The sequence below is a fragment of the Rhinolophus sinicus genome, linkage group LG12 (assembly GCF_036562045.2).
Source record: "Rhinolophus sinicus isolate RSC01 linkage group LG12, ASM3656204v1, whole genome shotgun sequence".
Taxonomy (NCBI): domain Eukaryota; kingdom Metazoa; phylum Chordata; class Mammalia; order Chiroptera; family Rhinolophidae; genus Rhinolophus; species Rhinolophus sinicus.
Genome location: NC_133761.1, coordinates 56,249,469 through 57,402,901, shown reverse-complemented (window position 1 = coordinate 57,402,901; position 1,153,433 = coordinate 56,249,469). Strand labels below are relative to the sequence as shown.

General features: G+C 41.3%; 8 protein-coding genes, 5 long non-coding RNA genes, 1 other non-coding gene and 2 pseudogenes across 49 annotated transcripts; 10 read left to right on the top strand and 6 right to left on the bottom strand.

Annotated features, from left to right (window-relative positions):
• Nucleotides 1-12,431: 12,431 nt before the first annotated feature.
• On the top strand, nt 12,432-328,583 carry LOC141567926 (uncharacterized). 4 transcript variants are annotated; one of them, XR_012490915.1, is made up of 9 exons: nt 12,432-12,507; nt 12,689-12,869; nt 46,351-46,431; nt 242,927-243,043; nt 251,643-251,765; nt 258,280-258,536; nt 263,076-263,236; nt 265,882-266,025; nt 325,098-328,583. It is a non-coding gene; the product is annotated as an uncharacterized LOC141567926 (long non-coding RNA). The 4 variants fall into 4 exon arrangements; XR_012490913.1 differs by having other exon boundaries at nt 258,280-258,558; XR_012490914.1 differs by having other exon boundaries at nt 46,354-46,431; nt 258,280-263,236.
• On the top strand, nt 159,746-162,590 carry LOC141567878 (uncharacterized). Its single transcript, XR_012490821.1, has 3 exons — nt 159,746-159,803; nt 160,106-160,282; nt 162,384-162,590. It is a non-coding gene; the product is annotated as an uncharacterized LOC141567878 (long non-coding RNA).
• A 27,085-nt stretch (nt 328,584-355,668) lies between the features above and the next one.
• Nucleotides 355,669-395,532, bottom strand: DUSP10 (dual specificity phosphatase 10). 2 transcript variants are annotated; one of them, XM_019740887.2, is made up of 5 exons: nt 394,711-395,532; nt 394,058-394,204; nt 391,677-392,530; nt 360,099-360,470; nt 355,669-356,953 (listed from the first exon to the last, which is right to left on the bottom strand). In XM_019740887.2, the coding sequence occupies exons 3-5, from the start codon at nt 392,485-392,487 to the stop codon at nt 356,688-356,690; spliced, it is 1,449 nt and encodes a 482-aa protein (XP_019596446.2). In that variant the 5' UTR covers nt 392,488-392,530; nt 394,058-394,204; nt 394,711-395,532; the 3' UTR covers nt 355,669-356,687. The 2 variants fall into 2 exon arrangements, with proteins under 2 accessions (XP_019596446.2, XP_019596375.2); XM_019740816.2 differs by lacking the exon at nt 394,058-394,204.
• A 4,299-nt stretch (nt 395,533-399,831) lies between these two features.
• Nucleotides 399,832-788,173, bottom strand: LOC109451963 (uncharacterized). 4 transcript variants are annotated; one of them, XR_012490909.1, is made up of 15 exons: nt 787,892-788,173; nt 776,917-777,010; nt 776,616-776,841; nt 729,170-729,363; nt 588,514-588,614; nt 498,969-499,059; nt 492,395-492,484; nt 427,131-430,899; nt 420,915-421,192; nt 420,689-420,831; nt 407,461-407,606; nt 404,976-406,572; nt 403,952-404,045; nt 403,095-403,717; nt 399,832-402,993 (listed from the first exon to the last, which is right to left on the bottom strand). It is a non-coding gene; the product is annotated as an uncharacterized LOC109451963 (long non-coding RNA). The 4 variants fall into 4 exon arrangements; XR_012490907.1 differs by lacking the exon at nt 407,461-407,606 and having other exon boundaries at nt 403,608-403,717; XR_012490910.1 differs by lacking the exons at nt 403,095-403,717; nt 407,461-407,606 and having other exon boundaries at nt 406,496-406,572.
• Nucleotides 465,817-478,264, top strand: LOC141567924 (uncharacterized). Its single transcript, XR_012490911.1, has 7 exons — nt 465,817-465,944; nt 466,994-467,056; nt 468,567-468,665; nt 469,192-469,393; nt 470,849-471,123; nt 476,887-476,991; nt 478,058-478,264. It is a non-coding gene; the product is annotated as an uncharacterized LOC141567924 (long non-coding RNA).
• On the top strand, nt 501,325-507,294 carry LOC109452010 (uncharacterized). 2 transcript variants are annotated; one of them, XR_012490796.1, is made up of 4 exons: nt 501,325-501,458; nt 502,089-502,275; nt 506,694-506,759; nt 506,912-507,294. It is a non-coding gene; the product is annotated as an uncharacterized LOC109452010 (long non-coding RNA). The 2 variants fall into 2 exon arrangements; XR_002138084.2 differs by having other exon boundaries at nt 506,694-507,294.
• On the bottom strand, nt 603,787-617,353 carry LOC141567905 (Y-box-binding protein 1-like; annotated as a pseudogene).
• TRNAT-UGU (transfer RNA threonine (anticodon UGU)) lies at nt 787,677-787,749 on the top strand. The gene has a single exon. It is a non-coding gene; the product is annotated as a tRNA-Thr (tRNA).
• A 2,377-nt stretch (nt 788,174-790,550) lies between the features above and the next one.
• HHIPL2 (HHIP like 2) lies at nt 790,551-814,159 on the bottom strand. Its single transcript, XM_019756370.2, has 9 exons — nt 807,639-814,159; nt 803,970-804,622; nt 802,937-803,080; nt 800,605-800,936; nt 799,696-799,822; nt 798,435-798,580; nt 794,631-794,712; nt 792,169-792,251; nt 790,551-791,435 (listed from the first exon to the last, which is right to left on the bottom strand). Exons 1-9 carry the CDS (start codon nt 807,957-807,959, stop codon nt 791,059-791,061), a joined length of 2,265 nt encoding a protein of 754 aa, XP_019611929.2. The 5' UTR covers nt 807,960-814,159; the 3' UTR covers nt 790,551-791,058.
• TAF1A (TATA-box binding protein associated factor, RNA polymerase I subunit A) lies at nt 804,486-879,468 on the bottom strand. Of its 7 annotated transcripts, none has more exons than XM_074316981.1 (12): nt 878,251-879,468; nt 875,485-875,622; nt 842,630-842,762; nt 838,664-838,833; nt 834,789-834,902; nt 833,422-833,620; nt 829,647-829,777; nt 828,496-828,654; nt 823,900-823,966; nt 822,738-822,861; nt 821,110-821,264; nt 816,134-816,737 (listed from the first exon to the last, which is right to left on the bottom strand). In XM_074316981.1, exons 3-12 carry the CDS (start codon nt 842,748-842,750, stop codon nt 816,625-816,627), a joined length of 1,353 nt encoding a protein of 450 aa, XP_074173082.1. In that variant the 5' UTR covers nt 842,751-842,762; nt 875,485-875,622; nt 878,251-879,468; the 3' UTR covers nt 816,134-816,624. The 7 variants fall into 7 exon arrangements, with proteins under 7 accessions (XP_074173080.1, XP_074173079.1, XP_074173082.1 ...); XM_074316982.1 differs by lacking the exons at nt 875,485-875,622; nt 878,251-879,468 and adding exons at nt 843,402-843,594; nt 843,901-843,940; XM_074316979.1 differs by lacking the exons at nt 875,485-875,622; nt 878,251-879,468 and adding an exon at nt 804,486-804,622 and having other exon boundaries at nt 816,581-816,737; nt 842,630-842,752.
• Nucleotides 852,805-893,369, top strand: MIA3 (MIA SH3 domain ER export factor 3). Its single transcript, XM_074316328.1, has 22 exons — nt 852,805-853,131; nt 855,938-856,071; nt 858,968-859,057; nt 861,465-864,279; nt 865,758-865,919; nt 867,050-867,192; nt 880,363-880,494; nt 882,716-882,737; nt 883,425-883,513; nt 883,766-883,843; nt 883,931-884,041; nt 885,017-885,088; nt 885,264-885,368; nt 886,033-886,155; nt 886,252-886,363; nt 887,194-887,249; nt 887,336-887,426; nt 887,584-887,722; nt 888,059-888,160; nt 890,763-890,827; nt 891,289-891,579; nt 892,544-893,369. The coding sequence occupies exons 1-22, from the start codon at nt 852,999-853,001 to the stop codon at nt 892,852-892,854; spliced, it is 5,376 nt and encodes a 1,791-aa protein (XP_074172429.1). The 5' UTR covers nt 852,805-852,998; the 3' UTR covers nt 892,855-893,369.
• A 1,735-nt stretch (nt 893,370-895,104) lies between these two features.
• Nucleotides 895,105-925,824, bottom strand: AIDA (axin interactor, dorsalization associated). Of its 2 annotated transcripts, XM_019756366.2 has the most exons (10): nt 925,691-925,824; nt 920,315-920,384; nt 914,204-914,257; nt 913,714-913,768; nt 910,044-910,107; nt 909,716-909,822; nt 901,760-901,882; nt 898,821-898,943; nt 897,183-897,300; nt 895,105-897,059 (listed from the first exon to the last, which is right to left on the bottom strand). In XM_019756366.2, the coding sequence occupies exons 1-10, from the start codon at nt 925,798-925,800 to the stop codon at nt 896,963-896,965; spliced, it is 921 nt and encodes a 306-aa protein (XP_019611925.1). In that variant the 5' UTR covers nt 925,801-925,824; the 3' UTR covers nt 895,105-896,962. The 2 variants fall into 2 exon arrangements, with proteins under 2 accessions (XP_019611925.1, XP_019611926.1); XM_019756367.2 differs by lacking the exon at nt 901,760-901,882.
• LOC141567904 (keratinocyte-associated transmembrane protein 2 pseudogene) lies at nt 904,047-904,941 on the top strand (annotated as a pseudogene).
• A 460-nt stretch (nt 925,825-926,284) lies between the features above and the next one.
• Nucleotides 926,285-946,222, top strand: BROX (BRO1 domain and CAAX motif containing). 3 transcript variants are annotated; one of them, XM_019756363.2, is made up of 13 exons: nt 926,285-926,422; nt 929,078-929,194; nt 932,106-932,212; nt 932,539-932,635; nt 935,393-935,488; nt 936,637-936,709; nt 937,660-937,765; nt 938,455-938,544; nt 940,128-940,213; nt 941,162-941,243; nt 941,566-941,716; nt 942,590-942,749; nt 944,001-946,222. In XM_019756363.2, exons 2-13 carry the CDS (start codon nt 929,094-929,096, stop codon nt 944,085-944,087), a joined length of 1,236 nt encoding a protein of 411 aa, XP_019611922.1. In that variant the 5' UTR covers nt 926,285-926,422; nt 929,078-929,093; the 3' UTR covers nt 944,088-946,222. The 3 variants fall into 3 exon arrangements, with proteins under 3 accessions (XP_019611922.1, XP_019611923.1, XP_019611924.1); XM_019756364.2 differs by lacking the exon at nt 926,285-926,422 and adding an exon at nt 926,759-926,903; XM_019756365.2 differs by lacking the exon at nt 926,285-926,422 and adding an exon at nt 926,904-927,037.
• Nucleotides 946,223-951,138: 4,916 nt separating this feature from the next.
• Nucleotides 951,139-955,123, top strand: FAM177B (family with sequence similarity 177 member B). The gene is made up of 4 exons (XM_019756368.2): nt 951,139-951,352; nt 951,642-951,708; nt 954,374-954,471; nt 954,989-955,123. Exons 1-4 carry the CDS (start codon nt 951,182-951,184, stop codon nt 955,094-955,096), a joined length of 444 nt encoding a protein of 147 aa, XP_019611927.2. The 5' UTR covers nt 951,139-951,181; the 3' UTR covers nt 955,097-955,123.
• A 16,532-nt stretch (nt 955,124-971,655) lies between these two features.
• DISP1 (dispatched RND transporter family member 1) lies at nt 971,656-1,150,990 on the top strand. 19 transcript variants are annotated; one of them, XM_074316967.1, is made up of 10 exons: nt 987,948-988,054; nt 1,026,242-1,026,272; nt 1,052,681-1,052,743; nt 1,100,044-1,100,569; nt 1,125,633-1,125,662; nt 1,131,728-1,131,851; nt 1,133,203-1,133,330; nt 1,133,669-1,133,784; nt 1,136,184-1,136,281; nt 1,143,372-1,150,990. In XM_074316967.1, exons 3-10 carry the CDS (start codon nt 1,052,698-1,052,700, stop codon nt 1,146,981-1,146,983), a joined length of 4,680 nt encoding a protein of 1,559 aa, XP_074173068.1. In that variant the 5' UTR covers nt 987,948-988,054; nt 1,026,242-1,026,272; nt 1,052,681-1,052,697; the 3' UTR covers nt 1,146,984-1,150,990. The 19 variants fall into 19 exon arrangements, with proteins under 19 accessions (XP_074173066.1, XP_019611935.2, XP_074173065.1 ...); XM_074316965.1 differs by lacking the exons at nt 987,948-988,054; nt 1,026,242-1,026,272 and adding an exon at nt 971,656-971,735; XM_019756376.2 differs by lacking the exon at nt 1,026,242-1,026,272 and having other exon boundaries at nt 987,924-988,054; nt 1,133,687-1,133,784.
• Nucleotides 1,150,991-1,153,433: the final 2,443 nt, after the last annotated feature.

The following is a 1,153,433-nucleotide window of genomic DNA, read 5'->3' as shown; positions in this document are numbered from 1 at the left end:
ACCCAACAAGAGAGGGAGGTTAATTCACTGCCATGTACCACCACTACTGGGAAATAACTCTTGGCATAAACTCCAGAGGAAGGGCTGGAAGTGTGGTCATAGTATGTGAGATGATGAAATTCATCTCACTTGGCTTCTGACCAGTGTAAGTCTTACACACATCTCTGACATCTGAATAATCTAATTAAACCCTTGTAGAGATTAAATAAACCCCATCATTGCTAAGAGGTTTTTTTTTTAACTGTGTACTTAAATGTGAAAATTTGGGGCTATTTTTTGTTGCAGCATAAGCTAGCTTATCCTAAAAAGTAAGTCTGTCCATAAATTTATTATTATTTTTTTAACAACAACAAATCTAAATAAATGCTTGCCTATGTTGCTGAAAAGAAATGGTTTCTAAATTAGCTGGTGTTTGTCATCAGGTAATTTGAGCAAGGCCACCTCCACGTACACCTGATGGAACATTAATTAGGGAGAAAACTAGACTGGATTTTTCTATTACTAAGTGACAATTTCTAAGTTTCTGAGAGATAAGGAGAATAGAGCTGTGTCTAATGCTTGAGAGGAGCCAAGTCATTTGTGAATGAAGAACACTAATATGGAGAATGAAGATATTCCTGAGAGTAGGACTGAGAGGATAAACAGTTTCCTTCTGGGTAGGGTTACCAGATTCAGTAAATAGAAATATAGGACCTAGGCAATATTTGGGGCATACCTATACTAAAACAATCACTTATTGTCTATCTGAAATTTAAATATAACTGGGTGTCCTTTATTTCATCTGGTAGTTCTTCTGGGCGATGAATCAAATCAACAAACTAGTCGAAGCATGAACTCCTTAACAGTTCTCTAGTCAGTAAAGATTATACTCTTTTGTAATATCTTTAAACATTTCTACTGTATGGATATATGAAATTTGTTCAATCTGTCCTCCATTGATGAGATTTTAGTTTTATTTCCTGTCTTTTTTTGTCATTAAAAACTGGGCTGCCACTAACATTAAAAAATATACTTCCATATATATAGGTTTTAATTCTATAGCAGAGAATTCAAACAATAAGATCGCTAGATCAAAAGACATGTACATTTTAAATTTTGATAGATATTACACAATTACTTTCCAAAGAGATTGTAGCAATTTACACTCCTCTCCTCCATCCTGCACCCAGCAATATACCGGGAAACACATTTCCTTCCATCCTCATTAGTACTCTTTTTAACTTTTGTCAAACTAATGAATAGAAAAATGGTATTTCACCTTAATTCACATTTCTCCAATCATCTATGAAGTTGAATATGTTTTCATTGATTTATTGGCCTCTTGGAAATTCATTCCTCTGAAATGCCTATTTATGTTATTTGCCCAGTTTCCCATCGACTTATCTGTGTCCAATTAGTTTTTAGGTGCTTTGTGTATAGTAGGAATTATAGTAACTTGTTTCTGTGCTGAAATTATTTTTCCTCCTTAATCCATTATCTTTGTCTTCATTTATGACATTTTTTTTGCCATGTGAAATTTAAAATTTTTATATTGAGTTTTCAAATATTGAATTTTCTTTTTATTTTTAAATGTTTTTACTATGAAAGGAATAAATTTCCATGGTAAAAATTCAAATGATTCAAAGATGTTATAGAATGAAAAGCAAAAGTCCTCTTTCTTGCTTTTGGATTTCTTAAGCCGGTTCCCCAAAACTAATCATTGTTAATAGTTTCTTCCTTACCAATTAGGAATTTCTTATGGGTATGTAAGCATCTCTCTCTCTCTCTCTCTCTCTCTCTCTCTCTCTCTCTCAAATTGCTAACATTTACTGAGTACCTGCTTCATGCTAGGAACTGTTCTAGGGAAAATTGCTGCCTATGGAGCTTACATTCTAATGGTGGAAAAAAGTAATAAATAAACTGATAGATAAATAAAGTAATTTCAGATGATAAATTCTGTAAATAAAATAGTGTTAGGACATAGACGGTAATGGTGAAGAGGACATTATTTTAGACAGAATGGTTGAGGAAGGCATCTCTAAGGAGTTGAAATTTGGTTAGAGATCTGATAGATGTGAATATTGTAAAGTACTTTTTAATGTTACTGTGTACCATTCTCACTTAATACTAAAATAGGACATTTTATCAGTACATATAGATTTACCTGTATGGTAAATTTTTAAATTTTGTTAACATGAGACAGGTGACTTCAATTTTACATGGACAGACAATATAAAAACATGTCTGTCTTCGTCTCTGTGTCTCTTGCAGACACAGACCATATGTAGAGTCCATACATTTGATTACTAGGAGAAAGATTATACACATGAGTAATTCTCTTTATTACCAAAGGGAAGTGCAGAGATTATTTGGGGAAGGGCCTCACCAAATATTATTTGAGGTTGGGGACGTCCATGGCTCTCATTTTCTTTCCCAGTTTATTTCTAGCCCCCATGTCTAAGAGGGACTATCAAGGCAGAAAGCAGTCTGAACTGTCTTCTTTCCCCTTGGGGATAGCCTACCATTTTGAAAATACAGAAGCTCCTGTGGTGATACAGAGGGTCAGTTTCCTAAATGGGCATCTCTTTGTTGTGGCTCAGAGATCTAAGCCTGGTTTCTGGGAAACTAAACAATGTGGAAGTGAAAGAGATTCTGTACCCCACATGCTTAGCCACCACTGAGCTGTCAAACACAAACAAAGCGCATTGCCTATTTAAAGGAGAAAGGAGAAGTGTAAGACTGAAGTCAGGTTCGGCAGTTATCTTTGGATTGTTGCTGTCCATTCCGCTCCTGATCCACTCTTCAGTGGGTTGTTGAGAGCTGGTTTGCTGATCCAAACTAACAGACAAACGAATGATTTATGGGACGCTACTGAGTCATGCCTTGCCCCATGGCTGCCTTTTCCCTGCTCTGAGAAATCTCAAATTTATCCTTTTGGCAGAAAGTACCCACAGGGGCCTGTCTGCACAGCACATTCCTGCTGAAAAAGGTAGCCATGGAGTGGCAGTGCGTTATGTTATGAGTTCTCTGCTTCTCTGGTGAACCTGGATGGACGCATCGATTCTTTAGGTCGTCAAGGTTCTCATGTACTTTCTTAATGACTGTGATTAGGTTGAGCAAAATGACAAACCATTTGGGGGGCTCTTGCGGCAATGCTTTGCAAATCTATACAGCAACCAGAAAATAAAACATGTTCATATTGTAAGAAATCCTGATTTAGGTGAAGGAGGACTTGGAATCACCTTGACAGTCAGTCCTCGGTATGCCCTCATTTATTTCACCTCATTCTGCAGGCCTTGGCATGGGTTAAACCAGCCTGCAAAACACTTTAATAGAACACCTATTAAATGCAGGTCTCTGATGTAGGTTCTAAGGCATTAGGGTTAAGGATTCATATGAGATGAATGTGGGAGTAAATTGGGGAAATATGGAAACTGCAAGAGAAACAGAGAAACCACATCAGAAAACAGATGACATGGTTCCTGTTCTTTTAGGAACAATTATGAAATGAATGTGAATAAACCTAAGTAGGAATGAATGCATATAATGCATACTTTGGATATATGTATTTCAAAGAGTGGTTTGCTATGTAATATGATATAATCTGCATGAGTCAGGATGGGTCTGGGAAGACATCCCAAGAAGGTGAAGAAGTAGAGGAAGGCATTTCTCTTATGAAGGTGAGTTGTGTAGGCAGGTCAGAGTGTGCATAAAGTAATGATTGGTTATTGGTGAGGAGACAGGGCTAGGGAAGGTTGAACATTTTCCAGTGAGAGTGACTTGAAGTGATGTTGTCCTACATCTCTGTTGCTGCTGTTCAAAGTTAGCCACATGGCCGGGCCATTGGCCTACTTCTATTCATTTGTTCAGTTTGTCCGTGGGGTCTCGTAGAAGTAATGATAACCAACAGTCATTGAGCACGTACTGTGCCCCAGTGCTGTGTGTGAGTCATCTCATTTGATCTTCAGAGCAACACTGGGTGTTGCTATGTGTTATCATCATCACCACTTTATAGATAAGGAACATATCAGTCACGCTGAGTTAGGTTATGATCTGTAACAAACAACACTCACATTTCAGTGGCTTAAAATGTACAAGCTAATCATGGATGGGTTACATTCTACATGGAGTAGCAGAGGGCACTCTGCTCCCTGAAGCCATACAGGGATCCAGGCTGATAGTGGTTCCATCATGAAATGTATTTCTATGATCGCTGGAGAAGAAAAAGGGAATCTAGTGACCTGGCTCTTTGTTTTTGTTGGAAAGTGATGCATAGCATTTCTGCTAACACTCATTGGACAAAGCAAGTCATATGCCCATGCCCAACTTCAAAGGAAGTAGGGAAGGGGAATTCTAGTGTGTAACTGGGAGGAGAGAAGAGTAATATTGGCCAATGGCTCTGATAAATAACTGCAAAGAGCCTAAGGCACAAGGAGGGGAGGTGACTTGCCAAAGTTTTCACAGATGGTGTGGTTGCATCGCCCTCCACTCTGCAGAACCTACATTTTGCCTTATATGCAAACTGAGGGGACTCAGACAAGATGCTTGGTGGAAATACTGTGACTAGGGATGCAGTTTACTTCTTAACACCTTGCTCTGTTTCTAGACTGCACTGACCGGAACAGAATCTTTGAAAACATAATTTCATAGTATATCTTTGGCCAAGTGGAAAAGAAAAGAGTGAAGGAGATACAAATTGTATAAGAATGCTGAAAATATATTTTGTTTAAGACTGAACTTAGTTGTCAGAAATGTTATGAATTTGTTGACCTTTTGGGGGGAGAATTAGGGGATATTTGAAAGTACTTGTTTAAAAATAACAGATTTTGCCACAGTTGGCCTCTTTTGATCCTTAAGATGTTTAAAAAATTAAAAAGACTATTCTGCTGCATGTTTATTTTGATCATCTTGATGCCTGGATTAGAGTTGCCTGTAGTGATTCAATCAATTGCTGAGTCTAGGATAGAGGAAACCATTTATGAGAGTTAAGAGAGTCAGAGAGGAAGGCTCTGAGGGGAACTGGGGGGGAAAAACGGCCCACAGAGAAAATCAAATGCTTTGAGAAAAATAATGGAGAGTGTGAAACAAGGGGATGGGGTGAGAGGGAGAGAGAGAGAATATGAAATGAGTAGGCCCACCCACATTCATATTTTGTATTCCAAGAAAATCAAATTTCTGGGATATAAGATCAAAAATAAAAACATCCTCTATAAAGAAGCTGTTAAATCAGTGAGCCCTGCCAAGAATTTGAGCACTTCTGTGATCTTCCCTTCCTTGTTGGGGTTGGCAGACCCTTTTCCCGGAGCACTTCTGTTGAGTGACTGAAGCATCGGGGGCCAGAGAAAAGTCCATCTGAGAATTTTATCCTGGCTTCTGCTTTCTGAGTGGGGCACACAAAGGCTCATGTGGTTTTTCTATGGCCCCTGGATTCCCTGGTGTCCAACATAGCAGCAAAGATAACATTTTGTTTTTAATTGCCCAGGGTAAAGAAGTATTCTCTGTTCCAAAAACTGAGAATTTGTTATAATTGGGAATTTGGAATTGGGTCCCTTCCAAATATGACATCAAAACCTAAATTTTAAGGCCAAATCTATACTCTATGGGTAATACTGCTAGATTTTGTGAGCCAAGTGAAAAAGTATTAAAATAAAGAAGGAAGTTGCTATTTAGTATGATACAGATTTATCCATTTATTTATATTTTATTTGTTGGAATTATATTACATCGATATGGTCAGAATGATTGTATTCTCACATATTTAAATTTTAAATTTAAATTTAAAATTTAAAAATAAATTTTAAAGCACTTAAATTTGAGTTAAAATTAAGTTAGTTTACTTAATTTAAATTTAAATTAACTATGATTAATGTAACAAATAATACAGGAGAATATAAAATAAAAAGTTAAAATATCCTTTCCATCTATTCCCAGTCCTCAGAGATAATCTTTAGCTAAAATAAAAAGTTCAAGATCCTGAATGTCATAACATAACTCTTAAACTGTTCACATTTCAAATGAAAATCACTTATTATATTAAGAACCAGAAAGATCTCGACTGAAAACTCAAAACTGAAAGAGAAAAGACAATTAATAAATGCCAACACCAAGCTGACAGAGATATTAGAGTGATCTGACAAACATTTTAGGGAAGCTCTCATAACAATGCCTCAATGAGCAATGATGAACATTACAAAATTTACAACAGTTACAAATTAAAAAATACAAAACATTAACCAAGAAGTAGAAAGTCTCAGGAATGAAATAGAAAATATAAAGAACTAAATGGAAATTTAGAACTGAAAAATACAATAACCAAAATAAGAAACTCAATGAAGAAATGAAAGCACAGCATGGGGAGGGGGGTGGAGAACAGAGAAAAGATTCAGCTAATTGGAAGAAAGAAAAATAGAAATTACCCAATCTGAACAACAGAGAAAACAATAACTGAAAACAAAACAAAACAAAAAGCATGAACAGAGACCTGAGGAATACAACATTGTGTCATCAGAGACCTGGAAGGAGATGAGAAAGAGGAAGAGGCTGAAAAACACTCCAAGAAATAATGGCTAAAAATTTCCCCAATTTGTCAAAAGACATAAACCTATAAATTCAAGAAGCTGAGTGAATCCCAAAGCGGATAAACCCCCAAGATGCTCATTTCAAGACACATTGTAGTCAAACTTGAAAACTAAAGACAAAACAAAATTCTTGAAAGCAGTGAGCGATGAGCACTTTACTTACAGAGGGAAAACAGTAGAATGACAACAAACTTCTTACCAGAAATGTAGAGGTCAGAAGGAAGGGGGCCTTTTTCAAACGCTGAAAGAAAAGAGCAAGAACTCTCAACTCAGAATCTGATATCCAGTGAAAGTATGCTTCAGGAATCAAGGAGAAATCAAGGCATTCACAGATGAAGAAAAACTAAGAATTTGTCATCAGCAGACCTGTTTTAAAATAATGACCAAAGAAATCTCTTAGAATGTAAAAGAAATGATAGACTGATCCTTGGAATATCAGCAAGAAAAAAGAACACAGAAAAAATATGGGTAAATACAATTGACATCCTTGACATTCCTTCTCCTCTTATATGTAATTAAAAAAAAAAAAGACCTGAAAGGAACAAACCAAAAACACATAACACAAACGATGTTTTGAAGAAATTGTCATTTACAGACAATTGTGAAGAGCTTTTTTTTTTCTCATTAAAAATGCACAGTTAATACAAAGTGTGCTTAATGCGTTACTCAGAATGAGAATTTGGTCCTCGGAATCACTATTTGAAGGGAATTCATCCTAAATAGAAATGGCCAGTTTTGAAATTTTGTTAGAAATATCTTCTTTTGCTTTCTCATTATTAGCATTTTGTATGATACAGGGATTGGATTAGATTGTATCAAAGTTCTATTGAATTGAGCTCATGGAATTCTTGAATTCTGTTAGCCAAATTTCTGGCAGAGGCCAGTACTACTTGTTGAAAACTAATTCCCAAAATCCTACATCCTTTAAAAATACTAATTATTAATAAAATAACATGTTTGCCAAATGAGATAGCTTTATTTCATGAAAGAATTTTAAATTTTATGAAATCCTTCATTTTAAGGAAAGATGTTTTATTGTACTTTCTGTGCTGGCTGCTCTTCCTCTTTTCTCTTTGATGGTAATAATGAAGGAACTTAATTAAGTCAAGCATTGAAGCAAATAAAAAATTAGTCAACATTATAGGGCCACTCCTTTATTTACCTTTCCTCCTTTCCCCTCCCCTCCTCTCCTCCTCCCTCCCTTCTTTCACTTTCAGAAGTTGCAATTACGTTACCCATCTCCCTAAATACTTCAGTATATATCTCCTAAGAACCAGGCTATTCTAAATAACCATAAAATAATGACCAGATTTAGGAAAATTACCATTGATGCAATGCTGATATCTAAAATATAGTCCAGATTCAAGGTTATTTTCTTTCATAAAATAAAATAATGCCCCTTGCCCCCCCCCCTTTTTATTGGAATAGGGTAATAGCAAGGGAGGTCTTCTAGAACTTTTCACACCCTTCTTTCTTTACCTATTTCTTCTAGATAACCCATTTCTTCTCAGACTGCCACCCACATTGTCTTCCATCACCACTGGCCAATGTCATTCACCATCATACTCGTGCATCTTCCCCATGTGCCTTCAGGGCTTTCTAGGGACTGGCAGTGAGTCCTTCTAGCCTGATACTCATGGATGATGATGCTGACTCACTGTGATCCCATTTCCCAGGGGCCATTCGCAGTATTTCCCCCACAACCTTATGAAATGTGGACACTTTATAAAGATCTCCAGGAGCCAGGAGACATGTTTTGAAGAAAGACGACAAATGGTGCCTCTGTACCTTATTGCAGTAGATTTCTGCCTATCCACAACAAGTGTGAACAATTGAAAGCTGTCTGGAATTCAGTTGGTTTTTACCAGATTTGGGAAGCCAGTATTTTCAATGGGTTCATGATATTCTCTTACTGAGAAAAAGCAAAGAAGAGCAAGTTACAGAGTAATGTTTATGGAATGAGCTCACTGCCATAAATATAGGCAATTTCTCTCTGTATGAACATATGCTTGTATTAGCTTAGAGAAAACAATAGAAGGATATGCACCAATTTACTGTACATCAAATTATTAACACCACTTACTTTAAGGAGGTGTAGGATTGGCTTTTTCTTTACATATCTCTATAGTTTTTGACTTACACAGAATATATATTCTTTTTGTAATAAAAAAATAATAAAGAGTTTGAAAAGCAGAGTATTCAGAGCAAGCACACAGACCTGATTTAGTACAAAGCTCCCAAATACTGGAAGAGGAGGGCATCGATGGTACCTCAGGCAGGCAGGTCGCTTGGCACATAGTGATTAATTGCTGAATGAATGAATGAATGAATGAATGATGTGGGATTATGCATGTTCTGTTTGAAAGAACTATCTTTTATACAAATCCATTTCTCCTGGAGAAATTGTTTTGGGTTCTTCAATGCTAGGACAAGTTTTGCTGATCTGAGGAGAGAAGCAGATTTGGAAGGAAGTAAGATTTCATTTTGGAGAAATAAAACTTGAAAAGGCTGTTTTCAAGAAGGGAAATGAGGCTTTCTAGTTGAATCCTAGGAAAGGCATCAGCATGTGCCCTCTGGGTTTTATCTATTGTTGCCCCAAAGTGTCCTCCAGGTCTTATGGTCTCTGGACTCGACACACTCAGCTTCCCTTCTGGCAGCCTCCTCTTTTCTCAAGATGTTCCAAATGCCAGATTGCCCAATGGCATCACCCTACGCTATTCAAATATCCAGACATTTTATTTGTCTCTTCAGCTCACTGACTCCAGTAAATCAGTTTCACTTTCCCTCAGAATTGCTTAACTCTCCTGGTCTCATATAGGGCCTCTGAAAGACACAGAGTTTCCCCCAAAGAAACTTTTCCTTTGGGGTTCAATCACCCTCCAAGAAAGCCAAGTTTCTATATGATGTACAGTCTTAGAAGCACCAGGCTTGAATTTTCTTTAAACCACAGTTACATTAAATGGAAATGACTTCTTTTCTCCTCTCTCCTTTGCTTATCCTAAACTGAGTGGGCCTTCCATTTCTAATTGTAACCATTCTTCGAAGTCGGCTCCTCGGGAGACCTCACACCAAAGAGTGGGACATGTTGCCATTTCAGAAGTCTAGGGATGGGCAGATATCGGAGCACGGAGTGATGGGTGCCTGAACCCCACAACTCTCTGCCTGGTACAGCGGCCTCATCGTCACCCTAGACAGCGCACATCATTGGAAGGAGAAATGTAAGCCATCTCAGCTCTTTTTACCTTCTCAAATGCTGAAACACTAGCTTGGAAAATCTGCAGGCTCCTCACACATTCTCAGATATATTCCTTCGTGCCTGACTGAGGTGAAATGATATGGTGCTCCATGGAAGAATCCAGGCCGTGCCAGCAGACGGTTTGGGGCTATGGAACCATGTAAGTGGAAGTAAGCAGTGAACGCCCTCTCAGCTTGGAACCTCCAACCACGCTGAGCCTCCGTGACGGCTGGCTCAGCAGCATCACCGGTTAAGCTAATGTTCCACGTGGGACGTTAATACATTCATGGTGGGTGCCTTATAATTAGATGGTGAGCTATAGATGAGGTGCAATGCCAGCAACCAGGTGGCACTGACAAGGCTTGGCCCCAGTAGGTTCACTGTGTGGGGGCTTCAGAAACCTCAACTCTGTTTTTTTATCACTCCTTTGATATAAGATCTCAGAAAAAAGTCCGGCATCCCTTTGCCCACCTCCACTCCTTTCACAGTCAAGGGCAAACACCCTGGAAGAAAGAAATAATCACAATAATGGGGATGGGAAAAATGATACTCTAATGATCAGACATGGAAGTGAAATGTAATAAAAATAACTTTACCTCATGCACTTTTAATATCTTTCGTATACCACACAGTAATTTACTGGGACACGGATTTTAATACACTACACTGACGGCAAGATAAGAATGACCGAGTTGAATGTGGGTTCATGAAATACACTGGAACCCTTTTATGGTGTCGACTCTGAGGACCAGGGCTCACACCCTCTTTATGGGCGCATTGAGAGGAATTGTGCTTTTACTGTGTGTAGTTGTTATGTTTCAAGGGACATGATTTCACTGGTAGCTTTGCCAAATTTTTGCAATAACAAGATTCTACTGTATTTCTATTTTAGCACCGCAATCTTGTGCGCTGAAGTTTATTTGAAAAAAACCCATAAAAAAGAGAAAGAATCTCAGCCAAATCCAGGTTCCTTTGGGTTTGGCTTGTAATCCAGCGTGAGTGTCCCAACTCGTTGTTTCTCTTCTGCATCTTTAGTGTTTGTCATCTCAGGTAGACATTACTCGTTAGTAGCACATTCCCCAAGAGGAGTCAAAGGAATCTAATTAATCAACTTCTTGTGGGAAACACTGTCTAGATGCTTTTATTGTATGTGTGTGCGTGTGTGTGCGAGAGAAAGAAAGAATTGGGTGGTATTGGTAATGTTCGTTGATACCTATAAATTTAAATTATCCAGACTTCATGAGCACCTCTCCTTTTTTCCATTTAACATGCATCATTAAGAGATTGCTGTATTTTATCCATCATTTACTTCTCAAAGATCAACTATAAAGGACAGGAAGAATCAATCCATTGGTATGCTTTGAATAACACGCTGTATGTGGAGAATATGTGCAAACCTTGAGAAAAACCTTGTAGAGGTGAATTTGTCTACAGAGATATCTCAGTCTTTGGGAAGACATGAACCTTCTGGAAAGATGAATAAAAGGGGAAGAATTCTACTGTCAAAAAAGGAAATCTTAACTTGGAAAAGTGAAATTAGAGTAGGGCACCAAATCCTGAACTATCCAGAGCTTCCTCATTTTATGTTTGATGACATTGCGACTTCCTAACTACAAAGAAAAAAAAAAATCAAGTTGAAGAGCAAAGTATTTGATCAATCCTTCCAACTATTTGTCTACATTATGTGAAAAACATCAGTATGTTTTATTGAATTATTTATTTGTCTTGCAACACCTGGAGAGAAGTCTGTATTTAACTAGAAGAGACTGAAGCTGTTGGGCTTATACAAAAAGTTTAAAATTCAGCCAATTGTACTTTGTGTCACCTCACCAGTAATCCTGGTGTCATCTTTTTGACTAAGTTTCAACTGGGTGTTGGGCCATATGGACTCTCTCCTTTGGATGACACACAGTGGTATAAACACCAAGAGCATTCTCAGTCTGGGCCCACTAGCTGTACAAAGGGCTGACTGAGCCAGTGCATCCAACTGTGGAGGAAATCAGCCTGGACTTTCATTCAGTACAGAGGAGACCCAACTGTCAGTCAATAGCATGTGTTGTTCTCACCCTCCAGCTGGCTGCTTTGGTGCTGTCGCTAGCACTGCCATGGTCATCTTAGTGTTGGGTGCTCAGCAGCCTTACTTACCAAGCACCTCCCTTTCCACCTCCTTGATGGAACCTTGCCTTGGTCTCCTAGAAATAGCTCCTTGTAACCCAATGGACAAGGAAGTGGATTAATAGTTGTTAAAAAAAAAAGTGTACGTTTTAATGGAAAAATGAGGTATTTTCCATTGTGGTAAAGTGTCTTTTTTCAATCATAAAATGGCTTAAAAGAGGAAGCAAAAAGAGGAACATGTTTTAACTTTAGTTCGTAAAATGAGTTCTTGAGAAAGCTGGTAGCCATCTATTTCGAAGAATGATGACTTCTTTTTGTCATCCAAATATTGTATCATTTCCAGAATATAATGATCTCCCATAATGATATGAGTTTGCAAATATGACCATGGAGCAAAACTAATACTCCTGTATGGCAGTTCCATATGACAACATATAAAGAGGGAGAGATGGAGGGAAGGGGAGAGAGAGAAAGAGAGAGAGAGAGAATATCTGCATAGTTTGACTATTCAAATGATAAGACCTGAGACTGTTAAGAGTAAGACAAGACCTCTCTTTTTGTGACCAGTCAACTGACACTAGAGGGGTATTGTGCCAGTAGGTAAGTGACGGAGAGATATTTTTAAACATGGTGTTTCTTAATAACCCCTGTGGTCCAGAATTTTATATGGATGTTCTTGTTGGAGCACATCCATGCAACAAGATAAAACCAGACTTGTTATTCAGAGAGACGCTCCATGTTTCCAATACTCCCAGCTCTGACTACAAATTATTAATCACAGCTGTTCCATGGAGAGGGGAGAGCTCAGCTTTGGGCTACAAAATGTTGAGAACCACTGCATAGAAGCCACTTACAACATCCAACCACCAGCTTGCCACTAAGAATAGGAGAGAAAGAGCAAAGGAGGCAGATGTGGTTGCTGCCCGGTTGGAAATTATGGTACCAACAGGACTCCGAGTGAGGTAAGTGGTAGGGGTGTGGGGTGCTGTGCTCTCCCTGAAGTTCTGTTCTGAGCCCTCCCAGACCTGACTGGACACTTCTTCTTACTGTGCTAACTATCCAATGTGACAATGACAAGCTGCCTTCTGGAAAGTGAGCATCTTCCTTCCCCACCTAAACCTGTCTGCCTGGCAGAGTCCACCCTCTTTTCCTTAAGCAGATTCTTCTCTGAGTGTGACTGTGAAGAGAGGAGGCCAAGGCTTTCTAGGTTGCTTGTAGTAAGGAAGCAGAGCAGGGCGCTCCTTTGTAATGCTGGGAGTGCCTGCAAGTGGCGTTAGGAATCTGTTCATGAGTTGGTTGTCCCTGATGGTAGTTCTCCAAGTTCATGTGCAGGGGACTCCAAACGGGAGCCAGCCCATCAGATTCATGGAAGATGAATTGACTCTAAAAATGAACTTGTCGTAGGGTGAGTGGCATAGATTGAGCTCTTTCTACTTGCACCATTCTTTGTTACCATCTTATTCAATCCAAATGTCCACATTTCAGGGATGGCGCTGTTATCCACAAGAATGCAAGAAGAATGAGGGCAGGGACTTAGGTTCACTCGTACATGCTGTGCACTTGGTGTGTTTGCTTTTTGAATGATTTAATAAGTGTTATCCTTACAGATGAAGAAAGAGAGGTTTAGTGAGATTCAACACTCCGAGAGTTCACCCAGCTAGATAATGGCAGAACAAGGACTCATGCCTGGTCCTCTGTGGAGGTTTTATGCTGTGCGGGGAACTGTGTGCCCCAGAATTCCTGTTCCTGTGGGGCCCCGGGTTGGGGTTGGGCACAAGAGAAATTCGCATGAGATTTGGCCGGTGGGACTGAAGCAGCAGCCACTCTGCTCAGAGGGTGGGCTTGAGGGCACCCTGGTAGCTCACACCCGTTATCACTGATCTGCGAGCTCACCTGGTGGTTGGGGCCAACAGCTGGACCCACAGCTTCTCCAGTTCCAAGTAGGTGCTCTGAGGCCTGGGCCAGGACCCTTAAGCTGTTTTGTGGCAAAGGGTGTCCGCTTCTTCTGCAGGCTAGCTGTACTGTCAAGGTGGGAGCCCTGGGGACCAGACACAGGCTCTGGGTGGTGTTTGTCTCCCCGCTTCACATCCAGGTTCTCTTCTCCATCACTGGCTCTGCTCACCTATAGCAAGTGTAGGGCCACTGCCAGAGGCAGAGACAACAGACTCCCACAGACTCCTCCACCAGCTCCCACAACGATGTCTGGTCTAATCCATATAACAAACCTTTCATTTCACATCACATGTGGTCGTTCTGCTTCCCCCATCAAACTTTAGCTGTTACCTTTATCAGGCTCCAACTTTCTCACACGCTGCACTCGCTAGGAGAGCAGGAGGGTGAGGCGACAAGGCGGCTTTGGTGGGATTTGACCCCTCTGGCTCCGAGAAACTAAGGACTTCCTCCGTCAGATGCTCAGAGAACCGAGGTGGGGGCGGGGGCTGTGGGCTCAAGGCAACACAGAAAATTAAGAAGTCATGTCAGTGTTTTTGTTTCTGAACACGTTGCAGCGCTAGTGAGTTGTGGCTAACTATGGTTTTAAGATAGGCCAAAAATAAACTGATGCACAAAATATTTCAGTGGCCCTTTGTGGCCAACATAAAATGATTTGTCAATTCATTTTCATCCTTTGTCCTGATTTCCCACTCGATGCTCCTCAATGTCCTAGTCCTAGGCTGCTTTTCCACGGCAGGCATCCTTGTGGAAAACAAATGTGTTCTCTTTTACTACCTTGATGAAACATCTGGAGCGTGGTATTTTCCCACTTTTCATTTCTTTGGTGTCATAGAGATCCAGGCATCAACAATGCGTCTCTTTTCCCTTACGTTTTTTAAAAGTGTTATTCTAGTTTTCAGTGCGCTTTTTCTGGAAAACAATTTTGCAAGGTGCAAGCTATTCAGATGAAGTGCTGAAATCTTGGCTGTAGGAAAAGCTAAGCGTAACCAGGCAACACTCACTTGAACCCCAAGTGTAACACTTCAGAGGTTTACCCTTTGCCATTTAGCACGTTCCTTTTGCAGTCTGCTTGCACACTACGTACCCCGGGACTTTCCTGGGTTTCTCTACCTTCTGCTTTTGGGGTAATATTGGTTTAACCACCAGAAGAACAGCATTAGACATTAGAAAGATCCAATTTTCTTACATAGGAGCAGAAGAGGCTTTATACAGCCCATTGTTTCACATGATTTTGAGGAGCCATCTCTGGCTTTCTAAAGAATCTGTCCTCAGCCCCAGACTTCCTGGACCTCTCCCCCCCCCCACACCCCATAATTATATTGTCTGAGAAAGCAGGCCCCTAGTTTGGCTCTCCCTTATTCTATGTGGATTAGGGTTGCTAGATAAAATACAGGACACCCTGTTAAATTTGCATTTCATCTAAACAACAAAGTAATTGTTAGTATATCCCAAATTTTGCTTGGGACATACGAAGAAAAAGATTTATCGCATAGCTGAAATTTAAATGTAACTAGGCCTTCTCTACCTTATTTGCTAAATCTGGTGACTTACGTGTGTGGGTGCTTCCTGCATCCCAAGTTCCTGAAGGCCCCCACTTTCCAAATGCCACAGATTGACAGGACCCCCAACAGTAAGCCAAGCTCTGGACAGTTGATTGGATTCTCCTTGAAGAATGTATTTGCCTTCTAGCATTTGGATGTGTTCTTTAGTCCTGCCACCAAAATAAAACACAAATAGGGCATTTGATATGAACCTTGTTATCTAAGTGCTTTGGGCGTGGGGCTGAAGAATTGGGAACATCCGACAAGTGGTGACCCCCTTTCTGAGGTGCAGTGCTCGCTCCCAGACTTCACCAGCAGCTTGGATACTCTCTGGGTGACACAGTTTTTCTTCTATTTCCTTCCTCTTCTTATCAAAGCTGCTAGTCCTTTTTTCTTACAAAAGTAATGGCCTTCTCTGTTTGAACCTGAACTCAGTCGAACGTTTGTGCATCCATATTTTGCAAGTTAGAAATGACCATCTGACCAGTCCATAGAAGGCATTCCTGAACTGGAACACAGATTCTTTCTTTTTTTAAATTAAAATTTATTGGGGTGACAATGGTTAGTAAAATTACATAGGTTTTAAGTGTACAATTCTGTATTACATCATCTATGTATCACATTGTGTGTTTACCACCCAGAGTCAGTTCTCTTTCCATCACCATATATTTGACCCCATTTACCCTCATCTATCACCCCCACCCCCCTTACCCTCTGGTAACCACTAAACTATTATCTGTATCTATGAGTTTTTGTTTCTTTGTTTGTCTTGTTCCTTTGTTGCTTTCAGTTTTACATCCCACATATCAGTGAAGTCATATACTTTTCGACTTCTTCTGTCTGATTTATTTCGCTTAGCATAATAATCTCAAGATCCATCCATGTTGTTGCAAATGGCACTATTTCATCTTTTCTTATGGCAGAGTAGTATTTCATTGTGTCTATATACCACATCTTCTTTATTCAATCATCTACTGAAGGACACTTTGGTTGTTTCCATGTCTTGGCCACTGTAAATAAAGCTGCAATGAACATCTGGACACATATATCTTTACGGATTAATGTTTTCAGATTTTTCTGGGTATGTACCCAGGAGAAGGCTTGCTGGGTTATGAGTGTAGATTCTTATTACCCAGGTCATGCAATATAGACTCAGAGAGGTTCACAAGTGGTGGGAAATTGTGGTACAGAAGAGGATAAAGGCTTTTTGAGATTAGTTTGAAAATAGCATTTATCAGGCTTTTCCAGATTCTGAAACTAACACCTGTTCATTGTAGGAAAACAAAATGCAAACATATAAAACACAAAGGACAAAATTTTAAAAAATCATTCATAACACCAAATATAACCACTGTTGATATTTTTGGTGCATATTTTTAATATTTTTGTATAAACATATGTATTGTTTGAACAAAAGTAGCATGCCACCCAAAAATGTTCTGTAACTTATTTTTTTGTTATTATTTAGCAATGGATTGTGAACATTTTTTCAGTGTGAAGTTTACTTGTCTATCAGTAATTCTCAGTGGTGTTTGGGTTGTAGGTCTCATTAAAGAAAGTAATGAAGGTTTTGAACTTTCTTTCAGCAAAACTACTTGTACAGGCACCCAGAGAATTTTGGATAAAATTTCAGACTCTCGGAATGAATCTGTAGCTCCTACAGGGTAAATAGGACCTGTTCTAAAATATCACAACTGATCGTAACTAGTACCAGCTCATGGGACATTTTGAGGCTCCCAGTAAGAATTTATTTTATTAGGTTGGTGCAAAAGTAATTGTGGTTTAAAAGGTTAATAATTGCAAAAACCACAATTACTTTTGCACCAGCCTAATAGTATGTAAGCTAATGGAGCAATTATACATTTGCAACTTTGAGACCTCAAGCACTGAGGATTTTGTTTTTGTTTTCTTAGAATCTAGGTTTAGGCCATGGTAAAGAGGAACCATTAGCACATTTGTATATTGTCCTCTGTTTACATGTGAGTTCTGAAGTTCTCGAGCTGATGGGTCTTCCCTTGGTTACGAGCCAACAGCAGTCATGAGCGAGAAACCTTGTTTGGATTTCACAAGAATTTTGTCACAAGTCTTGCATTTCCTGTAGGAAAGCTGAATTTGCCAGTGCACTCACTCTAAGGCTGTAACTCTGCTCTCAGCAGAAGACTTTTGCTGAAGATAAACATTAATTCTCAGTGGACAGAAACCAAATTAATTCATTAATCCCTGAGTGCTAAAGACATATTTTGGCTATTTTTCCTTTAAATGTAACTTTGAGTCTATTTCTATAGTCAGAAAGGAGATGAGGCAACTTCACCCGGAAAGGTGTAAGTTCTCTAAATGAAGATTGTTTGGTCCTTCCGTCCCCCTGCAGGTCTGGCCTGGGAAAGGACTGTGTGGGTATCTGCAGCCCATGAAATGGAGCAGCAGGGCTGCTAAAATATTATTATTATTATTATTAACTACAGTGATTATAGGTGCTATTTACTGAGCACTTATACACTGGCCATAGGGCTGGGGCTTTACCTAAATTCCTTTAGGTTCTCACCACTCTGAAAAGTAGGTATCATTTGTCTCTTATATGGAAGAGTAGTTAAGAGCACAAACTTGGGCACTCCACAATCTGGATTCATATTTTTTGGCCTTGTGACCTTCGGCAAGTTACTTAACCCCTTTGAGCCTCATTTCTCTCATCTGTGAAATGGGGGGTAAAATAAGGATTTGACTTATTTTACCATTTAAATACCGTTAGTAAATACCGTTCTTATTTACTTATTAAGAACGGCCAGATTCTTTATGCTACAGATACTGCAAGGGTTCACAAGTCAGATGCTCTCCTTGTTCTTAAGCATGTGAAAACATTTTATGCACATGGAAAAGCTGCTCAGTATGCTGGGAATAGCCTGAAATAAGCCGTAAGTGGACAAGGATTTGAGTCTGGGCTCAGTTACCAATTAACTATGTGACCTTGGACCAGGGGGAGTGACATTTTCTTTGCCCGTCTTGCAGGGCTGTTGGAAATATTAAATGAGAGCATGTCGGTGAAGTTGCTTATACAGATAGCAATTATTATGCTTTTTGTTGCTGCTGTTTCTGACTACAGTGTTGGCTCTTGGCGGAGAAGGAATATTGATTAAATTCCACTCTGTGCAGACCCTGTGTTAAGTTTGGCATAAATACCAGCAATCTTGCAACAACCCTGGGCCCAGGGAGGGTCAGTACTTTGCCAAAGGTGCATGGTTGGTTGTGGAGCTGGGGATTACAAAGCAATCACTATGCCCTGTTGTGTACCCACAAACAGTTCTCGATGGCATCCGTGCTAAAAACGTTCTTTTCATATTTTAAAATCTCCAAAACCTGGGGTTTATTTAAGACCCCATGTGAATAAGTTTTAAGACTACTTTAACATTTTATTTTGCATATAGTTTTCTTTTCATGGGAGCACACTAGTTGATATGATTTAAAAATCTATGTCAAATAAGTCTAAAAAAGCACTTTAAAGGAGTATGAAGTAGGAATTATAAGTGATAGCAAACAATGTGACATAGTGTAACTGGCAGCATTGTGTTCTTTCTTTTGGGTACAAAAAAATAAAGGTGCATCTTATGATGGGCAGTGTGTTAGATTAAATGACATTGAGTGAGTACTGTTTAATAAATGCCTACTAAGTGTGAGGTGCTTTTCATATGTAATCTCTAGCCTAGCAAGATTAAGTAGATAACATTATTACTGCTATGTTACAGATGAGGAAACTGAGATTGAGAAATGATCAAACTTCCTCAAGGCCACACAACTAGTACATAGACGAACTAGAAATAAAATGACATTCATTTGGCTACAGAGCCTGTGCTCTTTTCATTATGTCATATTACTTTTTGTTTCTAGAGAGAATATAAATTTGGCAAAATAGTCCAAAGTACTGACTGACTGAGTATCTGGACGCACATAAACCCATGACCACATCTGAAACCGAAAATCATTATTTGAAACCTGATACTTGTGATATGTTTGGACAACTGGACAGACTATTTTGGACAGGAATCCAAGATCTCATATTGTGGGTTCAAGATTTCTTCACATCTCCTCACCCTTTAACTGTATAGGAATAAGGAAGCCACAGAACTTTCCTGAAGGAGCTGGGGAGGCTGTGCTGGTGGGAAACCAAGGAGGTACAAGATGTATGGAAGCCAAAGACCTGCACAGAAGTGGTTCCTGGATTCTCTAGCTCTTTATTCCATAGCTGAAGCCTCTGGGAAGCCGCTAGGCCTTCAGAGTTTATGGGATCCCAAAGGACAGAAGCCTTTCATAGCATGAGGGCCCTATGTCAACCCTGAGCTCACCACAGAACTGTTTGTACAAACAGGGGCTTCCGGAAGGGTGTGGTGACTCTCACCACCATGGGGTCAGTAGTGGAGTTGTTGGCGCAGACTCAAGAGCTCTGGGAAGTTGGTCTCAGGCCACTTTCATTCTACAAACTGGTATCGAAAGTCAACTCTGCATTGGGCACCGAGCATCTAAGAAGCAAGTCTGAGGCAGCCTTACCTTCAAAGGACCCACATCTGGGGGGACAGAGAGAGACAGAACTCAGAGACAGGCTTCCCAGATAGTGCAACACAGGAGTTGCTGGGCGAAGGAGAGAATAGTTCTTGCTGGGATTTCTCAAAGTCAGTCATTGAGCAAGGCTAGATTTGGGATGACAACTCAAGGACTGAATTTTGATATTCAAATACTATTTCTGTAGCATTTGAAAGCACATTGCAATGGACAAGTACTCTTTCATCTACACTACATTGATTGGAGAGAAATATGAGTAAAAAATATGACACAGTTCCTGGCCTCGAGTAATTGCAATCTAGCAGGATTTTGTTGTAATTCCTCAAATAATACCTTGAGAATTAAGGAATAGCCCAGGAAAGCCTACTTTCTGAGTCGGTTCTTAGCTACAATGTAAGGGTGTCTTTGATTTCTCCCTGCAGCCGGCCCTTCCTCTCGCTCTGTAGCACCCCTTCTATCCACCCTCCTTAGCCATATCTCTCTCCTCCCTCACCGTCTCTTCACAGTTTGCTATTTTCTGTTTGCAGGCTGCAGATGTCTGTTCTCATACTGTGAGGACTGCATGGACGAGTGGTACATGGTGTGATGGGAACGTTACAGCAAGGGGATTATTAGGACCCCAAAACCTCAGGAATGCAGGGAATTATTTTCCAATAGGAGGATGTCTGGAACTGTGACAGGGGGCTGAAGGAGATATTTGGAAGCAAGTTCTAGCTTAGTCCTCCCCAAAAACACACAATACAGGAAGTGGCTATCCTATGTTTCCTTGAGTTGAGTCTGGAAGAAAATCCTGCGGTACAGATTATGTTTGGGGTCTTACTACCGTTTGGCCATGTTTGGACTAACTAGTCATGTTTGGCCCCAGGCAGTAGATAAGGCAGGCTCATAGCCGACCTTACAGATGGGTAACTGTCCCTTTCCCTTCCCTTCACGAAGTGGGTAGGAGGAGAGTAAGGCTGAATAAGAGTTATAACCATCTGGTGGTTGTCTTATGATTTGGTCAGGCTAAAGTTCTTGGGAAGCTTTCTATCAGTGTCAGTTAATATCTTTCAAATTATGTTTGCCGTGACATCTGTCCTGGGCTGTCTAGCTTCTCATGGTGTCTCCTGGAGCTGTCCTGTACATCCGGGGCCTGGTGAGGAGTTCCCTAGGGAGGCTGGGATTGCTGCTGCTGCTGCTCCATCTAGGGGAAAGACAGCCAGCAGTTGCAAAGGGCTAGGATGAGACCGCTCAGATGTGGAGAAGATAGAGAATGCGAACATTATTTTGCTACTAAATATTTTCCTGTATTTTACATGAGAGTCCCATGCATTGTGGAGGGACAGTCTCCTGAACTGGAGACATGGCTGATAGTTGGGCCTGCTGTGTGTGAGAAAGAATTGTTTGATGAGCAACACAACCTGCCTGTCTGCAATTATCTACCTGTGAACTTCAGTCCAAATATTGAAAGACTAGACCTGAAATGAGAGAGAAGTGTGCAAACTAAGGACACTGATTGCTTTCATTCAAACATGAGGTATTTTGTTTTGTTGTTATTTGAATAACTACTATATATTAGGTCACTGTAAAATGGTGCCAGGCATGGTGGTGAATATGGTATCGTCTTCCCCCTCAAAAACCGTACAGTTTAGTTGAGAGGCCAGATATGTAATAAAGCTTTTACATAAAATTATAAGATGTATAGAAAACGAAGCATAAGACTGGTGCAGCTGCTATGGAAGGCAGTGTGGAGGTTCCTCAAAAAATTATGAATAGAATTGCCATATGACTCAGCAATCCCTCTCCTGGGTATCTACCCAAAAAATCTGAAAACATTTATCCATAAAGACACGTGTGCTCCAATGTTCATTGCAGCTTTGTTTACGGTGGCCAAGACATGGAAACAACCAAGGTGTCCTTCGATAGACGAATGGATAAAGAGGTTGTGGTATATATACACAATGGAATACTATTTGGCTGTAAGAAAAGATGACATAGGAACACTTGTGACAACATGGATGGATCTTGAGATTATAATGCTAAGCGAAATAAGTCAGACAGAAAAAGCAGAGAACCATATGATTTCACTGATATGTGGTATATAAACCAAAAACAACAAAAGAACAAGACAAACAAATGAGAAACAAAAACTCATAGACACAGACAATAGTTCAGTGGTTACCAGAGGGTAAGGGGGGGTGGAGGGTTGTAGATGAGGGTAAAGGGGATCAAATATATGGTGATGGAAGGAGAACTGACCCTGGGTGGTGAACACACAATGGGATTTATAGATGATCTAATCGTACACCTGAAATCTATGTAACTTTACTAACAATCGTCACCCCAATAAACTTTAATTAAAAAAAAAAAAAGAAAACGAAGCATAAACTGTAAATATATTTTACAAAGAAGTCTCCTGTAGGCAACTTTTAATTTGTGTTTGGTATCCTTTTTAAAAGTGGCATAGTTCTGGATAACTTTTACTACCTCTTTGTGTTTTTATGGATTTTCCAGTGGAACATTTTTAAAAAAAACTGTGATAATCAACCAATTTAAAAAGAGAGAAGTAGCCATATAAGCAGTACTCCATCTATGGCAAAAATGGCTTTTTAAAAATAGATTCAAGAAGGAGTAGGATGCCCTGGGCTGCTAATACTGGGGAAGTCTCCCACGATGGTTCTGGAATAGGTTCTTAAAGGGAGAGCAGACAAGAATCGTTGGTTTGAGGAGAGGAAAATTGACGGGAAAACACAGGATTGCCGTCTAAGTGTTGATCCCAAATGATCAGCAGAAGCCCACTGCTTTTTTTTTTTTTTTTTGTAAATGGTTGTACTCCAAACAAATGTTCTTTTTTAAGGTGAGAAATAGAAGAGAATCTTGAGGTTAGAGGATACACAAGCCCATATTCTTGTGGGTGAAAAAGCATACAAAAAGTCACTTTCCTGGAAGGACAGATTTTTGAAATCGATTCTTGGTTGTACTGAGGGAAACCCTGTGAAACTGGACCTGCCCTGGTAGCAGAGCCGATCTCAGGAATCATCAGAGCCATTATGCTTAGGTTCTCCCCTTTCTAAATTCAGTGTTCTTGAGTTTTGATGATAAACGCCAAGGCCTTTGGAGTCTGTATAATACATTTTCTTTCCAGGATTTGGTCCATAGAACTATACCGATGGCAAGAGGTCAGATGTCTCTTTGAGAGGTGGATGTTAATACAATGCCATGTATATTAGTCAGGATTCTCCAGAGACCGAAACAATAGGATATACATATACATATATACATACACATACGTACATACATATATGTATATCCTATGGGATATCTATATATAAATTCATATAAATAATATTAATTAGACATTTATAAATATATATTTTTATATACATTTATATATCAATATATACATTTACTTGAAAGAATTGGCTTCTCTGATGATTGGAGCTGACAAGTCTGAAATCTGTAGAGCAAGCTGCCAGGTGGCGACCCAGAGAAGAGTTGATGTTGTAGTCTTGACTCTGAAGGCAGTCTGGAGGCAGAATCCCTTCCTTTTCTGGGGGCCTCAGTTTTTTCTCATAATGCCTTCAATTGTTGGGTGAGGCTCGCCCACATTATGGTGAATAATCTGCTTTACTCAAAGTCTACTGATTTAAATGTCAAGCACATCTAAGAAGCACCTTCATAGCAACATCCAGACTGGTGTTTGGCCAAGCAACTGGGCGTTGCAGCCTAACCAGGCTGATAAATGCAATGAACCATCACACCAGGCAAGTTTTCCCTTTGTGAAGGTACAGTCCTTTGCACACAAGGTTTTAGAATGCAAGCACCACTTGCCCAATCTTTGTTCTTGAGAAGGTAGGGGGGCATTTGTGGAGAAGTGGCTTTCCTCACTTCGTATCTGCAGTCTCCTCTGTACTAGTGATTGAGCCTCTGGTCCTTTCTCCCTCCTTCTGTGTCCTCCTCTGAAGTCTAGTAGAAAAGTTGGGTAACTCCCTGTCCTCAGGACAACTGGGGCAGGGTCGTGTCTGTCCATGCACACCACCAATTATGAGAAATCGCCCCAACCCTGAGGACATGGTGGCATTGGACTCCATCCCCTACGGCTTGATTGGCTTAGTTCTGTCCCATGGCCATGAATGGAGGGAGGGTGGAGAGAAGGAGCCTTGGAAAAATATGACACTCCTGTGCTTCCTTTTCTCTCCTTTGGCTGTGTAGGGACTCTCACTGCTGCCAGATTGATGGAGCACAGCTCCAAAGGGTGCAAACCGGAAATAACCGTACTCTCCATAGTGTCGCCTGCCAAATCCCAGGGTTTTTTCTAGTCATTCTGCAGTATGAACGAGGGATTGTGGTAGGATTTTTCTTGATTTCTCCATCTTGTACATCTTTCCCTTACCCTTACCTGTTGTGGTTTCAGACTTCCTACGGTGGGAACTTCAAGTAAGAGATGGAAAGGGCTTACTTATTGGGATATCTGTGTGGATTTGGCTTTGGTGTTCTCCGGGCTTGGTGAATAAGCCAAACAGACACAATTTTAGACATAAATTATGTACTTGCTGTTAATGTAGTTGAAGGTTTAAGTCTCATGCATTATTACCCACTCTGCCCCAGCCTCCTCATAATTACATCCAATGTTTGGTTACCATAATTTTGGCTAACATACTCATGTTTATGTGATATTGTTTTCTGCTGGGTCAAGTAGTTTAATTTTTCCTTTTTTCTCTTTAAAATCATCTCTCACTCCCAGCCACCAACTTGGAGCTAAAAACTACTTGTTTTTAAATTTACGTATGTATCTGTTTCATCTATCACAATTTCCTTCTTAAATGCTCCAACATATTTGTCGAATTCCTAAATTCCTATCAGTACTTTTTACAAATACTCATATTAATTAATGAATGTATCAGTTTTCGTGTGTGTGTGTGTGTGTGTGTGTGTGTGTGTGTGTTTCCTTCAGACCAGCCTCCCACAGCCCCCATTCTCCTACTCCACTGGAGATTGGCTTTCCTTTGTGCCTTTTGACATCATGGGACTCTTTCACCATCATCCCAATAATTACTTTTACTTCTTGCCTATCTCAGATACTCTGCTTCTTATAGTATATGACATCTGCCTCCCAGTGTCCTCCCTTTTTTCTTTTTCGATAACATTCTTCAGCAGGGTGACTATGAAGTATGTTTTTTACAACATTAATTTTACCCCTGCATTTTAAAAATTATTTGTCTGGACATCGCATTGTAGATTGAAATTCCCTCAAATTCTGAAGGCATTGTTTTTTGTCTTGTCTTCTGGTATTCAGGGTTCCTACTAAGAAGTGAGATAGCAATCTAATTCTCAATAAAATTGTTCCTAAGAACTATTGTCTACTCTCTGGAAACTTTTAGGATCTTCTCTTTTTGCCTGATATTCCAAAATTTCACAATAATAGTCTTAGTCATTTTTCATTTACTTATTGATCTTTTCATGGATATTTCAATCTGGATAGTCAGTACTACAGCCTTCGAATGTTTCCACCATATTATTTCTTTGCTAATTTAGTCCATTATATTTTCTCTGGTCTCTTTGGAACTCCTATTAATTAGACGTTGAGCCTCCTGAATTAATTTTCTAGTTGCCTGGCTTCTGTCTCTCTGTCTTTTTGTTTTCATTCTGGAAGAACTTCTTAACTTTCTTGTCCTACTCTTCTTTGGCATGTTCTTTTGTTCCCGCCCCCATCAAGGGCTTTCTTGTTCTTTGAATATTTCTGTTTATGCAGTAGCTTGTTTTTTTCCTCATGAGCACAATATATTTTCTTATCTCTCTGTGATACTAGTAATAGTTTTTGAGATTTTTTTCCCTGCTCCCTGCGTTTCTATATTTCTTGAATCCAGGCTTCAGACTGAGCTCAGGCCTTCTCCATGTGCATTTGTCCTTGGCCTTGGATAAAGGTGCAGTGGTTACTCAAAGCATATTCTCATGGAACATCACTGGAACACAAAAGACCAGGTCCTATAAGCACATTTAAGGCATCTACTATCACATCTGCTTATACTCCAATGGCCAAAGCAAGTGACATGGCCAAGCCCAAAGTCAGATGGCAGAGAAATAGTATCTGAACAAATGATAACACACACACACACACACACACACTCACAAGCACAAGTCATAAAGTGTTCATACCTCTAAGCTTTAAGGATTAAATATGTTTTGTTTGTCAGATATGGGCCATGAGTATTGCTTATATGTTTTGTCAAAGGACAAGAGAGAGTAACAATTTCTGCATTTTAATTTCATGATGGAAATGGTAAAGGTTATTTCTTGTCAACTTTCTGAAAATGGTATAATTGAGCTCCACTTATTGTTTGTCAAGAATTCCAGGACTCCATTTGCTTTCTGAAAATAATTTTTCTTCAGTTGGATTCTGATCTACTACTATATCTTCATGTTCATTGAATTGACCAAAGAATCATTTCCATTACTTGAGTAGTATCATTTTCCTTCAACCGACATAAACTGGAGCCAATGAACACACTCATTTATGGGAAGAAACCTACTAGGGCTATTGTAGGTGGCATGGTGGGTGAATACCCAGCCAGCTGCTTGCCTTTGGAGGTCTCGTTGGAAAGCTTGGCTCGGCTTACGAGTGGAAATATGTCTAGTGGTCTCATCCTCTTCTCAGACATCTGTTCACTTCACTAAAACCACTGCAGGTCTTGGCACAGTGTCCCAGCTTCTTGCGAGAGGCCCCCAGAATTGTAGGAAATATATTCTGTACGTTAGAAATAAGGGGTGTGAGGAAGCTTTCATGATGTCTACATCAGTTTCTCAAAAGAGCATATGAAAGCCCATTCCTTTTGATTTTTATAGGCTCTTGATTGAAATAGGGCATCCTATTTCATCTTAGAATAAAGATTCCAGAATTAGATGGTTTGTGTTTTGGACGCTACATAAGAAGTGTGAAACTTAGGTAACAGAGAAACTTCTCAGTTAAAAGAGACAGTTTTGTGTTTATGTGATGCATATTTATTTGTATGGTTATTAGGCTTTGATCCCTTGGGATTAAGCTCCAGGCACACAGAAACACACACACACACACACACACACACACACACACACACACACACATGCATACACTCTCTCTGTGGGATAAGAGAACATACCAGAGTTTATGAGCATTGGGATTTAATTCTGGGAAACCTTGTCTTTTGGCATCTGCCAACATATCCTCTGGAATTTATTATGTGCCCGCAATGTCTCTCCAACCAGCCATTCTTCCCTATTTCCACAGTCACTAGCATAATTTCAGCCCTTGTCATCTCACACCTGTATTATAAAAACAGCTCAGTCCCTTGTCTCTCTGGCTCCCATCTTCCCTCATTCCAACTCACGTCTTTGACTGATAGAATAAGATTTCAAGACATTGCTCTTATCATGTCACTCCCTCCTCCACCTTTGCTAAAGAACTCCATCCCTTATTCACTCAAAAGAAGGTGTTGTCCATGCATCATTTCACTAGGCCCTTGGGGGCAGAAGGTGACCCAAGAATGTCTGATTATTAGAATCACCTGCGTGATTCTATTATGGCATACAGATTCCCAACTCCCTTCTATTGGTGGGTCTAAGAAAGCCACATTTAAAAAACCATTTTATTGAAACATAATATACATATAGAAATATGTACAAATCAATGACAACTTGAATAGTTTCACCATGAATATTTCTTTACATCCAGCACCCAGCTCAAGAAATAGAAAGTTATCAGCAAAAAAGGTACCCTCTATCTTGACTTCTAAAAGAAATCTATATGTTTTTTAAAGCTTTCCATGTCATTAGCTCGGTTTTGGGGACAACTCATTGTTTTATGAGAGTTAAAAAGGAATAGCTTGTGGTCTTGATGCCAAGAAATGCATACATATTTTAAGAAAGGAAAAAACTATTAATTGTAATACTCAATATATATCGATAACAAAAGATGAATACAAGTCACGTTTGACTTCTGCAATTACAAGAGGTGCTCAAGGTGGTTACCATCAGTGTTCAGACATTTCTAATTACGGCGAACTACAGCTGGAGTATAGATAACATCTCTTAAAATGTGTTTACATTTGTTTGGCACCCTTGGTACACACACACACACACACACACACACACACACACACACCCGACATAAACTGGAGCCAATGAACACACTCGTTTATGGGAAGAAACCTACTAGCGCTATTGTATAGGACTATATATGGATATATAGTTTTTGCCCAACTAAATAGTAGGCTCAAAGATCAAGAATTTCTCTTTCATTTATTTTACCTTCATTCCATTACTCTTTCCTGTAATATACCATTTCAAAATGTTCTTGTTTTTTGTTGATTTATTTGAGGCAGGCTTACTGGGATTAATGTAAATTGCTTCTAAATACAGTATTTATACATCTATTCTTAGACATAATGGATACTTGATTCATGTTAAACAAATTGAATTATTTTGTCTCTTTTCTCCAAATCCCAGTAAATCGACAAGGAAAGGAAAGCACAGAGAGAGAACTGACATGGCTGTAAGTTAGAGGCAGTCAGATGTCAGTTCAGAGACCCCCCTAAACCCAAGGCTAAGCCTCCTGGTACTTGGTTCTGCTCCCACATTTTGAGGGTGCATTAGCATTATTGGAAAATTTTTGAAAAGTAGAAGTGACAACTAATACAGCGGTGGGCACATGGTATGCAACCGATACAAATTTACTGAATTGAGTAAATTTGAGAGAACTGATTGAAATAATGCCACCACATTATCTCTAACTGTTAAGAACCCACACAGAGTTCCTTGCACAAAGTTTTATGAACTGAAAGGTGTGACGCGATAATATCATTGCTTCAAGTGATAACTGCCCTTTACCACCTAACTGGCTTTCCACTCCATGTGCTATTAAAGTGCTTTCAAGTGATGAAGGCGGTTGTTTCTTCTCTGAGACATGGTAACCTCGCAGTCAGAAAATGTGCATACAATGGATGATTGTTGGCTGAAAAATAGAGGCTACATTTTTAGCTATCTCTGTCATAGAAGCACAAATAAACACCATTCAAAAAACTTGTGGCAGGTACCTTTTTATAGAATACAAGGAGTTCAGGTGTTTACAAGAACCAAATACAGGATGTGGTCCCTGTTACGAACAAACTGAAGAAGCCTTGATGAGGCAATGTAAGATGATTGATGACTGACATGTTGGTCTTAGAAGTCAGAGGCTGGAGAGGGCCAGGCAGCTTCATGAGGAAGATGTTACTTGAAGCGGATCTTGAAGGATGGTGAAGAGTTTGACCAGGTGAGACTGGGGCAAAAGACGAGGATGTAGGATAACGCAGGGCAATTTTGGCTGGAGCAGGACTCAAACAGGGCTCTCGAGGTAGGTAAATCTGAGGAGGTAGCTTGGTTGCAGATTTCAGGGCATGTGGAACTCTGGGCCAAAACGTTAGGAAGCTCTTGCAGTGTCCAAGTGTGAAATAATAAAGGTCTGAATTAAGTAGTAGGGAAAATCAAAAAAATGTTCATTAATTTTCAATGAACTGATTTAGAAAAAAATTCAGCAAAGTTGTTGATTGCAACGTAATGGGTGAGGGAGTGGCGGTATCAAAGAGGACTGAGTTTTGAGCCTGGGTGACCATGCCCAAAAATCTTCCATTTTTTTTGTTCACAGTCATATTTCTAAGAACAGTAATCTATAGTCATTGTCTTCCCTTTCATCTCAAATCACTGCCCCATCTGCTGGCATCTGCCCCCTCTATCTCACTTAACTCTTATCCAAGCCACCAATGACGTCCAGTCTGCCAAATCTAATGGGAACGGTTCAGTTTTCAAGCATTGATCTCATTACTGTGTTTGCACTTGGTGAAACTCTCTGTCCCACCGGTTTTTATGATTCTTTTTTCAGCATGAAAAACATTTAAAAAATAACAAAATCTGCGTAAGAATCAGAGCTCCTTTGCATGATAACAGATCCAAGCACAGTGCATAATACACAGGATGTAAACTGTCTTTTGTCTAATGCATTACTGCAAAGCAGTCTTTACTCTTTTGTTTCTTTGTATGAAAAATGGAGGCTGGTAAGTGCAATCCTGATTTTTGCAGATATGACACTGTCTAATTAATGAATTGCCCTAAAGAGACATCAGAATGTATGAGGTGCTAAAAAATATTGTGCAAGTAGAGATTAAATTTGACCGAGTGATTTATTAGACAAGTCTTACTAGTGATGTCATTGGCTCAAGGGAGTGGAATTGGATTGGTTTATAAGATCGCTTGAATTTTGAGCGATTGAGTTGTGGATATTTATTGTTGTTATAACTGCAGGAACCCAGTGTAACTTTTAGGTTTCCAGACTTTGGAATGTGACATTTATTAGCACTGCAGTTCCATCAAAAGTGATTGAGGGTATTAAACTACTGTGGTTAAAGGAGCGAAAGTAAATAGATGTTACCCTCCACTGGTTTTATTGAGCTTCACTTTTGTATACAAATTTGAGCTCATGTTTATTAATTCCCTTCGTGATTGCTATATCACAAGTTCTCATTTTGCAAGTTAGAACACAATTTTTTCCACTCTAGCCACATGAAACTCCACGTGGAACTTGAAGCCCAGCTGTAGTTGTTCTGTTTCTGTTGTCACCAAAAGCAGTAAAGGTTCGGTAGTCAGGTTAGGGTTGGAGATCTGAGCGTTGCCTGAAGTGGCAGGAAATCAATCAATCAATCAATCAATCAATCAATCAATCAATCAATCTCAATCTCACTCTCTCTACCTCTCTCCTTCTCTCCCTGTCTCCCTCTCCCCCTCACACCCCTCCCAGAACACCTAAACAAAAAGGAACATGCTGGTCAGAGGAGATAAACTTGTGTCTGCTTGCTCTAATAAATAAGCAACCCCAGGAGCCACTGAGCACCGGGAAAACCAACCAAGGAGACAATTTGTGGAACTGTTTGAAAAATATGTTTCCTCTTACAAATAATTTGACTTCAGTTTTCAGCCTGGGTTTTGGACCCTTGTTTTTGGTATATAAGGGTTTCTTTTCATTTATCTCAAAGGGGTATTATAACCTCCTCAGGATAAAATGTATTTACAAATCCCCTGATTTTTCAAATAAATATAAGCCTCATAGAAGGTTTGTTGTTTGTTTATTTGTTTGTTTTTCTTCCTGGTATATATGAAATGCAATCAGATAAAATGCACCAAATTTTGGCACATGGGCAGAGGCTAGAGGATGGACAAAACCTCTGTTTGCAGGCAGCTGGGAATTGAAACATGGCAGTGCAATATGAAATTCGTTCTGTTGAGTCACAGCACTTTTTCAGTTTTTTCTTTCATTTCAGCTGATTAGTCACTGTTTTAGTACGCCTGTGGTTCCCAGCCATGTTGTTGTTTTAACATGTTAAAATACTATAGTTTTCAACACCTCCCAATCTTAACATATAATCATATTGATCTTACAGGATTGTTACAGGATTTGTCAAAATACATGTTAAATTCATAACATAGTACATAGGAGATGCTCGATTTTTTTTCTAGATTTAGTGAGATATAATTGACAAATATATGTACATGTGAGGTGTACGCATGATGTCTTAATATATGTATGCAGTGTAATTACCAATCAAGCTAATTAAAATTTCCATCACCTCACATAGTTACCATATATATGCATATATATATATATATATATATATATGAGAGAAATTAAGATCTACTTGCTTAGCAAATTTCAAGTACACAATATGATGTTATTAACTATACTCACCATGCTGCATATTAGATTTCCAGAATTTGTTCATTCTGCATCACTGAAACTTTAACCAAAATCAATAAAGATAAGTTTGATCAACATTTCTTCATTTCCTCCACCCCCCAAGTCCTTTGTAACCACCATTCTATTCTGCTTCTATGAGTTTGGCTATTTCAGATTCCACCTAAAAGTAAGATCATGCGGTATTTGCCTTTCTGTGTCTGGCTTTTTTCACATAGCATAATGTCCTCCAGGTTTATCCATGTTGTCACAAATGGCAGGATATGTTTTTAAGGCTGAATAATATTCCATCGTGTGTCTGTCTATCTATCTATCTCTCTCTCTATCTATCTATCTATCTATCTATCTACCTACCTACCTACCTACCTACCTACCTACCTATCCATCCATCCATCCATCCATCCATCCATCCATCCATCCATCCATCCATCCATCTATGTATCTATCTGTCTATAATCTATCTACCTGTCTTTCTAGCTTACATTTTCTTTTTTATCAATGAACACTGACGTTGTTTTTATATCTTGACTATAGTGATTGAAGCTGCAGTGAACATAGGGTGCAGATATCTCTTCGACACCCTGTTTTTATTTCCTTTGACTATACACCCAGAAATGTGATTGCGAGATCATATGGTAGTCCTATTTTAAAAATTTTCTTTATTCATCCATCAGTGGAAACTTAGGTTGTTTCCATGTCTTGGCTATTGTAAATGATACTGCCGTGAACACGAGGGTGCAAATATCTTTTCGAGTTAGTCATTTTGTTTCCTTCATATAAATATTCAGAAGTGAATAGTTCTATTTTTAATTTTTTGAGGAAACTCCATACTGTTTTTCATAATGGCTATGCCCATTTATATTCCCATCAGTAGTGCACAAGCGTTCCTTTTTCTCCACATCCTCACCAACCCTTAACTTTTATCTTTTTGATGGTAGAGATGATAGTTCATTGTGATTTTTATTTGCATTTTCTTGGTGATCAGTAACATTGAGCACTTTTCCATGTACTTGTTGGCCATTCATATGTCTTCTTTTGAAAAATGTTTGTTCAGGTCCTCTGCCCACTTTTTAAATTGGTTTATTTAGTTTCTTGCTATTGAGTTGTTTGAGTCCCTCATATGTTTTGGATATTAACCTCCTATCAGATACATGGTTTGAAAAGATTTTCTCCCATTCTGTTGTCTCTTCACTCTGTTGATTGTTTCCTTTGCTATATAGAAGCTTTTCAGTTTGATGCAGTCCCATTTGTCTATTTTTGCTTTTCTTGCCTGTGCTTTTGAGGTCATGACCAAAAAATCCTTGCCTAGACCAATGCCAAGAAGTTTCTTCTTATGTTTTCTTTCTAGTAGTTTTACTGTTTCAGGTTTTACATGTAAGTCTTCAATCCATCTGATTTGATTTTTGTGTAGGGTGTGAAATAAGGGTCCAGTTTCATTCTTCTGCCTGTGGAGATCCAGTTTTACTAGCACCATTTATTGGAGACTCTCCGTTTTCCCATTGTGTGTTCTTGGCAAGGAGGAACACAGTTTATGATAGTTTTTGTCCCATTATTTCATGATTTCTCAAATAAAATCTTGAATATATAGACTTTTAGGAGAGGAAGTAGTTTCTAAGACATCACTATTTAAAAAAATTAGAACTCACTAGTGTGCTAGAGGTCATGAGCCACATGGACTGAAATGATGAATTCTTCTGCTGCGAATCCATTTGACTAGGGCTGAGTGCTCTAATGGAAAGTCAGAACAATTCAGTAATTACTCTGGGATTCAGTGAACACTCCATAAATGCTTATTAAAAGCATGACAGAGCCAATTGGGATCGGCAATACGGTTTATCATTTGATTGTGTATGAGATCAGAGAAAGCTAAGATTCTATGACTTAGTTTTTATTCAAGTAATGTATTGCCTAGTGACTGGAGCTGATTGAGTTGAATAGAAAAAAACAACTGGCTGTCTTATGTTAGTTATACAGCAAATATCCAGTCTTTTTCTGTGTTATTAACAAGGGTTGCTTTATGGTTGAACACGGTCATGGAGCCATTTGTAATTTTAAAAGTGCTTTCTCAATCCTGGTCTTACTCATTCCTTACAGTGACTCTGTAAATTATAGACTGCATCATCTTGGCTTTAGAGTAAGAGTCAAGCAGTACTAGGAAGAAATTTTAGCTCCAATAATTATCGGTTATGGGACCTGGCACAGATTACTTAAAATTCCCGAACTTTAGTTTTTTCATATACAGATTAAAACACTAATATTTACCACGTCTGAGCACTAGAGACATTTGGTTATGATCCATACTTAGCATTCTATTGGGCACAATGCAGGTGGTCAATTTATTAGGAGCAATTGTTGTTGTTACCGTTCTTGACATAAATTGGAGAGGGCTCAGCGATCCCAAGTTTCTAGACACCGAGGCCAAAGAGTTGAAGTGATTTAACTGTATCTGAAGGGCACACAGCTCCACCATGTATTTCAGGGGGCACCAGCTGAAGAATGAGGGAGCTGGGCCCAGGCCATCTGACTGGCCACCTCACTGGCCACCTGGTCTGTGTTGTGGTTGACTTATTTTGTGTATAATGTCTCGTTGTGAGGCTAAAACTTTAAGAGATCTTAGACTTCTTATTTAACTTATTTTTCTGCCCAGAAATATTTCGAGTCACTTGATCTGATCACTTAGGATTGTCTTATACTTTCAGAGGGAACATAAAAATTTCTAGTAACAGATTATTAGATAATGATTGATAATGCCTGGTTTCTAATAAGTGTATTAAACTCGAGCCTGCTGTACAAGTCTGACGGCCAAAACTTTGTTACACTGCAGGAAACCGGTTAGTTATTGCCCTGGGATTAACCATCCAATCATCTGGACACCAAGAAAGTATCACGTGGCAGCCATTTATTTGGTTTTGCAAAAAAACGTTTATGTTACTCTAACATTCTCTGAGATCAAATTTTAGGACTCTTAAGAACCTAGAAAAGGTGATAAATATTTGTGGTTCTTGACTGATTCCCCATGAGGAGAAAGCTTTTTACAATCACAGCTATATAGGGCGAGAAGTGGTGTTATTTTTTCCATCATATAAGCCATTGGTTTGGATTCACAAACATTTTATGCTTGTATTCCTGGATCCTTAAATTCAAAAGGAGCGTGGTTTTGTCCACCCATTTAGATGAAAAATTAAGAAATTAGAATCTAATAGTTCTTGACTATTTCCTCAGAGAACTCAAATTTTTACTTTAGAGCAGCTTGTCTTGAAAATTAAGTAAATGGTATAGTCTTTCTCTGATGTTTGCCTTTTTTCCTAACGGATCTACCTACGATTAATGACAATGAAAACCAGATTCAGTTTATTAATTAATTCATTTGTTCATATAACAAATATTTTTTAAGTGCCTACTATGGAGTGGTGTGCTGGTAAGCCTACTCTTTGGAACAAACAGTCTGGATTTGCAGCATTTGGTGATTTCTCTGTATTACCTTCCCTAGTGGCTAATTTCAAACTGTCAATGTCATGTCACTGATCACAGAGTTGGAAAGAGGTGAGCAGAATTGGCTCTGCCAAGCTGGTCTGGGCCAGCTTCAGTCCACTCCTAACACCATCTTACCCTATGTGACACATACCTTGGAGATAGGGTTTCCAGGCGGGAGTTCCCGCCCATTCTCAGGAATATATTTTGCTTTCCCGTTCCTGAATCCCGAGTTATAAACTGTTTTCTGTTCTCCACGATGAATCGTTTCCACAAAGTGATGGCCGATACTACCAATCACCTGGGTTCAAGGAGCCAATTTTCCCGATTTTCCGACCAACTTTTCTTGGGATTCGAGAATGGAAATAAAAAAATTCCTGAAAACGGGCAGGAATTCCCGGCTGGAAACCCTACTTGGAGATATATATAATGTTACTACCAGATGATAGTAAAAACATTCAGCTAAATATCAGAAAAAGCTAACACTGACTTATTTTTTCATTCAGGTGATAAATTGGAGTTCTAATCAACTAGAGTGGTAAAAAAACAAACACCTGGATTTTTAATATATTAGTTCTATACACTGTCTCCATTTCCATGATCAACACAGATTACTCTGTGATTGAAACTTGATTAGTAGAAATGTAATTAGGTTATAATTTTTGACCATGTAATTGAATATTTGAAACTAAGAGGGAAATGAAATTATAAATTTTTATCCCTTAGACACAAACCATTGACCAGTATATATCTGTGCTGCCAGTGCATTTAGAACTGGTATCGTGGTGAAATGAGTGTCATTTCATTATTATAGGTACATTCTTTACATCAGTTGGTCAGAGTGGTCTACTAATGTTAAAGGTTTGGGATTCAGCACGCTGTGTTCTGTTGCATGGCTACAGCTAGCATCTAGAGGCAGGCCATTCATCTTGTAATGTTACAAGGGAAATGGATAATGGGGAATCGATGGATTAGTATAATCCATGCTCACTCCTGGAAAATAAATTCAAGGGTAAGCCCTATGGATGGTGGGTCAACAGAGGGGTGTGTGTGTGTGTGTGTGTGTGTGTGTATTTTATATATACATACCTCTATATATCTATATATATATAAATAAATATAGATATATAGAGATATATGTACACATATATAGATACAGATATATAGAGATATACAGAGATACAGATAAAACTCTATATGTGAGATATAGATATAGCCCTGTATCTCTGTATATCTATAGCTATATATTTATAATAGAAGGAAAACGTGAAAAAACACTCGTGTCTAAAGTTGTGATATACATATATCCCTTATATCTCTATATATCTATATTCATATATCTGTATCTTTATATCTATATCTATATACCTATATGCATCGTTTCTTTGTTTTAGGCATTTAAACCAATTGTTGAACTCATATATAGATTTTGTTCCTTGAATTTTTTTTCAGTGAACATCATGTCGAAAGTGTTTCCTCGTGTAATAAAAACTCTTTGCTATACTTTCAATAGGTACATATATAATAGTTCATCATTTTCCTGAACATTCCACAACTTTAGACACGAGTATTTTTTCACATTTTCCTTCTATTATAAACACTGCTTCAGGAGATGTCCCCACCTACAAATGTTTGGTCATAGGGGTAATTATTAGGGAGATTCCTGAAGTCAAGGGCATGACCAGTGGAAGAACTTGACAAACATAAAGTCAAATTGCTTTGCAGTGGGATGGTCCCAGTACACCTTTGAATAGTGTAGAATCTTAATGCGCTACCTCACAGCAACTTTTCTACATCAAGAGTTACAATTTTTAAAACTACTCATTTGACAGGCGAAAAGTAGTCTATCATTTTAATTTGCCTTGAGAGTACTAGTGAGGTTGAACCTTTTGTTAATTCTTCATCTGCATTTCTTTTTCTATGAATTATCTCCTCATATGTTTTGCCTATCTATTGAATTTTTAGAGTTTGATATTGGTTTCATTGAGTTCTATATCTATGAGAATATATAACTTAGTCTCTCATACTCGATGCAAATATTTCACCCAGCGTACTCTTTTTGTAAATTGGTTAACAGGTTTTTGTGACATGTGGAAATTAAAATTATTAAAGTTATATTTATTTAAATTTATTAGAGTTATCTTTAATTATCTTTTCCCTTTGTAATTTCTTCCATTGAATTTAAGCTTAGCAATTTCTTCACCATTCAGATTGAATAAATATTTACCTATATTTTCTTTTGATTTCTTTACTTTAATTTTTTTAGTACTTAAGTCTTTATTCTGTTTGATCTTTAGTTCAGCATAGAAATATAATTTAAGGATTTACATATAACCATTTATCCTAACATCAATTGTAGAATACTGTTCCCATTCTCCGTTAATTTGTGAGGTCCCAGTTTTCATATATTTAATATTTACTTATAGTAAGGCCGGTTTCTGAAACATTGATTTTATATTCCATCTTTCTGTCTAATCTTGCATCAGTATCATTCTTATTTATTATAAAAATAATATTTTAATAACATTTAATGCTATTTCCCCAATTATTACCCCCATTTTAAAATTAGCTGGTCTAACTTGTTTATTTTTCCAAATTACTTGAAAATAGATTAAAAAACACATTAGAAAAAACTTTCTGTGGGCATTTTGTCAGTGGGTTAAGCTTGCTTATTAATTTGGGGAGAACTATCACAGTAACATCAGTTGAAGATAAACGACAGCAAAATTATCTTACAAGTCAAAAAAAAAAAAGGAAAACCAAAAGTTGAGGTGTAGAAGGGCCACAGAGTACCATGGAAAGTCACTGACAAACTGAACTTGCATCAAGTCTCTTATTTCCATTTATCAGTGGTAAAGTCTAGACGAAGTCCCTAAGATTTTTGAATTTATTCCCTCATCTGTAAAATGGGATTGACACCTTCCCTGCTGACCTTGTCGAGTTGTTATGAGGATCAAGGAAGAGTAGGACTATTGATGCCTTTTAGAACATTGAAAACGTGTGTATTTTTGAAAGATTGTTTTGATCCCGTTAAAAATCAATCGTCTCCTCCACGCCACGACCAGAATCTGAAACCTAGGACGGATTTTCATTTCCTTCAACTGGAAAATCTACAAACGAGGTTCACTATCTACCTAGTCCTTTTAAAAAAGAAATTGTTCAATGTATTTTTTAATTTTATTTTCCTTTCCCCACTCCAGATATAGGTCATTTACAGAGACCAAAACTTTTTAATACTGAAAAGAATGCCTTCGTATTTTATAAGCAGGAGGTCTGTCAAGCAAATTGCTCCTGGCAGGACAGCAGATCATATATCTTGAGCTTATCTACCTCCTTTGGGCGGAGGCCAGCCCTGATCACCCTCTGATATGCACAGAGCTCTCACAGACCCTCGCTGTGCTGTCTGGGCTGGGACCGCATTGCCAGAGGCATTTGAAGAGTGCTCTCTCTCCCCAGCCTGTGGTTTAGGAAGCTCAGCCTTTTCCCCTAGAGTGATGAGTTTCTGCTGTCATTTTAAAACTACCTACTACTGTTTATTTGGAATCTAAACATCTGGGAAGCTTTAAAAGACCAAATTTGTTGAGGGCATAGTCTGCACTCTAATTTTATGTGCATGAGACACATGACAAGTAAACATGTTGATAGCAGGATTTATTAAAATGTAACTTCTGCAATAGAATCTGGGGCTGGAAAGATTTAGTTCAATCTTCTATGGCACCGTGTATGATGGAGTTTTAGGTCTGGAAGAGACAGAACGGTCGCTAGCTTAATCCTTTCATTTTGCAAAGAAGGAGCCCAATTCAGAGACATGGTGACTTTTCTATGTGACATGGCCAGTAAGAGGCAGAGCAGGGAGCAGAAAAGAATCTTGCTTCTTGGATCCTCACCACATTACTCTGATACTACACCATTCTGAATACATCAATGCAATGCAAAGAGTTAAAGAGTGTGTTTGACAGTCTGGGAAGAAAAAAGTTATATACAGCCAGCAACAGAGAATCCTAAAAACAGCTGGCTCACAAAGTCTTCAAACTCAGTCCTTTAAATGTCTGAAAGAAGTAGAAACATTGGGGAAACCATATTTGTACCTCGAAGAGTCTTAGATATCTTCTTTCTCACTTATTGGAAAATATTTAATACATATAAATGCTTTTACTTAGGCTGATAGTGGAAAATAGTGGATCTGACCATAACCCAGTTTTCAGAAATATGAATGTCCAGATTTAAACATTTCCTCAGCCATTCTGCTCAGTTCTGTAGACTGGTTATTATTATAATTGGGGTCCAAGATATAATTGGGGTCCAAGATATAATTGGGGTCCCTTTGGCTCCTTTCTGGATTCTTCTTAATCTGCCCCCATCTGATTTAACAACGGCAATTTCTACTTGTCCCTAACGGGAAGTACGCTTTTACAGGACTCAATTCCAACTTTTTAAAGTCTTCTGAGCTTTGCTAATTTTGGTTTCCAAGTCTTTTTATTCATGCTGTTCCTTGCCTTGGACTATCCAACGTCTCCTCACTGATAGCTTTTTAGTCAGCTATGGTCTTTCCTGGTTCTCACCTTATAGGGCCCTCACCTCCATTTCACATGGATTCTTACACCTTCTGGCCTTGACCCTCCCAACGAAGTTTGAACTTTGAAAGAATAGGAAATGCAAAATTTTCTTCTTGAGTAGCCCGAAGACCACTAGGTTATTACAAGGGGCAGAAGCGAATGGAAAAGGAAAAATACAGTTGAGTGTGGGGAAAGGAGAGGATCAAGTTGACAGGCTGCTTCTATTTCCTGTCACAGACCTTGTTTCAGTCAAGTCTGACACAGCTCTCTCTATATTGATTCTTGAATTCTCATTACCACAAGTGAAATGACAGCCCCAAGGGTGTTCTCATTTCCCAAATTTCTCTGGCTTTATTTCACTGGTCTCTTTCCTCTGAATGACCTTGTTTCTTCTCCTTGAGTCATGGCAACAATTATTTGCTTTTCATATATATGCTTTTCCCCTCAAATAGTTTCAGGTATTTACTTTCAAGATCTACAAGGACTATTGTAAGAAAAACAAATTAGGAAGGCAGGCTGTGACTTGAGTAAAAGTTTGCCAGAGGCAAACTAGAAATGCCTCTTTTCTAAGCTTATAATTCCCAATGACATATCTTTATCATAACCAGTCATCTTGTATTATCTTGATCTGTGTCTGTGTTTCTTTCTTCCATTAATCTGTGAGCTCAGCTTTATTTATTTTTACGTGCCAAGCAACTAACAGTGTCTGTTATACAGTAGGCCCACAGTGAATGTATGTAGGACATTAAAGAAATCTTAGATTTCTTAAAAAACAACAACAAAAAAACAGTTTTGTAATAAGTGAGAAAGTATCCCCTTTTTTTCTTCCTTTTTTTTTTTTATAACAGACAAAATGATGGTCTGGACAGTTCAGGTAACAAAATGGCGTCCTCTTTCTCCACCTCACAACCTCGCAGTTTCCTCTGAATATTGCCTCAACTGTTATGTTTCTTTTGTCTATATTATTGTGAGCATCTGTCCTTTCTATTTAAAGTTGTGTGTAACCATTTTCTTCTATGGAAAAAAAAAAAAAAAAAGGCTGATGCTTGCAGCAATGGTTTTGCTGAAACTGGTGAAATGGGTTGGTTTTGTTGACAAATAATCTCGGTCTGAATTTCTGACATTTTTCAGCCCTCTGCTGGATTGCACAAGATTGTGTAACTTTACGTGGAAATAAATGAGTTTATTAGCAATGAGTTGTGTGTTTGTGGCTGTGTCCGTGTATGATAATAAACATCTTTTGTGGGTACTTACAGCAATAATGACACCGCTCTTTTTCAGTTCACTCTTTACCATAAAATATGCCATTATTCATTTCAGTGGGAGCATCTGACCTCAAAGAATGTTATGAGAGTAGCTTGTTGAAACAGAGTAACGGACAATAGGCTCTGAGTAATCCTCTACTGGCAAGACCTTGTGATAACTGAGCAGCTTGCTGCTTCCATGTTGGTGGTCTGTGATATTTCCATTTTAAACCATTCACATCTAACACAGCTTTGCCACACTAGACCCAGGAGTTTTCAGGGACTCAAAACAGTATATTGTTTTCTGGAGTCAGCCCTAGACACTTGAGGGGTGAGCCAGTGCCTCCAGCGTGTGCTTTCTGAGAAGACTCAGCTGCACTGACACCCTGCCTTTACAGAGTACACAATCTAACATAACGGAACAAAGCACTGAAGGTGCTCAGGTGGTAGGAGACCAGAACCAAGCACGTAACCAAACAGAGCTGAACTCAAAGATGGACAGAATGGTTGGGCTGTGTGCGGGTGGGGAGCAGTTAGGCGAGGTTAGCAAGAAAACCTTTGAGGGACAGAAGCTCTGGACTAGTGAATGGAAGGGCTAGAGAGTATTGTTAACGAAAAGGAGTAGAGAGGATGTTCTAGTTTGCCTGGGGTGGCTCATATGGGAAGTTAAGGAGGAAGGAGCAATAACTTGTGGGAAATGGAAGGGAAATGAAACCATTAGATAAGCAGACCAGCTAAAATTCCCTCAGGGGGAAAAAAAATCATTACACTCTGTCTGAATCACCAAAGAGTTTTGGGTCAGACACTAAAACAGAAGCAGAATCTGGGCTCAGTTCGACAGACATTTATTATTGTGCGTGTGCTGTCAGCAGGGCACTGGATTAGGGGTTGGAAGGCAGTGCTAACTGAGCAAGGAGTGGTCCTGCCCTTAGGGATCTCAGTCAGAGAGAAGCCACACATAGATTATTTCACTAAGCTGTGATAAGTGCTGGGCTAGAGTGGTGCCAGGGTGCTGTGGGAGCATGGAGGGTGGGGAGAAGGTGAGGTGGGAGAGCACAGGTGAGTATTAAAGGAGGCATACGATTTATTCTCACGTGAGGACATGGAGGAATAGAGAGGGGAAGGAGTCTGGAGTAACTGCGAGTGTTCTGGCTTTGATGACCGCTGCCTCTAACTACCCTAGGGTTTGACAGGCTGATTTGGGGGATGCCTCTGGCATCCATTCTAAAAGAAGACTGGCAGTGAAGTTACTTTATTCTACCTACTGGTCGTTTGATTGTCAGGGGAGTGGAGGCTCCACTCTGGTCCTGGCTCCATCCAGTACTGCAGGCAGATGGTGACAGTGGGGCCTGCCCTAGAAGGTGCTGTGAAGGCCACTCTGGAAAAGGAGGTGAAGGGCTGTGGAATGCTGTGTCTCTGGAAGACATCATTCCACAGATGGCTCCCTGTCCATTTGCCCTGCTCGTCTGTTTTACTGAGTGTAGGGAATTGGTGGGGCTTTTTCCCAAGAATCCCTTCTACCAGGAATGCTGACAGAGCAGATACTACAACCAGCAGAAATGACTCAGCATTTCCAAGCAGGCGTGTGGGTTGAACTTTGAGTCAACATTATTCTAACACCTTTTAGTTCACTTAATATTTACAGTGTGTAGTAGGTGGCAGACAGAGGCACAGAGCCTGGAGGAGATTTGGTGCCAGCACAATCCCTTCTTGCAGCTCTCCGAAAGCCACAATGATATTTTCTCTCCTCCTGGCCATTTTTTTTAATGGTTGAAAAATTGAAGCAGATTTAAAAGTTTTCTATTAAAACATGAAAGGAATAATGAGGCCACAGTGGAATCTTCAGGAAAGACAATGGTTATAGTTTTGTGTGTATGAAAGTCAAAAAGAGGCTGAGAAAATGATATCTTCCCCCCACCTCACCCCTCCCGAACAAAAAATAAAAATCAGAAAGTTTATGATAAGCCACCATGGCTCAGAGTTCACAGATGGGGAAGAAATAGAGAAAAGTTCCTGAAAGGGTCCTGGAACTGACATTGTTCTCTGTTGGTGATTGTAAAGAGCAAGTGCTGACTTCCGCCAGCCTTGGTTCTTCCAGAAGAGTCAGAAGGTTTCACGTGGAGTTTTTAATGTTGGAAAACCTAGTCAGGAGAAAAAAATAATAATAAAAGTTCCTTTTCCCTCTTCTTTTAATATCGTTTTCAGTAGCACAATGCATTTAAAGTAAGGCATAGTTTCCTCAGAGCAATATGGCCTCAGGACATGATTTAGATGGAAAATTTAAGTAAGATTAATGCAATTTATTATCCGACAGGATATCCCTACAAGCCACACTATTTGGCTGAATTTTAGATTCCCAATCTAATATTACAGATGAGATTTCCAGATGGGTGTCTTATTCCTCTATTAGTTTAGTCAGGGTGATATAGAGTTTGTAAAACAGGAGAGGTTAAACTAGTTTTAACACTTGATTAATCATTGAAATTACTTTGTTACTGTTTCAATTCATTGACTTTTGTTTATTAAGTAACTCCCTAAAACCCAAAGCCAACACAAACTAGAGGCACATTTCCAGCTTTGCTAATTTATTTGATGACTTCTTCAAAGAAAAGTTTTTAAAAAGCAGTAAATTTATGGTTCCATTGAAAGACTGCTCAATGCTTACTCCTTGCCGTGAGAGAAAGTACAGTGTAGGTTTATAAGACTAAGGGACACACACACACACACACACACACACACACACACCCCAAACCCATATTCTGATTTCCTAGAATATTTCTGGGCAGATAAATCTTTCAAACAAATTGGACGAATAATTATCAGAGTTTTTGCTACTTGCGTCAAGAAGCAGACGGATAGCTCAGAAACTGTCCGAGGTGACAAACCACACATATATTCTGACATTTTATAAACCTCTGGCAAGTCTATGAAGGGAGGTGAATTCCAGGGCACCTAGTCAGGCTGCTTTGAGTGGAGGGTTGGGCCATAGGGAAAGTGCCATAGCCAATTAAACACGCTCCACAGCCGACTCAGCTCTTCGCATGGAGTGAGGGGGCAGGGAGCTGATTCAGAAAGTAGACAAAACTCCAAACCAGAACTTCTTTTTGGGATATGAAAATTTCCTGAAGTCTGGGTTTGGTAAATTGATTACAATCTCTTTTCAGAGACCTATCAGGAGCAAACTCGTGGGTTGCAGACATAAATTTGAATTCCAGAGTCTCCGACTAACCCAACTCATAAATGAATTCCTAAATGCTGACTGAGCCAGAAGACCCAGCTTTGGAAAACCACTTGGCAGGAATCATTAGTTTCGAAATGAGATGAACTGCTCTATTTAGCCCTCATTCAAAACTTTACAGAAATGCCAGATTTCCATAAACACATGTTTCCTTGAATTTCCAGGGCTTTGATTAACTGGTAGATGAGGCTGTCTCACAAATACAGATTTGTATGCAACATTATGCTTGTACAAAATTGGGAGCTGGAAACCAACACAAAGTATTCCCTTTTCTTTCTAAGATGTTGACTCTTCCCTTGTTTTTCAAAAAGCTTTTTGTTATGGGAAGTTTGGAGAATTAAAAATTAGTCTATGGTTTTAAAACGTGGCTATAGATCATATCACTGTCATGTATGTCACCATCCATTAAGCTTTTCATGACTGATTGACAGCCCACTGCTTTATGGTGTGTCTTTAATGCCCCAAAGGAACAAGAGAATTAAAAAATACACTTGTGTCTCTGCTGAAAAAGTCATAAAGTTGTGGCTTCTACCAAGTAAAGAGATTGCTTGCAAAGAGATATTTTCTTGTTTTAATGTGTTTTCATTTTCCCTCTTATGGCTGGTTTTCTCCATTGATACTGGCACACGAGGCAAAGTACCTAAAACTGATGCAACATAGATCCCCAGAGTTAAAAATTTAGGTGGTTACTTTTTTTTTTTGGCTTCCATGTTCAAGTCAATAAAAACAAAATAAATTTGGAGGGTAAATAGCCTATTTTCTGTATTCTGAAAAGCTGTTTCCTTTCAAGGGAGTTAATTTGGAGCCCGGGACTGACGAGTTATGACATGGATCTCTTGCCTCTGTGGGCTTTTCCCATATTTCTTTCAGTGTCTTGTCATTTATCTGCAGGGTTTTCAACATCAGAGATTATGCAAGAAGAAAGTATTAGTAAAGCAAGTTAGGCTGCTTCAACCAGGTTGAATCTTTAGTTTTTAGTGGAAGGATTAAAAGGTATCTTTGGATCCAAGTCTTGGTTTAAGCTTAATTTACCACAGGGTGAAAACACCCACAGTTACTAACACCTTTGGCTTCAGTTTTAATCTATTTCTGGGTAATGGAAATTCATATGCTTGTCTAAACGAATTGAATCTTCCAGGTGGTTCCCCAAAAGTTCAGCTTCCAGTTATAGAGGGGAGTGGGAAAAGTCATCCTTGGTGTATCCTTAGAGCAAGGTTTGGTTCTGGGCCACAGGATAGCAGGAGCATCCTGAAGTCAGAAAGGGGAGGATCTCGTTCGGGAAGGACTTAGCGACACATCCCTGTAGCATTTTTCTCAAGCAGCAGAGTTTCGTGACTTTCATGTGCGATTTGTCATGATGATGACACCACTTACTCAGTGTTTGACTAAGACTTTGCCCGCAGTACCTGGTAAGTAGCCTGGAGATAGCACTACAGGTGAAGTGCTTTTGCAGATTGATGCCTCTTGTCTTCCATCTCCTGTCCCTCATTTTTCTCTTCCTCATGGTAATTACCATCATCATCATCATCACTTCCTACCCTTAGTGACTAACGTAGAGAAGAACCAAGGCAATGCATAATTTAGCCGATTTAGCTCTTTTCTTCTCTTCCTTCTCCTTCATTTCCTTTCTTTTTTGCTTTCTCTTTCAAGAACCCACACCAACAAGATAAGATTTCAGAAATAGTCCCTATAGAATCCAACACAAACACTTATGTGTGAGGGGCTTGGCTCCGGTGGGATAAGAAGATGCAGAGCTTATTGGCAAGTATTCCTCGGGCCATCTTTATGGGACTTCTGTGATGAGTTCTTGGAGCCTCTTACTCCACAGTGCAAAGAGCCTGAGAAATCCCATCCCTTCATTTGACAGAATGAGTTGCCATAACACTGAGGGTTTTGAGTAAGGACAGAAAACCTATGGGGACACTGGGTGAAAAGGGGATGAGGAGTGAGACTAAGAAGACAGCAGAAGCCACTCAATGATAAGTCGATTTCCATTTCACACTATGGGCAAGATTCATTTGATTACAGGGCCAATAGTCTTTGCCAACAGAGATCCAGGGTTGTGTGTACTAAGTTGCTCTATGCACTTTTTGTGACTTGGTGATTTATCTGTAGAGTCTAGGATGCCCCTAATGTTCCATCCTCTTCTTTTCCTTAGCAGTGCCTTGCCTGTCAGCTACTTGAGGTTGGTGATCGGCCATCACTACTGCTCCTGGTAACTTCCATTCCTGCACAACAGGTAAATCATAGTCTTCTTCTCTGTCTTCACTCATTCATTGAAAATTCTTTTGGTATTGTTCTGGCAGTTTTTTTGGAAATTTTAGGCACTATATTAGGTACCAGGAATACAATGGAATTTGTAATCCACAGAGCAAACTGACTTAAGTCTTCCTAAAGAAATGTGAATTGCAAGTAAGGCAAATTCTGTGAAAGTGAACTAGATGGCATGGCCCTTCACCATGCATTTAGCCTGCACAGGAAGGTGTGGGATGTGACAGTAGAGCTGAGCCTGGGGTCTGAGCAGGAATTAACTAGAAGAAGAGGGGAGCGAAGAAGGTTCTGGTTAGAGAACCAGGCTGTGCAAAAGCATGTGCCGTCTCAGCCAAAACCGTACTGTGGTCTGTGTATGGAGGTGCGGTAGGCGTGGAGAGGCTTTCTCTTTCATCACCTTTGAGTTGAAATTTGTCACCTGAATCTTGGAATCAGTTCGGCCACCTTGGCTCCAAGTTTTATATGGCTTCTTACGTAAATTGCTTCTAAATACAGTATTTGCACATCTATTCTTATATATAGTGGATACTTGATTGATGGACCTAGTCCCTAAATATGCTTTATTCTTTTAAAAAAAAGAAAATTAGTACAGGGATAGGGCAGAAACACAAAAAGCTAGCAACTACATCTTTGTCTTTCTTCTTTTGTGTCTGATGGGAATAAATCTCTTTCCTTCTTTCAGACAGGCAACACATACCACCACCAGCCTCCATGTGTATTGTTTCAAGCTATAGAAACATGGAGTATTCAGTTCAGTTTGCCTTTGGGGCCGCTACCATTTTAACCTAGGGTGGCCTCTTTAAGTGACATATTTCCCCACTACCAAGCCTCCCAGATTCCATCTTCTTTGTTTTAATTCCTTAATTTTTTTTTATGGTTTATTTTGTTATAGCTTCAGTTCCTCTAAAATTCTGGCTCTCCACCCCAGGGCACACCTCATGCGGCCTTGAGTAATATTCCTCTCACTTTGATCTATTGCCCTGGATCCTGTGTCCCTGGAGGCTATTCTGAAAATAATACCCTACCTGGTTCATCTCCAGTGAAACCTGGGCACCCTTCTCTCTGGATGGTGACCCTCAAATCATACTGTTATGAAGACCAGCTGTTTTGTCAAGTATTTTTTAATGAAGTCTTTTTGTTGTTCTGATTTTAAAAATAGCATATACTAGCTTTAGAAAATAGAAAACACAGAAGAAACAGAAATATTAAAAAAGAAAAAAAAATCATCCATATATGCAGAATTGACCAGCACAAATGTTTTAATGTTTTCTCTTCTAGTATATGACTATATATTGTATTGAGTTGTAAGAGTTCTTTGTATAGTCTAGATATCAGTACTTTATTGGATGTAAGACTTAACAAATCTTGTCTGTCAATCTGTGGCTAGTTTTATATTTTAGTAGTTCTTTTGGAAAACAATGTTTTTTTAATTTTGAGGAAGTTCAACTTATATACATTATAAATTCTAAATACCTTACAGATGATTTTTTAAATGCTTATTTTAAAAATATTTGCCAAATCCAAGGTCATGAAGATTTTCTCTTTGTTTTCTTCTGCAAGTTTTATAGTTTGGACTTTTACATCGACTTCTATGACCCATTTTGAGTTAATTTTTATAATGGTGTTATAATAGATTATTAATATGAATTCTGAATTCTCTATTTAATCTATTTATCTGTTGATGCAAATGTGATACTGTCTTGATTACTATAGATTTATACTAAGTCTCAAAATATGGTAATGTAAATATTCCAACTTTGTTCTTTTTGTTTCAAAACTTTTACTTAGTCTCGGTCCTTTAAATTTCCATTTGAATTTTAGAATAAGCTTGTCAATTTGTTTACAATTGCCTGCTGGTATTTTGACTGTGATTATTTTGTATCAGTCATAAATTTAGAAAGAATTTCCATCTTAAAACTGTTTTCTTGTTTGCTAGTATTTATCAGTGAATATTCTTTTATTACCTTGTAGGGTCTATAGTGATATCTGTTTGATTTCTCATATTGGTAGTTGATATTTTCTCACTTTTTTCCTAAATATTTATGAAATTTGTTTATCTCCTCAAAGAACCAACTTTTGATTTAGTTAGTTTTCTATATTATTTTTCTGTTTTCTATTTCATTGATTTCTGCATTATTATTGTTGTTGTTGTTATTTTGTATTTGCTGTTCTTTTTCTTGCCCCTTAAGGTGGATGTTAGGGTCATTGATTTGAGACTTTCTTCTTTTCTAATAGAAGTATTTAAGGCTATGCATTTCTCCTTTAAGTATTATTTTAGCTGGACCCCACAAAATTTTGATATGTCTTCTTTTCATTTTTATTCCATTTAAAATGCTTCCTAATTTTCTATTGATTCCTCATTTGACCCATGTGTTATTTAAAAGTACATTGTTTAGTTTCCAAATATTACAATATTTTGCAAAGATCTTTCTGTTACTCATATTTAATTTAATTCCATGATGGTCAGAGAACATGCTTTGTATGATTTGAATATTTTTAAGTTTATTGAGATTTGTCTTATGGCTTAAAATATGGTTGATCTTGGTAAAAGTTCTGGATGCCCTTGGGAAAAAAAGTTCATTGTGCTGTTGTTGGGTAGTGTTCTATACAGTCAATTAGGTAAATTTGTTTGATAATGTTGTTTGTCTTCCATATCCTTAGTATTTTTGTGTGTACACTTGTTTTATCATTTATTGAGAGAAGTGTTGAACAATCTGATGGCAATGTTTATATTTTCTGTGAAATAAGCCTAAATTCCCAAACATTTGAAAATAGGTCCTCCAGGAGCTACTTTATGAACCAGGCAGGCTGTGCTGACCAGCCCCAGAGACCACAAATTGGGCTACTTCTATAGTGAATCACTAACCTCCAGCGCTCACCTACCCCTCGGAGGAAGGAGGACAGCCATTGCAAAGTGCCCTCCGAGAACCTAATCATTAATGGTTCTACAAAATGTGTCACACTATTTCTGGCTCAGTTCTGTGCTTTTTGGCATTGGAGTGGGAGATCAGCAGGGGGCAAGCGGGTGGCAGTTCGGAGTGACTCTCACTGGGAACTGGCCAAGCATATAATTATATCATGAGTCAAGCTCTCTCCAGGGATGTAAGATGACCAGAGGAAAATGAAATAACATTATATCCCACATGAATAGAGACACTGGTGGAGAAAGCTGACTCCTGAGAAAGAATACTCAGACTAAGAAGTTTCCCAGCACTTGTATGTCTCATGAGCTGTCCTTGTGCCCCTTCTCTTAAAAAATAAAGGGATGATATGGGCACAATTTATGTCTTTGCCTTAAACCCGGAGGAGCAAGTGACCAGACAATAATCCGCAGGGATAGATAACTTGGACAACAAACAACAACAAAAAAAGCCATTTAGCTGGAAAACTTCCTGTATCATTTCAGTTCCAACAGAGCACTGTTTATTCAAAAAGACATTAGACTGACAAACGTGGTGGGAGTTAAAAATGTTTTCTCCTCGTGAAACCACTTCCAAAGGTATATTTTTATGGATCCAAGAATAGCAGCCTGTTTGTCTTGCTGGTGTTGGTTGTCCCTCTTGTTTCTTTTTGGTCAACATCCAAAGAATTAGCCTCTTTGCGCAGTGGTGACATAGTAGCTGAAGCCAAATAAGCATGAATGACACTTGCTCCCCTCCAGTGCCTCCGCCTGCTTCCCAGATGATATAATTAGCCAGGGGACTTTTGATCAGTTCACCAAAGAAAAACAGTTATGGGGCAGCCCCAGCATGGGTTATGTGGTTAGAGACATCAAAATAAGAGTGATACCCTTTTAAGATGATTTCCAAAAAGGGTTATTTTAGACAGAAGCTGCAGAAATAAGGAAATGCTCTGAGTGGGAAAGCATAAATAGATTTTGATATTGACTGGCCCTCAGTCATTAGCCGTATTTCTGAAGGTAACAAGCAGTAAGGTGGCATTTGTGGCAGAATTGGGGGGATAAGTAAAAGTGCCTCAAGGAGAGGATGCAGTGGAAGGTGGTGGCTTCTTACAGTCTTGGAGGAGTCAGTCAAGATAAGCATTTAGAGTTCAGTGTCTATTTATTCAATGTTTAGTGTTCAACATACACATTAACGTCATTTACTTTGGGGTAAAGTGTTGAAGTCAAAAGATGAGTATTTGAAAGAGACTGAGTTTTCATGTGATATTTATCCCTGGGAGGTGGCTATCATTACAGGGCACTTTTCCTTTCAACAAGAAGTGGGAGGAAACACACCTGTTTATCTCATCCTCAGAAATAAATATAGAGGCAACTTGGCATTAATATTGCCCCCCATGTTAATATCCCTGAAATGATAGTACTAAATCAGTCAGTCAACAATTGTTGGCTGCTTATTTGATATTTATGTAACTACTAAGTAGTTAAGAGGGAAAGTAGAGTGCTGTAGGGATTCAAAAAGAAGGGCCTTGTGACAAAAAGCTGTGAGCAATACAGTGGTCAAGGTACGGTGCACAATTTCTTAATACAAATACTCTGTGAGAGTGTGAGCAGCTCCCGTGCTCCCTTCCTCACTCCCTGTCCAACGTACACTGAAAACCTCAATGATGTTATGAGTGTTTAGAATGTGTAGCTAATTGATCTAAATTGGTCGCTAAGTGGGGCATCATGTCCCCATCCCTCTTTCATGGACCATGATGGTTTTACTTTGATTGTAGCCATTAGAGGCTCAGTTCTTTCAATCTAGTGGAAGTTTCTTAGTTTTCAAAGACATCCATTACCATAGTTTTCTAAGATGATTTTTTTCTATTACGTTTGACATTTGTGAAACTGAGATGCATCTTGAAATTGATTGATATGTATATTTAACCTGGAAGTGTCTTCACCCTCCTGCACAGCTGATGACATTGATTTAATGTTGGGGAAGTGAGGTGAAAGGTAAAAGGTAAATAGGTCTGTGAGGTAAAGAACCTTAAAGTGTGTTGTGGACTGAATTGTGCCCCCCCACCCCAATTCACATATTGAAGTCCTAACCCCTAGTACCTCAGAATGTGACTGTATTTGGAGATAAGGTCTTTAAAGAGATAAAATGAGGCCATGAGTGTTGCCCTAATCCAATATGACTGGTGTCCATATAAGAAGAGCAGATTAGGATATAGACATACACAGAGGAAAGACCATGTGAAGACACATGGAGAAGATGGTCATCTAGAAGCAAGAAGAGAGGCCTTCAGAAGAAATCAACCCTATTGAAACCTTGATCTTGGACTTCTGCTCGTCAGAACTGTGAGAAAATAAATTTCCGTTGTTGAAGCCATCTGGTCTGTAGCACTTTGTTATGGCAGGCCTGGCAAACTAACACAAGATTTTATCAGTTGAATACTAAAGTGAAAAGAGCCTAATAGGCCATGGGGCCAGTAGGGAGAGACACATAGGCCCAGGAGGAGACAGAAAGGGAATGAAGGAGAAGTTTAGAAATTCGTTATCTAAATGTCAAAAAACGGTCATTTCCCAGATGTCAGACCTCTCTACAAAGAGGAACACCAGCTCCTTCTCTAACTTTATAAAATGGCAGTGGTACCCGAGTAACGATCCTTAGTTCTGTCATTTGGGTTTCTTATCAAATATCGGCGCTCTCAAGAGGCTGCTTTCATTGCTAGAGCTTCATTCTGATTGGTCAGTTTTTTCCTTCCTCTTTCACCTCATTGTGACTTTCTGTATAAAGCCAAAATAACAGGTCAGTTCTGTCAAGTCAGTTGGGAAAATAGATCACTCAGATTGGTTGGTAATATCCAGGCACAATTGTAGATACTGTCCTGAAAAGAACTTTTTTCCCACTCCCACCCCCTTTTCCTTTTGGAATAAAAATGTTTTAAAAAATTATTATTTATTTTTTTACTGAATATTATCTTTTAAATGCTGTCAAAACATTATTTATAGAATCTCTGCAAAATAGCTTTGGATGCTCTTGGTAGAGGAGATGTGGTAGGGAATCAAATTAGATTGGGTCACAAGGGAAAGTGTCTGTAAGAAATACGAATGGGACCCAGGGGAAATGAAAATTGAAGAGAAACCAGACTTGAGCTGCAAATTCTCTCTTTTGCCAAGTTGGACTAGGATTATGTCATCATATGTAATTTCAAGGAATGGGCAAACCAATTTGGATAAAAGAAAAACTGATCTGACTCATTTTCCAAAGCATGAATTGAACCAGAGAGAGAGAGAGAGAGAGAGAGAATTTTCTTGGATGCGAAATAATTGTTCCTGATATTTTTTCCCCCTGTTATGCATTCTCAGGAGTCTCATTTCTTTTCATTCTAAATGAGATGCAAAGTGCTGAAATTACATAAAGATAATAATTTCCAGGTTATGTATAAATTCCTCACACCTTAATATTAATATTATCATGTTGCATTCAACTAAAGGCAAACTTTTCTCCCTTATTAATAGGTGCAGACATATAGCGTATATCTCTGCCTTTTCTTCTCACCTATAATTGTGCGTTAAATGTCTTCTGTATTTCCTAAAGAGCATAGTACAGTCTGGGTACTTTGTAGATGCATCAGTTCGTTGTTGCTGTGTAACAAACCAACTCAAAACTTAGTGTCTTAAAACAATAAGAAATTATTTATCTAATCGGCAATTTAGGCTGGGCTATCTTGGTAGTACAGGCTTGGCTGATCTCCGCTAGGGTTCAATCATGCTTCATGCTTCTGCAGTCAACTGTTACAATAGCTGAGGACTGCCTGATCGTTAGCAGAGGGCCTCAGCTCTCCTTCAGGTGGTCTCTTAAGTGGCAGGATAGCCTGGGTTTCTTCCCGTGGCAGCTTGCTTCCAAGAGCAGCAAGCAGATATGTTTCCGTGTACAAGTGTTTTCATGACTCTGCTTGCATCACATCTGCTAATGTCCCCTGGGCCAAAAGAAGTCATATGGCTAAGCCTAGAGTCAGTGTGAGAGGGCAGTGCCAAAGGGCATGGGCAGAGGAAGAGTGAATAAATTGGGGCTGTTACTGCAGTCAGTCCGTAAGAGTAGGTATTTTTAAAGTTGGTTTGATAATGAGAAGCAAAAGGCACCTAATTTTTTGTACTTTAATAATTCATTGTGCAGATAAATAGAATAACTTTTGCATTGCCAAGGGTCATGTGTACCATCATTCCAATGACATTTCTTTTTATTCCCAGAGCTACTAGGCTGTATAGGAAATGGCATTTCTACTTAAGGGCTTCCTGCTTTTCTTACCTGAACTCCTTCTTTACCCTTTCTAGTTCAGCTTCTTCAGATGCCCAAATTCATAACTTTTTTTGCCTCCAGGCCTGGTGCTTGGTGCCTGGTCTCGTTGGCCAAGAGTTTGTTAACACTGAGTACTTTTGGCTAAGTAGGAAGTTAAGTATTCTTTGTCACCAGGGTCGAAGTTGACCCTTGTCAACTAATCCAGCAGAAAATGACAGTGAGGCAATGCTGAAGAACCACCTCGCCACATCTACAAGATTCCCATCAAATGTGGATGGTATTAAGAAGGGCCAATGCAGTGGGAGGAAGCTTTGACTCTGAATATGTACCGTAAGCCAAGTAGCATTTCTGAGAGTAGATGGCAATTAAGTGAAAAGGTTCATTTGGGTTTAAAGGTGGGGGATGGATGGGTTTGGGGGCTTTGAAATATCTTACCTATATTATCAGTTCCATGAGACATTTCAGACATTCCTTTCCATTCTTTTGTGAATCTAAATCAATGTGAATTCTCTGCTTTCTTAAGTAACGGGTGTCTTGTAGGAGGAAAATTAAGTTATTAAAATAAACACCGAAAACACTTGACACTATGTGGAAAAGAACCCACTATTATGCAAATTATCAGGGTCTTTGTCTCCTTCTCTACATACTTATTTGAGGAGAACTTGGACCAAGAGGATGTGGGAAATCTAAAAGGACACATTATTGTTTACACTTTAGGGGAAAGAGTCCAGAGCAATTACCAAAGCCACCAGGGCAATTAGAGACCCTGAGGAAACTCTGGTAACATTTTTGGCTTTAGTATAAAGTGACTGGAAAAAATGAGTCCACATAGTTAGTCCAGGAAATTTCAGATCACTTTGCCTTTGGGTACCTCACACCCGTCTACCAAACAATGGTGTCTCAGAGTCTGTATGTGGCAGTAAGTCTACGCGTACATCACTGTTTTCTCCATATTCTAGTGTGGCCTAAGATCTGCAATATGTTTGTCATTTAAGAGGAGCATTCCTGGGGTGGAACACCAACTTGAAAGATAAGTGACAGAAAAAAAAAAAAAGAGGTCAATATGGCTTTCGGCATTGAAGTGGTGGTAACTGGGCATCTGGCTTAGTGAGCTCATTAGAGCCTGAGGCTAATGAATTTAGTGGCATTGACTAGAATCCTGTTAAATTCATTTTCCTTTTCACAGGGAAACCTTACGATCAAGGGTCCCAAGCAGCCATCTTGTATGTGTCTGTGTCAGTTTTATGTCCTCCTTTCCAATCTGTATATCTTGTCTTGTCTTGCCTTCTTGCTCTAGCTAGAACTTTCCTTACAATGTTGAATCTGAGTGGTGAAAGAGGCCATCTTTGCCTTGTTCTCAATCTTAGAGGGAAAGCATCCAGTTTCTAACCATTATGTATGTTAACTCTAGAGATTTTTTTTCTTTTTAATAGATATTCTTTATCAAATCTAGGAAGTTCCTATCGACGACTAGTTTGCTGAGAGTTCTTTTTTTTTTTTATCATGAGTGGGTGTCAAATTTTGTCAAATGCTTTTTCTGCAGCAACTAATGTGGTCATATAATTTTTCTTTATCCTATTGATGTGGTGGATTAAGTTAATTGGTTTTGAATGTTGAATCATCATTGCATATCAGGGATAATTCCACTTTGTTGTGGGTATATTCTTGTTACACACTGTTGGATTCAATTTGCTAACATTCTGTTGAGGATTTTTGCATTTATGGTCATGAGAGATATTGGTCTGTATTTTTCCTGTAATGTCTTTGTCTGTTCTTGGTATTAGGGTGATATGAGTGTTAAGGATTGTTATGTTCTATTGGAGAACTGCCTCCTTTATCATTATGTAATGAACCGCTTTATCCTTGATACTTTTTCTTATTCTGAAGTTTTCTGAAATTAATACAGACACATCAGCTTTCTTTTAATTAGTGTCAGTGTACTATATCTTTCCCTACCCTTTACTTTTAAACTTTCTATGTTTTTATATTTTAAGTGGGTTCCTTAGATAATACATGGTTGGGTCTTGGGATTATTGTTTTTATACACTCTGATAATCTCTGTCTTTTAATTGGTATACTTAGACCACATTTTAAGTGATTATTGATATAGTTGGGTTAATACCTACCATGTTTGTAACTTAAATCATGGCACTTATTCCTTGTTTTTTTTTTTTTTTTCCCCTCTTTTTCTACATTCTCTGATTTTAATTGAGCATTTTATATAATTATATTTTTTCCTCTCTTAGTATATGGGTTATACTTCTCTTTTTAAATTTTTATGGTTTCTCTAGCATTTGCAATAATTTATAATTAATCTAAGTCCATATGAATTTTGTAGTACAGTTATCCTATAATAGTGTGGTTTTAATTCCTCTTTCCTGTCTCTGCCCCTTTTAACAATGTTTTAATTCATTTCACTTATCCATGCACTGCAGCCACTCACTACATTGTTACTAGAATTATTTTAAACAACTAATTACCTTTTAAATCAATTAAGAATAAGAAATATTAAAGGTCTTATTTTACCTTTGTTCTCTCCTTTCTAATGCTCTTTACTTTATGTAGATATGTTTTTGACTCATATAACTTTCTGACTTAAAAGTTTCTGATTTATGTAATTATTTACATCCTAAAGAACTTCTTTTTAACATTTCTTGCAGGGTCTACTGGGGGCTTTGAATTCCCTCAATTTTTGTTTGTCTAAGAAAGTTGTACTTTTCCTTCACTTTCAAAGGATAGTTCACTAAATACAGAATTCTGGGTTGGTGGTTTTGTTTTTCAACACATAAATATTGCACTTTATTCTCTTTTACTTTGCATGATTTCAGATGAGAAGTCCACTGTAATTCTTATTCTTTTTCCTCTGTACATCAGGTGTTGTTTCCTCTGGCTTTTTAAAGACTTTCTCTTTGTTTCTGGGATCCTGCAGTTTGAATATGATATGTCTACATGTAGATTTATTGGGTACTTTTCCTGCTTGGTGTTCTCTGAGCCTCCCAGACCTGTGGTTTGGTGTCCTCATTAATTTTGGAAAATTCTCAGCCATTATTACCTCAAATATTTTTCTATTTTGTTTTATTTTCTTTTTTCCTTTGGTATTCCAATTACATATTGTTAGATATTTTGAAATTGTCCCACAATTTTTTTGATGTTCTGTTCTTTTTTTTTTATCATTCTTTTTTCCTTTCCATTTCAGTTTGGAAAATTTCTATTAACATATTTTCAAGCTCACTGATTCTTTTCTTAGCTGTGTTCCGTCTTCTGATGAGCCTATCAAAGGCATTATTTATTTCCATTTCAGTTTTATTAAAAACAAAACAAAAAAAAAACCTGGGCTAGCATCTTAGGAGTGACTTCCAGTAATGAGGGACAGAATTGCTAGCATTTCCTTTGATTCTGTCTTAGAGTTTCTATTTCTCTGCTTATGATACACATTGATTTTTGTACATTGTCATTTTTTTTTTGCCATGAGAACCCTTAACATATCAATCATACTTTATTTATAATTCTTTCTATGGTATTTCCAAAAATCCGTATCATGTCTGACCATGGTCCTTGATTCTTGCTTGTCTCTTCAGATTGTGTTTTTGTTGTTGTTGTTGTTTGTTTCTGGCCTCTGCTTGCTAGGCTGCTGCATTGGCCCTTAAGATAAGAAGAGACCATGTGATCCAAAAGGGGGAATAAAGGAAAGGGAAGAATAAGGAAAGACCTATAAAGGGTTTTTGTTGTATTCTGTCCACAAAGAAGAGAGAAAAAGTAGTTTGGAGAAATAGCTCTCTCCACTCTTGAATCCATTTTGATGACGTCTTTGGGTGCTTTTGCCCACAATAACAACAACAACAAAAAGTGCTGTGTAAATGATCAAGTCCTTCAGTCGAATATGGACATTATCCTTGGTCCCCACAGTCAGTAGGTTCTGCCAGCTCCAGTGTCAGATTGTCTGAGTTAATCCTGGCCCCCTCCTACCTGCCATGTGGCTTTGGGCAAATTACTTGAACTTTCTGTGCCTTAATGCTCTTATTGATAAAAATGCCCCTCAAAATGTTCTTATACGGATTAGATGAATATATCTATATGTCTGTATCTGGTAGAATAGGATTTGGTATGTAGTAAGCACTGAATAAATGTTTACCATTATTGTAACCAGTCCTTTTCCATTTTATACACATCAGCCCTATCTTCATGGGATGAGTTCGGTGACTTTCTCTCTAGGACTCATTTTTAGCTTTCCTGAACGTAGACATACAGCCACAGGCTCGGGGAGAGGGATGATTTTTTGGCCAGCTTTATAACCCACTTTAAACTGCTGGCATCTAAGTTTAAATTCAACCTCAGACTGTTAAGGGTTTTGCGAATTTACTGAGTCCAGCAAATAACTCCTTGTGCCTGGTGCCTACAGGGTGTGGCGCAAGATGTACCTTTCTGGTTTGGCATTGTCTCCACGGATAAACTCCCTCCACACCCTACCCACCCACCCTTCTCTTATAGGAAATTATATTCTTTGGCCATTGCATTTCATGTAATTGTAGCATTTCGTTTTGTACCTCTGCCCAGAGGCCTGTGGGCAGTGGGCATGTTTTAGAAATCTAATAAATGGAGGGAAATAAATGTACAGAGTGAAAAGCAAATGGGCCAGTATTATTCAGAGAAAAACCCCAAAGTGACTGCCGGCTTGCTTCAACAGGAAGAGTTTTAGAACAAGTCAGTAATGTAAACAAGCGTAATGAAAACATTTTGCTTAGTAAACACACTAGGTTTGTGCTTTCTACCTTTCTCCCGTGTCTTTCTTTGCTTCATAAGAGGAGTCTTATGGTCCTTTTCTGGTAAATAAAGTGCCTTGACCAAAAGCCAAGGTGGGTCAGCTTTTTGTTCCATTCAGCTCTCAGGTAACCAAGGCTATATGGAGGCTGTGAACTAATTTAATTTTCTTTACTAGCTCTATTGAGAAAAGTAATGCTTGCATCGAGTCTGCACACATTGGGGGTGAAGAGGGGGAGCTCTGAATCTGCTTGGAAGCCCTTCTTTCACTTGTTGACTTTGTCCCTGGATATGCCTTGGTGGGCTTGGCTTCTGTCCTGTGCTCTCCTCAGTGTAATTAAGTGGCTCGCAGAGCAGCTAATGACATGGATATACTTTCACCCAATTGGATACACCAGGGTCAGAAAGCACTCATGCCTACTTCTTCATGTATTTTACTAATTGACTTAGAAAAACAAAACAAACAAAAAACCCAAACTCTATCTATCTATCTATCTATCTATCTATCTATCTATCTATCTATCTATCTGGTTGATAAGTTGGAGGAATTTCTAGTTATGAGTTTGTTTTGTTGGTGTAACTCCTCTTGAGGAGTGACTGTGCCTTATATTCTTAGACTACTTTGCACTTGACAAAGAACATTCACACATGCAATGGTGGAAAGAGCCTGGAATTGATAGTTCTCGACCTGGTTCAAAGCCCACCTTTGCTGGTTGCTAGTTCTGTAATGTGAGGCAAGTCATTTATTCTTTCTGAGCCTCAGATTTCTATGTGATAAATGGAGACCATCACTATATATATGTATAGCATCCTTGTAGGAATGTGTGAGGAATGCATTAAAAAATGCCTGTGGAAATACTTTGGGAACAAAAAGTGATATATAAGTATTAGTTGCGATTCATCTTTTCAACCATTTCATGAGGTAACGGAGGCAAATATTTTTATCCCCATTAAAAAAGGAGAAAACTGAGAGTCGCAAGCACTGGTTAGACCCTGCTCATTTGCCTTTCATCTACATGAGAGCTTCTCCTACTCTGGGTCCACTTCCTGGGTCTCTCTGTGTGAGGGTGACCTTTGACCTTGGGTCAGGCCACATGTGCTGGAGAGTTAACATTCCAGGACTGATCCCCAATTAATGAGGGACAAGGAGGAGATGGTTCAACACCCTCTCTTCCTCATCTCTTGGTGGGACAGTTCTGAGCTGAGTTCTACATAGTTTTCACACAGTTCTGGGTGGGGTGGGAGGGTAAGCCTCAGTTGCCCAGAGCAACAAACAGCTTGTTAATAATCCCTTCCTTGTTTCACATCTCCACTAACTCATAGTGTTTCTCGAGACCACTCCACTGCTGCCACCATCTCCACTAACCTACTTGCACCAAAATCATTGTCTCTGATCTGATTTTGGGAGATCCCAAATAAGACAGTAAGAGTCTGAGGGGTTTAGAGATTCATGCACATAGCACTTGAGGGTCAGAGGGGGTTATAAGCTTTTTCTGCTGAAATAAACTACTTTTGTGTTATAGGTTTACACATGCAGGAACCATTCCGTTCTCCCTCCACCCCCCAAGAAGAAAAACAACAACAACCAACTTTGTTTGATTGTTTTTATGGAAAAAAAGAACCCAACCCCTTTCTCTTTTATTCTTAGATTTATTAAGCATATTTTAAAAGTCAGGGGCAGAAGTACAAATCTTTGGGTGAATAGATAAAAGTTGACTAGCCAGTAAAAATGAGATCTGGGAGGCAAGGGTGGAGAATGTATTAAAATTTTCTAAAATTCTGAAACCATAAATTTTAAAACAATCATTTTTATGGTAAAAAGAACAATAAAAGAATGGCATTTCTGCTTGGGGAAGATGGCCAAAAGTTAATCAAAGCAGAAAAGGCAAAATCATTTGAATTTTTTTTTCTTCAAGGATAACAGTCATGAAATGATAAAATTTGACACTCTCTTGCTTAAGATTAAATTGACACTTAAATTTGGGGAGGAGCAACTAAGAGATCCTTTAGCAGCTGGCAAAGCATTCTTGTCTCAAGCCCAGATACCATTCAAGTTCATGTACTGTAAAAGCTAAAAGATGATAACAGAATCATTTTAATAATTATCATCTCACTGTGAAGACTTGGAGAAGTGCCAGAAGTTCTGACACATAAATCTATAACGTAGAAACTATAAACAATATCTGAATTTTCTTCTAGATAAAAAAATTCTAATAAGGACTATTAGGATACAGTTATTTAATATTTAGAAAAAGAAATTGGTCATCACTTGGAGCCAGGAAAGGGTTGCCAAGAAAGATTATTACGATTAACTGTGTTTTCAATCTGTAACTGCTTTATCAGATGCAAACCAGGGATGTGTTTTTGTGTAGTGAATATTGTTGTACAAAAGAGCATCTGTTGACTTGCAGCTTTGTGTTGATTGGCAGTTTTGTTTGTTGATGTGTGCGTTAAATGAAGAAATGTCAACTGAACAACATTCCCACTTTGTAGATTCTGAGCTCATCAAACATGTCCTTAGGCATTACTGCTCAAAGCAGGATTGCTATTTTTGCTATCATTTAGTTGTGAAACACTAAAATTTGTATGGTTTTGGCATTAGGCCTGGGTTCAAAGGCTGGCTCCAACACTTTCTAAGTAAATCATGAAACTCTTAGTTTCCTCAGCTACAGAATAAGGAAGAAACAAAAAATAGGTTATTTCCCAGTGTTCTTTTGATGACTGGATACAATAAAATAGGCCAAATAATTTTATGGATTGCAAAGCCTTCAGTTAATGATAGTGATTACTGCATCTCAGCAAAGCAGTGTTTACGTTTCCAATCATTATGAGAAGACCTAAGTCTAAAATACATCTCTGCTTACTTCCTTGTGCCAGAATAAAAATGCAAATAAATAAAAACCCAGCCCATTTTTAGATTAGGTCCAAAATTACTTCACCTGGTTGTTTAATGGAAAGGCCTCCTAGACAAGGGGTCAGCAAATTATAGCCCATGGGCTGAATATTGCCTAAATAAAGTTTTATTGGAACACAGCCAGGTTCATTCAGTGATGTATTGTCTATGACTACTTCTGAGTTCCAAAGGCAGAGTTGAGTAGTTGTGAGAGAGAACTCAACAGTTCACAAAGCCAAGAATATTCACTATCTGACCCTTTCTAGAGAACGTTTGCTGACTCCTGGCCTACACGAAAATGTGTGTGTGTAATGTGATTGAGCCATGTATAGCTATACTTGGGGAGGATATGTTTAAGCAAAGATAAGGAAATTCTGGAGTTTACAAATTACGGTAATCAGAATGGGAGTCCAAATCTTATAGACAGCATGCACATTTTACGTAATAAAGTCACAGGAGAGTTACTAATTTTTATAAACTTGCAGTCAGAGAGCTTAACGCAAAGAATCATGACTCCAGAGCATAAATTTGAAAATGTCGTTGGTGTTGGAATGCAAAGAGGTGGTCTGAAGAACCATTTGGGAAGAGAGACTCTAACAAGAAACTGAATGTGCTTTGGGACTACCTGCCTCAGATTTTTCTTTTGAACTTTGATGGAAGTTCTGGACCAGTGTTCTCACCAATCTAATCATTTTTGAGAGCTTAGGGAATTCTCCCTGCAGTTTCCAGAAGGTACAAGCTTTATGCTGCTGAAAAAATACATTACTTGCAATGATAGTTGCTGTGTGCTAAGAGCTTGGTGTATTGAACTTTCTGTAGACAGTTTGGCTTAGCCGTATTTGAGACAGGCGACTGACTTTACTGAAATATGAACCAATGTCATCCTTTTCCTCAAATTTATACTGAACCCAAACCATCTTTAAAACATTTCAAAAGAATTCAGTGCATCTCCAAGACCATTACCACGTAAGCAGCCTACCCTGACTTCTGATTCATTGGTCAAGGCTAAGTGAAGGCATTAAGAAATGTATTTCCTAAGATTTTTGAACGGGTCCAAGATGATGGTGGTCTGGATAATACTGGGAGCTTAGCCATTATGACAGTTTTAGTGGTAGAATCTGTTTATAAGGTAGAGGCAGTGGTTTGCTAAGTTATAACAGAAACTAGCTTTAAATTTATTAAATGTAAAATTTTTTGGGTGAGTGAGTCTTTGATTAATTTTTTAAGTCTATGATTTTGTGCTGGTGAAAATAAATTATGTATAGGGATGACCATCCCTACCAGTTTTCTATGTAGTGGAGAAAGGGCAGCTTGAAGGCATCTGTAGAAAGTGACATTAACTAGGTCTAGAGAAATAATGTGTGAGCTTAAGTCGAGTCTGGGTAACATTAAACTAAATCATAGAATTTTAGAGTTTGAAACACTTGCAATGATTTATGTCAACCTTCTCCAATTTGAACCCCATTTTGTAGGCAGAAAAACTGAGGACGATGAGGTGATTTTGCTATGTCACGCATCTAGTTTCTGGAAGAGCACAGATTGGAACCTGACCCTGAAGTTTAGCGCCCTTTCCTCTCCGCCAAATTCCTCAGCTAATTGAGAGGGAGTGTGCCTGTGAAGGAATTCAGTTAATGGGGTATGAATGAGAGAACCATTTTTGTATTCAGGGAGCACGGCCAATGCTAAAGCTTGAGATGAGCACTGAGGTAATGACAGTTTGAAACGGATCTGAGAGGAAAATGATGGCGGTATCAGAAACAACATGGACAACAGTATGCCAGTGACTGATTGGAATTAGAATTAGTCACTTTAATTAGCAAATTCTTAACAGGCTAAAGGAGAAAACGAACCATACTACACATGTCTGACATCCTAGAACCTGTCAAAATCCTGTCAGGAATGTGGCCAGTGGAGCTCTTGACCGGGAGGCAGGCTGACAGGGTGAGGATATTAAAGGACATGGACTTTTTAGGGATTGATTTTTAAAGGCAAGAAAAGAGATGATGATGACAACATTTGGGATCTGTGTGTGTATGGGGTGGGGGTGGGAGTACAATCATCATTTAGCTTAATAATTTATCAATCTTATTAGAGGTGAACAAATCATTTCACTTACATTCATAAACAGTGGTAAGTCTGTCTAATCTGTGTAGGAAAGTTTCTGGTTTCTGCCAAGATGGTGCCCTCTTCCCCCAAATTAATCCCGGAGAAAAGAATATAAATAAACAGAAGAGAAACGTGAATACCCGGAATGAAGAAAACCAAGCAACAAACAAACACTGAGAAATCCCTGAGGGAACAGAGGACCATTTGCCCTGGTGTAGGTTAGATGCAGCCAGAGGAGGAATGTGTCCTGAGGTGGTTAGTGAAACTTTTTCAGTTCTGTTCTTGTCTTTCTCTGTCTTTCACCTTCACTGACCCCAGGTAACAGCAGGGCAGCAGAAAGCATTGCTGGGGGGAGGAGTTCATGAAAACAGGTGCTGACTGACCAGACCACCTGACCCACCCTTCAAACCCACAGGGCTCAAGGGTTAAAAACTAGAAAACCACCTCATCCTTAATGAATCTTCTCCTTGAGGTTTAAGGTAGAGTCCTGACCAGTGGAGTTCCCTGATAAATTGGCTACAAATCAGAGTAATTCGCAGGAGTTTGATGGTACCTGGGCTGTCTACACTGAGGCTCATTCTTTCTTCTTTAACTCCTCTAAACTAGGCACAGTATTGATTCCTTATGGAATAATGAGCTCCTAGGCCCAAATAACTAGACATCTGAGGGCTATCTGTATTTTCTGAAATAAAAATATTAGAAGAAGAGGGCTAAGAAATTAAAATAAATGTGATAAATACACGTAAGCCTGTAAGGGAATAAATATATTTGATATGTAAGACAAAATGATAATAATAAAAAGTGGAAGTAGAAAATATATGTTTAAATGAAGAAAACTATATAGGATAAGTAGGAAGATGGATTAACAGAAAAAATAAATTAATGAACTGGAAGAATAAATTGAGAAATTCTTCCAGAAGGCAGCAGGAATGTACAAAGAAATAGAAAACAAACACATAAGCAAATAAAAAAGCTAAGAGGTATGGCAGATTGAAGTACCAATATCTAGTAATAGGACATCCAGAAGAACAGCGAAGATGTGTGGAAGGAAATAGTCTGAAGAAATAATGGAGATAAATTACTCATACTTCAAAGGAGAGAAGATCTTAATTTGAAAGGGCTTATGGATTGCCAAACATGAAAGAAAAGGAAAACCCAAACCTACGTATCTTATGATAATGTCTGGAAACATGAAGTACAAAGAAAAAATTCTACAAGCTTTCAGAGAGGAAGTGAAGATCATCCAAAGATAAAAAAGAGTCAAGTTGATATCAGACTTTTCAATGGCAACACGGGATGCAAGAAGATAATGAAGTAATATTTTTAAAATATTGAAGGACAATCACTTTGAATATGGAGTTTTACATCTAGCAAAATTGCCAGTAGAATGTGAAGGGTAATAAAAATATCCCCAGGTATGTAAAGCCACCAAAATTTTGTCTTATGAAAGCACACATTGAAATATTTTTGGGAAAAGTACTCATTTCAGAAGAGAAATACATTCAGGAGATTGTGCAAGAAATATGTTGAAAGACATGATCAAATATCTTGGGATCTTCTTAGACAACATTAATGGGACATGGGTGTGGATAAGTGGGATACTGAGGTGGCTATGTGACCCTGTCAGACCTCATTTCTATTTAGAGAGAAGATATGAATCTTGATAGGCTAATTTTATTAGTTTTCTAGGGCTGCCATAACACAGCACTACAGACTGTATGGCTTAAACCATGGAAATTAATTTTCTCACAATTTTGTAGGTCGGAAGTCCAAAATCAAGATGTCACCGGATTTGGTTTCTTCTGTGGCCTTTCTTCTTGGTTTGCAGATAGCCAGATTTTCCCTGTGTCCTCACGTGGTTTTCCCTCTGTGTGCAAGCATGTCTGTATCCCAATCTCTACTTTTTATAAGGACACCAGTCAGACTGGATTAAAGCCCACCTCAATGACTACATTTTACCTTAACCCCCTCTTTAAAGACCCTTTTTCCAAATACAATCACATTATGAGGTACTGAGGGTTAGGATATCAGCATATTGAATTTTGAGTGCATACAATTTAGCCTGTAATACTGACATTCTCCCAGTACACATCTATAAACACTATCCAATCATTGTTCTGACTGGTGTGTGTTAGGGCTATGTATTTTCAATACTGTCTCTAGATATTTCAAGTTTAAGAAATAAATAAGGACAAATAATTATATGTATGGGTTAAGAACATAAGCCAGAAGGAAAAATAAATTGATCTATTCAGTAGAAAGCAGGAAGGAGAAATAGAGGCCAAAAATGCACTAAATAAAAAATATAAAGCCAAAGAACAAATATAATTTTAAAAAAACAATAATTACATTAAATGTAAATTGGGTAAAACAGATTTATTGAAAGACTCTTTTATTGTATTTTAAAAAGTTGCAACAATATGTTTATTTCAAAAGACACATTAAAATAAAAGACACAGAAAGCTAAAAAATGAAATAAAAAGTACATCTGGAAAATGTGAATTGAAAAAATTTGGAGAAGACACCTTAATAACTGACAAAAATAAAACAAAAGGGACAAAGAAGGATGATGCTATCTACAGTAAATGCAGCAATAGGACGGAAAGATATAACTATGTTGATCCACTATGTACCTAGTAACACAGCTGCATATAGTATCAAGCATCAACAAGCTGAATTTCAGGAAGAATTGATAAATTATCAGGTGTGGCTCGAACACTCATAGGTCAAGCATCACACACAACAGCAGAATCAAAGTGCTGAACAATACAATACAATAATTAAGCTTACGCTAATATAGAGAAATATATATGTATGAATTTCTACATTCAACAGAGAATATACATTATTTATAAGCACACATGAAATATTTTTAAAAACAGACTGTAAATCAATTTTATTGCCAAAGTTCTCTGACTATACATTCTCTGAAATTTATATGCAATAAGATAAAACATTAATTAGCAAAATAATAGCTAAACTATATCTCCTATATTTAGAAGCTTAGTATTTCAAAATAATCCGTGTTAAAAATGAAAACTATATGTCAAAAAGTGTGGATGCAGTTAAGCAAAAAAGTTATAGCTTTAAAAATAACATGAAACTACAAAGATTAAAAGTAAATGAGCTAAGTTTTCAGCTCATGAAGTTGTAGAAACAGAGCAAACCCAAAGAAACAAGAAGGAAGGAAATGATAAAGATAAACATAGAAATCAAGAAAATCAAGAACAAAGGAACAATAGTGAAGATTCACAAAACTCAGAGCTGTTTATTTGAAAAGATTAACCAAGAAGACTTCTGATAAGATTAATCAAGAAAAAAGAAGTAAATAAACAAGACATAATGAATAAGTTATATAATTAGCGATACAACAGAGATTTGAAACAGATACATTTGAGGTGAAGAATAAAATCCTAGAAAAATAAAATGCTAAAATTGTTATAAAAAACTTTAATAGAGCAAATAAATAATAAATTGATATGGTCCTCAATTATCCAACAACAGCAGCAATAAACAAACAAAAGACCACTTAGGTTCCAACAATCAGTAAGTTTTACCAAATTTTTTGGACTAGTAAATTTTGTATTATACTACTGTGTTTCCCCGAAAATAAGACCAGGTCTTATATTAATTTTTGCTCCAAAATACACATTAGGCCTTATGTTCAGGGGATGTCATCCTGAAAAATTATTCTAGGGCTTATTTTCCAGTTAGGTCTTATATTTGGGGAAACACAGTAGTTGTTACAGAAAACAAAGGATCAAAAATTCCCTAGCTTACTTTTCAGTTTTATTGAGGTATAATTTATTAGGTTGATGCAAAAGTATTTGTGGTTTTTGCAATTTTTAACCTTTTACAACACAATTACTTTTGCACCAACCTAATACATCGCATAATATCAACCTATTGAAAATATAGAATGATGATTTCTAATACATTTTTACAGTTTTATAACTATCACTACAGTTGCATTTGAAACCAACTACCCTTCCCCGCCCCCTGAAATTTCCTTCACACCTGCAGTGCAACCTCTGATCTGCTTTGCCTCTAAAGTTTTGCCTTTTGTAGAAACTTCATAAAAATGGATTCATAAAGTAGGCAGCCTTTTTTATGTCTGGCTTTTTTAACTTATCGTAATGTTTTTCAGGCTCATCTATGTTGTTGCATGTATCCCTGATTCGTCACCTTTTATTGCTGAATAATATCATTCTATGCTATATTAGTTTCCTAGGGCTGATGTAACAAATTACATGTGGCTGAAGCAATAGAAATTTACTATTGCACAGTTTTGGAGAGTAGAAGTCTGCAATCAAGGTGTTAGTCAGGCCACGCTCTCTCTGAAGGCTTAAGGGGACGATCCTTCCTTGCTTCTTCCTAGCTGGCAATCGACATTCCTTGATTTGTGGCAGCATATCTCCCTTCTCTGCTTCCATCTTCACATGACCATCTTCCCTTCGCATCTGTATCCAAATTTCACTCTTTTTATTCGGATATCCATCATTGGATTGGGGCCCACCCTAATCAAGTGTGACCACTTTGAACTTGATCATTTGCAAAGATCCTAGTTCCAAATCAGATCACCTTCACCAGTTCAGGGTGGACATGAATTTGGGAGGACACTAGTTGGCCCTGTACCTATGCATATACCACATTTTGTTTATCCATTCACTACTTGTTGAGTGTTTGGATTATTCCCAGTTTTGGCTATTCAAAATTGGCTTGTAGAAATCTTTGTGTGGACATATGGTTTTATTTCTCTTGAGTAAATGCACGTATCTAGGAGAGGAATTGTTGGGTCATATGATAAGCACACATTTAACTTTTTAAGGCACTGCCAAACGATTCTAGTTTCTGCACATAATTGCTACATATGGTATTGTCATTCTTTTTTCATATAGCCGTTCTAGTGACTGTAAAGTGGTACCTTACTGTTGCTTTAACTTGCATTGCCTTGATGGTTGATGATGTGGGCAGTTTTTCATGTTCTCATTAGCTATTCATATATATGTTCTCTGATGAAATATCTATTCAAATATTTGCTTATTTTTAATTTAGGTTATTAATCTTATTAACGAATGGAAAGTTTTCTTTGAATATTCTGGACACAAGTCCTTTATCAGATACAGGATTTGAAAATATTCTATGTCATTCTGTGACTTTTTTCATTTTTGACCGTTATTTTGAAGAATGAAACTTTCACATTTTGATGAAGTCAGAATTATCAATATTTTTTCTTTTATGATTCCTAGTTTTGGTATTATGTCTAAGAACTTTTTACCTACCATAAGGTCACAGAAATTCTATTTTAGAAGTTTTATAGTTTTAAGCTCTTGTATCTAGGACTGTGATCAATTTTAGTTAATTTTTCTGTATGGTGTGAAGTAAGGGCTACGTGTGGATATTCAGTTATTCCAGCACCATTTATTGAAGAGCCTATCTTTACCCCATTGAATTGCCTTGGTGCCTTTATCAAAAATCAGTTGACTATAAATTAAAGTTTATTTCTGTATCATTTATGGCATACTATATTGTCTTGACTACTATAGCTTTATTGTCTTCTGAGATATGATTGATACAACCAGCGATGGGATGGTGGGTGAGGAAGTCATAAGAAATGGAGTAGAAGGGGTGGCTGGTCTACCACCAACCAAGGCTTTGTTTTTGTTTTGTTTTTTAACATTGAATTTTATTCCTTTATTTTCTGCTCTTACTATTTTTTTTAAATTAAAATTTATTGGGGTGACAATGGTTAGTAAAATTACATAGGTTTCAAGTGTACAGTTCTGCAATACATCATCTGTATATCACATTGTATGTTCACCACCCAGACTCAGTTCTCCTTCCATCACCACATATTTGATCTCCTTTACCCTCTTCTACTATCCCTCCTCCCCCCTTACCCTTTGGTAACCACTAAACTATTGTCTGTGTCTATGAGTTTTTATTTCTTTCTTTGTTTGTCTTGTTCCTTTGTTGCTTTCAGTTTTATATCCCACATATCAGTGAAGTCATATGGTTCTCGATTTTTTCTGTGTCTTATTTCACTTAGCATAATAATTTCGAGATCCATCCATGTTGTCGCAAATGGCAGTATGTCAAGGCTTCATTCTAAACCACAATGACTTCAGATGCCATTGATCCATGGTTTCCTTAGTAGGAAACAAACAGAGAAAATGAAGTGGTCTGGTGGATTTTTCAGGGAGAGTCTTTATTCCTCGCCTCTTTTGTCAGTCTTTATGGAGGGGATAAAGGTATTAAGGATAGCTTAGGAAGCTACAGTCTGGAAAATTTCTTTTAAGATGACTAAATCTGTCATTGTGAGCAAATCATTTTTAAAAGCGTCTGACTTTTGAGAATCTTTTATGGAAATATACTTTGCCTCTCAATGTTCTCTGACCATATAAACTTTTGATTGCTGCTGGGCAGGACATGGCCAGAGTCAGGAAAAATGGTCATTTGTCCCTTCTTTGAATGTCCTTTGTTCTCTTGGTGGTTGCAGGGGGCCTCTGGTAAATGAGACTGACCTGTAGACAGGGTGCCTCTAGCCAAGGGCATCTCTGCCAGGGTTTTATCCTTCCAGAAACACACGATGTTGCTGTGTCTGCCACAAAAAGGCAGCCCTTGTGTCTCTCTTTTTAGGTTTCGCTAGATTTTCAAATAAGTGTAATTTTCAAACCTGCATTCCAAAAACTTTTTTTTTCGGGAATGCTTTTGTACTTAACACCTCTGTGAACTCTGTGACCACATACCTTCATCTGGAAGGTCCATTCAGAGGTGGCTGAGCAGGCTGCCAGATTCAGCCTCTGAACCCTATCATTTCTGCATATAAATGCTTTCCTTCCCCCTGAAAGCTGAAATTAAACATCCAGAGGCATTTGGATTAGACTTGAATTGCTTAGTCAAATCTTAATCACCTCTCCACACACAGACAGAAGCTCTAACCCAGGAAAGGGTGTTTGTTGAAACTCGGGGACAACTGAATGAGGGGCAGGGAAGGGAAGAGTGAACTTGACTCACAATATTCCAAGTTAGAGTTAGGTCCAGCTTGATGCCTTGAAAGCATGAGCTGGTGGCAGTGGTGGCTAACAAAGGCTTTTGTTTGGAGTGTTCCCAACAGGCATTTTCCCATAGGAAAGCTCTTCCTGTAGTACTGTCCCAAGTAAAACCTTTGTGAGGTCAAATGTCAAGCTCAAACAGACAGTGATATTCAGTCTCCATCATGGGCACAGTATGTGGTTTCTGTGCATCTGTGGGCACATTCTCTTAAAGCATCAGTTTAAGATTTAAAAATTTACTGAATTTAATGGGAATTTGTTATTTTTGTCTGCTCGGTATCTCTGTTATGCTTTGGGAAAATTCTCCTCCCAATTGTACCTGGTTCTAGTGGTCAGGGGCAGTGTTTGTTATAGCTACGCCTCACCCTGGACCCGGCCACAGCAGTGGGTAGTAATCCAGACTGGGCCAACCAAGGTGACCAATCAAAGATGAGACTGTGATTCAAACAGAGCCAGATTGCTTCAATTTGGGTAAAAAAAAAAATATACAGTTTAGCTGGGTTTTGTTGGGTTCTCTGAATACAGCCATATACTGAGCTTTATTGCGACAAGGGACATATGTTGTCCTAGAAAAAGCAAGCCCTAGAAATGACTGTGGTGGCAGTCCTTCCCCACCTTCACCCCCACACTCATTACAGACTCTGAGAATCCCCCAAAAGGGATTAGGGTACCTGTCCAGGATATCACAAAACTCACAGAAGTGTAAAAATAAGCCCACAAACAAGAAATAACTGAAAAGCATAAGGTGCTAGATATGGAAGTGGGGTGCTATTGAGGAAAGATTTGGATTAGGTAGATCTGGGTTCAAATCTTAACTGAAAATAATTTGGAGGCAAATTGCTTAACCTCTTTGAGTTTTAGTTTCCTCATCTCTGTCATAGACAGACTAGCATCTATTTCAGGGCTGTAGGAGGCTGGTGTGAACTAACAACTGTAAAAGCTGTTCCATGTATGTGAGTTCTCTCTTCCTTTCTAAGAAAAAGTGGTGGTTAAGAACTTTGCTCTTTTCCTGCTGGCCTAGAAATCTAGCTTTTCTCCCAGAGTGAGGAGGATGCAGTGAGCAAGGGACTGGCTGTCTGTTCTCACTGCCGCCCTTGGTGTCTGCCAGGCCGAGGAAGACAGATCCTCTTGGATACTCCTGTGCGCCATCTTTTTTGGGGTCTCCTATCTGCTTTGGTCCTTGAGGGAAAACATCTGCTGCTGTTGCTGTGGTTTTTCCATTGTCATTTATCTTCAGACTTGCTTACGTTTATTTGAAATTTTCATGGGTCATATTAGTGGCCTCCCACTTGACTTTTTCTATATTCTCCTGCCCTCATTTTTTCTATTCACTTCTCATCTTTTGTTTTTCATGTCGACATCTTTTATCTTCTTATCAGGTGTTTTGTTTGGGAAGAGATTTTGCCAAATTTCTCATCGGTTGCTTCCATCTTGGATTTCCCAGCTTTGCACCATGAAGACTCTTCAGGCCCTGGACATGGTTTTCTTTTCTCTATTTCCTTTACTCCATCACCCCCCTCCCCTTTTTTTCTCTGGCCTTGCACCAGATTTTTCCCTCACCTCTGGGTTAAATGTTGTCATCGTCCCTTAATGCCATCTCCAGAATGTACTCTGGCTTCTTCCCAGGAGGTCTTTGCTGTCATTGGCTCTCCACCACCAACAACCCGTGAGCCAGTACCCTTCTCATTCCTACAAGGCATTCCCAGCTCACAACCATTGCAAGAGGCACTTTTCCTTTTTCTGGGGCCATAAGTTGATAGTGCCAGGGAGATTTGTTAGGGAGTAGTGCTTGGGGAGAGAAGTGCCATGGAAAGGGGACCTTACACATCCACCGTATACATACTGTTTAATAATTAGTATTGGTTTCTTATGGGAAAGTATTTTGAGAGGTTGGGTTGGGAATATCTTGCAACTTTTGGAAACTATGAAACTTAATACTATGCTGATCTAGTCACATGGCATTTCAAGCTCGACTGTAGGAACAAAGAAAGAAACACGTTTGATGTTTGGAAGTAGAAAAAGGAATGTTTGACCCACTATGATTATCCATCAGTTTGGGGAAGAATCACCTCCTCATCTTTTGGAAGTCTTCATTAAAAATTTCATGCCTGTTTGTACTCTTCTTTTTCCTAACAAAACGGATGTATAAATGTTCGACTTCTATTTTTTAAAAAAATTCACTGATCAGCTTGAACTTGATCTAAAGTGGTTATTAATAGAAATAGAGGTATTATCCTCTGCTGTGTTTACACAGTATTTACTTCTTTCCTGTTTGCCTGTTTTGAATTGTTGTTTAATTACAGTACTTTTTTATGGTCACATTTGCATTATCCTTTCTTGTGTATCATCTGTCTTTTCTCAGGGACTGTGGGTTTCTGGAAATCAGGAACCACATTTGGATCTTTGTGTTTCCCACAGAGCTAGTATGGCACCTCATAGATAGCAGGCACTCTTTAATGCTAAATAAATTAACAATAAATTGTCGATGCCAAAATTAAGGACCAAATGACAACTTAAGGTTCAATGTAAGGAAACAATTCAGTTTTGCAAAAATGTTATTGACCAAAGTCTCTGCTGAGTATATTTTGCTAGCACCGGTTTGTATGGACTCGAGAGCACAGATTAGTAAATATTCAGGAAGGTTTTGAGCCAGTTGTTAAACCATTGGTAACTTGACGTTGTTTTTGCTGGGACTATTTACACCATGGAGATCAGCAAAGGCTACAAATCAGGGTTGTTTCTTTCGAAAGTCCGTTTGCCAGCAGTCCACTGAATCAACCCAGTAGTGAGCCTGCCTCCCTGGTGAGAAAGGCAGACCTTGAGGAAATAAAATAACTTAACATTGGCTGTAGCCAAGATTTTCTTCAATAACCAAACTTTACAGTAGGAAACCTAATGGAAGTGCAATCCCTGAATTGTCCATGGGGCAATTAGATAGTTTTCTAAATACTGGGTGGGAGGGCAACTGGGACAAAATGTTTATAGCGCCGCCACGAAAAAAGGTTCAGGTCGTCCTCAAAAACCGAAACAAAACTAGACTACAGCTGGAGAAAGCAAGGCAGTCATCTTCTCACAGGTAATCTCCCCAAATGGCAAGGCTAGCTCAAGGTATTCGTGGGCATTAAAGTCTGTATTGCGATCTATTCTAGTAATGGCTCTAAATACTTAAAACTATTCTCTTTTCCCGGCATAGACATTACTGAGTCTATGGTAGTGTTACGGAGCGTTAAGAAAATAGTAGGTTAGAAAAAAATGTTAGAAGATATATTTGACATTATGCAAAGCATATTTAGTACATATCAAAATTAAATGGGGAAATTATAAACCACTTCTCTCTTTTTAATTTCTATCACAGTTAATGATGCAACATATGAGTGCTTCCTCCGGGACCCTTATCTGCAAAGACTGTTTAAACATCTTTCTTGTTATTGGAACTGCTCATTCATTAACACTTTCAAAGAACTTTGTGTTCATGAAACTCTTCAAACAATGGAGAAAGAAATACTAGTCCATCCCATGTACCGTTGTGAGGCAGTTCTTGAAGAATGATTAAAAAGCAATTTTAAGGCATTTTTTTTTTGAAAGGAATCAAAATATCCTTCACGAAGTATCAGAGTTGCCTAATGTGAATGTAGTAAAACATTGTTGGGCTTAATTTTATTTTTAAAAAAATCTTAAGATGTTGAGACTACAACATAAATCACAGAAGGCCACTTAAAGATATGCCATTATGGGTAAATATGATATTTTTGGCTAAAAGACTTCCGGCATCTTACAACTCCTTCATGAGGTCCACTAAAGAATTATGGGAAGGCTGGAGTTACCAAGTTGATTCAAAAGGTTACAGTAGTGTGCAGCACGCTGCTTGCATTTCAAACTGGTCTTGACTGTTGAAAAGCACCAGGCAGAGACACTCAATCACCTGGTGGAACGATCTCGAGAGGTCTTTTTCTGGCTCCCCACACGTGCTCCTTGCTTTTCAGCAGTCCACCGTGTGCATAAAATTAACAACATGCTACAGTGGCTTCTTATATCATAAATGGAGTCCTTTAAAGTGATATTCCTTCCCACACTTTTTCAGCCTTCCGGTGAGAATTGCGACTGGACTCCACTTATTTGAACAGGAGGTGTGAGTTTAAAGGCGTGAACAAACACACCAGCGATATATTAGCTGTGCTTAATCACGTAGGGATGGATGCTTGAGTTACTCCTGGGCTGTGTCTGGCCTCAGAAACCGATTTCACAAAAGGCTAAAGCTTCACCAAAGCATCCTTCAGAAGACTGAAAGTGTTCTGAACGGTGATCTCCACTGAGTTTTTCAGCTGAGCTTTTTGTGTTTTGCCTGCTCATTTTAGTGCAGTGTAGGTCCAACCATTATCACCTCCTTCTGTGAGAATTTTTAGAGCAAACTTCTGTCAATAGTAGAATCAGCTATTTTTTACCAACTTGATGGGGTTTTGTTTTGTTTCATTTTTAAAGATCTAGTTGACTGTATTGAATGATTCATGAATTGGGCAGCGTCCCATCTAGTAAATAGAAAGGTACTCCCAATTTGATGTTTTTAAATAAGAAAACATCGAGACATCCAAAGGAAAAGCTGAAGCTAGTTGAGCTGTTAGTTGAAGACAATTTGTCTGTAAATGTGAGAATGATGATGGTGATGGTGGTTGTGATGATAAACATTTATTATGCCACTATAGTAAATGCCACTATAGTAAATCATTTAATCCTCAAAAAATCCGATGGGACAGGTATTATTTTTATGTCCATTTTGCAAAATGGAAGCAACATGTTCAAGGTCACACAGCTAGTAACTGATGTATGCTGAATTTTCATCCCTGCAGTCTGAGTCCAGAAGCTACCTCTTAACTACCTTGTTTCCCCGAAAATAAGACTTAGCCAGGCCATCAGCCTTAATGCATCTTTTGGAGCAAAAATTGAGGTAAGACCCACTATTATATTATATTATTATCACATTATATTATATAAGACCCAGTCATATATTATAGTAAAATAAGTCCATGTTTTATATTAATTTTTGCTCCAAAAGACGCTTTAGAGCTGATTGTCAGGCTAGGTCTTATTTTTAGGAAAACATGGTTTGACCCTTAAATACCCAGAATGATCCTTTGCTATTGGTGCAGCCAGGAATGACAGGGACAAATCTGGGGCCATATGTCTGTGTTCTCCAAAAGATAGACCTCATCCCAGGCCTAATGTCCTGTGTTTCCTTGGTTTCTTTTTACTGCTTACTCAATTTCGTAAAGGCAAGGTAGACCATATAAAGAGATTTTTTTTTTATTTGCTTGATTTTTTTCAGTAAGCATAGGGTTTCCACGCTTAGCAAAAAAAAAAAAAAAATACAGGGTGTCCACCTACATTTGTATGTCAGATAAATGATGAAAAGTTTCTAAAAGTATATCCCAACTATTGCACGGTACATACTTATATGAAAAATTATTTGTTGTTCATCTGAAATTCCAATTTAGGTGGACTTCCTATATTTTATCTGGCAATCCTAAAGAAGCTGAGCTTCAAACCTGAATACCAACACCGTAAAAATCACTCTTTCATCTCTTATAGATGGGAGGAAAAACGATCCAACAGCTTGCCTTCGGTTTGTTAGGCTGGAGATGAAATGCTGGTCAAGTTTGTCTTGGGACTGAGTTAAACAGATCAGGCGTGGTATTCCTATCAATCACATCTGTAGTTGCTGGGCTTCTCCAAGTCGTGTTGAGAGTTTGGGGAGGTGTGTTTAGAGCACAGATTATTTTACTTTGATAGCTAGCTGCGCAGCACTGGAAACCCGTCACTTCGATTAAAATGAAATTCCTAAATGTGGTTTTAATGATGTGAGCCCCACATTGTAAATGGCCCTCTTAGCTGTGGCCTCTGGAATAAAGGAATCGACCCTGACGCTTTTCAGCGTGGGACATATAACTCATGTCACGCTCAATTTTCTCTTGGGAGACTTCAGCACAGTGGGAACCATTGTCCATGAAATGACTGTGGGGCTTGCCACGCCCCTGTCACTGCAAGGGGGCCTCCTGAGTGCCTCACCTGTGACTAAAGGACCAAACCTCATGCATCTTCACATGCTCAGCACTTACGGTGCCCGGCACATGTATATCCACAGCAAACTCTTACTGAGCATCTACTCGGTGCTGCCTTCAGGGGTCATGCCCCTGTTCTCATGGAGTTCAAGTTGGTAGAAGGGGTTCAATAAAAGAAGCGAAAGCGTGCTTACGACAGAGATCCAAGGCCTTTGGGAACTGGAGGATTCCTTGCCTACTTTCTATATAGATGAGGAAATCGAGACCCAAGGACAGGTACTATAGTAGGAAACAGAAGACTGGGACTCAGAAACCAGCTTTACCATTGAGTCTTGGAGCAAGCCACTAAGCTTCTCTTAACCTTAGTTTGCTCATCTGCAAAATGGAGATAATATTGCTGCCTAGGTTATAAGGTGAATATGAGATAATGGTCTAGGGACTGAAAAGCATTATGTAATTGTAAGGGATAATGTTTGAAAACATAGCATTGAGATTGCACAGTTGAGTGCTTCAAACTAGAGAGACAGCTTAGTTAGTGATTGAGAGCATGTGTCTGGAGCCAGGCTGTGTGTATGTTCAGGCTCTTCTATTTATTGACCATGTGACCTTTTGGCAAGGTATTTAACCTTCCTGTGCCTCAGTTTTCTCATCTGTAAAATGAACACAATCAGTGTCCCTACCCCAAAGGATTACGGTGAGCATTCATCAAGTTAATACATGCAAACATCAAAAGCACTCAGTAAGTGTTATTTATAATTAATATGCATGGCAATATCTGGGTGTGGAGAGATAGATATGTTGTCTTTAGGCTATTAAGGCAAATTGCCCATCTAATGTTTATCCTTCCATTTCAACATAGATTCATTTTAAGAATACAACAAAAAAGAGGTGTAAATTCCATTGTCTGTTTCTTAAATAATTATCAGATCAAGGGATGCTTTTATAATCACGTACTTTGATCAGAGACTTCTGAACAGTCTCCACATCACAATATCAGCAATGGAGAATGGAGAGAAATGGAAAACTGATTTATTCATTCCTAGTCAATAAAGTAAGCATGCAGTAGCTGGATTGTAAATACCCCTGCAAAGTGAGATTTACAAGATGTAATATTGGAAGACGGATTTATCCCAGTTGAAACTCCATTGTTGTTGAAGCAAGTTCAATGGAATTTATAAGATGAGAGCCCTTGAATAAGAAGAGCTCAGAGGCCTTGGGGAGTCAGACTCATGAGGTTTGCTAGGTCCAAGTTGGATTTGCATCTTTAAGAAGGCCAAAGTGTTTGCTGAAAATATTGCAGGGAAAGGAAAAAAACCAACCCAAGGCAGGGGCATCAGCTTTGTTTAAAACTTCCTTTTACTCAAAACTGTTGGGTTTATAAATCAAAATTATGTGTCCAGTGAGGAAATGGGAAGTAAAACTGTTTCCAAAAGAAAAAAAGAAAAGAAAGCAAGTGATTCATTTTGGCCTAAATAATTGAAAACACAGAAAGTCCAAGTATTCCTGGCTGCATGGCCATGAGCTTATTGGTCGTTTTGCTGTCGTGAAGCAGACTCCATGATACAGACTTGGAAGATGAGCCATCTGTCTCTGTAAATCTTTAAACTATCTGATAAAATCAGATGGGGCCTAATCTTCGGCTACTTACAGGATTTTTGATGTTTCTCTTCACATGGGGCAGAATCCAAATAAAGCAGCAAGATTGTATTTATTTTGTGTGAGAAAGAAGGAAAGAAAGAAAGAAAGAAAGAAAGAAAAGGAAGGAAGGAAGGAAGGAAGGAAGGAAGGAGGGAAGGAAGGAAGGAAGGAAGGAAGGAAGGAAGGAGAAAATGGGGCCAAAAGGTAGCTTTTCCGGAGATACAAAGTCAGATTTCTAAGTCTCATACCAGAATGTTGGGTATTTGCTTCACTTTGAGGGCTGACTCATTTTAGGGTACAAGACCCTAAGTGATTGAGACTCAGACAAAATGTAGAACCTGAGCTTGTTTCTGGTTCTGAAATAGGACAGCCTGGAAAGGTGCTGCCAATGAGAATAAGTCTTGCACATTTTCCTAACGTCTGACTGAGTAGAATATCTGGCCCCGGGGAATGGATTTGTAGTTTCTCAGGCTTTCCCTCCTAGGAAGCCCAGGAACATTTAGAAAGATTCATTTTTATTATAAAACACAGTAGCAAAAGTTAAATGACATAAGAGAAGGCAGCACAATGGGTGAAGAATGCAAAGGAGAAGGATTTTCTTTTCTTTCTTGGCTGGGAGAATACAGGAAGGCCTCTTGGGGGAAGTGGCTTTTGAGCTGAGCACTGGAATATGGGACAGAGTCAACAGAATTTGGTCAGCTGAGGGGCTTATGACGGAGGGGAGTGAACTGAAACTCTGGTCATTAGGAATATTTATAAAAAAATAAATGAATGGTAGTTCTGACAAGTTAGATAAGGGTAAAGTTCTAAATATTTGTCTATTTATACTATGAATGGAGATTAGAAGTCTCCTGTCCCTATCTGCCGGTACTTGGTATATTACTATAGAGAATGGCACATTAATACTATGCCCCAAAGATATAATTGTTTTAAAATATTAGACTCAGGATGGAAAGGGAATAAAGAGACTGTGCAGTATTACCCATTATTCTATGGATAAAGTCACTAAGTCACAGAGAGATGAAGCAACTGGTTAAAAGGTCACAAAGCGAGTTAGCAACAATACTGGAACTAGAAGCTTAGCCTCCCAATTCTAAATTCAGGACTTTCCCCAGGCACTACCCTACAATGGAAAGTAGAGATCACTCCATAAATATGTGGAAGGAGCCATTTGTATGCTGATGAACCAAATAAGGAAATTGAAAAGTAGTTACAAGACCAATACCCAGACATGCCTCTGCAGGGCTCAGCAAAAATCGAGAAGGGAATGAAAACATTCAGGCTTCAACATAATGGTTCATCTTTGCAGAAAGGGTCTCAACCAATCATGAGTGAAAGAGAAATGTATTTTATATAAGTAGAAAAAGAAAAGCTTTTTTTATGTTTAAGTTGTAATACCTGGGAGACATCCTGGGGACAGGATGGTGATAACGTTTTGTTAATTGAGAAGTTGTGTTCTTTATTCACTGACTGCAGTCAAGTTACAGAATCTTCTTTTCCATTCACCCAAGAGGCAATGAGGCCTAGCCTTGCTTAAGGCTGATTTCTGATTGGATAAATTCAGGTGTGTGCCTGTGATCCAGGAGGGGTGGACCTCTAGACTATGAGACCCCTGGGGTCAAGGGTTATTCATTCCAGTATCCCCAACAACTAGTAGTGTGTCACACTGTGGCATTCAATTAAAGTTCTAAATGGATACATGTACTCCTAGGCAGTTCAATGCCATGCTACAAATCCCCGTCCTTTCATAATTTGCCTTATTAAAATGACGGCGGCCACCAAATCCCAACCAGAGTGTTACCATGGGGTGTGATGCTATGGTATGTGATTTCCTGAAATAGGCCTTGTGGTAGATGAGTCCCCCAACGGGGTTTAGGGTCCCACTACAATGTAGATTAGATGGCATTCCTTTTTTTTAGAACCGGTTTAATCAAGTACAACTTCCCCTTTCCTAGTCAGGGACTAAACAAGTCAGAGCTTTGGCTTTCTAATTTATCAGCCAGTAAATTACAGCAGCAAAGGTCTTGTGTAGGCCAGGGATTTTCCACACAGAGTGAGGGGGATCCTGGGGGCCCAGGCAGAGCAGATTAGATCTGTGACTCATGGTTTGGGTAGCATTACATGTGAACTTGAAAAGGTCAAGCAAAGAAAAGCTGTTTTCCATGAAAATAAATTAAAAATTTTAAAAGCTCTCTTTCATGACACTGGAATTTCGAACGTGGCTATAAAATTATTAATCAGAAGACATATTAATTTGTATAAGGAAGTCATAAGGGATAACTAAAGAAATGGGAAATACGGCAAATTTAAAAAGCACAGACAATTAGAAAATAAAGCAGAAGCAGCTAAAGAGATCTAATTTTTACATAGCTCACAGATTTTCGCTTACGAGTGTCATTTCTCTCTGTAGTCTAATATTCTCTATTGTTTATGTTAGCAGAAAAAAATAATTAGCATATATATTTTATGGTGTTTCTAGCTCTTCTTCCATTCTGAACCTGAAACATTGCTTTGTGTCATTATGATTAATTACATTATGATTGAGTACATTCAATGATTACCCAACTTGACTCTGAGATGTGAATTAGGAGAAGTTTTAAATTCAGGCATATTTGAAAATATTATGAATTTATATAAAAACATACAAGTAAAAACCTATAATTAAAGAACAATTCATAGTTATACGAAGAGATGATTAGATGGTCTCTGAGGCCCCTTCTAATTCAATGAGTCTAGTGACTTGGGAACAGAAACATAAACAGAAGGACAAGTCACACAATTCCCGAAGGCCTTTTGCTCTTCCTAGTTGGCGTTTAGGATACATGTTCCACTTGTACAGAGGTCATCATTTCCTCTGCTTTGCTCCCTCCAACTGGATGGCAACCTCCTCAGGGCAGCACGCTCCAAGCCTTCTAGAATATCCAGTAATGTTCTGCACATGGTGGGTGGAAGTGAGTAGTAATGGAGCAGAGACGAGGGATCCTCTGATTTGGCCCAGAAGAATGTCAACAGGCATTCCTTACCTATGAGGTCTGGAATGGTTCTCTGACAGGTCTTGAATTTGACCTTGGACCACATACACACATGAGGGAGTACATATAGCCCTTGTCTAAGGAATCTGAAATGAAATGGGGAAAGAATAAAGGGGCTACAGATTGTTCTTTGTTTAGAACAAAAGGGAGGAGGCTCTGGGCCTTTCTGGGGCAATAGGGATTTGAAATGTTTTTGTTGTTGTTGTTGTTTTTTCAAAGAACCCCAAGTAGGTTCTGAAGAGGTCCCGGCATGAGACGGGAAGATGGCAGGCAGGATGTAAGCAATGGCCATGCTTCTGGAAAGAACTAGCTATTCAAGTGTAACGTCTGCTTTTGTCTTATATCTTTCCCTTGCCATAGAGGAAAGAGATGATGGAGAATTCTGGGGAGATTTTACAGTGATCTCTTGATTTGAATCACAGAATGTTAGTACTGGAAGGCCGTGATACTGAGGAAAGTGAGACCAGAGAGAAGTCACTCAGCAGGTTGAAATACGGACACTGATGTTTGGATTTCCTCAGCCCAGTGCTTTTTGTGCCACCTTGCCCTGAGGACACTTGGCTTTCCCTGAATCTTTATCCTGTTTTCATTCAATCTAGGGATTCTTATTTTTTTTCTCTCCTAAACCACAGGGTGTTTGGGTACTAAGTTTTTTTGGTTGTTTTGTTTTGTCCCGCTCTAGCTCTTCTGGGAGATAAGCTCATTGAATTTATCTGCAATTTAGATCATGACTAACCATCTCTCTTAGATTAGACATGTCTCATCAGAGGTCACTCCATCCTACATTTTCCCAGTGAAAATAAGTGCTCTGAAAGGTGACCCAGCCGTAATGGGGAAGACGAGCACAGGGGACTCCCGTGACTGTGATATATGATGATATTTCTGAAGAAAGTCAAAACCATTTGGAGACCAGGTTTTGATGAATTGCAGGAAATGGCGGGTTTGCAACCATTCCAGATTCCTAGAGACTGATTGTCATCGGGCGGCGATAAGAATTTTAACTAGTGTGTTATGGAACCAAGACCAAGGCCAGGCTCAGGCAGCAGCGTTCTGGTTGGGTCTCCTGTTATAGAGCATTTGCCCCTGGGGCTTAAAGTTGTTTTTAACTTACCTGAGACGCATTTTTTACTTGTGCGTGGAGGCCAAGAATAAGCAGAAAGAAAAAACAGAAAACAAAGCCTACTGCAAAATACTCTCCCATGAAGACAGAAAATGCTCACACCACCCCATCCCTGTTCTAAGGGGAGAAAGTGTCCAAGGGAATAATCCCTCATTATAGAATCATTAACTTGGGCACAAGGCCGCCAGGGAAAGGACCAACTTTCCTTGCTGTCTGTCAATGGGCCTCCACCTTTCAATAGCCACTGTGGCTGGATCAAGACACAGCAGTGATGTAACCGAGCACTCTGACCACCTTTAATCTCTTGGCGGGGAACCAATAAGTATCAAGATAATATTTACACAAGAACAAGAACGCAACTGAGCTGATGGAAAACATTATCCCACTATAGATTGTGATAACTTGGCTTCATAAGAACAGTCAAGGGCAAAGCCAATCACTAAAAGGAGCAGCAGTGAACAGCCCCTTGGGGAGGAGCCTGGCACCCAATGGTTTCTCCTTCTTTCGACCCGTTGAAACACCCAATTCCTGAAACTCTCATTATATCATTTTGAGGGTGTTAGTGATCTCTGCCATCTCCTTTGTAAGTTCTTCTCCATCAAGCAAGGTTTGGGGTACATAGTACGTATGCCATACACGTTTTAAATTGATTTCTTTCTTTTAGGTGGTAAACCCACAGATAGGAATTTGTAAGTCAAAACCAGGTCTTCCCCTTTCAACACAGTTATTAAATTATTCAAAGCATGAAACATTTTTATAAAAGCCTGTAGTGTTTTAATAAGGCCAGCTATTTAGGAAGTGGTGACAATGTGCAATCTGCAAAAAGGGGAAGGCTCTGAGGTGCTGTGGTAATAATGCAGTTACTTAAAGAACATTTAAACTACAAATATCTCTGTGGTTTTTTATTTGGTTCCACGCTACAGTCACTCTGAGAAATTTCTGAAACCTTAGCTAATCACTTTAAAATGTAAGGCTTAGCAAATGATTATACTTCCTCAAATGCTCTGATCCTTTCAACCCCACCCATATCCCCCGCCCCCTTTTTTTTGTATTTGATGAAGGTAAGTAATTCAATGCCAAGAAGCACTGTTGAGGAAAAGCGAGAGAATTTTTGCAAACAGATGGGAAAATAATGGCTGTCACTGAAGTTTCAGTAACGTTCCAACTATTGACAGAGAAAGCAACTAAAATGTAAGGAAAAGAAAGGGGAGTCACTTCTTTTGAAGACCAAACATTTGATCCATTGAAAGAGGGGAACCACTGGAAACACAGGATTTACTTAGAGACACTAGAGCTAATGTTCCAATGTGGGCTGAGTCATGTTAGAAGCAGCTGGAAGTGTGTGTGTGTGTGTGTGTGTGTGTGTGTGTGTGTGTGTGTACATACGCGTGCATGTTTGTGTGCTTTTAGCCTGATTGGGAATGACGTTCACCCTTCCCTGTACCTCTTCACTTGGATGATCACGGACTTACACTGGAAATCTTTTGTGCAAGTGGTGAGTGGTGGTATAGTGAGACCGTGGATTCTGCTGACTTTCTCAGGGAGCCAGAGTTAGGTCCATGGAGCAGGAGACACACTGAGTTGCCCTGCAAGTGCAGTACGTCTGTGAGCTCCTGAGCTCTGCATTTGACCTGCCGAAGAGACACGACCCAATGATTTGCCTGGTCTCATCTTGGCCAAGGTCGGCAGGAGGCTGTTATTTAGCTGTCACATGAGTGTGAATCTTGTTTAACCAACTAGATTATGAGTTTCTGGAAGGTAGGGGCCATCCCTTATATTTTAAAAATTTATAACATTTTAAAAACATCCTTCTTTGTACTTGGCACTGTACATAAGAGGTATATATTTGATGAATTAATGAAAGACAGCTCCAGGTTGGAGACTCTACAACTGCTATATTGTCATAAGCTCACTCCCCAAAGGGCCAGGCTTAGGTACACTCATGATGGCTTCAGGCCTTTTTCCTGTAATACTACCTTCTCGGATGTACCCCAGCATCAATCCCCCTCCACCCACTGCAAGAGATTTACACTCCTGTGTTTAATGTAGGGGGCCAGTGGCTAGTAAATCAGTCCTTCCAAAGCAAAACCTTTACTCTTAACAGAATCCAGAACCTTGTGCTGGATGGCCTACGGCACTACTTATACTGATATATGGGTATGTACAGAGTTATATATAATACAGTTCTATATAATTCATTTGGATAATAATTATGGTTGACATATTTTAAGTACCTCCTATGTGCAGTGGTCCAAACCTGCACATACAACATCACTTTTTCTTATGAGACTCTTTAGGGTAGGTATTGGTGTTTGTATTTTACAAATGAAGAAACTGAGTCTCAGAGAGACTCGGTCGGTTAGTTATCAGAGAGTTCATGGCTAGACAGTAGCAGAGTTAGGATTTGGAGTCAGGTCTCTCTGGCTCCAATGACTGTGTTCCTGCCACCAAACAGACTGCTGCTGTTCTAAAATCAAACAACTAAGAAATAAGACATTTAATTCATCATAGATATATAAGTGTGTATCGATCCATTGCTTAAAGAGGTTGACGTTTTAAAGAATTATTCTGGGTGCTCTTATATTCAACTATTATAATTCCGTTTAGGGTCTTACGGCTTTCAGTATATCTTTTGCCATCTCATTTTATCTTCATGTTAACCTATGTTGTATATCAGGCTTAAGGGATTTGGATTCCAGACACATATGGTAAAAATGAGGTCACAGAGAGGTAAGTAACTTGCCCGTGATCATCCTGCCAGAAAGTAGCAGACTTAGTAACCTCTTTCAGGTCTTCTAACTCCATTTCATAAACAACTCCCTGTGTGAGACATTTGGCCCTTGTGCCTAAACACTGATACAAGCCCACTGTGAGCCATCAGTCGCCATCACATAAAAAAGTCATGGAGAAGCCATTGAGCCAATCCCGGACCTCTATTTCCCCATCCTACATTCTGTTTATGACTTTAATATGACCCTCAGGCTAGTCCCTCCTCTGTGAGACAATTCGTAGCATTGTTCTGCATGGATATAAAAATAATGTAGCTTGGGGTTTGCAGTTCAAATAGCCCCAGCGTTTCTCTGGGTTATGCCTTCAGATTTCTTTGTTGGGATGACATCTTTGTGACAGCAGGAGGCTTCTAAATAACTTGGAATGGAAATGGGACAATTGTGTCTTAGCTGATGACGTACATACCTAGCTGCCAGGCCTAATGAGCAGTACCCTCCCCTCCCACCTTTCCACTGCAGCTTGAAATGGAATCTGGAGAGGTGGAGTGGACTATTGACTTCTACTTAACAGTGGGTGGCAGGAACTCAGAAGTTGAATCCCAGACCTGTTACTAATTTCCTGGATGGCTTTTGGTGCATCCATTAATCTCTCTCTATCACCATTTCCTTCTCTGGAGGAGATAGCAAGAATAATGGGATGGTTTGTGCATTAACACATTTATAATCCTAGTGTGCTCTGTAAAAGCATGGTTTTCTGGAAATACTCAGTGGTAGCAGGTAAATCAAAAGAAAACCAGCTTCTTTTTCTCTAATATGACATTGACAGGATCTGTCTTTTTGTGCCTGCCATGGTTAGAAACTAGAATTGAGATGGATACAGAGCTGAGTGGTTTACTGTATGAAAAGCACTCTATTTTCAAATGCTCAGTCCTGAGTTATCTAATAATAATCACAAAAGTACCTTTCAAAGAGGATGAGTACATGAGGGGATTTTCCTAATATCAGGACTAATAAAATTAAAATCTCATATTTGCTCAAGAAGAGCATTTTCATTATTCACAGGGAATGTGAAGCTGGGACTGGTCTTGTTAGGACTATGGCTGGAAGTACTTAATTTTTTTTTTCTTATATATAACAGAACACTTTGGTTATGAATTTTACAAATATTTTACTGCATCAGCATGACTTATATGAGACCAGGGAGGACAAAATAACCTCTAACATGTCATTCTGGATGAACTGCATTGCATATTCTCTAAGAAATGTCCGTGCCTATTTTGTTTCTATAAATTCTTCAGCCTCCTAGGAAGAGATGGGAGGGCCCTAAGGAGAACTCAAATCATGTGTGCAATGACCTTGTACAAGATAGAATTAAAATGTGGTTGAGTTTTAAAATTGCAGTCCACTCCAATCTTATTTTTGAAAAGTAATTCTACAATTTAAATGCATTGCCTTGTTTTTACTCTTTGTCATTTTCTTTATTCAGGGACCATTGTTTTTGACATTAGAACTGGGAAAAAAACAACTAATCAAAAATAGTTCATTTTTAAAGGAACCAGACAGCCCCCTAGGTTTTTCCTTGCAAGGTAAAATATAGTGTCTGCCTTTTCAATGAATTACTAGTCAACTGAATCTAAGTGGACCATGTGGTTATATGAGAAAATATAATCTAAAATAAATCTGGGGATAGTCTCAATCAGATAAGTTGCCTTAAAAAGTCATTTTGCCAAGTGCTCATACCATGCTTTCAAAAATCTCTCATAATGGAAAATGATAGGGAGAGTTTCTGTCAAAAAACTATTACATGATGGTTGATACACAATGTGTAAAATGTAGCTAATGCAAGAGCCATTTTGAAGTTTATTTCGGTTTTTTTCCCCAAGCCATTTATCATTTTTAATCAGTATAGTCAAGAGTCTCAGGTATGATACTAACATGAAATTATGTGCAATATACCACAAAGCTCTCTAATGAGACTCAAAATATTGTGGGAAACATATCGTTTAGATGCATTTAAATAGTAGATTTTCCATGTGACTTCCAAATTGAAAATGTCCCTTATAAACTATTTCTGGTAATTGTGGTATAGATTATTCAGATCTATCTTCTTGTTAAAAACAATAAAAAATGCTGGATAAAATTTTCATCGAAATATCAACTTAAAATCTGCGAAGAGCCAAAAAAGAAAAGAAAAGAGAATTCCAGGTCAATTTATGGATGAAAGACAGTATCTAGAAAGGGAAGTAGAATATGGGAACACCCAGGCTGCCTGTGCCCTTGAAGTATTTGCCCATGCCACACACTTGGATTTTGGGTCAGTGATTCAGTGGAACAAGAGAGTCAGAAGTAGAGGCCCAGGGCATGCTGAAGATTAGGAGTCTTATGGGATACTCTCACTAATTAAGTGGGAACCCAAAAAGCTATAGAACTAAATCTTAGGAAGTGCAGAAATGACTTCATTGGTGCTATGCATAGCAGGAGAATAGAAGGAAAGGAGGGGAAAAAATGAAAACTTATCCTTGAGATGAATATAGGCTGGTACATATTAAACCCTGGACATATATAACCTGGGTAAACCCTAGAACCTCAAGCCTTGGTTTGAAGTGGTCCCTGTCTAGCAGTGTCCCAGATGCCTGGCAGAAGTAAACACAAAGTCTCTGTGGTGGAGGAAACTACTCTTCCTGGGTTGCAGATTATTTTTTAAGGACATTGACCAGCATGCACTCAAAGATGACTAGGCACTCGAGGAAACAATGCAATGAGTAAAAATTGCATAAACAATAGGCAGTAGCAGACATCAGTCAGCACAGATATCAGATTTTGGAATTATCAGACATAGGTTATAAAACAACTATGCTTAAAATGGTTAAACACTAAACAAAAAGCTTGAAAGTATCTACAGGGAATAGGAAACCATAAAAAATGACAGAGAAGAGATTTAAGGGTTTTGGATCTCATAAAGTAACTGAAACATGCTAAAAGGTAGAAATGACTCCTCATCCCTGAAGCTTCTTTCCTGATTTTGATCAGCAATGTGATTCTCAACATGGTATCTTTGTAACCCTTAAGGAATCAGGCAATAGCGTGATATTGCCTTTATCCTGTCCACAAAATAGTTATCTCAAAAATATCAATGAAAATAATTTTCCACCACCATTTTTCACTTAGTACAAACCTTCAAACAGCCAAGAGCAAACTGAGTTCAGTGGTGGTTTATAGCACATAATAAGTTGCTATATACATAACTACTGTTTTATTTTTCACCATCAAGGATACTGTTTTAGTAGCTATAGATACAAGAGTCTCTTGCATTGATGAGATAGTCTCTTATAAGGTAGTATTTTTTACAAATGTCTCTTAGAATATCAAATAAAAGAGTAAGGCTAAGTTCTGAATTCCTGTCATTAAACAGTTAATCTTCTGAGTATTAACTGTGTCTAGATATTTTTTGACCATCTGTATCAGGGTATATTTTCTGAGTATGTGTGTTCATGTGTGTGTATGTGTGTGTGTGTGGTGTGTGTATATATATGTCATATGTGGTGTGTGTGTAGGGTAGGTGGGTGTATATAGAAGTGACATATGGTTGTATTTACAAGTATGTATGTGAGTGGTGTCTGTGTTTGTGTGCATGCATGTGTGTGTGTGGTACTTGTATGCCTGCACTCATTACACTTTTGAAATGTAACTCTGGGTCATAAATCAGGGTTTCCTTTTTTCTTAGTTTTAGACTTACTGCTGACAGCCACTTGTAACTATGTTCCCCAAAACACCCACACACGTTGGAAGAATGGAGACCTGGACTGTTGGGCTTAGTTTCTTCAGGCTTATGAGAAATTTGCTCCAATTTGCTGAAAAACTTTCTCGAAATGGACATGAGCCAAAGACTGGGGCTGTGAAAGTGATGTTTACATGGTCCCTTGATATTGTGATCTCTTGATCCCAGAAATTACTGTGACTGGAATAATACAGAGAGCTTAAGAACTTGCACTGATGCTTCTAGGGCAGGCTTAAAGAATCATACCATGTGTGTATGTGTGTGGCATGTGTATTGTGAGAGAGAGAGAGAGAGAGAGAGAGAGAGAGAGAGAGAGAGAGAGAGAGACTATATTCTTTAGGCTGCACCAGGAAGCAGTGTCTTCAGGGTGTGTGCTGTGCCCAAATCCCACATACCTTATCATTTCTTTCATTGTAAATTGACTTCTGTCAACATGACAAAGCTGAGGTTGCTATCCTTTCATTATGAAATCATTGAAATAGTAAACTTGTAAGTGAAACAGGAAGCATTGGGAAAATAGTGAGTGGTTTTTATAATAGCTAAACTTATTTTATTTAATTTTTTGAAGTATAGTTTGGATCCCCATCGACAAGGGGTACAAAAGGTCACTTTGTTGAAAGGTCGCTTGTCTCTTCTCAACAATGCTTGGTGTTTGGCAAGCTTCGGGCACCTAGTGGCAGCTCAGTAAATATTTCTTGGATAAGGGAATGAAGACATCGGAGCAAAGTGTGAAAGAGCATGGAGTTAATCTCGGACAATTTATTAAAACTCCCTGTGCCTCAGATTTCTTATCTGCAAAATGGGATTCAGAATAGTATGTTCCCATTGGTGTCATGAAGATTAAGGGGTAGGACAGTTACAATCCTTAGTACAGTGCCTGGCACATAGAAAACACAAAGTAAATATAACTATTATTATGGCCAAGGTAATCGCTTCCATTCTATATGAGTAGGAGGCTAACGTCTCAAGAGTAGTTTGATTTTCAGATCACACTTCTAATCCTGTCTTTAAGAAATGCTCAGGTTGACTGGGATGCTATCTGCTCTCCTTATTCCATCTCATTTGGGGAAGAATATCTGCAGGCAGGAAAAACATGAAAATCATGCCAAGACTCCAATGGCTTGCATGCAGTCAAACCCCATGGTACACCCAGAGGGTTTCCTGGACGGCCGCCTTCTGGTTGTTTTCCCAACTTCCCTTATTCCACTAACCCCCTGTGACAAACCCCACTCTGATCTAGGAAGAAAATGGTTTTCATTTGCCTGGAAGGAGTACATGTGAGCCTGAACAAATCAATCTTGCGGCCATCACATTTTCTGATGTAGGAATGACTAGTCATGTCTTTTTTCTAATTGACCTTTGAGGAGCTGAGACTCACAGGCCCTGAGCGCAGGAGACCAACGGGAAAGCCAAACTAGAGCTCTGGGGGATGGCAGTTTGGGGCTGAGGAACACCACGCTGCCTTCAGCACCGCAGTGGCCTCCAGTGGCCCCCCCAGCAGCTGACAGACGGCTCAATCATTTCCGCAGAGCCAGCAGGCTCCGGGCACCAGCTGGCTTTGACATTAGTCCTCAGGCCCTGACTGACGGGAGTTGTCCTTGGCTGCGCCCTGGAGGCCCGTGAGAGTCTACTCAACCTCTTCCTTTCGTCTGTTGATTTACTGTCCCTGCTGGCCAGTTGTTGATCCATTTTTCCTCTCCGTTTGTTCACAGGACACCCCAGAAACCATCCTCTAGTAATATATTTGGTTTATGATTTCCTCGGGAGCTGAGGAAGGAAAACAACCTTGGCAGTGCACCTGTTGGGTGTTAATGTGCCGAGGACCTTTCAGCCAGGACAGCACAGAAAGACAGACTGTGCAGGTCCCCGGACGCACATTCCTCCGTCAGGATCCCAGCAGCAGCAGAATTAGGTCCCTTTGAAATATACTTGTTATTTTATTTATAGCTCCATTCGGGCCCTGCTGCCTGTGAGTCTGATTTTGGGCCACATACTGCTGCACAGTCTGATTACAAATGGCCAATAGCAGGGAGACAGTGAGGGCCTAGAAGCTGCCAGTGTGCACCACCGGTGGGCGGAGCGCAGGTATAAGGCCAGAGCCAACCTGTCACTCCTGCCGTCCTCACAGACCCTGCAGGCGGGTCGTGTGCTTCCTGCCCAGTGCTTTGGACACACTCAGCTGGTCCTGGAGGAAGGCTGTCCGGGAAAAATCAAGTTCCCTCTGCTTCTAACTCTTTTCTGCTAGACATTCATGCAGGATTGTGGGGCTGCTTAGAAGGAATCTGCTCATGGAATATATTTCTGTTCTCATCTTTCTAGACTGGACTGTTTAGGGAGTGAGCAATATTCACACATAGGACACAAAACAAACTGATGTCTGACTTTCCTGGTTCAGGTGTGGATTTTAAGAATTCCAAAACTTCTCTCTCTCTCTCTCTCTCTCTCTCTCTCTCTCTCTCTCTCTCTCTCTCCCCTCTCCCTCCCTCCCTCTCTCCTTCCCTCCCTCTCTTTCTCCCTCCCTCCCTCTCTCTCTGTCCCTCTTTCTCATTTCCCCCAAATTTAAAGGGACAGTGAACAAAATTAGGGGCACAGAAAAAAGGAAGCTGTAGTAAACACATACCATTTTCAGTGAGAAGCAGGTGAATATGTGTAAAGGGGTAGTTTGGCATGTGATTGCTGAGTAGAACACTTACACCAGTGGTTTTCAAAGTGTGGTCTCCAGACCAACAGCCTCAGCACCACCTGGAAACATGATAGAAATTCAAAGTTTCAGCCTCTCCCACAGACCTACTGAAACAGAAACTCTGGAGTGGGGCTTGGTGTTGTCTAGCCCTCCCCGTGATGCTGACAATTGCTCAAATTGAAGGACAGACCACTACTCTCCACCAACAATGTTTTCTTCATTATCTATTGATTTTGACTATGAAGGAGAACCGTGGCCAGGGGAAAGAAGTGTCATGCTTAGGGCAGAGAAAGAAAGCAAAGAAAGGAAGGAAGAAAGAAAGAAAAGGAAAAGAAAGGAACCATGCAATTTAGGATAAGTGGGATGTGACGCTGGACAATTTTGAGATGTTTCATTGATCTCAGGAGAAAGCCCTTTTAAATATTCTTTTTCCTTTTGCATTTGCCTGTGATTAGTGCCTACAAAGAAGTTGGTTGATATTTGGGTGTGTGTAATTCCTGGGGAAAGTTCAGATCCACGGATCACATGTTGTTACCTGTATTCATTTCCGGGGGCCACAGTAACAAATTACCACAAGCTGAGTGCTTCAAAAAGCACAAATTTATTATCTCACAGTTCTGGAAGCTAGATGTGTGAGATCAAGAAGCCTGCAGGGCTGGTTCCTTCTGAGGTTTGCGAGGGAGAATCTGTTCAATTCCTCTCTCCTAGCTTCTGCTGCTTTGCTAACAATGTTTTGTGTTCCTTGGCTTGTAGATGCATCACTCTAAACTCCAATGTCATGTTCATGCAGCATTCTCCCTGTGTGTGTGTCTGTCTCTGCGTCCAAATATTCCGTTTTTATAAGGACATCAGTCATCCTGCATTAGGGCCCAACCTAATGGCCTAATTTTAACTTGATCGTCTCTGTAAAGACTTATCTTCAAATAAGGTCACGTTCTGAGGTACTGGGGGTTAGGACATTAACATATGAATTTTGTGGGTATACAATTTACCCCGTGACATTACCTTTCCATGTCATCCTAAAATGTAGTGGTACTGTCTCTGATCAATCTTGAGTTGTTACTGAGAAGTTCTATCTCATTTAGATTTAAGGTGGGCTGAACTGGTGAAGCAGACTGTATTTTTCAAAGATGACTGCTAAAGCATCTCCTTTCTCAGATGTTCTGCAATGTGGCTCTGTCACTCTCCATTAAGAGGTGAAATCTAGTTCCTTTCTTTGTAAATCACAGCTGTTCTTAGAGATTCAATAGAATGTAGCATAAATACTATTCTGGAACCTTCTGAGGCTAGGTCCCATAAGAAATATTGCAGCTTCCACCTAGACCTCTTGGTAGCTTGGATTTCCTCTTTCCATAAGAAAGCCCAGGGTTCCCATGGGAGGCTCCTGTGAGGGGAAACCAAAGCCCCTTAGCTGAGCTTCCAGTTGACAACCAGTATCAACTGCCAGCCATTTGAGGGAACCATTTTGTACTCCCAGGGCAGTTGAGCTTTCAAGCTGCAGCCCCAGCTTGTATCTGATTCAACCAACCCCAGGAGAGAGTCCACGGGAGAACCAGGGAGCTATGCCCCAGTCAAACCACAGAACATCTGAGAGATAATATTAAATTTTTGTTTATTAAATCCATGCTGTTTGGGGGTGATTTGTTACATAGTAATCAATAGAACAGTTGGCCATGATGCTTGAAAAAAGAGGGGTTTCTGCCTTCCTAAAATCTATCCCTAACATTTTATAGACTCACTTTGTGCCTCTGTTTTACAAAGCACTTCAATACTCCTTGCATCTTAAAAGATGGATTAGGAGATAATCATTTGCATTTCCAGAAACTTGTTCATTTTACCAAATGATTCACTACCAGCTTTCAAAGCAAGACTTCTTAGCATATATAGAATGAAGGAAAGATAACTTAGTAAAAATGTGCATGGGTCACTAAATGGGCAATATATACTTAATATGTTATGTGAAATTTTACTAGTTTGTTTCTCATGGATGATAGAATTCTGAGCCTAAACCCTGAGAGCCTTGGAGTCAAGATTTGAAATCCAATTCAGGAAGTGCCTCCACATTTTTAAAAATCAAGAATGGAAAGAGTTTCTCTTTATATTTTTAAAAAATTTATGATCTGGTTTATAAGGAAATAAGAGATTTGAGTACTTTAAAAATACCAATATTTAACCATTTTTAAAACGAAAAGATAGATGAATTAAAATATATATGAGTATGTAATATGTTTGTGTGTTCTCAAGAATTAAACGAGGAGAGAGAATAAAGGAGAAGTGGGGAGGAAAGGGCTACGATATGCAGAACCTTTGAGTTTTATCTAAACTGAGACATTTGGGATGGAATTAGTTGTATTACACAGCTCCAAAATGCCATTTTGAAGAAGGCTGAGATTCATGACATACATTTATGGAGGAAATCCTGATACAGGATTTCTAAATTCCTGAGCTGTGTGGTGGGAGGAATTATTAGGTAATTTATACTTTAGATGTAGGACATTAATCTCAGTTTAACAGCAGGTTTCATGAATAGCAATTTTTTAAAATAAAGAACAATTTAATTTATAATTTTCTTAGCAGGAGCATTAAAGAAGTGATATTCAATCTTTAAATTATGTGTCTAGAAAGGATTATTCATATAATGTGGTCCATCTCCTGGACAGAGAATTATTCAGTGGATTATAATTTAGTCTCTTTAGGCTGAAGGGTTATTAACAAAACTGATCATAGGATGTCTTCGTAGTCTCATTAAAGGAGGGGAGAAAGGATGAGGGAAGGAGGGTGAAGGAAGAGAAAAGAGCATAGAGAGAAGGGCAGACAGAAGACGGCTGTCACAACTGTCAGCAATTTTACAAATGGCAAAGGCCCAGAACTAGAATATATAAATCTGAGTTTAGTCTGTGAATATAGATGGACCTAGAAGTAGGCCCGGGAATGCCAGATAATGGCGAAGAATCTGCTTTAATTGAAGCCAGTTTTCTACTCCTCTATTACATCATTAACTTAAACTAATCAAGCAAGTAGGCAAACAACCAACAAAAAATAAATTCACTCATTCAGTCAATATATTTTTATTGAGCATTAACTAAGTAGGCCAGCTTTGGGCATACAGTGGTGAGACAAACACATGCAGCCCTGTCCTACTGAAGCTTATACAGTAGTACTTTGGTTTTCGAACATCTCTGTTGACGAACATTTTGGTTTATGAATGCCGTAAACCCGGAAGTAAATGCTTCGGTTTTCGAACACGACTCAGAAGTCGCACATGTCACATGGCTTCCCCTCAGTGCAAGATCCTGAGGCCTAGCTGTCGGCTATTTTCAAATGTTTCAGAGCTCGTGGATTACGTTCGAAAACTGAGGTACCACTGTAGTGTAGAAGGATGTATTTTAAACAACCACAAAAAGAAATTATAAAGCCGGACCCGCGATAAATTCTTTGAAGGAGGGTTTACGTGTGTTTAGAAAGTAGAAAGTTATGAAACATAGTCCCAGAGTTAAGTGAAGAGGTTTGTTACTACAAAGTGACAAAGAGCAAGACAAGTAGGATTAGTAGAGGAGGGAAGGAAGTGTGTTCTAGATACAACATGTGCAAAGCCCTGTGGAGTCAGAAACAGTGATTTCTCGTAATTCTGGAAGCTGGAAGTCCAAGGTAGAGGTGCTGGCGGATTCATTGTCTGGTGAGGGCCCACTTCCTAGTTCACAGACAGCCATCTTCTGGCTGTGTTCTCACATGGCAGAAGGGATGAGAGGGTTCTTTGGGGTCTTTTGTATAAGTGTATTGATCCCATTCATGAGGACTCTACCCTCACGACCTAATCACCACCCAAAGGTCCAACCTCCAAATATTATCACATTGTTATAATATGTTTAGGTTTTCCACATATGAATTTTGGAATACATACATATTAAGTCCATAACAAGCCTCTAGATTGCCTACTTATTCCTGATACTGGAAAACCCTGGGATGAGCCTCCTCCTCTGTTAGTCAGCATTCAATCTGAGAAGGAGAACCACTAGGAAGGGTATAAAATCAGGGATTTATTATCAGGATTAGAGCTTATGCAATTGTGGTAGCTGGTTAAACAGTTTATGTATGGCTGTTGCTTCTCTCTCTGGTACTGGGCCTTCAGAACTGAATCTCTTCAGCACTGAATTGCTCAGTCACAGATTGTATGTGGACTCAGTTTGACTACATAGCATCACATCCTCACTGAAAAGGAGGCTATACTCAGCTATACCCGCAGCTGCAGGGGTGATAGTTTCTCCCTCTTAGCATTAAACAACTTCTCCACTTATCAATCTGAAATGTTTCTGATTACTAAAGTGTTCTAATATCACTGCATATCCTTGTTAACCATTCGAATTTTACATTTTTTGAATTGCTTGTTCATACCCTTTGCCCATTTTTCTACTGAAATTTCTATCTTTTGCATATTGATTTTCAGAAGTCTTTTTGTACTCTAGGTATTAATCATATATTGCTTTAGGTGTTGAAAATATATTTTCCTAATTGTTGTGTTCTGTTAAATTAGTCAGTGGTATCTTTTTTAAGCAGAAATACTGAATTTTATTGTAATCAAATAGGTCAATTTTCCAATAGACCAACACAAAGATCAATGTTAAAACTCAGTTGCTTTCCGTTAATCAGCAAAAAACAATTAGAAATGACCAACAAAAATTTTTACAATAGCAGCAAAACTATAAAGCAATTCCAAATAAAATTAACAAAACTACACAGGTGTTTTTGCAAAAAAAAAAAAATTACTGAAAGGCATTGAAGAAGACCTGGATAAGTAGAGAGAAATGTTGGAGATAGACTCTGTTCTGTTATGATTGAGACTGAAAGTTAGTTAATTGATGATGAAAAGTTTCTTAAGGCACGGAATAATTAAAGAAAAAGATAAATGTAAGCTTAAAATATTTTGTTGCAAACTTCAACCTATACATTTATATTTATTCACCAATATTTTTCTGTGGAGCGGAGCTTTAAGTCTCATCTTTTATCAAGGTCACTGATTGGGTTTCTCATTGACTTTTTTGTATCAGTCATAGCCGTAAAGACAGCATCTCAGATATGCAGTTTCATTTCCTTTGAAGTGAAACTACAAGTTAAAAGTATTGATGAAGCAATATTTTACTGACTACTCACTTGCACCTAATTTTAGCAACTTCCCTTCATTGAATCTTTCCAAAGCATCCACTTTAGGCTGGGTAAGAACAACAGTTCTCGTTTTGCATGCCTTTGGTTCCTGTAACATTTAATCACATTGCATATTACATAATATTAACTAGAGCAGATGTCATGAAAGAGTGTGTAAGCTTTCACCTCAATTGGTGAGAAATGAAATATGTGGGTGTTCTGGAAACATTCTTCTTTCTGGGTGCATTCAGTCAGCATGAATGGGTGTGAGTGAGTATATTTCAAGTAATTTAGTTATGTGGAGTTTTACTCAATATTGTAAAGACGTCATTTCTTACAAAATTAGCTTATATTTAAATGTGATTGCCAGAATTTTCATAGAACGTCATAAGCTGATTCTTAAATTCACATGTAAGAATTTTAATAAAGACAAAATTGATAGAGAGTAAAGAAAATGGGTCCTACTAGATATGAAAACACTATGAGTTTGTAGTAATAGTGTGGGTCAGTATGAGAAATAGATCAGAATAAAGAATAAAACTAGAGAATAAAGAAACAAGTTCATGCCTACATAGGACTTTGGAATAAAAAGTGACATCCAAAAGTCGGGAGAATGGTACTGGGACAATTGGCTCTCCTTATAGAAACAAATGCCAACCTCCTCACATTTAATGGGAAAACACCCAAAAAACAAAAAACAAAAAATAACCACCTTCATGAATTAAAAAACTAAATATTTACACATTATAAAACCTCAGGAAGGATATATAAAAAAAGCAAAAAAAAAAAAAAAAAATTTTGATAAATTTTACCATATAAAAAAAGAGAAAACTCATATAAAAAAAAAGATATACCATAAGCAAAGATAAATGCAACACATTTCACAAACAAAATATTTGCCACTTAAATACGTAAAGAATATCTATAAACCAGAACAAAAAGAGCAGATATCTCAACATAAAAAATGGGTGAAATAAATAAATGGGCAATACACAAGTGGAAATACAAGTGGCCGATAAAATATGAAAAGATGCTCAATTTAAGTACTAATTAGGAAAATGTAAAATAAAACAATAAATGAGACACTATTTTCACCCTGCAAATTGGCAAAAAATCAGCCAAAAAAATAAAACATAAAAATAAGCCACTGACAAAGATGTAAGTAAAATATAAAGAATGACATGTACCAGGAAGGTTGTGGAGAGCCAGGTACCCTAATACATTGCTGATGGGAGCGTGACTTAGTATACTGTTTTGGAGGGCAACATAGCCGTATTCATTAAAATTAAAAAATACACTTCGCGAGGTATGTAGACATCGAATCACTACGTTGTACACCTGAAACTAATATAATGTATGTTAACTGTACTTTAATAAAAATAAATAAATAAATGGAACCTCTACAAATTAGGAAAAAAATGCACGTACCCAATAATTCCCTTTTCCTATCTAATTTACACTTGCACAGGTGTGTAATGAGAGAAGTACAAGACAGTTCTTTGGAATAACAGTGAACTAAACAACCCATAAACAGTGGAATCTCAATATTCATTTCATTCATAAAGCATAATATTCTATAACTGTTAAAAGGAATAGACTGGATCTTTATGTAACAAAGTGTGAATAAAATAAAAAGGTGTGCTACACTCCAGAAGAACTACTTGAGTTTTCTAATTTATATGGGCAGAAATCTGGGAAACATATGTGGGGAGCAATATTAAGGGGGCCTGATCCGATAGGACTTGTGTCCTTATATGAAGAAGAGGCATCAGAGATCGTTCCTTTTCTCCACACACACAGAGGAAAGTCCTTGTGAGGACAGAGTGAGAATACAGCCATTTACAAGCCACGGAGAGAGTCCCCACCAGACACCAACCTTGTTGGCAACTTGATTTTAGACTCCCAGCTTCCAGAACTGTGAGAAAATAAAGGTCTTTTGTTGAAGACACCCAGTCAGAGGTATTTTGTATGGCAGCCTGGCTGACTAATACAGGTAGCATAAGGAAATATTTAGGAAACGTTACTGGTGTACGAGGCCCATTTCATTTTTTCATTACTTTCTAAAAAACACACAACAACAACAACAACAAAAACAAAACCCAAAAAACTAAGTTAGGTTTTTTATTTTTATTTCCAAGGCACTCTGTGAGCCAACTTAACCTTGACAAGTGTGAGAATCACTAGCCTGGAAGTGTATTCTCTTTCAGAGCAGGAGGGAACGAGGAGGGTTTGACTAAGGATTTTGGAGGGCTTCGTCAGGATCTCTCACTCCCTGTGTCCTCTTATGTTTCAACACTGGATTGCTTATTGCTATCTGCTCTTCTGGATTCCTCTGTACTCTTCAAGTACAACTCTGTCCAGTACCACTTACTCCATCAGTCTTCCTGGAGGTGAGTCCTCCTGGAATAACTTGTACACCTCTCATCATGGAACTTACACATTGTTCTGTAATCATCTGTATTTGCATGTATTTTCCCCTGTAGATTGGAAACTTCTAAAGAACAGGATTTTTGCTTCAATTCCGTATTTTCTGAAATTACCTGCAGATCTTGTTAAAATATAGGTTCTCCTTCAACGGGTCTGAGGCTCTGCATTTCTAACACGCTCTCAGGGGATGCTGATGGCATGATTTTTAGCCCACAATGAATGGTGAAACCTTTTAGTGTTCTTTGGTGCTTTCAGGATACAGAACAACATGGCTGATGGTGCTTCTGCAAAAGGGAGCGATTCACTATTATTCCAGTGGATTTCAATTCTGGCTTCACTTTAGAACCATGGGGAGGCTTTAAATAATTCTATCGCATTGGTCCCATTTGAAGGATTCTGACTTAACTAGTTTGGAGCGGAACCTGGCCATTAGTCGGTTTTACAGCTTGAAAGTGCCCCTTGGATTGAGAACCACTGGTTGAGTCTGTAAACTCTTGGAAGGCAGGGATTCTCTTAGTTATTCCTGGGCCCATCACAGGTTCTGGTGCACTGGAGCCTCTTAATAGAAGGTGGTCCAGTACATTTATTCCTTTATTTTGGCTCAAGTTCAGTGTTTCTAAGATACGCCTACATCTTCAGGGTGGGCAGAACATTTTCTTAAAAAGGAAGGTGGTGCTGGAAGTGACACATTTATGAGGTGACAAAGTCAAGGGTGAGCGTGTCAGGGGACCCTGAATTAGGAAGTAAGCTGACTCTAGTGACATCTTACGGCTCACAGTGGGTGGTAGAGGGGCCTCACTAAGGATGTCAGGCCTTTTAAAGTTACGGCAAGAAAGAAACTTTGCCCGGATTATATTCCAAGTAACCCCCTTTATCAGTGAGCAACCCCCTTGCAGCAACGAGCAAATTTGAATGGGATAGTTCATGCTTTAGTTCATTTATGTACATATTTCAAAATAGTGGATGTAGCTATAAGTAGAGAACCAAAGTGACTGAAGTCCTGGCATCTTAGCAAAGAGGATTATTGGGAAACCTCTACTGACCTCAGAAGCATTTTATTTTAAATAATAAAATTTCAAATGCTGAAAAGATTACGAGAGCCTCTGAGAAAGGCCTGAATAACAAATAAAGAAAGAAACAATCGTCCAGCAAAGCTCTTGGTACCAGAAGGGGCAACGAGTTATTTGAGAAGTAGTTTGTATTATAGTAAAAGCTGCTTTGAGTCAAATGGTTTCTGGAACTATGCAGAGGGGCAGGTCCAGCCAAGTGTCCAGTGGCTGGAGGCAGACGTATATTGGCGCAAGAGCAGAGCAGCTCATGAGAACCTACAGTTCAATTTTGAGTTATGTCTACTGTAACTCTGTGGTGTACTGTATAGTGGCATATTTCTTTCCTACTCAGCATTTCCTACTATATCACGGACATAGATACATGATGCAAATGAGGGTTTGATTCATTGTTTTATTGTCCGTCTAGTCTTAGGAAAGTGATGGAGAAAGTGTTAATAACTCATAGTCAATAAATATTAAATAAATATTTGTATTAGATAGCATATAGTGTCTTTAGCTATTACATTACGAATAGCAACAAGAAAAAAATGATGCAATAACAGTTCCAGGATTTGAAAACTATAATCCAATTCAGCAAAAATATCACCCAAGTACTTGACAAATGAGTGAGGTTAAAACATGTCTTAATGGTTTCACTTTCCTTGTGTTCATTAATAACTTGTGAATAACATAAAGAAAAATATCAACCAACATTTATGTGAAAAGTACACTGGTTGGTCAATTGAAGTCATTTCTTTTTCTTGTACTCCAAGACATAAAAAAGAAATAAATTTGTCTCATTTGAGCATAAAAAAATTGTGAAGTTAATGTATTTCCTGAAAATTATAAAACTCTGTGGAATAAATAAGAAGATAGAGAAAAGTAGAAATAGGGCCAATAAAACAGAAATGTTTAAGAAAGCTTAAGTGTGTGAAATAATGCTATATTTTTATGCTTATCAGAAAAATATTTATATAATTATTCCCTTTGGTCAATTCTTATACATATAATTGCCTTCTAAATGTATTTACTATGTAAGTTATGATTTTTATATATCAGGTTTTATTAAATGGGGCAGAGTTTTAAGGCGTTTTCTACTTAAAGGAATTTATAGTTCACAAAAGTTATTTATTTTTGAGGTAGGAGCTGGCTATTTAAAATAGTATGTACATGTACAAACAACGATCACAAAACCCATAATTAAGGGAGACTGGTCAATCTTGGGTTTTTATTTTCAATGCTGGGCTGTTCAGGACTCCAGTAAGGTGAAGAAATTAATATTGGAATTTATGTAGACTTTTGTGATATATTTGAAAGCTGGAAAGAAAGTATAGGAAATAAAGAAATGCTTTTTTCTAATTTCATATTTTAAAAGGAATTTAAGTGCCTAAAAAAAGGTTTTTTTTTGACTGTTGGTAATCTTTTCGGCAGACATGGAAAGGAGAAGCCTTTGTACCTTTGTATTTTCGTTCCTAACAAAGGACGACTGTGCATGAATGGGGAGAGCATTGACCTCCATTTGCCCTTGAACATAATCTGTGATCAGCTTGTGCCAACTATCCCAGTGAACACTACCAACAATTAATTATCGGAGGTTTCTCAAACATCTGGACTTTTGGCACCCAGAACCAAAACATCTGGATGAGGGTTTGAATTCTCCACTTGTTTTGACATTGTGTCAGAATAACAACAGCTATGGAGTACTTCCTATGTGCCCGAGCCAGGCTAAATATTTTCACCTGCATTAGCTTGTTTAACCCTCACAACAGTTGAATGAGTCCTGACTTCAGGATACATTCATCTTCGGGTGAGGGCTCTGAGGCTTAGACTGGGAAGGGCAGAACTGACAGAAGAACCCCGTCTGTCTGGTAAACTCTGGGCTGTTAACTATATTACATTTTGCCAAAACAACTACAGAGGGTCAGAGCCACAAACGGTATATATCCAATTTGTGGCCACACTATTTAAAGAAAGGGAGACTGTACAATATCTAAGTTTAAAATATTACTCAGAAATATCACTGCTGTTAGCCAATTTAGTACTTTTGAGGAAAATTGTCCTTCTCTTGAATTACTCTTATTGGCAACGCAGGCATGTTCAAATTTACCTGGCAATTGTGTATTCCATGTATCATACTTTGGGTAAGAATAAGAAAACTAAACATATTTGCATCTGCTTTGTCAGGTTAAAAAATTAAGAAAAGGAAAAAAGTACACAAAAACACATCGACTAAAGATAAGAATTGATGCCTGGGTTAAATATGAATACTCCAGTTTTCGTTCCTGGTTAGTGTTAGTTACTTCAACTCAGTAATCTTGAGCAAGTTACTTAACCTCATAAGCCTCAGTTTCCTCATGTAAAAAAAACACAAATAAGTAACAAAACTGACTTCATCCTACTTTGCCTGAAGATGGGATAAAATAATGCATGTAAAGTGATTCCTGCAGCGTCTGGCTCAGAGTATGGTCTGCAGACCTTAGTTACTATTATTATCCTAAATATTGGCTACAACTTCAGCTAGTCGAGGACAGAACTGGAATTCAGAGCTACATCTGACACTTACCCCTTGCCCGAAGGTGGCCCCTGGAAAGCAGACAAGGCTCTTGCAACTTTTCACCCTCTCTTCTTGATGTATTTTCACATTCAGAGCAAGCTTCACTTCCTCTGTTACTACTGCCCCCTGCTGACTGGGGAGGGAAACAGGAGTCAGGGAGTTGAAACTTCATTTGCCTTCCTTCCTGCTTGCTTTCTCTCACTTCTCTCTGCCAGGTCTTCAGATTTCTCTCAATACAAAAGCTGACTAACTCTAGCCTCCTATAAAAGGATGTGAGAGCATGAATATAATCATTACCTCTTTAACACTGTAAAATTTTATGGTGATGTGGAAACTCAATGTTTGAAACAACAACAACAACAACAACAACAACAACAAAACACTGTGATGAAATTCCTCTGGAGAAATAATTAGTTGTGGCTGAAGACGCATGGGGGAGGGGGAGGATCGTGTGTTTTTTGACTTTTCAGCACAGACAGATGGTTTACGCATCTTCAGCATTCAGAGCTTTCTGAGGAGAATTATATAATCTCAGTGCAGTAACCAAATGAAATAAGAAATTCCTCATTTGGCAGATGGAGCTTGCGTATCGAGTTCATAAACTTTAATACTTCTCCCAAGTCCAAAATCAGAGACGACCTGCTCCAAGTCAGTTTCCCATTTGCACTTAATTAGGGAGTGTGTTTTGGAGGTCAGTGAAAACCAGTGGAGTACGTTTTCATAATAACTTTCCTCACAATAAAATTATTTAAGAGGCAGCGATCCAACTTTTTCTGGAATGAGGGCAAGAAAAACGGGGACACGGAGTGAGGTTATTGGATACCTTATCTGGAACTGCCCAAAAAGTTGTCTGAGATCCAAAGAACACACAGTACCTTCTGGATCAGGGGAATGAAGCCAAATGCTTTTCTATTCCCAACAATTTTCTTAACTGCGCAATTTCGCACAATTTTAAGGATTCCAAATACTAGAGAACAAAAGGCTTCTCAGAGCTGTAATCATGCCACACTTATGGAAATAGAGGCAGCAATTATCCTGGTTAAGGAAAATGTGAATGTGTGAATTAGAGAAAGTGGTTGGTAGTTAGGACATATAGCCAGATTGTCACGTAATGGCTGGATGGTCTTGTGCACTGGGGTTTCTCAAAGATAACACAATGAGCCCCAAATGTATTAGCCTTCACTTTATAAATGCGCAATGCCATTGTAGCTATAATAAAGCGTATCATGCTTGTGTGAGCCTTGTCCTAAAATATTCTAGAGAATAAGAAGATGAATTCTAAGTCACAAAGTCTGAGTAGAAAAATCAAATGAGAATAAATTTCCTTAATAGATTAGGAAATCAAATTCTGTTCGACTAGTGCGTTCTTTGTAGTTGCTTATTTTCCTTTCTTTTTAAAAAATAGTATTTTAGCTACTTCTAAATTCCATTTGGGTTTTACAATTCCCATTAATCTGGGAGGACAATGCCAAGACCCATAGTTTGTGAATTGTGGTTGATAAGCTTTTCTCATAATATGGAGCCTTTGGCTGCAGTATGTTGAAAAGATCTTTAACTTCATAAACAGAACCTGGTTACCCTTTTCATGTTTTCCTTTCACACACACACACACACACACACACGTGCACACAACTTCAGGCAGGATTAGTTACACTCATACGGTGTAGGTTCAGTGATAAATTGTTCTGAGATGAAGTCTTGAGGCTTCTAAACCAAATTTCCCTCAAAAGCAGTTCATATGTCAAGTTGCTACAGTCACCAAATGACTGAAGTGGAACCATAGCCAATGTAGCGTGACCAATGCATCAGAATGAATACGCTATGTCTCTTTAGTTTCTTAATTTGATAGTGATGATGACAGGGAATTTGTCATACTTTGTTTCTAATATTTGGCAGGTCACCCAGATTACGGCCTTCACAAGTTACCTATCTATAAATCACCCTAAATTCAGTTCAGCTGGTCTTTTTTTCCGTTTTAATAGAAGTTACCTGGTTTTATGTGTTAACTCTAGGAAGCTTTGGTGTTTCAGGCTGCTGTGCTGGGTCGTGGACTGTGTGATAGGCAGCTTCCAAGATGTCCACCCGCGATCCTGCCTCCTGGGATTGAGACCTTTGTGCGGGTCTCTCCCATTCAGTGGGGGCTGACCTTTCTGACTCACTTCAAATGATTAGAACATCGAATGATTAGAGCAGAAGCTCTAGGGTGGATGACCAACCAAGATTCGGTTACACAAAGACTGTGGCTTCCACCCTATCTTGTGCTCTCTTTCTTGGAACCTACATGTTGCGGGGAGGATGCTACCATATCGTGCAGCTCTCAGGAGAGACCCATTGACAAAGAACTGATGAATCTGGCCGACAGCCATGACCACCTGGAGCCTGCCACCCTTTGAGACAACCGCAGCCCTAGCCGATGCCATCACTGCCGTTTTGTGACAGATCCCAAACCAGAACGCACCCAGCTGGGCCACACCCAGAATCCTGACCCACAGAAATCATGAACTAGTGAATCAACATTTCTTGTTCAAAACTGCCTCAATTTGAGAATAGTTTGTTACCCCAAATGACACCTAATACACATTTCTACCTCTGTTGGTGGTTAAATATCACAGAGTAACTTATTTGTAAGCACAATCTGTGTTCAGATACAGACTATCGTGATCTATATTCTTTGGCAGGCATTGGAAGCCAGGCCTCTATCCAATAGAAGAAAGGCTGGCGCTATTTGATTCTAGAGTTAATAAGTATGCTGTACATGTTTAATGACAGTGCCACATTTTACGTGACATTTGAGTCATCTTCCGAATCATATAAAGAAAGGGAAGATGACCGAACAATAAATGTAAGGAAAGCTATTTTGAAGTGTTCTTTAAATTGATTTCTGAAGACTTTTCCAGAATTACATATTTTTCTGAGCATTGACAAAATTTCTTTTCTATAAAGTGAAGTGAGCTTGTCTTTCTTCCACCACTTTAATTATATATAGACTCAGTGAGAAGGGAAATGAGACTAGTGTTTTTGTCTATTCATTCCCCTAAATGACACAAAAGCGTCAATGTACTAATAGCTTAGCCTTAAATAGTTTCTTGTGAAATAGAATAACTCAGGGAGTTGTGTCCAAAGCAGATTTTTTTTTTTCTTTAGAAAATTTAACAATAAATGTCTCAGGGTCAGAAGGATGCAGTGATCAGAGCTGAGAGCCCATAGAGATTGTAGCAGACGCGTTAAAACAATATTGTTTGTCGTCCCCTTTCATTTCCTCAGAGGTGCACAATACTTTTTCCTCCCCGCCCTGCAGCTCTCTTTCTAAAATTGTTTTGGACCTTTGGGGGCCTTCTATATTAAGACTGAAGGAAACTGGAACCATTATTTGTTCTTTCTTCTGAGCACTTTTCCTGGATGTGATCAGCTGAGTGAATGTGGGAGACCAGGGGCTTCTCAGGAGGCTCTGAGCTCCCCTCTCCCAGACTCCTTTCTCTCAAGTCGACTAACTTCTTTCCTCCTTGGTCCTCTCCCCTGCATCGTCACCCTCTCTTTGTTGTCCCTGAACACTTGTTGACCCAAAAGCAAACTGGGGTGGGGAGAAGGAAGAGAAAATACCATTCAGAAGTTGTTCACCTGCTCTGAAAGACTGAGGCCACTTAGCCAAGCCAGCACAGTTCAGTGAATTCTTCTACGTAGGCAATTCATTTCTTGGCAATTTGCTGGGCTGTAGAATCTTTTTCCTTTAAATTCTAGGAATGTCTGAAATACCAGACAAGCACTCTTCCCACAAGGTTATGTTAAAGAGGTTTAATTAACAGAAAATATTGTGTGTCACACATATCAAAATTTAAATGAGCGGGGTATATCTAGCCAGTCATATTTCAGATGCAGCTCTATGCTGCCAAAACCTATATTTCTCTGTCCATTAGAGAAAACAAAAGGTATGTTTGGTGCTTCAGTTTCCTTTGGAATTATGCTGGTTCTGTCATTTTCTCTAGTGGTTACTTTTTGTGAATCTATAGGGCAAGCTATCATTATGGATTGTTTATTTGGCTTTTCCTCAATCCACAGTACTTTTAATATTCCTTTCTTGATTTTTCCAAGGGTTGAGGACAAGCCGGTTTATTTGCTAGAGGCTGTTATTTTTTCTTCTTATATTCTTCCTGTCTTCTCCCAAGTAAGAGGCATTTCCGGTGCCCACTATGTTCCCCAGAGGCCTTCTGGCTCTTGAACTGAGTTGTCTACGGATTGTCTGTAGTACAGCCTTGAATTAGAATGTTATTATAAATTGAAATTAAAGCTGTCCCAAGTGTAACTAGAATTTCATCTCTCCTAATGCCAAGCCCTATTACCTCTCCAGAGTCAACAGAGAGGCTTTCCTTTTTCAGGATTTTGCAAAATTTAAAATCACAGCTTCTGGATATAAGAAGGGAGAGTTTGCACAGTGACAAGAAAATGGGTGTACAGAGATTCATTATTCTTACTACCCTGAGCCCTGCCTCAGTCACCTCCACCATGTATAGTTCTTTATGATCTCTGAGGAAACAGTAGTCGGTCAGCTAATGGCTCCAGAGCACTTTCATGTTTGAGGCGTCAGAGAGAGTGCACGCTGTTCCCTTCTGGAAAACAAAACACATGCCACCTGATAGTGCCCTTTATGATTGCCTGATGGATAATGTGTTCCTGAAACAAAATATTATTAACAGATGACTTATAAAAATCATCTTCACAGTTCTGCCATGGAGAACAACCATTATTTAAAAATTAAGGGCCGGCCCAGTGGCTCAGGCGGTTGGAGCTCTGTGCTCCTAACTCCAAAGGCTGCTGGTTCGATTCCCACATGAGCCAGTGGGCTCTCAACCACAAAGTTGCCAGTTCAATTCCTCGAGTCCCGCAAGGTATGGTGGGCAGCGCCCCCTGCAACTAGCAACGGCAACTGGACCTGGAGCTGAGCTGTGCCCTCCACAATTAAGACTGAAGGGACAACAACTTGAAGATGAATGGCACCCTCCCCAACTAAGATTGACAACAACTAACTTGGAAAAAAGTCCTGGAAGTACACACTGTTCCCCAATAAAGTCCTGTTCCCCTTCCCCAATAAAATCTTTAAAAAAATCAACAAACAAACAAACAAAAAAAACTGAGCCAAAGATGAAGCTTTTATTGAATATATGTTCAACAAACACATATATTCCAGATATTCAGTGCTAGGCATCCAATATGAAATGACTTTTGTGCTGCTTTATTCTATCCCACATAAAGAATTGTATGACTTTGTCCTTTATGTCTCTAGGCATCAGTTTCTACATCTATGTAATGTGAGGAACTGAAAAATAATTCTGCTGCATCTCTATGGCTCCTCACTCTCTGTGTCTGAGACCCTCATTTTGGTTTGGTCCTGGATGGAACGGGCAGCCAACATCCACAGATGACCCCCCACACCTCAAGCCAGGCAACGGATTCAACCTTAATGCACTTTAACTAGAATGACTCAAAGTGAACCAAATAGACTGTTTGAGCTCTTTTTTTTCACTTACTGCTCTAACTGACCTCGTAAGCTTTTATGAGCAATGAAATGATGAGGAGGGAGGAGAAGGAGGAGAAGTAAATGCCTTAATCCATTCACAAGCTGGATTAATGAACTGTCTTTCATCCCCCATTGCTGGTGTCTAGCTTCATCTCAAGCAGTCCTGAAAATTCTGGGTTTCTTCTATGGAGTGGTAGGCTGTGAAAGCTCAGAGAGGTGATATGCTCTCTCCTATGAAGACGAAGTGGCTAAAAACATATGTAGGAGCAACCCTTTTTAGTCATGCTTCTGGTAATGGTGATGACTTCAGTGGAGTCATGCTTCCTGGAGGGGGTGCACGCGAGCATTTGTGTAAAGACTGATTGACAGAGTCCCGGAGGAGGTGTCACATCCGTGGCCGTGGACTAGAGTTCATTCATTTCTGAGTTGTTCTTATGTAAAGTTAACTGGCTCTTGTGTGAACTGAACAGCTTTTTAGTACCGTGATCTAACTAAATTACCTAAATGTGTACCTGTACTCCCTGATTGAAAGACCTGTTGACCGTGAGCGTGACATTTCATTAGCATTAATAGGAAGAATTATGAAAGTTTATCCATAGTGATATTCACCCTTCAGGGTGAACCACACTAAACCTCATCTTGACTGAGAAAAGTCATAACTTTTCTTATCAGAATCTTATTTTTTAATTTCAGAATCTTTTAGAGAAGTAGAATTCACCAGCCATGTTGAGGGATATATACTAGATATTTTTCTGGCACATCTTTGTCAAAAGAATTATTTCTCATGTCCAAGGAATCCACGAATTATTCTAATATCAGTACCTTCAAACAGAAAATGTTTCAGGAGGGCTTTTCATCATTTGCATGCTTTCATGTTCTCCTTCACGTGGCTTGTTGACTGAAACATAGAATGTCGTCACTGAGTCAGTGACAGCCCTGAGCACATACCGTGTTTCCCTGAAAATAAGACCTAGCCAGACAATCAGCTCTAATGCGTCTTTTGGAGCAAAAATTAATGTAAGACCCAGTATATTATATTATATTATATTATATTATATTATATTATATTATATTATATTATATTATATTATATTATATTATATTATAAAGACCTGGTCTTATAGTAAAATAAGACTGGGTCTTATACTAATTTTTGCTCCAAAAGATGCATTAGAGCTGATTGTCTGTCTAGGTCTTATTTTCGGGGAAACACGGTAGGTTTCATGTGGGCAGTTGCCTGGGGAGGCGAGACGGACCTGCAGAGCTTGGTGGCTCCCAGCTCCCACATCTGCCGTGCTCACCGTCTAACCCACAAAGGCCTCTCAGCCATGGCAGAGTCTCATTAGAACCCCGACTTGTTTTTTGGCTTCCCTGGGTTTTCAGGTCATCACTTATTAGCTGCAAGGTCCTTAAAAAGTCACTGTGCCTCCATGACACCAGTTCCTACTTTGGAACAGGGGATAGTAATCCTGGCCCTACGTACCTCACAGGCTCATGCTCCAGATCAGAAAGGATGATGGATGTGATGGGCTTTCCAAAAAGTAAAATTTAGATGCAAACACAAAATAGTGAATTGTGGTGATGTCAACATTTTGGTATGAAACCCTCCTGGTTCAGTAACTTAAAGAGAATGAAATATGTCTTTTTAGGCTCAGGAACTTTTCAATTCCTTTCCTTCAAACTATACAAACTCATATTCTTTGGTCAGCTTCTCTGTGTCCACGCCTTTCACGAAGCTGACATCATAGCAGACATTAAGACAAACAGGCAGTAGCCTGTGTGTGTGTGTGTGTGTGTGTGTGTGTGTGTGTGTGTGTACACATATAAGAAAGTGCGTGCACCTCTGACCCCACTACTACATATGTTCATACAATTAAAAAAAGGAATAATGACTCATTAACCAAACAAGTCCTAGAAAAAAAATACTCATTTAATACAATCACAGTGACTTCCTCACTGTTTCCACTTCATTGCTGCTTATGTGAGTAAAAACAACATGCTAAATGGAGACTTTCAGAACCCCATGGGACCAATTAATGCCACGTGACTTCCTCCCTGCCTTCCATGAAAATAACTATATTATAATGGTCTGTGATATTAATATCAGCTTTGGAAAAGTCAGGCAGCGGCTCCATAGGGAAGGAAGCGGCCTGAGCAAGGATTGTGGAATGTGAGTGTTTGACAGACTGGAGGCCACATCTTTTTATAAGCTGCATCACATAGTTAAATGAGGTGGGGGCACCGAATGGGCTTGTGGGTTAATTAGGGTTAAAAGGCCACCAGGGTAGTCTATCTCTGATCTCAAACTCCAAGAAAATGCGGTTATTGGCGGAAATGTTGGAAATTAAAGTTCTCAGAAATAAAACCATTTCCAAAGCATTCCCTCCCTGCCTGAATTTCTCCAGACTTCTGCCCACCACAGAGGCAGGATGTATTATGACAGCCTCTGTTTGTGTTGGAGTGTAGACCTGAGAGAAGGACGGGTGGGTACACCTCCCAAGTGTGTAGTTTGGTGGGGTTTTTCAGTGACAACAGAGTGCAGGGCAGAACCAAAGGGAATGTGAGCCATAACATCAGTAGCGTTGCTCTAAGTTTCCTCCAGTACAATTGTGGGGATCCCAGGTCCCACCCCAGCCCCACTCCCTGCCGGGTCTTGTTGTAAAGAGTCAGTGTTTTCCCTGTGGCGAGTCAAATTCTCCTCTCTGGCACATATGGCAACGGGCCAGTCACTTTTCTTGGTTGTAAATCGCAACAGTGCATTAACTCCACTCAAGGGTGGTCCCAAAGCACAGCGGAGAATAAAAATTCCCCTGGGATCAGATGTTTGGTGGTATATCTAATTATCCAGGAGAGATTGCCTAAGGCAACAATCTAGATCCAGTTCCTAGACAGTGGCTAACGGTTTGGTCAGACAATCAGAGGCTTAGAAGGAAAATTATTGGAGGGTTGGTGATGGAGAAGGTTGGGGAAACTTGGATACATTCCTTAGAATGAACCCCAAATAGGAGAATATTTGTGCCCAATCTGCATGCTCCCCACTGGAGAGAGATTTTCAGTAATCAGAAGACAAAATAATGTTCACTAAAGGTAGCCAACAGTCTTTCCCTCATGCTTAATCAAGGGACTCAAGCAAAACAGGTGTGGTGGCAGGAATGACCATAATGACAATGAGTTCCTCCCATTACGGTGACTTGTTTAGTCGCTCCACTGAGTCCTCCACTGGCTAGGAGTCGTGACCAGGCCTGCGCACCACGATGGCTCTATCCCCAGCAGGACTACCTGGTAGACACTGATTCTATCGGACCCTCCGTATGGAAGGGGCAGAAATCGCCCACCTATTTTATATGTAGGTTTTTTTCCCTGTCCCCCTGTGCTTCTGCTAATACCTTCATCAGTGGAACTTACTTAAATTCTTAAATATCACAGTGAAATCCCTACTCTGTATTCTTTTGTTTTATAATCATTGTGATTTTCTTGGCATTTAGTTTCCAAATCTCTTGGAGTAACATTGAAGGATTCCTGACATATGACCATGTTAGTCGGATAAACTTTTGGAATAATTTAAGCAAACTGACCTATAATAAAAATTTAAATTGCAAATAGATTATTTCTGACTAAGAAACCCACTTTAGAGAGAAATAAATAAGGCAATGGGCTGATGACCTTAGAATTCATCTAACCACCTGCCCCACTATCCAGACGCAACTGACCTTACAGAAAGATGGAATCATCAGTTGAAGACTCAGGTCTGGTACCAACTGGCTTCCAGTCGGCAGAAAACATCTTGCAAATTTGGGAAGCCATCTCTCAGGATGAAGCAGTTACTTTGAATTAACGGTGACTAAATGGCACCCTTTCTCCCTGTTGTCGAACACACAGATTCAGGAGCACTGGGGAGAAATATGAGGGAGCCACTTACAATGAAATCTAATGATCCACGATCAAAAGTTTGCATTCTGTCCCTGGGCTCTGCTGGTTTTAGTCCCCAATGGAGAATTACTTTCACTAAGAGATACTACACTAATTCTATAAAACTGAGACTAAAACAGCCACTTGGACATTCAGGGATTCTCATGTGACTGGAAAGACCAGGAAAAGAGCAAGTTGATTGTTTGCTGGGTTGATTGATTCTGACCACTAAAAGGAAGAGAAAGAACCATAGACACAACCCAAGGGCACATTTTGTACTATGATTTAGAATGGTAAAGATGAGAAGAAGACTATTGCAAGCTTACACAAGCAGAGAAAACAAGGGATCATATTTCTAAAGAGTGAAGATTTAGGTTTAGGTTGCCTTACTGTGTGCTACCTGAGGCAGAGAGCACATGAAATGGTACCGGGGAAAATGCCATCCATACAATTGATGGTCTATATGTAAAAAATGCCTATTAGAATGTGTTGTTGGTAGTTGTAATCTATATTCAATCCTCAGTTTTAGAAATCCAGAATGGGACCGTAACAGGAAGAATGAGCTATGGCCAGAGAACTTGGACTGAAAGTAAAGGGAGTAAATAATAAAACTTTGTATTTTCTCTGTTTGGGGAAAGCCTGAGTGTGTTTTCAGTTTTGTATGAGGTGGGTTTCCTACGTTATGTAGAAATATTTTTGGAAGTGGAAGTTTGGGAGGAAGTGTTTATAATGATGGAAGGCAAAGAGATAGATTATAATAGACTTGACTCTCCAGAGCCTCAATGTTCTTTTTATTAGGAAGGAATCCTCAAATTGGTAGGGTAGTGGGACCTTGCTTTCCACCAGGAAAACAAAGGAGGCAGATATTTCCTCTCCCTGCTTCCTGACATCAGTATGTCCACGTGGCCTAGGATTGGTCAGTCATCTTTAGGGTACCACCTAGGCCTTTGAAACCCAAGGGAGTGATACACCGACCAAGAAGCTGTTTTATGGTGATAGGGACAGTACAGTTGAAAGTCCTGAGTGGGGTCAGCTAGTGTCTGGGGTGCATGTGGTGACAGCGAAAACAACAACACATGTCGAGACGTGGTGACATTTTAACCAGATTATTTCAGTCCTGTGATCTCAGCTATGTTTTTGGCTGCCCAAACTTCCTTGAGTCTCATCCATTTTCTGAGTCAGGTTCTGCAGGCTTCATGTTGATTTGGGAGCTATCCAACTTGCTTCCAGTAAATTTCTTTCTTGCTTAAGATGGCCGGAGTTAATTCTCGTTTGTGCGGTGGTGTGTGTAATGGCTCAAGGTCATTCGTTTGATCTGGATAACCTCAGCCCTTTCTCATGAAAATGGCAGACACTGTCGTCCCTTGGGATTGATCACTGCAAGACTCCTCTTTTCAAAGGCTTGTCTTCTCTCACTTTCTGTGTAGAAGCTGTTTATACTTCATCTTCCAGTATAAGAGTCTTTCCCTCTGAGAGCAAGGCAGTTATTACATTTTAGGACTGGTTTAGGAGACAATATGAGGAAATCATTGCTATGAAGCAAGAAAAATCGTCTTTGAGGTTAATTCCAGCTGTTTTGTGGGGACTAATTAGATGAACTCTGACTCCCTTGATTCAAGGTAAGTTCCTTTCCCATTGGGCTAAAGACATGCTAATTTGCTTTCCATTATTATAACATAAAGTCGCTTCCTGGAATAGGCAATTAACTCCAATATATTCCAACCTTCTTCTTCCCAGACAACCCCTTAGGATATTAAACACTTTAACTCCTTAGTGTTCCTTAGTCTGACACATTTAAACTCTCCCCCAATAAAAATACAGGGAATTTGGAAGCCTTAGCCATAGATTCATGGTTTTAGATACACAGAGATCTACTCAGGAATAAAATTAAGCTTTGACCTTTTGAACTGAAAGGGCCCATTGAAAATAAAGGAAACACAAAATGTTTTTAATGGAAAAAATGATTATTCATTAAAATTTTTCACTCAACAAATATTTGTTGAGCAGCTATTATGTACCAGGCATTACCCTACTTCCTGGAGATTTATATACAAACAAAATAAAGTGCCTTACACTTATTTGGGGGAATACAGATGGTAAAGAGATAAAAAAGGAATCTATGTATGTATGTTCAATGGTGAGTACCACTGAGAAAAATAGAGAGGATAAAGGCTTTTGGGTGTGACAGAAGTATGTTTTTATGTTCAAGATATTGTGAAAAGGCCAGTGTACCTGTAGAGTGAGTAATAGGGGAAAATATTACATGTAGTGGAGAACCAGAATATGTACTGCGTTTCCCCAAAAATAAGATATAGCCAGACCATCAGCTCTAATGCATCTTTGGAGCAAAAATTAATATAAGACCCGGTCTTATTTAATCTAATATAAGACCAGGTCTCAAATATAATATATAATATAATATAATATAATATAATATAATATAATATAATATAATATAATACCAGGTATAATATAATATGAGACTGGGTGTAAAATAATATAAGACCGGGTATAATATAATATAATATAATATAATATAATATAATATAATATAATACCAGGTGTAATATAATATAATATAATATAATATAATATAATATAGGGTCTTATGTTAATTTCTGCTCCAAAAGACGTATTGGAGCTGATGGTCCAGCTAGGTCTTATTTTTGGGGAAACACGGTAGGACCTTGAGACCATTGAGACCATGGTAAGGATTCAGGCTTTGGTTTTGAGATGAAAGACATTTGAGGGTTTGAACCAAGGAATGATATTAGCTGACGTATCTTTTCACAAAGACAAGTACGATTGTTTTAAAATTGAGGTATTACATACAGTGAAATCACAGATTTTAAGCATAGTCTCAGTTGAATCTGTCAAATGCCTACATCCTGTGTAACCAACACCTTTGTTAAATAAAATAAGATACATTTTTATCATCCCAGAAAATTTTCTAATTTCCCTTCCTAGTGAATTCCTGACCCCAGGAAAGCACTATTCCAATTTTTATCACAGTAAATTAGTTATATTTGTCCTAGAATTTTATTTAAATGGAATCATATGATATCTACTCTCATGTGGCTGGCTTTTTGCAGTCAGCATAATGTTTCTGAGAGTCTTTCATGCTATTGTACAAATCAGTAGTTCGTTTTTTCTATTGCTGAATTCTATATCGTTATATGACTGCCACAAGTTTCTTATCTATTGTACTGTTGATAGTTGTTTGGATGACTTTGTTTTGTTTCTTTGTTTGTTTTTGCCTTTACTAGTAAAGCTGCTAAGGACCTACTTGCCATGTCTTTTTTTTGGACATATGTTTTCATATCTTTTTGATAATTACCTGAAGTGCAACTTCTGAGTCACAGGCTAAATGTGTCTTTATAAGAAACTGCCTCATAGTTTTACAAAGAGATTGTACCATTTTATACTCTCATCAGAGTACAGAGTAAGAGACTCTGGCTGTTCTCCATGCTTGGAAATTTTGGTGGTGTCAGCTTTTTGAATTTTGCCATATCTTTTATTTCTGTACATGTTGTAAACCTCACCTTACAAGGCTGTTAGTTTATTTTTAAATGGCCAATTTCTTTTAAGGAAGTTATACAAAACATGATATTTTATAGTAAGCCACTTATTATTTCTGGCACCCTTTATTTTTTCCTGTGTATTCTAGTTTCTGTCTGGTTTCATGTATCTTTAGCCTTTGGATTGTCTTGTAATAAATTCTCTAAACTTTTGTTTATTTGAAGATGCCATTGTTTTACCTTTCTTTTTGAAGGATATTTTAATTGCTTATAGAATTATGTGTTGATAGTGGGATTTTTCCCCTTTCGTTATTTAAAGATGACATTCCAGTATCTTCTGGCTGACATTGTTTCAGAGGAGAAGTCATCTGTGATTTGTATCATTGTTGGTCTGTATATAACACGTGTTTTTTCTTTGGCTGGTTTCAGAGCTTTTCTGTTTCTCTTTGTTTTTCAGCAGTTGGACCATAACATGCTTAGATATAGTTTTGTTTGTATTTAGTCTTGGGGTTTGCTAAGCTTCTTGATCTGTAAATTGAAATTTATGAACAAATATGAAAAATTTCAATTATTGTCATTCTGGTCTTCAAATACACATATATTAGACAACTTTAACTGTCCCACAAGTACTTCAGACTCTTTATTTTTCTTTAATTGCTACTTCTCTGTTCTTCTGCCATTTCCAGTCTGCTATTTTTCTGCCATCTCTACCATCCATTGAATTTTTTATTTAAATTATTATTCTATTTTAATGATTTCTATTTGATTCTTCATTTTATAGTTGCTTTTCTTTGTAGATATTCCCTATGTCTTCACTCATTCAAGACCGTAGTTTCTTTTAATACTTTGAATATATTTCTGTTTATTTCCTTGGCAGTATTTGTAATGATGTTTTAAAGTCTTTGTCTGCTATTTCCAATATCTGGGTCATCTCAGAGTAGGTATCTATTGTTTGCTTTTTTAATTTGATTGTGGCTCACACTTTCCTTTGTTTTTTGTTTTTTTTTTTACATATCTTGATGTTTCTGATTGTGTGTTCAACTTAGTGAATGCTGTATTGTAGAGTCCCTGGAGGGTGTTGAGTGTTGTTTTGGTAGACAGTTCAGTGACTAGCTGTTTACATTGAACTTGTGAAGGCTTGGTTTGTACTTTATTATGGCAGATCTATAGTAAGTCCTAAGTATTTCCCAACCCCCTCTAACTTGGGACTGAGGAAAAGCAATTTCCAAACTCTCTCTCCATTGAGGCTTTTGTCAGGGCTTAGTTTAAAGCAATGTTAGGGCAGATACAGAGTAGGAATTACTCTAGGGTGTAGTCCTTACTCTTAACGCCTGGTCTTTCTGTCTGACACCTCAGCTAGTTGCCTGGGGTATTAATGAAGCATTAATAAAGTTTCTCCACTCTGGTTGTAGCAGAAATACAACCCCCCAACCCCCACCCCAAGTACTGCATTCTCTACTATTTTTGTTTTATTCTCAAACTCATAGCAGTCACTCCCTTGAGAGCCTCAAGTAGTCTTGCTCTATGCATGTTTAGCCCAGCCTGCAACCAAGGACGTACAGGTTTCCTCACTTGGGTTTTTGAACAGTTCCTTCCTCTCTGGTTACCTATTCTTTAGATTCTAGCTGCCTCACTGAGGTCAGATATATGCTTAATCAAGTCGGTGGGACTGCTGTGTTCTGCGTGCATTCAGCTCAGTGCACTGATTATGGACTCAATAGATTGACTTTCACTCAGCAGAACTGAATAGGATTGAGAAGGAGTTATCCTTTGGTTGTGGTGGGGATGGGGATGGGGATGGTGTGTGTGTGTGTGTGTGACATACATATTGTGGCAGGTGGGATGTAGTAGTAGGTGGTGTGGGGGAGCCAGATCTAGAGCTGGGATACTGCTCTGTATGGACAGGAAACGGAAATGGGGTTCTAAGTACCTGGGGATGGCAGGGGGCTGCTACTGGGCCTGGCTTGTCTAGTTCTTTGTAGCAACTAGAGAGTAGATCCATGAGCATCTTTAAGGTGAGGGAGTTGTCCTCAGCCAGCCCCTGTGCCTTTCTAATTCTCAGACGTACGTTATCTCTGATGATACCTGCCTCCCTGGCCCTCTGTGCAGAAAACTTATTTCCAGGCTTGAGCCCTTGACTCTACTGGCAGAAAATTGAAACTCAGATTGAAAATCAGACATGCTGGGGCTGTGGAGCCTCTGGGGGGGGGGGTCTTTCTCCCTCCCCTTTCACTGGGTCCTGTTGGACAAGTGGATGGGGCAGGAGGCTGCTGCTTGCCTCTGCTTCCTCCTTCCCTCCCCAGAGATACTCAGTGCCCACCCCTGGGAAACAAAGTGAACCCAAGCAGCCCTAATGGGTGGGGAGCTGCCAGCTCTGCCTACCCCACCCCCTCATTGTCCCCCCCCCCCAACACAGTGTAGCTGTGTTGCAGCCGCATTTGGAGAAACCTATAGGGAGCTCCTCCGCAGGGCGGCTTTGATGATTTCTTCAGACACATGGAGCAGACTGACAAATTGACTTTCAAGTGAAAGGTCAGTGTCGAGAACCAAGGGGTAGAGCATCTGGATTCACAATTAAAAGGCCTTCTGAGCACAGTGTGCAGCTCCGGCATCTCCTTGTGTAGGAGGTGCTGTCACCGGGGCTCATTTGGCAGCTGTCTCTGACTCTGGATTGGGATTGGAGAGAATAAAAATTCTTCGTGGTTGTCTGTGTATATGTGTGTGTGCACACCCGCAATTGTATGTGGGTGTTTCAAGAGAAATCCTGCTCTTTGGCACAAGTAAGCACAGCTCTTTGCTAACTCAGGTCTGCCCTAGAGTTGACCTCCAGGATGGTCTGTCCATCCCAGTGAGCAGATCTTCAGAAGAGCTGGCTGGCTCATCACTGTACACACTCTATGTAGCCGTGAATTAAAGAACGCTGAGGATGGAGTTAGACCAAGTTTAATCACTGATTTGCTCTCTGACCTCAGGCCAATTGCTTTTACAGTGTATAAAGAGCTGCACCCAGACACCTGCAGAAAATGTATTTGCTCGTCCAGTTTAAAAGCAAGCCAGCCCCCATCAATGCCTTTCCTCTATGTTACTTGGTCATAGGAATAGCTGTTCTGTTCCTACTTTACAAAGTGTTTCCATACCCAAAGATACGGAGAAAGAAAACAGGATATTCCTAAATGCCTGAGGGCCCAGGACCTCAGAAAGTGCTGCATAGTTTGGGGGCCGTTGTACCCAAAGCTCAGCTTTCTCAGGGTGCTTTCTCTGCCCAACACTTGCTTTTGAGATCTCACTGACACAATTAAGCAGGTAGATGATAAAACCCTGTAATAACACCATTCATTACGGCCTGTTTACTTTCCTTCCCTTTGCAGCAGTCAGCCCTGCAGGAGGTCTCTAACACCCTCTGTTGAGTGATGGGATGCAAATCTCCCTCCACAGTGCAAGCTCTGCTTCTCTCCCTACCTCACACGGACCCAGCAGGTGGTTCCACTTTGGGGGGCACTTAGGAAGGGATATTTATAGCTCACTCTTCCCCTTCCTCCTCCTTCCAGGAAGCAGTCAAGATAATGGAACTAAGCTTGTGGTAGAAAGTGTTGGAGAAGGTTTCTGGAAAGAGAGGGACAGAAGCTAAACATGAAGTACAGAGGGTCTTGATGTGAAACGACCAGCGTTTTCCAAGTAAAGACAATAGAAGAGGGTTTGAGCCCCTGGTGCACTGGTTGGGGAACAAGACACCCTTTGCTTAGTAGTGCAAGCTCTGCAGTGATCTTGCCAGGAATTCAATCCTGCTTCTGTGACTTGCTAGCTGTGTGACCTTTGGCATATTAATTAACTTCTCTGGGTCTCAGTTTCCTTTTCTGCAAAATGAGGATCATAGCGAGACCTGTCGCACAGAGTGGTTGCAAAGATAAGCTTAGTTGTCACACAGGAAATACTTAGGACAGTCTCTAGCATGGAGTAAGCACTGCAAGAGTCTCGGTAAAAATCATTATTTTTCTATGGGTTCATCCATTGTCCTTTCGTTACCTACCTCCTCCATCTGCTGCTGTCAGGGAAACACATTCTTATTTCAGTTTTACAATAACCTATATGAGAGGAGCAGGGCAAGTATAATTATTATCATCCTTTGACAAATGAGAAAGTGTCGACACATTCTTCTTTTGATTGGCTTTTAATGTCCTGATTCTTACCTCGACTTTCTCTTGCATTTCTCCTATTCACTCTTAACACATTCTATGAGGCAAAAGAGTTATTTATTTTTATACACAGCAAATATTTATTGGATACTTACTATATACCAGAAAGTGTTCTGAGAGCTAGGAACATATGGATGAATAAAACACATACAGTACTTGCTCTCATGGAGTTTACAACTTCGTCTTATCTTTTCTAATAGAATCTAAGCGCCTGGCAGACAGAATACATGTCCGATTTATCTTTAGATCCACAGAAGTATTTAGTGCAAAATTTCATAGTAAGTATTCAAATGCTTGCTGATAGAATAGTTATAGCAAATATTTGACTACTTAACAATGTCAGACACTGTGTTAATTGTTTTACACTGATTAGCTTGCTAATCTTGTAATAACAATTCTGAGATTAGTATTTTTGTTATTTCCATTCTATTGATAGGGAAACCAACATTAGAGACTTGCCTAAGTTCGCTCAGATATAATAGTTATTTATTCAGCATAACAACTTGGCCCAGGGGCTGGCTTGACTCTAACTTTTATGCTTTTTGACTTTGGAAATGAAGTTGAGATGAGTGGGATTTTAATAAATTAATTACCATCATAGGTGGGTAAATGGAATCTCAAAGTTGTTAAACAAGCTACTGTAAGTTACACATATTCTTACGACTCTCTGGCTTTTTTCATTTGACCCTTTTTGTACTCCCCCTAAGAATGAAATTTCCCATGTGGAAGAGGGCATTGCCTGCAAGGGGTTCCTGTTTCCTGGCATCCATGTTTGCTGGTCAATTTATGCTCTCTTGCATCCTGTTGGCAAGGAAGCAGCAATCCAAATGCTGGGCTGCTGCCACAGCCCTGGGAAATAGGAACATCGGCCTCTTCACTTGCCACCACGCTGCTTGAAACATGGGGGCCTATTTTTAAATCCATGTAGAGCAAAGTCGTCATGAAATAGTAGGTGGCTTTGTGACTCCATCATAGGCCTAAATTCTGTGAAGACAACATGGATTTTAAAATAGGTATTTTATTTGTTTGACTATCAATTGATTTATTTTGGTTCCAGCCAGTAGGGATTCAAGTACAACAGAATTTGTTTTAATGTCTTCAGTTTACCATGGAGATGAGACATTTTTTACCATGTTTCCCTGAAAATAAGACCTAGCCAGACTATCAGCTCTAATGCGTCTTTTGGAGCAAAAATTAATATAAGACCTGGTATTATATTATATTACATTATTATTATATTATATTATTATTATGATATATTACATAGACCAGGTCTTAAAGTAAAATAAGACTGGGTCTTATATTAATTTTTCCTCCAAAAGATGCATTAGAGCTGATGGTCCAGCTAGGTCTTATTTTTAGGGAAGCGTGGTATTTCTAAATCCTTCCAAGATACATGGAAGGATTATTTTTAAAATAAAAAATGGAAAGTATGGTCTCCATCTCTGTATCTTCTTGTCACAGCAACAGGCTCAGTGAGCTGTTAGTCTTTGTCATAGGAAGAGTAATTAGGCAAATTACTAATATTAATTTTTGTGCCTGATTTGTGGAATTCACCTCATTGCAAAAGAGTCACTCACATATTCAAACATAAAAAAATAATTTAAAAAACATTCTTGCCATAGAGAAGCAAAGGGTAGCCATCACAGATAAAAGGCTCATCAGAAGTATTTTAATTAATTAACACTGTCAGTATTTATGAAGCTCCTATCTGGCACATAATTGAACTTGGACAAAGACCTTGCCTCTGACCAGAAGTTCACACATTCATTCACAATTGTGAAGACTCCATGTTAAAATTCATACGTATGTCAGGCTGCTTGAGTGATATTTTGAGTTAACCATATCAAGAGAATAGTGAGGAACTTCAGTTTCTGGACATATTTTGCATTTAGTTACATTAAACTCTCCTTGTAGAAACACTTAGAAATATACACTAAAATATAATAAGCATTGTATTAAATGTGTAGTCAGTCAAGTTTGCAAGAAGGGAAAGAAATTTTCTAGGGAGAAAAATGGAAACAACAAAGATAGTAAAACATGAGCTTTTGCTCTTGTTACTTTGGCGGTATGGAGGAGTTTGCTCTTTAAGATCTGAGGACCTGGGTTTTAAAGTTCATGAGGGAATAAACAGACACACTACCAACAAAACCAAAAATGTTTCCCTTGAAAAAAAAAAAGATACTTGTGCTCATGTGGGATTATAGTTCAATATTTTTACTACCAGTGTGCCTGAGGGATACCCAGACTAAGAAATCAACATAAAACAGGTCTTAGGCTGATGCTATATCTAGAGTGACTGACAGAAAGTAAAATACCTCTTTGGAGGGGATGCACTTTCAATCTAGGCTATATAAAATTTCCATAAGAATCCTTGTTGAAAATCACCTCATAATCCACAATTACAAAAGACAAATACACCGTAAGCAAAAATCACAGAAAAAAGGATTAAGTTACCAAGACACTCAGATAACAAAACTACCTTTTAGAGATAATAAAATAAGTATGTCTTAGATGATGAAAGACATTAAAAAGAAAGGATTAAAAGCACAGACATATAAAGCAATATTCCAAACAAGATATATAAAAGTAAATCTCAGTTAAATACATCATGGTTAAACTTCAGGGAAGACCTGAAAGTCAGCTGCAATGAAAAAGGAGGTTAATCTACAAACTTGGGACAATTTTACTGGCAGATGACTTTTCACAAGCATCAATAGAAGCCAGATAGAGATAGAATCACATCTTCAAAAAATGCGGGGGAAACCCTATTAACTTGAAACTGTACATCCAGTTAAATTTTCATTCAATTGTAGTGAGGGTGAAATAAAGACAATTTAGATATAGGTGCTGGTGGTATATGAAGGGTGTGTGTGTGGAAGGGATTATTTTCATAGTGTTAGAGATGACAGTGAGATTAAAGCCTCTGTAGATGGAATTACACCCCCAAATTGCCCTTGATCCTAGGTTCTATGTCTCCAGGTAAAATCTGTACCCAGATCTTTGACAAGTAAGGAAATCAAGTAATGCTTTATGGTTAGCTGGAATTTAGCCCTAAATTCCAAGGCAGAATTCTAATCAGAAATTAAACCAGGTAGGAGGCTCTTTCTATTTTATGCTAGATAGTCCAAAATCATCTCAAACCAGAGAAATCTAACCTGTTCAATCTATCTTACCTTCCCTCCAATGCCCACAGCTGAATTACTTATCTTCTGTATGTGTGTCTGTGCAAAACGCCAGCTACAATAAGCACGAGCAGATTCAGAAAGACAGAGGTGAGAGCGTGGCGGTGCCATTGCCTGGTTCCAAACTCACCTTGGGTACTTATACAAGGTATAGAAGAGCAAAGCGCCTTACCCATGGTATTCTGCAAAAGTGCACTGAGAAAGAAGGGATATGACTGTTGTCTTGAGTTGGAAGATCAATGGAACTGATTTGAGAAGTCTTCCTAAGCTTTCATTTAAACTACAGCATGGATTTGATTCCCTGTGCCTCTCACCATGTCTGTCCCAGAGAAAGGGCTCAGTAGATATTTACTGAGTTAACAAATGCAAGGAAGTGAATGGAAAAGACAAGCAGTTGAGGGCTAGATGATTATAACTATTTGGGGGAAAGGGAGGGCCTTCTTACATCTTAGGAGGGCTTTCTAAAGAATCTCCATGTTTCCTATTCTGAGGCTGAAATCTTCCTGGTGAGATTTTTTTTTTACTAAGTTTTATTTTTCCACAGCTAGACTCTGGGTCAGACTTCTAAAACTGTGTACTGTTGCTTAGAGAGAGAGAGAGATTGAGTAAATACAAGGGGTTGTTGCTATGCAGCAGTAGAATACTCAGGGACCACAGGAGCTGCAATGGCAAATAAATTATTTAAAGGCATTAGGCCTCATCATGAAGGCCTTGAACTTTGTATGAGCATTGTAGCCAAAGTAGTTTCCAAAGGGTGGGGCTCCCTGACTCTTTCACCTCAATATTAAAGAGCATCAACTCCTACAGTTTACAGCTGCTACAGCAACTGGATGCCTTTCAAGGAAGAATGACTCATTTTAGAATCCCTGCAGGCAGCGACTCATGTTAAGGAAAGCAAGTTTGATGGAATGTATCTGATTTTTAAATATCACCGAGCCCTTTAATAGGCATAAAATAGAAGTTCTAAAAGGAATAATGATAATAATCTAGCTACATTTCAATTATCCACACTAATGTTGTCAGTTTCCCCCAAGTTAATTTATGTTTGGCTTTGGAAGGCATTGTGTGATGTTGGCTTTGTTTTGCAGCAACAGATTTATCTACCCAATCCTGTTTGGCTTAACTCTAGCAAAACGATTTTTGCATTGTCTGAACACTCAAAGGAAACAAAAGGAGGCCCAGAAGAGCAGTTATTGGCAATTATAAAATCAGCATAGAATAATCATTTGTACATAGCTTTAATATTTTCAAAGTACTTTAAAATTTGTGTCATGTCATTTTTATAAGTAACTCTGATGACACATGAATGTCAAATCATGGTATTTAGGGAGGTTTTACCTTATATAATCCCCATTAATTTCCTATCAATTCATAAAAAATTAACTTTTCTAAGAAAAGACAATATCCTCTAGCCCTCACCTTCTGACTAGCTGCACACTCCATCCTTGTGGTAATTGATTGCGTTAACGACCCCAATTCTTCATTCTTCTCCTATCCACACCCTTTGTAATGTGACTTTGCAACTCCTCCCATCAGGAGGTGGGGCCTATTTTCCTATCCCTTGGTTCTGAGTTTGGCCATTGACTTGCTTTAGTAGTTTTGAGGCAAGCAGGGAACTGAAATATGCCTGCCAGTTGCTGCTAATGCTTTTGCTCTTCTAGTGTCATAAGAAAACGTCTAGTCTAACCTGCTGTAGGGTAAAGTACAAATAATACAGTCCAGTCACCTCATCCTATGAAGGAATGCCAGGCTGTCAAGAATGCAGAAATGAAGGAGAAAGAAAGGATGGGGGAATGAAGGAAGAAAGGAAGAAAAGATGTCAGGAAGGAAGGCTGATGAACAGATTCTGTTACTGAGAGCTAAGCACGATTAATATTTTAGAACAATTGTCACCCCAATAAATTTAAAAAATAAATTTTAAAAAAATTTAAAAACCAAACCAAACAAAACAAAAAAAACATCCTTCCCAGTATCTTTTGTGTGTATAGGCATGCTTGTATGTAAGATATAAATCTGAAATTCTGTAATATGCTTTGCTTATTTGTACATTGCCACAAGCACCTTTCCTAACCACTAACCATAGATCAATATCACCATTTTTAATAGCTGCAAAATAATCTCATGTAATTACTACCATAATTTATTCAATCAGTTCCTTATTTTGGTGAATTGCAAGTGGCCAGAATTTTCTACCTCTTCCTATATCCATGTTCCTTTGCAATGTGGGTTTGCTTCTCTGGCCATGAAGAAACGTAGTCTATTTCTCTCCCCTTTGAATCTGGGCTGGCCTTGTGACTTGCTTTGGCTGAGAGAATAAAATAGAAATAATATTATGCAAGGTCTGGTCCTAGACCTCAAGGGACCTTGAATGCTTCTGTTTGTTTTCTTGGAATTCTGCCAAACTGCTGTGTGAACCAGCCCAGCTAACAGTCATCTATAGACACGTGGGTGAGGCCAGCCAACACCAGAAGAACCACCCAGCTAAGCCCTGTCCAAATTGCCAACCCATAACACCTTAGCTGAATAAATGGTTGCAGTTGAAGTCACTCTCTTTGGGGAATTTTTTAAAGAGCAAACTGATAATTGATGAGCTATTGATGAACTTTTAGATTGTTAGATTATTTCTAATTTTTCTTTATTATAGACAATGCTTTGATGAAACATACTCGCTTAAATCTTCATGTACTTGTCAGAGCATTTCCTTGGTACAATTGCCTACACACAAGATAACTGGATCAAAGAGAATATGCTTATCCATCTTAAGTTATAACATATATAAATTGCTCCCTGGAAAGTAGGATTACTTTAGGCTTTAATCAAATCAGGTAAAAGGTATCCATCATGATTGGGTTGGAGGCAGAGACTATTTTAGATAGGGTAGTCAGGGAAGGCTTTTCTGGAGAGGTGACATTTGGACAGAGACCTGAAGAGTGAGGCAATGAGCCATGTCTGAGGAAACGGCACTCCAGGCAAGAAAAAAAGCAACTGCGGAGAGACAAAGACTGGGTGGTGTGTGAAGTGTTGGCTGGTGTGATGGCAGCAGAGAAAAGGAGGCCCACAAGTTAGGCTGCTGACAGGCAGGGCCCAGGTCATGTAGCACCTAGGAGGCTGCGATGAGCATTTTGAATTTTTTTCTGAGTTTGATGGGATGCCATTGAAAGATTCTGTGCAGGGACATGGCATCAACATGCAGCAACAGCACCTTCTTTGTCACTAATACTTACTAAATGTTTGCTGGATGCCAGATGTTGTTCCAGGCATGTTTTATGTATTCATTCACTTAATCCCTCTAATGCAAGAATTAGATACTATTGCTATCATCCCGATTTTAAATGGCTTAACTGAAGCTTGTTCAAGGTCACACAGTGAGTTGGTGGCAGAACTAGAATTCAAACCCAGGCCATCAGGCTCCAGATCCTAGAGTTATGCTATATATGTTTTTAAATGATGCCTCTTGTAAGAATTGTCTATAGAAGGGCAAGAGTTGAAACTCTAGCTTTGAAGTTGATACAGGAACCTCGAGGGGAGAGTTGTTGGACCTGGACTTATTGGTGGCAATAAAGGTGGTGAGAAGTGGCACATAGGAGGATTGCCTGGTAGATTGTCAGTGACCCTTTAATTATTAAAAAAAAAATCACAGGTAATCAGATTGGTAAAAAATGCTGTCTCTGTGGTGTTTTATATGCATTTCTTTAATTAATAATGATGTTTAATATTTTTCTTAATCATATTGGCTATTTCTAGTTCTTCTGTTAAATGCTTGTACATATTCTTTTTTTTTTTTTTAGTACATATTTTTCATATATTTTTCTGTTGGGGGAGTTGACCTTTTGTTGATTTCTGAGAGCTCTCTGTATATTAGGTATGTTAACTTAAACACATTAATTTATTTATACAAATACAATTTGCTAATAGAAATATAGAAATATAATATTCTTATGTATTTCCCAGTCTGTTATCTTTACTATTTCGACTTTGTTGATTTCTTTTTTTGCACAATAAACTCTCATCTTATTTTTGTGCAGCAAAAGTAAATTATATTTTATGGTTTCTGAATTTTCTGTTATGGTTGGAACCGTTCTGTCCATCACAAAATTATAACTGTATTCACTCATATTTTCCTAGTGCTTTTATGTCCCCATTTTTTAAACTTTAATACTTGATTTATTTAAAATTTATATTGGAATCAGGAGTGAGTTGGGATGCAGCTTAATTTATTTAATAAATTACTAACAGATCTTTCTGACATTTTAAGCATATGCCATATTTTCTGCACTGATTTGAAATCCCACCTTTGATACACACTGCATTTATATATATTCTTGATACTATTTTTATACTTATTTCTGTTCCTGTCCTGTTTTAGTGATAGTCATTTTATAGTTAATTTTTCTATCTCCTAGGGTAAGTAACCCCCTTTTCCCCAATTATTCCTCCTTTTCAGAATTTTCCTAGCTATTTATGCTTGTTCATTTTTTCAGCTAAAGTTTAGAATCATTTTTTCAAGTTGGAAGCATTTTGCTGAGATTTTGATTTAGACTGCAGAATTCTGTAAATTTTTTTGTAGATCAATTTAGGGAGAATTGACATCTTTCAAAATTGAAGTCGTAATTAAAAGGTATGATCGTTCTAATAATACAGTATTATTGTTATTGTTGCTACTAATATGTGGCATTTGGGGGAACTCCTTATTGTCATCTTGTCTTCTTTTCATTGCCTGCCTCCCCCCACACACATAGAATTGCACAGCCCTTTAAAATAGGGGATTTTCAGTACGTTCTCTTGAACTTGAGCTTTCTTCTTTTATTTGCTCTGCTTTACCTGCTCCCAGAGCTGGGGAGTTGTTATTAATCAGTTCCAAATCTTAGTTCCCAGAAGGGGAGTGTGTGTGAAACACCAGATTGGCCCCCAACATCTGTAACTTTCCAGACTGTTGTGTGACTATTCTGTGAGCAAGCCACTGGGCACTTTTTTTTTTTTCCGCCCAATCTGAAACTTATTTCATGTTAGCACACTTGTTTTGTTTCACAACACTGTTGCCAAGTTTATAGCTTTCTTGCCTGAACCGCTTGTTCCAATTGCATCTAATATTTCATCAAATATGGTAAAGAAACCTTGACAATGAATTGATGCTCCTTGTGCGCCGTCTCAAGCAGACACTGCCAGATTGCTGCGAAATGGTTTTCGTTTTTAGCCCTTCTGAATCGTAATACGTTTCTGAGGCCAAATTCTTCGGGGAAACATTACGACTATTTAAGGTCTCCAAACTTTATGCTTCAGTACAAAAGGCCTAAGGGTGAGGATTTTAAATGGATGAAGTGGAGAAATTTGCACTTCCTTAAGCAAACATATAGCATTTCCTTCCATGTGTCAGAAATGAAAACAAAAAATACAAACTAATTTGTCATGAAATTTTCCCTTTCATAATTCCCTCTTTGGTGCTTTTTCAACCTAACAAGTCATATTTTCTCTTCTTTCGTGTCAGGTTTATAGCTTTGCTGGTCACAGTTTCAATAACCATGATGGACGATCTTCTGTTCTATATATCATGTACAAGTATTCTGCTTAAAAGTATCTTTGTGTTCACAGCTTGCTTTCTGTCACCTCCCTGATTCCTGCCCCCACGGCATATGCACATGGCGTTATATTATATGCGTGGAGAGCTTTGGGGAAAGCTCATATTTAGGAACATAAGTAAGCAGAGGATGGCTGCTTATTTGGGCTGAGCCTGACCTCAATCTGAAATGAGGCAAATTGTCATATTTATGACTCAGGGTAAGTCAATAATATATTGGCGTTCACATGTGGAAACACATTTACTCCCCAACATGTGGCCTGGACTCTGGTTTTCTCTCAAGTAGTGGTTTTCACCTAAGTAGGAGTCTTTCTTCTTTTCTTCTGTTCTTTCCCTGCCTTCTTTTCTTTGTTCTTTCTTCTTTCTTCTTCCTTTCCTCTCTTTCCTTCCTTTTCCCCTTTTTTCTTTCTCTCTTCCTCCCTCCCTTCCTTCTTTCATTCCTTTCTTCCTTCTCTCCTTCCTCTTTTCATGCTTCTACCCCTTTCCTCCTTCTTGAGCCCTGTGTAAACTTGGTGGGATTTGTAGCATTTGTGTATAGCATTAAAAAAAAGTCTTCTCTTTAGATAACTAAAATCATTATTCCACTTACCTTTCCACTTTCCTTCCATTTACTAGATCCAAGCTTTGCTAGACACACACACACACACACACACACACACACACACACACACAGTCCCACACTGAAAAAAAATTATGTAGCTCAATAAATATTATTCACAATTATTGCCTGGAAATCTGATCCTATTGGGTCCTTTGGAATCTGAGTTAGTGTCATTGCTTTTTCTTGCTGTAGTGCTTCTCTGTAAATTAAAGCAGGAAAAAGGGAGGTCATGTGGCTTTTGATTTACTGTAGAGAATATTGAGAAGGAAAAGCAATCAGAGTAATTATTGATAATCAAAAAACACAGAAAAACCTCACTGTGAAAGTGTTTATTATTTCTCAGTTTGGTCAGCTATACTTTTCTGTTTCCCCAGCTGCAAGGCCCCCACTATCCTGAAGTCTATTTTTATAACAGCTCCATTTTGTAGCTGGGGTTTAGGTTGGGAGGGCACGTAGAAAGTCTCTGCATCCCTTTGCCTCTCTCCAATGTGTTCTGGAAATTAGGTTTCTCTCCCTAGTTGTTCTAGTTTGTGCAGATTTGTGGGCAACCCTTTCTGCCCCATCTTTCTCCTCCTCCTAGCATCTGGGTCACAATTTGGATTTCATGGGCTGCTTTTTGCTCAACCTACCCTCTTCCCCCAGTAGTCATGACACAGAGATGGTCATTGTCCTCGTGTCAGGGAAAGGCCTCTGGGAAAGGCCTCAGAAGTGCTGGGAGGGCCTTCACTAGCTGCTGTCATTCTTGATTTTCCTCACCACGCTGCTAGTAGTTGAAAGGTGTTGGACTAGCCATCCAGACTCCGAGCAGACTTCGTGTTGGTGCTAAATGTCACAAACATAATCGACTACCAAATGAAACCAACAATTCCTTATTTGCATTGCTTTATGCAATGCTCAGTAACTGGTTGGGAAGAGTGTTCCACTTTTGACCTCTTCGATCCAGGAGGATGAAGTTATTAAAGGATGAACTGGGCACCAGGGGACAGGTTCAAAAACTCGTCTGTGTTGCTGCCTTTCTTGTAGGTGTCATTTACGTTCCCCTCAGCCTCTGATTCCCAATCTGAGATTTGAAAGGATGGAGTCACTCTGAGGTCTTCCTGGAGTAACATTTGATGGCCCCATTTGTTGTTATTTTGTGTAAGAAGTGAGTTGGGTACAATAGTCTTACTACCACATTTTCAGTGTCCTAGGACTGCAGCAAAGAACAGAACTGTTTTCCCTCCATCTACATGGGGAGAATAATACTCATGAGTGATCTACTCACAAATGTTAAAAAGGCGAGGGGATAAGGGACTAAGGCTGTTTCCACACAGTGTAAACAAAGCAAGATTTGGCAGCTGTCTGGATCATTTCATTTGAGTTAAACGGGTAAATTTTTGTTTTATTTTTGGCTTGATGCTAGTGATAGCTTTTAGGACAGTGGATTTTGGTACAATTACTGATCATTTTAAAGACAACCTATTGCATTGTATCATGTAGTTTACGAAGCAGGTGTTATTCTCAAGAATTCCAGTTGCGTGACTGATTTCTACTTTAAAAAATGTTGCATATGGGCGAAGATATTGGACCATGAAATATGCATTTACTAGGGATTTCGTTAATTTGTTTGCATAATCAGTCTGTGGAAGCCAGGCTCAGGCTTAGTTCAGGGACTTACTTTACGTCTACTCCCATATTAAAAATTCACATTCCATGCCTATAGAATCTGGATTTACACTTTTGTCAACCAGCAGAAGGGAGAATGGAAAGGAACTCTCACCTCCAGACATTTCCTCAAGCAGATACATTTTTCAAAGAACAAATCTGAAAGTTTAGAATCAGAAAATGTATTCTCTTAAAATTACTCATGTCACTTGTCCCTTGGAAAGTGTGTATCTCGAAGAATGCACGCCCCCCAGCTTAACAACCAGTGTCTTATGCCCCGCTGTGCCCTCGCCACCTAGCTTAATACACGCTGAAGTTTACGGTGATGCTGCAGTTGTAAATTCCTTACTTTCATGATGCTATTTCTTATGAACTGGTTGGTTCCATGGGTTACAGATTGCCAAGCGCTGCTGACAGACACCTCATTCATTCATCTTTGTCATTTGTTAATTCAGCAAATATATGACAAGCACCTATCATTTGCAAGTCGCTGTGGCTCAGATGAAGGTATAGACCACATACAATAAGGAGCTTATATTTTGTAGGAATGAGAAGGTTCATATACACATAACTATGGTGCAAGTTAATAGAAAGCGGTAAGTTGTAGGTGTGGGGAGCTTAGAGGAGGGGACAATTCATTGTAGCTTGAAGAATCAGGTCCCAAGAATGACAGTGTGCATGAGTGTACATAGAAGCAAGGCCATGGCGACTTCTAGAAATGCAACCTGAAGGGACTGTCAGCACAGTCTTCCTATTTGAAAGATAGCACTTTGTTTAAAATTTGTAATTCACGAGCTCATACTGACATTTTTGAGTGTGTGTATATAAATCCTTTAAAATGAATGAACCTATTTCCTACCTATGGAGTTGATTGAATCATGCTTTATTTTATTTTCTGTTGAGAATAGGCATATAGCATCATAATCTGTCAGTTTCGTATTTATTGGAGGAATGTTTCCAGATCAATCTTTCCTTACTGACTTGAGAACACATTTACTTTTATTTCATGAACTCTACTTCAACCAAAAAAGTCTCTGATGCTGATTCAGCACACAGAGCTACAGTTTATACCTGTCAGGCCGCATATAGATTTTTATAAGGTGAACAATGGTTGTATTTAAGTACTGATGCAGTAATCATGAAGTCTTCTGGCAGTATCCTTTGGAAACTGAATCCATAAATTTTATTTGTATTAAATGTTTCTAATGGGAGTTGACAAATAGTTGAGTGAGATAGCTTTTTCTCTGTACTTGGCAAAGAGAGGGGGAAGAAAAAGTCCCTATGACACAATAAGAAATGCATTAATGCTCAAGTCCATTCATCTAAATTTTGCACAAATATAATTTAAGACCTTTTACAACTGTTGGTGAAATTACAATGTGCTGCAGGGAAGTTGCAAAAATTTTATGGGTCTAATAAAATTGTCATTGTGATACCATTATAAGGTAATGGGACAATATAGATATTGCTAATGCTCAGACTGCCATGCCAAACTGAGAAGGGAGATAGTAAGTTTGATTGGAGACAAATGCTGAACAGAGCTAAAAACCAAGTTTGTTTGACAACGAACACCTCCTTGGTGTTTGCTGTCAAATGAAATTGGATGGGTGATTAGGCAATTTAACTGGTTGCTTTTATAATGGAATAGATAAACATTATGAAGTACAGTCTATAAAAGAAGTTACTGCTGGATTAGTCATGTATTATCTTCAAAAATTTCAAAATCATTTCCAGTTGTGTATTTCCCACTTTTTCAGTCGAGTTTGGCTTCAGAAACATGTCCAGTGGCCTTTCTCTGCTGTCACTTTTAGCATATACTCCAAAATCTCTTGGTAGTCTTGAGTCATACTAAAAGCTTTTGAAAATATCTGTTAAGAAATTCCAGCACTTTAAAGGATGACGTCTAAATAAATAGCCCTTCTTGCTAGCTACACCGCTGGTCATGTCAGCTAAAAGAGAATACTATAAAAACAGCTCCACGCTGAAATCTTGGGATTAAAAACAACTTGCAGGGTGTGCTCCAAACAGAGCTATGGCCATCTCTGTGTGGTCACAGCCTCTGCTTCCTCCCCGCCCCACCCCCGGATTCATATCTGAGATCTGCTAACAGGATGAAATGGATCCAACATTCAGTTTCTCCAAGGTGGACAGTAAGATACAGAAAATATGGTTTCTTTCTACCTTGCATCTGGCTGTAGCCCATGGATATTCTGCAACCATCTCACTACAGCTGAGGTTGAGGCAACACAGAGAGGAGCATTGCTGGCCATGCTAGGGGAGACACTGAAGCCCAGACACAGAGCCCTGACACCTCCTACCAGGGACAGAGACCCACCTTTCTTCTGGTGAGGGGGAGTCTGACCCAGGAGTGGGAAACTTGGCCAGGGACAAACCAGCAGAGCTATGCCCCTTTCTAGTCACATCGCTTTTGGAAAACTCTTGCTCTTTCTAAGCTTTGGCCTACCTGTACCTACCTATACCCGTATGTGTAAAGTGCGTAAAGGAGTGGCTGGCCCATAGTGAGTACTCAATAAATACTAGCTATTATTATTATTATTATTATTAGTAGTAGTAGTAGTAGTATCGTTATTGTTATATGAAAAATAGTCTTATTGTTTAAACCATTTTGAATCCAGATTTCCTGTTATTTTTAAAAAGAACTGTGTGGCAATATGAAATACATAATTGATGCATTGGTGTTGCTCAAGGGCCATCTTTTAAAGGAATGTTGACGAACCTACTTAACATTACACCCACCTCTATCATTGCCTAAATCCTCCTCTGACTTGTTTTTCACCCAACAACTTACCAGCATCTCATCTGTAACATATCTGACTTATTTATGTTTACACATTATTGCCCCCATGAGACTGTAAGCTTCATGAGGGCAAGGATTTTTCGCTTTTTAAAAATAGCCCTATTCCATAGTGCCTAGATGAGGAAGTGGCACAGAGCAGGCACTCAATAAACGTTTGTTGACTGAATGAATGTGAAATCATGTGCTGCCTGGTAACTTTGTGCAACATGTCAGGCAGGAAAAACTCTATACCCTTGGGTCACAAGGGTGACATCAGGCAGCAAAGATAATGCTTCCTCCTTCACGTGACAAACGGAAACAATTGACGTTGCTTCAGAAGTTATTGGGCAAAACGGCCTACTACTTTTTTGGTCGTGCCTCGACTCTGATGAAGTACTTATCAGCACTTTTAAAAGATGGATGGCTATTGTATCGGATTGCAGGAGATGGCACGTCTGAAATCCACAGGGCAAGCCAACAGGCTGGAAACGGGGGCAGGAGCTGATGCTGAATTTCTTTGCCAAGAAACCTCAGTGTTTGCTCTTAGAGCCTTTAAGCTGATTTAATGAGGCTCACTAACATGATTGAGGGTAATCTCTTTACTTAAATCAGTGTACTGTAGATGTTAACCACATTACACAAGCCCTGCACAGCAACACCTAGATTAGAGTTTGGTTAAATAACTCTAAGCCATTCTCTCGCTAGCCAAGTTGATACATACAATTAATTACCACAGACAGGATAACAAGCGTATAAGACATCAATATTCTGTAGGTGATTTAACAAAGGGTTCTTTAAATATTCTTTATTGATATTAAACATGAAATGGTACAAAGAGCCCTAAATTCAGGTCATCTTTTCATAAATAGCACACATCAGTCGATCAACCTGATTCGTGTAGTATAATAATGGCTTTTCTCGTGGTGCTTTCCTAGTGAGGCCTTCAATGACGACTTACAAATTCATTATAAAAATATTTTGAGCCCAGAAATCATTCATTCCCACAAGGGTTATTTGGAGTTGGCAGGTGAATAGATGCATGACTGAGTATTCATATGGAGTAGTCTTTTCTTCTTAATCTTTTGTTTGGAGATGCCTATTTTAGGGGCTAATTGTCAATGCAAACACTCATAAAGATAAATTATAATTATTGTTATTTTGGTAAAAATATACTGAGGCCTAGGTAATGCTAAGTACCTTACACAGGTATCTCGTTTAGTTCTCACTGCAGTCCTATGAGGTAGGACCTCTCCTTGCCCTCGTTTTTCAGTTGAGTCCCTTGGACTACAAAGTTGTTAAGATCATGAAGCATCTCTCGTACTTCAGTGTCTCACCTCATACACTCAAGTTCAGAGCTTTGTTCAGGATGGACTGTGAAGCAGAGTTGATTGTTAGACTGGCTGAATTCCTTAAAAGGCTTGCTTTTTAAAAAGGCCTGAGAGGACTCACTCCAGCTCTCCAAGGGGTAATAAACCTATGTCTTTTCAACTGAACCCTTTACTGTGGTGTTGCCAAAACCAAAGCACCTTGGGTTGGAAATCTGAAATGGAATACACTTTCTGTCTTGTGCCTCAGAAGTTTTGAATTTAGGGTTCATTTCAATGCTCCTTTCAATCTGGAAAAGCATAATTTCATTTTAAGGAAAAAGAAAACAATTGCTTTAATAAAAATCTTTATGAACAAGGTTCAGAGGGCTTCTTGGACAACAAATTACTCTTACAAAACAACTTGTGGTGAGTGGAGTGTAAATGGCTCAGAAACATGAAGATTAAATTTCCCTGGAAACACTCAAGGGCTTCCAAAATTAATGGGGAAAAATACTTGGACAATGTATATTTCAGGCATTATGCTTCTTTTTTTTCACTTTGCTGATTTTATTTTCTTCTACAAAACACTTCCTAGGGTGACTTCATCTCTTGTGGTCAGGACGCTGTCAGGCCAAGTTGTCATTAATCCTGGTGCATTCTGGGTGGCCTGACCTGGGTATCAGCTGTGTTCCCTTTCTTACAGTTAGCATTTCTCTCAACTATTTTTCTTTCAATATAGGAAAGGTATAAAAATAAAAACACAATTTAAAGTCTCTGCCAAGCTTTTAGGCATGGTGAAAGTTCACCATTGTAACACTTAAAGATAAATGTGTGAGGTTCTTGTATGTTGAAAACTGATAAATCTTCTGTGTTTTAACTCAGAAAATACCACTATGGATATAGATGTGATAGGGGTCTCCATAAATCAAGATTTGAAGATTCTTAGGAGAGAATTTTTAAAGGCCCTCTAACCTACTCTCAAGCCTCAGATATATCTCAATATAAAACATGACAGAAACATAAGCATAGTCCCATTTCTTGACTGTTGCCTTTGATAAATTTTCTTCAACAGGCTTAAGAAAAATATTCGTATGTTTTCTCCTCTACAGAAGTTCCCATAAAACTAACTGAATTCCATTTTGTAGGAATTTAAGTTTATTTTCTGTTTTCCTGTTTTGAAGGAGGCAGATTCTGGAACACTTGTTTGATATCCATGACTTTCTCACTCAGGCTTTGCCCGACCTTAGTCAGTGAAGCTTGTCAGACATTTCTCTCTTCCCAAAGATAACAGTGCTGACGAGGCTTATTTTGCAATTCTTCCTGCCATATCTCCAAGCAGTATATTCTCCCATGTTACTAAAGTGTATTAAATCCTTTCTGTCTCAGGACATTATGTGATAGGGGAAAGCAATTTACATTATTTAATAAGTGCAAAAGTAGTGGAAAATATGGTGCCTCCTAAAAGTTAGAGTTTAGTTGGGGTTATACATGGTTGTGTGAAGTGTTTAGCAAATCATCTCCCCAAAGGCAACTATAAAGCTGGACAAAATTGATTAAAAACAACTATTTCTGGAATTCACCCCAAAGCATGCAACAATCAGCAAATCCTTCATGCTTGAAACACTGCTGAACTTCAAGTAAGAAGAGTGGGAGTCAGTAATAGTCTTGCCTGGGCTGCACCCATTCCACTCCACCCAGCCCCCAGCTCAGTCTGCATGGGAGACCTGACAGGCTGAGAAAATAGGTAGCTTTTTTGCTGTAGCCGAAGGGATATCATTTGGTTTGCAGAAGTGGGCAAAGACTATGGTTTGCAGAAGTGGGCAAAGACTATGCTAAGGGTAGTGCAAGTGATGTTATTGGCAGTGAGAGAGCCTATGTCCCTACTAGTCTGAAGTTGTTGTCATGGTTACATGAAGCAGTAAGTAGGACACTGTATGGTTAGGTTTTAAGCATACCCAGAGGCAGAATGTATGACAATTATAGTACAAATAGGAGAGAAGGAATGTGGCTATATTAAAGTTTCTATATTTTACCGGGATTGTTAGTATTAATTTATAAAGTATATTGTTAATCTATAAAGTATCGTGACAAATTAAAATGCATATAGTAATCTTTAAAATAGCCACTAACAGTAATTGGAATAAAAAAATCAACACTAAAGAAGTGAATAAAAGAGGAACTGAGGGCTACAAATACAGGAAACAGAAAACAATTAGCAAAATAACATGTGAAATCCAAGTCTATTAATAATTGCATTAAATGGGAAACATCTAAATGCTCTGATTAAAAGGAAGAGATTGTCAGGATGGATCAAAAAGCAAAATCCAACAATATGCCAATGAAAAGGAATACACTTCAGATTCAAAAACACAAATAGGTTGAAAGTAAAGGATGGAAAATGATGTACTAGGCGAATAATAGCCATAAAAGAGCTGGAGTGATCACATTAACATCAGATAAAATTGAGTGAGAGATAAGATATATTGCTAGGGACAAAGAGTGTTATACCTCTCCGTACCTACTAGAATGGCTAGAAAGACAGTCAATACAAAGTGTTGCTGAAGAAGATGGCCATTCCCCCAAAATTGGTGTATAAAATTAATGCAATCTCTCTCAAAAATTAGCAGGCACTTTTGTAAACATTGCCCCAAAGAAAGACATTTGCAATAGTAAAAATGTCAGTACCTCAGAAATATGTAACAATTATAAATATATAAACACCGAACAAGAGAGTCTCAAAATAAACAGGGAAAAACCAGCCAGAATTGAAAAGAGAATTAATACTTTAGTAATAGTTAAAGATTTAAATACCCAACTCTTAAAAATTGAAGGAAGTATTAGACAATAAATCATCAAACGTAGAAGACTTGTCCTACACTTTTAACCAACTCAACTTCTGTTTTAAAGGAACATTACCCTATGTATTGCAAAATACACATCTTTCCCAGCAGATGATATGATATGAATGCAGAAAAAAACAAGGAATCCACAGAGATACTAAGATTAATATACAAGTTTTATATATATATATATATATCAATCACAAGTTTTATATATATCTATATATAAATTAATAAAACAATTTGATTTCTAGTAGCATCAAAAAATTCAATATGGTTAAGATGGTCATTCCCCCCAAATTGGTGTATAAAATTAATGCAATCTCTATCAAAAATTATCAAAACATTGACAAAATTTTTTAAAAGTTTACATGGAATATGGTGATGGAAGGAGAACTGACTCTGGGTGATGAACACACAATGGGATTTATAGATGATATAATACAGAATTGTACACCTGAAATCTATGTAATTTTACTAACAATTGTCACCCCAATAAATTTAATAAAAAAAAAAAAAAAGAAAGTTTACATGGAAATACAAAGGATCTAGAGAGCCAAGCAAGTTTGAAAAAGAACAAACGTGGAGGCATTACTCTACTCAATTTCAAAACTTACTGTAACACCATAGTAAAAAAGATAGTGTGGTATTGGTGCAAGAATGCACCAATAATTTATTGCTAGCTCAATCAAACAGAATGAAGAGTCAAGAAATAATCTATTTCATTAAAGGACAATTGGTTTCCAACAAAGATGCTGACCCAATCGATGAGGAGAGAATAGTCTTTTCAACAATAGCGCTGGCACAGTTGGATTTCTCGTGCAAAAACCTGAACTTAGAACCTTATCTCACACAAAAATTGACTCAAAATGGATAGCAGGCCTAAGTGTAAGAGCTAAAACTACACAATTTCTTGAAGAAAATATGGGAGAAAATCTTTGTTAACTTGCGTAGGCAAAGAATTCTTAAAAATGATCCCAAAAGTGTGATACACAAAAAACTGATAAATTAAACTTTATCAAAATTTAAAATGTTTGTGTTACAAAAAATACCATTAAACTACTAGGTAGATAGGTCACACACAAAGAGAAAACATTTGCAAGTCATATTTTTGATAAAGGATCAATATCTAAAATATATAAAGAACTCATCGTTCAATAATAAGGAGACAAAATTCCAATATAAAAATGAGCAAAAGACTTGAATATACATTTTATCAAAGAAGCTATTCAAATTGCTAATAATCATTGTGAATAAAAAATGTTCAACAACATTGGTTGTAAGAAATATGCGAATTAAAACCATGATGTTATACCTCTCCATACCTACTAGAATGGCTATAAACAGAAAGACAGTCAATACCAAGTGTTGCTGAAGAAGTAGAGAAACTGGAACCATCATGCATCATTGACAGGAATATAAAATAGTATGGAGCCACTTTGGAAAACAGTTGGCAGTTTCTTAAAAAGTTAAACATAAGCTTATGTGACTCAGCAATTTCACTGCTAGGAATCTACCGAAGAAAATAAACATGTCCACACAAAAGTATGAATGTTCATAACAAAAATGGAAACAATCCAAATGTCCATCAAATGATGAATGGATTTAAAAAATCGTGTAAGACAGTACTATTTACAAATAAAAAACTAAAATAAAAACCCTACTCACTCATGCTACAGCATGGTTGAAACTCAAAAATATGCCAACTTAAGCAAGATACAAAAGAACTACATATTACATGATTCCATATATGAAATCTCCAGAAAAAGCAACTTCTAGAGACTGGCAGTAGAGCATTGATTGCCTTCGGCTGAGGCTGGTGATGAGAATGAACTACAAATGGGCATGAGTGTACTTTTTGAAGTATTGGAAATGTTCTAAAATTGGATTGTGGTGGTGGTTGTACAACTCTATAAGTCTGATTTTTAAAATCCTTGAATTGTACACTTACAATGAGTGAATTTGGTGCATAAATTGTACTTCAATAAAGCTGTGAAAACAAAAGCCTTATTGAAAAATACCATTTACCAGACACAGTACTAGGCATGGGCAATGGGTGGGGAAACTAAGTCAGACAAAATCCCTGCTCTGATGGGGCTTACAATTAGCAAGAGTCTATATGGATTTTGAGCAGGTTGTCATTGACTGCTTTTGGAGTTTCAAAAATGAACGAATCATGTTAAATATATTTCCCCAAAGCCCCTGCTTTTATAGAACTTACATGCTATTGTAGGGGATTTGGGCAAGATGGAAAATAAGTACATTATACCTAAATAGATAGCATTTTAGGGGGTGATAATTGCTGCTAACAAAAATAAACCAAAGAAGACAAATAAAAAATGCTGAAGGGAAGAGGAGACGGTGTCATTTTACGTAGGTTGGTAATGGGAGGCCTTCTTGATAAGGTAATGTTTGATTAGAGACTTGGGAGAAAGAGGGAGAGCCATGCTGATGTCTGGGGAAAGAACACTCCAGGCAGAGGGAACTGACTCAGGGACATGGATGACCTTTTTGAGGACTGTCAAGGATGCCAAAGGACCTGGACCAGGTGGAGGGAGTAGAGAGCCCAGAAGTGAAGTTAGAGGGAGATGAGGTCAGATCATTTAGGGCCTGACACACATAATAGGACTTTAGATTTTACTCTGATTGAGCTTAGAAGCCATGGGAAGGTTTGGAGCAGAGAAGTAAAATGATCTAACATGTTCTAATGGTTCATTCTGGCGGCTGGTGGAGAACAGACTATATAGACTGCAAGGTTGGAATCAAGGAGCATAGTTAGGGGGCTATTGCAATCAGCCAGGAGAAAGATGCCAATGGCTTAAGTCAGGGTAATAGCAGTGTAACTGATAAAAACGGGTCCTGGCATATTGTGACTATAGAGCCACCGGGGTTTGCTGATGGATTGGATGACAGGTGTGGGAGAAAGAGGAGCATCAAGGAATACCCCAGTGTTTCTGGATGGAGAAACTGGACTAGGTTATGAAACACATGTTCTTAGAGCGGGAAACACCTTAGCCGAAAACTGAAGGTAGGATCATGTAAAATCAATTGCTATCATCCTGGTAAAATAGAACAGCAGTGTTGGGATAACTGAGTTCTCTTTATGTGGTATTTAAGTCAGATTATACGTGGCTGGGGACTCTGCAAGTGTTAGCCTTTGCTTCTGATACCACAGTTACAAAAGATTTCCAGGACTGCTATTCAGGAAACAGTGCCGTGTACCCTCAAATTCCTGGCATCTTAAAGATGGCGGTTGCCATCTTTATTCTGTGGCCTCTCAAGCACCTTCTCCACCAGATGGCAGCACTGAAGTTCAGAGGCCCTCAGCACCCAGCGTCCTTAATGAATATAAATGGAAAGTTTAGGCCCCATTTTCAGACCAGTCAGACTGTTAGTCTCCCTTCTATCTCCCCTCCCCCACTGAGGGCAACCCCTTCTGACAACCAGCATTCTAGACTATAATAGAAGCTTTTAACGTTATAATCTCTTGTCACATTACTCAGCAGTCTCATCTAGGCCCAGGAAACCATTTCCTGGAGGCCTCTTTTTTATTTGTGTTCATTAGCTCCACTAATATATTCTCCTGGAAACCACAGTTTAATAAATTTCATAGCCCATGACCAGCGGACTTAATGAATATTACTCAGTTGAAGCGATTTTTGTTTATTCAGCTTCTCTGTCCTCTCCTCCCTTCCCCTCCCCCAGCCGGCATTCTGTGGAATGATAATACACAGAGAGCTGGCTGGCCACAGCAGACTAACAACTAGGAGTAAAAGGATCTTTCTGAGCTCACACCTGTTTTAAGATTTGTTATCCTTAAAATGAAAAGCTGTAGGGATTCACTCGGCTCCTTCCTTGTAGCTCCCAGTGGCCCTTGCTATTAAACCACAGGGAGGAGCCCAGCCTTCAGAGCACTTTAAAGTACTTATGTCAAATCCATCCCCTTCTTCCGGCCTCCGTTCCTCCGTCCAGCCACCATTCCCAAGGGCTGGAGCACATTACAAGGCATTCAGTTCATATGAATGGGCACAAACAGACTTTTTCACCATTTAGATATGTCTACATTTGCAGGCACATCCTGTAGGCTGCCTGAAACAGCCTTAATTTCAATTTACTGTCTCCCCAAGGATCTTGCCATTCTCCCGAAGTGAAACACTCAATGGTCGTTTCTCCTCCCGACCTCTCACCCCAGCCTCTCTCTCTGCCCTCCTCCTCTTTCAAGGAAAAAGTTGGACTGGAAGGAACGTTTTGCTCAAGATGAATGCAGTGAAGTTTTGATGCTTCTAGCAGTTGCATATAATCTTTTATTTTTAAAAAAGCAAGGAGCAAATTTTCCACCAGATTATCACATTTGGAAAGTCTTCAAAGTCGGCCCAAAGCCCAGTCAATGCCGTTTTGGGTCCCCCTGGATTACGGCTACATGACTGAGTATCACATTGTAGTCTTGAATTTTTATATTGTTGTTTCTGTTCTGCTGGGGCTACCTATATTTAACTTTTTATTATGGAAGTTTTCAAATGTGTACAAAAGTAGAGCTAGTAGTATAATGAACCTCTGTGTGTCTATCCTTTAACTTGCACAAAATCAACACTTAGGCAATCTTATATTATCTAATCCCCCGCCCACACATACACATCTTCTTTACTTAGAGATTTAAAAACAAATCACAGATATATCTTTTTCCCTGTAAACAGTCTTGTATGCATTGCAAACTGATAAGGGCTTTCTATTTTTCACATAATCACGTCAATATCACAGCTAACAAAATTAATAATTCCTTAAAATTATCTGATACCCAGTCCATATTTATTTTTCCCAGATTCCCTCAATATATTTTTTCATAGTTCAGAATCCAAGCAAGGTCCACTATGGTATTAGTTTCTTATTCTATGACAGTCCCCCTTCTTCTTAAAATTTATACTGTAAATTTCTGGTGATACCCAGAGGTTTGTTCTGTAGAAATGTCCCACCCTATAGATTTAACTGATTGTTTTCTTGTAGTTTCATTTATCTTGGTATTGTACGATTAGGGTCATTTCTGAAAGAGAAAATTTTGGCTGAGTTCTTCACTCTTGAAGTGAACAAGAAATGTATTAGGTAGCTAAATAGATTAGAATACGAAGGGGCAATAATCACTTTACTTTGCCATCTGGAACTGGAGTGACTGTTCATTCATTCAGTATATATTAAATTGCTCTTATACTGTACCAGGCACCATGCTGCGCTTTGGGAATGCAGAATGACTAAGCGGGGAGAAAAGGCAGGATGACTGACAAAAACATGGACCTTATTATCCTCGTGAAACTTAAGGATCGTAGGCTTTAAAGCACCACCTAAATAGACACCTGTGTTGGGTTCTCACTATACACTTGGCAAGCCCATGAAGTTATAAAGTCCTCTCAAATTTACTGAAAACTATTGAGGATGAAGTGACAGGAACTACACCAGAAATCAGTAATGGAGATGTCAGACTCAGGCCTCCTGGGCCTTTGGATTCCAACCCTTGGATCTCAAACTCCATCACAGGTAGATTAGTACTGCTAAAAAGATTTAGCCAGGTTCTGAACCAAATTAATATAAGGATGTCAACCAATATTGGCCTAAGGAACAAAAGAAGTTCCCTAAGAGTCCCTTGATTTCGACATTCATCTCTAAGAAACCACCAAGAAGTTGAAATAAGAATTACATTGCAGTGTAATAGGTATGGATTAAACATAACGGTAACATTTGCTTCTTTTTTTTTTTTTTTTTTTTTTTTTTAAGTGCTGGTTGCAACCCAGTACATGAATTTTATGAGGACCTGTGATTGAGCTGCTGACTTTGGAAATGACATGGCTTTTAGATAAGATGGAGTCATGCTTTAGCTATGCCATTGAGGCATGCTTTCTTGAAAGCCTAGCTTTTGTGCCTTTGAATTCACAATCGAGGAAGGAATTGAGGTGGAGGTAGTCATCATTTTGATCATCAGGGCCCTCCTAGTTGTTGTTTTCTGGGTGGAAGAGTTGGGCAAGCAAGATGGAGGGAGTCATTTGGGACAAAGTAAGAGCCTCAGGAATGTCAATGTCTTATTTATAAGAGGACTAAAATTTAAGTGGGTCCTTCATACTAGATGATTTTTCATTTTATCTTATGTAATCCTCATAACAATATGAGAAAGTAGCCTCTATCATTTACAAGTCACATATGAGAAAACTTGGGCTCCGAGAGGTTAGGTAACTTGGTTGAGCTGACAGAGTTAGTAAGAGACACAAACTACTAACCAACAAATAGAAGCCATACCTCCTAGTGACTGGGGACCAACAGAGGTTGGAGCCACCCTTCACTCTGAATCCTTGTGTCACTTACTGACTCTGTCAATTAGTAAGTGAGGAATGAATAAGATAAAATGTACAAACACTTGGCATCTAGTAGGCAAAGATGATATATACATATACATATACAAAATATATATTAAAATATACACAAGACACATATATGCATAAGATATATATGTGTATATATGTATATTAACATTTTTATTTCTCAAATTATCCCTTGGAATAATACAGTATGTTAACAGTACTGACATTGGCTGCATTTCTGAACTTGCAGTCTGTAAGCATCACTCATTGTCACGTTTCTTAAGTCGCTAAATACTGAATGTGATCAGAGTTCTGTGTGGATGAGGCACTGTAGCAAAACGTGACAAGCAAACAAACAAACATACAAATTCAACAACAGATGTCAATATCAGGCAGAAAAATTTGATGGATGAGCCATAATTTTGAGTGCTCACCCATGTCTCATCAGGCCTGTTACTTTTTTAGGACCTAGAGATTTTGTTGTTGCTATTGGCATTGTTCTGAGAATGTTTCTGTCCTCATACGTGTCAATCAAGAGGCAATGATATGTGATATTTAAGGGCACGAACCCTCAGAGCAAGACTGACTGTGCCCAAATCCTTGTTCACCCCCCTTACCTGTTGTGTGGTCTTGGACAAATTAAACTCTTTCTTCCTCCATCATCATTCATAAGATGAGGTCGATGATGTTGATCATGGTAGTGATACAAGTCCCCACCACATTGGTTGTTATACACAAAGCACTGGGACCCATAGCTGGAATAGAAGAAGTGTTGGCAAATACTATGATGTTATGAGTTAGAGAGATAGTCCCTCTACTTTCGGAAGGACAAGCTTTCTCAGTCTCAGTTGCATTTGGTAGCTTTCTGGAATGGATCAAATCAGAATTGGATGTCCACTCATTTAGGGGGACTTGGCTAGTCCTGTATGATAAATAAGACACAGTGTTAGCATGTGACAAGTTCAAAGACAAGAGGAAGACCTGTTCTTTCCTTATGAAATTTACAACCTAATTGAGAAAAAGTTTTATCTGCCATTAGTGAACTTTGAGACCTCATTCGAAATATTGTCCCTCTAAAAATAAGGGGCTCAACTATTCCATGACCAGTGATGGATGAGTTGGGACTCACCAGGCTTTAATATATCAAGTCACAAAGACAAGATTCTCTTTCTAAGAATTATAAGGACAGCCATCAACTCATAGAAATATTTTAAATAAGATAGGGCCTGAAAAATAGAGAATATTATGCCATTGAATGATATTTTCCAGACGAAAAGTGTGAAGAAGTTTATGATTAAGCATTTTTCTTTGGAGTTCATTTTTCTTTTTCTCCTCTTTCTTCCTTTCCTCCTGCTTCCTTCTCTTCTTCCTTATTCCCTTGTTTTTTTCCTTCCTTCCCTTGTCTGCCTCCTCCTGGTTAGACATTTATAAAGACTTGTCCAAGAAGCAATGGGCCTACCAAGCTGAGCAAGACACCTTCAGTCTCTCCTTTTGGAAATTATGGCGGGAGGAGCTTCACTCACAGACTCTCTCCCTCTCCCATATGGAAAATAACTTCCAAATCTCTGGACAGTCTTCCCCTTGGTGTCTAGGAGGACTTTTGATAGAAGGTGAAATATTCAGAATGACCAATTCTGAACCCATTATTTCAGTCTTCACAGCGATGACTCTATCTCAAAATTGTTGTTAATTGAAAATAAAGCTGTGTTTATTTGTGAAATTAATAAACATCCCAAAGGGATCCAAATGCGCAAGTGTCTTTATCCTTTCTTACTTGATCATTTATCTTCCTCTGAAGATGCATATCTTCTATAATAGGTAAAAGAGTCATTTATCTTGAACTGCTTACCCTACATTTCATCATATAACAAGTCATCGACTTACTGAAATGCTGGGAACCTCAATAATGTATCAGTTGTCTCATTAGCAATGTAAAAATCTCTTCCTGCTTAGAAGTATTAACTGCTGTCATAAGAACGCACTGTAGGAGTCAGCTACCTCCTGTCATTATGAAAGGCTTCCTTCAGAATGGAATGCAAGTAACTGTGAATTTGTTTTCCGATGTGGTTCTTCAATATGCGTTGGACGTAGGCAGCCTTAGAAATGGGTTATGTTTAAAGGGTTATTTTATACCCCTGTTGTTTGCAACTGAAAAGGCATCTTGCAACAGAGACAGTGCTACGAGTCCAGGTTAGGTTCCCCAAATTACCCGTGAAAGTCTACTGAAAGCAAAGCTGAAATTTTATAATTTGCAACCACTATTCTACCTAAGCAACCATCTGTCCCAGCACTGAGTCCTTGAGGCCTCCAAGGTTTGAGTTGTTGCTGAGATAGTGAAGAAGAGGTGGGGTATGGGTAGAGGAGGGCACAGCATCCAAGGCAGAGGTGAGGAGAATAAAAGGGAGGGAGTTCCATGGCTCCTACCATGGTCTCTGGGTCATTGGTCATTCTGATTCTACGGACCGTGTACTTCCCATTATACAGAGCTCTAGCTCTAGCTCAGTTGCCTCTGTGAAGATCATAGGTGTTTGTAACTGAAAAGCTTTATCTTTGAAAAAAAATTAAGATCTTATGGCCACATCTAGAGCCTCCACGAAAATGGATGTATGGTTCTATTCACTGGGGGGAAATGCACAACACAAGTTGCTTGGATTCATATCCAGAAAGGTTTATAAAGTTTGTTGCCTCAGTATTGTATTTGGTGAGCAGTTACACTGTGTAGTTTGCTGGAATTTGTCTCATCACACCAAATCCCAGGTCTTCACGAGGATTCTAGAAAATCAGAATTCTGGCTTTATTGAGCTGAACCAGGGACACTACCCTGGAATGTAATTGTGCACTACCCTGGAATGTCCATGGTGCACGGACTCGGGGGGGTGGGGGTGGGGACAGTCTCAACCCCATTTGTGTCGGTAGGGGGTGGTGTCTGCCCCTCAGTTCTCTGACACATTCTCACAGGTGCAGCCTCTTCCAGGCTCTGATAGTGTTTTTCCAAATCTGGTGCCACCAGTAAGCAGTGTTCTTGGAGTGGACTGAAGGTTGATCAAGTGAGTAAAAAGTGACTGTAGATGTATGTCTAAACCTCTTCAACAGTGTCCTAGAACTGAGTCTATAATATATCTATTATCCATCAAGATATTTAATTAGAAATCAGTGTCTAACATTTTATACGCTGAGAAGCACTGGTGTTTCGGAGCTACCATCTCTGCTCTTGAGGAATGTATAGTCTACCTGTGCAGACACATCAACCCATAATTACCATGCAATGGGATGAATGCTACAATGGAAATGTGTCCCAGAGGAGGGAGAAATTAACTTTGAGGAAGATTGGGAAGATGTCACAGAGGATGTGCCATATGGTTTGTACCTTGAGAAAGAATTTAGGATTGCTGTAGATGGTACAGGAAGTGGGGGACATATTGGCTAGGCAGAACCATATAGGCAAATATCTTGAGGTAGGAAAGTATCTAGCCTGCTTGGGGAAGAACAGGATCCTGAGTGTGGAGTAAATTGAATGACAGTGAGGCTGGAAAGGGAAACATAGGCCAAAGTATAAAGATCCTTCCTCATATTTCATGCTAGGAAATTTAGATTTTAGCCCATAAACAGTGAAAAGCCATGAAAGTGAGATGCTGACCAAAGTTCCTGCTAGAAAATTCAATAGACTAGACTCTGAAGGAAAGTACAAGAGACCATAGGACTGGAACTTTCTGGACTTAGAGCCCCTTGGGGAAATAGCTGCGTCCTCTCTTTAGGTCTTTCTAGGAAATAAAGAAGCCTGGTTCTTGGAGCTGAACTCCAGTGTCACCAATGGTTGTCAAGTCATGTCCACCAATGGACAAAAACCCATCTCCTTCAGATTCACACTTGGGGTGTACTGATGTTCCCTGTGAAATGGTCCAGGTTTTCTACATCTGCCTCTTAGCGACTTCTCTGACTTCCCCATAAAGATCCTCACATCCAAAATGTCAGTCTCCTCCCCTCCCCTCCCCTGCAGTCTCATCCCCTCTCATCCTCTCTCTCATCCTCTCTCTCTCTCTCTCTCTCTCTCTCTCTCTCTCTCTCTCTCTTTGTCTCTCTGTTGCTCTCTCTGTCTCTCATCTGGCAACTCTGATGAACCAGAGGGACGTGCAGGCTATCTAGAAGCTCACTGAGTAATTTTTCATTGAATAAACATTTGCTGAACATCTTGTATACGTCAGATTCGGAGTAAGACCCTCTATATGGTGCTAAACAAGAGTGACTGACAGGTGAAGACTGGGGAAACGTGGTTTATTCATGGCCCCTCCCTTTGTTCTGTCATTTCCCTTGTCTCACACATTTGCCTTGATCAAGGTCGTGCATGATCTGACTTTATCTCTGTGTTATTCTATAAAAGCTGTAATTCTGAGCCCTCCCCAGTGTGTTCCCTCCCCTCCGGTCAAGCCGTATATTAGATCTCCTTCCCTTAACCCAGCCTTCTGGTCCTTCCCCAAGCTTTCTCCTTGCTCCAAGGTCCCTTTCCTTCGCTGATTCAAATCCCAGTCACCATTCAAGTGAATCACATTTATGACATCTTTCTGACGGCTGGCATCCTCATTGATTTCTTTGGAAAAGTATTCTTTTTTAACTTTCCTTTTTAAAAAAGATTTGTATGAAAATATAGCTAACATACAATGTTATATTAGTTTCAGGTGTACACCATAGTTATTCAACATCTATATACCTGAAGAAGTGGCCGCCATGATACGTCCTGATGGTTGCCAGATGGGAGGGGGGTTGTGTGGCACAGTGAGAAATGTAAAGGGAGTAAGAGGTACAGAGGTGGACAGTAAAGCACAGGGCATATCGTCGGTAATATTGCAATAATTATGTATAGTGCCAGGTGGGTACTAGGCTAGTCAGGGGGATCATTTTGTAAATTATATAAATGTCGAACCACTATGCTGTACACCTGAAACTAATATAAAATAATATTGGAATAGTATTTTTTAATGTGGTTCTTTATATCTTTTTGTATGACTGAATAATTTCATTAAACAAAAGGAATAAGTCATTTTAAGTGTGTACCTCCTGCGAGTTCTTTAACTTCTGTATGCAGCAGTGCCTCATCTGTAAAATGGAAATGGCAATAGTGCCCATTTTATAGAGCGTTGTAAGGGTTACTATTGTGTTAAGTTCATGCCTGTCAGGTATTTACAAAGTAATCGACACATAGGAAGTACACAATAACTGTTAGTGATTATCTTCCTCTCTCTCTTTGTGTGAACTCCCTAGAGTATTTTTGCTGTAAATTCTGTAATTGAACATGTTATTAGACCCCGGCTGGTTCTGTAATTTCAGCTGTTTCTCTATTGCGCTATTGTTTTCTCCTCAAGGATGCGGTAAGTGGGTCAAGAGCAGGCGCTGTGTGTTATCCTTCTTCATATGCTCTGTGGCACCCCAAGAGTGAATAGATTGGAAAACACTCATCAGTTGATGGATTGGAACGGTCTTTCCGGAATTAACTATGTATGATCCCCATAGTTCTTCATTCACCTGAGTCTGAATATATAAAACGAGAAACCTGTGCATGTCTGTTACTTTCCTCCTGTGATATGAACTATGAGAAGGCCACCTTGGGCTCGAAGCTGAAATACACAAACCAGCAGAGGACACGCTCACTCACAGGCTTTCCAAAGTCCATCCACCACCTCCTTCTTTCACTCAGTACCAGAACATCACCCAATAATTCATTAAGCGTGCACACCTACCCCCTTGCAAAACAGTATTTCTGAAGGTTGTAATTCTCTATTTCGCACTTTAAAGAAAATCAGAGCTAACCAGTTTAGTTACCCCACATCCAAGTTCTCCTGGTGATAATCACAACACTCTTGGGGAGACTACTTTAGGGGCTTAAAGCCAGACATGGTTCCAGGGTCTAGAGCAGAGCGAAAATCTCTCAGGAGCTGGCTGCAGGGCACGCATTTACCCAACACAATCCATCTCCCAAGCTGGTGCCTGCCTCTGGGGTGAAGCCGATCCAACCAAAATGCAGGAGGCCCAGCAGACTGGCCCGAACCCCTAATGTGTGCTTGCCGATGACTGGGATATCTCCATTCATCACTGGGCCCCCTCGGTCCTAGGAGGCCAAATGTTCTTGGCTTGTAGATAAGAAAACTTAGGGGACAATAGACTCTGTCTCCAGGCCTCTTAGTCAGAGTTTGGTATGACTAGTTCTGGTTCAGCTCATCTGCTTTTGAGCAATCTGTGTAGTGAACTGCCTTGGAAGGGTTGGTGACGTGGCAGCAGAGGGGAGAGTGGTAACAGACAGAGGCAAGGAGTCAGAATAATGAGATAAATAACTGCAAGAAGAAACTCCACTCACCATGATCATCGAGTCTCTGAATTGTGTCTCATAAATGGATTATGAATGATGCTGGAAGCATAAGGTCTAAGACAACTGCAGTGAGTCGTCATACCCAATGTTATATAGTTAATCTGTTGCCTACAAGTAGAAGAAGTATTTAAGATAGAAACAGGTGTAAATGAAGGTCATGTACAACTTAAGTCATAAATGCCCTCTGTGCTCCAACTCCCCCCATCTCTACCTCAGTCCCCATCTTCTAAATTGCATCCCAATAACATTGAAAACGTGCACGTCATCACTGATAGCAACCACAAAAGGCCTTTCTGGCCTGGGAATTCCAGGCAGTCAGGCCTGACTTCTGTCAGTTACCCCAGATGCTAAACTAATTGGCTTGATGCTCAGATGAAAGAATCTAAGTCTAGAAGGCAGGAAAAGCCCCCTTCTGTGACCAAAGCCATTAAACCTCAATTAGGACATAGACAAGGAAGGTGTGGATGAGTCTGGGGTAATTACCAGGCTTTGTCTGACAGCTCGGTTCCTGCAGCCTGGGCTAGAGCAGGTGATTTGGAAATCCGATCCCCAGACAGCTGCAGACAGTGTGGGCTGATGCACGCTGCCAGCCGGACCTCCCCGCCACTGGCAGCTTTCTGCAGTGTGTGGCCCCTCACAACTTATCACTGCCTGGCAAGCTGGCCCCACCTGTTTCAGAGACGGCCAAGCACACAGAGAGCCACCCAGGGCCAAACATCCATAGACTCCGGCCGAGCAGACAACCCTTGGGGTGCCCCTTATTTTGCTTTAGGACCATCTCTAGGAAACCCCTTCTATTCGTGCTTCAGGTGCGTTAGCCACTAACTGATGGTTCCACTGTCACATCCACGGCACCTGGGGAGACGTGCTGACAGCATGTTCCAGACTATTTTCTAAAGGCTTCTCGAGGCTGGAGGGATTCCTGCCACCCACCCTGAAAGTGTATTAAACACAGGATGAGGCTGCTCACAGTGTTATGGGATGAATTGTGTGCCCCCAAATCCCTATGTTGAAATCCCAACTCCCAGCACCTCAGAATGTCACCAGATTTAGAGGGAAGGTTTGAAGAGCTTAGGTTAGAATGAGGCCATTAAAGTGGGGCCCCATCTAATCTGACTGATGTCCTTATGAGAAGAGGAAATTAGGACACTGGCTGAGAGATGCCAGGGGTGCATGTGTACAGAGGGCTGATCATGTGAAAAGTCATCCGGATGTTGGCCATCTGCAAGCCAAGGAGAGAGGCCTCAGGAGAAATCAACCCTGCTGACACCTTGATCTCAGACTTCCAGCCTCCAGAACTGTGAGAAAATACATTGCTGTTGTTTAAACCACCCAGTCTCTGATATTCTGTTATGGCCCCTTGGCAGACGAATACACACGGGTTTATTAATTCACTCAACAACCGTTTGTTGAGCATTTACTATGTGCCCGATAGTGTTCAGATGTTGGCAATACAGAACTGGAAAGGACAAACTGGGTCCCTGCTGTCATAGAGGTCACTAAAATGGTAAATGAATGAACAAGTTCATTTTACAGGGGATCAGTGTTACGAAGGAGACAGAACAAGATCACGTAATGGAGAGTATGTGGGGGACAGCTTTGGATGAAGTTCAGAAGAAGCCCCTCTCAGAGGGTGCTATTAGGGCCAAGACCTGAAAACAAGAAGACATTAGCCATACAAAGATCTGGGGAGGAGAGCGTGCAAAAGTCCTGGGGCAGAAACAAATTGGTGTCTTTGAGGAGCAGAAAGAAGGCCAGTATGAGTGAAAGAAAGTGGTTTGAGGTAGATTTATATCAACTGGAAGGGAGGGCTAGAGTGTCCTGAGGCCGATCTCTGTATACAGCCCTGCCTCCCCAAAGATGGCGAGGGCGGTTGAAGGTCATAAGCTGAACGGAGACACGAGTAGAGGTCAAAGACACAGAACAGAATCCTGAGGCTGGACTCTAAGCTCCAGGTCGATGGTTGGCCTAGATCAGCGGTTCTCAACCTGACCAGAATCAATGCATCTTTTTGTAGCAAATTTTCTGAGATCCCTTTGATTATCCTGAACTCACCATAAATAATATAACCTGTATGAACACATACTTTTTAAAAATCCATATAATACCCAGACTCTAGTAAAAGGGAAACATTTCTAATAATTTCAATCCCTGAATATGCAGGCACAAGCACATTAGAAGAGAAAGTTGCCAGCAGGTGGGATCCCTGTCAATGTGATAACTACAATTGCAGGCTGAGACCGAGTTTGGTTGAGCAAAACTTTATATGTAATCATTAATAGTTTAGATCATTTTCTCTCAGCTTTGTTATGGTCATGTCATGGAAATTTTAGGGTTACTGTCAAATTTGGGGACATTTCTAGCAAGCCTCTTTTATTTCTGAGCTTTAAGATTTCAGGTTTTTTCGGGTTTTCTTGCGCAATGAGTAGCCTTCAACGCCCGTCAAATTGTCACCACTCATTAACCACTTCCCACATTTTCTCAGTGCTGGGCACTGGAGGACACGTGCACACCCCAGGAGGACTTTCCTCCCTGAGTCATAGTGTCAGGTGACCAGGAGCAGTAGAAATTTGCTGAAAGCCAATCCTACCCTGGAAATAACTATGTAACTGTCACCTAACTATACATGGAAGTGCCTAGGAATCACATAAACATATTCTAGGAAAACTAACCCTTGACTTCCCTCAATCTGGGTCACAAAAATGCCCAGGACTTAACAAGAGTTGTAAGAGTCCGTGTGACAGACCTGAAGCTGGAGTGGCAGAAGCGGGTGGCCTTAACCAATGAAATATTTTACTTTTGCAAGTTTAAGAAACCAGCTGATCCTGTGAGCGGCCTGCTGGCCCCTCAGGGGTGCGTCCCAGAGGCTCTGGAGCTTAAATTTCCTTAGCTCCACTGTTCACGTGTCTCTACTACTCCACTTCCTTGCGCTTCGGACCCAAAACCCAGCACAATCCCAACTCGGAGCTCAAACTTCTGCTTCCTCCCTTGATGTCCTCCTGAGCCCTGCTGGAGAAGAGTCATACTACCATGAGGCTGCCGACAGAAGTGGCATTTGGAGTCGCAGCTAGGCTCTGAATCATGCCCAGTGGTTGGTTCTACAAGTCTTGAATTAGTTCCATCCCCACTTCCCTAAAGAGCTGTTCGCAACGTTCCTCACTGTTCTTACATACTTACCCTAGGCTGCTTTCTCTCTCTCTCATTTTAACGTTCTTATACAATTATATGTATATATATTGTATATCTATGTATGGGTATATATTAATTGTACATTATGTATTCTAATATATGTGCTCATATGTACATGTTAATTATATATACATACATACACATACATATGTATTATCTCTACCCATCCTTACCTTGTACCTTTTTTTTTTTTTAAGATCTTCTCTTTTAGCAACTTTCAAGTATGCAATACAGTGTTATTAACTATAGCCACCGTCCTATAGGTTATATGCCCAGGACTTACTTATTTTATACCTGGAAGTTTGTACTTTTTGACCCCTTTCACCCATTTATCCCACCCCTACCCTACCCCTCCAGCAGCCACCACACTGTTCTCTCTTTATATGAGCTTGGTTTGTTTGTTTTTGTTTTGTTTTGTTTTGTTTTAAATTCCACATATAAGTGAGATCATGTGGTATTTGTCTTTCTCTGTCTGACAGACGTCATTTAGCATAATTCCCTGAAAGTCTATCCATGTTGTTACAAATGGCAGGATTTCATTCCTTTTTATGGCTTACTAATATTCCACTCTGTGTATCACATTTTCTTTATCCAGTCACTCCTCGATGGACACTTAGGTTGTTTTCATACCTTGGTTATTGTAAATAATGCTTCAATGACCCTGAGGGTGCATATATCTTTTAGAGTTACTGTTTTTGTTTTCTTTGGTTAAATGACTCGCTGGGTCATATGGTAGTTACGTTATATATTTAATGTTTTGAGGAACCTCCGTACTGTTTTCCATAGTGGCTGCACCAAATTACATCTCTACCAACAGTGTACAAGCGTTCCCTTTTCTCCACATTCTCACCAATACTTGTTGTTTCTTCTCTTTTTAATACTAGCCATTCTAACAGGTGTGAGGTGATATGTCACCGTGGTTTTGATTTCCCTGATGATTAGTGATGTTGAACAGCTTCTCATGTACCTGTTGGCCATCTGTGTGTCTTCCTTGGAAAAATGTCTATTCAGATCTTCTGCCCATTTTAAAATCTGATTCTTGTTTTCTTTTATATTGGTTTTTTTGCTATTGAGTTGTATGAGTTCTTTATATATTTTGAATATGAGCTCCTTATCAGACATATGATTTGCAAATATTTCCTCCCATTCAGTAAGTTGCCTTTCCATTTTGTTTATGGTTTCCTTTGCTGTGCAGAAGCATTTTAGTTTGATGTAGTCCCACTTGTTTATTGTTGCTTTTAGTATCATATTCAAAAGATCATTGTTAAGCCCTATGTCAAGGACATTTGACTGTATCGGCCAGTCCCTTAGTTTTAAAGAATATTTATTGGTTTATATACTCGTATGTATTATCTATCTGTATTGCTCTAGAAATAATTTAGTGTCCTGTCAAAATACAAATAACTAGAAAAGATAAAATAAAAATTTTAAAGTGTTTTAGAGGTTTTCTAGGTATTTAACACATGTACTTAACAAACTGTAAGGTAATCAATCTTATTACTTCATCAGATAATACAAGGACCTCAGAACACACCAATCAGTCCCTTCCAATTTATATGCATTTTTTTTGCCCTTTGTTTCAGTTTGATCTTTTTTTAAACCTATAAATAGATGTTAGTGTTGTTTTTAGAGAATCAATGATTTATGTTTACCCACATAATTATCAGTTTCTTTGTACATTGCTTCTTTTTGTATCCCATGCTTTCCATCTGGAACCACTTCTTTTTCCTTTTATGAAGTACATACTTTAGAAGTTTCTTAAGTAGAGTCCTGTTGATGGCAAACTCTTATTTTGCTTATCTGAAAATTTCGTATTTTGCCCTCATCCTTGAAAGAAAGGACAGAACCCTAGATTGATTGCTTTGCTTTCTCAGCACATGGTGTGTACTCTTTCATAGTCTATTTTTGCTGAGAAATCAGATGTTGGTCTCACTCCTCCCTTTTGGGTGATCTTTTCTCTCTGTCTACGAGTAGGATGTTCTCCTTGTCTTTGGTACATTACATATCACAACTGTGTCTTGAAACACATCCTGCTTGAAATTTGTAGGTTACCTGAAATTAAAGATTGATTTTTTTCATTAATTCTGTACAGTTGTATCCATGATACCTTCAAATATTGTCTCTCTTCCTTCCATAATTCGCATTAATAATATTTTTGGCTTTTTTTTACTCTGTTTTTAATACCCTCTTTTATTTCTTTTACATGTAAAATATATTCTTCTGTTGTTCTTTGCTTGATTAATTCTAGAAGCTAAAGTCTTTTTGTTGACATAACTCAGACATTTGCTGTTTTTGGTCATTGTTTTGGTGCAACATTTATTTTGTGTTTTAGTAATTTTGTTTGTCTTTTTTTTTGTAACTATGATTTTATCTTTAAACTGTTGGACGTCTAGTTTGTGTTTCCAAATTTTAAAGAGAAGTGTTTGTGATAGGGTGAGATTTTTTTTCCTGCTTTTTACTGAAGAGAAGCAGGTCAAAGTGGGCAAGATTCTTGGTTTGTTCTTCTCCTCTGCTGGGTTTATTAATTAATTAATTAATTTATTTTTCACTTTTATACTAGAATCCTCACATTTCTACAGCATCTCCTATTAGACTCTTTCCCTTATTGTCTCCTACTTTGTGTACCTTCATGGTTATCAAAATGAAAGCTCAAGGTGGGGTTCAATAGTTATTTCTCTGAGAAAGTGGGCCTCAGTGCCAGCTTGCCCCTCTGAATCCATGTTTTTCTTATGATTTTTGCCTTTGAGAATTCCTTACTTAGCAGTTCAGCAATTCATTTAAAAATATGTTTAAATTTTATCCACAAGTTGTTTTCAAAAGGAGGATTGCTTAGGATACCTTGTCTGTCAAATTGCTGGAAATGCAAGACTCTCCTGATTTCTTGATATTTTTTCCTCCCTTGGCTTGAGAGCTCCCATTTTTTCCCTCCCATTCTTGCCATCTTTCTTTGCCTTCTTTGTTGAATCCTCCATGTCTGCTCATCTCCCAAAGGTCAAGATCTCAGAGTGTTTTATCTCTTACTCTCTCCTAATCGAATTGGAAAATACATCCTGCTCCTGCCTTCAGCAACCAGCTATACCCTGGTGCTTCCCAAATCATGCAGTGTCTAGCCAAATCAATCTTTGGAGCTCCAAATCCTTGTATAAAAAGGCCTGCTTTATTTAGCTGGACCCACGGTATCACAAGTGCAATGTATCCAAAGTTGACTTAATCACCCTCCCTCACCTTCTTTTATTTTTTTGTTTGGGAAAATGACACCAACATCTATCCTGTTAGCCAACATAGAAATGTGGGATGCGTTACAGACTCCTCTCTCCCACATCCTCCCCATGCAATTGATCACTGATTGTTGATTCTACCACCTGAAAACCTCTCAAGTGTACCCCTCCTTTCCATCAGAACTCCCACTACCTAATTAATTAAAACCTTCATCATTTCCCTCCTGGATTGATGTAATAGCCTCCTAAATGTCTGCCATCAATCCACCGTCTTCACTGGAGTCAAAATAATCTCTCTAAAACACATACGTGATCATCTCGTAACCTGCCCCTTCCCCTACGTAAAATTCATCAATGACTCTCTATGGGGCTCAAGATAAAATTCACATTCCAAGTTCATCTCTTCTTAACCCAGACTGGATACATATTGAAATATTTGCAATTCCCCAAGCATGTCATGGTTTCTATAGCTTTGTGACTTGGCATACAGTTTCCTTTGCTTTGAATTTTCTTCCTCCTCTTCTTTGTCTGACTTACACATTCTTATTTAATTTTGCTGCGACGGTCGGATATATCCGAATGAATATTTCCATCCGCTGGGTGCGGATGGAAACTTCCAGAAAGAAAGTTTAGGAAAGCAGATGTACATTTTTCTATATTTTTGTGTTTTTCAAGAATGAGTAACAATAGGATAATTATAGGATATCAATAATGAATAACAATGGGATACATAAAAATAACATCATTTATATACAAAGCAGCTCAAATTGTTATTATTAAATGCATAAAATAGTCACAATATCAACTTTTTTGTTTTTGTGGATTTCTGACACATTTTGGGGAAAAAAACTTGAAATTAATTAACATAGTGAAAGAGTTTAGACACAATGTTTGTGTTACTACCCCAGAAATCCTCCAAGTCTTCCATCTGCCCTATTCTGTTAAGGACCCTTCCTCAGCACCCTTGATTCATTCATTCAAGAAATATGTATTGAGTCTGTATTATCTATCTATCTATCTACCTACCTACCTACCTACCTACCTGGCACTATCCTGAGCATTAGGAAAATAGTAAAATAAGGAACAATCCTTATTACATTGCTGTGTAATAAATACAACAATAGCAGAGACCGCCGTGAAGAGGATCCTGAACCAGCCTTGACTGAACAGAGTGGGCTTTCTGAGGAGTTGGTAGAAAAGTGGATGTAATTGCTTACATTTCTGATCTCCTTACCCCTGATTTTATCTGCCCCTAGCAGTCAGTCATTTGTGTATGAAATAAATTAGCATATGGTTGGCTATGTAATATTCTCATAAATTTCTGTAGTCTACGTCAGCCTTGGCCTACTGCTGACATACTAGATATCACGATGCTCTGAATAATTGTGTCATATGTTCCAGTGCAGCTTATCCAACCCTGGGGAAAAAATAGCATCTGCTCCAACAGGACCAGCAAAGCCCAAACCCAAGGAAAGAGATAAACATGGATTGCACTATATTTTTAGATGTTTAAAGTACATTTATTCTCGTTTTATTCCAAAAAGTCACTGTAGAAGTGTATCAAAATATACACTGTTCAACGGGATAAAATATATTATCAAGGGAATGAGAGTAAAGGAGAAACACGAAAAGGAATATCATAAATCTGGAATAAGGTTAGTACATGAAAGTACTACAGAAAAGCAACAAATTTGACTCTAAGCTTCTTAGCAGCCAAAACAAAGAAGGATCGTGATTAGTCACAGTTCTCCATAAGAAAAATAAAACAAACCACTTGTTCAGAAGGAGGCCAGTTTTATTGAAAACTGATTCCCGAGGAATTTCTCCCATGAATGCAGAAACTGCTGTGTGATGTGGCAGACAACGGTCCTATCATGATTCCCTCACTAGCTCCAATCACAGATGTAATGAGTCTGTCTCCTAACAGCCTTTCTTGTGGGGAGTTGGCCTTATGCCAAAGAACAAGTCAGTAAAAGCTGTTCTACAAGGAGTAAATTTCAGTGAAGCTCATGGACCAATCCAAGACTTTAGGATCAAACAGCTGAGGATTGAATTCTGGTTCATTTCAACACAAAGTGTGGACGCAATGCTGTGACTTCCTTTTTCGTTACTTTGTTCCTTTGTTGAAAACTGTGATGATGACACTCACCTTTTGGTTCCGAGGGTCAGTTAAAATTCAGAACATTTAAGAACAATAGTCAACATCCATTAAACTCTTCCCCTAGGCCAGGAGTTGTTCTAAGCACTTTACACAGATTACCTGCTGGTGTATTCCTCGAAGCAAGTCCCTTATGTGGGAACTGTTATTCCCATTGACCAACTTGGAAACTAAGACCCGAGAGGTCAGACAATTTGTCCAAAACCACAGAGCTGGAAGAAGGGAGCTGAGATTCTAGTCCAGACTGTGCAGTTCATGCTCTTATACCATTCTGTTCTATACTATGATCCAATTTTTAGGTATCTCTTGATAAAAATTATTTGTCACAACCAGAGTTTTGATAGCAGCTTCATGTTAGCGTTATCTTGTGCTAACCTGGAAAATAGATTTTCTCCGTGGCAATTGAGGTGAGATCCCTTTGCTTTGCCAAAGGGAGTTTGGTCAAGTTCCTGTCATAAAATCAAGGAGTCTGACCATACAGATAGAATAAATGGCAGGTTCCCTAAAGAGCTCTAAGACCAGAAAAGTTAATCTGTGTGTTCTGCTTACTGTCTGTGGCAAAGACAGCCCCTTGCTTCCACTCACCTCGTTTATTCAGTTGACAGACAGCTGCTGGCTAATTGGCCTGCTGTGTTGCCTCTTTGGCTGGTTTGTGTGGCAAGCCAGTCTGGCAGGAGTCCTTCAAAAAAGTTCACCCAGCATGACTTCAGCGGGGTCAAACTCTAAAAACAGAAAGCTGAAGTTCTGCAGGGCTGAGCTGAACATGCAACCACCCAGTCGAAGGATAGAAGGTAGGTCTGCCATCTCAAGGGTGGCTTGTGTTTCCTATTAAACTGAAGTTGGAATGACAAGGGGCAAACGTGAGAGCAGTAGAGTCTGAATAGAATGGCACATGACTGCTACGTGCAGGGTTGAATCCTGGCTATAAATCATAGCAACAACAGCCTGAAACTGAGCTCTCCCAGACCCTTAAATCTCCAAAGTGTGGCCTGGGTAAGCCATTATGAGAAGTCCGCCTTCTCAGATATTGGAATTCCATGCCTTCAGCACACAAGGCACACCTTCCTATAATCCATTCCTTTGTCTCATCCAGGCTTTTTGTTCTGGAATTTTCCTCCACGCTTCATGACCTGATCAAGGGTTGAAGACGATTCCATAGCCCCCACACCATTAGAGGAAAGTGGCATCACATCAGAGAGAGGCAGTACAGACCTGTGTTAAGTCAGCCTGTCTGCATCCACAACCTGTACTAGGGATGGAACCGTGACAGGTATTTAACTTTGCCCGTTTCATTTTCACCCTTAGACTTAGTCTCGTTGTTTGTCAAACACGAGTAAACATGAGTAAAAAGTACCAGTTTTATAGAGCAGTTATGAGACTAAAGGGAGATAATCGAAATAAAGTACTGGACATAGGTTCTAGAGAAAATGCTCAATAAAAGTTATTTTCATCGTGATGATTATTATCATGTATCATCTGGGGACGTTCGGTATCCCCGTACTGGAGGGACTCGGGAGAAGAGTGGGACAGAGCTTGAGTTAACTTTAGAAATCCAGAATGATGCAAAGGGTGATAGAAGGAAACTCAATTATATTCAGGAGTGACATGCTCTATAAAACACCACACTCTCCATGGCAAGGCTTTTTCATTTTGGTCATTGGGGATTTCCTGCTCCTCATTCATGCACCCAAAGGAAAGCCTGCCTATTAGCATACCTGCCCATTTACACAAAGGCTAAAGTCTTCTTCTCTTATAAAAGTTGGTGAGACAGACTTTCACAGGCAGAGAAAACCTATAACAGCCATCAGCACTAATCACCTTAGTCATAAATCTGAATGGACAGTTATTTGAGAACAGCATATAAAAAAATGATACAATAAAGAAATATAACTGGCATTGGACGAAATAGAAATAGTGCATGAAAAAGGAGAAAACCAGAAAAAAACACTCTACCAAGAAACTTTGGGGAAATTTAAGAGATTATATCATCCAAATTAAGTGCAGATTGCTATGACAGGATAAATCAGAGTGAACAGCATACACAGTACAAAGACCCCGAGTCAGGAGAAATCTGCCAAAACACCTCAAAATAGATAAGGTCCAAACTGCTGGAAATACAAAGAGAAATCCCAAAACACAGAGGTGCTTTAATGCTCTCTCAGAAACTGATAAGTTATATCTTCAGAGAGTCCACATTCAATATACTTTTGTTACAGTATATTGTTATAATTATTCTATTTTATTATTAATGTTGTTAATCTCTTCCTGTGCTAATTTATAAATTAAACTTTATCAGAGGTATGTATGTATGCCAAAAATATATAGTATATACAAGTTTTGGTACTCTGAGGTTTCAGGCATCCACTGGGGGTCTGGAACATATCCCCTGCAGATAACGGGAGACTACTGTATTATGCAATAAAACTAGATATGGAGAAAAAATATATAGCCAACTATTATATTCACTTAGAAATTAATAAAACACTCTTCTAAGTAAAACTAGGGTTTAAGAAGAAATCATATTAGAATTATAAGCCATTTAGAAATATATGAATACGAAATTTCCACATTCAAATATGACAGTAAATCAATACTCAGATTTTTTTTAGAAATCAACAAAGAATGAAAATAAAATAATTAAGCATTCAATTAAAACTATAAAACAAATAAGCCTATACAAAGTAAATGAAGGGGGTTAATAAAGATAAAGCAGAAATTAATGGAAGATAAAATTATAAAATTAATTAAAAAACACAACCTTCAATTAAATAAAAAGCTTATTTCTTTAAAAAGGTCAGTAAAATAGATAAATATTTAGATATTTAAAATTAAAAAACACAAATCACATAACTCAACAAAAGGAAAATAAGCAGATACAAAAAGATTTAAAAATTAGAGAATATACTTACTACTTTTATATCATTGATTTTGTAATATAGATGTGTCTAGAAAAATATCAAGTAACAAAACAGACTCCAGAAGATCTATAAAACCTGAAAAGAACAATAATCATAAAAGAAGTTGAAGTATTGTTAGAGGCCTATCTTTATAGAAAAGTTTGAAGTGATTTTCCTGGCACAGTCCATCAAGCTTTAAGAAACATGTCATTTCTGTGTTATTTAAACTCTTTCAGAGCATAGAAAAATAGGGAACATTTTCCAACTCATTTTTCAAAACTAGCATAATTCTGACACTATAACTGAACAAGGAGAGTATCAAAAACTGTAGATAAATCTCGCTCATGGCCATAGATGTGAAAATCTTCAATAAATATATGCAGGTAAAATCCAGCAGCTTCTAAAAAGAGTTATACATTGTTCAAGAACAGGTCAACATAGGAAATCTATTAATGCAATATTTTATGTTTCCAGGTTAAAAGAGACAAAACCACATGACTATCTTCATAGAGACCCAATGCCTACCAAGACAAGAATAAAAGAAATCAACTTTAGTTTGAGAAAAGATATTTGCCAGGAAGCTACTGCAAATATTAAACTACATAGTGAGACTGCAGAAGCTTTCCCATTGGCAGTGACAATTGGGTAACACATGGAGACCACCAAAATGACATTTGTCAAGAGACAACTTGTTGATAGAGAGCAAAAAAGCATTGAGTCAGCCAATATTTCCACAAAGCATTCTTATTCCATGCATGACTTCCAAATGAGACTTGTGCATACTTTTAAACCAAAGCAATCACCTGTTTTTTGTGACATTGTTAAAAATGCTCCCTTCTAAGGAAGGAAAACTATTCTTAGGCAATGCTTTTTTTTTCTTTTTCTTTTTTTCCCCTTTTGGTCTTTTCTTTGCATAATTGTAATTTGCTACACACATTCCTAGGGAGTATAGCTCATAGAACAGGAGTGATACTAAGTGAATAAATAATAGTTGGCTTTAAGTGGCTGTCTTATTGCAGGAAAACACTTTAAATGCATCATCAGATGTTTCTGTGGGCTCTTACGCTCTATGAAAGTCATGACGGTTGGGCCCAGAGTCTAACGTAATCATACTTGGAACCAACACGCTTGTAGAAAATTAAAAACAAGTCAAAGTCTCTAAGAGGAAGTTTTAGGAACCAGCACAAGCTTTTAGAAATGTAAGTATTTTTTGACATATAATTGAACTGGTATTAAATGACTTCCACTTAACTGAGTCATGGGATTAACTGACGTTATAGTCTCTCTAAACCTAACTTCTGAACCCAAGGCAGTTGGAACTTCCGGGACTTCCCGTAGTGGGTCACTCCGCAGGGTGCCCTCTCCTGGCTGCTCTTACCAAAGAGTAAATCGTGTTTATTCCTAAACGTATTTATGTCAGCTGTAATTGTTACTGAAAGTAGGTAATTTGATTAAGTGGGATATGAACTGACAAACAATAATATCAAACAGAATTATTGTTTCTATGAAAACTAAGTTGAAAATTTGGAAAGAATTAAGGTTGGTGGCTACCTTGTACCACGTACTTGCTAGGTATGTGTCTTGTCAGTTTGGGACCTTAGTTAGCTTTTGTAATTATTATTAAAGCAAACAAAACATGTTTCTGCCATATGATTTCATATTTTCAATTTATTGTACTCTCATTTCTTAAAAGTTCTTTCCTGCTTTCTGTTAGATCTATTAAGTTTTATCCTTCTGATTTAAAAGTCATGTACTCTTTTCTATTATTTTTTTTTTAAACGTGGTTATTTTTGAGATTCATTTCCATGTTTATTTTCTTTATAGATTTCTTAAGGTCATCAATAACCATGTCTAAATCTAATAATGCAAGTAGCTTGGCATGTCTTATGTACCTGGAATAAGCTCCTTACCCCTCCCCATTCCATTATATTGATTTGTTTGAAATGTTAGTTCTGAATTTTATGGATATAATATTTCTCTTTCTCTCTCACTTTTAGAATTTTCTCACTTAGATAAACTATTTGATCAGCTTTAATTTTTGTATTTCTTACTGTATCCTTTGCCTTTATTTGCATACTTTCTTCGGTAATTTCTTTTGGTGAGTTTAATATGAAAAGATCTTGTAAAGCCCATATGCTGGAGAATATTTTTTATTATATCCTCATACTTAAGTGACAATACCACTGAATAAAAAAATTAAGAATCTAAGTTATTATACTTTGAAAAAATTCTTATACTTCTTGCATCCAAGTTGCTACCAAATAAGATGATAAAAATTTGATTGTTTTTCCTGTGAAAGTTATTTTTTCTTATTTTTGGAAGCATTTTGAATAGTTTCTTTATCTTTGATATTCTTAGATTTCATTAGAATGCATTTAGGTGTGCTATGAGTCTTTTAAATCTAAATTATTTTAATTTTTGTTAATTCTGAAAAGTTTATCATGATTTTCATAATGACTTTCCCAACTATTCATTTCTTTTATTTTGGCACTCTCATTGTCTGTGTATTGTTACGTCTACTTACACCCTCCATATCTTTTAGCTTTTCCTTTATATTTTGTATAAAAGAGAGGATTCTCTTCTTATTGTCTTCTGGTTACCCAAATGTCTAATTAATCCCACAGCTTTATCAATTCTATTATTGATTCCACTTATTATTAATAAATTCCTTATTTCAGCTATCATATTTTTTTATTCTTAGCGTTTTTACTTGATTGTTGTTATGATGTCTTATTTCTGATTTATATTATTTATGTCTTTATCTCTTGGAGTATTTTATTGTGCTTGTTTTACCTGATTGGTGTGTTTATCCCAATTCTGTTTCAGGAGTTACATATACTTTGGTTGGTTGTTTTTATTTTATTGTGGATACATCCCTCAGGTAAATAAATATATCAGACTGCAAGCTCATGTTACCCAGGGTGTGTCATCTTCCCAATCAGGTAGCATTTTTCAGAGATAGCTCAAAGGTTAAATATCGATATGTCTCTCCCTATAAATTAAAAGGAAGGGAAGAGGATGCAATCGTGTTTGGAGAACTCGTGGCACTATGAAAAAATTATCAGTTACCTCCATTTGCTCCTACCCTACCAAGCAAATCTTGTGTTCCTGGATTTACCTTTAATCATTCATCAAGTGACTTTATAATTTACCAAGGTTGGGAGTGGGTCAGATGGGGAAGAGGTGATAGTTAGGCAGTTCCTGTTTTTCATCAGTTTATCAGCCCACAGAGTTTTTATACTCCTGATAGTATCTTGACAAGTGGCCAGGGCTGGTATTGCTAATTTTTATGGCCACAAGTCGTCCAATTGCTATCCCAGGTGAGAGGAAAATGTAAAAGCCCCTCTGAAAATTAGCCTCTCACAGCTAGCCATCTTTTCTTCTAACCTGTCTTCCTGGTACGTAGATACATTGTTCTCTGAAGTCAGTTGACCAGCACATTTAACATTCAGAACTAATATACAGAGGGTGCCAAAAAATGTATACACATTTTAAGAAAGGAAAAAAGAAACTATTAAAATACGCTGATGGTAACCACTTTGAGCACCTCTTGTAATTGCAGAAGTCAAATGTGACTTGTATTCATTTTTTGTTATTGGTATATATTGAGTATTACAATTTTAATACAGGTTTTTTTCCTTTCTTAAAATATGTATGCTTTTTTTTTTTTTTTTTTTGGTGCTCTCTGTAGACTTAACTGGTTTCTGATGACTTTTTAATTTGTTCAGAAGCAGGGAAAGAATTCTATGGAAAGGAACAAGGACAAACTATTTCAGGAACAGAAGGGAAAAGCCCAAACCACAGAGCCAGTCAATTAAAACTGAGACTGGGCAAGTGACTAGGGCATGTCATCTGTCCAGGAATGAAATGTGACTTAAATTCTTCCTTAGGACTGTCTTACCCTAGAAGATTTAGCTGGGTTTTGGAACAGTTGATATCATATGTGGGAGAGCCATTGCCAATTTATGAAGTGCCTCATACAAACATTGCCTCTTTCAATCCTTACAATGATCCTATACAGTAGGCAAGGCTGGCAGGAGTCCCATTTTACAGATGAGTAAGTTGAGGCTTGGTGGCACCACCACCCCCGCCACCCCACCACATTGTTGACACGGGCAGAAACAATGCTTGAACACAGACCCTTCTGCTGCTCTGCAGATATCCCCACACTTTGAGAGAAAACGTGACTTCCCTTATCAGCAAATGAATACAAAATTGGTAAAGGCTTGCTGACTCATTTAGACAGAAAGGAGTATCCCGAATGTAGAATTACCCTATAAAAAATATCTGCCTGGATTAGGGCCAGCTGGAAATTTAGCCTTAGGCCTGTAGAGTTGTGTAGGGAACTCAATGGAAGGCAAAGGAAGGAAAGGGGAGAGAGTGCAACAGCACAAGAGTGATCTCAGCAAGTACTATTTTAGGTGTCTCCCTTCCTGCGAGTTGTACTCCACAAGATTTTAAATGCTAACCCCAGGCTGTAGATTTTTCAACAGGAAAACAACCCCGCGGTTTGCTTTCTGACCTAGTCTTCTTCCCCATAACTCAATTTGTCCAACACACAGAGCACCAAAGTTACATTTCTTGGAGCAAAACCATAAAACATTTCTGGTTTTTCCCATGTGGTTTGTTTACTGGGTTACAGTTGGTTTAATCTTATCAGTTCTGCTGAGCGAGATGCTCTGAGCAATCTTCCTGAAGTTTGTCTCCCAGCAGGCAATTCTCTACTCCTTGCTACCTCATTAGCGTCAAAAATCCTGAGGTGAGGTGCTTGCCAAACTCTAGCTCTCAGAAAGAGAGAGAGAGAGAGAGAGAGAGAGAGAGAGAGAGAGAGAGAGAGAGAGAGAGAGAGAGATCCTCATTTCCTGTAGATACGTACATATACCACATTTTTCCTCTTCTCCCTCTCTTCTCTTCAGTATAAGGAGGAATGATGTCTTCTGAATAGAAAGCAGCCTAAAGCATAAATCATAGTCCTGAGGAGAACAAAAGAAACACAGGGGGGAAAAAAAAGAAGCAAAACCCTTGGATATTATGGTTAGAATTACTCTAAAGACAGGTGTTGTGGACCCAGGATTGACTCCTTTCCTCTTGATCTACTCGGGATTGAGGGTTCACCTTAGTGTGAGGTGGGAAAGGAAAGGCCTGTGTTGGAGGGCGTGGGGTGAAGATATAAGAGAGAGGATGGGGCAAGGAGAGAAAGGAAGAAATGAGTGTGGATTTCTGTCTTTAGTGATGTTCTTTTGGATGGTGAAGCCATTAAACACCAAAAGGATGGCGATGACATGAAAAGAGGGAGTCCAGGTAATTGAGCTCCATGACTGCCGCCTTTCCAGGCCCCGCAGTCTTCCACACACCCAGTGTGGAGGGTGAGCAATGACTAATAATACTCTGAAACACCAGCAAGGGTACAGGGCTGGGGTGAGTCCTGGGAACATTCGAGGAAAGCTGAGCAAGCTTGCTTCTTTATAATAGCAACAACCAACAATTGTATAGCTTTTACGATGTATCAGCTGTTATCTTCAGGTCCTAAGTATTTTGCATAGATGAACTTAGAAATACCCAATGATAACTCTTCAGGTGGGTACTTTTAAAGCCCCATTTTACAGGTGAGAAAACTGAGGGGCAGAGAAGTTATGTAATTTACCCAAAGAGGCACAGCTAGTGGTAGGATTGGGATTCAAACTCAAGCAGTCTGGCTCTGCAGTGTGTGGTCTTAACACTACGCTACTTCTCTAGGCTAAACAAGGCTATTCATGCTTGTGGTAGTTACAGTAATGAAAAGTAAATAATAAACTCTCAGCTAAATAAATTGACTCATAACCTAAGTTTCAGTAGTGTGAAAATTTGTTTTAAAATAATGTTTAATAGCACTGGAAAGTCTTCTTGAGATGGTATCAAAAGAAAAAGCACACTATAACACAACATAGTGTGACCCCGACTTTGTTTAACAGCAAAAACTTTTGTTCCTACGTCTGTATCTTCTATCTCTGAATAGATACGTAAGCATAGAAAAAAATAACGGAAAGAAATATATATAACAAGACATTTACAATGGTCGTTTTCCAGACAGTGGGATGAAAGGCAATTTTTATTTTCTTTTTTATACTTTTACACATTTGCCACTTTAAAGAAAAACAATCTGTACATGACATATTGATAATAAAAAAAATTCACTGTGTAGGGAAATGATGTGGTTGAATCCGATTTCTTTCCCAATAAACACAGTCTGTCCTGAGGCCACTCTTCATGGTGGGGTGGGGGGTTCTCCTGGTACCCCGTTCAGTCCTCCCCTGCATCCCTTCTGTTCCGTGGCCACGCTCTATAAACTTACCTTGGTCCATAGAAAGGAGGCTTGTGGTGAACTCTGGGATGGTGCAGACTTGTTTGCAGTAAGGTTCATAACCCTTAAATAAGGATGCTTTGCAGTTTTGGTTTTGGGGATCAAATTGCTGCTCACAAGGCAGAGGTGTTACCTGGGGGCTGAATTAAGATGTGCATGATGATTTAATTACAGGATTGAATATAAATGCTATCATATAAATATAAATATATTCTCTACCTGTTACCTGTGAACCGGGGCGTAAAAAGGAATACGGAGCCTTTAAATATAGAAATATCCATAGACACTTGTTCATTTATAGTTGACTGGATGATGGGTGAAACACATCTTTGGGTCTTTTACACACTGATTATCATACAGCTGTGAATATGGAATGATTCTCTGGCCTCACATTTCCTGCTAAGCAGGAAAACATGCAATCCCCTACCCCTCACCTTCTGTTGGTGTTACTTTCTTAAGTGCTGACAAAAGATTATTTTACTCGGCTTGCTATCTGTGGAATTTTCTTTTTTCTTTTTAGTGTTATGTAACCTGAATCCTTCCTTCTGTGATTTCAACATGTTTTTCTCTTTTTCTTATATTCAGCAAAAGTACTCCCAGAGGGCAACTGGCCTTTCGCTCTGTGAGGTGAACTGAGACATTAATTAATGGATCTGTTCCCTGACTCTTTTAATGAGAAATTCAAATACATAAACCTTTAGGATCAAATAGGACCCAGACGGATTCTAGAATTCCCAAGCCACCCACAAGGTACTCTGATGATGGCTGGTGTGACTGGCACCATTCTCCAGATGACAAAAGACAGGTTCAGGTGAGGAAGCGGAGGGGGAGGAGCTTGGCTAGGGACAGACCCCTGGCCTGGCTTCCAGTTCCCAGCAAACTGGCATCATACCTACTATCACCAGGGCCGTTGTTGTCTCCTGCACCAAAATGGTTGACACCTTAGGACAGAAAGAAAAAAAGATGCGGACTGACTGCCGGTCTGCAGAATTTTCTTCCTTTTCCTGGTAGGAACGAAAGGGTTCCACAGCCGGGTGACTATTGTCAGCCCTGACCGGATGTGGGACCAGCCCCCGGCAGCCTATGAGCCAAAGTCCTCGGTCCCTCTTGGGCCCAGAGGCATAAATCTTCGATTTTCTATGAATTAGGGATTACTGTGGAATCGTGTGCTTTCTATTAATAGATCTTCATAACTGCTGCAGGTGCGGCTGGAGCTCGTCTTTGAAGTCCTGCTTAATCGTCTCCTTTCCAAATCCTCATAATCCAACCCTCATAAAAAAAGCCCCAGGGATTATTGATTGAGAGCGCCTTGGGGATCTCTAAAAACAACTCAGACCGGCCTGCCCCCAAGGTGCGGCTGCAGGCCGGGCAAAGCGTGCCAGGTGTGGCTGTCCTGCTGTGCCAACCTGGAGGTGGGGCCAAGCTCCTCCCAGGCCCCCCAGGGGTGGAGCCCCAGGGAGGAGAAGCCAAGGCCAGGACGCCCACAGGCCGCCAGCTTCCACCTCGTCATTTCAACCCTGAGGAGTGTGGATTTCCTGCACTACCTCCCTTCCCACCTCCACCCCCCACCCCGCCCCTTATTAAATGCCTTGCTTAAAACAATATTCTTTGGAGCTATAAATTGAGGCAAATTTTCTTACTCTAATTAAATCATGGATGAATTTGAATCTAATGATTTAATTTGTTTAAATTTGTTAATGTGTTTACATCATCTTAATTACATTTAATCATATTAAAATTCTTTTGTATAATTAATTTCTTGCCTTTAATGACATCTCTGTCCCGATCTTCTGAGCTTCGCCCTTCAGTCACCTTCCTTCCAACCACCCTGTACTGCTTCTCAGTCCATGCAGGGCCATGTGTCATGTTTCCTGGCCTTCCCACACCTAGAACGTCTTTCAGGTCTCCTGTCTAGTACGTGAAACCCTTCCAATGAGTCAAGTTCAGCTCATGTCGCCTTCCTCAGGGAGTCTGCCTGAGTTCCTATGCAGGCTTAGGCACATTCCCCTTGCTGTTTTCATAATGCTTTCTTCATGCCTCCGTTCTAGCGCAATTTATGTTTGAGTCTATTGTATCAGTGTATTTGCTCATTTGTTCGGACATCCCTCATCTCCTGAGTTACAGACATTCAGCTGGATGCTGAAGATACGCAGTTGAATAAGTCAGGGTGTCTGATTTTGAGGAAATCACAGGGTCATGGAGGAAAGATACGAAAATAACCGGGTGAGTGGAATATGCGCTGTTTGAGATCTTAGGGAGGCAGCCGCCAGTCCTCTGCAAAAACTTGAGAACTGCCTTATTGGGAACACCCAGTAGTAGGGTGTCTGGCTCTTACTCAGTGCTCCATAAACCTTAATGGAATTATTGGTGCAGTTGAAAGATGCCTGGATATGGACTCATGTCCCACGTTGGAGTCCCAAGGTGTGTCTGTCAGAAGATGCATAACCTAAGGCGGATCTCTTGAGCATTTTGTCTTCCTTTCTCATAAATGAAATGGGTATAATACTGACCTTCTAACACTGTTATCAGACGCATAGGAGGAAACATCAGTGAAAGCAATTTGGACACTGAGGAGGTTAAACACAGGTGACCTCCCCCATAGTGAATGCTATTATCCTCATGACACTGAGCAATTCCTGCCACGGAAAGCAGAACCCTGTGCATGGAAACTCACAGGCTAAACTGCATGATGGAGAAAACTGAAACCATGACTACTGTTAGGACAGTGAAGAAGGGGCAGAGGCTTGTTTTACTCCTCTGGCCTGTCAGTCCATGTGTTATATGTTTGCATGGGACCCTTGGCGTCAGAGATTTGAGATAACTGTGAAATATCTTTGAGGTGTAGTCGGTCACTTCTATTTTGTTTAGAACAGTCAGTGTACAAATATATCCGTACCTCCCAGGAAGAATTTCCCCACTAGCTTTTCATGGTCTGATAGAAATAACTCCTGTTGGACCCAGAATCAGCCAGACACATGGAGCTATTCTAGGTGAGTTTTGAGAATTGCTGTCATGTTCAGATTTCTTCTCATGGACTTGATAATTGTGGTCGGGAATGAACAATAGCCTGTCAGTGCGAGTGTGAGGGTAGACGAATCCATCATTGGTTTAAGCAGCTTTGTACTGCAGCATAGTGCTAAAAAATCACAAAATTAATCTGCTGGTAGAAAGACACCCCTGGAGGTGAAAGCATGGAAGAAAATGTGAACAGAAAAGAACGCGTTTGGACAGGGATCTATTTATCACTGCCCCTTATAAAAATATGAAAACGTGTGACAGAGTGAAATGCACAATGAAGAGAGGCAAAGGCTTCCAAGAAGAGAGACGATGGTGTGCTTCCGATGGTAAGATCCACTCCAATGAAAACATGCTTGGCAACCCTTTGACTCTCTTCCCCACATGGAATGGTGTTCATTCCATGAGGTAATATGCAACGAGGAAGAAAGCCCCATATGGCCTGCAAAAAGGAGGAAAAAAAAAAGAAAAAGATCCTTTTCAATGTGTTCAGGTCCTCCTCAGTGTATGCTTGTCAGAAGCTGGGGTTAGCCTGCATAGCTCATTAGCCCCCAAACGTGCTTGCCACATGGGGGTGAAGCCGGGCAGCCATGGCTGACCAGCTGTGAAGGGCGCTGTGGTGGGGAGCAGCACAGTTGGGTTCGCGTCTGGAAACCACCACTGTTCATATACATTGTTCTACCTCACAGGCCGGTGCACTCATTCCTAGGGCAGTGTGTCCTCTGGCTTTTGTTAAGTGGCTCTTTCACTGTAAAACAAGAAAGAAGAAAAAATACCCACAACCCCTTTGGTGCTGAATCTGCAAATTGAGCGGACCATGTCCTCATAGCTGAGAGTGTGGAAGTACTGTAAGCAAACTGCCCCCTGCCCTTGAACCCCTTGCACTGGCATTTCAGGGGCAGCCTCACTGCACCCACTTCCTCAGTGGTGTTCATATGTTCTTCAAATTAATTTGCTGGCCACAGAACTGTCTGTGGCCCTGAAGTGGACATTTTTGTTATAAAGTTGATAGTATAACTTGACTTTTTAAAGTTTGTCAATAATTACATTGCATAAAAGATGCTAAAAAAAAAAAAGGTACCAAGCACCCACTCCTGTTGTTACTTGTTACGTTACATATTTTACTCATGGCTTAATGCACACTGTCCTGCTGTTAATGAAGATAGTGATACTTAAGCCTTTCTGGTTTAAGAGATTACTTTTGCTGGGAGGAAAGACTTTCTGGACCACCTGCCCCTAGTGGGTCCCTACTAAGACTCTTAGCACAATGAATGGGATAGCCTATCAATGACATACTGATTTGGTGGTGTTAATTTCTAACTCAATAGGTTACAGTAGAATTTATAACATTAATACTATGGAGGCCAAGCTATTGACCACCCAGAGGAGGGGACTCACACTGGTAGTTACCAGCACTTTCTGGAGTGTTCTCTGAGGACAGCTGATCCCTGGGGAAGCTCTCAGCAATCCCAACTGTAAATCTTTTCTGTAGGAAAACATGCATGAAAGATTGAGCCATGTTTTCCCAGAAAGGCAAATAAAAAAGGAAATTAAATGTTTGATCTCTTCAGAGAGCACTGCATTGTGATTCCCAGATATGTATGCATTTTTCTGGAAATAAAGAAATAACCAAAAAGAAAAATCCAATAAAAACCCATAGTGCTCTTTGCAAACACATGTAAGTTTTCTCCTTTGAATTGCCTTTAGGGATCCGTTTCTTTTTCCTTGGTTTGCCTTGAAAGGTGAGCAGCTCGAAGCATTCATTTAACTTCCTGATGCCGTCTGGGGTGTGTTGGCAGTCTTTCCGCTAACACTAATTGAGGACCTATCAGCGTCCCCAAGGGGCTTCTCAATAACACCGTCTGTCCCAGCCAGGAGGGAGGCGGGACTCTTATAAGCTGTTTGCCTCAAGTCACCCACCAAAGGTGGCGAATTCCCAGGGAAGATATCAAATGAATCTGCTGATGATCCAAACGCTAGGAAAGAGGGCGAGGGGGCAGGGTATGTGCAGTCCTGAGACTGAGGCAGCTGAAGGAAGTAGAGGATATGTTTATCTGGTGCTTGAATGAGTGCGCATGTGAGGGTTTCTCATCCTGGTGGAAAGCAGTTTCCAGCCAACTCTTTCACTATATTACAAAATCTCAGACCAACCAAGGGCTTCAGTGTTTACATTTTGAAAAAAAAAAAGGAGGGGGCAATTTGAGCCGCCTAAGGGGGAATATTTTTATATAAATGTGGTTATTATTTGTCTACATTGAGATTTGTGTCTCCTTTATGTAACAGTGTATGCCAAATCAGGCCCCAAGTTAACTGGGGGGAAAAAAAAAATCTCAGAGATCAATGTGTTCAAATTCTTTATTTGGAAATTAAGTGACATGTACAAGTTCATGCAAATGAATGTAACATCTGGTTAAGAAAGGACACAGGCTAAGCCTATTTCATTGTGCTGCAATGATGTCACTTCTACCATGTTATTCTGTATTTTCTATTTGTCCAGTTTATTTGCTCTTTCTTCCTTCCTTTGCCAGCCTCCTGCCCCAATCTGGCTTATTTTGAATATATTGAGATATCAAGAGGTGGCAATGTGCCATCTGTCCCCCACTACACATCTACCAGCTCCATTCTTCCCCTCTACTGTTTTGAAAAGTATACTCTTCTATTCTTTTGATGGTTATTCTAGAAATTGTAACATGCATATTTAACTTTAAAATTGTAAGAGGAATATCTTTACCATCTTTAATTATAAGATTCATCAAATGTCTTTACCCTCCTTAGACCTTAGAAAATGTTTAAATCCAATCACATTGATATTCTATTTTAGTCCAGTATTTTGGTTCTATTTTGAATTTTTAAGTTAAGGTAAAATTTACAGTGAAATACACAGATTTAATTGGACAATTCTATGTGTTTTAATCAAGACATAGACTCAATGTTCCTATCGTCACTCCCACCCCCATAAAGATATACAACATTTCCATCAAGTTCCCTTATTCCTTCTTCCAGTCAATTTCCACCCTCCATAGGCCCCCACTGCCCTGATTTTTATCACTCTAAACTAGTTCTGCCAAGCCTAAAATGTCCCATGCATGGAGGAATACAATATATCTTTTTGTGCGTCTGGTTTATTTTGCTCAATATGTTTTTGAAACTCATCCATGTTGTTTTATGTATCAATAGTGTAGTGATTACCAAAGTGGACCACTGGGGGTCCCCAAGACCCTTTCAAGGGGGTCCATGAGGTCAAAGTATTTTTTGGAATTATACGAAAGTTCTATTATTTTTTTCCACTTTTATTTTCTCATGAGAGTGCAATATAGTCTGCCTCTCCCCCCCCCATTTATTCTATTTCTGTGGAGGATTCTGACTAATACAGGTACTATATAAATAAATATAAATCATTTCCATTATCTATAAAGTCTCTCCCTTTTCTTCAGGGAGAGGAGAAATATAATGCCTGTCACGGTTGTATAGCGGTCATTGACTCATTCACTCATAGGCTAAAATATGTCAGTTAAAATGGATAAAAAACTTGACTCAATATTTGCTCGCCTTTCGTAGGACTTATACAGTTGTGCAACCTAAAAACAATGGTTTAGATACAATTGATAAATAAAAAATTGGTCCTTGGTTTTTGAAAGTATATTCATGTAACAGCTACTCACCAAGGAGTCACTCCCAAACCCTCAAATCCCAGCATTGTTCATTGTGAGATTCCTTAACACTATTTTGCTATTGCACCATCCTAGCATGCTGCCAGCACGCCCAGAATTTAGGAAATAAGCAATATTACCCTTTGGGGGGTCCCTTCCAACTAAATGTTTCTAAATAGTTTCTTTTAAACCAGCACTGAAGTGTGACATGGGACACGAGGTTCATTTCACTCCAGCTGCTTCCCTTCTTCCCTGTGGACACCTCCTGCCTTCTCATCCACATGAAGTGACAATCCCCAGGACGGTTGCAGAGCGTCTTTGAATTAAGCAGACTCTTTGCTCTTGTCAATGAAGACTTCCTTGATATAGCCCCTCACTTCTCCGTCATCCACACGTATAGTCTTATTTGGGTGACTTTTCCACTAGATCTCAGAATCGCCCTCATTTTCATTCCTTAGGGTGCATCAGCGAACACTGGCAGAAAGGACAGGCAAGGAGACACTCAGGCACACCTGCCCAAATTCCAACATGGGCTCAGCCATGCTTTGCACCAGCCACATCTGTCTTTTTAGCACCAATGGAGCACAGTCGGAGGGCGTGTTCAGGCTGCAGAAGACAGATCCCCCACTCAAGGGACAGATTACACCTAGAGCCAGAGTTCTCAGAGGATCATGCCTCCCCACGTGGCTTCTCAGCTTTCTTCTTTATATTTTTTAATGACTGACTGTTCAGTTTTTCAAAGCCTTCTTCCCATCTGCTCCTAGACAAGGTGTCTGACTAAATTGCATTCTGTGATGCATGCTGACTGCAAACTAATAAAAGAATAACCAGATAAGTAGTAAGTAGGTTTTTAATCAGAAGACTATATTGAACTGGAGATAGTAAAAGCCCACGTAACTACCTGCAGATGCTAAAAATCTATAAAGGTATAGTCAGGGTCAGCTTGGTTTACCTCCCTAATATTTTAGCCTTTGTTTTGCACAGAGCTTTATTATTGAACTTAATAAACTATCAGTTTTATTATGTATAGTCTATAACTCCTGGAGTTTTATTGTAGCAACTATAATTCCAGGACTGTTGAGAGAGACAAAAGAGATCATTTCATGGGTGAATATTCTGAAATAAAAAGAACGAAAGACACGTTTGTTGAAAACATTTATTTTCACTAAAGAATCTGACTTTTGAAAAAAAAATCGAATGCATCACCATTGAAAATAATAGTTCACCTCCCAATTCCTTAAGGTGATGTCTTATATGATACAGACCTAAACGGATCCTTGAAACATTGAAGCATTTTACCAGTAAAGCTGTGATAATTTCACCAGAATCAGTATGAAAGAAAACCAAAGGAAAAAGATGGGCTGCAAGGAAAAATGATACCCTTTGCACCACCTCAAACTGCTTGTAGAAACACTGGCTAAAAATATCAGGAAGGAGAGAAAATGTCTTGGGATCTTGATGAATTCTGCAGACTTTCCTATACTCAGTGGTATATTTAAGCTTGTGATTTGGGCATTGACTGTCTGTTGCGCTTTAGGAAAAAAAAAAGACAGTTTGCTGTCATTTTGCTTGGTGTTACTGTTGAGAATGCTCAGTTGAAACTACTGTGTTTCCCCGAAAATAAAACCAGGTCTTATATTAATTTTTGCTCCAAAAGATGCATTAGGGCGTATTTTCAGGGGATGTCTTATTTTTTCATGTACAACAATCTACATTTATTCAAATACGGTCATGTCATCTTCTTCTGGAACATCGTCATAATGTACTAAATATGACCGTCTGGCTGACGATCTTATCTGGGACTTGTTTTCGGGGTAGGCCTTATTTTCAGGGAAACACGGTAGGTGAACTTGACTTGAAATCCAACCTGACTAGATGATGGCTGGAGAAATGTTCAATTTATCGCTAGTATGCTGCAAGGAGAAGGTTTGCTTTTGGTTTAACTCGAGAGACTTGTGTGGACCAGAGGGAAATAACATGCTTGAAACAGTCCATTTCCTGAGAGACAAAGAAGTGATCAACCTTACACGTATTAACCCAAGGACTAGAGACTTAAGATTAAAATAAATATCACATTTGCTTTTCTTACCTGTTTGCATTTTGGAACCATAGAGTTGATCTTCCAAAATTTTGAAAATCTTTTTTTTTTTTCAGACCAATGAGCAAGCTGAAATTTTGGGGGTCTGTTTTTAAGAACTGTTCTAGCCACCCAAGCACAGACTCTTTGAGACAAAGATCTTGGTTTCCATTTGTTTTGCCCTCTCCTCCCATCTCCTAGCAGCCACCTAATAATATAGGAGACAGCTCTGTGGCACTAACTAACTCTTTCAGTTTGCCGAGGCACGTGGCAGGGTATAAGGAAATGACCTTATTCTTATTCAGGTTCCTCTCATAGGGTTGACATCTCTAGGAGATGAGTGACAGGGGTGTGGTAACTGACTAAAAAAGTATTACTGAGCATTTGCCTCAACCATTGGGTCACCTGTACCTTATGTTTCTCTTTTCTGGAGACAGAATGAGACACGTTGGAGGTTACCTTAGGAAATCGACTTCCTGTTCTGTAGAAAGGTTCTTCTCTGCCCTTGTGGTATTCGTTGGGTATTATTTTTAGGGGGCCTTGATGGGTAGGACAAAAAGACAAATATGAGGGGGGGTTAAGTATTTGGAGAGAGTGAGTATGAGTAACTTCTATGATGTTCAAGGAATAGATTTAGGAGGCATCCATTGAAAACTGAAGGATATAACTGTTAACAACAACTTTACAACTACTAAGTAGTTTTATATTTTATCTCACAGGTTTCTTTTCTTTTCTTTCTTTTTCTTTCTTTTTTTTTTTTAGCAGAGCAATCACAATTAACTTTTAGAACTAATTGTACCCTCAAAGTGACACAGACTGAAAATAAAATAAGTTCGATATAAATAGTACTACCATTTTACTAAGTGTGTCCTAAAAGTATTACTAAAACCAAACAAGAAAAAACAGGTCCTACAAATGTGGAAAATGCCACATATACATCTGACGCTTGGAATAATTATAATACACATTAATTACAATGTTAAAGGTTCTGAGATGTCTCATAGAAAAGAAACTTATTTAACTTTGTTCAATCCTATGTTTTCCACATTTATTTACCAAAGAATGCCTTTCGCCCAAGCTCTTACTAACATTGTACAGAATGTTAACTTTACTTTGAAAAAAAGCTAACCTATATTTATTGGTGAAGAATGGGTTTCTAATGGGTACCAGGGGAAATCAAGATTTTGGTGTGTTATATTTGGTGTGTTATATTAAACTGTATATCCAGGATTACTTAGTTTGTTCTTTTGTGTCTCTCTAAAATTGGATGTACTGGAGTCTGACTTTTTTGGAGGAAATCATTTACTTTATGAGTATAATAATAATATTTGTTGAGACACTGTATTCTGGAGACCATTCTAAGACTTTTACATATTTGTAAAGTATGATTATGTTATTTTATATGACAAAAATTATGATTTTATTTACTCCCCACAACAAAACCCTAGGAGGAGCTCACTGTTATAATCTCCATTTTACGGGGGAGGAAATTGAGACGTAGAGGTTGGGTAACTTGCCCAAGATGGCTCAGTAAGTGTCAGAGCCAGGATCTGAATCCAGGCTCTCTGACTCTGGCCTCGAGACTTGGAACCGCCATGTGGCCCTGCCATCCTCCTCTGAGTGGCTCAGAGGCACCTGTGCACAAACCAGATAGGCAAGTGACCGTCACCACAGGCACCAGGGCCATGGACGTGTGGCAATTCAGTGGGTGTCTCTATAAAAACTATGATGAACACAAGAGATACATCTGGTAATAACCAAACGACAAACCTTTAGCATGGTCTGAATGTTTTTAAACCTAAGAAAGGGAAAGAATGTTAGAGAAAAGAAGGCTTTGTGGTATAATAGGAACAATGTCTGGTGGCTCTAAGCATCGTTATTTGTTTCACGTGTTGTTTTATTTCAATGGCTACAACCGTGGCTCTGGCCCTATCACGTCTCAACAGGACTCAGCATAGGCAGACACCCCCTTCCCCTCCCTTCCACTCTTGCCTGTCTGTCATCTCTTCCTGCAAAGCAGCCAGAGGAAAACATCACAGCCAAGATAAGATTGGGGGACTCTCCTGTTGAAGATCCTTCACTGGCCCCACCTTGGAGTAAATAAAAACTTCTGAAAATGTCCTAGAAAGCCCTACACATATACCCTTGCTCCCTTTCCTCTCTCACCTCCTACCATTCTCCTCAATCACTTTTCTCCAACCACAGCGATCCCTTCGCTATTCCTAGTATGTGTCCAGTTCCCTCTCGCTTATGTTTTCCTGTTCTCCTGTCCCACCTTCAGTAGGGTCCCTGTTCACATATTACCTCTGGGAGAAGTCCCTCATAACCACGAATGAAATAGGGGCCCCCTTCCTTTCCTATACTCTCCCTTAGTCTCCTTTATTTATTTTTATATCACTAGTGATAGTACTACAGTACTTGAGATCATATCACGTGTATGTTTGTATATTTATTGTGTATTATGAGAGGGACAGGGATTTTATCCGTTTGGTTTAAAGTTGTAGTCTGGGAATTGAGATCCATCTGTGGCACAAGACGGCCTGTTGCCCATCACTCAGTACATCCTTCACCCAGGAGGAGGCTGGTGTCCAACGGAACTGCGGGTCTGGAAGTAGATGAGCTTCTGAGCTCTGTGATGCTGTGGCTTGCTCAGGGTGTATCGGGATGGTGGTGAGTGGTTTTGAGGGGGAGGTTCTGACTTCCTGTCCAGTGCTGCTTCTGTTCGCTCACACTACCTCCCCCTCACCTTGGCTCCTGGGTAGATTTTTGTCAGCAAAGCAGCTCTTTGGGGTACAGAGGCCTATGAGATTTCCACCAGGAAATGACCTGGGATCCAAAGTGAAGATGGTCCTATGTGCATTAGGAATCCCACTCTGCCAACCTCCGACCCCTCCTTCTGAAATATGGCCATAAAATAATGGATCTGTAAACTGCTTGGGGCAATTATGGAACTCCCGGAGTGAAAGTGGGCTGTCGTTAGCCACGCTTATGGAGACCAGCTTGCTGCAGTTGGCTCTCAGCCAGGTCGGGAAACTGCCTTCGATTGAGAGGACACAGGTTCAAGGGGATAATTAGGCAGAGTTTTGTGCAAGTTTGTTGATATAAATGTGCTACAGATTAGCCTTTTCCCCTCTCCTTGCCGAGTAACATCAGAAAGAACAGGTGGTAAGCTAATGGGGGGAACATGAAATTAATACTTTGTTTCCTGGTCCCGCCTTTGTTGTTTTTGTATAGAGGATTTCTTTAGAATCTTCAAACACATTGCAAGCACCTTTTCCCTCCCAGTTTTATTTAGTTTAGTCTAAAACCTCTGGCCCAGAGGGATCTGAGCTATCCAGCTTTTCAAAGGGAGTTCCCCTACTTTTGTGGGAAATGATCTAACAATAACATCTGGAAAATGGAACAATTAAAAATAATATGAAGTAAGATACAAGTTTTCAATCTAGCTATTAAACCCCAATCACAGCGCCATCTCAGACTCCAAATGTCAGCTCAACCTTAGTCTGAGCAATTTGTCCATACTTGAGAAATATGCCAGACAGTGATACTGCAACCATTCACATGTCTCTAATGACAGAGCTTCTTGCATGGTGAATGATGGTTTTCATAAGGTTTATTTCCCCTGCAGGTACTAAACACCCTACAGTTTACTTCTAGATATTAGTTGTCTACAAATATAAAACAAAACGAAACAACAAATTGATCCTATTCTTTATTATGATCAAACCAATTTCCTTTTCTTACCTTCGTACACAGTAAAAATGTTTCAGGATTATTTTAGAAGGATCTGGAGACTCAGGGTTTCTTCCTTTATGGGAGATCCTCAACAATGAAAGTGTGTGTGTGTGTGTGTGTGTGTGTGTGTGTAAGACCTAGGCCAATTTCCCATTTCTTCCATGAAATTTGCTCTTATTATTACAGTTTTTTGTTTATTTAAAAAAATTTTTTTTAATTGAGGAATACTGGGGAACAGTGTGTTTCTCCAGGTCCCATCTGCTCCAAGTCATTGTCCTTCAATCTAGTTGTGGAGGGCGCAGCTCAGCTCCAAGTCCAGTAGCCGTTTTCAATCTTGGTTGCAGGGGGTGCAGCCCACCATCCCATGTGGAAATTGAACCGGCAACTTTCTTGTTAAGAGCTTGTGTTCTAACCAACTGAGCCATCTGGCCGCCCCCTTATTATTCTAGTTTTAATCATCCCCTCTATCCTCAAAATGTGCTACCTAATGATTGTCCATTTAATTACACAGTGGTTTAAGTGGCTCTGTTTTGTGTGTGTGTGTCTGACTTATCTTCAGACGGGAAGCAACATGGTGTAGTTAAAAAAATACGGGCTTGAGAGTGACATCAGCAAGATGGCAGACTGGGAAGCTCTAGGCCCTTGGTCTCCCATAAAAATGCCAAGTAAACAGCAACATACAGACCAAGGTAGCTTTGTAGAAATGCTAGAAACCAGTTAAGAATCTGCAGCAAATGCCTAATTCAACCCCCCCGCACCCCCAAAAAGCCACATTCAAAATTGTAGAAGCATCTGTGGCATTATTGCTCACCCTTGCTCCGCCTTTCCCCCCAACACAGCCTGGTGCAGTCAAGAGAAAGCCACCCAAGTTCCTGCTTCCTCCCTCAGGAGGGAAGGAAAAGAATGGAACTTTTTAACAATGTTCTTGCTTGTCTACAAGCTGCCCAAGGGACTGGTTTCTGTTTTGCCTGACTCCAAGTGCTGATGGGAACAGTGACATAACTTAGTTATTATATTGGAGGCCACTGAAAGCAATATTGGGCACGTAAGATCTACAGGGACACTGCAGATCTGTGGATGCCTGAAGGCAGGAGATTACAGGCAGAGAAATACAATAGACTATCCAAGCCCCTGGGAAGAAGTGGGGTGAGAGGCTGATAGGGAAATTAAGACATTTAAAAGAAACCTTGTATACAGGGAAATTTGGGAGTAGAAAGTACATGCATATCCTTAGAAAAGGCCTGAGAAGGCCTTAAGCAACCCCACTAAGCTGTTCAGTAAATGTATCTTTCTGCACTGAGTAGTCTACAAAGACTGAGAGTGATGCCTGGTTTTTCAAATGCTCAGTTTCAACAAAAGATTACAAGACATACAAAGAAACAAGGAAACAGGGCCCATTCAAAGAAACAAAATAAATATCCCAAAACTAACCTAAAAAAACACAGGCCTCATACTTGCTTGACAAAGACTTTAAAACAACGGTGTTAAATATGCTCAGTGAGGTAGATGAAAACAAGGACAGACAACCAAAGGAAATCATGAAAATGGCATATGAACGAAATGAAATTATTAACAAAAAGATAGAAATTATTTAAAAAATAGAAATCCTGAAGCTGAAAAACATAATAACTGAATTGAAAGAGTCACTAGACTGACTCCACGGAAGAGTTGAATAGGTAGAAGAAAGAATAAATGAACTTGTAGACAGGTCACTTGAAATTATTGTGTCTGAGGAACAAAAAGGAAAAAGAATGGGGAAAAAAAAGTGAAGAGAGTCTAAGAGACTATGAGACACCATCAAATGGACCAATACACACACTGTGGATGTCCCAGATGGAGAAGAGAGAAAGAAGGGGCAAAGAGGTTATTAGTAGAAGTAATAGCTAAAAACTCCTCAAATTTAAGGAAAGATATGAGTTATAATGCAAAAGGTCAACAAATTCCAAGTAGGTTAAATCCAAAGATATCCACAAAGATCACATTATAATCAAATTGTTGAAAGTCAAAGTCACAAAGAGAATCTTGAAAGCAGTAAAACAGTGACCATGACATACAAGGGAATCCATAAGATTTTCCACAGATTTCACAGCTCAAGCCTTGCAGCTACAAAGCAATGGGATGATATAAAGTGCTGAAAGAAAAGAAAACAAACAAACAAACAAACAAACAAGAATTCCTTATCTAGCAGAACTGTCCTTCAAAAATGAAGGAGAAATTAAGACATTCCCGCATAAAAAAAGAAAAGCTGGGGGAGTTCCTCACAACTAGACATGCCCAGAAATGTTAAAGGGTGTCCTTTAAGTTGAAACAAAATGACAGCAGACAGTAACTCAAAGCCATATAAAATATGAACTTTTCTGGCAATAATGATTAAATGAACAAATATAAAAACTTGCATTACTGTAATTTTGGCTTAAAATTCCACATTTCATTCTTTTAGAGAATTTAGAAAACAAAAGCATAAAATAATCTATGTTAATAAGTACCCAGTTTATAAAGATGGCGTTTGTGACATCACAAATGAAATTTACGACGCATGCTACAACATGGATAAATCTTGTAGACGTCATGCTCAGTGAAATCAGCAAGTCACAAAAAGATAAATATCGTATATTCCACTTCCATGAGATACCTAGCTAGTCAGATTCATAGAGGCAGGAAGTAGAATGGTGGTTGCCACGGACTGGTGGGGAAGGAGAAATGGGAGTTGTTCTGAATAGGAAGAGTTTCCGTTTGGGAAGATGAAACAGTTGTGGAGATTAGCTGCACGAGGATGTGAATGTACGTAACACTACTGAACAGTACACTTAAAAATGGTGAGGATGGTACATTTTACATTACATGTATTTGATCCCAATTAAAGGTTTTTAAATGTGGGCTTTGGAGCCAGACAACCATGAGTCTGAGTTTCAATCTCCTTTAAATACTCCGTAGCTGAGTAACCTATGCAAGTAGCCTGTTCTCTCTGAACTTCAGTTTCCTCTGGGATAATATGGAAATAAGCCTCACTGGCTGTGGCGAAGATGAAGTGAGCAAATGCAGGTGAAGCGCGTAACACAGAGTAAAAAGAGTAATTATTCTATATAGACAGCAGCCTCCTGGATGGCAGTTCTCAGGCATAACACTACTTGAAAATGCACACAGATCATTGTCATTTTAGGAGTTTAGTTTTGCAAATGCTTATGTAAACAATGAGTTGGGAACAAAAGAAGCCACCTTGAAGCCATCAGGTGCAAACTGGAATCGCTTTCTCACTTCTGTTCCTGTGTACACATTTTAAAATAAAACAAAGTCTGACTCCCTACACTAATTTTCTAAAAATTTATTGGAGTGAGAAGGAGGGTAGAGAAGGGGGGAAAAATGAACTAAGAGACATATGAGCATGGATATTTCCCCCATTCTAGAAACATAGTTTTATAGGATGCTTCACTGACGGCTTGGTGAAAAGCCATATTTTGTCCTTTCTCATCACCCCTTTGTCCTGAAGGAAACCGCCCCCCCCCACCCAACACACAAACATACCATTTCATGCAGATTCAACATCCATAAAGAAAAGATCTGGGACACCCTCTTCTTGCTCATCAAACCTCCTCTGCCAGCTATAGGGGAACATTCCAGAATGAGGATATAGGGAGAGAGCAGTTTGTTTTTGTCTGTTTGATTTTTTACTGCAATTTAAGCCTGTCTTATCAGAACCCCGCCCAGGGAACCCCAGCCTTGGCTTTAGCCAGCACGTGAGGGGTAGCATTTTAGGACCTAGTTTAGGTTTCAAAACTCTTGTTTATGTGTATTTATTTGGAAAAATAAAGCCTTAAAATAGAAGTCCAGGCTTATCATGTGAAGGCCTTTTCCTACCAACTTATAAGCAACAAACTGCTTGGTTTATTTTTTCCTACTCTTTGAGATAAAGTACATTCCGAGAGGAAGTTGATGTCAAGTATTTGGACAAACAGCTAAGATTTGAGGAGCAGCTTTCCTGGGATGGGGGAGGTTTTCTTTAAGACTTCATCAGACCAGGTTTTTAGTATATTTAAAAATGAGAAAGAGAGAGGGAGGGAGGGAGGGAGGGAGGGAGGGAGGGAGAGAGAGAGACAGGAGAGAAAAGAGAGAAGAGAAAAGAGAGGGGAAAGAAGGAAAGAAAAGATAAGACAAGAAAAGAAGAAAAAGAAGCATTTTCATCTCATCAGGGAAAAAGACCTTTTTAATAGACTGAAGGGGTACATGGGACTCAGAGCGCTCAGTCACCCGCTGGCCTCTGTGACCGTGGTCTCTAAGGCACCACTTGTGCCCCAGGAAGCTACTCGGGTTGCCTGTTGGGCAGTCTTCCCAGGGAAAAATGTGCTAGCGTGGTGACAAAAGGATATCAAGCCAGCTCCTGAGCCCACATAGGAAAGCCAGTGACTGAATGGGGAACAGTTACTAAATACAGACACTTCTTTTTGCTTTTCTTTCCTGGAAGCAGCTCATGCCTGGGGAAATGGACTTGCCTTACTGTTGTCCCCATCTAGTGCCACAGAAACGATCACAATGGTGGATGACTGACCAGCACAACCAAAAGAACTTTGGTGGAAAACTCTGTGTGTGTGTGTGTGTGTGTGTGAGAGAGAGAGAGAGAGAGAGAGAGAGAGAGAGAGAGAGAGAGAGAGAGAGAGAGAGCCCTCAGGGAGGGCTTTGCAGGTTCTTCCTCAAATCGTCATTGTCTAATAAGCAGTGGTGATTGAGTGAGAAAGCCTTTGACACAGACCTCAGATTCAGGGTTTTGTGTGGAGCAGAGAGAAAGGGACTGAAAACCCCACTCTGGTGAGGAGCCAGTTGGTACTGCCGTTCAGGCTGGAGAACCAAAGCCTCCTTCCTGTAAGCGTGGGAGAGATAGAGGAAGATAACATCAGAGGATCAAAGCCGCCACATTTTTGTGGTTAGATGGAGATTACAGTAGAGCGTGAAGAGATGTTAAAAGCCTCCAACATTATGATTTGATGCAGTCCCTCCCCTTTCTGGCTGTTGGGACTGTTCTCTGACAAGCACTGCCCAGGGAGGATAAATCAGCCCGTGGCCTGAGGGTTAGGGCTTTGAGAAACAGCAACAGTACAAAAACAACAAGTTATAAACCTTTGGGTCCACAGAGCTCCCAGGACACTCGCCTTCTGCACTGCTTCCAGTCGCCATTTTCCTTCCCAGGACTGGAGGGGTGTCTGTGAGACCCTAAGCTGTCAAGGCCAGGCATAGGGAACAGAGCAACAAAAGCTGTCCCTTCCTGGGCTAAGACCTGAGGGGATATGGCAGGAATAATTGTCCTGTCACTCAGGATGAATTCTGGGTCATTTCATGAATTGTCTTCTCTAGAAAAGCCTCAGAAGCAACCAAGAGAATGGAAGTGGAAAACTGTTTGGGGGTGGGGAGCAGGGACATCAGGCCACTGCTCCTGTCACTAATTACCTACAAGGCAAATTCCTCCATTCTTTTGGTCTCTGCTCTCCCCCAGTAAACACGCGAGTAGCATTTCCAGATCCAAAAGTCACTAGTTATTTTCCTTACCTTTACTCATTTTGACTTCTTCCCTTCAGGACACTCCACTTTTTCTGATGTCAGGATCCAGGAAAAAGCTAAGATGTAGTACCTGCCATGGTCAGTGCTAGAGAAATGTTGGCCATGTGAGGATGACAGGACCACCCCTGTTCAACTCCTCCTTTGACACTATTTTTTGGGGTGCTATTCAAGATATAACATGAGCCTAAAACATTTCATGTTCTGCCAAAAAACAAACAAACAAACAAACAAACAAACAAAATGTAGGTATTTTCTTCTACATATTCAAAATCAAGATTGCTTCTCACAGATGCCACAGATGCTCTGTGTCATAAAATATCCATTTCTAGAAACCTTTAATCACCCAGAGATTCAGAGACAATTATTTTAGAGTTGTGGTCTTCTGTTCCTCTTTCTGTCACAGACTAGTAATCAGATATACTTGCCATTAACTGCTCTGAAGTGCTTGAAGGACATTATTTAGAAGCCTATTCTATGAGCGTCTTGGGTGACAGTTGTAAGAGGCACAAACTATCCCTTTTATTTGTGATTATGGATCTCTTCGGCCAGGACCTTCTTCTATAGAGACTGTTTAGTCTTTTCTAGAATGCTGGGTACCATTTGAAAGAAGCGCCAGACTTTATATTAATACCAAGACTTTGAAACCAGAGTGGTTAATGACTCAACCAGCTGCCTTTTGTTGTCTTTAAGAGTAACCTCTTTTTAGGAATAGCTGCCACCTAATACCTCCCTCTCAAATACTAGGTCAAGAGAGAGTCATTTGACTGATTTTTCCATCAACAAGCTGGGGAATTGGGGTTGGCACCAACCAGTTATATACTTTTCTTTCTTCAGCGTCTCCCTGTGCCTGTGTCTTAATTTTTCTCCAATGAATACTCGTTGCCTTGGGTCACAGTTTAATGATGATACTATTCAAATCCTGCCCTACCAAGGACATGCACTGACCTCCCCCCACCCCAAATATACACATGAAACATGTGCTGATAGCATCTTGGTTATAAATACAGGCTCTGGATATTTAAATATTTGTGTTTGGCCTCCGTCTTCATTCATCGCTCTCTGGTCTTTGCCCAATTATGAAATGCCAGTCAATAGCAAAATCTCCAGCCTCTTAGAAGGCATGTCAGTGAGGTCAAAGCTTTTCTTCTTTGGGTAACAGGCTTGCTGGGGTCCATGCTTGGGAGCAGAGAGTGGTTGTTCTGGCATCTGGGACAAGCATCCCCAGGGTATGAACCTACTACTCAGAGTGAGTCACCCCACGCAAGCCAGGAAATGTTTCCCTAGAAGAAATGGCTAACGCACAATGAAATGCATGGTTTCAGACTGTTTCTGCCCTAGTGAGGTAGCTGCCTTCTGATCCTCAGGCCAGTGTCCTTCCCAGGGTTTCAGACTCAGACACTTGGAGTGAGAAACTCTCTTTCCTATGGGATTGATGGCTGGCTGCCATCATGCAATCATGGAACTAAAGAGTCGTGGTACCCTCGCCGTTCTTGCCACTTGGTCCTCCTCACTTTTTAAGTTTTTGACTGTTTATATGTTATATATGATTGACCACAAATCATTAGAATGTATTTATAGGTAGAATGGTGTAGTATTTAATAGCACAGGCTCTGAAGTTGGAAATTCGTGGATTCAGATTGTGCCTCTGCTATTTCCTAGCTGTGTGGTTGGAGGAGAGGTACTTCCCTGAACCTCATCTCTTTTATCTGTAAGAGTTGATAATTAAATCTACTTTATGGGGTTCATGTGACCCCATAATGTATGTAAAGTGACTGCTTTGGTGTTTTGCATATTTTAAGCATTCAAAATAATAAGTGCTTTTATTATAATAATATTGATATTTTATAATTATGTAAAAGTGTTAAATTTACAGAGAGACACATGCTGGATAAGATGGTTCTGGCCCAGAAGATAGTGTACTTACTTTATTGTCTAATGTATGGGGACCTAGAAAACATACTAATAATGATAACCAAATTCAGGGTCATTTTGGCCTGCTTTTCAGCTACAAGAACATCATTCCATCCAGGTCATTAGGTTTTCCTCAACAAACTTAATTCTTATTCAAGGGTCCGATAACCTGGAAACCATATGGCCCTTTGAGTAGAGACAATCAATTATTCGAATTGTCTAAAGTATCAAATTCAGCCCGCTCCTTTGCTGTGAGACAAATAGATGTTTCCAGCCTTAATGAAAACATTGCCAATTACCCAGATTAGTTTTCTGGTAGAAAAAGGTCTAGGGAAAAGACATAAGCAAAAGTCCAAAGTGAAATAGTGGGTGGTTATTGAACCATCTAAGCTGTAGTGAGGATGGCATGTAACCATTCAGAACACAGAATCTTTCATTTTGTGTTTTGTTTCGCTCTCTGTCCCCATGATATTCTTTGAAACTTAGAACCAAGTAGGCAATAGGGAGAAGAGTATTGCTTTGATATATTCCTTCTGAGGAGGGAGGTAAAAGATATATATATATATATATATTTTTTTTTTTTTTGAAGGATGGGGTAAGCAAAGAGAAATTGTGTGTGTTTTTTTCCAGTTATTTTCTTTCTTCTTTTTTTTTATAATTTATTTTTTAAATTTATTGGGGTGACAATTGTTAGTAAAATTACATAGATTTCAGGTGTACAATTCTGTATTACATCATCTATAAATCCCATTGTGTGTTCACCACCCAGAGTCAGTTCTCCTTCCATCACCATATATTTGATCCCCCTTACCCTCATCTCCCACCCCCCTTACCCTCTGGTAGAAATTGTGTGTTTTAAGGTGAGCACGTGAGCACATGTAGACCCATGCATGCAAGTACACATTCCCAATGGGGAAATCATTCTCCTTGATGATTTAGCGCTGCTTACAATGAACTTTTACAGTTACACCTCTCCCCTCCTTTTTTTTTTTTTTTGCTATGCTCTCGTTTTCCAAAATCCATATGTTGTAAGTGATATTGGGCACCAACTGCTTTGCTGCACATGTGAACTTCATAGAGACAAATTTAGATGAAATTGTTCAATCCCGCCAATGTAGTTTCATCACTGGAGACATCACAAAGTTAATTCTTTTTCCAAGGTGATGGTGAAGTGAGGCTTCTCGAAATGGATGACTGATAGTGCTGACGGCAGCCAGGTGTGATGAGCACAGGTACTCGCTTGGAAGCTGCCCCTCGGAACCAGTTCTGTTCTGAGAGTTTAGGGCCATGTAGGACCAGAACTTGTGATGAGCAGCCTTCTGTGACATAGAGGCTCAGCAAGGACATTGTATCTTCACAATACAGCGCATTGGACAATCCCAAGATGGGAAGACAGGAGATCTCTGCACATTAGGCGTAACAAAATATACTCATCCTTTTCAAGCATTCTAATTATTTCCTGGATTGCATTACCTTTGAGCTGTTCTGGTGGAAAGTCCCCAGCACTTGCTGGCTCTCTTTTATCTTTGTTCAACATTTGCATTCTCGGTCAGTTCTCACACCTCTCTGTTTTTGAAATTGTAAAACTTCTACTGAATTCCGGGATTTCTTCAAAGTCTGTTTTCTACATGTTTTTTGGTAAAACATAGTGTCATGGTCTGGATGACCTTTTATTTTTTCTTAAAGTCGGACATCTTATTGTTCGTTGGCTCTTTTTCTTATTACCAGATTCTGGCTAATCTTTGCCAGTTTTCATTACCTTTTTATTGCAAAATGTTAACTAATAACTCAGGGCTTTTATATTTTGAAAACCACATCTCAATTGTCACTGGTAATTCTCTGACCCAAAAGCCAAACCGATTCTTCAGAATTCGAGGTGAGTCAATGTCTAATTTCCAAAATGGAAGCCAAGGAAACATAGGTGTGTGGGACCACTTTTTACTTTAACACGGATTTTTATTGTGGCCACGTGGCTCATTTGTTTCTTTCGGTCCATTGTGACAGTGACTGGGGCTGAGCCCTTTGGGCTGTTGTGTAAGTCAAAACAAAATAAGCCCTCTGTGATCACTGAGTTTTGAGACAGAGGTACAGAAGACAGGTGCCAGGAACTGCCGAAAGGCTAAGAGAGTTGAGGTAAGGGTAGACTCAAATGGGTTCTGGGGCTCTAGGGAACCCCAGCGAGTTCTGACCCAGGAAGGCTCTCACGTGAATAGAAACAAAGTGCACCCCGTGCCCTGAGTATTTCAGGATTTCTGAGGATACCCATCAGAATCCCCCAACTGAAGAACGGAATAAAATAGACCTGCCCTTGTTGTCAATCCAGTTCTAAACCCAGATCGAAGGAGTTCAGAGGCTGGTGTCAGAGGTTTTGAAATTTGGGGTGGGGGTCCTCATGACCAGTTAGATGTGCCAGAATGAAAATGATATGAAGATGGAGTTAGTGGAGATGAGGATAGGCTAGGACAATGTGTATATCCTGGGGTGCGATGTCATTGTACGCATGCGATTGGTGTTTTCCTAAGTGTGTTAGGTAGAAAGAGACAGGAAATAACATTTCTTACTAGTACTTCTTCCATGTCCAGCGTGCTGCTAAGTTCTGCCAACTGTGAGGAACACTTAGACTGGTGAGTTGGTCTGTGTACAGCTCATCTGTAGGCTCCTTTGACCCAGGAACACATGGTGTTAATTCCATGCAAATGAATTGGCTGCAAGGCAGCCTACTGATGCTGGTTTCCTATTCTTGCTTCCCGTTGTGGCCAGAGAATTACCTGGCAGAGTTTCAGGGTCTGCTTTTCCTGACTTGTAAAATGGTGATCACAGTCATGTCCTCAGTTGAGAGAGAAATGGCATCTCAAGACGCAACTGTGGCATGTTGGAAAGAACATGAGCTTTGGTATTTAGAAGATCTCAGCTAGAGTCAAATTTATGGCATTTATTAACTGTGCATTTTTGTCCCAATCACTTAATCTCCCTAAGCTTTCATTTCCTCAACTCTTACATGGGGATAATAACACCTGCCTCACAGGCTTGTTATGCTATGACATGACATAAAGTACATAAAAGTGCTTTGCAAATTTAACAAACATTTAAGCTCGAGTTGATTTTTTTGTGCCAGGAACTCTGCTAGGGGTTGAAGATAAAATGGTAAAGATCACACTCTCTGCCCCCAAGAAATAGGAAATACAGTGGAAGGGTAGAGATGCAAATAAATGATTATAACCATTCTAACCCCATGAGGAAGTATATTTAATGGTGTTAAGCAGAAAGTGCACTGGGATTATAAAGAGAGTAGAATGCCATTGCTTGGAAACAAAACCTGAGTAAAAGATTGCCAGGCAGACCTATTTGTTGGCGTTTAAAGGAAGGGGCCATCAGTGGAAAGCCTAGAACATGTACTACCACGATTGTCCAAGGTTACTTTGTATGCAAATTGTACTCACCTAATCTGACATGGACCATTGTTCATTTTAATAGACAAGAGGTATAATACAGAGAATTTTACCATGTTCCTTTGAAACGTTTAACATAAATATTTTTTTTAAAAAATAAAAACACAATGCCGCCTACATTAAAAGTTCTGTTCAACAGAGGCATTGTAGAGCTGGAGAGCAATCAGGGTGAGGCACCATGATTTTATGCAAAGCAGGCATCAGTGGACGTTAGCACTCATCATACTTATCAACAGATGTCTGATACTCCATAGGTATCTTCTCAGTCACTCTGGGACTCACAATTAGGGGTTCTGTGTTAACCCTCTTAGCTGCACAGACAGTGCTCATTGAGCCTGTGTAGGAGATTGCCCTGGGAGCCCTTCCCCCAGTCCTCTGCCCCGCTGAGAAGGTCCTATTGACTCAGGATCTCATGCAATTTCACCTTTCTTACTCCGTACCACCTGCAGGTGCTGTGTGCAGTAATGCAGCACGGCCAAGCTCTAACTGTGCACGAAATGAAAATCCAGACATCTCTGTCCGGTAAGCTTTGTCCGGATATGAGCAAACTTCGGTTAAGTCCAGCTTCAGCTGAATATGTTAGGTTTGAAAGACTCCAATTAGAATCTGCTCCATGTAGAAACCCTAAAACAACCTGTGAGAAGCCCAATAAAGCTTTGCAGGGGCTGTCTGTGGACACCTCTGCCCCCATGTCACATAGCTTTCCTAGGCCAGACGGGCAGGATGGAACCTGTAGGGCCATCTCAGCGACTAAAATGTCTCAGGAATTTGAATGGAATGGAAATTTAGTAAACAACAATGAGCAATTAAATGAAATCCACTCTCCTCTCATTGCCTATTGCAAATCGGATCAGGGAAGTGGGGGCTTTTTAAAATCTACTATTTTCTAACAAGAGTGTTTGGAATTGACAGAAAGGCCTCAAATGCAATTCCTCAATACTTGTGGTCTAACTTGCCTAATTCTTCCTAATCAACAAGTATTCGTCACTCATGGTAAGGACATTTTAGCATTCAAAAGTGCCACAGTGGCTTGCTGGTCAGCAAGATGACAAAAGAGGAAAACACGCATTTTCTTGCAGATTTGTTCATATATTATAATTCACAAGCATTGAGTGCCTCTGTGTGACCATGTCTCTGTGTGACTGTGTGCAAAGGGCTGGGTGTACAAAATGTGTAACAAATGATCTTTTATTCCCATGTGTCATATGACTCAGTGATAAAGTTCAATGTAGCATCAGGCCAGAGATTACACATTGGATGGGAGTTTCAGATTGTACCAGGAGAGGAGCTGATTGGAAGAGACAGCGGCACTAAAGCAGCCAGTTTCATGAACTAGGCAGGATGCTTTGGAGGGAGCTTGGGTGGGGCTGTCAGAATGCATCGGTAGTGGAAACAATTACCCCACAACTGAAACCAAGTCCAGGAGGACTTAAAATCAGTTTGAATTGGGACAATTCACAAGTGGAATGAATAGAAGCTCGCAGTATGGGTTGTTAAACACACAGGTATCATACTCAGAAAACTTCCTCAAAGGAACATGAGGAATTGATTTCTTTTATGAAAATAAAGGTGTCAGTCTTCCACATCCAGTACATTTAGGGCAGGGGCTTGCCAAAGGAGGCATGTAGGATCCATTCATCCTATCAGAAGTTAACCCTGAACCTCATTTTCTGACTTCCTAAGTTTGAGGGAGAAAAGTGAACGTGGAAAATGAGTAAAAGAATACACCTCTCCTTTACCTCCTTTACCAGAAGAGAGATCAACAGGGGTCAAAGGAGCAATGAAGATGTAAACAAATGGCCTTCAGAAAGTATGTTTTCCTTTTATTAGAGAATCTTTTCTATAATCTCTTTATGAATTTATATACAGTATTATACACATAGTAAATAAATGATTGCCTTGTAATGATATAATCAGGGTTTACCTATGACACAATTCTAAAAGAAGGGACTGTTTCTATGTTTTCCATGTGCAGCCCTGTAGAAGTTGGAAACCTGGTTGTTTGAAGGAACCCCTGGGCAGAAAGAAACTGGGAAGGTTTATTTACAGTAATCTAAGAATGCATCGGTAGGCAATATGGATGCTAAATCTCACACACGAAGGCAGAAGGGCAAGGTGAGGATGGAAAGGAGGGACACTCATTACTTCATGTATTTATACAACATTCATTGACGCTTTTCCGTATCTCTGTTCCTTTGCCAAAACTGTCTCTTTAGAATGTGGAAGAATGACACAAGCCAGAGTACCAAACTCCCCGATCACACATCTGCCAATAGAAACCCCCAGGAAAAAGCCATTTCCATGGGAAAACTGGGTAATAGAGTCAGAAGTTCACATGTGGAGTGCTGATACGAGAATCGCCGACCACTGTGCACTCCCTGCTGTGGGCCCCAGGATTGCACCGTTGAACGAGACCTCTGCAATTACACAGCCTAGGCCAAGGGGGTGTGGTAGGGGAGTGAGATCGATCACCAAACAGTGGACAACAGGTCATTTTAGAGAGTGACCCGTATGGTAACAGAAACAAACAATGGAATGCAACAGAGATGATTGTGTTAAGCTGTGACCTTAGCATTGAGAGAAAGCCAGTCCTGCAAAGAGCAAAGCGAAAGAACATTTCAGGCAGAGGGAATGGGACATGCAAAGGTGGGAAGGGGCTTAGCTAATCATGAAGCAAAATAAGAATCAATGTGGCCGGAGTCTAGTAAGGCAGAGAGTGGTCCAAGATATGGTAGGAGAAGTAGGCAGAGGCAGGGGAGGTGTAGATAGTTTTGGTTCCTGAAGTTTATAAAATTTGGGGAACAGTTTTAGGAGAAAGAAAACAGAAATACAAATGTAAAATTAAGTATGAAGTGGAAATTTATTTTTTTTATTTAGTTTTCGCTTTATGGAGATATGATTGACATGGACCATTGTGTAAGTTTAAGGTGTAAAATGTGATGATTTGATATATGTATCCATTGTAACGTGATTACCATAATAAGGTTGGTTAATACATCCATCACCTCACCTACTTGTATATATATATTTTTTGTGGTGGGAACATTTAAAATTTACTCTCTCAGCAACTTTCAAGTAAATGATAGAATTTAGCAGACTATAGTCATCGTGCTGAGTATTAGATTCCCCAGAACTTATTCATCTTCTAACCGGAAGTTAGTACCCTTTGAATAACATCTCCCCCAGTCTGCCGGCCCCTGGCAACCACCATTCTCCTCTCTCTTTCTATTTGTTTGGCTTTTTTTTTTTTTTGGTTCCACATATAAATAAAACCATACAGTATATGTCTTCCTCTGTCTGCCTTATTTCACTTACTATAATGCCCTTAAACTTCATCCAAGTTGTTACAAATAGCAGGATTTCCTTCTTTTTTATGATATATATATATATATATATATATATATATATATATATATATATATATCATAACTTCTTTATCCGTTCATCTACCACTGGACACGCTTCAGTTGCTTCCATGTCTTGGCTATCGTGAATAATGCTGCAATAAACACGGGAGTGTAAATATCTCTTAGATACCCTGATTTCATTTCCTTTGGATGTATTCCCAGAAGTGAGATTGCTGGATCATATGGTAGCTCCATTTTTAATTTTTTGAGGAACCACCATACTGGTTTCCATGGTGGCTGCACCAATTTACATTCCCACCAACACTGCACTATGGTTTCCTTTGCTTCCATCTTCGCCAACACTTACTATCTCTTGTCTTTTTGAGGATAGCCATTCTCACAGGTGTGAAGTGATATCTCATTGTGGTTTTGATTTGTGTTTCCCTGATGATTAGAGACATCCAGTATCTTTTTATGTGCCTGTTGGCCATTTGTATGTCATTTTGGAAAGTTAAATTGGAAATGCTTATATGACTTCCCAATGCAGATAGAAACTAAGATATACAAGATGGAAGCTCAGGGGGGAGGCCAGTACCAGAAATGTAAATTTAATATTAACATGGGTGGAACTTAAAGCCGTGGGACTAAAGAAGATGACAAGGGACAGAAAGAGTGGCACTAAAGAAGAAAAAGGGCCCATGACTGAGTTCTGGAGATCCAACATCAAGAGTTTGAATGGAAAGGGTGAACAATAAAGGATTCTGAGAAAGACTGTTCACTGACAGTTGGAGGGAAACCAACAAAGGGAGGAAAACTTCGTTTGGGAACTTCCTGCAAACCCCTGTACTTACCTTCAAACTCTAGAATGCAAATACTGTATTTACTTGAGGATCCCATGGAATGGGGGAGGGATTGGGACAGGTCTCCAGAGATGTATTTAAGTCTCTAAAGTTTCTGTGAATGACAAATTGGGGTTAAAACACCATATTCAAATCATTTAAGTGTAAATGAGAAGAAACACATGGATTGTATTTCCTTCCAATTGCATATGAATTTAACAATTAAGCACAAAAGGGTGCTTGGAGCAAAAGGTTTATTGGGGCTTTATAAAATCCAAAATATGGAGGCGGTCGTTAGAGAATCAGCAAGTCAAGCTAATAGCACAGGCCACCGTGAGAAATTGAATCTGAATTTCTCTATCTCCTTCCATCTTTCCAGGTCTCTCTCCGTCTCTGGCCCTCTCTCTGTACTGTTTTTGTCTCTCTCTCCTGGTCTTCCTCCCCCATCCATCTCTGTTCAGGCTACCATCTGGATGCTTAGGGACATCTTGAAAGCACATTTCCCAGCTGCCTAAAAGCAACAGCCAGAGTTTTCTTCTGTTTGTAGAATTCCACCAATGATTTCCAGTTTGAGGGGAGAAAAAATCAGTAGCAGGTGTTGCTGCTCTTCAGGGAGAGTGTTGTTTATTATAGCTATTCTCTGAAGAAATATTAGGACTCATGCTACGGTGAATAATATATTGCCTCATATAATTTTGCATTATAGCCTTTCCTTTATTTCTTGCTTCAGGCTTTCTACTCTTACCTTGGTCCCCAACTTGCTCTTTGCTAGATGAGCTCGATGCAAATGAATTAAGAGCCATTGCCATCCATTGTTAAGCATGGCTGGGGAGTGTGTTCATAACTTAGTTAAACACTGTCTGATGACAGAAATTATATAACGGTTATGGAGTTGAGAGTGGGCTGTGAGCAGGGTGGTTCCCCTTGTTTTAAGGGTTTTTGAAGAAGTAACAGTAGGGTCTGGGACCAGAGGGTAGAGTGTAGCAGAGACCAAAGCCAAAACGAAGTGGATTTATTTTTTGATTACTATGTTAGTATGAAAGTCGAAGGCTTTTCCTTTCAAAAGAAATACTATAGTTGTTCTAGTATTTCAGAGAAATACTGTAAGCGATTACAGAAAAACAGGCTCGAAGGTTGGAGCCAAGTGAAGGGACAAACCCAAACGTTGTCTCTGCCTTTCCCACAACTCTAAGGGAATAGCAGCAATGAGATGCTGGACTCCAGGGTCCTTAATGGCACAGGAGAAGGTGAGTGGTTTTGTTTGTTTGTCTGCCTGCTGGTTTGCTTGTTAAAAAATATCCACTTTCATGAATTTCAGCTGTTTTACATAGTTGTGAAGCTACCACAATACATCGAACAGGTCAGATCAGATCAGAAAGTTTCCTCCTGCCCCCTTCAATACCCACTCTGACTCCCAGCCCCAAACAATGACTGACCCATCTTTTATCATGGACTTGGCGTATTTTTAGAATTACACATAAATGGAACCATAGACTGTATATTATTATTATTATTTTTTTGGTCTGGATTTCTTCTCTCAGCCTAATGATTTTGAGATTCTCCATGTTATAGCATCTATCAGTATTTTGGTCCTTTCTATTGCTGTGTGGTTTTCCATGGAATGAATATATAGCCTTTCATCAGATGATGGGTATTTGAGTTGTTTTCATTTGGGGCTATTATGAATAAGACTGTTAGGAACATTCTTTGAAAAGTCCATGTGTGGACATGTGCTTTCACTTCTCTTCAGTAAACACCAAGGAAAGGTCAGCAGGTGTTTGACTTTGTGAGATATTGTCAGACTTTTACAAAATGGTTGTACCATTCTACGTTTCCATCAGCAGTTCCATTTGCTCCACATCCTCCCCAATACTCGTGATTAACAGTCACATAAATTTTAGCTATTTTAATAGGTGTGTAAGTGGTACGTCATTGTGGTGGTTTTCTTTTTTTATTATGGTAAAATGCACATAACGTAATGCTTACCATTTTTAAGTGTACAGTTCAGTGGCTTAAAATTCACAGAGTTGGGCAACCATCACCAAGATCCATTTCCAGAATTTTCTTAATCATTCAAAGCAGAAACTCTGTACCTATTAAGCAATAGCTCCCCATTCCCTCCCCACCCCCCAGCCCTGGCAACCTCTATTCTACTTCCTTCCTCTATGAATTTGCCTACTTTAGGGACCTCATAGAAGTGAAGTGATGCAATGTTTGTCCTTTTGTGTCTGGGGAATTTCACTTAGCATAATGCTTTCAAGGTTCATCCACATTATAGCATGAATCAGAATTCTTATTTCATTTTAAGGCTGAACTATATTCTATTTTATATGTCAATATCTATATGACACCTAGATCCAGATCCAGATTTTACTTACTGATTCATCTTCATTCTTTGATGGACATTTGGGTTGTTTTAGCTATTGTGAATAATGTTGATATGAGCATTGGTGCACAAATATCTGAGTCCCATTTTTAATGTTATATATTAATTATTATCTATATGGAATTGCTGGATCAGATAGTGATTCTGTTTAACTTTCGGAGGAACCACCAGTGGCTACACTGTTTTGTTTTCCCACCAGCAATGTGTGAGGGTTCTAACACCAGTTTGTTTTTGTTTTTTTCTTTCTTTCTTTTTTTTTTTTTGACAATAGCTATCCTAATTGGTATGAAGTAGCATCTTATTGTGGTTTTGGGTTGCATTTCCCTAATGACTAGTGATGTTCACCATCTTTTCATGTTGTTATTGGCCATTTATACATCTTCCTTGGAAAATATCTATTCAAGTCCTTTGCCCATGGTTAGGTTCAGCGTGCAGACCCTGGCCTGCTTTTGTGGGCTGTGGTTCCAATGGCAAATGTACTTTCAGAACCTTTGGCACGCTAATTCGGTCTGCTTGGTGTATCTGGTACAGCTGAGACTCCCATTGGCTGCTGTTGAGAAAATGTAAGGATTTTTCCAGACTGCCTGCATCTAGGTGGAGAAAAGAGTGTCTGGTCCAGGCCATCTGTTATGCAGAGGCTCTCTGGTCTGGTCACCCGATGTGTCTGATGTCTCTAGGTATGGGAGGGATATCTCAGGCCCGTGGGGATAAAGAGGCTTCCTGGGTGGGCCACTTACTGTGGCTGAATCCCCTTTGCAGGAACCCCCTGGCTGCCTAGTATTTCTTTGTGGGAAGGAGATCCTCGTGTCCAGCAGAGAAATAGAGTTTCCTAAACCAGAGAACCAGAGTGATTGTTGTGGCAAGATCCCCTTTGACGATCTGCCCAACAGCCTGGTGTCCCTGGGTGGGGGAGGGGAGTCCCAGTCCTGGTGGGGAAGGAGAGGCTTCTGGGACGGCTTGTTGTCAGTGGGGCCTCCTCACCAGGGCTTCGGAGCTTGCCTGCTGTTGTTGGCAGGATTCTCGTGCAATAGGAGAGAGGAAAAATAGACCTGAGCCACATTCTGTTGCTAAGTTGGGGGTCAGAACAGTGGGGTCTGCATCGTCTTCAGCTGGGTGGGAGTTTGCAAGTGGCACTGTCACCATATTGTTCCTCCAGTGCTGGGGACCTAACCAGTTTGCCTTCCTCGTTCTACCTTTCAGGATTCTCTTTTGGTTGTGTCTTGAATTATTTCCAAGGGTTTGTAATTGCATTTAGTGGGGCGGAGCAGAGAGAAACATGTCTATACCATCTTGTCTGGCCCAGAAGTCCCTAATTTATGTGTAGACAGAATGCCTAAAAAGATTATTTGTTAAACACATTTTCTCCGGGAGGTAAGTGGTTGCTATGTAAATCCCCAAATTATTTATTGAGAATTGCTCACAGCAAGTGAGCTGAGGTTCTGTTTGTTGAACAACATACCACTCTCCAAAAATCTGCTATGATGCAGGCGCTGATCTGCAACTAGAACAGAACTGAGACATGTAGGTCTCAGTAAATCATTGTTGAATGGATGAAATAGTGGATGAAAATTAAAGAAGATGTTTGCCTAACGATTAATTTTCCTAACACTAGACATGAAAGAGTCCCCCATAAATCTACAGTTCACACAGCAAAATGGAAATCTGAATGTGACTTGTCATTGGACTAAGGACCAGAAAGTTCTTGAAAAAAAGAATAGATCTGGACACACCCAGAGTTCATGCAAAAGAGACTGAGGAACATCTGTGGTTTGGTGGATTGGCCCAGGTCAGGGGGTTGAGTTGAACCACAAAGGTCATTACCAGTAACTTCAAGATGACCCGAATCAGAGATTTCAGTTGTTAAGTCTCCTTTGGCAGTCGGAGCTCCTGATGTTTGTGATAGTGCAGAAGGGCAGAGGTGGTGGTGTCATCTGACCAGCAGAGGGCAGTGTTCAGACCCATCACCCTTCTTCCCAAGAGGACCCTGGAAGAAGATGAAAACGTCCCATCAAACACTGAGCTTCTGTGCTTCTGTCAATAAACCCAGATAACTCCCTTCCCTCTGAGGGCCAGAGCTCTGGGGTCATCTCTGAGAAGTCACTGCTCTAGCTCTTCATAAGGCGCTCTTTCCCCTCTTGCATTTCACAATCTGACAAACAGCCTCGTCCGTCCTCCCGCCAGTGGGCACCACTGCTGATCAGGGAAGCTCTCGGCCTTGGGAGACAGTTGGGTCATCCAGGGCACGTCCCACGGACCTGGTTTTGGTTCCTGACAGCACACCCTAGCCAGAGGGTTAGTCTCTGTGCATTCCACTGCTGATGAGCTCCAGCATGAGAAATTAGAGGGGAACGGCACAGGCCTCTGTCTACAGACTTCAAACACGAACAGCAGATGGGGCCTGGTGTTGGTTAAGGGCCATTTGCAATTGCAACTCCACGTTTCAGCTGTACTTTTTATGTTTCACATTACCCATTCTGCGCCGCCTCCCCCACACATGCCCTGGAGATGGATTGTGCAGGCAGACGCTGTCTGCAGTACCTCAGTGGGAGATGGAGCCTGCCTTCACTCTGCACATGTGTGACTTTCTGTATGTGAGGGTACCACCGCTGACTCCTCACCAGTTAGATGTGGGCTGCTTTTCCTGCCGGGGCATGGGGCAGGGCCCTGAGCACTTTCCATCCTGCCCTCTTCTGACCAAAAGCACGTGGGGCATCTACAGTCTCTGCCTGGGGGACAGAGGAGTTAGCTGTTCAAAGCTGGGGTTCCGTTTAGGAACCTGTCCTGTGAGCAGGGCTGACCAGAAACATCTGTCAGGGGACAGCCACGTCTCAGAGACCAAATGCCACATTCTGGGTGACCCACCCCCTCATCACCAGGAGACCTCATAGCTTGTAGGTCTCCCCTAAAAAGGAGGCTAGACTGAGTCCGTGAGCTGAGCTGCTGAGACACGGGCTGAGTGTTTGGAGGAAGTGTGAAGGCTTTCCCTTTACAGGTTGCTCCCTAGTCTAACTGAACCACTTTCTAAAATTTTGGCATTAAAAGTCCTTATTGAACTACAAGGCCCCCAAGGAGAGCTATAATTTTGAGAATTAATTCTTAAGAAAGATGCTGTTGGGTTACGAGTGAGGGGAGGAGAAGGAGGAGATAGCTACAGCATAAATGTGGCTCATTTTGTTGAAAAAACAACTTTTGCTCAAAAAATTTTTTCCCCATTTTGAAATATTTGTTTTAAAGGGTCAATACACACACACACACACACACACACACACACACACACACACACACACACACCGGGGGTGCCAAAAAATGTATACATCTTTTGTTATTGGTATATACTGAGTATTAGAATTTTAATACAGTGTTTTCCTTTCTTAAAATGTGTGTATTTTGTTGGCACCCTCTGTATACACACATATATATATAAATGGAAAAACTATTTGCATTTCAGTGACAATGTAGTTTACTTGAAAGAGCTCCGGATTTTGCTTTAGGCTGCAATGAGCTGTGTTCCCTGAATACCAGTCCCTGTGCCCAGTATAAGGTGCATAAGGGGAATATCGAAGACGTACCTTACCAGCTTGAGGGATGACCAGCTCAGACAGGTCCCCTGTGAGGCTAATGGGGATTGGAGGCAGGAAAGGGAACCTCACAGGAGAGGGGAATCTTATCTTCATAAAGCATTAGGTAAATCATAAAGATAAGCTCACTAAAAGCTTATCACCTGGAGATCGAATGTCTAGAAATTTGGCTGAGGCATTTGCCAATGAATGGTGTGTATTCTTCTGCTATAAAAATCATCAGGACTCACTCATCAAACCAGTCTTCCAACAAACTTGCTTTTTCAGAAGGATTCTGGATATGAAAGACGCTCGGGTATTATTGTAGAATTCCACATAGACTGAATAATGGGTTTTTAACCTACTGTCCTTAACCTCAGAGCTAAGCAAGGCAGAAAAGCCATTTAGAGATGAGAAACTGAGCTTAAAGGAGATGAGAGACTTGTCCAAAGGGACCTGGCTGGTGGGGCAGAGCAGAGTCCATCATCCCAGTTTCCTTGTGTTTTATCAACTATCTTTCTCCACTACGCTGCCTGGCCTCCAACTAAAAAGTGTACAGTAATGCACTTTTATGGCCTGTAGTTTGGTACATCTTTCACTTGTTAAAGTTATAAATATAAACTGGTACTAAGAATGCAGTGAAGAGTTTAGAAATGCTGATATCTGCTTATTTGACACATTGCAATACAGGGATGTTTTTGGATCTAGTCCCAAACCATCACTAACAGAAACGTCAGTTTTGAAACCTAGATTCGCATCTACGTCTAAGGTCTAAGTTAAGATCTAAAAGTCTTCAAAGGATCCTATTTTGTCACTGAAACCCAGCTAAGTTTTCCGTTTGACTCCAAAATAGATCCTGATTTTTTTAATAGAGAAATTTTAATAGAGAAATGTCCCCCCCCAAAAAAACTTGGAATAACAATTTTTTCATCAAACTCTCTCATTGGGTGTCTTTGTATGTGAGATAGACAGCCATTTACATTAGGGCAGAGTAGAGGAAGAAGAGGGTCATGACCTCTTACCCTTGGAGACTATGGAAACTACTCTTGGGAATCCTGTGTGCTGCCAGAAATGGCTGTGTTGGGGATAAGCAGAGGCTTTTATATACTGTACACTGTCTAGGAGTAGTCTGTTCCTGCTCACCTCCTCCTCTGGGATGACAACCATGATTAGGATGCCATCTCTGCAAAACCCAGATTTCAGCACCTGCTCGGTTGTGCCACCAACCTGTGGTCGCACTACCAACCCATGTGACAAGTGTAACACAAAGTAGGAATTGAGGACCTGGAAGCAATGTTTCTGCAGAGCGGAGCTTAGAGCTCCACTCTGCTGATATCTAACCCAGTCCTGCTTCCACGTGATTTGATGGCTCTCTGAGATGTAAAGCAAAGTGAGCGGACACACCACCCAACGCTAAGAAATGTCCTGCCCTCCAAAGCAACTTCTGAGGATTTGCCTCTAAACTAAGAACTGCTTCTTCATTCGAAACACACATGACAGCTGAAAGGAGCCCTTGATTTGAACACAGGTATGACACATATTAAAGATTATAGTCTGTCTTGCCTTTCTGCCTCTTATTTAAATCTAGGTCAGTCTGTTTCTCTTCACATTTCTAAATCAGAGGCTATATGATAGAATTCTCAGAAGGCTCCTTTGAACCAATGAAACTTTCTCTGGCTCAGTGACATTTTTTTTTCCTCTTAACGTGCACTTATTTGAAAAACAAATCTTGCAAGTTTTGCCGTTAGGCTTGCTGCCTATAAAACCATCTGTTTGCAGAGCCCCTCTCAGCGGTACCCTGCAGGTTCCAAAGGCTTGGCATCTGTGGCAGTTCCACACTGATGGATTTAGGGAATGAATGGACTTCAGATCGAGATGACCAGTGAGATACAGTTTACGACTCAAGCCGAAGCTTATGTTAGAAATTAAAAGGCCTTTATAGATGGCTGCCTCCCCACCCCTCGCCCCGAGTCTTCCAAATCAGGAAGACAGCTTGCGGCAGCCCACTCACTGGGTATGTCTTGCCAGGCCTGGCTCCCTGAAAAATAGGGCCAACACACTTGCCCCAGTTGGGTTTGGGACAAGGAAGGGATAGGGTTGGTAAGAGGGCTGCAGTGGAGGTCAGACTCCTGCAAAAAAGGTGGATGGTTTTTCCAAGTGGGTTTTGGCAGCCATTGGTGTCACCTGCATTTCCAAACTTCTTTGTGACTTGTATTCTCCTAAGGTGACAGCTCTGCCAAGCGTAACAGCTAATGAGGTAACGTGGGTCTGGCTATCATTCAAAGTAGACCAAATACACATCCCAGCAACAGTTTCCTTGCAGTGTAGACAGTTGAAAACGTAAGTCAATGAGGAAAGATGTTTTAAGGGAGGTATAGTTCCCTTACAAGTGGGAGTCCTGATTTGTTGCAATTTTTAGGGGGCTTCTCCGCTTTATCAGTTACCACGTTGTTACATAGTCGTGGGACCTCTAAGTATCCATCATTCTTTCCCCATCATCCAGTCACAGCTATGGCTAAAATGAACATGACCAGCAATCGTCAAGCATTGAGTTCTGAGAGGGAGAGCTTGGGTCCTTTATTGCAAATATTTAAATCCTTTCAAATAACCTTGTTGAAAATAAATAACCTTCCCGAGCAGTAAGCCCATTCATTCATCACGTGGCCTGAAGAACAAGCTCATCTTTAATGTTCTAACATTATCGTTCCAAAATTCTTTACAGCACTTTATAAACCACCATCCATCAGTGCAGAACATGTGGGGCTGGCGTTAGCAGAGCGTGCAATGTGTTTGGAATGTTCCCTGTACAGCAGCCTTGCTGGTAAAGGTCAGTAAGGGGAGCATGTTCCTTTCAACAGCACATCTCTTGAAGACCCTATGCAAGGTCTTTGAAGATGTGCATGTTTAGCAGCAGTAAAACAGAGAAAAATGGAAATGTTAAGAAACACTAGATGGCTAAACTCCCAGGGACAAACGAGTCTGGGTCTGGAGCATCAATTTCCTCTGAGAAGGACTTTGAAGTTTGTTTCAATCTGTGAAATTCTAGTAACGGTCTAAATTTGCTCCTCCACATCTGGTGGGGATAATTGCAACAAATGGTATGGATATGTCCATTTGTTCATGTATGCGTATTCATTCATTAATTCAAGACGCTTCCATTAAAAGCCTCCTATGGATAAGAAAACGGTCTCAGCACTTGAAGGCATAGAGACGTGGGACAGTCCTGGCTCTCAAGGACCTTTTTCTGGATTTGGGAGGGGAGGATCCGTAAGTCCCGACTGGCGATAGGTGGTACCATTATGATGAGATAAACATCATAAGCTTTGTCCAATCTAGGGATGAAGATAGGAGATGGCGTATTTTGGGACTTATCTAATGGAAGGCTTTATAAAAGGGTTTGCATTACAGCTAAAGGATATGCTGGAGTTCTGTATCTGCAAAGGTCAGGAGGCATGGGCGGGTATTCAAAGCAAAGGTACAACATGAACAAAAGCATACGAGTGGGAAAGAGGCAAAGCAGGTTTAGAAACAGTGAGAAGTTGACTTTGATTAAGTCATAAGCTACGTGTAGGAGAGCAATAAGGGATGAAATTCTACAGATAATTTGATGGCAATATTATCGCTGTTGGTGGATGTCAGGTGAAAGTATTCAGGCTGATTTGATTCCTTGGCCAAATATGGGCAGAACCATTTTTAAGACTGGGCAAGAACAGGGGGGGAAATACTGCATTCCTATCTCAAAGAGCACTTCTATTCCAGAGACAATTTCTATCCTGTTCATGTACCTGGATCACTCTGTTAATTCAATCAGATGGAATTGCTTATCCATGCTACTCTTTTCTAGAACCTTCATTTATACAGAAGGAATGGTAGTCTAGCTCACCCTACTAAAGGAGCCCATGTCCCTTCTTCCTGCCTCCTCCTCCATTGATAATGTCTGTCCACCTTCACAAGTCATGATCTGGTCATTGTGTCACGTCTCATGACACTTCACCTCTCCATTACCGCCATCTCCAGGTAAAGTCATGACCGATCACGGAATGACTTGCCCAAGTTTACAGAGCTGGTAAGTGGCAGACCCAAGAAACTCTCAGATTAGAAAATTATGGTCTGCCCTTGGATTATCCAAGAAATTGAAATTTCAGTTGTCCCATAATCTGTTTTCTTTGATTCATTGCTCCATTCTTATACTCATTTATTTATTAATCTAACAAATATTGACTGGGCATTTATGTTTCAATACTGGGATAAGTGCTGAGGATATAATAATGAACTAGATTGACTTTTTCTAACCACGTGGGTATTACAGGCTATTTGGAAAGACAGACAGGAAAATCAGAGTATTCTCTGTCAGTCCCCAGCTGCCAGAGACCCAGTGCATCCTCTCGGGCCAGCATTCCAGGCCGGTCCTCTCTGTTTTTATCCTTCCCCTGATGGCCACTCTTGCTGAAATTCCCTCACTGAAATTTACCTAGTTTCTGACTCCTCCCCATGAAATTAGATACTCTGGACCTTTCTAGATGTAACAATTCATTCGTCAAAAATATGAATGCTGATAATAACAGAATGGGAGAAACAGTGAATGTGCTTATCTGGATATTTCAGGCTAATCAAAGTAGAAATTTAAAAATGACACCTTGAGAATTCAGCTGTGTCAAGAGGGCAGAGTGAAGTTCCTACCTATGGTGTTTTTGCAGATTTAGAGATAAGCCAACCAAATAGAAAGCTTGGGAGCCACATAAAGAGACTTTACTGAAGCAGAATGTGCCTTCTGAAGAAGAGCTAGAGGCCTATGATTACGCATGGGGGAAAAAGGCTAAACAAAGTTATTCAAGATCATTTATTTGTGAAACAAAATCCTGACTCTCATACAAACATAAAACGAACAAGTGTCAAAGATTTTATTTAATTATTTAAGTCATGAATCAATGAGGGAAGTAGTAAGTTGTTAAAAGCTTATTCAAAAGGAAAGGTAAAGGGCAGACACACCTATAGGTAATCAGGGACGCTGAAGCGAATTTGTATAATATAGATGCAAAATTGGTTATGCCACGGGCACAAGGTTGTATAAATTTCACCTCCACCAGAAAAAAATCACTGGAATTTCTATGAAATAAGAATAATTTGCATTCACATCCACTTTCTAACACTTACAGAATTAAAAAAAATAGCTCACAGTCCATGAAAAGGACAGACCTCATCGAATCATATAGCCTGGAAATGTATACTAGACAAAGCCTAGCTTTCCCATGAAAAGCTGCTCAGTAATCTTTTGGGTCCCTTTAAAAGCCTTTCACCGAGTTTCTTGACCAAGTCTTACTGTCTGCTCTGAAAAGAGAACAGTTCAGTGGTTGGGTTACATTTGGACATGGATCCTTCTCAGTGGTGGGTGACCTATGTACATTCTCACAAAAAACATCACCCCTGCCCCCTGGGAAAGACATTTAACTATGCAAATGAATGGGCCCCAGCAAGTGCAGATGCAATGGAATTCAGGTGCCCCAGGGTTCCCCTGAATCAGAGGACAAGTGGGTCTCCTTCTTTGAGTGAAACTCCAACCTTGAGAAGCCAGGAAGAGGGTGCCTCTTCCCCTGGAATTAACACATGACTTCTAGAAACTGGAAAGATTGCCCGCAACAGTATTGTGGTAGGCGATGGAGACAATGCCCAAGAACCAGAAGATGTGGTCCAGGGAAAGAAGGGCGAACAAAATAAAGTAGGAGGCAGCACTGTCTCAAGCACTACCTTGGGCCTTGTGGTGGGAGTTTGGCGAGAGGCGTGTGTGCACTACAATACTGAGAGCAATTTGTTCACATGTGGTGAACGGGAACAAAATCAAGGGGACTGCATTGGCACAGAGGGATAATTGACTGTGAGCACATGTGACAAACAGATTTCTGAGTCTGACATATAATAAGATAAATATGGAACATATTATTACATAATAAGGTTATTATTATACAACAGAATAGCAAAATGCTGCTAGGGGTCATCAATGCGGGTGTTACATGTAGGTAATAATAATTTCCTCCATCCCTAGAGCGTTCTGTATGTGGATTTTCTGCTCAGTGACCCCTAGATGGATGCACTGTTATTTCTGTGGAAGCACTGAAGCTTAAGCAGCTAAGAGGCAGCACTTACCCAGATTCTTCTGTACCATGTGCTCCTGCTATGCTGCCCTGGCCAGATCCAGCATAGGCTCCTGTGTGGAACCAGAGGTCAGGCAAGGAGGCCAAAGGATAGGCAAGCAAGACCCACCCCCAACGTCCAATCACAATCCTATGATTGTGTCTTTAAGAGGCCAGAAAACTGAGAGGAGCATCGTGTGTATCTTATGGCTGAAATGCTGAATGTGAGGTAATGGCCAGCAGGTCGCCCTAATGGGAGATGCAAAATGAGAAAATAACACTGAACTTCTGGGGAAAATGGACTGTGGGCCAAGCTATGGACGTTCCATTGGCTTTCTCGTTTATTCTTCACAATAAGGCTGTGTGATAGGTAGTACCATTGTCTTCATTTTTCAGATCTGGAGACCGAGGCACACAGATGTTAGGAGAGTCTCCCTTGTAAATGGGACCTCTGAGATTGGAATCCAGGTCTGTCAGATTCTACATCTGCCACTGTTCACCATTCTGCCCTATATACCTATTGTCCTAAAAGTGATGATGGTTAATTAGGGCTTTGTCTGGTTTGGAAGAAGTGTCTGAGGGAAATTGAAAAAAAAAATCAATTCTTTGGGGACGAAGTTCATAATCAGGCCCACGTTTTTGTCTGACAACATTAGGAGTTTGCATGAAATCTATAATTAAAGATGAAAAACAAAGAGCATCTTAAAAGCTTAAGATGGTTTTCTAATGTCACTATAGTTGCCAAGAGAGGTTGAGGTGACAATTGGGGAGTGAACGGTATGATTTAGCAGAAAGTCTGTATTATACAAAGTTTTGAAATAAACTGGGTATTCTTCTGGTTAATAGCCATCCGCTAAGTCATAAATAGATATTAATATGGATGCTGTTTAGTAAAAGAAGAAAACGAAATCATTACCATTCATAATAACCTATGCTGCATGAGACCTATGAATGCCTATGGAAAGAATTCTTGACTTCCTGAGCAATCCATTTTCGCAGAGCTACTGCTTTTACGTGGAATTCCCATTACACACAAAGGAGGTCCAAGGACTTCCCAAGTGCAATCTTTGAACATCACATAGACCTTCAATTATCACTCCTTCTGAGCCAGTGGCATCTGAACTGGGGAGATATTACCATTTTTCTCACAAATTGCCTCAGATGAAAATCTAATACAATTAAAAAAGATGAAGTCCAGAAAAGCACAATGTCACATATCCCTAGCTGTCAGAGATTCCTTTTATTTTCTTTGATTTCTTTTGTTTAATCCTTGTGCCAGCCCCTCTCGGGGCTTGTTCAAACCTCTCATCTTTCCACCTCCCCATCAGCACTTCTCCTCGGATCTGCTTCATATCATTTCAGAGGCCGGGGCTCTCTGATGTGCTCCCCTGAAATACCAGACTTCCGGCTAACACCGTGGGTGAGTTTTCTATAGGACTCCACCCACCATGGCACGCTGGGAAATGAAACACAACTTCGTCGGAGGAAAACTTGCATCTGGATTCCTTTATTGAAGCCCAGTGGTCATATCAAGGAGAATGGGAACAATTGACCAAGAGGGAACACTGAAGCAACTGAAAGGGCTGCCCTATGGAGAATTCCTGTGTCCATCTTCACAGCCAAAGGCAGGGATTTTGGCAATTATTGAATAACCCTTTTGTCCTTCCCTCCAGTCACCAATGGTTCAGAAATAGTGCAGTCTACCCTCATAGAGCCCACCATGAAATGGGGATATTAGCAAACTACATTAAAAAATGACATTTACATGACCAATTTTCATATTTTTACTAGACCACGTTTAAAATATCGGTTTGCCCAGTTTAACCCAAGGCATATGGCCACTTTGTGACAACAAGCCGATAGCCCCCAATCCAAAAAGTCTCCTTCACTGTCTTGGAAAAGAGTTCTCTTTCCACGGTGGACCTTTGCCAAGGTAATTACCCCCCAGCCAGTTTCAGTTGGGAATTCCATTTATTTTGAGAATTTGGCTCTTCCTGGAGGCAGGAGTGGGGGTGGGGGAGTCAGAAGATTTTGAATTCTTCTTCACCTCCCTGTGTGTGATTCTCTGCTTCTCTCAGTGTCCGCCTGTTGTTGCTTTTTCTCTAGCACTCCCTGCTTCCCCTAGTGACTGATTAAGGTTCTGGCATCTTGCCTTCTGAATTTTCTGAGAGCTTGTCATGGCTCAAAGCGGTGGTAACTTTTCATTTCATTTTCTAAATTATTTATGAGGACAATGGAATGGTTTTAATTTGACTCACCACAACCTTATTATTTTCCAGTAGATGGTTTTTTTTGTTTTGTTTTGTTTTTTTTTTCCCATTGCCTTGTTTGGCAAAATCCCTGATTTGCCCTTGGCTAATTCAAAGAACAAGCAAAGAGATATTTTCAGGTGTTCTTAATCTCAAAGTTGATAATAAATTATGTAGTTATTAAATAGACTTGTCTTGCTGCCAAGGGCAAAATGAATAAAGATGTTTGCTTCAACAAAGATAACTATATTTCTAGCCTTTTCTAAATCTTGTCTGGATCTGTGAGGCATTAGCACATTAAAGCAAATCTTCAGGGTGACTAAAGGCCTCCAGCCCTATGATTATTCTCATCCTACTTTAATCACTGCTCCTTGAGGCCAGGGCCCAGAGGAGAAGCACATTTAGGAAAGGATTTATAGATGGAAAACAACTGAAGACAACTTGATGGAATGAGTCAAACCATCCCCGGGTAACAACACACTATTGGGGGGGAAATGACTATAATCCAGGGACTTATTTTTAGTGATTGTGTTGGCCATGGGTTGTCTATTTTTGCTTTCTGTTTGGTTTCCTTTAGGGTATATGTATTCTTCCAACTTCCAGAGATCCAGGCTCCTTTTCTAAGTGGACTGACCCTGCCTACTCTCTGAGTCTCCCCGTTTCTGTTTAGCCAACCCTCCCTCTCTTGCTTAACTCCAAGATCTCTAGATGAAATTTCTATGGCAGGCATTTCAAGCCTGGGCCTAGGGGAAATGAGTAGGTTGGTGCAAAAGTAATTGCGGTTTAGAAGGTTAAAAATAATTGCAAAAACCACAATTGCTTTTATACCAACCTAATACAAACTGAGGAAAACTTTCCGGGTCCCTTTCTAAATCTCCAGTGCTAGCAATGACAGTCTTGCTGGCAAACATTCGGTCTAGTGGGAGTGAAGATTTGCACACTCTTACTGGAAAGTATTTTAACAATATGCACCAATAGTCTGATTGCATTCATGCATTTGACCCAATAATTCTAGCTTTGGGAATTTATCCTTAGGAAATAATCTGAAATACAAAGTTTCATACATCAAGATGTCAACTTCTTCACTGTTTATATTAGTACACAATGGAAAACAATCTGAATGTCCAACACTGAGGGAATTATCTGTAAGTTGTGATATCGCCATAGGATGAAATATGCAGCCTTTAAATGTGCTTTATCAAGGAGAAAATGTGTCTTATAAGGTTACGTAACACAATGTTACTACAATGTGCAGTGTGAGCTCAGCACGTATGAAAATTTCTTACAAAAAAAATAAAGGAAGGAAATACACAGGAGGGGGAAGAAAGACTTTTTCTCGGTAATAGAACGGAGGAGGATTTTTTTTTTCTTTGCATTGTTCTGCATTTTCCAAAGTTGACGTAACGAGTATATATAATTGTGTAAATAGAAAAGAAAATTAAGAGGGACATTGGGTTTTCACTTGCTCCAGCCTAGAGAATGAGCAGAAAGAAGAGCTACGTGGTAGCTGCCATGAGCCCTCTGAGAAAGGAAGGGATGGGGAAATTATCCTGGATGCAGCTCTTGGCATGTCCCTTTAAGCTCACACCCTTTACCTGTGGTCGGGGGGGAATGAGACCTACTGAGACCCTGAGATTTGCCAAGTTTAGAATTAATCCCACCTGGATCAGGGGCTTGAGTAAACTTGAAAGAGAGAATGGGGTCTCATGTACATAACTTTTGGAGTTACCACGGGTGTACGGTTGCCAAGAAAGACATTACTAGACAATGGAAAAGCCAAGAGCGTTTGTGCTCTCTACTCTATTTCATTGTGGTCTCGGTTCAAATATATTCTCTCCAAGGTAGACCTTCACCTAGTGGGCTAAGAGTGTAGGTTCAAGAGTCAGACTGCCTGTTTTTAAGTCCTGGTCTCAACCAGAAAGTGAGACCTTGGGGAAGTGTCTTAACACTCCTGAGCTTCAGTCTCCTCACCTGTTATATGGGGATAATGATTGTCCCTATTTCATAGGGTTGTTCTAAAGATTAAGTCTACATCAAAGTGTTTAGGAGGATGTACATAGAAAGCATTCAATAAATGTAGGCTCTTATTATTAGCTGTTATTTATTCATAGCAGTAAACAACGGTAACATTTATATTAGTTATGAAAATATGAAATTATTTATTATTAGTTTACTCTGTTTCCCTCACTCATATGATTTTCATGAACACGGGCCTTAGCTGTCCTGTTAATAACTTATTAAGACAGGGCCTGTAAATAGTGGGTGCTCAGTGAATATTTGATGACAGAAGGATCACACGGGCATGTGACAAGGACCAATCCTCTTCCCCGGCGATAGGGCATGGCTGAGGCTAGCCCGTTTCATATGGATCCACTAGGACCATGCTAGTGGCAGGAGGGTCGCTCAGCAGAGGGCATTCAGGAAACAAGAGAATGCAATGGTGAGAGTCTGGTGAGGATCTGTGGGAGGAAGATCACCAAAGTAGTGGGTTGGGAGCACAATCTTGAGCAGGAGAAGCCAGAGTAGCAAAGGGCCACGGAGGCAAACGCAGGGAATGTGGCTCTAAAGAAGATGAAGAGGGTTCTGGGTGGGTTGTGGGGGCTGGCTGACCGCAGGAGAGGTCAGCTTTGGTAGGATGCCCAGCAAGGCCACGAGCAGACAGACCAGCTCTATTCTAGGGGTGGAGTCCGTGACTGGAAGCATGGCTAGGAATTGATCAAGGAATAACAAAATTTGGAAGAGTAGACAAATTCAATAGCCCCAGAGAAAGGATTCCTAAGCCATCAAATACTGCTTGCATTTAACTTTCCCCATCACTCCAGCTAGCTACTTATATGGCATTTAGCTTTTGCTGCATTGTGTTTTGAATGATCTGTGCTCAGTACTTACGTTGACTACCAGGTTGTAAGCAGAACTTTCCTCCCACAGGATGGTGTTTCCTAATTTTGTGAGACCAATCCCAGGAAAGAAAAGGTAGACCGGTTAAGTCATGCTTCTAATGCCCTTTGCAAGACGTTTTTGAATAATGTTAAGTTGGTATATTCCTGACTCCTTCTGGACCCCAAACCATTATTTCCCCCAAAAGTTCTCAATTCTAGCTCTCTCTCTTTCTCTCTGTCACACACCATTATTGTTTTTGTCGTGAAATTTTCAGCCATGTTTTTTTATCTTAATCTTGGGTTTTCCCAAAGTTTATGTAGATTGCTGCTATCTAAATTTGTTAACTCTTACAAGATTGATGTTGTGTCTCATTTGTATCTCTGTCCTTTGAGTGAGAACAGTACTACTGAGCCCTAGTTTTGCAATATGCTGGAGGTATTTTTAGTGATATCCATTCTTCCTTTTCTGGTAACTACATCTTAATGACCACATTCTTAAGATAATTTTCAATTAACTTTAATTTAAAAATATTATGTGCCAGAAAGAACTTCTAAAGGGGTTGTTGGGAAAAAATGCAAACATTTGTCACAGCTCCCCAAAGGTGGGACATGAATTAATGAGAAGATAAGAGAGCTAATAGCTTGACTTCATTGACGAGGTTCACGAGTAGGAGAAGCTAAATCTTCCCTTTGATGAATAGAGTTATTTCCTGATATGCCCAGTTTTCAAGAAGTTGATCAGACTAGAAGTTGGATTATGAGTTCATTGCCTGTGACTCATGTTGGAATGCACCCTTTCTGTGCAAACTCTTTGTTCCAGTAAAATTTCAACTTCCAAACTCCCTGCCGTGACGAGAGACAAACGCAAGCACGTAGCACAGTGTCCCAGTCATCATAGCATTTATGCTTTCCTTTTAACAAACGTTGCTTTAGACAAATGTTGACCTTCATCAAGAATGGCACTAACATTTAGAACAACTTTGGAGTTGGAAAATCAAGGAATTTTCAACAGAAATAAATCATGTGTGAAATGACCACAGCGAAATGTCATCAGTTGGTGAACCTCATAGAGAGGCCATGTTTCTTCTCTCTGAGAAAGGATTAGACATAGGAAGGCTAAAGCCAAGCTTTGCCTAGTACACTGGTAAGTTCTTACCCAACCCTGAACAATTAGGGACCCAACTGGCCCTGGGGTTGTGAAGGAGCCACTTCCACTGTCAAATGATAACAATCTCCACCAATCTCAGACAGGCCATGCTTTATAATCTACAGAGACCATCCTGGTATTTCTCTCACTTGATCCTGATGGTGACCCCTTGTGATGGGCAAGGCTGATATTCTTATTCCTTCATCCAGGTCTCACTCAATTCCTGCCACATACACGGTTAGTGCTTAGTAAGGATTTATAGAATTGAAGCCACATTTTCCATATTAATAAAGAGTGTTTAATGATTTCCCCAAACTCAGCTCTACCAGATGAAACTGCTAGGACTTAAAGCCATATCCTACATGCAGTGTGTCCAACGGTCTTGCCATTGGCACGTGACAGACTGTTTGCTGCAATTGACTGTTGACCCCAAAGCAAACAGGCTATTCCTGGTACCCCTGGGCTGCAAAGATTTGAACAATCTTGAGAATAAGCTTGACCATAATGAGCTACATGCTAAAGAGACAAGGGAGAGGTTGTGGGAAGGAGCAGAATGATAATAAAGGCCTTGGGTTCGGCTCAGAGTGGTATTGAAAATAAATACAATAAAAGTTATCCTGTAATCAGTAAACAGCAATATAATTAGAATTTGTTTTTCCTATTTACTTCCTTTAATGCAATGGGGGGAAATTAAAAAAAAGTCAAGGACTCAATCAAACAGATGGTTCTCCAGTTATTATTTTCCCCTTGATGTTGTTTACAAGAAGAGACTCGTTTAACAAAACATGACTCACAGATTCCGGTGAGACCAGCAGTTTTCTATAGAAGGAGAGGAAAACAGTGGGAAGAAAACTCAGATCATAAGCTTTTATTATGCACATTATTATGCCTCATTAATTAATCCAACCACTGTCCTGATGACGTCCTGGGCTCACTTCACAGGAAAAAATTAGCCAAGATTGCCAAGTAAAATAGACAATTACAGGAAGATCAAATTGTGCCTACATTGCATTCTGTAGGGGCACCAAGCCAAATTCATGTCAAATTCATAAGACTGGGATATCCTCACTAAAAACAGCCCTGAACAACTGACGTCACAAAACATTTGACGTCTTCACAGAGGATGTATTGATCTTGCCTGAGTTTCCTTTCTCAGAATCGCATAATAGGCTGCGAGGGCATTCTGAGCTGCTTACTCTCTGCCATACACCAGCTGGCTAGAGCCTTTGTTATATCCAATAAAGCCCAATGTGGCAGAGGAAAACACCCCCACCTCATGAGCTTCTGTCACCCATCCTGGCTGGCAGCTGTCACAGCCCTGTAAAGACAGCTTGGACATTTATAGAAAACAATGGGAACTCATAGTGGAGATGCTTCACGGTATAACCTTGGTTCTGCCCATGATCTTGAGGGAAGCTTTTCCATGACAGAAGGGCGGAAATGGACAAAAAGCCCACACCAGGTTTTCAGGACCCACCGTCCTGGAATGTCTGACATTCCCAGGACCAGTGACAACGCTACACTTGGGTGAATGAGAACAATCATGACGACACTTTTAAGTAGAGTGGGTATTTCCCAGGGGTCCAGGACTCAGAAAGGAGAGCAAAATGGTTTGTATAATCACTAAAGAGTGAAAAGTTGAAGAATTTAAGTTTGGGTGCTTGGATGAAACTTGGAAACAAAGCTGCTCCCTGAATCCCTTTCTAGGGCATTCCTCCTTTGTGATCAGAGGTATCTGAACCGAGGCTATTTTCCGTGTTACTTCCCTATTAGGCAGAAAGTGGCATATCAGAGACTTTCACTCCTGTTTTCCAGCAGATATGTGGAGTACACATAGATACAATTTTCAACATCGTTACTTTGGGAGGCAGAAGTTCTAATTCTGTCCTTATGGTGGTTCATCCATTGGAGGGCCATTCCCCATGCATTCACCAGGCACAAGATATTTTGGGGACACTGAATAGTTTGTTTTCTCTCAGATCTTCCAAAACAACAAATCTTGCAAATTAAGACCTGAAATATTGCTGCTCCCCAAGGTCCCACGCTCAGACCTGACCTCCCATGTTTTCATACCCTCAACTTCTGCTGGCTGATCAACCCCACGTTTGATTTCGGCGCCCCAGATCACTCACACTCAGGCTGAGCCCTGTTTATACTATTTATTCCCGACACTTAAAGGTTTCACAAAATTAACTTTGTCAGAACTGAACTAATTGTCATCCTCAAAAGAGCCACTCTTTCCACATATTTGCCTTCCTAGTGGATGGCCCTGTTGATCCTACCTCCTTTCTAGTCATGGATCTGCTCACTTCTTTACATCTTCTCTGCTGCTGCTTTTCATGTCCTTCACCCAGGTCACCATCATCTCTCTTGCGGATGGCAGCAACAAGCTTGCCAGTAGCAGACGTCGGATGACACCTCTGCCCCAAACACTCAGTGAGGTTCAGGGTGCTTTGCAGAGCAGGTACCATTCTGTGGTTAACTCTGCAGCCCAAGTTAGCGTTTCACTCAGGATGAGCATCTCACATGCCAGCCACGCCGAACTGCTTGTAGTTCCCAATTGCATTACGTTCTCTCTCACCCATGGGCTTTCATTTGATCATAATCGTTACCCATGCTTCCCCTTCTGCCTTTTGTTTCTTCATGTAGATGTTTCCCCTGGGCCATTCCTGTCCCTCAGTGGCCATCATCAACTCCTTCCCTCCCTGTCTGCCTATGCTGTCCCCCTCCTCAAGAGGTGAGTCTATTGATGCCCCTCTTATGACTTTTGTGAAACAGAAATGATGTCCTGAGACTTCTGAGCCCTAACTTAAAGAATACTGGCAGCTGTCACCTGCTACCTTTGAGAAAACCAACTGACACACAAGTTCAGCCCCTCAAGATGGCGATGTTGTGAGGAATCCCAAGGTAACTCATGGAGAGACCACATGGAGGAGAACCAAGGAACGTGACAACAGCACTAACTTAGATCCCAGTCATCTGACTCCTGCCCAGTTCTTCCAGCCTGCTCCCCTGGTCAGGCCATTCAGTGGATGTCCAGGTATCATGGAGTGGAGATAATGCATCTCCGCCCTGCTTGGTCTGAATTCCTGATCCACAGAATTATTTTCATGTACTAAGTTTGGAGAGGTCTTTTGCAGTGAACTACCCTTTCAATCGGGCATGGATTTTACTCCTGTAATCCTCTTAGTGTCTTAATGGGCCACTGGCATATTACTATTCCACTGCAATCACCAAAATCAACATTTCTTTCTCTGTATTCCTTCCTGGCCCGATTTTTCTCTCGTTAAGCATGTGAAAATGCATTGTCTTACCAGCTGGGAGAATTCCTTTTAGGGAGGAAAGTGCCTTCATTTGCAAAGATATGTTTCTGAGCCCCTGTTGGTTAAGAAATAAGACATTGTGGGCAAGAACCAAGGCTTCTGAGCATCATGGTTAAACTGAGTGTGTGTGGGAGAGGGAGAGTACTTTGATTTTTAATGAGAAGAAGGACTAGGGAAGGAAAGAAAGAATACATGTGAAAGAAAGAGAACTCACAGAGAAAGAGAAAGAGGTCCCTTGGAGCAGGGGAAGGTGTGGGCAGGTAGTCAACAGACTGTCCCCTGGGAGGTGACGAAAGAGCATTTTGAAATGGAGGTAACTAATGCACAATTTGAATTTGCTTTAGGTTTTGATATGTAAACTTTTTCCTTCCTCCCTTGACTATCTCTCCTCCACAGAATCTCCAGTAAAGCTTACTACAGTCACATTTTGGTGTCAATAGGATATTTTGGTGAGAATCATGAACTGCGTCACAGAAACTAACACAATATAACCCCCCACCAAAAAATGACAGAAACTGAGGGGAGGACCGGGGACATTCACAGGACATAGAATTGGGGGTTCAAGCTAAAATTACGTGGATCCCCAGGAGCGAGGAGAGTAACTGATTTGTGGTTATGGGTTACCTTTTTATTCTTAGCGCCTACCAGGGTGTCTGGCACATTGTAGTTTTTAATAAGCATTTGTTGAATAAATGATTGAATGAATGAAGGAAAGAAAGAAAGAATGTTTCGCACAATGAAGTATGGCTGCCATAGAATCCGTGTGCTATGGCAAAACAGCATGAAGTCTAAGGTCCAAGAATTTGTTTGAATCTCACTGCTACATCACAACAGGCCAATTGCTTTTCTGATTCAGTTTCCTCATCTGTCAAGTGGAATTACTAGTGATGTCTCTGTCACTAAGGTTTAGCAGACACTCAGTGAAGGCTGCTTCTCCTTTCCCATTGTCCAAGACAACCGCAGTTGGGTGTACAGGATATGAGGAAGGAGAGGGTGGGAGCAGGACATAGGATAGGACTCAGGTTTGTTTTCCATTGTTGTTACCAGGAATTGGTGCGATCTCATTCATGCAAAGAGTTTCCTTTCCTGAGTGTAGCCCAAGAATAAGAATTCTGGGAATGTTTGCTATTTGTGTTTGTGTATGTGTGCGTGTTTTTCATTTTTGAGGGTCTAAATCTGGGATATGGAGGAACATGGGGAGAAGAAAGGCTAATAGAGTTGGGTAAGTCATCTAAAGAGATGAAAAGCAAAGAGAACTAAGATTAGCCATTAAGGGTTATTGAAAATACGTAGCGTGTCCACGGTTGTCATTGTATCACTGAAGTGGGGCCAAGAAAAGTAGGAGAACAGGGCAGAACTTTAGCTGTTGGGTTACATGAATTTTGATATCCAAATAGCGGTTCCAGAAAATGCATTTTCTTTCCAAACTGGACTTCTCTCCTGACCACCCATCAATTAAAGAGAAGCAATATCTCTGTTGGGCTAATAACCAGCAAGTACACTTGGTTCCCTCTTTTCTGCTCATTGTACCTTGCCCTCCCAGGTCAAGTGGTCCCTATTTCTTTCTCATCTCCCCAGTAAAATGGTGGTGAGAATCATTTTACACATGGCTGAGATTCCAAGACATATCCCTACGGCACTGTGCTGATTTTGATCTCTAGTCTTTTGTGAATTTGGAAAATGAAGTTCATAGATGTCTGCTCCAATCTTTATTATTTCTTTTCTTCTGCTGACCTTGGGTTTAATTTGCTCTTCTTTTCGGTAATTTTTAAGGCGAAAGCCAAGGTCATTGATGTGAGACACTTCTTTTCTAACAAAGATGCTAAAAGTTATTGGCGTCTCTCACATTATGGTGTGCTATGTTTTCATTTTCATTCAGTTCAAACTGCTTTTTAGGTCTCCTCTTGATTATTTCTTTGACTCATAGGTTATTTTGAGTCTGTTATGTAATTTCCAAATATTTGGAGAGTTTCCACTTATCTTTCTGTTATTGATTTATAATTCCACTGTGGTTAGAGAAAATTCTTTGGAGTATTTGCGTCCTTTTAATTTATTGAGACTTGCTTGACACAAAAGATGGTCTGTCTTAATATTTGTTCCATGTATACTTGGAAAGAATTTTTATTTTGTTGTTGCTGGGCGAAGTGTTCTATGAATGTTAAATAGGTAAACTAGGTTAATAGTGTAGTTCACGTATAGTATATCCTTACTGATTTTCTATTTATGTCATAAATTATTGAGAGAGGGCTATTGAAAAACCTTATGATGATTGTGGGTTTTTCTATTTCTTCTTTCAACTTCGCTTTCTATCAAATTTTGCTTCATGGATTTTGAAACTCTGTGTATAAACATTCAGGATTATTATGTCCTCTTGATGAATGAATCCCTTATTAATTACAAAATGACCCTTTCATTCATAGTAATATTCTTTGCTCTGAAACTTGACTTTGTCAATTAGTTTAGCCATGCCAGCTTTCTTTTGATTTTCCTTTCTTTTAACCTATTTGTATAATATCTTTCTATTTAACATATTTGTGTCTTTATATTTAGAGTAGGTTTATTGTAGGCAGCATATTATGGTGTCTTACTTTTCTAATATAATATGACAATTTCTGGATTTCATTGAAATATTTACACTATTTGCATTTAATGTGATTAAAGTTGAGGTCAAATCTGCCATCTTGCTAATTTCCATTTGCTCTTTATGTTTTCTTGTTTTTTGGCCCTCTTTTTTTATTAATTATTTTCTCTGAATTCCATTTTATTGCCTTTTTGGATTAGTAGCATAATTCTTATTTTATTGTTGTTATAAGTAATTGTTTTAAGGATTATATACACATTTTTCACTTATCATAGTCGGTCTTCAAGTAACATTATTCTACAATGCTTCTAGTATAGGAACCTCACAAAAGTATATTATCTCACCAATTGCTAGAGATACCGAAAAGCTGCTACCACCCAGCCATAACCGGTTTAATGCCCACTCTTCTTCTATTTCTTTTAAGGACCTTTGGTATTGTCTAGGATTTCTTTTTCAATAGAGTCGTGTCCTGCTGGGTGGCTAAATTAAGGGAAGTAATTTACAAGGCTGCTGTGAAGGTGTTAGTTGGAAGGGATGCTTCTATTTCACAGCGTCCCTTTGTCCGCACACTTATAAAAGCCATCATGGCGCCTGTCACATGCTTGGGGGTAGAGGCTTCACATGCTTCATCAGAGAGATGATGAAGAGACTGTCTGGAGTGAGGGACCGCTAATAATCCAAAAACATCTGTCACCAATATTTCTACTTCTCATGGCATCTGCAGCTTTCCAGCTCTTTGTGTATATGATCTGCAGACTTGATTTCACTTTTTTCCTCATCTCCTTAAAATACAGACATTCTGCAATAGGATTAGGGCATGTCTAAGTGTGCTGTTGTGTGATTTAAATCCTCGACCTTACCTTATAAGCCTACATTCTAACAAAGACCATCAAGCCACATAACTTCTCAAATTGCTTCCAAGGTCTCACCTTCATCTTTGCCTTCTTGAATACTATTCTCTCTCACTGCTTCAATGTTATCACCCTATAAACTACTAGACTTATTCTGTCAAATCCTAAATTCCATATTCGATGTTTTGAATTATTTGAAATCAATGGAAAATGAACAGATATGGAATCTCATGATAGTTGGGTTTCAGTAGTCAACTCTTTAACGTGACCACCAACCTCATTCAAGCAACTCTGAATCGGTAGTTATCTAACATCTTAAGATCGCAAGAGTCTCCGAACAGAGGGGAAAAAAATCAATCAAAAAGCCTGGGACATTTATTTTCTTTGGAAATAAAATATGTTTTATGTGGAAGCAGTCAAATTTATATTTTTATATTAATGGAGACTTAAATTCCAATAAATCTCCCTTTGAGCTCCTAAGTCACAGGAATTACTTGAAAACTGTCATGAAGTGGATTTCCTTGGGGTAGCATGCTGAAGGCAGAGGGTAGATTAGAATGTTTCACCTCAATCTCTTTGCTTTACACCTGGGGTGTGTACTTCTGTGGTGCTTGTGTCTAAATACCAGGACAGTGCTGTGAGATGAAGGGTGAAAATCTGGATGACAAGCATGGGGATGGTATGGATGACTCTAGGGATAGGATTATATTATAGCTTCTGCTTTTGTTTGAACTGTCATCCATGCACTCAGCACTGCTCAGGCTGGTAGAGCAGCCATGTGGCAACCTCTTCTTGCACTTGACTTGTAACTCTGGCCAAGTGCATCCTGTTGAATAGACTCCATGTCTCCTGGAAAGGACTTGGGAGTCAATCAGTCAGAAAATAATGGAGGGGACCTGTTAGTGCAGAGGTTAAGAGCAGATCTAGACTCAGATTCAATCCTGTCTTCACCGTGTTCTAGTTGTGTGACAGTGAATGTTTACAAGAGCACTTCACCTACCCCACCCCACCACCATGTTTCCTTCCATGTAGAGGAAGTTTATGACAGCTTACAGAAATGGCCACAGATTATTTTCTCTCCTTTTCGCCATACTCCTTGCCATGGCATGCTTTTCCAGTCTGACTTAGACTTGGCCAAGTGCTTGCTTTGGACAGTGTTATGAGGTGTGATCAAAAAATATGGTGAACATTTAAATTTTTAAAAAACATATTACAGTAACAGACATATTGTCATTAACCCTCCTCACAATACTCCCCCTCGCTTTGAACACACTCATCTCATCATTCTTGCCACTTCCTGAAGCAGTTCTGGAAGTCCTCTTTCATGAGTGTCTTCACTTCATCCTCCATCATTACAACGCTCCGTGTCACACATAGCTTCTGGTACAGCAATTTCTGTCAAATAAAAACATTATGATATGTCCTCATCCACCTTATTCACCAGATCTGGCATCGTGCAACTTCTGGCTCTTCCCCAAAATCAAAATTACCATGAAAGGTAAACATTTTGAATAGATTCAGGACATCAAGGCAGCCATGACAGTGTAACTAAAGACACTCACAAAAGAGGACTTCCAGAACTGCTTCAGAAAGTGGCAAGGATGATGAGACAATTGTGTTTGAAGTGAGGGGGAGTATTTTGAGGGGGAATAATGGCAATGTGTCTTTTACTGTAATATTTTTTTTTTATTTAAACATTCACCATATTTTTAAATCACACTTCATATGTTAGCAAATGTGATGCAAACACAAGCTGCAAAACACTTTCATTATGGGCCAGTTTTCTCTTGCAGCTCTTGGGAGCCATTTGATGCTTTTGGGAAGAAAGTCAACTCAAGTAAGACTTGGTGACTGGTGCTGCTCTCGTTACAAATTTCCCAATTTTGCAAGAGGATAACAATGTCTCAAGTGTCATTTGCAGAGAGGACAGAAAGCATATTAAGATTTCCACCCCAGATTTGATGAATGTATTGTGCCAAAATTAATCTTTCCTATGTAATTTCTTCTAATCAATTTTGAGCTCCCCTGCTATGAATGCTGACAATGACTTACGGAAGAAAATGAAATCTCCATCTATCTCAATTCCATCAGTTTTGGGTTCTTTGGCAATTATAGCTCCACAATTCTTTCTCCAAACGCTGTAGGGCCACATGTGTTTCTGAATTTAGAGTTATTCAGATTAAACCAAATATCACATAGTACTTAGAAAGGGCCTTCAAAAGGTCGCATAGTCTAACATTTATATTTTTGCAACAGAGTATATGAATATTCATACTTGGCATGATACATAAAAATGATGAATCACATCCGTCAGTTGAGGTGGATATTTGCCACCAAATGTTTTTTTTATTTTCAGAAATCCAGATAAGGAACTGTGCATCAGTTCACAGTTTGGGGCTCTAGGAATAAAAGTTTCCTGCTGGGGAGAGTTTGTTTGCTAACTTTGGCAGGTGTGGGACCATTGCTAGATAATTTTGTGTGTTCTGCTCACTCTTGAGGCTCTTGAGAAAGTAAGGCAGATCAGATACTCAGAGCTGTGCTAACATGTTGTCTTAAGCTGACTGAGCCACAGCCGCTCCAGGGAGACACAGGCGTTATCAGCCACAGGAACCTCACTGTCTCAGGAAGTGGAACCCTCCTAATCAAGACTAGAGCGAGGCAGAAGTTGTGGGGAATTTGAACTCCCTTGCACTTTTAACTCACATTTGACTTCTTCCCTGGGTCTTAGGTCTCAAGGAGATTTAATCGCTGAACTTTCATTTTCCTCTGGATTTGAAAGTGGGACTCTGACTCTCTTAGTTTTGAAGGGCTTTGGACATGAAGTTGAAGGACATGTAATCACTGAGCATTAGTGTCTCCCTAGGAAAGTTTTAACGGGAGTGGCTTTATGTTCAAACTTGGGGCTTTTAGGTTTTTCCATTCTACACTTTAATATTTGGATATCTTGATGTTATTATTTAATCTTATTGCCAGGCCTCTGTTACATGGTGTTGGTACAGAGTCGACTGGCTCTGTACACTGTCATCTATTTCACAATCTCCTTAGAACAAAATCTAAACTCTCCACCGATGAAGTCAAGGAGACACCCTGTGGAAACGGGCAGCAGCTCGTGAAGAGGGGGGTAAAAAGGCTGATCAGTGCCACCGAGGGGGGTAATCACGCCTCTAGCTGACAGCAGGCTTAATGGTTAAGTCTGACACAGCAAGAGAGCAAACACCTAAGAAATATTGAAGGGGAACCTGTTTTGCCAACGGCTATTATTATTTTCCATGTGGAAGGAGCTCAGTCATGAGCACTCGGGCTGTTTCTGTGCTCTTTACTCACATCGGGAGATGGAGAAGTGTACCAAGTTGGTCAATTTGGAAAGAATAGTAATCCTCAGTTCAGCTACTCCCCTCATCCTCTTAGGTGTGTCTTGCCCACAGTCCAGCACTGCCATGGCTGGGTGGGTAATTTCTCCTGTTCTGGGCTTCAGTATGAGTTCACTGTTTTTCTTCAAGCTACTTCCTCCAATGCAGGTTTAATGAGTTAAAAACAAACAAGAAAAACATACACAAAAAACAGCGATGTATCAATCCTGTACATTTTTTTTTTTTTTTTTTGGCTTATTCCTAAATTGAACCCATAACTTGATTGTGAAGATGGATGCTATCAATTGGGTGGCCTCAAAAATTTCAATATTGTATAAGTAATTTAACCTTTCTGTACATACATCTTCATCTACGTCAGGAGTGTTTGTGATGATGAGTATGTTACGTAGTTAACATATGTAAAGCACTTATAGCATTACCTAGCATGTAGCAAGGACTCAATATTCACTGTTATCATTGATGCTATCTGGTTTGTGTCCAGTGTTGTGTGGAGCAGTTAGCCATGTCAGAGTTACTGGGTAAGGCTAAAATGCATGCCCAGCTCCCAAGAAGCCTGGTGTCTGGCCAAGAAGACACAGTATAGAGAATATGTAAGGCACATGTAATCATTTGTTAGGTGTGGTGGCATTTATACTCAGAGCTGATAAGTAAGAGCGAGATTGGGGCTTGACCTAGAAGGACAGGTCGTATTAAATAGATGGATGGGAAAAACTCCCATAGCCCTTTGCTTCTTTAATGGCACAGTTTTCTTAAACTCATATTATTGCGAATTTTCTACACATCTTTCTTTTCTACCAAATCAAAAACTCTTTAAGAGCAGGGGTTGAGTGTTATTTATTTCTGTAACTTCCACACGATCTAGAAACATAGTCAGCAAATGTAAGTGTATGCGTGCACTCACTCCTACCCGTACACACAGATTTTGAATAGTGATTATTTGAGAGAAAAGGAGAAACAAAGAGTGAGAGAGAGACAGAAGGAAAGAAGGAATGATCTACCTGACTGGCCTGGATGGAGGGCTGAACTAGATAAGGACGCAGACAGAGAGCCAATCAGATGTCAGGCAAAATGGGCTTGCATAGTGGAACGATGATTGGGGCTGTGGCTCAACTGTCAGAGGACAAAGGGTCTGTTATCCCTAGAATGATGGATACTGGGTGTCAGGCATCAGGTCGACATTCATCCCCCACTGTCTAGTGAGGAAGAATTTCTCAATGTAAGAATTGGTCCTCAAAGGCTCAAGACTTGGGTGGGTCCACGTGTCATCATGGGAGGATGTTACTACAGTTGAGCGGACTGAGCTACGCGACAAGTAACCAATTTTGCAAACTGTTTATTTGGGTAAAAGAAGTAACTAATGAACACATCGTTTTTAAACCTACCCAAAGAAAACTACTAGATAACTCTAGGTATCTATTTCTAGATACAAGTTGAGACTTCACAGTATATTGTCAATTATTATCTAGTAACATTTTATACTTGGCACATGAACAATGCACAGTTTTCTTTAAAAGCAGTATCCCCTATACTTCCTAGAATATACATGACTCGGCTTCCTCTGAAAGGTGACCTGCTGATTTTGACTAATGGCCCTACTAATGAATATCACAAAGAGACTATGAACCTACTATTTTTATTTCCCACTAGAAAAAAACCCTCTGTTTTCTCTTAGTCACAAAGGCGACATAGAAGCCAGCACCAGAACCAATATAATTGTTCTTCTGAGCAACTGCCTGACTCTCCCATCTCCCTGGGCCGTAACAGGGTTGGCATGCTTCCAAAAATGACATGTCAACAATCATCTTTGTTTTATGTTACTTTGTCATCAGTGGTTAATATTTCCTGGTGCATCAGAAGAGGATTACATCTTGATGCACAGGCTTCCTTCTCCTGTTGATAGCCTTTGCAATTTGTCATAAATGGTTGGTCATTAAATAAACATGTCTTTTCATTACAACTGGCCTGGGAAGAGTTTACACTAGTGATCTTAAGAAAAACCCACCACTCTTTCCTAAATCAGATTCCTTTCAGCAGAACTGGATTATGTTGGGCCTTGATCTATTTCCTGCTTTGAGCAAATAATGGGACGGTAGTGTCCCTTGCTTGTTTTGAAGAAGGATGACATATTTCCTGCAGCTCTTTCTATAAGCAGACAGCTGTGGATACATCATCAAAATGAACCAAACATTTTGTGAGCACCCAGCACAGCGCCTAAACATTCACCATCCTTTTGTCCCTTGCTCTGGGAAATTTCTGCTGGTATAACCTGAGGAATGAAGTAATATTTCTCTTCCAAGATCCGCACCCCTGACCTTAACCGCGGTCTTTCCCCTTTTTCAGCCCATGTGTGAGGTCACACTTGCGTGCTGTTCTCGTGGATGTTGATCATTGGGGCACAGCCAACCATTCAGGGTGCAAAGATGTCATGACAATGAGACAGAGTCTGAGGACACAAATTTTACAGAGATTAGATACATTTCAGACATAATATCATGTCACTTAACTTAGTTGGATACAAGTGAAACTATAGATTGTGTTTGTAAATTAATGTTCCAGCTTAATTCTCAGTTGAAACCACTTTTCTGCATATCCATGGAGCAGACACCATAGCTTTAATACTTGTGCGAGTACAGCAGTATATCTCTCTAGCCGTTTATTTTGTTTTTTAGGCTAAACTGAGGCCAGTCCATGTAAGTTACATTTCCTTTTCTTCTTTGTAGTATAAAATACAATATGGATACAGGAAATCATACAAAGCATATACAGGGCTTAGTAGTTATTATAAGATGAATATCCTTGTTACCATAACCCAGGTCAGGAAATAAAACTTGCTACCACCTCAGACGCCAGCCAATCATACCTTCTCCACCCCCAACCCCAAATTTAACCACGACTTCCTCAGCGGTCTTCATGATTTTATCAATGATGTGGACAGTCCTAGAAACTAGAGTTTAGTCTTGCCCATTCAAATAAAATTGGTGTGTCTTTTAATATTTTAATCCCCAGGTTCTCCCTTCTTAGCTTACGTTTCTTTACCATAAATCTGTCAGATAAGTGGCATTTGACTTGGATGTTGCTCTGGATTTTGCTGATTGCCACCACTGCATTCCGGTCCGCCCGTTCCTCTGTCCTTGGTGTTTGCTGCAAACTGGATCAGACCAGGCTGTCTTGCGTTTCTTCTGTTCTCAAACTACTCAAACGCCACCAATACCAGGGAGGTGTGTGGCTGCTGGTTGGTTGTACTTATCCTTTTGTTATTTGAAACTCGTGGGTGTAACTTGTCACCGGGTTTTCCTTTTGGTTGTGTTTTTGGTTGTGCTATCTAGTCATTCTGTCTTTTTTTCACATTGGAGTTTGGAAAGTGAGAAAACAATGCCCCTGATTCTGCTGCCTTCCTTCCAGAATCACACGTCAGTCGGCTTACTGAAAGTTAAGGGTTAGTCACATGCTAAATAAATGTAAGTGAAGTAAAAGTACCAGGAGAAGTCTATGGTAGGGGAGGCATTTTGTTATTTCATTAAAATAAAAGTACCAGGACTCCAGTTTTTACCCAAAAGCCACCAGTTCTTTCTTAAGTGTCTCATTTCCTGGATCAGATCAACTCCCTTACAAAGCAGGTAAGAACTGTTTCAACCATAAACAAACCACTGGCTTTGCTGTTAGAGTCACCTGGATGCAACTCTGGTTATGCTGTGGATTGTCTCTGCGAACTTGAGCAAAGTTAGTTAAATTATCTGAGTGTCATCTAAAATCCATACAAAATAATATTCATCTCATGAATCCAGTGTTTCCAGGGTCATCCTTATAATCTCTCTCCCACCTCTCATCCCCTCCATCAATACACCCCACAAGTTCCAACCGACTTTACTCACTAAATAGCCCTTGAATTTGATCTCTTTTCTTCATGTCCATCTCTGCCATTACAACCACTGTAATGCAAACCATCGTTTTCTATTGTTTGGACCAGTTAACACTCTCCTAGACTACCTGCCTGCTCATCCTCTGTCCCCCCTCACATCTGTTCTTTAAACTCAGCCCAAATAATTCCAAAATGTAATTTTGCCCATCTCTTGCTTCAATAACACCAACATCGACTCTTTCCTTAAAACCTTTCACAGCCTTCTTATTGCTTGTAAGATTCAGGTAAACTTGTTTGAACTGAAAAACCTGGCGTCAGCCCATCTCTTAAGCTTATCCCATGTGGCTCTCTCTATTGACCATCTCAGTGTCAGTCACTGGTCCCTCTCACCCTCACCATTCTCCCTCTTATTATAGAGACTTTGCACAGGCTGTTCCCTTCTAGAACGGCATTCTCTTCCTTGTTCCCCATGTTAATTTCTAATAATCCTTCAGACCTCAGTGTAAGTATCAGTACCTCCAGGAAACCTTCCATCCTGAGTAGAGCAGATATCACATAGTCTCAAGTACCTTTCCTTCAGAACGCGTACTGCTTATTTATGAAAGTGTATAATTAATGCCTCTTTACTCCACTCGGTCTTAAAGTTCATGAGAACAGGGAGACTCTTAGTCACCGTTGTAACCCCAGCCCAATGCCTGCTCATGGCATTTAGAAAAATTTTGTTAAATGAATAAAAGAGTGCACAAATATTTCTTTAAGATTGTTACAAAGATAAGGAAGGTTTCCTTTGTGTTGTGAATTGGCCTATGCCATTTTGTTTTAGGCAATAATTATGTCCTTTTAAGTAAATCTCAGGAGCCACCGAATTGCTGCAGCTGATGAGGTTAGTGGCTTCCTCCCAACCTTACTAACAGGTTATAATGAAAGCAAGTCTCGTGTCACGTTTGGCCATAAACAGATAAACAAAACAAGAAACAAGTTCTGTAAACAGGACAGAGTTTTACAGCCCTCTGTACTTCTTGGTTATGTCAGAAAACTGCTTGAAAGGTAACCCCTTGAGACAAAACAACAGTATCCCTGACTGGAAATTCTTTATACTTGACATTTGAGCAGAATTCCCTTCAGGTTGTTCAGGATCCCAGAATTCTCTGGACTATCCAAAGTTAGAGTGATACCCTTGAACCCTTAAAGCAAAACCAACAAAGCCCTAACGGTTGTTACATTCCTGATTGATTTCATTGTCCTAGATTATCACTTTCGTAAAAGCCCGGAATTCTAAGATAAAAGAGAGCAATAAAGAATAAAGCAGTTCCTTTGTATGTGTGATTACTATAGGAATAAAGCAAATGACTAGAAAGGAACTTCCCTCATTAAAAAAAAAAATTCTAAGTCATTGTTTCCGAGCCCTATAATAGTAGCTCCAAACAATTCAGATAATTATGATTTATAATGAATATTCCCGGAGCACCTGAAGGCTGAGCGTTCTTGTACCCACAACGAATGAGTCATTAGAACTTGTTTGTGCAACACTGAAGGGAAAACAAGATCCTATCTTCCTATAATGATAAGGTGACACACACTTCATCAAAATAAAGGGCACTGAAATAATTCAAAGAGGTCAATTTTCAAAGGAATCGTTGCGACGTGTCCTCTTGTTCCCAGAAAAACAAATTTCAGGAAAAGGATGTAATAATCATTCAGATTAGATTAGTGGTTCCAAACTGAGTGAGTGATGCTTGCTTCCCTAAGAGACATTTGATAAATCTGGGGGCATTTTTGGTTGTCACTGCTGGGTGGGATGCTACTGGCTTCTAGCAGGGAGAGGCTAGAGATAAACAGCTAAGCACTGCACGTTGCACAGGAGGGTCCCCGCAACAAGGAATTAGTGATCCCATACAAACTATTAATAGTGACGGTGTTGAGAACCCTGGCTTAGATCACAAATAAGGGACGGTTGGGGCGTGAAAGGGCCTGGGGGTCGTCACATCCACGCTGGGGTTCGAGAGCTGAGGCAAGTCACCAAGGAGCTGAAAGTCAAGCTAAGCCCAAGTTCTCTCCATTCCACCACGCTTATCAAACACAAAAGCTCGTTTTCTCTCTTCTGTGACATAATGTGATGAAAGGTGAGTCTCGTAGCGAAGACATTCAAGTGAGATTCAAACTGTGGCTCAATCTTTTAGGGCAGGAATTGTTCTCATACTTTGTCTTGAATACAGTCGTCTCTAATATGTTTATGATTCTGTCCTCCTCCATCCTTCTCTCTGCCTACCTTCCATTACTTCTTCCCATCTCATATTAACTCAGTACATAACCTTCCATAGTTTTCTAAGCACATGCAGATGTAGGCATAAATGTGGATATAGTATACATATTGATATATAGATTTTTGTTAATTTTTTTTTACTTATCCTGAATAATTTGCTACAACTCACTCTTCTCATTCAAAATATTTCATGGGCAATCTCTCCAAGGCGATTGTTATAGCTCTTTCTTTCTTCTTTTAATGGTGTTTATCCTCCATGATTTATTCAGTCATTCCCTGATTGATGGATATTTATTTATGTATGTGTTTTATTTTTCCATGGTGAAACATTCCAAATAATATCCTTCTGCAAATTCATTATGTCTTGATGTCTTTATTCTTATAGGATAGATTCTTAGAAGTGGGATTGCATGTTTGAGAATCTATGATATACCAAGTAAACCCAAAAGATAATAAATATTTTCAGTTAAGACTAGAAATTCAAAATCTATAGATGCTTTCATATAAACATTGTAAACATTTTTAATAAAAACTCAACATTTAAAAAAATCTTAAAACTTTTAAAATTTTAATTTAAAAATTTTAATTTGAAATTTAAAACGTATGTGAAAAAATGTAACCTTGTCAACAAATGATTACTTTTGGAAAATGCTTGTAATGCAAAAGTGGACAAAAGGAATAATTTTAATATCTAAATAGCTTTTCTAAATTGTCAGAAAATTTGATATATGAAATGTACAGGAACTCATTGAAAATCATCTGCAAATAATGACCAAACACATGCAAATATTTTCAAATTCTATAGAAGTCATGAAACTACTAATTAAAGTAGTGATGTGCTACCACTTTGTACCCACCAGGTAGCAAAAATTAAAAAGGATCAGAATACCTACTGCTGGCAGAGATATGAGGAAGAGGGTACATTCTTGGTGAAAAGGCAAATTTTTAAGCTGATTTGGAAAATAGCCTGGCTTAATTTTTTATTTTTTTATTTTACATCTGGTCACAGAAGCAATTGTTGTTAAAGCCCTTTGGGAGGAAGTACAGCAAGAAAGAGTTCCATTAGTAACCTAAAATAGTAAAAAAGTAAAGTGAGAGCCAGAAATGGGCTTCTAATGGGTTAATAGGCACACTTTAACCCTCAGTGGACAACTCTACATAGCACTCAGGTCAGACATTCTGCAGCTCCACCTCTTTCCGGAACTGCTAGACAATCTTGCTGAAGCCTAGTCCTGGGGAAGTCATGGTGAGGAGACTGTTTCTGACATGCCCGCACCTAAGCTGGATTCCAGACACACCAGGATTAGATGCTGCCTTCGAAGAGGGAAAACTGTCATGTGCGTGGGAATTCTGATTGGTGGGTCCATTTGAAATCAGCACCAGCTGGAGTCTGCAGAGAGGAAGGCTTGGGCAGCAGGGGAGAGGATGAGTCTGGAGCAGTTCACATGCCAGGGATGGCATCCTTAAAGCCTGGTGACCTGGGCTAGTATAGGAGGGTCGTGCCCAGGGCGGGAGAGTGCATGGGTGAGAAAAAAACTGACTCGCAGACCGCATGTGGGACCCCTCTCTTCTGTTTCTACCCTTTGTTTGGTCCCTATAAGGGGTAGGTGCAAAACCCTAAATGGTGTCTTGCAAAGTCACATGAGAAGGAAGAAACCTCAGATAGTAGAGGGCCAGAATCTATATAAATCGGAATTCTGTACTGTCATTCATTTCAACTTGAGTGGGGACAAAAGACAGTAGAGATTATCTATTGAATCTGTCACAGAATGAGGAATCCAGAAAAGAATCCCAAACCCAGAATTGGGACACGTGATTTCATAGGACAAATGCCCTTTTAGGAACCCTGCAATGAGCTGCTTTCAGTCATGACTATTGCAGAAAATCTGAAATATACAATCATTATGAATGCACGGAGAAATGTAATGACAAATTTAGTTTCTGGTCAGCTGTGATGGGAGGATGTGATAATCTTGCAGCCCTTTCCCAGATCCACATGCCAACCTCAGCTCTCTCTTCTAGTTTAAGGGCGTGGAGCAGGCCACTGAACTGTAGAAGGAAGGGAGAACCTTTTCTGTGTTTCCCTCATTCTTCCTCCTAAGTACTGTTGGACAGCCTACCCACCTGCCAAAATAACTGGATGGGAGCCTGGTGTTAGGGCAAGGTCTGAGTAAAGCATCAGCTGACAATGGGTCCCCAATATGCAGGACTGTCTTGGCAATCACTGAGATTTATGATATTAATATGCACCATTTCTAAAAGCAGCACGTGTGCTTTCTATATGTGAGTGGAACTTGGCTTGGATCCCCAGCATGGGATCCAATCATCAAAGCCAGTAGGCAACCTCCCCTGGGTAGGGTTGACTCTGAGTATGACTGTCACCTTCCCGGGGGTAACAGCTCTGCCACAGGCAATCCTCCCTCCACATGGTAGCTCCAAGCTCCGTCACTTCTAGTCAGGGTCACATTTAACATGAAGATGTTAAAAGTAAGACTTTGTCAGTCTTAGAGCCCCAGGAAATATTTAGCTGAGTCTGGGTTTTGAGGACATTCAACTCAGAATGTTGACAGGTTGTATTCGGCCAAGACTAAACCTTCTGTCGTGCAGTGGAGTCACCAGACCCTTGGTATACTCATTGGTAACTGAGGTTCCATATTTCACAAGTGAGGTCTCATACCAGAGATGTTTCTCTATCGTCTTATATAAGCTCCATGCTTGTATACAATCTTCGTAACGGTCGCAGGTACATGCTGAGTTTTCCACGCTCTTTTAGGTACCAGCTCTGCCTGCTACAGATAGAGTTCAGATGTTCCTTGCCTTCCTATAGGGGTGAGGGCGTGGGGCTATGCTCTGATTCTTTCTACCACAGAACACAGACTTGAAATGGAATTGTTGTGTAGCAGGCAGATTGTTCAAATGTGATCACAGACACACACACACGCACACATATTTATAATCCATTCTTGTGGATGAAGAAGATAGTTGGTAGAAGGGCCCTGTTTTTTAAAAAGAAATATTAATTCCATGATGAACAAGAGAGAAGCATTTATGGTGTTAAACCAAACTAAGAGAATTGGGCTTCAGAAAACTTCAGTCAGTACCACTATAAAGCCAACATTTCAAACTTGCCAAGAGGCCCTTGTTAAAGAGAAAATTAATACAGATGTGTCCCAGTTGTGTGACAAGTTGGAACTGTGAAATCCATGCCTATAGATATTTAAGGAGTTCTCTGGGAAGTTAAAAATTTAGGGTGGGACTTGCATTTCTAGATATATGGGGAGTAGATATTTAAAACAATACTAACCAAAAAAAGTTTTAAAATAAAGAATAAGTTGTACTTTATAAAAAGTAAATGTGTATTTGAGTCTAATTCATGGGGTTTGAAACACATTGAATGTATTAATCAATGGTAACAAAAAATAAGAAGAGGGCAATCTAATTTAAATTTTCAGTTTCTTATACTATTCTGGAATAGGATAAAAATTCAATTAATAATATATGTTATTAAAAAATTATGTTTATATATATGTGTATATATATTAAATTTCTAGGGTAACCAGTAAAACCAGTAAAAACCCCAGAATATATATATATATATATATCTTCTAGGGATATATATATATATATATATATATATATAAATCAAAGCATTACAAAATAAGTAAGAAGATAAAAAATAAACATAGAAAAGAATAGAAAGGTTAGAGTGAGGTAGAAATATATCTGCATATATAAAGTTATCACATTAAATGTAAATTAAGTTTTTCTATTCAAAGACAAAGTCTGTAACACTTAATAATATATCTTTTTAATCCAGATATCTGATTATTTACAACAAAGAGCTCTAAAACATAAAGACACAGGCAGGATTAAAGTAAATTAATATAGAAAACATATATCAATCCTGCACTAGTCGAAAGAAACCTTATGTAATTGTATTATGTCAGAAAGATAAGACTTTAATCAAAAGCATTATTAAAGATAAAGAGTGTTACTACATAAAAATTTAACTTTAAGTCATCAGGAAAATAAAATAAATCTAACCTGCAGCTTCCTGATAATGTAGTTGCAAAATGTATAAATGAAAAAATGACATGTATAAAGAGAAATTGAAAAATTTCACCTCTCTCTCTCTCTCTCTCTCTCTGTATGTATATATATATATATATATATACATATGTTCAGCATACCAAAAAATCCAGTAAGGTTATTATCTAACAACATACATAGGAAACTGCACTCAGTAATTGGAAAAGAAAATTTATTTTCAAAGTACTTGGATTATTTACAGAATTTAACATCTGCTAAGACAGCAAACAATTCTAACAAATTTCTAAGAATCAATATCATACAGATTCTCTTCTCTAACCACAGTGCAGTTAAGATAGAAATAGTGAATAAGAATAAAAAGATAGCTTTTAAACTTAAAAAAATTAACCTTTAAAAATCCATGAAAAGTTAAAGCCAAAATAATTTGAGCAACACAATAAATAACAGAGTCCCTAAAATTATATAAATTATAAAAACTGATTGAAAAAGACCATGAGACACAAAATAATTTAAGGTGAGAGATTCAGATTTTTAAGGAACAGATGACTCTACCATTACATCAAATTTTCCGAAGAATAGAAAAGGGAGATGACTTACTCCCAACTAATTTTCTGAGGCTCCTAGAACCTGTATAACAAACACCAGATGAGGGCATCTTGATGAGGGATTCAGACAAGCTCTCATTCATGAACATATACGCAAAATTCTAAGGAAAACACAGCAAGCATAATCCCTCAATGTATAAAACAGTAATACACGGTGACTAAGTGGGGTGCATTTCAGGAATAGATGATTAACTTAATCTTAGAAAATCTATTAAAGTCATTCACTACATGAACAAATCAAACAAACAAAAAACCATTGTCTCAGTGTATACAGAAAGAGCATGCAATAAAAGTCAACACTCATTCTTTATATTTAAAAATTCCTTAGTAAGCGAGTAGTAGAGTGTACATCTGCAACATGAAAACTAAAGACACGCATAAATGTTTTCTATATATACCAGCTACGATTAGGAAATACAGTGATGAAACTTTATTTACAGTATCAATGAAAAATACAAAACACCAATGAATAAGATAACAAAATATACGTAAGACCTTTATAAAAATTTATTGAGTGACTTTAAATACCCAATTGAATCAAGATATATATTATGTCCATAGTTAACAATACTGAGTGTTGTAACTAAGCCAATTCTCTACAAATTTAATTGATTGATTTCCTGATATTCCTATCAATATCCTGACAGAGTTTTTCACAGAACTTGACAAACTGATCCTATAATTTATATGAAAAAGCAGAGGGTCAGGAATAGTTAAGAGCCCCCTGCAGAAGGCAAATTAGGAGGTGCTTCTCAACCAGATATCAAGACATTTGCATAAAGCTTTAGTAATGATGCTGAGTCATACAGGACCAGGGCTGGAAGGATCAATTAACACAACAGATGTCCCACATATAGACCCACACATATTTGGAAACTTGGTATAAGGCAAATGTGATATTGTAACTGGGTGAATAATTATTGGTGCTAGAAAATTGGCTATCAATGTGGATAAAATTAAAGTGATAACTGCTTCACATCATGCCAGACAGAATTCCTCTGAGAAGCTGGATGATGGAGTCGTCCAGAGGGTCCCAGGGAAGGTGCCCAATGGCTGGAGCATCCCGAGGTAACAATGTGTAACTGCTTCAAGTAGTGTCCTGTCAGTATCCACTAGCTGGGCATTAGTGCTGGGAGGAACTTCGAGGGGTGTGGAGGGAGCAAATATCATGGAAAAGTACAGAGGAAATTCCGAGTTTTTGGTGATGTCTCATCTCTTACACTGCAGGGGGTGGTGGGGAGTTCATTTCATTTCATCGTGACTTTTTAACATACATATATTCTTTTGCATGTATGACATAGTTCATCATAACCATAAAACTGAAAGTACTAATGCCTGCAGTTTTCTTCAGGACAAAAATCCTTCAGAAAAAGTACATGAATACTCAAAAGAGTATGGGGTGCAAAAAGATTGTGGTTAAAGGTCAATTAGTGGAGAGAGCAGTTCCTTGGTTTTTTTTCGTCTGTGTTTTTTTTTCCGTCCCCATCTTCCCATATATGAGTCCATCTAGTTCCAAGATTCACCATCATCTATCTGTTGGTGACTCATCAGTCTGTAACCACAGCTACAACTTGAGCTCCAGAGCTGAGTAATTCCTGCCTACTTGGGATCTACACAGAATTCCTCTCAGCTTACCCTGCTGGGTCCACTGATCAGGCATCTTGAGGAGAAGGCATGTGCAGAAAGCTTATTGGGGGCAACTCCTGAGATCAAAACCAATAGGGGAATATAGGATACATGCTTAGGAAGAGGGAGAGGGTGGATGCAGTTATAGCAAAGGCCCCAGCGGGTCCCCCTGGAAGGTTTGGAGCTGGAATGCCCTTTAGAGCCCTCCTGCCTTGAGGCAAGGAGGCCTGGTATTTATATCCTACCATGACTAGTTATTGTATGAATTCACATCCCTTCCAGGCATGCCCTGGAGTGAGGTGACTCTTCAGCTGAGTGCCACTCCTAGAGGTAAAGCTGAGAGCTGTCTACTCCCAGCAAAGGGGGAATGATGACTGTCTCTGTCTTAAATAACTGCCTCGTCCATCACCATGGATGCTATACTTGGAGACAAAGGGAATCCAGTTGCAAGATTTGCTTCTGGTTAATTCTTTCATTCTGGAACACTTTGGGTGGTACCACAGCGTCCACTCTATGCACCCTCGCATTTCTCCTCCTTGCTACTCCATTCCTCTTCCTGTGTTCCTACCTTGTTAATAGCATCCTCATACCTCGTTTCTTATGCCAGAGTTTCTGGTGGACAGCTTCTTGAGGGAAGAGTGGGTCTCTGTCCTTTGAGTTCCCTGCCACTACCTGGCAGAGTATCAGACACAGTCTCTGTGACTGGTTATTAGAGGAAGGGCTTATTAAATGACTAACTCATATGAAAGGAATTTAAGAAATGTCAAATCTAGGGAAAACTGAGCCTTAATATACTTTCAGGATGAGGAACAAGAAACATATTTCCTCTCCCTCCTCCTCTCATTAAATCTGTTTAATGATTCTACCTTTGAAATGCCTCTCTTGCCGGCCCTCTCCCTGCCTGTCCCCATGTCCTTGCCCTAATTCCAACAAAGAAGTCTTCCTAACTTGTCATCTGCCCTCGGGGTCTCTTGCCTATATGCTGTCCTCCACACTGCCACAAATCACCTTCCTGAAAGTGGGCCTGGCCACATCACTTCCTTGCCAACAACCTTTCATGGTCAGCGTTCAGGATTATCCTAAAATGATAGCGTAGAACAGAGATTTCAAAGGCTCTGCTGTTTACTAGCAGGGAGACAACTTACTAGCCAGTTCCTTAGCCTCTCAGGGACTCAGTGTAGCCGTTTGTCGTGTCCCACAATTACTTTCTTCTGGCCACAGAGCTTTGAAAACATCATGACTTCTGGCCAAGCCTAGGCTATAGGAGTGGAGTCCATTTCTTCAGTTAAAAAACCCACCAGTGCCTCCCATTACCTTGACTGCAGTGCTTGCTTCAGCACGTAGTGTGTAACCAAGATAAGAATTCAATGCCATCATTGTTATTTGAACTATCGGGAGATTGGGTTTGTCAGGTGGGTGTTTGACAACATCCCTTTGAGGTCATGGCAGCCGAGTGAGGTAAGACATTACTACCAGGAGCCTGAGAATGGAGCCAACCTACAACTAACAGACAGATGGATCCTAGCAATGTCGTTTGGGCACTGAGTCCAAGCTGTGCCTGAAGTCTACCTCTGGGCGTCTTCATTTATGCAAACCAATGAATTCTCTTTTTTGCTTAAGCCATTTTCACTGGGCGTTCTGTTACAACCTAAAGAGCTAAGTGATAAAATCATGATGCAGTGTTTTATTTTTTTAACTGTAAAACATCATTTAAATGTACCTATTACATAATAACTGCTATGCTCCTTGTCATGGTATGAGGGACTGTAACATCGTTTCAATCTACCTTTTTTATCCTAATCTCTTGCTGCTTTTGTCCCATGAATACATACGCCAGCCACACTCTTCTTTCCCAAGTATATAATTGCATGTTTTCTGTATTTTCATGGTCGTCTTCATTTTTCCCTAAAATGCCTTCCCTCATTTCATGGCGGACCCAAAGCTAGTTACAGTGTAAGGCCAAGCTCAAGTACACCCAAGTGTATGACAGAATCAACTCTCTGAGCTGCTGGGATTGTGTTTGTATCACAATTGTGAGTTGAGGGATCCATTTGCTATCCCATTAACCAGGGAACCACTTGATGGTCAGACCCATGTCTGTTCATTTACGTGCTTGTTGCTGTTTGACATTCAACCAATGTTAATTGAATGAATTCGTGAATGACCTCCTAAGTGGAAAATAGCAAGAAGAATGCAAGTTTATAGTTGGCAAATTAGTCAGAGTTCAGCCAGTAAATGAAAGAGCATGGAGAACTTCCTTGACCCTGAATTTGTCTTGTACAGACTTTACAGGGGTCCTTTCTGCTTAAGCAGACATATTTTCACAGTTTTACAAAGCAACATAGCCCTGTTTGGTTCCTTTTCAAATCAGAGGAACTGGCCCAGATTTCACATCCTCAAAAAAATGCAAATTTCTCTCCACCATTTCATCTTGCCTAGTTTAAAACAATTTTTTTTTTTTATTTGGCCTTTTGACTATTGCTTAACATGCGCTGTGGGATTTTTTAAGAATGGTTTTCAGAGGAAACAGAAGAGATGGAGTCTCTCCATTTCATGCTAGCCAAGGTTCACCTAAGCATTTAGAGGTTTTCCCTTTCAGTTTGTGCTGCTTTTATTTCTTCCCCTATGTTCATTCATCACCATGGATGCTATGCTTGGAGAGAAAGGGGATCCAGTTGCAGAACTTGCTTCCTGTTAAATCTTCCATTCCAGAACATTTTGGAAACAGATGTAATGACTTAAATATAATAATAAAAGTAAAATAATTATATCCAGACTACTAAAGCCAAGTGAAAATCATTTTACCAAGTGAATTGCAATTTTCCTTTTTATAGATGGGGTGTAGCCGTCCGTGCCTCTCTGTTTGCATCTATTAGGTTAATTAAATAATATTGGGGAGATTATTGGCATGGTAATTTTGTATAAACATATGGATGACTGAGTTTCACCTCTACTATAATAATATGACTCAGTATTTCATGTATTTGAATAACAATGCTGTTTAAACATAACTATATATTAAAGTGTTACATAACCAAACCCAGAAAATTGTGCGATCCCACAAATACCAGCAGCATTAAATATTTCCATTGTATTCAATATGATCCAGAAGTGTGTGTAAGAAATAGGTTGTAGAATTCTACTCACTGCTTAATAGCTTTTTGAGAGAATGGACTGTCCTTAGTCATTTTTATTTTATTCACGGCATGAAGTTCACAGTAAGTAGTAAACATTGGTCAAATGAATGAACAAATGACATCATAAATGGTGTTGAGAAACACAACACAGAGCTTTAACAAATATCTAAAGGATGAGGAATGACAGACCAACAGCACTGGTGAGAACACAACCCTGAGGGTGTGTTTTGCTCCTGCTACAAATAGCTTCATGTCCATAGTGGCTGGAGAAATGGACAGTAATGTCTTAAAGGTATCAAAAATAATAAACAAAACCAAACAAAAATTAACAATGACAGAAAAAGGAAGTCTTCAGGTTGAACATGGCATTGTGATATGCAATATGTCTGTCGCCTCCTCCGCCTCCCAAGACCTTATGAAAAAGGTTGTACAGGATAACATAGTTCTTTCTTATAAAGTACCTCTTCCATACTATTAATGGTTGATTTTTCTAGTCATGTCTTTGGAAAACGTAATTAAAGCATAATTAAGGATATCTAAGGCTTTCAGAAATGTCCACGTTTTGACAAGCAAGGCTTAAAAGAGGAGATTCCTAAATTGGTGGCAACTATCTTTTGGATACCTTAAAAAGAAAAGTAAATCAATAAAGAAAAGGAATGGGGAGATAGAAAAGATATCCATGAAACTGCTTGATCTGGTGGTGTTTCTTTGCAGACCACGAGAACAGCACGTCTTCCCAAGATAGACTCAGTTGCCTCAGTTGTATCTTCGGGAGCTTACTAGAATTATCTGATTAGGTAACTATTACAATGTCATTCTCAATTCTGGGAAGAAAGAAATCAAATCTCATTTTTGCACTTCCTGGTAGAGAGTTGTTTTCAACTAAATCAGGGCCAAGGATTGAAATTGGAGAACAAACTAAAGTAGAAATTGAACCATCAAATTTAACTATAGAGTACAGAAGCCAGCTCAGAATGTAATTTGTCTATTTTTACCAAAAAGAATTTCCTGGGAACATAAACCTGTTTGCATGCTAAGAACCTTGTATTTTACAAACACCAGATGATGAGATTTTGGAAGAGGATAAATTATTTATTCTTTTTCCCCACCATTTCCCAAATCCATTGGCTTACTTACTACCCCAATTAGTTCTCCTAAACAACATTAGAAGATAAACACAAGGCCCAATTGATTACTCCTACTTAGATGGGGAGTTGAAAATTATTTAGTTTGAAAGTGATTTAGTTTGCACATTTATATTCATTTGTACCAACTTCCAGAAAATGGCTTTGGCTTTAAAAACAATCTGGCAGTTAAGTACACCATTACACCCGACTGCTTGTGTGAAGACGGAGACACCTGGTGGTCCATACGTGGAACTGCAGCCCAGGAAAGAATTCTTTTAAGGATGTCTCTCCCCCAACTCCTCCTTCCCCTCCTGCTTTTCTGGGTACAGTCTGCTGTTGACGGTGGACATACTGCAGCTGTATGAAAGTGAGTCTCAAGTTCAAGTCAAAAGATTTCCAGAACAGTTACATCAACTCCATGAAAGCTCCAGGTCACAAGTTCTCTAAATTATTTAGAAAGCCGACCAATGTAGCCTGCTAACCATTTTTAAAAGCTACTAAAACGTACTCTTAACCAAGAAGCTGAACAGGAGTCTTAGTGTTTGGGAGTAAGGTTTAATCTCCACCTCAAAACTTCTGGACTTCCTCTGCCAGAATAATGAGCTTCTGTTTTCTTTCGTGAAGAAAAAAAAAGAAGTGTCGATTCCTTTGGCTCCACAAAAACAAGCATTTTGAGCTTCTAAATATGGCCTTGCCCCTGAACCAACCCTGCCTCGTATCTAACTGCGTTTCTCCAAATTGAGCTCTGCAAGACAAAAATCCGTAACTGAATTAAAAAAAAAAAAAAGAGGACAGCAAAATCCCTCTTCCTTTTTGTTCTTGGTTCCTAATTTTGTTCTCTTCAGGTTTTAAGTCTAGAGATAAGCTTCTGGAAGCCAATAGAGAGTAGTTCCCAAACTGTCTCAGGATGTACTTGGTGTCAGACAGAGGATGAAATCGAATCATAGGTCCTCCTTGGAATGTGTGTAGCTGTAAGTGAGGAGGGAAGACACGCGTCGGGACACAGTATGTCTTCCAGTTGGATCCGTGTCTAATAAAATGACCCACTGCAGAGCTGAGATTCCCGGATCTCCTCTCAAACTACCCAGAAGATGACATCCTCAGTCTCACGGGCTGACTTCCTTCTGTACAATCCCAGGCAATGCTGCAGCTGAAATGACAAAATATTGTGGTCAGATGACCTTTGTCTAACTTTTATTGGGACATTGCTCTATGCCAGGCACTGTCTCAAGTCAGGTCACACGTCCCATCCCCCTGGCGGTGTTTTAGTTGGGCCTTGATGGACACACAGAAACCCAGTCTGTGGAAGTCTGAGGTGTCCATGTTTGAACCTGACCCAGGTTGGCCATCTTGTTTCTAACACACCTGCCATGCACATACGTACTGTAATGTGAAAACAAAGGCCTTCTCTGATAGTCAGGGCCTCACTGGTCAGTATTTTTATTTACTGTCACAAAGAACAATGGGCAAATGCACCATAAATCTTCCTTTGTCACGAGAAAACACATTTATTTAGGTTGACTACAGCACTGTACATAATGTCTCCTCCCATCCTTAATCGCGTAAGTGAGAACTTTTGACAAGGACTAGGAGATGCCTGAAGAAGAGGTTCCCTGTATAAGAACTATCATATCATGAGACCCATTTAAATTTCAGATATACAATCTTCTTTCTGAAACACTTATGAGCAAATATGATTTAGAATTCATTATTTTTCAGATGGTAGATATGTAGTACAGTCCATATATTGAATATTATTTAATACCCCAATCCAGGACTGGAGTAGGACCCCCTAATTATCACATAAATAGTTCTGTAATGGAATATATAATGGTCACATTAAAAGGGATTTTAAAAAAAAGACTGACAATAGTCTCATATTAGTTCAGATCAGCTGTGGTCACCAAATGAATCTGACATACATGAAAGAACTTGTTTATCAGACTTTTTTTGAATTTTAAATTATAGACAACAGACCGTGGTTCCTGTTTGCGATGAAAGAGCCATTTACAGACCAGAAGACTCCTATAACTTCCTGGAATCCAGATGAACAAATTTAACACTAAGAAGGAAATCTATCATCAAGTAAGTCATTTCCTTTGTTCATCAAAAGTCTGTGTATTCATTGTAAAAACATAAAATTTTTAGAAAAAAGCATAGGAGAAAATTTTCATGATTTTGGGTTAGGCCAAGTGATAGAAATAACAGCAAAAGCATGATCCATAAAAGAAAAATTGGTCTTTATCAAAATTAAAAACTTTGGTCTGAAGTTAAGAAAATAAAAAGGACAAACCACAGTTGAGGAGACAATATTTTCAATCACATATCCAATAGAGGACTTATAGCCAGCATATATAATTAACTCTTTAAACTCAACAATAAGGAGTCAAACAACCCAATTAAAAATGGGGATAGAACTTAAACAGATATAAAAGATATAAAAATGGCAAATAAGCACATAAAAAGAAGTTCAACACCATAAGCCATTAGGATAATGCAAATTTAAACCACAACAGGATATTACTACACACATATTAGAATATCTAAAATGAAGAAAAAAAAACCCAACAATACCAAGTGCTGACAAAGATGTGGAGTAACTTAAACTTATATATGAGGTGTGATAAAAAAAATAACGGTGAATGTTTAAATTAAATACATAAATATATATATATATATATATATATATATATATATATATATAAACAATAAAAGACATATTGCCATTAATCCCTCTCAAAATACCCCCTTGCTTCTAACACACTTATCCCATCATTCTTTCCACTTTCTGAAGCAATTCTGGAAGTCTTTTTTCGTGAGTGTTTTTAGTTGTGCTGTCGTGGCTGCCTCAATGTCCTGAATTGATTCAAAATGTTTTCCTTTCATGGTCATTTTGACTTTGGGGAAGAGCCAGAAGTTGCATGGTGCAGATTCGGTGAATAAGGTGGATGAGGACACACCATAATGTTTGTGTTTGACAGAAATTGCAGTATACCAGAAGCGATGTGTGATGTGGAGCGTAATCATGATGGAGGATGAGGTAAATACACTCATGAAAGAGAACTTCCAGAGCTGCTTCAGAAAGTGGCAAGAACAATGAGGTAAGTGTGTTCGAAGCGAGAGGGAGTATTTTGAGGGGGATTAATGGCAATGTGTCTTTTACTGTAATAATCTTTTTATTTAAGCATTCACTGTATCTTTTGATCACACCTTGTACGTGACTGGTGGGATTGAAAATGGTACAGCTACTTTGGAAAATGATTTGGCAGCTTCTTAGAAAGTTCAATATGCACTTACCACATGACCCAGCAATTCTACTGCTGTTTATTTACACTAGATGATGAAAACTAACGTCCACATGAAAATTGGTATACAAATGTTCATAAACAGCCTTATTTATTGGAACCCCAAATTGGAAACAGCTCAGATGTCCTTCAGCGGGTGAAAGAATAAGCTAAGTGTGGTACACCATGTGATACATCACTACTCAGCAATGAAAAGTACAGACTGTTGATACACACATGAACTTGGATGAGTCTCAGACGTCGTGCCAAGTGAAAGAAGCCAGTCTCAAAAGATAAAAGTTTAGAGATGGAAACTAGATCTGTGGTTGCCAGGAATTCTGGGCGGAAGGAAGATGTGACAATCAGGGAGGTGTTTTGGGGGTGATAGAACCTTCTGTATCCTTATTGTGGTGGATATACAGATCTACAAATATGTTAAAATGCATAGACCTGTACACCAAAGACAGAAAGTCAATGTCAGCATATGATCGTTAAAAAAAGAAAAGCCTTAGTAAAAGCCAACACATTCACATTTGACTTTTGTGTTCAGTTTGTTGTCAGCCTCACCTTTGCTTAACTGGTGACAGCCTCCTCCAGTCAATATTTCCTGCAGGACTAGCAGTTGTGAGGCGTGTGTAAGGCACTGGGGATACAAAGATGAGTCAGGCAGAGGTCATGACACTCAGCAGAGGTCATGACACTCAACCCAGCAGAGCAATGAGACAGAGAGGTGAAGAGATGTCAATGAATTATGCCACGAAAATTCAAGGTGGTGATCACCTGGGGCTGTAAGCACAAAGAATGTTTTAATTGTTTTGTTTACTGATTTCTTACTTTCTTTTTCTTTTCTTTTTTCGTAATTTTGAAGAATCTCTTGCTTTGACCAAAAACTATTAAGTGAAAGAAATCCCATTCGTTGTTAGGAATGGTGTCTGCTAGATTGCAAGCTTACTGAAACGTGTAATTCTACTTGTATATTCTCATGACTGGTACTCTGACACATAGAGGTCCCATCACTCATGAAGTATTTATTAAATAAATGAATGGAAGATGACACCAACACAACATTTTAATCATTGCAAAGCTTTACGGTATTATTTTTTATTTAGCTAGCATATTTGTCAGTATAGTTTCTCTCCTAGTTACTTGGAGATGAAGCCTGTATTTCCATTAACATGTGCGTAGCCCATTCTCATGCTGTTTGGGTGGCACTTCCAAAGGGGAAGTCCCTAAAAGTGAGTCAGAATGATTAGTCACGTCTTATGGCATCAGTCTTTGAAACCAAAGACCGTGGCATACCTTCTTAGTATCTACAGGAACTAAATACCAGAAATGTGAGTGTAGATCCTTTTAGAAAACCACTAATCCTGCTAAGATAAGTGACTGGGTTGTTTGCACTGCCATGGAAACAGACAAAGTTGGTATTTTCCAATGTTCTAAATCCAGAGCCCTAATCTAGATATAAATATGCTGAATGTTATGAACCCAGTTCCTTAAGCTCAGCCTTACTTCAGTGTCCTTATCTGTGACAATAAAGGACACTCACCACAGCCTGATGTGAATTCATGACGATGAAAGTTCTTCTTTATAAAAAGTCATTGTTTTTATTCCCATGTGGCCAAAAGTGAAGTTCAAAGTCAGAGTTCCATCACCAGGGTTCAGCTTCTGTGATCGGTCAGACCATTCCTATTTAGAAGAGACTTTTCTAAAGTAAGTGCTAAGTATTTTAGGCAAAGAAACCCAGCTGTGAAAATACTGTTAACATTTGCACAGTTGCTTTATGTGTGGATTTATTTTTACTTGCACTTCAGTGCAGTTCTTGGGAGCGTCGTCCCTCTTCCCCTCTCTCCCTCCCTCCCCATCTCTGACTCTTGCTGCCCCTCATGGGTCTTTTGAGAAATGACAGTTTCTCTCTCTAATTCTTATGGGTCACAAGTGTTCTGCATCACAGCACACCCTTGACTAATTAGCATTAATAAGTGATGCTGAGAGAAAGAACCCTGGAGAAAAAGCGGCAGGGCTGTTTTTGCCAAGTTGGAGTCGACCCAAATAGCAAAACTTCCCAGTGTACTTTCCTTTTCTCCTGTTGCATGTGTGTTCCTGCTGCCCAAACACACATTTCTGACGTGGGGTCTTGGACACTCCATGACATACATGGCCCTGTGTACTTTTTGTTCCAGGAAGCATGTGGGCTTCATTTAGTTTTATTTTACTTTCTTAACTGTCTCCTCTGAACAGGCACTGTGGGGATAAGACATCATTTCTGCCTCCTATGACCTTAAGATGTTTTAGCAGCAATAGAGTAAACATCTAGGCCTTCATTAGTCATTGAGCACCTACTGTGTGCAAGGCGTTGGGCTAAGTACAGATAGTAGAGGTTTGCAGAAGAAGCAGGATTTTAACAGGTGGGGAACCACAGGAGGACAGGGCAGGTAGACTGAGCAGCAGAAGGAAAAGGTTGGAGGCAGGAAGGCAAAAGGAGAGTTACTAGAAACTCCAAGGAGTGAATCAGAAGTAAAAGGGTAGAGTGGGAAATCTCGAGATTCAAATCCTAACTCTCCCTACACGCTCTGAGTATCGGTTTCCTCATATAGAAAGTAAAGATAACAATTGCACTTTTCAGGGTTGGTGGAGGTAGTCAAGATGTTAATGGAACCCACCTGACACAAGGTAGAGTAGAAGGTTATAAAGGCATGCTGATCAGTCATTACTTAAAGTGGGAAAGTACTGTAATTATGGGACAATACATGCAATTTGGGGATATGTAGAATCTTTCAAACTATGAATTCAAAAATCAAAACAGATTTTGGCAGTGACCCATTGAGTATCATTCATTTAATCCAAGCGCTTCATTTTGCAAATGGCGAAAGTGATGACTGAAGAAATGCAGGAATCAAGCAAGACTCGGTTAATGAAATACTGGATAGATACCAGAAGGCACCTACACAGGGCTTTCCTAGGCCAGGCCCTGTCCGCCTATGCGATCTGCTCATTTAATCCTCTCACCAACCTGCAGGGTACGTGTTTCTTCTGCTATAGCAGCTGTTCATCCCCACATATATTAATGGAGACGTGCAAAAGCTGCCGCATGGAGCTGATGGAGACCTCAGTGATCGCTGAGTCTAATGTCCATATTTTATGAGTGAGGATACAGGCATCTGTGTATTCGATGACATGCTCAAAGTCACCAGCTTCTAGAACTAAAACTTCAGCCACTTGGCTCCATGCCCCATATATTTTTTTTCATCACATCATGTTCCCTTCATGTGTGAACTGAAATATATATAAATGACTAAAGTCTTGATTCACTAAAGGAGGATGGTATTAAGAAACTTTTAATGAATAAAATCAGGAAAAACCAGCACTGAAAATGTGAAGAATATATTTTAACATTTCATATCAAGGGCATATGGTTAATGAAAAGGACGATGAACGACATTTTTAATTCTAATCTTTGAAAACTACGAAGTACTAAATCTTATTAAAAAATAAATAAGTAACTTGAATAGCCCTATCATCTATTTGACTACGATAACTTATATCTAATTGAATGTGAAGTTAAAAACCTTCCTGTAAGAAAACCCCACACCCAGAATGGTTTCATTGGTCAAGACATGAGGTTGGCAAACTGGGACCAAATCTGGCCTACCCCCTGTTTTACTAGAGCCCATGAGCAGAGCAGAGTAGGATTTTTATAGTTTTTAATAGTGGGGGGAAAAATCAAAAGAAGAATAGTATTTCCTGACATGTGAACATTATATGTAACACAAATTTCAGTGTCCATAAATAAAGTTTTATAAGAACACAGTCGTGCCTATTCATTCATATATTGTCTAAGACTGTGTTATTATCACAGGTCCACACTGAGTAGTTGTGGCAGAGATAGTATGACCTGCAAGGCCTAAAATGCTCTTTGATTTTTTATAGAAGTTTGCTGATGCCTGGCTTCTATTAACGAAGGAGTAAGTGATACACAACTCTTTTAGAAAAACGAAGAGAACCCTTCTCAACTCATTGTATGTAGCTGTCATTTCTTTGAGCCCAAAATCAAATACAGACACTAAAACAAAACAAAACAAAAAAAACTATACACCAAAATCTCTTTCACATATACATACAACCATTCTTTAAAAAAGTATTATCAAGTCGAAGGCAAAAATTCAATTTATAAAAGTTTGATCGATCAAGTTAAGTTCATCCCAGCAAGGCACAACATTGCTTGGACCTTTAAAACTCAGTTGCTGTACTTAGCTATATTAATAGACTAAAAAAAAACAAAACCTCACAAACATCCCACTATACAGAAAAAGGGTTTTACAACACCCATCATGTATTCAACACCCATCATGACGAAAACTCACAGCAAGCTAATAACCCAATAAAGGGCACCTATGAAAAAACCTGTAGCCAACATCTTAACAGTGAAAGACTGAATGCTTTCTCCCTAAAATAAGGAATGCCCCCTTTACCACTCAGGGCAGCACTGGACTGGAGGTCATAGCCAGTGCAAAAAGGCAATGAGGAAAATGCGTCCCTGTTGGAAAGGAAGAATAAAGCAATCCTGACAGATGGCATTATCAGAGGGCTGTGTATTTGATGAAAACCCTAAAGAACCTACAAAAAAAAAAAAAAAAAGCATTTGGAGCAAATGAATGAATTTATTAAGACTGTAGGCTACAAGGTCAGTATACAAAAATTAGTTTTATTTCTATACTTGTAACAAATAATTGGCATTACATTAAAAATATAGATCATTTATGATTAAATAAATCAGAAATTAAGACGAGTCTATAAAAACATATGCATTCATATTTCATCTACTGCTTTTCAACCAGGGGTGCAAAGTAATTGAGTGGAGAAAGAATAACCTTTCAAAACTGGTACCGGAACAATTGGATATCCATATAAAAAAGAAGAAAGGCAGGAAAGAAGGAAGGAAGGAAAGAAGGAAGGAAATAAGCAAGGAAATAAGGGAGAGGAAAGGAGGGAGGAAGGAAGGAAGTAAGAAAGGAAGGTAGGCAGAAAAAAGATGGTGGGAAGAAAGAGCCTACACTCTTATCTTATACCATATATTAAGAGAATTAAGTCAAAGATTACAGAGCTAGGACCTAAAATTTTAAAATTTGTTTTATAAACCATAGGATAAAATGTTCATGATCTTTGTTTAGATAAGAGTTTCTTAAACACAACACTGGAAACACATACCATAGAAAAGATCAACTGGACTTCATCAAAATTAAACACGTTCTTCAAAAGACAGCATTAAGAAAGTGAAAAGGCAAGGCACAGGATGGGAGAAAATATTGGTAACGCACATATTTGATGAAGAATTTGTATTCAAAATAGAATGTTTACAAATCAATAATAAGAAAAGAAACAACAAAAAAATGGGCTGACTATTTAAACAGATGCTTTATCAAAGACCATATATAAAAACCAATTAATCACATAAAAAGACATTCAGTATCATTAGTCATTAGTGAAATGTAAGTTAAACAATAAAACGGTGCCATTTGCATTAGTATTCCCAAGAATGAGCCCATGTCTATTAACAGAATGAATGGGTGGATGCCTATTCAACCTATAGTCAGAAGGAAAAAATATACAGTTCGCTGAAAAAAAATAGTAATACGACGAATAAGTATGCAGTTAAACTTGGAATCAGAGTTTTCATTTGGGGATTTTTATCCAAACCAAACCCTAAATAATTGCTGTTTAAACCAAGTAATGAATACCACTTAATCTCACTTCTAGCATGCACTGGCAATATGTCTTAATCCCCACTCCCAAGGCAACTCTGATCTTGGGTCATGCTGTCTATTCACGTGTGTTCTCTCCAGCAGCTCTGAATATACTCAACACAGCGAGTGAGAGGGAGCTGCTCAAATGGTTATATTATCCGGTTGGTTTTTCCACCAGAAAAAAAAAAAAGTGGCTTGTCTTAGGACATTCTTTTGCAAAATAAAATGCCCTAGTTCTTTGGAATCAGGACATTTTATTTCTATAGGTTTCAAAAGGAATCTCAGAAGGTTTTAATTATTGTGCATTATTTCTTCCTTATAAGGTCCTGAGCTCACAAGAAAAAAAAAACAAAAAAAAAACAAGATCTCTACCACTGAGGTTGGTAGGGGAGTGAAGTCCATTGTAAACTCCTGAATATAACATACACCTCCCCTGAACACAAACTCTTGGCTTCCAAGAAGAGTCTTGTAGAGAGAGGGCACTGCGTTTATTTCCAATGCATGAAATCTATTCAGAACTCAACGTCCTAAATCAATTTTAAAATACTGACTCCCAAGAAAGTTGACACAGTTCACATTTTGTTAATTAAAGAACAATTTTTACTCTTTTTAGAGTTGGCACCATTATTGTAGTGCTGTCTTATCGGGAGCAAATAAATCTAGAGGACATAAATAGGGGACTTTATCCAAATCATCTAGGTGATATTGCCAGATCAGCATGGCATTCCAAAGACGTGAAACACCTAAACTGTCCCATCTGAACTGAGCTGTCAGACGGCGCAGATGGGGAGAATCGGGTGACAACATTTGACACCTGAGGAAAGTATCAGGTTGGTCACTCAGACTCCAAGAATAAAAGTGACTGGGGCTTGACTCGTGACTCTTGCTTACTGTGTCGGTGAAAGGGTGACAGCATGGTCACTGGAGTCAGAGCCCTCAGCAAGAATCCCAGCTCCACCCCTCGCCAAATGGATGGGGTAGCAGCACTGACACAAGATGGCTGATCAACAAACATTGGTTATTAGATATTCACCACGGAGCAATGAAAATAAATAAGCCCAAGGAACCAAAGAAATCAAGGCTCGCTGTGGTTTTTTCTGTTTAGTCTCTCGTTGGCATAGTCCGTCAGATTGATCTCCAAACATCTTAATTTCAGCCGATTCCAGTCAATAAGGAAATAGAACAAAGAGAAAAAAGGAATTCAATGATTAAATTGACCTAAGATTAGAATGCAGTACCAATGTCTTTTGGAGGACAAAATGAATATGAGATTTTAAGCTTGTAGGGGCCTTATTTGTACTCATCTACATGTCCTCCTGTCCCTCACAGATGGAGGAGACCTCAGGAACTAGAGCTCATGAGATGACTGATGATAAAATAAGGGCTGTAAGCAGAAGGAAGTCTCATGCCCAAGGATACTAAAGGGTATTTGTCAAATACCAAGAGAAATATAAAAAGGAAGACACAGGACAGAACTGTGCTTATGTTCCAATGTTGTATGATGGCGACGGGGAAGATGATAATAAATGGAGAGAGGTGGCAGACCTTGGAACTTCTTACCTTTAAGAAGGAGGAGGCTGATAAACTGATGAGGATATGGAGAGTCGGGTAACTATTTGGTTTGCCATTGTCGGTGACGAGTCGTTTTTGTCTTTCTAGCATTCGAGTTCCCCTTTGTGGAGTGCAAGAGTTAAAGTCAACTGTAAATTATGCCCTGAAGAACCAAGGGATCTAAGGAAGAGACTCTTCACTTGATCCATTTCCCCAGAAATGGACCCCAAGGTAAGAATTTGCATATCAGGTGTTTATTTGGAAAGCGATCCCAGCAATGATGGTCTGGGAATGGAGTGTGAGACAGAGAAGTGAATTAAATCCAGAAAATGTCTGTCATCAAAAGAGTGACCCCTGGGAGCAGTTTGAGATGAAGATTTGTATAAATTATGTAATGTAATGTCATCCTTCTCACATCATTTTTCGTATTGGAAAATACAATGGCTTTTGTATTTTCCACTGGGAAACTCAAAAACAACAAGAAACAGTGGTTTTTCAAGCTTTCGGAACTCAGTACATCTTTACCGTCTTAACAATTACTGAGGACCCCAAGAAGCTGTTGTTTGTGTGGGCTATGTCTAAAAATACTTATCATATTAGAAATCAAAACTGAGAAAATTTTTAAATATTTATATATTAATTTTAAAAAGAATGCACACATTGCATGTTAAATAAATGGCAAATATTTTATGAAAAGCCATTGTATTTTCCAATACAAAAAATGATGTGAGAAGGATGACATTGCATTACATAATTTATACAAATCTTTGCAATATCTGGCTTAATAGAAAACAAGTAGATTCTCATATGTGCTTCTGCATTCAATCTGTTGCTGTGTGCATGTATATAATTATGCATTTTCTCAGATATTTATGTAAATTCTTTTTTGATATTACATTAAACTTTGGTAGTTGATAATTTCTTAAAGGTTAGTTTCAGTGGGAAATTTGAAATCATATTTGTGAAACTTTTGTACTCTATTCCATTAAAATCCATACTTTATCTTGCATTTTGAACAAATCTTTTCCCCATATATAATTTTGATCATGTGTTGGTCATATGAAAATGAATGGTTCACTGAGTTAAGCAGATATTCCAAATGCTGACATATTTCATTCTACAACCTCAAAAATTCATATTCATTATTATCTTCACTTGTCTCATCAGAAAAGCAGTTAAACGTTGGAAAGTCATCAAGCTCACAGTGGTGGATGTAAGTTTTCAAAAATTCTACTTTGCTCTTGAAAGCTTAGATTTTATTATTGGCAACAAATACTGTCAGTGGTTTCTTTGAAGTGACGGCCTCATTCATTTTTGAATTCCTTCAATTTTAAAAAATGTCTACCAAGTACCCAAATCTGAATAAGCAGAGTTCATGCTTTCAACTCAATCTCACAAGTGCTTTTCTTTGAAACAAACATCCTGCTCTTCCGTATGGAGCGGTATTGCTTTAGATGTAGTTCCCACTTTATCCGGGGAATATTAAAATGATTTACACTCAAGGGTCAATGTTTAAGAAAATGTAATTTTTTTTTTCACTGCTTCATCCAGGCCAGCTTAAGTGAAACTGGCTTTTTGCCCCCTTCAGTACAAGATGGTGAAGAATACAATGACTACTAGTAATACTAGTAATACTAGTACAACATGGGTCACTGCCTGATTCATGCTAACGCAAGTTACCACCATTGTTTTTGCACCATTGGTGCAAATGTCAACACAGTGGAAAGGACAAACAACACTTAAAAATTATGATGACAGCAGTTTCTTGAGGACGTCCATAGAGACATGGACCCTCTCAGTACAGACGCGTCAGGGTTTCCCATCTGAAGGGCAAGCCAGCTGGGGATTTGTAGGTTGAGGGCTGCGCTAGAGAGGGCTGTGGATTTCCAAGAACTCCTCACCTGCTGTGCACCCAGATAGAACAGGCTCAGCAACCAAGGAAAGCCTTTGGGGAAGGACAGGCACATCTTGAAAGTTGGATGCCAGGATGGATGCACTGAAATAGAAGAAACCAAGGGGAAACGGGTGCTGTAAGAAACGTGGGTGCAAAGAGCTCTTTGAAATGTTGATGAAAATGAGATTGCTGGATCTTGTTGTAGTTCTATTTTTATTGTTTTGAGGAAACTCCGTACTGTTTTCATAGTGGCTGCACCATTTTACATTCTCACCAACAGTGCATAAGGGTTCTCACTTCTCCATGTCCTCATCAGCACTTGTTAATTTTATTTTTTGTTTGTTTTTATAATGACCATCCTGTAGGTGTGAGGTGATGTGAGATAATAGGAAAAAATCTCTATATTGGTCTCTGCCACTAGTTCCTGACACAGGGCTCCCCAAACCCTGGGAAATCCCTAAGTGATAAGAGCACTAGGAACAACTTTGGTTCTAGCAACGCGATGCTGGGTGAGCTCCTGGGTGGCTCCTGGATGGGGGCTGGTCACCAGAAAGACCGAGGCCATGATTAGAAACTTGGTGTTTTCAGCCCCACACCAGAGAGAGGGAGTAGGCGCTGGAAATGGAGTTAATATAGTTGAGGATACGTATGTGAGGAAGCTTCCATAAAACTCCAAAAGTTTGGGGTTCAGAGAGCTTCCAGGTGGGTAAAACATTCACATACTAGGAAGGTGACATAGCCCACCTCCACGGGGACAGAAGCACCTGAGCTCGGGACCCTCCCAGACCTCATGTATCTCTTCATCTGACTATTCATCTGTATCCTTTATCATGTCCTTTAATATACTGGTAACCATCAGTGTCTCCCTGAGTTCTGTGAGCTGTTCTAGCAAGTAATCAAATCCATGGTGAGAGTCATGGCAGCCTCCAATTTGTTGCCAAATCGGACAGATGTAACATGAGGACCTACTACTTGCAATTGGTATCAAAAGTGGAGGGCAGTCTTGTGGGGCTGAGCCTTCAACCTGTGGGTCTGAGGCTTTCTCCAGGTAGATAGTGTCAGAATTGAGTTCAGTTGTAGAAGACCCAGCTGGTGTCCCAGAATTGCTTGGTGTGGGGAAAAAAACACCATGCATCTGGTGTTGGAAGTGTTGTGAGTTTGCTAGTAATGTGAGAATAACAGAGACACACAGGTGGAAAGACTGTGGGTTTTTTTCTACACAGGTGATATCTCATTGTTGTTTGGATTTGCATTTCCCTGGTGCTTTGTGAAGTTGAGGACCTTTTCATATACTTTTTGGCAACTTGTATGTCTTCTTAGGAGAAACGTCTATTCAAGTCCTTTGCCCATTTTTTAATCAGGGTATTTTTGTTTTGTTTTAATTTAATTTATTTACTTTTATTTATTTACTTTTTTTTTTTGCTATTGAGTTGTAGGAGTTCCTTATATATTTTGGATATTAACCTCTTTCAGATATGTGGTTAACAAATATTTTCTTCCATTCCGTAGGTTGACTTTTCATTCTATTGATTGTTTCCTTTGCTGTGCAGAAGACTTTTAGTTGGACTTGGTCCCACTTGTCTTATTTCTTGCTTTTTTTGGCCTGTGCTTTTGATGTCTTATCCAAGAAATCATTGCCAAGACCAATGTCATAAAGCTTTTCTCTTATGTTTTCTTTTAGGAGTTTTATAGTTTTAGGTCTTATGTTTAAGTCTTTAATCCATTTTGAGTTGATTTTTGGTATGGTGTAAGATTAGGGTCTAATTTCATCCTCTTGCACATGGAGATCCAGTTTTCCCAACAGTCTTTGTTGAAGAAACTATTCTTTTTCTATTTTGTATTCTTGGCACCCTTGTCAAAGATCAGCTGACCGTTTATCATATATGTGTAGATTTATTTCTGGGCTCTCTATTCTTTTCCATTGGTCTGTGTTTAAGCCAGTACCATGCTGTTTTGATTATTGTAGCTTTGAAAGGTGTTATGAAATCAGGAAGCGGGAGGCCTACAGCTTTGTTCTTTTTTCTCAAGATTGTTTTGAGATGTTGGTGTCTTTTATGGTTTCATATGAATTTTAGGATTTTTTTTTCTATTTCTGAAAATAATGCCATTGGAATTTTGATAGGGATTATATTGAATCTACAGCTTTGGGCAGTATGGACATTTTCACAATATTAAGTCTTTCAGTCCTTGAACACAATATATCTTTCCATTTGTTTGTGTCTTCTTTAATTTCCTTCAGCATCGTCTTGTCATTTTCAGCGACTTCATTACAAGTCTTTCACCTCCTTGGTTAACTTTATTCCTAAGTATTTGATGATTTTTGATGTTATTTTAAGTGGGATTCATTTATTAATTTTCTTTTCAGATTGTTCATTTTCCATGCTTCTATAGAATGTTCTCCCCAGTGCCAGAAAACAAAGCAGAGACATCACAGTGTCAGGTTTTCCTGATGTCCCACGTTCCTTCTTTTAGAACTCCTCTGTGAAAACCTACTATTGCTATGTATGTGGAGAGAACAAGGCTTGAGACCTTTATAAGACACCTCCTGTATTTTCTCCTAACTCAATCTTTGGTTTATTCGTCATGGCAGAAATTTCATTCTGGGGATTTACAGAGCTCATTGTCTCCTAACCTGTCATTTAAAAACAAAAACGAGTCAAAGGTGTCACAGTTTGCTACAGCCATTATGCTGGGTCCATTGTGGTGTCTAGCTTGCTCTAAGTGGCACAGCAAATTTGACTCCTACACTGAAAGATTATACCTGAAGTTGTTTGTTTGTTTGTTTTTCTTTTTCTTTTCTGACTTGTCATGGGACCTGACACTTGAAAGGGGGCCCTAAGCTGGTCATTGGGTACTGCTGGCCTCAGTGTCATACAGTTTGGTGTGAGATGGCCTCTCCACAAGGGAGGCAGGCCGGGAAACATTGCCTTGTCAGGAGTAAGAGCTGAAGGAGACCCGAGGAAGGTGGGGGGATATCTGCAAACCTGTCAGCTGTCAGAGCTCCCAGCTTAGCCCCTGGGGTCATGGGGACAGTTAGTGCTGTGCAGAAACTGCAGTGCAAAAGTCATGGAAAGGTCCTCACTGCAGGCATGACCCTGGGCCTTTCTAGAAAAGAGTCAGACCTTGGGCCTGGGACAGTTTTGACCCTTTTATCTCCACAACCAAAGTGCTGGCCTGGAAGAGTTCGGGAGGATACAAACTGCACCAACCCTCCTTATTTTGTCTTTAATTAAAAGCACACAGATACACACCATAATGACAACAAACAAATACAAAGTATTCTTATATCTTTTTTAAAAAAACAACGTAGCCCTCATACAAATTTAGAAATGCAATGAAGCTAACAGTAACAATAGTGATAGTGAAAAAATAAAGTAGTTGCAGCCCCACATTATTTCAAGTCCCATTGTTCAAAGACAAGCACTCGTGATGTTTTGGTATAGTGTCTGCATAGCGTTTCTTTTTTCCTTTACGTTTTGCATAGATGTGGGGTCATAAAATTGTTTTATAACCAGCTTTCTTTTTTTCACATAATACTAACCAGTAAACATTTACCCAAGTCATTAAATAGTCTTGTATTAGCAGCATCACATTAGCCACATATTATTTCATGACTCAGCGGAATGGGTTTTGTTTCCTTCTGGAATGACTTACACTCTCTCAGCTTGTTTCCTTATCTGTGTCCCAAGTACACTCACCACAGATATTTTGTAACCTCCCAGAACGCGTAACGTCTCGGTGTCACTTCTACCATTTCTACCACCACTGGCGTGTACTCACCCGTTCCCTAATGTTGCATTTTCAAGTTATTCCTTTTTATTTTCCAGTTATTTCATTCGCACCCATCACAGTCGTTGTTTTCTTAAACTAAATCACTGAACGAACGTAAACTGAGAGGATCAAGATTTATAGGACCAAAAATTGTAATTGGAAAATTCCTGAATAGTTTTATTGTTCAGTGAACATGGTCCAGACGCCTCCACGAGGCAGGCACCGTGTGCAGTGCCTGAATTATAGGTATCATATACGGGGGCATGACTGCTACGTGCCCACGTGCAAAGGAGTTAATAGGGGACATCCATGGATATGAAACGATATTGGCTTGTGGAGCTTCCTTTTCATTTAAAGCACAAGGCATAACCAAAATATACTTTCTGTAATATTATAAAGGAGACTTGGCTGTTTAGGTTGAGCTGCTAACACACGTTGATAGAAGAGGAAGAAAGCGGTTACTTGACTTGCACATGTTAGCGTGAGTGTTAAGTGCCGCTGTCAAACACAAGCTCTGCTTCATTGCAGCTTGCACTGCTCTCCGATTCCACACAGACATAGAGGCAGCGAGAGGGGAGAGGCAGACATAGGTTCCTTGAACCGTGTAAGGTTCAGGAAGGTAGTGCTGAGACAGACCCCTGATAGTCGTTATGAGAGAACAGATATAAAAATAAATTAGATGTAAATCCTGTCCTTTGATTTTAGCATTTAACAACCTGATAAGAAAATGGCAAGAATAATGAAAGAACTCTCACTGAAGTGCTGTAATGGTTACATCCAGGAGGGCTAAACTGGAGTTGGGTCTCAGAGGATGAATAGAATTTGAACTTGTGTAGGTGAGGGCCGTGTACTCCAGGCCAAGAGAATTTAATAAGAACAGGAAAAGAAAAGTGAATCATGGGTGGCATGTATGACAAGCAGTAAACAGTTCAGCTTGGCCAAAAAAAAAGAGACAAGCGATAATAATGTTACTCTTTCCTAAGCTCTCACTATGTGATAGCTGCTGGGTAGAGGGTTTGACACATTCTCTTGTTTGAACTCTCCAACTCTGTGACAGACCAGATCATGCTCATTTTACAGATTGAGACAGTGGAAACCCACTGAAGATTTGAGGCAAAAGAAACTGCCCCTTTGGCGCTGTGCTCCTGGAAGATTAATTTGACATCTGTGTGCAAGATGGGGCGTCATGGAGGAATAATGGAAATTGGAGACCCTCTCCATTGTTAAGGCTATGGCAATAATCCAAATGACAACTGATGAAGACCCGATTTGTAAAACTACAGTGGAGGAGAGAGGATGAATGTAGGTGTGCTGCAGAGGTCAAATCTGGAGGACTGGTAGGTTGATTGCATGTGAAAGGTAAGAAAAAAAAATGATGCTAAGGTTTCAACCCTGGATGACTATGACGTTGATGGTGCCATTAACGGGGAAAATGGGAGGGTCTTGGGAGGACTGATGATGGATGTGGTTTGGAACATGCTAGGTTTGCAGAATAGCCAGTGGTAGATCTACTGCCGACGATGGGAAAGCGGAGGCGAGAGGCCAAGAGACAGAAATTTGAAAGCTGAGATGTAATAAGAGTTAATAATAGGCCAGCAGCTGGACACATTTTACGAAACTGGCCACTCCATAAAGGTGCATCACAGAAATATAACCGGACAATGAAAGTCCCCAGTTCTGTAGTCCAGGGTTATTTAAAATTTATTATCATTTGGTCTTTTAGCCCCAATTTTTGTTTAGTGAAGATTAATTAAGCAAGAACAGCTGTTCAAGACACTCGTTTTACTTTGGGGGAAACCCTTTTTCTTAGAGTAGTGGTGTGTGTGTGTGTGTGTGTGTGTGTGTGTGTGTGTGTGTTTCCCCAACAACCACATAGAATAAAAGCAGTTTTCGTGATATGTCCTTCAAAATTGGATAACTGGTAGCATTTTTTTAAATCCTAAAAGCAAATGATTTCCTTTCAAATCTAAAGCATAAATCATAATTGTGCTGTCTTTCTGGGGCTTCTGCCTTTTGTCAAATTAACAGCTTTAAAGAAAAAAAAAAAGAAAACATATTTTCAGCTGACCTGCGGTTGGACCTAACATTTCTTCCCCAAACTGTTCACAGCCGTTTTAGTCATGGGGGAGAAAGGACACACTTTCAGAGTTTGCTGTGTGTGGCCCGGAATTGTTTTTTTGGCCCCGAGCCGTTTAATCACCCTACCTTCCAGGGGCCACTTTCGGTTAATGAATCCTTAGCTCCAAGTTTCCTTTCCTCCTAATGAGTACTAATAAAATGCATTTAACTCCACTAATGCAACAAAAACTCAGCATTATTTCATTGTATCTATTTAATAAGGACCTTGTTTAATATTGAATTACAGCCTGCTCAGCGAAAGCATTATACTGGGGGAAGTGGGCCTGTGAGAAGGGAGTATCAAGTGCTATAATTTGGACATTCCTCCTTAATATGCCCTGCAGTCTTGTGTGATTGCTTAATTCATTTAGCCGAGCTAGTCTGATCCTTCTGCCAACTGGTTTGTAAAATTTACTGCAATGCTAGGCAACCAGTCTCACCACACAAGCTAGAAATATAGTATTGCTTTTCCTGGGACCAAGTTATTAACAGTTGTTTGGGGAGAGGCAGCAGGCAATGGAACAGATACTGTTACAAAAAGGAAGAACTTTTGGACGCTCCTCCTTTTGTAACATAGTTAGAGCCAATCCAATTTTTATTGATCAAAAAGTTTCCCCCCAAATTGTCTATGATCTAATTTCAGAAGCAATTCATCTTTATTTTTAGACTTATCTTCAATGAGCAGTGATGTCTAATCTCCTATTTATCTTAGCTATGAACTTCTCCGTCTTCTGTTGAACCAGCGCCTCACTCAAATAACTATCAGTAAACAAATATCTATTGAAAGGTGTCCATTCAAAGAAAGCAATCATTTTGTAATTGGAATAAGCATTTCCTGAATGAGTTAATTTTAAGGTTTATGTCTATTGGGATTTCTTGAAGCGAAGCACCTCTAAGGTCTCATTACTTGGAAATTAGAGAGAAGAACCATCATTTTTACTCTATGGAATTCAGTGATCTGGAAATATTCCTGGTTCTCCTGTCACCTGAGACACATCACAGTCAGAGAATTTTCACCTATATTGTTTCTTAAGGTACAGGATTCTTTTCCCTGTGATGGCCTACATATTAAATGGGTTGATACACTTCTCTTGGATTTTTAAAGAAGTTAAAAAACAATTGTGACTTTTGAAGGGAAAAGAAGTTGACTAGGTGGGGAGACATTTTTCCAGCTTTTAAAATATTTATTCAGAAAAACCTATTGTTACCTATAGCGATGAACACTAGTTTACAAATTATTTAGGACAATGACAGTGTAACAGAGTAATAGTTATTTCTTGAGACCTTATAACTAGTCACCTGGTAAGAAAGTAAGAAAATAGGTGAACTCAAGATTTACCTTGTACAGATTGTCTAGGAATCATGAGACCAGAAGGTTGCTGAATCTCAAATAAATGGCTTGAGTCAAGATCTCTGTATGACAAAGGAAAAAGTATAATGGCTCGACTCTCCCTCTATTCTTGTTACCCCTTGGTGGGTAAAGGGAAGAGAATATCCTGGATCCCTCTGGCCAAGAACAGGGCAGGAATTACTGGCAGCCACAATTGCTCCATAACATCCCGACATCTCAGAAGAATAAACGTGTGTTCCCACCCAAACAAGAAACACACCTTTGTTCAAAAAGGAGTCTGGATAAGACTAACACCACTGTGTGTACCTTCTAGTTATAAATTGAGTATTTTTCTTCTTGCAAACTCTAGTTTCTGGTGAGACTATAAATAAATTTCAAAATATGTGTGACTTCAGATGATGGCATGAAATAAGCCAGTAATAAAAGAGCCAATATGTAGGTTTTTTGTGATAAGGAATAGTAATATGAAACTATGCCCTATATAACCCAATGTTCTCTCTTTTTTTTTTGAAACTCTAGTTGTCAATCATTTTTTTTAATGTATAAACAATGCTAAATAATTTTACATTAAATCTCTCCAACTAATTTTATTTCCAGGGTATTGGTAGAGAAATGCTTCTAAGTAGCTTTGTGGTTCAGACGACATTTGTTCAAAGACTAATGAAAAAATAACCCCATGTAAGCTTCTGAGAAAGCAAAGCGGATATTAGGTTTTTCTTAACAAACAAACAAAAACTTAGAAGGATAGGATACTCTTTTAGAAAGCAATCTTTTTTCAAAACATAGGCAAGACTAGCATTTGTTCAAAATAAGTCATTGCTAGAAATGGCTGGGAGTAACAGGTTTCTGAGCAGGGATTTGTCTCCCTGAGATAGTGTCCTGTTGAACTCATGTAACTGTGAGAAGGAGCTTCAATTACTTCAGGGAATAAGCTAAAAAAAGGAAGAGGTTTATTACCTCCCTAATGGGCCAGGGCTTCTAAAGGTAGCTGAGCTTCTGTGCGCCTAGAATAAAATGTAGCACTGGACCAGCCTGGTTGGGATTTCATAGGCTGCCCAGTTTTCTGTTTTGGACGTTCTGGAAGGGCTTCCTTTCAAGAACCAAGACTCTGGTGCAAGTGAAGGAAAAGAGGCCATGAAATCTGTTCCAATTCTAAACCTTTCAGGGACTAGGAAATGAAGTTGCTTTGTTTATAAAAGGGAAGGTTGTCGGCTTCGTTTAACTGTTTGAGCACTAACTCATTCTATTTCTTGGGTTTGTTAAAAGTCACTGTTACCAACCCACCCTGGTTGGGGTCCTTCTGCCCATTGCTGTTCACGCCTATAAAATGAGACTGAGTTTGGTAAAGCAGAGTAGAGACTATTTTTTGATCAAGGGATGGAGAAGGGTGAGCTTGCGCTCTCGTGACACAACTGGGGAGGAAGCTTCTGTGTTCATAGGCTGTGGTGTGGAGTGATTAAGGTCTCTCAGACATGTGTAGCTATTCTTTTGTTGCCCTCAGCCCTTTTGCCCATGGCCCTTTTTGCACACGATGCTGCACTGCTATTTTGGTCTTTGCACTAGGCCCTCTTCGTTTTGAGATGGGAATCCTTTTCAGTTCCTGTAGGCAAGCACAGCTGGGGATATAGTTTAGGTGTTGAGAAATGTCAGGGTCCTTTGGATGATAGCTGGATGGCATCACCACCCACTCCCCCCACCCAGATCCTGGGACTCCTTCTAGGCTCTTTCTTCTCATTAGTTTCTCACAGCTGTGGGGGAGAAAATTCCCCTTCTTTTCTCTCAAAGCTGTTCTGCCTGGTCTCATAATCAAATTGACATGAGATAGATTAATAGAAGAAAATAATCCAATTTCATTCTGCGTACATATGGAGTTCCAGTTGAGGCTCTGATGCCACCTTGAGCTAAAGGGAATACGGGGCTGTGGTTTGAGACTTCAAAGGGGAGGAAAGCAATTCAACAGAGATGAAAGCAAATGTTTGTAAACAAATGTTTGCTGGGTCATCTCTATCAAGAGACAGAGAGGGCTTTGAATAAGTCCTTCCTTGCTAGGTTCTTGCCTGTTGATCACAAGCTAGTTCAGAGTAAACTAGCATTATCTGTCCCTTCCCGGAGCAGGTCCTCTGTCGAACTTCTTTTAAAGAGTTAGAGGAAGTCAGAGATTTTCCTGAGTTTAGAGAAAAAGAGCCCATTTTGTGGTGATGGTCACAGAAGACAGCCTAGAGGTTAAAAGTTGAATAGGACATGGAAAGAGGGTGGGAGGATTTGCAACTGGAGATGTCAGGAGTCAGGAAAATGCAGAGTAGGTACTCATACTAGCTTATGCTCATTATAATGACAATTTTGGGTATATATGAAGATAAAGATACTGACAAACTATTACCCCGCCCCCCAAAAAAATGTGCTTTAGTCTTTTTTCCAGTAGCATATGGAATTTTGCAGTGATCTACCCACATTGTCTCAACTCATCCATTGCGTGACCCACAGCAGGCAGTTACCCAGTAGCTGGTGTCTGGATGCAGTGTTTTGATAAATGGAGTTGACCACTCATCACATCTTCTGCATCTCACCGTAAGTACCACTAAGCTTTCAATGAACAGCTTTAGCAAAGAGAAGTTATCAGCCCCTTTGTGGAACTAAAAGTTGTTTAAGAAGAGCCCCCCCGCCCACTCCATTTTCAGTAAAGAGGATGTGTCATTGTTGAAGCCAGTTGGATGATTCTAAAATACGAAAGCAACTATTATCCCTATCTAGAAGCAGGTTCTTTGGCCTACTCAAGAGCTTTGCTCCAGCAGCTCTGCCTTCTCTCTCCTCCCTCCTTCCTGGAACTTTCCCGTTGGCATACAAATGTGTTGTTACTTCTCCATCTTAAAATAGCTCCTTCCTGATTACCTCAGCTCCCCAGTGCAGCAAAACCTCTCTAAGACTTGTTCTCTATACTGGCTCTCTTATTCTCTTTGTCTCGGCAATTGAGTTTTCACTCCCACCTTTCTCAAGAAAATATCTTGTCAAGGTCACCGCTAATAAACTCGGTATTTCCAGATTCAGTGGTCAGTTATCATCGATCTCATCTAACATGGTTTATTGGCAGCATCTGAAATGGTTTGTTACTTCCATCTTTTAAAATTTTCTTTCTACTTCCAACACGATACACTAGTGGTTTTCCCATCTTCTGAGCACTCTTCAGTCTCCTTTGCTAGTTCCTCATCTTTTCCTTTACCTCTTCGTGTTGGACTACAGTGGGGCCAATTTTCACAACTCTTCATTTCACTCCTTTGGTGATTTTATCCAATCTTGTGATTGATATACTACCTATATATTGATGACTCTTACGTTTATATCACAAGTCCAGACTTCGTTCCTTCACTCCAGATTGGAATATCCAATGATACAGTCACCATCTCTACTGGGAGGGCCAATTGACATCCCAAGCTCAAGATTTCCAAAACTGAATTCCAGGTCTTTCCTCTACACTTGCTCCTCTTGCAGCCTTCCTCACCCGTTGTTTCAGAATAAAAGTCTTGACATTATCCTTCACTTGTTCTCACATGCCCTATGCTTACTTGTCAAACGTTCTTGATAATCGTACATTCAAAACATAACAGAATTCCACCACTTCTTACCACCTCCACCCGTACTATCCAGTTCCAAATCATCAACACCTCTCTCCTGGATTCCTTCAGTGGCCTCCTTGCTGATTTCCGTGCTTCCACTCTTGTTCCTAACAATCCAATCTCTCCAAACTGACTCGTAAGATAAGTCAGATCATGTCACTCCTCTGCTCCAAACATTCCCATGGCTTTCCATGTCACTCAGAGTAACATGTAAGTCCTTCTGTTGATCTAAAACACCCTGTGGGGTCTGCCCATTGTTAGCTCTCTGACATCATGTTTCCCGTGCTTCCCCCTCACTCCTTCCCAACCACCCCAGCCTCTTTCCTGTTTGCTGTGTTGCCCCTGGAGTCTGCAGAGTTACATCGAAATATCACCCAACTGTCCTGGCTCCTTTCTTGAAGGAGGGACCCACTTCTGTCATTTCACTCATCTCCCAGCCCTGGGAGCAGCATTTTTGTACCTTGTTAATGTTCAATAAATGTTTGCCGAATCGCTGGAGCCCAAGTACTTTAATTACTAAAATCAAAATGCTCCTAGAACAAAGAATTCTTGGTCCTTTCAAGTGTCAGAGTCTAATTAATAATCTGTCTAGCAGCTATGTGACCTTGAGTTAATCACTTAACCTCTTGGGACATCGATTTTCTCATCTGTGAAATGCAGATGATAACAAGTACCTCCCTGGGTTGGAACTAGATGCGAGAAGCTGTGGGAAAGCCTGAGGCAGGTGTACCTGTTGCACCCTCGCTCGCTTGCTCGGGGTTCCATATCCTGGGGTGGGGGGCAGTGTGGATTGAGTGGGGGAGAAGTGACGATACCTGGATGGGAAGACTCACTGCACTGTTGTCACCATTTCCTCCATTGCCTCAGTCACGGAACAAGTGTGAGAGGTGGGGGGCGGGGTGGAAGAGAGCTCACACATTAGCGATGTCATGGTTGTTTACTGTTTTCGCCCATGTGGTAATAAATCAATGTGAGCTTTGTCATTTTAATTAGTCCTCTTTCAGTCAGAAAAGTCAAGGCTGTTAAGTGCTGATAGGGACTTGAAAAATTACCTGAGAACAAGTGTCCAGAATGAGTGTCAGTATTCTGGCTTCAGAGTGCTGTGGGTCACTGGGGAGGAGGAGGGGTGTGTGACAAGCCCTCCACTTCAGAAAGGGAGGATTGGGTTGGATGTAAGGCTGTCGGGAGGGTGGGTGGGGGAGAAGCTGAACTGGTCCCTTTCCTGCTTGCCCCCCATCCAGCCCTGTGGTGAGCTGTAGGAAGGTGGTGTAGAGAGAAAGACAAGTGAGGGGGTAAATCCCTGTGGATGCTGTCATGTAGTGTAAAGAGCGGGTGCAGAAATAAAATATACAAGAGAGTTGGCGGTCTCTGCCCTCTACAGTGAGAACGGGGAAAACTGAGTAAAGCAAATCAAAACTCTAAAGTCTGGCAAAGAAAATGGTGCCAACTGGATTTCCCTACCTGGAAACGCACTGTATCACCAGGAAATCCATTGCTTGCAATGGCTCAGGGAAAATGCTAAGCAAGGTCCTTGCAAAGAGTGGGGTTGCACAAGAAGCGTTGCTGGCTTATTGAGGGCGCTCGTTGTTATATCTCATGTAGATAATAAAGGGAGAGGTAAACACGAGCCCTCTGAACACAAAGGCCTGGCTCACGTTTCTGAAATCGGCTCTTCCTTTCTCCAGCAACATCTAGGATGGTCATGATTTCTCTTCTCATGATCAGATTTGGCAGCAACCGGACAAAGTAAAGGATCTTTATTCTTCTACTTACTGTGTGTCTATGAGGAAATCACTCAACTCTGTGAGCCTTGGTTTCTTGTCTACAATGGAAACAAAATACCTACTGCACAGAATTGTTTTGAGGATATGACATGTTCCAAACTACAAAGCATAATAGAAAAATAGTGAATTATTACCATGACCGTGTTTCCCCAAAAATAAGACCTAGCCGGTCCATCAGCTCTAATGCGTCTTTTGGAGCAAAAATTAAAATAAGACCCGGTCTTACATAATATAATGTAAAATATAATATAATATAATACTGAGTCTTATATTGATTTTTGCTCCAAAAGATGCATTAGATCTGATGGTACGGCTAGGTCTTATTTTCAGGGAAACACAGTGTGATATTTATAGTAACAAAGAGCTAAACCTATTTCTTTGGATTGTGTGGAATTTCCAAGTTTAGAAGGGATCTAAAGTTCAGCTAGTCTAATTTGTCTGCCAGTTCTAATCTCTTGACCATTTCATTGTAAAGTGATTGCCCACCCTTTCCTTGAAACTTCAGGAAGATTTTTCTGTCTTCCGAGGAAACATGAGCCATATTTGGACGCTCTAATATTTCACACTCTAATTATCTAGTGAAGTAGAAATCTTTAACTTCTACCCTTTAGCACTAGTTCTGCCTTCTAGAACCTCAGCCCCCCTTCCAATATGGTAGCCATTTACATATTTCAACATAGGTCTTTGCCTTGCTCCTAAATCTACACAAGATAATGCTAACCTGAGGGTTGGCCCTCAGGACGCATTCCAGCAGCCAGAACTAGGGATTCCATGTTCCTTTTCTCTACATATGCTAACTTGTCCTGCTGCTACTCACTTTAACTTTTATAAGAAAGGTTCTACAGGTAGATTAGATTCATGTTCAGAAATATTCATTTCCTCCCCATAACCCCCATGGGAGGACTATAATTCCCCACTCCATTTATGGTGAACTTGGATGCATGAGTTGTTTTGGCCAATAGGATATCAGCAGCCATGAAGCAGTAGAGTCTTGAAAAGTGTCTTCTTGCTTGAGCTTATGCTCTTGACCTCCTGCCATTCCCATGAGGAGAGTATGCCCAGGACAGACTGTTCATCCCAGGAGGAGAATGAAAGTCACGGGGAGCACAGCTGCACCACCCCAGCCAAGGCCAGCCCAGATCAGCAACCCCAGACAGCTGTAGATACATGAGCGAGCCCACTTAAGACCAACAGTACGGCACTGCCAACCAGCACACTTGTGAGCTAAATAAATGCTTCTTTGTATGTTCCTGAGGTATGGTGGCTGTTTTATATGCAGTAATGTTGTGGCCGTAGTTATTCAAAATAACCAGTGAACTGAGATATAAACTACTGACAAGATTTCAGGTTTTCCTCCTCTGAAAAATGTCGGAAGGCAATACTTCTATTTGTTCAAGAAATATTGAAGTGAGTACAGTATGCCAGGTACCCAACAGTAGTTCATTTTGTCTCGTGTAGGGGACACGTCTCTCAAGAAGTCTACTTACAACAGTATAGAATTAGACCAGAGCCCAATTACCCTATCTTAAAGTTATTCCACTCAAAGCATAACACGATCTGTTACACGTGCGGGACTCGTACTGGTCCCTCCCCTTTGATCTCTGGACATTTCTCTCTCGTGGACTCTGAGCATCACTTTGTTCCCCTGGTTCCCAGGGCTGGTTGACCTGAGCATCCTGGAAAAGCCCCACAATGAGTGATGAGGTGGAATTTTATTAGGTGGAAAGCTCGTCCCTTCCCTTTTTGATAAAGTGCCCCAAACTCCTCTTGCTGTCTTTTCTCCATTCTTCAGTAGTTGTTCCAGACAAATCCCATATTATATGGCCTTCTGGATTGTGGCGGAGAGGACGGGAGCCAATCAGGACTAGTGTTCCCTTAGCTTGATTCCCTCAGGATGGGGTTCACCATGGATTGCAGGATACCGGCACTCAGCTCTCCAAAGGCTGGGGCTACAACTGCACAGAAGAGGGTGCTCTTGTGTAAAGCTGGGGCTGGCTTCCTGGGAGGAGGTGAAGTCTCCTTGCTCGTTTGCCGAGGGGATGATTCATTGCTTATGGAACCTGGGAAATGTAGTCTGCATTCATGCACATGGATTCTGCAACCACAGATAAAAATCCCCAAACTACAAAAATGTCAGGAAACTCATTTGGGTTTAGGCTGCACATTTGGGTTTAGGCTACTGCTCTGATATGATGTCACCAACGTTTATCTGCATCCTCCCCTTTGGCTCCAACTGCCAGGCCCTCTAAATGAAAATTATCAAGGAATAAGGACAAAAATATGTCCTTTTTCTTCTTTGGAGTATTCAAATCGCATTCACCAGTTGGGAAGGAACTACTTATCCATTAATTCATTTATTAAGGGCCGGGTATTCAGGTTTTTAATGCTTTTAGGAAAAAAATTCCAGGCTTCTTCCCTACCAACCAGAACCAAGCGATCTGGTTCCTACTTCTCTCTCCGTATAATCTCATGCTAACTACCTTCTTTTTGGCTCTTTTCAGCCTCATACTTCCATATTTCTTTTGCTCTTGTATTTCATCCTATTTGAATTATTTTCTTTTTCTGGATGTTATTAGGCCTGCTTTTTTCTCATTCTGCAGAGCTCAGCACATGTGTCATATTTTCAGAGAGACTTTCCCTAAACCCATATGTCAGTCATGGTTCTCCAGAGAACCAATAGATAGACAGACAGACAGACAGACAGACAGACAGATAGATAGATAGATAATAGATAGAGATGAAGATATATGGATATAAATTTATTGTAAGGAATTGGCTTATGTGATTATGGAGACTGAGAGGTCCCAGATCTGCAGTTGGCCAGCTGACCCAGGAGAGCTGATGATGTAGGTTCCAGTCTGAGTCTGAGTCCAAAGGCAGGAGAAGACTAAGGTCCCAGCTCAAAGGCAGTCAAGCAGAATCTTTCCCTTCCACAGTTTTTTTGTTCTTTTCAGGCCCTTCCACTGATTGGATGAGACCCACCCACACTGGGGAGGGCAATCTGCTTTACTCAGCCTGTTGATTCAAATGTTGCTCTCATCCAGAAACACTCACATAAACACACCCAGAATAATTTCTAGCCAAGTATCTGGACAGCCCGTGGGTCCAGTCAAATTCACACATAAAATCAACCATCACAGTCCACGTTTCAATTGTCCTTCCCTCATTGGTATCGCATCACCCTGTTTATCCTCTTCTGAGTGTTTATCGCAACGTGTACATCTTGTTTATTTATGTGTCACGTTTACTGTCGGCCTCTCTTTGTACAATGTGAGCTCCATGAAGGCAGGGAGAGAGAGACTGTTGTGTTTGTTTCTCTGTCCCCTGAGCCCCAAAGAGTTCTGGGAACCCAGTGAACACTTAATATGTATTTTTGAATGATATAAGTATGAATAAAAAAATAAAAGAATTGTACGATGAAATAAGAATTATCAAAAGGCAATATTAACAGAAGGTTATAAAAAATATGGAAGAGCAGAAGTCTAATTCTTTTTGGAAGAGTCAGGAAAGGCTTTCAAATGCGGAGGCATTTGAGCTGGGTCAATGAGGCAGAGGAGGAGGCGAAGAATGGAAGCAAGATTTGCAGGACGACCAAACAGTGCACGCTAAGGTCCAGGGGTGAAAAGGATTAATGCATTTACTGAAATGGTAAGAAAGTCAGGGCATCCAGGGCTCAGAGCAGATCAAGAATGGTCTTATATGCAGCTAATGATTCAGACTCGACTGGGCAGAAACTGGGAAGTCAGCAGAGGATGGAGTTTTGAACAGTAATATTCAAAACCTGCTGAATGTTTTGAATTCAACAAAACATTATCTACTCTGCTTCACAGTGGGTAAGAATGGGGAGAAACTGATGCCCAGGGACTACACAGTTGGCTGACAAGGGAGGAATGCTTTGTGAGGGTGGATGTGGCTGGAAAGAAGCTATTCGAGCAACTGAGCAGTTCAAGCAAAACAAGAGAGGAGAAAGTAAATTTGGGGGCACTTCTGGAGTAGAATTTATGACCTGGGGAATAAATAGATATAAGATGATGGGGGTGAAAAACAAGAAAGTTGAGAATGACTTCTTTGGGAATTAGACGGAGGGACTAGAGCAATAACGGATTCGGGAGAAGAATTTGAGGGAGACTGTTTCCTCCAGGGGGAAACTGTTCAATCACCTACTTTCCTGGATGCCCTACAGTCAGCCCCTCAATATTCAATATTCAAGTGGTGGGACTTCTCTTTATAACAATATTAACCAACTAGGTCCGTAGGGAGAAGCTATACTGCTGAGTTCCAAATCTTTTCACATTTCAAAACAAATCTCTTCTTTAGAAGAAGCACCCGAGAATGTATCCCAATTATTATCCTCATCCATCATCATTTTCTTCTTCCCTTTTATCTAAAGGAGCAGCAGCTCTTATTACTGAGCACTTATTGTAATAATATCCACTCTTGATTGAGCACTTACTATGTCCCAGGATTCTTCTAAGTCTTCTCCACATGTTAACTCAATTAAAGCCCACACACACCTAAGTGAAACACATGACTATCCACTTGTCACAGCAGAAAGAACAAACATAGTGAGGGGAGTGAGTTGCCTAGGAAAGCATTGTAATCAGATACTGTGGAAGTACTCTACGTGTGTTAGTGTCTTTCTGCTCCCCAAGGTATTTGGAGCACCACGATTATTCCTTTTTCATAGGAACAAGGACCACAAGGTTTGAGGTTACATCAATTTCCCCAAACCATCCAGCCCACAAATGCCAGAGCTGATATTTGAAACGACCATTTTTTAAGCCAGGCCACAAAGAGGGGATGTGATGTAAGTGCCTATTAGCTTTTTGATTGTAATATAAGTGCCTGACAATTAGCGTTTTGATTGCCCTGGGATCCATTGCAACGATAGCCATCTCCAATAAACACATTGCCAGCTACACAACTAGGTAAAGAGCCAGGCTGCCCCACCCATAAAGTTCCCCTTCTAGGAAGCCCTGGGTGCCCTAAATAACTAACCACTTGAATTTCCCTCCCCGTGCTTTAATATCCACTTTTATGTTTTAAATTCACCAATGAAGGGTGAACTCATAAATCCCAAGACACCCCACCTCAACCCCAATAAAGTCACAGGCCCCCCTTAAAACCACCACAGAACAAAAGGAAGAGGGATCTAGCATCAAGGTCAAGAGCAAAAGCGTTGGGATCACTTTGAATCTGGGTTTCAATCTTTGCTTATTAGCGGTGGAAGCCTGAGCGATTACCAAACTGTTCTGAACTTCTGTTTCCTAACCTGTAAAAAGAGATAAAAATACCAACCTGCTAGATTTGCCAAAAGGATTAAGTAAGACCAAGTGTGTAAAGTACTTGGCACAGTGTCTGCCACGTGGTGGGTGAGTGACAAGTGGTAGCTATTGTTACTCTGGGAGAGATGGACGATACGATTTCTTCAGCTCTTGGTCCCTCTAAAATGCTATTGAAGTCGCTTGTCTGGCAACTCAGGCAAGGTGGTGGGTTCTTCTGGGAGTAGCTGCAGGAAGGAGACATAATTGTTCTCACTGCGTTCTTCTTCACTACCTCTCTCACCCCAGCCACCTAGCGCCCCCAGCCCTGGTTCTTTGACTATTTCTTGTAAGCTTCCTCCTGTTGCCGAACTTGTATACCCAGGCTTTGAAAGGCCCAAACTCCAAACGTCAGAGTTTGGAGTCAGGAAAGGTGTGTTGATGGAGAAAGCGCCAACTGAGAAGATGGGAGACCAAGTGGTGCCTCAAATGTACCTCACTCTCTGGACTAGGTTAAAGGTTTTAAGGGGTTGGGGGAACAAGTACAGAGATGTGCAGGTGGCGCAAGTTTTAAATGGCAGACCTTGGAACTTGGCCATTTATGGGAAAGGGACATCAACCCCGGATCTTCCTGGACAATGGACCCTTGGCTTCTGAAAGGGTTCCAGTGTTCACGTTCTGGTTCTGTCCCGTCCTTTGGTCCTTGTGTGGGGGTGGGAGTGGGGGTGGGGGTGGGAGGGAAGATGAGACTTTGGTGCCAGGTGTACTGGAGGTCAAAGTTCTCTCCTCTGCTCACGCTTTGACTGCATGACTCGCAGTTTTGGTCTGTTGTCTCTGAAAAGCAACTCAGTATCTCATTAAACAGGACAGGACAATTTAGAGCTGGTTCTGCGATTACACTCCTGAGCGTCAGCTTCTGTGGGACATTCTTCATGGAGCATCTTGGGCTGGGCTGGTGCCTCTTCTTGATGATTCCATAATGCCCCGAGCATATCTTCATCATTACCTTATTGGATTATTTGTAATTGTTTGTTCATATCAGAAGATTCGGGCAAAGATTGTGATTTATCTTTATAGCTCTATTATTGGTAGTTTGGCTAGAGTATCCCCAGCACTCAAAAACGTTTACTACAGTGAATGAATGAATGAATGAATGAATGAATGAATGACCCAACCATTTCTATCCAACAGAGTTTTTCTGAAACAAAACAATGTCAGCCCTTTTTTATATGCTACTAGAACCTTACAGTTGCTCTTACCCGTTAGTTAATGCGTCCTGGTCCTTTAATTTGAGAACTAATGCTGTATCTGGATTTGAAAAAGTCCATCTTCAGAGACATATTTCTGACTTTGGTTATTGGCTATCCAACCACCCTCCCTGCTCTTATGCCCTGAATGATTTTCAGCACCGCTATGCAATTTCTGAATGCAGTGCCCCGGTAAGCCCGTTCACACAGTTGGCATAGAAAACGTCGTGTTTCTTCATACAACTGGCTCAGTGAACAAGGACGAGAAATTGAGTTATTTATTTGATGACTCAGACCTTGATTACTAAATTGGAATTTGCTTCTGTACCTTGAGGGAGTAAAGAAAGAAATCCAATAGATTAAATGAGACTGCTATGTCTGTCTCTGTGCCTCTGCCGGGAGCATTGTGCATGAAATAATTAAGTTCCCAGGAGAGCAAAACTGCCCATGAAATAAAAAATAGAGACTTATCATCCATAGCAAGTGGCTCAGTGCTGGACCCACCAAAACGTTTCATGTCAACAGCTGTATTTTTCTGATCTAGAAATATCACAAACGTTCACACCCGATTGAGAGGACAGTTCTGTGATTATTTTGTGGTACACACCTCTCACCTGATATCGTTGCAATGTGTGTTTTACCTTTGGGAACACCAGGTAGCAAGGGATTCGTGAAACACCTAACACATTGGGTGGTAAATGTGTTTCCATCACTGGGAAGGATGCTGTCAGAAACAATATATGCTCTTGGAATTTTGTTGATGGATAACATATCCTCTCACTTCTATCAGAGGAATGTCTGAAGTATGTGTGGAAAGGGACAATCCATTTTCCCTCCTGTTCGTCTCCTGAAATGTTCTAGAAATTTCCCTGCCTGGAACATGCCCAGGAACTCCAAAGGCATTAGCACATGGCATTTGAGGCAATTGTATTTATTAACTATCAATAATCGGGTGGCTAAACTTCTGTTGATGTGATGATTTAGGAAGGAAGGACTGTGCAAACCTTAAACCCATGTGGCCCATTCCACTCGTACATCTCATGCTCAAATCTTAGGGCCGTTCAGAAAAGATTGCCTTACTGTCTTACATTTAGTTCGGACATAGCAGCTCTCATGAGCAATCTTTCCTTAATTCTTCAGTCTCTTAAAAAAAAAAATGATTTTCAACACCAATGAACTAGAATCAGCCCATGTCGTAAGTGTCGCCTTCTTGCATCTGTTGTTTTTGGCGTTCGATAACTGTAAAAAATCCCAGCTAGGTACACAGGTTTGTTTCTTCCTCATAGAGGAGTGGTATTAAGTAGATTCATTTATTCATAATTGTTCTTTAAAAATGCAAATATTTATTGAACATCGACTGTGAGGCAAGCAAGGTGTGTAGACTCTGATTTTCTGCATTGTAAAGAGATATCCCAAGGCTACTCTCCTTCCTGGTATGAAAATGCCACCTCTTCCTTGTGCTGCCAGGCCCGCCCCTTGTCACTGCCTTGTGTCACTCAGTGAAGGACACAGGCTTTGAGCACAAGGGGAGTCCTCCTGGCTCCAGGGCCACAGAAACCCCACAGCACACACCAGAGAGAAGGGGGGCATGTAGTGCTCTCCGCTGAGGTAGCGTCCCTCTATCTAAAGACCCAGCTGCAAAGCATTGGCTCACCCATGACTAGTGGCCCTGCATCAGTTTCACACACTGTCAACCAGCCCTTCATGCAGAGCCCTTCATGTCACCCTGGGGCTTTGAGAGACAATGATGTCGTCCTCATTTGCTTTCAGGCAAGCTTGAAAAGACCCATTTTGTTCTCCTTTAATTTCTACCCGAAAAACAAAAGCAACCAAAAATACTAACCAAAAATCCATTGGTCAGAAACAGCCCGGGAACACACCCTTTCCTTTCTTACCAAACGAAGTGTTGTGCTTTCCAAGCCAATTCGATTGATTTAAAAATTGCTTTTAGACTCTTTCTAGAATTTTTCTTTTCAAGGTACAGAAGTCACTTGTGCTGTGTTGACGGTTGCCGTAAATTAAATAATATAACAAAAATAAGGAATTTGTGTTAAAGTTTATCCTTTCACACTTACTTTTTTTAGTCTCCTGCCATGCACATATACCCACAATCTTACACACGTTTATATTTTCTTTAAAAAACTTTTTTTGCGCCAAAGACTTTTTTCCAAAAGAAAAAAATGCTGCAATAAATATTTCTGAATTTTTATTTAATTTAAATAAGAGTAGAGGAGATATAGAAACAAAAATATATTAAACACATACTGTGTCCAAAAAAGAAAGTCTTTACTTACATTATTTATTGAATTTTTACAATTACCCTCTAGGGTAAATTTATTGACCTCCATTTACAGGTAAATATACAGAGAAGTAAGAGACTTCCATAAAATTACCCAGCTGGTAAAAGATAGAGCTGGGACTTGACACCCACTCTTTCCAACTTTTCCTTCCTTCCTTCCTTCCTTCCTTCCTTCCTTCCTTCCTTCCTTCCTTTCCAACTTTTTCCTTCCTTCCTTCCTTCCTTCCTTCCTTCCTTCCTTCCTTCCTTCCTTCCTTCCTTCCTTTGTTTCTTTCTTTCTTTCTTTCTTTCTTTCTTTCTTTCTTTCTTTCTTTCTTTCTTTCTTTCTTTCTTTCTTTCTTTCTTTCTTTCTTTTTTAACTCTATGTTCATTCTGCCAAGGACAGAAAAAATAATGTCCTGGACATTATCTTCTTGAAGTGGCTATTAAGTAAGGGCAGTTCTTTGTCACACTGACTGACTGCTATGTGTGGGGAAGGTGTAGGGTGGGGAGAATTACAGGCATTTAGTGGATGAAACGCAGGTAAACTAAGCACAATCCCACACAATAGAGAATTGCCCAGTCCCCAGTGAGAACAGCAACTCTTCAAGAAACATTACACTTCAGATTTACTGCTATGAGAAAAATATGGAAATGCACAGAATTATACTGTAAAGCCAACTACATGCTAAATAAAAATACTTTTTAAAGTACTTTTTAAATACTGTGGGAACCCAGAGGAAGTGGAGACTAAACCCAGCTTTCTGACGCTCATGGAAGCCTTGCTACATCCAAGGTGATTCTGGTGGTTGACATCCAGCCAAGAGAAGAAGAGAGAGGAAGAGGACCGTGTGCTGGGAGTCTGGATGAGCCCGTCCTGGAGAGAGCCCACATCACTTCCACTCACACGCCATTGGCCAGAACTCAGCCAGGGGGCCGCATCTGCCCCTCTGAGCCTGGCTGGGAAATGGGCTCCAGCTGTGTGCCCAGGAGGGACCAGGTTTGAAGAAGATCTAGCCAGCTTCTCACAGAGGCACCAAAACGCATTGAGAAGCAGCATTTATCTTCTCTTTGAAGTCTGTGCCCTCTGATTCTATGTGGTATCCAGTCTCCAATCCAGAACCTGGAATGCTTCTCCTTTGAATGCTGCGTCATACCAGTCACCAAGTCCGTTTGTGTCCTCAGTCCTTAACAAACATTTGCTGGCTATCCACCATGTTCCCAGCCACTGGGCTAGGCACGGGGGACACAATGGTGAAAAAGACACAATCTTGGCTCTTAAGATGCTCACAGTCTAGTGTGAAAAACAAGACGTAACTATGAGTCAGTGATAAAGCAACAGGCAAAGGCCATGAAAGAAAAATACAGTCATGGAGATCTTTCCAAATGTGAGATCATGCCACTCGCCTGCTTAAAAGTCTCCAACTTCTTCTGTTAGAAAAATTTGTAAAAGAATTTGAAAAGGCAAAGAAATTACTGGGTGTCTTTTGTGGACAATTGGGTGGACTCTAGTGGGCCCTTCAGAATTATCTATTTTACAAGGTTTGAGACTAAAAATTGGATAATACAAATGGCTATTTTCTTACAGAAATGCATTTTTTTTGTTTGTTTGTGGAAACACAATACAATTGATTTCCATCCTGTAGAAAATATAATTCTAAACATTGCATGGTATTGCCCTATAGTTATTAATTGTTTTGTTTCTAAGAGCAAATTTATTTCAGCATTCCTGATTTTGTGTGTGTATGCACGCACATATGTGTGTGTGTGTGTGTGTGTGTGTATTTAATAGATATAATATATTAGTGAACTAAATAAAATCAGTGATATTTGTAGGAGGGTCATAATTTCAAATCCCTTTTCTGTCCCATCTTCTGTCACTCCTGGGTCCTTTCGTACTAACACCAATCGCTCCTTTCACCACCCTGAGTTTCTGAGCATTCTGCTCTGTACAGGAAACCTTCTCTTCTAAATGGTGTAAATCTCTATTGTCATTCTAGATGAACCTTCTGCATTACCCTGTGGCTACCTTCCTTTACATTTCCAAGGGTGTTGTTGTGGTTGTTAATGTGTCTGTAGTCATTCTTACTTATATTGAAATTTATCTGTTTGTGACTTTGTCTCCTCCCGTAGACTGTGGGATCCCTGAGGACAGGGATTGTGTCTTATTTATTATCATCTCCTCAGCACTTGGAAAAACACTTGCTAAATTTAAATGTTTGATCAATGTTTTGATAAATTTAAAAAGTGATGGGACAGATGCTATTTCCATTGAACCTTGAAAAACAATTAGAAGGTAAACAAAATAGAATAGGGTAAAGGACTTTCCTCCAGTAGTGAGCAGAGAGGCATGGGAGAACCAAAGCATAAGGGGGAAATAAATGTTCGAGGCAGCATAAAAAGAAAAACAACCGACTGTGGTGTGGTCACCACATTTAAACTGATTTAAAATATCAAAATATAATGACTAGAAAAACAAAGTTGCAAAAGGACATGTATATATGTAAATACTATATTTTATTTATGAATATATCTCTATATAGGAAAACAAGACGTAACTTTTTTAGAAACATTCATAAGAGTGATATATACCAACCTCAGAATAATGGTTTTCTCTCTGAGTGGGAGAGAGAAAAGCAATGGAAAATGAAGTTTTGAGTTGTAGCTGATATTTTATTTCCTTTACAAAAAAAGAGAAGAGCCTATGAAGCTAATATAACCAAATTTTAAAATCTATTAAATCCTCAGGATGAATGTCTGAGTTCATGCTATATTATTTGCTGAGTGTTTGCAATAAATCATATCTTAACTAAAACAAGAAAAACATACGCATTGGTTATTTTTAAGCAAATACAGGAAACAGAAAAAAGACTTGGAAGCCTAGAGTTGCTACTGTGGATTAAGAGAAACTGAAAAAATGCAATTCTTTCTGAAGACCAGCTTTGCCTCGTCCACAATTTCGCTAAAAGCTGTTGATGCCAACAAAAGATCACAGGCATTCTCCGAGCTCAAGACAGCCTGTTGACTTATCACAAAACTCAGCTGTACCTACCAAGCTCCAGGATGCTCCAGGGTCCCCGAGTAAGAGGTTGGAGAAAGGTTGCCTCTTATCTTGCTTCAGAGCTCTGAAGTTGAAAGATAGGATTATTGGAGTCTGGTACAAAATTGCCGGCTCAGGGTCCTGGCTTTTTTGTGACCTAGACAAGAAAGGAACAACCAAGTATTTTTCTATAGATCAGAGAAAGCGATCGCTCCACATTGTCCTGTGTTGTGAGTGCAGAAAGTCCCTGAAAGGCTCACCAGAAACTGTGCCCCTATAAAGATAATAATACAAACAACGGTGGCCCAATTATCATACATGTGCTGCTTTGTAGGTTCTACCTCCTATTTTCACATCAGCCCTTTCCGGTAGGTGCTTCTGTCATCACTGGCCCATAAATAAGGACACTAAGAATTGCAAAGTTTAGGTAATTTGTCCAAGGTCAAACAGCCATTGGCTGGCAGATTTAAATCCTCCTGAGTCCAATCTAGGCTCTTAACTACTCATCAGAACTGCCACCTCTGCAGTTTGTATGGGAACCTTCCCAGACTCCCAAATGACGATTCCAAAGGAAGAAGTTTATGTCTCTTTACTTGGGCTCTGTCTTTCTGTTTTTTGTTTGTTTGTTTGTTTGTTTGTTTATCCTAGTACTGCTGGCACGGCTACCAAGAGAGAATATATGTAGAGACCTCTTTTCCTGCTCAAACGGGTAAGAATGAGGAAGAACCTTCTGGGCCATGCTCCCTGCTTCCTTGGACCTGGTTTATGCTGCTGGGCCCCTCCCCAGCACCGCTGCTATTGCTCAGTATGCATTCAGCCAGCTGCCCTGCGTGCATATAGAAAATGAGCCAGATGGTACACAGACTTCACATTCCCAGCGCAGAGCAGCCGGACTAAGGACTGCAGCAAAATGCTGGGGTCCAAGAATCTGTCACTCTTAGCCTATGCAGCCTGAAACCCAGAGTAGCTGCAGAAATGAATTTCCCCAAGGAGTCCGTTGTTTGAGACCAATGCTGCATCTTAAGTACTTCCCAGGGGAAGGGGGAGGGTCTCAGAGCAGCAATACTTGGAGTGTGGTGAAATGAAGATCAACCCGGTAGGAGATCCACTGGATGGGGTGCATGGGGGTGCAGTATATGTGCTACAGGGGCTGATGGCAGGTGAGACCCGCTCTCTGGCAGGGGTTAGAGAATAAAATGAGGGAGCTTCCCTTTGCTCAGGTGCTGAGGGACTGAAATTAGATCTTGCACCCCGTGTGAGAGAGCATGGGCAGTGTGCCCCTTAGAGACGCCAGTGGTCAGTTAGCAATGAGACAGGACAAGCTCAGAGCCTCAGCCAGCCCTGCAGCCTGGCCCTCAGAGAGACTTTGGTGCTCCCTGGGCTGTGCTGACTTCCACCCTCTGTAGACCTCTGTCCCCCTGGTGACACACAGCTGCCTCCACCCCTTCAACTCGTCTGGGCCCCCTCCCTTGTCAGGAGCAGAGAGCAGGAATCCGTCAGTCCACACACATTTGTTGTGTGCTCCCTCTTCACCTAAAACTCTGCTACGTTCTGTGGGATAAAGAAGAAGAGCCTGTTTCTCCTGGTCATCAGGCTTTTGTGGTTTTCTGAACCGTGTGTTAGAGAAATACATTTTTTTTTTTTTATGGAGAACTTTCTAAAAGGCACTGCACACTTCTCTGTCTGAGTGAAGAGCGCATAGTAACATTGTTCACGATGCTGTAGTCTCATCATAAAGACCACTGGCGATCTAGCTGTAGATACAGATCTAGGGGGTGTGGAAAATGCTGCTGATTAAGTGCCCATGTCAGAAAAATCTTTGGCACTTGACTTCTTGTAGAGGAGGCAGAAGAAAAGGTTCCAGTGACTTCTCTTTAGTGTTCGCCTCTCTGCTCAGCTTTACATCTGTGTTCTCCCCTGTCCACGCATATCTCCATTTGGATAGCCTGCTGAGCCCTCAAAGTCCAGGAATTCAAATTAAATTAGTCTTCCAACCCAAACATCCTTTGTTTCTGTTACAAAGTACTATCTTCGCAGACTGAATGACTTCATGTCCATTTCATTCCTACCTCATCCTGTCCCAGACACCTGCTCAGGTGTGCCCCTGACAGGGCTGGCAGTGAAATACTTCCCACTGCCGGGCCCCCACCTCCGCTTCCATTGTCCCCAGGCTGACTTACGTCCTCATTATCTCTTATCTAGGCCTTGCTAACTGCCTCCTAATTGATCTTTTTGCAGCTCATTTCTTCTGCCTCCAGTTTATCTGTTGCCAGATAAATCTTCCTAAAGCAAGGCCCTGATGGTGTCACTCCCCTGCTCGGATGTCTTTAAAGACTCCTCTCTGAGGCCCTGGTGACCTCACAGCTCCCAGACTTCTTCCCCTCTCATCCCTGCTGTGCTTTGCTGCAGTGGGGATTCACTTAGGCTTCCTTTTTTTTGCCTAAGACTCTGTTCCAACAACTGTAAACTTTTATGCGTTACTCATCTTCTGAGGCCATCAAATGTGATCTCCCTACAGAAACCCTTCCCTGAACTCCGACAGTTGGAAGTAAACACTGCCCCTTTGGAACTTTCATAGCACTTTATCTTGTGGCATTTATTGCTGTCTAGTTTTTTTTTTTTTTACTATTGTATTCATTCATTCATTCAACCAAGTAGCAAATGCCTTGACGGTTAAAAAAAAAAGCTCAATGAATAGCTCTTGAATGAAAATAAGCTTGCTCCTTTGGCCATTTTACCTCTTCTTTGTAACCATGGAGATGTCATAAGCTGTTTGTGGTATAATGTGGTTGTTTTCTTGCAAATTCAATTAGTGAATTAAAGCCTGAAGTTGAAAACTCAAACATACTTTTCTTTTTAACCTTCAGTAGAAGTTTCTGTTCCATCATTGTTACCGTTCCTTACGCTAATCATGGAGAAAAACAGATATTTTGAATGCTACTGACAACTTCGTGGCAACTTTCTCACCAGCTTGTACCCACTCCTTTTTCTTGTGGGTTCTACCTGTTGATGGAGTGTGAAGGAGAAGTGCTTACCACTCCAAGAATTCCTGCTCGTGTACTTTGCACAGGCATGACTTCAAAGCCTACGCATGCTTCACCATCACCCAACACTTCTGAAAGCATTAACACTAGGTCATGTTTTCCCTAAAGCCTTATTTTAGGTTGGCTTTGATCCTTACCGCAGGCATCAGGTGACACTTCTAATCTTATTGTAACAGGAAAGATACACTGGTATTTGTGATCTTTTTCAAAAATGGAAAATTGCACATTCCAGTCATGAAAGATGTGCTTTTTTTTTTGTAGTTCTCTATGCCAGCTCCTCCAACAGTGACCTTTACTTAAATTTGAATGCAACTCTAGATTAACTGGCATCCACTAGAGAAGCATTTTACAAAGGCTACCAGCATTGTAAAACTATTCAATAAATAGGCTAAATTTAGAAATGATTTCCATGAAATAGTCACTTTTTTCTTACAGTGTCATGATTTTTAAATGTAATTTTTTTGACCTCAGAAATCATAAAACTTGCCTTCTGAATAGTCACATAATTTACTCAGCTATAAATATTTACATTTTTATTTAGCTGAAGTTGAGAGTATGCTCTAAGCTTTTCATAGAGGTCCAAGTGTAAATATCAACTCTAGGCAACATAATATTAGCACATTTTTGTTTGTCTTGAAACCTGACAAGCTGTCTTTATAAGTTGAAACTACATTACACAAATGATTCGCTATTGTACTCATTTCAGTAACCTTTTCCTATGCTTGCTGTTTTCCCAGTATGTATGGATCGCTCCTTTTCAATATTTGAATGTTAGCGTATTTGCTCCTTCTCTTTGACAAAGAAAACTGAAAATAAAATAAGCATAAAATAAATCCAAACAGAATCCATAGTAAAAAAAATTAAACCTAGATTTAATTTGCTGCATACATGTAGCAACTATCATAATTTTGATTTCTGATTGTTAATTTCACCCACGGATAGCAGAACATGAATTATATGAATGCCTCATAGACAATTCTCGTGCACTGTTTGTATGCTTTCTGTGTTGCAGCATCTGTATGTAATGATACTATTAAGAGTATCGAAATATATAAAGCTTATATTTCCCTTCATAGAATGCTTCCAAACCACTCTGCTCTTTAAATTTGAACATTTCCAGGCAGGCAGGATAATTCCCTTAAAAGCAATGGAGATATGAAGGACTTCAAACTGACACATTCACCCCTATTAATCAACTTTCACTGAAATCCTAACATATACACACAATAAGCAGCCAATAACCTATGAAATAGGATCTATGTTAATAAAGACATTTCAATTAAGTTAATCATGTGGTTATGGATTACAAAAATGCCACCTAGACTAGAGCGTCACTGTGACCTGACATAGTCAGAAAATAATTTAGGAAGGAGGGAACTGGAAATGCATTTGAGGAGGAGTACAATTTGGGAACATGAAATGAGCATAAACAATGCCAGCCCAAAGAATGATTGATTCAATGGCCCAGTGGTACCACTCTTTGACTGTACTTGAAATGTCAATTATATTCACCACACAAATTTCCTTTCCAAAATACCTTGTCCATTCATAGCCCTTCAGGGAGAACCTAAGTACAACTGGAAAACCCACTCCCCACCCAGCCAGTGTTGACGGGCCAAGGGTCATACAACACCCAAGTTGAGCCAATTAGACTTCTCTCCCAGAAACTGACCGTAGATGCCCATGAACAGAGTCAGTCAGGGTTGGACACTTGAGGTGGAAGGTTGTGGATTTAGAGCCTGCAGCTTCAGAACAAGAAGGATTAAGCAGGTATTTGGGAAATAACTGACCCAATTGGCTCACAGAGAGCGAGAGCTACAGAGTAAGTAATGGTCTAACGCCTCCAGTTCCTGTGAAGTCCCAGTGTGTTCCCTGAGCTGGATTTCCTTAAACTAAGTCAGCTTCGGCACTGTTGTTGTTTTCCTTGTACTGATTAATCCCCAAGACGATGCTTCTTTCTGGGTACACTTAGCAGTTATCTTTTATTTTTCATTGACCTCACTCATTATTTCTAATCTGCGCCATCTTTTCTGCTGTCCCTTCTGCTATTTATAGATCTCTTTTCTTTTTATTATTACCCTTTTTTGTTTTTTTTTGTTTTTCTCCTTATCTCTTCTCTTTCCGACCTGGTAGCTTACCAGTACTTTTCAGCATTATCACTGTAAGATTTAGTCATTTAACGAAGATGAGGCTACTTGCGTTTGGTCAATGAATTGGCCAATCCCATGATACTGTCAGTAATTTGATCATCCTTGACCCTTAGTTATTTTCATCATTGTTTAATTTTTGAGTATTTTTTTTACTGACTTAGGATTGAGAATTATTCCCAAGTGCTAAAATTTCTAGATGTTCATTAACAATTCTCATGTAAAGTACGGCTTTCATTGCTTAAGTAGTCAAGAAAATTTAATAGTTCTCCAAATCCAAATAATGTGTGTAGAAAGTGGATGATTTATTTCTGATGTAAACTAGATAGCATGGAATGAGCTTGCTACCTCTAAAGCTATGTTTAAATCACTAGATCGTCCATTCCATCACTGGCCATCATGCTGTTAGTGGGAGAAGAAGATGGGAAACAGAGACCAATTAGAAGTCATAAGAACCCATTCTGGGTAAAAACAAATGTATTTGAGAGACTTATTTGCCTGCTAACATATTCATTAAGTCATTCTTTTCTGCACGCAGTAAGTGCATATCGAGTGTCTCCGATGTACCAGGCAATGAGCAAGTCTTTAAGAGTACTGACGTGTACAAAACAACGTCCCTGCTCTCCTGGAGCTTGTATGCTAATGAAAGCAGAGATAAAATAAACAAATACATGTATAATGTATCAGATGGTAATGGGGGCTATAAAAATATTAAGTCAGGTAGGGGATAGAGAGTGCAGGGATATGGTGCCGTGATGTTTTTAATACAGTAGTCAGGACAGATTTCCCTGACTCGCTGGCTTTTCGACAGAGATCTAAATGCATAAGGGAGGGAGCCGTGATATCCTTGGGGGCATTTTCTGGGTTATCCATAAATATTTGTTGATCCCATGAAGAGTCATGGCACTCTGAACACGATTCATAGGTTGTTCTTTTATTCTCTCTTCCCTTCCCCCAATCCTGGCCTGTGGACGTGAGTGGCAACTTAAATGAACCAGAAAACATCCCTGGAAAAATCTGCAGTGTGCCTAAGGAGGCAGCGAAGCATTGAGATGAATAGATTCGGGAGCTTTCTGAGCAGGGGAGAGACAGCACCTAATATTTATGTGATCATTAAACTCCCATGTGCTCTGAACCTCTGAATCTGGAGAGGTGTCATCCAGTCATCTACCCCAGACTTTTCTCTGGCAATTTATCAAAGCCATGGTCCATCCCAAACAGGGATGATGGGACAGAGCCAGATTCCATCCTGGGGTCTCCAACATAACTCTCCTTCCTAAGTGAAAGGATGTATTTCTTCTGTGTGAATGGAAGGTTGCTTTTTTTTTTTTTTTTTTTTAATGCAGCCTGTATTTACTCATTGCCTAAGCAACTCCTACAAGTCTTAAGATCTCAGAGGCTGGAGGAACCCGATGTAGCCTTAGAGAAGTTGAGTTTACCTACCCCAGGGCTGCTAAACACAACAAGCAAGTGGTGGCTGATTATTTTCAGAAGACCACAGTCTGAACCCAGGTTTTCATGTAGCAACGCTTTGGCCTTGGGCTAGTTTTTAATCTCTCTGAGTGATGCTTTCATCATTCTCCTCATCGACACAGCGGGAACATGAGTGATCATTCCTGTCATTTGCTCCACAGTCTGGGTTCTTCCTCGGTGCCATGCGCTGGGCTACACGCTGGGGTACAACAGCGGACAAGCACCCTTTGTTCCGTGGAGTTTAGTGGTTTCGTGGGGAAGACAAATGCTGCACATGGATTATAAATGTGGTGCCGGTTGAGAAGGGAAAGGGCGGCACGTGGCAGAAACAGGAAATAGGAAGTCCTAACTTACCCCTAAGAGCTGGAGGAGCCTCCCTGAGGAAATGCTGTTTGAGCTGAGACATGAGGACAAGTAGGTGATTACTAGGTATTGGGATGTCACTAAGATTCCAGGCCTAGGGAAGGGCACGTGTGAAAACTCAGAGAGGAGACGGGAATGGCACCTGTTATTGACAACATGGTGAAGTGGGAACATTCAGAGAAAAAAATGCAATTGACAGAGCTTTATAAACTGTCTCTGGACATTTGCCAAGAACCATTGGGACCGCTACAGAGCCATAAAAGAACCCCTAGAAGAGACCCCATTTGTGTAAATGCACATGTTTCCTTGTGGCTAACACTGCTAAATACTTACGAGGTTCATTTCTGAGGTGGAGGGCCAATGGAAGAACAATGGAAGCAATCATAATCACAGTGGGAATAAAACTCTGGTCCTTGCCTATCTGATATTCTGGCCTGTGAGGGGGCCCCATGGGGGGCATAAGTCATGGCATCAGCTGTCTTAATATGTTAATGACAATTTTCCCTTCTGCAATCCACTGACCAGTGTTCTAGGCCACACACCACGTTCCAGCCCATCTCAGGGGCAATACCCTGCCTGCTCAGGCACACCCACAAAGTCGGGGGATGGTCTTTGTCCCCCATCTTTGCAAATATTGGACCCTAAGACTAGTCTTACAGCCCCTTCTCTGTACCTCTCTGGGTCTTGTGGGTTATTAATGACTCTCGAGCATGCGTCTTGACAGGGGTAGAAGTGAACTCAGCTTTGTGCAGAGCCGTGTTACAATTACAAAACATACTTTCTGGAAATTACAGAAGAGATTCATATCTTTTTCTGGTTCTGTGATCTCTAAGGAAAGGTTGCAGGTATCTACAGTGGGAGTTCGCAAATATTTTTCTCTTTTGTAAAGGTCCGGATAGTAAATATCTTAGATTTTGCAAACCACATCTGATCACCATCGTGTATTATGTGTTTGTGTTTTACAACACTTGAAAAATATAAAAACCTCTTTGAGCCCAGCAGCACAGAAACTGGCCAGGGTGTGGGTTTGGCCCATGGGCTGTGATTTGCCACTCTCTGATCTAGAGTAAAGCTGGATCAGAGCCAGGAAGCCCAACGTGATGAGCTGTGTCTTTCTTGACACTCTTTAGCATTAATAATTATCAAATAAAAAAAAAAAGATTATCAGCTCAGGTCAACACACACACACAAAAAAAAAAAAAAAAAAAAATTGTCAAATAGATGCTCTATGCCCAAGTCTATTTATTTTTCAGTCTACATAGAAGAATAAGGTCCTTTTGGAGACTTCTGCTTTTATACTACTTGCAAGCTAATAAGTTAGCCTGCCACAGTTTCATGAATGATAGTAGACTTCTAAGACTCCTGGGTCAGATTCAAAGGACTGTTTATTAATCACTGCACACAGAAGGAGGTGGAATATGAGCATTTTAGTGCTGGTTCCTCAAGCACCAGTTTCCATAGAGTGACACAGAGAGGAGCAGATGATATCTGCACACATAGTGGTTTGCATTACAGAGAGGGACCTTGTGTTTATGGGACTGAATTCTTTTAGAATGGGCAATAAACATACGTGCTGTTTGTTCCAGAGGGAGACATATTTCTATTGTGCCAGGCTGTAAGCAAGTCTGCTCTTTGTTCGAAAGGGAGATTTATCTGTTTCTATCTTCCAAGACAGTTTATAAACATCCTTGCAAACATAGTCCAGGATAAAAAGATATGTTATGCCTTATCCGTAAGACATGGAGAAACATAAGCGATCCATGGAAAATTGTCTTTCAACAGACAACTAATATCTATGCATACCAATGTGTCAGTCCATCAGTTTTGGAGAAATGAAACACCAAATAATCCTTTTCTGGTGTGGAAGTCTTTTCCCATGTCCTCTATTTATTTGCCATCTAAAGACAGACCTAAGATCCAGTCTTAAGATGATCTAGTTCTATGATAACTAAAAACTTTGCTGTGGGGATTTTGGCTCCAATAGCAAAGGAAAGGAATACAAAAGAAGAAGAAGAAAGAGAAGGAAGAGGAGGAGGACAGGAAGAGGAAGAGGAAGAGGAAGAGGAAGAAGGAGGGGAAGAAGAGGAAGAGGAAGAGGAAGAGGAAGAAGAATGGTTCATTTGGGGGATTTGCAGGATAGTTGGAATTTAAAGTGGAATCCAAAGTGTTCTCTAAATAAGAGAAATTAAATGATCAATTCCTTCAATAGACAGCCCATCTTTGCTTCCTTGATACCCCAAATGATACATAGTTTGGCAGGATTCCAACAAGCAATCAGTGAGCAAGGCTTGAATGTGGTTCATGATTCATGGAGGGAGACCCTAGGGGGCACCAGGCATGAGGACATGGTGGTTAATGGGCCAAGACCAGACATGAGGTGTCAGTAATGGGCATGGCAAATGCAGTTGGTGAATCAGGGTGGCACCAGGACTTCACCAGAGAAGTCCGTGGTAGCGATTCTCTAGTACAGAGGACTTTTTCTTTTCTTTTCTCTTTTAACGACATTGCTAAGTGCACTGGAAAGATGATGCCTAATGTACGACAGCTTTATACAAGCTTAGCCCTGGACGTTCATGTGTCATTTAAAGCTTTGATAGTCAACTACGGAATTCCCAAGGCCTCATTTCTGTTTCAGTGATGCTGACTCCTCATTTTTTATTTTTTTTTTGAGTCATCTTCTTCATGATTGACTCAGTACGTCAAAGACCCTAAACCTCGAAACCCTCATTCACGAATGCAGTCTCTAAACAAACGATAGAGCAGTTTTCTACTTAAACTTCAAGGAGCAAATCCACATCTGTGATCCCACAATGGTGGTTAACGAATCAGAATAAAGTTGATTTCTTCCATTTGAAGGCAATGTCTGTATTCTTGAACTTGTAATAAGTAGTAACTATAAGAGAAAGATGTAAGTAGAAATCTATTTGAATCTCTCCCCTCATATCAGGGCTCCAAGGTTGAGAGGCAGTGGTTTGTGGAGTTCTGTTTCTCAAACCAGGTTCCTTAGCATCACATCCTGGTTTCAAAACATACGAGCTTGACAAGTGAGTTAATTTATCTGTTCCTTGTAAAGTCATTGAAAAGATGGTTCAAGGTCATGATTGTCAAGTGTTTGAGACACTGATAGATGCGTAGTAATCACTGAATATGTTAGAAAATTTAATTACATGTATCAAGAGCCACAATATGATGTTAAATAGAAAAGCAGGAAATACGATGGTTAGAGATCAGCTGCCCCCTAAACTTCAATTTGTTGAGACTCTAGACGATGGCAGCTTCCGCAGGCAGGCAGAACTACTTCCTGACAGTCAGCGACGGCAAGGCAGGTGATGTCATTGCCCTCAGGAGCTGGGCTGGTTCGAGTCTGCGTTGTGAACTTCCTAAGTCCCTGCTGGTTTCCCCTACACCGACGATGGAGCCCTCCATGGTGCCAGCTGAGAGCTGGGAGTATCTGTTTGTAGGGCCAATTCTCCAGGGCATATCTTGAACGGCAATTTTTCTTTTTCTATTAAGCATTGCTTTTCAATTGTTTTTCAGTTTGGCTTTTTAGCCTCGTGTCTTGAAGAGCTTCAATGTCTTGGTCTTTCCAGGTGACAAATAAACGAAGGACACTAGTCGCCTGGCTCTTGTCCCCTCCCCCACTGTATTGATTTTCTTGGGGGAGATGTTCAGTTTTGTTTAGGAAATGAACTGACTCAGGACTTGTCCAGAGGGTAAGTGTGCCTGTTTTCGTGGCTTGTTTCTAGTTTCAGTGCTGGCCGGTAAAACCAGCTGCAATGATGAAAATGGTCCAGGATCGTGAGGTCCGGGCAGTCGCTACAGGTGGCTCCTGACCACTTAAAATGTCGTTAGGGCAGCTAAGGAGGTGACTTGCTAATTTTCTTTAGTTTTAATTAATTTAAACGTGCAAGTGACTGTCTAAATGGACAGCACAGCTCTTCACTGTGGCTTGAAGTTGACAATTTCCATCCAACTGGAAAACGCTTAGATAACTGGAGGGTTAGTCTAGCTTGTTAAGGCTGCCTCTACGTGTCAACCCTTCTTGCCTTAGACGGGGCTTTAATGAGGCAGCAGCATCCTTAACAAAGTTAAGAAAACCCATGGCCAGTGACAGTAAAAGAGTTAGAGACAGAAATATTGGCGAAGATGCATTTCCCCCATTTCACGGCCTTCATAATCTACTCTGATGTCTTAGGAAGGGGTCTTAGAAATCAACATCTAATGTTTTCAAAACTTGTTGCTGTTATTGTTATTTTTGTACAACTTTTGTCACACTTAGACTTTCGTGAAACGCTAACATATTGGACAGATAAAACCTGGAATGCAAGACTCCTAGTCACACCTGATTTCCCTACGACCCCCTCGGACACTGCCCCTATGACCCCCTCAGACACTGCAGGACAGTTTGAAAACTGTGATTCTAACAGACCACTTTGACTTTAGACGAGAGTAAACCGAAGCCCAGATAAATGAAGTGCTGTCTGGAAGGCACGGGGTTGCCAAAACAAACGGGGCTAGCATTGAGACTTCCCCCAGTTCCCAGTTTAGTGTTCTCCATGATGTTGTTTCTGCATGAAGCTTCTCTGATTCCATTAGTCTTTTCAATACCTCTAAAACTAGGAGTGGCCTGTGCCCTAGGACACAACAGGTCTTCTAAGTCCTGTCTGGACTTGTTCACTGTTGTCCATGGTGCCTTGTTTTTTTTTTTTTTTTTGGTTTCCCTACCCTGGGAGTTCCTTAAAAGCAGGACCTACACCATCCATTCCTGTTAGAGTCATGGTACATTTGGCAGAATGTAAATAAGCCTGCAGTCGATATCCATTTGAATGACGATGCTTGTTGTAAGTCACTGAGAGTTCATGGAATGCCCAGCAGTGTCCTGGTGCGTTGGGCAAATACAACATATAGAAAATAGTTCCTCCCTTTTGGAAGCTTAGGGCTTCGTTGGAGAAACAAGAGAGCACAGAGGAATAACTAGAGCAGTGGCATTCCATAGACCACTTGTAGCAGGACTTGAAGAATTTACTGAAAATTTAGATTCCTGGAACTCATACACAGGGATTCTGATTAAGAAAGACCCAGGCATCACTATTAATTACAAATTCTCAGCTGAACTTCTGCATTTATAATTTTGAAAATTGGAAAGTATGTTAGCAATCATTTATAGCAGTCTTGAATATCTAGGTTGACGGCAATATTAGAAAACGTTGATGATCTAAGGAGAGGACTCTGGCTGCAGGAATAGAAGGGCTGAGAGGTGGAGTAAAGCAAGAGACCCACCCCCTTGGAGATGCCATTCTAACCACAGGTGCTGCTGACCCCTGAGATGGGTGCCCTCTGCCCTGGCAGATGATCACAGAGGTGCTTTTGTGCTCCTGCTTGGCTTGCACTCCAGATAAACTGGCCACCAGCTCAGGGAGGTGGAGTTGCAGGGTGGCATTGCACTTTTGGACAACCCAAGTGCAAGAAAGCAGAGGACAGGATCAAGTGGAGGAGGACTTGTCAGTAGCTGTATTAGGTATCGATTGCTGCGTAACAAAATACCCCAACACTTAGCAGTGCAAATGACAAGCACTTATTATTTCACACAGTTTCGGAGGGCAAGAATCTGGGAGCAGCTGAGCTAGATAGTTCTGGTTTAAGGTCTCTAACGAGTTTGCGCTCAAGACATTGGCCTTGGCTACAGACAGACATCTTAGGCTTGACTAGGTTTAAAAGGTCTGCTTCCGTGCTCACTCACATGGCTGTTGGCAGGAGGCCTCAGTTTCTTGTTCACGAGTGACTGGAGGTGTTGGTGCCTCACCCATGTGGTCCATTCCGTAGGACTGCTCATGACAGGGCATCTTCTTCCCCAGAACAAGTGATCTGAGAGACACCAAATGGAATTCTTTATAATCAAATTCCAGAAATGATGTATACCACCACTTCTGTCATACTCTATTGGTCCCAGGGACCAGCCCTGGTGAGAGGAGATTACGCAAAGCTGTGAGTTCCAGGAGGTGGGAACCACTGAGAGCCAGGTTGGAGGGGCTCCTTACTACAGGAGTCTTCTGGGGAAAAAAGACTCTTAACATACCGTGTTTCCCCGAAAATAAGACTGGGTCTTATATTAAGTTTTGCTCCATAAGCATTAGGGTTTATGTTCAGGGGATGTCTTCCTGAAAAATTATGCTAGGGCTTGTTTTCCGGTTAGGTCTTATTTTTGGAGAAACACAGTATCTTCAGATGTGCAGCCAATTTAGACCAAGTGTAAATCTTACTTTTTAATCTCTCATAAATGATACTTTCTCGCATATGCACAGGTAGAAACCCTTGCCATCTAGTCTTATACAAGCCACTCTTTCTTGCTGCCTGTGTTGTCCCAGGCTTTTTTCCATAAACATGGTCTATACCTACCACTATCCTATCCCAGCGATGGGAAGTTATTTTGAGGGAGGCAACTTTCCTAATACAGTTATTCCCTTCCTCCCTAAGGTGGAAAACAGTGAAAATTACCTTCTAGTGTATTCCTATAAGGAGTTGTGAATAACAAACATGCAGGTGTTTCTTGGGTTATTTGATGGTGAAAATTGTTTCCAAGAAAACTGCCTCAGAATTGTAAGGTACTGTTCTTTATTTGTTAAACAAGTTCTATTCTTATTTATTTTATTCTTTTTTTTTTTTTTTTGCATAGTCGAGTGTGAGCCTTCATACAACTTCTTCAAAAATAATCTTTTAAATGCAATTTTAACTTTAATGTCTCAGTGTCTCTCCGTGTGTGTGTGTGTGTGTGTGTATTTTTTCCCGGATCTTTAAAACATAAACTACTGCTATAGAGTTGTACTCAGTGTGTACATAGATTGTTGAATCCTGTTTATTTATTTTTGGTTTTACCTAGGTTCCATGGTTTTACATTTTCTTCATAACCACTTTACGTGCATTCATTCAACAAGCTTATATTGAATGCTTACTCTAATCTAGGACCATTCCAGGCAGTAGGGCTATAGTCGTCTTGAACAGGAAAGCCAAATTCCTGCTCTTGCGTCGTTGACATTCTCTTTGAAGAGGGAGAGAATAGGTAATCAAGTAAACAAGATGACCTCAGATCGTAATAAGTGTCTCTAGCAAAATAAAGTAGATTACTCCAGTAGAGTGCCTGGGCAAGGGACATTTATTTAGAGTGGAGCCCAGGAAGGTCTCTGAAGCTGTGAGATGTGAGCCGAGTCCTGAATGATGAAAGAGTCCGAGGGAGAAATTTATGGACCGGGAGGACAGAAAGTGACAGTACTCTGAAGCCAGAGTAAATTTGGTGTGGTTGAGAACAAAATAGAAAACCAGTGTGGCTATCGAACACTGTGAGTATGGGGAGGGAGATAGAAAATGTCCAAAAAGTAAGATAGGGACAGATTATGTGAGGTTTTACAGGTCAGTGTAAGGAATTTTGTTATTCTGAGTGCAGTGAACTCCATTGGAGAGGTTTAGCTAATATTTAGTCCAAGCTGGAATGTAGTTTGCACTCAATAAATATTTGCTGAACAAATCAACAAGCCATGCAGCCATGCATTGCTTAAGTTTCAGAGACTATGCATTACTTAACCATTTTATAGAATAAAATAGACATTTTTCTACTATAGATCATAAGTTTACTACATTGAGCTTTTTTCACATTATTATTGTCTTGAGTTTCGAGCCCCAAAGTTTGTTGGGGCAATAGAAAAGTCATAAAACTATCTTCTTCCAAATATGCCAGAATACATTCTGCATTGATTGGAGAAAAATAAAATGTAGGACCTTCCTGGGCTTTTGGGAAGAGATCAAAGCTCAAATTTGTTTTAGCAAGTCCTCATTTTAATATTATATTGTTTCATATGTCATGTTTCACGTACGTTGTGTCAGTTGCACATTTTGCGAAAGTATTACACACTGTTTTAAGTGAGTCACTGATGGCAAGATCTTCACGAGTCTATGAGTAAAAAGCATGTCATGTAGAAAAAAATATCTGAGTAGAAAAAAACCTGAGAATCTCACTTCATCCAGAAGTAGTTCCCTTTGCTAAAACGTTAGAGATTTGATGATCTTAAAAACATCTTGCAGACTGTTACTGCCATCATGCTCAGAGTAGAAAGTACATAATCTTTTCCCAAAAATGGGTCCATATGAACCCTGTGATGTCCTCAGGGGCAGAATTGTCAGGATTGGAGTAGATATTGCTAAGATGAGGGCTATCCCCTTGCTGGAATGTGAAGATCCTGAAAGTCTTGAGCCTTTCAGTACAGATTATAATTAATGTCGTACTCCTTCTTAGGCTGGGAGAAACCCCATGATGTTAGAGCCCTGACCAACCCACATTCTCAGCAGGTGACTTTATCTCCTCCTTCTCCACGTTGGCTCCTTTCCAGTTGCCCCTGGTCTCTACTTAAACATTTTTTGCCCTTCTCTGGCTTTTCCTTTTGACTCAGCCCTTAAAGGTTGGTATTTGTTTGGGTTTTGTCCAGGCTCTTTTTGCTTCTCATTCTACACACATTCCTGTGAGATCTCTACTCCTGTGGCTTCAGTTTACCTACAGGCAGATGGTACCCAAGTCCATGGGTCCGTTCAGAACTTCCAAATCGTGTGGCCAAAGCTGAAATGATCATCTCTCCTTTCCTAATCCACCTGAAAACTCACCTTCATTCACTCTCCTTTCTCTCAGTCAATATCCTCATTAGCCACCAAGTTGTTTGATGGCAGTCCCTGAAGTCATTCTTGTCTTCCTCCCTCTAATTAATTATCACGTCCCATACACTTGAGCCTTGGACCATCCAGCCTGGGCTAACCTCTTCAGCTTTCTTTGTAGAGTTTCCCTTTGTGCTACAAGATGCTGCGGCTCTCCTGGACTAATTCCAGCTCCCCAAGGCTTTGTGTCACTCTCCCATGTCTTGAGGCCTTTGCATACTCTGTTCCTTCTGCCCGGAACACTCTTCCCTTTGCTCATACCTTTACCTGAATAAAACACATTTATTCTTTTAATTTGTTACTGTAACAATCACTTCATCCAGGAGTCTCTTCTGGATAGTTTAGACTAGCTCAGGGCCCCGTTTCTGCCCTCTCTATGCCCAGCACATCCTGTCTTTCCCCTATGAAATTGTAAGTTTAGTATTGACAATTACTTAATGATCCATCGTCTCCTCTAGACTTTTATTCACCATTGATTTCCCAATTTGTGGCAAATGGAATTACTCATGTTGAATACTGAATGGTAATGAGGAGAACCAGAGCTTTCTCATGTACAATGACCGTACCTCTGAGTCAGATTTTGGGGCGTGTAATATGTGCAATGTTTGACATGTGGTCTGGCAGACCCAATATACTATTTCAAGTAAAAGCTGTCCAAGCTGTTATGAACATATTTTAATCCAGCAGGTGCTATTCAGGGCATGGTGTGAGGAGGTGGGGGCTGTCACAGAAGCAGCTCCTGAGTCAGGGCTGCCATCTCCCAATCACCTTCCACCTCTCTCTAGACAAATTTACCTGGCCCTTAGTTGTTTTCTACTAGATTAATCACATCTCAGGGCCAGAGATAGCTAAGAGAAAAGCAAATGCAAAAGGACCAAGGCAAGTGGTGACCTGGTCCTCTGTCATACCAGCTCACCTTCCTCGAGGCTCCTGTTTATTCTTTGCTTTTTTAGCCAAGCCTCCCCCTTCACAAGTTCCTCTAACTCTGTCCATCTCCTAAACACAGGTTGCCCCAGTTGTGTTGTCCTAAACCACGTCTCCTTTCACATTCCGTACTTTCCCTGAGTGGCTCTGCTCATGCCATGACTTCAACCTCCACATACACGTTGCCCAAGTTGGAATCTTCATCTCTAGCCAACAACACTTACTGGAGTGTTAGCTCTGTGTGGCCAACTGACTGACTAACAGAAATTTCCAGCTGGGCATCCACAAGGCACCTCAAGGTGTCCCCAAAACAAATTCATCATTTACCTTGTATATCTGCTTCCTCTTGTCTTTGTTCTACAATTTCCCAATATGCACTGTAGAGTCATGATAATAATAAAGGCACACATTTATTTAATGATAACTATAAGCCAGACATGGTTCTAAGAGCTTGTATATATGCATTCATTTAATCCTTAAAATAATAGGTACTATTACAACCCTGCTTTACAGATAGACAACTAAAGTCAAAAGAGGTGAAATAACTTGACTGGAGTATAAATCACAAAAGGCAGGATTCAAACCAAGAGGTTTTGGCTCCAAAGTCTGGACACAGAACCACAATGCTCGATGCCAGAAGCACTCAGGTTTTACATATTGTTTTCTTCACTAGTAAAAGATTCTTAAGGACTGGCTTCCTAACTTAATAAACTTTAAAATTCCAGCACATAGCTTCATGCCTGGTACATAGTAGTCTTTACTGAATAAAGAAAGAAAAAAAAAATGAAGGTGTGTAGGAGAGATAGGAAAAGTAACTATGAGGTTACCCACAAGTCCAATAAAATTCATTCTAGAAAGCTGTCTTCTTCCATCTCCTCTTCATGGCCCCTTCTACTCAGGTGTTTGCAGAATCTTCAGAACCCCAGAAAGAAGACTGTAAAATAACGTCCTCTTAGGAGTGGGGGAAAGAGTGAAAGAAAGAAGAAACAGGGAAAAACAGTATCTCTCCCTTTTTTTTTTTTTAATAGCAGGGACTTCCACTACTCTAGGCTTTTGTCACATTGAAGTACTTTCATTGTAGTTTTAAAAGTATAGTTGTTGTTAAGAAGAATAAAATATACTATGAGCAGAGTCCACAGACCATGTGTTAGAAAGAAATCAGCTTAGCTCCAAAAGAAATGGGTCTATGGGCTTGTTAAAATAGAAATTAACTTTTAAAATATCTAAAATATGTTATATGGCTCTATTATATGGCTATACTATAACTAACTATATAATTTGATTTTTCCCAGTAGAGAAGTAGATAATAATAACTAATGACAACTGAGCTATTATTAAGTTTCAGACCCTGTGCAGTTTCTAAGCATAGGGGTGCTCTTGTCAGTTCTACTCTACAAGTGGGGAAACTGAGCCCAAGGGAATTGTCAAGATTGCTTGGGATGAGAGAACAAATACATGGATGGTAGGGATTTAAACACACATTATGTATCTGTGGAGCTTCTGCTTTTTACCGCCAAGGTTGTACAGTAGCTCCTCATGAAAATGGGCTCAAAAAAAAAAAAAACCTGAACAGTGATGAATTGGTGATAGGGGGTAATCAATTATTGGCAACATTTTCCCATTTTGTAAAGGAGGGTGAGGAGAGTTGTTTCTCGATTCCATGCAGAGCTTTCCCCATCCATTTTGTTCATCAGCATGCAACATGGAAAGTCAAGACGAGGGAAAACAACCATAAAAAAATGAAAGCCAAAGTTAAAGTAAAGCCTGTTCGATCAGCTGTAGCTGCCATTAATTTCAATAAATATCCAATTAAATTTGTTGACAGGCAGCTCATGAATTTTGGAGAGAAATGGATCACTTGAAAAAATCTGGGACCTTTTGGAGCCTTGCTGAGTAATGTAATCTTTTAATGTGCTCTCGCTTAATATTAATTTTAATTTGCTGGATATGCCCTGGGTAAGTGGGAAAATCTATGGGGCTTGTTTTATAGGTTGCCTTTCCTTATAAGAGGTTGAAAAGTGTAAAAGCAGAGTTGATTCAAATTCATATTGATGGTACATATACTGGCAGAAAATTGCTCACTCCTCGGGATTTCATACAAATGAATACTAATATCTTGATCAGGGGTTGCTTCCGGTTTTGTGATGGTTTCTATTAGCAGAGATTAGCCAATCTGCAGAAAGTCTACCTCTTTCTGTCCAACTTTGATATTAGAGACTTTGCTCGGGATCAAACACATTTTTAGCCATTTTACTAAACATCTGTGTTTGTGTTTAGTTCAGCTGATGCCAGGAAAACAGCAGCCCTTCTTTGTAATTTTAATAGCCATTTTTATAAATTTCTTTAGCTTCATGAAAGGAGACTATTTCTAAAGCAACTGAGAAAAATTTAATTAAAATTGTTTTTTTTTTCAGTTTTTCAATTATAGTTGACATACAATATTATATTAGTTGCACGTATACAGCATAGTGGTTAGACATTTACATAACTTACAAAGTGATCCCCCCCCCGATATGTCTTGCACCCATCTGACACTATACATAGTTATTATAATATTATTGACTATATTCCCTATGCTGTACTTTACATCCCCGTGACTATTTTTACAACCGGCAATTTGTACTTCTTAATCCCTTCACCCATTCCCCCAAATCCCCTCCCATCTGGCAACCATCAGTTTGTGCTCTGTATCTAGTTTGTTTCTGTTTTGTTTGTTCATTTATTTTGTTTCTTAGATTCTACATATAAGTGAAATCATTTGACATTTTTCTTTATAAATGTTTGAATTATAATCTCTCACTGCCCCAGGACTCTTATTCCCCACCCCACCCCCATTTTCTAAAACTATATCAGAAGTCCAAGAAGACTTCAGGTGCATCTAGTCACATTAAAAAAAAAAAAAATATATATATATATATATATATATATATATATATATATCTAAAAGGGTATCTATTTATCTCTAAAAGGTCTATCTATTTATCTCTAAAAGGGTAAAATGCTTATTTTTGTAATTAAAAAAAAAAAGCCACTGACATAGAAAAAAAATCTTTTTTAGGGTTTTAGACACCAAGTTGATTACAAGTCTCAAAGCCGTCTTAGGGTAGCTCTAACTCTAAGCCAAAGACTGAGTTGAAAGCAACCTTCTACTTATCTCTTCCTTGTTAAAATATTAACCATATGCACTATAAAATGAAGCCAGGAGCTTTAAGAAGAACGTTTTAAATAAAAACAAGCTATTAGAAAAGTAGCTACTTTACTTAAATATTTTTATATACTACTGATTTGTAATAAACTCCTTGAAAACCTAGAAAAACTGTTATCACTAGAATCAGAGATGTCTAGGTAGTTACCTTTGGGTTTTTAAGTGTCTGAGCTAAAGATGTTTGGGATAGTTTGGGTTATTGTTTAGTAAAAATTCTCTCCCTTCCCACTAAGGATAGATTGTGCTTTCCCACCACACTGATATTGGACTGTCCTTGTGACTTGCTTTGACCAATGGAATATGAACAATTAGGACCCAAGCAGAGGCCTGAAATATTCTTGTACGATTTGCTTTGCCTTCTGTCCTCTACTGATTCACCATGAGAAGAACATTCCTGAGTGGCTGCTTCCCCTTCAACTTGGAACCCAATTAAACACGCATAGAGCACACTGAACCCAACCTCTAGCTGGAGCCAAGCCTGCAGCACGGCTACTGGGACTAACTCAGCCTAGATCAGTAGAAGCACCATAACTTTCACTCCTAGGCACTTGGTAATAATACCTATTATTGAAAGCCACTAAGTTTGGAGGATCATTTTTTCCACAACATTATGGTGGCAATAACAGTAATAGATCAACCGATCTTTAAGATTTTGCTTTTAAAATGAATTCACTACAAATGGCATTCTAAATAGATATTTGTGAATTCATCTCTTTTCCCTACTGGAATAATGACTATTACTTCTGTTTTGAGTTGCTAACCAAAATATATGTTTGGCAGAGCATGGAATTGGCTACACAAGGGGAGACTCCTGCAAGGATTCATTTCTACATGATGTAGAAATGTCTTTCAAGTCACTTTGGAATTCTTTCGGGCATTTGGATAAGAGTGGCCTTTAAGAACTTTCCTCGGCTGCATGTGGGACTTTGAAATAAAATAAGCTTGAGTCAGGTGCCCCAGGATTATCCATTGCATTCTGGGAAAAAGCTGAGTGGCTCCATTATTTCAGTCTTCACATTTCTAGGAATGTTTCTTCCATTTGGCTTGTGAGATTAGGGAGTTAGGAAAGAAGGGACAAAACAGCTCTTAGGCAACTGATGAGCTGCTTAAACAAAGTTTATTGATTCTTTGTGATTAGAAATCTCATTTGCATAAAATGAGGAATAATTAAACTGCATCTTAATTCTGATTTCTCCTAATTTAATTGGATTTCAACAGTAGGGTCGGTCAATGGTTGGAGTGCAAAGACAATTTCTTCTAGAAAGGTTTTTAAATTAATTTTCCTTCTTATTCACAGGAGGGGGGTAGTGATAGAACCCAATGTGAAGAAACTATTAAATGAACCATGTTAGGTTTTGGACAAGTATATTGACATGGGTCCAACAAGCTTGGAAATGTTTCTTACCGTAATTAGGTATATTTAGTTGTCACTGGTGAATTTAAATGTGCAGGCATAGAAGGAGGGCTGTGTGATAAGCTACACATATTCACAATTAGTCACATTTATTTTTCTCCTGAGTATGGGGTGGACAAAATGAGCTTGAGAAGCAATAGCCAAAAGTTAAGGATGCTAGAGTCAGAGACTGTTAGAATTTGAAGCCCCTTGAAGGGCCAGCAAAGCTAGTCCAATCCGCCACCTGAGGAAATGGAACCCTTAGAAAGCCAGTCATCTACTCAAGGCTGTAGAGATAGTGAATTCCAGAGCTGGGAGAACCATGCAGAGTCAGTCCCTGATTCCGAATTCTAGGTAATTCCCAGTGAGATTTAAGAAAGATGGTCTGATTGAGAGCTCCTGAACACAAAAATCATTATGATCCTAAATGCAGGGTGTGACTTACTGGCCTTTAAAGGCAGAAGCAGTCGATGCTTTGGCTTTGCTGTGGCTTCAGCACATCTTTGGGGCCCTGCAGGGTGGGTGAGCCCACCTGGGTGCTGTCTTTGCCTTCGGGGTTTCTCCCAGAACATCACCTCTCCCGGCTCCTGGCTCACGCTGGAGTCCATGTTTCTTGTAGGATGTCTTCTGACAAAGCTGCCCTGGGTACCCTGGGGCTGCACAGTCTTGTCTTTCCTGGTAGCGTGGTTGTCCAGGATGAGAGTGTAGGTCAGTGGCTCCCGGCAGGTGATGGTTACATAAGCATCCTGCCAGCCACCCAAGTGGAAAGATATCTCCAGCACTTCTGAGAGAAGAGTACACGCCATAGGCTGTGTGCAGCTGGGGTGCAAATGTGCACATGCTCGCTGGCCTGGGGGGAATCTTTTCCAGGAAAGTGACTTCTTACATTTTTGGAGAAAGCATGGGAAAAGCTCTTTAATCTGCCAGACTCGGGGTTCCCTAAAACAGAGTGTGTCGGCCTCGCCTGGCCTTTGATGGGTAGGGGTCCATTTATTTTTATAGCTACGCATTCTTAACTCTCATTTCAAGTGGCAAGCACTTGATTCAGTTTTCTCAGTGGAGCAGGAACAGACTGATTGGCCCTCCGGGTGTTTGGGAATGAAAGGTCATCCGTGCACTCTGCAAACATATCCACTGGGGCAGAGAAAGCACAGACAGTCGGTGACCTGATAATGAGCTTCACGTGGTGCCCCGGGGCCAGGCCAGTCCAAATGCTTTCCTGGGAGCCAGGAGGACTCACACAAGGTTAGGACACAGACTTGGTTCTTTAACTCAAAGGAGAGAGGAGACAGGAGGAAGGAATTTATAGAGCCCAAGGGAGCAATTTTGGATGGGAGGATGTGAAGAAGATTGGGAAGGAAAAGTATTGCTTTTTTCCATTGATAAATATTTCTGCTAGCACAGCATCTAGGGCAGAAGAAAGCAGGCCTCAGTTGCACTGTATCAGGTTAACACTGAATATATTTGTTTACTTCCAGAAGCACAGTTTTGTTTAGTCATTGATCAGTGAACAAATAACATGGTTGCTCAAAGCTCAGTCTCCTGAGTCAGAGACATGGATTCAAGTCTCATCGGTGATTCACTATGTTCTCGAAGCCTTTGGTTTTCTCATTATAAAATGAAAAAGGAACAGTAGCTACTTCATAGAGTTATTGTGAGTATTCAATGAGCTATTGTGCTGGAGTGCTTAGCAGAATGTCTAATGGGTAGGTCATTGTGGAGTATTAGCTGTTATTATTTAATGAGTTCTGCAGTGGGCAAGGCACCAACCAGCTTTAAAGAGACCCAAAGGATAGAAAGTTCCCTTAAGGAACATATAGGCTGCTTGAGGATGTAAGATTAAAGCACCTGAAGTAACACCGAACAGCCCAAGGCAGTATAAGACGAGTATATTCCACACAGCTTTACAAAGCCCACAGGCATGAAGCCAAGATATTATGGTTCATTATCAGTTAGGCGGTATATATAAGCAGATGCAAGATGAGGACAGCTGCAATGTGCATGTGAGTCACCCAGAGATCTCCTGATAATGCACACGATAATTCAGTCCTGGGGTGGGGCTTTGGATTCTGCATTTGGAGGGAGCGCCTAGGTAATATCTGTGTTATTAGTCCTCAGACCACGGATCAAGTAGCAAGGACATAGAGAAGTGTCAGAGTGTGTTCCAGGCTGCTGAGGTGCCTCCCCAGGGACCAAGTGCTTATGCTATACTTATTAAGTATGAAATACAGAGGAAGATAAAAATGAGGAGGAAAGAGAGCCAAGAAAAGAAATAGGCCACAAGCGCTCTACTCCCAGGGAATTGTTTTTCCTCCTCAATTGTAATTGATCAGAAAAAACACTGTCCCCACCATCACCAACGATGTGATCTACCTGGAACAGTGGGGGAAGATATACTCATTGAGCAGGGACATGGTGACCAAATCTTGGTACGCTAACCAGAAATGGATGAGAGAGAAATAACCACATGGTAGGACTTGTCAGGGAGGATTTCCTCGGTCAATGGCATTTACCTTTAAGCCAAAAGCTAAAGAAATGACAACAGGAAGTAGGGAGGGATGTGGTGCCAAAACTTACGAACAGGATCTTCTAGCTCGGCATACTTTTGTTTCTCACTCTTTATTATCACATGATTACTCATACGTTGCTCTCTGATTACTTTTCGGATAACTCATTCAAGCATTGTTGTGGTTGCCCTTTACCGCCCCCAACACACATTCACAGTGGGTTAATATTTCTTCTTAAAGGGATCAAAATTCTACGTGTCTTGGGTTTTTCGTTTATATATTAAATTAAGTTTCCAGGAAGAAAATGAAACCCAGAAAAGAGTCAGTTCCCCAGGTTGCAGAACCTGAAAATGTTTTCAATGTTAGAAGCACCGTATAAATGTAGACATAACGGGCACGTTCACATAGGTTGTGTAATTCCAGGTAACAATGTGTGTTCCTTCTGATTTATGATGATGCTGGTTTCCTAAGATGAGCTTCCTTGGTGAGGAAATGAAACCTGCTTTGGTAACTTATTCAGCTGAGCAGATCTTAAAACATATACTTTGAATTGTCCCTTCTTCCTTGGTATTTTTCCAAAGTCCTACAGAAAGAGTTAGAACCACTTATCTCCTGGAAGCAAATAGAGGGAGACATTACAAGGAGGGAAAGTAGCTGGTTTTACTGCATCTGTGGATCTGTTCTGTGAACCCACATGTGGAGGCACGAAGGGTATTTTGTCCTTGGGACCAGAACAAATAGGGAATTGGGAGAGGGAGGTCTGACTCATCCACAGACCTTGGTCATTGGCAGAATAGAGGGCTCCCCGAAGGGAGTGATTTCAGGGGCTTTAAAAGGATTCCTAGCCTACAAAACCTCTCCCCTCGTGCTTACTTATTACAGAAATTTATAGAGTAGGAAACGAAGACTTTGGCTTCGTATTTAGAGAGATTAATAGTAATCGCCGGCATTTTAGAGCCTTTCCACCTTTGATTACGTGCTGACAGCCGAACATGGCAACAAGTACTATAATAGTTTGTCTTTTTGGAAAGCACATTTCCCTGCATATTGGCTTTTATGTTTTATAATGGCTTTTCTGTTTTATCACCACTTTGCATCTTGCACTCTGATTATTTCCGCTTTCACTATCAGTGCTTTAAAGGTCCAAGGGAGAAATCAAAGTGCCTGCCTTTTCAAATGCTAGTGGCTTGGGTTTTGTTTTCCTTTGTCTTTTTATTTTTTTCGTCCTATTTACACATCAATCCGAGACTGACTTTCAAAGAAATGAGGATTAACAGGATGCTGACATGTGGCTTCTCAGGCAATGGCAGAAACTGTCTTCTCACCCCAGGAAATTTCAAAACAGCTGTCTATATCGGAGGAACACAAGAATCCTTAGTTGCTGATTCTTTTCAAAACGTCTGTGAAGTTGAACGCTATTTCCCCAAGCAGATATGGAGCGGGGATAGAAAAGACATCCTGGAGTAGGAGAATGGCAGACGTCATCACCTCAAGTATCGTTTTTCATAGTTTTGTTGATGAAAAACGAAATGAAAAAGAGTGTGATACCCCAGGGCAAAAGAAAAGAGAATTCCCCTGGCTCCCCAAAAGACAAGATGGCTCAGATAACAGAAATAGCGCTAGGCTTGGGTCTCCCTGTCCTCCTCACCGAGAACTTGGAAAGACAAAGACCAGAAACGTAAGGAATCCATTGACAGGCAAGGTCCAGAGCCTCTGACCTCCTTTCTTCCGTTCCATCACAGCTCATTATATCTGAGAAACAAGCAAGGGGCAAATTCACCCCAAGCAGTGGCGTTATCAAGTAGACTACACTAAGGTAGGTGTGTGGGACAGCTTTGAGAAGCTCTCAGCCCAGTCAATGAGCAGTCCCTGAGTAGAAATTGCCTGTTAGAGGAGTCCAGCATTGGGCCGGGATGGCTTGGTTCCAGGGGCCCCACCATTTCCCAAGTACCTCTACAATTTCAAGCATCAGGGGCAGCAACCTGAGGGAAGCAAGGCCTCTGTATGAACTCTGGAGGGATCTGAAGTCACAACAGCCCGGAAGTTGTCAACAATTATGCTCCTTGCCACTGGTCCTCTGAAAGGGACATCTGAGTAGTGTACTGTCAGGGGTCCCAATAGACTCTTCACTATGTATAACGTTCATCCCATGGGGCCAGGGAAAAATTATTTAATTAGAGAAATCAGTGTGAACTCATATGAACAAAGATAAAAATCATAAAAGGAATAGAAATTGTAAAAAGTGTGCAGCGCGCATGCAGGCAGAGTGTCAGAAAAACCAATGCTTAAAAAGAGCTCAGGAGGAAAAGGGACTCTATTTTTCTTGTTTAAGACACAGTTGGAAGATGAATAAAACTGAGAAAACTGTAGCTCTTTTTCTTGGAAAACATGGAACAACACTAAAGTATTCATTTTTACTCACTCAACCGAAGTCTATTGAATATCCCATTACACATAGAATTCAGCTAAGCGCCAGGATAAAGACGAGAGAGCGTTTCTTTTTTCCGTTTATATAGAAGGCTTGTAGACCCTTTAGACAATCTTATTATGCTATAGACCAAAGATGGAAAAAGGATTTAGGAGAGAATAAGTGGGAATAAAGAGATGTTAAGTGGTGAAGAGATGAAGACAGAGATGAGAAGCCGTGCATAGTAAATATTCAAAAAAACTTTGTATGCAAACACATGGACCCCTGATAAAAGGGAACTGCCAGGTGCCTGAGTTGCCTAGATTATAAACTCCTAACTCGTAGCTGTCTACTCTGAGAGGACAATGATTTTTCAGACAGGACTATATAAAGCAAATATTCCCTAGAATAAGTGAAAACAAAAAACACTGTGAGAAAGGACAAGCTGTTCTCGCTGTGTTTATGTCTATTGGTTATAACAAATTTCAACTCAGGACACTCAGGAGGGGGGGTATACATAAATAACACTGCTAACTCACCCCTCCCTATTTTGTTTAAGAAAACATGGAGAACAGAAGACACAAATGATGGCACAATATCTGTGTTCTGTACTTCAGCAAAGAATTTGTAGGTTCTCTCCTGTGACCTTGTGTCTTGGAGGGAGCAGGGCAAGTTACATGATAACACAGACGGGAGAACAGGCACATGCTTGGTGATTGAACACAAGGACATTTTACAACCAGACTGATGTCTTCATTGGTGTTTCTCAGGGCTCCATCTGGCCCATGTCCACTTCAACATTACACATCAATGACTGCAATGATTTCCTGGACAGCATGCAGTTACAATTGGGAATTGCATCAAGCTAAGGGTGTAGCTAATATTATAATGAAAGACTCGAGATCTACAATTGATGGGTTTAAATAGGGGCTTTTTATTTTGGTTAAATTGAGGTTTAATGGAGCTAGGGCACTCAGAACATAATAGTATCATTTCATTTCAGGTGGGTTAGGTTACACTTTCAAGAGTACTATATGAACTCCTGGATGCCATATTTTTAATAGTATATTTACAGACTGTACATGTCCCGATAGAAAAGACAGCATGATAAAGGACTTCAAAATAATTCAACATAAGGAATGATTGAAAGAACTGGGATACGTTCAACATGGAGAAGTAATTTAAGAGTATTCATGCTATTTCAATTATTCAGAAGGATTACATAAAAAGAGATGACACATGTTCTCAGTGGCTTTGGAGAAAACAACACAGACAACTGAATATACATTATAGGAAAATGTTGGTTTAGCTTAAAGAAGAACTTTTTACCACTGATTGCTAGAGAGAAAAAAAGTAAAATAAAATGCTTTGGAAATATGACAAATTTCTCATTATTAGAGGTATCCTAAGTAGATATTTCAGTGGGTAACTCAAAGACCACTTGGTAATGTCTTAAAGCCACACCTTGGAATTTAGTTGGACTAAATGCCCTCGAAGGCATACTGAAGTAGAAAGAATTCTTAATAGAGGTGAGGGTCTGGGAACCAGGTCCTCAGCTTCCTTCATGTAAAATTATTTCTTGGCTTCTTTCCAATCAAAACTTCAGATGCTATTATGCTCTGGGACTTTTAAGTTCATTTCCATAATCCTGTATCAGTCAGCATAAGTTAGGTCATGCTGCAGCAACTAACAACTCCAACAGCTCAGTGGCTTGAAGTAACAACAGTTTATTTCTTGCTTATACTACATGTTCATCTCAGGTTAATGGAGATCCTTAAGAATCTGAAACGTTTGAGAGAGAATTCATTTGATTATGCATTGGCTCTTGCAGGTTTCTGACTTTCTAGAACTAGTCACAAGACTCACTCCACCACTAAAGGAGCAGGCAATGGATGGTTTTCCCTGTGCTCAGAAAAGAGGAAAACCAGTCAGTAACTACTGACTATCTGAAATTAAAATGGATGGATCCATGCCTTCATAAAACAGAAAGGACCTAAATAGCACTGATTTCTCTTCTGGGGTCAGATCTTCTCCCTGTCATGAACTTTCTCTGGGACTCTGGGTAGGTCACGTTACCTTTTTCTTCCTCAGTTTCTATAAAACAAGAAGATGCTCTCTCTTTCTCTCTTTCAGGATTGTCAGTTCAATACAGTGAGTCAAGATGTGGAAATGTAATTCATAACATTTCAGCAACCATATAAATGGAGTGAATAATAAACACTTCAAGCCCCAAACCAAAGAGAAACAACCAGATAGCTGTGAGTCCCCTGTATATTGAATGACGTTTAGTTATTTTTTAAGTGTAGAAACACTTCTACCTGTGTATTTTAGTATTCTTTTTACTCTTTGCCCCACCTTCCAGTGAGGTAGGTAAAATCAGCTGTCCCACTCCATGGTACCGATGTCCTCTGAGGCCCAGGACTCAGCAAGGAGGTCTCTGAAGACACCCATCATCCACATGAGGATCAGGAAGAGATAGTCCTTGGCTCCTGACTCCTACTGTGTGCCAGTGTGTGTACTCTCTCCCCTTTGGCCTTCCTCCCTCTCTTACTCCTATTTCAATTGCTCTACAAAGTCTTGGCATGGAGAATGGAGAATGCGGGGTTCTTGGGCAGTGGATGAGCATTTCTGCCAATGGCCTTCTCAAAAATAGTTCCAGTTCACTCGTGACCTGGCCTGTTCCAATGGGGGAGGTCACTTGAGGGAGGCTGGGCACATGACGAAGACGTTTTGGTCCAAAGGCCCAGATGGTCCAGGCCCCCACGCTCCCCTTACAGATGACTGAATAGTAACAGTGGTATCCAGGAATGTGGGCCCAAGTCCACCTGCGGGAGGCAATTCCCCAGTCAGGGGACTCACTGTGATTTGGAAGGTGACTTGGAAAGTTTGGAGGCACAGGCTACAAATCCGACAGGGTGTACGCAGATCCTGGAGGCTTGCTCTCCCATCAAGGAATGCTGCCCTCCCACAGGGTAAGGGAGCAGCTGTGGGAGAGTGGGACAAGTGTCCTGGCGGGGGCAGGGATGCATGCGTCACCCTCAGTCACGTGCTTGCTTCTTAGCAACCATTGGCCCAGACAACCTAAGAGGATTAATCAAAGACTCAAATATGAGATCATCAGCATGCACACAGGCATAGTGTCTGCCTTTATGGAACTTAGAAATTGATTGTGGAGACCAGATATAAACCTTGTAACCACTAGAGAAAAATTACAAGGCGGTATAGACTACAACCAAAATGGTAGAATTCAGATGAGAGAGTTCAGAGCTGGATCTGAATTACTGAGGAAGTTTACATGGGCAATGTATAGTGTGGCTCATGCCTAAAATCTATCTCTTCCACCTTAGTCCAGACTATTCCAACTTCTTCCAATCGAATACAGTTGTCTTCTCAACTAGCTAGAAAGCTTTCTCCTCCAAAACAAATCAGTATAAACACCCTTTTACAGGGAAGCAATGAACTACTCTTCTATAAGATTAAGGCACATACACACGCCCAAGGCATTTGAAATGATTAGAGTGAAATTTGCCTTTACTATTGATATTTTATCCTTTGTAATTTTCAATCAATAACCACATAGCAAACTGTCATTCAGTCCAACTGCTACTCTTTTCTATGCATTTATTTAACTGTAAAAAAATAATGCTGCTGTTCATAATATCAGGTCCGTTCTGACTGGGATTATCAAAGCAGAGAGAAGATTTGAGTGTGACCAAGGAAAGATGCCACCTGTCTAATCCCATTGTCTAGCACCGGCCTCCCACTGTGTTAAGGACCGTGTTGGACCCTTCCCACACTGCTTAATATGATAAAGCTAACACAGCAAGTGCTCTGCTAAATGATTGCTGAATGAACCCCTTCATTTATTGGATCCTCTGCACTCGCATTTTCCTTGACTACATCAGAGTAAGGAGTTTACATCAGCATTGGTGGGAAATATGACTTCTGCTTTAGTGATTCTGGTTTTAGAATCCATCCCCCCCAAATCAACTCCTGTAGAAGCATTTTCTTCTCTTTTGTCATGCAGGAAGCAGGGGTCTAGAGTATTCTTTCATCAGAGCTCTTAGAATGATAGGCAAGAATTACTTATCTTTGCCCAAGTTTGGCAAATGATGGAAAAGTCACAACTAACAGAGGCTGATAGGAGAGGAGTGAAGCTTAGGCAAAACTTGCCTCGGAAAAATTCAAAGAATTTTGAATCATCCTGCAAGACACGTTTAGTCTTCTCACCTTGTTTCTTCAGCTATCTTGGGATTCAGGCTCTTTAAGAGATCCTCAATTGACCATTTTGATCCAACTGACTAGCTGATTTCTCCAAGCGCTCGATACAGTTGTCATATGGACTCAGGTGACATCATGTTTAAATGATGGTATTTTCATGCAGTATGAATATTTTATCATAGGCCACCCAGAGGGCTGCACATGAGACCCTTTCTTTCTTGATCCTATTTTTAGAGAGCACATGTTATGTACACGGCACTTGCACCTGTCAGCAGGAGGTTCAACAGCCAACGGCCTGTTTATGCTGTTACTGTATGTGTGGCCACATGGTGGGTCTGGACTGGGGCTGAGGTTGTGTGAAGGTCGCCATGGCTCATGGCCTTCAGACAAAAACACTCTTAACAGTGGCCCTCCATGCTGGTCCCTCTTACCTGCAGGCACTTGACTCAGTGTCAAATACTAACATTCCAGGTGATAATTGCAATTGCTTTGCAGGAAGGAGATGATTTTCAGGTTCATTTGTGTGTGTGTTTTTTAAAAAAACTCCAATATACATAGATACAGATATATAGTTGTATACATATGTAATATGTACTTAGATGTGAAAGATTTAAAATTAGGTATCAAATTTAACAGTGGCAACCTATAGGTCGAGAAGAATGGAATTTAGAAAGAGAGGAAGAAGTTATGAAAGAACATTGTAACTTTTACCCCATGAACCTTGGTATTGTTTAAATTTTTAATACCTAGAAGGTTTTCATTACCACTTATGTAATTTTTAAATCTCTTGGCACAGAAGCAGGTATATAATATGAACTTAAAGGGGAAAAACAAGGAGAAAGAGGGAGGGAAGAAAAAAGGGAAGGAGAAAGGAAAGGGACAGAAATGGCAAAGAAAGAACAAGTACAACCTATCAAGAGCCAAATCCATGAGCTCTGAGTGAATGGAGTGGTTAGAGTCAAACGGGGTTAATTTAGAAAGGCTTTATGAAATGGTTGACTTTTGAGCAGAATTTTAAAAATAATCTAAAAATAATAATGATATACTTACTGTATCCTGTAAGATATTTGATGCAGAAAATTTGGAAAATATGAAAGAACACAAAGAAGCAAACTCCTACTACCAGTAACCCAGAACCTCTCCACAAAACAAAACAAAACAACAAAAACTACAGTTAACATGGCCGTGGATTTCCTTCCATTGTCTTTTGTAATTTTTAGACTACATTTTGAGGGGTGACAGAAGCATACCATCACAAAGAAAAAGGAGGGGGATGCGGAGGCCATTTTAGAAGAGCAATGAGGACATGTTTACCAGGATCTGGGAACTGGCCCTTTATCTCCGGCCTGCGGTCTCAGTGAACTTACATGAACCTGGACTATCTGTGTTAGGTTTATCTCCGAGGCCGTGCCACAGCAACAGCTTCTCTGGGCCTCAGTTACCTTCTCGGTAAAATGGAAATATTCTCTTCATCCTACCCACCTTGCAATCAGCTCTTATCTGGAACCAGAGGAATAATAGTATTATGCAGGTCTGTGGACTAGTTTACCAAAGCCTGTGTAATCTAAAAAGTAGTTGAAATGACACACTGGATATTTACAGCAGGATGCTTTTCTACCTTCTTTTTTCTACTCTAAGCGGATCACTTTAGTCACGGTATGGACATTCTAAGGCAGATTCTTGTATTTGTCTGGGGCCCCAACCACCATCTGTGTCTCAGAAAAAGCTTTTTCTCTACTTGGAGAGGAGCTTGTGGATAGCACTGTCTGTAATTCTGGGGCACCTCCGGGCAGCATTAGCAGGGACAGAAGCGTGCCGTCTAGGGATGGTTTCATTGTCCTAATCCTGGCAGATCTCAGGTCAATCTCATAAGGACATCAGCTTCAGCAACGGTAATGAGAGCGGCCACCATTTATTGAGGGATATTTATGTTCCTAATGTGCTTTCTATGCATTATTGTGTTTCATTCTATCACATAGTTACCATTATTTCCCCCATTTTATAAAGGGGGAAACAAGGCACAGAGAGGTGTAATTTACTCAAGGTCATGCAAATTTGTTTGAGGTGAGCCAGCATTTAATCTCTGATAAAATGACTGAATAGGCCGAGCTCCTATCAACTGCTAAGACAGAAGGGGGAACCTCGGTTACCATTTGTGACCTCCTATCACTAGGGAGTTATGCTAAGTTATTCTGGAGATCATCCAGCCATTTTGTTTAATAGGCAGTTGACTTTCCCCCTCCCGTACACCCATCCCAGAGATGCTGTCCTGGGTGGCCTGGCATTGGGGACATTTGTCCATCATGTTGGTTGCAGTAATGCTGTCACTAGGGAAGTTTTTTAAGGTTCTATGAACAAAGAGTATGACTTTAGGATCTCTTTTCAGTGAGGGGAGATTACTAATCACCGCATTCTCTCCTGCAGTGCCCACTCCTCTGCTGGACCCATATTTCTGAGTCATCTCTCAATTAGAATCAACCGCCCATAGCATGCTCCATTTCAGAAATGTGCCCTGTGATTTGAGCCTCTACGCATTTTTTTCCTGTTTTGCTGTATTGCTTATAATGTTTATGCAGCTGCTTTGAGAGCTAAATAAATATGCAATCAGTGTGATGCAATCATGTTCCTTCCTTATCAGGGAAGGGAGAAAATGCCGACTTGAATTTTTAGACCGTTTTCAAGAGCTCCACGATGCAAAATGATAAGTTCACTTAATTGATGTGATCTCAAATGTAATCATAAGGGAAATTGGGACGCACGTAGATCTCCGTTGTTTGTGTTTTTAATAGCACTGTTTGGCTGAGATTGGACTATTATCTCTCTCTGGTTCCCCACATGATGAAGAGTTTGTATTTCTGAAGTTTGCTGAAAGTAGAATGCCATATTACAGTATTTTTCCTGGTCTTTTCTGTTATGCTGTTTCATAGGAGTTTGGGATTTTGTTATGTTTTGAGAATGAACTACAGTACGTGTGTTAATATACGTATATTTCTGTTCATGTTCCAGCAATTAGAAGTTCAGGGATAGTCACTCATGTTCATCATATCAACTGGCAATATTTGTTTATTCACTTGTTCATTCAAACTTTTATTCATTTAACAAATATTTATTGAGCCCAAACCAGCTCCTTGACTCTGTTGATAAAAAACAGGAGTTGGACAGTGAATAAAACTAAAATCTCACCATTGGTGGAGAAATGAATAAGTAAGCCATGTGGTAGGTCCTGGGATGGTATGTCCTGGGTTGGGAGGCTTTGTAGCTCTGTAGGCTGGATTTTTGATAACACAAGGGCATGATCTGGCTTGCTTTATTTCTTGGTTGATTCCTCCACCCATGCATCGTGGTCAGAAGTAGGTTTATATAGAAACAACTCGACTGTCCATCAGACAATGAATGGAGAAACAAAATGCGATTTATCATACAGAGACTTATCTTTGGCCATACAAAGGAATGAAGTAATGTTACGTGCTATCACATAGATGAACCTGGAAAACATTATGCCAAGTGGAAGAAGGCAGTTATAATGTGATTCCATTAATATGTAATGATAATAAAGGCACGTATTATACAATGCCATTAATATGAAATGTCCAGAGCAGGAAAATCTATACAGACAGAATGTAGATTTACAGTTGCTTAGGGCTGTGAGGGAAAAGGGATGGGGAAATAGGGCAGTGAGAGTCAAAGAGCATGAGGTTTCTTTTTGAGGTAACGGAAATGTCCTAAAATTTTTGGTGGTGACAAATGTACATCTTGGTGAATAAACTAAAAACCATTAAACTGTACACTTTAAATGAGTGAATTGTATGGTATGTGAATTATATCTCAATAAGAAGCAGACATATCTCAAAAAGAAGTAGACATGTGATAGTGTAGCATGCTCCCTTTTGTGCTCTGTGACAGGGAGAGGTGCCCTGGCAGTTTTGGTCCTCACCAAGGACTAGTCATTGTCATGCTGACTATAGAACACTCCCTGAAAATCATAAAGTCCCACTGTCTTTTCCTTAAATACATCGCATTTCCCCTTGAACTCCTGGAGGCTTCAATTCAAATGTCAGCCCTACTCACTGTATTGCCATTATCTCTTTACCATAATCCATTGTGAACCTATCCGGGGGAGGGGACATTGCTTACTCGTCTTGAATTTCTAACACCTAACGTTGTGCCTGATAACAAGGAGGTTCTTCATGCAATTGGAATAAAGAGGGAAGACAAGGAGGGAGGGAAGGAAGAAGGAAAGTGGGAGGGAGAATTGCCATTTCATTTCATCAGGAGCCGTTAAATACCTGAACACCTGGAGTATAGTAGCTGCTTTGTGTGTCAGGGTTTGCATCAGACATGCAAGCGAGTGATGGGTTAGACCTGGGTTGAATTTATGCATATTGGTGGAAAAAACAACCCTGACTACTATCAGAATGCCTGAGTTTAAGCCCAACTATTTAATCTTGGTTTATCATCAATGGACTATTACTCTTTAATCACTGTCTATTGGTGGCTTCCATATTTGAATCCCAGCGTACCTATTTCTTTGGTCTGTGTTGTTTAGAAACTCAAGTCTAGAGACCACACTTTCCATATCTTTACATGGCTCCAAAAGCATGGGCTACAGAGCAATGTATTAATAAAGACTTCTTCTCTGAATAAATGGCCGAATGACTCCTTTAAATGAATTTTCTAGGAAATCTGACGCCGTGTGCAAGTTTTGAGGTGAGGTGAGACTGGAATTAATTTTTTTTTATCCACCATGAAATAAACAACCCGATTCTTCATACACTAGAATTCCAGTTATTCTGTGTATAAATCTATATCACAGCTGAGTTTGTGATATTGACATAAAAGAAAATATTTACCTAAAAGAATTTGTGTATCTCCAGTAAAAAGAAATCAAGTTATAGCATCCACAGTTCGTGTGGACATCAGTGGCCAAGTGCAAAGAAAAACATTTTTCGTTTGACCTTGTGACCTCTGGTCCCCAGGCACACCACCCCTTCCTGACCTGGCTGCTACACCATTGTATGTGTGGGGGGGTCAGGCACTGCTCAGTTCTTTCTACAGTAACGTTCCATTTTGGTCCAAAAGGTAAATCATTATCCCCATTAAGCACTTATTAAATGTCTCCTTACATATGATGGCAGACTGGTTTCACAGCTCGAGTCATCTGTGATTTTAGATACCCTTCTGGGCAAGACAGCTGAAAACTGAATTGGAAAGTTGGTTGTTACCTACAAACGAACCTTTTTAGCCAGGACAACAAGAGTGAAATTGGTCACATTTTTCAATAGGGAACTTTTGGGGGAAATAGGAACCTAATTATTTACTCGAGAGTGTGGATTTGCATTTAGGAGTGGGGTGTATTGGAGCTATGAGTTCTGCACTGGGAAACTGGATCCGGTGGTGAGAGACTGTCATGGGCTCAGGTCCAAGAATTGTGGGTGCTATTTCCAGTGCTTAGGAGGGCTGGCTTCACTGTGCCTGAGGCAAGGCCAACCCCAGGGCAATGTGAGGCCACACTGGGTGTCCCTAGGTGGCCTTGTGAATGAGGAAAATCATGTCCCCCATAAGCTCATGCATTTCTGTATTGTGCAACTCTTCAATAGACCGGCTTTCTCGATGGGTGACATGTGATGGAGGCATTGGAGAGCAAAGGAAACCCAGCATATGCTGGGTTCATCCTCCCTATCTCTCTAGCTTCAGCACATTGATTCATTTGCTTCAATAACTATTTACTGAGCGACTACTATGTGCCAGGCACTGCCCTGAATGGTGAGGGTACAGTGAGGCATAAAACAGTCTCTCCCCATGGGACTTATTTTCTGGGGTGTGGGGTAGGGGGGAGGCGTGCAGATGTGGGTCAAAGGGTGGAGTCTTCACTCCCTCCCAACAAAGGAGCTTGTCTAGGTTTCTGTAGCTGCCCATGGATTTCCCTTCTCATTGGGCAATTTCTTGGCCAAAGGGATTCATATGAAAAAGAGAGAACATGCAACATAAGCAAAAATACTTATTCCGACCTAGAACAGTCAAAGTCCTCACTCTGAGGAATGAAATCTTTCTCCTGACAACCTTTGTGATAGGCAGTGAATGTAGGAAGTAAGAGGTAAGGCTCCAAAGTCAGATTCTCTTTGGGTTTGAATCTTGACTTGGCCAATACCTAGCTACGTGTTAGAAGGTAAGTGCTAGCGACTGAAAATTTGTGCCCCCCCCAAATTCATAGGTTCACACCTATTTCCCCAGTGAGATGGTAATTGGAGGTGCGGTCTTTGGGAGGTGGTTAGGTCATAAGGGTAGAGCCCTCTGAACGGAATTAGTATCTTTATAAAATCTGGGTAGCGGGTATATGGATGTTTAGTTTTGTTTTTGTTTGTTTGTTTCCTATTCTGATTCTTGCAGTTTTCTGTAAGTCTGAAATGATTTCCAAATAAAAAGTATTAAAGCAATCCTGACTCTCCAAATTAAATGATGAAATGAACATAACAAAACAAAATGTAACGTGTCAAACAAGCAAACAAACCCAGCATGAATATTGGATGAGGAAATGCGTGTCCCTGCAGCATACGTGATAGCTTTGGTGTGATTTTGCTTGGCGTGGCCTAAGCTTGACTCTGCACATGGCTCAGGATGGGAGAGCAGAGGACAGCTATCAGAGCAGGCTCAGGACTCCCCGAGCCATTTCCTTTCTGACGAGTCCTGGTGTGTTCAGTGAGGTGCCACGTCTGGTCTTGAGGGCACCAGGACGCCTCCATATGGGGATAGTAGAGCCTTGGAGAGACTTTTCTGGAATTGGCAAAGCTGCTTCGGGCCCTGAACTCCCTACTCTGCACGTCTTTTTCTTTTCCCATGAAGCGCCACCGAGGGGGAAGCTATGGAAAGAAAAACAAAAGATAAGAGGTTCTTCTGCTGCTAAGGTGCCATGGGTGCTGTCTACACATACACTTCAAATATTTTCAACACACTTCAGAGGTCTTCAGCCACAGCCTCTAGGAGCCCCTCTTCAAGGACAGAAAGACCCTTGCTGGCTGCATCAGAGACCGTTTCCTCGCATAATTAATGGCAGTAATGGTAATGGTGCAGGGGACAGGCTGTCAGCCATTCTGTCTGAGGTGGAACCAAGTTGTACCACTAACTGGCTGGACGACCGTAGGACAGTTACTTAACTGTGCCTCAGTTTCTTTACCAGTAAGAGTATAAATACTGCCTTGTGAGGTGTGAATGAATGAATACTATCCAGCACTTATCGCGAGAAGATAGGAAATGTTGAACACATTTAGTTATTGTTTTAAATCTCTTTAACAAAGCCCTTTAAGTGGTGACACTTCAGGTTCCTCTCGCCTAGCCCCTGTTTATTATTCTCTTTTATCTGGTCCCTTCTGTTTCCTCATTAGCCCTTAAACTGACTAGGCCATATTCCTGGTAAACAGTCACTGACCTCTGCACACGCATACCCACGCATGTGCGGCTCCTGAGCACAACTGCACAAAGCTTCCTGATGCACAAAGTGGGCATTTTCCCAGATTCATCAGACACGTGGCTCCTTCCGGCCAGAGAACACAGGGCTCTAGGCAGAGTGACCAAAGGATTTAAGAGGCCCAGGAGCCCCTTCTGACTCTAAACCTCCCTCTAACATCCTGAAATCCTGGTATGTGAAGTGCTTTATTAAGATGATTGGTATTGACTTCAGGCAGGAACATATGCTTGGGCTGCAATCCTAGCTGTGCCTACCTTCTGCAGATTCCTTAACCTCTCTGTGCCTTACTTTCATCAACCATAAAAGAAAGGACCTACATCATAGACTCAGGAGTTATATACGTTCTGTTTACAATAAACATGCCATTAGTTCTATGCATCTCGCCTCAGGAAATACTCAAAGAGGCACACACACAAAATAGTTGAACAATGTTCACTGTGGCATTTTTTATACTAGTGAGAAACGGGAGACATTCCAAAAATCCCTGAACAGAGGAAATTAGTTCAATAATTCAGGGTATAGGAATTCAACACAATACTACGAGTCATTAATATTTGTGTTACAGGAAAATATTTAATGACATAGGAACACAGTCACTATATATTATTGAGTAAAACAAGAAAAAATTGAAAATCAGCATGGTTGATATCATCCTGTTTTTTCAGGAAAAAAAATTCACACATGGGCATAAAACTAGGCTCTAGTCTAAGCCCTAGAAGAATATGTGTCAATATTATAGCGCTTATCTTTGTGTTGTAACATTATGGGAAATTTTCAGTCTTTTTCCTGCCTATTTTCCAATTTTTTACAATGAATTTATATTTCTTTTATAATTTATATTTCTTATATATGATTTATATTTCTTTTGTAGTAAGAAAAACTGGTAAAAGTTAATTAAATTCTGATAAAAGGTATATATAGCCATAGAAAAAGATTGGAAAGATACACAGCAAAAATTAAACTAGCCCTTATCTCTGAGTATTAGATTGTGCGTTCCCTTCCCTTCATTTCAATGTATTCAAAATTTTCTCCAATAATATCATTAACTTTGTAATAATAAAAGCCACAAACTTCCATTAAATTTTAATAAACTACATATGATGAAGGAAAATTTGGAAAGATATACAGCAAAAAACAAACAGCAGTTATTTATGTCTGGGTATATAGCATTAAAGGGAGTCATGTATTTTTTTCTTTTTGCTTTTTAAAGTCTCTCCAAACTTTTCAAAGGAATATACACTCTGTCTCTAATGAAAGTAAAGATAACGTTATTAGAAAGAACTTTTGCCCATGAAGTTACAGGGACAAAAGTCTCTTAGAATAACTAAGTCCTTGGAAAGTCACTTGGAAGGTTCTGAGAAGTTGACTGAATGGACTGTAAGATCAAAGCAGTACATTCTGTCATAAAATTATCCCTGAGGAAAAGAGGACAGTAAATCTCTATCAATATATTTGTCAGAACCCAGGTCCAGAAAATTTGCACCCCAAACATTAAAGCTGGATTCATAATGCTCACTTCCATCTATGAAAGTCTAGCTACGTCTGGTGTTTAAATTCACAAAATAATATTGAAATGACAGATTATCGGAAATATATATATATATATATATATATATATATATATATATATATATATATATATATATATATAGCAGGGGAATGATTGCTTTAGGCACTCACAGCCTTATCCACTGCCAAAAGTCAGCATGAAAACCCAACATTGGGCCTCAGCAAAGAGAGTTCGCAAGGGATGTTTTATGAGCTGTAGGCACATCTTTGTAGATGGCAATTAACTGAGGGAAAGCCCCTTTAATCTGATAAAAGCATGAATTTTAGAAGATTCTAAAAGAATTGTAATACTATTTCATACAATAATTGCAATTAGTTGTGAGTTATTAAATCAGCATACGACCTAAATCAGTGAATTTTTTAAAAACCGTACATTTTTATAATAGTTACCAACATATAGAGCATTTTCATGTTTCCTTCCGTAATTACAATACCCTGAAGCAGTTGACAGCCTCCAATGTCAGATTTCCCAGCATCACACAGAATGTAAGTGGTCGAGCAAGACTTTGAAACCTTGAGCATCAAACGCCAAGGCCAACACCCTTCACACCACAAAACTCATTAGCAATAGAAGGTTGACAATGAAGATGGTATTGACTGAAGTCCGTAAGATTTTTCCTTGTCTCAAGTTGGTTCAATGTGGCACCTGGTGACTTAGTCCATGTTTCTTCTTAACATCCATCCACGCGGAGGCTGCACAGCACCCCTTCACAGGTCAAAGGTCACAGGTCATGGGTTATAGTTGGATTATTATACAGCTGTTCCTGTTGAGTGAAATCACAAGTGGAGAGGCTTTGGCATGACTGCAAAGGTTTTGGTTTTGTTCTGTTGCGTTGCAGCAAGATGCCTGGGAAGAAACGAGGGGCTCAAGGCTGAAGCAAATAACGAGGAAGGAAGTAGGATGGACAATAGTAGGGTCTTTCAAGGATGCCGCTGGGAGTGGAAAGTGGAAGGGGCTGGATGGAAGGCTCTGATGGAAGGAGAATAATCAATTCACAGAGGCAGCTGGTTGTGTTGTGCCACACTCAGAATCACATAAAAAGCCCACATACCACAGACTAATTTGGCAGTAATCTGAGCTAGAGGTGCCTTGATCCAATAACTTTTCCTGGCACCCCAAACCACTGACTACACACCAGCTTTTCAGAGTGTAAATAACCCCAGGGCTAGAATAATAAAATGAGCCCCAGAGTAAACAAATCTCATTTTAGGGCCCATTGAGTCACTATGGGAGGCTTTGATGGCCCCGGGCCATGTTTCCTTCCTGACGTGAATGAACCAGCTCCTACACCTGCCCCTACGAGCCTCTGCCTCTTCTAACCGATGTCCTCCGCTCCGACAGATAAAACAAAATGTTTTCCATTCATGCAGTAGCGTTGTTGCTGATCTCACAGGCAAGCTTCTGCTCTCCTAAGATTTGCACACGAGCCGTGTGGCTGCGTACAATCGCAGGTGATTGTGTTTACACGTAAAAACCCTGCTGGGTTCGCGAAGGAAAACTGTTACACTCCCTGGGCAGAAATTAAAATTCCAAAAGTGGAGGAAAGAAGGTTGCAACACCACGTGGGCCAGCCTTTCCTTCTTGTAGATGAGTAGTTAAAAGATAGACAAACGATTGCGATCTATTCTTTTTAAAAGATGGGATTTTCGCAGTAGAGGAAACCTACAAATCACATGGCCCAGGGTTTGGTGGGACACTGAATGGAGAATTCTCCAAAATAACTTCCATGTTACTTCAGAATACAGTACACCGTCTATAAAAGAATACAAGGGTTATAAATACATAAATAAGAAAAATGAGCTAATGTGAAGCTTCCTTGTATATTATACAAGTAAAACAGTAACTGCTACAATTGTTTAGAACGTAGAAACGAATATTTTTCAAGGAGGAACTGATGTATCTTATTACGGATATTTTTTAGAATTGCCTGCATTCAATGATAGTAAGACAGGCCAGTGTTTTGTCAGGCAGTTTTATTATTGTTTTGTTATTTTCTATAGAGAGTACACCCCCTGATGGCCTACCTCTGGGCAGACAGTGATAACTGCCCACTTTGCATAATGCCAAGGTATCTTTCCAGGTATTTGCTCCTCTAATGGTTTATAAATCTCATTTTGTGAGCTCTAGTGAAATGAGCTCTGTAGGGTATTACAGTTCATGGTGGACAAAGCTCAGATTTACATTTCAATCACTTGATTCAAAAAGTGATGTGATTTATTGAATAATTTCACATTTCCCCTGTCTTAGAATGTCTCCTCTATCCATATATGTTTTTGTTTTTTCCATAAACATGGGATCTCAACCTGAGACCATATTAAGCTAAATTATTTGCTCAGTTAAAGCCCAAGTCCCAAACTAATGTGAGGAACAGCCTGCTGCTAAGATTTCTCAAGAGACGGTTATATTCCCTCCACCAAGAATAAGTCAGACAAACTTTCTCCCTTAGCGCTTTCTCTGGTTCCCTCTTTCACTAAGGATATAGCCCAGAGGTTAACAAAAGGAATTCTTCTACCCCTATAGCATGTTTTGGACATTTGTAGAGACAGTTTTGATTGGAGAATGCTATTGGCATTCATTGGGTAGAGCTCAGGATACTCTGTAATATATCTGTGATATACATGACAATACATAACAACAAAAATCCGTCATTCTTACAGATGAAAAACATTGTTTAGAATCATCTGATCCTAGCATATAATTTCATTACACACATAAACTTGAAGTAATTTTATACAATTTAAAAACATCCTGGTTTTTTCCCAGGAATGCAGCTTTCATTATTTCACTTTTTTACCATAACTTCACTAAGAGTTGGTTACCATTTCAGAAAATTACTACCTATGGAAATGCTACTCATAGACCTAGAGTTACCATATAATCTGTTTACACCAGCTTTAGTCATAGCTGTCAATTTCCCAGTGAGTCAACACATAAGTGAAGCATCTGATGACTTTCCAATGCCTTGCCGTGTAGTTTCGTTCAAAATTGATGTAGTTAAATACACGTTCATTTATTATAATTTATTTTTATTTCTTTTTCATGTTTTAGTTAGGGCAATGGTTTTATTTTAATTAGGTAAGTTATACAATGAATTTTATTTCATAATAATAAAAGGGACATTACAAAATAAAAAAGAGAGTGTTGTGTCTGATAGATTTGTGAACCACTGAGGCAGCCCTTCCAGGGACTTCAGATTTACATAAATAATTCAGTTTCTACTTCCCTCCTAGAAAACCAAAAAAAAAAAAAAAACAAACCCCAAAAAGCTTAAAAATCAAAGCTCGAAGTCGTGAGGAAGTGAGGAATAACACAATAATGCAACTCCTGTTTCTGTCTTGTTCTTCTTCTCTAAGGATTTTTATAGAAAATCTTGCTAGGTCAGTCATGCATTTTAATAGACTTAAATATACATAATTATTATTCAGAAGCTTCAGAGACCATAGTCTTATATTCTGATTTTCCTTTTCAAGAGGAAACCAAGGTCCAAGACATAAAGTACTTTGCCCAAATTTTCAGTGAGTTAGTGACAAAAATAGGACAAGAATTCAGGGCTCCAGACTCCCTACCAGTTACATCCTCCCCCGCCCCCCCAAGTTTACCAAGTATGCACCTGGAGGCAACTCAGTGCTCTGAGATGTAAAATTTTGCACAGCTTTCATCCATCAAGAATCACAATGTCGACCCCTCCGAATGACGGCATTCCAATTGCCAGCTAGTCTAGCTAGACAAAACTCCTGTCACTTTCTTCCAGGAGTACGGGTGGGCTCGGAACTCAGAGTAGCTGGAGAGATTAAAGAATTAAAGAATACATTTAATTTATTCATCATAGCTGCTGCTGAGGAGCCCCAAAGTATTGGCTCCTCTCCTGGAAAATTTGGGAGCTAGTTCTCTGAGCCTGACTTCTTCACTGATTGCACATTGAATTATTGGCCAATAAACTAGACCACCATTCTTGAAGCTTCTCCGTTTTCCACGTTAGCAGCACACGAGGCCTGAAAAGCAGAGTTAAGTAGGTTTTGAGAAGGTTGCTTTCCGGTGAGGGTGCATAGCCACACAAAAGTAAATTTGAGGAGATGCATCTCCCAAGCTCAAAGTCATCCACATGAGAAAGCAAGACTCTGGGTCTTGCCAAACAGACAAAATGTGAAGGATTCGAGCATCGGTAAATATCACAAATATAATGCTGAGCAAAAGAAGTCAGCCGTAAGAGTCATACTGGACTGTTCCTTCTATGGAAGCGTTTTAAAAACAGGCAAAGTCGTCTTTATTATTAGTTTGGAGTCTGGAGAATGGGGGTAGCGATCCTTGCTGGGGTTAGTGACCAAGGGGCACAAGATGAATTCTGGGGAGCTTGTATGTGTCCACATCTAGATCTGAGAGCTGGTTATCTGGGTGTGTTCACTTCTTAAATTTTGTCAAACTGTAATTTACGATTTTCTCACTTTTCTGTATCTATGTTATATTTCCGTGGATGGAAAAGGGCTTCTAGGAAAGTTAACCTCACAGAGTGACCTGATCATCCATTCCCACTGGGGCAGGTCATGGTGGGTAGTCCCGCCCCAGGCACATAACTTCTTTAGTGAAAGGCTTTTCTTTGCCTTAAGCAAGCCCCATCCATTGTTTCTGTGCACCTACGTTAACATACCTTTGAAATGTTCCCTTTCAGACCCGCCTTCTAAAGCCTGACCACCCTCAAGAGAGCACATAATCTTAACTGTCCTGTAATCCAATCCCCACCTGGCTTTCTCCCACCCTCCGTAATAATCCTTACTCAAATGCATAAAAGAAACTTCAAACAGTTTCTTGGAAGCATTGTTCTCAGTCTGTTGCTTTCAGGCGTATCCTCTGTTTGACTCAAATAAATTTTTATAAGTAAATTCTCTAGAGATTTAGACGTTCTTCAACATTTCAATCAAATTGGGGGGGGGAAAGCCACAAATAGTCATAGTTGGGGGAAGGGAGTATGGTATAAATTTCTGATTAACAAGGAAGATAGTAATATTGTTTCAAATCCTTACTCTCAATTCTGTTTCTTTAATTGTTGGTAACAGGGTTAGAGAACAAGAGAACAGGAGAAAAACTTGGTAAACACAAGTCACTGTTCAACAAATATTTGTCAAGTGTCTATTGTCTGTTAGGCTCTATGCTGAGCCCAGGGGACCCAAAAGTGAGCAAGAGACATATGATATTTACTGCTGCTGGGGAGCAGAAACAGGGGGTCAGAGAGGGGAAAACAGAAGAAGACGCTGTCCTTTCCACTTGCTAGCTGTGCAGTAGCATTGAGTTAGGAACACACATTTCTGAACAAGATAGACCTAAGTTCAAGGACTGGGTCTATTCCTTATCAGTTCTGTGACTTTGGACAATTGACATAGGCTCTCTAAACCTCATTATCTCCTCTGTGAAAAGAGGGTACTGATCCTATCCCATGTAAACAGTTTGAAGAACCTGTGAAGCCCCTAACAGGGTTTTTGTAGATATGAAGAGTCTAAATGCAGCCAGTCCTTTCAAGTCTGTTATTATAAGATGCCTGTTTCTCACAGGATGTGCTCTAAGTCAGTTAAATATTTAAATCTTATTTGGACAAAAGCCTCTGACATCTGTGTAAATAATTATGTCACTCTACAACAGTGTCCGCATGTAAACCTGTCCACTCACTACCTATTCCTCCACCATTGTGCTCTGGAGACATTTTCCAGGGACTAGGGACAATTACCTAGTCCCTATATTGCCAATGCACGTCCTTGTGTTGTTTGATTTTTAGCTATTTTACCCCTTGTTTGCGATTGATCATACTTGAGTATTTAAAAAGAAATCAGATCTTCTCTTTAAAAACAAAACAAAACAAACGAAAACCCTCATAAACTTGTTTTAGCTTTGGAATAAGATTTAATAGTCAATAGAAGAGAGGCTACTGGTGCAATTAAATTGGGAACTAAATGAGGACTTATTTTATTCATCCTCTTTTCTGTGCCCACACCTGGAAAACAGACAATTTTCTGATATTTACTGTCCTTCCCTGGTAACGACCTTGTTTTAGATGTAATTTCCAGGATGAACAGACACCGTTTTTGACATCTCCCCAATCCAACCCTCATCCCTCTACACACAAAAAAAGCATGGGGGAACACACTTGTCAGGAAAATGAGAGCTCATTTATGAAAAACACGTCTTTTTCTTTTATAATTTAAGTATAGTTGGAATACAATATTACATTAGCTTCAGGTGTACAACATAGTGACTCCACATTTATATACCTTACCGTATGTTCACCTCACTGGGTCCTGCAATCATGTCACCATACAAACTTATCACAATGTTATTGACTATATTCCTCTGTACTTTTTTTTTTTTAACCCACCCCCCACTCTCCTCCCTTCTGGCAACCATCAGATGGTCTCTGTTTCTGCAAGTCTGGTTTTGTTTTGTTTTGTCTTGGCTTTCTTATAAATGTTGTTTTCAAGTTAGACTGTTAACAATAAAATTTCACTTATCAGTAGGGAGAAGTGCTCACAGAACATTAGCAATTAAAGGGACATTAGATATTATGAATCCTTTCATTTTGTAAATGAACAAAGTGAGTCTGACAAGGTTTGAATGTCATGTACCAAGTTACTGAGTCAAACAGCTTATACACCTCATGTCGTCTTCAAAATAGTGGACTCTGATATTAGAAGGAAGAGACTTTTTTTAAATGTGTGCCTTGCATCTTTTCTATCCTTTACTCTCTTGGCCCCAGGGGAAGTGGAGTAGGTAGCTGACAGGTAAGCTGGTGAAGAAGAATGAGCCCACCTGCCTCAACTCTGCTCTTGGGAATAGACCCATCTGTAGCCCCAGTGAAATTCCCCCAACCAGCCCCAAAGAGCCGGGTTGGCTCTGACTGGTGAGCACCTTTGCCTAATTCTGGGGTCCAATATGAGGAAAGCTACTTAGCCAAAAGCTCTAAAACCTGCCTTCCCATCCAGTCTCTCAGCAATAAAGGTGGTCTTTTGGCTTCTAGCTCCTTTTTCTCTCCAGTTGTTCATAAACAGAGCTGAAAAGGAAGACATCATTTATAGGATCCCCTCAGAAAGACACTGTTTATTGGGTCCCCTAAGACACCCGCATTTAAGTACATTTAACATTATTTTAGCCTATTATTGATAATAATAATAACTTTTCTGAGAACATAGCTCCTGAGGAAAGGGAGAGAGAGAGAGAGAGAGAGAGAGAGAGAGAGAGAGAGAGAGAGAGAGAGAGTAAAAGGGAGGGAAGAGAGAGGAAGAGAAAGAAATTACATAACTTCAGGCCGGAGTGGTTTTTGTGTCACGCACGAAGTAATTTGTATATAATTGTTCAGAAGAGATGTGTAGCCAAGGAACTGGCAGTAATGTTTAGACACCAGTGGGACATTCAAGTTTCGGTGTCTGTTCAGACCAGGACCAGTGGCCAGGCTGAGATGACACTGCAGAACGAGTACACATGATCCGCTTGCTCAGATCCACCAGCCTCAGCCAGACACCCTGTCTCTCACCATGCCCACATTTCTGGGACTTCTGAAAGGGAAACACAGCAAATCCTTGGCCAGAGTCCATCTGACAATGGAGAAGGGCATCTCTGAGACAGACTTGACAACCAGGATTTTTAACTGAGGATTACCATCCGCTGGAAAACTGAACAGCACACCTTCCTTTTGAAGTTTTCCTTCTTCTGTTACCTAAAACTAAAATGAATTGTACCCATTTCCTACTATTTCTCTGGGGAATCTGTTCACATTAAAATTTCACTCTGATATAACAATAAACATTCTCTCTCCCAGAAACCAACACCTATGAGCTGCTTCAATGGACCTTCTCTGAAAAAGCAGGTGTGTGAGCCCAGGTAAGGCACGGTGCAGATAAAGCCTTCACCATCCCACTAGCCCCCTAGGCTTGAGTGTGTTTTCAGTCACATGAACCTGAGAGGACAGCGGACTAGGCAACAGGTGACCCACGCGTCCACCAACCATTCTAGAGAAGACAACTCCAATCAAAATTCAGAATGATGCTTCTCTCTGTAAGGACAGACCTTACGTTGATTATCTTCATTTCCATGTCCGGGGGCGTTCACGTAGGAACAAATAAACATCTGCCCACAGGGTCGTATTGTCCTTTTATTTCCAGAGCCAGGAAATAGCCCGGCATTACTTGTCCTACTGCTGTCCTTTGCCTGCAGATGGGGACCCAATTATCTGAACACTGTAGGACCTGAGAACTGGAACCTTCACATTATGTCTGGGGATAAATAACCGGGAGAGGTGACCGCTACCTGCAGCAAAGACCCTGCCACCATGACAGGAGTTTTCTGACCTTTTTCACCAATTCACTTAGAATAGATATACTGATAGGGACATCTAGTCCCAACTTTCCTTTCTCATTTGAAGCTCTGAAAGGTAAGGATTGAAAAAATGTCTTTAGTGGAAACCTTACAAAAACAGCACATATGCTAGACAAAAGAACCTTTTCAAAGGGATTTTGCAGATGTTACATATTTTTATTCCTTGTTAAAAATAGTACATAATTATCTTCTGGGAAGGAACACGGGTAATTGCTTGAGACAACAGACAAGTAGCCATCATCTATCAATTCTTACAATTTTCCATGGAAAAAAAAGAAAAATTAGGACATGATATTGTCAAAACATCTGCCAGAAAGAGATGTCCCCTAAGCCTTACCTGTACCAGGGGAGACTGACGCACGTGACAGGGCAAACTGCCTGGTTCCTTTCACTCTGCACATTCCCACATCCTTAGGGGCTCCCCCCACCCCGCCCCTGCCAGCCATGCTGCCAACCCCATAGGACACAGGCCATAGAAGATGTCTACTGGTAAGTCCAGAGGAGTGGGAAATGGAACTAGTTCGGACAGTAAGTGAAAATTCAATCTATCTTTACTGCACTGATTTGGATAGTCATTAAAAAAAGAAAATCATATACTAAATTCTCATATTTGGATCTATTTCTAGACTGTTCTATTGCTGTCTAGTCGTCATCCAGGACTTTACTGTCTTCATGCTTGTAACTTTATGAGAGCTCTTGACTACTAAATAGAGTCATTGCCTCTGCTATGGGTGTGTTCGTGTTAAGGAAATGCAAAATCTCAGAACCCCGGGGCCCCAGTCATCCCGGACACAGACAAGTAGAATGTGGTCACATACACTCTGTGTAAGCTGAATATTTCTTATGAATATCATAATCTAGGTGTGTTTTGTTAAAATGATAAGCAATCCCAAATGCAGGTAAGCCCATGAATTCAAGGACATTGCAATATTAGGAAGTTCATAATATGCGCTATATGACCAGATCAAAGGGAAGAACCATGTGATCATTTCCGCAAAAGACGAAAGGAAAGGGCATTGGATTTAATGCCACCTCTACTCCAGGTTTGAAAAAATATCTTAGTAACATCGTTAAAAGACACACATCTCAAACCAACAGCCATCAACACGCTAGCCAAAGCAACTGGACAAGAGAGAACTAAATAAATCATAGATATTAAAAAGAGAGAGAGAGAATACTTTTCTGAAGATGATCTTATTTTATGCCCAGGAAATACAACAAAAATGATAACAGAAAATAGAAAATTGTTAGATTCTATTGCCTTGGGTGTTCTGATTTATTAATTTCTTTTTATACCTTTATCAATCTTTTTCCCTTGGCTTTCCTTAGGTTTAATATGTTTACCTTTTTCAGATTTCTTCAGTGGATCACTTTGCTTTGTTCTTTACTATTTTACGATGTCAGTGTTTGAGCTCTGAATTTTCTTATGAGAAAAGCTCTAGATGTATTCTATAAGTTTTCACCACCTGTCATCAATTCTAACAGGCACTTTTTTTGCACATTTTTGCATCTCTGAGAAATTTATCTTACAATATCAATGGCATTGGAACATCACAGTGGCCAGGAAGCAGCTGTGGTGTGGCTGGTACGGCACAAACATAACTACACGTGTTCATATTTTTACTTCTTCATTTGATAGACAGGCACTGTTGGTAATTGCCATGTGAAATGTCTTCAAAACTTTCCCCTATAATTTGGCAATGAAATAAAGTTATTCTGGATGCTGAAATATGTAGAAACAGATCAGCAGGGCACACATTTATATTAGTAACATACATTCTGATATTAGACAAACTACAGTTCCCTATTTTCTTGCAAAGCAGCTACCAAATACTTTGCTGGATCTAAAAAAAACCCCATATATCTCCAAGTAGAGGACGCTGTGTTACATTTTGTTCTGGAGATTCATGAAAAAGGATTGCCCATCACATACTAACCAAAGCAGCTGAAGAAAGGAGAAATTGCCAAGTCCCTTGGAACAGATAGAAGAAATTACAGAACAGTGAGAGCTGGTATGTCTCTCATCCAAGCATAGTGCAGGACGCTTGTCAAAACATCAAATATCAATTTGACCAAAACTTCCTGCTGATTTTGAACCGAAGCTGCTTAAATTCTAGTTACATATGATTCCGTTCAGAAAAAAAATTAAAATTATGATCAAATAAGTAATACTGATGACACACCAGAACTCTCTCTCATATCTTTGAATTATACTGAGAATGCTAAAGGTGGTAAGGACATTGAGATCAGAGCACAGGATACAAAAGCAGCACTCATTGCTTCATGGTGTTCTGCAGAACTGTTATTAGCCAAAAGTTGCTATGATGCTGAGTTATAAACCACAGAACAATACTGGAGAATGAAATGTTCCTCAAAGATATTATTAGGCATGCACAGAAAAATGGGTGAACCGTGGTGGAGCTGATGAACTGGCTAAATGTCATCTGGAAAAGATGAGCGGCTGAGTCTTCAAGGAGCAATAGGAGTTTTCCAGAAAGATAAAGAAGGAAAGAAAAGTCATTACAAACCAGAGAAAGAGCGTAACAAAGATCCAGAAGAACGTAAACTCCCATAGAGAAAGATTCAGTTTGGAAAGGATTTTCTACACCACAAGGGCCATGTCTGGTTGACCACACTCTTAAAATAGAAGAGACTGAGTCATTGCAGTTTACACAGGGACCTTGGTGGTGGAGCCCCTTTGTGATGGCACAGCCCGCCTAAATCACACTGTTGGAGGTGCTGCCTACTTCCAATGTGGTCCCTCTTTTTCTCCCCTGAACCTATCACACAGTGTATTGGATATTGAACAAATATTCTTGAGTTGAATATATGAATATAAGATTTTTTTTTCAGCTTCAACATTGTCCTACATATAGAAAGCCTCAATTGAGAGGTGGCCTTATTGGCCAAAAACATCCATGAACTTAGTTGACAAGATTCACTGCCAAAGGTCATATGCACTATATTTCTTTGTTCCCCTGATTATTTGCTTTTTCCACCGTACAGATATGCCCCATTCAGGTCATTTCATAGTGCTATACTCTTCTCCATATTCCATGTCACCTTGACCTCTACTTGTCCTCACTCCCTACCAATTCCCCCAAATCTATGCAACCGTGAGTAGTCAGAATAGTGTTGCCAAATATTACAATTCCTCCCTACAATGGCTCTTTGGGCATCAGCTCACTCAACTTGATTTTGGGGGTAAAAATTCTATAATTCCTCTACATAAAATGAAACAATATCATCATTTGGTGGGACCATATTTTAGGTCTTTTTATTTTTGGCAAAAGCCAAGGAGGTTACACCTTCTCCCATTACCACCAAATAAATGAAAAGAAACAAAGAAAACACATCTCAGTATTTGGCTCAGGGATTAAATTGAAGCTCTTACATTAATGGGAAAAAAATAGTTGAGATGTGCATTATAAATATCCAAGATTTAATGATTTATTTTTGGAGCTGGGAGTTTTCAGTCTGTCCAACATAAAATTAAAGCTCAGTGACTGGATGTGGGAGCGATGGTACACAGAGATACAGACAGACAGATAGGTGGCCATACAGACAGACAATGGCTACTTCAAAAAACATATTCTTGCTTTTGCTTCAAACAGAAATCTTGCTCATTTAACAGCACATGTAGACCAAAAAAAAAAAAAAAATTATTTCCATTTTTTTCTAGGTTTATGTTTTTGTCAAGATAACTGGTGGTACCTTTGTTTTAAAGAGAATGCTCTATTTTGTAGAGCTACGATTGATGACCAGTTTGTGCCAGCCAAGGAGAGACACTGAAAACTGTAACCCCAATTTACCATGTCACCAATTTGGCAACGGGGGGTTATTCTTAATGGAGCGAAAGATAGCCACCGTTTTTCTTCTGTGTCTTTAAAGCCAATTTTTTTTTTCCTTCTTGAAAGAGAAGCAATGTCACAGATTTCATTATTATAATATAGACTGTCAGAGCTGGCAGGGACATTAAAAGGTAGGTACCTAGTCCAATCCCCTCATTTTATAGATGAGAACAAATAAATAAATTGACTTGTTCCAGACTTCACAACAAGCTGGTGACAAAGCCAGAATAGAGCCCAAGTTCTGACGTTATGCAACTACTCTGCTCTAGACAGCTCATGGATCAAGTGGTATCCATCAGAGATCATTTGACTTGCTGCCCCTGCAGCCACAGATTGAGTTTCAGTCAAGTTCGAGAATGCTTACGGTCTCTCTTTCTGCAGGTTCATTGATTTAAGAACTACAAATTAAAAATATTGAAATTAGCGTTGTTTTGGGGGAAATTCGTAATTAAATCTGAGAGATGAAAAATCTTATCACCATACAATGGCTGCCTACTCAACAGTTCTGAGAAACAGAGAGGTGACAAATGCCTACGTGTATCTCCTCATTTCCCAGATAAGGAAATTGAGGCATGCGGAAAAGCAACAAAACCACATAGCTGAAGAAGAAACAGCTCCGGAGCCAAGACTTTTCTTTCCTGGGCTGCATTCTGCAACCCAAAGCTTGTGTAATTCTATAAGCACTCATGATTCAGCGAGGACACCGGCCCACTCAATAAATAATATAGGGAGCTGAGAGATTGAGGTCTCTCGGCAGCTTTACCAAGATCTATTAAAAGTAATTTCAGTTCCCTTTTGAATTGCAGTCCTTTTTCTCTTAGTTCTGCCAGAGGTTTTTATTTTATTTGTTCTTGCATTTTGGATCGTCTCCTTTGTTGGCTGTGGGATGGATTTGATTATCTCATTTCATTTGGTCCTTTCCAGCCTGTTTCCATGATTGGAGTGGCTTTGGAATGGATTCCAAACTTGTTGCCTGAATGGGAGGGAGGAGGACTCTCTCGACCTCAATCCTGGTCCTCCCCAATGGACCGGAGACCTGCTTCTCCATCTGGGAGAGTCTCCATGCACCCAGGACTCCCGAGTTCTGTTCTTGCTTCAGCCACGCTCACGCCATTATTTGGTGTGGGCCACGGGGATGCTCCCAAACTTGGCAGATACTTTTTAGACTTACTTTTGAGGAGAGGAGCACCTGCTGTTTACAGGGTTCCAGGCAGTTTAAAAGCCACAACATCAGCAAATCAAACAGCAACTTTTTGTTGAGCAGGTACTATGCATCTGACACATTCAGAAACTAAATAATGAGTGAACCCAATGGAAACAACCGTGGTTCAAAGGGACTGAAATTTTTCCTCACTGATTTCTATGTCCCTGTTCATGCAGGATTCCTTCTCAGACAGGGCAGGTAAATTGACCAAGGTCATGCAACCATTTTGTGACAGAAGTTGAAATAAAAGCATCGTATGTCTACTATCCCACAGTATGTTTTTACTCACAATCTCCCAGGACATTGCAATGCTAATCCCCCAAATGACACGTGATTTGCGCAGTCCTCTATGAAATAGCACCTAGTTCCACCAAGCCCCAGAATTCAAGATGGCCTGCCCTTGGCAGAAGTGTGCCCTGATTCCAGGGATAAGAGGAGAGGAGAAGGTATGTTTCAGAAGTCCTGCAAAATGACAGCCTCCTGCTAAGCACGCCTCAGCCACACGATCTCACTGAGTTAAAGTTGGGTAATATACCTGTTCCTGGCAGTGGCCCAGCTGTGCTTACATTTCTTCCCTCACCACAGCGTGATGGAAATTGTGCTGCTCTATTTTATTCAGAGGGCATATCCTTTTACAACGAGAGCTCTGGATATATTCTGGCCACGCTACCAGTGGAAGCTTAGGAGGCTGAGAGGCTGCTGGATTCTGAACTGTGCTTCTGATAGAAGTGGAACACACTACACCTGAACCAGAGCTTCTGGAAACGGCCAGAGGATGTGCGTGGTCTGGCTTGAAACCCCGTGCCTACTTGGGATTCTAATGAGGCTCCAGAAAACAGTACCCAGGATGCTTTTATAACCCTTCGCTATAGTGAGGCTAGTAAAGGAGACATAGATTTCCTCGGACTTTCAGAGCGTCTCTCAGACCAGGTTCTGATTTATTTCTGAATAGGCAGGAATTCAAGTCAAGTGAATAACTTGTTATTGAACTAGGGTGAATTAATACCTTTCCTCAAGCTCAGTGTGGTTCTGAAGGCTGCTCACCCTTAGGACCCTAGAAGTCTTATCGTAGAGTCAATATTTATGATATTAAGGACAATAATAGAAGATAGCAAATGATTAAATGCCAAGTTGAATGATTCCAGCAATACATGCTTGAATAATTTGAAAAAGAGAAACTCAACGTGGAATATTTGGGGTGGATTATTTCTGAGCAAGGCTTTATTGAGGAAAACAAAATTGAACTCAGTATGAGATGAATAGACAGAGAAAGGGGGAAGGTGGAGGTTTTGGCTCTCAGGATGAGGCATAGGAAAGAGGGTACAGGCTGGACTGGAGCAGAGACTATGTGGGGTCCCCCTCCTGGCTCAAGAATTCTCTCCCAAACCCCAGTGCCAAAATAGACCAAGACCTAACTAGAGAACAGCTAAGACAGTCTGGAGTTAGCTTCCTGCAAAAGACACTTAAGCAATTGGATTTTCATTCTGTCAATAATAAGAGCTTCCTGGAGAAGCTAAAAAGCCAATTTAGATCAATGGAAAGAATTGCATTACATGACAAATGAAAGAAAGCTTCATTTTCATATAAAGATTTATAACAGACACTTCCTCTCCTGTGCATTAATCTTGTAATCCTATCAAAAAAGCAACAATCACTAACTTTGCTTGGCATTATTCTTGAATAAAACAATATTTTTTTGTAGCTTATGAGTTGGTTATTTTCTAGTTATTTATGGATTTTTTCTCTTTAAAGGTGAGTTATTGTATCACAAAGGTTAGATAGATTAGCATAAGTCAGAACCTTAGAGGGAGACACACATAGATATGAATTTCTACTAATTACCAACTATGAGAATTTGAGCAAGAAACTGACGTTCTCTGAGCCTTGATTTCCCAGACAATCACATTGGAATCCAATACTTGCGTCATAGAGATGATGGGATAAAAAGTAAGATGGGGAAAAAAAACCCCATATACCTGACACATGGTAGTCACTCAAATGGGAACTATTGTTACTCTTATCTCTCAGTTTCCTCTTTGTGGGTGTCAGGGGAGAGACACTACCGTGTTTCCCCCAAAATAAGACCGGGTCTTATATTAAGGTTAGCACCAAAAGACGCATTAGGGCTTATGTTCAGGGGATGTCATCCTGAAAAATCACGCAAGTGCTTATGTTCTGGTTAGGTCTTATTTTCGGGGAAACATGGTATATCACAATCCTCAGTTATTTTTTTCTCTTTAGTTTCTTGTCGTTTTTTAAAATGTCTTTTTAAAAAATTTTTTGTTTTTTCGTGGGGGAATATTGGGGAACAGTGTGTTTCTCCAGGGCCCATCAGCTCCAAGTCGTTGTCCTTCAATCTAGTTGTGGAGGGTGCAGCCCACCATCCCATGTGGGAATTGAACCAGCAACCTTGTTATTGCGTGCCTGTGCTCTAACCAACTGAGCCATGGGCTGCCCCTCCAGAAGCTCAGTGGCAGCTCATTGTCTTCAATCTAGTTGTGGAGGGTGCAGCTCACTGGCCCACATGGGAATCAAACTGGCAACTCTGTTGTTCAGAGCTCACGCTCTAACCAACCGAGCCATCTGGCCGCCCCTCTTTGGTTTCTTTTTACTTTTGATTTTTTTATGCCAGTGAGTTCAAGCAACTATTAAAATTAATCATAAACTCCACAGCCTAAATGTTCTCCATTAATCCCAATAGTCTGTGAAGAGACCAAACCATGGTCAAAGAAACATAGGATATGCAAGTTATATAAACCCAAGACCTAAAAACTTTAGTGACTTTAATATGAGTGAAAAATCTGTCCAACTTTTTGCCCCAACAGAATAACCAGCTGAACTGATGGAATTTTTAACTTACCTGAACAAAAAGTAAAGGCATACTATATTCTTGAAGGGAAAGACGTAATATCAATTCTCTGAAAATTAACATATCAATTTAATCCAATTCCAATTTGAATTCCTGCACTTTAAAATTAAATAAAATCATCCTAAAATGAATATGGATGAATAAATGTCCGAGAAGAGCCAAGGCAACTGAAAAAGAACAGTGGGGGTAAGGCTTGCTAATTAGATATCAACACATCCCAAAAAGAAAGTTGATCAGATCGATATGGTATGGATATAGGAACAGATTTATAAATCGACTAAATAATTCAGAAGTGGAACATACAGTATATACAAGATGTTAAATATTCATTTCAATTCAGTAGAAAAAGAATGAACTATTTAAGAAACGGTATCAGCATATTTTGTTTTTCCTCTAGAAGAAACACATAGAATCCCACGTATCACCATATTAAAAAATCAATTACAGACAGATTAAAGACATACATGTAAAAAAAACAAATTTTTGTCCAAAATATTTTGGAAACAGGTACAATGTAATCTAATGAAATCTTTTAATCTAAAAGCTATAAAATAATGATAGAAAATTTTTAAACAATCCTGTGGCAAAAGATGCCACACAGAAAATCAACAGACACACCATAGATTTGGGTAAAGAGAACTTACATTAGGTTGGTGCAAAAGTAATTGCGGTTTAAAAAGTTTAAAAATAATTGCAAAAACTGCAATAACTTTTGTACCAACCTAATAACACACAAAAAGTATGAATACACATACTAAACAAAAAGGATTAAAAATATAAGTAGTTGAAAAAATATATAAATGGTCCATAGAAATGCAAGTAGAAGTGTCAAAATTGTAAGTGAAAGATGACCAAATGCGTGACTAGTCAGGAGGCTAACGAGATATGACTTTATCAGAACAACAATAATATTTTTAAACTGTGAACACTAACAGATTTCTCCACCAGAATGAAAGCTCCACTGAGTGACATTGTTGTCAGTTTTATTCACTGCTGTATCCGTAGCATCTGAGGTAGATTCTGAGAAAAGAGGAGGTGCTTCTTCCACATTTGAACAATGAACAATGGACATAGCTCACAATTCTACCACACTTACTATGGGCCAGGTTGACCAGTTGCCTGGCAGGTAGTAATTCATTTAATCTATTTTATTATGGGTAAATTTTACTTCACTAAAGTAAAAAGAGGAGGATAAATGAATTCTTAAAAATGAAACACATAAATAAAATAAAGCTCCCCATAAAGGTTCTGTGCCCCAAAACTGATTTGGGGGCTTCTCTGATTCTTGCCAAGCTGCTTGTAACTATTGAGGCTAGGTTCCTTTCCAAATGAATTCAAAGCAACTGAACCAATTTTGTTTTTAAAAGGGGAATCCTCTTCTCCTTCTAAATTTTAGATCCGTTTGTTTTATGGGCCTCTCTTACAAACTATCAGCACTCCTCTTAAAGCCCTGCAATTGTGAGTTTCTTGAGTTAATCTTTGCAAGTCGTGGGCCTAAATTGGGCTCACAGAGACAACCATTGGCCACAGCTATATAATCCCTAACATGCCTTCAGGAAACCTGTCACTTTTTGAAGAACTGATGAGACTGGCCCAGCCTTTGGCTCTCTGGCCAGCCTCTTGATACTGGGGAATTCATGGAAGCTCGGTGGGGACCTTGCTGTGTTCCCAGGGGGAGGCGGAGTCGGCTCAGATCTCCATCAGAGAGCAGTACCTGCTCATTCAGATTATTTGGGGAGCTTTTTAAAGATTCTGCTTTGCAGGCCCCACCTCAAGCCCATTACATCAAACTGTCTAAAGATGACGTGTAAGCATTGATGTTTCTAGGAAGCTTATTCAAATGTGCAGTCAGGATTGGAAATCACCATTTCAAAAGGAGAGAAAAAAAGACAGGTCATTTGGCACCTTTGAAAAGGCATATACCTAGTGTCATGAGACACTTTTTTAAAAGAGCAGGAAACATGTGTTCTGCCTTGAGAAGAGAAAGAAGCGTTTAAAAAAATTAAGTTAAAGAAATACACGTATAACTCCACAACTTCCTCTCCTAATTTGACTGCACAGCCAGACTGATACCTCGGAAGAGCTCACACATCAGTGGTGCCCCAGCAAACACAGCCTCAGAATGGCTGGCTGAGTGTGACACATCCAGAGAGCAAGAGAGGGCCACCGAAGGAAGTTCCTTGCTCTGCTATTTATTTTTTCCGCCATGTATCTTCACCTCTCTGAAGGAGCTGAGCCAGTCTGCTTATTATTATTAGCATCTGTTTTACATGTTTCCACTTTTCAACCACCTTCTTCCTTCTGGAATGTTACTGTCTGCCCTGGTCTGCCCTGGTAAACAATCTATGTCCCTTCTTCCTTAAAAACCTGAGCTAACCTCCTCCTCCAGGGAGCCCACCCTGGTAAATAGAATGCATGCTTACATGCTGCCTGGAGCCTTGCTATTCAGTGAGATCTGTGGATCAGCCATGTCAATCAGCCTCTCGAGCCCCGCCCCTGACCAGCTGAATCAGATTCTGCATTTTAACAAGACTCCCAGGTGATCCAGTACTCGCTAAGTACTTTCTGAGAGCACTCAGTGAAACCTCACACGAAGTGATGGAGGAAGCACAAGACCACTGACCCTTCCTTTAGCCGACAGGGAAGGTGTTGGGTGTGTGCTGGTTTTGTAAGACGTCCGCTGTAGCTGTAGAGGTGACTTGTGTTTGGGTTCAAACGGCAGGAAGTTGAAATATGGCTCCTGCTTCCTTAGCTCCTTTCTCTCCCCCCAGCCGAGGTACCAGAGTCACCGAAACAGAAAGAAGTCTCGCTTTCCCAGGTGCACCAGAAGAGAAAGTAAGAATTCTCCGTACATAGGTCAGGAGAGACGGTGCATTATTAACTTTTTAAAAATTGAGATGTAATTCACACACCATAAAATTCACCCTTTTAAGATGTACAATTCAGTGGTTTTTAGTACAGTCACAAAGTCATGCCACCATCACCACGATCTCATTTCAGAACATTTTTCATCACCACAAAAAGAAAGCCCAGGCTAATTGGACCCAGACACTGGCAACCACCAATCTCCTTTTTGTCTCTATGAACGCACCTATTCTGGCTATTTCACGTAAATGGAGCCATCTACTCTGTGGCCTTCTGTGTCTGGCTTCCTCCCCTCAGTATGATGTTTTCAAGGTGCATCCATGCTGCAGTGCATGCCTCTGTGGCCTGGGATCCTCTCCTTGACCAAATGCTCCTCAGCTCCCCAGAGCTTTGCTGCTCTCACAGCTTCTGGATTTGGTGTTTTGTCTCTGCGTTGCCCAGTTCTGAGTGCACTGCCCTGCTTGGGCTCCGCCTCCTACGTGCTGGCCCAGAAAACGCTTCTGTGAAAAAAATGGAAGGAACTGTGGCACTTATCTCATCAGTTTCCCTTCTCTTAGGGATCACAGTCCTGCATTTCTTAGTGTGCAATGTCTGAACATGTTGGATCTTATCACCAGCGTCCTCCCTCTTCCAAGACCACCTTCAACCCCAGTTTTCTCTCCTTTAAAAAAAAAACAACAAACAAAACACACGTATTTATTGGGATGTTAACACGAGGTGCAGTTAAAGTGTTTACATAAACATCATTCATCATCTGAAGTGAGAAGTGTTCAGAGAGAGAATGTGAATAAAACAAAGACCAAAATGTACACAGGTTTAGGCAAAGTTGGTGATATTAATACAGATTAAGGATATTGGATAAATATCCCAGGGAAGAAAAATACCATGTTTCCCCGAAAATAAGACCTAGCCAGACCATCAGCTCTAATGCATCTTTTGGAGCAAAAATTAATATAAGACCTGGTTTTATATTATATTGTATAAGACCTGGTATTTATTTATATTATATTATATTATGTTATATTTTATTTTATTTTATTATTTTATTTTATATTATAGATCCGGTCTTATATTAAAATAATACCAGGTCTTATACTAATTTTTGCTCCAAAAGACACATTAGAGCTGATAGTCTGGCTAGGTCTTATTTTCGGGGAAACACGCGATGTAAAATTTGATTAGATTGTATAAATGTAATACTAATTATAGTTATTTACATAAACTGTTTAAGCATTCAGCCTAATTATCATATATTATAATAATTTTGAGGTAATGTTTAAATGTGGTTTTGATTAACTTGTGTAGGTACACGTGCCTCTCAGTAAGCTTGGCCCAAGACTGCTCCGGCTTTGGGTGTGTTGCCCATGGAACTGGATGAGAAGGCCCAGAAGCAGAAGTTTGCTCACTAAGTGACGATGAAGTCATGTCACCAAAAGAGGAACCATGGGACTTAACCTCGTCCTCATCTCTGTTCCCCTTTTCCTTTTCCACTCTAAGAGGTCATGTTTTGGTTTAAAAGGAAAAGCAAACCCAAAACATAGGACTTACAGCAAGACAGTCAATAGACTTCCCTTTAATTTGAAAGACTAGTCCTTTATCTTTATGTGTCTGCTCATTGGACCCACCTGTTTCTCCTTGAAAATCCAACCAATTTCACAAGGTGTCAGAGATATGTTTTCAACTGCCCACTGGTCTTTAAAAAAATGACTTTTTAGGAGGCAGGAAGTCTCAAGTAAACGGAGAGAACATCCAAAGGAAAATCGTATTTCAAGAAAACAGGCACCATCTTAGAGTCTCAGAAGCAAGAAATGTGTCGTAAATTATTCGCTCTTGGATAGAAAGGCAGTTGAAATGCCCACTACATGCCCCATCATAAAGATATTATATTTGTAAAGCTTGCACAGTATGTTGCTTATTAAGGTAGTACCTAAAAGTTGAGGCAGCAAACTAGGATGGTTCACTATGGCACAATAATAAGGGCGTCATGCAAGGCTGGAAGGGTAGTAATAACTGGTAACATTATCTGAAATACAGCCGATGGCAGTCATTCAGTAAATACGAACATTATAACTGAGTTGAGCAGGGAATTTAAAAGCAGTGCTCGTTTACCTCCTGCTTGCTTTCTGGTTCCTTCCCCTCCTTTCTCTTTCCACAAGAGATTACTAGTCTTTCATTTCATAGCAAGTGTTTTGGTGGGGAGGATCTGGCAGTATGACAAGCAAGCAAAGCCACACATGGACAATTGCCAGATAAAATGACAGCAGCTTTACAGATGGGAGCGGAGTGCAGGCAACATAAAAAAAATAAAAAATAAAATTGGTATCCTCCGCAATGAACAGCTTAGAGCGAAGACAAACACCTTGAAGGAAGCAGCAGTATGGATGAGGAGTGAAGTATGAGAAGGTTATGCAGTCAGAGGAAAGAGCAGCTTTGGAGTTAATTATAGACATGTTGTCTTTTAATTTGACAGATACCACTGGGGACGTGCCTAGTTGTGGAAAAAACAGACACATCCTTCATATCTAAAACAGACCGTATTTTAGTAAACATAGCATACAAGATGGTATATGATACAGTTACTAAAACGACCAGTAAGACTAATAATGATCTTATCACTAAGGTCAATAAGAACTCAAGAAATACTTTTGATATCAGGTTGTGCACCAAGAATAATTACAAGGAAAAAAAATATGTGTTTAAGATATAAACTGAAATATTTCCACGGGAAATAGGTAGTTTTTTTTCTGTATTCAAAATCATGTTTAATGGGCATATATTACATTTATGATTAAAATTGCGGCTGAGCACAAGCTTCTCAAAAGAGGAGGTTACTCATATATTCTTTTCTTAAAAGGCCTTGAATACCTACCCCTCTAGGCCTCATTTTCTCCATTTGGGGAATTTGATACTTACCCATAACAACGTCACCAGATGGCTGTCAGAGTAAACTGGGATGAGTTCAAGTGGCACCGATGACAGTGTCTTGTTTCCTTTAAAGACTGGGAACTCACTTCCAGACATTAGTCATACATGTCGATTTTGCTTCGCCCTTCTGTTCTCTCATGATGTACAATAACATTGAACTTATTCTCATGGCATCAAGTTGAATCATCATTGACAACGAATATAATGTATTATACTTAATTCCTCTTCAACCTCTGCTCGCTAAAGTGAGGACTTACCTATTAATAGTGATTACTCACAGTCTATAGAGACTTAAAGACAACTTCTGGCACGACCCAACATTAGGACGCAGGACAGGGGATCTATTTCGCAGATGTCAGATGTTCAAGTTTCTTGGGATTACAAACATTTTGGAGCCACTTTCCAAGTGAGAGCACTTGAAGGTGTAAGTAACAAGAACCATTTGGGGACGTTTAAGCAATAACAAGAGAAAAATAGTAGTGTAAATACTATAGTACAGAAGAGCTCAGAGAAGCCAAGAAAAAAATAAGCCTGTCCTGAGCAAAGGAAAGAGAATCAAGACTTGAAAAGTTGTAAGATATCCAGGCAGTTCTCTCGACTCCTCTCAGCTCAGCTCTGTTCTTTCAGAATATGTTTTCTTTTTTTTTTTTTTCTCCTACATATCAGAGACATCAACATTTCCCAAACTGAGAGAGTGCATGTCCAATTACCCAGAGAGAAACTGGCCTCTCATCTCTTGCCTATTTCTAAATTCCTGGAGTTCTGACTTGCTCAATTCATAGCCCATCTTGCTCAATTCCCTATTCCCCATGCAGTGACCAGTGACCCAAAGTACAGTTACAAGTTCCAGACAATGCCTGGGCTCATAGTGCTATCGCCATGTGATTTGGAGTAAGAGGCAGCCCCCAGAAATTTGTATATGTGTTGTGAAACAGAGAACTGGCCAAACCAAACAACCCAGTAAGAGACCACAAGTGCTTTAAAGTATGAATATACTGTTTGCATGTAACACATAGCACCCCCCACCACACACACACACACACACACACACACACACACACACACAGTGTAACTAAGCCTCGTTAAAGCAGCATTGGATCAGAAAGTCACTTACCCGGTTTGCCCTCACTGGATGCTATAATCTGAGCTGTCCTTGTCAGTTGGGTCTATGTCAATACCCCCAAAAAGGTTGTTCATGTTCAGAGCTTTACACAGTCACCAGAACGTTATGACAGAAATAACTAAAAGCACAGTATGATATGAGAAGAGTGGGTAGAACAAAACACTGATTTGGAGAATCTTTAGAGGTTACCCAATAACAACAGCCTTCAGGCCCCACTCAAGCCACCCCAAACAGATGTTAGTCTAAGTAAAAGCCTTATGCTTTGTATGCAAATGCAGCCTCCAGTAAAGGTCCCAGCCACCCACCACCATTCAGATTGCCAACACTATGTCTTCCTATATTTAAATTCTAGAGCCGCCTCTGTGCCCGAGAAACTCCAGTATGATTATATTCACCCAATGACTACCCCTTGACCATATTGAATATATGATTACATTCACCCGACAAATACCCCTTGGGTAGTAATTTCCAATTGTATCTCACTAAGGACCAGGTCATGCTCTTTAGCCAGTTCAACTAGGGAACACTTCCCTGCTCTCATTTCGGTGCTGCAGCATTTGAGGTTTCCTTCATCCTTTCCTGGCTGCTCCTTCATCCTTTCCTGGGCCTTTCCTTGTGCAGTTCCATCCAGAACATCTGCTTGCCTGTATCTCTTCCTCACGCTCAGGCTCCAAACTCACTTGACTTTGAGCAAACACATAAAGAGGAACGTCATCCAAGGAGTGACCAGGGAGGCTGGGGTTTGCTTCAACAAACGGCAAATCATGGGTTGCCAGATCTTTCTTATCAAAGAAAACTTTTTATCTCCCATTTGGATAACACTATAGCACTCTCGCGCGCTCTCTCTCTCCATTGAAAATATGCTATTATTTCCAGCTGGTTGCCTCAAACATCTTTTGAAGCTCTAGCAGTGTCAGTGGAGATATTTAATCACGCTCCCTGTAATGGGAAGAAAAACTCGCATTTCTAAAATCTTGGTTCCTCCCTGCCCCCCATTGTGGAGAAGAATGAATGTCTGGAAATGTCCCATGTCCTTCTGTTATACATGCCCTTTGGACTACAACACCTGGTAGTTTATCCTGTAATTATTTCATGCCCGTTCCTGTGTGGCTTATACATACATTTTCTACTGCACATTCTTTTTCCTCATTAAGCTGGAAGAACACATTGTCAATCAAGTAATAGGTAAGTGCCAATCAATTATAGGACTTCGGACAGTTACTGGCCAGAAGAAAAGATAGTGGATCATCTGTCCCTTCATTTCTTAATCTCTCATATTTCAATCTGTCTCTGTCTCGCCAACACATTTTATCCTCCTTACACAAATACAAAAGAGTTAAATCTAAAGGGAAAATAAATGGGGCAGTGTTCCTTTGGAAGGTCAAACAGCTTTTAACATCCCTCTCCCAAAATGGATCAAGGTCTTTTGGCAAAGGGAGTTTTGTATTCAAAAAGCATCGGAGTGGTGGTGTCCTCATCTGGGATCCCAACAGTTGTCTGTAGCATTCTTCCTCGTTTCCTGTTGGGAACAGCTGTGAGAAGCTGTTGATTAAATAACTGCCCCAATTCTTCAGCCCACTCTCCACCCCACCACTAGGATATCACAGTATTTCAAGGTTGGGTACAATGAAGCCTGCCCATTGTCGTGTTTATAGAAAGAGCTGAGTTTACCTGCAAGGAAAAGATGCTTTGTTTCTGTTATCCTATATTATTTTGAGTTGTTAAAAAGGTGAGTATGGACCCCCAAAGAATAAGATAATCGACAACGACCCTTCAGCTTGCTTGGTAAGAAGTTTCTAGCGTTATCTCTTCGGGCTGATGCACTAAAAGAGATAGTGCGGGGAGGAGGTTTGGTCGGAGACTGAAGGCCAGAAGTGACGGTGACATTTGCCTTCTCCGATCTTTTCAGAGTAACAACACCTAGAAATGTAAGACAAACCCAGGATCTAATTTGATGTCGTGAATGACTCAACCAAATACCTCTCCAGGGACACAGGCACCTTTGTACATTTCTTTGTCATGGCCTTATTAAGTCCACCTTTTGCCTATAAACGGAAGAGTCCCTGTGAGGATAGTGTGGACTCTAATTGCTTAGGCCCTCTTCTCTAAGTCATTTCCACACAGAATCCACAAGGCAGCTCCATCTTGAATTAAAGTGTTGTCTTAGCTGGAGCTATTGCCCTCAGAACACATGCTGATCAAATGATGTGGGTTCACGTATGCTATCTGTGCTTTTCATGTTTTCTTTGTATGAGGATATGGAGACAGAGAGAAGAAACAATGAAAAAGCATTGAAAGCAAGAAAAATAAAAGTAGTGGTTTAAATAAATCATATAAAGTGTCACTATAATATATTCCAGTCACTTCATAGTCCTAGAGCAGTGCCTGGCACACAGTGGCCATTTGTTGAATGAATGAATGGATGAATGAAATTCCCAAACAGTTAATAATTAGGGAGGTCAGTTTAACTTTGTTTAACATCCAATGAAGAGAAATGATGGAGAGAAAAAAAATGAGCTGTAATGTATACATCTCACATTCCAGAAAAAAGGAAATTCTTTCATATTTAAATGTTACTTATTATTCGAAATAATAATGAATGTAATTGTCATTTTTTCCCCCTCTGGTGACTGTTAAGCTCCTCCCTTTATCTTTGTTTTTTAATAAGCTTAACTATCACTTGTTTAGGTGTGACTTCTGTTTTGTGTGTCCTTAAGGCTCATAGTACTTCTTGAATGTCTAGCTTGATGTTTTAGAGCAGGGGTGTCCAAACTTTTTCAATGTTTTTCACCAAGGGCCATATGCAGTAAAATATACAAATAGCCGGGCCACTCACTCGAGGTGATGTACGTATTGCCTCACCTGGTTTGTTTAAGTAAACTAAATATGTTTTTGGAATTTGCTGCGGGCCAATTAACAATGGATTGTGGGCCGCAGTTGGCCCGCGGGCCACAGTTTGGACACCCCTGTTTTAGAGGAATATTAGCCTTTACCTAGGCAAATATTGCTACTCTCCTTGTCTCCAATTTCTCTCCTCCTTGGACTTTAATTGCACATATATTAGGCTTTTCACAATGTCACATGTATTTCCTCATATACATATCATTGACTCACATATGTATTCCTTTATAGGTGTTTTACTTTGTCCATATGTATTTTCCATCTTTTTATTTTTTTCATCCTTTAGTCTAAAAATTTTCTTCTACTCTATCTTCCAGCTCCCACATCTTTCTTTACCTAGGCCTCATCTTTGTTAAAACCCATCATTCATTGATTTCTTAATTTCACTTACTATACTTTATTAACATCATTTTTTAAGTGTCTAGTTCTTTTCCAAAATTCTCAGGTTGTCATGAATTATGAAGTGAGCCTATAATTTAAAACCCATATCCATTATTTAGACTCTCTGTGGATCTATTTCTATTTTCTGTTATTCTCTTGTTTTTCAGTCATGTCCTCCCACTTATTTGTGGTCATATATGAAGATACATGAAATGGTACAAATCATTTGAAACTCTGGATGATGTTATATGTCTCAGCTTGGCTAGTGCTAGGAGGACTCAATCCCAGGCTCACTTTAATCCAATAATTGATTGGAATGCTGCAAAGCTGGATTACAAACTCTGTGAAAGCTTGTGTCATTATGTTCCCTTAGTTCAAGTCTATGATCCCTTGGGCTACCAACCCAACACCTGGGAGATTTGCCAGTGTCCTTCCCTCTTTGAAGGACTGTGAACCCCAATGTTGCCCTTGGTCTTCTCAGTCTGCCAAAAGTGTTGCTCAGCTTTTCAGCCTCTCAGCTGCCTTTTCCACAATTGGGAGCTGGATTAGGGTTAAAGCATCCCCAAACGTGCCGCTTACCTCTCTGGATTTTGTTTTCATGATTAAGAATGACCGCATCAGTTCTCTGATGTTTTCAAACGCTTGTTGTTTGTTTTGTCCAGACTTACTAATTATTTTTAGTATGAGCATTGGCCCAGATAGTCCTTTACTAGAAATAAAACCTTCTCTGGTAGCTTTTAAGGTTTTCTACTTTTCCTTGATATTCTGTAGTTTCTCTGTGGTATATCTAAGTACTGATTTTTTAAATAAATCTATCCTTCTTGATACTCAGTGCTCTTTTTCAATGTGCATCTAATGTCTCCTATCAATTACTGGACTCTCTACTACAGTACCATCTTTTTTTTTTTTTTTATTGGGGAAGGGGAACAGGATTTTATTGGGGTACAGTGTGTATTTCCAGGACTTTTTGTTGGGGAACAGTAGTGTGTTTTTCCCGAGACTCATCAGCTCCATCCAAGTCAAGTTGTTGTCCTTTCAGTCTTAGTTGTGGAGGGCGCAGCTCAGCTCCAGGTCCAGTTGCCATTGTTAGTTGCAGGGGGCGCAGCCCACCATCCCTTGTGGGAGTCGAACCAGCAACCTGTGGTTAAGAGCCTGCGCTCCAACCAACTGAGCCATCGGGCCACCCGGGAGCTGAGCGGCAGCTCATTGACTTCATTCTAGTTGCGGAGGGTGCAGCTTGCTGGCCCAGGCGGGAATCGAACCGGCAGGCCTGTTGCCCAGGGCTCGCGCTCTAACCAACTGAGCCACCCGTCTGCCCCGTACTATCTTTTTGAATATTACCTGACCTCATTGTCTTTCGTCTCTCTTTCTGGAATTTCTATTAGACGTTTGTCAGAACCTCTCCTGTTCTTTTTGTCTTTTCAGATTTTCCTCTAAATTTTTTACTTATCTTCGTGTAGTACATTGCAGGTGGTTTACTCAGAATTATCTTTGTAAGTCTACTGTTTAACCTGTGCATTGTATTATATTTAATTACCTTTTTTTCCCATTGTGGGGACAGAGTCCCAGAGAGCAGTTTCCAGGCTCTCGACCTCACATGGAAAGGTGCTGGCTCGGTTATTCGATGGCCGTCAGCTGTAATCAGATGGTTATCTGCTGTGGCTGGGTGGCCATCAGCTGTTACCAGTTAGCCATTAGCCACTAATACAACTGCCGTGGCTACGTTGGGGAGTTGGTTGGTTGGCAGAGAGGCAGACGGCAGATTGTGGATCGTATGGCTCCTGCTTCCTGTATCTCCAGCCCAGCCGCCAGCGAGAAATAGTGGTATGAACCCCCTATCCATGGGTGGGCTGCGCTCCATTGGTGTTCATTTTTGGCTTCACCACACCCTGTGTTCTTGTGCGGGGAGTGGGAGCTGAGACCCTGCATGACACCCATCTTTGAGAATTTCTATTTTTCCTTCTCACTGTGTCTGTTCTCCCTCACAATTTCCTATTATTATTTTCTGACTTATTTTCTTTCCCTTATACTTAAACATCTTTAACATGTTAATTTTAAAGTCCTTCCTGATAGTATGTAAGTTGAGCCAATATTTTCCTTCAGTAAAATTGTTTACCTTTTCTGGACTTCTCTTTTTCTCTGTAATGGGAAGAATGCCTCATGGGTTTTCTGTGAAAACTAAACACGGTTTTACACATACAGGTATATATCGTATATGTAATATTAACATCTGATATAATAATATATAATACTATATGTTTTTATGTAAACATCCAACAGTGCCTGGAGCATTAGCGTTACTCAACAAAGTTTACAATCCTCCTCTCTTCCATTGAGCTCTTTCTCTTTTGTCTCTAGACTGTAGAGGTAGTTGGTTATAAAAGACAATGGGTTGGGTTTAACGGTCTGGAACTTGGGGGCACCCTGACTTCCAAATGTCTGTCTCTCCCAGAGCGCAGCACATACAATGAGCTTCCTGAATGGTTGGAGAGGGAAAGGATGGAGAAGGGGTGAAAGGAGGGAGGGAGGCAGAGAGAAGAAGGAAGGAAGTCTGGGCCAGGGATGCCTGTGCTCCGAAAGTTTCATCTTCTCCCCAAGGGAAAGTAGCTTAGCACGATGGAATTAGGGTTTTTTGTTCCCCTTCTTACTCTCACTTTGCTGAATAGGAGTTGTTTATGTGCATTATCTTGTTTAATCCTCACAACACGCCCAAATACAGAGAGATTGAAATCCCAATTTGTCTGATTCCAGAGTGTTCTCTTTCCATGGTATCATCCCGACCGTAACTAAGATACTATATTTCTCAACAAGGAAACAAGTATCTCCCAGAACTATCAGAGAAAAGATCTGGTTGGGTTTTTTTTTTGGTTCTGTTTTGTTTTCATTTTTGATCTATCATTTGCTAATTGTGTGATCTTAGGGTACTCACCAAATATTACTTACTGAGCCTTAATTTCCTCTTGAGAATATGCCTGCCATTGCTAACCTCACAAGAATGCTGAGGGCCTAAGAGAATGGATGTGTAAAGGAAAATAACCTTTGTAAATCAGATAGCTATAAACGTGTGAACCTATTAGTGGCGCATTCATACTAAGGTGTACGTGACTGATATCAGATCCTACACTGAGTGGAGACAGAAAGGGCAGAGCAAGGATAACTGAACAGAGTGAAATATTCACACAGAGAGGTAAAAGGGCACAAGAACATGCTGGGGACATTTGAAGGACATATTTCAGCTACTTCATACCTATTCGGAACCAATTTGCCTAGACTCAACGTGGCATTCTTTAAAACGTGTCTCCCACATCCTGTTTCCATGTTAACCTAAGATTCCAGAATCCATAGACTGCTCCTCGCCCCCAAACACACACACCCATCCCTGGGGAAGAGATCCTTCCCGCGCCAAATATGTACAAAACCACCAGCCCCAAAGCTGGCTGTGGGCTGGCTGAGCTCAGGGCTATTCTGGGGCAGCCAGTTTGCATGCTGATAGGGGAGGATTAATGGACAGTCTGCTCATCCATTGCAATTAGAGACAACACTGGAACTATTCTGGGGCTATTTCTATGCGGGGAACTTGAACTGCTCATCAGCCCTCCTCACTCAGAGACCTGTGGGTAATTAGGGCTGTGTTAAATATAGGAGAACCAGCCCAGAGCAGCCCCATGTGTGCCGGCGCCTTTGGCCTGAGGAAACACTGTGCCCTCTGCTAGTAAGCACTTCCAGAGCAGTAAAAGGGGGTTCAGCTTCAAGCTGGAGGGTCCGTGTGTTGCTTAACTAAAGCAGAGAATGCCCTGACCTTTTAGCTCCACACGGGCTGTCAGGTACAATTCAGGGGTGAAAAACCGCATCAGCCCCAGTGAAGCATCCTGACACGTATGGACCCTGATTAACCAAGCCACAGGTTTGCACCAACCCATTGAAAAGGACCACTCAGCTGAGGGTATCGAGGGAATGCAATATGTCTGTAAACCTTATATTTCAACAAGAACAACTTAAAAAAAAAAAAAAAAAAAGCAATTTTTTTTCCCTCATGATATTGCTGAGGAGCTGAAGAAAAAACAGGTATTATTATCTCTAGGTCACATATTTTCTAGACGTTGGTGTGGACAGTAAAATCAGACCCAGAGGCAGAGCCCACAATGGGTCCCAGAGAGAACCATCCTGAGTGCTTGTGGCTACTCATCTCCATGGTAATTACCTCTTTGTGGAATGTGTCCTCTGAGACCTGCTACTCAAAGTGTGGTCCTTACATCGGCAGCCTTGGCACTCCTGAAAGTGTGCAATGCAGCATCTCAGGCCTCTGAAGTACTGAATCAGAACTTGGCTTTTGTCAACTCCATCTTTAAGAGCCTGCCTTTTAACAAGCATGAAAGCTTGAGAAGTACCCTCCACGAGGCTCTCTGCCTTATGTTTGGGAGGGAAGTGAATAGCATAGGCTTTCCAGATGAGTTCAGCTCGTTTGAGGAGGCTATGAGGTCATGTGCTGGAATGACTGGCTGTTTGTGTGTTTGCTTGGGTTTCCTAAGGCCTGATGATCAGAAAATGTCACAACTTCTGGGGCTCCCAGGATGGTGTCTGGAAAAAAAGTCAGCTCATCTGCTTTCCTGTCTGAAAGTCCTTGATTGTCTGCAATTTGATCTCTGGCATTGCCCTGAGACGTGTGCATTTGAGGGTCTGGGAGGTGAGTTTATGGGTCACATCCTGACAAGCCATCAAGCCTGATAGGGGATGCGGATTCAGTGGTTCTAGACTGGGAGGCCCTTAGGATATTCTGCTGTGTTTGCGGTTACTGGTGTTGGCGGTTACTGGTTAGTATAGGGGCTCACTCTCCACTTATGTCCAGCTCAGAGACTGGCATCCTCAAGGTGGAGAAGTGGCTTGGTGCCTTCCTGCAGCTGCACACCTTGTCTCCACTGAACCCACTTTTCATTCATGCCGAGTCTGCCTGGCCTGGTGAACTCTCTGCCTGAGAGCAGGCAACACTCTGTCTTCGGCAGATCCACTGGAGTCAATTTTCAGGGGGAGCTGGCCTCCGCAGAGGTCAACTGCCTCAGATAGGAAAGGAAATCGCTGACTTTCCCTGCACTTTGGGGGGCTTGCTGGCCAGGAAGGTCGTTCTCTGGGCTTTGAAGGCACTAAGACCCAGGGAGCAGGTACTCAGGCCACTGCTGTTCAGCTTTTGGGACAGGCCCAGTGTCTCCATCTGATAGCCCGATGGGCTGTCTTTTTTTGAGGTCTTTAAATGTTCCCAACTCATGGGCTTCAGGCATCAAAACCACCCATGGGGTGCTGCCCTCTCTGAGCTGCAAAGTGCCGCGCGGTGGCAGTCACAGCACCACCTGGAGCACATCCACAGGCAATTTTACAGCCACATTGTCCCATCGGATGCTGCTGATTTGAGCAGCAAAGAGGCACACACATGGCAGCCTCCCGGGGAGCTCTAAGGCTCTCCAGATGACCAAGAAGGATGGGTATAAAAACGGTGGACATTTTTTTTACCCCACCTGGTCACTTAAGTCCTGTGGTTGTCAGGAACGTCTAATGGCCCGATGTCGCACGACCCATGGAAAGGAGTGTCAGGAGAAGGCGTATCAGTCCACACTGATTCCACTTCCTTAATTCCTGAGTAATTCTCTTCTCGCCCAAGGAAGCAGCATAGGAGCCACTTGCCAGACTGCCTTCTTTGTTGATCTGTTTCTTTACCAGGGTGAGGGCCCAGGTCAGACTTTGTAGTCAGTACTCCAAATATAATAAGAATTCCTGCCTCACAGAGCCTACAGCTGGGTGAGAGAGGCAGGCCTTAAATGAATAATCAGAGAAATAATTGCATAAGCTACACACCGGGATAGTTGGTAAACCGGCTTAAAAAAAGAAAAAGTGTTGCTATGTGGCAGTTGCCAGTTTTCATGATGTAAATACTCTCACCACGGTTGCTTTTCAAGTTGTCAGCTTACAAAATTCCAGAGCATTTAACAATCAGCTCCCATTAGCCACCGGGAGCCAACTGCAGCCCACCACTGGGTCACAGAGAGGGACTGAACCAAGCTATGGGGGTTAGAGTTTTGCTCGTGGAGTGAAATTTAAGCAGAGACCATGGGATCAGCAGTACAGTAGTGATCTAGGGAAAGAATGGGGGCAAAATACTTTCCAGGCAAAAGGAGTAGCTCGTGCGAAGACCGTGAGGTGAGAAGGAATGTGGTGTTTGAAGTAACAGAAGAAGACAAATGTGGTGGAGTGGAGTGTGCCCCCAAACCAGATGATGTAGATACTATTATTATCACCCCCATTTTAGACATAAGGAAACTGAGCTGCAGATGGGTTAAGTAACCGAGTGACTTGCTCAAGGTCATACAGCCACAGAGTTGTGAGGGCATGCAGCTGCATCTAGGCAATCTTTCTCCAGAGTCTGCCATGTTATCACTATTTCTGCTGCCTTTCAGCTGAGGCTGGAGGGGGCAAGCAAGATCCAAACTAGGTAGAAGCTAGTAAAATTTGGGACTTACTTCTAAGAGCAATGTCAAACCTCTGCCCTAAGGCCGTCTTTCTAGGCTGGCAGTTCTTAACCCATTTGTTTGAGACCATTGTAAAATCTGATGTAAGGTACAGACACCCTCATCATAATGAGTGTGTCCAAACACATATACAATTTGCATGTGATGGCTGAGCGTCACAGACATGCTTACGTCCATTTATCACCTCCATAGTGGTCCAAAGACTGAAGGAAAAAAACACACACACACAACAACGCTGTAGTCTGTACCTTCCCCTCCTGCTTACCTCTTAACTGCTCTCTTAGATATTTCTTTGGATTTCATTTTAATTCTATCTATAAGCTTCCGTCTTACAAGAAACTTCCTAGCTTGCTATTCCAGGAATAAAACATTTAATCTTTTATTGGAGTCCTGGGGCCACATCATTTAAAATGCCTCTAGCAGGTGTGTTGCACGAGGAGTATGGAGATATTTGTTTTTGCTTTTTATCTTAATCTGCTGCCCGACAAGTTTAGCCCCAGTTTCCCTATCCGTTACATGGAAATGCGTTAGCACCTATGCTTAATGCTTTCCTCAGAGACAAACCTGGACGTCCTCATACCCTGGGACATCTTTGTCAAAAATAGGCCATAAAAACATTCATGTGTATGTCCATAAGTCAATTACCAATAAGTCTACTTTGCATGACTTGAATTCTATTTCAGAGGAAAAATTCAGCATAATTGTATTTTGCTCTGTGTTCTTCAGTTAATGCTTTTGAATTCAAAAGAGACATTCAGAAAAGTGTTATCAGACCTTGGGAAGGAAAGTGCCATTTAAATGCAGAGCATTTCAATTTTGATAATAATTATTTTGCTGCCATTGTATCACTGATCCTGGCATTGTCCCTCTTACTACTTCCAATCAGTGATTTTCCCCCTACCAGCCAAAACAAGGAAAGACAGATTGAAGTTAGCTAACGACAGAACAAAAGATCTTTGGGGACTTGTCTAGAAAGAAGTCTTAGTTCCCAAAGGAAAGATGCTAGTGTTAGGAGACCCAGCAATGCTCCATTAAACTGGAAGTTGATACGGCCTGCCAGCCACTTTGGGCTCCTCGTGCTAAAGAACCAACAGGCAAGGAACGGGATGGGATGACAGTTGGCCAGGATGACTGACTACCAAGGGGAAATTAGATTTCTGCTACACTAGAGGAGGAAGAAGAGGTATGTCTGGACAAAGGACACCACTTATACTCTCATGTCCCACAAACTGGGTGGCTTAAAACACCAGAAATGTATTCTCTTACAGCCCAGGAGCTAGAAATCCAAAACCAAAGTCTTAGAGTTCCTTTTGGAGGCTCTGAGGGAGAATCTGTTCCATGAGTCTCTCCTAGCTTCTGGTGATACCAGCAACCTTTGAATGTTCCCTGGCTTGAAGATGCATCACTCCAACCTCTCCCTCCCTCATTTCATGGCATTCATTCCTTTGTGTGTGTCCAAATTGTCCTCTTTTCAGAAGGACACCAGTAATTGGATAAGAGCCCATCCTAATCCAATATGACCTCTTTAAAACATGATTACATCTGCAAAAACGCGATTTCCAGATAAGATCACACTTACAAGGTCTGGGGTTTAAAATTTCGAAAACATCTTTTTGGCAAGCACAATTCAATCTATAATATCTTTATAGTTCAGTATGTCCATTACAGGATATTAAAGGGAGCGGGGAGCTCCACCAGAAGAGAAATGAACATCACCCAAGAATGGATCAGGTAGCCCATAGGGATATATATCGTCTTCTGGAGAGAGGGTTAGTGTGTTTTCAACTGTAGAAGTGACAGTTGCATCTCATTAGGTGTAAACATCATTTTCTAAAGTCTTTGGAAGTTACGTCTGGTTCAGAGAAGGGCAGATGGGTGCCAAGTTGGCCAGGATGGACTGTGCTGCTTAGGTCAAATATCAACGCAGCTACATCAGAAACTACATTTTGCAGGATTCCCCTTCCTGTTTGACACTGGCCTAAGGTTAGCGTTAGGAGAAATGGGCATGGAATTTGGAAGGCAGAAGGGAAGCAGCAGGCTTATGCTCTGAATCGGGCCGCAGGCACTATGGCTGCAAACACACACGCTCACGGGCCCGGTGGCCCACCTGGACTCTGGGAGCAGCTGTGATTGCAGCCCCTACAGCTCTCTCCAGCTCTCTTTCAACTCCACAAACCCTGTACCAGGTACACGTTCGGCTCCACGGCACTGGGTACGAGATCCGTCTCCAAAGGCACACATAGCGTGGAGGGTAGTAAAAGGCCACTGTGGGTGCTAGGTTTTCCTGCTCCCATTCTTTCTTGCTCTCCTACACCTCATGCCCAGCTTTCCTCCCCATGCGGCTTGCCGACCACAGAGACTTCAGCCCACCCTTAGACACACAAGTAGCACACTCCCTCGGACATCCTCGCTGGCTCGCACTGTTGTCTAAACCCCAGAACTAACCCCTCATTCTCTATCTCTCAGTGTTTTTAGTTCAGACCCTGATACATGGATCTTGCACCAAACATTGACCGAGGTTGTCACAGGGGAGGAAATCAGGAACCAGGGGAAGTACAGTCATTCACAGTCTACCACCTTCACAAAAGCAGGAAGTCTTCTATAGACAGGTGTAAGTTTGGATGGTTTTTCTAAATACTGTATTATCTATTGCCCATCCTTCTGGGGGCCTGTACTTACATGCCATTTTGACCCTCTCTTCCACCCACATCCATATATTACAAAACCATCTCCAATTACAGCCTGAAACCAAACATCAACCCAATATTTCCTGTGACTGGATGTTAAAAGTTTGGGGAATAAAACATAATGTGTTGTGGCTTCTTACAAGAGCCCATTCACAAACAAGGTGAAAGCTGTATTGTCTGGTATCTGTTCAGTTTGGCTTCCCAGGCTTCTTACCCTCCAGAAGATCTAGTTCCTAGAGCAGCTTACTAGCATTCTATCCTAGCCAACTTCTGCAGTGGGATTTGGGTCCTGCTTTTTACTCCGATAGTTTTTCATTTTACTATAAACTCCCATTTTCTCGTTTCCCATATTTTATCACCCTTTCAGAAGGTCATCTTTCCTCATTTTCTGTCAACATGTGGTTGCTGGGCTGTGTATGTTTCTTTTTTCATTTCCTCCCTTGTACGTGTCCTCCATTTGTCACCTCCTCTGCTCTCCCTCCTGTCCTTATCCTAAAGTACCTAGCACAAGCTCTTCCATGAAATATGAGCTCTGTATCCTGGTTAGCATGCATTCATTGGAAAGGTATTGTGGGGACAGAGTCCCAGAGAGCAGTTTCTAGGCTCTTGGCCTCACATGGAAAGGTACTGGCTCAGTTTTTAGATGGCCATCAGCTGTTACCGGTTAGCCATTAGCCACTAATATAACTGCTGTGGCTATGCTGGGGCGTTGGTTGATTGGCAGAGAAGTGGACAGCAAATTACAGCGAGCACGTGGGGTTGGTTGGTTGGTTGGTGGAGAAGCGAACGGTGGATTGTGGCTAGCAAGTGGGGTGGGTTGGTTGGCAGAGAAGCAGATGGCGGATTGCGGATCGTGTAGATCTTGCTTCCTGTGTCTCCAGCCCTGCCGCCAGTGAGAATGTAGTGGTGTGAACCCCCTATCCTTAGCTCCATTGTTGTTCCTTTTTGGCCTCACCATATCCTGCATTCTTATGTAGGGAGAGGGAGCTGAGACCCTGCATTACAGGTATTAACTGTTGAACTAAATTTACATAGAGAAGCTGAAGCTGCTGTTTTGTTCAACTTAAGATGGTAATGCCTGCTGTATCTGTTTTATTTTAATTAGATAGATTACAGGTTCATTCTATGAAATCATTAAGTTCATTCAGCATGAAGCAAGCCTTGCTGGACTCTGAGAATGATAATGCATTGGTCAGAGACTCTTTCTCAGGAAGATAATGCTCAAATGTTCCCCAGTTTAGGCAGCTAGGGAGGCCCAGAACCCTGGGGAGTCTGGTTTCTAGAGCAATGGCTTGGTTAATCCATATTATTTTCATGAAGGGGTTAACATTCCTCATGAAGAAATGGAGGCTAAGTGACTCGAAACAGGTTAGCAAAAAAGACCTGAATCTCTCTCAGAATTCTTGGTATGCTGGCTTGCAGGATTCCTGTCTGCCCCAGGACTGTCTTTGTCTCAAAATCATAAAGTTCAAAAAAACATAAATCATTTTCAAGTGGCTAAAGAAGAGAAACTATTGATTCTTCTTCTTGTGAAAGAGAACAGATAAGGGAATAAGCCTTAAATTCTATCAGAAATTTGATATTTGGACTTCGAATAAACAAAAAAAATCTAATAAATCACCATGTATTTTAAATCACTAATTAATATCTACCTGGCTCCTTAAATATGCTCTACCACCAATTATTAGTCTGAAGAATAGAAAGAGATTCACTTTTCACTTGATTAATACTCTCGTAAACTCAAACAATTCAAAACAGCTCTCAGCGAATTCCTGTGAAATTCACTCTCCACTTTTCTAATCAGAGAAAAAGTCACTTCTAGTAGAAAAGCTATCTTAAAAAAATGTCAAGTACATACCATTATCACATTTGTAAGCAAACGTTCACAAAACTATGTCAAATGTTGTCATACAGAACTGGACACACCAGCTTTCTTCAACTCCTTGACTCAGCCCAGGCAAATTTCGGTTTGCTATGAATATTCCCTATGGCCAAGTCCCTCTGGATATCTATTTTCATAAAACATAGAAAAGGTTTGGATTGTGTTCCTCTCCTACTCACTCCCACTTGTCTGTGGATGGGGAACCTGTGGAATACCAGCCTTGTATGAACCAAGTAGGTAGGGAAGCTGTACTGATAAAGGTAACTGCAGTTTGCCAGCAGAGTAGGAAGTGGAAATTTGCTTCAGGGCACACTACATGGTTAAAAAATGTCAAGTGAGCCAGTGGCAGTGGAGAAGGGAGAGGGGTGGGACCCTCAAGAACCCAAAATAGCAGATCGTCACAAATATGTATCACATAGCCACTGGGGAGATCATGGAATGCTAACCAATCAATCTGGCAGTGACCTGATTGATCACCAAAGCTCAAGGGCTGGTATAGAGACCCCTCGTTCCCTTAACGTGAGCTTATCTGAAGCTCCGCCTCTGTAAGAGGCGTTACATATGTAGAAGATGGCGGAGCTGTGAAAACAGAGGAAGTGACAAGTGGGCAGGTCGATACTGAAGCTCTTTTGCTTCCTTGCTCATTCTCTCTGCTTCACACTGAGAACAGAGAATATTTTTCCTTCCTCATCTCTCTTCCCCTCTATAAAAAATGTGTTTATTTCCAATTATGTGACATGGACAAGTTACCAGAGGTAAGAGGTGATTGAACCCGAGTTGAGGAAAAGAGGAAAAAAGACACATCCCAAGATGAGTTTCATTTATATAATGAAAATAAATTTTTACACAATCAACAGAAACACACCCAGTTTTTTGTGGTTTTTTTTGCGAAAAATATTTTTAAATAAATTTTGTCTTTTTTTTTTTTTTTTACATTCTGATATACATATGTAACAAGGTTTATGGCACTGTAACCAGAATCAAATCCAAAAAATAAAAATAAAAAATAAAAATAAACAGGAAAAGGTGGGAAGGAAAGTAATTGGTTTGTTTAATTCCTTTCTATCTCCAAGCTGGCAAATTTGCACTATTTGTCTATCATTCGGCTGCCAGCTCTAATTTGTTTGCACACTCAAAACACTGTATTATTGTACAAGAAGCCGGTGAAGGCATATGGTAGAATGGTCAGTACCTTGCTATTTTAAAAAAATCTCTTAACCCCAGAGAGGGGAAAATAATATAATAATTCAGAGTATGAAACACACAAAATCAATAGTATCCTTTGTTTCTTTCAAGAATGTGGAGGGTTCTTAGACCACTGACGCTGCCCTGATCGTCTCTTTGCACTGGTGAGCAGAACAGGGTTCGGTTTGGTAGGGTTTCTGTTTTCTATATGGACGGTCTCGGCACATCCCAGGTCTTCATGATTCAATGTCTTTACTACTTAGTTTTGGTTCTTTTTAATTGGTTTAAAGTGTAGTATCTTCGGTCTATGAACCTGCACAGACTATTTAATCACAAACGCTACAAATAGCTTCAAAGGAAAAGGGGAAGAAACAAGTTGTATTATATGTTTATTGTTGGCTTAAAAAAAAAAAAACTTCTTTAGCCTCCCTGCTTTATCAGTTCTTAGGAAATAAATCTCAATGGGCATCAAAAGTTAAATTCTTCTCACACTTGTCAAAAATAAAAAGTTTTTAAATGAGTTTGTTTTCATTCACAAACTTTAGCCCCACCAAAAAAAAAAAAAAAAACCGAAAAGAAAAATAATCCATTCTGCTTCCTCTTCGTCTCCTAATGGAGAACAGTAATCCTTTCCATCCAGACTTGTCACACAACCGTTTCCACGCCCATCAGCTTTGGTGTAAGGATTCGCGGTGTCACTCCATTGTTTAGGTCTTCCTCAAACTCCAGCAACTGCCCCATGAAGTTGAGGTTTGGGGAAATAATTGGTCGTTTGCCTTTGACAAATTTATAAGCATCAGTCATGGTCATCCGAGTGTGTTTCATCAGGTAAGCGATGACGATGGTGGCAGAGCGGGACACCCCGGCCTGGCAGTGAATGAGAAGCCCCTTTCCACACTGGTGAGCTTCCTCTGGAAAAAGGGAGAAAGACACGAGGTGAAGAGAAGGGCTTGATCATGCCATATTTTGTAGAGAAAGAATACATTTAAATGGTTTTAAACCCAAGAATAATTTACTAGTGAATGGTATGTTTGTCACAACCTCCAGACTGGCTAAAAGCAATCTTTGCATGAATGAGAAGATATATTTCTATGAGTACACTTAAAGAGAAGACTAGGTGAAGGAATCCTTCATAATAACAGTTTACTTCACAGGTGATGGCCGCTGACTGAAACTGGAGCTACAGCACAATTGTTTACCAACTTATCGATAAAGTAGACCCTTCTGATTAAGAAGCTTAATTCCAATTGCAAGACTCTGGAACGTACCAAAACTAGAGTTATTAACACTGTCTCTCCTACCCATGACAGAAAACAAAACAAAACCCAGTTCTTGCTTTCTGCTGTAGAATTGCTCTGTATAGGAAGGAACTGGTACTGAAGGGGTAAGAATTTCAGTCTTACGAAACTCTTACCCAGGTTAAAGGAACAAAACTCAACTAGAAAGTTACTGCGTTCAGCTTCTTACCAGAAAACCCTATTGTTGCAAAGTTAGCTAAAGACTTGTGGCGCCCAGGCACAGTGTGTCACCTACATCTGACTGTTCAGCCCCCTCTGCAGTCACGTGTGCCGTTTCCACATGGCCATGATGCCAAAGATGGAGGCATTCTAGCAATGACTCAGAATCCAGAGCAACTGAAAGAGGAAATACTTTATACGTTTTCAGATATATTAAAAGCTTGGGAGAGCAGCTTGCGGGCACTGCCTGAATGGATGGTGAATGACGCTTCTAGACTAAAAGGCATCTCTGAGAAAGCATCCGTGAAGGAACACCGATCGAATGAAGAGGAGGGAAGGACAGCAGGGTCAGGACCGTCATGATTTAACCTAAATTATTTCTATTGGCTAGCCACCATGGGCCAAGAAAAGAAACATCATGCAAATTTCCATTTAAAAAAATCTATAGATTACGCTGACTTCTCATAGGTAACAGTATTTTAAAAAAGTATGTTCCTTTCTCAATTTCTTCTCTTTAGCACACACAAGTTATCTACCGACTGCTGCACCAAGCCTGGAAAATCATAGTGACAAGAAGACAAGCGGCAAAGTGCTAGATTTGACTACTGGTTCCCCTACACACTAGATGAACAACCTTGCATGGGTCACGTGACTTCCCTGAACCTAAATCCCCCAGTCTGAATAATACCAACTAACCAGGCTCAGGGAACATGGGAATAATATCACACGATCCAGGGATAAATAAACTGGCATTCTTAAACCCTAAAACTAGACTCTGTGCAGTTTGTATTAGACTCTTAATAAATGTTATTATGCTTATAAAACCTGCTGTGTTTTCCCTAAAGCAAGGCTATAAGATTTTAGTTTATTCAATGATACAACAATGAAAATAAAATTGTGCTCAGACAGGTTGCAATGCTGAATTGTTTTTCAGGTTAAAAGTTGTTTGTTATTTGTTTTGTTTTCCATCTAAAAAAGCTGGTAAGCCTGAATAACCTATAAGGAATGTGGGTGCTCTGATTAAAATCCTCTTAGAACGAGCATGTCATATGCTACTCACTAAATGGAAAACAATTTCTTAACTTCCCCCAACTGGAATTAAGTCAGAAAAATTGCAGCCATAACATCATGTACCAATCAGGAAGTTCCTCATCTACTTGGTGACACATACTTCTTCCTAGTGGCTCAAGGTTTGGTTCAGATATTATTAATAAAGAACCTAAGGTACCTTTGCATCCACAACTGTTGCCACGTGGGAACTAACAGAGCATTGTAAGCACTGGTCAAGTTATTGTAGAAATGCCTCTGGCCTTGGAGTTGAGGGCCCAGGGTTCTGGTCCCTTTTCTGACACTAAGATTCCTATGACCTTGGAGAAGTCAGTGTACTTTCCTGAGTTCAGTGACCACTCAGAATTTCCTTCCAGACTGAATAGTCCTGCATTGAAGGCACAATTAGCAAGGAAATTAGCTGGGCAAAGTGACCAGAGCAAACTCCACAGCAAATAGCAGTAGATTCAACGGCTGTCAGAACCAAGGCTGGTTTTCTTACAAAAGGGCACCAAACATGAGTTCAGTCTCTCTGGGACAGAGGCCAGTAACAACCTGCTGCAATGTTTAGGAAAAGTACTGGGTCACCCCTTTGTGGCCATAAAGGCTGGAGTCACTTGAAAAACACTGGTGAGTATTTGCTAGGTACCAGGTGTTCCCCAAAGGATAATTTGAGACTTACAACAGTTTGAGGCAACATGTTAAAGTTAGGATTAGAGTTAGGCTGGCTATTGCTTCCTTCTGGAGATTATATCCTGCTATTGCTAGAATGTTCCTCACTGGGAACTACCGGGGTTACAAAACCTGATCTTTTCTATTGCAATTGAGTCTGGCGTCAATTGTCTAAGAAAATCTAGTACCATCTCTCTAACACTCCCCTTCACTTTTGCGGCCCAATGTTTAAGAACTGAGACAAAGCAGGTAGAGGGTAAAACAACTCACCACCCCAACCCCCTACCCCCGCCTCCACTCTTCTCTCTCTTCTCTGCACTGGTGTGAGGTGTAAAGATGTTCAGCACAGCATTGTGTTTGACTGAAAAAGATTCTTTAGAAGCAACCTTTCAGCAGCGCCACCTTTGCCTCCACCTCATGTAAGGAGGTGGGGGTGAGTTTGGGGTTGCTCTCATAGTCACTATATTTTATTTCCTGCCAGGTGCCAAGGGGCACTGGTAGACCAGAAAGCTACAGCACCAGCTCTGGTCTCCAATTCCTCCCTCTCTATCCATTCTTTTACAGAAATGACATTCGAGAACATGTCACTGCCGACCCCTACTCTTGTTTTCACCGAGAACTTGAGGGATGAGGATTTCTAGTTGAATGGATCCCAACCAAATGGAATCACTGCTCTTTGCTCTCCATCCCGATGGCTCCAGTATACTTGGCAGGTTATGGCTTTGGGAGAAGACTTGGGCTGCACCGGGCAGCAGAGCCTGAACACTGCTCAGAGCAGCTCTTTGGGAAACCCAGACATTCATCGTGAACTTGCTATCAAAGCAAAAGCCAGAGGGGAAAGGAAGGTGGATGAGGCGCATTTCCCATGGGAGGTAGTTACCAATGAACTCGAAAGCCTCTTCAAAGTACTGCCGGAGGTTCTGCTTGTTGCTGTCGGTGGCCGGCAGCCGCTTGTAGTTGAACAGGCCTTTCTCGTAATGGTAGAGGGGCAGGTGCGTGGTGACATTGATGATGTAGCCGATATTCAGCCGCTGCATGGCGTCCAGGTCCTGCGCGTCTTGCTCGTTGCCAAGGAACAGGAAGGGCAAGATGGGCGTCAGCTCCGCGTTCTCGATGTCGGGCGTGGTGGGGATGGACTGAGGTAGCAAGCTTGAGGCCGCGGAGGCGCCGCCCCCCACCTCCCGGCACTCTTGGAGCTGGAGGGAGTTGTCACAGAGGTTTTCATGGTTCTGCTTAAAACTGCTAAGTCCACCTGGAACAAACACACAGCAGCAAAATGACGATCTCTAGAACTTCTGAGCTGGCAGCAAATGCCACTTTCCCCATAGGAATGAGTGTGCGTCATTGCTGATATATATATCTCTCTCCATATACTTTTTAGTAAAATCACAGCAAAAATGAAGGTCAATTTGGAGACCCAGGACAAGCTGCAGAGAGGATCACTGCACGGGGTACTTAGGAAATGTGACCTTGAAGCAAACTGGGGCATGTTCCCCTGGAAAGAATTCCACGCAGCATCAGGCAATTTCATTAGCAGCAAATTTGATCTGCCTCAAAGAGCCATGTGCTCAGTGGCCTATATAGGACCTTGCGCCTTGGGAGGCAGGGAAGGCACCTATCGCCTCCTCAGGCAGAGAATTTCTGCCAGCATCTTGGCACTGCAGGCGTGTGTCTTGCACCCTTAATAAGCTCAGCACACCCAGAATGACAACTTTGCAACCAACATAGCAGAATGGCTACAAGCAGGGCTCTTGGAAGAAGCCAATTTCTTTAGCTATAATCGCAGTTCTATCACTTCCTGGTTCTGTGACTTGTGGAAGTTAATTTCTCTGTGCCTCAGTTCCCCCATCTGTAAAATGAGGGTCATGGCTTCTACCTCTCCTTGTGGCTGGGAGTCTAGAATGAATGAATACGTGTGAAGTACTTTGCATGTTGCCTGGCACACAGTATCACTCAGCAAGGAATTGCTGTTCTTTATTAATATTATTTATACGATTGTCCACAGGTGGAAGCAGCAGAAAAATGCTTGGAAAAGACAAAAATATATCAATCTCTGACTTCCAGAAGGACACAATCTGAGAGCAGCTCAAATCTTTGCAGCTGCCTTCCAAGGCTTGTACGGACATTAACCCATCAGGAAACCTCCAACATCCATGAAAACATACCTTTCAGCTTAGGGCTCTGCCTCTAAGTGTTATGGGTGTCATGTAACAAGCTTAAAACTGCACCAGTTTCCCCATTTTTAAAATGCTAACTTCCCCCTGAACTAGTGCAGTATCACTTATGGGAATATATCTTAAGGAAATCATCTAGCAAAAGATACTCAGCTAGATGCATGAAAATGTTATTAAAACAGCATTATCTGTTTTATAGGAAAGGCCATGTTTAAAAAAAATTAAGGAAAAACTTAATATAGTCATCCAATGGAATATTATATAGCCATTCAAAGTTGTGAAAAAATATGAAAACAAAGAAAATGTTTCTGTTTCATGTTACACGAAAAGGCCAAAAAACATTCACCACACACGTGATGAAAAGGTGAGGGACCATGCAAAAAAGAACACTTGTTTAAGTTAGGAAATGCATAGGTCACAGTTTGTTTAAATTTTGTTAGATGCATCACACACGTGGATAAGATGCATCACACACGTGGATAAGCCCACAGGATTATTATGAGGGACAAATTATATAAAAGTAAGGGCTATGAAATCGGAGTTGACATTATTACCACCAAATTAGCTCTAATTCTCATCAAACAGTAATAGATACACTCCTGCCTTTCCTTTGAAAAGAGGGGGACGTTGGGGATCTATAAGCTGAACACGACGTTTACCCTCCCTTGACAGATGCCTTACATCCGTCTCGATAGTTTCAGGAGATAAGGCAGGAAACGAAAGGGTGAACCGGATATGGTTGTGTTGAAATAAGGATCGGAAGTCTATCTGTCCAGTAGATTCTGAACTTCACATATGTCCTTCTCTATTTCAAATCTCATCTTTAGCCACCACAGCAGGAAGCTCCAGACTGTAACCTAGCCCGAGTGTCAGGGTCCTTCAGAGCTGAAGTACACAGAGCTGGCGGTGTAAACCACGGAACTCATGTTATAAGGTCCAGCAATGACCCCAGTAGTCAAAGGGTAATATTATCCCTTCACTCACCTGTACGCAACCTACCTTTGCTTTTTGAAAAGAAAACTAAGAGCTATAAATTCATTTTAATTGATTTCTAGAATTAAACCCTAATAAAATATTATGAGTTTATTCTGCTATGATACCATGATAAAAAAAAGTTTGAGTCCAAAGAGATCATTTTTAGATAGAAGAAATGGAAAACTTGAAAAACTTCACTAGTGAATATTTGAAAAAAAAAAAACAAAAAAAAAAACAACTGAAATTACCCATTGTTACCATCACAAACTCCACAAAACAGATTCTGAAGAGTTATTTTAAAATCGGCTCAGCCTGCCCTCCACAAAATCCAAATAAACAGTTCCACACTGATTCTGTGATGGGAACCTAATTCACATTTTTTTCCCCCTAAGAAAAAGGCAGTTGTTACATTTTTTCCATATAAGATGAGAGGAAAGAACAACAAAACAAACACAAAAGAAGTTTCTAAGCGGGGTGGAAGAAAAACAAACTAACTTCTCTCTGTTCTTATTTAGGGTACACAAGCTGTAATTTGTCTTAAAAGCAGCTAGTTAAAAAAAATGCACGCCAGAAAACCCCCAACACAGAAAAAAGCAGCATACAGCTTTTTAAAATTCTGTCTCTACACCTCCTTTCCCAATGACATCAGCTGGGGGCTGCCCACCTGCCCAGTTGCCATAGCAGTTACACAATGACATCAGTTGGCATGATATCAGCTCTTTGAGTGCAAACAATACAAGAAGAACGACTTTGTTTAAGGCCTTTGGTGCAACTGTGTTCTGGGGAGGCAATGATGTAATGCTAACAGGTGGCATGGGCCTTCCATTTGCCTAATGGGGGAAAAAAAACCCATGGGAGAAGGGGGGAGAGAATTTGAGCTGGACGGACACAGAATGCTCCAAAGCACACGGGGTGATCACGTGCAAAATGATGTGTGTATTGTATGGTTAAGCCATGTGGGAACTCTGCTCGTAGCATATTTGGAGACGGAGTGGGTAGAAGAGGAAATATTGTAATTCAAACATATTAACTGGACAAGAAAATTCTCATTGAACAAACAGTCTGCTGTTCAACTGCCAGTCGGCTGGTCAACTTAGGCAAGAGTGGTCATGAGGGTGGAACATCTGTATACCGCAGTAAAAGCACTCTCTCTGGGGATGGTGCTTTTAAAGCAAAAGGGACCAGTAGAATCTCACAGCAGTGGCTTTTGAGAGAGCGGTTTGTAAGGAGATGTGCTTCCTTCTCTTAGGGAGCGGAATTAGAAGCTTGAGAGGAGGGAAGGAAAGGGGGCAGGTGAATATTGTTTTCTCCTCCAACAGCTTTCCCCCTACCTGCCCCCATCACGCACCATTAGAGGTGAACTGACGGCTCACTTAATGAGGAGCTGTGATTATTTCATATTTGTTATTACCACATAAGAACATTATAACACGGTAACCAACGACTGAAGTGGAGGCTGTGTGGCATCAGAGTTAGGAGCAGGAGTTAGAGGCACACAGACCCAGGCTGTAATTGTGATTCTGCCTCATAAGAGCGACGAGAGCTGGTGAAAATTACTTCCCCTCATTAAGCCTCAGTTTACTGATCTGTAAAGTGGACATAACAGTGCCTACCCATTGAGTGGTGGTACAGGAAGCATATGTAAATATGTTGAAATGTAACCAGGCGCCTAGTCAATGAGGGCGTATTACCCCAATGTCACCATAGTCATCCTCAGCTCCAGGTGATCTGTGCGGGCTGCAGTCCGTCAGAACCCTAAGGGCAGTTAACAGTGACTCTGAGGCCCGACTGCCTGGGTCTGAATCCCAAACACTAGCTATGAGACCTCTTGCTTCCTCAGTTTCCCCGTTGTCATCTAGGGTGTCATGCGGGGTCTCTAGTCCCACTCCCCCCACAAGAACGCAGGACATGGTGAGGCCAAAAAGGAACACCCACGGAGCCATAGATAGGGGAGTCATACCACTATATTCTCGCTGACGGCTGGTTGGAGACACAGGAAGCAGGACTCACACGATCCACAACCTGCCATCCACTTCTCTGCTATCAACCTCACTTGCTAGCAGCAATCCGCCGACCGCTCTTCTGCCAATCCAACCCCTTGCTAACTGCAATCCGCAGTGCTAGCTGCACTCTGCTTGCTAGCTCAGCCACGGCAGTTATATCAGTGGCTAATAGCTAACCGATAACAGCTGATGGCCAACTAGTTACAGCTGATGGCCATCTACTACCCGAGCCAGCACCGTTCCACATGATGCAGAGAGCCTGGAAACTGCTCTGTGGGACTCTGTCCCCACACCCATATATAAAACAGAGATACTAGGAGTACCTACATCACGCTACTGTTTTGAGGATTAAGCTAGTTAATAAAGTACTTTGAAACAGTATCTAGCACATATTAAAGCACATTTTTTATGACACATTTTTCATGATTTTTCATGTTAAAAATCTAAAGAAAATCTGCTTCACACAAAGACTCTAAATGGTGTCATCTAGGGTGTCATGCAGGGTCTCTGGTCCCGCTCCCCACACAAGAACGCAGGACATGGTGAGGCCAAAAAGGAACACCCATGGAGCCATAGATAGGGAAGTCATACCACTATATTCTTGCTGGCGGCTGGGTTGGAGACACAGGAAGCAGGAGCCACACGATCCACAATCTGCCGTCCACTTCTCTCTGCCAACCGACCTCACTTGCTAATTTCAATCCGCGCTTGCTAACTCAACCACCATCTTCTTGCCAGCCCCCATTTTCTGCTGGCGTAGCCATGGCAGTTATATTAGTGGCCAATGGCTCACTGGTTACCGCTGACGGCCAACTAGCCACAGTTGATGGCCATGCAATCACAGTTGATGGCCATTTACTACCTGAGCCAGCACCTTTCCACATGAGGCCGAGAGCCTGGAAACTGCACTCCTGGCTCTGTTCCCACAATGGTAAGTGAGCCAATGTTCTAGAGTGTTTCCTCTTAAAATTTTATTTAAAAATAACTAGGAACCAAAGTATCTGAGCAGTTTTATCATAAAGAAAGCAACCGCTCCCCATCCATCCTAAATAAATATATCGGACTTCATTTCGTTTGTGCTCACTTTCCCAATAAAGGCTGCATGTCTTTGGATTCCTGATTTTTCCAGAGGAGGATTGACTGTTTTAAATAAAATTGGTCTTCTCCCTTCAGTCCCTTCCCCTCCTGTCCTCCATCTTGGCCCCACCAGGCTGAGTGACCTCCTTAGACACAGCGGCTTGTAGTTATCAGTGCACATACTTTCCAGGCATGAGAAACAATGTCGGGGGCAACACCTTTCCAACCCTTATCTCAAAGCTAGGTTCTCTGCCAAAATGAGTATGGTCAGCTCGCGGATGCTGACTGGTAACAAAGCACACCCAGCACCCCAAAGGAAAATACGTAGACCGACAAGTTGCCAGTGTCTCCCACCAGATTGGTTAGATGACAGTTCCACAGAAGCAGAGGATGCTCGTTTTAGGGGGAAACCTCTCTTTGTGGATGCTTTTTGTCTCCTTGTTGCTGTTTGGCGACTGCTGTCCTAGAAACAGAAGAGCCCTGTGTAATTGATTCAGAAGCAGCGCTCTGGGTGGCAGATTCATGAAACCATATCCAAATGCAGAATCTATAAGCAAGAGGTTTCCATATTCTAAAGCTGGACAGCACTTTTACATGCAAGCATTTGGATTTCGTGCTAAGCTGGAAAGTGAGTGTTTTCCAGAATTTTAAGGAAAACCCTCACTGAAGCTTAGCAAATGGAATTGACACCCAAAGAAAGGTGGAGGGGAACTAAAATTGAACTCTTCTAGAAGCATGCTGAAAGCTTATTGATCACCTCTTTTTGTTGCCTAGTTTTTCTTCCTGGGTGACTAGTCTCTCAGGGTAAAATAGTACTGAGATGATAGTGGTTAAGAATACAGATTCTGGAGCCAGACCACTCACGTTTAAAATCCTGGCTCCCAGCACTAATGAGCTGTGTTACTTCAGGCATGTTATCTAATATCTCTGTACTTCAGTCTCCACAGCTGTAATATGGAAATAGCAGTAGTATCTAACCCCACAGGTCACGTAATATGGATAGCTACATGAATCAGGTATTATGACTACAAATGGGAAAGATATTGGTATAAAATGGAGCCCTAATGGATACTATTTTGTGGGTCCTCCATGGAAACGAGTACATCAAAGCAGCCGGTCAAGATTCTATTCACACAAGGATCTTTGTGGAAGAAAAACAGCTTGATTAAATTGAAACTGATGTCAGGCTTCCAGAGCTGAAACTCTCAACGTGGGGGTCAGAGTCACTTCATACTATTCGGGGCAGAAAAATCATCCACTTTAACAGGAGAAATAGTTGAGATACCAGCTAGATCCGCAAAGATTGCTTCTACCTCTTATTTTCCATGAACTGTCTTTATAGTCCATAGACACGATTGCATATTTGACAGCAGGAATGATTTCAAGTTCAATACGAGGTGGTGTCACCTAAATTGTCGTATGATCCTGTCCCCAGAGACAATGTATTTCTTTCCTAAGGAGAGTGAAGAAAGGCTATGTTGAAAAAAGTGAATGAGTCCAGTGACAGTGCTGTGTCACTAGGTGTCAGGTAAGAAACAAAAGGATAAAGAAACATTTTTGTTGCCTTGGGAAGAGAGAAACTTAGATGGCTGTGAGTTAAGCAGTTTTGCTGTGGGGGGACCATGATTCAGAAAGGAGAAGGCCTGTGATCATGTCATTTGACTGCTTATAAGTAAAATGACCAATATGTGAAAAGACAGAAGAAAAGAGGTAACATAATATTTAAAACTCAAAACAAACAAACAAATAAACAAAATGCCCAAACTCAGTATCTTGAATCCAACTGAACACATATTGATTATTGCGCAAATACTGTTAGGGGTTCCAGGAATATTTCTCTGTAGGTATGTGAGTCCCTTGCCTCTTGGGCTTTATACTGTCTGATCTCTCTGGTAGGAGATATGTTATCTACAGATGTATTTTAATAGCCAACTCTAGAAGGCAGTTCATGAAACAAGGCAGAAGGTGAAGAGGTTTGCCTTGAATTTAGAATAATGGCTCTGCCACATGCCAGCTGTGTGACTGTGGAAGTTGTTGGGTCTTTCAGAACTGGCTTTCCTTAACTACAAAATAGGGTACAGTAAGTCCTCACTTAACATCATAGATAGGTTCTGAGACTTTAAGCGAAACACTTATAATGAAACCAATTCTACCACAGGCTAATGGATATAAACAAGAGTTAAGTTCCTATGCATCTCATCAACATTATCACGAAATGACGTGACCTAAATGACCACATTTATCTGAGGACCTGCCGTACTTCTCAGTTCTGTTGTAATGATTCAGAGACTGTGTGAAACACTCATCCTGGTATCTTGAAGAAAGCATACAACCCCTGTGGCTATTTGGATAATAATTGTTAATGGAGTAGCAAGGATTACAACCGCCCAGATGGTCTGATGCAAGAGAATTACTGTGGACTCGATGGTCAAAGTAGGTTTTGCTAGAGGTGAGACCTTGAAGGATGATGGTACAGTTGGTTCAGAGAAGTAAGGAAAAGGAGACCATCTGCCAGAGCCAGTCCCAAGCAAAGGAAAGGCTGTTAAAGAAGTGGCCCCAGGGCATCCTACTTGCAGCCCTGCTCTTGTAAAGGTCGCATTCAGTGTTGTTAGGAACCAGTTTAGACTCCACAACACTGGCACATAGACTAGGGATAGGGTCTCTGGTTGGTGGTCTTCATTGGAGACTTCGTTGTGTTTATTATTTATGTCCTAAGATTTCAACAGAATTGAAGAGAAAACAAAAGACATCTAGGCTTTTCAAATAACCGTAAATGCATCCCTGGCAAATTTTCTGGAAAGCTACAGAGATAGAGATATAGAGACGTAGACATTTTAGAAATAAAGATATGGAAAAAATTTTATATATATAATCTGTTAACAAAATTCAGTTGAATAAACTTGAAGATCTGATTGGCTTTGTTAAGCAATCTATGAACGGGGCAGCATTCCATCTAGCAACTAGAAAGGTACTCGGAGGGTTTGTACAAAACGGGAAGTTTTTATAGGCAGACAGGTGTGGCAGGTTAGTTATTAGCAAAAGAATAGAAGGATTATTTTTAGGCCAGGAAATCTATTTTTGGAGAGGAGGGAATGCCATGGGTTTTATCATACAGATTACCTCATTAATATTGCTCAAAAAAATTTCAGGCTGATTGGTTTAAATTCCACTCCTGGGAGAGGCCAAAACTGCAATTAGTTATGAAGTTTTGGTTTGGTGATGTGGATTACCAAAAGTGCCTCCATTTTGGCCTGCTGGGTTTTATATATTTATAATATGTACTTAACGTGAAAAATACAGAGGGTGCCAAAAAAACATATACACATTTTAAGAAAGGAAAAAACTATTAAAATTGTAATACTCAATATATACCGATAACAAAAGATGAATACAAGTCACGTTTGACTTCTGCAATTACAAGAGGTGCTCAAAGTGGGTCCCGTCAGCATCCAGACACTTCTGATGACGGCGAACTACTGCTTGAGCAACGTTAACCAAAGTGTCCACTTGTATACATTTTTTAGCACCCCCAGTACACATATATATATATATATATATATATATATATATATATATATATATATGTATGACTTTTCTATGCCTCTCATTTCTCAATTAGTTGAAGTTTTCAAAATTTTTCCCAGGGTCACTCTATAAAACCCTAGTTTCAACACATATATGTACACACACAGCTTCACTCCACAACTAAATTGCACTTTTAACAATTTATTTTCTCCTATTTTCCTTCCTATGTACATTCAAATTAATAGGTTTAACAGAACTTAGGTTCTTAGAGAACAGAGACAGACTTATTTAAATCCCTTTGTACACAGGACTTAGCCATATGTCACAGGAAGACAGATGTTTTGTTATGTTTGATCCCAACAGGCACTGTAGGGAAGAGATACAGAAATAGGTGAATAATCTCTTTTCGTAAATAATTTACAAAAATTAAAAGATAAAGTTAAAGGATCTCCCTGGTGTCTACTTTACCTCGTGACAACTCAGAGGTAGAAACTACTTTAGTTTTTCTCACAAAACTTTCTTCCCGTAACTGACTAAAGGTTACTCTTGTTCTTATGTTTAAAGTTAGTTAATCTAACCAAGTTGTGTTTAGTAATAGTTTGAGAGAAAACAAGAAAATTCTTGAAAAGTTTATACCAGAATTTACTTGAGTTTTGAGGTAATAATACAGTCCTTTCATTGGATTTTCTGCTGGACAAAAATCATACTTTAGACCATTGAGGCTTACCCAAAATAGACATTGCCAGTCATTGTAACTCTGGTATCTTACTTATTTTTGTTTCCCTCAGATTATCTGTCATCCCTGCCACCCCAACAATTTGGAAGATTATAAAATCTAGCATTCTGGAAATAAGCTAATGCTTGACTATAATAATACCAAGAACTAAAAACATTCACTTTTGCTGCTTCCTAATCTTTGAATAACTTGCAATGTGGTTGTAGCTACATTTTTGGCTGTATCTACTTCTACAACTATTTTCAATTATTAACTTGTTTGGAGGCTCTTATTTCTCATGTTTTAAAAATGTATTGCTTCCTTCTTTGATCGATAAAAATCTCTGTAATGCCCTCAATAGAAATATTTTTTAAAAAATAAAAAACCTGTCTAAATATTTACCTCAAAAAAGTGAGCTGAGTCAGAAAGATCCAATGAATTAGGAACTGTGATATACAAAAATTGAAAAATGAAGCTTTTATTGTATGTCTTCCAAGAAAAGCTGACCCTGGCATGCTTTTGTCCAAGTTTAAAAGACTCTCCCTCTGCCCACATCACCCCACCCTCCCAGCTTAGAAATTGCCTTGGGTGTATCAAGTGCCCTCCCTACAGAATTGGTGCAGAAAAGGGCTAGGGATTAAATTTCAGCCTGCTGAAGTAGCTCAGTTGCACACACAAAAAGGCAGCTTCTGGTTATGACCCCACGAAGGGAGGGGCACTTCTAATGCCCCCTTCCTACCACTCCTACTTGAAAGCTTTAATAAGCAACCAGTGTTTAGGATACCGCAAGTTCAATTTGTGTGTATTTGAATAACGCAGGCAGATTGTTTGAGAGGCTACTTCTCAAGTATGTAAATACAGCCTGTTTCTTTAAATCTGTTACCTCATTTATTTACATTAGAACTGAAAGCACTGCCAGAAGCAACAGCTGATGACAGTCCTGTAATTTTCCACAAAGACAACAATTAAACAGCTTTGTGTTTTTTTAATGAGCAGATGACTTTTATGTGAGCAGGATTCCAACTGGAAGATCTCAGAGTTCCCAGAGCAAGGAACCCCCTCAGGTTGTGCAGAAGTCGCTGTGACTTTAAGAGGCCTCTTTGGCTCCTCTTCCCTCCCCCCTTTCTTCTCCCTTCCTCTCTCATACACCCATCAGGAGTAGAAGGGAAAAAACAGAGAGGGGGAGATCCTACCTGGAATACATTTGATGCTTGAACTTCCAAAGAATCCACAGAATATCTTTTAAACTTATTTTTAAAGAGTAGAGGGTGGTTTGGGAAGAGTGTCAAGTCACGCCCCACCCCCACCCACCCCCACACAGTGAGGCCCATTAGTGCAGAGACTCCCATCTTTACATCCACCCTCCCCATTCTGTCTCAGAAAGGTTTCATTAGGAACCACCTAGAAAGAGGGGTGTGGGCATAATTGTCTTCTCTGCCTGGACTGGCCAGAGCAGACGTTTCTGCTGGGTCAAGTTGTCCCCTGCACCTCTCCCCTCCCCCCTCGCCCACTCCCTGTTGGAAGGCCAGCCTGTGCCGTCTCATTTTCACGGAGAATTCATCTGCCTCTACATGGAGCTTCACTCTCATTACCAAAAATGCCAACGAAAGAGTGAAATTCATTGTTTTACATGCATGACAGGGCTTCAGGAGTCAATCAAATGACTGGCTTTCCACTGAGAAGTGTGCCTATCAAAATACAGGTTGGGTAAGTGGAGGGAAAAGAGGGCTGACTGAAGGGCAGCCAAGTTCAAGCCCTGGGATCCTGAAAACTTGCAAGTTCAGATTTCCTTCTGGTTTCTCTAACCTTTCCCGCTTAAACTTTACCTCTGGTAGCACACACCAACCAGTTCCCAGGGAGAAAGGCACATCGTCAACGCTGAGCTCAAGCCTCTGGGTTTTTGTAACAGACACACCGGTAATGTAACATATTTTTCACTTTCAGAATCTCTTTAAGAACAAAGCCTCCCACACATTCTGGGTCTTGAGTGACATGCTGAAGATATCCTTCCCCTGTCCCCACTGATCAGGGTCCAGTGGGAGGAGATGGATGATACACATACAAACCTACAAATAAGAAGGTAATAATTAATTAGGGTGGGCCATGAGGTGCCTTCCATTTCCTGGGTACTATGGGAGGGAACTAATTAGATTGGGGTTCAAGTAAGGCCTCTGAAGGATGAGAAGGGATTGACTGGTTTGGGGATTAGAGGTGAGGGAGACCAGGAGACTAGCCCGGCAGAGAGAACCATCTTTTGGCAAAGGCAGGACACGCATGAGGACGGCAATAATTCAGAGGCCTAATGTGATGACACCCAGTGAATGGGCAGGGAAGACAATGACCCGAGGAGGTCGCAGAAGTCTGCAGAGGGCCTCTTCGGCACGTTACGCAGTTGGGATTTTATTCTAAATTCAGTCGGAAGCTCGGAAATGCTCAAAAGTCCATAAAAGGTGATCCACACATGTTTGAAAGGAAACAAGGTGTTAACTTACCAGTTGGTATAATTTACCTATATTTCAAAGACTGGGAAAAACTCATACCCTTTCTCTCCCAGGTACATTTTTTTTATACCTGCTGTGGACCTAAATGGTGTCCCCCAACAAAATTCCCATGTTGAAGCCCTAACCTTCAATACAATGGTATTTGGAGACGGAGACAGTGAAAGACAATTAGGGTTAGACGAGGTCTTGAAGGTGGGGCCCTCATGATGAGATTAATGCCTCTATAAGAGACACCAGAGAGCTTGGTGTCTCTCTCTCTCCACTATGTAACGACACAGCAAAAAGGTGGCCGTCTGCAAGCCAGGAAGAGAGACCTCATCAGAACCTAACTATGCTGCCACCTTGATCCGGACTCCAGCCTCCAGAACTGTGAGAAATAAATGTCTGTTGTTGTTTAAGCCCCACAGTCTATGGTACCTCGTCATGGCAGCCCAAGCCAACTACTACAGTACCACTTTTAATTTTAATTCCCAGTATAGCTTCCTTTTTAAAAATATAATTCTTACTTTCAAACAACCACACCAAAACCCGTGGACTGCCTGAGAACCTGGCCCCTGGGAGCCAACCCAAGTTGGTACCGTAGCTTAAAGTCAAGTCAAGAATGGTCCAAGGTCAGGATGGGGATTCTGCCTAAAGGACCCACATGCCCGAAACACACAAGACCATGGGGTCTTCCAGAACCTTAGTCCTACTAGCCAGCTGCAAACACAGATACCCACTCCTTTCCCAAAGATACAGAAGCCCTTATAGTTATACCCTTCTTGTGGATCAGCGTTGACCCGTGGTCTCCCTACAGCATCTCTCTAGGCCAAAGAATATTTTAGCTGGACGCTTTCTGTGTATTTGGGAGGCTACTCTATACCATGCTAGAGCTCTACCTTCTCTGCTCACTAAAAAGCTCGATACCCATTAATCTATCAAGCTGGATTAAGGGAGGGGGGAAATCCATGAGATCATATTGGAAGGCTGCAGAGGGAAGAATGTGAACAGGAGGAGAGTGCTATAAAACACAACGCTATATTTTTTCCCAAGAGCTTGACCAGATACTATGCATTATTGTTTAATTCTCTGAAGAGAAGGAAAACATTCTTTGCTTTTCAGTGCAGAAGTTTAAATAATGAAGCATTGCTAAACAAACAAACAGAGAAAAGCCCAGAAAAGTTATTCATTACACAGGCCCACTGTACAAAAGGAAAACTGTTGATTAACCATCTATCTCCCCTGACCCACATTTATCTTAGACCCCAAATTAAACACATCACAACTTCACAGCAAAAGTATGTTTCCCAATGGGATTTAAGTAGAGTCCAATTAAATAAATCTCTACAAATACCAAGAGCAAGCCTCGAGGGAGAGCATATTTCTACTGTGAAACATTCCCAGTATAAATTACATTTACAAAAGGTCATCTGGAAACATCCATGACAAGAGGAGGGGAGTAAAGGCAGGGAGCAAGACGAGGTTACACAAGTGAATCCCAGAGGTTCCACTGTGACAGTCGTGTATGAAAGCGCCTAGCCAAAAATGCTGTGTGTATCTCAGCTTGCTTTGAATGAAACCCTCCATGTCCAAAATAACAGCTTTCGTGATGATGTGTTTTAATAAAACCTGGAGGTCAAAGGGCTGTGGCTTAGGGAATTCAGGAAGTGGTAGGAGAAAGGATCAAGTGTCAACACCAAAATTTGAATTGTTTTTACTGAGCCAATGTTTTCAGTTCACAAAACACATAGCAACAACTTCCTCAAGGCACTGAGTTGAATTCTATATTTGGCAAGAAGACTAAGCATCCCCGATCAACTGCCAGAAAGAGCAGACGTGAGTTCTCCTTGCACAGGACTCACCGAGCCGGCCATGCCCAATAGTCTGAGCACCCCAGCAGCACTGAGCTTGAAAAGGTCAGCCTGAAGCCGGATGAGGCCTCCGTGCCCTGAGAGATGCACAAGGCTCCCTCACGTCAAAAGCTACAGTGTCCCCACCTAGTGGACCACCTTCTGAGATTATGGGCGGAAATCACCAAAAGGCCAGTACGTTATCTGAGGAGGTGGGCTGGGATTATATATTGTCGACATGAATTTGAGGCTAAGTGGAGGGCCAGCCACGTCATGGTCAGGTCCACCTGGACACACGGAATAAGGAGATGACCTGGGATTCACCCCACATCTGACACTGTCAGTCTTCCCGGCCACATCCCCTTGAAGCCGTGCCTCACACTGCTCAAGGTGACAGACGTCCTGAGAGCAGGGACCCACAGTGAAGCCCTTCTTTCCACACTGAAGTGCTACTAGGTTCTCGCTCTATGACCTCTATTGTAACCTTCTCTCAAATCCGGAGTTTGGAGAACCTGGAAGTTTCTCCCGATTCTAGCATTCTGTAACAACCACACAGCTTTGACACACCGGACACAGAAACAATGGCAAGAATGAGCCCAGCTGTCCTAGGGTGTGTGAGGCCCAGCCGATCTGCTTCTCATGATAAGGCTGTTGCACTTGCTGTTCCCTCTTCCTGGAACTCTTTTCCCCTCCTTCTTGCCGTGGGTGATTCAGACTTCAGATCAAATAGGATTTCCTCAACAAGGTCTTCTCTGACATTTATTTTACAGCTGCCCTGCCGTAGCTCTCTTTCATTATAGCACGAAATTTCAAAGTTTTATAGTTCTCAAAGTACTTATTCCTCCCTGAAATTACTTGTTTATTTCTTCACGTTTATGGTTATTATTAAAATATGGACTCCAAGAACGCCGAGCTGTTGTTTTGTCTTACAGTGGGGTTCAGGCTGCCTCCACACTGTATGGCAGGATGACCTTGGCAATGTGACTTGACCTTTTCGTACCCTAGTTTCCTCATTTGTAAGATGGAGCTAGTGATAGTACCAACAGGCAACAATAGGGTTATTATGAGAACTTGATGAGCCAATACTGGTAGTTATTCATAGAAATAGGAATTGAAAGTCTTCACTGTTTAGCACCTATAGCAACACAGTAAGTCCTTACTTAACATTACTGATAGGTTCTGCAGCTTTAAGTAAAAGGCCATATAATAAAAGCAATTCTACCCCCGGCTAATTGATGTAAAAGGCATTAAGTTCCCACAGTATCTCATCAACATTATGATGAAACGATGTTGAACAAAACGATACCCGAGGACCAGCTGTACCCGGTTTGTATAGTAGCTGCTCATTAAATCATTCTAGATTAAACGGCCTTTGGAACGAGATGATAAAAGGCCAGTTACTTGTAAAGCACCTATTATGTGCTGTTCAGCATAATGCTAGGGGTTTGGGAGATTAAAAATTACACAACACACACACACACACACACACACTCTCTCTCTCTGAAGATAAATCTAATAAGAGAAAGAAAGAAGGATGAAGGAATATTAGAGGAAACTCAGCAAAGGAAAACCTGAAGATCAACCTGAAATGATGCCACCTGGCTGTGACTTGTACAAGACAGGGGCAGGGCCAGCCAGGTAAATTTAGCAGGACAAAGAAATCTTGTCAGTCCCCTGGCTGGGAAGGACAGCTGACAGGGATCATGAAGAGGCATCCTGCAGGAGCGCCAGGCCTTCACTGTGCCAAAGAGCCATGCCCGGGGCGGGCTGGGATTCACGACAATTCACGACAATACGTGGTGATCTTTAACGCTTCCTCCCATTTCCATGCCTCCCCTTGGACATTCTGTATAAGTGATGAATGGTGGCCATGGATGGAAAGCAGCCATGGGCGACTAAAGAAGGCTTCGCGGGACGTCAGGGATCAGTGGGAGGGGCCCCCAGCTCAATACAACACACAGTTATTAAGCAGCAATATGGGCTGTACCATATGTACTAATACGGGGGGGGGGGGGCACAGTACCGAGTGTTCAAAACTCAACAAGATCTGGTTGGCCCTCTCTGAGCTAGCTGGCCTGCCCACGGAGACATGGAGACGTAACAGACTGATGAGATGATTCAGGCAGAGTGTCTTCACAGCCCCAGGGGCCACTTCTTCTGCCTCCTGTCGAAGGGACACAAGACTGGATCTAAAAATCAGAATTCAGGGTTTCTCTGACCCCTCTCATGAACTATGCACCTTTGGGCAAGCTACGTAACTTTCAGGCCCTTTTTAAGCATGGTCATATCATAAGGGCTCTCTTTTCAAACACAGGCGTTTCCTCATCTCTAAAGAGGGCTGTTACAGCTCTAGCTCTGTAAAAAGGGGTAACGTTATGGCTGCTATTGCAAGACGGACAAGTGGCCTCAAGGCCTGTGGTCCTCCGGAAGGTGAGATGGTCAGAAAAGCGCACCAACTTTCTGTGCCTCTTCAGTTGGCTCTGAGGAACGCACTCTGTCTCTCGGAGAAACTGGGGCTGACACGCCCACAGTTACTGAGAGTGGCAGGGAGAGACGCCAAAGGGTTAACTGTCCCCAACCTTAAACCTGAACAGCTCTGAGAAGCAAGCAGTATGAAAAGTGCCCTGGGCTGACCCAAGTTAGATAGAAATTGAGTCCTCTTGGGCATTTCAAGAGACCTTTTTACAACCCTAGAACGCTGTGTTTTCTTCCTGGTGTTCACCGGTAAATACATCTTCCCTTGCAATCACTACAGAGTTTAAATTCAGTTTGGCTTTTCTTAGAAATATGCCTTCCAGGGTGGGCCCAAGACGTCCTGTAGGAAGCCACTTTCTAGGAGCAGGTGACCTGAGAGGGCCTCATAGGACAAAGGAGCGTGAACAGAAGGGTAAGGGTTAGCATGACCGCAAGCAGGAGACAGTGCCTATTTTAATCAGGGTAGAAGCAACCAAACCAAAAAAGAAAAAGAAAACATGTAGGATCATGGTTTAAAAATCCCAACAAAAGCCCCCAAAGAAAAGCCAACAATTGATTTGAACACACTGTTGATGAGATGTAATAGGATGAGTCTAGACAATGCAAACTATTTTCAAAAACAAAACACTCCTTACTCCTATTATCACCCTCCATCAGTTTCCTATAAGGAACTCAATCCCAACATCAATATTTAAGAATCTCTGGTAGCAAAGAGGTGCCAGGACTTGTGTCCCCATCACTCCTTGGTGCTGTCTGGGAGAGGACGGAATGGAGGGGACTCCGAGAGCTGCAGGCTGGAGGGTACCGGGTGTGGCGGGGTTGGAGCTTCCCCATGTCCAGGGTGGGCCCCGTGGTCAAAAGCAGTTGCTCAAGGACTGAGTCATTTTACAAGTTTCGAATGCAAAACTGGCATTTGTCCCCCAGGACACGGGTTAGAGAGACAAGCAAGCTGAGCCACAGTGTTTAGCTTTCCCAATTGCTGGGCCCCTAAAATATATATCAGGATGAAAAGCGGTCTATTCTTGTAACACTGCCCTACAATTGTGACGCTAGTGACACCGAGTCAGTCCTCACCTCATGCCAGCCCCAAGTCCAGGGTTCTCAACCACCCACCCTTCTGACAGGCTAAGCATTCTGGGATTGCCAGGCCCCCTCAGTTTGGAGAATTTACTAAAATGACTCACAGAACTCAGGAAAGCACTATACTTAATATGATAATTTTCTTATACAGGATACAAATCAGAACCGGCCAAAAGAAGAGACACATAGGTTGAGGTGTGGGAGGGTGCTGAACACAGAGCTTCCCTGCCCTAAAGAGCGATCACCCCACCAGCACGTCACTGTGTTCATTAATTAGGAAGCTGCACTGAGCTGGGTGTCCAGAGTTTTTATTGGGGTTTCATTACATGGCTGTGATTGATTGGATCATTGGTCATGTGACTGAACTCAATCTCCCGCCCCCTTTCTTCCTAGGACGAGGTAGGGCTAACGCAAAGCCCCCCCCCCCCCGCCCCCCACTGTAATCACATTGTTGGTCTTTCTGACAACGCACTCCCATTCTGATCATCTCTTTAGCATATACTCAGGGGTGATTAGAGGTGACCGCCCAGAAACCTAGGACAAAAGCCAGACAAATTCGCTATTATACAACAATTCTGTAGTGGTGACAAACGTGGGCTCCCGAGTCAGACAGCTCTGAGCTTGACTTTCTGCTGTGTGACTTTAGGCAATTTACTTAACCTCTCTGAGCCTCGGTTTCCTCATCTAAAATGTAGGGTTAATAATACTGTTCTTATTACACAGAGATCAGCACCATTCAATAGAAATGTAATGCTGGTTACTACTATGTAACAAAAATTTTTTTCATGTAACTGAATTTGAAGAAGTAAAATGAAACTAGTCAAGTTAACATTAATAGTATATTTTGGTTAACTCAGCGTGCCCAAAATAGCTTCATTTTGACAGGGAATCAATAGTAAAACTATCCTTAATGAAATATGTTGCATTCTTTTTTGAATACGGTCCTTGAGATCCGGTACATATGTCACGCAAGTGGCACATCTCTCAGTTTGGAGGAGCCCCGTTTCAAGTGGTCAGGAGCGCATGGCCCCCATGGCTACCATAGTGGGCAGACAGAGATAAGAACTGTCGTTATCCCCATGAAATGAGTCACTACTCAGTGCCATCTGCATCCCCATTTCACAAGTGTGAACTAAAGTGTGTGTGTGTGTGTGTATGTGCGCTCACATGGAAGCAGTGACCGATGCTGACCATCAAAGGGGCAGTAAGCCACCCAGTGTCCGTGAGCTCCCACCGAACACCACATAGCCGCTCTCTCAGGAAAAGAAACACTTCAACTTGGAGGAGAGGCTCTCGGATGGACTCTCCAGAGCACGCTCTTTTATTCCCGTGCTCCCACATCGCCCCACGATACATTTTAGCACGTGCAAAATCAAATGACCGTGGACAAGACCTTTCAATGGGAAAAGATGCCCTTAATGCACTGTGTAGCCAGATGGGGACATCTCAGTGACCTCTGAATGGCTGGAGAGTGGGGAGGACAACAAAGCACAGGGAGGAGCTTTGGCTCACTGAGTCACCGAGCAGCCCCTCCTGGCCCTCTCGGGCCACAGTCCAGAGTCACTGCCCAGCCACCAGCTAAGTGTACCAAGTCAATGACCCCACTCTTCATTCCTTGGAAAAAGCTCTGCATTGCAAATCTAGAGAAAAAACATCATGTCACTAGTAGGAGATTGATTTCAAGGTAATTATTTAGGCAGCTTTGCAGCATCTGATTCTCAGGCCCTAAAGCATTCTCAGTTTTCTAAAATGATGCTGCTATTAATATGAAAGCTCTGTCTCTTTTAAGGGTGGCTTCCCCCCTGTTCAGCTTCTCCCAACTTTTGTAAGGGAGAGCTGCCCATCACCCTATCCTTCACTCAGTTTATTCCTTCTACTGGAGTGGGGATGGGCTTTATAGTCACCCTCAAGGTAGGAAAGAAGAGGTTCCCCTAATAAGGGCAGACAAATGCATTTTTACATAATATGTAAGATTAATTATAATAATTTCAATCCAATTCACATACTTTATCAAGGAAGACAAGCTAATTATCTGTCAGAGAATTAGCACCTATTTAAAGGGCATCTTACCTCAATTTAGCAAAAAGAACTAATGGGAATTGTCTTTCCACTCTGATGGACTTTTGTGACTGCATTTGCTTAAGCACTCAGAAGATTCCTGCAGGGCCCTAAAACTCCAGGGTTTTAAAAAAGGGGAAGGGTGGGAGACACAAACCCAAATTACCCAGCATCTGCAAAGTCTTACTCTTTCTGCTGTGAGTGTCACAATGTCCCTTTCAAAGTGTCTTCTCAACACCCTAAAACAGGGAGTGACTCATATTTATGAAACGATCACTCACTTTCACAATTGCTTTCATCTTTTAATCATACTGACTGACGCTTCCATCCTTCCTCACTCTGCCCACCAACTAGAAACCCAAGATGGACAAACACATACCGTAGAGACCATGTACTGTACACACGATCAGAATTTGTGACAAGACCTGCGATCGAGGATAACGACTTGCTTAAAAACCAATCACTTCGACAGGTAGTTGGCTCTAGTGTTCTGAGGAGAAAAGCAGGAATGAAGACGTGAAGGGAAATTGAGGGAGAGGAGGAAACATAAACCCCAGGAGGGGAGCCTGTGCTTCCATTCCTCACTGGTGGGTAGAGAAGACTCTAAACAAGGCACTCGCTCAAGGGCTGTCTCTTCTAATGTCAAAAATGGAGAAATGATCTTAACTTCATTAATAGACAAATCAGTTAAGTCAAATGGGATACATCCATAAAATAAGACATGTTATGACATTTAAAGGAAATCTGTGATGACTATACAGGAAGTAAAAGCACAGGCACTGTATAACAAAAATGAATTTCAGTTTCTATATGAGAAACTCTGCAGAATATGCACATATATGGGTAAAGAATGAAGAGACTATGTAAAAATGAAACTAGGCCAGTCAGGGGGATTCATATGTCGTCTGGTTTTTTCTTTCTAAAATTTTTTTAATATTCCAACAATGGGTATACAATTGAGTCTTTGCTGAGATATAATTTTATAAGATTTCCTTACATAGAAATAGTATACAATTTTCCAGTATGGCACTGATTCAGAAAAAAGTACTGATGTAGTTATCTGTCCACCCCCTAGAAACACTGGGTTTTCCCACACCTTTAAACAAAACAATCTAACGAGAACTGAAGACTTCCTACTTACATTGCACCAGGGGCGATGTCAATTTATTTTACTGAATTACATCCCTCCTCTATCTCTGGGGTATAAGTACATAATGATAAATTATTATTGCAGATATTTGATATTATAATCCGAGTCAATTTTTAATACATATTAGCTATTATGTGTCTGGCATTGTTCAAAGCACTTGGACATATATTATCTAATTGAATCCTCATTTAATCTCATGAGAAAAGCGTCACTACCCTCCCCATTTTGTGGATAAGAACACTGAGGCACACCAAATTTAATTTGCTCAAGTTCATGCTTCTAATCAGTGGCAAAGTCAGAATACAAACTCAGCAGTCTGGTTCTAGAATCTGTGAGGTTAACCTGCATACTACATACATTCCCTTTGCTAGAAAAGATATAAGTTCCTAATAGGAAGGCTGAGGACAAATATAAAACAGCGGACTGATTCACTGAGGACTCACTTAATAAGCTCATTACAAAGGGAAAGTGAAAGGAAACATGAAGTGACCGGGCCAAACACCGAGACCCACAAGAAATGCTTATTTAAGAACAGCTCAGATACAAACCAAAGGGTTATATTCCCACTGAGATTTAAAAAGAAATGACTGAACTGAGAGTTAGGAAACATGGAGCTGGGCCAGTTCTGCTACCAGCTACTTAGATGCTCTTGGCTGAGTAATCAGTTTCCACATCCGTAAAATGGGACAGCTGACACAAATGCTCAATAATTCTGCCTAAATGAATGCTGCTCCTAGCACAGGTTTGCAAGGGTGTACTTTGCTATGCGTCAAGGGTATCAACTATGCTTTTTCCAGGGCCTGTCCCTGCCACACTCCCAGGGTACCTGAGCTGTATTCCTAAAGCGTATTTATTGATAACCTAACTGGAGAGTCTTCCTTCACACACTTGAGGGAAAAAAAAAATCTATAGTCAATATTATTATCCACACTAATCGGATGGATAATGAATATAAACCATAAGCATCCAGATACCTTTAGATAGTAGAGTCTTTGGGATGTAGTCATACATACCCATCCGATGTTTCTTCTTACTCACTACATCTCACTTTGTCCCTGTCTTTCTTCTCACTCATGTACCTCCCATTCTAGCACGTGAGTAAGTACATTAATGTGTGCAGAGGAAGGCAGATTCGCCCTCATATCCGCAGGCTGCTAGGAGAATGTATTCTAAGGTTCTCCACATTGAAAAACGCACAGAGCAGAAGCATTGCAGCACTCTGCCCAGGCTCCGCCATGCCCGAGCTGCGTGACTTTGGACAAGTGTGTGGATCTCTCTGAGTCTCGGTCGCTCCAGTGTAAACGGGAGTGTTATCATGAGATGCAGTGCTCCGAGTAGAGTCTGGTAGATAGTCAGCATTACCTAAATGTTAGAGATCATTATTGCCGTTTTCAAACGTTTCTTCAAATTGTTACTCCTTAACAGCCTCTGTCATGACTAAAATTTGAAGGTTCCAAAAGCTGGGATATAATTCAGGGCAAGGTCACCGGCAAACCATCTCTTCTCTGAGGATACAGAGTAGGCCACTCTTCTGACCACTGAATTATCAGTTGAGGAAAAAGGGAGCGAGGGAGAAGTATGATAATTTTGAGCACCTCAGAGGTAAAGCACAGGGGAAGCCACCATTAGAATACAGCTCACTTTTAAAAAAATAAAAAGTATGTGCCTAGCCTGGAAAGGACTTGGGCTTTGAGATCTTAAGAACTGAGTTTCGATTCCTGTTCTCCAACTCACGGGTTAATAACAGGGAGAAAATATTGAAATTGCTTCTCAGATTTGCATCTGTAAAACTGGGGATCTGAAACTTGTCTCAAGAAGCAAAGCTGAGGATGAAATAAGACACATATATGACAGCCCGAGGCCTACCTAGTATATAGAAAACATTCCATAGCTATTAATGAGGTTTTTTTTTCCAAACTACCTGGAAAATAATTTTCTAATTTCAAGGAAGAAGCTAGGTTGGTCAGAGCCAGAGTAGCTACACGTGATGAAATGGGATTCTTCTGTCATATTAAAATATCATTTCATGAGAACCATAAGACCATTTTTATAAATTCTTATCATAAAAATGTGCTATTTTAATAAGACTAGAAATGCAAGACCCAAGAAAATGTCCCCTATTGTTTCAAGGAAGACTCTCTTACAAATCTGTCTAGTCTTATTATTTTAAGACAGAAGCAGACACTCTGTGATAATGAATGACAATAACACAGTCTTGAACACTGGAACCCAGGACTCAAGTCCAGTGACACTGGGAGATACTGTCACTGTGACCCTCAGAGTACCCTCTGACCTCACACTGTTCTGTTCCCTCTACTCCCCTGCCCTTCCTCCCTCCTCTCCCACTTTGTTTTTTCTTCTCTCTGCTCAGTAGCAACAGCTGGTCACAATTAGCCCAATGGTAGTGGACCACGGGGCCAGGATTCAAAGAATGTGGGATTATTTCCCCCATCGAATAAATATCAAGTATTAAAGAACTGGATATAACGTTCTGACGCAGAGTGGTGACTGCCTTCTTAACCTAGGGACACTAAGATCAGTTGAGCTGATATTATAGCACGAGAGAATTCTGCTCCTCAAACGGAGGGCTGGGCCAACAGGACCCCCCCACCCCCATCAAACCCTTTCACCTACTACTTACTTCACTGAGAAATGGACAACAGATGCTTGCCAGGGGACCCAGCTGGGTGCTAAGACAAAGAAAATGAAACCCATTGTTGAAACACTCAGGAAGAGGGTGGTTTTATTTTGTTTTCCATGAAATTCAAGTCTTAGGGGGTGAAAACATGATGAATAGGCCTTCATCACAAATAAAATTAAGGGCAATACAGATAACTTGATGAATCCGCAAACCCTTTCCTTCCTGTGAGTGTCTGCCACTCTGCCAGAGGCAGAGCGTCAGGTAACAGCCTTTATCTTATATGAAAGTACCAGGCGGCACAGTTCATTTCTTTATCCAAAAGCACAGGCTCATGGTTCCTTTTTGTTTAAGTTACATAAAATATGGGTCTTGCTGGGGTGAGGAAGTGGAACGTAAACACACACACACACAGAGGGTGACAAAAAATGTATACGCATTTTAAGAAAGGGAAAAACTGTATTAAAATTACACTGATGGTAACCACTTTGAGCACCTCTTGTCATTGCAGAAGTCAAATGTGACTTGTATTCCTCTTTTGTTATCGGTATATATTGAGTATTACAATTTTAATATAGTTTTCTCCTTTCTTAAAATGTGTATACATTTCCCCCCAACTTTTAAGTAATAATAGATGATACAGACATAAGCTGCAAGAAGAAAAAAAATGCTACGCTCTTCCTCTTGGCTTATGGATGAAACAGCTAAAGAGTCAAGACTTCATAATTAGAAAAGATACCACATGAACTTGCAAATAAAATGTGTATTTTTAAATGTTTTACAATAAAATTCAAGCTGTGGTTTATCCTCGTCGTTTTCTCTTCCCTCCAATTTTTCTGAATTAGTAAGTTTACACGATACGGATATAGAGTATACAGTATATGGAAACATAATCAATGAAAATTTGTCCAAGAGGGACCCACATGGTTTATGGGAAATAACCCAGCTTTGAAAAGACAGACTTGTGTTTTCATCCCAGCCCGGTCCCGTAGAGTGAGTGGTTTTTAATTGTACTTGCCAATTTTTTTTTTCTAAGTAGGCCGAAATCTTGTTTTGGAAATATCATTTACAATGCTTGTTTGCTTAGCATGTCCTCTTTTCATAGATAGCATGAAGGAAAAAAATAAACACAGGCCTTGTTCCTATGACGCCCGAAATTAGGGAGGTCTAAATTACAAAGTTCCACTCTATCACAAAGATGAGAAGACCTGCCACCCCTGAGCTCCTGAGGGAGAGAGAGAACACAGATTTCCTTTTCTATTAAAAACCAACAAATACAAAAAGTCACCTCCTTTCAGATCAAGACTGTGGAAAGAAATTGTGTTGGCCCATGGAGACGTGCTTGGAAAAGGCCAGACTCTATCTTGCAAGGGGAAAAGAAAGGACAAAAAGGCCCAGTGCCACACAAATATGTACTTCCCAGAAGATGACCCGCTCCCTAAACCAGACTGTGGCAGAAGACGATGAAGAATCCATACAGGTACGTGGTCTTCAAGGTGGGAAGGATCTGGAATACTGGCCTGGTCTGGATGTGCTCTCATGCCAGCATATGGTTATTATGATGGCAGCTTCCCCAGCCTGAAGGCTAGTGCACACCTAGAAGGAAGGCTTCAATAATATTTGTTGAGCAAATGCATGAATCTCCTTTACCCACAAGGCTGTATGTCGGTGGAGACCAACCTACCAAAAAGTCCCTAGAAATCTGAACCACTCGACACAGGCGCACATCCGGAAGTATGTTTTCTAGCTCTTCCTTAAACCGTTAAATTCCCCAGAAGATGGGATGAAATCGACGTCACTATTTGTCCCACATTTCTAGGACTTGGATAAAATATCAGGATCATGAGCTGCTGGCTTCAAAAGATCTCAGACTGAGGTCCTTAGAGTTGAAATCTGAAAACTCAACAAAAAAGGTATCAATACTCAAAATGATTGATTAACTATCTTATTTTATATTTGCATGCTATAGATACTGTTAATCACTAGATAATAACACACATGCATGTCCATCTATTGATCGGGCAAGACCTATTTTAGCACTAAAGACCAAGGCTCCAAAATTAATCATGTATGTGACCTTGAACAAGGGACCAACTTCTCTAGGCTCCATTTCCGCAGCTGCGTAATGAGAAGACCACACCCGGTCAATGGCCCTCAAACTTGGCTGCACGTTAGACTCACCAGAGAACCTTTAAAACTCCTGAGGCTCAGGCTGTACCCCAGACCAGAATCTCTGGAGGTGGGACCTGAGAGCCAAAGGTTTCCAATGGCCCCAACTGATGCCCATGGGCAGCCTGCAGTGAAAACTACTGGACGAGGGGACCGCTAAGCTGCCTTCCTGTTCTCAAAACTGGAATTCTAGAGTTGGAAAATGTGAGATGACCTCCCGTGGGATGAGGATTTCTACCCACAGTGTGGAGTGTATCCTTAACTGCCTACTTGAATTAAATTGCCTCAGCACTGCAAATCAATATACTTTCATGTCCACACTGCTCCCCAACAGTGCTGGGGCAGGGACACCTGGCTGCTGATGGTACTGAGTCTAAAGAAGCAGGGTGGCTTCTGGTGAAAAGCTCACACCTAGTTTCTGAGTGTGTGTGCCACCAGGCTGTGGCAGAAGAGTGTCAAACCTCCCTTCCCTGCCCCTGCTGTTTCCGATCTTATAGCATTACCTACCACTGCCAGGAGAAAAGTTTCTTGAACTTGTCCTTGACAAGCCAGATGGTTAACTTAACTGATCTGAACTGGGAAGGCCAAGATCATACTCAAATGCTCCCACAGTACTGTGTTTAGAACAAGTTGACATTCCCCCCCACCCCCTCAAACCCTCTCCCCACCCCACACACCCCCAATGTCTAATGTAAGAGGTTTTGACAGGGCATGGCAGTTGGGGAGCAGGGCCCAGGGGCCTGATTTATTGAGAGCTGTCTCTGTGCCAGGCACTTTATGTCACCTCAGTTCATCCTGTGATATTGAAATTATTCCCAGTTTACAATGGGAAAAAAAACAAAAAAAAACACGAAAACAAAAACTGGGGTTCTCAGAAATAACCTGGGATGCCTAAGGACACCCACAGTTGGACAGTGCAAAAGCCTAGATTTGAACCCAGTATTAGTGAGCTAACGTCGGCACACAGGGAATGAGGGGCAGATGGCGCAAGGGCAGAGATGGGGGAGAGAGCACACTTGTCTCTTCTCACTTACATTTTAATTAAGAAGGAGAATAGTGTATCCAAAGGCTCAGAGAGAGTACAGGCAACTATGAGCCAGTTCAGGGAAAAAGGTTAGGACTCACGTGAAGAAAGGAGCAGGCCTTTCAATGCCGTCCCTCCTTTTCCCGCCACACTCCATCTCATCACAACTCAAAGCTTCGAGAACTTTGCAGCATGAAGCACACAGTCCCCTCCTTCCACTTACCCTCTTATAGTCAGACTGCAATCCCTCTTCCAAAAATAAATCAGCCTGATGAAAGGCCAGAAAAAGCAAAGCTGAATAGTTTTCTGCGTTCATTGTTTAGTTGTGGGATAGATATATCATCACATTTTCACAAATTCCCCTACAAATAAATAATTCTAGGATAGGCCCAAATTACTCTGGCCTCTTGACCCAACATGTTTTTGTAATTACTTGGCACTCCAACTGTATGCTACTTAAATTAGGAACCAGTCACCAAGTTATTTTTAGGCCATAGTCTCTCTCTCTCTCTCTCTCTCTCTCTCTCTCTCTCTCTCTCTCTCTCCCTCCCCATACCTAGCTTTTTATTTGTACTCCTTTAGAAAAAGAACCAAAATTGTCTGTTTATTGGCATCATTATTTCTGTTCAACCAATAGTAATAATATATTAAACTACATTTTTCAGTGCTTACGATATATGAGAAAGTGTTCAGATACTTTGCAAACATTAATTCACTTAGCTAAGGAAAACTAACACTATGAGATAACTACTGTTATGCCCTCTTTTCATAAATGAGGAGACTGAGGAAGTAAGGGATTAAGCAATTTGCCCAGTAATGGGGATTGGGGTGGGGTGGGGGGAACCAAGACTAGCATTCAGACTACAACTGCATCCCAAGTACTGCCTGAATTTCGCCCCCATTTGCTCCAAGGCTAATGTCTGGATGTTACACAGAGGCTCAGAATAACAACAGCAACTTGGTGAATATACCTATGTCCTTATTTCACATTTCTTAAAAAAATCCTCATAACATTCCTGAGATACAAGAGGAAGACTTTTATTCCCCCCCACAAAACAGAGCAGAAACAGAAAGAACATTTTTACAGGGTCTCTAGTTTCCGAGCACAGTCATTTGCTTTGTCGTCACACTCAATATTGCCTACAAGTGTTTACTTCAGAATCCTTGCTGACCGTGGAAGAATGTGTGCAATCTACATTTGCAATCTTCTCCTGCTCATTTCAGGACTTATGATGGAAAGTTTTATACTATAAAAATCAAACCCCCTATGTTATCAGATCTCTATGCATCCGCCTCCTGAAGTAGTTCTCTCTTCTCCCCCTGCCCTCCAATAAAAGCCTCTGGTACAGAGGCAGGGCTATGGGACACAGTCAGTCAGTCTTTGTTTTGTGACAGCACAGGGCAAGTACAGGCATGGGCCCTGATATACCCGTGCAGAAGAGGGCGCCACAGATCCCCCAGTTGTCCCCTGGAGCCCTCCCACTCAGAGGGACTGCCGCTCCGCCACAGACCTGACAGCCAGTGAGTTACAGTGCTACGTCTGAAAAACTCTCAAAAATGGGCACATGACACTGAAGTATTTAGGCGTGAAAATGTTGCCCATACAATACTATAAAATATCCCCAGCCTTATCAATTTTCCAACATTAAGTTTAAATGTGAAACATATTTAAATGCATTAAAATGTTGTCTATACTATAAAAATATGTCAACCAAAAAGGAAAGAGAGAGCAACGAGGGAAACCATCAATAATTGTTTAATCTGGTGGTAAGTATATGGGTACTCATTATCCTGTTTTCTACTTTTCTGTTTGAAAATTTTTCCAATAAAATTGTTAAAGGCAAACAGCGTCTTTAAGGAGGAGGCAGCAATAGCTTATCTTTCTTACACAGGTAAACGACAAATTATTTCCTTTCACCCAGCCTTGCTGAAAAGGAAGGGAGTCTTGTAAACATCACAGTGAAGATGGTAGATCTCATTATAGAAAGCCCAGAATTGGTTAACCTTATTATTTAGTGTGGTTAGAAATCATGTTAAAAATCAACTTTGGATAAAACACATTCTAATTCTTTCAAAGATTTTGCAAATCCCTAAGTGTTTATTCATTTCTCCAGGGGGAGCAGAAGCACAGGTCTGATGCCATTTTTTCCCCCCTCAGGAGTTGAGAATAAAACATAGATTCAGACATTGGTCACAATAAGGAGGTGACTGACTGTAAATTAGAGCAGTCACTTAATCTCAGGGGCTTCTCTGCCTCTGATCACTTTCTTCCCAACCTGACACAGCATGACTAAAATGGCAACTGAGCAGCCGCTCTCCTTCACGGGCCAGCACCAAAAATGGAGAACATGGCATTGAAACAGGGGGACATGAAACTTGGATGGGGAGGGTAGCAACCAGTGTTTACAAACATACACCAGAGAGTCAGGTGGGCCAGCCATAAATTACCCGAGATTGTACTGAAATCTCTAAAACTAAATTAATGAGGCCTTACAAGTTTCTCTCTTACATTCTCGATACCCCCACCTGCCGCTGCTCCCCACAAAAATCACTCATTCCAAAATGGTACCACTACCACTCTTGCTAAAATAAAATCTTACTTCACCAAGGGACGGGGTTACTAAAATAAAGCTCAGCAGAGAAGTCAGACCAGGATGGTCAAAGACCTGGGAGAAGCTGCTGGCTATGCCTCCTGAGAGGCACACACCTCATCCTTCCCCTCAGTGGTGCTATGGCATTAACCTTTGGTTTGCCCGCATGAAAGGGTAGTTGGGGGCATCCTAATATTGATCGCTTTCTCTTCTTTCCCATCTTGGTCCCAATTTTAGGCCATTCCTCCAAAAGAGACCAAAATAATAATGACGACAATAGTAAATGAAGTAGATTATAGACCCTTTTGCTCCCGAGCTACGTATTTTCAACCAAATTCCCCAATATTTGAAGAAAAAGCCCCCAAAACTACAAGTAATCCAACCTCTACTACCAGCGCGCCTTCCAGGTCAACCGCCGCTCGCTGTGTGTCACCAACCCGAAAATGACGAGCCCTCTCAGAGGCCGCCCAAGGCGCCCAGTGGTGAGGTCAGCAGCATGTCTGGCTCCGCCCCATGGAGGCAATCTTACTCACTGACACAGGAACAAGCCCAGACTGCCTGCACTCTCAGTTGCATCCAAAGGAGAGGGGGAGAGGAACCCCACTTGCATCAGTAATACCCAGGAGACTCCTTCCTCGGTGGCCGACAAGCCACCACATACACAGCAATGCCCACGGCCGAATAGGAGGTAGGAGCTACAACGTCTCCTAATCACCCTCCTGTTCAAGGTCGGGTCATCTTAACGCGTAGTTTGATGCCTGTCTTCAGCTCATACAGACACCAAAGGTCGGCTTTGGCTCAACAACATCTACTCTGCATGAGCAAACAGAGGACCATCAAGACCATTGGCAATCCCTCCCCCCTCTTTGCTCCCCAAGATAAACCACTACAAATGAGAAATGTGTAGGTTATATTTTCTCATGGGCAAAAGATGACACAAGCCAAGATCATGGTGCAAAAACAACCAGCTGGGTAAAGCTACTAGGAATCACTCAAAATCAACCAAACAAGAATATAAAGAAATAAAATACAGAGCTACACAGAGGAAATCTGCACGTATCTGTAACCCCAAGAAAATCCATGAACGACAACTACAAAATGTCTGGACACTGCAGGAACTCTCTGGATAGGACGCCCATGTTCTCCTTCCCATCAGAGCCCACCGGCCCTAAGGAAAGTTGTGTATTTGTTGAAGTTGAGTCCAATAAGAACAAGTTCAAGGGCAGTGGAGGAGGGGCATGGGGGGTTATATTAAAGGAATTCAGAACCGTATTTCCAAGAATACTACTTAACAAAGGGCAGAATGTATCACTGGGAAGATGAGAAAGAGAATGAGAGAGCTGTTTCACAAAGACAAAAGAACAAACTTGCTCACCTCAAAGGCCTGTTGCAATTTAAATATACAAGGCAGTCAAAGAAGCCCTTTGATCAACACACTTCAGGAGACTGGCTGGTGACGTGGCCCAGATGATGTCGTTGGATCCAAACACAAGAGAAGAAAGAAGATGACTACCTCTCAGTTCCATCACCCCCAGACAGAAGACACCAAAGAGGAAGAGTGGGGTGCAGTGTCCCAAGCGACAGTATCTGAGGGCAAAGAGGTACAACTGGAATGGACGCAGAATGATGGCTGCCCTACTAGGTTAGGCAACACTGTGTGGAAGGAGCTCAGAGAACAGTGGGTAATTCCTTCCTCCTGCCAGGGTTTAGCAACCGTGACCTCAGAGTTATTCTGCACTGAGTGTACTGGGGCAAGGGACCCACCACTCCATCTTGGGAGGAGCCATGATGTCAATGGTTGTCGGGGGAGGCCAGAGGAACAATGGGTTGGTGAATATTTCATAACAATGACTCTGTCCCCTTGGAACTTTGGCAGAGGAACAGACGTTTGGGTGAACTTACACTTTCTGTGGGGCCTTACAAGAAGGATCTCTGCCCTTCTTGAAGGTCACTTTATAAACCACATAGAATCCAACCTGGTCAGAGGGGAGAGAAAAAGGAAGCATTTCCCACAAAAAGAATCGGCACCTCTAAGTTTACCTGTAGTTCACCATAGTTGGTGCTTCCTCCGTCCCATCAACTTCGGTTAAGTCTGAGACACAATAACTTTCCAATTAGCAATGGATTGGAACAGAACTACCAGACCAGGCATGCCTTGAGCTACCATCTGGTGTTACAAAAGCCCCTTTTCAGAAAGACGAGAAACGTCTGAGAGGTGAAGTGACTTGCACAATGCAAATTAGAAGGTGACTCAGGACTAGGACCCAAATCTTCCAGCTTCCAGTTCTGTGTTGCTGGGCTTCTCTCACTAACCAAAATACCTAAGAAAGGGCATGGAAGGGCAGACAAGAAGAAGGAAGTCTAGTTTGATCTTTTGTAGCCAGGGTAAGGAGGATGCTGGTACTTCTAAGAGAAAACCCCAAGTGACCCCAGGCAGCTCAGGAGTGTGCTTGGGAAGGGACAAGGGGCATTACCTTTCAACACCAGAGGTTCTTTGCCTTCTCTCTTCAGGGACTCGAGGACTACGTGAAGTGGCTGGGAGGGCATCACTCGGCTCGGCTCATTAGTATTCTCATCGTAAACTATAATTTCTTTGGAAAAGATCCTCTTGAAAGAGTCCTTGCCTTCCCTACAGGAAATCAAGTCTAGGACAGTGATTTTGCCCTGCTGTAGTCTCCGTCGGCTGATCTTATCGGCACAGTTGATGTGGACAGCTCCTTGGATGTGACTCTTGTTGTACTCCATGAAGGGCCTGCAGTCAATGATGACAGGGCCCTGGCTTGGCAGGTGACCCTTGCTGCATTTGGTCATCTTCTTTGCCAAGTCATTGGGGTAGATTATTTTGATGCTGGCTAGCTGCTTGGGGGTCCCTGCCACAGGGCTCCCCACCCCACCCGATGGACCTAAAGAGCTTGCATTCTCATTGTTGTTGACCATCTGGGTAGCAGGGCAGGTGGTAGAGGTTCCGATGGCGGTGGTGGCGGGGCCAGCGGCAATGGCTTGGTTTGGGGCCTGACTGTCCTTGTCGTAGGTTGCCACAGTGCAGCAGCTGGCACTGCTGCATCCACAATTCAGGGAGCGGGCAGAGCCGCTGGATGAGGGCATATACGTCAGATTCGCAGCCTTTAGGGACACAACGGTGGTGGCGATGACAGAAGGGTGGCTGTTACTGCCTGGGGCGGCAGAGCCAAGGTAGCTAGAGTCTAAACAGAGGTTGAGATCTTGCGGCCGGACGGGCCTTGACAGTGCTACTACTACCCTGTCGTCTAAAGGAGACGGAGGCATGAGGAGGCTGAAAACTGGCAATTCAAGAAGAACTCAAGACAGTCTGTAAAGAAGGGGAGGGGGAAAGAAAGAATCAAGTCACGTGACACAAAAGGCAGTCTAAGCCAATCCCCAGGAGAGGCCTTTGCATCCCTCTGAGCAAAGTCATCCTAAGTGCCCTCTGTCATGCCGCTCTTGAAGCCTGAAACCCGTTTTGACAGATGCAAAGAGGATGTCAACCAAAGGACCCTCATCTCGTTGGTCCCTAAGTCTAAGGCGAAATGCATAGTCTACGCAAATGTTGAGGAACAACCTTTCTTGGACCCACATCAAAGTTCAGCCTTAGAGAAAGTAAAAGCACAAAGAATGAGAAACACTGAAGACAGAAAGGCAGGCTCTTAAGAGGCATCTATTCTGAGCCTCATCTCCTGGGCAGAAGTATACTGCACCCATCTGAGAAGGACCCATTTGTCCACCCTTGCATACTTTCCATGTCAGTCCTTACCCACTGCAAAGGCAGAGGTATGACCAAGAGCCCTGGCATGGCTCACAGAAATATACAGCAGCTAAATATACATTAGGCGTGGACGTCAACTTTCTGCAAATCAGAATGAAGGTATCCCCCTAAGTGAATCTCTTTAACTGGGAGCTATTCTTGCTTTCCATTCGACCGAGTCCTTTGAAAAGCACAACACAGTCATGTTAAAACCTCCTGTGTTTCCTCTTAGCCTCTTATAAATTAATCTGCATTTCCCCTTTCATTACAAACTGGCTCCCTACAAAGAAGCCTCAAGCCAAGAAGCCAGGTCTGGAAACCCCAGCCCGGCACATCCATCACCCACCCTTTGCTCCCTCACTGCCCCCCACCCCACAGGCCCACTCCTGCCTTTAAGGAAAGGAGCACTTTGAGTCTCCTCCCTCCTTCATTTCCCCAGAGGCACAGACTATGCATCCTAGAGCTTCTCTCAACGGGAGGCAGGCACTGTGCATAATATTAGGGTCCCCCACAGATATCACCTCTCTTCAAAAGTCACCCATAAAGATGACTTCCCAAATAGCTCGCGCCTGTTAAAGGGGACAGTGAAGTGTTGCCCACTAGCTCTACCTCTTGTCTCATGAGAGGGCACCTGCAAAGGGACAGTTCCATCCTCTCTGTGGGCACAGGGGACTCTACAACCCAGCCCTGCTGGCTTCTCCCCTATCAGTCATGCACATAGAAAAGAAACCAAACCCCATGCAAGAGGCACTCACCTAAACGAACTTTAAGAGATGTCTGGAAAAATGTCATCTATCATTCATCTACACACAACCGCCACCATTCTCTGACACAGAGGCCAAATGCCACAGGCAGAATCCACACACGCAGGCACACACGGGCAAGCCCCCATCACGTTCACAGATCCCCACCGACTCAGGTTTCTCTCACCCACCTTTGGATGGGAGCGAAGGATCCAATCCCTTCCCTGCCTTCCTCCCTTCCTCCTTTCTTCCCTCCCTTGCGTAGTATTTTTTTGAAGAGCAAGTACTATTCCAGGAGCTGTAACTGTTTCCCAGCTGGACCAAACGGTGCAAGTCTTTGCTGTTGTGTTACCTGGTAGGGTACGTCCCAGAATCAACAGTCCATTTCCTTGGAGAGGGATGCTTAAGCGTGTTCACGGAGACATAAGCTGGGACCCCCACCTCCACAGGAGTGCGCGACTCACACACACGCGCGGAGTGTATAAAGAGATCTGCATCCCTGCAGCAGAGGGTCGGGCGTTGATATATTGCCCGTGAAACCATCCACACTGGCCCAGGAAGCCTCCCAGAGAAATACTGAGCTATCCCTTCTCCCCCCTAGTTGTCCTTCCACCTCTAGACAGAGGCTGGGAAGAAAATTAAGTGGTCAGAGAATGCGCCTTCCCCACTCCTGGGGCACTCAACATCCCCTTTCGCAACATAGCGCACTAACAAACCCCAGGCATTTAAAACTGCCGCAAAGCATCCCAACAAACCTCATTTTTTCTTCGCCCCAAATCCAAATAGACTGCAGAGAGAGAAAGAGAGAGAGAGAGAGAGAGAGAGAGAGAGAGTAAACGCACAGGGCAGCGTGAGCCAACAGCCGGAACCCTATAACCTCACCTGCTGTGTCTCCCTGTGAGCATCCAAACACACACACACACACACACACACACACACACACACACACACACACCTCCTTACACTCCTTGGCTCTCACGAGTAACCGCGGTGACTTCCACTTACTTTATAAATAAGTGTAGCCCTCCACCATCTGGCGCTCCGCTTCAGTATGAATTCACACATTCAGCCCCCATTCACTTGGCTTCATTGATCTCCAGCAGTAACATAGTTACTTTCTCTTTTGCCACACTGTAAATGTAAGGTTCTGAGGGGGCGGGCCGGCTGCCGACCGACGGCGCATTCGACCAATAGGAATCCGGAGAAAGCTGACCGCTACCTCACAGCAGTCAGCGGCCAATGAGCGACAGGAGGAGGTGGAGCCGAGGGCGTGGCCTCGTCTCTTTAAGGAGGGTTGATCCAACGCTGCTTTGGGTCCTTGGTGTTATAACACGGGCGGTGATGTCATTGGCAACCAATCAAAAACTTAAAAGGGCCAGCCGGGGCCCGCGCGGAGCAGCTGCTCTCTATTTACATGTAAACCGAACCGGCAGGATGTACTTAACCCTTTCCGGGGCTGAATTGTCAATGGGCTGTACTCGCCGCTCCGGCTACAACTGGCTCTCCCCACTAGACGGGATCCCCCTGCACCCCCTCACCCGGGGACAGACCACACTCTGTCTTTATTTTTCTTTCTTACTCGGGACGGATGATCGAAAGTGTCGGAGTAACTTTCTAAGGGCAAGAGACAACGAGAACAATTACTGTCCCCAAAAACCGGGAAAACCGGGTTCTCCGAGTGGCTAGAGGTGACTTGACAAACTCTATCCCAAGACTGACGGACGTCGCCGAGACGCCTGCGTTGGGACAGACGTGAGCGCGCAGCCTGGGGCATCGCTTCTCCCGCCCGCGGTCCCGGGCCGCGCGCTGGGGGACTGGGCTCCGGCGCCGCTGGCGGGCGTGCCGGCCCACCCGCGACAGTGAGGCCCGCCCAGCTCGCAGCGGCCCGCGTTCTCCCGGCCGCCCCGCTAGTCTCCACGCCGCCGGGAAGCGTCGGCCGTCCGCCCGCCCGCAGATGTCGCTGCCCCTCCGGCTGCCCTACAGCTACCCCGAGCGGCGGTGGCGCGGCGCCCTCTGGCTCGCCGACTTCTGCGCCCCGGTCACACCACGCCCCCGCCTACCCCGTCTACTGGTCGGGGATCGACCCGAAGTACGAGGGCGGCAGCGCGGAGGGCTGCTTGGAGGCGGCGGCCTGGGCTCAGGGCGGAAGCTGCGGGAGGAGCGCCTCCGGCGGTGGCACGGGCGCCACCCATCTAGGCCTGGCGTCCCTGGGCTCGCTGTACGGACCACCGCCCGCCTGCAACCATCTCCCGCCGGGCGCTCAAGGTCTCAACACCATGCCGTCAACCCCGCGCGCCTTAGTAGTCGCCCGCCACCCCACAGGGCCCCTGGGGAGTCGAGGACAGCCAGCCTTGCGCTTCTGGAACAGCCGCGGCTGGCGGAAAGGAGCCTGAACTCAGTGCAAATTACCAGATTGACTGTAGTTGGCGGAGCGTCGAGGAGGCGGTGCCGCCTTTCTGGATTCTCAAAGCGTTCGCGGACGGAGGGGTCACTGGGCTAGGCGCGCGTCCGGCGGAGAAGAGTGGGGGCGAGGCATGCAGTCGTCAGCTGCGTCTGGAAAATCTCAGGGAAACTGCGGGAAAGTTGTCTTGCGGGTAGGAACAGGAATGGAGATGCCGAGTATCTGCATCCAAGAACCCTTAGAAAGTAGAGCTGTTGCCTTTTTCCTTCTCCAGGCTCAGAGAAGCAGGGGAGAAAGAGTGAAATGATTATATGATTATAGTTGAGTAAGACGTTGGAGCACGGTAGAATATTTGGCTATGATTTTTCTCTTACCAGATTGAAGGTGTTTGGAGACATACTTCAGGCTCCAGGCTTAAGTCAGCTAAGTGGCAGCGACATACTCATGTAATGGCTTTAAGTGCAGATCCGAAATCAGAAGATGTCAAACCATGGCCGGCTGGCCAGCCAGCTATACTCAATGGGCTGTTAAGAGAAATCCCCTTGGGTATCTCTGGGGTGTGTGTGGGGGGGTTATTTATACACACACTCATACCTACATAGTTTAGCTTTCACACCAGTGTTTCAAATGGAAGTAAATACATATGTCGTCTTAAACAGGAAAGGATTTTTTGTAGCCCCCTCTCCACACACACCAACACCTACACAGTGGCAAGGGCACACCGTTTGGTCCTAACACCTTTGGGAATCAGCAAGTCCTGGCTAGGAAAGTTGGGTTCTGGATACTTTCCATAGAAATCAGAATAGAACTTCCCAGAGGGTCTACCCTGGATTTATTTGGAGCTTTAATAGCTTGCCTTTCCCTCAACATAGATAATTATTGAAAAAAAAAAAATGTTCACTAACTCAGGGTTGGAGAGTTGTGGATATAGGTCCTGATTGTGACTCTCATCTGTTGTATCCGTTCATCCACAGTCATTGTGTGTATTTATCTGTGAAATGGGAATACCCCAACTCAGAAAAAAAGCCCGGGGGGGGGGGATTGCTCAGGGGGAAAAAAGATTGTTGACAAAAGGCATTCAGTAAAAAAGCATTATCCTTGTTTCGGGAAATGGGGTGCCTCTAGTTAAAGGTATTTAAATCTATATATTATAAATTCATTGCTACCACCTCAATATCTAAGGCCAAACAAAGTAGGGATTTATACAATTTCAGAAAATTTCCTAACACTCTTCCTTTGAGGTCCAGAAGGGGAAAGTAACTTCAAAACGAAGTGCAACGAGATGATTACTGTATTATAGATTCAAAGTAGTGGATTATTATAATTTAGTTGACTAAGAATCTAAGCCATCCAGGCTGAAAAATTGGGAAATGATGGCATCATTTCCTCATCATTTACCAAACCTGAAACATAGAATATACATGTCATTAACATATACAAAGATGTAATTATTTTCAAATTAAGCCATCTCTAAGTGTGTAGTTTACATTCAAAGTATAGAGTGGTAGAGAAAAAAATCAGATTACAGATAGATATGTTTTCAGTTACTACGCTTCTAAATTTCTTTTTACATTATGAGGTGATCTTGTTCCTGTTTTTTGAGTCATGAATGTGAAAATACTACCTGAAGTACTGCCCTTAGGTTTAACTTTGTAATACTCGCCAGCCAATAGCTGTGAACTTGGATCAGTATACGGACACCTGACAAAGTCTTAATGTTCAATTTTAGTCCCTAAGAAACAGTGAAGCATCTTCACTGTATTTAAATGTTCTAACATGACTACATTGAGCCATATCTTTATTCCTACAAACACCGTAAGTAAAATATTGTTTCCTTGAGTACATTGTTGTCAATCTAAAAGCTGCAGTTAACTTAGGCTGACATATAAGATATAATATGAATCATGTTGAACACATGTATTCATCAAATGATTTCCGTTATGTGCACTCACATGGTAAAGTGTGGGGGATGATGGCAGAAGGTGGGGACTGGGTGAGAATAAGGTTTTCAAAATAATCCTCAAGGTCAAGGTGGATTTATGGAGGTACTAGGATTAAGTCAGAGAAAGGCTTAGAGAAAATATAGAAATAATAAATCCTAGGATAAACGTGATATTAAATGAGCAAGAGGTGGGGAATGAAAAAGCGAGGTGGCAAGCAGTTGAGGTCATTGAGACGAACCTGGTGGCCAACCTGGTGACACGTCCTATGACACTTTCCAGGCCTAGAGAAAGGCTGAGGAAAAGGAACCCTGAAAGAGGATGGCCACTGCAGCGTTTGCTGGGGTGACAGAAACCAGAGTGGGCCCATCTACTTTCTCACTATGCATGACTTTGGACACAGCAGGCCTGCAGTTCTTTCCCTTTGAATTCATGGGCATGGTGCCCTTGTGACTTAGGAAGAAGCTCCGAGCCATTGAAGGTTCTACGTCTGTGTTTTCCAGTGTGGTACCCCTTGCCCCATGCAGCGACTGAACCCTGGAAATGTGGCAAACAGGAATTGAGTTATGCTCTTTGTTTAAAATCCACGCTGCGTTTTGAGAACGTCTTTAGAAAAGTAAAAGAGCTCCATGGTTTTTATGTCGATTACATGTTGAATTGTTTGGATATGTTGGGGTAAATAAAATGTTAATAAGATGAATTTTACCAGTTTCTTTTTACTTTTTAGAGTATGGCTAGTAGGAAATTGGACTTGTATTGTCTACAAGTTTCTATTGGCCATGATGTTCTAGAACCTGGACTTGCTCCTTTGATTTGAGGTCACGTTGGTGCCAAAGGCATCAGAACCACAGAATGTTAGGCCTGGAAGGGACTTTAGAATTTATCTAGGCCAATGGTTTTCAAACTGTGTTAGGATAAGCCAGAGGGAGTAGGGACGCGAGTGCATGTGACTGCTGTGGGAGCCGCAGTGAGGTGGGGGAGCTCTGACATCACACGCCCACCCCCACCCCCCCATCCTTGATAGACATATATTAGGTTGGTGCAAAAGTAATTCTGGTTTTTGCAATTACTTTTAACCTTTTAAACCACAATTACTTTTGCACCAACCTAATGTTTTTATTCCTGAGACTCCAAACTCAGATGTCATTTGAAGAAAGGATTCTGGCTGGTTTCTTGGTCTATTTTGTTCTGTTTTTCAATCCTGGCCCATCGTTTTACCTGTAAGTCCATTTGAGGTCCAGAGAATGGAGGCAGCATGGCTAAAGCCATGTAAAGATAAATAAGGCATCTAAAGGACCTCGGTATATCCAGACGCAGTACAGTCTTAACCTACTAGGAGATGCTGGGAAGTTTTGATTAATTCCTGTTGGACGTGAAGCCAGTCCTGAGGGGGGTTAGGAATGCGGAGAGTGTGCGTTTGCCTTTTGTCTGGACATCCCTCCACCGTTCGGTCAGACACAGCCTCCTAGGGTTGAGGGACAATGGGCTTTACTTACCTCTACAATTAAACACTGAACTGATTCGAAAGACCTGGCATTTGGAAAATATTAACAGGTAACACTTACAGAGCGTTTTGCTCTGTGCCAAACGCTGTTCTAAGTGATCCACACTCATATAAATCTTCACATCGAAGCTACAAAGAGGCACTGTATTAGCCTTAACTTACAGATGAGGAAACAGAAACACAGACAAGTAACCTCCCCCCACCTACCCCGCCCCAGGTCACACAGCCAGAAAGTAGCAGAGGCGACATTTGAACCCAGGCAGTCCTGCGACAAAGCACCTGCTGTTAACTAGTGTATGTTACTTAATTCATTCTCTTCGTGGGTTTTCTAAACCTCTGTCATATCCCCCTCAGCCTGCAAACTGCCAGGACACTTTTAATTGCCTGATCATAAGCATTCAGCGCTGTTGCCTCTGCTTCCTCCTGAACAGCCCAGAGTCTATTATGTCCTCACGTGGTCTCACTCTCAATACTGCATCCTCCACGTTTGGGACTGGATCAAACCTCCACTTTGTTTCCAGAATTCTCCAAAATAGAGCTCAAAAGTTTGTGGTTGCTTCAATGGCTGCTGCAAGCCGGAATGACAGGTTCAAGGCAGAGCCTATGACAAGTCTATTGCCATTAGGGATCTGGAGGATTAGGGACCCTTGCAGCCCCTAATTCAATCCTCTTCTGAATTATAAATGCAGGTATTAATTATGTCTATCTCTGGGGAACCCCACTCTTTACACATAACCTTTGTTTGTTTTTTGACCATATTCCCCAATTTCTTTTTTACCCTAGCATCTATGGAAATATCAACACCTTTCTCACTGTAACCCATCTCATTATGAGCCATAAATACACTCATGTTTTTGCATCTGTCAGCACTCTTTGCATTATGATCGTCTTCCATGCTGAGGGAATTTTTCCTCTTCTCGTTCACTGAGTTCATTAGGACCTTCCCTTTCGCTTTCAACATGGCACTCAAGGCATCCATTTCCATGTGTTCGTCTCCCTGACAAATGGCTGGGCCAGTGTTTATTGTCTAGCACGTGACTGACACCCATAAATGGCTTTTTAAATTTTTTCATCAAGGGCCTGGGCCTGGATATCAGGAAGGTCTTCATGTTTCCTGGGTCTGGGTGACATGCTTGGGAAGGAAATGCTGCTCCGATTCTGGGCAAGACGGGAACTGCGGCCGAGACGTCCTGTTTCTACTGTTCTGTGAAGGCGACCTACAGCCCCCAGATGTCCCACCAGTGGGAGTGTTCAGTGTTGCCCCCCACCCCGATTTGTATGGTGAATACAGCAACCACTTTAGAACTATACTTTTAGTCTGCAAGGGCCACGAATGTACAGATGTGGTGGCTGAGTCCCTCTTCAGGTGAATTTAAGTGTCCACTGAGTGCTGAGGACTGAATTTAAGTGTCCACTGAGTGCTGAGGACTGAATTTAAGTGTCCACTGAGTGCTGAGGACTGAGTCCACAGTACTGCCCCTGAAACATTACAGGCGCTCCAATGAATTCAAGTCAGCACAGGTCAAGTCGATTCAAGTTATTCAACAGGTAAGAGAAAAAACCCGATTGAAAGTGAGGAAACTGTCAGTTCAAGTAGGAATCTTGGAATAAGTGTTATGCCATAAACTTCCAGCTCACAAAAATTTAGAGTTTAAAAGAAGATAAATAGATTGGGTCAGAAAGCGGCCAAACGGAATGCTGGAGTTGGGTTTCATTCATCTGCCAATGCCCAGAACCTGGGACGTACCAGGGGTGGGTGACGAAGCAACATGTCGCCTTTCTTTAGGAACACATGGAGATACAGAATTCACAGGAAATTAAACTGAAGCCATTGCCCTGCTTCCGTTTGTAATTCCTATTCCCAGGAACTAGGAAAACGGATGCTACTTGATATACTGCTATGCTGCACTTTAAATTGGACTAATGACAACAACCAGTCCAGTGAAATTCTTTCTCTATATTCTTCATGGAACAGAAATGCCAATAGATTCTGGTTCCCTTTTCACCACACAGTCCCAATCCTCATGTGCTACATAAATTCTCCAGAATATAGACCAGAGAAATTAGAAACTTACCATTTTACTCAGCAGGCCCATCCAGCATGTTCTCCCGATGGTTGCTTCTAGCCTTTCTAGCATTTGTGACCACTTTCCCTACAGGTAAAACTTTTTCCTTCCCACTTCCCATCCTCCAATGATCAATCCAAATTATTTGTGGAAGAAGGAAAGATGAAAAAGAAAAGAAGAAGGAAGGCAAACGGAAAACAAAGATGGCTGGCAATTTTTTGTTTTATTTATATATATTTTTTTTTGCTTGTATTTTTGACCACAGGTTTGGGAAGGGTATGTTTGGGCAGAAAGAGGGCAAGATGTGGACAAGGAGAGAACACGTTGCCAATTCCAGACATTTTTGTTTTTACACGCTACGTAGATTAGGACAGAATCGGGCCACAGAAAGGGCTTGTTGAATGTTTTGCAGCCCCCAAATGTGATAGCGCTGAAGCTGTCTGGTTGCCCCCAGCAGACACTGGGCTGGGCCACACTTCTGGGATGTCTGAGTCAGAGCTGCCCCTCCAAGAGATGTACCAAGGCTGACAGCAATCGACCGGTCCTGTGCCAGGCCAGGGGGCCTCAAAGATGAAAGAAGCCAGTCCCTGCCCACTGGGAAAGTTGAATGAGAGGACATTAAAAGATATTCAAGTGCATGTCCAGAGCCACTGGATTCAAACCTAGGAGAACCCCAAAGACAAGTTTCTCTGACCCCGTAGTAGGAGGGCTGATCGTGCCCGTCTCCTGGGAGCATACAGAGCTTTTCCTTTTGTGTGTTTAAACGACTGTGATCTCCATCTGTGATGGTTAATTTTATGTGTCAATTTGACTGGGTCACGGTGGCCAGAGAGTGGTTCAGACATTACCCTGGATGTTTCTCTGAGGGTTGTTTATTTGGATGAGACTGATTTTACATTGATAGACTTCGTGAAAAGCAGACTGCCCTCCATGGTGTGGGGGGGGCCTCACCCAAGCAGTTGAAGGCCTCAATCGAACAAAGACTGATCTCCCCCAAGCGAGAAAGAATGCTACCAGCACATGACCTTCAGACTTCCACTGCAACGTTGGCTCTTCCTAATGTTCCAGCCTGCTGGCCCCTTCTGCCAACCTCCATAATCGCGTGAGCCAATTCCTAAAAGAAATGTCTCTGTCTATATATACATACATCACATTGGTTCTGTTTCTCTGGGGAACCCTAATACATCTTTCTTTCCTTCTTGGACAGAGCAGAGCAAAGCCTAGGAGATGAGCATTGTATCAAGTGTCAACACATCTCCACTTCTGTCCTGGGTCCCCAAAGACACATTGGATTGAGTGCCTCTTCATCTCTGAGAGTCTCAATTTCCCAGAGTTTAAAACTACTCCAGCGGGGTGATGAGGATACACTTAATAAATCTAAGATAGAAACAAAAATTGTTTTAGTTGAAAAAATCTAAGATAGGATTATTGATCTAGAAGAAAAACACTCCCCCCCCAACCCTCCCCCACCCACACACCTACAATTTACTAGGAGAAAATAGCAAATTCCAATGAGGCTCTGGCTTTGAGATTCTAAAGCAATCTAGAGATTGGAAAGATAAAAATAAGCCAGCAATATGTTTCTGAGCCTCTGATTTGTGTCCGTTCAGCCTGAAGGAAAAAAGAGATGAATATTTTTGCTTTCCCGCAAATGCATATTTAATCTTTATCTAAACATCCTGAATTTGGAGCCTGTCAGGAGCTTCCATGGTAAGTACAGATTGATTTCCCAATTTTCTATCGTGTATTAAGAAAGCCATTTTAAGTCCCAGAATTCATGTGGACCTCTTGTTGCCGTTCTTTATTTCTTGTTACTTTTGCCTTTCCAAGTTAATTGACATACGGTTGAATTATTATAAGATCTCAGCATAAGGGCTTAAGGAGTGGATTTCTCAAAATGAAGAGGTCACAGTCCACAAAACCACACTGGAGACAAAAATGTACTCTATTTTTGCAGCTGCCGAATGTTTTCAGTTTCCCTGGCTCTTTACCAGGAATGTGTGAAGCGTTTGGCGGTGGATATACAACTCTGCTTCCTCCTCCCTGGTTCCTCGTAGACTGGAAGCCCCTGCTTCTTATCTAGACCAGAGCTTCTCCGACTCTAAGGACACAAAGATCAAGGGTATCCTGTAAAAAATGCTGGTTCTGATTCAGCAGGTCAGGGGTGAGACGAGAGTCTACATTTCCTAACATGCTTTCCCGTGATTTTGATGCACAGACTGCTCTTTGCATATCTCCACCCACACCATCCAGTACAGCAGCCACATGTGGCTGTTGGAGCCCTTGAACTGTGGCTCGTCTGAATTCACATCTCCTCTAAGGATAAAACACATACCAGATTTTGAAGAGTCAGTAAGAAAAAGGGACACGATATCTCATTAATTTCATATTACAGGAAGTCCTCAATGTCGTCCATAGGTTCTGCGACTCTAAGCAAAATGACATATAATGACACCAATTTTAACCGCAGGCTATTGATGTAAACAAGAGTCAAGTGCCTACAGCATCCCATCAATGTTATAACAAAACAACCTGAACAACACGACCGGCTGTACTTCCACTCCAGACTCTCCCAAACTCCTAACCTAAACCCACGCATCTCACGAGGTCCGTGGACCAGTGTGCGATCACTCACTGTCGCTGGTCTAAATCCAGAGAAGGAGTTTGTGTCAGAATGCAAGGAAACAACATTAGTGTTCAGTTCAGCTGAATCTCTGTCCTCTCTTTGAAAGGACCAGAACATGCATTTACCTTCTGGCAGTACTTTCTTTCTCATCACAGCGCACAGAACAGAGCAAGTACTTTGGGTACTGCTGCTACATACAGTCTCCCATGGACAGTTCAAGATCAGGACCCAGTAGACATCTCTCCCCTCCTGAACCTCCTAAACCTACTCCTGCTCCTTCACTGTCTCCCTCCGGGAGTTTGTGCCTCCCCCCCACCAAGCATCCAAGCAAGAAACAAAGGGACAACTTAGTTGACTTGCTATTGAGCAGAGATGACGGAAGTGGGGTCATGAAACGCAGCCTGACTTGGTGTCAGTGTGTGGACGAGGCTAAGCCTGTAGACAGAGTCTCTGCAGAACTCCAGAGACAGAGACGGAGGCTGCGGGGGCTGGAAGGCAGGCGGGTGATGACTGACATGCTTCCACTGGCTGTAGCTTCTCTAGCTGATTCTGGTACATTCTGAAAGCTCTGCTGGATGAGAGTTCTACCACCTGGGCACTTTGTCCATTACTCTTCCCTTCTAGCTTTCCCTGGTTTCTTTCTCTTCCAACTAGAATACCAGTATCCTTCTAGCCTGTTACAACGCCATTACCATTTTGGCTTCTGCCCCTGATTCGGACCCCGCTGACTTACCATCTCATGTTTGCCTTTGCATTCCTTTAAGATATGACTGGCGTTCCTTTAAGATACAACTTGCAAACTCTAACACAGTAATAAGACAGACCCAGTTCCGCCAATCTCCCCTGGTCTGTGTTGTCGCTTTATGTCAAAACAACGATAGGAAGGATGGAGTGGGGGGGCGGGGGCGGGAATTAGCACAATCATTTGGAGCCAAAGAATAGATTATGGCTGGAAACTCCCGTCTTGATTTGGTTCAAGGGCCACAGCTATATTTGGCTGGCCCCTGACTGACATAATTATTATTGCCAGAAAGTAATTTTAGTAAGGACTTAAAAGGAGGACATGGGTGATTAAAGCTCTAATAATAACATTTCTGAAAAGTCTGGGTTAATGAATCTGTAACTCTGGTCAAAGAAAAGAGGCTTCAGGTGTTTGGGGATTCGTACCTGGAACTGAACTTGGAAAAAAAATATTCTACTGGGGAGTCAAGTAGGGCAGGGATAGAACACACGCCCCTACGAAATGTTGGGGAAATAGAGAGGTAGCTCGTTTTTACATCAAAAGTTCCTCTAAACATTTTGTGAGCAAAGTAAAGTTTCTCAAAGCAGATAATGTTTTAAATTCGCTCACTGAGCGTCCCTTGTGATGCACAAGGCACTATACGAGTCTCTTTGGAAGATTCCCCATGGTGTAAGCAGGGATACTCTGAGCTCTGGCTGAGGCAATCTGGCCGTTAGTAGCCAGCATTGGCTTTGATTAGGTCAAACTGACGGGCTGATGCCTACCAGTGGTTAAATATTTTGAATGTCACCCTTGGATATAAGGCAAACTTTCCGTCCTGAAAGAGCTTTCAGTTTAGAGGGTGAGCTATGCCCACACATAACCATCGCACAAGGCTGTGTCATAATAATGGTTACAACTGTATTTCACGATGTCCTTTGCAAAATGCTTTCATACACTTTATCGCATCGGAACTTCACGACAGCTCTGTGGTGTGTGTTCCTTTTCTCATTTTGCTGATAAGAAAGCACGAAGGTCAAGGAGGGAAGCGGTGTCTCCCATTTCATAGAGCAAGAACCCGTCCTCGTTTGACAACGTCTGATTTTCCCTGCAGTGCTTCACCCACGGTTCCCGTGGCCTTCTTATTTAAAACAGAAGATTCAAAAGCAAACAATTGTTTATTTCACGAATTAATTCTTGATTTCTAAATACAGATTTTCATACCCAAGTAACCACATGAAAATCAGCCTTGGAACCCTGTCATCTGATAAAAAGTTTAAAAAGCCCCCTTCTGGGAAACAAGCTGTTACAAAGCTCAGGTAACGTATTTTGGGGAAGCATGGAGTTCCCTTCAGGGCCTCAGCAGGCAGTTATGTGTAAAACAAACAAACACATGCAAAACAAAACAAAACAAAGAAGCAAGAGCAATGTGACAGTTTATTGCAGAGGGAAGGGGAGAGAGGGAGAGAGGGAGAGAGGGAGAGAGAGAACACAAACAAACAAAAGTTTAATGATAAAAAGTGTGCAGTGACCTGGGGTCAGACTCCATTCCCGAAGAAGCCGCAGCCTTCACCATAGCTCAGCACAGGAGGGGTTCCTCATACTGGCCCTGAGGAAAACAGGTGAGATGCTAGTGAGAGGAGCCTTGCTATCTGCAGAAACAAGCCTGGGTGTTCTGGAAATTCACTCAGGCAGAGTACCTCGTTCTCCAAGGGGCCACACACACGTGGGGCTGCCCTTAAAGCACCTCAAATCTCTATGTACCTGGTCGTGGACAATATGGCCACAGGCCACGGGGAAAACACAAACTACGTCCCGAGGGAGTGATGCCGACGGCCTCTATGACCATTTGCCTAATGCTCCCCATGCAGACCTAGGCTCTCAGACCTGGGGCCTTCCAGTTGGTTTGACGCCTTTTCTTCCGCATCTGACATGCATCTCAGCCACTTTCTGTCTGTACTAATCCCCTGCAATGGCTTCCTTCATAGAACCTTACAGAAATACTAGGTCAGGATGGGAAGGGAACTTGGAAATTGTGGGATGCACCCTCTCTCTTCCCAGGAAAGGAACATGGAATTTACAAAAGTGAAATGACTTGTTTGAAGTCACAAGAAAGGGTAGTCACACAATCAACATGAGAGGCTAAAATTTCTGGTGGTTGTTACTCGACATGTGTGAAGTTCAATGTTTGGAATCCTTACTACCATCAAACGACTTGTGCAGGTAGTAACTCCACCAGGTATCCTAGTGTCAGTGGTGGAAATTAGGCCACCTTATTAGGACCTGCTCCCTGGAACATCTGCTCCCTGGAACATCTGCTCCCCATATGAGGCGAGTTTCTGATTATTTAGGTTCCGTGTTGCAGGTACTCAGGGCTCTCTCTCTGATGCATCTTTGAAAAGACTCCAAAATAAACTTTTTCTGTGAAGCAGAGTAGCTGGTTACAGTGAATATTTGCTGCCTAATTAGTTCTTTGGACAGCTCTAACTGTGCTTACCTTCAAGGCTGGCATGCCCATATTGCCATCGTCATCTGGTGTGTTTTTCTCACTGATTGAGTCACTTTGCCACAAGAGATGCATGAATCAAACCTCCACAGGGCAGGGGTCTTGATCTACGTTGTTCAGTCCTGGACGACCTGGGCCTCGGATACAGGGGTGCCCAACAAACATCTCAGGACTAAACACAAGTGCCCCTTGAACAATATGGGTTTAAACCGCACGGACCCACTTATACATGGTTTTCTTCCCAATAAATATTGAAAATGTATTTTCTTTTCCTTTTGATTTTCTTAATAACATTTTCTTTGCTCCAACTTACTTTATTGTAAGAAGACAGCATATAATACATATAAACAGACAAAATATGTGTTAATTGACTGCTTATATTGTCAGTAAAGCTTCCAGTCAACTGTAGGCTATCAGTAGTTATGTTTTCAGGGGAATCAAAAGTTGTATGTGGATTTTGACTTCACTGGGTGGGGGGGGGTGTCGGTGCCCCTAACCCCCACGTTGCTCAAGGGTTAACTGTAAATGAATTAGTTGATTTTCACAAAGGGAACCCCTGGCGCTGGCTCACCTGCCACAGAACCCACCTTCACAGATGCTCCTCCTGCCTGAGACGCCCCCTGTGGGGAGTGTAGCTCCACAGCTGCAAACCACCCCTCCCCTGCTGCCTGCCCATCAGCCCAGAGAGTCAGGTCCCTGCTTCCTATATTCCACGGTGGCTCCTGGGAACATCTTCTAGGCCGCCCAGAGCTGTTTTCTTCTTACTGTGAGCCACCTGCTTAGGCCCACACTAAAGGATAAGGGAGTTTTCTCCTTCCCTCATCTTGGAGAAGACAGCCCCATCCCATGCTAAGGGGTCGGAGCACCACTTCCACCGTGGCTGGCCCTCTGGCCCCGCCCTGCCCAGGGAAGCGAGTGGCTCTTTATGAGCAGGTGCCGTTTAGTTTCCTATGACCCCCCTTCCTCTGGAAATGCTCCCCTCCCCAACGTGAAGGTCATCAGAGGCTACAGGATGCATCACAATCACTTGGGGACAGGGTGGCATAATAGTTGGGCATGGCCTTGGAAATCAACCAACCTGAGGTCAGATCTGGCAACTTCTACCTCCTGTGTAACCTTGGGCAAGTGACTTAATTTCCTTACAACGCAGTGTTCTCATTTGTCAAATCGGGAAAATACCAGCACCTATCTCATAGGGTAGAATGCTAATTAAATGTGAAAAGTTGCTCAATCCCGGCAGTATATGATAAATGCTCAGTGATTTTTTTTTTTTTACATGTAAGAGAGGGAAATAAATAAATGATCAGTTATTTTCAGAGGATGGCAATGCAAATTGGAGAAGTCAAGAGAGGGTCAGACACCCCATCTGAGAAGCCAAGAGGTTCTGGGGAAAGATTCGGATGAGGCTGGACTAGAGGTGAGGTAGGCATTGGAGGACAGAGAGCGTTTGAACAGCTTTGGATGCAGGGAGAATGAAGACTTGGAGAAAGAAGATACTGACAGAGCAAGAAGAAGGTACATGCTAAGCTTCTCAGGAAAGAGAACTTTGGGGAAGAGTCTGCGTGTGTTAAGCAACTTTCCTGACCAGCTTTCTTCATCCCTCAGGCAAGGATAGGGCCCCAGACTATGAGAAGACACAGCCTTCCTCGTATTTTGTACTTTTATAATCTTCTACCATTGGGCCATAAACCCTGTGACAGTAGCAACTCTACCAGCTTTGCTTATTGGTGTACCCCAATGTCTGGCATGGTCCCCACAAGACTGGATATCTGACTGCGCAGAAAGCAGCCCAGTGTCTCTTCTATCTTCTCACAAAGGGTGAGTTTCAAATTCCTGACTTAAAAATGATTATTGAAGAGATTCAAGTCATTACTTCCTTTGGTAAGAGCACACCACCAACAAAAAATAAATGTTAAATGTTTCTTCTCCGTAGCTTCATTTTGGGTGTTAGTGTCTTGTTTATTTCTTTACTCAACAAGGTGCCTGGCTGGGTGCGAGAAAACAGGGCCCGTTCCTCAAGTTTGAGTCATTCTTTTCTCTCTGAGGTGGTGTGTGTCTCATCAGGGGACTCCCTGGGCAGACAGAGGACAGGCTGAGAGGCCCAGCTTCTTGCCCCATCCCAACTCTGCTTCTGGGCCGTCTGCTGTGTTGCTGTACCCCGAGTTTCCAGCCTAATTCTGACCGTGGGGAGGAGGTACTGCACCCCAATGCAGCACCTGTGCTGCTCAGAACACGGCTGCAGGTATCACTGTCCAGCCTTCTCCCCACTGAGGCCACATTCCTACGACTGGACTTTGGCCTCGGCCACTTATCTGAGTCCTTGCTGTGTGACAGCAGTTGTCTCCTAGCACCGCACTTTGCTTTGCTCCTGACAATAATGACAAGAGTAATTAACAGCTCATAATTTTGAGCATTTACGGCATGTGAGCGACGGTGTTAAAGAAACCCTTCCCTTGCATAGTCTCATTCAGTCTTGACCAGACTCCTGTGAGGTATTAGAATTATTTATTTCCATTTGACAGATTAGGACACTGAGGCTCAGGGAGGTTAAATAACTCACCCAAAGCCACGTGGCCTGGAAATGGCGAAGCCAGCCCTCAGCTCAGATAACTGTTCTCCCTGCTTCCTTTATTACTTCCCCTTTCTATCTAGGCCCCTTACAAAATTCTTCTTTGAAAGAGGAAAGTCTCAAGCAGTCCCTCCTTGGCTAACAATACTTCAGTGCCATCTCTCTGCTTTTTGAAGAAAACTGACTCTTTCCTGAGGCTACAAGGAAAGCCCTGTAAGCGTCCCCACCTCACTGTGCTGCCTCCATCTAATCTGTTTCCTTCTCTCACTGAACTCCAGCCCCTCACCCTCCGTTCCTGGAAGTGGCTGACCTGCTTCCAGCCTTAGCATATGTGAGCATATCATTTCCCTCTCCCAGAACGTTCTCCCAAGCTCTCTGCATCTCTGTTTCCTTTCCTGCCAGCCTGCAGGCCTGTCTTACAGATTTCAGACGAGAGCTTCCACAATCGTGAGTCAATTTCTTGAAATAAACCTCTCTCTCTCTGTCTCTCTCTCCCTCTCTGTTTCTTTGGAGACCCCTGGTTGATACAGGGTATGTGACAATCTCTATTATGATGGATTTGTCTATTTCTTCCTTTCGTTCCATCAGTTTTTGCTTCATATGTCTTTAAGAACTCTGCTATACATGACACTCACATTTAGATTGTTTCATCTTCCTGGTGATTTTCCCTTTTATTATGATACAATCTTCCCTTTATCACTAATGTTTTATCTGAAGTTTACCGGATTATTAATATAGATACAGTTTTTTGCATACTGTTTGTATACTTGGCATTTGGGCAGCATGTAATTGGGCATAGCTTTTTCATTCAGTATGGCAGTTACTCCCTTTTAATTGGCATGTTCAGTCCATTACAGTGAATGAAATTATTGATATGGTTGGGTTTACTCTACCATCTTTCTATTTTCCATTTTTCTCTTCTGTTTTTGTTGTTCCCCAGTTTTCTTTTTATTTCTTTTCTTTTTTTTTTTTTTTTTTTTTTTTTTACTTATTTTGGGTTGAGTAATTTTACTATTCTATTTTTTTCCGTATATTAACTTCTTAGTTTATGTCTGAGCTTTTGTGTATTTGAAAAGGTATATCCGGATTTTATCCTCATTTTGGCAGGATATTTTTCTTTGAGATACAGAAATCTTTGTTGACAGGTTGTTGTTTTTTCCCCCCTTGGAGCACTTTAAAGGCATCGTTCCAGTGTCTTCTCCATCGTTTCTCATGAGAAGTAGTGTAAATTCTTAAATATATGTGTATATATATATATATATATATATATATATTCAAGTCAGTCCACTGTCCTGTTATTCTGTTATCTCTATTTTCCTGTTAAGGCCTTCAGGTAAATTTTTCATTTCAATTATTTCACTTTTGAGTTCTAAAATATCCATTTGGTTCTATGTTACAGTTTTGTTTTTCTGGGCTAGTATTTTCTGTTTACTCATTAAGAGCCTACTTTCCTTTCATTCTTGGGTATGTGTTATGTACATACTTTCAAGTATTTGTCTGCTCCATCCAACATCTGGATCATCCTGAGATCTGTTTCTATTCCGTTCTTCTTTTCTTGACCATAGATCACATTTTTTTTTGTTTGTTTCTTTTTATGTTTAGTATTCTTTGACATTGGTATGTATATATTGTAGGGGTTCTGGATTCTGTTATCACTCTCTGAAGTATTGAGCTTTTTTCTAACAGGTGTCCATTCACTGGTTAATCACTTTGAACTTGTTTAGGCTTCTTTTGGCTCGTTAGGGAGATCTATGGGAAGATCAAGATATTTTCCACACTTTGTCTTGGTGGGTTTCCAGCTACTAACCCTGTTACCCATGCAGATCTTGTCAAGGCTTGGTTTTAAGATGTGTATGATAGTGTAAGACAGGTCTTACTGTAGGGCACATCCCTTACCTCTCATATGTGGTTTTCCTGGTATCTCAGTTGGCTTTACGCAGTGGTCGCTTCAGAGCGGGCTCCCTAGTGCATATACCATAGAAGATGGCAAAGGTGGCTTTCTAAACCTTCCTAACAAGCCATTCTTCACTCCCTGCCCTTCTTTATCCAGGGAGAATACTGATCTGTATAACACACCCATGTAATATATAACCGAAAGTCACTTGGCAATATCAAACACTACAGAAGTAATTATTAATATCTCATCACCTTGATGGTGGATTTATAGCCTACATCCGTCAAGCGCAGCCTGGAAAGAATAGCACATGAATATGCATGCATATTGTATAACGCACACTTGTCTCATCTTCTGGAGGTGAGAATTTATATAGCAAGCTTGGGATGGAATTAACTATGGTTGACTTAAAAAAAAATACTTCTCAACAGCAGCCCCGCTGGAAGTGCTCACCAGCCTTTATCAGAAAAAGTTCTGCTGGCTCAGTTATTATTTTATCAATCATGTTTAAAAGGAACGGTTTCCCATCGAGAGTTTGTCCCATGTCTGGCTTATCACTTAAATGGGAATAACATGAATTAGGAAACCTGCATTGATTAGCTTGAAAAGCTCAAAAGCTGGGGCTGATAAGTGGCCCCTGCTCTCTTCAGGAAGGGTGGGGCAGGGGGGTCCCTGATGTAGGTTCAGACTCCCACGGCCAGTGGGGATGGCAGAGTGGAGTTGTGATGGTGTCCCATGCTTTTTGTTTCCCAACTAATGTGAAATAAAGACTTAGACTCAAAAACTCAGGGAAGAAAACAACTGAACTGCAGACTTTCCTGCCTAGGGAAGATAGATACAGTGCCCCAAATATGAAGCATGTCTGCTAGGGGGTGCAAATTTCTAGAACAAAGTGAGAACCTCAAAATATAGTGAATGACTTGATTTTAGAGCTGCAGAAACGGAGTGCCAGCGAATTCCCACAGGGCGTGGATGTAAGCGCCCTTCTGACTGTAGTTATAATGCATTGTCTTGAGGAAGACCCCGCATGCACTTAGTGGGTCAAGAAGCACCGAGACCGCCCTGAAGCCATGGCTGGGTCACAGGTGAGCTTTAATAGATTTGAGGAGGAGGGCAGGGACAGGCGAGGCCTGGAGTATGTGGGGTAAGAGAGAAATAGTCGTTATCTCTGACATCCTGGAGTGCTTTCCAGTTCGTGACGCCCTTCTGTACACGTTAGCTCGTTTCCTCCTGGCTTCGTCCCTGGGAAGAAGTTAGTATAATCATCTTGATATTAGAGATGAAGAAAACTAAGGTCCAGCAGGTGCACCAAGCAAGGCTGTCAGACATCTAAACGTTGGCAGAAATGGAATTTGAATCCGATTTTTTTTTTTCTCTTTTTTTTGCACCACATCCGACGATGCTCTTTTCAGGTTCCGAACTCAGCCCTCTTTTGTTCATCAAAAGCCTGCCAGCCCTGTAGCTAAGATCTGAGCCCGCGGCAAGCAATGAGGACCTGCTTTCAGGCAGTGCTGCGTGAGCTTAATGCAATGGGTGCCATGTTCCTTGTATGCCTTTAGCAAATCCTGTGTAAATGGAAGTTTTGTTCAGGTTAAGGGGAGAGTCTCTAGGATTCTTAAGCGTTCCAGTAACATCAGCACAATCTAGAGGGAAGAATGAGTATAAACCAATCAAACAGTGAGAGCAGGCAGAAAGCGCTGTCCGCCCCTCTCATTTCCTGCTTTCCTTGGTAAACCTGTCTCTCCCTCCCACTGGGCTACATATGGCCCCTTTGGGGGCAGTGTCTTCATCTTTATGTACCTTCCTTCCTAAGGGGAGCGCACAGTCTGTTGTATGTTGCAGCCGTGTAACAGAGGCTAATTCAATAAACATTACATTGTACACATAAGTCTATCACAACCCACTGGAAAGTTCCCGATTCTTTGGCTTTTTATCTCCTTCTGAAGAGGTCTTCTGAATCTTCTTTCATGTTTTGAAGACAGAAATTAATCTTGTGCTTTTAAAACATATAGTCACGATGAAAGAGGCACAGAGTTAGGGCAACTCTGGTTTTTCCCTGTGATGCGAAAACAGATGGCCAGTTCAGTTAGTTCAAAGAAAAAAATAGTCGCATACGTTGTCAGGTGCTTTCCACAAAGATTAACGTGCACCAAAAGATTTCACCAAGTTGGATGGCAGCAGGGGTTCCAAAATCTTCCATTATTGGCACCTAACAATTGGAAGGAGGGGAGGGAAAAGACATTTGAAGGCGTGTGTTTTTAAAAAGTCCCATTATTTGATTCAATTGTACAGGCTGGCATTTTGGAGTCAAGGGCTGCGTCTTTACGTGGCAAAGCTATCAGCTGGAAAGTAAACATTTCCAGCAGCTTCTGTGGTCTACAACCTCGCTTCCCAAAGTACCGCTGGTGGCGGCAGCATCATCGCCGTCACTTGGGAGCTTGTGAGAAGTGCAGAATCTCGGGCGACATCCCAGACCAGGTGGCTCAGAATCTGTAGCAAGATGGCCAGATGATCTGAACGCACATTAATGCTTGGGAAGCACAGAACTTAATTTCTAGCTTGTCTGCATTTGGGAACACGGAGGTGCCTGATTTACCCCCACAACTTGGAACAGGCCGAGGTGGAAGACTTTCTCACCCCAGGACTAGGTCAGAGCAGCCAGAATTGGGTAGCAGCCACTTTTGTCACCCTAGGGGTTGCCGTGGCCAGAGGAGGTTATAACTGTTACTGCCCAGAGCCAGTTTTTTTGTTTTTTAATAACTTATTGAGATATAGTTTATGTACCATATACTTCACCCTTGCGAAGTGTACAGTTCAATAGGTTTTTGTACATTCAGTGAGTTGTGCAACCACCAGCACAATCAATTTTAAGACAGGAAATCTGTACCCACTAGCAGATACGTCCCAATGCCCTGCTCGCAGCACCCAGCCCTACGCAAATACTAATTTGCTTCCCTTCTCTATGAATTTGCATCTTCTGAACTTTCATACAAAGGGAATCATACCATATGTGACCTTTTGTGACTGGTTTCTTTCCCTTAGCACCATGTTTGCAGAGTTTATGAAATTTGTAGTATGCGTCGGTACTTTCTTCCTTTTGATGGGCAAATACTATGCAATCCCCTGGATACATCTTATTTTGTTTATCCACTCACCTGTTGATGGACATTTGGGTTATTGTCTGTTTTTGGCTATTATGAATAAAGATGCTACGGAAACTCAGTGACAGGTTTTTGTGTGGACAGATGTTTTCACGAGAGCCATTTCTAACCCTTCAACGAAACAGCTGATGCAGCTTCCAGAAAAAGAAAGGCAGGTAGGCAGGGCACCGGGGAAGGACGTTTGCCCGACGGAGGAAGAAACCCTGCTTCCAAACCCATCTCTACCACCTACTACCTCTGAAACCTTCAGCAAACCACTTACCATCTCCGAACTGCATCTCCAAAATGGGCGTACATGCCAACACCATCAACCTTATAGGTTTTGTTTTGTGTGTGTGAATGCCAAAAGAGGTAATGAACATGAAACCATTTTTAAATGCGAACTGCCACACACACATAAAGTAGCCTTTACAGTCTGACTGTCCTTATCGTATCAGTGTCCCCACTCGGTTGACAACCTTGACAGGGCCAGTAGCTAAGAAGCTAGTGACCTCATCACTCAGAGCCTGGGGAGCAAAACCGTACACTGGGCCTCTCTGGGGCCAAAAAGAAGCCCCCGGGAAGACGATGTGAGTTCACTGTGACTCTCTGAAGCTACGCGTGTTTAAGTTTTCCAGTCAATAGACAACTTTCCTTGGTAAAACAAACAAATAAATGAAGAAACAAACGAACAAACAAAAACCCATTTCATCCACAATGGCTTGCTATGGAAAAGGAAAAAAAATAGAATACAGAGAACTGTTTCATTCATTAACTATTTTTCAGCACTTATGTTGTGCTCAGCAGCGAGCAATGTGCTTACAGAGGGCAGTGGAAGTCGGGGGCGCACAGAGGTATGTGAAGTATTACGATGCTCTCAGGGGAAACCGGTGGGGCTGCTTCAGCTTTCTTATTGACTATTGGAAACACAACATAGTTCTAGGAAGGAATGTACCCTAGGATTGGCCATCAGGAGCCTACTTGGAAAGAGTGGTCCAGGAAAGACTACAATTCTCAGAAGAAGAAGGGGGAACAACAGAGGAAAAGAAGAGAAAAGATGAGGAGAGAGGAAAAGAAAGTGAGAAATTATGGCTTCTTTCACCACTAAGGAAATGATGGAGCCCACATATAGCTCAGGGGTGCTTCGAGCTAAATATGAGAACTGTGGGTTCCCCCAGTGCCCAATTTGGGCCCCAGGGGCAGAGTCTAACTTCATAGAAGGGAAGAGAGACAGTGGCTGCGTGGGTAGGAGGGGATTTACCTGCTTCCTGCTCAAGCCCCTTTGCTAAAGTGAAATGCTGTGGTTTTACTGGTTATACTTGTTAATACAATTCCTTGCCCTGACAGGATATGTGTGTGGTAATGGCACCATCTGAGTTAGTGAAATAGATACGCCAAGGTATAAGAGACTAAACACAGCAGGATATTCATAAAACTCTTAATCGAGACCCTTAGGGCCACCAAGAGGAGGCACAGAGGTTATATAAGCAAATTACTGAGTCAGGCTGAAACCAGACATACACACATTTTCATAATTTAAAAAATTCACCCACACCACTAGAGGCCTACACTCAGACCACTCTCTGAGAAACTAGACCACCCTGAGGTGCCAGAGCCATCAGGAAACATCGTCCCTTTTTCCTGTATGGCCACTGCTTTCAGACCTGCCTCTCTCCTGCCCTGGGCAGCAGGGCAACTTGACTGGCCAAAATTTTCTTTCCAGGCCATTCAGTTGCTACCTCGTTGTACTGATTTCTATATGTAAATTATCCTTTCATCGGAAGACTTCAGATCTCCTTCCCAGAATGATAACAGGGTAGGAGAACGTGAGAACTGAGGCTTCCATTCAAAGCCCAGTTCCAGCCGCTGGTGAGCAGTGGGGTCCCGGGCAAATGACGTTGCCGCCAGGAACCAGTCTCCCATGTGTGCTGTGGGTTGCTAAGAGTATCCACCCTACAGAAGTGTTCTGAAGGGAGCGCCTGCTTTCGTGTCTGGCACTTAGTAGGCATTCCAAGAAGACTAGCTCAGTCCCCCATGAGATCATTTCCCTCGCAACTGAGCCTGAAGGAAGCCATGAAGCCCCAAATCCTTGCAAGGAGAACAGATACTAACAGAGAGTTGTCACGGTCCAGCCCTCACCGCAGGGGTGGAGGAGCCAGTCCAACCTGCCAGCACTCACCTGCTCTGTCTACTTACTCCCAAACCTCACATCCCACAAAGAAGGCAGGTGCTGCTCTGCAGGGGCCTTGGATATGCATGCTCTGCTACCAACATACGCATCTACACGGCTCCAACCAGAGCTCTCACCAGAGTGGCTGACTGTGGTAATGACCTAGTTCATTCTACAGCATGGGCTGGAAAGGACCTTGGTAATAAGACATCTAGAATGCAATAAATGTCCCATTCTGCATTTGTGACTGCTAGAAAGGTCCAGTGCAAATGATAGGCGATTAATTGGATAGTAAGGAACAATCCACTGAGGAGACTGAAAGGGAACCCACGGCAGAGACCCTTGTGCTGAGAGCCGGGTGGAGTGTGCCTGTGTACAGGATGTGTGCTGAAAGAAATGCTGAGGTATATTTTTAAAAATCATAAAAATGTGCACACCTGGGGTTGGAAGTCCTTATGGCTGCCCTCTAAGGGTTGGGGTCCCTCCCCATCGTTTGGGATCCCAGATTGGTTCTTTTTCCCAGGGGCATGTGACACTCAGCGCTTAGGTGGGGCTGCTGCGCTGACATCAAGCTCAAGGGGTACAGGGACCAAGGGCAGAGTGCGAGGTGTGGCCAGGTGATTCTGGGCAGGTCTCTTGCCACTTGTCACCTCCGTTGTCTCATCTGTTTGGTGATGTTGGTTATACCAACTCATCTCAAGCTTTGGCTTGTGCCCTGAGGGTCAGAGGAGGTACTGGTGTCAAAAGGACTTTGCAAAGTTGAGATTGGGGTAGAAATGGATGGGGAGAACTTTGGAGACTAATTCCATGTGGTGTGGCGTACAGAAAGGTACCCTGGGTGGCTGGTTCGGAGCTTCCTTACGTACTCTCTGGGGACTTTGCTCACCCAGTTGAAAACCAAAGCTGGCTGTGGGCAGCCCTGTGCCTCCCCAGGACACGAGGCAGAGCCCATCACCCACCCAACAACGCCCTAGGCCACTTCCCAGCCTCTGAATTCTCCATTCTCCCTGCACAGATGCCCACTCTACTTCTAAGACGGAGCCCAACTCAGCGTCAGCCCTGCCCAGTGGGCTCCACCTGGAAGTACAGCCCCTCTGAGTATTCCTCGATGAGCCAGGCCCAGAGATGAACACTGGGACCCTCCCTGTCTCCCAAATCTCACCAGTTAACCTAACTGGGGTCCAGCCCATGCTGAGACCTGTCACATCGCCTCCTTTGCAAGCTCCCTATGGTGACAAGTCTCCTCTGCATGGCTTCACACTTTGCGCTGCAGTATGAGGAAGCTGGCCTGTGGTGTGGGCTCCAGCCCCCAAGTTCCTGTTCTGATATCATCTGCTATCCTCCGTCCTTCCCCCACCACTCCCATTCTCAGGGCCCACTGGTCTGGATTTCCAAAAAGCCCCTCCCCCAGCTATGGCAGCCATCCCCCAAGATGGTTCCCCCAATCCTCCCCTCCCTGGCTTTCATTTTCTTGGGCAGTTTTCTCCCACACTGAGTCAGGGGCAATCTATGGGACCACAATAGAATGCAGCTGAAGTGACAGTGGGTGTGTGACTTCTGAGGCTGGGCCATACCAGGTATCACAGCCTCTGCCTTTCACTCTTGGAGCCACCATTCCGGGGAAAGCCAGCCCCCTTGTCATAAGGACACTCAAGCACCCTCTGTAGAGGCCCATGTGGAAAGGAACTGGAGCTTGTTGGAAGCAGACCCTACAGGTCCAGTCAAGCCTTTATATGACTGTGGTCTGGCTGACATCTGATTATGACCTTCACCTCATGAGAGACCTCAAGCGGGAACTATCAGCCAAGCTGCTCCTGAATTCTTGATTCACGGAACCATGAGAGAGAGTCAGTAGTGATTTTGCTTTAAGCCACTGAATTTGGGGGCTACTTGTTACACGGCAGTAGATAACTACCGCAGCACGTGTTTTCGTTTTCCTGAGGGAGTGCTCCACTCACCCACTGAACCTCTGTGATTTCACGGACAGTCCACAACCCCATCATTTTCCCCATTCCAGCCATGTGCTAGCGATCACTACTTTGCTATTTCTATCCCATCCCTATTACTCTGTCTTGCTGTGAGTGAAAAAGCCAGCCTTTTCATCTGTGTTCTGAAACAAGACTGTAACTTATAACTAGGCAGGATCTCCACAGGCAAGTCCCAACCGGCACTAAGAGGATACTCATGAGGATGGAATTTTCGAGATACATACATACATATATTCCAGCCAGATAGCCTGGGTTTGCTCTAATGTTTAGTCCCTTTCCAGATTCGCTCTGTAGGTATAATAGAAAGAGTAATACGTTTTGCAGATGTGCCCATTTTAAAGATGAAGGAACAGAGGCTTATGTGGGAGCCCCTGGTTTATGTGAAAGCTCAGCCCCCTGGCTGACTGGCCTGCTCCTGGGTCTCGGTCCTGCCCATGGCTCAGTTTCTGCTTCAAGGGCCACAGCCTGGTATTGAGCCACACGTGGCCTTTACGCCTCAATACACTTGACCCAGTTCACTTTGGGGAAACAGTGAAGTGAAACTGCGTGATGTCATCTGGCTGAGGCCCAGCTGCAGACTGCCCATCCATCACGGTTGCATAGTCTCAGAGGGACAGTCACCTAACACCAACTGGAGCCCTTGGGGTCAGGAGGAGGGTCCAGGAGGCGGAGCCAGGGGGAAAGGCAAGCAAGGCAGAGGCCTCCGAACCAGAGCCAAGCCCCCAGTGTGTGCCCTGACACAGACCCAGCATCAGCTGCCAAATTGGAATCAATAAATACGATAAATCATCTCCTCAGCCATCTTGTGAAAGGGCTTCAGAAACGCAGTGTCATCATCAATCCCCTTGCCGGTGTTCTCACAGATCCAGTATAAAATGTCAACCTGAAGTGGAAGCGCCGAAGCCCCGAACATTACAGAAAAATGGATTTTGTATCAAGACATTTTCTCACTTGGGCTCCTTCTCTCTCCTCCTGCCAAAATGCTCTCTTGAGCTGACGCTAATCTATAGTTAAATAATAGCCAGGCAAGAGGCAAATGGAAACAGAGAAAGATCTGGAGACAGCCCAACATTGCAAAAAGATGGCAAGTCAGAGACAGGGAATGAAGATGACCATTTGCAGGGGACAGGAGTGAGCCCAGGAGGTATCTATGCGGGAGGGAGGGCCTGTCTCTCAGGGGAAGGGGCAGGAAAATGGCGGGGTGCACAGTGAGTAGTCACCCCACCTGCCCCCACCCCTGCCACTAGCATCCTCTCCAGAACCAGATTTCCTCTCTCCATTGGGTTTGAATGAGAAACTCGGGGTGTCAAGTGCAGCCATGCCCTGAAATCCCAAGAAGAATATATGGACAACACATTTCAGTTCAAAGCCAGAAGCTGCTCTGGGTGTCTCTAGACCCCCAATAGGGTTCTGGGCGTGAAGACTGTCCCACTCACAGAAAAGGAGCTTTGGGGATACCTTCTCCGGAGGGGCCGGCATTAGCTGAGATCCTGCAGCATCGCCCAGGGGTCAAGCATGCTTTGGCCACACCGGTCACGGTTGATTTACTGGCATTTTTGGAAGGTCCACGTCTTGTCCACAACAGAGGGCATCTGGGTTCTCTGGTCACCAACAACAGAAGAAAAAAAATGGTAAGAAGAGCAGCTAATACTTGATTGTGCAGATTCTATTCTCAGGATGATACCTCATTTGATGCTCACAACACATTTGTGATGGAAGAATGACTGATATCCTCGTTGACACACATGGAAATGGAGGCTCAAAGCGTGTAAGTGGCCTGGTGAGTCAGCGGCACAGCTGGTGTTCAGCTCGAGGCCACATCTTCTCCCATCTCACTGGATTTTCAGCAGCCAAGCTCACCCGTCATGTGGAACTCCATCCCAGGAAACCTTTGAGATGCCACATAGGCCACTCCTGTGTCCCACTGCTCCTCCTGGGCACAGCGTGAACTCACAATTGTCCCTGCGAAAGGAAGGAGCAGAGTCAGGAGGCCCCAAAGCCACGGAGGACCCCATGGCATGGTCCTATTTCTGGGTTGCTTTTTTATTTTCCCAGCATTGATTTTTCCCTTTCCTCATTCATTTTGGCTCTGGTACCGTGAAAGTGAACTAGCCTGCTTTCCAGACCCGCTGTGGGTAAGTGACCCAGAAACCCAGGAGGCTAACGTGAAAATACGAATTTTACTAAAAGGCAGCCTGGGGATGAACCATGGAAAGGGCCGAGCTAAAGATGCTGATGGGTGTGGGCGTGGCTCCCGGCTCTGCCACTTCGCAGCCACACACTCTGGGTCAAATAATAGAAAATGACCTGGGTCTAGACTTCTCATCTGTAAAATGGGGATTAACAAATACTCGTAGAGAGTTGTGGGGACACGATGAGACCACGTGTGCATAGCTTACAGCAGGGTACTGGCTTCACAATGGGTGCTTGACAAGAAGCAGCAACTGTTAGGTCATGAATGAAGAGGGCTCCCGTTCTGTGAGGATGCGTGCATTTCCCATCCATCTATTTCATTTGGAGCCCTCGTTCTGTTGTGCCCCACAATGGACTTGCCTTCTGCCCATTTTATGCTGAGGCCTACAGAAGTTCCAGCTGATTGCCCTAAGAGGCTATCTCTCAGTAGATAACAGAGTGCAACCACGTTGCGGCAGATGAAATGCGGGAACGCTATTTTTTTGCAACCCTGTGCTGGAATGCATGCTTGTAACAATCCACCAGCCCTGAGCAGAGCCATTGACCCCTAGTAGTCAACCGCGTGGGGACACTGGGGAGGACAGCTAGCTTGTGATCTCCCGCCCCCAGTTCTCCCAGACTTCACATCTCTCTACACAGCTGGGGAGGGAAATTTTGACATGAGACTCCGAAGAGGCATCTGTGCTTTTCATAGCCCATATCCTGCTTCTCTCTAATTGGGCCTCTAGAAATGTTTTTTGCAGACAGAAGATTCTCTAAAATATGCTGAATAAATGAATGAATGAATGACCCAATCTAGGATGAAAAAATGGACTGAGGATAGCTAGATGCCAGCCTTTTTAAGTCCAGATGGCTGAACCGGTCATATTTTTCCCGGGCTGGACTCGAGCCACCATCTGACTCCACCTGCACGTTCTGCACAAAGCTATTCCCCGAGGAGAGAGGTGAACAGCACGGGGCAGGAATTGAGCCCAGGTAATTTGCCTTCTAGGGTACCTGGATCAGCCAGCCTCCAAGCAGGAAAACAGAATCCACTCTAAAGATTTACAATAAAGGAAATACAAGGAATTGGTCACACAGGTTTGAGGCGGGAGAGGCAGAGGGGGGAATCTGAGAGGGAAGTGGTTTTATTTAACATTGAAAACTCAGAACTACCTGTGTAGTCCCACCTGAGCCACTGTGGAAGGCCTGGGAGGCCCTGGGCTTGACCTTCATTGGAGCGGCAATGGCAAGGCTGGGCTGGCTTTCCCATGGACTGGGGTGACCTTAGTGGAGTAGGGGCTTCCTGGTGGAGGTGGTGGGCTTGCTTGATCAGCAATAAGGTCTCAGGATTGCAGAGGTGTCATCGTGCACGCAGGAGCCCACACCCAGAACAGAGCCATTGGACCCTAAAGACTCCCAATCTCAGTAAGGAATAATGTCATTCTAAAACCCCAACATACATGGGCCGTCCAAATCGAACCACTTGTAGGCCTTGTTCAGCCATCACAAAAAGGCATGAGCTGAAAACCCCATCCAACCTTGACAACTGGCACCCTGCAAGGCAGATCACTGAGCAGAAACGAGGGGAGCTATTTTGATTAAAATTGGCCAGAAAAAGCAGAAGCCAAGTTTCCATTCGCAAGCAAGCTTTGATAATCCAGTGAACTGAGTATTCAGAATGTTCTTCTATTTTGAGTGTTCTCATTCAGCACTGGGTCTGCCTCTGTGGTCAATCGCAGAAGTATTGCTTCTGATGCAATATTGCTTTGTCTCAGAGAAAACCCCTGGGAAGAAAGCCACCCAGACTCTCCAGCCCGTCCTCTCTTCCAGCTTCAAGTGTGGGCAGCCTCACCGCCACATGGCAGCCACGCCTAATGAGCTCACTAATAAAACCCCAGGTGTTTTATAAATTCACAGAGGACAGCAATTTAAATGCAAATAATATACATATCTTTGTATCTCACAGATGAATGAAAGTGATGGGAAGCAGATATGACAAGTAGGAGCAGAAACGGTCTCAGAGAGCACAACATGATTTGAGAAGGTCAGGAAATCCTTCCCTCTGACTTCTGCCAGACACCAACCAGGTCAACGTAGGTAGCTATTGCGTCACGTGTTCTGAGTCTCTGCTAAGTGGACCAAATCGCTTGATTGTCTGTGCCAAAGTCTAGCAGCTGACCTAGCCTTCCTGGTAGCTACCAGAAATCTCCTTTTCAATAATTGGGGTAGATTTTCTTGTCCCTCATTCAGTGCATGCGACAGCGTAGTGGGTCACGGCTATCTTGATTTCTGAACCTCTGATCTATGAAAGGGAACGGAGGCAGGGCTGATATTAGAAGTGATTCTTTTGCTCAAAAGGTCTCCTTTAAATCCACAATGCTCTGTCCATGCAAGAGTGGCACCTGAGCTGGCAAAGTTATGGCAGATGGAAGTGTGTTTTCACTCTCTTTAGCCATGACCTGTAATCTTTGATTCACCCTGAGGCTCCAGTGAAATGCTAGGGAGCTTGCTGAGTCTGTGTCCACAGGAGAAAACAAGAGCTACAGGCTGGGACTTGCTGTACCCCAAACGTCTGGAGAGCTATTGAGGAAACCCATCAAACGCTGGTGTTCCAAAGCATTGTGGTGTTGGGCGCCCAGGCTTGTTGCCACATCTTCCTTTGGCAGAGTGAAACTTTGGGGAAAGTATACTGTGTACGTAGCCCTAACTCAGAGTTTTCTTTTCATTCTTTGTGAAATGAAACATCATCAATTCTACTTGGAGACATCCACAGGCCAGGACCCTCATAAAAGAATTAAAATGTGGGTCTGAGCTCTTCAGTTGTTTCTCTGGAATTTAGCAAAGTTGGAGGAGTAGGTAGATGTGAACTGTTCTCATGTACCAGTCTTGAGTTACCTCAAGTATCCATGAATTGGCATTGTGGTAGAATCTTTAATGATGCCCATCAACAATTCCTCTGATCACGTTGCTCCTCTCATCAAGGGATGGACTATTTCCCCTCCCTTTGAATCTGGACTGGCCTTGATTTATCTGACCAATAAAATACGGTGAGAGTAAGTCAGTTTCTGCTCTCTTGAAACCCATCTTCCATGCTCTTAGGAACTTATTCTGGACTACTGAAAGAAGAGAAGCCATGTGAGGGTGAATTGAAGCACTTCAGTTAAAGGCCTGCATGAACTGAAAACAGGTGGATGAGACCATCCTAAATGTTCCAGCCCCAGCCAAGTGCCCAGCTAAATACAGCCACATGAGTGCCCCAGCCAGCACCATGTAGGGCAGAAGAACTGCCCAGCTGAGCCCAGCCAACCCACAGACCCATGAGAGATCATTGCCATTAGAAGCCACTAAGTATGGGGTGGTTTTTATGCAGCCATAAATAGTTGGGGAGTTCAGAGGCCCGTAGATGTTTCACATGCAGGGTTGGCCTTAAGCACAGGTGAGGAAGGGCCCACAACACCTGAACTGAGGAATGCTCAGAAGACAAGAATTTTCTCCAAGCGTCTCCAAACCAGGTTGTCACTGTTCATAATATACCATCATTAGGAGCTAATTGCCTTGGGCAAACCATTGTCTTTTCCGTTTTGTGTTCTTTTAAAATACAAACATAACCCACATGAATGTAGTGAGCAGAAAAGCATTCAAGGAGTCAAAATTGCTCAAGAGAGCATTTGTCCTAGAGCTGTCATAATTGAACTATAGACCACAGTTTGGTATATTAAGTATGACACTTATTCTGATGCAAAGAGAGAAGGAAACATATTTAAAAGGCAAAACTGGAAAAGAATAAAAAGACAGGGGCCAATTGTTTCCTAGGGAATTCCTCACGTCTCTCACCTTCTTAACCAGAACCCTGACAGCATGACACAGAGTATGTCTCAGCTTCTGAGAGTGGCAATGACAGGAATCATGGCGATCCCAGTGTTCAGCTACGGTGACATGCAGTGGATGAAACCAGGTTGGTCACCTGACAGCCTGAGTGGATGGCAGGAAGAGGAAAATGAGGCCAGTGATTGACACGAGCCGTTATTTATCTTTAGCCAACTGCCAGGATGGGTTCTTTTGGAGACCTAGGCATGGAACCAATCTGACCGTGCCCAAATAGTTTTAAAATCTATTTTTAGAGAAAAGTGGTCAAGGTAAAAAGTTCAGTCTTGAGAAAAAGATGAAATGCTCAATGGAAAAAAAAGTCATTTCTATAAAACGGCATTGCTATAAAAACGTCATTTCTCAAAAACCCCCATGGAACACTAGTCCTGCAAGCAGCTCCATCCTTAATAAGGGCTGACAGTCAGGCAAGTTTGGGAAAGGCTCTGGAATGCACAGAGTTACAGCGCACATCAGCATATCAAAGCTCTGAGCTGCTCAGAGTCAGGAGCCCTTCTTGGCTTCATTAAACGCAGGGTTTCTTTCATGATGGGCATTATTTTCCCATTACCTGTCAGTGCATATCCAGTGGAAAGAAGAAAAACAAAGTCCTTTTATTTTGGAATGGAATGTCACATTAAATGTCTGAGTCCCGAAAAGGGTCAGTCTTAGATGATAATCCTCACGTCTGTCTGACTTTCTCCAAGATGTCCACTTGGTGACCAGCCCCACCCATCCCCCTCCAGAGGTTGCTCAGACAAGACCAGAACCCTAATAAAGAAGATTGTGTACATGTAACAGGAACTCCCATTGTTCCTGTTAGGGACCCACATCTAGATAAATAAATGTCCCACTGGGATTATTTCCTCTGTACACTGAATAGTCCTGAAGATAAGGAAACATTCTTCTCAACATAATAAGCCATCAAACTACATTTATAACAAATCCCAGGTACACCAGAGTTATCGAAGTTGCTGACAATGGGCTTTCTTCCCGCCTGTCTCTTTCATTATGTTCCCAACAAAGGAGCTATGCTATTACTCCTGCTCTGGCCAAAGATAGCATTTCGGCCCTTGGAGCTCTGACAATTGCACTCAGCCCGTTTAATTACTTCCAGCGCAGGCACACGCTTTATTAACAGCTAGGATCAGTAGGGGCTTCCTGGAGGTCACAAAATGGTGGCTAATTGAGACTTACTTATAAGGAGCTGTGCACACACGAAGAGAACAGCGGCAGTGGCCATTTTCTTTCCTGCATATGAGGCCTAGAAATCAGGACCCCCTCCACACAAGAGCCTCCAAAAGTTGACACATCAACAAACTGACAACAAATTAGACATTGTGGTGAAATGGGCTTTCTGTGTGCATTGTTCACATGTTGAGAAAATTAAAAATTCCCCCGACCTAGATGTATAGCTTACTTTTGCTCTCAACCCCATCCATTGCCTGGTCCAACTGCTGCCTTCCCCCCAACCCGACCCATCCCCGAACACCACTTAAAAAAAAAACAAAAAAACAAACAAACCTGACTTATCCATGTTAGTGTTAACTGCTGTGAAAGCTTTGCCCATGGGTCTGCGTTTGTACAGAAGTCTGTATCTTTGGGCTCCATAATTGATCATTAACTCCTAACCTTCTTGCCAGGAAGCCCCACCAGGAGCTCAAAGTATAACCACCCTCGTGGGACTCCTATGCTGCTTTGTGGCTGTCCCACCTACGAAGACACACTTGTACACGGGGAAAACCCAACGCACCTTTAAATACTAAAGGAAGCTCCCGCTGTCAACTTAGGGTTTAAAACATGGCCTTCAAAGTCTCTGGAAATACCCTGTGCCCCTCAGATAAACCGCAAGGGCACTTACCTCGGGAGCATGCATCTTTGGGCCTTGAAGCTCTGTCCAGGCCACCTGGATGGTAGCTGCACCAATGTGACCAGAGGGGGTGGGGAAAAGAGGGCAGAGTTCAATCTCAGCATGATTTCCTTGTTATTCAACCAAAGACAGTTTGTTTTAAAATAGGAGCTGAGCTCAGAAATATCATGGCCATTTAATTCAAATTTATTTTTTAAGTTTAAATACTTTCCTTATGCAGTCATGTATTTCTCTCTTCATGGTAAGTTACAGTGAGAGGAGATCTGATAGTTCAGAGATCTGGATAAACATGCAGACAAGTACAGAGCTCATCCAAATTGTATCTGATGACCTAATCAAAAGATCCAACTAGGGGGCCTCATGAGAACAGAGCGTCAGACGCTCATGGCTACAAACACTATTTTTCCTCAGTGATAGCCATTCACCTACTTCATGTTAGGCCAGGAAATCGGAGCAAAAGGATTTCTGGCAATTCCAGAAAGCCTTTCTCCCAATTAGTAGAGCAATGGAAGAACAAACGATGATGGGTACTTGGACACTGTCCCCTAGCAGAGGCAGAGGTGACCTGGGTTCCACTCCTCACTCTTCTGCTCCCGTCATGCAGGGTGCCCTCCACCTGACCTTCAGACTCACTCAGGCTAGAGCTGCCCTGTCTCAGTTTACCCCGGGCCTCGTAGGGATCCCACAGCTGGGGAAAGATTGTGTGTGGAGGTCGGAAGAGTCTAGGGAGGAATAGGCAGGAAATAAGTTAGTTCATTCAACAACAACAAAAAATACATGACCCCCTACCATGTACAAGGCACTATACTGGCTATTATGAGAGACAGGGATGTTTACAAGGTCACGGCTCTCTAGGACCTTACAGTCTACAGGGAGTGGCTTCATACCAATAAGAGATAACTACAGAACTACTAAGCCACACCACACCCATAAATAATGGCGGCTGCTTGATGAGGTAGCAGAACTAAAACACTTGTTCTGTGCAGACCTGGGTTTGGGCGCTGGGGTGGCCTTATCAGTGCTCTCTCGGCAGCAAGGTCCCCAACATGAGCTCAGCCTCAGTTTCCTGTAAGATGAAATGGAGGGGGAAAAAAATGCCTTTTTTCCAGGATTTTGTTCACTATGCAGTGAGAAAAGCTGCATTGCTGTTTCCACTGTTTGTGTTGATGGGTTTGATTCTTTCTTGAGTCAATTCTTGGTCTATTCTTTCACTCTGTTTCCCGGTCAAGGGCCTGTGATCATAACATTCAGTAAATGTGTTCCTTTGGCCCTGGCAAGGGAGATCCATGTGAAAAAATAGCACAGTGTCTCCTCCTAGTTGGGGAAAGAGCTCTGAACACTGTCCTGCCACCTTCACATACACAGAGAAACACCTGTAAATCTTTATAATTCTAGTTCAGAAACGTTCCCTGGACTCAGGTAGGCAAACTGTGGCCCACGGGCCAAATTCAGCCCACAGCCACTTTTGTCAATAAAGTGTTATTGGAATATAGCCATGCTCATTTGTGAATTACCTCTGGTTTCCTCTATTACTTTCTTTATTAATCATTTTATTGTGTTTTAATTATTTGTGTCCCCATCTTCCTATCCTGTAAGAGTGAATATTTCTTGATGGGAAGGGATCTATGTCGATTTATTTTTATATTCCACAGGCCCGGAATATATTTGGGTACACAGAGGATATTTATCTGACAAATACATGAGCCATAAATGCCTACCTCGATCGGTGTCTCTATTAGTAAGGCACATTTTCTCCCTGGATCACCCTCCCCATGTCCTCGCTCCCATTAGTACTACCTGCCAAGAGTCCTTTATACGTGGGGCTTAAGATGAACATGGAAGTGGATTCAAGTGTTCCAAAGCCTGCTGCGTGCTGCCCCAGTTTCCCACCGCATGCCCGTAGTTCAGCCCACTGGCCTGAGACGCAGGATCATGGCAGACGCATTGTATTCTTTCTGACAGATTGTGAGCGCTGGCCCCTATGCCAGAAGAAGAAGGTCTAGCGATGACAGACAGGCTATACTGGAATGTCTCGGGAGAAGCGATGTCCAGGGCTGTCTGGGCGTCGGAGGCAGGTGAGAATGCACTGTGTGCACTTGGAAAGGTCAAGGCAGCTCTGCTGACAGGGGGTGACCTCCCAGCCACGTGGCTCAGGGCAGCTGTATGAAGCAGAGCCAACGTCAAAAACAGGGGGTGAAAGGATGGGAACACTTCATGTCCTTTCTGCAACTGTTGGGGTGTGTGTGTGTGTGTGTGTGTGTGTGTGTGTGTGAGAGAGAGAGAGAGAGACTGTGTGTGAGTGTGTCACTGTAGAAGGTCAGTGTATGTTGGGGGAGGGGCGATGGGCACGCTCTTTGGGGACATTCATTGGCTCAATGTTCAGAAGCAATTTTATCCCAAATCTCAAGTCATATAGATCAAGCAGAACCAGCCTGCAAGTCGTTGAACTGAATCCTGGGTAAAGAGGAAGAGCAGTAAAGGGCAATGGAAAAGGGGGAACTAAGAAGGGAACAGAGCAGTCACGGAAGAGAGATGCAAAGAGAAGCAAAGGCGTGGGATCCAGTGAGCAGGGCTGTGGGGATGGCTGTGTGCCTCGTACAGGTCCCAGGCGTTTCCCTCCACGGTCAGCTCCTGTCTCCTCCAAACACAGGGTCAGTTTCCCCACTGGCCAATCAGGCATTTTGTGCCTCCTCCCTCCTCTGCCTTCCTCCCTCTCCTTCTCTCTTTTTCCATCCCTTCTCCTGGACCCCTTAGCCTCTCTCCTTTCCTTTCCCTTTCCCTTTTCCTTTTCCTTTCGTTTCCTTTCCTTTCCCACTGTTCTTGTCGCCCCACTTTCTATGTCTCCTTCCCAGTGTTAATGCACAAAGGACCTTGTGCCTTGGGGATTCAGCTCAGAAGCAGTGAGAAGAGGCCACTTTCTACTGTGGATCATCATGGAACCAGGGCCTGCAGGCACCAGACTGGAATTCCTGTAAGTGGCAAAAGTCACCGAGCTTGCTTTGGGGAAGACGATGCACACACACACAGACGCCAGCACATGCAGAAAGCACATAAAGCATGTCCATCAGGTCCAACCCTGTTTCGGACAGCACGCATTCGGCTCCTGGCTCAAGGGATCAATGTCAGGGTTGATTCGCATGATTCGCCTGCGGGGAGTTTCCAACGACCATAACCAAATTCAGAAAAGTCTGACGTCACGTGAGTGGCAGACGAATAACCCACATGTTGTGGGCTGACCGTGCTACATCCAGTTTTTATTGCACGTGATTACACTGTGGGGAGAGAAGGGGATGACGTGACTTGAAGCCCTGCAGTAATTACAGACTAGGAAGGGACTTTGGCTGTAGAAGTTAATGGCTGCCCTCGCATGGATGATGCAAACGCATATGCTACAGAATGAATCATTGCCAAACTCTGTCGATTCATCCTCAGTGATGGCTGACATTATCCATCCCTTTGCTTCCTTTCCATGTCATTGCTAGTGACCTGGTTCAGCTCCTGTCACCTCGACCCTAGACTATTCCCATAGTCGCCCAAAGAGTTCCCATGACTCCAGACCTGGAGCTTTGCTTTCCAATCCTCATGGCCTGCTAAGGGCAGACTGATGGCCATAAAGAAAAATCTCATCACCTCATCCCTCCACTCACCTACAGAGAGTAGCTCATTCTCCGCCTGCTGGCGTTCCTGGCTCTTGACAGTCTGCCCTCAGCCCACCTTTCCAGACACAGTGCCCACGGCTCCCATACACGGATCCTATATTCTGAACACAGAGGGTCATTGGTTATTCTCTGAACATGACTCATGTTGAATTATGATTGTGACTTTAAAAAACTCCAGCTGTAGTGCTTGACACTCCTGCCTACCTAATCTTCCAAACCCCACTCACCTATTACCTTGCCACTTAGTCTCTTTCTTATTAATACTTTGAAAATGATGTCACCCACCTCTGAATCCCTAGAGCACTCAGACAGGACACCTCCTGGTAAGGCCACTAAACGTGTACACGTTGGTCTCTAAGGCTGAACTCACAGCTCACTGAAGACAGGCTTACTCTATATTGTTTTCATATTTAACCCCCCACGGTATTTTTCATAGAGTAAACACTGGACTAATAAAGAACTTTATACATTGAGCAAGTAAACACAGTTGCTTCTGGAATTCATAAGTCAAAGTGGATGACAAGAAAATAAAACACAATGACAGGAAAAATGTATAAATTACAAGATACAACCAAAATCGAACAGTCCATTCAGGGAATAAAATAGCACGGAGCTGTTACAAGTTTACGGATGTACCCAAAGGGGTGAAGAGACGGTGTTGGTGAAGCTGTGAGACCAAAGTGAGATTCTGACAATGTCAAAACAGAAAGGAAACTAACTTATTCTGTGCTGAATGCTGAGCTGGTTGCCAGTATTACAAACAAAAAACTTGCCTAAGGTCACCCAGCTTTACACGGCAGGGTCAGGGCTCAAAGTCAGGCCTCCCAGGCTCCCAAGCCCATGTGATTTGCACAGCATCACGGCAGGGGCACGGGTGGGGTGTGGGCACAGGTGGGGCAGGGGTGCTCAGTCACTGCAGCTGGGTGGAAGTTTGTGGGGAGACACAATGGCCAATGGGAGAGTCATGAGGCAGAGGGAACAACCACAAAGAAAGGCCAGGAAGCAGTGAGGAGTGGAGGGGGGCAGCTTAGCCAGGAAGTCCTGTGTGTGGACGGGAGGGGCTGCACAGATTCCAACCTAGGAAGGCTAAGGGGTGACATTTAGTAGGTAGCAGCTGGCCCAGTGTGGCCTGTGGTACCATTTAGAGCAGAGGCTCTGAGAAAGCCAGGACCCTGGTGAGTCTGGAAAATCTCTTGGATCATGCGGCCCTGTGCTCAGTAAGAGAGGAGAGCAGAGGAGAAAGGCAAGAGGGGAGGGATGCAGACGGAGGCCCAGAAGAAGGCTGCCTGACAAGAGGCCTCTTCATCAGATGGGCAGGGCTTTGTGTGGGGCTGGCTGTGCATGTTATTGGGGGGTGAAGGGGGGCGCCCAGAAGGCCTTCTGACGCACTGCTGCCCATGTGGAAGTTCTATTAATCTCGTAGTTGGTAGCAAGGAAGCAAAGAGTCAGTCTAGAACTTGGGAATCCTCTTTTGCTCAAAGTACCCATTTGACTAAGTCAGATATCAAATGAATCCAGTCAGGAAATCCTGTCAGTTTTTTTAAACCAATAGAAGTGCTGCCTAATGACTGCCGGACACACTGACTTTCAATGTTGGCGTTTCTCTGCCCACATTAAGGAGACTCTTGCTTCTGCCACTTCCACACTGGCCCAAATCTGTGGTCAGGGCTCCCAGAGACCAAACGAATGGAGCCAAAGCGAGAGAATTCACTAATTCAGCACTTTGATCATGAGTTCCCCCAACCATTGGCTGGCCCAAAGGTCATTTCACCAGTGTAGCTGTTTTAATGGGGTTCTTTCCCAAACCCCAGCCAGTTTTACAAAGCTAAAAATCCATCGTGTCCCACTACACTCACCGTGGAAAGCACCGAGGTAGAAACTTTTGTTTGGGCTCAATTATTCAAACAGAATAAAGCAAAACAAAATCAAAACTTGCTTGACTGAATTTGATTTTTTAATGGATTATTATTTTTTTAAATTAAATTGATTAGGGTGTGAGAGAACATCGGTCCACAACACATGCTGAGTCGCCCCTGCTGGCAGAGGCTGGCAAGTGGCTGTTTGGGGAAGATGTCACCCAAAGAGAAGACAGCTTCGGAAAGACACAGCTGCACAGGAAGACAAAGAGACACACCCTTCGATAAGAGCCTACACTTTTATAGTGTAACCTTCTATGAAGAGGCCAGAACAACGAACAGGATAGAAAGAGCTAGGGTAGAAACAAAAGAGAAAACAGACCTGAAGAACTGAGATTTATGTCATCCGGTCCAAGACCCTGAAACTATATTGAAGGCACTTTATGGAGGAAAGGCTGGTGGGAGGAGTGGGAAAGACATGGCACGTGTGTCCCCAGCCTGGCATTTCACCCAGGCCTCAGCCTAACAGCTCTGTGCCCTCAGGCCAGCCATGTAAACTCTACAGCTCGCCACATCATCATCTGTAGAACAGGCTTAGAGTTGGTCCTCTTGATTTTCCTTTCCACCACTAATATCCAAGATGGTTGTCTATCCTCTCTTAAAATATTTTGTGTGACCTTCCCAGCTAGTCAGTTTCAGAATTTAGTGACACTTGCTTCTTTATATCTAACGGGCATCTCTCCTCCTGCACTTCAGGCTAATTTCTTTAGCTTGGTCCTTGGGAAGAGTCACTGAACAATAGGCATTTACATGATGACAAACCACCATATGCTTAAAAAAATTAACTGTCTTTTTAAATTAAAGTAACACATGCTTATTGAATAAAGACTTAGAAAGATAGGAAAATGTAGAAAATAAAATAATAACTGCTTCTAATCCCACTCTGAGTGCTAATTACTGCTAAACCTTTTCCCGTTTAGCATGGGATCATAAGCCAAATATACTGCTGTACAATGATTTTTTTAAAATTTATTATCTCATGGGTGTTTTGTCATTACAAATATTTAAGTTCATAAATCATGTTAAAGATTGTGTAATATTCTAGTATATGCAAATATGATTGGACTTTGGTTGTTCTTTGTGATTCCAGCTGCTTTAAACTTTCATTTTTATGAAATTGATACAAACACCTATATAAAAAGTGAAAGGGCAAATACAGAGCTCTTCAGAGAAGACAGCAGACCCCTGCTCAGCCTTCCTTACTTTCGAGCCCGACTCCCAATGACAGATTTTTTCAATCTTTTGACGGTTTCTTTATGTTATTACTTCTATGTTTCAAAACTAGGTGCTTCTCCACTCACTCTCAATTTATCAGTTTTTTTCCCCGAAGCCAGTGACTGGACTGATGGCAGACGAGGATTTAGCACTCTTAGCCCAACAGCTTTCACCATCTCCTCTCTCACAGTTCTCCCATTAGAATAAAATGATAACTTCTGATCAAGTCAAGAGTCATCATGGAAATTATTAGGATCATAAAAAAATTCTTCTCTGCTGAGACAAGTAGCATGCTATGATTAAACTTAATTTTTTGCACGTGCAATCTTTTTTAAAATATGATAAATAATTGAATATTTTTGTTTTAGTTGTTTGCTCAATTTCTACGTATATGTTTTCTTCTCAATCTTTCCTGCAACTTCCCACATGGCTTAAATACATCAAATAACCTATGAGTTTTGTTTGTTTTTTCTAATGATATCTTGCTTGGCGTCTTCTATTTTCCTGTTCTAATTTTACTGATTGCTTTACAGGCCAGGAGCACATCTTTTGCCCAGATAATTATCACTGCAATCATCCTGGGAATTCTCTTTGCCTCTCTAGTGTTTTGTGTCTCCTGTTTTTGTTTGTTTGTTTTCATGCCTTACTCTTTGGTGGTTTACTCCTTCATTAATATGACGCATATCCTCCAGCAGCTTTCTGAGAAAAGGTGCATGAAAGGTAGAATTCTGAGGCTTGGCACATGTGAAAATGTCTTTATTTTCCCATCACCATAATAATTGATGGACAGTTTGTCCGGGTATAGCATTTTAGGTTGAAAATCCTTCACAAGTTTAAATACGTTGCTCCACTGTTTTCTAGCTTCTATTTTTTTCTTTTAGCTAGTCCAAATGCCATTCTAATTGCAGAATTTGCTTGTTACCATTTGTTCCTTTCTCTGGAAGTCTTTGGAATCTTCTTTTTATTGATGGTGTTTTAAAATTTCATAATGATCATCCTTGGACTGACCTATCTCTCTCTCTCTCTCTCTCTCTCTCTCTCTCTCTCCTATCTGTCTATCTATCCATTCATTTATTCATTCAGCTTGTCACTTGGTAGGGTTTTTCGTTATAGAAATTCTTGTTCTTTAGCTCTGGAATTTTTAAAAAAATGTATTATTTCTTTGATAGTTTATTCCCTTCTGTTTTAAAAATAATCTTTGCCAATTTGAACAATGAAACATAGATAGCATCTATGTTAATTCGTTTTTTGATAACTAAGTTTGCAGTTTTAAAATTCACTACTGCTTTTTTATTACACAAATAATGTATGCATTTCTTCATCTTGTACACAATTTGAACAATACAGAAATACAATAAACAAGCTGTGAAAGTCTTCCTCCCCTCTGCTTACATTCCTGCTCCTTCCTAGGGTGACCATAGCTAAGGTTAAGCTGTGCATCTTTTCAGCCACTGTTTTTTACATATACAGAGACATACATTTGTATGCACAGACATACATAGTCTATATATTTTTGAGGGAGTTACTAAAATATATGAATGGAATCATACTACACTTATACTTTTGCAGTTGGCTTTTTTCACACATTAATGAATCCTGGATAATTTCCCATATCTGTATGTATACATTTCACATTATATAGCACCACCCAGATTTAAGCGACCATATAGCTGTTGAAATATTTCCATTTTTCTTAATGACGTTTAAACACTGCTTACATATTAAAAATATTAAACTTTTGAAATGACATTTTATCACGCGTGTCATATTCTTTGATTGCATCTGTTATACAGCCCTTAAGCTGACTTGTGACTCTGGACTGTAAATCAAACTGGCCTGCCTACAGCTGAGTGAGAAACAGGAGGAAAAAGCAAAGTGAGAGGCAGAGAAAAGACAAGTGGTTCCCCGGTTTACATGAAGCACAGACTTATCTTCACGAGACTGTACTATGCCCTGGGGGTGTGTCTCTGCTCTGTTGAGAAGGAGGCTTGTCATACTATTAACCCTGCTTTATTAGGGACTGGTGAGTTCTAAATATTTGGCTAGTCTATGATATGTGCAGTTTCAGCCCCAGCAAAGAGGTCATAAATATAACCATAATAAGGGTAATAACATTTGTGCAGCACTTTACAGTTACACAGCCCTTTCAAATGCATGAGCTCATTTACTGTGTACAATGTTATTATAACAACCATGCAATTTGTCTTCAGGGCTCCCATCAGCCACGCATGTGTTAATGCTGAGTCTGGGATGGTGTGGGCCAACCTCCCAGTTAGGCAGACCTGGATTAACAAATTCCTCCTTGATCACTGACTACTCTGACTTTGGGCTACCACGTGACCTGCCCTCGCCTCAGTTTCCTGAGTTAGCATTGCATACAATGTAGTACTGTTGTTTGATTAAATAGTATTACAGAAGTAAAGCTTCTCGCATAGGACTCACATATTTTAAGCATGCAATGACTTAGAGCTCTGTTTTCCCTCTTTCCTAACCCAATATCTGGAAAAACAAATAGACATATTTCTTTTACCCTACCTGTTTTAGGGATGTGCTTCTGTAAGAGAAAGTGAGTAATGCCTTAAAGACCCACACTCATGTTACCAGGTCAGGTGGGGAGCAGGAGACAAAGACAGAAGACAACAGGAAGTGACAGGAGGGTGGAAAGGGGGGATGGTGCTGGCTTGGGGGAAAGTGAATGGGGCTTATTTGAATACAGAGTACAGTGTGTTCAGGCAGTAAGGCTGCTGGGTATTAAAACTGACCATAGTCTCAAAGTGAGTGCCCATTGACTCATAAGATCTTCCAGATTGGTGAGCTCCACATTTTAATGACAAGACACCTGTAATTAGGGGTTTGGGTGACACGGGTTCCAACACAGCTTCGTTTCATAGCTGCCAGCTATAAACAGTCTCTGAATGCCTTTTCCCAGGAGGGACTGATTCACCAGAGATGACTCACTTAGGTAATTCGTATCAAAAGCCACACACTGCCCAGATTTTTCTCCTCTCCACCCGCTAACCCTGTTCTGCTGACACTTTCCTTTTCTGTCTTCTCTGCCCTTCCTTTAAAGTATTATGGGGCTTGACTCCATGGAGAAAAAAAAAAAAGCAAAGAATAATTGAGGTATCATGTCATGCAGGGTATCACGTGGGGTCTCTGGTCCCGCTCCCCACCTAAGAACACAGGACATGGTGAGGCCAAAAAGGCACACCCACGGAGCCATAGATAGGGTAGTCATACCACTGTAGTCTTGCTGGCAGCTGGGTTGGAGACACAGGAAGCAGGAGCCACACGATCCACAACCTGTCGCCCACTTCTCTGCCAACCCACCTCACTTGCTACCTGCCATCCGCCGTGCTAACTGCAATCCGCTCTTGCTAGCTCAGCCACCATCTTCTTGCTAGCCCCCATTTGCTGCTAGCGTAGCCAAGGCAGTTGTATTACTGGCCAATGGTTCACTGGTTACAGCTGATGGCCATCCAATCACAGTTGATGGCCATTTGCTACCTGAGTCAGCACCGTTCCATGTGAGGCCGAGAGCCTGGAAACTGCACTCCTGGCTCTGTCCCCACATATCGTCTCTGAAATAACCAGCCCTCAAATGTACAATGAATGGAATGATTGGTAAGTTCTGGCCATCTTGGGAGCCAGCTTTGTTGTTGTGAGCTAGTCTTTAATATCATTTGATTGATGATGCTGTTTTATGATTATTTCCAGCTGGAGCGTCAAGTGACAAGTTCAATTACGGTCTGGCTAAAAAGCCAAGGGAAAAGAAAAAAGGTCATTTTGGTTGGCTTTATTGGTCTTCAGTGAGAATGAGAAAGGCCAAGTACGCACACCAGTGGTTTTTAATGATCTACTGATATACTCAAACGACAGAATAATGATCCCATTTAGTACTTTCCATTCAAGGAAACAGATCTGGAATATTATCTAAGTTTTACTGATTTATTCGATATATAAGATGGCATTAAGTGCTCAATCTCTACTTGCTCTGGAAAAATTATCATAATCAAATCAATTTTTTTTCAAATAAGAGTTTTTTTCTATAATTAGGTGATAAACAATGATTAAATGAGTTAATATGCTTCAGTGATTAGGGGTTTGGGTTTTTCGAAGGAAAATAACATGGTTGATAAAACCTCATTAAATAAGCCTATTATCAATCTGTCATTCCACAGACTTTTAAAAAATCGCTCTATTGGTACATGACTATAAAATGGTGCTCAAGACAGTTCTAATTGTTACTTGCTATTGTTGCTTTCAAATAATGTTTTCTTAATCTGATAAATTATATTATAAAAAACTCAGTTAACAATACTTTCTAGATACTATTTAGCACAGCAGGATTCCATTTATCTTGAAAATTGTATACAAACCTACTCATCGTTGCTTATCACTCACTTCCCTCTTCTTTTACTCTTTCCTATCTCACTAAGATAAAGAACGTGAAAATTATTTGCTTGCAATATTAAAAAATAGTCACTTTCTACATTAATAGAGATCTTTGAAAACAAAACAAAGAGAAGGAATGGGTGATTCATAATTCTTCCAATTCCATGTATTGTTTTTGCTTTAAATATGTGTCCCATTGTGTTTTGTCATAACAGGTAAGGAACAAAATTCTTCAGATAAAGTTGGATTGGTTACGGTGAGGGTGGGTGGGGCTCAAAATATGGGACAAGGTGAGGGAGGATAGAAAATGTTTGCTGCATTGAGATCAATGAATGAATAGTCTTGCTCCTCAATCCCCCACTTCACCACTTCTAGACACAGATTTTTGTACTCTAGGTAAGAAAGAGATCAAGTGATTTTTTTTTTCTACTGCAAATTAACCACTTTTTCCCTGACTATAGTGCCAAAGATGATCATGTGTAGTTAATCCAAAGGCATGTGTGTTCTTAAAGTCTTGGTTCTTGGCAGGGCTTCTCAATCTCATGTAATCTGTTTTTTTTTTGTTTTGTTTTGTTTTTTTTATTTGATAATTTATTCCTCTCTGTTCTTTGTTCTTGGAACTCCCATTAATTAAATTTTCCTATTCTCTCCTATTTTTTTTTCTCTTCCATTTTCTGGTATATTTATTAGCATCCTCTTTCAACTACTCCATTGAATATATAGGTTTTTTTTCTTTAAGAATGTTCTGATCTTCTCTCGATCATGTCCTTTTTTAAAACGGTATCTCTTTTCACGAATGCTGTATCTTCTCTTATCTCTCTGAGACTATTATCATAACTTCTTGAATTTTATTCCTTTTGCTCATTTAATTATTTTCCTCACCGTTTCTTTCTTTCTTTTTCTGCCTCTTTGTTTTGGTATCTGTTTTAATTCTATATCCTTCCTCAACATGTCTAGAAATTCCTGGTTCTCCATTCCCATTTAAGAACAGAGCACTAAAAACCAGGTGAGAACCATAAACAAATTTAAAAGGAAAATTCTAAACCACCACAGAAAATATTTGTTCTATAGGACAGAATAATGGTCAATGTTTATATATCTAAACAGCATGAATAAATCAACAAGAAAAGATAATTATTTCACTGAAAATGGATAAATGTCATGGACCACCAATTTGTAAAATATAATTAGCTAACAACATTTAAAATGCTTAACTAGTACTGAGATATAAATTCAAACAACAAGTGTCATTTTTAGCGCCAAATTGTCTTTTTTAAATTGTAATTCTAAATTTTGGCAAGGGTGGGTAAAGGTTACTCTCATATGTTGCTGGTAGGACTATAAATTAGTGAGTTTTTTTCAGAGTAACAATACAGATAGATAGATAGATAGATAGATAGATAGATAGATAGATAGATAGATGATAGATAGATATAGATATATAGATATAGATATATAGAGAGATATATTAAAGCTTTGAAGAAGAATTTACCCTTTAATCCAGCAATTCTACTTCTACTAATCTTAAGGAAATAGTCAAGTTTGCAAAGATCTATATTCAGTCCACTGTTGTTTATTATGGTGAAGATTGGACATAATACAAATGTCAAACATTAAGGGATTAACAGGATAAATTATGGTTATGCCCATCCGAGGAATCCTATTTAGCTATAAGGAATTATGTTATTGCAATTTATTTATTGACAAGGAAAGAGGTTAATGATATGTTGTTAAGTCAAAAAGGTATGACAGAAGAGAATATTGTGTAAAAATGGAGCTCCATTGAAAATGATACTATTTATGATATGTACGTACACAGAAAAAGGCTTGGTGATATACATAAGCCATGATTATTTATAGATGATGGGAATCTAGGTGAGTTTTATATTCTTCTTTGTTTCTATATGTTTCCCAGATTATGTACAACGAACATGATACTCTGTGCATAATACAAATATTTCTTTAGGCGAGGGAGAGAAAAAAGGATTTAGAAGCTCTGTGGGTGTCACGGCTGGGCGTTGCTTATTCTTGAGTACGCTTCACCATAGTGTGATAAAATGGGGACCAAGTCATTTCATGGGAGAAACACACATATCAGTATCTGGGTCCCCGTGTTTCTTTCTACAAAGAACAATCTTCCAGTTTCTTTCCGGGAGAGTATAAGATCAGTAGCCAGGATTCTGGGAGCCAGGTGGCTCACCATGATTAATTTTCACTTAATAGGCCCTGTTTCCAGCCTGGCATTTTCCTCCTACCCTCTACTGTACCTGGGTACCCCAGGCAAGACTTGCAGGCCAAATTTATCCAGAGAAAAGCCTCCAGTCTCTCCCGGGTGAATGAGGGTTAGTTGACTGGTAGTTGAGCAATTGGAAGAGGATGGGGATTCACACTGGTCTTACACAGATTTTTTTTTTAATTTATTTTTAGAATTTATTGGGGTGACAATTGTTAGTAAAATTACATAGATTTCAGGTGTACAATTCTGTAATACATCATCTATATATCACATTGTGTAATCACCACCCAGAGTCAGTTCTCCTTCCATCACCATATATTCGATCCCCCTTACCCTCATCTCCCACCCCCCACCCCCCTTACCCTCTGGTAACCACTAAACTATTGTCTGCGTCTATGAGTTTCTGTTTCTCATTTGTTTATCTTGTTCTTTTGTTGTTTTTGGTTTATATACCACATATCAGTGAAATCACATGGTTCTCTGCTTTTTCTGTCTGACTTACACAGATTTTTAAACTAGAATTCCCTGTTTTAAGCCCCATCCTTCCTCTAGCCCTCACAATACTTGCTGCCTCCAATTCCTATGCCTTTCCAGGGTCCGGCATATCAAATCGACTTATTTCTTGTGCTTCCCTCCTCAACGTTCTTTCTGAACTCTGATATACTAGTTATTACTATTCCATCTGTTTCCAGACTTCAAAATTTTGTTGACATTTCTCATTTGGTGAGATCATTCTTGTTCTTTTCATTCTTGTTGATTTTTTTCTTCCTACTCTCATTTTAATAAAATTTCCAAAGGAGCAGAGATAAATATTAGCATTCAATCCAATACATTTAACAGGAAGTCCCATGGATATTTATACATTTGTTCCTATTCACAAATAACACTGTGCACAGATGTCTCATCAAAGAAGCTTCCAGAGCTGGGCAAGGCGAGTTAATGGTAACTTGCTGATGAGGAGACATATGATGATAAGTGGATTTATCTGACCTAGGTAGGAGCGAGGGCGTGAGGATTCTTTCCCTGATTAGTCCATCCAAGGCCAGGAATATGCAAAAAGTAAGTGGCCAACACAATATACCAATTTCTCTATAATAAAATGTTGCACTTTGATAGGAAGGAAATTACAGCTGTTCTGTACAGACGGTTAAGTAGCTGACTGCTCTTTAACAGAATATAATGAAATATCTAAAGTGAATAGACACATCAAGAAATAGATGTCTGAGCTAAATTCCTACTTCCCATTTTAAAAATCCTTGAATTGTTAGCATTTATTAGATTTTTTTAAATAAAAAGTTCCTCCACACCACTGACCCAAGTAGAGAATTTCCAATAGTCAATTCACTAAATACTGTGTCCCTCAATGCACTTGAACTTCCCTAAAATGGATTGATTTTTCAGGAATCATCTTTGTACCACTTGTTTGAAAGTCTTCATTATGACATAGATGAGGCCATGAGGACAGGTATCTACCTGTGTGTAGGTGTGTGTTTGTCTACATACATGTACGTATTTACTTCTTACCACTATTTTATGTGTGTTCACTTACTTCCATGTCTACAAAATTACAAACTTCCTAAGGGCAGAAATAGTGACTTAGTTTTCAAAATTCTTCTGTTTCTCCTGGCACCCAACCCTCGACTCAACATGTGGTAGGGATTCAATAAATATTTGCTGATTTACTGGTGGACTATGTTGTTGAAAAGGGACGTCTGAACCTCCAACAGCATCAAGAGTACACGTGGATCTATGTGTCATAAACAAGTTGACAGAGGAAAATGTTGGTTAAGAATTGTCAGTTAAGTAAGTCAGTCACAAAAGGACAAACATTGTATAATTCTGCTTACATGAGGTAGAATGGTGTTCGCCAGAAGCTTGGAGACAGGGAGATGGGAATTCATGTTTAAGGGGTACAGAGATTCAGTTGGGGAAGATGAAATAATTCTGGAGATGGAGGATGATGATGGTTGCCTAACAATGGGAATTTTACTTAATGCCACAGGATTGTACGCTTAAAAATAATTAAAATGGTGGATTTTGTTATGCATACTTTACCACAAGAAAATAAAAGAACTGTCAGTCAAATCATCACTGCCTGGGGGCCTTCAAGGACCAGGAATGTCTGGAATCCTAGAAAGATGGTCTTGTTTACCAGGGTGATTTGAAGCTCATGAATCTGTATGTAGTTCATTGGTTCTGCACTGGGGTCTGGTGAAAGGAAAATTCATAACTGAAGACAACACAATGGAAACTTATTTCTTGTACATTTCACAGAGACTGCTCTCTGTCAATGTCATTCCAGCATTTAACCCCTTTGAGAAGATGAAGTTTCCATTGGATAATGCCAGGCTTTGAGAACGGCTCACTGCTTGAGCTTTCTGGTGAGCTCCATGGGGAGTAGGGAGAGGATGAGCCTGGGTCACCTTTGTACAAATGTGTCCAGGCTGGTTTGGCAGCCATGCGTGAGCTATCAGGTGGGCAGTTGAAAGAAGCAACTACGGAGCCCCTGGTGTGGAGAAACCGGGGTTCCCGTGGAATTTCGTCCCCCAAGTCTGCAGACCTTTCCTTCTTTCTGTCATGACTGGAACATCTCAGAGCAGTGTGAGCCAACCCAGGTACAACCCTAAGGTCACTCAGACATTTGCTAAGTGAGTGGAGAAGTTTGGAAGAGTGAGCAGTAAGAGACCTGCCTAATGACCTGAGGTGCTAGACGTTAACCCAACTGGGTTTTGGGAAGTCATCCCTGGAATGGTGGGACCTGCTCAAATATCATCTGGGAGGCCCCTGGGAGCTCTGCTCCTGGGAGCCTATATGGAGATGGAATGTTCCAGGCTGAGCATCACTGCCTGGGTTGCGTACCCAGCATGACCTGAAGGGCAATACAAACTGTGACCAAACATGGAGGCAGGAGTCTAACGTCAGGAACAACAACGCAAAGCTGGCTGGGGAGAGGGGCTGGAGGCTGAGGCTGTGAAATATGTGAAGGTGTCAGAGGCCCACAACTGGGGCAGGCGAGGCTGGCAAGGAAGACGTGATGTTTTCAAGTGGCCGGGCAGGATCAGACACCTGGAAGCAAAGCCGATTACAGAGCTGCCAAGCAGCGACTCGCATGTGGCCACAGTGTCATAACACTGATGAAAAGGACAAAGTTCACTTCGTCAGTCAGACCTATTGTTTACGTGACACAAAACCTGCGTCTAATGTAAAACGTGCAAGTCGTTCATTAAAATTGTCACTTTTCTCCCAGCTGTCCACAGAGAAGTCGCCTGAGAGAGCCCATGGTAAGAAGAGAGAACAGGAAATCGATTTTCCGTTTTGAAATGACGTTTGTCACTATTTCTTCCTCTGGGTCTCATCTCGGTCCTCTTCAGTGCTTGGTTAACTTAAAGGTCACTTCCTGGTTTCGTGTGGCCACAGCTCTCACCGAACTTCACTCATCCAGGCGCCTTGCCTTCAACATGGTCTCCTTGCCCGTGACTCGGTTGATTTCTTTGTGCTCAGAACATGCTCCAGGGCTTCCTCACCCCTCCCCTAACTTTCTGAGAGCCCAGGCATACGACTCCCCCAAGGAGGCTCTTCCTTCCACAGGGAGGCTTCAAGAAAAGAGCGTGTATTTGCAGATAATAAAGGAGATCTGTGAAATGTGTGCTTGGGGACTGAAAATTTAGCATCTCACAGCTGAAGTTTCAAGGGCTCAAAGACCTCATCCCTCATAACCCTTTGTTGGAAGTCAGTCTGGAGCCAGAGAAAGGAAAGAAAAAAAAAAAAAAAAAAAAAAATATATATATATATATATATATATATATATATATATGAAGACTATCTAATTTTGTTAATCTCATTTTCAAATTCAAATCTCAAATGTCCCCTGAGGCAGTGAATTGTTGAAGGCAACACAGTGATGAAAACTTAATAAAAGACCCAGAAAGATCATAGATCACGCTGGCCTGTCAGTTGTCATAGGTAAGGGAACAATAATGACATTATTCTAATATTTGGAATGTTCTTGGCTGTGTTTCATTCTCGGCAATGACAGTTACCCCGGCTTCAAACTTCATCACTGTCTGCTGTGAGCTCATCCGTGGTTTCTGGTCATTTCTGCCTTAAATTTTCTTCCTTCTGCTTCTGTTTAAAAAATATGTTTAACCACAAAATCTATGCATGGTGATGTCTTTATGTCATCACTTTATGTCATGACTTTAGTCACTTCCCATCCCAGGCTCTCCTGTTTTTCAGCCTATTAACTCAGTCTCCTAAGTTATCTTTTCATAGCACGAGGATGGATCATATAAACGCCATTCTCTGGTTTCCCCATTCCTGCAGGATGGGTTAAAGTCCTTTGAATGGGATACAAAGACTCTACAATAGAAACTTTGACGCATTCACAGCCTCACTCCCTGTCACTGTGGGCCTGCCCTTCTTTGTTCCCAAGTCCCCACCTCCTCCATGGTTTCTGCTGCCGCCATCCCAAACATGTAAGACTCATTTACTTCTCAGTGCTTTTCCTGGAACGTCCCTTCTCTTAGATGCCTTGGACTCCACAGCTTGCAAGTGTCCTCATCTGTGAAGACTCTTAGTCACGCCCGGATCATTGCTCTACTGTCCAGTGATATGGAGTCATATCGGAACTGTTTCTGCATCTGGGATCTGTTCCTACTCCTATGCCTTCACTCAAAGACACAAGAGACCGGGACCCTCTCACTTTTGCACACACTTTTCTTAACACAGCTCTTGGCTCCATGTACTCAATTAATGTTAAGTGAAGGAAAGAATGAATGAAGAAAGGAAGGGAGACGGTCCATTCCAGAGGAGTGGATAAGCAGTGCACCAAGTTCAACGGAGCAAAGGTTGGCTGGGCACCAGGTACGTACTCAGGTACCGGGGGAGCACCCTCTCTGTCCTTCGCCAGGGGCTGCCAGATGGCATATTTTGAGAAATTAGGTCATCTTTGCCTTCTTTTCTGGTTGATTTTCTATGCAAAGTTCATTTCCTTAGTGTCTCATAAGAGGAAAGTTGACACGGAAATGGAAGGAAGTGCCTTATGTTCTACATCTAGGGTGACCTCAGTTCAGTTTTAGTCGGGGGTAATGATGTCCCTAAAAAAGACTGGGTAGTCTCCCCGAACTGTCCCCTACACACCCTTCCCCGAGATCCAGGAAGAGCAGATGTTACTCTTCCCCAAAAGCCACACTCTCAGAAAGTCACAAGAACAAACTTATCAGCCCTAGTCTCCTGCTGCTGGGAATGTTAATGACCACAATTCTCTAGAAATCAATTTCAGAAAATGAATCCAAAATCTTCAAGACCTTCCACCCCCTTGATCCAACCATTTCACTCCAGTGATGGAAGAAAATGTATGGACAGACACGTTCATCCCATAATCATTTATATTAGTAAACAATTTAAAAAGCAATGGGTTAATTATGGAACACATATTAGTCAGTAAAAATTATATCTTAGAAAAATATTTAACAACACTTCCAAAGTGGCTACGTTAATGTGTTCATGAAAAATAAACAACACCTACCAAGTTTTCTGTACTTACAGCTGCTAATGTAAAAGAATTGGAGACTTTTTTGCTTTTGACACCAGGAATAGACTCATCCTGTGCGGGGCAGAGAAGTCACTGCTCTGTTAGCTGATTGAAGCCTAAATCTTGCAGGGTTGCTCCAAGCTCTCCTGGCACCCCCTTCCTACCTGTCTGTCTCCACACAGGGACCCTACGACTCCCTGTGGTGTTTTCTGGGGTACATACCCCTCTGCTGGCTCTTTAAAGAAAGCTGCCACCTGTTGCCACACTTCTGAGGCTCCTGAGAGATGAAACAGGGGGTGCTCCTAGCCCCAACCCCAGGTTGCATTCTTGCTCCCAGGAGCCTAGAGAGGTCCTGCCTGACCACTGGCTCCAACCTTGAACTGAGCCGACCCCCTCTGGCCCTGCTTTGCCTTCCAGCCTCAGGAACCCCTCACCCTCTTATTTCAGGAGCACTGAGCACACTAGATACCCTAGCACCCACCTCTGATCTTACCACCAAATGCCTCTGCAGGAGGAAAATAAAAAGAAGCGCACAAGAGGAGGAGACTAAAAAGAATCACCCGCCTCAGAATGTCCCCCCTACATCCCAGTACCATTCCCTGGGGGCTCTTGCCATTTGTTTGGTGCTACCAGAAGGCAAGGACGAAGGTGGGTCCACATGATTCTCAGGATGCTTTCGTCTCCTCCCTGCCACTCTCCTTCCCCATGAGAAACATCTGAGGTAAATGACAACTGGTCCCCTCAATAGAGAAGAGAGTGGACACAATGAAATACTGATGCCCTGACCCAACCTGTGTCCTGCCAACGTTGTTTTGAGTTATTGAAAGAGGTCAAGGTCACAGGATAGTCTATTGTCTCTTTATTTTCGATTTCCCAAAGCGGCACAGCTTAGAAATCATAGGGCTGCATGGCCCAGAGCCAGAAAATACGGCTCTGTTCTCTGCTTTCTATCACTGGTCCAGCATTTTGGCAACAGCTTCAGGTTGTTTATCACCCTCTTTTATGATCCTCTCCCGTCCTCGGGCAGCAATTCTTCGGGAAGTCGCTCCATGAAGAAAAAACACTTTATGTGGACTTTTCCGTGTGTTTTCTTGTCTGGCTCAGCTGTCCCCTCTGTACCCACTTCCTCCAGCATGACAGACATTTTGTCACTAGTTTCTTTATCTGAAACACGCCTGCTCCCACTGTGCTGGCCTGTGCTACCAGGTAGACAGCATATTTCGGAAGTTAAGCTAATGACACCGTGGCTTCCTTGGTAGTGGCTCCTGGGTTCCAGTTGCCTCCCTGGCCTCCTGCAGTGAGTAACGGTGATAATAAAATCATGGAGCAAACCCTCCAGTCACTGTGAGGTTCCCGGGGAGTTGGAGCTGTCCAGCCAAGATGCAGCTTAAAAAGCTGATCCTTCTCGCCAATTATCGGTCAGGGTAAAAGCAGAGACAAAAGACAGAGAAAACCTACTCAGAGTGTTCTGGGGACATGCGAGGCAAAAATGCCCAGAGGAAAAGTCTTATGAAGTGGTCAAATCCGGAGAAAGTCTCTGTGTGTTCCAGGGAAGGTGCTGATGAGACCTTGGGGCTTGAGGGAAGGGGGGTATGGGGAAACTGAGGCTGGGGACTGAACTGAATGTTGTCTTATCTTCCCAGAATTGATCCCTCACAAGGGAAGTCCTAAACTTATCAGAGCACAGCCATATTTCTAGGCTGATGCTCTTCTCCAGATGGAGCTATTACAATTCATTGCTGGGATCGCTTCTTAGTCAACAGTAGAGAATGAATCATGCTGGACTGACGTTACCTTTCAAAAATTAAGGAAAGCCTTTCCCACCTGCCCCCACAAAGAAAGTGGTGGTGCCTATTTCTCAAGTTTGTGTGTCACAAAGTACGTGTTGGGGAATTACCATTTGAGTTCCAATGTCCCTTCTTCACACTTTCTGGGCCGGACGATGCCCAACTCTGGAGACACAGAAGCCATGTTGCATCTGTCAGCAGAACCCTCTTATCTGTGTGAAGAAGCAACGTGGTTCTCCCTGGATCTCAGTGTCTGAGTGAATAAGTTTTGAGCCCAGGTATCCTCAGAGCTCCTCCCACGTCAATATTTCTATTTCTAAACATTTATCCGGCTCTTACTACTGTAGGTCATTCTTTCTGTAGTTGTTATGAAAAACATAAAAATAAATGCATGGTTCTCAGACTCCGGTAGCTTTAGAGAACTTGCCTTGAAAACAAAAACAACCTGATCCCCATTTTTCTCCCAGTTGTACTCATGGAGCGGCTGAAGAGAGATTTAAGAATATCCAACAGCTAGAACTTTCTCATGGAGACACTGACAGTATCATGTCCGCGGTTACTACTAAGGCAAACAACAGCTTGACACTGTATAGCTCCACTTACTTGGTTCCACCAAATATTCTTCCATATGAACTGCAATGTAGAGGCCCTCTTTGGGAAAATTAACTCTTTACTTCCTATGCCAAATATTTTTTTAATTACAATGTTAATTTTAACATGGTAGCCAATTTGGAAATCTTTAGGGAAAAAGGGGGCTTTCTTTATGTAACGTATGGCTGAAGACACACGTTGTAGGCTTAAAAGCAATGGGAAAAAATCAAATAGAAAAAAAAAAGTGTTCATCTATAAAAAAGAAATCATTAACAAAATTAAAAGATAATTGACAGAATGGGACGTGATGGATAACGTGTTTATATTCTTAACATAGAAAGAACATATGCAAGTGAATAATAAATATTCTAAGGTGCCAATTGATAAATGGACAAAAGACACGAATAGACACATCAAAAAGTACTAACAGTAGTGACACTTGCCATGTTGAAGCTCACCAGCAAAAAAACAAAACAAAAAAGATGTAAAGGAAAACACACTGTGTAATATATATAAAGGCGATATGTCACAGAAAGCGTTCAGGGAAGTGGATTCTCTCACACACTGCGAGCATATAGACAGGAAAACCTTTCTGGAAAGCAATTTGGCAACAGTTATCAAGAGCTTTAAAAATGGTCCTATCTTGTAACCTAACGATTTCACTCCCAGAAATAGATTCTAAATTCTAAATAGATTCTAAATAAAATGTTTTTCTAGAAACATATATCTCTAGGGACAAAGAAATAATATTAGACACACCTTAATAGCTGACAATAGACGTATTAAACTGAGAGTATTAATATGTGGCCATGAAAACTATGTTTTCCATGACTTGCTAATGACCTGAAATTTCCATGATAAAAGTAAAATTAACAGAATTCAACATTTTATATACACTATGGATATACTTACAGTAAATATATATACACATATAGACATAAGCACATATCATAGGAAGAAGGTCTCCAAAGTTCATACTAGTTAGCTTCAGGTTGTGAAATGATAGATGATTATTTTTTTATATTTTTATGATTTTCAAGTTTTAAAACAATTACATCAATTCTATAATTACACATCAAATTAAAAACTTTTACTAATTCATTAATTCAACAATTAATGAATCAACAGCCTGTTACAGTTCTGACCAACAAACACTAAGTTTATACTATCAGCCGGGCAAAGAAACACCCTTTGTAAAAATAAGTCTACTGAGCTCATGTACTGGTTCTCGATAACAGTTACTTAAAATTCTCACACTCAGAGAGAAATGGAATGAAATCAAATGTATTTAACATTGCACAATTGAACCATCCTCAGAACTGAAACCCACATATTTTTGTTTTTAGTCATCTTTCTCGATGTCGGAGTGAATGGAAAAGTCAGAAAGTTTGTAGAAATAGCTGATGCTTGTGGGATGTTAGGTGTAAGGCTCCATCAATTTCCATATTTGAGGTGTCTCAAAAAATTGAGTGCACGTTTTCCATTTCCAGAGACTTGTTTGTCTCTTACATAGTGAAGGTAACTGGTAATGAGCTTGTAGTTAAGAACTGATTTGAAATGGAATTTTTATGGCGCCAAGTTTTTGGTTACTTAAAGTTAATTGCTTTGTACCTAATTTAAGTCCCAGAGGGAGCAATTCTAATTTCCCCCGGCAAACTTTATCTTAAATGAGGCTGATCTATAATCCTATTACATGTGTCTGGGTATCTATCAGGAAATACCATGGGATGCACTAAATTTCTAAAGGATACTGTATGGTTTTAACACCCTCTAAGCACTTTACTTTTGGTAAGGAAGTGTGTCGTTTTCCTGGAGCCAGGTCAGTTGACTATACCAAATAAAAATTATGGGAAGATGGTGAGATTTGTATTAACTTTGCTTGCACAAACAATAAATCACAGTTGCCTAGCAACTTGCAAGAAGTGTGATGCTGTAAAGGGAATGAATGAAATAGAGGAATTAATGAAACACGGCACTGAGAATAAAAGAGCATCAGGGCCGTTGGAATCAGAAAGAATCCAGCTGTTGCCAGCAGGCAGTCGTTCTCAAAGTACAGCCCGTGGACCAGCAGTATCAGCCTTGCCTATGAACTTTTTAGAAATGCAGATTCTTGAGTCCCATCCCAGATCTACTGATTGAGAAACTCCAGAGGTGGAACTCAACAATCTGTGTTGTCACAAGTCCTCCCTCCCCCCTCGCTGGACGCACACTGAAATCTGAGAAATACTGCGCTAGAGTAACGGGATTTGGCTGAAACAGAATCATGAGGTGAGTGTGGTCAGTTACAGGCAGACTCAGAAATGTGTCAGGCTTTGTGTGAGAAGTGGACACAGAGATGGGCGCCATCGGAACACGGGCCGCTCAAAGAAGTTCACACAAAAGGGCTCAAATAGCTATTTCCCATTTGGAGACGGAGTGGAATTGTAAGTCAAGCCAAAGTAGGAATCAGAAGGTATAACAAGGATTATAGACAAAATCCTGGGACCAGGCATCAGCTCTCTGCCTGGTTTTCACCAGCATCTCTTGCCTGGAGGAGACACATTAAAGTTATTGGAGGTCTCTGATGTGGGACTAACCCATTGAAGCTGGAGTCAAATGGGAACAACTCTTTCATTCATCTAATTTCACTTGTGAGACAATGCACCCAAAGCTAACAGAACTGAGCTCACAGGGTATAAATAGGTGAGCTGTGCGTAAGGGAAACAAAGAGGCCTTTCAGAAAAACTCGGTGATGCTCTTTGAAACCATTCCAATCTTGGTGGACAATGGGGGTTTCATTAGCGTGAATAGAATAGATCGTTAACAAAGCACTGGGTGCCTCTCTCAATGGATCTTATTCTAGAAATAGCAGCAGAGAGCTATTCGACAAAGGGAACCACGCCAACGATACCAAATCATTTTATAGCATCCAGAGTACATGAAGATGATAAAATATAACTGCATTTGTGTGCAACCAGTAAGTTTCTGGAGAACTTAGTTTTAGCCATGGATCCCAGGGATCAGGGTGGCTTCCCAAAATGATGTGAATGTTATTTGTGTATCGATTAAATATTACACAAGATTGGACCAGGGTTTGGTCTCTAGCCCTAAGCTTGCAGGAAATCTCTCCTTCCTGGATGTCAGAACCCAATGGCTTATGGGTGGCAGGAGTGAATCAGAAGGCTCCATTGCCCTAGGAGTGGTTCTCACAATTAGCATGCACCCCCATCTCCCTGGAGAGCTCATTAACAACACAGGTGACTGAACCCCACCTCAAAGGTCTCGGGTGGGGCCCGAGCATTTGCATTTCTAGCAAGCTAGAATACTGATGCTACTGTTTTAGGGACCATATTTTGAGGACCAGCGGAAGAAAGCACTGAACAGCAGGGATGCATTTTTCAGATTAAACCACAGGAAAGAGGCAGAAGAAAGAAACAATCCACTGCATAAAGCTGAAACTGACTTCCGCTGGCTGTGGGGTTCTGACCTCCAGGAAGGAGAGATTTCCAGCAAGCGTTGGATGATTATAGGAGATAACTTCTGGAAGGGTTGAAATGAGTCTGGCTTCCTATGGCCTGCCTGCGTGACTTTAAAGTTCCCATTTCACCAGGAATCAAAATGAGGCCCCCAAAGGTGATTGTCTTTGGGGATGTGGACCCCACCTGCTGTGCCCCTGCCCTGTGAGCTCAGCCAGGAGGGCTGCTTATTTCCAGGTTAGCCAGCGTCTGTGCTAACGGGTGGGCAAGTGCCCTCTGCTGAAATGCCTTTGAACAGTCTCTGCTGTGTGGCTGCCAGGGAAAGGGTGACCTGGACATTTTCCTTCTCCCAAGGACTCTACCCCATAGAGGCTACTTGTAACCCACACTGTGATGCTCTGAACCCCAGAGCGTCAATGTCACCACTTCCTCAACACCTTGGCCCATCTCCGGTCTCACTCTGATCTCAGGATGGAGCATGATGCACCGTGCTATGCTGGAGGAAAACTTCCTCACAGAAAAAGACTGGAGAGCAAAGAAAAGCCCTAGGCTTTTGCTAGAACTTCATTTTCTGTGTCTGCTTGTCGCTACGTCATTCTTCTCTGGGTCTACCACCATCAGGAGCCCCTTGCCTGCCCAGCGCCCAGGGACCCGTGAGGCAGCTTTGACCTGTGCCGGGTGGAAGTTGGAAGGGGTGTAGTCAGCAGAGGTGGTCTGTTTCCCCAGCCCATCTATCCCACAGATGTACCCTGCTGAAAGTGACACACACGAGGAAGACAGAAGACCAGCAGTTTAGAGGAAGTAGGACTGTTTCTATTGTTTACATGCCATTTAACCCCGCTACATCATCTCCACAGGTTGGGGGAAGGTACTTCCACCAACACTTCCACCATTTTGGGGAAGCGCTGGATGGGGATGTCCAGGGTCACTTCATTGTCATACTTCCCTCCTGATAGAAGGAGGGATAACATGCTAATGGTGACATTGATGGGAGCTTGACAATCACTGGCTGTGTTAAAAAGTTCAAGGTCACTGCTCGTGCATGCTCCCCACCATCTCCTGATTTCTCTTGGACTAGCCTACGTTCCAGAGCAATGGATCCATCTCTGTGGATCAGCCCTTTGGTGAGACTATTTCAGCGCAAGGAAGCCAAAGTCTTCGTCTTCTCGGTTTGGAACTGGGGGGATAAGTGAGCCTTGCAGGGCAGACTTGGCTGTCTAATTCTGAGTCGGAGGCAGGAGGCCCTGCTACATTCTCTGTTCTACCTGTTAGAGAAAGTCCTGAGCGGAACAATATTGGGATCCTCAGTTAGCAATATGTGTATGTTTTACCGGCCAGAATCCTCAAGAAGACAAACGCTGGGTGTTAGGATCTAGGTACCAGCCCTCTCCATCACCCCCATTCCCAACAAGCTCTGAGATTGACACATTCCCATATGCACCTCTCTTGTGTCAGGAATCCTCAGGAACTGTGGAAGACTGCTGGCAGCAAGATAGAGGAGGCAGGAAAGGGCCTGAGACTTGGCACTGGACATGCCCACCAGGGTGGGGCAGACCCAGCTAATGAGAAAGGTTCAGGGAAGGCACACAGGCATGGAGTTCAGCCTTCCACACCCTTGTTCAGCTAAATAGTTGGCATCAGGTGCTCCAAGTGGAGTGGTAAATAATGCCAAGAGGTGAGCAAGGCCCTGGGAATTGGGGGCAGGCAATTCTTGGAAGTCAGGGCAGGCTGCCAGCCTCTGGTAGGTTTGTCCAGAGGAATCCAGGCCTCAGAACTGAGCTAAGATTCAGAACTAGATCTTTCCCTGACCCGACCTCCAATAAGGAAAGAGGTATGGTCAAGAGCAAGACAAGAGACACTGGGATGGGAACCAAGGTCAGTAAGTTCAACACGCTGCCTCCCTGGGAGAAGCTTGAGTATAGATGCTCTGCAATTACTGTTGGGGGGGGAGGGTAAATATTGACCCTGTTTCAGTATTTCCTGTCTCGAGCCCACACTGGTCTGGGGACCGAGGCCTGAAGTTCGGGATATCTGTGAATCTGGTTCTAGGGATTGGGAGCCTGCAGAGGGCAACCAGAAGAGAGGATGGACATTTTGTAATACGTACCATGAGGGCCTGGGGAGTGGTGAATCTGACATGGGGACCCAGACAATCGTCTTAATTTAGATCACTGCTTGCCCCACACAGATATGGAAGTGCCCCTTGCCAAAGCTTGCAGGCAGTAACACTGGCATTGGCACCCATGGCAGCAGCTGGCGTCACCGTGATGGGACAGCCTCCAACTCCCTCCAAGATGCAGTTAGGGTGTCTGGCTTCATTCTTGGAAGAGTTTTGTTGGATGAGTTCAACTGGAATCATCTTGCTTTCCTGGGAAACTGTTGTTCTCTTTGTCTGCTACGCCTCTGGGCAAAATCTTTAGGCCTCACTCGCTGCTATTTTCTGCCCCTCTAATAATAGCTCCATTATTAGGCAGACATGACACAAATGTACAGCTCATGATCCTGGGGATTTGGGGTCTCAGCTTCTAATTTTCTGTAAGTTCTGTCTTTCTTTTTTGTAATTGTTCTTTTGTTTCGTTTTCTTTGTTTGCCCTCAGTGGGGTAGAGAAATAGACAAGCTGTGGGTGGAGACAATCAGCAAAATATTACTCTGTCTTGAGTTGCTCTGGTGAGTTGCTTTCTCCATAATTTTCTGACCTGTCCCCACACACGCTGTTAAAAGTCCTTCATGCAATGAAAACATCTTGACTGTGCATCACAAGTGAGCTTATTAAATTCTGTGGGTACCATTAGCAATCTCTCCTGACCATATGGGGTAACCTCTTTTTATGATCTCATTTTACTTGTTAATGGGTAGGGATCAGACATACCCACCCTCTTACCCTCCACTTAGATCATTTTTCATTTATAGTTTGTTTGGTTCATCTTCTTGAACCTCCACGCTGCCTCTGATGAACTGCAGTCACCAGCCCCACCCAGCGTCTTTATTACTCCCTAAGAAGGAAGCAGAAAGGCAAGACAGTCCACCATTGAGGAAAAGAAACCTGACAGTCTGGGAAGTAAGGAAGACCAGAGAAACATACTCTCAACCCTTAAGGTGCAGCTCCCAGGAGTAACGGTTCCAAGGACCTGGAGCCCCAAACCCAGCGACCTGTTTCTTATTAGAGTCTTAAAAGCGGAATCTTTAACTTGGAACGCATGCATTTCTTAGTCTGTCTCAACTTTTCTTCAAGGCCATGTTGACAGCCACCCACGGCTGTTTCATGGACAGCGTCTAAGGGACACTGCTTCTCAGGCTTGTGGGCCAAGCATAGTTTCCCTCTGTGTCCCTCCTTTGGTTCCTAAGGCTGCTCCTTCAGCCACCATGCAGCCAGGAGGTCTCACTCCAGAAAGAGCTGGACGTGAAAATCTGCATCCTTCCTCTACTATGTCCTTGCCGCTCATCAAATATGCAGCAACTTGATATCCAACTCGCGTTGTTCACAATGTCTCTATTTCCCCTTCCCAGCCAGAAGGTTCTCCTCCCTCCATCACTGTCCATCCACATCCTCTCTCTGATTCAAGGTTCAAAACAAGTTCCCATTGTGCCACAAGGTTGTTCTCCCCACTCTGGCTCTCACTGGAATCTCTTTTCATTCTATTCCTCAGCACTTGCTGCAGTGATTCATATCCTGTGTGTTCACGTGACTCACCTGGGGACTAGTTCCAAAACATCAACCTTGACCAGACAGACCTGACAAGAGCTTCCGAGGGTGAGCTACAGGCATCTGTGGTTTTACAAAGCTTTACAGGTGATTCTAATGTACAGCTCGGGCTGAGAACCACAGGTAACAACACAAAGATGACTCATTTGATTATTCACTCATAACTTGCTATTGCTACTTATCTGTTTTATGACTATATGCTTTGCAAACTCCTAGAGGACCAGTCTGCCTTTCCTAGTGTACTTAACCCAGTGTTATGTGCAGAGCTGAGACTTTCCTATAAATATCTTGGTATTTATTTATGTAAATAGTAAAGTCACCTACGAGTTGATTTTACTATTTACATAAATACTACACATTAACAAACATGTTTGAATACCTTTACTGTGCCAGGCGCGGGAGCTCTGAGGAGGAAAGTCATATTCTACTTTTTAGACTAGTGTCATTGGCTAACAGTTAAAAGTTGTTGAGAATGTTATTTGCTATAATTAAGATGATTGACTGTGAGCGAGGATAGTGCAACATGGAAGACGTCCCTGATTTTGTGAAAGGTGAGAGGTGTTTGAGAATCTTGTGCCATGAACATTGCACACCTTCCCATGCTGTGCAACAAGCAAAGAGAGGTTGAAAAACCAAACGCACCTACATCTCCCTGCCAGATTACCCCCGAGATGGCCACTCAGTTGGAAGAATCATTGATGGCTTTCCTGCTAAAGGAAATACGGAAGTGCATAGAGTCTGTAAGTGAGAGCATGCATGTTTGCTATGGCACTAACACGGGCTGCATCCAGGTGCCCATGGACTGGGCGTGGGCACAAGGTCAGGTCTGTAGCTCTGTGCAGGCTGCAGGCATCCCTTCGCTGCATCCCTCTGCTCCCAGGGCTGCCCCAGGTAATGTTGGGCAGATCATGAGAGCATTCTCTTAGGTACCCCACTCTGTCCTTCCCACATTCTTCCTTTACCCTGAGACATATGCTCTTTCCACCCCCAGGTACCAGGTATCCATAGGATCTCTCTTCTTTCACGTTTAGCAAAATGTATTCTTAAAAATGGGTCTTATAAATAAATCCATAGAAAGGTGTACTTTACTGATAACGCATTTGTATCTTAACAAATGAATAAGGAAACTGACTTTTATTGAGCTCTTCATTCCAGCTCTGCTATTAATAAATTAAACGGGGAAGGTGGTTAGAAGGCTGGGGTCTCCTGCACCTCAGCACCCATGACTCACAGATGGATGCTTCCTCTTCCTATCTCCTCATAAGGGGAGATATACCTGTTGTTTCCTAGAGGATCACACACTCAGTCTTGATTTCAGATGCCACTCTGTGGTGTGCTATCCTCTCTGGGTGTTTTTCTATAAATGCCCAGTTGATTTTGTTCACAACTCTTCCTAGAGGCACAAGGTTACATTCTAAACTGACCCACTGGTTTCAACTATGAGCTCGGGGAGAGGTCAGGTTCCAGCGAGAGTGGCCATCCTGGCAAATGGTCCTTTGATCAAAACACATCCTTCTGTATGCCATCCACATGCAATAATCTCTGCAATATCACTTTCTATACGTAATATCACCCTTCTATACGTAATGTGGCAGTAATTTATATGCCCCAAGAGTCATAATAGCTCCTATCTCATAGAGTTATTTGAGAATCCAATGAAATAACACATGTAAAAACCTAGCACAGTGCCCAGCACATAGCAAGTGCTCCCCGAAGATCTGCTCTACCATCATCACTTTTCCTTATCAACAGACGATTGATAGTCTGGTGTTTCTCAGGTTACCTCCACAAGTACTAACTCACCCAATTTCCTCCCTGTGTCCACCTCAAGCTGTTCCTTCTTCCTTCTTCAACCGAGTTTCCATTAATGGTGGTGGTAACAGTAGTCACAGAATTAAGAAGCTTCATTTCCTGTTACTTAGGCTTCTGTGAGCTTCATCTAGAAATGTAGACCTGTGTTGGCTGCACTTTGCAGTCATTAAGAATCTAATCACCTTTTCCTTTCTTTTTTTCAATTAAAGTTTATTGGGGTGACAATGGTTAGAAAAGTTACATAGGTTTCAGGTGTACAATTCTGTAATACATCATCTATATATCACATGGTGTGTTCACCACCCAGAGTCAGCTCTCCTTCCATCACCATATAAAGAGTGCCATTTGCGACAACATGGAGGGAACTTGAGATTATTGTGCTAAGCGAAATAAGTTGGACAGAAAAAGTCAAGAACCATATGATTTCATTGATATGTGGGATATAAAACTGAAAACAACAAAGGAACAAGGCAAACAAAGAAACAAAAACTCATAGACACAGACAACAGTCTAGTGGTTACCAGAGGGTAAAGGGGGTGGGGGGTGGTAGATGAGGGTAAAAGGGATCAAATATATGGTGATGGAAAGAGAACTAATCACCTTTTAAAAGAGGCAGGGACCCCTGCTTTATTGATGCTGACCCAGTCTTGATGTTAAAAAGAAAAGCTGGCAAAATTTAGCTTCTAATGTCATAAACACCTACTTAGGATGCTTTGTTAAAGAGAGAAAAAGACAGTGATTGTCTTTGAGATCCTAAAAGTAGGTAATTTATCACCACATAAACAGAGTTAAAGGGAAATTGACTTTGTAGCATAAGACAGCAGTGAAATATAAACCTGCAGACTGAGAAGAAAAGACTCGCAAGTTAAAATTGTGGGTTTAGGGAGAAGAAGGGTGTCCGGGGAGTGAATTTAAAATAAACGTGTAATTATGGAAAGAGCTGAGAATCTCTCAGGGCACTTTAGGCTCCAGATATCTCATATCATGTGACGCTGTTTACTTACGCGAGAACAAAATCAAGCAGGTTGATGGAAAGACCCTAAGTGTCTGAAATAGTCACCTGCCAAGAATGTACCTGATATGTCCAAAACAGGACAGGTTTCTGAAATGGTAAGTCCACAAGACTTCAAGATCTAGGTAGGTTTTGCATTTTTTCTGCCTGTCTGGCTGGTGCTCGCTGGTGCTTTCCCAGTACCAGTTCATTCGTTTTCTGGTTTTTCTCTTTGGCTGCGTTCTTCCTTGTAAGACTGTGCAATTAACAACTATTGGGCTAGACCAGAGGCATGCATGGCTGGCTTGCATGGACTCCATTCTTTAATTTCAGGTTTGGGCATCCGCCATCTATTACATCTCCCTATCTTATTAATTATGGTGCAATCAATATAAATAAACTTCAGGGGCCCTCAGCTACAGGTAAACCACGCCAGCAGAAATCAATGAGGTGTTGAGAAACTCGATGTCACAGAACGCTGATACGCTGATTCTATTTTTCTGGCTGCCGGAGCCCTCCCACAGACGCTAGGACTTGGTTTAGAAATCCCCCTGCCTTTCCCAACTTAGTTCATAATGATCTCATACAAAAATTTGGACTTCTCTGAAGAGGTGCTGGAACAATGGGAACTATGGGGGCTGCATTTTTCTTACTATTGGATTAAATCTGGACTGTGTCCCGTTTGACAGAGTCTGGTCGAGTCTCTCTCAAAGTCATCGCGGGACCACGGGCATCAGAATCATGTGCTTGTTAAAAATGCCCCTCTGGACCTACTACTCATTCAAACACTCACGTTAGGTTAATTGCTGGAGAGTTTAATAAAGGGACCGTTTTCAAAAGGTAGCCAGAGTGAGGGGAACCAAAAATGCAGTGCCCTCTCCTGTAAGAAGGGTCAGACCTCCTGGGTCAGGTCTGAAGGGTCATGGAGAGTCATTATTGGAATCTGCAGTGGAGGGGTTGTATGGGGACGGCCACCAGACAGGATGTCTTTGGGATTCTCCCAATAGAGGGACTCAGCCAGCCCTTGGTGGCCTCACAGGGCGGGCGCCAGGGGAATAGACACCCCAGCCTGTCTTTGTTCCTGACCACTCTTCTCGTGCTGGGATCCCACTGGCGGAACCTAATGGAAAGCCAGAGGCAAGGGGCACACAGGTCAGCCCCCTTGGTCACAAAGCAAGGTGGAGAAGGTGGTGAGTGCATCTGCAGGGACATAAGGAGACTGGCCAGGCCCTGGCTCAAGAACACAGAACTTTGAGATCCAAGGAACAAAACGTTTGCCCTGCCACTGTCCAATCCAGGCCAGGCTCGGTTCATAAGAAAGTGAGAAGAGCGGGAAGGGAAGACAGGACGAAACCAAACATCCCATTATGGGAAACTCAGGAAAAGCCAGTGATCCAGAGAAAGGGAAGGAGGCAGTCAGAGGGACATGAACGAGTCTGGACGCCACGTCCCTGGAGTTCTCCAAATGCCTCCTCACACTGCTCTGCAGGTGACACCTCCCTCCCTTGTACCTCCGTCCTCTGCCTTCTTGTACCTGGCACTTCTCCCCCAGCTCCCCCAGCTAGTGTGCTGCCTCCCGCTGCATGCGCTGGGAGTTTGGGAAGCACTTCGTGTGTTTCTATTCTTCCTCACATATCCAGGATCACTGCAAGTGATTTCCCATGTTGACGGGGACTTTTTCAATGATTCATTTGGCGGATTCAAAGATTTCTGGGACGAGTCACTATCTAAGGTGTGACAGGGAACAAAGAGATGCAGTACAAGTGACAGCAGAGGTGGGCGGCTGAGGGATCCTTCCAGAAAGCTGGTTCAGCACTTTTTTTAAAGACTTTATTGTGAACCTAGGTACAATTTAAGATGACCTAATGGCCTCAAGATCATGTCTCCAAATTAGGAATCACTGCCTGCTCTAAAAGTGGTCATTTATCTCATGGGTACTGTAGCCGTTAACGTAACAAAACCTATTCCAAACCCATCTTTTTTTCAGTAAGAAAAATGCAGATTTTTTCCTGTTTGATGACATACCTTGCTCTCCAACTATATTTTCTTTGGCTAGAAAGTCCCCTCATAGCTCTATTTGCTACACTTGGCTCTAGTCCAGCGTCTTTCTTGTTGTACCAGAGTTTTATAAAGCAAGGAAGTACAACTCAGGCGGTGTAGTTTGAGTCTAGCTGAGAAGAATGAAGGAAAAGTATAAAATTCATTAACTTATCTTCTCTGCTTCTCACTGAAAATGAAATCTGAATTTTTTCTGTTCCCCACGTCCATCCAACTGTACAAACATTTTACCAAAAACAATCAAATTCATAGAAGAGGGAGAACAAACAATAATAGTTACCATTTACTGAGCACATACTATATGTCTGGCGATCTTCTAGCTATGTACTCTGGATTATTTTATCTAATCCTCACAGCGACATCGTCATGGGGTGGGTGCTATGATTCTTCCCAGTTTTCAAGTGTGGCAGTTGAGGTACAGAGTAATCACGTGCCTTGTCTAGGGTCACACTGCTACTAAATTTCAGAGCCAAGGTTAAAAACCAAGGCAGTCAGCTTTCAGAGCCTACGCCCTGGACCACAAAGCCACACTGCCTATGTGGACATTAAGAGTTCCTAGATTTACATTTATCCCTCTGTATGCATACATGATTCATTTTACATCCATTGACATTCACAGAGCACCAGACACTGGCCGAGCTGAATAAGACAGGTCTCTCTCAAGCAGAAGCATCATGAGTCTACAGAGCAGAAGAGGAGAGTGATGTATCGTTGCAACACATACAAGAGACATCATGGGCATGTGAATAAAGTAACATGGAAAGACACAGAGGAAGTGAGTAACTCTGGTTAGGGAAGTTGTGGAAGGCTTCACGGAGGACGTGACATTTAAGTCTGTCAGATAGTAGGCACTTAGTAAGTGTGGATGGATGGATGGATGGATGGATGGATGGATGGATGGATGGATGGCAATAGAAGTTCATCAGGCAGAAAAGAGGATGATAAATGAAGGAAACACTAGATGGTATGTCCTGTAAGGGAAGTGGTTATGTGCTGTTTTCCACTTTCTCCATTACTTTACATCTACTCTGAGCTTTACCAGAAACGCTGAGAAATTCAAAATCTGTAACTCTAAGAGAAATGACCTGGTGACACTGAGTTTTCTGCCTGAAAACATCTACTTTATATCTTAACATGCTACCAGGCTATTTTGTACAAATATAGTCCTTTTCCATTTCAGCTTCATTACAGGGGGCCTTTGCTGGTTTTTGGGGACTTCTAGAAAGCAAGCTACTCTACGAAAGAGTAAAGTTGCTTTAAAAAATCAGCTTTCTCAAGGTACAATTTATGCATGATGAGAACCAATCATTTGGGGTGTACAATTCAGTGAGTTTTGGCATCTGTATACAGTTATGTAACCACCCCTACCATCAAGTTATAAAACAGTTCCTTTACCTCGGATTTTCTTCATGCCCAGTTGCAGTGGCTCCCGGTTCCCTAACCCTGGCCTCTGGGATCCTCTGATTTTTCTGTCACCATAGTTTGGCCTCCATAGAATTTTATGTAGATGCAGTCAAACTGTGGCCATTCAGTCTAGCTTCTTTCATTTAGCAAAATGCTTCCGATTTTCATCTATGTTGCTGCATGAGTCACTCATGCTTTCATTCCTTGTTATTGCTGAGTCGTGCTCCATTGTATGAATACGCCACAATCTGTCTCCATTAAAACAAGTGGATGGGCATTTGAGTTGTTTCTCGTTTGCAGCTATGATGAACAAAGATGCTTAACATAACATGCACAGTTTTATGTGCACATATATTTTTAATGAGATATCATTTTGTTACTAAATATTTTATTGTATCCCTTTTCTTTATTGTAAATTCAGTTACCTCAGTCCTCTATTCTAATGGTTATTTGTATATGTTAATGTTACTAATGTTTTATGTTAACCTTCTATTTTGCTGAATTCTTTTGAGTTTTTTTACCATTAATTTTCGAGGATTTGCCAGGTATACCGTTAAGTTTTCTACAAGGAGAGATTATTTTATTTCTTCTTGGTGTAGTCACTGGCCTATGGTTCCTTTCTCTAGTCTAATTACATTAGCTAGTGCTTTGAGCAGGATGTTACATGGCCGTAAAGGTGGTTCGCATTCTGACCTTGTTCCTGATCTTATTAATAGTAGGAATATCCCTAGGAGTTCTCATTTATTAAAATGCTGGCTTTATGACTGAGGTATATGTCTTCTATCATTTTAAGGAGATAGCCACCCATTCATATTTTCTCAAGAGTTTTCATTAGGAAAGGATGTTGAATTTTGTCAAAGAATTTTTAGCATCTCTAGAAACAATCATATGGAATTCTTTCCCTTAGACCTATGAATATAATGAATTATATTAATATAGTTTCTAGTATTTAATACTTTGAATTTCTGGCATAAACCCCAGGTGTTCATGATGTACTATTTTCATTGTTTCCTTAATGTGGTTTTAGAGTCTGTTCACTAGAATTTTATTTCATATTTTTTTGCACCAATATTCATGTCATGTTGTCTGGTCAGTAATTTTCTTTTTCTGTTTTACTTTTTGTGCTATTTTTATCAGGTGTAGGTATGTTATACTTGTTCAGAAAAAATAATTTGGAAGTTTCCTTTTATTTCATATGCTCTGAAACAATGTGTGTGCCATATAAAACGTAGTTATGAACAATGTAGTTATTTTTAACTCCAATGAGGTTATTTCATGGTAAATTTTCACTGTGGGTCCTCAGGCACACCCATCTCCTCCACTGCTGTGCTCAAGAGGGTTTTTTAGGTTTTAATGTAACGATCAAAGCAAAGGATTTGGCCAACTAACATAGCATTTAATTTTAGAGATGGGCTCTGAATACTAGAGATAATAGGTGTAACTCAAAAGATTATTTCTTCCTTCCCCATAACCTGAAGATCAGACCTTTAGTTTTTTGATGCCACTGTTTGATGAGAAGCAGTTTATGTCTCACCTGGTCCACTTAGCAGTTATATAATCTTAGCCTTAGGGCCTTTTACCCAGGATTGAATAAAATATCATTCCTGAGGAAAACTTTGTGAACTGGAAAATACATGTAACGTCAGTGATTAGTAAAGCTTGTGTTGTGGAAACAGACCACTGGGCTATATCGCTTTGAGTAAGTTACTTAACCTCTGTGAATTTTAGGGTTACCGCTTATTACATAGAAATTGTAGGTTTTATGATTTAACACAAGTAAAGCAGTAGCACAGTGTCTGACGCATAGTAAACCCTCAGTAAATAATTAACTGTTGCTGTTGCTGTTGTTTTCTCTCTGTTCCCTGTTTCCGGGACTACCCAGGAAACCGCTCTGACGCGTGGGCTGGTTCCCAGCAGTGCGTGCGGGTGGGAGCCAATGGCTGAGTGACACCAGGGGACAGACATTTCCTCATGTCTGTAATGGAAGCTTCAGTTCACCTCCCAGAGATCAGCTCGTGGGGTGGTGAACACTTCGATCCGTGAGCAGATCCATGAAAAGAAAGGGAACACCGAGCAGCGCTGACATAACTCACTTTGGATGCAGACTGTACTGAACAGGCATTCTGTAGAGCTTGGAAATAAACTCTGAGCTCACTCACTGTGCCTCCCCTTGGGCCCAACCGAACCTGCCAGCCCTGCCTGTCCTTCCAGGAAGACACACACACACACACACACACACACACACACACACACCTCCCTAGGCACATGGTCTCTCTCCTCTTTTCCCACCTGAGTTGCATAGATCCTGGGCTCCAGGGCACCCGGGAAGCCCCCTGTCCTGTAGCCGGGAGAGACCTAGGGCCTGAGGCTCACGGAGGTCCTGATACAGGAAGAAAAGGCACCTAATGAAGGAAGGAACGTGCTTCGGATGGGTTTTTTAATCGCATGCGAACTCCTTCAGAGGAAGGAAGGGTGGAGGGAGAAGCCAGGGGTTCTGGAGGGAAGAGAAGAAAGAGAAAGTCTCCCACCAGCAGCTTCGAGCTCTGTTGCCCTCTTTCTCTTTTTCTGGTTCTAGCTGCAGAATGGAGCCGAAGATCTAGTTACTCATATGTAAGACACGACCCAAATGCGGAAACCTTGCCTTCCTCATAAACCAGGCAAATACAGTAACAACAAAACACACTCATTAGAGGTTACAGGGGAATGCATTTTGAAAAACAAAGCAAATCAAGTTTATTTGAAAAACAGCTTTTTTATCACACTTGTTGGTGACACGTGGATCATTACACTGTATTTCACTTACACTAGATTGCGGTCTGGTCAGAGCCAGTGGCCCCAAGTCAGTGACCATCTCCACAGGGGAGCCTTTCCACATATACCCAGCCATTCTCTGAATTCCAGCTCTTCTCTCTCGAAGGCATCCTAGAAGATGTTTTGGACTTTCCAGCACATATGATAACGAGAACCATCCGATGGAGCATGTAAGGGTTATCTGGTTGTTACGAGTTAGTTGCATCTCTGCAACTAGCTGCTATGTGCCCTGACGGCAGAAATCCCTTTGCATTCTTGTCTCCTCTTCCTGCCTGTTATGACACAGGTTGAGCAACTAGTGTGTAATGTACGTAATGTATAACGTGCCCAGTGTATAGTGCACAGTGAGCAATACACCTAGTGTATAATACGTCCAGTGTGTAATGCACAGTGTATAATGCATGTAGTGTCCAACGTGAGCAGTGTGTAATGTACCTAGTGTATGTGTCTAATGTATAACACACATAGTTTTAATGCACCCCATGTATAATGCACGTAATGCATGTCACGTGTTGTTTGTAATGCCTGTGGCGTGTAATACACAGAGTATGTAATGCACCCAGCATGCAATGCACCTAACGTTATATGACACAATTGCTTTGCAATTGTACAGACGGTGACGCATGCAGCCCCACCAAGCTTTTTTATCTTCCTCTGTCAGTACGCCAATTCCAGTAGGTAAAATAGTTTTTCTATCGGTTTTTTAAAAACATATGCAGCAACTCACTTTCCTTTACTCTTTTTTAAGGGCAGTTCTTTAGGAAACCTCAGATAACCAAACCCGAGTACTTTTTACAATAGTTTGCACCCTTGCCTGCCAGCAGAGCACTATTTGGTAAAGGCAGTTTCTCTTCCACTGTGATCACTCAGAGAGGACAGGGACGCGATCGGTTGTCCTCTCGGGTCACCCAGCCTGGGGTGGAGATTTGGCTCCTGTGGCTTTCATCCTGGCTGGCCATCCTCAGCCTGACCCTTTTGGGCACACATGGAGAGCGTGGCTCCTTCTCCAAGACCGTTCTTTAAAAGCTCCCCTCTGCCCTTTTGTCTCTCCGCTGTGTTGCCTGCCAGCAGTGATGTCTAACGTCTCCACTTGGCAGCCAGGACCCGTGAGGTCATCTTTTCACTGCGCGCTGCTTCCTTCAGCATTTAGACTCTGGCTGTGACTCAGTATTTACGATCACATCAACCTGTGAGGAACGTGGTGTCGAAGAACGAAGGCGGCTCTCGCTGGCACCAAGGTAAGTGTGGACATGTTCTTGGGGGGAGCACGGAGCTGGGGGCAGTGAGAACTGAGCTTGGTGGGCGGGGGTACCTGCCTGTCAAGTGCGCTCTTCAGCACCTGGCAGGACATCAAGTCCCACAAGGAGGAGAATGGCCCGTTGTGTTCAGTCTAGTCCGCGCTGTGGCTTGGGAGGGGAAAGGGGCAGTCTGCTTGCCGGCCAGGGTGTGCAAAGTCCCCATGCAGCCACCCACGGTGACTTCCATGCAGGAGGAAGAACGTGTCCCCTCGCTGGGGAAGAGGGCAAAAACCATACACACCGCTGATCAATCTTGCTCCTACAGCGAGAAAAGTCCTTTCTGGTGTGGAGGGGAAGACATACAGAAGGAGAGGCGCACACAACAGATGGAGGCCTTCAAGTCCACAGGATGGTCTTCAAAAAATGTGTCACAGTTTCTAAGCACAGTGACATCACAAATGTCATTCACACTACGACTCTGGTATGCATACCCGAGATGACTGCATTTTGTCTATAGCGGTTTCTTTCCTGAAGGCTCACTGACCACTTGGAGGGGAACTAACTCAGAGCTCTATGGACTTCAAACCTAGTCCTGTCCGATCGTTTAAACAGCCTCGTTAGTGAATGTTTAGGCCACATGCTGGCTCTCAGATGCCTCCGCCTTCTGCCTCTGTCCCTCAGATATGGTGTCTGAGCAGCGACTCGTGCTACCTTATGGCAGAGGCGAGGACGATGGGTCCTCCAGCTTTTCTGCTTCCTGGAGGACCTGACTGTTACCCAGTCTCTGCCATTGGTGCACACGTGTGAGTCTAGGGTCACCTGACTCCCTGGGGACTATTGTCAGGTCCTGACCATGACACATAGGAGCCAAGGGTGGACCAGCAAGCTGAGCTTTAAGACCTCCTGCTGTGGACCATGCAGTCTGGCCAAGCTGACCCTGATGGGCTGCACCTGGGCCAGCATGACTCTGCCTATGGTCAGGGGACCAGAGGGAGCGGGCAAGAGCACCTCCTTGCATGCTGGCTCTCTGTCTCTGTCTCTCTCTACAGAGCCTGCTTTCTGGGCCTCACAAACTTAAACATCCTGGAGTACAAGTTTAAGCTCCAAAGAAGGTAAGGAGAACCCAGAGTGACAATGTGATCACCTAATCCACTGGTATTCCAGCACAATTTAAAGACCCTCTATTTATAATAACAGTCATCATCACCATCATCTAACTTGGAAGCCCAGTATGCCAGACAGGTGAAAGCAGAGATGGTGAAAGCAGAGAAAGCCTGTTGAGGCAGGTGGGGGGGGCAAACCTGTCAGGGTAGGAACCCCAGGATTTCACAGATACTATTCTATGAACACCACTGATCTTTTTCAAACCCATGATCTCCTAGGTGGAGAAGCTGGGGCCTAATGTATGCAAGTAAGTCATCAATGCAAGTTGCAAATGGCAGAGACTTAAAACCATTCTCTGAACTTTTCTCTCCATTATTTAGTTTCCCCAAAACCTTAACCTGATTATAAGAACCATACACTGCTGATGTTCAACGGCAAACCTACGTTTGATGCCCCAGAGGCAATGGCTTTCATTGGCAAGAAGCAATTCACCATCGAAAACAAATAGTTGAACGGTCACGCTTAACAGCAGCAAAAGTGAAAAATTCTAACATGCTTCAAATATGACTAGTCTTTACTTAACGACTTCCTTATGTCTGGCCCCAATGTGACATGCAATCAAGTTTCCTGGAAGTAGATAGTCATGCTCAAGTCCCAGAGACACAAGCAGACGTTACCTACCTAACACTCTGCTGCACTCAGGTCTATTCTGATTAATACTCTGCTGAGAAACGACTGAGCGGACTTCAGAATGCTAGTGGACTGTTCCACGTACTTGCTGAAGTAAAGTTTACCTGAGGTCTCCAGAGCAGGGGAGCAAACAAATGACTTTTTTAAGGCAGTGGTTAGAATACCATGCTGAATACCTCAGCATGAACACACGAAGAAGCGAATTTCAAGGAGACACTGAAAATGAACGTGTCAGGCCCTTTCAGCCCTCTCTTCAAGCAGCTGGCATTTGACTCTTCAAACCCCAAACCACCGCCGGATGGGAGACATGGGGCTCCGAGGGCCCTTTACTGCACAGCCAATGACTTGTAAACACACCTTGTCACTACATGTGTTCAGGCAATTACTGGGCAATGAGACCTGCCAACTACCTAGCAATTAAAAGATGGAGTCTCGTGTGGGCTGTCATTTAGGAAGCAGTGGCTGGTTTCCTCACTTCAGTGACACGACCACATCCTCTTGAGAAGACCAAATGCTTTCAGGAACCATTCGCTAGGCGATCCATTTATAGAATAACTGAATTACAGAGGGCAGATAGCGCTAGTTCTGAGGTGGTTCAACGCAGTTCTTCCTGGATGAAGGAGAAAGCCGTAACTGACTGAGAAACCATGTCTGGAAATACCTGTGTTCAGGGTGCACATGTAGGGTGAACACTTACGTAACAAGTGTCTACCAGGCGCAAGGCCCATGGGGAAACCTGTACCAAACAGGCAGCCTTACACAAGATCCATGAGGCTCTGGGTTCTGCGTGGAGCACTTTCCATCTATCTTCTCATTTAATCTTCCCAGCTCGCCTGGAAGGGAGAGGCTGTTATCTTTATTTCACGGACAAGGCTTCTGTGAAGCTCATCTACATCTCCGCTGCTGGTGGATGGCTGAGTTGCAACGGTAACGCACACACCTTCTAACTGCACTTCCCATGTTTATTCTCCCTTTTCTTTGTCTTGGGATAAAGGGAGATGGAACCGAATGCAGAGATGTAATTCTAGCTTTCCAAGAGATTGCTGAGCGTGAAATGACTTGAGAACAGTTTAAAAGTAGCCTGTGAGCCAGGGGTGCAGGACTGCAGTGTGGATTTAGGATGGCATGTCAAGAGTACAGTTAATCTAGAAGGATGTCCTAAATGGATGTGATTTCTCATCCAGGGTCTAAAACATATGAATATTTTAACCTCATCTACCGCAAGTAATTATGTTTCCATAGTTGCCATCAGCCTACCTCTGTGACTAATTGGACTGAGGGCTGGAAATGTGTTTTTCTTACCTTTGAAAATACGATACACTAGACATTACTGGCAGGTGTGATCTTGTTTTGCCTGAAAACCAGCTGGTCAAGAAAAACCTTGGTTTGGGGAGTGATTTTAGGTGTTTGATAAACAGAGTCCTAATATGCTTTCTTTTCCTTATTATTTCAGAGACTACTTCAAAGCTGGGAGGTAGTGTTATGAACAGTTATCAAGTTTTGCTAGTTTGAAGACAAATAGACCGGGCATAAATGGTAGAAATCTGGGTCAACCCGAACAACTGAAACGTGAACGCATTTTTGGCTTTAGAACAAGTGCTAAAAACAGGAGTTCAGTTTCTACTAATGTGAAGAACCCTCAAGAGGTTTGTTGGGTAAGAATTTGGTTATCAATGTCAGGTACTAGAGTGGGTGATTGGAGTAGAGAAGAAGATGGGATAAGGAAAGAGACCTGGTTTGTTTGTTACCAGCAAGATGGTTTTGTCACTCTACACTAGTCTCATTTATATGACTGAAATAATACAAGGTAATCGTATGTGAAATGTATGCAAAAGTACTTGGTCAGTTGCAGAAATCCTGCAATCATAAGGTATTAGTGATACCTGGGTCCTTGCTATATCATTCCAGGTCAGTGAAATTCACATATTCTTGTAGAAACTCAAATATGGTCTCACTTATTTATGATTACTAATAACTATAATCCAGCAATAGCGTATTATTTAAAGTAACGGATTAGTGTTTATAGTAAAAACTATTTTAAAATACCTATCAAAATTCTAAGTGGTTATCACTGTTCTAGAAAATAACTGTTTTTCACAACTGAAAGATCCAACTCAAGCCTGAAAGCATGGTACTCAGAGTTGAAATCATGGCAGCGTAAAAATCTTCAGATTTTCTTTATTTCTATGTTGCCATCAGTGGACTGAAGATATTAGCCTGACTTGACTAGGTGACATTGGTAAGTCGTTTAGCTATTCCTGCGCCATTGGCGGCATACCTATATAATACCCTAATCAGAATGTTCTTTGCCTCCCTTGGAAAAGAATGACAAAAGATGAGATCAGCTCTGTCGTGACTGACCCTAGAGCGTCACAAACCAAAGAACGAGAAAAGCCCACGGTCCTGACATCTTCAAGGGTAGTGATGACATTTAACAATATATCTGTTTTCTTTATTTTCTTCCAACAAAGTTAAGTTTGCGTTTCCGATGATAAGCCATGTTGTCATTGACGGTTAGAGAACTGGGGAGTTGTACTGACACCAACCTATTCTGTGTTGAGGCGTCAGTGTTGGTCCATCAACTCTGACTGCCTTCCGTCACTCTGTCCTGACTGCAGCCCCCATCCCTGCTGTTCTGTGAATCACATTCAATCCTAATGAAGCAGAGTCAGATCGGTGCATCCTCAGTAGCCAGCCAGTGAGGCCTGTGACTGGCCTCCAACATGAGGTCCAGCCCTGCAGGATGGTGCTCCAGAAGGAAGGCTGGATCCAGGCTTCCTAACTACGATACACCAGGTAGAAAAGTGACAAGTAGGCTACGTAGGGTGGGAGCCAGGGGTTGCCCAAACATGGTTATCAGACTTTGCTGCAGCCTTAGGAAGACAGAAGAAAACCAACAGAGTCAAAATGCAAACCGACGGAAGGAAAGGTTATTCACAGCTGGTGGGGAAGCCTGGGGTTGTCGCATAGGGGAAGTTATTAAATCAACGGTTACCTCAAATTGGAGGTAACCTTCCTGGGGATTTTGGAGCAGAAAATTTGGGTAATTTGCTGTTGCTATTTTTCAAGTCTGAATTTTTGGTTGTTGTCATCACTGGTTTATTTTATAGCATAACTCATGTAGGAAATATCCAAGTTAAGAACAGAACTGAAAGTCCCAGCAGGAATGTGGAGAGGAAGACCTGGGAAAGCCAAGCGCCTACATGCTTCTGTCTAGCAAGTTCATGGCTCCGAGGACCCACTTCCCGAGCCGGGAGCCGTGCCACTGGAGGAGGACCCTCCAAGCTTGGGGGTTCCACAACTTTAGTAGAAGCTCTGGGTGTTCCTCTCTTTATGGATAAAGAGCAAGAAACTGCCAGCCTTATCTTGTGAACAGCTTTGCCTTGTGAGTAAAAAATGTCACATATATGGCAGGGACAGTCTCTTAGAGAATGGCTGCTGTACCAAGAACCCACCTTGCCTTCCTTCCCCAGCCCACCCAGTCAGGTATGCGACAGGCACACTGGTGAGATAGTGACTGCTTCCTGTCCTACCCTAGCCCTTCCGCTACTTCTATAATCACTTGTTTCCACTTCCTGAAACCCTGGCTTCCCTGTATCACACCTTCCTGTAGGAGGAGAAGCAATGGTAAAGGTAAAAATCTTGGCGGTAACAAAGTTCATTTATAGCTCTGAGTCTCCATGCAGCCCATGGATTGATTTAATGGCATCCAGTGACTTTCAACTTGCAACCTTCTTGTGCCTGCCAGATTCCAGGTATCTCGCAATGTCTTGCTGAAGATTTGTTTTAGTTTGGGTCCCACTTCACCTACGGAAGAAGAGGCTGAGACAAAAAAAAAAAGTGGGGTGCAAGTAATTTATATTTGGGAGAAGGTTGAAGGAAACACTGGTGAGAGAGTGAAGTCAGATGGGAAAGAGAAGGCAGCCAATAAAGAGCTAGGAACTAAGTTACCACGTTGGGCAACTGAAGTTTAATCCTGTTGGAGAACTCCGGGAGAATGCCAGAGAACACGTGTTCCAGAGAACATGGCCAGAGGGGCAGGGGCGGTGGGGTACTGACACACTAAGTCCAGCAGTAGGGACTGAGGACTTTAATTTCCTATTCTGTCCTGCTGCACAGGTGGGAAAAACAGCCTCTGGTGGCAGTTGGAAGGTGGCCCCTGTTTACTGAAGTGGGAAGGGCAGGGGAAATAGGTCAGGGCACTGACAGCTTCTGTCACACCGTGGAAAGTTCCTCACTGCTGCTACCCATGCTGTTCTCTGCTCCACTGTCTGTCTGTGACATCTGCTTGAGTACCTCTCCGGTAAAATTATGGCTGACAGGAAATGGCTCTTCCCCGCCAGGGTTACAGTTCAGGTAGAAAGATCCCCGAAGTGTTGTGACATCCTTAGAACACCTGTCGCCAGAAGCTAGGGGCACGATTTCTAGCCTGGATTAACTGAGTTCAATTGGCATGGCACCAAGCAGGGTCCCACACAAATTCATGTCCATCTGCTGAAAACCACCGAGGGCCCTGGACACAGAGGCCTCGAGGTGAGTTGTTGACTCACCCAGTGACACTCGAAAGTAAATTGGCATCTTCTACCCTTTTCTTTTCAAGGATCCAAATCCCAGTTTCACAAGCCTGGTACTTGGTCTTAAAGCCCGCAGAGCTGTGCCCCTTGGAGTCCATCACACACTCTGCCAAGTCTCTGGAGATGGACATACTGTTCAGACCTCCATGGATGCCACATTCCTACACTGCTTGGATCAATTTCCCACTAGGCTGTGGGTTCCTGCTTCTCATATATCTTTCCACGTACCAAGTGCAATCTTTGACCTGTGAGAATGGTCATTCAATTTTAGTTAAATGGCCACGCCCAGAAAAGGCAGAAGCATGAAAACCCAAGGTCCCACCCCAGAGCTCCACTCCTGCACTCTCTCTCTCAACACTACCATATTTTTGAGGAGACAAGGTGGCTTTGAAGCTTTTGTTTAAGACATGGAAAGAAGAGAGGTCGGACAAATGAGGCATGAGAGCAGAGAGTGACATTGTAGTCTCTTATTTGCAGAGAGAAGGCAGACACGAGGGGAGATAGGAGCCTGGAACAGGTGTGTCACTCCACTGTGTCCCTGAACTTCAGAGGAGAGCTTGGAGGACCACCACGGCAGGGCATGTTGCTGAGTTTCTGAAGAAGGATGGAGATAATAGCAGCAATAACCTGATGCTCAGGACCCAGGATTGGAAGGAAACGTGGATGTCACTGCACTCACCTGTTTCACTTTTCAGATGAGCACGTGGAGGCCACAGAGGGACAGTAATATGCTGAGGTTACACAGTAGTTGGTGGCAAACCACAGGTGGCTCCTGCTTTAGGGGATGCTTCCCCTTGAAGGGAAGACCCATGAAAGGTCTGCATTGAGAGCGTCTTCATAATATCCTTTTGAGGCACTTGAGTACAGCTCTGATGCCCCTCTAGCTTGGCTGTGTTAGAAACATCCCAGAGATAGTGAACTGTATCTGGGACTAGTGAAGGTCAAAGTTGATCCTGTTCTTTTTCCCCCCATTTGTTTAGCTACCCTACATTCAGGTGTTTGGGGGAGCATCTCTCTCTGCCTACTGCTGTAAAACATGCTGAGCCAATGCCCGACTATTCCCTGATACAATTAGGACATCCTCTCTATCTGTGGGAAATTTGATGGCTTCACAGTCAACAGCAGACCCACTATTCAGGAAGCAGGACAAAGCAGAATGACTAAGTGCTGGGGACAGGTAGTCAGTGCTAGAGGAGCTCAGAGGTCGGTGACCTTCCAGGTGGCTGAAGCGGGTAGAGAGGGAGTCATGGGAAGGCTGACGAAGCCAGCCCAGAAAGCTTCTGCTCACACAGAGGCAGGGGGAGGAATGGGTTCTGTGCGATACCACGGGCACAGGGGCAAGAGGAGGGCAAACCTCCCACCTCAGGTATCTACTGCTCCTATTTCCAGGGCAGACAAAGTCAGGGCTCCCAGGCAAGCCCTGGGGTTGAAAGGGAGACCCTGCTTATCCCAACTCCGTTAACCAGTGGGAAGAATTGGGCTGTGTCACTGCAAGTTAAGAAAGTAGCATATCAGGCAGAGTATTAATGAACACAAACTATAAAATATAACACTCTGTTCTTCAAAGGATAATGTCAGACAGTAGTTCTCAACTTGTACGGCACTGGGTTTAGAAACTTCATAAAGATTTTTAGAAAGATTTTTAGAATAGTGCCACAGCTATTAAATGAGAAAATCTAAAACTTGACAATGAGTGGCAGGGGAGAATGGAGAAATTATAAACCTGCCGAATGTCTGAGTCAACACCACACTGGAAAAGAAATTGAAAACATCTGACTGAAAAATCCATGGTTGCAGAGTAGATTTGACAAGCTCTTGGTTAAGAAGGTAGAGTACAAAAATTTGAGGATCACTGCATTTGATGGTCCTGTCTTTTGCCAAACTCCCCCAGACCAGAAAGGATTGCTTTTCTTACTAAAGTATTGGGGTTAGTGAAAAAAGGGCTACCCATAAATTAAACATACAGATCAAATAATAAAACGTAAAAACCATATATATAAAGACATAAAGATCTGGACAAAAAGTTTTAAAAAACATATATATTTCCAAATATGTAGTCATCTAGTTAATGGATAGCATTCTCATTTATTTCTTAGTATTGGGTATTTTCTAGAAGCAACTTCCATTATAACACGTATTCCTGTATATTCGCCGTATGTGATTCTCATCCTGATAACACGTCTCCATTTTGAAACAGCAATCTAAGGTGTCAGTGGAAATGTTCTCTTGGAAAATGTGTGTTGTCTTTCACAGGACAGACATGATTAAGTGAACGGGCATGGAGAGGTTTGTCCACGTGAGGCCTGGGAGAGAGGACACGTGAACGCTCTCTTCTACTCTGGACTAATTGTCCCTCATGTCACCCCCTCCCAACTTCGCTCAATTATTAGCTGTCCTTAAGAACACTTTGCCAGCACAGAGAGGTGTTGATTTGCAGTCCAGGCCGTTAGACCCTAAAGCTTAGAGACCGTGACATGTAGAGAGACATGAAAGAAAGCAGGGTATTGCTTTCTTCTTTTCCTGGGTAAAATGTTAAGTGACAAATACGCAAACAGACGGAGAGGACCTCTGGGGGGTAAACGCTGTGTAGCCATCTCAAGGGAGCTGACTGTATTAGAAGAAGGCAGAAGTAATATCCTATTGAAATAACTTTGGAAATTTTGAGATGAAAATACCAAAGGAGGAAATGATGGATGTACCCATCATACAGGATCATACAACTCACCTTAGTCCTCAAGACACACACACACACACACACACACACACACACACAGACCCCTACACAGATGAGAATATGAAGCATCAGTCACATGACGTGACTCCTCCCCAAGCAAAACAAATCAGTAGCAAAGCGAGGGCTAGAACGCAGACCTCTGAATTTTTAATGCATTTCTTCACGATGCTGCTTTTTGATTAGCTGGAAGGAAGCCATCCAAACTTCAAAATGATTTAAACTATTTGAAATGAGACATTCTTTCCCCCATCACAGCCCCTTTCCCTGTCTCTGCCCCATCGAACTGTCCTAAACCGCAGACCTGCTCACCCCGTTTCCTGGTACAAAAACCCACCAAGAAATAAGCAGCTGCTTAATTTCAACCCAGAGAGGCTGCAACACTCCACAGGCTGCTTCCTCACTAGCTCATTGCCCTCTTTCCATGCCTTTTCGTTTGGAGTGTCTTCCAGCCAAATAAGACCACCCGCTGCTATGCTTCCTCCTCCACCCCCGCACCTCTGCTCACCTTGCCCCCTCCCAGAAGCCCCCACACCGGTCCACCCTGTGAAAATCTCAGTCGTCCTTTAGGGCCAGATCTCACAGAAGTCCCAGCTGTCTGCCATTGCTCCTCTTCTGCCTTGCTTGTTTCTCTGCATCAGCTTTTGTCACTGTCTACCTACCTCCTGCTGCTTTGTAAGTTCTTTAAGGAAAAAAAATCCCTCTATTACTCTTCTCTGCCTCGGCAGAGTTGGTACAGTGCTAGACACATAGCAGGTGCTTAGTTGAAAGAAATTGTTGACGAAACAAATGTGTAGTTTAATTAGCAATGTAACAACTCCACCCTCCTCCACCCCAGAATCAGTGAACACACATGCAAAGATTTCAAATATAGGATCTTGGTGAATAGATAAAATCATTACGCAATCATCTATTTTTTGACTACACATTTCTTTGGCATGATGTCTGCATAATCCTAGTCTCTCAGTAAAATACTCAGTAACTAGAGATTTAAAATCAATTTTAAACTCAAAAGCAACACACATTGTCTTCAGTCAAGAAACCAGACAATCCCCTACTAAGTTCCCCAGTTATATACAGGGTCACAGTTTGTCACCATGCATTCATTTCAATGACGCCCACTGCTACAGAAATGTCCGATTCCAGAACTTATCAAGTGGCATTAAATAGAGTATCTGCTTCTGAAATTTAGTAAATGTTTAGTATCGACACATGTGCTGTGACTATTACCAAAGAATAGTTTTTGGAAGAAAATACCAGGTAGGTAAGTGGCCCGTGGGGGGACAGAGGGGTGTGTGCCACACTGCCAACTTCAGATGTAGTTACAACGCTACCAAGTTCAGCACTTGCATATCTGGGGACGCAAAATGATGTATCCATTTTGCAGTTAATAAATACAGACGGTGAATAATCATTCTCCCTTCCCAAGCTGTACATTAGCACCCCCAAATCAGGGACTGGACGGTCCCTCACATTGTACACATTAAAGGAGGAAGGCAAGGCCCCTCTAGCCCTGCCAGGTTCTTTCTCCTTCTTTCTCCTTCATGGTGATCTTACCCCTCCCGATATCGAGGAACCTGACCTAGCCTCATGTGTGTTCTCCCCTGGGTGCCCATATTCACAGAAGCTCTAACAAAGTCTTGGGGCGTCATCTTTCAGTGTAGCACATTTAACTCCGCCTCCTGAAGTATTCTGACTGTGAGGTACTCTTTGAAGCGGCCAAGACAAAAAAGAAAGAAAACAAACTCCTGAGCCCCAGCAAGATGAATTTATAACAGTGCCCTGTCAGGTGTCTGGAGATAGTACATTAAATCAGGAGTTATTCACTCTATCTTTCCCAAAGGCCTACTTTGAACCTGGAACCTGGGGCTGAGACAGCCCCGCGGGGAAGGCTTGTGGCAGAGGGGGCTACTGGCAGTCTGTTGCCCCACGTCGTTGGATGCGAGGGGTGAGTAAATGAAGACTTGGCTTACCACTTCTGAAAGGCTGCCAAGGTCTGTGTCATCCCTGGAGTTCTAGATTTGTTGTTCTGTCTCGTCTAAATGAACATTCCCTCCACAGGGCTTGTAATACCAAGGCTTTCATGCACACTTTCCCCCCAAGTTGGGCAGGCCCGCTCTGCTGCATTAAATCAGTCGTGATCCAAGCTGAGTCTTGCTTAAAAGTGACTTCCAATTAACATGCAGCAACATGGTCTAAGGGCTCCAAATAGATCAATTAAATAGCTGTGTTGTGAGGAACTCATTTCCCATGGGTCTCATCTTTTTGTCCTTCATGTGTTGGAAAAAAAGTATATATATATATATATATATATATATATATATATATATATACTTTTATATATGTATATATATAGTGACTCCTCCGAAAAAATATGAAATGATCTGATTAAAAGATTGCTTTTGATGCTGTATTTGGGGTTTATGGAAATTTTTTTTAACTAGTTTCTGTCTGACAGTCATTATCCACCAGACTTTGAATCATAAAGCTCACCTTGTCACCCTGCCCTCTTCCTCCCAGGAGAACGTACAATCACAGGTTATTATGACCTAAGTGTGTATATATGTAGCCCAAGGATTAAAAAAAGAGGCTCAATCCAGTGTTTAAGATCCTGACAGTCACCACAGAAGAGAAACAGCGAACCTTTATGCATTATTCTGAATGTATTATATCTTTCTCCAAAATAGCTCAAAATATTTCTACAACGGTTTTTTCATTTGTTATCAAAAGCAAAATACTAACACGTTGTGATGATTTAAATAAAACTCCTGCTTTAGGATTATTGGCATATTCTGATTTTAATTAATCATCATCCTGTCTTTTCAGCATTATACTTAAGAATTACTACATAGGACAGAATAACAATGCATATACTTTTTGTTTTTGTTTTTTGTTGTTGTTTTTTTTTTTTTGCTTCTTTCTTTTAGTTCTCCTTCATAGATGATACTTAACTTTCTTTGGGATAAATAACTACCTCTCTGAAACCCCAATCTTTTCCAAAAATTCTTTCACAGTTTGTCTCAGACCTAAGTGCACCTGGGCAATGATTGGTCACGCTCCGTGCTGTGGAAAAGGTGAATATTCCTTCCGTCCCAGCAGGAAGAAACTCACATGGGGCTCTGTGACTGATTAAAGGCGGAAATGTACACGAAGCCCAGCCCATGCGTCCTGAGTCCCACGAATCTGGCTCCAACTCTGCGATGAATTCTCTCCTCCCTGCAGTGAGTTCCTTTGCTACAATGTGCCAGTTTTCTTATCTGTAAAATGGGGGGATCCCACTCCTTCTCCAAGGGTTTGACTGGGCAATTGCTATGAGCTACGTAGATGAATAAAGATATTAACCTTTGCCAGCCCAGATCACTGCAGTTGTTTTTCTGAATCAGTTGGGAAAAAATCTTTTCATTTAGGCTATATTTCCATGAAGATTTTAAGTATTACGCATAGAGCTTCTAAATGTTAAAAGACCCAAATCTGTAATTTACCAGATTTCCTTGACATGTCTTCTATTATTTCTATACTTAAGTTCTGACCTCTTGGGGATGACTTATTTCTATTGTCTTCTCATTTTCTGTGGTTTTCTTTTTAAATACTTAATTCATTTTTTCCAGTTCTAATTTATTTTTGTATGTCTGAAAAGGAAGGCCTGGGCTGATCTTTGTTTCCAAATGCTAATAGTTTTTACAGCACCATAAATGGAGTTTGGATAATGCCATGCTTCTCCATTGCATTGTGATGTCTCCTTTTTAACCGCATATTTAATTTTTACATGTAAGAATCAGTCTTCTGAGAAAATGTGACTTCTTTCTCCTTTGAAAGCACACAGCATCATCTCTTTTGTCTTTATTTTTTTTCCCTCTAAAAACCTGTCTTATGCCACACTCTATGAGATGGCAACCTTTTCCAGGGCCTCTCTCCCTTCATTCTGATATTTAGGTGTTAACACACAGTATGTTGTTTGAGTTGAATTCTGAGAGCATATACCAAACATACACACAAGGACAGAGAAAGGAAAAGGCAGATGCCGTCAAAATGCTTTAACGAAGCAGAGTCAAGGCTGCTGGTCAGGACCCTTGAATCCTGGTCCCCAGGAGTTTCTAGAGGGCTGTGATGCTGGCTTGTGCAGAGGGCTGCCCTGAATAGGGACCCATGGAAACCTAACGCCCGTGCCCTTCCAGGCCATCCCCCATCCTACTTGACCTGGTCGTCCAACCCTAGCTATCCCATGGGAACCAGAATGGCAGGACGTTCGGCAGAAAGGCATGAAGGAGGTGGGCATACACTGATGCCCTCGGTGCCACGACAATCACTCTTTCCCCACACTCTGTGTAACTAGATTAGAGATCACGGAGAACCCATTAAAATTCATTTTGGAGCAACGGAGGTGTAGCAACAAGCTGCCATCCACGTCTGGGACTGACCATCAGGTTTCCCATTCCTGGGGCAGTTTTCCTGAACCCTTACCTATTGCCTCTCTTGGTAGGAGCTTTTCCTTCCATTAACTTATAAGCTGAGGCTATGTGCTCTCCCAGGAAGGACATTTGTCACCCTTTCTGGCAAGAGACACCTTGAGCCGTTAATAGTAGAACCAAAGTCCTTCAGCCTTTGTAAACTCTGCTATAAAATGATATTGCACAATCGTAATTCCCCTTTTAAGAAGTCTGCTTAATGTCCTAAGTCCCCCAAAAGCTAATCCCCACCAGGGTAGCTCAAGTAACATTTTGGTCCTTCTCAGTTTCTGAAGGGATGGCTGCAAATCTATGGCCTGCTCTCCAAGGTCACTTAGAGCGAGCCTGGGGCAAATAAATAGCACGTTCTTGACCCCACTCCTCTGCCTTTGGAGGATGGGAAGTTATTGAATTGTCTTGCAAATACTTGCAAACAGTACACTGGAATTTGAAGAAAGTGAAATGTTTAGGAGAATGGGGTAGTGGGTATGTGTTTGAATGCAGACTCGACTATATCGAGATACATGACTGGAGAGTTATTGAACCTCTCTGAGTCTTGGCCTCTGCGTCTGTGAAACAGAGTAATAGCCACCTTACAGGCGTGTTGTGAAGCTCAGGCATCTGTGTTTGAAGGGCCTGGCCCATAGTAAGCTCTCAACGCGTTGTGGCTATTATTAGGATTGGAGTAAGCAGGGTTTATTTAGAGGTTCTTGGATGCTATGGACAGAGATCAGTGAGGATGAGTATCGAGTTCTACTCCGTGTGTTCCCTGGGTCACAGCCAGAATGAGGACACAAGACTGTATGGGCCCAGGACTGATTGTTCCAGCACTGGCTTCTCCCTGATATTAGCATTGTGACTGACGGTGAGCATCAGAAATGGTAGGGGAGCGGGGGTCTGGCCAGGTTTATGGGCTCTTATTGCTCACCCACCTGGCTTAGTCCGCCCTTCAGGGATTCTTCTCTAGGGTGCAAAGTTGGTGGTCAAGGCTGACTGTAATGTGACAAAGAAAAGCAAGCACAGGTGGTCCCCAGGGCTAGTACCACCTGCCAGTCTCGTGGGCTGTTTCCCAGAGAAAAGCAAAGGGGCAGATCATATCTGCATACCCCGAGCCCTGGCACCCCCACAGAGGACTTCTCTGTTGGAGCCACGTTTGGCCACTTGGCTTTATCTTTATTAATAGAAATCTTGGTCATGCCAGCTGGGCAAAAAAGGAAAACCCTGGCCGAAGAGGGCATGTATTTTAAGATGACACAGTTTATATTTGGAGACTGGGATTATGCCCTTTGGGAGACAAGAAAGAAGAGGAAGCCAGATTAGAGCTGAGCACCTGGCCTGGGCAAATGTCATCTCCCAAAGTGGCCACGCTCGTCACATGTGCACACCACAGCTGAAGAAGGTAGGAAACCCAGAGCTCGCCCACATCCAGATGTCCCCGCTGCCTGCGGTTCTGAGGAGACAGTAACCAAAGTCAGTGTTGGACCAGCAAGGGAAGGTGGGCAGGCCATGGTGCCTATTCACAGGGCAAAATACTTCTCTGCTCATCCACGAGTGATTTGGGACAATGCGAAGTAAACTGATGGTCGTCAGGGGCTTGAGACAAGCACACTTCACCTCTGAGGCACAGATTCGTATTCTCCCTTGAGGTGTTTCAAGGACTGACACCATCACTTGAAGCAGAACTGAAAGGGCGATGTGTTAATTTGGCGTACACTTATCACCTGTCTATGGAATGGTACAATCTGTTCTTGGATAATTTCTGAATTAAAATGTTATTACTGCTTCCCCTAGAGTTGAGTAATCACCATTAAAAACAACAGTGTTCACCCACATTTTTCTCAGCTGCCTTCCGTTATTTACCTCACTTTATTCTAATATCCATGTAAAATTTGCTAAATAGCCTTTGACACGTTAATACAAAAGTTAGTAATAGAACCATCGTAGAAAAAATTTTTTAATCTAGAAAAATGGAAATAAAAATATAAAAAAATTCCTCTACCCATAGAAAACAGCTGTTAATATTGCAGTGAATCTATTTCCATTATGTCTCCATGTGTTTTTTCAGTATTTGAAATACTATGTATAAAATATTGTGCACTGTTTTTTTCAGCTAATAGTATATTAGGTTGGTGCAAACGTAATTGCAGTTTAAAAGGTTAAAAATAATTGCAAAAACCGCAATTACTTTTGCACCAACCTAATACCATAAGGATTGACTGCAAAGAGTTTTTCTATGCAGAATTCTTTGCAAATAGAATTTTAAAACAGCAATGAGGGATGTACCGTAAAATCTTTAATAAACTCTCAACGTTTGGAATTTATTGATTTCTAATATTTTCTGGCACATTGCTTCAGTAAACACTTCTGTGGATAAATCACGGTCTGGTGAAGAGTAGGAACTTGCTTTTAAGAACGAGAATGCACAAGTACAGACATCTGGTCACCTCATCCACCAATGCTCAGCCTGTGAGTGGGACAGCCATCACACCACAACTTTCCTTCACACCTAACTCATCAAGAGACAGAAAGAAAGAAGATTTCTGACCCAGCCAAAGGAATAAAACAATCAGAGAATTACAGACCCAAGTTTCTACCTGCCCTCATGTTCATATACCCGTAGACTCATACAATGAGATTAAAACTAAGAAAAACACTGTAGACCAGTGGTTACAAACCTGGCTGGCAAAATCGAATCACCTCAAGAGTTTATTAAACTAAATCAATAGGTCTAAGGCAGAATGTGAAAATCTGTATTAAACAACAGCAAAAAAAAAAAAAAAAGGAAAGGAAAGAAGTGGCTGGCCCTTCTGCTTTGAAGCAGACTTGCTGGCCTTGCTTTGAAGTGATTTTGTAACTTCCCTATGGTAACTGCCGACTTTGACGTTGAAGAGATAGTTGCCAAGTTTCTATTCATGCACACCCCTGGGATGGTCAATATTGCAGGGCAATGTCACAAGGGAGGATGGGCCAGTGCGACCCCCATGGAGAGTGCTGGTTTCTAGCCTCCTAACAAAAGGAAGAGCCGGCTGACGGATGGAACACACAGTGACCTGAGCTCAGGTGTGGGCACATGCTTTGTAGCTCCTGACCCCACGTGGAAGGTCTCAGATGACCATATGCCAGTGGCCTCTTTGGATGCCCATAGTAGCACCCACTTTGTGTCAGGGACATGGAGAAGGAGCTGGCCTTTTAACCCTGGCTTACATAGAAATAAGCTGGGAGAGTCTAGCGGGAGGCTGCAATAAACAGCTGAGTATGGCTGGAGTTAAGCTCAGCAGCATCTCATTAGTGTGTTCAGGTGCCCAAAAAACTAGCCCAAACATGGCAACGGTGAAGAGATTAGTGCATCTGCTGGAAATGTTGGCCCAACCATAGCATGTAGTTTGGGAGAGTCGTGTGAGGGTCAGCTTTATGCTCTGGGATCAGGTCACCTTTGAAAGATGACATCAGGTTGTTCTGGGCTTATGATCGCCTAACGAATTCCAGACTGAGTGTGCTCCATGTGCAGTCCAGAAGAGGAAGCGGCCAGATGCTGCTGCCTGAAGAACCCACCTGGGACTGACTCACCCAGTTGGATTTCCCTCCTTCTAACCTCATGGTTCATCATGAAAGCAGGTCAGGTCTGCCTCTGCGGGGTGCAGACAGCTGGCGGATGATTCAGGGAGCAGATCCCAGCTCATTCTCACTTCCCCCATGAGCTGGCCAGCTTGGGCCCTGAGATGGAATGATCGCCTTGCCTTGGGGTGGCCATGAAGGGAAACAGATGCAATTCCATCTTCCTCAGTGAGGCTCTGCTCAGTGCGCAACACACTGAAAGGTGAAATACCACCCAGCAAAGTGGGAGATGCACTCATCTTGCCTGGAAATGCATCGCCATGGAACCTGAAGTCACCCAACACCAATGGCACCACTCCAGAGTAAGCCCTGGAAGCAGTGTTGCGAGGTGTAGTTCAACAGAAAAGGGGGGCTTTTCCTTATTCAGCACACCAACGAAATGTCTGTGATACTATGTCCCCAAAAGAGCCTCTCTCCTTGGGTGACGGGGAAGGAACAATGGGAGCCAGAGAAGGAGAACGAGGTGTGTCTTTGGGGACCAAGGCCAATTTGGGGCAGGATCATTGAGAAACATGGTCACCACTATTCCATCCTGCCCCCCCCACTTCCCTCAAAACACAGCATGTTACCTAGCTGGCAACTCTGATGAAAAATTCCTTCCCCGCTGGTTTCAACAGCAGACTTTCACTTAAACTCAATGGGCATAAGAGGCCCTGGGCTGACCATTCTGTTGGCAGGGTGAGTTTTCTCTTTATCCTCATCTAGACATTGGACACTGTCTGTAGTTTCTGTCAAGCCCACCCCACAATCACGTCACAGGCCCTGGAGTTTGCTATGTGTTTAGGGTCTGACCTTTTGTGTTTCTTGGCCCTGGGTTTGGTTTTATCATACTTTCCTTGGATTCTAGGGCTATCCAAGTTGGTCTGTTCCTTCCTATCTCGCTCTCTCTCTGTACCTTTGCCACCTCTAACTTCATTTTTGAATCGCCTTCGTCACTCTCCCTGCTCATTTTTTATGCCAGGGATTTGTCCTCTCTAGAATTCTGCTCTCCTTCCCCCTGTACTATCATGCTTTGGTGTCACAACCGTGCCCACCAACAGGCATGTTTTCACTCCAGAAGCCCATCATCTTAGATGAAATAAATATGATAACAACAAAGGTCAGAAATATATCTACATCTACGTATCATAGATATCAATATATAGCTCTATCTAGCTATATATGTTCTATCTATCTATCTATCTATCTATCTATCTATCTATCTATCTATCTATCTATCATCTATCTCTAGGATATAGAAATGTCTTGTAGCAACAAAATGCCCCTTGATATGAAACATACTTGAGGGCCCTAGAGGCAGGAGCAAATATTTCGCACCCTCACAACAATACCAACGCCTGCCCTGGGCTGACAGTCTGTCCCCCACTGAGTGGGGGCTCATTCTCTAGCTGATCTGGGCTCATCACTGAGGCAGGTCCTGGTCAGTCAGGCTGATGGAACATCCGTGAAGCTGACCAGAGGCCCCCGAGGGGGTCGTCTCCTCTGAGTCCTAGGAGGTGCTTTATTCTTGCTATATTCAACATAAAATCTGAGAATTGTGTGAGATATTCATAAGACAAGGGGTTGTTTACACAAAAAGGCAAAGTAATGTACTAAAAGTACCTTACAACCACACGCTATGAGTTCTTTAAATATATACTCGTCTAAGCCCCTGTGATTCTTCTGCTATTATTCCTGGGAATAGCTCGTCGCTGTGTACTCATATGCTGGGTAACATAGGATCAAATCTTAACTTCTCTGTGCTTCTGCTTCTTCATGAAAACAGGAAGAAAACAGCAACTAACCCATAGGTGTCTTGCGATGACTGATTAAAACATAAGTCATAGCATAGGGACTGGCAGGTAATAAGCCATCATAGACTTTAGCTGTTTTTGTTACTGAAGAGGCCAAGAAACAATGTCACAAAAATGAGCTTTTCTCTCCATTTTGTGAATGGGGTGGGGGGAGGGGTCTGCCGAATGCTAAGCAGAAACACTGCCTGACCGCAAAATGCGAGGGCACAGCGTGTACCACTGGGATAATAACAGCAGAATAAGGACGTCTCCAAACTGGACAGATTTGAAATAGTTTCAGGAACTGAAGTTGCTTAGCCTAGAGTAAAAACAACCGGAAGGAAGACACAACCATGGTCCTCAAATCTGGAAACGCTGACATGGGGAAGAACAGTTACATGTATTGTTGTTGTTGTTGTTGTTTGGACCCAGAGGGCAGCACCATGACCAGCTGGGTAGGAGTTACAGGCAGATTTGGAGTCAATACAGAAAGAACTTTCTAAGCCTCAGAGTTCTGTAACAAGAAATGGTCACTTCATCAAGTATTCTCCACCAATGGGAGCATTATGTGACCTTGAGCACGTAACGTCAAGTCTCTGTGCCTCAAGTTTCCTGACCTGCCAAATGGGGATAACAGTACCTATTTTTGAGAGAAGATGTGAAGACTGAATGAGTTAATACTGGGGGTGCCAAAAACATGTACACACTGGACTCGCATGCATCACTTGTTACCAGTATCTACTGAATATTACAATTTTAATGCAGTTTTTTTTTCCTTTCTTAAAATGTGTATACTTTTTTTGGGGCACCCTCTGTATGTGTACAGCATTTCAAGTAGTCCTGGAATATATTTAGTGTTCAGTAGACATTAGTCATTGTAGAGCTGCCCGTAAAGGTGGAGAGGGGCAGGTGTTATTGTCCCTGATATGAGAGATAAGAAAATCAGATCAATTATCCAGCAACCTGGCCTACTCTGAGACAATCGATCAATATGACATTGGGAATTACCTAAATTGTCACTTGGCATTCCATGCGTGTGTCTCACATCCACAGCTGGACACACTAACTCTCAGGGCAGCTGACCCTTGAACAACATGGGTTTGAACTGAGTGGGGCCACTTCTACGTGGATTTTTTCAATAAATACACATGGTACTATGAATGCATTTTCTCTTCCTCATGATTTTCCTAATAGCATTTACTTTTCCCTCGCTTACCTTATTGTAAGAATACGGTATATAATACATGTAACATACAAATACATGTAACATACAAATATGTGTTGATCAACTCTTCATGTTGTTGGTAAGGCTTCGGGTCAGCAGTAGACCATTAGTAGTTCATTTTTTTTGGAGAGTCCAAAGTTATACATGATTTTTTGATTGCATGGTGTGTGTGGGGGGTCAATACTCTTAACCCCTGCATTGTTCAAGGGTCATCGGTGGTCTCAATTCTTGGATTCATAAACTGTATTGTATATATTTTTGGAGAGCTCCACAATGCCCAGGCAAACAGCAAGTCTTCAATAAATACGTGTTGTCTAGACACATATAGCGGTGCTGTCTCTTAGGAAAGAGTACTGACTTTTCTGCTTTATAAGCCCAAGTACCTCCACCTCCTTTTCTAGTCAAAATCAGTGCCAGCTACAGTCTAACTGAGTCCCGGAAAGAGTCATTTTACATTTTTTCCTAACTCAACAGTCACTGCAATTTAACTTGACTAAATACAAACACAGGTTTAATTGGAACTTAGCTGCAAAGGAAGAGCAAAGAATCCATAGAATTGACTGCTCTTTAAATACAGGTTAGTGCAGCAAGTTAATGGCTCTTCTATGGAGATGCCCTACTGGGTAGACATGAAATTGTGGGGCAAACAGCAAAACAAGCAAATAATGTGTGGGCCTCCGACTACTTGTTGTGATTATGCTATATGAGTAATCAGTAATATTTGAGGATATTAGTCATTATTGGCTGTGCGTACTTCCTCACCAGTCAATCCTAGAGCCAGGATAAACAAGCCCCAGGATGCCCTCCTTTTGTTTTCTGCATGTGCTCATACATAAGAGGTGGGGGAGAGTCATTCAAGCTCTAGACATTTCGTATGGCTCACTTACATATATTTGCTGTATTTGTTATCCAGAAATCTAGGGTGTTGATGGGGTCTGAAATTCAGTGTGGCCCAGTGCCCACAAGAGGGGCTAGGAGAAAATGACACACTTATACAACTATCAGACTTAATACACTAGGAGACAGTTTGTCTTTTTCCTTGGCAAAGACAGAGATGTGTATGGTCACATAGCACCTCTGATAGATGGATGGGTTGAAAGGAAAGGAAAGAAAGCGGAGCTGTTCCCCGTCTGCTTTGGAGCATGCTTTGTTCATGTTTCCCTTTGACATTTTTGTGTAGGTAATGAGGACCCCAGAGGAAGGGGTCTGCCGAGGAAGGAAGGCATGATCAGATTTGTTTTTCTAGAAAATGAATGTAACACAGCGAAGATTGGGCTAGAAGGGAGGAAAAACTAATGAAGAGACATGAGTTAGGAGTCTAATGAAATAATTAGGTATAAGATGAAGAAGCCATAATGAAAAACTAGCAATAGTTGAAAGACCAAGTTCTAGATACAGCCTCGAGGTAGAAACAATAGGCTTTATTGGTCCACTGCTGTATTGGTTGAAAGAAAAAGAGGACCTAAGATTGATTTCAGTGTTGAGAGGGCAGAGTGAATGGTGGCACCATTGACCAGGATTTGGGAATGGAGCAAGAGAGTAGGCAATGAGTCATTCTGTTTTGGACCTGCTGTGGGGAGGTGTATGTGTGGCTCTTTAAATACAGGTTAGCTCAGCAAGATGACAGTTAATGAAGATGCTTGGAAATACGGGTCTTGTACGTAGGCCGCATATCACGACTGGGATATAAATTTGGGGACCCTCTAGGCACAATGTTGTAAAGACCTCACCGGTTCTCAACTTCCACAGAAGTTTTAAACATCTATATACGATAAAGAAATATTTCACTTCCAAGTATAAGGTACCTTAGATCCCGGAGAAAGTGACATCATTTTGTCCTTTATCTTCACCATGTTTTATGAACTACAGTTTATAAAACTAAAGTTTAGGGGACGTTTCTCGAGTAGGCGGAATAATGGCTCCCCAAAGATGTCCGTATCCTAATCCTTAGAGGCTGTGAACATGTTACCTCACGTGGACAAAGGGACTTTGCAGGTGTGATGGAGTTAAGGCCCTCAAGGTGTGGAGATTATACTGGGTCATCCAGGTGGGCTCATCTAACCACCTTGGCTCTTAAGATCAGAGAACCTTTCTCAGTTGTGCTCAGAGCGAGCTATGACTATGGAAGAACAGTAGAAAGATTTGACATCGCTGGCTTTGAAGACAGAGGAAGGGGCCGTGAGCCAAGGAATGTGAGTGACGTCTAGAAGATAGGAAAGGCAAGGAAACGGATACCCCCTAGAACCTCCAGAAAGGAATGCAGCCCTGCTGACAGCTTGATTTTAGCCAGTGAGTCCCATGTTGGGCTGCTAACTGTAAAACAATACAATTGTGTTGTGTTAAGCCACCAGTGTATGAATTTGTTACAGCCATGATAGCAAATAAATGCATCTTTTCAGTTGAAAAGTTTTAGCACTTGCTGCTAAAGAGAAGTAATGTTCTTTATCATCATCAATATTTATTAAACTCTTAACCATTGAATGATGTATGCCCTGTCTGAACTTGGTTTCCTCAAATGCAAAGCGAGCTGATGTTAATTCTGACCTGCTGGAGATGGGGTGAGAATGAAAAGAGAATGCAAGTGTAAAAGCCTCATATATTGTCACGTGTTGATCAGTGACAGTCGCATTTTCTTGACCTGGTCACTAGAAGCGTAAAGCTAAACTGGTTTATAGCAACTACTGTCCCATCTACTTGGGAGGCTGGACTACCATTGATGATGAAGGTCCTGGTTGTTCTTTGCCTAATGGCCATTAGTGCTGAGGGGGAGAAGTCACAGTCACAGTCCTGGGTGACATCAATGAGGAGCTAAGCCTTAAGGAGGCTTTGAACGAACTTCGAAGCTTGATCAGAAGTGGGGATGGTGAATAAAGACTCCAGGAGTCGGGCTTCACTGAAGAGGCCAGGATAAGGAAGGGTTGGGGAATACTTAGGGGCACTCAGAGATGACCTTGAATGATGTCCTAAGAACTCTGAAAATGATAGGAGTAGAAGGCAGGAAAAATTCTGCCTTCATTTCATGTGATTCCTCAGTGTTATGGCACTTAGGACCTAATCACCTCCCAAAGGCCCCACCTCCAAATACCATCATCACCTTGGGGGTACGAATTTTGGGGAACAAAAGCATTTTGCCCATTACGCACATACTTCTTCCATTTCTCAGTAAATGTTTTGGGGGCAAAGACTCAATCTTGCTCATTAGAACTGGAGTTTTAAAACGCCAGTGGATTCTCTGACATGGCACAGGGTTTGGGAATCTGTCAGTAAGAAAGAGAGAATAAATAAAGGCAAGATGGAAGGATACATGCAACGTAGGAAGGCAGGAAGGAAAGACGTGTGTGTCAGCACTCCTGGAAGTGACAGGGAGCTGGAAAGCAGGGAGACCTATTAGGAGGTCCACCTGGAAGTGGGGTATAGGGGTACGGGACTGGACCAGTTTCCTGGCAGGAGGAGTGGACAGAAAGCATAGGAAGTGTGAGAGATGACAAAGAAAAAAAAGACCAGAATTTGGGGCCCAGAGTCAAGTGCTGTCAGCCCGTGAGCCCCTGAGCGGTGATCTTCGAGCACAGAAGAGCTCTGTCTGAAAATCATACCCTGAACTCAGATTCCCCCATTCCCATGTGGTCTCTCCACTAGAACAACACATAGATTTTCCAAGCCATCAAAAGGTAATTAAAAACAGCAGAGCCCATGCATTATTGCTCAGTGAGTCACGGTGTCCTTCATTACGATGAGCTTTTCACACATCTGGTCAATGTTTAGACGCAATGCCTTTTGCATTTAGTTTTCGTTAGGATCCAGATAACAGTTTCATGTCAGCTTGAGCAGTAGTTTGGATCTGTTTGTTCCTGGACAATCAACCAAGCTGCAGTGTCAGAGGAACACAGAGAGTGTTGCTTTCTGCTTCATTTATTGCCTAAAGGCACCCCCACCCCAGCCCACAGCCTTGGGGTGCACTCACAGAGCTCCATCCTGGCAGACAGCCCCGCCATGGCAGCTTACTGTCAGCCCCAAATGCCACACAAACCCAGGTCAGCTCCAGAGCCATGCGCTCACCCGCCCGCCCAGGTAATGGTGAGCTGAGGACCTCTCTGCTCAGCCGGAACCAGACTCCGGAGGCAACCCCACCTTGCCCACCTGCCCGGAGTGCCGCCTCCTCCTTCTTCCCAAGGAAGAAGCACACTGTCAACTCCCCGGAAGTGTGTCTTCCGAGGAAATCCACTTCCGCATTAGAAATGAAAGCACTTCTGCATTGTAAGTGAAATACCAGATGACTCTGGAATGAACCTTTGATGAACAATCTTGAGTCTGACCCAGATCATCTACATGAAGGGCAAACAAGGGGCTTGAGGTCCCATAATGGCCACTGCTGCCCTCTGGGCCACAGAGGGTAGGTTAACCTCTCAGCAATGACTCCACCCATGGGCCATGGCAATGGGAAGATGAAGGTCATGACTATGGAAACAGTGAGTTTCCTCTCTCTCCTCTGGATGCACAGTCTCCCTCTTGTGACCCCCTTTCCCCCTGGCACTCTCACGGCCCCTCTCCTGCAGGCTTTGTCATTTCTAGCTCAGTTTCCAGTTTGCTAGCTGGGGGACTCTGAGCAAGTTGCTTACTCTCTGATCAGAAGATGAGGATAAAAGTATCAACCTACTGGATGACTGTAAGAAATAAATAATGTTTTCCCGAAGTGTCTAGCTAAGTCAGTACCTGGCAAGGACCAGGATTTAATAAATGCTGTTTTTCCTCCTTTCTTGATGAGTGTGTAGCACTATGGTTTCAAGCATGGACCATGACACCAGACAGCCTAGGTTACAATCTCGCCCTGCCCAATTAGTTGTGTGACCTTAGGCATGTTTCTTAACTTCTCTTCACCTCAGCTTTCTCATCTGTTAAGTGGGGCTAAGACTCTATACCTATTCCAATAGGTTGTTGTAAGGATTAAAGAAATCAATATATGCAACATACATCAAACAAAACTGAGCATATGCGTAACAAGCATTACAAACCTCTGCCCCGATGATTATTATCTTCCTGACGTACGTACGATCTATTTATGGATTTCCGTGGAACCAAGAGAACATTACTAATCCATGGTGGGTGCTCAATACTTCTCTGTGAATTGAATGAATGGATGGATGGATGAATAAATGGAGTGACCTCTTTTAAAAACATGGGAGGTACTTAATAATGCATTTCATAAAATTGTCATTCAGACCAGAAATGTTGATGGAGGGTTTTGTACGTGGCAGGCACTGTGCCAGGTGGCAGGAACACCGCAGCTCACAAAGCAGAAAAAGGTTCTGCTCCACAACTCGTGGTCCAGATCCAGGGGTCCTCGCGATCCTCTAGGCCGGGTGCCTCGGTGAACAAATGAGGACACTGAGGCCCAGAGAGGACATGGAATTTCTAAGAAGTGGTCACTTGTGGACATGTTGCATTTGTTAGGATCCACGTGTCCAGACCCCATTTCGTTAGTTGAAACTTTTGTTTCAAGGTCCTTCTTGGTAAGGAAGGCAATGGGACCTCGTGGAAAGAGCCTGGCTCTGGAGTTAGACAAAACCCAGCTCTTCTACGTGCCAGTTGTGTCACCGGGCAATGGACTTCCACCATGTTGCCTTCAGCTCTTCTGAACAATGGAATATTAGCTTATGTCTCACAGGTAAGAGTCCTCTCCTCTTTGTATGGCAGAGGTTGCAAAATGAGAACTGGGAGGCACACATGTCCCAGAAACACCTTATTTTTTTGTTTGTTTTTAAATAAATTAGTTGCAGACATTTACCAATAGGGAGATTGTCTATAAAACCTAGATTTCTGGTTGCTGTTGACAAGTCAGAAGGTCTGGCAGCAACATTTACCTGGAGTGAACAGGTGACCCTTTGGTTGGGACATGAGCCTTCCAATGTGGCACAGAAACCACCCTTCTCCATTCATTGCTTACACCTGGCCTGCTTCACGTATTGACTCCCCTGTCTGACCTCTGTCAGCATGTAAGTTTCCAATCCCTGCTGTTGGGGTGAGGTCTTTACAGGGGAATATTATGGTCAACAATCAAGACATTTTCCTTACTGTTTACTTTTCACTTGACTATTTGATCCTTTTGTGCAGACACAGAGTGTGTTTTCACCAAATAGATACCTCTTTCCTTTTGGCTCCGTAAGGGATGTAGGAGGCCTAAGATGGTACAATGAACATGGAGACTGCATTTTTGCACGTTGCAGCTACCCTCATCACCTCTGCTCCAGCACCGATTCAGAAAGAGGAGAAGAGGGAGATGTAAATAAAAGTACTAACCTGAGAAACCAGGGGCTGCTAAGAAGTGGTGGACTGGTTGGGGCCTCGTGAAGAACGGCAATTTGGCAGAATACTTTGTCTCCTTCTTTCCTGGGGTCAAGAAGAGAGAAAGACAGCAGAAGTCTTATTTAAAACTCAGCTCTCAGAGCCCCTTCATGTTAAATCTTCAGGACTGTAAGTGAGAAGTGCCTTTCCGGACATCTGCATTAGAAAGCTGTGTGGTTCAAATGAAAGAACCCTGGACAGGGGGCGGGAAATCTGGAGTTCTCATTCTGCTTCTTGATCTGTCACTGGTGGGCTGTGTCTTCTTCATAAGTCATGTAGCCCAGCTTAGGCTGTTTTCATCAATCTACTTTAGAGGGGGCTGTTATGAGCAACCAGTGACACAACTGACAATGACAGGTAGGTAGGTAAATACGTAGATGATAGATAGATAGATAGATAGATAGATAGATAGATAGATAGATAGATAGATAGACAGACAGACAGATATAGATGATGATAGATAGATAGATAGATAGATAGATAGATAGATAGATAGATAGATAGATAGATAGACAGACAGACAGACAGACAGATATAGATGATGATAGATAGATAGATAGATAGATAGATAGATAGATAGATAGATAGATAGATAGATAGACAGATATAGATGATGATAGATAGATAGATAGATAGATAGATAGATAGATAGATAGATAGATCGATCGATAGACAGACAGATAGAGATAGATGTCAGTTATAAACATAATGCGCCCTGAACAGTATAAAAGAGAATTCAGATGTGTCACTTGTATTGGACATATATTCTTCTATGAGGAGTACCATGCTGATGGGATAAGACTCAGCCCAGGATCTTGAAGTGAGGGAGACTGAACTGGGGTTCGTCACTGCAGTGTCCTCAGAGAAGCTGGTGAGGGGGATGTAATGGGGCTGAATCTCATTACCCAATATTGCCAGGTAGCACAACAGGACATAGGGGCTACTAAGTAGGCAGTGAGGAGTTGGAAGTTGGCTTTGCAATGCGAGCAGTACCTCACCCCGCTAAGGACATCCCTTGGAAGAGGCTTGGCCCTTCAAAAGAACCCGTCAGGAAGCCACCCACTAAATGGGAGGCAGGGCAATAGTGCCAAAATTTGACCCGTTAAAAGGTGCAATGTTAATAGCCAAGAAATAATTTCTAAAAAATTCACTAGTTGAGTCCACATAAGATAACTGGAGGATGAAGGAGCTTGAAACCATCCGTATGAGGAACATACAAATAATGATGTATGTCCTGAAAAAGGGAAGAAGTGGGAAAGACAGCTTGAGGCTGTCCCCAAACATGACTCACGTCATATGGAAGAGCCACAAAGGGAGCTTTCAGGCTAACGGCAGAAGTTACAGGTCTACTGATTTTGTTCTCATTTATTTTTCTCATGTACCCAAACTAGGAAGTGAGAGTTTAAGCTCAGCGCTGCACACTTGCATGAAATCCCAACATTGTCATTAACTAGCCATGTGACCTCAGGCAATTTACTTTGCCTTTCTGAGTCTCATGTCTTTATTCCATAAAAATAGGGATAAAAAGAATATTTATCAGAAAGGGCTATTATGAGGATGGAATGAGTCAGGGCAGCAAATGTGATCAGTGTAGGATCTGGCACATACCAATCACTCAATAGCCATTGCTGTTGTTGTTATTATTCAACAAGCACTTACTATGTGCCAGATTCTATACGAGGTCCTGTGATTATAAAGATCCATTCCATGGGGCACAGTCACTCCTCAAAGACTTTCCAATCTAAAAGCGGATCAATATTTGCCAAAATCATCCTGAGAGAAAAGTCTGCGTCTGTCAAAGTATGAATTTCCCCTCAGCAGCTGTTCTTACACAACAACTGATCAACTATTTGGGATGATGGAGCAGAAGGGACTCAAGCTTCAGAAAGGCTCTTAGATTGGATGATCGTTAAGGTCCCCTCCACCCCCAAGAGTCTCTGATTCTAAATTTCTCCCTGGAGATAATGTTGACTACCTACCTCCTAATCCAGAGCCAGATACTAGGGTGGGGTGATGGAGGGCAGCTGCAGCCTTGTTGAAAAGTTCAATGTCAAAGCTGGACAGGGGACGGGCTTGTACACCTGACCATGCAGCGGTCCCTAGGTCTTGTCCTGTACTTCGGTCTCAGTCCCCAAGACAGCGATGTCCCCGTCCAGTAGGGGCCCGCCAGGACTCCTCTCACCCTGGTGAGCACATGAGAGTCCTGCCAGAGACTGAATGGCCTTTGTCTACAATATTTTATACCTGCCACTCATTGAGGTTTGTTTACTCCAAAATTATGGGGAGGGTGACATGTTCTTGGAACAACGTTTGATGAATGTGTTCCCTGAACCGTCACCCAACAAAAACCCACTTAGAAAAGAGAGTCTGAAATTACGGGCTGCAGTCTGGTTTGCACTTTTGCCTTTTTGTCTACAACCCATTCTTCGGAGCTGTGACCAACAGCATAACATTACCTTCAGGCTCACAAGAAAACTGCAAAACAGCTATTTCTAATTCATTAACCTGGAAATGCCCTCAATGTGGAACCAGCACGTACACCACATCACACAGGAAAGAACAATCTTTTCTTTTATCAGGTGTCAGAATATTTGGAAATACTTGAGTTGGAATAAAACATACATTCGATATGTTGGTATTTAATTTATAATTTGTACTAAATGTAATTTAATTTATAGTAAGTGTAGTTCATTTAATTTTGTATTTTGTATGCACAGAAGCTGACGTACTGCACCTCAGCTTTGGTATGCATAAAGACACAAATCCCACTGACGAAACACATAATCCATACAAACTCAATCAAGTAATTTAGCATTTGTTTCAATACTATCTTTCAGTGTTTGTCATGGTTTGGGAATGTTGGTTTTGACCCTGAACTAGACGAGAGGTGTCTGAAAGGCGAGAAGCATGTTGTTTCATCATTCCTTGGGCCTCATTCCATCTTCACCATAATAATAGCTGACAATTATCGACTACTTTTTATGTGCCAGGCAGGGGGCTAAAGCTTCACATACGTGTATTCACGTATTGAATTGAATTCTTACCACGAGTGATGAAATAGTTATCATTCTATTCATTTCACAAAAGAAGAAACTTAAGCTCATAGAAGCTAAATACATTGGCCCATGTGAGACTGCTAGTAAATTGCACAGCTGGGATCCAAACCCAGATCTGTGGGGTTCAAAACCTCATCCACCTACTCTGTTGTGTTATCTGTAGCTCCTGCTGGACACAAAACAAGTTTTCTATAAATAATTGAAATGATGATTATTCAGGCAGTTTCACTGCAAGAAAGCCTACTGTGGCCCACTCCACTGAGTATCTGATTATTGAGCAGCTTACAACAGGCAAGAGGAATCCTTGTAATTTCATTTCTTGGCAGTCCAGGACTTAGAAAAAAAATTTTTTTTGTTATTATAATGTATAATGTATTCTCATTTAGGAAAGTTTATAAGTTGACTAAAGTAAAATATATATATACAGAGGGCACTAAAACAATGTATACACATTTTAAGAAAGAAAAACTCTATTAAAATTGTAATACTCAATATATACCGATAATAAAAGATGAACACAAGTCACATTTGACTTCTGCAATTACAAGAGGTGCTCAAAGTGGTGACCATCAGCATCCAGACACTTCTGATGACAGTGAACTACTGCTTGAGCAACGTTGACCAAAGTGTCTACTTGCATGTATTTTTTTTGGCACGCCTGGTATATTTACTCAAATAAAAATGCTCTATGCAGTGTTTGTTTAGAAAGGTCAAGATTCAAATGCAATGTATTGGAATATGTTTTGGGTGAGGTGAGGTGGTGATGGTAAAAAAAAATGTATTTACAGAATATCCTCCTTAAGTTAATATGAATTCTGTTCTTCCTCTTTTTTTTTTTCTTCTTCAGAAAAGCAAACCAAAATGATACCACGGATTGTTCTAGTCTGCCTTGAACTTTAAGGGCAAATTGTAAGCATACTTTGAATATATTGTAGTTGGGACTTATGAAATAGGGTCAAGTTCATGACACTCTCCTTCTCTAAATATGTTGCCTCATCTTCCTCTCCTCCCGACTAAACAGAAAAGAAACTTGCTACTTTGTTTCTATTTTGGATTCATATTTAGTTCACTAGATTTCAAATCTTGCAAGTAATACTTTTTAAAATGATTTTTGAAGCCCCTTTTAAAAAGATCTCACCACTTTAAAAATAAAATTTCAGGGAGAGGCAGGAAAAATCTAAAGCGTTGTTCTTGGTCTCTAGGTTTTCTGGTGCTGGTTTCTGGCCCACTCCCAAGGTCCGTGGGGGTCCCTTATCTTACAGCCCCTTTGCAGGGGGCAGTAGCCACATCTAGCACAATATCATAAATGCCGAGAGTGAGGGGCATCTATTGGGTCCCCCGTAACAAAGATAGTCAGGGAGGAAACAGGAGAAAGACATTTTAGAAAAAGTCAAATTTTTAAAAAGCCCAAATCAAAGGAAATCAGAAAGGAAGTGGGGAGAAGGTAACAAAAGGTGCTGGTATCACCTGTCCTCTGAAAGGAAGACACAATGTAGGAGAAATGGGGGCCCTGGGGGACTGAGCTTGAACGGGGGGACTCCTGAACCTCGCGTGGACCTATCATGGCTGGGGATGTGAAAGGTGGTTGAGACCAAACCTTCTAGAGCTCATGCTATAAAAAGCTCTTGCATTTTTCCTGCCAGTTTTAAAATGCCTCGGAATAAGTTCTTATCATAATAATACTGTGGAACTTAGAGATTTTATATGTAATATGCATACTTTTGACCACTGAAATACAAAGATCTATATATACAGAACAGGTTTTGCTATGGAAAGAATCTTAATTGAGGGTTTGAAGCTAATAGACAAAAATAATATTCATTCACTCATCTACTCATTTATTTGAAAAATACTTATTGGCCCCGGGCTAGGTCCTCCTCTGTCGAGCACCGAGGTTCCATCTATGAACAAGACATAATCTGAGTCCTGAAGGTGCTCACCTTCTAGAAAGGGAGAACCCCCCATCAATGAGCTTGTCTTACGCCAACTGATGCAATGTGACATAGGAGAAGCATAAAGTTCCAAAAACACACCTGGGAGGGGTACCAAACCAGCCATGAGCGTTCCCTGGTGAGCGAGGTGGCATGCTGGATGCCAGCAACCCATCTTCAGGAAGCTTCGTTGTTCTCTATGGCGAACATGTACACGATGAAATAATTCAAACAGTTGTGTGGGTGTGCTTATGGATGTAAAAAATGATCCTGAACGGAAAGAGTACTGGTGATATGGCGGCATTTAAATATTTGGGGATTCTAGTAGTTCTCACTTTATAGCTTTATAAATGTCATGTGTTTAATTAGCAACTATGAAGAAAGAATGAACATTTTAGGCCTGGTTGCTCTGTCATTGCCTGTCTCTAAGGAAGCCTGGAACCAGACTGACCCTTGGGCAATTCCTGGTGTTGTTTATGTTACTAATTCATGAAGTTGTGTATGCCTGGGCAAAGCGGGCGTGCTGTACCAGCTGGTAAGGACTTGTCAGGGTCATTTAGTGAGGGTCGTGATGTGTCTGGTTCCATTGGAGTCCTGAGTTTTGCCCACCGTGGCTCGTGGCATAGAAGTATGTGCGTATGTGACCAGTCCTTCATAAAAACTTCAGGTCCTGACACTGAAATGGGCTTCCCCGGGCAAAGACATTCTACACGTGTCCCTGTACTTTATTTCTAGAAAAAGATGATAAGCTGTGTGGCCACAGATAGAGAAAGACTCAGAAGCCTACACCTGACATCTCTGGACTCCACCCAACACGTATCCTTTTCCTGCTACTTTTGCTGTGAAATCTTTACTATAATAAAACTTAACTGTAAGTATAAGTGACTCCTGATAGCAAATCATCAAGCTTGAGTTGGTTGCAGGATGAGGGGACAGTAACCCCAAAAGATGTACTGAGCAGCTAATGAACCAGAGAAGCAGTGTGACAGGTAAGGTACGGTGAGGAAAGATGAGGGTATCAGGTGTGGCATTTTGCTTTATTACTTTCATCTGGGATAAATGCAAAATTTTTTTATTTGTTTTAAATCAACTTCAATCTGTTCTAAACCCTCACTGGTCAAGGTAAGTGCAACGTCTAACCTCTATCATGACATGCTTTGAGGAGGCTTTTTTTTTTCTTCTTTTTTTTTTTAAATCTTGGGGTCATATAAGAGTCTGGGGGGTCTAACCAGTCCAGCGTTCTGGGAAGGACCTATGACCTCTAGTCCACATGAATTACTGGTGGCCTGCTCATCGTCCTTTGAAGGTAGACAGCTCTGCTGTCCTCTGCCAAACCAGGGAACTGGGATATCTGCTCAACTTATAGCCAACATCTCCAAGTAACCGAGCAACCAGTCCCATCAGCAGCCTGCCCTCTCCTCAGGGTCTCTGCTGGAAGCCAGGAGGTCGGCTTTCCTACTTAGAAAACCCCTCCCCACCACCCCACTCTAGCAGATTCAATCCACTGCAACCCTGAGATCTCCTCTACTCTGGGACACTTACCTCCAACTTGTACAGTCTTTCACAAGGCTTCAGTCACAAAAGCCCCCTTCGAGATTGTCTTCTGGGGGTCTGGTAATGTCTGCGTTGGGCCCTGTAACACAATCGCCAGTGACGACTTCAGTAGAAAGGTTTGGGTACCGTCTTAGGATATAAATGGGGAGAAATTTAATCTGCAAGGACAACACAGAAATTAATCTCACTGCGAATTATTTTGCTACATTAGGAATACTCAGTCTCTACCTAATAGAGGCAATTGGTCTAGTAGATAAATGACTGTAGTGCAAAGTAAAGTAATGCCAGTGTCACCATAAAGGTGCATACAGACACACTACACAGTCTGGGGACAGAAGGGATTGGGGGACAACGAAAGAGGGGCTGCTATGGGGCGTCTCAATGGGTAGGCTGGACTTGGACCAACAGAGGCCACTCACTGTCGCTGTGCAAACCCACCCAAGAACCCACAGTTCAAATCACAGCGCCAGAAACATAATGACCATCCACTAAAGCCCAAAGTTCATTTCCCCGAAACCAAGACCCAGACGGATATCTTTATGAAGAGGCAGCAAAGAAAGAATACTAATCAGTCGGCCGTTATCTTCAGTGAGGACACACTAAACGAAAGGAGACTTGTACTGGGTGTAGAGGAGCCTTTTTTCCAATGCAAGCATCTTCCTTGGAGATCTGTAGGACTGGCACGGAGAGGCCTTATGGTAGAGTGGAAAAGACACCAACCCTGGGGGTAGAGAAACCTAAGCTCTACTAGGTGGCCTTGGACAAATTAACCCCTCTGAGCCACAGGTGCTCTCACAGAATGGAGACCATTATATTTCTTTTTGGGGGTTGTTGTGAGGTTTAGAAATAATACCTGGCACATGCTGGGCACTAAATAAATGGCAGATAATATTACTTCCTCTTGTAGGTGGCATAGGTAACTTCTTGTCTGGGACCAGGGCACAGGGCTAAGTAATCTCCAGGCATCTCCTCCTGGCCCAGATTTGAACCCAGACTCCTACAGCCATCCTGGGCACAGTGATAGAGTAAATTATCAGTGACGCCTCCTTACTCCTTACTGGCCACACACCCTTTAGAGACCCCCACCGTCACGGGTTGCTTCTCTGAATCTCCCTAGTCACTACCTCTAGCCTTTCTCCTCTCTATCCCGCTTTTGGAGTCTCATTTTTCTCTTAGGAATTATCCACTTAAGTAGGTGGCAGAGGGCTAATTGGAATAATTCATCTGTGCCGATGTGCTAATAATGCTAAGACCAGATAGGTGAACATCAGGGCGTGGACCACACGTGACTAAACATCCCAGATCATGAAAAAATCAAGCTCAGGGGAGCTTGTGCATCTTCTGTGTCCTGTGTTGGGCTGTCACTCCAAGCACCCCAGGCCCTGGACCTGAGCTGCTGAACAGACACTGAAGGGGGAACAGACAGAGAGAGGAAGACCCAGCTGACCACCCCAAATAATGGCTCTAATGAAATGGGGTGCCTGAGAGGGGACAGATGTCAATCTGGAAACAGGGAGAAGGAGAGAGAGAAAGAGAGAGAGAAGGAGGAAGAGGAGCAGGAAAGAGGGAAGGAGGAAGAAAGAGAATATGAGAATTTAGGGGATTCATGAACACAGTGGAGACCCAAATGAATGACACGGAAGACGAAAAAGGACTTTCTAAAGCCCAGAGCAAATATCCAAACCTCACCATTACTAATACAAGAGGCCTGAAACCAAATCCCCTTGGGGTGAGACTGTGCAAAGCGCTGTGCCAAGTCTACTGGGCAGCCCTTAAGAACTCTACCCGCTGTGGTCAAGTCCAAGGGGAAGAGTTTTGGTCACCCGACTTCCTGATTCAGATTCTGATGGTGGCTTTTAGCCTTTACGTCCTCCTCAGCTTGGAGATTCTTTCTACCCCTCTCTTCCCCAGGCAAGCAAGCTGCTGGGATTTCTGTGTCAGCCCCAGGAGCTGTGTTCAGGGGCTCAAGGAAATGTGTGGGAAGGGACAAGTTATTCCCAGAGGTCTCCACCAGGAGATTCCCAGGCAACATTTCTCCAGGAACTTTCTTCTCCAGGAATGCTCTTATCATGTCAGCTTCCATTGCCTGCCCACTGCCAAGTTCAACTGTTAATTCTACAAGACCCCCAGAGAGACCTCCAGCCGCCTCAAGGGGACTGTCAGGGCCGGTGTGTGTTGTGAACTGCCTCGCTCACGGCAGGGGCCTGGCACACACAGGAGCCAGCTCCATTCCAGGACCACGTGATCAGCAGGGTTACTCACTTGGTTGCCCTCCAGCAGGGGCAGCTGGGGACACCTCCCTAGAGTGACTACAGCGTTTATCACTGCGACGACTCCGCCCAAGCCTCCCTCTTCCTGAAAAGGGAATCTGAGGCCAGGCCTGGGGGTGGGAGAGTCGATTAGACCCATCTATGGCTGCGAGGGCACAGAAACTGCCCCCACCTGGGAAGCAAGAAGGATGGAGTGAGTAAAGCTCAGGTCAGTGGCTCATAAACTCGAAGGGAAACATGAGTTTATCCCAGAAGCTCGGGTGACAGGTGGGGCTTTGTGTCCAGAACTGCAGGAAAGATCCTACTCAGCCACCTAATAATATTTTCATTTCAGATTTCCATTCATTCCCTCTGACTGATTGCGCTCCCACCTTTATTTTGTTTTTGTCAAATCTAGGGCTTGTCCATTACTTAACTCTGACTAGAGGAGGGACACAGCACGTTCGTAGGGTGGGCTGGGCCTGGTTTCCCAGTCAGGACCAGACTCTACCCCCTGTGCCTGAGCAGGTGATGTTTTGTCTCTCCACATTGTACAGCTGCACCCATCTGGTCCTGTTCACTGACATTTCTCCCGATTATGAGCGCAGGTCGCATCTCGCCACTGTGCCCCTAAGAGCACCAGCTTCCTCCTGTGGCTCTGAGTCCCCGGGGCACCTAGCACGTGGCAGATACTTCTTCTATACTTGTTGCTCATTTGTTCTCAACCTTAAATACCCTGGAGAAAAGGATGTCACAACCTCACCGGTTGCCAAATCCAAGATCTCCATTAATTCAGAAAAAGCTTTCGATAGCAAACCTAAAGCCTTCGCTTCGCATATCATCTCTTCTTCCATTTCAGAAACAACATCTCTGGTTTAATTGGTGGATTTCCATCAGCTGGCCTCCATGTTAACTCTGAGATGTTCTGACGTTATCGTCGTTCCAGGAGGTTTACGATAAAACCAACTGTTGATAGTGCAGGCTTAATCACGTACCAAGTGCTTTCACGGGTGTTTGTACCTGGCTCCTCACACGCTGCGGCCACGGTCAGTGCACGTCTCAGGTCTGCAATGGCAGGGAGCATGACGGGCCCAGGGCCCAGAGGCTACTCTGAAATCTAGGCATGTTTTCGGTGTGGTCTAACGGCGCTTTCAGCCTCTCCGGGTTTCCCCCTAGTCTCTCTCAGGGGCACTGACCCTAATAAATGTCCTCGCTCACGTTATCCTGCCTTCACATCTGCTTCTCAGAGGACCCACTCTCTCCAGCCTGGCTAGGGTGGCCCCTCCTCTGGGTGTTCAGAGCACCCTGGATCTCTCTCCATGAGAGGACTGACCATCCTGCATTGCGCTGCCTCTGCCCATTGCCCCTTTGGACCAGAATCACTGACCATAATCTAATGAGATTGGTCAGTGAAGTGCTGGGAGGACTGAATCATTTCACTGGGGGTTTGGGAAGTGAGCAGTGGAAAGTCAGAGGACTTCACAGTCCAGGTCCATCCAGCTGGGTCTTGAAGGATGGATAGAATCCAGGTAAAGGGAACGGTGGCCAACATTCGATAAGGAGGCAAGATCATAAGAAAAATGGTGTCTTCTGGAACCCGATGAACATGTTGGTATGGCTGGAATGTAAACGTAGAGACATAGCAGCTGGATGACAAATGCCATGCTGAATACTTTTGACTTTATGCTGGAAATATGGTTCTCAAGCAATTTTTTAAAATCCGCCTTCACAGTCTAGACACAGTGTCACCAAATACCTCTTTCCTGTTACACAGTGATTCTCAGGGTGGGTGAGCTGTCCTCTAAGAATTGCTCTGGCCTGCACTGTCCAATACAATACCGTACACATAGGTGGCTATATAAATTTTTACCCAAAGTAACTTAGATTGATATCAAAATAAAAATTCAGTGCCTCAGTCATGCTAGACGCATTTCGAGGGCTCTATTCAGAGTGGCTACCCAATATAGAACAGATGACGGGGGGCGGGGGGGGTTGAGCTGGTGGGGATGAGGAAAGTGAGGAAAGCTGGAGGTCAGACAGAAAAGGAGATTGTCACACAGCAGAGAGTGGAAGAGCAAGACTTGAAGCCTAAATTTTGTCACTCTTGACCAGTTCTTTCCACTGGACTTCTCTCTTCTCCCAATTTCTGGCAGCCGGTTAGCAAGAAGTCTCATTCATGGCCAGATCCCAGCTCAGTGATGCTGGCAGTGAAATGAATTGCAGAGTCTGGGACCTAAGCTGAGGTGACACAGGTTTGAATCCAGTGCCGCCACTTAGGTGAAGAGCTTGGTGAAGTTACTCCTCCTCTCTGTGCCTTAATTTCCTCATTGATTAGTGGAGATGATGCATTAATTTTCAAAATAAATAATTTGACAAAAAAGTACTGAAAAGATTCAGGGACAAAAGCATTTAGAAAATAAGAAACATTTACAAAGATGTTTGTCGTTTGCAGAAGGAACTTCACAAGTGAGTCTAAATTTTAGAACAGTGGTCCTCCACCTTGGTTGTGCTTTAGAGTTTCTTGGGAAATTTTTTAAAATCTTAACGCGCTCTCTACACCCCAGACCAATTAAATCAGGATCTCTGGGGGTAGGATGCACACATGAATAGTTTTTAAAACTCCCCATATGATTCCAATGTGTAACCATGATTGAGAACTACAGTTCTAGAAGGATGGCTCACCAAATTAAAGAATAATAATAATACATAGAGATGTAAAGAAAAGACACAGATTATGGGTTGTCCGTTCATACTGAAGAAAGAGTCGTCTTCACAAATGACTAGCACGTGTGCCAAGTTATGTCAGGATAAAGCTGTTTTGTAAGAAATTAGGAACCTACAGCAACTGACTTAAAATCTCATTTATTTGGGGGACGAGATGGGGACAGGGTGACCCTGATAGTAGTTGATGTTTGCTTTTCTCCTGCTTGTAGGGGGTGACATGCCCACCTACAAAGCAGGACAAGAGGTCAATTTCACTTTTGTGTAAGGAAATATATACATATTTAGTGTCTGTTTGAATGTCAAACCCTCTCCCAGGAGGTGACTGGTGATATTGTAGATGTAACGCATATGCTTGTACAAATCACACACACACACACACACACACACACACACACACACACACACGCATACGTGCACACACACACACGGGTCTTTTACGAAGCACTTTACCATGGACAGCCTTTCATATCAAGCCATGAGATTTACCTCATTTTTAATAGATGTATGGTGTTTCATAGTTTCAGTATACAATGAATTATTTGGATATTCCCCGATTGGTAGTAAGGTTTTCCCTCACTTTTTCCTGTTTCAAATAACCCTTCAACAAACTGACTCTGATGTTTATCTTTAGCTTTTGCGCAAACACAGTTTTCTATGTTTTTTTAGTCCGGGAAGTGTGATTGCTAAACACTGAAAAAACTGCCCTCCGAAAAGGCTATGATAATTTACATTTTCTCCCAATAATGCAAAGAAATGCCCATTTCCCCCACACCCTCCTCAATCCTGCTAAAAAAAAAAACCAGCTCCCTTAATGGATATTTAAAAAGTGCTTTGCAGGTGATTAAATGCTGTGCAAATGCAAGGTATTATGACCAGTAACCTTTTCTGAAAGGCCCCACATCCAAGCAGCTGTCTAAGCCCTGAGGAGACAGTACCATCCAGAGGGTTCTGCTCTATGTCCTGTCATTTTTCTGGAAATAATATTCTTGGGCTTGGATCCTAATTTCTTAGGTCAAAACATCAGTCTCCTGGGATGACAGGGCTGTAAATAATGAGAGAAGCCCTCTGGCAGAGGCAGCCATCACTCCCCTCAGAGCTCTTCTGGCAAAGTAATTGAACAGCTACAGCACACAGACAGGGCCACTGGTGCCACCCAGAATTGTAGTGACCCACCCTAGCGGTGATTGATTTGTAAGGGACTCTCCTTTGCTCGGTTTTCAAAGTCTGTATTCCACCTAGTTTCCTTCTTTCAAGACTTTTCCTTTTTACGGATGTCTTGGGATGCTGTCAAATGGAGATCCCCACATTCACTAACTCACTTTTTTAAAAAAGCACAAGCCTAACCCAATGGAGTAAAGAAGTGTCCTCTATTGACTTTGGCTCAAAAAGAAAGGGAATCTGACCCTAAGGTCCTTCCTGTTCCTCTGCTGTGGGATCCACTCATCCCAACACCACCACCTAGTGACATCCTAATCCTCCTTCAAGGGACCATCTTACAAATCTGTTCCTACCACCTACCGTGTTTCCCTGACACTAAGACCTAGCCGGACCATCAGCGCTAATGCATCTTTTGGAGCAAAAATTAATATAAGACCCGGTATTATATTATATTATATTAGACCTGGTCTTATATTATATTAAAATATTATATTACCTGACTATTATATTATAGAGTTGATCACTCCTGCCTCTGTTTTCCACACGCTTCATTTAAACCTCCAAGCTATTAGGCAGAGCCCAATGATTTACTTGTTGGCACCTTTCCCCATCCCCATCTCCCAATTATGAATTCCTCAGGCTGGACCTGGGCCTTATTTATCTTTATATCTCTAGTTGGTAGTACCTGGCAAGTTTGTTGAATGATTTTTTTCCCCCCTCATTTTGAATCCCTGACTGGTTTGGACATAATAAAACAAATAACAACACTTGTGGGATATATAACGTAAACACTAGTGTTCCTCAAATATTCCATGAGCTCCGCCATATTTCCCAGCCTCCCTTGCATTTATGATGGGGTCATGTGACTAATTCTGCTTCATGGGCAAGAGTGTGAGTGAAGTAACGCATGGCATGTGCTGCCTGAGGCGGTCAAAAGGGAGTGCGAGCGCCAGGCATGCTCGCTCTGCTGCCATTGGCTGGAAGCAAATACCTCTGACATAGCAAAGCTGCAAGATGGAAGCAACTCAAATTCTCACTACTGTTGAACGGTGGCCCCCAAGGAAAGCAGACTGGCCCATATCAGACGATTATGAAAGTGAGAAAGAAGCCTTTGGAGGATGGAGGTATGGAATATGGAGGTATATTACCACAGCAAAGCTTAGCTTCCCTGACTAATATAGCCTGTGAGTTTACCAGTTGAAAATGTAGGTAGAATACGATAGTATCCTGTGAATTTGATGACTTCAAATCCATTTCTGAGAGAACACAACCATCCCTATTATATCTCTGGAGAAGACAAGGCACAGAGAACTAAAGGGGTTGGCTTCTGGATTTGTGAGTGAGATTAGCACGAGAACACAGACCTACATTTCATCTGAGCTATTTCTGGTTACTCTTCCTCGATGGAATTTCCCCTTCCCCAACATCTTGTCCTCTGAGGTTAGTATTCTAGGAATAAGACTGACCTCTATAGAAATGGGACAGACTTTGCATCACTAAAGCTCACTCCCCTGAAAAAAATATGTGTTTGGAAGCAACATGGTGGTAAAAAGGTTAACACAGAATTTGAATTTTATTCCAGGCAGACAACCTGAGCCCTAAGGGAAAGACGGCAGCTGCCCTGTGGCCCAGATAATTCAATATCAGGGTGAGCAAGGACATCTCAGAACATTCTGTTCTCCTCCCCTGAGACCAATTAGAATCTGCAGGCATCTTTCTTGTTGACCAGGCTGACTTACTAACTGAAACAGAATTGTGATATTTTCATCAGCTTTCTCTTATCCCTCTCTGTTTTGCCAGCAAAGAGAAAGCTTGATGGTCACAGGGCTTCAAGCATGTGAGGCCCAGGGAGCAGATCTACTCCCACCTTAAACCACTGTTACCACCATTACACACCGAGCAAGATCCCAAAAAGGATGGTGCCAGAATCAGAGTACGCTGATAGCCCCACAGCTCAGTCTCAGTTTATCAGATAAACAGAAGCTAACACCAAGACACCACCTTCAAGATGCCTGATGAACAATACATCTGTCATTTAGCAGCTGCTGTTTCAATAAATCAGCTCCTGCCTTCATAATTAACCATACGAACTGAATGTTTTCCCTTAAATTTGGGAATAAGCCAAACATGTCTGCTCTCATCACCTCTATTCAACTTTGTGCTAGAGTTCCTAGCCAGCTTAACAAGGGAAAAAAAATAAATCAAAGCATATACTTGAAAATAAAGAAGACAGTCTGCTTGTATTGCGTCTATATAGAAAATCACAAAGAACTCATAGATATATAGATATATATATATATATATATAGATATATATATAGATATATATATAGATATATATATAGATATATATATATATACACACACACACACACACACACATATATGATCAGTGATTTTCAACAAGGGTGCAAATAAATAATTTTTAAACAAATGATGCTGGAACAGTTGAAAATTCACATATGAAAGCAATAAAGCTTGAACTTTACCTCAGTAATATGCAAAAAAATAACTCAAAGTGGATCATAGATCTAAATATAAAGTTTAAGCTATAAAACTTCTAGAAGAAAATAAAAGAGAAAAATCTTTGTGTACTTGGATTAGTCAAAGATTTTTTTAAAAGAGGACATATAAGGCATATACTATAAAACATTGATAAATTAACTATCAAAATCAAACACTTTTGCTTTTTAAAAACACTGCTAATAAAATGAAAAGGCAAGCCACAGACTGAGAAAATATTTGCAAGACACACATCTAATTTAAATCTGGGATCCAGAATATATAAAGAACTCTTACAATTCTACAATCAAATGACAAATATCCCAGTTTTAAAAATTGGCAAAATATTTGAACAGACACTTCACCAAAAAAAAAAAAAAAGAAGAAAAGACATAAAAGGCAAAACACATGAAAAGATCCACATCTTTTCCATCCAAAGATCTGCATTATTGTTTATTAAGGAAATGCAAATTAAATCTACAATGAGATATATTTTATCACTATATTCCCATTAGAAAGGCTAAACTTAAGTGTTGGTGAGGATGTTGAAAAACTGGATCTCTCTGTCTGTTGGGAATGCAAAATGGTACAGCCACTTTAGGAAATAATTTGCTTCTTACAAAAGAATTCGTTTCTTATAAAATACACATACCATATGACCCACAATTCTACTCCTAGACATTTATCCAAGAGTAAAAAAATATATTGTCACAAAGAGATTCTTAAATGAATGTCCACTGTGTCTTCATTTAAAACACCCAGCACTGTGAAGAATACAAATCTATCAAGTGGTGAATATTTGTATAAGCTGATATGTCCATACAATGGAATATTTCTTAGCATTAGAATGTAACAAGCTACGAATGGCTACAACAGCATGGAGGAATCTTTAAAGAATTATGCTAAGTGAAAGAAGCCAAATACAAAAGATTACGTACTATATGATTCCATTTATATGACATTCTAAAGAAAGCAAAAGTGTAGTGATAGGGAGAAGGTATTTCAGTGGTTGCCAAGAATATGGGGAATTGTATTGACTGCAGAGGGGCCCAACAGATCTCTGGGATGGTGGGAATGTTTGCGAAATGATGGAAATGGATTCTCATGGTGCTTACATAATTGTATACATTTGTTAAATCTTGTTGAATTGTGTCCTGAAAATTGGTGAATTATATGTAGATTATGCTGCAGAGCTGATTATGGATATACTGGGGGTGCCAAAAAAACGTATACACGTGACTTGTATTCATCTTTTATTATTGGTATACATTGAGTATTGCAATTTTAATAGTTTTTTTCCTTTCTTAAAATGTGTATACATTTTTGGCACCCTGTGTGCATGTGTGTTTGTGTGTGTGTGTGTGTAATTTAAAATGACCATATTCATTGTGGACTAGATTATAAAACCACACACAACTCGGTCCTCTCCATCTCAGCGAGGAGATAAAATCCCTTGGTGAGAGACTTCGGATTCCAGGCTCTCCTTGCATCCCTAGTGTTCTTCCCACTGCCTCTCTGGGATGGCAAGAGGGTGAAAGGATAGTCAGTCTGCGGAAGGCCATACCCTTCCAAAAGAGGTTCTGTTTAATACAAGCTGGCATGATTGCACAGATCTGCAGATAGACCTAAACCTTGTGCCCTTGGGCAAGAGCTTGGGAAGCACTGGTGCCAACTTAGTTTATCAAAATATTCTTCTGTTGAAAAACCAAGCCATCAATCTTCAGGACTCTTGGCTGGCGAGGGAATCATTTTGGCTAAAGCACACCAGTGTTTGTACTGAAGCAAAAGCCCATGGGTGTCCTGATAAATATGGTGCAACAAAACTTGCATTGCAGGGTGGAAGGGCAAGAAAAGGGAACATTTTCTTCTGCCATGGATCTGTTTACTATGTAGTTGTTGAATCAAATAATAGTTGAGAATATAGTGCAGTGTGTGCCTAGTACTGTGAAAGGTGCTATGGGAAACACTAAGGAGAACGAGAAGGGAACAGACACTTGTTGGTTTGTATAACATGTTATGCCTTCAAAGCACGTACATTTATACATGTGTATTTTCATAAATTGGTAACTTCAATACATATACCAGAAAGCAAGAAAGGATGAAAATAAATGACTTAAGTGTCCAGCTGAAGAAGTTAGAAAAAGAACCAACAAAATATCCCGAAAGGAAACAGAAGAGAGGAATGAATAAACATAAAAGCAGAAATTAATGAGTTAGGGAGAAATCAGAAAAACAGTAGAACCAACAAATAGATTGAAAAAGCTGGATCTGGATCTTAGAAAAAATAAACCAAAACACAAAAACTAGATAAATTGCTAGATGGCCTAATCAACAAAAAAACTGGAGAGCTTAAGCCATGTAAACGTGGTATATAAGAAATGATTACAGGAACTGAAGAAAATAAAAGAATCACAAAAGGCTTTTTTGTTCCGTTCCATGTGAATAAATGTGAAATCTTCTAAATTCATTTTAAGACTTGAACAAAACATTGATAACAAAAACCAACGGCACACACAAAAAGATAACCATATACCAGTGATACTTATTATTTTAGATGCAAAAATCCTAAATAAAATATTAGCAAGAATAAAAAATTAGTGGCACAAGAAAGGATCATATACCATAACCAAGTGGGATTTATTCCAGGGTTAAACTATCCCAGGATAGTTTAATATTAGGAAATCGATTTTTTAAATTCATCGTAATCATAGATTTAAAGAGGAAAGGCAAATGATCATCTCAGATATTGAAAAGAAATTTGACATTACTCAAATTATTGAACTGATAAAAGGCACTCAGGACTGAAATAGAAAAAGACGTATACTATAAATAACCAGGTGTGCATATGTCAGAAAGAAATGCATATATAAAGACTGGGTTTATACCATTGTCTCCCCTGGTTCTCAAGCCTTCACATGTAGGCTGAATTTCACCCTCGGCTTTCCTAGGTCTCCAGCTTGCAGATGGCAGACTGTGAAATTTAGCCTCGAAAATTGCATAAGCCAATTCCTCATAATAAATATTTTAGAAACACAACCAGTAGGTTGTATATCCTTATATTACCTACTGGTTCTGTTCCTATAGAGAACCCTAACTAATACAGATTTATAAAATAAGCCCAGTAGCCAGCAGCACCATACTTAATGGGAAAACACTCCAAGTATTCCCTCTCATGCCAGGAATAAAAGGGATATCATTTCACCACTTCATCACTGTTGTTTAACACTGTACCCAATGGGAGTAGACAAAAGAAGGGTAAAAAATGGAAAGATACAAGTAAAATGATCACTTTCTGCAGTCATAATTGCATCTCTAGAAAACTCCAAGAGAATCAACCGCAAAGGCATCCTACTGATGAGAGAAGTAAGTGAGGTGATGGAGGATGAAATTAATATGTGTAAATCACTGACTTTCATATATTCAAACACCAACAAATTAGACAAGACAAAGGAAGATCCCATTTATAGTAGCCACAAAAAGTGAGTAACATTTCTAGAAATAATGTGCAAGGCTATAAAGCACTTAAAAACATTCTGTAATGACAAAAACAACGACTAAAACAAGTGACTATTCCAAACCATATTTTAAAGAAAACTCATCCTCAAAACCATATCAATTTTCCTAAGTCAATTTAAAATTTTAATGTAATTGTCCTTGTGCTGGTGGCGCTTTGGGGAACTAATCACTCTTATATTCTCATACAGCACTGGCAGGAGTTTAAATTAGTACAGTCTTATGGAAGGTAATTTGGTTAATGGTATCTATCAACATTGGAAGTAAACATATTCTTTGACTAATGACACCTATTCAATTTGTCTTATACATATACTCATTCAAACTGACAAGTGCAAAATCATGCATCCCACCATAGTTTGTAGAAGCAAAAGGCTAGAAATAGCTTTCCTGTCCATCGGAGGGTACACGCCTATAATGGAACACAATGCAATTGTAAAATTCAATAAAAAGAAAAAAATATATATGAGAAAGTATTATGGATGTGGATAGGGAAGTAAGTAACTTCAAGATTAGTATTAAGAAAGAAAATAAAGACAGAACAACTTGTAGAGTAAGTTACTATTTGTGTAAAAATGTGTGAGTCAGAGGAAGAAATATTCGTACTTCCCTGTATAGGCAAAGAAAATCCCTGGGCAGATACACAAAAAGAAATGAGTAATAGTTGCTGCTGCTTTGAGAACAGAAGTGGACATGGCCAAGACTAGAAAACAGGAATGCAAGGGAAAATTTTAAGAGTATATATTTTGGTAATTTGGATTTTTGATCTACGTGAGACCATTACAATTCAAAATACCAAAATCAAATTTTAATAGAGACAGATAAATAAAATATAATAAAATTAAAGAAAAATTTTAAAATAAAAACAATTCAAATGGGAGGAAAGGTTGATTAACTGAAAACTAAAACACTAATAATTAATTACTAAGTGCTTAATATGTGCTATGATCTATTTTAGGCATTTTTACATGTGTGAGATGGGCACTATTATTATCCTGATTTTTAGAAATGCTACTATTATCCTCATTTACAGATGAGGAAACTGAGGCAGAGAGCAATACATTACATGTCCAAAGTCACAACTGGGCAGTCTCCCATAGCCTACTTGGCTATGCCACCTCCTAATAGATAACATGACGTCATATGGAGCAGTTAAACCACACACCACCACCCCCACTACCACCCCAAAACACCTGAGGTTCAATTCCTCACTTCACTTACTAGCTGTGTAACTGAAAAAGTCACTCAGCATATAAAGATCCGGCTCCCTCATTTGTAAAATCATAATGATGAAAACTGTCCTGTCTCTAAAACTTGCCATGAGCTCATATGTGTTTGTGTATGATGGAAAAGCATGTGGAAAGATCCAGAATTTAAATATGTGTTACAGAAATAGATTAGAAAAGATGCAAGAATCCATCTTCTGGAGGGTAGGAGGAAGAAAAAAAAAACCGTTGAGAAGCAAATCTTGTGTTTTCCCACTGACTTCCTTTGTGACTGACTCTTAGGGAGAAGTTAATACTGGGAAAAGTTCCGGACAACTGGCTGGAAGGAATGACATTTAAGGAAAGAAATGATATATACTGCCAAAAAAAAAAAAAAAAAAAAAAAGTAACTTTCTAAGAAAATAGCAACAGTCATATCCAAAATAGTAACAACTTTAAAAATAGTGTGACACAGGAGGAGCCAGAAACTGCAGTTCACAGGGACAAGAGAACAGCTAGGAGCAGAAAGATGCCCGAGCTGTGTGAGGGGCGCCATTTCTGGGAGTCAGTGGTGATCATTCAGAAACTGGTCACCTTGGGCATCTGTTCAATGGATTTCTACTAAGTGGGGGCTCTGTGGCTCCCGGGAAGGTAGGCAGCACAAGAAGAACATTCTCCTTAGGGATCTACAGAGGGACCTCGGCTGACTGCAATCACCTCTGGGCCTCCACCCCGCCTTCCCTCAGAGCCTAGATCTTGTCAGGTCTTAGGTCTTTGTGATGGGAGCATCTCCACCACAAGAGAGTTGTTCAGAAGGAATGGATACAGCAGGGGAGGACCTGACGATGCCGTGGCAGGAGCAGCGACTTCATTCTGTGTTGGACGGCTCCTCATAGCATCACCTTGGGCTCTGGTTTCCTTTCCAGTCAGAGTTCACCTCGCTTCTACTCTTTGCTTGTGTCTCCCTCTAACACCATTCTCTGCGGTCACTTGTGTTCTCTCTCCCTCTTTCCAAGCTTTTAGCTTCCCGGCTCAGCCCCCTCCGAGGTCATTCTTTCTCTCCAGATCAGCTCTTTCCTGCCACCACCCAGCGTATCCAAATACAACCAACGGGTATGTCCTGCAGGTATCCCCACATACGGGTAAAAAAACAGAGACGCGATGAGGTGAAGGAACATCCTTAGGGTTATAGAAGAGACTGGAGACAGGGAAGGGCTAAAATTCAGGTCTCGAGGCCTGAGCTCTTTATTCTTTGGGCTTGTCCCCATTCCTAAGACTTGTAGAAACCTACTGGTGACCTTACCTCCTTATTTCAGAGTTCTCAACAAAAATGGCAAAATCTCTTCTTTCCTCAATCCTTTCCTCTTTATCCCCTATTACCAGGCTCTCTCTCTCTCTCTCTCTCTCTCTCTCTCTCTCTCTCTCTCTCTCTCTCACACACACACACACACACACACACAGACTCCCTTAACTTGATTTTGGGATGCAGAGATGGGGAGGGCTGACATATATACACTTGACCCTTGAACAACATGGATTTGAATTGCACAGATACACTTATACACAGGCTGTTTTCAATAAATGTATTTTCTCTTCCTTATGATTTTCTTAATAACATTTTCTTTTCTCTAGCTTACTTTATTGTAAGAATACAGTATATAATACAGAGAACACAAAATAGATGTTATTTGACTATTTATGTTATCAGTAAAGCTTCTGGTCAACAGTAGGCTATTAGTAGTTAAGTTTGGGGGGAGTCAAAAGTTATGTACACATTTTCAACTGCACGGGGGTCAGCACCCCTAACCCCCACATTGTTCAAGGTCAACTGTATGAGGCAGTGGATGCATCATAGCTCTCCATCTCTGCATGAGGCTGCTGGAGGAATACAAACACTTGCTGGTTAGGGTGATAATTGACATTTTTGTGCCCTCTCCAAAACCTGGGTGTGAGCATTAATTTAGATAATGTCTATAAGGCCTGCTGAGCTAGTCAACAGTCAGCATGACACAGCACTGTTATTACTCAAATACGGAGACCAGCGACAGTTTCCACTTTATCAGCCGAGGAATTTCTAATCCTGGGCTGTCATCAGAAAAGGAGGAGAATGGAAATCAAAAATCACGGTGATGTCTGCCTCCCTCTGATTATCCATACTGATGTCAAATTAGTAAGAATTAGTAAGATGGGTTTAGACAGCAGCTTCCGTGTTAAATTTATGAAAGCAATTGCATCCATGGAGATTCACGAGCCTCAAAGAACAGGCTACAGTGAAGTGAGCTGTCCTGAACCCAACTAAGTTATCAATTGATGAATTTTCAGGAACAATTCACCTTTGGAGCCCAAGGTTATTACACGAATTTCCTATACAGCAGCTGGAGGAAATAATCCAAGCAAATGAGCAGGGCCCACAAAAAAAAAAGCCCTGCAAAAGGACAGCTTAATAAAATGCATGCATTCAGTTGATCCTGGGGAGAAATTATTTTGCTCTGGCAAATGACATTTGTATCTAACATCATATTTTCAAGTAGGATTGTGTTTCCAGCCTGGCACCACTGGGATAGGCAGACGGTGTCCTGATTGTTCAACAATGTACCAAACGGATTCCTTTTATTAAAATCTCATTTCACTGGGATTGCTCCTTTGAGAGAGATAGGCAGAAGAATGCTGGGAAACCAGTGAACCAACACCACACAATTGTATCACGCATATTAAGTACTCCTGCTTACGCATTCACTACGCACACGGCCTGCGTGTAATGTGCGGCGAGAGCAAGGACGTCAGTAGCTCAGGACCTTGGGAGAGGCTTTTTTTTTTTCTTTTCTTTTTCTTGCTTCCTCCCTTCCTGCTTTTTAAATGAAATAAGGGGAGAAAAATCAAAGTTCTTGTGTCCTCACGCCCTCTCCGCAATGCTGCCACTTCAAAAGTGCCTTTGTTTGATTCCTTTCAGCAACAGAGCTCAGAGTGATCAATGGGAAATAACCGCTAAGCCGCCGAGCACAGACTTTGATCATCACCGAGCTCCCTGTCCAGCCCCGGTCCCAGCACCAGGAATTTCTTAGACATGTACTGGGCTCCTTTGGGACTGGCTCCGATTACCCTGGAAACAGGAAAACAGCTCCAGTTCAAAAATCAGACAACCTTAGGATTTTTTTTTTTTAATTATAAGATGAAAGGGAAGATGGTTACCCATGATGGTTGGATGGCCACATATAGTTTATCTAAAGATGGGTGGTTGTGAAGAGAAGCACGTCTGAGCACAGATTTCATACAGTTCTGCCAAGATTGAGTAGAAATCAATGACCCTGAATTCCGATAGCTGATTAGACCTTCATTCATTTCCATATGTTAAATGAACAGCTACTTGGTACTGTGTTCTGTGCCAGGTACTACTGGAGATTCAATGGAGAATCAGAAGGAGCTTCTTCCCACAAGGGGTTTGTAGGTCTATTACCAGAGAAGGAATGTGTACAGGTCACTCTAATACCAGAGAGCCACCAGCAGAGACTAGCAAAGGTGAGCAAACGAGGACATGGAGGTTCAGGAGAGGGAGAAGTCCCCTCGGCCTGATGATTCGAGGAAGCCTTCTTGGAGAAGATGCTATTCGATCTGGGTCTGGAAGCATTAGTAGAATCGCACAGTGTTGTTACCCTGCCTGGAGGTGGCCTCTCTGTCTGGGCCCAGCCCCCGTCTGCATACCTGTCCCTCTGGTCTCTGTTCACCCATCACTTCAGCATGCGATGGCATTTTCTGGCCCTGAAAGGACTGACACACCACCCAACCCGCCTCTCTTCATCTATCCCTTTCAGTCCCAAATCTAAATTTGCACAATGCAGACCCGTTGGACTAGAGTGAGTGAGGTGCACGTTCCTAGTTCCACCATCATTTGTGACTGGAGAGGATTGCATCCTTCAGACAAATATGGCGGCCTGGGTCCACCCCTTCGGCTGCTGCTATGAGCACAGGCAATTCCTGGAGACACGTGGTATCAGCAGACATTTACCTCAACTAAGTATAATACGCTTTGTAAATATCACAAATGCCTACCAATATGTAAGAACATGCGGAGGTGAGCAAGGCACTCTAGAAATAATTACCAACAATTAGAAGAGACGTGAAACTTTTGGTATTTACAAAGGCAACCTTCAGTGATATGGGAGATTACTCTGTGGAAAAAGCTTAAAACTCAATACTGCTGAGTAAATGGGATGTCTCACCCTTTTGATGTGACATGACCTGCCCAAGGGTCATCAGTACAATAACTGACGTCATTTCTTTTTACCCTCGGATACCCAATAGTATGTTAACTAGGAAAACAGAACCTTTCTCTGCCTCATGCTACACGCATTTAAATCATTTATAGCATGCAGAACATATATTATGCAGCCACTTACATAAACTTCTCAGGATTATTAACAGAATATATTTTCACCAGCCAAGGCGAGAGTTTTATTTTTATAGGGTCTATAATCTGATAAACAGTGACAGCGAAGAAAGTTATTTTACCAGGTCGTGGTTAAAAGGGGTGGTGGAGGTGCGGGAGCTGTAAATAAATACTTTTAAAACCTTTTTAGTGCTGGCCGACTTTCCTTTATAATGCGACCACAGAGTCCTCTGTTCATCTAAACAGTGTCTGATTATTGTAATGTACCAATATTATTGGCTGTAAGTTCCTTTCCCTGGGCAAGAATATCCAGACCCAAATTGCCACTGCTACTTTCAGCTTATTATCCTTTTAATATAACTAGCTTGGCCCAGCAGTTAATTGATTAAGAAGATATACTGAGTGTAACACACACACACACACACACACACACACACAATGGCAGAGAGTCAAGCTTATTGTGCCCGTGAAAGATATATTCCCAAATGTTATAGCCATAAATTCACCTCTGTAATTGACTCCTCTAACAGCCCCAAACTTAAATATGATTCATGCTTTCCCATCAATAATTTGATGTGCTATTAAGTTAGCCTTTGTGCTTCTTGAGGTACTTTAGAGATGTTCTCTCTCCTTTGGTGATAATCTTGCACGTATCAGCTTTCCTAAAAGTGCCATGCTTACACGCTGTAGGCATCCTGGGCTCAGCTAAGACTTCCTGCTTCTAGTTAAAGGGAAGAACTTGAAATTGTAGGGACACTATTAGCACTGCGCAGTGAATGCCAATAGCTGCAGTTTTCTACTAGTACATCTGAGAGAATTCATTTGCTATTGGAACCTCATCTGTTTCCACAATACTTGAAATGTTCACAATGTGTGTAAGTCAGGATAGTTAATAATAAGTCAGACCAGAAACGGAAGGAAACAGAGGAAGCAGCTGTATCTGAGAAGCGCTGATGTCTGCAAATAGTCACTGAATTTGACTCTGCATTGCTTGGTGGCCAAGGCCAAAGGGCCATCATGCTTTGTTACCAAGACAGTATGTTTTAAGGCTGCAGACCAATGACCCTCAAAACTGGTGGTCCCAAAGTCTACTGCTTGGGGCCAAAGACCAAGAGATTATCTCCTCTATTTAGAATACATGGACTTTATGGTGAATATGTCAATAGTTTTGAAATGTGTGATAAAATAATCAAATTATTACCTATTTTTTCATTAGGTGCAAGTTCTATAGAGTCCTGAATATGGATAATTTCCCACTCAGTTGACCACACAGATAGCTGGCCTCAACATAAAATAAATGAATGAAGAGATGCAATATGTACATGTGTGAACTCGCTCAATCTCATCAATCTAGAATATAAAATAAGCACACTTTTCCAGGCTACACAGGTAATTCTAAGCGTCCCCCCGGGTCCCCAGGGTACTTCTGCACCAGTCTCCTTATTAAGTCGCCACACTGTACCTCCACCACCGAAGTCCCCTGTAGAACCGCCACTGCTCTGGCCACCATCTCTGCTCCCACAGGAGCTGTCCTCTCCCTTACCACTCCATTTCAGTCATTGAACAAGTATTTCCCATAATGCTCTCCACAGCACAAAGCGGAGATGAGGTCGACTTTGTGCGAAAGGTTTTACTCATAGTTCAGGAATAGGAAATGAAAATAGCCTGGCAAACTAATTTTTGCAAGTATTAGCATATCTCACTTTCCTCAGAGCCCACAGGCCCAGTTCCTGCTTAGTCTTAACTTCCTTGGAGATGCACGGAATTCCTCAAGGGCTGGGAGCTGAGCTGGCTTTCTGAGCCTCTGTTCACTCCCCCGAGACACCTGGAATCCTGTCCGTCCCTCAATATCTGCCTCCATCCAACATACATGGTGATGAACAGCCCTCGACTTCGACCCTGACCCCTACAGGGGACCCCCAGGAAGTGTGGCCTCATTCCCTGGACCCAGAAGGACAACCTTATCAGAATATGACATCACGACATCAGTACATTTCCCCAAATCTTAGCCATTCTGTCTGAGATAACCCCACCGTTAGGACAGAAAATTCCAGCAGGGAGAGCTGTGAGAAACTTCCCTGTACTAGTGAGTGGTGGAGAGTGTGTTGGGAAGTCATTTCTGCAGTGTTCTGTGACAACACACATCTCCTATCAGCAACTGTTCACCCCCAAACACCTATGACTCCATAGAACATGTAACAGCTTTCACAACAGAGTACCCTCAACTCACAGAGCCAAAAAGTATTTATGCTCCCCACTTCCTCTCGAAAAAATTCTAGAACATGAGAAAAAATAAATAGAGCTCTGGCCCAGTCATAAATCACAATTTACATTTCCAAGCAAGATACCTGTTTTCTTAATCTTCAGCTGTTTTATGCAGAAATTATAACACTTCTGAACTTTGCCTCAAAACTTGCTTACAAATTGGTAACTGAGTGGCACCTTCCAACTGGTCCTCTAAGGACAAAGGGACGGTCTTCCCTTAAGAAATACTGAAGTCTCCAATTTTAATTAGACAGCAAATAGATTGCAAGTTTAAATGGTAGGTTTTATAGTTTTTACCTATCATGGTTGTAAAATCCTTTGGGTTTGATTTTTAACCAGGATACTCATTACTTATACATACACCCAGTAAGGGTCAATACTCTGTTTCTTGTCAAATCTCTACTCTTTTATATCCATTCAGTTCTTGTAGAAAGCATCAGCTCTATATTAGTTACTTTATTAATGGTATTATATCTTTATTAAATATATTTCTTTAATATCTCTCCAATATTTAGTAATACCACCTCCAAACCTGAATTTTTACAGCAAAAGGAACCAGCCATGGAGAACAGGAAATTGTCAACCTCATGGTAGAGTTTATGGTGAATTTTCAAAAACCCGTGTCTTGAATCTATAAACCTGGAGGTTTTCTGATTTTAGTTGATCCTCCAAATGGAGTACATTCATTGCCTCATCGTAGACATAAAACCAGAGGAGACAAACCCATATCCTTTCTACTCTACAAGCCTTTCCACTCCGAGTTCCTTCTGAATCATATTCGGAGGCCACTTCCGATCAGCATGACATAAAGCAAACTTTGTCCACCTAACATCATCGCACATTGAGACCAAGGTTGCAGGAAGGAATTTTATCTTGGACACTTAGGAGCCACTGGAATGTAAAACTAAATATTCTGCTGCTTTTGAAAAAAACTTCCAGGTAGATGGCATGGCCTGACAGGTAAATGCCTGTTTCCCATACTGTGGCTTGTACACGGAAGGCACAGAGCCAGCATGCCTGTATGCTTCGGGACTGCAAAAAAAAAAAAAAAAAAAGTGGAGCTGTTCTTTTAAGGCAGGCTCCCCAAGAACTCAGAGAACCATTAGAGGGTGGTAGTACATCAAGGTGAAGTGTGCAGGCTCTGGAACCAGCCAGAATCCTTCCCAGCTATGCCACCTACTAAATACATGACCTTGAGCAAGATACTTAGTATCTTTCTGCCTCAGTTTCCTCATCTATGAGGATGATAGTTGTCCCCACCTCAGAGGACAAAATGAATAATACATGGGAAATGCTCACGATATTATCCACACACACTAAGCACCCAATAAAGGTTAGTTCATAACATGATTTACTTCTTCCTACAATTGCTTTCTAGCTCCCACAGTTTTCAAGGACCTTGGCTCGGACCTAATCCTTTAAATTACACCTCACCACCGCCTCTTCTCCTCTGTCACCACTGGGAAAGAAAATGCCCCATTCCTTATTCACCTGGTTCATTCGGGGGTGTAACAGGAAACCAGATATGGAGAGAAATTGAAAAGAAAAAGCCAGGCGAGGTATCTCTCATGAGTGGGAAAGTCATTCTCTCACTGGTTTGCTCTGTTTGAGAGCAAAAAAAAAAAATGGACCTGAAACATTTTCTCTAAAAAATGAGGGGAGGAGGGAAGAATTTTATTGCTTATGTGGGGGTTTTGTTTAACTTGGTGAGGATCGAGATTCCTTAAACTGTGGCTTCTCTTCAAAGCGGTGAATCGTGTGCATATGTGTGACCCAGAGCGCACCCGCGGCTAATAAATTGATCCACTAATAGTTTACCCAGAGAGCTTTCAATGACGAAAAGACTTTGGGCTGTTTCTTTCTACCTAACACAACTCTGTTACTTACTTTTATTTGGGGTTCCTGGTGTGGGGCACACAGAGGAAGCAGAAGTGGGACCTGTCAAAGCTTACCTCTTTGCCATTGAACTAGGGAGGAACTGAAAGCTAAATATGTCTGTCGGCATCACCAGATTAGAGACTCTGTCAAAATCACCAGCAGCTTTATGAATGGCAGTGAAGCTGAAACCAATGATCGAGGGCGGAGTGGTGGAAGGGAGTTTCCTGGGAACTCCGGGCCATTCCCCACATGGAAAGGGGAGCCCGGATCCCAGAGAAACAGAACAAACAAGGATGAATAGGAGCCATCGTGGCCCTGTCAGTCAGGCCATACACCTGGGGATGACAATATGATAAACCAGATGGCTGGACCGAAACGCAGCAGCTGGCTGTGGTGTACAAGCTCAGCCCCTGGTGAGTACCATCGCAGGAAGTAGAGTGATACAATGCAAGAAGGAGAAAGAGGGACGCAGCATAGATGCACATGCATTTTTAAATGTTCAGTTTACTCTTTCAATCTCCCCATACTACAAGGCAGGCTCCGTGAAGATGGGGCCTTTTCCTGTCTTATTTAATAATGACTTAATGAAGTACTTATTAAGCAGCTCTCATGTGATAGCATGGAGGAGTGTTCCTACCCCCATGAGCTCCATATCCAGAAGGGGCAATAAGTTAAGCCCCAAACTACCACACCATGTATTCTGTTAGAATATAACTGTGAAATGATCCCCCAGGAAGCTGGGCTTTGGGCATGTGAGGCGGTTTTAAGAAATGCGTCAGGCAGGGGTTGATGATTCATCCTAGGATTGTATGAAAAGTAGAAGTGAATCAGAAATAGAAGATGGGGAACTGAGGGAACAGCATATGCTAACAACCAGAAGCAAGAAGGGGCGGGAGGAACCCCCAGCACCTCTACATCACTTAGAAATAATGTAGGCTTTCAAATTAAAACAGACCTGGCTTCAAACCCCACCTCTGCTTCTTACCACCTGAGTACTCTTGGACAAATGACCCCAGCAGTCTAATATTTGGTTTTCAACATTTATAATGTAGGGGAAATAGTGCCAGTATTTCAGGTTCAGGCAAGGATTCCATGAGATTGTGCTTTCTGTGGAGGACCTGGTCTATGGCCGACCTCGGGATTTGCTGTCCGCCATTACAGTGTAGGGGATGAGGGAGCCAAGAATCCAGTCAGGACGCGGCAAGTCCAGAGCCTGAGCTCTTATCCACAGAAGCTCACGTGACTTGCTTTTTTATCCCCATGCAACATTGACACTGAAGTAATGTCTCTTTTCAGGTTAGGTGGTGACTTGTCAACACCTACGGCCCTCCAAGTCAAGCCTCTGGTACCTGGAAGGTGAGTTCAAAATGTACGTTTGTCTTACTTCAGCAAGACTTACTTCCTAAATCACCTGCTTCATCACACAGCCTGCCGGGGGTCACTGTTTGGCATGAAAGGCTGGGACCTGGCAAGCTCACCTCTGCTTTACAACAGCTGGACAATCCTGGAAGGCTCTTGTCATTCTACAAAATAGCAGGTCTCTGAAGACCCTCAGAAGCTTGTCTGTGACTCTCCCTCCACCTGACTAAACCCAGATGAAAATGGGTGGGGTAGAGAGAGATGCTTTAGAGCAAACCGTAAGAGACATAGGAAGACGAGACCAACGGAGTGGCCAACTCGAAGGGCATTTCATTCTCCAGAGATCATTGAGTATAAAATGAAAAAGAAAATATAAAGGCCTAGATACAAAAAGAAAAAAAACATAGAATAAATCAAGGAACATACCAAATGCTTCGACGAGGCAGAGGATACAGAAGGAGACACCTGTCCTACCAGATAAGAAGCTGTGCTATAAGAAAGCTATGGGACAGAACTAGACTGACAGATCAATGGGACAGAAAATAGTCCCAAGAAAGATGCAAGCACATAGAGGAATTTAGCATAGTATTAAGCTGTCATTTCAGATCAGTAGAGGAATGAAAAATTTTCCAATAAATGGTTTTGGGACACCCAGCTAGCAGTTTGAATAAAATTTAATTTGGATGCTTACCATGTGTCTTATTCCAAAATAAATTCAGGATGGATTCAATATTGAAGTGTAAATCAAACACATAAAAACACTAGAAGAAAATTTAGGTGGCTATTTTTATAATTTTGATGTGAAGGATTTTCTAATCATTCCACCAAAATGAGAAACCATGAAGGATAAATTTGAACACATAAGAATTCAAAACATTTATCTGACAAAGCCCACTGTCACCCAACACTAAAAGAGAAAAAAATTAAAGCATATGGCACAGCCTCTTTTGACAGGTTACTGAGGAAAAAAGATGTTCATGCTTCTACATAATAAAGCGTGGTTTCCAGAACTCAAGAGACACTTGCTGAGGTTACTCTGGGTCATGCGCATTTCCAGGCGCCCAGGACACAGCTAAGCAGGACACCAGCTTCCTGCTCTCACGCAGCTTATGACCCAATGATGAGTGAGAGGGAGTTACCGTTTCCCCGAAAATAAGATCTAACCGGAAAAGAAGCCCTACCATGATTTTTCAGGACGACATGCCCTGAACAGAAGCCCTAAATCGTCTTTTGGAACACAACTAAATATAAGTCTCGGTCTTATTTTCAGGGAAACACGGTAGGAAAAGAGTCTTCAATGTCACGCGGGGATGAGTATTATGGTGGCAATGAAGCAGAGTGCTACCTGAGAGAGTAGTGGGAGGTTACAAGGAGCAGGGGTCAGGGGAGGTCATTTTGAGGAGGTGATAGTTAACCTGAGGTCCGAAGGACCACAAGGAGCAGCTCAGCGGGAACTGGGGCACAGGCGTTCCCAGTGGGGGAAGCAGCCAGGGCAAGGCATGCAGTGGGAAGAAACTGGCCTGACTGAGAGAGAAAGCATGCCAGACAGAGGGGAGTGTGGTACCGGAAGAGGCTCAAGCACCTGCAGGCTACAAACCATACACAGCATTCTCAGCCATGGTTACCTTTTATTCTGAACGTGAGGGAAGCCATTGGACCTTTTAAGTAATCAACTGACATCTGGCTCCCCAAAGGCAGAAGCTGCTGTTCTACTTGCTATGCGATTTCCACCAGAGCCTACCTTCGCCACCAGCAGGTAGTGAGGCTCCAGGTCTGTTCCCCCCAAAAGCAAATCACAACATAAGACAAATCCATTCAGAGCACAGTGGAGATGCCAGTACCCGGAAGATACCGTATACAAAGAACCATAGGACTCGTACGCGACATCTGAGGCGCACTCACTGTAAGCTGTTCTTCACTCCTCTTTTTATTTTTGCTTTGCCAGCCCAGATGCATTGAAGGCCAATGTTACACGTGCTTTCCATTTCAGAATCTGAGCTCCTTTTGAAAGCTCCATGTTTCATAAGCAGATAGATGGGCTTTCTTTTCAAAGAAATTGATGTTGTCACGGATAGATGAGAATTAACCAGAAGCTGAGCTTTCTTATTTCCTGGATTAACCATGTGCCTCTTGGAAAGGGCTGACGTGTGAGTAGGAAGGAGACTGATGTAAACACGGACATGGGTATACGAGCATGTGTTTGTGTGTGCACACGTGGGTACAGTGGGGGTGGGCAGATACGACACACACCACGGGTGACAGACACCCACAGGCAGTCCGCTGTGACTCCCTCTTTCTCTTCTACTCAAGACAACAGTTCTGTGAATTAACAGACATTAAAAGGGCAGTTGAGTGTGTTGTGTTGAAGATGCAACGGAAGAAATGATCCCACTCTACCATTTGGAAAACCCTTAATATCATGGCAGAATTCAATTCGAAATTCAAAAGGTGCACAAAATTCAAAAGGTGCCCCAGCAAGCATCACCCTAAAGAACAGGAAAACCTGAAATATACTGTGTGACGGTCAAACAAAACACTACAAACTCTAATTCAGAGGAACACAATCAGTAACTCAGCGAACAATAATTTGATAAATTAATCATTCGATGAATTGATTGTTGGTAAATAGATCTGCTCTGTTCAAGCGTACATACTGTGATTTCAAATCTCATCAGAAGCATTTACTGAGCCTTTTGTCTAGTACTGAGAGTTGAGAGAACGCAAGGCCTTCTAAGACCTACTCTCTGCAATCAAAGGAGCACAGAGCACATTTCTTTCTAAATTTCTGGAACCCACAAAGGAAGTATTGCCACCAGAGCACGGACCCTGAGCCACCAGAGCACTCCCCCTCCATGGGAGCTCAGACATTTGTTTTGCTTAAAGTGTAAAGAAATGCCATTTTGCCTAATCATGTTTTTATTTATGACATAATGATATCACGGCAAAGCTATTTTATTGTCACAGACGCTTGGAATATATAAAGAGAAGAGAGTGTTAGAAAAAAAAAAATAACAAAAAACACATTTTCATTTTAACATCTTCATTTTTGTGAAATGAAACACTAGCTCTGGAGGCGTATTTTTTCCATATTATTTATACAACTTCTTTTCAAAGGCGCCCCCTCTGTCCCACTCCACCACATTCATCAGCAAATATTTCCTAAGAGTCTCCCATGTGCCAGCGAGGCTGGGCCCAGTCAATGGTCCAGAGTTCCACTTTCCTTGGGGATTGGTCAGCACTGAGACACATAATTACAACTGCAGGTATTGTTACGGCCGCGATGGGTGTTCTCCAGCATCAGGCAGAGTATGGGGAAGGACTAGTGAATGCTATCCCCTGTTGTGAGACCTTTACCTCTCTTTTCCTCTCAAAGTACAAAGGGAAAGGAATCTTCAGTGAAACTTGACTGCCGTTAATTATGTTGATTCCCATTTAAGTGAGTTAAAACACAGGGATAGTGCTATTGACTAGAAACACAAACGAGTCTGAACCCGCGGGGGCCGATGTGTAATCCAATAAACTCATAAGCATCAAAGTTCCATGATCAAACCTATTAAATAACCCATAAAGCATGAAGCAAGGGAGCAAAACAGGAAGGCGCATATGCTTTGCTACCAGGCCTGAATCTCTGAGTAAACACACAAATACATACACACACACAGAACGACGGACACACAGACACACTCACACTCTCAATCCACAGGCACAAACATTCACACCGTACACTCAGACACACTTCTGTATAGATGAAAGATCGGACAGTTAAATTCTGCCTGGGAGCCCCGGGCATTCTAAAACCGCTTCTTACTTCTGCAGAGCCCTGTATGGTGAGGAGCTGATGGCAGAGGGTTTCGCCTCCTGATGTCTTTCCGTACAGCAGAGCCAGCCCTCCAGGGCTCACCATGGCCCTGAAATACTTATTCTGAGAAGGGAGGCAGATCCATGAGCTAACAGTCTTGAGAGCACTATAGTCAATACCAATTGCCCCCGGCCAAGGCTGTCTTTGCCGTGCTCCGGACATTTCGTGCTCAGTCAGCTGGCTCGCGCCCCAGAGTGATAACGTTATTGATTTTCATCCTGTCCTATTAAGGCCACCTCTCACCTCCCGAGGGGTAGTGATGGCCGTGCCCGTGGTTTGCTCACCCCCAGACTCCTTAGTGGAAGAGACTATGAGATTACCTTCATGATTTCACACCCTCAGATTCCGCCCATAGCCTAAAAAATGCACTTTCACACAAATCATACTGCCCGATTTTCCTAAATGCCCTTTTCCATCCTTGTCTGTATGTTGGCTTTTTAAAAATGCAGATGAAACATTCCCAGCCTCTTCCCTGTGCTCCGATGACACTGGGCTTCCACCATGAGCTGAAGGTAAGCAGCTTGCCCAGCTCTCTCCTCTGTGCAGTGGGGGGCGTCAGGAAGACAATGGACTTTAGAGTCAGACAGAGCTGGCTTCTAACCACCGCTGCACCACTGACCAACGCTCTGACCTTGGACAGGTTACCAAACCCCTCTCTGGGCCTTCATTACCTCAACTTTGAGAAAGCAGGTAATAATCCCTGCCCCATCTCTCTGCTGAGCTCTTTAAATGAGACCACGTGGAGGAAGGCCGATGCTTGGTGCCCAGTAAAGCGTAAGATTCTCATCCTTCTCTTTCCTCCTGCTCTTCCATGACAGACTGTGACCTCCCCCAGGCACGGTCAGGCCCTCCTCATCTTGGGGTTTCCTTAGCACCACACGTGGCAGGGGGAAGCCACAGTGAATGTTTGCGGAATTGAGGACAGAAAGGCAGCTACGCTTTTATAGATGATGAAACTGCCTCGCGGAGAAATTAAGTAGCCTGTCCAAGCTCCTGCCGATGACAGAAACGAGTCTACTGTGTTCCAACATTTTGACACTTTGTCTAATCTTTCTCTAAGTCTCCGTGCCTCATGTTGGTTTCAAAATAATCTGAGCACGACAGCCATGCAGACTTGGTGTGGTGGAGGCTGCTTCACTTTCCTTCAGTTAACCAGTTCCAGTCTCCGTGTAATGGTTGGCATGAGTTTCCACCATCGTCTGTTCCAGCCCCCTCTCCTTTCCCCCGCAGCTGCCCTCCTCAGCCTTCCAACAGCACAGTCCTTTTCATTTACCAAACAGATGCTGCTCCGAAGCAGGACGTGCTAAAACAACCCCAGCCCACCTCCACGTCACGTGGGCCTGGGAGGCAGGACCTCTCTGCTTCCAGCTGCAGCTCAGCTTCTTTGCAAATAGCACTTTCTGGAGCCAAAATGCTCCCCTGTGTTCCAGGTTTAGAGATTAATCTTCTCCTCTAAGTTCTTGTTCTGAATCTCAGCCCAGGGGCCAGGCCTGGCTACCCAAGGGCAGGTCCAGAGGCTGTCAGCCTGGCGTCTGAATTTCTGTCTCCCACCTGTGTTCTCATTATTAGCTCCACTCACCTGCTGGGGTCCCTCGTACTGCGCCATCTGCGTTAATGTTGACGTAAACTGCTCACTTAGCTAGTTTGTCCTCCCATACTCATCACCTCTGCTGTCACCCACGACGGTCCCTTCCCTCCTGCCCCGGTCAAGCCCACCTCCACCTGTGCGTTCTGCCTGCCAAGCACACTGCAAGGACTTTCTTCCCCAAATACTACTTGGACTTATGGATTTACTTTTAGTTTATAAATCTTCTTCACCACATCACTTGCCCCTTCGTCTTCATTTAGTAACAACGACATTTCTTTGTGGCCTCCTTGGATAGTATGTATTTGATAAATAAGGACTGTATCACCAAAAGTGAAAAATACAGAAGAGAATAATAAAAATAAAAAAAGTCCTCCCTCAAGCGCCACAAAATCCCACCAGCCTTCTTACAGATCACGGATACCAGCAACGCCACACTCGTGAAACTGTTAAAGAACATTTTCTGTTTTTTCTCCAGACTTGTGAAGTCGCTTGCCATTGGCCGTGGCTAGACCAAGTATAACACACGGGTAAGAGCGCATGCGTAGCTGCTTAACGTGAGAAAGGCCAGGCAGTATCATCAGGTTCACTGGACTTTCTAATTCTGCTTCCCTTGGTTTACCCCCTCTTGGCACCGTAACATTTGGTGCTAATATTTCTTCTGTATCTTTGAAGTGGCATTCCGATAGTTAGATGCAGGATGCGAGAGGATACGGGGTTCCCCAGAGCAGGAACACACCCCAAGTTAGTTCAACAGCATTCTTGAGCACAGGACCTAAAGCACGACCTCAAATGTATTTCAGCACATAGTTCAACAGTCTTAGTGTCAACACGTCACCTGAACACTCCCCTTTATAAAACAGGAATGCTTTCATTAGAGAAGAAATGGGACTAAGTCTTTCCAACCAGAGGAGAAACCCCCAACAAGAACAAGTCAGGACCTGGAGGCAGAGCCGGGAGCAAACACCCCTGCCTGGCCCAGAGCAGACTTTGACAGCTCTCACCCAGGCTTAAATTACTCCTGTCTAAGAGCTCCCAATGTTCCCACCTGCCATGTTCTCTTTACACCCAGAGACGGTTTCAGTGGCTGGAGTCAGCCAGCTAGTGTAAGCTGCCTAAGGAAACCAAAGAACCAAAAAGTCTCACCCCTTTATCAAATCCAAGGGCCTTTGGTCCTCTGACCACCCATTTGGGCTCCTCTTGACAGTTTGCTCAGGCTTACTCTGGATTTGCACTGTCCAGATCCTGTACTTGGAATGACAGCATTTACACCAGGCCAGGCGCTGTCCTAAGCACCTTTCATGCAGTAAAGTCACTTAATCCACACAAGGTCCTGTGATGCAGGAGCTAAGATCTGCCTCTTAAAGGGGAAGCGTGTGGCCAGGATGGTGGGACAGTTCACCCAGGCTCGCACAGCAGGTGGAGTCATGTTTCAACTCAGACGGTCTGACGCCGGCACCCACGTGCTTGACCAGTTATGCCAGACGGACTGTCAGAGGCCACACTCTGGGGCGCCATCTTGATTCTCCCGGCCATGTGTCTCCTTGCCTGTGGCAGGCACATACTAAAGAATGAAGGGAACTTTTTACTCCTAAGTCAATTTGCTGACATACCAACTAAGGACCATGGCACCCTCTGACGGAAAAACAGAGAATAGATGTCTGTGGCCTGAACCTGAAGTTTAAGCCATTTGAGATACCTTGTAATCTAGAAAGAATGCTCCTGAGAACGAAAACGAAGGAAAACAGCCTCCACCAAATCGGAGAACATGTGATGACTATGCGAACGTCATCCAAAGGCCACAGGTCAGGGTGGCGAGAATCAGTTAAGCGGTCTCCAGCCTAAGGTCCTCTCCCACTCAGATCCTGCCTCCCCTGTCTGTGCGGAGGCTGCTTACGGGAGGTTCCCAGGAAAAATGCACGGCAAACAAGGGGAAGGTCGTGATGCAGAGTCAAGTTGGTGTCCTTGGGATTTATAGCCACCCTCCTCTTCCTGGTACAGAGAGGAGGAGGGCACCCTGACAAATGGAGACTTCCTGTGTGAATATACATTTCTCTGACAAAAGGGTAACTTCTGTTCTGTTGTTAGACTTCTCCTGGGTCCGCAGTTCCTCAAAATAATCAGTTTGAAATAATCATTATGACAAAGAGGCATATTTCTGGTGGCAGATTCCGCGATCCTTCCAAAACATTGCTTGTTCTTTAGTCCTACGGTGTAATAAGACCGCCTAGGACATCTGGTACATCACGGTGTGTGTGTTGATGAGGGGGAGGGTCCTAGGGAAGGGAGGTGTGGAATCCAACGTGCATAAATTCATTTTCTCTAGGGTAATGCATCAGATAATTAAATGAAAACACAGTTTAGAAGTAAGTGATACCTATCATGGTTTCAGGGGGATCAAACAATATAATAACAAATCAAGTAGACGGTGGCACAGAGTGACTCCAAAAGAGCAAACATAATGGAAACAGAATGAAAGCAAATGAGGCTCATTTAGCTTCTTTTTCTCAACAAAACTGGAGTAATCAAGCACAAAGGTAGTATTACCAGCAATCACACAAAAATAGGCAGATACACTGATGGGCCATTCATTGCCTCCCTGGAATTTTCCCTTGAACTCCCACAACACTGTACTTTTCTGATCTCAGTGTCTCTCCCTCTCTAACCTCCCTGCTGCTGAATCCTTTGTGGCTTCGCTCTTCCCTCCTGGACCTATTTGTGGTTCTCCCTGAGCTCAGATTTCAGCCCTCTTCCTCCTTCCGCAGAGATGACATGGCACTTGGAACATCACGTCATGTAAAGCCTAAAGCCTGGTGTCACCGCTGGCCAGCCGGGGGCCTGGCCAAGTTGTTTAATCCCAGAACCTCATTTGTCTCATCTTCAGAAATGGGGTAAAAATAACATCTACTTGACAAGGTTTTCGTGATGATTAAACAGAGAGATTGCTTCTGAAATTCCTGCCACTGTGAGTGTGCTTCACAAAATAGAGCCGTAAGTATTGGTGTTCTATGACTTCATCAACAACGCTCGGATAATTTCAAATATCCTTTTGTCTCCTCCCCACTTCTCACTGTGCCACAGTACTGTTTGAGAGATCTAATTGGCTTTATTGAATGATTCATGAATCGGGCAGCATCCTATCTAGTAAACAGAGACGTGTTCCAAGAAGTTGTACAAAATGGAAGGTTTGTATAGGCAGAAACTGGGCAGGACCAGAAAGTTAGTAGAAAAGAAAAGAAAGGCCTTGTTCAGGGCACCTTTCTTAGGGAAAAAGGCGGCAACAGGGGTCTCATCAGGCAGATTACCTCACAAGTGTCAATCAGGAAATTCTGGACTGATTGGTTTAAGGTCCCCTTCCTGGGGAGGGGCAGACACAGACATTAAGTCTTGGTTGGTTGTCCTGGGGGTCACGACTCCATCTTGGGCCTATTGTTTCCTTTTTTAACAGTACCTTATTTTTATTATTTTTATTATTTTTATTATTTATATTGAGGTCAAATACATATACCATAAAAGTTACCATCCTAACCATTTTTAAGTGTATAGTTTGGTAATCTTAAGTAGACTCACATTGTTGAACAACCAATATCCAGCCCACTTTTGATCTTGCAAAACTGCAACTCTATACTCATTAAACAACCCCTCCTCTCTCCCCATAAGCCCTACCAACCAGCATTCCATTCTCTGTTTCTATGCGTCTGACTACCCTAGGTGCCTCATGTAAGTTGAATCATACTGTATTTGCCTTTTGTGACTGGCTTATCTCACTTAGCATAATGTCCTCCAGGTTCATTCATGTTGTATCCTGTGTCACGATTCCTTCCTTTTTAAGGCTGAATAATATTCCACTGTGGGCATATACCACATTTTCCTTATCCATTCACCCACAGACGGGTATCTGAGTTGTTTCCAATTTTTATGACTTTGCTAAGTTACATTTGTTAAGTAGAGCCCAGATGCCAGATGGTGAGTTGTGGTTCAATAACAGACCACAAAAGAAATCAAGGTAGAAAAGTTTATTACTCACAGGTCCTGAAGGAAGTACACGGCATGCCTCCAGGGCCACATGGGGAGGTCAAGGCAGGGAGAGAGAGAGGGAGAGATAGGACCAGGGGTACATGCCCTTATCAGAGTATAGGTGGAGTGGTTTGGGGTTCCTAAAGCTGGATTGGTCAACGCAAATCAAAAAGAGTGGTTGTGGTGAGCTCTGTGCAGGTCTCATCTAAGGGGTGCACAGGGAGAAGGCCCCGGGAGACTCGATCACAGGGCTGTTGGGAAGCCATATCAGGAGCTTACGTTGGCTTGTGACTCTGCAGGCTGCTATCTAGGGCATGTGCTGGCATGAGGGGGCTGGTGTCAGCTTAAGGTCCCTGCAGGCACTTGGCCAAACAAAATGGATGCTGAGGCAGCACTACCCTGAAGTCGCTTAGCTAAACACTTCACACACCTCTTGTCTATTGTGAATAATGCTGCTGTGAACATTGGTGTACAAATATCTCTTTGAAACCCTGTTTTCAACTCTCTGGGGTAGATACCCGGAAGTGGTAGTTTTGAATCATATGGTAAGTCTATTTGTAATTTTTTCAGGATCCTCCATACTGTTTTACAAAGCGGCTGACCATTTTACAGTAAACCAATAATTAATTCTGGACACCACATCTTGTAAAGAGACTCCCCTCTAAAGAGATATACCGAAGATGTTTATGATTATCTCACTCTGGGAGGATGAAGAAAAGGGAAAGCAAGTGTTACTCATGTTCGGAAAGGATTTTCCATAGAATTCTCTCATGAGTCTCTCCCCTTGGGAAAGAAAAAGAAGTCACAGGCATTATGCTCGTTGTTAGATACTGAGCATGACTTTCTAAAAGATGTGCAGAGAATCAGAGGCGATTTTGTACTGGCCATCAAGACCCTAGGAGAAGTTTGTTTGGATGTAGTGAGTTTGTATCTCGAATAAGATACAGTGATTGGAACAATAGTTCTTACACCTATCCCTCATTCATCTGCTGGTCACCGGGTAAATTAGGCAACTGCTGACCCCACCCTCCTGTTGCCACAACCTACAAAGAGGTGGGTCCATCTTGAGTCAGCTCTGGATGGGTGCATGGGATAAGATATAATGCCCATGAGGTAAGGGGTGGCCCTGGTCACTGCTTTGGATGGCTTTATAGTCACACTGTTTGCATGAAGGCCTTAACCAATCTACTCCTTTGACTTTCCTCCTGAATAAAGACCTTTGTAAGAGGGTCCAGGGCATTTACATTTTGATCCAGATGCAGCTATAATCACAGTCTCTGCCTCTGACCATATCTACCTAGAAAAACCCAGAAGAGTATCCCTTTCATGAGATTTTCCTATGTGAAAAAAGGATGGGAGAATGATGGGTAAAGTAGAGGTAGTTCTAGCTTTTTCTTTCCTTTTTGTGTGTGTTGTAAAGAATGCAAAATGTAGGTGAAATATGTGAGTGGTTAGGGAAGGTTTGTACGGTTCAGATCACAAAACACTCTGCAACAGCCTCCAAGGCCCACACTTGCCCCCATATGCAGGCTGATTTTCCCTGTTCCCAACAAAGGTCCTTCGCTACTCCAGCTAAATCAGTTTTCTCTTTGTCCCTCAAACAAATGATAATACAGAGCATTTGATCACACTGCTTTCCATGCCATCGTGTCTGTTCCAGCCCTGCTTACCTCCCTTCTGTATCTTCAGGTCCCACATATCTTTCAACAAACAGTTTTTACTTCCCCCAAGAAAACCTCTTGGATTATTCCACATACACCCCACTATTTCCCAAAATCCCACTCTATCCAGGACTATTCCATTCTTGTTTAACACAGCAGTATTTCATATTAATTGATTCATTAATTGACTGACATTTACGGGATGCCCGCCATTTTCAAATTATTCTCCTAAACCATCAGTTTATATGGGACTCAGGCAGATAATTACACAAATAGGGATGCCATAAAGTATAAGGTGAATGTACCCATATCAAAGAGTCATAAAGTTCTGTGGCCGTTTAGAAAAGAAGTCAATCAATTCTGACTGGAAGGTTCAGGGAAGACTTTGTGGGGACAACTTTGGCATTGGGACTTCAAGAATTTGGATTTCTGGAAGGAAAAGAATAGGGAATTCTAGACATGGGAAGTTGTTCCTAGGGAATTACCTCACTGGTACTTCACTGCAAGCTGCCTGAGGAGGTACCAGGGAAAGCTGCTGGCTGCTAAGTACTCCTGCCCCCCATGTGCAATGGAAGGTGCTAGAAAACATGCCTGTGCTTCAGGAGCTAAGTGCTGGAGAAGCTCCTGGGCTGTAGAAAGTGGGTGCTAGAGAAAACATGAATGCTGAAGGAGGCTGAGGAAACTATCACACTGAAAGCAGAAAGAGAAACCCCTTCATCATGCAGTTATCCGCCCATGCTTTCTCCTGACAAAGCTTAAGGTCGTATCAGCCAACACAGGACAAACAGTTACAGGGTTCATCGCTAGCACAGAGCAGGGGATGAAGGATGCACTTGGTGCCACAGTAACAAAATACCTGAGCTGCCCCAAAGTAGATGTGGTTTATGATTTCTGAGCTTTTCTATTCAATTTAATTATATATTTTAAGAATATTTTCTTCTAGAGGCAATATAGCTTTAGTTTTAAAGTCTATAGTGGAGAGTTTTAAGTGGAGAAGCGACATGATCTGATTTACATTTTGAAAGGATTACTCAACAAGTTATTTACATGCTGGAAGGAGCAATGATTGAAATGAGGCCACTGCTACCATCTAGATGAGAACTGTGTTAGCTGTAACAACAAGTCTGGTGGGATCTGCTGAGAAGTGGTTGGGTTTTGGATACGTTGTAAGAGGTAAATTCCCCAACAGATAGGATGAGGGTGCGAGAGAAAGAAGAGGGTCAAGATGATGACAATTTTTTGGTCAGTGCAACTGAATGGATGAAATTGCTCTGTTTACTGCACTGAGAAAGGTTGGGGGGAGGAGGAAGAGAGGAATCAAGAGTGAGGTTCTGGACATAGTAAGTTAGAGATGTTTATTAGGCATCCAATTGGAAATAGGAAGCAGGCAGTGGGAAAGAGTCTGGAATTAGGAATTAGATCCAGGCTAAAGCTACACACGAGAATTCTCAGACTATAGATGGCAAATTAAAGCCATCAGACTGGCAGCTTTTACGTAGGGAGTGGGTACAGATAACAATGAGAAAAGGGACCAGCTCTGAGCTCTAGGACACTCCGATAAGATGGCAGAAGAAGAAAAGAAATCCAGCACAGGAGCCTAAAAACTGAGGAAGTAATAATAGGAAAGTCAAGAAGGGGTGATGTCTTAGACGTGAAATACAGAAAGTGTCTCCAGAAGGAGAGAATGATCAATGGTGACACATGATGAAAGGTCAAGTGACGTCACAACTGAGAACTGACCATTGGATTTGGTTAGGTGGATGTCAGAGCTGCCGTAACAAGAGCATTTCCAGGGGAATAATGAGGCACAGTATCTAACATGAAGGGGAAAAACAGGAAAGGGCTGGGAGAGTGTCAGAAAGGGCAGATCTTAATACGATCAAAGAATAATTGTAGGGAACGCGGGAGTGCCCGAGCTGTACGGACAGAATACCATCAGAGGCATTAGCTTCCAGGAGTCATTCTGGGTCACGGCAGCTTTTACAGTGCGGCCGCAGGTTTGCTCCTCGGGCTTACGTGGAGCTGGAGGACTCGGGAGCTGAGGCAGGTACAACACGGTGCAGACCAGTCATGGATGGATTCTGCGCCCCGCCATTGATGCTCCCCAGAGAAAGGCAGGAATTGTGGAGGAACAAGCACTACACCCAGCAAAGTAAGACACATTCTTAGCTGGACTGGGAGCTTAGTGTGAGGACCACTCTCTGCCACGAAGGCCACTACAATGGACTACTTCCGAGCACTGAAAATACACACCAGCCACTTTTCTGCCCCCATCATCAGGAAGGAACAAAGAAGGAATAAAACAGCTGCTTGGAATTTTAGGGATTTACCTAAAAGAACAAATGCGTCCAGCAGTGTGGGCTGTGTCATGCCACTCCTCAATGAGAGAAGTGATTCATGTGCATGAATCACATGTGACATCTGTCACACTGGTCCCAAAAGCTGGTGTGGATTCGCACTGAGGCTGACTCTGCTTTTTAGGGTCTTGTGGGTTGTAGGGGTGTGTGTGTGCGCGTGTGTTTTGTCATATGATTGTAACATTAAGGAACTTGATACTTTTAATCTGAAATATTTGGAGATGAAAAAAAATACCTAATAAGGCTGAATTTGGCTTAGATTTGGCTTCTTTTCTGTCTTTATAGAAAAGAGACATTGGTAAAATCTCCTGAGCCGTCCTCTGGACATTAGTGATGCTTGAGGCAGTGTTTCACGTGGATGTGGGGCAAGAGCTTCACAATTTAAAACAAGAACAAAATATCCTTCATCCACTTTGCCTCGGGCATGCATTTCAGTTCCTTGGGCCATGGATGCCTGTCAGGTAGACGCTCACAGAAGCAGCTGGGTCATCTGAGACCACAGGAGATGTGACATCAAAGCCAGCTGAGCTGCTGACGTAAAAATCACGTACACAAGCCACTCTGGAGAGGCCGTGTGAACTGCTGGGGCATTGGAATAGGACAAGTCAGACTTTCAGTGTCACCTGAGCCACAGAGCTGCCTTGAAAATTCAGGCTAAGTTTGGCTCCCCTGAGATTCTACATCGTCCTTCGTAAATCTCTACGTGATTGAGAGAACTGCTATGATAAGTAAATGAGTGAACATAAGTGAAATCCTCCGACACAGGGCTCGGTAAGTACTGGCTTCTTTCCCTTCTTTCCATCTTCTCTTTATCAGTAGGAGCAAAGCCTATTCTTTCTGCCACAAAACCCCAAACACAGTGCATTAGGAAATGCTCTGGAAATTGTAAACTACGTCATTGCATCATCCGAATCCAAAGCATCTAAACTGTCATGAGGCCCAGCTTGGGTTCAAGTCTCCACTTCACGACTGACTGGATGTGTGACTTTTGGCCACTAATGTCCATAGCCTTGGTTTCCCCTTTTGTACAACGGGATAATCTCCTATCTCCAATGATTGTCACTGAAAAATTTCAATGAAAGAACACATAGGAAGTGCTCGGCACACTTCCCGTCATGGAGTAGGGCGCATTCCAAAGCTGTTAGCTTTTAAATCTGCCTTTGAATAACATTCACCATCATCCTAATTCTACCCATTAGCACAGGAGAGAGAGAGAGACCAAAACATTTCTGGGGACCTTGCTCTTGTCTTGGCAACAGAGCAGCTGCCCCAGTCCTTAATCCCATTCTAAGCACCTGTAGCCTCTGTGGTACCCACCACCAGCTCCCATCTGACCTGAAGGATGTTTAGACCCTGTACACAACAGCAGCCCGGAGAGCGCAAGTAGCACCATCTCGGGGACAGTAAGAGGTGGGTAGGGAAGCAAGGAACTCTCTGACAGATGTCACACACACACACACACACACACACACACACACACACACACACACACCAGCTCGCAAACCTAGGGCAGAAGGCCCAGAAGACATTCAAAGATGAAAACATTCTAAGTTTGGCCCATCCAATTTTAATGAAAATTTCTATGTTCTGGACAATGGCACAGAAAGGCCTGGATGCCTACAGAGCCCCCGGTGGCACCTTCAGACCAAGGCGGGAAGACGGAGCCCTGCACGTGTCACGGAGAACCGCGTCGGCAGACATTCAGCATCAGGGTGGCAGGTGTCACCCCTACGTCGCGGAGATTCTACAGAAGTGTAATGTGAGGTGTTAACAGGTCTTGTTGTTTTGTTGTTGTTTGTGGCTTTTTGGTGGGAGGGCTTCAAGTTGTGTTTTGTTCAAAGATAAAATAATAGATATGTATGTCTATGTCTGTGGGTGTGTGTGTGCGTGTTTGTGGGGTGTCATAGTGAAAGATAGTGCCAACATCACTTTGAAAAACAAACACAGCCAACTTTTCCTCTACCAGTTCCTCCAATACCAAGATTCCGTCTTACTCATTCACTTGTCAAGCCTAGACATACGATTTTCAATCAAAAATCCCAGGTAATTCTGACACTCCCCCTTCACTGGCGGGAACCAGTAATAAAACATCAGTAAGGCCGTATCTACTTACTCCCAGCTTGTTTCAAGTAGAAAGTTAAAGGAATCGAGACTCTTCCGGGCAGGGCAGGACATTCAATCCAGCCGGGGCATCCACAGGACCCATTACTAGTTTTCTCCCAAAGCTTACTGGACACCTCGTGTTCTCTCCCCTTCTTACCGTGCCTGGTTTGAATCGTCACTCCGCTTTGTATTCTTTTCCTTTCTTCCCTTCTCTCCTTCCTATTAGCCCCTGTGCCTTGCAGGGCCCATTAGTGTGACCGTAAGGAAGTCTGCCTCTGCCACCAGCTGATTTTAGTGCCCTCCCCACCACATGCTCCTCTGAACCCCACGTTAGCCCCTTCACTGGATGCTCTTTAGCTGCCAGTGTTTCCCACAGGGAGGCAGAGAGGGGCTCACCTGAGCCTGCCCTCTCCTTGCTGGTGACACACCGTCCTGCCTGGCAGGTCCCTGCCACCTTCCTGCCTCGTCTGCTTGCTGGGTGCTCCTGCCTCCCAAGGCACCACTGTGGAGAGTGGTGTTCCAGTTCCACAAACTTGAACTTCCTCAGAATCCCCTGAAGGGCATGTTAGACCAGACTGCTGCCCCCCACCGCCACACCGAGACTTTCTGATGTGTCAGTTTGGGTTGGAGTTCCAGAATTTGCTTTCCTAACTATTTCCCAGTTGATGCAAATGCTGGCCCAGGGACCACAATTTTAGAACCACTGATAGAGAGAAAAATAAAGGACAAACTTGGGGACCAAGTTCACTTGACTTGTATTATGACTTTGGCCACTGACAGCTGAGGGACCCAGACAACCTATCTGCCCTCTGAGAGGCTCCGTTTTCTCAGCGGTAAAAATATGTTGGTGATAACCTCACAGAACAGTTTTAAGGATTAAACAAGATATTGTCTTCCTGGCTTTCTCTGTGAGAAGCCAACTTTATTAGATGGGCTGAGGAAGACCTAATTCCCCTTGCTGGATTGGCCACCAAGGCCAAGGCCATATGGTGATTATGGCGGTGTGGCCTTGGTTCAGGTGGGTCACCATTTAATGCACAGTCTCAGAACTATGTCTCCTTCCCCTGACACTTCAGCTCCCTACAAACCTACCGTCTATAAATAGAGAAGGTGGGGAATTTATTTTCATCTTCCTGGTCGACAATCTCCCCTTCCTTACCCATGCTGCTCAATCTGGAATCTTGTAGCTAATTCTAAGGGGTACACTGTGGCCTCAGAAGGAATGCACAGGGCTTGCATTCCGCGCTCAGAAGAGTGTTGTCTAATGGGTAGGACGTGGGAGTGGTAGGATGAGTTTCTATTTAAAGCCTCCCTACTGACTCGGTGAGACATCCTAGGGGAATGGCTTCACTTCCGGACCTTCAGTTTTCTCTTAAAGGGAGGAAAGCAAGCCCCTCCCTAGTAGGGTGCTTCTGAGGACAGAAAAGTTCGTGTTTGAGAAGAACTTGCAGGTGGGAGTCACGTGATCACATCTAACATGGAATCTAGAGAAGCACATTCTTTCTCTACCGTCTCATAAGCATTACAGAATGCGTAGGTCGAGCCAGTCAGGCAGGTCAAGACTCTATCCCGACCCATCTCAAGGCCTGCAGGAAATATCTGAGACAATGAGAATTTTGTAAGCACTCCTGCTGTGTCAGCATGCCCCCTCCTCCTTGCGGTGAGGGGCAACAGAATAGGGGAACAGGGAAGGTGAGACCACTGGGCCTGGCTCTGTCTGTCTCCTCCTTGGGACCTTGGGCCAGAGCCTACCCCACTCCCATTCTAAAACTTTGATGATCTCTGACACCCTTTCCCGATCTTCGACACCCCAAGATTCTGGAATTCTGAACTATGAGGTCTTTTCCAGTGTGGCCAAGAATTCAAGGAAGCACCTAGAGAACACTGGAGGTTCCCACTAAGAGACATCACGTCCTGCGCTCAGTCTTGTCCGCCTTCCCCTGAAGAGGTTCCCTGTATCATCCACTCACTAGTCGGTTCGGGTTTTCGGAGTCCTTACTTGTTCGGGCTAGGGGCTGAGCTAGAGCTGGGAATAAGGATACAACAAGGTCCTGCCTTCAAAGCGCCTACACCTGTAAGAGCGGCACGTCCTGGAGAATGGCTGCACAAGAGCCAATTAACCCCCCTGAGGGCTTGGAAAGGCTTCCAAAGGACAGAAGGGAAGAAAAAGGAAACTGGCTAAGAAGACATGGGAAAGGCACAGGGGTGAAGGGGTTATTGACTCATCTTGCCAGGTACCATTCTGGTTGCTTTACCTGCATTTATTCACCCTTTCATCAATCTTAAGATGCAGATTTCCCCCTACAATTTAAAATTAAGCAAAGTTGGGCATAACACATATCCTCATGTTCCCAGAGCTAGTACATGTGAGGGCCAGTGGCCAGAGACAACATGTGTTGGACTCTACAGCACTCCCTCCAAAAGACCTGACACTTGACCTGGACTTAACCTCACTAAGATTTCCCACAGCAGAGAAGGGGCAGCTCCCGAGCTGGAGGGAGCTAAATGAACAAAATCAGGTCTATCAGACTAGGTTAGAGGCTACAACTTAAGGATGGACTCAGGCAGTGTCAGGAGATAAGGTGGGAAGGTGGAGGGTGCGGGGGGTGGAGAGAAACCTCGGATATTCTGAACGTCACTCCAGGCAGTGAGGAGCCATGGAAATGGGAAACAACTTGATCTGATTTTTTCCCTTGAAAGCTACTGCTCTGACAGCATTGTGAAGGATGGGTTGGAAAAGAGTGAGCTTTCCTGGCAGTGATGAAATGATTTTGGAGATGGGGGGACAATAAGAGATGGAGGCAGTAGCCCAGAGGAGAGATGGCAAAGGCTCGATGGCGCCAAGTTCTTGCTCCCCTGTCTACAACATTTTAATAACTAGAGGAGATCCAGAAAAGTCCATGGAGAGTGTACTTAAAATCCTAAGAGTTGTCAGGAGACCTGCCCTAACCCCTTGGCCAAGCTCCGTGGCTGCCACATAATAGGTATGAATTTAAACCGGAGGTTTGCAAATAAGTGCCTGGGAGGATGTTTCAGAAACAGACCTGGCCCTAAAGCTTCTCAGAGGCCCATGAGGATTCTGATCTCCTTTGGGAAGGACCTAAGGAAGCTTGATTCGCATTTCTCTGGACTCTCCCAAATACACATCCTCTGACAGAAGGAAGAGCGGTTCCTGCCCAAACAGGCCTCTAAAGCTGGCATTGTCGAGAAAAAGCAGGGTTCTCAGACCCCGTCCGGCTTGCCTGACACGGGAAGAGAACCAGGTGCCATACAGATTCCAGTGCTTTTAGACTATAAGGCCCGAGTCATGGGGCCCAAGAGAGTTTGGGTCACAGCCGTCCTCTGAGAAGTCGGGGCTTAAGTCTAGGCAGCCCAGTGGAGCCAGAGGAAAGCTGGAGGGGTGATGGGAGGATGGCAGCAGGGAAGTGATTCCATTGAGCTCTCGCATCATAGATAAACTCGGGGCCATCCTGAGGCCCCAAGGCACCCAGACAGAGGCCAAGAGGACGTGGAGGAAAGGATATGCGTGCACCCACTTATAAGCAGCTGCACTGACTCGAAAAGTGGTCAGAAAGGGATGACATTTCCTGTTCATTTTGGGAATCACGTGACTGCCATCATCTTGACCTCCATCAAAACATTCACTTCTCTCTCGGGAGTTGCCCTTCTTTTCCTCCCATTGAAGGCAATACGGATCCTGCACAGCTCACTAAGAGGCAGAGGCCATGAATGAGTGCTGGTCCCCTCTCTGCCACTTACTGGCTCTCTGACCTGGCGCGATTTGCTTTGTCTCTTTATTACACACACAAGGAAACCATGAAATAATGGGGTTGGAATTACAGACTGCCCGTTACGGTACCGTCCACTGACAACAAACTCTCATTTGTTTCTTTCTCTCAGCCTCCCATTCCTCACTCCACTTATTTTCATCTTCTTCTTTTCCCCTTTTCTCTGTTCTTGCTTCTAAAATCTAGCTGGTGTGACTAATGTTCATATGGTTATGAACACAGTTGTTTCTTTGTCATCTGTGATAATGAGACGGAGCATGTGGATAACCCCAAACTGCAAACACTATTCATATACGTGACGGAGGAACATTCCAGTCTGACTAACAGTCTAATATTTGGTTTGGGCCGCACTCGCTGAGTATCCATTAGCCGGTCAGCAGGATGGGCACAGAGAAGGTAACTGGGGGAGGCTCGGGAAGGAAGAGCTTGAGGCTAGGACACAAACGTCTCTTCCATCAATCAACGGCCTGTTTGTACATTAGACTTGGTTGGTTTGTGTGATTAACACCACAATGGCCTGTGTTGAATACATCATCTATATATTGCATTGTGTGTTCACCACCCAGAGTCAGTTCTCCTTCCATCGCCACGTATTTAACCCCCTTGACCCACTTCATCCTCCTTCCAGTCCCCTTCTCCTCTGGTAACTACTAAACTGTCATCTGTGTCTATGAGGTTTGGCTTGTTTGTCTGTCTTGTGTGTTTGTTGCTTTCAGTGTTATATCCCTCATATGAATGGAATCATATGGTTCTCAACTTTTACTGCCTGACTTATTTTTGCGTATTTATTTGTATTTGCTAGTTGTTGTTGTTGTTTTTTAATTTCACTTACAATTCATCTTGGCTTATTTTACAAAGAGTGTGAGATGAGGATTTCACTGGAGATCACTCTTGAAACTGTTAACTAACCCATGCATTTGCGACGTTTCCCTTATCAGCAATTAGATTCCCACACATGCACTAAGTAGATGCCTTGATTCATCCGCAGACCCCACTTCAGGGATAAAGGAGCGACGCCTCCAGCTGCAGGAAGATAGCCCTCAGCTGCCAGCCCGCGGAGATCGCTTCAGCAGAATGAAACTGCCTTGCCCTGGGTCGTATCCCCTTCCATAGACTGAATATTTGTGTCTCTCCCTAAATTCACCTGTTGAAAGCTAACCCCAAGGTGATGGTATTTGGAAGTAGGACCTTTGGGAGGGGATTAGGTCATGAACGCAGAGCCCTCATGCATCAGATTAGGGCCCTTATAAAAGAGACCCCCGAGAGCTCTCCCACCCTTTGTACCTGTGAGGTCCTAAGGAGAAGACAGCGTCTTGGAACCAGGAAGCAGGTCCTCGTCAGACCCTGAGTCAGTCCATGACCTCAGACTTCCAGCCTCCAGAACTGTGACAAACAAATGTTTGTTGTTTAAGCCACTCAGTCTATGGTATTTTGCGATAGCAGCCTGCATGGACTGAGACATTCCCTTTCTGCAATTACATCAATTCCAAGAGATTTCCAGTTGTATTTCATTGAATTTCTCTGTATTTACTCATGTCATCTGCAAATAAAGATAATCTTGCTCTCTCATCAGATATTCATGCACCTTCTTTTCATTTTCTACCACCTTGTGCTGGAGAGTATGTTTGTCCCAATGTGAAATAATAATGGCAGCTGTAGGAATTCTGGTCAGGTTCCCAATTTTAATTGGAATTGTCCCTAGTGCTTCACCATTAAGCATTATGCTGGCTGATATTTTATGACACTTACCGTATTTCCCCGAAAATAAGACCTAGCCAGACCATCAGCTCTAATGCGTCTTTCGGAGCAAAAATTAATATAAGACCCGGTCTTACTTTACTATAATATAAAACCAGGTCTATAATATAATATAATATAATATAATATAATATAATATAATATAATATAATATAATATAATATAATATAATATACCCAGTCTTATTTTACTGTAAGACCATGTATAATATAATATAATATAATATAATATAATATAATATAATATAATATAATACTGGGTCATATTAATTTTTGCTCCAAAAGACGCATTAGAGCTGATGGTCCAGCTAGGTCTTATTTTAGGGTAAACACAGTAATCATCTATAGAAATACTATGTTCTTGGTTTTCTAAGAGTTTCTTTTTCATCTGTAAGAAATACGTTGCATTGTATCATACATTTTTACGTCTGTTGAAGTTACCATATGTTTGTCCATTTTGAAATATTGCTATGATGTAATATATGAATAGAATTCCTAACATTAAACCATTCTTGAATTTTAGGATAGACTCGATTTCATTGCAGTGAGTGAGTTTGCACTGACTCTTTACAGAAATATGGATTTTCAGGGACATATTTATAACTGAGATCGGTAAAGGTTCTCAAATGGGAAAGAGCAGAAATGTCACCTGGGAAACAATTTAACAATGAAGATTACACAATCCAGAAAGAAGCCATGACAGAAAAGCAAGATAAATTTGATTATCAAATAATTTTAAGTTTCTAATAGAACAAAATACTCCATAGCCAAAAGACAAATACAAATTGGTTAATAATAGCAAATTGACAGATCAATTCCATGTTTTAGAAAGTGCTCAAGCAATCAATTACAAAAAGAAATCAAATTGTGATCAATGGATAGAAACAGGTAGTTTACAGGGAAAAAAATTATGAACAGACATAATTTGAAAGAATGCCCAGCTAAAGCAATTGCCCCAAACCAAGAGGTGCAAGAAATGTGTATTTGATTCTTTAAAAACTCTAAATTAAAAACAAAAACACAAATTGAAAAAAAAATACAATTCAAAAACTGCAATAGATATTATTTTAAGCCTATTAAAATAGCAAAACTGCAAATACCTGATGATGACATTCAGTCCTGGCAAGGATATGAGAAAATAGGAGAAGGGTTGGGCAATAGTTATCAAATTGAAAATCCATGTACATTAGATCCAGAAAGTCTGCTGCTAAGAATTTACCATATGGAGGTATTCACTAAAGACATGCAGAAAGAGAAAAACTAAGCCAAAACAACCAATATATTCACCAACAAAAGACTGATTGAATAAATTAAGACACATCCCTTTGATGGAATCGTATGCTGCCATTAAAAAAAAAATAGATCTGTATGTTCCGATATGGAAAATCCAGTAAAAATTATTATATGAAGAAAAGCAAATCGCACGAAGAGTGCATATATCCTGGCCCCTCTTCTAGATATGATGCAAGATGGATAGAGAGATACTGGTATGTGCACCTTTTTTGTTTTTCCTACCGGAATGTTCCCTTAGGGGACAGGACTTGGATAAGATGGTGGAGAGGGAGAGGGACAAGGAAATTTTTCATTGTGTACTCTCTGTGTTATTTGAAATTTTCATGCTATATTTATTAAAATGTAATATTAGCAAAGATTTCCTAAGAGTTTTCCATTTTGTTTTCTGCTATATACTTTTCTATATTAAATTGACAATAAGAAATTAAAACCATATTCCTGGGTGTCATCCCTAAGTGGTGAGGAGTGAGGCCAAGGAATCTGAAATTTTTACAAATATTCCCAATACATTTAATGTAGGTCACTGAGACACACACTTGAAACCTCAGTTCTGCAGCTATGCTCTTTTATTGTACCCCATTAGATATTGATAGCAAGGTTAGGCTAGCATAATAAATGATTTGCATAGCTGTCCATGATTTTCTATGATCTGAAAAAAAAGTTATATAGTATATCAGAATTATCAGTCTTGACAATTTAGGAAAAAATTAGAGTTTTGTGGAAATAAAACAAGAGTCTTGTGGTAATAATTCTCCGATACCTTATTTATTTTCTTCCAAAGCTATTTTTCTATTTAATCTACTATTTACTTTTTTTTTTGAATCACATTGAGTCAATTATATTTTCAGTCCAAATTATCCAGAGTTTCAAACTTATTGCAATAGAATTGTAACAATCATCTTTAATCATCTATAATAAAGCTCTAATAATTTTCTTCTCTACCATGTCTATTTTATAGCCTCTTTTTTATTTCCCAATTTTATGTATGAATGCTCTCTCATTTTTCCTTTATTATCCTTAATTTTGTAAGTATTTTTAAAGAAGCTGAGCCTTGAACTTTTTAATCAATACAAATTATGCTGTTTCTATTCTCTTATTCATTAATATCTGCTTTTATCTTTATTTTCCTCTATTTTCTATTTTACTTAAATTTGTTTTGCTGTTTTTGATGCATAAAACAGCCACTTTTATTGTTTCCTTCTTAATCATGAAAGCATATAAAGTACTAAATTTGACTGTGGGTATAATCTTAGCCTCACATCACAATTTTCTAAATAACTTTTTTAGTATTATTTTATGGTCTGTAGGGATAATTTTATTTTTCCTTTAGCTCAGCAGTTATTTTTAAAATCTTAAAGAGATTAACATGTGGTTGATGTTTTTAAGTTTTAATTATTTACATCTGAGGAAAAGCCCAAGTTGTCAGAAATGTAATTATGCTGTATCTGTATTTTGAAATCTACTGAGGTTTTCTTTGTATTATTAAATTGTATGTTTTGTGAACATTTAAAATGTACATTCTATTTTAATAGATACGTATTAATTTGCTTTTGTTAAATAATATTTATCATTTAATCCTGTTAAATTATATTGTCTATCTATCTTTGTTCTTGATTTTTCATTCCCTAATCTTTCAAAACATGAGAGGGGCATAGTAAGTTTTCCCAAAACAATTTTATTCCTGTTAATTTCAGTGTCCTCTCCACGTCCTTTTACTTTAGGTGTATTTTTGGTTTTCACCTCAGCCTTGCAGTATTTCACTTATTAAAATACATTTTCTGACAGCTGTGATATTTTCTGACTCCTTTGGCTTTTCACCAGACACAAATCATTAAAACTTAAACAAAAACATTCACCCACATGCTAATTTCTTTAAATCATCTTAAATAACTACTGCACTTGGCCTAACGTTAGCTACTTTGCTTTATTCTTGTAGTCAGTCAGCAAATATTTATTTACCACTCATTCTGTTTCAATAACAGTGGACAGAGCCATTTGATAGAATTCGGACTAGTGAGACGTAGTAAAAGACTGCTAGAGTGACGGATTCTCCACTTTCCCTTCCTCCTGCCTGGATGTAGTCAGCTGGCTGGAGCCACAGCAGTCACTTTGTGATCAAAGGTTTTATTTACTAAAATAACACCAACTGTCTACCTCTGGAATTCTTGTTATAGGAGAAAGAGAAATCCCTATTTGTTTAGGTTACTGTTAGTTGGCTATTGTGTGCTTACAACAGAATAAATTCCTAATTGACATATGTCCTTACATCTACTATAATTTTTCCAAAACCTATTTGAAACTATAATTTTTTAATTATGAAAGTAAGTACCCTGCAATAACTCTATGTAGTAAAATAAATTGGAATACTTTTAATTCCTCTCCTTTTTCAACCCTTGTAAGTAAACCTTGTGAAATCAAAATTTTATTTGGATTAAATTTTTACATTAAAGATTTGTCATGCTGCTTTTGCATTTAATTTTGTAATCATAATTACAACAAGTATTTAGAAGTACTATTTTGTGCTCAATATTATCAGTTTATACTACAGTTCTTAGATGGCTGAATTTGTCCATTCTTGGGTAAAAAGCATTTGACTCATCTTTTGAATAGCTGTCAGATGTCTTCAGAGATATTTTCCTAAAGGTTACAAAAGTGCTCTTTTTCTTTTAAATCCTTGCATAATTAAAATGCCTTTCTTTTGCTCTTAAGCATGAACACCATATAGACAACAACCCCTTTCTAACTGTAGAACTCTTGTGTGAAAACTTTTTCATTAAAACTCTACATTTTTAAAACTGCCTTATGAAGTTTTTATGAAGAATTATGAAAAATAGTCTAAGGGCAGTACAATTATTTGTTTCCTTGTTAAACTATATTTTTTAGTTCTTAAAAAAAAATGTTGTAAGAATGTGAGTCTATCAATAATTTACCCTGGAAGATGTTAAGACCCTTGGATCACGTGACTGATGATGACGATGATGATGATGTTTTTAGCTCAGGAAAGTTTTGTTCTGTGTGTCTCTCTTTATTCCTTCTTTTGTTTTGGTCGCTGTCTTCTGAATGTTGCTTGTCTAAAACTGGCTTCTGTTTTCTCCCTCGTGTTTTAAAACCTATTTCTTCAGCATTCATAGAGAAGTATAGATTTTCCTCTACATCATTGCCTTCAGTTTTTGCAGCATTTATTCTATTTCTTGTCTTCAAGGTATATTTTAATTCTGCTATTGCATCGTTAGGTTCCCAGAATTCCCTTCTCACCTCTGTCAGATTCTTTCTAATGATGTCTGCTGCCTGCCAGACAGCCATTTTTACCTCATTTCCCAACTCTTGATCCACCAGCCCATGCTCTCTTGTAATTACTAAGAACACAAACAGAACATTATCTAGTTTATTGTTATTCTTTTCTACCTACACATTTTCTCATCTGGTATCGCCCTAGGACAATACAGACTTAGGAGCTACCAGACTACTTTTCACCGGCTCAGTCATGCTACCTTTGTGTTTGCTCACCCTTGAATAATAGAAGTTGAGCATTTCTTTTGCCACTGTGCATTTTTTAATGCGTCATTCTTTCCAGAGATTAGCAAATAGTTGACTGACAGCCGTAGTTTCTGGTTGTTGTTGCTGGCATCTGAATTAGCCTAGCTGCTTCGATGGAAAAGTCGAATAAGGTAAATTAGGTACAGGTTTCTGCTGCTATCCCACCAGAAACCCTGCCTGTTACCAAAATGGGAAACCTCATTTTTCATGGGCTGCAAATAACAGACCACAAAACAATTTTTCTTTCATTTGAAAGTGATTTAAAAGTTAAGCTAGTAAGCTGGATTACTGGTATATTATACTCAGCAAGCAATAGGGAAGTGATATAGGAGAGTGCTTATAAGTTTAGGTTTGGAGCCGACTTGGGTTTCTAACTCTTCCTCACAGTGTGACCTCAGGAGACCCACATGTGTGAGTCTTAGTTTTCTCATGTGTAAAACGGTGCTAATAATATCTATCTCACAGGGCTATTGGGAAAATTAAGTAGTGCATCGTGTCATTAAAGCATTTTGAGCTAATATATATAACAACTAATATATACTGGGACCCCAAGTATTCTGTCAATACAGAAACTAATATATAACAAGTATTCAACAAAGTGTAGCAACTATAATATTTTGCCAGTTGCACAATATTTTGTGAGACCCAATATTTCCCGTCATTTTTTTAAGTGAATCATTTGTACTAATTAATTTCAAGTACCTAGTAATCAAATTCCTAAATGAATACTGTAGCACTTTTTAAAAACAATTAATTAGCTTTACTTAAATAAAACCGCATGACTGCAGGCCCACTGCCAGCCACCGGTCAATTTGATCAAGACGACAAGAACGTGGAACAATTTCAAAAAATCTAGAACGTATTCAGTCAGCATACAATTCAATTTTGACTCAGTTTTACATACGGATAATATGTAGCTTACGAGTTTCATGATAAGTCTGTCCAAAGACTAAGAAAGACTAAAATATTATCCAGAATTTCATTTCATATTTTATCAGATGAAAATGCTTTTACTATGGATAATTTTTTTTACCAACTTCAGCTCACAGAAAGAATCTTTTCAGTTGGTTTGTCTTCAATATGGATTGTCTTCTGGGAGGGAGAAAAATGGAGAACCAGAGACCTGGTGGTGGGGGGAGGACGAAGAAGAAATTCAGAAAGCACCGTTTCCTTTTATCTGACTAGCCCTCAACAAGAACTTGGTCTGACATACAACCAAAGTTTGAATATGCTTCTTCACATAGAAAAAACAGGAATCATTTTAAAGCCTGCTTTATAATTAAACTGATTCCTTTAAACTTTGTGGGAAGATTTTTATAATGAACATCCCCATACATGGAGTTTCCAGTCACTGAGCTCTGAATTACTGAACTCCAGTCCTATTCCCCTTCGGTTAAGCAGCCCCCAGAAACAGCGAGGGAGCCCCTCGGTTCCTACAGTCACAAGTGTCATCCTGCACTCAGGAGCTGCAGAAACAGTGAATCCGTTTTTTCACTTTTCTGCTCAAGGGAGCCACCTACTGTGTCACTTTTACACTGTCCACATCCAAGCTAGTTAAAAACAGGGCATTTGGCCGGAAGAATTATACTTTCAATAATTCAAAATTATTTTAATGCCTTTTGTTTCATTCTCAGAATACAAACTATATCCATGACTTTCAGAAAGGGATTCTTTTTATCTGAAGTGTAACAATTCTCAAAGAGAAGTACCTGATTAGACATGCAAAATGCCAGAAGGCAATAGTAATTAAAACATCTAGCCAAGAGAAAGAAAGAAAGAGTTTTCCAATGATGGTGTAAATTAACGACTGGGGAGAAAGAAGATGAAGAACATCTAAAATGGGCCACATCCTTCCATGTCACCTTCTGCTGGGTCGATCTGTAAGGCCCCCATGTGTAACATTTACCCTGATCTTTGGGAGACAATGGGACAACTTTGGGAGTACCTGAAGATCACCCTCGGTGCAGTCTGGGACCCCAGGTTGGAGGTTCCTCTCAAACCACCCACTGCAGACTACGTGACTTTGTACAAATCCATTTATCACTCTGAACCTCAGTTTAAACATTTAAAATGTGAGGGCAATAATTAAATCAGAGGCTTAGAACCATATGCTTAAATAAACATGGCCAGGACACAGTATCTGAAAAGAGATAAAATTCAGGTGGCCCCAGAGTACTGCTGAGGAACCCGAGGGCTCTGTGGGACTCAGTTTGCAAACCAGTAGACCAAATGATTTCTGAGACATTCTCCAGCATTTATGTCCTGGATTCTAAATAAAATACGTTAAAAACAAACAAACAAAGAATAGAGCCTTATGTCTTCATCTATACAATGCGCTCATGAGGTTCATTCAGCACTGTGCGAACTAATCCAAGTTGTGTCATTCTAAAGGTGAGAAAAAGAAAATAACAGAAAAGAAAAATTGGCTTTGCTTTAACTAACTCAGAGTCCAACAGAAGGTGGTTAGTATTTCTGGAGTTTTGCCAGAGCTCCATCCTCCCCTCTGAAGAACTGCACGTGCGGACGTCGAGTCCCTTCTAAGGAATGGAAATGGAATGCACGAGAGGGCTTGCAAATATAAATGTTCTTTCACTTGAACTGTGCAGGATCAACTTGTACTACGAGACATTTCTGATGCTGGAGAGAAAATATGCTTAGTATGAACCCTCTGGCCACATAATAGGTTTGTCTTGTTTGTTGTTTTCTGAACTAATGTAAATTGAATTGAGCAATGCACTCAAACCATACAGGACTTGAGAGTAAGAATGAGAAATAGACGCAGAGTTCAAGGTGAAGCTTCATTCCTGTTTCGTGAAGCCAGCAGAGCATACGAGCACTGAGTTCATGTAGCAAGTGTGTCTACACCACACCTCATATTTCCTCTCTGAAATGTGGCTTCCCAACCTGCTTTCCTTCTCGCTATTCATCTCCTGGGAAATGCAGGAAACTGTATATAATGGCTGGTGATCATTAAGGAGTTTGAGACGTTTTATTGAAGCTTGGTCTTCCACCAAACAGGTTCTATTCCTTTGCTTTATTTAATCTTGACATATTGCAGTGTCCATATTTATACCTGACATACACAGTTTCCCTAAATATTCAGGGCTACTACCAACCCCTAGTAGATGCCTCTTTGATAACAGTAGACATTGTTCCTATATCAGTTATCTACTGTTGCATACCAAATCACTTAGCAGCTTAAATAATAAACATATATTATCCCAAAGTCTATGGGTCAGCAACTCAGGAGCTGGGTGATTATGGCTTAAGGTCTCTCCTGAGGTCTCAGTCAAGGTCTGGGTTAGGGCCGCAGTCATCCGAAGGCTCGTCTGGGGCTGGAGGATCTGCTTACAAAATGGCTCACTGTCATGGCTGTTGGCCAGAGGCCTAGATTCCTCACTGCTGTTGACAGGAAGTCTTAGTTCATCACCATGTGAACCTTTTAATAGCACTGCTTCTGTGTCGTCACAGAATGGCAGCTGGTTTCCTCTACAGTGAGTGATCCAAGAGACAGAGATCAAGAAGGAGGACATAGGCCTTTTATGGTCTGGTCTCAGAAGTCACACACCATTACTTCTAAAATAGTCTATTCATTAGAAATGAGTCACAAAAGCTGAACCCATGCCCAAGGGGTGAGGGTAAGGGGGGAATCCGTTTCCACCTGTTTAAGGAAGGAGTATCAAGGAATGTGTGGACATACTTTAAAACCTCCAACCTCTCTTTAGGATAGCCCAGATTATGAAAATGGAAACTCTGAAACCAAATTACTGCAAGGGTAGCAATTCAAATGACAAAAGAACTCTCTGCAGGATTTTGTTAGTTGGCAGTGACATACTACACGTTAAGTATTGGTTTACAGATTGTTAATTACTTGACAACGGGAAGCAGACGGTCTTGAATCTAAATGTTAGGAACTAAAAGGAGCTACAGGTATCTCTTGTAAACTAATGGGGGGGGGAATTATTTAATTCATAGAGCTTTTCGAGGAACACACCTGAAGTCTTCAAGAAGCACACCTTAGAATTTTTCTGCTGTGAAGATACAGGCAAGTCAAACCAAAGGTGTTAATGATAAATTAAGATGCTAATAAGATGTTAATGCTTCTAACAAAGCTAGTAATAAAGTTAAGATGAAGACATCAAAGTGAATGCATAGATGACTGCAGTAATCTCTTCTTTGAAATTAGTTTCATTATGTGCCAAATCTTACAATAACTCCTGGAAGGAAGGCAGTGGCAAACATGGTGCCATTTTTCTTGTGTGTGTTGGGGGTAGCGGGGGAGAGCAGAGGTCCAAGTTAGCACACTAAACCAAAAGTTAATTCTTGCCCAACGTAGATAAATAAAAATCAGCCAAATAAGGTTTCTTTTTTTTTTTTTTGACATTTAGGCAGTCTATTTGTTTGTGTTGTTTTGTCTTTTTCATTTTCCAACTGGATGTTTCAGCAACACACAGATATAGCACCTCCTCTCATATCCCCCCCCCCAACCCAAAATAAAAAAAAATTTTAAGAGTTTTTTTGGCAGAGTCACAGATATTTACACTTAAGAGGCAAACTATTTCTAAGTTCCTGATAACAAAAGAGAGATTTATGTACAAACTTCCCAAATAAATATTGTTCATTCTTAGCAAGTGACTGGGTAGGGTGGATTAAATAACACACGACAAAAGGTAAGGAGCCCTGGCTGACATTCTCCGTGCTTCTTGGCATTTTTGTGAGATGAGCACCCTTCATCGACCCCTGTGGAGCTGTCTAGCTAAGAGCTCTGGATGTCGGCCGTGAATGACACGTGTACCATCTGTACCTATTTGCCTCCAATTCAAGTGCACCAGGTGTGTTCCAGACACCAGTGTCTCTTTTGCCTTGGACAAGTTTTGCTTAACTTAACACGCATCAGCCAAGAGGAGGGCTGCAGTGTCTAGAGTTATGTGATGGCAGAGAATTTTGTGAATGGAAGAGGCTCTTTCAGAAAGTTGGTTCTCTCCTGTTATCTCACTTGGAAGCCCTTGGTCTGCCAAGTGGGGTCCACGACTAGAGACTGTTCGTAATGCAGAAATCTCAGGCACCACCGCAGACCTACAGTATCAGAATCCAGGCTTTTTAAGGTTACTCCGATGTGCATTAAGTTTGAGCAGCAATGCGTTGTAGAACGTCAACCATTTCGATCTCAAAAACACTTACATTCTGGATAAATGAGAAAGCTTTACACAGGGGCTAGGCCATCAGCTATTTACCTCTTGTCTGATCACACTGGGAATGTCACCCGAGCCTCAGACTGCAGGAAAACACCCAGACTGCTGGATATAAATATTCACTTCTTGGGGCTCACCGCCACGTGTTGGGGACTTGGGCTGTCTGACCAGGCTACCAAGGCCAGCCAGGCCAGTGTTCCCACAGAGAACTCCTAGCAGAGTTTACAAATAAAATCATTCAGGCAGAGTAAGCCTGGCTGGAGGGAAAGGCACAAGACCACAACGTATATACCCAGTTTATGGAAAAGGAGATCCCATTCAGACATGTTTAGCTCTGTTAGCTTTCCTGGGCTCCCCCAGCTTCCTATCTCTCCACTGATTTATACACAAACAGGATGACCAGGTAGAAACGTATGTACAAAGGGCCAGTACTTCACTCCTGAAAGGGAGAGAAGGTATAGATGCTGCCATGCCCAAAACAAAAAGCTGTATTTAAACCTGAATCAGAGTGAATGCATAGATGTGTTTGTGCCTGAGCTGTATTAAGAAAAGAGCAAATACTCATAGACTTGACTATTCAAAAAGCCACGATAAGTACTTGTTAACAAGTAAAACATAATACAGATTTCAGAGAGTTCTCAGTAGACCCTGAGGCTCTAACTGTCTTTTCAATAATTCATGACACCACATGGCCTGAGAGGGTATCAGCACCCTCTCCATTTTGCAGGTAAGGAAGAGGGCCCCGAGCAGCTGTCACGTGGCACAACTCTAACTACATCCGGGCTCTATGATTCCAACACAATGTGTTCTTTTCTGCTGTGCACACTGCTAGGCTGTGAAAAATCCTCACCATGAATGCTGAAGGACTGTTGGAGGCTTATACGTGCTAATCATAGGAGACTAGTCACCTCGTCCATGTGGAGAAATGGCGTAGCCCCCAGTCACTACTCAGAGGTGGCTTCCATTCTTGAGTAAAGTACAAAGAGGCAACCCTGAGCTAATTGGAATGTAGCCACTACTCTCCCGAAAATCATCAAGAAACAAGGCCCAACGCTATGCTTCCTAGCTAAGCTGTCTTTTCCTCGGGTCTTTGGAGCTGGGTTTCACTATCCTAAGGTCCTTTTTTATTCAGTTTTACAAGTGTGGCTCACAGGGTTGTGTGTATTTCTTTAAAGCCAGTGGAGAGAACCCACCCAAACTCTAGTTTGCTTGAGATTCTCCCCAGCACAGCCTGCTTCGTTGCAGGAAACACGGGAAGGGCTGATGTCCATGGCCCTGGCAGAGCTGTCTCCGCAAACCCTGACCAAACAGAATTATGCAAAGTTTACGGAATAAGGCCCAGGTAAATTCTACACAGGGGTATTGTGTCCTCAGCTGTGCCAGGCACACTGCTAGACAGTGGGGACACCAAACTGAGTAGGGACATACACAAAAACTACGTATGGTGAGTTGGGTGGCATAGCAGATTGAAGTACCTGGATATTAGGCGGGGAAAGTATGAATGGCAATCAGCAAAGGTTACATTAGGGGAGTAGGTAAATGGTTGAACTGAGCTTTGAAACGTTAGTAACAGGCCCAGGTGGGGAAGGGTGTTCGATGCTCTATACCAGGACTGACAAATAGGGGCCATTCTGACACCATTCCCATCACTGTGCCCAGGGCAGATGTTATTAAATTGCCATAGCCCTCTTTCCTCTTCACCCAAGACATCGTGTCAAAGGCCTCTCAGCGGTGTTTCAGAGAGCACTCTCTGTCCATCCAAAATGGCGCACAAGGTCTCTGCCATCTGGCCTTCACCCACATCATTGTCCTCAGGTAGGCTTAGGCTTGCTTGCCTTCAGCAAGCCAATCATATCGACTTAATTCAATACTATTCCAGGACAGCTTAAATGGGCCAAAGTTTGGAGGAACCCTTCTCTATTTTAAACGTCTCCTTCCAGTGGCAAGGAACTACACTCACGGGAGTCACTAGTCCTTCTCTGTCCATTTTATTTATTCTGCCCCAGTAAAGGAGGGCTAAATTATGTGATTGTTAAATTTTCAAAGAATCAACTAGACAGGCACGCTCATCTCCTCCCATTTTCCTGTTGGGAGAAGGCATCGCCTTCTCAGCCTCGCCACTCCACATGTTTGTTTTTCTGCACAAGTTTGTGTCTTGGTGAAACCTGCCCCATCAGGCTGAATGCCAATCAATGGGGCCATTTGGCCTTTACCCTAAATTATATCCCTCAGGAAAATGAGAAAGGGAAATAAAGTTGTATCTCAGAAGATTATACGTAATATAAAAATAAAAGTCACTGGAGGAAGCAGAGCCCCTTTTTGCATACTTTCTGCTGTACTTTCACACCAAAAAGCATCATGAAACTACAGAGGGTGCTAAAAAAATATATACACATTTTAAGAAAGGAAAAAACTGTATTAAAATTACGCGGATGGTAACCACTTTGAGCACCTCTCATAACTGCAGAAGTCAAACGTGACTTGTATTCATCTTTTGTTATCGGTATATATTGAGCATTACAATTTTAATAGTCTTTTCCTTTCTGAAAATGTGTATACATTTTTTTAGGCACCCTCATTATTTTTTTACTCTAAAGAATGTTAGTGAAACTAGGAGTAAGTGTGAAAGAATTGAAATCATAAGGAAGAGTCTACCACTCAGTTCAGCGTTTAGTGTTTGCAGAAGGAACAGAGATACCTTGAAGGTCAGTTTCGGCCTATGGCCAAGTCTAACCCTCTCGGCTAGGCACTTGTCCAGAAGTGTCCATCCACTCCTGTGGGAATGCTACAACTGGCACACAATCTCCCCCAGCTTCATCCATCAAGGTAAAAGTGCATAGACAGTTTTAGGAATGGCCCCCAATAAATCATGTCTTCTTGTGTTTGTGCCTCTTCGCATGATGAGTTTGTCACTCCTTCCATCAAGAGATGGGATCATTTCCTCCCCCTGTAAATCTGACCTTGTGACTTGCTTTGACCATTGCTGCCGGAGTGACACTGTATGACATTTGTGGGTAAGACTTCTGAGGACTTGCACCCTTCCATGGGTACCCTCTTGGAATTCCCATCAACAAGATGGACTACGGCATGAGGAAAAACCATCTAGAAAGAGAGTGAAGCTGACAACCAGTATCAAGGCTCTAGACAGGTGAGTGAGGCCATCCCAAACCCATCAGGCCGTTAACCTGCGAGGTGATTACATTCACATGAGTGATCCCAGGTAAGACTAGCAGAATAACCACCCAGCGGAGCTCAACCACCCAAAGAATCACGAGAAATAATAAATCCTTGTTAAAAGCCATTGTATTTGGGAAGTTTGTGACATGCAAAGGCTAACTGGCATAAGGAATGTGTTTCTTTGTGGATATAAAGGCTTTCTCCAGAATCTAAGTTCAATGGTAATCAACATGAAAGTCCTATATCTTTGTCTGTAACCCCTTAAAAAGCGCCACAGGCTTCCACTTTTATTAGACAATGCCTCTTCCTTCCCTCACTCCCTTAGGCTCCTTCACTGGGAACCTACTTAATTTTGCATCAAGAATTTTTAGGAGAAGGTACAGTTGACTAAACTCATTTCCCTTTTTTATTGTCCTCTTAATTAAAGGTATAGCCCCTCTCTCAGATTTACATTCCACCACCTAAAATATCTTCTTTTCTTCCCATATTCTCCTAAGTAATTGAACTGCAATGGGGGAGGACACACATTTCTTACAAGAAACTCTGCATTTTTTTCTAGACAAATCCTTATCTTGCCAATGGCACAGCCCACTCTGGCTGTTCCTACCTAGGTACAGGGGCTAAAAACTGCTAATTAGAGATAGATCAGCCTCCAAGTGATTTATCTGACTCAGCTTTCAATTTGTAAATGGGGCTTGTGTGTTTAAACTTGGATTTGGATTTGGATGGGACTAAAACTTTCCTTTGCACATTAACTTAAGGCTCTTCATCTTAAACCAGCCAGAATGTTGTACTCCCTCTTACGATGGGAACACACACAGAGAAAAATGACAAATTCTTTTCAAGTGTAGATAAAGGGTTTGAGTTGGTATATCCCAGCTAAAAGGAAATTGAAGATTCATAGTTTGAACTGTTGTCCTTCCTTGAGCCTTAGTAGCATCATACGCACATATTTTTTTGCTTTGGGGGGAGGTTTCATTGTTTGTGTTTTGGCAAATAACAACTTGGTGGAATGTCAAAGAGTTAGTCACAAAATCTGTTCTTTGACCTATATAATGGCTAATAGTCCAGCTATGTTTTTATAGACTCATGGGATTATTTTGGAAGTCTTATAAACTGGTAATGAACTGGCTGTTTAATGTGTGCATGTGCTCATTTAATCCTTTAAAAAATTAGGAGGTAGAGCTATTATCCTTATTTTGCAAATAAGATACATGAGGAGAGAAAGGTTAAGAAATTAACCATGTCACGCTGACACCCTCTGCTTGTTCTCAGTCCCTCAATGAGAAAACAGTGACAAGACAGAGTCATCCATGAAAAGTTCTTTTACCATAAATACTTACTGATTAACTATGTCATTCTGAAGTAAACTGTAAATCACTAGCCCTACATTATATAAATCACAACTGAGTCATGAATCTTAGAATCTTAAAGTTTGGAGATCATCTAGTCCAATTCCTTCATTTTACATATAATGAGAATCAGGGGGAAAACGTGAATTGTTCAAGGTCACGCCAAGGTCACCAGGAAACCTGGTTTAGAACCAGTTGCAGTTTGCATATTAAGGGACATCAGGCACAGCAGTAAAGGTTGGGGGGGTATCCCTTGGAGAGGGTTCGCATGTCCCCTATGAGGTTCACACTCAGAATGGCATTCACTTTGCTAAATTCACCATCATCCAGGGCATGGCCCTGGCCTTTCAGACTCTGAAACTTATATTTACTTTTCAGCATAAGATAGAAGGTCTATCTCTACGGGGAGCAATCACATTAATCAAACTCACAGATTGGGATAACATGAACCAGAGTGAAGATTCATTTACACAGAGGACCATCATCATTCCTCTGCCAAACACACGGTGTGACAGTTAAAATAGTGAAATACTTTCGGAAAGGCATAGCCACACTCAGAGCAAGGCAAGCATATCCATGGACCAAAAGTAGAAGAGAAACACCCAGGAGTGAGTGGAAGAAGGAGGCACCGACAGATCTGTGGCACCACAACCAGGAAGAGGCAGCTGGGAGCTCACTGTTTCCAGTGAAACAGTCTCCAATGTCAGCACCCCAAGCACCTCGATAAACTTGGCCCCAGAAAAATAAACTTATTTTTCTAACTTGTTCTGTACCATTGATTTCAAACTGATCCACTTTCAAAAACTCTCAGCCTGGTGAAAGAAAAAGAGGATATGTTTACTGAGTTCCGAGAATGTGTGGGTGAGAAAAGCCGACCTCGTTGGCTCAATGCTTGAGCTCTACAAGGTGGCTCCTGGCGTTGTCTCTGAGCCAGCTCCTCAGCAGCTCAGGTAAGTTTAGGTCATCACGTAGATGAGACACACCCAGGGGGTCTGAAACCTAAGCAGCCAAGCTCTGGAGCTGGGCTTACAGATGGTCCCCCTAAGAGTGATGCTAAAAATTGTGACAGAGCCCGGGCCTCCCCAGTGCTGTCTGGATTCACCTGTGGCCACGCACGGACAATGGCATCCAGGAAGCCATTATGGAACCAAAGGACCCTCCACTGTCGATTTCCAAGTTCACTTAGTGAGGCTGATAGAGAAATAAGCCCTTTTCACCCGTCTCTTGCTAGTAGAAGACAAAAAAAAAAAAACACACATCAAAGATGACAAAAAAACACATCAGAAACTTGGTGCTGAGGGGTCAAAAATCAGAAACCGGTCTTTAAGGAACTCAAGTGGGTAATTTGAAGATGATGGTTGACTGGAGAAATATTATCACTTTCTGACATTTTAGTTAAAACCTCTATAGAGAAAATGTGGAGTTTCACGTTTCTTATTAGCAAAAGTCTGCTAACTCCCTGTATTGTATTATCAGCAATTTGAGGACAGGAATCAAATCTCCTCACTTACTTTAAATCCCTAAGGTGGTGCTGACATACAGGGTAGCTGGTCAATAAAAATTTCTTGAATGTTCTTCTTTCCTCTGAACTCGATTTGCATTGTGTGTACTTCAGCACCTGCTTTCCACCTGACCTGTCATCTCATCCTTCCTCGCCCATCTACTTCCTCCTTTCACGCCATGATGTCTAAGGCACCCTTCCAAGACCTGGCTGAATGTCATGTCCAGCAGAAAGCCATCTTAGATTGGCTTGGCCACGCCCTCTACGGTCCCCTTCCCCAACATTTGGTGTTCCTTCAGCCCCTCAGCATTTGGAGTGTTTATGGGTGGCTTTACACATCTCTTCAAATTGCCTTACATATAATATCTGCTCCTTTCCAATCAAAGAGGGATAAATTCCTGGAACTAGCTAGATATTTTATCATTTGCTCAACAAATATGCATTAAAAATGAAACGCGGAAAGAGAAGAGCAAAGAGCATTAGAAAAATAGAGTAAGGAGTATTCTATGCCTAATACACACTAATACCTGTAGGTGCTGGGTCACAGCCAGATTAAATGAATGATTTCCCTTGAATCCTTCACCTTCAATAGGATGCAGAGGGAAATGCAGGGAATTCAGAGAAACCACAAACCGCAGCAAAAAAAAGTGTGTGCTGTTTGGTTCATCTTTCAATCCAGCTCTTAGATGGATATAGGGAGTTCACAAAAGTGACCACCTTCTAGATTTTGTAATATCTGACAAGCCATTGTTCCTGTAAAGAAGATCTACTTTGTTATCCCTCTGATATGCACCTGGGAATATACAATGAGTCAACAAGAGAGGTGGGGTTAAATGTCGGGGTCACAGTTGTGTCTTAGCTTGGGCTGCTCTAAGAAAATGCCATAGACTAGGTGGCTGAAACAACAGACAATTCTTATCATTCTGGGAGCTGGAAGTTCAAGATCAAGTTCAAGTTCATTCTGGGAGCTGGAAGTTCAAGGTGCCAGCATATTTAATTTTTGGTGAGGGCCTTCTTCCCAGCTTGCAGACAGCTGGCTTCTCACTATATCCTCATAGGATGTAGTGGGTGGTGGGGATTGGAGGACAGAGAGAGAGGGGGGTTGAGAGAGAGAGAGAGAGAGAGAGAGAGAGAGAGAGAGAGAGAGAGAGAGAATGAGTACTCTGATCTATTTATCTTCCTATAAAGACACTAATCCCACCATGGGGGCTCTACCTTCATAACCTCACTAGAACCAAATTATCTCCCACAGGTAATTACCTCTTAATACCATCACAATGGGGATTAGAGATTCCACCTATGCTCCTTTTTTTGGAGAGGCGGGGGTGGATACACACATTCCACAGGCTCTTCTTCCCTCACTATGCTGGATTTTTCCTGAAACTGGACACTCCATGGAAGAGAGAATCTTCCTAAGAATTGTTCAATTCTTCCATTGAACAATTATTTATTGAAGACCTACTATGTCCCAGGAACTCGTCTTGGTCCTGAGGATATATTGATGTATACTCACAGCGTGACCCTTCCCTCCAGGAGCTTAAGTTTTGGTGGGAAAAGATAGGCAATAAGGGAGTACACAAATGGGCAAGATCGGTTCCGAATGATAAATACGTACTATGAAGAGCAGCAGTGCAATCGGCCACTATTCAACCGAACATACAAGACTGTCCGCTCCCATCGAGAAGTCTTCGAATTGGCTCTCCAAGTTAGTTTGCGCTCCAATAACTGCACTTTTGTCAGTATCAGGAGGCTCTCCTCTTTTATCTGCCATCCCCATCCTTTTCCTTACAGCTCACATTCGCCGCAGCACTGGGTGAACGAAAGTACTTGACAACGCATCACCTCATTTAACCTTGACAACAGACCCATGAGTATAACATCATGAGTGTAACAAGTTTGTTGATGCAAAATCTGAGGCAGAGGATGGGTTTAGTAACGTGGAAAAGGTCATCCAGCAAATGAGTGTTGAAGCCAGGATAGGAATGCATATCCTCCGATTCCAGAGCCCCAACGAAGCTAATCTGTTATCATTTTCCCCATGGCAGTTAGTCCTACCAATAAAAGGATGCACCAAACAGATATCCTCCATCTCCCCAGAGGAGAGAAGGGTTTCTATTACAGCCAAGGGATACGAACTAGATACAGTAAAGAATATCCAGCCATGAAAGCTACAAATGTCCTAGAGAACTTTAGGAAATTTCCCTTCTAGAGATTTAGAACAGAGGTCTGCAAACTACTGCCCATGCATGAAATCGAGCTCAGCTACCTGTTTTCATAAATAAGGTTTCACTGGAACACAGCCATGCTCTTTAATTTGCATACTGTCTAAGGCTGCGTTCACGCTACAAGGACAGAGGTGAGGAGCTGTGACAGAGACCAGGTGGCCCACAAAGCTTGAACTATTGACTCTCTGGTCCTTTATAGACAATATCACTGACCTTCGATCTAGAATATCAGGATGGACTTTGCTGGGTTGGCTTGAGTATTGTTCTTTCCAAAGCTAAGGCATGATCTAACTGAAATTGTGTCCCTTTCAACTCTAGGAAGTAAGATGTATGTTTCTGTGGTCAAAACAGGCCCCTTCCCAATTGGGGGGCTTCTCCCCCATACTTCTTCCAGCTGTCTCTAAGCTCTGATTTGGCTCTGTCATTGCATTCTATTTAAAATGTGTCTAGCTGACAGAGTTTTCCCAAATTACCCTGCAGACTACCACTAGGCACAGCATAACTCTGGTGGGGGTCGGGAGAGTGGCAGGAATAAAATCCACCCACCAAAGAATTTAGGATGGCACTTCCATTGACGTCAGCTCTGCTTCAGTTGCCACATATGATTGGGTATAAAAGGAATGACAGATTTCTGCTGCCCCATCACACTGGGGATTAATACTATTGCTCTGGTCTCTATCATTACTAATAAGGATATGTCTTGTTTAATTTTACTTTGGGTAAAAGAAAAACTGGTTGTTAGGAACATCCAGTGTTAATTGCACTAAAAAAGAAAAATACTTTTTGATCAAACCAGAGAAGCAGAACTAAGCCATTTATGAATTCCTTTGGGAAAAAACTGCACACACACACACACACACACACACACACACACACAGGACAAATATTTACTAACTGTAAAATATTGTCTATCCCTAAAAATTTCATGAGTATTTTTCCAATTAAGTTCAACGTGAAATGACATTTTCTTTTCCCTCTTGGACACCACCCCCGAGAAACTGGACTGTGAGCCCGCCTCTCTCGAGCTGTGTGATCTTGAACAAGTGACTGCATCTCTCTGAGCCCCACTTCCTTTGGTGGCTGTCAGAATTGACACTTTCCCTAACCCAAACAAGAGCCAGCAAGCCTGTGAGCGCTGGAAGGCCTCCATCCTACCAGCTGCCTCCCTCCACTTGGTTTCAAAACCACATCTCAACGTGGTGGAGTTGAAAAGACCTGAACTTGGGAGTCAGCCAGACTTAGGTCCAACCTTGAAAAGCACACTTTTATTTAGCGCGTCGAGCTCACGCCGCTCTGAGCTGGCCGGCTCGCATGCATTACACAGGTCCCTCCCGCTGCCTAGCAGGTCCTTTATCTCTCCCTCTGTACGCCCCTCATTTTCTATTCACCCCTCCACAATCAGGTCAGAAAACTAAAGTGTCTGGTCCCTCTCCTCGCCCTCAAAGAAGAGGTATGTGTTCCCCCAGCCACCAGAGAACGTGCACTGGTAAGTGTGTGTTTGTTTGGACTCCCCTCATAGCCAATGCCTGTCTTGAGGCCAAGTGCTCTGCTTTAGGTGACGCCCTGTGGGGACCTCCCCATTGAAAGGACTCCCTGCTTCAAGTGTGTCTACCGCTCCATCTTACCGGGGCTCAAAGCCAAAGTTCCACTCATGGCTTCAAGGTTTGCACAAGCTGACCTCTGCCAACTTTTGTCACCTCATTTCGGGCCATTTGTCTCCCCCTTGTTAGGTTCTCTGCACCAAGTTCCATCCCCTCATTTTTCTTATATTTATAGTTCCCTCTGCTGAGAAAGTTCTCTCCCCCTCGCACTCTAACTGGCCCGTTTGAGGTCTCAGCTTCAATCCATTCATTCACTTATTTAATAAGTATTTTTGAGCAGTATTCTAGGCACTAAACAAAATCCTTGCCACGTGGAGCCTCCATTCTAGTTGGGAGAAAGAAACAAATAAATCAGTAAAGACAGACTGCCTCAGATGGTGATTAAGTGCCAAGGAGGAAAGCAAAAAAAGCTGAGAGAAGGTGTCATTTGATATGTGGAGGTCAGATCGGCCCCCTGACAGGATACCGTGTCTCCCCGAAAATAAGACCTAGTTGGACCATCAGCTCTAATGTGTCTTTTGGAGCAAAAATTAATATAAGACCCGGTCTTATTTTACTATAAGACCGGGTAATATATTATACTATACTATACTATAATATAGTACAGGGTCTTATTTTACTATAAGACCAGGTATAATATAATGTAATATAATATAATATAATATAATATAATATAATATAATATAATATAATATAATACCAGGTCTTATATTAATTTTTGCTCCAAAAGATGCATTAAAGCTGATGGTCCAGCTAGGTCTTATTTTCAGGGAAACGTGGGATGCACAATATCTATGGCAAGAATTTTGTGAGCCAGTGGAAGGGGTGGAGTTGATGACCTTCCCCCAAATCTGTATTTGGTGGCAATCGGATATATCTAAGAAAAAAAAACCAGATAAGTAAGCAAGCAAAAAACACTGATGACCACGAAAGAGAATGAAGCCAACTGGATCAGTAACAGAATCCAGCCTGTAATGTCAGCTTCCTTAGCACAGCCCCAAGGACAGGAGAAATGATGCTTTTGGATGGCAAGGTGAGAGATACACTTGATAATGACCCCCTGCTGTTGACGCCAGGTCCACCTTAAGTAGGGGAGTAGAAGCCCTGGCAACGGGCACACACGTGGGCGTGTGTAGGGTGGGTGGCATGGGCGTGAGCATGTCTACGTGTGTTCCAAACATGTGTGGGCAGGACACTTAATACAGTGCTTTCCTGTCCAGGAAAGCTCTACCCGCTCCAAAGCCCTGAATTATTAAAATCTTGACGTTTCTCACATCTGTTACGAGGCTCGTATCACAATTTCCTCAAGCTATTGGGTGCCACATTCTGTGCCTGCGGTTACAGGCATGCAAACCGTCCCACTGCCAAGCCAGGAGGTCATCTGTGACTGCCACAGCCAAAGCTCGGGGAGCAGGAATCTGAGAAAAGCCGGCAGGCTGCAGGGCAGGGAGCTGGCCGCGCTGTGGGGTGGTCTCAACACTCAATATCCACGCCTCTCACCTGAGTGCAGCCAGAGCCCCTTGGAGAAAAGTGGCCTGGAGAGCTTCAGCAGCTATAAGATTCCCTCACGGCCTAGTCTCTGTTCTCGTCACTCAGACCACCACTGTTTAGATGGAAACTGACTTAGGTCCAAATAGGAGGAACCGAACTTCTGTTCAAGCAGAAACCTTGGCTCAGGGCTGCACAGCTTTAAATGGACCATAAACCACAGTTTGTTGCCTCAGCACTGGAGTGAACTCAGCCCCCCTACACTTAGCCTCACCTTTCACACTGTTATTTTGAGAGAGGTCATTACACCCCAGCTTAAACTAAAAATACATTTCCCAGGAATAGCAGGACGTCGTTTGCATTGTGCAGTGACACAAATGCTCACGTACTCTGATTACATATGATGTTTCATGTATTTGATACCTGCAAAGGGAGCATTGCTAAACTTTGTTTTTCAAGCGGCGACGTGACTGGCTTTGGGGGGCTCTTGGGCTCGGTCAGCTTTTTCTGGGCTGGAGTTGTTTCCACCAGCTGGTGCTTTGGTTTCATGTCAGTTGGTGTCACACAGAATCACCAGTCCCAGGAAGCCCTGCTGATGAGAAGCTCACCTCCACGGTGTCATCCATCCGTGCACACGCTCCCCTCCCCGTTCTGCCAGAGTTCTGGGGTCTGACAAATCAGCAGCTGGATCTTTACCCGGCCCCGCTACCTCTGGGACCTTGGGCAGGTTACTAATCTTCCCGAGTCTGGTTCCTCAATGAAAACTGAGAAAAATAAATGTTCTGTGGATAAAATAATTTATGTACACAGGAGATGCCCAATAAATTATCACATTCTTGGTGTGTGTTTTTTTGTGTTTTCTTTTTTAATTTAACTTGCTCTTACACTGGTCAAACCAGGAGGGACATTTGTTGAGCTCTAAGGCCACGGGAGATATGCAATGTGGCAATGTCAGAACCTGACAGAGTGCACTCAGGGCCACAAACGGGGCTGGCTCAGGGCTGCGTGGAATTGGACTTGAGGCACCAGCCTGGTCTCTGGGGCCACGAGCAGGGGAGCATTTTATCCTGGGCAAAGAAGTTCTCATGAACTCAAGCAGGTCCTTGCAGGATTTCTAGGACAGTAGTGTGCTCTCTAGTGGCCCACTTAGGGGTTAAGGACACAGGCCGCCTAAGAAGGAACCCAGCTCTGCCTCTTACTGTTACCAGTGCAACTTAGGACATGTTCCTTCAGAGTCTACAGCTTAGTTTGGCAGCTTTCTGATGAAGGTAGTAATAACACCTGCCTCGGAATGTGCTGTAAGGATTAAATGAGATGGTTAACAGGAGGCACATGTCTTTAGCACATTGTCACAAAGTAATTGCTCAAGAAATGTTGGCTGTTAACAGGATTGTGAGGAGTCCGTTCCAGGAAGAGGGAACGGTTTGAGCAAAGAGAGGAATGTGCAGGGTAATGAAAGGAAAAACATATGTCCTAGTTTGACTGAATCATAGAGTGTATCATGAGAGGAAAGGCAGGCTCGCATGGCCCCTCTCTGTGTTAGTCTTTGCATTCACGTGTGACATGTTCTAGATTTTCACCAATACACATTCAATCTCTCCACTGAGTTCATAGGTTCTCTAATGACAGGAAGTTCCACGGGGGCCACTCAGAATCCCCCCACAGCCTTCTCCTCCCAAGGGGTATCATTTTTCATTCCTGTTTCCAAATTACTCTGGTTTCGTCCGGTTTTCAAGATCACCAGACAATTCTCGACCTTGGAACGAACCCCACAGTTTCGTGGTAACAATGGAATCACTCAGTCCACTTCGGAGGAAACGTATGTTTGTAAAATTTCTGAGGAGAAGTCGGAGGCTCCCAGCTCATCTGTGGAACCTCTCGGATTCCAATGTCCAGTGTAGAAGGGGGCTTGTCCACACTGGACCTGACAGCCACATTCTACACCACGGTGACAAAGGCAGGACTGAGGGATGCCGAGTCAGGCCGGCCACAGCGACGCGGGGCCTCTGAAAGGGTCAGCCCGTATTTAAAGAGCGATCACCGCGAGCGCTATTTATAAGTGATCTGCCACTGGAAGGTGCTCGTTGTTCTGTCATCACCTGGGTTCTTTTCAGAGCACACACTGGTCTCCAATACCAGGAACCTTTTACAGGACATTCCTCTTTTTTGTTTTTCCTTGAGAGATTTTGACATATTTGCACAAAGACATGGAAGTCCCCATCTCATTGACTTTTGGAGGAAAACAATTATTTTGTACAGCACTGTGAATAAAGAGCAGGAAGAAGCAGGAAAAGAAGGAAAGAAGACACACTTCCCGCCCTCGCCCCAGAGTCTGAGTACTGTCTCCTCGTGTAAACCTCAGAAACCATGACTGTTACTTTCAGATCCTATTTTTTACTCTTTCTCCCAATATCTAGAACTACATGACCTGACCCCAAGCACAGCCGGCAATGCTCCCGGGTGTTGTTTGTCCCTGGCAGGTCTCACCACGGTCTGCCCCTCGCACGCTGGTGTCCAGCCCCAGGGCTCTGCGCCCAGCCACTCACTGAGAGGGGACAGTGAACCAGGCCACAGGGAAAGGCTCTGTCCAAGCACCATGACACAAGCCTCTTTTCAGGCTCTTCCGGGGGATCAGGAGGCATTCTGGGATGGCTCAGGAGTGTCTGAGAGCGGACGGAGATGGCCCCGAGCAGCAGCCGGGCAGTTGAAGAAGAGAATGCCCACCTGCCCCCGGCTCCAGCAGGAGCAGCGTGGCTGGACAGCTGGTCCCTGCTAATCCCCCCCTTAGAGCCAAACTGGGTGATTTTCATATATCTATGACTTGCGTGTTGTTCTCTACATCGTCTGCTTTATTTTCAAACCTGTCAACAGGCCTCTGAAAAGGTTGCACACATGAGCAAAGGACTGGGCGGCTTCAGGAAGGGCACAAGTGGCTACAGGAGGGGCGGGTGGGGGGAGGTCAGAACGGCACCCACCGCAGATCTGGGAGACCGAGTCAGGAAACCCCGGGCTCCCATTTTGGGGGGGTTTCTCTAATCTAAGCAAAATTGAGACATACGTGTTTACACCGTGACCCCTTCTGGCAAGGTTAGAAAGCTGGCTATAAATCTGAGATGGACCACACACTTACTGAGCTATATTTAACAAGTTTCTTAATAAAGCGAAAAGCTCAGAAGCCTTTGGGAGTACACTTTTTTTTTTTTTTTTTTTTTTTGACAGAGACAGAAGCCAGCAACAAGCAGTTTACTGTTATTGTTCAGTTGCCAAGTGGGTGATTCAGTTAAAATTGGAGCTGCTCACACTTGTTTATCTGAACCCACAGGGTTGCTATTTGTAAAGGGGCCTGCTTGTCTGACCTAGGTGGATCTAAACTTTTCCTTTCTAAGATTGTCACACGGTATCCAGCGGGAGGCTCACAGCCCCATCACCAGGGTGACACTCGGTCACATTCCTGCCCAGCCTGACACCAGCACATGACAAGCACTGGACAGGCAGACTGAAGATGGCTGTTGCGTCCTGTTTTCTCCCAAACTGACCAACTGATTCAGTCTAATGATTGAGTTCAAGATCATTAACACCAGAATATTAGAGGTAAAGGGGACCTTGGAGATTGCTTAGGACAACTTTCTCATTTTTAGTTGAGGGCCCTGAGGACTAAGGAGTTGGTTGCAGGATGCGCTAGGACTTGAAGGCAGAATTACCAGTCTATGTCACACTCCACAACAAGCTATCTGGCATTTTAAGATACAGACCGGTTTAGTGACTTCACATCCAACCAGATAAATGTGTAACACAGTATGGGAGAGGAGAGCCGGGGTGTCACCAATGGTTAGAGCAGTATCCTGGGTCCTCGTGTCTATGGGGGTCCTTTTGAAACTGGGAAGGAGCATCCAGCATTTCTTTCACCCATAAACCATGTGAATTCAAAGTCGCTGATGGGCCTCATAGGAACACTACAGAAGTAGAATTCCAGGGTGGTCCAGAATAACACACTGGGAAAGATCCCTTTCTGGTAAACTCTAAAGCACTCTTCAAATATTTCAGCGTAACAAGACGCTAAAGTGGAAGTTTTAATTGAATACCAAGATATACATATCAGATATACGGATATCACTAAGGCCACTCTAACAATTTCACATTCCCATAACCCTCTCTCTCTGAAGAAGGCTGTGCTGTGAGTACCACCCAACCCCAAAGGATCTTAAGAGACGTCTCAGAGAGTTTGCCATATGTCCCACCACACACACACACACACACACACACACACACACACACCCTTGCAAAAGACCCAACTGTGACAGGGCCTTACTAGAGTTGGGGGAGAAGTCCAAAGTCTAAGTGCAATTGAAAGTTTTGGTTACCACACAGGACTGAACGTTTTTCCATGTTTCAATACAGTATGACATACATATACAAAAAGGACACCTGCCACAAGCCTGTAGCTCAACGAGCTGTCACAGAACACGCCTGTGTCACAATCCCTGAGAAACAAAACGACCAGCTCCCCAGAGGTCTCCTCAGGCTCCCTGCCAGTCACTTCCCTGCGACCCCGCCTGCAAAGGTCACACTATAGTGATTTTCCAACAGCAGGGATTCATTCGGCTGTCCCGAGGACACCTGGGATTTTGACCTGTCTGGAGCCTGAGTTTATAACCAAGGTTGTCACTCTCAAACATCTTGAAAATCTGACTTTGATTCTATTATGATGAGGCCAAGGAGAGTAGTTTTCATCATAAAATAGACAAGAACCAAATTTTTATCTCCATGCTTGTTATGGGGAAAGAGAGGAAAAAACAAAAAAAAAATTTTGTCAGGCTTCTTCCCACCCACCCCCACCTGCCCTCCAGTTCCCCAAGGGAACGCACACAGAATCTCATTCCTGAAGCTCTACTCCAGAAACCAGCCTGGGAGAGAGGGTGTTTATTCAGGATGCACGTATGTCCTTGTCCGTAAGAAGTGGGCCATACAGGCCATCACTAGATAATGTGGGCCTTGGAAATCTTTGGTCCCTGGATGGGCCTCTGGAAAGCAAACCAAGCCTCTTGGTGTTTTTTCCCACATTTTCGTCCAGTCAGTTGTTTTCCTGAGAGAGTAAGGAGTGTTAGGAAGTCAAGTCACTGCGGAAAGCCTTTGTTTGGGGGAATTTTCACCCAACATGTCATTTTCTAATTGGGGCTATTTGCTGTGGTCCTTCTGCCTGACTGTCTGCTTTGAGTGAACGTTATAATTATAAACAGAGTAGCAGCGTTTCCACGGAAAACTCCCCATGTGGCTTCCTTGACTCATCCAAACAAACTATGGCCCCTTCAAAGTGAAGCGATTTTTTTTCCCCTGAAAAAAGTCAGTGATGCCCTTATTGACATTGCTAAGTGACAAAATGCACTTGTGATTCAATTTTTTAAAGAAAATGATATGAAAAGGCAGGAGACGCGTTCCTGTGAAGCCAAATGGTAGTGTCTGTCTGCTGTGAATATGCTTGCCTATTTTACTTTAAAACTGTCAGTACTGGATGGACATACGGCCCTACCAAAACTACCCAATGTTTTCTTCAAAGGCAACTGATTTTCACCTACATGTAATGTTACTGCTGGACAGGCTGAGAAGAATGAAGAACAAACTACTATTTAAACACAGGAGAATGGAGTACCATGGGGAATGGAGACACAAAGGGTCCCCGCAGACCTGGGCCACTCAAAGGATTCTAAACAACGACGACACTCTCCAAACAGAACTGGCAACTGAGACTCCGTGTGTGAGGGTTCGCTGTACAACTGTGAGCCGTTTGCATAAACCTCCTCGTAAATTACGATGTTTAGTAAAGGATAACGAATGAGCTGGGCTATTTTTAAGTTTATATATTATGCCAACTCAGCAGCAGCTCCAGCAATTGTTCAGACGTTAGACCAACAGCAATGTTTTGCTTTAGTTTTTTGGTGGAGCAATTTTTTATCACTAACTGGTAAAAAGAAGCAGGTAGATTTCTCGTTGGTTTTAGTAGCATTTCACATTTTCTACAAACAATGAATCCCCTTATTGCCTGAATGGAAAGTGGCAGGCTCCCACCGCTTGCTCAGCCCTGGGCATGCCACCCATGCCAAGTAAGGTTGGACTGGCACTTTCCTGGGCATGAAGAGTCAGAAAACCTCCATCGAGCCCAGTCCTTTCCTTGTCCAGCTGAGGAACCTGGGTCAGGTGGGGGGTGGAACCTTGGTGGGAGGAAAAGAGAGCAAAGCCATCCAGGCCTCTCTGGAGGGCCTATATGCTGGGGAGGCACATGATGTCACAGCTTGGGGTGCAGCGTGTTCTGCTCATGTGGTCAGAGCACCCTCAAAAGGTCACCTGGACCAGGTCATAATAGAAAGGGGAGGCTGAGTGGGAGGCTGTGGAGAAGTGGGCAGTACAGGTCTCACCTCAAGGCAGAACCACTGCTCAGATGGGACCAGGAGCTGTCATCCAGGAATGCAGGCGAGGATGTCACATCTGCTGCTGTTCCCAGAAAAGCCAGGGAAGAAGGCCCGCCCCTACTTCTGGCATGAAATCTCTCACTTTTTACATTTTGACAACTAATTCAAATTATTTGAAGGAAAGCGAAAAAAGAAGGGACGGAGGGAGGAAATGAGGGAGGGAAGAAGAAAAACAGGGAGACAGGGAGGGAAGGAGAGAGGAAGATAAGAAATTAGGGCGAAGGGGAGAGAGAGAAGGAAAACCTCTAAGGACCGCCATGTGTACACACTGGGCGGGACCGACACTGCCAGCTGCTGGCCTCCCTGCGGATGGTCAGCTACCAGGCAAACAGAGGCTTCGTCCTCAGCACCATCAGAGAGCCCCAGCTCTGCCCTTGCTGCAAAGGCAGTTTAATTTCTCTTCACTTGTAGTGAAGTTCCCTTGGGTAGTGGAGAGGTGGAGACTCCGTAGCCCCCACTGCTAATATTTGAGCCCCTTCAGGCCAATGCTGGGCTTTGGCTCCATGCTGGGGGAACAAGACGGATTCTCTTCCTGTCCAGGGAAAAGCTGGCGCTGACCCCTCTGCCAGTCTTGCCATTGGGGGCAGCACCCGACTATTGCGTCTCTCATCCTGATCCCACCATCAGCTGTAGGCGGAGCTAACACAGCGGCACAGCCATGGAGCTAACAGGCCAAGTTCAAGGGGCCACTCTGAGCTGCCAGGAGCAATTTCCCCTGTAACCTGTCAGGAACAGACAAGCTGCATGAAGCTCAAGTAACATTTTCGCCATATGCCATTTGGAAATAACCCTGTTCCACAGGGAAAACCTTCAAAAGACTTTTCTTTGTAAACAGACCTGATGATAAAGACACGCGAAGCCTGGAGCCCAAAAGCTGTCAAGGGTTTTGCGTACGACCGATTCCGTCTTATCTCCTGGGCACTGTGGAGCTGAACGTAAGCTGCAGCTAAGTGCTAAATTTATTAGACATATGTCAGCATCTGTCTGTCACAAACGGGAGGGCCTCCCTGCCAATTGGGCCACTCTCTGGTTTAGGGAAAGACTGATAATTGTCTAGAATGCTGTCTGAGGATATTAACGAGGACAGGACTACCCAGGTTTTAACTGCTCTGCTTTTACTGAGTCAGAAGGAAAGTGCAGAAGCATGGATACTGATCATTTGAAATTTGTTTTAAAAAAAGAATTCACACACAAAAAGAAAAACACGTGAATAAACATCAAAATGTTTACAATAGTTGATCTTCAAGTGGTGGAGAAAGGGTGACATGTTTTTCTTTTTGTATACCTCTATTCTAAACATGATAGTATTAGATAAATAGTATCTAAGAGAAATACAGAGGGTGCCAAAAAAACATACATACATTTTAAGAAAGGAAAAATCTGTATTAAAATTATGCTGATGGGAACCCCTTTGAGCACCTCTTGTAATTGCAGACGTCAAACGTGACTTGTATTCATCTTTTGTTATCAGTATATATTGATTATTACCATTTTAATACAGTTTTTTCCTTTCTTAAAATGTGTATACATTTTTTTTTGGCACCCTCTGTATTTATTACTTGGGACCTAAGGAAAAAAAAAATCAATCAATAAAAACTCTGGGGAAAAAAATGAGCATACATGATGTATTAGTTTGCTAAAGTTGCTGTAACAAAGGACAACAAATTGGATGGCTTAAAGCAGCAGAAATTTATTCTCTTGCAGTTCTGGAGGCCATAAGTTCGAAATCAAGGTGTTGGCGAGGCTGGTTCCTTCTGGAGACTGTGAGGGAGAATGTGTTCTGTGCCTCTCTCGGGGCTTCTGTGGCTGCTGGCAGTCCTTGGTATTTCGTAGCTTGTAAACACATCACTCCAATCTCTACCACCACCTTCACAGGCCTTCTCCCCATGCATGTCTGTGTGTCCACGTGGACTTTTTTCTTTTTAGTTTCAAGTGTACAAAGCAATGTAATAGTTAGACATTTAAACCCCTCATAAAGTGATAACCCCCCTCCCCCAAGCTACTACACCTCTGACATCTTATACAGCTGTTACAATTCCATTGATGATCTCCCCTATGTTGTACTCCACATCACGTGACTATATATACCTATATATTTAATTATAGTTGACATTCAATATTATTCTCTACTTCAGCTTCAGGTGTATAGTGCATTGGTCAGGCATCTACACAGTCTATGACATGATCCCCCTGATAAGTCCAGTGCCCATCTGGCACCTTACGTGATCTTTACAACATTGTTGATTACATTCCCCATGCTGTATTTAACTATCAATTTATATTTCTTAATGCCTTCACCTTTTTCACCCTGACCCCAACCGTATTCCCATTTGTCACCCTGATAGATCTAGTACCTATCTGGCACCATACCTACTTATTACAATATTGTCCCTTTCACCCATCCTTAACCCCCTCCCATCTTAAAGAAGTTCCTCTAACAGTCCTTGTAATACTGGTTTGGTGGTGATGATCTCCTTCAGCTTTTTCTTGTCTGGGAAGCTCCTTATCTGTCCTTCAATTCTAAATGACAGTCTTGCTAAGTAGAGCAATTTTGGTTGTATGCTGTTGTTTTTCATCACTTGGAATATTTCCTGCCACTCTCTTCTTGTCTGCAAAGTTTCTATTGAGAAATAAGCTCCCTTCTAGGTAACTAATTGCTTTTCTCTTGCTGCTTTTAAGATTCTCTCTTTGTCTTTAACCTTTGGCATTTTAATTATTATGTGTCTTGGTGTTGGTCTCTTTGGGTTTATCTTGTTTGGGACTCTCTGTGCTTCCTGGGCTTGTATGTGCCCAGGTTCACCAGGTTAGGGAAGTTTTCTGTCATTATTTCTTCAAATAGGTTTTCAATTCCTTGCTCTCTCTCTTCTCCTTCTGGTACCCCTATAGTGTGAATATTGGTACACTTGATATTGTCCTGGAGGCCCCTTAAACTCTCCTCAATGTTTTGGATTTTTTTTTTCTTTTTGCTGTTCTGGTTGGGTGTTTTCTGCTACCTTATCTTCTACATCACTGGTTGGATCCTCTGCTTCATCTAATCTACTGTTGATTCCCTGTAACACATTCTTCATTTCCATTATTGTATCCTTTATTTCTGACTGGTTCTTTTTTATCATTTCCATCTCCATTTTTATGGATGAAAAGCCATGTTTTTATGAGATCACCAAGCAATCTTATTACCAGTGTTTGGAACTCTGCGTCTGATAGATTGCTTCTCTCTGTTTTGCTTAGTTCTTTTTCTGGAGCTTTGTTCTGTTCTTTCATTTAGGACATGTTTCTTTGTCTCCCCATTTTGGCTGCCTCCCTGTGCTTGTTTCTATGTATTAGGTAGGGCTGTGATGTCTTCCAGTCTTAGTAGAGTGGTCTTATATAGTAGATGTGCTGTGGGTTTCAGTGGCACAGTCTTTTTGGTCACCCAAGCCATGTACTCCAGGTGCGTCCCTTGTGTGGGTTGTGTGTGCCCTCCTCTCCTAGTTGAGCCTTGGTTGATAATTGCACATCAATGTGAGGGACTGACCCTTGGGCTCACTGGTTTTGAGGATTGGCCTTGATTACAGTGGAAGAGTTGTTGTGCAGGGGCTGATTCTATGGAGCAGGATCTGCCTCAGCCGGACTCTGGTCACTGCCCAATCCACCCCTTGGGTGTGTCGTACTTGGAGATGGCTAGGTGATGCTCCAGCTCGTTTTGAAGCTGGTCACTGGGGGCACCAGTCCCAGGACCACCTTGGAGGGAATCCGCTGTAGGTCTACTTCAGACACAGCCCATGCCCGACACAGGGCCACCTAGCGGGAGCCAGAGAGAAATCCGCAGATGTCTGCTGCCCGTGCTGTGCTTGGAAGCGCCTTGAGAGGTCAAGCTGCAAACCACAGCTGACTGCCACTAATGCCAGCTTAGGGATGCTCAGCCAGAGGTACAGGACATGCTCAAGCCAGATTCTGCTTGTCTGGGTTCCACGAACCTTTGAGAGACCCTAGGAAAGTGCAGCTTGAGCCAAGGCAAGCAGTCTGCATGAAAATGCCACTGAAAGCAGCCTGGGTGTGCCCAAAAGTTGGGTGGGGCCAAGTCTCAAATCACCAGGACAGGGTGAACGAACTGTGGAGACTCAGAAATGGCGGCCACCTATGTTCACATGCTAGGAAGGGGGAGGGCTCAACAAAAAAACAACGGCCACCCCGAATTCCTATATCCAGGAGAAAGCTGCCTCTCCAGCCCCCATCCCAAGCCAGACAGCTCAATTCCCCACCACTTGTCCCTGCCACCTTCCCAGCTGCTGCCCTAGTGCTGGAGCTCAGAGCGAGTGATCCCACTGGTGGGAAAGTCCACACACAGTCCCTTTAAGAGGAGCATCTGTGGGTGCAGCTGCATTCAGCCACTCAGTCACAGTCTCCACTGGTTTTCACAACCAGAAATTATGGGGACTTCTCTTCCCGGCACTGGAACCCTGGGCTAGGGTGGAGCTGGGATCTCTCACTCTCACTCCTCTAGGGGATGGAGAGGATCCCCACAGCTGAAATTGCCCTCCTGATCATTAATGGTCACACAGCCGATGCCACATCTCTGCCCTTCCTACCTGTCTGGAGGTGGTTTCTTCTGCAAGTCCTTCGTTGAAAGGCTTCAGTTCAGCTTGATTTTAGGCAATTCTCTCAATAATGGTTGTTTTGTAGATTAGTTGTAATTTTAATGTGGTCATGAGAGAAGGTAAACACAGCGTTTACCTGCTGTGCCATCTTGGTTGTCCCCACGTGGCCTTCTTATAAGGACACTGGTCATTGGGAGGGCAGGCCTCTCCATTCTCCCTAGTTACAGCTGCTAAGACCCTATTCCCCTATAAGGTCATAGTCTCAGGTTCTGGAGGGACATGAATTTGGGGGAGACACTTCTCAACCCGGTGTCCATGGCAAGGAAGTGGGTGAATGCCCCTGAGAAGATTCAGGCCACCAATGACCCAAGTCAGCCTGAATTCCTGAGATTTGGGGCTTTGGCTACCAGAAGGACATGGTCTGCCTCTAACTCAGTCTCTGTTTGGGGCAAGGAGGGGGGCTGGAGCAGGAGTAAGAGGTGTGGACCCAACATGGTCCATCAGGACGATGCCTGGGACCTGTCAGACCCCTGGGTCACAGAGCCCTGAGACTCCCATAGGTGCCAGCCCTGTCAGTGGGGGGCTGCGCCTCACGTAGATATGGATTATGCCTTTGCCAATGTGCATAGATGCTATTAGGACTAGAAAAGTACAAATTCATTTCAAAGTATTACTATCATGACATATTTCCTCCATCAGTAGTTACTTAAAGAACTGTTGTCCTGTGTGACTCTGAACTGTTTGATGATAAAAAGATTTCTTGCGCTCAAAATGTCTTGTATGCTATATACTGAGGGTGCCAAAAAATGTATACAAGTGGACATTTTGGTCAACGTTGCTCAAGCAGTAGTTTGCTGTAATCAGAAATGTCTGGATGTTGATGGTAACCACTTTGAGCACCTCTTGTAATTGCAGAAGTCAAACATGACTTGTATTCATCTTTTGTTATCGGTATATATTGAGTATTACAATTTTAATACAGTTTTTTCCTTTCTGAAAATGTGTATACAGTTTTTGGCACCCTCTGTATACTTCATATTTTCCTGGAACAGGCTGTCTGTGGGATGAGAGGCTTGGCCATCACGTCTTGTGTTAGGCCACAGGTACTATACACAACGCTTAATAATCATTTTTCTCATCATCTTCAAAACAATCCCACGAGGCAATCATCCCATTTATCAGATGGGGAAACTGAGGCTCAGAGAGACTAAACAATCATAGTCAGGCCCCCAAATCACATAGCTAGGCAATGTGAGAGGTGGGATTTGAACTTGGAGTTTTTCAAGTGCATAGGACCCTTGCAATGATTTCACCAAAGGTTCTAAACCCCTGATATTACATACATGTATCTATGTGCTATGTTATGGATGAAAAGTCATGTTTTTCTTCAGTATCTGAATGGCATTTACCATTGACCCAGTGTTCCATGCCCTTAGTTTATGGATGAAAAACTAAGACCTGAAAAGTAAATCCACAATAGAACAGTGGCAGAGTTGTGACTCTGGTCGTTTACTTTCCACCACAGGCTTTCAACAGCATCACTACGTTCAGGGAGAGTTTGGGACCTTTGTAAAAGGTTGGCCATACCTCCCTACCTGACACCGTCCAGTACGAATCCAGATAAACCTGCCATCAGCTTGGGCCATGAGGGACCTGGGAAAGCAGGCCTGCTTGACAGAAATGGGCAGAACCTTGCAGCCAGATGAGTCATTATGTAAGCCATTAAGTCTAATTTCTCAGTCTCTTAATACTTGGGGAATTCTTCAAAGAGGTTAGAAAATTGGCAGTACCTCATTTGTCCCCATGGGCATTTTTATTAAATTATAAGCAGATGCATCTTCCTACATTAAAACCAGTGTGAGAAAGTTGCTCTATGCTGCCTGGCTCTCTGTGCAAAACTCTCTTTCAATTATCTTGATCTGTATTGAATTGTCCCATGTTCACTTAGCATCACAGCTTCTAGGAAATATCAGGAAGAAAACGTAAGAGCCATTCCTACACCATCACCCAAAACATAAATCAATAGTCAAAGCAAATGGTCCTGCCCTCTAATACAGTTTATCCTGAGCCTTCTCTGCACTGCCAGAGTTGAGCTTGCTTTTCTTCCTTGGTTTAATACAATTCCTGCAAATAAACCATCTTTGTAATTAAGTCAGGAGCTTAGGTCTTCATTCACACCTGCTAGCCGGCACCCTTCCCAAATTCTCAGGGTGCTAGGGTCTCCCTAGGTCCTCTTTCCAGCACTGTCCTCTCAGCCAGGCTGACCTCTGAAATATGATTGCTTTCCCCTGTGCAGGTCACCACCCAGACTTAAAAATCCATGATAATGATGGTAACAGTAACCACTCACATAGCTTGTACTGAGCTATCTATCACGAAATGTGTGGAGCACTTCCATAAAAATCTCAGTTAATCCTAACAGTTTATGAGGCAGGCGATGGTATTTATTTCCATTTTACACAGGAGGAAACAGAAATTTAGAAACCCAAAGACCATAAGCTCATAATAGCAGCCGCACTGGCATTTCAGCTGAATTTCAGAGGCCCATCTCCTTACCACCTTACCATTATTCAATTCAAGCAACACGGACTTCTAGCCTCGTAGTTTAACTCAGGTATGATCCTGGGCACATAAAACCCTGTTGGTAATGGGTTTTCTAACCGGAAGAACAAACAGATATATTCTAAAGCACCAGGCTATGTAAGAAGTTAACCATCCGCTTCAGGAGAATTTAGTTTGGTACAAGTCTACATGTAAAGGTCACTGTTTATTGAGCGTTTACTATGTGCCTAATAAAACCACTGTGCTAGGTACTTTTGATTCATATTGTAGCTCCAATCCTTTATTTCGAGGATGACTTCCTATTTCAGATGAAAGAAAACTGAAGCATAAACGGTTAAGTGACTTGCCCGAGGCCATATAACTAGTGATCGCGTCCACACTTTCCACACTGTCTCTCTGCCTCCTGTACAGCGCCTTGTTCTATTGTTCTATGAATGTGACGTGAGCAGCCCTAACTGCCCACCAGCCTCCATTAGTGGCACACGAGGCAGGGGTGCGTCCACACTCCCCCGATTCCCACAGTGGGCAGCATGTGTGTACAGAGCCAAAGAGATGGGCGTGGAAGGGCATCAACACCAAGCTGCTTCTCTTTGAGGTTGTGGCACCACATGCAGCCACCTAGCGCACTCTTGGGCCAACCCCTGGTATTATAAATACAAATACTACATGCAAAAATGAGCCAACCTGTAGAAACCCAACTCTGTCAAGACCACATATGAAGAATATGGAACCAGGAAAAGACGATGGACTGTGAAGTGGCAGCCACCCAGTGGTGATCTGGGAAATGTTAAATCACCAGCTCTCTAAGTAGGCGGAGGGAGACTCTGATTTGTAGCATTTGTCAATTTCCATGATATAAATACTCCCATCATAGGTCATTTCAAAATATCAAGATGATGCCGCTGAACACCGAGTTGGTAAGAGATGACAATGATTGGCTCTCGGGAGCTGGTTCAACCAGCTCCAGCGCAGCACGGCCAGCAGACACTCTTCTAATCCCAGCTGGTAAGCTCCCATTGTAAGAACTGGAACAAGCCACTTAGCCTTTCTGAGTATCAATTTTCACTTCTATAAAGTGGGGCAGATAATACCATGAGAAATGATGGCGTGACTAGTCGGCAATTAACAGAGAACAAGATCATCTCTCCCCACGTTTTCGGGGAGCTGCATAGGAACACTTTATTGTAAGCACAACCTATGCCTCTAAACTCAGGAAGAATCTGATAAGATGCAGTGTATCGTGTTGGCATCCTACCCTATCCTACCCTACTCTGCCCTACCCTACCCTGTCTCATCCTACTCTACCTACCTTACCCTGCCCTACCCTACGTTAATTACCCTGCTCTACCCTACCCTGCCCTATCTACCCTACCTTGTCCTGTCCTGTCCTGTCCTATCCTATCCCACCTACCCTACCCTGTCCTACCCTGTCCTGTCCTACCCTATCTAAGCTCAAAGCCACATCCTAGGAACTTCTCACCCACTGCCAGCCCCTTAAAGGAGGGAGACTGAAGGGAAGGGAATCACTACAAGAGGTCTGGCCAGGACTGCCCTGGGGTAGCAAGACATAGGCTGGTCCAATGACACGAATACAAGAGAGCAGCAAGAGAAATGCAAGGTACCCAGGCTTCCTCACTTGGCAAAAAGGTACCAGGCCCTCTTATCCTTCCTGCCATCTAGAAGGGGACACAAAGGAACACTTACCACACTTGGTAACTTTTAACCCTCAGTGACTCATCTACTGGCACCTTGGCCCCATCCGTCCTCTGCTCACTCAGATTAGCCCCTGGGAGAGGGGATATTCTGCTCTGCCTTTGCACGTGTGGTGTGTGTTGCTGGGAAGATTAAATGGCATTAAGGAAAGCACCAGGTGTGGCCCAAAGCTGTGCTGCCCAGTTTTATCATCCAGCTTTTCTTCACCAAAGTGACTCTGAGTGAAGTCTAGCTATTCAAAAATAAAAAGGAAGAAAAGAAGAAACCCTACCATCACCCACTACTCCACATCCAAACCACCATCAAATCCTGGGGTTGATTCACTACCTTGAAGAACGTTTAAAGGCTGTGTTTACTACGTGCTCAGAAGATGGATAGTAAAAGGGCGTTGAGCGAGGGCGGTATGATTCAAACCAGCAGGTCCCTTCCCAAGTGGTCCATTTTGAAGGGGAAAGCACATTTCGATGTTTAAGGTCCTACATGGCTGTATAAAAGTCAGTCATGTGACTTCGTAGTGATGACTTTTATTTTTAAATATGAGTCACATTAGTTCAAAAGAAATGAACCATATTAAGTGAAACACAAAGTTGAATTACATTCATTGTGTTGAGAAGCCAGTGGGGAGCGGGATGTGTCTAACTCAGATTTTGTCTTTAACTTTAGCCTCCCAGCACCTACATACAGTTCCGTAAGCCTTTGGTCTGCCTCTCATGACTTCAATGATGCAAATCTGCCCTGAAATCCATCAACTGGAAAGGAGTTTTCTGGATTTGCATGTGTTCAGCTCTAACTCACTGGGGACTGGAGAGCATCAAGACCCAGTTTTGTTAAGTGGAGTTGTGATGACGGAATGTACTGAAGAGCGGGTGTAGAACCTGACTGACCTCCTTCTATGTTTCCTACGAGTCTCAATTTTCTGGCCCTTTCATTTCTACCAAGTGTGACAAGGGGTGAAAAGACACTCTTCCTGCCTAAAATACATCCGAAATGTCTAGGCAAGAGACCTAAATAGAACATATCTCCCTTGGCACAAAGAACTAACGTCACAGCCAAAGGAAATGGGATTGTGGCCTGGCTAAGAAGGGCTGAGAAAGTGGGGAGGGCCTGAGGGGGAGGCCATCCTCCTGACGTCTTAGGGTCTCTGGCAGGGATCCCTATGCTGTCTGACACAGGCACATACTGGGGTCCCAGAGTCCAGCAAATTTTAGGAGTGCAAAGAATTCTAAGTGAATTGCACGGAATTAGCTAATCGAGATAACTTTAAAAAGCCAGCCCCACCTTTTCTGGGCGTCGGATCCTGTGTGTGCGCAGACACAAGGGAGGTAAAGCAGAGTGGGGTGAAGTCCACACAGCACAGAGGCAGATTTCCCATAGCCAGGCCAGGAAGCAAGATTCCCGGCCATCCGGTCACCCAGGCTCTGAGTCAAGTTTCTAAAAATGCATAGTCCAATGTGGTAGTCGCTAGCCACACATGGCCACTTACATTTCAGCAAATTAAAAGGGAATACATGAAGTATTCAGTTTCTGTTTCACACCTGCACATGTCAGGAGCTCAAGAGCCACAGGAAGCTAGTGGCGACCATCTTGGAGAACACAGAGGTGGACACCTCCACCATCACCAAAGTTCTACTGGCCAGCACTGGCCTAAAGTACAAAAACAGCCATAAAAGTCCGGGAACCCTCTGAATCTTTATGGAATGCTATTTCCAGAGTAAAACTCCTTGTTGAGGTTTTCAAACAATCAATCAAAACAATTAAAGATAAACAGGACTTGTTCTTCCTCTGGTCAGCCTAGAAATGTTCCAGGAAACAAGGAAAATTGTCTTAATTTCTTTGACACATGCAATTTGCTTTTTCTATGGAAAAAGGTAAGGAATCCCACACGTCCTATAATACTTGAGTGTGCAACCCCACAAAACTTGGCTAGTAAATCCTCTCTTTGTAAGTAATTCAAATCTGCACATAAACGAGCTTAAGGAGGGAAATTTTAAAAATCTAATTTCAACCACTCTAAAAGGACAATTAAGAAAAATACAAATGCTGTCCTAATTGTCACTGACACGGGTCTCTGTGGGGCCTTGTTCGGCTACCTAGGCCAGTTTGAATTCAGCAGGTACTCAAAGTATTGTTTTAGGATGGCTTCAGACCACGCGTGTAATGCCCGTGTGCGCATGTGTGTGCATCCAAACTCTGCTTTTCACCAAGAGGCTGCTCTGGCTCCTTAATCAAACCCCAATTTTCAGTGGGTGTCATGTTACATTACTCATCCTATTTTCATTCTGCTCCTTCACGAGGGGACCTCTGCAGCCAGGACAGATTCTCCCTTCAAAGGTGTGTGGGGCAGGCCAGCCCTCCTTCTCCAGGGATTCCAGATGCTTCCCGAATCTCTGGCCTGGACTTCTGGCTGGAGTCAGAAACTATGTCTGTGATGGTAGGAACTCCAGTGAGGGGGACTCCTGATGCCAAGGGTCACAGAAGGTTCGCCACTCCACACCCTGTGCGAGGGCACAGTGCCATTGTCATGTGTGGTCATCAGATGTTTTCAGCTCTGTCTTCCAGCCACATGGATTGTACCGAGGGCCCTCTATGATTTGGTGTGACCATGAGACTACTTCCAACTAATGACCTGTGAAGAGGGAAGGGTGTCATGTGACCACTCTCAGCCAGAACACGTAATCGATTAAGTGAGACCCTGCAGAGGTCTCGTTTCCTCTGCCACAGAGGCCAGTGATATTTTGGATGGTGACTTTCCTTCAGCCTGCGTACTAGAAGAAGAAGAAAACAGAGCAAAATGCCCAGCGCAACTGCAGTGGATGCATGAGTCAGAAATAAACCCTTGTTGCTTTAAGACACTGAGTGTTTGGGTTGTTACCACCACACAGTCCAGCCCGACCAGACTGACACATGAGGTAAGTAAGAGTAAGGGTGGGAGGTGCAAAGGGAACCTGTGTCTAATCCCGCACTGTTGCAAAGGGTGTTCCTGTTCAGCCCACAACAGGCATATCCATCGCTGAGCAAATGACACCAGGCCAGTCCACGCGAGGCATATCCTTGTGCCTGCGGGAGCTGCTCATCTAGTGCGGAGGCAGAAGTCTAAAATAAACTCTGTCCTCATGGGATGACTCCTATGCTACCCACACGAACAAAATGTTACAGCCGCTCAGAGCAGACCTCAGTACTTCATCTTAGAAAACTCAGTCAAGGCTGCCATTACAGACCAGGTCCCCTGAGAAGCAGACAAAGGTCTACCTGCGGGAACTTCACTGGGCCGTGCTCGTGGGGTGACTGCCTGAGGGCCAGTGGAAGGGCACCTGGTGAAGCAAGTGGTTCTAGAAAAGAAGAGGGAGACAAGGAGCCATCGAGTACGGAATCACAGCCCCAAGGGCAGGGCAAAGAGAAAGAGATGGATGTGGCAAACGATGAAGACAGTTCCTGGAGGGTGAAGTCTGACCCAGTCCCGTGGATTCTGCCATAAGGATGTCATCCCAGAGGGCTTTCAGCAGGGTAGCGAATGGCGTTACGCGCCAAGTGAGCAGCGAGGAAGGGTCCTTCGGGCTCCTGAAACCTTTCCACATCGTGGCACACCTAGGAAATGTTTATTTTTGCACGGCACGTGGGGAACATAGAAAGGCGTAAGGAACCCAGGACCCTCTGGCCACCTTGAGGGCTGACGCACCATTATCTCGGGGCTCCTGAAACCCTGCCTGGTACAACACCAGCACGTCAAAGCACACCAGGCGGGGAGCCCACGCTGGTCCATGCAGACCTGTCACATGCCATGACCGGCAATGGAAGAAAGACCAAAAGGACCAGGGATGGGGGGCAGCGGGCTGAACCAGGCGATCTTTGTTTTTGCCAAGATTAAGGAGACCGTGTGTCTATCTGGCAAGGAAGAAGCCAACAGAGAGCAAACCACAGGAGAGCAAAGAAATAACTGAAAACGCAGAACCCATCCAAGTTGAAAAAAAGGACAAGGCCCTTGGTGGACTGGCCGTCCTGAAGATGAAGTCTGGTAGCTGCTCTGTAAAACTGGATACAAATATGAGAGAATTGATTGAGGGGGGAAAAAGCCTTAATGTGGGAATGAAAGAATATCTGGTAATGACAGTACCTCATTGTGAGTGGGGAGTATTGGGAAATTAAACTTAAGGTACAGGTAGCGACCTGTTCACAAAACACCTTGAAGACAGGGCTGAAATATCTGGGTCCTGTGAGCAGGACGGGAGACCCAGAAAAGTTGCAGGGAGGACTTGCAATAAAATCAGTATCTTAGTTCAGGTTGCAAGAGCAAAGTACCCTCAACTGGGTGGCTTAAACAACAGCAATTTGCTTCTTACCGTTCTGGAGGCTGGAAGTCCAGAATCAGGGTGCCAGCATGAGCCCTCTCCCAGCTGCAGACGGCTGACTTCGTGTATCTTCACGGGGCAGAAAGAGGGTAAGGGAGCTCCCTGGAGACTCCACCCTCGTGACCTAATCACCCCCAAAAGACTAACACATTGGGGGGTTAGTTTTCAACATATGAATTGTAGGGGACACAAACATTTAGTCCATAGCATTAAGTCTGGTGTGAAGACAGGATTCAAGGCAAGATGGTGAAGCAGGAAGAGCAGTGATGAGGCTGCAACTATTCTCCAAGCGAGAAATGAGTGTCTGAGGCATTGGTGGCAGCAATGGGAGGGACAAGAATGGATTCAGAAGTTATCTGACATAGAACAGCAAGCAGAGAGAACGTTGAACTGGGTCATGAACTCCACAAAGTAAACATACTGACCCAGACAGCATGCATACTATATAAACGTAATGATATTCCAACAAAGGACAGACATACGATCAAGGTTCGAATGTAGTTACCAACAGATCTGAGAGACTTGGGTGAGATGACAAAGAAAGAGGGTAAGACCCTGTGGCTTATGATGCAGTCGCTCTTTCTTGCATCCAAACTATTCCTTCCTCTTCATACCTCCATGGAGCTCCTCGTTCTTTAAATTTGACTCTTACGATTGGTGCCTCTCCTATGCATTCTCTTTCATCACTAGAAGAAAGCATGTGCAATGTGGTTTGGGTTTGTTTTCCACCAAGGGATGTTTTCCCACCAGCAGTTACTTTATATTAAAAGGTGTGGGTGGGGGGTGAGGGGGGGGGTGAGTAATGAAGTTAAAATCCCATTGGTTTTTTTAAAGCAACTGGAAGTAATCAATGTGCATTTGCAACCTGTTTCTAAATGCTCTTGGAGAATCCTGTTTGGAAATGTCCTGCTGTGACCCATGCAGTCCTCATAGAAGTGATTTTGGAGTGACGCCTAATAGGAACTTATCGCAGACCGAATGAGCAAATGAATAGGCAGTTCTTTGTGGCTCCTTTGAATCAGCCAGCTGTGATCCTCAAGGAATAACTGAGCCCCCCAATTTCTAGGCTGCTCTGATCTTTCGATTTAAGTGGAAGCCGATTTGCAAGCTCAGCTCTGCACGCTGTGATGGTGCTTGGCTCGGCTATTCAAGCTAATTCTGCATTGATCTTTAGACTAAAGCAAAGGCCATGCTTTCTGTTGCCTTTTCTCTGTGGGATTGTGGAAACTTCAATCACAATACTTTGTCTTCTCTTCCAAGTTTTTAACAGAATTGGTTGATTAAGCGGCATGTTGCTCCCAGGGAGGAGAGGTATTTACGCCACCTTGCAAGGTGGCAGGCATACCAGCTCATGTGGAGGTGTGAGAAGGCAGCCTGAGGAACAACAGCTGCTGTCACTCCACAGAACCTCCAGCTATGCTCAGAAAGACAGAGCCCCTATTCCAGCCAGGCTCCTTCCGCCCTCTGAGACCAGCCAAGCATGTGTCCACTGACCTGGAAGCTCATGGCAGCCACATGAATGCTTGAAAATTAACCACCACCATTCCCAGCACAGAGAAGTCGCATAAAATATGTTTATTTCCTTGCCTTGCTGTTTCATGAAAGAAGGATTCAGCATCAAGAGCCAGGGTCTGTCCCCTACGAAATCCTGTTACCCAAAGCTCCTTATCACCTGGAGTCTGAGAGACCAGGTTCCAATCGTACTCCACCAGATTAGCAAAAGCAAAACCTTGAACTACTTTCTCTGTCAAAGTCCATCATAATTGTTACATGTGTCATCATGAGCAATGTCATCGTCCAAAGGATTTCTATCCTTTTATTTCTATAGCTCTGGGGTTTTTCATTTGTTCGCTTGTTTTTGTTTGTGTAATGATTTCAGATTCTACCCCTTGTGATTTGGGGAGATATAATTTTTAAAAGTTCACACTGAACGTGATACGATGCCAGGTTCAGGAATTCTTCTTATGTGCCAGGTAGGATATTTTTGTAAACGTCTTAAATTTTGCAAAGCATTTTCACATGTGGTGTCTCTTTGATCTGCACCAAAAACCTCAGAGATACGCAGAGCACGAAATACTAATCCCGTTTTGCAGACAAGGGAATGGAGACTCAAGAGTTCCAACTCTTTGCCCAGATTCACAGAACCCCGAGAACTTGGATCTGTAGCCACGCCGGACTTTTTTCTGGGGTATCAGGCTGGAATGGACAGAAAGGGAGAGCGAGGGGTGCCGCTCCTTTGGATAAATCTAGTTCTGCACCCTGGCTTCTGTACAGATGTCAACGTCCCTGGAACGTTCTCCCTCCCCCTCCACCCTCTGCTGCCTCCCAGAGCCCACAGTACAGACGGCCTGGATCCTCCCAATTCCATTTTCCCATCCTCCATTTCCAGGGGTCCTTTGCAATAAGATCGTTTGAGTTTTTTTATTAGGCTGCTCTAAAGCCTCTCTTTCCATCTTTTCTCTTTCATATTTTCTTAAAGGAGAAATTCACTAAGGTGTGAGTTCTGAGTCACCCGAAGGCCAGGAGAGAGAGGGAGTGGGTACAATCACAATCACACTCACTGAGTTACACACTGACACAACACACTCATCAGGTGACACTTCTACTCAGAGGCTCCCCCCAACTCCACTGAGTCAGAGATTGGCTATGGAGCGCCTAGATGCCCAAAGGAACACAGCCCAGCGCTACTGTTGAAAGGTAAAAACAATTATTTGGATGCACAAGTGAATTTCTTACATCTTTCTGAAGCCCTGTTGATTTATAACCATAAGGTAATTTGCTTCAGCTAACTTAATTCCTGTTCCCTGTTCAATTCCCTTGCGCCTTTCAACTAATGTTTTAATTCTCTTTGGTGTTCTCTGTGCCACCAAATCAAAGCAAAATTTTTCTTTCTTTCATTTGCCAAAGCCGAGCAAATTTGGAAGGGGAAAAAAATCACTAGTAAAGGACAAAGGATTTTAAAGAAAATGCATTGTTTCATTTCAGTGAATCAGAGCAGCGTACAAAGAAGCTTAATCATGATATTAAATCAAAGGAATGCAAATCACTTTATTCATATTCATAAACTGCCGACAACATGTGGGTTTTGAAAAGCTTGGGATGCGAAAGCCTCTTGGGAGGAGGAAGGAGGGATATACACTCGGAGTGAGCGCTTTCCCTCTGTGGGTCCTTTGCCACACACGGCAGCCATTCCACAACAAATCTCAGACCGGCTCTCCTCCTCTCAGGAGTCGAGCTCTAAGAGGTGATCTGAGTCACAAGCATCCAGCTGGAGTGGATGACCTGTCACTGTGATGACGGTCTGTATCCATCGTCTCTATGACCAAACTGGAGAGACCTTCAGAGACACTTGCCACGGCTCAAAGATTTTCCTAACGCCACTTAATATGAGATGAGCTGACCATCTCTGAATTAATAGCGATGATGATAAATCGTGTTTAATAAAATATGATCCATTTTGAAAGGCTCCCGTAGACATCCTTGGCCACATGCGCCCAGCACAAAATCATCGGAGTGGGGACTCAGGCTGCAGGCTCGGGAGCCAAACTGCCTGTGCTCCAGCCCTGGCTCGTCCCTCCCCGCTCTGTGACATTAGGCTTTTTAGCCTCTTTCTACTTCAGTTTTCTCACCTGTAAAATGGGAATAAAGATAGGACCTACCTCACTGCGTTGTTTTTATAGTTAAATAAGAAAATGCATGTAAAGCTCTTAGCACAGTGCTGAGATTGTATATACACCGTCGGTGCGTGTTATTCCCAGGAATTACGTTCTAGAAAGTTGCCACAAAAAATGAATTAGAAATACTGAACCACTGCCCCTGGTAGGATCCTGCCTCTAATAACATTTTCATCAATCAATACATAACCATATTCTATTGGCGTTTCTGTTTAAAGACACCTTATTTAATATATATATATATATATATATATATATATATATATATATATATATATACACATATATATATAGTTGATTGACTAGCAGTGAACTCATGACCTCCAGACACAGCCTTCTTGCATTTTAGGATCACTGAGGAGCCCTCCAACACTGCATCTGGGGGGCATTTTCACAGTAAAATCACCAACACGAAGCACAAAAATGAGAAAAACATGGCACTCCACAGATGGCAGGAAGGACACTTACGGCGTGGGAGCTGTAATATGCAGGCAGAGCAAAGCCTTGGTGGACCTTGTCTGAGAAGGCAGACGTCAGGGGCTCAAATGTGTCACTGCTCTGCGCATTATCTGGAAGTGATCAAGAAAACACAGTGAGTGTCGATCGGGGGCTGCAGATACATTTTAGCGAACAGGCGATTTTACAAACATGGACTCACACATTAGGGGTAGAGACCGACTGCGTAATGACTAATCCCCCGATCAATAAAGCCTCTATGATCAGGCCCAGTTTACCGATGAGAAGTCAGTCCCATAAGGAGTTAGGTGATAAGGCTCTGAGCTGCACACAGCAGGAGGCAGCTTTCTCATTTCTCACCGTTGTCTACGTAGATGGGACCCCCAGGATTGATGCACAACCCCCTATCTAGAAGTCACATCCTCTGACTATTTATTTCAGGGTGTTGTTTCTGCAAACCATAGAGCCTCAATATGTTGAAAAAGTTCAGCGGGTCGTTATGTGGGATGTTCTTTCCCACTCCACCCGCCCAAAGTGACCACACTTCCAGACGCTTAAAACCTGTGTCATAACACAGAACTGGTTTCTGCCCTTGGAATGAATAATCACAGTTTCTATGAGGCAAGTGGTTCCACTGACATTCAAAGAAAAAAAAAATTAAAGTTAACTAGTCAGAAAGAAAAAACATCCTTTTTACATCCTGGAAAGAAAAAGGAACACTTACCTAATGCCGAAATGCATCTCGCTCTTGGCTGAAGGAAAAGGTACGCGGCACTATGACGAAATGTGCTCACCAGGAACGCAGCATTGACCTCGCTACTATACACGTATTATCTCATTTATTCCCCACACTAACCTTCTAAATGAAGTATTATTTTTATTCTACGTGGAAGAAAACAGATGCACAGGGAGGTTAAGTGATTTGCTATGAGGGTAACATAGCTATGAAGTGGCAGAGTTGGAATTTCATCAAAAATACATTCCACTCTCAACTCCTATTCTTTCTGGTCTATGGTGATGCTGAGATGCCCTTGGACTCTATCTGATCAAGCACTAAACCTCCAGAAAGCCCCTTCTCCTATCAGCATCAATCCCCTGCGTGAGTTTGAGCAAGTCCAGACCTCTCTACCTCACACACTGCTCTCCACTTTTCCTCCCTTCGCCGTGGCTCTTGCTCCAATAGCTGCGTGTGTGTGTGTGTGTGTGTGTGTGTGTGTGTGTGTGTGTGTACATTTTCTCTCCCCTACTAGACCATCAGCACCTAGAAGACAGGGTTTCTGTCTGCTTACCTTTGTAAGCTATGGAGGATGGTAGTATCACATGTCTCCCAATTATTTACTCCCTGCCCTTCACTCGAAGACGATGTTATACCCAGCTATCACCATAGGCCTTGCAAAGCCCCCTGCAAGAAGGGGCAATGTATTTTCCCATCCAAATGATATGCCCTAGCAAATGGAATATTAGCAGACATGACATAGGCCACGTCCAAGCAGAAGCTTTAAAAGGCACAGTGAATTTTTGCCAGCTCTCTTGCTCATTCCTTTTGCCAAAAGAATGGCAAATGCGACATGGTCCTTCGACCTGGGTCCTGGAATGTGCAGGAATATGGATACGGGCACAGCAACCAACCTGCTGACGCTGGCCTGCAGCCCAAATGAGAAGTGAATGTTTGCTGTAAGCCACTGAGACCTGGGGGCTGTAATTTCACTAAAGCGGACCATTCAGACACCCACATCGCACCTGGCCCTGGGACTGTCACAGGGAAGAATTTCAAGAACTATACGTTTCACAAAATGATTATAATCTGTGACAGCCATTTATGAAAGGTCCCTGCAAACCACTATCATTGCAATACTTTGGTAGCAGCCTAGAGGAGAGAACTGGAAATGAGGTGAACAATTCAGTCCACTCAAGTCCAGGTTCAGACAAATGGTTTGAAGACTCAGGTTTCAAAACAAGTTGGCAGCAAAGTTAGGACTGCAATTTTGGTCAAGAACCAAAACTTCTATTACACTGTGTTATTTTCTGTTTCCGTTTTAGCAATTATTTGCATAGTCTCTCTTATCAAAAACAAATTGTTTTGGAAATACCCCTCCTATGACATTGTGTTTACATCTTTCACATAACAGGCAGAGAAGGGAACAGTAACTAAGCTAGAACGTTAACACGAAGGTATCTGTAAATATCAGGCCCCGGGCACCAGGGATTTGTGGAGTCAGACACTGTATAGCCTGCTTCACATTTCATTCCATAGAGATGGAATATGTGAGTGTGAAAGGAAATTATATTTTGAAGGCAAATTTAGGAAGAAGAATGAAGCTGTAATGGATAATATTAGCTATCAGGAACTATTCCTTAAAAAAGTAGAATTTAATCCTCAAAACCAGTGGATGAAGAGATGAAAGTGTATAGGAGTATCCACATCCAAAGGGTCAGAAACATTTGGCAATATTCATTTTTAAAAACATGTAGCTAACCTACTGGATCTCAAGAAAAATGCTTTCATCAAAAGATTATCTTCACACGGTGTGAGGACAGGGGGCCCAAGAGCTCTGACTGGAGAAGGGAAGCAAACTGGAGCTCCTTGGAGTTCAGACAGCGATTCAGAGGGGTCTCGGAGCTGCTTGAGGGAGGAAGGTTCTAGGCCCCAACCCCAGTCATCCAGAGTGACTCCATCTTTACCTGCTCATATTCAATGGTTCAAAGTTCTTGACAACCAGTTCCCTTACGTGTCTCTACAGAGATGGGCTTGCCAGACTATCAGAAAATGATGACACCAGTCCATAAAGAAATCCAACTCAGATTCTCTGCTTCATAAACAATCTTGTAAATCAGATTAGGACAAATCCCTAAGTCAGTATGTTACTAGTCACATCGGTCAATGACTAAGCCCACAAACTAACTTACAAACACAACTGTTCAAATAGAATGGACCCAAGAAATTAGTTAGCCCAGGGATTGGCCTATGCTGCTCCAGGACCATAGAACAAAGAACAATTGGTCAGGCCTGGCGTCTTCTCTGCACCACCTTCAACAAGCAAATACACACACACACACACACACACACACACACACTCACACACACACACACTTCTGCTTACATCTGTTTTAGTTGTTGGAGTTCTGAAGAAGGTTAATTTGAACAAAGGGTTCCTTGGCCAGAACATATCTGAGAAAGCAGAGCCCAAGAGTGTTGAAAATTATCCAATTTCATACCAAGTAGATGAGAACCACAGCGAGAACCCCACACCAACCCAACCTGATGTCTCTCTATGACTTATGGTCAGAGATGGGGGAGAGGGAAGAGGGGAGAGAGACACAGAGAGAGATCAAAGGTAAGCCACTTTGCATATACATATAATGTCTCTGGCCCTGGAATTATTTGGGTTTTATTTACTCTTTTCAATTTCTGTTTAAGCTGGTCCTCATAAGACCCTCCCAGGAAGGAAAAAAAATAACGGCAAGTCAGTGAATAAGCATGACAAGCTCCACGCTGCACACAAACTTTTCATTTCAGAAGACTAACAAATCATGAGCTGGAAAACTACTTGTTCAAGTCAACATGATTCCTGGGAAATGGAATATGATTTTTGCTGTGATTCAAATGCTCTGGTGTGGACCAAAAATAAACAGCATCTTTAATAAGATACACAAAAGCAATGGGGAAATCTTGGCTGTTTTATCACCCAAAAAGAAGAGTACAGAGTGGGTCAAGACGGATTTTACCATCCTACATATATAGAAAATGAAAAGCCTGTGAAAATAGATAATATTTAAAAAGCCAGAAGAAATGCTTACCACTATTTTTAGTCTCCATTTTGATAACATATTTTAAAAGGTCAACTGTGATATGCAATATGCATCATTTATGATGTGAAGGTGAAAAATGAAATTGGTCTGGGGAAAGAAGTAGTTCAAGATTGCTTTTTAAATTGGCGTGTTCAAATCTGCAAAGGGCAATCACATGCATTTGGGGGAGGGGAATTATTGTTTCAAAACTGACAGTAAAAGGCACTTCTTTAAAGGAGCAGGATCTGCAACTGAGAAATAAAATCTGTTATTGATATTTTTTGAGACACAGAAAGATGAAAAGAAACAGTGACAAAATACTAATTGGTGAAAAAATCAGAAGACATTTAACATGGCTTTGTCCAGAATAAATTTGAAGACAAATGTACTTTCCTTCCAGAAAGAATAGCAGGATTTATATATGGGGATGGAGTGTTAGATGGAGTACATGCAGATTACTTTAGAAACTTTTCCTTGGAAATGGGACCCCGAAGCAGGAAACCACATATAACAATTGCAGCGCTCAAGGAATTACTGGAAAGTGGACACTGTTGTCTCCACCATCTAGGTCAAGCACAGAAATTGTCAGCCTCTGCATAAGACCTCCATGTGTTCATTCTAATCCCAGCCTCCTTCCTGCACAAGGAACTAATTCTGATTTGCATGGTAATCGCCATCTTGTACTTCTTGATACACCCATGTGTATCTGTGCCCTAGGGCTGCCATAACAAATTACCATGAAGTGGGTACCTTAAAACAGCAGATGTTTGTTCTATCACAGTGTGGAATCCAGAAGTCCAAAATCAAGATGTTGACAGAGTTGATTCCTTCTGAAGGATCTAAAGAGGAGTCCACTCTAGGACTCTCTCCCAGCCTCTGGTGTCTGCTAGCAATCCTTGGCGTCCATTGGCTGTGGCTGCCCTCCCATCTCTGCCTCTGTCTTCACATGGCCTTTTCCTCTGTGTCTGTGAATCTAAAATCTGCCTCTCGTTTCTCTTATAAAGATACCAGTCATTGATTTGGGGTCTGTCCTAAATCCAGGATGATCGCATCTTAAGGTCTTTAACTTAATTACATTTGCAAAGATCCTATTTTCAAATAATGTCATATCCACAGGTATTAGGGTGTGAGGACTTGAATATATATATTTTGGGGGGATACTAGTCAACCACTACACTATGTGTATATCCCCAGTCTCAATCATTTAGTATGGACTATTTATTATTTTTAAGTTGGTGCCTTTTAATCTACAGGTCTCCCTCCTTTCCTTTCTTTTCCTGACATTTATATATTGACGAACCAAGGCCATTCAATCTGTAGTTTCCCACAATCTAGATGTAGCCGACTGCATACTCTGAAAAAGACCCTCTTCTTGACCAAGCTTTAGACAGACTTCTCCAGGTCCTCTTTTCAACTACACCTCATCCTCAAGCTCTGTCTTTGGCCTGCCCAGTCCAGTTGTAGCAAGAACCCTGCTAGGTTAGTTTAGCTAGAATCCCCGCCCCTTTGATGTCTCCTCTTAGTAATTTTCCATCCTCTGATCCCCACCCTGTTCTTTGGTTATAAATCCCCACTTGTCATTGTATTCAGAAATGGGCTCAGTCCCACATGGAAGTCTCTTTTCCCTTACTATAATAGTTTCTGAATAAAACTCTGTTTTCACTGCCTTAACTAGTATCCAGCTGTAGGTGTCTTTGATAACTTGAGTGCTATTTCCTAAAATGGGAAGCTGGATTTAGACACTGGATCAAACTCAGGTTCAATTCATTTGACAAAAATATAGGTGGTGGTGATATATTCTTTTGTCAGGAGGCCCATTATGTCTGGTGGTTTCTTTTTTTCCTCATATTAGCAGCCATGGCTATTCAATGACTATGTGTATGTTCCTCAATGGTGATATTCTAATTCTATCACTAATTATTTTCATTTATTAGTTGGAATGCTTCTATGATAAAACACTTCTTCTCACATACTATTTGGTTACCCAATGTTATATTTCATATAAGAATGAAAAATGCTTCATCCTTCTCCTTGTCAGCTTTAAAGACAATATATTTGTCCATTATCATCCTTTAAAAATGGCAAATTAATTTTTTATCATTATGAATTCATGGATTTAAATGTAACGGATGAGTTTTAATGAATCAAAATCATTATTCTTAATGAGGCTCCAATTTTCCCATTTTGGCTACTGGAAGACTCATAAAGTTGCCTGGTAAGAGTCTTTAATACAAATTTCATAGTTTTTAACAGCTTTCTGAGATTTGGTGTGACAAGATGTTTTGGGCTCCTCTTGTACATTTCTTGCCCCAGAACTGGAATCAGAGATTTCCCCAAGAATCCCTGGTTGCTACTAAGGGAATATTTCAACTTCATAGTATTTCATTAAAGTGCTGATTGCTACTGGATTAGTTATTGTTTCTTGGCTTTTTCAGTGGACAGAAATATATTGTTATATTTACATTTTTAAAGATAAGGTATTTCATGAGCCCAGACTGATATTTCTAATACACCAAGAGTGCCAAAAAATGTATATACATGACTTGTATTCATCTTTTGTTATCTGGATATATTGAGCATTACAATTTTAATACAGATTTTCCTTTCTTAAAACGTGCATATATATTTTGGGGGCACCCTCTGTATATTCAAGTCTACAGGGTTTTTTCTGAACTTTCTGTATCACGTCTGTGTCTTTCTTCCATATCAAGACTCCTGGTTTTCAAGGACATCACGGGTGATAGAAATAGAATAGCCCACAAGTACTCATGTGCTTCATCATATATTAAATACTCAATAATCTCAACAAAACAATTCAAATTCTAAAACAGTTAAAACGTCATTTGCATTTGTTTTCTCTAGTCTTTCCCCATTTTATTTATATTTTACTATACCTACAGTATAGGAACATAGCCATGACAATTACACTCTCTTTTTACTCCTGTTTAAGTCGAAGTTCTATAAGGAAATATATATATATATATATATATATATATATATATATATATATATATAATTTATTTAAATATATATTAAATATATAATTTACCACCAGTAATTACGTTAATACCTCTCTAATCATTTCAGTTGTCTGATGTTGGTTCTCTAGCAGATTCCCCAGGAATGACAGACAAAAACATATCCCTTGAGTTCTTGCATGTTGAGAACTTTGTTTTTCCTATGCCCTTTGTACTGAAAATACGTTTTGGTTGATAGAAATTCTTTGGCTCATATTCTTTTTTTTTTTTTCATTTTATTAAATATATCACTCAATTTTCTTCTGGCAAAAGGTGCTGCTGTTGAAAATATAATAATAATCTAATTTTGTTTCTCGTAAATCACTTTCTCTTTTTGTCAAGCTAACCAAAGTTTTTAGTCCATCTATTAATAGATTAAAAATTTTTGGCTTATTTATTTTATTTGAACCTCAAGTAATTTTAGTAGAGCATGTTTTGCTTTGTTATTCTGAGTTGATAGTCTGTTACTCTGCAATTGCTTTTTCAATATATCTGTAAAGTTCAAAACTTTTTTTTTTAATTTCAAGAGTCTTCACTTACAGTTTAATATTTGTTCTGTTCTCTTATTTTGATTTTCTTTTTCAAGGACTCTCATTATCTGTATGTTGGACCTTTTGCCTATCTTTAATATTTGTCATTTTCATAGAATCCTTTTTATCTCAGTAGCTATTTCTCTCTTATTTTAAATTTTTTTCTCTTTTTCAGGTTCCATTTATTTTAAGGCATAATCTTTTGCGTTTCTTCTCTTGTGTTTCTCCTGTGTTAATCTTCATTTCTGAAATTACTAGTTTTTAATTATTTTCTGAGATCTGTCAACACATTTCTGAATTCTCTAATTCTGATTTGTGGGTTTGTTTGTTTTTCATGTCTTGTAACAGTTTCTTAATGTTTTTCAGCCGGGTTTGAAATAGTTAAGTTACAGTTAAGATCTGTTTTGTAAACATTTGTTTCAGCTATACTTTCATTGTATTTAGGGGCATTCCTCCACTTTTGTCTCCTTTGGTTTATAATAACTTTGTGTGAGCATTGATCTCGATCTTTTCCTGTTGTTCACTTTTACGCGATACTAGCTTCTTGAACTTTAAAAGGAAGCCTGGTTCAAGGTTTCACAGAGCTTCCTTGTCTGCTGTTTGGGGGAAATGTTAAACTATGACCACTTATTTTTTTAAACTCCCTTGCTCTACCTGTTCCCCCCACCCGCCTCAGCCGCCTGCCCCATGTTAACCTGTACATTCTCTTTCAGTTGTTTCTACTGTCCCGGTCTTGGTATATTTTGACTTACACGCCCAGCAGTTTCTCCTCCCCACGAGGCACTGTCCTGAAACAGATGACGCATTTCAAGCATCCACAGAGCTTAGATTGCACCACACCTCAGAGACCTGACAATGAGCCCACAGCAATGGAATGACAAACACTGTCCACATTTTATTTGCTGCTCTCCAACTGAACCCTATGCTTTCCAGTGAATACCTGTTGGCTATTTTGGGTTCTTCTCTTCTCAGATTCCCTAAATACTCCCTTTCTTTCCTCTGCTTCCTCCTGAACAGATATCGATCCCATGTAAATTTGGGGCTTTCTGCTGGTTTCTCTCTACCCAGCTGAATTTATAAGTTCAAGAGTACACACAGTTAGTTTTATCCTAAATGTTATACATGGGATTTCCAATGTGCTATCTATTTTCTTCGCCTGTGTTAAAGAGGAAATTCAAGACTTGTGCTGCTGCCTCCATCTTCTGAGAATGCCTCTGCCCCTGAATGTGTATTTTGATCTATGCAAAGAATCTAGGCCGTGACCACAAAGATCCAGGGAATGTAAACTTTGGTTCCAGATGCTGTTTACCATCCCCTACACAGACAGCACTACATATGTAGGTTCAGGAGAGCAACTGTATGAACATCTACTCTCTTCTTTACAAAAGACACAAAAACCCCCAATAGTCCCACCATCTTACCGAACAAAAGCTCAGCCTCTTAAAATTCAGAAAAATCTATGGCCAATATCGGCACAGGTTTCTTAAATACAGACATGCATGCATGCATATACGTCTGAGCTACTGACTGCTGGGCTACTTGCGAGAAGTCATCCACCAGAAAACATGAGAAAACAGCACAGAACACATGAGAAAACAGCTCCTGATCATGAGAAAAACACGATCAGTTTGCTTTCGGTGCATGCTAACAGATACTTTTTTAACACTCTGAGTAGTGACAAAAAGAAATCAAGGCACTCGGTGAAGTGGCAGCATCTCACCTAAATCTGAATGGGTTTTATTATTATGCTTTGTTATTAAAATGTTCAATCTGGGTCAGTCAGGAGCAACTATTATAGAACAGCAAACTACACGATTCATTTAAAAACTGCTACAACAAAGCAAGAAGGTATCCCCACAGGTCCTTAAATAAAATTGATGTGGAGAAAAACCACTGATAGTTCTAAAACCCTCAAAATGTTAGCACTTATGCAAGAGGAAGTGGAGGAAAGGGAATGGGGCTTGATACAGCCCCGGAAACAGAACTCAAAAGCACCCACAGCGCTCACTGGAAAGCAGAAAGTATGGTGAGCCAATCTGAGAACACCTGTCAAACTAGAAGTGATTTCTGCAGAATCTAATCCATTATGGAAGCTCTAAAACGAAAACAGCCAGTTTCTTTAATATTGACCACAAGAAAAAAAGTGAGGAGGGAAAATAAAAATCTATAAAATAAAAGACTTTTAAAGAGATACATCCACCAATGACACAGTTGGAAGCTTTTTGGAATCTAATTCAGATAAACAAACTAAAACAACGTAAAAGATGTCCAGTCAAGTGAACAATGAATGGATATGTAATTATATAAAAGAATGACTACTGATTTACTTACGGGTGGTACTAATATTGTGGTTAAGCTCTTTAAAATGGTCATTTTCTAGAGATGCACACATAGTATTCACGGATGAAATGATAAGGTGTTTAGGATTTACTTCAAAACCATCCTGTTGGTGGCGAATGGGTGGGAGCAGAAATGAAGGAAGACAGTGCATGTAAGGATCATTTTTGAAGCTGGGTATATTGGCTACATTGTGGTATTCTGCCTACTTTTGCATATGTTTGAAATTTTCCATAATGAAAAATACAAAGAAGAGATTTAATGGAGAACAACCTTTTAAAATAAGACCTAGGATGAAGCCAGCAAAGTGCGACACAAATTGAGGGAGATAACGGTCGTCAATGGAGTAGAAGATAAGACAGGTACCAAAACGGGCAGCACACAGGAAGTCAGTCTCCCTTGAGATGTTAAGTAGTTTCTTGATGACCATTTTAGAGACTAAGTCTAAAAGGGAAAGAAAACTGGATGAAGACTATACTCAGGCAGGCAATTAATTAAACAGTTTTAAGCAATGTGAGTGCCTATAGAGAGATTGAAAGAGAAAGAGAAAAGCACAGTCCAGGCTGTCTAATTGGACAGTACTTTTTAAGAAAAAATAAAGTCTGCGTTCATTAGCGACAAAGTTAGGCAGTTCAAACCAACCCTATTTATACAGAGGAACTCAATTCGAAAGAGCTATCAGAAAGCACTAGGAAAAATAAATGTAAGTTTTCTGTGGGTGAAGATGGAATGGGCAAAGAGGTAGGAGTGAACTCTGTGCATCCTTCATGAAGGAGCAAGAAGAAATAGCGTCAGACCTCAGACAGGAGCAGAAGATCTCATTTGAGTCCTTTCCTCCCTCTTTGTAAGTCTGGGTCATAGCTTTCTGAGCCCAGCCTCCTACTCTTCTGCTTAACGCTGAGTTGGATCCAGGGTTCAGCGGGGGATTTATGTTTAGCAAGTATGCTTTGTCAACTGTAAAGCTAGCACTTTCCATCAAGGGAAGGGACTGCAGCACCTGGCACACAATGGGTGATTAATAAATCTGAGCTCTGGGCCATTATAGGAGGAAAGCAAACAGGAGGAGACAACGCCTGGCATCAAGATTGTCTCCTGTTTTGCACTTCAAATGCGCTTCCCACACTGAAGAGTCAGCACTTTCTCTCAGCAGTACAAGGCCAAGAAGAAATCTGGTTATAAATCGGCCTTTAGATTTGACTGGTTTTATTTATTACTGGTTTAAAACAGAAAAACTGTTCCCCGTAGTTTTAATGTCAAAGCAAATTAAAATCCGATTGCCATTGTTTCCAAGCTCGATGACCTTGGGCAAATTGTCTTACATCTCTAACCTTTGGTCTCCACACCTAAATAAACGTATCCGCGATTTGAGCTGTTGTAGGACTGAATTAAATAAAATTTTGTATAGAAAGTGTTTATTTTGATATAAAATAATTTTGGTATAAAATGTTTATATTGACAAAGACCAGTAGAAAATGCTAGTAATTATCAGCAGTGTATCGTATCTAATAGAGCCTACACACAGCAAAAGGCGATGCCTTTTTGAATTAATGGTGAAGATAAAATGACACAGGGAGGGTCAAACACTTAAAAACCATGAATTACAACTGAAACTCTGTCAACTGATGTGGAGTTCATGCTCTTATTTACATTTATAGTTAATAAGTATTAATTTTGATGTTTTAAGGACTGTTCTGCCTATCTGACTTTTTTTAATTACCAATTTATTGATTTACTTGAATTGTTTGCTACCCAAATACTGTCAAAATAAAATTTTCACAAACCTCGAAAGAAAGAAAGAAAGAAAGAAAGAAAGAAAGAAAGAAAGAAAGAAAGAAAGAAAGAAAGAAAGAAAGAAAGAGCTTAGCCAGTCTTGGAGGACAATAAATGGTTGCAATAGTAATAATAAAAGCTACCACTGGAACTATTATTAAGAATCACGATAAGCAATTGCTCTGAGGTCTCCTGATAGAGCGCACGCTGTAGGTTGAGCACAGGAAACACACAGTATATGAGGGAGAAGCCAAATCATCAGTAACCCTTTTGGGACAATCTCTTAGAATGCTATATCCTCCTCCCCTCCCCCACCCTTTCCCTCATCAGGATGGCCTTAGGTGGTGACCTTAAAGAATAAAGTGGACAGAATGGGACTAGAAATACTGCCTGAAATTCTATAGCCACTGAAAAATCATGAGGACAGTAGTAACTATCAGAAGCCATAGTTCGTAAATGTGTGCAATGTACTTTCATGTACATTATTCATTTGACCATTTGTAACATGCCTCTACCCAGTAGTCTTAGCATTTCATTTGGCCACAGTTTGAGAATTACGTCTTTAAGTTTTACACAGATAAGACCCTCTATATGTATAACTAGCAATGTAGACATATTTGCCTCCCCTTTCTCAGGTTTGAGATGGAGAAACAAGATACTGCTCACACACTTAACATTGAGGAGAACAGTTTGTTTCAATATTGAATATCACTTCCTTCTTAAGGTTTCACTGATTCTTCTATGAGATTTCATTTTTCTCTGTCACTCTTCTTCTTATAGCCCCCCCAAAAAAAACATGTCCACTCACAGACTATGGTTCTCACAGGCTAAACTCCATCATGGCCTGCCCTCATGTTTTTAAGTTTCCACCCACAAATCATGGAAAAATCAGGGCCAGCTTTCAGGTGAGCCCCATAAAACCAAGACATTGCTGCAATAGCAGCCTCAGATTCCCAAACAATAGGGCCAGAGTTGGAGTGCGAAGAGAGGTGGGTTCCCCTGGCTCTCCAGAGAACACAGCTCAATTCTGAGGAGGCTGAGGGAGAGGTCACGGCAGAGAACTTGGTTTCTCATGTCTGCAGGGCCCTGATGACCTGTATCGTCCCCTCGGCACAGCGTCCGCCAGTCTGCAGCCTCGTGTCTCCCACACCCATCTGGAGGGACCCTACGGAGGGAACAACTATACAATAATGGATACCGTGGAAATCCACTACGCTTGCTTCATTTGTTACTACAAAACAGAGTCGGACAAAGGACAGCTCCATTTATGCTTTCTCTTCCGATTCATATTTTCTTCGTTGTCCTTGGCAAGCAAACCAGCCGTGCTCCACAGAAAGCGTGTCCGAACAAATGTGCTTTTTCTGAAATCAACTTTCGGTGCGTGCTCCTCACGCTGTTAAGTTTAGTGGCCTGAATGAGTCGTGTGGTCCAGCCCTGCCATTTGCTTAGATCGGGGTTAGTTAGATCTGCATGACACTCACCTCATCCCGGTTTAAATGCCCCACTCCCACAGCACTGGATACTCAGAAAGAAAGTTCTGTTGGAGAGGACTGTGGAAGAAATTGCAACTGTCTTGCCTCTACTCCTGTGGCTGGCGAGCTCAGGTTTGTTTTCACATGCCAGGCTCTTAACACCCTAGAACCGCATTGCTTTATGCACAGATTTTATGCACAGGCCCTCGACCACACGGACGAGCTGTCAGACGTCGGGGAGGTAGGAATGGATGCGTGTCTATGAACCCTTGTGTTCTCCATCTTCCCCACCCAATCCATCTGCCCCCCACACCACCACCACCACCCCTGCACAGAGAAGATAATTCATGGTACTTGCCCTGGTCACAGCTGGGAGGCGAAAGCAGATTCCACAATCCTCTCTCACATGCCTTAGAGACATAACATAACTGGCAAACTATTTACCCCTTCTAGACAGACGAGGCTGTGGGTGAGGACAGCTGTCTTTTTATATGGAAGTGAGCACTTCATCATAACCCCCGCAGATCATGATGGACTAACAGGGTTGAGAGATGACTTTATACTGCAGACCAGATCCTGACCACGAGCAAATTCCTCGCCAGGAGAGCGAACGCCTCTTTCCCTACCCTTGCAACTTGAGAGCAAACCAAACCCCCAACAGCATAGGGACTTGCTACCAAGCCTGCTCACTTGCTGGCAGGAGATGGACCAGCTCTTACTGCAAACACCTTAGCTGTATGTAGTAGCCATTTTCTCTGAGACAGCCACTATTCACTCGGTGGGACCTTCCGTTTTCTCAAAATGAAATAAATCTGTTCTCAACGTAATGAGGCTATTCCTGAATTTCATTTCTCAAGTGTACAATTCTGAGGGTGTCAGGGAAGTTAATGGAAAATAGAGTTGTAATAACGTCATTTTAAAACAGTATATCAAAAAGGGAACATCTCCACGCGGAGGTCAGTAGAAGCTCTTTACGTATCTTCAGTGCTTCGTGAAATACATCACACCCACGTTCTGCTCTGCTCACTACACTGATGGGGACCATAGCACCTAAAGGCACCGGGGGTAATTCTAAATTGTTCATGGATTTCTGCTCCCACGAGTTGAAAAGTGAGCATGCCAAAACTCAGGTGTGTTTGCTCTCAGACCTGGTTGTGACAGTTGTTCTTACTCCTTTAATCATGTAATTAATAGCATATTAAGTACGTTCCTATGAGTCAAAAAGGGAGGAATAGTGCTTCTATGAAAGTGACATTATGTGTTTCCATAGAATCGGTACACATGAGGCTCTAAAGAAGTGCTATCCCATCGAAATACGATGCAAACCACATACGGAATTTTACATTTTCTAGTAGTCACACTGCAAGAGTAAAAAAAACATTTTAATATATTTTATTTAACCCAGTCATTTTAATATATATGACTTAACTCAATCATTTCACCTGTAATCATATAAAATTATTGAGCTATTTTAGGTACTTTGTTGGTACTCGCTCTTGGAAATCCGATGTGCATTTCCTACTTGGCACATCTTACAGGAGCCACATTTCAAGTGTTCAGTAACCACCGTGGCAAGTGACTGCTGTATTGGACAATGCATTTCAATTATTAGCGACAATTATTATAGACTGGGGACATTTTTAATAGATAGTTACTAAACTCAGATTGTGCTACCAGGGGAAGTTCTCCTTCCACATTGGAAAAAAAAATGAAATTGGAAAATTTACATTTTTTCATTACAGGCATGATTAATGCACGAAAGAAAAGCAGGAACTCAAATCAGTAAAAACATACTCGAAGAAGAGTCCTTGGCTTGACATGCAAAAACTGGGCAAATGAATGTGGGGATTAAGTAAAATGGTTCATGATGTACATATAGCTTCGTGTGTTTTTTATGATTGTCTGTGTTAATCCATTTTTTAAAAAACTTATTTAAGACCTTTATTAACAGGTGCGTGCAGTTTGCAGGTTTAAAACAAATCACGCTGTAAATTTCTATTACAACTTAAAAACGAGGTTCTTAAAAAAATCTCAACTTGACCAGATATGAAACAATTTTAAAACCTTTAAAGATATATTGAGAAAAACCAGGCTTTAAACACACACACACACACACACACACACACACACACACACACACACACTTCACATTACCAAAAAGAGACATCTTCAGGTTAAAAAAATAAAAATTAAAAATAAAGTTAAAACCGCACAATGCATAGATAATGCAGCAGGTCTAGCTATGCAAAAGGTAAGCACTTAAGGTCTTCAGCTCCACTCTCCTGTTCATTTCTCACTGCAGGAATTTCATGTTCATGTCTCCTTGTTGGATAACGAGGCTGGATGACAGGAGAGGTGGTGAGCCGGTCTTTACTTGGCAACACCCTGCACACAGGATGGATGCGCTGCTTCTGTCTCTTTGCCGCCGTGTGGGTTTGGGTTTCCTGGGCGTCTGCACCAGTAATTGAAGTTGGGGTGGTACAAACACTCAGGCGGCTGCTGACCTTGGAAGTCCTCTCCTTCGTTTCCTTATCGGCTTCACTGCGGTCATTTCCAGGCTGTCTTCGAGGAGTTGGGCCCCTGCGGAACCTGGTCTGTAACCCCGATCACACTCTGTGTCACCGTGTCCCTTGTCCTCTGCACCCTGGCTGTCAGCACCTCCATCCTTCCTTCCTGCACACACAGCAAGGCTGGAATACGGTGGTGGCAGACACAGCGTCTCCGCATGCAGGAAGGTGGCACAGTGGCCTGGGCATGGCTGGGTCTGGCCTTTGGGAGCCCTCTTCGATCCCTCATTCTTTTCCCCACTCTCGCTAGTCTGGTCATTCTGCTGGTGGACCAGTTCTGCTGTGGTCAGTCTGTATGGAGGACCCCTGCGCTGTGGGTAGCGTCTGTCTCTAAGGGTCACGTCTGCTGTATATGTATTTCCTGCCTTGCCCTGGGACTCCACCAGGGCCTGTAACATTTGCTGTCTCCACACCCTTTTCCCCTTCAACAACACCAAACTCCACCTTCTCTCCACCTGCTCCTGCACTGAGAAGATCCTTCCAGGATTATTCTCCTGTATGGCAGTCTGGTACACAAATGCATTTTCATTCGTGTCGTTCCTGTTGATGAAACCATATCTATTCCTTACACTGAACCATTTTACTGCTCTTAAAATCTTTGTGTGGTGACGTTCTTGTCTTACGGTGACTTTCTCGCTCCCATTGGCGGGTGCCACAGATGTGAGTCTGCCCTGGACCCCACCCCGAGCTGCTGTCCACGGTGCCGGGCTGGTGTCTGCCCGCTGCCAGGGTTGCAGTGATTGATGGTGAGTGATAGTAATTAGGCCAGCGGTGGCAGTGGGTCCTCTCAGGGGTCTCTGGGGTCTGCCTCTACCTTTTTTCATTAAACAAAAATTCTGATAGAAATTGCACTGGCTTTTAAAGGGGCTTCTATGGTACTTGGGGTGCCTTCAAACTAATTAATTTCAATTGAATTCAACACATATGACTGAGCATTGCTTATTTGTGATATTCTTTGTTGTTACTGACCCCAAGGATTACACGGGTTCGTAGGTGGCATGAGGCAAATAATAAAAATAATTGCTACAGAACAAATAATAAAAAGCCAAAAGGTGGAGACTGTGTTTGATCAGAGAATCAGAAAAATAGCCCATGGGGAAAAAAATGGCATTTCATATAAGCTTTGAAGGATTTTTATCACAAAGCTAGAAGAAGCAAGGATGTTCATAAGGAGAGATTCCAGCATTTTTCTGATAGGTAATTTTCTTCTCAATATTGTCAGCACCTACTGTCACATGACCAAGAAATGCATAAGTTCTCATGAAAAAGGTGCAGGGATTTTCATTGGTCCTACATTTAACAGGGCGAGAGGAGTGTGATCTCTAGTGTAGGAGGAAACCGTGGCCAAGGGTTATTTAGAGCACACCTGAGTGGTCAGGGGATTCTGAGGAAAGAGGCAAAGGGGGTTAGGCTGGATCTGCTAGGAAAGGTTCTTACAGGAAGTGGAAGAGTCTACAGGCGTTTGTCCCAGCAACTGTGTATAAGTTAGATAAAAACACGGAGAGGCTAAGAGAATCGGGACGGTCTGGAAGAGTCTTGGTGGGGGACAATGCTCCTAATTGAAAAGTTCACCACCATTTGCTAATGCTGTAAGCCTGGGCTCATCACTTAGCCCTCTGAGCCTCAGTTTCCCTTCTTACAGGACGGCTATAGAGATGAAATGAGACAAGTGAGTGAAAGTCCTTAGCCAACTGTGAAACACGACCCAGACATTGCTAGGCGTTGCTGTTGTGGTCGTTACCATTTGGAGGGTGCTGTGTTTATCCCTGGGTGAGATCATAAAATCCTGGAATAGAGTGGAGGCAGTAAAACACTGACAAGAGGAAACAAGCAAAAGACCCTGATGAGAAAATGCCAAAGTTGGTCACTAATTGGATTGGAGGAAGCTGGGGCCACAGAGCTAAGGATAAAAAAAAAAAAAATGTTTTCCATTCATGACAACAAAAGGAAACACACTTCAGTGTAGGAGTTTGCAGCCATCAAAACAGCAACCTCTGTCCCAATATCCCCAACTTCCCACTAGAGAGTAGAAATTTTCTTTTTCTCCCCCTAAACTGAGGCTGAACTATGGGATGGAGATGAGCCTGTGGCTTGGTGGGCTGAAAGTTATTGTCATTTATCAACTCTTACTTTCAAGGGCACAAATGACAAATGGAACACTGAGCCACTAACACTTGGACAGATAAAATATGCTCTAAAAATTGATAGGATGCACACCCACCATTGTCCTCATTGCCGGCCACCAATATATCAACTGTCACCAAGTGATAACAGCCCACAACCGCCAGTGGCTAGATATCGATTTCTTCTGGAGTCAGCAGTAGTTGAAGTATAGTACCGTACCCTTTAAAGCTTATGGCCAAATGCATTAAATATGTTTTTCTCGGAAAAAAAAGTATTTTCATTTTCTAGGACGAGAGTTTTTTCATTCTTTAATTAGAAGTCACTGTTAAATAAAACTTTATTAAATTGCTTATAAGGAGGCATAACTACCCCAAATCCACACAAATACAAAAACATATCTAGATTGCTAGTAATCATGTGTCTTTGCTCAGTTCTCTATTATATGACTTGTCATGAATAGGATAAGTTCCAGAGGGAGAACAGGTAAACCAATCACAAGATGGTAAAGATATTAAGAAACAAAGGATATTATAAGAAACAGAGGAGATTACATCCTCTGTAAATCCAATTGTATATACCTTTCAAGGTTATCTGTTGTTTTGAATTATGTTGTCCAACTTTCCTCCATTAGAATGGATAATGGACCATGAACTATATTTGGCAAGATCTATTGTCTAAGAGTAAGCCAGGCCCTAAGCAAAATTATGAAGTACCGTGTTTCCCCAGAAATAAGACCTAGCCGGACAATCAGCTCTAATGCATCTTTTGGAGCAAAAATTAATATAAGACCTGGTCTTATTTCACTATAAGACCAGGTCTTACATTATATATAAGATCAGATCTTATATTAATTTTTGCTCCAAAAGACGCATTAGAGCTGATTGTCCGGCTAGGTCTTATTTTCAGGGAAACAGAGTAGGAAAAATTATATCTTTAATATCCTTAGAGTCTCTTTTGAACATTTTCCTTACTTGGCTAACCAACCCTCCTTCTCTGTGGCCTCTTTCAGATCTCCTCTCTCCAGGGATACTCAACAATCACGGTCTTTCTTGCCTCCTCCTGCATTACGAACATGCATATACCCTGTATTCTTTTCCTTCAAAGACATGGTCTCTGTTCATGAATGTTAAACCAAAGAGCGTGTCCTTGGTGGTAATTTAAGGTCTTTGGCTGGCCAAAGAGATTTTCCATAGTCTTCAAATCACATCCTCTAACATCACACTCAAGGTAAAGAAAAATATATGAAAGTTCCCGATGAACCACAAACAGCTCCATAAATAAATAAATGCATTATTATTATCATTATTACTATTATTATTATTATTTCTCTACCTGCATAAAGGTCAGTGGCGTGTGTTGGAGCCGGGTCGTACTGGCTTACAAGGGCTGACCGTGCACAGCTCCTCCCCCAACTCCACATTCAACGGTACATTGGTAGTTTGAACTCAACCATGGTGAGAGTATTTACACCATGGTAATTGGCACATGCTATACATCAGGGCTTCCTCCTGCAACCGCAGAGAACGAATTTACCAGCACATCCCTGCATAAGATCCTCCGTAAGTAGGAACAGATGTGTCTGAAACTTTCGATCTCATGGTCCATTCCGTTACCCCATTTTCCCGATTAGCTCTCTTCCCTTGCCAGGACAACACAAAAGAATCTGGCGGCTCACATACAGATTTTTCTGTAACCACTAGCTCCACCATGTCTTTCCTGCTCATTGGTATACAGTAGCACCTACACTGCCTGAGATACAGAATATGAAATGTGTGAGTTGATTAAATGAGCATGCATTCCACCTCTACATATGTGCCTGCATGAGTATATGCACACACACACACTCACAGACACACACATACACACACACACTCACACACCTGAGTAAGTTAACAGAAGATGAATTTTTTTTTTTTTAAACAACCACAAAGGACAATTTTATTTTCTATGTTAGAATATTTACTTGGTGTATTGACGAAGGCCTAAAATTCCTGGAGAAGCAAGTATTAACAACCGACAGGATAAGAAGCTACTTAAAATAAATACTAAAAAGAAAGAAATAAAAACTAAATAAGAATAAAATAAAAAATAAATTTAAAGAATATTAAAAAAAGGAAACTAAATATTGTAGAACCGCATGTTATAGTACTTTTACGTTTTAAGAAACTCTTAGCAAAAAGACTACTTTTTGAAATACAAGTTGTCCGAAAGAAATCTTTTGAAGTCCTCAGTTTGTACCATTAAGCTTAGTGGGCAAAACCACCTAACCTTCCCTTGTCCCCGCTCCCAACTCCAGAATCACGACCTCTCGTTCCTTTTTCACATGCCATTCACTCTTCAGTTGGGCGCCAGTGAGAACACCCTGTGAAAGGTCACTGGTGACCTTCCAAATGTCAATCTCCAGGCCACTTCGCAGGCTTTTTAATCCCTCCATGGCATTTGGCATGTTGTCCTCTCCCATTAGTCTCCTCCTGTTCACTTTCACCCGGCCTGCCAATGCATAGCAGTGCCGCCCCGACCCCCCACACTCTGGGATTCCTCCAGGTCACTGCCTGCCCCGTGGCTCCTGGCGCTCACTTTCCCTTGCTCTTTGACTCTTGACCCCTGGGTGTTCTCTACACTGTGGTTGCCATTCCTCTACCTTGCTCATGGGATTGGCAGATGTCTGGCACGTAGAAGGCTCCTGTTTGATGTGCATTGCATAAACGAACACGTATTTCATAGCCACACATAGACCCAGGTGCACATGTACACACACACACACATACACACACACAACACCCCCATTATGTTACACACTCAATTAGCACTCACCCAGGTGTGAACTTAACCCCTTGACTTGCTGAACATCTGGTTCGCTTTACTGCAATGTCCCTCTTTGCCTCTAGGGGGCAAACTGTGCCTCCGTCCCAGCCCGATACTGAGAAAGCCCTTGATAACATTTTCCCCTCTCGTTAATGTCGGCCTCCACTCACCTGCTTTTACAGGCTTGGTGATAGGCCTCGCCCTTCTGCCTGTCTTTAAAAGGCACGGTCTTTGGCCTCCTCTGGTGTCTCTTCTAGTGTGATCTCACGGAACCCCACAGCTCCGACCATCATCTCAACATACTTCTAATTCCCCAATGCAGATCCAGACACCTAATTAAGTCTATTTGTAGACTCCACAAACACCAAAACGCAGTAAGTCCCACACCAAACTTTTCACCTTCTCCCTCAAATGCAGTTTACTTTCTATGAAGGGCACCACCAGATCCTAATTACACCTGTGAGAACTCCTGGAGGCACCTGTGATTCCTCCCTCTCCCCAACGTCCATTCATTTCCTACATCCTGTCACGTCCCTGCATGACCTCCTCTGCTGCCATAGGTCAGGTGTTGGGAATTTCTCAGGTGAACCATCACAATGAAATGCTCACGGACCACCCAACACGGAGCCTTTCTTCCCGCCATACTTTGTTAGACTTGTCTTTCTAAAGCCCCAATATGGTGATGTCACTCTCTGGTATTTCCCATTGCCATGTGTGACATAGCAAGGTCGCCAAGGTGATCAGCAGATTGTCTACCCAGAAACCTGGCTTATAATATAGACTTTTGAACCCCACTTCCCCCTGGAATCAAATCAGTGGGCCCCAGACATCTAAGTATTCAACCAGCTCCCCAGATAAGCCTTCAGCTCAGTAAAATTTGAGAGCCCCTGGCCTACAGCCTCCTCTGTCGGACATTTCATTATCTGGCCCTTGCCTACATTTTTAATCTTATTTTCACCAGTCCCTTCACCCCATACTCCCATCCCCATGTCTCTGTGCAGGCTGTTCCTTCTGTCTGGAATGTCCTCTGCCCTTTTGCTGCCAAAATTTAATAGGGCTTAGCCCTAAATTCACTTCCTCTGTGGCATTTTCCATGGTGCCCCCTGGTTATAACCAACTCCTAGTCCCTCCGGACCTTTTATTACACCTTTATGACACGGTGTCTCACCGCATTACAGTAACTGTTTTAATACCAATTTCCTTACTAGGCCAAGGAGTTCTTAAGGCCAAGAACCAGGTTTTACTTCTCTTTTCACCCCCCGTTTCTGACACATAGTAAGTGCTCAATAAAATGATTTTTGTATGCATGAATTGAATAAAGAAATCTTGCCTTCTATCACCACAATACAAACACCAGACCGTGCAGACAGCAGCATTTAGAGTAACACTTCAATCTGAACATAACGGTGCTGACAACTCCCTGATGAATCCACAAGTTATGTATTCCATCAACCAAGAAGACCCAAATTTCACTCCTGAAATCCAGAGGACATTAGAGACGGAGCTCTCTAAATCACTCTTCCCAATTAAGGGCATAGATGCAGATTCAGCCAGTATGTCAGTAGAACTAATCACAGAAAAACCAACAGCTAAGATCTAATTCTCAGACCCATGCATAACTAAAGCTCTGCTTTAAAAAAGCTGAGTGGTAGAAACATGGCAGAGACACCAAAAAGACAAGACTCTGGATGGGACATGCCATCTGTCATCTGTCTGACAGTTGATGGCATTGTTTGATAACCCCTGAGTCCATGGATTTGTGCTGTGGCCCTAGGATAGGAGTGGAGGGGACAAGAGAAGGAAGTCATATGGTCCCTCCTGTCTAAGAGCTTATAGTCTAGATAGAACCACCTGAATGTTGCACCTGGCAAAAACTGAAGAATGAAAACAAAGCAGCATGGTAGAAACTGCAAATCAACCTAATATGAAAAAACGTCCACAGTAGCTGAGGGAATCCAGGGAAAAGAAAGAGATCAGATTTATTGTAATCACAGAACGTCAGCACTGGAAGGGGCTGGGGGCCTACTGAATGCAGCATTCTTCATCTTACAAATGAAAATGAAACACAGAGTGAAATGACTTTTCCAAAACCCATTCAAATAATTTCTTTAACCAGGAAAGCTTCCAGGTGAAAGTGAAATAAGTCTGGAAAAAAAGAAAGGTGAGTTTTGCCTCGGGATATTTTGGAGGAGGAAAAAAAAAAACAGGTAGGTGGAGGAAAAGAAAGAGGCTTTTGAGAAAGGGTAAGATGCAAATAAGCACGTCATGGGAGACAAGAGCAAAACTTTCTGGGACAAAGGAAAGAGGAATGATGAGAAATTAGGATGAGATAGCAGGTGGGAGGTAGGAACCAGCCTTTATGAATGGAAAGTCCTGGTCAGAAAAAGGACCAGGATTCGATATGATCTCAATTGAATTACTGTGCTATGTACTGAACTCCTGCGCTGTCAGAATTCAACTTTGATCATAGATCATTGGAGCTCGGAGCACCTTGGAGAGTAACCAATGAACTCATTTTACAGAGTAATTAGCCCAGGCTAAGAAGAAGGTGGTGCAGAGGTGTGGTCTTTGGAGACACACTGATCCTGGGTCCCAAACCAGCTCCACCATTGACCAGTCACGTGTCTTTGAGTCACCTACGGAAGTTCTCTAAGCCTGCATTTCCTTTCCTGTAAGATAGAGAAATATTCATTTGCCCTAAGGATTAGGTTATTGTGCGTTGTCAGCACTCGGCCCAGTGCTGAGCCCATGAAAGACACTCAGTGCATGCTTTGTCCTTCTAATTGACTTGGCCAAGGTCATGCAGCCGATGGGTAGCAGAGCTGGAGCAGAAACCTATGTTCAGACTTGAAACCCAAAGCTCCACTCCTAAAGCAGGCTACCCCATGGGGGGACTCCCCAGCCAGGCTTCTACCCAAAGTGGAAGAGGGTAGGTCTGGAATTGCCATAGAGACTATGGGAATTCACAACCAGAATTTCATTTACTCTTCTTCCTAGAGTTTGTCTCTAGTGGGCTTTCAGCCTTGATGAAGGAACAAACCCGTCCCAAAGAAACTGAAAATAATAAAGACAGCTTCTCAGAGACACGTACTCCATGACAGTGTATCAGCTGGAGACAAAGGATAACAGTTTTTTTGGGGGGGAGGGGGCAGGGGACACCTAAATGCAAAACTATTTTCGCTCCATGATTTCCTAGGGATGATAATAATAATGGTCCAGATCACCAATAAAATTCCCATTTGAATATGCTTAATTATTTTTCCCAACTTGAGGACTGGGAAGAAAACTGTTGAGAGCCAATAAGTCCTGGACAGGCAGAGGCGCAAAGCAGATACAGAGTCTCTTGAGAGGTAGGATAATTTGTAAAATGTATCAATATAACAGAAAGAGCGGGCTTGTATCAGGTACTTTTTGGGGAATGAGCTATATGGATGTGGGCACTTAAGTCCTGGACAGCATGTATAAACACTGAGACGTCAAAATAAAAACTTTCACGTCATAAGTACAACTAATGCTTTTGCCAATGACATGGGACAGTGCCATATTTTTTCTTATTTATTTTGTAATACTGAATTGTGTTCAAATTTATGAAGCATTTCCCATGTTCCTCTTGTGGGGTGGCATTAACAGTCCATCCATCTCGATGAAATGACTCAAGTGGAGACAGAGGAAGACTTAGATCGCGCCAAGTATCCAACCCAATCATTGGAGATAAAGCCAATCCAGGCATCTCAATGACTGACAGCAGGGATTAAGACAGCCCGTGACATCGTCTAGTCTTGACTGGTGGCATCTGTGTGCCAGGTGGGGAAGGTTCTGGCCCTAACACCTGACCCGTAAGCAGAAAAAAGCAAAAAACGTTAACACAGTCAAGCAGTGGGGTTGTGCTCAGTTCTCCAGGTGCACGCTCATCACAGCTTCTTCCTGCAGTCAGATTTTCTGCCTCGATTGGGAGGTTGTTCTCTGATGGAAACGATTCATTTGCCGAGAGCTGGATCAGGAGGTGGGGCTGCGATTTGCTGTGTGCAGGTCACCCTTCCCCTCCCCATCTGCCTGCTTTGTTCATCCAGAGGATTTGCTGGTGGTCAGTGAGTGAGAAGCAGCAGGGTGAGGAGAAGGAGGGCTTGATCCTGCTGGAATGGCCGGTGGCCTTGGCTACAGGCTGGTTCTGAGTCAAACGATGGCATCACCGCTGTCGCGAGAGTGAAGGGAAGCACCGCTTCCTCCCCCACCTCAAAACACACATGCCCAGTGTCCCACTGTGCTCAGCTTTGGTGATTATTCCCTCACATGGATGGAGGGCCACCCCCACCCCTTCTCTTCCACCCTCCCAAGCCCACATCTCCAAGCAGGAGTGTGGAGTCCAGAGAGGAGCTCGGGCACGGGACGAACGGCAGACCCACACTTTCCTTGCAAGAAGGGTAACAGCAGGAGGTGAACAAGAACAGCAGTAGATCCAGAAAGGTGCCAGCGCTGGGAGGCTGGAATCGCCAGCTACAGCACGCGACAAAATGCATGACTGTGTTTGGTAAGGGGTCCAGCCCTGCCGAAGGGGTACCCGCCTCCATCTCTCAGCAGGCCTTGGTGCTTAGGGTTCGGTGGGCCACAATTTGAAAAACACTTAGGTAGTTTGATCCTTCACTTTCCATACAAAAAACTGGGGCCCAGAAACATTGTAAGTCTTATGCCAGTGCCCTGCTTGTCACTGGCAGAACAGGGAATGGCACCAGGTACATTGGTTCAATGCGCTGCTCCCCAAAGACAATAAACTCCCAAATCCTATGACTTCATGCATAAGGTCATCATTCTCCCTGACCTCCCTCCTCAAAGTCCTGATCCCGGGTAGCTCCTGGCTGTCCCTGGTCGCCACACCTTCCTTCTTCCAGCCCCCAAACTCTGCAAATACCTCCAGCCCACCTCCAATTACAGAGAACCACTGGACCAAAGAACCAGGGCCAAGAAGAGCCGACGAGGTGAGGACAGTCTATTGGCATGAGGGTGGGTTTCAAAGCAAAATGTCGAAGTCTTGGTTCTAATCAGAACATGGATGAAACATGGATCACAAAGTCAAGAACAGAAGAGATAACTTCAGTGGCTATAGGAAATTAGAGCTTAGAGGGAATCCTTGCAATCGTGCAGTGATTTACCAAGTAACTTTTTAGAAGTCGAGCTTTTCTTTCAAAGGTAATCTTCCTGGGAACCCCAATATATAGATGAGATAAAAGTGAAACTCTGGTTGGAGAGGAGCCTGCCCACTCATTTTCCCTTGTCCTCTTCCCTCCTCCCTCACAGCATTCCTGTGGCATCCCCAGGGGACCAAAGGGCTCTGCAACGAACTGAAAACCTTTGCCACAGTGACAACAAGAAGTGCAATAATCAGGATAAGCCAGTCTATGCTGTGTAACAAATAGCACCAAAAATTTCAGTTTCAAAACACAATAAAGGTTTTTCTTCTCATCCACGCAAAGTCTGCTGTGGGTCTGGGTAGCTCTCCAGGGCAGCTGCCCTCCATGTGGTGCCTCCATCTCACACATGCCTCCATGATGGCCACAGTAGGAGACTCCTGTCCCTGCTCCTAAGTGCTTCAGTCCAGAAATGCCACATACCACTTCCTATTCCAGCTTGTGCAGGGGAGATGAGAAATGTAGCCTTCCATGTGTCCAGGAAGGGGTGGAGAGCAGAAATACCGATGTACTGACACGTTTAGGGATATTTACCACAATGAGTAAGGCTTATGAGACAAATAAGTCTTGCATTGCACGTACTGAGTGCATTACAACCTGTAAAATAACACTATACATATTTTCCAGATGAAAAGACCCGGTTTCAAAAAAAAACAATTTGAGATTGACTGGAGATCACACAGTTAAGATTTTGTTAACGCTGTGTATTTCAATTCCAGACCTAGAACCCTGGTCACTACAATGGAGCTCCAGAGGAAAGGAAGAAAGGGCAATTGAGGGAGAAGTGAGCCCGATCGGTCTAATGAATGTGGACGCAAAAAGGGATTTTAAAAATCACCCCCAAGTTTTCTCACTCATAGGAAGGGATGAGAAAACAAAAATGTGACCCAAGAGCAGGGCTGAGGTGGGGGCAGAGTGTGCAGCGAGGGAGGGGAACTCAGTGTCCGCATCCTGCTCAGGCTATGGCACTTAGAACATTTTGCAGTGAGTCATGTCCCACTTGAGATATCAGGTTGATGGATTTCAAAGCAGGGCTGGACTGAGGCGGAAAGTTCACAGTAAACAAGGAAATGTGTGCCATTGGTACCAGCAGTTTGTGTGCATAGGGCACTGTGCTGTTTACCGCATCCTTTCATGGTTTCATTTGCATTCGGAGGCTCACTGGGCATGGTGGCCCGGGCAGGAATGACGTGACCCTGGAGTCATGTCATACTTAGACTGTGAAAGATGTAGGGCACATCCTCGGCAACTCACAGGGCAAGGAATCTGGTCCAGACAGGGTGGGCTTGGGGACACTCACCTGGCTGCTGGGTCCAGCAGCCAGGAGTGGGGATGCAGTGAGTATGTTCACCTATTGCCAACCCTCATTCTCACAGCCCCAGACCTCTCCAGGAGGCCCATTTCAGACCTTTGTTTTCTGGGCCTCAGGTAACAGTGAGCTCAGATCCTTTTATAATCGGAGTTCAAAGGAGTTGTGTTATCCTGAGGGAGGCAGGTCGGTGTAGCCACTGGCCCAGTGGGACGAGTGTCACAGCTGAGACAAAGTGGTCATCCCCCACGCTCCCTGACAGTGTCAGAGCCGAGTTCAGAGCAGGGCTCCATCCCCAGCAGGGAACTGGAGGCAAAAAGTCATCAAGGCAGACACCTGGGTCTATAACCTGAGTTCACAGGGAGCAGAGGAGAAGGGCCAGGTAGAGCGTACAGGTGAGCTGCCATCTTGGTGCTTCCTGGACTCAATCCTGCTGCTCTCCTTGCTGCCGCGCACAGGTAGGCTGGGGACAGAGTCAGGGGAAGCATCAGAGGGGGAGGGCAGCCTCTGGAGAGGGCAGGAGCAGCGGGCAGGGCCAGGACAGGGATCACTCAGACATGCCTTCAGGCTCTGTTTGCCAAGGTTCTCCGACTCCCGTGTCCAAGGGACAGACAGCTCTGCTGGCCAGCTCTGCAGTCTCCTTCGAACGTTCCCCGTGCCGGTTTCCAGGCCTCCGGCTCCGCTTCTGGAGCACGGCTCCACCACTTCATCCCCCCAGGACACCTTTCCCCTTCCTGCTGCTGATGAAGTCTGATCGTTTTCCAACCTTGGCAACCGAGCTGCTGTGAGGCTCGCTCTGACGCGCTCCATCTGTCCTGCGCATGTGGTGAGTAACAGGCTGGCGCTTCAGGCAGTCTCATCACCCCCAATCTCAAGGACCTGCCTTTTCATTCAAATGTGGAGTGGAAATCCCCACTTCTCGCAGGGACGTGGGGCCCTGGAGTCAAGGACAGACCTGTAAGGCCAGGTAACACAGGAACATGTGAGCTGCCTTTGGTTAAACCTGATCCCATTCTTCAGGAGCAAAATCTCTTCCCCCTTCAGGGGGCAAATCATAAGCAACGTGGGTCTCAATCCTGGATGCTCAATAGAATCATCTCGTGTGGTTTTATAAAAACCAGTGTCCGGCTCCACACACCCCCAGACCAATTCAATCAGAATGTCTGGGACTCAGATCCATGCATTCGTGTTTTCTTTTTTTAATTTTCCAGATCATTTGAATGGATTTTAAGTAATAATTTTGTCTATTGACAAATCAACTCTCCAATGCTTTCTGGAGGATTTTCTGGGGAGTTTTTATTCCACTAATTCCAGCCTGTACATGACTTCGTCCCCATCCCTTCATTGATTACTGTACCTCACAGTGCAATAAAAAGCACGTTCCTATACATATCTCACTCCCTCCATTAAGCCAAGTGGTCCTCCATCAAGCCTGTGAAGGGAAGGGATGGGTCTTATTCACTGATTTAGTTTCACCACCTTGCATATCTAGCATGAGATGGAAAGTCAGTGTCTATTGAATGATCCTGTAAGATATTTACATTGTAACTTTACCATCACAATTTGATTATTTATTTATTATCATGATTTTACAGTTGAGAAAACTGAGGCCAAGAGAGGTGAAATGTCCTTGGCAAGATCATAGAGCCAAGATCATAGAGCAAGATCATAGAGCCAAGATCATAGAGTAAGATCATAGAGCCAAGATCAGAGTAAGATCATAGAGCCAAGATCATAGAGTAAGAGAAAAGGCCAGGAGTAGCACCCAGGTCTTCTCGGTCTGGCATGATTTCCATAGTTCTCCCCTCTTCTTTCTCTCATCGATCTTTGACCAGGTCTGGCCATGACCTTCCCTTAGTCTTAACACTGTCCCTCAGGCATACAAAGGTGGCTGCGCTCTGGGCCACAGCTTCACTTTGTCCCAGCAAGGCTCTTCCCACGTCCTCCATGCTGCGCTCACAGTGACCTAAGCGAGCATCAGCTTTCATCCAGTCATGCCTTCTAGTCCTATTTCTCTCAGTCACTACATGAAGCACAAGACCAGAGGTTCCCTCTCATTCCTGGTCTCGATCCCCACAGAACCCTATACGTCACCAAACCTCACCCCAGGCCCCTCCTGTCCGTGACCCCCAAATCTTTCCACTAGGCCCTCTGGAACTCATGGTCACTCCTTAGCAAAACCTCCTACATACCGACATCTATTCCTGCCCTCAGAGAAACCCAGCCCTCCCCACTGGGGACACGAATCCCCACGAATCCCCACAGCCCACTCTCCCACATCCCTTTGAACTTGGCTTCTGGACATGGGGCCCGTGTCCTTGTTCCTCACTGTTGCTTCAGGCAACAATTCTCTCTCCTTCCTGAAAGTCTCAGCTGCTTTGAAGCTCAGGCATCGGGCCTGCTGTACTTCTCAGGGCTGGAGTCCTGAACAGCCGTGCTTCTCAAACTTGAATGTGCACACAAATCCCTGGGGAGCTTGTTAATGCTGGATTCTGCTTCGGGCCACGTGGGGTAAGGACGGTGAGGCCAGACACCCTGCATTTCTAGCCAGTTCCCTGGTGGTACTGCTGGTCCAGTAATGTACTTGCAGCAAAAATCTACAGGTCTCTCAACCACCCTCCCTTTTTCTTGATAACTTTATTTTGAACACCAACCCTGCTCCTGTCTTCATTCTTTGGTTATTTTAACATGTACATAAAGGATCCTTCCAGAACCCTGGCCTCTCAGTGCTTTGCTTGTTTCTTCTTTAATTAGCTTACCTCCCACCTCATCTCACTTATCACCTACCTTGGTTATACCATAAACCTTCTCTTTAGCAGCATTTCCACTTTCTCTGTGATCTTAATTTCATGCAGCCTACACTGAATATATCCATCTGATCTCACTAAACCCCTGTTTCCAACAGGGCTGGGACCCGCTGAGAACTCTAGTCCTAGACCTGCACCTATGAGTTTCCTGCCCCACAACCACCAGCACCCCACACCCACGTGGGTGACTTTCCTCCTTAACGTGTGGTTCTTGGGTTATAATCACTCCGCTGGATATCCCATCAATTCCACGGTGCTCCCCTCACCTGGCAAAGCCTCCAATCTTATTAATCCAACTCTCCGCTTCTTTTGCGTACTCCAAGTGCGTGGTGAGCGAGCAATACAGGCACACTGAGCGGTCTTGCTTTCATTCGTGACAACTAATCTCACTCTGGCTCGTATGTTGTCCTCGTCCCTGTATTTCCCTAGTTTCCTAAGTTACTATTTCATACCTTCTACTCTCCGCTCACGTCTGTCTCCTACCCGCTCTTCACAGTCAGCGGTAACTTCGCCTCTTATTTCACTGAGACAACTGAAGAAACCAGCATAGAATTTCTGGAAATTTCCTCATCGTATCAACTCACCTACCTACACTGGTGCCCACATACATTCTGTGCCTTTCCCTTCTTACTGCGCAGTACCTTTCCCCAAGTTCCTGGCAAGGCCCCCTCCTGTACATGTGTGCTAGCACCCCATCTTTCTTGCCTATCCAAAGACATCATTCCAGAAACTTGCCCCCCTTGCTTCTGCAGCACCAATCTTTCCCTGTCTGCTCAGTAATTCCCAACAGTACACAAACATACCCTCTATCTCTAAAAGCAAAGCAAACTTCCTTTGACACGCACACGCCCTTCCACCTAACCACCCATTTTTCTGCTCTGCCTTAGCGCAAAACTCTTGAAAGCTTTATCTACAGTCATCTCCAGGTCTGCGCCTCTCATTCTGAGGTTTTGCTGGTTTTACCAAAAGTATCTTGTACATAGAGGAGAGTAAATATGACATATAAGTGCAGTGTAAAGAATAAATATGAAGCAAACACCGTTTGATATCTCCACTTGGAAGTCTAACAGGCATCTCGGATTTTGCGTGCCCAAAGCAAAACTCTTGACTTTTTTATTTTTTTTTTGTAACACTTTCTTCTTAATTTTAAAAGTTATGAAAACATATGTACAATTGATTGTTACGAGGCACACAAAACAACTCTAGAGGCTGGCTTTCCCAGCTGTGGGACTCCCGGAAATATTCTCTTGCCTTTTAGGTTCCTAATCTTTGTTGCCTGGAACTATCCTTTCACCCTCACAGGTTTTAGAGTCTGATGCTATCATTCTCCCCCATGAAAGCCTTCATTGTCTCTCCATCACCTGCAGGAAAAAGCTCAGCTCCTTAGCATGACATACTGGACTGCTAGCCCATCCTCCACTGCTCACGCACACATACTCCGTAGAACTCTTGACTTTAACCCCTAACTCTGATCCTCTTACTGTCTTGTCCATCTTGGGAAACAGTAATTCCAACCTTCCAGTTTGCTCATATTAATAAGGCAGACGGAAAAAGACAAGAACCATACGATTTCACTCATACACGGGATATAAAACACAGCAACAAACAAACGAAAAAAAACTCACAGGCAATAGTGTGGCGGTTACCAGAGGGAAAGAGGGTAGAAGAGGGTAAAGGGGGTCAAATATATGGTGATGGAAGGAGACTAGACTTTGGGTGGTGAACACACAATGGGATTTATAGATGAAGTATGAGTATTATAGAAACATACACTGGAAACCTAGGTAATTTTACCAACCATGTCACCCCAATAAATTTAATTAAAGGAAAAAAAAAGAAAACCTGAGTCATCAATTAAACTTTAAGTAAATTGCAAAGAAATTTTGACTCTGTGAAGCCACCGAGATATCGATTTAAGCTATTTAGAGATAATGACCATGTCCTGGGAAGTAATGGGCATTTTCACCCCAGCTAGTTCTCAGATGGAGTGACATGTAATATGCATTAGCACTGCATGCGTCACAGAGCCTTTGTGAATAAAAGCTGTGGAAAATTTAAAGGCCTCTGCACATATGGGAAAAGGTATTATCAATACTTCACGGAATGATAGCGCAGAATAGCAGTCTTTGAATGGAAAGACAGAGGTTGAAATTCCACTTGTGACATTGTCTAGAATGCTGTCTAGAAAGGTTGTGTGACCATCCTCATCTGTAACCGGGTCAGTGTTATCTGGTCTACCACCCACGCCCAGGTCACGGCTCACAGCAGGTCAGATAACATGGGAATGCTATGTGAACTCACCACAGCTACCTGGCCCTCCAAGGAAACTTGCAAGCCTACCAGCAAAGCAGTCTCCCCAGACTTCATTGGGAGTTCACCTCACCCATCCCCCAACCCGGAAGGAACCCAGGTGGTGGGAGACACAAGGAGAGAACTTGGCTGTCACATCTGACTGAGCAAATGTGCAGTGTAAGGACGCCCTGGGAAAGCAATGCGGGGAGGGCCCAGACAGTGTTTTCTCTTTGTAAATCTCTGTTCTCCAAAGCTGTCAAGACAACCCTCGGGAGAGTACAGGAAAAGTGACAGGAGAAATGTGTAAGCAATGTGAAGTCACAGAAATTCCCTGAAGAAGCATTAGTGACAGCAGTAGCAATATGCAACCCTGTCAAACCCTCCTAGAAAATTTTGTACTTTCGCAAGCCTCTGAATTTATAGAAAGGGGAGTTGGGAGATTGGGGGAGCGGGGGGAGAGGAAGGGACAGGTGGACTGAGCAGAATTCTGTGTATGTAATAGTTCCACTGCCTTTCACTCTGTTTACAATGGATTGCTGCCTTGGAAGAGCTCTGAACTGGCTGTCCCCAAGAAGGGACCACCTTCATCGATGCCAGTAGAGAAAAGGCATCAAGATGGGGTGACTTCAGCGTATGGAATGGGGACATGTGCCTAGTCACTCTGAAGTTCATGGATGGAGACTCTTGAGGGTTGTCAGCCTCTGCCCCAATATCACTCCTTTATTACTCCAGCCCCTCATGGGCCCCCCCACACACACACACATAGCAACATATAGAGGAAAACCAGGAGATCAGGGCTGAGTATCAACCTCCTGTAAAGTCTGCTGACTCTGAGCAAACCCTTCGGCTGAATATAAGGAAGAACTTTCTACGAAGCTGAACTTTCAAAGATGAGTATGTGTCTTTGGAAGGGACTGAGTGTCCCATCACTGGAAGTGTTGAAGGCGGTCAGTCAGCCTCGTGGTCTCTTGTCAATGAGGAACATTCAAGAATTGGATGAGCAGTGGGACTGGGTGACCTTGAAGGCCATTCTCCTTCCCCTTGGAGTAAATGAGCTCAGAGGAGGTTATCAGAGAGCCTCCTGAGTGTGGCATGCATTGGATACGGCGACTTCCCAAAAGAAGAGGATGGGAACTCTGACATCAAGGTCAGCACCTAACTGAGGAACCCAGGACCAGGATATACTGAGTGGGTCTGGGTCATCAGACACTAAGGGACAGTGACGGGAAGAGAAGCCCAAACTTACAAAATAGGAAATTAAGGTTCAGAGAGGGAAAGTAATTTGCCTTAGGCCATGATGAAAGGCGTGAGAAGGCATCGTCTAAGAATTCCTGGTAAAGAAAAGAGGATTTGGTGGAAAAGATGGTATCAGACCCATTGAGTCCATAGGGACTATTTATTACATCACACAACAACATGGAAGACTCTGTAAAACATACTAAGTGAAATAAAGCAAACATAAAAAGTTATATAATCTATGATTCCATTTATATGTATTTCTAGAAAAGGTAAAAACTGTAGTAACAGAAAGGAGATCAGTGATTTCTTGGGGCCAGACATGGGGAAAGGGATTAACTCCCAAGAGACCCAAAAGATCTTTTTAGAGTGAGGGAAATCGTGTATATATTCACTGTCGTGGCATTTACAAATTGGTATGCAATTCCAAAATGCATCAAATGGACACTTAACGTGGGGGGATTTTACTGTATGTAAATGAAACATAATAACATAATGACACAAAAAACATAACCAAAAATATCTGGTTAAATCAACCGCAGACAGCAACCTTGACACTGAAGAATCTGGCGGAGACAGGCTGTCCAAGCCAGGACAACCGCTAACGAGGAGCCAAATTCCTAAGGCTGGGTTATATGTCCTGCTGTTTCCACCCCAGTCCTGGAAATTACTTTCAACATGAACAACAAGAACAAAATACTTCAAATTCCAAATTATGCCAAAGCAATGAATCTTTTGAGATCTGGTGTAGTGTGTGTGTGTGTGTGTGTGTGTGTGTGTGAATTCTGGCTATTCTTCTTTTCTGAATGATCTGTCGGTGGGGATGGCTTTAACTCAGAAAATATGGGTAAGTGCTGTTGTGCTTTATGTTCAAAGGAGTTTTTGATGGAAATGTTAGTTAGGTATCAACAAAAGACACTATCAAAAGGGATACATCACCTGGAGATGTTTGCTCATGCTGAGTAAACATTTGGGAGAAAAGGTATTTTGAGAACTGGATCCTAGTCTCAGCTCCACTACAGGCAATGGCAAGCAGAGAAGAGAGAATCTCCCATTCAAGATGAGTCATTGAGTCCAAAGTACATGAGGAAAACGAACTCTAAGAAAGACAGTCAATACACTTAGCAATTGGAAAATAAAACTGTGCCCAATTAAACAGAAAATAATAAACCCCGAACAAAATCTCAAAAAACTTTAAAATAAATATATTTGGGCAGAAAGGTATGACTCAAGGACAGATGAATATGAAAAAGAACTAATTTTAAATACTGAAATTGAAAACTATAGCCATTGGAATTAAGGTATGATGGATGGCATACACTCTCAGTTGAATATAATCGAAGAGAGAATTAGTGAATCGAAAGGTAAGATTGAGGAATTCACCCAGCACATCACACACAGAGATAAAAGGGGGGAAATGTGTGTGGGGGTGGGGGCAGTGAGACTGAACTTAATAAGCATTGGTACTAGAATGAGAGTCTCCAAAATACACTTAATATGACTAATATGATCAAATGGAACATAGCAGGAAAGGGGAGAAGCACTATTCAAAGAGATACAGGCTAAGAATTTGTTTAAAAGACGTAGCTGTCTGATTGAAAGAACATTTGATTCAACTATAATAGCAAGCATCCCAAAGTGCTGAGAGGAAATAACTGGAAACCCTGAATTCTATATCCAGCTACAATTATTTGAGATTTAAAGAGCAAAAATTAAAGGCATTGGCTTAATATTTGTAAAAATATTATCTCCAATATAATTTGTGTACTCACTCACCAACTAAGAAAACCACAAACATATGAACTGAATAAACAACAAATTCATTACGAGAGTTGCTGTGAGAGGGAGAAAAACTGGACAGAGGAGAATGGGCTCACAGGCTACTTCAATATTGTACGTAATATTTTACTTGTCAGAAAACTAAAGCAAACAGGACCACGTGTTATCAAGGTACATAGATTTTCATATTACTTTGAATTTTTAATTTTTTTTTTAATCACAAATCTTTTAGGGGAAAACACTAAAGATCTAGAATAGTCTTGGAGAAAGCAGGAAAATTCTCACACAAGCTCCTCCAAGGCAGGGATCTTCCCTTCTTCACCTTTGCTCCCTCTGCATTTGAAGTGTTTATCACTCTGGAGATGCTCAATGAATGTTTAATAAATGAATAAAGACCTACCTAAACACCCAATGACACTGGAAAGGCAAATAGGTCTAATAACCAGTGATTGGGCCTATTTCCAACACAATCATTTACTCATTCTTTCAACAAGCCTTCACAGTGACTAGAAGAGGTGCTGAGGATACACAGACAAAGGCAAGGCCCCCCACTCTTATTGAACCCACACTTAGCACACACATGGGATCCCACAGGCTGAGTGTCGATAAAACATCCAAGGACAGTGATTCTACATTGAGTACTGAGGAGTCCGCCTCAGTAGCTATATACTGTCACTTCTTTCCAGGAAGAGCTTTTCAAGCATATTTCTTTTTCTCTCTCAATACTCAATTCCCTTCTGATGCCATTATAAAGCCAATGACCCTAGTAAAACTGCAAAAGAAAAAAAAAAATGCAAGCAGGAGAGAACAGGGAAAGAGGAGCTGTCCAAATCAATAAGTTTTTCCGCTAGGAGCATCAGAATGCTTCCCCAAAATACTGCAAGGAAACTGCAGGCAAAGGAAAAATAGATTCCATATCTTGGTCTAAAAAATGTCATTCTGGAATCCGCTGCCTTTGGGAGATAAGCTCTGCATTGGTGAGAGACGGGAAATTGAAGATGGGAGGGTATTTTCCCAAATGGTAATAACACTTCTCCTCACGCTTTGCAGAGATTAGAACTTTTATCACTGTCTCACACACCTGAAAAATTGTATTAAGCTGTAGCCTTTTTTTAGGGCAGAATGGACCCAAGTTGTTCCCTCTCTTGGGACGCTGTGAGATGCTGAGCTCAACACGGACAGGAAATCCAAACCCCACTGAAGCAAAGCTGTCCCACATTACGATGTCACACCTTCTCACCAGGGGCAGGACTGGATGACGATGGACTTATGGAAACATCTATTTTAATGAATGGCACGAAGGAGTCACATCTGCCCCTAAAGACAGGTCCCTGGACAGAAGAGAAACAGGGGTCACCACGTTAATGGCAACTGAAAACGGTCAGGAAGTTAGGACAAGAGCATTCAGTTACAGGAGGCAAGAACGAGCTCGAGAATCTTCGCAGGCAGGACACAGGCGCAGGCGGGAGTCAGAGATGGTGGCAATGAGTACAAAAGGCCAGGCCACGACTCGGAAATAACAGTGATTCCGACACAGCCACTCACTGAAAGCTTCGCATAGGCCAGATTTCAGTTCATTTATACCTCAAAAACTCATAGGGAGCACTATTATAATTCTTATTCTACAGACGAGAAAAGTGTGAATCAGAGAGATCCAGCAGCTGATAAGGAGGACGATTGCGATGCAAACTCTGGTCCCCGAGTGCTACAGGCCCGGCTCACAGCCATTCTCATCTCCAGGCCCCACCCCTGTGCCATCTACCACCACCAGACAAGAAGCCTCCATGCTCACGCCCCAACCAGTGACAGTCCCAAGGGCGATCCGCCTGAGTCTGCAGGCTCTGCCTGACAACACAGCAGCGCCCTCCAGGGAAGGAACAATGTCTGAGTGTTTTCTATTTCCCGAGCTGGCCTGCTGGCAAGGAGGGATCCATCTGCTGTGTCAAGTGCACCCACAGCCCCCATGCTGGTGGGGAGACAGGTAAGGAAGTCTAGCCACAGAGCCACCCGCTGGCCCAGGCGACGGCGGGAAGCTACCACTGCCTGTTATCCAGTCTCCTGCCTGATTGAATTCCTATAAATCAGAGCTCTTGTTTAGTGCTGAAACAAATTAGGCAGGCTTTAACTACCCGTGAAGAGCAATTAGGCATCCCAGAGCAGCATCGAGGGTCCAGATCTGACTAGAAACAGAGGCTGCCATCTGTCTCTATGATTAGCAGTTTTCCAAGCAAGTAACAACAAAACCATTGCCAGGGTTCACTCAATACATAGAAGGCACTCCTACTAAGTGTGGCTCACCGTGCCAGGTAAGGGGGATACAAAGGATGAGAATTCGGATTTGTACCGTCTCTGAATTAGTCCAGAGCAGGAGAGATTAGCACAGAGGATGGGGTGGGGGTCGTCAGTAGTCTCCCTGGGGAAAATGAGATTTGGAATGGGCTTTTAAGGATGAGCAGAGTAGAGTAAGGTGAGTAGAGAGGGGGGAAGAGGCAGTGTAGATTGGGGAAGCCATGTGACCTAAGGCACACACAGTGGGGCTATGGAGAGCAGCTTGGAAAGCTAGAAGAATGGCCGGACCCAAACATGACAGCCTTGATTGTCCGTCTGAAGAATTAGGACAGAGAGATATGTGTCAGCCAAGACCAAACGAGGGCCAGATAAGTCCAAACACTGTTACCATCTGTATTTCTACAAACATTTCTGTCCCTGCATTGATAATGCGACAACATTTCCCCGGAACTAGATGGTTTCAGAGACCTATTAGAGTTCTTGGTTCTGGTTCTCCAGGGACTAAAAACTACACCTTCACAGTCCAAGGTAACCAAGCGCCTTTCTTAAGGGTTCTGTGAGAGATATCAGACTGTGCAAAAGCTTTCATGGCAAAGGTACGTTTCTAGAAATAGGCTGGTATAAGCATCTCTTTGGACAAAATGGAACAGAAAAGAAAATACTAAGAAAGGAGCAGGAAAAAAATTCTGTAAGAAGGAAAACTATTTTACAAATTCAAATTGCATATGAAAATATATCTACTTCTGAAGACAAAAGAGTATGACCACCATTGTATAAAGATTGAAATAGTCCAGGAGTGAAGGTACAGCAAGTGTCAAGAGATTAACATTGAAGAATGTGTAGGAAAATGTTATTAGTTTCCTGTGACTTCCGTAATAAATTACCACACACTCGGTAGCTTAAAACAACAGAAATTCATTCTCTCACAGTTTTGGAGCCCAGAAATCCAAGATGAAGGTATTATCAGGGCCAACCTTCCTCTGAAGTCTCTGGAGGAGAATCTTTTCTTGTCTCTTCCAACTTCTGGTGGCCCCAGGCATTCCTTGGCTCTGGCTGCAGAACTCCAATCTCTACCTCCATCTTCACCCAGCCTGAGTCTGTGTCTTCTCTTCTGTATCTTATATGAACATCTGTCTTTGGATTTAGGACCCACTGAGAAAATCCAGGATGCTCTCATCTCGAGATCCTGGACTGAATTACATTTGCAAAGACCCTGTTTCCAAATAAAGTCACATTCACAAGTTCCAGGGGTTAAGACATGAGCGTATCTTTTTGGGGGACCACCATTCAACTCCCCACAGAAAAGATACCAGTTCCTCTGTACTGTACATGCCTTTATTTCTATCAATGGATGAGATATTAATGGCAAACAAAATATTGTATTGCTGGCAGTCTCCTTGGAGCCATGGCGCCTCCTGAAGTCCCTGACTAGTATGTGGAAGGTGGTTACCCTTCTAGCTCATAGAAATTGGTGATACTTTGTTGCACTCCTGATGTTCAGGGGCATCATGGGAACTAGCTGTTCAACCGTAAGCTTAGCTCAAAGGTTTACAACCAGGATTGCCAGCGTCTTGCTCCACTTTACAGCATCTTCTCCAGTGCTCTTCCATTGCATACACTCTGCTACCGTACCAACCCACACCCCATAATAAACCATCAGAGTCATTATCCGAACAGGCAGAAAGTGGACAGGTTTGTAGTTCCTGTCAGGGGTTCTGGCTCATGCTGATATCCTCAAAAGGTCATTTTTAAACATTCATCACCTGCTGTGGCCTCCAGATACCAGTTGACAGAGCAGTGCTGGTGGGGCGTCAGAAGCAGCTCCCGGGAAACTTGTTAAAAAATGCAGATTACCCAGTCTTCCGGAGATCTTCATTACAATGTGGAATGGAGCCCATGACTTTGTGTTTTCATAAGCTCCCCAGGTGATTCCGATGGGTGCAATGAGGTTGAAAGGTTCTGGCAGTATACAGATGTTTCTGTCATTTATATGTCAGAGTTATGTAAATCCTATGAAATAAACGAGGCGAGGTCTCATGGGCCTCCAGATGCTGTGCAATCTGATCCTCTGCTCCCTCTCTCACCTGTTCCTACCAAACTCCCCCCTGCTTGACACATCGTAGCCACACTGGCCTCTTGTTGTCTCCAAGCACTTCCTCCCAGACCCTTCATCTTTGCTCTTCCCTCTGCCTGGGACAATCCTCCCTAGGCATGTCTGAGAAGACATCTGCGTATCTTACTTCCTCACCTGTTTCAGATCTCCATTCCAATGTCGCCTTATAAGGGGCCCCTTCTCTCACTATCCCATATGCCAAAATGCACACACACAAATGCACACTCATCACTCCCTAGCCGACTACTCTGCTTTACTCTTCAGAGCAATAATTAGTACCTGTCAGTTTACATGTGCATTTCATTATTTTTGTCTCACAAGAATGTAATCTCCCTGAGATCAGGGACATTGTTTGTTAGTTTGCTTTTCATTATTATTTTTCTGCTTGTCTCGGTGTCTAAAACACTCACTAGAAGGTACTGTATATTCAATAAATATTTGATGGATTAATGAATAGAAGAAAGCATCTCTATCACAAAGACTCAAGAAGAAGCCCAACTTTTGAAATTATCTTCATAAATTTAGATAAGAAGATAAAATGTCTTAGAAGGCTTCTACCTTAAGAAAGGGGAGGGAGGGAAGGAGACAAGATAATCCTCTGTTTATTTAAAGGAACAGGGTCACCCAGTTCTGGTTGGGTTGTTACACCCTCATCAGCAGAGTGAAACTGAAGGAATTCAGCTCTGAGATTTTGGAATTCCTTAGCCCATCCCTGGGGAAGTTGCTGCTTGTGGAAGAAAGGCTAGAACGAGAAAAGAGAAGTGGAAAAAACAAATGTGTTCATCCTCCCAAATGGTCCTATCTGCCTTCCTGAATCACCCAGTAATAAATAAATTCTTCAAAATCCTAAAATAATACTAATAGTAATTGCTAACCTAGATGTATATACACAGCAAATTGATCTTTGAAGAATTAGCACAAAATTAAGCCATTTCAACAGAGAAAAACTGAGATAATTTATAATCAATAGACCATTGCTAAAATAAAAGCTAAAGGATATATTTCAGATAGAAGGAAAACTAGGTGAAAGCTATATGATACAACAAGGAACAGTTAATAAAAATATTGGTAAATAAGTGGGAAATCTAAACAAGCATCAACTATAAGAAGCAAAATAATAATGTCTAACTTGAAGAATTAACAAAATAGAGGCAGAACTGAAATAGTGAGCTATAAAAGCAAATATGTAGATAGGAAGTGATCATGAAAATGTCTTATTTATCACAAGAGAAGTAAAGATACTAAGTTTAGACTTTATTAAACATGCACGTTAAAATAGCTAGCATAACCATTAAAATAACAGGATGCATAGCTTTAACACTAGAAAAGAGGTAAATCAGAATAAAACAGATTCAAATTGATCTAAAGACAAATTTCCATTGATCTAAAGATAGGCAAGAAGAACGACTGAAGGTGAGGGACAGAAAAAGTAGGATGAACAGAAAGCACATAATTAAAATCAGGCACATAAATCCACACATGTCAGTACTACATTAATTGTAAAGGAACTAAATTCTCAAAAGAAATACTGTTAGATTGTATAAAAGGTAAAAACAACTCAGCTACATGCTCTTTATGAGACCCACCAAAAACATAAGGACAGAAAATTTGAAAGAGAAGGATGGAAAAAGATATTTTAGGATTATTGTAACCTAAAGAAAGTTGGGGAGCTATTGTCTTTAAGAGATAAAGTGTCATCAGTAGCAAAGTAGGTAACTTCAAAATGGATTAAAAAACAAGTTCTGTTCATAAAAAAAGATATAACAATACTCCTTCCCTTCCCCAAAACAGGCTACTCCCAAAAAAGATTGCAAGACTAAGAATTATTGAATTTACCCGAAATTAACTGAAATAATTATTTGGGTTTATGTTGGAATAGACTATATTATTTTTTAAACAAATTGACTGCTTGACTGCTTTCATCAGAAATTTTTATGTAATCTCACTATAAGCAGAAAATGCTCTTGTGGTGGATAAAATAAGCTCGACCTGCTTCCTCCACTAACTTCTATCTTTGAGAAGCTAAAAACTGCTTTCAAACCAAAAATAACTTTCTATTCCAGCTACTGAGTAGTTGTGATACAACAGAATTGTCTTTTGTCTTCAGTCAGACAAAAAAAAAAAAAAAATGCATTGTGTAGATCTGAAATGTTATTAACAATTCTATGGATTTTCATAAGCATATTTGAGAGAAAGAGACACAGTCAAATTCACCACTTTCCAAGAGAACAATTAGATCCAGAGATATCAATACAGTACAGTTTTCTTTTCTATCATGTTTTATATGCACTGCATCAAGAGAGGGTGTTACCATATTAAAATTTCCAAAATGGATGATGGAGTGTGGTACAAATGACCAAAAACCACTGGTGTGATGGAAAGACATTTCATGATAACAAAATTAAACCACTCAATCATGAGGCTGATAATAAAGACAGAAAGGCAGAGGCACAAGACAAAAAGAGGATCAAAAGACAGTCTGGTGAGATTTGAAATGAGAGGCAGCTCTGGCTGGAGAAGGTTTCAGAGGAGCAGGCTGATTTACCAGTGTTCCAGGAGCTTCCAGAGGAACTCCAGCACTCACGCACAGCCAAATTCCCCAAACAGCCTAGATGTGTGGAGTAGGCTTACTTTTAACAATGAGATTCCTTAGACATATAACTAAACAGCTATATTTTACAGCTTGGTGAGACTTTTTTTAAAACAATTCACCAATCAGAAAATAAATAAATAAATAAATAAATAAATAAATAAATAAATAAAACTTTGACTGACCACAGCATCTATATTTTATTTCAGAAAATATTATCATTTGAAATCATAGTAAATAGTATTGATGGTACCTCTGAAAATTTAGATCTTTGGGTCAACTTTCAATTCCTGTAAATGCAAACCATTCCACGGCTACAGATTCGCCAAACTTGAAAATGGCAAAATTCTCCTGTATTTACCCTGATCCTCACCTGGATGGTTCCTCCCAGGCAACCAAGAGCCAATCCCTTTTTAAATAGGCTTTTCCTGCCGATAAATAGTAGCTGGAATATTTTGGTAGTATATTAGGGTTTTTAAACTCTCACTAATGGGAGCGTCTTCCTTGGGTCGACCACAAATTTTTTTAACTCTCTACATAACCGTTGAAAGCATTGACCACTAGCTGTTAGAGGTCAATAAGCCTAGGTCTGCCAATCTCTAGCCATGAGTCGGTCCTTGGGCAACTTCCCTATGCCTCAGTTTCCTCAGCTATAAAAGAAAAGGATAATAATAGCACCACAACTGCAGGGTGAGAACTGAAAGAGATCATCCACTAAAATGTCACCATCTTCACCAGCCATCATCATCATCACCACCTCCCCACTGCAGAAAGGGGGCCCAGATGGTACCATCCCTCTGCCTCAGGCCCTCACTGCCTCACATCTCACTGAGTTTCCTTTGGTCTTTCCTTCTGCAAACAGAATCACAACACCTTCTCCCAAATGTTTTCAAATATCTCAGCTTCTCCACTTCTCGAGCGGTGTGTGTTTGTTGCACATTGCGTTTTCGAGATAATAAATAATAATACTAGCTTATTCTTATCATCTGGGGAGAAACAAGTTTGCACTTTCCCTAACGTTTTATTTCAGGGTCATCCTTGATCTATAATTCTAACCGAGTCATAAATAAAACATCTATTTAGGTTACACGTCGTGTTAGATGATTTCAGATAATTTCCTGAAAATCTACATATAAATTATTTACTTTCCAAATGGTAGTCATATTTTAAATATGCCAAGAATGGTGGTATTTAATGTAACTTTGGGTGAATTATTTTACAAGGCAAAGCATTCATCTTCAATGTGGTCATTCATTCCCTAATCTGTCTGTTTTATGACTGCATTTTTATTCATCATGTTTGTTTAAAGCATGACCTCTCTGTAGATTTTATCAGTTATTTGTGTATTATACCCAGCGGGTAAAGCATATCAATAAAGCATGTTAACTTTTAAATCTTTACCTTAATGCTCTCTCTCCCTACATCTATGCTAGATGTCTGTGCCTCCATCTTTGACCAGTAGGGTTACTAGAAAGACAATTAAGAACATCACCAATTCAGATACTAAACCTACAATAGAAATCAATTGAACAGATGATTCAAAAGGTTTAAGCTATGTCTCTGTTGACAGAAGCCAAACTTTCCGAGAATTCTAGTTCAGTCTTTAAAACACATTTTTTTGGGTGACAGCCAGTAGTATAATTGTGTTTAAGAGAATGATGATTATGCTATTTCCATCTATTTTGCATAAATTTGAATAATACTTCCAAGTGACCCTAACCTCACATATGCAACAATTAGTGCAATTAATTAGTACAAATGTATTCCAACCCTATATTCTGGGCGTGACACACGTAAAATGTATAACAGGGTATGAAATCAGCCAGTTTACTTCCCAGATAATATCCCACAGAGACATATGATGGGAGACAGTCATCTCCAGCTGTGGCACGTGCAGGGGAGATGAACTGCCCTGCTGAGGGGCTGGACTTGGAAAGTTCCTTCATGTGTCCCCTCTTTTCTGTGTCTTCATCTGTTCTTTTCCAGAGAAGCAGACTCTGCAAGGGCAGAGACCTTGGGTTGTCACACTTGTCACTGTGGTCCCATCCCAGGCTAGTGCCCTGCACACGTGAGCTTAAAGAATGAGTGATGATGTGTGTGCCGGTGATGGCCCCTGATGGAGACGAGGGGCTTAACTAAGTGTTGGTTGGAGGAGATTTCAGCTCTTGGAAATGTCTGAGGGAGAGGCAGCAGCCTTGGGTAGATGTAACTGAATTCTGAGGACCGGTCCAATGCCACCACATCCCGAGAAGCTAGAGCTCCAGACGGTGATGGGGCTGGAGCTGGTCATTGTCATGCTGATGTCACAGTAACCTGACAAGATGGCATGGCAATGCTGGGACTCGGGTAAGCTTGTGGGAAGCTGGTATCTATCGTGTCGCTCCCTCTGTTTCCCTGTGGTGGAACTTTCCCTGACACCGAAGTACGTGTAAATTCCACATTCTTCATTCCTGGTCTTCTCAAACTTCACAGTGTGAGATAACTGATGTGTTAGACCTAAAGGCTATAGTGATGTGCAATTTCAAATGGTTTTCCTTTTTTTTATTTTGGTCTCTTTGTGGAGCTGGGGGTAAAAGTAAAACTAAGAAGACTCGTTAGGACTCTGACTGGACAGCAGCTAATCATGGATCTCACTGGTGAGAAAGTTCACCGGGCTCGTGTTGGCCTGTTGATGCAGCCATGCCTCGTTCATGGGGTTTCATCCGTCTGGAATGCTTTTACCCTCTTTCTTCATCTGATAGCTCATCAACTGGTCCACACACAGTCTCTGCTCCTCCACGACCTCCCTTTCTGGGCCAGGTGCCCTGCTCGGTGCTCTGGCAGCACCCTTGGCCGTCTTCAGCCACAGCCTGACTCATACAGCATCGCCATCTTTCCTTGCCTGTCTCCTCTACTCATCAGCGAGATGCTAGAAGCAGTACCGTGCCTTACTTGTCTCTGTCTCCACAGGTTCCAGCCTGGTACCTCCATATCATTACACTCAGTAATGCTGAACTGAACTGAGCGAGGAAAGTGGTGATGGAACCACTAACTGTAAGCCTGAGAAAGTGTGGCATGATTCATGCAATCAGAGAGATACCAAATAACACTGTCTGCTCCTTCCCTTCCCCAAAACAAACCACTCCCAAATCAAAGTTTCCAGACTAAGGATTTGCCTTCCTTCTCAGTAGGCAAATCCCATCACATGTCTTCAGTGAACCAGCAGGATACGATGGAGAGTTTTGAAAAGACCAAAGGGGTAGAAAATGGATTGTAGAGATGGAGAGGAAACTGCAAAGCTGACAGAGATCGTTTGGTCCACAGAGGAAAAGTCTAAAAGGAGATCTGGAGATATGCGGAAATCTGTGGCGTGCTGGTTGGTATTAAAAGTCCCCAAGAGGTGAAGCCATAAGCCGTGAACACTTTTAAAGTGGGAAAGTAGGAAACTAAGGTCTTCGGGATTGGGTTGCTCAACTTAGCAAATAAGAACACAGGATGCTCGGTTCAATTTGAATGTCAAATTCACAAGATATAATTTAATGTAAGTACGTCCCATAGGGAAAAACTGGGCATCCTGTATTTTATCTGGCAACCTTATTTGGGGGAGAACTTCTGGAACTGAAGCATTTATCCAGAGTAACTTAATACCAGGGTTTGACCATCAATTCCAGGTTTCTTATGGAAGAGGATACTAAGCACATCTCTCTGCATCCAAAATGGAAGTATGAACAAGAAGAAATGGGATCAAATCAAAGTCTGAAAGAGTCCATTTGGGCAGTTATTAAACACCTCTTATGTTCTAGCACCTTTACAAAAATCATCTCCAATATGCACAAAAACTTTGCAATGTACAAACTGCTGCATCATTTAATGGCAAGGCAACCAGTGCTCAAAAGAATCAAGTGATCTGCCAAGGACTCCACAGCCAATAGGTGACAGAGGCAGGACTCATGGCAGATCTGTGTGACGTCCCTTTCCTCCTTTCATGCTCCACACACCCTGGCTAACCTATGCGTCCCCTGGCTTCAAATTAGTTCCTATACGTCGATAATTCCCAATCTGTGTTTCTTGGCCTTCTTCTCCCCTGAACTCCATCCAGACCTATGTGGCCAACTACCACCTGGATATCTCCCCTCAGCAGCCACCTTACATTCAGCAGGTCAAAACCAGAACATTCCATGGTCCCTCCACAGGCTCATTTCTCTTCCTGTAAGTGTATGTCAATCCCCCATGTTATTCTTTTCAGCCTGGAGAATCTTTCCACATTTATCCCTGCCCCTCCCATTACTGTTCCATTAGTTAAGATCTTGGAAGCTTTATCAGACTCTGTCTTCCTCTTTGGACTGGCTGCCCATCATCTGTGTTCCCACACAGACTGGACACACCTCTATCACAGCTCGTATACCCTGCATTGCCGCTGAGGGATGTTTGTCTGTCTCACCCATGAGACAGAAAGCGCCTTGAGATTGAGGACAATATTGTATGTTTCTCTGTAACTCCAGAGTTTAGCAGAGTGCCTGGTTCAGACTCGTTGCTCATCAACCATTTTTTTAATGACAGAAAGGTGATTGATAGAGAGTAGACAGACAGACAGACAGACAGACAGATAGATAGATAGATAGATAGATAGACAGAAGAGTGAACTTTTCATCAGTAGCATTTCTTCACACACGTCTGAGTTTGTCTCCCATCCCAGTGGAGTAGGATGTAGCATTAGGAAGCAGCCTCACGTTGTCTGGGGCAGACACTCAGTTCTTTTCCTGTCATGTTTGCACATGTGACTCTGGGAAAGATAAAACCCAACATGTGGTGCAGATGTGTGTCTATGCATATGTGTGTGTGTGTGTGTGTGTGTGTGTGTGTGTGGTGGTGGTGGTGGTGTTGGAATGGAAGTGAACAGAGGAAACTTAGGGAGGTGGACGTTAAAAGCTTAAAAGCAGTTTAAAGCAGACTGTAAAATTGTTGCTACGGGAAAATGTTCACCAGCTAAGCAAATTGCCTTCTCAGATCAAAATGCACCGTAGAATCCATTTGCTTGGCACCTTTGTTACTGGGCCTCTCCTTCTAGTTGGCCAGTCCACGTGCTAGCACTTTCCACCTCAAAAGGTCGCACCTGACTCTGGGTGGCGAGCACACAATGTGATATGTAGATGATGTATTACAGAATTGTACACCTGAAACCTATGTAACTTTACTAACCATTGTCACCCCGATCAACTTTAATTTAAAAACAAAAAGGTCACACCAATATCCTCCCTTATGCAGACTCCATCTGCTGGGTGTTCTGCCAGAAACACAGGCATCACTGAAGAAAAAAAAGAAAAGGATCAAAAAACGAGAGGCAATGAGCTTTGAGTTTCATTTAGACTGTATGCCTTGTTTTCTTTGGATCCACTATCTGACTTCTTTAGGGCTCGGGCTCAGTGTCTAATTAATGCCTATACTCACAGATAATGTAAATAAGACATTAGAAAATCAGATTGGATCCATATGCTGGAACTAGAAATCCCCAATATAACAGAACTGTGGCTTCCAAACATATTTTTACTAACACACACACACACACACACTCTCACATACACACAGAAACGGTTTCATAAAACAGTATAGGGTGTCTCAAAAATCCAATTGCAGTTTTAATCTGTGATAATTTCAGAAGAGTAAGTGCTACAAACTTAGAACAGCATTATTTGAATGTTCATTTACATTTATTCAATATTTATTTAGTTTTGTGAACTTTGAAAGATACATTTTTAATTTTTTTCAATGTCTGGGAGCTTCAATCAGAGGTACTGAAACGAAAAATTAAAATTAAAAATGTATTTTTGAGACTACATCTAAAACCTGAACTAAGACTTTTGGGACCTTCTATATACTTTCAATACTCTCGTATTCTCTGATGCTTTCTGGTCTATTCAATTATATTCTTCTGTGTTTTATTTAATTCTGTGCCATTGTATTCCACTTGTCTTTTTGAAATGCTGATCTCACCCCTGTAAATTAATTTCATGACCCACTAATGAAAACCATGAGTCTAGAAGACAGGAGTGGTGTGCCTGGGTGAAGAAAAAAATCAGCCTTTTCTCGGTTCACAAGCTCCGTTATCAGGGCTCTGGGGAGACGCAGATCCATTCATTTTCCAGGTAACCTGGAGAGTGGAAACCATTACAGCAACGGTGGGATGAAGTGTGGAGGGGGCTCCTTGGTGAAGAAAACAATCCTTCACTACCCAGTGGTGCTGACAGCCCCCACGGCTGTGCGTGTCACTGCGGAAGCCATCATTTTAACAAGGTCTGAAGGCAATGGATTCTTGGGATGTAATGATTCTCTGACATAATGGAACATTTTCTGCACCCAGGGAACATCTGAAAATATTTTACTTGTTAACAGTGACTCTTGTCCCCTGCCAGCGCCCTCCGCTCCCCGTTTCCCATCCTTGTAACAGGATAATGGTCTTAATGAAAAACCAAACCCAGAGTGGAAATGACAGGCTTTTAGACAGCAGTCACCGAGTTGAGAAGCGTAGGACAGAGAAGAAATAAAATCACATCCTCTGTGACGTAGTCTCCGGCTAAAGATGCCTGGCTCTCATCACTGCAGTTACGTCAACTACCCAAGCATATGATACTATAAGGCTATTAATATCCCACTTGTACTCGGCTATTTCCAACTTGTATTTTCTTAGCTCCGGTCACATGTGCTTTACCTCTCACTTACATTAAATTACAGCTCTCTCTACTGCCTCTTGTGTGTTTCACTGTATTTTAGAGTGTTTTCAGCTGCAAGTAAGCAGATGATAAACTAATAAATGTTGACACGTTAAGAACATTGTTACGATCTGAAATAAGAGAGACGATGTTCCCAGGAGCCATTAACTCAGTGGCACAATGAGCTCATCAAGGATCCAGGTGTTTCCCTTTGTCTGCTCTACCATCCTCAGCACAGAGCCTTCATCCTCAGTCTTTGCCTCATGGGCTCAATATGGCTGCCAATGACCACTGCTCCATCCATCCCATCCTCACTCTGGCACCTTTCTGAGTCAAAAGACAGGGAGGAGATTTTCTCCTCACACTATCTGTTCTCAGAAGCTCCCCATCAGTCATTTGCTCAGGATCCATTGGCCAACATTAAGTTCCATGCATACACAGCCATCGTAAGGGAAGTTGGGCAAAGTGAGCCCTGGCATTTTCAATTCCTACAAGGGAGGCAGTCTCTACCAGTAAAGGAGACACACAGCACCTAGTGTTCTCTGCCCAGTATTGCCCCCTGCATTTCTGAACTCACTACTCTGTGATTGCTCTCTAAGAGACAGTAAAACACAGATTGGGTTTCAACACTATGTAAATCGATTAGCTTAGCTTTATCAAAGGGAAATGGACTTCTCTGCCCAGAAAGAAGCCACTTCACATAATGTGAATTACTGTTCATAGAGATGCTGGATGGGACTTTGCAGAAGGATCGCTATAAAGCTATTCCCCAAGCAGTAAAGACAATTATACAACAGCTCCCTGGTGCTGGGTCAGGAGGGCAACAACTGTTTTTCAGCTAATAATGCAGATGTCCCCACTTCTGTGACTATCTTTATTTCACACGTGAGGACACTGGCAGGACAGAAATGTCTCTAGACCCCTGATACCACATCTCCAGTCTATCCTGCATCTGAGAACCAGAATAACTTCATAAAGAGCATTTTCATCATGAGATCCAATCAGCAAAGATGTATTGGAAACTCACTATGCAAACAGCTCAGTGGTAGGAATGAGGTGGTAGGTGGGAAGGAGTAGAAAGCATCTTTAAATGGTATGTATGTGTGCACGCATCTGTACACACTTGCACACTAAATTTCTACCTCACTTTTTGCTCATATCTTTGAATTTAGATTCAGAATTTGATTTGATGAAATTACCCATTTTTGTCTGTTACCCATTGTCAGTCTATGTGTGTTGGTCTTGTATCTTAGGAGAGGAGCCATCCGTATTTCTATCTTTATATCCCCTTCACCCAGCCCAACACTGGCAGATAATAGGTGCTTAAATATATAAATGAGTAAGTTCCTTGAGACACAGCACATATTAGGTTTAATTCTTTATTAGTGTTTATTCTAGACTAGAAATAAAGTTTAAAAAGATAAATGGGCAAGAGGAAGCTCTTACCTTCTTGGAGGCAATCCCAAAAAGACACAGTTGACCCTTGAACAACGTGGGTTTGAACTGCGTGCATTACTTGTACGCAGATTTTTTTCAATTGACCCACCCAGTTCAAACCCACATTGTTCACGGGTCAACTGACAGTTGGGAATCAATTTTCAACGATGCAAGCAGTTGGTTTCCCTAACCCCGACATTGTTCAAGGGTCAACTGTATTTCCAAAAAAAAGTTTTAGGCAATTATTTTCAAAAGTTCAACTTTTGTACACATTTTGGAAACCTCAACAAGCCCACTGATAAAATTTCTACTTGCCCTTTGATCTAGGATGGTCCAGAAGAGTGTTCAAAACAAATAGGTAATATTACATTCACAGAGGATCTACCTTTTGTCAAGTAAGATAATCAAAGTCCAAAGGGAAAATGGCAAATGAGGGAGCATTTCTATCTTCTAGGAGCTCCGTGGGGAGGACCACAGCCAGGCTTGCCACGGGCAGTGGGAAATGGAACAGGGAATGGGATGGTATCTGGGGGTGCGGGACAACGTAGTAGGTAGATCTTTGCACGATTTGTGGTACAAATGCATCCAGCCCGTAGCTCTAGGCTCCTCTCATCCGGCCGAGTCCTCACCCCACACAAGATGCACTGACCACCTGACATCACGCTGCACCAGAAGGAACTAAGAAGATGCTGAAATGACTCGCCTACTTCCTCACGGTATCGTCACATGGTGTGTACATCACTTGCACTAGCTGCTTGCCGAGACGGCAGTCAAGTGAAATGAAAGCCACTCTGCATTGAGTCTGAGTCATGCAATGCAGCCCAGCTGCTACGTCTGAGGTTGCTCAAAGAAACATGTGCATACACACACAGACACATACACGGAGTCCTCAGATTGCTTCCGTTTTCTAAGACGTATTCTATCAGGGCCCCAAAGACCAAGTGTGAAAATAACTCTCTGCTAATCAAAGGTCCTTACAGACCTAAACTTTGCCTACGGTTGCCCCCTGAGAACTGAAAACCACCTCTGAGTTCAGTGTTTGAGGAATTAATGTCAGCCCCCACCACAGAGCTGGGAGAGCAAAGAAAGCACTCTGGTCTATCCTGACTTTTTCCATTAACACTGCCTTCCTAATGGGCCAGCTGGCACTCTAAGAAAATCAGAGATGTATATATTAAGAATGAGAAGAAGCACATTCATTAGTCACTTACACTAAGAGTGTAAAAATGGCCTGCCCCAAATGTTTCTGCTGCCACAAATATTTGAAACAGAAAAAAAGACCAAGTTTTCAACCTCTAGTCAAATACACTGCCCACCGTGTGTGTGTGTGTGTGTGTGTGTGAGAGAGAGAGAGAGAGAGAGAGAGAGAGAGAGAGAGAGAGAGAGAATCGTGTATACAGATAAATAGATGGTAGATATAGAGATAAATAGTTGATTGATACATAGTTGATAGATGATAGATAGATAGATAGATAGATAGATAGATAGATAGATAGATAGATAGATAGATGATACATAGCAAAAAGAATCCTCCCAAAATAGAAATGCATTCTCTTAAATATATTATTTTCCTAAACTAATTTTCCTGCACCCGGCTACATATACCTTTTAAAATCTTTCAAATTCTCCTCAGAGACCCTCCTACAGCTGTCATCCTCTGTGATCCTTCAGCCTGTAACTGATTTTAAACTTCTGGGGTCTTTCCTTTTATGTCCATCTTCTCTTTAGGCTACTGAGCTGTGACAATGGTCTCTATGTTCTGAGATTGGTGATAAGATAACTGGTGTCAACACTGCTATTCAATTGAGATCAAAAAGAATGTGTCTGTATCCGCTATGACGTCAGCACTGTGCTGGTTGCTGTGTTGGGAGGAGATGGGGAAGGGGAAGAGTTGGGTGAGTACTTTCTAGGACTATCAGATACGGTTCCTCCAGTTTGAACACGGAGTTAGTGGGAAGAATTCCGAGTTGGTCCGAAGGCCAATTCTAACCCAACTATCAGTGAATGACAGATCTCTGCCGCTTCTTCCTCAGGATGGGCAGCAGCCATGTCCCTGGGATTTATGAACTCCTCTAAGCGTGTTTGTCAAAGTACGTTCTCCAGACCACCTGCATTAAAATGTCTTAGGGAGCATGCGGAAGGCTGATTCTCAGGCCCGGTCTCAGACCGACTAGGTTAGAACCTCTGGAGTATGACACCTGAGGATATAAATTCTGTCAAGTTTTCTAGAGGAGCTTTTTGCACATGATAGTTTGTGAGTCACCTCACTAGGGGTTCAAGAGAAAGACTCCTCCGCACTCATGCACCTGTCCTCTTCCCCAGACAGAGACTGACACTGGTGTCAGCTCCAGTTTTTTTCGCTCTGCTTTTGCCACTGGTGTCTCTCCACTTGCAGATTCATTCTTCCCCAGGTCCAGAGCCCATTCTGACCAAAGCCAACTCACAAACATCATCTTGGAATTCAGTCTCATGCCCCAGACCCACACATTGGGGGCCCAACACTGACGGCTGAGTTCTCTGTCCCAAGTCAATCTGTCTGGTATGTGCAGCACGGGGCCGTGAGTCCTTGGGGCCCGCGACGCCCCTGGGTCTCGCCTTCCCTGCCCACTGCATTGGCCCAGCCCAGGAAAGTGGTTTGCCTCCCCTCACCCCTCCCTGGCCCAGGCTTCCTCTACTCTGCTATCTAGCATTCAACATAAACTCTATCACTGGGGCTCTGTCCTGAATTCAAGCCGTTTGTTCCACAGAGATTTCTTGCATGCCATTATGTGTCACATACTTTGCAAAGCACTGGGGCGCAAATGTGAATGCGATCGTGGCTTCCCTCAATCTTCTATCAACAAACAATTGCAATATGATATCCTCATTGAGAGAAAAATGGAGAATGGAATGTTGATACTAAGAAGAAAATGTTCTCTGCTTAGAAGAATCCAAGAAAACCTCCAGGTTACTTGAATTGGGTACTTGAGAATAGTTTATCAGATGAACAAGGCAGAGAATGCTGCAGGCATAAGGATTCTATGAGCAGTGGAACAGTGTGACACAATCAAGGGTCTGCGAGTCTGGCCTGGCTGGATGGCTGGACTTTGCGCCGGGAGCGTGGGAAGGACACTCTTTACCCTTTCTTCCAGATGCTGCCTTAGCCTGACTGCTGCTCAGCCTGCAGCTCCGTGCATATGGGCAGAACTCCCCTCGCTGGCCAGCCCCCTCTCCAATGCCAATGACATTCCTTCTCTTCAACTAAACCAGATTTCCAGAAGTACCCTCTGGACCCTACAGGATGAAGGAAGGGAAATTATTTTAGTACCTGGGTGTTATGAGCTGACTAGTGTCCCCCAAATTCATATAAAATATGAAAATATAAAAGCTTTTGGGATGGGTCGCTGAGAACGTGCAGCTGAAAGCCAGACTAACAGGACATTGGGCTCTCGTGACTAGGGCAGGGCTCTACATTATCTTAACATTCAGAAGGCAATAGAAAGACCACCTCTTCTAGGGTTTGTGAGAACTTGGAGTTCAAACCACAGGATGGACGCTCAGAGCACTGAGCAGATGCCTCACTCCCAGACACGCACACATACGCAGTTACACAATGGGGAGCAACGTCAGGAGAAGCACCCACGTTAATGATATGACCTGTGACAGGGTGATGAGGTAGGTGCCCTGTGGTGGAATCCTAGCGAATGTTCCCTTGGACTTCCGATTGTGATAGCTGTTGCTTTCTGGATGTGTGATTATCTAGTAGAGAATGGAGTTGACATTTTAATCCTTGGGTGTAATAAAGCTGGTTGGGACTCTATCACGCAGCCAACTCACAGCAACCACACATGCAGAACACCATACATACAATGGTGAGTGCGTCCTGCGTACATTGCCAATTCAAGCTTGGTGCCTAATTATTACAGATCATTCCTGTTATTTCCCCCAAACTTCTTTTTTTCCCTTTTTTTTTTTAAAAAAAAAAATAGTACATGAAGAAATTCTCAGAATGAACCTGTAAAGGAAAGCACAACATAAAGAGATTTTTTGAAATCCCAGTTAACTAGAGACTGAGCGGGCATCGGAATAGCAAAGAAAAGGCACCTTCACGGCTGGCTGTTATATATCAGATACATTTCAGTTCTCAAATCCAAGAATTCTTCCTTGGTGCCAAGTTAGAAAAAATTTTATGATCTCAAATTAATTAATAAACCTCAAGTGTGTGTCATTTGAGTCAAAAACGAAAGAATTGGAGATGTCACTACAAGGGAAATGGGAAGGGAATTTATGGATGCTGGTGTGACTACAAAATACTGCTGGAGGACAGTGTGGAAAGAGTGACCCTCCCTCCACTGAGTGTAGCCTTAATGAGACTCCATTCTGTTCTGATCTATGTTTGCTCACATGACACACACACACACTCTCACACTCACACACACACACTCACACACACACACACACACACACACCATCCCATGGATCAGATTCTGATTTGTTTAATCTCCAAGGTCACTTAACAGGGTTTTTGCACCTCTCTGTGTCTTTTTTGAGAAGGCATTTTTACTTAAGAGAACCTTTCCCCCCACAGGAAAATCCCCATGGAAAATAAAAAGAAGCCTTTTGTAATGCTTGCCCTGGTGTCTTTAAAACCAAGATTAACCAATATAATTGGAGGATCTCAGGGGATGAAGGGGTTTGACCTGAGGTTTCCTTCGGGCACAAAATTATTTAAGGCAAAAATGTTTCAAATTAAAAAAAAAAAAAAAGATTTCTACTTTAATGAAAAACTTCTACCCACATAAAAACAACCTCCAGGGGCTTTGTTGAAAACTGTTAAGATAAAATATACCTCACATCTTACTCTTCACACAAAGGCTTATTATGTTCTCTCCCATTAACTTTCTCCTTGGGGTATTTCTGATGTCTGCAAAACATATTATAGCCATTTTCTGCTGAACAGTTTTGCAATGCTGTCACTGAATTAAATTCAAGAAATGACTAAAACTGTGAACAAGTATTGGAGCACTTCAGTGAGGGCCTCATTAAATAATAGATACGAAGGAAAATATAAATATCTACCTGGTCCTGCTTTGAGGCTGACCATGGAGCCAGGGTCTTCCTGAGAAAGTCCCTTCCGAGGAACAGCTCACCTCACTGACCAAATCCTCAATCAGCCCGTCCCTTGCCAAATGTCTCTGTGCCCTGCCTCCTGACCCATCCCGTCTCAATCAGTCTTAGAACTCTCTCGAAATGCTGCAGAGCTCTGCTCTCTGGAAAGCAAGTGCTTCAAGCAAGGCTAGCCGAGTTCATTGGTGACGATCACGGCAGGGTCATACATGAACTTCATTTTTTAATTGGACTGAAGGAACAGTGGGTCTGTCTCCAAGGGAGGAAAAAGGAGGAGGGAGGGAGGAGGTGTGGCTGGGGTCCGCGACGTGTGACTACAGGCTCTGTCTCCACTCCTGACCTTATCATCCACAATGACTGTCCCGCCCACGGTGGCCTCAATGACTTGTTTTAAAGGGCAGTTTGTCTATATACTGTTTGACCTCTTGTACTTCGAAACAGCCTCACCTCCAAAAAGAGTCCCCCTTTTTTAGGGAGGTCAACCAGGTCCTTTGATAGGTCAGAGTTTAAAAGTCACCTTCTTTTTTAAAAAGAATGATGTATAACAGTATGATGATCCTATCTAGAAACATATAAAAGTTGCAGAGAAAAATCATCCTTCATCTCACCACCCTCCCATGGAGTCATATGAGAGGGAAAGCTGAGAACCAGAGGGTTGCTTCAGCTGGCTTCCCACTGACACTCCAGTGGGGCTTCGCCAGGGCCAAGGTCAGGCAGAGAGACAGCGAGGCTAGTGCCTCCATGTGAACAGCAAAGGGCAGACGGTCCTGCCCCCAGGGAGGCCAGGAGGGAGGACTCGTAGAGGGCAGTGTTCAGAGTCTGACTCTAAGGCAGGCTGAGTGACCCTGAAGCTGAGGGCCACCGGGCAAGCTCCCCGCAGTGACGCCTGAATGGTGGTCACCACGAGCCCTCAGACACTCGCCAGCTGCACAGCTCTCCAGCTTCGGGGAGGTGGCACCGAGTCAGCCCCAGGCCCTGGCCATACACAAAGGCCCCACCGTGAAGTCACCACCCGAAACGTCCACTACACACAGCAGCAGAAGGCCCAGAGAAAGGTACTAATACCCCCACTGGAGAGACCAGGGTTGGCAGAGGATAGAGCCAAGACCTGTGCACGTGCTTCCAAGGCCACCATGAGGTCACATTCACACCCTCCCCACACACCCAGAGGCCATCTTGGTGGGGAGCACGTGACACGGCAAGAATGTGAGAATTCTTCCCAAAGACACTGAGCTAAACTTACCAGATGAGAACATCTTTAGACTTCCCAGCGGGTGGGGGGATGTGGGGAGACAGTGGGATGAGCACTGAGGAGGAAGATTAGATAAATTACAAGAAAAAAGAAAGGAAAGTTACATTTCCTTTGCATATCTGAATACACTATAAGTACATTTTCTGCCTCTCTTTATGATATTGCAATAATCATCCCCAGGAATAAAGCTTTTTCCGTATTTCTGGTTCTTTCTTCAGACTAGATTCCCAGAAGGGGTGTAATTAGGTTTAAAGGTTTAAACTATCTTGATGTATTCTGCCAGATTGCTTTTCCAAAGAAATGTAGCAACTGTGACTCTGCAAAGCAACGTGCATAAGAGCAGCTCGTCCTCTTTGTCCGACTTTCCACGAACTCCCTACATTTCTAGAAAAGCAACTGAGCACGGGCCATGCAATCCGATCAGGAAAGATACCTCCTGAATCACACTGCATTCTGAGTAAGGGTTGAGCTCTCATTGGTAGCGGGGACCGGGAGTCATGTGACATCGGTTACAGCCCCAGCAATCCTACCGCAAGGGGTGTGAACCTGGCCAGCGCTTTTCTTTCTCACCTATAAATGGGGATGAAAATACCTACTTCATGAGGTCATTCTGCGATTAAATGAAATACATGTAGAAAGCAGCCATGACCCAGTACCTAGTAAATGCTCGAGAAATGTTAGCTACTTTATTTTCAGATGATAACTTCCTTTAGGCGTCATCCATCCTATTCCCTTACGACTAGTAAAATGCCAAACCTGTGGCAACGCTTAATAAACAGTCGTGGAATAAATGCTCAACGAATACATCCGCCCGTGTTTTCATGCTCGAACACGCTTGTGGAGTCTCCATCACACATGAGGTGTGTGAGTCTCCATCATGTGACACCCCAAGTAGCAGGTCTGAGGAGCTCCTCCTGCCTCACGGACCAGACAGAACACAGACCCCAAAGGCTGCTGCTAAAGCCATGGGCTAGTGTTAGAGAGGAAGGGATGGATGGGTGCGGGGGTACGCAGGACATCAGGACAAAAATTCAGAGCTACACTATACGGGGAGATTAAACCAAGAATGTAGATAAGAATTAGAGGGGTGGGGGAACAGGAGAAAGTACACATTTTTCCTCAGTGGACATGGACATGGAAGAGGCTTTTCATACAAGTAGATGGCCCACATCATAAAACGTTCCTCGTAGCCAGAGACCTGATTCGTGTGTGAAAATTCAAACAGCAGAAACGAGCCTGCCAGAGGATGGTGTGGTAAGATGTCTCTGGAAAAACCAAGTAGGACCTCTGAGAAGCTGTCGCTGAGGGAAGCCAGGGCTTTTTTGTTTGTTTTGTTTTAATGTTCACTGTCGTTAGTCATCAGCTTGAGGAAAATAAAATACCGTCCTGGGGCAGGTGGGAACCCATCCTGTGATGAGGTATTACGGGGCCCCAACCTTATCCCTTCTCAGAAGTGTGAACACCTCCGGTCAGGGGCATCCCTCAATCTTCTCTGGACCTTGGGCTGTAGGTGTCTCTGCGCCTGCCATGAGCCACAGGGGCTCTCCATCCACGTCCACCTGACAAACACCTGCCTTTTCCATCAGAGTCTGGAAGGTTAACGATGTTGTTGTAGGTTGAACAATGCCTCCCAGAGATACGCAGGTCCTAATGCCTGGATTCTGTGCGTGCTACCTGCGTGGTTAGAGGGACTCTGCAGATGTGATTAAGGAGCTTCAGATGGAGAGATTAGGCTGGATTACCCAGGTGGGCCCTCATATGAGCACAAGTATCCTTGTAAGAGCAACATGCACTGTAATGCATCTTATTTTGATCCACTGGGTCCTTTCAATGTGGAAACTCACATTGCTCAGGTCTAGGAAATTTTCTTGAATTACTTCTTTGATAATTTCCTTCAATTTTCTCGGTCCTAAAATTCATATTCTTAAAAGTTGGACAGCCAAGTCCAACCATCTGGTGGTTTTCTTACTACCATGTTTCCCCGAAAATAAGACCTCGCCGGATAATCAGCTCTAATGTGTCTTTTGGAGCAAAAGTTAATATAAGACCCAGTATTATATATTTTATTTTATATTATATTGTATTGTATTATATTCCAAGTCTTATGTTATAGTAAAATAAGACCAGGTCTTATATTATGTTTGCTCCAAAAGACGCAGTAGAGCTGACTGTCCAACTAGGTCTTATTTTCGGGGAAACACTGTATTTCTATTCTAGTCTCCATCTCTCTTTTTATTTTTCCTTTTCTCATTCTACTTTCTGGAACATTTCCTTACTCTGTCTTCCAGACCTTTTACTGAATTTTCTGGCTCTTCTATAATAATTTTTATTGCAAAGAGCTCTTTTTTATCATCTTAATGTCCCTTTCTTTTGTAGATTGGTCTATTATGTTTTATAGATAAAATGTCATCTCTTATTTCTCTAAGAATACACTTTTTAAAAAGTAATCTACTTTTCTATACTTATTCTTTCTTCTGAAGATTTTTGTTTTTCTCTATTTTGGACTCTGGCCTTCATGTCAGAAGCTTTCCTCAAATATATTTGTTGATGGTTGGTTATGTCTTCATTTTCAAGAAGAAGGCACTGAAAACCTAGTTGGCCGTTTGTGCACAAGGGTGAGATTTATCACCTAGGAAACCTCATCACAGTGTGATACAACCGAGATGCAGTTTCCTTGTGGATCCCTAATCAGCCTTAACTAGTTCTCTCTGGTGCAGGTATTTTCCAGAAAGACAGTTTTAAATTTCCTTCCAGAAGGTTGGGAGTGAGAGATGAGTACAAACCCAACTGTGCCCATTTTGGAAGCCATGTGAGGGAAAGGGGGTGAAGGGATGGAACTCACTGTTCAGAACCTCAAGCTTCTGTGAGTTCCCCTCTTCTCATCGGAACCCCCCAACCTCCACTGTGCCTTGCGTTTCTAAGGGCAGAGTCCCACCAGTTGAACCTCCTCAAAGAGTTCATTACCAGCCGTATGCAGGAGTGGCCTAGTGACAGTTCTAAAAGGATTTTTATTATGGCTTTTTCTTTCTTATCACTTCAGTGAGTTCAATTGCTATGCGGGTAAAACTCAACTTACGAAGCATAACCTCCTGATCTGGTGTCTGATCATCTTTTCACCTTTATATCTCACCACATGTTCTCCTTCCACACTTCACCACTATCATTCCATCCGCTTCCGCTGTATGACCCAGGTACACTGGGCTTGTTTTCATCACCTGCCAGGGCCTTGGTCTTCCAGACGCACAGACCCTCTCAATCACTGTACTGTATCCTCCACCAATGCCAATATTTTCAGCCCTCTTTTACATGGTTAACTCTGACATATCCATTAGGTATCAGCCTACATGTTACTTCCTAAGAGGGGTTTTCTTTGAGCTAGATACACTGAGTCGGGAACCACGTTACGTGGTTCCTCCAGCACCCTGTTCTTTCATCTGCACAGACTTTACCACATCATATCACCATTGCTTATATGTTTGATCTTCCATTAGAGCAAAAATTCTCAGAGTGCGGGGACCCAGCCCCAATCCGAGTACCTGGTCCATAGGAGTGTTTGAATACATATTAGTCAGGTGAAGTGATTAAGGAAGAGGAGGAAGGAGGATGAAAGGGAGAAACGAAAAAAAGGAGGAAACCCTGAGGATCCTTCTCTGCCACCTTCCCAAGTCCTTACTTGGTGTACAATAAACCGGAAATGTTATAAACTGTGTATGGTTCCTTTTCCCTGACGTGTTAAACTAATGCACCCATAAAGTGTTAAGCCGATATAAGGCATAATGGTATGTATAGCCACGTGGCTTTTATTCCAAACAAGCTGGACATTAAGTCAATTTTGTTCCCTATGTCAGGAATACATCAAGGGACAGCAGGAAGACCGGGCAAGAAATGCACTGGGGCCGCCCAGATCTAGGCCCCTTACTATTTGGGAGTGGGAGGGGATACCTAGTGGGTGAAGGGCATTTTAAAGAATATATGACATGTAATTGGATTTTCCAGTTTGGAGGATAGAGGAGAAAGAATGCTCTGTATTGTCCTTAAATTCACATTTGGACTTTCCTGTTGCAGGTATATGATAATAACCCTTTCGGGCATCAGCTGTCGCTTCACGCTCCTCTGTGCCACCCCTCATCACCGGAAGCCTTCACACCGGAAGCCTTCAGTCACTAGTGTGTCCAGCACACCTCCCTTTCTGGGTGCCCCTGCCCATGTCCCAGACTGTGGAATTTCTATTCTTTCTTCCCCTTACCCAGGAGACCCTGCACCAGCTCTTTTCCTTCTATCGCCATTACAATGTACCTCTCCTCACCAATTACATGTAATGGCTACTACACAGGTGACACAATTACCTTCTAGGTGAAATTGCCAGCTGAATGAGATGGTAGCAGAGCTTCTCAGAGACATATTGGAACCCTGAATCTGGCCCTGTTTAAACACCGGCAACTCTACAGAACAAAACCCAGCTGCAAGCTAGATGACCTAATAAGGTCTTTTTCATGTGTAGACTCTCTGATTACAGGCGTGCCATTTCTATTCCCGTTCCAGAAGAGATTTGTTACTTTCTAAAGACTGAAAAAAAAATCTCATTTAGTTGTTTATGAGGCCAGAAGTATGGAATTTAGAGAAGTTCAGGTTTAATGACACACTTGACATACCATGTTCAGAGTCTCCATAGAAACAAACTTAGTTGTGATGTCGGAACGTGTAATATTAACAACTACCACTCATAGGAAGAAAAACCCCTATATGGACACTTGCAGTGCCGCTTTGAAATGTTCAGAGAGTCTAGTAAGAACTCCACTTTTAAATAGTACCTTTCTTCCCAATAAGCAAAAGAATTTGCAAATGTTGTCCCAGAAGAGAATTCCTCATGTTGTTTTAAAACACAAGAGTTTATTTTCAAATGATTGGCCCAGTCATACTCAGAGCAAAGATGGGGGTGAGAAGATGGGGAGAAGTGACTGTAAATCTGTAATTCTCACAGACGTGGGGTAGAGTTTTGTCCCACCATCAGAGTTTTATCATATTACATCAAGGGCCACTTGAAGTCCATGTTCTCTTGGGAGACTCAAATAAACTTCAGAAATCCCATTGCTTGATCATTTATACTGAGCTTATCTTTATGGCCAAGTTTCCCAATCAAGCACGCTACTTGCCACTTGTGCAGAAAAGCGTTACCAGAGCAGGCTATCCTTAGAAAGGCTTTCTTGCAAGGTTGGCCTTTTACTGGCATCTGAGAACTTGGATTTCAGGAGGGTTCCCAACACCCTAACTTGTGAATAGCGCATGTGCCTAAACTGATTATACGAACAATATAGTTTGTGCTAAAGACCTGCTGTCCTTCTGGAAGTCTGGAATCCTGGCATTTGTTTAGCGAAAGTTGCCTATGTGGTGATCCCCCAATAAAAACCCTGAGCACTGAGTCTCTAGCAAACTTCCCAACTGGCAGCATATCACACGTGTTGTCATGACTTGCTGCTGGGGGAATTCGTCGTATCCTGTGTGACACCAAGTGGGAGAGGACCCTTGAAAGCCTGCGCCTGGTTTCCTCTGGACCTCGGTCATACACCTTTTCCCTTTGCTGCTTCTGCCTGTCACCTTTTTGCTGACATAAATCACAGCCATGGGTACAACTATAAGATGAGACAGGTGCATCCTCCTAGCAAATCACTGAACCCGGGATGGCCTTGGGGACCCCTGCCACACCACCGTAGTTACACAATTTTGCAATTAGAAGGCACCATTATTATCACGGACATTATTCTTAACACCGAAGTTGTCCCTTCTTTAAGTCTCTAAAAAGCAGGTCCTTCTAATGTATATTCTCATTTCTCTCTATTACTCTCAATAGAGATGCACTGTAATTCTCTTAATTTTCTGATCTTAATGCCATGTGGTATTTGCTCCTGTGGAGCCTACTTCCCGGAGTTACTTTTATAACTAGAAGCTGAACGCAGAGCGAGCTGGCTTCACTCACCAGTGCTCTGGAAGTACTTTAAACCCAGGGCATGTGAGTCATCCTCCTTTTCTGGAATATTCTCTGCTTTCTCACATGGAGTTGGAAGACTTTGACTTGTCTTTGATTTTAGCCGAGGGTGATCGCAGCCCCATGTGCTCCCTCCATTCTCACGCCCAGCAGTTGTTTGTGGTGAGCTCTGCCTGTGCTAGCACTGACCCCAGTCACTTCAGAGGCATTTGCTTTTTGAGACAAAATACTTTGAAAAGAAGATGCTTTGTTTCTTTGGCAGGAAACTCACAAGGCAAAAGTTTCTACTTGTTATACTAATCTTATTTAATTGGGTTTATTTTAGAAAATGGAAAGATAGTGGGGCTACAAATTCCAGGGCAAGACCACCCTCTAAGCACTTGATGTAAAACCCAGATCACGTTTTAGGAAATGTGATCAGAGGACGTCTGATATTATACTCCACTGGGTTGGACTCAGCCCACACCGTTAATACAATACATGATGTATTACAAACCAGGGCCTGGCTTTCTCAGAAAGCATATGAAATCACACCAAGACGATTTCCAGGAATCATTGGTCACTCGGAGAGACCGAAGCGCCAAGAACCTGTTAGACCGACATAAGAAGTCAATTCATTTCTTTAAATCCTGCCATGCAAGCTAAGAGATAGCAGCCTGAATTGGAAAAAGAGCAAATCCCACAGCAAAGGCGAGTCAGGCTTCAGGAAATGCTAACCCTTCTGCCTCAAGCTCTGAAAACGCATGTCAACTCCAAGAGGGCAGAACAAGCTTCTCTCTCTCCAACCGCCTCCCGTGCCCCATGATATGCCCAGCTCTGACACACCATGAATGAGTGGTGCCCATTGTCTGGTCACTGACGTCAAACTCCAACTCGACCACTTACTAGCTGTGTGACATCAACCAAATTAATTTTGCACATTGAGCCTCAGTTTCTTCATGTGTAATATGCACGTGATAATAACATCTACCTCATCATGTTGTTGTGTGGATTAAATGAGTTCCCATACATTTAATTCCTAAATCAATGCCTGGCACCTCGCAAGCACAGTATGCTATTTAATATCATTAATATTATTGTAGCCACTTGCGGTCACAGCTTTCTTTCCACAAGAAAAAAGAAATCCTTGTTTCCGATGTTGGCAAAGGGCTGTATGACCCACTCACTCTCCATTACAGTCGAGTCATTAGAAGGGAAGATATTTGTCACTGAACCTTCAAGAAGTGGAAACCAGAAAACCAACCCAAGTTAAAGTGAGAGGGCAGGAATTATAGCTGGCTCACAATAAGGATCTCGCCTTTACTGAGAGCTCCAAATGGCAATATTTTAAGAGATTTTACATAACCCTTGAAAGTCCAAAATGTTCTGATTTCTTTTTCTCAGCTCAGGACTAGCCAAGCATGAAATTCTCTGGAAGTCTCCTCTTAGATTTCTTTTGTCCAACCACCCACCCCGGGGCCTGGGAACAAGGCCTCAGTGACCATCTCCATGAAACACACTAACTTATCCAATTGACTGATGGAGGATCCATCCAGCCCTGCAGATGTTTTCTTGAGCCCCAACACGTGGGTATTTGGTAACATCTATGTAGGTAGATACGAGGTGTTCTGGAAACCCAAACAATGCTGCCTCTGAGCACATGCCAAACGGAGCTCAAGTTCCCAAAGGTTGTGCGAAATGGTAAATGCACTTACCAAGGTTTTCAGAAGGTTTCTTCCATACAAAGTACAAAATCTTTTGATCATTATTAGATTAGCCATAGGGTTTATTTAGGTGCAGCTTAATATTTTAGATAGAAGCATTACCTTAGGCTTAGAACATAAAACTCTGAAACTGAACATAGCAGACAATATGAATTTTCTTTTTCAGACTGGCAAAAAGCCCCCTTCTGAAGGCCCCACGTCCAAATACCATCATCTTTGGGGATTAGCATATCAACATAGGAATTTTAGGGGGGACAAAAATATTCAGAGCATTGCATAAATATAACTTGATTTTTTTTTTAAATCAAAGGATCGAGTTACAAAAAATTAGATACAGCTAAAGGAAGAATTAATAAAACGTAAGATATGTACATAAAACTGCCACATTGCAACATAGAAAGATGGGAAATATGAAAGAGAGGTTAAGAGATATGGACACTAAATGAAAAGGTATGTCACGCACTTAATCAGTTTTTCAAAGAGACAGAATAAAAATGAGGAGAGCCACCTCGTAGCATTTTTCTCTCTTTCTGTAAATAGCGCCATATAGAAGATGGAAGAGCAGCCTGGGGTTTATCAGATGGGTTGGGTTTTTTTGTTTTGTTTTGGGTTTGGGGTTGTTTTTATATCACCTCATTCAGCAATTTATGTTTCACAATGACTCAATGCTTTATTTAAATTGTTCGTACTGAAATTAAAACCATTGACAGACATTTCACTTTGTTTGTTATTTCATATGATCTTGTTTTGATTAAATATTCCAGTTTGTATTTCCCTGCCTTGGGATTCTTTTGTGTGTGTTGTCAGCTGTACAGTAGTCTAAGGAGAAAAACAAAGAAAAAGAAAAGTGTATAAAGTAATGGAGCAAGGCAGCTATAATGTAAAGGCTTTTTTCTAATAAGGAATTAAAAATACGTCTAAAAAATGAAGAAAGGCAATATTTTAAAATATCATGGCTTTGCATATATCATAGCTAATAGATAATTTGAATCTACAGATCCAAGAAGCCCAAGATATTTCAAACAGGAAAAATACAAACGAACTCATGCAAGACATATTGTAATAAAGTTGAAACACAATAAAGACAAAGAGAAGGTTGTTAAAGAAGCCAGAAAGAAAGGATGGACCACCTAACAAGGAATGGCAATAAAAATGACAGTAGACTTCTCAAAATCAATAATAGAATCCAGAAGACAGTGGAATCATTCATTCAAGGTATGGAGATAAAATCATTGTCCGTGTAAACTTTTTGAACCAGCAAAACTACATTCATGAACAACAGTAAAATAGTCATTTAAGAATAAACAAAATATATGGTGATGGAAGGAGAACTGACTCTGGGTGGGATTTATAGATGATGTACTACAGAATTGTACACCTGAGATCTATGTCACTTTACTAACAATTGTCACCCCAATGAACTTTAATTTAAAAAAAAAGAATAAACAAAACAGAGTTTGCCACCAAAAATCTTGTCCTAAAGGAACTTCTAATGAAATACTTCAGATAAAGGAAAACGATTCCAGAAGGACAGTCAATATAAGAAAAAGGGATCCAAGAATAACTGAAGGGGAGGTTCTGAAGCTGTTCCAGCTGTGAGATCTTCACGTTCATCTAAGCGTGTGGTCCTCGGTTTAAAATCAGAGAGTGAAGCAAGCTCTTATGCTTGGCCACAGATGATTTCATAATAGTTGACAGTTCAGCTCCTGAGTCACAGTGGCAAAATGGTTGGTGTGTTTATCTGTTCCTAAAATGTTAGCTGATCCAGCCATTTATGGACAAGCTCTTAGTAAGCCACGCCAGACTTTTCCCGCTGTAACTTTCGCTATCTTCCTACTCCTACTAGAGTAACTCACTTGACTCATGGTCTCACCTGGCTTAAAACTTTCCTATTGTCTACTCCAAACCAGGGCTTTATGTAAGGAGCCGCTACTGTGGTCACCAAAGTTGGGACGGAATCTCAGTCCCAATGAAGTCTATTTTCCTTTAAAGCAATGTCTCAAGAAGCCTTTTTCTGCAGAATTTCTCAGCTAGGTAGGCTGGGCACGGTGTAAGCCAGGAAACAACCCTACTTCTTCCTCTCTGTTAATCGCTCCCAACCTAAGTTCTCTTTCTTTGAAGGATCTAATCAGTTGCACATCAAATTCTGGCATCACTCTGAGGTAAAATAGTTTATTTTTACAAGTTTTTTGTTTGTCTGATTGGCTTCATATTTGGAAAGATTCTGTGGTCGAGTTTAAAGTCATTTACTCCACACAGTAAACGGACAGATAACTCAATAGCTTAGAAATACCTGAAGAGGCAATGGGTGCATTGAAAAGTGGCAGGGAGAGATACAGAAATGAAAAACGAGATGTTAATAAGCATAGAGAATAGAATAAGATTCAGTACACTCTCAAGAAGGAGAGAATATCAGCTGCAGAGTGTAGAAATTCTTCAAAAAAAAGAAAATAATGGCTGAGAATTTTCCAATATTAAAGAAACACAAAAAGACATGTCATTGAAAAGACATGTTAGTACTAGTGCTGAACTGGCTTCTATGCGCACTTTTATTCTTGCACTTGTGACAACCCTGTGGTGAGTATCTGTTTTCTTGTCTATCTCCCCACTCAGACAAGCCAGTCGGCAACAGGAAGTCTATCGTATTCATTTTTGTATCACCAGCACCAACGCGGAGCTTTGCAGCACTTAATAAGCACAGGCTGCTTATAGAGGGTAGAACATAGAAGGTGTTTACTGAGAAAGTATTTACCATGCATCTGTTGATGGAAAGGGCCATTCGCTGTGGGTAGGACCGTTTTTCTTGCACCTGCTTGCATGATATCAGCCCCTCCCATCATAGGATGCTGCAGCTGGGGGTGGGGTGGGGAACAGAACTCCATTCTGAAGGGAAGCGTTTTTCCAAGGGCTACAACTAAGACAATTTCTGAGACCTAACCTACAGCTTCAGTTACTCCCAACACTCACTCCCTTTTATCATAACATAGTTTGCTGTGTGCAAACTCAAGCATTGACTTGAAACTGAAGCGCGTGGGAAAAGAACAACAGCCGAAATAATGTACAAGACAGACGAGAGCTACTTTGAAAGGAACATATAGCTACAAAGAATTAGGAGCCATTGAAGCTCAGCAGAATGTAATCATCACCCACACTGCCCCTCCCCCTCTCGCAAAAATCTGAAAGCAGGAGAGATCAACAAACTCAGATTTCCAGAAAATGTCTCATCTGTCTGCTGTTCCACCAAATATCTAAGTTGTGATGCAAACTGATAACACGTGGTACGCACGGAACTTTTTCCCTCTCACACTCTCTATGGGGAACCTGAGTAATTAATCCTGACAGCTGTACTCAGAGGCACCGACAAGAAGCCAGCAGAAGTGTGCGCCCACATGCTTATTGGGTAAGTTTGGGACACAGTCATTGCTTTCCTCTATCACTTCTCATCATGCACAACTTAAATTCTCATGGCAGATTGTAGGCAAAGTCCCATCTTCTGGGTCCTTCTGTGTTCCCTTCAGGATCATGTCTCCCCTCAGCTGACTCAAGTTTTACTCTAGTGACTCAAATATATCCCAGATTCTAGTCTGAAAATGAAGAAAGTGTGATGAACCCTTCCTGTGTGATAAGTGCATCCCTTTGTGTTTGTGGAATGACTACATGTCCCTGCCTTCCAAGATATTTCCCAGAGAATGAGAAGAGAAACAAAACAAAATCAAACATGAAAAAATGCGATTTCATTATTCCAAAGGAGAAAAATAAGAGAAAGCTCCTCAAGAGAAGAACTGAAATACTGGTCCCTTCCCTCTGCCCCAGCACTCTTTCTTCATGGAAAAAGCTAGATGCAAATGAGGTTACCTTCTTTGTAAAAGGCTAGACTATCTCTACATGTCTGGACGTATAAGTGAAATTCAATATAAAAGCCCACTGAGCTGAAGAAAGGAAAAATACACATGACATTAGAAAGCCATTGGACTTGTCCTGCTTCTAATATGTATATTCTGGCTCTGATAGAAATCAAGCCTGGATGTACCACCTGCATTAATGTCTAAACCCAAGTCTACGGGACTTACTGCCTGGCTCAGACAATGGGCTGTGATTAGTCTCCCAGCTGTGATTCATGCTGTCCAATTCCCGATAAATTACTTGGGTATCTGGCAGCATTTAAATGAAGTGTCCCCCAAAACTATCTTAAATCACCTTTATAAAATATCTAAGAAAGGTTGGTCACATTTACAATGATATGCAAAGACAGGGGAAAAAATATCTTCTGAAAAATAACAAGTAATAAATAAAAATAACAAAAATAACAAATAAGAAAGAGGAATAAAACTACATCATTAATAATCAAATGGTCATAATTATTCCTGCAAATCATCTGAGTGATTTGAAATCAAACAAATGGAAGGCTGATAAAATAAAATCATAAGAGCCAAGGTTTTAATTTAAGTGAGGATCAAGGGAACAAAATTACAAAGAAAAGTTCAATAGGCCATTTTAATTAAACACTCCAGAAAACTGATTATGGAACCTCACCTAGACTACCAATATGGCTTCATGTTAATAATTTAACCTTAACAGTTCCCAATTGTGGACTTCAGGGAGCGCAGTTTAACAATCCACTTACAATGGCCACAAATTCCTCAAATAAGACACCAACCACTCACTATGTAAGCTAATGGCTATCTGAAGTCCAATCTAATATTGAAAACATTACTATCTTGACAGTCACGTATGTTAAGACTTTGGAACTCTCTGAAAACCACAGGTGGCTCTTCTCCAGGGACAAGTCCTCCTTAAGGTACCAGCTTTTCAAAAGCCTGTGTGCTCCATTCATTTTCATCCCCAGTGGTTCCTGACTTAAGTGGGTTCCCATTCCAGCCTTCCCAGGCCTTCAGTTGCCATAAGGGATTGGGTATCATTGGAAGATGAGTCTGCAGGAAATGGACTAAGAGCCAAGGAAAGCAAGGACTCCCATAAAAACTCCCCCAAAGGACTTGGGAAGTCCAGAGATGTCTTTCATTGGCAGCCACGTCCAAGCAAAATCTGATTTAACGAAACACAAGCGCACAAGTGGCCAGTATACCAGCTGCAGGGGAGAAGCAAGCAGAAGGCCAAAGCTGCCAAGTGGGAGCCAACAGTCCACTTTAGGAGAAGGCTACATACAGCGTCATGAACTACAACACCCCCAACTCACCCTGGGCCACCAGAGAGGCATAGCAGCTCCATGCTTTTCATGCCAGGCAGCTGATGCATCAGAGCTGAGTGATATGCAAGCCTCCCAAGTCAGACGGCTTAAGTCCTAGCAGAAGAGAGGTTCAGGAAGAAGCCTAGAATGGGCTGGAGAAAGCAGGACAGGGAAACACAGAGTTCTCTTCTCACTGAGTCTGGGACATAAACGATAAAGATGAGAGTCAGCCTTCATACGCCCCAGGAGCGATTCCATCACTCAAAGATGCATTGCCCTCAAACCCCCATTGCTATGGCTTCTTTAGAAATTATTAAGTCAGTATCAGATGTGTTTAATAGCTTGAAGGAATCTATTCACCTCTTACATTTTAAATACACTGTTTAGTGAATTGTAAGATGTGGTTTTCCCCACATAGTAACACCTCTTAAACCAAGATTCATCTAATAATCAACACCGCTCTTAGTCAGGTGGTCATCCCGCCAGAGATGCCATTGCCGGCATGCACGTGAGCTTGGTTGTTATTCTTGGGGCTCGTCTGGACCAATGCAAACCCGAAGCATTTCAGTTCACACAGCACTTACAGACACGCTGAAGACACAATACAGTTTCTGGTGGCCATTTTCTTGTAAAAAAGCGCCTGCGTCAAAACACGTACAAAGGGGTAAGTGGCCCAGAGGAAAACTCAAGAGGCCCAGTGAAGAACACTTTTAAGGAAAGCTCTTGATGGCTCAGAGGACAGCACTGAGTGGGAAAACAGTGATGGACAGTGACGACAGAACTGAAAAGTGATTCAGAAAAATCAGACTCTCAGTGCAAAGAAGTTTTAGAAACACATTAACCAATTTAGTTTGCTTATATCTTCCAGAAGAGTGCCTAGTGCAAAGTAGGGTCTCCATGAATATTGTTCAGTGAATTAATGAATTAATCAATAATAGGAAGAAAAGTAAAACAGGTTAAATTGCCATGCCCATTTTAAACAGGGTTAATTTAAACAGGTTAAATTCCATGCCACAAGGAAACTGAACTACAAACAGATCGAGAAGCAACCCAAAGTCTTCAGCAGTGGCAAAATGATACTGGAGAACTAATTGGTGAAGTTCCAATTAGTTAGAGGACCAAGTCCTAGAGAACTGTAGAGATTACAAACAGTTAGGTAAGCATGTTTCAATAACCTTCAAACTCAAGATGCGAAAATAGTTGACCATAATTTTTCCTATCTTTTCATTCACTCTAGCCAATTATCTTCTCCTGATATAAGGAAACTGCTCAAAACAAGCTCACCTTTCCAGCTAAGCTCACCCTTAGCTTCCATGGCCTCAGCCCTGGATCAATAATATTTTCAGCTAACTGAAGAACCCCGCAAGGCTTATCATGCCAACATTGAATCTACCTATTCCCTTCCCTCTACCTTAAATGCATCCAATCCTCATAACCCCACAAAGTAGCTCCCAGAAACTAATGAATACATAATCTAACAAGTGGATCAGAATCGTAACCTTCACAGAATTCCCCAATGCTGGGTTTAGATGTAATGTCTCTTTTCTCACCCACGGAGAATAGCTGACCACTGCACACCCACAGCATATCACTGAGTCCCTCTTGCAACTTGAGCGTTTTCTTTTAAGTGCCAGTACTGGACTCGGGTTTGGGAGAAATCCTTAAGTTGGTAAACATCCATTTTTGTGCCCTTCTTCAGCCTCTTCTTCACAGGCAGAAAGATCCAGAAATTAGAACTGTGCCTCCCTCTGGCACGTGCTACACCAACATTCTCCCAAATTTGTTCCCCAGAAGACTAGTTGTGCAAGATGGTCCATTATAAACAGCTTTACGCTCAGGTAAGTGCAGGGGGAAACCCTGCATCTTATACACCAACTTTGTGGACTCATGTCGCATAAATGTTTATTACAGGTTTTGAGAAGCACCTGGGTGTTGAACATTGTTTAAGCCAGAATTTCCCAAAATTATTTGACTTACAAATTGCACTTCTTTCTTTTAATGCCTATTAACTTCCCACTGAATTAGTGTTCCTTGAAAGGCATTTTGAAAAAGGTTGCTCTAAATATCATTTTAGTTTCACCCGTCCTTCCAACCACCACCGCCACCAAAGCCAAACAATGTTAAAACAATTCATTTGCAACTTAAAATATTTTACAGCAACTCATCGAACACCTGCATTTATATCTCTGGGGCTGCTGCAAGTCTGACCTGGTCTGGTTCTGGAACTGCCCTTGAAGGCTCTGTCTCCTCCTGCCCTTCTCTTTGGCATGCGACCAGCTTCCTTTGGCCAGGTCCAGCGTTCTTCTCCCCTGTGATGACTCTGACCTGAGCAGACCCAGCTATCTGAATTCTTTAATTGTTCTCTCCATGCTTCAACCTTTCTTCCAGGCATTCCGCTCCAGGTTCTAAATGTTCCCTGACATTTAAACAGTTGCTTCATGAACTGTGGTTAAGCTGATGATGGGAAGAGTCAAGGTAGCCAAGAGGTCAGAAAGGCAATCACTTGTGGCGCTCCAGTCGACTCCAATTACCTCTGTAAATGAAGGAGAGAGGTGACTGGGAGAACCCAAAGCAGTTCTCCAGCTGGAACCTCCAGAACTACACAGGGTAAAATGGCGGACTCCCCCTTGTGGCCGCTGCGGTCTAAAGGCCATCATGGAATCTAAAAGACCTTCAGAGCCTCGTCCAATCAAGCACTTGGGCCACTTGATCTCATAAGAGAAAACAGCAAAGGGGACAGACAACTTGGTCTCAGCATCAAGGCAAATGCCAACTGACTGATCCTCGTAGGAAGTTTCTGGAGGCTTCTAGATGTAGGAAAGACCTCTGTGGAATTACAAAAAAGACTCAAAGAGGGCAACTGCACTGAGTGAGCTGCACCTTCGAAATAAGTGCCAGCCACTTTCCCCAGACCCTGTAATCTCTGGGGGCATGCCAGTTTGGACAGTGTAAACACCAGACTCCAAGTTTTAGATCCTGAAAGTAAGTATAAGGGCATGAAAGAAAGAAGGCATAACACTCGTAAGAACAGGTCTTATTTTTGCTGCTGCTTCTATTTCCAATCATTTTTTTGAAGGTCGATGGTCATTCTCAACCCCTTTAAGGGTTTGTAACTTGGCTGACTTCAGGTTGGCTTTTTGACTCTCATTTTACAACAGCTTGGAAAATGCTGTGCTCTTTCATACTCTTCAGAGGACACCCTTAGGCTGAAGTTAACAACATAGGTTTGAAGCTAATTAGACGTGGGGTTCAGTGAGGTCGCAGGGCTTGATAGCTTCAGAAAACTCCCATGTCTAACACAATGGTACTCAAGAAAGTAACCAGGAAGAATGCAAGACACCAGTGAAGAAAGCAGAAATAGTAGATCAAAAATACCACTCCTACTACCACTAATAATAATAATAATGATGCAGTAATGGTTTTGCATGTATAATAAGAAAGAAAAACTAGCTCACAGAACTTGCAGATCTACCGAAATGGTTAACAACGAGAGGAAGCAGGAAGAGGAAGCATTCATTACGTAACCTGGTTCTTTCCTTACTGAGCCTGGCTCTCTGCAACAAAGGAAGAAAGAAGTAGAAGAGTTAAGAACTCTTTGTTTGAACTGATATCTTATCATCTATACCTGATCCCTCACTAAAAACTATCCAATATTTTAATTGTCCAACAGCATTCACTCTCTCATAATGAAAATGGATAGAAATGATTTTACTCCCTTCCACTTTGATCTAAAGTTTCATGAAATTTTCCCCCAATCAGTCATATCCATAGCTTGCACTGAAAATGCACCTCTTGAAAATGATTCCTGTGTACAGAAAATTCTACCATGCATCCTCCCCCTGCCACCAAAGCTAGATCAATCACTGAGTGGTCCAGACTTCTCAAGGTCATTCCATGTCCTTGATACTGGCCCCTGCTTCTTCCAGTCTCTCTTCTGCTCTCCTTCCCTGCCTCCAGATTTCTTTGTCTGAAAGGAAAGGAAAGAAAGATAGAGGGGAGGGACGAGAATCCAGAAAGTCAGGGTTTCAACAGCACTTAAAACTGCAATGTCATCCAATTGGAAATTAATTAAAGGGAGAGTAAACAGCTGTTTACAGGATCTTACTGAGTCTTGTACTCAAAACATGAATGAAGATTTGGTTTGTTAACTTTTTCAATGGCATTGTAAATGACCTTTAGACTTATGCAAAAACATTACAATATATTCGAGAAGCAGCAACTCTTCTCCTGACTAGCAAGATGTGTGCTTTTTTCCTTCTTCCCCAGAGAAAACACATATACTGATATTGATCTGCTGTCAAAAGGTGATTCCTGCACAAAATTAGTCTGCAAATCATCTTGCACCTAACTAGATGCCTTTGAGTACAAACACGAGGGTGATTCATCTTTTCAAAACAGAATGCAACTGGCAAAAATGTTGTATTGCTTTAATTCTGCCTTTAAATGTGGAAAAAAAAAGCAAACAGCTCAGCTGTTATTGAACGAACTTCTTCAACTGACTTCACCAGGAGGGTACGTAAACAGTCTGCTTGCTTTAGGAAACAGCTGGTTGCCTCTCTGATAACAGTCAGCAAATTTTCGAGCTGTGTCAGAGCCTGCCTAGAATTGCACTCAGAAAAGCAAAGGCATTCCTTGGGCAGGTGGGACTTCTAAACTCAGCTGGCAGCTCAGGACACGGAGAAGTGCAAGTCCCTCGGTCGCCAAAACTCATCACGTGGCCCAGATCAGCCCCTTACTTGAGATGCAGCCACCGGAGAAAACGGAATTATTCTCCCTCACCATCAGCATCTTCATCACCACTGTCACGATCACCACCCGAAGGAATTCATCAAGCTCCCACCTGCCTACGACACGCTGCTGGGTACGGGACTAACACGAGGAGAGCAGGCTGTGCTGCTTCCTGCATCTCCCTGCATTGGAATTAGTGGTGCAGGTGTGTGCAGGTGTGTCCTTCTGTAGCCCACAGACCTCAGGAGATATTGAGACTTCATTCATTCTTTTTCTGCTCACCACACTACCTGCACAACCGTGCATGATCCAAAGGAGGATTCTAATCAAAAGTCAAGTGGAAGCCAATCAAAACCCATCCTCCAACACGAAGCCTCAGAGTGGACACTTACTTTGAGACCCTGGGATAACTACACATTTAAAAAAATATACAGATTAATAAGATAGAAGCAAATCTCTGCTATCTTTGTTAATTAAAAAAAAGGAATAAAGTAGTTCATCTAAAACAGGACTTAATCAAGACACCATGAATATCTGCCTTAGGAATGTGATATGATTTTTGTACAGTGATTTCATTTGTGCTCGGATCCCACTAAAATTAATAGTTTGCTATCGCCAAGCACTGCGAGCCAGGTCATAGAGAGGCATAATTCAGCAAGTCTGGGTGGCAAGAGAGTCAGTGAGAAATGAATTAAACAGGGCTGATGAACCATAACATCATGTATGATAGCGTGTACGTGTGTGTGTGTATACGCATGAGTATATGTATGTGTGGGTGGGTGGGGTGTGAGGTATGTGAGAATATGTGAATGTGCACCTGTGGATTTTTATCCAGATCTCATTGTATTTACTTAGGTACAAAGCTGTGGTACGAGTGTGCTTGACAATCACATTTAAAACATAACCATCTTCCACGGAATTTATTTAGTTAGTTACTTTTATTTATCAATACTTATATATTACTTACTATGTGTCAAGTTTTTTCCTAAGCTAGGGGCCACCAAACTCTGGCCCACAGGTCAAATCCATGCTGCGTCTTGTTTTTGTAAATAAAGTTTTATTGAAACACAGTCCCTCACTTTGAGACAATAGAAAATATATACATTGGTCTCTCCCTTGGTTTCTGGCACAGAGCTCCTGAAACCCTTGTAGTTTCCTAAGTGATCAGATATATTAGGAGCGTCTCTTATTCTAGTATTTGGTCTTTCACCTTGTCCCTGACACAGGGCTCCTTGTAAATGCCTAAGTGATAAGAACCCTAGGAGCATCTTTCATTCTAATGAGGTGACTCCTGGATGGGGGCTGGTCACCAAAAAGAATAAGCCATGATTACAAGCTTGGAACTTTTAGGCCCAGCTCCAGTGGAAAGCAAATGCTTTGCAGACAATGGCGAAACGACCCCACATTGTAAGCACAGCTGCGTCTGGATGCGCAACAGGGAGTCCAGCAGAATCTGCTAAGGCCACTTGCTGTCCAGTGGCCAGCACGGGAGGAAAACACAGGGGAGGAAACGGAAAGACAGAAACGCAGAGAGATGAGGAAGGGGCATTCAGAAAAGACAGAGCCTGGGCATGAGAGATTCTTTAGATACTTCCAGAGGGAAGGAAGCCATCAGGCACTTCATCTGACCACCAGAGAGACCACTGTCATTTCTTGTTCTTCCAGGTTCATGACCCCTGGAAGGACGTCGTAGAAACCAGGGACCTTAGGGGCAGAGATTCAGTATTTAATACACTGTTTTCTCCTCCAACTCTGAGGTAGAGCCATTCTCCCGGACGAGTAGGGAATCCCGCAGCATACCCAGGAAACGCATCCAAATAGAATAGGAAATTGCTGACCACTCAGAGTCCTGTGCTGCATAAACCAGAAGAAAAAAAATGCTCATCTCTGATAAAGACTCACTAATGTTATGCTGGCTGTCTTCCATTTGCCCTTATCACCACTCTGTCTCCATCGACTCTTCACCTTCCCTTCCTTGTGCCCTGGGAGGCTGACTTGTAGAGCTGGCATGAGGAGGCTTTCTGGCTCCCGGTTGGGTCCAGCCAATGGGAACACTGGCCGGAAGTGGGAGGGAGGTGGAGAGAGACAGGGTGCATGCGCCCTGAAGCGGTGCTTGGATCAGGCAGCCTTTGCCACACAATTCTCTCTCTGGGTTCCACCTCCACAGGCCTCTGCACACACCCTTCATCCGCTAGCACTTCCTCTGAGGGACTACACTATCCTTTACGGCTTTTTAGGCCCTGCCTCCTCCTTTGAAAATAGCTCATTTATTAAACTCTCCTCTCATATCTGCCATCCCTTCACATTCTGTTGTTGAGTTTCTGACTCTACCAGTCAAGAAACTGAACTCTCAGAAGGAGAACAGTGGTAGCGTGGAGGCCAGGGCCATGCTGCAAATCTAGGTATGAGGTCATGACATTGAAGAAATGTCCCTAGTTGTCACTCCACGATATTCTGAGTTAGAAAACAGCAACACTGGTGTCCGTCTTTGTTGGACATAGAAAGCCAAGATTGAATGTCTGTTTTATTTCGGTGCAGGATCTACACAATAAATGTGTGCATTTCAGAAGCATTTTCCCAAAAGATTTGGGAAATAACCTTCCTCCCTAGCAAGCATTTGAAATTGTTATGAAGTTTTGTTTGTCTTGGGTTCTCCCCTTTGTTTTTATTTTATTTTATTTTTTGAGTCATTAAAAAAGCATCCCCTGCTTGGTTACGTTACTAAGACCTCAACCCCTCTGCAGGAATGTCCAAGAAGAAAGAAAATGCTTACCAGCCACCAGTCCTGCTGGTTAGTTGGCCCTTGCTCCAGAGGTCGGAGAGGGCTTGGGTGACATGGTCCAACTCTGTTCGTATTGCTTTCTAATTAAAATCCTGTTTTCCATTCCCTTCTGAATGTGTCTGCTTTAACTCCCTAAACAGACACCTCCAAGTAGGAAACAAAAGGAGAGATGTGTCATGCAATTGACTGTCAGCTTTGTGGTCCAGTCTAAATTGACCATACACTTCAAATGAAGTGGGAAAAATGCTTAATTTTGGAGTCAGAAGACCCGGGTTCAAATTCTGGCCCATGGACTTAATGACTATGTCACTGAAATGCTCACAGGGTCACATCAGTCATCTGTGAAGTGGGTATAATAAAATGCTCTCAGTTACAGTGTGAATGTAAATAAGGTCATTTACATACAAGCACATAAAAATCTAATGTGCCAGGCAAATGTACATTCTTAAAATGATCTTTGGGGGAAAAAAAGTAGTGGAATCTAAGCAATTTTATCCAAAGATCATTCATCCAAATATTAATTAAGGGCTTGGCAGCAATTCAGAAGATGTATACAGCATAGAGTTGGCCTCTGGAGTTTGCAAAATAATTACAGAGACAAGCCGAATACACCTTTAATAATTACTAAAGAGTATTAGCAAGCATACTCTAAAGTGCTAAGTCGTGTCATTAAAAAAACAGTAAGTCCTTAATGAGTAGGGTTCAGAGACAAAAAAGAGTAAATGTTGATTCAGCGGTATAATCAGAGAAGTCTTCACAGGGGACTTTGGAGTGTAATAATAACAGATGGAGTTAACACTTATTGACTACTTCTTATGTTCCAGGCATTATTTTAAACTCTCTTTACATAGAACTTATCTAAGCCTCTTAACAACAACCACATCAGATCGTTATTACAATTTTTCCCATTTACAGAGAAGGAAACCAAGTTCAGAGAGTTTACGTAGCTTGCTCAACATACACAGTGAAGCAAGAGGAAGAGCTGAAATTCAAACCTGGGCCATCCGACTCCAAAGCCTCTGCTTTGAACCTCTGTGCCCTACTGTGTCCGTGGGAAGGCACCTGCTAATGCCATTGCACAAACGCTCTCACGCTCCACTGAGCAAGCTGCCCTCCGGCCACTTCCATCTCTGTTCCTTCTTAACCAGTAACTAACAGAATAGAAGATATTCTACTTCGGTTCCTCAGGTGACTTGCTATGTGACCTTGGGAAAGTCAGTGTTTGCTGCCACAGCATCTTTGTGGATAAGTTCGGGATAATGATACCTTCCCAAATGTGTCTCACCCCCTTACCCGCCTGTCAGAACTTCGAAAACACATGAAATAAAAGGGAAAGTCTATCGAAAAAAATATGAGGCACCAAAAGATGAAGTTAATTATCTTCCTTATTACTAATTATTTGTATTCTTGTTCTATCCAAAGTCACGGCCAGAAAGTCTGTTTCTAACCACAATCTGGGATGACAAGGGGAAGTGGGCAGAAGCGTGTGGCTGGGTCAGCACAGCCTGACAACCTCCCTGGGAGGGTGGACGCGGCACTGTGAGTGCACGTCCTGTAGCACGTAGGACGGTAGACGTGCAGATGTGAAATATACAGGTGCTGAATGCATGCGGGAGAGAAATCACATTAGGAACCAGTCGTGACTTCTGCTGGTGGTATTTCACACAGGGCTACTTAATGTCTCACTTGCAAATTTCTCTGAATGTACTTTCCGTTGAGGCAGGGATCCTACAGAAAGGAAAGTAAGAATGTGGGCAAGCAGGATTGAAATGTGTTTCTTTCTCCTTTTTAAATACATGCTTTGCCCCTGGCAGTGTAGAGAAGCCCCAGGGAGCAGTGAGTGGAATTTCTAAATGGCACATGCCCTGGCCTCACGATGAAACCTCAGCAAGCTCAGATGAACGGGTCCAGGGTTAAAGGACAGAACTCAATCAAAAGCCTCTGCTGCTGCCCAGTTCACAACCTGATAATGTCTTTGATTCAGAAGGAGCGAAGATGGGCCCTTGGACCACGTGTGCGAGGCTGGAAATACACAATGGGGAAGTGTTAGCGCAGGAAGAATCGATTTTGCCTTTGAGAACCAGCAAAAGCCAAGGAGATAGAATTAGTACCTGCTGGTGCTTTCCACATCTGCTGAATCCAAGGGAAATTTTACGCGGCTATAAAGAGCGCAGGAATAGAACAATAACTGTGACAGAAACGCTGACAGGTATGTATACGTTCCTTACTCCCTTCATTCATAAATCATTCAGTGACTGTCAAATAACTGGCTGCGTGTCAAGTGCTCAGACACGGGATGAGGAGCTGTGGGTAATGAATGAAGCAGAGTCCCTAATACAAGGAGCTCACAAGCCAAGCTAGTGGTAGAGACACACATAAACATAATGTGATGAGTTTATGTTTAATCATAGAGATGGAAACAAGGTATCATCGGAGCAGTGAAGGGATCACAGGGAGGCGGGAGGAACTTCCTGGAGACTTGACACCTGAGCTGAGAGTTCCAGTGTCCATAGCCTTAGGTCAGGTGAGGTGGGGCAGGGAGATTTCCCACAAAGAGGGCCGCCCTGAGTCAACAACTGAAGGTGAACTGGAGAACTGGTGGGCAGGCGACTGGGGACAGCTGGGCATTCCTCTGGTGAAGGACCTAAGGCAGGACGTGGCGAGGAGGAGATGGAGAGCAGGTGGGGCCCAGAGCAGAGCACGCTTTCTCAGAGGAGTGAGCTGGCTAGTGGTTCTCCAGCTGGCCTAACTCTCAAGATAACTCACGCTTAGCCACTCTCACTTGGACGCCCCGGACCACATTCTCTGCATGGTGTGGCAGACCAGGTGTCTGTTTTTCAACTATGGAGATGAAACAAGTCTCTTACGTAGTTTCAGAGAAAAGGAAATCTACCAAGAAGATGACCTTCTAACCTCCTCTTGTGGTGACATTGTGGACACAATTCCCACCATAGTTCTGTAAATACAACTCACTTGGCCACACCCATACCTTTCACACACACCTTTTCATTCTTTCTTGATCTCCCATCCTCTGGACAACCTCTAAGTATCCTTCGCAGCACTTTCAGAAGCAGCCAAGCTGGGAGGAAAGGCGACAGTGGCCTCATTTCCCAGATTCTGTAGATAATTCCATTTATCATCAGCCTTGGTGTTTGGGCTGGGGTTGCTGTGTCTTCACTGTGCTATTACTTGAGGGGTTAAACTAGTGGGTCCCTGGGAGGGGAGGCATACACTTTCTGATTTCCTATGGGAACTTTTTTCCTTCTATTGTCTTGAGAAAGAATCCTACAATGAAAGAAACTGGGGTACTTCACAGACACCCTCTGGTTATCCTAAAAACCTCTACCTTGGCTTTGTACAGCTCATAAAGCATCTTCACAGCTGTTATCCCACTTAGTTGAACCCCGGGGGACAGGCTGGTGGAAGTCACTATACCATTTAACAGATGGGGAACATAAGAATTCTTCTGACTCACAGGACTGGAAAATCCAAGGGCGATAGCTGACTACAGACACAGCTGAATCCAGGATTTCAAATTCTATCACTTAAATGTCCAGTATCCATCCGGGAGAAGTTACATGTCTTGTCCAAGGTCACACAATTCATAATTCGTAAGACCAGGACCCGAACAATGGTCTCCAAACTCCAAATCAAATGCTTTCTCACAGTTTCTTCTGGTGAAAAGAGAAAGAGGCCAAAAGTTCCCTGCCCGGGATTAACTGTCCCCTGATCCGTAGTCCCATGCTCCTTTTGTGGTTCATGTCCCATTGCATTATAGCTATTTGTTCAAGTATCTGTCTTCTTGGTCTGATTCACCAGTCAACAGATGTCTTTTAAATTCAATTACCACCAAAAATAATTTAGTAATGGTTTGCCTCAAACCATACTCTCCCTCATCACACACACACACACACAAAAAAAAATCTTTCTCATCATCATCATTTTGTAAAGGTCATCCCACAATGAAGGGATTGCCAAGTGAGGGTGCAGATGGCTCAGCTAGGGCCTCATTACCCTGATCTGTGCTGCCCTCCAGCCCTCCTCAGCCCTGATGCCCATATTTCATCTGGGAGCTAAAATTAAGTCGTGACCCCTCCTGCAAGCAGCACTACTCCTGAAATTAAAATTTTACAACATTAGGTTGGAGGAGGCTCACTTAGCATTTGCAAATACTTCCCCTGTGACCTTGAGCTTTTATCGCTTTGGGAGCCAAAATAAAATCTTTGAGGCAAGATTTATGAATAAATAATTAACCATGAAAACAAAATCAGCACGGAAAAAGCAATGAGGCCTTTCCACGTATAGGCCACGTTTCGTTTCTGGCTGCCACTCTCTTTTGTGCACACAGCATTTTTAAGAAAAAGAAAATTCTAAGATGTGCCATCCTGAGCTCACCATAGAAGCAATATAAACAACAGGACAGATCCTGCAGAGCCTGCCTCTCCCTTGTGTTTCCCCGAGTCCTCAGAACATGCCCAGGTCTCCCAGACACAGAGTGGCAATGACAACTCTCACCGTGCTCCATCCATACAGCCTTCTCCTCCTCAGGGTTCACTTCTCTCTCCATTCTACTCCGCCGTTTCCAACAAGAGCACGGGGCGATTTCCCGGGGGTTAACCAGCCAGCTCACACTCTTCCCAGATGAGGAGTGAGAAGGGACACCAGCGTGACGGAGGTCCTTCAGAGAAGACCCCGGGGCTCCAAGGAGGGCTCTCTAAGGGCAACTCACCCAATGAGACTAAAATGATGCCACTGAGGAAAGGTCCACCCACTTCCCAGGCAACTTGGGGGCGGATCACAAATAAAGAGAGTTCCCTCGTTTTCAATGAAAAAGCAGCAATCCGAGAAAACCAGCCGCTGCCTCTGGCTCTGCTCCTGCTAGGTGCTCTCTCAAGAATTGTGAGTGCCTTTCGCTGAAGTGCTCGTCCCCTGGGGAGCTGCCCATCTTCATCCTCTTTCAAGCAACTAAAACCTTCCCAGTGTGATAAGAGGAACCCAAAGAGAAGAGGCCTTGCTGTCCCACCACCTCCACCACTGCTGCCACCACCACCACCACCACCATCACCACCACACGAGGGAACCAACAAGAGGACCAGACCTTCTGCAGCGTGGCATGGAGCCAAGGGACCTCCCGAGTGTTTCCTGGGGCCCACCGACCATGAGGATACATAAAAGCCACTGAACTCTTTCATCTGAATGCTGAAAACTGTGCTTTTTATGTTTGATTTTTCACTGCTCCTATTGTTTTTCTTGAAACCACTCTAATCGGCCTCCCCGCTGACTCATTTTAAACGTGTAGTCTCCAAAGGAAGGGAATAGATCAAATGATTCTGAAGCCTCACCACCTGCCAAGGATCAGAAAAGGCCCTTCCCAGCCTCCTGCCTCTGCATGGAGCTCTCCTTCCCAGGAAGGTGGGGCCACATGAGTCCCCACATGGGAGCAGCTTAGGTCTGGAAAGTTCTCTGTTCCTCTGTTCAACACAGAAACCTGCAGGCTGGGGGCAGCTCTGTTCCTGGGGATGAAAACAGCCAAAATGTTGTTCTCATCTAAAAAAAAGTCAAGGGGACATTAATGTTGTCATATCTCGTATTCTTCCACTCAGAAGTGAGGTTCATTTAAGAAGAGTTTCCTCCAGCAGTTGTGTGGCCCCTACTGTCAAGATTCCAGGATTCCCACACTTCCTGCTTTGAGCAGAGGCCTGTGGTGGGTTGACCTCTCCTTGACATTCCCTTACATTGAATTTCCACCTTGCAGAATCTTTTAAGATAATATTAGCAAAAGCACTTCGGAAACCCGAAAGCACGATATCAAAGGCAATCTGTTTGTTTAATAAACTGCTCATTTCTGTTCTAGATTCTAAACAATCTTACACTGCTGCTATCTTACTCTTAAATCAATTTTTTAAATTTTTGTCTTAAGGATTTTTAAGGAGCTTTGTTGAGGTGTAATTCACACACAGTAAACTGCAAATATCTACAGCGTACAATTTGATGAGTTTTAACAAATGTAAACACCCGTAAAACCATGCTCCCAGTCAAGGTAAGAAACGTATCCATAACCCTCAAAAGTTTCTTCAATCCTTTCTTAAATCAATGTAATGGCAAAATAACACTGTTTCTTGCCCTATATCTGACCATAACCAGCTGCGTGACCTTGGACCTCTTTGCAAGTTTTCATCTCCTCACATGTTACATGAGGGGAATGGACGAGATGGCCTCACCTCGTCCTCTAAGCCAAGCCTTCTATGAATCCAGTCTTGAATCTGAACTTCAAGGATGGAAGGTCACCCATGGGTTTCCTCATTGTTCTCTCTGTCCACAGAATTCATCCTCAAGCTACGAAACAATACATGGCATGATAGTACTTAATTATTTTTCTACCTAAATTCTGCTATTACTACAATAACAAAGGGTCTGCAAGGAAGTAACAGGATTAGGAAAAGATTTTTTTAAAGGAAGGCTTATTAAGCTCCCACCACGTCCCTGACCCTGTTCTCACACCCCTAGCACTCTTTGAGGTGGTTACTATTGTCCCCACATTATGGATGTGGAAACTGAGGTAAGGATGGGTTCTGCCACAATGGTGGAGTGAGGACTGACCCCGTAGCTGTCATTCCTGGTCTGCCACCCCACCCTGGGAGGCTGACCTGCTGTTTATTCATAGTGGATCCCCTCTCCTTTCTCCACATGTGTATACCTCGAGAGAACACTGTTCTCTCATTAGCGTCAAAAATGAATCAGGGTTTTTAGTACCTGAGCTCAGGAATCAATTAAGCATTTTAACCAGAGATGAGAGTTACAAGAAGCTGTCAGTGGACTCGTTCCCAGGCAAACCCTCTTGTCCAGGCCTCGTCACTTCTAATAAGACAATAATAACACTTTTCATCCCACACTCCACTTAGCAAGTGGATCCCAATTACCCACATCTGTGAGAGAAATCTCTTTATTAGGCCCTGGGCTAGTGCTGTCCTGGAATGCCTTATATGGTTTCACAGACTCTCCGGGACAGGGCATGTCAAGATGAGAGAAAACAGGGAACATGTATGTTCCCTATGCAGAGAACCCTGCAGAAGACGTCACCTTTCAGACAGCGGTGCTAAAGCCAGGGGTCACTCGCCATCATTAAAAGAGCTGAATTAAAGAGCGGTTGGACTTTTTTTCTTTTCTTTTTTGTTTTTTTTTTCTTTTCACTTTTTCTCCTGGCAAAGAAGAATCACAGCACTAGCTCCACTCCTTGGGAACATAACTGTAGGAAACTGGGTTATTTTCTGTGGTCAGTCTTACCATCCATCCTTTGTCCGTGTTACGAGTCAGTTCCCATTTCAAGACCAGAGTAGACCTGTGGCTCCTGTTTCACAGTAACGCACCCCATGATTTCAAGGAACACTCTGCCCAACTGGTGGATTACTGCCAACAGAAACCATCTAAACTTGCTGTACCTCTTTCCCCGGGACACCAAAGGATACATGTTCAACCCGCACACTTTATCAGTACATTAACCTGGTCAATTACACTTTGAATGAAAGGGACGTCCCCCTCTTGTGTCAGTGTTTGGTGGAGAAAGCCATCTGGAAGAGGGGACCAAGGCCTTCGGTCTCAAATGGGTAACTGAGCTCCCCATGGCAAACAAGGCAGCAGAGTCTGAGCCCCAAGAGAACCCCCCCAGTGCCCTCCATCCAGCCCCCATCTCCTCAGTAACAACTACCGTTCCCTCCAAAATGGTAGTGAGCCCAGCAAAGCTGCTAAGAGCGGCTTGGAGTAGTTTAGGGGTAGGTGTCACCTCCCAGGGAGGCTTACTAGTGGCCATTAAGCCACAAGAACAGGCATGTGGCCTGAACACAGGACACACATGCAGTAGCTGACTGGGGCATCACGTGGAGATTGTAACGATCATGCTACGCTGTGCACAGCTCCTGTCCCGATTCCGGGCCATCTGCTCCTTTGCTGTTGTCATCATGGCAGGACATGTCCTCAGCGACTGCTGCTGAGCTGAAATGCTGCCGTCTCCCCTGCTATCCGAGGAGCATTTAGCACTCACCCCTGAGTCAGACGGGGTGTATTTAATCCGAAGTGGCATGCTGTGTAGCCACACGCCGGCAGACTCTGCTCAAGTCTGCTCTGCTGGGAAAGGCAGACTTGGGAGTTTCTGGTGCTGTTGTTTCCTAGCCTCCTCGGGTCTGGAAAAGCTTGAAATCCAGTAAACAGCAGCCCCCACCCACCCACCCACTGATCCAAATGCATGAGCCACCAGAAAAACGAAAACACATTGTAACACTCCCTGACAACCATCTCCCATGAGTGGTCTCTTCCGATTATCTGCACCACACAGTGTATTCATTCATTCAACACACACACCCTGGCACCTTTGTGGGCTCTGACACATCACCCTCCCCCTCATCGACAGACAGGGGCCCAGGAGAACTGTTTGGACAAGTCCTCACATTCACAAAGGGATTCGAATTCAGATGTGAAGTCATCTCCAAATGAAGTCCTACCTCAGTCACAAAGAGACACTGAATGACTAAAAGAAGAAATTCACCACCCAGGCTTAAGCTCATATCCAGTCTTTAGAACGCACCACCTCTAATGCCCTATGAATTGTAATCAAGCTGTAATTGAGCTCTGAATGAACAGAATTAGCTTGAGGTTCGTGCTTTATAAATAGACTATAAGACGATTCATACTTTACATTTTAATATACTGGAAGCCTTTAAAAATTAAAGGGAATTGGACTCTCTGGACTCCTGTGGGAGAGAGAAGAGAAGTGATCAGGAGTCCATAATATGTAAGCTGTTGTCTGCCCAGCGCTGTTTCTCTCCCAGGTTCTGCTAAGCTGGAGTCCTCACTTAAGAGCTCGCTCCCTGACCGGAATAGTTGCACTTTCCCTATGTCAAAATGTCTTCTGGGGGCTTCCAACAATATGGCACACTGAACTGACAGCAAAGAAATGCAGGCCTCTTTCAAAATCATATTAAATGCTTGAGAATATGTGTTTTTAAATTCACCGTCAACTTTGAAAGAAAGAAGTTCCAGGAATAAAGAGGGGATCCAAGCCAGGTAGCCAATGGGAGCTGACCTTCCAAGCCCTTTTTGTATGCCGAACACCTAGAAGAGCAGCTTACATGTAATACCTTTCTCAGGTTTAATCCCCTCCCCCACCTCCATCCCTGGCTTCTATTATAGGATAGATTTGTAGAAGTGATGTCCCTCGTAGGTATGCTTCACATCTGTACATCCTCCTCACGTGCTCTGCTTACTGCCACCCATTTTCTTTATTGTCATTAAATGCTAATATACAGGTTGCCAAAGCAAGCACATGCTGTATGTACCACAGAAAAAAAAAAAAAAAGAAAAAAAAAGAAAAAAAAATTCATTTCCAGGTAGATGACCAAACACTGACATGGCCTTTCCCCCAGCAACTGGTATAAACAGCAACGAGCCCACAGGTCTGGGAGCCTGTGACCTGGGAGGTATGTCATTCTGTGGGGACCACATGGAACATGTCTCTGTGAAGAGAAGGGAGATGATGGGGAGCCCACCCACTCACTTGTGTCCTTGATCTTGGCTGGACTCATTTGTCGGTCCAGCAGTACACCAATAAGAGCCACCGTACACTGAGTCTTCAAACCCAGATTATGCTTCGTGATCTGACCCAGCTCACCAACAGATGTCTTCCAACCATACTCTGTGTGGCAGAGAAAGTCTGCCATCAACCAATATCCACGTCCGCTCTTCCTTGCTAACACAACCTCCAGAATTCCGCTCCACAATGATGGTTAGTTGAAGCTAAACATAACAGTCCCATTCCCCCATTTCTCAGCCTCCCTATGGTGGCTGCCAGCTCCAGTTCCAGCCACTCAGAGGTAAACAGGCATGGGTGCAGTTCTGGACAGACTTTAGCATCCTTGATGAAAGAGACAGACACAGCTAGCAGTTGCTTTCCCCTTTCGCCTGCCGTGAGCCTGGGTGCCAAGCCTGGAGCTACAGCAGACAGCTTCAACCGGAAGGAATCAAACCAACCAGTTAGAGCAGACAGGACAGACAGAAAGAGACTGGGTCTCTGAGAACATGGCTGAGCAGCTGCTTCCACACTGAACCACAAGACTCCAGACTTAGGATCTACGATAATTAAACACTCTATTGCTTAAGCCACTATTAGGTATCCTGGTCAATGAAGCTGAAAGGATTCCTAACTAATATACCTTTTCTTCCTGCATTACACTCAGGGCCACCATGTTAGATCACGGCACCTCCAGAATGACGGGTGTCCTGAGAGCACTTATCACAACTCACAATTTCTTGTTTGTTTCATTATATATTATCCTTTTCCTTTCTAGAATGTAAACCTTACAAGGTCTGATTTACTATTTACTATTATATTCCCATCTAGAAGACTGTCTGGCACATAGTAGGGATTCATAAATAATTGTTGCTGCACAAGGTCAAATTGGAAGAAACACCTTGGTGCTTGAGCTTTGGGAGATAGAGGGACATTAGCGATGGATTTGATTGTAGTTAAAAAGCACGCTTTGTGAAAACAAGAGAAGTCAATTAGGAGAAGTCAGAGCTGGCAGGAATTAGCGGAATGAGCTACCTCCGGTCTGCCTGCCCAGAGAGCAGTATGGCTCCCATCTCCCAGGCAACGGCTACACTGGAGACCTCTGGAAGCCAGTGTTAAACAGCCCCCAACCACGCTCTCATCCCCTTTCTCAGTGTTGGAAGAGTGTGGGTGACACACTTGCTGTTGCCATTGGTCCCTTAGGGTGTCTGAGCCTTAGTGAGGCAACACAGAAAGCTGGTCTTCACCTGCCGGTGATAACCTGCTGTGCTGAGCTCCTCTGCTGCTCCAGGGGTTGTGAGGGGCCAGCTGGAGGCAATCTGATGATGTCGCACAAATTTAATGGGGAGACATGTGAATGAAGCATAGATGACAGCCGAAACTACAGGATGCTAGCTAGCCAGGAGAGCTGCGTCTGACAGCATCGTCCATGGGAAAAGTCTAAGAAGTGGTGGCTAATACTCAGATAAACTTGGAATTCAACAGGGAGATGTGAATGGGTTTATCAATTAATAAAAAAGTAAACATCCAGTAAAAATATGGGTAAAATATATGAATAAGCAATTTATAAAAGAAAGTTACCATTGGCCAAAAAGTAAATGAGAAGGGCAAATAAAGATAACAAGAAACTATTTTTGGCCTAACAAATAGACAAATATTAAATCAAAGATAATACAATAATGCTAGGGTTTGTTGTTATCAGGTCTTATGCTCCTGGTGGTAATATAAATTGCTTTTTGGTGGTATATTTGGCAATTCAAATAGGAAAATCTTAAAATGTGCACATGTTTGGCTTAGCAATTCTTCCTCTAAGTAGTTATTGTACGGAAAGGATACAAGAGACATGCGAAAGTTTTCATTCTAATATTGTAACAACAGCAAGAAAGAGTGGAAACAAGTCTCTAACAACAGAGCATTAGTTAAAAGATAACACATTCATATGAAGAACTATAACACTAAAATGAGGTCATGAAAAAGATTTAAATACATGGACAATAGATTGCTTAAAAATGAATTACAAAACATTGCAGTATAATTGTATTTTATTACAAAATATGTGCACAGGAAAATGGTTGAAAGTGGTTTATGTGGTTGATGGTATTTTGGACTTTTTCTCTTTTTGCTTTTCTTTGCTTTTTCCAATAAACATGTATTGATTCCAAAAACAGTAAAAATCATTATTTAAATAGTGAGGGCATCGTGCACAACATATATACCACTCATTTTGTTAAATTTATTACCTTGGTGCAACCCATTAAAATATTTTTATCCCCATTCTATCATATTTTCTCCCTATTCTGAGGCAATCCCTAATTTAACCTACATCCCAACATATTTACTTGGGTCAGGATAAAAGATATCATTATTCTGCTTAGAGTCCTGAGACCTTCCTTCTAGGAGATATCGTTCTCCATTCCTTGAACAGTTCCTTTGAATTACGTCAGCGTTCTCATTCATTTATTTGATATGTGCCTGCCATTGAAGATACAATAATGAATCAAAGAAGACAATGACCCCAGGTCATAGCCAGCTTCTGAGAAAGACATTACTCAAATACTCATACAAACAAACATAGAATTGTTGTAATGACAAGTACAGTGAAAGACGCTTGCTTAGGGCTGAGAGCCAATAATAGGGACCCATCAGTTGCAATCGTCCAATCCATGATGGTTGCTTGGTGTAGGGTGGAGATGGTAGAGAGAAAGAGAAGCACACTTGACAAATACTTAGAAAGCAAAATCGGAAGGACTTAGTGATACATGGGATATGGAAAATGCAGGGAAAGGAACTGTGTAGTATGCCTCAGGATTTGGGCTTACACAAGTAAGGCTGGTGGGTGTAATCTCAGAGGTCCCACAGCTCCGTGTGTGTGTGTGTGTGTGTGTGTGTGTGTGTGTGTGTTTTCATTCCAAAGCCAACATAAAATTATCTTAAGCATATTCTGGATAATCTCTATGACCACTCTTCCAGTTAACCAATTCCACATTCTAGAGCCCCTGCTGGATTTGCATTCAGGATCCTAGGAGCAGCAAAGATCACCTGGGGCGACGGTGTTTAACCATCAGGAGATTGTCAAGTACGCCTACAGCCCCAAACCCTAGCAGTTCTTCCTGTCAACTAACTCGTTTTAAGTGACTGAATTCTTTCACCAATCGTAAAGATCTTCAACCAGTTATAAACCAGTGATTCTTTCTCCAGTTATAAAGATCAGATTTGGAAGAATGAAAACATTTTCATTTCTTAAATTAGTCAATGAAGGCTTTGTATTGTCATCATGAAAACTTCAAAGTAAAGAAGGAATGCTTCTTTAATTGTCACGAGCTAACTGGAAAAATCCAGAGGGGTTACCTTCTCCCAGAGCTGTTCTCGTGGAGAGGAAGGCAGCTGGAAGCGCTTGTTTCTTGCTGAATTTGAGTTCATTTTGATTTCTTTGCACCTTTAACACTCTGATGGGTTTTGGTTATTTTTTTAATCACTATTTTGTAACTGACCCAGCTTTTTCCATGCCATTAGGATCAGAGCCACAGTCCCTTGTAACTTTCTAAATCATAACTGCAAGCGTGTATGTAACTTTTTAAATTCCTTATGCCTACATTTTAATAAAAGCTATTACACAATGAATTTACACCTACCGTTTTTGTTCTTCTCCTTTTTGTCATGTGATAACAAAAATAATCGGAGCCAGCACTGGGGTCTGAGGGAACTCGTCTTTGAAGTTCCCCTGAAGTACTGAGAGGCCGGGGGCTAGGGCCGTCAGCTAACCGGGAATTTACCCAGTTTGGTGTTCTTGCGCCCACAATCGCCACCTCTATATTCCTTGTTCCCGTTCATCCTCAAAGGCTCCATCCTCCTGTTTCCTTGGCTCGACCCCTGACCTGGGCTAACAGAAATATAGGACAGACCTCTTTCTGTCCCCAGATCACACTTTCTAAAGATGGAACTAAACAGGTAAGTAACCATGTGTCTTAATGCCTACGATGCTAATGCTTCCTGTACTGGCCAGATTTCATTCCCCATCATAGAGGAGATTTCGGAGGAATCAATTCTCCAGAAACAATCCATTATAATGGATTTAACTCAATCCAATGAAGTTTTAGTGTTAAAAAATTGTTTGTGTTAGAATTGGGAGAAAAAAATTATAAATGGCTCTTTTCATCGAGAAAGGAAAATGCAAGATACCCTTTCATTAGGAAATGAGCATCTTTTTCTAATTCCCCTCCAGAAAATCCTGTCAACAAACTTGAAATGCACACTGCTTTGCAGATGGTGTCACACTCGTGGCTCATCCCCCACGCTCATCACTGAATGTAGGGAAACATTCCTTTGTCTCTACATCAGACGCTAACTGAGGACCCAAGGCCTGGGAGAATATAAATATTTTCATATGAAAAAGAATTATAACCTGATCTGCTACTCCTTCACCCAGATGTTTGCATTACTGATGTGTTTTAGCAACTCCATTCCAGACTCATCTTCAAAATAAAATAAAAAGCTCCGGAGATGCTTTATTTTCTTTTTCCCATGATGATTTAAATATATATATATATATATATATATATATATAGAGAGAGAGAGAGAGAGAGAGAGAGAGAGAGAGAGAGAGCTCATGAAATATCAAGGCACATATTTATAACCAGCTGAATCCAAGGTGATTATAATATTTTTCCTTCCCCTCTCCCTGAAGCCTGGCCAGGTGAACCTGTGGCCAAGCAGACCAACGTTGGGCTTGGATTTGAGTAAACAGTTTAATGTCCTAAAAAGAAAAAGGTGGAAGAAACCAGTGAAATAGTACAATCCATGCCCAAATAAAACGCTAAAGGTCAATCCATTGTCAAGACTAAAGACAAGCTCAGGAACTCAGGAGCCAGGGAGACAGAAGGATGGAGCCGTTGATGGGGAGCCAGACAAAGGCAAGGTCATCTGCCCCGGACGTCTCCTGTGAGCAGAGCTGTGTCTCATCAGGCGCTGACCACACATCGCTGGGTCATACAGGCTGATCTGGAGAAGCGGAGTTCACTGAGGACAGGAGAGGTCTCACATTTACACACGAAAGTAGAACGGTCCTCATGCTTACTCCAGACTGAAAATCCTGGATGTTTCATTGGCACATTCCACAAGAGTCGGTGGAACTGAAGGAAGTCTCTACCTTCTCTTTCAAATGCCAAGAATTCACTAAAGGAATCCACGTATTCTCTGGGTTTGTGGCTCACCTGCAGCCCCAACCTGCATTGGGCACCTTCATTCTGATAAGAGCTTCTTCGGCTCTTGTTCTAACGGGCCCAGTGTTCCCCTAACTGCCTCAATCAAGTGCTTTCTTTCCCTCCAAGGAAGGAGGAGCTCCCACATACCACAGACTTCGCCACTTTTCTCCGGAGCCCATCCAGAACCCCTGGAATTAGTCACCCATATCTGGACAGATGTTAGGCCTCAGCAGTATAGATTCCCTTCAAGATATAAGACACTCCATTATATTCCTCCTTGACCTGCCATTCTCTTCCTTCTGAAGACATTGCTACAATTAGAGATGTTTCTGCCACGATCTAGCATTTTACCCTACTGACAAGGTAACAAGTTAACCTGTTACTGTCTCACGGATGCTAGCAAAAGATACGAGACTCTCTGAACAGATAAAAGGGACCCTCGTCCAGTAATTATCATCCACGCTCTGTCCTCAGCCATCACAGGGTTTGTGCAATGGGAACTTGAATGCAGTAGCCACGGCAGCAGAGATGCGATTCCTCTTACCGAGGCTAATCGAGGTATTGCCACTGACAAATGTCTAACCTATCAGTCACAGAGATGGATGCTAGGATCTAGATATGGTGCCATTTCTCAGGAAGGCCAACCAGCCACCTTTTGGCAGGTGCATTACATTGAATCTCTGCCACCCTGGAAAAGGCAGAGATTCATCCTCAACAGGACTGATACATATTCCAGGTATGGGTTTGCTTTTCCTGCCCATAGGACCTCAGTCAGCACCACTAGCCACGGGCAAACAGAGCATCAGATTGGCCAATAGCAGCTCCTGTATAATAATGCCTCGGACCAAGAGACCCAAGTCAAGCCAATAAGGTTCAACACTGGGCACGTGACCACAGGAATCACTGACCCATTACTCAGAAGTGCCAGTCTTATGGAACATGGCGGATAGAGGTGGAGGTATAAATACTCCAGCTCTCTTTCCCCATTATTAGGACAAATCTCAGGTGTGACCTACGTGCTCCCCAGAGTTCCCTGCAGAACCAAGCCAAACAAACTTTCCAAGGGACTTTTCTTAACATCACATTCTCACTTGATCTCCCTCCATCCAAGTCCCATGTGTCCACTTCTCTACTGATGGTTTTTTCTGGGAATATATCCCAATAAATTATTTTTAGACAAATCCTTATGTACTACTAAGAAATCAAAGCTAAGAGATGTAGGCATGTAAGAAATATTTTGGCAACACATTTTCACATTTACTTTCCAAAAGAGCATAGAAAATAGACAGATGTTGAAAGGTATAAAAATGCTCTGAGGCATTTGGATAGTATGTTTTGTTTCACACTTCCTGGCTGCAAAGAAGGGAGGGTCTAGGCAAAAGGTTTCTCCATTATCCATCCCATGCCCAATATAAACACTTTCCTTCTATTCACAGCTGTAAACCACCAGCTGTGATCTTAGAAAAACCTGACAGGGTGGAAAAGAAACTGCACTGTGTGTTTCTGCTTCAGTGCATGGCCAGCAAGATCTGGGCATCATGAACTTAGCTGGGCCTTTAGCTCTTAGAAAGATATTTCCATGAGTAAGATCTCAGCTCCTACTGGAGGCATTTCCATTCCGTATGTCATTGACACAGGCGTCAAAGTCACTCCAAGGTGAAATGGACACAGCCACTATCCAAGGTCAACCACTTCCTTTTTAGCTTTGACTTAGAGAAACAGCCCACCCCTTGCAATGACTGCTGTCTGCCTCATATTCTTATTGTCACCCTCTTGACAGCATTGTCGTTTCAGATGTCCCAGGACAAAGCAGGTAAGCCTAAGGCAATCAGAGCAGGCATATTTCTGTTCAGGGCTATTTGGAACTATCTTATTACATGAAAGATCCCCCTAATTCACGCGAGAACTGGTGATCCACATTACCCATCATCAGAGGAATACACAACTCCCTTCCTTTCTCTTTCTCTCTCTCTCTCCCCCACCTTGTCCCCCAGTGTCACTGATGGATTTGTACTGACTCACACACATTCTGTCCTTCATCATCCTCTTTGTCACCCAGTACCCAAGAGGACCTATGTTTATTCACTCAACAAGTATTTCACTGAGTATCGATCGCTGGGCTCTGCAGAGACAATATGGGCAAACTTGGGCTTCAGTATGAAGCCTAAGGAATAAGGCATACGTTAAACAAAACAATCATGTAAATAATTATACATGTAAACATGCATAATTACTACTTTGACACATGCTACAAAAGAGAATTACAAGGTGCTACCGTGTTTTCCCGAAAATAAGACCTAGCCGGACAATCAGCTCTAATGCATCTTTTGAAGCAAAAATTAATGTAAGACCTGGTCTTATTTTACTATAATGCAAGACCGGGTCTTATCTAACATAAAAAGCACCGGGTCTTATATTGATTTTTGCTCCAAAAGACGCATTAGAGCTGATTGCCCGGCTAGGTCTTATTTTCGGGGAAACACAGTATGAGAGCATATAACTGCAGAACTCACCATCTTCTGCGGACGCAGAGGGGGCTTGCCTGAAGGAGGGACATTTAAACCATAACCCAGAAGACGAAAAAGGATGTCAAGCAGAGAGGGAGAGTAGGAGGAGAGATAACACGCAAGAGCATTCAAAATAAAATAAACAAAACTCTGTGAAGGTTCAGAGGCAGAAAGGAGCTTGGCTTCTTGGAAAGAGAGAAAACCTGGGAGTTTAGAGTAAATGACCAAGGGGGAGGGTGGTAGAAGATGAGGCCAGGGACAGGCGAGGCCAAACGATCCTGTTTTTTACTGTCGTTATTTTATTGAGTTAGATCTGCCTGCATTTCAAAGTTCATGAGTTTATTGTGTAGATAAATAATTTTACTTGGAAATTCTACTATGAAATGTACAGGACAGAGAGTTATGTAAAAATTTCCCGGATATTTCGAACTGCTTCAAAAAGTACCTTTACCTTTTATCAATGTAGGGCATTTTGGCTTTTATTTGGCCTTCCAACCAAGTTCTAACGTCACTCTAACCTCATTCTAACATATGAAAGCTAGAAGAAGTAATATGGACATTCAGGAAACAGTGAAATAAAAGAATATCTCCCCACTTAGAGTATGCACTTCCTGCTTTCAGACTTGTCCAAAATAGAACCAATTTGATTCATCTCTGAAGACGTCTCTGTTGAATAACAGGAAACTTCCAATTAGACTCATTAGTTACAGTTCTCAATGCGGATGTCAGAGCAGAAAACTTCAAAGAGGAAGCTTCTGCTAGGAGAAATCCAAATGAAAAATATAAGAGGAGAAATTTCTGAGAATTACTATCTTTGGTAGAAACTATTAGAAATAAAACACTTTAGAAAATAACAACAACAGCAAAAAAAAAACTAAGAGTGCAATGGGGGCAGCTGTGACTTGGGCAGCAGGTAAGGCACACAGATGCATTCGAGCTGGTTCACTGGACACACCTCCTTGGTCACCTGACTACCTGAGAGGAATCCATATTCTACCCAGACTTGCACCCATTCCAACCCTTCCTTGGGGCCCATCACCTCAGTAAGCACTCAGTCATGACCAAAAATGCAGTCCCCCAGAAGAAGAAAGCAATGAGCCATGAGTGACAATTCTGAGGTAAATGAAAATGGCTCCTATGATGACAGAGTCTCTGTAATATTCCCCGGCTGCACGGGGCTGGCATGCAGCAACCATTACATGATTCTACAGTTCATAGAAGAGGACATTATTCTGAAATAAATTGAGTTCACAGCCTACACGGGTGTACACACATACCCACACCTCAACCTCCCCGTGTGGAAAAGCAGCCAGGCTTGATTTATTTCCCTGTCACCAAAAATGATTCATCCATAGCAGAGAAAGGAAACAACCAAGTTCCATCCAGGCACAGGACAAGAAACACCTTTTTTCTCCTTGGGCATCAAGATAAAAACTATTGCCTGTGGGGCAAAGCTGAAGATGGCAGGACAGGGGCAGCCAAAGTTAGCTAACGTTGGTGATCGGGGGAAATACTGAGACTCATTGGAATCAAAGCTTTGTCCACATCGGGAAGAGAAACACCTCTTGAGGAGTGTCACAGCCACAAAAATCTGTCTTTTAATGCAGAGTCGCATGGGGTTGTCAGGATGAAAAACGTGAGCATCCGTCTCCGCTCAAAACCTAGCGCAGTATTTTGCAACTGGTTCTCAACAAGTTATTATTGAAAGGATTGTTCACATCAGAAGACCCTGTGTCTTGCCGTCATCTGGATCCTTGCTGCTCGAAATGTGGTGGGCAGACGAGCACAGAGCATCCTGGGAGCCCGTCAGAAATGCAGACTCAGGCTTTTCCCCAAACCCGCCTACAGAATCTGAATTCTAATAAGATCTCAGGTGATTCCTAGGCTCGTTAGAAATTTGATAAGCACTGCTCTCCACAAACTCTCCCAACAAAACCTGGGAACTTTGCCCCGAGATACCTGAAAGTCTAACCAATCAATCAACAAAACATTTCCTGACAGTGTGCTCTGTGCAACGACGCTAACAGGCGGGGGCCAAGCCGTCACCCACATTAGTGCACCAGTAGGATGACAGTCTGGCAATAGTTTCTCTGGAAGCCACTGGGCAGACCACAGAGGGACAAATGAGAGGAAAATTGGGCCGTGATGGGACTTGTCTCCCTAGGAGCTCTGGGAGTTTAGAAGTATGTTAAGACAGCCGTGATTGTTCCTTCAGCTTCTTCAGACCTTTCCAAGGTGCTGCTCCTGATAAGTGGGCAGGCAGATCGGAATGAAGATGTTAAATTAGAGATAATAGGAGATAAGCAGTACATTCAAATGGAACAAACACAGGGGAAGGCAAGACGCAGGGGTCTATCCCTGGCAATGACTTTAATCGCTAATCTCGGGGCTGCCAGCAGCAAGCCTCACCAGCAGTCACCAGTAAATAAATGGCTCTGTTGCCATTGTGACTGCGCTCCACCTCGGGAGCAGTGGGTCTAATTGCCTGTTGGGATTTAGTCCTAACGTCAGAGAAAGGAGCATCCTGAAGAGAACAAAAATGTGTCCTCTGGCTTCTGTTTGGGTTCCGCAATGACTGGGAGACAGAGATGAGGGGACGGGCTGAGCAAGGCACCAGGTTACTTCCTTCGTCCCCTGACCCCCTCCCCACACACACACACATACACACCTTGCTCTGGGCCTGGCAGCCATTGTATCCCTGTCCACCCGTGGTTCTCAACAGGAAGGCGAAGTGGCCTGTGGAGGGACCTTCGGAAAAGTGTGGAGACACTTTGGGTTGTGATGACCAGGTAGGGGGGTGGCACTGGCATGTCGTGGGTAGGGGCCAGTGATGCTGCTACAGACCCTACAAAGCACAGGACGCCCCCACGACACACAATTATCTGACCCCACATTTCCAAGGTGCCAACGTTGAGCAACTCTGCTCCAGCACAGCAGGTCCTTCCTGCAGAGCCATCTGGGAGGTGACAGATTCCCGCTGCGGGTCCTCCCATGTGCCTCAGCTCCCCTTGGGGTTCTTTCAGTGCGCACCTCCTCTGAAATCACCAGCAATACTAAACGCTCCTCAAAAGTCCTAGCCATGTGAAGCTTGTGATTGCTTTTCAGATCCCGTGGTAAGAGTCTAGCTAAGCCACTCTGCGGTCCTGCTGCTTCCGCATCCATTTTGTTTGGCCCAGTGCCTGCAGGCACCTTAAGCTGACAGCAGCCCCCTCATGCCAGCACATGCCCTGGATAGCAGCCTGCAGAGTCACAAGCCAACGTAAGTTCCTGATATGATTCCAACAGCCCTGTGATCGAGTCTCCCGTGCCTCCCAGGGCCTTCTCCCTGTGCATCCTTAGATAACACCCTCATGGAATACCCAAACCCTGCTCTCTTCAGTTTGAAGTGATCAATTCATCCTTAGCCCAGGAACCCCAAAGCACTGCAGCCACACACCCTAATAAAGGTGTGTGCCCCAGGTCTTGCCTCTCTCTCCGACCGTACCCCGCTTTCACCTCCCTAGGTGGCCCCTCAGAGCATTCTGTGTACTTCCTCCAGGACCTCTGAGTAATAAGCTTCTCTGTTTCAGTTTCTCCTGTGCTCTGTTGTTGAACTGCAGCTCACCATCCAGCACACCGGGCTCCATGTAACAAACACAACTTTAAAAAAGTCACAACACCCCCAACTGGTACAAAAAGCAGTGGTAAAAAGAAAATAATAATATTCACAATCACTTTGGGGAACGATGAAGTTATTGCTGGTCATCCAAGTGTTTAAGAAGGATTTTCAGCTGTACTTCTATCGTTCGCCGCAAGAACTCACCTGGCAGTGGGTCATGAAGAGGCACATCCAGAAGCCATATGGTGACACGAGCATGCTCAGTAATGGCGTGAACAGTGGAGGGCAAACAAGGCTTGACAGGCACAGAGACAGAAGCTAGTCTGCAGAAAATTCTTCCAATCGTCAAATGTGTAAAACGTTAAAGAGGAGTTGTCTTCATCCTCTGATCAAAATGGACATTCTCTCCTTCAGGAATACACTCAATAATGTGGGTCACACCATTATAAATGGACCATGAGTGCTTTCTTTTCTTTTTTTGGAGAGGGACAATATCAGCTTTGATTTCCGATTTTGCTGGCCCCCCAGCCCCTTTGTGGGAGCATAAACTACATAAATGTGCATGCAGTACTCCTGTTGATAAAGGGATTATAAATATGTATCCCGAGCCTAGCAGTGCATGGAGTATGGAAGATGATCAATAAAGTTAATGGATGAATGGATGGATACATGGATGGATGGATGGATGGATGGATGGATGGATGGATGGATGGATGAGCATGGCCGAGAGTGGTTGGAGAGGCTTCCTGGAAGACATAAGAGATCCACAAGACACAAAACAAGCTCTGGAAAGGCACCAGGTGTGAAATGAGGTCTAGTGAGGAGGCTTCTCACTGAAAAGGACAAGTCCTCCAGAGGCACAATGGGAGGGTACGCTGGGAAGGAGGCTAGGAAGACACTGGAAGTCCTTGGAAGCCACAGTGGTTTGAATTTTATGCCATAAAAAATAGGAAGCCAACCTGGGTTCCAAAGCAGGGCAGTGATATGATAGAAGGTGGTGTTTCCCACAAATGATCTTGACCATAAGACCCAAGATGTTGCACAGAGAGATTAGATATCAGGATGCACTGTAGCAACGCAACTACATTATGAGCCTGGATTAGGGTGAGGAAAGTGAGCCTTAAAGAGAAGACTGATGGCAGGAATCATCTCGAATTAATATTAATCAAAATCTCGAAGGTGTTATGAGCTACTGTTTGGAACTGGCCATGGATGTAACTAGCATTATGACTCTGAGTTCTCAGATGAGCAGCTTGGCCACTACAGACTCTAGGGTTACGTAATATGGCCAAGAAGAAGCTCTCCACATATCCTGGTAAAGAAAATCTCTGTGAAGCCAGCATCCTGCCCCTTGTCTGCAATCAGAGAGTCAGCTGCTGCCACTGTCATCCTCTGCAGCTGTCCTCCAACGTGTGACATTCTGAATGAGTCTCCCCCGGAAATCCAGTGGGTGTCGATGCCCATTTTAGGGCCTGCTGTGTGGTGGCGGAAATGCACATCCATCCTCCTGGAGGGGTGAAGGGGGGTCTGGAGCCCTCATTCAGATGAGTCCACACAGACCTCTCCAAAGGAACTTCAAGATAACCCATAAAAGTGGTGCTTTTTGATCCTCTTGATTACATATTGAACCATTCCCCAGTGGTTTTCCTCCTTTTGGAGAATCACCCCACTCAGTAGGAAGTTGTTTTTCCTTTCTCCTGGTCTTCAGGCTAGAGACAGCCCATCCAGCAAGGGCACAAAGGGATCATTCATAACTTTTGACAAGACAGTCAGGAAACTGCTGTTGCCAAATGCATCTGCATTATTTATCCCTCATCCTCACTCTGCATTTTCATGTTGCAGGATCTGTTTGTTACCCAGAGATGTGAAAATATGGCAGTGCCCTGTCTGAGCAATACCCAGAGTTCCTCTGTGCTGTGGCTCGCCAGGGCCCTCGTCTCCATGGCCAAGGCTTCAGCTGGGGAGAGGCCCAGCATTACAGCTCCCCTCTCGAGGGCTGAATTTTTATTTCATTGGCCCTGAGTGGCTTACGGACCCTCTGATTCTGGACATCATGCTTGGTTTTGCTCTGTCTTGAAGTATCTGGACACGTTCTAACTCCAGTTTTACCTGGCCTGAGCTCTCCATGACTCCCTGAGTGATAACCCGGAAGTTCTCCCACTGTTGGTCCCATTTCCACGACTAGTTCTCCACCTGTGGTCCCAAGCCCTCATCCTGTCCCCACAACCCTCCAGTGATGGAGGTGACATTTCCAATCTGATGTCCTCTCTTTTGCTTTCTACTTCCTTTCTCTCTCCCGTTGCTCAATATTTCAGGGTAAAGAAATATCAGAAAGAGGAAGTAAGATGAAGACAACTGAATCTCATTTTTGTCTTTTTATGCAGCCAGGAGAAAGGGACTATAGATACACTTTAGCCCTAAAGAAAAGGATTTCTTTCTGTGTACAGCTGGCTCCTCCTATGATGCCATTTTATTTTGTGATAGTGAAGAAAATAAATGCAACCGCCAACATGGTACCAAAAGATGCCACATATCTAATGGTGCTAGATTGTCAGCCTCACTCAGAAGAACACGTAACGCTGACTCTGAAGTTTCTCCAAAATCTATTAAAAATTAGAGGATAGATGCTGGTTTGGATACTTTTTATGGTTACCATGGGTTTTTAAATGGTAATCTGAATTAAAAGCCAAACTTGGATATTTTAGTAGTGTTTGAGTGTCAGTTCTGGTCAAAATAAATGAAAAACTTTCATGAAATATATACAGCAATGTAAATGTTCTATGGTAATTGAAAAGGATAGTTTCCCTGATAAGGCGCCATCTTTGATTTGTTTTGTCACCAAAAGGACCAATCTCCTCAAGATCCTTTTGCTGGGGCTTTGATATAGACTATATGTCTCTAAAACCCTAGAAGGTCACTGGATAACCCACATCATCTACTCTATTTGAAGTCTTTGGGCTTTTGGGGGCGTTTTCCAGAAACACTTGAGTGACCTAAGTACCATGGGGTTTTTGCTAAAGATACAGGGAAGAAATGGCATGTTAAAAAAAAAATCCTTATGAGAAGCTGTTCAGGACACACAGGTAACGCTGATGTCCCAACAGAGACTCCATCATCTCTATCACCTCTCCTCTGGGCTGCTTTCCTTTTATTTTCTTTACTTCTCTTGACTCGACCCTCTCTGGTCTTCAGTATGTCTACCGGAAGTGCCTCCTGAATCATGGCGCATGTCTACCACCCAATCTGTGCTCTCTTAACATGTGTGGCCACTCTCTTGGATCACCTGTTTCTCCCATAAAAATCCCTACAGAAGACTCACTTCGGGTTTCTTAGTCATGGTCCAATATAAAGCACCCTCATTGGGCAGAATTCTCCCAAGAGTTACCCAGGTGCCCCTTGACTCAGGCACCAATCCATGCAGACCAGGTAGCAGGGCCACATGGTACAAATCATATGGAGGGTGGTGAGCATGACAGCTACTCGGGACATCTGAGCCAGTCTATTTGGGTTTTATAGACATACAGTTCCAGTTTATTTTTATGGCAACAAATTAACCCTAAAGAAGGATCTCATACTATTACATTATAAGCATCTTCCACATATAACCTTGTACTACAGACTTACGGAAAATATAATAAGCCAGCTTCTCTAGCATCACTGAAGTCACTTATAGAATGCCAAGCCGGCCAGAGCACAGGCTCCAAAGACAAAATCCTCAGGCACTCCATGTGCGTGACCAGCCAGGGTGCAAATCCATGTTCTTGCAGTGTAGTTCTGTTATCCTATTTTTTCAACTTAGAAATGAAAAGAGCTTCCTCAAAAGCCTAGCGGGCATTAAGCTCCCTTGTAGGTTTGGAAAGTTTGGCTTTTCTGTTTCTTTAGGTATCCATACAGCGTGTCACCACTGCCAGGACTTTAGGCTCTGAAAGCCAGCTTCAATACTGTTACCGTGTTTCCCCGAAAATAAGACCTGGCTGGACAATCAGCTCTAATGCGTCTTCTGGAGCAAAAACTAATACAAAACCTGGTATTATATTATATTATATTATATTATATTATATTATATTATATTATATTATATTATATTATACTATACTATATTATATTATACTACATTATATTTATTATATTATACCTGGTACTACATTATATATTACATTATATTATATCATATCATATTATACCTGGTCTTATAGTAAAATAAGATCTGGTCTAATATAATATAATACAATATAATATAGTATAATACCAGGTCTTTTATTAATTTTTGCTCCAAAAGACGCATTAGAGCTGATGGTCTGGCTAGGTCTTCTTTTCGGGGAAACACGGTAATGTCTTACCCAATCTGTCACTTTACTCCAGCTGAGCGACTCCTTGCTGGGCTCAGCTTACAGTGAAACTAATGCTCAGGACATGTTTTCTCTTTCCATTCGCAGGCTGTTCAGCAGAAAATTGAGCTGAAGCCAAGCGTCAACAAGCACTGCCCGGTCTGGCCGCCTGTTGACCCCCATCCCAAATGAAGCGAGGTCAGCGTGACATGTTCTCAACGAATCGCTGTTGGCTTTTATAGTCATCACCGGTTCTTCAAAGAATTCAAACCACCTGTCCAATATTCAACTCTAGCATTTGCAGGGCGTCAGACTTAGCACTTAGCTCTTTCCAAACCCCGACTTCCCCTACTCTCCAAAAAGTCCCTCTCATTTACTGAGCTGTGTTTCATTTCTAAAGGTTACTTCCCATTACAGGTCCTACACAAAGTCTCTAGTACCAATAAAAACATATTTTATAAACCTCAGGGAAAAAGTGAGGATGGAAGAGCTGCCACTGAGAGTCCCAAATGTGTAGGAAGTTTTTGCTTAGTGATGTCCCACCTTTCCCCACATGCACAATGTAAATGGTTCCGTCCTGAGACACAACCCACAGATGTGAGCTGAAGGTCAAGGTCCTTCCAAGTCCCTGCCTGTGGCTCTCAGACAGGACCCTAATTCCCTGGAGACTCCAACTTCCTTCGCTCTCCCTGAGAACTTCTTCCTGCAGAGACTCTTATACCACAAAAACTGGTGGGATCCCTGGTCTCTGAATAACCATGTAGTCAATCAAATATTCATTGAGCATATGCTGTGAGCCAGGATCTGATCTAGGTACTGAGGATAAAGCCATGAACAAAGTAGACAAGGGCCTTCCTCTCTTGGAACAATAAAAAATTAAATATACGGTACATATAAATGGTCACTACCAATAATAACAGTGTTCTACAGGGTGTTGTCCAGCTTTGTTGAGATATAACGGACATGGAACATTGTGTAAGTTTAAGATACACAATTTGTTGATTTGATACACTCATGTATTACAAAATGATTCCCACCATAGTTAACACTTCCATCACCCAAACACCATTTCTTCTTTCTGGTGATCTTCTCTCTTAGTAACTTTCAACTCTGTGAAACAGTATTATCAACCATGATCACCATGCGGGGCGTTAGGTGCCCAGAAGGTGCTCATCTTGTCATTGGAAGTGTGTACCCTTTGATCAACATCCCCCCATTTTCCCTGCTCCCCAGCTCCTGGTAAACACCACACTTTCTGTTTCTATAAGTGCTGTTTTTATAGTTTATATGTATATTTCCTACAGTATTTGTCTTCCTCTATTTCACTTAGCATAATGCTCCCAAGGTCAAGAAAAAAATAATCCCAGAAGGGAAATGGAGACCCAAGAAGAAATAAAGAGCAATAAAAATTAAATATGTGGGTAAATATAAATGATCACTGATAGTAAAAAACAATAACAATTATGTTCTGTAGGATTTGCAATAGATAGATAGATAGATAGATAGATAGATAGATAGATAGATAGATAGAATAAGTGTAAAACTCATAGACATAGACAACAGTTTAGTGGTTCCCAGAGGATGGGGGTGGGGGATGGTAAGAGGGTAAATGAGATCAAATATATGGTGACGGAAGGAGAACTGACTCTGGGTGGTGAGCACGCAATGCAATCAATAGATGATGTAATACAGAATTGTACACTCGAAACTTATATTATTTTACCAGCCAAGGTCACCCCAATATATTTAATAAAAATTTTAAAAAAGAATTGAACAGCTACTTTACAAAAGAAGATATCCAAATGGCCAATAAACATATAAAAAAAGTAATTAGCCTTCTTAGACACTAGTGAAATGCTAATTAAATTCATAATGAAATACCTACCATTATATATCCACACAGTTGAAAAATTTTAAAAAACTGACAAATCAAGTGTTGATAAGGATTTAAAATGACTGGAATTCTCATACACTGCCTGTGGTAGCATAAATTGGTACAACTATTCTTGAAAACTTTTTAGCAGTATCTACTAAAGTTAAACACACCTATAACCTAACAATTTCACTCCTAGATAAACATGCAACAGAAATGTATATATCTGAACCAAATATACCAGAATTTTCAAAGGGGCATTATTCATAATCGCTAAAAATGGCACCAAACCTTGGCAGTAGAATGAATAACTAAATTGTGTTATCCTCAAACCATGGAATACCAAACAGCAATAAAAGTGAATACAGTATTGCTAGAGACCGCGACACGGATGAATCTTCCAAACACAATCATTTTATCCTAATGAAATAATTTTAATGACATATATTCCATGGTGTGGTTGTCTTATGCTTTATACAGTTGTTTCTCCATTGTTGAATACTAATTTTGTTCAATGAGTAAAGCCAAACCCACAGGAATACATTTCAGATGACTCCATTTACATAATGCAAAGGAAAAGACAGGCGAAACTATTGCGTGGGGACTTATAGTAGGGATTACCTTTAGGAAAGAGGAGATGGAAGGGGCAGGTGTTTGTGAGGGAGCATGATAAAGGCTTCTGGGGTCCAGCCAGCCTGGGTGGTAGTGAGGGCCACGCTGGTATGTTCAGTTTGTGATGCTATACATGTCATCTGAGCATTTTATGTATTAACATTACACTTTAATTTAAAATTTATTAAAAAACAAGAAATAAATACAAATTAAAATTTTAAACCTGTTTACCACGATCTTTGAAAATACTGACTTCCTTTTACCCAGTAATTCCATTTTTGGTCATTTATCCTAATGAGATAATTTTAATGAAATATATTCCACGGTGTGGTTGTCTTATGCTTTATACAGTTGCTTCTCCATTTTTGAATACTAATTTTGTTTCCAATGATGTTTCTATTTTAAATAATGCTGTGGGAAGCATCTTAGATCATCCAGTAATTATTTTTCTTTATTTAAAATTGTCTCCCTAAAATAAGTTGCCATAAAAATGCTTATTAAGAGTATAGAATAATATCAAAATTAATGTTCTAACATCAAGTAGAAAAAAGCAGAGAATGGAATTATAAAGCGAGTGTGATCATAGCTATGGTTTTTTAAAAAGATAAAAGATTGCAAGAAAATATATCAAAATGGCATCAGTAATTTTGCTTGTCTTTTAGTGAACTGAGGAGTAGATGCCCCCTTTTTTTTCATTTTGTATTACTTAGATGTTTTTATAGTAAGTATGCATTATTTTTATAATGGGAAAGATGTAAAAGGCCACATCATTAGTAGAAAACTATTTGCAAAGGAACCCACCCAAATTTCTGCCCTGGCTACATCTCTTCTGCCCTGGAGGTGTTGACTTTGAGCTGGTCTTGCTGTGCTCCCCTCTGTACTACATGACCCATATGCATGATGTCTTCGTTTTTCGTCTTAGAACTCTCAGCTACAAGACAGTGGCAGGGCACCTCGTGCGTGGTCTCTCTTCAGTTCTGTACCCAGCTGTCCCCAGTAGAGAAATCCACCTGAGCCAATCTGAGGGCCTGCATCTCATGGCATGCCATTTTCAAGCAGAACGATGTTGGAACACATACAGACGCACAACTCATTAGCTGACAGAACTTGTTGCAAAGAAAACATCACGTCACATGAACCATAAAATGACTACTGAGCCTCATTCTCTCTGATGCCTCCATCAGTTCCTGGCATAAGCTACTTCAGGCACAAATTCATTTTCCTGACCCCTTAAGTACTGGTTCGTGCATTGCAAATGCAGAATCTAGCTTTGGGGGGACTTTAAAACTTTCACGCATTTCAAAGCTTTTATCTTCAGAAAGCCTGGGGGTTCAGAAAATGAGGTACACAACCACAAAAAAAGCTCCCTCATTATCGGCAGGGAACATACTGAGAAATTATTTCAGATCCTTTTTTTTTTCCAGAGAATTTCCATGGAAAAAGGCAAAATGAATCTGCTCCAAGCATATATGTTTTAGCTTCCACATGAGTCATTTCATTGATTCATTCCACAAACAATTCCTGAGTGTAAAAGTTGTGTAAGACCCTGTGCCAGGTACTGATATAAAGAAAACAAGAGAAATTTCCTCTGCATTTAATGAGCTCAGAATCTGGAGCAGAGAATAGACAAGTCAATAGCTTCTCAAGTCAGTGGGGTCAGAGCTACCGTGTTTCCCCGAAAATAAGACCTAACCGGAAAATAAGCCTTAGCATGATTTTTTCAGGATGACATCCTCAGAACATAACATGTATTTTGGAGCACAACTATAAATAAGACCCAGCCTGATTTTGGGGGAAACACGGTGTCCTGGAGATCAGGTATGTATTAGAGGAACTGCCAGGAGGGGTCCCCGATCAGTCTCGACGGCTGTGGATCAAATTATGGCAAACCTGTGGCTACATCAAGAATACATTTATTATTCCACCAGTTCCATGGGTCAGAAATCTCTGGGCACAATTTACAGAGTCTGCTCAGGGTCACACAAGGCTTTGATCTAGGTATCAGCCAGGCTGCCTTCCTTTCAGGAGCTCAGAGTCTTCCTCCAAGCTGCCATGGATGTTAGCAGAATTCAGCTCCTCAGGATTGCAGAACTAAAGTCCCCTTTCTTCCTGGCTGTCAGCCAGGAGCCACTCTCAGCTCCTAGAGGCCTCCATAGATCCCTGCCATGTGGCCCTGTCACAGACCGTCTCACAACAGGGTAGCTTACTTCTTCAAAGACAGCAGAATCATTTGGAATCCTAGATCCTCTTCAAGGGCTCACCTAATGAGGTCAGGCCCACCTAGGATAATCTCCCTTTTGATTAACTCTAAGTAAACTGGTTAAGAACTTTAATTGCACCTGCAAAATCCTTTTACCTGTGCCAAGTAACATAACCTCATCATGGGGAAAATGTCCCATTATATTCATAGGTCCTGCCCATGTTCAAAGGGAAGGGTTTATGTGGAATATGTACTCCATATAAGGGGTGGGACATCTTAGAGACCTCCTTAGAATTCTGCATACTATAGAAACCTACCCCAAGATGGTATCTCAAGGAGAAGACACCAGGTCAAGTGTTGAATGGAAGTAGAAAGAAATGCAGAGAGGAAAAAAAAAAAAAGAAAAAAAAAAACATTCTAAACAGAGCTACTAGTAAGTGCAAAGTCACCAAAGGAAAATGGTTGAGTTGTTTTGTGTTTCAGTGTTTAGTGACTAGCAGATGAGTTGTCACTTCATAGAGAAACAGATCTCACTGAGAGTGATAATAAGTTCATCATCCAATAAATTGTATTTGTCTATGGAGGCTCCATGGGAAATGACCAGAGGCTGTGGGAGATATGAGTCTAGAGCTCAGAGAGAGAGTAGAACAAAAAGAACCGATCTGGGACCACCAGCACAGAACCGGTACGCAAACACTGGTGATGGATGAGATTAGTAATATGTGTGTGTAGAGAAGAAGCCCAAAGACGAAGACCTCAGACAAACACTATTGAAAAGATGTACCAAAGAAGAAAGACTGAAGAAGATTGGGAAGGAGCAGCTAGAGATGTAGAAAGGACGTATTTTACCCCAGTAGCAAAGAGAAGAAGAGAGTCTCAAGGAGGTAAAATAAAATAAAAAAATAAAAAAAATGAGGCTTAAAGAGTAACGTGTGCAAGATCAAGAATCACACTATTGTATAGAAAACTCGAAGCAAAAAAAAAAAAAAAACCCACAGTGGAATCAGGATTCAAAACCAGAGGCATCGGACTCCACACAGGAGTATGCTGTAACGGCATGATGTTTGAATGTTAATTCCTTTCTGTTTCATAGTCATGATTCTGGGGCTCAGTTTATCACGCACCACAGAAGATAAGCAAACTTCGTAAAGATTTTCGAGTGTAGTGAGGGCTGAGAGATGATTCAGCCCGTGAAGTTTAAAAAGCCATGTGACGGGGAATGTGATGTCATGAACTGTTACCATCCTCTAGGATGTTTGGGAATTGCCTTCATAAAACCTGGGGGCAAAAAGGAGATTTATGGTGATCCGTAATGTCTGCCTCCAATTAGCACACAGAGGTGAAATAACCCAGATCGGTGATCATTCAGTCTTGTTTAAATAGAGTTAGTAACATAATTTTAAAATTACTTTCAGATTGCTAAAATGTTCTTTGCTAGACAACTCTGTGAATTGATTTTAAAAAAAGTCAAATCAAGGAAACTTCAGAAAAATAAATAAATACAGTTAGCGAGTGTGAGCACCCTGTCAAGACCGACCTCCCATTCGATAGCACTAGTTGGCCCTTGTATTCCGCACCGCCCCCCACACTGCCAGCTCTGCTCTGGAATCTGTTCAGCAGAACTGGAAGAGGGAAATCCCAGAGCAAGCGCTTCCTTCCGGTTGCTCAGTTCTAATGATCTCATTTTCATTCTCATTCCAAACAACCAGAGGCGGAATCATGTCTTTAATTTATACCCTCGTTGACTTCACACATCTCAAGCGGTCAGAAGCAACAACTGCTCCACAGACATCCACTTTCACAGAGGGAAGGAGCCCCCATCGCCCTGCCCCCTCCCATAATCATGTTTAATAAACAATAGTTTCATCTTCAGTTGACCCTTATCCCATTCCTCACATAGACTATTTCAAAGCCTTAGGCTTCCAAATACCCTTTGCCTCCCTCACTCTCTGGAAAAAAGGAGTGCTGCCTCATCTTCTCTCTCTCCCCCCACCTCAAACTATCCCTAGAACTGCATGTATCTTTCCTTCCCCTACCGAGGAAGAAGTACTTTTCTCCATCCTAATCCGACCATTCACTCACGCCCTGACTTCCAGCTCCTCCAGAACTTCACCAACTATCGCCTCTCTGGGATCTTCAGCTTCTTTCCCCCTCCCCCACTATTTTTCCCTTTGCCTAAAATATGTACCCACCACTCTGAACAAACCTAAACAGAGGCTTCTCTTTATTCTGTAGAGAACTTCTCTGGCTATTCTTCTTCCCTCCTGAAGCGGGAAGGCAGGCGTGCCTGGGTTTCCATGCTCTCCTCCCTCTGCACCACCTACTGAAGGCATGTGCTCGCAGAACTCTCTCTACACAGATAACTGCTCAGTCCCTGGATCTTGCCCTAACTATTCTTCCAAGATCCATTCCTGTATGTCCCCGCCACTAGTACTTCTCCACGTGGATCCACTTCATCAACATGACACTCTGTAACTCCAAAGTCAAATTCATGACACCTACCAAAGCGTCCCCAGTTACCCGGGCTTAGAACCTCAGAGTCATAGAATCAGAAACCTTGGAACTCACCCAAGCCTTTCATTTTTGAGATGAAAACTATGGAGACCAGAAAGGTTGAATCTGTGAGTTCTCCTTTCCTCTTACTTCCTCTGCAGAGGAAGTTCCTCTCAATTCTAACTATTCCCGTCCATCCTTTTTGCTCTGGGCATTGGTTCAGACTGTCATCCGATTTCTCCTGACCTATAGCAATCGTTTCACAATCTGTCTCCCACCTACAGTGTCTGTCATTCATCCCTTATTACCCTAAGACAATGCTAATTTCCTTCAACACCTTTGATATACGGATGTGTGTGAGTGAGTGTGTGTATTTGGGACCGTGCATAGGCCCCTGGGCTCAAACATAAGAGAGCCTATAACTGCAAGTGTGCTGCTTAAGAAAGGTAATTAAATCAGACTTCAATGAGAAGGGAGGGTGAAGAAGGCCTCTCGTAAGAGGGTCATATTGAGAGGGAAGCTAAACCGTCAAGGACTCGTAAGCGTTAGCCAGACGATGAAGAGAAATGCAAGTCAAGAAAGAGCAAAGGCACAGCGCAAAAGGGAGACTCCCGAAACTGCGAGAATTTCAGGATGGCTAGAAAAAACCCAAGATGGTGGCAGGGGCTCTGGAGAAAGGACACAACAGAGACCTGGTGACACTGGATGGGGACAGACGATCACTGTCACAAAGCAACGGGGGGATAAACTTTGAAGGACTTTAAGCAGGATGCATGGCAAGATCAAATTAGCAATTTCGCAAGATCACGCAGTCAAAAGTGTGGAGAACGGGTTAGGAGGCAAGACTAAACAGGGAGGCCGTTAGCTGATAGTTTTAACTAGAGAGGAAAGATCAGAGGAGGAGGAAAACATAAAACACACAATTTTACCAATCTAGTATTGAGGTTTTTTTCTGGGTCCCTGAGCAGAACAAAAGGGAGTTAAAGACATCAAGACTGTTGAGAAAAGAATGATTTAAGAGAAGGATTTAAAGGGTCAAAGAACTGCAGCTCTCAGGCCAAGTCAAGCCCAACACCTGTGTTTTTATAGACCAAAAGTAAAAAACAGTTTTTGTATTTTTAAGGGGTGGGAAAGAAGAAGAATATTTCATGACAGAAAATTATAGGAAAAGCAAATGTCACTGTCCATAAGTAAAGTTTCACTGAAACACGGTCATGCCCGTTTATGTACACGTTTACATGTGGCTGCTTTCATGCTACAATGGCCGACTTGGGTACTTGTGACAGACCGTGTGGTCCACGAATAGCCTAAAATACTATCTGATCCTTTACAGAAAAGGTTTGCCAATCCCTGCTTTAGATAATGAACCACGAGGCCTTCAGAGCGTGATAAAGTGGGATAAGAGGGGAGAAGGCGTGGAACGGAGGTCCCTGTGGGGTCTAAGCGTAAGTACGGTGAGAGGAAGGAAAGGGAAGCAGGCTGGAAAGCCAGGGGTGTGGCCGGAGAGCCAGATCTATGAGAGAAAGGTGTAGCGTTCTAAGTCATAGACCGGCTCCCACAAGAGGCCTGGGAAGCCTGCGTTTCTTCCCAGGATGAAGGCCACGAATCTGAGACCCTCTGACAGGCACGTGTTGTCTTCAACTACCAAACCCCACTTGCTGCCGGTAGCTCAGAAGACCGACTCACCAAACCACCATGCTGTCCTTGCATGTCCACTATCAGTTAATGCTTTTCTTGCAAATGACCTCATTCACTTGAATCTGAAAATGGATTAAATCTTAAAATCTTTCAATTCATCACTTTCCGGGGCTGCCTGCCACAGAAACCAAGGTATAAAGTCTGTTGTTCAAAGAACAGAATGCTCCTCCAGGAAAACAAAAGGAAAAACGACCTCTAGCTCTTCAATTTGCTCCAAGTTTTTCCTGTGGCTACAAATCACCCATATTTATTCTATGTCCCTAACCCTCGTTCCCGTGTATAGAACCACTTTTTCTTCGTAATCTCTTGACTTGGGAGCCCGGTATTGATAGGATAACAGGGAGGCCCCATCTCTTTCATCTGCTCCCCACAGAAACCAATAGGAAGATCTGCCTGCAGTAGATAAATTCTGTTCAGGGACTGATTACAGCCCGTGGACGAGGGAGAAAAATACCCCTTCATCTCAGTGCTTTTTGGATTAGTAAATACGAGTGTGCATTTCCCGGGATTGAAGTGACCACGACCACAAGGCAATCAGGCAGCCAAATGAGGTATTACTCATCACCCAGCTTTGCATAAAAATCAGCATGGTACCAGGCACAAGAATCAAGGACAAATTGCCACTTCTCACTCTATGGGCAGAAAAAGGGAGGAAACCACAGGGCGCCTCACCACTTGAAGTGTCATGGGTGGAACCCACAGCCAGGGACTTACGGTCACCAGCAGTCAATCAAGCTAGTGGTCTCAACCACGATGAATGTGAAGACAAAAGAAAATGGACTTTTATCACTGGGGTTAAAAAGACTCAGATTCACACATTCCCACCAAAATCAGGAAAGGAGCAGCAAGTTCTGCTGCTTAGAAATCCAAATAAGAAACTTCACTCGTGAAGGCTGAATTGTTATTGCAGAGCTGCTGCATTTCCAAGGCACAAACGTACAAAATGACCCTCCATTTTGAAAAATGCAGAAGAAAACAGGGCATTTCAGAAAACAGGAGCAATCTCACCTCACCGCCTCCAGGGGAATCACATGCAAAATGGATCTCTTCATTCTGTCACGTCCTAGACCCGAATGCACCTCTGACCATGACCCACCCATTTCTCCACTCATTAAGTGCCTTATTCATCACGAAGCAAACCCACGAAGTCAGAGGCGAGCGTCCTTCCAGTTTCAGGAGCACCAAACTGCTCCATTAGTTTGCAGATGTCGATGGCAGGTCAGAGGTCCCCTGAGCCTGTCTGGAATTGAAGAGACCTCATGGATCCTTCCATCAGAGATTCTGGCGGAATCACCGAGAGAGGAAAAGCACCTTCACCTTAGGAAACTTCAGGGTAGATCTGAGATAAAGGGAATCACAGCTATGGGAAAACACTTAACCTATCTATCATGGTTCTCTTTGCCGTGCGTTTGTTGCGCTAACCCTGGGACCCTGAGTCATTTGGTTTTCAATGTCTCTTTTTCGTAGCACAATGAAATATACATGCCAAAAGAAAAAATGTACACGTTTTCTGGTTGCCATAGCCTATGTTTGAGAAAGTGTCTGAGGGCTTGCATGAAAGCTGAAGCAATTTACAAATGTCAGCTCAGACAGTCTCATATTTGTGACGATTTTAATATATCTGAGAGATCCACAACATTCTTAAGTCCTGGCTGAAAAGGAGCCTGTAGGCACATATAGAAGAATTATTGCCCATCTCATCTTTTTGACCTTGGCATTCTTTACCTGGTTCTGCTGTTACCTGGTGCTGGCCATGCTGATGTTTTCCTTCTGGGTCTACAGAACTGACACACGTGGCGGGGTCACACGACAGAACCCAGTCACGAGGCTTCTGGTCCAGCTGGCAATAGGGCTGTTTTCTTGGATCTGGCAGCTACAACCATCTCCCAACCAAAGACTCTGAAAGGTTCGGTGCTGCCTGCACTTGACTCAGGAGGCAGCATCAAGACAAACAGCCTGGTCCCACCAGCTGATGAGGAAAAAGGCCCTGAGACCTCAAGCCACACAACTAGTCTGGTGTACGGAAAAGTTCCAGATGGGAATTGCCAAAAGACCTGGTTCAAACTGCATTCATTGAAAACCCAGCCTCTCTGGGCGGCTACATCACAGTACTGTTTATAAAAGTTGGGCTGGTCATTATTGTTGTTACTGTGATGATAATTCATCTTTTCCTTTACAACAGCCATTCAGTCCCTCAATTAACCCACACCCTTCAGACTGCCCTTTTGTGACTCCTTTTCCCTATTCATGTTCCTGAATGATCACACTGAGCTAGAGTTTACGCAGATACATTTCCTTAGGAGAAGTGGAAAGGAGAAAGGCAGGAACACTGAGTATGATTTGACCCATACCTCATACCCGCCAAGGATGGCCCTGCCTGGTTCTCTAGGCTGGGGTTGAGTGGATCCAATCAGGCCATAGAGTGGCAAAACCCCCGTGTTTTCCCTCAGGTGGGAAGAGGGAGATTCAGGGAATCATTCTGCAGTCCACAGGCTGTTTCTGTGACGCACATGATCAGCTCTTTATGACAATCAGATGCATGAGTGCGGATCTTCAAAAAAGCATTCAGCCACACAGAAGGAGTAAGAAAAGAAAGGATAAGAACAGGAGCAAAGATTTAAAGAAAAAAAGGAGGAGTGAAGGGAAGCCCCCATCCTTGCCGGGCCTGCCTTATCCAAATGCAGCAAGAATCCTGCTAAGTCAGTCTAATGAGAACCCGCCCCCTCTGATATCTGACCACTTGGGCCTGCCTTCAGCAAGAACCTTGTTAAGCTGGTTTAGCCAGAACCCCCTCATCCTTGATGTCTCCTCTTAATTATTTTCCATCCACTGACCCCCTCACCCTGCTCGTTGGCTGTAAATCCCCAGCTGTCTTTGCTGAACCCTTTCTCTCTCCCTTATTGCAATAGTCCTGCATAAGGTCCTCCTCACAAGTGTCAGAACATTTTTAACACAGGCCATACCCTCCAGAGGCGCACTGGGAGCAAAGGGGGAAGAAGTGCTTAGGGGGAGTAGGTGATGGGGTGAGCCTGGAGAGATCAGACCCATGTGGGGCAAGTATTCAGGGCTAACTCAGCCCTGGGGCGCTTAGGCCTCTTGCCTGAGGTAAACAGGGAAGTGGGGCAGGATGAGTTTAGTCCTAATGGCTTCTCAGGGGAAGGGAGATGATCCATTCTAGCTAAAAGGCCCTCCAGAGGATCACTTTCTTAGGCATTCTGCCGCAGGGATGTGGGGGTATTGAGGCTTGAGGACGGACAGACACACTGACCTCTGTAGGTCCCTTTATAGCTGCAATGAGTCGTGTCCCAGCTGATAGAGATTGGTCCCACTAGGGAAACAGAGTTCAGAAGCCTCTTATGGATCCAGGAGCTCCTGTGCAGACCACAGAAAAGAATCTAAACACCGGCTATGAAACGCCAAGTTTTCTAAAACACTTTTGGCCCTCTAGGACCTTCTCATTGGCCCAATGTCCTAATACATGTAATGTCTTGTGCAGGCCTGTTCAGCCACCTCCATGGCTCTCTGTTTCCAGCTCTGCCACATCCACAGACTTGAACTTCCTCACCCAAATCAGTCCTTCAGGATATTCCACCCCCTTCCCCAGAAAAAGACCATTTGCTCACTAAGAGGGAATTTGGCCCAGCAATAAAATACCAGACTTTCCTCCCACGGCCTTCCACAGCCTCTAGCAGCCTCAAAGAGCAGTGCAGGTGGCTTATGTCTGTCTGGCCTCTCATGGCGTGTCCAGTGCCCAGTACAATGATTAACATACACGGGACATACACAAACGGTTCCTGGATAAATATAAGAATGAGCAATCTTTCCTAGGAGAGGGGGAGTTTGCTCAACTGCAGAGTCTAAAATAGAAAGATCATAAAATCATTGCATTTCTTTTCTCAGCCCCAATTTCAAAAAGAGATCCGTAGAGACGGATAATGGGTGAGAAAGCCCTGTGGTCCTCTCATGTCCAGAATAGGCTTTTTTTTTTTTTCCTCTGTTGGGTCAGATCAGACTCAAGTGACTAAGTACTCTGAAAATGTCATTATTTTGTCCTTTCCTGGCTTAACAAAAAAAAAAAAAAAGCCTTTATCACGGGTGACTGGGGAAAAGGATTCAATCTGGTCATATGATTCATTTGCGGAGTCAAAATAGCTTTGGTCTAGTGCGATTAAACCAAAGGCCTAAAGCCCACCAGTTACGGGCAAAGGCACTATTTGTCTTCCTGGAGACAATAGCCTTCGTTGGCCATGAACTAATGATCAACGTCATTAGATTACTCATCCTGAGGTCCTTTTCTTATTTTTCAAGTAGGCTGTAAACGTCAGCGTGTTTTGGCTGACCAGAAGGAGACGCATTTTCCATCCAAAAACACTGTTTCTTTGGAATTTCTGCTGTTTTCTAGGAAGAGAATGTATCAAAAGTTACTGTTTTCTGCAGGGTTCATTAACTAGTTCTAAATGGAAGCCAAGAAAAGCATGAAGAAGTGTGTGTGTGTGTGTCTGTGTCTATAGAAAGTGTGTTTTCCTCTGATTCACTGGTGGGCCAGCCACTTTGAAGGACAAGGTTGCTGTGTAGAGCCCTAAGCCATCCAGAATCTGACTGCCTGGGTTGACCCTAAGTTCTGCCATTTCCTACGTGAACATCAGCAAGTTACTTGCTGTCTCTGTACCTGTTTGCTCTTTGTAACATGGAGATGGTAACAGGACCTTATGCTAGGTACCAGGAAAACAAAACTGAGTAAGACACAAAAAGACAAACGTTTCCTGAGCACTTCCCTTCTGCCAGATGCTCTCGTGAGGAGTGGGGGTGGGGAAGGGAAATTGCCCAGATGACTACAACACAGTGTCTTATAATACAGGCTCCAAGAGGTCCCTTGCAGAGACTAAAGGAGAGATCAGTGCGGGGAGAGAGATCCCACATCCCACCATGGTCCAGGGTAAGTGATACCAGCCCTGCTTGGCCTTCATGAATACAAGTAACTTCTCCAACCCTGTCATTTCCTTACTGCTTGGCTGTTTCCTCAGGGTGATTAGCCGAGGAATCTTCCCTTGGCAAGCCTGCCTTCCAGCCGACTCTCTACCCCACAGTCAGGCCCCTGCTCTGTGGGGGCGGCCTGTGATGGGCCAGCTGTGTCATGACTGGGTACATCTTTCTAATGAACAAGGAAGACACTTGCCCACAGGCCCATAGCTATGTTCTCCCACCAGTGTTTTCCCAGTAGCTGGATATCTTTCTCTTTAGCTCTCTGATTCCCACGTCTACAGCTCAGTGGGTACCAAGTTCAAAAGAGGAAGAGAGATGTGATTTACTGACTCCTTAAAACCTGAATGAAATGTTTCATGAATGAATAAATCAATGACTGAGGTTGAGTCCCAGGCTTTGAGAAATTCCCAATCAAAGAAGGGCAATGAGGAGAGTAAGAAGGGAGACAGTTTAATGAAAGGTTAGAAGAAACACTGGGAGTGACATGAACGATGTCTTTGAATTAAACAGGGAGAGTTATATGTAGAAGACAGTGACTAAATGAACTTGAAGCCAGTGGAGAATGAAGGTGGGGAGGTAAGGAGAGGAGAGTACAACTAACAAGAGGGGAAGCCATTTCGTTGCTTAGAACAGAAAAAAATATATATTAAGAAAAAGAAATCGTGTGCAGACAAAATGAGGATGGAGATTTTTAATAAAGATGAAAATGATCAGAGACCCTCGGGGCACTGAGACTCTTCCATGACAGCATCCCTGCCTGCTGCCGAGTGAGAGGGCAAGGATGGAATCACCCAGAACTGTGGATATCTCCGCAAGGCGGGTTCAGGCCCACACACAGAGCTAAGCTGCAATGGCGGCACGGCGGGAGGTGGGGGTGTGCAGGAGAATGCCCGGGGCCTGGAACCCACAACTCAGGTGCACAGCTGACTTTCCACCTACAAGTTCAAAGGCCTCTCTAGGTCTTGATTTTGTCCTGGGATAATCAAATATACCTCTCAGGAGTGTTGTGAAGATCCAATGATTTTGTATGTAACAAGGTTGCATAAATGGTAAAGTGTGTTAGAAATTTAAACTGAATACCAGATCCCCTTCTCTGGTGATAGCCGGTGTGTCTCCTCAGAATTGCTCTTCTGTTTCTCCCTTTTCCTCTACTGGCCTTTGGATTTGTCCACAAAGCAGGCACAAACTTGACTTTGAGACTACATTTGGCCTGGGACTGACTTCCAGGAAAGTGTCATCACCTCTCCAATAAACTGCCACAGAGACACCCCTTTGCTAGAGCAAGAAAAGGGAAGGAGCTGGGACTCTGATTTTGCAAAAATGCATTAATATAAATGCAACCAATAAGCTCTTTGGAGAAAAGGAAAAGGCATCCCTAAGATTATATGAAGTTACATCTTAAAGTAATCCTAGGATATAGAGACCGAAAGTCTGACGTGCACCTCCTACACACACACACACACACACACACACACACACACACACACACACACCTACCGTACTCCCCCTCTTTACGGAGCTAATTTTCTCACATATGGAAGCGGATAGTCTCTCTCACAGTGGTGGGATACAATCGTGTCTTTTAACGAAAATCCTTCTCAACAATAAATGGAAAAATGTTTTTTTCTGATCTTTGAATTCTGAAGCAGTGTTAGCCAACTTCTAAATTAGTTGGTCTTAAATCCTGCTTTCTTTTATTCAATTAAAACACAAAAATAACCTTTGCCTTTCATACGCTTGTCTTTCACCTGGCTCAACTTTCAAATTACTAGGGACTTAAACTGCCAAGTCTCCGTTCCCAAGAGTTGCCAGCAAAGCAGGAGCGACCGGCATTTCTCAATGTCACAGTCCCCAGGCATCCAAGAAGAGCCACAGCCCCCAGGGACTCCTGAGAGGCAGGAAGGATTCAGATGCGGCCTGTTGCTCAGGCCACTTTGATCTGTCTTCCGTCCCAGAGCAGCAGCCTGCTCTGGCACATTTCTCTTTGCATAGCTCAAAATCCACCCACTGGAAAAAAAAAAAAAAAAAAAAAAAATGTTTCTTTGCTCCAAGAGTTCAGAAATTCACTTTAAACTAAAAGGAAGCACCTAAGGCCATGACTCATGCATTTCTTTGGTGACTTTTCTGCCATGGTTGGCCCTGCTGTTCCCTCCTGCCTTCTTGAAACTCTATCCTCTGCTGGTTTCCATGACACCCACTCTGTTTCTCCACCCTATCTCCCTGCTACTCCTTTTCCATTTCCTGTAGTGGGTCTTCCTCCTTTGGGTGCCCTTTCTTTTGGTATTCCTCGGCTCTCCATCCCAGGGCATGTCCTTTCCAAATCGTCCTAAAATCACTGAGGAGTTGGCAACGTCTGTGCACCTAACTGCCAGGGAGGCTGGGAAATGGGGTTTCATCTGCCCAGCAGCCATGAGCCCAGCTAGAATCCAGGAGTTCCTTTACTAAGAAAAATAGAGAGAATGGGTGTTAGTTGTGCTGCATGACAGCTAAAGAGAAGATGAAGGGACTTCGAAGGCAAATTTCCCCGTGATATTGCCCAGCCCTTCTCCTGGTAATGGAACTGTCCCATGAAATGCCTCCAACTCCCAGATGCCCTGACCTCCTTCCCACAGCCACCACACGTGAGCTCCATGTGCTCTGCACTATGTGGGCAAATAGCCCTCCATTCCTGCCCTTCTGCTCTGTGAAGACATCGCTCCCACACGATGTAAGCCACCTGAGGGATGCGAGGACTCCACGTTACTTATCTTCGCTCCCTCCCTCTGGTAGGTCAGCACCCTACTCATCACAAGCTTGAAGGATAATTGTTTGAATTGGATTGAAATCAAGGAAACTGAGTCACATGGAGTCCAAATAGAATGTGGACATTCCCGGTACAAAGCGAACGGCCTGGGTCAGCCCAGGGAACTAGCTTCCAGGAATAGCAAGGTCCAGCCATCAGTAAATATTTGCCATCAATGGGTCTGCCCCGGACCAAGTCAAATCATCTCCTCCCAGATGTCCCATAGGGATCGTGGGGACAGAAAGCTGCCACTCCATAGAGCTGCTCCCCAGACAATCCTCACCTGCGCTATGAATCTCCCTCCATGCAAATTGAATTTCTCCAAGCCAGGAACCCTAACAGACATAGAAATACCTGCCTAAGACATAACACAGCAGACTCCACAAGTGGAACATGGGGAACATAGGACATTTCTGGGACATCTCAGGGACCTTCTGGGTCACTCCGTTCTTGAGACTATCTTATTCTTATTAAGCAGTTGCAATAAGAACCAGCCTCCTGGATATCTGGGCTACCTGTCAGGGAATTTTCGGTGAAAGGTCATAAAGCACACAGGTGTCTTCAGCCACGGAGGCCATTCTGTGGCGCCACCTACGACAAGGGAATATTCAAAACCTCTCTCCTCTACTGCACAAAGGTGAGCAGTGCTAGACCCTAGAGGCCACCTCAAGCATCACCAATTTTATCATTTTTTCCACTCTGAGCAGACAGAGGCAGTGAATAGTCCAGAGTGAAACAACAGGGGACCAGAGGATGAGAATAGCATGTGGACATTCTGGCCCACAATACGTGACATAAAGCCACAGCTCGGGGCAATCAGGTATTCCCTGTGGAACACAACCAATGCTGGACTCTCACTAGTTGACTTCCTGTCACCAGGAAAAACAGGACAAGATACAGCATGCCCAGCGCAATTACTGAAGTCATTGGTATACTCAGAGGCCCTTGAAATTGACTGTCTCTGCCAAATCCAGAAGTAAATTTTTTCCTGCGGTAATATGCTGCTACTGTTTATTGAATGTCCACCAATACCAGACACTGTCGTATGCACGTCACATACATGAGTTCAGTGACCCACACAACTACATGGAACAGGAATAGTGAGTAGCCCCCTTTACAGAAGAAGGATCCAAGCTCAGAGAATTTACAACTATTAATGCATAGCCATTAAGTGATCAAGTCTTATTTCCATTTTAATGATACCTTATATTTCCTTTTAATTTCCAAGGCAATGAAAGCCCTGTGTACGATAGAGCAGGATTTCTCAACCTCAGCACAACTGACATTTGAGCCAGATCATTCTTATTGCGTGGGGTTGTCCTCTGTCTTGTACATTAGCAGCATCTCGGGTCCTCCACCCACTGGATGCCAGGAGAACTACCACTCAGTCGTAACAACCAAAAATATCTGCAGACATTGCCACATGTGTCCTCTGGGGAACAAAACTGCCCCGGGGCGAGGCCCACGGCTATACACTGACTTTTAAATGCCTTTCAAACATAGTTAGGGGAATTCATACTGAGACTAGTTTTACTAAAGGAAACACTCAAGAAAATGTGACTTGTGAAAGTTTGGAGGTAAGGACATACTTGCCAATAGGGAACGTTGTCCTGCACTGGATTGTATTTATAGGTGAGGCTGTGGGGTCCCGTCTCTGTGATCTGGCTGAGCTGCTGCCAAAGGAGAGAGAGGAGGAGGCAGAAAGGACCTTTCTAGACCCTTCTGGCTCCAGGAGTTGAAGATTAATGAGTGAAAAGCTGAGAACAGCCCACATGGTTAAGTAGCCAGAATGGTATTTCTCTATCTTAAGAGTCCAAAAAGGAAGAAGAAAGGGAGACAAGAGGAAAACAAGAAGCAAGAGGGAGCTCAGTGAGAACATTCATCACGAACCCAATGGCGGGGCCCAGTTGGAAGCAGTTGGCAGAGGTGAGGCAGACAAATGAGAGCACATGGGAGGCCGGCATGGCAAACGACGAGGTGGCCGTTACCCAGAGTGCTCAGGACGAGCGAGGGTGCAGTTCCATTAAACACCCCGTGAGTACCAGAGAGCAGAGTCCAGGACGGGCCTGTTTCGCACATTTTGAAACTCCAGCCAAATGTCCAGAGTCCCTTGTTTTGTGTGGATTTGGCATAATCTAAACGATAAAGAGCCAAGTCCCTTTTTTTCTCTTCCTCAGTACATATCAAGGGAAACCCAGGCCATCTGTTTCTGCCTTGTCGACAGTATTGCTTGAGGAAGATGCAGTTGCCATCCAGATAATTGCATGAACACGTTAATGTGCCAATGTAAGATTTTCAGGTCCTTTTTATTTAATTTTTTTTCTTTAAACAAAAGAGCCTGGTTTCTTTGGGAGAAAGCAAACCAAGTAATCAGAGATAAACCAGATAGATTCCAAGCCTGGCAAAGGCCTTCTCTAATCTTCTGAACATCTCACATGAAGGAAATGGGGTGGAACAGTGCTGGAGTGCAAGGTCAGTGCCTCGGCCACGTGCCACCATCTGTCCCACTGAGCGATGTAGGTGGAGCATGGCAGATTAGTTCCACATTCATTTTACTGATCATTTCACCTCTCTGGAAGGAGAGGCAGCAACAATTGAAATTGTACTCCAAAGGGAAAAACAGATGCAGAATGTCAAAGTAGTAAGTTGGAAAAAATAAACCGTATCACCTGAGAGTTCAAAACAGCAAAATACAGTAAAGCCAGGCATGAACTACTCCTGCCCGGCCCCCATGAGACTATAAGGCAGCAAACAACCTGGTTCGTTGCTTTTCCTTTCATATAGACACAAGTATAATAGAGCATAAAGAGGTCTAGACTAGGAAAACTTGAACTTCCATCCCGTTCTCTATTTCGCAGTTGAATGACCTACACATCTAGCTAATTTTAGTTCTTCATCCATAAAATGCAAATAATTCCAAGAATATCACAAAATTAAGTAATATTTGTTAAATTTGATAAAGGAAAAACGTAAGAGGGTAGTGTTCACCTGCAAAAACTAGAACCCAGAATTAACCAACATTTACAAAAATAGATGTAGAGAGATTATGTTATGAAACGTTAATAAGCACAAAAAGGAAATTCATAATACTCTACCCTATTTTCCTTTTAATTATTCCACCAAAGACAATAATCTCAAATAGGAAAGGATAGAAGAATCAATTTAAGACTAACGGAGACTTCTGTTTGATAATGTAGCCAAATGGATACCATTTAAAACCTCCTGGTATAGAATTTTGAATGAAATCGCATGGTTGAACTTGAAAGAAAATAAGAAAACAGATGAGGGATTGGTTTGACTGTTGGTTGCTTGGTTGGTTGGTAGATTTAAGAAAGAGTTGGAAAGCAGAGTGGCAAACTAAAGCTGAAGCTATGGCTGCCCTAGAAACATTTGCAATTTCAGCATTCTGACAGTCTCCCAGAGTCACCGGACGAGAGATTAGGCTACGTGAGGGTGATGTGTTGGGACATGGACCTTTCTCCCAATAAAACCACCACCCTCTAAGGGCTGCATCCTCAGTAACGGGGAAATCAGGAAAGGTCCCATCAGCAAAGGAAGACAACAAGGAAACTTCTCAGTCTTAGACTGAAAGCTAGGTGGGGAGAAAAAAAAAAAATCTTTCCTGAAAAGTTTCCACAGGTCTAACTCCACGTGTATCTTTCTGGAAAAGTTTCCACGGGTCTCACTCCATGTGCATCTGAGTTGCATATTGTGCTCCTGGTGTGGTGTCCAGGAAACCCCAAGGAAAAAAAGGAATCTAAGGTGACTGAAAGTTGGTGATATCTTGGGGTATCCAGCAGAAGTCGACACAAATTTTCTCTTCAAGGATATACCCTAAAAATAGACATTACAAGGATCCCACAAATAGAGACACACGAAGATAAACTCATGATCCAAAACTAAAAGTTTCATGTAAACACGCTACTGTGAATAAAAAGTAGCAGAATTAAACCTCCATGCACTTTGGTTCTTTAAAATGATCAGATATACAATTTAATCAAGATGGAGACTAGGGCGAGGCAAGTGAGGCATTTGCCTCAGGTGAAAAAATTAAGGATGTATCAGAAAGCCCAGTAATCCAGATAAATAATATTTTAATGCAATATTAAAATCAAAATAAAAATATTTTAAATTAAAATTGACGTCAAAAAACCATGAGGAATAATAGATCCAAAATTGAAATAAAGACAATCCCACAGTGCTGTGTCAAGACATAGGTTAGCCTAAAGCAAAAGGAAAAATGTGTGCACCTGTGTGCATGTTTTTTTAATGGTAAGCTTTTTTTCCCAGAACATCAAAGTAGTTGAAAAAATATTGAAAAATAGGTATGTTAAAACTCACATTATTTTAAGTTCAAACTTTTTATGTATGCCAAAAATATTTATTATAATTCTACTTTTGTGACTTTAATGGAAAAAAACTCATCAATATTTTTATTAAAATCATTTACTATTAAAAACAATATGTAAAAGCATGTATATTGGGGCACACGTATGAGAAAGAAACAATATAATAATAAAAAGCCAAATTTGCCAAAGAAATAAAACTTAGAAATTAATATCCATAATTATTTAAATTAAAAACTTAGCAGTTGGCTTAACAGCAGGCTAGACCAGTTAAAGAGAGAATCAGTAAACTAGAAGATGAATGTGAAGAAATTACCCAACAAGTGGAACAGAGAGATGGAAAAATAGCAAAGATGAAATTAGGATTAAAGCATGAATAGAATGAGAAAGTCTATCTCACCCTAAGAGATTTTATATATTTAGAGATAATATCATATACTTATATTATTATATTAAATATCAATAAAACATATAATATTTGAAGAGCTAATGACTAAGGGAATTTAGAATTGATGAAAGATCGTAATCCTTAGATTCACAAAATCACAGATATCTCTTTGTCCTCATGTCCAACTTTCTGTTTGGCTTACTCTGCCTCTATCTCATTTACCTCCTAGCTGTTCCTCAGATGGGCCAGGCCTGCTCCCAACTTGGGCCCTTTTTACTAATAATTTCATCATCTGGAGCTCTCCTGATTTCCCCCATCCCTCACCCCCTAGTAACTACCATTCTACTCTATTTCTATGAGTTCAGCTCTTTTAGATTCTACATATAAGTGACGTGAACCTAGTCTCTGCCTTTTTCTGTCTGGTTTATTTCACTTAGCATCATGCCCCCCAAAGTCCATCTATGATGTTGCAAAAGGCAGGATTTCCATCCTTTTTATGACTGAATAACATCTGTGTGTGTGTGTGTGTGTGTGTGTGTGTGTGTGTGTGTGTGTGTGTGTGTGTGTGACGTCGTCTTTATCCATTTATCCATGGATGGACACTCAAGTTGTTTGCATGTCTTGGCTACTGTGAATAACACAGCCCTGGGAGAGACCTGTAGCAGTGGACCTCACTAAGCCACGCCCAGGTTTCTGACCCCTAGGAACTCTGAGGTAATAAATGTCTATTGCTTTAAGCCACGATGTTTGGGGGTTACACAGACACTGAAGTGAAATGATGTCAGATACCCTTGCATATTTCCATCTGGACTTTTGAGGAGCAGCTTGGACTGGAGGCATAGATGTGGGGGTCTGTTGATATTCAAAGCCCCGAGACTGCACAAGAGCACCTGGGAGTGACGCTAGGGAGAGAAGGGGATAAGGACTAAGGACTAAACCCTGACGGACTCCAACTCCAACAGTAAGAGGTCAAGAAGAAGAGGACAATCCAGCTCCAACAACACTGTGAAGAGGTAACTAATGAGGTTGGAAATGGACCAGGAGAGTCTGGTATCCTGGAAGCCAGGGGAAAGGAGTGGATTGCGGGAAATGACCAGTGGTGTCAAATGCTCCTGCTTGTCAAGTAAAACGAAGACTGATAATTGACCATTGGATTTAACATAGGGTTGGGCGGGTACTGGCCAAAACCTGACTGGAGTGGGTTGAAGAAAATGCGAGAAGAGGAATTTGAGATGCGGGATGTAGACTTTGCATTTGGAGTCTTTAGAGAAATTTGTGGCAAAAGGGAGCAAACTTTAGGGAAGTGGTTGGTAGGAGAAGTGAGATCAAGAGAAGTCTGCTTTTTCTTGTTGTTCGTGTGTTTGTTTAATGGGAGAAATAACCGCATGTTTGTACTCAGAAGAGGAGGGAAAGTTGACACTGCAGAAGAGGAAGAGGAGAGTTGCGAAAGCAATGCCCCTGAGTGTGGAGGGGGTGGGCTTTCGTCAGCTTTAGACAGAACCATGCAAAGGACCCAGGTGGTAGGAAGGCAGAGGTACGGAGGCAGATGCTGGTAGGCGGGGGGATGTGGAGGTAAAAGTCTGCCAGCATTTTCTTCTAATGCCTTCCATTTCTTAGTAAAGCAGGAATCAAGGTCAGCAGGTGAGAGTGAGGATGGAGGAGTAATTATGGGAAGTTTGAAATGGTGAAAAGGTCACCTAGGAAAGTGGAAGGGTAAATGGACCAGGGAAATATGTTGTAATAATGATACTGGGCAGCATTAAGTTCTCCTCTGAAGTTCATGGCCATGAATTTACAGTCAAATCAGGCATCAAGGTTGGGATTTTCTCCAGCAACATTCAACTGGCCAGGTATAGTCACAGAGGTGATGGAGAGAGGGATTTAACCAGGGCCGAGTTTTCACGAAAACCATCAGGTGGGAAGCGGCAAGGGAACAGCAGGTACATTTAAAGGAGTGATTTTAGGAATGATCACAGAACGTAAGCTGGGTAAAGAGTGGGGAGAGACTATCAAAAGGATGAGGGGTAGTGAAAAGAAAGTAAGATCAATTCGTTGGAGGTCCTCTCGGAGGGGGGGAGATTAAAAGACAAGAGGGAGTTAAAAATTGAGACACTGAGGTTGCGGAGCATAGCCAACAGGTGTTTAATAACAAGCATCCTACAGTATTTGAAGAGCTGAGCTGTATTATGGAAATAGACATTTTCTGTGTTATGCTAGGAGCTGTGTTTGGAAATTATACGAAGGAAAATTTCAGGTCAAGAGACGTGTTCTAATGCTGAGCGAAATAAGTCAGACAGAAAAAGCAGAGAACCATGTGATTTCACTGATAGGTGGTATATAAACCAAAACAACAAAAGAACAAGACAAACAAATGAGAAACAGAAACTCATAGATACAGACAATAGTTTGGTGGTTGCCAGAGGGTAAGGGGGGTGGGGGGTGGGGGTGGGAGATGAGGGTAAGGGGGATCGAATATATGGTGATGGAAGGAGAACTGACTCTGGGTGATGAACACACAATGGGATTTATAGATGATGTCATACAGAATTGTACACCTGAAATCTATGTAATTTTACTAACAATTGTCACCCCAATAAATTTAATAAAATAAAAAAATAAAAAAATAAAAATAAAATAACAAAAAAGAACAAAAGGAGAGACGGAACAAAGATGCCTATAAAAGCAGTGAGATTTCTAGAATTGTTCAAGCAGAATTTGGAAAACCACCCAACCTCTTATGAGAGACATAATTCTTACAGCAAATAGACCATATTAGAAACCACGCAGGGGTCATCCTGCTTAAAGGTTCCTTTGGCGTAAAACCAGTTTGCCTTATCATAAGCCACATAGAGGGAAGTTTACAACAGTGTGGCCGAATTTGCTGGTGGCAGGGGACGGGGGTGCCCTGCCTGCTCAAGGTCCCTTACATCTCTGTGGTGATAAAGTCCCAGAAGTCCTGCAAGCAGCTACCTAAGCCGTTTTTACACGTCACCTCTCCCAGGAGCTGCATTAAGCAACGGAAGGTAAAGACCCAGTGTCAAACCCATACGCATCGGATGGGTCTCTGTGTCTTCCTTGCAGTGTGCTGCAGCCAGCGTGCTCTCCTGGCTTCTCCTCGCTTCTTCCTCACACCCTTTCATGGTCCTCATTCACCACCAAGAAGGCCTGCCAGGTCTCAGTGCCCCACTCCACACCTTCCAGTCAACTCAAAACCAAACCCGCCTGAGACTGCACCAGACCCCTCTCCGCGGGCCGTCTGCCAGCCCAGAGTCCTCTCCCCTTCCCCGCCCACCCCGCACCTCCACCCAACTCTTGTTATAACACATTTGACACATTCCTGGAGAAGGAGAAACGTTTCTCCCCATCTTCTCCTATTCCTAAGGGATTTCCACGCAAGAGCCCTCTACCCAAGTGAAGGATTGTTAGAAGACACCATTCTAAATTCTATCTCTAATGACTCATCTCCGGAAGAAGAAGAGTGACCATCTGACTGGGTGAAACCCGACAATCAATGACCCATGTTTTACTAGGAAGCCTGTTACCTGTGTGTCAAAATCAGGAACCTGGCCAATTGTCCTTGTGGTTGCTTTTCACTTCCTGTGGCCAGTGACAGTTCCTCCGCCATTTCCTGTCCCCACGCAGTGTGCACACATGGGAACAGTCCCCTCTTCTCTGTGGTCCTACACGTTTAGGACCCTTGTATAGGTCCAGGCATCCTAGGGTGGGAGAGTCCCTACCATGCCCTCAGATCTAGTTCAAATGTCCCAATTCAATTTTTCAGAAGCAACACTTGGGGTTATTACCCAGAGTGATGAATCAGTCCCTCATTCCCCATTTCAGTAATGCTGCTTTAATGGTTTCTCTAGAACACTGGAGAAGGAGAGGAGAGTATCAACTCAATCCTCCCACACTTAGCCTTTGTTTTCAAGTACCGATATCTTATTCCTGCACAAATGCTTTGCGTCCAAACAAGACGTTACAATCTTTGAAGGCAGGAATCTCTTATGCCTCTTTATACCCCCACAGTGTCCTACCATAACTAAGACTCAATGACGACTCTTTCACTATATCATCCACAAGCCAATGGAAGCCCATGAATCACAGCTATGCCCTTGTAGCTGCCACCAGCTCCCCAAACCAAGTCTCGCTATCATATAAGGGCATCGCGGTGCCTGAGTAAAAAATGAGACCTGAGAGACCTATTTGAATTCCCAGTGTGCTCCATTTGTTTTTCCCAGTGGCACAGGCGAAGAAATTTCTCATCCCCTGTCTGTGGATCTCAACAGTTCAGAAACAATATAGATCTTATCTCTGGTCCATCCATTTAATTGAACATAAAAAGCAAGGTCACTGCAGCCATTTGGTCCCGTGCCTTTAGAAGCACCACAGCCACTCAGAGAGACTATTTAGCTCTCCTGTCGCCTACTGCTTAGACACAAAACAAATGGCTTTAGTGGGTCTTCAGTCTTCTCATTAGGACTGGAGTTTGTGATAGTCCTGCAATGATTATGAGAAAAACACGTCTGCATGGTTCTTTCAAATAAGACTGAAGACAGCAAGAGCACAGCAAATGTTATTTCCTTCCCCCTGTGACATATAAAACTATTTTCAAGGAGAGAGGAAAGAAAACAAAATACATTCTGGTCGTATTTTGCTTGCCTTCTTTTGCTTTGTGATAAGCCCATTTTTGCTCCCAACCCCTCTCATTACATAGAGGAAGGGGATTTACATAGAAGGAAGAAGCAAGACTACTTTGCACGGGAACACAAATGGACTGAGGTTACATGTATTCATTGCCCAAACCTGCCCAATGCACGTTTACCTTGGGCTCACTTGTAGGTAGTTCTTACCTGAGGAGCCCAGACATCTAACAAACACTGGCAGCTCCCACGTAAATGTGAACAGCTTAAACCAGCCAAGAAGAGGCTCTGACCCACTTCTGCCTTAACACTGGAGAGCGTGCGTACCCTACCTGGATAACAGGTGAACTGATTCATTGCCTATCAATGCACTGACTCACTTTTCCTCCGTAAGGCACTGATGACATGAAAACGGGCCTCCTGACTTGTACGTTCTTAGAGTCACCCAGGGCCTCCAAAGAGGTCCATAAGCCAACACAGGCAAACGTGGGAGGCCATCCCCAGTAGCTCTGGGTTTCCCTGGACACGGCCTCCTAGACTAGAACCCCAAAATCAATGGCTGCCATTCATTAGCAATTATTAAGCAGCTACTTTGTCAGGCTCCCTGACAAGGTCTGAGAAGCTGAGATTCAGGAGAAGTCTTGAGCCTCAGGGAAGACACCAACTAGGGGGAAAGACAGAATCAAACGTTCTAGAATCAGTATAAGGAGAGATATGAAAGAGTGAAGCGATGAGACAATCTGCTGACATGTGGCACGGACAGTTTTGAGAGGGATTCTGACAAAAAAGAAAAGTGCGAAGACTACCCGAGTTCTCAAGGATGTTATGAGTCTAAGAGTGACATGATCTAGCTCCCTTCTGCTTCCTTCCTGGGGCCGGTGGGAAAACAAAAGCAGGGAAGTAACGTGATTTTCCAAGACACACAAAGGGAACACCAGCCAGCACCCCTGAACCATGCATGCCACCATGTCACCCCCAGCAGTGCTCCTGCCCTCTGACCCCCTAGGCCAGCCCCAATCTCCCAGAATCCGTTTCCTGCACCATGAACTCAGCACATAATCCAAGCCGCTCTGACTTCATAGTGGCTCAGGGATCTATCTTCAAACTCCATCACAGAAGCCAGTGTATTCGGGCTAAACTCACTGCACAATATTTTGTATCACCTGCCATGCCCAGCTCTGCTAAGGATGTAGATGCATAGCTTCTTCCTTAATCCTCGCATCCCCTCTATGAGAGAGGCCTCATCCCTACCTCAGTGTTACTGACAAGGAAATACAGTGCTCTGGTTGCTGCACAACAAACCACCCCAAGACCTAGTAGCTAAAACACTTTATTATTACCCCTCAGGGTTATGTGAGTTGACTGGGGCTTAGCTGGCAGTTCTCCATTGGGGTCGTTCCTGCAGTTGCAGTCGGATACCAGCGGGGGCCACAGTTCACCTGACAGCTCGACTGGGCCAGACATCCAAGATGGCTTTTTACGCACAGGCCTGGTGCTTCAGGATGCCTCCGTGTGGCCTCTGCCTCCAGCGGGAGCCTCAGACTTCTTACATGGCAACTCGGGGCCCCAAAGACCACGGCAACAGCTGCTCATCCCCTTGAAGGCTAGGCCTGGTACTGGCTCAGCATCACTTTTCATATATGCTATTGGTCAAAGCCATCTCAGACCAGCCGAGATTCAGGAGGAGAAACAGCCCCCATCCTGGGGTCGGAGAGTGTGCAAGAACTTGGGGTCATCTTTCATCGGCCACAGAGAGGTGAAGCAACTTACCCAAGGTCACACAGCAAATAAGAGTCCAAGAGGGACCTCAATCCAGTTTAGTCTGACTCTACAGCCCAGGCTCTTATTTAGCAGCTCTAGATTCTTCCCAGTGAAGGGCACTTGCATTAACCTCCAGGGTGGAGCAGAAGAGGCAGGCTGCCTACCGGCACAGGGACAAATCATCACTAAGGACCTTGGCCCGTTGCTAAGTCCTAGTGCAGCTACTAGCCCCTCGGGCATAGTGGGCACAGCGACCCAAGGCCCCGCTCCTCAGTCCCAGAATGCCTCTGTCCCTGGCACAGAGAATTCTGGCCTTGTAAAATAGATCCAAAAGTAACCCAGATCTCTTCTTTCAATTCTTGACCATGCCAGGGGTGAGACAGATGGCAACTCAAAGGAAACTCAAATTATGAAACCAGGTTGCAAGTCAGGCCAAGTACAGAAAGCCCCTGAGGGCCTTACCTGACCAGCATTTGGGAAGAAGTGAGCTGCATTAAGTTCTGGGGTCCCTCCTGGGGATCTCCAGGGAACACTGTGTTACCCAGAGACTGGTAAGCAGTAACGATCACACTGGCTGTGGTCCTAAGGGTTTTGTTAGTAGAGAACTGGGGAGGTGAAGGGGTGGGGTTGCAGGGAAATCGAGCCAGGAGATTTTATCACTGAAAGAAGAGGGGGTGGATAGGGGGTGCACAGGGCAAAGGAGGGAGGGTGTTGAGGGAAGGCGACTTAGACCCCCGACTAGTCCCAAGAGGAAAGGTCAGGGTGTCCAAGAAGAGGCAGGGAAAAGAAGATTCTAAGTAAGCCTCTCCTTGTGCCAGCTCCAGGGCAACTGATTCTAAGTCACCGGCACCAGCCAGCCTCCTTCACATTCCGCCCATGAGTGGGAAACACCTTTCCAGCACCTTCCCTCCCCTGCAGCCCCCACCCTCATTCCCCTTATCTCTCTAAATCCAGCATCTTGGTCTCACTTCTTTTCGTTAATCATTCATCAGCCAGCCCCGGTCTGCAGGAAAGCCATTTCCCTCTGTTAGAACCCTGTCCGACCACGGCCATTACTGGAAGCGCACAAATTGCCACACACATTTTCATTTGCTCAAGGCGGTTGCTTTTATGAGCAGTGGTGAGAACAAAATTCCATGACGTCAAAGTGAATTCCTCTGCAGCATATCAATAGCCGCTGCTCAGAGGCAATGCATCCGCAGGCTGCAATCAGGAGCTTAGAGAGCTGACGGAACTGGAGCTGAGTGATGCATTCCTGTTAGAATCCCAGTAATGACCAGTCCCTCCATTTACCTGGGGCCGCCGTGTCTGGATGAAGCCCAAAATGTGTCACTACCTACCTACGCCTTCCTCATCCATCAGCTAAAGTAGACTACCACTCGGTCATCCCAGCTAGCGTTCTCATGCCTCCACCTGCGACCAGAGAAATGTGGCCTGAGGGACAACTCGCACAAAGCTAATCAGCTCTGACTCACCTTCCTCTGGCCTGTAAATCTGGTCTCCCAGGAATTCCATTTGACTGGGGATTTCACAGCTGCTTCCCACAGGCAGAGGCAGCTGGCAGGGTCCCCCCCATGGGAACCATTATGGCCACAAAGCCCTGAGGGGGACGAGGCAGGTGTGGATTCCCATCAGCTACGCCTTCCCAGGAGTCTGTGGGCTGTTCCCATAGCAATGCGGGCATCCTCACAAATGCTTGGGGCTGCCGTGGGACTGGCATCGGGGCATCGTGACAGGACACACACGCCTTAGAGAATCAGGAGCCCAGGACTGCCCTGGAGTCCAGCAGCTCAGGGTGGGTGTGGAGACACCGTGGAGAAAGGACAGTGATGAGCCGATCGCCCTCATGGGTGATGTGACGAGGTGTTGGAGGAGATGCTTTCATAACATTATAACGTCAGGGACGCCAAGATAGTGTCCCTCGTCCCCCCAAAATAATAAGCTCCCTTACAGGTAACAGAACTTCTTTAACAGGGCACAAGGCTAGTCAATCCGTAAGAAGAACCAAAATGAAAATGCAGTTGTCCCTAAGACAGGCAACTCAGGGGACATGATGAGTAGGGGAGACTTTTCTAACAGATGGGAAAGAAGAGAGGGAGGTGTCAGTGGGCGCCTCATGAGAAGGGAAAAGGGGGCAACACAGAGGGGACCACTGACATCTCATCTACTTTACAGCACGGGGAAAGCTGCTCTACTGATTAGCAGGCCTGGGCAAGTTCCTCGGATAGAAACGACCTTCAGAGGCTGAGAAAGCTCAGAAATGAAAGATGGGGAGGGAGTTCAAAATATCCTCCTCCTCCCATCATTTTATTCCAGGAATTCATTTGGACAAAATAATTTTGACCCAGCAATGACCATGCCGACCTCTCTTCCGAAGGCTTCAGGAGATTCTAATGTCACTATTTTATTGCCCCGCTAGAGTAGAGCGCGCTAGTGAAATCTTTCAGGGAAGAATGTCTTAGCTCCACGAAAGGAGAAACAACTATAAGGGTAGGAATAGTGCATCTGTGTTCCCAGTGGCCCTGATGAGCTGTCCACACTGGATGAAGTTACTAGATCGCTTTGCCTCCTTGTTTCTTTTTTCTTCACAAACGTGTGGAAGGTGAGGCTGATGGCGGACAGGTTACCACATGGCCTTGAGACCCTTGGGGAGGGAAAATTCCGTTGTCCAGAGTCAGAGAGAATTGCAGGAATAGTGAGCTCATTTGAAACCTACCACGCAGGCTGTCTGGGGTCATTCTTGCAACATCAAAAGGCAATCAAAAGTGAGTAACGGCAGGTGACCTCAACCCCAAGATCCAACAGCAAAGAGGATGCTTCCCAGACGTTGTAGAATTTCAGAAGCCGTTTGGGTTCTCTGCAATGTTAGGGTTTCAGGTGGGTTTTCCATGCCTGAATCTTACTTCTCATCCTCTCCCTCTGGAATTCTCAACAGAAGGAGAGTACTCGCAATGGAGAACAAAACACAGTCCTATGCATACCTGTGAAAGCACCTAAGAGCCCCATAATGCAGGGCTCCTTGGGTAAAACTGAATTGGAGAACATGACTCAGGACAGAGGACCCAAGTGGGACCACCCACCTCTTCCCAAAGGACAGCTTGACGCTCGCCTGTCCGAGCACGCATTCTAGGAGTGAGAAATGTGGTAGCATTTCAGAGGCGGCCTGGGCTCTACTTGAAAAGGGCTGGCCCATCTGTCCCAAGAGACCGAATCAAAAAACTGCGTGCTGGCAAATTTTTCTTGACAGCAGGTAAGAGATGGGGCGCAGAGCTGGGAAGAGAGTGTTCAAGAGCAAGTCGGTACTGCCCCATAGAAGGAGACAGACGGCTGGGTTTGCTGCCTTCTGTTAAGCGAGATTGGAACATGAGGAAAAAACAACAAGTCATAGAAACAAGAGTTTGCAAGAATATCTGTATACCCAGTCATTGCTTTCCAAATAAGTTCCTTTCTGAGAAGAGCTAGGGAGCCCAGAGGCCTGCCTTCAGGGCCGATAAGGTATGAACTCCTTCTCAAATCCACAGAAAACCACCTGAACTCAAGGTAGGGTTCCCCATAAGTACGGGGAACAAAGTACAGCCCCCTATGACTCCTGGCCATTGCAGGGCCTCTGGAGACTTTTAGGAAGTGCTATAATTATGCAGGGAAAGGCTATGTCTAGATCATTTGGCAACTGGGCACTAAGCATCAGGACTTAAGTAGATTGTCCCACTGTGGATGGTGACAAGCAGATGTTTAATGCACCCACGGCCCATATGTGGTTGGAGAACCTTGGTCCATGGTTCAGTGCTTTGTGCCACTGACTCAGGAGAAACTGATGCCCATAGAAGGTGCTGACTGCCCAGAACAGGCTCAAGGGCTTGGCTCACTGACCAGCTGTCTGAAAAGGGGGTGTCCTGCTCCTTGCTATGCCCTCTGTGTTCCGGCCGTAACAGAAATCAACAACAGCTAAGAGACACAAAGGCTGGTATCGACCCCCCTTCTTCCTGTGCCTTTGTCGGAATAGCTAACAAAAGCAGACCCTCCATATATGCTGAATGGCCAGATGAGAGAATGCCGTGAGAACTTTAGGTCAGTTTTGAGAAGGACAGCTAAAGCACAGACAGGTGACAAAGCTAGGGCGACAGAAAGGGGAGAGAGGATAAAATGTCTTTGACCCGAAGGCTCCATCTTGATTTCTTCAAGCTTTCAAAGGTGTCTCAAGGTCACTCTGAGGGGCAAGAACAGGTGGAGCAGGCAAGATTCAATCACGGCCATTCAATTTCAGTTTTATATAGTGGGGTTTTTATGTCAGATTTCATTTGGCCCAAGGAGGAAGTCTTACAACTTAAAAAAAAAAAATGGTTCACTAGCATTGTTCTAGAAAGGATAGAGAAGAGGAATTCCTAATATAACATGGAAACTCTTGGCCTCCAGCATACCCAGTCATATGGACTGACTCGAGCATACCTGGAATTGAAACTGCTAGCTTCTGTCTGATTTACCATCTCCTCTCCTTCTCATGATTCAGCATTCCCAAGCTCCTGTGGTCCAAAGAAAGAGGCCTGATCTCAGAAATGAAAGCAGTAAAGAAGAGGTGTGGTCCTGTTGCTTATTAGTGATGTAACCTGTGCTAAGCCCCCAGCCTCTACCTTCTCGTCTATAAAGGACATTCCGATTCACACCCTTCCTACCTCACAGGGTTGAGGAGGTAATTTATGTGAAAGAACTTTTTCCCATGAGAGAGCAGTATGCAAATCTATGTTATTTCTGAATAGCTGGTAGCACATATGAGTTTTCCAGTCATTTTTCAGTCAGAGAATCATTCGTTCAAATCAACAACTTCTGCCACCTCCCGAGAGCCATGGGTAAATGACCTAGACTCCTAAGTTTGGGAAATAAGTTTCGGGGGAGTCACAGGATAAAGAATTTGGGAATTCCAGCCCAGGTTGCCAACCCTCTCTTCACCAGCCTCCTGATTCCTCCACGGCAGATGCAGATTTCACCGAGAAAATGCCACCAAAGGCCACCAAACGCATAGACTGGAACTTAAAGCCAGGCACAAACACAAGGGTCTCCCTTAAAATGGAGAAGCACGTGGGGCACCTTGAAACGCTGTGCTGTGAGCAACTGGGTATCTTACAAATCACTGTCCTCATCTTAATTAAAGACAATGAGAAGGAAACATGTTCACAGAAAGAACCGATCTCGCGACTGTAAAACTGGAGCCAGATCCCTGAAGAGCAAGCAGCATAACAAAGTCAAAAAAAAAACGATCAGACGGCACAGGAGAGGCCTCTGCTGTCCCCTGCATCAAAAATAAGAAGGACTGCCTGGGAAAGTGAGCGCATGAAAATTTAAAAGTGAATCCAGATTTATTCATAATTATACTTGACCTTTAAATACTGCTTTGCCATTTTCTTTTCTTTTTATCTGTAACTTGGGACATAGTTTTGTTTCTTTTGGCGTTTAGTATTTTATTATTTATTTATTTTTAAATTACAGTTGACATTCAGTGCTATTTTATATTCGTTTCAGGTGTACAGCGTAGTGGTTAGACACTTCTATAATTTATGAAGTGATTCCCCGATTAGTCTAGAACCCACCAGGCACATATGTACCATGTTTCCCCGAAAATAAGACTTAGCTGGACTATCAGCTCTAATGCATCTTTTGGAGCAAAAATTAATATAAGACCCGTCTTCTTTTAATATAATATAGGACTGTGTCTTATATGATATGATATGATATGATATGATATGATATGATATGATATGATATGATATGATATGATATAATGTAACACCAGGTCTTATGTTAATTTTTGCTCCAAAAGATGCATTAGAGCTGATAGTCCGGCTAGGTCTTATTCTTGGGGAAACACGGTATTACTAACTATATTCCTTATGCCACACTCTACATCCCCATGACTATTTTCTAACTACGAATTTGTACTTCTTAATCCCTTCACCTTTTCACTCTGCCCCCAACCCCCTCCCATCTGGCAACCATTAGTCTGTTCTCTGTATCTATGAATCTGTTTCTATTTTTGTCTGTTTATTTTGTTCTTTAAATTCCATATATAAGTGTGATCGTATGACATTTGTCTTTCTCTGTCTGACTTATTTCACTCAGCACAATACCCTCCAAGTCCATCCACATTGTTGCAAATGATAAGATTTCATTTTTTATGGCCGAGTAATATTCCAGTGTATGTAGGTACCACCTCTTCTTTATCCAATCATCTATTGATGGGCACTTAGGTTGCTTCCATATCTTGGCTGTTGTAAATAGCGCTGCAGTCTGCCTTGCCATTTCCAAGGCCCTTTCTCATGCATCATCAAAGTTGATGCTCAGGACCCTTGGAAATGGGCAATGCGGACCCTGTTCCTATTTGACGGATGAGCAAATATAAGTCCAGAGAGGTTATGTGACTTGCCTACGGTCACACAGCTGGTAAATGACAAAGCTGAGCCTTCAACCCAGACCAGGCTTTGATCGCAGTGCTTCCTGCTGTGTAAAACCTGCTATTATGAGAGCTCTGCAACAGCAAATAAATATCTTACAGGAAGCATTAAGTTGTCAAGCTTCTCGAAATAACATATCAGAAATAAACTGGCCCAAGTCAGGGGTCAAGAAATGGAATTATAATGATGCTAGAAGGCATCCCTTGGCATCTCTACGTTGCAAATCAATCTGACGTCCCACTCTCATTTATTTTTCCAGGAAAAATACTGAGGCAGAAAGATGCTGCAGGAAGGTCCCAGAATGAACTCAGAAAATCCCAAGGACTTCCCACTGCCAGTTTCAGTGCCAAAAAAAAGCATCACTGGGCCTTGGAGAAACAGGGAGAAGATGCACAAAATGAGCAGAAAATGCAGTTCTGCCCAGAGCAAGCCAGTTGAAACATTTCCCCCAATGCAAAGAGAGTCTGTTAACCGACTCAAGGGCCTCTTCACTGTCCTCTAAGGAAGCTAGGGGTGCCATTCCTGTAAGGTCCACTTCTCCCTGACCAGGGCTCTATTTCTTAGGAGTCACAGCTCATTTTAGAGTCATTATGGAACCCACCTCAAAGTTTCTATAATAGATGACAAAGGAACAATTTTGAGAGTTACTAGCTCGCAAGTCCATGCAAGCCACCTGCCATGTGGGGCCAGTGTTCTGGGTTTTGCATTTTGTGTCTGCCTGGATGCACAATATCATCAAAATATTCATGTTCATAGAAGGAGACAGACCCCACCACGCCCAAGCAAAACACCCTGCCTTTATTATGCAACGTACTTACCCAGCGGACCTGCAAACCGAAGCACAGCTCTGCAAATGCCAGGCTCATTAATGAAATGGGTTTTACAGCCAAGAGATGAATGAGCCACCCAGACTCTCAGACAACATATTTTGGGACAATAACCTTTTACTAGATAATGAATCAGCAAACTGCACGGATGACTTGTTTCCCTCTCTTTGAGGAACGCTGGTCTCCCCGTCCCACCACTTCTCTGGTTATAATCTGGAGAAATGTTTTCCTATTCTCAAGAAATACCACTCTGCTTTGGGGTGAAACACAGCCCTGGGAGGAAAACGGAGACTAATATAATAGAATGTGACATTGAAGTGGAAACTTCAGACCACCCAGCCAAGTACTGACTGCCAGAGATTTTCAGCCCGGGCTGGGGAGAGACGCAGGGTCTCGCCCTATGAAAACAATATTGAAAGCGATGCAATCCATCGCCGTCGCTCCAGCCAGACCCTTTCACTCCCAGGAAAGATCAAGGCCAAGAAGTTGCCAGAAGGACTAACATGTTTAACGTGTTAAGAGACAGGTTTTTACTGTCTCGAACTGCCTGCTCTCCCCTATTCTGGATACGGGCGGAAGTGCTCCCAACCTTGCCTGGAATGTTCTGTGGCTGCTGGAAAGAGCAGAACAGGGATGGAATGCTTATTAAGACTCAGGAACTGGAGTGTTCCCCTAAGGCCGGGTTCCTCAGCCTTGGCACTGCTGACATTCTGAACTGGAAAATTATTTGTTGTGGGTGCCCTGGTCTGCTAGGGCTGCCATAGCCAAACACCACAAACTGTGTGGCATAAGGCAACAGAAACGTATTCTTTCCTTCCTAATTCTAGAGGCCAGAAGTTCAAAATCCAGGTGTCAGCAGAGTGGGTTCCCTCTGAGGGCTGTGAGGGAGAATCTGTTCCATGACGCCCTCCTAGCTTCCGGTGGTGACTGGTAACCCTCGGCGTCCTCAGCTTCTGATGTGCAGGGAAATGCGTCTCTCCAATCCCTGCTTCCATCTTCCCGAGTCCTCCCTGTGTCTCTGTGTCTCCCCATGGCCATCCTAGAGGACACTGGTCACGTTGGATTAAGGGTCGGGGGCCCCACTCCAGTACGACATTATCCTAACTGATTCCATCTGCAACGACCCTATTTCCAAATCAAACCCCATTCGGAGGTCCTGGTGGTTAGGATTTCACCATATCTTCTCTGCGGGGATACAATACAGCCCCTGCCAGGGGCATTGTAGAGCATTCAGCAGCATCCCTCCCTGGCTTCTACCCACTAGCATGCCGTTAACACTCACCCTCCTAGTTGTGAGGGTGACAATCAAACATGTCTCCAGACATTGTCCAATGTCCCCTGGGGGAAAAATTGCCTCTGGTTGAGAAACATTGTCTTAAGCCTTTGAAGGGTCAGAAAGATGCAAGTTGAAGTTCTGGTTCTGTTTTAACTGCTTGTGCTGCCAACCTGGGACAATTTGGTTAAACTCGCTGGTGTTCATTTTTCTCACCCATCTCATGAAATTGCCATGTTGCTGAGGATTAAATGAGAGAGTATATGAAAAGCACCCGTTGTGTAATGAGACCCAATAAATGGTAGCTACCATCTTTTGCAACTTAGGGAAGGTTCCTTTGCAGAATTCTCCACAGGTCTGTCTTTCCTGCACTGATACTGAACTCTGGCCTTTGTCCCTGAGACGTCCAGAAGGCAAAGGAGCTGTCCAGACCTGCTCTCCGTCCCCTCCTAGGGGCAGAGTGTCCCCTTCCAGCCCGGCTGATGTCCTCCCAGCGTCTGTGACTGCAACACCGTAGCTGCAGACAGACATATATCACAGCCAGGGGAGGCTCTGGGTATGACCAGCATGGCTAATGGGGCTGCACTGCACCAGGCCAGTACCAGCCCGAGTGAACGCTGTAGAAAAACCACAGGAGGAGAGAGGGGCGGGAAGCTGAAGAAATCTGACTCTTAGATGTTGGTTAGAGCAGAACTTTAGAGACCTTGCCCCCTCACCGTGACGAAATAATCTGAGGTCCCAATAAAACACACTGCAACGAACTGTGTTTAGTAAGTTACGAGTCTAGTTTCCTTAACAGAGTTGAGGGCGGGTACGAACAGCATCTTAGTCAAGTGTCTATCTCAGGTCCTCGCAAAGTGCCTGTCACAGGGTGAAAGGTCAACAGGAGCATGAGGTTATTAAATGTGCCACCTCTCTGCCCCCAAGCTCTCTAGCCCTCAGAGTAGCATTTTTCTTTAAAGCTCTAATAAAAAACAATCCAAGCTTATATCCTATGGGTCTTGGGAAATGCCTTATTTTTGCAGATTTCCTCTCATTAAGCAATTTCTGGGTGTTCACAAGGAAGGATGACTTGTGCCACAAATCAGTCCTGGTGGACACGTAACTCTTCTACCAATTATCCTTGATCACCTCTTGCCATCTTTGAACTGGCCTGCAGCAGCTCACTCCGTATCATTTCAGCCCAATGGTGAAGCCCAATGTACTGCTAAGCAGACTGACAGCATTTAACAGACCCATTACCGAAGACCCTGAGAAACCAATGACCAATCACAACATCACAACCTGCTGGTGGAGACGAATGCTCCCGCTAGCTGCTTCCATCTGCTACTACACGTGAATGCTCTCAGGGTCCCCTGGACGGATCCGACCTCATACCCCTGCCTACTTCCCCACCGGCTTCTATTCGGTGGAATACGGAGGAGGTGGGAGCTCAACCTTCCCGGAGGAATCTCCAGGCCTTTCTCTGCCCAGTGGCCTGGCCCCATTCCCGTTTCAGACCAGAGAACGACAGACAAGTCCCCCCTCCCTGTCTCATTTCCCACGTCAAGCCGAGTGACGATGGAAATACCAGCTTCGTCAGGAACAAGGTGCAACTTGGCATCTATTGCCCCCAGAAGCAATCACTATCTTTATCAGTAATTTCTAAAAGGTGGGTTTATTCAATCTTAAGTAAGACCAATGAGAGACATCACGAGTACAGCCCAGGTAGCACTGCGCTAAGCCCAGTCCCGGGCTTTTCAAAGCCATTCCTCCGTAGCTAGTGGTACAAATAGCAGAGGTCACACAGATGAGCCCTGTGGTGGCTGGACAGCAGGACAGCCCCACAGCCCATGTCCAGGGGCCGCAGTAGCCCACGCCGACAGTGTCCATGGGGGGCCATGTGGCAGCAGCGTCCTACACCAGTGGCAGCGCCCACACCCTGGCCCGGGTGTCCATTCTGCTGAGCCACCCTGGCGGACCGCCTACTTTCCACACCAGATTTTCCAGCCTCCCGGGTGATTCTGTGAGTTGGCCAAGACACTTCCAACTCCATGCCCGCACTGCACAGCTAGACGTAGCTGGAGAAAAACCCACAATCGCGCGATCTGCCCAGCAATCACAGTGTCCCCACAGTAGATTTGCTTCTTCACTTTTCAAGATACCATTTTAGGCATTTTCCTCTCTCCTCAATAACGCTCTTATCTCTACCAGTAGTTCCTTTCCTGAGCCCCATTTTTACCTGGTAACTTCATGTTTCATTTCACTGAAAACAATACGAGCAAATGAGAAACACCTGTACCTACCTGTTCTCCCTTCTCTCCTGTTGAAGTGGATGGACCGGTCCTGGGCCTCGCACAGCCCGCCGTTCACATGTACGCTGAGTTCATCTCTACTCACCTTCAGGAAGGGCTCCACTCCTGCAGTCGTAACCTCTGTCCCACGTGGTCAGGCCTCCTTTGCTACAGAGGATTCCGTTTCCAGGCAGCAGCATCAAAACCTGATGATGGAGACAAATGTTCCCATTAGATGAAAAAAGAAAAACAGAATCTCCTTCAACTCACCAGCAGCCTCCGACTCAGACTTCTCAGGGGGTACTGTGCTCCGGGTGGGGGCAACACGATACTTATATTGGACCGCCTCCCATCATGGAGGCATCCATTGTTCTCACCAGAATAGACACTGGATTGTGAATGTGAATTTGCTTTCTTTGCATCATCCAATGTGATTCTGCCAGGACATCCATCACTGGACTTACTGTACGCCTAACGCAGTTATCTCCCACAGAACAGTTTTTCTGACCAACGGATTCACTTTATAGGAGAAGATACGAGGCAATCCAGCTGATGCTTGTGGGGTTCAATAGTACTATCATGTACCCCATCATCCAGACAGGTAAGGAACAGTGCAGCGGCCCACAGAATGCTCAGTTATGTTGCCAGCTGGGGCACAACCCTGGATACTGGCTGCAGCCCTAGAAAACGTGGTGTGTGCTCTGAACCTGGGATCAATACATAGGACTCTGATATGTATGCTTTTATCCAACATCACCAAGCAATTAACTCAATTCAGATACTGTGTATAATACCTGGAGACAGCTTTAGATCCCACAGGTTAAGGACTCAGTCCTGCAAGACTGCACACACACACACACGCACACACACAGGTTGTCATCTGGCTTCTGACCCACCAGACATAGACGGGAGGTCCCTACCACCCCCTCCTTGGGTTTGGTGAATTTGCTAGAGCAGCTGACAGAAGGCAGGGAAATGTTTTACTTACTAGATTACCCGTTTGTTATGAAAGGATACAACTCGGGAACAGCCCAATGGAAAAGCTGCATCTCATAAGGTATGGGGAGGGGACTCAGCGGTTCTATACTCTCTGGGGGCATCGCTCTCCCACCACCTACCCCCACATGGTCTCCAACGCAGAAGCTCTCTGAACCCCATCCTTTTGGGGTTTTATGGGGGCTTCATTCCATAGACAGGATCGACTAAATCACTGGCCATTGTTTGATTCAAACCTCTAGCCCCTCTCCCCTCTCTAGAGGTAGGAGTGGGGCTGAAAAGTTCCAACCCTCTTATCACATGGTTGAGTCCCCTGGCAAATAGCTCCATCTGTAGGTGACCTAAGGACTTTCCAAAAGCCACCTCATTAACATAACAAAACACACCTTTATGACTCTCATCAGTTAGGGAATTCCAAAGGCGTTAAGAGCTCTGCGCCAAGAACAGGGGAAAGACCAAATATATATTTCCTCTTATAAATCACAAAATAACTCCTGTGGCCACTGTAACCAAATATACAAGGTAATGAACCAAGGGATGGAAAAGGTCTAACAAAAGTGGCTCTGTCCAGCGGTGGCAGCCATGTCCTCAAGTCCCATATCCTGGTCTGACTGTCTTTACTGCCAAGCCAACGTCAGTTTCTGCCCATTTTCCTAGCTGAGTTCTTCAGCTTTCCCTATCGCTCCTGTGAGCTGACATCCTTCCATCAGCCTCCCCCCAAATTTGTTTTCAGCCTAAGCTAGTCAGCTTTGGTTTCTTTCTCTTGAAACTGAAAAATAATACCAATGGAGTCACTTTAAAATGGAGCTGGAGCTGCCATCCCAGAGGAACTAACTGCCTTGCAGGTCTTACTGCTCCAAGTTTTGGAATGTTAAAATTGGACAAAATGGCCTTTGCACTGGACGGAAAGCAGCACTGTATTCCCAACAACGGTTTGCAAAGACAACAAAACAGCAGACATTATGACGACCGAACTGAAAAGTCAAGACATTCTTTGAATTAGCATCACTATGGTAGCTTAACTGCGCCCACAGAAATGCCTTCCTTCCACTGATGGCATTGCTCCCCTGCCCTTTCTCATAAATAGCCCTGGCCTTCACCTCCCAATCAGAACACTATTTGGGTTTCTGCCTGAATCAGTGCTTCCCCAAATAGCTGTTCTTCTGGACTGCAAATAAACACTTGTTGCCTCTCACGTTGGCCTTTTATTTGTAGGTTAACAAAACCAAGGTAATTCAGAAACTACTTGAGATCCGGAAAAGAGCAGGGTTCCAGCTTTAAAACATTTAACATTCCATCTCCACCCAATCAGCATCCCATTACAAATGAATGAATGAACTCCAGCTTTCAGCTCTCCCGAGGAGGTGACCACGTGTGTAGAACCCAACAGAAAAATGGAGCGCCTTACTTCCTTATGCTATGTGACCTGTACCTCTTGCCAACCCTAAAAAAATGATTCATGGGACCAATTACTAGCAGAACAAAGGAGGGGATTTGGATACACTCGGGTTTGTTTGTTTTTTCCTTTGGGGATGGGCAATAGATGAATGATGGCGCTATTCTCGCTCCTGAACCATTTGCTGATTACAAAACACGCTTAGATGAAAACTGATATTTGAGGAATTGTGATACAAATCAATCTAATGCCTTTTCAATCATGCTTTTACCCTCAGAGGGCTGCTAGGATAAGAAATAAAAACAATAAAAATAAAAAGCCCAGAACCATCAAACTTGTGCGTCACCATTTGCACTTAATTTAGAACTTTCCCCACTTCCACTAAAAAACATAAAATACAACAAATCTTACAAGGAGCACAGGACCCCAATTATTACCTGTCGCTGCAATCTTTGCAAGATATATGGCTTTAATGCTCACGTGGGACAAAAGCAAAAGCAAATTGAGCAACAGGCCTTCTCTTCTCCCTCCTCCCAGAACACTCGTGAAAATGGCCTTTTCTGGCATCCACAGTACACCTCTTACTTGGGTATCTTAAACCCATGGCAATGCTTTAAAAATGCAGATTTTATTATTATTCAGGGGTGCTGAGGCCCACAGATCAGGAGATGACTGCTACTGGAAAGCACTGATTGTCACCCACAGTTCCCAAGAGGAGGGACCAGGTCACGTCACGCAGGGCTGTGCAGGGAACAGGCTCAGTCAGGAGGCAGAAGGAAGAAGGGCAGAGCAGGCAGGAGCCGTTACTGTGGCTTCCACAAGCAAAGCAAAGCAGGACAGGGCTGGCAGGCTGAGGGCTGGCTGGTTTGAACAATTCCAGCAGGGCCTGGTAGGATGAGGGCAGAGGAACAGTGCCTCCTGTAGAGCCAGACAATGGAGGTGGTTTGGAGTCTGGGCTCCAATTGCTTCTGCAGACCTGTTCCCCCGACCCCTGAAAACCCTTAACCTCGTCCAGTGAGCGAGATGGATCCAAAGCATTACTAAGTGTCCCATCTTCTCGGTGGGCACCTTCTCCATCAATATACCTTTCCTTACTCCAAACTCGTGAGGATTTAAGTTTTGGCTTTTGGAAGTGTTGGGCACAGGAACCCGAGTTTGGTAACAAAGATACTATGTGGCCACATAATACAGCACTCGCCTTCCGCCTTCCGTTCAGGTCTCTGTCCCCTGGTTAAGGGGAAGGTCTGGCCTCCCATCAAAGCTGGGGCTGCGGGTCAGAGGAAGGAGAGCATTAACGTAAGAAAACACTTCATTCCTTTTACTACACAAACTTCTTACATTCATAATAAAAAGTAACGTCTAAGTGATTTGACATTGATTTTTACTGGTATATAGCAGGAGTCAGAATCACGCAGAGGATTTCTTAAAACAGCTTCCTGAGCCCCACCCCCATAAGTGCTCATTTCAGCAGGTGTGGGGGTCGGGCCAGGGCAGTGCAATTGCCAACAAGTGCTCAGGTGTTCAGAACCCACTTTGAGAGCCACTGGTATGCGGTTATGTGTTTTATTTTACGTGTGGCTGATCTCTCCCGAAAACGAGGTTCTAAAATGCCATCCTAGCTTACAGAATTCTAAAGCTGGCCTTTTGGATTTGTTAAGAACAAGCTTTCCTAGAAAGTGAAGCTCATGCTACCTGTCCGTGGGACACTAGGGAAGGAGAAGTGAGAAATGCATACGTGCCTTTACTCCTAGATGTTGAAGCAGGCAAGAGCTTTCAGAGGATAATGCTTTTAGGGAACACAGCAGCAAGCACGTAGTATAGACACAGATGTTGTCTCCCCAAAGCCCAGGAAGGAGATTGGGAGAGGAGGGCATCTCTCTAGTGTTTAGGCTGCAGTTAACGGAAGTGAAGCTGGCTGGCTTTGAACCTGGGGCCTTGAGAGCTCAGGTTTACAACTACACCAATGGGAAGGAAAACGGACTTGGTACAGCGTTAAGAAAATTCTACTTTTTGGGGCCAGGAAGCTTCTAGGACTGTATTATATTCTAGGCCTGCCTGGGTCATTACAGTGACCAATCGGTCCCTAAATGTCACTAGTTTAAATGGGACTGTGGTTGGAAAAGACCACAATTCATTCCTGCCATGAATTCCCCCCTTTTGCTGGACTTGTGTTGCATGAAAAGCAATCCTCTGCCTCTGAGCAACACATTGTTTGCAATTCAGAAAGGCTCCAAGGAAAAGGTCAAGAAATTTTACCAGCCTTGGGGGGGTCAGGGGGAGGAAGCAACGTTTTTCGCACACATATATGGCTTCTGTAACAGTTTTTAAAAACTTGAGTTTGACCTGGCTTTCTGACAGAGACAGCGTGATTGAGGCTGACAGGCCCAGAGCAGCCACTGCTTTCCGCAGGCAGGGGAGTGACCGGGCTTGATTTGTGGCCCTGAATGGGGACCTGTGCTGTGTGAGGTAATTTTTACACACTTCTGCTTGGCTGACTGACCTCTCCCAAGCTGCTTTCTCTACATACCAACCAGCTTCATATGTTTTCAAACTGGGTGGTGATCTGGAATCCATCAGGAATAAGCATCTCATGAAAAAGTGTTGCCCTGAAATAGAAGCCTAAAGCAAAACAGAGCTGTCCGGGGGGCCTGTGGTCTCCCCCTCAAAAACAGCATGGTGTCCACCGGAACCCCCACAGCCACCTAACAGTCAGAGGCTAACATACAAACCTCCCCAAAATCAATTCGCAAGAGTTGAGTAAACCATGGAATGCCTTTAGGTCTCCCATCTCCCTAAATTAGAGACGTGAGCTATGGGGTGAGAGCCCCCACACGCTTGAGAAAAGATGGGCCAACACCCTGGGCAGACTTGTCCCAGCTCCCACTTCCGGGCTCTGCAAAGCACGACAACATGAAAGCTCTAGATTCCTGCACCTCTGGCCTCCAGGAGGCCACAGGGTGGGGGAGTCACTGTCCCTCCCACCTAACTTCCCTCACAGCGCAAGCTGACCTCTCAGTGCCGGCTTCTTCTGTCCCCAGGGAAGTGAGCACTCGCGCTGCTGAGTCTCGAGTCTGCTCACCTTTGCCTCCAGTTTGAAATCCTTCTTCCCACACGCCTGTCTGGCTGGCCTGGACGGAATCCCCATCTCTGGACACCCCTGGATCGGGCCTCTCGGCCTCTTCCCAGCTGAGGCAATGTTCCCTACTTCCCCTTTGCGCTCTCATTCTGTCTCCGAACCCACATTTCTCCTTAGTAAGAAACCTCGAAATACCTATTTGTACTTCCATCCCTCTCTCCACTCCATCTCTGCCTCACACTCACACGAGCAGGAATACTCAGCTCGTAGTAAGGATACAGGCTCTTCACACTATAGCCATTAATTGGGCCGTAATACCTCCCCTAGACCTGACCGTACAGCCAGACCCATGATTTCCGTGGAGATTCTCTTAGTGCCTTTCTCTCATCATACTTGTGGGGTGGGGAGGTTAACATAAGGTTGGAAGCTCTCAGGGGATTGCAGTTTTCCGTATCACTCCTCTCCCCCCAGTCATGAGGAATCAGAGGCGGTCCACACTCATGAGCCACCCTCTGGTCCAGTGACAGACCCTGGTTCCCACAGGCGCCTCCATCCTAATTAACTTAGTCCCCTGGCTGACCTCTGCCACACCCAATTTCACTCTTACACATAAGAGCGTGAGCCAGTCAACTGGATTTCAGCCCAGTGATTTTACCCTCTTCACACGTCTGGGTTCTGTTTGGGGCTGGTTAGTGAGTTTATTGGTTGTTGGTTGGAAGAGTTTTGTTTCCATTTACAACTTTTCAGAAAACTGTTGGGAAGAGCTAAACTTAACTCAGAATTTTCTCCAGGGATTGCTTTGAATCATTTCCTGTGAACAGGATAGAAGAAATACAACGTGGAGAAGAAAAAACCTGGTGGCTGACCGGCCAGGAGACAAGCAATTCTTCACACTGGGAAGCCCAGGAGTCCTTCCCACCTCCCCGAAAGCAACAGAGATCAGACCACCAAGTCCCGGGGAGCGGCAGTCACCCTGACCCTCCACAGTGCTATAAAACTGGGAGCTCTCCCTGCCCAGCACACTCCGTCCTTCCCTCAGCTCCCCTGGCAGTTGGACACCTCGCCTGCTTCCCTGAGTATGTTCTTCCCTCTTGTGGTCGTGACCCTTCAGACATGAAAAGGCCCTAATGCTATGGGCTCTGGTCTCCTCTCTGCAGACACACAGATACACACACAGCCTTCAGAAACATATGCACACACAGAGCCAAGGTTTGCTGCTCTGGAAATGTTGCCTCTTTTACAGATTTCTTCTTTGAAAAGGGAGAGGTCCCTCCTGGGAAGGACCTGGACGGGGGTGATGGGGGGAGAGAGAAAGGCCTGCATATTTGGGCCTCCACCCAGGCTCCAGGCATCTGGCGAGGGGGTGGGGGTGGGAGAGTTAAGGAAAGGGGGATGAGCGAACATAAATCACAAAGATCGCAGAACTAGAAATGCTACTTGTCCTTGGAAAGAGCTATGGCTATAGAGCCATTGCAAAGATCCAGATGTTTCAGGGCTTCGTAACAACAGCTGGCCCATCCGCAGGTGGATAAGCACCTCGGTAGAAAAGCTCTCATTTCCAGAATAAGTCTCAAGGTGGGGACTAGGGCTTCGTGAGTCACTTGGGAGGCTTGTACAAACTATGCCCATCCCGAAGGTTCTAGGAGGCACAACACATTGCACAGCTTTCAAAGCGCCCAGCGATTCCATTAAGTAAGTCATCACTTAGAGTCTTCCAGATACAGATTTTAACTCCACAACCTGGGCCGCTGCACACAGACACATGACGGATGAAAGCTGCCTCTGAAATGCACAGTATCAGGTGGATATGGAACTTTAGCTGCCTGGGCAAGGAAACGTAAAGGAGGGGAGCCCAGAGCTCTCCGTGGACGTCCAGGGCAGTCAGGACACTCTTTTGACAAACCCGCAAGAGCTCTAAATCCTCTTGCTACTTAGAAGAGGAACCTCTAAAGAAGTCATAAAAGCAGATGCAACCTCAGATAGCATCTTGAAGCGTTTAGTGCACGGCCAAGAGGGCAACCCAGTTCTGCTGCCCTTGGCCCTGCTGGACCACTCATGGGGGAGGGGGGTTCAGCTTGTAAGAGGGCACCACTTTTGAAGAGGGAAACTGGTAAGCTGGAACTCGTCCAAAGGACAGCAGTGAGCACACTGCAGGTACTAGAGGGCTGTCACACGACCAAAATGAAAAGGGGTTCATTAACAAGGACAGCAGCATGCTAAGGGGGGCAGCATGACGGCCTTCAGAGCCCTGAAGGGCTGAGCCAGGAAGAGAAGGGGTTGTCTGCGTAGCTACAAGAGGGACAAGTGAGAGGAAGGGAAAGGAAGGCACGGCGATAAGCATTTCACAAACACCATTCAGTCCTAACCCCGTGAGGACCCCATAAGTGTCATCATGCCCATTGTCCAGACAGGGAGCAAAAAAGAGAGGAAATAAGATAGTGATTCAGCATAAGAAAGAAGTGTGATAGATGCTATCAGTGCTTCACCCCAAGGTCTTTCCTGGCGGAGCATCCCTTCCCCAGTACTGGGAGTGTTGGCTCTGTCTGCCCCCTTCGTGGAAGAATTGTCCTCTATGGAACAAAAGACCAACCCTCTGCCTCATCCCAAACTCCCCCACACTGCGCATCTTACAGGAGCAGGGCTCTCTGTCCTGATTTCATTCACCTGCCCTGCCTGAGGGGCTGGCTGCCTGGACCATAGATATGGCTTCGTGACCTCATCTCCAGCCTCACACACACAGGCCATGTCTGCCCAGAGCCACTGTGTTTGTGAAGACGATGACTTATCACTGTTCTCGTGGGGCTGGGCAAGGGGTGACTTAGCCCCGAGGAGCAGAGGTCCGGCCTCAGGGCAGAGAGCCCTGGAGACGCAGCTCCCCTCAGCAGCAGCTTCCCACCGTTCCTTAAGGGAAGGACCCATGCTTGGCTCACATGTGTCGGGAACTGGTTTCAGGTTGACACTAAACCAATTCCTAAGAGGCCTGACGGAGAACTCTGGAGAGGGCCTCCCTGAGCTGACTTTCCACAGCTGTCAGGATACAGCCTTAGGTAAGGACGGGAGCCATCGAAGGCAATGGTGACACTCAGCTCGTCCGCCCTGCCCTCCTGCTTTCCAGTGGGACGGCTCCTCAATGACCTTCATACATACATACAGAACTGCTAGGGTGTGTGAAAACATCCAGAAGTGGGGAGGGAAGAAGAACACACCACCTGGATTCGGGTCACACAATCCACCCCTGCACCTGCACCCACATCATTCCAGAAGGACGGCACGTCCACCTAGTGAACAACCTTCAGGAAACAAGTGGCCACCCCGAGGGCAACCAGGCCTTTGCCCATGAACATGGGAAAGGGGGAGACACTAAGGACTCTTGTCCTTTGTCACGTGGGGAGATGGGAATCACTTAGCTGCACTTTGTGCCATTCAGCTCAGACAGAAGGATGTTCACGCATGCTCCCCACCCCCCTATGAAACAACCTTAATTCTGACTGCAGGAGAGCGAGGGGGCATTGTGGATTAAAGCTGACACATCTGAAGAGCCAGCAAGGAGCCAGCCTGCATACAGAGCACCGTGCAGTGTGCCCGGCATAAGAAATCAGGGCGTTGGCCATTCGCCTTGTGCTCCAAGCCGTGCTTTTCACAGCGTCTTTGCCTCCACAGCCTCCGAAATCCAACCCAATCCAAATGTGAGCTGTGGAAAGGAGAGGGAGCTTCAGTGAGCATGGAGAATGGATGGCGAGGCCCAGTCTCTTTTTTAACTGCATTAAAGAGAAGCACGTCATTAGAACGATGCATAACTGAAGGTTAATTTTCAGGAGAGGACGCTCCTTCAGAGCAGTATATCTGTTTTGGAGTCTACCTGACAGTAAAAAAAAAATTCTTTCAAATAACAATTCTGTAAAAAGGACTCCGGCCATTCCCCATTCCAAAGCCTGGCTTATGGATTGCTTTGTCACAGGCCGGCTGTGCACAAGCTGGAGCTTCGTGTCTGGCCAGTGAGATGAAGATTATCTCCCTCACCTTTTTCCTGCGGGGACTAGAATTCACACAGGTTCAGCATATTTCCCAATGTGAAGTCAACCCCCAAGTCTTCTGACCCCAACCCTGCTCTCTGTTCTCAGCTGCACGTCTTCACTCGGAAAAGCATGGCGTGGTCTTTATGCGCCTTTCTCCAGCTTGCAGACAGGGCACCCCTTGGCCTGCCCGAGGGAGGCAACCACAGGGAGAGGGGTCTCCTGCACACTCCCCTCATTTCTTCTTCCCCACAGTACATCCAGTGTGTGTGCAGAACTTTAATTTCAAGACACACAACACGACTCACTAAACACACACACACACACACACACACACACACACACAAACGATAGAGACACAGAGAGTAGAGATAGGAAGCTAGTCCACTGGGGCAACACTGTGTCCTAGGTTTTTCTGATCTCCCTCCTTAAAAATCACAGCCCTAGCAAATGGAACCATAGACACACACACACACACACACACACACACACACACACACACACACTCCCTCCCCAGGCTCTCAACTGTTAGTCTGCCTTCCAAACCCCACCGAGGTCAGGGTGGGCTCTCTCGATGGCCCAGCTCAACGATGCCCCACATATACATCACACATGGATTGGGATACAGGAAAGAAGTGTCACCCACTCCCACTTCATCAACCACCCTTCATGGAGAAGGGACAGCACGTGTCACAGTGGCTCAGAACAGAACTTAGGCTAGGACGGAGACAGGTTACGTCTCAGCTTTCCCACTCTCAGTCTATGGCACTACTCCAGAGGGCACCATCACACTGGCACCTCCAGAGGCAACCCTCACAGAGACGACAATGCGAGTGCTGCCCCCAGGGGGGAGACATGCCACAGCCCTAGCCACTAACTGGCCGTGAACCAGCAGTGTCCTCAGTTTCCTTTATTTCTAAAGTGACTATTTAATGGCCGTCTCCAACTTGTTCTAAGGATTCGATTACATGATCTATGTAAAGTGCTCAGCACAGAACCTGATACACTGAGAGGAGTCAACAATGAGTAATCACCATTATTTTCCCAAAGGTCTCCTAACCTAGGGTCATCACACACGCGCCCACACGTGCCCACACAAGGGCTTCATGCAAACACATCTATGAGCCAATGCTTTCCAATCCCTACCTATGAGGTCAATCTCAAAATCAGGGTATTTTCACTGCCTAAGTTCTTCATGGAAAGAAGTGAAGTTGAGGAGAACAAAGCCACTATGGGGCAGCTAAAGTTTTGCTTAGAAGGATAAGGTGCCAAGAGCCCATGCCACCTCATCATACCACCTCCAACCTGTCCCCAGGGGCCAAAGGTCCTACCACCTCATCCTTAGACTAAGGGAACCATCAGACCGTCACCTCTCCTCTCCAGGCAAGGGATCTGGACATAGAATTAACAAAGATAAGAGTTGGATACAAAGGAAAATAATCTGCTACATGTTTACCATGTTGTGGTGTGTTGGACAGTTTGCATAGAGGTCCTTCTCTGATGCTAGAGGGCAAACACCCCCCTACATACATGCATACACATCACACTCATGAGTGGACTTCTCTCCCATGCATGGTACTATCTATGTACCATCCCTAAGAGAACTGAGAAAATCTGCACTCAAATCGTTCTCTGTGTTCCTTGGTTAGAATGAGGGACCCACGAGGTACACAGACATCATTAGTCCATACTTACAAATGAGAAAACTGAGTTTAGAGAGAGGCAAATCCCCCGTGGTGACAAGACAAGTAAGCGACAGAGGTAGGACTCAATCTACACACTCCACACCAAATGCCCCCTTGGCACATCATAGGTGGCCCTAAGAAGGGTCTAAATCTGTGGGCCTCCGTCACATGAGCAGGATCTCAGCGACTTTCAAGGAGAAAGGAATGTAAAGTTCATCTACTGCAATGCACTCATTTTACAGATGAGCAAACTCCCTGTGACAGGCACCACTGTCATGTCCATTTCTCCCTAATGAGGTTGTTCCCACACCCTAGTTAACAGTTAATAGAACTTTCCTAACGTGGACGCAATAGATTCTGCTAAATCAAAGGATTCAGTGGTCACAGATGGATTCACAAGTCCTGTCTTTCCAGCGTCCTTTTTATGTCCAGTGCTCTGCTGGCCCCAAGCGAGCAGTGTGACTTCACCGAGGAAAGTCACTTCAACCTTTCTGGCCTGAAGTTCTCTCATTTGTGTAATGAGGAGCTTGGATTAGAGAATTTATCTTCCATCAAGGTCCCTTCCGACTCTAAAATCCCTTATGTGTGAAAGTGCTTTAAGAGGTCACAACTCCAGCTCTCAGAGGTAGCACCTCCTCAAACTACTGTTTGCCAAGACTCGTTTTGGCTCCAAGTCATCCTTCTGTGTGACTATTGTTCTGCAGATGGCGATGGGGAAGGCGCTAATTTAAAACCTGATTAAAGTCCAAGCAAAGTAAACTCCAAACAGCCATAGCAGCCCTTCGTCATTAAAGACACAAGACTTTCCCAGTCTCCAGCCCCAGCCCCGAAGGCCCCCAGCTTTGTGCCAGAGGGAGTGATGTCCCCACTCATATCAGCAGAGCCCTCTTCCTTAGACGCCCAAAACTGGCTGCTCTAACCTTTCCTTAGACGCCCAAAACTGGCCGCCCTGACCTGAGGCAGCCACCTGCTCCTGAACCTCTCCATCCCCTGGGTGCAGGAATCCCCAGCAGCTCAGTCTTAGGAGGTCAAAGACTTCCTGATGGTTGTGATTCCTCTGCAAGAGAAAGAAGATCAGAGGTACGAAGGGGGCACTGAAAACAAGATTAGGAAGTCAAGGTTTGGCGTCAAAAGAGAGACAGGACAATCTGAGATGATGGCAGCAAGTAGCACTATTTTCTAAAAATCAATGCAGTTTAGAAATGCAGAGCTGCACTCACAACTGAGGTTTTTTTCTTACAATTTTTATTTGAGGAAGTATAAAAAATACAATTCTTAGCTAATTAGAAGTTCTCTATTTAAATTTTCTTATAGAAGTGCAGTGTTCATACAGAAAACTGCAAATATCCTAAGAGTACAGCAAGTGAATTTCTGCAAGCTGAACAAGCACCTTGCACCTAGATTAAGGAAAAGCACATTACTAGTGCCCCAGGTATACCCCCTACGCTCTCCTTCTAGTGCCCCAGAATAACTGTCATGATTTCTAACCTAATAGATAATTGTGGCTTCATTTTGAACTTTACATAAATGGAATCATACAGTAAAAAGGAAAAAAATGACAAAGTTTTTAAAAACTACATAACAAACACTCATAGTCTCTTCAGTCAATTAAAAATCAGCATTTTGTTCTATGTGACTCCCTACATGGTAAAAAAAAAAAGAAAACAGAATAAAAGGTAAAGTGCCCTTTATAGGCCATCCCCTGGCCCTCTCCTTTCCCCAAGACCCCCCCTGTTCATTCAGACACACCACATATACACACACACACACACACACACACACACACACACACACAGAGGCAGGCTTAGTCACAAAACCATTGTCATGAATTTAGGGTCTAACCTTTCAATCCATTCCACAGCTCAGCTTTTGTACATGTTATATCCAAATCAAGTTCACTTAATGGAGCTTGAAATGCAAGGACAATCTGTAATAACTAATTGCAGTCTCTGAGGTTTTAATTATTTGCGATGCCTCGTGGGGATTTTTACACTAGAACACTTTTTTGCTACTCTAAATTACAGTGGTTTCCATTACACAAATATATGTATATTTTCAAATATATATATATATATATATATATATATATATATATATATACAAACATACAATACGCATATTTATTCCACTAATAAGGCATTTTAATCACAGGTCTACTCACAAATGCCTGCATCATTTCTCTTTGCACCTCTTTGGATCCCTTCGTCTGCCCTCAAGTTCAAATGGGTGAGGCCCGGAGTGCCTACTTATACATACTCAGTGTTTGTCTGGCAGAAAAAAGTTCTAGTATGAGAGGTTTCCATAGCATCCGGTTTTAATCAGAGAATTCGTGTACATGGCCTTATTTGACTTCTGACATTTCCTTATAACAAGAAAAGTAGTCCCATCTTACTGATGTGGCCACTGAAACATTGGAGGGTCAATGTTATTTTTGTCATAAGTAGAGAAGGGTCAAACAGGCACCAGGTCTACAACCTGAAAGAACATAGTCTGTTCCTGACCTTCATCACCAGCCAACCTCCCTTCAAAGGCAAACATTCACACAGGTAGAAGACCGTCCCTTGAAGGCTCTCTAAGAACTCCTCCTAGATCTCTGAGAAATACTTCCATCTCAGGTTTTACAGTTTAGTCACAAAGAACAGAGGAAGCACCCGGTGTTGGGAAGGGGGGTGGGAAGTCAAGTTCCAGGTTTGGGGTACTTGACTTCCTAGATCATGGGAGGTCAGTACCAGGAAGCTGGGATTGCAAGTCCTGGCCATAAATTGGAGAGGCAGGACCTTGAATTTCAAATAATGCTCCACGGAGCTTAAAGGAGCCACCCAGCCAGCTCATCAATGACCTGTGGGACTGAGGAGCGGGGAGTGCTCCAAAAGCCTAATTCACATTCCAATCAAAGCAATTCCATCTTTATCAGAGCTTTCAGAGAAGAGTTTTATTTGAGAACCTCTAAATTAAATCGCGTGCCAAATCCATTGGTAATGGCTGCGGCAGCACTGTTTTAAAATGCTGAGGTAGTAACTGCAGAAGTACTGTTTTAAAAATACGGAGGCCACTTGAAGCTCTGCAAGAAAGAATTCTGTGATTAGCAATGCCTGCCCTTGGCATTGACGGGAAAATAACATGATACTACTTGTGTGCAAGTCCTGTATTGAAAGTAACTATCAAAACAAGAATGTTATATTCCTATTAGAGATTCCAAGTGCTTCTGTATGACATTCGTCTCCCAACTTTCATTTGCATGCTCCCTAAAAGGTTTTGAAAACCTATGTATTCTTTTATACTTATTTAGTTGACATCTAAAATTTTTCACCGTAAATTTAAAGAATCACAAAGGGTGTGAATTATGGGGCATTGTAAATATCAATAATTTAAAACAAATACTCTCATTACTCTTTTAAATATATGCAATGTAATTTAAGCAACATAATTTGTTAGTCACCATTTTCCATTTTGTAAAAAATGCATTAGCCACCTTTTATGTCAGAAAATTTATATCACTCCTTTTTCTCCTTGAATTTAGTTTTTCCATGAGATTTTATCCTAATGTAATATTCTGTTTTCTTGAACATCTTTCATTGGTCACCCTATCATAATTCTCTGCAATAAAATATGCACATTATTTAAATTATGTTTAAGTGGTAACTATAAGGCTTAAGAGTTTAAGATTTTCTCTTGAATTGCTTTATTGTTATAACTACTAATATACAATTGATCAAACTAACATGAATATATTAAACTTTTTGCTAAACAGTTAAACTTAAATATAATTTTTATTTTATTGATATATATTATGTATGTATGTATGTATGTATGTATGTATGTATGTATGTATGTATATCTTAGTGAAATTGATGGGGCTGGGTTTTTTTTTTCAATTCTTCTATCTTTGGATAAAAATTATTGCTAGACAAGACAAAGTTAAGGCTCGATTAGGAAAATTGTAAACGATTTTGACATGGGCAAAGAGATTACTGGGTGTTCTTTCAATGAAAAATTGGGTATTGTCTAGAAAGATACGCCCCCCCACCCCCCAGGAATGTTATCTGATTCTGGAGGGGAATATGCCTTTGGTTGTCTTTGACAGTTTACTTCACAACTCTGCAAAAAATAGCACATTGAAAGTAATAAAAATGATTCTTATCCTGTAATAAAAATGATTCTTGTCCATAGAAATGTAAACTAATTCTGTCCATAGAGATACAACTGATTTCTACTCTAGAAAACATGATTCCAAAGATTAGATTTCATTGCCCTATAAGACAATAACCAGTTTTTGCATCTACTAGCAAATTCATTCCAGCGTTTATAATTACACATATATATGTATGAGTTCAGGATTTTTCCCTTTTGAAAAACATCCTGTAATAATCAATTATATTTATTTTTATACACAAAAGCAACAAAGAAAACCTTGTTCACACATATATGGTAATAGAAGTTTTGTTAGAGCCATGTCCCAATATTCTTTGAAGTTCTGAGCTTTTATGTCAAAACTCATATAATAATCAATGATCAAAATTTATTTTAAATGTCATAGAGCTGAAAACTCAAGTTAGTTCTTCCATGTTGAAAACAAAGAATCGGAAACCATCTAACCTGTGCGAGTTATAGCTACCCAGACACTAGAGTCATTTGCTTTCTCAGAACCACTATTTTGCAATTTTTATTTGAAGCCTTGGAGGTTTGTATACCCTGGGGCATTGCACCGTGGTGAGACTCAGAAAGGGTGAGAGATACTCATTTATTTTGTAAAATGAGAGAAGGACTATTGTAAACAGGGAGGTAGGAGAGAAGCACTACAGGCTTAGTTTAAGAGGAAGGAGTTTTAGGAGAGAGTATGATTGAGGATGGGTCATGGATTCCCTCACAACTGTCCTGGAAAGGCTTTGTGAACCTCCCTGAGGTATATGCCCGATGTGAAGACCTCTCCTTTAAGTCACGTGGGAGAAAAGCCACCCAGGCACAAGCCATTGAATTCAGCAGAACCAGCTGAGAGTCCTCGAGACTCTGACTTTGCTTCCCAACTTCCAATCTTTGACTCCTTCCTGATTTCTTTCTATAGTAACATCCACCTTGCTGGACTCTAGGTTTCTTCTGGAAGCTTCTGTACAAGCCTTGGCTGCTTTGCCTCCTGGAGATAAGACTGACTCTGTCTTTGAGTCACTAATTCCCTGAACTCCCCGCGACCCTTTTGGTTTGCATTTCTGCACAACCTTCTATAACATCAGGAAGTGTTGGAAGTGCCGGAAGCAGCTATGCCAGGATTCCCTTGTGACTTCCCGTGCATTTCCCGAGAAATTCTGTTTAAGAAGTGTATCACAAAGCCATTCAAACACATGACATGACACGTCATTGGACCAGCCTTAGCAGAGAGCAGGCCCTGAGAGAATGAAGCACGCGTTCGATAAGTTTTGAAGTTGGAAGAAGGTAGGTAGGTAAGACGACTGGGACCACACCACCCGCCCATTCCAAACGGATACCGACATGGATGGAGTCCTGGACAGTTGTGGGGAAAACATCCTGCAGCAATGGGTGCTCAGGGAAAGAAGGCCCGAGGAAGGCATGCAGAGAGGAGAGGAAGCATGCAATAGAGGCACACAGAGGATGAAATCAGACGATGCGCAAAGCTGACAAGTCATCTCCCAAACCAACAAAACTGCAGGGTGTAGGAGCCAGCCCGTAGTACAGGGAGGGGGCAGAGCTAATGCTTTTATTCAGACTCCTAAGCAGCAGAACACAAAGGCCAGTCTCCTTTGAAATGACAGCTTCCCTTGGGGTGCCCCTGAGTCAGCAGTGCTCTAAGCAAGGATAGCCTTAGAGGTGACTAGAGAAACATCGGTTCTTGTTACCAGACAGAACAATGTCAACCTCTCCTTTTTATCCCAAGCACAGATAGAACCATATGTTCACTGTTCTCATGGCTTCAGAGGGAAGAATGCAAAACAGCCTAGTATTTTCATACCTCATTTGCATAATGGGCAAGCGATAACACATAGCCCCGAGGACAATGGGTGTCCTCTACATCATGGAAGCCCCAGCAGAGGGGCAGGCACTCCGGCAGCCTCGTGCACTGCAGGCACCGAGACCTTAGCTTGCTTTGTTGAAAATGATTTTGCTGCCCTCATCAGCCTCTGAATCATGGGGCATCTAAATAAATGATAATGCATTATGGCGAGATGGACTGAGCACCTATAAAAGTTCACCAATTACTGATTCAAGGGCTACGTCAGGAGAGCTGGAGGAAGCCACATACATGCAGAAGGCTTTACCGCTGCCCTCCAGGAGTCTAATTCTCATGCACACAAGATGGGCCACAGCCAAGTTCATCAAATATGTACATAGTGCACATAGGATCAATCCATTGGTATCTATCATTATTCATTTGTATCTACTTTGTATCAAGCACCATGCTAGACAATATGAGAGACCCATAAAAGCAAAAGATTTGGGCTGTGCCTTGACAATACTCACAGACTGGTTGGGTAAGTGGGGCTTCATTAAATTACCATTTGTTAAGTGGCGCCCAGGGTGTCAGATGGTGAGCTGCCACTCAACAAGAGACCACGAGGGAGACTGAAACAGAGACGTTTATGGCTCACAGGTTTGCAGGAAGTACACGGCAGGGGGAGATCAGCAGAGTGCAGAGAGTCGACCCAGGGCACATGCCTGTATGAGGGTCTGTGGGGTTCTGGGCTAATGGAGACTGCTCCCCTCAATCCAAAAAGAGAGGTTCTGGTCAATTCCACGGTGGTCTTATCTACAAGTAAGGGGCTCACAGCGGGAAGGCTCCTGGGGAAGTCTAATCCAGGCCTTACATTGGCTTATGATCTTGGGCTTGCCCTTGAACGATGGGGCTGTGTCCACTTACGGCCCCCGCAGGCCATTTGGCGGAACAGAATGGATACTGAGGCAGAATACCGTGAAGTACCTGAGCGAAACTCTTGTAGAGACTCATCCACATGAGACAATTATTGGGCAATGAAGAGTTAAAATGCTCCACCAGTGTGAACAGGTGTTCAGAAAAGGGAGGCACCGGTGAGGCCTGGAACTGTCCTAGAGGTTTCATGGAAAAAGAGATCTGGCCAAACCAGAAGGGTAAATACTAACAGTATATGGACAGATCTGCGAGCAGAGAAGGCACCCCTCTCAAAGACGGCAGTTGAGGGAGAGGAACTCTGGAAACCTCCACCATAACAGGGGATGCAGCAAGGACATTCAAGATAGGGTGTGACAGGCAAGGACAGTTTGTGTCAGGGAGTAGTGGGGAGTGACGCAAGGTGAAGGAGGGTCAGGCAGAGAAGTGTAACCTGACAATCAAAAAGACATTACAATTAGTGCCTGCATAAGAAAAGGATGTAGAAAAGCCAGGTTTGGGAACGATTATCTTGAAATCAGTGCGTTAGCCTAATTGGATGTGAGTTTTATGTATCTTGAAGACTAAGCGGGAGAAAATGCTGGAGAAGGTGGGTCCCGAGCACAGGGGCGTGGGCATTCCTTCAGTCACGCATTCTGCAAACAGTGAACACCGACTGTGTTCTAGGCACTGTGCTTGGCACGGAGTACAAATACAGTGAATAAAATTCCATTGTTTTCCTTGAGTCTATAAGCGTCTCACCTTGGCTCTGCTAGACCAATTTAGTGGTCATAATTCCTCATTTCCCTGGAGAAAACGTATGTATCCGCATCCTTGCCATGGTCTCATAGGAGCAGGTGTATCTCCTGGGCCCACTGACTTTGACCTTGGCCGTGTGACTTCCTGGGCCCGTGGGATGTTAGCAGACATGACACAGCAGCAGTTAGAAGGGGGCTTATATGGTTGGACACGCCCCCTTGAACTTCTGCTGTCACCATGAGAAGCGCTCCCCCAAGAGAGCTCCTGCCCCTTCCACCTGGACCCCAGAATGAACATGTACAGAGTAGAGCTGCCCAGCCAACCCACAAACCTGAAGCCTGGAGGACAGCCACTTCAGCTGAGCAGCAGGGATGCCAGGAATAAATGCCTAATGTGACATGCCAGTTCGTGCTTGTTACACAGCAATGGCTGACTGATACACTTACACTCAAGGCCCTCCCTAATCAAGGCCCAGTCTACATTTCCAACCTCATCTCCTATTTCTCTACACACATCTCAGAATCCAGGCAAAGTGGATGGGTCACTGTTCCCTCAACCAACCCTGCTCTCCCACCTTCATATCTTTGATTCAAATCTCACTATCAACAACATTCTCTGTTTCTATCTCTGCCTATCAAAATCCTACCCATCCTTTTAAGTGCCATCTCATGTGCTGTCTTCCTCTCTGATGCTGTCCTTTACCCTAACTGTCGTATGTACCACTCTAGATTCGCTCAGCCCTGACTAGCTCCTCACCCCCAGCCTTACTTGTCAGAATGACCCGAGTGACAGGTCACGTTGTTTCCATAATCATAAAGCCCAAGCCATCACTGCTACCACCACAGACCAAGAGGCACCCACGGGTACCAACTGACAATGTCTGTGCATGGACACACTGTGCCCACTAAAGCTCTGCCCCTCCCCCCAGAAACATCCTGGAGAGCTGGATAACACAACCCCAAAATGGTGCTTATGGAGCAGACTTTGACTAATGAGACAGAGGTGAGAGGCAAGAGCCAGCAAATAAATTGCTCACTCTTCCATCTCCATGATGGACAGACAACTGTTCCTTGCATTGTCCCCGGAGATGGGCCACATGACTGAGCAACCATCTGGTTTTCTGCAAAGCAGTAATCAGCTTGGCAACGCACCATCTTGCATTTGCTCTGCCTTCTTGCCTCACTTCCTTTTCTTGCCTCACTCTTGCTTCCCTGGGGCTGCATCCCAATCAAGTGTTACTGTAGAAGATTTTGTTTCCGGCTCCTTTTTCATGGGAATCCAGCTGAAACATTAAATAAATATGATCTCTTCTTCCTTTGACCTCCAAATGGTTCTTTTAACATCTCTTATTGATGGTACTTATTTCATTCTGCTTTGTAGTAAAGCTATTTCTGATGGATCCACCCACACCAGCTGCTATATGCTTTACATGTGGTAGGCACTCAATAAATGCTTTAATTAAATGGAGTTGAATCTGTCTCACTAGATTTGAGTTAATGAGTAAAAACAATCATCCCAATGATTGAAATATATTTGTCCGCTTGGCCCCATGAACTATATTACCTCCAAAACTCTACTCCAATTTCTACTTTTCCCATAAACACTGACAGAAAACAGCTTTTTGTTCCACTGTACTCACTACAAATAGAAATATGAATACTTGCAACTCCACAGGGACGCAGAAAGGCAGAGAAAACAGGTGGTTAATTAAGGATCCAGGGGGGCACAGTTAATATTTCTAAAGCCTTAATAGAATAGCAGAGTTACCAGCCCCTTGCCACCATCATGACAACCTCCCCTTCCACCTCTGTGTGAAGATTACTTCTGGGCCTTTCCAAACACATCATGTTCTCATAAATCACAGTGGCGTTAACTGCATCTGCCTAGACTCACCATCTATCACCACGATGATAACACAGGAAAAATATTGCAAAATCCAATGCATTATTGATGCACCCTGTAATGAATGCCTATTCAGTAATTACACTCCCTCCTACTAAAAATGCACGAAAGGCTATGTGGCAAGAATTAAAATGTTTCGTAAAAGCTACACAAATAAATTTGAGGATTTTCTGATTCAAATGCATTCTGGTTATAATGTTGGGAACATTTCCCCAAGGATACTGGTAAGTAACATTGCCTTAGCGTAAGTTGTGATTGGCTGATTGTTTTTACCCACTCTCCACAACCCCCTCCCCCTGCCTCCACCCCCAAACCCTACCCTCAGCAGGAGATCCCTTTCTTACAGCCAGAGGCTTAGGACAGGACAAAGTGAGTGGCTTCCAGGTCAAGGTCCCAAAATAGGATGAAACAGGGAAGGCTTCCAAAGGGCTGCACACAGCTGTGTAGGAAGGAGCACAGAGAGAGCCCCACCCACTTAAGGGACAGCCGCCCAACTCCCCTGAACTCCGGCTTTGGGGCCTCAAAACCCACTGCGGGGGAGGGGGGATAACTAAGTAGAAAGGATTCAACACTCATCTTGGCACATCAGTCCTGAACAGCCCACCCCACCAACATAAATGGGGCTTCACAGCCTCCCACCTAGACCTCACCTCCAACAGGTCACCCTCTTGTGGCTTCTTCCACCCTCCGAGTAGGGCTCACTTTCATGTTTCCTGGAATAACCATTTTTGCAAACAGAAAAGCATGCGATACAATGCCCTGGGCTCCTGAGCAAGCCAGGGATGGGGGGGGGGGGGGGCGGGTAGGGAGCAGCCTTTGAGAAGCGGAGCTTTCAGTTACATGGGAAATCTAAGCACTTTCTTATGAACAGATAAGCTTTTAAAAGTTTAATTTGCTTGAAAATGTTATTTTGAAACTGATCTCTTCTACTATTTACAACCTGAAATGTTTTATTCCTTGACTCAAAAAAAAAAAGACAGGGTGAAAGATAATTTCCTGTCCTGTGTGCTAATATCTCTCAAACCACAGCTGTGAAGGGGACCCAGTGGGTGGAGATGAACAGGATAATGAGGGGCCTGGAAGCTTCGTTCTACCAAGAACAGTTAACGGGACTCAAGCACTGTGACAGATTCAAGGGTGCCCCCCGGAAAAGACATGTTGACGTCCTAACCTCCAGTACCTCAAAATGGGACCTTATTTGGAAATGGGACTGTTACAGATGGAAATATTAAGATGGGGTCACACTGGAGTAGCACAGGCCATTAATTCAACACAACTGGTGTCCTTATAAGACGAGGAGAAAGACACAGAAGGAAGACGGCCATGTGAAGACACAGAGACACAAGGAGAATGCCATATGAAGGTGGAAGCAAAGATTGGAGCGACGTAGCTATGAGGCAAAAACTCCAAGGATTGCCTGCCATTACTGGAACCAACATGGAACCAATACTGCTGACAGCTTGACTCCAGACTTCTGGATCCCAGAACTACATCAAAATAAATGTCTGTTGTTTTAAGCCACCCAGTCCACGGTGCTTTGTTATGGCAACCCCAGGAAACCAATATAGTAGTAGGTACTTACCATAGAAAGTGTCCCCACATGAGAAGGGTCACTGCATCAAAGAGAGCACATACCACCTCTGTGTGGGGCCAGTAGAAGAAACTGGGCCACTGGCTGCAAGACACAGCTCCACATCAAAAGAACCCCGTAATAATTAGGACAGTTCATCTAACGAGGGCAGACCTCCCGAAGTCCATGAGACACTTCACTGTATTTTGACTGTTCCTACAGAATCTGGATGACTTCTTATAAAGGGGATTGGAGTGAGGGTTCATGAGTAAGATCTTTTCACCTCTAAGATTCTTTTAATTCTGTGTGGTCATCACAAGTATGGTTTGTCATTGTCCCCATCCTGACCCCCTAAGGAAAGTCATATGGACAAATGGGTAATCTGAAAGCCCGGACCTATTTGTCCTTGAGGTGCCTGTGTATTATATACTCGTATAATTCTAACGTATTTGCATTTCTTATTTTGCTTCATATGATGGTAATCAAAGAGGTCTGCATTTCCTAAGTACACACCGAGTTATTTTGACAGGAGGCAATGCTGGAATATGCAGCCGGTTATGGGAAATGGTGGCTGGTTTGAAGATAAATAATCAAGTTTAAAAACAAAAATAAATTAAAAAAAAAAAAAAAACCAAAAGCCTCTTCATCAGGACACAGAAGAGCAAGAGAGCTAAGAGCCTCCATGTCTTGCTTTAACAATTACCTAAAACAGTCAAGACACTTCTTGGCACTTTTTTGGTTGCTTTTCCCAGATTTCAAATGAAATGCCATTTGCATTTCTTAAAAATCTAAGCAGTAAGCAAGAGTACCATGTCTTACAATTAATGAGTTACATTTAAACGCTGAGCAGCAGCTCTTGTGCCAGCGCCAAGTCTAAGAGGTTGGGGAGGTCTTGTAAATAAAATTGCTATTCAGCAAACATATGTCCTTAGTCATCCCCATTTGAGGAAAGTCAGTAGGAAAAAAGGAAACAGGAAAAACCAATGACTGCAATTTGTACACCACAAGTGCTGCACTCGATCTAGGAGAAGAATCATTCCTGGGTAGAAGTGAAAAAATGGGTTTCACCATCATTTTTACTGATGATTTTTCACAAGTGTCAGAGGGCAGAGGATGAGAATCTCTGAGGGGAAAAGGACATAGGATAAGAGCCAGATAATTCCAGCCTCTGGTTTGGGTTACTCCGTCCATAACAACTCCAGTGAAGTGGGGCCCTCTAGCTGATGGGATGTTACCTACCATTGGTTAAACCAGGTGGCCCTGTACTGTTTCCACCCCACCTGCGGATGCTGTAATAATTGGATTCGGAACTAACCAGACTCCACAGGTAGAAGGGCTGCCCCTACTCCAGCTTCCAGCCACAAGTTCCAGTGTTCTCCAGGTCACCCACACATCTGACAAACTGGTTACAAATGTGGGGGTTCCTATGATACCCTCAGATTCAATAATTCACTAGAATAACTCAAAGAACTCAGGAAAGTGCTGCCTTCCTATTACAGTTTATTATCAAGGACCCACGTAGGGCTGGGCCTGGGAGGGAGCGCAGAGCGTCCATGCCCGCCCCCTGTGGAATCATGACATCACCCTCCCAGCACATCAGTGTGTCCACCAACCAGGAAGCTCCTCTGAGCTTCAGTGTAGTTTTGTGTATTGGCATTTCATTACATCGGCACGGTTCATTAACTCACTGACCACGTGATTGAGCTCAATCCCCAGCCCCCTCCCTTCCTCAGAGGGTGAATTGGTCCAGAGTTCCAAACTCCTAATCCCTTCTTTGGTTTTTCTAGTGACCCACCTCCATCTTGAAGTTACCTAAGAGCCCACCATGATTCACCTCATTAGCATAACAAAACCACTTCTGTCACTCAGGAAATGCCAAGGGTTTTTGAAGCTCTGTGCCAGGAACCAGGGACAAATACCAGATATATTCTTCATTATTCCACACTCAGATATGCCTCCATCTGATAAAAACATTTTGAGAATAAAGTCCCCTTGACCTTCACACCATCTTCTATCTCACTAAGACACAAAGCAGCTGCTATCTGCAGCAGTGAAGGGGAAAGGGGCAAACAGAGCCATCCAGCCTACGTTCTATCATCACCTCTCACTTCGGCTCAAGTGAGGACAGACCTAGAAGTGAAGCCTGAGTGCGTTCTATTTATGGACGGAGGACGCCGGCAGAACCCACATGTAAGCAGTTATTCCTCTTTACTGAAAACTCTCAAACTAATAAGAGCACTTAGTGAGAATTGATTATGTGCTAGGCATCACTCTAAGCACCTTATATGTATTTAATCACCCAACCCCCTCAACAACCTCATGAGATTAACCCATCCCACCTTGATGGCTACTTAGATCGCTTCCAATGGTTTCCTTAACGAAAAGAATATTACAATGAAAGACAAGGGTAAAGCCCAAGGTCTGGGTATCATGAACCAAAACTCCACCCACTTATTACCCTCATTTATAAATGAGAAAAGCAAGGCACAAAGAACATAAGAATTTTGGTGAAAATTTCAAAAAACATGGAAAGATATCAAAAAAGTTAAAATCCCCCTTCCCGTCCAACCCTCAGCCTAGTCACTAGAATTAATCACTGTTAAAATTTTCTTGTGAATCCTTCCTTATTTTAAGAATATCATTCCAGAGAGTTTTATTCAGATAGATGTTTTATATTAAGATAGATTATGGATGGATGGGTGGATAGCAGATAGACAGATATAGATGATAGAATAAATAGATTGATATTTTCTTTATAAAAGTGGAATCATAGTAATATATATCTTTTTTAATTAACTATTAATTATGTATTTCTCCATATCAGCACATACAAATTTACCTTGTTCTTTTTAATGATATATCATTATTCATTTAACCCATCCCCTCTTGATGGACACTTAGATTGTTTCTAATTTTTTTTCTTAGTCAAACAATATTACACCGAAAGATGAGGGTAAAGATGCAGGGTAGTACAAACTAATATGCCATTTACTCCTCATCTCTTACCCAAGGGCGTGGTAGAATCACAGTTACCTGCAAACTATTGGCCCTGAGATAGCATTAGAGGCTGTGCTCCAGGGGTGCGGACATGCCTCCCATGCAACAAGTACCTTAGGTCCGTGTTTCTGCCCAGTCAGGATGCAGACCCCAATCAGGGGGCTGTCCCTCTGACCAAACACTAAGTAGAAGACAAACCTTCCCAATACTGCAGAACAACAGAGAACACAGAATAAAGCACGCGAGCAGTTGCCCAAAACACAGAGTCCTTAAATTGGAGGAAAGCCCGGAACGTAAACTGGACCTTAGAGCACCCTCCGTGGACGGGCAGGGATTCCAGTCAGAAGCCACTGCAACTGCCTTTTACCAGTGATCAGACCTGAGCATTAGTCCCATTTTCTGACGCCTAGAAAGCAGGGAGGTGTAGTAATGTGGGGCATACAAAGGGGGATTGTATATGAAAATGCTTCAGAAAACACTATGAAACACCAGCTAGTGATCTCTTCTCAGTATTTTCTGCGTATGGCCAAGTAACCACCAAAGATGTTGCCATCTTGTCTGCACACGTCATTCAGGCACGTGGCATGTGCAGTCCGGTTCATCCTGTAACAGATACCAATACACGGGCTCTTACTAGGAGGTTCAGCACGAATCTCCCCTACACCAGGGCACGGTCCTTAGGCCAACCATTCCAAAAACACTCCTTCTCCAAGCCCATCCTCCAAGGAGAAGCTGCGGATATTGCCAAAAGGGTCACTGTCTTCCCTCTGAAAAATGGATCCCACTGGCATTTGGTCAGTACTATTAGGATTGGGTTATGTCTCTGAGTCGTAAAAAGTTCTACAGTGCTAGACTTGTAGACTGTGTATTTAGAAGAAGGAAGCTGCTTCCAGCCTCTCAGTCACCTCCCTGTCTCCCCAACATCCTCTCCCCACAAACACACACACACTAAGGTCACTGACAAATGTCTATTGGGTTCCCGGAGGAACTAGGACCTTGTCTCCAGCACTGCACAGGCTCCATTTGCATTCTGAATTATTTCATTAGGGCAAGAATTTATTAAGCGTGTAGCACACACATATCAAATACTCCTGGCAGGCATTCCCTCTACCGCACAGGTTCATTTATTAAACAGTGCGCTAGTGGCCTTAGTATTATAAGAGCAGCAGTAGCGGTAATAATAGTAATAGCTAATAGCCACCACCTCTTGGCTGCCTCCTGTGTTATTAGACATTGCTTGAGCGCTTCACATACGTCATCTCAAACCCTCACGTCCACCCTTTGACTTCAGATTTTGCCTTTCTTCTGAGTGAAATGGAAGCTCAGGGAAGCTTGGACACACGCTCAAGGTCGTGCTGCCACCAGCCATGTGACAGAGCCAGGATGCAGGTCCTGCTCCATTCTGGTCCAACGCCTGGACTCTTCACACCGCACATCTTACCCCTTCCCAGAGTGAGAACGAGGGGGAAAAAGAAATGCAGGTTCCAAGCCCAAAGTATCAGGTAGCTGAATCTCCTCGGATATCATTTCTGACCCAAGACACTTGCTGGAAATAGACAGAGCTGGCTTCTTTTGTGACGTTTTTTTCTTGCAGACATTTTGGCTCTCTTCTCTGACTGCTTTTCTCTTTTCCTAATCCACATTTAGCACGTGAACATTTGCATATTAAAAATGCCCCCACAGGGCGGCCAGGTGGTGCAGGTGGTTGGAGCGCTGTGCTCCTAACACCAGTGTCGCTGGTTCAATTCCCACATGGGCCAGTGAGCTGTGCCCTCCACAACTAGACTGAGAACAACAATGGCTTGACTTGGAGTTAAGGGGGAGGGGGGGGAAATTTTTTTAATTAAAAAAATAAAATAAAAATGCCCCCTCATTTGCATCTTACCAAGTTACAAGCCCAGATGCTCTTGGGTATATTATTTCTCTTCAATCGTTTATGCTCTTCTGCTTTGCCAGTTCCATACATTCCTTTTTCTTTCTTTCTTTTTTCCAGCTGTGTACAATAAATAATGCCCTTGTTCTATAACTGGCAATAAACCTGGAAACAGAGGGTTAAGTCATACAGGATGTGAGGAGGACAGGTCTTGGGGAACATTTCATCTCCTTCATTATATTAAATGGCTTCACAAGATGTTATGAATGTGAGGATGTGAATTGTAGCCTCAGAAATCTGAGTTAATAAAAAAATTTAATTAAAAATAAAATAGGGGCTACGGTAAATGGAGATTATCGAGCTATAGACCATGTTATTTAATAATAAGCTCTGTGTCTCCAGATTGTCGTTCATTTTATGCACTTCGGCTCTCAATATTGATCTATTGAACATACTGCTTCCCTCCACCTGAAACAGTCCTACCCCCTTCCCTGCTGCACCCCTCCCTCCGCTGGCTAACCACAGAGATAAGCCACCCATGTGATGATCCATCCAACAACGTCATCTTGAACTTCATGGATCTAACTCTACTCAGTTACTCTACTGCATTTGGACCACCCATTCTCAAGGCCTGGGTTTTGTTATCACCCCAAAATCTTGAGCGCCCATAACCTACTTTCTGACCATATTCTCCTATGTTCTGAGCTCCCTCATTTCCTTGCTCCTACCACATTGGCTCCCTGACCTCACAGAGTATTCCAGTCTCTCTCTCTCTCTCTCTCTCTCTCTCCACCTCCCACCTACCCCCCAACCATAACACTTTCCCTTCCCTGCCACGCCCACAAGCCTATATGCCTGGCTGGGCTATTTGAACTATGCTCTGCCTGTTAACTCTGCATCCTTATCTTCCCACCACATTGCTCGGGGCAACCCCAGCCCTGAATCAATGCTCCAGTCCTCTTTCTCCATTCCCACACCTAGAGCTGCACGTTACTGACGAAAACTCGAAAACTCGGCAGCTTTCAGGTTTGGTTCCACTACATATTCATGGCTTCAAAATCTGTCTGAACCTCTAGCACCACCCACCAAACCTTTGATTTGTCCTTGCTCAGCACTCTCTTCCATTCTCTGCAGTAATTATTCCAAATGTTCACCATTCTGTTCCTGTCCCTTAGATTCCTTTCTTTCCATGGATGATCTTGCCTGATCCTTTACTGATAACACTGAGGTTATGAAATGTGATCTCCCTCATCCTTTCTCATGCTATCAATTTATTTCCATCTATATCAGTACTGATTCCTTTGATTCAACCTCAGAAGACACGGTTCCCTTCCTCTCATTAACCGTCAGCCTACCACCTGGGACCTTGCTCCTAGCTCCCTGGACACCGTCTCCTCCAGAACCTCTCTCCCCAAGTTACCCTCACCTTCTCTCTCTTCCTTGGAGAACATGAAAGAAACACAAGGCAGCGGCTCAGCTTTCAAATACTTTAGAATCTGCTTAGAGAGGCAAGATGAAGAGACATTGGGTCAAAGAGTAAAGCAGTTGGGTAAAATCCTCAGCCTAGTAAAGTCTCATGAATCTATCACCCAGTCATAAAAATCCAACACTGGAAGGACCTATGTGGTCATCTGATACCCATTCCACACAGGCCTCCAACGAAATCCACCAAGAAAGACAGCTGTCTCACCCCCCATTAAAATCCTCCAGAGACAGAAATTCCACCAAGTTTCCATCCCAAATTGGCCAGTGCGCTGCCCTGAGGAGCATTCAGAAGGGATGGTGAGCCAACCCATTTTCTTCTATTTCTTAAAAATGCCTCATTCAAAAAGACCACAAGGCAGTCAAGTCAAATTACTTTCTGGAAATGAATACTGTGAAACTCTGGGAAAGTACAGTCACCACCGGGACTATCAGAGTTGCAATAGATCGATTTCTTCTTGGAAGACTTGATGGGCTTTGGGAACTGACCTCAAAGAGCAGGAGAACCTTTGCCTGGTAGCCAGGGCTAACCTGAGGGTTTCTGGAGAGTCACACACACACACACACACACACACACACACACACCAGCTTACTGCCACAACCAGAATCGCCCTCTCTTTTTTCATCGGCGGCTCAGTCTGAAGCCTTGAAGACTGCTTGGTAGAAGGCATCCAACCCCATCCAGCAACTGACAGAGGATTTGCGGCAAGGTCATTAACCCCGGACAGTCAGCCGAAGCTAAGACAAAAATGACTAGGCAGACGCTGTCTGTTGGCCATGAAGCAACTACTTTGCCTCTAGCCTCCAGCATCACACAAAACCACAGCTGGGCACGGCAGCCTAAGAGCGAGGACCACTGCACAGGGGCAGCCAGAATCCTGCCAGGCAGATTCCTGCCCATGAACGTGAGACCTTCTGTAATAGTCCTTAGCAAAGCCATGTTTTAAAGTGCCTCCTCGCGAATATCTCCCTATGCTATAGACAAACTTTATGTTCCAGATATGTAGCCCCCGATTCTCTACTCCTAAAATAGCTTTCCTTCTTGGGAGGATTTAGTCACTGAAATGCATGAAGAAGGCTTGAAGGTATTAGAAGGCAGTGTGGTGGTGTATTTTAAAGAACGGGGACCCAAACTGAGGACAGGACTCAGGATCACTCAGACCTGTCCCCAGCACTGATGGTACAGCGGTGACCCAACTGGGGTCCTCTGTGTCCACGACCACAAAAATAGAGAGAAATTAGAGAACTAGGAACACAATGCAGGTAATTCGAAGTAAAGATGGTAGATGTATTTAAGACATTATTACTGCTACATATTTATAAAATAGACTTTCCTTTTAATAAAAGGAACTAAATAATTTAATGACTTAATTTATTCATTTCAAATCATCAGCTCCTCTCATGAATGCTAAGAATCATCACGGCATGGAAGAAAAGAGCACTATATGAGAAGCCATTTCACCTCACCTTACCAGTGAGAAATCCAAGGTCCAGAGAAGTTAAGTAACTTATCCAAGATCTCACAGCTCTTAAGTGACAGAGTCCAGATTCGAACCCAGATCTTCTGATTCCAAAATATTTTCATTCTCTATAAAAAGGAGACGCTACAGCAGAACTCGGGGTGAGGGTTGCTGGGAGAAGTATAGTTCCATGAAATGTGTATTTTGCATTACCTGTAACTGCTTTGGTGCAGTCTTCAAGAAAAATGGCCACATTTCTAGACGGTAACGGTTAGACAAAGAGTCCTCCACAGAAAGAATTTCAAACAAAATAGTTTTGCTCAGAAATAGATCACCAACTTACTAAAGTTTACATGAAGCTCTTTAAAATATAATTACCTATCAAAAAGAATGTGTTCGAGCAGCATTATCCAATACAAAAATAACACAGGTAATTTAAAATCTTCTGGTAGCCACAATTTAAAAAAGGAAAGAGGTGAAATTAATGTTAATAACATACTGTGTTTCCCCAAAAATAAGACCTAGACAGACAATCAGCTCTAATGCGTCTTTTGGAGCAAAAATTAATATATGACCCAGGCTTATTTTACTATAAGACCAAATATAATATAATATAATATAATATAATATAATATAATATAATACAATATAACATAATATAATACCAGGTCTTATATTAATTTTTGTTCCAACAGACGCATTAGAGCTGACTGTCCACCTAGGTCTTCTTTTCTGGGAAACACAGTATGTTGTTTAACTCAATGTATCCAAAATATTGTCATCTCAACATGTAATCAACATATAAAAGTTATTAACGGGATAGTTTCTATTCTTTTTATGTTCATACCAAGCCCTAGAAATCTGGATTAAGACCATCTCAAGTGCTCAATAGACACATAGCTGGTGGCTAATGTACTGAACAGAGTGAGGTTAGAGACATCTTACGCATTCAGAGAGGTGCTCGTAGTGCATTTTTAGAGGGGAAAATGCAAGGTAGAGGATATTAGATAGTAAGAGCTCGTGTTTAGGGGGGAAAGAGTGTCTCCATGTCAGGTATGTTTGGGTAGGCTTATATGAGCATGAAAAAACATGTTAAAGAGAAGGTACATCAAGTTTTTAACACTGATTATTTTGTGAGGACAGGATTTGAGGGGGCTGAGTGGTAGATAGGATATTATTAGCTTTTTTTATATACATCTTTCTGTTGTTTCACATTACAATGAGCCTGAATTAATTTTGAAGTTTTTCTTTAATACACGGAATAAATTAGCAAAAGTTGGGGGGAGGGGATTGTTTAAGGAGAGGAACACTTTGGTGGATACCGCAATCAGATGGGGCGGAAGCTTTCAGGAAGAAGGGAAGATAAAGAAATTTTATATTTTACTCAACACACACAATGACAACAAACCTGTTTAGAGATTATATAGAAAAATAATAATTTGTCATTTGGACCCTAGAATCAAAGACTATGAGAGAGTCAGAAGCCACCTCTCTCCCCTCCCCATTTAAGGAACTCTCCCACCTCATCTGGAAAGGCAGACGCTTGGTATCTTACCAGATAGAGCCAGCGCTGAAAGCTCTCTCCTTTGCCAGGAATCCCATTCCATTCCAAGTGCCTGCCTTCCCGGCCCAAGTTCCACTCCCCATTTCAAATGAATGCGTCAGAATTTAAAGAATCAATCAATAACAGGGTGAAGTTATGAGGCAGAAGACATACCCCCAGTGAGACCAGGGCCACAGGCCATTCTGAGAATCAGGCAGCAGACAGTAGGTGTCAGCACGTAGTTCTGAAGGCACCTGAGGACCACGAAGACTGAGTGTACCCGGGCAGAGAGGGTCCACACATGGGCTAGAGAAGAGTTCCAGGAGGTCTCAGGGTAGATTCTCAAGATCACCATATCACCCCTCGACAATTCTGCTACCTGTCCCTGTAATGGCATAATTTTTGCTCCGTGCAAAATGACAGGGAGACCATGTCAACAATCCTGAAAATGCTGGCGAATGGTCACCTGGATGACTCAGGGAAATTAATCAGAAACAAGAGTTGGCTAAGTAACTGGTTCTCTATTCTACTTAGGTTAGAAAAGCAGGCCCCATAAAAACAAGTAGCAGGCAAACCTTAAATTGCTCTAAAAATGTAAAATCTTAAAACAACAAGATAGCATGGCAGCCCTTTCCCCACTTCGCTGGAATTCTTTTCCACAGTCTTCCTGGAGGAATATTCTCCATGTCCTGCTGGAACCAACACAAGACACTTCCACTTGCAAATCAATCCATCCCAGGGCCATCTCCAACAATGAGCTAATGTCTTTCACTCTGGCTGACTCTCATACACACATATGGGAAAGGAACTCCCACCATGATGAGCTCGAGACTCAGTTTCAAAGTTCTGAAAGGAACAAATCAGCAGACACTAGTGATTTAAAAAAGAAAGTCAGCTGTGTGGAGTCAAGGTCTAAGAAAAAGAAGCAAAGAAAGAGAAGACAGACAGAGGACATGTGGATAAAGTATGGCGGCTGGAAATGGGTAGTGAAACATGTAACACATCTGCAGTTTGCTGTTTGCAGTTAGTCATAGCTCTCTGCTGCTATAGGCCTTTCTTCCCGGGTGGGAACGGGGGTGGGAGAAGAGAAAGGAGAGGGGAGGGGACGGGAGGGGAGGGGAGGAGAGGGGACGGGAGGGAGGAGGGGAGGAGAGGAGAGAAGAGCAGAGTTTGTACAAATAAAAGCATACAAGCTATATACTGTTTAGGACAGCCCCTAAGGGAAAGAGCATTATCATTGTCATTTGGGGTCCCATGATCCATCTCTGCCAGTGTCTCCCTTTCAAAGTGTCACTGAGGCATTTTCAAATCTTCCTCGATGTCACAATTTGATGATAATGTGATTTACCCCAAACTGCCCTTGGTTCCCTTAATAGCCCATCAGGAATCCATCACACCTTAATTCATCCAAGATCTTGAACTTTTCCACAATCTCAGTCTATGCTACATTTTGCAAAATAAAATTTCCATAAAAGACTCTAGGAAGCCTTTTCTTGTATTTGCCCTTAACCTGCCTATTTCAAGCTTTAAGGGTTGCCTCTAAATTCCGTTATTGTGAGATATGTTACTATCAAGTCTGCGTTTGTACCATGTTTGTTCCTTTCATAATTTTCTTAACTTCTAGTGCACCCCTCAAACTATACGTACAGGGTGGCCAGAAAGCCAGCCAAACTAGACTGTTCTTACTGTTTCTGTTTCTGAAAGGTTTTCACAGTGGATGATTTTCTACTAGAAAAGACTTGAAGAGGTTTAGCCTCACATGAAGTCCCCACTTCAGGTCAAGGTCTAAGGTCCATAAGGAACTTTCAAGAAAGATTTTAAATGGAATAGCCAAAGCAATCTTGAGAAAAAAAGAACAGAGTTGGAGGCATAACACTTCCTGATTTCAAAGTATATTACAAAGCGATAGTGATCAAAACAGTATGGTATTGGCATAAAAACAGACACATAAATCAATGGAATGGAATTGAGAGCCCAGAAATAAACCCACACATGATCAATTAATTTATGACAAAGGAGCCAAGAATATACAATGTCTCTTCAATAAATGGTATTAGGAAAAATGGACAGCCATATGCAAAAGAATGAAAATGGACCACTATCTTATACCACATACAAAAACTAAGTCAAAATAGGTTAAAAACTTGAACTTAAGGCCTGAAACCACGAAACTCCTAGAAGAAAACATAGGCAGTAAGTTACTAGGCATCAATCTTGGTGATGACTTTTTGGACTTGATATTAAAAGCAAAAGCTTCAAAAGCAAAATTAAACAAGTAGGGCTGCATAAAACTAAAAAGCTTCAACAAAATGGAAAGGCAACCTATGTAATGGGAGAAATACTTGCAAATCATATGTCTGATAAGGGGTTAATATCCAAAATATACGAAGAACTCATACAACTCAATAGCAAAAAAAAAAAAAAAAAGAAAAGAAAAAAACTCAATTTAAAAATGGGCAGAGGATCTAAAGAGACGTTTTTCCAAAGAAAACACACAGATGGCCACCAGGCACATGAAAAGATGCTGAACATCACTAATCGTCAGGGAAATGCAAATCAAAACCACAATAATATATCACCTCATACCTGTTAGAATGGCTAGTATCAAAAAGAGAAGAAATAACAAGTGTTGGTGAGGATGTGGAGAAAAGGGAAGCTTGTGCACTGTTGGTGGGAATGTAAATGGGTACAGCTGCTATGGAAAACAGTATGGAGCAACCTCAAAAAATTAAAACTAGAACTACCACATGATCCAGCAATTCCACTTCTGTGTATTTATCTGAAGAAAATGAAAACACTAACTCGAAAAGATATCTGCACCCCCATGTTCACCGTAGCATTATTCACAATAGCCGAGATATAGAAAAAAACCTAATGTCCATCAATGGGTGACTAAAGGAAATGTGATGTATATATATGATGGAATATGATTCCACCATAAAAAAATAATGAAATCTTGCCATTTGCAACAACATGGATGGACCTTGTGGGTTTTATACTAAGTGAAATACGGTGGACAGAGAAAGACAAATACCATATGATCTCACTTATACGTGGAACAAAAAACAAAACAAAACAAAACAAAAAAACAACCAACAATAACAGCAACAACAAAAACCAAACTCACAGACACACAGATACAGAGAACCAATTGGTGGTTGCCATGGTCGGGTGGGGGCTGATGGGTAAAGACAGTCAAGAGGTCCGACCTTACACTTACACGTCCTGGGATGTCATATCCAGCACAGTGACTATACCGCTTCCCCGAAAATAAGACTGGTTCTTATATTAAGTTTTGCTCCAAAAGACGCATTAGGTCTTATGTTCAGGGGGTGTCATCCTGAAAAATCACGCTAGGGCTTAATTTCCGGTTAGGTCTTATTTTCGGGGAAACATGGTAGTTAATAATACTGTGTTATATAATCACAGTATGTACAGATATCGAATCACTATGTTGTATACCTGAAACTGGTATAATGTACCTGTCCATTATATCACAGCTTAAAAAACGAAATAAGCTAAATAGAACAGTGGCAACGGGAAACACGACACCTATTCAACAAATTGCTTGCAAAAGAGCACTGAGCAACTGATTTAGCTCTTCATCTTCTTACCTCCTATTCATCTTCTGGTTTAAGGTGAGGTGTCATTGCCCCCAGAAAGCCTGCCAGGGCCCCCAGGGCCAGGCTGTCTGCTCTCATGGGCGGCCCTAGCACCCTCTTACTTGCCTGGACATCATACCACGTTATGTTATCACTGCCCTTTGTTTATCTGCATCATGCTCCCCACCTAGACCATAACCCTCACGGCCGACTGGTCCTCAGACACGTTCCCAGTACCAGCACAGCCCAGGACAGTGCAATAAGTACATGAGGAATGCATGAAGGAGCCACTTTATTATAAATAACAAACTTTTCCACTGATGTAACAAAACTATAGGACGTGCACCCTTAATGGTTTTATGCGCCGTATGTGACTGGGTCCCTTAGGAAACCTCCGTCATACCATCCACTCCCCTTGCAGCGGGGGCTCAGCACTTTAATACACCCCAGGAATTGATCAAACTTCATAATTCATTAATTAAAAAATGAATGCTTTATTGAAGGTTTCATGGAAAAGCAGGGGAGAAGGTTTACAATCTCATACCACCAGCAAAACCGCTTGAAAATCCCTTGTATACTTTTCTTTCCCGTGAAATTCTCCCAGCACAGCTCCCTGGCCCTCTTCTCTGCTCACAGGCCCCCTCTGCAGCCTTGGGGCCCCCAGGACGCGGCCTTGTCCCCCCGCCCAGCCTTGCTCAGCTTCTCTCCATCTCCAGGATTTAGGCAGAAAAGATTTACTCTGACTCTCATTGGCCTTGTGACACAGCCCATCAAATAAATGCTTCTCCTTGAGATCCACCCTCATGACAAAGATGAACTATACGTCAGAAATAAGCACGTTTTCTCTGGAACATACTTTTAGATTGCAAGTTTAGAGAGGGTAGAGATTATGGTCACGTAACCCGCCAAGACTAATTCTACATCCAATCTACCTTCTGGGCCTCGACTCCTGAAAGGCTCACTGAAACATTGTTCCTCTCATTCTGAGGGTTCTGTGACAATCCCTCTCCACTCAGAAGTGGGAGGGACAGGGTTTGAACAGAAACTATTTTTAAGTATGTTCCAAGCACCTTGAAATACCTCTTACCATGTGGGCATAAAATACTATAAATGCTAATTGTCTCAGTTGAACCTTTTCAACCAGAGAAGCAGAACGACGAGGAGTTACATATATTAAGAGACTTACTAAAAGAAATTGTGCAGTTGTGGGGGCTGGCTGGGCGCCCCTTATCCAGCAGGCGGAGCGTCAGAGAGGAAGCTCGTCTGTCGGGCCGGATCCCAGCCCAGAACGGCTTCCTTGCCTTGGAGAAGCGTCAGGCCTGCTTTTTAGGCCTTCCACCTGACTCAGCCAGGCCCACCCACCTGAGCCGGCATAATTACCTTTCGCAAAGTCACCTGATCAGGGGCATTAACTATGGCTGCAAAATGCCTTCATAGCAAGGCCTTGCTCAGTGTTTGACTTTACTCAAACCGGGGACTACAGTCTAGCCAAGCTGACACATCAAAGAAGTGATCACACCGTAATAAAAACAGGAGGAAGTTGCACGTACTGCGCTAAACGCTTCACATATGTTACCGCCTTTATTTGCCACAACCAAGCAGTGTGGTATTATGTCCATTTTACACAAACTCATCAGGCTGATTAGAGGCCACGATGCCATTATACGGCAGCAGCTCACACTTCGATCCATTTGAGAGTTATTAGCCAACTGTTCTATGTTAATACGGAGAAACACGAAGGGCACAGAGGAAATCCTTCCTCCAGCATCTCGCCCTGTGGTCAAGAGCAAGAAAAGGCTCCTGGGTGGTGCCTCAATATCCCACCCACCGTCCGCCAGGGGGCGCACGTCCCACTTCCTACTGAAAGCGCTCATCAAGGGACCTCAGAGGCCGGTGACAGCCAGCGTTTCTCGGCAGCTGTTACCGCCACGTGGGGCTGGTGGATTCTTTGTTGGGAGGCCCATTCTGTGCACTAAGATGTTTAGCAGCATCCCTAGCCTCTCCCCACTAGATTCCAGTAAGCACCCCCATCCCTCCAATTGTGACACCCAAAAAAGTCTCCAGACCTTGCCAAATGTCCCTGAAGATGGGGGGCATAGCAAATCCAGTTAAGAACCACTGGGATAGACCAAAACTTAACATGGATGATGCCTACAAAAGACAGGTTGAGGCTACAACACAGTCATTCCCAAATAGAGGGCAGCGGTCTCTCCCCAGGGGAGCAGCCATCCTTTTGGAATACAGCGCTCTTTCTCACCTTAAGGCATATGCTGCCCCCTCTGCCACCCCCTCCCCTTCCCCTGGATAATATCCACTTATCGTTCAGATTCCCTGAGCCCCTGGAATCTGGGGGAGGTGCCCCTGCCATGTGTCCCCTCTCTGAAGCATTCACTGCCTGTTTCCTTACCTGCCCCCCCCCACTAGTGTACGTTCCACTCCAGCACCCGCTGTGTCTTCCTCAGAACCCTGTCCTGTATCTATCACAGAGCCTGAGACTCATGCCTAGTTAATGCTTTTTACTAGATAACCCTAAAATCTAAATTTGATTGACTGTTTACCCTGGTGCCAGGCACTGTGTTAAGAAAGAATGAAATTGTAAATGAGGGATGAATGAATGTTGAACAGGGAACCTCAGATAAGCTACGTTATTCATCACAGTCAGAAATGTACTAGTTATTTCAATACTGAGAGTATTCCTAACGCAAAGACTAACAATTTTCAAAGAATTGGTATCCTAGTGTGATGTTGTGACTTATTAATAATAAATACATGTTTTGGTCTTCGTCCCTAAAACCCTGGAATTTCCTGAGGGAAGAGTGATCTTTTGTTATGATTTGGTCTTTTGCCCTCAGTGTCTGAAATTGCCTCAGAGCCATAAAGGTGAATGGGTGTCCTGTTATTCGTAAGAAGCTTCTTTCTACCACACCTGAGTTTATGGGAACAAGGTGACTTCTGCAAATACCCCCAAAGACGGTGGGGACTTGTTACCAGGGGAACCAACCTGAATAGAGGGTTGGAACTTTCAGTCCCACCCCAATTTTCAGGGAGGCAAGAGGGACTGGAGGTCGAATCAATCTCTAATGGACAATGATTTAATCAATCGTGCCTATGTAATGAAGCTTCCATAAAACCCCAAAAGAATGGGGGTTCAGAGAGCTTCCAGGTTGGTGAACTAGAATATTGCCGCACTCGATACATGCCATTGTGGCAGGTCCCGAACTCCACAAGGGCAGAAGTTCCTTCGTTTGGGATCTCACCTTATGTGTCTCTTCACCTGGCTACTGATTTGTAGCCTTTAATATCCTTTGTAACAAACCAGTAATCTAGTGAGTAAACTGGTTTCCTGAGTCCTCTGAGCAGCTCCAGCAAATTAATCAAATCCAAGGAGGGCATGGTCGGAACCTCTGATTTATAGCCAGTCTGCCAGAAGCACAGCGAACAACCTGGATTTGAGATTGGCGTCTGAAGTGGGGGGCACTCTTGAGGAACTGAGTCTTGGACCCCTGGGATCTCACATGATCTTGAGCAGACAGTGTCCGAATTGAGTTGAAGTGTAGGGCACCCACTTGGTGTCCAAGAATTGCTTGGTGGTGTGGACAAAACCCAACACTTTGTAACTGGTGCCAGAACTGGACCTCTCAAATGCATTTTACATGAAAACTTCAGTGAACAGAGTTTGTCCGTCTGTAATGATACAGGGGACCATTTAAGGTATTTCCATCTGGGGTAGCCAGTTAGCTCAGTTGGTTAGAGCGCGGTGCTGGTAGTACCAAGGTTGCAAGTTCGATCCCTGCATGGGCCACTGTGAGCTGCGCCCTCCATAAAAATAAAAATAAAAAAGGTATTTCCATCTGTAGAAACCATTATTAGGAACAGGAGTTACCACATGTCATTGATGGAGGGAAGAATCCTTCAATATTCAGTTCTTGTTAATAGGACACCAGATGAACAGCCTTTTCTGTGGCGAAGACATGGCTTCAACACAAGCTTAGTCACTTTTGAACCCCTGAACCATAGTAAAAGAGTCACCAAATTTTCCCTCCCCCAAGAGACCATTACTATGGGCCCCAAGAGACATTTCTCTTTGGTACGCAGCCTGGATTTTACACAAGGGACCAAAATGGTACATTATTTGAGACAGATCCATCAAAACTAATGAGCCCTCTGCACTTTATGGTTCTTCTTCTCTACCATGGACTATTATCAGCGACCTGCGAGCATTTCCCTTCCCAGAACTGCCTGGGGGCCTCAGTCACACAGCTAGGGCATGACTGCTTCCCAGGTCTGCGTGCAGCCCCGAATTTCTGCGCAGATGGCCATACTGAGGATCAACTCATTAGATGGCTCCAAAGAGCTCGCACAGTTACGGACGTGCCGTCTAGAAAAGCCCCAAGCCCCGCTAATCGCCCCAGTGCTCTTCGCTCAGCCCTGCTCCTGCAGGGGTACAGGGGGTGACCCAGAAGGCGAGGGCCAGGCGCGCTCCTGCTCCGTGCGCAGCGGCCATTTTGAAACTACAGAAGGTGAGCAGATGGAGAAGGAACCGCAGATGAATATTCATAAGAAGAAAATCAATTATCTACCTTATGTGCCACCTGCCCCATCAACCCAACTTAGCCCACAGCTGTGGGAGGCAGGGGGCGTACACACAAATCAGAGCCTTCACCTTGAAGGTTTTCAGAGTCCAAGGGTCCAATGCCAAACCTGGAATTTTGGGACGCCTGACCTGAAAGGATGGAATATGTTGTGTTCGTGACCTTTCCAACAGGAACCAAAGCCATAGAGAGACGGCATGGTGTAACGGAAAGGCAGGGCCTTCCAAGGCAGTCTGGCCTAGGCTCAAACCCCAGCATTGGCCCTTCTTGAGTCCTGCCCCATAACTTTGATTGAACTCGACAGGCTTCCCGGAGTCTGAGGCTCACTGTCCTCGCCCACATAATAGGGAGACACACCTACCTGTGTCCAGGGCGGGGGGACAGGGAAGAGGGACTAAGCTAAAGCAGACATATGCAGCACCCAGGCATGGCAGGAATGAACAACTATTAGATAGTTCTTCCTGCCGAGACGGATACCATGTCATGGGGAACAGATGAGATTTACAAGCATCAAACCATTTAAATTGACTGTCTGGTGATGGATAAAGATGTGTGATGCCTAAAAGTTATATGGCTCCACCATCGGACGTTTTAGTGGGCAGAGACATACATACAAGGTTTGATATTAATATAAAATGTTCCTTGCATATTTGGCAGTTGTTATCTCAAACAATATAGCTCCCTTAACAGATCCTATATTCCTGCATCCAGAGCTATTACAAGGCTAAGACCACCAGGATTGACTCAGCAGTACAAACTTTAGAGGACCTCAAAGTTACACGCTGTGCTTACCAAAGCATGCTACAAAATGGCAGAAATGAATGGAACCAGAGAGCCAAGCTCGAGGACCAGGACCCCCCCACACACTTCCCTCTCCTCCTCTCCCCAGCCCCACCCACACATCCCACCCTCCCACTCCCAGTGGGGGGCAAAGGACCACCCCTAAGCTGGTGTTTCCTACAAATACCCTATTCCCAACTTTCTCCTGAAGCCGTCCCAAAGCAGACTCTGGCTTCCTACAGTGAAAATTCCAGCTTTTAACATAATCCCTTAAATTATGATTTACAAATGGGAGGAGAGGAGAACGGTCGTTTAAAGAGGGGTCCTATGAATAAGACAATTTCTGTTCTTGAGCGCTTATGATTTGCATCCAGGCTGTCTTCTTTTTTGCTTGTCTTTTCTTTCTTTCCCCGGTTCATCTGTGTGGGTGTTGGAAACATAGACAGTGGAAGGAGGCAGAGAAAGGATTTGCATGATGGATCACCCCACCCGATAAACACCCGGGACACGTGATTCAATCGTGCCAAGAAAGAACTGAATTATTCTAATCAAGAAGGGACTTATTCCGACAGCTTTGTTCACAGAACCATCATAGGGAGCAAGTCGTTGGAGGCACCCACTCGGGCCCCTTCCTGCCTTTCAAACAGCCAGGTGGTCACTGTCATTACTGTCCCTCCCCACGGGGACGGCTCGCCAATGACCGGAGCCGTCTGTAACTTGCTTTTACATCTGCATTTCTCCCCCTCCTCACGGGGAGTGGGACACAAGCCTCCACACAGCTTCCCTCCTGAGACAGGTCTGTCCTCTCCCAATCAGTCCGCGGCACTTACTCCCCTCACGGACGGCCACTGCTGCCCCTCAGCTCCCACACTCACCCCGGCCTCCGAAAATCGAAATGGATAGTTTGGAAGAGAAAAGGCAGCAAACAAAAGACCTCTCGTCCATCCTCACCGCCTCTCCTAAGCAGAGGGGACAGACGCACACTCACCAGCCCACCAGCAGAAGCCTGAGGGCTGAACATCAGCCCTTGAACTCATGAAACTGCCTGCTTGACGGTGGGAACGAAACGCAGGTTTTCCCCTGAAACGCGGAGTTATGCAGGAGCGCCGCAAAGGGGAGGGGCAGCCTGGGAAAAGGAGGGAAGAGAAGGAAAAAAAGAAAATGAATGGGTGGTTCATAAAACCCTGCTGTTTCAGGTGGAGCCCCAGGTAGGTCTTCTTTCCACAAGTTCACGACCGATGTCCTCCACCACCGCCTGACTTCTTCTAAGGGCTTTGCGAAGTGCTAGGAGGAAAAGCGTACCTTCGTCCCTGCACACAGCTCTCTGGAAGCCCTCTTCTCTCACCCCCTGGGCCCACACAGCTTGGCCCCTGGGCCTCACCTGTCACATACGTGTCTCCCTCCTTCCAGCCCCTCTCTCCACGGCCCCTCAGTGCCCGGGACCCCTCCCCTGTGCTGCCTTTCGCTCGCAGGCCCGTATGCTCATTGGCTCTGCTCACCCCGTCCGTCTTCGTCTGTCACACTGCCCAGCCCCATCCATCGGAAACACCTGCCTGTCGAGTCCTTGAGAAACGGCCTCTATTCAAAGCACAAGAAGGAACCCATTAGGCTACAGAGCTGGCAATTGTCATCACTGTCCCCTGGTTCTCTTCCACAACATTTTCCTACTGTTATTATTCCATAGACACCCTGAGGAAGGTCATGGGGGTGACTGAGGCAAATAGGAAAAGCAACCAAATCTTCACGCACCCTGCTCTGGGGACACACGGGCCTGTGAAACAGGTCCAACCTCTCAAGTGACCTCAGGATCAGGCCCAGTGTTTATCAGCAGAGCCTGGCCCAGCTGGAGTCTCAACGCGAGACTGGAAGGTTATGTAAAAGGAAGACAGATGTGCCCCCTGAGAGTAGTATGGAGGTCAGCAAGTCACTTTGTCCAGCTTTAAATCTATAAGGTGTGACATCTTGGCAGCCATGGGGACCTCCCTTATTTTCTTTTTGATAGCAACTCAGGACATATTACAGCCTGGCTCGCTGTATATATTCAGGCCCTGACAGCTCCACAAAATGCCTTTCCCTACACAACGGGGGCATTCTCCATTGCAACCCACAACCCGAAGCTGGAACAGAGCTGGCATTCAGGCCCCAGTAGCAAGGCTGCTCAATCACAGCTGAGAAAAGGGCTCATTTGTCTGCTCTGAAAGTTCAGGAACCAGTAAGGATCCTGCCGTCACCTCCATGCTACCTGGTCGGGATACAACCATCATACCAACATTCAGCTTCAGACACTAGCGCCTGGCTTTGTGAAAGGCTGGACCGAGACTTCATTGCCTCCTCCCAAAACCAAGTGGATGAGATGTGAAATCCTGTGCCCCGCACATAAAACCTAGCCCATGATTCTCAACTGTGAAGGAGGAAGAAACTTTCCTCTACCCTTCTAGGTTCTTCCAGCTGGTTTAATAATTAAATTGATATGAGACAGAGTAACAAAAGAAATAGCCAAATGTAATTACGTACGTATGTGTGGGAACCCCACCTACAGAGAAAGTCAGAGACAGAGTTAAAATGAGGTGTATGTGGCATTCTGAGCTAAGGGTGAGGTAAGGAGCCTGAGGCTTAGAGGGGAGGAAGGTCACTACAGTTCCCTAAGAGCAGATGTGCAGTAATTAGATATCTGTCTGTGCTGCCCAATATCAGGTCATAGAAAGATATTTCTGATAATAACTCTCACAATGGGCAAGGCTCCTAATTTAAATTCTGGAAGGGGGAGATAAAAGATTCTCATGAGCCCGCAGGGTCTCCGTTGCCTTCAGCTCAAAATAACACACATGCCAAAGTGGTACATCTTGGGGAGGCCTATTCTGAATCCCTTCGCTCCCAAAGATAGTTTGGTTCTCCACACAGCGTAACATCTGCTATACTAAAGGTATCTGAACGTGCTCTTACCTACCCCTGTGTCCTGACTGTGGTCTTCCTTTCTCCTTTCCCAGCCCCCACCCCAAAGCCTGCAACCAGAAGCTAGTGTTTGGCCTCCAGGGGAGGTTCCTCCCCCGCCCTCACTGGCTGTGGGAACCTCCTCACTGCTCTTGCTGGGGCTGTTACCTCTGCCTGGACTGCCCTTCTCGCCATGCCTGCCCTTCGTCCAACAAGAAATTCCCACTTCCAAACTCAGCGGGGAGGCCTTCTCGAACCCCGACTGCCAAGTCTTGCTTACCACTCGCTGCCCCCCCACCTTGGAAGTCCCTCTCCTAAAGCGCTGACTACACTGTTCTGCAATTACATGTGTGCCCCCCCACACACACGGATGCTCACCTCCTTGGGGACAGCAGTATTTTATTTTGTTCATTTTTATTTTAAAATTCATGTCTGTGGCCCAGCCAGCACAAGAATTGTAGATGAAACGAATACGCTGAGCAAGGCCATGGTCTCTCTACTAAATTCTTCGGCTCTGTCCTGACACCGGCACCAGTCAGCAGGAGCTGTGTCCTGCGGTGACATTCAGAGAAATCACAAGGACGGAGGCTCAGCTCCCCTGACTGCGGTCCGCCACAGGCCACAGAAATGAAACCTTTTAAAACTGTGCTGTAAAGCCAGGCTCGGACAAAAGCCCCTCTGTAACACCAGGGGGGTTGACAACATACTATGAGAGACTCAGAAGGGTGGAAATGCCCCTGCACGGTAGGAGACGAGCCCCAGACCCTGACTGCTCAGCCGCAATGTCCTCTGCCAGTCCAATAGTCAGCTCCATGAGCCCCAAATCAGCCCCTGCCTCCCGAGGGCCCTGAGGCAGAAACACCTCTCATGTGGGCATCTGCGGGGAGGTGACAAAGACCAGTGGCAGCATGGGAGCTGGACCCTTCATCAGACAGTTACCCTGCCGGCGTCTGTTGGCAAACTATTCCCCTTGACAGAAGTTGGGGATACATTTCATAACCCGCCAGAGCTTCAGCAGATGGAAAAGGGGGACGACCTGATGAAAGAACTACTTGAAATAAGAGGATCCTAATAAAGGCTGTGGGCCTCTGAATATCCATCCAAACATCACTGTCCTCCTGCCCCAAGGGCAGCTGCCTCTGCACCACAATGATCCTGAAATTTATGGGGCCTGGCCACCTCTCAAACATTTCTCTTGGCAGAGATAGAGTCCTGCAAGGTGGAAGATCTTGACTGCATTCATGGAGAAGAAAAAAATAATACTCTTACATCTGACTGACCCTCAAACTAAGTCCTTTAGCATTTCCCATCCACCCCTTTCCACCTCCTTGGTCAAAAATGGGACAGGCATTACGAAGTGTGGCAAAGTGAAAAGAGAATGTGATCTGGAGTTACACAGACCAAGGTTCAAATCTCCCCTCCACCATTTACTAGCTGCGTGACCTTGAGCAAGCTCTTTGACCTTGCCAAACCTCAGCATCTTCATCTGTAAAATGGGAATGAAACTACACAGCTCAGGTCACTGGAAGAAACAAATGAGACGATGTCTATAAAGCCTCTAGCAGGTTTCCTGCAATGGAAGAAGCTCAGTAAATGTTACTCCCTTCACTCTAACCCAAGCTCCCAAAGTGCAGGTGCTATATGTGTACAAAGGGTTTCAGAGTCAGTAAGTTTGGTAAGTGCTTGGTTAGACAAATTGATACCTGTTTCTCCTCTGCAGGGCTTCTCAGAGCCTTTACTCTGCCAACATGAGCTGTGAGTCCAGGAGGTTACTATAGTCTGCAGGCTTCCCAGGCCACTGTGACCACAAAACCCATGGTACATCCCTCAAGGGCAGTGCTCTTTGGCTTATCACTTAGGAAACAACGCTCTAAAGTAAAGAAAATAGAGCAATTAAATGTCGCACTACTCTGACGAATCCCTTCTTCTAGAATCTGTAAATGGTCACTGTTTCCACTGAGGGAAACCATCACCAAAAAAGAGAATCCAATCTCAGCTTTATTCCCCAAAACTATTGCATAAAATGGCTGCTTGTCACAACCCTGACCTTTCCTAGCCATGGACCACCCAGCCGTACCCTCAGCCCTCACTTACTTCCCTGGAAGGAACTGGCGCCACAAGTTAAAGCAGAGAGGTGAGTGGCTAAGCAGTTTTGAGGCTCTTGTCTGATTTTATGCCTCCCACACAAATGTACTCTAAATAGGGATTTCTGGGCCAATTTGTAGCTGCAGAGGAATTTTCAGCCACCTTATTAACTGCTCACACCCCCGTAAGGGATGCAGGCTAACGACTCAGGCCTGATTGACAGAGTCAGAAGCAGCTCAACCAGAGAACCAACGGCCACGGGAAGAGGGCACAGCCTCCCCAAGGCTGTCGTTTAGCCCGAAAAATGTATTCCATTGTCATCCGCACTTGTACCCATCAGTTATGGATCCTGGCAGGTTGTGAAATAAGCTGGCCTGCTTGCAACTAGATTTCGTTTTGCAGAGGAAGGAAATTAATATGCACACTCACTCGTTCCCAAACTATCTGTGGTGTGAAGGGCCACTCTGGACACTCTGTCCAATAAAGCCTAGAGACCCGCCTGATGGCTTTACACTTTAGTTTGTGAATAAGACGCAAGGACAGTTTATCCCTTCGTGCAGACGAGAATGTCAGACAGCTCACCTTCACCACTGTCCCCTGAATCCCACGGCACGCTTAATCCCGCCGCTAAGTCAAGTGTGACACACAGCCGTATGGACGTGGAGAGGTGGACGGATTGGAAAAAAGAGCTTTGAAAATAAGGGTTCATGTTACCAAGTATCAACCTCAAAATCCGCCTCTCCTCGCATTCCCACTTCTTTTCCCCTCGCTGCCCCCTCCAGCAGTGATTCTCTACTCTTAGTAACATCCTGTGCCCAGAGAAGTGCCTGGCTCCAGTGACACACAAAGTCATTTCTGCAAAACGAAAAGCCAACCATTGAGCACTTGTGTGGACAAGTTCTATGTGGGGATCTTATCCTCACACCAGCTCTGCAAAACAAGTCTTCCCATTTAATAGATGGTAAAATCGAGGCTCAGACAGGTGAAAAACATACCCAGGGACATCCTCGCAGCACCTATGTCACAGGCGAGGCTAGAAGTGACTGGGGAAATGGACAGCCAACCCCCCTCTGTCTGAAGTGGAGGGCATCTGCCTCAGTCATTGTTGGGTGGCCATTCCAGAATCTTTGAACATCCCTGAAAATGGAAAATGTACGGATGTTCCTATTGTAATCTCGCAGCAGTAATTCCTCTCATTCATCAACTGCTTCCTATTGGCCGGGCGTTATTCTACTTCATTTAGATCTGTCATCTAGCTAGTCCCCCCACAACCTAATTAACTAGGTAGGATTCTTGTCTCCCATTTCACAGAGGAGAAAACTAAGGTACATAAAGGTCACATGCCTTTTCACAAGTTTAAGAGCCAGAATTCAAATCTGGACAAGACAGGCTAGCTCCAGAGCCCACACAAACTCTAAGCCATCCTCCTATTTATCCTTTCATAGAAGTTCAAAAATTTCCCCCCATTAAACTGACTGTTCTTGTGTAGTGACCAGATTTTACTCATCTTGTATAAATGTGTATAAACACACACACACACACACACACACACACGCTTAGCACAAAGCAGACATAATACATACTTAATAAACATTTAATTTCTTACATTAATTAACCCCACAGGTTTCTTGTGTTACATTCCCATTTTTTGGTGAGAAAATCGTGTATTATTTGGGTCCCATTTTCTAGGCAAGAGGTTATCTCATCTTTCCAAGGACTCATCACAAAATGAAAAGGGAGTCCACGTGGAACAAAACTCCAGAAGCCATGACTGACAAGAGACTCTTCCTAACCAAACACGTGTAAACCCTCAGGAGGAAGTTTAGGAAAACAACTCGGAGAACCAATGGGAGACGACCTCACCAAGGACCCAGAAGCCAAGGAAATCCTATGAAGGGGATCCGTTCCGAGGATTGCATCCTTCGGCGACTTCGTCACGTGGGGACGTCACTTACACACACCTAGGTGTCTTGCCTCCTACACCCCAGGCTGTGCGGTGTCGCCTTCCGCCCCCAGGCTGCAAGCCTGTACAGCGTGGGACTGCACTGAACACTGCCGGCAATTGTCACACAACGGTAAGTCTGTGTGTCTGTGAACACAGAAAAGGTACAGTAAGAACACGGTATGAAAGATTAAAACATGGTCCCCTGCAGAGGGCACTTACCAGGAGTGGAGCATGCAGGGCTGGACGTCTGGATTAATTGGCAGCTGCAGAAGCAAAGCACTTGGCTGGAAAGACGGTTTAGGAAGCAGAGCACCTGTGGAGAGGGGCGGCTTCAGGAAGGAATGGAGGCAGTTCTCGTGGACTCCTTCCCCCTAAGTCCCCGATCTCATCTCTAGTTTACACTCCCCACATCTTCAGTCTCGAATCAATCACCAGATGTGGTCACTGATTCGCCCCACACAATTGATCACTTTTAGGGCTTGCTTTTCATTCTTACCGCCATCGTTCACGACTAAATTATTACAAGTCTTTTTATCTATAAAATAGGATACAATATGTTTGTTTTAATGTTCAAACCACAATCATGCTGAGCCCCTGCCTGCTCGGATTAGCAGGACAACCAATCTTTTCCCATCGATCCCCTCCGGCAACACTGCCACGCGCAACGTGCGGCTCTGCACACGGTGCAGGCAGAAGGAGAATTCCGGGAGGCCTGTTCTCACAAACACTCACCCCCAGAGTCTGTCTCTGCTGCCCCTCGCCCCTTTGCTGTCTTAGGGCAGAGACCTGGGGGCCCTTCTGGAGCCCAGAGAATGAAGGCAGTGCGAAGAGAAGACCCGTAGCCACAGCTGCTGTGCCAGCTCTCCATACACACCCACAGATCCCAAGGCCACCCGATGTCCCTTCTGACCTGCTCAGTCAGCAGAAAGAGCCTGGACCCCGGGGCTATGGCTTTTAGCAATGACCTTCCTCTGGCCCAGCTTCCTTCCTCTCCCAGCCCTACTGCCATCATGAAACAACCCCTGCCCTCAGAGCACACTCCACGAGGGCATGCTCCAGCTGTAATCCATCCACTCTCTGGCCCCATTCAAATCTAACTCTTATTTCAAGAACTCATTTTCCACCTTCTCCATGAACTTCCACTGACCACCTGGTGTCTCTTCTTCAAACCGAGCGTGTCGTCTCTTCTTACTGGGCATTTGTGATATTTCTTCCCATTATTCATTAACTCCCGTCTGGGTAAGTCTTCGTCTCACAACGATATTGTCATTCCCCGAGGGTAACAACCATGGCCTACACTTTCTGGCATCACTCTAGGTTACCTAGGACAGTACGTTTTGTAGAAAAGATACTTGAATAAATATGTGTTGATTAAGGCATAAGCTTCAGTACTACAAGGCAGCAGGAAGAGCTCAGATCTGAGGTTAAACCCACGTACATTCTGAGCTGCATACGGAGAAGCAAGGTCACCCATGAAGACATCGCTAAATCAGGGCTAACTGCAGCTACGTGACAGGCTGGAGATGAGGGGTCAGTGAGATAAATGTACACGAAGTACCCAATACGTACCGAAAACATAGTGTGTCCTCAACAAATGCTAATCACCTTCCCCAGCCACCCTACCCGACATTGACAAGTGTAGTTTACATTCCAAAGCGCCAAGATCCTGGAAGCTCGACTGTGGACCAGGTGTGAGAGACAAGGTGGTCTTTGATTCAAAGGGCACCTAAAACAAGGTTTGGGGAAAGGTGAAGTACTAACCAGCTGGAAATTGGAGTTCATTCAAGAACCATTTCCAACCCAAAGGGTGGACCAGAGAGGGGTGCAGGAGACTGTCCACCTCTCTGTCACTGCAAGAAGGTGAGTGTTCAACCTGAAAGAGTCTCTGACCCAGACAGGCCTAGTTTCACAGCCCCGTGGTTAGGGCTCTGGCCTGTGCTAAACCAAATGGAGAAAGATGGGGGCTCCCTCGGTCAGTTCTGGAACAGCAAGCTCACATCCCCCGTCCATGATGACAAACATCTTAACTGGCCATTAGGACAGCCACCCTCTATGACACCCACTTGAGCCCATGGCTATTTATAAATGAATGTTTGCAACTAGGGATAAAAATAAAGCTCTGTGCCTGCGTGGAGGAGGGTGTGTATGTGTATGTCCTCTGAAGTATCGTTAATGATAGAACAAGAACGCAATGCACCTTCTTTCCAGAGCAGCTTCCAGACACCTTATACTCTGAGGGGAAAGGCAGCACCTCTGCTACTCTCGGGGCAGCGGGGTTTCCTGCCCACCGCCTTTCTCAGCTGGAACCGAGGCAGCCTCGTGACTCCATCGCCCACTGGCCCTAGGACTTCCGGCCGTGATGCACCTTTGTCTCCTCATATGATACTTACCTTGCAGGTGCCTGTGAGGACTACACTGGGGAAAGTAACGTCCCTAAAATGCTCGCGCTTTGCCGGGTGCTCCCTCCATAATCGCTATCGTTACGTTATTATAAGTCAAGAAACGGAAGAACAAGAGAGCAAACTGTAACAATACGTTAAGGACCAGCAGAGACCAAGTCTAGACAACCACAAGCAAACCAAAAACGGGATTAAAGTGGTGGGAATGGCATTTGCCCATCGCCCTTCCAGTCCCCTACTCGGGTTCACACTTCCTCTGCCGTCATGTGTGGCTGTGTGGCCACTTTAGTGGCAAACCTTTTCTGTTTCAGATCTATGTGAACTTATTTGGAGCAGATCAGGCCCTTTTGCAACCTTCCTGCCCATGTTATCTATATGTTACAGATGACAGCACTGAGGGTTAAGTGAAAGACATTGCCAAGGTCAAAGAGATGGTTGGTGGCAGAGCTGGAACGCAGGACTATTGGATCCAATGCCACCCTCCCACCCCTGTCCCGCCCTCTCTTTCTAAAGCCCAGAACCACGGGGGCCTTCACAGTGGTGGCTCCAGAGCATGGAGACAAGGGGCAAGATGACGGGAACTGGCATCGGGGTCAGTGAGTGCCCCTTACAAGGGAGTTGGAGAGTCCCCACCGAGGCTGCTGTGTAAAGGGGCCCCTCACCATCACCCTCAAATCGTGCTTCCTGCGTTCCTGCCGTCACTGCCTCCTGTGAGCCACACCTTGCTTACCTTCTAAGGTAGGGAACAACAGTGATTCCTATCGTAACCGCTGAAACACCGGTGGCCTCACCACCTGACTGTGGGGCCGGGCCTCTTAAGTCAGGGAGAGCCAACCAGACAATGCAAAGTATCTACACATGACCACTGTCCATTTTACCCAACAGTCATTCCAGAGGAACGTGGGTGCCAGATCCCAGACCTATGGCTGAGCTCAGCTCGTCCTCATTCTCTCCTGAGGCCAGGCCTGCTGAATGGTTTCCTTTAATGGTGTATTTTTATCGTTTGGTATCTGTAGCCAGAGGCCCATGGGCAGTAAATGCCCTTTTCCATCAGTTTGACCAAGCAAATGTACCTGCCATGGCAGTATCTGCTTCACTGGGCTGCTGACTTATTTTAAGAAGTAGATCTTTCCTGTTACTTTATTTTTCACGCTGGGGTGCACGCACTACTCCAAGACTGACATTAATAATTTACGGGGAGGGCGGATCTTCCTCTCGTGTGAGAAGGTAGCGCCACCTAGCGTCCACTCACTCAACTGCAGCCAAATTAACTCACCGCGGTCACCTTAACAAGTGTGCCCTCAAGGAGAGCTTTTACACGCATTCTTCTTCTCTCACATAACAGAGAGGGCCTACCACTATTAAATTTATCTCACTTTTAAGACAAATAAGTTAAGACACAAGGCTCCAGCAAGAAAGCCGAGTACGTTTTCCACCTGCCAACTCGGGGTCATGCTTTCCCACTTCGGTGGCTGTCGTTTATAAATGATGAGCTCATGAGAGAGGAGAGCGAATGCAATGCCCAGGTGCCCAGAGCACAGCTGTGCAGAAAGACGGCCCTCCCGTGGGAACTGATGCAATCGTCTTCACTTTATTTAGCCTTTCATACCAGCGTCTCTAAGCGTTAAGTGCAGGGTTATCCTCACGGCACCTCTAAGACGTATGAATCCCAGTGTTACTGCCTGAAGGTTACCACAGAACTTATATGGCAAGAGGTGGAAACTGTGTCCCCTCTTAGCGACTGAGAGCAGAGTGGGGCTGTTCACTGTCTGCTGGCCTCCTCGCCAGTGCAAGACCCAAGAACCATCAACCTATTACACCCAACAGCTCTGGCCTTCAAGCTCCTGATTCTTCTCAAATGTCTAGATCGGCGTTTCTCAGCTTTGGCATTTTTGGGTGGGACCGCTCTTTGTTGGGGGAGGGGGCAGTTCTGTGCACTGTGAACGTTTGATAGCATCCCTCCCCACTAGATGCCACTAGCACCCTCTCCCCCCAGTTGTGACAATCAAAATATCTCATTTGCAGATGCTCCCTGGGGAGGCAAAAGCACCCCTGGTTGAAAACCACTATTCTAGAAGGCAAGTACACAGAAACATGAAAACAATAACTCAGAACAGCAGCGACTCCTGTTGCTACCACTTAAAAGGTATAAATGGCAGGCTAAGAGCTTTATGACTATCTTATTTCATCTTCACAAACAAGAAACCAGCCTGTGTTGACTCTCTAAGGAAATACTAACATTACAGATAACGAAACTGGAGCTCAGAGATATTAGGCAACGTGGCCAAGGTCGCACAGCAGGTGGTGGCAGATTTACCATTGAAAACCAGGCTTTTGTGACTCCAATACCTGAGCTCGTCACCACCTCCAGATCCTGGGACAGCAGACCACAAATGATTCTGGAACAGTCTTAATTCTTGACAGTCCTTCTAAAGCATGCTAGTACTATTCAAATAATACATCCAGATTTAGGTTTAAACACATAAACACTGTCGCATTCTGTGTAAAATAAACGCGAAGTGGCAGTGATGAGGAGATTTTGTTGTAGGGTAATGGAGACAGCCCAGGTCTGAGTTCACACCCTGGGGCCAAAGTCCACTGTGTGGCCTTTACTTTGGGTCAACTACTCAAGTCTCAAAGTCTCTGTTTATGCATCTCCGGAATAAAAAGGATTGGATAGACCAGGTTCTCACCGCTGGCTGCATATTATTATAACTTGGAGAGCATTTACATAGGAATGCCTAGGTCTCACCCCAAACACTAAAATTTCTGGGACCTGACCAGTGACATTTATAAGGTCCCCAGAGAGCTAACGTGCAGCCAGAACTGAGACCCATGCGACCAGATGAACTGTAAGACCCTCAAGTTCTAGTTTCCACCTTAGGGCCCCTCCCCTCTTAGCCTGAGGTCCACTAGGATCTTAGGAAACACAAGAGATCTTCCGGGGGCGGGGGGGGGAGGGGGGGGCTAGTTTCTGTCTCATAAGACTGTCCCAAAAGCCTTGAACAATTTCCCGGGACTCTTTCAGAGTCTCAACTGTCCTTTGGTCCCTGAACTAACCATTTCTAGCATCTCATCTGATCCACCAAGTATGGAAACCCCACCGCACTGTCCTATGGTACTGGAGGTTGGACCCTCCTTCTACAGCAGACTGCAAAGGGCAAGGGAACATGACAGACCACAGCTGTGTCAACTGAAAGACTATCCCCTTCCTGGCCTCGTTGCGCGCTGAGTGCTTGCCCTGTCTGACTTTAATAAGGTGAATTCTAATCTGTGGTCTTGCAGGAGGTGAGAAAAATCTCTCCTTTCTGAATATGACACAGTGCTCCCAAAGCGAGTGATAACGTCTCACTCAGCAGGTGCCTGTGAGGAGCTGTGCCTACGGAAACGGGGCTTTGGGCCCCACGGATGCCGTGCTCTTCGTCCCTCCCGCTGCCTCCTGCTGTCCCCCATGTCCCTGAGTGAGCCTCCTGCACTTGGAGGGCTCCACACAATACTTTTAGGTACAAACAGTAATACAAGTAATTTACATTGAGTACTCCACAGATGCCAGGCTCTGTGTGAAGGATTTACATGCGTTGTTTCATTTATTCTTCCCAAGTACCCACAGGAACCATATCTGCCTTGGCTCACCGCTGGCTCCCAAACTGGCAGGAGAAGAGCCAGAATTCAGACTCAGGCCTGTGCGTTTCACCTCTGCTCTGGGGCAGGGGTGAGTCTATGAAGAAGGATGAGAGACGGGTTCCTTGGAGGTGGGCGGGCCCTCAGGGAGTGGCCAGAGGGGACACAGAGGTGAAAATTTCAGGGGGAGAAAGGGGTTGGCGGGGTCCTGTGCTGCCAGGACACCAAGGTTTTATCCACGCAGAGGCCAGTGAGGGTCGTTCTGTGGAGCTGTGGGGGCAGAAGACAGATGGCAAGGGGAGTGGTGGGGGGTGAGGAACGCGGAGAACGAATGACAATAATTCACCAGAAGGAGGGGTAATTTTATTTCCTTGTGTTTTTTGGTAGAGAGACTCGAGCATATTAAAAGCTAAGAAGGGTTCGATGGAGAGGGAGAGGTGACTGTTCAAGGGATAAAGGGGTTCCCGAAGAGGGCAGATGGGGGAGGGATTGGCTGTCTTTGGGGTGAAGTACATCTCCTCTACCACAGTGAGAGCAAAAGCATAAAGTGGGCCCGACTGGAAGATCCAGGTGGGCAGTAGCTGAAGGCAAGGCAAGGCCGCCCCTGTGCTGGCATCCTGGCATCACATTGTACCCCCACACCCACCCTAGGAGGTCCGTACCCCCTCAGCCCCTCTGTGCAGATGAAGGACTGGAAACTCAAAAGTTCGGTGACCTCAGTGCCGCCAGCAAGGGGCAGAGCTGGACTGGGAATCGGGTCCCTCCGACCCCAAAGCCGTGGCTTGCCCCGGGGCAGCCTGTCACCCTACGCAGCTCAGCAAAGACAACTGGAACCAGGTGTCTCCAGATTCAACAGGAGGTCCTCCAGACCCCCAGGCCCCGGATGTTTCCACCGCCCTCCATGGCCACCTGCATTTCTGGCCTGGAAGTGCTCAGCCCTCACCTCCCCACCCTGCCCGGAGTGAACTAGCCTTTGTTCACAACCGGACAGGAGGCTCAGTGGAGCCCACCGGAAGAAACTTGGGGTTACGACGTTAGTTCTGCACGCCAGGAATGAGGAGGCGGGGCTAGGGGTGCATCTTCTCCATCCTTCTCTCCTGTTCTCCCCCCTCCAGGCGTCTCCCTCCCAGAGCACCCTCCACACCAGCAAGTCCAGTCCCACTGCTAACTGGCTTTGCACCGACCCAACAACATCCTGCACGGCAACCATCTCCAGACTCAAGTGAAGTCCATCCGCCAATGCCACCCAAAAGCCCAGTAGACTGATGAAAATTGAGGGCAGCAGCGTAGAACACCGATCTCGCCCCCCCCCCACCATGACCAAAATGAAATATACACGTGTAGAGAGGCAGCAATCACTCCCACGACACGACCGAGTGCTGAAGGGACAGCTCTGACAACAAGCAAGAGAAGGAGACCCATGGAAAAGGCTGGGAAGCTGAGGGGACCCCCGGGAGCTGCGGGAACCCTCCGGGGCAGAGCAACGGTGAGCACCACTATTTCCCCTGCACTTGGCCGGGACAGGTGGGCGCTCTATTGGGGGCTTCGGCCCACCTGCAAGACCCGGGCAGGGCACGCACGGTGGCTTCGCCTGGAGCCGTCTGCCTCCGACAGAGGGCGCACGCGGGACCAGCAGGGCGTCAGCACCGTCCCCCGGCCTCCCTGCACCGGCTCCTCCCCGCGGGCCCGTGCCCCAGGCGGCGTGAGCGCATGCCCGGCTCCCGTGCCCCAAAACTACCCGGCCCGTGGAGCCTACACAGCGGTCACTTCTACAGGCCCCGCTTTCAGCCAACAAACCAGAGCGAGGCTGGAGACCAGGCCGGGCGCCTCGGGAGCTCGGGGCATTGTGGGAATTCTCCCGGCCTCGGGCGCAGGTGAGCACCATTATGTATGTCCACAGGTGGGCGGGGCTCCACCCAGGTGGGCGGGGCTCCATCCAGGTGCTCTGGCCTACCTGAAAGGTCACTGTAGTGTGTTCCCAGACACATGGCCCTGGAAAGGGAGCAAGCGGGATCAGCGGGCCACCTGGCCTCCCCACGCAGAGCTGCTCCCGGGCCCTTCAGCACCTTCACCTGCTCGGCTCCTACCTGTCTGCCAAAACCACCGGTCACACACAGTCTGCACAGAGCCATTTCTCCAAGGCTAGAAAAGGCAGCTATTTTGTCTAATTCATATAAGCAAACATAAAAAGTCAAACAAAATGAAAAGATAAAAGAATCTCTCTCAAATGAAGGCATAAGAAATATCCCCAGAAAGAAACCCAGAGGAAATGAAAAAAGTAATTTGCCTGCTAAAGAATTCAAAGAAATGGTCATAAGGATCCTCCCCAAACTTAAGGGAACAGCAGAACTTAGGGAGAACTTCAACAGTCAGAAAGTATAAGAAAGAACCAAGCAGACATGAAGAATACAACAACTTCAATTAAAAAAAAAAAAAAAAAAAACCGCATTAGAAGGAATCGACAGCAGATTAGCTAACACAGAAGAACGGATCAGAGACCTGGAAAACAGACTAGTGGAAATCAACCAACCAGAGCAGCAGAAAGAACAAAGAACTTTTAACAAATGAGGATGGTTTAAGGGACCTCTGAGATAACATCAAGCATTCAAACATTCACATTATAGGGATCCCAGGAGGAGAAGAGAGAAAGGAACAGAAACTTTATTTAAAGAAATAATGGCTGAAAACTTTCCCAACTTGGGAGAGGAAACAGACATCCAAGTCCAAAAAGCACAAAGAGTCCCAAACAAGATGAACACAGAGAAACCCACACCAAGACATATTGTAGTTAAAATGGCAAAAGCTAAAGATAAAGAGACAATCTTGAAGGAAGCAAGAGAAAAATAAATTACATACGAAGGAAACCCTTTCTATAAGTAGAAAGGGAAAGGCCATAAACAGAAATAATAAAATATGAGAAAGGGAAAAACTTCACAGGTAAAGCCAAATATTCAATAAATACAGGAAATCAGACATTTAAAAAGCTACTGTGAAGGTTAAAAGAAAAAAGTATTAAACTTAAACTATAATAAGTAGTTAGGAGATACACAACACAAAAAGGTCTAAAATATCACATCAATAACACAAAGCATGGAGGGAGGAATAAAAATGTTGCCCTTATAGAATATATTAGAACTTAAATGCCTATAAGATAAAAATAGACTGCTATAGATAAAGAATGATATACATAAACCTTATGGTAACCACAAACCCAAAACCTACAAAAGACATACAAAGAACGAAGAGAAAGGATCGTAAACAAACAGCAAACCACAAAGGAATAGGTAAAGAAGAAAAAAGAACAGAGGACAACTATAAAAACAAGCTAAAAACTATTAACAAAATGGCAATAAGTCCATAATTATCAATAATTATTTTAAATATAAATGGATTAAATGCTCCAATAAAAAGACACAGGGTGGCTGAAGGGATTAAAAAAAACCATGGCCCACCTATGTGCTGCCTACAAGAGACCCATTTCAAAGACACATACAGACTGAAAGTGAAAGGATGGAAAAAGATATTCCATGCAAACAGAAACAGAAAGAAAGCTGAGGCACCATACTTGTATCAGACAAAATAGACCTTAAAACAAAAAATGGGGAAAAAGACAAAGAAGGACATTACATAATTATAAAGGGGTCAGTCCAAAAGGAGGATATAATCATTGTAAGTATCTGCACACCCAATCCAGGAGTACCTAAGTATGTAAAGCAATTATTAATGAACATACCCATAAAGGAAGAAATCCACAGTAATACAATAATAGTAGGAGACTTTAATACCCCACTCACATCAATAGATAGATCATCCAGATATAAAATTAATAATGAAATCATGGCCTTAAATGTCACATTAGACGGAACTAACTGACTTAATAGACATTTAATCCAAAAATTGCAGAAAACACATTTTTTTCAAGTGTACATGGAACATTCTCCAGATAGGTCGCATATTAGGCCAAAAAACAAGCCTCAATAAATTCAAGAAGATTGAAATCATATCAAGCATCTTTTCCAATCGCAGCGGCACGGAACTAGATGTCAACTACAGGAAGAAAACTGGAAAAAGCACAAATATATGGAGACTAAACCACATGTTACTAAACAACAATGGACCAAAGAGGAAATCAAACAAGAAGTCAAAAACTATCTTGAAACTAATGAAAATGAAAACATAACTTTTCAAAATGTACGGGATGCAGCAAAAACAGTTCTAAGAGGGAAGTTCATAGCTATACAGGCCTACCTCAAGAAATAAGAAAAACCCCAAACAATCTAACTCTACACCCAAAGGGACTAGCAAAAGAAGAACAAACAAAACCCAAAGTAAACAAAAAAAAAAAGGAAATAGTTAAGATTAGAGCAGATGTATACAAAATAGAAACATTATTTTTTTAAAAATAGAAAAGATCAATAAAACTAAGAGCTGGTTCTTTGAAAAGAGTAGACAGACAAACCTTTAGGCAATCGCATCAAGAAAAAAAGAGGGAGAGCCCAAATAAATAAAACCATAAATGAAAGAGAAGTTACAACTGACACCACAGAAATACAAAGAATCATTAAAGAATACTGTCAACATTTAAATGCCGCAAATTCAACAATCTAAGACTGTACTAAACTCGATACAATGTATCATATAAATAATAGATTAGAGGCTTTTCTAAGACATAAAGGTGCTACTTATAATATAATCAGAACACAATTTCATTTTTGCATTTTTCCTTCCAGCCCTTGTCTATAGGCATAACTTACCATAGGTAAGATTCAGTGTTTTGTAATCCTAAACATAAGTTTAGATTCGGTTTTTTTCTGCTTATCATGTTGTAGGATTTTTCTCTAGCATTTATAGTCTTTATATGAATAACTGATATGGGACACAAGGTCGTTCTCACAGCCTGCCAAATAAAGCGGGGTTGTTTCCAATGTCCCTGAATCACAGCGTGCCAGGTAACAAGTGGGCTCCATAGCTCAGTGGTTAGAGCACTGGTCTTGTAAACCAGGGGTCGCGAGTTCGATCCTCGCTGGGGCCTCTTGCTAATTTTTTTTTTCCCCTTACTATCTTATGTAAATATGGAACAGAGACTCTAAATTGGAAAGGTCGTCTTTGAAAACGTTACTCGCGGCAGGATTAAAACTGACTCATCCTGAAATGCAAAGAACGGGCATCCTTACTGTGCTTTAGCTGTGACCCGGAAGAGAAAATCCTGGACCGCAACAAAGAGCAGGAAAGAGAAAAGCCGTCCTCGGCGACCCCCGTGCTGCCCTCACCTGCGGGCCCAAGCACTGGAAATGGAGGCACAGGCTCATTTTCAAGCCTAGGACCGGACTGAACGCCAGGAACGGGAGAGGCGTCCTCGCCGGGAACTCAAGCTCGGGCGAGCGGGCGGGCGGGCGGAGGCGGCGCTGCGTCTGCAGTTCGGCCGCGCGGCCGGCGGGCGGCGCTGTGGCGCCAGCTCCCGCGGCCGGCGACTGAGCGTCCCCACGCTCTGTCGGGACCCGCAGCGTGGCCAGCGTGGCCCGGAAGGAAGCCGGCGCTGTGGCTGCCACGTGGCAGCCTGGGCCTCCGAGTGCAGCCTGCGTCCCCGGTCCTGCCCTCTTCGAAAGGGAAGGAGAGGAACGCCCATAAATAAACAGCCCGGGCTGTTGGCAAGCGATGTTTGTAGTCATTCTCATTGCTCCGGTTTTTTTGTTTTTCCCCTGAATTCCAGAATGCGCGTGACTACAGAGTCAGAAGAGCCTCTTCTGGATGCATGAGATTTCCCCACCCACGATTTCTTTTCTTTTCCCACATCTCAGGGCTACAGCTTGATAAAGGACTGTCTGTGAAGTAGCCACTGACCACATGTGGCCACGGGTGCCTGAGATGTGGCTAATACGGATTGAGATGTGCAAAGCACACGTGGGATCCGTCAATTTAGTTCCAAAAAAAGAATGTAAACTATCCCATGAGTAATTTCTTAATTGATTACATGGTGAAATAATACTGTAGATATGCTGGATTAAATAAAACTACATAATTACATTCATTTTCACATTTATTGAATGTGGCTACTAGAAAATTTTAAATTACGTATGTGGCTTCCATTTGCAGCTCTCATGTTTCTGTTGGATGGGGTAGGTTTAGGAAGCCAGAGTCCTGTGACCTTGAGTTCAGGTTAATTCTTAACCTGTGATCACACCAGGTAAACTGGGGTAGGCAGAGTCTCTTTATCTCTGGCTCTCCCAGAGCCCATTACTATGTATGACAAGCAGTACGCGTGGCATTGGTTGAGATTAAATATCTCCCCAACATAATCTAAATTCCACAAAGAAAAAGAGAATTCATGGCTTTCATTGAGTTAACTTCGGGGAGTGATGCAATTGTAAGACTTTCTGTCTTGGCTTGCAAGATTGTAATTCTGGGAAAACACACTCATAGTTTTGTTATTCGGCCCTTCTGCGGTCAGGATATCTACCGCTAGGAATGCTGTGAAGATGAAGTGATCAGGGTGCCTGGAGGAAATAGATCCCACTGAGGCAAGAAAAATACCCACAATTATCACAGAAGGGTCAGCACTTTCACTGACACTGAATGTCTTTTTACAAAGCCATTTCAGATCCTCGAATACCTTAATACCAAGACTACTTACTCTGGGGTTAGAGTCATCAGGTAACAGAGTTTTTTAAAAAGGTGCTTTTGAAGCACTCCAGGCCCATCTTCCTGCAGACAGTATCAGCCGTCCTCCTCCATTCCCCATCCTCCAGCCAGTCCTATTCAAAGCTTGTGCTTAGAACACCTCAATCCTGGTGGATGCAGGCCTTTGTTTTGATACATGAGTTCTGAGCACCTTTCCCCCAGAGCTCAAAACACTTCCAGGTCAGACCCTATTCTGCCACATCTTTGAAGAAAGATCCTCTGGGGAAAATGAGGCAGAGTGAGCTCAAATACTTGATCCAGAGGTTAGATCCAATCTCCCTCAACTGAGCCAGGATTTTCAGCCGTGTTTCAACAAAATGATCCACGGCTTAATCCCGCCCACTTTTATGTTGATGTTTTCACGTAACAAGTTAAAAGTGTAAAATATCAGGGTGGGTCAGATCCTGAAGTTCATTTCTCTCTGGAGATTGTTCATAAGAGCTACAAGGATAGATGACGGTAAAGAAAAGAAGAAGAAAAAAAACTCTGAGAAAGGGCAAAGGAAGAAGCCTGAATGATCTAAAAATTGTGTTTAGAAAATGATGACCAGTGTTTTGCATCTTTCGTAAAGACAAGGGAAGAAGAGTAAGAGAGGCTTGATGAGGTGAGGTGAGGTGAGGTGAGGTGAGGTGAGGTGAGGTGAGGTGAGGTGAGGTGAGGTGAGGTGAGGTGAGGTGACCCTACAAATGGAGATTGCTAAAGAAAAACATGGAATCTGCTTCTCTGGAAATCTGAAAAATCTGTGCAGGGAATGTCCAATCCCATGTAAAGCAGTGATCACATACCTCTAAAAGTCCCCAACAACTGTGGTATTTCATGCTTTTGTTCTCTGTAAATCAAATTGCCTACAGTGCTCTGGATGCTGTGCAGGATTCAGAACACTTCCTGCCGACAGAGATCATTTCCTCTCTTAGCTCTTCTAGTCCTCAAATACCGGGTGAAAAGCCACCAACCCTCTTTGGAGGGCCTCCAGTGAGGCAGTTGGACAGGAGATTGAGAGGGACACTGGTTCAAGTCCAGCTGATTCTGTTCCCTGTCCCCTTGCTGCTGTGACCTAGGGCAAGTGATTTACCTCACAAAGCCTTGCTTTCCTCGTCTTCAACAGAGGTTATCTAGCAATTTCAGGTAATGTAGATACCCCTGGCACATAATAGGTACTCAAAATATAGTTACGTTTATTATGCTATTTGCCAAGGCAAAGTAGTAGGCGCTAGAGGAACAGAACTGAACCTTCAAGGGAGATGACCATTTTAGAGGGCTTTCCTTAGAAACCTGTCACCACAGGCCTTCTCCTAGACCTGGGATGAGGCATCGGAGTAAAACGCAGTTCTTAGGCAAACACTGGTGAGGCATGCCAGGTTCCCTCGTGCCAAACGTCAGGAGATCAGCAGCTATGTGTCCGTTTGAGCAAGTGTTGATTTATTACCTTAGGTCGTAGGCAGTCACAAAACAAAATGGAGACGTGCAGTGCCATTTCAAGCAGGTTTACAGACTAGTATCCACCATAGCCAGGTACACTGGCCATGGGAGATCTGCTTTCCCCACAAGAGCAGACAAGGAGCATCTGTTCAGACAGCAAGATCCCCATGGAGGGACAACCACGCTGGCCCTAAGTCAAGTTCTCCCCGTCTGCGCCCACCTCCACCCCCAGCTTCCCACACGTCTAAGGTCCGAGTTCAGCAGCAGTAGGTCCCACGCGGTGATGGGGTTCTCCCCTCATAGGTCCCCCGCTCAGCCACCTTGACAGAAAAGGCTGAGGGCAACTTCTTCCAGCTCGCCTCCGCCGTGCGGGCTGGCTTACCCGGCTACGGTGGGGTTTCCGGCTCTTGGTCCTCTTCCCCTGGGAGTCTGGGGACCACACTCTGGCTCCCTTCTTTGCACCAGGCCCTCGAAATGTCTTCCTGCTTCTTGTGGGAGAAGTTGGCTTCTCGAAGGAGCCTTTTTCAGATGGGGCCCGGTTTGGACTGGAAGCCAAGGTTACATTGGATAATTTTCTAGCAGCTTTCTCTGATTGCTCCTTTAGCAAGTCCAAGACTGTCTCTGGGAAACAAGGATTTATTTAGTGAGAAATGTAAGTCCTGGAAAGTAGCTCTAAGAAAAGCCCCACCCAGGAAACCTATGATGGCATGACAGTTCTTTAACACAAATTCTTTTGAAATTGGTATTTTTAATTCCCTTAACTGGCTTTGATCTAAATATCTTACTTTTTGAATAATGTCACTCCAGTGACACATCGCTCTGGAATAGCTCTCTTAAGGTGGTGTCCCTCCTCCACAAGTCGTTCCTGACTCCCCACCCCACCGCAAGGAAGCAGTCCTCACTCTTGGGGGCCTCTCAGGCCCCCAGACATCCTTCTGTACTGGAACCTCAGTGCTGTATTTCTTTCTTTATTTGCCTACACTACCTGCCCCCCTTCTATCCGACTCTGAACTACAGGACAGCTTCACTGCTGTATCCCCAGGGATTAGCACAGTGCCTGCCCCAGAGGAAGTACTAAACGAATGACACCAGATGAATGAATGAATACGTGAGTGAGTGAATGAATGAATGAATGACAACCAGTCCCAGGAGAAGCAGGTGTTGCCCCCACGCACTCTGCTATGCAGAGAAGATGCACAGACTGAGTCACAAGTTGACAGCCTTCATCCAGGGGATAAGCGTAGGTAGAACATAAGACCTCCCACCCGACAGGACTGCAGCACATTTATTCGCAGAGGGCACTGCGCATGCATCTCAGTGCCCAGGCTTGAGCCCAAGACGAAGGCAGACTCACTGGCGAGTGGCCTGAACTGGACCCGCTTACTCTTGGTTTTCACCGGCACTGGCTTGTATTTGCACTTGCCTGGGGGTGCTCGCCTAAAAACAGATAGAAAAAGTGAGGACACAAGACTCTGAAAATGGGAGCAGGAAATCAAGGTCACCAAAGGCACACATGTGCAAGAATAGGATTCAGCCCTCCCTCTTCTGTGGGAGTGAGAGAATTGGTTTCGAGTCGTTGGGACCACGGGCAAGTAAACCTTGCTAAGTTTCAATTTCCCCATCTGTAAAATAGCAAAAATAATCCTACCCTTCCTTGCAGGGAGATGGTGAGGATTAAATGACAGCTGTGTATTTGGTACACCATAAGTGACGGATAAATCACTTTTGAAATTTTTGTAAATGAGATTTAAAAAAAAAAACAAAAAACTTGGAACACATAACAAATACTCCATAAATGGTGGTGGGTGGTGGTGGTGGTGGTGATTTCCTTTAAAGAAAATCCCTTCAAGAACTCGTGGCACAGCCCCTTAGGCGATGCCGGCCTCTCTGCCTACTAGTACACTGCTGTCCCCTGTGTGTATCTTCTAAAACAAAGGAGGCCTTGGAGACTTGCAGTACTGCTGCTATTCAGAGCAGAGATGAACTTTCCAGCCAGTCCCCACTGCCACCTTCTCAGCCTTGCTCCAACTCCATCTCTTGTTGCTAGCACCCCCATCCCAGGTGCAAAAAGAAAGTAATACCTGTTATTTATTTAACAAACATTTGTATGGTGCTTAGGCACTGTACTATTGCTTTATAAGTAACACACACTGAATCCTCACAACCCTTTAAAGTAGGTGCTGTTATTATCCCATTTTACGGAGGGCAAACTGAGGCACGCAAAGGTTAAGAAACAGATGCAAGGTCACACAGCCAGTCGGTGGCAAAGCCAAGATTCAAACTTAGACTCCAGGCTCAGACTCTAAAGGAAGGGCAGGAGGAAAAGATGGAAGGGAAAAAAAAAATAAATCACACGTAAATAAATCAACTGCTCCTCAGAAGGCTGAGATGGGCGCATTTTGTGTGGGCAGGCTGCTTAAGTAAACGAAGCAGACTTGGACCTATGGCTACAGAAGCTGCAAAAAAGGAGGCTACAATTCAAGGAGGGGGCGGGCGGAGCGGGAATGACTGATCCACTAAGAAAGCTGACTTCCTGTCCTCGCCCCTTCTCACTAGCTGGACAAGTGATTTAACTGAGCTGGGCTCACTTCCCTGATCTCCAGATCCAGGGTGTTAGCCGGCCTCGTTGGGGTTCTGTCCGCATTGAGTGAGAGCCTGCGTGCCCAGCACACAGCACGTGCCCGGGACACAGAAATAACTTAATAAATGTCAACTCGACAGAAAGGTGAATGAGCAAGGACGTGTTCAGTATGGAACAGGCTTTACAGTTGCTTCATGACTGACCACTCATGGCTGTTCTTGTGACAGAGGGAGCAAATTATCTGCCCCGTCCCTTGAGCACAGGAGATATGCATGGAGCAGATCCAGGGGGAGAAACAGCCCAGCACTGAATTCACCCCTTGGCAACCCTGCTCTCGGCACCCCTGCTGTCAGGAGAGCACCCCAGGCCATGGCCTGAGCCCCTTACAGGAACTTCTGAGCGTCCTGCTGCCAAATGGAGCTGCGCTGGGCCAGGTGCTGAGCCCCGGCCAACAGCTGGACCTATTTACCCAATGTCTTCTGAACACCACCCCAGATCTGGGTGATGGTGAGTCCCCTGGGGAAGGTTTCCCCTTGGGCCTGTCTTCAAGCTGATTCGTGGGGAGACTTCCGTGCTTTGGGCAAGAATCCTGAGAGAACTGCCTAGAATTCTCAGGATGGAGTCACTGCGTCCACACACTAACAGGGATGGACCACACACTCAACAACCTCATCAATGGGAAGCTGTGTTGCTTCCCATTGCTACTGGTTAGCCTCTGAGGAAGATGGGCCAAGACGCAGACGAAACAACAAGAGTCCACCATGTGAATAAATACTGCCACTGAATTCCAGCAAGGGGCAGGGGCGGACACTGGGCAACCTGACAGCTGAAGATACTTGCCAAAGACCTTGGAACCTCGACCAAACCCAGGGGACAGGGCAGCAATACTCAGGGGGTCAGAGGTGTACACCCATTGCCAGGTGATCCCAGACTGAAGTTTCCAGAAGCATATTTAAAAAACAAAAACAAACCGGAGCCCCGGGTCTAGCCTAGCCATCCTGGAAAGGCCCAAACCCCTCATTTCCAAACATAAAGAGATCACTTCTCAAATACCCCATAATTCCTAGGGACGCATCGTCCTACTTTGCTTGGCCAAGCTGCTTTCCATCTAGAGCGTGGGTTTGCTTCCTTGGTAATTTCTGGTAATTCTTGGGGAGTGAGGACTCTTTATAACCTGCCATGGAGATAAGGACTGATAATAATGCACCTGAGAAGAGAATGAGACCAAATCTCACCTTGATGGGTCAACAAATTTATAAATAGATCCATGTGGTGCGTAGGCACTTGGGTAAGAGGTGGCCAGGAAGTAGAGCTCCCCTGAGAAGAGAGGACAGGCTGTCAGTAATGGGACACGCACGAAGCAGAGCCACGACACAGAGCTGGGCACACAGGAAATCCTCAGCGTGGGCTATGGCCCTGACGGGCAGTGCGGCCCAGGGCGGGACCCCAGAGTCGTGATGGGCAGCTGGCCCTTCACTGGTCCAGAGCTCCTTGAGAGAAGGTCCATCTGCGAGCCCCCAAAGAGGAGCTCAGCGTGTGGCTCCGCAGACGTATGTTTCTGTTTCTGTTCATGGAACCGAGCGGGCTTCTCCTTTACCATCCCTTTGCTCTCAGAAATCCCACCTCAGTGAATCTCCATTTCCTCCCACCTCTTTCCCATTGGTGAGGATTCCCTGTGGAACCCTAAAAGAGGCGGTCTACAGGCTGGGCGCATGTATTAGTCACTGGATATTGCCCCTTCTTTAGGCCGTTAGTTCCCCGACCCTCACCTCCCTCTTTCCTGGATTTCCACCTTCTTCAGTCCTTGGTTCCTCAGCTCCTGTGACCCGCCCACTCTCCAGCCTCTCCCCTTGGTCTTCACCACACCTCACTGAAATCACCTCGACCCACTCTCTCCTTCCTCTCTTTTAGTAGGGGCCCCTGACACCTCCTATTTCCTCATGTTTGAACCCCTCAAAGTGTCATTCGTTCTCAGAGTCACTGCCTCATTTCACCTTGTTTTGCAGTTACCTGTGATGGACAGTAGCATGGGGTTTATGAGCCCACCTTCAGACTTAGATCAACCTGAGTCTGAATTCTGCTAACACCTTTTACCAGCTGTGTTGTTCTGGGCCACCTCCCACGTGTCACCCTCATGTTATTTATTTGTTTCTCAAGTGGGGATAATAATACCTCACCTGCTTGTTAAGTTTTCCATTAGAAAGGGCTCAGTAATTGGCAGTTACTTCTCCTTTTCTGTGTCCTTACTCATAAGGGTCGGTGCTGTGACAAACAGCTCTGTGACCCCGGCACAACATCTGCGCCCCTGCACTGAATTTCATTCGCTTTCTGTTGTGTGCTTTACACACTCTCTCAACTTTATGGAAGGAAACATCTACTGAACCGCAAATTGGAGTTGTCCAGAGCTTCAGAGAGCTCTGGGTTCTTAAACAACCTTCTTCCTTGCATTTGTGGCGAACAGTGACCACAGTCCTCTCGTGCTGAGTGAGCAGCGCATGGGCTGTGCAGAGCCACTCCCACAGGCTAACGGTTGCCTAAGAAACTGTCTTTTTTGTGTACTGACAAGCTCTAGTTATCATCTTCCCCTGGGAAGGGGGTCTGAGGACGTTGGCCACACCTGCTTAGAGCCAGTTTGTCCTCTGATTGGAAACCCCAGGCACCACTGGAGGTGGTTACATGGTTCTACCATGAGATGAACGGGGTATCCACCCAGCAGCTGCCGGTACACAGGTGGCCCTCATGCAGGGAACCCTCCAAACCATGCAAAGAATTTCTAGTCTAAAAGGAGAATTGAAAACCCTACATTATTGCATATTCTTTACTACAGTCTATGTAAATTATATGCTCTACATATGCCATAGAATTCCCACTGTATGTTTAAAGGGGAAAAAAGCTGGAAGTGAATTTCATCTGTACTGGCTAACTGACGTTTTAAAATACATTTTAGGGAAACACACACACACACACCCAAAAAACTATAATATGCCATGTAAAACAAAATGCGCATAATGTGAATTTATTGCAAGTATTATTATTTTGACCAGCCCTCTGGAGAATGTGCTTCAGTGACTGACATTCAGAAATCCAAACCTTGGGGACCAGTAATAGGCAGCCCCATGCCTGCCCCTCATTCTGAGGTCGTTTATTTATTCCAGCTGTCAGCTAGAAGACCTTGAACTAGCAGAGGCAGAAAGCTTGGTACAACTGAAAATGACTTATCTGAAGCTGGTGACTGAGAATAAATACTCAAATAATCCTCAGATCTAAATATGTCTATAAGTGGGAAAGACTATGACATAAGCAGGAAATCTGAACCAATCTGCACAAAAACGCAAAGGGAAGAAACTCTGCAAGAAAATAATTTGTCTCAGGAACAGCTATCCTGGCTTTATGGCCGCCCTTGGGCAAAGTCTGGCTTAGGAACGCATTGGCAAGTCCACGCCATGCAATGCAGCCAAGGACACTTAGTGTTGTCTGCCAGATGCACTGACCGGTATTCAAAAACTGCCTGTTTTGTCCTATGAGAAGTCCATGGGTACAACAAACCACACCATCAAGCCAGGGTTTCTGGGGCCTCCTGTAAAGGAGCGAGCACAGAAGACGGCAGCCCAGAGTCGATAAGTAGGCCAGCCTCTGGGGACTCCAGCCTCCGGGGGGAGGGAGGGGGCGCTCCAGTCTCCGGAGGGCCAGGACTTGGAGGATCCAGCAGGGGAGAGGCCCCACCAGGCCTGTGACACATCATCCATTTTCCACTGAACATCACCCTGCCGGCCTGTGGTTTCTCTCTTTTTTCATATGTTTGGACTTCCAATTTGGAACCCACAAAGACTTTTCTCTACTAAGAATGCTTGAATTTTTCCATATCCTCTGCTCCTCTAAAACGTTCATTTCAAACTGTCTATTCATAAGCTAGGTGAGAGAAAAGGGTCCAGACGCTGACTGGATTTCCTTAGGTTCTATTCAAGCAAAGGTCCTGTACAGCCTCTCCATGGCTCAGAGGGGAAAGCAACCAAATACTCAGGAAATCTTCAAGGCTCTGGTTTACACTTACAGAGAATCCTAGGTCTGGAAGGGACCCTAGGCGATCATTTTATTCTCTTCCTTGCCTCCAAGAATGGCTAGATCCAGAGCCAAATAAAATATTTTCTTTCAAAAACATAAATTGTGTAAAGCTGAAATTAAAGAACCCATTTTCTGGTTACAAAAATTGGGGGAAATTTATTAGAGCTGAGCCTCTCTCTACTGATATCTCTCTCTCATATATATATATGTGTGCCCTGTAAAGGTTGCATATATGTATGTATGTATGTATGTATGTATGTATGTATATATGTGTGTATATATATATATATATATATATATGCATATATATATGCCTGACTTGCTTTGCTGACACCCTTAATAGATGCCTACTTTGTCTACTAGTGAGTAGCCTCCTACCTAGCTGTCTACCCTTTCCCCTAATTTCACAGTAACGAAATTCTCCTTTGTTCACTCAAGCAGTTGCCTCACAAACTCTTGGCAGGGCTGGAAAAGAGCCCAGCCCAGCCAGTGGCTAATGATCCAAGGTGGTCTCTCCCAGGCGACACCAGCAGGACAAACACCCCTGGTCCATTCGGTCTGCCCCACTATTGGCCCTGTCTATGTTCCTATGAACAAGCAGGAAGCAGGGAGCACACACACCTCCTTTGTAGTCACGGGATTGAAAAGACCAACAGGTAGACCTTGATCTGGCCCACGCAGTGAATGTAGAGCTCAACCAAGAAAGGGCAGGTTGGTACAGTCAATCTGTTTCCTCATGGGTGAAATGAGCATAATAACTACATCCGGGGCATTGTGATTACTAAACAAGACAACAAAAGTAACGTGCTTAGAACAGTATCCAGCACATTACAAAAGGTGACCAAATGATAGTGAAACTAGAAGTGGCCATTGCCACTTAAGTAACAACAGTAATAATAATAAACATTCAGTCCACAATGCCTGGGATTATCTAAGCTCCAGAACGCAGCAATGAGACAACCCTGTACATTTGGTACCTGCTTCATCTTCAGCGAAGGAGATGATAAACTTGCTGTGGGTGCTGATCAGCCCTGGGAAGGCACAGGACGCGGGGTTGCCCAGGCAAATATCCTGTTTCTGCCATTTCTTGGTTTTTCTATCTTCCTGCAAAGCCATAAGTCGACTAGATGAAAAATAAAACCTTATATTTTAGGGATCCATATTTCCACCCTGCAGTATATTTTTCCTCCTAAAATCAGGGACTCTTTGAGTACTAAGATGGGGTCCCCCGTGTGTGACCGATAATTAGCCCTTCCCATGAACCCAAAAACTGCTTCTGAGATGCATAGTCACCCATTGACCGGATGGAAAAGTACGTTTTGTTATAAAAGGAGTTTAGTGCCCTGTAAAGGTTGCACCACTACAAAAGACTAACCTAATTTTTATTAGGTGTGTGATCTTTTGCTAGTTGCTCAATATCTCTAAGCCTCAGTTTCCTCATCTGTACAATGGGAAATGGTAATAGAATTTATCATAGGCGAGACTTGTGAAGGTAAATAAGATAACACACACAAATATCTTACCAATGTGCTTGGAATATAGTAAAGGCTCAAAACACAGTAGCCATTATTATGATTATTATTATTATTATTATTTCTATATAGTAGGGAATTCATGCTTCACATCCTTCTTCATCTATCTGAACTAAAAACGGATTTTTAGAAGGAAAGAGAAAGAAAGTTGGGTAAGTCAGGGGTGTCACCTGAAAAGTTGTATGAAAACATGCCGAACCCCAGGGATTCTAATGCATACGCTTCAATTCAGAATCACTGCATATTAAGCAAGTGATATGTGTGGGGCTGGGGTGGGAGGTAAGAGTTATGGTAAAACACATAAAGAACAATTAAATCCGAGAAATCTAACAAGTGACCTATTACTAACTCTACCCCATCTCTGTAACCAAGAATGTCAGCATGAAAATATTACCATCCTTTCTAACTAAGATGGGCTACCAAGGACCCGATTTACACTCCCAAACAGTCAAAAACCTAGACAAAATAGAATGACAATAGTTTAAAAGACATTGGATATCAGACAGAGAAGGTCTGTGTTCCCTAAGAGATGGGAAACAAACAATTGCCCCAGCTTGCTGAAAGAGCTTCCAACACAGGAAGGAAAACCTAGGCAGAGCCTCGCATACCCCTGGAGTTAAAAAGACAGAGATGGGAGTCCATCTAGCTTACTTGTTCATAAAAATGTGAAAATAAAAAGAGAGAGGGGACATCAATCCTCCCTTACCCACTCATGAAGTCCCCAAAGATGTAGAGGCCATTGAGATTTGGAGATTCGCAGCCACGGTAGACATACCCTCCAGTGACTGACTTCCCCGATTCACGGCCATAAGCATAGATTGGCAGAATGTCATCTGTCCAGGAACAAAGAGAGTGAGTGTCATAGCTAACAATTGGGAGCTTCAAGGAGGAAGCAGGGGGCTTCTTCATGTAGTTGCCTGGCTGAGTAGAGAACACTTCATTCTTTTCCTTCGGTAGGACAGGCAACCAAGACAATCACGTTCATTTTTCTCAACAGACCAGCCATAATATTTGTGAGCTTCCCATTTGACTGGCCTCTGCAAGCAGAAAGGAAGCTGAACATTCCCCTGCAGGTGAGGCAGTGACCTGGAAACCCACACACCTACGTTTCTCCTCTAGGTTGACATCGCAGATACTCAGGCTTAAGGATTTGGAAAATATCGTGAGGGTCTGTAAGACTGCTTTGTAACTTAGAGGACAGACTAAGCCATGGTGACAAAATACACCTAACGCACACCTGGATTGTTGATGCTTCGGGCGGGTACTACTACTGGGCCACATAAGGAGTATCATTTCACTGGGGGCTATCGCAATTGGGAAATAAATGGAAACATACGGCCACCAATTTTCCTCTGCCAGTGGTTCACAAAACAGTATGCCTAAAAACCGCGTGGGTAACTTATTTGAAATGCAGACTCCCAGGTCACTCCCAGGCCCCTGTCCACCCAGGATTCAAACTGATTAGGTTAGCAGGCACTGCACAGGTGCTTCTCGTGTTAGTGGCTAGAGGACCACATGAGAAGCACTGTGCACAGGACACCAACAAAGCCACTTTCAGTTTTATTCCCCCACCTCCACTTCATTCAAGAAATCCCCCAGAGAGCTTCTGACTTACCCAAAGAGGCATTGTGACAAAGTTTTTTGTCGTAACATGCGAACCCTTCCTTGGCCCTCCAGCCATAGTTCCCACCTTTCACAATGATGTCCACTTCTTCAAACCTGTTCTGTCCCACATCCCCACAGAAGATCCGGCCTCGGCCCTGGTGCGTGATGGGGTCCCCTCGGTCCACGGCACAGCGCCATATGTTTCTGATTCCATAGGCATAGACGGCGGGGTGGGCGCCCGGCTCAGACACAAATGGATTGTCCGGGGGGACTCGGTATCGCCTGCCATCTGAGCCTGCCCCATTCACGTCAATCCTCAACACTTTTCCCAGCAGGGAACTTCTGGAAGAAAAGTGGCCAAGAAGCAGAAACATAGTGGACACCCAGAAGGGGACTTGCTGGATCAGATGCTAGGTCTGTTTTTAATTTTTTGAGGAATCTCTATACTGTTTTCCACAGCAGCTGTATGATTTTGCATTCCTACCCACAGTGCACAAAGGTTCAATGTCTCCACATCTTGCCAACACTTCTTGTCTTTTTTTTATTTTTTAATAATAGCCATCCTCACAAGTGTGAGGTGCTAGCTCCTTGTGGGTTTGATTTGCATTTCCCTGATGATTAGGGATGCTGAGCATTCTTTTCATATACCTGGTGGCCATGTGTGTGCAAGATGAGCAGGTTCTAGAGGTCTGCTGTAACACACTGTCCCTACAATTAACAATACTGTGCTACATATTTAAACTTTTTAAAAGGTAGGTCTTCCGTTATGTATTCAGAATAAAAATAAAATAAAATAAAAAAGTAAAATAAATCAAATCAAATCAAATGGCACAGGACCAGAGGAGATTGCCTCGGAGGCCTGCTAATAGTTGATGCCTAGCAACTGCCAGGAATCACATGGAGACATGACAACACACACACACACACACAACACACACACACACACACAACATACACACACATACACACACACACACACACACACACACACACACAATGTAAGAACTTTCTGAGTTTTGGCTCAGGGAGAACCACTAGGCAAAGGTTTGAGGTAGTCCTGGTCTATGAGACCCTGAGCAAATTTTTTTTTTTTTTTACAATGAGATGGTTTCTCCCACATTTGGTCTCATACTATAAACTTTTAAAAGGAGCTGGTTCTAGTCTTCCTCATAGAGTGATGTGGTCAGTAGAAAGAACAGAGGCTTTCAGAGGCTCTGCAAATGACTGTGGTCTCTGGGCCTCAGTTTCCTCATTTGTAAAGCAGGGGCCAGTAACACTACCGCGTTTTCCCGAAAATAAGACCGGGTCTTATACTAATTTTTGCTCCAAAAGATGCATTGGGGCTACGTTCAGGGGATGTCATCCTGACAAATCAAGCTAGGGCTTGTTTTCTGGTTAGGTCTTATTTTGGGGGGAACACGGTATCTTGCAGTATAGCTGTAAAGTAAGGGTTAAATGCGTTATTGTGATACAGCATGGAAGGTAATTCCTGACACACAGCAGGCACTGGACAAACACCTCTTTACCATTATCGACCATAATATTTTTATAACTAGGGATATGGGACCCAAGTGCTTGCTGGGTACAAAGGGCAGAAGGAACATGTGACCTTTATCTAGGTAGCACTGCCTCATTAGACTTTCATGCCAGGTTGTCTGAGTTTTAATTCTGGTTCTGCCTCTTACTCGCTGTGCGATCTTGGACAAACTACTTATTCCTCTCTGCCTCTATCTTCTTGTCTGTAAAATGGCTGTCATACTACCTACACTTCATAAGATTCATTCATTCCGTAAGTATTTATGGAGTGAGTTCCTTGTGCCAGGCAATATTCTAAGTGCTGGGGATACATCCCTTAAAACAGATAAAGATTCTCACCCTTGTCGGTTGTTGGAATTACATTCTCAAATACATGTAAGATAGTTAAACAGCACCTGACACACAGAACGTACCCAATATACATTAGCTCTTATTAACTAACCTGCTACATGTCTCTAGGGCCTAGCACAGTGCCTGGAACACAGCACTCAATAATATTGTTGAGTTGAATTAAATTGGATAGTCAGGTCTTGGTGTGGTAAATAACATCCTGATAATATACAGTAAACACTCTGAATTCATGTTTACATAGTGCTCTGAAAGTTACATCGCCATCCATAATATTGATTACCAAAATACAGTGTCTGAAACATACAGAGCAGAAAACCAAAGGTCCTCTCACTTGCCTCAACACAGGGGGCTTGCAGCGAGTGATTTGGGTTTGACCTTCTGGAGATTCCATCTCAGCAAAAACATTGCACCAGGGGCTCACGCTAAGAGGAGGGGGCCCGGCCTCCCCAGCTTACTTGTTCTGAGCATTTCCAAATTGGCCGAAGGGATCCCCAGCCTGTCCTCCATCCCCAGTGAATATGTACAGATAGCCATCCAGGCCAAAAAGGAGTTGCCCACCGTTATGATTTGAAGCTGGTTCTTCTATCTCCAAGATGACCCTGGAAGGAAAAAAGAAACCATTCATTGGGCTGCTATACAAGCTCAGTCTGTAATCTCTTGAGATACTCAGAAATGACTAGTCCAAACCAGCCAAGACCTGCTTCAGAACTTCCAAGGATCACGGAACAGGTAGCTTTGAGGCTCTGACACACCCCTTGTTTTCCTAGTACGACTCCTTCATGGATTGTTTTCCTTTCGTATCATGACTTCATGGGCTGGAGACACAGCCAGGGTTACAGTCATCCTTTTCTGGGGCTTGGCCATACTCTCTGGCCTACAAGAACTCCCAATCCCTTCCCTTGAGCGACCTAGGAGGGGTCAGTCTATCGGTTCTTGATGCTCTTTTCATTCCCCCAACAGGACTATACGGAAAGAGAGAGACAAGGCAGAAAGGAGAAGGAGGAAAAGCACAGAATGGTAGCGTGGAGACAGTGTGAACTTGAAGCAGGTTAGACTGAGTCCTTCGTCTGATCACATATCCATAGCTCTATGGTCTTGTGCCACAGCTTCCTGTGGGGTTGAGAATTCCCACGTTCCAGATCAAGGGCCTGGGATCTAATGGCCACACAATAATCAGAGGCTGCTATTATATATACTGATGTTATCTATAATCGTGTCTCAAACCATTATGGCCGCTGGCCTCTGCTTACGTTCTATACAGACAAGCAAGCACGGCTCTAACTAGGTAACTGTAAGGTGATGGCTATACCCCCTGAAGACCACAGACTCAAGAGCCTGGCTTGGGCTGTCCTCATGAAGCAACAATGTCTCCTCGTCAACATTATAAGCTAGTGGCTCTAAAACCAGGGACGTTTCCCTGTATAGTCTCAGAGGACCGTTAGCGTTATTCTGGAGCACGGTCCACAGGTTCTCACGGGTATGTCTCACCTCGCCGACTTGGGGTCCGCTTTGTTGGGATCAGCCTGAGAAACCTTCATCTCACAAACCCGAATCTTTTCTACCTTCTTCTTGCCCAGGCATGAATAATAAATATAGAACTTGCGGTTGCGGCGGAATTTGGGGTGAAAAGCCAGCCCCAAGAAGCCTCTCTCATCCCCAATCCATGGAGTGGTCAACACAGTGTCTGTGAGGTCTAGGAAGGGTTGTTCGAGGCGACTGCCATCAGGTAGATAGACCCACACCACCCCCACCTGCTCGGCCACGAAGAAGCGATGGGTGCCGTCCCCAGCATGGACCATGGACACGGGGTTCCTCAACCCATTGGCCACCTCGGTCAGGCAGAGCTGCAGGCAGCCCTGGGGATCCTCGGCCACCAGACCGAGGTTGCGGTTGAGGTGGCCATTCCTCAGGACATTAGGGAAGCAATAGTCCTTGTCAGGAAGGTTGAGGAGGTGGCAGAAGTGGGCGCCATCTTTTCCATGGGTCTCCTGGAGGCGACGGTCACTGGTCAGCAGGGAGATGGCAGAGTGGCAGTTAGAGTGGAATGCGGAACAGTAGTCCGAGCAGAGGCCAGGAAGGGTCCGGAGGGGCGTCTGAGGGTTCTCAGCATCGTAGAGGTGGGCTGCATAGGGCGAGCACTCCTAGAAAACAAAAGGACGCTCAATCCCCAGTCACACTGGCCACAAAGGGGCTGGCCCCAATTTTTGAGCAAGCAGAAGAAAAAAGGGTCTCAGAAAGAATCGGGATTGTGGAGTTTCTATGACCAATACTCGTAAAGCTCTTCTCTGGAACCCAAATGTTCTTCCAAGTTAATCCTCGTGGAAGGCAGAAAGTGGGCGGCAGTAGGGAGGGAATCTCACATATTCACTATACAGCTCTATCATTTAACTTGGCGCTGGACACAAAGTATTTTTAAGTGATGGATTTTTTAAAAAGAGATAATACCAAATTTCTTCATCTTTCTCTTTACCATAAATGCTGTATCTATAAGATTTGACTTCTTTATACAAATCTGAAGCAATGCAGCAAAAGTTTCACATTGATTAAATCCGAACATTGGATTACATAATGTGAATTACTTCATTTTCTGTGCTTTTCCAAAGGTTTGAAATATTTTACAATTTAAAAATAAAATCATGAAAACGGACATGCAATGTGTCGCTCCCAGAGATTAGGCATCTAGTAATTTCATCACTTATTTATTAAAAATATTTAGGTGTTTAATGCATACAATGTGCCATGCTGGGAGCTCCACAAATTTGAATTATGGCTACAGGGCCACACGACTGCTCTTCACATAAACACACAAGCACGTGTGCCCAAAGGAGCATCTGCTACTCAGATCTCCCAAAACTATAAGTATTTTATAGGAGGAAAACAGAATATTGTGGGTAGACAACCAACACCCAACAGTGATGGAAGACAGAAGCACCTGAGAGTAGGAAAGCAAGCGAGGCCAATTTAAAGGGGTGTAGTTTGGGGCCAGTGAGCAGCGTGGAGTCCACTGGCCCAGAACCCCGCCACCCCCACGCCATTACTGACATCCCTCCCTGCCTGCCGGCCGGCCGGCGTGACACTGTCTGCTGTCTCATCAATGAACAAAGCGACCAGCACCACTTCTCAGGTGTAGTTGAGTTCTCCTTTCTCTCTTATTTCAGCCCTGATAACAGAGCAGGCCCTTGGTTATGGGAAGAGAGGAAGGAAGAGTCCAGGGAGTCACAGCGTCTCTCCCTGGACTGTCTGTTTCAATTCAAGTTTGCCGACAAGAAGCAAACTGAGTGGCTCTGAGTCTCATCTCACTGACTGTCCACTTGCGGGGAGTGGGAAGACAAGAAAGGGGAGACAAAATAAGAATGAAAGGCTAGTGAACGGGGTCGGGGGAGGGGGGCTGTGGAAATGCAACTGCTGACACAGCACACTCCCATGCAGCAATTTAGGCTCTGCAGGGTTGCTTGTACTCCATTGGCTCAGTAACTGTCATTTCTGTCTGAGAAAGCTAAGGCCCAGGAAGAGTCCACTGTGCACCAGGCACTGTCCTCTGCGCGGTGCGTGAGTGTGTGTGTGTGTGTGTGTGCGCGCACGCGCGCGCGCCTGTGTGTGTGCATGCATGTGTGTATGCATGTGTGCATGTGTGTGTGCATGTGTACATGTGTGTGCATGTGCATGTTTGTGCATATGCATGTGTGCGATTGTGTGTGTGCACGCGTGTGTGCGCATGTGTGTGTACACACATTGTGTGCATGTGTGTGCATGTGTGCATGTGTACGTGTGTGCATGCTTGTGTGTGCATGTGTGTGTGCATGTGTGTGTGCATGCATACGTGTGTGCGTGCATGTGTGCACGCATTGTGTGTGTGTGCAGCGAGGGGCACAAAGGCTCTGTTGTGACGGAGCTTCCACTAGCCCCGGGGCAGAAGACCAGTGAGCAAGTGGCCCGGTGCTGTTGTTCTCTCCCCTGGCATGGTGTGATCAGAGGGCACAGGATTTGGAGTCTGAGCCTTAGATTCATGCCCCACACTGTGTGACCTTGGACAGGTCCCTTAAATTCCAAATTCCTCATCAGTAAAACAGGGGTCATAACAGCTGCCTGCAGAGTCTTTGCTGCGTGGGGCAAGAAAGAGGGAGGGCTTTGTGAATTTTAATAGACACATGTCGGTTATTCTGATTCTTCAAATCCCTAAAATAGGAGAGCTGCTGATTTTGGTTTTCTGATACCTCACCCAATAGGAAAGGGACAGGGACGAGAGAGGGAGGGGAGACGTTTCTACCAAGGGACATCTCAGAAACTGACAGGCTCACTGCTGCTTCTAAGAGCGCCGTGTTTGCCCACATGGTTATCCCTGAGTTAGTTCTCCAGGAACCAGCAGACGGGTGGTGTCCGAAGTGAGCAAGTACAGCCAGGGGCAATACCACCCAAGTGCTGGCCTCTGGGCTACACTCTGCTGTGTTCCCTGCATGGGGAATACGGGTGACCACTTGGGTCTCAGATCAAAGGTCTTCCTGCCTGGATTTCCTGTGTCTCATCCCCAGCCTGTGCAGCCTGTACCCAGCATGGGTGATGCCTGCCAGGCATGTGGGTTTTGGCCGCCAGAGAGCCAGGAGAAACAGAACCTGTGAGTCACTGCTACTCAGCTGCCTGAAGCTCTCCCAGTCCAGCTCTGGAATGCTGGGGACAGCGCCCCCAACCCGTCACCACCGTCATCACACCAGGACCCCCGGCACACACAACCCAGATGAGGACTGGATCCCAGCAGGTGCCTCCGCGCCCTCCATATACCCACAAACACCACAGGTGTGAGCTGTGCCCAGCTCTTGGAGCTCTGCGGGGAGGACCCTGACCACAGCTGCTCTGAGAGCATCGGGAAAGACCCCCAGCTCTCACCCGGGGCCTGAGAAAGCACCAGGAGCAGCAGAGCCACAGAGGGAGGGCTTTGGGAAACCAGTGGGAACCAAACTCAGCACATCTTGCCTCCATGTACCTGTCCAGAGCCCAAAGCTCTAAGGTGACACAGTCGGTAGGTGAGTTTCCACAAGGGTGGGTGCCCAAAGAGCCCTCCCCCAGGAGCCAGGCCACTGGCCCGGCACCCCGAAAACCCTGCGGGGTTTCTAAGCCAGCTCCCCGACTTCCCGCAGGGTTACGTGTTACACGCAGGCCTACCTGGCAAAGGATGTCTTTAATGTAACCACCACACAGCTCGTGGCCCTTCAGATCAAAGTAGTCCATGATGTCCCAATACCGAGCCGCAATGCGGAGGTCCTTGCTATGGTCACAGCAGCCGAAGGACTCGTAGTCAGAGCAAAACTCGAGGTGGAAGAGGGGCCGGAAGGGGGGCCCATAATCCAGGCACTGGGGGTGTCCCTGCAGCAAGCCCACCTGGTCCAACCAGAATGTGAGGCAGAGGCAGAAGATGCCAGAAGAGGTGCGGAGCCAGGGGGCCCGCCAAGTCGGATCCCCCCTACCAGTGGATTTTCTCAGCATTTTGGCCTTGGGAACACTCGCTGCTGTTTGCTCAGGTTGACTTCCCTGCTCTGCCTAGTTCCCGCCTCCCCCCGCCTGCCCCCCCAGGGCTTTTCTTCCTTCCTTCTCTCCCTGCACCAACCAAGTTCACTGAGGTGGTTTCTGAGCCGTGTCCCTTCTGTGGGCTGGGTGGCTAAATGTCTCTTATGAAAGCAGTGAGAGGTGTCCCTGTCCCCTCCAATCCCCTACACATGAAGCTGACCACTTACTGGGGTGCACGTCTGCTCAGCATAAAGTGACAACGCGGACAGTGGCATAGATGCTGTGATGCAGGAAAACTACCAAGAAGTCCTGCAAGGGGAAGTGGGGAGGAGACCAGGAAATGCACAATTTGTTTAGTTTCTCCTCAAGCTGAGCAGCCCAGAGTCTCGTCTCGCATGAGAACACATTACGCGGTCCAGACATCAGCCAGGAGAAGCCAAGACTCAAGTGCCCCTGAGGTGTTTAATAGGACCGGGAACTTGAGTGTGCATCTGGGAAGACAGGGGGAGCTGTCTGCTTCCTGAGACCTGGAAAGCTGTGTATTCACGTGGTAGGAAGACAGGACGTCTCATGAATCATGAGAAGACAGTGAAGGAAAAGGAGAAAGTGTAGCCTGGTGCAAGCAAGGAGTGAGCAAGGTCTCGGGGCACAATTTCATCAGGAAGCAGACCTCTGGGTCCTGCGTTTTTGCCAAATCAATACCTGCTTTAGGGGTGCTCATCCTCACTTAACACGTTTCAACATTAGTATAAGAATGTGTTTTGCTTTGTATGTGTCCCTTGCAAACAATGGGCCTTTGATAAATAATCCTTGAACGAGTAGATAACAAACATGGAGTCCAAGTTCACACAGCCCCAAAGCCAGAGGCATGAACAGCGGCCGAGGCCCCCTGGGGACATGTGGTACCTGAGCTCACTGTTCAGGGTTCCACTCCACCCTGAGATTTCCTTACTGCCAAAAGCTGCCCTTTTGAAATGCAGAAGAAACCAAAGATTCTTCTAGGTCCACATGGGCTTTCAAGGGCTCCCCACCCAGCTCTCCTGTTCACCATCACTAACAGTCCATGTCAGGATGTCATCAAGAGGGTACAAGGAGCCTCCCCCTAGCCACACCTGTGTTCACAATGCTCTGGATTGTGAAAGCCCCAAAATACAATTTTTATAACTAAACGTCAGGAGGAGGGATCAGTTAGAATGATCGCCAACACAGCCCTGCTTTCCTGTTGGAACTGTTCAGTATTCTTCCTCGCTGAATGTTGCTTTTTAAAACATAACATCCATGATTCATTGGTGACCGTGCTGTTTCCATGGCTGTTTGCCCAAAGGTCAGATAATGTCATTGCTCTGGAAGCCTTGGCGGGAGGAGAAACACTTGGACCAATGTCAGCCAGTGAATTCACACACCATGGCTTTCTCAGAAATGGGAGGCGACTGTCTACCCATAAGAATGGGGGCATTCTCTCCTCCCATATAGGATCTGAAGAGTATTTTTCGATCCTTTATTGACATTTATGGCTCAGTTTTCTGTTTGCCAAGCAAAATATTGAGTCCAAAAGAAATACCTTCTTTTTGGAAAATAATTCTGAGTGAGTCTGTTTACAGAATTATAGCATGAAACAAAGAAAAAGCTTGGTCATAATAAAACATAAATCTTTTTATCTACCCAGAACATATAAGTTCAAATCAGATCTTACTGTTTTGGGCAAAGAGTGACTGCAAAATGAGCAGGGAAAGAACAGCCAGCAGGTCCCCTCAGACACAGTGACAGCATGAGTTTCTGATTATTAAAATATGTAAGATTTCAGATGGGACTGCATAATATTTTAGTTATAATGACATAATACATGGGATTGCATAATACTCATGCAATAATTCATTTTACAACAGATGTCTTGGTGTCAAGTCAGTAGGTATATATTATCATGTGCAAAGTATTGTTACAAGAGGAATGTTTAACAGAAAACATACATAAAATAAACTTTTTCAAGGAGTTCATGCTCTGAGAAGAAAGGTTAAAGTAAGTGTCCAAATAACACAAGTCAGATTATAGTAGGATGACAATCAGGAGCAAGCTGCCATTAGGGATTCTAAGGAGAGGGAGATGACATCAGGTTGGTGGGGACTAAGAAAATCTTAATGAAGATTGAGCAGGATATTTAGATAAGGTACAAGGTGGGAAAGAACAGAAAACAAGTTTTAACTGGGTGATGGGTGAGCTTAGTCTGGAACTACCAGCTGAGGCCAGACTGAGTATCTGAAATCACTTTATCTCCCACTTTTGAAGCAACATATTTTTTTAAAAAACTATTGTGTTTGTTTACTAGGGCTGCCATAACAAAGTACCACAAACCGGGCAGCTTAAGCAACAGAAATGTATTGACTCACAGTTCTGGAGGCCAGTCTGAGAACAAGGTGTTGGCAGGGTTGGTGCCTTCTGAGGGCCGTGAGGGAGAATCTGTTCCAGGCCTCTCCCCTAGCTTTTCAGGGTTTTCTGGCAATATTTATTCTGCATTCCTTGGCCTGTAGAGCCCAATTTCTGACTTTGTGCTCACTTGTGTTCTCCCTGTGTGCATGTCTGTGTGTAAATTGTTGCTTTTTATAAGAACATCAGTCATATTGGACTAGGGCCCAACCTGATGACCTCATTTTAACCTCTGTAAAGACCCTCTCCAAATAAGGTCACATTCCTAGGGGTTAGGACTCCAATATATCTTTTGGGGGCACACAATTCAAACAATAGCATTTACACACACACACACACACACACACACACACAGTTTCGCATGGCAAGTGCCTTTTAAAGAAGATGCTGAGAGGTTAAGAATCTGGTGTTTATCCTAGAATCAGGTCATGGAAGAGAATAGACAAAATATAAAAAGACATGTTCTAGCTCAGTAGTTTCTCATACAGTTTACCGATTTCTCTCCCAGTTTACCTGCCTTATAGGCTGTCTGCCTTTTCTCACAGTCTGAAAACGAACAGGCAGCTTTGAGATTAGGGCAGGTATTAATAACTCTTCTCATTTGTATAGCACATTACAATTTACCAAGTATTCTCACATGGCATCTCATTTGATCTTCACAACCATCCTGTTAGGTGAGCAGGGCAGATACTATGTTACCAACGTACAGACAAGCAAATTAAGTCTCAGAAAGGGTCCATGAAATACTTCGGGTCATGCTTTAGGTGAACGAAAAAGATGGCAATAAAATTTAGGTGTTCTGAATTACGGCCCAGATCTTTTTCATTCCATCATAATGTATCAAAGAAAAAAAAGAAAGTACAGTAATCACTTTAACTTGTTCTTCATTTAGAAAAATCTGTGTCAGATGCAGCCAGCCAACTGAAGAGCACATTTTGATAAGGTTATCTGTGAAATCTTGTTACAGGCATGACAGGAATGGTAAATAAACAAATGGTAAATAAACAGTGGTATCATGGTGGGGCTGATGGGACAGAAACAAACTCACAATCTGTCTCTCTTCACTGAGTTTAAAAAGCTACATCCATATCTATGAAGACAACGTAGAGAAGGTTCTTTGTAGCATCAGATAAGAGTAGACTCTTAACTTGGTGGCTGATGTTTTCTCTTGGGAGTGTGAATCTTGGATGGAGGGAGGAACACCCTCAAATAGATTAATTTTTTTAATTTACTTATTCAGATGGTCATAGGATTTGTAGACCACATCTATGAAGTGTCTGCTTATTTCCTTTTGAAATAGTTAAAATATAAATATTCTAATTCAACCCAGAAGAAAAAGTCTTTGTGCTGTAAACATGGATAAGTGACTGGATCCAAAAGGCCACTTACCCCCTCATTAAAGAACAGTCTGGTTTTTGTCTTCACTTTTTCTTTTAGTTACTCCCTCCCCACCTTTTTTTTTTTTTTTTTTTTTTGGTTTTAGATTTTGTTCATAATAATAAATGTTAACATTAATGAGAAAACTACACACGAGGACTCATGCGAAACACTTTCTATCTGCCTTTCTCAGACCAGCTCATTTTACAGAATAAGGCCAAGGTTCAGGTAGGTGAGGTGCTTTGTTTAATCCAGGCCTTTCTGACTCCATGGAGATTGCTTTTTCTTTTTTTGTAACTGTTTCATTGAGATAGAATTCACATAAATATAATTCATTCAAAGTTTACAATTCAATGATTTTTAGTTGCATATCCAGAGTTGTGCAACCATCACCATACTCAATTTTGGGGCATTTTCATCACCCCAAGAGAAACCCTGTACCCTTTAACCATCACACCCATCTCACCTTTCCATCCTCCATTCCTAGGCAACCACTAATCTACTTTCACTGTCTCTACGTATTTGCCTGTTCTGGACATTTTATATAAATGGATGTATATTCGTATATTGTATAGTCCTTTTCATTTTTTAAAGAGCTGCTACCCAGTCCTAGCCACAGCAATCATACAAGAAAAAGGAGGAAAAAGCATCTGAATTGGAAAGGAAAAAGTAAAACTGTCATTATTTGCAGATAACATGATACTGTGTATAGAGAACCCTAAAAATTACATTTAAAAAAAAAACTACTAGAACTAACAAGTAAATTCAGTAAAGCAGCAGAACACAAAATTAATATACAGACATTAGTTGCATTTTTATACACCAATAACAATCTATCAGGAAGAGAAATTAAGAAAACAATCCCATTTATAATTGCATCAAAAAGATTAAAATACCTAGGAATAAATTTAACCAATGAGGTGAAAGACCTGTACTCAGAAAACTATAAGACACTGAAGAAAGAAGATATACATCAATGGCCGCATATACCATGCTTTTCTATAGGAAGAATTAACATCATTAAAATGTCCATACTACTCAAAGCAATCTACAGATTCAGTACAATCCCTATCAAAATACCAATGGCATTTTTCACAGAAGTAAAACAAATAACCCTAAAAAAATTTACATGGAACCACAAAACACCCCAATTATTCAAAGCAATCTTGAAAAGGAACAAAGTTGGAGGTATCATGCTACCTGATAATCAAACCATATACTACAAGGCTATAGTAATCAAAACAGCATGGTATTGGCATAAAAACAGACAGACATAGATCAATGGAACAGAACAGAGAACCCAGGAATAAACCTAGGCCTATATGGTCAATGGCATTTTTCACAGAAGTAAAACAAATAACCCTAAAAAAATTTACATGGAACCACAAAACACCCCAATTATTCAAAGCAATCTTGAAAAGGAACAAAGTTGGAGGTATCATGCTACCTGATAATCAAACCATATACTACAAGGCTATAGTAATCAAAACAGCATGGTATTGGCATAAAAACAGACAGACATAGATCAATGGAACAGAACAGAGAACCCAGGAATAAACCTAGGCCTATATGGTCAATTAATTTATGACAAAAGAGACAAAAATATACATTGGGGTAAAGACAGTCTCTTCAATAAATGGTGCTGGGGTAAAGTGTGGACAGATACATGCAAAAAAATGAAACTAGACCACTCTCTTACAGCACATACAAAAATGAACTCAAAATAGATTAAAGACTTAAAAGTTAGACCTGAAACCATAAAATTTCTAGATGAAAACAGGCAGTAAACTCTTTGACATCTTTCTCATCAATATTTTTTGATATAGCTCCTCAAGCAAGGGAATCAAAAGAAAAAAACAAACAAATGAGACCACATCAAAGTAAAAAGTTTTTGCACAGTGAAGGAAACCATCAACAAAAAAGAAAAGAAAACCCATTGAATGGGAGAAGATATTCACCAATGGTATAGCCGATAAGTGGTTAATATACAAAATATTTAAGGAACGCAAACAGCTTAACACACACACACACAAAAAAATCAGATTAAAAAATGGGCAGAGGACCTAAATAGACATTTCTCCAAAGAGGATATACAGATGGTCAATAGATATGTAAAAAGCTCAACATCACTAATCATCAAGGAAACATAAATTAAAACCACAATGAGGTATCACATCACATCTGTCAGAACGGCTAACATCAATAAATCAACACACAAGTATCGGCGAGGAGGTGGAGAAAGGGAAACCATGTGTACTGTTAGTTGGATTATAATTTGGTTCAGCCACTATGGAAAAATTACAAATAAAACTACCATATGACCCAGCAATGCCAATTCTAGGTATTTATCTGAAGAAATTCGAAACGCTAATTCGAGAAGATTATGTGCAGCCCTGTGTTCACTGCAGCGTTATTTACAATAGCTAAGGTGCGGACGCAACCTAACTGTCCATCAGTAGACGAATGGATAACCTAGAGGGGATTACGCTCAGTGAAATAAGTCAGACAGAGAAAGACAAATACCACGTGATTTCATTTATATGTGGAATCTAAAAAACAAAATAAACGAACAAAACAGAAACAAAGTCACAGATACAGAGAACAAATTAATGGTTGCCAGATGGGAGGGGGTTGGAGGGGTGAAAACGGGGAAGGGATTAAGAAGTACAAATCAGCAGTTACAAAACAGTCACAGCGATGTGAAGTACAGCACAGGGAATATAGTCAATAAATGCAATAACTATGTATAGTGTCAGATGGGTACTAGACTTAGCGGGATGATCACTTTGTAAAGTATATAAATGTCTAATCACTGTGTTGCACACCTGAAACTAATGTGATGTTGCATGTCAACTATAAATGAAAAATAAATTTTAGAAAACATGGGAAAAAATTAAAAAATGAAGAGCTGCTATCCAGCTCAGTGCCCTGCATATTACAAACACTGACTAAAGTGGGCGGACAGTACAGACAGTACAAACAGAGTGAGACCTTTGGACCCACATGATGGGGTTAGGGGCCTGGTGCCAACACCTACCAGCTGTGACCTTGGGCAAGTAAGTCAATCTTTGAGGACCTGACTTCCTTTCTTGGTAAGACAGGGACCGTTCATAGAGCTATGGTGACGATATGACAAAATGTAAAGCCCAAAGTGCTTGTCAAGGGTTCACCGTTATTATTCATGAAACTGGCTTTAACTTTGGTGGAATTAAAAAAAAAAATTCAGTTGTTGATTCACACTGCTCTTATTGCACAATTAGATACGAACATTTGATATCAAAGTTGTAGAAAACTAAGCTTTGTGTGGAAACCAAGAACCGTATGTACTCATGTCTCTTTCTTCTCACCTTCGTTCTGCTAGAGATCATGACAATTCATAGACTCTATTTCTTCTGACCACAGGGCGCAGGGAGCAGATGCCCTGACGACCTCAGCCTGCGCTATGAGATTCGGGCCACAGCATCGGGGTCTTTCCTTCCCCAGTGTTGATCTTACAAACTCCTACCAAACCTCACCCCTGGCAGTCAGGCTGGCCCTACTCACGTGGAGCTTCCACTTGGTTTATTTTGTCTGTGGGGCATCTGCTTGTTTCATTTGGATGTTATAGTGTTGGGTACTTATTTGTTGATAGTCATTTCTTACTAAGTATAAAATATTGAATTAAACTAGTGACGAAGGACAGTATGTCCCCAATTTTCTTGCAGGCAGTTTAAAATTAGTGGGCATACAAGCCAATGGGGAAAATGTGTGGTTTGCCACCTAAATACTGGACTTGCTCTGCAGTTAGTGTGCTTTCATGGAACTCAAATACTAGTTACCTGAACAGTAAATGTGTAAAAGCCAAGAGAGGTGTGCAGAAACACTCACTCTACCAGTTTTCACAACATGTTATAAGCTCAGGTCACATTCCAGGAAAGTTGTCCTTGGATTCTGAGCCAAGCTTTCCCATCGGGCTTAGCGTGTGATCCTAGGACAAGATTTCACTGGCAGAGTCTCCTCCACTGTCCAGCTGCCTACTGCTGCATCCAGTTTCCAAGAGAACAAAGAGGACACAGGACTTCTAAAGCAGGTGCCAGGCAAATACACACAGAGCCCTTTGAAGGTAGGCCAGTGCCAGCTGAAAAGTCCCCTTTACCCTCGATGACCCAAATTAGTCCCCTCAAGTCAAAGGTACCTCAATATTAGAAGCTCATTCATCCCCCAACTGTTTTAACACCAAAAGAGAGAAAGGAGGAGTCCTTTTCTAAATCCTTCTCGGTTTCCCAACCTCCTCAACAGAACTCATCACCAGTATACTCTTCATGGTCGTCAATCTAATATGAATCACTTAGATCTAAAAGAAGAATATAAATTAATTTAACAGGACCACAGTCATAGTTTATTACACAATTGTCAGAGGCAAATTATCTGCAAACAGCAATAACTGCTGTAAAAGCTATATTCTCTGATTAAACAAGTATACCAGGGGTCCCAAAAAAATGCATACACATGACTTGTATTCATCCTTGGTTATTGGTATATATTGGGTATTACAATTTTAATACAGTTTTTTTCTTTTCTTAAAATGTGTAAACATTTTTTTGGCACCTTCTGTATTTTCTCGAAGGTTATTCCTTAAGAATATTTTACAGTACAAAAAGGAAAATTATTTATTTACAAAGAGCAAAGGCAGTGAGACTGTTTCTCTAGCTATAACTGATAATAAAATACAAAAAATATAAAAATAAACTTTTTTGTAGCCATGTAAAACTATCTTCTTGAAACACCAAATAAATAAATACATTCAATAACTATCTACTGACCTGCTACACTGTAGCTATTAATCTGAAATAACTACCATTCAACATCAGAGTCCTGGATTTACAATGCTGCATTTTTTCACTAATTTCTTCATCCGCTTAATTTTCTTCCTTAAGACTTGATGATCTTGTTTTGAAATATACCGAAAATATCTATAACCTAAAAAAAAAAAAAAAAAAAAAAGCAAAATAAAAAGTTTTAATACTTATCAAATTCTTCAAGTGTATTTCTACATCTTTAAAATTTTGCTTCAATTCTGGCATACCACTGATTATGGAAACAGGCTGATTTGTATCATCTACACCAGGATGTCCTAAGCTCATTTTCAGAGCCATTGTCAATGAGATGTGTTGCTTCCTACATACCAAGATGTCTCTCACCCATCGTCATTAAAGTATATACTGTAGCTTTTTTTCTACGCCGCCTCCCAAAGCATGGTTAAGGTGATATGCATATTATACACATTCATATATTAAATGAGCCTTCTCCAAAAACAAATTACTGTGGCTTTCCTCTCAATATTAGCTTTAACAGAAGTCAAAGAGGCATCTATAACAAGGAAGCTCTTCGTAGAAAACCCTGATGTAAAGGATTAGAATAAACAAATCAGGTTAGGAGAGATCAGGAATTATCTAGCCATTCTAGCCACTGGGCAAACAGCTGGTGGTCATGTGGCTCTGCCAAAGGTGCCCAGTGTGCATTAGAAATTCTGTTCAGGTCCTCTGCCCATTTTTTAATTGGACTGTTTGTTTTTGTTGTTGAGTTGTATCTGTTCTTTACGCATTTTAGGTATCAGTCTCTTATTGGAGGTACCGTTTGCAAGTATCTTCTCCCACTCAGTTGGCTGCCTTTTTGTTTTGTTGATTATTTCTTCCGCTGTGCAAAAGCTTTTTGGTTTGATGTAGTCCCATTCATTTATTTTTGCTTTTACTTCCCTTGCCTTTGGGGTCAAGGTCATAAAAATGCCTCTGAGAAGATCTGTAAGTTTACTGCCTATGTTTTCTTCTAAGTATTCTATTGTTTCAGGTCTTATATTCAAGTTTTTAATCCATTTTGAGTTAATTTTTGTGTATGATGTCAGACAGCAGTCTAGTTTCATTCTTTTCCATATGGCTTTCCAATTCTCCCAATACCATTTATTGAAGAGGCTTTTCAAACTCCACTGTACGTTTTACATGTAGGCTCCTTTGTCAAAAATTAGTTGCCCATATATGTGCGGGCTTATTTCTGGGCTCTCAATTCTGTTCATTTGTCTGTGCGTCTATTTTTCTGCCAATCCCATACTGTTTTGATTATTGTAGTTTTCTAGTATGATTGAAGTCAGGGAATATGATACCTCGGCTTTGTTCTTCTTTCTCACAAGTACTTTGGCTATCAGGGTCTTTTGTGGTTCCATACAAATTGGAGGATTTTGGGTTCTATTTCCTTGAAAAATGCCATTGGGATTTTGATGGGGATTGCACTGAATCTCTAGATTGCTTTAGGTATTATGGTCATTTTAACTATGTTAGTTTTTCCAATCCATGAATGTGGCATATATTTCCATTTCTTTGCGTCTTCTTCAATTTCTTTCAATGACGTCTTGTTATTTTTCAGTGTACAGGCCCTTTACTTCCCTTAAGTTTATTCTTAGGCATTTTATCCTTTTTATTGCAATTGCAAATGGGATTGTTTTCTTCATTTCTTTTTCTGATATTTCATTGTTAGTAAATAAGAACAATGCAATGATTTTTGTACATTGATTTTTATATACTGCAATTTTATTTGTTTATTGTTTCTAATAGTCTTGGTGGAGTCTTTAGAGAACCTGAAGAGACACTTTTCCCAAGAAGACATAGAGATGGCCGACAGATACATGAAAAGATGCTCAACCTCCCTAGCTTTAGGGAAATGCAAATCAAAACCACAAAGAGATACTACTTCACATGTGTTAGAATGGCTACTATCAATAAGACGAGAAATAACAAGTGTTGGAGAGGATGTGGAGAAAAGGGAACCCTCGTGCACTGCTGCTGAAAATGTAAACTGGTGCAGCCTTTCTAGAAAACAGTCAAAAAATTAAGAATAGAGCTACCGTATGACCCTCTTCTGGGTATCTACCTGAAAAATTTGAAAACACTTATTCATGAAGATATATGTACCCCTATGTTCATTGCAGCATTATTCATTATTGGCCAAGAGTGGAAATAACCTAAGTGTCCTTCAATGAATTATTGGATAAAGAAGATATGGTACATATATACAGTGGGATACTACTCAGCCATAAAAAATGATGAAATATTGCCATTTGTGACATGAAAGGATCTTCAGAGTATCATGCTACATGAAATAAGTCAGATGGAAAAGGACAAGAACCATGATTTCACACGTATGTGGGATATAAAACAGAAAGCAACAAACTAACGAATAAACTCACAGACACAAACAACAGTATGGTGGTTACAAGAGAGAAAGGGGGGTGAAGAAGGTAAAGGGGGTCAAATATACGGTGACAGAGACTAGACTTTGGTTAGTGAATACACAACGCAATATACAGATGATGTATTACAGAACTGTACACCTAAAAGTTATGTAATGTTATTAACCAATGTTACACCCAATAAATTTAATTTAAAAAAAAATTCTACCTGCTTTTCATAGTCTTACAATGCTAAGAGGATCCCTTGTTAAATATTTCAGAGACATGATTCAAATTTCTGTAAGAAAAATATAAACTGGACATTATAAGAGATTATTTTTTATATCTGATAAATGAATGAGATCATAAATCACATATAAAAATAATTTCATTATAGTCTCGGCATGTATAACCATCTTCTCTGGGAAGTTGCGAGAATATATACTGTACCTATACTATTTTTTAATCCTTGAAAATACTATGCCAGAGTTGTTAATATGTTATTAGCTGGGAAGCAGTGGTAACTGTGGTGTTAATATAATTTGTGTCTCTAAACACATCTACCACTTTAGCAAAAACAAAGATCTTTTGCACAGATTACTGCTTCTGTGTAGAACGTAGAAAGATGGAAAGAACTTTGCTCCCACCCTAACATAGAGAAAAGGCCAAATAAACTACAAGCTCCCACCAGCGCTGACGCCCCAGGGCAACCAAGTAGCCTGAATTGCAAGGGGGAAAGGCCTCTCCAATGAGAAATGGGCCAGGCTCTCCTTAGCAGAGCGTAGAAGAAGGGCAGCCACCATACCCCACTCTAAGCACGAAGCAGAGGCAGAACACGACCAGAACTTGAATCCTATGATGTAATTAGGGTAACCAGAGCAAGAACAAAACCCAGCTCAACACCTGAACAGACTGACTCAACCCCACACAGACCCCTGACAGAAGAGGTGTGCCCATTTGCAGGCGTAACTATGCCCGCTATTCATGGAACACTTTAGAATTTATAAAGCACTTTGATGTGATGTTCACTTGAGGCTTAGAAGAATCCTGTACGCAAACGTGGACAGGTGTCACATGCCCGTTTCACAGGGGAGGCTCCCAGAGGTTAACTGCTTTATCAAAGTGACAAGGAAAGTTCTGTGACAGAACTGGAAAATTAACCCCGGTCTTTGGACTCTGCTCAGACACAGATACCTTTAGATATCAGTACGAGATACCTCTATACTCATACAGAAGTGCAGAATCACAGTCCAAAGCCCATTTCTGTCCCTGTCATCAGTGCATTAGAGAGAAAATTTTAAATCACTTCCATGTTTATTAATCTCTTTCCTCCTACAAAACCAGCATTTTATTAACAGTAATCTTAATAACCATCTGAAACATTCACTGAGAATACTAATTCCAAAATCAGACATAAACCTCATCTAAAACTGACCTGAAGAATCTCTTTAGGATACTTTAAACTCTAGCAACGAACTGCTTTCTCATGGTCACTGAGGTTCATGTCCTTCATCTCTGAACACACTCTACAGCAGCCTCATTTCAAAACAAGCTACCTTTGCACAGCTCAGTGGTACAGAGCAGGTGAGAGTTTTAACAGCCAAAAAGACTGATTTCCCATTCTTCTAAGAGAAATTTTACATTAAATTAATAGCAGGTATACTTTTTCTGAAAGGGAGAAAATGTTTCATCCTTACAGGAATAGGTAATATAATATAAAGCTATTATAAAACATTGAGGTCAATAAAGACTATTTCTCTAGTTCTAATAAAGTAGACAATCTCAATAAACTTTCTCTACAGCATGACCAAATGGTCATTTGTTATGAAAACCGTCGCATCTTACATCTTAATGGCCCCTAAAGCTATTCAAGTTAGAGCATCAAAACCAATCACAATCAACAACATAAAATCACAATTTCTAATCCATGGAGCTTCCTTACCAGCAGGTCACCTGGCCCCAACCCAGGATTCATTTTTCCATTCAAGTTATTCTACTTGACAGTTATTTCTCTAGCATCTGATGTTCCTAGTGCAGCATTAGGTAAACTGTCAGATGAATGAATGGTCATACTTTATAATTTCAAAATTGTCTAAAAGGACGTCTAGATAAAAAGAAAACAAAAACATGTACCTTTTCCTAACAATATTCCAGCTACCAAGGCTTTCTCACAAGCCAAAGCTTTATCCTCCTTCCAATCACTTTTTGCCCAAAAGTAGCTGAAGTGAAAGCTTGGCCACCAGTTTTTCCTGGAGTTCCATTCTTCTTGAAGCCAGGCAAGATGATTCCTGGAAAAGAAAAATGTCAAATGAGAAGGTCAGTGATGGACACGGATCTACACTGTCAGAATCCGAACTTTGGAGTCTGTGGAAAGATGACAACAGAGATGCTTTCAAACGAACTTCTGAGTGCGGCCACGGGAGATTTTAGAGCACGTGCACAAAAGCCCATGTTTTAGTTCTCGTTGATCTCTGCATCTTATTTTCCATTTAATAAAACAGTCAGTTCCGTATAGTACAGTGGTTAACAGCACAGACTCTGAAGTCAAAATCCTGGATTCAAATCGCAGCTCCTGGGCAAGTTGCTTAACGTCCTTGAGGCTCAATCTCCTTAAGGATGTAAATGGTACCCTCTCACAGCGTTGCGATGAGGGCTAAAGTGGCCCAGCAGTATAGTGATCTCTCATACAAAGCTCTCGGCATGCTATCTATCTAGTAAACATTTCATAAATGTTAGCTATTTTTATTATTACTTAACAGTTTCTTTAAAATGTTACTTTAAATAATACACTACAAAGAATTACTATCCAAATTACAATGCCACTATTATAAAATGCGTGAGCACACAGGTCTGACAATGCTAAGTGTTCATCAACAATTTAATTGAGCAAATATATATTTAGGACTTATTTGCACTGTGTGGCAGAACTTCTAGAGGTTCAAAAAACAAATAGCACATTTCTCTGCCTTCAAGAACCTTTTCGTTAGTACAGGGTTATATAGCGCGTTAGATTTGCGAAGTGGTTTACACATTCGCAAATCACGCCAACAACGTTTTATAATCAGCACTGTTCTGTCTCTACAGTCAAGTCAGATCTGAAGCCTGAAACAGGTTCCCACTGATAATGAATTTCCTAACCAACTAAAATAGAGACAATAAACTTAACTTTGTAATATGCCTTCTTCTCAGACACAAAGTAAAAATGACAAAGGCCACTCCTTTTCTTTGCCTAAAAATGTGGCACTAATATTATGATCATTTTAGATACCCAGCTCACAATGGACTTAATAAGTATTTGTTGAGTGAATAACCTATGATGATCTTGTGAGGCCCTAAAACCCCACCGAAAATTATTGAAAACCTCTGGAAGGAAAGCAGCTCCGCGTGTGACGTTAGAGGCTGACGCCGCCCAAACCACAAGGAGCTTTACAATAGTCTCGCAAAGAGTGGGAGCGAGCCCTTCTAGTCCTGAATTCCAATTCGAAAACACACATATTCCCGAACAGTGTAGTGGTACTTATTTTGTGATACAGTACTTATTTTGCCCGCATAAAAAAATCTTCATAGAATTTTTGTATGTTATGCTTGTGACTTTGTATTTCCTTGCTTCTGATACACTCAGAAGAAAACAGCAGGAGACCCAGTTCAAGAAATCCAAAAACATAAGCAAAGAACTTTATTTAAAAATTGACAGAAATCAGCTAAATTATTGGGGATATTATTTATGCTGATCCAGTAATAAACATTTTATGTTTACTTACCCCATTAAGGTCTGCATGAGATAGTTTGCCAAATATTTCCAAGCAGTTATATTTTTAGTGCATCCAGAAAAATCTAAGACTCCAAATAATACCTCCAACCCCAATTTATGGTGCTCTTCTTTTTCTGCAACGGTCACAACAATTAGAGTTTACTTAAGGTATTGAAGGGTACAAGGCTAAAACAATATATTCAGTTGACAAAATATTACTGAATTGTAAGTCTTCGAGTTTGGTTAACAATTTAAAATAATTCACTGGGCTCATACGCTCCTACGACGAATCTGACAGTTTCCATCATTTAGCCCATGCCAATCACATCAGGTTGGTCAGTCTGATCTCGACATGGGCTGTACAGCTGACCCTTGAACAACCTGGGGGCTAAGGGCACCGGCTGCTCCCTACCTGTGCAGTAAAATCCACATATAACTTTTGACTCCCCAAATACGTAAGTACCATTGGCCTACTGTTGACCAGAAGCCTTACTGATAACTTAAACCTATTTTGTCTGTTACATGTATGTATTCCTATAATACAGTAAGCTAGAAAAAAGACAATGTTATTAAGAAAATCGTAAGGAAGAGAAAATACATTTACAGTATTTATTGACGAAAAACCCACATGTAAGTGGACCCATGCAGTTCAAACCCTCGTTGTTCAAGAGTCACCTGTATATAACTGAGGACATTAAAGTATATGCCCTATTTGGGCTTTCATATGTTCTTTTCTATTAGGAGAGGCACCAAGGTAGTCCCAGCACCTGCTGGACTTGAGCTGATTGCTTCCTATGAAGATAGGTTTTCTATATTGAGCTGAGATGTGGTAGGGATTTAAACGAGGTGAATTATATAAATTAAAGCCATTTCTCTTTTGCTGACTATTGCCTAACATTCCATAGCAGCAGTCAGGAAATGTTTTCTGTAGATGGCCAGACAGTACATATTTAAGCTTTGTGAGACACGTGGTCTCCATCACAACTGTGCAGCTCTACGGCTGTCATGCAACAGCAGCCATAAACAATATGTAAGTGAATGGATGTGGCTGTGCTCCAGCAGAACTTGACTCATGAAAACAGGCGAGCGGTGCATTAGGCTCAGAGGTCTCAGTTTGCTGACCCCTAGTCTACAGTTCGTCTGCACAGAGATAGAAAACAAACATGGCTTACCTGATTTTCTCAGTAGCCTATGGAATTCTAACATCAGTTTATGAGATGGTACAATCTGATACAAAATCTGGAAGAAAGAATAACTCATTTTTACACATTCGAAAGGCATTTCTCAAATTTCTGCTGACTTTCAAATAAAATTCTTACTGTTAAATACACCCTCAGTAAATGAATCAAGGATTTAAAAGATATTTTGCTTTTACCCAGTTTCAATTTGGGTAGAGAAAGGTGTTCTGTGTAAAGCTATTTAAAAAAAAACAAAAAATTCCTGATAATAATAAGATAGAGTGGTGGGAGAAATAGATGGAAACTTTGTTTTCTCCTTAATACATTTTTTATACTGTTTCTACCATACTTGAAAATTTAATTTCTTTTCAGAAACCAAGACTGAGAAAGAAAATAAAGGGAAAAAGAATAAGTATCACACAGGAAAGATATTTAATATTTATTGATCACCAAAGGTCACAGAATAGCTGCATAAAACAAAAAACCCAAAAAGGCAAAGGGGGCTATTTTGGAAGATTGTGTTCAGGGACATAGTACAGTAAGAATATTCAAGTAAATATTTTTACAACCATTTTACATACTAGGGAAAAATTAAAAGTTTTTCTATTTACGAATAGGAAGGTCCATTCTATAAATATGCAAAAAATAGGCTTTAAACTAAAAATGTATTTCTCATCTCAACACATTTAATATTAAAAATGAATTCATTCTGTCTGCTTGCTGAAGTTCTTTGACTTTACACTGAAATAATTTCCTATAAAACTAAAAGAAAATTTTGTTAATTTTTCTTAATAGTTTTTAAAAAGGAGATCAATCAAGATTAATACACCAATATCATACAGTATTATTAAAATTTGGTTCTTCTGGAATCATATTGTTTTATGATATATGGAATTCTGTGTATGGCTCAATTCAGAGTTTTTAAAAAACTTTTTATTGAAATATAACATATGTAATAGAATGTATACAAATTATGAGTGTGTCATTCAATAAATATTTACCAGGTTATACACACTCATGTAATCAGCACCCAGATCAAAAAATAGAACATTATCAGAACTCTAGAAATCTTTTCTCAGTTTTAGAAAATTCTTAGCCATTAGCTCTTCAAATACTGGTTTTGTTTGTTTATTTGATTGTTTGCTTTTGCCCTATTCTCTCTCCTCTCCCTGTGACTCCAGTTATGTCAGACCTTTTCACCAAGTCCTCTGCACACCCTTTTCTGCATTTTTTATCCTTATTGCTTTCTGTGCTTTAGCCTGATATTTCCTATACAGTTCATGAATCCTCTCTTCTGTTACGTTCAATCAGATATTAAATTCATCTCTTGAGTTCTTACTTTCAAACATTGCAATTTTCAAAAAAGAAAAACAGAATCTCTCCAAATCCATCTTGTCTTGAATATAAATAAGTGTTCAACATAGTTATTTCCTGTTACATTTTTAAAAATCTTTTCAAAACACCATTTGTGACTGACAGCCTGAATGAAGTCACCATCTTGCTTTTGTTGACTATCCTTAATATTTTATTGTACAAATGGGTAAAAGGAACTCTTGGACAATAAAATTAAAATAGCAACTTTAAAAGTATTATGTAGTAAAACAAAGCCTGTTGAAAACTTCTGAACTTCCACATCTTAAAGTTTGAAAATGTCAATTTGATAAACACGTAAGTACAGATTAGAGCTAACCAGCCTTTTAAAAAAGACTGATAAGGATTTTTCTCATTTATTTAGGTTGAAAAGGACCTTTCTTTTTCTCCCTCCTCTAAAATATCATGATTAAACACCAACCACATATTGAATGTCAAATGTACTTGAAAAATAAAAATGTAAAAATAAATAAAAACCAACCACAAAATATATTTTAAAACTTCTACAATTCAACAACAAAAAGACAAACTACCTAATTCCAAAAAAGGCACAGGACTTGAACAGACATTTCTCCAAAGAAGATAGCCAATAAGCCCATGAAAAGATGCTCAACATCACTAGCCACTAGGAAAAGCAAATCAAAATCACAGTGAGATACCACTTCACACCCTGCAGGACAACTATTATCAATTTTTTTAAAAAAGAAAAGTAAGCGCTGGTGAGTATGCGGAGAAATTTAAACCTTCATGCATTGCTAGTGGGAACGTAGCATAGTCCAGCTGCTGTGGAAAACAGCTGGAAGGTTCCCCAGAAGGTTAAACAAAGAGTTACCATATGATCCAGCAATTCCACTCCTAGGTATATACCTAAAGGAATTAAAAGCAGGGACTCAAACACATACTTGTACACCAGTGTTCACAGAAGCATTACACACAATAATCAAAAATGTAAAAACAACCCAAATGTGCATCAACAGATGAACGAATAAACGAAATGTGGACTATATATACAATGGAATATTATTCAGGTTTAAAAAGGAAGGAAATTCTGACAATGCTATAACATAGATGAATCTTAAAGACATTATGCTAAATGAAACAAGCAAGACATAAAAGAACAAGTATGAATTCACTAAGGTGAGGTTTCTGGAATACACAAGTTCATAGAGATAGAAAGTAGAATAGAGGTGGTAACGTAAGTTATTGTTCAATGGACATAGAATTTCTGTTTGGGAAATGAAAAAGTTCTGGAAATGGATAGTGATGATGGTGGTACAACATGTATTTAATGCCACTAAAGTGTGAACTTAAAAATGGTTACAATGGTAATGGTTAAAATGATAAATTTTATATTATGTATATTTTACCACAATAACAATCCTAAACAGGAAACACTTAGGGATGAATTTAATAAAACATACACACTAAAAACTATAAAACATTTCAGAGAGAAATAAAAGACCTTAAAAGAATGCAAAGATATTCCATGTCTAAAGACTGGAAAATCTCAATATTGTTAAGATGTCAATTCTCTCAAAATTGACCTACAGATTCAAATTCCCAGCGAGGTTTTTTTGAAGCAACAGACACGCTGATTTTAAAATGTACATGGAAAGTCAAAGGACCTAGAGAAGCTAAAAACAATTCTGAAAAAGAAAGATTGTATACTCTCATGACATGATTCCAACACTTGTTATGAAGCTATAGTAATCATATATGGTGTTGGTATATATGGATGCAAATTACGTCACGAGAACACAACAGAGTCTATATATATGGTATATTGATTTTCATAAAGTTAACAATGTAACTCAATGAGGAAAGAATAGTCTTTTCAGTAAATGGTGCTGGAACAATCATACTGAAAAAAAATGAACCCAACCCTTGCCTCTCAATACACAAAAAAATTAGCTGAAAATCTATCATAGACCTAAACATAAAATTATAACATTTCTAGAAACAAACATAGAAGAGAATCTTCATTATCTTGGGGTAGGCAAATATTTCTTAGACAAAAAGTATTAACTATAAAAGAAAAATGCATAAATTGTACTTCATCAGAATGAGAAATTTCCACTCTCTGAAAGATATTGTAAAGAAAACAAAAAGACAAGCCATAGATTGGGAGGAAATATTTACCTGACAAATGACCTTTCAAATCAAATAACCCTCTCAACACTAGACAAAATATTTGAACAGGCACTTTACAAAAGAAGACACAGGAATATCCAATAGGCATATTAAAGGACATGAGAGAAGTGCAAACTAAAACCACAATGAGACACCACTACACAACAGAACGGCTATAATGCGGAAGACTGACAATACCAAGTGTCGAAGACATGGAGAAAGTGAACTTTCACACATTGACAGTGGGAATGTACAGTTACTTCAGGAAACAAGGGGGCAGGTTCTTAAGAAGTTAAACATATACTTTCCAGCAATTCCACTCTTAGGTAGCTACCCAAGAACCATGAAACACATGTGCACACAAAGACTTGTACATGAATAGTCATAGCAGCATTCATAATAGCCACAAAGTAAAAATAACCCAAAATCACCCAAAAGAAGTGAATGTATGAAAATGGATACTACTCAGCAGTAACGAGGAAAAAATTACTGAGACAATAAAATGGAGGAATCTCAAAAACATTATGCTGAGCAAGAAACGTCAGGCAAAAAAAGAGTATGTACTGTAAGATTTCATTTATATGAAATTCTAGAAGAGATAAAATTAATCTATAGTGACAGAAAGCCAATCAGTGATTGCCAGGCTGTAAAAGGAAATGATGGACTTTCTAGGATGATGGAAATGTTCGATATCTTGACTATCATGGTGGTTACACAGATACCCATATTTGTTAAAATGAATCTAAGTGTACACTTAAAATAAGTGTTTTGTTGTGTGTAAATGAAATGTCAATAAGGAGTTTTTTTAAAAAAAACATAGCAATGCAGAACTTTCCAACCAGGGTGACAAAGGCTTTCTGAAATACTGATCCTCTCCCCTTACTCTCACCTGGGTGGGTGGGGGGTGGGAGGGTTGGTAGCGGGGGGAACTGTCTGGAGCCTGCAGCCTCCTCTGTTTACCTCAGTATACCATACAGACATCGCAATTTTCTGTGGGTGCTATAATATGAAAGTTGGAAAGCAATAACCTAAGAATGTTTTAAAGCAGATCGCCGACCCTGTCCAAACACTGAAATAAAAATTATATACCTTAAGGACACTTATCAGTTTCTCTCGTGGTGCCTTCTCTCTCTTTAGAAAGTTGTATAAGTAAATATGTGCATTCGGATTTGACGGGAACTTTTCGTCATAGGCATAGTTGGTGAGCACCTCTCGGGCTCCGTCTCGATCCCCATAGAATTCCAGCATCTATACAAAATAAGTCGCAATACCTTAGCTAAATTTTGTCAAATAGCTAAATTTTGTCAAATAGCAACTTAATTTTATTGATGGGTACGAGAAAATCATAAAACTGAAAAACAGTGTTTACTGTATAGGGAACAATAGTAATGCCAGTTTTTGCTTCTACAGCGTATGTTACAAACATGGGACACAGAAGGTCACTTACAACAAAGGCCTATGTGGTTTCCCATTTTTTTCTGATTATATTTTATTACTGAAAAACGCAACAACTTCACCGTAAGAACTGCTCCTATAAGAAATAAAGTGCTCGAAGTAGAACACACTAGTGACTAAAAGTAGACCATACGATGTGACCAATCTCAGTGCCGCGCGTAACGTTAGCCACAAAGGGAGCGCATGGGAAATATAATTCCTTTCATTTCACTCCCGTCCTGACACAGGAATTTCCAGGTTCACTGGCATATGGCTTCAGAGATTATCGTCTGACAACACAAGTATCACTTTAGCACTCATGAAGTGCTCAAAACCAATTTTGACGATATATTCCTAATACCCAGTGCCAGAGCCCTGTTCTTTCACAATGACTCTGCGATAACAGGACGTCTTTATGAATTTCCTAAAAGCCATTATTCTTCATCCCATATATTGTGACCTAATTTCGAATTTTTGCCCCTTTCCCTCCTATATCCCATCAAATCATAAAAGATCTTTCTACTTTTCTTTTAAGCTCAGTAAGAATAATATAGAATTGAATTTACAACTATATCACTACTTATTTTATAAATATTTGGCCATGCCGTGTTATCCAATGGTGAAAATAAACACAAAGTAACATTTACAATATACCAATTAAATAAACAAAAATTATTCAGACCAAAAAAAAGAGGCATCATATTCTTTTTTTTTACCAACTTTTTAACATTAGTTTCCTTCTGATCAATAAAAATTAGGCTAGTAACGAAATGAAACTAATAACACTGTATGAAAAGTCTACTTACGTCTACATAACTCTTCACAAAAGGGTCCCAAACTCCAGGAATTTGAATCAACGCACAAAGGTTTATAGATGTCTTCCAGCTGTGGTTGAGCATATTCTGGGATGCTGTGTTGTAAGCATAATCATCTTCATCTGCCCAAGACAAAAGATTTTTGAAAGTCACTCAGTGATGAAGACTTCGGCTGAATTAGTAATCAGTAATACCCACAAGAAAAGCTTAGATCCTGATGGCTTTACTGGTGAATTCTAACGAACATTTAAAGAACAATACTAATTCTTATAAACTCTTTCCCCACAAAAAGAACAGAGGGAACACTTCCCAACGCATTCTATGAGGCCAATATTAATCTTATACCAAAATCAGACAAAGAACACAAGAAAATTACGGACGACATTTCTTATGAATATAGATGCAAAACTCCTCAACAAAATACTAGCAAAGTGAATCCAGCAACATGTAAAAAGGGTTATACTTGTACACCATGACCAGGAACAAATTTGGCAGATCTTCTCTATGACTTCAAAAGTTACTACAGTAGTTCCCCCTTACCTGTGGTTTCACTTTCTACAGTTTCTGTTACCCACAGTCAGAAAATACTAAGTGGAAAATTTCAGAAATAAACATTCATAAGTTTCAAATTGCATGCTGTTCTGAGTAGCAAAAAATCTTTCAATTATTGAGGATTCCCAAGCATCAATATCGTCTGCTCCTGACGTCCAACCATTGACATTGTCAAGGCTCAGTGATCACCCGAAGCAGATGATTCTCCTTTAGACGTATCATCAGGTCAACGGTAGCCGAACACTATGTCACAATGTATACACCACTCATCTCACTTCACCTCATCGTGCAGACATTGCATCATCTCACATCATTACAAGAAGGACTTGGAAAAGCCTGATTTATCAAGTGAAATTAACTGGAGGGAATTGAGAGTAACTGCTAATGGGTACAGGGTTTCTCTCTGGGATGATAAAAATGTTCTAATCTTGACTACGGTAAGGGATACACAACTCTTGGGGAATGTACTACAAAGCACTGAATTGTGCGTTTTAAGTACATGAATCACATTGAGAATCATCTCAATTCTCAATAAAGCTGCCTTTTTAAGAAAAACATCAGAGATCACTACACCCAACAAACTAGATAATAGGAAAAAAATCTGACAGTAACAAACATTAAGGAGAATATAGACAAAAGAAAACCTTAATCAGATTACTAGTAAAATATATATTGGAAACCGCTTCAGCCTATTTATATACTAAAGCTGAAGATGCACACACTCTAAGACAACAATTCTACTCCTAGAAATACATGCTTATGTGTACCAGTATACATGCCCAAGAATATCAAAGAAGCAGTATTTATAATAGTCAAGAACTATTAATAACCTGAATGGCCATCAATATGTAGAAGGAATAAAAAACTATAGGAATAAAAATGAACATAACTAGAGCTGATTCAACTATATGGAGCACATTAAAACTAACATTAAATAAAATACGCAAGTCCCAAAATAATACAGACAGTATGAATCCAAATAGAGCATTCTGATATAGGCAAAACTGAATTACACTGTTCACACATGCATACTCGAGTGGGGAAAGTACTTTAAAAAGCAAAGGAGTGACTCTGTTCAAGTCAGGACAGTGGTTTTCTTGAGACAGAATGGGAGGAAGTATGACCAGGAAGGCACATGGGGGACTCTTCAGGTGACAGCCGTGCTTTGTTCTTTCACCTGGGTGGCAGTCACATGGATGTGTGCTTTATAATCATTCATTCTATCACACATTTGTTTCATACTTTTCCTATACACAGCATGTCCTCGAAAACATTGTTTCAGTCAACGTCCTTTTGGTATAAAGATGATGACAAGCCGTAGGAACTTAACTCTTGTTTACGTCAATGAGCCTCGGGTAAAACTGGTTTCATGGTACGCTGCTTCACTTCAAGTCACAGAACCTATCAATGATGTCAAATGAGGACTTCCTATATGTTCCATTTCACAATTTCAAAGGTTTAAGAAGAAAGTTACTCAGTCTTTCTAAAGCAACAGCTAATAAAAGAACAAAATACTTTTTGGTACCAATGATACCTTTTGACCAAAAAGCAGCTCCCCAGAAAAAAGAGATCCCAGTGGATCAATTGAATAAATATCAATATGGACTTGGAAATGAGGTACAGATAAGAAATGACATAGAAATGATAGAGAAAAAAACTTTAAGGAAAAGAGGCAGATCCCTTAGAAAATATAAGTTGGGTGTAAACTTGCTATGGAAGGGGGTTCCCTGTCATCAAGTGCATCAAACCCAGGACAGGCCACAGCAGTGAAGGAAATTTCTAAGCCAACTCCATAACTTTCATAAGCATATGTTTATGTTACATCTTATAAGTTTGGTTATACAGAACTAGGCCTAACTGTTTTTCTCATAAAATAGACATTTGAGGTTGAAAATCATCTAAATAGCTCCACGTATTATCCCATCTTTGTCTCTTGTTGCACAGAATGAAGGTCAGCTATGGGAGTGATGGTATAAATGCCAGGTTCCAACTGCTTTCATCATCAAATATTTGCTTGAGTTCTACCTAACTACGTACGTGTAAGAAGAAAAGTACATATTTACTTTAAAACTTACATAATCAATTACTATCAGCAAGTCTTTTTAAAAAGAAGTATTACAGCAGGCATTATGGTAAAGTTAACAAAAGAAACAGAGGACAGACGTGTAACCTCAAGAGACTGACTGGTCTAGACAAAGACATACAACATAAAATACACATGAGAAAACTCAGAACAGTTAAAAAGCAAGAGACGAAGGGCCAAATGATATAGGCTGAACATATAGCTGATCTGTCAGGTTTAAGATACAAGAACGAGGGGTCTAATGAGTCTTGAAGGGCAGAGGGCATTCTAAATGAGGAGGCTGCAAAAAGACCTTACAAGATTGTCATGATGAAGACAGCATTTCAAAAATGTCTTGGGAGAGACCAAAGACAGGAAGAGGGAAGGGAATTTTGAGATCAGTGAACCCTCATTCCCAGAGACCAAGAAAATACTACCTATCTCATAAGCATAATAAGGAAACACTGCTTACCACATGTGACTTGATAAATACCAGGACTGAGATTTGGATAGAAGATGAGAAAACAAAAAGAAAGTGGTTAATCCCAGAGAAGCTACGGAGAAAAACTATACAAGAGAAAGAAAATGCAGAGAATCCACAGCTCTAAAGACCACGTGTATGGGGCTGGGAGAGGACGCCATCACCACTGAACGTAAGAGAAAGGGAACCCAGTTAGAGAAGTAAGGACCCACAGTCAACTTTTGGTATGCTCAGTAAATCAAGAATATTGTCTGTTATGACCTCTGTATAAAGGGATAGAACAGCTTTATCTTGCCCTATTCTTTAAACATATTATTCTGAGAAAGCATTATAAAACAAATTAAACTCCATTGTAAACATGCCATAAAGAAGCACTTATTATATACAATAATGTCTAAAGAAAACTGTAACTTTTCTTGGAGATCATATTTTAAAAAAGCAATGACTCTAAAATGGTCATAAGCTTTACGAATCATCTCATTTATGTCTGAAAAGTTCTCTGATATATCAGAAATATTACAAAGGATGATGAAGAATTTTGCCTCAGCAGATATACTGTCTGGATAAAGCCAGGCTGGGAAGCAGGGGGATGAGATCACTCTTTGAGATCCCTTCTCTCCCTCTGATTCAGTCTTCTCACCGTAAGAAAAAGTTCACTCATATTCACTCACCAAGCTGAGACAATTCCATCTTCTTTTTAGACCAAGTGTAATATTGCAAAAGCCCTTTATAGGCCTGAATCAAATTGATTAATACTTCCTGGGAAGATGATTTTTCACCGTATCTCCATGTCTCTGCCTGGCTGAGGTTTCTGTTGGCGTCATCAAGCATTCCATGATGCAGAAGGTATAATGCATGCTGTAAGGAGATCTGCAACAATAAGAAAATGCCCACTGAGACACAGGTCATTAGACAACCATTAGTCAGAAAGCTCAGTAAATGTATGATATATGCTGGGCTGGGCTAAGACCTTGGCAGCACAGAAACAACGTCGTAACACTGTCTCTGTTATCAAAAATTTCAATCTAGCAAAGAGGAAAGAGACGTGAAACAACACTATGTAAATGAGAGCAAAATTTTATAAGCTTACAATCAGAAGACAGTGTGATCTAGTGAGAAGAACAGGGTTTTTGAAGACAGAGCATCCTGGCGCAGATGCTACTGAGAAGCTACAAAAACAGCGTAGAATGCTGGTTGCCGAGGGCAGAGGATGGAGGAAATGGGGAGATATGTTAGTCAAAGGGTACAAATTTTCAGTTATAAAATGAATAAGTTCCAGGGACCTAATGTACAGTATGGCAACTATAGCTAATAATACTGCATTGTATACTTGAAAGTTGCTATGAGTATACAGCTTTAATGCTCTCTCCATAACAACAAAATGGTGATTCTGTGAGTGAAGGATGTGTTAAGTCATCTTATTGTGACAAATATTTCACAATGGGTACGTGTATCAAATCATGACATTGTACACATTAAACTTACATAATGTTACATGTCAATTATATCTCAATAAAAGCTGGGGGGGGGAACATTTTTACGTGTTCAAATTCCTATGTTTAGCTCTATCCTTTTCCAAAAGCACCAATTCCTAGAGAGCTCAAATGACGTAAGCAAAGGTATTAGAATTTGGCCCATCATCATGATAAAGCACAACTGCTATCTCTGAAGGACTGGTTTTGGAAGTGAGAGCTATACAGACAAGGTATTTTCATTGTGAGAACAAGGTGGGTGATAGTAAACGGGGAAGTAAATGGTTCACACCACACTGCTTTCTTTCAGCTTCTCTTATTTATCCAGGTGTCTTACCCTTTTGTCTATGCCTTTTACATGACTATCTTCCTTATCATTGACACAAGCAATTTTTAAAAAATGAACACCACAGGGGTGACCGGTTAGCTCAGTTGGTTAAATCGCGGTGCTAATAACACCATGGTTGCCGGTTCGATCCCCACATGGGCCACTGTGAGCTGCGCCCTCCTTAAAAAAAAAAAAAATTAACACCACAAATGTAAACTCATAAAGCCTAAATTCTCACCTTTAAATAATTCATGACACCAATATTTTTCATCCTGTCAGCAAAGGTATTAAAAGTCTCCACGCTGCTTTTGGGATGATAATAGAGAATTTCACTTCCAAGCTTCCAAATAATCTGTCAAAACAGAAATTACTAACAAAAATGTAAAAACCTTGCCTTAACCAATGTCTGCCTAAGAAAGCTATTTTTTTCTGATTACAACATTTAAAAAGCAACCTCTAAGTTATTTTCCTAGATATCACAACTGTCCACATTTTACTGCACTTCACCCAATGAAACTATCATCTTACATGATAAAATTTTTCCATCAATTAAATTAAAATACTAGATAACTGCAAGTGTTATTTTTAAGTTAGTAGTCTAAAGAAGGCACGCAGTTAGGAAACATATTGAAGATAACAATTTTTAATTAGTATAGGAGGAAGGTTATTAAAATCAGGAAACTTGGGTTCTATTAATATTGGCGTCTTCACTGCTCCTGGTCTCATCTTTATTATCTACAAAATGAGCAACAGACTAGATGCTTCCTGAGAGCTCATCATGCTCTACAGCTATGGACTATATGCAATCTACATTAGAACTCCAATTTAAGAACTGTCATCAGCTATGGATGAATTTTAATAAAGTATGTTTTTTCCCCAGAGCACCAAAACTTTGGTGACAGAAGTTGGAGCTCTTCTTTTTTCATGGAGTGAATCTCTATTTCTCTTACCCCAATTTAAAGCACTTTAATAATATTGACCTTAAAGTAAATTGAAGTGGATTTTAAATCAATTCTTTCTATGAACATAGGTATTAGTTGTTTGGTATAATCATAATACCTTCCCAAATCAGGGACATCAAGATTTCATGTGTAGAATACCGAACTGTGAGCTTTTGGTATTTTGGAGCTTAAAGAAAACTTGGAAATTATCTATCACAGATGTTCTTAAAACCTAGTTGTATATAATTACCTGGGATACCCATTAAAAATAAATATTCTAGGAATTCAGACTCTGATTCAGTAGGACTGGGGTGCAGTACAAGAATTTATATTTTCAACAAAAGCCATAGGAAATTCAAATAGAGTGAAACGTGTCTGGAAACCATTGATCCTTCATTTATAAAACAAATTTTGGACAAAAAGAGCCTGTAATGTGTCCAGTGTTTTAAAGATGTATAAAACTTCGGTCCATAAATTAAATTTTCACTCAATGGTTAAATTTTTTTCTTTCAGGTTTTTCTTGACTCTATGAGATACCTAACTGATGCAATGGTTACTGTATTAGTAAAAGCTATTTGAGATATTCATGTGCTATTATTTGTGGATAAGCTGTCTCTCACTGAACAAATTTAACACTATATGCAGGCACTGTTCTAGATCCCTTACCTCATGGAATTTACATTAACCAAAAACATTGTAATTAAATTGACAAGTATTATGGGGAAAGAATGGAGCGGGATAAGGGGGTCAGGAGTGACAGATGGAGAGTAGACGGGGTTGGTGAGCAGTTCCAATTTTAAACAGTCATGGGAGGCCTTGTTGAAAATGTGACATGAAGGAGGGTTGCCATAGTGATACCTAAAGACCTTTCCAAATAAAGGAACTAGCTAAGGCAAAAGCAATCGGGCTGAAGTATATCTGGCCTGTTCAAGTGAGAGCAAGAAGGCAGTGAGGCTGGAGAAGAAAAACAAGTGGGAGAGTACAGGGGATGAGAGCAGAGGGTGGAGGGGAGTGAGCAGACTATGTAGAACTTGTAAGCGACCAAAAGGACTGGCTTTTACTCTCAGTGAAATGGGAAGAAGCCATTACAGGTTTTCACCAGAGAAGTGACACGATCTGCCTTATGTCCGCAAAGGATCATGCTACATCATTCGTCATTAGTCACAAAACTTGGAGCAAATCAAAATCACAACAAGATACCACTTAACAACCATAAGGATAGCGAGAATTAAAAAGACAGACAATAACAACTGCTGGCGATGGCAAGTCTATAGAGAAATCGGAACCCTCATATACTGCTGGTGGAATGGAAAATGGGGTAACCACTTTGTAAACAGTCTAGCAGAGGTCCTCCAGAGGTTAAGCAGTTACCATATGACCCAGCGATTCCACTCCTAGGTATACACCCAAGAGACATTACAACAAACATCTCTACAAAAACTTGTACATGAATTTTCATAGCAGCATTATTCACAGTAACCAAAAAGTGCAAATAACCCAAATGTCTAACCACTGACGAATGGATATATAGAATGTGGTACGTCCATGCAATGGAATATTACTTTACAATAAAAAGGACTAAAGTACTAAACACGTGCTACAACATGGGTAAACTTTGAAAACATTATGTTCAGTGAAAGAAATCATTCACAAAGGCCATATATTATACAATTCCACTTATATGAAATGTCCAGGATAAAAGTGCAAGATTAGTGGTTGCCAGGGGCTGGGGGATGAAGACAGGAACAGGAAGCGACTGCAAGTGGGTACGGGGTTTCTTTGCAGGGGGGACAAAAAATATTCTAAATTTAGATTGTGGTAATGGTTGCACATCTCTGTGAATATATGAAAAAACAGTGAATTGCGTAATATAAATGGGTGAACTGTATGGTGTGTTAATTATATCTCAATAAAACTATTGTTTTTTAATTTAAAAAAAAGTCTCGCTCTGGTTGCTATGTTGAAAACAGATTAGGGGATGGAGGAGAGCAAACAATCATCTAAGTGAGACGATAGTGGCTTGGATCAAGGTGCAGCAATGGAGGTGGTGAGAAGTATTCAGAATGCAGGTGTGTTTTGAAGGTAGAGCCAACAGGACCTTTCTTATGGTTTGGATACGGGGTGTGAAAGAAAGATCACTCCAGAGTTTGGCCCTAGCAATGAGACTCAAAAATAACCATCATCTGTGATAAAGAAAATTAGGATTGATGAAGATCAGAAGACCCACTTTAGATCTGATAGAATGACATGACCATTAGTTACCCAAGTGGTGATGTGGAAGAATCTGGACTTGAAGACAGATGTCAGGGCCACAGATATACAACTGGGAACTGCCAGCATCCAGACTAAATTTAAGGTTGGGAGACTGAATGAGATCATCACGAGCGAGTTCAGAGAAAAGGACTCGGGATTAAGTTCTGGGGCTCTCCCAAGTCCAGAGGCCAAGGAGAAGAGGGGCAGTCAGAAAAGGAGACAAAAGGAAAGGCCAGTGAGGCAGGAGAGAAAACAGAGAGAGAGCAGCATCCTGGAAGCAGACGAATAAAGTGTGTCACACAGAAAGGAAGGATCTACTACGAGTATGCTGATACTGCTGACAGATCAAAGTAGAGGAGCGCTGAGAACTGGCCGCTGCGTTTAGCATCATGGAGCTCACTGTTGACCTTGACGAAGCAATTTGGTAGAAATGGTGATGCTGCTGGTTGGGGGTGCCTAACTGGAGATGGTTTGGAGAGAACAGGTATATACACTCTTTCTGGGAGTTTTGCTAAAAGGGAGAGTGGAAAAATGGGGCACATTTTCCCACTGGAGGGAGAGGCGGTTAAAAGATGATTATAAGATGGAAGAAATAACATGTTTGTATGATGATCAGAAACACCCTATAGAAAGGGTAAAATTAAGGCACAGGGAAAGAAGGAAGAATTAGTGGAATGAATGAATGAATATTAGGGAATCTGAGAACTCAGAGTCCAAACTACTTTTAGTCTCCTTTAAAATCCTAAGTAAAGAGAAGTGTGCAAAAAGGTCCCAATACAAACTCTCCATCCAAAACTACTTTCGGTAGCTTTTAGTACAATCAATTTGAGATCCTGCAAAAGCTATTGTAGGAGCAGTGCAAGAGGCTGAAGCTCCCAGACATGGGAAACCTCTTCCAGCAGACTCCCATGTTACTCACCTCAGGCGCAGCCTGCCTTTTGTAGCTATCCGAGTCTTCCAAGATCTGAAAATAACTGTGCATGTATTCTGCAGCTTGCTGCCATTGGTGCTTCAGCAGTGCTTCTTGGATGAAACTCAAACAAGCACTTGTTGTCTGAGCAAAATCCTTCTCCTTTTTCCCTCCAGTCACTATAAAAATTTAAGAGAAGAGTCTTTATCCACAGTGACCCCAACTCAACAGTTCAAAAACCTTACTTCTGATAAGAGGAAGTTTTAGCAAGTAAAATAGTAGGTATTACTTAACCCAGCCATTCCCCAATATCAAAGCTAGCTTCACTTGAAACCAACTCTTCCACACTATTTTAACTAGTCTTAGCACATGAAAAAAAGGTCTAATGTGGAGCTATCTAATTTGATGTTCTTGGGCTTCCCAGAGCCCCCGGATGCTTCAGATCTGATTCAATCATCCTTTCATCCTTGCTCTGAACAATCTGGGTAGACTCTCTCCAAGAGGGCGGCAAAGCACAGTCGCAAGTATTCAGAATGGGTAAAAATAGGGTCATCCTAGGTGAGCATGGTCTTTATTACCTACTAGTGTTCGGAAAACAAGAGGTGGGCTCTTATTTTTTAAGGACTGAGTTCCTAGTAACTCAATTATATTAAATGCAAATGAGATTACTACAGTTGTAGACATTCGCATTTACATCTCTAGAGTACTGACAACCCTCACGTGAAAAATATTTGGACTTAGTTACAACCCCGTTACAGGGTTGCATGTTGTGGCCTCCTATTCCCTTTCCACACCACTACAGAACCCCCACACGCCAGCAGTCAGTCTTCCATCCAGCTCAGGTATCCTTTCTGCTGGGAGGACACAGAGACTGAGAGGTACCAAGCAAAGATAGTTTTACCGCAATCAGCTTTCAGAACTTCAACTGCCTCACATACTCTTTCCTAAAATTAATCTCCGAGAGAACTGCCTATAGTCAAGTCTTTGTTATTAAAATCAACATACATTATCTCGGAAAGGGAAAGTGCAGGTGTGAATGTTGAGAACGTCTAACATCCATTTCCAAGTCAAGTGGTTTCCAAGTCTTTGCTGATCAAAATTATAGAAGGACCTAATAATTCTTTATAACAGATCACAAAGTAATGTTTTCATAAATAATTCAGGAGTTCACAGACCTAATCCATTGCTATAATTAAACTCCACCCACTGCCACCTACTTACTTATATGACTAAGGTTTCTCAGAATTTACATCAACTAAAAACAAAATATAATAGAATTGAAGCTAAACCTTTTCTCATTTTAGAAATATATAATATTCATCCAGATATACGAATTGGAAAAAAGTGATAACCATATGTATTTTATTGAAATAAAAAAGCAATAAAAATTTACTTTTAATACTTAAAATTTTTTTAAACTTTTAATATTTATGTTTTTCCTGATCAGCTGTCAATTATTAATTATGTCTCAATCCAGAAGAAATTTTAATACTTAAAACCTTACAAAAAACTAAATATAGATACTACTTTTAGTGCAAGGATAAAAATATAAAAGGAAAAGGAACAAAATAACATTTCTATCTATTAGAAACCTTTTCATAAATTGTTTTAAATGGATGAAGAAGGGGATCACATTCCTATGCTATTTCTATTTAGATTCCACGAGATATATTTCTTAAGGTTTTTATTTATTTACTAAATTTATTGGGTGACATTGGTTAGTAAAATTATATAGGTTTCAAGTGTACATTTCCATAACATATCATCTATAAATTGCACTGTGTTCATAAATTTTTAAAAGTAATACAATAATTTCATTTAAAAATGCCAACTTACAAGTATACTGAAAATTGCTAAAATGCCAAAATATGCTATTAAACTTACGATACAATTTTTAGATGGCACCTTAAAACTGTGCAAGGCAGTACATAATTTTTCCAAAAAAAATGTAGATGATATGTAAACAAACAAGTTTGAAGACAACTTTCTAGACTTGCGCTTCTCCAACTTTTTAAACGTATGTACAAATCACCGGGAGATGGTGCTGGCTACTCAGTGTGGCCCAGTCCTACTCAGTGGGAGCCAGTAAGTAGCGTTCGTACCACTGGGGAGCTTACAAGAAATGCAGACTACTCTGCCCTACCCTGCTCTCTGAATTTGAAGCTGCATTTAAGAGCTACACACAAGCTGCCCCAGAGCAACACCAGGCAGCTAATGTGAGAACGTGACAAAGCGTCTTCCCTGAAACCTGATTTAGTTACCAGGAGGACTGATCTCAGGCCAAGCTCCCTTCTACCCCTCAAGTGTTCACAGCTCAGACTGGAAATCCTTGGCAACATCCTCTCCTGTCTTTCAACTTAGCCTACCTACCTCAGGAATATCTCATGTCATTCTTTTGTGAGCAAAAGATGATCTTATTTGTTGCTGACAAACTTGAATAATTGTCAAGGAAAATAAATTTGACATGGAAAGAGATACAATGAAGAACCAGTGCCATCATCCAAACTTCTAATGCCCTTGAAAGAATCTGGAACCTTGTCAGTCTGTCAACAAGTATTTTTGGGCACTACTATGTGCCAAGCACTATTCTAGGTGCCCAACATACAACTTTATTCCAGATTGGCCCCTGCCTTCAAAGTTTTTATTCCAGAAGCACACTCTTCAGGATGCCAAAAGACATCAGAATAAAAAATAAGTAACTGTTAGGCAATTTCATTTTCTTATTATGGTTAATTGTCACTACAATGTCTAGATTAGTTGAAACTGTTTTCTCATTGCAGATAAAGTATTTGGGTTTGACAGGCTCTCCATTACATATGAAACATTTCTAAGCTTGTAAATTCTGGTCTTAAACCTATTTGCTTGAGGACTGGCTCAAGCTCTCTGCAGAACACAGGTGACAGAAACAAGTGCAGGTATGCCTTAACTGGCAGAACTTTAGATTACCAGGCCCCTACAAGAGGTGAAGTGCGACAACCGCTGAAGTAGCATCCATCCAAACCTGGTTTAAGCCACGTGCATTAATCAGCAAAAATAACATGAGAAGAAAGAAACTATTATTTTTTCAACACACACTATGCATGAAGATCTATGCTAGGTACTTTATGTATCTTATTTTAACTTTTGCTTATATATTTCAGTCATTGAAAGTATAGGTTTTGAGATCAGATAGACCTCGCTTTGACTCCTGAGACCAGCGCTTAAGCATTTATATGCTTTGAGATCCAGTTTCCTCACCTTTAAAATGCCAAGGCTACAGATTTACTGAGGAGTCATTTGCTGAGATAATTACATGAGGTGAGATTTAGATTAAAAGATAAAGATATAGGAGCTAAATTCTAGGAGCCAAAGAATCTCAGTCAAGGGCAAAGGAGGTAAGGCTAAGAAAGCCGAGTTTGAGAGCAGTAAGAAGAGTGCTGGTCTAAATTCATTCCCCAAACTTCACCATCCATATGCCAATATACAGATAACAGCTTCTTTCATATATTCTTATAGGGAATTTACCCCATAGAAAACTTGCTTATATTTACATTAGTTGAAAATGGAGGAAATATTCTTTTTTCAAAACCTATTATAGGTTGATTCTATTAGGAATTATTTCAAGCAATTCAACAGAAACATCTTGAAAATACCTCCTAGGTGTGTACACCTCAATGGCAGAGACAGTATCTTCTTTATGTATGTAACCCCAATATCTAGCTACTGCCAGGGAGATAGTAAGTGCTCAGTAAGTATTGCCGGGGGTAAAATGTGTATTCACCATAATGCAGGCTATCAGTTATTAATTCAAAGGAAAATAATTCTAAAAGAAAAAAGAACCTATTTTATTTTTATGATTTCTTTTTTGTTGCAGTGTAAAAAACCCTCAAATATTCCTATCTTGAAACTAGAACCAGCTTGGTTATTCTTTTTGTATCCATATTGAATCTTATCTTCTTGCATTGAAGGTAAATGGTTGTACGTTATTTTACTTACCCACACTTTGTATATGCTTTTGGAGCCAAGGAAAACACATTCCTGTACCAGAGAGCACACGGGTTTCCCCCAGGTCATCCCCCGTCATGGGCCTTGGCAATTCTTCGCTGAAATCACTCATACCTATTCCAAACTGAGAATATCAGTTATTTTCTGTACATCTTAATCCACAGAGTTATACAGAAAAACAGCCTTCTTTTTATCTAATGGATATTATCTGATTAGCAAAATTAATTGTACCTGGTAATTCCTTTAAAGAAATAGTTTAATTATGTCAGCAACAGCCAAAATTAATGATCCATTGGGAAACAAAGAAGACAACTACTACTAAGTTTCAAGAAAATACAAAGATACTGCCCCTTAATTAAAGCAAAACAACTCAAGTCTAGAAGAAGAAACAACAAATAATGCATGCTAACAAAACAATACAACAATAATAGTAGTAGTAGTTAACATTTATTGGGCCCTTTCTATATACTGGGCATATACATCATCTAATTTAATCCTTACAGACATCCTGACATATTTTCTTCCCTTTTCATGTTGAAAGAACTGAGGGCTTGGTGAAATAATGTAACCTGGCCCCACGGTCATAAGAAAGGTGAGGACAATATTCTACGACCTAGAATATCAAACTACTTGGCATGAGCAGAGTTTGGGGTGGAGGAGGGGGTCGGAGGGCAGAAGTGACGGCGGGAATCGAATCGAGAAAGGCACCCATATACCCGGCCGAGCTTGGACTTGATGCTCAGGGCCTCGCTCCCTCACTCACCACGTCGCATGGAGTATGAGGTCCCGCGGATACTACCTGCAAGTACTTCCCCCGACTTCCCTCTCCTCCGCCATCCTACACCACGCCCCTAATTTAGAACACCTTCAAGCTGTGTCTAGATACTTAAGTAGCTTTGCAACTGGTGACCCTGCCTTCAATTTTGCTTCTCCACATCCCAGCCAGAGGAAATCTTCTAAAATTAAATTCGATGGTTAGGAGCATGGCTTTTAAATAACACGTGAATTTAATCTGACGCACATGTATTTTAAGGAGTCCTTACAGCAGCAGCTCTCCCCAAATTCCCAAAGACTACACTGCGCTCGTGCAGTTGCCACGGTAACCGAAGCTTGGCCACCCCTTTGCCTCGCTCTCAGAACCTGAGGTACCAGAGCGTCAGGAGAAACTATCACAAAGAGAACATGGGCGAATCCTAGCACAGCCCTTCGGTTTCCACTTGAATGTCGGCAGTGACTGTCGAACGATAATCAAGGACACCTACCTGCCTAAACCCGAGCTCTTCTCTCCCACCAAACCCAGCCTCACCCCCCGGAACCACGTGAGCAAAGACAGCGGAAGCCGAGTTGGCGACTGCTTCGTGTGAGCATGCGCACACTCTGGCTCGGTCTCTCAGGCGACGCGCAGACGCCGTTCCACCCCTAACGCCTCCCTGGGCCACTGAGCCCTGGCGGTCCGCAGCTTGACCCCGGAAATGACCCGGAAGTGGCGGCGGACTGCCATCCTTCCCTTGCGTTAGCTCCAGATTTACATTTTAGTCTATCCCAGTCGGGAAAATGGGAGACTTTAATTGCAAGTGTAGATTGAAGCGAAGGGAGGGCAGCTGGATGAGGTGAACAGTCCAAAAATCAGAATGTCACTACCAAACTGTACGATAACCTTTAGGTTTTTGCTCGCTCATGAGCGCACTGTGCGAGCCTGAGAGGTGTGGCTGGGGGTCCTGACAAAATAAATCTGCATAGCCTTTTAATTGCTTCCTTGAAATCTTTTTTCTCTCTTCCTAAAATTTCAGTTTGAATTTAGGTGGCTCTTGACGACCTCCACAAAATTTGGGCAAGAATATCATTTTGGCTCTCAGCGGGGGTGGTTCTGCGGACCCGTGTGGAGTCACTTTTCATGGGGAACCTTGACACACTTTTCATGAAATAGGGGTCGAAAGAAAAATGGCTAAATGTGAAATGAGGGAGAGTTGAGTTCTAGAGAAGATGAACCTGGAAAAGCAGAGAGCCATGGGAACACAATCTATCTCCAAAATCTGGAAGGTCTAAAAGAAACAAAAAAGACAATGTTTGAAGGTCTATCTGTGTAAGAAGGGTCAGACTTTTTTCATAGCATCAGAGAACAGAACTAGGATTAAGGGGTGAAAATTAAAGCGAGGCAGCTTTAAAGTCATTACAAGACTTTTGTTCATAACTAAGACGGTACAAACAGTGGCATAGGCTCCCACAGGAATCTTTGAGTTTTCCCTACGCTGAGTGAACCATTTGAGCAGAATCAGAGTATTGTATAGTTGACTGAAGTGTCTAGTAAGAGTTTGTACAGGAATTCCTTAAAATGCTACAAATACTTGATTCTATGTTGTTCTCATAAACACTATGCAGTAATTCTGAGCTTGCAAGAAAAATTCCTTCTGGGTCATAAGTCCTTGGCCTCACTCAAGCCTGTGCTCTATCTCACTCCACTGGTATGACCTAAATGATGTTGTCCAGGAAGGCACACAAACAAAATAAAGTAGCTGTAAGCTTCCCGTTTAGAGATTTGGTCTGGTTATGTTTCTTCCCTTGCTGTAAGGTTTAAAAGCCGCAAACTTATTTAGACAATATTATTTCCATGAATTTAAACCATTCCCATGAATGCTTTATTAATTCCTTGCAATCTAGTAGAGCGCAAGGTGCAGACAACAAAACAATTGGAAAGACATCATAAATAGTTTATATTATATCACAGCTAAAAATATGCACAAGATAAGAAAAAGTAATGTGGCAAAAATGAAAGCATACAAACAAAAACAGTTCACATAATAACACAGAGAAAAATATTATCCAACTAAAAACTCCCAAAATACATGGACTAGGATCCTATTTCAGGCTAACGAGAAAAAACTATGTCCTCAAAAGCTCACTTTCATATTTTTGCCCATATGGTGGTGCCTTGAGCCACTATGTAAAGAAGTCCAGGCTATCCTACTGCAGAGGGGGGCCACATGAAGTAAGGGTCCCTAGAGGATGAAACACCACATGGAGCCAACAGTCAGCATCTTAATTCCATACATATGAGGAAGACCTCAGACCTTGCAGCCCAAATCAGTCACTTGTTGACTACAACTGCATGAGTGTTATGTCCAGCTGACAACGCATGGAGAGAGGTAAGCTATTCTCAGTGAACCCTATGCAAATTCCTGACTCACGAAATTGTGAGCAATAAAATGGTTGCTGTTTTAAGCCACTAAATTTTGGAGTTTGTTACACAGCAATAGATAACTAAAACATGATATTGGTAATTTGTATCTTCGATCTTTTTTCTTCATCAGCCTTATTAGTGATTACCAGTTTATTTATGCTCTGATCAGAAAGCACACTGTGTGAAATGTCAATATTTTAAAACAGTTTTAGACTTAGTGCCCAAAATATGGTCTATTTTGGTAAGTGTTCCATGGGTGTTAGAAAAGAATGTGTGTTCTGTGGGTGCTGAGCGTTGTGTTCTATTAAAGTCAATGAGGTTAAAGTGGTTCGTGGTTTTGTTCATATCTTCTGTATCATTACTGATTTTTCATATTGTGTTACTATTAATTACTGAGATAAGGGTGTTAAAATTGCAAATTATGTTTGTGGATTTGTCTTTCTTCCTTTAGTTTTGTCAGCTTTTCCTTAACATATTTTGAACCTTTGTTACTGAGCACATAAACATTCCATGTATCCTTCTGTCTCTGATAATACTCCTCATCTTGAAGTGAAATTCAGCTGATATTAAGTATAGTCACTACAACTTTCTTAGTTAGCATGGTATATCTTGTTCCATCTTTTTACTTTCAACCTATCTCTGTTTTTATTTAATGTGCTTCCCTTGTAGACAATAATTAATTGGCTCTTTGTATTTTTCCATCCAACCTGACAAGCTCTACCTTTTAATTGGTATGTTTTATCCATTTTTGTTAATTATAATGATTGATATTATTGAATTTAAGCCTATAATTTTGATAGTTTCTAATTTGTTCCATTAGTTTTGTGTTCCTCTGTCCTTCACTTCTGCCATTTTTGGGGTAATCAAATGTTTTAGTATTCCATTTTAATCCTTATGCTGGCTTTTAGCTATATCTTTTTGCATTGGTTGTTTAGCAGTGTTTCTAGGAATTATGATATGCATTCTTAAATTATCAGCCTACTTAAAGTTAAAATTGTGCTACTTCAAATAAAATAAAGGAAACTTTGCCGCAGTATAGTTCCATTTGCCACCACTCCCAAGTCCTTTCTGCTTTATTGTCTTATATGTTACATTTACATTCATTATTATTTTTGCTTTAAACAGTCATATATATTTTAAAGAAATTAAGAGAAGGGAAATACATGTTGCTTTTTATATTTATGTATGCTTTACTATTTCCCATGTTTTCATTCCTTCTAGTATATTATCTTCAAAAATATCCAGAAATTCTTCTCATTCCTGTACATGCCTGTTTTACAATACACACCAGATTTCAAAGATTTCATATAAAATAAAGAATGTAAAATGTCTCATTGATAATTTTATATTGCTTACACGTTGAAATAGTAATGTTTTGGATATATTGGGTTAACTACAATGTATTATTAAAATTAATTTCATCTGATTTGTTTTACTTTTCTAATGTGACTTGTAGAAATTTTAAATTACATATGTAACAGGCATATTGCTGTTAGACAGCATTGTTCTAGAGAATCAGTGAGATAAAGGGAAGTATCAGGTTATGTTCAGATCTTCTATTAAACACTCCGGTTTGATTTCATTCATTCACCCTCTTATGTATTCCCTACCATTTCATATCCCATGTAGATTAAAATAGGAATGGAAGTTTCCATACTTTCAGGGAACTCTTACTCTTTCTGGATGCAATTGCTTCGTATCCACGTTTGAGCAGTCTTCATAATGGTATTTATGTTTCTGTTCCTAATTTTATACTGAATGTATGAATTAAAATGCTGAAGATTCAGGAGGGTTGCTTTGTCTCCATGTGTGATCTGTTAACAGGTTGGCTGTGATTGTATGTCATCCTCAAGAACCTACGTGTTAATATTTTTTCCCTCTCAGTTCTGACTGTCTCCTCCAGGGGGCGCTTTTGACCTGCCAAGCACCGCTTGGGAGGCTGTTGCCTGCCAGGCTGACTTTTAGTAAGAAGGGAAGTTTCCGGGGTAGGTGCTGTCTAAAAGTGTCTCCTTTGTGACAAAGTCAGTGATTTGCTGAGACTCTTGTTGCACCATCAACCATCCCTGCTGGCTAACAGCCAGATATGTTGCTGTTTAATTATTTAAACGTAAATGGACAATCTTTAATATATGATTTCATTTGTTTCTTAAACACTATGAAGTGTTAACATTAGCCCCAATTTTAAAGATGAGGAATCTAAGACTAAGAAAAATTGATGACTTCCCTAGGGTCACACAATTAGACTGCTGATACCTAGTTTAATACTTTTGACTACATTCCCTGCTTCCATTGTTGTCCTGTAAGGAAGCCATTCATGTCTGAAAACTGTAATGGATGAAGCCAAACAGTCTACACTGGAAATTGAGTTGTGCAGGCCCCACCCTGGAATTTGTTCTGCTTTTGTTTCAAAGCACCAAATATTTGACTTCTATGAAAATAGTGCCAAGGTAAATTAGGCAGAACCGGAAACAGGAACTTATATACAAGCTTATATATTAGAGGCAATTTCAGATGTTTGAGTTTCTTTGTACAATAGAAGTTGGGATAATATTTGCCAAGACTAGACAAATAGTACATGCTGATAGAAGACCTGGCCTGTTATGTGACTCACTGCCAGTAGAATATACCCTTTGACATGACTTTGACATGGCTTTTTAATTGTGGGGGAGGATTTAACCCTGCTGGCCGTACTCAACACCAAACTCCATTCTCCTTGGCTTTCAGAACAGGATACTTGCTTAAAGCCCACTTTAGTTTTCCGATCCTTTTACTTAAAGTCTGGTAGCTTTCTGTTTTTCACTATACTAAGTCTTAATTCTTGTGCTTGATTTTCAGGGGCTATCATACTCTGACCTGCCCTAGCCACCGAAATTTATCTCCCACTACTCTTTATTGTGATCATTTCACTCTAGTAAGATTAGGTGTCCTTACTCCCCTTTAAAAATTACTTTCTGCTCTCTTTTGTCTTATGTTGCTTTCTTCACTTGCCCTTTCCTTTCTTTTTAGAATCGAAATCCTACCTACTCACCAAGACCTAACTCAAATCCCACCACCATCATTTGCTTTCCTCCTTTTAATTCTTTAGTGCTTCGAATTTGTACCAAAACACGTTAGCACTTACTCTGTGGCAGAGGTCTTTTCCTCCTCCGACCCACCCCATGCTTACTAAGAGAGATGACTGGTATTAGCAAGAGAGATTTGTTTATCTTTTAGGAGTTTCCACTCTAAAGAATATAATGAAGATCCATCCTCAAGGGCGGAGCCAAGATTGTGGCTCCCTTGACATGGGTTTAAAAGGTGGACCCATCTTCTAGACACTGGCCTCAAAGGGTGACACTGGACCCAAAAGCTAGAAATCTGGAGAGAAAAGAAAGGAAGATCTTGAGATGCCCAGAAGGATATGTACTGTGCAGGTTCACCTGACAGAGTAAAAGACTGAGTGTTGTTTTTCTGACTCACTATATTGTAACCAATTATAGTGTTTTTATATTTAACTAAGACCCTTACTAGGATTTACCTGGTTTATAACTCTTTGGGTTATTTGTCTTTTTATTAGTGAATTTTAAGGTTTCTTTATATATTCTAGATGCAAAACTCTTATCAGATATATAAATGGCAAATATTTTCCTCCCTTCTATGTGGTTATCTTTTCACTTTTTTGATGATGTCCTTTGAAGCACCTAAGCTTTAAATTTGATAAAGTATAATTTATCTGTTTTTTCTTTGGTTGCTTGTGCTTTTAGTGTCATATCTAAGAAATCATTGCCTACTCCAAGATTTCGCCTGTGTTTTTTTCTAATTTTTTTTTTTATAGTTTTAGCTCTTACATTTAGGTCTATAAACCATTTTGAGTTGACTTTTGTATGTGGTGAAAGGTAGTGTTCAATTTTTCTTTTTTTGCATGGGTATATCCAGTTGTCCCTGCACCATGTGTTAAAAAGACTTCACCTCATCTTTGAAAAATATTTTCACTTGGTATACAACTCCACAGTGTCACATTTTTTTCTTTCAACACTTTAAATATGTTGATCAACTGTCTTCTGGCTTCCTTTTTCCAACAAGAAGTCCGCTGTCATTTATCTTCCCTCCCCTGTACACAGAGTGTCTGTTTTCTCTAGATGATGTTCACATTTTTTTCATCACCTATGGTTTTAGGAAATTTGATGTGCACTGGTGTTTTCTTCATGTTTCTTGTGCTCGGGGTTTCTTGGGATTCATGGATCTGTGAGTTTTCATCAAATTTGGAGTGCTTTAATTCATTATTTCTTCAAATATATTTTCTGTCTCCTACCTCCTTCAGGCACCCCAGTCACACATATGTTGGACTAATTAAAGTTGTGCACACTGATACTCTATTCAATTTCTTTTGGTCTCTTTTCTCTCTGTGTTTCATTTTGGAGAGTTTATATTGCTATGTCTTCAAGTTCACTAATATTTTCTTTTGAAATGTCTAATCTGTTATTAATCCCATCTAGTATATTTTTCATCTCAGCCATTGTTTTCTTCACCTAAGTTTGAACTGGATCATTTTTATATCCTCCATGTTTCTCCTTTACATACTTATACTTTCCTATAGCATCTTTAATATATGGAATATAATTTTGTTAATGTCCTTCTACAATAATTCTATTATCTGTGTCATTTATGAAATGTTAAGACTCTAGATGTTCCTGGGCAGCCATCATGGGAAGTTTACAATGATATATGTTATTATGCTGTGTTTTATTTGTTTCAGATGTAGTTGTCTTGTCCTTTTCAATCCAACCACAAATTATTCATGATCAGGAACTCTCCTTATCTTATATTTTGATATTTTGATCTCCTCCCCCCACAAACTACAAATTTATTTTTTTAACTCTTACTCAACATTTGCCCAGTGAAAATTCCATTTGAGGTGTTAACAAACAATACACTTGGGATAATATATATATATATATATATATATATATATATATATATATATAATATGCTGAGTGAAAGAAGTCTGACAAAAAAAAGATAACGCATACTGTATGATTTCCATTTATATCAAATTCTAGAAATTACAAATCAATCTATAGCAACAGAAGGTTGTTTGGAGACAGGCAGGAGAGGGAAGGGAGGGATTACAAAGGAGCACAAGGACTCTTAGGGGTGATGGATATAATTATCTTGATTGTGGTGATGGTCTCACGGGTATACATATGTCAAAACTTATCAGATTGTACACTTTAAATGTGTGCAGTTTATTGTATATCAATTACACCCCAATAAAGCTATTGAAATAAAGAATGCACAGGATTGTCTGGTAGATTGGACATAGGGTATGAGAGAAAGAGATGTCAAGAATGGTTTGTAAGTTTTTGACTTGAGCACCTGGAAAATAGGAACTAAAGTGTCATTATTGAGACGGGGAAGATAAAAGGATCAGGGTTTGAGAGACAAAATAAAGAGTTTGGTTTTTAACATAATAAGTTAAAGGTGCCTGTTTGGCACGCCTAAGAATCTAAAGCAAACAAACACATAGTAGAAAAGAAATGAAAATCTCCGGAGGGCACTGCTACTTGGATGCTCGGTGACCTTATCCATTGTACATTCTCTCCAAACAGCATGGGAACTACACTGGACCAACGGGACATCTCACAGCCCCTATAGACGACTGTGAACACCTCTGGAAACATCCCATCTTTTCCTTTATTCAGCATTATGGATTGCATGGATGGGCCACATTCTTTCCTCTTGCTTTCAAAGAATCCAGTTAGTTTGGGAAGCCAACTGATGGGTTTGACTGGTGTTCCAGGTGGATGAATAACCTTAGCAGAGACTGCAGTGAGGAGCCTCTGGTCACAGACAAATGCAAAGGGCTCCAACCAGAGCCAGAATATTGCCGTCACTCCTCCCTGGGCTGACCTGTGGCTTTTTTTTTTTTTTTTTTTTTTTTTGGCATATATAGATAATTCAGTCATATTGTAATTTAAACAAGATTTTGATTCCTCTAGTCAGACAGAAAGAACAGAAATTGCAATGTTGCTTGATGGAGGTGTTATGAAGTTATAATTAAAAAGGAGCATATTACCTGGTTTGAATCTTAGAGTGTGAATGCCTCAATTTACTCATCTCAAAAATGAAGATAGGTTATAATAGGATCTACTATTGTTGTGAAGATTATTTGAATTGATACCCATAAAGACCTTCGAACAGAACCTCATCCTAAAGGAAGCACTCAGTAAATGGTAGCTGCCATTAATCAGCTTTCTCCTACTCTGACATTTATTCATTAGTCGTTCTTATGCTAGTTGGTTTCCACTAAATTGTGGGCTTCCTTAGACAAGGGCCAGTTATCTTGTCTTTGACCTACGTATTTCCGCACACCACCCTAGTACTTTGTCCAATGTCTGGCATGACATGAAATGGTAGCATAAAATGGAAGTTCAACACATTTGTGTTGAATTAAATTACTTCTTCCCTTATGGATAAAGACCCAAGAACCTGAAGCTCTCAGCCCAGGGACCTATTGCCCACCTCCATCCCCCAGGGCTCAAAAAGTGCCCAAGCCGGCCACCGGCTGTAGTTTACATCACCAACGCACCCCTTCACTCACACTCCCCCTTCCTAATGAAAGGGGATCATGGGAGGGGGCCCCAAGCACCCCCGGGGGTCGGAAGGAGAAGGGGCCTTGAACCAGGGCTAACAGTGGCAAACCGTGGGTGGGATTTGATAGCCCAGAAAAGGAAGTACCCAACCAAGAACGGGGGTTGGGGGTGAAGCGGGCTGGTTTGGGACAAACCGGAAATCAGAATCTGCGGGGTGCCAGAAGGACCTGTGGGTGAGACGCAGCGAGGTTAGGGGACCCCAGGTGGCGGAGAGGGGTGAGCGAGGAACGGAATGGCGCGGAGGTCGGCCGCGAAGGGACGGGGCAAAGGCAGGCGATTGGGCGAGGGAGAGGGTACAGAGTCCCGGTTGCCAAGGCAGCGAGCAGAGGAGGCGGCCTCGGGGAGAAAGTCGCAGCTGCGGGCCTCCTCCGGGAGCCCTCCATCCCCTCCCGGAGCCCGTGCTGACGTGTCAGCCGCGAACGACTCAAACCTTCCCGGGCGCCGCCCCTCCGCGCCGCGCTTCCCACCCGCGCTCCGCCCCCGGCACCGCCCGCCGGCGCCCGCCCGGGCCTCCTCCACCGCGTCACCGGCTCCGCGAGGTGACCACAACATGGCTGCGGCGCCGGGGCTGCTCTTTTGGCTGCTCCTGCTCGGGCCACCCTGGCGGGTGGCGGGCCAACCGGGGCCGGACACGAATCGGCGCTTCTCGGAGTATAAACTCTGCGCGGACAAGGAATGCAGCAGTGAGTGCGGGAGGGACAGCGGCGCCGGGGCTGCGCGGGGCCGGGAGCTCGGCAGCCCGCACGCCGGCCGGGGGCTGGCAGGCCGGGGTAGGGGTGATCCCCGGGTCCCTGCCTTTGTGTCCTGCGGGCGCCCGCTGGCCCTGGCCGCTGGGGGCTGCACCTCCCACTTGTTGCCGGCGTTTTATTTTTTCATTGCTGACCCGGGGGGGGGGGTGTTGGGGGTTGGAGGTGGCCCCCCGTTTCGGGCATCTCTCAGCGTCCGCTCCACCCGTCCGCCCGCCCGGCGTGTAGCGGAGATGGGGTGAGCGCCGCGCGTCCTGCTCCCCACGCTGCCTCCGAGCGCTTTCCTGTCCCCGCCGCGGCGACCTCGGTGGGTGCAGCCCGGGGGCAGATGCGCTCAGGGCTCGGTGGGTGGATTCTCTGCGGCAGGTTGATGGTGGGGCTCGGGAAGGGCGCCCTGGCGCTGCCCCTTCGCCCTTCTGCTTCAGTCGGATTTGGGGCTCACACAGATATATTGGAGTGTAGGTGTGGGACGGGCGCGGGGTCCAGGCAAGCAGAGTATTCCCACGTCTCCGCCCCGGCTCTGCCTCAATCCTGTCATTGCTGTGCTTAGAAGTCCGTACAAGCAGCCAGGCAGGGCGCGGAACAGCAAGGCCAAAAATCTTTCGTTCTGGAAAGAGGCTGAGGACATGAATCGGCCTCCTGGGACCATCAGCCGCCTCTCTTTTGCGCAGGAAGCGGAATTGTTCCCATCTTGGATCGGGGGTGGGAGGGTGTGGAGAGCTGAGGTCTCAGACTCAGATGAAGAGGATGATTAAAGTAACAGTAATAAATACTCCAAGGATTGTACAAACCCAACCAGCCTTAGCTTTAGTCACTCGTGTTGTCGGAATCTCTTCCTAGGTGTCTGCCGAACGAGGATCATTCTTAACAGCCTCCCGACTCGTCCCACACAACCTTGTAACTTAACTGATTACCGCTTTGGAATCGGTTGTTCATAAATTGTAATTGATACATACTGAAACAATATTCATTCTGAAAAGGCCATCAGCCTATAGTTTAGCCATTTATGTTCAAATTGGTGTTATTCAAAAACAAATTACATTAATTTGAAGAGTTTGTATCACTGCAACACCATTAAAGAAAGGAGGCAATCTTTGATTTGTGTTGAGCCATTCCTGGAGGTAACCCCTAGGGTGGATGTAAATAAACACGACAAAAGCAGAACAACTTCCATGATTTCTTCCTTTGGTTACTCCCCAGCCCCCCATACAGCAAACTCAGGTTGTTAGCAAACAGGGTTGGCTCTGGCAAAATGCTTGTTATTCTTTGCTTTCAAGCACTGTGCTGAGTTCCTCAAAACCAGCTGCCTGGAGATCACATCCATGATGCTTCCTCAGCACAGAAACATGGTATTGGAAAGGCCCTTAGTTGTCACAGAACTTGAGAAATGGCATGTGTCCAGACAGTTGTAACAAAATATAGCAGGCAGCAGCTGGAGCAGGGTCTGGATCTGTGTTGTGTGGCATGTGCTTTTCAGATAGCTGTTCACCAGTATGCATTATGTTGTCATCTCATTTATTACTATAAATCCTCAATGATCTCTTCTAACGGGGACCAAGAGAAACATTGCTATCTCCAGTTCTGATAGAGTCTCCAATCTTATACGGTCCATCACCTTCAACCTGGCCTCTTATCCAATTACCTCTGAATTAGGATGCTGACATGTATTAATCAGATTTTAGCTTCAAAATCCAAACCTCCTTCAAATCTATGTTTGTCCCTCAAATATGTATTTAAAGATATGTTTTAATGTATTTATTGCTAATTGGATTTTAGAAAAAAATGTTATTTCCATTTTATCCTTCTTTTTCTCTGCTATTTAATTGCATTTATTGTCCATTTCATCTTACACCAGAAACTGTATCTGGCCAACAAAAAGAAAAATACCAGTTTCTAGTTCTATCAGTCCTACATTTTAGGACTGAAGGTAACTACTGAACAAGTCTCACCGTTTGGCTTGTCCCTGCCACATGTGATGATGTCCACTTTTGATTTTGATTATAGAAATAAGTAAATAAGAATGTTTCAACTTTGTTTTGAAAACTTCTTAATGTTGGGTACAGTCAACATTATATACTTTCAGAAAATACTACCTTGTAATGTGATTGGATCCATAATAGGATGTGACACCCTTTCCTGTTAATTTATTCAGATGTTGTAAGGATAGGACAATTTGGCCGCAGATGACACTGACAGTGTTTATGGCTACGTGGTAGCAGTTAAAGCCACTTAAAGATAGTGCCTTTTAGGAGTTAGTTCAAGTTAATTGATCCCTTGGGGGTTCCTAGGTGCTCTCCCCAGTTTCCTATTACCTCTATATGTAATCATGCTTAAGCTAGTCAGTATCTGCACTTGAATTTACCCCATTGCAAAATAAAGCTTTTTTATGATTATGAAACAGCAAAGATCGAGGACTACAAGGTGAGAGAGGGAACGAGAGTTTCACTTGAGACCAGGCAAGTGTTGTGGTGGACACATTGCTTTTTGTTTCATTATGCATAGAGAAAGCCAGCAAAAGTTTCCCGCATCCCTGTCTACTTGCAGAGGGTGTCATGATTTATAACAATAAAGCTCTAAAGATGTTAGATACTTTGCGCATGTGAATTGAAAGCGACTGGTTCCGGAGAGTACTGGAGAAAGTGAATTGTTTACAGTGGGTTCTTACATTTCCTGATAAATCAATATGGACTGTGAAAGCTGAATCCTGACATCCGGTCATTTTTTTTCCTCTCTTTATATACAGTGTTAATGTACCGGGGTGAAGCTCTAGAAGATTTTACAGGCCCAGACTGTCGTTTTGTGAATTTTAAAAAAGGTGACCATGTCTACGTCTACTACACACTGGCAGGGAGATCGCCTGAACTTTGGGCTGGAAGTGTAAGTAAAAATGTGACATACTTTCTTTTTTGACTTCTTACTGGCTTATTTAGCACTGTAGATTTAAATAACTGTTTTGCTGGGTCTTTGATGGTGTTAACCTATCCTCTGTGCTAGAGTGTGAAAAAGATTTGGGTCCCCAGCAGGCGTCAGGCTTGGCACAGAGTAGGGGCTCAGCAGAGGTTTCTTAAACAGAACTGAACTGCTTCAAATTCCAGACCTGATCAGCCATGGATGCACCAGATGTAGTAAAGGTTAAAATGGTGCAACCTGGAAATTCTTAACTCCATTGCTTCAAAAAAGAAGGATTTATGAGCATTAGGCTTACTTCTATAAATCATGTGCAAGACAGTGTTTTGGGCATTCACGATTAAAGTTGATTTTGCGCGTGTTTCTTTTTTTCTAAGTTATTAATATTTGTGAAAAACTGGCAGCTTTGGGAACAGTTACATAATTGTGTGCCATTCTTAGTCTGTTAAAAAAGCAAAATGTCATTTTCACTCTGCACTTTCTTGTTTGTTTGTTCTGTTTGCAACTTCTAGGTAATCTTTTTCCTGCTTTTTAGATACTTGCTCCTAGCAGTTTCCCCAGCAGCTCTACTGCACCCAGCTCTACGGGTGCCCTGATATGAGACATGGAAATCAATTAATGCATCATGCTTTGATGTTTTGAATGAGAAGGTTCACTAGGAGTGACCTGATTGAGAGGCTTATGAGATACTGTCCTTTCCTTTTTAAAAAGTGTGATGTGTGGATTGTTTGTTTATCGAAAGTAGTAAGAGTCCTTGATGTCCTTAGGATTGTCCAAATTTAGAGAAATATACAGTCCCTACTGTGAAAACTTTCACTCTCAATAAAACACCAAACAAACAATAGAAAATAAGACTTGAGAAACCACCATAAAGAAATAATAGACTCATTTTGTTGGCGGTCCAGATTCCTAGGGAGAAATCTTGAAAGGCCAACTGGTCAGATACAACCCTTGTATTTAGGCAGAATCCAAGCTGAATCCCTCTATACAAAGAATCTATTCTGTTTCTTTCAAGTCTACCACATGAGATTTCTTAATTTTACACTTGGAGAATTTTTCCCATGTTCCTAGTTGCATTTTTCATATAGCGGTTAAGTTTGAGCATTTGAATAAGTGAACTTGACTTGCATTTTTCTATCTCCACACTTTGATTCACAACTGTATTCACCTCTGGAAAGCCTGCCATCCTGAGGCCCAGCTCTCATCCTGCCTTCTTTGGGAAGCTCGGCCCAGCCAGAAGGATCTCTGCTGTCTGATAATCATTTAGGTGGCACTGTGTTTGCACTGCTTGTGTGGAATTTTTTTTTTACTGCTCTGTATTGCAGTTAGTGTGTATAGTGACTTAGCTTCTATAAAGTTAAAAGTCCTGTTACTAGCAGGGCCCATGTGTAACCCACCTTCCTTTTGAATATTTCCTTTCAGGGCGGTGGCACTTAATTACATGTGTCCTGATAGTAAATAGCTTGTGCAGAATTTGTTCTCTTGAAACAATATTCTACTTTTATTTTTCTCCAAATCAAATCAGCAGTTCCCTGGCAGGGATGATGTGTGGAAGCAAAATTAGATCTAAAGATCACTTCCAGTCATGAAGGCCCATGATTCTGCAACATTGTTTTCTGTCAGATCATAAGAAATGAGACACCACCCAGTGTAAAAATCCAGAGTTTTAAGACCTGTGGTCTCAATTGACAAAGATTACACCAAGATAAATATATTTCCTTTCTCTGCAGATCTCTGATTTCTTTCCCCTTCCCAGAGTCTCTCTTAATAAAGTTTTCTGAGAAGGGAAAAAGCATATTTTCCCTCAGTCTCCCCTCTCATTTCGTGAACCTTGTATTTTAGGAAATAAAAAATTCTCTCTCCTTAACCTTCAAAATGATTCTTGTTTCTAGTTCTTAGTTTTCATCCTGCAGTCTTTTTCGGTTTCTTCAAGTTTCAGACTTTAACTGCCAATGTGGCAGTTTTAAATTGGCCCTGTCTTATCTAATCTCTAAGGCAGTATTCTACCACTAACACTGGCTTTCAGGTAGTTGCCAGATATAACAAGAGCACTCATAATGAGGATATTTTAGGAGTTAGTGATAAGATAGCCTCTTTTCTTTTTGTGCATTTGATCTGCATGTCCGTCTCCGCCTTTAATGATTGGGAAGAGATCTGTTCTCTTTCAGACTTAGCTAGTAAAAGACAGTGTATGTATCTCAAGAGGACACATTTAATATACCTTGGCTGTTAGTGCTGTAGATAAATGGGATAATATTCTACAGAGGTTTACTCTGCATAAAACTAAAGCTTGATGTGTAGATTAGTATGACTTTTATTTTCTCCCCAAATACTTGAAAGTCTAGTTTTTGAAAACGCTGATACAGCCCATAATGTCAATAAATATTTGCCTTTTGTTGTGTTGGTCATACATTTCAGAAATTTTGTATTTTTTCACCTATTAATTTTAATGGCTGGTGTTTATTGGTGTAAGAAAGACTTATGAGTACTGGTTTCTGAGCAATGCTGTGAAATGTTTAGGTAAACTTTTGCTAAAATTAGAATTGTGTTCCTAACCAGCTTTGATTTGCATAGTTTTAATCCTATAATACACAACGGTCTTCTATACTTCTACTTCAAAAATCTAACTTTATGTGCCTTGCTTTTAGAATTAAACTGAATATTGAAAGAAAACTTCAGTGGTTGTAGAAAAGTTGGCTTTACAGTATCATATCCTTAATTTTTATTGGAATAATAACTCTGTAATCATAGTGACTGTGTCTCTTGTGGTTATATCTACCTGTCTATCTGTGTATTTTCTCTCATTTATATTTCCTGTACAGAATTTTGATTGATATTTGTTTCTTTTGCCCTTTCTTTTGTACAGGTTGGGCGTATTTTTGGATATTTTCCAAAGGATTTAATCCAGGTAGTCCATGAATATGTTAAAGAAGAGCCACTACAAATTCCAGCAGATGTAAGTTGTCGATGTTTTTGGTTCTCAGTTATAATTGGCTTATAAATTCATCAGCTATTGACTACAGTGAGCCCTCACTTAATATCGTCGATAGGTTCTTTGACTTTAAGTGAAATGACATGTGGTGAAGCCAGTTTTAGCATAGGTTAATTGATATAAGCAAGAGTTAAGTCTATGACATCTCATCAGTGTTATAAGAAAATGACATTGAATGAGACGTTATTCGAGGAACTGCTGTATTTTTTAACGTGTTTTGGTAAAAAAAAAAAAAGTTAACATTTGTGTATCAGTTTTTAATTTAGTATCAGGAACCTTTAAAATAGAAAAAAGAAAAGTTTGAAGAGAATTCACAGGAGACTATGTCATAATCTCATAGTTTACATGTCATCTCATCTACATGTAATCAGATCTTCTTATACAAGGCTGTGTACTCTTGTACAGGGTTTTTCTTTGCTGTTTATATGAGAAAAAAATTAAGAATTCAATATCCTTGCATTTAGTTTTTAAATTTAAGAGGTAAACAATTCTTTTTACAAGCAAAAGGAGGTATCTCAATTTGAAACTACTTAATGACTAGCTATTAGACAGTTTAAGTATATAGCAATCAAGTTAAATTGATCAAACCCTAAATTATGTACTAGGCCTGAAATGCAAATTTACACAGGTTTTCTTATTATTGACTATTTAGTGATTTAAGGGATTATAGTTATATTATAGATTTGGAAAAGGGAATGTGAGAGTGTCAGATGAGGTCCTGTCACAAATCTACAAGGTACCGACTGCAAATGCTCTAAAGCACTCATCTGGGGTGCACTGACTTAGTAACTTTGGGAAGACAAAAGTTTTGTGTTCTGGGATCCTTGTTCAGCTGATTATTTTGTGGACTTTTAAAGTGTATAATGATGCCCACCTTCATTCAGAAATCTTTGAGCAGCTCTTTGGAGCTGCTGCAGAGCACGCTAGCTGCTGGTGCAGGGCGATTCTTAGCTGAGACTGGTAGACTGGATGAAGTCTTAGAGCCACTGCTATTCTTAACGTCTCGTGATCATCCTGAGGGCCACACAATTAGCCCTATTGCCTGTTTGGCCGCACTCCTACTGAAGGGACTTCCGGGATACAAGAGTGAGACAGCAGTGCATTAGTCACAGGGGCCTCACTTGATTGGGATTCTGCCTTCTCATTACATCACCATTGCATGCTTCCCTCAATATTAGAAAATGGCCTAGAAATGCATGTGATGAAAAGAGGCAGTCATTCATTTCTACTATACTGGTCAGGTCTCCCCAGAGGAATGTGAAAGTTTAGTCAGGAGAAGAAAATGATCTTTGCTGTTTTTTAAACTTTTCCTTCTGTTTGTGGCCCCTTTTATGTCAATTTGGTTTTTGATGGAAGAAAGGGAAAACACAGATTTACAGACAGTCCTGAAAGCAGATCTGAATGACACCCAGAACCCTGAGGTAGAGTAGAGTATATCCCTTACTTAATCTTGTTTTCAAGTTACACTTGCAATAATTAAGTAGTGAGTTCCCTTGACACCATTCTTTGTTCCTTTAAAGTTTTACTCCCCGTGCACCTGTATTTCAATAAGATACTTGTTAAGCTGATTTATCTTTGCCAATCCAAGGAAAACATGAGCCCCAAATCTGGGTAGATTTAGAGCCTAACAGTAGGGTCATTCTGCCTTTTTCTAGCTGGGTAAGCAGAAAAGTACAGCCGAGGGCAGGCAGACAGGGAAGCTGGATGGTCTTCTAGGTTCTCCCAAATTATTATGTAGTGAATTTCCAGAACATCAGGCATAGATGCTGGAAGTTGGGGGACCCTACCAGTGACACCCCACTCATCCCCACTTGTGCTCAGAACAATTTAGAGACCCAGGAGTCAGGTAGATGGAGACCAACGTGTCACCATTATTTATTGATAAAGGTTTTTGGCAAACATTCAAGTATGCGTAAATAATGGGCTTTTGAACACTGCAGTCTAGAATAAGACAGACTAACCCAGCTACAGGCAGAGCTAGGTAATGGGGGGCTTCTCCGGGGGGTTGTCCATGTAAAACTGACAGCATGGAGGAGAGACGATGTGTGTTTCCTCCAGCTGGCCCAAACAGAAAACAGGGATGATGCAGGGCAGACTCACCAGCCACATGAATCATTCACCTTGGGGAAGAGAGAATGAAGGGAGGCCAGGAACATTACTCAGGGAGGAGCCCTTTCTCAGGGACACAGGAAGCCAGGGAAAAGTGGGGTCCAGCTTCCTATCTCCCGACTACCCAAGAACAATTGTTGCCCAAGGTTGGCAAGAAAGCCCCTCTAGAGCCAAACATGAATATCTCTGTCATTAGCATGGGTAAGAGTTTGCTCTTGTGACACATGGCTAGTGACACACTAATTTTTTCTTTCCTTTACAGGAGACAGATTTTGTTTGTTTTGATGGTGGAAGAGATGATTTTGATAATTATAATGTAGAAGAACTTTTAGGATTTTTGAAATTGTACAACTCTGCAACTGGAGATTCTGAGGAAGCTATAGAAAAAACTTCTCTGCATGTGGAAACACCTCCTGAAGTATCTGAGGAAAGAGACCCTGAACCTGATCCAGTAGAACCCAAATCAGAAGAAAGGGAAAGTGTACTCTCAGAAAACACTAAGAAACTCAAGGAAAGACACGAGGTTCAGAAGAACCACCCCCAAGTAGACAGTCAAACAGATCACCCTCATGGAGAGCAATCTTCATTCAACCCTTTTGAAGAAATGCTGAAAGATAAACTGAAAGTGCCAGAAAGTGAAAACAATAAAACCAGCAATAGTTCTCAAGTCTCAAATGAACAGGAGAAGATTGATGCTTATAAGTTTTTGAAAAAAGAAATGACTCTGGACTTGAAAACCAAACTTGGCTCAACTGCAGATGCAATTGTATCTGATGATGAGACAACCAGACTTGTTACTTCGTTAGAAGATGATTTCGATGAGGACTTGGATGTTGAGTATTATGTAGTTGGGAAGGAAGAAGAGGAAGACAGTGAAGAAAATTTTGATGAGCTACCATTACTAACCTTTACAGATGGAGAAGATTGGAAAACCCCACTGAAATCTGGAGTTGAGAAATATTTAACAGATAAAGAGCAGAATTCAAGTGAAGAGGATAAGGTTGAGGTAACTCAGTCCTCTGGCCTCAAAAACGATGATAAAAATACAGTAACATCCTGGGAGGATACCATCTTCTCTGCTGTTCCAGAAGGTGAAGAACAAACAGGTATGGATTTAGAGAGTTCCAATTCAGAGGAAGAAGAGGAAGACGGTGACAGCAAATGGAGGAAACCACAATTGGCAACAGATTATACTGACCCTAAAAAGACCGAAGATGGTCTTTTGAGTGTAGAAGTCCCTAAAACAAATAATGACAAAGACCCACAAATGGACACAGAACTTCATATTGAAGGAAAAGGGAGGACAGTTGAGGAATCCAAGAAGGACCCAGTGCAGGATAAGAAAGGATTAGAGGATGAAAAGCAAGAAAGCAGGACTCTACATGGTTCTCCTCAAAGCAGGAACCTCGATTCTTTGCCAACTGCAGAAAAGGATAAAGAAACATTAAAATCAGCCTTTGATCACAAAGAAAATGACCTAAAAGGAGCAGCTGTTCATATCTCAAAAGGAGTACTCCATGAAGACACACCTGGAGAGCAGAGTTTGGAAGGTGGCTCCGAGAGTGGATCGGAACATAAAGCTGCAAGATATGAAATGAAGGAGGAAAAGATTAAAGGGGAAGCCACGGGTGTTGCACCCCTCTTGGAAGACAGTCAGCAAAATGCATCCAAAGACAGGCTAGTAAGTGGAGTAAAACCACACACGCTTTCAGTCGAGCAACGAAGTGAGGAATTTAAAGAGGAGCCGCTTCTTAAAACTCAGAATCAACCTAGGTTCTCTTCTCCTGATGAAATTGGTTTGTCAAGAGAACTGGAAGAAGAGGGTCCCATTCTGGGAAGAAATCTGTCCTGGCAACAAGAAAGAGATGTGGCTGCTGCAGTTAAAAAACAAGTGAATGAGAAGCCAAGGCTGTCTGAGGAAGAGGTCACAGGGGACACCTTAGGTGGGGACACCTTAGATGAAAAATATGTTCATCCAAAGCCGGGCACTCAGGAAGCAAAAACAACAGGCCACACTGATAGCGCAGAAGTACCAGATTTTTATACTGAAAAACCAGAAGCAGAAGATGACGAACAGTTCATCCCTGAAGAACTGCTGGAGGATGAAAACGCTGTAAGTGCGAAACAGTCTAAAGAAGAAAGCCCTGAGATGCAGGACAGGCAGCTGGATGGTAATCCCCAAGGCCCCCAAATAGGTATTTTAGGCGCCGTTAGTACTGATGCAGAAACGGAAGAAAACAAAGAAGAAACCAGTAATATTTTGGAAATTGAAAGAAAAAGTACAACTGTGGGCAAAGGGGTGGACCCACTAGGCAGGGAACCTCGTGGCCTGGTGGTAGAAAAGGAAGAAAGCCCTCTTGTAGATAAGAAAGCACAGAGCCCATCTGAGGGAATGTTCGTTCCTGACAAGAAAAACAATCAGACTCCAGAGGTAGAGGAAGCATTTCAGAATAAAGATTCTGATGATCTTAAAGACAGCCCTGAGGAACAGCTGAAGACCTCACGGCTCGCAGAGGAACCTGGGGCAGGAGAACTCTCACAAGAGGATGAGGAGGACTTAGAGAGAGTCATGGACACAGAAAGCCAGGGGGTTGCATCTCAGGGACGTGCAGACGGCCTGCCCCCCGGGACTCCACACACTACTGCAAAGCCAGAGCACAGGGGCCACGGGGAGGACGTGCCGATAATAAGCAGCTTCTTTAAGGAACAGCAGTCCTTGCAGCGGTTCCAGAAGTACTTCAATATCCATGAGCTGGAAGCCATGTTCCAAGAGATGTCATTAAAGCTGAAGTCGGCACAGCGGGAGAGCCTGCCCTATAATGTGGAAAAGGTCCTCGATAAGGTCTTCCGCGCGTTTGAGTTACAAATCCTGAGTGTAGCAGAGAAAATGCTCGATACTCGTGTGACCGAAAACAGAAATCTGGGAATGAAGGAAAACATACATGAAGAGGCTGCAGTGCTAGATGATGTTCAAGACCTGATCTATTTTGTCAGGTACAGACACTCCACAGGGGAGGAGACTGTACCACTGGCCGCGGCACAGCCTCCCGAGGAAGGCTGGAGTGGACCAGCGGAAGGTAAAGTACCCGCCTGTGGCCTTGTCGAGTTGGGCTGGAGAGGCAGGTGGGGGGTCGGGGGCTTGCTGAAGCGCCTCATACCTTATTTGTAGCGCGCTGTTCACAGTTTACAGCGTGTCTAAAGGCAAGAAGCAGCCCCGTGATGTCCACATCACCCTGCCTGCCTTTTTTGAGGCATGGATGAGGCTGTCTTAACCCTGTTTTCTCCTTAGGACAGTTGAGAGTGGTAGCATTTTCAAAAGGAAACCTTCTAAAAAGATAAGGATATAAACAAGAAAATGATGTATGTCGTGCATCGTGGTCCTGCTAACGAACTATTAAGTTCCGTGTACAATTATGAAAGGGCTTTTTTTGAACACAGTTTTTCTTAATTATAAAATAAGTGCAGTTGGACCAAGGACTGACTGGCATAACTTTGAAATCAGTGCCTTGCCTGAGATTCTGCATCCTCCCCCGCCCCCGACTTTCATCTCCCGTGCATGTCCTGTGCTTTCCTGCCTCGTTGGAGCAGTCACCGAAGGCAGTTACGTTCTGCTGAGCCCTGGGGTTCTTGCATTCAGGTTAATCAAGCATTGACCTAGGCTGCAGAGCGTTCTGACACAGCCCTTGACACAGACGCCATTCAGCCAATAGTGATTGAATTGACCCTGAACCAATATCCTAACCTCAGCTGGTTCCTCACGCCGGGCTCTTTTCTCGGTCCCCTTGCTTTTCACACCAAGGTATTTGAACTGAGGGTATGTGGTAGAGTACCAGGCGGACATCAAGCCATAGGATAAAAATCTTCCAAGAGTGCCAATTTGTCCTGAGATTTTGGAGAGGGGACCATCTTTGCATTTCATCAAAGCAGATATAGTTTGGATTTGAATGTAAAACTCGAATTTTCAGGGTAAATTATGAGGTCTCAAAAAAATTCATCTTTGTTGTTGGTCTCATTGGGCTGTGCCCCGAGCCTCTTAGGAACGGAAACGGGTTCTCTCTTTTTGACTCTTAGAGGTACTTTGAAAATATTTGAAGGGCACATCAGCTGCCTTTGTATGTAACGCCCTTCTCTGTGCTGGCTCTGTGAGACAAGCATGTTTGTTTATAAAAGAGCATGTTATTTCTGTGTAGAAGAGATGTTTCATATTTTTGCTCTTGACTGGGATACTCTTTTCTACATTTATCTGTGTGGGCATATGTTGGTTTGCCAAGGGAAGTTAGGTTATTGAGATCTTTACCGTAAATATATTTACTTATGAAATATTTTGGAATAAGGGTTTCTTTGTAATTTTTAAAATGTAGATTAGCCATCTGTGCAGTGAGATAAAAGCAACTGAAACTTTTATTTGCCTGGCCAGCTGTGCTCCATGGGCTGCCAGCACACAGAGCACACTGGTGAGTTGCCCTGGAGTTGTGTGATGGGGGAGTGAGTGACAGCAGCTGAAGGGGGAGTGTCAGCAAGCTTTGCCAGCTCAATGCCTTCTTCTGCCCTATAGAGATACAACCACCACTGGAAGAACATTTCCCACAAGACAACACAGAAGATCTTAAAATGCAGATTCCTGAGGAGCCCAGCCACTTGGATCAACCCATGACTAGTGACACAGGTGGCTCAGAAGTGTCACAGAAGCCGAATACTGAAAAAGACGTAGACCCAGGTAAAGTTTGCTAATGTTTCTCTACAAAGTGGAGGCATATCATAGAGAAGCTCTAGGAGATGTGTTGTTAAAGGTAGGAAATAGAGGAGAGACTCATAGAGTAGGAACAAGTTTCAAAAATAAGAAATTCCAGAACTAACAGAGAAAAGCAGGGGTTACTGCAGATGGAGCTCAATCATAGGAAACAGGCCCGAGACTAATTAACCTACAAACCAGTGACTGGCTAGCATCAGCTTATACAAATAATTGTAGTGTAAAACATTCTTCTTAAAAAGCCTTATGCTCTAAAACCATAGTTTTCAACCAGACCAGCATCAAAAACTCTGAGGGTAGAAACCAGCAATCTGTTTATCAAGCTCCCCAGGAAATATTGATCTTGTCAAAGTTAAAGTTAGAGAAACACTGTCCTAAAACTCACAAATTCTGTGTGTGACCCGCCCGCCCCATAGCATACAATGTAGCTCGGGAAGGGGTCCTTTATGTTGAGGTATCATTATACTGTATGATTACAGGAAATAGTACAGAACTCGGCAGTGTGGAATGGTCCAGTGCAGACGACACTAGTGAACAGTATCTTAATCACAGACCACAGTGAACATCCGATGGGAGAGCAACTCATTTCATCTGAATTGAGAAAGTTGTTTTCAAAATACAACCCCAATAATGGTGTCAACAACTTTCTGTTTTTTGTGTAGCTCAATCATTTTACCCGAAAACCAGAAAAACAGCTGATTGTTATTTTGTCTATTCAAAATGGTCACATGACCTCATACTGTTTTTGTGTTTTTAAAGGTTATGGTCTAGAAGCATAGGTAGTACTTTACCCTGTGATACCGCAAGGCTTGGCAGCCTTGGGCTAGTCTCTCTACTATGTCTGAAAGTATAGGAGAAGTCCCGGAAGGGAGAGGACGAGGGGAGAGTGTGCTGGAGATGATGCTAATTTTATAGTTGAAGGGTATGATGGCTCCAATAGGGAGTCTGCATTTTTTTCTCTATATAATTGTCTTTAAGAGAACCACATATCCAGGCACAGCGACTACTATTTTGTGGGAAATCAATACATATTTTAAATGAAGAGTAACAATTCTTATTCTAAAGCATAAAATACTCGTCTTCCCTCTCAATTTTAGGGATAATTACAACTGAAAGCACTCCTGTCGATGCTATTGGAAAAAAGCAACCAGAAACAAATGCTCAAGAGCCAGCAAGTGTCACACCTTTGGAACATGCAGTTCTTTTAATATATTCACTCATGTTTTATTTAACTAAGACGGTAAGTTTGATATATATTTTTTTCCAGATAGAATGTTGATGATTACAATTTTTAAGTTGATTTTGAGCATGAGGTGAAGAACTTAAAATGTCTTTATGAAAATGACTCGTGGTCCTTTGAAGGCGGCCTCTGAAACAAGCCACAGGTGCATGACTGATGGGTTCTCCGTTCAGTTCAGCGCCTGAAGTGGATGGGCTGCATGCCAGAGCTGTGCCAGAACACCTATAAAATGTGGTTTTTCCCCTCCAGGACCTTTTAGTCTAGCAAGGAGCTTAAAGACATTGACATGAAACATAGTATCATATGGGCAGAAAGAGAAGTATTTACCTGATGGTAGAATGATGTCGAACATATTGACTCATTGTGGAAGGATGGTCAGAAAAGGTCAGAAGTGAGCTGACACGTGTTTTAAGCAGAGCTGCAGGACCAATGGGAGTTTGATGTGTAGTTTGTTGTTGAATAGAAGGGCTGGGGGGAGGGAGACGGCAGCGCACAGTCAGACAGAAGAAATGACGTGTTCAGAGATGGAGGCATAAAGAAAAGGTTACCCGAGGAAGCCAGGGAAGCGGTGGTGGTATTGAAGTGCAGAGTAGGAGGGAGATGGGCAAATGTGAAGAAGTTGTAAATCATGGTAAGTACATGAGATTGTTTGGGACAAGGATATTTTGAAGGTTTTAGACAGGAAAAAGGTATCCTCAGATTTGTTTCTTAGAAAGAGTCACTATGGCAGAATATTTATTAAGATTTATCTTTTTAAAGGGAGTCATGGTGCAAAGGAGACCTATAGTCTGTCTCGGAGTTTATCTAAGCTTTTTAGGATTTAGCTCCCCCTTGTGGTTGTTGAAATTGGACGTTTTTCTTGGTAAATTAGAGAACGAGTAGGCTTTCAGCAGTTGGAGGCTAAGCTGCGCTTGGAGCTAGAGAAAGGATCCTCCCCAACAAAAATTTTTCTCTAGGTTCTGTTATTTCAAGACTTGTATAAGAAAGAGGGTTATATTTTGTTCCGTAAAAATGCACGGGTTTTGAGCCAGGATGGTCTGGTTTTAAATCCCAGATACATCATTTAGAAGCTTGAGCAAATCACTAAACTTCAAACCTCAGTTTCTTCATCTTTAAAATGCAGATACTACCTACTCCAATTGTTGTAAGAATTAAATGAGTTGATAATGTAAAGTGTCTAGTGCAATGCTGGGCATTTTGTAGGCTGTCATCCCCTGCCTACTTCTCATTCGGATGGTCAGAGGGCAGTATAAAGACATCGAATACCTGGGGAATTCAGGGGAAAGGCCACCAGGATGGGAAAGATGGAGGAAAACCAAACCATTTTTCAGTTTTCTCCATGGTCATGGTGGTGGTAGCCACCCAGGTGAAGGTGTGTATGACCTGTGCCATTAGAATAAAGAAATTTTCAGTGATTAAGGGAGTCTCAGAATTTGAATTTGATTACCAGAATGCATCAACATCACTTCAAACAACTAAGAGCCACCATACATAGGAGGAATTCTTTATTCATTTTATTTGCAGATATGCACAGAGCCTGGTTCTAGCCTGGGTAGGGGGACACAGATGTGGTACAGGATACAGTCTATGCTTGGGGGATGATGGGAGAAGATACCACATGAACATCAAGAGAAGGGGGTGCAATGTTACAAAGTAACATTGATTTGAAAGGTATTGTTAAGAAAGCATTTTGATGACAATACAGAGTATTGTGCTAGGATGAAAAAGTTCTAGAAGGTATAAAGCATAATTCTGATTTTTGAATGGCTTAAGAAAAGGTCACATCAAATATATATTAAAATTGGGAAAATAGAAAATATGTGAAATTGTTTTTGTGAAGTAGGAATAAATAGTATAGATGATTATTTAATAGGGCTGGGCAGTAATGGGGTGCTGACTTGATTGGGAAAACTGTACAAGAAGTCAGATTCATAGATCAACGGTTAATGGAAGCTTAGGGTTGGAAGATACCTTAGCAGGCAATTAGTCCAACTTCTCTCTAACTGCAGTCATTTCCTCTCCTACAACTTCGACAAGTAGTTATGAAGCCTGGGCATCAACAATTCCTAGTGTGAGCAACATGCCTTACAAGGCTACACATTGCTGTCTTAGCTAGTGCAATTCTTACATTGACTCCAAATTTCCCTCCATATGATATCTTCTAATTTCTTTTCTACATAGTAATCCTTTAAATAGTTGATGCTTTAATTTGTTTAAGTGTTATGTCACAGAAAATTTCAAACATATAAAATCAGAGAGAATAGTAAAATGAATCCATGGGCCCATCACCCACCTTAACAGTAATTACCTAATATCAACCAATATTTGGCATGTTCAAAATCCCCTCCCCTCCTTTTAAAAATTGTTCTTGTTCAAATCAGGATCCTGTTGAGATCCAGATGTTATAATAGATTGATGTATATCTTAGATCAACTTTAATCAGATACAAATTACATACAATAAAATGTATCCATTTTAGGAATACAGCTCAGTGAGTTTTAAATATATAGAGTAGTCCCCTCTTATCCACAGTTTTGCTTTCTGTAGTTTCAGTTACCTGAGGTCAACTGTGGTCCAAAAATAGTAAATGAAAAATTCCAGAAATAAACAATTCATAAGTTTTAAATTGAGCATCGTTCTGAGTAGCTTGATGAAATCTTACACCATCCTGCCCAGGACGTGAGTCATCCCTTTGTCCAGCATATCCACATATGTAGTTTGAATAATTTCTTCTAGTCTGTGTCCTGATTTTTTAATTTTTAACATTGTCTTTTGAAGAGCAAATTTTTAATTTTGATGAACACCATTTTATTAATTTTTACTTTTATCGTTAGTGCCTTTTGTTTCCTGCCTAATGAATCTTAGCAGGTCCAACAATGCAAATATTTTCTCATATTTTCTTCTAGAAGTTTTATATTTATACCTTTCATTGTTTAGGTCTGCATTCCATTGTGAGTTAATTTTTGTGACCAGTGTCATGTTTTATTGTTTTCCTTGTATGGATATCCAGTTGTCTCTGTAGCATTTCTTTCCCCTTTGAGTTACCTTGGCATTTTGAGTTGACCATATATGTGTGTCTCTTTCTAGACTCTGTTCTGTTTCATTGAGCTGTACTTCTAAAGATAATACCACACTTCTTTGTTGGTTAGTATAGCTTTACAGTAAGTCTTGCAATCAGGTAGTTCTTTTGCGAAATTATTTTGTATATTTCAGTACCTTTGCATTTCCATATAAATTTTAGAATCAATTCATCAATTTCTACAAAAATTCTTGCTGAGATTTTGATTGTTATGTTGAATCTATATATGTAGATGAGTTTGAAAAGAATTGACATCAACAAATATTAAGGCTTCTAATCCAAGAACTAAGTTCATCTCTACATTCATTCAGATCTTCTTTAATTTCTCACAACAGTGTTTTGCAGCTTTCAGTATACAGGTTTCACGCATATTGTGTTTACGTGTACCAGTATATTTCATGGTTTTTTATCTTGTAAATGGTACCCTTTTTACATTTCATTTACAATTGTTTTTGCTAATATATAGAAATACAACTGATTTTTGTATATCGACCTTGCATCTTGCCACCTTATTAAATTAGCTTATTAGCTCTGAGGCGAGGGTTGTAGATTTCATAGGATTCTGTGTAGATGATCATGTCATCTATGAATAAACACATTTTTAAAAATCAGGTTAAAGCATAATCACATCTAGTAAACTTCACCCTTTCTGTGTACAGCTCAATGAGTTTTCACATTTCTTCAAATTTTTTTGTGTCTCCCTCCTGGGGAGCCTCTCATTCTGGGACTCTGTACATATGTTAGATCACTTTATCTCATTGCACAGGTCACTGAGCCAGTGTTGTTGTTTTTCAGCCTTTTTATGGTCTTTTTTTAAAATTATTTTATTGGGGAAGGGGAACAGGACTTTATTGGGGAACAGTGTGTACTTCCAGGCCTTTTTTCCAAGTCAAGTTGTTGTCCTTTCAATCTTAGTTGTGGAGGGTGCAGCTCAGCTCCAGGTCCAGTTGCCGTTGCTAGTTGCAGAGGGCACAGCCCACCATCCCTTGGGGGAGTCGACCCGGCAACCTTGTGGTTGAGAGGATGCGCTCCAACCAACTGAGCCATCAGGAGCTCAGCGGCAGCTCAGCTCAAGGTGCCATGTTCAATCTTAGTTGCAGGGGGTGGGGCCCACCATCCCTCGCGAGACTCGAGGAATTGAACTGGCAACCTTGTGGTTGAGCACCCACTGGCCCATGTGGGAATTGAACCGGCAGCCTTTGGAGTTAGGGGCACAGAGCTCTAACCGCCTGAGCCATCGGGCCGGCCCCTGTCTTTTTTAAATTTATTTTTTCTATTAGTGTCAGGTGTACAAAACAATATAATGATTAGACATTTACACCCCTCACAAAGTGATAACCCTACCCCAAGTCTGCTATCTCTCTAACATTGTATATAGCTGTTAAAATACCATTGACTATATTCCCTATGCTGTACTTTACATCCTGTGACTATATATATATTTAATTATAGTTGACATTCAATATTATTCTACTTCAGCTTCAGGTGTACAGTGCAGTGGTCAGGCATCTACACAAGCTATGAAGTGATCCCCCCGATAAGTCTAGTATCCATCTGACACCCTACATAATCTTTACAACATTATTGATTATATTCCCCATACTGTATTTCAGCCTTTTTATGTCTTTATTTCAGTTTAGGTAGTTCCTGTTGCTGTCTTCAAATTCATTGATCCAATCTGCTGTTAAGCCCACCAAGGGAATTTTTCATTTCTGATTTTTTATTTTTCAGCCCTAAAAGTTCCACTTGGTCCTATTTTATATATTCCATTTCTCTCCTCAGTATGGTGGTCACCGTTTCAGTTTTTTAAAAATTCCTAAGTATATTTTAAAATCTTTTAAAGCCCTTGTAAGCTAATTAATTCTGTTGTAATTTCTTGATCTGTTTTTATAGATTGATTATCTTCTAGTTATGGGATACATTTTCCCTGCTGTTTTGCATGTCTAGTGATTTTTTTTTTTGATGGTAGACACTGAATGTTATGTTGTTGAGTGCCAGGATTTTTAATGGCTTCCTTTAAAAAGTGAAGTTTGTTTTAGCCTGTTAAGTTACATGTGGAATAGCTTGATCTTTCTAGTCTTATTTTTAAGATTTGTTAGCGAGGTGTGTATGTAGTCTTTAGAGCGAGTGTAGCCCTACTACTAAGGTGTGATTCTCCTGAGGTCTACCGAATACTACATTCAGTAGGTGAGTTCAGTCTGAGTAGCTGGAATACAAATGTCTTCCAGGCATGTGTTAACTCGGAATTGTTAGCTTCCAGCTTCCTCACAGTTGTTCTTTCTGTCTGTAGTTGTTATTTGCCCATCCTCGAGAAATTGTACCTTACCAGGTGCTGCTTTCAATTCAGTCCAAGACTGAAGGAAAACCCCTGGCTGATTTCTCGAACTCTTTTTTTTCCCCTTAGCTCTCATCTTTCTGGTACTTTTTCCTACATATTTCAGGGACCTCAGTCTCCCCGAACTCTGAGATCGGTGTGCTCTGCTTGGGGTCTCCCTCCTTTCACTGAGGTCTAGAAAGTGCCTCCAGGTAGAAAGCTGGGTGATCATCAGGCTCACGTCATTTGTTTCCCTTCTCTCAGGGGTCAAGCTTGTGTGCTACCTGTTGTTCTCTATATGAGAACAGTTTTCTCATATATTTTGTGCAGTTTTCTAGTTACTTTCAGTGGGAGGGGCAATTATCAGACCAGTTAACTGTCTATAGATTTCTCCTTTTGTTTGTTGTTGTTGGTGGTGCACTGTATTCACTGAAGAAACAGGTTTGTTTGGCTTCTAGGGGGTATTGTGGTCTGGATTTTGCCAATTACATCCCCTTGGTATAACTGAACATGTTTCTCTGGTTCTTCATATTTCTTGGGAATTGGTAGTCAGAGTCAGATTTAATTTTGTTTGGCAAGCATACTTAATGGCATCTAATGTTGAGATGCCCCTCTTTTTTTGATATCACTTGTCATTGGTGATGTTGAATAGATCTGTTAGTATAGGCTGCAAAATGATGATGGCCTGATTATATTGTTCCTGCTTCATTTAAAGGGTGGGATTCTTCTACAAAGAGAATCTTATAATCAGTTATTCTTTACACTGAGGTTTGGTTTGTGTAGTTAAGGCAATATAAATCTTTGATTCTTTCTATTTAAATAATTTTCAAAATAATGAGTTGTCTTCCTGGCATTATCCAAAGATGCCTGAAGGGTGTGTTTGTGTGTATGTTTGTGTGTGTGTGTGTGTGTGTGTGTGTGTGTGTGTTCTCTTTTCTAAGAATCCCTACGATGTCATGGATTTTAAAATATTTCATGTGTTTCACTCCACTGTAGTTATTATTCTTATCAATGCTCAATTTCTCTCATTTTTGACTTGTGGAACCCTCTGTAGCTTGGCTCTTGGGCTCTTTTGACACCACCTAGTGGTGACTGATACCTTCCTTGCTTTCTAGTGTTGACAAGATGTTCCAAGCTCATTTTGTACATTTCCAGGCCCAGATCTTAAAAGAACTATTTCTCTAAGGAATGGTTCCTTTTAATGGGAAATTATATTTAGAGACTACATTCTGGATACTGAGATTGCTTGTTGCTTTAGAGTTGGCCATCATTTCTAGGGCTTTTCAGAGGACAAAGCTAGGAAATACGTAGATAGATATATTTTTTTTGTGTGTGAATATTATCATGATGCCATGTGGATACTCACAATAAAAATTCAGGGTGCTAGAGGGATTTTACTTAACCTCGTCTACCTTACATTTGTATTTTCTTTCTCCACTGTTGGAAATACCAGTTTTCAGTGACATCAGCATAATTATTTATTTATCTTATTTTACAATATTCACACAAGTGTTAAAAATACCAATATCAACACTACCACCAACGTTATTGAAAATATTTTAAAGATGTTTTGCAGTTCTTTTTGTCTTTACCTTCTATCTCTCTAGGGTATGCATGAAAGAATTCCTTTCTGTTGGCCTGCCGCCAATTTGATACACAGTTTGTTTCATTTTTGCTTTACATTTTTAGGGATTGAACTTAAAGACTTTTTAAAATTTTATAATTAACATAGTTACAAGATCCAAAGTCAATTTGTAAAACAAGATCTATTTAGAGAAGTCTCGCTTTTGTCCCAGTTTTATCCAACCTATTGTTATCGTCCTCTATAGGTAATTTGTAAAATTAATTTCATTATCTACCTTATCATTTAAAAAATAAGCAAACGATATCTACATCCAGCCAAGATATATTTATAGGTACCTGCCTTATCCTCCTAACTGAAACAACTAAAAAGAAAAAACCCAGACAAAGTAAATGAAACAAGTCTTTACGACCCTGGGCATCAGGGATCGAAGGGCACTGATTCCTGGAAGTTAGGGAACAAATGCTGTAAACCCTGCAATTGTCCCAGCCTACTGCACTGAGAGAGTAAGTACCCAGGACCCTGAGATGAGGAGGTGGAGCTGAGAGTCCAGGGAAAGACAGGTAGCTAGACTTCACAGGGCAGAGAACCCAGAGGAGAGAGCTACACGGGGAGAGAACTCTGGAGATCTGTGAACGGTCCCCTTTGAGTATTCATCAGAGTATTGATCAGCACCTGAGTGTGACAAAACTCCTCAAGGTCAGAGAAACCATCTAAGTGATTTCAGGCAACAGTTCCTGACACAAGGCCAAAAATAGTACCTGAAAATTCTACAGAAATTGAGTACTCAGGATCTTGCTTGAGACTAAATGCTGCTCACGTCTTGCCTAACAAATCTTAAAAGCAAAATTCAAAAGAATCAAGCTATTTTCCAGTAATTTACCTGCATCCTAGAACATAGCTCAAGAATGTCTATTGTAGTAATCAAAGTTCTTGAGAAACAGAACCAATAGGACATACACAGGCATACCTCAGAGATATCACAGGTCTGGTTTCAGAGCATCGCAATAAAGCGAGTATCACAATAAAGTGAGTCACATGAATTTTTGGTTTTTCATTGCATATATGTTTACGCTATCCTGTAGTCTATTAAGTGTGCAACAACATTTTGTCTAAGAAAACAATGTACATACCTTAATTAAAAAATACTTTATTGCTAAAAAATGCTGTCATATGAGCTTTCAACAAGTCATAATCATTTGTTGGTGGAGGGTATTACCTTGATTTTGATGAAAATACAATTATCTATGAAGCGCAATGAATTGAGGTATGCCTGTATATAGGAAGAGGTTTATTATAAGAAATTGACATACGTACGCATGGAGGTTGAGAAGTCCCACAATCAGCTGTCTGTAATCTGGAGACCTAGGAAAGCCAGCGTGTAATTCAGGCAGAGTCCAAAAGCCTGATAACCAGGGGAGCCGATGATGTAGATTCTGGTCTGGGTCTGAAGGCCTGGGAACCAGGAATACCAAAGGTAGAAGACATTTAATGTCCCAGCTCAAGCAATCAGGCAGGAAGGGGTGAATTCCTTCTTTTGTATTTTGTTCTATTCAGGCCCTCAATGGCTTGGATGGTGCCCACCCATCTTGGGGAAGGCACTCTCCAGAGTCCATCAATTCAAATGCTAATCTCATCTGGAAACACTCTCTCAGACACACCCAAAAATAAGGTTTAATGTGGGCACCCCAGAACTAGTCAATTTGACACATAAAATTAACCATCACATTTGTTCATAATGTATGGCATCCAATCAAAGATTACCAGGCTTGCAGAGGCAAGAAAATATAACCCATGATGAGTAGAAAAACCAACCCATCAAAACCAATCAAGAACTACCAGAGATGTTAGATAGGCAAGGGTATTAAAACAGTTACTACTATATTTCAGATGTTAAGTTACGTAGAGACATGAAAAACATTTTTTAAAAAGAGAGATTTAGATCAGACGTCTAGATATGAAAACTACAGTGCCAGAGATGATAAACATACTGGGATGGATTAATGCTAGCCTAGACATTGTAGATGAAAAAATTAGTGAACTTGAAGAAATAGCAATAGGAGCTATCCAAAATGAAACACAGGAAAAAAGACTCAAGAAAAATGAACTGACACCAGTGAGCTGTGAGACACTTTCAAGCAGCCTACTAAGTGTGTAACAGGAGTCCCCAGAGGAGAGGATAGAAGAGGTATTTGGAAAAGCATTTAAAGAAATAATGGCTTGAAAATTTTCCAAAATTTATACAAACTATAGACCCATAGATTGACAAAGTTCAGTGAAATCTAGGCACAAGAAACATGAAGAAAACTACACCAGGGCATATCATAATCAAATTATGTGAAGTAAATGATAAAGAGCAATCTTAAAAGCAGTCAGAGAAAAAAGATGTTATATAGAGAGAGGAATTAAGATAAGGTTGACATCAGATTCCTTGTCAGAAACCAGACGTAGAAAAATACAATAGAATATATCCACACAAATGAAATGCTACTCAGCAATAAAAAGGAATGACCTATTGATATATGCAGAAACATAGATGAATCTCAAATTATGCCAAGTGAGAGAAAACAGAATACATGGTGTATTATTCCATATATTTAAAACTTTAGGAAATTCAAACTGTTATGACAAAAACTCTGCTTGGGTGGCAGGGAGATGTGGCCAGTGGCAGGAGGTGGGATTACCAAGGGGATGAACAGACTTGGAGATGACGGATATGTTCATTATCTTGAATGTGATAATGGTTTCACAGCTGTATTCATATGTCAAAACTTAGAATGTGCACTTTAAAGATGTGTTGATTCCATATTTTACCTCAAAGCCGTTAAAAATATATATTCATCTCTCCTTACTTTCTTATATAATAGTATTTTAAACATTTTCCACCCCTCCTTTAAAAAAAAAAAAACACAAAAAACATCCTGGAAACCATACCTTCGTAGTATATAGAATTATTAGATTTCTTTTTTTCTGGTTTCGTAGTATATACTTTAGTGTATTCAACAACTTTTCTATTGATGGACATTTTGATTATTTCCAGTCTTTGTTATAAATAATGTTGGAATAACATAGTTTTGTGCCTATTATCTTTTCAACATTTGTTGTTGCATTCCCTGTATCTTTGAGATAGATATTTAGAAGTGGGATTGTTGCATCAATAGGTGAATACGCAAGTCATTTTGGGGGATGTTGCCAAATTCCCATTCATAGGGGTTGTCTCATTTCATATTGTGGTCAGTATTGCATGAGAGTACCCGTTTCCCTTACATTCTCTCACCAACAGAATATGTTGTCAAATGTTTAGATCTTGCCAATATAAGTGAGAAATAGTATCTCAGTGCAGGTTTAATTTGTATTTCTTTTATTATGAGTGAGGCAGAACACGTTTCCTTGTCTGTCAGCTATTGCTATTTTCCTGAAGACGGTCTATTCATTTCTCAGCCCATTTTTCTATAGGTTCGCTGGCTGTTTTCTTCTCCGTTTGAAATATTCAGTGCATTTTAGGAATATTAACCCTTTGTTTATATATGTTACAAGTATTTTTTCTCAGGTTACCATTGTCAAACTGAGCTTATTTTGCATTTTTTCTTTCTTTTTGCGTGCAGGAGTTGTGCAAGTTTATTTCTAAGTAATCAAGTTTACAAATCTTTCCCTTTGGATTTTGAGACATATGCCCACTCATAATACATCAAGAAATTCACCCATAGTTTTTCTAGTACTTGTTTCATTTTTACATTCAGATTTCTGGTCCATTTAGAATTTATCTTTAAGACCAGTGAGAAAAAGGTCATTTTATTGTTTCCCACATGGCTAGGCCAACACCACTTATTAGAAAGTCTTTTTCCCCAACTGACTTTTATCGTATCCCAAACTTCCAATGCCATGGGGTCTGTTTCTGGATTTTCTATTCTGTTCCATGATATGTCTGTATTCTTGGACCCGTAACATACTTTTTTAATTAGAGCCTGCCTTCACCTCCCTTCCCACCCGCCACCTCCATTCTTCTTATTTTCAGGATTTCCCAGCTTGTTCTTGCTTTATTGTTCTTCTGAATTGACTTTATATTCAACTTCAAAGACATACCTTTAAAGATCTGCAAAACATTGTTTTTTCTCCAGGTTAATGTCCCCAGTTTCTTCAATTTTTAGAACGTGATTTCCAGACTATTCATATCCTCGTGCCTTTCCACGGGTCCCGTAACCATCACATGTGGGGCCCAGAGCTGAACCCACTGGCACCGGCGTGGCAATGACATCAGTCCTTTGGAATATGGCTATTTAAAGGGGGTATCGGCAAGCACGGGAGACAGTATGAGCATCTGGAGGGGAAGGGAAAAGTGCACAGGAGACTGGAGATACAGGGAAAGGCCTCGCCCAGGAAGGCTGCCCAGTCAGAGCGGTGGTCCTTCAGACGGAGCAGGAGAAAAGTCTCGAACTCTCCTGTCTGGGCATTTAGGACAGGTGTCTGGTGTCTCAGCACGCAGTGACAAAGGGTCCAGCACTGGGCAGGCAGAGTGGGCTGCCTCTCTTCCCGTCCCCGCCCAGACTCGTAGCTCCGGAGTCTCCTCACAAACCGCGTTTTCCTGAGCAGGTGCGCCTCTTTCCGCCCCGCCTCCCTGTACTTGGTATCTTCCGCGCAGGTCCGTTGGCTCTTCCCCCCGCGCCTCGCTTGACCATTGGTTTCTTCCGCCGTGGCCCCACCCACTGCGGGCCCGGCCTCCGTCGGCACGTTTGCGTCCGCCCGGGGGCAGGGTCTGTTGACGTGTCTTGCTGGAGGCGTAGGGCGTAAAGTGCTCGCAGCGGGGAAGGCGAAGTTCACTCCCCGTACCCGCCCCTTGAGCTGGGTCCTTCCCGAAGGAGGAAACGGTGACAACTGAGGGGCTCCGGTGCCGTGTCACGGGGAAGCGTCGCCTCCGCTTAGCTGCCCCCACACGATGGACTCAGTACCTGCTACTGTGCCTTCTGTGAGCGCTTCCCCGGGGGACCAGGAGCTTCTGGGACCCCTGTCGGTGCTCTACGCAGCCCTCATAGCCAAGCTCCTGGAGGTGACGGACCCCATCCCCGGGGAGGGTCCCCAGCTTTGGCTGGCGGGTGGATGAGTTCTGAGCGGAGTGGGTGCACTGACGGACGGGGCGAGGAAGCAGCGGAGGTGTCAGGCCCGGTACTGGCAGGACTTTGCAGTGCCGTTTAAGGGGGCCAATGGGAGCGCATCTGAGAAGCTTTCGTCACCTGTTCATTTTTTATTGAGCACTTACGGTGTAGTAGGCACTGTTGCTTTGTGGTATGCGACCACGGTCACAGCGATCATCACGTCCCCACGGGTCCTTTTCCAATGAGCCCCTGCGCTGGGGGGGCTGGGGCCAGTCTGACAGTTGTGTATCTGGAGAGGACCGTGAACATCGTGTAGCAGCAGGCAGGTGTTTAATGTTGTCTTCGAGGGAGCATTTCAAATGAAGGCTTTGCCGTCTTGTAGGTGACAGATTCAGTGCAGGCTACACCAGTTATCGGCTGTATGAACTTACTCAGCATTTGTCTTGATGGGGCCAGCTGATAGTTATTTGTGTATCTGTAGAGGGCAGTGAAAAGAGTGTAGGAGCGGGCAGGTGTTTCATGCACTGTCTTCGAGGAAGCATTTAAAATTAAGGCATTGTGTTTTATAGATAACAGATTCAGAGCAGTCTACACCAGCTATCAGTGGCACGAACTCACTCAGCATTTGTCTATGTAAGATTAGAATTAAGATTTAAAGTCTTAGAGGAAAAGTCTATTATTTATGTTCTTCATTATCATTTTGGTTTTATTTGCAGCCATAAAAGTTGATTACTTCTGTAGTGTTTCCATTTTTTGTTTTATGTATCTTTTTTTAAGTCATAATCAACGAAGAGAAAATTCTGTGTGACCCAGGGAATTCTAGCCATATGTTACACAACATGATGTCATAAGAGCTGTTGCAAATTGGAAATATATGTGCAACTTAAAGACATTTAGATTCATAATGTTTAAAAACACTTCAAGCCAAACAAGAAATGTGAGGCTGCCAGTATCCCATCTTTATTGAAGCAGAGGAAGCTATTGAAGATTTTTGAGGGAGTAATCTGATGGAGGTTGATTTAGAATTTCTGTGGATAATTCTTTGTGACTGCTTTCTTGTAAATTAATTTATGGTTTCCCATTATTTCTAATGTTTCTGTTTCAGCTAGTTGCTAGGTTGCCTGATGATGTTCAGCCTGGGCCTGATTTTTATGGACTGCCATGGAAGCCTGTACTTATCACTACCTTCTTGGGAATTGTTTCGTTTGCCATTTTCTTCTGGAGAACCATCCTTGTTGTGAGTAAATTAAATTAACTTATACTTGACTCATAAATACAAGAGATATTTTATAATCCTTTTGTTTCTTTTTCAGTGACTGACATGAACACAAATTAATGCATACTAATCTAAGCACACTCTTTTATTTAGTACAAAACCATGTGTAGTAATTGATGCTAAAGAAATGACCAATTATACGTTAAAGACCTTGTATGAGAGCATGCAATGGAACAGTATTTATTAGAGTGAAAACTTGGTACAACCCAAATGTAAGGGAAAATTATTGTACAATCATATAATGGGATATTAGGCAAGTCTTCAAATTTATGTATTTGAAAGATATTGGGGCACAGAAAATGCTCACAATTTAATATTAAGTTGAAGAAAAAACAGAAACCAAGACTTCAAAGTGTAGATGAACTGTGTATTATATAAACATATGTATACACACAGAAAAAAATTATGCAAGGAAATACAACAAAATGTTAAAAATACTTACATCTAGGAGATGAGGTAATTTCAGGGTTTTTTTATACATGTTTCACAGATTTTCTAAATTTTATCATGTGCTATTGTGCTCGGAAAATATCTTTTGATTTGGAAATACAGGTTATATAGTATCCAAAAATCTTAGGATTTTTGGATACTATATTGTAATACTGTTAAAATCTTTCTTCCTCAGAGTCTTTTTCTGTGCAGAATTTGTCTTTTATGCTTATCTATGTATGTATACTCATACATATTCATATTTATAATTATGTTATTGTTTTTACAGTTACCCAACATAATTGGGGGGAAATTATTCTGTGTAGGTGAACTTTGCAGACGAAAAGCTTTCAGTTTCAGTTCCCACTTAACAGTTCAAGTGGCCAAAGCATTGAATGCATATCTTTCTAAAATTGAGTATTCTTTTTCTGATTTTCTAATTTTATCAGACACATCATTGTTAATAAGCTTTCTCTCCTTGCACAAGTGATTGTAAACTCACTTTAAAAACGGTCTTTTGCCTGGCTTCCTCTAACCTTATGGGGTTTTTCCTCAGATGAAAGAGAAGGGAGAATAGAAAGGCTGAATGGAATGGGAAAAGGTGAAAATGTTTTCTATTGCCCATTCTTGTTTCTCCCATCTTAAAAACACTGACACTGTTTACATTTTCACAAGGTAATGCAGGCTGGATGTCCTAGCTGGTGCTTCTCAGCCTCAGCATTTGACTTTTGGAACCTTGGTCCCTAGTGTCAGTTGCCTGCTTCTTGTTTCTTCCTGCTTTTTCCTGCCTGTTGATTTGGGTGAAAGGAGGGCAAAGGAAGCTTACTCTCTCATTAGCAAAGCTGTGTCATTAGAGAAATAGTCATTTTTTGCCATGTTGGAATTCTGAATGAATTTTCCTGTTATGGCGTTAGTATAAATGGTGTTAGATACTGTAATACTATTGAGATATGTGGATGATTTGTGGACTGATCTGAGTATTTCATCACTATTTATAACATTTGAAAGGGAAATAAGTCCTGAGTTACAAAGACATTAATTTTTAAATTAAATGCTGCTCAGATTTTATTATCCTATAATTAAGTGCTGTCTTTAGGAAATGATTTAGATGTTTGCTGTCATTTTTTTGTTTTGTTGCTTGTGCATTTTCCTCTAGCAGTCTCCTTTCTTTTTCAGATTTATGATCACTATTTTTAGGGGTTTAGGAAAATCAGATCATTTAGCTACTAGATTTCTAAATTCAGCCAATAGTCAACTTTGAATAGGCTTTCTAAGATGTTTTCCAATGAGAGAAAGAGGCACATCTTAGTACAAAGATTGTGCCTTTAATTTTGTTTCCTTAGAGTCTTTTTGAACAATCATTGTTTTTAGACTTCATTCTGGCTATTCATGGTTGTCAAATGAGTCCTTGGGTAAATGAAGCACTAGTATATTTAATATGAAAATATCCATTTCTATTATTAAAGTTAGGTGTTTATTTAATAAGATTGGTGTTCATTTAATAGATATATAAATGTATCTTTTATTGTCTTTTAATGAGACATTTATTTTAGTCCTTTTATCTATCAGGAACTATGAAGTGTCACTACCAATTACATTTAAAATCCTTTTTAACCTTTTATTTTTTTAATCATATGGATCATTAGGCTAAACCAACTGTTACTAAATTTTCATGTAGTTATGATTTAATTGTTAACAATTGTAATATTTCTATTAATAAAGTGTTTTGACATCAAATTTCTCTCTCTTTTAGGTAAAGAATAGAGCCTACCAAGGTAAATATTTAGGCTTATTTTGGTGTTTGATAGGAGTTTTACAAACTAGTAGATAGAGTGACGTCTGATGACTGATTGACTTATTATTAACTCCTAAACATTTTACTAATCCTAATTTGCAAGCTTGGATGACAGAATAAATGGTGATGCTACCAATTGAGATAGGCGATGAGGTGAAACAAACCGGGAGTAGGAAGGTGACGATCAGTTTAAATTGGGGCAGATTGACTTTAAATGTTGATACAGTGCAAATCTGTTACACATGAACAGTGTTCCAGTGCTAATGGTTTCATCAATATAGTATATACTTATTTAAGTAGATAATTTGAGTAATAAGAGATGGAAATCAATATGCTCATCCTTTGTTTCTCTTTGCAAATGACTTGTATTTGAAATGATCACATTTTCTGAGAAGAAAAGTGCTTCATGAAGGGGGAAGGATATGGAGCTAAAATAGTTTACTCTATTTCCTATCTTGGAAATAAATTTAAATTGGAATCTCATTGAAATAAGGGTTATTACATTTTTCTTAAATTTTAATATTTTTACACTTTTACCACTCTTAACTACAGATTAGAAGTTCTTTTCCCTCATAGTGCCAGATAAGATGTTTTTGCTGCTAATACATTGGGTAATTCAGTTTCACTTAGTGATCAGAATAATATTATGGATTTCCCCTCTTTTTAGTCACTGAACAGCAAATTTCTGAGAAGTTGAAGAATATCACGAAAGAAAATGCAGAACTTGTACGAAAATTGTCAGATTATGAACAGAAGGTATAATTGTTCTTTTAGTTTTTTTCTCCCCATGGTTCCAACTTTAATTATTTCCTCCCGTCTTATAGCTTATTATGCCATGTTTAAATCACATTTTAAAATTCCATTATTCTCTACAAACCATCCAAATCTGAAGCAATCAGCATATCTGTAAAGTACTGCTTTCTTTTCTAGGTGGTCACTACTTGGAGATCAGTTTTGATAGCAATATAACTTACATTTCTGTATTCTGAATGTTTTTATTTTTTGCAGATCAAGGAATCAAAGAAACATGTTCAGGAAACCAAGAAACAAAATATGATTCTCTCTGATGAAGCAATTAAATTTAAGGTAAAATCTCTTTTCTTTTTGAGATTAGATTCTAAAAACAAAAGAAAAATAATTAGTAATTATTAATCTTGGTATATTTTTCTGTAGGATAAAATCAAGAAACTTGAAGAAACTAACGAAAGTCTGAATGATACAGCTAAAAGTCTGCGTGTTATGTTAGACTCTGAGAGAGAACAGAATTCCCAGAATCAGGACTTGGTAAGAGTTTTGCTGCTAAGTGTTGTGTAATTTGGATTGCAAACTTTTTTCTTCCTATTTTGTACATTGGGTGAGTTGAACTCTGCATTTTCCCATGCTGAAACTAGGAATCAGGGAAGTTGAACCTACTTCTGTCCATTTTTAAGGGATTTTAAATGCTAATACCACAAGTTACTGTTTTTGTGGTCCTAGGAAGTATTTTTGTCCTCAGCCCTGTGTAATTTTCATATTGCTTGACGCGATCCTCCAAAACATGCAGAGCAACTAAAAAACTGTAGCCCAGTCAAACAGTTCTAGTACTTTGTTTTGTTTTGCATGGTTCTTTTTTCAAATAAACTTTTAATATTAGAACAGTTTTAGCATTATACAAAAGTTGCAACGGTAGTAGCAAGGGTTCCCGCATCCCCCACCCAGTTACGTGGATCACCTAGCTGAGGCTTCTCCACAGAAAAGTTCCCCTTTCCCGCCCTTTGCATACTATACTTTGGAAGGAAGTTACTGTGCACAGCCCACAGTTAAAGCATAAAGAGTGCTCCAACTCCTTGACGCAGAATTTTAAATTATTTAGAAGCCTTCTGTATGTGAAACCTGCCTATTCTCCCTCAAAGTCCAACCATTTTTAGTTCAGACAAGAGAAGTTTTGAAGTGATCTTGGGGGTTTTCTCTATCACTAGGAAAAACCATTTATTTGAACTGGTTTACTTGAAAGTTGTTTTCATTTTCTTTCACGTTTGTCTGGTCATCTGTGTTAGCTCATAGCCAGGAAGGTGTGGATGGCATGAAATATTTTCTTCTTTCCTCATCTCTTTACATTCTTGACTTTTCTCCTAGGCTAAAACTGGGTCACCTCTTTTTACTTGATATGTAGGGGATGGCTCTGGCATATTTTTGTTAATGTTTCCTCTTTTTAGCATATATCCCAGTGCTTCTACTGAAATCCTAATATATTTTTTGTATTCTTTTCCCACATGGCAGATAATAGAAAACAAGAAATCTTTAGAGAAGTTAAAGGATGTTATTGCAATGAATTCCTCAGAGTTTTCGGAGGTAAAGCTGCCTACAATTGCTGCAAGATATTAATATGATGTCTTAGTTTTATTGAGCAAACATTTGATGTGTGCTGAAATATGCAAAAATCGAAAACTATATCATGTCCTATTGGACATGAAAGTGTAACTTTTTTCTTTGCAATTAATTCACTAATAGGAATGTTCTGCATTAGGTTCAAATTGCCCTGAATGAAGCCAGACTTAGGGAAGAGAAGGTGAAGTCTGAATGCCATCGGGTTCAAGAAGAAAACGCCAGGCTCAAGAAGAAGAAAGAGCAGGTAAAGAAAAGTTAACATCCGAGATGATATAAACCCAACAACCAAATATCATTACCTCTTGAGTGTCTTTTCTCAGATCTGTTTTTAAGGACATGAAATATGTATGCAGGATTCTCTTCTCAGATATGCAGAGTTTAAACTATGCTCCCCAAATTGAGTACGTTGTGTACATTCTGCATCTGTTCGGGATTTTCCATTCTTCTGTATGATTTATCATCAGAATATTTAGTCTTTGTCTTATTAAGCACCAACCAGTTACTAAGTTGAATAGCCTCAAGGGGGTGATGGATTTGCTTTGTAGACCAAAGAATTAGGTACTTACAACACTCCTTTGAGCAGTTACTGCTTTACTGACCAAGGGATGGTTATATGATCTGGACTCTGGTCTTGGGAGACAGAGGTGCCCTTCTGGTCCTCTGGAAATGAGTTATTTGGATTGGCTGGGAGTTTCTGAAGGATACAATGGACCAGATTTACTTCCTTGAAAGTGCTTTTGTTCTCACTATAGTTCTGAAGGTTGGAGCCACTCTCCCCTCTCACTTAACAAAGGCCCATAATGACAGGCCAAATAGGGGCATGGCTCCCTACTTCCCTGTCTCATTTACAGGGTCCTGATGTCTCTAGTGCAAAAGCCTTTGGAGATTCATGTGTTTGAACTTTTCAGTTGCAGCAGGAAATCAAAGACTGGAGCAAATCACATGCTGAGCTCAGTGAACAAATCAAATCATTTGAGAAGTCCCAGAAAGATATGGAAGTCGCTCTTACTAACAAAGATGATAATATTAATGTAAGTTCATTCTCTTGAATACATGCTTAATTCTCATGCAACCTGCTTAATTAAAACTGAGAGGTTCTTTCTAATATCCTTTTGCTTCTTTTCTAGGCTTTGACTAATTGCATCACACAATTGAATCGGTTAGATTGTGAATCTGAATCTGAGAGTCAAAGTAAAGGAGGAAATGAGTCAGATGAATTAGCAAACGGGGAAGTGGGAGGTAAGACCAGTTTCAGGGAGCTGAGACCTGTTTTTGCCTTCCTGTTTTTAATTAAGTGCACTGATGCTCCTTTCTGGCTGCCTTGTAGACACACATCGTGGATTTGTATATACATCTGTGTGCCCAGGGCAGAGGTAGTTGCTGGGCTGTGCTATAGCAGTGGGCACACAGTGAACACCGACCTTACTTTTCCATCCCATTAGAACTAGATGTGTGCAGTGGATGGAGCTCCAGCAGCTTTAGTTGTGTCTTAACCTCAAGTACTAAACACTATTCAGTAGAAACTTGGTTCTCAGCTTCATGGAGCTGACATTTGAATTAAAGGCTCACCATCTCTGCAGCTGTGGTTTTAAGGCCCCACACCAATTTTAAGAGTAGCGAGGTGGTGGCAGCCATAAACTAACTAGGGTTAGCTAACTAACTAATGCGTAGCAGTGTGTCCTGCTAAGGGAAATGTTTTTAAGACAGTTTCCCAAGTTGGATGTTGCCTGCACAGGAGGTGTTTTAAACCACACCTGATAGCAGACTTGGGGGGAGCAGAGGGGTGAGTCTTTCTAAATGAGATACCTGACCAGCTGGAGGTAGATCTGAGAGAGGGAAGCTTTCCCTCACGTCGCCCTCCTGACTCAGGAACAGCACGGGTAACATTTTTATTGTACATTCACCTTTTGCAATTCTCTTTTAAAAGTCAAGTAGCCTAATCAGTTCTATTGGTTAATTCATTTTTATTTTGAATGTTTGAAAATGGTAATTGTTTCGTAAGGGGAAATCAAGAAAATATGGTTAAAAAGCAAGGGAGGAAAAAGCAATGAAAACCTTTTGTTTTTTAGGTGACCAGAGTGAGAAGATGAAAAATCAAATTAAGCAGATGATGGACGTCTCTCGGGTATAGTCCTTTTCATAGAGTCCCCCCCCGTGCCTGTGAGTCTTACTATGCCTCATTTTAAGAATCCTCTCTTCTGCACTTTGTAGACACAAACGGCAATATCGGTAGTTGAAGAGGATCTAAAACTTTTGCAATTTAAGCTAAGGGCGTCAATGTCCACCAAGTGTAACCTAGAAGGTAGGTGGCCAAATACTGGGAAGAGACAGAATTGCATTGGGGAGAGACACAGTGGCTTCCCGTTGTTATGTTTTTCACCCCTCTTCACACCATCCCCTTAGCAAGTTCTCCAGTCCTCGTGTACACAGACAAAGCTCAGATGTTTTCCTGTTTACAGACCAAATAAACAAATTAGAAGATGATCGCAAATCGCTCCAGTCTGCCAAAGCTGGACTGGAGGATGAATGCAAAACCCTGCGGCAGAAAGTGGAGATTCTGAATGAACTCTATCAGCAGAAGGAGATGGCTTTGCAAAAGTAAGGTTTTCATGGTTCGTTGTTAACAAGATTGTCATTTAACTAAATGTATGTATGACTGTAGATCATTTTGTCTCTGTTTGAAAGATTATTTCCAGTTTTTCCATCTACAGTTAGTATAGAGTGGCCTTTTTTCCTTTCTACCTCACTTCCCATAACTGGCATTTTTCTCTCCATTCTAACCAGAAATTGTTGCCTGTAATTTATTTGAGGGGGGAGTGGTTTACTCGTACTGACAGTTATTGCTGTGGAACTGAACATATGAATAGAGGCATTCAGACAGATTGCTGGGAAGAAAGAGAAACACTTTCACTTTACACTTGATTTTTATCTTAGGAAATTGAGTCAAGAAGAGTATGAGCGGCAAGAAAGAGAGCAGCGGCTGTCAGCTGCAGATGAAAAGGCGGTTTTGGCGGCAGAGGAAGTAAAAACTTACAAGTGAGTTAAGCTTTTATAGCAGGTGTCAGCGACTGATGCAACAACTGTTGGCTTTTTTAACACCATTTTTACAATGTATAGAACAAAATAGCACAGGAGCATAAATAGTCAAAGAACATTGAATATATTCAATTCACACGAGAAAAAATAAATTTTAAGTTAACAAAGGAAACAATTTTTAACAAAAATTTCCTTACTCCCAAGACTATAAGGGAACTTGGTTCATGCCAACAGTTCTGGGTGGTTTTATGTGGTGGAGTCATCCTTTTAGGAAGGACATTTGCTATATGGTGTATCAAAAACCATTAAAATGATTGTGCCATTGATGGACCCAGTAGTCATAGCTCTGGGAAATTTTTTATGGGTATAATTAAAGGAAGAAAAAGCTTTACAGAGGAAGTATTCATAACAGGAATGTTTGAGAACATATGGAAGGACAGTTAAGGAAATTATAATGTTTCAACTCAGGATCTCCAGCCATTAAATAATAAATAAGGAAGTTAGGTAGTACTAATTCTGATCATGTTGCATTCTTACTGTAACCATGTAAAGATTAATTCACAAATACAACTTTTGAATATTTCAATCTCTTTAGGACATGTAATAATGAAGTTAATATAATTTCTAATTTGAAATAACATTTAAATGTAGATTATACCAGCTAGGAAGATAATCAAGTAGGAAAGGTAAATCTATTTTTAAATCAAAGCTAGTCTTTTTGTAACCTCTGAAGCTTTGGGGGGTGTTTATATCTCATAAACAAGCTGTAGAGGATTTCAGTGTCACTTACCTGAGCAGTTGTGGACCTGCCACGATCGCCACCTCTCAGCCTTCTGATGGCACCACTTCTACAGCAGAGCTGCCAATGTCCAGACTCAGCCATCTCCAAGTTACTTGTTTCCGAAGTCATCTCCAGCTAACTGTTCTGGGCTTAGTCGTTAAAATCATCTCATTTACGAAGCAGCAGTGTTTCAGCCTGAAAGCATTTCTACTATAGTTGTGGTTATTGTTCAATGGCTGATTTTTTATCATTTGAAAGTAAATTGAAATAATTTGTGGGATGTGGAGTATTCTATGTCTACTGCTTCAAGACAATCACTTGTCATTTCATTCAGGTATGAATTAAAGCTAAGCTACTCACACAGTGTTCAATTTAAGCTTCTTTAATACTGATGAAAGGCATTTGTAGTTCATATAAACCATACTTATGTGAACAATAGCAGATGCTTCTTCATATAAATTATCACTTTGATATACATGTCTTATGGTCTGAGAAAACAGAAAGAACAATATCAGTTTTGCTACATTTTAATAGTAGGTTTTTTGAGGGATAATTTTTTAGGTCTTGTCAGCAACATCAAACAAAAGGTACTGAGTACTCCACAGGGTACAGAGTGCTGCCAAGCACCTTAGGAAATTTACATGACCTGGAGGAAATGTGGTTCTTGCTCCTTGAAGAGCTCACAGTCTGGGGGGCTGACAACTCACAGTCTTAAGAATTGAGTGAACAACAGTAATTTAAGGCAACTTCCTTATCCCCTTGAGTGACTGTGGATTGAATCATTGTGGAATCGACCTAATCAGGGTGAGAGACAAGACTAAATTTGGTTGAGGATACTTTGAGGCTCATACAGTTTTCAACATCCTCTTCGTAAACAGAATTGACCTAAGAGACACCTGAAAGACTAGATCTTGTGCAGTACAAGGGTTAGAACAACTTAACTGTGGTTACTATTTTAAAAAGCAAACATACTGAGTGGTATGAACAGGGTTATTACACTAGTCTAGAAACAGGCCAGGTACTGGCACTGCCTTCCCCTCATGCTAGCACTGGTCATTTAAAACAGTGAACATTCAATGTGGGGGCTCTACATGAACCCACAGGAAGCCCACCCCGATCTTAATGTTCTATGTATCAAATAGCCACCTGGTGTGCATTATGAAAGTTTTATTTATATCCCATTAAGTCAAAAGTAATGTAATTAGTCAAATTATAAGCTAATGACCTGCATATTCCCATATGGATGAATGTTGACATATCTAAATAGGAAATAAATGGCAATCTTATCTACCTACGTTAAAAAAAAAATATCTCCATGTGTTGCATACTCGTCACTGTAAGAAGAGGTATGCAGGTTTTCAGGTTTCACAATCAGTTGTCAGAAAATCAGCAGTTATTCCTGCAGTATCTCGTTAGCGTCTGACTCATTATTTTTAGATTACATGATTTAGAAGACATAAACCCATCTAAAAATCTGTAATTACCTGTTGTGCCAGTTCCCGGCAATAGCCTTAAATTATGTTCACATAAGAGTATTCCCTTGTCACTCGTGTAGCTGTTACAGCCAGTAAGTCCTCTGATCAGACTTCACAGTGCTTCTCGAGGTTCAAATCAAAATACTTGTAATTTAATTACTTAGAATTCCCAACCTAATTTCCCATAGGAAAGGATTAGTCAGTATCCCGTAATATAAAGCACAGTATCACTTGTGAATGAAAGTAAATATTAGGGTTGGGCCTGCCTAATTTGTATATAGAACATTGTTTCCATTGGAAAAGAACTTCCCAGAGTACACCTCTTTTGAGCGATCTCCAACGGCAGCTGGATAAGACCCTTGGAAGTAAACGACTTCAAAGAGAATGGACTCCTGTTAGGGGGAGGCAGCAGTAGGAAGAGCAGCAGCATGGAGTCAGACCTGCCGCGGAATTCTCCCTTGGCCTTACACGCCGTGTGAGCCTCATCAAATGATGTAATACTCTGTGTCTCTGTTCTTTCATATTTAAAACAAGATGATCATACCTAAGAGATGTAGAGATCTGAGAATTGGAAATAAGATAGGAAAGAAAATTGAAGGTCCTCTGAATGGTGGCTATGATTACGTGTACAGAATGGATTTTTCAGTGGAAATAATGAGCGGTTGTGGTGACAGGAGGGGTTGCCCTAGAAATAGATTACGGTGTTTATGGTATGTTTTTTTTTATTTGGGAGTCACCTCTGTTAACATCCTTTGACGCAGTCCCCTTGCTTTCCCTTCGACTTGCATATAGAAGCAACGGTATGATTAAGTGCAACTCTGCACTCCGGTGCTGTCCCTTTAACCTGCCTGAACTGTTAGGGAACAAATGAGGGAGGGGAGGTGTTGTCGCACTGGTTCGGCTCTTGGGGCAGGTTCTTGACATCTGCTGCACTGCCTTTCAGCTTTTGCTGGTGTTGGTGCTTTTTTGTCTTCCCCAAGTATTTCAGAACTTGAATGTTTCTCCTCTGCAGGTGAATATGGCTGCAAAAGGGCCCCCTCCTTTCCCAGGGGTGCCCCTCATGAGCTCCCCTGTGGGGGGCCCTCTCCTACCACCCATTCGATACGGACCACCTCCTCAACTCTGCGGGCCTTTCGGGCCTCGGCCACTTCCTCCACCTTTTGGTATGATGATTGCATAGTAATAACTGCCTTGTAAAGCGTCATCTTTTCTGTCTGTTCCTTGCTAAGATTTTAACAGTCGCTATTCAGGCCTATGTAATGAATAAAGCTAGCTGAGTACATTTTAACTTTTCCTCAGGTTTCTTAGGATACATAGGGTGCTGCATTATCTCCCTATACTGAGATAGGCAGTAAGTATCTCTTGTAGACAGGAGATAGGGGCTGTTTATAGAAAGCCAGAAATGTTACTTCTGCAGATGTGTATCGAACATCTGTGGCTACATACCAGGTTCTGTAATGGATAGAACTAAATCTCCGAACTCCCAAAGCTTACAGTATCTTACAGGACACAGATGCATACATTGTGGGTCAGAGTGTAAAAGAGGGCAAGATTAAACCCTCACTCCCCACCCTGGGAATAAATGGGAAGGAAGTTTGAGAAGGCAGAATTTAACAGGGACCTAAGGAATGTTACTGAAGTTCATTAGGTGGAGCTGGGAGGCCTTTCCAGGAGGGCAAGCACCTTGATTTTGATGGTTTGTTAGGTCCATGCTGAGCTACTGAATACGTTTCTAATTGATATAGTAGTAAACAATTGAATTTCCTTCATCAAAATTTCCTTGTTGTAGTGAAGCCCTTATTTCCATCTGTCATCTTAGTATGATATATGGTACTTCTAAGTACAAAACCAGCTCTTATGAGATAAAGATGGCAGAACTGTGCAGTAGAAAAAACACACAAGCTAGGTAGAGTCATGTTTAAATCCTGCCTGTGTCGCTTCATGGCTGGCCGGCTGGCTGGCCACAGACATGTAACTTAAACTTGCTGAGCTTCAGTTTGCCTGATCTGTAAAGTGGGGATGTCACCGCTGACTTCTAGGGTTGTGGGAAATTTAAGATTAATACTTGGAATCATCGAACTTTAGATTGTTCACATGTACTTACATGATGTGATTTTATTTTTCCAGGTCCTGGTTTGCGTCCACCACTAGGCTTAAGAGAATACGCACCAGGCGTTCCACCTGGAACGCGGGACCTGCCTCTCGACCCTCGTGAATTTTTACCAGGACACACACAGTTTAGACCTTTGGGCCCTCTTGGCCCAAGAGAGTACTTTATTCCTGGTACCCGATTACCACCCCCAGCCCACGGCCCCCAGGATTATCCACCTTCACCTGCTGCAAGAGACTTACTGCCTTCCGGCTCCAGAGATGAGCCCCCGCCAGCCTCTCGGAGTGGCAGCCAGGACTCCTCACCGGCTTTAAAACAGAGCCCATAGCCATGACCTCTGACATGTGGTCTGAGAAAGTGGACGGTGCACTGTTCATTACAGCCTTCAAAACCCACAAGTTTATTTTAAAAGGTTTGTTTCTAGAACTAAGCTGCCCCGGCAGTGTGCATTTTTTGAGCCAAACAATTAAAAAATATCATTTCCCCCCTAAATAAAAATCACCTCGTAAGCTAGAACCTCCTTCCAACTTTGAAATGTGCAATAAAGAATACCTGTGTTTTAGTTAATGTAGCATATGTAACTGTCAAATGATTTAGAATGTCATGAAAAATATGAACATTTCCTGTGGAAATGCTATAAGAACATGTATTTCCATTTATTATCCTATTTTTAGTGTATACCAGTTGAATGCAGAGCAACAGTGTGGATAAGCTTGATTTTTAAAAAAATGTCAGATCGCAAAGACTGTTACGCTAAAAATGTTTCCTAAAAGGTCACTTAACTATCTCCCCTCTTGCTGACATTCTTTGTAGTAATAGTTCATAAAACTTTGGTTACTGATATTTCCCAGGAGTCTGTCGATTCATTGGATTGTCTTCTCGTGAGACGTATGCCACTTTGAGAACACATCAACTCAGGCCCCAGAACTGAAGCTGGTGGCTGGGCAGCACGCTCCCCGCTGCTCCCTGCTCAGGAGAGGCAGCCCGAGTCATCGGGAACACCACGACTGAGGTCTTTACTTTAAAGAAGTCAGTGGGCCCATCTGTACAGCACCCACGCGCTGTCGGTGACATGTGCTGCCTGGTTCATTACCTGACTATGAGTTGACAACAGTAGCAAGAGTTGCGTGACCCGAGGTTCTGTTGCTTTTACCATTCTTGCATTAAGGGTGCACAACAGAAAAATGAAAACGATGTAGTGGGACCATAAAAGTACAGAAAATCCTTTTATTAAAAAATGTAGAGTCTACTATTTCTCCCATCCCTTGCTACTGACTTTTAACTAGTACGGCAAAAAAAGCTCATTAAGAATAGAGTACGATGAGAAAGAATGATTTAGGATTGTAAGGTTTGTAACTAACGTGCCCTGGGTCAGCAACCATGGGCCAAATGCCATTGTTCTTGTTGATTCTACTCCACAATTAATACTGGAACTTTGGCACTTGTATTTAAAAGTCAGTAAATCTAAGAATCTGGGATTGCACCATACTTAAAAGTCTTATTATACCCATTACATCATGTCTTTTAAACAATGTTTCTTAGAACTAACTCTTCAGACACTTTAAATTACAGTTAATAGCATTTTTAAGAAGTTTAAGATTTAGATTAAATCAAAATTATAAAAAGCTAATATTCTTGTTTACTGCTTGACTATGCTCTCCCATTTTCTGAAATTCTATGATGTAATGATACTACCTAGACTGTAACTTGTCACTTTTATGACATTTATTCCACTAAGAATACCCCATAAAAAGAAGCAAAAGCTTCACTGTGAAACAAAAATTTTCCTTTAAACTACTAAAAGATAAAATGATAAAGGACCTTTGAAAGCAGACAACTCTTTCAAATTCATACGGAGCATATAAGGAGTTCTTCAGGAAAGGAATTCCATCTGTAAGTCCTCCCATTTACTATCAAGAACAGAAGAAATTGAAGAGGAAAACGCCATAGTTAAAAGCATAGATTATTTTTAACCATGTAAAGATTAATTCACAAATACAACTTTTGAATATTTCAATCTCTTTAGGACATGTAATAATGAAGTTAATATAATTTCTAATTTGAAATAACATTTAAATGTAGATTATACCAGCTAGGAAGATAATCAAGTAGGAAAGGTAAATCTATTTTTAAATCAAAGCTAGTCTTTTTGTAACCTCTGAAGCTTTGGGGGGTGTTTATATCTCATAAACAAGCTGTAGAGGATTTCAGTGTCACTTACCTGAGCAGTTGTGGACCTGCCACGATCGCCACCTCTCAGCCTTCTGATGGCACCACTTCTACAGCAGAGCTGCCAATGTCCAGACTCAGCCATCTCCAAGTTACTTGTTTCCGAAGTCATCTCCAGCTAACTGTTCTGGGCTTAGTCGTTAAAATCATCTCATTTACGAAGCAGCAGTGTTTCAGCCTGAAAGCATTTCTACTATAGTTGTGGTTATTGTTCAATGGCTGATTTTTTATCATTTGAAAGTAAATTGAAATAATTTGTGGGATGTGGAGTATTCTATGTCTACTGCTTCAAGACAATCACTTGTCATTTCATTCAGGTATGAATTAAAGCTAAGCTACTCACACAGTGTTCAATTTAAGCTTCTTTAATACTGATGAAAGGCATTTGTAGTTCATATAAACCATACTTATGTGAACAATAGCAGATGCTTCTTCATATAAATTATCACTTTGATATACATGTCTTATGGTCTGAGAAAACAGAAAGAACAATATCAGTTTTGCTACATTTTAATAGTAGGTTTTTTGAGGGATAATTTTTTAGGTCTTGTCAGCAACATCAAACAAAAGGTACTGAGTACTCCACAGGGTACAGAGTGCTGCCAAGCACCTTAGGAAATTTACATGACCTGGAGGAAATGTGGTTCTTGCTCCTTGAAGAGCTCACAGTCTGGGGGCTGACAACTCACAGTCTTAAGAATTGAGTGAACAACAGTAATTTAAGGCAACTTCCTTATCCCCTTGAGTGACTGTGGATTGAATCATTGTGGAATCGACCTAATCAGGGTGAGAGACAAGACTAAATTTGGTTGAGGATACTTTGAGGCTCATACAGTTTTCAACATCCTCTTCGTAAACAGAATTGACCTAAGAGACACCTGAAAGACTAGATCTTGTGCAGTACAAGGGTTAGAACAACTTAACTGTGGTTACTATTTTAAAAAGCAAACATACTGAGTGGTATGAACAGGGTTATTACACTAGTCTAGAAACAGGCCAGGTACTGGCACTGCCTTCCCTCATGCTAGCACTGGTCATTTAAAACAGTGAACATTCAATGTGGGGGCTCTACATGAACCCACAGGAAGCCCACCCCGATCTTAATGTTCTATGTATCAAATAGCCACCTGGTGTGCATTATGAAAGTTTTATTTATATCCCATTAAGTCAAAAGTAATGTAATTAGTCAAATTATAAGCTAATGACCTGCATATTCCCATATGGATGAATGTTGACATATCTAAATAGGAAATAAATGGCAATCTTATCTACCTACGTTAAAAAAAAAATATCTCCATGTGTTGCATACTCGTCACTGTAAGAAGAGGTATGCAGGTTTTCAGGTTTCACAATCAGTTGTCAGAAAATCAGCAGTTATTCCTGCAGTATCTCGTTAGCGTCTGACTCATTATTTTTAGATTACATGATTTAGAAGACATAAACCCATCTAAAAATCTGTAATTATTCTGAGATGGCTCCACGTTAACCCTCGAATCACTATCAGAAAGAATAGCAATGTGATGTAGACAGTGAATCGTCATGACTAAAAATATGCTCACTTTCAGAACAATCTGGTCATCGGGAAAAATCACAGCTACACCCTGGGAACACGTCCCCATGGACACTGACTGGCCAAGGCACACACTGAGCAGGAAAACTGAGATCAGGGTGAACTGGGGTTATCTCTAAGGAGCAGCCTATAAATTTCCAGACTGACCTTGGACAGTGGAATTGGTCCAATCCCTCTCAAAGCAGTTTCATCCTATCCCACCCACATCGGCCCAAAGTTTGACATTAACTCAAAAAAACCAAAAGAGCACAGTGGAGCAGAAGTGAACAGACGTGTAAACTCGAGCACTTTCTTATTGCTGTATTAAGGTTGAAGATGAGCACATCCTACCCACAACAGAGTTGTTCCAGGAAGGAGGGCAGGAGTAGTGGTAAATCAGGAAAGAGACGATTAATTGCACAATCAATAGAAAAGTGAAAACATGTTTCAAAACCTACAGTCAGCCTGTACCCAAAGGAGTCTCACATTCAGTGATGGACTTTGAATTCTGTGCTGCAGCGTTGCAAGAGACTCTGGCCTCCCGGCCCGGGTACGGCTGGCTTCCTGCCTGCTGAAGGGTGATACGCTACACAGAGCTATATGATGGTTTCTCGTGAGTGGTAACATTCACAGAAGTTCCAGGCTATTCATGTCAGGGTCATTCCTTGTGCAAAGTTTGATGTAGATGAAGATAAAGTGGTTTCTTGGTCAATAATTGCAATTTCTTTCTTTTAAAGTCAGTGGGTTTCTTGTATCTGTAACCACAATAGAAGAACCACGGTTTAAAATACTTGGATAATTGATCTATTCCAAGGTCACACACTAAGAAATACTAGTCACCATTCAACAAGTACCGATGCTACACGTGCATCACTTACAGTTCTATTACAATTGGCCCGGGTTTAATTTCATCCATCTCCATGAAAGCAAAACACTTGGTACTGGTAAACCTTTTTTTAGGCTTGTAGTGTTTGAATTCAAAGAAGATAGCTGCACCTAAGGAATTAAAACAAAGCACGTTACCACAGACAGCACAGTCAATACATTTTCTTTGATCCCCAGAAACATAGGAACAAGCAACAACTGGCCGAATTTTAAAAGTAATCTTTGTCAAACAATCTGATGATATGACTGTGGTTGTCATCCCAATCTCTTCTGTATCTGAATGGAGTGACATTTCTCCAGATCAATCACTTTTACAAAGTACAGCAAAACTTCTTGTGCTAGACTGACTCAAGAACAAAAAAATGTGAAATGAGAATAGCTCGGAAGATTGGCTCAAATGCTTATAAACATGAGGAAATTGTATTTTTGAGCACTGATATGAGTTCCAACAACAGTAACCGTACATAATGAAGTCAAAGCTAGAGAAAAATCAATGGAGTCAAATTCTGAATATAGTTCTACTTTTAATACCTTACAAGTCAAGTCATCAAGAACACGGTGCAATAAAAGAGAAACACAATAAACAGTCCATGAAACACTCCCCCCGCCCCAATATCAAACATTTTTCAAAGCAATGAAGTTAAATAAAAAAAGTTTTGTTAATATTTTTATGCAGAAGACATACGTCATACTAAATTTCCTCAACATTATTTCTTAAACACGTCCTATCATATATTCTTCTAACACAGCAATTCTCAGTGTGTGGTGGGCATCAGAACCAGTGGGGGGCTTCCTAAAACAGACTGCAGGGCCTCTCCCTGCTTTCTGATTCAGAAGGTCTGGGGTGCACCTACCACAGAAGGTTCCAGGTGCCAGAGCTGCTCACACGCTCAGAACCGTGCTTACAGAACACTGCAAGACAAGTCTTTTAATAGAACAGAGGAGTGGCAGCCCCAGATTTGAGAATGAAAATACCAAATGTTTCAGAGGATGTGGCAATTGTTTAAAAGGCACTTGTATATCTTGCACAATCTTCCCACAGAGCTTGACACTTCCAAAAACCAACGGAATCTCAGGTGACAAAGGGAATCAGAAATCTGTTTTTCAGAGAACTCTGATACTTCTGTTAGGCAAAAGTCATGAAGAAGCATTTGAGCAAAAAAAAAGAAAAGTTTAACTTGGAAATGTAACTTAACCTTTGCAAAAATTTGCTTCTGTCCCTTCCCATCTTCCTGCCAACTAACTGCAACTTATGGCAACTTTCTACCCAATAAATTCACCTGGAAAAAAGCTGACAAACTGGTTCTTTGAACTTTAGAGACTTCATCTTCAGGGAACCTTACTTAGGGAGCTCCTGCTTTCCTCAGTTCTTTAGAATGAGGAAAACTTTCATTCTCTTGTTGTTAAAGACGATAAGACACTACTGTCAAAGAACATTTATTTGGCAGTTATTTATTATACCATTAGATAATACGACTCCTAACACCCACATTTTAAAAATATGTATTTCATTCAAATCAATAAACACTGTGACATTTACCTCTGCCAACTGAGCTAGGTCCACCAGGCACACACACATGAATAAGGTGAGAATTCTGGCCACAAGAAGCCAATGATTTATGATTACAAACCTTTGGTTAATTTTTCAACATGCTTCTGCAGCTCAATGTCCACATTAAAATGAACATATGTATCTTCTTTTCTTGAAGCCACAGGAGTATCTTGCACAGGAGTTAAATCTATGCCATTCAGATCTAGAGAGGAAAAAAGTGTCTGCTTAGGAGTGTTCACACACACAGATTCAAAAATGGCAACCGAACTACAAAGGGTTCTGCTTCCTAAAGAGGCTTGGCAAAAGCTGAGAGATTTTCAGGCTGATAGGAATTCCCACTTGGTGTCAGCAGGTACCTTGAGTTTCTGGTTTCCAGACGTATGTGGAGGGAGCTGAGAGGGTGGGAGACCTCATGGATGGAAGGAGGAAGCCTTGCCATGACTGGGTACAAAAGAAAGCTTAAAGCTAACAAAATTTGATCCTTACAGTTAGGAGGTGAAAAGAACTTCGTCTTCTTTGGAAATAGGCCACTGTATTTTTGTGTGCAATAAAAATTTGGAATGTGAATAATATTCCACAAAGGGGCCTCCTGCCCAATTTTCCACCCTTGATCAAGTGCACAGCATGGAAAGGCCTTCACATCCACCATTATCAGAATTCCCGTTGCATTGAAGTCAGAGGACCAAACAATGGGCATGAAAGCTGCCAATGAAACCTTTCCATAAATGAATGATTTTTTATATGTTACCTGAATTCTGGTTATACTTGCTATAACATACCTGATTTACAACAACCAGATGGTATACTACGTGTGATGTATGGTTCTAATTTCCTGGAGCCAGGAATCTTCCAGTTGAATCAAATTCAACGTGGACTCATTTCATGACTTCTGAGTGTTTATGTATTACTCAGCAGACCCATCTTAGAGAACTTAAAACAATTTAGTACATTTGATTATTTCAGTTCCTAAAGATATTTACGTAAAACATGTTTCAGTTCAACATGTATGCAAAAGTTAGATGCAGTACCTACCATGTTTTCGTAACATTTTTGTGTGTCTTACAATATACATTCCCAAATGATATATGCAGCATTATGAATGGCCTACAAAACAATGTAGGGTATAAATACTTTCTGGTCAACCATGGACTTGATAGCCGACCACATCAGAAGTTAAAGGAGCACAGCATTCATGTGGTGGATCATGGTCTCTCCACGTTAAAATTCTTCTCCGTGGCCAGATTCCTTTCCTTTTATTTGGTACTAATGAACCCAAATGGGTCTGAATTTATTTCTGTCGTTGGTAAAATTCCTCCCATTTAATTTCAGTCTGTAGCTGTTTCTTTGATTTGCCTCAAACTGCAGAGGAACTGTGGATTGGATTAACTGTGCCGTCATTTCTGAATAATAGCATGACAACCTCATCCTCAACCGCCCAATAATTGTTTTAAAGGACGGCTGAGTGTTTTATAATCAAGTTCTGTATAAAATGCTTGGTGGCAGCAACAAAAGAAGTCAATCACTGTGGTTTCCCTCTTAAACCAAAGGCTGAAAAAGTTGTTTTCAAGGAACAAATAAATGGTTTGCCATATTGGATAGTAGAAAAAGAGCCAGTCCTAATAATAATCGTGCTTAATAACCACAGTAACGTAGTTCACTTTTACATCACTTTTCAATGCCCCACAGGATTACGCTCAGGGTGTGGATGTTTGTCCTATTTCCCTGTATCCACCGCTGATTCACTGAAGTCCTGATTCTTATCCACCTGTGCAGGGCTTGCCTCTGTATACACCTCTCTTGGACAGGAATGAGAGGGCCTCAAATGGGGCACGGGGAAAACAGGAAAACACTGGGTTTTGCAAAGAAAACCACACACCTTGGGAGGTTGGGGCCATTTTTAAAACCTGTTTCCTGAAGGACACACACACACACACACACACGGTGCCAAAAAAAATGTATGCACATTTTAAGAAAGGAAAAAACTGTATTAAAATTGTAATACTCAATATATACCGATAACAAAAGATGAATACAAGTCACATTTGACTTCTGCAATTACAAGAGGTGCTCAAAGCGGTTCCCATTGGCGTCCAGATACTTCTGATTATGGCGAACTACTATTTGTGCAACGTTGACCAAAGTGTCCACATAGATACAGGTTTTTGGCACCCCAGGTATGTATGTGCTGTTAAAAATAGTGTTTCTATCTAGACAGCACCCTTGATAGAATTTTAAGAATAAAAAGGAATATACAGGTTAGCCAGGTGGCTCAGGCAGTTGGAGCTCCGTGCTCCTAACTCTGAAGGCTGCCAGTTCAATTCCCACATGGGCCACTGGGCTCTCAAACACAAGGTTGCTTGTTCAACTCCTCGAGTCCCGCAAGGGATGGTGGGCTGCGCCCCCTGCAACTAAGATTGAACATGGCACCTTGAGCTGAGCTGCCGCTGAGCTCCCGGATGGCTCAGTTGGTTGGAGCGCGTCCTCTCAACCTCAAGGTTGCCAGTTTGACTCCCGCAAGGGATGGTGGGCTGCGCCCCCTGCAACTAGAAAATGGAAACTGGTCCTGGAGCTGAGCTTCACCCTCCACAACTAAGACTGAAAGGACAACAACTTGAAGCTGAACGGCACCCTCCACAACTAAGATTGAAAGGACAACAACCTGACTTGGAAAAAAGGACTGGAAGTACACACTGTTCCCCAATAAAGTCCTGTTCCCCTTCCCCAATAAAATAAACAAACAAATAAATAAACAAATAAATAAATAAATAAGGAATATACAAAGAAAAACTCAAAAGCAAACGTGAGAGTAAATTATAACAAGAAATATTTTTAGTAAATCTCTCAGAAATGTTCGGTAAAGGAATGATGACCCCCTCAGGGATTTTGCCTCATTGTATAATGAATGGAAATGAGTTGTCACGGATGCAAGAGCCCTGCCCCTCTTTCCCCCCAATTATCCCAATAAGAAGCAACATTATAAAATTCACCAGAGGGAAATAGGTAGACAAAGTTATTTACCCTTTACACTAACTGTGATATAGGGATCAATGCACTGCCCAGCATCTTTCAGACCGATTTTCTCAATTCTGATCGTGAGTAATGTCATTCCTGGTTCTGACGGCAACCTTGGTAATAAAGTACCTGGCAACAGAGAAACAGCAATAAAAATGAGGTCCACCAACAATTTCAGAGTAAATATTTTAACAACATAGAGAAGAGAGAGCCTTCCTTTGAACTAACTTAGTAACTAGTCAGGCATTATTTTGATTTCCCAAACTCCTAACCACTTTGTGATTCTTTTAGACAAATATTTAATTAGACACAAGATACATCTGCACTTTCATACCACATAGTCAACACTAAAGCAGAAATTACTAATTCGAGTTTGTTAAAAGCTTGACTCAGTCCAGGAAGACTCAGTCCAGGAAGTCCAATTAGGAACCACATACGTAACAATGTATACAATATACTCATGATACACATACTTAACACATGTTCTTCTCAACGTGAAGTAGCAGAACAAAGACAGAAAAAGCTTTGCAAATATTTATTATATTAACCTAAAGTTTAAGAAATTTAATACCAGAGTCAATCAACATACATTTCAGTTGTTATGGATGGAAGAAATAACAATTTAATATTTATGTATTTAATCAAATTTTACAGTATAATTTCCCACTCCTTTCTTCATCCAATTATGTATAATCTCTTCTCTCAGAAATCAGTCCCGCTGCAAATGCCACATAAAACCGGCAAGAGCAATCATATGTTCAAAATCTTTGCCACATATCGATTACATTTTTTAAAACTGAAAAACTACCTAGAACCACACAAGAGCATTTCCCATGAAGAAAATAACATGAAAGAAGAAATGAACTGTACGGTTTGTTCATTTATTTCAAATCATCTATGGAGAACAGATGTAAACAAAAGTTGATTTTAATCCAATGTATACATAGTACCTCAAACTACAGAACCTATCATTTATAAAGGACTTTGGTTAGCATTCAGGTTTCTATCCAACAATGTGTTACCCTACTTTTAATGATGAAGTATTTGAAGTATATGAATCAATAACTTACTACAGTCCAAACAGATTACATCAATTGACTGCAGAGGCTTGAAGGAATGTGGGGATGGGGGGGCAATGAAAATATTCTCAAATTGGATCGATCTATCAAACTAACAGATGCACAATACTACAGATTTATCAAAGCATTGACTTGTACACTTACAATGAATAAACTTTCTGATAAGAAATTTATATCTCAATAAAGCTGTAGTTAGAAATGTGTCAGAATTTTTATTTACTAATTTGAAAAAAGTTAGAACAACACAGAAAATGTAGGAATGGGAAAGATTAGAGACTTCATTCCAGTGTGGCTTCAAGAAACCTTAATGGGACTGAAATGCTAATTCTAAACACGTACATGATACAGGATCCTTTCAGCTCTCTTCTTTTGACTGACTCTTACAAACGAAGGCATTCTAGAAAAGGGCTTTTAACTGGACTCTATGGGACAGGTTTCAGAGCATTAAGAAACCCTTAAAATATTGTCATTTGCAACAACATGTATGGACCTTGAGGGTATTATGCTAAGTGAAATAAGTCAGATAGAAAAAAGGCAAAAGCCATATGATTTCACTCATGTGGAATTTAAAGCAAAAAAGTAACAAATGAACAAACAAAACAAATTCATAGACACAGACAACAAAATAGTGGTTTTCAGAAGGGAAGGGGAGTGGGAGGAAGGCGAAATGGGAAAAGGGGGCGGAAACTAGACTTTATCAATATATTGGGACCCCAAGTTGTGCTATTCTACTGTGCACTGTCTGTGGAAAACAATTTACAAATGCATCTACGGATGCAAAAAACTGAAAAATCATAGCCATTGACAAGTTAAGGTGATGATTATTTTAAGATTCTAATAGGTATTTAAAATAAACAGGGTAAAGCTTTTTTTGTAAGTCATATTCAGTTAAAAAGGCTCAGGAAGTAAATTACTTAGTAGCAGAACTATGCCCAGAAAAAGAAAAGTCGCACAGCTGGTGAGAATCTAGTAATGCCAGCATGTGAAATTATAGTGTTTAGAACAAAATGCCATATAAGAAATTGAAAAGGTTCCACTCTCAAACAGCACAAGTTGACAAATTGATGACATTTCAGATGATGCTGAAGAGGTTTAGTGATAAACTATAAAAAGAGCTTCTCTAGCATGTGTAAGATCTATAAATGATGGTGGAAAATGAAGAAAACCTTTTCTGGTGCAAAGGCCCCAAACGAGCAACGGCCAAGATGGACTAAATGTCCAGTCTTCACGTGTTGTCTCTGAAGCACTGCAGTGGCGTCTGCACTGAGGGAGCCATCCCAGCTGGCTCTGCTCGTGCAGAAACAGAAAACCCCAACACTGCCACAACTCATGGCTTTCTTCACAGAGAGGTTAGTGTCAAAACTCTTGCAGAGGAAACAGAAAGTTCTGGATGATATCACAAACATGGCTGAGTTTATTAAACAAAGACGAGTTCACTCCAAAATGTTTTAGAAACTGTGAAAACGTCTGATCAAGCAACAGTACAGGCTCTCAGCCGAGTATGTCACAGCCATTGCCGCCGTGGGGACAGTGAGAGGGTTGCATGCCAGGCAGCAAGTCCCCAGAGGGCCGGCAGGGTGCCCCGCGGTCAGTAGCATTCCCCTCCTGTAGCTGGCACCGAGAAAAGTGCAGGGGCATCTGTGGCCCTCCATCCCTCACCAAGGGAAGCAGACACTGATGCAGATCCTAGCACAAGAATCTCCTCACATTGAGTTGTTCTCTGTGTGGAGCCAAAGACACTCCGGACCAGAGAGATCGCGGAGAACCAGACTGAATGGACCACCGGCCCAGGGATGAGGCGTCTGTGTAAGTCCATAGAAGAAAAGAGAGGTCACGTGGAAGTTGATGTCAGTGAAAGAAATCCTTTAAGAACCGTCCTCACATATAGAAGAAGACAGCCATTTCTTTTTTCATCATATTAGTTGTACTTTCTAAAAACCTGTTGTTGCTTAAATCATGTATCACAACAAAAGGAAGATTTTCCCTTCTGGTCGAAATAGAAAATGGCATGATGGTCTTTGTTCCAAAACAGTAGCACATCATCACCTAGACCAGAATCCTAAAGAGGCAATGCCTTCTTGGAATATTACTGAGGATTACATCTTTTGAGCACACTGTGATTTGAGCTTGCTTATTAAGTAATTTTATTTACTTGATGTTTTATTTGATATTGTACAATTGCCACAGGCAATAGTACTACAATGAGAAGGGAGTTGGTCCTTATTTTGCATTGGTGCTTCGGAAATTAAATATCATGTACAAATATGTAATTTTTTATCCGTACTTAGAACAGAATTCAATCAGATGTCCAAATTGTGGACTAAGCAATATATGTGAAAAAACGTATAATGTTAGTTTCCCCTGTTTTAGATTTACAATACTTGTAACTAAATTCACATATCTTGTGCTACTGATCAGATTCTGTCATCCAAATATTTTCTTAAGTGTACATTTCTTTGTGCTGCTCAAATGTAACAAAAAAGATATATGTGATGCTTTATATTTAAGAAGCATCTTTTTCTTTCCAAAAAATACTTCAGTTATTTAAGGATTATGTTAAACACAATTTAAAATAATGACATTGCTCAAAATGGTCACAATATTTGGTAGATGGTATATAACACATTAAATGTGTCTTCAAATTCCAGCAATAGAGAACCTTTGCAATTTATATTGCAGGTTGCTAAAAAGTTATGGAGAGACCATGTATTTGTTTGAAATATTGAATTCAATTGAGATTCAGAAATTGTGGTAAAATATTAAAATACATACACAATTTCTTTTAGCTAGTAATTCTTTAGCAGTTGAGGAACATGGGTTCCTCTAAGCTTTCATGAGAAAAGAGTCTGAAATTATAAGAAGTTTGTTCATTTTTTAAATTACTTTAAAAGCTTGAAAATATCATAGGAGTCATTATCATTTAAATAGTACTGTATCTAGGTCTGTAAAATTAAAATCATACCTGATCAAAGTTGTTTGTATACGTAAGGGTATATATGAGTACACTCTTACTTAACCTAAATATTTCTTTATTAACATCTACTAGAAACTTACTAAATTCCTAATTTACTAAATTTCATTTTAGTCTATCTTTCTGTTATCAGAAATATGTGATTTGAACCATGGTTGACTTACAAATGTCACTGTGTCATATTTTGGGGGGAAAAACCCACTTAATAAACACATACCCACAAAGTCTGGAATGAGTCAGTGGGCATGTGCTTCACACAGAAATGCTAGTTTGAAAATGGCAATCCATCCCTCCTACAGCAAGCAAGGAAGAGTTACCAACAGGTGTCAGAGTTGAAAGGTGAATTGCCAGAGACTTTCAAGAATGAGTAGGCCAGACGTTGCTGGGTGCTTTGAAGATGAAGGGCCACAGAATGCAGCCTACTTAACAGACATGTCACATAAACCAGTCTCTGCAAAGCTCTGGAGAAAACCTTTTGGCTTCAAGTGACTGGATTCTTGAATTTAAAAGAAAAAAAAATTAAGTTGTAAAAGGGAATCTTGAAATGTTTCCAAAACTGCTGGGGCTTGAGAGTGAGGAAAAATACCAACCAACAAGTTGCAAATCTTATTGCATCCCAGCTTGGAGAAGCAGAACACAAAATCAAACAGTCTTTCCCTTCCTTTCAACACAAATATATGCCTGGGTGAGGGCCTCTTTCTCTGGTTCTTCTGCCCAGCCTGAGAACTTGAGACCTTGAGGGAAGAGGAAGAACTTCATGAACTGTGGCCTAACCGTCCACTTAAGATGATATTCACAGCTGTGCCCCTAGACCTGTGCTGGATTTCTGTGAAATAAGAATGCCCTGATAGTCAAAGGAAAGCAGTGACTGCTTTGCTGCAATTTTCAACTTCTTACCTGTGTGAGCAAGAAAAGACATCGCCTCATTTTAGCTGAAAATGAAATCTACATTTGCTTATCTGTAAGTTCAACTCAAAATTGAGTATTTGTGCAGCAAAAACCAAGCACAGGTTTCACATTAAAGAGGTAAATTTCATTCTTTATTTTTAGTTTAAAAAATAAACATTCTTATGCATATTGAAGCCTCTATAAGAGATACATTTGTATAATTTTGAAACTGCTAAGCCTATATTTGAGCTTAACCATGTCAGTCAAGAAAAAACGGTTTTTCAAAATCTTGAAAACTGTGTCTTGGTCGATTTTTAAAATCATATTGCTTTGGCTTATGGTTGCTGCAGTATTCACCATTGTCAATAAATTTTCCGGTCATAAATAATAGGTTATAAATTTATATCCTTTAGTTAAATGAAACCTAACAAGCCTACCTTTAGAAAAATTAAATCCCATTTTGGCTTAAGCCAGTTATTTAACAGAAAGTTTTGCCTTATGAGTTTTTAAAATTTTGAAAAGGAAAGACATTAATAGCAAGAAAGCTAAGCTTAATTACTTTTCTCCCCCCAAGAAAGATTGGCTAAAAAGTCATTTTTAATTTTAAATGGGAAAAAACTACTCTGGGTCATACCTCATTCCTCACTAGCCTTACAGTGGTAGTGATTACACAACTGAGTATTTGTCAAAAATCATACTAAAACGGGTGGATTTTATATATGTAGATGATACTTCAGTACTTACAATTCAATAAATTATATAAAAACAAAGGTAACAAATAAAATGAAAAAGTCACAATTCCTGGAACCATCTGGCCACCTGAGTGCAGACATGACCTAGGCATCACTGACATCTTGGGTTTCCTCAGAGTAACAAGAAATTTTTTCCTGCTTTACAATTAAAAGTTCAACATCATCTTGCTATTTCAATGATGATTTCAATGAATGTAACTTTACAAATTACTTTTTAATAACACAGGCCATGGACAATATGATCCCAAACTAAGTACAGCTCATTAAACTATTTGTACTTTTTCTTATTTTTAGGTAAATAAAAATTCAGGGCACTGAAGAGTTCAGTAAGCTTTCCGTATCTCTGCAGTGAAATACTGCAATGCTATATCAGAATACAAAAATCTATTCTGTTGGGCTTAATCTTACATAGCAAATGGATTTCATTCACGTGAAGCGTCTTTTCAACTCAGCAACCTGAACCCCATAAGTACCTTAATCTGTCTGTTTCATGGTTTACATCACCTGCTTTTAGGATCTTGTTTGCTACAGAAGTACAGCAAGTGAGCAAAGAACCAAACCAGACAGAAATGTATAATCCTGGAAGCCACATCAATTACATTATGTGGTTTGAAAAGGGAATAACAATTATTCAGTCAGTAAAACAGCAAGATAATTTCTCTCACTATCTCAGCCATCTTAAGATTTCCGACATATATAAGACAACAGCAAGAAAAATACACCTCTCTCTTCATAAGGCAAAGTAGACTGGAAATAATGCCCATGTACCAAAGACACACTAACAAAGGCAGCTACTTCCTCTAGTGCCTGTAATTTTCCCAGCAGTCCTCGAGGGTAGGTATTGTCCTCCTCCACTGAAAGGCGATGGTGATGAGAATAACCACCAGTGATACTCAGCACAGGACAGGCACTGTGCTAAAAGCTATATGTGAAGCGGTGTAAACTTCGCAGTAACCTTGGAAGTCGGGCACTATTATTATCCCATTTTATAAAGAAACTGAGGTTCAGATGGGTTTAGGAAACAGGCGTAAAGTCACGCACCTAGTAATAGTCAGCCTAGACTCAAGCCCAAGTGCCTGCTGGTTCCAGCCTATGTTGTTCGGACTCCATAATGCCTCCTCCCAAAGGAGCACTAACAATACTGGAATATTACTATTCTTTGATTACCAAGAAAGTTACCTGGATTGTACTTAACTACACTGTAAGCTTCTAGAATCTATTTTAAAATGCGTCACAACATTACAGCATATTGTTATACTTGCTAAAGTGAATTAGTTTACCAGAAATAAAAACTACACACAGTGTAAGAACAGAACCGAGTAAAACAGTAATTGGGAGAGGCAAGAAGCTTATCCAGGATGCCTGCCCCAGGTTATGTACAGGAAGAGCCTCATCAGTACTTTCTGTGAGTTAAACAGGCTGGCCATACATTATTTGGTTTCCTAAAACAAGATGAGGGGAAAAGGGCATTTGCTCAGTATCCATTCCCTTGGGTCCACTTTTAATAACCACAATTTGATTAATTAAAGAAGTACTTATGATCATATACAGGAAAGAGTTAATAACACTGCAGGCCTAAGAGTGTTATTCTTAGAAAGGCCTGCTTGCAAGGTCAGCCCTTGGCTAGTGTCTGGGAACTTGGATTTTGGGAGGGTTCCCACCATTCCGACAAGAACGGTCACTATGCCTAAACTGTCTGTGCAAACAATATAGTTTATGCTGAATATCTGCTTTCCTTTGGGAGCCTGGAATTTCGGTCAGTGCTGGGCAGAGGGTGGCTATGTGATCAGCCCCTAATAACAGCTCTGGGCACTGAGTCTCTAATGTGCTTCCCTAGGAGACAGTTTTCGTACACGTTGTTCTGATCTTTGCTGGAGGAAGTAAGCACAACGTGTGTGACTCTCCTGGGAGAGGACTCCCGGAAGCTTGCACCTGGCTTTCTGACTGGTGTGCCTTTTCCCTTTGTTGATTTTGTTCTTGTGTTCCCTCACTGTAATAAATTATAGCTGTGAGTACAACTATACGCTGAGTCCTCCTCGCGATTCACCAAACCTGAGAGTGGTCCCCGGATCCTCGACACAGATGGGAAGATACTTTCAGACTGTACTTATCAAATAGCTCCTGCCGATAACATGGCCGTAACAATTTGCTTCAGACTGGTATGGGCTCTGGAGAGGTTATACTCCCTACTAGTAAGTACCAAAAGTAGTTCCAAACACCCTGACCTTGGATGACGTTAAGTTATGTGTATTTTTAAACACGTGCTACCCACCGGGAACTCTAGCAGGAAAGGAATCAGGAGACCCTGCTCCAGCACCACCTTCTTCTTCATCTTCTTCAAATTCCAAATTCTCTTCCTCACCAGGTGCTAAAATTCTCCTACATGCAAAAGGACAGAAAAAATAGTGAGCTACAAAACTAAATATACTAGAGAAGCCTCACAGCTAATCGTTTCCCAGGTAAGACGTTGATATAAAAGATGTTGACATAAAAACGTTGATATATCGATATCAAAGTTAATATGAAAAATCTAAAAATATCTAAAAAGTAGGTATAAATAAGATGATAAAAGGACAAATATTGGTGCTTATTTATTTTACCTTAAGGGGACAGGCTGAACGTCAAATGGGAATTCTTTATTATATGTAAGAATATTCTTTAGGACTAGAATAAAAAAAGAAAGACACGTGAAATCTCCCATGAATCAAAATTAAAAATTTTACCATAAGTGACTGTTTTTTAATCAATTTTACTATGCACATTAACACTTTAAAAAAATTCCCAACCTTATCATCTAAAACCACAATGCATTTTTCCATGATTTATAGGTCTTAGCAAAATGAAAATATCCATAGTATACTCCAGGTGCCAGTAATTTCAGAGTACTGCCAGATATCTAAGGAGAGTAAGTTCCAGAGTCTCGGAGCCCTCATGGAAAACAAACCTCATGGAAAACGAATAGTTCATGTACAAGGTCCCAGGTGAGACACTGGCATCAGGTATAAAGAATGCCTCCTTCCTGGAGTATGTCAATTAAAAGACTGACATCAAAGATGACCAATGAGAGGGACATGACCATGTCTTATTCTATGTCCTGATTAGATTTCTCCTCAACTCCATGAAACTGGTAAAGTCTGGTAAACCTGGTTGTAATTCTCATATATTAAGTTTATTATACACACATATATACATACATAAAGTTTATCATTTATGATAAAGGTTATTATATACATATATATGTATATGCATATATGCACATGTATCCATAGATATACATACATGCACACATACATAAAGAGAGATTTATCCTGAAATGAAGTGTTCAAACAACATGGCACCACCTCCTGTATTATGGCTGTGGTCAATGATTACATTCTGGTATGTAAACTTAAAGAAAGATGGTCTACAATTCTGCCTACATTTGGAGAGGTGCTATAAGTATATATACCTTATAGAGGTACTCTAATTATGTAATTTACTGCCTTATAGCTGGCATTATGGGTTTCCAGTAACTACCTGCAGTTATCTGAAGGTAAAGTAACACCATTAACTGCGCAATCCAAAAAGTCGCCATAATTTTATACACAACGTATTCAGCCTAATTTTGGACTCCAGCAGCTTATATCTGAAGTAGTTACTGCATACTGTCATCCCAAAGGAGGAAATCCCAGTGCACAGGTTGCAACTATGACTTACTCCAATAGAAGTCAGATTTGCTTCCCAGATGTCTTGTAATATACGCACCCCTACTAAGTGATCTGTGAGAGAGAAGCCTGGGGCTCGTGTCTACATTCTCATTCATTCTTATTCTCTCTCTCTCTCTCCCTCCAGCTCTTACTCTCATCCTTCCTCTCTCTCTTTCTTCTCAACAAATATGCACTGAGTGCCCATAATGTTCCATAGTATTTTAGGTGCTAAGCTATGGCAGTGATCAAGACAGAGGGTCCAGCCTTCATATATGGCTCTTAGACCCTAGTGAGGAAAGACAGACAATAAACGCGCTAACAAACTAACAAGGTAATATAAGACTGCGCTTAGTGTTATAAAAGCCACAAACAAGATGACTTTAAATGGAGTAGACGGAGAACTTCAGCTCAGGTGGACCACGTAGGCCTTTCCAAACTAAGTTGTTAGAAGATAACTGATATGACCTGGATTAAGAGGAACTGTCCACAGAGCAGCTCAAAGACAAGGGCTTTCCAAATATTAGAGAACAGGCCAGAGCAACAACCAGGCTCTGAGGCAGGAACTGGTTTGGCTTGTTCAAGGAATAGAATGAACTGTACAGCTGAAGTTGAATAAGCAAGAGGAAACGACAGAGATTTGAAAACTGATATATTGATATTACTAAGGATTAACATAAGAAAATTAAATGACTAGTATTTTCAAGATCATAGGTGTAGTATATTTCAGAAAGGATTATCAAGAGATTTACAAAACATTGAAGGAAAAATACATTAGCAAAATAAAGCAATGAAGTCCCACATATTGAAAGGTACAGTCATTAACTTTTCTTTCCTTACAGGCTTAGAAGAGGCAGAGGCCAGCTTGACTAAGTACACTTAACCTGAAATATGGTCAAATACCAATTATTAGAAAATGATTAATTCTGATAATATAATTAACTCATAACAAGTGCCTAGCTTTAATAAATTCAAAATGACAAACCACACACTATTGAGATACAATGCATACAGATGTTCATTTAAGAGGCAATAGCAAAAATCATCTAACAAGAAAATAAGTACCAAGAAGGGAAAATTCCATATGAAAAGCACTATATAAATTCAAAATGTAACAAAATAAATCCCAATAATACTATCTTTCCTTTCCATTCCCATCCCTAATCTTAAAAAAATAAAAACAAGCAAACAAAAACCCCAACAAATGAAAGACTAATACAGATTTCAGCCCAGTCTTTCACTAATATCTGTGTCACTCATCTCTCAGAAGCTTGAAGTGGAGAATTATGATATTTAGGGTAGAAGCCAACATTGCACCGTTACAGGTATTAATTCAGAGTGTCATGGAAGGAACATAGGCTTTGGGGTCACTTAGAACCCCAGTCAAAACCCAGTCCTGGCATTTACAAGCTGTAAGGTCATGGACAAATGTCAGTTAGCAAACTGTAATTGAGTGGATTTATCTGAGTGCTTGGTATGTAGCTGCTACTCTAAAAAACAGTAACCTTTATCACCATGAAAGATCCTATAAGGCAATAGGAGAAATAACTGAGCATGTTTATAGGAAGTGGTAATAAATATCTGAGCAAAAACAGTTTATAGTCATCCTACATATCTGTCAGATTCTAAATCTTATTTATAAACAAACTGGAAAAAAAGAAAAAAAAAGAGAAAACCTAATGGAAAATAGTAACTAAATAAGGAGCCAAATCCTAAATATTCTTATGATTAAAAAAATTGAACATAATAATTTTATTTATAACCATTATATAACCATTAAAACCACCAATGTGCTTCTTTTCTTAAAATAATAGTATATACAGCCAGTCACAAAAGACCATATATTGTATGATTTGATTTATAGGAAATGTCCACAATAGACAAATTTATAGACAGAAATAGATTAGTGGTTGCCTTGGGCTGGGAATTCGGGAGTTGGAGGGAAATGGGTGACTGCTAATAATAATGAGTATAGGGTTTCTCTTTGGGGTGATGAAAATGTCCTAAAATTAACTGTGGTGATATTCAATACTCGTGCCTTTGTCTATGTTGCAAACATTTCCTCTAGGAGGCCATTCATTTGACCAGCAAAAAAGCTTGGCAGCATCCTGACGACCAAAACATTTGAAGATATTATTTGCTTCAAAAGAGTTTTCAAGAAAGGAAAGGAAAATGGGGACAATAAAAAAGTGTGTTTTAGAACAGCTCAAAGAGCTGGACAGTAGTTTTCGATGACAAATGTCATAGTATAAATGGGCATCAAAGATTACAATTTTAAATTCTCCAAAAGATGCTACTGTAAATGCTTCCCAAAGTAATTACTGTCTTATTAAAGTGATTAAAACAAAATAAAAGCACAAACAACCTAGCTTTTGTAGGTACAAGTATTTTTTCATATTCTAAATGAAGGTAAACCAAATAATAATTACTATACATATTATAGGAATTATACAAGCATGAAAAAAATCACATAGGACTAGATATTAACAGAAATAAATCAAATAAGCATTTACGCTAAATCATCTTAATATCTCTAATAAATATTTTTTGAAAAAAGTAGCACTAAAAAATATAAAATAAAACTTACTTGGTTCTAGCTTCTTCAGGTCCTCCAATTTAAATTCTTCTTGGGACTGTGTGGACTGAATTTAAAATATGCATATTACATCTTTTTATTATAAAGATTTCACTACACCCTATGCCTTTAAGTGGCAAGAACAAAATATTCAAAAAGTAGCCAAAATAAATGAATCTATTTCTTGCTTTCAAAATAGAAAATGAAAAGTCCCAAATTGATTTCTGCTTGTTTTGCATTTTGGATATATTCAGGCTAAAAATAACAGAAAAAAAAATTAAAGTTATATCTTTTATTTCTACAGTGTACAAAATATAAACTAAATCTTTTAATGTAAGCTTAACCAATGAATTTCTATAAAACCCTTCTGAGACAATACTGCTTTCAGCAGCATGCTTAATGTTTTATCAAAATAGTTCATAATAATTTCTTTTCCTTAATTTTGCAGCCTTAACAGTTGGTTTCCTTATATGAGAAACAGGAAAAGGAAAAATCTACTTACCTGTAAAGCTGCACTTCGTAATTCCAAGCATGTCGCAATTTTGCCTATGGTTTTCTGTAGGAGACAGAAAACGCTATAAATACCAAATACATTGTAACTGTTAGTTTTGAAATCATCAAGTTAATCTTTATTGATAAAGGATGAAAAATTTTTTAAAATAATTTTTTTTTAGCATCTTGCAGATTCTAAAAAAGAGAAACAGGAAGCAAAGGGCTGGGATAAGGGAGAGAAGGCGAGTATATATTCTCTCCTGACCTAATGGGCCACAACCAATTTTAAATGAAGTTTGCTTTGATGATATGATTTAAAGGGCAATGCAAAGGACTTCCGACATCTTCCCTCCCAAGCTTTGTCTTCTCTCCTTCTCCATAAAGTCTGAAATTCACTAAAATATTTAAAAATAAAAATATCTGAATGTTAGCATAATGGTAAAACTTAATGTTGACCAACTTCAATCTTGACTTATTTAATTAAACACATAGGCAATACTGAGCAAAATTAATACCTGTGATGAATGGTGGCAAATTTTAGTCAGATCTGATTTATATAATATGAGCTTACAATGTATATAAATAATAGGGTATAGTCCTTGTCTTTAATAAGCTTATGTTCTGTTATGTAAGATAAGACACATCTAGTCACTGTAATATAAAAAAGAGACACTGCATTCTATAAGCGTCAGCCATACAAGCCGTTATATGTGCTGAAGAAACAGCACAAGACACTGTGTCAGGAGTCAAGCTCCGTGACTGGGAGAACTTTTAAAACTAAAGAGCATCGAAAACTGTTATGGTTCAACTGTTTCAAGTCCCAAACTGAAAGCAGGGGGAGAGAGATTTGAAATGAGAAGTGTGTGGTGGTTGGGGACTGACGGGGGCCATTCTGAAGGGGACCTTCAATGACTGACTAGCTGAGGAATACATTATTCCTTCAGCAGTAAATTCCACAGGAGGTTTTTGAGGAGAATGACTATCCGACTTGCCCTTTAAGAAGACCGTTGTGACAACTGTATCCATAGATTTGAAGTAGAAAAGGGAAAAGACTAAAGGAAAGCTGAGGCAGATTATTTCAACTCTCCAGGTAAATGGTAATCAGAACAAGAGCATGAATGACTAGGGTGGAAATGAAAAGGAGGAGACCCATAGAAGAAATATCTGTAAGAGCACGCGGATGAATTATGCCCAGCGAGACTTTCAAGTCCTTCCAAAAAAGACATTAAGTATTTATTAGGAATCAATCCAAACCATAAAAGTGAAGTATTTTTGTACAATATTTGCAAAGGCTTCACAGTGAAATAGTCTGGAAACAAATGACATATTTTTCTAAATGTATTGACAACTTGCAAAAATTTAGTAAGTTGGATTTGGTATTTTTCTCTTTTGTCAATTTTCTTTGCAAGATAAATGAGGAGTAACAAGTATTGTCCTGCCCCCTGGCACTTAGGCGAGTGGGCACTATGCAATTATCATATCAACAATAAACAACCGGCATAGCAACTCACAAAATAAACCACTACTGAGCAAGATATGACACTTGGCTAAGGAACAAGTAACAGCATTTAGCTATATTCACAATCTAAAAATTCCTTTTAATCCCAATGTAAGATTTTAGAAAATACCCAACTTCATTCTGAAAATTTGCATTTAAAGATTACATTTAAATATGGTAACCGCAAAAGGATTCAAGATGCTCATTGAGGGGCTGCATAGGAACCAGCAATCGTCTTTTCCACATAAAATGTAATATGCCCCAAATCACTGTTTTTCAAACATAACACTCAACTCTGACAAAAACTAGTAAATCCTTTTAAACACAAATATAATAACATAATATAGTGATGGCTAATAACTATTGGGCACTTACTAAGTGATATGCCTTCCTAAGTGATTTACAAATATTCATTCGTTTAATCATCACTATAACCCTATGAGTTAAGATACAATCATTTTATAGATGTGAAAACTGAAGAGAGTACCTTGCCCTGGACATCAGTGTCTTCTATAAAATAGCAATATACACAAACAATACTTATTTTAATACTATTTGGCCATACTTTTTAAAAATGGTGTTTAAAAAGGATTTTGCCTGTGTTGAGATGTGTCAATGAGTAAGTCTTTAAAAATATTAGTTAACTCCTTTTCCTTCTTTACTATAAAATCTATTTGATTTGATGCTTTTCATTTTTAAGGTAAAATGTAGTTTTAACAACTATTAGCCCACTAATAATCTATTTTGAATGTAATCATTTCTTCAGGTTAAGCAGAAGCAACAGCTTTTTACACAGAATTTACTGAGCTATGGCAAAATACCAACAGGCATTATTCATAACTATTTTAAGAAACCACACCCAATAGCAGTATTAAAAAAGGAGTGAAACACTATCATTTTCAGATGTGGCAATGACTTTGAGAACATGTAGCATTTATTGATGTCAAAACCAAGGGCTTGCCACTGTAACTGTTTCACCTTTCTTGGAAACAAATGATTCAGAAAAATGAGTGAGAAGCACAAGGTCACTTGTGCCAGAGTCCAAGGAGTGACCATTAACTAATGTACATTAAGACAAAGTACAGAAGGTAAGTGAAGTTTAATTTTAGAAAGATTTAAATTATTAGCACTTCATTCAAATTAAGTGCAGATGCCTAATATGGTATAGAAATGGAAAATGTTTTCAATTTCAGAATACTATCTATTTTACTTTGTCATTGCTAGGGAGATTGACAACTCAAGAAAAGCAACTAAACAAAAAGATGGAATAAAAATTAGACAACTAAAGAGCTAAATTATTTTGCTAAAACATATTCAATTTAAACAGGTTTTAAAAATACACAAGGCTGAAGTAGTATGGTTTCAATCCAGATTTAATTTTTTACATTTAAGCAGTCAGTCATGTACTCTGTAGCTGGGGGGAAGCAGGGAGAGGAGCAAGAGGGGGGGAAGCAGTGGAAAGGGGAGACCTATATAATATAAAACAAGCATAGAGTGCTGGAATTCTCATTACCACCAAACTTGATTCAAAACAGGGAAAGACTTTCTAAGCATCATGAGACAGGATGTTCTATTCTGCCCAGAAACTTACATGAGAAAATCTACTACACCAAAGTAGGGAATTTAATGGAACGAAAGCTTTTGGCAGCTATTCTTTGGCTACTAAACCCAGTTGTTATTATGACAAAACTATTGAGAATTGCATGTTAAGTCAACTAATCATGAGGGAGGATCAAGTAAGAATCGTAAATTTTCTCATTTTCCACCAGAAATCTTTGAGACTATTCTGAATAGAAAATCCATATGATTATTACCACCAATTAATAAAGTTTAGAGAGATCAGTAGTTCTGCTTTAGAGTTCTACCTTTAGACTTACAATAAATATGGTAAAGATGTATACGTTATCCTCTCAAAAGTTAGGATTTCTCTTATCTTAAAATAATAATCATATATGAGTCAGTATCAATAATCTAAGATCCAACATTATTCATCAAATATTTCTGAAAGCTTACTGTGAGTTAGACAGTGAAAAGCTTCATAAAGAAAGCACTTTGGAAATATGGCTGGTTATTTAAAAATCCTCTTTCAAAGTCACACAAACTACTGAATGGCTGGCATGATTCTCAAATTTGTCACTGCTACAAAAATAGGGAAAATAGTAAAAGTATAAAGAATATAATTCAAAATAGAAAACATAAATAACAATTTTGCTTAGAATAATGTAAGGAAAACACAATCGAGTTTCTTCTACCTTGGCTTATGTGCCAAGTCTGGCATTCAATTAATTTTGCAGACCTAACAGTGAGTTTCAGAATTTCCCATAACATGCTCCTTCAGCTCACTACACCCAGTGAAATGTTCTATAAAGGGAGGAGGGGGACTTCCAAAAACAAACAAATTCAAGAACTACTCCGTTACCCAAACTCTTTAAAAATTCAACATACACACCAGCATATTAAAAGCCCTGACAAGTCACAAACTCTCTCTGTTCAAAATGACATCTATTAGTTTTTCAGAGCCAATGTTCTCCAGATCACGTCTGGAAAAAATCTTTGTTTTCTAATCATTTAGTAACTTGGAGTCTCTAACCTTTTCCTTATGTGACATTCAAATAAGGCTGATATGTCACTATGAGTTTTTTGGCTCATTGTGAATGTTTCACCTGTAAAGAAAACTAAATTGGCAAATGCATACAACTTGCCTTCGAGTCACAATGTATAATAGTACATAAGTGATTTGGAGGTCCTGCTCCAAGCCCAAAGAACAAGCAGGCAGGCAGGCACAAGTTCTCTCCGTAGTTACAACTGCCAGCCCCAGATGCCTACCAGGCAGGTGTTATAAATAATAATTACTTCAGAAATCAGGCCTCCAGGAAAGGAAGAGGTACAGGATACTTCCAAAGTAGAGGTCAGCAGAAGATTTAGAGATACCTTTTGCGATCAGTCAGGGTTATTGAACCCCTCATTTCATACGTAAGGAAATGAAGGCCCAGGGACAGAGCCAGTGCTAAAGACTGCAGAACTCAGGCTCTTTTATCTACAAGGTGGTGCTGCCTCCTGGGCCTTCTAAAGTATGAGATCTGTGGGGCTAATCATCCTATGACAAAGCTCATTTCGTGGTGGCATTTTTCTAAAATGTAGTATGTTTCGGGTTGAATCACTTGAAATTTGAGGTCATGCTGCTCACAGGTCCTACACCTAAGGCAATAGATGTTGCAGACAAGCATATAAGTAACTCAAGGCAAATAGGTAATTAAAACATGGGGGTCATTAAACTTTTTTTAAAATTCCTTAAGCTTTCATTTTGTTTCCATATCCATAACACACTGCTAGCTATTAATTTACATACTCAGATATTTGAGATTTTGTTTCAAAATTTAGGTGTTTTAACTCTCAATGCAGTAATGCCAGCTGATCACTTCCTAATCAATTCCTAGACAGATTTCACAAATCTTACAGAAGTGATAAAGCATAGTCTTTGTTCCTTTCCTTAAGCAAACCAGTTATTTCTGCTGTGGGGATTATTTTCCAGGGCTCAAAACCAAACTTTCCTAAAATTTATTGTGGGTATTAGCAGTTATTAAGAAAAAGAGAAAAATATACCTTTAAACTGTAGCAATGTGATCTTTTAGTTTTAAACCCAAAAACAATACATTAGATAATGTTGATCCCAAATACTTAGAAAATGCAAATATATACTAATTGGTGTAAGAAATATGGTTAACCCTAATTATTGGGGTTTTTTTCCTTTCCAAACTCCTATAAATATTAGTCAAATTAATACAGGCCTACGGATTAAAGTTATTTAGGCTTACTTAAAAAGTATGCAAAAAAAAAAAAAATCACTCCCACTTCCACCCCTTGCACAAAACAAGAATTAATGAAAGCAAATTAAGTTACCATAGTTTTCACAATGTCTTTTTTTAAGAGAGGAGAAAAAAATTGGCACATTCTTTTTCATTATCTATGAGATTAAAATTTAACACTAGATACTTTGAGCCAGGAAAGAAAATGGGTAGTTTCTTCCCATTTCTGCTCACTCTTTAAATTTTCTTAAAGTATCCCATTTTTCATGATCTCTAACAGCACAAGGAATCAACTTGGCACATTAAAATTTTGATTCAAGGAGAAAGAGCACCATTGAAACATTTTGCAACCTTATGCATTTATTTTGCTGACAGTCTTATGACAAATTCTTGAACTAATTTTTTTCAGTGGTGGCTTTTTTTTTTTTTTCAGTTGTTTGTTTGTTGGTTCTGAGAGAAGACAGAGAAGGAGTTCAAGTTCAGAGTCAAAAGTAAGTATTGAGGTGGGATGCAATTACTCATAATCAAACTCCAGTCTCTGCACTCCTCCCACCCCAACCAAAGTGTGGATGATCTCCACGAAAGTTAAGCAAAGTCTAAATGGCTGAGTAAAGAAATTCATGAAGTGAGTGAAATTCATGAAATTCATTAAATGGTAAATCATGTGGTATCTCTCCTTGATCACTTAATGTTTGGTAAAGCATACACTGTATCATTCTTTGTGCTTAAGTGTAACAGTTTTTGCTTGTTTTTGCTTAAGGGACTCAAAACACAGAACCCTTTTAATCTAATGTGTCTAGGGACTGCTTTGTGGTACCTTTTGTTCTTCTGTGAATTCAGAGTTATTGTGTTGAGCTTGGGCCTCTTTTTGTAGATGTCTTGCTAATCTGTAAGAAGAAAAAAATATATATTCTTCAGAATTGAAGGAAAGCAAACTATTTCAAGTGCAACAAAGTGAAACAATTTAAATCTTTTTAAAAACACAATGAAGTACGTAATACCTGGTTCTGTTTTCAAAGTATAAATTTCCATTATCTTTAGAATTCAACTCTATACAATGACAATGAAATTAAGATACAATACTTTTCATACCATTCCGCTGAGACAAATTTCAGCTCCAGGCAGTATAAACAGAATCCTAGGGCTGGAAAGAATCTCAAATGGTATCTACTCCAACTTTCTTTAGTATGCATGAATTTCTTCTACAACAAACCAATAAGCAGTGTTCCAGATTCTGCTTAAACACCTCCAGTGAGCACCAACAACAGTACCAACCAGAGACTTTATCAGTCTATCATTAATTTGCTGATAAGATTAGTTTAAATTACAGCCATGCTAAAGTGATAATACTCAATCAAATTATACTTTTTTAAAATTCTGGAATGTGAAGATCTTTTTAATTAAAGTATAGTGGACATTCAATGTTACATTAGTTTCAGGTGTACAATTTAGTGATTTGACATTTCAAATTATACTTTTAAAAACATTTTTTCATGGAAAATAAAACATGAAAATTATTGTTTGCCCAATTATCATCGTACTTAAAGGTAGCAGCTAGGCCTTGGGTGAGTTTTCAAGGATATAGGTGTTACTAGTCCAACTCAATAATAAGGATCCAAAGCAATTTCTGAGACAACAAAAACCAAAGGATTGACTCTTACAACTTGACAATAAAAAGACAAATAAGTCAATTTAAAAATGAGCAAAAGATTTGAACAGAATTTCTCCAAAGAAGATATAAAAATAGCCAATAAGCACATGACTATTATATCATTAGTCATAGGGAAATACAAATCAAAACCATAGTGAGATACCACATCACTCCCACTAGGACGGATATACTTTTCAAAGGGGAAAAAAAAAATAACAGGTGTTGGCACGGATGTGGAAAAATTGGAAGCCTCGTACATTGCTAGTAAGAATGTAAAATGGTACAACCAGTCATTGTGAAAATGAGTTTGGCAGTTCCTCAAAAAGTTAAACACAGAGTTACCAATATAACCCAGCAATTTCAAAATCCTTGGTATATTCCAAAGAAAACTGAAAACATATGTTCACACAAACAAACCTATACACGAATGTTTACAGCATCAGCATTACATAATAGCCCCAAAGAGGAAACGCCCAAAATGTCTATCAGCTGATGAATGGAAAAATAAAAAGGAGTACATCCGTTCAGTGGAATATTATTTGGCCATAAAGAGGAATGAAGTACTGATACATGCTACAATATGGATGAACCTCAAAAACACTGTGCTAAATGAAAGAAGGCATCTGCAAAGACCACACAGTATATGATTCAATTTACATGAAATGTCCCAAAAAGACAAATTTTTAGAGACAATATAGATGAATGGTTATCTGGAGCTAGAGTGGAAATATGAAGTGATTACAAATGTACACAAGGGATCTTTTTTGGGTGAGGGAAATGTTCTAAAATTTGATTGTAGTGATGGTTACACAACTTGGTAAATTTACTAAAAATTCATTGAACTGCATATGTCAAATGTGAATTTCATGGTATATAAATTATATCTCAATAGTTATTTTAAAAACCTTTTAAAAATCCTTGGCAAAAAATAATAATTTTCTAAACCCATAAATGATTGTACCATTTTAAGACTCTGAGACATGATTCTGTCCATTGGGGTAAAAATCCACATACTTTGGATATCAGATGAGCAGGGAAAAGAGTTGCCATTCTATTAGTAAAGGTGAGAAATCTTTCCAATACTCTTCTCTAGAGAATAAACTCACCTTCCAAGGGTACCTACTGAAAAAACAGGACTATTCTGAGGGGCAGTTTTAAATACATTTTAAGCACATAGCAAACAGGTGACCGACAGCAATCCATGTGAGAAATCAGTGCTTCTCAAAAGTGACGGACCCCTTCTTTTCTCCCAATCTGTTCCAGGCTCATACTTTATAAAATACAAGAAAACCTACGATGAGGATGTCAAATTGCTATGAAGTGTCTACATCTTAAATCACAATTTCTTTATTTATCTCATTGCAGACCAGTTAAGTTTGCAGACCAGCACTGATCTGTGGACCACACTTTGAGAAGCGCAGATACTTGTATAAGGCAGCGTAAAGATGATTAACAGCAGGTATTATCCAGCCTTCAAATTCACCCATTCACTTAACAAATATCGAGCATCCATGTGCTAGATTAATACCTCAGTGTTGATCCTGTGAAATATCTGATCTGAGCAACAGACTCCACACCACTCTACCATATGGTAAGTGGCACGTATCCCAAGATTGCTGAAAGAGGCTGCCTGCTAAATGGAGTTGTTTTTACCTGACCATGTATATTTTGGAGATCAATTTTAATGGTGCCATAATTTGTTTAAATCTTCCAACAGTATTTTGGCATTAACTCTTTATTGGTCCCACAGCAGACTTCTGAATCGATCCATTTAACAGAATACAATAATTACATACTATCTAATTATTTAATGATAGCCTAGCACTAGTCTGGACACTAGGTGTACAGTAGAGAATAAACAACCCCTTGGATACTCTACCCTCAAAGAGCTGACATTCGTGGGGTAAAAGACACAGTACACCAAACAAATACATGAAGTATGTTGAATTTTAGATGGTGATAAATACTGTAGAAAAAATTCAGCAGGATTAGGATGGCAAGACTGAGTAGAGGGGGTGGGGGTGGGCAGCAGGCTTTGCAATTTTAAACAGGGTGGCCAAAGAGGGCCTCACTGAGAAGTAGGTGAACAAAGACCTGAAGGTGACCAAGTGATCCAAGCAGATAATGAGGAAAGAGTGATCCAGTAAAAAGTACAAACGCTGTAAGCCAGCAGCTTCAGGAAATAGCAATGTGGTAGCACTTATTCTTTTCATACCCGATTAATTCTAAAATTCTCCTTTAGACAATCAGTGCTTTGAGGGTGGAAATCAAATCTCACTGGTCTTTCTATCCCCAGCTCTCACTTGTTGAGTGATGAAATTGTTTAAGCTACAGTATGTTCATTCCCTCCAACACTGCCTCCCACAAATCTGCTCCTGTATGTTATACCACCATAAAGACATTGCTGCCTCCCCCCCCCAATAGAAATGCATTATCCTAGACTCTTCCTCTTTCTTCACTCTCAATATCCTGTGACTATATCCTGTCAATTCCTTTTTACATCACGTAGTAGCCCCCAGTGGTCTTTTTTGCAGCCTTCATCCCAAACAGATAATTCAAATAAAAAAGACAATTTGCCTTCACTTCAACCTCATGTTATATGTAGCCTGTATGTTTACAAAATTTAAGCCAATCATTACACCTTTCTATTCAGATCTGACACTGGCAGTTTTTAAAATTTGAGAACTACTCTGAATGGTGAAGTTCAAAAGTGAGTACTGAGGTCCAACAATAGATTCGTATGTTGCCTATTACTCTCATTGAGACGTTTCTAGAAGTTCCAGCTAAACAGCCTGCATATTCAATTTTCCTTTGTCATTTCAATTGGACATGGTGTTCTTCACTTTCCATTGTGAGGTCTGCTGCTGAGCGCCACCAGCTGCTAAGTCCCCACCACATCACAAGTGAGGCAGCTTTGTATTTCGGGGTTATGTGATTTTGGTGAACACTCAGAACGAGTGTACACAGGTGTTCCCTGTCTAACTGGCTACAGTATGTAAGGATATGTTCTCTGGTATGAAGGAAATCTAATGTGTCCAATTCACATACACAACGCATCTTACGTAAACTGTCTTGAGCACTATGCGGTAGAGCAGAGTTTGAAACTAAAAAAAAAAAAAATCCCAGATTTCAGAGATAGAGTTTTGTGACTCTAGGTAAGGTTTAACCTGAGCTTGGGTTTCCTCATTTTGTAAAGTGAGAATAAATATTCTCACTGAGTGGTTGCAAGAGCAGATGCTATTAAGTGCAAGTGCAAATCAAAAGCTAGTAGCTGTTATACATGGCAGAATGGCCCAGAGCACGGTTGTTTTCAGGGTTTTTGGAAATGACAGGCAATTTCAAAGTCAGCAAGATTGGGCAGAGAACATCTACACATTTAAATTATCGTAATGGTCAGATAAATAACAACTATTGTAGAGAAAGCACAAAGACTTTAGATCTTCCGTGTACCAATCGTGTATTCTTTCCAGATTTTACTCACACATGATAAAGCCTCCAACAATAACTTGCTTTACACCAAGAAGTAATGAACGGCAACACTTTGCAAACAGCATTTTAGTAGGCAGTTATTTCCAGGAAAATGTGCAAGAATCTAAGCAACGTTTCATATGTACGTAAATCTTGTTTTTTTAATTTAAAAAACACCCCTGAAGTTTTGTGGGGGGACACCAGAAAGGGAAGAGAAATCGGACTTGGGCCGATCCAAGAAACTGGTACCCAGAGGCTATACATTACACACAGGAAAAGGAGGAGGGATCCCAGGAGGGAGGGGTGGCTCCCGTGCGTGGTCTATTAATTCACATTTTGCTCTCTTCTGCTCACATCCTGCGCGGACTCCACCCAAAGCAACCGAGCGAGGGGGTGGGTGGGACCCACACTGCCTAGCAAATAACAGTCCCAGAAACCGAAACGGGATCGAGGTGAACAGGGAAAACACGGCTCACCAGAACGAGGGGTGGAGAAGGGGCGCGAGAGGGGACCCTTCCTTCGGCTGCTGCGGCTTCCCGGGGGGACCCCCCCCGCCCCTCAATCGCCACCAGTTAGTTCTCTCCTGCCCCACACACGGGAGGAGGATGGCACCACGCACCGAGCCACTCATCCCGGGAACGTGGGCGGAGAACACCCACGTATTCCTCGGAGATTCTACAAGAAATCGAGGGGCGGCAACCTGAGAGAGGCGGAGGAGAGGAGGAAAGGAAAGTGACTGCCGAGCGGGGGACCCGTGAGACCGTGGAGAGGAACTCAGTAGGTAGCCTGATGGGGCCGGCGCCCCGGCAGAGAAGGGGCTACCTGTTGAATGGAACTGGCCTGGTGGAGGCGGAGGGGGAAGAAGGGCCAGGATCCCCGGAGAGCAGAGCGGGGTCTCCAGGGCAGCCTCTCCGCGGCCGGGGCCGGGGCCGGGGCGATCTCGGCGCCAGTGCCTGCGGGGCCCCACCCTGAGAAGCCTTGGCTGCCGACACAGGGATGAGAGACATCGACAGAGACAAGGGGGAGGCGGCCGACTGGAGCCGGTCTGGCCCGCTCCGGCGGTTAGTCACTCACATCTGATACTCGTCTATCGCCTCCACCAGCTGGCCCCAAGAGTCGAAGTCGGCGCCTCTCCTAAAACTGGCGCCCCAGCGCTGCAGTAGACTCCGGGTCACCTCCGACATGGCCGGTCCCCACCCCGTCCCCTCCCGCCCCTACCCCAGCGAGGCCGGGCTCTAGGGCGCCATCCTCCCCGGGCCTGGCCCCGACATTAACAGGGCCAGAAGGAACCGCTACGGTCACCACCGCCACCCGCCCAGGAGCCGCCCAAGCCCATTTGCCGCCACAGCCAAACTTTGCGGCTCCAAGGAGGCCGCCCCGCCGCGGCCCCGCCCCCGAAGCCCCGCCCCGGGTTAGGTTGAGGCCGCCCCGCCCCCCTAGCGGCCGCCGGCGTTATTGCATCTTTCTCGGCTGGGGAGGCTGGGCCGCCTCTGCTCTTCGTCTGTGGAGACGAGGCTGCAGCTGAGGATAAAAGACTAGGGCGGAGCAGCTAGGAAAGGGTCCAGGCACAGGGCGTTCGGAGGGGGATGCGGCAACGCGGCAGCCTCCGCCCTCCAGCGGCGCGCACGGCCGCCCCGGTAGCTGTCATGGCCGCCTGATCACGTGACTCCGGCTCGGCGCAGGCCCAGTTTCCTGTCGCTCTACCTCGGTAGCCTAGTTCTCCGCCTCCCTCCCTTTCTCGCTTGCCGACTCGGGCACTGCCTTTCTTCTCTCGGGAGGACTGCCGACCAGACTCCGAGAAATCCGGTAAGTATGTCAAGAGGGTGGGCGTTTCCTGGTAATATTCCTGCCCCTGCCGTTCCCCCGGGGCAGTACCAAGCACTGGGGTCACCTTTCCACCTTTTACACAGTATTCATAGACCCCTGGGTCGTAGTCCCCAAAACTCTCCTTCTAATACTTGGAAACCAACGAAAGAAAGATAATCCATATTGGCCCCGTGAATCAATGGTATTAGCAATATCAGTGGTATTATCCCCTTGCCCGCGTATCCACTGGCATTGGGGGGCGTATGAGCTAAATAGGGGGTTTGTTTGGCGGTCGTCGATCCGCCCCTCTCGGGTGGATCGTATCGACTTTCTACAAAAATGCCTGTTGAGAAACAGGGGCGCACTAAGGTTAGCGCCTGCGCGGGTCACCGCCCGCCGCCTGGAACGGGACGGGCACGGGAGGAAGAGGCTGGTGGTAAACAGGAAGTGGGAGTTCCAAGCTCCGGGGGGCGCCGCTCAGGTAGGTTCCCCGGGAGACCCAGAGGCTCCAGAGTGGGGTACCCTTGTCAGTAATCGAGTCCTCCTGTGGAAGCGGGTGCGGTGGCTGCGATCGGACTATTGTGCTGATGGCTCTAAAGACATTCACACCTGCGGGTGGGTGTGGCCTTTTTCAACCCCACCCTCCGAATTCTTGAAAGCTGGGGTACTGGGTATCAGAAGGGGAAAGATGGGGCCAGAGCACAGAATATCTTACTTGCTCTCTTGGTTCCTGCAGTGAAGATAGGTATACAGAACTTGAGACATTTTCATCCAGGAAGTGGGGGGCCGCCTTTAACGAGAATTTGTAGAAAATTTGCTGTCACAAAAGAAAGGGTTGTATTGTTTGCCATTGTCTCTACAAGGCTTGGTTTGTATGCATGTAGACGCTGTATTAGTTTGCTTAGATTATGAAGGAAATGTACTTGGATCATGTTTAGAAGAGCATGTGGTTTTTAAAAGGACTTGTTAAATGTTTTGAGTCATAAATGAACTTGCTCAGTTTTTCCTTGTGTACACAATGCATTTTCTCTTCATTAAACATCTAGCGCGCTCTAAAACCGGTTTTGTCATGAATAAGTAGGTAGTGTAAGGGAGGTACCTAAAGTAGGTATTTTATACCCTGTGCAGCCCACTTTTTTTCCCATTAAGAAAAGTCGAATGACATTGCATAATGTGTTCAACTTAATTAAACCTCATCAAAATTTCTTATTGATTACTTCCTGGAATCTAATTGCTACATTTAAGTCTTCAGCTAGGCCTTCCTGTAAAATCTGCATTATCTACCCTCACGGACTTTTAGGAGAGTGGTGGCATACTCTTTTTTTTTTTTTAACCTAAAAAATTAACCTTGATTTTTTTAAGTTGGCAGTTTACTTGAGTAGTTTTTGAATTTTTTTGGTGTTTTTTTTTTTTTTAAGATTTTTATTGAGGAAGGGGAACAGGACTTTATTGGGGAACAGTGTGTACTTCCAGGACTTTTTTCCAAGTCAAATTGCTGTCCTTTCAATCTTACTTGTGGAGGGTGCAGCTCTGCCGAACTGGCAACCTTGTGGTTAAGAGGATGCACTCCAACCAACTGAGCCATCCGTGAGCTCAGTGGCAGCTCAGGTCAAGGTGCCATGTTCAATCTTAGTTGCAGAGGGCACTGCCCACCATCCCTTGCAGGAGTTGAACCGGCAACCTTGTGGTTGAGAGGATGCGCTCCAACCAACTGAGCCATCCGTAAGCTCAGTGGCAGCTCAGCTCAAGGTGCCATGTTCAGTCTTAGTTGCAGGGGGCACTGCCCACCATCCCTTGTGGGACTGGAGGAGTTGAATTGGCAACCTTGTGGTTGAGAGCCCAGTGGCCCATGTGGGAATCGAACCGGCAGCCTTTGGAGTTAGGAGCACGGAGCTCCAACCGCCTAAGCCACCGGGCTGGCCCCTATTTTTGGTTTTTAAGTTATGGATCAAGTATCATGGATTGTTTTTTTATCATGAAGATATTGGTTCATATAAGTATCTTAAGTGGAAAGCGTATTTATAGAACCTAAAGCCATAACCAGTCAGCTGGTGGGAAATATAGTTAACTTTGTTTTTAAATATAGCTAATTTAAAACCTATTTCTCTCAAATATAGCTAATTTAAAACCTTAACCTTAGCAGACTAAATAAGGGTCACCATTTGAACCTATTTTGGAGATTACATTCAGCTGGTCCTGTGCACATCTCATTTGCAGCGGTCCAACCAAAATCTAGTGCTTTGCTCCTCAAAAGTATAGTTTGGGAACCAGCAGCATCAATATCTCAGATCCTAACTCAGACTGTTGAATTAGAACCTGCATTTTAACAAGACCTCCCAGCTCCCCAGGTGATTTTCATGTACATTAAGATCTAAATATTAATATTACTGTTCCCAGTATACATAACATTGCAGTTACTGTGGACAGATTTCCAAATGCTCTTTTTTAGTAGGCCTGATCTAAACATAGACTACTCTATATAGACAAACAAAATTGTCTCACAGCAGTGAAGCATTTTATTTGTATATATGTATATATATTTTGTATAAAAATATATATCCTGTAATGAAATTTTATTTAAAAATAATTTTATACTAACATTCTTATTAACTGTTTTACTTAATTTTTATACATTATGTACTTTTTTGTTTATAGGAAACATTTGGAGAAAATGACACATTGGTTTCATAGGAACCCATTAAAAGCCACAGCTCCCGTTTCTTTCAACTACTATGGCGTAGTGACTGGTCCTGCTGCTTCAAAAATTTGCAGGTAAGTTTTAGCCAATCTCAACAAGTATTGATTAAGCCACCCTTAGATATAAGGTACTTACTTAGGTCCCAGGGGCAATATACAACTATGTAACACACTGTTTCTAACCTTGAGACTCCTTATAAACTTAGAAATGGTGTGAAGAGTTAAATCATAGATTATTTAAACTTTGGCAGTCATCTAGGCCAGGGTCCTTAATTTTAGATCAGTGAGTGAGTTCCAGAAAGGCTAACGCAATCACAGTGTGAGTTAAGCTATGTATTACAGTAGTAGAAGAGGCTCCACAGAGTTGTATGTGGATGTTGTTAATTGGGCAGATAGTAAATTCATGGAATTCTGAGCAGGGAGAGACCCTATGACCTGAATAGCCCCTGGAGTGTTTTTATAGGAGAAAGGACTTGATCTGGAGTTTGAATAAATTGAATAGCTTAGATCAGGGTTTGGCAAACTATATCCTGCGGATTTGTCCCACTGTTTTTTTTTTATATATAAAGTTTTATTGGAACACAGCTGCTCTACCCCCATTTGTTTACATATTGCCTTTGGTTTCTTCTACAGCAGCAGAGATTTTATGACCCACAAAGCTTAAAATATTTGCTTTTGAGCCTACAGAAAAAGTTTGCTGACCCCTGATTTAGATAATAAGAAGGGAGAAGAGAAAGTCATTTCTGTCAGGAAAACTTTAGTTCTAGAAATAGTGGGTAGAGCAGTTTGGAACAAAAGAAATACGCATAGATGCAAGAGGTATTTTAAAGGAGTCAACTGGCTAGATTGATTTGCTTTGGGAATTTGAAAAGGGTTCAGTCTTTATGAGATGTAGAAACTAGATGATCAAGACATTGAGGGTACCAGTAAAGGAAAATCAAGAGAGTTGCTGCTTTTTGTGGAAAGACATAATTGGAGCAAAAGGTAGGAAAACTGGCTTATTAATTTGGACCAGCAAACTTTTTCTTTAAAGGGCTAATAGTAAATATCTTAGGCTTTGTTGCTGTTGCATATTTTTCTTTGTTCAGTTTTATACACACACACACACACACACACACACACACACACGCATGCATGACAAGTTACAGGTTGTAGTTGGCCAACCCTAATCTTAGACTCCTAGAGGTTGGTCCCAGCTTAACTGTTTTATGTGTAGCCTTGGGCAAGTCTCTTAACTTCTATGGGTCTAATTACTCATCTATAAAATGAATAGCCTAAATTAAATATTTCTAAGGTATGTTTTTCTCAAATTCCATAATTTTAAGATGAATACAACTTTATACAAGTTAGGTCACAGGTGGTAATTGAGCACCTACTTAGAAACAACTAGCAAACTATTTGAGTCTGGAATTCGCCTTAAGAATTCAAGTTTTCTCCTAGTCCAGGAATTACTTTTTCCCAGCTTCTACTTAAATGACTCAAAAATGATAAATTAATAAGGTATCCCATCCCATTTTTCTTCAGCTCTATATAATTGTTGGTATATACTTTCTTGGAATAAGCCCCCTTAGAGCTGGTACCAATGAATAATAAACACTCTATCTAGACCAGGGGGGTCAAAACTGCGGCCCCCGGGCCAACTGCTGTACGCAATCCATTGTTAATTGGCCTGCAGCAAATTGCAAAAATATATTTAGTTTACTTAAATAAACCAGGTGAGGCAATACATACTTCACCTCGAGTGAGTGGCCCGGCTGTTTGTGTATTTTAATGCATATGGCCCTTGGTAAAAAACGTTGAAAAAAGTTTGGACACCCCTGGTCTAGACCATTCAAGATTAAGTCTGTGCTGTCTTCTAAACAGCACTGCTACATTACAGCCCTTCAGAATCTTAAAATACTTGAAATGGTAGTATTCTTTCAAGTCAACAAAGAATTTTGAGAACATTCTTTGTCCTAGGCACCTAATAAATTCTAGATATACAGTCCCTACTCTCTTGGTGCTTACAATTTAAATTTAGTCCTCTGAGTCATTTACACACAATTGTCTACAGTCATTGTCCATGTAATATGATTTCTGGAACCCTCACTAAGCAAGTTGCCTTCTGAAATTAGATGTGAAACTGAACAGGACCAAGTTAGAGCTGATGATGTAGACCTAGGATTGGCTATAAAGTTGTACTAATAGATGAGTCCTCAAAAGAGAGACAAGTGGAAAGCCAGAGACTGAACGTTTTTGGAGGCGGTAATAAGGGGACATAAGAAATATATAGAAGAAGCTTCCAGATATAAGAAGAGAACCTGGATATTTTAGTGTAATTGGAATCAAGGGAGAAAAGAATTTCTGGAAGGAAGTGTGGATCTGCACCATTTCCTGCTGCAGAGACGCAGAGGAGGACGGAGATGTTGCACAGGGCTAATGGCCACGTGGTTTTACATAGTTTTATGTGCATATTGAGTTGTACAATGCGATTTCATTTTTTAAAATAGGTTTTCTACTTAATAAAGTATATTTTAACAATGTCAGATTTTGAAATTTTAAGGCGATACTAAAATCATGCACAAGGATGTTAAATTTCCATTTTTCAAAACACTTTTATTGCAAACTGATCAGTTTACTCATCATTCTTAATTCCTTCCTTCTGTCCTCCCATCCTTGTGTTTGTTAGATTATTTTTAAATTAAAACTTGTTGTATACTTTTATTACATAATTGTACCCATGATTTGCCCCTTTAATTGGACTGAGTTTAATACAACTTTTGAAACAGTTGTTACTAGAAATTTCAGTAACCTCCAGTGTTAGTCCTAATTAAATTCATTCCTGTGTACTTAGTAATACCTGAGGGTGTGTGTGTGTGTGTGTGTGTGTGTGTGTGTGTGTGTGTGTAGTGGAGTAAAGCTTTTACATTTAAAATTCTTAAGCCACTTTTACATGGAGTCATTGTAATACAGCTTACTTAACGTTACTATTTCTGTCTCATATAAGTGACTTGAAATCATCCAGAGCACGTCTGCTTGAGCTGTTCACTGATTTGAGCTGTAATCCAGAAATGATGAAGAATGCAGCAGACTCATATTTTTCCCTTTTACAAGGTTAGTTATTTATACGAACTTTGGAGTTTTCAAAAGACAACTATGCGGAAGTTCACGCTTAATTTTAGTTTTAGGATGTATTCTGTGGTATGCTTGAGGTTCAGAAATGTGAGGATGTAAATAAGGGTTGCCTTTCTGACATGTTGAAAATTCAGTGTGTATGTATTTCATATTATGTTACCTTCGGAGAAAGTGTGAGATATAGAAAGGGAGAGGGGAGTTAGGAGTTTCACTCACGTTCCTGGAAAAGTCATGTTCTGAAATTTTTTCTCAATAGAACACTTGGCATTTCTTCTAAAACTGAACTGTTTTGTACCTTTTCATAGGTTTCATAAATTCATTGGATGAATCTAGCCAAGAAAGCAAGTTACGATATATTCAGAATTTCAAGTGGACTGATACACTACAAGGACAGGTTCCAAGGTAAGAAAAATGTTAACAGTACTAAATGGAAGTCATTTTTGTAACTATTTAGCCAATGGTTAACTCATATCCCCTGTATTTGAAGAAATAAAATACAGATCTGAACAGCATTTTCTCTTCCCAGGGAATTTTTTTTTTTTTTTTAATTTTACCTAAACTAATACATTCTATTAAGTAAAAATATAATTTGTTTCTCCTGGACCAAATCTATTTTTGAGATAATCAGTACAAATATTAACTAGAAATTGAAGAGCCTTAACTTTCAATAACACGGAGCATGGTTTGGGAATTTGGAACCTAAAGCTAGCTTTCAGTTTTTGCCTACATTCAAGCAGAGCAGAATTTTGGTTTTTCCCCGACTTTTTCTCTTCTGATGGAAAGTTTAGATGTCTTTGGTCAGTCTCTTTCTTTCTCTCTTTCTCCCCAGTTCCACCCCAGCAACGTACTCTTTTGACGCACAGTATTTGTTTTCCTCCTAATTTCTCTTCACTGTTTCTGCTCTTTCTAAAAACTTCCCCTCAGAACTTTTTCATCACTCTTGCACAACTAGCAGAGATCTAACTAAAATGAGAAAAATCATAATGGTACCAAACTTTTCTTTACTTTTTTTTTTTTTTACACCATTGGGCTATTTAAATGGTCATATATTTTTACCTCAATTTGCTGTAGATTTACTGTTTTATAAAATCAGAAGGGAAGAAAATGGAGATTGCTGAAAGGCCAGGGCAGGCATTATAGGAAGTGGGGTGCAGACTTAGGATTCACACCTAACTAGATGTTGACCTCAGGTCTTCAAGTGTGTGAACATCTGCTTCTGCTGTATGTTGGGGTTATAGATAATAGAGCTTTTGTGAGGAACAAAATAGGAAAATTTATGTTAAGTAGCTCTATAATGCCAGGCACATGATAGACATTCAATAAATGTTAGTTTCCCTTCTTTCCTTGGGAATATTTTATGTAGAATTCATAAACTGGGTAGGAAGGTGGGCTCTATGGATCCTTTCCACATTTTAATATTCTGGGTTACTAAAGTTTACATGTCCTCATTTGCCTGTTTTTCTTTCTATAACCCTTCATCTGAAATAAAGGAACATTTTATATATATATATATATATATATATATATATATATATATATAGAATCAAACCTTTTCTTATTATTACTTTATGAAGCTTTGGCAGATTCTCAAGTGGTTTTACATTACATAAATTTGGCACTTTTTCCTACCGTGCCAAATTTTGATTCCTGTAACAGCATTTTTCAACATAGTTCTATGAAACAGTGAAGAATTACGTGATGAAGGCCATAAGTAATACTGAATATTCAGTACATGGGAGATTTTTAAGATACTCTATCCTTGATTACTACTTACTCAATAGAAAGTGCACTGTATCAAGTATATGTATTTTTGACTACTGCTTACATGAAGTACAATAGAAGTGGAGTCTTTGGGAGCAAGGCAGATTGAAATAAAGGAAGGATAAAAGGCAGTTAAGTCATGAAACTTCATATAAGTTAGCAAAACTGTCTTGTTATTTAAATGAAGTTATAAATTAGATATGTCTACTAGATCACCAGTTAGGATTGATTTGAAAGTTCTCAACGCTGAAAAAAATAAGCTGTTAAGCCATGCATTAAATTTTTTTCAATAGAGTGAAACTGTTTTAAGAAGTTTGTCATAACTGTTCATTTTTGTGTATTATAACGTATTTAACAAGATGGTTTATAAGTTATTTTTGAATTACTGTATTTTTATTACAATTTTTTTAATCTAAAAAGTCTCCATTCTTTTTAAGATGGAGGCACAGTTAAATAAAAAAAATGCAAAGTGGAATCGTGATTCTAGTTTCTTCCTTTGGGGTAATATTTCTATGTCTTAGTAATAACGTGTAAAATAATGGTATTACCTCTGTTTTCTTGCTTCATCGTTTGCTATAAATGAGATAATGTATAAAGAATTTTCAGGGTCTTATCAGAACAATAGTTATTAAAAATTAGTGTTTGCTTAATAACCTTTTGCCACCTTTGTGTCATACTTAGTAAGAGAATTCAAAGGAAACAAGATATAAAATACACTTGTTTTTAATACCTTGTTTTCTGTAGTATACTGATTGGCTTGGCATTCAAAATCTCCAGTTTCACTTCAGCTTGGCTTTTTGTCCTTCTGTTCCTTGAGACCATCTGCTCAAACAAGCTGGTTGGGTCTCTGCTATTAAAAATCTTTATGCTTTCTTGTACTTTAACAGCATTCCTCACCTGGGAATGCTTCCCTTCGAGCCATTTCTCAAGGCACAATTCCGATTCTGTACATACCATTAAGCCTTCTTTCATCATTCTAGCCTGAAACGATCTCTCTGAATTCCATTTTCTTACAATGCAGTATAAGAACCACCTGCTCCAGAATCAACTGGGTACTTGTTAAAAATACAGATTCTGGGCCCCTCCCAGACTTTCTGACTATCTGGGGTTAAGTCCTAGAAATCTGTATTTTTAAAGTTCTATGTACAGTAACCTTTGGGAATAACTACTATTCTCATGTTTACTATTATGAAGTATGTACTAGGCCATTGTGTTCAGTCATTCATTGTGAATTACATGTGTATGTCCTATCTCCCCATCTATATTAAACACAAGGACTGGTTTCTTCACTTTCCTGTAGCATATAGTCTTTATAAGTTTGAGTTGGATGTACAGTAGGCTTCATGTAGAGATGTCTCAGTAATGGACAGAACTTAATGATCATGTTTATAATTCCAGTGCCCAGCAGGATGCTGTTTTTGAATTGATTTCCATGGGATTTAATGTAGCTTTATGGTATACCAAATACGCTTCAAGACTGGCTGGAAAAGAAAAGTAAGTTAAAGGAGGAGGGTGTATACGCGTATGTGTTATTCTTCCAATATATGGAGCTTCGTTGTTAAAAGTCTAGGCTTTTGATAAAAAGTACCACTTTTTAGTGAAAGTTTGCTTCATAATATTAATATTAGAAGTACTGTGTTTCCCCGAACATAAGACCTAACCGGAAAATAAGCCCCGGCATGATTTTTCAGGAGGACATCCCCTGAACATAAGCCCTAAAGCGTCTTTTGGAGCAAAACTTAGTGTAAGACCCAGTCTTATTTTTGGCAAAATACTTTATCAGAATTACAGAGCCTAGTGTTAAAAGGGAAAAAAATAATTTAATAATCTTGTCATGGGAAAGGTCCTTCTAAATAAAATCCCAGACCAAGAAAAGGAAAAGATTGAATATTTGACTATATAAAAGTACCACAAACAAAATTTAAAAACAAATGACAGATGGGTCAAAAAAATTGCAGTGCATATGACAAATTATTTTTATAACGTATACTGTTACAAATCAGCAAGGAAAAGACCCAACAAATCAAGTGAAAGTAAGCAAAAGACATAAACAGGCAATTCACAGAAAAAAAATTACAAAGGCTTATAAGTATGGAAAAGATGTTTTAAAGGATTAAGGAATTGTGAAATAAAATGAGATACAATTTTTATAATAGTAAAAATGGATATTAGCAATACAAAACACAACTACCAGCTGTGGTGCGTCTGAATCTGGGAAAAATATGCAGCCATTTAAAAATGAAGTTGGATTTTATGTGCTGTTTTAAAATTAACGCTGAAGTGATTTAGGTGAGTAAAACAAAAGCAGAGTAGTGAATATTGTATATGTGTGTGTTTTTTAAATGTGCATGCATTAAGTTATAATTTTTGCCTGTTTATGCACAGAAGATTATAAGGAAAAAACAAGCTTTTGTTCAGAACTCTAGACAGGGTCTCTTTTTTGTTTTCATTTGTAGTCACGTCTCTTTGGATGTTTTTCATGTGCATTTGTTACTTTTAAGTGTCAAGTTATATTTTTTGAAAGGAAGAAAACTAATGGTGAGAAACAAATGACTAATTTGGTTTTTGAGAACGTGGTAGTTGTTGGTTTTAATACTAGAAATGGCATTCATCCCCTGAGTGATGTAACAACTGTCTTTAAGCGTAACAGAAGAGGAAGCAAAAGAGGTCCATCGAAGCCTAAAAATTGCAGCTGGGATTTTTAAACATTTAAAGGTAAAATAATAATAAAGTATATTCTTAATGCTTTAATTCTTGAATTATTCTTTCATTCTTTGTGGAGGGCCAAGAGAGAGAATTATTTCATTATGTAAAAAGAACTAGCATGTATTCTGTTTTCCTTATGTTAATAAGTACTTTGTTGGTGAGTGTAGTCAATTATAGAATATTTAATGTCTCCATTTTAGAAAATCAGTGAATTTTACAATTAGAAATTTCAAGTTGTAATTCACTGCTTGTTTTTCTGTCTCTTGTGAAAAGGTAAAAAACAAAAATACGTGGTTCTTACCATTTTTCACTCAGTGGCCAGGAGCAGTCATGGTTCTGCAGCACTGAACTTCTGATTGTCTTCTCTGTATGTCGGGAAAACTCTGGAGGGGCAGTCAATACATACTAATTACATTAAATTGCCTGAAGAGATGATAGGAATTGGGAAAGATCAGTGTATAATATTTTCCAAGCAGAATTACCCCACTGTTTACTGACGGCCTCCTGGAGTTTTCTTGTGATAAAATAAGATGCTTTTAGAGTGATTACAAAGCTGTGATCCTCAATGAGCTCTAGAATTGTAGTCTTTTATATATCCACAGTTACTGATGTGATCATTGTAGATATAAATTATCTGGCTATCATGCAAAAGGGAACTTTGGTTACTGTTTTCATTTAAAGGTTTTCTGAGATGAAAATGAGACTTACATATCTAACCAATCTATTATGACCCAGAGTTTGCTCTTGAATTTCTTGTTTTTACAAAAGCTTTGAATAGTTTTAGTATGTAGGAGCTTTAATTCTCTGTAAGCTTAATATTGTTCTTGTTTTACGCATTTTTTGTTAGTACCCTACATTTCTGATAAATTCCCACACTGAATGTCTCAACTTTCATTTTCTTCATCTGTCACAACGGGGTTAAAATAAATTCGGCTTTTTTGTTTTTCTTTCTCTCTCAGGAAAGTCATATCCCAAAGCTTATCACACCTGCAGAAAAGGGGAGAGATTTAGAAGCGCGACTCATAGATGCTTATATTATCCAGTGTCAGGCTGAAGCTCAAGAAGGTATCCTAAATATTGTAAGATTTCTTTGGTTTTTTTTTGAAGGAAGTCTATATTGGCATTTAATTCTTTTTTTTTTTTCAAATCAGAATTAGCTGGAATAGAGTTTCGGGTTTTGAGAACTTCATAGTGAGGAATAATTTTACGTTTAGCATTTGCCTGATTTTTAGCTAGCAGGAAAAGGCCTCACAGTTTAATAGCTGTGTGTAAGAGGATTTTGATTTCAAGCCATTTCTGACAGCATAAAATGAATTCTGTAATTCATCTCTTCTCCCTCTACCTTGCTTGTTCCTTTTCCTCTTCCACTATTTGGCTTACCTTTCAATAACAGGAAATAAATGAAGACTTCTGTGAAGACAATAAAGAAACTTTGTAGGCTTTGTTTTTCTTTATTCCAAACTCCAGTGCCCTGAAAGTATTTGTTTCCTCTTATATCATGCTATTTTGTAGTAGTAATTTTCTGTGATTAGCTAGTAATTTGCTAGTGATTTACTTAAAGAAATGGTATTGGAACCAACAAGCTCAGTGTTTATGTTTGTATTTTCTGTATCTTATTTTTTATATTAAAACTTTTAACGAACTGTATTAAAATTCCAAGTAGATTATGGGACTGTCTTTTGCCCTTTAACAGAACTTAGAGTGAATGCAAAGGAAGTTAATTATATATTCATTTTATTGTGCTTTGGTTGCAGTAACAATTGCTCGAGCAATTGAACTGAAACATGCTCCAGGACTAATTGCTGCACTGGCCTATGAAACAGCCAATTTCTATCAAAAAGCTGGTAAGTTTATAATTCTGATACATTTTTAGTCTTTAGATTTTCAGATTAATCTTTTGGCTAAATAGGGAACAAGCAAATCAAAAAGTCTCAGATTTTTTCATTATTTGAAAATAAGAATAATAGCTACATTATTTTTATTAATGTTGTTTAAAAGAAAATAAAAGTTAACGCTGTTCCCAGTTAATATGGGACAATAACGTACTTCTAATGGAAAGGACGATACTGTACTTTCTAACCAGTTATATCTAATAATTATACAGCTGTTTTGCTTTTGAAATTTTTTTGGTCTTTGTGACGACCTTATTGTTACTTACCATCCTTATTTAGATAAGAAACTGAAATCCAGAGAATTAACATAACTAATCTATATTTTACCTGCTAGCAGAAGGCAAACTGGCACTAGAACTCAGGTCTTCTTATTAGCCTATGTTTCTTTTCATTCACTTATTTAAGAAACATGCATATGTTTCTATTTGTGGGATGGTTACTATTTTATTTGCTGGGTATTCAGAGATCAGTAGGACAGATTCACAGTCTAGAAAAGGAAAAAAAATTATATATAACTACTTTATTGAAGCATGAAGTAAACAAGATGTCATTACAGCAGTAAAATAAAAACCTAAAGGACCTGGGCATGCTAGAGAAGGCTTCCTAGAGGAAGGTGATGGTTTAGCCTTATTTTCAAATATAAATAGAAGTTCTACGTTTGCTAGGAGGCTTTATGTGCGGCAAGAGGGGAATATCCTGTGGTAAGAGGTAAGAAAACTTAGCACATTCTGGGACCTTTAGACAGACGATGCTCTTAGCTGAATCACAGGATCAGTGATAGGAGAAAAGGTTAGGAAAGTTCTGTGTCTGAGAGATCACATATTGGTTTGTGGGCCCATCTAAGAAGTTGGCCTTTATTCAGTAGATGTTTGGGACCCATTCAAAGATAATAAAGTAAATCTGACTTGATTGGATTTGAATTTAAGGATGGTCCCCAGGGTTGCAAGATCAGAAATCGGCATGCTAGGTGAAAGAGTAAATAAATGACTGATGCCACATAGCACTTAGGAAGAAATGAGGATAGTCTATGAAGGAAATGAGGAAAGCTTTGACAAAGACAGCAAAGTAGGAAATGGAGAAAAGAAATAGATTTGAGAGATATTTGGCAGGATGCGTGAGTGTGTGTATTTTATATGAGATTCAGTGGTGGGGTGGCGAATGAGAGGATACCCTTTATGTTTCTGACTTTGGTGATTAGACTACTCTTTCCATTGCTATATTGTTTAAATTTTAAAAAGATAATATAATAGTATAATTCATATTTACCTTGAAGTTCTTAGTCATATCTATTTTTATCATTATGTTAAACTTAAAAGAGAGGCCATGGTATTTAACCAGTCTTATTATGTAGTTAAAATATGCTTATAGGAAAAATTAATCCCTTTAAATAAAGCGAGGTTTTTAAAAAATGTGTACATGCTTGAGGCTTAGACTTGAATAGCATTCTGCTTTTAGCATCTGAATGCATCATGAACTGAAAGTCTTCTAGTGAATCAGGGTGAAATTATATTTCGCTTTTTAAAATGTAACTTTAGATCATACTTTATCCAGTTTGGAGCCTGCCTACTCTGCTAAATGGAGAAAATATCTTCTCTTGAAAATGTGTTTCTACACAGCTTATGTAAGTACTTATAACTCTACAACAATGTAAATTACTGTCTTGCCAGCCCTTTCAGTGCCAGGTCTGTCATCTCACCAGACTCTTAATTAGCACTTTACAAGTAATGGACAGCTCTCAGTAAAGGATCACAGGCCCTCAGTGCAGCTGTTGTGAGCTAGAGTGGATGGAAAGAGATGACGTAGACTCGTAGAACTGGATTCTGGCAGTGGTGTTACCATTTGATTTAAACCCACTTTTAAGCTGGAACCTTGTGCATACTTAATAAGAATTCTCTCATTTCATCCTGTACATTGAGAAAGACATTTATTAATTCAAATCTGAAGGCATACTGCACAGTATATCAGCTGGGTTGGTGAAAAAAATATTAAGCACTCTTTTGGAAGTTACTTTTTAGTCTCTTATACCCACCACACAAATTTATTTTGTTGGGTAGAATATCATGTGAGAGATCATCCAAAGCCTCTTTCAGATCTAGGTAGGTGTTTTATTTCTCACACCTTCTAATCTGTTTGCAAGCATACTGCGTAAGACCATGTGCTACCCCTGCATTGATGGAGACGTTCAAAGAGGCTCCAATTTCAGGCTGATACCTTTCTCTTAAACCCTGTTTAGTCCTTAACTTCCATCCTCCCTCTCTCCCCCTCTCCATTAGCACAGTTATTTCCCTCCTTTATACACGGCGCCCGAATTTTTAGAACAGATTTCAGCAGATACTTTCTGTTCTCAGCCCATGGTTGGAAGGCTAGTTTGGTTCAAAGACGTCAGATAATTCCCCTTTTGATACTAACAGATGGGAGAAAGCTCATTCAAGTAAATAAATGTAAGGGATCGCATTGATACTTCAAACAATGGACAAAGGCATTGATTTATCTGCTGCATATATAAAACAATGGTAGTGGAAAGCATCATTTGGGGAGAGAACTAATAAAAATTTGTTTCTTTTATCAGGCTTACTGTTATCACGGTCAAACTTTGTTGGCTAGTGATAAATGTGGGGAAGCAATCAGGTCTCTCCAAGAAGCAGAAAAATGTAAGTATTTCTGCCAGAACACGAACTCCCTTTTAAACAAACAAATGTTTTATCGTAAAGGGGGAGAGGCATTTAAAAGAGATTTTGGCTGAGTTCATAAAATGGCATGGGAATGAATGAGTGAGGTTACTGCAGAAAAACAAAATGTTTCAAACACCTAGACTCTACAGAAAAGACCCACCTCCCCTTTACACTGCTAGTATTGCTGTTGTACTAGGTAAAGAACAGTAAAATTCCCTTCTGTCTGTGATTAAAAGCGTTTTTAGTATAATAATCAAAAATTAGGTATAGTCAAATGACTTTGAATCCCTTTCACATGCAGTTTATGCCAAGGCAGAAGCATTGTGCAAAGAATATGGAGAAACTAAAGGTCCTGGACCAACAGTCAAACCTTCGGGACACTTGTTCTTTCGGAAACTAGGAAATCTTGTGAAGAATACTCTAGAAAAATGTCAGAGAGAAAATGGATTTATGTGAGTAGAGCTCAGTATTATTTTAGTAATATTAGTGATAGTGTACAATTGACTCGTGAGCAGCACAGGTTTGAACCGCTCAGGTCCACTACTACGCAGACTATTTTCAGTAAATAGGTGCAGTGTTTTGGGGGTACATGGCTGAGGAGGGCTGACTGTATTGATTTTCTCTTTAAATTGGTAATAAAGTTCACTTGGGTAGGACCTAAGTTTTATTCTGCTTCTAATGATGATATATAAAAGCAGATATTAAATTTTAAACATGAATTCTTAACATACAGCTTCCTGTGCTGCCCTTATTTTCTCTTCATTTGCCTGCCATTCCTTCTCCATCTGTTGTGTGTATCTTCTAAACTCTTTTTGCATGTTCATCTCACTCTGGTTCCAGCTACCTATAAAGTAGGGAAATCAATTTTCCGTCAATCAAGCCATTTTCCACTATTAAATCAGTGTTGTTCAAACTGTTGATCACCACCTACCTGTGTAATGTGATAGAGTCAATTTTGTCCCTACTTTTATCTCCGTACATTCTTCCCCTTATAATCTGCCTCTGGTCGCTGAGCTCTTTTTATTTCCTTGAACTTGCCAAGTTTTAACCTCTATCACTTCCTTTGGAAAGCATCTCTGAAACCCCAAATCTGGGTGAATTGCCCTTCTTTTGTGTGCTCATGGCACTCTCCATTCATTGTAGCTTCAGTTACATTGCATTGTAGTTAACAAGGTTTCTTGCTGTCTTACCTACTCTTTTGGAAGCTACATGAGACATGAAAATGTCTTCTTCGTTAAGTTGTTTTCTCGCCCAGTGCCTTGAACATAATAGGCATGCAAGTCATTGACAAACGAATGAGTTGCTGTTTAAATTACTTTTTGCAGTTACTTTCAAAAAATTCCAACAGAAGCCCCACAACTGGAACTCAAAGCAAATTATGGCCTCGTAGAGCCTGTACCTTTTGAATTTCCTCCTACAAGTACACACTGGACACCGGAAACGCTGGCTGCTTTTGATCTCACCAAGAGACCCAAGGATGACAGTGTACGAAATTGTATTTTTTTCCCATTCATTCACAAAAGTTTAAAAATAATTCAGAGTTCGCGTTTTGATCCTTTTCTCTATATAAGCAGATATACTATGTTTGTGTAGATGTTAAATTTGAGAGATATTTAGCAGTATGCCTGAGTGTGTATTTTATACGAGATTCAGTGGTGGGGTGGTGAATGAGAGCGTTTGTTTCTCACTTTGGTGACTAGACTACTGTTTGCTGTGTTATGTACATTTAAAAAAGATAATGTGATAGTATAATTCATATTTACCTTGAAGTTCTTAGTCATATCTGTTTTTAACATGTTAAACTTAAGTTACCTTAACCATCAAATCAAAGAGGGGCCATGGTATTTAACCAATCTTATTATGTAGGTAAAATATGTTTGGCATAATCTGTTGTAGAACTCTGAGATAAGACCTGTAGGCGTTAGTTGTCTTCAGATTGTCTGCCCAATTGACTGTCATTTTCAACATATTACCTTGCCTGTTTTCCAATTTGTCAGAGCCTCCTTTAAGAAGAGTGAGAGAACAGGTCTAAGAAAGTTGGCTTATCTGTATTTATGTTGCTATAGCAGTACTCTCTGATTTTGATGTAGTGTAGTCCAGGGCATTTGAAGATTTGACCTAAGTTCAACAATCCACGAAATCATCCAGGGGTGAACTAAGACTGCCTTTACTCATTTGTATATAAGCACATCATGGTTAACTAAGTCAAATGGTAGGTTAAGTGGAAGTGTTGAGGTTTGACTTCCAAAAATGGAGGTATCTGTGAAAAATAAATGGGAATTATTTTTGCAGCCAAAGCTCTTTACTTGAAATTGGACGGTTTTTATATAATTTCTACCCATGCTAAAAGCATTATTCCTTAAAATAACTATCTCTGTATCCTGTCCAGCCTCTAAAGTAATGCCTTAGGAGGTAGCCTATTACTATCATGAGTGATTTCCAAACTTAAGGGTTCCGCATGCATAGTTTCATCACTCAGCTTCCCCCTCCTCAGAAAGAGTAAGAGTACTGTTAGCTTGGTTTTTGCCTATCCATCCAGGTTTTCATCTTCACTGAAATGTTGTTTTCTGGTTATGTCTTAAATTAAATCCTATGTAGCTTCTGGAACAGCTTCATTAGTGTCAGTGTTGTGTAATGTAATACAGCATCTTTTAAAAATCTGAAGTGGAAAAGATCTAGTGTTTGTTTTCCAAATCTTAGTTTATGTTCTTACACCGTATTTTTCTTCCTCTGTAGACCAAACCCAAGCCAGAAGAAGTGGTAAAACCTGTGAAAGAACCAGATATCAAACCTCAAAAGGACACTGGGTGCTACATCTCCTAAAATATATCCATATGGAGTGCACTTGGAATTTCTCTAGTGTAGATAAGATTAAACCATGAACTTTAGTTCACATTTCTTGAAATGATGTCTCTGAAACCTGTAGAATAATACAGTACATTCAGAGGGAATCTGCCTTCAGTCTATTTGTTCTTGATTTTTAATATAGTCAATCTTTGTTTCCACACTCCTTTTTCACCAGGACAACGTGTGAAAGATTTGATTGTGCTTCTGAAGGGCATATTTGAGGGTTTGGGTTTTTTCCTCCCCCTGAACTCTGGGCAGTAATAAGTTACAGGTTAATATATTATAGGCCAGAATCATGTGGTTTCAGGTATGTTTTTCTGTCTTCACAAAAAAAGTTTGTTTTCCTTCTTATTTGGTACCACTAGAATGACAGGAGTCTGTTTTTGACAGTTTTTTCCTTCATTTTGTTAATTGTAACACAGACTTGTTACGTTCTGAGTCAGTTAACTTTTCTGGGGGGAAAAAGAAAGTTATTTACAGTTAAACATCAGAAAAATCTTCGTACCAAATCCCTTGCATATTTTTTAATCTATAATTTACTCAAAAATTGGTGTTTACAGGTATGTTGAGCTTACTCCTATATCTAAGAGTATCTAAGAGCTTACTCCTATATTATGTAGCCCTCCACTTTGTTTCAGTTTCCATAAACCTGCAATGATTTTACAAGTACCTTTCTAAAGGGCTTTTTACTTCAAGGAGAGAACTTTGTAACAGCTCATAGTGTTTTCTATATGAGAGAAGAAAGAATGAAAGATTTTTGCAGATGCCAAATAGTGCATGATGTGAAGAAAAAAACTTGAAACCTAACGGAGATGGGTTGTCCTGGAATACACTGGTAACTCTATTTCTTTGTTACCTGGTTTCATTGTACATTGTTTTTATATACTTTTCTAATATCCACTTCCTGTCAGAAATGTATTGCTTTAGGCCGAAGGTCATACAGAAACTTAAAACAGATACAGTATCATATTAAAAATAATTTGTAATATTTGCAATAATTAGTATATATACAAACTTGGGATATAGTGGATGCATAACACGTTAACAAAAGTCATGCATCTGTAGGTTTATCTTCTTTTGATTGTTCTCCTGGGGCATTAGCTAATTTTCCTACTATAAATGGATTGGTTCCTTAGTAGAAATAATAGTAGTGTACATTAGGAGCTTATGACATGCCAGGGAGTGGGCTGAGCACTTACATAAACAAACCCTTGAATCCACACAGCAACTCCGTGAGAAATAAGTAAAATCTGCATAAAGTGTTGAAATAGGAATAAACACTTCAGTATGAAGAATGAATAGATTATGCCTGTCTAAATCAATATTATGTTCAAATAAATTATTACATAAATCATAATGTACACTCTTGAAAAAAGCTATATAGAATCAGAGAGCATTTTTTTTTAATGTTATGGAAATGTTACTGAAAATAATATATGGAAAACATCTCATATTTGGCTGTAAAACATCTCATATTTGAAGTTGCAGTTTCCAGAATAAGTGGAGTAATAACAGCAAACAATTTAACTTCGCTGTCTATGGAAAAAATATTTTAATCAAATTTCACTGTATTTTGCTTACAAAATCATTTGTTTGTTATATGCCAGTTACTGAAAACTTGCAACAGTACTTGATGCCAACTTACTACTCTTGGCCTATAGGAGCTGTTTATCTTAGCTACTAGTGCTTACTAACCTAGTTACTAAATCTTCACATTGACGTGGATCACACTACCTTGTATGGAGTGAAAACATATAACATGCTTAGTGCTTCTGTAAAATGCAGTAAATACTGGTATTTTAATCCATAATTGGCAACTTTGACATAAGCAGATAGTAAATATTCTGTTCACTCAGCAAAGGTGATACTTTGGGACTAAAATATCCCATTTTTATCATATTCTTTGAAATAGTGTTGGAAATTTTGGAAAGTTAACAAATGTAAAGAAGTTGCATGAAGGTTATAGAGAGATGTAACTATTTGTGTTGACTATTGCAGACATTTCATACTTAGTTTGAAGCGGAGAATGACAGCTAACATCCTCAGCTAAAAGTGTTGTTTGTATAATGAATTATCTTTTTATTTATGAAAATAAAATAATTTTACTTACAGTTTCATTGGAATTTTTATTTGCTTTTCAATAAATATCTTTACATTTATTAAGCCAGTAACAGAGTTAATACAATGCAGACGCATAATTGGCCGATACATGCTTTATTCTTAGTATGTATCCAGTATGATCCGGTGTTGTGTTCTGTGGTAGGCTGAGCCAAAGAGCTTGTCAGTATCCCTTGTACAGTCCTCTGTAGAAAACTTTGTACTTTGGAAACTTGAGGTGGCACTTGCAGGGTTCCATAAACGTACACAGAAATAAAACCATATTCCAAAATATTTCCTTATTCTCCAGAGTAATTGTGCTTTAGAAAATACCACATTTCTTATCTCTCTTAATATGTCCTTAGAAATAAACTTGCAGTGTCATTGGCAGTGAATACTGCTCTGTGGGGCTCTGGACATCCCATCCCTGCTTTTACCAGAGGCTTGACGTTCAGACCACCTCGGGAAGAGGGGAGAGTGGAAACGGAGTGCTCCGGTGGCCCCCAGGTGAGCAGTGCTAATTAGCTCTTGTGTAGTTACCCAGTGCTCGTTCTTTGCTGCATTTTAACCTGGTTCATTTACAAACATTTTTTGATTTATGAACACTAAAAGAGCTCTAGGAAATCTTAGGCATTATAACCTTCCTGAAGTTACTTGCCAAGATTAGAACAAGATTAGTGTGTTATTGTGTGGATACAGATTACAAGGCTGTGTTTTGGTGAAGGAGTTAATTAAAACGAAATGATTAGTGTGTAAATGTAATGAGAAATACATTAAAAAGTAATCGTTTTAATAGTAAATATAGACAATTACAAGTCCTTTTATTTTTCCAATCTATTATATAGCGCCTTACCCCACCCATTTAAATAAACTAAATGTATGACTCATTCATTAAACAAATTTGAGCTCTAGCTCTGTGTCAGGCACTGTAGGGGCAGGAAATACAGCAAGGGATACACAGGTGAAAACCCCTCCCATTGTGGCCAGAGGGCAGGGGAGGGGGCTGAAGGGCAGAGGGAGACAAGGTAAGTGAAATACAGCGTGGGTTCAGTGGTAAGTGCTAAGGAGAAACAAGGGGTAAGATGCTGAGTGCTGGGGGTGGTGAGGAAATGGGAAGTTGCCTTCAAAGAAGAGCTCAGACCATTTGAGTTGAAGACCTGAAGGAAGCGAGGGGACAAAGTCTCAGGGAAGAAAGACTAGTCCAGGGAAAAGCCAGCACAAAGGTCCCTGCAAGAAGAGAGGCTGTGGTTGGAGTGATACAGGGGCCAGTAGTTGAAGATGAGGTCAGAGGAATGTTGGGACCCACAGACCTGGGGGCCTTTAGAGGATGTTGGCTTCTACTCTGTGAGGTGGGAACCCCCTGGAGAGTTTTACGCAGAGGAATGACACGCTCTGATCTCGGATTTAACAACACGGCCGCTTTTTGAGTATAGATTGTAGGAGGCCGCCACAGTCTTCTAGGTGAGATGATGGCTTAGACCAGCGTGGCCACAGTGGAGGGCTGATACAGGATTACAGAAATATCCAAGAGAATTTCCTGAGGGGTTTAATGGGAGGAGTGATTAAAGGAGAAGAATTAAGAATGACTCCAGTGTTTGGTCTGAGCAACTGGAAGAATAGAGTTGCCATTTATTGCAATGGGAAGACTGCCAGAAGCATAGATGTGAGGGTGGTTGCTGGTGGGGTTGGGGAGGGCAGGAAGGAAAAGGCCGCACTGAAGGTATGAGCAAGGATTTAGACATGGTAGGATTGACAGGTGTGTTAGACATCCAAGAAGAGATGCTGAGTAGACAGTAGGATCTATGAATCTGAGATTCAGGGGGAAATTCTGACCTGGAGATAAAAATGTTGCCTGTAAGCAAATGAGGTCATCAAGGGAATAGATCATCAGGGGAGTAGATAAAAACATAAGAGATCCAATCACTGAACCCCGAGGCACTCCATTATGAAGGATCAGGGAGATTACAGGTCTGTTAGTTACATGACATACTTAGGAACAATCCTTGATGAACTAGATTTGTGGTTTTTAAGAAACAAGTAGGCGCTCATAAGAAACTGAGGTAAAATTAAGCATGTGGTGAGAAATATCGGGCTCTCTGAAAGAGCACTTCGGGAACGGTCATGTCTAGGTACTTGATGTGAAGTTGGCAATGCTGTCAAGATTTTTGTAGATAAAAGTAAGTAGATTCCACACTGTTGAATTTTGAGCCCCGTCTATATGACAGGTGACTTTTGCATAGCACATCCTAAAATGTCCAGTAGGTGGCAGAAAGCATCCACTAAACAACTGCATTTCACTCTCACTCTCTCTCCCTCCCCACCCTTGGAGCCCCTCTGAATTAAAAGATGTATGTCTGTTTAATGCACAACAGTATTATTAAGAAAAGAAACTGGTATTTCAGAAAGCCAACAGGTCCCTTCGTCTGTAAGATGATAGGGGAGCCAGGTGTTGGGATGGGGTACTTCATTTGGTTTGGAAATATACTGAGTTGGAAGATGGTTTCGAGAGTCGTAGATTGACTATGCTGACACTGTTAGGCCTTAATCTTTTAATATTTAAGCCTTTTAGCTTGGGCCAAGGCAGGGAGAGGGGCTCAGAAAGCAGAAAGCAAAAAACCTTGAAAAAAATGATTCACTGAATCACAAGTCTCTGTTTCAATTTAGAAGTTACATCCTTTCCCGCTCTCCTGAGGGCACTGGTCCCCAAACTTGCCTACACATTGGCATCACTTGGGCAGCTTCCTAAATAACCAATGCCCGTGTCCCACCCCTAGAGATTGTGATTTGTGTCATCTGAGATGGAGCCTGGCCTTGGAATTAAAAAGACCTCCAGGTGATTCTAACATGAAGAAAAGTTTGAGCGCCACTGGGTTTACTTAATGGTGAATGTGTAAATACAACTCACCTTCCCACAACTCAAACATGTTCCACCCTGTAAGTGACACGCAAGAGAACACTTCCACGTCAGCGTATCAATCGGAGATGCTGTGTGGCCTCACCAGCTTTTTAGTAATTTATCATCTACCCAACAACTTCTAGCACCAAACTTCATACTCCTTTAAAAACCAAACATAACCCATTAAAGCAATGAAAGGAAAAGCAGAGGGATTTTTGTAGGTGAGTTGCTTTTTGAACGTGTTTTATTTGCTTTTGATTGTTGGAGAATGTTTTATTTCTCATGGCACTGACAATATTTACTTTTGCAATAGTATTATGCCTAGCATATTGTTGGTCTTCAATTCTCTCTCTCTCTCTCTCTCTCTCTTCCCCCCAATCCCTTAGTGCAGTTTGATTTAATGTTTTGCTTAATTTTATCCAGCATGTCTGTGTATTTGGAAGAAGCGAAATTTTTCCACATCAACTCAGTCTGCCATATTTGCTGATATCTTAAACTATATTAAATATTAATTAAGACCATAGTGTGCTTACCCCCTGAGAATAGTGCTTGATCCATATATACTATTGAGTAAGTGGTAGATACTTAAAGATAACTAGCTTTCATGAAACACGATTTGCTAAGAATAGTGTTCATGTGTCTTTATGTGTCTTCACTCCTCAATTTTATAAGGTTGCTACCACATTCACACACATAGTCAAACTATATCATTCTTATTTTATAGATGGGGAAACCAGGACACAGGGATAATAAGTAATAGGATTTTGAACCTAGGCAGTCTGGCTCCAAGCTTGTCAACTTTATTAAGATTTAATTTAAAGACAATAAAATCAACATTAAATCTAGAATTCATTTTGACAAATGTAAACAGTTGAGTAACCATCACTACAATCATGTTATCTATTAGAACATTTGCATCATGCCTAAAAGTTTCCCTTTTGTCCCTTTGGAATTAATTTCTTCCCCCACCATCCTCTCACCCCTAGCAAACACTGATCTGTTTTCTGCTACTCTAATTTTGTCTTTTTAAAAAACTTCACATAAATGGCATTTTACAATATACGGTGTCTGGCTTCTTTTACTTAGCATAATGCTTTTGAGATTTCTTCCTAGTGTTGCAAATATTAGTTGTCCGTTACTTTTCATTGCTGAGCAGTATTCCATTGAATAGCCACATTTTGTTTATTTATTTGCCAGTTGATAGACATTTGGGCTGTTTCCAAGTCAGGGCTATTACAAATAAAGCTGTTAGATGGATATGTTTTCATTTCTCTTGGGTAAATAAATACCTAGACATGGAATTACAAGATTATATGGTAAGGATATTTTTGACTCTTCAGAAACTGCCCAATTGTTTCCCAGAGTGGTCATACCAGTTTGTTCCTAGTAATAATATATGGGAGTTCTAGTTGCTTCACTTACTCAACCCCTGGTATTGTTAGTCTTTTTAATGTTAGCCTTCTAGTGAGGATGTTATGATAGCTCATTGTGGTTTCAATTGGCATTCCCTAATGACTAGTACATTGAACATCTTTTCCTGAATTTATATGGCATCTGTAAATCTTTAGTAAAATGGCTATTCAAATCCTTTACCCATACTTTAATTGAATTGTTTGTGTTTTACCTATTGAATTGCAATAGTTCTTTATATATTCTGAAAATAAGTTCTGTACTGGATGTATACTTGGCAAATACTTTCTCCCATCTGGGCAAAACCTGTTAACCACTACAGACATTGCCTCTCAATACTTACTGAAATGGTTGAGCAACTTCTGCAGGGCGATGACCACTTCCTACTAGCAGTTGTGGGTTTTAATTAATAAGGAGTAAGAGAACCCTGTTGAAATTTTTGTTTTAAGACTCAAGTTCCACTACTAAATGACTCTTTCCCGTTTTGGTACAGAAATGAACAGGCCTGTCTTGGATTTGAAGAATTGATGAGATCACCGCTGTGATTACATCTGAACTCTCTGTCTTTACCATCTTGGAAATAATACCTCTCAGCTATATAAACACTGCCCTGTGCAACTTGCTCTAAGGTGTCCTGTTTTTAATTTACTAGTTTTTTTGTTTCCTTATGGAAAAAGACAGTTTCCAGCAGTTAGAACTAGAGAACAGTGGACCTCCCAAAAGGACTACTCCCAAAAGAATTATCCATTTTGTTGATGGAGACATCATGGAAGAATACAGCACTGAGGAGGAAGAAGAGGAAGACAAAGAACAGAACACAAATTCAACACTTGACCCTGTAAGCTTAGAATATCAATATTAGTAACATGAGGGCTGAGTGGATGAGAGATTAAGCCAGACAAGGTTTGTGGAAAATACCGTTTTAAGGGGACTCCTGGGTCTCCTTGGTTTGCTTTCTAGACCATGTATAGTCAACTCATAATTTTGATAATCTTAGTTTTCTCATTTATGAGAGAGAAAATGGAACATATTCTAAAGCATTTTGAAATGTCAACATGAAAGACTCTGTAGTCACCATACCTGTTATTAGTGGCTCTAACTTGATTTCTGTCTGGTTTTTTTTTCAGTCAAAACTTTCATGGGGGCCCTACCTATGGTATTGGGCAGGACGAATAGCAAGTTCCTCATTTTCTAGTAAGTACCACTAAGCTTATTTTTTCTGTCCTACATATAGACTTACAGACCCTCCGAGTTAGAGGGGACTTCCAATGGTTTAATCCACTCCATGGCGTTCTGAACAAGTGATGATCTGGTCTCTTCTAGATCTATGCTGGAACATTGCCAACAGCATAGAACCTCACATCTTCAGGCAGACCCCTTCCATCTTTTCCCAATTCTTGTTAATAAATTCTGTCTTATATTTTGTCTTCTTTTACAGTTCTTCTCATTGATCCTAGTTGTCTTAAGGCCATACAAAACCAGTCTACATTCCTCTTCCATAGCGCAGATTCAAATATTTAAAAGCACTAGTCAGTTCTCCCTGAATTGATTCTTCACCTAAAGAAACTTCCAACTTTATTTTAACTACTGTGTTTCCCCGAAAATAAGACCTAACCAGACCTTCAGCTCTAATGCGTCTTTTGGAGCAAAAACGCATATAAGACCCAGTATTATATATTATATTATATTATATTATATTATATTATATTATATTATATTATATTAATTATATTATACCTGGTATTATGTTATGTTATATTATGTTATGTTATGTAATACTATATCATAAAGACACGGTCTTATGTTAAAACAAGACCGGGTCTTACGTTAATTTTTGCTCCAAAAGACGCATTATAGCTGATGATCCGGCTGGGTCTTATTTTCAGGGAAACACGGTAGTGTTCTGTGACAGAGTTCCAAGTTCCCCTGCCATAATCACGCTATTATAAAGAACAACTTTATTAACTCCTCCAAGGGGCATGATGCGTGGCCTAAATGGCTATTTATAACAGATGAAATACTAAATCTTATCTTGCTTCCTTTTCACCAATTTTCTTTAAAACACGATTGGCAACATCTATACTCATTTCCTTCTAACTTGCATATGCTTGTGCCTATGAAAGGGAGGAAAATAACTTCAAAAATCTGAGAAATTATTATACAGAATACAGGTCTTCGGAAGTGATCTTCATTCATTCACTAAATAAGCATTTATTGAGCACCAGTATATACTCGGTGCTATGCTGCACTCTGGGACACAAACGAAAATGACAGTCTTTGCTTTCAAGGGACTCAGTATTCAATGGATAATATAGGCCAGTAAACATGCCTATAATTATAATGTGTTGTCACCATTGCCAGGGTAGGAGGAGCATAGGGTTTATAGACTGGGATACTCAGGATGCTGGCATATGGAGGAGACTCGTCAGGAACGCTATGAAAGTATGTCTGCCTAGGCCAGCTTGGAGACCATGACCGTGACCAGGGTGGGTCTTTAAATTACAGTAAACAGTAATGATAGGGGTGATTTAGTCAGATACTATGAGTCTTAAAGGAATAAGTAATTTTACATAAGGGTGGAGGGTTAGTGATTTGGAAGTTACTTTGGAGACCTAGATGAATACCAAACTTACCTGGACGATAATAGCTTGGCAGAAGAAATGCTGTCTTCCAGAGAGCTCTGTGCTTTGTTTATGGAAAGATTGTTTGAAGAGATAAAATGGTTTGGAGGGAGGGAGCTTTAGGAAATTAGGTCAGTCAAAAGAAGGAAAACTCAATACAGCAAGAAGAGAGTGTGAAGGAGAACGGCGGCCACAGGGGTTTCCACTGTGGGCTTTGACTTAGGGTGGTGGGGACAGGATGCATGGGAAATCAAGCTGCCTTCAGGGTTCCAGACAGATCTGTGGTATTCAAGTGCTTCTGCTTGGGGCTTCCAGACTGTAATGGAGGCATAAATATGCTAGCGGTCAGTGACATGGTCTCTACACAGAGACTTTGGAGAGCGCTGGACCCCAGATGACACTGGTCATTAATGTTTTCCATTAAAAATCCTAGTAGGTCACAAACAGGAAAGCTTCCTAAGATTTATTCTAATATTTTAGAAACTTCTCTTATACCCATGTATTAGGCATGGTGACAAGTGAGCTAGAGTAATTTTGAAGAGAGAAAACACATTTAGATGCACTAAGTAATATTCCAAGAAGTGGAATGAGTCAGGGGATCAGAAAGTCCTGTAATGGGGGGGTCAGAAGTCTTATAATTTGAAAGGAAAACATTTCTAGGAGACACCTCCAGTAAACCACTTAACACATTCAACTTTTATCCCTGACTCATAACCACAGCGCTAGGCCTGCCATCCATCTTGCTACTTGAAATGCTTAAAGGCAGACAAAGAAGACCTAAAACTGCTGCTAAGAAGGAGTTGTCTTGATGCACGAAAGAATTTCTGACCTGGGTCGTGGTAACGCTGGGTTGAAATTTTTGGTATAACTTGAAATACTCGTATACTCATAGCTGATGATCAGCTGATACTCATGGGATTAGCATCATCAAATTTGATTGCTGATTGCTCAGGACCCGTGCTGTACCTGTTCTTAATTACTTTGAAACCTTCTACTGATACAGTCATCTGGAAAGGATAATTTAGCTGTAATCCCATGTGAAGATAGAAGATTTAACCCATTCCTTTGAGTCCTAGAATTTTTTTGAAAAGTCCAGAGCAATTGAAATCTTTTGTCGGCTTTGAAGCTAAGTAGGGTTAATAGACCAATTGCAGGCAAGTCGAAACTCTTGGCATCTCAACTGACTCTAAGCTTTCATTGTGAATTCATTTTACCCTCGTGCTTGTTCTTTCTTTTAGCATGTGAATTCCTGGGTGGAAGATTTGCTGTCTTCTTAGGCCTTGATCAACCCAAATATCAGTATGTGTTAAACGAGTACTATAGAACACAAAATAAGGTATGTGACATCCTGAAGGGGACACCAACAGCCCTGGGATGGGAAAGTTGGTGGCTCCTGCTTTGGGCCACATGAAAGAGTTTTTTCCCACCTGGTACTCATGTACAGCAGGTCCTGGAATAACATTTCATTATAACATTGACGAGAGGCAGTAGTGACTCACCTCTTGTTTCTATCAGTTAGCCTCTGGTTAAATTGATTTCCTTATACATCATTTTGCTTAAAGTCGCAGAACTATCGATGATCTCAAGTGAGGATTTACTGTACTACAATTTTGCAGAGCTCCCATGATTAGACTGACTTATTTTTCTATTGCCCCTTACTCCCATAACACTTTTTTGTATTTGACTCACTTCTGTGTAGTTAGAATGTCATGCAAGGAGTCATCGGAGGTAAATGAGTGTAAAGCCTGAGATTGCTTACAGCAGAAGCTTCTTACAAGGATGTCTTTACAAAAGGGGGAATTCCGAAGTATTTGGCTTATAGTTCAAGTTTTCCTTATTTCTCTCCATAACAGGAAAGTGACAAGGAAAGCAAAGGGAATAGATCAAAGGCCCAGCCATCTAAGGTTCCTAATGAAAAGTGTCACCTGGAAGCTGGGGGCCCAGAGTATGGAACCAGATGACAGAACAACACAGAGGGCGTTTCTCAGCGGAGCACCTCATTCAGGGAGGGCCAGGTGGTGGATTCCAGCTCCTAATGGGAATCAGGGTTGTAATTCCCCTGGATCTCTGTTCCTGGACCATTGATTGCCATGGCAACAGCACTACAGGTAACATTTCTGAGTCAGTTCTGATCTTCATCTTCTTGTGATACATTCTCAAACATCCAGGAATTGCAATCAGTAATGAGAATAATTGTGGATTCTTTCTCAATATAAACTTTTATTTATAAGCCCTCAACTCAACTCTACTTGTAATAGATAGAAGTTCTATTAGTTGTGGTCTGTTAGTATTGACATTTGCACGGTAGTATAAATGCCTGAAGGAACTTGGGCCTGGGAGTCTGGGGGCTGAAACGCTTTGTCATGAGGCTGAGGTGTAGAAAAGAAGCTCTGTTCCTCAGAAGAGACTTTGGGCCTCACAAAGTCTAAATAAATCCCCTTTTAGGATTTGATATAAGATGTATTCTTCCCAATAGCCATCCTGGCTTAGTTAGGGCTTGCTAATAACTGTACGATATATCAAAGTCTTTGAGAATTGGGTACATTTTCCCCAAAAACAATTAAAAATAAATAAATGAGCTTAGCTCTAGAAAATGCATTTGGAAAAAATAATGGTTACTTGTTTATTTGTTAACAAATTTTCAAAACTTGGAAAGATTAAAACAAACACAGGTTGTGCTGGCCAAAGATATCTGTGACATCATAGAAAAACAGGACTCGCAGTAATAAGACCTAAGTTCAAGTCTCAATTCTGTCATTTACTAGTGGGATTTTAGTTGTCCAGATTTCTGAGCCCCAATCTCTTTCTTTGTAAAATAAGGGTGACATTTACTTTTTTCCTCAAGAGTGATTGTTCAAATGAGATAATAAATGTGAAAACACTTTTAAAACTGTGAATATTAGTTGTTACTACTTAATTAATGGCTGTTATAAACTGTTACATTGACGGTCCCCAAAGCACCATACTTTCTGGAATTCATGCCCTGGTCTAGTCCCACCTACATTAACTCTGTGCTTGGCCATGTGACTTGCTTTGGCCAATAAAATAGTAGCAAATGTGATGCAAGTGGAAGGTTTGATAAGCACTTGCACGTGGGAGCTTATCCTCTTAGAAGGTGCCTTGTTGTAAAGAAGCTTGGCTAGACTTCAGAGTGGGGAGAGGTCCAGGCTTCTCCAGCAGTCAAGGCTCCCAGCTGTCTCTTACTGGAGGATTCCCCAGTCAGCCCAGCCATGAGCACTGTCCTGGCAAGACAGTGGAGTAACCTTCAGTTCTGCCTCAGGGGGATTATTGCCTTGGGTGCCCCAAGAGCCTGCCCGTGATCCTGCCATTCAGGACCCTTGAACTGCTACAGAACCGTGGCAACTCTAAACTCGTTGGTACCCAAATGCCCAGTGTGCACCCCTTCAGCAGGCCTCGGGCAACCAGGGCCCTGCAGGCCAATGGTGTCATGGGCCAGCCTGAGCAGCTGGATAGTCCCCTGAGTGGAGGGGACCCTCCCGCCACACACACGTGATCTGATTCTGTGGCTGCAAAGGCGGTGACAGTCACTCCCAATTTGGAAGTGCTTATCCAAGGAAGTGCTTATGATGGGGACGCAGACTGATCCAGGAACCAGCACTCCCAGATGTCACATTCCAGGACTCCTAGGTCCCTCTAAGCAAGACTTCAGAGTTCCCTTGATACCTGGCTTCCGGACAACAGGATCCTTTGTGCAGTGTGGGCTTGGACATTGGCAGATGCCTGGTTTCTCCCAAATGCCCGTGATAGGGACCCTGCCCCTCCTGAACCTTCCCTGAACCAGGTCCTGGCCCGGTACCTGGTGGCGGCCTGTCCGGGATTCCCGCCCGGAACCGCAGAGCTGGCGGAACCCGCATGTGCAGTTTGCTCTCCTGCCATGGAGTCCCAGCAGCAGCGGCCTCTCTGGCACCCGGGCTCCCAGTTGTCTCTTGTTGGAGGAACCCCGGCCAGACCTATCTCGTTCCACCCTGGCAAGACTTTCGAGTTCCCCCCAGCAATGCCTTCTGGGGCAATAGGCGCCATTGGTTAGGTTACACCTTGGAGTTATTCAGAGGGTTTGGGTCCCCCTAGCGTCCGCGCCGGTGATGAGGCCGCTCAGGCCCCTTGAACTGTTCCGGATCCCGGGCAACTCGGAACTGAGCCGCGCACGCATGGGCAGTACACCTGCCCTTTCAGCAGGCCGTGGGTAGCGGGGCCCTCCAGGCCTCTGAGGCCATGGCGGGGTCTAACTACCTGCATACCCACCTCTTTGGAGGGGCCCACTCGAAACGCAATCTGATCCTGGAGCAGCAAACGTGGCGACAGTAATTCCCTCGTTGGTCTTGCGGCTGCTGGGGACCCCGGCCTCCCCTGGAACCAGGGCTCCCAGTTGCCTCTCATTCCTGGGAGCTCTGCTCCCGCCAATCAAAGGCTTCCGAGTTCAGGCTTAATTGGAGCCTCTGTACAAGCGAGTTTGGACATTAACAGAGTGTTTGTAGTAGATGATTTTCCTCCAGCCTGCATATGACTGCAGCTTCAGCCAACAATAGCTGCCTACAACGTCAGGAGAGGCTCTAGCCAGAACCTCCCAGGTAAGCCACTCCTGGATTCCTGACTCATAGAAATTGTGACGTAATAAATGTTTGTGTTCAGCTGCTAAATATTGGGATAATTTTTTACATAGCAATGGATCACTAATATATTGTTTATTCCTAAATACTCATAAGGACTCACATACTCATCCCAAAATTACCATGCTCACAGAGAGCCAGAATTTCGTCTTACACCTTAGGGCAAGACTGAACTCATTGAGCTGTATCAACTGTGCCTCCTGCCTTACTGCGTTTTGTTGGGGCCCAAATAGGCAACTATCTCCTGTAAATTCAGTGTGTCCATTTCCTTTGGCACCGCTGTCAATTCCCCTATTTTCCACTTGCTTATTCACCCAGATGGGTGTACCAGGGAAACAATGTACCAGGGAAACACTTCTCTATAATACTAGTCATGAGCAGCCCTTCAAAAAAAATAATAAAATACAATTCTTTAGTGATAGAACTCTTTTACTCACATATCCATAGCCATTTTCCCCAAAGCATGATGATAATATCAAATTGATCCCATAGGAAGGGATTCTACCATTAGCCACAACCAGAACCAACACTCGCCATCAACAATCGAGAAAATGGTATAGTTCTTGTCACCAGTCCAGACTCCCCTTCTTTTTTAGTGGGTTTCCTCTTGGGCCTTATTGTCCTTTCATGTCACCTAGCCTTGGTCAGCATCACCCTAGTGCATCCTACTTCATGTTTATATCTTTGAACTTGGAGAAGGCGTTGCAGTCCTAGTTCTTTTCATCTCAGGCGGCATCTCTGCCTTTTGTAAATTTATGGATGTTAAACAATGTGTGGAAGTTTCTATGATCCAATGATATGTTGGGAAAGGGTAACTAACTTCCCCTTCTAGCAGTGTTTAAGCCCTGCATTCTTGCCAAGCCCAAAATATCCCCAATGAAATTATGTAGCAAAAAGTATTTTGAATCAATAAACTAAATTTGTATGATTTTCTGATTCTCGATGTTTTTAGGTTGTCATCACACTTCATTGTGTGAACCGTAGGTAAATTAAAGTTAATTTTATTATTTTTCTTTCTAATGATGAAGTCACCTAAACCTTCATCTTTAGAGTGGAAATTCAGGAAGTCTGAAGTGATCAGAGAAGCTCTTTGGCAAATGCACACAGGTACCCACTCTTTATCTCCATTTAAAAATCATTTGAATGTCTTTCCCTGAATGAGCAACCTGCCAAGAATTGTTTGGGTCCTTTCATCTTTATAGCCTTGTTGGTGAGGATGCCCTTCAATTATTCCTGTAAAAGTTTCTGTCCTCTGCCAAATTGCAACACCTCCAACCACAAGGTATAATTATACCTACAGCAAAACTAACCACACCTTTACCCATTTTTTATTCTCAGGGACCGTATGCAGGCTTGCCAAGAGCTAGTAAACACAGTAGTCAGGTGTTCTGGCAAAAGAGGGAGAAAATGGTGAAATGTCTTTTGGGAAAAATCTTTCTTGTATGGTCTCATTTATGTTAGGGACAAGGTGACAGTGACCTGGTTTTATCAGCCTGAATTTAATTTAGGTGGGCAGTATTTATACTGAGAAAAAGAAGATGAAGGGTGCCCAGCAAATCACTCAGAAGGTAGTGGACGTTACTTCCCTGGCACATTTACTTTGTCATCTGCATGGCTACCTTCAGGTTGACCAGTTGTATAAGTCAGGGGTAGAAACAAATTTCTGTTCAGAATCGAGTGAATTTCTATAGACCCAAGATAAGTATTTCATGACGTCTTTAGTTGTCTTGGGAAAAAATTAGTTTCACTGACAGAGCAAGATGGCCCCCAAGGGCAAGATGGCGCCCAAGAATGTGTTGATGGTGGGAGAACCTACTTCCTCGTCATCAAATTATAAGAAAGGTAGCTCTGGAAACAAACAGTTTATTAATGCTGACTTTAGGCAGTTGATTGAAATATCAATTTTTCCTCCTTCGCTAATGGGATGGTTAGTTTTATGTGTCAACTTAGCTAGGATCGAGTACCCAGTTATTTACTCAACTCAAACATTTATCTAGGTGTTGCAGTGAAGGGATTTTGTGGATGTGGTTAACATCTGCTATGATCAGTTGACTTTAAGTAAAGGCGACTACACTTGCTAATGTGGACTTCCTCCAATCAGTCGAAAGGCCTTAGAGAAAAAAACTGCGGTTTCTAAGAAAGGAAGAAATTCCACCTCAAGACTAGAGCATCAAATCCTGCCTGAGATTCCAGGCTGCTGGCCTGCCATACAGACTTTGGGGTTGCCAACCCCCACAAAGGCATAAGCCAATCGCTTGAAATAAATCTCTTTGATGCTTTGGGTTCTCTGGAGAATCCTGACTGATACAGCTGGTACCCAACATGCATTGAGGAAGTTACCACTACCATATTTAGCTAAATGTTATGCTGGCCAGTTGGCCAATGTTACCATTATTCAATGTGCAGGACAGCTCTCTTCTCTGCTTCATGTTTTTTTCATACAGTCTCTTACATTCTTATGCAAAACACTTTCCTCTTGGCTCCCGATGGCTTACCAAACAAAGCCCAACATCCTAATATTTATGAAGAAGTACCTGGGGTTCTGTTCACTCTTCTCACAGATTGTGATCACCTACCGTGTTTCCCCAAAAATAAGACCTAGCCGGACAGTCAGCTCTAATGTGTCTTTTGGAGCAAAAATTAATATAAGACCCAGTATTATGTTATGTTATGTTATGTTGTTATGTTATATTATGCTATACTATGTTATATTATACTATACTATATTATATTATATTATACCCGGTCTTATATTATAGTAAAATAAGACTGGGTCTTATATTAATTTTTGTTCCAAAAGACACAGTAGAGCTGATTGTCCAGGTAGGTCTTATTTTCGGGGAAACATGGTAGAACAGCATAGAAGAGAACTAAAAATCCTCTGTTCAGCTGGCTGTGGGACAATGAGTAGATGAAACACAGGCCCAGCAGTTTCCAATGGAGGCTGAAAGTGAATGCTTAGAATCTGAGAAGGGCACATATCTTGGAGTTTAAAGGAAATGTTAGTCAGTATTCAAGAGCCAGGATACCTAGATTTTAATTGCAGTTTCTCCAGTCATTAGCTGGGTGGCCATAGACAGGCCGGCCAAGCATCAGGCTTGTCCACTAGAAAACCGGCCTCCCTCAGAAGGGTGAGAATCCACTGAGATCCTGTATGTGAAAGCACTACTGTTCAAAGCTCTGCTCATGTGGCATCATCAGTGTAACCTTATTCCGTTTGGTCCCCTCGAGCCCTGTGGGATATTCCTCGGAGCAGAAAACTGTACAGCGAGAGTGTATACTAAAGAGTATTCCTTGCTCTTCTCTGCTTTATTCCTACTAGATTTCTGATTCTATGGAAAATGGAATATGTTATATTCCGTCTCCCCCCACACACACACACGACACACATTTATGTGCAGCTGTGGATGGTTCAGTTTAACTGCTATCTACTGAGACATGTCATCATGTGGAAGACAGATATATGACCCCAGGGGCTGCCCTCAGGGAAGTGGAATCTTCTTGAGATCCAATTCCATGCCAAGGGCAGCTAAGCTGAGGGAGCGGGCACGGGAGGGAGTGTGCTCCCAGTATCTTCAGTGAGAGTCCAATCAAAGCACAGGCCCTTGGCCACTGGGTGAGGCTCCATGTGACGGAGGAAGGCAGTACAAACAGTGAGGATTTGCCCCGAGAGCAATGAGGCCAAGGGGATGGCTGAGGGATATTCTTCATTTAGAAAGGAATCGGTTCACAAAGGGACGATTGAGAACTCTGTTCTGAGTCAGGGTGAAACAGAGAGGTTTCCTTTCAACCGGGCCCCAGGCACTAAGCAACTTGTCTTTCCCTAGGAAGGTAGGAAGGGAAAGTACGTGAGGTGAATCAGCGTGTCTGCCCTGTCCCGTCTGCGTGAGTGTGGCTGTGAGTGGCCCTGCAGTGGGAGGGCACCCTGTCCAGGGTGGGTCCCGCCTGGCACCCTGAGCTGCCTGGACAGGCTCCGGCCACCAGAGACCCTGAACGGGAGTCAGCAGGTTGGGAAAGAATGATCTTCCTCATTTTTATTCATCTTTCTGAAATGTATGTAGAGCTCACATTTATTTCAGTGTTTACTACTAAAAGTGTTTTGGGTTTTATTTAGAAGTTTTGTGAGGTTTTTGTGACCAGACGTAGGCCATAGGAACTTAAGTCTTGTTCCTATCAATGAGCCCAGGGTAACATTGGTTTCCTTTTGCATCATTTCACTTCAAACATTGCAGTTTCTGAGGACCAATCCAGGACGATGTTAAGTGAAGACTTACTGTGTCAGACTAACGGAGTCTTAAACCCTCTGGCTGATCTTATTGTAGGAAAGATACACAAATCACCTTCATATGAATTAGAAACCTGGAGAAGAAGGAAGAGCACTGGGTAAGGAGTTGTGAAAATTAGATTCTAGTCCTCACTCCGCCACTAGAAAGGGATGATTTCGCAAAAGTCATTTAATATCTCTGGGCTTGGTTTTCTAATCTACGAAATGAGGAGTTTGGACTAAATTAGCTTTTCCCAAAGTATGTTCTTCCAAATATTATTAACTTTTCTATTTTAAAAAGGTCTGAGGAATTTAATTTTTTAGAGGAGTTCGTTTAAGTAAAATGAAGAAAGTTTCTTTGCTGCAGGACTTTTCAAGGTGTTTAATATGCTAATGTGCATTGTTAAGCTCCAAAAGGCAGATCTAATATATACAATATTTCCCAACGTATTTGCTTATAAAATCACTTGTGCATGGAGCATTTCAATAAGTCGCAGTCTGAGGAACTTTCTTTGCGAAACACTAAACCAGATAACCTGTCAAGTGTCTTTTAATTCCAATATTCTTATTCTACCAAGCTGGCATGGTACCAAGAAAACGGGCATGTGTCAGGTATGTGAATGACGTGCTAAAGTGGGAAACAGTTTTTATTTTTACCAGCATCTTCTGTAGACTTTTCTCCCTTTTTAATGGCGTCCCCATTCTTGCTGTCAGCCACGCTGGAGACCTCAGCACTTTAGGGGAAATCTTGACTCTCCGCTGCCAATCTACCCATTGCTAACTCCTGACAGTTCACCCTTTGTGTTATCCCTGCAACTCATTTCCATGTCAGTAACCCTGCTCCCAGCCTTTCCTGGTGGGCCTACTTCTTGATTATTGTTTTGCTGGTGGAAACACTGAAAATCTAAGTAGTAAGGGTGTGAAAAGGCTCCCTCTCTCTGCTTGTCTATTCTTGACCTTGATGCCAGAGGTTTTTCTTCAAACCATACATCTAATCAGGTAATTCCCCTTCTCAAAAATCTTCAAAGGTCCCACACTGTTACAGAATTAAATTTGAAATTCTTCAAGGTCATTCATGGGTTAACGCTAACTTATTCTACCTTTCTTATCTCTATGAGCCAAGCTCCCTGCTCCTTAAAAACATCTTATTTCATTTTTTTTTTCATCTCTGTTAATATAATTTTCTCTCTTTGGGATTCCTACTTATCTCTTGTTATTAAAACATTTATCTCCAATAAAACATTTGTACCATTCAAGACCCACCTCTCAATCCACCTCTTCTTTGAAGCTTCCCTAGCGCTCTTTATTTCGATGTGCCTCTCCCTCTGTGTACTTGGTTAGAACCTCCCTTACTTATCTAATGTGCCCCCTGTCAGTATTACAGTGATTTTTAAACTCATGCTACTCATTCTTCAGATAATAGATTGATTGAACAGGGGTAATAGTGAGTGACTGGACGAGGCATAAAAGCTCAGCCTCCAGTTCAGTTGTACCTGATCCCGTTCATTTGGTAGCCCGTTCAACAACTATTTATTCTGTTCCAGGCCCTGGGGAACATAAACATGGATAAGATCCTACAACCAATCCCTTGGTTCCCCCAGTACAGCTCAGGTGCTTAAGAAGCGGCCCCAGGGAGCAGTCCATCACAGGTACCCCACATCCTTCCTGAGCAGTGATGAGCAGAGTGCAGGCCCCAAATGCCACTGCTGTGATTGTTCCTTTGGCCCAGGTGGTAAGACCCTTTCATTTGAGATCCTTAATGTTCCTTAAAACCCATTAAAAAAACACCTGCCCTTTGATCAAACCTCCAAAGCCTCATTTTCAGAGTCCTCCTATTAAGGCTGTGGAACAAGCCTGCACTAAACACTCCACAGATCCTAGTGCACTTACTGGAGTGTTATTTACTGTAACCTCCATGAAGTGTGCAATAAACACACAGAAGTCCCCAAAGCTGCAGGCTGGAGAGATGCAGCGGAAAGATAAATAAGCTTTGATGCTGGTTTCAATGGATGGTAATTTCTTGCTTCCATGATACTCCACAAACACAGCTGTCAGAAGTGCATTGTGTAAATCAGATGCTAATTAAATTAAAGTCCCACTAGAATTAAGGCAGCAAAGTATTTTTCTGGTTTTCTTGCGAACTAGGCCTCTCAATCAAGACAGCTGGAGCACTGACATCTCAGGTACAGGGAAGCAACAGCTGCAATGAAGCAAAGCAACTGCTTTCATCATTCAATTGCCATCAGTAACAGGAAAATGGATGGCTTTCTGGACAACATTAGTAATGTAAAAATGTGAGCAATCTAGTGGAAACAGAGGGTGTGGGAGAGGAGAAAGAACTGAGTTCTGGTGTAAGTTTTGGCCAAATCGTTTTCCACCTCCAAGCTGCAGTTCCCTGCTTCCTCCCACCCACCTTCCTCCCTCCCTTCCTTCTTTCTTTCTATTGAATACTTATTAAGTGACAACTACTGCCAGGCAATGTACTGAGTCCTGGAGACACAAAAATACAAAAGATACTCCCTGCCCTCTGGATGCTCCTGGTCTTTTTGAAGAAGCAGGAGGTGGGAGGCTATGATTTCGGCACCTTCCGTGACCTGCAGCTCCATCATTCCAAAGAGAAACTTGCATGCAACCAGCATTTAGGTGACACCAACTCTGTTTTCAGTTTTCCATCCCACCTGTCTGTTGAAGGATACACAAGACATATCCCTGCCATAGGCCTTCAGTTTTTAGTCTAATTAGAAATAAAAGCACACATGACTGAAACATTTGAAATATTTCACAGCTATTCTATAGCCGATATAAGAAAATATTACCTAAATGATGGCGAAAAGCATCGAGGCTGAAACTTGGCTAAGGAAGTCATTCAGTGAATGCTTTTCTTTCATTCACTCACTCATTCATTCACGAAACATGTAATTAACTACGTACAATGTGTCAGGTTCTGTGCTGTGTGCTGGGGATACCGAAGGGACAGTCTCTGCTATCAGAGCATCCAGTGTATTGGAGAGGCAAATACCTAAAAAGTTAATTACAGTAAAATGTGGTGACAGCCATGATAGAATCATTAGACTAGGATAAACAGGGGAGAGAAGTATTTTTAAAAATCAAACCACTTCAAAGGACTTTTGAAAGTATTCTATCTCCTCTGTCCTTTTAACTGTCTCTAGAGTTTTGTTCACATTTCACTCCCCATCAATTCTAAGACTTAAAATCCTAGTGGAAGGGAAGGGTGTGCGGTATATTTACAGAACAGATTCCAGCACAGGGTAGTGAAGTCTCTCACAGATACAGGCTGATACCAGTGATTACTTAAGAATACACGATGTTACAACAATAGAAAAATAGAAAAACAAACCAGTGTATTCCTAAAACGGAATATAACCCAGCAGTAAAAGGAATAAACTACTGATACACGCAACAACAAAAATAAATCTCAAAAATATAATGAGTGAAAGAAGCATTCAAAGAGTACATGCTATATGACCCCATGATTGTAAAGATCTGGAACAGGCAACACTAATCTATGGTGGGAATAATCAGAATGGTGGTTGCCTCTGGGAAGTAGAAGAGGGGGTGGACGGGGGAGGGGGCATGAAGGAACTTTCGGGATCACGGTCATGTTCTGTACCTTGATTGACAGCAGGGTAGATTACCCAGGTCTATGCACTGGGTCCCACAAGGCATAGCTACAATTTATGCATTTCATTTAATACAGGTTTTACCCCAGATGGAATAGAAAACAAACACTGATTCCCGTGAATGATCTGTATGTTGAAGTATTTAGAGGGACGTATACTGATGTCTGCAATTTACTTTCAATGTATAGTCTGCAAGTGAATGGAAGCGGAGGGTGATTTTGTGGTGTCTCCTTCAGCTCAGGAACTGTAATTCCACGTGCAAGGCCGTGCTTACGGGTGGGGATGAAAAGAGAACTGGTTGAGAGGTGATTAGCCTGTCTCTAGGCTTTTGGTGGCTTATTTCTATTCTCTGACTTCTAAGTGGAAGTAAATTCCTCACTCAATTCCCTCGTCTTGCTTTTCGTTTTTCCTTTCCCTGTCCTCTGCCCTCGTCACCTCTCTTCCCTTCTCCTCTATAACTTTTAAATGCAAATACAAAGCCATTACATATCTAGGTCTATGTCTCTGTCTGCTCCCTGCCCCTTTCCCTCCCACGGGGTCTCTGGAAAGCTGTCCTGCTCTGTTCATGCTTGTAGAATCCATAACCCCAGCACAGGACCTATGCAAATAGCAGGTGCATAAATGAATTAATTCAAAGGAAGGACCAGGTTAGGGTTGGAGGTGAAAAGTAGATGGGGACTGTTTTCTACTTCATCTAAAGACTGAATGAAAAATTTGACAGTTTCCCATGGCTCTGCATGTCCCACTATAAGTCAGTTCTTTATCATCAGTAGCTATTTTTATCCCCATATGTCCCATGTTTTTGAAGATATAACCACTTGGAAGTTAGCTAGTAGTAGCATTTGGTGAGCTGACTTTACTATGTGAAGTTGGCAGCTTTTTTCATACACAGTCTTTCTGAGTTTCAAAAGAGCTGAAAAATATATTGCTCTGAGTTGATATTTTTGCAGGGAGAAACTTGAGATGGTCCCTATTACTCTAAAGGAAAAAGACAACACACTAATCTACCTATAAAACCCAATGGCGCAAGCCGTATCCAGTGGTTAGTCAGACTCCATGACCACACTTCCCAGTCCACTTAAGAAGTTTCTTTGCCTAGGACTCAACCTCCAGAAATATTACACACCATTTCACTGGCCGTAGATGGATTCCTGCGGCGGACATCTGGAAACGTGTTCCACAATGGCGGGGGTGGGGTGAGGGGATCTTCCATGGCCACAGCAGAAACAGAGATGCAAATCTTTAACTGGGGAGCCATATATGAGAGAGTGAATAATGTGCTGGTGTACAAAAGGATAAAATGAATTTAAAGAAAGGTAAGCTACTTCCAAGAAACAGCAGAATAAGTGATTCCAAAATTATAGGTACAGTTACTAACTCCTGTAGCATTTCCTATAGTGTGATCCTTAGAATACCAGTTCCATAAAATGCTCCATTAACACGCACACCAGTACCACCATCATCATATCTTGGTAAGATTGGGAAATGCTGCACGTCACAACCGCCCCTTGGAGATTTATTGTATCTTTTTAGCTCCTGAGATGCCCTACAGTAAAGAATCGTATTTCATTTTGTTTAACTGAGTGTCCCAAACTTATGTGACCACAGGGTAACAGCTATTAACATTCTGTGAAACTAGTGTTCTAAAGCGTTGGTTCTCCACTCTTTGGTCTCACGGCCCCTGTGTCATTTTGGGTCCAATCAGGAGAGAGAAACCACATGGTGATTTGAAGAGGGTGTGTTTAATGAAAGGAATGATTAATGATGACATGAGACTGGCTAGTGAGAAGTAAAGAGAGCGATAAAGAATGTAAGAGGAGCCGCTATGAGGAGCAGCCACGAGCTGCCCTGGGTCTGATAGAGAGCCTCCAAGGAGAGCCCCATACCTCACAGCTCAGATCGGACCTTACTCACTGAGTGGCAGAGAAATCGCTGTGGTGGCATGCCAGTGGAACTTGCTGGAAACCAGCCCTTTGAAACTTGCTGGAGAACTGCCCTCTAGGGTGCTGAGGAGAGCTCTTCATGGAGAGGTGTCTCAATGGACGCATTCTGCTCCAAAACCACCTGGGGTCAGGGGTGCCAGCAGAAGCTGTTGTCTGCTGGGTGAGGCTGGGTGCACACTGGGAGCTTGCTGCTGAGAAGCCACCTGTGCTGCAAGAGTGGGGTGCTGGGGAATCCATGGGTGTGCTGCAGGAGCAAGTGCTGCAAAAGCTGCTCAAAGGGCAGGATCCTGTTGAGAGATCATATTGGAACCAGAAAAACAGAAAGAAAAGGAAGGAAAGGAAAGGGAAGGAAAGGAAAGGAAAGGAAAAAGGAAAGGAAAAAGGAAAGGAAAAAGGAAAGGAAAAAGGAAAGGAAAAAGGAAAGAAAGAGAAAACCCTTCTTCTGCAGTGTCTCTCTAGCTCCCTCTACTGGCAAAGGTTACTACCAGCTGGCAAAGGTGAAAAATTTAAAGGGCTCAGATCCATTTTCAAGTGGGGACAAGGAAGGGTAAATCTATAACTGAGAGACAATAAATTGATAACTGGCACAGTTGAAAAATTTTGAAATTATACCTTCATTGGTTACTTAGTCACTACTGTTCATTGATTATTTGTCATGTGCCAGGCAGGCACTGGTTACATCAGCATGTTTAATCCTCACTCAGATCTATGTGAAAGTACTATTATACCCAGCAACCATATTGCCTACGACAAAAACCAAGGAAAACAAAAGTTAAACCACTTGCCCAATGTCACAGAGCCAGTGAGTGGCAGATCTAAGATCCAAACTGAGACATGTGAATTCAGAGTGTTTCTCACCTGAGAACAGGGACTAGTTTTAGTTTATGCAATGCTGTATCTGCTGTGCTTGCGCAAAGGAAAAAATTTCATTAACATTTAGTGACTGTATGACTCGGGGTTTCTCAACTTTTTGACATTATTGCCCCTCAAAGGAACCTTTTCAGACATTTTTTTCCTAATCACTTCCACCATGAAATTTTAATACCACAGATATGCTTGATATATATTGATGCACTGTATGTATATCTGAGCTTTATACATAAAATGAGCAAGATTCCTGCCCCCACCCCTGAATAGCGTTTGCTCCCTTGGGGCCAATATTACCCCTTTGGAGAATGCTTAGTGATAGATGTACAAGTGGCATGAATTCATCCCATGGGTCAGGAGGGGGACCCATGGGCTCAAGAATGTGCACATGGGTGAGTCCTGGGTCTCAATTCCAGGACTGTCAGAAATAGTGAGTTCAAATGTCTACAGGGTCCAAGTTTGTAACATAAATGTATAAATTAAGCCAGTGTCACAACAACATGGCAAGCTAGGGACAGCTGAACATGGTTAGGGTCATGGCCTTTTTATTTTTTAGTAACATACTGCCCGCCAAGCAAAACACTTCTGTGGGCTGGGTTTGTCCCCAGTGGCTGCCCATGTGCAGCCTTTGGACTAAGGTCCCTTTCAGCAATGAGAGTCTCTGTTTTTAATTATGTAAATAATGATACATGGTACCGCTTGGCCACTACAGATGTCTGAGAAGTTGCATGTTTGTTGTTTGAGCGCCTTTAAGCATAATTGCCTGTGCAGGTGACCAGTGCATTCAGGTGAGCGCTGGGTCAGCTCTCACCTGGCCAATCACTGACGGTTAGGGAGATCGTGACCTAGATTGCACAGTTTTAAAATAGTTTTATATGGCTTTAAATTAGTTTTGCTTTTTGTGATATAATGTTTGTATTTATGATAAGCCATTTAAGAGAGAAATGATAAGGAACAGTGATGAGGGAGACATATCAAAATAATGCAGCACATAAAAATGATTCAGTTCCACAGGTTTTTCTCAAGAAGGGGCCCAAGCCTGGTCGGACCTGGCTTGCCAGACCAGCAGAACTCTGGGAGTGTTGCGTAGTGACAGTGATAACACCCAGTGGAGATCAGAATCTTATCCATACAAAGGTGGGGACCAGCAGTAAGAGTTTCCACTCCCTGGGAATTGAGGTTGGTAGCAGCAAGATGGAATAGGGGTCTCCGGCCACAGTGTTTTTTCTTTCCCTTGGGGGGCTCAGTGTGAGGGGAAAGGTGGAGTAGGGAAGAGACGGAGAGACCTTGGGAACCTAAGGAGAGCTGGCAGAGAGGACTAAGCAATCTGGACTCTGGCCAGGCTAAGTTACTAAAATGCACAGAGATCCAATTTGTCACCCCAGGCAGGCGAGGTGTCTGGACAGGGCAGGGATTGGCACAAGTCTTTGATGTCGTTTTGACGATTTACGGATCTCGTAACTGTCTTCCCAGAGGGCCAGGGATGGGAGGTCTGAGTATCTAAGGGCCACACTCCGTAAAGGCTCTAGAGCAGCAATTCTCCAGGGTCTCAAGGACAAAGGGAGAAAGGCTGCAAAGCAGTACGTTTGAGTGTTACTGGCTAGATGCTAATTTCCAGATCTTTGTAGAGTTAAATTGTGTCTAGAGGATGATAATTCCTTCATCCTCTTGAAAAGCAAAGTAAAGACTTTGTCTCTTGGTTTATTAACCACCAGATTTTTAAAAATATGTATGTTAAATCTTCATTCTATGATCCTTGATTGTGTAAAGAGAAAAAGAACTAGAACAAACCTGCCGCTAAAGGTGGTACCTAACAACGACAATTGAGAGACCAGGAAACACCACTTAAAGGGAAAGCCAACGCTCAGGATTTGTGCCCTGAGTGTCAAGCAGGAACTGCTACCCTTGGAGACACTGACTGATACATTAGCTTATCTTAAGTGCCTACTATGTGCAGGCAGAATGGCACAGTGCTAGGAGCTTTCACTGGTGAATGATCACGCTAGCACACTGTAACCCTTTGTCCTAACCTCGAGGGAGCAAGCAACATACAATTGTCCTCTTCCTTTCCAGTTCAGTGTTTTATTTCTGCATTAGGAAGATGCATCTGAAAAGGCAGTCACTGACTGTAGACTTCTTCAGCATCCGGGTCAGGACCCAGGAAGTTCTGAAATTGATTAAACGAGTCTCAACCATCAATTTTAAAAAAAAATGAAGTAGAGTAAAAATGAAAATATCAGAGAGTAGGTAGTAATGATAGGTAGTTTCATGAAATTTTTTGTTTCAGTTTTATAGACAAGTGTGTATCCTGGACCTCCATGGGAAATAGATTTCTTTCTCTGGGTCAAGGTTAAAAAGTTTGAAGAACACTGATCTATTTCATTGTCCTGAAATGTGCAGAGGTTTGCCTCCCAGGTACACATCAAGAGTGAATTATGTGTGGTAAAATCTTGTTAGAAGAGGGGGGTCATCTGCTATATCTCTTTAGGGATGTTGTCAAATATGCATATAGAACAAATAGACGACAGAGCATAAGTAGAGGCTTTTCTGATCAGGCTGAGTTTTCCTGAATAATCACTTCCCTGAACGGTGCAGATCTTGTCCCAGTTGTTGAAGCTCAGAGTGAACCATTTGTTCAAGCATATAGCTTTCCTTCACTAATTACACCCATCCTCGTGTCATTTATTACATTCACTAGTTATAAATCATTTTCTTCCTCCTCTCTCAAAAGACGCCCTCGCTATATTTCTTCAGCCCTCATGCAATCATCTGCAAACGCATTTTATAAGTCTCTGGAGTGAGGACTGGAGTGGTACCAGATGATAGAGTTGTGCTGTGAATAATGTAAGGCAGCATACATCATGAGTGCCTGAAATGAGAATTCAATTTGTTGAATGGTAGTTCAAAATCAAAATCCCAAGAAAGGGAAAACATAAAGAATGATCCAATTTCTGTATGTGTATTTTTTCAAATATAATTCCGACTAGGTTGTTTGACTAAATCATTTTCCAACACAGGAAAGCAACAGAATGTTGTGGAGTGTGCAGAACAATTTCTTAGTCTCTTGGCATGTGCCTTTGGATTTTGAAGAATGGTACTTTTGCAACTTCAAAACAGGTTTTCAAGATCGTATGTACCCTGGGAGCTCCAGGATGCTGAAGTGAGCCGGCCCTCCGTAGAGAGTGGAAGGTCCCACCTACCACTGCCATCAGCCCAGAGAAATGGAAACCTGAGGCCTGAAAACTGACTTGTGCCAGGTACCTAATAGTCTTTCCTTCTCTTCTCCCAACTTTTCATTTCAAAATACATCAAACCTACAGAAAAACTGAAAGAATATCACAATAAACATCTACCTAGCCTTCATCTATCTTAGTTCACCAACTGTTACCATTTTGTAATGTATTTGTTTTCCCTCTCATATGTAATCTCTACGTATATATTTATATATATCCTTATCTATCTATCATCTATCTATCTATCCTTATAGAAGGATAGATATGTCTCTATATACGCTAATGAAGTTAATGAAGACATCATGACAGTTTACTCCTAAATACTTCAGCAACTGTCTTCTAGAATAAGGATCTTCTCCTATATAACCGCAATATTTAACACCGAATCAGTACTGTCTCCCTAACACAGAGCCTAATCTAAGTTTTCCCAATTGTCCCAGCACCTGGTGTTTTTGACCCTGTGCCCAGATTCTATTTCTCAGCACTTCTAATTCCCAGAATAAGCATTTCACTTAAACCCACAGTTTACCTGTCAGGGGTCAGGCCCCGTAGCCAGGACTATACATTGCTGTGGGACAGCCCAACCCCCTCTCAGCGTTGAGGGATGGAAGGAACATACACGATGGACAAAATGGGGAGGCGCTATTGCTGGTCCTGAAGGCCTCCTGAGGGGGCAGTGTTCTTCCTTTAACCCTGAGAGGATGAGCCAGGGGAGCTTTGAGGTGTGAGATTTTCCTCCCAAACAAGCCCCTACATTTAACAGTTTGAGCGCCGTTTACACCTAAACCAAGGCCAAGTCTGCCCTCCCTCCTATGACACACAAGGCCCTTGATGAGCTGGCTTCTGTTTATCTCCAACTTCATCGCCCTCCCCTTCTCACAACCTACGCGCCAGCCTCCCCCTAACAAATGAAGTTCCCTCTGATCACTAGGCTTTTGCATGTTTCTTCTGCTCAGATGACAATTTCTCCCACTTCACCCCCAGTGTCCTCTGAACACCCCTAACCTCCTAATCTGAGGAAGCTGCTCTGTGCTCCCGTAGCCCCTCACTTGTCCGTTCTGCACCCCCACCCGCTGCAACGATTGCCTATTGATTTATCTACACCCCCGACCCCCACTGTCAGCCCTTGTGGACAGAGCTGCCCCCTCAGGCCCTACGCGGGGCCTGCCCATAGTAACCGCTCAAGCAGTGTTTATTCAATGGGTTTCTTACATGCGGAGTGAACGCTCCTTGTGGAGGAATTAGGTCCGCTGTAGTTCCTGCGTTCCTTCACACCTTGTTCCGTGCTAGGTGTGATAACGAGGATCATATGATGGAGTGTGCATCCTCCGGGAGCTGCGCTCTAGATAGGGAGGCACGTCTGACAGGCACAAAGGGCCAAATAGTAGCCCAAGAACAGTGGGTGGAAATGGCTGAAGCCGTGCATTCCAGGTCGGATTGTGCATGAGAGACACCAGAAACTTGCTGAAAACACAGATCCCTGGTCTCTACACGCAGAGGTTTGAATCAAGAAGGTCCACAGGTCTCTTGATGGAAGTGACCCAAGAGGTCCTGATGCCATTCAGGGCTAAAACTTCATAAGATAGAGTCGTCCCAGATATGGCCTCCCCACCAGACCCTTCAGTGCCTTTGTGTGAATAAGAAAAAGATGCCCCTTGGGAAGGATGTCATCCATGGTGCTCGGCCTGATCAGAGGCCCGGAGGTGGGATGAAGAGAGTTACTTCTAATCATGCACCATTTCCGTGACAGAGAGCAAAGGGTATTGAACCTCGCCAGCCAGCTCAGACCCTCTTCTCTATATCAGCCTCAATTTTATTCAGCAATATCTATGTCAGTTAACAAATGAGATAAGGTTTAGGAGAATGTTTTGTAAATTATTAAGTGCATACAAATATTAGTTATCATTGTCACTGCCACCAGCAGAGCTGGTCAGTTTTTATAACTTTCTTCCCTCACATGTCTGAGTGCTGTGGAAGAAACTCACTGAAAAGTCCCCATGTTGTTTTTGGAACTGGTCACTAGGTGTAGCTATTTGTTAAGATAACATATTATTAACCTTTTCCCCCGGCTCCAAAATGCCTGTATTTTTTGTGAAAGTACTGGGATTGTTTTTCTGTGTTTGATTTTGAGAATTACCCATTGCGTTTCCCATAATTTACAATTTCATAATTCAAAATCAAGTAAGAGAGACTAAATGTCCCTAGACTTTATTTCTCCTTTACCTCCTTTCATGCCCTTGATTTCATCGAGCATCTATCTGCAATACAGATCGCTGTTGATCCCTAGTTCATCCATTCAAATATTTTATTGAACACTATATGTGGGCCAGGCATTGGACTAGATGCTGCAGATACAAGAGTGAATCACACATGTAAAGTGTCATCCATTATACAGCTCACTCTGATAGCTCTTTCTTGGGCAACAGACCCACACTTCCAACTTCCTGTTCGGAAGCGAACGAAACAGACTCACTTCTGCTTCTATTCTTCACATTGAAAATTTCCAAAGGTAGAATCCGGGTAGGTCACCTGCATCTCAAACTCTTCGTAGTCATCTCGAGAACCATTTCTTGACTTGAATGGAACCATCACTCATTCGCTCAAGTTGTCAAGCTGAAACCTCACTTCCTTGGACTTCCTCTCTCCTCCTCACTCTCCCAATCGATTGTAATATCCAAGCTCTGGAACAGGTCTTCCCCTTCACCTCCTTTCCCAAAGCCACCACTAACATTGAAATTTCAGTACCACTCGCCTGGCCATGGTGAGAGACTCCTAACTGGTTTCCTGACTCCTTTTCCTCTTACCTCAAAAAGCCGTCTGCACTGTTGACAGCGGTTCTCTTGAAGAGTTCTTGCCATCATATGTCCCCCACCTCCATTCTTTGTTCTAAAATATGTAAACCTCTCCTTAGCACCTGAAGCTCGTCCCATCGTCTGCTCCAACCTCCATAATCTGTGCTCTACCTCTAAATTAACAAAAAGTGGGTCAAGAAATATTTATGTGCCAGGCATAACCAGACCCCTTCTCTCATGATAAGCAGAAGCAAGTTATTTAACAACTGGGATGGACTGAATTGTGCCCCTCACCCCAAAATTCTTGTGTTGAAGCCCTAACCCCTGGTACCTTAGAACATGACTGTATTTGGAGACAGGGCCTTTCAAAGAGGTAATTAAGGTTTAATGAGGTCACATGGGTGGGCCCTATATATAACTGGTGTCCTTGGAAGAAGAGGGAGTGACACCGATGAGGTACTCACACAGAGAAAGGCCATGTGAGGACATAGCAGTTTATAATAGGACATATTGTTTGTTATTTTCTGTCAAAAACCAAAAACCAAAAACTACTGGGTTCTTTTCTATTCTCTTGATATCCTGGAGGAAGATTTGGCCGCCTCATTGCTTCTGCAGCTTCGTCAATTCCTCTTCTGCTCATATGGATGAAGAAAATATTTGACAAAATTTTTCAAAACCACGTCATTGTGGTCCAAGTTGTAAGACTTTCCATTGAAAGGGGGTAATCAGAGATGCTGACTCTCCAACACGCTAAGTCTTCAGATGTCAGTTTACCTAAATCTAGATAAAGTCTGAGTTACACAGACATACTCAGAGTCAGCCTTCATTCACTAACTACTCTGTGAGTGTGATCATCAGATGTAGCAAAACAGTTGGTACTAAAGAGTTAACTTGGAAGTTTAACTTCCAGAGAATGAAAACTCTTCCCAGCAGTTTAACTCTTTCTTTTCTCCCATCCTCTAACATTACAGCCTCTGCTTCTGAAGACCTTTTTTTCTACCTCTTTTGCTAATCTTTCTTACACCCTTGGCTGCACCCTAAAACTTCAGGGCCTCTAGAGAAGTTAGAGAGTTCCCCCACTTACTCTCAATCACAAACAAGTAATCTTAACCCTACATGTTCTTCTTTTCTATCCTTCAGCTGAACTTTAATTTTAGAAGCGTAATGAAAATTTCCCTGAAGAACTTCAATAACTCAAGCATGAGTAATCCTGGAATTAAACAGGAAAACAAAACAAAACAAAATGCTGTTGTGCTCTGTCGTACTGTTAACACAATAGTCTTCATACAAACCTACGCTAGGAAATCTTGTTCTTAAATCAGTGGAATTCTATGTCACAATGAAAAAGAATGAACTACCATTATCTCCAACAGTTTAGATGAATCTCACAGATGAAATGTCAAGTGGAAAGAAACCTACTCAAAATAGTACATACTGTATTATTACATAATAACACGTTATATAATAATGTATTATTACATTATTACGAAGTTCGAGAATAGGCAAAACAAACCTCTAGTTACTGTGAGGATTAAATGAATAAATTCATGCAAAGTCCTTGGAACGGTAGATTAATTGAAAATAATCAATAATGTGAGCCACTTCTATTATGATAGGGGACAGTTACTAAAAACCTCTCTGAAATAAATTGTACTCATTAAATGGTCTTAATGAAGAGGCTTAAAGTGCCCCAAGGAAAGAATGACAAATGAGCCTCCACTAAGGTAGCTCAGAAAAGTAGAGTATCAGGGTTTGCAGGAAGAGGTGACATTAGCGGTGAAAGGAGACTCGTTGAAGGGCAGGAGGCAGAGAGGGGTCTGGGACAACCGTCAACAGGAACCATTGCCTGGCTCAGGCAAGGGGTGAGATGGGGAATGGCTAGCGAGATATTTCTGAGAGAAGAATGGGAGAGTGGGAGACTAGGAAAGCATGTGTAGTAGAAGCTCCTGAGGGGAACTTAGGGGACACCCCCACACCATGGCTCCATCAGCCTTCCTCAGGCCACCCCAAATAAGTACAACCTAGGGCCAGTACTTTTTACAGTTTGAGAAGAAAACTACAGGTCTGCCTTGGAAACAGCTTCAGGAAAAGTCCCTCACCCTATTCTAACCCAATCACTGCCAAAGCCTCCCTACTTTTTACGGAATCCAGAGCAGCCCCTGGGTCCTTGATCCCTTATTCCCTAAGGCATCAGCCCACTCACTCATCCTGCCTTAGACGCTGTCTGAGGCTGATGTGATGTCTAGGTCTGCAGCCCTTCATCTGGTTCCAGAGCTGTCTGCTCCGTTGTACTCAGCCTGGCTATATACTGAGCCCACAAACACTGGTAATGCGTGGGTCTCTTCATGATCTCTGGTAAGAATGTATGCATGCTCAGAAGTGTTGAATAACAAAAATACCACTAAAAAAATTTGGAACATTTCTTTCTGCTTATTGTTCTCCCTTTCCACCTACTCTTCTTTACTCAGGAATTTTCAGATTCAGAGCCACTTAGTGGTTTGGAGGTTTATGATACATGTTATCAAGAAGGCGTTGAAAGTGCTTCTTAGAGTACTATATTCCATATACTTAAGGTTCAATATATAAATGTAAAAATGTCTCCATAAAGTGCTAAACTGCACTTAAACTGTCATTGTCAAATTAATGGACAATCATAATTCAAAAGTAATTATAATCCGCAGTAATTATAATGACACCATTAAGTCCTTTTCGAGATCTGTTGTACATGAGAACGATTGTGGCTCGATCGTACTTCAACAACTGGGGCCATTACATAATTGCACCCTGAAACTTGTGACTGGTGACACCACAGATATTTAACAAATTCTATTGATTTTTTTATCCTGATCCGATTTCCTTCTGCCTCATCTCTAAAATAAAATTTCCTTAAATATGAGGCGGGGAAGGTGTGGTTATGGAGAAGGAAATATAAACTCTGCATGAAATCTTTCAAAAGAAAGGACTAATGCAAAGTATGGTTTGGTAAGAGAAAAGTGGAGCCCTGGGCAAAACATTATAGACTGGTTGGCCTTCCTCTAGCTAAAATAAGGGAGGCCTGACTTTTTCACTCTGTAGACCTTGCAAACAGCCTAAGGTGATGAAACATTTTGACTTGGCTCAGGTAGCGTGGGCTTCTAAAGACTAGTCTCACAAACTTCACCCCTAATGAACCATACATTTCAAAGACTTTATAAATATAGGGTATACAGCGGCCCTTCCCTTGTCCGCAAGGAGATCCATTCCAAGACCCCCAGTGGATGACTGAAACCACGGAGAATATAAAACCCTATATATATACTATACTTTTTGTATGCATACATACCTATGATAAAGTTCAATTTATAAATTAGGCACAGTAAGAGATTAACAACAATAATAAAAAAGCAATTATAACAATATACTGTAATAAAAGTTATGTGAATGTGGTCTCTGTCTCTCAAGATATCGTACTAGTCTCACCCTTCTTCTTGTGATGATGTGAGATGATACAACGCCAGACCTCGCCCTGAATCTGTGTAACCATCCCTTGCTTGCAGTAAAGAGCTTGATGTCACTCATTTCAGGGGATCCCTTGCTGAAGTCTTCCCGTCGACCAATTGCTTTCTAGTGTGACATGTTGACATCAACCAAAACACATTTTCTGTTCATGTCTTCCACCCATATATTTGGAAGGTCTTTTGCATAAATGTAATAATACCTTTTCCAACTTAACTAAGCACTTGTCAGGCACTCTGGCTGTAACTTTTGCAGTTTGAGGTGCGACAGCAAAACCAGCACGCATTTCCTTTTCCTTCTTCACAATTTCATGGACAGGAGATTCGTTCCTACCATCGATCTTAGCATACAGTCTTTTCTTCCTTCCTTATGACGTTGAGAATGCTCACCTTTTCACTTACAGGAGGCACTTTACAGCTTCTCTTGGGCAGATCTGGATTGCCAACATCACGACTCTTGTGCTTTGGGGCTATTGGTAAGTAAACGTGGGTGACTGGAACACAAGACAGTGGCTCCAATAACCAAGATGGCCACTGCGTGACTAATGGGCAGGTAGTGTGTGCAGCATGGAGACCCTGAGCAAAGAGACGATTCACATCCTGTGCAGCATGGAGCAGGATGGCTCAAGATTTCATCATGCTACTCAGAAGGGCTCGCAGGGTGAGGGGCTCATTGTTTAGATTGATCATTTCAGGCCTTTGGGTTTACCGTTTGGCCAGAGCTCACACTTTTCCAAAGGAGCACATCATTTTTATGCATCCAGTTGCAGACTTAAGATGCAGGGTGACCCTGGAGCAGCCACAGGAACATGGAGGTGGGAAAGGAGGAGAGGACAGAGGACAGGAGAAGGGGAGGTGGGCAGAGGGAAATGCAGTTAGTGCCCTGTGCTTCACACCAAGCTTCACACCTCCCACTGGGAGCAGTGGGAAGGCCTGGGGCTCTAGCACTGGCCTGGAAAATTGAGGGCCTCCTGTTCCAGTCCACCAGTCCACTATTATTGCGTCATGTAGTTAATTCTTGAAGGCCTTTTTTTTTTTTTTAAGGAATATTTTTCCAGGAAATAAAAATATCCCTGGAGGATCAATGCTTCAGGCCTCTTCAACTAACACCTCTATTATTAGTTAATACCATTACAAGGGTTGGGAACAAGGAGGAACTTTAGGAGGGCTGATAATTATGTTTCATAATCGTGCCTGAGGAATCCCTCTCTCTCAGAATTTTTGTTCCAGTGGCATTAAAAGTTATTACTGGCTTTAATGTCAAAGGTTCAGTGACCGTATTTTTGAAATAAAAATGTCCTCCAGTGATCGGGCAAGTCTTCAGTGTACTTACGTAGATAATGGGATAAGCTGGTTGAGATTGTAATGAACTTTAGCCAAAGGTGGCTGCCTCCCATTCAGTTTACAGGGTTGCGCCCTTCCCAGCCGCAATTAGATCTGCTGGCGGGATGCCACGTGAACTGTAAGACAGGACTTTTTCTTCCCTCTTAAAAATTGTAGAAAAACTACTGCTTTAAAAATGTGGGTGATACTGTACCCACATTTATTTGGGCACCTTTGTCTAAAGGCTCTCATTTTTTTTATTAAAAAACTATATTTTATTTTCATATTGGTAAATTTCAAGAAAACGTTATCACCGACTCTAATAAGTTCATTTGAGCTGCTCTGAACTCTGTAAAAAGCTGACAGCACACTGCTCTTGGTGTTTGGAAGGGCATGTGAATCCCTGGAGTTCTGGCAGATACTAAGGGGATGTCCAGATTTTCAGAGAAACCAGTGCTTTCTAAGGTCCAGAGAAGATGCTATCTCCCTCTGTCAATTGAAATCTCATTAGAAGCTTAAAAAGAAAAGACAGAAAGTTTATCTTTTTCTTTTAGTCTATGAGTAAACAGGAAGAAGAAGGAAGGTGAAAACTGAGTTAGCTGGGTAACTCAATATTTTAAGTGTTTTCGGCTGATTTGGCCAAAACAGTTAATAATTTTGTTAATTAAAAACCTACATTTCACATCATGGATGACTGATTTTAATATTTGAAACACGTGCGTACCTGTTTTGGTGAAGTAACTGAGTGTGATTTTATTTTCAGGCTTATTCTTTCACGCCTGCTTCTACAAAGTGGTTCGTGTTACACTTCCATGTTAAGTACTCAAGTCTGAGCAAGGGAAACACTTCTCAAATGAAAAGAGGTATTTTTCAAGCCATGGGTGCTGTATATTTGTCAAGGAAAAACTAGTGTTTTTCCTGCTTGACTGTTTTCATTTGATGTATTATTTAAATAAACACATTAATTTTAGAGTTAGTTTTTCTGAGTCATCTAAAGCCACTCACTGTTCACCTTACCTTTGAATATATTTTTTTTCCTGGTCCCACTGGCAGGTCCTTACTCCATCCTTACAACACCTACCTTTGTTCACCTACCATTTTATCATTCTTCTTTCTCTGTATCTGACTTTCTCTGGTAATAGGGATAGAATAAATTTGCATTTTTCAGCTTTTTCAGTTGGAAGAATGATGCCTTGTATGCAATACAAGAAAAGTTGAATTCTTCCTTCTGTGAACTTTTGAATAATTCATTGGTTTGAGAACCAATTTTTGGTATGTCATACGTATAAACCCATCTCTTTTTAGTTTAAAAATTGAGTGGGAAGCTGAAATGATAACATTGGAGTTTAATTTGAGTTCATTTATGTTAAGCAAAATATATTAACACACACAGAGACTCTTTTCTGGATTTCTCCTGGGATCTAACCATCAGAAGTTAGGTTATCTGGTCCAAACTCTCCCCCAGTTCTCATTAAAGTCGTGGTGACAGATGGTCACTCAGCTTCTGCTTGAGGGCCTCACGTAATGGACAACTCCTTCTGCCTGTTTTGAGTTGCTTTTATTTCATTGATTCATTTATTTTTCATTTATTGAACATGTACTATGTTGGTCACTGTGTTAAAGCACTAGTGTGCAAAAGGTAGTCATCTTTTCTGGATATTTCCTGCCCTCCAGGAAGTCTACGTTCCTGTGAGGAGAGACAAATAGGTAAATGTGTGAGTTGTCATATAGTGTGGCCATTAACACTTAAGAGAGACAGAGATTTTTACTGGTCTAGAGGACAAAAGTCATTACCTCTTCTTAGAGGACATAGGGTAGCTTCATAGAGTCACATCTGAGATGGTCTTGAAAGTTGAATAGGGAGGGGTTATCAGTGGAAGAACAGGCAGAAGGAGGACATTTCAGGTGTTAAGAAAAACACATGCAAATACATTCAGTAAAACAAAAACAAAAAACTTGGAAAACAGTGGCTGTGGTGCTAGTGCCAGTTAAGGGTAGAGGTCCACCTTATGGAACCTTCTTGCAGGAAAATAGGTTTTGTTAGAGGGGGTGAGGAAACAGGTAATTATGGGGAGAAGTAGAGAGGGAAAAAGTGGACGATGAGTCTGGAATGAGAGCTGGAGGTTCTGAATGGGAAAACCCGTATCTGCTTAGGAGTTGGATTTCATCCCATAAGCAACATGAAGCCAACGAGTGTTTTCAGGTGTAGGAATAATAACTATCACTTGTATTGCAGTTTTCATGTGCTGGCACCGTCCTAAGCACTTTAGCTATACTAACGTATTTAGGCCTTATGCCAGTCCTGTGAGATACGTACTGTTATTATCCCCATTTTTAGATGATGAAACTGAGGCACAGAGAAGTTAATTAAGTTACCTAAGGCCGCATCGCTAGTAAGTGACAAAGCTGGGATTTGAACTAAGTAAGAGAGCTTTGGAAAAAATAACTGAAAGCAATGTGGAGTGTGGTTCAGAGCTAGTGGCAATGAGTCCAGTCTGGAGGCTATTCTAATAATACAGAAAAGAGTTTATAGTGAGTCAGTGGCTGGGATGGAAAAGTACATCTTAAGCATATCGCGTCAAATGCTCTCTCCTATGCTTGCTATGGGATCCAAAGCAGTCTGAGTTCTCTAAGGATGATTTCATCATGAATTAGAACTTTGATAAAGAATGTCAACAGGAGAATTTCACAACTATTTATTACATGCTCACTATATGCAAGGAAGGCCCCGTGCAATGCTACTCAGCCTTCAGGTTTCATTCGCTTCCTTTTTGTTACAACTAAATTTTCTTGCAGGAATATAGCCCAGGATTCAAAACATGGCATGGTATTTCCTCAGTGCACGAGTATTCCCAGAGAGATACTCTTTTATAATTTCTGGCCCAAACTAAATAAGTTGCTCTGTGTCTTGCTATGAATCCCTGTCAGTAAGTGGCCAGTGTTTTGGCAGAGTTTGGATGGGCAGTGGGCCAAACGCTAATGATTTGGGTAAATAATTTTAACCCAAACACTCTCTTCTTGTTTCAAAACCTCCGTGGACTAATGGTGGCCGCCCAAGGACTGCTTGTCCCTGATTGCATTCTCCATGTGTGCCCTCTTCATTCCACACACACTCCCTCTGTGTAGTGGACAGGAGCCGAGGGCGGGACTCACAGGTGACACTAAGACCCTGCATTTGGTCAACTCTGACAAGGCAAACCAAGGCCATTTTCTGAATACTTAATGAGAAAGTGGGGCTGGAGTATCACGTGTCCAGGCATTGGTCTCAATGAACTTTCCAATGACTGGATATGATACTTGTTCATTATGCCTCTGACAAATCTGGATTGAGCACTGTGATATGCTAGGTTTTGTTTTAAGTACTTGGAGTCAGAGATGAATAAAACATGGCTTGTGACTGCAAGAGTTACACTCCAGCTCCCTCATCAGTCAAGTTCCAGTCAGAAGAAAGAAACCACAGTAGTTATCTTAATAGAGAGAATTGAGTGTTGGGAATTGGCTAAATGGGTGATGGACAGCTGAACAGCCAAAAGGGAGCGCTGAGGTCACAGAGAGGCAGTAGCTGCAGGAAGCAGCTCAGGCCTTTGGAGCTGTGGAAAAAACGCAAGAACAAGGGTTGCAGAAATGGGACCTGAAACTTTGAGGTGAGGCTGCATTTCCCTAGCAGGTACTCTAAGGGACCTGATGAGGCTGGTTTGGGGAGTTGGGTAACAGCTGGTAATGTGTCCTAACAGCCATTTCCAGGGTGAAGGACCATCTGTAGGTGATACTGACAGGAAGTAGGAAGGAGCCGGTCTTTCTTTGCCTCCAGGCTTCCAGGCTCCCTCTATCGCCCCCTATTGGCAAAGCCTAACAGTAAGTGACAAAGGAGAAATGTCTGCAGGACTGACAGGTGGAGACGAAATGGAAAAAAATGAATCATTCTAGCAGGGAGTCCAGTCTGAGCCTAAGCTGGAGTAGAGACGCATTTGAACGTGTTGCAAACTCAGGAGCTGGATATCCAGAATTTGATTTGCATGCTCCTGCCTCAGGGCCTTTGTTCTGACGATTCTTTTTGTCTTGGAACATTTTTTACCCAGACATGACTTTATTTCAGTTTTTCCAAGCTTCTGCCTCAGTGTCAGTTCTTGATGATTGTAATTGCAATCCCCACCCCTGCCCCAGGCCCTTCTCTCATGCCCTATTTTTTCCTAAAGTATTTATTATGTTAAATAAACATGTTAAGTTATAAATAAACAGGTAGCATCATGTTAAATATATATGTTAAATCCTAACATAGTCAACATATTTGTTTACTGTTTTGTTGTTTTATTTTCCATTTCCCTCTCCAGCCATTAGAAGGCAAACTCCACAAGGGTAGGAATTGTCTCTTTGTTTACCAGTGCATCTAGAACAATAGATGTTCTCTGGATATTTGTTGAATGAACAGATGAACAAGGGTATGCTTAGTTGAGGAAGAAAAAGGGACATGTTTGGGGGCAAAAGGCTAATAAGACTAATAAAAAAAGATTCATAAGGACAGTATGGTGTTTGTCTTAGGTATTATTGAATGCTCTTCCATGTAGAGAGAGGAGCTACAGGAAGAAAACAAAGGTGTTTGACAAACAATATTTTCAAGATGGGTTTCAACAGCGCTCTTTTATGCTCAGATGATAAAACAAGACCTGGGGCCGGGGGAGGACATTCGCAAGTCCTGCACATTGAGTTCTCAAAGGTTGGAAGCTTAGATGACATACGTAGACAGGTTTCTGGGCCAGGGCAGCAGTGATGTCTCAGAAGCTATGTGCCGTTTATCTCTGTGGGAGTCAATGTTGAAGAGGGTATGGAGAGAGGGGCCAGCAGATTCCATATTCCTTTGGGGATATAGTCTCAATGTTCCATTTTCCAGAAATGCCTCATAAATTCCTCCAGCATTCTTTGGGCTGTACTCCTCTAATACCAAAATTCCACTTGACTGCCATGAGCAAAAAGAGAATAAAAAATATAGAACATGACTCAAAATTAATGAAGACTATGAAAAATACTTCAAAAGTAACTACCGTGAAGAGACTAGTTTGGTTCAATAGCACTTGTTGACGCTGTTGCGATTGGAAATTTACCATATGGAAATCACATCACTTTCTCTGATTCAGTCTTACATACTTTTCATTTAATTTTTAACAATACCCATTACAGATCTTTGAGCTTGCTTGTTTTGTATTATAAAATATTAAGATATGTACAAAAGTGGACAGTTTTTATATGGTAAGTTGACAGTCCAATGCTCTACTCATACTTTTGTGGGAGAAAAGTTGCATTGATATGTTTACGAGTAATGACTCTTTCCTTTAGAAATATTTAAGGAATTTTGCTTGTGTAGCAATTTTGCAGATATAGCAAATAAATACACAACGTGCTAAATTAAATTTGAATTTCAGATAAATAATAATTTTCTATTATAAGTATGTCCCATGCAATATTTGGGACATACTTATACAAGAATAATCTGAAATTCAAATTGAATTGGGTGTTCTGCATTTTATCTGGCAACTCTATGTGCAAGGTATTTTCCTAGGTGGTAAGTATTTACAATGTGGAGAACGTCCATCTCAGGACAAAAGTATAAAGGACTCAGAAATAACCCTCTATGATGCTGTCATGTGTACTCAAAGAAGGTATAATCAACCTGTACTGTATTGTTTGATATTACAAATTTTTAAAGGAATGCTTTAAATAGAGGAAGTGACTTCTTACTAACTAATCAGAATAGTTTTGTAGAAAAGGCATATTCCTCTTTAAGGCACACATCCTGTGTTTTTACAGGGGAAGTTTTGCCTCACCCTTCCCAGCTTATAGCTCATTTATTCTTGGGAAATAAGTTTGTATTGTTGAGACTCAGAGCTGAAAGTTCATTCTACTACTTACCTCCTGGAGAGATGTTTTCAAGTTAGAAGTAGAGCTGTATGTCTACTTCTGTCACCAAACCATGGAATTAACTTTTTATTGATGAGAAAAGGCTTGTTTTACTAGCCATGTTGGAATTTAGCAGGTGAAGCTCTCTCTGGCAGATCATTTCTGCTCCGTTTTGATTTTGTTGGAAAGAAAACAAAGGGAGGCTTTTGCACTAGACGTATGGAATGCCCAATGCTTTTGCTGAAAGACAAACAAGGATAGGAATTTAAAATTACTAATTTGTATAAAAGTCCTTGGGAGCACACTCACCCAAATGTCCAGTGAATGGATGTCATGCCACGTTTCTCTGCTGTGTTTCTTGTTTACATACGGCATTTCCATTGGTGTAGGTCTTAAAGGGGTCTGAAGCAGAAATACCCGATTATCATACAGTGTGTCCCTGGGGAAATCACATGTTTCGTTGGAATTCCACAGGAGAAAAGAGGGGATTAAGGGCATTATTTTATTTCTATTTATAAATATGTTTACTTCAAGAGGGTTTGAATCCATGTTGCAAGTATTTTTATGGGATGTACAAACCTATAAAATTAGACCAAAATTAGAAGGGAGAAATGGGGAGTTATTGTTTAACGGGTATGAAGCTTCAGTTTGGGGAGACCAAAAAGTTCTGCAATGGTGATGGTTACACAACATTGTGAATGTGCTTAAATATGGCTAAAATGGTATATTTTATGGTTTACATTTATTTTACCATGATAAAAAATTCGACGAAAATATCAAAAGTTATGTTTTTAGATATTCCAATTATGTTGAAGCATTTCTGGGGCAGCTCCCCTTTTAGGCAGGAAACAGCACCCTAAATGTAGTAAGTGCCATCCTTTACTTCAGTCCGAGTGGTGTTGGGTCACAGAAGATTCAGGTACTCATAGAAAATAGCTTGCCGCTGCAGTGGAGTTGAGAAATTATTCATTGAAGAGCGCTGGTCGACCTTAATTGTCACTCAATTCAGAATCTTTAATTAATACTCTTTTCCAGCAAACTGCCAGTATTCCAGGGAACATGCTGTTGAGATTGCCTCCAACTATAGACAAGTTTATTTTGCCACAAATTACCAAATTACAGCCCAGGCAAAGGGGAGAGATGTAGTTTTAGAAATAACTGCTAATGATGTTGATGCTTATGTTGCTGGTGAAAAGAATAACTGTGGATAAGAAAAAACACACATATGTGAACTAAAAATATATCAATAAACTTTAAACAGTTAACCATATTAGTTCTGTTTATTGACCCATCTATCTGTCTGAGCCAGTTAATGAGTACTGGGCAAAAAAGAGGACATTTTTCCTTAACATGTTCTCTCCTGGTTCAGGACATGTCAATTACCCACTGTCACTCCCAAGTGTCTCCTGAACAGTTGTCGTGATTCTGAGGTCAGGCTGCTGCCATTGTGTAAACATGGGTAAACTCCAAAGGGCAGGGGGTAGGTGAGAGGGAGGCAGCTGGGTAGTACCTTTTTAAGGATGTCACAGTAGCCTCCTGGGGTACTGCCCTCTCCACACCAGAAAATCAGGTGACTGGACTAGGGAAGAGGAGATTTTGAACTAGTCCTGTCTCTGGGACTATTGAACTGTTTGAACTTAGGAAAACCACTGTCTAGTTGTGCTTGAGTTCCCTCCTCTGTATAATGAAGAATTTGCAATATATGGTTTCCGGTCTCCTTCCAAACTTATATACATATTGATTGCACGGTTTGCCCAACCATCAAACCCCACTGTAACTGTGACAGTTTTTCTCAAGGGACCAGCAGCAGTGGCGCTTCCTCCTGTCATTGGCCTGGGGAGAGAAGCTGGCTCTACCGCTCTGGTGAGAGGAGACAGATGCTGTAGAGTGAGCTGGCAATCCTGTGTCTTGTGAATTGATATCTTGGTGTGTCATTGCTAGGAATAGAAACTTACTAAAACTAATGCAAGCGAAATGGGAAATTTACTGGAAGGACACAGAATTTTCATAGACTTTAAGGACAGGAAGTTTAGCTGGACCTCACAGGGGACTGGGAATCAAAAACTGGAAAGATGGGAACTAAGATGACCACCTCTCAGGTAACTGTCTTCTCTTTTCCCTTCTTTCTCTCCTCCTTGTCCCTTCTTTTTCCTCTTTCTTCCTTCGAGTTCCACCCCCTTTATTTTCCCACCAGCTTTGGACATCTTGCCCATGCCTCATCCAATTCTAGGTTTATATGAGATTTCTGTATCAACATGAAAGAGTGCCCAGTTGGAGCCCAAAATCCATGCATGAAAGACTCTCTTTGCCTAGTTTTGGGGTGTGTCTAGGTCTATTCCAGTTTGCTGTGCCGATGAGTTGGATGATTTGGCTCAGGTCCCATTCACCAGGGACTCTGGGAGCAGGTTATCTTAAACAAGGATGTTATATAGGTATACTCAAGATTATTTTGTTTGCAAGCAGCAGAAACCTTCTTTGGCTAGTCAAACAACAACAACAAAACGGTTTTAGAAGTACACAGGGATACCTCCTTCAGGGATTGCTCTTTCAGGGCAACCCCTCCGCTCCCTTTCGGCGGCCCACTCAGTCCCCAATCATTTCTACTCAGTCCCCGTCATTTCACACTCGCAGCAAGACCCCGCGGGGCCCCGCTAGGAGGCGGGCCGGGAGGCGAGGGGCGGGACTTCCGGGCCCACGCGCAAAAGCCTTCCGTCGCGAGGCGGAAGCCGGGCTCCGGGTCGGGATCCGAGTCGGGATCCGAGTCGGAGCGACAGGCACTCGGGTCCTCAGTGGATGCCTCTCGGCCCCGCCGCTGCCCCGCGCCGCGGGACGGGGAGACCGGGTAGGGACGGCAGAGTCGGGACTCCCCGCGCGGGTGAAGGGAGCACCGGACTCCTGATTAAGGGAGGGGACCGTGATCGGGGGCCGGGGAACAGGCAGCGCTCCAAGGGCAGCGGTAAGGGGCTGGGGCGGGAGGCACCGGGGACCCTGAGGCCGAAGAGGCCGGGGGACGGGGACTTGCGGGTGACACTGGGCAGGGAGGCTTCTCGCAGGAAAGTTGCCCTGCGTGGAGTGTCCTGGGACTTGGCTGATGGTGAGGGTGGCACGAGATGGCAAAGGTCAGCTTCCAGGGGAAGGTCCGAGAGGAGGGGGTCAGCCCCCTAAGGGTCGTCTGGTAGCTGAGAAGGACGTCTAGACCTAACGGATCAGAAAGACGATCAGCCCCCTATTGGATGTTGAACTCGTACTGCTTCATTTTCAATTAAGTGTGTGTGTGTGTGTGTGTGTGTGTGTGTGTGTGTGTGTGCACCCCATGTGGATTTCGGGAAATTTTTTCACATTCCTAGGAAAGCTTGATTCTTCATCCAGGTTCCAAGTTATGCGGCGTATCTTTGTCAAACCAATAGTTCTTTCAAGTTGTGTGCATTACAAGCAAGCCAACCCAAGTTTTCCTTGTGCAATCGTCTCTACCCTGGAGAGTTTAGGTTGCCTATTGCCTTGGTCATGGAATGAACTTCTAAATATGTTTAGAATTACTTTGATAATTACATGGAAAGGCATTGCTGAGAAAGTTTGCAGTTACAGTTCATTGTTTTTATGCCCAACTTTCTAACTCATTTTTATTAGAAGTTACCCTGTTGAGTTTAGTTTTTCGGTTTAACCAATAAGGGTAGTTTTAGATTAGGGTGCAGCTAATTACCAGCAATTACTAAGAACTTATTGCCACTTTTTATTTCTGTTACAAGGAAATAAATATATTTGCCGTTGGCAGTATTTTAAAAAATATCGGTAACCCACGGTCTGTTACATATGCATTAGCGCATTGAGTTTCCATAATGGCAGTGTATAGTATATGGGTTTGTTTTTATCATTATCAAAGATTGTAATTACTTATTGTCTACATTGTATTTATGTTTTATCAGCTGCAATTAATACGTACTTCCTAATCAACATCATACAATGTATCACTTCAATGTAATTACAAAGACTTTTAGCTTCAAGTAGATGGTAAGTGAATTGGAGTTTTGCCTCAGACTGGGCAAGGTATCTGGGGAGAATCGTAACATTGTCATTGTGGAGGGTGATATTTAATTACTGTTTTGCTTGCTTCAGCTGTTTTTAAGTGTTAAGCATTAAACTTTTTTATTTTTAAAGTTACTGTATCGGTACAGGTAACTTTCAGATCTGAATAGGTGCTCTGGCTTGCACAAATTTATGTAAACTGTAACATTTTATTTTTATTGGTGCCTTGGTTTCTTGCTAGCTTATAAATTATTTTTCTTTTCCTGCAGCATCTTGAGGTATAATTGACAAAGATTTTATATATTTAAGGTTGATAATATGATGGTTTGATATACATATACATTGTGAAACGATTACCGCAAATAATTAACAGAACAAAACTTCACATAGTTATCATTTTTTTTTTTTTGGTGGTGATAACTCTTAAGATCTACTCTCTTCCAAATATCAAATATGCAGTATTATTAGCTATAGCTTACAAACTCTTGAAAATCTGTTCTTGAGTTATAGTTTCCTTTTGTTTGTGGGCACAGCTGATACTTACCAGTAGAAAGCAGTGCCTAAAAATAAACAATGCTTTAACATGTAAATGAGCATATTGAATACTTATCAAGTTAGAAAACGAAAAGATGATACTGATCTTTATAGTTATTGAATTAACTGCTTTGTAGATTTTTGTATGTCGTATTATTTTTTAATTAGACTGTACTGTTTTACTAATAAGATTTGTTCTGATTTTTCTACACAGTCTTGGTTTTAAAATGTGTTCTTCCCCCCCCCTTTTCCCTTGGTTTTTGGGAGATAAAGCCCTTGAGACAGCATGTAGGTCTTTAGAGTTCTTGGTAGAGGAAGTGTTCCCCTTTGAAACACAAGAGCCCTGCCTTCTGTGGCAAGTTTCTAGTTACATATCTGAATGGTATGTTTGAAACCTGAGTGCCCTCTGTTCTGAATAATCCTTGGAATTTTTGTTCTTTGTTCTGATTGTTTTGTAAATTTCAGAGCTTTCTCTAGATAAATTCTATGTGTTATTTTGTAAGATTTAGATGTATTTTAGAGTTTAAGCAATCGCACTTGTGGCAACTTTTTTATTAGGGTGCAGCAGATTACTAGTTATTCTTACGGATTTGTTTTTATTTCTGCTGTAGTGAAATATCTTTCTGCATTGGAAGAGCTATTGACACAGCGAGAAGCAAAACTCCGTCTTCATATACACATACTTACCTGTTTTCTTTTCCTTAATCATTTGTTTGTAACATACGAAGTAATTTGCTATATTGAACTTTTTTGGTTCTGTACTCTCTGATGACGAATTTTAGAATATATAGTTCATTCTCAGTTATCGGCATACCTTAGTTAGAAAGTCATTCCCTGCGCTTTGATGGAATCAGGAGAATTTGTTAACAGCTGAGGAATACAGCTTGTGGACAGGGAGATACCAAGCAGTGTTGGTCAGCTCCTGCCTTACCATCTAGCTGCTGCATTGCCTGTGATGTAAGCATGGCCCTCAACAAGACTGGGTGAGGCACAGTCAACCCTTTCTTCTAGTACCACTGTCTGTCCTTTTGCTTCTGCTGAGTTTGACCTTTCTCTCATAGTGACTAAGGTGACCTGGCTCTCAAAGGACTCAAGGGGATCCGAGCAGCCAAAAGGACTGCAGTCCTGTTAGTAGAGCCTTGTCCATTCTGCTGAGTCTGGTCCGATACATCCTGGCACATTTGCCAGCTTCCAGGCACGTAGTCATAGCTTTGCACCACTGTTTACATTATAGTTGTTTGATAAATAATTTTACTACTAAATTTGAATGGGTCATATAATATAAGTGGACTCTCTTTAATTTTGCTTAGAGTGAGGCATCACATTAAATCATAAATGAACTTTTCAATTAAAGTGGTGTGATATACCTCACAATTGCAAATACTATAGAAAATACACAGATGGCCCTTAGTCTTTGTTGTTACTGGTTTTTGGTTTGTTTTTTTAATTTGTGATTTTAAGGAAAAGAAAAACTATTGGGTAAAAGACTTGGGCAGAGTGGGGGGAGGCTGACCATTCCCAGTGACATTAAGGAATGGTGGGAGCCATCTGCAGTGGTGGGATGGAGGTCCTTAGCATGGAGGTTGTTTGGAATTGCCGGTGCTTGGCGATCATAAACAGCAGAAAGACTTTTAGTTGGGTTGATTATTGTTTTAAAATACCTGACAGACCGTGCACTCCCTTATTGTCTGCAGGGGGCAGGGAGAGAAATCTATCACAGTCAACTAATATTTGAAACCTAAGTGATGACTATTACATAATAATTGAATAGTGTTGCAGATATAATTGTGTTTCCCGGAAAATAAGACCTAGCCAGACCATCAGCTCTAATGCGTCTTTTGGAGCAAAAATTAATGTAAAACCCAGTATTATATTATATCATATCGTATCATATTATATATTATATAAGACCCGGTCTTATAGTAAAATAATTGTCCGGCTTGGTCTTATAGTAAAATAAGACTGGGTCTTATATAATATATAATATAATACCGGGTCCTATATTAATTTTTGCTCCAAAAGACGCATTCGAGCTGATTGTCCAGCTAGGTCATATTTTCGGGGAAACGGGAAAATAATACAAGGCACCACCCATACACTCTTTGTTTAGATTCACCTGTTGTTAACATTTTACCCCATTTACTTTGTCACTTAACAAGAACACGTGATTAAAGTAGAAAGCTCATATAAAATATATTCCCAAGTTGAACTGCTAACTTTATTTCTTTTCCTAATAAGCAGTTATTTATTGGCTGCGATTTGCAGAGTGCTAGAGCTAGAAAGTACCTTAGGAGATAATGTCATTTGACTCCCTTAAGAAGGGTAAATGTGGACCAATCCAGGACAGTTGGGTTTTGATTTCTAAACCTCTATAGCCTCTTCCAGGGTCTTATCCTGACAGGTAGGAGTTATAATTCCTGTCTGTCTGTTGCTTTGTGGCTTAAACATTTTCATTTGGTCTCAGCACAGGCATGGACGTGAGCTTGCTTAGACCTACCTGGAATCTCGCTTGTGTTCATTTAAGCTCACCCTTCTTAATCTCTATTCCTTGATAATAAAAAAACAACTGAACAAAATCCTTTTTAAGATCACTTAACTTATTCTGTAACATATACCTTGTTAACTTTCCTTGGGTGAGACTATCTTATATTAGGTAGGATGTCTACCTAATACTTGCTGTCTCTTCAGTTAATTCACAAGGCCTTAGCGTGGTTGATCTTTCAAGATTCTAGGTTTTTCATACTCTTTTACAGTGTGGTGAGTAAAGCTTAGAAGAGTCTGACTAATGTAGAATAACAGCAGTGGTAATTTATGTCTAAATAATTTACAAAATGCTTTTCATACAGTCATTTGATCCATAGAACAAGACTTGTAGTACCCCTATTTCAGGGATGAAAAAACCTGAGCTACAGAAAGTTAAGTGACTAGCGCAGTGCCCCATAAACTAGGCTATGCTGGAAATGGACTGCAACCCCAGGTCTTCTGACCCTAAATCCATATACCCTGTATCCAGATTCACCTGTTTTACTGCACCTCAGGTCCTTACAGGTCATGTATTTTTAAATGTACCTTAGAATGCCTTTAGTTTTCTCTGCTCCCCTTTCACCAGCCTAACCTGCTATTAAGGAAATAAAGTGTTTGCTGACTCAACTTATTTTTTTTCTTCTGCACTTAAAATAATATCACTGCAGAATTAGAATGAACCTGTAGCAGCCACTTAATATGATGTCCCACCTAATTTGGATACCCTTGTAACCCTTCCTTTCCCAGAGGATTTACGGCCCTTTCAGGAATACTGAGAGCAACAGGGTACTCACTTCTTTTTATGCAACCTTGGTTCATTGTCGAGTGGCTCTAGTGATGAGGTTATTCTTTTATTTCTAACATTCGAATTACCTGTGTGGTTTTTATGTGTTGGTTTTAGTTATACCATCCAGAGCAACGTGGACAATGTGTGTTTTTCATTTAAGGTGCCTTAAATTATTTTAAAATTTTGTAACAATTTTTTGTTTTGATAAGTTAATGCTCTGGCTCATCTTTTTGCATAAAAAATGCTAAGAGCTGGGAAATCCTTTTGGGCTTCTTTAGTCTGATTCCCTTCATTTATGGTTGAGAAACTGGTCCCAGAAAGATGGAGTCATTTGCTCAGGAAACAGAGTGAACAGAAGAACTAGGAGTTGAAGCCAGACCTGGTTTCCAGTGTCCTTTCTGCTACTAGAGTGACTACAGTTAAGTGAAGGGAGCCAAGGGCAGGTTTTCTGAAGAGAGTTGCTTGGCGTGTCTACCTAAGGGATAGAGTATACATTGATAGTGAAGAGAACGGCGGTGATATTCAGGCCATGCAGTAGCATTGGGAGGAGGCCGGACAGAGAGAAGTGGGTATACCCCAGTGGACAGCATATCTTCTTAGGGCACATGGTGACGTGTGAGCATGGGGTCGAAGAGATTTTTCCAAGTAAAACCGGCTGCCTATTGGGTGATTCACAGGGGATATTCCAAAGGACCTGAAGTATAGACAGTGCACGGACCAAGAGAAGTGACTGGGAGCTTGCTTTCTTGAAGAGGTTAAGAATGGAGAAACATGGAGTATTGGGACCCAAGTGCTTTCTGTAGGCAGCATAGAGCAGGAATCTGGAAATCCTCGAGGAAGGAATTTAAGGATTCTATGGGGCACAGAGAAAGCATTGTAGGAGGTAGATGGATCCTTTAGAAGGCTGTCAGGCTTCAGGCATGATCTGCGTTTACTTCCTTACTTGCTAAATAAGCGTGATAGTACCCACTGCACAGTGGTTGGTATAGGGAGTAAAGGAGATGGTGTGTATAATGCACTTAGCATAGGCCTGGCACATGGGACTCAACATAAATAGCATTTATTATATGACATCGTGGCAGCTGGCTGAGGGTCTTATTAGAAGGTATCACTAGAGTGAGATCTTTTTTTTAATTTTTCCTTCCCTTTCCCTTATTCTAGCCACTTGATGTCACCCCCACCGCTCCTTTAGCATGTTTTAGCCTTCGGGTTTATTATTTCCAAGCAGGTTCATATCTCTGACTATAGATATAGTATTTTTCCAGTCAGCAGACTTTCTTTTTTAATAAGCTAGGCACTTTTGGGGGGCATATTTCAATTGCAAATTCCATTTCATCAATTGAAAGGATGTACTTACTACAACACTATCTCCAGACAATTTTATTGTCCCAGTTTTTTTGTTTTGCTTTGCAATATAACTATGAAGATGCAGTTGGAAAGGGGAATGGAAGGTACAAGAGGTTGAAGTAACTTTCCCTTTCCTTTTCAAGGGTTCTTCCCTTCAGGTTTTGAGTAAAACACAAAATAAAATATTTTGACAGATGCCAACTCTAAAGAGAACTAATTAAACAAAAAAGACGTTTTCTGTGATAATTGCATCTTAAACTATGAAAGCACCTAAGGGTGTAGACTCAGGTTATCAAATGACAGATTTTTTTCCAGTGTATGGATTCACGGTCAAATTTGATAGTGCTAGCTATGAGGCTGCTAATATCTTCCTCAACTTTATAGTGTAATTATTTCTGAATCAGACCTGGAAACCATTTCACTTGGGTTCAGGTGATAGGTGGAATTCACAGAGTGACTTGGTGTGTTATCAGTCTAAGAAAGCTTTGTAATGCTTGAAGATCTATTAAAGGTTCTTTCTGGAACACTTAGGTGGAAGAGAGCTTCTCTGCACAATTTTGTATGTTAGGTTATAAACTTAAATTGAGAAATTTAAGTTTAAGGAAAACTTAAACTTCAGAATATTAAATTTAAGGAGTTCAGAAAATCTTTTGGAAAAGAGGCCTTTAGGAAAAATAAGTAAGTTTGAATGCTTGTTTAGTAATCCCTGGCTGCTTTATTGTTTTTTAAAGATGCAATTAAATAAACATTAAGTTTTGAGTGATAACGATTTTTCTGTAGTTTGATTATAAGGTAGAACAGCTTCGCATTTTTAGACCCCAGTGTTTCAAATTATATGGTGTCCTGTTTCAGAATCCTACAGTTGAAAAGTATTGATAATCGATAGTAGCATTTGATTTTCAGTGAGACACACTGACAATTATCGCCTCTAAAAAAGCCAGAATAGGAGTATTGGTAAACTGATCAGTAGTGTTTTTCTCTTAGTCCTCGGTGCACACGGTCTCTCCTGCAGCCTCTTCCTGTCTCTGCTCTGAATTTCTTCCATTGGATAAAGATGCTTTGTCATCTCACAAGTGCCCCGTGGATTAAAATACCCATTTCTCTTTCTTTCGTTCTTTAACCTCTCCCTGAAGTGAAATCTCTATGTCTCTCAAAATAGAGAATCCATAATTACTGGATTACGTTACGTCAGAGTGAGGTGTGGAATGACTGATAAACCTAATCCTAATGTGCATTATACAAATTGTATTTTTTAAAGTGAAACTTGCAACACTAAAGAGAACCCTGTTGACCCAACGAATTAACAAGTGGTTTCATATATATAGAGAGAGATAGCACTTGTGTACCTTGTTACTTCAGACTTGTTTTTTTGGACTCCCAATTTCTAAGAGAACGTGTTTCTTTCGTAGAGACGTTGAGAAGAGAAGAAAAAATAAAGGGAAGAGACAGGACCTTTTTCAACTTGACAAATAGGGAGAGCTACTTCTCGACATTTTTCCTTCTGCAGGTCCTTCCTCTGTAATCTCACTATCTATTTTTTGTTTGTTTGTATACATACTCTTCTTATGAACTATAACTCACCTCTTAGTTTCAGGTTCCTATCTCCCAACTTGCCGTTAGGTAAATACTCCTAACTTATGTTGTCAAGTTACATATTCTTCCATGAAACGTAAGATTTTTCTTTGTTTTTCAGAACAGTAATTCTATTGACTCGATGAATGTTTTTCCACCAGGAATAAAAGTCACCACTAAATATGTCTCTCTTGTTGAAAATGTCTCTAATAAGACTGGCCGCTATTTATTGGTCATATGTTATATGCCAGGCACTTCACTGGGCATTTGATATATATAATACATTCAGTCCTCACAGCAACCCTTGTATAAGGTAGACATTTGTATTTCTTTTGTATAGATGAAGAAACCCAAGTTTGAAGAGATTAAATAATTTGTCAAAGTTTATACCACTAAATGGTGGAGCTAATTCTAAAGCCTGCCTGCTTTTGATTATACACTGTTTTCCTCTAGATTTCAAAAGCACTTTAAATGTTTTGGTGCCTATCCATAAAAATGTTTTGGAGAGTGTGAGTGGCATGTTGTTGATTTTGCCTTTTTTTTGTGTGTGTATACCCACGCACTCCTAGAAGTGTTTTATGATCCATTTGTTCCACTTTAAACTTTTATGAAATGCAGTCAGTTTATTATTGATCAATATTTTTTCCAAGGATGGCACCATAATTAATGTAGCATCTAAAGTAGTAAGTAGATGCTTGTAATACTCACTGCCTGGGTAAAAACAGTAACAGAGAGGTGGCAGTTAATGTAGGGGGCTAGTCACAGAAAAATTCGTTTCTTTTGGAATGTCAACCAGGTACTTTTCTCATATTACAGCATGCTGCAGGGCAGGGCTAGAGTCCAAGCTTTGATTAAAATCACCCAAACACCCAAACTTTTTTCTTGTTTTTGCTTTACAACCACAAGTTATTGCCAGCTGAAAGGATAATAGAGAGTAATGATGAATGCATTTTCATCTGCCAAAAAAAAAAAAGTTTTAGACAGTTTCATTCTTTTTAAACCTTGGTAAAAAGGCTGCTTTGAAGTGAAGAGTAAATTAGTGGCTACCAAATAAGTAGTTATTAGATTCCTGCTCTAGAAGCCCGTTCAGTAGCTTCCAGTTAACAGTTCAGTCTCAGATCCTTTCTCCTAGTGGGGGTGGTATAAGAATTCAAGCATTCTTAAGAGTCTTTCCTTTTCATCCCCAACTTGTCAGTTTTAGGTAGAGGTGTTGCTTTCCCCAAGACTGCTTAGGTTTTCTTAGGCTGTCAAGGTCAAGTGCAAAACCAAACTTTTAGAATGATCTGCAGTGGATCCTTTTACTCATTGGAACTTGACAGAACTAAGCTGTTTGGAATCGCCTGTTATCTCTGACACCCTCCTTCCCACCAAGGCTGAAGGGAGGGGCATATTGAATTGCTGTGCTTCCATAATAGTTGATGGTTCTTGATTCCTTTTGACTTTATTATGGCTTTTTTTTTTTTAAATAGTTGCTTCCCAAGATCACTTTAGCAATATATTATAGAAAAATTTTATTAGTCCCTAACTATTAGTAATTAGATCTCTGGGCTCAAGTGAACAGATTAGTAGTCACCTTTATGCTTGGTGACTTTTGAATGATTTAATTTGTGGTTGTTGGGTGTTGGATCCAGGTTACCGTAGTTGCTGAATGTTGTGTGATAGGCGTTATGAGTCGCTGATCCTACTGGGGAGTGAGAAACCAAAATAGAATTTCTCTACTTAGCTGCTGCTTAGGGAGCTTTTTGACACTTCTGCTACTGTGGTCTTATAAAACAATTTCTGAAAGCGGATAATAATTATATGGCTAAATAACAGTCATTAAATACTTACTTATGTACTTACTATGGTGCTAAGTGCTTTACATCTGTTATATCTAATTTAATCCTCACTGCAGTCCCATTAAGGGCCATTATTATGCCAACTTCACAGATACAGAAACTGAGGGATACAGAGGCTAAATAGCTTGTGCAAATGAACAGTAACTGGAGCTGGGATTTGAATCTCGACAACCTGACTCCAGGGCCCTCGCCCTTAACTACTGTGCTATACCTCAAGCTGATGTCTTCTGTTTTATACATCACACAGCTCTATTTAAGACTTCCACTCATAAAATTCCCTCATGTCATTTCCTATTAGAGTCTGTGTATATGTGCAGGATTTTCCATTTCTCTTCTCATAAAACTTTCATCTTTAGGTTTAGCGGTTGCCAGTTGGTTTCTTGCAAAAACATTTTCAGCTTTTAGCATTTTTATTCCAGGTAAGAGGAGTGTGTCAACTTGCTGACTCTTTGGCATATGTCCTGTAAAGTTAAGGCAGTCAAATCTTTGTACTGGTAGAAATGAACAGTTGAAGCATTTCTTCTTTATTTTGGATTATATTATGATTTGGAGGGCAGATATGTCATTTGAGCTTTATTTTAGACACATATGGAAATGAATTCTTGTTCTGTAAAATATGCAGATCTGGACATTCTGGAAGCATCCTGTGTGGAGGAGAAAAAAAATCTTCTCGGAATGTAAAATTGGCCATGCAGAATTTAAAGCGGGGGTGAGGGTATGGGTAATCCATCTGTGGGTTGTTGAATTAAAATGTTTTCACATTTTTTGTACTTAGAGTAAACCTTTATAGCACTGTTATTAAGAAATACTTGACTTAGTAAACTTTTACTGAACACTTATATTTTGGGAACACAATTTTTAAATCTATGAAAAAACTCTTCATACACAAGATGTTATGTTCTTGTATTTTGGAATTATACACTCATTCCTAATCTTAATTAATTTGAATTAACTGAGGTGAGTTGCTCATCTTTGAGGTGAGATCATTAATAGTCTTTCTTTTTCTTCCACAACATTTGGGGTTGGAGGGATCGGTAGCTATCTCTCTAACACAGCAGCAACTGGGTTTTCTTTATCTTACGTGAAGTGGTAGCCTTCACATTTTGCTATAGAAGGGGCATTTGCTTCAGAGTAAACTTAATATCTCTGAAAACCTAAGCATAGTTTTGGCACAGTAATAAATTTGACGTACCACACATACTATCATTTTAGTTAAGAGCTTTTTAGTCCTGAATAATGAAGGAATATACAGAAGGCCACCGAGGCGGGTATGACTGAATTCTATGTAATAGTTGTGGTGTTCGTGATTAAAATAGGCTAAAACAATGGCCTACTTATTAGTGACTGTACTTCAGTGTCATGAAAAGAGGGAAGGACAAAGGTATTTGTGTATCTTTGTGCCAGGCACCGTTAGGTATCCTGTCCTTGCGTGTTAACTCAAATCCTAGGCTACAAAGTTGTATTATTATCTCTTTCTTAAAGATGAGGAAACTGGAATTTAAGAAGTAGATGAGTTATCTGTAGTTAGAACTAATGTATGCAGAGCTAGGATTTAAACCCTGAAATATCTTACTCCAAGGCCTGAATCTGCCTATCATATCATATGCCTTCTGTCTTCTTTTGAATTTTCTTCTTTTCTCATTCCGTGTTTACCCTTGGACTTTGTTGGAAGTTTTCCATTCTATTTCTTTTCTTTGAGTGGTTACTCTCACAAATGTTAATATTACACTTACCAAAGTCTAAATGCCAATGGTGTCTCTGCCCTACTCCTGAACAATAAGACCCACCTCTTTCTGAAATGAACTATTTTTATTAGATATGAGAGTTCTGGGGCTTGATCTTTGAACCCTAGAGATAACGACATGTTTAGATTTACCCATATACGTGTGTCCTTTTTTCTTTCCTTCTGAACATTTCTTCATGCATATCAACTGCAAGATGAATTGTTTATTAATTTACCCCCCACCCCCACCGCAGGGCTTTATGTGGGAGGGCTTTGGTCTGGCTCTCTACCTTGTACAGGCCCTTGCGTTTGCCTCCTGTTAACTTATTTCCTAGAGCTTCCCCACCCCGCCCCCCAGCAAGTTCATGCCACCAGACTCTGCAGATACTCCAAGAGCATGCTGGCTTCAGAACTAACTCGCTTCTTTAGACTTGTGCTTTCTTATCGTTTCTGCCCTTGGAGCATTGCTCTTATTTTATAGCTAGCTCTGCCAGACATTTTCAGAACAAGTTAGAAGTATTTAATCCAGCATGTTTGGGTGATCTCTAGCCATCGGTCTACACTGCCAGGAACAGAAGTCCACCTTGTCACTGGGCTTGACTGGAGTGCGTGCGTTGGACCTGGGAAGTGGCCTTTTGAATGCTTTCATTCTAACGCCCTTTTCTAGTAACTGGCAAAACTCTTTCATCGAGAGTCATAAGAAATTCACCATTTGAAGGATAATGACGGGGTTCAGAACATGTTACCTCAAAATAAGGCACCCTGGCAGGTTGCATATTTTAAGCTGAAGGAATCTGAGAAACGGCAGGTGCAGGAAAGACTTTCTGACTTTCCCTTGAAGCAGGTCTTAAGACCCTCAAGGGATATGAGGGGAGCCCTCCCCATGCCCAGAGGCAAGAAGCATTCTTATCTCTGAAGACAGAGACATGCCGACAGGAACCTGTATGAATAGTTCTTGCTAAGTTTGGGTCTCTGCTCAGACCCTTATTTGTCTTATCACGTTTTCCCATGACTCTACTCATCACACCTGATATAAACACTCCGAGCTTTAACCATTCTTTTGGCTTTCGTTTCCTTATGAAAGCTCCTGTGTCAGGTAAAACTTACATTCAATAAATTTGTATGCTTTTCTCTTGTTAATCTGTCTTTTGTTACAGAGCCCCAGCTGAGAACTTAGAAGGGTAGAGGGAAAAGATATTGTTACTTCCCTACGGTTTGTGGCCACTGTGAAAGGATGGCTGGGACAACCTCCTCACTCCAGAGCCAGCAGATGGGATCTTGGGCAAACTGACAAAAGTCAGTGAAAGCTTAAGAATTCTTACCAAAGTCAGCTCTCCCAGAACTTTGTCTGTAGTGCCTAGTCAAGAGAGGAAGGTAAAATTTTCTCTCTGTTCTTTCTTTGCCAAATTCAGTTTAGTGGAAAAAAAAAAAAGCCATAAAAATGAGATCTTTGAATTGTGACTCTTGGGAACTTGGCTTCAGGTAGCCATTAATTATGGATCCTTTCCCTCTCGGACATCCGTTGTTCTCTTGTTTGCCTCATTTTGGGTCCTGAAAGCTTGGCTGGGCTTTCTGCTGCCTGGCACATGTAGGTTATTGGACCTGTGTGTGTAAGCGGTCAACTGTCAGAGTGGGGCTCCCAAGAATATGGCTGGACAGAAATGTGGGTTGCATCCCCATTGTGGCTAACGTCCTGCCCACTGCTGCCACCTCTCAGGGGGTTGTCCTAGTCTTTCTTTTGGGTGTCTTAGTGAGTGGCTCTGGATCCTGGGAGGGCTCTAGCTTCTGCACCCATCAGGGGAGCCTGTGTCCATCGGTGAGCCATAAAAGGCTTGTTGGTTTTCAGTCGTAAAAGACTTATCCGTTTTGAGTCACTTAAAATAGGTAGACTTTTTGTTTAAAAAAAAAAAAAAGGTGTTTAATACTGCCAGGAATATTTACTGCTTGGCGTATTGAAAACCTGATAAGCTATTTGAAAGGATACATATATATTTAAAAGATCTCTGTGGACAGAAGTTGGCCTGATTGGAAGCCCGTATTCAGAGCTTTTTAAAAAAGCCCTATCGGTTCCCTCTGTTTGATCCTGCCCCTCCCATGGGAACATCCGAGAACCCCCGTCTTGAACCCCTGCTGACTACAGTTCCCCAGCTCTGTCCTCTGCCCTTCTTGTTGCCACGATTTTGCTGAGGACAGTTTGGAGCTTCACTGGCTTCTTTGGGAAACGTAAGGTCTCACACTGGCTCCGCTAAGACCTCTTTCTTCCCATTGCTTCCCATTGCTTCTGTTCCTCCTTCCACCTTCCATCTTCCCGTTAGTTCTCTTGAATCCTTTGATACGCTCCCCTTCAAACCTCCATCTCTTTCGCCTCTCTCTCCACCCCTGGCAGACCTTTTACCACTTCAGCCCCTCAGTCACTTGAACTTTAGGCTTTCTGCTCTCAATGGACTCGGGGTCCCCCAAAAGCAACTCTCTAAGGCTGAAAAGGAAAAAGGTTAATTGGAAATTGATGGAATATTTTATCACTCATGAGCTTTGGAGACGTCTAGGTAGCAATAGATGTCTCCTCAGTCACTTGCCAAAAGTGTAGTTTACAGCCGCCATAAGATTATATATCAGAGCAAATGGAAATCTTAAAAGCCTTCTCCACAAATAGTGGTAAAAAGCAAGAGCCCCCACATTGAGTAGGTAACCTCAACTTGTCCCATTGGCCAGAACGACAATTTAGATAACAATATAAAGTGGAAAAAAAACAGTGAGTTTGTTTTACTATGTTTTACTGACACATATAGCTAACATTTTAGAATGAAAACTACTGTAACACCTTTGTGTTTGTATATATGTGTCTGTGCATGTCTGTTAGGTCTATGTGATATTTTTCCATCTCTGGAAGGTATTAACAAATTAATTTGTAAATCCTTAAAGGAGTATGAGCAATTCAGGTATAATTGTTAAGAACAAGTGAATTAATGAGAGTAGAATAAAAGTTTATAGGTGAACTTTTCAATAATAATAATGTTTTCATAATGTCTACTTAAAAATAGTTTCCAAAATCCTTTCGGTAACTTGAAACCTTAAAGCAACACTAGGTTAAGTTAAAAGGTGGATATTCATTGACTATCTAGATCATTTCCAAATAAGATAAAGTACTGAAACATTAATTGCTGAACATAAGTTTATCAACTTTCGGCTTCTTAAATTTTGTAGAGAAACAAGGTATTTGGGTCTGTTAGCAAATGTGTCCTTTGCCACATTAAAAATTGTACTAAGAGGAGGCATATGCCTCTAGAAATTGGGAAATGGTGTATTCATAAATTTGCTAGTCTGCTACAGAATGTTAGTATGTAGCAAACAGAAACAATTGCTCGCTTCTTAGTTTTCACTGAAAATTAGGGTTACTAAAGAATTAAAAATTCTTACCGGTTATGTACATGAAACTACTCAGAATAATAAGGACAAAGAAGAAAAACCTCTGTATACAAAGTGTGCAAGGGAAATAGGCTGTGTTTGTGATAAGGAAAAGTATACAAGTTATGAAGGATGTGTTTCTGTTAAGGGAACAAGAAAGTAATTCATCCTAAAGTAGAATGACTGGCTGTTCCAGAATGAGAAAGAGGAAGAGTAGGACAAAAACGAGGTAGATATTAAAAAAAAAAAAAAGTTTGTCGAAGGTTTGAGGGAGAGGAATTTTACGTGTAGTCAAGCTACTAAGATTGAATAGATTTATTTGCAAGTTAAAAATAAATGAGTCTTACTATCAAAAGTATACTGATGCAAAACTAGAATGACAAAGTTTTTTGGGATTATTGGCCTGCTCTTACTAAGAAATTGTAAAAGATTTTTCTTTATATTCTAAGTAATCTGCCTGGGGAACCAAGATTTTATGTCTTATCAGAATGATATGCTGTGGTTCATGTTGTCTTTTACTGAAGAGAACCAAATCTTCTCAATGTTAAAAGAGCTAAGGGTTCATTCATTTACAACTACTGTCACTTTAGCTAAATAGATAATTATTATTTTATAATGATCTCTGATCCTATTTAATCAAGTGCTTAAACCTTTTGGCATTTTTGATAAACTTTCCCAAATCAAATTCTAAATAAAGCATTTTTGACCTAAACTAACTTGGAGATTTCCCAGAGGGTCCCTGGAAAATCTCCAAAGATTTGTCTTTGACCTTGTAAAAGAGAGATGTTAAACTAATTAGGTTTGTTGGCTGTAGTAAACTCTGGGAAGCTTGACAAATAAGAAATGATGATAAACCTTCTTTAAGGTTAGATGGATATATGTTATTAATATAAGTATTTCAGAATTGTGTGAAGTTTATAGAAATTTGTCAATACCTGTGACGTTCCTGATATGTTAAATGACATGTTATCAGTCATAATTCCAGTTATTATGTTAAACTGTTATACGTCACTGAAATAAAGACATTTCCTTGTCAATTACATTATAATGACCTCTCATCAGATCTTTAACCATGGCCATTTTGACGTCTTTTGTCATTCAGACAGTTGTTTTTTACCCCTGATTTATCTCTGAAAGAGGTTACATACAACCAGCTATAGGCCAGAATGTTCCATGAGGGCGTCACTTGAATAACCATCACTTGGGACCATGCCAATGGACTGAGTAATTTTCTAAACTAATGAAGAAGTTGATGGATTCATAAAACCGCTAACCCAAGATCAAACAGAACAAGAATTAATTACACGAGACTGTATGAACTGTTGAGGATGATTATAATTTTTTTAATGACTTTGTTTGAAACGTTGCTGGTTCTTTAATGTTTTGTGTTTCTCTTTTCTCTTAAGCTATCTATAACTGACAGCAATTTGGTAAAGTGTACCTTTAGGAACAAAGATGAAACAGTTTTCTCCCTCCAGAATTTAGAAACTCTTATGAAGTATTTTTATTTTGATGGCAGTGTAGTTATTAGAATAAGTCCAGTAAGAATCTGTTTTCCTTGTAATATGACATAATCAAAAACATTGGTTTTATTAGCAAACTTTGACTGGAGTGTCATATTTGGAATGATATATAAAATCAGATATGCCAGATAGTTTTAAGGAACTAAGGTGGTCTTTATTGAGCTGATGCTTATAAAACTCTCTTGGGAAAAAAATCTGGCCTGGTATCTGACTTACAGGGTTCCCAGCCTTCTAGGTAAGGAAGGTCACGACTTCCTGGGACACCAGGAACCTTAAAATATTTTGGGAACCTCAAAAAGAGAGGAATGCAGCCAATTCTATAGGTACTGAAGGTGAAGACTAGTGGCAAGTTTCTGGTTTGGCTTCCCAGCTTCGAGAGGCTTTTAAAAGTCTAATTTGAGATTTCTTATTAAAAATTCCAGCAAAGCAAACTTAAAAAGAGTCCATACGGTCAATCACTATTCTTGCTGCACTTATGTAAACAATCAGGCCAAATTTAATGAGACTAGACTTTTTCGCCAACAAATTAGTCTTGCCCTCATTATCTTGCATAGAAATGGGGGTAACTAGAGAGAGAAAAATAATGTTTCAACAGGAAACTGTAGCACCCCCTTGTGGGTCTTAAGTTCTAGAACGGCTCATGGTCTTGAAGGTTTTGTTATCTACCTGTAAGTTGGACTGGGTCCTGAATCCTTCTCGTTTCCTCCAGTGTCTGGCTACACCCCCGCCAACTTAACGTTGCCAACTGTTTTTGTTACACCTCTGACTTGGAATCATTGAGAACTAAAACAGTTCTTTTTCTGAAGCCCTGCAAGCTGGATAACTTGATTTAAACGTCAGAGAAATCACCACAAGAGATCACGTATGGGTACCTCTCAGGCCTGTGTTGTGTGGACCACCGAGAAAGCTCACCGGGACACCTGATGACCTCACCAGAGACATTCCAGCTGCAGACCATGAAACTCCGTCAGACTGTCGCTGCCTGTCCTCACTGCACCATCTAGAGATGCTTTGAGCCCAACATCTAGAAATCTTAATTGACTGCCCTCTGGACCCAAAAACTGAGTTTATAGTTTGTTCTAACCATTCACCTTTGTTTTCTTTTGTTTCTATAGAAATGTCCCTTATTAAATGCCTGATTGCTGATACTATATAGAGACCTAACGTAGGTGGGCGTTGTCTCCCACCTATACCACCACTTCCTGAAACGAGACTCTACTATTGAAATGACCCATTCTCAGCACTGAGACTGGTTCAGTGGGTTATGGGGCAATCTACCAACTCATCACTTCTTGGGGAAGTTTCAAATGGGGGAATGACAGCGTTCAGGATATGCTGCCCCAAAATATGGCACCTTGGCAGGTTGAATATTTTTGAGCTGAATGAATTTGAGAAATGGCAGGTGCAGGAAGGACTTTTTGACTTCCCCTGAAGCAGGTTGTAAGACCCTCGTGGCAGAGGTCCCTCCTTGTGCCCAGGGGAGAGGAGTATCGTTCTCTCCAAAGATGGAGGGACACAGAGAGGAATCTGAACAAATACACCTTGCTAAGTTTCTCCAAGTGTATTACTCTTAACTTATCCCCCTTTTTTGTCCTATCACATTTTTCCACGACTCTCTACTGTTCATCAAACCTAGTATAAAAACTCACGTTCAATCATTTCTTTCGTCCTCATTTCCTTATAAAGTCCTTTATCACATAAATTTACATTAAATAAATTTGTATGCTTTTCTCTTGTTAATCTGCCCTATGTTTTTGAGATCCGGCTGAGAACTTAGGAGGAAAAGATATTTTTCCTCCCTTACAAAGAATCATCAAATGACTTCCCTAAAAACGTTTGAAAACTCCCTTTCTGGAGACTTACATTGACTGCCCTCTTGAGGAAGAAAAAAAAAGTCTGAAAACAAATCTTCCAGTGAACAGTTAAGCATTGTTTTATTTTGTATCTTATGCTGAGATAAACAGGAGTGAAGAATTTGTTGATCTGAGCGTGGATTGCCGTGTGGAAAGCTCAGGTAGGAGCAAACACTGGGGGAAGATTTATGACAGTAAGGCTGAAATTACTATGTCAAAAGTAGCTTATATTGAAATTTTGCAGTTTGTTCTGAGGCTTTGTCTTCAAGGGCCTAAGTCATCTTCAAAGAGATAACAGTACATCATCAATTCTTTCAATATTAGGCTCAAAACTAATTCTTGGTTTTTTATAAAGAAAATTTATGCAAGAGAAGTTTTCCTTGTGTATTTTAATTAATTTTTAAGTAAAAAAAAAAAATCATGCCTTATCAAAAATCATGCCTGTACTATTTTTTCCTTATCTCCTTATTTGGAGTAAATATTAGGAGGGCATCTGGAAGTAGAAAATAACTCACAGTAGTGTTTCCTATTTTCTTCTTTCATATAATCTTGTAATGTGATTACCTATATAACATGTATGTCTTTTCCTTTGCTCTAGATAAACACTGTTAAAAATAATATTTTCATTGAAAAGGTGCTTAACCCATATGTTTTTTAATGGGTTAAGGTTAAAGTTTTATCAAGTTAATTATTTCTGTAGCAGGCAACGTTGATTTAGTGGGTTTTGGCAGTGGTGTTCACTTAGCTCTAATAGAAAAGATGAGCATTTGAAGGGAAACAATTGCTTGCTTTGTAAGTGGTGCTGTTGAGTAATGACTAAGTACATTCATTTGCACAGCCAATATAAACTCCAGACAGATTTTTCCCTGCCTTTTCCTCAAGTGGATCATGTGATTTGGTGTTTATCACTGAGACTTGAATATCCTCAAGTCTTACAAACCGCATAACTTGACCATGAAATCAAACAGCTGTTTCAAAGGACTCTTTGCAAGTAGATTTTATTTTTTAATTTTGTCACTGCATTGAAAAGATTGTGCAATTTTTTATGCATAGTGGAACTTTTTTCCCTCCTTCCCTTCTGCCTTCTTTAAAGCGAGTTTCAATGCAAAGATTTCTGCAGTATTTGGTTGACGTCTGCTGTCAGCACAGTTGGCTGTGTGCTAAGGCCAAGAGGCCATTGCATTTAAAAAAATCAAATAGCACATGTGGTACTTGGCTATTGATTTTCAAAGATGACAGTAAGTCAGTATCTGTGAGATTGTAACCTCTGTCTTTTATTTAGATTTGCTTACTCCTTTTGTTTTAGGGTTAATGGGGAAAGAGCCTAATCCCTAAAGAATGGTATCTAAGTTTGTGAAGAACCTGCAAAGGTTGTTTTGGTGGCGCATATGACTCATGGATCTTTTGGATTTAGATACCTGCATTGTTTTCAAAATGTTTACTATTAAAGTTGTTCCTGGGTCCGTCCTTTCTTTTGCAAGATGCATGTACATGTTAGTTATATCCGTAGAACCTTTAATATGCTGACCTTTAGTTGTGCTATTGTGAAATGCTTCTTTGATGATTCTCCTCTTAAAAACTGGCTTGTTTCAACATTGAGAATTTCAGCATTATTATCTGGTGAGAGTGACTACTCCGTTTTAAGTATTACTCAGTTTGGCATTTATATGTGTACACACATACCCATGTGGAATTATGAACTTAATTTAAGCAATGGCATGTAAAAAATGGGAAGATTATTTAAGAGGCAATAATGTTTAGTAATAAAGGTATCTTAGTTTAACAAATATATGCTACATATCATGTACATATGTATGTTTGATGCTGGAGAGAATTTATAAGCACCTGTAAGTTCTTATCCGTTATCCTTAAAGATGCTGCATCCTATAATTGCTGAGTGTAAGTGTTGTAGGAGTTCAGATGAGAGAGAGACTATCACAGGACAAAGATTACAGAAAACTTGATGGACATAATGACTTGGGTGGGACTTGAAGAGCAGGAGATGTAGATGTAGAGGAGGAAATACCCAGCAGAGGGCGCCAGAGTGAAGGAGGGAAATCAGGCTGCGTCTGAGGGACCAGTTACTTTGCTTGTACATGGCACACCCGTTAGGGAGTAGGGGAAGATCAGATTGGTGCTGAGACATAGAGAACATTCAGGACCATCCTAGGGAACGCTCAGTCTTGTGAAATAGTGAGATGGTTGATCATTCATTTATTTGTGAGCCAGCTGAATATTAACTGTGTGCCAGGTGCCAACGAGGCAGAAGAGTGTGGTGGGTACGAGCACAGGCCCTGGATGCTGTAAACTTTCGGGCTGAAGTCCTGGTTAACTACTTGACAGCTTAGTGACGTGCAGATTTCTCAACCCGCTCTCACAGTTCTGGAGTGGTCTGTGATGATGAATTTGTTAAATCACCATATCATTGATTCGATCAAATTTTCTAATGTTTAAGGTCTTAATAAGAACTTTAATTTTTGGTTACTAATCGGAAGATAGATAGAAAACTACTTTATTATCACTAACAAAACATTTACTATTTTACTTAGCAGTTTTTCAGTTGAATCTTTTAAATGAAGGATTGTTTTAGGTCATTTTGGTTTCTTTTGGATACTGTTGAATTCATTTTAAGTGAAATTCAAAAAGAAAATACATATAAGTTAAATTAGATTTTAAAATTCAAGTTTAAATTTAAATAAGTTAAAAACAATGCCCCAAGAAATCACAGTTAACCAAGTAGTCTTGTACCTGCCCTGTGGCTGGGGGGAGGGAATGGCGGCATTGAGGCCTCTGTGTTGACCTCGGTGCGGAAACGATTTTCACAAAGAAAAAGTGGATTATGTTTGTTTGGTCATTGCTGTCTTTTCTCACTCAAAAAAGGGGAGTTTAGAAAGCATGCTGGACAGGCAGAATTCGTCCCCACAGCCTGTCCTGTTAGAGGCTGAGGGGGTAGCTCTCTGTCTTTGAGAACAGACTTTTCATGAAGCAGTAAGGATAGCGGAGGTAAGTCAGAAGCATAGCCCCACAGGCTGGCAGAAGTACTGGTACGAAGTGGGTCCTTCCAGACTGTCTGCTTTTGTGTTCCAGGACACTTCATGGGCTCTGATCTGGGGCAGTGGTGTTTCACACGTGGACGTCGCACAACTACCCTCTAGTACCCTCTTCCTCACCACAAACTACCTTTTGATCTCCGGCATTGTTGGACAGTTCAGTTACACATTCAGACTATGTGGTGAGACTTGTAATGGAGAGTGAGAAGAGGGGTCTGGCCTGAGGAGAAGGGGCTAGGACTGTCTCAGGCCTGCTGCTGTGCCTCATTCATTAGAATTTATGTCCCTTTAGTGGCTGACCGCTCTCCCCGTATGACCACTGCTTTGCCATGACTGTGTGAAACTTCAGTGCAACGTGTGGGTTACGAAGTGTACGTTTCAGATGTTGAATTGAGGTCTACGTTCACTTGACAGAAACCAGACTCATTTTTCCTCAGAAACCATAAGTGTCGTAGAATTGAAGCCAGAAGACCTGGGCTTGAATCTTGGCTCCTCCTCTTAATATTTGTGTCACTCTGAGCAAGACATGTAGTTTTTCTTAATCTGTCTTCTCCTTAGTAAAGGGGTGGATGGTTACTACTATTGTTAGTTATTGCAGTGAGACTCAAATAAGATGCTAAGAGAGCATTTTATAACATTCTAAAGAGCTATTTAAATGTCAAGTGTCATCAGTAGATTGTGAGTCTTTGGAGGCAGACTGTGTCACAAGTACCCACAAGCTAAGGCTGTGATCTGGACGTCATAAGCTGGGTGAGGGCAGAACCTCTTCTGTTACCCATTGTATACTCAGCATCTTTACAGAACTATGCTTGTCTCATTTTCTTTATTTCTAAGTTTCAGAACTTCTAATCATTTTTATTCCATCCATCCCTTTTCCTCAGAAGTTTGATTATTTCTCTCCATCTTAGAAAAAATGGTATAACAACGCATAATGCCCTATTCCACAGCTGGATAGGTAAGCTAACTCTTTGTGGGCTAATCCCAAAAGTAAAGAGGCGGCGGGTTAACAATAGGGTTCTCTTTGAGTTCTCCGTCTGCCTCAAATAAAAAGGAACATGACCATCAATAGTGGGAATCTGGAGGACGCAAACACTGAAAAGAAAGATGTTTGTGTAAAGCTAGACAGACCGGAATTCAGGCTCAGCAATTGAATGGAGAGTCCAGAAAAGGAGTTTCGTCTGGGTCCAGGGAAAGATAATCTAAACCATAACGGGGCACATGAGACATTCTTCCTACTGAGACATTCTGTCACAGCCAGCAAGTGTGCACACTAAGCTTACACACCTAACACTGTCCAGGCTGCACGCTTGCCAAATGCTCCTCTGTTTATATTTTTATGTATTTAAATCAGTATTCGTGTACTGATAGATGACAGTTAAGACTTTATAGTTTAAGACAATGCCCCTGTGATTCTTTTTAGTGAGCTAAATTAAATACGTCCTTCAAGCTATTTTTTTGGAAAGGGAATTATTTGACTCTTATCCTGGCTCTGTTGCACGAGCTATGTGATATTGGGCAAGTTACTCAACTGCTTTTGAGCGTTCGTTTCTTTAAAGTCAACTGTAACGTGAAATAATACCGTGCACAGTTGTTGGGATGAAAAATAATAAAATATGTAAAGTAGCTAGTGCGGTGCCAGGTACACAGTAGGGCCTCAGTTCATGATGGGTGTTATTTTGTGATCTAGACTTATGTGTAACTGTTTGTATATCATTGGCAGTAAGTTCCACTGATAGAACATGAGTGTTCCAAATATTGTCCGTCTCACGGGTTTCAATATTTGATTTTGGACTAAATATGTATTATGTTCTTTCATGGATTTCTGAGAGCAGATACCATATTCTGTTGCATTATGCAGTAACTCAAAAGCCATATATCAGCTGCAGAAGCAGCTTCATTGACAAAAAGATACTTTCAAATTTTCAAAGGGTCACTTACTCTTTAATTTTATTGGGTTATATTTGTATCCTTGACAAGAGAATTAATAGTTTTCTCGAATTAAACTGTAGTCATTCAGACTATAGGATATACCAATTATATCATATTCACTCTGTACTGGAGTTGTCTCCTCACCACCACCCCACCCTCCATCTTTGATAATACACACAAGACTGCTAATTGTACCCCTATAGCCATTCTTTTCTTTCTTCTTTTGAGGAATACAATTCCCAAGTGTGAACTAACCACGAGCACCCAACTAACTATTTCCCATCTGGATGCACCTTAATGGGGCCCTGGCCCTAAGTTTGGGATCTTGGGATGTGAAAGGAAGAGATGTGGGCAACTTTTTGGATCATCTTAAAGACAAAGTAATTTGTCCTGGTTGTCCTCGTTTTCTTTTTTTCTCTTTGGCTGGGAAATGACAAGAATTGAAGCAGCAGCCTTGGATCCAGAGATGGGCACTAAATGATGAAGATGACAGAACCAACTAGCTACTCCAGGTTCTCTGGAGTAGAGCTGTTTACCCACCCTAGATTACTCACTTACCTTTGAACTGTTACGTGAGAGAGAAATAAACTTCTATCTTATTGAAGCCCTAGTGCTTTTGTATTTCTTTGTTATAGCTGTTACAGTTTGTTACAGACTACCTAGTGGCCTAAATAATACACTACTGTAAAGGGTTGTGGTTCCCTATTGAATGGGAGAAAATATTTGCAAATCATGTATCTGATAAGGGGTTAATATTCAAAATATACAAAGACCTCATACAACTCAATAGCAAAAAAACAAAAACAAAAACAAAAAACAATCAGATTAAAAAATGGGCAGAGGATCTAAATAGATGTTTTCCCAAAGAAGACACACAGATGGCCAACAGGTACATGAAAAGATGCTCAACATCACTAATCATCAGGGAAATGCAAATCAAAACCACAATGAGCTATCACCTCACACCCGTTAGAATGGCAGTTATCAAAAATGCAAGAAATAACAAGTGTTAGCGAGGACGAGATTCCTCAAAAATATAAAATAGGACTATCATATGACCCAGTAATTCTACTTTTGGGAATTTATCCAAAGAACATGAAAACATTATTTTGAAAAGATACATGCAGCCCTATGGTCATTGCAGCATTATTTACAATAGCCAAAACACGGAAACAACTAAACATCCATTGATGGCTGAATGGATAAAGATGTGAGATAGACACACACACGCGAATATTATTCAGCCATAAAAATAAATGAAATCTTGCCATTTGTGACAATGCTGATGGACCTGGGCGGCATTATGCTAAGTGAAATAAGTCAGACAGAAAAAGATAAATACTGACAATCTCACTTATGTGTGTAATCTAAAAAAATAAAAAATAAAAAACCAAGCTCACAGATATAGAGAACAGATTGGTGGTTGCCTGAAGTGGGGAGGGGATGGCAGGCGGGCAAAATGAGTGAAAAGGGTCAAAAGGTACAAACTTCCAGTTATAAAATAAATAAGCCCTGGGGATGTAATGTACAGCATGGTGACTATAGTTAATAATATGGTGTTGCACATTTGAAAGTAGTTAGGAGAGTGGATCTTGAGAATTCTCACTAGAAGAAGAAATTTATAACTGTGTAGTGATGAATGTTAACTAGACGTGGTGATCATTTTGCAATATATACAAATATCAAATCATAATGTTGTACACCTAAAACTAACAATGTTTTGTCAATTATACCTCAATAAAAACAAAAACTTGTGAAGACTAGAGATTCTACATTGCTTAGTTTAGATGATAATTTGCTTAGAGATTATACATTGCTTAGTTTAGAGACACAGTGCTCTGTCAGTGTTATTTATTATGTGTTCAGTAGTTCATTTCTACCTGTTGTGGGTGGGACACAATGATAAATGTAAAGATCATGAAAATGGTTTCTATTATCAGTGGATTTAAGAAAATTAAAAACAAGTATTTTTTCAATTAAAAAAGTATGTAAAACAACCAGTTACAAAACAAAAGTTTTACTCAGATAGTATTGCATGTAATAGTAACCAAAAATATACTTTTATCCGGAAAGAAATAAGAAATGGGTAAGAGGACCCGATGAGAAAAACTTACAATTTAATTAAAACATCAAAGAATGTAAAAATGTATGGAGAGATATTTCATGTTACTTAATGTTATAAAATGTTTCTCATAAAGGTTAATTAAGGTTAAAACCTCAAATAATGAGGCAAAGTATGTAATGAAAAACATTGGTCCTTGGCCCACCATTTCTCAATCCTGGGTCATTATTCCCCTAGGCAACTACTTTGAATTCATTAAGCAGTTTCTTCTGGTATTTACCTCCATATTTTTCAGTATTATGCATTTAAAAATTTTTTCAGTTTAGTCACTATCTGTTGACTTTTTAAAGAGGCAAATGAAGATGTAGCTCTTCTATTCCTCCCTTACCAATTCTTTCTCTCTCCCCCTCAACTTTCTTCCCCCATCATAGTTATCACAGTTTTTGGTTAGTGTCTTCAGTGTTATAATTATGTAACATTCATATCTGAGGCACAGTGATTATAATTACATTCACTTGTTTTTCATAACTGGCATCCATACTCGCTTTTCTTGGAGTTTATGAGAGATTTTCTTGTACTGTCTCTTTGATAATTTCTTGCGCTCCCTTTTCTAGAATTTCTATAATGTAATATTGGGTCTCCTGGATTTTTATCTTCTAATTTTTTTCTCTTTCTTCTTTTTCTCTAGTGTCTGGGAGATTTCCTCAGCTTCATCTTCCACTCTTACTGTTACAGGCATACCTCAGAGATAATGCGGGTTCCGTTCCAGACACCACAATAAAGCGAGTTGTAGTCTTGCTGCTGAAGGGTTTGCCTTCAATTTGTAAAAAAAAAATCTATGAAGAGCTGTAAAGTGAAGTGCAATAAGATGAGGTATGCCTGTAATAATAGAATAGATCACTTATAACAATAGACTGTAATAAAAGGTGAATGTGGTCTCTCAAAATATCTTATTTACTCACCTTTTCACTTGAAGGGGCACTTGGCCACTTCTCTGTGGAATATCATAATGGCTAGTTTCACGACTCTTGTGTTTTGGGGCCATGATTAAGAAAAATTAGGGTGACTTGAACACAAGCAGTGAGACTCCACCACAGTTGATCTGATCCCCGAGATGGATTGTCAGGCACATAGTGTGTACAGAGTGGCTGTGCTGGGAAAAGGGATGATTCATGTCCTGTAGGATAGAGTGGGATGGTTCGACGTTTCATCACGCTACCCGGAATGGCACGCAATTTAAAACTTATGCATTGTTTATTTCTTAAGTTTTCCACTTAATATTTTTGGACCGTGGTTGACCACGGGTAACTGAAACGACAGAAAGCAAAACTATGGATGGAGGGACTACTGTACTGGTGAAAATTTGAACCATTGTACAGCATGCCAGGGGCCAGTAGTATTACATCTCCGCCCTAGTAATGGGGGGCTTTGGATGCGGGCAATTCCTGCACTGAGTTTTGGCTGTGAGCCGACAGTAGCCAGCATTGCAGGCAGCTGGGGGATTGAGTTCTTAGGGGCAGGCTCTGGGCATCCACTACAGAAGGGTTTCAGGTATCCTTGTGAGCAGTATTGCCAGAAATAAAAGCTACCCAAGCATGTAGGACATAAATTCTTCTATGGACTCCTTTACCTAATGGATAACAAGTTTGGCTATGATTTCTTTGAGGCATTCAATCCTCATGTTAGCCATAAGTTTTATTTTCAAAGAAGTGTACAAATCATTAATCATATCACTGAAATGAGAGATTATGATTTTGAGATAAACCCAGTCATGATTGATTTATTACATTACGGGGTAGATGCTACTTTTTGGTGATGGTGATACAATTTCTGTTTTTAGGAAGTTTTGTAATAAAATGTCATATTGGCAGCTTTTTTTTTTTTTTTAATCCTTTGTGAAGAACGAAGTCCTGTAGCTTTAACTGCTGACATTTATGAAAAAGAAAAGTTGGGACATGTGCTCAAAGTTAATTTTTAGAGCTTTATTGAGATATATTTCACATGGCATTAAATATTTACATATTGTAAGTGTATAGGTCAGCAGTTTTTAGGACAGTTACAGAAGGTTTTGCAACCATCATATCTAATTTTAGAAAATTTGTAACACCCCCCCCCCAAAGAAACCCCTTGTCCCCTAGCAGTCAGTCCCCATCCTGCTCCTCACCCTTCCCTCCCCAGCTCAGCACTAAACAACTACGAACCTACTTTCTGTCTTTATGGATTTGCCAGTTTGGACACTTCACATAAATGAAATCATATAACATGAGACCTTTTGACTGGCTTCTTTCACTTAAAGCTAATATATTTTTTTCCCACTGTATATTAATCCTAGTAACATTTCTCTCTTTTATAATAGGAGAGGGTTGGAGCATGACAGAACAAAGCTGAAACTTCAGCACGATCTCTATCTACTTCATGCCTCCATTGTCCCATCAGCTATGGCTTAGTGAGAAGTTTCTAGATATGGGTAGCAACCATATTATATGAGGTGGCGATATTTCTCTAGTTCAGGGAATTAATCAGTAATAGATGAAGTCATTTCAGTGATTATTCATTGATTGATTCATTCGCTCATCCATTCAACTTGACTGTGGAAGGATAGAAATGACAACTATATTTTTTAGCCTGCTCTCAGGAAGAACCACATTCCGAGTAGTAATAGGTGGTGGTTTTGACTTTTTAAAAAAGAAATAGCCCAGTTTATAAAAAAGGTCAGTTTAGTCCATTTCTTCTATTGCCATCTGATTGTAAGAGAACAAAAGTGCTTGTCACCATAGTTGTTACCTTACAACAATTTATCAGTTGCTTACAATGCGTTGACGCTATGCTAAGACGCATGGTGCAGCAGTTCTCATTATTCTAACGTCCTTGTCAGGTAAGTGGTCTTATCCCCAAACAGAGGTAAGGAGAATGATCTATGTAGGGGGTGACTATTCATAATAATATGGAAGAATAGTGAGTATATCGGTGGCATTAAGACTTCATGGGTGAGCATGGTTAGGGAATAAATGTCTAAATAGCCACCTTAGTGAGATGATAATGAATAAAATGGTGAGAAACAGTGATCTAGAGTATAGATACTTGTAGTGTAGTGTGTAATGTGTAGACACGAGTGGAAAGCAGGACCTGCCTGTATCGGATAATCATTCTCTCTTCGTGCCTACGTACTGAGCAAGTTTGTATTCTGGATGCTAACATAGTTTAAATGGCAAAATATCTGATAATGATAGAAAGTTAGAAAGCCCTGCGATTACATGGCATCTATTGATTTCATCTCCCAAATCTGCCTTTAATTGTGTGATTAAAATATTTAGAGTTCTTAACAGTTTTAAAATTTGTTTTTCTATGCTACGAGAGGATACTTATTATACTTGTCATTTGAAAAATCACTGCAGGTTTCTTTTTTTATGTAATAGACTTATTTTTTAGAACAGTTTTAGGCTTATGGAAAAACTGAGCGGCAAGTAGAGAGTTCCTGTATCAGCCCTCCCCTCACCCCCCCACCCGTGATTGTTGACACCTTTCAATAGCGTATGCATTTGTTACAATTGATGAGCCTATGTTAATATGTTATTATTAACTAAAGTCCATCTTTTCATTAGGATTTACTCTTCGTGTTGTACAATTCTATGAGCTTTGTCAAATGCATAATTCATACATCCACCATTACAGTTTCGTACAGAATAGTTTTACTGCCTTACAAATCCCCTGTGGGATGTTAAATGAAAATAAGAAGTCCTTTTTTCTACCCACCTTCCCCGTGTGACTCTAAGAAACTACTGTTAATATTTTCGCGTCTTTTCAGAATTGTCTTGCAATTTGGCTTTTTCATGAAACAGTGACTTTTGGGTCTCTTTCAAGACAGTACCTGTAGATACGCCCTGTTTTTCCAGTGGCAGCAGCCAACAATTTTGAACATTCTTAAAGGAAGGGATTATTCAGTGACTGTGGGCACCAAGTCCACACAGCACTTCGGAGCTGTGCTCCGAGAAGGAGGGGACTAGAAAGGAGCGTATCTAATGACTCACCTTGGTGCCACTTTGGTGTGGAAACTGAATGTTATAACGTATCATTTAAGGTTTTAGGATTATCGCGCAGCACATATTATTAACAAGAAGATGAAGAAAGTGCTCTGACATGTGCATATGTGTATTATGTTCATTTCATGAGTTCCTTTGTCTAAATAGAAAAGCTTTTACTTAATATTGTACAAGACTTCATAGTTCCTCATTCTTGATGTTTTAAACCTTTAAGTAGCTTTCATTGATGATGTGATTAAATGCTTGTCAAAAGCAGGTGTGGTATGTTTTCTCTTTGAAAGATGGAACTTGAGAAAAATGTGAATCAGTCAATGAAATAGTAAGAATGCTTCATGAAAAAAAATTAGGCATCGTTTTAAGCTTTCTGTAAAATTTTAAGAGTATTTGCCATGGGAAAATATTTCTGGAGTTCATGTGTGATAAATTCTTGGTATATATTAATTTTAGATCCCAAAATTCATTATTGTTTAATTGACCTGATAGACTTTTAAAACTAATTATGAAAGAAATAGAACTTGGTGACAATTCAAATAACTGGGCTTTTGCTTTTTTTCTATCATTTCACTGAATGGAAAGTAGCATGCTTTATTAGAAAACGAAGTGATAAATTTATTTTCCTTGGCTTTTTATATTTTTCTTACCTTTCATATGAATAATTCGTTTAATATGAATTGTATTATTTGAATAATTCTGGTAATATGAACTTTTGATGTATCATTTAATTTACATGTTCATTCATAGCAGCATTACTGACAGCCAAAAGGGACAAGCAACCTAGGTGTCCATTGATGGATGAATAGATAAACAAAATGTGGTATCTACACACAGTGGAATATTATTCAGCTGTAAAAAGGAGGGAGATTCACATACATGTTGTAACATGGATGAACCTTGAAGACATTTTGCTAAGTGAAATAAATCAGTCACAAAAAGGCAAATACTATATGATTCTACTTATATGAGGTGTTCAAAGCAGTCAGGAGCATAGAGACAGAAAACAAAATGGCGATGGCTAGGGACTGGAGGAAGGGGGAAATGGGAAGTTGTTGTTTAATGGGGATAAAGTTTCAGTTTTGCAAGATGAAAAGTTTCTGGACATTGGTGATACACAGTGTGAATGTACTTAACAATACTGAATTGTACACTTAAATTGGTTTAAGATGGTAAATTTTATATGTGTATTTTACCACAATTTAAAAATTTTGAAAATCATATATGTTTATTTCCTTCTGCTGACTTTAGGCTTCATTTGTTCTTTTTCTAGTTCTTTAAGATGTAACTTTAGGTTGTTTATTTGGGACTTTTCTTGTTTCTTGAGATAGTTCTCTAATGATATAAAGTTCCCTTTTATTACCACTTTCGCTGCGTCCCCCAAATTTTGATATGTTGTATTTTCATTCTGATTTGTTTCTATGTATTTTTTGATCTCTACAAACACATGCAACTAATTTTGTCCAGTGGAGTAGTCTAGCAAGAATGGAGAAATCTAGAAGTTTCACAGATTTTTTTTTCTAAGAAGATACTATTTCATTTCCGAAATATTTAGAAATATGCTCCTGATTTCAATTGCTAAGACAGTGCGAAAGAAGAGAATTATTTTGGTAATTACAGTCTGGTCTTACAAGGATTATAGACTTAAAGCTTTTGAAAAATTCTGAATAAAAGTTTTCCTTTAAGTACCATTTAGCCATTCATTTGTATTGATTAAAGTTTTGTGTGCATGGTTTTAGGATTATTGAACACATAATAACATGTTATTAACTAGAAGACGAAAGTGCTAGAGATTATAAGGCTAGATAGGTAAGTGGCCGAGTTAGAAAGAAGATATCTATATCATAATGCTCAGATGCAGGTTGAAAAGTATCAGCCTACCCTCAACAGAAATTTGAGGTTATAAGAGTAACCATAAGTCTGCTTCAGAGAAAAGAGGCAAATCGCTTGCTTCCAAGTCACTCCTGTTCATTTTTCTCAGAGCGATCAAATTATTTGATAACACAAAACAGTACTAGGTCCTTTTAAGTTTAGCCACCAAAGCCAGGTTATTATTTCCAACATTCTTTAATTAGCTACTGAATTCTGAGACAAGAGTGAAGAGAAAATGTGATTAGATATGCTTGTCTGGCCATATCACCAGCCACCAGCTTTTATTTGCGGTATGTTTAGAAGGGTTCTTAAAAAAAGATTGCAACAAAACCACATTTCTGTGTATAGTTATACCATTTAGTTAAATACCCTATACATATAACTTATTTTCTTTAAGTTACTAATACATGCAAAGGCAAGCAGAATATCTCATTCATCTCGGGTCAAAGATTTCATCCTATTTATCTTTGTGATTCGCACTTAGCACAGTGCTGGGCGTATATAAAGCTATTAATAAGTGTTTGAATGAGCGAATGACTAAATCAATGCATATGTACCAATTCCAGAATTGGGCTGGACATCATCTATAAATCTTTCTTTTATGAATATAATGTTGCATTTGCTAGTACTTTTACAAATATAGTGTCTGACAGAAATTGCTTTATGTTCAAGGTTAAAAACAAGCAATCAATAGTGACCATTTTCTATAAATGTTAGTATTTTCCAAAGTATGTTCCATGAGGCACTAGTTTTGGGAGATGATCTGCTAGAATATGGTTTTGTAATCATAAACTCAGGAACAATTGCATAAATGCCACCCCTTGCAGCATACACAGGCGCATGTGTCCACACAGGTGTTGAGGTACAGTGTGTAGCAATATATTAATGTCACTAAGAAGTCCTGTAGTATTACAAACTGCTTTAGCTTGGTTTAGGTCAACATTTCCTCCATTTGATGGAACTCAGAACCGTTTATTCCCTTAATATCAGTTGGTCATCTGATGCCCTTTGTACTCCACAGACGACTCTTAGGGAAATAATGCTATACAATACAACAGTGTAACAGAACAGTATTTTGATGAGGTTTCCAAATAATAGCTCATCAGAAGGCCATTGTTATTTCATTCATGATAAACGGATTTTGGGGAATAGCATTTAGAAGTTGTTAGAAACTTAAGGTACAGTGAATCTTCCTTGAATTTACTATAGACTAAAATGCCTTGCATTTATAGACAGGTTACTTAAAAATACTTTTAATTTCTCTACTTGGTATATAATGATAAAATTAATTAATCCCAACAAATTGGAGAAGTTATGCAAATCCAAGATAGCATAATAGAATACAGAGTGGTATTTAAAGAAGTGCAATTTTATCATTGTAAATACCTTATCTAAAATTATGCTAACAAAATATTCCCAAGTGGAAGATTCTGGGTGGAAATTCTTTAAATAATAGTGAGTTGTAGTTAGTTCAGGTGCAAATATATAGTTACATCTGTGGTTTGCCTCATAAAACCTTAGTTATTTAATGAGCTGTATCCGAATTGAGAGTAGAATGAAGCGTGTAAATAAGGCAAACGAGAGATCTCTAATGATGAAGAAAAAAAATTTCTTTTGAGCTGTGATAAAAATAACAAACAAGAAGCAAAGACTTGACTAGGACAGCTAAAAGGAGTGATTAATAATTGATCAACCAAAAGAAAAGGCGCATGCTTGTTGGGTTCTATAAAAGTCCAGGTGGAAGCCAAGTGTCAAGTCACAGTAGCAATCAAAAAATGAGAAGGAGAAAAACGAAAGGAAAGATGAGCTTAATAGTGGTGGTTGCAGCAACCAAGACAGATAGATGTGGGAGAGGTCTGAAAGCAGGTGCACACAAGAGTCTGCAGCAAAAGCAGACAAACGGGGTCACGGCCATGGTTGCCACTGAAGATACTGGCGTATTACACCCCCGTGGAGGCGTTGTGTTGGGGCTACGAAAGATACCCGTGGAATTGCAGTTGTCTTTGGACTGCCGCCTTTTTACATGCTGAGCGTTCATCTCTAGACTATATCCCCAACAGCCCATTCTCTACGCTTTGTTTTTTGTATATTTATAATAGTATGTGCACATTTGTTTCTTAAAATCTTGTCACATCAGTGGTTCTTAACTAGGCTTTAATAGACCTGATATGTTAAGATTTCCTCCAACTGCTTTTTACTTCCTTTGATACTTTATGTTCCTTTGCAGCATAAGAAAGTATAATAAAGCATAATAGTATCACTCACTTTACAGGAATAGGGAAATCAAGGTGAAGGTTAAGTGGCCTGTGCAAGGAATGAAGGGAAGGAGGCTTTCAAGTGTAGCTTAGAAACTAGGAGTTTGGTATTTTTATAGGGAAAAAATACAATGGCTAATTGAGCAGGCTTTTTGAATTTTACTTTTTTAATGCTTGATTCTACACTTAAGTATTAAATCTTTTCAAGTATTATCTGTATCGGTACTGACTAATCTGCCTTTTGTTATATAATGGATAGCTGATCCAGCCTTTCCTTTTAAGAAAATCCTGGATGTATTAGATCGTTAAAACAAATTCTAACATTTGGTGCTCATTAGTGTTATAACCGAAACAAAAACATTTTAATGGTTGATCTCAGAATATTTTGAAGTTAGTGTAACTTTGCTGGAAAGGTATTTAAGCTATAGTATCAATTGCAAATAGGCCGTGAGCCAATTTTCAAAGCTGTTTCTATGTAAGACACTGAGTTTTTCAGAATGCAAAAGATACAGTATATGGCACTGTGCCATGTGGCAAAGAAACAGAATGAAACAATTACAATGGGATTTGTATTGATAATTGTATTTCTAAGTGAGTAGTTTAAGATGTCGTGAAACAGTTTAGAATAAATCCCCAGCGTGCACAACAATTGCTTTATTTTAGTTGTAGACCATGAAAGAGGTGTTTTGAATATAAAAAAGGATGGGGATATCTTGATAACGATTAAAACTTCAAATTCAATATTTAGAGTTTACAGCTATTTGACCTGACTTAAAATGGGATGCTTCAGTTTTTTGACTGGACATTTCAAGAAAACTGCAAATTATCATTTATTAAGGTAAAATAATGTCTTTCTGTAATCTAGAGATTAAAAAGGTAAAATCTTTACTTGAGATCCTTGTTTGTTTTTTGGCTGGGCAACAGAACTTGGCATAGAGAATTTTTCTTTTAAAGAATACTCAAACTAGTTTACTTTGTTTCTGGTAAATGCAAAAGAAAGGTAGTTCAGTATTAAATAATGTTATATGTGAGTTCGAAATTAATTCAGTGCTTCTTTTGTCATGACAATAATTAGATTGATAGTAAGTACAATTTAATGGTTTATATGTGTGTTTTGACATTTAACCATAGATGTAATTGCTTGCAAGAACTTTTTTTAAAATCTCAGGGTAAGTATGTTTTATTCAAAGTTGTTCTAATTTGTGTAATCTTTTAAACGCCTAAAAATTACATTGCTATTAAGTGTTTTCTTTTTTTTTTTCTTTAAAGTTTATTGGGGCGACAATTGTTAGTAAAGTTAGATTTCAGGTGTATAATTCTGTAATACATTATCTATGTCTCACATTGTGTGTTCACCACCCTATTAGGTGTGTTTTCAATAAGTGTTTTTGAAATGCGTAGATTTACAATGTTACACAGATTGGGAAAACAAACAATTCTTAACACAGTCCTTTATGAGTTTCTGGTTATTTGGGCAATATGTTTAGATTACTTTGAATTCTTTTTATAATTACTGTGAACTGATTTATTTTTGTACATGTATTTATGTGTTTTTAGTTTTATCTGGACCTCAACTAGGTAGTTTAATGACAATTCCATAGCAAGATTATTCTGAAGGCTCTCTCTTTACTTTATTCCTACTCTGTGATGCACAACTATTTGGGTGGAAATATGTTTTAGGGTATAGTGTTTAGAAATGCATGAATCACTTGACATGCTTTATTAGTCAGAATAATATACAGTGAAACTGAATTTTCAGCAATTAGTGTCCTTTATTGAATATCTGCTACTTTTACTTAAGTAAAGTATAAATTTGTCAGGTTCAATTAATAGAATATCTTGAAAATATATAATAAATGTTGGTATCCGACCAGCTTAATATTTAATTTTGAAAAAATTCAATTTGATTAAAAATAAAATTTTAATTTTTAATTTATCCTTTTGTTTGTTTTGGTTTATTATTTATTTTGTTCTAGATCTGCATGGTAGAATTTGGCTCGTGGAATAAAATGTCACTAACTCCAAATAGGTTTGAATAATTTTTTAAATCCTAGTGATACTTTTGTAATTTTCTGTTGTTTTCTGACTGTTGTTTTGGGCGCATGTTGCCGTCTGATTTTTCCTGACTATGCTAGTGATTTGTGTGTAGAAATAAGAACTGTGAGTATTTCTCAGGCAGAAGATAGAAGGCGTTTTAGAAGGCGAGTAGCTTTGTTTGGAAGGCATTTCCAATGATACAAACAATGATATATTATGACTAATATAATAAAATCAGAACCTCAGTTTTTATGATGATGAAGTGTAGGTAACAGGTCCAATGAATGATAGGTGAGTTGCAGGACTCAGTGTCAGTGTCCGACACTGTTCAAAGATGCGGTAGAACTGGGAATCTGTCAAGCCAAGTTCATTTTCTAATTATGGCAAATATCGCTGTGTTTTATGGGTGATAGCTTACATCAATTCCAGGTTATTTTTTAGAATAGATAATATATATGTGTGGTACAGAATTAAAAAGGTTTAAAGGTATGGAGGCTTCGTCTGTGCCTAGTCCTTCAGTCACTCAGTTCTTCTCCTTGGTGGCAATAGCTGCTTACCCATTTCTTTCAGAGATTTTATGAAAATACAAGCATACATGTGATGTGTGCATATATTTAAATTTACTATTTATTATCCAAATTAAGTCGTTACCATTCTTGGATGTTGTGAAAAGTGCTGCAGTGAACTTTTTTTATGTACAAATCTTGTTTAAAACATTAAAGAACAATCGTTCTGAAGGATGTTGAAGCAGGATGACGCCTTTGAAGGAGAATTAATGATTTGCATCTAAACTTTGCACTGCCCCACAAAATCTGCAGGTGGCCCAATCCCGTTACCCTGAGTAGCATGGGGGCGAGGGGCGGGGTCGTATCAGAAACATTGTGTGGCCACGGTAGCCAGTGCTGAATGAACATTTTTGAGCCTCTCATTTTCATTTTCTTATAAAATGAACTTGATTGAGATGTAATTCGGGTGCAATAAAATGTACCCATTTTAAGTGGATGGTTTTAGCTGCTCAATAAATCTATACAGCCTTGTAACCACCAGCACGGTGAAGGCATGGAACATTTCCATCACCTAAAAAGTTCCCTCGTACCTTGTACTCTCCTTAGTGCCCCCCCCCCCACTAGCCCCAGGCAACCACTGCTCTGCTCCTGTCACTACAAATGGCATCACACAGTCTGTCTTTTGTGTCTGGCGTCTTTTGCTCAGCGTAATATTTCTCAGCTTCATCCATGTTGTATATATGAGTAGTTTGTTCCTTCTGATTGGCGAGCAGTATTCCTTTGCGTGAACAGACCACAACACATTGATCTCTCTTGTATTGATGGGTGTTTGGGTTGCTTCCAGCTTTTTTATTATTATGAATAAAGCTCCCACTTACGTACAAGTCTTTGTGTATTAATGTCTTCATATCTCTTGGGTTTATCCTCAGGAGTTGAATTGTAGGATCATATAGGAAGTTTATGTTTAATTTTATGAGAAGCTGCCAAATAGTTCTCAGAGCTGTACTATTTCATATTCCCACCAAGACTGTGAAAGTTCCAGATACTCCCCAACCTCTTCAACACTCGGTATTGTTAGTCTTTTTAACTTTAGCCATTCTGGTGGATGTGTAGTGGTCTCTCATTTGGTTTGAATTTGTATGTTTTCATGTGCTTACGTTCCATCCATATGGTTTCTTTTGTGAAAAGTCTGTTCTGATCTTTTGCCCATTTTTAAATTGGATTGTCTTTTTACTATTTTATTATAAAAGTTCTTTATATGTTCTAGATACAAGTCCTTTGTTGGATATATGTATTATGAATATTTTCTCCAGTCTATGGCTTGCCTTTTCATTTTCTTGATGGTGTTTTTTGAGCATATAAATTTTTATTTTGATGAAGTTTAGCTTTTCAATTATTCTTGTCTAAGAAATCTTTGATCAGCCTAAGGTCTTGAAGGTTTCCTCTAGAAAATTTATAATTTTTAGCTCTTACTTTTAGGTCTGCAATCCATTTCGAGTTAATTTTTGTGTATATTGGGTATAAGATTCTGTGTGTAATCAGTAGTAACCCATTGAAAATGTTTGAACATGGAGGCAACTTTAGTGACCCTGTAGAGGTTGCAGTGAAAGGTGGAAAAGACACATGACATGAGGTGACAGTGACCCAAACTAGGACAGCAGTCACGCAGATGGAGAGAGCAAGGAACAAGATAGATTTGATGGCATTACAGAGATAGAATGAATTGGATGGGGAGTAACGATGAGGCTAAGGCTTATGGTTCTAGGAAATAACATAGTCTGTGACCAGAACTGGGACACAGGACAAGGAAAAGATTTACGATGAATGGCGAAGAGTTCTCTTTCCACACTGTTGGCTTACATGACAGCAGGACATTTAATCCTCCGCAGCCACACAGGTTGGGACACAGCCATATTCTTAGTGAAAACATTTTTTTCATTAACCCACTGTAACCAATTCTCAGTGTTGTTATATAGTTTCCATTATGGTAGTTTTTAAGACTTCATAATACTGTAGTTTTATAGTGAAGCTACTATAATATCTCTATAAAAGAATGATCTTTAAAAAAAAAAACTACCAAAATGGTTTCCACTGTATTTCTCTCCTGTTTTCATCATAATATAACCGTTAATAAGGATATTCTTTCATTCTTTGTCTAGATATGCAGACATCTCATATCATACTTTTCACGTAAGTAAGATTGTTTTATCTTTATTTATCTTGATGCTCGAATTATCCCAGGGTGGCCAGTGAAAATGGGCTACTTCAAGCTGAGTTCTGTGTCCTTTTGACATGTCCCTATGGTTGTTTGAGCACTTTCTTATATTCTGTCATAACAAGATATCCTAGGCTCATCTCGTACTTTCCCTGCTCAAGCCCTGTATTCAGGCATTTCTCTGAGGAGCTCTGTTTCTTTTTAGTGGGGAACGGTATTCAGAAACAGAGGTCTAGATGCTCAGATGTGCTTACTGCTGCCGAGGCCTCATTGCATTTAGGCCCTATCAATGGACAGAGCTGGGAAATTGTGTGTGTGTGTGTGTGTGTGTGTGTATCTATATCTCATACATTTCTATACTTCCATATCCATCTACATAAATAATGATAGGGGTGGCCAGTTAGCTCAGTTGGTTAGAATGTGGTACTAATGACACCAAGGTTGCTGGTTCGATCCCCGTGTGGGCCACTGTGAGCTGCACCCTCCTTAAAATAAATAAATAAATAAAAATAAATAAATAAGGAAGGAAGGAAGGAAGGAAGGAAGGAAGGAAGGAAGGAAGGAAGGGAGAAAGAAAGAAAGAAAAGTTCATACTTATACCTCCAATTGTAATCCAATATCCTAAGTGTTTTTTTCCCTAAGCTTTCCTCTTTCCATGTGAAGAAACCTGCCTCCAATTAACACAATACATTTACTTCTTTGCTCAGTTCCCTTGTATATAACAAATCTTCTGGTTATAATTGACCAAATTTTTGCTCCAAGACATGCCAACTCCTCTCCAGCAGCCTCTGCCCAACACAGAGAAATGGGAAAAGGATGAAAAAGAAGGGAGAGGGAGGAAGGTCTTCATGATGAATTTGGGCTCGATCATTCCATTGGATGAATAAAAATTTGAGGAAGGAAGGTGCCACATAGAATTTTAAACTTGAGAATAGTCAATTTTGTCAGTATCTTTTTTTTTTTTTAAATTGTTTCTGGCTTTCATGTCACAAGCTAACTTCATAAAAATATTTTTTGTAGTACTTTTTACACCTTTTGTTTTTTTTTTGACATTTTAATCTTTAATCCATCTGAGATTTATTTGGGGGTTATTTTAGGATCTAATTGTATTTTATTTTTCCAAATGGATAACCACTTATTTCAACATTAATAGTGGCTAATCCATCTTTACCACATTGATTTGAAATGTCATCTCCACTGGATCCTGTTTACATTGCTCTGTTTCTGTATTCTTATGGTCCATTTATCTGTTGCTTTTTTTTTTTTTTTTTTTTTTCATTGCATGCCTGATAGTGGGGCAGTGTAATATTACCTCCTAGGGTACTTGTGAGCATTAAATGAAAAATGCATATAAAATGATGAGTGCCAGCCATACATAGTGTGAAGTAGTCAACCCACATTAGCCTTTATTATCATCTCAATGTAAAAGGAATCAATTTTTAAAACAATAGGGGAGTAAATTGCAAAAAGAAAAAAAAAGGTAAAAAGTATAGTAAGAAGTACTGGCATATCTTTTTTCCCATAAAAATTTAGACCTAATTTTTACACTGTGCTTATAAAATGGAAAGAACTCATATTCTTTATATATAGATAAATTACATTTAAAAATGCAACAAAGATTAGATGAAGTTTGATTATTTAGCATTACAGGTGTTCTCGATTACAGCGTCTTCGTAGGCAGAGACTATGGCTTATTTCATTTAACAAATATTTATTGAGCATCACAGTGTTGCCAGGCAGTGAGCACAGAACAAGACATAATATCTACCTTGGGCAGCACACAGCTAGTTGGAGATACAGACATATAAACAAATAAATGCAAATAGTGTGGAAAGTGCTGATACATATGTATATATGTATACCAGTGTTTTTAGTTGTCTTCTGCTGATGTGGAAATACTTCTATCAAGCAGCATACATTCACTGAGACATTTTCCTAAACATATGGATGGGATGATGAGAATATTTACATAGTGTTTCTATGCTAACTTCCCAGGAACTATATCTCAAAGTACATACTAGTCCCTCCACCCCCTACCCTCGAATCCTTGTATAAGACCAATCACAAAGCAGGCAAAAAGCCACATTTTTGGAATGCTTCTTTTGTGTATGTCCTGCTTTTAAAGATGTTAACTCTATGTAATCCATGTTTAATCCTGAATAGTGAATGCATATATTCTACATATTAACAAATTGATGGTACTTTCAGTACCTTGTGCTAATATTATTTTCTCTGAATGCTTCCTCTGGTTCTGTGACTAAGATCGTGTAATTACTTTGTATTTTTATATGGTCAAATCGATGCATTTTAAAATCCAAGCATCTGTTCTATATATACTCTGCACCTGTGACAAGATGATTTTAACCATTCTCTTATAAAAAAGAAACACATTGTCAGGGGCACCCCAGCTTTGAAGCAGACGTTCTCTTTCTCTGCTTGGTAACCATGTGAAAAATACCAATTACTGAAACTCTGAGAAGAATGAAATTACTTGTAAACCTAGTTTTCATACCAAAAAGGCCCTCTAAATCAAAACCATCCTGAGATGCAATAGACCAAATCTGTATAACATAAACCTTTCAAGTTCAATGTAGCTAAAAAAATATCCTTGATTTGGGAAGGCAGCTTTAACCAAACAGTATTGTTAAAAATAACTAAAGGGAGACAGCTGGCAGCCAACCCGACAAGCATGTATCCTGGCAGAAAGCTATGCAACTCCAAGTACCTTGGTGGGTATTCAGAGTAAACATCAGTGCACTGTCACAGGCCATATTTCTAGTACATTTTTGATAATATTTTAATGCATACGAAGTATTCTGACAAGTAGAATTACAGAATTTCAAAAATCAAAAGCATACATTAAAATTTCAGTTGGAAGGAAAATCATGCACACAATGCTATGTGTCAATTATATCTCTATAAAGCTAGAAAAAGAAAAAACAAAATCATGACGATGTCAGATTTTGATGAGAGTGAAACTTGGATTCTAGTCCTGTGTCTTTTCAGAAAGATAATGTGTTCCAGTGTCACTTTTCATTATTAGAAAATTGTCTTCAAGAGGAACACAAGTACGAGAGGTCTAGAAATGCCTCTCAGAGTATTTGGAAGACAGGTTGTGTAGTGGGCATTGCTGTAAAGACTCAGAGGCTGGCTTTGGGAATCAAACAGCGGGTGTCTGTTTACATTCAAGCTCTGTCACTTACTAGTCTATTGACCAGTAATCTTTCTATGCCTTAGTTTCCTGAGCTGTGAAATGTGTAAGATAGCTCTCCTAAAGTTGTGAGATTTAAGTAAGGACATACGTAAAAAATGCTTAGCATGTTATCAGCACACGAGCAACACTTAGTAAATGCTGGCAGTAAGCTTCAATGTAAGTAGACATTTGTCCCATGCGTTTTTCCTCCATGTTTCTTTTCTCCTCGCTTACTCTTAGTTTTTCCTTTTTAGTTTTCCAATCCTCCTGCTTTGTTTCTATCCCACTAGCTCCCTTGTTGTTCACTTTTCTCTCTTTCTTGAAAGTTAAAACTTCTGTTTTCTCCCACTTTGCCCCCAAATTTTTATCATCTTTTTAAATTTCCCAATTCCTATTATTTTCTCTGACAGGCCCAGTGGCCATATTTCTTCTTCCCTTCATAGGCCTGTATCTCTGCCTCAGGGGCTCTTAACCTAAGGTCTTTGGTTGCTCTTTGGAGCCCTAAAGAACACCTGAAATTGTACACAGGATTTTATGAAGATGCATTTTTTAAAGGAAAGTTTCCATAGTTCTTTACCCGGGTTTCAGAGGGTTTCACAAATTGGCCAAGGTTAAGAACCATTGCTCCATGGATGTCCCTCCCTCCCTCCCAGGTGATTTGCTGGGCCTCTTTGCCAGTTGCCTCATTGATTGGGGGACCTCTGTGGACATGGAAAGGTGCTCACCGCTGTGCTGTCTGTCAGAGAGTACATGAGATTTGTACCATAAAGGAGCTCATTAATTGATGCATTGCTGTGTTGTGCTTTAATATTTGCGTGCAACAGCTTTGTTTTTAAAAATTTTAGTGGTTTTAGAGAAACAACATTATGCATTCCATAAAGTTATTTTCCCCATTTCAGATATTCATGACAAATGGCCAGCTCCATTTAAAACAAAGTAGATATTTCTCATTCTAATATCTTTTCCATTTCTGTGTGATACACCCAAGCCAACTTGGAAACAAAGCATTCAGTATTTTAGAAACTAGCTGTCCAATAAAAAAAAACAATGTATTTGGAATTAGTTATAAATTCATTAGAAGAAAATTCCAGATTGACAGCATTTTGGATTTCTTTTAAGCCTTTGAAGGCAGGCATGTCAACTGTAACAAAACAGTAATGTAGACTTTTAGTATATTTTTTTCTAGTTGGCCAAAGAGCCAAAGCTGTTTTCTTAACTAAAATCTTCATTCACTTGAATCCTCATGACAGCCTGAAAAATTTAGAACTCCTCCAGGAAAAGGAGATACACACCGAACACATTCTTCACACATCTTATCATGTGTAAAAGTCGAGAGAAGAAAAATATTCCTTTGAAAATACCACTTCTTTCATCTCTGCACTGATAATTCTGACCTCAAAAATAAAACACCCATACTCAAGGGCCTGGATTCCACTGGGGAGTCATCAAACCAAATTAACAAACACAAACCCCTCCCCCCCTTTTAAAAAAATAGTGGTGATCCATCCTGGCTTAGTGTTTGGAGTTTAGCGAATACAGCGCCACGTACATATTTAACAAAAGTGAGCTGAGCGTCTAGCACGTGCTAGGCTCTGGGTACACAGTAGTGAACATGACACTTAAGGTCCTTGTCCTTGAGAAGCACACACACACACATACACATGCACACATGCACACACGTGTGTGTTCATATACAAAGAGTGACAAGTGCAAAGAAATGAACAGGGCCTGAGGAGAGAGGAAATTTTGCTTTAGAATGCCACCTATAAATAGTTATTTGCTAGAAATAATAAGAGCCCTTCATTTAGTCTTATTAATCTGTCTTCTGTGTTTTAATAATGAAGTTGGTAGCAGGCCATAATTGGTGGCTGTTCAGAAAAGAAGCTCCGGTCATCCAAAGATTTCTGCACCTTGACACGTAAAATGTGCTCTGGAAATGAAAACATACAGATGTACCTACAAGAGGTCTTGGCCACAGCCTATACAGGGGAGTAAAACCGGAAGAACTCTCTTTTTCATAACTCTCTGTTTCCCTGACTCCACAAGACTGAATCACAGCAGCTGATGCCCTAGAGCCCTGGTCTTAGAGATGGTGCTGAACTCTGGTCTGAGGAATACAGCTTGGCCACTACCAATCTAATCTGACACTTTCATTCTCTCAGGAGATGAAACTGAGGGCTTCGGTGCCCTCTTTTTAGCTGAGTAGAGGAGAATCCTATTGTCAAGCCTACATTTTCTAATTCTTTGTTTTCCTGGTTTTTTATTTTTTATTTTTTGTTGGGTCAATATTATGCCTACCTAGGAGACTGTTTGGAAATCTCAATGTTAAAGAGATAAATGTGGATACCCAGCTGCTTGAGATGAACAAGATTTTAGGGACTAGGAGAGTGGCTTCCCTATAGAATGTTAACAGTTCTGTTTGTGTGTTGGGGAAGTGAGGCTGTTCAGTCTAAATCACTTTCCGACTCATCTGGGGAGTTTAGGGGCCCCTCCAAGGAACCCTTAGGGCTGCCAGTGGGAGTAGGTTTGTGAAGAAGGGAGAGGTCTCCGCCCACCCCACTTTCCCTTAACTAGGGAGCTATTGTTCTAGTAGATACAAAGCAAAACAAAGAACTTGAAAACAATACGTGAATTCTTGCTTCTTTGTCATAGAACCTTCCTGAGTTAGTGTGTTTGTGTAGCAACTCTTAAGGATTTCCTTGTACGTGGACAAAGAACCTCACGCGACCTTTCCACCTGGGCTCCCCTATTCTTTTCTCCTATCTACCATTCCTCCTCTGCCCTTCTCCTCACACAGCCCTTTTGTAGAAAGGAAAGAGGGAAAAGAAATAGAGCCCTTGAGTTCCACACTGTGGGAGCCATATACGACCTGTTAGCAATGATAGATTTCAACAATTAATTAACATTTGAAAGCCCTGAAAGTTATGTTCTTAAATCTTCTAACTGAATGGAAAACTACATTATCCTCATTAAGAAGACTATATATGGAAGTAACCAACACACTGAACTATTTAGAAAGCAACATATTTTAGCTAATAACGAGTCTTAACCTTTGTAGGATTAGCACATGGAAATCGTTACTAGGTACCAGCAGGTAAATTCTTGTCACCATACTTCTTAAGTCAAGGACTAAAAGTCCTCATTATACCAGGGCATTCTCATTTTCACAATTAATCTCATTTAGTTGCTAAGTTCCATGCTTAATGAAACAAAATTTAAAGAGATAACTAGTTTAATTTTGCAGTGTGAAATGCTTCCTCCTTGTTATTTCAAAACATGTTTTTCTCCCTACCTTTTGAAGATATTTTGACTAATTCAATTTTTGCATACTATTAAAGAGTACCCTAATTTATAAGCTGTAAAGGTATGTGATTTGAATGCTTCCTACCTAATGTGACTGGAATTTTGCTCCAATTATAGGGGAGGCAAACCATCATTCTCCAGTTTCATAAAAAGAATGCAGCTGCTGGAAGAGGAGAGCTAAACTAACAGGACATTTAATATTGTGAAAAATGTGTCCTGTAGGGGGGGAGACTTTTCTGTTCAAAAAGATACTGAATTATTTAGCTTGGCAGTTCCAACATGTGAATATTTTGAGCCCCATCAACTGTCATTTATTTTTCACCAAGTTCAAATGGAAGAATTGAAAACTTTATTCTGACATGTAGTTATTAGATTTCATATAAACTTTTGGCTGAAACTGCCTACACGTTACTATGATCTGTACATTCCACTTTTAGTGGCTAAGTGTTTAATTTTCAAAATTCTTAGCAAATAGCAGAGCTGCAGCCAAAAATTCCTCCACCGAGATTCCTTCCGGCCCAGATGAAACTAATAGTTCCAGGCTGTGTCGCTGTCACTCATTACTAATCCAGGTAGGGCTGCTCACTGTTTTTAATTTTCTTCTTCTGAACTTAAAGGCAGGGTTGGCCTTTTTCCCACGAGAAGCCAGTGATAATGGGCCTGAAATTCCAGCAATTGGAGAGCGGGGCCTTTACCACACTGACATAACGGGGCTTTGTTTCAGAGCTAGTGGAGATAAGCGCTTGATGAAAGACGTCATACAATGGAGGGCAGGCGTGTAGTAGGGAATTAAGGAAAAATAATGATGCGTTAGGCATTTTCCCCTAAAATTTCCAAGTTAGTATCACGGAAATCCACTATTTCCTACCACAAGATCTCCATTGATGCCACTTGCCCTTTTGGGACAGAATTTTGAAGTGGACGGACAATATGTTTTTATGTTTATTGTAATTCGTGTAATAAAAATAATAGAACAAGACTGGGATGTCCTCAAGGGTAGGAATCTGTGTTCTACTCACCTTTGTCCACTGTCTGACACATCATAAAATCTTAACTGTTAACTGAATGACTGCATTTATGAATGAATCCATGTTTTGTTTGTTTATAACTTAATTTCGGTATAATTTCAAACTTAAAGCACAGTTACAAAATTAGTTCAAGGAAATCCCATTCATACTGTTTACTGAGATTTGCCAATTGTTTACTAAGTTTTCAACTTTTTATATATGCATGTTAAATTTTTTGAGTATACATTTTTTATATATGCATAAAACGGTTCATGTTTTTCTGAACCGTTGAGAATAAGTTGTGGAGGTTGTGCCCCTTCAACTTTAAATGCGATGCTTTAGTGTGTAGTTCCTAAGAAGAACATTCTCTTATGACAAAATACAGTACACTTTCAAAATCTGGAAATTTAACTTTAATATAATACTGTTTTCTACTCCATATTCAAATTTGTCTATTGTCTCAGTAATACCTTTTATAAGCTACTTTTTTTCAGTCTAGTATCCAATCCAGGATCACACTTTCCATTTTATGGTCATGCCTCCATCGCCTCGTTTCATCTGGAATAGTTCTTTCGCCTTTTTTTTCTTTCTTGACCTTAATGTATTTTGAAGAGTAGAGATCAGTTATTTTGGAGAATACCCTCAGTTTGTGTTTGTCTAATGTGTCCTCATGATTAGATGGAGGTTTTGTAGTTTTGGAAGGAAAGCCACAGAAAGGATGTTGTGCCCTTCTCAGTGCATCATATCCATAGGCACATGATATCAGTCCGTACACATATTACTGATTTATCACTTGCTTCAATTGTATCCAGCAGCTTTCTCCACTGTGCCATTGTTGTTTTTCCTTTGCAGTTAATATGTAATTTGTGGGAGGTACTTCGAAGTTGTCAATGTCATGTTCCTCATCAAACTTTCACCCCGTAGTTGTAGCATCCATCGTTGCAATGCTTCCATATTTCTTAATTGACATTATGCTCTGAGGAAGAGCTTCCCTTTCCTCTTTATTTTTACTTTATATTAACTAGAATGCATAGATTTTATTTTATTCAAGGAGTTATATTCCATTGCTATCATGAATTATTTTGATGCTTGAATTCTACCAGATTTGGCCTGTGGTGGCCTCTACAAACTGCTCCTCTTCCCTTTTGATACGTCTTCATCATTCTGTGAGAATTTCTGACTTTCTGGTGTAACAAGATGTTCTAGGTCCTTCCTTGCCCCAGCCCTGGACTCAGCCTTTTTCCAAGGTGCACTGATTCCTTTTAGTGGTGAATGGTATTTTAAGACCAAGATAGGTGCGTGGTGTGCTGCTTGGTCCTCGTGTGTCATTGGTTCTAAATCCTCTTAGGGCTCCAATCTCTCAGACTGAGCTAGGAAATGTGTGTGTGTGTGTGTGTGTGTGTGTGTGTGTGTGTGTGTCTAAATTAAAGTTCTAAATCTAAATTAAGTTCATATTCATCATTCCAGTTCAGATCCAGCACCCCACGACTCATTCTAGTCTTTCCCTGTATGTATAACTCCCATACTTGGTTTTATGGTACTATTTTATATCCCTAGTGTCTTGTCCAAGCCTTGGCATTAAGTGATAAATGCATGTTTTAACGCTTTAATGAATGAATGAGTAAATAAAATAGTCGTGAAAATATCCACACTGCTGTGATTAATGCCTGGCATGAAGTAGGTGTTGAACAAAACTTTGTTGAACAAATGGTTCTCTTCTCTCCAGTATCTCCATTGTTTACTTTTGAACCAGAAGAGATATGACTCTGTATGAGTACGCTGGTATTTCTACCATTTAAGGCATGGATCCAGATAAATTATTCAGTAAATATGAACAGTCTCTTTTGCAATAAGAAAACATCATAAATAAAAATCAAATTGCTCTGTAACAAAAATAGTTCCTTTGTTTGGTTTGAAAACCATTGGATACGGGCAGCACCATTGATAAGGTTTCAGTATTTCTAATTACAAATTTCGTAACTTGCAGAGTTTGTCTGGCACATTGTTCACATTTGTCAGCTCTGATGCTGTGAAATATGTTTTTCATCTGAATTCTCTTCCTATACCCCCTGCTGTCAAAGCAAAAAGAATTTCCACTTCACTGCTGTTTATTATTAAGCTGCTATAAACAAGGATACTTGAAGATAATTTATGAGCCAGTGACTAGAAATTTCTGATAACCTTAAGACTTATTGCCAAATTATATTAACTTTGTGAGTAATCTGGGGGAACACAGTAGGGTTTCATTCACCTATGCCCTCAAAGGTTATAGATTGACCATTTAGGACAGCCATTAATGATGTTACCTCTTGAAGTGGATTTTTTTTTTTCCTTAAACCTCAGGAAATGTGGTCTATTTTTCTCTCTGATGTAATTAAAACTAACAACTCCGTGCTCATAAACTCTTAGTTTATCCCTAAGAATTTGCTTGAAAACTATTCTATTTTTGCTTTTTCTATTTACTTAAAGTATGTTAAATGTAGCATATGCCCTGTAACGTCTAATATAGAAGTCATAATGTGTGATTTCTCATGAGTTATACTACCAGAAAAGTGGGAAAGAAACAAGGTCTTTTGCTGGACATAAAACAAAGCCTTATGTTCAGTAAGACTTTTCCACAAAATTGACTGGGAACTGATTATTTTTTCTTTTACAGAAGTCTTTCTCCGACGTAGCTTCTTTAAACCTTTATAGTAACATTGAGGTTTTCCTCCCCATACTTATAAGAGGGAGTGCCAGGAGTCTGCATGTTTTAAAACGAATAGAAAAATCAAGACATTTAAAGCACTTGTCTTGAAAACCTTTGCTGTTTAAAGAAAAACTTAAGGATCGGTTTACTTAATAATTGTCTTCTTTTCCAAGATTACATTTTTGAAAGCAGAGCTCTGGGCCTCCTTATCTTTTAAGTATAGACGTATAAAGCTGAAATCCCAAAATCGTTGCTTAAAAAATACTTTAGGGGTGGTGGTGGCATCATATCAGATTCCCTGCTGCCTCATTTAGTTTATCTCTATACATAGAAATTGCTCCAGCATCAGCCTAGTATTACTGATTTACACACACACACACACACACACACACACACACACACACACACTATTAACTACTAGAAGCAGGTATACTTGCCAGATTTCCAAAAATATCTCTGTTCTCTGAGCCAAAGCTATGTTTCTGTTTTCTCTGAATTTTCACTTAAGGGTCCCCTGTTGGGTTTTGTGATAATGCAGTGTCTTCTTTGAAGAGTATAGACAGTCCAGGAACATAACCCACGTGACAGAAGGACAACTGGTAAAAGGTACTAAAGGAAAGGAAACTCGCCCCCTCCTCCCACCCCCACGTTCAGTGTTCCCTCAGTGGGTGTGTCTAGCTCTTACCTTTCCCCCTTTAAAAAAAGGAAGAATGTGGGGGGGGGGGGAAGAGGGAGGAGAGGGGGGGTAAGCAGAAGAAACTGATAGGATTCTGTTTCTCCAATGTTCTTTTTTTTTTGCTTTTTTGGATTTTTTTGGGGGGAGTGGGGAGGGTGGTCTGGAGCAAATAACTTCTCTCCTTCAGTGCCTTTATCCACACCCTCATCTTTGTCTGTGGTTTCTTTTGTCTTCATTTCTCTTTATTTTTACAGGAGAATATGACTCAGACACGTGATCAGCATGGCATTCTTCCTATAGTTTGGTATTTCCTTCTTTACATGTTTTTAAAGTGAGACAAAGATAAACAAATTAAAATCCAGGTACATTTTAATATCACTTATTAACTAAAGGTAGTCATGGATATTAAATAGCTCATTGCCACCCTTTCCCATACATTTACAATCTGCCAAGCATTCTTGCCAGTGGAAGTGAAAACTAATGAACTAATGTGCTTTTCAGTCTTGAAGAATGCAGCAGAATATTTGTAAAAAATAATGTATGAATCTTTTAAAAGTCATTAAAATGTAACTAAATTAAGTCCGATTATGGAGAGGGCCAGTCTGAATTAGGAAACGGTGTGAGGTACAGGACCGTAAAATTATACATACCATCCTAGCAATGGGCACAGGCCAGGGTGGCCATGTTTCTTCTTTATCTGCAGTCCAGTACCCATTGTAGATGTTCGATAAAGATTTGTCGAATAAATACTTTTTAAAGGTGAAGATGCTTAATCTAGAAACGGATTGGCTGAGGCAGAAAAAGAGTCCAAGTTTCTTGATGACCATTCAACACTTCCTAAATGTTTAGAAGACATTTTATTACTTTCAAGATCTGTGATAATTGGAATTATAATTGGATAATTGGAACTAATTTTTTTAGGTATACTGCTTTAATAAATCGACCTTTTTAGTTGTGATTAGCATATTATTTGGAAATAGGTAATTATAATGTTCTTACGAAGGTATTTAAATAGTTTGCTTTCTTGAGTGGTTAAAATATTTTTTCTTTTAATATTGTTTGTGCTGTTAATTTGTTAGTAAACCCTTTGTGGAAGTTACACAAAGATTGTTTTAGTAAACTCCCCTCTCTGGGCTGCCATAAAGTCTGCATTCATTGAACAATATGGCATCATTGACTTTAGTGTGAAGGGACTTCAGCAATTATCTTGTTCTAGCAATTCATTATTTAGAGGAGGAAATGGACCTCCAGGTACTTAAGTAACTTGTCCCTGGCATGACACTGGTTCGTGGCAAAGCTAGAAGTGGAGCCTGGGTTTTATGGTTCCCTGTGCAGTATATCTTTATGGCAAGTAATAGACTTCAAACTACCATATGATATAAGAAGTCAATGTCTTTTGGTGCAGATCTAGCTAGGCAATGATATATGTTAAAATACAGGGCTTTGAGGGGCAGCCTTACATGTAAAGTGGGTTTAAAGAAGCTTTCTCTCGTCCCTAGCACTCAGGCCAGTGTGTTGGTTGCAGAGAGAGTTAATGAGGGAGCTCTTCCGGGAAAGGAGAATCCTGAGGTGTTAGGTTACAAACACTTGGAAAGGGTCTGAACGTCTATGAAAAGGAGGGAGAGTGATTATTAGGACAGTACATTACAGTATGTCCATACTGTGTGATATTTTTGTAGATATTAGAGAGACTGGGTTAGCTCTAATATTCCTACTGATTGAAGGCAAAAGCATAATGGTAGTGAAAAAGGCACGGTGCAGTGTAATATGTATCCTCTCATCAAAATAAAAACAAACCCCTGTCATATATGTCTATATATAGGAGATGTAGTAATCCTACACACATACCATGGTTCCCCGAAAATAAGACCTAGCCGGACCATCAGCTCTAATGCATCTTTTGGAGCAAAAATTAATATAAGACTGGGACCCGGTATAATATAATATAGTATAGTATATAATATAATATAATATAATATAATATAATATAATATAATATAATATAATATATAAGACTGGGTCTTATATTAATTTTTGCTCCAAAAGACGTATCAGAGCTGATGGTCCGGCTAGGTCTTATTTTTGGGAAAACACAGTAGATGAGATGTTTACATATATTTGAATGAGCATGGAGAAATAACTAGGCTGTTAGCATCAATTATCTCATGGAGTAGGATTTAGAAGACTTATTAGTTGTTTCTTCGTTTATTGTTATATTGTTTGATTTGTTGTAGGAAGCATCTGTTACTTTTGTTATTAAAGAAATCTAATAAATACAAATTAAAATCAATCTATAGCTTTGTGTATTTATTGTTACTTTAGTGAAATTATAACAGTGAAGTCAGTTGATAGAATTTCCCGTAGAAGAAAATACAGATCATCTGGATCTTGATTGGCTTTGCTCTGGTACTTTCTAATCCCCTGAAATTCTTCAGTAATAACATCTATACAGAAGGGAACATCTTGAAGATAATTTTTAGATGATTTTCCCTAAGATCAAAGTTTTCAAATGTTCATATTCTTGATTCAAATAATTTTAAGCATTTTTATTTCAAAAATCTTTTGTATTTAGCGATAAATTGATTAAATTAGTATATTCACCAATGAATGATGAATATTTTTTCCATGTGAAACCAAGGCTAATAAATTCTTATAATGCCATTGATTTAATTAGGACTCGAACCTTTCTTTTGCCAAGAAATGAATTGCTTCGTGTAATTACAGTTTTTATTTTAAAAGGGAACAAAATCAACTCTTTGCATTTTGTGAATTTTCGTAGGTTTTAAGGGTCTAAGCCTTCAATAACTCCAAATAAGTGTACATGTTCTTGTAATTTTCCAACGTTAGGGGTGCCTCAGGCCCTAAGAGGTTGTTTGTTTGTTTTAAATCACAGGTACTAATAAAAGAAAAATATTTTTGAATGTAAATATTTACTGGGAGTTTGTTAATTATAGGTTTCACATAGTACTAACACAGCAGTACTTCACATAAAATATAAAAACTAGTCAATTTAAAACGTAAGAAAAATCCCAGTAACAATTCGAGTGTATTTGGGATAGAGAAAATGAAATACTCTTTTCTTGATAAAAGTCGGTGTGTTATAATTCGTTGCTCTTGTAGCAAGCTTTCATTTTTTCGTTAAAGTAGCAACAAATTGATATCTTTAAAACACCATGAGATTGTAACCAATACCTGATTCAAGCACTGCATTTTAACAAGTGAATTCTTTCTTTCAGGAGCTAGTAATATCTGATGAACATCTCTGATCTAAAAGCTCATGATAATTTTAAGGATTAGTTGATTCAGGCTACAAAAGAAAAAAATGAATTATACATCATGAAACAGTTGTAAAGAAAAATAGAGGAATCTCATCTCCTTGATCTTTTCTATATATTGAGAGATGTAATTTACAGGCCACTAAATTTGCATAGTAGCTTTTCAAATGGAACTTTTTTTCTTAATTTATTGGGGTGACAATTGTTAGTAAAATTACATAGATTTCAGGTGTACAATTCTGTATTACATCATCTATAAATCCCATTGTGTGTTCACCACCCAGAATCAGTTCTCCTTCCATCACCATATATTTGATCCCCCTTACCCTCATCTCCCACCCCCTACCCCACTTACCGTCTGGTAACCACTAAACTATTGTCTGTGTCTATGAGTTTTTGTTTCTCATTTGTTTATCTTGTTCTTTTGTGGTTTTTGATTTATATACCACATATCAGTGAAATCATATGGTTCTCTGCTTTTTCTGTCTGACTTATTTCGATCATACTCTCAAGATCCATCCGTGTTGTCACAAATGTTCCTGTATCATCTTTTCTTACCACCGAATAGTATTCCATTGTGTATATATACCACAACTTCTTTATCCATTCATCTATCGAAGGACATTTTGGTTGTTTCCATGTCTTGGCCACTGTAAACAAAGCTGCAATGAACATTGGAGCACACGTGTCTTTATGTATAAATGTTTTTAGATTTTTTGGGTAGATACCCAGGAGAGGGATTGCTGGTCATATGGTAATTCTATTCGTAGTTTTTTGAGGAACCTCCACACTGCCTTCCATAGCGGCTGTACCAGTCTGCATTCCCACCAACAGTGTATGAGGGTTCCTTTTTCTCCACAGCCTCTCCAACACTTGTTACTATTTGTCTTGTTGATAATAACCATTCTGACTGGGGTGAGGTGATATCTCATTGTGGTTTTTATTTGCATTTCTCTGATGATTAGTGATGTTGAACATTTTTTCATGTCTATTTGCCATCAAATGGAACTTTTAAAGTTAACCCTTCATGAAGAATTCTGACCACTTCTTATACCTACTATTATTATAACTCTAAGTGAAAATTAGATAATTATCAAGTTAAAGGAAATCATTACTAATTTTTGGAGGGTGTAAGGTGAAGATAGAAAATGAGAGAGCGTTTTGGGTTTATACTGGGATGAGGCTAGTGAGTCTTTTAGGTTGGGCCTTACATTCATATCGGGCCTTAAATTTAAAGTTCTTATATTATCCCCAATTAAGGTTACATACACAGTCACATGTTTTTTTTGTCTCTGTTACAAACATTAAACTATAAAATATACTGTAAATTGTTTCCACTCCGTTTTGGCTTTTTTTTTTTCCTTTTCCATATACTAGGAGCCTAAAAATAGTAGAATTGGCCAGAGCTTCTCTTGACTTCTTAGAGAGGCAGAGTATTTAAGGTAGGAAATAGCCCCAGAAAACACTTACTAAATACCTGCTATAATGAATTAAAATTAAAAGAGTTCTTGATCTTGCTATTGCACTTGCATATATGCACATGATTCTGAAGTTTGCCTTGAAGAAGAAAATATGTGAGAACAGCCAGGAACATTCTGAAAAGAAGAGTTACTAAGGGAAATCTGATCTATCAGATAATAAAATAGGATAGTTAACATACCTACCTCTTAGGATTGTCATGAGAATGAAAAGGTATTATTTATTTAAAATTCTTAGAATAGTGTCTGACACACAACAAATGTTTAATACATTTTTAACTGCTATTCTTATTTCCCTGATTTTATTTTATAAACAGTAATTGCTTGCTCTGTGTATATGGGGAGAGGTATGGTTGATCAGCAAAGATGTGGGACGAAGACAATAAAATTCAGCTCTTGGAGTATATAATGTGACACATCTTCAATCTTTAATAAGTAGATTAAAAGTGAAACTAGAGTAACCAACAGTTTGGTGAACCATTTTGTATTTCCTATGTACAAATCCTTACCAACAATTTCAATTCTTAGTGAAATATAGTGTTGAAATTCCTGCATATAAACAGGACACGTATATAAAGAGGTTCATTGCAGCCCTGTCTGTAATTGTAAATTATCAAAAGTACCTAAATGTTCATCAAAAAAAAAAAAAGGTAAATAAAATTTAATGTCTTCATACTATGGAATAGAATTTAGCAGGTAAGAGTGAAATAGAGTTGTATGTGAACATAAATCTTAAAACAGCATTGCACTGAGAAAAAAAGAAAGTTGCAGAATGATAGATATGATATGACAGAATTTATATAAAGTTCGAGAACATGCAAACCAGTACATGTGTTACTATGGACACATATGTAGTAATAGTATATGACATTCATGGAAATGAAACTCCCCAGTTCAGAATGGTGGTTCCCTCTTACAAGGAGAGAGAGGGACTAGGATCCCAGAATGCTGCACAGGGACTCCACTTGACTTGTAATATTTTATTTTTAAAAAAAGGCAAATAAGGCAAATATTTTTATAAAGATTTTCATAAAGCTAGAAAGCAAGTCCATTGGTACTCATTATATTAGTCTTTCTTTCTCTTAAGTTTGAAATATTTCACATGCACACAAATTAAGATAAATACATGGATAGCTGTTGTAAAAGAATGAAGGACAGAGAAAAAATGTGGCTTCTGGAATCAGAGGGGCATGGAGTGAGTGGTCCTCTGCTGCTTCTTGCCTCTGTGGCCTTGGGCAATTTGCTTTACCTCTCTGAGCTTGTGACCTCATCTCTAAACTGGGGGTAATAATATTCCCCTCCCAGTTTGTTATTGTGAGGAACACATAGCATGCCTAAAAGGCCTTTTGTAGTTCTTGAGGTGCGGAAATGCCGAGCACTGAGAATATACTACTATGAGCAAAAGCAGATTGTCCCTGCTCTTACCTAGCTTAGAGTCTAGTGGGGGAGATCCATGATCAATTAATCACCAAGCAAATGTAAATGGCCCTGTAATGTATGTCGTGAGGGCCCAGTGCACGGTACTAGGAGTCCCTCTAATAGGGGGCATTAGGGACTTTATATTTATACCCCCACAATTCACCTATTGAAACCCCAAGCCCCAATGTGATGATGGTATTTGGAGAAGGGGGCCTCTGGGAAGTAATTAGTTCTTGATGGTGGAGCCCTCATGATGGAATGAGTGCTCTTAGAAGAAGAGACATGAGAGAGCTTGCTTCATCCTCCCACCCCCACCCCCATGTGAGGGAAACCAAGAAGGGGGCTCTGGTAGGGCCCAGGGGTGCTGGCTCCCTGGTCTCGGACTTCCCAGCCTCCAGAGCTGTGAGAAACAAACGCTGGTTGTTTAAGCCCCCAGTCTGTGATATTCTTGTTGTAGTAGCCCAACAAGGAATTGGGACAGGGTGATTGGAGCTAGTTGGGGAGGCAATGAAGGCTTCCGTGAGAAGTGCCGAGGAGCAGGGTTTGAAGAAGAGCAGGAGCTGAGAGGAGAAGGGAGGGTGGAGTGGTCCAGCCCCGGAGAACAGCCCTGAAGTGCTATGGGGGAGCACAGCCAAGAGAAGGAGCCGAGAGGAGGCCAGTGGGATGGAGTGGACAGTAGCGGGGATAGAGGGGGTACCAGAGAATGCTGAAGAAGTGGGTGCGAGCCCGATGTGCAGAACTCTGCAGGCCCTGTTGGGTCATTTGGGGTATGACCAGAGCCGTGGAAGGCACTGACTAGTAAGCTAGAGTTCCTTAAAATCAGGGTGCACTGAAGAAATGCTTGAAGGGCGGTCTGGAAGCAACATTAAACATTGGGACATCCTTGGGGAGTTCCAGCCATCAATATGCTGAACTGGCCCAGAGCAACCAGCGTTAGTGTTGATGACTTTTTAAAACAAGACTAGAATTAAGAGGCAGAAGCTGCATCCACACATCAGCGGGTGGTTTTAACTTTTATGCAATTGGAAAAGAGTGTTGGTCACCCATGAATCCTTTTTACTAATAACTACTCACCTTAATGTTCATCTTCTTTAAACAGAATAGAATCTTTTGGTGTACAGATTCTAAGTTTAACTACAAATACAGTTAAAGCCTAAAATAAATAGTGAACCAGTACTAAGGAATTTAACAGTATCCTAAATAAATTCCACGGGGTATAACCACTGTACCAAAATGACCAGTGATACCCTCCCCCCATCCCACTGAAGTATTTCATACATGACTGTCTTCAGTGTTTCACATACATTAATGAATGACTTAAACATTCGTTTGTTGAGGGTTTCCTGCGTCCGAGGCACCATGCTATGTGTTACAGGGCAGGTAGTGATCAGTAAATGAGCTCATTGGTGTGGTGCATCTCATTCTGCAAGGTCACCCCCCTCTCTTCCCCTGCTGTGGGGCTGCCCCCCTTGGTTTCTGAGGCATTTCACGAGTCTCCTCCAGCAATAAAGGGTCCACCGGAAATTGGATGAGAGAAGGAGAAGGGTGGGGGCTGGGATTCAAAAATCCGTTAAAAAAAAGGGGGAAAAATCTCATTCCTCTTTGGTCACATTTAGAGGATGCTAAGGAACTAACTCATTGTGAAAACTGGTAAGTGAAGGGAAAGAATCAAGGACTAAAAGTATAAGTTTAAAAACAGAGAAGTACAAAGATAAACATTTGTAATGGCTGCATGAAATTCTATTGTGTGAGTGGACCTTAATTTATTTAGCTGATGGATAATTTGTTTCTATTTTCTTCTCTCACCTTTTCTTCCGTCCCCTCTTTTTCTTCTCTTTCTCCTTCGCTAAATAAAGAATAGTGCAAAAATATTTTTGTGTATATTGTTTTGACGAATTTTTAGGTTTGTCATAGGGTAAGCTGGGGCAATGGGATTTCTGGTTAAAAGGCAAATATTTATAACTATGAGTTGTCGTCCTGTAAAAAGGTTACACCAGTTTATACTACCCCCCACAGGTGTAACAGCGTCCATTTGCTCACACTTCTGCCAGTATGAGGTAACAGCAAACTTCAATTTAGCCTATGTGACAAGTAAAAATAGCATCTGAATGTTTTGATTTGAAGGTAATTTAATTATGAGTAAATTAATATGAATGTATTATTATCAATTTTTGTAAATTGTCTGTTTACATTTGTGACTAGTGCTTTTAAGTACTCATTTCTAACCAGGAGTCCTTAGGTTCAATGCTTAGTTTGGCTCCAAGGTGCTCACAGACGTTTGGCGTTATAAGGAGGCAGTAGGTGTTACAGAAAGGCTTCTAGGGGAGGCATTCTGCTCTGTGATTAGCTTTACGGCGAATAATATCATATTCTCAGCATAGATGTCCTATGGGAAAGGTGGGGATTATAATCAGGGATTATACTGATCAACTACCACACTTTATGGAGAAAGCATCTTTGTAAATAAAGTAGTGTGGAAATATAACGTGGTTTTTTGAACAATGTTTGCTTACTTTTGCAAACAAAACCTTCAAATGTCCTGTTTAATTCTTAAAGATCTTTAAGGGAGATTGTGTAATCTTAAAAAATTAATTTCAGGGAAGCTACGATCTGCCCTTTAGTATGACTAGCGTTGTGATTTTAGTATGACTGGCGTTGTGATTTTTTTTAGCGTTGTGTGTAAGGAGACTGAGTGTAAATACTTGCTTTGGGGTTATAAATAAAAGCAGCATTTTAATTAATGCATGTTTATTTGGCAGTTTGGTTTTCTGTTTTGCTTCTCTCCTTTTAAGCCATTAAAGACCTTGTCCTATACTAGATTAGGGGCTCTAACAGTTTTACCTTACACTGAAATTGGCTCTCTCAGAGAAGGACTGTTGAAGACTATTACGTAGTTTTTTAATTGTGCTTGGTAGTGTAACATTTGTTTTAAAAATAGAATTATTTAATATCTTAAGTGACAATCCATTCTCTGGCAGAAAGACACCTGGCTTAGTTGTTTAAGACCTCCCTGAAATATTTTTACTTTTCCATTTCTATTGCCATATAAAATATGGTGAAGTGTTTTAAACCCAAACAACCACAGTTGATGGCCATTTATCACACTTGAGTATGTTCAGCATTGGTTGTTAAAAAGTGGCAAGTTCTGTGTTGGTGAAAGAGGTAGGAATGATGAAATGAGTGAAATATGTCTTTTTTAAGTAACCTCACGTGTTATCATGTAATGACTTGAAAGACTAGTAAAGATATTTTGGAAGTTATGTAAGGAATGTCCATATATTATAGAATTTTCAATTTTGGTGAAATGCAATTGTCTACATTTCCCCCATAGATCATAAAGAATGTATTTTAAACTTAAAGTCATTTTTTTTAGGACATAAAACTTACAAACAAAAGGAGAAGACAAAAAAGCCAGCTAGTAATGCTGCAGTTGCATCAAAATGGGGAGATTGATACCCATGAAATATAAATCGTTAACAATACAGATTGATAAAGACCAAAATCTTAATAGATAAAAAGGCAGTTCACAAAAGAGGACATATATATATGTTACTATTATATGTATAAAAAGATTTAGTTTCCCTAGTAATCAAATAAATGTAATTTTAAAATAAGATGCTGTTTTCCCCTATTAAGATGAACAGAATCTATTTAACACTCCGTGCTGTTGAAGGTTTATTGAAATGAGCGTTCCTGCATTGCTTGTAGCACATAGATGGGCAGGACGTGCAAGAGAGCAACGTCAGAATCCATATCAAGGCTCCACTTCAGGAGTCTTAACGAAATAATAAATATGCAAAGAAGTCACGTATAAAGTTATTCACTGAGGTATGTTTTAAAATAATAACAAAAATCAGAAACAATCTACATGTTCAACCATAGGGGGAATGTTTGAATAAATTATGAGGTATTTACATGGTGGAATGTTATACAACCATTGCAATTTATATTTATGTAATTTAAATTAACTTGGAAAAGTGATTGTTATGATATTAAGTGGGAAGAAAGCAGAGAGCACAACCTCAGTTATATTTTAAAAAGAGAAACAAACATGGGCCTATGAAAAAGACTGGAAATACATGTGCGAAGGTGGTAAGGGGTTATCAGGCATTGGGATCATGGGTGATTGTTATGTCACTGGTCGTGCTCTTCTGTGTGGTCCACGTATTCTGCAGTGTGCATGTGCTTCTTTTCTAATCAGAAAGAGAGTGAACATTATTTACTTAGAGTCACATCTATGATGACTTTTGCCACCTCTTTCACCAACACAGAACTCGCCACTTTTTAACAACCAATGCTGAGCATACTCAAGTGTGATAAATGGCCATCAATGCCAGGGAATGCAGTGTACCCAGACCTTAGTAGTAGATTCCTTTTCCAGGACGTGGGCTATTTATCACAGGAAAGAACTTGGGTTTTTAAGAGGGCAACGTTTTCTTCTTTGAACTACTCAAGAATAAAGATGGTTCTTTGGAAAGTGTAGCTGAGCGTGGAGAGAGACTACGTGTAACTTGGTGGGTAGTCATCCTCAAATAATAATTTCTCGCTGTGTTTTATATACAGGAAAATTGGTTTTAACTTGTTTGACTGAGAAAATGGATAGGCCTACGATATCCCACTAAAGCAGAATTTGTGAATATCCTTTAGCGTTGTCGATAAAGAAACATTTGTTTACATCAGTGGATTTTAATAAAGGAACAAAATGTTCAGACAAGTGCTTTTATTTATTTTTCTTTCTTGCAGCTGTCTGTATAGTATTGAGGTAAAAGCCATATTTGCAGCTCTGTAATGTATTTATTGACAAGCTATTGGCATTAAGGTATAGTTTGAGACTGTAAAATTAGCCACATAATATTTTCAGTTGTTAATTTACAAGTTTTTACAGGTCATTTGTACCTTAATTTTTGGTTTAAAGGAAAAATACTGCTTTGACAATCTTTAATTCTAGATTTAGGAAGGGACACAAAAGATATCCTTATTTTAAAAAATTTTGTATCTTCCTATATATTTATGTGTGTTTGTGTATCCAACATGTACACATAAAATAAGACTATTGTATCAAATTAAAACATTTAAGTGGGAAGTTAACAAGACTGGACCAACAAGGGAAATTTTGAGATAGAATTTGACTTGAATAACTAACATTCAGAAAACAGCAGATACTTTCTTTTCTATAGAATTGGAATTTTGATAAATCTTTAAAGGAAACACTACATGAACACGCAAGGAATTATTTTATTTTTGTCTGAAATTGACATGGAGAAGTTTCATGTTTTCTTAATTTTTTTTTCATTATCGTCTATTTGCCGTATGTATTCATGTTGCAAGAAAGCCAAGAATAAAATAATTGCAAATAAAATGTACACTACAAATAAGAATAATTTTCTTTTTCAATGATCTTGTCTCGTCTTTTAGGATTTAGCTTCTGAATTGCATTCCTTCTTGAAGGCATGTGAATTTTCCTTTACTTCTAGAGGGTTATTCCAGTTATCTGCACTGCAAAGGAGCGGTTTCTCATTCTATTTTTAGTAATCTGGGAATGGCAAATATTTAGAAAAACTCCAATACAATGGCAGACGGAGAAGGAAATTAAAGTTTGGTGGGCTCTTCCCTTGTCTGCATCAGATTTAAAAGTACCTTTGTCTAGAAAGGGAAGAAGAAATATTGCAAATTTGTCAGGTTAGTGTAAAGAGACTAAATTTTTCTCTTTGTAACTTCATGAATGAATAGAGAAAAATATTCTCTGTATGTTTCCTTTGTTCCAGTTTGAAAATTTCTTATATGTTTTACTTTTAGGCCTTTTCTCATTTCTCTGACTTAGTTTTTCTATGGAATTTGACAAGACAAAGAAAGCATTTCCTGATGGAATTCTATGAATTCTTTATCTTCTTATGACAGGCTAACCCTACTGGAAATAAAGGATGAGGAGGACAATTAAGGGGATGTTTAACATCAGCATATCTGTATAAACGTTCAGAAATTAATAGACGTTGAAAAAATAAATCTTGGGGAAGCTACAAAATAAATTTTGCGAATAAATTTTTTTAGAAGGAATGTTAAGGTCTGTTACATGCAAAGACTTTGGTGAAATATGTAAGGTGATTGGACCAGCCTTTAGAAAAGATATATATAGGGGAAAAAAATGTGTGTGTGTATATATATATATATGGATATATACATACACATATATATGTGTATATATATATATATATATATATATATATATATATATATACCATTATATCAAAGAAACTTAGAAAGGCAGTTAAAATAAGGTAGGAGAATAATTTCATGTGTTTTATACTAATACTTTTTGGTTTTTTAAATAATAAGGCTTGATATTTGTCACATTATAGGGTGTAGAGGGCAATTTGACAATGCAATTTAAGCACCGTAAATATATTCATATGCTCTGACCCAGTAATTCCAAGCATGAAAATTTATCATAAGAAAATAATGTAAAAGACTAAGAAGAAGAAAGCAACAACCACCAAGTGTGCACACGTGTACAAAGTTTTTTTTATAGAAACATTGCTTTTTTCAACATTTTCCAAAATAAAGATCATACATTGGTCGAGACAGACTATGCAAGAGTTACAGGCATAAGTAGCCACAGGTCTGTTCAGTGTGCTTGCAAAAGGTTTATTGGAAATACATACCAGGTGCTGGAAATGGACAGTGTGTAGTGTTACAATTCTATACTTAAACAAGGAAAATTGACAGTGTGCTACATTTGTTCACAAGGAGACAAAATGCAAACTACATCTGTACTAAAACGGAGGGCAATCCCACTTTATAAGATGAGAGAAACTCTGATTATAAGGAAAGCTGCTAGGCTGGCAGCTCTTTTAAGACAAGGACCCATCCTGTCTTACAGAGTGCCTGTCCTGTAGTTTGACTCTCAGGAAATGACAAATGTTTCAATCTGTTCTTCTTTTCTCTAAATCCTAAATCCTGATCGCTGATGAGGGTCCCCAAACTCCTGCCAGGTAACAGCATCAGAATTGCTAGGGCTGTTTAAAAATACAAATCCCTAGGTCTCCACACCCTGGAATTCTTATTCATTCACGTGGGCCCAGGGACTTTTTTTTTCTTTTCAACTTTTTAGTTTGAAATAATTTTAAACCTTAAGAATTCTTAACAGAGAGCTCGCCTTGACCCTTCATCCAGCTTTTCTTCATGTTGTCTTACATAACTGTAAGAGCTATTATTAAAACAAGGATACTAACACTGTTATAACACTATTAATTGATCTACAACCCTTATTTAAATTTTGCCAATTTTCCTGTTTATGTCCTTTCTGTGGCCCAGAATCTAACCCAGGATCCCACATTGCACTAAATTGTCGTGTCTTCCTAGTTTCTTTTAATCTGTGATAGTTCTTATTTTACTATAAGACCGGGTCTTATATAATATAGTATAATATATAGTATTAACATTAATATAATATATAAAAAAACATGCTTGTCATCAGCAAAACACCAGCTCAGAGCTCCTTAACAACACTGGCAGGTATGGAACACCAACCCTTTCAGCAATTTATATAATATATAATATAATATAATATAGTATAAGACCCGGTCTTATATAATTTTTGCTCCAAAAGACGCATTAGAGCTGATTGTCTGGCTAGGTCTTATTTTCGGGGAAACAGAATAGTTGGTGCATCATATGGGGGGAGGGGCAGGGAGTGTATCTGATTCCAATATGTCTTATTACTGTGATGGTAATGATGACCGCTTGGTTAAGCTGTCTGCTCAGTTTTTCACTCTCTAAAGGGACTGTTTTTCCCTTTGTGTTTAGTAAGTATCTTGTGGGGAGATACTTTGAACATATCCCTTTTCTCATCAAAAATCACCACTAGGCAAATACCATAGTGATAACTGTTGCAGTCAAGAGCCATCCATGCTGTGATAACTATGCAGATATCCTGTTTCTTATCCAATCATAGCGGCTCTGGCCTGCACCAGTTATTGCTGTGGTCTTTGCCCAGTTTCTCATTTCCATCTTTCGTTCTAGGTTCAATAATTGGAAAGCTACCGTAAGGAAAAACTGTCCCTTCTCCCCCCGTTGTTTACATCAATATGGCCTCATGAATGTTCGTTGTATGCTACTGGCTTTAATCCAGTACCATTACTCGTTTGTTTCATTGCTCTAATTGTTCCCCCCGTGGCTGTTGTGTGTTGTGAGCGCCTTTCAATTGTCTTTTGTCTCCTTCCCACTTCTTTTTTTTAGCATTTCTGTACTTTGAAACCTCACACGATCTTTCAGGCTCATCTTATATTTTTCCTGCAATAGCCCTGCAGTTCCAAGCAGCCCTTGGTTCATTTATGGGAGACTGGTATTTGGAAATCAAGGTCTGGGTGCTAGACGTGCTCCTGGCTGCTTAGGTGTCATTGTTTCTAAGCCCTTCCAGTGGACAGAGCTCGGAACTGCACATGTGTATACTAACACATTTGTAACACATGTATAGGTTTGTTTCACTATCTATTGATATACGAGATCGGACAATTCAGTTCGCGAACTTCCCACTGTGTAAGCGCTGGGTGGGAAGTTCGCGAACTTAATTGTCCGACCTTTTCCTATATAGTAAATACCTTGAGTTCTTCCCTCTGACTCAAATCCAACAGGACCGGGTTCTTTCTAATGTTCCCCCTTTTCTTATGTGTCACTTCTTTTTTCCACCATGGCTCTCATTATCTACAGTATATTTACTTATTTATTCAAGCCTCATATACACAGAAAGTAGTGGTTCTAACTGCAGGCAATTTTGACCCCCAGGGGACATTTGGCAATGTCTGGAGATGTCTTAGGTTGTCACAGCTCAGGGTGGTGGGCTGCTAATGGCATCTAGTGAATAGAGGCCAGGGATGTCCTAAATATCCTATAGTGCCCAGGACAGTCCCCCATAACAAAGAATTATAGGGCCCCAAATGCCAGTAGTGCCAAGGTTGAGAAACGGTGACAGAAAGGAGTTTCAGAATTGCTAGGCTGTACCCCCATGAGAAATTAATTTGCTAACTCGAATATAATATTTGTGTACTGTTCTTGTTTTCTTTGGTCTTCCAGTATTCAGTCAAAATAGTGTTTGTTAGCTGGAGTTTATTAGGGTTTGTTCCTCTCCACCCCCTTCAGCATGGTTGTGTTACTCATTTATAATATAGTCAGATTATTTGTCACTATATGTATTCAGTTTGGGGGTTTGTTTATTTTGTGAGTATTTTATGAGTACGTGAAACAACATGGCTCTAAGAGCCAGAGCAATCAGTACACAAGGGGTACTTAGAGAAGTGGGAATCTATTTGTTAAAAGTTATTTGATTCTGATATTCACCTGTTTTCAGAACCACTGGTCTAGCTCATGGGCTTTGAAGTCAGACTTGAATTTAAATCCAGTCTCCTGTCAGGTATGTAATGTTGGGTAAGTTACCTTCCCTCTGCTTCTAAGGATTGTTGTGAGAATATGAAACAATAGATGCGATGTGTATCACAGTAGGAGCCCAGACGATAGTCGTATGCATTCTTCCGCGTATCCATTCAGCAAATATTAATTGTGTTGCTACTATGTACTGAGGCACTATGTTATTTCCTAATGATACAAAATAACTTAAGACATGGTTCATGCCTTTGAGTAGTTCATGCTTTATGGGGCGCTTAGTGGTTTTGCAGAAAATACAGTGACCGCTTCTTACATTGCTGTGCAATAATAAGAGGCTAAGATATTCATATAAATCATGATTTTATGGAAGCTTTTCCCTAGAAAGCCTAACTAATGCAGACTATGTATGTATTTCTCTGGTGAGCTATCATGGTAAAAACAAAATCTGGAGAAATAGGTAGTTATGTGTCTCTGACTCAAATGTAAGTCATTTCAGGCTGTCTAAATATCAGACCATTTGAAGTTGAATTCTCTAGTGCCTGCCTGTAGACAGGCGTTCAGTGTGCTTAGATACTAGACATTAAAGTGGTTTTATTATATATGGAAACGTTTTAGAATAGTGCCTCTCGGTTTTAATGTGCATACAAATCATCTGGGGAGCTCGTTAGAAAGCAGATTCAGAGGCAGCAGATCTGCAGTGGGGCCTGAGAACCGGCATTTCTAACAAGCTCTCAGCAAACGCAGCTGGTTGTAGATCACACTTTAAGTAACAAGGGTTTATAGCAATGACTTTGAAATTGTACGTCCTGGCTTTGAACCCTAGTTCTTCAACTTACTAGATACGTGTCTGGATTGATTTCACCCTATGTGCACATTGTACCTTGAGGTATTAGCAACTGAAGTCACCACTTACAGCATTTTAACATTTTTAATTAACACCTAGTACATGAAGACAAACCTCTAAAAACTGATGGGTGAAACTGAAAAACAAATGGCATGATTTGGACATGCAGCTACAGATGTGCTTCTTTCATTTGAATGTACATAGTATTTATGAGAGTGTTTTTCCCCAGTGTGACGGCCACTAAAACTAAGTACATACATTTTTAAAAAGTACATTAAAAAAAAAGTTAGAACCAGACTTGCAGACCATTTTATCACAAAGGGTTAAATCAAGATTTTTTTTAAAGCATGCGTAATAACACTATTCTCATTATATGAATGTATAAATTAATAAAATAATGTTTTAGTGAAACAATTTTTGAACCATTAATAAATAAAATAGAATAATATGTTATTTACTTCATCTGTCCTTATAACATTTCTAATTTGTGTGTGTTTAAATTTACCTAATTGATATAAAAGTATATTTCTCTAATTTATATTCCAAATTGGGGGTATGTGCTCAAGATGACTTTGCTCATGAGGGGTAGAAGAAAAAAGTTTCGATTCTACTGCCATATGGCATAAGATAACTGTCTTTTGAAAAAACAAATTGAGGGCAGACATTAATAACTATAGCGACAGAAGGGGGTGAGGAGAAAGCCTTTCAGGGATACCTCTCCAACGCAGATAAGGGAGCTGATGCTCAAATTCCTTTCATGTTTCTCCTGTACATTTTTCTGATGCCATGACAGAGAGAGCAGAGAGAGGTGGGCTGAGGGACATCTGAACCCTGAGTGCCAAGCGGACACCAGAGGCAGGAAGCAGAGCAATGTCCTGAGGTTTATTAGGTGACATTCCTGATGACAGGGGCAGCTGACGGTTTGCACTTGTTTTGTGCGCTATCAGATTCGGATATTCGTGCATGCAAAAATGTTTATTAAGCACCTACTACATGCTTTAAAATGACTCTGAAAATGTCAACAAAGCACCCAAACTGCTTTTCAGACAAAGGTCCACTGACTGTATGAAGACAGCATTTAGCTCTCTCTCTCCAGTAAATAATACCTGCATTTCTTCCGCAAGGAGGATTAACTTAGTATGGCAGGCCACTGAGCCCCACTGTGGCTGGCTGGGGGCCAGCGCTTTGAAGTTGTTGCTTGCACAGACTAACCCTGTCAATTCCAAAGGTATAGGAAGTTGGAGTGTCCTTTGATGTCAGAACTGCTTTCAGAGACCATCTTATGTTGCGTCTCCTTTGAAGCAAATTGACCCAAGGCAAACTTTGCTAACATAAGGCCAATCATTTGACCTAGAAAGCCTAGAAAGAAAAATCCTTTGCCAAAAGGGAGTTGAAAATAGCTACAAGTGATCTGAACATCATGTTTACGGAAAGAGTTTCCAGAGAGATCAGTGGGAGTTGATCTGGTTTACCTAAAGGCAGAGGATTACTTGTTCGAAATGATTCTTTCTGGGAATTTACAGTTCAATGGAATGCATCTCACAGAATTCTCTGGGCACTGGCACGTTAAACAGCAGACATTTCTGGGAAGGGCCAGTTTATTGCCAAATGTACAACTATCCATAAACACAAAGTGTGTGGTTGGGATATTTTTAAAAGCCAGCTATAAAGGATTTGGAGAGGGAAGACATGGTCAAAGAAGCTGAAGGGTCAGTATCAGAGATTCCATGTTATCAAGTTTCTTCCCTGGTGTCAGGTTAATGGGAAACTGGAAACTGAACGCTGCTGCGTGTTACCCTCTTACACCTTAAAATGTTGCTTAAACACAGGCACATTTTTGAAATATTTGTTTGAATACCTGAACTCCAAGCCCTTGTTTTCCTGGCGGCTTGTCAGCCTTCGGATTGGCTGTTCTTCTGATCATAGCCAGAGCATCTGGACGTTTCTCAGGCGGTTGAAATGAAAAGAAACTTGTCAAGGTATTTTCTACTCCCAATACTCTTAAATTCATAGTTCAAAATATTTGTTAGTTTCAGGCATAATAGTTTTCTGAACTTGGTAATTATTTATAAATATCATATTGTTTTTTAAAGTTAATCTTGTCTTATTTATTTATTTATTCAACTTATTTAAATTAAAAAAACAAAACAAACAAAATTTTCCCCATTACCCACTTCCTGCCTCTGGCAACCACCAGTCTGTTCCCTGTACCTATGAACTTGGTTTATTTATTTTTTAGATTCCACCTACAGAAGAGGTCATATGGTATTTGTCTTTCTCTGTCTGACTTATTTTACTTAGCGTAATACACTTGCAGTCCATCCATGTTGTCACAAATGGCAAGATTTCATTCTTTTTTTATGGCTGAACAATACACACACACACACACACACACACACACACACCTCACGACTTCTCTATCCATTCATCCATCAATGGACATTTACGTTGTTCCCATGTCTTAGCTATTGTAACTAATGCTGCAGTGAACATGGGGGTGCATATCGTTTTTGGTCAATGTTTTCATTTTCTTTGGATAAACACCCAGAAGTGGAATTGCTGGTTTATATGGTGATCTACTTTTAATTGTTTGAGACACCTCCGTACAGTTTTCCATAGTGGCTGCACCAATTTACAATCCCACCGACCGTCCACAAGCGTTCCCTTTTATCCACATCCTTACCAATACTTGTAATTTCTAGTCTTTTTAGTAATAGCCAGTCCAACAATTGCGATACCTCACTGCAGTTTTGATTTGCATTTCCCTGATGATTAATGATGCAGAACATCTTTTCTGGTACCTTTTGGCCATCTGTGTGTCTTTGGAAAAATCAGATGCTCAGCCATTTTTCAATCAGATTATTTGGGTTTTTTGCTGTTGAGTTGTGTGCGTTCTTTATGTATTTTGGACATTAGCCTCTTATCAGATACATGATTTGCAAATATTTTCCCCCATCCAATAGGATCCCTTTTCATTTTGTCTATGGTTTCTTTTGCTTTACTATTTATAAATATCACATTGGGTTTTTTTGTTTGTTTGGTTGGTTTTTTGTTTTTAAATATTTTTGTGTTCAGAATAATGATATCTTTACAAATGGAAAAAGAGCTTTTGGCCTAAGTTGGCAGGTTGAACTGGGGTTGGAGATCATAATAGCAGAGAGGTGACACTGCTGACCCATTACCACTGGACTATTTAAGTCACCAATCAGAGTCACCCATCATGGGTTCAGATTGGGACTCTCCTGGGTCCTCGGCTACAGATCCCTGAAATAATGACTGTGACACTTTAGGGAGCTCACCATTTTGGGTGGATTTGCTCGAATGTTAGGAGCAAGTTGGCATTTCATACCCCTTGCTTCATTTAAGACCGTTTCTAGGAGATAGTTGAGCTTTATAGAGTTACCCTAGTTACAACATGGCCCTGTTTGAGTTCCGTTCCCTCCATTCATTTCGAAGTGATAGCTGTGCTGCAATGGAGGGAAAGGCCTCCTAGTGAGTTTGAATTCTAGATCTACTAGCCAATCATAATAGGCATCACAGGGGAAATATGGGCTGCCTACTACATGGGCACGAATGAGAGGGAGCAAATCCCTACAGACATATATACACATATACATTGAGCAAACTGAAAAAGGAAAAAATTCAAGCTATAGTATGTGTTGGACAAGCCAATCTTAAGAAGCAAAGATTTTAGAAGTAAAATTTCCTGTGGTATTTTTATTGAATGGAAAGAGTTAAAAGTTCTACTTTTAGTCAACTTTTTTTTCCTAGAGCAAGAGAATGCTGAAGGTAGAGCAGTATAAAAATGTATGAAATTAGAACATTCAACATAATGGGACAGTGAATTTTAACATTTGAGTTTTCAGTGTTTTTATCAGATAACAGAATACACTCTGCTGCACATTGAAGATAACAGACAAAGCAGAAAGTATTCGAATAATTCTTATTTTCTCTCACAAAGAGGGAGAGAGTATCTAAATCTTCCTAAACATCAAGAGTGTTAATTTTTATCAGAATTAATGAAAATTTTAAGGTTTCTTTTCATGTTATTTTCGTGACAACGTTATCTGGAGTAACTTTATATTCAGTTGTTTGTGTGGGTTTTTGGGTTTTTTCCAATTTGAATGACTTTTAAGGTATTTCTTAGTTTATTTCATTTTTTACTTGTTTTTAACCTTGAAACATTTAAAATAAATACTTTTTTCTCAATTTTAACTTATTTAAAAATATATTTTACACTTTAAGTAATGTAGATTTTGTATTTCTGATTATGGTGTATTTTGGGAAAGGATGTTGGGATCCTTTCCGAGGGCAAGAATTTTTAAGTTAAGAATGAGAGAAGAAAAAACCCTCAAAATCTAAGTAAACTAGTAAATAAATTGCTGTTAAATCCCTTGAAAGCTGGTTACATTGTTTGCCTTGTCTGTTGAACTGATTAATGATAGGTAAATCTGTTTTCCCCCAATAAGTGCTTTCCCCAATTCCTAAAGACTCCTGTATAAAAGGCACTCTTCAAGAGATGTTCTCGTTAAAGGTGACAGAGTGCAAACAGTAGCAGTTGGGATGCTATCTCTGTTGTGATACTATTTTTCTTTCAAATGTAAGTTTTTCATTGGTTTATCATTTTTCCCCATGTGACTATTTTTCTCGTAGTCCTACCCACATATTATTACAACTGCATGAAATACATCTTGTTTGGGGCAAAGGCTACAAGAAATATATAAAAAATAAAATACCTATTACGTTAAAGACATGGGATAATGGGTAAAAATAATTTTTAAAAATTTCTTAACCTTGCTTCAGCAATATGTATCATGACATTCAAAGAGAGACAATTTTCATTTTTGACAATCTTGAAAGAAACTTTTTTTACACCTTTTCCCATTTGCTGTTTCAGAGCAGAAAGCTTAACAAAGAAAGTAATGAAAATTGTGTTCATTCCATGAGTTTAAATCATTTTGAGATCAGTCATAGCTGAGAGCTCTGCCTTTTTTGAGTTCTTTTGATGGCAGAAAATCAATGGAGTGGGAGTAGGAGTGGGTTGGGGAGAAGAAGATATCCAACAGAAGTGTTTTCATGCGGGATTTGCTTCCTTTTTTCAGGTCCCAAATGATGGAGAGATCAGGAAAACAGGGAAAGTATTAGAATTCTTCTGTGAAAGTAGTATGATTTCTTCTGTGAGAATTAAGGTTTAGTTATCAAGGCAGAGACGGCTGATTCAAAGGAATCCATTGATATCAAGTCCAGAGCAAGAGCAGGAAACTGACACAGGGCTTTGCAGCTTAAGATAGACATTTCTGGAAACCTGGACAGGAGCCTGTAGGAGACAAAGGTTCACACTCAGTCTTGCTGGTGGCTGTTGCCATGGGTTGGGGTGTAGTCTCTCGCCCTGTCTATTGCTAAAGGAGAGTCATTCTTGCAAAGAAAATAAGTATTAGTAAGTTTCTTTACATAGTATACTTTGTATGATTCCAGTGAGTGGTTTTCCCAGAAATAACAAGTTTTGACGGCAAAATAAATTCTTAAATTGGCAACTTGGACATGGATTCTGTGTAATGCTGCTAACCGTGCTAAGAGTTCCAAATGTTGCATTACTGAAATACCTAATAATGCTCACCGGTGGTTTCCAGTGTTTGATATCTGCCATAGGCTATAATTATTTGTAAATTCTTTAAATAGTACAAATGCAAAGAGAAGACGTGAATGTGGCTATGGAATAGTGAAATCAGAAACTGATCTATACAATCTCAATTAGCAAAGCAATATTGACTTGAATAAGAAAACCAAAGTCAGAGCATGGAGACAAATAACTTTATTGTTAAAAAAGGAAATGAGCTTAAATGAAGCAAAGTGTACCCAAATGCCCAACTTGGAGATCATACCATCTATGCAAAAATAAAAGAAGTTTTTCTATACTAGAGTATTTGTCATGAATCAAAGATAAAAGACTCTCACTGTTTTGTGTGTTTTAAAATTTCATTTAAAAATGGTGACTTATATCTCAAATATTTGTGGTATTATTTTTTGATTTTAGAATGATTTCTGTTGGACACTAGGTTAATGTTCACTTCACGTAATGGTTTCTGTTATTAGATGTCTATATCAGGTACAGATCATTTTTACATGTTATTGAAATATCTTGTCACAATATATTTTATTGGTTGTTAATAATAATAAGCCATGTCTTTATTCATAAATATCTTGTGTTATAGAAAAACCTCTGACACTTTTAGTATAACCTTATCATGAAGCAATTATTCACTGTATATATAATTATTGTCACTCATTATTTAAAATCTTAAACAATGAAAAATACAGAATAACTTATGATACTGAGAATTCCTGAGGATTCCAGAGAAATTCCTGAGATTCAGAAGCACCACCTAAGACACTGGTTTGACCCAAAGATTAAGGACACAGGTAGAAAAATAAGCACCTAAGTAGGGATACGTTTCTTTCTTCTTCCTTCCTTCCTGGGAAGGAACAAGGATGCCTAAAGATAATAGAAGAATTTCAATATTTAAAGGATGGTCTCCATTTTTTCTGTAAAGGAGTGAACTCATAACTCTTGATTGTGATGTGCAAACGGCTGACCTAGGATGCCAGGGCTGGGTGGTTATGGTTTGGAACAAATGACCAGGGACAAGCCTAAGGAGACACCATCCAGAAAGCCAGTTGGAGCATATCAGGAAATTCTGGAAGACTTATTCACCACTTTTATAGGCCTGTCCCCCTTGGTGCTTTTTTGGTTTTCCTCTGTACTCATTCCAAGTAGTTAACTAAAGAACGGTCAACTTAGGAATCTAGTTCAACACATTTCAGTGTTAACTTGGCCTATATTTATTGTTTAAAAATAACTGATCATTTTTAAAGAATACTGAATACAAACTTTTGCCATTTTTCTCAACCTGTGAATTACCATTCCTTTGTGAAGGGATGCTGGGTCTATACCAGCATCAGCAGGTGCCCTTGTTCTGACGCCTTACACCAAGACAGAGGGAACAATGTACAATTTACCCTTTAAAAGAACATGATTTATAGGCAAATAGATAAATGGAACAAAGTAAAGAATCTAGAAGCAGGCCCACACATATCTGGTCAATTGCCTTTTCAGTAAAGATGCCCAGGCCATTAAATGGAGAAAGGTTAGAGTTTTTCAATATAAGATGCTGGGTTAACTGGATCACTTAGAAGAGAGGAGGAAATAACCTTGACAGCAAATACAAAAATTATCTAAAAATAGAGCATGGACCTAAATATTGTAAAACCTAAAACCAAAATTTTCAGAAGAAAACCGAAGATCTTCGTGACCTTAGGCTAGGCAAAGATTTCTTGGTCTGTTCAGCTGCTGTCACAAAATACCACTGACTGGGTGGCTTACAAACAACAGATTTTATTACAGTTCTGGAGGCTGCAAGTCGAGGATCAGGATGCGAGCAAGACCAGGTGAGAACCCGCTTCCAGGTCATAGACTTCTCATGTGTCCTCACGCGGAAGAGGAAACTAGGGCTCTGGAGCCTCTTTTATAAGAGCGCTAATCCCATTGATGAGGGCTCCACCCACATGACCTTTCACCTCCTAAATGCCCCACCTCCTAATATTATCTTGGACATTAGAATCTACCGTAATCTTAACATTTTTGGGAGGACACATTCAGATCATACCAATTTCTTAGGACAAAGAAAGCACTAGTCATAAGATAAAACATTTTGATAAATTGGACATCAAGATAATTATACATTTCTCTTAAAAAAATACCATTTTAAAAAAATGAAAAAGCAAGGCACAAAGTAAGACAAAATATTTGTAACACAATGTCTGACAAAGGGCTTGTATCTAGAATATTTAAAGAACTTATAATAATAAGACAAACAATTTTTTTAAATGGGCAGACTTGGAAAGACACTTCAATTATTTAAAAACCACAATGAGATACCACTTACAACCACCAGAATGGCTAAAATTTAAAAGACTGAGTATAACAAGTGTTGGAGAGAAAGCAGAAGAAGGGGAACTTTTCTGATGAGAGTATAAAATGGCGTAACTACTTACAAAACAGGCAGTTTCATAGTAAACATAAATATACCTTATTCCCAGCAATTCCATACCTACATACTTCCCCCAAAGAAATGGAAACATGTGCCCACAAAATGACTTGTTCATGAATGTTCATAGCAGCTTTATAATATAAAAAACCTGGAAACAACCTAAATGTCTGTTTAGGGGAATGGATAAACAAATTGTGGTGTAATCATTCCAGGGAATCCACACTCCTCCTCAATAAAAATGAACAAAAGACTGATATGTGCAACAGTATGGATGAATCTCACAGACATGTTGAATAAAAGAGACATAAAACAAAAGAGTACATACCATATGGTTCCATTTACAAAGTTCTAGAACACACAAAAGTAATCTGTGAATATAGACATTAGATCCCTGGTTACCTGATGTAGAGTACAGTGGGGAAACTGGCTGCAAAGGGATCCAAGAAAACCTTCTATGGTGATGGAAATATTATGTAGTTTGGGAGAGTGGTTACATGGATGTATCTATCCATTTGTCAAAACTCGTTGAACTGTATGCTTAAAATCTGTACATTTTATAAGTTATACTTCCATAAAGTTGTTTAAAAATAAGAGCATGATGTGATTTTTAAAAATATAATTAAAATACTGTTAGCTTCTAGTTTCATATATTTTTTTAAAGCACATTTGTCAGTTAAACTTGTGGGGAGTTGTTCTATATTTCTAGGATGCTTTGTTGAACTTTGTAGGAGGCGGTTCAATGAACCTGTCGTGAATAATTTAATTTTGCACTTAATAGTTCTGGTTAAATCCAGAAATAATGAGGTAGGCTCCATTCCCTCAGGGAAACATTTCTCAACATCTATAGCTTTCACTTTCATTTGAGTGTTTTATATTATTAAAATACGTAACAGTTTTGTTACATTTACTTTTCTATATTTTCAGCGGCTACAGTACTTGGTGTCTTTGTTAACTTACACATGCCTTAAAAACATGAGTTTGTTCATTTTGGATTTACTTTCAAAAAAAAAAATTCTGTATCTAATCTGAATCCTAAGAATGTGTCTTCTTCCATCTAAGTCTTAAATCTTCACAGTTAGTAGTACATTTTTCCTGTCATTTTTTTTCCTTCTGCTTTGTGTCTTGATCTCTTGCAGATGAATTGCTGCCATCTGAATTTCACTAGCTATGTTCTTTGAGAAAAAACATAAGCTTTCTGATTAAATCCTTTTATTTGTAAAGTTCTGGTCACTTTCTCAGGGGTTATAGCTTAGAGTATATGGAAGAAATTTTAACTACGGGGATATAAACATTGTTTTGAATGGAAAAAGTCTGCGCTAGCTGATGTATTATAAAATTTTAAGCCAATATCAGAATGTTTTTTTCAGAGGTGGTCAGGAGAATTATTTTCTTTAAACACTGAAGTCATACAGCAGGCTGTTGGGAAAAGAAACACAATTATTAAAGTATCAACTTTGTTTTTATGTGGCATACAGTGTTCTTTAAAAAGTGATTCTGTTGAAAAACAAATGGAAAATTCGTAATTTATAACTCTTGAAATCCTTCCTGCTGAATTTTTAGTTTCATAATAACAATAATAATTTTTTTCAATTAAAGAAATGCCTTGTGGTTTAAAACATTTTCAAATGCAACATCTCATATGACCTACATAACAGCTCACTGTGGTTAGCAGAGAAGGTATTGTTTCCATTTTTAATAGATAGTGTTTGAGGTTGCATTCAGGGTTTGGTTATATTACATGACTTTCATTCCCTTACATCTGTATATGTGAGCGCAGCTTTTTGACTAGTTTAAATTAAATGATCTAGTTAGTGTACTGGGTCCTGATCTGGTTTATCTAAGCGCCCAACTAACTTGAGTTAGTTTAACTTTTGTGATATTTAATCTTTACTGTTTCGGGAGAAAGGATTTAAATATCCTTTTAGAAAATAAATTGCAAATACCTTTTTAAGTAGCTTCTGTTTGAAATAACACTTTCTATGAGTATACTAGTTTACTTTCTTCAGTCGATTCCTACAAGGCCCTGAGAACACCAAAGTTCACAGAAATTATGTTTAATACAATCTTTCCATGTCAATGTGCTGTCTCCTGCAATTTTCAACCTGTTGATTTTAAGGAGCTGGGATGGGGGTGGGAGGGTGGGAATCAAGAAAACAGACTCTCAGATTCTAATGCTAAGAGGATGTTTAAAACAGTTTTAAAAGTTATTTGCTTTCAATATCTGCCTAAGAAAAATAGAACATGTCCTCTTAGTTGAATTTAATCTGTGATTTCCAAGGTGGTGAACTGGTTAAGAGTAAGGAAATGAGTGATTCAGAGTATTTATGGGTATTGAATCCCAACTTTTATGTTGATCAGGTAGTCAGAATAAAATCTTTATTGTAATTGTGTCCTCACTGCAAAGGGTGAGGGTCTTATTTTACATTGTCTGGTGTAAAGGAATGAGATAATTGACTAGAGCGAGAGGAAATTTAATCTTAAGTAGTCCTATATAGAGCTATCTGTTAATTTAATCCAGTTCTACCAAAAATAATGAAATGTTTTAAATACCCCCCAAAAGGTTTCTGGCTTCAAGAGTTCAAATAATTTTACTATAAAGTTTAAAAAAGGTATAATACATACTGTATAATCAGGCAAATTAGTAAGATTAATTAAAGCAAGTTGTATTCAGGTAGTTTAGTTCTTAAAATCTTAACAGGTTTCCGTGTTGGATAGTGTACATTTCCTTATAAATATTAACCCTTAGAATTGAAATTGGTACAGTGGTTAAGAGTTTGGGCTTTGGATTCAGACTGCATAGGTTTAAATGTCATTTTAGCTGCTTTCTCATTGTGTAACTTGGGATAACTTTTGTAAGCCTTTGTTTTCTTGTTGATAAAATGACAAAAATCATAGTACTTGCCTCTTCATGTAAATGAGCATTAAATGAGGTAATATATGTGCAGCATTATTTAGGTTATAAATATAAACTCATGTGATGCAGTTAATTTGGATTGTCTATATCAGTAGATGAGAAAATATAGTTGGTGAGTAGTTTTGACTTCACTGCAACCTTAATTTGTTGGTTTTCAGTGCTTCCATTTTCTTTCTTCTGTTGGAGATCCTACTGAGTGATAACTTCATCAGAATGTGGAAAATTAATGTCCCTCAACAAATTTGTAAACTGGATGGTATATAACTGTTTAGTCTGAAAGGCTGAAGCTTGGCCGTAGTGATGCTTTAAATCAAAACAGCAACAACCAAAATAATCCAGAACGTACTTCAAAAAAATTGAGAAGGTGTGGAGATTTCTCATATACCCCCCGCCCCCGCACACACAGCCTTCCCGACTGTCAACACCCCCACCGGAGTGGGACATTTATTACAATCGACCCTACATTGACTTGGCATCACCACCCCAAGTCCATAGTTCACCTCAGGGTTCTCTCTTGGTGGTGTACATTCTGTGGATTTGGGCGACCGTATAATGACATTTGTTTATCGTTGTAATAGCACACAGAGTATATTCACTGCCCTAAAAACACCTGTGTGCTCATCTATTCCTCTTCCCTCACCCCTGGGTCCCTGGCAACCACTGAACTTTTTACTGTCTTCATAGTTCGCCGTTTCCAACATGTCGTATAGTTGAAACTGTACAGTATGTAGCCTTTTGAGATTAGCTTCTTTCACTTAGTCATATGCTTTTAAGGTTCCTCCATGTCTCCTCATGGCCTGATAGCTCATTTCTTTTTAGCTCTGAAGAATTTTCCATTGTCTGCATGTACCATAGTTTATGTATCCACTCATATACTGAAATCGTGGTTCCTTCTGGAACATACTTTTAATGCAGGCTAATAAGTCACCTGAAAAATTAAAACTAGATCAATATGAAAATAGTGAACTGTGATCTCAATTGATTACTTATGATCCCAATTAAATTAACTATGATCTCACTATAGATAAGCTATAATCTCAGCTAATATTATATAAATGGAGTGATGCGTGGGAGCTAAACTCAGGTGCTTTGTCTGGAAATCTAGGCAGTCGTTCAAAGGAGGTGTAGGACCAAGAGAGATTTGTATTTGTTTTGTTGTTATTTTTTAAATAAGAGCATATTTGTAAACTGCTAGGAGTGATCCAGTAGAGGGGGAGAATTTTATGAGAAGATGAGACTAGACAGTGTTCTGTAGTAGATGAGAGTGAATGGCATCTAATACACAAGGGTAGGACTTAGCCTTAGAAGTGAGAACAAATTGTTTCTAGAAACAGGCAAGATGGCAGAAAACTCATCTGCATGCAGATGCTGGTGGGGCGTAGCTGTGGTGGTGAGCAGTTGTGTGCGCTCTCTTCCGATAGCTTGTGTATTCTTTGTGAAATGGAAACCCAGGTCATTAGCCTAAGCTGAGGATAGAGAAGGATTTGTCAGAGGTTTGAAGAGCCAGGAAAAGGCATGGAATAGGCATCTAAAAGAAAAGGTATTAACAGCAACTAGAGACAAAAGATGGGTTTCCTACCAAGAATGAAAATTAAGACTGACAGCAGACGTCTTAACAGATGCCAGAAGGCTGGGGAATCATATCTTCAAAGTACAGAGGGAAATAATTTAAGAGTAAGAGTGAAAAGAAGACATTTTGGGACCTACAGAGACTAAGGATGTACACTATTCATAGATTGTTGCAGAAAGAGCTACAAAAGCATATGCTTCAACTAGAGGAAAATTGAACCCAGATGCAAGAAACAATTTGAGCAAAGAAATGAGTAAATACTTCCATATATCTACACAAGCATTCATTGTATAAAGTAAATATTAAAATGTGAAGTTATGTATTTCATGTATCTACTCACATAGTAATGGGAAGAATTTGGGACACATGTTTTAAGATAAATTGTTTAAGTTGTTGTGTTTTCCCCTTTAGGATGAGTGAGAAAACCAGAAGCTCTACAAACTGTTTTTATATAGCTCACGTTGTTTAAGCTGCCTTTGTGATTACTGTTTAGAAATTTTAGGTGTCATGTGACTTTAATCTCTGAAATTGCAAGGTAAAATTAGAAGGTACCAGAGATATTTGACATGACCTTCCAAATATACTGAACATTATCACTCTAAATCCTTGACTTATCAGATACTAAAGATTCCCAGGCCCTGAGGTGTTTGCTCAGGGGCTGGAGGAGAGCTCGCCTATCATTAGAGGACTTGAGTTTGGGCCGTCGCTCAGAAAGCTATAGGAAAGTGAATAAACATCGAATTTGTGCTTAAATACATTAGTATCCTCTCTGCTTCAGTGTTTATGTTCAGATCAAATAAAACCCAGCATGTGCTGTGTACTCCTACAATTCAGATCCCTTTTATAGAAACGAAAAGTCGTCTGCTTGTTCCTTTCCCTAGTCAGGAAGGATGAAGCTAGTAGGTGTTGGACAATAGCTGAAAAAAGTCTCATGTCCTTTATGTAAAGGCTTAGATATCTGCGGCAATCACTTGAAAATCATTTGATTGCCTCTCAATGTGAGGTTTTTAATCTATGTTATTTTTCCAAAACTAAAAAGTAATCTCCAAGATGGAAGTCTGAATTATTTGGTAGATGGAAATATGTTTGTGTGAGCTTCCTAAACCTCTGCTCTTCAGTCATCATCAGCCTAAGATCTATTACATCATGACAAGTCATTACTAAGCCATTTGTTCTGAACTGTACGAATGATGCTGCTTATATACCAACATATTTATAGACTTTTTCAGTGTCATTTAACACATTACCGTTCTTGATGTTCAAAAGAGGCTAAAAGTTCATTTCTGAAACATTTTCTCTTAATATACTTTACATTAAATTTGGAAAGGATAGTTTATCTTTAGCTTATTTAGGGACTTGTATTTTGCCTAATAAAGTGATTTCTAGTCACTTGATTATATTATTGCAGTATTTTACCTTTTTAAACTATATTTTATGGTGTTACTAGAAAAACAAAATATTCTCATGCTGCATATGATGCTTGCTGGTAAATGCAAGTCAGATAATTTATCTGGAGACTAATTTTATTGGCTTTTTAGATAAATATTTTAATATTAATATATCTTAAAATAAAAAAGAATTAAGCTGTCATAAACCCTTTTAGGAACAAGTTGGAGCATAAAAATGCAAAACGAAGATGGATTATGACATATTAAGTGTTCTGTTGGGTTAACATTTTATTTTACAAGTCGTTAAATAATTTCAAAACTATTTCTCCCCTCAGTGTTAATACTAAATCAAGCTAGTCTGAGATACATATTAGTAATGCTCAGAATGGAAACTATACACCTGTGGTAGAAAACTATGCCATGGTAAATATGTTTATACAGCTGTGTGCTAATGTTAGTTATTACAGAGTACAGTTATGGAATCATGTAATGAGTCTCATTCTCAAACAACCATTAACGTTGGCTTAGAAATGGCTAATTAAAGAATAACTTCATTTTTCAAATGCAGACTGTATAAGCAATACATAGGATTGCCGTAGCTATCTGCAAACTCCAAATGCATAAATTTGATCATAAGTATATGTTGGCTAATTTCTGAGGAAATAGAGAGTTCTTCTGGTGAGATTGTTTCTTATTTATAATTTATGCTTTCATTGCATATAATGCCTACTCTTAGTACCAGACTGAGTTTCCATTAAATTTTATTGCACTTACATGGACTCTTCTGTCATACTTTAATAAAATTATAAAATTACTTAATTGGGTCTGTGTGAAAGCTTCCTTTATCATTAATAATTCCATTTATTCCATGGGGTTATTAGTTTTGGATAATTTGTATGACTTCATTCAGATTTGTACTAGAATATGAATAAATATTATTCAAAAATTAAGTCAGCATGAGTGAAAGCAAATTTTAAAATGTCCTCATAGGACTTTCAGAAGTAAAAAAATAGCTCATTCAAAAGAATGAATAAAATGTTACCATTAAACATGTATTACTATAATGTTATCTATAAAAGTTTTATCTGAAAAATTTAACAGGCAGTAAGTTTTCAACCTTTTGTCTAGCTTTTGAGCACCTATTGTGTGCTCTGTTAAACTCCAGAAACATCAAGATGGAAGGCTTATTTCTTGCCCTCGGATATTTTCGTTTCCTTCTATCTGGAGAGAATACTAAACTTCAATTTGTAATTACCAGCAATTACTTTTGTAAAAACCTGCCTCATGAGAGGAAGAGACTACAAGTCTAGTCAGCATATACATGGTAGCATCTTTATTATACCCTTAACTTTATTTAGAACTTTCTAGAATGGATTCTAAGTTGTAAGAGAGCCAGGAAGGAGAATATAGAGATTCACTGTACATCCATTTCTACTCCTGGAAAAAGCCAGGTTGAAGCGCTTTGGGGCTCAGTAGTTTTGGCTTGTTGAATTTAACTTCTGAAGTGGGTATAGAGTCACGGGGTGTTTGGAGTTGATCTGAGGTTAATTAGGGAAGGCTTTGACCTCAGTTTTTTCCATAGCACTAAGCATGGTGACTAAGCATAGGTACTTCGCAAATATTTATTGAATTAATGAATGAGTAAGTAAGGATTGATAAACTAGTACTGGCAGGTAAGGAGAGCCTTTTAGCAGAGAGAGAACTGAAGTGGCAAGAACTGTGGAAAGGCGTGCTAGGTTGGACGAGAGGAGGTCAGGATAAACGAGGACTCTAATTAACAGAGGGACTTACATGCTGAACTAAGTAGTCAAAGCTTTCCTATGAGAGGCCTTGGTTATGACGTGAATTTCTGCTCTGAGGAGGATTAGTTTAACTCTGTAGGATGGATAGTAAAAAGGGAAAGAAGCCAGAGCATTAGATCTCAAAGTGTGCTTCCTCAAGCTAGCAGCTGCTGCATCCTCTGGTAGCTTGTTGGAAATGCAAATACTAGGGCTATACCCCAGAACGACTGAATCAGACAGAATCTGTGCGGAATGGGGAAGGGAGAGACCCAGCAACCGGTGTCGTAATGGGTCTTCCAGGGGGATGATGCTGGTATAGGCAGAATCATCAGGTAATTCCTGGAGGGTAAGGTCATTTCCAACTATAAATGAATGATTTAAAGAGTTGATGATTTAGTATAGCAGTGCCAAAAAAATTATTGAATGTACAGGTTTTAGAAGAAATAGAGATGTTTGTACTTGGGTGGAGTAACCTGTCTTGCAGCTTTGCAGCTAGAAGGACACTTACCAGTTTACCCAGAAGTAACTGGAGACTTACTATTTGTAAACTACAGTTTCAATGTGTTATGTTACAGTGTTATTCTTTGTGTTATTCTAGCCAAACCAGAATGATACAATTTCATTTGATGTGTTTATTTTCCTAGAAGATAAAATTATAAATCAAAGTAGTTGTGTTACGGACAGATAATTAAGTCAAAGGTACTTGGATATTCTTAAGCATTATTTATTTTGTAATCAATAACCTAATGATTTTACTTTCTCCATACCAAGAATATTCAATGTAAAATAAATATTAGGTTGGTGCACAAGTAATTACAGTTTAAAAGGTTAAAAATAATTTCAAAAACCGCAATTACTTGTGTACCTACCTAATAGAAGCCTCTTCCAAAATCAAAGACCATTTTCTCTCCTAATCAGTGCTGAAGACCTCTGAAGAATTTTAATTCTTTAACCTATTTTCTCTCTCTCTCTCTCTCTCTCTCTCTCTCTCTCTCTCTCTCTCTCTCTTTTGTGTGTGAGATTTCCTGGGTATTGTTACTCTGTCTTTGTGATGTTAATATACTACACTTAGCAGATGTATCCTGGTGGCTTCACGAGGTGGTTGGGTATACACCATTCTTCCTTGTAGTGTACACCGCCTACAGTGCAGCTTTTTGGGATGTGTTACTTCTGAGAATGATGTGGACTAAATGGATTTGCTTGCTTTCATTCATGTTAACTTCAGTTTCTGATTCAAGATAAACTTAGAATTATGTCACCAAGAATACATTGACGGTAGAGAACAAAGGAAGTCAGGAAGAGATAGGCCAGGCACTGTGTTTAGTGTTTTATACCTATTAGCTCACTTGTTTTCTTAAAATTATAAGTGTTTCGATCTCATTATGGATTATACAGGAAACTGTCACATTCATGTGGCTGACAATGACATTATGGATATTTTTAATTCAAGCAAATAAAATACATGCCACTCTGATTGTTTATGAATGTGTTAATTGTGATTCAGGATTCCATTAACATGTTTCATATATGCACATTTACTTGCACTTAACTTGTGAAGGTTATTTATCCAAACCTCTTCTGTATCAGGCAGCATGCTGGACACAGATACAGATGAGGGATGCAGGAACTTTCTGGTCCGCGTGGCACCATAGGTCTTGTTTCAACACCATCCTCCACATGGCAATGCCAGAATGTGAAAGAGAAAACTAAAACGGCATAGCAAGCTTGAAAATCAAGACAAACATTTTAAAGACCATAAAGTGATTAGGAATAGAAAGTTGTAAGTGTAGGATGGGAACTGTGAGCCGGCCAAGCTCCTGGGCAGGAGCACGAAGTTGTTCAGCTGCTCCATAGCTGTATCACAGGAGAAGGGCCTGGAGCCGGGCTGTTGGCTTGAAGGAAGGAGTGAAAGTGAGGGGAACCCTTCCCCCAGCCTGATTTCCATCACTGTTACTGGAAGCTAAAACATTGCCAGCTCTCTGCCAACTTGTTGGAGCCATGGTGTTATTGGAAGCTGTGAATCAAGGGGAGAAAGTAGGATAAAAATATAGTCTAGTGACCAGACACTGAGTCAGGTTTTCTGGTGGCTCTGTAATAATCTTAATATCACCATAATGCTGATGTTTTAAAATGTTATTATCTGGACTGTCACAGAGCTAATAGGTGTACAAAATCATGCTAGGAGAGGGAGCAAGTGCAGGCTTCCACAAAAACAATTTGCAGGAGGGGGTAAGAAAGAAAAACCAGGTCAAAACAACAAAAAACAATACCCCCCATTAAAAAAGAGCCTGCAGGGGGTGGCTGGATGGCTCAGTTGGTTAGAGCATGAGCTCTCAACAATAAGGTTGTCGGTTTAATTCCCACATGGGGTGGTGGGCTGCACCCCCTGCAACTAAAAATTGAAAATGGCAACTGGATTTAGAGCTGAGCTGCGCCCCCCACAACTAGATTGAAGGATAACGACTTGGAGCTGATGGGCCCTGGAGAAACATACTGTTCCCCAATAAAATTTATTTTTTTTAAAAAAGAGCCTGAAAATCTAATTACCAAAGCACATGTTAAAGAAGACAAAAAGAAAAAAGGAACATGAATTCATTACTGTACAACTCTCTGACAAAGATTATAAAATAAGTAGCTTTGGGATGCTGAAAAAGCAGGGGAATAATACCCCAAATTTTCTAGAATTGACGAAAGATACTCATCAGATTAAAAGTGCACTCCAGGTACTAAACTGTAAATAAAGGTAAATCCACACCTAGAAATATTGCAGTAGACCAACACTAAACATAAAGAGAAAATAGTAAAAGGATCGGGGGAAAAAGACTTTACTTAAAGGAATGACATGAAACCTATAATGGACTTCTCATTGGCAACATAGATGCCAAAAGACAGTGAAGTAATAACTTCAAAGTGGTGAGAAAAGTAGTGGTGCATAGAATTTTATACCCTGCTAAACTGTTATTCTAGGATGAGAGCAAAATTAAGAAAATGTCAAATATATAAAAGTGTTTGCCATTCACATAACCTCCCCAGAAGAAATACTAAAAAATGCATTCAAGAAGAACAAAAGTTATTCCAGAGGGAGAAATTAGAAAATAATCCTGAAATGGATTAAATATGTCAGAGAGATATAGGAGTCATTTGTCTTTGAGAGTGTGTGAACATGATATGTTAAACAATAGCATTAATTTACTCCAATTACAAAAATACAGGCTCTTAAGACTCTGCAAATATCCAACACAGTGTAGACACTAGTTCTTTGGTAATCAAAAGAGAGAGAATGAGTTCTGTAATCCAGAGCAGTCTAAAAAGAGAAAAGGAAATTTAGCTGTATGTACCTTGAAGAAATAGGTAGGATACAGCTTTGCCAATCTCATAGGAGGTTGAGCAGTGGAAAGGAATAGTGTGAGCAAATTACATGTAAGTAATGAAGTTCAAGACTCAGTTGAGGGTAGTTTGGCCAAACTCGAGGATTTATGTAAGAGAGTGGGACATTCTTTTGAACCTTTTGGAACCCTCTGGTAGGCATGGGGCTATCTCTGTATTGAGAGAAATGAGATGGCATCCTCTTTAGCTGCCTTTTTTTCTAGGCAAACTCTAGTAATTTGTCTTCTATAAATGAGCAATATACACTCCTTTAAGAGTTAAGAGTTAGGGCTTAATATTTAAGAGTTAATTGATTTAGGGCTTTCTTGTTTTGGTAAATGTTTATGTTCCCAAGTTGTGTTCTCTTTTTTCCTGACGATTAGTTTAGGTAATTTGAAAGTTTCCATCTCCTTGTGTTATTTTAACTGTTCATGAAAACCTGTTTTTCACTTTGTCCCTTAATTGATCCGTAGACTGAATAAGGTATTAGGATAAAGTAAGGGTATCAGAGTATTTTCTCTAAACCCAAATCTGTTGCTCTTTCCACTTTGAATTGTCTAGGAGACAAAGATATCTTTGCAACAAAGGGATTGGGAGAACTTGGATTTACTCTGCTTTGAGTATAAGACTGTGTAGAGCAAGGTTAAGGAACTCTTAAAAGGAGGAATGCCTATATCTGGTGCCTTTTTAGCTCTTTTATGGATGGAAGAGATTATTTTAATGAGGGGGTGAGGTGGTGGGTGCCAGCTCCAAAGATTAACAAAGAATGTGTGTATAGTGGCTGCAACCAGCGCTCAGATGACCCTTGTGCGTAGGCCAGAGGAAGCTGAGTCTTGTCTCTCGAATTCCCAGCAGTCCCTTGTTTTTCATAAGCTCTTACTAGTGTGCTTTGACCAAGTTCCTGTGTGTCCAGAGTTATAATAGCTGTTACGGGGTTATAAGAAAGAACTAAGCTGAAATCTCAAGAACTGCAGCGTCTAAGAGTGCTTAATCATATTTTTGCAATAACTCTGTAGGTACGTGTAATGTTGCAATTTTCTCAATTTGTGTTTTTTTCTCCCAATAAATTGTTGTAAAAGCCAAGATGACTCCTCTGTATGTATTAGATTACAGCATAGAACACTTAAATTTACTTCTGCCTTACCTATTTTCAGTGTTATGTTTTGTTCTCTCCCTTCAGTTTCCTAGTCTCCCCGCAGATTGCCTTAGTTTCTGTCTTGCTTCTTTTCTTTTCCATTATTTGACATGTATGTCTTAAATTTATCATGTTGATACTATGGCTGTTTTCCATTTCCCATATTCCTTTTACCATTTGCCTCTGTTACTTCCTTTCCTCGTCTTCTCCTCTTTTATCCTCAATTGCCTTAGTTTCCTCAGATGTTGAAATCTTTTTCTACAGGGATTTTAAAAACTAATTATAGGGAGTTGATGCACATATTAATCAAATTGCTCCTTTTAACTTTGATGTATTCTCAGGGCTTCTCAGACAACAAAAAAGTAAAAGTCAATCACACTATATTCATAAGCTTCAGTAAACTTTTGTTGAACTTATTTGGTTATTTTAGGTTTCACTAAAGAATGTGAACTAGAAAAAATGGAGTGATAAGCTAGTGCTTTCATGTCTGAGTATTGACATATGAGGTAGTGGGAGCAAGAAGGGAGCCACCATATGCAGTGATGTGATCTTGAGATATGAGACAATTTGCAGGACTCTCAACCTGCATGACTGTTTTTTATAGCAGGAATGTTTTATAAAACTAATAAAACTTTTCAACTGTACTTTAAAGTTTGGGAATAAAGTTAAAAATAGTGATTGGAACTTAGTACATTAAAAAGATTTATTTTGATGTTGTGAAAAGTATCACCCCCACCCTATGTTCTTGGGTCTTGGTCGTCACCGGTATGCTCTTAAAAGGTTTACCAATGAAATGGTTAGAAATGAAATATAAAATTAAGACAATCACTTTATAAAATATTAAAGAATGAAGCAATTAAGTTAATGGATTAAGTTTATTTTTCACAGATAAAATAATTAGCTTTCATATATCAAAATATTAGCTTATATGTGTGAGTATAGAGTGGAGATATTACTATTAGACCCATATTATCCAAATATGAATTTCCAAGTTACTTTATTTTAAAAAGAAGTTGGTTCATAAAATATATTGCTCAAACTATATTTTATTTGCTTAGCAATAAGATGTAGCACTTGTAGGTTTCCTTTCCTTCTTTCCCTCTGCTTTTACTATTTAACCTTTTGTCATAGAGAAAAAGTTGCAAGGCATTAGCATAAACATTCAGTAAAAGAGTAGATGAAAAATAGGAGCCTCTTACTAGCATTCTCCTTTGGGATAACTTTTATAAAATTTGAGATTTAAACACCCCTTGTTTCTGTATAATTGGAACATCCCAGAGCCAAGTGAGGTAACTTGTTTTATTCCCAAATTTGTACTTGAAAGTGGGAGTAGTTCATTTCTTAAAAATACACTCTAAGCAAAAAAACAAAGGTTAAGGCCCGGTGTATAAATAATACTGTTATATATTTCTCTTCCCCAATACAGTATGGGCTTATTCTGGTATCAGGTGATCTGAAGGAAATCATTAAATAAAATCTTTGACACTATCAAATTCCTTGTTCCTCTTTTTGAAGTTATTCTTGATCGAAGGACCAGGATTTACGTTTTCAAAAGGAACTTTTTAAAAATAAAAACTCTTTTAGGGAGACTTGTGCAACTCCACAGATGAACTTTCCAAGTATCGTACCAGAATCCAGAAATAAATGTATATTACTATATACAAATGTAGTTGCCTTTCAAAATATATCACACCAATGGGATATTAGTTTTATGCTTTGAAGTTGGGATCAGAAAAATTTTCCTTTTTTCCCGTGGGCTGGTGAGGTCTGTACATTATTATTACTTTAGATTCAGGGGATTTTTTTTGACCAGCTCAAGGGGCTTTGCTGTCAGACACGATGACGTGGACACCAGGACCTTGCCTCCTTTTTCAGTCCTCTCACCTCAGCCCCCCACCCCCTTTTTTTTTTCACTTGCTCGCTTAAAAAGGATACAGAGTTATTTATCACTGTGAGAATAAGACTGTAAACACCATCCCCCTCTTAGTAGATATGCTGAGAGATCTAGTAAAATCTAGTGTTGACAGTGTCAAAAATGTATGTAAGAAAATTAAGATCATAGTAGCAAAGACGGAGCATCTTCCCTGGGCTCCTGGCTTCATAAAACCTGAGGTCAGCTCAGCAGTTGTCCTGGACATGGTCTTTGAGTTTCAGTTGTCCGTGTATTAGTATCGACAGTAACCATTGTTGCCAATACAATCAGAGATTAGGAAAAGCAGTTATTTACCAAAGTGATGCTTCTTTGATCTATGTGAAAGGTACGTTTGAGCTTTCTGCAAGATTGGGAATTATTTCAGAGGTCCCTGACAGTTCTACTTGTGTCTGCATAGGGGGTCTGAGCTTGCGCCTTGATGCTGGATTTGACTCCTTGCAAAGCCAGCAGGGTGTGGATGCATGTTATTACTAAGGCATTCCACTTGGCAGAGGAAGGAATGAACACTGCATTGCCTAATACCCCATAGGGATGACCGAGGGGAGTGTAGAATGTTCCTTTGCTGGACTGAGGGCCGTGTCAACTGTGGACCGTGTTGAAGAATGTGGCTTGGGGCTATTAAGTAGAGTGCATGCTTAGGAATTCTTGGTTGCTGACTGTATACCCAGGAAAGCAGACTGTTGGGTGACTAAACAAAGCAGATGCTTTAACTTAGGAACAAAACAAAGAACTTAACCAGTTTCATTTCTCCAACTCCTCAATGTATTTTTTCATCCTTCTCCTATAAGGATAAGGCACTTTCAGCGACAGACCTTTGCAATGTCTAAACACTGAATATTACTAATAGCATTGTGATACAAATCTCTTTTCGGTTTCTTCTTAAGGCAGAGGTCCTCTTGGTGACATTGGAAATCTGATTCAGCGACCTGCTTAATAAATTATTGTGTGAGCTTATTTTGTTGTTGTTGCTTTGTAATCAAAGTAACCAAACGCCCTTCTATCTCCTTTGTTGTTCCTTTGCAAAAGCAGTGCTTTGAACTAATGCTGCTACATATTAGTCATGGTAATTTTCATTATATAGTTTTGTATAAAAAAATAATTCCTTTGTATAAAAGAATAGAAATGTTTACATTCACTTTAAATGATTCCCCGCCCCCCCTACATTTTTGTTTTGACATCTTAAGTCGTCTCACTGCCTGGAACAGGTTAGCAAAGAAAGTAAGAAAGTTGTGAATGTTTCTCCTCTGAAGATGTTGAAGGTTAAGGATGCCTCAAACGGCTGCTGCAGGTTTGCAGGTTTTCTGTAGCCCCAGTTACAGCGTTCTGCATCTTTGGGGATGCCAGAATCTACTAGCACACATCACGGCACACACAGTGGCTTGGTGTGGACCTCGGCACCGCTGCTTTCTCATGTCGGCACTTCCCAACAGTGCCCCTGAAGCCTTTACCAGTCCGTACCCAGGAGGTCTGTTCTGTCTGACAGTCCAGAAAGGTCTACTATTCAGGGTTGACAATGACTAACGTGAACTTGCCTACGCTTTCAGCACTGGGGTTTGCCGTGAATGAAGCAAAGGTGCCTTGTTTTCTTGGGCCGCCAGATCGGAGAACAAACCAATCATTGTGATGGTTTTTGTTTCAATGTTTTTGAAGTGGATTTTGCTGAGCTTTGTGACATGCTGTCTCTAAAGATGTTAAGACAAACTTTTACCTTCTATGACCTAATTCGGGGTTTCTAATGGACTTCATTTATAAATACATTCTTTCAGCCAGGCCTATGTTTTGAGTCTAACAACACTGCTATGTGGGGGGATATTTTCAAAGATTTTACTGAGAGGACTATGTAAAATATTCTAGTCTATATCTCACATTCTGAATTTCTGATACAAATATCCCTACTCCTTTCTCATTTGTTACATTATTTCTTATCTTTTAACAGCCATCTCGCAGAATTTTATTTCCTACACACAGCGTTCTGGAGCCAGACATAGCCTGAGTTTCATAATGTTGAACGGCTTGAACTTCTGAATAACTAGTAAATGTGTTTTCCACGTATGAGACAACTCCTGCTGCATTTGTGAAATACCTAACTCTAATAATGTCTTCTATCTAAGAGTTTGGGTAATTCAAGGTTCTTTCCTTGCCAAAAATAATATTACCGCATATTATAAAAAGTATAAATAAATAAAATAGGATTAGAATGTTCATTTACTTGCTTCCATATAACTTCATTTTATATCAGAAAATGTGATGTATCACAGTGTGACTTAATTTAATCTAAATCTTTAGCAATGATGACAGGTGTTTCTATGTAAGTGACACATATTTTCCTGTAAAGTCTGAGTTTTGGAAAATTAACTTGCAGGTCTATTTTTATTTCATGACATAAAGAAATTCGGGGTCACTTTCTCCATAAATATTAGAAAATTTGACTTACAGAAAATTTCAACTTACCGGTCATAATTAACATATGCATACCACATTCATTCAGATTAGTTTAAGGTTTGGTAACAAAACAATTGAAACTGTTAAAGTATTGTTCCACTTAGGCTAGAGTTAAGACACAGTGGTCTCATGCCAGGAGTATCTGTTGTAGAAGTAAAACAGCTTATTTTGAAATCCTATGTCGCAAACCAGAAATGTTCTGGAAATTCTCCAGAGCCCATCAGTGTGGTATGCTTTGCTTTCAAATCTTAGTGTATCACGAGATTATAGTCCTGCATGATCTATACAGTCTGGTCATTTTGTTATGGCCAAAATGATCCAGCTTATTTTTTATGTAAAACTATCAAATGTGGGCCTCCTCTCGTTTTCTGAAACATATCACATCCTTTATGCTTTGTGTGGGAGAAAGTCTCCTGCAGCTTGCTCTTTATGCTGCTTTAGGCTGCTCACGTCAAGACAAAATGTTTGCCAGAATTCCAGTGTGAAACCTACAATAAACTAACCTGCTGGTATTACTTTCACATTTAAAACGTTTTTTGTTTTTCAGTAGTAATTGTTTGGTTAGATGAAGGAGGGCTCAAATTGTTGTCCAATTTTTTGTATTGCCTAGTAAGATTTTTCGTTGTAGTTGTTCACAGAAAAAAGACGACCTTTTCTCTGAAAGTTACTAGATCTCTGTGCTTTTTACTTTAGAATGTATACCCCAACTTTTGATCTTCATTAACATTTTTGGTAGTGTATAGAGCAATAGTAAATCTTAGTCTGGATGACCAAAATGCTTCCTGGATTACAGATGATTCTTGAACAACATGAGTTTGAACTTTGAGGTTCCACGTATGCACAGATTCTTTCAATAAATACGTACAGTACTATAAATGTATTTCCTCTTCCTTGTGACTTTCTGACTAACTTTTTCTTTTCTGTAGCTTACTTTATTGTAGGTATACAGTATATAGTTCATATAACATACAAAATACGTGTTAATCAACTGTTTTTATTGGTAAGGCTTCTGGTCAACAGTAGGCTACTGGTAGTTCACTTTTTGGGGAGTCAAAAGTTATGTGAATTTTTTACTGCAGAAGGGTCGGCACCCTTCATCCCCACATCATTCAAAGGTCAACTGTATTGACAGTGTTTAATCAAATCAAGCAAAGGATGTAATAAAAATGAAGATTTCCCAGATTCACTTATTTCCACGACACTTTATCACAGAAATTATATTTGCTGCGATAAAATCAATTGGCGATTAAACAGAAAGTCTATGAAATGTAATAGCTCAGTGTGGGGGGAAACTCTTTTATTTATTTTCATTGTTTAAAAATATTTCTGCTTATGCCAATGACGATCCTACCTTAGAAATAAAGCAAAAAGAAATTTCAAAATCTGCCCAAGAGTAAGCTTGCTTCTGGAGTGACCTCTACTGGTTTGGAGAAAATCAGGAAAAGCCAATTACTGACATCTCTTATTATTCAGCAGCAATTTAACATTTAGAATTTAAAAGCAGACAACACTGCAACATCTTGCAGTCATACTTAACATATATTAAATCTTGGCTGTTGTTTCCTTCCCACAACCACGGTAGGAGTGGTCATTGGGGCCCATATATATAAGCAGGAAAACAGGATTTGTGTATATTGAATTTTATTTTGCAGACTACATTCCGAAACTACACTTATTCTGTTCAATACAAGATATATGTAATAGTAACAAATTGTAAAACATCATTTTTTCAATTAATATTTGTCAAGTACCTGCCAGCTACTAGAGCTTCCTGAGGGGAATAAAAATGATAATACAGTAAGAGCTTGTGGGGTTAAGTGTAGATTAAGAGGGTAAAAGAGATATCAGATGACAATGATAGAAAAACTAACATGTGATAAGTGCCATAAAAGAGACCTCAAGGTCATAATACTTAGACGAGGATGAGAGAATTTCTGGCTTAGGTAATCAGGGAAGGCTTCATGGAAGATACGTTATTTGTCATATGTTGTAAAAGAATGGAGGGGATTGTGGCCTTTGCAAATGTGAACAAAAGCCATTGCAGGTAGATGGAATAGTGTAAGTGCTGAGGAGGGGTGTGCAAGCTTGTCTGGAGTCAAACAAATTCCATTTGGCAAGGGCACTGGGTAGGAAGGGGAAGGACCCAGATGTTAGGGGGTCTTGCACGCCCGCTAAGGTGTTCAAGTTTTACTTGGTTGGCGTGGAGGAACTATTAGTATTTTCTGGACTGGGCAGCAGCATGATCAGATCTGTCTGTTTTGCTGATGAATCTGGAAGTTCTGTGTTGGTAGGACTGGAAACATAGGACACCATAGATTAGGTCCAATTATGAGACTGTTGCAGAGATTTGAGGGAAAGTAGTAGGTAGAAAGTGGGAGAGGGAATGGAAAAGAAATGATGAGTATCTGTGACAATGGCTGGGTCTTGAGAACCAATGAGCAAGGGTGTAAAGGTCAAGGGTGTAAAGGTTGTATAAAGGTCAAAGGTGACTCATCCTAGCTCAGGATGCAGCACAGATCAGGTGTTCAATAAAGAAATACTTAAGTGAAAATTTGAGGTGTAAGTGACGGGAGAGAGTAAATAGAAGTAGGAAAAATCAAGAAGTTGTTTGAGGATGAGACGATCATTTATATTTTAGATTGCTGAGTTTGAGCTGCTGGTAGGACATACATATTAAATGGTCCTTAGAGAGCAACAGTTGCAGACATGGAACTTAGAAAAGAAGTTGAATGTGATCATGTGATAATGTAGACGGGAACCATAGAACAGAAAGGACAAAAGCTTTGGATATTATTGCCTAAGAATTCAGAGGATCTGCCTTAAAAAAAGAAAAGAAAAAAGGAATAGAGGTTAAAGAGACAGAGAATTTTAGAATAATGGAAACTGAACAAGGAGAAAAGAGTATTGCCAGTGGGGTTGGGAAATGAAGACATGTGAAGAAGATGAGTGTTGTGAAAGGACCACTGAATTTTGTTTTTGAAGGAACAGTTTCATTGATGGGGGATAAGATTGTAAGAAGTTCAGGAATGAGAAGAGGTGAGGCTTGAGTGTTGCCTGGCAATGAAAGGAAAGGAAAAGACCAGGAGCCCGAACACTAACTAGCAGGCAAGACAAGGCTTCCTTTTTTAGGCTGAGGGGAACCAAACATTTTTTTGTCAGCAAATAAAGAAGGAGCTGGCAAGAGGGAAAGCTGAAGATGGACTTGGGGGTAGGGGAGGATGAGGCAGAGTAAAGGGACCTGATCTGAGGGACCACTGTCCAATAAAACTGGCTGCAATGATGGAAATATTCTCTGTCTGCTCTGTCCAGTTCTGTAGCCCAAGGTCACGGGAATTTGAGCACCTAAAATGGGACTCGTGCAGCTGGGGCACTCACACTGTCATTTCGTATCATTTTAAGTAATTTAAATGGAAATAGTCCCATGTGCCTAGTGGCTGCCTTATTGGGTAGCCCAGACCTGGGGTGTGAGTTAATGTAGGAAAGAGGGATGGACATTGTAAGAGATAAGGGATGAGTTCCGGAAAAAGTTTGAGAGAGAGATGATAATATTTGAAGGAAGTCATGGTCCGAGAGTTCCATTATTATCCATAAAATAGGTGGCATTATTTGCGGGGAGGGTAAAGTAGAAGCACGTTAGAGAGTCTCACCAATCCCTGTGGGGACTTCCGGTAAAGAATCTGTGACAGACAAGATGAATCTCAGCCACGTTGAGAGCCCTCACAGGTGAGTGAGGCCCTGCATTTGGTTGAGGTCTCCACTTCCCCAGCTGGTGACTTTTTTCAGTAGATCCCCAAACCTGGGGAAATAAGAAAAGCGGGAGAACAAGGTTAGGGGAGTCCTTTGCAAGGCTGGTACAGTGGAAGACTAGAAAAGTAATCAAATGGTGTGCACAAGATCTGTGTGATGTAATTACAAAGCAAGTGAAAATCCAAAGGGCATGGTAAGGACTCGAGGGCTGGAGGTCAGTAAAAGGGGAAGAGCAGATTCCTTACATGTCAGACTGTGGAAGATAAGCAAAGTCATAACATTTTTCATTTGTCAGAATTGCAGATTTTGGAGGTAGTGTTTTCCACAGGAAATGGGTTTAAAAAGAAGCAGTTAGGTTAAGAAATGTAAATTGTCAGGTGAGAGGAATTTACAAGTGGATGGAGATATTTCCAAATGGATGGAAAGGGATTTCAGCATCCCCCAATTATTTTGTTTTTGCTCCAGTGTGCTTACAGTAGGCTCTGCTCCAAACTGGTTAACTCAACTTTGAAGGTATCGTCTCAACCCAAATGTGAATAGTAAAAACTGGGATTTATTGTATCTGTTTGCAGTGATATTCAAAATTCATAAAAACGGAATTCAGAGTTGGGAGGGACCTGTGAGATTATCTCATCTAATGTGTGGATTTTGTAAATAATAACACCGTCATCTCTGGATTAAGTGACCTCGTTCAAGTTTACCGAGCTAGTTAGTGACGGGGCTGAGGCTGGACTTCAAGACTCCATTCATTCTTGAGCAGCATATTGTTCTGGGCTGAAGTCTTTAGTGTGAACCTGACAATTTGTTCCAGAAACACTACTATACATTATATTATAGAGTGTTATCTGCAGAACTTCCCTATGGCTACTTTTTCCGAACTTGTACTTTCAAATAACTAAGCTACGTGACTGAAAGAAAAATCTTGTGGCATTTCAAGGTACTTTACTGTCTACCTTAGACCACAGTTTACTCATTCGTAACTGGTTTGACATTTAACACACACTCACAAAGATAGGTGGGGCTTCTAAGTGTTAATAAATATAACAAAATCTAGAATTACATTTTGGACTGAGTTCAGATGTAAAAGACTTTGTTAATCAGGTGGGTTTTTTTTGTTGTTTGTTTTTTGTTTGTTTGTTTTTAACTTTTTAAAAAGCACCAAGGGTTGTGCCTTCCTGTCACCTCTCATCCCTCTTTCCCTCTTCCATGCTCTGTTTCTACTAATGAAGAAAGAAAGATACCTTAATAATGTGCTGTAAGAAAAGGAATGAATATTGCTTTTGGAGAATATTAGAACTTAGTAAGGTTACTGGCATTTTCTGTTTCACTCTAAATAAGATATTGAGAAATATACTGAAGCGATTGGAAATACTCCTGATTATTCTTTATAAAATAATAATATATTCCACGTGAAAATACCAGACGTGTACTTTAAATTGTCTATTTTAACGTGGACCCAACAATTTTAAATAAAATGATTAAATGTACAAATCAGTAATTTTGCTAAAAATGTAAGTGAGGATTTCCAAGTCATAACCTTGGAGAGTTCAGGTCTTTGGTTTCTATGACACCTGAACTCATTTAAGGGGTTTCCTGGAGTAATTTATGGGATAAAGAACTCCTGAACCTTTGTTTGTCTTTCTTGCAAGGACAGGCACAATGAAATGGGATTAGCTGCTTTAATAAACTAAACCAAAGTACTGTTCAAATCATCAAATTTCCTTATCAAAATTCCTTCATTTTCATTTGAATTCTCTGATTCCTTTTGGGGGATTTTTAGGGATTATAGCATTTGGCAGGCAGATGGCATGACATGGGCATACCCTAATATTTCAGGGACTGAATTTTTGAATATATTTACTTGTATAAGTATATAAATATACTTATAAATATATTTCCCTCTCTCCCTCTTCCTGTCTTTTTTCTCTCCAAGATCAGCCTTTCTACCTCTAGGAGCTTACGCATTGTCTTTAATACAGAGGTTCTCAAAACGTGGGTCCCAGACCAGCAGCAGCAGCAGCATCACCTGGGGCCTTTCCAAAAAGCAGACCCTCAGAATCAGAACCTTTGGGGATGGGACAACAATCTGCCTTCTCATAAGCCTTCTAGGAGGTTCCAATGCGCACTCAAGTTTGGGAACTATTGGTGTAATGGCTAGAAATCTATACCTCCTTTTTTTTTTAGATAGAACCCCCGTACCATAAAAGTCACCGTTTGAAAGTGTGCGATTCAGTGGGTTTTAGTTTATGAACAAGGTTATGCAGCCATCACCACTATCTGATTCAGAACATTTTTATCACCCCAAAAAGAAATGTCATATCCATTAACAGTCACTGCGTGTCTTCTGTCCCTACTCTTGAGTCCCTACCTTCTGTCTCTATGGGTTTGACTATTCTGGATATTTCCTATAATGGAATCAGTATATGATCTTTTGTGTCTGGCTTTCACGTAGCGTAATATGTTAAACGTTCATCCACATTGTCAGTGTGTCACTCTGTCTTATGGCTGACGAGTCTTCCCTTGTATGGATGGACGGTACATTGGCTTATCCATTCTTCTGTTGATGGACTTCTGTTTTCCTTGGCTGTTATGAAGAATACTGCTATGAACATTTGTGTACAAGATTTTTATGAACACGTTTCCATTCTGTTGGGTATGTACAGTTGATTCTCCTTATTTGTGGTAGTTGTGTCCCATAAAATCCCTGCAAACACTGAATTAGTGAATACTGAATCATTGCTCCATAGGGAAATAGACGATTAGGTTACTGGTCACATTTTTAATAACCAATCAATACATGACCTTTTTAAATGTGTGTTTCTATTTAAAGACACCTTATCTAATACATATTTTTGCTTCATTAACACTGAGCTTGAAATGGGATTTTGGTGTGTTCCCGGGATTGTGATCTCACAGTCACTGCCGAAGAATGGGAATGCGGATGGGAGAGCCAAGGTGTAAGCAGTACAGTTTTATTGTAAAGCGCAAGAGAACAGCTCTCCGAAGAGAGGAGGGATCTGAAAGTGGAATGGCCCTGAGCTGCGCTACGCTGGGAACTGTCAGTGTCTCTGAGTCAGAGCTGATTGGTCTCCTGTACCTGGGCTGATAATTCCGGCGGGCTCTGCAGTTTGAATTTGTTTGTTAGCTCTTTTAAAGTTATTTTCTTTGGCTTTGGTTATGGTCTCGGCTTTAATGCCCTCCACCGTGGCCATGTCCCTGACTGCCTATGGTTTTTCCATCTCAAACTCACATCCAACAGCACTATAACTCAGGCCTCAGTGGAGCTTATCTAATACCTGTATCTTCTCCATAAGGCACACCACAGCCTTTTTGAGTTTCGAAACACTAGACAGCACCACACACTATGCCTCGCGCCCATTTTAAACAGTGAAATTGCCAAAAAGCAGAAAAATGTGAAAAACGGCACTAATTTAGACTGAAAAGAGCACCTGTTTACAGGTGAGAGCTGGAACAAGAAGGCAGAGTCACTGTGTCCGTCCTCACCTGGGAACAATGTGTTGGAGGACTCGAATTTTTCACCACCGCCCCTGTGCGTGTCTGATGATTGCAAAAGCATTGTCAGGAAAGGATTACTGGGGGCTTACAAATAAATTTCAGCAAATTTACAAATACAAAATGCACAGATAATGAGAATCGACTGTACCTAGGAGTGAAATTGCTGTCATATGGTAACTCTGTGTTTAATTTTTTAAGGAATTGCCAGAGTGTTTTCCACAGTGGCTGCAACATTTGGCATTCCCGCCAGTGGTGTATGAGGGTTCCAGTTTCTCCGTATCTTTGACGACATGTTCTTTTCTTTCTCCTTTTTTTCTTTCTTTCTCTTTCTTTTCTCTTTCTTTCTTTCTTCTTTCCTTCCTTCCTTCCTCCCTCCCTCCTTTCTTCCTTCCGTTTTTTGATTATAGCCATTTTAGTGAATGTGAAGTGGTATCTCACTGTGGTTTTAATTTACATTTCCTTAGTGATTAGTGATGTTGAGCGTCTTTTCATGTGCTTATTAGTCATTTGTATATTTTCTTTGGAAAAATGTCTATTCCAAAATTTTGCCTTTTTTTGGGATTGGGTTATTCGTCTTTTTATTATTGAATGGTATGGGGTGTGTGTGTGTGTGTGTGTGTGTGTGTGTGTGTGTAATGGATACTAACCTCTTAAATATATAATTTGCAAATATTTTTCCCATTCTGTGGGTTGTCTTTTCACTTTCTTAATAGTGTTCTTTGATGTACAAAGTTTCTTTTTTAATTTTTACAAAGTCCAATTCTAGGTTTTTTTTTGATTGCTTGTGCTTTTGGTGTTGCGTTCTTTGATTTTGAAAGTGCTATCTTATATAATTAATCTATACAGCCTGGTAAAAGTTGTTTACACATTTTTATTAAAGAAGTCACGATGAGTTAGATTGCATGGTTTCAGTAAATTACCACTTATTTGCCAATGGTTGTCACATGTAAATGTAAAGCATTTGTTTAAATTTACAAGGTTTTTATGTTGTGGTTGTGGCATTTTAAATACTGGCATCATCAGGGCCACACATTTGTAAAAAGCAGTGTCACATTCATTTAACAAACTGTGGTTTTGTTTGGGAAAATTGAACAGATACACATATAACTGCTTTAAACAATAGTTTCCTCTTTAATAAAGAAGATTCTTCCTCTTTTGAAAACTGAACTTTCTGCCCTAGAAAGCAGGGTCTCAAGAGCCATTTGTGAGAGAACACAAGAATCCCCGGAACTTGGAAATAAACACGGGTTGGTGTTTATTTGTGTTAGTTTAAATGTAGTAGCCCCGCGTGTCAGAAAACTGAATGTGTGACACTTATGTTCGCCTAAGCAAGCAAATAATATCAGCTAACATGGCTTTAATCTACTAAGTAACTTTAAATCCAAAAGATCAAAGGAAGTTATAACTAAAAACAGTCCTTCGTGCAATTTCCCTGTAGAAGCAGGAAAAGGCTAGAAATTACATGTCACCTTCATATCCTGGCTTGCTGACCTTGTGGGCAGATCAAGCCCCTCTGTGTGCCAGCTGTTACCATTATTAAGACCTAGCCCCTAGGGGTTAAGTAGGAGAAAAACTCCTGCCCTATAGGAGAGCAAACACTGGAAGTCCCGGCCCCTAACATGCCTAATTCAAAGCAATCTGTACGTGCTTGTCATTCAGTCCGTCCTGCCGCTCTGGGGAGCTGCCCCTGCTCACTTACCGTCGCTTTCTGTTGTGCTGTGTTCCTGCAGCCCGTTCTGGCTTTTGCTACTGCGATCATTTGCAGACCGAACTGAACCAGGCAACGTTCTTTTCACATCAAGGTAATACATTTCCTTATGCTTCTGTATGTGCGAATTTGTTATTTGGGGAGCATTTATTTAAAACCTGAACTTTGTTTTGTGCCTCTAGGACTGAATGTAAAACTCCAGCTCCCAATTTTTCTTTTTTCAATGTAAACTTTGAATGGCACCTTCGTGCCTTAAAATCTTACGAAGTTGATTTGAATTGTTGTAGCACAGGAAGGTAAGGCAAGATGTTTCGTAAGAAGGTTTCTTAAAATGTGCTTTCTTTATGAAGTTGGAAGGAAACCTCAGATTTAAAGCAGTTTATGTTGTTTCGTGCTTTGAGGTTTTTCTTTAACCACTATCGAAATCAGAGAATTTAAAAAACATGTGCTTCTCTTATTACCAAATTAGTAGCAAAATGGATGCAGGATCGCAGGAATCTCTTTACTTACTTTTGTGAATCAAATGTTGTAAGAAAGTAATAAAATCTGAGCATCTTCCCACCTATGAAAGTAGAAGTTTCGTGAAGATATCCACTAGGGAGCCGAGCTTCCACAGCAAGTTTAATTCTTATCAGTGTTCATTTCAAATACACAATTTGGTATACATCCTCAGTGGTATTTGAGTTGATTGCATGTTTTATGTACTGTATATATTTTAACTGTAGCAACGGTTACAATTGGATTTACTACTTAAAGTACAAGTCTGAATATATTTGCCATATTTACTTTTGCTTAAAATGAGAACAGACCATTTACATGTGACTGGTCGAAAACTTCAAACTAGATAAACTTGTGAAATATTTGTATGTCTGATACTAAAAGGTAAATTTAAAAAAATAAAACAGAAAAGTTTCACAAAAACTGAGGTGTTTCAGGCAAATCAATGACTGACCATAATGACTTTGTTCAGTGAAAGTGCAAGAAATAAGAGCAGACTTTACAATTTGCAAAAATTTTATTTAACAGGTATTCCTGTTAAAGAAAAAGAGTAAAATATGTTCTTTTTACCCACAAAGGGGGTATTATAGAGGATGGTATTTATAATTTAAAAATCTCCAGTTCTCTTTGATGGCTGGAAAGTCACTAAGCTATGTAAATAAGCTCTAAACTAGACTGTTTCTCTTGTACACAGTGGGTTTACTATTTCCCATGGTTTTAATGTCTGCTAATACAGAAATGTAGAAATACTTTTGAAAATGTTAAAATAAGTCTTTTTGCATTATTCGATTTATTTTTTAATTTTGCATCTCTAATAAACTATCTTAGAGTGCTTTCATTGCCAAAATCTTGAACATTGGAGTATTTTATTGGATTATACTTCATTTGTCACTTTTTGTTTTAGTATACAAAAATAAGGCAGAGTGTTTATGTATCTTCCATGCTTCATATAGCTTAACATCTTAGACTTGAATTACAGAATTGTGAGGATGAGCTATTTGCATGGATTATGAAAACAGCGTGTGATGTTTAAGTGTCTGGAAATGATTGACCTAAGACCAGCTTAGGAAATACATGTTAACCTTGCCTCAGTCTGAGAAGTGACAGTAATATAAAATTGATTCATCCAACATTTTAATCTAACCCCAACTGCCTTTGTAGTTTATACCGAACCAGTCAACCCTTTTCTGCCAACTTTGGGAAATCTGTGCACCAGTTCTTTCCCTTTCATTCTAACTGTTTTGATTTCTGGGATTGAATCAGAGCACCCCAGCTGTACGACTCCCTATAATAACTCCTGTCACTCAGTCTGGCTGATGGGCTGCCTTGCCACACTGTCTCTATGAACATTTCCTATTTTTAAAAAAATTGTAATTTCTGATCATATCCTCACACAGGAAATCGACCAATGAACTGCTTAGTCTCTCAGCCTTTTGGAAAAATATAAAACAAAGCAACCAAAGTAAATTAGAGAAGCGAGGCTTGGGAAAGAGGGCAGCCTTTGTTCTCTCTCTTAATTTCTGTTCTTTTATCATTTGAATCATTATTAAATGGGCTCACTTATTACAGGCTCACATATTAGATTGCAAGAAAACTATTCACAAAGAACACTGTAGGTGCTTATTATGGGCTTGCTAAATAAGGACAGTCAGCTACTTAACTGGAAAATATGATTTAATTACCTTTGTGAGCAAACAAGAATCCCACATGAACCATAAATGTAATTTCAGTTCATCTAATATAGATGAAACAGCAAATAGCAGAATTCACGAGCATTTATAGTGACATTTAAGTAAGGAATAGAAAAAGATTCCTGAAAGGTGTACCCAGGCTCTTACTGAGTCAGTTGACTGATCCAATTCAAATAAGAAAAAAAGTCAAGACTGGATGTTTTCCTAAGCTTAAAAATCTCAGAATCCTTTAAGTATAAGGATGTCTCTAATTGTGTTTCATACAAAAACTTTGAGAGACATTTCTAAGTTGCTCAGTAAACCAGGGGATCCCCTTGAGATGGTATCTGCTGGGCTGCTGGGCAGAGCCCATCTGGGGAGCTGCTCTAGGAAATCTGACTTGCTACTTCTCAAACTTCACCAAGCAGGAGGGAGTGGAGCCGGGTATCAGATGCTTAGCGTTTGTGGGCAAAGCTGAGGTAATCCTAAGGGTAGTATTCAAAACAACACCTTGCCATCTAAAGGACTTGTAAGTTCTTTATGATGATTGATCCCAGTTTTTGACTTTGTGGAAGACATCTTTAAAATTCTCTCACGTTCGTTTGCCTCACACACAATAGGTGGGAATAGAATTTTCCTAATTTGATTGACCTTGGTGTTTTCCCTTTAAGCTGTTACGTTTTGAGGTTTAAAGTATTAAACATTCATGGTGACTTTAGACATACTTGTGATCTGTTCAACAACATTAGTTCAGCTCGGTAACATGATTCTGTTTCTACTAGGATGGGAAAGAACTCATGTGGTGCAGATAGATTGTGATGTGGCTTATTTTGTGATTTTAGTTGAGGCAAAATAGTTTGAGATGAAATACTGTGGCTTAAAGATAGGCCTATCGTATCTTGAAGGGCCTGTTTATCACCGAAGCACCTTGTAATTCTTATTTGGCTGGGACGTGAGGCAAGAGAGCAGGCCTGGTGTCTGGAGCCTGTCTCATCCTAGAATCAGAACATTTAAGATGCTTAAGATGTAACTAGAAATCAATCTTTCTTTCTTTCTTTCTTTCTTTCTTTCTTTCTTTCTTTCTTTCTTTCTTTCTTTCTTTCTTTCGCATGAAACTTTAGGGAACATGTTCTTTTCATAGAGGGGATTAGGGCTTCATTTTGGAGATTGACAGGGGTTGGGGATATATTTTTCTTGAGGGTTAAATAGGCTCATTAAACAAATTGGCTACATCTTAAACTTTATTCAAACGATCCATAAGTAATTGAGGCTATGTGACAACTTGTTTATATTTCTGCAACATTGTTCCACATGAATCCTTCACTGTTGTCTCTCCAAGTAATGTCTTGTTAAGGGTTTCTCTTCACTGCACACTTGTCCCCACCCTTATAACTTCAAAAGTACTGTAGATGAAACCTCTTGTCATTGTAACTTCCCCCCAAAAAAAGTGAACATAATCCAAAAATTATAAAGCACATGTGACATGGAGTACCAGGTCCATTTTTTTTTTTTTAATATACAGCAATAGTCTTCATTTTAAGCAATATTTTCTGAATGTTGAATATTTTGATTGGCAGCAGTTGCTTACTCTTATAAACTGATCAACATTAATTATATAAAGTATAAATCATCAGTTCTCAACCCCAGCTGAACATTAGAATCATCTGGGGAACATTTCTAAAAATGCTAATGCCCACACCCCATTACAATATGAATTAAATCATAACCTCTGGATCCAGGGCCTGGTGTCTGTCATTTTTTAAAATATATTAATGAAGTGATTTTAATGTGCAGAAATGGTTGCAAGTGCAGAAATAGACATGTGACTTTGTGAGTATTTGTTACACTTATGGCATTCCCTTCAAGATCTGCAGCAGACTCTAAATAAATGTCTTGGCTGGTTCTTGGGTTAGTTAACTTCTCAGAGGGCTTTCTAGAACTTTTAAAAAAGGCTATTGATAGACATTTCTGATTATAGAAAACTTCCCTAGTTTTATTTTGTGTATTCTTAATTATACAAAGGAACATAAATCTCCAAACTTAAGGTTCAAAAGAAATTAGTGCTTAATAGAACTGAAGTCATCTGAAATAGGAACTCAAAGATATAAGAAGCCTTTCTCTGCCTCTCTCTGTCTCTCTCTGTCTCTCTGTCTCTCTCTCTCTCTCTCCCTCTCCCTCTGTTCACCCCCTCCCTTCCCCTCTCCTTCTCCCTCAATCACCAGCATTGATGCTTATGTATACAACACTTACATCATAAGTGTGAGGAGAAGTGGTGAAGATTTTGTGGAATGATAATTTTTGTGGATGAACTTGGAAAAGCGATATCTGAAACCTGCTTTAATAACTGCAATACAGCAATACTGCTCTTGAAAGATATATTTAGGAAGATCAGTGTTTATGCTAAAAAGAGGATGTTATTGACTATCATTTATCCCAGACTGAAAAAGATAAACTTTATTTTATACCCACATTTCTCTTCCCACATCGACCTGTTCCCAAAGGCACACTGGGCATAAAATAAATGAAAAAAATGAGACTGATGTTTCTATAGCCCTGAAATTCCTACCACTCACCCCTACAGGTATAAAAATCTCTGTTTTGACAACGTAACTCACATCTAGCAATAAGACTGCTTTCTAAACTCAGGATCTTCAGATTTGCTATGGCACATGCACTATAATATCCTCCTAAGACTATTTAACTTCTTGTTATTGTAGTTGTGAGTGGAAGGGAAACATTATCTGGCAGTTTTCATTTTTCTTCTATATCATTAAGCTCCTTGCAAATATTATGAATGTTTTTTTGTAATAATGAAAGAACATTTACAGTTTATCTTTATCGATGCCTTATCAACATATATCTTGTATATAATCACATTAAAAGAGATTATATAAGATGTTAAGTATACTTCATTTTCAAAGATGGTGTTTGTTATCATAAGTTTAAACTACCTTCTTAATAATATGAATTTAATAGAAACATAGTAAGTTTTCATTGTAGAAGAAGAGTAATCGTTCCTTTCAGATTTTTTGCTTTTTTGTAGTGCGATGCAAAGCATACCAATAATACCTAGTAAGCGCTTATGAAATGTATGTTTAGTGGTGTAATATAGATCTTCAAATGCATAGCACGTATCTTTGGGGGAAATGGCTTTGAGTGTATTGCAGTTTATGCTTAAGGGGAATCATACCATAATACCATATTTTTGTATAATTCTTTGCAACATATAAAATATTTATAGGTTATTAAGTGAAGATATTTATAAGTGTTCTTTTGGAAGGAGAGTTTAATGGCAAAAAGTTCATGAACTCAAAGGAAAATAAAATTTAATTTGTCTCAGAAAGGGAGAAGATTATGTTCTTTATTTAAGACCATTGTTTTTAGTTCCCTTAAAGTGCCTGATTCTTTGATTAAAGATACAGATTTTGCTGTTAGGTCACAATTACATAATTTTGAAATAGACCAATACTCCATGATAGTGAAGATCAGTCAGTCCCTTGCCTTTACTTCCCAGGTTTGCATAATGCAATGCACGGGTGGATGGCCCCTCTTCTTAATTCAGTGAAATATGTCTCTGACACTCTTAAATGCTGGATTGTACCTTTGAAAACTATCTTGGGAAATATTGAATTCAGACGCTATTTTTCACATGGACCTTCCGACTGAATTTTATATCAGTAGCCTCTAGTGGTCCTGTAAAAGCTGGTTAAACTTGGCAATGCCCTAGAAGCATCTTGAGATAATGGAAAAGCCTTACTCTTAGAGACATATTGGCTGGAGATTGAATTTCAGTCATGTGATTTGGATTAGTTATACTTTAATATTTTTGACTCGCAGTTTTCTCCATAATGGGTTTAAGAATATCGTCTTAGAGGTAATGTGAGGAAAGTACTTGACATAGTGAGATTTAAAACAAACAAAAAGAAAAACCTTTTAATAGCCCTTTGAGGGGAAAAATAGTCCTAGAGATAAAACTGGGCTGATGGCTTTCTGCCATGTAACCCCACCACAGAAGATGCCTAAAATACAATTCTTTGTCAGTTTCTCTGCTGCGTTTAGAGAAGCTCCCTATTTTCTGGCCGTAGCACTAAGTGTTAATACGTCAGTTTAGTACCCGTGATCAGATATAAGACCATCATTTAGGCTCAGCATCAGCAAGTGTGGCCTAACAGCAAAATCTGCTAAGAAGGAATTGTTTCCTATTAAAACATGTTTGGTAAATAACGGATATGGTACACTCCAGGTGGCCCATATACCTGGGGTGAAAAACGACTTCAGGTATCTTTATATACCCATCTTCTTATATCTAGTACCACCTGAGAGGAAAAGATGATCTCACCCAGTTAACTGGGCAAGGTGCTTCAGTCTGGATATGTGTTGCGCTAAAAAGATTAAAATTTGATCTGTTATTTCTATGCACAGTTTCGGAGTCATGAAATAAGCCATAATTACACTTCGTTATCAATTAGAACCTTTATTGTTGAAATGTGTTCCTTTTCTCTACCTTAATCAGAAAAACTGGCCTTTATTTCTCTGTCAACTGCAGTTATTTCCCTACTTTTTATCCATTCCACTCTAATTGGGCGTCATTTTGCCATTACGTAGGCCTAATTCCCTTGTAGCCGCCCCACCTAGTTTGTGGTTTTGCCTCGCTGCACAAGGTGTGTTCCGGGGACCAGCAGCGTGGACATGTTGTGGCAGTTTGTCGGCCCCCTCCACATGGACCATATCAGAATCTGCATTTTAACATCATCTCCACGTGGTCCTCAATGTTTGGGAAGCACTGGATTCGCGCTTTGTATCTGACGGATGTAGTGCAATTGTGTTATAAAAGGAGCATCACTCTTTGGAAAAAGATGATTCGCTGTGACACGGGATCTTTGGGTGACCCAGTCTTGCCATGTACTGTTGTTGTGTGGTGTTATGAATCTGATGAAGATGCAGCAAAGGGTTATTCTAGAATACATCGTCTGAGTTTAAGGAATGTCGTTTAGCAGAAAGCGCTCCAAACCTTGGCATCAGGCCTTACCATTTAAGACTCTCTCGGTCTCAGCTTTTCTTTTGCTGAATGGAATGGTAATGCCTGCCACACCTGTTTTTCTGAGGGCTCTTAGGAGGATCAACTCAGGAGAGATCATGCGTGTGAAAGTGTTTGGAAATACCACCGAGGTATACTGTGGTGACTGGTGAGGGTGATGTCCCTTCAGGCTAGATGAGCCCGTGTTTGTTAAGGACAGCTATGGCTTTGCCAAATGGTTACTGTGGTAACGGGAGCAGGTCTGTGTGTTCTCTTCAACATTACATTTAGATTTTAACCTGACAGTTTTCTGGCCACCTAGCAATTCTGACTTCTAGTTCCAAAGAGTTACCATGAAGTTTTTGTTAACACTCATGAGATGTTAGATGTTGAGCCACCTACATAGTTTGCATCTGTTGGGTAAATTGTGTCATTAGCATATTTTGGTATGTAATATGTTGATGAATATAATTTCCATAATTCAAACAGACCCTCCTGTGATTAAATGATAGCATTTTCAATGAGATACTACTTTTTGTCTTTGAAGCATGATAATTTCCTTATATCTTATAAGTGGTAAGTTTCCTGAGTCCCAAACCAAAGTAGGATGTAATTACTTGACCCTTCTAATCACATGAACTCTGATAGCTTTTCTTTCTACATGTCATTCAACGTGATTGAAATGTGTTGTATTTCTTCTCTTGTGTCTGCTTAATGCTTACTAACTAGGCATGATATTTTTGGTTCATAGAGAGCTTTGGTACAATAAGCAATAATTTATGTTTCCAAAAATTTGGAAGCTGTGCAATATGTTGAAACCCTTTTTCTGAATAATTTGTATTCATCTGTTCTTGCTCCTTAGTTCTGTTTATATTTCCTGCTTTATCCAATTATTTGATATATTGTGCAAGGTGTTATTGTAAGAGAGCAGATATATATATGAGAAGATAAATTATTTAAAATGCATCCAGTGAATAGAATAGATGTCTGATTATCCTCCAAGGTAAAATAAGTTTGTTTCTGTTTTTGCATTTTAATAATAATTACCTTTTGTTCATTATTAGTCTCTGTCCTAGGAACCTTATATGTTGTTTTATTAGTATTTTATTACTATGTAGGAGATATATTTGTAGTAAAAGTTGTGAGCAGTGCAGAAAGTAAAATGCAAAAGTCTTCTCCACCCTTCCAAATGTTCACACCCAACTTTCCAGCAGGAAACAATGTTAGCATTTTCTATGTCCTTCTAGAAATTCTTTGTGTATATCCTAACCATGTATGTGTATCGCCCTTGTATTTTCAATGAAACGGATTCATACCAGATAGGCTGTTCTGCAGTTAGGTTGTATTTACACATAAAGATACACTTTGGACTTCTTTCCATAGCAATAATCCTGATCTAACTTACCCTTTTTTATTGTACAGAATACCCAATGTAGGGATATGACAAGAGTTTCATTCCCCTATTGAGAATTTAGATTGTTTCCGGTTTTCATTGGTACAAACAGTGGTGCAGTCAACACCTTTATTTATCTGTACATTTATCTTTATACAATTCTTCAAGTACTCCAAAGGATAAATTCCCAGTAGAATTGTTGTGGGTCAGAGGATGAGGGTATTTCACATTTTGACTGGTGGTGCCCTGTTGCTCAAAAGGTTGAAGCAATTTGCATTTCAAACAAATTTAACTCTAAGAACAACCAAGACTTAGCGACTCTGAGAACGTAAGTAACTTGACCCAGGTTCTCATCGTTAGTAACTAGTAGAATCAACTTTCAATCTCAGACCCACCCAGCTACAGATGTCCCAGCTACCATTTTAAAGCATAATTTTGGCTTTCAAACCAAGAAGCATCATTCCATATTTTTGTATATTCTCACCACCCAGTGAAGCAATAACGATGACTTCTCCACTGTAAATGCATAGCCCTGTATGGTTTTCAAAACATTTTTACATTCTCATAGTAATCCCATGAGATGGACATCGATTATTATCCTGATTTATACATGTGAAGAACTGAGGCTCAAAGGAAAAAAACTTAAATTTTAAAATGTAATCCAAAGATGTACCTTGGCCAAAGGCCTGATAAACCCCACGCTGCTAAAGCACTCAGGACATAAAAATGCTAGTAGAAAAGGTGAAATAGGAAAAATGAGATTAGTAGCTTTGAATGTATTGATATTGGCATATTAAATTCATGAGCAACAGGAAATACACTAAAATATCTGGCAGTGCGTTCCCATCACACCTCAAGCCAGTGCCTCAAGAATAGCTTTCTTCTGGCAGCCCCGGTGTATTATGGCCCTGGGGAAAACAGATGATTTCAACATTGCTGTCTTTGAAAGCTGTTCATTATTTTTGATCCAAAACTGAATTTGAACTTCCACCATAAGTACTATGATCACTGCATTTATAATCACATAGCATTACGTTTATAACAATAGTTCCTTTTTATGTTGGCTCTTCCTGTAGCTCATCTGCTTTCCTGTTCTATCCTAGGCTTAGATCATTTCATTTTTTTTTTCTCATTTGTCTCAGTTCTGAAGAAGTAAGATCTTTCCCTACATGGGCTTGGGTCACCTCTTGACTTCAGAGTGAAACTTTGTCATTCTGGTCACCTAAATTCCCACACAGATACATCCACTGAACTTTATCCATAGACATTTCTTAGAACAACTTATTTCGGTTTTGTTTTTTATTATTTTTCACTTATAATTCCTAATTTATTTGATTGTTCTCATTTTATAGTTAAAGAAACTAAATCGTAGAAAGCTCATGTGACTTACTTCAAATACAAGCCAAAGTCAGAGTTCAAATTATTCTTTACTATCCACTAGTTCCGACTTCATTGCAAGAAGTCTCCAAGTTACGAAACAGGTTATGTTCCAAAAATTCATTTGCAAGTCAGTTATTTGGCACTTGAATGGCATTTTACCACAGTGGGGTGGGGCTGGGGGGGAATGTTATAAACGGTGATTGGCTCGCTCGGTAGGTCTGCAAAAATCTATTTAACTCTTGTGTAACTACAAGATGATACATTTGCAATAAAAATAAGAGGGAATGATAATTGTAATTCTGGTTACAAAGAAAAAGAAAACTTATTTTTTCCTGCAGAAAAGCAGATTCAATTAGAAGATAGGGTAACATGAAATTGACGAGCCTAGATGGGCTTTCAGGCACTTTGCAGGGTGTTAGAGATTCATGGCGCCGTTTTAAGCCCAGTTTCACTTGAAAACTTAGAAGATTTTTGTTGTTTTATGCTTCTCACTAGAATAACTCCCCCGGCAGCTGTGATTAGAGTCAAAAGGATTGACTGAAATTAAATACTTAACCGAAAACTAGGATCTCTGAGATATTAACCAACTTGGGATGGTAAAACCAAACCAACCTACCAGAGAAAGCCTTCCTTCCTCCCATCCTCCTAAGGGAAAGGTCAAGGGGAGTCATTGACTTTCCCATTCATCCCAGCAGATCCTGTCAGCTGAGGTAGCTTGACAGAGGTCTGGGGAGAAGGCCTGAGTCAAGGGTGGAAGGGAGAGATGTGCCTTCAGTGATTTCAGTGGTGAATTTGCAGTGAGAGTTTCTAGTTCTGGGAAATAACTGCGTTTATCTAGCATTTGCTCCTTACATTATCTAGACTTGTCTTTCATTTAAGTATACAAACATCTTAAATTTCAATGAACTTTTTTAGAAGTCTAGCACCTCTTTGGTTGGCCTTTAATTGACGTGTTTTATTTTCAGAGCATTTGCATACAACTTTTTCTTTTGTTAACAAAAAAAAGGAGGATACAGTCTTTAGTAAACAGCAACTTAACTAAGTAAGCAGATCTATCGCACATTGAGAAAGTGGTGGAAGAAAGGTTAGTGTGTGCGTCCTGCTCAGAGTAGGGCTCTAACCAGTTCCCTACCCTCCTTGCCCACTAGTTGGATAACACGTTTATCTACCATGGCTTTGTGTTGAGTATATTATATGAATGTTTTATAAAACTATGTTTTAAAACTGTTTTATAATGTATATTTCTACCCAGGAGTGTATTCAGTGAAGGAGAGAGCAACTGTATTTACTACCACAATTCCAAAATCCCTCTCAATTGTTATAAAAGGAATTTGGGATTGGCAGACTGCTTTCAAAAGTGATGAGAAAAGTAACATCTACTTGACTTTATATATGTTTTGATATTTATAAATCTTTATTTTTTCACTTAAACCATTTTTAAAGAAATTTTTTAATGTCCATATTAATTCTTCCATTTCTCATAGCTTTGATGTTTATGTAACTGAATTTGTGTGTGTGTGTGTGTGTGTGCGTGCGTGTGTAGTTTAGGTGTTTCATCTGAAAAGTAAATAAATAATGCTAAATGTGTACCCTAGTACAGTGAGTATCTTCTGGGTATCAGTATTCAGGTGGAAACTTTATGCGTTGTTCTGTCATGCTCTGCTCAGAAGTGCCCCCATGGAATAGTTATATATTGAAACGCCGTGCATTGGAAACGTCCTCATGGCTGATCCAAGTTTGTCAGGTTCGATTTCCATGTTCTCAGACTGAAAAGAGATGATCTCTTTCTGGTACCTGTGTGTCTGCAGGAGATGGGGAGAGACTGGAGAGAGATTTCTCCAGAAGCTGTTTTGTCTATTAGAAGAATGCCATGCCAGAAGGGTTAGTGAGCCAGACTATGGTTTTCTTTTTTTCTTGTTGGCTCTCATGTTAAGGTTAAATAGACCAATCAGAGCATTTGATGGCCTATTTTTTTAACTGCAAATTTCCAGATTTTATGTGTACGTTGGTCAGAGGATGGTGCGTGGGTGAGGAGAGAGGGAGGAGGTTGTCTGATTTGGCTTTTGTTTGTTGACTAGACAGAAACATGCTACTGGTAATTTGAGCATTAGTTTTCTGTTTTTACATTGAAGACCTGGGTCATTTGGTGAAAGGAAAAAAAATAAGAACAAAAGTCTCATCTGAAGCAAATCCTATCCATTGTATTATTTTTCTCATGTCCAAGAAATACATGAAAAACAATAAGGTCGTGGCAACTTACGTCACATACTTATGTCGCAAACAGTAAGGTCATGGCAGCTTATGTTCATTACTTTTTAACATTGTATTCATTGGTTTAGGGGACAAAACTTTCGTGTCTGTTATCTTGGTAGCCACAATTCTTAGCTGATTAGGGGTTTTTTTGGGGGGGTGGGTTGTTTGTTTATTCTTATTCTAAGACCTGAGTGACTTAGAGGAAAAATCAAATTTTCTTGATATTTTTTCTAAGACATAATAACATGCTTAACATTATTCACATTATTTTAACCTACACAACTTACTGCCTTCAGAATGATCCTTCATTTTGTCTGTTACCTTTATGTCAAAACACCCCAGAGATGATATTGTGGAAAAGTTGAAGGGTGTTGATATTGGTATCCTCCCTCGCTTCTTCCCCTCCTCACCCCCACCCTAAAATGACCTAATTCTTGACTGATACTTGCACATCTAGCATGAGGAGAGAAGAAGGGCCCTGAAAGTAGAGGTGGGGGAGGGGAAAAGGAGTCAGTAAGGACAGGAGAGGGTTCTCAGAGTCGCCGGGAGGAAAGACGAGGAGGGCTGGTTCTGTCGCAGACGCTTCTGGGTTTCCCCCAACTCTCTCACAACTCCTGAGGGAACCCTTGTTTTCAAAGCGCTTTTTTTAAGACTCTTTCCTGTCTTCTCCACATATTTGCCTGCCTGACTATAACTGGTTGATTTCATATCGTTTTCTTTCTCAGGGTCAAGACACTGGAGCATGGCTACCAGCAGCAGAAACAGCGATTTTGTGATTCTGAGCAATGGCAGCATTGCGGCCAGTGCTGCCAACCCCAGTCCCCTCACCTCCTGTGACGGAGACCTTGCAGCCCAGCAGCTCACACCCAAAGAAGCACCAAGAGCAAAAGTGAGTCCCAATGGATGCCTGCAAGTTAATGGCACACTTAAGTCATCCTTCCTGCCTTTAGACAACCAAAGAACGCCTCAGATGCTACCCCAGTCCTGCCACCCTTGCCCGTACCATCATCCTTTGACCAGCCATCACGGTCACCAGGAGTGCCATGGCGAGGCTGGCGCTGCGTCACCTTCCGCTTTGGCCCCGTGTTGCATGCAGCCCCCCTCGGAGTACTCTGCCTCTCTGTGCCCGCATCACGCACCTGTTTACCAGACCACGTGCTGTCTGCAGCCCTCGCCATCCTTCTGCCTGCATCACCCATGGCCCGACCATTTTCAGCATCAGCCTGTGCCGCAGCACATAGCCACCATAAGGTGAGTGAGCCGCAGGTTTCGCACGCCTTTAGCATTCGCAATTCCACAGGAATGTGACTGCTTCTGTTGATTTCCCCAAAAGGAGAGAAAAATGTGTCAGAGAAAGAAAACCAGTGAAGATGCCTATTGTGCAGACTGTGGACAGCCTACTAAAATGCAAATAAAATAATAGTATATCTGTTTTATCCATTGACTTCTTAGTCAAGTAAACCCTCCCTCCTTTTGCCTTCTCTGCTATGTGTCCGTGCTAGGTCTTGCGTTATAAAGTTCAGTAAAAGTTTTTGTTGTTAGTAATTTCTGGTATTAAACATGGGGGATCTATCTGTGATGAGGCCGCCTAAACAGGAGTCTTTGATTTTATATTCTTGATAGTGATCAACCTTTATGGGGAAAAAGAAAGTTGCTTCCTTACACTTCCTTACGTCTGTACTCACAGTTTCTATTCATGGGGTTTGGGTAACTGCCGTATGTTGAGATCAGATGAAAGCAACAATTCCTTTCATAGCCAATGAAATCTGTAGCATGGGACTTTAAAAAATATTTTTTTCGTAAAGCATATTCAGACATGGTAGATTGAAAAGTGCTAGAAAAATCTCTGTCATCTCCAATTCTCCTTCCCATCAGCCCGTAGTTTCTCTTACGCTTTTCAGCTATTTTTTTTCCATGGGTGAGTTAAGTCACATGCAGTATAGGTGAGCACGGGTAATGTATTTTATAAAATACTGAGTCCTCTAGAAAGACCAAGTATTATTTCACAGTTTTAGGTAGTTAACAAGTTTTAAAAGAGCTAGAAGAGAGCATTCTCTTGTTAAAATTGGTATAATTTACATACAGGGAAATGCATGTCTCTTATGTCTGCTGTTTGATCAGTTTCAACAAATGCATATGCGAGTGTAATCCACACCTTGGTCCACGTCCAAGGTAGGGCATTTCTGTCACCCCAGAATGTCCCCTCCTGTCGTTCCTTAGTCATTCCTTCTCTCTTCACCAGAAGCAATCACTGCTTCTGCTGAATCGTGGACGTGCAAATATCTCTTTGAGTCCCTGCTTTCACTTCTTTTGGGTGTATACCCAGAAGTGCACTGACTGGATCGTATGGTAATTCTATAATAGGTTTAACCTTTTGAGGAGCCACCAGACTGTTTCCACAGCTGCTGTACTATTTTGCATTCCCACCAGCAGTGCACATCCATGGTTACACTTATTCTTTGGTGTGTTTTTTCGCTTGTTTATAATGGCCACCCTAATGGGTGTGACATTGCAGATGTTTAAGTGGAGAAGAAACACTGTCAGATTTGCATTTTAGAGACGCCCATAATCTGCCCCGTGGGGAGCAGATGGAACTGGGTCAGGACTGTTGGATAGAGGAAGACCATTAGAAGGCGCATTGCGTCATTCAGGTGAGAGGATGGTGCCTTGAACCAGGATTTAGAGATAATTTCATGCTAGACAAATTTATGAGGCAGACTCTACTAGATCTGGTGCACAATTGCATATGGGGGAGGACAGGAAGAAGAACCAGAACTGATTTTCAGTTTCCTGGCTTCAGCAACTGGGTGGGTAGGTGGTCATGCCAATCACTGAAATGGGGGAGACAGGAGAAGACCTGGAAGCAGGCAGAGCCGAGGCGTTGAGCTCTGGGGGTGCGGGGCAGTACCAGTGAGTTTCGGGAAGAATGAGGATGCTGTGTAATTCGTGACAATTCCATTGAGGATAACAATACTGTAGGAGGTTTTCTTAGCATGAATCCTGACGCCTTTAGACTCAGCCCAGCATGTGTTTCTGTACAGAACTGCGCTATGGGCGCGATGCTGAGCCAGGCGCTGTGTCTGTCTCACACCAGTAAGATATCCACAGAAGCAAATGCGGAGGTGGATATACCTCCCAGGTACGGGAGAACAGCTCAGTTTGGGATAGTCCCAAAGGGTGTCCTCGCTAAGAAATTCTGAAAATGAAGATGTCATACGATGCTTCACTGCCTTTTATTAGTTCTTCTACCCAATACTTTCAGGAAAGGTATGAGAACGAAGGTTCTAGAGGCGGATCTCTATCAGGAACTTTCTCTAAATCTTTCTCGTTTCCTTTTGTGATTTACTGCCTGTTGCTTTTTTCATTGATAATCTCAAAAACACTTCATAAAGTATTACTCAACTAATGTTTAAGATGTAGTCATGGCTTGGTAGAGGTATGTGTGTTCACTTTGCTTTAAGGGCATCGTAAGGATCAGTGGCCTGAGGGTCAAATTGTGTACAGATGGCAGATCCTAAGAGCTCTTTACACCTGTGCCACAGATGGGCCCACCTGGCTGACATACTTTTTAAAAAGTTTTTATTTGTTTATAAAGCACTTAACACCATAGAGAATGTTCTAAAGAGTCAATCAAATAGAAAATGAGATTTTATCCCAGTTCATTTGCCACTTACTTTCAGTTGTTCGTACTCCCATTTCTCTTTTTCCCCACCGTTGGTAACACAGCAGTTCTCTTTCATCCCTTCTTGACCCTTTCAGCTGTAATAACTCTCTCCAAAAGATTCATCCTGTCAATCACCTGTGTGTGTGTTTTGTTTTTTGTTTTTGCTTTTTAAAATTCTGTCTTAATTTTCTGGCTGATAGAATTAAGTTTCATTGCAAGGAACACATGTAGTATATTCTGTTTTAATTCCATTTATCACCAAATACCGTGTTTCCCCAAAAATAAGACCTAGCTGGACCATCAGCTCTAATGCATCTCTTGGAGCGAAAATTAATATGAGACCCATTCTTATTTTACTATAATATAAGACCTGGTAAAATAATAATGTAATATAATGTAATATAACATAATACCAGGTCTTATATTAATTTTTGCTCCAAAAGATGCATTAGAGCTGATGGTTCAGCTAGGTCTTATTTTTGGGGAAACAAGGTACTAAGTAGTTTAAATAGCTCTCATTTTAAAGCGTCTGGCTTTTTCATTTGTAGATTCCTAGCCTCATACCCATTGTTTAGCCATTAATTAACATGACTAATTGTAACACTAAGGAATTCAAAAGGCAGAAAGTGGTCTCTCCTGACCATGAGACAAGGCCTAGCCCCATAAATCCTAAACATAGCTGATCACTAGAATCACCCCAGGAGTTGGAAAATGAAATAAGTATGAAAATAATCAGAAGTTTCTTTTGCAATAGAAACAATAAAGAACTCTAGGAGTTCAGAGGTGGGGAACGTCCCCGTAGGTAAATGAGGTTCAGGACAGTTTGACTGAGAACTTGAACTTGAGTGACCCTTGAGAGATGACCAGGACGTGAGGTAGGACAGGAGCAGGCAGAACATGGAAGGCGGGGGGGTGGGGGGAATGTCGCCAGGGGAACGCGTGTGAAATTAAAAGCCTGTTTAAGGAAGAGTAAAGGGAACAGGATGGCCAGAGTGAAGGGGTCATTTGAATGGCCATGAGACATAGCTTTTCCCGGTTCTCCCTCCTGAACACGGGCCAGTTGTCTAAGAGGCTGCGAGGTAGTGATCTGCTCTCTATCCTACAGAGATCTGGAAAATGTCTCTCAGGAGCCAGTCACGTTCTATGTGTGCTGGTTGAAGCAAAGTATTCATTTGGGATCTTCTGATTGCCGTATTAACGAGAAAGGGTAATGGTTTATGACAATTCATAAGGAGTTCTGCATCCAAAAATAGCATACAAAATTTCTAATCCAAACTGTACTTACCTTTTAATTTGGTGTTGCAAAGAAATGTGCTTGATTGTAGCAGAGGACTTTGTAAATGATACTTGGCAACACCACAGACTCGTTATCATGGTAAGGAACCTGTGATAGTTTTGGGGACCTGCCAAATGCATTTTTATTTCCCTGAAGGTGATTTCATAGACAGATGGTCACTTTGAATGTTCCCCGTGGCACCCTGGAGGAATTACAGCTGTACACAGTCAGGAATGCTTGGCCAGAGGGGACCAGGGAACCCTAGCATTAGCTCAGCCCCTCAAAGGTTGAATAAACATTGTCCCTGCCTCCCCATACGTTGTGACTGTATAATGTGTGAGCCTAAATTTCCTTTCTCCTTCGGTTCTGTATTTTCCAATTTCTGACTTACTTTTCTCAGAGGTTTTCTTTTTGTTTCCCCATAGGACACTAGTTACGTTCTGTGAAGGGAACTCTTTTTTTCTCAAAAAGTAAGAAATGAGAACTCTTGTCTTATGTTAGAAGAGAATCTACCACTTGAAATCTTATTCTTTTATAGGTGTTGTGTCATAATGTCCAGGGGTAAAGTTTTATAGCTCTGAGCATCATTTTCCGAAGTGTCTTACTTCGCTGCATCTGGCCTGCGGTGATCCACCCTTTCCTCTGCCCTGAGCCCTGGTGATGGTGTGATTGTATTTAGCTAGGAAATTGGAACCCAAACCCACTTTGAACACTTCATCAGCAGTGTGCCATAAACCTGGGCCACGGACACAGATCCCGGAGCCTCTCATTTGCCCAAGTCACCAGACTCAACCCAAATGGCTTTTCTAAGATGTTACAGCAATAAGTGGAGAAATTCAAGATTAGTTACTCACTTATTTAGCAAGTATTTAATGAGCACTTACAAAGAGTGGAGACAGAGGTGGAAACTGCACACATGGTCTCCACCTTCAAAGCGGTGGCAGTCACGTGGCCAGTAAGACATTTGGATTCAGCCTGAGCCTGCCACAAGGATTGTCTTCTTTGACCAGCAAACACTGGCTGCAGAGCTGCTGTAGTCTCTGGAGCCCAGAAGTTAAATATCAGTGCTTTTGCGGGGGCACAAGCCAAGTTTATATATCAATACAGAAAGAGAACAAGACTGTAGTTTTATAAATTCCCTTCCCTTCTTTTCACCCCTTACCATGGAAAGGTTGCTAATAGCTAAGTAATCATTCATCTTTATTTATTGATATAAATGGTAGTCTGTCTAGGACTGTGCGACAGGTGTCTTTTGCAAGAAGAGATGGTTAAACTGCATCCTTGAGACCTGCTGTTCAGTGGGGCCCAGTAAATTACAAATTCAGTTCTTCAGTCAGAGTAGGCACATTTCAGGAGCCCAGGTGCCACATGAGATTAGTGGCTACTGTGTTGGACAGATAGATATGGAACTTGTCCGTCATCGCAGGAAGTTCTATTGGACAGAGAGATCTTCTTTGCGCTTAAGCAACCGAGGTCCCTTTTCAAGCTCCGTGGCAGCAGATGGAACACATATGATGTGGAATAACAGTGGTATTTGACAATGACTACCCTTTTTTTGTCAACATAATTCTGATTAATTGGGATCTGATTGCTTGTATTTAAAATATAACAAGGAAAAGACAATCCCTTTTCTTAAAAAACCTGAAGCTCTATATATCATAAAGAATTGTAGCAGGTAGGCAATATCCTTCAACCTCCTCTAGCAGCCACAGTTATAGCCCACAAAACCACTGCTGTGTCATTATTTATATCAATCTGAAGGCAAATGTAGCTGCTGATTTAATTTGTAGTTGCCTGGGCTTTTTGGAGGTAGATCTAAAATCTGAAATCTACAAATGTAAAAATAAAGCTTTTCCCAAAGGCAGACAAGGACAGCTAGCCCCTAGAAGCAGTCTTGGCTGCTTTATTACACGCTTCCCTTTTCTTAATCCTCTGTCCTTTCCTCACTGCACAACTTGAGGGAGTAAGAGCGTGGGCTTTAGAAGACATACAGGGAGTGCATTTGAGTCCCAGCTCTGCCATGTGCTGGCTTTGTGATCTTGTTTAAATATTTCAGCTCTCTCAGCCTTACTTTCTACCTCAGCAAAAATGGGGGTCATGGTGGCCATTTTGCACATAGCACAGTACCTTCTTTCTTTGTTCTTATTTTCTTCTCTCGTTTTGTTTTGTTTTGTTTTGTTTTGTTGTTCTTTGCTGCCTGTTAACTCTGTTAGTATTGTTTTAGAAATCAAGCTATTACTGAATCCTGATTTCAGTAAGTATTACTTTTTCATTCTTATAAATCGCACACTTCACCCTGTCCACCTCCAGGGAAAAACAAGTGGAAAAGATGGTCACTAACTTGCCTTCTGGAAGAGGCAGAAGGGGCCTCTCCAGCCCCACAGACTCAGCCTTTATACTTTATACTAATTATATAATCGGATTATGATAGTTAATTTTAGCAGTCTGGTAAGATTTAATCTTGATTTCACTGAAAGCAAGGTTTATTTTTACATTCCTTAAAGTAGTTCCAAATTAACTTTTTAAAACAGGATAATGTTTGTAAAATTTAAAATGTTCCAAGCTTGCTTGCCAAAGTCAGTTTGGCAGTCAGACTGAGTGAAGGCCTGTTTTATGAGTGGGACTTCTAGAGACTTCTTTATGTTAGAAATGAACAGATTGTAGCGTGTGCTGTGCCTCATGGAATGCATTGCACACTCTGTAATACATTTTAGAATATGAGCCTTGGTCATCTTTTACTTTCATAATAAATGTCAAGAAACAATGCCCTTTTTATTTCACAAAATTAATTAATATAACATTTTGCGATGAAGTAATACGCTCTTTACCCCCTTTCCATATTATTGCTAGTTGTTTAGTAGATACTAGCTAGTGGGAGGTAGTCGGGGAAGAAATGGTTCAAATTTTCTCTTTTTCCTTTTGGTTAAAAAAGTTTAAAAAAATAAAATACTTGGCAAACAAAACGTAAAAGGCATTGTTATGGATCAGTTACATCTCTAATTCCAGGAAAAGAGCAATTATTATCTATTCCATCTTCTTTCCAATCTTAAGTGGATTGTTAAATGTAATTTAAAAGAATTTATAGAACTTAACATTTATAACAGAATTTCGATTGCTGTACTATTTATTTTGTGTTCTTTTCAGCAAAATTGATTCTGCAAAATTACATCTCTTTTTTAGAATACACAAACCAGATATTCAACCGATTGCTGGGTATTTTGGAGTTTGAAATACAGCGTACTGCCTGGGGCATATTTGGAACTTAAATATTTGTTGAATGAATGATTATAAAAGAAATTCTCAGGAATTTTTTTGGGGGAAAATTCACAAAGCTTACATTTTTTAAAAGCCTCATAAAGTTGGATTGGTTACTGCCATCAAGCAGCTTATAGTCTAGTAGGAAGGAGAGAGATGGTGGAGGCAAAAATAACCATCCTTCTGAGGACCAAAGTCAGAGTTTAGAGGGTTGTGTGAATCCCGGAGGGGGATGGAGTCACAGGAGAACTTGGAGAAAGCTCATGGGACATGGGGAGGGTCCTTCAAAAATGGCCTAAAGTATGGGAACAGGAGCCCTGGGGGACAGGAGAGCGGCAGCAAGTGTGAGGTGCCCTGGCAAGCAGTCTCCTTTGTCTGGAGAAGGGACCAGGAGGCATCACAGGGGATTGCGCCTGCTGGCTCATCTCATTTCACCTTTGAAGGAAAAGATACTATAGTTAGTCAAAGAAGACTGCTCACCAGACACAGTGGGTTCCAAATGTTATATTTTTATTTGTTTATTTATTAAGTATCTAAGTACTTTACATGCAGTAATTATATAGTTCTAACACCTTTGATTCACTGATATTTCCCTACGCTTGTTGAACCAATTTCTCTGTACTGATGTGTATGAGGTCTGATAAAAAAATGTGGCGGATTTTAAATAAATAAAAAAATACTACATTAAAAAATGCATTGCCATCAATCCCCCTCAAAATATTCCCTCTCTCTTTGAACACACTTATCCCATTGTTCTTGCCACTTTCTGAAGCAGTTCTGGGAGTCCTCTTTCGTGAGTGTCTTTAGCTGTGCTGTCGTGGCTGCCTCGATGTCCTGAATCCATTCAAAATGTTTTCCTTTCATGGTCATTTTGACTTTGGGGAAGAGCCAGGAATTGGATGGTGCCAGATCCATGAATAAGGTAGATGAGGACACACCATAATGTTTTTATTTGGCAGAAATTGCCGTACCAGAATTATATAAATGTCTAATCACTATGCTATACACTTGAAACTAATATAAAATAATATTGAATGTCAACTTTAATTGAAATATTTAAAAACGGAGGGGAAAGATCAATAATATTGTGATAACGTGGTACAGTGTCAGATGGTTGCGGGATTTATCATGGTGATCACTTCTTTAGCATAGGGAATAAAATCAATAATGTGGTAATAACACTGTCTAGTGCTAGTTGGGTACTGAAACTAATATAATATTGTATGTTAGCTGTATTTTAATAAAAAAAATCTTAAAGAAAAATAATTGCCATACCAGAATTGATGTGTGACACGGAGCGTTGTCATGATTGAGGGTGATGTAAAGACACTCATGAAAGAGGACTTCCAGAACTGCTTCAGAAAGTGGCAAGAACGATGGGACATGTGTGTTCAAAGCGAGGGGGAGTGTTTTGACGAGGGTTAATGGCAATGTGTCTTTTACTGTAATAAGTTTTTTATTTAAATATTCACTGTATCTTTTGATCACACCTCATAACTCCAGGGCCCAGCAAGGTGCCTGGCATTTAGTAAAACTCAGACATTGATTGTGGAACAAACTGAAGAAATAGTTGAGCATCGGTCAAGTCCTCCTTCAGAAGAGCTCGATTTTATGATGTTTTAATTCAATAATGTAAATCAGGCACTGTTGGTCCAGTATAATGAGCTGCTTGCCAAACAGTGGGAAAAGGTTTAAAAGGCTTTGCTTCCTTTAAAATGCTGTTTTATTATTGTTGTTTGAATCCATTTGGGGGGCTACCTCCTCCTGTTCTTTAAGTCTCCCCCGAAACACAACTGGTTTCTGACATTTGAAAAAATTATAGCCTTGATCGTGAGGACGAAAGAAAGAAAAGCTAGAGGCCCAGTCACTCCCCAGCTCCTAAGCTTCTTTCGTATTTGAATCTGGAGCCCCTTTGAGAAATCCTGGGAGGGGCCAAGAGACTGCCTCTGAGAAAGTCAGCCTGGAGTAGCCTTTCTGTTTGCTCAGCTCTGGCCACCTCCAGGATATTTGCAAATCTAGTATAAGTGACTTTATAAGCAATCAGCAGATTGTAAAAGTGGTGGATAGAACACATTCCTGAATCAGAAAGAATTTGGACTTATCTTCGTTCCTATGTATTTGATGAACTTAGAAGGCAGAATACATTGAGATGGTCCTGGACCAAACTTGGTGCTTTATTCTATGTGAATTTACAGAGTTGGTGGGTTAGTTAAATCCGTTTTGTCTTCCCTGTTTAAGTGGTACAAGGCTCTGATAGTTAACCAAGTAGTTTGAGTTTCAAGCAGGATGCTTTCTCCAGGAGTGTGAGCAATTTATTGCTTCTAAGCATGATTTTGTGTGTCTAGCAAGCAGCTCGGGTGGACAGTTAGCACATTCATTCCATCAGACCCTATTTGTGCATCTGTGGTCACTTGGGGCTGCCCACCGCCCCCTCCCTAAAACACTGCTTTCATTATGTCACTCCTCTCCCTGCTCCAAAATCTGCCACCAGTTCCCCAAACTCCTTGACCTGACATTGAAAGTCCCTTTAAGAGATGGAGAGTGTCTTGTGGGGGAAGGAAGGGCTGTTCAGGAGGGAGGAATCTTCTAGCCCTGCGCAGGAACAACGTGGCACATCTCAGGGAATAAGATTACTGTAACAGATTTTTATTCTGCACTGGAGAAGTTTAAACAGAAATCTGATTAATGACTGTGTCTTGGTTTCCACTTACATTTCACTGACATCTAGACTCAGATCATTGTTTTGGACCTGGCCAACACTAAATATGCTGCACCTTTGCGCTATAGGTGTTAGTCTCGGACTTTGGTTTTTAGCTCTCAGCCATTGATTGGCCTACCATACTGACTACCAGAAACTAAAACTACTTCAGCGTAAAGCTATTTTTAGGAGAAACTTATTTTAACTGTATTATTTGGTTGTTAAAATGTCCCCCTGTAAGGCAGAGTTAAACCTTACATTAAGTTCCAAATTGTATTGATTTTTGTTTTGGTTTGTTTTTTGTTTTTTCCTTCCTACCCCGACCTCCTTCTGTCAAAGCTTAAAAGTCTAGTGAGCAACAGTATGTCGGGTATCTCAGCTTCAGAACTTTAGACTTATTCCAGCATTCCATGCTCTTAAATTAGTTAAGTTTAATAAGATTTTTCTGGCTTTCTTATGAGCTTTTCTTGGATCTCTTATTAGTGATTATTATTCACATCTTATTAAGAAAAGAGCAGTCTATACTCTCATTTAACATGTTTTGTACAGGGCTCCCAGAAACCATCTGGCACGGAAAGGCTTGAGTTTAAGGGCAAGTGCTTTATAATTGAATATAACTTTAAAATCTAACACATGGGGCTGTTTGCTTTATAGCCTCCAACTAAACCGTGCAAATTTAACTTCACGGGCTGAGGAAGAATGTATTCTTTCAACCCCAGCTATTTCTCAGCCATTTAAAAATATTTTTAATTAACCAGTTCTCCTTTTCAGAATTCTAATTGCTTTAAACCTGTTTCTTTAAAAAAAAAAAAAAAAAGGCACTTGTAGACTCCTCTCTTTTGGGGGGTACATTGCACAGGACCAGATCCATGTCGTGTTTTGACTTTTGGTACTGACCCTCCTCTCTCCCCCTTCTAAGCGACAGACACCAAATGTGTTTGAAAGTGAATTTCCCGTGACCCGCTTCCCTCACCTTTCTGTAGCTAGCAAATAGCTGCCCTTCAACTAGTGATCTGCTGGGCCTTGGAACTCTGTCATCTTAAGAAGAAATAATTAATAAGAGAAGAGGAAATGATGCCCCTCCCCCATCTCACCCAGTTTTGTATAACACAGTTCCTTTCTTGTTTACCAAGATACCTAGGGGAAAACATAGCATCATTTCTTACGTGCTAAGTAAGACTAGGCTCTCCTACTAAGATAAACAATAATTTTTAACTTAAAGCTGTTAACGTCAAACTGTTACGTGAAAGTCTCATTTGTTCCCAACTTTATGGGGTTTTGAGTCGGAGTGGAACAGATAGAGACTCATGTACGTGATGCAAAAACCATATTTTTCTTTTGGAGCATCACATAGAATTGTCTTCATGGGTTACTGGGCTTGGTTGCTAATTGAGGTAACCGTTAGCAGACCCAGTGAGTGTATGGTCTTGATTTTCAGCATCTCCATTGAAAAGACATCCTTAAGCGTCTGGTATTTTTTTTGCCAACAAGTTTGGTTAAGTTGGCATGAGGATTTATAAAGATGTACAAAATGCACGTTTTTATCACTGTTCACTGCAGTCTTTTATCACATCTCTGCAATATTCTTAACGTCTCTAGGAGGATATTGTAAATTATTTAAACACCTAAATTGGAGGTGAGTTTTTCTCCGCTAATCAGTAGCCACTGAATGCTTCAGTGGGCTTTAAAGTAAATAGAAGCGAGAGATAGCCAAGGAAATTCAGGAGCAAGGTTGTCCATAATCCATAAATATTTCAGCAGTTTTCTCCTGCCAGTTACCAAGAGAACATAAATTTTAGTATTTGAAGTGCTGCAGTCATTCGTTAATTGGAGGTAGGAATGGTCATAATCGAGGGTCTAGAGACCTTAAGAAGGAAAATTCAACATGGTTTTGAGTATGATTTTAGTATCACATAATTTAGAAATTCTTTTATTTTTCCTTAGTTGAAATAACTAACCCAAGACATTCTGTTTAAAAATCATGATTTAGAAGAAAAGTAATCCCTTCTCTTTGCAAATTAAGGCTACAAAATTTAAATTATAGAGTATATGTAAGTGGAACATTTTAAGTGTCCCATTAAGGTTTTAAAATGGGAAGACACAAAGAACATTCTGAAGATGTGTGTTTATAAGCAATTAAAAATATTTAGTTTTCTACCAGCATTGCACTTTAGATTACCTAACATTTAAATTATTTCTTATTCTGCTATCACATGAGTATTTCCTTTATGTAATTTAATAACAAAATGACCTTTCTAAGAATTTTAATACTGTTTTATCATTACTACAAAAATTCTAAAATATTCCAAAATAACGAGTAATAGTCTCTTGAGTGTAAAGATTTTTTAAAGTTATGAATTGGAACTTGGTCATGCATTGTACCTGTGTCTTTGGTGAAGAAAATGGACTTCAACGGAATAAAGTCTCATTACGTTTGTAATAAGCAGTATTAATGATTTTATCGAACCCTGACTACATGCCAGCCATTGTGCTATATTTTACATGTACTCTCTGATGTAATCCTGAAAACAATCCAAGGAATTCAAAGTATTATTGTCATCTCCATTTTATAAATGCAGAAATTATGCTTTGAAAAAATTAAATCGTGTTTAAAAGATTAATGAAATGGCTAATAATAGGTAGTAGAGCCCGGAATTGAGTCCTGGTCTGTCAGTTTTCGAAGCCTTCTTCTTAGTCACTTCTTTGAGCTGCTGAAACATAAGAGAATGATTTTTTTTTTTTTTTGCAAAAACTTCTTTGTTTAGTTTCAGTGGTAGTTCAAGAACCGTTACTGGGTGCTTGCTATGTAGTAAGCACCGTGCAAGCTCACTGTTGAAATCACAGAGCTGAGGTTGCACAGACCACAGATCGTGCTCACCATCACGAGAAGCACAGAAGAGGGGACTTAGGCTGCCCCAGTCACTTGTAGGTCATGCCCATGGCACAGGCCTGGGGCTGCCTTGTGTAGACCCCCGAGAAAGATCCCGCTGGATTTCTCCAATCTGTACCACCTCCATGCTGTACCTAAAAACCACACCTAATGTGGGATACAGAGTGGGCTCTCAGAGATGCTAGTTGTATTAAGTGTACTTTACACATTTTAAGTGTAACATTTCCTTTTTGGAGGAGTTGTCTACAACTGAATTCTCTAGCTTAAATGTCACGCTCCATGCTGTCATCTTCAGGGTTTGTAATGCTTTTGCTCCAGGCACCAGACTACCAAACACTGCTTGCTATAAGAAACCGGAAACTGTAGACATTACCCCTTATGATTTTGTGCAGTCTGGCGTAACTGTGTATCACTGCTGACTCCTAAACACACTTCCTGCAGCAGCTCTTTTCTCGTGCTCCTCCATCTCCAGGTTACATAAACCGTGGTTTACTCTCTCAAGCCCCAAAATATGGGCCACATCACCTACTGCTTGATGAAAACAATCGAGCACAGAGATTAGAAAGAGTGTGGGCTTGGAGTGGGCTGCCTGGGTTTGAATCCTGCCTCTACACTTACTAGCTGTGTGAGTTTGGGCAACTTACCTAATTATTCTGTGCCTCCGTTCTTCATCTATAAAATCTATCCCTACCTCACAGGATTAAGAATTTTAAAATGTTCAAACACGTCAAGTGCTTAGGAGTATTTGGCACATAGTAAAGTTCTGTAAAGATATTACTGTACTTAATGTTTTTACTTTGTGTGACCTCTTTCCTTTGTAATGCCTTGCAATCTGACTTTTACCATGACTCCTTTCCTGGCAATACCCGGTCAGTGACCTCATTGACAAGCTCATCTCGTTTCTTCTCCTTAGTTCTAGAGCATGTTGTACCCATTGGCCACCCGTCCGTAAACCGTGTGCTTTTTTGTGTCCCACAGCCCTGCACTTTTCATGATCCTGTGCTTCTCTTTCTTCTCCTATGCTATGTGACCACATCTGCCCTCTGTCCCTGTTGATGAAGCCTCCTCGTCCCTCCTTTCACACAACTGTCATTTTCATCAGACCTCTTTCGGGGTCTGTTTCTTACCCCTTCCCAGCTGTTTAAACTTCAGATCATTTCTGCATCTAGCCCTGTCATGGATATCCCTGTAATGGATATTCCCAGTAGCATGTAGGACATCTGTATTTAAATATTCTGCCCAAGTATCAGAGGAGCACACTTGCTGTAACTAGATCCTGTTGTCTCAGGCAAGAAGAAACTGAAATATAGGGAAGCAGAACGATTTTTAATAATCTATTCAAAAATAACATAATGACAGATCACAGTACCGGGAATAGCTTTGCTGTAGACCCTTGAAGTTCTGTTGCTCATCAAAGGCCTTTTATAGGTAATCTAAGATCTCTACTTTATGAGTCACTTGGACAGATATTTCTAAAACGTCAAGAGAAAAGATGAATTAAGGCTCATCTAGGAATTACCCATTTAAAACGTTAACTAAGACTTCATTTTTATATCTAAGGTTCTATCTAAACTTTTACTTGAGGCTATCATAAAAAAAGGTGATCCTTTAGGCAAAACTAATCTATGATGATAGAGCCTGAATGTTGGTTACCTCTGGGGGTAGGATATGATTATTGTTTGAAAGGGGTACAAGGGAGCAATGTGGGGTGCTGGCAAATGGCCCGTATCTTGATCTGATCAGAGATTACATGATGTATACAGACATAAAAATCCATCAAGCTGAACACTTAAACTTTCTGCCTCTTACTGAAGAGTTGATGAAACAGGAATAGTTTAAAAGAATGACATAAGGAATTTAAGAATCTCTCCCCTTTAGTCCTAAAATTTCCTTTTACCGTCTTGGCCAGTCCATATACACTTGGAAGGCAGGGACAATATTCTATTAATTTTTATATTCCTGGTTATGCAGCGAGAAGGGGGTTGGAGGCAGGAGGAAGTTAAGGGCTCACATACTCACCTTGTCCTGGGAGGGTTTCTTAATAAACCGAGCTCCACTTTGAGCTGCCATCTTGACGTTTATATATACATGTTTATACATGTGTGTGTCTGTGTGTATACACATGTATGTGCATGTTTTCCTTATTTTGAAATAACAAAGTTAAGTTGCATTTTTATTTCAAAATCTAAAAAGTAAAATATTTTGTGTCATCGCATGCTTGCACATACCCTGCTTTATTTGCTTTCCCCCTCGCATGTCTGTCAGCCTCTCGGCTTCCTATTTTGGTACTTGAGAGCAGAAACTGTATCTTTTACTTTTTACTGCTCAACAAGTATGTGGGGAGTTGGAAATTTCAGGGTAGAGAAGAGGTGACAAAGGAATGATTTAATGATGCTGAGAAAAGAAAGGGCTGTCTTTAGGCAGCCTTCCTTCGGGAAGATAGTAATGCATCCTTTCCAACCTTCTGCCAAAGATTTTATGATAGACGTAAGTCAGGATTATAAAAAGATATAAGTTTTCCATATTGAAGAGCCAGATTTAGAGCCAAGAAGCAGGAACAGAAACAAAATGTTTTTAACATTTATGACAAGAAAGAGTTCTTGGATTCTACCTATGTAAAGCCTTTTCCTCCAAAATACCTCAACCTATGACATAAAGTCGGGTTCTGGCAAAACTTACTCTTGACTTAGAGTTGAATGTGAGTTTACTTTATAAGAAATAATCTATGCACAAGAAAAGCATGTGGGAGTCTTGCTGTAGTATTACTGCCCTTGAGGCTGTTGAAATTTCCTTTAGGATCTTTGTTGTAGACTATAATTTAACACGTGTATGTCATCGGAGAATTACAGTTCTCCTGTTGGGTTGGAGATCCATTTAATAATCCCTTCCAATCTTTCATTAACCGGAATTGTTCTCAAGTAACAGATGCAAGAATAACACACTAAACCCATTACTTTCTAAAGGGAATTAGGATTTCCTAAACATATTCTGTCCTAGGGACTTGCCTTTCTTGAAGCCAAAATAACTGAAACAATGTGATTCTGTGAAACGAATTGGATCCGTGGATCCATTAGAACACATGACTCAGACCCTAGTATGTATGAAATCTTAATCAAATGAAACCCCTTCATAACTCAGTGGGCTCCTGACTTCCACCTAACCCCCATTCTCAAATGAGGCCAGACTAACGTTCTTATCTTGTGACAAGCCTGGAAATCATAGGCTTTCAGGAAGTAGGAAGGCAGAAAGCAGATCTCCCTATTCCCAGCCCAGTTCCCCCAAATCTGGCCAACAAAATGGGCACCAACTAACCGAGAGATTTCTGTTAGCACTGTTATAGTCCTGGGAGGACCAGGTCTCAGCATCTGCATTTGTCCCATTGATAACTAAACTCAAGGGAACAACTCTTACTAGATGGCGTCAAACAGGCTGTACCAGGATGGGTTTGGATGGTTCAACCAGACCATGGAAATTCCGTCCTCTAGCAGCACAGCTGCGCCAGGATCGGCTCGTCATTCTCACAATATCAGATGCCGTTCACTCCATGAAAATGAATTCTCGGACTCTACTTTCCCCCTTAAAACGGGGCTTTACAGAAGATGATAATTGAAGCATCACAAAGTGATAGTAAGTGAAACTGGGAAAAAACTGACATCTGGATCAATAACTCTTTTATTGTAAAAGAAGTCGTAGAAATTGCAAAAGAAATTTAAAATGCATGTCCAAAACATCATGTTAAAAAACATACCGCAAACTAGGAAAACATATTTGCCACAATTGTGATGTTTCATAGCTTTAAGACAGGCCTCTTATAAATAAGTAGGAAATACAGATAGATGCATATAATCCAAAGAGACAAAGTAATGTATTAGTGTGATTTTTGTGCACATAATATAAATAATGATAAATATAATATATAGCTACTAAAAAACGTGTTTTCAGAAGATTTTAATTACATGGAAAAAGCTTATTATCCAAAGGGATAACACTTTAGGCATCCAGTATGATCCTCATTGTATATACATTTAATGTATATATTTAGGCACAAAGGATAAAATACTGAAAGGAAATAGATCAAAAAGAATTACAGAAGTTAGATCTATATAGTGAGAGTAAAGGTGACGTTTTTTCTTTATAATTTTCTGCATTTTCAGACTTAAAAAAAATGAATGTGTTTTATAATTAGAAAACAAAGCCAACAGTAAAAAAAAATATATCTATATCCTCATTAAAGCAGGGCTCTTCCTTTAAAAATTCAAGTTCATATTTTAGAATGGACTAAACATTAACCAAAAAAGCCTGTCGTAGGTAAATATTTTAAATAAATGAGGATTTTTACAATGCCTTTCTTAGACAGTGGATAGGAAACTCAGGAAAGAGGCTTTTGGAAATTTCAAAATGACTTTTAATTTGATCACCGTTTCATGTTTGCTCTTCTGGTAAAACCCACAAGGTTAGTGAACTAGGTGATTCCTTACCACTTCTTACCACAAGCATCTTTGATAACCTGGCACAATTTCCTACAGTGTATGTTTCCTCCTTTGACACAAACTAGCACAGAAGTGTTACTGGCATCGCAGTTCATTAGTCTCCTTGTCCATCTAAAGTTCACCGACTATCCCGTCCTCCCACCAAGCACCTTTTAGCACTTTCTCATTAAACCATTTATCTAGCCATTTAAAACGCCTCTCTCTCCAGCTATTCACATGAAGAGCCAGCATCATTTTTCAAAGCATTTTCAGACACTAGTTCTTACCCCCCTTGCAGGGGATTGTTTTTGTTGTTTAATCACATGAAGTATTTTGACATAGAATTTTCATTAGAGAACACTGGCTTTCCTAGCAGAGAGTTAAAATACTGACATGGTGACGTATATTAGCTGAAATTCCACAAGAGAACAATAGAATTTCACCACCGACCCTAGAAATAATTTCTTCCAACTCTCTTGGCTTTACAGATGAGGATTGAAGCCAGAGAGGTTAAAACCCAAGATTAACACCCATTTCATAACAGGCCTTCTTCCTTCTCATTGTGGTCTTTTTAAGACATTTTGCTCAGCATGAGTTCCTAAACTTTGTTGTGGCATTTGGGTGTCACTGGCGTGTACAGTAGGGTTTGAGGTTACAGTTGGCATATACAGTAGGAGGGGGGTCTCCATCGTTGTGAAATGAATACACTGAATTAAGGTTTCAGGCCAACTGCTCAGCACCAGTGTGGCAAGGACCTCACGACAACTTCAGAACATGTGCCCCCACCCTGGTGGGGGTGTCCTCATTTTTCTTCAGAAAGTTCTCTCACTTATCCTCAGTCGTATTCTTTTAAGCTTAGTCGATTTTTTTCTTTTTTAACCTCAGACTTTTGGCTGAGAAGAAAACCCTTTTCCATCAATATTCTTTTTATAAAAACTGTGAACAGAATTTTACTTTGATCTTTATTTATTAACGCTTTGGACAGTTATTTGAGTTACATAAATTTAATTTTTTAAGCCAAAGGATGACGATGAAAAAACGTAGTTAAGGAAGTAAAATCAATTCCTTGTCTATTGTTGTTCTTAAAAGCATAACTAAAGAATTTCTGTCAAATTTGAGGGAATCATCTATTCTCCTGGCTAGTAAAATGAAGATATCACAGCAGCTGCAAGGTATTGGTTACACTGTTGGAATTCATTTTGATACAGTGGATTTTTATTATTTTTTTTAACTGAACCCTCCCCCCAAGCTTTTTTGTTTTTTGTTTTTTGTTTTAATAGCAGGTGTGACTTTTAACCTTCCAAACTGAAACTTGTACAATACTGAGTAAATTTGTAGGAGCAAAATAACCCCAAATATGTGGGAAATGAATTGAAGAAGATTGACATTTTGTATTAAATGCATTTTTTAAGTTTTCTGAACATTTATGATCTGTGTATAATGATACCTCTTTCAATCCAATTTAGTTAGCCAGGGTGCCCGATTCTCTCCAAATTCTGTATCAGTGACAGAAATTTTCAAATAAGATATTTCAGTCACATACCCTGTTTCCCCAAAAATAAGACCTAGCCAGACAGTCAGCTCTGATGCATCTTTTGGAGCAAAAATTAAGACCCGGTATTACATTATATTATATTAATTATATTATATTACATTACATTAATTATATTATATTATACCTGGTCTGATATTATAGTAAAATAAGACTGGGTGTTATATTAATTTTTGCCCCAAAATACACATTACAGCTGATGGTCCAGCTAGGTCTTATTTTCGGGGAAACATGGTATACATAAATGAATACCTATGAAGTTTGCCTTTATAAAATTTCTTTTAACTTCTTAATTATACAACTAATTTGTGAACATATTTTCATGAAGAATTCAGAAATACAAAGTAAAACTCACTCTTGATTTCTTCCCCCGTGGCAAACAGGGCTATCAATTTGCTGTGTTCCCTTCTGAATTTTAAAAATACATTCATATATTTTGTATTTAATTTTTCCCATAAGCATAGTATGAATCATTTTGAAACTTCTCCCTTTGTCTTGGCACTCTTTCCGTATCAGTACATATGTGTATGTGTGTTGATCATTCTGTATAATGCTCCATAGTATGGATGTATCACCATTTATTTAAGCATCTCTCTGTAATAGATGGACATTCAGATTCCTCCCACTTCTCCTTATTCTAAACCTCGGTGAACATCCTTGCATAGGCCTTTTGGTGGACACGCGCCACCTGCTCTGGGATAAAGCCTTCCTGCTCTGCCTGCCTTTCCATTTTCGGTTCACAAGGCTGCATCTGTGTACTCGTCTCAGGGTTGCGGCCATAGCACAGGATCGAGTCAGGAAACTGGCCTCTGGACCTACTCTCCATTGATTCACTGTGTAGTCTAGACCTTTTTCTCCCTTTTTAATGTGGCAGTGTTAGCTGGGATGTCTTTTAGGGTTCCTTATAGTTCTAACAATCTCTTACTCTAATTAGGTTTGTCGGCATGATGCCATTAATTTTTATTATATTCAACTATTTGCAAGTGCCGTTTGATTCTTGCAAAGTAAATCATAAAGGTTCGCAGTGCTTATGAATAAAGGGACTTTATGCTTTATTCCACATTAGTCTTCCGCATTACCTCTTAACTGAGGCTTGAATGCCATTTCTAGATGAACTAACAGTCATGCTGGTGGTCATAGTAGTAGAAATACCTTTTTTCTTCAACAGTTTACAGAGACCTGTTACTCACACCACCTCACATTTAGGTATTATCCATTCCTCACAAATCCTGACACTTTAAAGGACTTTCTCAAGGTCATTCAACTAGTGAGTTTGAGGGTCCAGACTACCTCACATCTTTTGATTCAGTAAGTTCACTCTTTTCTTAAACATGGACTCCTCATACCCAAATATTTAACATTATGTTAAATTTCTTTTTATTTTCTAAATTTCTTTTGTAACATTTAAAAAGTGCTCCGTGTTTATTAGATGGTCTTTAAATGTTAGTCCTCCACTCCCAACCTTTGCCTGTTGTCTCCTCGGTTATTTTATATTTTGTGTAGTAGTTGGGACTCCGTTCGGTTATGATGGTTCCCGACATCCAGATGAGTGGTACTTTGAGTCTGCCTTCTGTGGGCATTCGGGAAATGCGTTACGCCAGTAGTTGTGGTTATCATTACTCGTCAAATCACTTGACATACTCCATAAGCTTTTAGCTCTGGTGCATGAAAGATGAATCAGAGGCCAGACGTAGCACATCGGCAGGTTTCTGTTTCATCTTCACGATAGAACCCAAGTGTTCCAATAATGATTCATGGAAATACTTAGTGATGAAGAATGGTGTTGTTTTTGTTGGAAATCTTTTAAAGAGTGCTCGTCAAAGTGTGGATTCTTTATTTTTAGACACTTTCTTCCTAACATACCAACACGGTACTGAAGTTGTTACTTGGAGAATATTTACGAAAAGGCAAGATGGCGCAATCCAGAGACCGAAAGGTGCTAGCTGAAGCACTTTCTTCCTTACATTTGGTTACTATCAGGAAGCGGAGAGCATATTTGCATCATAGATTTTAGGTGTTCAGACATATACAAAGCTGTTTTTTCCAGAGCTTTGATTTTTCTGAATGCTAAGAAGAGCTATTTGGAATTTGTGAAAGCTGATACTGTCCCTTTGTAAGTTGTGATGTTAAGCCTGCAGCTATGTCAACAATAGAGTTCTCTAGACAGCTGACATGTTTTCATGTTTTGGCATTCCCATTTCCCTAACCCTGCAACTGCCCACGCTCTCCCCCAAAATTATTAAAAGAGAGAGAAAAGGTGAGGGAAACAAAGAAACAGACCATTTATATATACTTTTCCATTTTTTTTCTGTTTCTTGTTAACTTTATCCCTTCCATGCCACTACTTTTTTTTTTCTATTACTTTTTTTAAAAAAATTCCCTTGCCTCTGTATCTGCCCGAACCCCCCTTATCATGATTATCCTGCTCTGTACCTCCCACCCTCCCTCCTCCTGACAACTTTACAGTCTCATTAGTTGTTCTCTTGACTGATATATGTGCACATACCAGAGTTCACCGGTCATCAGAGTCCGGGAGCCAGGGGTCTCCACTGCTATTACAGCTCTCGAGTGTGAAGTGCCAGCGGCCATTTATTACTAATTGTGAGCACTCGAGTTTGTAAGTGCCTAATTTTTTTTTAAAGCAGAGTTGAGCTTAGCCCGCTAACAATGTCACTGTCATCCACTTTCATACAGAAATGCTTTCCTGAGTGGGAAAGAAAGAGTGTCACTCCACCTAGTGCTCTGGGTATTGGGCACAACCCAAGCTCATCTACAGCCTGTGGGAGTGTGTTCTAGAACATGCAAATGTCATCTGCCTTGGGGCTTTTTCTCATCAGAAAAAAGGCTGAACATGAAAATCTAACTAAAGAACAGGCAGATGTTCCCACCTAAAATTATTATTGTTTGTTTTCTGGTGTGCTTTGGCCATATGGTATTAAAAGGTGAAAGAACCCTGGAAAAACATTGTGTCTATTAATAGAGGTTAGATTTATTTGTTTTTACTAATTGTTATTTATCAACACATGACTGAAGTTAGTATGAAAAATCATCCTGCAGGTTTATTAGATAGATATTAAAAGGAGCAAATTGGAAAAATTTTTACAAATGGAGGAAGACTACTTTTGATCGATGAAACTGTGTGGTGGATACCCTGGCCTGCTTCCTTCCTCAGATATTTTCTGGTAAGAGATTGTAAGGGAAGAATTCAAGATGGCGAAGCTGTGACTCAAAGAGGTTTCATGTTTTACCTGTAGTTATGGTTTGAGTGTTTCAAACATCTGTTTGTCGTGTCTATTAGTATAAAAACTTCAAAGGGATCTAATGTTTTCCCAGGAGGTATCTTTGTGGTAACCTCAATTTTTCTTTTTCAATTGATGTCGACAATCTTTACTTACGGTCTCAAATTTAACATAAAATGAAGTCTTTACACAAGCAGAAAGAATGTGGTGAATCTATAGTTGTTTCTCTAGGGAGTAAACTAGGCACAGATCCATGAATTTCTCCGTTAAAGACAAAAGTTGGTGGGGGTGAGTAGGAAGAAAGAGAATATATTTATCTTTGTTACAACCAAAAATAAAATACTATTTCTTTGCAGACGCTTGCTGTGATCTATTCCAGGGTCTCTGGGGATCACTTGAGACATAAAGATAGAAAAAAATCTATGAATTTATTATGGAAATCCAAGAGGTAGTTTTGAGCGTGTGTAACTTGAAAACTGGGAGTAAAAAAATTAAAGGTTTGTGTGCAAGTTAAGTGATTTGCTTCTTTGTTCAGTGCCTTACTCTCCTCTGTAAAAATAAATTTTCTCTTACAGCTCATTAATACCTTCATCATTGGTGTTCAGGTAGCATATTCTTTAAAAATCAATAAACGGTTATAGTGATAGATGCACAACTCTGCGAAAGTACTAAAAACCATAGCCTTATACAGTTTAAATGGATTAATTATGTGGTATGTGAATTACATCTCAATAAAACTGTTACATTAGAAAAATCAATATTTGAAAATATGATAGGGTTTTTGGTTTTTTTCCTTGGTCGATTTACCCTCAAAACAGAATATTCTTTATGACTTCTTCAGTAGTAAACATTTTTGTTGAAAGCCCCTTTTGTTCACCCACACACTGGTGTTACCTGTTGTCCCTGCCCTCTGTGCTGACTCAGGTGGCCGGGCAGGCCGAGTGCTCGGGGGTGGCAGGCTGTGCTCTATATACCCACACACTTCCACTCCTAGCATTTGACATGTGTGCTTTCCAAACCTATGCATGCCAGCTCGGCTTGTTTTTGTAATTATGTCATTTAATTAAAGTTTTAGAACAATCCATTCATATATAGATTCTAAAAGAAAGAGTTATGTTTTTGAAAAGAAAGGCACGGGCTTTGGAAAGATTAGATAAAGGTAATTGCTACAAAAAAGTTGACATTGAGTTAGGCACGAGAGAAACAATTGTAAAGGATTTGGGGGGAGATCATTAAAATTGAGATGTGTATTATAGTCAGTATATTCAGGATTCTGGAAAGTATCCTAAGTCCTCCCGAAAACTGGAAATCCTAGAGGATGCAGTGTGGTATGGTTTATGTCAGAGAGGGTGGCAGCAGAGGGTACATGCACGTTCAAGTTACAATTAGATATTTAAGGCATGTATTTGGCACTTTTTAAGAATTTTTCACTTTTTTATAAACCTTTCTGATTAACCATCACATCAATAGTTCCTGCAACATTGAATAAGAGGCCATCTACAGGACTCAGAAATACAAACAAAAACTTACAAAATGTAGTAAAGTGGTAAAGGAGCTTTGGATTGATGGAGGAAAATCGGCTGAAGTTACAAAGTGTGTGTATGTGTGTGTGTAACAGAGAGAGAGAGAGAAACAGAAAATAAAACTAAATTTACCTGTGTTGATATTTATGTCCCCATATTCTTCCTACCCAATGACCACTGAGAAAAGTAACGAAAGATGCTCATTCATTAAGTTAACAAACTCTGGTCTGACATCTACGAAGGACCATATGTTATCCTAGGGTATAGAGATGTGAACACAAGTAAGATATGGTCCCTCTTTATGCCTTTAAAGTCTTTTTTCCACTTTTAGAAATGAATTCTCTTTACTGCACATATATAAAAAGAATGCAATTTTTAGTATTCTTTCTTAATGCTATGCATATTTGGTCTCATACTTGTTCTTAAAGCAACAAGTTCTCTTATGCTCTTCTTACCGGAAACTTATTAAGGATCCAAAGAGCTTGGTCATATGTGTTGTATCTGATAGGTACTCTACTGGAATTGAAACTGAGAAATTCAAAATGTTTAATTTGTTAACTCATTTACAAATAATAATAATAAGCCCTTTACATGTTAATATAAATAACATTTATGTGAAAAATAATATCCAAAACAAAAAAGAAATTTAGTGAGATGATTGGCATTGTTTCACATTTTTGCAATTCTCTTTGATGTGTAGCTTAATAGAAGACAGCAGAATTCTCATATCTGCTTCTATAGTCAGTCTATTGCAGTGCACTGATTGGTTGAAATATATGAAATTACATAGAAAATCTGATCTGACTTCCACAAAGGACCATACATTATCCTCGGTTATGGAGATAGGAACACAAATAAGATATTTTCCTATAGAGAATATATGAATTATATAGAAAATCTAGACTTGCCCAGCCAGGTATGGAGTTGGAAAAGGGAGGCCCTCCAGACCCTGGGAAGGGTCTCAGGAATTCCCAGGGGTCTTCAGACTACACTGTGAAAACACTGTACTTGGGAATAGTGAAACATGAGTAGTGAATTTTGTTTGTTCACCAAATATTCATGAAGTGCTTACCATGTGCCAGTAAATTGGGAAAAAAATAATCTGGTAGGAATCAAGAGTTTGGACATTGAGGCTGAGTTGGAGTTGGAGTTTCTTTAGATGGCTTACTATATCTAGGGGACTGGAATGGGGTACGAAGGATGAGAGGGAATGATAACAGTGTGGGGGAGAGTTGATTGAGTACGGAGCCCATACTTATTAAAATGATGGTGGACTTAGATACTAAGAAAATGAAAGATGGAGAAGCAGCTCCTCCATCTTGAAGAGGGAATCGAATACTTCTAGTACAAGGTGTTGAGATCCTAGTTTTTAAAAAAAGGTGTTGGGGAATCCTTGATACATAAGAAGCAGCTCGGATTGGATACAGATGTTAATTCTTGTAAAAGAGATGAGTGAATGTGTAGCTATAGATTTGGAGAGTGTTGTATAGTATGACTGATTCCATAGAGAGGGTCTGGAAGGTGCTGTCTTCTTACCAGCCATTCCAGCGCTCACCTATCTGGTATGCAAGATGGTCAACATTCATTGTTAAATCCATGTGTGTTTAAAATCTCAGTTGTCTTTTTTAACTCTTCTGCGATTCTTCCAAAAGGAGAGAGAGCAAGTAAAATGTTAAATACATATATTAAGCTTTTGTTTATGTTATGGTGCCTTGTTTCTGATGGTTTTTCCTTTGCTTTTTTTTCAGACCATCCAGACCTTTCAAGTTACCAAAAAGGTAAAGTAATCGGGGTCATCTTATTAAATAGCAAACTTCCTTGCATGCTGTTTCCTTCTAGTGGTTTCTCCACATTTTGCTGCTGTTTCCGTTTTCCTCATTTTTTATGAAGGAAAAAATTTCCCCTTAGTTGGCTGTTTGAGGAATCCTCTATCTCCAAAAGTGGTTTTAATCTCTAAGTAGATTTTGAGTCTTTAAATTCTATTTGTGTTTAATTACTTACGTTTGCCTCATTAGTTTGCATTTCTTCCTGTAGTGGATTGGCTTCTCAGTGTCCTACTTGTTGAGAAGAGAGATACTAATTCTGCCAACTTCCATGACTTAAACTCATGGCACTTTATTTCAAATAGGTTGTCTGTCTTCCCAAAATTGTTGTTGTCGTATTAAAATGGAGGTATTCTTTTATGTGGAAATTTTAAAGTTTTATCTTTTCAGTAAGAAAAGCAAAATTTTTAAATGGATGAAAGTTTCTGGAAAAAAGCACTGTCTCACCAGATGTCTTTGTATATTGTGGTTCCAGATATAATATTATTATACCTTAAGAAACTCTAAGTGATCCCTGAAATTCTCTTCTTAAGAAGCTCACATGCTGATAACTGAAGCTTGCCTCAGCAGCGTCACCCTCTCTTTGGAGTAAAACTACTACATAAATTCTAACTAGTAAATTCCCCTTTCATTTAAAAAAATACTTGTGGTAAAATATACACAGAATAAAATTTCCCATTTTATTCACTTTTAAGTGTATAGTTTTATGGTATTAAGTACATTCATATTGTTATGAAACCATCTTCACCATCCTTGTCCAGAACTTTTTTCATCTTGTAAAAATGAAACTCCATACCCATTAAACAATAACTATATATTCTTCTCCCCCAGCCCCTGGCAACCACCATTCCACTTTCTGTCTCCTAACTTGACCACTCTAATACCTCGTATGAGTGGAATCATACAGTATTTTGTGTGATCTTGCGACTGGCTGATTTCACTTAACATAATGTCCACAAGTTTCATCCATGTTGTAGCGTGTGTCGTAATTTCCTTCCTTTTTAAAGCTGAATGATATTCTATTGTATGCATTTACTACATTTTGTTTATCCATTTTTACAGAAAAAAATATGGAAAAAGATAAAGGGAAGAGATGATACAAGTAAATATGGCATATTAAGAAAATGAATTTCCATGTTTAGAAGTAATAGAGCCTTCTCAAATAACTGAAACTTTTGCATTTTGAAAAAATGTGTACATATATTTTCTGTTATTAGATTGGTATTTTTAAAAGTCCTAATTTCTGCTTTTCAGTATATACACATATAAATACAACTTCTTCAAAATAGCCTTTTCTGGCTCCCCTTTCTCACCCTAGCTGGAAGTAATCTCTTCCTTTGTTGAAGTCACAAAACATCTTATCCATATCCCTCTGAAAATACAGCTCTGCTTACCTGGTTTTGTAGATATTTGTGTTCTGTCTGATTTTATGTATTAGGCTCCAAGTTCCTTGCAGACAAGATCCATGTCTACCATTTTTTTATTTCCAGAATGCCCTGCATCCTTACTATGCAATGCTAATTGTTGAATGAATTTATTATTTCACAAGAAAGAAAGAATTCTGTATCCTGTTTTCTTTTGTGAAATTTCCCGAATTTCAGTCATTCCTCCCACTAAATTGATAGTTGATGCCACTGTGTTTGTAGGGAAAAATGCATAACTTCTGGTTCATTTGAAAGGAAATCAATCCATTTAAAATAAAGTATAATGAGTAATTGTATCACTGGAAAGTTAGGGTTACTAACGTTTTGCAATGCTGGCCTTTAAAGGACAGGAGGAATAAGAAGAGTTATTAAGGGAAATTAGAAAGGAAGAAACCAAAGATGAGATTTTTTTTCGAAAGAAAGGGGCAGCTAAAGTGTTAAATATTGCTCAGGTCAAGAAAGATGAAAAACAAGATGAGTGAGTTGATTTGGGCAGGTTCAGAAGAGTCATGAGAGCAAAAACCCACTTAGAAGGGGTTAAGGATCGGGTGGTTGGTCAGGAAAAGGAGGGCTCAAGTCCAAGGCACTTAACACTCTCAGTTTCGTTGCTTTCTGCTCTGGAGGAAAAGAAAGAAAGAGAGTGTGTTCCTAGAAAAGCATGGAAGGGCAAAGAGAAAAATAATCTTTGTAAGCTAAGGTAGGAAAATTTACTGTGGAGGAGCTTATTGTAATACAAATGGCCCCTTTAAAAGTGACCCCCCATGATGTCACTTGAACATAAATTAGTCCTGTAAGACTCTGAGTTTATTTTATCAGTTATTTCTGATCTGGTGCCAGAGTAAAGCCCATGATAAGGTGGCTGAGAATCTCTGAGTATATTTGAGGGACTTCCCACTGGAAACTCATGAGAACTCCAGCATGGCAGTGAAAAGCTAGACCAGGATGCTAAGGCAGCATGCCCTGTAACTCGGATCCACAGGTCACCCACAAACTCATTGTGTTCACTCTGCCACTTGTGTTTCCTCCTGTAAGGGAAGACGAGTCCTTGAGATCTGTGTGCTATCTGAGACTTAATCTGCTGAGAAGATGCTGTGAACTGTTATACAGCAGTGCTGGGAACCTAGGCAGCTGCTGCAGCAACAGGGGCCTCAGGGAAAACTGTCACCTGGTCAGTCATTGGAAAATGACTGCCTGCTGTAACCCAGGTGTTACAGGGGCAGATTCCATTTACGCTTACATTGGGGTGTTGTCTAAAGATTTACAAAATTAGATCAGGCAGATGAAAGACAAGTAGTACATGATATGCAGAAGAACATATTAGGGTGAAAGGAGTGGTCCTTTTGAAAATTCTTCTAATATACCCGTGGTCCACTTCTCAAAATAATGGGCAAGTGCTTTATTCTTTAAACTTAGGTAGACCATATACGTTGAACTCAGACTTAACAGGAATGGAATTAGCGAAAAAACACGGCAGTGAAATTTTATAGGCCATTTTTAATTTCCTTTCCTTCCCCAATTTTCCTGCTTTATTAGATGTTTATCTTAATATGACAACCATTGTCTGAGTTTCATATTATACATGAAACTTTTGTTTCCCACATGGTGCCCGTAGCTCTACAGTATCTCAGCATAGAGAACAGGAAGAGCAGAAATATCCTCAGCAATATTGTGGGATTTAGGAGAAATGCTTGTCTGAATCAAATCTACTCAGAATAGCTGGGGCTTTCCCCCAGGCTGCTTTACATATTCAGGATGGTGGTTCCATTTCTTCAGTGGGAACAGTTGTCTGTAGGAAAGGTTAGCATGTGAAACAGCTGTGTGAGAAAATGGAACAGTAATATAGTGAGGTTAGACCAGTGTGGAAGAATTGTATTGAGAGCACTAATGCCATAATGTCTCCATATGTAGTCAGCGCACGTATATGGTCCATGGCAGTGCTGTAAAATCAAAACCAAATATTTTCAAAGGGAAGAAAAGCAATTATTGGGGCAGGTTTCTAAGGTGGTTACGCGCGTGTGTGCAGATTTTTCGAGAACACAAAACAAAAAGTCATTATATGGGTAAATGAAACCACAGTATGAAAACTAAGCAATTTGGGGCCCACTGCCCTCTATTGATAACATGTTTGTAGGTAAAAATGAGTAACTTCTGGTTCATTTGAAAGAAAATTGATCCATTTAAAATAAAGTATAATGAATAACTGTATAAGCCTGGGGCCATTTTCATTTCATAGGGCTGATATTTTAAAGGTCTAAAAAGTAAAGGACTGTTTTTAAGTCTGAAGCAATGAAGAGACAGTCTCATGGGTGCTATTGACGAAAGACTTTATTGCTTCAAAACCAGTTACTTTCATCTTAGTTTGCATTTGGTGGAGGAGGAAATAAAGTATAGAGAATATAAATATTGGGTGTGTTCTAGAGAGTCGAAAGCTTCTGACCACTTTGTATTTACATACGAACAACCACAATCAGAGAACTGTGATTTATGTTTTCATTATATTCAGAATTATTCTTAATTTATTTTACCTAGCAAAGTTTTCCTTAATGATTTTTTTTTAATTCAGAATTTGCAATCTAGTGAATAATATTTGGACTTGAAGTCCTATGGGTGTAGGTGGTTTTGCGTGGAGAAATGAACTATTAGTGTGGCTTAGGAATTTAATTTTAAAATGTGAATTTGGGGAAGCACATATTTGTGGCAAGTTGACTTATTCCTGATGTCTTTTGTTTCGCTAGTGTTTGAAGCAAGAGATGATATCATAGTGGTTAAGAGGCCAGACTCTAGAACCAGACTACTGGGTTCCAAACTTTGTGACTTTGTTTTTTTTGAGGTATAATTGACATAACAGTTTATTAGTTTCAAGTGTACAACATAATGATTTGATATTTGTACATATTGCAACATGATCACGACAATGAATCTAATTAACATCTATCACCTCACATAGTTACAAATTATTTTTCTTGTGATGAGAATGTTTAAGATCTACTTTTTCAGCAAATATACAACGCAGTACTAGAACCATAGTCACCATGCTGTACGTTACATTCCCATGACTTCTTTATTTTATAATTGGACTAGTTTTCTGACTCTGAACAAGTTATTTGAACCGTCTGTGCCTCAGTTTCATCCCATAAAGTTGTTGTGAGAATTAAATGTGATGATAATCTACACAAAGGATAAGAGCAACTGGAACTTCTTGTAAGGGCAAACCATCATACTTTATTTTCCTAAGATTACTTTTAAAAGAACAACAATGAAAAATACCTGGGCAAATGCTCCTTTAAAGCATAGTTACATTATAATTTCCTTATTAAAATTTAGTTTGAAGTAAATATCCCCACCAAACCCGATCTATGAAGTTGAGAGATCAGAATATAAACATCAACAACATCTTATTCTTAGAGATATAAGTAGCTTTGTCCAGAATGACATTCCGAGTCACCCGCTTTATTTCAACTGTTAGCATCTAGCATGATGTTGAAGAAAAAACTCACAAATACATGAGTAAGAAGCCTATTTCAAAGGAGCCAAGAATAGCCATCATAGCAGGCAAATGAGCAAACATTGATGAGAACTTGAGAATACTTGTCCACAAGTAATTGTTTCTTTTTTCTCTAATAAAATTTAAGAAATCTGAAGTTGGCAAGGTGGATTTTAAATGTTAGAAAAGTTCATTGTAGTCAACTTCTATTGAGCGGTCAGTGCATGGCAAGGCCTAGAGGTGTCAAGATAATAAGACATGGCCCAGGATTTCATGGAAGGGACACAGAAACGGGTCTTTCGGTCAAAGGTGGTACGTGAGGGTGTGGGAAGGGTGTCTGGAAGAAGTGGCTCAGTGGTGGGTTTCGGTAACAGAGAGAGGTCTCGGATGTTTAGTAAGATGCTAAAGCCAGGCTATAGTGGTTGGACGGTGAAGGGAGGGTAGTAGGTACATGGGTGTTTGTTCATCAAATCAATAGATAGTTATCCAGCACCTTTTAAAAGATACTGTTCTGGGCACTGATACTGCACTAAATAAATAAAACAAAAATCTCTGCCCTCCCAGAACTCACAGTCTAATGGATATGTTCATGATAGTTTTTAGCTAGAAGGAAAGTTACAGGTTTGTGGGAAGTTTTTGGGATTCTTAAGATTTACACCACATGAACCTGATATGGGCTGAGTTCTTTTCCAAGAACTGATAGAGTAAAAGTATGGAGAAAGGGAATAACCAGAGAACCACAAGTTCTGAAAGAGATTGCAAGGAGGGTGGCTCCTCTGTTAAAATGTGTGTTCTTTCCACCTGGGAAGTACAGGTTGCAGATCTTCTCTTCTGCAGCCACAGTGGTAGATAGCAAATGTTATTTGTCAGAAATAGACACTGTTCTGACTCTCCATAACCTGTGGCATCTGACCACGGCTACTTCATCACAGAAATGAGAGGACAATTTCTGCTACAATTACATACACATACTTGTCTCATTAGGTCTTTTATTGACAAATACCTGTACGAGGTCGGAAATGGGAGGATTGGATGAATTGTTCTCGTAGGTAGCAAAGAACTCTGTGTTGCTCCTAAGAGGCCTTCTTTGTGATTTCTCTCTGCTTCTGCAGTTATGCAGCCCTGATAGCCGACTGGCCAGTGGTGGTACTGGGCATGTGCACGGTGTTCATTGTGGTCTGTGCCTTGGTTGGAGTATTGGTGCCAGAGCTTCCTGACTTCTCTGATCCATTGCTGGTAAGGAGAATTGAGCCAGTAGAATTTCTCTATTTTCTTTAGCCCCCAGTCATCTCTAACAGTGAAGTATGTTAATACATGTTGCCTTATGTTATTTAGTATCTCATATTTTTTAAAAAACCTTCTCAAGCAATCAGGAAGTACCATATTTTGCCATGAGTAATGCACACTTTTTTGCCCAAATTTGTGAGGGAAAAATAAGGATGTGCATTATATATGGGTAGTATTAATTACGTATTTATAAAAATGTTTTTGATTCTTTTATTTATGCTTATGAGTTAAAAGTGTAACTCTAGAGATCAATAACCATATCCGTATGCAAAATAATACCCTGGAATATCATAATCGGTTTTGTTGAACTTACAACGAACTTGCAACAACGAAGAGTTCTTGGCCTGCTATGATGAGTAAATATCGTAAACTTGTTACTGGTACATAAAATTTCTTGTACCTTTATCTGTTCTTGTGTTTTGTAATTATTTGTTACACAAAGTTCTTTTGTACCATAACATGTTTAAAAAACGAAATACTAAAATTCCTTTATAACACAAAAAAAGTACCTAAATGTAAACAAACAAATATTTGAATTAAAAAATTAAAATGAAAGATTTTTTTTTCCCTGAAAGTTTGGGCCAAAAACGTGGGTGCACATTATACACAACAAAATACCGTATACAAACTCTTTCTGCAAAGTAAAAACATGTCTTATCTGTATTCTTGGGTTCCTAAAAGGTCAAGGAACTTGCTCACCATCAGAAATCTGGGAATTTTGCTTCTTGGCCCCCATGTTTAAGCTAAAAAGCAACTGGAGAATCTAAATATATGAAAATGTTTTCATAAAGTCTTTAAGACTGAATATCTCTTTTTTCCCCAAAGAAGTTACAGGAATTTCAGTATTACTAAGAGAAAGCAGAGTCTGTTTTTAAGTAAATGTTTCTCTGGAGTGGAATAATGAGGGAAGTATGAACAAGGATAATGATATCCTCTTTGTAAAACACTGTAAATGCGCAGCATAATTTAATTTGACCATAATTGTTTATAACATAAAAATAAGTATTCACTCAATGCTTAGGTATGAACTTAAAAGAAGCTTCTGATACATTTTTTCCCTTTCTTGAGACACGTTACATACCAAAGAATCAAACTGTTTTGTCACAGCAAATAGGTGATCATTATCATGTCAAGTCATCTTGTTTTAATGCCGTTCACCTCTGGAGTAGCTGTGACTAGCGTCTGTATTTTCGGTTGAAAGCTATACATCATCACCTTGACATTGCTTTCCCAAGCTGCTATAACTATCCTTAGCCTCCAATGAAGTACACTAATGGGAATTTGTACTATTTCGCCTTAGGGTTTTGAACCAAGAGGGACTACAATAGGCCAGAGACTGGTCACGTGGAATAACATGGTGAAAAATACAGGATACAAAGCAACATTAGCCAATTACCCCTTTAAATATGCAGATGAGCAAGCCAAAAGGTAATTGTTTATTAACTTTCAGACAAAACATTGCTTAATGAATTCTACTTTTAAACATCACCTGAGCAAAAAGATTAAATGTAATTAAAATGTGTGGTTGAAAATCTTGGCCATGGAATTTGTTTGAATTGTCATAGTCTTACAAAATTGTGTTGTCTTAGGATGAAAAAGTGAGGGTTTGGGAGCTTTGTTTTTCAGAAGTGAGAAAATTAATGTTGGTTGCTTATATTAATCCTTCCAACTTAATTTCAAGTGCTAAATAGGTCATGATTTTTAGGGTGTACCGTTAACGGTATGCTTCTTGACCTTAAAATACCTAGTATTTCACTGAAGATCAGATTGTTGTTTCGTTTCAGCCATCGGGATGATAGATGGTCAGATGACCATTACGAAAGAGAAAAAAGAGAAGTTGATTGGAACTTCCACAAAGACAGCTTCTTCTGCGACGTTCCAAGTGAGTGGCATTCATAGATGCGCAAACCCCGTAGTGGTTTCCTAGCCCTTGAAACTGAACAGTACTGACAGCTAGACTGATAGGGTGTGTTGCTGGTCACACAGCTTCCCTGTTTCCAGCTTACTTAAAGAGATTTTAGCTTAATTAGCTTGTCATTTGACTGCCCTGGGCCAGTCAGCCATTAATCTGAATTTATTTGCCTAAAACAAAAATTCATAAGAAAGAGATGATTGAGTTAGATTCAGTTTTAAGGAAGATATAAATCTAATAAAATTCTTGGCTTGGCCCAAAATTTCAAGTCATTTATTTAAGTTCCTTGTAGTATTTTAAAAATATTCTAGATCAAGTAACAAGGACATATTGTTGGATCGAACCCTAAAATAACCTGCTGTATGATCAAATGTTCATTTTTTACATTTTGATCCAGTCAGAAAGCATATATTACCAGCCTTCCCCATGTCAGTAGCCATTAGAGAGAGAGCAATGAGCACAGTAAAATCCAGTGGTCCAAAGCTTGAATGCCTCAGGGACCAAGCTCATAATGTGAGTCAAACTAGTGGGATGTGAGACACTAAGAAGTGATGGTGGTTTTGGAGAACTAAAGCGCGCCCATGGGAAGAGATCCACTGCTACTTTCCAGCAGAGGCCTTGAAGAAATGAGAGTCCAAATACTGTAAGAACTTCCCTGAGGTCAGGAATCCAGATTTTAATGTTGGCAGCAAATTCACTAAAAATTGCTGTTGCCTGGAATCAGGCTAATCACTGCAGCTGCCACTGAGAGAGGACAACGGCCTGGAGGAAATGCATGTACATATGTAAGTCATTGATTAGCCCTAGTGATCAGCAGTGAGGAATCGTGGGTAATTACAGTCTCTGACAGTGAACGTCGGCATTAAAGTTCTTTTGAGTTCAGCTTTTGTTGGTTGTTGTTGAAAATCTCTCTAACATGTATATATTCCTATCTTATGAGGTCACTAGGGGACCTGACTGGATCTTTGATGTTTCTAGATCATGCCAAGCCTCAGGTCTTTATTTTGAACACTGTTTCACAATATCGTAATAGAGAGATAGAAAGTAGGAGATTAGGAAGAATTTTATACTGATCCCAGAAAGCAATGCAAGTTTCTTTCTCTGTATTTTATTAGAAAAGTTGAACTCTGGTTAGTTTATTTCTCTCAAAGTGATACTTATATATAGCCTAACCAGCCTCAGGAAGAACATTAACAAATTCATGAAATATAGTCTTGTTTATATTTCAGTAGTCAACATTAAATATTTGTCTCATAAGTAATAGATTCTGCCCTGATAAAGCTACTTCTGACTCTGCTAGAATGAAGTGTTTCAGTTTCCACAAGGCTTATTTGTGTGCAAAATCAGTCAATGTAAGATACGGCCTTTTGATGAAAACAAGAGTTTCCTAAAGAAAACTTCACAATCATGAATAAAAGCTCATGTAATCAAGCTTTGTTCATAAATTTGCAAGTTGATTTTTTTTGTTAGCACAATTAGGAATCTTAGATAATGTAAAGCTAATCTACTTTGTTTTGCTGGGTTCTGATTTTTTGTAACGGTTGCGGAAGCAGAAACAGTACTTACTGAGCACCTATTTTTCATTATCCTTCAATTCTCACAACGATTTGAGATGGGCATTGCTGTCTCTGTTTTAATGGTGAGGATCCAGTGAAGTGGTTAGTTGCTCAAGGTCACCCAGCTTAGAAAGGACAAGACCTGGTTACACGCAGTTCTAACTCCGAAGGCCATGCTCTTTCCGGTATATCAAACAACCACCCTTATTCAGAAACGTATTTTGTATTAGTATGACTTTCAAAGTCTTTTTCTAGACTGGTGTACCCAAGAGACCGTGTGCTCAGCTGGAATATGGAGGGAGTCTGTGATCCTGGCCAGCAGTTAGAGTTGACTGTGTTTAGAGCTTTCAAATTGATCACCTGCCATCTTTCCTCTCTAGTTAGCTGCCAAAGAGAACATCCTCATAATCCATCCTTGATATTCCCTAGTGCATCGTTCTTTGATTTTATACACCATTATGGTGATGTGTTGCAAAATTAAGAGGGAGGCATTTAATTAACTGCCTGCTGAAAGGTCTACGGATTATTCTTCCTAATTATAGTCTGATCCGAAATGCGTTTGTTAATGAAGTCCTATGATTTTTAAGATGCACTGAGTAGACAAAGGCTTTGATCTAAGACAATATTATAGCATTGCTTCTTTTTTTTTTTTTTTTTAAACATTTGCTCCTGGAATTTTTTGAAGGGAAGGAGCCCCCGCTGCTAATGAACTGTCCATGTGGTTTCCCAGTTTGCACTGCTTCTGGGTGCTGAGTCTTATGAAATGCACGAATAATTTATAATCCTTTTTCTTTTCTTTTCTCATATCACCAGGTGACCGATATTCCAGAGTAGTATTTACTTCAGCTGGAGGAGAGACATTGTGGAATTTACCAGCAATTAAATCAATGTGCAATGTAGATAATTCAAGGGTATGTAAAGTAAAACTAAACTATGTTTAGCACAAATAGGGTTATATTTTTGAAACTCCTCTTACTGCTGGGCCGGTGTCCGATCAGAGGAAAGTCCGTAAGTGGCTTACCTTCCGAGGAGTAAACACCACCAGGCCAGCTCTGCGGTCTTGTAGATCCTGGGATCAAAGTGTCTCTGTGTTTCCCCACCTTGAAAACATACCATCTTTCTTAATAAAGAACTCTTTTTCTTCCTCACTCATTTTCTCTGTCCATGATAGTCTTTTGTATTCTTTCACAGCATATTTCCTTTCAAGATAATAGTTAAGACTTTTTTCTTCTTTTGTCATATTTTCTCTTTCCTAATCTATTTCCATTGTTCAACACATTTCCCCCTGAGGCAGCTGTCAACATCTTAATTATACATTGAAAGGCCTGCCTCTCTAGCAGCCGGTGGGTCAGGTGGGCCTGTGACCTCAAAGGAAAATTTAGGGCACAGGCTGGGAAAGGGAACATCAAAGGGCATAAAGACGTATCTGTGTAAATGGCCAGAGTAATCCAATCCAGGTTGCCCTGAACTCGAAACACCTTGCTGCTTTACAAGACAGAAGGATGCAAGAAGACAAGCACTTCCTCGCTTAGTCTTCTCTGGACCCAAAATGATGTCAGCATCAGAAAATGGAAAGGCAGCCTCTGGGCTTAGAAGAGCTGTCAATTTCAGGGGTCCTGAGGCAGCTTCTCCAAGTAGAAACTGCTGTCTGATGTCACTAACGGGCCTGTCCGACCACAGTCACCAGGCAGAAAAGGAACTCATTGCATTCTTTGCATAACTCTAAGGTATGAAATCACTGGTTGGTTGAAAACCTACTCACATGCAATGCTAGGAGCTAGCCTGACGATCCTGTGTGTCCTCCTGTTCTGACAACGTTTCTCACCGACTGGGAGGCAGTCTCATTATGCTGCTACCTTCCGAGAACTAAGTGGCTCACCCAGCTCACCTAGTCAGTTGGTCCCAGATCTCCCGACTTGATTCTTCATTCTGAGAGGCTGTTCATGTGTTTTGAAAATAATTTCCCCTTTGATTGAGCGATTTGGATTTTCTATGAGTGCCATCTTTTCTCTGTCCACCTCCAAATGGACCAAAGGCACAAACCACCTAGAAACAGACCACAATTTCTTCATCAGTGGTCAGTTTTCATTTGCCATATTTTCTTCCCTCCTGCATCTCTCAGTTCATTATTTGGAAGCTATGGACTTATTTCTCCTTGTCATGGGTTAGCATCCTTCTTACGTAGAAAGTTAACTCCAGAGTAGTAGATATGTAGAGTCCTCGGTACGTGTGCTCAGTACTTTCCATCTCTCACACTGAGCCTGTGACCTTGGACTTGACAATGCCATTCAATGGATGAGAGGTTAAGCCAGTCTGATTACTGTGTAATCACACCTTGGATGAGAACAGCTCATTACCTTCTATGCCTCTGCGTCCTCATTCTACCTTCGCAGTTGGTCTTTAGACCTTCTTTGCCCTGAAGACCCTGAAGTGACTGAATTCACTTATTTGATGAACAGCTGACATTTGCTGAGTGTTGTTGACATTTGTCAGGAAGTGCTCTGAACACTTGAATGAATTGTTCCATTACTCACTGAATTATTGTTACTCATCCTCATGACAGTGTGATGAATTAAATACTATTATCTTGGCCACTTTATAGACGAGGAAAGTTCACACAGGTGGTAAGTGGCAAATGCAGGATTTGGGCCCAGCCAAGTATAACTCCAGCCTTTGCCTTATGCTTCCAGAATGCAGAAAATAACCCCCTCATTTTGTTTTGTTTTGTTTTACTATAAATGCCATCTCTCACTGAAGTGAACCTCAAAGCGTCATCATGGTCTAGAAGAAGTATCTTTCATTTTAAAGAGCTAGCAATTTATTCTCTGAGTACATGTTAGACTCTGAGCGAACTCAGAGGCTCAAAAGCCAGTAAGCCAGACTGTGCCGTTATAGCTTTCATAAGTGAAAGCTGTATATTCTTTCACACATATATCTCATAGTCACATATGTCTTATATTTATATATGTGTGTGTATATGTATATATGTGTGTGTATATCTGCATCAGATGATTAAAATCAGCATCAATAGTTACCTTACAAAAAGGCCTATCGAAAGGATGAGATAAATAAATTGAATGAATTACATGAAGGGAAAATAATGGGAGGAAACTCATAAAACTAAGGATGAGATTTAACATGCAGTAACTCACACCCCGCAATCCTATACGTTTGCTGGTGGTGAGTGACAAGTTTGTCTCTCTCCTCCCTGGCAGCCAAAGCTAAAAGGAATTCACAGTCAGTGACAGAAGCTATGTAAAGAGAGTCACCAGTTTGTTTTAAGACAGGAGAGGATTGTTCCTCCTAGCCTTCATCCAAAGAGTGCTGCTGTGTACAAGGCTCTACACAGCCTCTGTTTGCAAGAGGTACAGTATTGAATCTTAGCTGGTTAGTAAACCGTATCTCAGGTAGGTTGGTAGCAGGCACATATAGCAAAAACATTTCTACAAGGGATTAAGGCAAAGAAATCTAAATAGGTGGCTTTCTAGTGGCTTGATGCATTTGCAAAAGTTAGACCATCTAAAGGAATGTATGTACTCCGCTTTTTGAGTCTTTTTTTCTACTGGGCACATAATAAGGGTTGGAGAGCTGTGAGTTCAAGTTTGTAATCTCTGGCAAGAAAACAAACATTATGATCCTCTTGTGAAAATTTGAGGAACAGACCCAAGACACATGGCTGAATGCATGGTTAGGCCAGTTACAGACACACACCAACAAAGGAATAGATAACCAGGGCCCCCAAATTCTACCTCAGAGAGCATGGTTATAATTTTAACTAGTTAAATACTATTTTTACCCATGGCAAATGCTTTTGTATTCTAGTCTCAAATTCTGCCATGAATCTGGAATAATAAGCCTTCCTCATAGAGATAATATATTCAATGATAAGTAATAACTATCGTTTAACAGTTCAGATTTCAGATTATTACTGTATCTTTTCCTAGTCTCCCAGCTCAGGACCCTTTATAGGACTTTTGTTTGTTGCGGTGATTTGAACAAACTGTTCCGAGGCTACTCGGCAGTGTTTCCCTCCCCGCCCCCCGCCGCCCCAAATCCTAGCTGTTGTACTTAAACACTTGAGTATTAACAACTGTCACGTTGAGTGGGACACACACCAAATGACACAGAGCAGAGGAGCTTAATTGTTGGCGGGGTAACTCCAGAAACGTCTGGTAATCAGAGTAATATCTCAATGAGACCACTTGCTTCAATTGTCACCTGCCTGTGTGGACAGCACATTGAGTTCGAACTCCAGATTCCATTTAAATGGCATGCCACGTCAACTCATAATTCAGACAGGCCTTGTTTTCCAACGTGCATAGCTTCCGTTTCTGAGGCTGCTGTTTGCCTTCTAACAGGAACGCTTGTTTCTTAGACTCTGTCCAGAGGAGCCTCAGGTGACACCACTGTCCTCTCTGTCACTTTTCTCTGCCCTTTGACAGCCTCAGGGACACGCTGGCAGCGGGCATAGTGCCCAGAAGTGTGTTTCTCAAATCTTCACTCTGCTGGAAACCCTTTACCCTGTTTCTTAGTCTTTGCACATTGTACAAGTTGGAGCTGAGGAGTCAGTGGATAAAAGGGATTTGAAATTTGGTGCCTCAGACTGTTTCCTGGGGTAACTTATAAACAGCTGGAACCCCCAGAAGCATACAGGTCCCAGAAATGTGTTACCTGATGGTTGTTTTCAAGAGGACTATGGAGCCCTTGCTTTTTTTTTTTTTTTCCTCCCGAGGGTCCCCTAAACTTTTCGCACACGAGGAACTTGGTCACATGGGGAAGGAGAGACCAGTGGTCACTGGAAACTAATATTAGGGGTTAATTTTCTTCCCTTTACTCTTTTCTAAGCCATTTAAAATAGCTCCAACTTAACCAGTAGTTTTAAAAGTTAAGGTATCATTTAAAACTGCTTTCTCTTTCCTTTCTCTTCCTTTACCCCCTATTTTAAGCCAACTCCACCCCTGCCACGATCTAACTAGGAAGTGTGCAAAGACACATTACAACCACATAAGCAAAACGACTTTCTAAAACACCCCATTTGTGAATACCTAGAGTTCATTTATGTTCCTCATGAGAGGTACAAGAACTTGCTCTCACTAACCCCATTCTCATTTTTAGAAACGTCAAAGATTTTGAAATCATTCCTAGAAATTCCTGTCCTAAAAATATGGCAAAAAATAGAGCTGTCTTCTGCATGTAGCTACACCTGCTTGCCAACCTCCGTAAACCCCATAGGATCATATATGCTCGTGTACTCAGCTGTCTCAGCCACAGGCAGCTGAGTTATGCCCCTGGCCCATCTCACTAACAGACTTTGGCATGCCCTCCTCAGCCTCGCAGAGACCCTTACTTACCGTGCGATACGGTGCTTCTCACATTGACTGATAATTATTGATTTTCTTGTCCGATTTCCCTGCCACACTCTGAGCAACTTGAGGACAGGACCACTGGGCCTCACTCACCTTGTAAAGGTGTCAGCAAATACTGTTTTTTTCTTTTGAATGGATAGATGGGGACACGCAGGCTTCCTCTCTGAAAACCTAGACACTTCCTTGCACTGCATTCCTTTAACCTCCAAGCACTGGCTTCCAACTTCAGATAAAGTGTACTAGTCACAATGTCTTTTCTCTGTCCTTATTTCTTTCCCTGAATGGGCCCTCAAAAACTGTTTTTCAAAGGTTGTACATCAGCTAGCACCACCTTTGAATCTGAGGATTGGCTCTCCGGAGGCTTAAGAGCATTTATTTTTGATAGCAGCCATGAAAGCAGTATTTGGTCTAGTGTTTATCATGTCCAAGTTTTTAATCTTTGGTCAAATACACACATTAAAAACTGCTGTTATTATCTGAAAAGGTTATTCAAGGACAGATTTCTGCACTTCTGTTCTAGTCTCAGCTGGCAATCCGGTTTCCTTTATCTTGCACATTTGATTATTTCATCCACTACAAATGTGTTCCTTCTAGCTGATAGTGGGTTTCATAATGGGTACAATTCATTGTCTTCCATTTGAAAACTGTCAAACATTGGGGTTGTGATACTTTTCTTTCAATTCCCCAGGGTATTACATGGGACTTACATGCTATTTCTTTGGTGGGGGGGACTGGTTCTCTGCCATGAAAACCAGAGAGTTGCTCTTCCAGAATTTCCTGTTATTTGTTAGGTGGTTCTGTTTCCCCTAACTTAGCAGGTGTCAAAGTTTTTACCTTGAAACAACTAAATATGAATTATCCTATTTTATGAAATGTCAAGTAATTATTGCTTTTTAGAAGTGAGCTTAAAAATTAAGGAGTACACTTGAATAATAACCCTTTTGTTTCATTTTTCTTTACCTCCAATAGAGCATCTTTAAAAACAGCAACAACTTTTTATGATAGAGATTTTCAAACATGGCAAAAGTAGAATAGTAGAATGATTCTTCCCAGGCAGTTCTCCCAACTTCACTTCCCAACACGCGGCCAATTTTGTTTTATACACACCTCATCCCCAGGATTAGTCCCAGTAAAATATAGTTGACTCTCGGGGGTTAGGGGCACCCACCCACCCCCATGCTGTCAAAAATCCAAGTATAACTTTTGACTCCCCAAAAGCTTAACTACATATCTTGGTAGCCAGGGCTTAGGGCTTATAAATAACTTGGTTCTTCAATGATAAGTCTAAGTTCCAAAGAGGTGATTTGTGCCAATATCTCCTCTACTTTGAAAAGATGCTTCAATGCGTGATTGATAAAGCCCACTTTAATAAAGGTCAAGGGTGGTTTTCATCCTAGAAAAAAGAGATTCATGCTCTTCTTGAAGTGCAGAGTCCCAGGGAGGAAACTCTGCAGTTCAAGAGCGTGAATTATTTTTTTCTAGGATTAAAACCACCCTTTGGAAATGGAGATGAGGGAAAGTAATAGGACCGGGTCATCGTCAGTGTGGGACTGGCTCAAGAGAAGGGGAATATTTCTTATTCTCACCCTTGGGGAAGAGGGGCCATTCCTGTAATTTATGGATTTTCAGGGCAATGCAATTGTGCAGGCTTCACTAGAATCTAGCAATGCTGGATTTGGCATTGGAACAAGTTTTCAATTTTCTATAATAAGAACAGCCATCAGAAGAAAAGCCTTCTCCAGTAATAGTGTTCTAAATGAAACACTGCCCACATGAAATCCAGAATTGTCACACTTGCCCCTATTTATCAAAAAAAGAAAGTTCCCCAACGAGGGTTGTAGCCAACTTGGATAGACTTTTTAGGATGTGGAAGAAATAATTAAACACCTACTTATTTTATTAATTGTATATATTTATTTAAAATCATATATATATATATATATATATATATATATATATATATATATATATATATAATATTTTAATTTAGAGACATTGCCCTCTTCTATTCCTATTTCAGGAAACAGTTTTATTCCAGGTCTTTCATGCAGTTGATATCAGTGCTTCTGATATCACCAGAGTCACTTTTTGATTCACTGAGTTTTCTACAGAATAAAATAACATCTTTGGTTCCCACTAAGTTGATTGAGATATAGTAGTACCTTTGTCACCAATAATTTCCTGCTGGTAACCAGAAATCTTAGGCAAAGCCACAGATTTGTTTTCTATATCAGCTGCACAGTTGTTCTCATAATCGGTCCTGTAGGTGTAGGTACAGAAGCCCACAGCCTGTCCATGCTACTGCTTATTGAAGTGAGTCTGAAAAGGCTTGTGTATGAAAGAGGTGTTAACGTTGTCTCCTTTTTCAAACCAAACGAGCATTGGCTGAAGTGGTTTCACACTGGGATATCATCCCCAAACAGTAGTTTTTTGTTCCAAACAAAGCAACCCAGAGAGTCCTCTGCCATTTGAGAGCTTTGCGGGGAACTCCCTCCCCGTATTCAAACTGCTAGCCGACTCAAGAGGATGCTTCTTTAACTTCTGTAACTGTCCCGCTTCCTCAAGTCCACCTTAATTCCGTCCTTTGAGTGAACGCGTTTTAAACGCCAGTCCTTCTGCGTCCCTGTCTCCGCAGATCAGGGCTCACCCCCAGTTTGGTGACCTCTGCCAGAGGGCCACAGCCGCTTCCTGCTGCCCCAGCTGGACGCTGGGGAACTACATCGCCATCCTGAACAACCGATCGTCCTGTCAGAAAATCGTGGAGCGAGACGTCTCTCATACCTTGAAGCTGCTGCGGACCTGTGCCAAACACTACCACAACGGCACCCTGGAGCCAGACTGCTGGGACATGGCGGCCAGGAGGAAGGACCAGCTCAAGTGCACCAGCGTGCCGCGCAAATGCACCAAGTACAACGCCGTGTACCAGATCCTGCACTACCTGGTGGACAAAGACTTCATGCCCGCGAGGGCCGCCGAGGACGCCGTGCCCGCGCTCACGTCCAGCATGCTCTTCTCGCCCACCGAGAAGGGCGACGGCATGATGAGCATTTACCTGGACAACTTCGAACACTGGAACTCTTCCGACGGCGTCACCACTGTCACCGGCATCGAGTTCGGTATCAAACACAGCCTGTTTCAGGACTACCTTCTGATGGATACTGTGTATCCCGCCGTCGCCGTTGTGATCGTCCTGCTGGTCATGTGTGTCTACACCAAGTCCATGTTCATCACGCTGATGACAATGTTTGCCATCATCAGCTCCTTGATCGTTTCCTATTTCCTCTATCGCGTGGTATTTAACTTTGAGTTTTTCCCCTTTATGAACCTCACCGCGCTCATCATTCTGGTGGGCATCGGAGCCGACGATGCGTTTGTCCTGTGTGACGTGTGGAACTACACCAAATTTGACAAGCCTCACGCCCAGACTTCGGAAACGGTGAGCATCACCTTGCAGCACGCAGCCCTCTCCATGTTCGTCACCAGTTTTACCACCGCGGCCGCCTTTTACGCCAACTATGTGAGCAACATCACAGCCATCCGGTGCTTCGGGGTGTACGCGGGGACAGCTATACTGGTGAACTATGTGTTGATGGTGACGTGGCTTCCGGCAGTCGTGGTGTTGCACGAGCGGTATCTCCTCAATATATTCACTTGCTTCAGGAAGCCCCAGCAGCCAGTCTACGATGACAAAAGCTGCTGGACAGTGGCTTGCCAAAAGTGCCACAAAGTCCTGTTTGCCATTTCAGAAGCGTCTCGCATCTTTTTTGAAAAAGTATTGCCATGCATCGTCATTAAGTTTCGCTACCTTTGGCTGTTCTGGTTCCTCGCCTTAACGGTCGGCGGGGCCTACATCGTGTGTGTAAATCCGAAGATGAAACTGCCCTCGTTGGAGTTATCCGAGTTTCAGGTGTTCAGGTCGTCTCACCCTTTTGAACGTTACGACGCTGAGTACAAAAAGCTTTTCATGTTTGAACGTGTCCACCACGGAGAGGAGCTCCATATGCCCATCACAGTGATCTGGGGAGTGTCCCCAGAAGACAACGGCAACCCACTGAATCCCAAGAGCAAAGGGAAGTTGACATTAGATAGCACTTTTAACATCGCCAGCCCAGCTTCCCAGGTCTGGATTTTGCACTTCTGTCAAAAACTGAGAAATCAGACGTTCTTTTACCAGACCGATGAGCAGGACTTCACCAGCTGCTTCATCGAGACGTTCAAGCGCTGGATGGAAAACCAGGACTGTGACGAGCCTGCCCTGTACCCGTGCTGCAGCCGCTGGAGCTTCCCCTATAAGCAAGAGATTTTTGAACTGTGCATCAAGAGAGCCATCATGGAGCTGGAAAGGAGTACGGGATACCACTTGGATAGCAAAACCCCAGGGCCAAGGTTTGATATTAACGATACAATCAGGGCAGTGGTTCTGGAGTTCCAGAGCACCTACCTCTTCACACTGGCTTATGAAAAGATGCACCAGTTTTATAAAGAGGTGGACTCCTGGGTTTCCAGTGAGCTGAGCTCGGCCCCCGAGGGCCTCAGCAATGGCTGGTTTGTCAGCAACCTGGAGTTCTACGACCTCCAGGACAGCCTCTCTGACGGCACCCTTGTTGCCATGGGGCTGTCTGTGGCTGTCGCATTTAGTGTGATGCTGCTTACCACTTGGAACATCATCATAAGCCTGTACGCCATCGTTTCAATAGCTGGGACTATATTTGTTACCGTGGGTTCTCTCGTCCTGCTGGGCTGGGAGCTGAACGTTCTGGAGTCTGTCACCATTTCGGTGGCAGTTGGCCTGTCTGTAGACTTCGCTGTCCATTACGGGGTTGCTTACCGCTTGGCCCCAGATGCCGACCGAGAAGGGAAGGTGATCTTCTCCCTGAGTCGCATGGGCTCTGCGATTGCCATGGCCGCCCTGACCACCTTTGTGGCCGGCGCCATGATGATGCCGTCCACGGTTCTGGCCTACACCCAGCTGGGCACCTTCATGATGCTCATTATGTGTATCAGCTGGGCTTTCGCCACCTTCTTTTTCCAGTGCATGTGCCGGTGCCTTGGGCCACAGGGCACCTGTGGTCAGATTCCTTTACCTAAAAAACTCCAGTGCAGTGCCTTCTCTCACACTTTGTCTACAAGTCCCGGTGACAAAGGACAAAGCAAAGCACATGCCCTGAATACTTACCATGTAGACCCCAGGGGCCAGAAATCCGAAATGGAACATGAGTTTTATGAATTAGAGCCTCTGGCTTCCCACAGCTGCACTGCCTCCGAGAAGACCACGTACGAAGAGACCCACATCTGCTCTGAATTTTTCAGCAGCCAGGCAAAGAATGTCGTGATGCCTGCGCCGGCAGCTTACAACAGTGAGCTCCACAAAAGCGCCCCAAATGACTCAAGATCTGCCTTGTTACAGCCCTCTCCTGAACAGCACACCATGTGTCACTTCTTCTCTCTGAATCAGAGATGTAGCTGCCCAGATGCCTACACACGTTTGGAATGTGGCCCACACTCTTGCCAGCAGATGGGTGACTGTTGGTGCCACCAGTGTGCTCCTACTGCCAGCAGCTTTGTGCCTGTCCCACATGGCGTGGCACCTCTGAAGGCGGCACGCCCAGCCCCCGATGGCTTCGTGCATCCCGTCCCGCACGTCCACCGCTGTCCCTGCCTACAGGGCAGAGTGAGACCCCCTGGGATGCAGAATTCTCTGCCCAGGAGTTTTTTCCTCCATCCAGTGGGGTCCATCCAGGCCCAAGAAAAAACTGGTAAGACCAGCGTACACAGTCTTCAGAGCATAGAAGACCATCTTCCAAAGATGGCAGAGCCCTCATCATTTGTCTGCAGAAGCACGGGCTCTTTATGCAAAGCATGTTGCCATCCTGAGAATGACCAAAGTGGACCCTATAAAAATAGAGACATCAGGAATATGGAGGGCAGTGGAGGGGCTGACAACCAGGGCTCCAGTTCAGTCAATCCGACCGATGGGGCAGAAAGGGAAGCTGAGCCCAGCTTGTCACAGACTGATGTCATTGTGAACTCAGAACGTTTAAATCAAAATGAACCAAAATTTATATCGAACCATTTCATGGGGGAGGCGGGTTATGGGTCCTGCCCTAACAATCCACCAAGTTGTGGCAGAATCGTGCGAGTGAGGTGTAGTTCTGTGGACTGTCAGATGCCAAACATTGAAACCAATGTGCCTGCTGTCTTACACTCAGAACTTTCCGGTGAAAGTTTGTTAATAAAAACACTTTAATAAATACAATATTAAATTCAGAACCAGCGCCTCAGTTGTTCCTTTGAAGTGGAAGTAAAATCCAGAAGTTTAGAAAGGGAGCCCAAACACGCAGGAATAAGAATGTTTCACTTCGTTAAAAATCATGGACAATTTTTATATTCCGCACGAACAATCGACAAATTCATATCTAATGAGCGTTGGCTGATGACTGGATTTTATGTTTTCAAAAATATAGTTGTTTTTTACATTTATACCCAGCTTGAAAAATAATTGCCTTTTCTCTCCCCTCTCAAAGAAGTGAATCAGAGGGTTAGAGTTCCAATGACCCAGAAGTTTCCATTGTCCCTGGCAATAATATTTACCTGACATCTTTATCCTGGGGCACTTGGTTGTCAGTAATTAAGACATTTGATCGTGCAACATAAATACAGATTTTAACAGTGTCACTTCAGTTGGGATTCAGGAACTACACAATATGAAAATTTATATTTTGGGCGAGGCCTCATTAAAAACTAGTTGCCAAGTATTTCAGTAGTATGTCCCACCGGTCTGCATGAGGAGACTTTCCATGAAGCCACTGACACATTTATATCCAAATCGGTGTCTTCTTCCACATTAGTCAAGAAATCACTGGCATCATCATGTGTCAGATGACAGTTATGTTAGTACCACAGAAGGATGAGAATAAAGGATACACTTCTTAGGATAAGTTGCATGTTGACAAAGGTAGACCCAGGTCAGGTGAATCGTAGCCCTTTGAAGTAGAGTAAGGGAACTGGTTCTATGCAGGTTGCTTCTGTCTCTGCCCCCAAGGAAACGTGTTCAGACAGCTGCCTCCTCCTGTGTTAGTGTCTCAAGATGTGGAAGGATGATTTTATTATGCAACTAACACCTGGAAATGCTAAGCCTTCAGGCGGTATCTTAAATGACACTTGTGTATCTTATGCTAGATCAGTCTACAGTAGTTGAGCTGTTGGAGCATGCTTTCTGAGTTAATACTTCAGATGACACAGCTGTCCTTCACAGGGTGTCCTCTGATACTGACTGCATTCCTGCCCTGTCCAGCAAACCCTCCCACTGCATTCTGCTTCCTCTAGGACACTGCTTCCAGTTGGGTCCTCTGAAGAAAACTGGGTGAAGATATTTCTAAATACAGTGTTCTTTCCAAAAGTTATATTCGTTGTTTTCTAAGAATAGTTTTCCAAATTAGATCTGCATATTATTCAGGGCCTGAAAAAAGCTTTCAAGAGTTGCAAGGGGTCTCATGTTTCATTGACTCTAACCCACCTCCACCAAACCACATTTCTAAGCAGCTTTCCAGCTTTCACTTGACCACTTCAGTGACAGGGAACTCACTACACGACTCCCTTGGTTGAACCCAACTCTGTTATCCTGTAGTTTTTCTACAATTTTGGTCCTCATTCTGCTCTACGAAGTAAAAATAAACATCTCTGATCGCTTTGCCACATGGCATCCTGAGAGATACTTGGAACAGTAATCGTGTCCTCCCACTAACATCCCCAGTTCACTGCCCTGGTTTTCCTAGGACTGGGTTTTAAGCAATTAAAACCCTGAGTAGGAAGTTATGGTCTCTGGGTAAGTAAGGTTGTTGTATTCCCTGCCCAAGTGTAGGACCCAACACAGACTGATACAGTGCAGAAAGGAGGGCCAGCCCTAAGGAGACTGGATGGTACTCCTGTGAGCTCACTTCGAGATGGAAATTACTTGGGCTCCAGCATCACAGCTGATGGTCATGTAGCTTAGAGGAAACGACACCCACCATGTCTCTCTCACAGGTACTGCTGCTACGCTGCCTTTGCAGACCAGTTTCTGACAGCGAAGTTCAAGACCGTATGTCTACCCGCATTGCGCTTAATACTGTTAGAGAAATCTGAGGAATCGGGGAGGAGATGGGAAACTTGGAAATAGGACTCACAATCCCAACACTAGATTGTTCGTTTTTCTTATGAAATATGTAACCATAACGTTAGCTAGTGAAAATTTAGTGACACAAATGCACTTTTATTTTTATTTTTGCTGGCATGAACACAGATTGAACTTCAGGGTGATAGGAGAAGCAAGCTTTTTACAGATAACCCAACCTGAAAGACGTCCACGTGAGGCAAGTGTCATTTAATTTAGAAAATAAAAATTTAGAAAATAATTACCCTGCACCTTGAATGTGGCAGGAACATTTTCACATTGATTTCATCTAGACTTTGGACTTTTCGTTATTTTTCATGCCAGAATTTTTAAAAAGGCATTTATTAGCTGGGACTAGAGGCTTTTTTTTTTTTTTTTTAATCATTACTGGGCAGCAAAATATTACTTCTAGTTGTGTTTCACAGAGAAATTTCATCCATTGGCCCCTTCTAGAGAATTACAAAGCAGATAACAGGTTAAATTACACAGAAGAGGAAAGAGCCCTTTCACTGTGAAATATTTGTAACTTGGAGGGGTTTTGCTTATGGAAAGGATTTGCAGACTGTCACTACAATAGAACACGTTTGAGGTTTGTTCCTGACTTCTTCCCAGCTAGGTCACTTTTAAATCCCTACTTGATTGAAGAGTGGAATAGGCCAAGAGAACAAAGTGTTTCACGGAGAACAGCTGTACTGTTTGAAATAACCACACACCTTCATCTGTGTATATTAATTTCGTGCATGTAATTGCTGTAGAAGGCACATCCTCCCCAAACAGTATTCCTTAAAGTGATGCTAAGCTGTTATTATATTAAATTTTATGACAATAATCTACGTCCCAGTCTTAATCATTTTAAATTTTAAAACTTTTGCAATGCGTAATATGAAGAATAGTTTTACAAATGTGGTCTTACAGAAGATTAAGAAATATTCCTGATTTGCATCGTTTCACATGGAAACCATCTTTCCACCAGCAGTTAGGACAGTTTCTGAATGAAATATGAGGAAACAATCACTGAAAACAGCTGTGTCTTTTCTCTTTAAAGAGGAGGGTCATTTTAGAAGAAAAAAATTAACCCTAAAAAAAATTCAAAGACTCAATTGGGTTTTTTGTCATCAGATTCAGACACAGCCAGGAAAGTTGAAATTTGTTGAAATCATGAGGGGATTTTTTTTTTTAAATGCAGAAGGAAGCGTCGTGTTCAAATACCCTTTACACTATAATGAATTTTTCCAAAATGTTTCCTGGCATTTAGTCTGTTCATCTCCAATTGTTGTTATATTAATATCTACAATGTTTTTTGTAATAAACAGCCATGTTTATTAATTTTTGATTTTGTGTACTAAGAGGTTCCATATCTTCACATTAAATATGTAGAAGAAAAGAATGAATAACCATGGTTGATTAGTAGAATCTTGTGTCTTTTGTTCTTAATAGTGGTTTAACTGCCCTAATTTTGGATTTTTCGTGGAAAAAAAAAGGAGTAATTTCTCGTTTCATTCGCTGTAGAAACCACAGTGCACACATACAAGAACAGCTCATGAAGGAACTGGGATATTCCTGACCTCTGACTGTCATAGTGAAACAGGAGTTACACTTCATGGTCTCCAATCGACGTTTCCCCTTCTACTCATAGATTTACCACATAACTTTCTGTAATGTAATCTACATCTTCCTAAAAATTGAAGGGGGCAGGTTATTTTCAGCAAGATTTTTTTTTGTTTTTTTGGAACCCGGTAAGATTCTTATAAGGTTCTTTTTCTATTCTTATAAAACCATTCTTACGGTTTTAATTTGCGGCAAAGTGACAATCAGTAAAATTTGCTCAACCTGTATCCACTAATTGGACATATTTGGTCCGTGAACTGAACTTTAGCTCTCCACTATTTAAAGGAGAAAGCATTTGCTAGGTAAATCAATAAATGAGATTACAGAGAGCCTGTTTGCCTGCCTATGAAAACAAACCTCTGGAGTTTAAAAAGCTAGAGTAGTTTTTGCAACATAATATGATCGTTACAAATCTCACTGATAAAGAGAGGTCCAGTAGGATTATCTAGACAAATCTTTACCGGATGTTTCAATACTAGTTGAGAATAATAAAAGAATAATAATAGAAAAGCATCTATTTTTAGTCTTAAATGTGATCTTTCTTGGATGCTCTTCGCTCCCACGAGGGCCATTATTCTACCTTGGGAAGCTCTCTGGTCTGCAGGGTGACTCCGATTCTCTGGATGCTGGCAGCTGCCAAGTGCTTCATTCAGTGGAGACTTAAAGGATGGGATATGTACAGCCACAAGCTTTATCCTCCCTCCAGCAAAATTGTTTTTCATGCAGAGATCTGAAGAAAGGCTTTGGGAGACATGAAAATCTCTGGCAACATCCTCTCTCAGGTTGAAGTTCACCAGTGTTTGCTCTTTTCTATAGTTTGATCTCTTTACCTTCAGTTTTCTGAATAGTGTCTGTGCTATTAGTTGTATATATCAGATGGGAATCGATATATACTAAATAATCTTGGATTGTTGAATAATTCTATTACAGATCCCAACTTGAATTTCTTTGCTCTGCCCTGGAAAGAACACTGGGCTCTGATTGGCAGATAAGGGAGAATTCCCTTGAGTGAATGCCTTCCCTGCCAATCATGGCAAATTATACAGCACTTTGGTAAATATCTACGTGTTACCATCAGGGACTAAGTAGAGGTTAGAAAAGCCAACTCTAAGACAAAATTAATCCTTCCCCTAAATCCTCTAAATCATTCAGAAAACCAACAGGCAGAGATCCTGCCCCAGAAACAAGAACTGTGATTTTTCTCATCTGTGGATTAATCGTTACAAACCACATGAGGGTGGGCGAACTATCTCAAGCCCCTTGGCGGGGGAGGGAGGAAGGTTTCTTATATTTTCAGGGTTTCGATGTCATATTTGGGTCTTGAGAAAATCAGGCTGATCAGTCTTTTTAAGCAGTTTGGGCCATCCTGAAGGAAACTACAGGTCATGTCATGCGCTTGCACTCCACAACTCATAGTAGGGAGTCCGACACCAAGGTTTCCCATCAGCATACATCTCCAGTGTTACAATTACCTGTCTTTCTCACTATGCTGAGTCCTTGAGAGCAGGCATGCTTCAGCCCCTTGCTAAGCTGGTTACAAAACTCTGCTGAAAGCCCATTGCAGGACGCCAGCCTTCTGATGACATAGAACCTCTGCCTTGAAGAAAGCTACAGTCCTTAAAAAAGCAAGAGCAATACCCTCCAAGAAAAAGGGATTTGCAAAGCAAGAAATTACACAAGCAAGACTTCTTTTTTTCTAATCAGAGACATGAAAAATGCTGAAACTGCAATTCCAATCGTCTCAAGCATTTCAGAATCACCACAGTATGAAGCCGCGAGGCCTTAAAAAAAAGGGTGGTGACTTGGATTTCAAAAACCAAAGACCTAGGTCGAACAGCAAGACCAGCCACTTTCTAATACCTCAGGTTGCTCAACTATAAACTGAAGATGATGATACCTATCTCACAGGGTTGAAAGCAATAAGGGAGATGAGACAAGCTAGAGATGCTACAGTGTAGCTGTTACCATCCCAGTACTTGTTAAGCTTATCGTATCGTTGTTTTCTACTCATCAAAGCACGACCTGCAAAGAGGGAGTGGCCACCCTTGGTGAGCTGAGCGAGTGTCACACAGATGCTCTCTATGTATATGACTCTATTGCAACTACTGTGTATATTGTCTAGTATAGAAATGTGTGTTCATATGTGTTTTCAGTGTATACATTTGTGCAAATACTTCAATATAATAAAAGCTTTATCTCACTCCAGTCTGTGTCACTGGGACCATCACTGAGTTACATTTACCTATGTTCCAAAAGTTGTGTTGAAGTTTTCACACACTGTATTCTTGGGTACCACAGAGAATTTTCTACTCCAACTTTATAAGCTAATGATGTTTAAGGTTGTCCTTCATATTCTGGTGACAGAGTATTTCTTATAGTTTACAAGTCACTTTTATATGCGTCCTCATGTAAATTAAGTCAGCCTATATTGTAAAATGTCTGCTGAGTTTTGAATAAAGGAATGAGTAAAAGGATGAGAGGATGGATGGATGGATGGATGGATGGATGGATGGATGGATGGTTGAAGGAGTCTGAGCAGATATTTTCCCCCCTATTTACAGATGATAAAATTCAGGGACTTACCTGATCACTCAATGGACAAGTGCCAGGCTAGGATTCCAGGGTTTTCTTCCATGATTAAGTCATTTTTAAAATGATGAATGATTTCTTGATAGTATCTTGATTTTCGCAGTCTGTGTCATCACTCTTATGATACAAGTATTCATCAGCCTGCTATTCTTTATTTAGTTCTTATTCAAGGTAGATAGACACTTATTTTTCTATTTTTTTATTTACTGTTTATACATATGAATATTGTCACATAATATTTTGTTTCATATTCATTTTGAGGATCTCATCATGCTCAGGAATTGAAAAGCAAAACTCATGACCCACAGTTCATGTTTATTGAAATGAACTGAAGAGGAAACTTTTCAA

Bases quoted from the DNA above. Each gene is read 5' to 3' on its own strand.
- DUSP10 (XM_019740887.2), bottom strand. From the start codon at position 392,487: ATGCCTCCGTCTCCTTTAGACGACAGGGTAGTAGTAGCACTGTCAAGG. The intron at 360,471-391,676 runs GTAATGCCCCTT...TGTTTGTTCCAG, and splicing joins AGAACCTCTGGTGTTGAAAG to GTGGACTTAGCAGTTTTAAG. The intron at 356,954-360,098 runs GTAACTACCTCC...CCCTTTTTCCAG, and splicing joins AGAGGCTTTCGAGTTCATTG to AGGAAGCTCACCAGTGTGGA.
- HHIPL2 (XM_019756370.2), bottom strand. From the start codon at position 807,959: ATGCTGAGAAAATCCACTGGTAGGGGGGATCCGACTTGGCGGGCCCCC. The intron at 804,623-807,638 runs GTAGGCCTGCGT...TTTGTTTTCTAG, and splicing joins TTAAAGACATCCTTTGCCAG to GAGTGCTCGCCCTATGCAGC. The intron at 799,823-800,604 runs GTAAGTCAGAAG...GTTCCTGGACAG, and splicing joins TTGTCACAATGCCTCTTTGG to ATGACATTCTGCCAATCTAT.
- TAF1A (XM_074316981.1), bottom strand. From the start codon at position 842,750: ATGAGTGATTTCAGCGAAGAATTGCCAAGGCCCATGACGGGGGATGAC. The intron at 828,655-829,646 runs GTAAGTAGACTT...TATTTTGTATAG, and splicing joins TTGTGAAGAGTTATGTAGAC to ATGCTGGAATTCTATGGGGA. The intron at 822,862-823,899 runs GTAAGCCATGTT...TGACCGTTGCAG, and splicing joins TAGGCTACTGAGAAAATCAG to AAAAAGAAGAGCACCATAAA.
- MIA3 (XM_074316328.1), top strand. From the start codon at position 852,999: ATGGCTGCGGCGCCGGGGCTGCTCTTTTGGCTGCTCCTGCTCGGGCCA. The intron at 853,132-855,937 runs GTGAGTGCGGGA...CTTTATATACAG, and splicing joins CGCGGACAAGGAATGCAGCA to TGTTAATGTACCGGGGTGAA. The intron at 886,156-886,251 runs GTAAGTTCATTC...CTTCTTTTCTAG, and splicing joins ACAAAGATGATAATATTAAT to GCTTTGACTAATTGCATCAC.
- AIDA (XM_019756366.2), bottom strand. From the start codon at position 925,800: ATGTCGGAGGTGACCCGGAGTCTACTGCAGCGCTGGGGCGCCAGTTTT. The intron at 920,385-925,690 runs GTGAGTGACTAA...TTCTTCTTACAG, and splicing joins GCGATAGACGAGTATCAGAT to ATTAGCAAGACATCTACAAA. The intron at 913,769-914,203 runs GTAAGTAGATTT...TTTTAAATTCAG, and splicing joins TACGAAGTGCAGCTTTACAG to TCCACACAGTCCCAAGAAGA.
- BROX (XM_019756363.2), top strand. From the start codon at position 929,094: ATGACACATTGGTTTCATAGGAACCCATTAAAAGCCACAGCTCCCGTT. The intron at 935,489-936,636 runs GTAAGTTAAAGG...ACTGTCTTTAAG, and splicing joins AGACTGGCTGGAAAAGAAAA to CGTAACAGAAGAGGAAGCAA. The intron at 936,710-937,659 runs GTAAAATAATAA...TTTCTCTCTCAG, and splicing joins GGATTTTTAAACATTTAAAG to GAAAGTCATATCCCAAAGCT.
- FAM177B (XM_019756368.2), top strand. From the start codon at position 951,182: ATGGAAAAAGACAGTTTCCAGCAGTTAGAACTAGAGAACAGTGGACCT. The intron at 951,353-951,641 runs GTAAGCTTAGAA...TTTTTTTTTCAG, and splicing joins CAAATTCAACACTTGACCCT to TCAAAACTTTCATGGGGGCC. The intron at 954,472-954,988 runs GTATGTGACATC...TCTCCATAACAG, and splicing joins ACTATAGAACACAAAATAAG to GAAAGTGACAAGGAAAGCAA.
- DISP1 (XM_074316961.1), top strand. From the start codon at position 988,006: ATGCCTCTCGGCCCCGCCGCTGCCCCGCGCCGCGGGACGGGGAGACCG. The intron at 1,125,663-1,131,727 runs GTAAAGTAATCG...CTGCTTCTGCAG, and splicing joins CCTTTCAAGTTACCAAAAAG to TTATGCAGCCCTGATAGCCG. The intron at 1,133,785-1,136,183 runs GTGAGTGGCATT...TCATATCACCAG, and splicing joins CTTCTTCTGCGACGTTCCAA to GTGACCGATATTCCAGAGTA.